General features: G+C 45.3%; 1 protein-coding gene across 2 annotated transcripts; it reads right to left on the bottom strand.

Moving 5' to 3' along the window:
* Window positions 1-15,851: 15,851 nt before the first annotated feature.
* On the bottom strand, window positions 15,852-931,181 carry CPNE4 (copine 4). Of its 2 annotated transcripts, XM_073678088.1 has the most exons (16): window positions 930,803-931,181; window positions 720,788-720,974; window positions 397,724-397,903; window positions 333,184-333,255; window positions 325,738-325,812; window positions 323,751-323,834; window positions 297,340-297,429; window positions 200,920-201,018; window positions 194,961-195,047; window positions 189,383-189,442; window positions 161,398-161,531; window positions 145,450-145,504; window positions 108,111-108,162; window positions 92,229-92,362; window positions 81,133-81,369; window positions 15,853-21,014 (listed from the first exon to the last, which is right to left on the bottom strand). In XM_073678088.1, exons 2-16 carry the CDS (start codon window positions 720,956-720,958, stop codon window positions 20,883-20,885), a joined length of 1,662 nt encoding a protein of 553 aa, XP_073534189.1. In that variant the 5' UTR covers window positions 720,959-720,974; window positions 930,803-931,181; the 3' UTR covers window positions 15,853-20,882. The 2 variants fall into 2 exon arrangements, with proteins under 2 accessions (XP_073534190.1, XP_073534189.1); XM_073678089.1 differs by lacking the exon at window positions 930,803-931,181 and having other exon boundaries at window positions 15,852-21,014; window positions 720,788-720,970.
* Window positions 931,182-1,153,433: the final 222,252 nt, after the last annotated feature.

The following is a 1,153,433-nucleotide window of genomic DNA, read 5'->3' on the forward strand; positions in this document are numbered from 1 at the left end:
CCGGGCAGCACCCTGGTGCATTTAGGCCCCCTACAGGACAGGTGTGGTGTAGTGTTGAGTGTGAAGTGGGGTCCCGAGTGATGCTCCATCCTTACCTGGAAGAGGAGATACCACACCTCAATCTGAGGTGCAGTACCCCTGTGGCGACTGAACCCTCAGGGGCGCCACAACTACATGTGCACATGCGGATATTAAGTGATTCAATGTGCGGATGGTACCTGGGTCTGGAGAAGAGGAGACTCTCATCCAGACCCGGGTACCATCATACCTGTTAAAAAAAGAATTTAAAATAAAAAATAAACACTATACCCACCTTCTGATGGCCCCCGAATCCTTAGCGATGCGTCCTGGCTCCCCGGCGGCTCGCGATGGTCTAAAAGGACCTTCCATGACGTCATTTAGTCATGTGACAGGTCACGCGACCGCTGACGTCGACGGTCTCGTGACCTGTCACATGACTAAGTGACGTCATGGAAGGTCGCTTTAGACCACTGCGAGCTGCCCAACACACCGGACGCACCGGACAAGGAGACCGAGGGCCATCAGAAGGTGAGTATAATGTTTATTTTTTATCTTTTACCATTCTTTTTAACTATTAACTTGGTCACATTATATAAATCCATGCCGGTTGCTTGGATTTATATAGTGTGACCAAGTTGTCAAGCACTTTTCCAAGTGATGATAAAATCGCTTGGAAAAGCGCTTGACAACCCGCATGAGAAATCGCATGTGAAAAAAAAACAACCAACGTTTGACCAACAGCCTTCTAAGGTGTATGAGGGCTGAAGATTACACCAACACGGGAGGAAATCCTGTAATATTTGTACATTAGTGCATGTTTCCAACACATTTGTTAAAATCAGATAAAGAGGCTGACGCGCCCCCTGGGCCATGAGGTACTCGACAGCCGGGCCTGTGTGGATACTGGTGGGGGGATAGCACGGTGGCTGGCCCGGTCCGTGACCCAGGGCGGTCAGTAAAAGGGGGGATGTTTATAGGGGATTTGGAAAGTATTCGTGACGCCACCTGTGGAATGCGGCTAAATGGTGCCGCCGCTGCGGAGCAGTCCTCTGGAGCTGGTGTTACGGCAGCAGGAATGGTGTGGCTCTCCACAGGGAGAGCTAGCTCCAGGGCAGTGTAGGGGTAGATGGTGGGTGCTGGGGAGAGACGGTCCCGGAGGAAAGACGGACACTCACAAGGGGGTAAGCTTCAGTACCTTTACTGGTGATGATGCAGGCACGGTCCAGGGTACTCCGGACGAAGGGCGCACTTTTGGACTCTCCCCAGTGAGCGGATATAGGGCCTCCTGATCCGTGGCTTTACTCGCTAAGCTTCTGGCCTGCCTGGAACTAGGCCTAGCTTGGTTACTGTCTCTCTCTCCCTTGCACCTGCTGACCTGGTGGTAGGGCTTTCTCCTGGAGATCACTCTCCCTGGATGCTGGGGTCTCCGTGACTCCTAGCCCTGGTACTGTAGTCAGCGTTTGGTAAACCTGGGACCTGTAGTCCTCCAGGGGTTCCGGTGGTCCCTACTGGGTATAAAGGGTCCCTGTAGGCGTGGACCCGGTGTCCGGTAAATATCTCGGGGTGAGCCTGGTATGCTCCTCTGCCCCCTCATTACTTCTTCCTTCTCCTCTCGCCTTCGGCCACACTCAGGGCCCTCACTCGTGCTGTAGGCCTTGGCTCGCCTAAGCACAGCAGCCAGCGTGCTGCCTCTTCGCTGCTCTCTGAGCGTCAGCACGCTCTCTTTCCTCAGACTAAACACTGCACTCTGACTCTGTCTGAACAATAACTAACTACTGACTCCAACTGAGCTGCCTGGCTCCACCCTCCCTTTATATATCCCTATCATGGCTTCCTCTGCTGGTCTGAGGTGGTAGGGTGGAGGTGTGTGAATGTGTGAGGGCCTCTTGTAGAGAAGTCCATCCATGCACCCTTCTGGTTTCTGTGGCACCAATGCGCAGCAGGGCGCCACACGTCCAAATACAGGGAACTGAAGCAAAGAGAAATTAAACATTTCAGATGTAGGGAACATTGAGAAAGAGGCTGAACCCTTAAGACTTAGGGTGCAGTGAGAGGGAGAAGGCCCTTGAGAAGCAGGGTCTAGGTTAAAGGAGCAGAGCCCTAAAGAATACGCTCTCTGTGAGAGATTGATGATTGACACATGGCAGAGACTGAGAAATTGGGGTGACGCTGTTTGGGGTTCCACAATTTTGGCGTGGTTTCAGAGAAAGGGAATACAGAACTAAGCAAAAAGTTAGTATACGTTGTTCTGTGCTCAATTTGTTAGGTTCATTCTTTTACACAACCTTCAGAAAATATACTGTACATTATGTACCTTTGAAATGTGATGGTAGCCAAAACACTTTGTTTACCAGTTTATCTTCAATTGTCTTCAGTTTTAATTTTAATTTGGTCTGCAATTGTCTTTTTTATTTAAAGAGAACAACTTGAGAGTCCTCCACCTTACACATACTCAGTGAAATGCTTTATCAATGTCTTTGACTGTTTGACTATTAATACATGCCCCATTTTCAGAATGTCTATTCTGCACATTATTGTGTGTTCTTTGTCTCTATATACTCTATACATGGCTAATGACATACACTTCTGCCCATAGTAATATATAGAGTACGCAAAATTTTAGAAAATAGCATTTCTAAAAGTGAATGTGGAAAACTCAACAGAAAGTTGAAGTGTATGTTCATGATTGATAGCCTATTCCCGGGGCTTGGTACTACACATCCTCCTCCTATTCAAATCAATAGGAGGAGGATGTGTAGTATCCTGTGGCGGCCACTACAAGTATAAGGAGCATCTCGGCAAGTGAGTACTTATGGCCGGCAGCCGCTGACTACGGTAACAGCTGATCGGCAGGGGTGCCGGGTGTCAGAGCCCGGCCGATCAGACATTGATGACCTATTCTGAGGATAGGTCCTCAATGTAAAAGTAGTGCACAACCTCTTTAAAGCTTTTGTACTGGAAGAACACATTGATGTGACTCGCCCCCAGGGCCGTGGGGTACTCGGCAGCCGGGCCTCTGGTTGCCGGGGGATATCATGGTGGCTGGCCCGGCCCGTGGCCCAGGGCGGTCAACAAAAGGGGAATTACTTTTAGAGAGTTCGTGACGCCACCTGTCGTGTCTGGTGAGGATGACCAGCGCTGCAACAGTCCTCTGAGGCAGATGTTAGGGCAGCTTGTGATGGGACGACTCCCCACAGGTGGAGCAGGCCTCAGGGCAGTGAAGTGAGAGAGCGTGGGTTGCGCTGGGCATTGTAGTGCAGGGGGAACAATGGCGCCGATGAAAGAATGGACGGAGGCAGTACAGTGCAGTCATCCGAGATTTTACTCACAATTCTTCAGACAGTCCACAGAGGTGCACTGTACAGGTGCAGGCCTCCCACTTCGCGCTGCGTTCACCGGGCAGGGGTTCAATCCTTCCTCAGGCAACTTGGGAATACCTGGCAGCACACCACTTTCTCGTGTTCCTATTTTGAGCGTATTCACACTGGTCTTCCTCCCTCCTGCTCTGCGCTGCCCACTCTCAGTCCTGTTCGGGTACTCTGAAGTCCTTCCTGTCCGACGGAGTTACACAGACTTGCTTGACCCTAAGGGGACTAGAATGCGGCTACGATCCCTCTGTCTTCTGGCAGATGCGGGGCGTACGGGTGCCTTCCTGTACTCGCCGTACCCCCTGGGATCCCTTCTCAAAATGGAGCCTACTCCCTGCTCCCCTCCAGGGCCTCCAGACTTGGCCCTACTTGCGGAGCAGATCTCCTAATGAGACTCTGCTCCCGGACTGTTCTTCTGTACTGTCCCGAGCTGTTCTTCTGAACTGCTCCCTAACTCTGAACTGCCACCCTAAGATGGCTTCCATATTTTATACTCCTACCAAAGTGCTCCCTCTAACTACTTCCTCCTCCCACACCCACGACTGGTTCCCCCTACCTTTGGGTCCCCCCCCACTCCAGCCAGGGTCAGGGCTCAGCAGCTGCGCTCTGCATGTTGCACCTACTGCCGGCCTGGAGCAGTGTAGTGTTGGATGCAGATGTAGGGGTTCTGGGCAGCACTCCCTCCTTACCTTAGAGAAGGGAGGCACCACACCTCTGGGTGAGGTGCAGTACCTCTGTGGCGACTGAACCCTCAGGGGCGCCACAGATGTATATGGTGTTGCTGAGACATGGTTGGACTTTCGACTTGATTGGGCTGTAAATCTTCCTGGTTTTAAGTTTCAGAAAAACATGGCAAATCTAAAAGGAGGAGGAGTATTTCTGTATGTTAGGCTAGGATCACATGACCATATATTTTCCATCAGAGAAAAAACGTCCGATTATGCTAATCAGACTCTGATCAGAGTTTGATTAGAGTATGATCAGAGTGGGATCTGTTTTCTCGGATGTGGAGAATAAAAAATAAAAAGTTTCTTTATTCTGCCAGTCTTTGAAAATTGGACCACACTCTGATGTCATCCGAGTGCAGTCCGAAATTTTTTTCATGGACCCATAGACTTGAATGGCTGAGCGTGATGGGATTATCGGAGGCAAATCATGCCTGCTGCACAGCCTCGTAGAATAACATTGGTCCAAGTGCGATCCGATGTTTTAACGGATCACACTCAAACCGAAACTACGATTGTCTGCACGAACCCTTGGTGTTATGAAAGCAGATATGACAGGGGCAATAGGGGGAAAGTTGTGTGGAAGTTGAAACCTTGAGGGAGGTAAAGGCTGCAAAAATACATTTTTGTTGTAATCTCTAGACACCAACATAACTGAGGAGTTGGAAGGTTGTATCAGATGGCGCAGACTGCACAGGTGTAGACGACAAAAATTAAGTTCCACATGGTTTAGACCTACAGTCGGGGATTCTATTAGAACACATCAATCTGATGGGTCAGCTCCTGAAATTAAAAACTAAAAAGAGCTGAATAGAATCTTTAAAATAGTAAACTAATCAGCTAAAGTAGAAAAAGTGTGATGGACTTGTAAGGAGCTATACACAAGGGCATATGGTTAAAAATAAAATGATATGATGGCCATCGTGGTTTTACAATGGACAGAAGTTTTCAAGCTAACCTGATTTGTTTTTATGAAGAGGTGAGTAGGAACCTAGACAGAAGGGTAGCTGTGGATATAATGTTTTCTGGACTTTGTAAAGGCGTTTGATACTGTCCCACACAGAGCCTAATGGGTAAAAATAAGGAATTTAGGCTTTAGAGTTAGAAAGAATGGTTTGAAATTGGATCAAAAACTGTATCAAAGACCACACCCAGAGCATTTTGGTGAATGACAGCTACTCTGCATGGTCTCCAGTTATGAATGATGTATTCCAATGTTCAGTGCTAGGTAATTTATTCAACTTAATTAATTAAATAGAAGATGAGATTAATAGTGTTTTATACTTGCCGGTGACACCAAGCTATGGAGTATAGTTCCGTTTTTGGAAGATGTTCATAAGTTACAAGCTTAAGAACAAACTGAGTGTTTGGGCATCTTCTTGGCAAATGAGATTCAATGTGGGTAAATGTAAAATTATTCATCTAGGCATTATTTAGCTGAGGGCATGCACTGCCTGCATCCACCAGTGAGGATCTGCCCGCAACAGAGCTGATCGGAGGAGGTAAGCACTGTCAGGCTGGCTATGGGGCCATCATACTGTATATAGAAGGCTGTGGGGGTCATCATAATGTATTTAGTGGAGCTGTGGGTCCATCATACCGTATACAGAGTAGTTATGTGACCACCATACTATATATAAGGGGTCCTATGTGCGGGCCTTCATACTGTGTATAGGGAGCTGTGGAGCCATCATACTGTATAAAGAGGAGCTGTGGTGACACTGTATTGTGTATATGGGACTGTGGGGCCATCATACTGTATATAGGGGAGCTGTGGGGGCCATCATACTGTGTATAGTTGAGCTGTGGGGGCATCATACTGCATATAGGGGGCTTGTTTCTACCTTGTTATATATCTTTCCATTTCTCTTGCTATTTTTGTATTTTATTATTGTTGACATACATATATTTGCATTTGTACTGTGGATATTTTTCTATACTCCACATAGCACTACTATTCATTTAGGTCTTGAGCTGATGGGATCTCTGTTGTTCTCTTCTCCCTCGTTGTCTTTTACTGCTTTTATCATGTATGTTTAATTGTGTATCTCATTAAAGCTTGATATTTTTCTATAAAAAAAAAACAAAAAAACATATTGCTTCCCTTCCCTTTTTTTTTTTTTATATAGGTGGCTGTGCAGCCATCATACTGTGTATAAGAAGCTGTGGGGGATATCATACTGTATGTGGCTAACATGTAACCTCAGAATAAAAAAACCTTTAATTAGAAAAATCTCTTTAACCAACATACATATTATTGTGAAAAAACACACTAGAGGTACTGGGCTCTATTGGTTTATCCCACAGAGCCCTATTGGCAAAAAGAAGGGGGTATCTCACACAGCTAGTATACCATTTATCATAATCAAGCAATCCCTTCCTTTATACATGTAGAAAGGATTAGATAGATTCATATAGCGAGTCTTTCAGTACCTCACAAGGATAAGTGCAACCCAGTGAACAAAGTGATTGTAGTGCATAATTAAAACAAACAAGTAGGATCACTCTTCCATAGACCTCTACACTGAATATACCACTGACCAGGCCCTAAATTATTACCTATGTGCTGATTCCTGCCTATCTGTGAAGGTTGGCACCCTAATTAAAGTTGGCGATTTTGGCGCCCCCGCTCCACGCCGGCTATCCCTAAATATTCTGGCTTGCCCTAGAATTAATTCCTAATTGCACCACAATCCTATGTAATCTAAGGCATATATTGTGAACATAGCGAAAAAACTATGAGAGTAATGTAAATAGATGACTTATCTTGCCCATAAGGAGATGGTCTAGGATGTATAACGGACGTTTCAGCCTTTTATCAGTGTCCCAGTGTCTCCAATGGAGGACTTATCCTGACCAGAGATAAAAAGTGGTCCCAGATAGACGATAGAAGCCTAAAGCCTCAAAATCATGTCCTCATGTCTCCGGTCTCTGGTTAGTGTCCCAGTGCCTCAACGCGTTTCCCCAAATGTAAGGTTCCTCAGGAGACTGATACAGAAGGAATGTCCAGGGTATAGATATATAATATATAGATGCATACTGATGATCAGTCCATTTTAATAGTCAGAACTAGGGTAGGTAACTCAAGCCTTCCACTAGTCCTGTTTAAATACATCCTCCCCTCTGATTCCATTGCTCCCAAAAAGTCCCAATAATAGATACCAGGTGTGCAACCTGTAAGCAAATAGGCCCCATACTCCCCGTGTTTGTGCTCCATAGTCTCCATTGCTAGTCTAATCCAGCACTCTTAGACCTGGCAGGTCGGTGTGCGCTCCACATCGTGGAACGCATAGCTTCCGGTTTCCACCGATATCACTTCCGGTGCTCGGCAATATGGTGTTTGTGTGTTCCAGCCCTTAGAGCTCCAGGCTAAAGGTTTAATGCGTCACATCCGGCGCTTCCCAGAAAAGCACTCTCATTCCACTTCTTGGAACCCATAGTGCTAACATCTACGCAGCAGCGCAAAGGATCAACCACGGTTGATGCGCCCCACAGCTAGAGACATCAGAAGGGGGTGTAACCCCGCCACAAGGCCGCAAAATATTTGCGCATAGATGCGCAATCAGCAGGCAGGCCAGCAGATATAGACACTTTACCTGTCACTTAAAAAGGATTTAAAAATGTCACTCTATAGACTACAATACTAAAGGGACAGGCCCACAAAGAGTACAGATTTGATGAAAATTTTTTTTTTTTTATAATTTATAAACCCCTAAACAATATGGCTTGATAGCCTTGCAGAAGGAGTTCAGCTTAGAGTGGGGAGTTATTTTATCCATATACAAATATGATGTACATAAAGGTAAACCTAATGGACCGGGAAGGAGTATATATATGATGTAAAGATAAATCAAGATGCGGGTGTGTGTCCCAAACATAGGACAACCCATAGATCATGGCAGGTCAACAATCAATTCATTTCAATTTAAGTCCAAAACTGGGCCTGAGTGATGTACCAGAAGATCCCTCAGAAAAAACAACAAACCATAGAAAAGAACCTATAAGAAAGGGGCATATGACAGCTGTTCATTAATGCCTTTCGGTGTGATACTATTTAGTCTAAATATCCATTCACACTCCTTCTGGAGTACTCGTTTATCATGATCTCCCTTTCTAGCATTACGTCTTACTTTTTCCAAGATGTTAAATGAAACTTCTTTTATATTGCCATGATGAACCCCATTAATGTGTCTCGCCAGTGGTGTATCTCTCTCATGGCGTATGTCCCCTAGGTGTTCAGCCACTCTACGTCTAAATTCTCTACATGTCTTCCCAACATAATCAAGCGGACAAGAGCAGGTGACTTTGTAGATGACGCTATCCGTTTTACAATTACAGAAGTCCCTTATAAAAAAACTCTTACCAGTTGAAGCACTAACAAACGACTTTCCTGGACTCATCTGTTCACACATCTTGCAATCATTGCATCAAAAAAAAAACACAGATCTTTCTGTTAAGCCAAGTCCCCATCCCAGGTGGTTTTTGGTAAAAACTATGGAGCAGTCGATCCTTCAAGGATCGTCCCTTTCTAAATGTCACACTCGGCGATGTAGAAATAGCACCCTTTAAGTCCGGGTCCGATATCAGAATATCCCAATGTCTTCTGAGAATCACAAAGACCTGTTCATTCTTATTATCAAAGGTTCCTATTAATCTAGATATATCACTCCCCGCTCTCGGATGACCCTCAAGAAGGGAATCTCTCTTACATTTCATTGTGTGATCACACGCTTGATTCAAGATGTGTGTTGGATAGCCCCTCTCCTTAAATCTATATTTCAAGTCAGAGGATTGCCTACGATCACCTACTTCAGAACAATTTCTCCTAACACAAAAGAATTGGCCCTTTGGTATCCCTCTTCTCAGTGCCAAAGGGTGGTGGCTGTCCCACCACCCTTAATCACACACGATTATCTTTTCTGGATCTGATGATTATTAAAGATGAATGGGGACATCTACAAACGATCACACACCATAAGCCAACAGCGAACAACAGTCTTCTACGGTAGGATCACCGCAATGAAATGTAAAAGAGATTCCCTTCTTGAATGTCATCCGACAGTGGGGAGTGATATATCTAGATTAATAGGAACCTTTGATAATAAGAATGAACAGGTCTTTGCGATTCTCAGGAGACATTGGGATATTCTGATATCGGACCCGGACTTAAAGGGTGCTATTTCTACATTGCCGAGTGTGACATTTAGAAAGGGACGATCCTTGAAGGATCGACTGCTCCATAGTTTTTACTAAAAACCTGGGATGGGGACTTGGCTTAACAGAAAGATCTGTGGGTTTTTTCGATGGAATGATTGCAAGATGTGTGAACAGATGAGTCCAGGAAAGTCGTTTGTTAGTGCTTCAACTGGTAAGAGGTTTTTTATAAGGGACTTCTGTAATTGTAAAACGGATAGTGTATTGATTATTTCTTAACACAGGAAGAAAGAAATTTAATCAAGTGTACATGTTTATGGTGGAGTTGGGAAAAATAGTCATTACCGTATTTTTCAAACCATAAGACGCACTTTTTTTCCTTCAAATTTGGGAGGAAAATGGGGGGTGCGTCTTATGGTCCGAATGTAGATTACCAGGGAGTTGTGGTGGTGGTGGAGCGGGATAACGCCCATGGCTTCAGAAAGATGGCCAATGAGATCCCAGTCTGTGCATGCGCCAGCTCGGGAGGCCATTTTCCTATAGATCATGGCTTCAGAAAGATGGCCGTGGCCACCGAAAAAGCAGCACACGCCACTCTGCCTCACCGCTGACAGCCAGACACCGGCCCCGCAGCATCTCACCTCTTCTGCTGCCGCTGGGTTCCAGAGGGAGGGAACAGAGGGCCCTGCTTACTGCGTTCCTGCTCCACCACCACCGCAACTCCGCGCTGCTGGAGCACACCCTTCTTGCATCCAGCATCCTCCACTTCCGCCAGCTTCCTGAGGGTCCCTGCCTCCTGTGACCGCCGCTCCACCGCCCCCCAGGTAAGATACCTATTCAGACTATAAGATGGACCTCCATCTTGTAAAAAATATTTTTTTTCCTATTTTCCACCCCAAAATTTGTGGTGCGTCTTATGGTCCAGTGTGTCTTATAGTCCGAAAAATACGGTATTTCATGCAATTATTTTTTTTTTTACACAACAGAAATAAATAAAAGTCACAACACTAGCAGGTTAACAGGCGCTTAATTTATTCATAAAATCCAACAATGTAAAATTATTGTAAATCTTTGTTTATCACAGTAGTATATCACCCCCCTGAATTGTACATTATCCTTAAATGTGCTTTTACAGCCACCCCAATAAAATGAAGATCCCTTACATAAATTTTCAAAAAGAAAATAAAAATAGAAAAAAGAAAGATTCAGCATCTGCTTGAGACAAGGACCCAAGCCTACGACACATCGTATGAGGAAATTCTTAAATATATTCATACATCTGCTCTCTTATCGTTTCATAGGCTTTATTTACAAGAAAAGCATAGGCAGTTCAATAACCTCACAAAATATTCCATGCCAAAGTTTATCAAGGTATTGTTTCATGCAAAATGTAACTGGATCAAAACCACAAAAAAGAGGATACAAATTTTTTTTTTGTTCACTGAACTTGACAACAGACTGCGGTACATTCAGAGGAATCCGACACAGGAATAAAGGAGTCGAGAACCTAAAAGGACCAACTTCATTCCAGAAGAAATTGTAAACTTGCTGGCCCTAGTTCTAGTCCAAATATTATCAAGGTGCAATTAAAAGTCACTTTTTACATTTACGTTCTTTGCCTTAAAATAACTTTCTCTCTTTTGGCAATCCAATGCACTAAATGTATGCAATAACCAACATGCTAAACCATTATGCAAGTTTATTTTTTTGCATGCAGGGCTTTTTAATATATTTGTGCTGGTTTTCTATGCGGCTTACAGCTGTAAGACTGGAAATGACAATGAATAAAGACATGAACTAGAACTGGCTGCACATTTAGAACAGTATATGAATTACATAACTCTTACTCTCCATCTTTCCTTGCAGAATTTTATAAATTCTTGGTCACTTTAATAATAAATCTTTAGAAAAAGCTTTTCTACTTTGCTGCATTACAGCCACTAAATGTACAATGGATTTATTATATTTCTTAATTCCTTTTTCCCCAATGTCTATATAAAATAAAAGCTGATTTCTTATTGGGTGACCTTTTTTGAATGGAGACAATTTTTTTATCGTTCTGGTCATTTGAGTATTTTTTTTATTGCCATATGAAAATAAATCTAAACATACTCTTAGGGTACATGGTATATTGCACCAATAATTCATTATTTTAGTCCTTTTTATAAATTTATTGGCAAGTTAATGTGCCAAGTTTCCCATGTGCTTTGTAGTTTACGTCATTTAATGTTTCACTGCTTATATTTTTATTTCCACATCATATAAAAAGTCACATATGCTTTCATAGGGTCTGCTCACCTATTGAGTATTTGCAGCACAGTTTTTCTGCATCAAAATCTAGTGTTGGTAGGAAAAAAGCTACGCACAATATGCTCTTTTTTATGTGTTTTTATGTGCATTTTAGCTGTGATTTGAATTGCATTTTTCCATCTATTTTAATGGGTAAAGAATAGTGATGAGCGAGTATGTTCTGTTAACCCTTTCGGCAACCTAGTATCTTCAGTGTGCTCGGTGTTATGTTTGAATCGCTCCAGTTTGATAGCTTTAATACATGTGAGGAATGTCTGTTTCTTTGGCATTCCTCACATGTATTAAAGCTGTCAAACAGTCGCAAATCATGCGCATGAGAGTGATTCAAACATTACACCGAGCACGCTGAAGATACTCGGCGAGCACCCGAGCATGCTCGTAAATCTCGAGTAAAGAGCTCGCTGATCACTAGTAAAGAACACTGCAAAAACACTGAAAGAACTGACATGCTGCAGATTAGAAAAAATCCGTTGATGGTTAAAATCTACAGGAAAAAAATAAGCAACATGTTCATGAGATTTCAGAAATCTCACTTATTTTGCTGGTACTGTAAACTGCAGTTCATTTTAGCCTTGAAAAACATACAATACTTGTATAATGTGGAAGCAATGCAAAGTGTGAAAAGCCCTTAGAGTGATATAACTGATCTATTACCTCTTCCCATATAAAACATCTTGTGTAAATTAGGGTATGTGCCCACGATGCAGAAATGAAGCAGAAAATTTCTGCAGCGTTTCTGCATGTTCTTGGCAGTCAAAAACGCTTGCAGATTTTACACGCGTTTTTGACATGTTTTTGCAGCGTTTTTGCATGCGGATTTGACTTGCGTTTTTCAAGTGCATTGGGAGCTCAAATCCGCATGCAGAAATGCACAATAATGGACATGCTGCGGATTTTTCCGCAAGGAAAATCCGCTGCGGAAAATTCCGCAGCATGGGCACAGAACATGCAGATTTTCATTGGGGATCATGAGGCACAGATTACCAAGCGTTTTGCAAGCATTTACGCTGCGGAAAATCCGCATCAAAAACGTATAGTGGGCACACAGCCTTAAAATCACTTGTCTATGTAATATATTTGCCACCAAGGCGTTGTATCCTGTTGCTTTTACTATGTAAGATTACTTATTAAATTGGTAAAATTGTAAAGTGTTTCTAAAAAAAATTAACTTTGCAATTTACTTGATATTTAAAAGTAGTTTTAGTGTACAGCTCATTGAGGTCAGCTTCAGAGGTGGCCTGTCTCATAGGCAGAGGGCATGCGCTTTTAAGTGGATTCCATACAGCTTGCAATGGTGTTGCTGGCTGGATCTCACCAGCCTCAGTATTAATGCATTTCAGCCTCTGCTTGTAACATGGTACAGCACACAGTTCAGGCCAGCAGCTCAGTTATGTCATCTGCTTTAACTGTCAATCTTCAGGATCGCACCGCCCCCGGCAAGCAGAAGACAAGGGAGCAGTGCACTCCTGAAGATGGGAACATGAGACAATCCCTTTAATTCTTTGCAGTATTCCTCAGTCAGTGGCTACAATTAGGGTAGTCAGTACCTTGGATTCAATGCTTGCCTAACAATTGCAGTTGTTCTAAACTCATTTATGTAGCCTACTTAAGTCATGCATGTAGGAAATCTGAGAATACAGAACCTGTATAGTAGCACATAAAGTCTTACCGTGAAGCAATGCTTCTAGGAGAGAATAACCTTTTAATATGACGAGCAGTGGAACAAGCTATAGATTTTTTCACAAATTCTGGATGAATCCTTGAAAAAACCCTTTATGTGTCTCCATATGAAATCAAGCCTTTTAAATCTGGATCAAGAAGTGCAAACCTGTGCAGTACAAATCTATAATATAGCCCTGTGCTTTAAGGACTACTTAAACAGTAGCATGTAGACTATATTGGCCGCACGTTTTTGACTTCTTTATTTGCTCTAATGCTATTTTAAATTTTGTTTGATGTATTAGCAATTATGTTTAGCTCTCAACATGTGATCTAATGGATAGTAAGCATAGGGAATCATCAAAAACTAACAGAACAAGACACCTAGCCTCATGTTGCACACTGCTTATTTACAACAGAAAACTATTGCTTGTTTTAGGTTTGGTATTTATTTTCAGAGTAGCCTAAAGGGATTACCCACAAAAATGTTCTAAAAATATTATTTCTTCAAAAAATAATGATCACATGAAATGGTTTTATAACACAGAGGGAAAGGCAAAAAATAAATCTTTACAAGTACTGGCTGGTCCTTAACGTATGTACATGTATGACTGGTAAATGCATGATAGCAGCTTTTAGCAGCTTTCTAAAAAGACTTTCACTTTTATGGACACCTTAACAAGGCAACAATAATTTTTAGATATGTTAAAGCAGTCTTTAATCCTTCACTCATTTTCAGACCCCCTGATGTAGTTTGCACCGGTTCATAATTTCTCTTGTGGATGTTTTTCCCTTCCATTAATACATGTTCAATGTGAGGTCTTTGTTCCAGGATACTGTTGTCATGTGTATGAGCACAGCTTCATTCCTGGAGTGATTTCCCCATCTACAGCGAACGGAGGATCATGTGCTTTCCTCTCTATTTAATATCTGAGTTACCTCCCTATTAAAATGAATGCCTTGTTCCCTCTCTCCAATCTGATGTGTAAGTCCTCCCTCCAGCTCCTCCACACTGGTATGTTTAATACAAAGAGAATGGAGAGAGAGAGATTCGCCAGAGTCGGGGTAGGAGCTTTTGTGTCAAACTTTGCAAACTACCTAAGTAAACTACTCTGCAGCAGCAACAGTTTTGGAAAATTTTAATTAGGACTATTTAAAAAATTGCTTCATTTTTCATTTAGGATGCAAATAAACAATCAAAAATTTCAGTGCAAAAGCATACATAGCCAAAGCCCAAACCAGCACTCATCCCATTTAACCCAGGTTTTTTTAAATTAGCAGGAGACTAGAAGAGAGGTTCTACCTCTTTTTGCTCTCAGATCACTGTCTGAAAACATATGAAAAGTGAGTTTTTTTTTTAGATCTATTCACCATGTTGGTGCTGCTTGGTGTGTCTGTGGGGCGGTGTGGCTTGGAGCCATGGGGGCTTTGCCCTGCAGCATGGGTGCTATGGGGCATCGGGTCACATCTGGTGCACTGTCGCTTTAGCTGTGGTCAATTTACGGGGCCGTACCTTTTAGATTAGGGACCCACTGAGAGGTTCACCATGACGTGGTAGTGTGCTTCATACAATCTGATCAGAATGGTAAACTAAGAGCGTCATGTTCAGTTTTGTAAATTTTTGCCTAGTGGCATTAGATCAATGTATGGTTTTTGGATGTGCAGTCTGTCTTTCTCTACAGCTGTAGCATACATAGGCATAGTCATGACCACTTCAGCAACACAAGCTTGTTGTTAACATTGCCGTGCCTTGCCACTTGTACCATAGTGGCTTCCTCTAAGAATGGCCTATTTCACATGGTTGATTTTGAAGGACTGCTTTTCTTCACAACAACTGCTGTTTCGGCAAACTGTGTGGTGATGGGGTCATGTATCCAAAGGTCAAACATTAGAGATAAGGAAAAAATGTTGCTGCTCCTCAGCCGGAATCGCAAGAGATACCCAGGATGCTGGCATTAAAGCGGCAGCTGAAGAAGTTTGCACTGCCCTGCTCAGGTTGACATGGAGTACCAAAGTGACAGCGGACAAGTGTAGTGTAAATCTTTTTGCTCATATCTATCCAACACTTAGGCTGCGTGCCCACCATGCATTTTTCAAGCATTTTTCCGCAGCAAAAATGCTTAAAAAACGCTTGGTAATACGTGCCTCATGGTCCCCAATGATAATCCGCATGTGCTATGCACATGCTGCGGAAATTTCCGCTGCGGATTATCATTGCGGAAAAATACGCAACATGTCCATTAATTTTGCGATGCCGCCATTGACTTGCATTGAATCACATAATATCTGCAAGAGCACATGTGCACATGCGGATATTATGCGATTTTATATGTGGATGGTACCCGGGTCTGGAGAAGAGGAGACTCTCCTCCAGACTCGGATACCATACAACCTGTTAAAAAAAGAATTTAAAATAAAAAATTATACTCACCTTCCGATGGCCCCCGGTGTTTTCTCCTCTATGTCTGGTCTCTTGTACTGATCGCGATGGTCTAAAAGGACCTGCGGTGACGTCATTTAGTCATGTGACAGGTCACGCGACCACCGACGTCAGCGGTCGCGTGACCTGTCACATGACTAAATGACATCACCGCAGGTACTTTTAGACCACCGCGAGACACGGGGAGACCGGACGCGGCGGAGAAAACACCGGGGGCCATCGGAAGGTAAGTATAATGTTTATTTTTTATTTTTTTACCATTTTTATTATTTTTTTTAAATTTTACATGGTCACACTATATAAATCCATGTCGGTTGTATGGATTTATATAGTGTGACCAAGTTGTCAAGCACTTTTCCAAGTGATGCTAAAATCGCTTGGAAAAGCGCTTGATAACCCGCATGCAAAAACGCTTGACAAACACTTCCACCTGGGAGGAAAAATACTTGTAAAATCCGCATGCGTTTTTCCTGCCAGGGAGAAGCGGAAAAAATATGCAGCATTTCTGCATCATGGGCACTTAGCCTTATACTCTCCTATAAAGGCCAGCAGGATATAATGAGCACTCTGACCCTGGAATTTGTGTTTTGGTGACTTAAGTGATACAAGTTTTTGCAAAAAAATGGATTTCCAGTCAAAGAAAATGAACTAGCTGCCTTCCATTACATTTTCTAGGTTACATTTTTTATGCCTAGATTCCAGGGACTGTAAACTTTTACATGTCTCTCTAAAAATGTTTAATTAAACTAAGAGAAAAAACATCCATTTGACCTACACAAATCTCTAGATATATAAAAGTGCTTACACAGTCGTACTGATTATTGTCAGTCACCAGCTGCCCTCTGCATAGTTCACCACAAGAATAACACTACATAGAGCTTAGAAAGCTGGAGCAACATAGTAGAAAAGCCTAAATAGTGCAATATTAATATCAAACATAAAAATTCAGCATGCCAAAGCACAGCAAGTACAAGGTACACATAGCTCCATACACCTTACATCACATGTCATTTATATTCCTACTGAGAAGAAACAATCAGAGGAACTTGCTGACAGCCAGTAAATCTTTAAGATCGGGAAGACAGCAAGTCCATTCCCGGGTATAACAAATAACATGACAGATTGATAAGAGGAATATTACCGTCCTGCAGTGAACAAAATTCTGATATGTAGAAGAGCAAACTCTGTATCATTGTAGAGCGGATGTAAAAACAAAATCAAAATGAAAAATGATCATTGTATAGAACTGCCGAAATTGTATCTCCAATAAACATATTAATGAGTTACAGGACTTTAAGTAAAGATCCTGTCTGGACTTATTTCAATGAATGATCCTTTATCAATGCAATATTTCTCATAGAAATGTGCTCGTAAAGTAACCACAGATGCCCCCTAATGAAGAACGGCTATCATAGAGTGATACATTACAAACTAGCAGAAGAAACAGATACTGATGGTAAATCACAAAAAAATTACAAATTGCATGGTACTCTTCAAAGGGAAGGAAATAACATACAAAAAGCGAAGGGTCAATTTTTGGACTAGATCCCGCTCCAAGGGCAGTGCTCAGAAACGGAGACTGGTAACATTGCATAACTGATTTAACATATTATAAATGAGTGTTTTTGTTGCAAATCCTATAAATACTCCAAGTAAATAAGTAAATATTTTTTTTTTTTACGTGTTAAGTGATCCTTCTTTTGACTTTACAATCAGGTTTGGAATGATAATGTATCTATAATCTGGGGATTCAGAATTGCAACTGCAACATTATGTTTATTATTTACACGTGTAAGTACTTTTATTCACATTTGTCTATATATCATACACATTTTAATTAATTTTTTAGGTTAGTATTCCAAGAGGTACCATTTGGTTTATTATCATCCTTTGCCTTTGCTAATGAAATAGGCATCTAAGGTGCAATCGGTTTTACCACAATATTTAAAGGAGCACTCAGGGATTATTTTAATTCTCTCCTTTGTTAGCAATCAGTAATGTCTGTGCAGAGAGTGTATTACCATGTTTACCAGTCACCATCTTCTGCCTTTTCCAATGCCACACTGGTCCACTCCAACATCACTTGACCTTATTTGTATGGAGATGGCCAAGGCACTACTGTATAATGGTGCACAAATAGGATCCAATCCCCTTCAATGATACGTAAGAAAATTTGGCACTCAGAGTAGATGAAATTAAATAAATGATTTAATATGCAATCCATCAATAAAGGTTCACAAACGTTTTGGTCTACATTAGACCTTCCTCAGTGTGCCTATTGGCTGTTAAATCATTTATTTAATTTCATCTACTCTGAGTGCCCAGTTGACCTTATTTTTGACCTGCTGGTTAACACATCATCTTTTATGTGGCCCCAAGCGGTGTTGAAAATAGCAGAAGACTCATAAGCATGGTAATAGATTCTCTACACAAACTTTCCTGGCTGCAAACAGAAGGGGCAATAAAATAATGCTGCAGTGGTCCTTTAAGTATCATTAGATATATAACTTTGTCCGTTTTTCCAGCTATTTTTATGCTAAAATAGCTGGCATATTTCTTTTAAACATAAGAAAATAAATGCTTTGTTAAAGGCATATTCTCAAGATCATAAATGGTTAAAATTGAAAAATGATTGTAAAAAACAAGCCATTTTGCAATTTACTTGTTATTAAAAATCCTCTCTGTTCTCAAGAACTAAGGGATTTTTAATTTTGTTTCTTATTGCCTAGGTCACCAGCCATCATTGCACTCAGTGTTTTCTTCCTGCAAGGAGCACAGTACTTACAAGCTATTTCCAGTAAAGCTTGCACGCGCTGCTCTATAGATTGTCAGATTGCTGGATCTGGCTAGCTTCAGTGCCTCTGCGCTCCTCCTATGCTGCACACGCAACACTCCTTTTGCTTGCGGCATTGTAGATACACAGTTCAGGCCAGGGCTCAACAATGTCACTGGTCCAAACAGGAGAGCACCAACCCCCGGCAAGTTGGAGGGAAGGGGAGTGATGTGCTCCTGAACTGCAATTTGTGAGGCAACCCTTTTAAATACATTTTTGTAAGATACTATAGGAAATATAAAAATTTATGATATATGGATTTAATATGCCACAATTTTATGATCGATAAGATTACAATCTTACAATAGAGCTGCAACCCCTTTAATCTCAGGGCTTAAAACTAGAAATATTCCAACAATAAGATGGGAACACTACTTTAACGGAGTAGTTATCAGTACACAAATATGGGTTTCAGCCTTGATATATGCCATAAAAATAACATGGTTGTATGCTAATTCCCATGTGCTTCTGCAGAAGTATTTTATAAGCAATGATAAGAAATTTTAAAGTATAATGTTACACATCATGGGCTCACTTGACTGTGTAAGAGCCACCAACCACAATGACTGAATCCTACAGTAGTCAGTATATACTGTAGCCCTATAATGTAAAGTTATCTAATATAGACTGTCAATGATCAAGGATAGAATGTTTCCATTTGGTTATTTTAGTCTATAGCAAGTTCTTTTTTTCTTAAAAAAACCCATCCTAATGATGGGGAAAATCATTTTACTACCATATTAGTGCAAGACTTACCAAACATTCCTTTGGGGGATCTCACAATCCAGTTACAGAACAGCCTAGGACTTTACCATGGGTAAATAGCACCCACCATAGTGCCATTTCCAGGGACTTTTACTAGCCTTTCTAAGGAGCTTAAAAGGTGAGCAATGGCTATTTGTAGTCAGCGTAGATGTTATTCTCCACTTTTTGTCCACCGAGGAATGGCATGTCTCAATGAATACAGCATGTGCCTCAATAGTAGGGTCCAGTATGAGAACAGCTATAATAGACAGCCTAAACTAAAATATTATACTTATGAACAATAAGATATATGCCAATATGATGCAATTTATATATATGACAGATGACCTGAAAACTAATCTAATACCAAATAAACAAGCTTTTGTACTTGCAAAACCCTTAACCCAAAAGTTCTAAAGAACTCTGGTTGGAAATTCTTGTGTTATGCATTGTCTACTATGAATTGTATACTGCAAACCAAGGGTGGACATGCCATTGGTGCAACTTGCTCGGCCACGCAGGGGCTCAAGCGGTAAGGGGGCACATTTCCACCACCAAAGCAGATGGAATTTTGCATTCTGATGAGCTATTGAACTGCAAGAGGCCCATTTATTTTTCTTGCACAGGGGCCCTTTTCTGTCTATGTCCACCAGTGCTGCAAACAGTATCCAAACTTACTGTGGATAAATATACAGTAAGATGTCAATATAAAAGTATCTGGGCATGAGTGCTCCATAAGGACCTTAAGACACTAGATTGTAAACTAGAATTTTAGTATATATATAGCTTCATCGTGTGCTTTTTGTCTTGTGCGGAGATTTTATTTCAGATGTTAGATAGATATCTATAAGCTACAATGTGCTTTTTTTAGAGTATTTACAAGGCAAACACTTAATACAAGAAGATCTATAAGGCAGAACTGAGAGGATATAATGTCTATCAACATCAAGGCTGTCAGAATGCATTTGCTTAACAGCTAAGTTATACCTTGAAATCTTTCAATCATTGTGACTATGTAAATACGATAACCTGTGTTACGATGTTGATCATTAGATTATACCGCTATAGAAATAATAATGGGTTTAGCATATTAAAAATCTGTCCGGACTTGCTGTTATAAACGTCAACTCCTTTTACAAAACACCACATTTCTGTATTTTTTAAATGGCTACAAAATTTAAAGTAGGTGACTTGTATCAAGAGGTAATTTAAAAGAATCTCTAAAATTGGAATTGTATTTTCTGACATGCAAAACACCATGGACTTATAGTCTAACAAAGAAAAAAAAGATTTGTTTCCCAGCAGATAAAACGGTGTAGAATCTATGAGCTTTCTAGATATACTTCAAAAGGTTTTAGAGTGTAAATATGATAAGAAATTTAGCAAAATTTCAACAAATCTGTATAAAAAAAACAGAAACATTAACCATTTTTGAGACAACATGCTGCACTTTTTTTTTGTTTCCATAAAAAGTCTTTAACAATACAATTGCTATGCTGATCCAAGCCTCCAGCAATACATGCAAGAAAAAAATATGTTGGTAAGTTAAAAATCACTAAAACGTGCTATATATTTTTATGATAAGTATTATTGTTTTTTTCAGACGTTGTAAAAGTGTGCAGAGAAGTTCAAGGTCCTAGTGTTCTGGAAGACTCGTATTCAGACGCGCATTTTGGTTTGATCCCTTTGCCATTGTAATAGTCCACAACTTGGTTTGGAACTTCAGCCAAAACACTTTTTGCAAGAGCAGCTGGAGAAGCCTACGATACAAAAACAAAGGAGAAAACTGTTTCAGTCGGTAATTTTATTTTAATAACCATCTATCCACTTAAATAGTATGTTTGGGGGTAAAGGGAACCAAAGCACAAGCGTAACATCCTATCCCAAGATAGATTTCAGAAAGCAGAGAAAAGTGCTCCTAATGAAAATCATAACCTATGACCACAAGGGCACTATGACACAAGACTATGTCATGCTTCATCTTCACGGTCACATCCAATTCTCACAGAAAAATGGCAAGAGTTTTCAGCGGACCACTGACTACAATATGCCAACAATGTGGAGCTCAGTGGGGTCAAGAGGCTGAGAAATGGCAAGGTCCTTTCCTGGCATCCATGTCGTCTCATTTTAATCAGAAGAAGGGGTCACAAAGGTCAGACTCTGACTAATTGGAAATCAATGAAGAAATACCAAAATAATTTGTCCTTCGATAATCCCCTTTGAAAAACAGTTTTAACAATTGTTTCTGATAAACATGTTGAGATAATATTTAACAGAGTAATAGAATATTGGATATATATTCACAAGTTTAAATGTTCTGAATTTATAAAATCTGCCACTTTATTGATTTTGTCTTGTTTCAATTATTAATGTCATATATATATATATATATATATATATATATATATATATATATATATATATATACAGTACAGACCAAAAGTTTGGACACACCTTCTCATTTAAAGATTTTTCTGTATTTTCATGACTATGAAAATTGTACATTCACACTGAAGGCATCAAAACTATGATGACCTCCACACCCGGGTACCATCCGCAGATTAGAGCGCGCCAATTTCGCAAGTCCAGATGCAGTCTTGCGGAATTGGCGCATTCTAATGCAAGTCAATGGCGGCGAAAACACAGCGCTTCCGCAAAATTAATGGACATGCTGCGGATTTTTGAGCGCAGCATAAACGCTGTGGAAAAATCCGCAGCATGGGCATTGAAAGTGCGAAATTGCATTGGAGACCATGGGGGAAGGTCTACCAAGTGTTTCCCAAGCATTTACACTGCGGAAATTCCGCAGTATAAACGCTTGAAAAACGCATCGTGGGCACACAGCTTTATGGCGCCAGTAAAATTGTTAATATGTTCAATTACATGAAGTTTGCCAGTGCAGTCTGCTGAAAAACAGTTCCACACCCTGATGTTCCCACTTCCAAAAGGTAACTGTTGGTATGGTGTTTTAACATGGTGTGTATTATGCAATCCAAAGAGTTCAATATTGGTCTCATTTGACCAGACTATATTCTCCCAGTATTTCACAGGCTTGTCTAAATGTTGTTGTGTAAACTTTAAATGTGATTGAACATGCTTTTTGCTCAGCAATGGAGTCTTGCGTGGTGAGTGTGAATACAGGCCATGGAGGTTGAGTGTATTACTTACGGTTTTGATTGCAACAATTGTAAATGTTGAATCTAGGTCTTTCTGTAGCTCTTCACACATGGTCCTTTGCTCTTGGACAACTTTTCTGATAATTCTTTTTACTCCTCTGTCTGAAATCTTGCGGGAAGAACCTGTTCATGGCCAGTTTATGGTGAAATTATGTTCTTTCCACTTCCCGATTATTGCCCCAAAAGTGATCACTGGATCCTTCAGTAGTTTAAAAATTCTTCTGTCACTGCCATTAGTAAGTTTTGCAACAATAAGGTTGCGAAGGTCTTGGGACCGTCCACTGGATTTACCCATCATGAGATATTTCTTGTTTGACACGTTGGTAATGAGACACCTTTTATAGGCCATCAGTAGAACCAGCTGATATTATTTTTCACAAAGTGGCAGTATTGCTTTCTAACTACTGATAGAATTCAGTGGTGTCATGACTTTCCATTGATTTTTATACCTCTCTTGCATCATGTGTTCAATACTTTTTCCGATTGTCATTTCTCATTATAACACATAACTTAATTTCTGGACATCTATGGTCTGATTTCTTTGCCTATGTGGATTGGATGGATTGTTACTGACATTGGGTGAAAAATATTTAGATTTGAGAGTCCTCAGTGGTTGATACCTTCTAATTGCTAACTGAAAAAATGGTAACAAATTTCAAGCTTTCGAGACTACTCAGGTCTCTACATCAGGCATAGTATACTACAAAATCTGAAGGATCTGATGCTTTTCATCACCTGTCTTACCTATTGCATTTTTTTTCTTGTGTGTCTTATTGTGTATAAATATGTGACTCTTCAGATTTTGTGCTATACTATGCCTGATGAAGAGACCTGAGTAGTCTCAAAAGCTTGCAATTTGTTACCATCTTTTCAGTTAGCCATTAAAAGGTATCAACCACTGAGGACTCTCCAATCTAAATATTTTTCTATCTACTGGCTAACACGGTACAAGAATATATATTTTCCCTATGACATTGGGTGAGAATTTCATGTCAAGAGCACCTTTAGAAATATATTTACTTAAGAATTGAACACCTCACCAATTTTCTATTTCACCTTCTGCTTATATCTATATCTATATATATACAGTACAGACCAAAAGTTTGGACACACCTTCTCATTTAAAGATTTTTCTGTATTTTCATGACTATGAAAATTGTACATTCACACTGAAGGCATCAAAACTATGAATTAACACATGTGGAATTATATACTTAACAAAAAAGTGTGAAACAACTGAAAATATGTCTTATATTCTAGGTTCTTCAAAGTAGCCACCTTTTGCTTTGATGACTGCTTTGCACACTCTTGGCATTCTCTTGATGAGCTGCAAGAGGTAGTCACCGGCAACGGTCTTCCAACAATCTTGAAGGAGTTCCCAGAGATGCTTAGCACTTGTTGGCCCTTTTGCCTTCACTCTGCGGTCCAGCTCACTCCAAACCATCTCGATTGGGTTCAGGTCTGGTGACTGTGGAGGCCAGGTCATCTAGCGTAGCGCCCGATCACTCTCCTTCTTGGTCAAATAGCCCTTACACAGCCTGGAGGTGTGTTTGGGGTCATTGTCCTGTTAAAAAATAAATGATGGTCCAACTAAACGCAAACCGGATGGAATAGCATGCCGCTGCAAGATGCTGTGGTAGCCATGCTGGTTCAGTATGCCTTCAATTTTGAATAAATCCCCAACAGTGTAACCAGCTAAGCCCCCCCGACCATCACACCTCCTCCTCCATGCTTCACGGTGGGAACCATTCATGTAGAGTCCATCCATTCACCTTTTCTGCGTCGCACAAAGACACGGTGGTTGGAACCAAGGATCTCAAATTTGGGCTAATCAGACCAAAGCACAGATTTCCACTGGTCTAATGTCCATTCCTTGTGTTCTTTAGCTCAAACAAGTCTCTTCTGCTTGTTGCCTGTCCTTAGCAGTGGTTTCCTAGCAGCTATTTTACCATGAAGGCCTGCTGCACAAAGTCTCCTCTTAACAGTTGTTGTAGAGATGTGTCTGCTGCTAGAACTCTGTGTGGCATTGACCTGGTCTCTAATCTGTTAACCTGTGATTTCTGAGGCTGGTGACTTGGATAAACTTATCCTCAGAAGCAGAGGTGACTCTTGGTCTTCCTTTCCTGGGGTGGTCCTCATGTGAGTCAGTTTCTTTGTATCGCTTGATGGTTTTTGCAACTGCACTTGGGGACACTTTCAAAGTTTGCCCAATTTTTCAGACTGACAGACCTTCATTTCTTAAAGTAATGATGGCCACTCGTTTTTCTTTACTTAGCTGATTTTTTCTTGCCATAATACAAATTCTAACAGTCTATTCAGTAGGACTATCAGCTGTGTATCCACCTGACGTCTGCACAACACAACTGATGGTCCCAACCCCATTTATAAGGCAAGAAATCCCACTTATTAAACCTGACAGGGCACACCTGTGAAGTGAAAACCATTTCCGGTGACTACCTCTTGAAGCTCATCAAGAGAATGCCAAGAGTGTGCAAAGCAGTCATCAAAGCAAAAGGGGGCTACTTTGAAAAACCTAGAATATAAGATATATTTTCAGTTTTTTCACACTTTTGTGTTAAGTATATAATTCCACATGTGTTAATTCATAGTTTTGATGCCTTCAGTGTGAATGTACCATTTTCATAGTCATGAAAATACAGAAAAATCTTTAAATGAGAAGGTGTGTCCAAACTTTTGGTCTGTACTGTATATCCATATCTATATATATATATCTATATCTATATATATATCTATATATCTATATATATAGATATATAGACACATAGACACACACACATAATATATTTGAAAAAGTAATCAAGCCCCATGAAGTTTTCCAAATTTTTTCATGTTACACCAAGATATTTAAATGTATTTTGTAGGGATTTTATGTGCTATGCCAACATTAAGTAGCAAGTATTTGTGAAGTGTAAAGGACATGATAAATGGTTTTCTAAATATAAATCTGAAAATTTGTACTCAGTCCCCCTGAGTCAATATTATGTAGGACGACCTTTTTCTGCAATTACTGCTGCAAGTCTTTTGGGGTATGTCTCTACCAGCTTTGCACATCTAGAGGCTGACATTTTTGCCAAATCTTCTTTGCAAACTAGCTCTAGCTCAGTGAGATTGGCTGGAGAGCGTCTGTGAACAGCAATTTTCAAGTTTGCCACAGATTCTCAATGGTATTTAGATCTGGACTGTGACTGGGCCATTTAAACTCATGAATATGCTTTGATCTAAACAATTCCAATGTTGCTTTGGCAGTATGTTTAGGGTAAGTGTCCTACTGGAGGGTGAATATGCGTCCCAGTCTCAAGACTTTCGCAGCCTCTAACAGGTTTTCCTCCAGGATTGCCCTGTATTTAGCTCCATCCATCTTCACATCAACTCTGACCAGCTTCCCTGTTCCCCTGAAGAAAAGCATTCCCACAGCATGATGCTGCCACCACCATGTTAGATGGTGGGGATGGTGTTTTCAGTGTGATGTGCAGTGTTAGTTTTCCTTCACATATAGCATTTTTCATTTACACCAAAAAGTTCTAATTTGATCTTATCTGACCAGAGCTCCTTATTCCATATTGCATGTAAGGAACACAGCTGGCATGTGGAAAAAAGGTGCTCTGGTCAGATGTGTGAAAATATTTAGAAAACCATGAATCATTTCCTTCACACTTCACAACACTTGCTACTTTGTGTTGGTATGTTACCAACACAATATAATTATATAATTATATTGTAATTATATTATATAATTAATAACACAGAATAGATACTAGAGTCTATATTCTCCACTTATATTCAACTGGTTACAATAAAGGCAAGCAATGTGTAGAACCAATAATGTCCTAAACAGTAAGAGACGTATTGCCAAATAAGACCTCAAATCCACAGTATTGATTTATTAGACAGACTTTTCTTTGCATCATATGTGAAAACAAAGGTCATCGCAGTCCACAAGTTGTTAAATTGCAGCACTAGTGTTTTTCTGTGTTTTTAAAGGGTAACGTCAGTCAATAGATCCACTTTAATCTATATCATATTGGAGGCAGGTTTTACTATGACCCTAAAGATCATCTTAGAATGGATTGCAGCTATTATTTCTTTAAGGGTTAGTGTGAGAGCTTGTTTTATATATATGTAAAATATGTTTTGTTTTTATCTTTTAAATCAGTGGATGAAACTTGCTGGATTTGTGTTTTTATTGTTACTCAATAAACAAGTCAATTTTCCTTTCCTAAGCATTCTTGAGATTATGGAATTAAATTTACCTTCCACTGGACACTTGAGAGTGAAGATACCAAAAAATTATAATCTACCTCCTTCCTTACTGAGTACATTAAAATAATGAAATATTACCTACCCCTATACCACTTGAGATCAGTCATCACTAGACATTAGGAAATATGGAGGAGTTTTTCACTGTGGGCACTTTATTTCTGTTGGAAATTTTTCAGTGATCTGAAAAAAACCTCTAAGACCCTAATTTTTGGTGAAGAATAGCTTGGCAGTGGTTGACGCACAACGCCACGCCTGGCAAGTTAGGGACCGAATGGGAGGTTCACTGTCACATGACAGTGGTCTTATACATTCTAATCAAAATGTTAGCGAAGAACCTTGTGTTCAGTTTTGTAAATTTTGCTTAGCCTCAATAATGAATATTTGGGACCAATCTGTATGTAACCTATCCTGCCTCACTACCAGACAAAACAATTAATTTTCTAGATGAGAAACGGCATGTACTACCCTTGTAAACACCCTCATAGACCACTACTGGAACATTTCTTGAAAGAAGAGTTAGTTGAAATAAATGACGCTACTGATAACACCAAGTGTTAGCAAAATGGGAAGAGTCACTACTTTAGATGTTTAAACCATGCCCAGTAGACCCTATAGCGAAACAGCCATTACCACCCACAGTTTGCTCAGTGAATAGCCTTGGTGAAAACAGCTTCAAGGTCTTGATAATATATCTTTACATCATGAGCTTTGAGTAACATATAAATTATACAATGTGGAAAATAATTAGAATTTTTTCTAAGCATTTTGATATGTAGCACTGACTAGAAACCTGATAGATAATAAATAATTACTATCTTGTCAATATTTATATTGTATGAGAAGAAATGAAAATTCTGTTCCAGCGCTTGAGGGATAATATCTAATATTTGAATAAATATATTTTCATCCATATTAATTGTTCTAAACGACACGGCTTTTCTATAGATAAAGCACAACTGCAGATTATATTGAATATTAAATGTAAACATCTAGTTTGTGAACAGAATGAGGTTATCCATGACTAAACAGCAATCATCATGGATGTGAAAAGATAAACAGAAAGTTAATTTCAAGATTTGTAGACCATTTTTAATTAAAATACTTGAAGGAGAAAGGGGATGCAGTGTCTTATCCATTCTCTTATTTAATGGGACCACTACAGCCGAGTCATTTTTATAATATTAATATAAGACTAATTGAATCCGATATGCTTTGTTTTATTGAAGAATGACCAATGTAATTATGGGATGGCCTTGGATTGGAACAAGCAAATTCTGCCAGGGAACTAATGTACTTAGTATTTTAATCAATCTAGATACTTAACAGAAGCTAGAACACTGTGACATTTGTGTGATTTACAGTAACATTGGGGCAATTTGAGATGAAGAACTGAAGTTGTAATGATCAAGTTCAGGTGCTTTTTACTGGAGTTTCCATGGCTTCATATTGTGTACCCGATTTTCTCAGATGAGGAGAAGATGAGGAAAATAAATTTCTCCATCTTCTCCATTCTGTCAATCCCTGAAAATTGGACTGCACTCAGATGTTACCCGAGTGCAGTCGGATGTTTTCCACATACTCATTGATTTGCATGGCAGACTGCAATCTGATTGGATTGGATCAAATGTGGGTATGCTGAAATTATTCCCTTGAACTAAATTTTGTGACTTTTGGTGTTTTCACAGCAGTTTCTCCCAGGTAAGCCAAAATGAGAAAAGCTGGGGATGCACAGGGGCGCGGCAGGATCGTGATGCCTCAGCTCCTCTAATTCACGACTAGTTGTGGCGTTCCTTACAGTTGTGGCATTCAGAGACTGGAGTAATATTACTGGCAAGAAGCTCTTAATGAATTGGGAGCATATGATTATATCATGCCCCCTCATCAAGACAGACAAGACCTCACCGGTCTAGGTAAATTGGGGACAATGTGTCTTAAAAAAAATCAATCAAAGAATTACTGGGATACAAAGAAGGATTCCAGAGTTATTGCCACATAAAGTGACACTGGTCAGATTTGAAATATTTTCCTGGTCAGGAAGGTGAAAACAAGCTGTGATGGGAAAAAAATCATAAATTACTACAACCATTCATTACTAGCCTATTTTGTATTTTGGCATCATGAACAAAGCACTTTCCATCTATATCAGGGGTGGGGAGGTAATTTTCCCGAGGGGCCACATTAGAGACCATGACTGTTGTGGAGGCCCAAACCAATAGGCTGAAATGAATTCTGCTCAATATTAATATTAACTCTAATTATTATATTATTAATAATTATATTAATATTAATTGGATCACTTAATATTGATCAGAATAAAGTATGCTGACATCTCCCTATATACCATTTGAGCCCACATACAGCCCCTTCTACAGGGTGGGCCGTTTATATGGATACACCTAAATTAAATGGGAATGGTTGATGATATCAACTTTCTGTTTGTGGCACATTAGTATATGGGAGGGGGAAAACTTTTCCAGATGGGTGGTGACCATGGCGGCCATTTTGATGTCGGTCATTTTGGATCCAACTTTATTTTTTTCAATGGGAAGAGGGTCATGTGACACATCAAACTTATTGAGAATTTCCTAAGAAAAACAATGGTGTGCTTGGTTTTAACATAACTTTATTCTTTCATGAGTTTTTTACAAATTTATGACCACTTATAAAATGTGTTCATAGTGCTGCCCATTGTGTTGGATTGTCAATGCAACCCTCTTCTCCCACTCTTGACACACTGATAGCAACACCGCAGAAGAAATGCTAGCACAGGCTTCCAGTATCCGTTGTTTCAGATGTTGCACATCTCGTATCTTGATAGTATGGTGTGGTATATGGGGTACAAAGATAGTGGGGCCATTCTTCATCAATGGAAACCTCAATGCCACTGGATATCTGAAATTGCTACATAATGATGTGTTGCCCTCTTTATGCACTGAAGATTGCACGTTCCCTGAGGTTTTCCAACAAGATGGTGCACCACCACATTATGGGTGTCAGGTCCAAGCATTCCTACATGAACAGTTTCCTGAAAAATGGATTGGTTGTCATGGGCCAGTTGAATGGCCACCAAGGTCTCCCGATCTGACCCCCTTAGACTTTTATCTTTGAAGGTAATTGTCTATGCTGTGAAGACACGAGATGTGCAGCATCTGAAACAATGGATACTGGAAGCCTGTGCTAGCATTTCTTCTGCGGTGTTGCTATCAGTGTGTCAAGAGTGGGAGAAGAGGGCTACATTGACAATCCAACATAATGGGCAGCACTTTGAACACATTTTATAAGTGGTTATAAACTTGTAAAAAACTCATGAAAGAATAAAGTTACATTTAAACCAAGCACACCATTGTTTTTCTTATGAAATTCTCAATAAGTTTGATATGTCACATGACCCTCTTCCCATTGAAAAAAATTAAGTTGGATCCAAAATGGCCAACTTCAAAATGGCCGCCATGGTCACCACCCATCTGGAAAAGTTTTCCCGCTCCCATATACTAATGTGCCACAAACAGGAAGTTGATATCACCAACCATTCCCATTTAATTTATGTGTATCCATATAAATGGCCCACCCTGTATATATCGTATGAACCCACACATAGCCCCTTATATACCATAAGAGACCCCACACAGCCTCTCTATAAATAGCATGAGCCACACACAGCCTCTCTATATACAGCATGATACCTACACAGCCTCCCTATATACAGGATGAGCCCCACATAGCCTCCTTATATACAACATGAGCCCCACACAGCCTGCCCATGTCCAGCATTAACCCTCCATAGCTTCCCCATGTCCAGCATGAGCCCCACATAGAATCACCATGTCCAGCATGAGAGCCCCATAGCCTCCCCATGTCCAGCATGAGAGCCCCATAGCCTCCCCATATACAGCATTAACCCCCCCATAGCTTCCCCATGTCCAGCATGAGCCCCACATACAATCGCCATGTCCAGCATGAGAGCCCCATAGCCTCCCCATGTCCAGCATAAGACCCCCAAAGCCTCCCCATGTCCATCATGAGACCCCCATAGCTTCCCTATATTCAGCCAAACATCCCATACACATAGAAAAAAGAACACATACTCACCTCGCTCCCATTCCCCCAGCGCTCTGCCTGTGCATCTGCTTCTGCTCCTGTCTGAAATGGTGTCATCCCGTCAGCTTTTTGTCGCTCTGATTAGCGGAAGAGGGGACCAGAAACCCCTCTTCCACCAATGCATTCACTGTAGATGGAGAATCACTGCAGATGGAGACAGTGGTGACAGTGGGCGGGGGAAGGGCATGGTGCAGTCCATGGGCCACTGTTATTAGCTCCTCGGCTGTCTCGATTGGTGGGCTAGACTGGAACAGCCAGAAGGATGTGGCCCATGGGCCGCACTTTGCCCAGGTCTGATCTATGTAGTAGTATGAGGGCTTATTTTGGGGGGTCAAGTTATATGTTTAAAGTATATGTGGCGCCCCTGAGGGTTCAGTCGCCACAGGGGTACTGCACCTCATATTGAGGTGTGGTATCTCCTCTTCCAGGTAAGGATGGAGCATCTCTCAGGACCCCACTTCACCACTCAACACTACACCACTCCTGTCCTGAAGGGGGCCTAAATGCACCAGGGTGCTGCCCCGGCCCGGGATAGAGGAGATGGGGGGGAACCAAAGATAGGGGGAACCATGTAGTGGGTGAGGGTGGAGGACACACATTTAGGAAACACTTATTGATTCATATTTAATCTACGGCCATCTTAGGTTCAAGGTCTTTGATTGAGGGTCTTCTGTCAGGGTCCAGCAAAAGGCTGTAGCTGGTGGAAGGTTCACGGTCCTCATACTCTGGCCTTGAGATGAGGAGCGGGTCAGAGTTAACCACTGTCTCTACCCGGTCAAGGTCCTGACCTAAGAAGGCCTTGGAGGGGAGCAGAGGAGATACGCTCCACAGGCAAATGGATCCCAGGGGGATACGGACGGAGCGGAGTCGCCACCTGTATTCTTTATTCTGGCCTAGTCAGAGGGATTCCTGCTGCAAGAGGGGTAACCGTCCCCCGATATCTGACTTTGTTACTTCACGTCTCAATCAGAAAAGCCTGGAGGCTTAGTGGATCCCAAAGGGATACGGACGGAGCGGAGTCGCCAACTGTATCTCTCACACTGCGTTTATCCAGTGGGACCCGGCCTTATACCACGTTTGTACCACACACAGTCAGGAGGAGACTTAGTGGGAGAACTTACAAAGTAGAGGAACACACACCAGAGGGGTCTCGACAGGTGCTCCTGATCAACCTGGGAAGTGCTGGACCCCCTTCCCGGTGGCCGCAGTACGCCGTGTGTAGCAGAGAGAAGCTTTGCGGCTGAAAGTTCATCTAAAGTGAGTAAAGCCCCGGATGACTTCACATACCGCCTCTGCCTGTCATTTCCTGCGCGGCACTGCACCCACCATTCCTTTTCACACTGCCCTGAGGCCTGCTCCGCCTGCGGGGAGCCGTCCCATCTTAGCTGCCCGTAACACCAGCCTCAGTGGACTGTAGCAGCGCTGGTGTCCATCACCGGAAACCGCAGGTGGCGTAGTCGAAATACCACTCTTAATTGAAAGCCCATTATTTTTAATGTGACAGCCCTGGGCACGGAACGGGTCGAGGCCACGACTGCATCCCCCGCTACCCCTACACAGACCCAGCTCCGAGTAACCCCACCGCTCAGGGAGGGCGACAGAGGTGTCACGCATATACCTGTTATTTTAGGTAACCTTCAAGACTTAGTTGTCATCTGTGGAGAAATAGGACTTTTTTTGGTCATTACATGAACTGTAGTATCCTATATTTTTCACAAGTGTTCTCCTCTGCAGGCTAATTTTTAGTTTTCTCTGAGCTATTGGGTGAAACATACCTGCTAGGATGTCTTCCATAAATAGTACACCAAGGGATACAGAGTCTTGCTTTTCCTTATCTCTAGCATACAGACCAAAGCAGAAAAAGCATGGAAGACATTATTCAGCAGTACTGAGCCGTGTGGCTGTGAATCCAGCAGCGAAATACATTTACTGAAAGTTTCAGCACTGTCTATTACTGTTCTGAGTACTTCTCAATCCTCCTCCCCACTCACCTTTCCAGTATTCAATACAACTCACTGTGCTGGCAGTCCATCTTGCTTTGACCAACACAGATTTGAGCCTTATATTTCTAGTTGATGGTACCGTATTTTTTGGATTATAAGATGCACTTTTTTCCTCCAAAATTGAGGAAAGTGGGAGGTGCATCTCATAGTCCGGATGTATGGTCTGGCTGTGGATGGTGGGGAGTGTGGGGGGAGCGGCAGAGGAGTAGGTCACAGGAGGCAGGTGTTAGAATCTATCTTGTTTTACTATCGGCCATCTTGTTGTGGTTTGCTGGCTTCTAGTCTTTTCCTCTGGTGCTGGGTTTCTTGGTCACGTGATCTCTGCACTCTTTATTACCCAGCACCTGGCCCTCATTCCCTGCTGGATATCAGTGTTGTAACGCTCGTGCTCTGGCTAAGTAGACTTGTTTAGCTCTTCTTGCTTTGTACTCTTGTTATCCTGGGACTTCTTGTTCCACCAGTTTTGTTTCCTTTCATTTTCATTTCTGCAACTAACTTTTCTGTTAGGAGGTCTCCTGCTTTTGCTCCCAGTCCTTAGATCTTTTAGGGACCCCTTTTCCCCTTCCTACAGGTCTTCGTTTGAGTTCAGTGCAGGAGTTTAGGTGGGGCTATTCATAAGGAATAGGGCACCCACCCCAGCGTAGGCTAAAGCTGAGTCTCAGCTTTTCCCTCCTATTCCTTAGTTCTAAGTTGCAGAACATAACAGCAGGAGCCACCTGCTGCAGCTAACACTGTACCCGCTGCTATAGAAAATGATTATTCACTGCTCCCCTTGCCCATGGACGTGTGGAGTAGTGAATATTCATTCTCCGTAATAGCGCGCACAGTGTCAGCCACAGCTGCCGGCTTCCTGCAGCGGCTCGGCGATCACTTGTGCCCGCTATTAAGGAACATGAATATTCATTGCTCCCCTCTCCCCTGGGGGAGCAATGGATACCAGGATGGGGATGGGGATGCCATGCATACCAAGATGGGGATGAGGGGTGGCATGTATACCAGGATGTGGATGGGGGGTGCCATGCCTATCATGATAGGGGTGCCATGTATACCAGGATGAGGATGGGGGTGCCATAATACCAGGATGGGGATAGGGTGCAATGCATACCAGGATGGAGATGGGGTGCCATGCATACCAGGATGAGGATGGGGGTGCCATACATACCAGGATAGGGATGAGGGTGCCATACATACCAGGATGGGGGACCATATATACCAGGATGGGGATGGGGGCCACGTATAACAGGAAGGGGGTTATACAGTGCCTTGTGAAAGTATTTGGCCCCCTCGAACTTTTCTACCTTTTGCCACATTTCTGGCTTCAAACCTAAAGATATAACAGTCAAAGTTTTTTGGGAAGAATCAACAACAAGTGGGACACAATCGTGAAGTGGAACGAAATTTATTGGATATTTTAAACTTTTTAAAAAGTTTAAAAACTGAAAAGTGGGGTGTGCAATATTATTCGCCCCCCTTGAGTTAATACTTTGTAGCCCCACCTTTTGCTGAGATTACAGCTGCAAGTCACTTGGGTATGTCTCTATCATTTTTGCACATCGAGAGGCTGAAATTCTTGCCCATTCTTCCTTGCAAAACAGCTCAAGCTCAGTGAGGTTGGATGGAGAGCGTTTGTGAACAGCAGTTTTCAGCTCTTTCCACAGATTCTTGATTGGATTCAGGTCTGGACTTTGACTTGGCCATTCTAACTCCTGGATACGTTTATTTTTGAACCATTCCATTGTAGATTTTGCTTTATGTTTGGGATCTTTGTCTTGTTGGAAGATAAATCTCCATCCCAGTCTCAGGTCTTTTGCAGACTCCAACAGGTTTTCTTCCAGAATGGTCCTGTATTTGGCTCCGTCCATCTTCCCATCAATTTTAACCATCTTCCCTGTCCCTGCTGAAGAAATCATGATGCTGCCACCACCATGTTTGACAGTGGGGATGGTGTTTTGAGGGTGATGAGCTGTGTTGCTTTTACGCCAAACATATCGTTTTGCATTGCAGCCAAAAAGTTCGATTTTGGTTTCATCTGACCAGAGCACCTTATTTCACATGTTTGCTGTGTCTCCCAGGTGGCTTGTGGCAAACTTCAAACGAGACTTTTTATGGATATCTTTGAGAAATGGCTTTCTTCTTGCCACTCTTCCATAAAGGCCAGATTTGTGCAGTGTTCGACTGATTGTTGTCCTATGGACAGACTCTCCCACCTCAGCTGTAGATCTCTGCAGTTCATCCAGAGTGATCATGGGCCTTTTGGCTGCATCTCTGATCAGTCTTCTCCTTGTTCGAGATGAAAGTTTAAAGGGACGGCCACGTCTTGGTAGATTTGCAGTGGTCTGCTACTCCTTCTATATCAATATGATCGCTTGCACAGTGCTCCTTGAGATGTTTAAAACTTGGGAAATCTTTTTGTATCCAAATCCGGCTTTAAACTTCGCCACAACAGTATCTCAAACCTGCCTGGTGTGTTCCTTGGTCTTCATGATGCTCTCTGCACTTGAAACAGAACCTTGAGACTATCACAGAGCAGGTGCATTTATACGGAGACTTGATTACACACAGGTGGATTCTATTTATCATTACCAGTCATTTAGGACAGCATTGGATCATTCAGAGATCCTCACTGAACTTCTGGAGTGAGTTTGCTGCACTGAAAGTAAAGGGGCCGAATAATATTGCACACCCCACTTTTCAGTTTTTAATTTTTTTAAAAAGTTTAAAATATCCAATAAATTTCGTTCCACTTCAAAATTGTGTCCCACTTGTTGTTGATTCTTCCCCCAAAAATTTTAATTTTATATCTTTATGTTTGAAGCCAGAAATGTGGCAAAAAGTAGAAAAGTTCAAGGGGGCCAAATACTTTCACAAGGCACTTTATATACTAGGATGAGGGCATACATATATCAGGATGGGGAATATTAGTACAGAATTGGGGGACATTACCCCTATAACAGTGTCAGCAATAGACCACCTCCCCATAACAGTGCATCATGACCACATTTTTTGCTTCCATTCTTTTTCTAATTTCCTCCTCTAAAACCAAGGTGCGTCTTATGGTCTGGTGCGTCTTATAGTTTGAAAAATATGGTATTTTTTTAGTTCATGGTGAATTTAAGAGGCAGAGGGGAGAGGAAGATGAGGCTCATAAATGGAGAAAGAAACAGATTTCTCTAATAAGATATCCAATGTACAGTGGCCATTTAAGTGGTACAATTTTTGGATAGACATAAGTCATGGAATAGCTTTTAATTATATTTTAGGTTGGTTAATTTGGATAAACCAATTTATGATTTGTGGAGTTTTTATTTTTATTATTCAATATTTGATTTCTGGATTGTTATTAATAACATTATCAAAATGGCCAAAAAACCCTAATATATGGAATTAGGTGAAATAAGTAAATATTTGAGACGGAGGAGTGAAATGAATTATCCAGTTGTCCAAGAGCTAAGGATCATCAATGGAGAGCTACAGAAAAATCTAGAATAAGCAGGTTCACTTGTTTCAAAGAAAACTATAAGTAATGCACTCAGCCTCCATGGCCTGTATGCACACTTATCACGCAAGATTCCATTTTCTGAACAAAAAAGTCCACGTTCACACGTTGAGTATTTGATGAGTTTTTTACCTCAGCATTTTTAATTCAAAATAAGGAGTGGAAGAGTAAGGCTATGTGCCCACGATGCAGAAATGCTGTAGATTTTTCCTGAGCGTTTCTGCATCTCCCTGGCACAAAAAATGCATGCGGATTGTACATGCGTTTTTCCTGCCAGGTAGAAGCGTTTTTGAAGCGTTTTTACATGTGATTTCACATGCGGATTGTCAAACACTTTTTTAGCCTACGTCAGCGGTCGCGTGACCTATCACATGACTAAATGACATCATGGAAGGTCCTTTTACCACTGCGAACAGTCGAAGAGCCAGCAGCACTGCCGGGAGCAGACAGGGGGCCATCAGAAGGCAAGTATATATTTATTTTTTATTTTAATTCTTTTTTAACTATAGGTACTATGGTACCCGGGTCTGGAGGAGAGTTTCCTCTTCTCCAGACCCGGGTACCAATCGCGCATTAATCGCATAAGATCCGCATGACTACATGTAGTCATGCGGATCTTATGTGATCCAATGCAAGTCAAAGGCATGCGGATTTGCATTGCAGTAATTGGTAGACCTATTACAAGCGATTTTAATGCATTTTTGCAGCGTTTTCACAGTGAAAATATTCCGCAAAACGCATTAAAATTGTTTAGTGTGCACATAGCCTAAGAGGAAACATATAAAAGAAACACTTGCACCACTTCTGCATTTTGTACCCACTCCTGGTTTTGGCTTACAAATACTGACCAAATACTCAACATGTGCACGTGGCCAAAGAATGTTCAAGTGTGTTTAAAGTTTGCTCAACAACATTTAGACAAGCCTGTGAAATACTGGGAGAATATAGTCTGGTCAGATAAGACCAAAATTGAACTCTTTGGATTCTATAATACACACAATTAGTGTTGAGCCACCCCCGTAGTGTTCGAGTTCGGTTCGGTGTTCGCCGAACTGTTCGTCGAACTGTTCGTCGAACACCTTCGAACACCGTTAAAACCAATGGCAGGCAAACAAAAACACATAGAAACACATAGAAAACACCTTCAAAGGTGTCCAAAAGCTGACAAACTGCTCAGAAGACACAACTAACACATGGAAAAGTGACAAGTACATGCGAAAAGAAAAGAGGTGGAGGAGTAAAAGGAGGGGGAGACACAGATATAGGCATGTCATGCCCTTCTAAAATCCAAAAAGTGAGAAGCCGACACGTTCAGTCCGCTCCTGCCCGTGCCACCTCCGTGTCGCCGGGTTTGTGCCAGAGCCGCAGTGAACCCTGACGGCCAGCCCCCCTCTCCCAATACTGGTGCCTGTCCGCTGGTGGGTCGAGCGAGCCCCCCTGTGGTGGAGGCAGCTCTAAGCTTTTTAATTTAAATTGTCTCTCTAATTTGAATAAATACACTTTAAATCCATTTACAAGGATCTATTGGAGGGCAAGTCTCATGCCAGCAGCCGCGTAATTCCAGCTCCAGTAGCGTCCACTAAAGCTGCTGCAGTTAAAAAGCTTTTATAAGGATCGAGCTCGGCTGTCCACCGCAAGGCATCCTACTGCCAGTCCGAGCCCCTATGCCTTGGGGTGCCTCCTGATGCTCTTCACTGAGTATCCCGTGGTCCCGAAGCATTTCCTTTGAAAAAATGAAGTGTCCAAACTACAGGTGGTGTAGCTTGCTTAACAGCCGGGATAATCCGCTGACTAGCAGACCCTGCTACTAGGCACAAAGAATTTCCTGGGCTAGATGCAGTTAAAAATTTGTAATTAGATACTCTCGTTGGATGCTGAGAAAGCATTCCATAGAGTCTCCTGGCACGCCATATATGATTCTCTTAAAAAGCTTGGGGTAGGGGTCTAGGGGACCCTTTTATAGCCAAAATCATGGCCCTGTATCGCAATACGTCACCTAGGCTGATGATAAATGGAACTGTAGCACCCTGAGGGCTCGGTTGCTACAGAGGTATTGCACCTCACCCAGAGGTGTGATATCTCACTCTCAGGTAAGGATGTAGTGTGGATCAGGACCCGACAAATGCATGCATTACACCACATTGCCGTGGGGCAGGGCGACCAATATGCCCCTGAGATGGGCACGACAGTCCCTGTCCCTGGCTGGAGTGGGGGGAGGGAACACTGAGGAAGGGGAACCCTGTAGTGCAGGAGCAGGGAGGAAGCAGTTCCTGGGTGCATTGAGAAGGGAGTATAAAAGGTGGGCACCATCTTAGTTCAGTGCAGAGAAGTCTGAGCAGAAGTGGCAGGGAGCAGGGGCTCTGCATGAGCTCTGCTCCGGAGGCGGGCCTAGTAACAGAGGCCCAGGCCTGGAAGAGGGAGAAGGAAGGAAGAAGAGCGGAGAAGGCTCCAGGAACGAGGAACGAAGGGATCTCAGGGGTGCGGACGGGCGAGTCGCCACCGCATGCCCGAATCCACCTGCGTGGAGGGGTCAGGCCAAAGGGGGAGACCGGTCCCCGAAACTAGTGGAGGCAGGAAACGACCCTCAGCTAGAAACAGGAGGCTGTGATATTTTATGTGGCGCAGCCCCTCGCTACACCCGCTAGGAAGGCACCACATAGGGTCAGGGAAACTGGCGCCAAGTTTACCAAGAGGAGGCCCGAGGCAGCCGGACAGAAGGGTTGGTAAGAAAGGCCAGACAAAGGACACACAAAGGGGGTCCTGTGAAGCACTCCAAAGTTATCTGGGAGTTGTCTGAGCCCCTCACCTGGTGAGCACAGTACGACGTGGGCAGCCGTTACCTGCAGACGTGGTCTGGATAATAAGAACTGTGAGTAAAGGCCCTGGACTGCATCACTGACTCCGTGTCATTACTGCTGCTGCCCTGCACCATCACCCCCATCCTCCGCATACACTGCCCTGAGGCTATACTCCTCCCGTGGGGAGTTATGCTACGCTCTGCTGCACACACAACACCAGCCTCAGCGGTCTGCCCTGGAGCGGCGGTTCACTCTGACCGCAATCCACGGGTGGCGTAGTCGGACATTTAAACATCAAAACCACATAAATAGTTCCGCCACTAGTTTGACCGCCCTGAGCCACGGAACCGGGTTGCCGTCATGGAGACTACAACCACCAGCATCCACCAAAAAGGGTCCGGCTCCGGGTGTCCCAAGGCCCAGGGGGCGCGTCAGAACATTTTCATCACCTTTCACAATCACCAATGGGACAAGGCAGGGATGTTCTCTGTCCCCTCTCTTATACATCCTAGTGACGGAGCACCTGCTCTCATCAATTCGCCATAACCCCAATATTAGGTGAATTGAGGTGGGAGGCACCGAGTACAAGTGCTCTCTATTTGCTGATGATGTCCTAGTATATATCACTCAATCACATATATCCATCCATGCTGTTATGGCTGAAATAGATCACTTTGTTACATGGTCAAATTTTAAAATCAATGCAGCGAAGTCTGAGGCCCTCGATGTCTCCCTCCCCAAATCCATATAGGATTCCATCCAGTCCAACTTTCCCTTTGCCTGGCCCTCACAGGGTATCAAATACTTAGGAATTCCTATTCATAGAGACCTCTCCCATCTATGTTATCTTAATTTTGGGCCCTTTATTGAACAACTCCATACAGACCACGGTTGGCAAGTTAGAACTGTAAGATTCACTACGTGAACCACTGGTGTTTTGTGGAAAAGCACATGTACACTGTGTTCCAAATTATTATGCAAAAAGTGTTTAGGAGTGATAAGGGAAGAATTTGTTTGTTTGTCAGTTAAACTCATTGATGGTGATGTGTGTCAGGGCTCTTTATATCACTGTAAGCAATTGCAGACACCTGTGCTAATTAGTTTGGCAGGTGTGTCCAATGAAAGGCAAGACTACTTAAGAAGGCTGTCTCACATTATTAAGCAGCCTACATTTTCTGCCAAAATGGGAAAGAAAAAGGATGTGTCGGCTGCTGAGAAGCAACAAATTGTGGAGTGTTTAGGTCAAGGCATGACTACAATCAACATTGTGCGATGATCAGGATGAAGTGTCTTGGCAATCAAGAAGTATGTAGCTGATTCACAGTACACACGTGTGCGTGCTGATAAGGGCAAATTGAGGACTCTTTCCTACAGGCAATTACGTCAGGTTGAAAGAGCAGCGGCAAAAAAGCCTTGTCATAGCAGCAGACAAGTTTTTGAAGCTGCTTGTGCCTCCAACGTCCCCCGAACAACAAGATGCAGGGTCCTTCAGAGGTTTGCAGCTGTGCATACGCCATCCTGTCGACCTCCTCTATCCACTTCACACAAGCAGAAATGGCTCCAGTGGGCCAAACATTACATGAAGACTGATTTCAAAACTGTTTTGTTCACGGATGAGTGCCGTGCAGCGCTCGATGGTCCAGATGGATGGAGTGGAGGATGGCTGGTTAATGGACACCCCACGCAAACACGGCTACAGCGCCAACAAGGAGGAGGTGGAGTAATGTTTTGGGCTGGAATCATGGGGAGAGAGATTGTCGGCCCCTTTAGGATCCCTGAAGGCGCTAAAGATGAACTCCAAAATGTATGTGGATTTTCTCAAACAGCACTTCCTGCCATGGTTCAAGAAGAAGAACCGTGTATTTCACAGCAAGATCATTTTTCTGCATGATAATGCACCATCTCATTCTGCACATAAAACATCTGCATCTCTGGCTGATATGGGCATAAAAGGGGACAAACTTATGGTGTGACCCCCATGCTCCCCTGACCTCTACCCCATTCAGAACCTTTGGAGCATCATTAAAAGGAGTGTCTATGATGGCGGGAGGCAGTTCACATCTAAACAACAGCTCTGGGAGGGTATTCTGTCCTCATGCAAAACAATTGAAGCAGAAACCATCCAAAACCTGACAAATTCAATGGACGAGAGAGTTCAGAAGCTCCTGTCGAACAAGGGGTCCTATGTGAAAATGTAACATCACCTAGAATAAAGTTTTGAGTTGAAAACTGTTTGATATCAGTTTCTAACAACCTGCTAATGCTTATAATTTCAAAAATGACCATTTTTTTGGTCTTTATTAAAATGAAAAGGTTGATCGAAAAGTTTGGGGGATCTAAGAGTGTGGCAACCCAGTAGTCATGATTACTTCGAATTCTGACAATATGAGGGTCATGCTGCAGGTAGTGCAGCAAGAAGGCACTTATGTGTCTTGCGCATCTCGGAGCCCCAAAATTATTTTCCGGGCTAGATGCAGCTAAAAATTATTATTAATTTTAACTCTGGTGAAGCTTTAGTATAGATGGCCTAATAGGATCAGTGCTGCACACTGCTACAAAGCCCAAATTATTTTCCAGTCAAGATACAGATAAACATGATTAGTAATTTTAAATCTGGTGGAGCTTATTATAGATCGCCTAATAGAATCAGTGCTGCACACTGCTACAAAGCCCAAATTATTTTCCAGCCAAGATACAGATAAACATGATTAGTAATTTGAAAGCTTAAAACGGTTGGTAGGGTGATTTTAACCAATCATCAAGCTTTTACTTTCCCCAGGATGACACAGGGGTAGAAAAGTCGTTTCGGATCCATGATTTGTTCATCTTTATGAATGTGAGTCTGTCTACATTATCAGTGGAGAGCCGCGTGCGCTTATCTGTCAGCACACCACCAGCAGCGCTGAACACACGTTCAGACAGAACGCTGGCTGCGGGGCATGACAAGATCTCCAAGGCGTAAGTGGCTAGCTCCGGCCATTTATCCAGATTGGAAGCCCAAAAAGAGCAAGGGTCCAGTGACACAGTCGTGGCTTCAATGTTTACTTGGAGATACTCCTGTACCATCGTCTCTAGGCGTTGACTATGTGTCAGACTTCTTGTCTCCTGTGGCCTTGCAAAGGATGGGCTAAAAAAGTGGTGAAATGATTCCGCAAAATTGATGTTACCAGCAGATACTGTGGTTCTGTTACGGTTTTAGTGCTGAACACTTGACGGTCCCACGGTTGGCAAGTTGGAACTGTGAGATTCACTACGTGCACCACTGGTATTTTGTGGAAAAGCACATGTAAGATTCTGCAACAGTCTCTGCTGATACTCCTGCATGCGTGCATCCCTTTCTATGGCAGGAATAATTTCTGCAAATTTACTTTTGTACCGGGGATCTAACAGTGTGGCAACCCAGTAGTCAGGATTATTTCTAATTCTCACAATTTGAGGGTCATGTTGCAGGTAGTGCAGCAAGAAGGCACTCATGTGTGTTGCGCATCCAGGAGCACCAAGTCCCTGTTGTGTTGGTGGCGAGGTAACAATCATGCTTCCTTCCTCTGTCCTCTCCCCCCAACCTCGCACAACAGAAATGTGATCAAGGTCTCCCTCATCTGATGAGTCTTCCATCAGTTCGTCCTCCACTTCTTCCTGGGCTCCTGCACCTTCCTCACTAGTTTGGCTGCTACCATGCGCCCTGGTAAAACCATCTCCCCCACCCTCACATGCCTGCTGCCTTGGTGCTGCCGACCGTCTGGACCTTGCAGATGTTAGCCCTTCCGCATACAACTCCTCCTCCTCTACTTCCTCCACCTCCTCTTGTGCCACCACCTGACTCCGAATTCTGTTTAACATGTGCTCCAGCATGTAAATCACCGGAATAGTCATGCTGATAATGGCATCGTCAGCACTAAACATCTTCGTCGCCATTTCAAAACTGTGCAGAAGGGTGCATAGGTCCCTGATCTGAGACCACTCCTCCAGCGTGATTTGCCCCACCTCTGGATCTCGTTGGCCCAGGCTATACGTCAGAACGTATTGCACCAGGGCTTGTCGGTGCTGCCACAGTCGCTGCAACATGTGCAGAGTTGAATTCCACCGGGTAGGCACATCGCATTTTAGCCGGTGAAGTGGCAGGCCCAACGACTTCTGTAGAGATGTAAGTCGCTGAGCTGCGGGATGCGAACGGCGAAAGTGAGCACACAGCGACCGTGCCCTCTGCAGAAGGCCATCTAGTCTGGGATAGTGGGCTAAAAATTGCTGGACAACCAGGTTCAACACGTGAGCCATACAAGGCACGTGTGTGACATTGCCCCGGCGAAGGGCCGCACCCAGGTTTGCAGCATTGTCGCACACGGCCTTCCCTGGTTTCAGGTCCAGTGGAGACAACCATTCATGAAATTGGTTCTCCAGAGCTTACCACAACTCCTCAGCTGTGTGACTCACATTTCCCAGACATTTCAATGTAAAAACCGCCTGATGACGTTGAGCCCTACTGCCAGCATAGTAAGGAGGTGTGCAGGATCCCTTCTGCGCAGTTAGAAAGCTTGTGGCATGACCAGACAGGCTTTGGGTGCAGGTGGAAGACCGAGAGGAGGTTGAGGAGGCAGAAGCAGTGGAGGAACTTTGACATAAAGAGGATTGACGCACAACTCGTGGGGATGGCAAGAATTGGACAGCAGCCCCTTGTCCTGCTGTCACCATAGTTACCCAGTGCCCAGTCAGCGACATGTAACGCCCCTGTCCATGCCTACTCGTCCAAGTGTCTGTGGTGAAATGCACCCTGTCACACACAGAGTTTCTCAAAGAAGCGGTGATGTTGTGTGCGACATGCTGGTGGAGCGCAGGCACACCTTTCTTTGAGAAGTAGTGCCGACTGGGCATCTGGTACTGGGGCACTGCGACGGACATAAGGTCTCGAAAATCCTCTGTGTCCACCAGGTGGAAAGGCAGCATCTCTGTAGCCAAGAACTTGCAGATGGTGAAATTCAACCTCTTAGCTTTCTCATGGCTAGGAGGAAATGGTCTTTTACTTGTCCACATCTGAGGGACCGAGGGCTGGCTATTGTGCTTAGACGGGGTTGATAAGGGTGTCCCCGGCAAACTGCCGGTCTGTGAGGAAGATGCAGGCGGACATGTTAGGTTGCCTTGATCCAAAGGTAGTGCTATCGATGTCGGACAGCGCTCAACACCAGCTGGTGTTACCACCTCCAAAGAAAATGATGACCTGCCAATCACGCTGGCTGTTGCGGGTAAAGAGGTGGCAGGTCTGCGCCCCAAAACAGGTGTGACTGCTGTCCCCCCAGTCACAGAGGATGAAGAGGCCGCGGATGCACAAGATATGGCAGACGGTGGTTGGCCCGGCCGGCTAGGCCGCATTGTAGCACACTGAGCTTCCCACTGCAACTTATGCTTCATGTCCATGTGCCGGTTCATGCATGAAGTACTCAAACTATGTATTTTTTGGCCTCTACTTAGCTTTTGCTGACAAATGTTACAGATAACACGAGTTGGGTCATCTTTATCGATCTGAAAAAATGCCCAGGCTATGCAAGGCTTAGCACCCATGCGACCTGAAGAGCCACCACGACTTGTGGTGAGAGGCAGAGTTGTGTTTGAGGATGCAGTTGTTGACGTGCTTCCAGTACTACGTCTCTGTCCAGGAAGGCGCAACCTGACCTCGTCGTCACTAGCATCTTCCTCCACCTCCTCTGCTGACCTCATCTCTTGGCTGACTGTGGGTTGACAGTAAGTGGGATCTCCAACCTCATCATCATCACCCTGTGCGTTATCACACCCGTCGTCCTCAGAGCCAACCTGTTCCTGCCCTGACAAAAAACTAAAGTTGTCGCTCAAATCAGGTATTTGAGTCTTATCATCGTCTTCCTCATTGTCTCCACCAACAGGAGTTACAGTTTGGGAATGAGGGTCTACATTATGGTCAGAACCTTCTGCGTCTGGTCCTGGATCCGACTGATAAAGATTCTGGGCATCAGTGCAGATCAATTCCTCGTCTGGATTCACAGAAGCGCTGGAGTCGACCTCTGATTCCCAGGCTATAGTATGAGTAAACAGCTCTGCAGACTCAACCATCTGTTCTACCTCATACTCAGACGGGCAGCTGGAGATTTGGGAGCTGTGAGGAAGCAAGTGCGATTGGGGTGACACCTTTGAGGACTGGAGTATTTGTGATGTTGAAGTTGATGTGGAGGAGAGCCCACTTAAAGGAGCACTTGATATCCATTGAAGCACCTGCTGTTTTTGTGCCTCATCTGGAATTTGTAGCAATTGGCGTGGCCGTAAGAAAGGGATCTTATCACATTGTCCGCTAAAAGAAGTAGACATTTTAGTTTGGCTGGAAGATGGTCTTTCTTCTGCAGATGTTACTGTTGCTTTAACACCTACCCCACGGACACAACCTTTTTTCCCCTTCCCAACACGCCTATTCCCCTTTCCACCAGCAGCAGGCCTTTTTCCACTCATTTTGGTGGTTAACTAATTAACAACTCTGGAGTTGTTTGCACAAAAAAACAATGGATGGGAACCGAGCAGAGCTGAGTGGCCAAACTGTGGTATTAGGCCAAAACTATTGGCTGGGTTAGATGCAGAAAAAAATTATATTCAATTTGCAACCTGATGGAGGTCAGTATAGATGGACTAATAGAGAAAGTCCCACACACTGCTAGAAGGCCAAATATTTTTTCAGAGCTAGATGCAGATAAAAATTATTTTTAATTTGCAACCTGATGGAGGTCAGTATAGATGGACTAATAGAGAACGTCCCACACACCGCTAGAAGGCCAAATATTTTTTCAGAGCTAGATGCAGATAAAAATTATTTTTAATTTGCAACCTGATGGAGGTCAGTATAGATGGACTAATAGAGAAAGTCCCACACACTGCTAGAAGGCCAAATATTTTTTCAGAGGTAGATGCAGAAAAAAATATATTCAGTTTGCAACCTGATGGAGGTCTGTATAGATGGATTAATAGAACAAGTCCCACACACAGCTAGAAGCCCAATATTTTTTCAGAGGTAGATGCAAAAAAAATATATTCAGTTTGCAACCTGATGGAGGTCAGTATAGATGGACTAATAGAGAAAGTCCCACACACAGCTAGAAGCCCAATATTTTTTCAGAGGTAGATGCAGAAAAAATATATTCAGTTTGCAACCTGATGGAGGTCTGTATAGATGGATTAATAGAACAAGTCCCACACACAGCTAGAAGCCCAATATTTTTTCAGAGGTAGATGCAGAAAAAAATATATTCAGTTTGCAACCTGATGGAGGTCAGTATAGATGGACTAATACAACAAGTCCCACACACAGCTAGAAGCTCAATATTTTTTCAGAGGTAGATGCAGAAAAAAATATATTCAGTTTGCAACCTGATGGAGGTCTGTATAGATGGATTAATAGAACAAGTCCCACACACAGCTAGAAGCCCATAATTTTTTCAGAGGTAGATGCAGAAAAAAATATATTCAGTTTGCAACCCGATGGAGGTCAGTATAGATGGACTAATACAACAAGTCCCACACACAGCTAGAAGCCCAATATTTTTTCAGAGGTAGATGCAGAAAAAAATATATTCAGTTTGCAACCTGATGGAGGTCTGTATAGATGGACTAATACAACAAGTCCCACACACAGCTAGAAGCCCAATATTTTTTCAGAGGTAGATGCAGAAAAAAATATATTCAGTTTGCAACCTGATGGAGGTCAGTATAGATGGACTAATACAACAAGTCCCACACACAGCTAGAAGCCCAATATTTTTTCAGAGGTAGATGCAGAAAAAAATATATTCAGTTTGCAACCTGATGGAGGTCTGTATAGATGGATTAATAGAACAAGTCCCACACACAGCTAGAAGCCCAATATTTTTTCAGAGGTAGATGAAGAAAAAAATATATGCAGTTTGCAACCTGATGGAGGTCAGTATAGATGGACTAATACAACAAGTCCCAGACACAGCTAGAAGCCCAATATTTTTTCAGAGCTAGATGCAGAAAAAAATTATATTCAATTTGCAACCTGATGGAGGTCAGTATAGATGGACTAATAGAATGATGCTATGCCCAAAAGATTTTACTTCACTAGGTGCAGTAAAAAAATTGGTATTCTATACACAGGTGGTATATCTTGCAACACAGATAGGCTACTCCACTGACTAACACACTCTGCAATAGGCCAAAAAGGATTAGCTTTGCTAGATTCAGCCAAATGCTGTGAAAAAAACTTGCACAGCACTGGCACAGACCTGCCTGGCAAAAACTGATAGGAACTGATGTAACCTAGTCCTGAAAAGGACTCCAATTACAATTAGTCTTTACTCCCACAATCTATCTATTTAAGAGCACAGACCTGCCTGATAAAAGTCGTAGGAAATGCTGTAACCTAGTCCTTAAAAGGACTGCAATCACAACTATTCCCTACTCCCAAGCTATCTGTAGATTTGTGCGAAAATTGGCTTGAAATTAACAAGGTATAGCGCACACAGCAACAGCGGTGCCGTCTAACACGCAGCTGCAGCAATGAGAAAATGGTGGCGACGGGGAAAATGGCTTGGTCTTATAGGGCAAGGACATGTGACATACACTGCCAATGACACATGCCCTTGCTTGTGTGAAAAAAAGCACTTCGCTCCGTGTGTGCGCTGCTGATAGGCTGACAGATTGCACCTCCCCACTGTAAATGCGGGAAAGAGAAAAAAAAAATGGAGATCTTCATTGTTCCTGCAGAGATCCATCCCCTGCCCCTCCCCCCACCCCGCTGTACACTCAAACTGCGTATTAACATTAATTTTCATCATTACTGAGAAAAAATCCAGTTATGATTTTGGTGCACGAACAGTTATCGAACATAACCTCGAACAGCCGAATTTTTCTCAAATTGTTCGTGTTCGCCGAACGGCTCGAACACCGCCCAAAACAGCTCGAATTTGAGATTGGCGAACAGTTCGAGTAGAACAACGCTCATCTCTACACACAATGTTTGGAGGCCAAAAGTCACTGCATATCACCCCAAAAACACCACACCAACAGTGAAGTTTGGAGGTGGGAACATCATGGTGTGGGGCAGTTTTGTAGGCATATGGCACTGGAAAACTTCATGTAAATGAAGGAAGGATGAATGGACAAATGTATCGAGACATTCTTGATAAAAATCTGCTGCCATCTACCAGGATGATGAAGATGAAACGAGAATGGACATTTCAGCAAGACAATGATCCCCAACACATAGCCAAGGAACTACTCAATTAGTATCAGAGAAAGAAAATAACACTGCTAGAATGGCGCACCCAATCGCCTGACGTGAATCCTATAGAAAATTAATGAACGAAAGTAGAATTCATAGAAGGAGCTCATGGAACCTAATTTTCAGAAAGTGGGTTAAATACTTTTTCCCTTTGTCATTTCTCATTATTATATAAAAGATAATTTAAGGACATCTATGGTTTGATCTCTATGCCTGTGTGGATTCGGTGGATTGTTACCAACATCTGGTGAGAATTTCATGTCAATAGCACCTTTAGATATATTTATTTACTTAGAAAATTGGTGACATATTCAATACTTATTTCACCCACTGTATAAACCTAGCTCTACAGGCTCTAATAATTTGCACTTGGCTGCTTCTGCATATAACCAAGCTAGGTGTTCACTAGTGTTGAGCCACCCCCGTAGTGTTCGGGTTCGGTTCGGTTCGTCGAACACCGGGATGTTCGAGGAACTGTTCGTCGAACTGTTCGTCGAACACCTTAGAACACCGTCGAACACCGTTAAAACCAATGGCAGGCAAACAAAAACACATAGAAACACATAGAAAACACCTGCAAAGGTGTCCAAAACCTGACAAACTGCTCAGAAGACACTCTCTTTAAAAAAGCCGGCCGGCAAATTCAGCAGCGGCATACACCGGTACCCGACAATTTAGACAAGAAGGAATAGAGCATCACACATAGATTAGATAGATAGAAACATGTCAGTCACACATATAAGAAGCACAGTGACAGTGTTGGTTACTGCACTTGTCATTTAGTGTAAAGGATTTATTAAAAAAAATATTAGTGTTTTCATGCACCGTCTCTTTAAAAAAGCCGGCCGGCAATTCAGCATCTGTACCCGACAATTTAGAACAGAAAGAATAGAGCTTCACACATAGATTAGATAGATAGAAACATGTCAGTCACATATATAATAAGTACAGTGATAGTGTTGCTTACTGTACTTGTCATTTAGTGTAAAGGATTTATTTAAAAAAATAATAGTGTTTTCATGCACTGTCTCTTTAAAAAAGCCGGCCGGCAATTCAGCAGCGGTACCCGACAATTTAGAACAGAAAGATAGAGCATCACACATAGATTAGATAGATAGAAACATGTCAGTCACATATATATGAAGTACAGTGATAGTGTTGGTTACTGTACTTGTCATTTAGTATTAAAATAAAGGATTTATTATTAAAAAAATTGGCGTGGGGTTCCCCTTAATTTTAGGCTCTAGCGGAGGTTAAGCAAACGGCTGGGGCAGATGTTTGAAGCCTGGGAAGGGGGTAATACCCACGGAGCTTCCCAGGCTACTAATATCAGCCCCCAGCTGAATACATAGCCTTTACTAGCTATTAAAATGGGGGACCCCCCCAAAAAAATGACGTGGGGTCCCCCCTAATTTAATAGCTAGCAAAGGCTAGGCAGACAGCTGGGGGCTGATATTAATAGCCCAGGAAGGGAGCCATGAATATTGGCCCCCTCCCAGGCTAGAAACACCAGCCGTCAGCCGCCCCAGAAATGGCGCATTCATAGGATGCGCCAATTCTGGCACTTAGCCTCGCTCTTCCACGCTGCCCTGGTGCGGTGGCAGGGGGTAATAGGGTTGGGGTTGATGTCAGCTTATAATGCCAGCTGACATCAAGCCCAGGTTAGTAATGGAGAGGCGTCTATAAGACACCCCCATTAATAACCCCATAGTCAAAGTTAAAAAAAACACAAACACCCAGAATAAAGTCCTTTAATTGAAATAAAGACACAATCCTTTATTGTTCTAAATTAAACCATACTTACCATCACGCCCATTCCAGCTGAAGCCAACGATCTCCTGCAATAAAAGAAAAATAATAAAGCAACCTCATCCTTACCTTTCCATGGTTCCCACGACAGCTTCAGCTCTGCTACATCGAGATGACAGGCTGGACCGCAGCAGAACGCTGCCATCCAGCCTGTCATCCCGCAGACACTGAAAAAGCGCAGCCTTGCTTGCGCTGCTCAGCGTCTCTCTGTGACGACATCCAGATGAGCCGAGTTCATGTCCAATGAACTCGGCTCACCTCATACACGTCACTGACAGCGTGGGAAAATTCTCACGCTGAAGCGCTGATTGCAGGAGAATTTTCCCACGCTGTCAGTGACGTGCAGGAGGTGAGCTGAGTTCATTGGACATGAGCTCACCTCATGCACATCACTGACAGCGTGGGAGAATTCTCCTGCACTCAGCACTTCAGCGTGAGATTTTTCCCACGCTGTCAGTGACGTGCATGAGGTGAGCCGAGTTCATTGGACATGACCTCGGCTCATCTGGATGCCGTCACAGCGAGACAGTGAGGAGCGCAAGCATGCCTGCGCTTCTCAGTGTCTGCGGGATGACAGACTGGATGGCAGCGTTCTGCTGCGGTCCAGCCAGTCATCTCGATGTAGCAGAGCTGAAGCTGTCGTGGGAACCATGGAAAGGTAAGGATGAGGTTGGTTTATTATTTTTCTTTTATTGCAGGAGATCGTTGGCTTCAGCTGGAATGGGTGTGATGGTAAGTATGGTTTAATTTAGAACAATAAAGAATTGTGTCTTTATTTCAATTAAAGGACTTTATTCTGGGTGTTGTGTTTTTTTTAAATACTTTACTAGAAATTCATGGCGGTCATGTCTAATACTGGCGTGACCCCATGAATTTTGGGCTTGGGGCCAGCTGATAATACCAAGCTGGCCCTAACCCCTTTATTACCCAGTGAGCCACCGCACCAGGGCCCTGGATGAGTTGGGTACAGCGCCAGAAGATGGCGCTTCTATGAACGCGCCATTTTCCGGGGTGGCTGCGGACTGCAATTTGTAGCGGGGGGGGGGCCCAGAAAGCTTGGGCCTCCCTGCGCTGCAGATTCCAGCCCCCAGCTGCCTAGTTGTACCTGGCTGGACACAAAAATAGGGCGAAGCCCCACGTACTTTTTTTTTAATTATTTCATGAAATTCATGAAATAATTAAGAAAAAAAGGCCTTCCCTATATTGTTGTGTCCGGCCAGGTACAAATAGGCAGCTGGTGGTTGGGGGCAGCCCGTTCCTGCCTGCTGTACCTGGCTGGACACAAATATAGTGCGAAGCCCCACTTCAATTTTTTTTAATTATTTCATGAAATTCATGAAATAATTAAGAAAAAAAGGGCTTCCCTATATTGTTGTGTCCGGCCAGGTACAAATAGGCAGCTGGTGGATGGGGGCAGCCCGTTCCTGCCTGCTGTACCTGGCTGGACACAAATATAGTGCGAAGCCCCACTTCAATTTTTTTAAATTATTTCAGGAAATTCATGAAATAATTTAAAAAAAATTGACGTGGGGCTTCGCACTATATTTGTGTCCAGCCAGGTACAGCAGGCAGGAACGGGCTGCCCCCAACCACCAGCTGCCTATTTGTACCTGGCCGGACACAACAATATAGGGAAGCCCTTTTTTTCTTAATTATTTCATGAAATAATTTAAAGAAAATTGACGTGGGGCTTCGCCCTGGTTTTGTGTCCAGCCAGGTACAACTAGGCAGCTGGGGGCTGGAATCCGCAGCGCAGGGAGGCCCAAGCTTTCTGGGCCACCCCCGCTGCAAATTGCAGTCCGCAGCCACCCCGGAAAATGGCGCGTTCATAGAAGCGCCATCTTCTGGCGCTGTACCCAACTCATCCAGGGCCCTGATGCGGTGGCTCACTGGGTAATAAAGGGGTTAGGGCCAGCTTGGCATTATCAGCTGGCCCTAAGCCCGAAATTCATGGGGTCACGCCAATATTAGACATGACCACCATGAATTTCTAGTAAAGTATTTAAAAAAAACACAACACCCAGAAAAAAGTCCTTTAATTGAAATAAACACACAATTCTTTATTTTTCTAAATTAAACCATACTTACCATCACGCCCATTCCAGCTGAAGCCAACGATCTCCTGAAATAAAAGAAAAATAATAAAGCAACATCATCCTTACCTTTCCATGGTTCCCATGACAGCTTCAGCTCTGCTACATCGAGATGACAGGCTGGACCGCAGCAGAACGCTGCCATCCAGCCTGTCATCCCGCAGACACTGAGAAGCGCAGGCTTGCTTGCGCTCCACAGTGTCTCTCTGTGAGGGCATCCAGATGAGCCGAGTTAATGTCCAATGAACTCGGCTCACCTCATGCACGTCACTGACAGCGTGGGAAAATTCTCCTGCACTCAGCGCTTCAGCGTGGGAGAATTCTCACACTGAAGCGCTGAGTGCAGGAGAATTCTCCCACGCTGTCAGTGACGTGCAGGAGGTGAGCTGAGTTCATTGGACATGAGCTCACCTTATGCACGTCACTGACAGCGTGGGAGAATTCTCCTGCACTCACCGCTTCAGCGTGAGAATTTTCCCACGCTGTCAGTGACGTGCATGAGGTGAGCCGAGTTCATTGGACATGAACTCGGCTCATCTGGATGTCGTCACAGAGAGACGCTGAGCAGCGCAAGCAAGCCTGCGCTTCTCAGTGTCTGCGGGATGAGAGGCTGGATGGCAGCGTTCTGCTGCGGTCCAGCCTGTCATCTCGATGTAGCAGAGCTGAAGCTGTCGTGGGAACCATGGAAAGGTAAGGATGAGGTTGCTTTATTATTTTTCTTTTATTGCAGGAGATCGTTGGCTTCAGCTGGAATGGGCGTGACGGTAAGTATGGTTTAATTTAGAACAATAAAGGATTGTGTCTTTATTTCAATTAAAGGACTTTATTCTGGGTGTTTGTGTTTTTTTTAACTTTGACTATGGGGTTAGTAATGGGGGTGTCTTATAGACGCCTCTCCATTACTAACCTGGGCTTGATGTCAGCTGGCATTATAAGCTGACATCAACCCCAACCCTATTACCCCCTGCCACCGCACCAGGGCAGCGTGGAAGAGCGAGGCTAAGTGCCAGAATTGGCGCATCCTATGAATGCGCCATTTCTGGGGCGGCTGACGGCTGGTGTTTCTAGCCTGGGAGGGGGCCAATATTCATGGCTCCCTTCCTGGGCTATTAATATCAGCCCCCAGCTGTCTGCCTAGCCTTTGCTAGCTATTAAATTAGGGGCGACCCCACGTCATTTTTTTTGGGGGGTCCCCCATTTTAATAGCTAGTAAAGGCTATGTATTCAGCTGGGGGCTGATATTAGTAGCCTGGGAAGCTCCGTGGGTATTACCCCCTTCCCAGGCTTCAAACATCTGCCCCAGCCGTCTGCTTAACCTCCGCTAGAGCCTAAAATTAAGGGGAACCCCACGCCAATTTTTTTAATAATAAATCCTTTATTTTAATACTAAATGACAAGTACAGTAACCAACACTATCACTGTACTTCATATATATGTGACTGACATGTTTCTATCTATCTAATCTATGTGTGAAGCTCTATTCTGTCTGTTATAAATTGTCGGGTACCGCTGCTGAATTGCCGGCCGGCTTTTTTAAAGAGACGGTTCATGAAAACACTATTATTTTTTTTGATAAATCCTTTACGCTAAATGACAAGTACAGTAAGCAGCACTGTCACTGTACTTCATATATATGTGACTGACATGTTTCTATCTATCTAATCTATGTGTGATTCTCTATTCTTTCTATTCTAAATTGTCGGGTACCGCTGCTGAATTGCCGGCCGGTTTTTTTAAAGAGACGGTGCATGAAAACACTATTATTTTTTTTGATAAATCCTTTACGCTAAATGACAAGTACAGTAAGCAACACTGTCACTGTACTTCGTATATATGTGGCTGACATGTTTATATCTATCTAATCTATGTGTGAAGCTCTATTCTTTCGGTTCTAAATTGTCGGGTACAGGTGTATGCCGCTGCTGAATTGCCGGCTTTTCATGTTTCCCTGTTGGCACTGTTCCCATCGATTTGGGCAATCACTGTAATGCCACAACCACCATGGCTGTGGCATTACAGTGAGTGGCAGACAATCCCTGCATGATTGGTGCTCTAAATAGCGCCAGACATGCAGGACACGCTTTTGGTGCACGAACAGTTATCGAACATAACCTCGAACAGCCGAATATTTTGCAAATCGTTCGGGTTCGTCGAACAACTCGAACACCGCCCAAAACAGCTCGAATTTGAGATTGGCGAACAGTTCTAGTCGAACACCGCTCATCTCTAGTGTTCACCTTAGTCAGTCAGCTGTGGGAAGCTGACCAGAGTGGATTTTTGTTGATGCGGAAGATAGAGACAAGCCAGAATCTCTCTCTGAGAATAGTCTGCATAGGTCGTGTGCACCAAACTGCAAGTATCAGTGGCTGCTATGGATGTTACCTGTTTTGTTCAACCGGATTAGGACTGGCTCAGCCGTGTATGAGTAGCCAGGGTCTGTGTTGTTGTCTGTGTTGTTTAGGTAGCACCTGGAGAAAGCTAGGGATTTATGTTTATGGCTTTGTTTGGATGTTTTTTTCTTTTAATAATCTTTATTATCTTTAATTATTTCTTATTGTTTATTAGTCTTTTTAACACTATTAATAAGCTGCAACATTCCTGTATGCTTGCTAGTGATTTACTGACAGGCAGTCTTTTAGGCCAATACAAATGGCAGACATAGCGAGCCTTTGTTGTATGAATGATTGTCCAGACAATATTTCTATGCCTATAGGCACTTTAGGATATATGGTCAAAGCTAAAGAGGTTTTCTATCAGTATCAGTTCATGGTATAAGTTTCGTAATAATAATAGTAAGTCAAACACTGAGAAACTGATCTAACCAACACATGACCACTGAAGTGATTTACTATGAATGTTGAGTAACCAGCAATCCAACAAGATTTGCCTATTTATTATTTTATTGATATTCAGCTGATAGTGATGATTTTAAAGCTCATGAAAAATCCGTTTTTGTACAAGCGTTTTGTTACCTATTGCAAAAATACCCCCAAAGGGCTAAGAACTCTTTGGGAGGGTCGCTGTGTTACGTACTGTATAGAAAACAGCAAGTGAAAAGAAATGAGTTGCAAAACCTGCACAGAGAACATTGACCTAAAGAAAATAGTTTAACCCCTTAGTGACCGGACCAATTTTTTTCAATCTGACCAGTGTCCCTTTATGTGGTAATAACTCTGGATTGCTTCCTCATGTCCCATTGATTTTGAGACTGTTTTTTTGTGATACATGATGCTTTATAACAATGGTAAATTTAGGTTGATATGTTTGCGTTTATTTATAAAAATATAATACATTTGACAAAAATGTTTGAAAAATTGCAATTTTCAAACTTTGAATGACTATCCCTTTAATCCAGATAGTTAGACCATACAAAAACATTAATAAAAAACATTTCCCTCATGTTTGCCTTACATTAGCACCATTTGTGAAATGTTTTATTTTGTTAGCATTTTAGAGGGTTTATAAATGTAGCAGTAATTTTTTCAAGGAAATTTACAAAAATTATTTTTATAGGGACCTGTTTAGTTTTGAAGGGAATTTGGGAGTTCTACATGTTGGAAACCACCCAAAAGTGATACCATTTCAAAAACTGCACCCCTCAACGTATTTAAAATTGCTTTCAGGTAGTTCATTAACCATTCTGGTTCTTTTCAGGAAGTAATGGAAAGTGCCATGACAAGAATGAAAAAGTTTATTTTTGCCACCTAAATTTTGATAACTTCTGAACAGGCCGCTATAGCTGGCAGACTCTAAGGCCATTATTTGGCCGTTGCCAGCCATGGCAAGCATCAGGACCACACAATCAAGATCTCAGGGTGCCGATGAGGTTAAAGAGGGAGCCCCCACACTCTGTTAACTACTTAGATTCTGTAGTCACTATTGACAGCAGAATCTAAGGGGTCCATGGTCGTTGCCAACACAGATCGTGGCTGATGCAGCAAGTTGTCAGCTATAGTGTACAGGTGACAGTTACAGGATTGTCACCTGTTGGGGAATGCTAGTCTCTTATATCGCAGGTCAGTAAAAAGACGTCTATTGGTCACTTAGGGATTAAAGAGTAGAGATGAGCGTTGTTCGACTCGAACTGTTCGCCAATCTCAAATTCGAGCTGTTTTGGGCGGTGTTCGAGCCGTTCGGCGAACACAAACGATTTGAGAAAAATGTGGCTGTTCGAGGTTATGTTCGATAACTGTTCGTGCACCAAAATCATAACTGGATTTTTTCTCAGTAATGATGAAAATTAATGTTAATACGCAGTTTGAGTGTACAGCGGGGTGGGGGAGGGGCAGGGGATGGATCTCTGCAGGAATAATGAAGATCTCCATTTTTTTTCTCTTTCTCGCATTTACAGTGGGGAGGTGCAATATGTCAGCCTATCAGCAGCGCACACACGGAGCGAAGTGCTTTTTTTCACAAAAGCAAGGGCACGTGTCATTGGCAGTGTATGTCACATGTCCTTGCCCTATAAGACCAAGCCATTTTCCCCGTCGCCACCATTTTATCACTGCTGCAGCTGCGTGTTAGACGGCACGGCTGTTGCTGTGTGCGCTATACCTTGTTAATTTCAAGCCAATTTTCGCACAAATCTACAGATAGCTTGGGAGTAGGGAATAGTTGTGATTGCAGTCCTTTTAAGGACTAGGTTACAGCATTTCCTACGACTTTTATCAGGCAGGTCTGTGCTCTTAAATAGATAGATTGTGGGAGTAAAGACTAATTGTAATTGCAGTCCTTTTCAGGACTAGGTTACATCAGTTCCTATCAGTTTTTGCCAGGCAGGTCTGTGCCACTGCTGTGCAAGTTTTTTTCACAGCATTTGGCTGAATCTAGCAAAGCTAATCCTTTTTGGCCTATTGCAGAGTGTGTTAGTCAGTGGTGTAGCCTATCTGTGTTGCAAGATATACCACCTGTGTATAGAATACCAATTTTTTTACTGCACCTAGTGAAGTAAAATCTTTGGGCATAGCATCATTCTATTAGTCCATCTATACTGACCTCCATCAGGTTGCAAATTGAATATAATTTTTTTCTGCATCTAGCTCTGAAAAAATATTTGGGCTTCTAGCAGTGTGTGGGACTTGTTCTATTAGTCCATCTATACTGACCTCCATCAGGTTGCAAACTGAATATAATGTTTTTCTGCATCTAGCTCTGAAAAAATATTTGGCCTTCTAGCAGTGTGTGGGACTTGTTCTATTAGTCCATCTATACTGACCTCCATCACGCTGCAAATTCAAAATAATTTTTTGCCTGCATCTAGCTCTGAAAAAATATTTGGCCTTCTAGTAGTGTGTGGGACTTTCTCTATTAGTCCAACTATACTGACCTCCATCAGGTTGCAAATTAAAAATAATTTTTATCTGCATCTACCTCTGAAAAAATATTTGGGCTTCTAGCTGTGTGTGGGACTTGTTCTATTAGTCCATCTATACTGACCTCCATCAGGTTGCAAACTGAATATAATTTTTTTCTGCATCTAGCTCTGAAAAAATATTTGGCCTTCTAGCAGTGTGTGGGACTTTCTCTATTAGTCCATCTATACTGACCTCCATCAGGTTGCAAATTAAAAATAATTTTTATCTGCATCTAGCTCTGAAAAAATATTTGGCCTTCTAGCAATGTGTGGGACTTTCTCTATTAGTCCATCTATACTGACCTCCATCAGGTTGCAAATTAAAAATAATTTTTTGTCTGCATCTAGCTCTGAAAAAATATTTGGCCTTCTAGCAGTGTGTGGGACTTTCTCTATTAGTCCATCTATATTGACCTCCATCAGGTTGCAAACTGAATATAATTTTTTTCTCCATCTAGCTCTGAAAAAATATTTGGCCTACTAGCAGTGTGTGGGACTTTCTCTATTAGTCCATCTATACTGACTTCCATCAGGTTGCAAATTAAAAATAATTTATATCTGCATCTAGCGCTGAAAAAATATTTGGCCTTCTAGCAGTGTGTGGGACTTTCTCTATTAGTCCATCTATACTGACCTCCATCAGGTTGCAAACTGAATATATTCTTTTTCTGCATCTACCTCTGAAAAAATATTGGGCTTCTAGCTGTGTGTGGGACTTGTTCTATTAATCCATCTATACAGACCTCCATCAGGTTGCAAACTGAATATAATTTTTTTCTGCATCTACCTCTGAAAAAATATTTGGGCTTCTAGCTGTGTGTGGGACTTGTTCTATTAATCCATCTATACAGACCTCCATCAGGTTGCAAACTGAATATAATTTTTTTCTGCATCTACCTCTGAAAAAATATTTGGGCTTCTAGCTGTGTGTGGGACTTGTTCTATTAGTCCATCTATACTGACCTCCATCAGGTTGCAAACTGAATATAATTTTTTTCTGCATCTAGCTCTGAAAAAATATTTGGCCTTCTAGCAGTGTGTGGGACTTTCTCTATTAGTCCATCTATACTGACCTCCATCAGGTTGCAAATTAAAAATAATTTTTATCTGCATCTAGCTCTGAAAAAATATTTGGCCTTCTAGCAGTGTGTGGGACTTTCTCTATTAGTCCATCTATACTGACCTCCATCAGGTTGCAAACTGAATATATTTTTTTCTGCATCTACCTCTGAAAAAATATTGGGCTTCTAGCAGTGTGTGGGACTTTCTCTATTAGTCCATCTATACTGACCTCCATCACGCTGCAAATTCAAAATAATTTTTTGTCTGCATCTAGCTCTGAAAAAATATTTGGCCTTCTAGCAGTGTGTGGGACTTTCTCTATTAGTCCATCTATACTGACCTCTCATCAGGTTGCAAATTAAAAATAATTTTTATCTGCATCTACCTCTGAAAAAATATTTGGGCTTCTAGCTGTGTGTGGGACTTGTTCTATTAGTCCATCTATACTGACCTCCATCAGGTTGCAAACTGAATATAATTTTTTTCTGCATCTAGCTCTGAAAAAATATTTGACCTTCTAGCAGTGTGTGGGACTTTCTCTATTAGTCCATCTATACTGACCTCCATCAGGTTGCAAATTAAAAATAATTTTTATCTGCATCTAGCTCTGAAAAAATATTTGGCCTTCTAGCAGTGTGTGGGACTTTCTCTATTAGTCCATCTATACTGACCTCCATCAGGTTGCAAATTCAAAATAATTTTTTGTCTGCATCTAGCTCTGAAAAAATATTTGGCCTTCTAGCAGTGTGTGGGACTTTCTCTATTAGTCCATCTATACTGACCTCCATCAGGCTGCAAATTAAAAATAATTTTTATCTGCATCTACCTCTGAAAAAATATTTGGCCTTCTAGCTGTGTGTGGGACTTGTTCTATTAGTCCATCTATACTGACCTCCATCAGGTTGCAAACTGAATATATTTTTTTCTGCATCTAGCTCTGAAAAAATATTTGGCCTTCTAGCAGTGTGTGGGACTTTCTCTATTAGTCCATCTATACTGACCTCCATCAGGTTGCAAATTAAAAATAATTTTTTGTCTGCATCTAGCTCTGAAAAAATATTTGGCCTTCTAGCAGTGTGTGGGACTTTCTCTATTAGTCCATCTATACTGACCTCCATCAGGTTGCAAACTGAATATATTTTTTTCTGCATCTACCTCTGAAAAAATATTTGGGCTTCTAGCTGTGTGTAGGACTTGTTCTATTAGTCCATCTATACTGACCTCCAACAGGTTGCAAACTGAATACAATTTTTTCCTGCATCTACCTCTGAAAAAATATTTGGGCTTCTAGCTGTGTGTGGGACTTGTTCTATTAGTCCATCTATACCAGGGGTCTCAAACTCGGCTGGGTATATGGGCCACAAATGGAAAAAATTTGAATTTGGGGGGCCGCATTTTTTGTTCAATGTGACATTTTTAGTGATACCATTATTTTTTTGTATACACCTTTTGAACATTTTTCCCGTGTTTATTTTTTTATAGCTTGGGTCGTTATGAATGTGGCGATAATAAACGTGTACTTTTTTGTGTTTACTTTAGTTTACATATTAAACAGCATTTTTAGTGCCCAATATTTTTTCATGCTTTATTTTTATTTTTTTGATTTTTACAATTTTCTTTCCTCCAATTGGCCACATACAGTAAAATTGTCATACCATTAGCATCATATAGTAATAATGGCAAACATCTTGTAGTAATGTCCCCATCTTGTACTAATGTGCCCCAACCAGGTCCCCATCCTGTGGCTATGTGCCCCATCCAGGTCCCCATCCTGTGGCTATGTGCCCCATCCAGGTCTCCATCCTGTGGCTATGTGCCCCATCCAGGTCCCCATCCTGTGGCTATGTGCCCCATCCAGGTGCCCATCCTGTGGCAATGTTCCCGATCCAGGTCCCCATCCTGTGGCAATGTTCCCGATCCAGGTCCCCATCTTGTGGCTATGTGACCATCCAGGTTTCCATCTTGTGGCAATGTTCCCATCCTGGCCCCCATTTTGTACTAATGTGCCTCATCCAGGTACCCATCCTGTGGCTATGTGCCCCATCCAGGTCCCCATCCTGTGGCTATGTGCCCCATCCAGGTCCCCATCCTGTGGCAATGTTCCCGATCCAGGTCCCCATCTTGTGGCTATGTACCCCATCCATGTCCCCATCTTGTGGCTATGTGCCCCATCCAGGTCCCCTCTTGTGGCTATGTGCCCCATCCAGGTCCCCTCTTGTGGCTATGTGCCCCATCCAGGTCCCCATCTTGTGGATATGTGCCCCATCCAGGTCCCCATCCTGTGGCTATGTGCCCCATCCAGGTCCCCTCTTGTGGCTATGTGCCCCATCCAGGTCCCCATCTTGAGGCTATGTGCCCCATCCAGGTTCCCATGTTGTGGCTATGTGCCCCATCCAGGTCCCCTCTTGTGGCTTTGTGCCCCCTGTGCAGTTCTTCACACACATAAAAAAGATGATTCTCACCTGTTCTCCGTTCCCTCAGCGGCCTTCCTGCAGATGTGGCCCGCAGGCACCACAGAGTCCGAACCCTTGACGATCCCGACCTGGTCCAGGAGGAGCCGCCGACAGCAGCGCTGCATTGCCGCACACAGACTGTCTCCCAGCACAGCATTTCCAATGTCAGCCGCTGACCAATCAGAGGCCAGCAGCTGACATCTGCATATGGCAATGACATCATACTCACTGCGCCGACACGCAGATATCAGCTGCTGGCCTCTGATTGGCCAGCGGCTGTCATTGGAAATGCTGTGCTGGGAGACAGTCTCTGTGTGCGGCAATGCAGCGCTGCTGTCGGCGGCTCCTCCTGGACCAGGTCGGGATCGTCAAGGGGTTTGTGCCTGCGGGCCGCATAAAGCAGCCTCAGGGGCCGCATGCGGCCCGCGGGCCGCGTGTTTGAGACCCCTGATCTATACTGACCTCCATCAGGTTGCAAATTGAATATAATTTTTTTCTGCATCTAACCCAGCCAATAGTTTTGGCCTAATACCACAGTTTGGCCACTCAGCTCTGCTCGGTTCCCATCCATTGTTTTTTTGTGCAAACAACTCCAGAGTTGTGAATTAGTTAACCACCAAAATGAGTGGAAAAAGGCCTGCTGCTGGTGGAAAGGGGAATAGGCGTGTTGGGAAGGGGAAAAAAGGTTGTGTCCGTGGGGTAGGTGTTAAAGCAACAGTAACATCTGCAGAAGAAAGACCATCTTCCAGCCAAACTAAAATGTCTACTTCTTTTAGAGGACAATGTGATAAGATCCCTTTCTTACAGCCACGCCAATCGCTACAAATTCCAGATGAGGCACAAAAACAGCAGGTGCTTCAACGGATATCAAGTGCTCCTTTAAGTGGGCTCTCCTCCATATCAACTTCAACATCACAAATACTCCAGTCCTCAAAGGTGTCACCCCAATCGCACTTGCTTCCTCACAGCTCCCAAATCTCCAGCTGCCCGTCTGAGTATGAGGTAGAACAGATGGTTGAGTCTGCAGAGCTGTTTACTCATACTATAGCCTGGGAATCAGAGGTCGACTCCAGCGCTTCTGTGAATCCAGACGAGGAAATGATCTGCACTGATGCCCAGAATCTTTATGAGTCGGATCCAGGACCAGACGCAGAAGGTTCTGACCATAATGTAGACCCTCATTCCCAAACTGTAACTCCTGTTGGTGGAGACAATGAGGAAGACGATGATGAGACTCAAATACCTGATTGGAGCGACAACTTTAGTTTTTTGTCAGGGCAGGAACAGGTTGGCTCTGAGGACGACGGGTGTGATAACGCACAGGGTGATGATGATGAGGTTGGAGATCCCACTTACTGTCAACCCACAGTCAGCCAAGAGATGAGGTCAGCAGAGGAGGTGGAGGAAGATGCTAGTGACGACGAGGTCAGGTTGCGCCTTCCTGGACAGAGACGTAGTACTGGAAACACGTCAACAACTGCATCCTCAAACACAACTCTGCCTCTCACCACAAGTCGTGGTGGCTCTTCAGGTCGCATGGGTGCTAAGCCTTGCATAGCCTGGGCATTTTTTCAGATCGATAAAGATGACCCAACTCGTGTTATCTGTAACATTTGTCAGCAAAAGCTAAGTAGAGGCCAAAAAATACATAGTTTGAGTACTTCATGCATGAACCGGCACATGGACATGAAGCATAAGTTGCAGTGGGAAGCTCAGTGTGCTACAATGCGGCCTAGCCGGCCGGGCCAACCACCGTCTGCCATATCTTGTGCATCCGCGGCCTCTTCATACTCTGTGACTGGAGGGACAGCAGTCACACCTGTTTTGGGGCGCAGACCTGCCACCTCTTTACCCGCAACAGCCAGCGTGATTGGCAGGTCATCATTTTCTTTGGAGGTGGTAACACCAGCTGGTGTTGAGCGCTGTCCGACATCGATAGCACCACCTTTGGATCAAGGCAACCTAACATGTCCGCCTGCATCTTCCTCACAGACCGGCAGTTTGGCGGGGACACCCTTATCAACCCTGTCTAAGCACAATAGCCAGCCCTCGGTCTCTCAGATGTAGACAAGTAAAAGACCATTTCCTCCTAGCCATGAGAAAGCTAAGAGGTTGAATTTCACCATCTGCAAGCTCTTGGCTACAGAAATGCTGCCTTTCCGCCTGGTGGACACAGAGGATTTTCGAGACCTTATGTCCGTCGCAGTGCCCCAGTACCAGATGCCCAGTCGGCACTACTTCTCAAAGAAAGGTGTGCCTGCGCTCCACCAGCATGTCGCACACAACATCACCGCTTCTTTGAGAAACTCTGTGTGTGACAGGGTGCATTTCACCACAGACACTTGGACGAGTAGGCATGGACAGGGGCGTTACATGTCGCTGACTGGGCACTGGGTAACTATGGTGACAGCAGGACAAGGGGCTGCTGTCCAAGTCTTGCCGTCCCCACGAGTTGTGCGTCAATCCTCTTTATGTCAAAGTTCCTCCACTGCTTCTGCCTCCTCAACCTCCTCTCGATCTTCCACCTGCACCCAAAGCCTGTCTGGTCATGCCACAAGCTTTCTAACTGCGCAGAAGGGATCCTGCACACCTCCTTACTATGCTGGCAGTAGGGCTCAACGTCATCAGGCGGTTTTTACTTTGAAATGTCTGGGAAATGTGAGTCACACAGCTGAGGAGTTGTGGTCAGCTCTGGAGAACCAATTTCATGAATGGTTGTCTCCACTGGACCTGAAACCAGGGAAGGCCGTGTGCGACAATGCTGTAAACCTGGGTGCGGCCCTTCGCCGGGGCAATGTCACACACGTGCCTTGTATGGCTCACGTGTTGAACCTGGTTGTCCAGCAATTTTTAGCCTACTATCCCAGACTAGATGGCCTTCTGCAGAGGGCACGGTCGCTGTGTGCTCACTTCCGCCGTTCGCATCCCGCAGCTCAGCGACTTACATCTCTACAGAAGTCGTTGGGCCTGCCACTTCACTGGCTAAAATGCGATGTGCCTACCCGGTGGAATTCAACTCTGCACATGTTGCAGCGACTGTGGCAGCACCGACAAGCCCTGGTGCAATACGTTGTGACGTATAGCCTGGGCCAACGAGATCCAGAGGTGGGGCAAATCACGCTGGAGGAGTGGTCTCAGATCAGGGACCTATGCACCCTTCTGCACAGTTTTGAAATGGCGACGAAGATGTTTAGTGCTGACGATGCCATTATCAGCATGACTATTCCGGTGATTTACATGCTGGAGCACATGTTAAACAGAATTCGGAGTCAGGTGGTGGCACAAGAGGAGGTGGAGGAAGTAGAGGAGGAGGAGTTGTATGCGGAAGGGCTAACATCTGCAAGGTCCAGACGGTCGGCAGCACCAAGTTGGCAGGCATGTGAGGGTGGGGGAGATGGTTTTACCAGGGCGCATGGTAGCAGCCAAACTAGTGAGAAAGGTGCAGGAGACCAGGAAGATATGGAGGACGAACTGATGGAAGACTCATCAGATGAGGGAGACCTTGATCACATTTCTGTTGTGCGAGGTTGGGGGGAGAGGACAGAGGAAGGAAGCATGATTGTTACCTCGCCACCAACACAACAGGGACTTGGTGCTCCTGGATGCGCAACACACATGAGTGCCTTCTTGCTGCACTACCTGCAACATGACCCTCAAATTGTGAGAATTAGAAATAATCCTGACTACTGGGTTGCCACACTGTTAGATCCCTGGTACAAAAGTAAATTTGCAGAAATTATTCCTGCCATAGAAAGGGATGCACGCATGCAGGAGTATCAGCAGAGACTGTTGCAGAATCTTACATGTGCTTTTCCACAAAACACCAGTGGTGCACGTAGTGAATCTCACAGTTCCAACTTGTCAACCGTGGGACCGTCAAGTGTTCAGCACTCAAACCGTAACAGAACCACAGTATCTGCTGGTAACATCAATTTTGCGGAATCATTTCACCACTTTTTTAGCCCATCCTTTGCAAGGCCACAGGAGACAAGAAGTCTGACACATAGTCAACGCCTAGAGACGATGGTACAGGAGTATCTCCAAGTAAACATTGAAGCCATGACTGTGTCACTGGACCCTTGCTCTTTTTGGGCTTCCAATCTGGATAAATAGCCGGAGCTAGCCACTTACGCCTTGGAGATCTTGTCATGCCCCGCAGCCAGCGTTCTGTCTGAACGTGTGTTCAGCGCTGCTGGTGGTGTGCTGACAGATAAGCGCACGTGGCTCTCCACTGATAATGTAGACAGACTCACGTTCATAAAGAACAAATCATGGATCTGAAACGACTTTTCTACCCCTGTGTCATCCTGGGGAGAGTAAAAGCTTGATGTTTGGTTAAAATCACCCTACCAACTGTTTTAAGCTTTCAAATTACTAATCATGTTTATCTGTGTCTTGGCTGGAAAATAATTTGGGCTTTGTAGCAGTGTGCAGCACTGATTCTATTAGGCCATCTATAATAAGCTCCACCAGATTTAAAATTACTAATCATGTTTATCTGTATCTTGACTGGAAAATAATTTGGGCTTTGTAGCAGTGTGCAGCACTGATCCTATTAGGCCATCTATACTAAGCTCCACCAGATTTAAAATTACTAATAATTTTTAGCTGCATCTAGCCCGGAAAATAATTTTGGGGCTCCGAGATGCGCAAGACACATAAGAGCCTTCTTGCTGCACTACCTGCAACATGACCCTCATATTGTCAGAATTCGAAGTAATCATGACTACTGGGTTGCCACACTCTTAGATCCCCCAAACTTTTCGATCAACCTTTTCATTTTAATAAAGACCAAAAAAATGGTCATTTTTGAAATTATAAGCATTAGCAGGTTATTAGAAACTGAAATCAAACAGTTTCCAACTCAAAACTTTATTCTAGGTGATGTTACATTTTCACATAGGACCCCTTGTTCGAAAGGAGCTTCTGAACTCTCTCGTCCATTGAATTTGTCAGGTTTTGGATGGTTTCTGCTTCAATTGTTTTGCATGAGGACAGAATACCCTCCCAGAGCTGTTGCTTAGATGTGAACTGCCTCCCGCCATCATAGACACTCCTTTTGATGATGCTCCAGAGGTTCTGAATGGGGTAGAGGTCAGGGGAGCATGGGGGTCACACCATAAGTTTGTCCCCTTTTATGCCCATATCAGCCAGAGATGCAGATGTTTTATGTGCAGCATGAGATGGTGCATTATCATGCAAAAAAATGATCTTGCTGTGAAATACACGGTTCTTCTTCTTGAACCATGGCAGGAAGTGCTGTTTGAGAAAATCCACATACATTATGGAGTTCATCTTTAGCGCCTTCAGGGATCCTAAAGGGGCCGACAATCTCTCTCCCCATGATTCCAGCCCAAAACATTACTCCACCTCCTCCTTGTTGGCGCTGTAGCCGTGTTTGCGTGGGGTGTCCATCAACGAGCCATCCTCCACTCCATCCATCTGGACCATCGAGCGCTGCACGGCACTCATCCGTGAACAAAACAGTTTTGAAATCAGTCTTCATGTAATGTTTGGCCCACTGGAGCCGTTTCTGCTTGTGTGAAGTGGATAGAGGAGGTCGACAGGATGGCGTATGCACAGCTGCAAACCTCGGAAGGACCCTGCATCTTGTTGTTCGGGGGACGTTGGAGGCACCAGCAGCTTCAAAAACTTGTCTGCTGCTATGACAAGGCTTTTTTGCCGCTGCTCTTTTAACCTGACGTAATTGCCTGTAGGAAAGAGTCCTCAATTTGCCCTTATCAGCACGCACACGTGTGTACTGTGAATCAGCTACATACTTCTTGATTGCCAAGACACTTCATCCTGATCATCGCACAATGTTGATTGTAGTCATGCCTTGACCTAAACGCTCCACAATTTGTTGCTTCTCAGCAGCCGACACATCCTTTTTCTTTCCGATTTTGGCAGAAAATGTAGGCTGCTTAATAATGTGAGACAGCCTTCTTAAGTAGTCTTGCCTTTCATTGGACACACCTGCCAAACTAATTAGCACAGGTGTCTGCAATTGCTTACAGTGATATAAAGAGCCCTGACACACATCACCATCAATGAGTTTAACTGACAAACAAACAAATTCTTCCCTTATCACTCCTAAACACTTTTTGCATAATAATTTGGAACACAGTGTACATGTGCTTTTCCACAAAACACCAGTGGTTCACGTAGTGAATCTTACAGTTCTAACTTGCCAACCGTGGTCTGTATGGAGTTGTTCAATAAAGGGCCCAAAATTAAGATAACATAGATGGGAGAGGTCTCTATGAATAGGAATTCCTAAGTATTTGATACCCTGTGAGGGCCAGGCAAAGGGAAAGTTGGACTGGATGGAATCCTATATGGATTTGGGGAGGGAGACATCGAGGGCCTCAGACTTCGCTGCATTGATTTTAAAATTTGACCATGTAACAAAGTGATCTATTTCAGCCATAACAGCATGGATGGATATATGTGATTGAGTGATATATACTAGGACATCATCAGCAAATAGAGAGCACTTGTACTCGGTGCCTCCCACCTCAATCCACCTAATATTGGGGTTATGGCGAATTGATGAGAGCAGGTGCTCCGTCACTAGGATGTATAAGAGAGGGGACAGAGGACATCCCTGCCTTGTCCCATTGGTGATTGTGAAAGGTGATGAAAATGTTCTGATGCACCCCCTGGGCCTTGGGACACCCGGAGCCGGACCCTTTTTGGTGGATGCTGGTGGTTGTAGTCTTCGTGGCGGCGACCCGGTTCTCTGGCTCAGGGTGGTCAAACCAGTGGCGGAACTATTTATGTGGTTTTGATGTTTAAATGTCCGACTACGCCACCCGTGGATTGCGGTCAGAGTGAACCGCCGCTGCAGGGCAGACCGCTGAGGCTGGTGTTGTGGGTGCAGCAGAGTGTAGCATAACTCCCCACGGGAGGAGTATAGCCTCAGGGCAGTGTATGCGGAGGATGGGGGTGATGGTGCAGGGCAGCAGCAGTAACGACACGGAGTCAGTGATGCAGTCCAGGGCCTTTACTCACAGTTCTTATTATCCAGACCACGTCTGCAGGTAACGGCTGCCCACGTCGTACTGTGCTCACCAGGTGAGGGGCTCAGACAACTCCCAGATAACTTTGGAGCGCTTCACAGGACCCCCTTTGTGTGTCCTTTGTCTGGCCTTTCTTACCAACCCTTCTGTCCGGCTGCCTCGGGCCTCCTCTTGGTAAACTTGGCGCCAGTTTCCCTGACCCTATGTGGTGACTTCCTAGCGGGTGTAGCAAGGGGCTGCGCCACATAAAATGTCACAGCCTCCGGTTTCTAGCTGAGGGTTGTTTCCTGCCTCCACTAGTTTCGGGGACCGGTCTCCCCCTTTGGCCTGACCCCTCCACGCAGGTGGATTCGGGCGTGCGGTGGCGACTCGCCCGTCCACACCCCTGGGATCCCTTCATTCCTCGTTCCTGGAGCCTTCTCCGCTCCTCTTCCTTCCTTCTCCCTCTTCCAGGCCTGGGCCTCTGTTACTAGGGCCGCCTCCGAAGCAGAGCTCATCCAGAGCCCCTGCTCCCTGCCACTTCTGCTCAGACTTCTCTGCACTGAACTAAGATGGTGCCCACCTTTTATACTCCCTTCTCAATGCACCCAGAAACTGCTTCCTCCCTGCTCCTGCACTACAGGGTTCCCCTTCCTCAGTGTTCCCTCCCCCAACTCCAGCCAGGGACAGGGACTGTCGTGCCCATCTCAGAGGCATATTGGTCGCCCTGCCCCACGGCAATGTGGTGTAATGCATGCAGGTGTCGGGTCCTGATCCACACTCCATCCTTACCTGAGAGTGAGATATCACACCTCTGGGTGAGGTGCAATACCTTTGTAGCAACCGAGCACTCAGGGTGCTACAGTTCCATCTATCTTCAGCCTAGGTGACGTATTGTGATACAGGGCCGTGATTTTGGCTATAAAAGGGTCCCCTAGACCCCTACCCCAAGCTTTTTAAGAGAATCATATATGGCGTGCCAGGAGACTCTATGGAATGCTTTCTCAGCATCCAACGAGAGTATCTAATTACAAATTTTTAACTGCATCTAGCCCAGGAAATACTTTGTGCCTAGTAGCTGTGTCTGCTAGTCAGCGGATTATCCCGGCTGTTAAGCAAGCTACACCACCTGTAGTTTGGACACTTAATTTTTGCAAAGGAAATGCTTCGGGACCACGGGATACTCAGTGAAGAGCATCAGGAGGCACCCCAAGGCATAGGGGCTGGGACTGGCAGTAGGATGCCTTGCGGTGGACAGCCGAGCTCGATCCTTATAAAAGCTTTTTAACTGCAGCAGCTTTAGTGGACGCTACTGGAGCTGGAATTACGCGGCTGCTGGCATGAGACTTGCCCTCCAATAGATCCTTGTAAATGGATTTAAAGTGTATTCATTCAAATTAGAGAGACAATTTAAATTAAAAAGCTTAGAGCTGCCTCCACCACAGGGGGGCTCGCTCGACCCACCAGCGGACAGGCACCAGTATTGGAAGAGGGGGGCTGGCCGTCAGGGTTCACCGCGGCTCTGGCACAAACCCGGCGACACGGAGGTGGCACGGGCAGGAGCGGACTGAACGTGTCGGCTTCTCACTTTTTGGATTTTAGAAGGGCATGACATGCCTATATCTGTGTCTCCCCCTCCTTTTACTCCTCCACCTCTTTTCTTTTCGCATGACTATATGTACTTGTCACTTTTCCATGTGTTAGCTGTGTCTTCTGAGCAGTTTGTCAGCTTTTGGACACCTTTGAAGGTGTTTTCTATGTGTTTCTATGTGTTTTTGTTTGCCTGCCATTGGTTTTAACGGTGTTCGAAGGTGTTCGACGAACAGTTCGACGAACAGTTCGGCGAACACAGGGGTGTTCGACGAACCGAACCGAACTCGAACACTACGGGGGTGGCTCAACACTATTAAAGAGACTAATGGCTCTACTTGTGAAGAGTGCTAGCTGACCTAGGGAAACTTATAAGTCAGGCAATGCTCCATGAAAAAAAGGTATGCAAATTAGCTCTGGTCCAGAAGAAGGAAAGCTGTTTTTTTACCTGCTGTAAGGGCTTTGGACTCTTTCCACTAGTGGTGGTCTCCCTGTCAAAGGCCTCCAACCCAACCAACAAGTATCCTGCTTTATGCTAATAAGAGACATGAGCCCCAAAACAGCTGTTTGCAGATGAATGTCTATTTCTATCGGAGTAGACTCAGATGTCATTTTGCAAGGCCCACTAAAGAATTATAGGGTAGAACTAGAGTTGAATGACTCTCCAAACATTTGATTCAAGCAAATTTGCTCAAATCAGGGGGTTAAATTTGGTAAAAACAATTTGTATTAAATAAATTTGGTGTAAATCTGATCTACTGGGAAGGAACTAAAAAAGATAAACATGTGCCACGGGCACATGTTGAGTATTTTATCAGTATTTTACATCAGTATTAGAGATGGGTGAACCCGTACTGTAAAGTTTGGGGTCCGTACCGAACACCTAGTGTTCGGGCACGGACCCTGAACACTGACTTCCTCAGGAAGTCTGTGTTACTGTTTGGGTTTGGCACCCCAAACATCGGGTGTTTCCCACGCTGTCATCTGTGTGGACTTCGGGGATTAGGCATTAAGGTGAGTATTAAGATGTTTTTTGATTTTTGATTTTTTCCAAGGGACAAGGGCTTCAGGGATTAGGCTTTTTATTTCAATGTTTATTCATTTTAACTTATTTTTTTACTTTGAGCACAGGCGCCGGCTGATGACTGCTCCCATCAGCAGCGCCTGGTCTCACTGTTATCAGTGACAGCTGGCGTAGGCTATTCGGAGTAGTACTCTCATCAGCCAATGCCTGTGATCTGCAGTAAGCTTTTTACCTCAGGTCACAGTCACAGCTGCGGGTTCACGCTGACATGTGACAGCGTGAACCCGCAGCGCTCTGACCGGAGATAACGATGTTAGAGCCCCTGTTTCCCGCGCTATCACGCTGAAGACAGTGTGGGAAACCACGGATGTTTGGGCCCCCCATTCATATGAATGGGTTTTGGGTACTGTTCTGGTACCCGAACCGAACTTTTAATAGATGTTCGGCTGAACCCGAACATCCACGGGTCCGCCCATCACTAATCAGTATTTGTAAGCCAAAACCAGGAGTGGGTAAAAAACGCAGAAGTGGTGCACTTGTTTCAATTCCTTTTTACTTTTCCTCTGTTTGTTCCACTCCTAGTTTGGGCTTACTAATACTGAGGTAAAAAACTCACCAAATACTCAACGTGTGCACGTGGCCTCATACTTACCTCTCCTCGGCCCCCCCGCATACCTATACTATCATTCCCTGTCCGCTCATCGACTCCTCTTCCTTCTTCTCCCTCTGGGTCTTCCGAGAGGTACCAGAGTTGCTGATTACACAATGTCATTTAGGGCATGACACAAGTCAATGACAGGAGCCTGTAGTCACATGACATTCAAAAAAATGTCAATGATGTGCATTGCACTCCACATGAAAACATGGGGCCTAGTCAGCGGCAGCTGCGCTGGTTGGGAAGAGCCAGTAAGAGAAAAAGAAGGAGCCAATCAGAGGAACTGGCAGGGAGCGGCGGTGGTGGGACAGGTAGGTATGGAGAGAACCAAGGAGAGGTGATTATAAGTGTTTACTTTTGTTTTCAACTCTTTCTTGGTCCTTAGAGTCCAGCAAAATAGTTGCCACCATTTTGCTGAATTTGCGCAAAGCGAAATGTCCAAAATTGTGATTTTCCTGAATCCACAAATTTTGGGAAATTCTCAACAAATTTGATTAGTTCAGAATCGATTCGCTGATCTCTAGTGGTTACCTCTAGTCAGTGGCAGCTTTCTTTCTTCTGGAAAAGCCCTTTTAAAAATAAACTTACCTATAAGTAGTTTATTTAAGATTGTTAAAGAAATTTATATTACATAAAAATCCAGCAAGTTTTACATAATTACATTGAAAAGCCCAGAAAGCAGAATGTACTCATACAATACAGTGTGACAGCTTCTACAGGCAAAGCCATAATTATGCTGCCTGAACTTACCCCAGGGAGATATTATCTGCACATAAGGAGGCAGACATTGGATTATGGATAACATACAACATCGATTTTCTGCTGTTTGCCTCTGAAACTCAGAAGATTTACTCTGGGCTTCCCAATGTAATGTGTTTAGGATAAAAGATTAGGAGGGGAAAGTCTGTAGGACTCATTATAAAACCATTTCATTTATGTCATTTATGAAAACCCTGTGACACTTTTACAATGCAGTTAATAGGACTTATCAGCTGGGAATATACTATATGACATAAGCTGGATCAACAATGCTGGCATTAAAAGGCTGTTTGTTTCTGGATATAAATTTAATCATGTATACACAGCTGTTCACATGGGGAAGGGTGATGTAAAAGATGTATCTCGCCAAACTGAGTATAAGGAAGATTTATTTCTTATGTCACATTATCTTCTAAAAACTAGATACATATGCATAGTGATAATTTGTGTAGTCATAGGATAGCAAATAGAAAATGTTATATTCATTACCTTTATATAGTCTCTGGTTTCATTGCAGGATTTACATGATTTTTAAGTTCCAGTGATTTTCATTGGATTCAATTTTAACCCCTTAACGACATGTGCTGTACATATACTGCACATAGCGTGTCTCTCCCTTTGGCAAGGGCTCCGGCGATGAGCCCGCACCTCTCCGGGGACATGGAAGCTGATCTGATTAGCTGTCATGTGCCCCTATCAATCTCTGACAGCGGCATTTATCATGGCCGAGTCGGAAGGACGTCACTAGTCTCGCCCATCAGTTTCTGTGTCACATGACTGCGGGTCACCGATGGGTTGGCATGACAACCCGGGGTCTGCAGGACACTCCTGTGGTTGTCATTGCCAGGAAGCTCTGAGTGCCGCCCAGAGGTCAGCGCTCATAGCAAGTGAGCATTTCTGCTACACACAGACAATCAGATGATCACAGCTTCTTGTCTCCTATGGAGACTATTGAAGCAAGTAAAAAAAAATGTTTTTAAAAATATAATTTTTAAAAAATATATATAATTTAAATCACCCCCTTTCGACCCATTCAAAATATCCATCAGGTTGCAAATTCAATATCATTTTTTTCTGCATCTAGCTCTGAAAAAATATTTCGGCTTGTAGCAGTATGTGGGCCTTGTTCTATTAGTCCATCTACATTACCTCCACCAGGTTGCAAATTCAATATAATTTTTTTCTGCATCTAGCTCTGAAAAAATATTTCGGCTTCTAGCAGTGTGTGGGACTTGTTCTATTAGTCCATCTATACTAACCTCCATCAGGTTGCAAATTCAATATAATTTTTTCTGCATCTAGCTCTGAAAAAATATTTTGGCTTGTAGCAGTGTGTGGGACTTGTTCTATTAGTCCATATATACTAACCTCCACCAGGTTGCAAATTCAATCTAATTTTTTTCTGCATCTAGCTCTGAAAAAATATTTCCGCTTCAAGCAGTGTGTGGGACTTGTTCTATTAGTCCATCTATACTAACCTCCATCAGGTGGCAAATTCAATCAAATTTTTTTCTGCATCTAACCCAGCTAATTCTTTTGGGCTAATACCACAGGTTGGCCACTCAGCTCTGCTCGGTTCCCATCCATTGTTTTTTGTGCAAACAACTCCAGAGTTGTCAATTAGTTAACCACCAAAATGAGTGGAAAAAGGCCTGCTGCTGGTGAAAAGGGGAATAGGCGTGTTGGAAAGGGAAAAAAAGGTTGTGTCCGTGGGGTAGGTGTTAAAGCAACAGTAACATCTGCAGAAGAAAGACCATCTTCCAGCCAAACTAAGATGTCTGCTTCTTTTAGCGGACAATGTGATAAGATGCCTTTCTTACGGCCACGCCAATCGCTACAAATTCCTGATGAGGCACAAAAACAGCAGGTACTTCAACGGATATCAAGTGCTCCTTTAAGTGGGCTCTCCTCCACCTCAACTTCAACATCACAAATACTCCAGTCCTCAGAGGTGTCACCCCAATCGCACTTGCTTCCTCACAGCTCCCAAGTCTCCAGCTGCCCGTCTGAGTATGGGGTAGAACAGATGGTTGAGTCTGCAGAGATGTTTACTCATACTATAGCCTGGGAATCAGAGGTCGGCTCCAGAGCTTCTGTGAATCCAGACGAGGAAATGATCTGCACTGATGCCCAGCATCTTTATGAGTCGGATCCAGGACCAGACGCAGAAGGTTCTGACCATAATGTAGACCCTTGTTCCCAAACTGTAACTCCTGTTGGTGGAGACAATGAGGAAGACGATGATGAGACTCAAATACCTGATTGGAGCGACAACTTTAGTTTTTTGTCAGGGCAGGAAGAGGTTGGCTCTGAGAACGACGGGTGTGATAACACACAGGGTGAGGATGACGATGTTGGAGAACCCACTTACTGTCAACCCACAGTCAGCCAAGAGATGAGGTCAGCAGAGGAGGTGGAGGAGGATGCTAGTGACGACGAGGTCAGACGTAGTACTGGAAGCACATCAACAACTGCATCCTCAAACACAACTCTGCCTCTCACCACAAGTCGTGGTGGCTCTTCAGGTCGCATGGGTGCTAAGCCTTGCATAGCCTGGGCATTTTTTCAGATCGATAAAGATGACCCAACTCGTGTTATCTGTAACATTTGTCAGCAAAAACTAAGCAGAGGCCAAAAAATACATAGTTTGAGTACTTCATGCATGAACCGGCACAGGGATATGAAGCATAAGTTGCAGTGGGAAGCTCACTGCGCTACAATGCGGCCTAGCCGGCGGGGCCAACCACCGCCTGCCACATCTTGTGCATCCGCGGCCTCTTCATCCTCTGTGACTGGAGGGACAGCAGTCACACCTGTTTTGGGACGCAGACCTGCCACCTCTTTACCCGCAACAGCCAGCGTGATTGGCAGGTCATCATTTTCTTTGGAGGTGGAAACACCAGCTGGTGTTGAGCGCTGTCCGACATCGATAGCATCACCTTTGGATCAAGGCAACCTAACAAGTCCGCCTGCATCTTCCTCACAGACCGGCAGTTTGCCGGGGACACCCTTCTCAACCCCGTCTAAGCACAATAGCCAGCCCTCGGTCCCTCAGATGTGGACAAGTAAAAGACCATTTCCTCCTAGCCATGAAAAAGCAAAGAGGTTGAATTTCACCATCTGCAAGCTCTTGGCTACAGAAATGCTCCCTTTCCGCCTGGTTGACACAGAGGATTTTCGAGACCTTATGTCCGTCGCAGTGCCCCAGTACCAGATTCTCAAAGAAAGGTGTGCCTGCGCTCCACCAGCAGGTCGCACACAACATCACCGCTTCTTTGAGAAACTCTGTGTGTGACAGGGTGCATTTCACCACAGACACTTGGACGAGTAGGCACGGACAGGGGCATTACATGTCACTGACTGGGCACTGGGTAACTATGGTGACAGCAGGATAAGGGGCTGCTGTCCAAGTCTTGCCGTCTCCACGAGTTGTGCGTCAATCCTCTTTATCTCAAAGTTCCTCCACTGCTTCTGCCTCCTCAACCTCCTCTCAGTCCTCCACCTGCACCCAAAGCCTGTCTGGTCATGCCACAAGCTTTCTAACTGCGCAGAAGGGATCCTGCACACCTCCTTACTATGCTGGCAGCAGGGCTCAACGTCATCAGGTGGTTTTTACTTTGAAATGTCTGGGAAATGTGAGTCACACATCTGAGGAGTTGTGGTCAGCTCTGGAGAACCAGTTTCATGAATGGTTGTCTCCACTGGACCTGAAACCAGGGAATGCCGTGTGCGACAATGCTGCAAACCTGGGTGCGGACCTTCACCAGGGCAATGTCACACACGAGCCTTGTATGGCTCACGTGTTGAACCTGGTTGTCCAGCAATTTTTAGCCCACTATCCCGGACTAGATGGCCTTCTGCAGAGGGCACGGTCGCTGTGTGCTCACTTCCGCCGTTCGCATCCCGCAGCTCAGCGACTTACATCTCTACAGAAGTCGTTGGGCCTGCCACTTCACCGGCTAAAATGCGTTGTGCCTACCCGGTGGAATTCAACTCTGCACATGTTGCAGCGACTGTGGCAGCACCGACAAGCCCTGGTGCAATACGTTGTGATGTATAGCCTAGGCCAACGAGATCAGGAGGTGGGGCAAATCACGCTGGAGGAGTGGTCTCAGATCAGGGACCTATGCACCCTTCTGCACAGTTTTGAAATGGCGACGAAGATGTTTAGTGCTGACGATGCCATTATCAGCTTGACTATTCCGGTGATTTACATGCTGGAGCACATGTTAAACAGAATTCGGAGTCAGGTGGTGGCACAAGAGGAGGTGGAGGAAGTAGAGGAGGAGGAGTTGTATGCGGAAGGGCTAACATCTGCAAGGTCCAGACGGTCGGCAGCACCAAGGCGGCAGGCATGTGAGGGTGGGGGAGATGGTTTTACCAGGGCGCATGGTAGCAGCCAAACTAGTGAGGAAGGTGCAGGAGCCCAGGAAGAAGTGGAGGACGAACTGATGGAAGACTCATCAGATGAGGGAGACCTTGATCACATTTCTGTTATGCGAGGTTGGGGGGAGAGGGCAGAGGAAGGAAGCATGATTGTTACCTCGCCACCAACACAACAGGGACTTGGTGCTCATGGATGCGCAAGACACATGAGTGCCTTCTTGCTGCACTACCTGCAACATGACCCTCGAATTGTGAGAATTAGAAATAATCCTGACTACTGGGTTGCCACACTGTTAGATCCCCGGTTCAAAAGTAAATTTGCAGAAATTATTCCTGCCATAGAAAGAGATGCACGCATGCAGGATTATCAGCAGAGACTGTTGCAAAATCTTACATGTGCTTTTCCCCAAAACACTAGTGGTGCACGTAGTGAATCTCACAGTTCCAACTTGCCAACCATGGGACCGTCGAGTGTTCAGCACTCAAAACGTAACAGAAACACAGTATCTGCTGGTAACATCAATTTTGCGGAATCATTTCACCACTTTTTTAGCTCATCCTTTGCAAGGCCACAGGAGACAAGAAGCTTGACACATAGTCAACGCCTAGAGACGATAGTACAGGAGTATCTCCAAGTAAACATTGAAGCCATGACTGTGTCACTGGACCCTTGCTCTTTTTGGGCTTCCAATCTGGATAAAAGGCTGGAGCTCGCCACTTACGCCTTGGAGATCTTGTCATGCCCCGCAGCCAGCGTTCTGTCTGAACGTGTGTTCAGCGCTGCTGGTGGTGTGCTGACAGATAAGCGCACGCGGCTCTCCACTGATAATGTAGACAGACTCACGTTCATAAAGATGAACAAATCATGGATCCGAAACTACTTTTCTACCCCTGTGTCATCCTGGGGAGAGTAAAAGCTTGATGATTTGTTAAAATCACCTCACCAACCGTTTTAAGCTTTCAAATTACTAATCATGTTTATGTGTATCTTGGCTGGAAAATAATTTGGGCTTTGTAGCAGTTTGCAGTACTGATTCTATTAGGCCATCTATACTAAGCTCCACCAGCTTTCAAATTAATAATAATTTTTAGCTGCATCTAGCCCGGGAAATAATTTTGGGGCTCCTAGATGCGCAAGACACATGAGTGCCTTCTTGCTGCACTACCTGCAACATGACCCTCAGATTGTCAGAATTCAAAATAATCCTGACTACTGGGTTGCCACACTCTTAGATCCCCCACACTCTTCGATCAACCTTTTCATTTTAATAAAGAACAAAAAAATGGTCATTTTTGAAATTATAAGCATTAGCAGGTTATTAGAAACTGAAATCAAACAGTTTTCAACTCAAAACTTTATTCTAGGTGATGTTACATTTGCACATAGGACCCCTTGTTCGAAAGGAGCTTCTGAACTCTCTCGTCCATTGAATTTGTCAGGTTTTGGATGGTTTCTGCTTCAATTGTTTTGCATGAGGACAGAATACCCTCCCATAGCTGTTGCTTAGATGTGAACTGCCTCCCGCCATCATAGACACTCCTTTTGATGATGCTCCAGAGGTTCTCAATGGGGTTGAGGTCAGGGGAGCATGGGGGTCACACCATAAGTTTGTCCCCTTTTATGCCCATATCAGCCAGAGATGCAGATGTGTTATGTGCAGCATGAGACGGTGCATTATCATGCATGAAAATGATCTTGCTGCGGAATACACGATTATTCTTCTTGAACCATGGCAGGAAGTGCTGTTTGAGAAACTCCACATACATTATGGAGTTCATCTTTACCCCTTCAGGGATCCTAAAGGGGCCGACAATCTCTCTCCCCATGATTCCAGCCCAAAACATTACTCCACCTCCTCCCTGTTGGCGCCGTAGCCGTGTTTGCATGGGGTGTCCATCAACCAGCCATCCTCCACTCCATCCATCTGGACCATTGAGCGTTGCACGGCACTCATCAGTGAACAAAACAGTTTTGAAGTCAGTCTTCATGTATTGTTTGGCCCACTGGAGCCGTTTCTGCTTGTGCTCAGTGGATAGAGGAGGTCGACAGGATGGCTTACGCACAGCTGCAAACCGCTGAAGGACTCTGCATCTTGTTGTTTGGGGGACGTTGGAGGCACCAGCAGCTTCAAAAACTTGTCTGCTGCTATGACAAGGCTTTTTTGCCGCTGCTATTTTAACCTGACGTAATTGCCTGTAGGAAAGAGTCCTCAATTTTCCCTTATCAGCACGCACACGTGTGTACTGTGAATCAACTACATACTTCTTGATTGTGCGATGATCAGGATGAAGTGTCTTGGCAATGTTGATTGTAGTCATGCCTTGACCTAAACACTCCACAATTTGTTGCTTCTCAGCAGCACCTTTTTCTTTCCCATTTTGGCAGAAAATGTAGGCTGCTTAATAATGTGGGACAGCCTTCTTAAGTAGTCTTGCCTTTCATTGGACACACCTGCCAAACTAATTAGCACAGGTGTCTGCAATTGCTTATAGTGATATAAAGAGCCCTGACACACATCACCATCAATGAGTTTAACTGACAAACAAAAAAATTCTTCCCTTATCACTCCTAAACACTTTATGCATAATAATTTGGAGCACAGTGTACATGTGCTTTTCCACAAAACACCAGTGGTTCACGTAGTGAATCTTACAGTTCTAACTTGCCAACCGTGGTCTGTATGGAGTTGTTCAATAAAGGGCCCAAAATTAAGATAACATAGATGGGAGAGGTCTCTATGAATAGGAATTCCTAAGTATTTGATACCCTGTGAGGGCCAGGCAAAGGGAAAGTTGGACTGGATGGAATCCTGTATGGATTTGGGGAGGGAGACATCGAGGGCCTCAGACTTCGCTGCATTGAATTTAAAATTTGACCATGTAACAAAGTGATCTATTTCAGCCATAACAGCAGGGATGGATATATGTGATTGAGTGATATATACTAGGACATCATCAGCAAATGCAGAGCACTTGTAATCGGTGCCTCCCACCTCAATCCACCTAATATTCGGGTTATGGCGAATTGATGAGAGCAGGTGCTCCGTCACTAGGAAGTATAAGAGAGGGGACATAGGACATCCCTGCCTTGTCCCATTGGTGATTATGAAAGGTGATGAAAATGTTCCATTTATCTTCAGCCTAGGTGACGTATTGCGATACAGGGCCGTGATTTTGGCTATAAAAGGGTCCCCTAGACCCCTACCCCAAGCTTTTTAAGTGAATAATATATGGCGTGCCAGGAGACTCTATGGAATGCTTTCTCAGCATCCAACGAGAGTATCTAATTACAAATTTTTAACTGCATCTAGCCCAGGAAATACTTTGTGCCTAGTAGCAGTGTCTGCTAGTCAGCGGATTATCCCAGCTGTTAAGCAAGCTACACCACCTGTAGTTTGGACACTTAATTTTTTCAAAGGAAATGGTTCGGGCCACCGGGACACTTAGTGAAGAGCATCGGGGAGGCACCCCAAGGCATAGGGGCTGGGACTGGCGGTAGGACACCTTGCGGTGGACCGCCAAGCTCGATCCTTATAAAAGCTTTTTAACTGCAGCAGCTTTAGTGGACGCTACTGGAGCTGGAATTACCGCGGCTGCTGGCATGAGACTTGCCCTTCAATAGATCCTTGTAAAAGGATTTAAAGTGTACTCATTCAAATTAGAGAGACAATTTAAATTAAAAAGATTACACCTGCCTCCACCGCAGGGGGGCTCGCTCGACCCACCAGCGGACAGGCACCAGTATTGGGAGAGGGGGTTGGCTGTCAGGGTCCACCGCGGCTCTGGCACAAACCCGGCGACTCGGAGGTCGCACGGGCAGGAACGGACTGGCTGTGTCGGCTTCGCACTTTTTTGGTTTTAGAAGGGCATGACATGCCTATATCTGTGTCTCCCCCTCCTTTTACTCCTCCACCTCTTTTCTTTTCGCATGACTATATGTACTTGTCACTTTTCCATGTGTTAGTTGTGTCTTCTGAGCAGTTTGTCAGCTTTTGGACACCTTTGAAGGTGTTTTCTATGTGTTTCTATGTGTTTTTGTTTGCCTGCCATTGGTTTTAACAGTGTTCGAAGGTGTTCGACGAACAGTTCGTCGAACAGTTCGGCGAACATACGGGTGTTCGACGAACCGAACCGAACTCGAACACTACGGGGGTGGCTCAACACTAGTCCTTACTGTTCCATATGCCTTTCAGCCTGTTGTACTAACACCCTAGGTCTGTGTGTCCATTCTGATATGCAGCTTTGTGAATCCACCTCACCAGGTGAACGCTACAGAGATGACCAGGTGGCTGTGATCTATCAGCCATACAGTTATCACCATGAGTGGTTATACGGCTTCATCAGTATCATTGTCAATCACTGGTGCCGGAATTAGGGTGATATTTTTGGATCAAGTTATGAGTAACCGTGAATTGAAGGAGTTTAGGTTAATATTTAAAATATTCATATGTGGAAGAAATCATTCTTATAAATCTCATAAACCATATAAATCATATAGTAAATAAATCATGTCAATAGTTTAAACTGACAATGATAAATGTCCTGCTTTATCTGTCACATGTTGGTGGTCAAGTTCTATAAAAATACATACGTGTTTAAAATTCCTGAATGGCACGAACTGAACAATGTCCCGGAGACAAGGCTCTCCCTTGGGTGACCTCAGTATGCCATCATCTCCATCCAACATCTGCATGTCACTAAAATCAGCATTTCCAACACCGACAATGATGACTGACATAGGAAGATGAGAGGCATGAACTATAGCTTCCCTGGTGTCAGCCATGTCTGTGATAACCCCATCAGTTAAGATGAGTAGAATGAAGTATTGCTGCAAAAAACAAATACAAAAATAATGCTATGCATTGGAGAATAAACTGGTAGGAGAATACATTTGTTATAAATAAAATATCATTACAATGAGCGGTAAATGGCAAACATATGTGTGTTTCTGCTATACTCTTTGGGATCTAAGCCAGTAATATGGCTAACAAGAGATACCTTCCAGAGTATGACAAGGACATTCACATAATTTATAAGTACCTTGTAGCAATATTCGCATTTATTGGCAAAATATTTTTGCTGTTATTGTAGATGTCTATTCCACCAACTTATAAGTATCAGATCATATGAAAGGCTGCTATTTTACTGTGTGATGACATTGAACTCCATCATACTAAAAACTGGCTACCTCATCCAGACGAGTATTACACCTGCTAAAATCACCTCCAATATATGTTGCTTTATGCCCTTTAGTCTCACCCCATATATAGTGCTCATTTTATTTTATTTGCATGTGGAACAGGGTGTGGCACCAGTTTATTTAACTGCCCCGGGTTTGAAGTGGTTTAAATATTTGTAATATTCATATGGTCTTTAGCTATTTCTATAAAGGATTTCCTTTTTATTAATTGATGTGTGTGATCACATGGTGCCCACAGATCTTTTCTGTGGTATGTTGGCTCTATGTTTTAAAGATAGACTAAATTCATTACACATGATACAATCGTAATGCCATTAATGGCCAGCAACTTACAATCATCATTGTCCCCAATTAAGTTAACGGTTCCATAACTTTTGTCCATTTTCATTAGTTTGTTTTTTTATAATTTTCCTGTTGTACCACGATTCGAAAGCAATGTCTGATTGTCATTAGTTGATATTCAGTAAATTTAACTTTAAAATTACTTCTGTCAGTTTTAAGTTATTTAAGTGACGATTGTGGGTTTTTCTTAGTTTAAAGGGAACCTGTCATCTGATACATGCTGCCCAAACCATGGGCATCATGTATCAGCTCCTGGCTGTGCCATTACAGGCATGTATGTTTGTCTCTGAAACGCTGAGCTGTTTTAGAGAAAAACTTACTTTTAATAACCACCTGGGACCAAGCCGTGCGGGAGGCTAGACATACAGGTGAGTCCCCGGCGGTTCTCCCCTTCCTCTGACAGTGACTGGCAAGCCTCAACCTATGATGGCTTGGTCCCAGCAGTTAATAAAAGTATGTTTTTCTCTGAAGCGTTTCAGAGACAAACATACAGTACAGACCAAAAGTTTGGACACGCCTTCTCATTTAAAGATTTTTCTGTATTTTCTTGACTATGAAAATTGTACATTCACACTGAAGGCATCAAAACTATGAATTAACACATGTGGAATTATATACTTAACAAAAAAGTGTGAAACAACTGAAAATATGTCTTATATTCTAGGTTCTTCAAAGTAGCCACCTTTTGCTTTGATGACGGCTTTGCACACTCTTGGCATTCTCTTGATGAGCTTCAAGAGGTAGTCACTGGAAATGGTTTTCCAACAATCTTGAAGGAGTTCCCAGAGATGCTTAGCACTTGTTGGCCCTTTTGCCTTCACTCTGCGGTCCAGCTCATCCCAAACCATCTCGATTGGGTTCAGGTCTGGTGACTGTGGAGGCCAGGTCATCTGGCGTAGCACCCCATCACTCTCCTTCTTGGTCAAATAGCCCTTACACAGCCTGGAGGTGTGTTTGGGGTCATTGTCCTGTTGAAAAATAAATGATGGTCCAACTAAACGCAAACCGGATGGAATAGCATACCGCTGCAAGATGCTGTGGTAGTCATGCTGGTTCAGTATGCCTTCAATTTTGAATAAATCCCCAACAGTGTCACCAGCAAAGCACCCCCACACTATCACACCTCCTCCTCCATGCTTCACGGTGGGAACCAGGCATGTAGAGTCCATCCGTTCACCTTTTCTGCGTCGCACAAAGACACGGTGGTTGGTACCAAAGATCTCAAATTTGGACTCATCAGACCAAAGCACAGATTTCCACTCGTCTAATGTCCATTCCTTGTGTTCTTTAGCCCAAACAAGTCTCTTCTGCTTGTTGCCTGTGACGCGCCCCCTGGGCCATGTTGTGTAGCGTTGCGCACGCGGGGAATACCCGGAGCCGGATCCGACAGGGGTAGTAGTCCTCGTGGCGACGATCCGGTCCGTGCCCAGGGTGTCAAACTAAGTGGCGATGTTTTTAGTGGCAGATGTTATATTGTTCGACTATGCCACCCGTGGATTGCGGTCAGTGGGGACCGCCGCTGCACTGCAGACCGCTGAGGCTGATGTTGTTTGTGCAGCTTAGTATGGGATGACTCCCCACGGGAGGAGTATTGCCTCAGGGCAGCTAGTGTGGATTCTGATGGGAGTGGTGGTGCGAGTGTCCCAGTACTGATGGTGCTGGTGCGGCAAGGAACCACAGAGACGGGTGGTGCAGTTTCCAAAGCTTTACTCACAGTTGTTGCTCCGGTCACTTCGGCCAGCAGTGACCACCCGAGCCGTGCTGCGTCCACCAGGTGCGGGACTCGGCCAACTCCAGGCAATTTCAGAGCGTGGTTCAGAGCTCCCTTCTCTTCCTCTCTACTGGCCGTCCCCACCAGGGACCCACCTTTGTCCAGCTTCCTCGGGCCTTTTGTTGGTCAAACCTCTCTCCGGTTTTCCTGACCCTATGTGGCGTGCCTTCCTGGCGGGTGTGGCGAGGGGTCGTGCCAAAGCTTGACCACGACCTCCGGTTCCTGGCTAAGGATGATTTGCCTCCACCAGCTTGGGATCCGGTACCCTTCTCTGCCAACCCTTCACCCGTTTTAGTTCACTCATGGGATCTCAGGGTTCCCTCTGCTTGCGTCTCTGGGCCTTTCCTTGTGTTCCTCTCTCTGCTTGTCTCAGGTCTCCACTTCAGACTTGCCTCTGGAGCTGGGCACGGACTGAGCCACAGCTCCCTGTCAGCCCTCTCTGGCTGAGCTCCTCTCTGAACTCACTAACCGGACTGCACACTGCACTAAGATGGTGCCCACCTTATATACCTCCCTTCTGACACCCGAGCCCAGGTGACCAGCAACCAATGGGCTCCTACCTATGCCCAGAGTCCCTCCCCTCTCTGCTCCTACACCACTGGGATATTCCTCCCCCCCCCCACTCCAGCCAGGGACAGACGCTGTCGTACCTGCACATCTATCTGGTGGGAGTACCGTTGATCTGTCCCCCGGAAATGGGGTGTGTGTGGTGTATGCAGCTAACTGAGCCCTGTTCCACACTCCATCCTTACCCAGGAGTGGAATACCACACCTCTGGTTCGAGGTGCAATACTCCTGTAGCAGCCGAGTCCTCAGGGTGCTACATTCCCCCCTGGTAAACCACAGCACGTCCTCGGGCTGGAAAAGAATAAAACGATTTAAACATACAAATTTTCAAAGTGCACTCACATATAAGACATCAACCTTTCACTCATCCCTTTATGGGAGGTACTCTTTCCTTCTTAACGTTACTGGTATAAAACATTTTTATAAAACACTCTACTAATGCCACTGGAACTCTTTTGTAAAACACTATATGAAACTTTTGGCATTACTATTTTAGCAGCACATTAAACTTTCCATTATCAGACATTTTCAAATAAACATTTTCAAAACATATTCTTGATCTTCTGGCCACGGTGCAACTTGTGACCAGGTAAAAGTGCAACAGTCAATAATTCCAAGATAGAAAAGCAGTTCTTATAAAACCAGTAGGGGGCGCTCTAAGGAGCGCAACTATGTACAAGGGTATGGCCGCTCTCAGTCCTCGGCCAGTGGGAATAGGGGAATGGCTGCTCACAGTCCTCAGCCTGGTTAGGGATTAGGGGCACACAGGTAACAGTTCTTTAACAGTTCCATACTAGTCCCAACGGGGACCACACTTCATTTAGCAACATGTCAAATACCCATACGGGTAACTTATCTACAGTACTTTGCTTACGCTACTCCCCTTTAGTAGCGATGTCCTCTCCTTGTCTCCTCCTGAGGGTAGTCTTCAGACCCGTCCGGGTCCTCTTGATCTTCCTCATACTGCAACTCCTCCTCCGTCAACCGGTGCACGTGAAGGGCGTATGGTCCTTTGGCACACTGATGCCGGGTGAAGGTGACCACATCACCCGGGTAGAGATCACGTCCTCGGTGTCCCTCTGGCAGGTGGCTCTCAACATCCCTGCGGGTGACAAAGACGTCGCCGAGGGTTCTGTGATCCCGGATAAAGCCCCAGCCGTGCTCCATTTGAAACTTTATTACAGTCCCGGTGGCGCGGGGACCGTGGGCCGCACGGCGGCTTCGTCGGGTCCGGCGTTTCTGCTCCGCGCTTTGGACCTGCAGCCGCTCCTCGTGGACCCGCCTCTCTCGCCGTTCCCTCTGAAAGACTTCCAGTTGTTGTCGGCAACACTCCTCACGTTGGGCTGCGGCCGCCCGGGTCTCTTGGGTGAACCCCATGAGGTCTTCGCCGGTGGGGTCCCATACAAATTGGGCCTCCTCCAGCGGGAGCGGAACAATTTTGGCGGGTGCCGGAGCCGGGATCAGAGGCTCACACAGAGGCCATTCCTTCCGGAGTCGGGGGTTGACGTACTCCGGTGGCCAAACGAAAGGCAGCCCGTCCGGGCTAGTATGCTGCGCAAACAGATCTTCGCCCAGGGGCAGCACTGTGGAGGTTGAGGGCGCGGTGGGAGCAGCGGCGCCCGGATTCACCAGGCCTTGCGACCAGGCCGGTGGCACTCTGAAGGTGAAGGGTACTGTGGAGACGGCGGCGCCCTGGGGTACTCGGCCCTGCGACCAGGCCGGGGGCACTTCTTCTTTTGCCGCGCTCAGGGTAAAGGGGCGTGGCGTAACAGAGGGCGCGACCGCGGCTCCTGCCGCTTGAGGCCTAGTTGGAAGCAGCGGCGGTGCGGCAACGGGCGTGGTGAGTAGGACTTCGGGCTCTGCGACGGGGAGCTGGGGCAGGCTTGCGGCTACTGGGCTCGGGGTAATGACGTCCCCATTACCTGCTTCCATCCTTGCGGCTCCCTCCGCGGCGTCGCCTCCGGCCTTCGTCCCTCCTGCACCATCCTCAGGGGCAGACATGCTCCACGTTGCGGGTGGCGCCTCCTGCTGACGGGTTCCAGCCCGCCGGGCCATCTCCCTTCTCCATTCGGCCAGCGCTTCTTGCTGCGCACGGGCCATCTTCCGGGCCAAGTCCTCCAGCGCAGCCTGTGCACGCTCCCGATCTCTGGGAAGCTGTGCCAGGATCTCCACCAGGCTGTCTGGGGTGGTGGCCTGCAGCAGGCTCCGGACCACGGTGTCTGCACTGCTTGATGCTTCCTCCATCTCCGGGTGCGGTCTCTCCAGATTGATCCAGGCCGCTCCCAGCCCCTCAGTTTTGTTCTCCATCCGCCCCCATTGGGAGTGGCCCCGGGGCAACTTGGTGACAGTCAGCTTCAGGGGCAGCCCCCCCACTCTGATGGACATCTCCATTGTTGTAGTCTCGGCTGGTGGGGGCGGTCTCCTCTTTTGGCGCCACTCTGGGACCATGCCCACGATGGGAGGTGGCCTCTCGCCACCCTCTGGCACGCCCACAATGGCGTCCGCTCTTCCAAGGCGGGGAACCATCCAAGATGGCGGGAATCGTCCCTTGATGGCGGGAAACTCCGCGGATGGCGGGCAAAGGCTGCAGATGGCGGGCAAACGGCGGGAAACGACCCGAGATGGCGTCCGATGGCGGGAGTCCTCTGGAAGCGGCGGGAGACTTCTTTTTAAGGTACCTGTGAACTTTCCTTCAGGCACGCAGTACCCGGTGGTTGCGGGCACGAGATCCTGCCGACTACGCCAAAGTTGACGCGCCCCCTGGGCCATGTTGTGTAGCGTTGCGCACGCGGGGAATACCCGGAGCCGGATCCGACAGGGGTAGTAGTCCTCGTGGCGACGATCCGGTCCGTGCCCAGGGTGTCAAACTAAGTGGCGATGTTTTTAGTGGCAGATGTTATATTGTTCGACTACGCCACCCATGGATTGCGGTCAGTGGGGACCGCCGCTGCACTGCAGACCGCTGAGGCTGATGTTGTTTGTGCAGCTTAGTATGGGATGACTCCCCACGGGAGGAGTATTGCCTCAGGGCAGCTAGTGTGGATTCTGATGGGAGTGATGGTGCGAGTGTCCCAGTACTGATGGTGCTGGTGCGGCAAGGAACCACAGAGACGGGTGGTGCAGTTTCCAAAGCTTTACTCACAGTTGTTGCTCCGGTCACTTCGGCCAGCAGTGACCACCCGAGCCGTGCTGCGTCCACCAGGTGCGGGACTCGGCCAACTCCAGGCAATTTCAGAGCGTGGTTCAGAGCTCCCTTCTCTTCCTCTCTACTGGCCGTCCCCACCAGGGACCCACCTTTGTCCAGCTTCCTCGGGCCTTTTGTTGGTCAAACCTCTCTCCGGTTTTCCTGACCCTATGTGGCGTGCCTTCCTGGCGGATGTGGCGAGGGGTCGTGCCAAAGCTTGACCACGACCTCCGGTTCCTGGCTAAGGATGATTTGCCTCCACCAGCTTGGGATCCGGTACCCTTCTCTGCCAACCCTTCACCCGTTTTAGTTCACTCATGGGATCTCAGGGTTCCCTCTGCTTGCGTCTCTGGGCCTTTCCTTGTGTTCCTCTCTCTGCTTGTCTCAGGTCTCCACTTCAGGCTTGCCTCTGGAGCTGGGCCCGGACTGAGCCACAGCTCCCTGTCAGCCCTCTCTGGCTGAGCTCCTCTCTGAACTCACTAACCGGACTGCACACTGCACTAAGATGATGCCCACCTTATATACCTCCCTTCTGACACCCGAGCCCAGGTGACCAGCAACCAATGGGCGCTACCTATGCCCAGAGTCCCTCCCCTCTCTGCTCCTACACCACTGGGATATTCCCCCCCCCCACTCCAGCCAGGGACAGACGCTGTCGTACCTGCACATCTATCTGGTGGGAGTACCGTTGATCTGTCCCCCGGAAATGGGGTGTGTGTGGTGTATGCAGCTAACTGAGCCCCGTTCCACACTCCATCCTTACCCGGGAGTGGAATACCACACCTCTGGTTCGAGGTGCAATACTCCTGTAGCAGCCGAGTCCTCGGGGTGCTACACCTGTCCTTAGCAGTGGTTTCCTAGCAGCTATTTTACCATGAAGGCCTGCTGCACAAAGTCTCTTCTTAACAGTTGTTGAAGAGATGTGTCTGCTGCTAGAACTCTGTGTGGCATTGACCTGGTCTCTAATCTGAGCTGCTGTTAACATGCGATTTCTAAGGCTGGTGACTCGGATAAACTTATCCTCACAAGCAGAGGTGACTCTTGTTCTTTCTTTCCTGGGGCGGTCCTCATGTGAGCCAGTTTCTTTGTAGCGCTTGATAGTTTTTGCAACTGCACTTGGGGACACTTTCAAAGTTTGCCCAATTTTTCGGACTGACTGACCTTCATTTCTTAAAGTAATGATGGCCACTCGTTTTTCTTTACTTAGCTGCTTTTTTCTTGTAATGATACAAATTCTAACAGTCTATTCAGTAGGACTATCAGCTGTGTATCCACCAGACTTCTGCACAACACAACTGATGGTCCCAACCCCATTTATAAGGCAAGAAATCCCACTTATTAAACCTGACAGGGCACACCTGTGAAGTGAAAACTATTTCCGGTGACTACCTCTTGAAGCTCATCAAGAGAATGCCAAGAGTGTGCAAAGCAGTCATCAAAGCAAAAGGTGGATACTTTGAAGAACCTAGAATATAAGACATATTTTCAGTTGTTTCACACTTTTTTGTTAAGTATATAATTCCACATGTGTTAATTCATAGTTTTGATGCCTTCAGTGTGAATGTACAATTTTCATAGTCATCAAAATACAGAAAAATCTTTAAATGAGAAGGTGTGTCCAAACTTTTGGTCTGTACTGTACATGGCTGTGATCCGACAGACAGTGGCTGATACATGCTGCCCATGGTTTGGGCAGCACATATCAGCTGACAGGTTCCCTTTGACAGAATGGTGCCAAAAATGATTTTGAGGAATGTACATATTCCTCAAAATCTCGCCCTTTATATAATCTTTAGCACTTTGTATCTGGACATATACAGATATTGGCTAGTGTTCAGTCAATGCAGCTTTACCTGAATACCCTGATTTATTATAAAGTTGGCTGGACTATACAATTTTTGCGACTATACTATTTTTGCTCTATTTACCTTTTTTGTCACTCCTACTTCTTTATAGAGTTTAAACTTGTGAGCAGCGCCCTCATTCTTCTTTTTTAACTTGTTGAATTAGTCTTGACCGAAAGTGTTGGCACTCTTGAAAGTGTTCCAGAAAATTATTTCTCCAAGAAAATTATTGCAGTTACACATGTTTTGTTATACACATGTTTATTTCCTTTGTGTGTATTGGAACAACACAAAAAAACTGAGGGAAAAAAGGCAAATGGGACATAATTTCAAACAAGACCCCAAAAATGACCCGGACAAAATTGTTGGCACCTTTCCAAAATTGTGGGTAAACAACTTTGTTTCAAGCATGTGATGTTCGTTCAAACTCACCTGTGGCAAGTAACTGGTGTGGGCACTATGAAAATTACACCTGAAACCAGATAAAAAGGGGAGAAGTTGACTCAATCTTTGCGTTATGTGTCTGTGTGTCCTACACTAATCATTGAAAACAGAAAGAGAAGAGAACTGTCTGAGGACTTGAGAAGCAAAATTGTTGAAAAATATCAACAATCTCATAGTTACAAGTCAATCTAAAGAGATCTAGATGTTCCTTTGTCCATGGTACGCAACATAATCAAGAAGTTTACAGCCCATGGCACTGTAGCTAATTTCCCTGGACGTGGACGGCAGATAAAAATTGATGAAAGGTTGCAACGCAGGATACTTCGGATGGTTGATAAGCAGCCCTAATCAAGTTCCAAAGAAATTCAAGCTGTCCTGCAGGCTCAGGGTTCATCAGTGTCAGCACGAACTATCCGTTGACATTTGAATTAAATTAAATGCTATGGCAGGAGACCGAGAAGGACCCCACTGCTGACACAAACACATAAAAAAAGCTAGACTACAGTTTGCCAAAATGTACGGGAGTAAGCCAAAATCCTTCTGGGAAACATCTTGTGGACAGATGAGACCTAGATAGAGCTTTTTGGTAAAGCACATAAATCTACTGTTTACCGAAAACGGAATGAGGCCTACAAAGAAAATAACACCGTACCTACAGTCAAATATGATGGAGGTTCAAAAATGTTTTGGGGTTGCTTTGCTGCCTCTGGCACAGGGTGCCTTGAGTGTGTGCAAGGCATCAAGAAATCTGAAGATTATCAAAGGATTTTGGGTCGCAATGTAGTGCCCAGTATCAGAAAGCTGGGTTTGTGTCCTAGGTCATGGGTCTTCCAGCAGGACTGTGACCCCAAACATACTTCAAGAATCACCCAGAAATGGATGGAAAAAAACTGCTGGAGAGTTCTGAAGTGGCCAGCAATGAGTCCAGATCTAAATCCCATTGAACATCTGTGGAGAGATCTAAACATTGCAGTTGAGAGAAGACACCTTTCAAATATGAGAGACCTGGAGGAGTTTGAAAGAGAAGAGTGGTCCAAAATTCCAGTTGAGGTGTAAGAAGCTTGTTGATGGTTATAGGAAGCAACTGATTGCAGTTATTTTCTCCAAAGGGTGTGCAACCAAATATTAAGTGGAGGGTGCCAACAATTTTGTCCAGCCCATTTTTATAGTTTTGTGTGAAATTATGTCCAAGTAGCATTTTTTCTTTTTTTTTGTTTTATTCCAGTACACACAAAGGAAATAAACATTTCTCTAACAAAACATGTGTAACTGCAATAATTTTCTGGGAGAAATTCTTAATTTTCTGGAACAACCTCAAGGGTGGCAACACTTTTGGCCATGACTGTACGTGTTATTCTGTAATATCTGATATTGTATGTGCATGTACCCTCTAAATTGTAATGCACCATTGGATATGGTGGCACTATATAAATAAAATTATTGTTAAAATTACTCTCACACCTGTGATATCAGTAAATAAAACAAAATAGTAAATTATAGTAACAACCGCTTGCTCTCCTGATTCTGTGATGCTAAAAAGTAATTGTACAAAGATAATATATGGTATATATAAGAGTTAAAAATATTGTACATTTTATATTCGTAGATCACGGTTGCCAGACTGCTGTTCCACAGAGTATTAGCTTCAGATGAGTTGACTACTTGACAGCTTGTAACGATCCCTGGAGTTTCAACAATGTCACAGCTAACTACTGTTACTTGCAATATTGTGTTACTGATGTCGGATTTTATAAAACCAAACTATAAAGAATCTTCAGGTGCATTTATGAAAGGTGCCCAAAATGTAAAGGATCCTTTTCAATTCTTCAGAAATAATTTTCAAGTTTCATTTAAAAGTGATGCTGAATTTTGAAAGGAGCCTATGACCTACTTCATGTTGTCCTTTCCCATGCAGCAGTGACAGACACAATCATTTACAATGTATCAGTTATGTATGACTATATTGTGGTTTGGCCAAACTTACAATGTATTAAATGCAATGTGCCACAAGTGGTCCTGATAATCATGAGCTGCACCTCCCTCCACTATCCCCAAAACTCAATGTTCTCCTTCTTTCGTGGCATAACAATCTGTCAATCAGCGGCAGGAAGCAATTTTCATTTTAAAAATGGGAGCTGACTCTTTGCTATTGGAAACCTGCTCAACGTTTCATTTGTTCCAATGTTAATATATATATACTGTACCTCAATAAATATATTGTAATTCTGAGTATTATTAGGCAGATTTATCAAAACTAAAGCAAAGGAAAAGTGGGGCTGCTGCCCTCTAGTTTTGATAAATCTCTTCTTTGTGCATTATTACTTCTGTCCCTTACCGTGGCTTCCATGGTGTGGGCCTCCTCTGAAGCCGACTTTGCCACTTTTTGAATAATGGGGGCAATGTTTGTTGGCCCATAGAGCTGTAACTTGGGCAGGCAGTTCTGATAGGCTTCTACCACTCCTTGTATACCTACAAAGGAAAATAAATGTATTGGTACTTAGAAGTATGTAACGCAAAAGCAATCTGGGGAACTACAAAGAAACAAAATCTGACCAGTCCCTCCAATAGAATGCAGCAACTATCAACAGGTACGAGCAGCTAGGACTGCACTAAATACAAAGCAAAGAATGCAGATATATACAAATATTGAGTGTATGAAATTGAAACGGTATTATTACTATATAGATTATACTTGTAGAGTTGAGGTAGTCCGCATACAAATTGGTTAATTTATGTGAGTCCACCAGTCACGACAAAATGTACCTTTCTTCAATGGGACTCTAACCTTTTTTGTCACATTCCAATCTTGGGCCAAAAGCTTACAAAATCAACACTAATTAAAAACAGCTTTAGAATGATGGGAGGAATGCTCAGCCAAAGATGAACAGGTGCAGGCTGCAATGACTGCATTACGCACAAGCCATAAGTGTGCTGCTGTACTCTTTGCTTTATGGATAATACAGCTTGCACCTGATCACATTTGCTTCATTCTGTTAGGAGTCTATTTTTCTTTGTAGCATACATTTATAATTAGTGATTGCCTCCATGTCTGGCTGAGCACTACTTCCTTCAGTCTATAGCTGTTTTTATTTGTTCTGGATCTTACCTGTCCTTGAAATTTGCAATCTTTTGGCCTGGGAGAGGTATGTCTGATTAAAAAAAAGGAAGTGTCCCATCAAGAAAGTTACGTGTTATTGTGCCCTTTGGATTCACACAAATTGGCCAACTTTTTGCTAAGTACCTAAATTTTATAACTGTAGTCTATGTAATGTCACTTAAAAATCATTTCTATCATGGTTGTTTATACCTTGACGGGTGCAATGTACTGCTTTAGTCTTTGGTTTGTATCTTTAGTACTCTGGTGAACACCGGCATGAGAAAGTGAAAACTGGCAGGCAAAGTATATTTTACTATTTTCGTCAATAGTATATTAGTATGGAAATAATAATATGTAAAACCCACTTTGAGCTTTAATAACTAATTCTGACAACATTTCAATCTAACACTGGGTCTTATATATTGACAAAGAGCGAGTAATGACAACAATCCAGTGAAGGCATCAAATGATGACAAAGACCTAGTCATGATAAAGAACCAGTGATAATATAGAGCCAATGATGACATATACACTACCTACTGATGATATAGACCTAGTGATGACAAAGAACCAGCGATGGCATAGACCCAGGGATGACATAGACCCAGGGGTTACAAAGACCAAGTGATTACACAGACCCAATGATGACAATGACCCAGTGATTACATAGAACCAAGAATGATAAAGACCCAGTGATAACAAAGACCCAATGATTATGTGGCACCCCAGGGGTCTGGTTTCCACAGTAATAGCAGTATTACGTCTGTGAGCAGGTGGGAGGTCTCCTGGGCAGGAATCCTAAGCATGCCACACCTCCTGCCCAGTCCTGGGAGGGGAAGAACTTCCCCTATATAAACTGGGGCTGAAGCAGGGTTAGAGAGAGGAGTTCCAGACAGAGACGGAGTCTGGTCTGGACACGCAGAAACAGGGACAGATAGACCTCAGGAGCTCTGTAGGAGCCAAGGAGAAGCGCCAGGGGCTGGAGCTGTGCAGAGCTCGCCCTGGGAGAAGGTACTAAAACCGGACACAGGAGTCCGAGGCTGTGGGGACTAAGATATACCCAGCAGCAGAATCCATCCGGCAGGGGATTCCAGGTCCTCTGGCCATAAAAGCCCGGAGGCTCAATCACAACGAAGGGACCAGCACCGCCATCCCAGAGCGGAGGCTAACAGGAGGCCCCAGGTCACCAGCCATACGGGTGAGCACCACACGGTATACCCAGGGACGTGGGCTACTTGTAACCGCCGAAAGCAGGGTAGCCAGGAAGGGTACAGACTAACGGGAAGGCCTACAACTCCACCTGGCCAGGGGAACTCCGGCTTACTCGCAGACTAACCAGGCCCCAACTACTAGCCAGTACTCCCGGGGGAATTTGCCTTGTACCATCAGTAAAGGCCCTGAACTGTACCCTCGCGTTTCCGTGCTTCCTTGTCGCACCGTTAGTGCTGGGACATCCACACCATCACTCCCAACATCATCCACATCCGCTGCCCTGAGGCCATACCTCTCCCGTTGGGGGTTATATCAACATTGCTGCACACCTATACCACCGGCCTCAGCGGTCTGCCCTGCAGCGGCGGTTTCATAACCGCATTCAACGGGTGGCGTAGTCGGACACTAATACCATCATACCAATAACCGCCACTAAGTTTGACCACCCTGGGCGCGGACCGGGTCACCGCCACACGAAGACTACTACCCCCATCGGATCCGGCTCCGGGTATCCCCCGCGCGCACGCGTGCCGCACTACAGCACTGGCCCAGGAGGTGAGTCAATTTTTGGCGTAGTCGGCAGGATTACGTGCCCGCAACCACCGGGTACTGCGTGCCTGAAAAAAAAAAGAGACTTTTATACTTACCTGTGGTGAAGTTTCCCGCCGTCCGGAGTCGTTTCCCGCCATCTGGAGCCGATTCCCGCCATCCGACGCCATCTTCTGCCTTCTTCCCGCCATCCGTGGAGTTTTCCCGCCATTGGACGCCATCTTGAGGGCGCCGCGCGGGAAGAAGAGGGGCGTGGACTCCGAAATCCCGCGAGAACTGAAGCCCCACCTCACATCCGGACGTTGCGTAAGGTCCTGGAAGGAGCCCAGCAGACGCCGACGTCACAGGAGCGCGACGGAAGGTCCTCAACCCTGACGATCCACTGCGGAGCCGCGGCCTACGGAAGAGGATCATCGCAAGGTAGGCCACGGTCCACTAGTGGGGAGGAGAATGTCGGATACGGAGGAGAGCTTCACCGCCACAGCCGCCGCCAGCGCCACCGCTGCTGCGGTCATGACTTTCACCATGCCCTATATCCCGGGGGCAGCCTGGCTACCCCAGTACTCAGGGGAGTCACATACCCTAAATGACTTCAGAGAAAGGCTGGATAGCCTCTTCCAGGTGTATCCCCTCACGGAGGCGCAAAAAGTGAGCATCCTGGTGGCCCAATTAATCGGGGCAGCCCAAAGGGAGGTAAAGTCCTGGCCACCTGGGAGGAAGAGGACTGTCAGAGACATACTAACCCGGCTGAAAGACACATTTGACACCCGCACCTCAGCCGAAATAAAACTAAGATTTTATGGGTGCAAACAACGTGCACATGAGAGTATAAGAGACTATGCTCTAAACCTACAAGAGGCCCTGAGAGCCATTAAGCAGGCAGACCCTGACAGCGTGGGAAATGAAGATAAGCTGTTGACTGAACAATTCATTGAGGGTCTACTGTGCAATGCCCACCGAACCCAGTTGCGGGCAATGGCCTTACAGGACCCTGACCTGGACTTTGCACAGTTCAAGGACAGAGCCATCCGGGTGCTCCGAGAGCCGGCACCAGGTGGCGCTGTGACCCACAGGCGCCCTGCTATCACTTATCACCAGGAGACGGCGCCCTTGTCTGCAGGGCCTGTGGGAGCTGGTGCGCAGGCTTTAAACAGTGACCCGGCTACAGACCTGCACCATCAGGTCCAAGAGCTAACTAAAAGCGTTGCCGCGCTAACCCGAACTGTGCAGTCTTTACAGGTTTCTACTGCAGGGAAGATCGAGCTGGCATCCGGACCGGAGGACATCCCATGGCGCCGACCAAGGAGGACCCCACCGGCCAGAGGAAGACCCAGCGATCGATACAACGAGGACGGACGACCTATTTGCCGCCGCTGCAATCAACCCGGACATGTGGCAAGGTACTGTCATTTAAACGGGCACAACCTGGGGTAGAGGGCCAACCCCCAGGCATAAGACCATCAGGCCCATCAAACTGGCATGATAAATACGTAGGGGGACGTCCAATCTTGCCTGTGGTACTGGATGGCATTCCTATGAGTGCCCTACTAGACACTGGGTCACAGGTCACCACCATCCCGTACGTGCTCTTCAAGCAGTACTGGAATGATTCGGACACAACCCGCTACCCAGACGACGACCTGAGTATCATCGCCAGCAATGGTCAGCCCGTGCCGCAGGTGGGATTCAAGGAGGTGACCATTAAAATCGGTAAAGTCGAACTGGCGGCACAAGGACTGATTATAGTGGACATAGACCGTCATGAGAGTCACCCTAGAATCACCCTGGGAACCAATGTAATTGAAAATTGTCTTGCAGAGGTGATTCTCATTTTACAGCAGGTTGCCAAGAACACCAGTTCCGGCCAGCAGCGTGTGCTCCAAAAAGAGATCCGGGCACTGATGAAGCGGCAACAGGTGGAACTATCTGGTGGTGAGATAGGTAGCGTGAGAATGTGTGACCCGTTCCCTATTGCCATGTCCCCAAAAAGTGAGATGATGATTTGGTGCCGGGCAGCTATTGGTCTAAGAGGTAGAGACTACCAAGCAATGGTAGAACCCGTCTACTCAGACAGTAGGCCCACCATTTTGACAGCACGGGGGGTGGTCGATGTACGCCATGGGAGGGTGCCCGTTCGCATCATAAATATCGGTGAGAGAGAAATACACCTGCCCCGGTATGCCACGCTAGCTAAATTGTTCACCATAAACCAGAATTCTGTACAGGCCATGGAACCCTTGCCTCCATCTCAACCAGAGGAAGGTAACGGCTCTAAGAAACCAGTGGGGGACTGGTGTCAGCAACTACATCTGGGTACCGACTCCACTCCCTCACACCAGAAACAAGGAGTCTATCGGGTGGTTCAAGAGTACGAGAGAGTGTTTAGTAAACACCCGTTAGACTTCGGGCGAGTAAAGGGGGTAGAACACCACATCCCCACGGGAGACCATCCTCCCATAAAGGAGAGATACCGACCCGTACCCCCTGCACACTACCAACACGCCAAGGGGATGCTTAGAGACATGAAGGAGGCTGGGGTAATCAGAGACAGCTGTAGCCCCTGGGCAGCTCCACTAGTCTTAGTGAAAAAGAAGGACAACACTATGAGAATGTGTGTAGACTACAGGAAGGTCAACCGTATCACACACAAAGATGCGTACCCGTTACCAAGGATAGAAGAGTCCTTAGCTGCATTAAAATCTGCTAACTTCTTCTCTACTTTGGATCTCACTAGCGGGTACTGGCAGGTTCCTGTAGCAGAGGCAGACCGGGAGAAGACCGCATTCACCACCCCGATGGGTCTCAGCGAATTTAACTGTATGCCGTTCGGGCTCTGCAACGCACCAGGAACCTTCCAACGGTTGATGGAATGCTGTCTGGGACACCGGAACTTCGAGACGGTCCTGTTATACCTGGACGATGTCATCGTCTATTCCAAGACCTACGAGGATCACCTGAAACACCTGGCAGAAGTGTTCGAAGCTCTGGCAAACTACGGCCTAAAGGTGAAACCCTCCAAGTGTCATCTCCTGAAACCAAAGGTGCAATACCTGGGACACGTGGTGAGTGCTGACGGAGTGGCTCCTGACCCTGATAAGATCACCGTGATTAAGGACTGGCCAAGACCCTCCAGCATAAAGGAAGTGCGGCAGTTCCTCGGGTGGGTAGGCTACTACCGAAGATTCATTCCCGGTTTCACCAAAATGGCAGCCCCTATGCAGGACCTCCTGATAGGTCAATCTCGAAAAGCCAAAAACCAGAAGCCGCCCTTCAGGTGGGAAAAGCTGGAAGAGGAGTCCTTTTGCCAGCTGAAGATGGCCCTCCAGGGGGATGAAATCCTGGCATATCCAGACTACAGCCAGCCCTTTATCCTCCACACGGACGCAAGTAACATCGGGCTAGGAGCCGTGCTGTCCCAGATCCAGCAAGGAAAAGAACGGGTAATCGCTTACGCTAGCCGAAAGCTACGACCCACCGAGAGGAACCCTGAGAATTATAGCTCATTCAAGCTGGAGTTCCTGGCAGTAGTGTGGGCAGTGACCGAACGTTTCAAGCATTACCTTGCCTCCTCCAAATTCATCGTGTACACGGATAACAACCCGTTGACACACCTGGACACTGCAAGGCTCGGTGCTCTGGAACAGAGATGGATGGCTCACCTGTCCAACTTTGAATTCACCATCAAATACCGGGCAGGACGCTCAAATGCCAACGCGGATGCCCTGTCTAGAATGCCGAACTTACCGGACGTAGGGGAAGATCCAGAAGATCTGGAAGAAGTTGAGCTCCCTGCGTTCCACCGTCATGGGATTACCCTGTATTCCAGCCGTGTGAAGGACAGGCGCTCCGCGACGTTCAATCCCTTGCCCCACTACAACTGGGCGGAGACGCAAGACAGTGATCCTGCAGTCCGCCTGGTGAAGGAAATGCTGACCCAAGCCGATGCCAGTCTGGACCCAGACGCCCCAGAGGAGACTAAGCAACTGTGGAAGGAGAAAAGTAGGCTGTTCCTCTACAGGGAGAAGTTGTGCCGGAGAATGGTTAACTCTCGAACGCATGAGTTGACCTGGCAGGTAGTGGTCCCCAGACGAGACGCGGCTATGATTCTGGAGGCGTACCACAACGGAGCAGGACATTTCGGGTGGAAGAAGCTGGAGTTCTTATTGCGTGAACGGTTCTACTGGGTAGGCATGAGAGGAGCCATCGAGAGGTGGTGCAGAGACTGTGGACCGTGCCACCTAAGAAGGAAGGACCGTGCCAGCCAGAAGACTCCCTTGCAGCCCATCATCACCCGACAGCCACTGGAACTGGTAGCCCTGGACCATGTGAAACTGGCTCCAAGCAGATCTGGGTATGTCTACGCCCTCACAATCGTAGATCATTACTCCCGGTTCCTGGTGGTGGTCCCGGTCAAGGACTTAACGGCTCAAACAGCAGCTAGAGCCTTCCAGCAGCACTTCTGCCGTCCACACGGGTACCCGGACCAAGTGCTGACAGACCAAGGGCCAGCCTTCGAAGCGGAAGTCTTCCAGGAGTTCTGCAACCTGTATGGCTGCACGAAGATAAGAACAACGCCCTATCACCCACAAACTAATGGACTCTGCGAGAAGATGAACCAGGTGGTGATAGACCTCCTGAAAACATTGCCCCTGGAAGAACGCAGTATGTGGCCTGAGAAGCTGCCTGATCTGGTGGACCTATACAACCATATCCCTGTAGGTTCTACCAACTGTACCCCGGCTTACCTAATGAGAGCGAGACCTGGTAAGCTGCCTATCGACCTGGATATGGGAGTCCTGACGCCCGAGGACACCTCGCCAGAGGCAGACTGGGATACAGGGTGGCGGCAGCAGTATCGGAAAGTGCAGGAGAGCGTGGAGCGAAGTCTGTCTCAAGCTAGAGAAAGGCAAGAGAGGGCTTATAATCAGTATGCTCCCGCTGTTCCCCTGGTACCTGGAGAGCAGGTCTTGAAGAGGAAAAGACGGCTCCACAAGTTGGACGACCAGTGGGAGGAGGACCCGTACACCGTACTGCCATCAAGCCATGAGAGCCCAAAGATTTGCGTGATCAGTAAGGATGGAGGAGAAACCACAGCCGTTGTCTCCAGAGACTACCTGAAGAAGTGTCCCGAGCAGCTGCAAAGCCCTGAAGAAGAAGATCAAGAAAACCCTCGACCCGCAGAGGAAAGGGAAGAAATGATCAGGACTGTACTCGGAGACTTCCCCCGGTCTTGGACACAAGTAAACGGTGCTGTCATGGCACCCGTCCTCACCTTTCTCCAGCCAGTCCTGCAAGTGCCTACAGAAGAACCAGTAGAGCTGGAAGAGCAGCCGGCCCAAGAGGCAGAAGAGTCCACACCAGCAGTACAGGAGGATCAACCCTCTGCTAGTAGTGAGCCTGCCGTGCCCCTAGTGAGCCAAAGAGTGCCCAGCCTGCCCATAACACCTCCTACACCCTGTAGTGCAGGACCAGTTAGTGAGCTCCGTAGGTCCACTAGGGTTACCAGAGGCCAGATGCCCGTACGTTGGAGAATCTAAGTTGGCTAGTTGCTTTAACTATTTTATGTTTACCTGTTTTGTTGTAGCCGTTGCTAATTATGTTTTTCAGTTACAGGTTTCTTTATATGGACTGACATGTTATGGACAGTGAGTAACCGGAACTCTGTTGTAAATATGTTTGGAGCGTAACCCAGGAATGGACTACAGACTGTTAAAGACTCGGGGCAGGACAGACCCCTACCTGGTTACAGCTCCCTGTTCTTTGGTGAAATGGACACCCTTATTGCTTCCCGGTTACGGACACGCTGTGACCATCTCATGTATTTAATTGTTATTGTTTATACCCTGTTATGTTTAGTCCGGGAGTACTAAATTTCACTAGGGGGGAATGTGGCACCCCAGGGGTCTGGTTTCCACAGTAATAGCAGTATTACGTCTGTGAGCAGGTGGGAGGTCTCCTGGGCAGGAATCCTAAGCATGCCACACCTCCTGCCCAGTCCTGGGAGGGGAAGAACTTCCCCTATATAAACTGGGGCTGAAGCAGGGTTAGAGAGAAGAGTTCCAGACAGAGACGGAGTCTGGTCTGGACACGCAGAAACAGGGACAGATAGACCTCAGGAGCTCTGTAGGAGCCAAGGAGAAGCGCCAGGGGCTGGAGCTGTGCAGAGCTCGCCCTGGGAGAAGGTACTAAAACCGGACACAGGAGTCCGAGGCTGTGGGGACTAAGATATACCCAGCAGCAGAATCCATCCGGCAGGGGATTCCAGGTCCTCTGGCCATAAAAGCCCGGAGGCTCAGTCACAACGAAGGGACCAGCACCGCCATCCCAGAGCGGAGGCTAACAGGAGGCCCCAGGTCACCAGCCATACGGGTGAGCACCACACGGTATACCCAGGGACATGGGCTACTTGTAACCGCCGAAAGCAGGGTAGCCAGGAAGGGTACAGACTAACGGGAAGGCCTACAACTCCACCTGGCCAGGGGAACTCCGGCTTACTCGCAGACTAACCAGGCCCCAACTACTAGCCAGTACTCCCGGGGGAATTTGCCTTGTACCATCAGTAAAGGCCCTGAACTGTACCCTCGCGTTTCCGTGCTTCCTTGTCGCACCGTTAGTGCTGGGACATCCACACCATCACTCCCAACATCATCCACATCCGCTGCCCTGAGGCCATACCTCTCCCGTTGGGGGTTATATCAACATTGCTGCACACCTATACCACCGGCCTCAGCGGTCTGCCCTGCAGCGGCGGTTTCATAACCGCATTCAACGGGTGGCGTAGTCGGACACTAATACCATCATACCAATAACCGCCACTAAGTTTGACCACCCTGGGCGCGGACCGGGTCACCGCCACACGAAGACTACTACCCCCATCAGATCCGGCTCCGGGTATCCCCCGCGCGCCGCACTACAGCACTGGCCCAGGGGGTGAGTCAATTTCATAGTACCAAGAATGACAAAAACCAAGTCATGACAAAGATCTAGTGATTACTTAGAACCAAGCATGACAAAGACCCAGCGATGGGTTGAAACGCTGTGAGATTTGGAGAATAAAGCTCAAAAGCTTATTTTCCACTTTGGAACATGTGCTGTGATATTTTTTCTGTTTTTGTTCGATATGAGGTTTGAAGGCTGAAACCTGACATCTCGGGTACTGGAGAAAAATGTATTTGGACTTCTATTTGAATGCTGTAAGATCAAATGTGCTAAAAGGTCACTTTTACGATCTATGTGCAGAATATGTTGGTGCTTTATAAGTACATGAATAAATAAAGCTGTGTAAAGGTAGTAGTGTAAAGTAATCCATATATGATATAGTCACTGTATGTATTTGCAATTCAGGAGGAGACCTAATTTCATGATGTACAATGTACCTTGGGAGTTTCATGTTATGACGCTGGTCACTAGTTATACTGGTAATTAAAGTACTATACTGGGAAGTGAAAAGATGAACTTAAGAGGAAAGGATTTTAGATTTCACACTTTTGTGGATGATTCCTTCCAGCTTAATGACCTATAGAGAACCTTTTTGTCATAGGGTGCAAAGGGCTGTATAAAGTGGGCTTAGGAGCTGAGCCTGCTTCATACCAGGCATCTGCCTGTAACTGCAGTGACCAAAGCTTGTGCTGATCACTGCAGTTTAACAAATTAGATTTTTCCACTGTCAATCATTGACAAAGGGCATTTTTGAATGACGCCTGTAGCATTGAGATATTGGGTTACCATGGCATACCAGAACCTGCTGATGGTCCCCTTAGCTGCCATCTTAGTTCTCCGGTGAAGCTCAGCCACAGGCTGGGCTTCATAGGAGAAACACAATTTCATTATGTACTGAAATACAGTGGTGCATATAGCATACATGATCAAATGATCACAGATTCAAGGCCTCTAGACTGACTAAAAATATAAAATAAGAATTAAAAAAATGATTTTAAAAATACATATATAATTGTTTAAATTACCCCCATTTATCCTTTTTAAAAATAAAAAAAAAACTATTTGGTATCATTGTGTCTGAAAAAGTCTGTCTAATCTATAAAAATATAAAATTATTTAAATCGTACGTTAAATACTGAAAAGAAAAAAAAAACTGGAAATGCCAGAATTCATATTTTTGGTTGCCGCACTTCCCTAAAATAATACATAGCAAAATGCAATCAAAATGGACCCCAAAATAATATCAATAAAACATCAGCTCAGTGCACAGAACCTAGGCCCTGACTAAGCTACATAGATGGGAAAATAAAAAAAATGAGGGTCTCAGAAGTGCAACACAAAACATTTTTCTTTTAAAAAGTTTTACATTTTTTAACCACTAATATATATATAATATATATATATATATAATATATATATATATATATAAACCTTATAAATTTGGTGTAACTACTATTATATTCACCAGGGGTGTAATGTTGCCAGGTTATTTTTACCACAGAATGAATTGGGAAAAAGCAAAACTCAAAAAATAATGGCGGAGTTGCATTTTTTTCTCCATTTCACCCCACTTGGAATTTTTTTCCTGATTTTTAGTACATTTTTATGGCAAAATGAAATCCAATGCAATGAATATAGCAGCTTTCCAGGTGTGTTAATAGGCATATCAATGTTATTAAACCTGACGCTTTGTAAGGTTCTAATACTAGAGATTAGGACCTTCCCGAAGTTGGATACACTTTGACGTTGGTGGGATGGCTTTAACGCTTTTTTTTTTTTTTTTTAAATCAAAAACAGTGTTTACTAAGTACCTTATTTAGTTACTGTATTTTTCAGATTATAAGACGCACTTTTTTCCCCCAAAATTTGGGAGGAAAATGGGGGTGCATTTTATCCGAAGGTAGCTTACCAGGGGGGTTGGGGGAGTCTCCCGAGATCTCAATCTGCACATGTGCCACCTCCCGTGGCCATTTTCCCTAAGCCCATCGCAGAGAAATCAATGGGAAGGGACTATAAGACGCACCACTATTTTATTTAAAAGTTATTTTCCCCCTTTTTGGGGTGCGTCTTATGGCTCGAAAAATACGGTATATGCACTATTGCTTTTACTTATTTACTAACAGCAGAATATATGTTCATTTTGTTTCTTTCTTATGTTGTATCAGTTTTATGTAGAGTTATATCTCCCCTACCTGCTGCTTTGCCTGTGTAAGTGGCTGCTCTTGCATTTTAATTCTGGACCAGGATGAACAGTGCTATATTTCCCAATCAAATAGGAGAGTCTTTGAAATGTCTTAGCATTAATTTCAGTAATCCAATATATACAGCGGAAAAGTGATTCTCTGATTATTAACATTTAAAAACTAAGAAGCAGCTGGATGAGCCTCATTTGGAGTACGGAAGTCTTTCCAGCATCTTAATGATTGCATCAGCTTGCTGTGGGGTATTTACAATAAATTGAATAACCTTGCATAGAGAAGGTAGCGGCAATATATGTTTCAAAATGCATCTATTTTTATTTTTTCTGTCTTGTATGTAACTATTGTAAGGCATATTATGTACAAGATTACTTGTGGCTGTTCAACAGATGGGACATGGTTCTGCGGCTGATGTTGGAAATATAAAATAAACCCATGCAACTTTTTTTTGATGTGTGCAGCTGCACATACTATCCATATATCACTAAGGTTGTGCATAATAATGTAGAGAAAGGGAAATAGTACTGGCTGTATTCATATAGATGAAGTGTTAATATGTGGGCTACAGAAAGGGCTGTGATACAAAGCAGATGTTACAAAGCAGATAACATCTGCGTGACAGCGTGGCAAATCAGTGATGTTCATGAGCGGAGCCGATTTTTTGGCGTGAACAAGCCGGAACCCCTAACACAAACCCGAATTTGAAATGCCAAAAAAAATCGCTCAACACTAGCCGCCCCACCGGCTCCGATCCATACTCTGCCCAGTATGACTCTACTCTGCCCACTCTCTCTCTACTCTGCCCACTTTGATTCTACTCTGCCCACTTTGACTCTACTCTGCCCACTCTGACTCTACTCTGCCCACTCTGACGGAGTTGGGCAGAACTGGCCAGAAGAAAGATATCTGGTGTAATCACTTTGATGAATCCGCCATACATACAAGTAAGCTTAACGAGGTATATAATGCTTTGTTCACATCTTGTTTTCGCACTAAATGCATCCATAGGGTCCCATTTAAGCCAACAGATTCATCAAGCATAGACTGCTGTAGCTTCCTATACAGAGGCATATATTATTTCTATTTTTTTTAAATCATACAACACTATAGAAGACATATAGTTGCATACTTGGGAACATGGCTTCTGACATTTACGTTGGGAAATTCTACTGAACTATACCTCAAACAGAAGGCAAAAACAAGGTGTGAGTAGAACCTTGTCTGACTGATTGTAGGTACACTGTGCATAGAAAAAGCAGAATTGAATTCCTTATGTGACATGCAGAAGTAGTGCTGTTGCTTTAAAAGCATTCAGCAACTATTAGAAGTAACACAACCACATGAGACAGGAAGTGTTGTGCTCCAGAAGCATCCAGCAGCTAGAGGGGTTAACACAGTCACAGGTGAAGGGGATAGTTTTAGCAGAGCCCTGGGGGATTGTGGTGAAGTTGTTTACTGTCTGGCTGGAGCTGAAGAGAAAGGTGGTGTGTGTGTTCTATATCTCACAGAAGCGCCCCTGCAAGTGAAACAGATTCAAGTCAGGAGTGATGCTAAGCACAGGTCAGCTAGAGTTCCTGAACTAACAGTGCAGAGTATTGTCAAGCAGAAAGATAAGGACTGTAGGAAATGGTGTCACAGGGATCACCTCCCTCAGCAAACCCCCCCCCCTCCATCTCACTGTGCTGTAAAGAATGCTGTGTTCATTAATGTGCCTTTGTATTAGAACTGTGCTGTCCTGTACTATTGGGAAGACTGTGAACGACTGTGCTGCTAAGGAAACTGTACTGTTTGTCACTGGAGCCTGTTGCTCATAAGACTTAACTTGCACTGGCTGTGCGGCTTCTTATTAAATGCTACTGTTCTACCATTGATGAGGACTTTTGTCAAGTGTGTCTGGTCCGCAAGTGAAACAACCTACATGTCTGTGCCTGAGGGTCAATATCCCTGTGTGCCTGAGAGAAGCTGCAGCACATGGTCTATGGTCGCCCTGCATAACGGTTCCCCCAGGATTCCAAAGAATTCATGTAACCTGTCTCGCCCCTATCTGAACCTAGCGGCGTGCGTGTAACACATACTGCTTCTTTGAGTACAGTAATTCATAATGACATTATATGAAAGAGCCTAATTTAATGTTAAGAAAATTAGGGCGCTTTGAACTTTTTCGATATCTGGACTCAGATATTGATAATCTGTCATTGGGATAGGTCATCAATGTCAGATCAGTGGGGGGGGTTCTGACAACCGTCACCCCTTACTAATTAGCTTTTCTGCAGCTTCCATGGCAACTAGGTGTAAACAATGTGCAGAGGAAGCATTTGTGGAAGTGTATTGTGCCATGAACAAAGGAGATTTCAGAGTACCTCAGTAGAAGAACTCCATCTCATCAGGCTGGAAAAGGTTACAAATCCATCTCTAAAGAGTTTGGACTGTACCTAATTCACAGTCAGACAGATTGTGTACAAATGGAGGAAATTCAAAACCATTATTACCCTCCACGGGAGTGGGAGACCAACAAAGATCACACCAAGAACAAGTACTATAATAGTCTTCAAGATCACAAAGAAAGCCAAGGTTCCTAAGCAACTAAAGGTTTCTCTCGAAACAGCTAATATCAGTGTTTGTGAGTCCACCATCGGGAAGACACTGAACAACAACACTTGTGTGCATGGTAGGATTGCAAGGAGAAAGACACTGCCCGCCAAAAAGAGCATTGCTGCCCATCTGCAATTTGCTAAAGATCTATAAAGAAAATACTACATTATAGCATAAAAATCTCATGCAAGTTGTGTGTATCATAGTTTGGGCCTGATAAGCAGTATCTAAGCCTGCACAGCATACCATTATTGATGGAACAATGACTTTTGAATTTTATCAACAAATTCTAAAGAAAATGTCAAGACATCTGTCCATGAGCTGAATTTCAATAGAACATGGGTCATACCGCAAAACAATGAAGCAAATCACATAAGTTGTTCTACAAAATAATGGTTAAAGAAGAAAGAAGTTAAAGTTTTGGAATGGGCAAGTCAAAGTCATGACCTTAATTTTACAGAAATGTTGTGGAAGGACCTAAAATAAAGCGAGCAATTCATGGAAAAAAACAAAACACTGGAATAACAGAATTAAAAGCTTTTTTGTTAGGAAGAATGGGCTAAAATTCCTCCATGCCGATGAGCAGGACTAATCAACACTGGAAACATTTATATGCAGTTATTGCTGAAAAAAGGAGTTCCACCAGATACTGAAAGTAAATGTTCAAATGCTTTTGCCACTTACAGACATTCAATATTGGATAATTTTCCTATTTTTGACTCATTTATTTGATGTTGTGTTCTTTATCTACTTTTAGGATTTGTTTGAAAATCTGATGTAGTTTTAGGTCACATTTATGCAGAAATATGGAAAATTCTGAAGGGTTTATAAACTTTCAATCACCACTGTAAGTAGTTGGTAGGTGTAACCTCTAGCATGTAGTTAGGTGTAACCTCTAGTATGTAGTTAGGTGTAACCTCTAGCATGACAGCTACTTTAACAAGTCTGGCACCTTAGGGAAAAACATATTCTTGCAGGTACAAGGTGTAAACTATTCATACATTTAACATGCTAGTGCCGAATGCACTAGATAATCTACATAAAGGCTCCAATGCATGGACTGGCTGCAGGTCTCCCGAGTGTGACAGCTTCTTATATTTCTGAGGCTGTCACACTCGGATCTTGAGACCCATGGCCAGTCCATGCACAAACAGTAGTGCACTGACATCTGGATGAGCCATAAGAATGAGCTCATTTCAGTTCCCCATTAAAGCATTTATGGTTATTTAAAAAAAATTGTGAAGGGCTATTCACATGGGAAAAATAAAAAAAAATTCTTAAGATGTAATAATAAAAGCAAAGGCAAACTTATTTTCTTCTCAAGTCAGTAAAAATGAACTCCTTTTATTCCCATTTTTGGCATGGCATACTACTCAATTATCAAACTCTGAAACAATTTCTTCTTTTGAGGACCTGCCTATGGTTTTGAATGCTAATAACAGGTACTAAACATAAAAGAAGCACCTGCACTCTGTGAGCAAATCAGTATTCCCGTGTCCATGCAAATCGGTCTGAGATCGGACTGCAAAACATGGACTGGCCATGGGTCTCCTTACCCCAAGCGTGATGTTCATAGACAATAAATTACATAACAACAATGACATTGTTCACCATAGAAACTAAACTTTACCTGCACATTCTGGGTTGTCTTCATTAAAATTTATTGCAAAATCATGGGAAACCTTTACAAAAATAAAAACATTTATGTTATCCTTTATAGCGCTATATATATGTCAGTGTAATATTCACAGTTGAGGACAGGTCTAGAAATCCAATATAATGTATAATTGTAGTAGAAACTGAAAAAAAAACACAATATCGAAAAAAAAGCACATGCAACAGATATACCTTAACCATGCAATAATAAAAAAAGCCAAAAACACACTCCTATATTTTAAAAGGGAAGGCTTCCTTCATGACCGATGTAGGCAACAGTGTTCCATGTAATATATCAGTTATCAGTGATCATTTTAGAACTTGTGAAAGCTATGAATAAAAGTTTGATAAATGATCACTTGGGTGCAAATTACAGAGTTGGAGCATAATTACAGATGTAACTGTGTTCTCTGATGTGTTTGTATTTTTGCACTCTATAAAGGTTTGTGTGATGGATGAAACACCGACAGTTCCTCTGTGACAACGTTCACCTAGAGAAGAGCCTTACATCCCGGATGCACTTTGGTCTCTTTTGCCAGCTTGCTTGGAACGCACAGCAGGCATGCTGTGATATTGGCCCTATGTGTCGACTAAGCTTTCTGAATTAATCAAAGTCATCAAAAAAACAAATTATGCTAAGAAAATATGATCATATATTGACAGCTTAGCCACATTGTATACTAATGACAATTTACACAGCCATGCACTGGGTCTGTCACTTGTTATTTCCACCACTGTTGGTTTGAATTTTATTCTTCTTGTTGATATGTAATTTAGAGGAGTTGTCCGGGACTAAGATATTGTTGAGCCAACTCCTGGCACCCCCACTGATCAGCTATTGGCTGGATGTAAGCATTGTACACAGCTCTATACATTCTTTAGTGGCCACTGCCAAGTTCCACAGTCTATCTCCTATTTAAGTGAATGGTCCAGGTCTCGATCCTCCATCAATCTTATATTGATGACCTATTTTACAAATAGGTCATGAATATGTTAGTTCGGGAACATCCAGTTATTATTGGTTAATTACTGTGAATAAAGAGGCTGGCTCATCTGGCACTGCTAATCACTAGGGAAAGGTGGAGATAGAGTCGGCCAGCCTACCCTATCCATCAGGCTTTCCTCTGAGTACAGTGTTTGCAATGCAGCAGGTGAAATTTGTGACAAATCCTCAACAAAATCTGCAGCAAATTTCCCATGTAGAATACGTGTAGTGAAGCTACAGATATGAAGGGGTAAAATCAGCAGCAAATTTGTTGTGTGAACACAACCTAAGATATTTAGTAAGACATAATGAGATTGTGTGAGCACATATTTTTAAAACAATTTTGGTAATGTTTTCTTTTTAATTTTTCATATCACAATCTGTATAAAAATAAGTTGTAATTTTCACACCGGCTACTGGCACTATTCTAGACTTACGCTTCCTGTTCTTTCAGGAAATCTACAGTGGGTACGGAAACTATTCAGACCCCTTTAAATGTTTCACTCTTTGTTTCATTGCAGCCATTTGGTAAATTCTAAAAAGTTCATTTTTTTCTCATTAAAGTACATTCTGCTCACCATCTTGACTGAAAAAAAACAGAAATGTAGAAATTTTTGCAAATTTAATAAAAAAGAAAAACTGAAATATCACATGGTCATAAGTATTCAGACCTTTGCTCAGACACTCATATTTAAGTCACATGCTGACCATTTCCTTGTGATCCTCCTTGAGATGGTTTTACTCCTTCATTGGAGTACAGCTGTGTTTAATTAAACTGATAGGACTTGATTTGGAAAGGCACACACCTGTCTATATTAAGGCTGTGTGCCCACGTAGCGTTTTTCAAGCGTATGTGCTGCGGAATTTCCGCAGCGTAAACGCTTGAAAAACGCATGTATATCCGCACCCCATGGTCCCCAATGGCATTCCGCAATGTCAATGCCCATGCTGCGGATTTTTCCGCAGCGTATATGCTGCGGTCAAAAATCCGCAGCATGCTCATTAATTTAGCGGAAGCGCAGCGGAATCAATGTGCGGATGGTACCCAAGTCTGGATGAGAGGAGACTCTCATCCAGACCTGGGTACCAAAGAACCTGTAAAAAAAAGAAAAAATAAAGTTTATACTTATCTTCTGATGTTTTCCCTCCGTCGCGCTGTTGTCTGAAGGACCTGCCACGTCATTGAGTCATGTGACCCACCACATGACTCAATGACGTCACCGCAGGTCCTGCACACAACAGCGTGAGCTGCTCAAGCCTCCGGACGGGGCAGAGAATGCATCAGAAGGTGAGTATAAAGTTTATTTTTTTATTTTTTACCATTCTGAACAAGTTGTCAAGCACTTTTCCAAGTGATGCTTGGAGAAGTGCTTGATAACCCGCATGCGGAAATGAATGCAAAGACGCCTCACAAACGCTTCTACCTGGCGGGAAAACCGCATGTAATATCCGCATGCGATTTTCCCGCCAGGGAGAAGCGTAAAAAATATGCTTCAGGTCCGCAACGTGGGCACATAGCCTAAGACCTCACAGCTCACAGTGCATGTCAGAGCAAATGAGAATCATGAGCTCAAAGGACCTGCCCAAGGAGCTCAGAAACAGAATTGTGGCAAGGGACAAATCTGGCCAAGGTTACAAAAGAATTTCTGCAGTACTAAAGGAAGGTTTCTAAGAGCACAGTGGCCTCCATAATCCTTAAATGGAAGAAGTTTGGGACCACCAGAAGTCTTCCTAGACCTGGCCGTCCAGCCAAACTGAGCAATCGTGGGAGAAGAGCCTTGGTGAGAGAGGTAAAGAAGAACCCCAAGATCACTGTGGCTGAGCTCCAGAGATGCAGTAGGGAGATGGGAGAAAGTTTCGCAAAGTCAGCTATCACTGCTGCCCTCCACCAGTCGGGGCATCATTGTGGCAGAGTGATCCGACGGAAGCCTCTCCTCGGTGCAAGACATATGAAAGCCTTCATAGAGTTTGCTCAAAAACACATGAAGGACTCCCAGACTATGAGAAATAAGATTCTCTGGTCTGATGAGACGAAGATAGAACTTTTTGGTGATAATTCTAAGCGGTATGTGTAAGAAAACCAGGCTCATCACCTGCCCAATACAATCCCAACAGTGAAACATGGTGGTGGCAGCATCATGCTATGGGGTGTTTTTCAGCTGCAAGGACAGGACGACTGGTTGCAATTGAAAGAAATGTGTCACCCTGGCCTGGATGCCACAAGTGTAATTAAAGCTGTGTCTGAGAGCAAGGGGGAGGTTCTCTAGTCAGGGGAACATTAGCATGCAATGCCTCCTGTCTCAGGCCAGTAGGGGGAGCTGGCTGCCCCTATAAAAGCTGGTGCTGGGGGCAGGGTTAGAGAGAACTTGATGGCCTATCTCAGCACTGAGACTTGTCCCAGAGCAGAGCAGGGACAGACAGTTGCACTGCACCTAAGAGGAAGTGTGGCAGGAGGAGAGCCACAAGCCAGAGACAAGAGGCGAAGAGAGCCTGTCTTGGCAGATCACGGACTTACTTTACCAGACTTTGATGTCTGAGGCTGGGAGGATTCTACATCCCCCAGCAGAGAACCAGTCCGCAAGGGACTGTATATTCCTTTGCCTAAGAAGCCTGGAGGCCCTGCCACAACCGAAGGGACCAGTAAAGCCATACAAGGCTGGGAGCAGAAAGGAACTCACGTCGCAGGCCATACAGGCGAGAATACACGGAAAGCTCGGAAACGTGGGCTGTTACCCTATAACGAGGAGATAGCCAGAAGGAGCGCAGAAAGCACGGTAGGCCTACACCCTCACCCTGACCAGGGCCAATTTCCCTGTTGCTCTCAGACATCCAGGTCCCCTCCTAGCTGGGACTGTTTGTGAGTCTGTTTACCTGTTCTAGTAAAGACCCTGGACTGCAACCTGTTGTCTGTGTGCTCCTTGCTCCTCCAGCACTATCAGCACTGGGACTCTCACTACCATCACTCCCACCATCCATTATACTGCCCTGGGGCCGCACTCTTCCCGTGGGGAGTCATACTACCCTAGCTGCACACCTCATCAGCCCCAGCGGTCTGCATGCAGCGGCGGTTCCTAATGACCGCAAATCCACGGGTGGCGTAGTCGGACATAATCAATAGCACATAATGGACTACCACTTGCCTGACCACCCTGAGCCACGGAACCGGGTTGCCACTACTACTCCCATCGTTCCCTATTGCCCGGATCCGAGTGCCCCACGGCCCAGGTGGCGAGTCAGCTTTGGCGTCGTCGGCAGGATTTCGTGCCTGCAACCACCGGGTACTGCGTGCCTGAAAAAGACTTTTGTAACTTACCTGTGGCGAAGTTTCCCGCCGTTCGGAGTCGTTTCCCGCCATCCGGAGCCGATTCCCGCCATCAGACGCCATCTTGGACCGTTTCCCGCCGTCTTCCCGCCATCCGCAGCTGCTTCCCGCCATCGGACGCCATCTTCAGGACGCCGCGCGGGAAGAAGAGGGGCGTGGACGTCAAAACCACGCGAGATCTGAAGCTCCGCCCCACGCACCGACGCTGCGCAAGGTCCTGGAAGGGAGAGAGAGCGACGCTGACGTCATCAGGACGCGACGCCAGGTCCTCGTCCAGAGCAGCAGCAGCGGAGCCGCGGCCTACAGAAGAGGATCGCCGGAAGGTAGGCCACGCTTAACTAGGGGGGAGGAAGATGTCGGACACAGAGGCGCCCACTACCACCAACGCAGCTGCAGCAGCGGTGATGCCCTTTTCCCTGCCCTACATCCCTGGAGCGGCCTGGCTGCCCAAATACTCAGGGGAGCCCCATGCCCTAACTGACTTCAAGGAAAGGCTATACAGTTTGTTCCACGTTTACCCCCTGACAGAGGAACAGAAGGTCAGCATATTAACAGGGCAGTTAACTGGCGCAGACCAGAGGGAGGTAAAATCATGGCCCACTGAGGAGAAAAGGACTGTGAAGGGTATTCTGGCCCGGCTGCGGGGTACCTTTGACACACGTACCTCCGCTGAGATTAAGATGAGGTTCTATGGATGTAAGCAGCGGGCACAGGACAGCATCAGAGACTATGCCCTAAATCTGCAGGAAGCCTTGAGGGCTATTCAACAAACTGACCCTGGCAGCGTGCAGGAAACGGATAAGCTGCTAACAGAACAATTCATAGAAGGTCTGCTGTCTAGCGCCCACAGGGCCCAACTGCGCCTCATGTTCTTTCAGAACCCCGACCTGACCTTTGCCCAATTTAAGGACAGGGCCATAAGGGTGCTCCGTGAATCTGCAACCAGTGGCGCTATAAACCCCCGGCGCCCTGCTCTCACCTACCACCAGGAGGCGGCGCCCTCCTCTATGGACCCCGTGGGGGCTGATGCACAGGCCCTGAACCAAGCCCCGTCGAAAGATCTGCATCACCAAGTCCAGGAGCTGACCAGGAGCATCGCGGCGTTGACCAGGACCGTCCAGGCGTTGCAAGTGGACCCGTCAAGACCCATCGAGCTGGCTTCAAGTCCGGAGGATGTCCCGTGGCGTCGACAGAGGAGGATCCCGTCGTTCCGAGGGAGGCCCACAGACCGCTACGCAGAGGATGGACAGCCCATTTGCCATCGATGCAACCAGCCCGGACACATTTCCAGGTACTGTAATTTAAACGGGTCCAACCTGGGGCAGAGGGCCAACCCCCAGGCATAAGATCACCAGGCCCTTACAATTGGCGTAATAAGTACGTTGGGGGGCGCCCGGTTTTACCCGTGGTGCTGGACGGTATCCCCATGAGCGCCTTGCTGGATACTGGGTCACAAGTAACCACTATCCCTTATGTACTTTTTAAGCAGTATTGGACTGATGCTGATATCACACGGTATCCAGACAGTAACTTGAGCATCATCGCCAGTAATGGCTTACCCGTGCCGCAGATGGGGTTCAAGGAGATGACCATTAAAATTGGTAAAGTTGAACTGCCTGCACAGGGAGTGATTATTGTGGACATTGACCGTCGTGAAAGTCACCCTAAAATAACTGTGGGTACTAACGTAATTGAAAATTGTCTTTCAGAGGTAATTGTAATCTTACAACAGGTGGCGGTGAATGCTAGTTCCAGCCAACAGAGAGTCCTCAACAAGGAAATAAAAGCCCTGATGAGACGGCAACAGGTAGAACTGTCTGGTGGTGAGATCGGTAGCGTAAGACTGAGTGACCCACTCCCCATTTCCATGCCTCCCAAAAGTGAAATGATGATCTGGTGTCGGACTGCAATCGGGTTGAGAGGTAGAGACTACCAAGCCATGGTAGAACCCGTGTACTCAGACAGCAGGCCCACCATTTTGACAGCCCGGGGGGTGGTTGATGTCCGTCATGGGAGGGTGCCCGTCCGCATCCTCAACATTGGGGAGAGGGAAGTACACTTACCCAGGTACGCTACACTCGCCAAACTGTTTGTTGTCGAACACAAAGCTATCAGGGCCGTGGAACCCTTGCCTCCATCTCCTCAGGCGGAGGGTAATGGCTCCCAGAAACAAAAGGAGGACTGGTGCCAGAAACTCCATGTGGGTGCTGACTCCACTCCCCTGCACCAAAAACAAGGAGTCTACCGGGTGGTTCAGGAGTACGAGAGAGTCTTTAGTAAGCACCCGCTAGACTTCGGCAGAGTAAAGGGGATAGAACACCACATCCCCACCGGGAGCCACCCACCAATAAAAGAGAGACACAGGCCTGTACCCCCTGCACATTATCAGAATGCAAAGGGCATGCTAAGAGAGATGAAAGAAGCTGGGGTCATTAGAGACAGCTGTAGCCCCTGGGCAGCCCCCTTGGTTCTGGTCAAAAAGAAAGACGGCACCATGAGAATGTGCGTCGACTATAGACAAATCAACCGTATCACTCACAAAGACGCATATCCGCTGCCTAGAATAGAGGAGTCTTTAGCCGCACTAAAATCAGCTAACTTCTTTCCTACTTTGGACCTTACTAGCGGGTACTGGCAGGTTCCTGTGGCAGAGGCTGACAAGGAGAAGACCGCCTTCACCACCCCGATGGGACTGAGTGAGTTCAACTGTATGCCTTTCGGGCTCTGCAACGCACCAGGGACCTTCCAGCGGCTGATAGAATGCTGTCTAGGGCACCGAAACTTCGAGACGGTCCTCCTTTACCTTGACGACGTGATCGTCTATTCGAAAACCTACGAGGACCATCTAAAGCACCTGGCCGAGGTGTTCGAAGCCCTGGCAGGCTACGGCCTGAAGGTGAAACCATCGAAGTGTCACCTACTGAAACCAAAGGTCCAGTACCTAGGGCACGTGGTAAGCGCGGAAGGAGTGGCCCCCGACCCTGACAAGGTCACGGCAATCAAGAGCTGGCTAAGCCCCTCGAACATCAAAGAGGTAAGACAGTTTCTCGGGTTGGTAGGCTACTACCGAAGGTTCATCCCCGGGTTCACTAAGATGGCAGCTCCTATGCAGGACCTCCTGATCGGACAGTCTAAGTCCAGGAGCCAAAAGCCGCCCTTCAAGTGGGATAAACCGGAAGAGGAGTCCTTCCGCCAGCTAAAGATGGCCCGCACAGGGGACGAGATCCTGGCCTACCCTGATTATGGCCAGCCTTTCATTCTCCACACAGATGCCAGTAATGTGGGACTGGGAGCCGTACTGTCCCAAAACCAACAGGGCAGAGAAAGGGTGATCGCGTATGCCAGCCGGAAGCTGAGACCCACCGAGAGGAACCCGGAGAATTACAGCTCCTTCAAGCTAGAATTCTTGGCAGTGGTGTGGGCCGTGACGGAACGCTTCAAGCATTACCTGGCCTCCGCAAAGTTCACCGTGTACACGGACAACAACCCGTTGACACACCTGGACAATGCAAGACTGGGTGCCCTAGAACAGCGGTGGATGGCCCGTCTCTCCAACTATGACTTCGTGATCAAGTACCGGGCTGGCAAAACCAATGCCAACGCTGACGCCCTATCGAGGATGCCTCACTTACCTGAAGGTGATGAAGACCCAGAAGAGCTGGAGGAGGTAGAACTCCCCGCGTTTCACCGGTATGGAGCCGCTCAATACTCTCACCGCGTGAAGTAGGAGGATCTAACAACTGTGATGATCAATCCCCTACCTCACCACAGCTGGGCCGAGTCCCAAGATAGTGACCCTACAGTCCGCCTGGTGAAAGATCTGCTGACCCAGGAAGATGCCCGCATAGATCCGGATGCTCTAGAGGAAGCCAAGCAGCTATGGAAAGAGAAGAGCAAGCAGTTCCTCTACGAAGGCAAGTTGTGCAGAAGGATTGTCAACCACCGGACGCACGAGCTGACCTGGCAAGTCGTGGTCCCAAGGCGAGATTCAGCTATGGTCCTGTGGGCTTACCATGACAGAGCGGGACACTTCGGTTGGAAGAAACTGGAGTTCCTGCTAAGAGGAAGGTTCTTTTGGGTCGGCATGAGAGGAGCTGTAGAAAAATGGTGCAGAGACTGTGGCCCTTGTCACCTAAGGAGGAAGGACCGTGCCAGCCAGAAGGCACCCTTGAGGCCCATCGTCACCACGCAGCCTCTTGAGCTGGTAGCTCTAGACCACGTCAAGTTGGCTCCAAGCCGGTCTGGATACATCTATGCCCTGACAATCGTGGACCACTATTCCCGTTTTCTAGTGGTGGTCCCGGTAAAGGACTTGACAGCCCAAACAGCGGCCAGAGACTTCCAGCAATATTTCTGCAGTCCGCACGGGTATCCGGAACAGGTCCTGACAGACCAGGGTCCAGCGTTCGAGGCTGAAATCTTCCAGGAGTTCTGCAACCTCTATGGCTGTAAGAAGATTCGTACAACGCCTTACCACCCCCAATCCAACGGGATGTGTGAGAAGATGAACAATATAGTCATTGATCTCCTGAAGACGTTGCCCCTGGAGGAACGCAGCCTGTGGCCAGAAAAACTGCCGGACCTGATAGACCTATACAACAATATCCCGGTGAATGCTACAAACTGCACCCCGGCTTACCTGATGTGAGCTAGACCAGGTAAGCTGCCCGTAGACCTGGAGATGGGAGTCCTAATACCTGAGGACACCTCCCCGGATGCGGACTGGGATACGGAAAGGCAACTGCAGTACAAGAAGGTACAGGAGAGTGTGGAGAAGAGCCTGGCCCAGAGAGGCAAGAAAAACTCTTCAATCAACACGCCCCTGCTGGTCTCCTAGAACCTGGTGAGCAAGTCCTAAAGCGAAAAAGAAGGCTACATAAGTTGGACGACCAGTGGGAAAGGGAACCCTACACCGTACTGCAGTCTGACCATGACAACCCAAAGGTGTGCGTAATCACCAAGGACGGAGGAGAAACCACTAGTGTCGTCTCCAGAGCCTCAAAAGATGCCCCGAGCAACTCCGTAGTGCAGAAGAGGATCAGAGTGACCTTGAACCTGCAGAGGACAAGGAAGAAATGATCAGCACCGTTCTCGGAGAGTTCCCTCAGTCCTGGACTCGCATAAATGATGCCATAGTGGTACCCGTCCTGCATTTCCTGCAACCGGCACAGCAACAACCAACACCAGAGCCGGAAGGTGAAGAGGAGCAAGCGGTTCCAGAGGCAGAAGAGCCTGTACCAGCAGCCCAGGAGAGTCAACCCTTTGCTGACAGTGAGCCTGCCATGCCTGCGGTAAGCCAAAGGACCCGCAGACAGCTGCCTGCCCTACCTGTACACCCAGCTGGTAGCTGTACCCCTAATGCTAGTGGGGAAAGCCAAGTCAGTCCACCACCAGACAGTGGGTTAAGGAGGTCAACCAGGAGCACAAAGGGGCAGATACCCGCTCGCTGGAGAATATAGGGTGCACTAAGATTGTAAATGACCCTGTTGCCAAATGTTGAATTGTTTGCCCAGTTACATGCTTGTTTGGTAATTCTGTGTTTCAGTTTCTTGCAGCTACCGTAAGGACTCAAAGGTTATGGACTTTTTATAACCAGGACCTTGTATGGACTGCGTTTGGAGCATAACCAAGGAATGAACTAAGACTGTGAAGGACTTGGGGTAGGACAGACCCCCACCTGGTTAAGGCTCCCCGTTGTATTGGTGACATGGACACCCGGTCACAGACCACACTGTGACCTTAAGAATAGTGTTGAGCCACCCCCGTAGTGTTCGAGATCGGTTCGTCGAACACCCGTGTGTTCGCCGAACTGTTCGTCGAACTGTTCGTCGAACACCTTCGAACACCGTTAAAACCAATGGCAGGCAAACAAAAACACATAGAAAACACCTTCAAAGGTGTCCAAAAGCTGACAAACTGCTCAGAAGACACAACTAACACATGGAAAAGTGACAAGTACATATAGTCATGCGAAAAGAAAAGAGGTGGAGGAGTAAAAGGAGGGGGAGACACAGATATAGGCATGTCATGCCCTTCTAAAATCCAAAAAGTGAGAAGCCGACATGTTCAGTCCGCTCCTGCCCGTGCCACCTCCGTGTCGCCGGGTTTGTGCCAGAGCCGCGGTGAACCCTGACGGCCAGCCCCCCTCTCCCAATTCTGGTGCCTGTCCGCTGGTGGGTCGAGCGAGCCCCCTGTGGTGGAGGCAGCTCTAAGCTTTTTAATTTAAATTGTCTCTCTAATTTGAATGAATACACATTAAATCCATTTACAAGGATCTATTGGAGGGCAAGTCTCATGCCAGCAGCCGCGTAATTCCAGCTCCAGTAGCGTCCACTAAAGCTGCTGCAGTTAAAAAGCTTTTATAAGGATCGAGCTCGGCTGTCCACCGCAAGGCATCCTACTGCCAGTCCCAGCCCCTATGCCTTGGGGTGCCTCCTGATGCTCTTCACTGAGTATCCCGTGGTCCCGAAGCATTTCCTTTGCAAAAATTAAGTGTCCAAACTACAGGTGGTGTAGCTTGCTTAACAGCCGGGATAATCCGCTGACTAGCAGACACTGCTACTAGGCACAAAGTATTTCCTGGGCTAGATGCAGTTAAAAATTTGTAATTAGATACTCTCGTTGGATGCTGAGAAAGCATTCCATAGAGTCTCCTGGCACGCCATATATGATTCTCTTAAAAAGCTTGGGGTAGGGGTCTAGGGGACCCTTTTATAGCCAAAATCACGGCCCTGTATCACAATACGTCACCTAGGCTGAAGATAAATGGAACTGTAGCACCCTGAGGGCTCGGTTGCTACAGAGGTATTGCACCTCACCCAGAGGTGTGATATCTCACTCTCAGGTAAGGATGGAGTGTGGATCAGGACCCGACACCTGCATGCATTACATCACATTGCCGTGGGGCAGGGCGACCAATATGCCTCTGAGATGGGCACGACAGTCCCTGTCCCTGGCTGGAGTGGGGGGAGGGAACACTGAGGAAGGGGAACCCTGTAGTGCAGGAGCAGGGAGGAAGCAGTTCCTGGGTGCATTGAGAAGGGAGTATAAAAGGTGGGCACCATCTTAGTTCAGTGCAGAGAAGTCTGAGCAGAAGTGGCAGGGAGCAGGGGCTCTGCATGAGCTCTGCTCCGGAGGCGGGCCTAGTAACAGAGGCCCAGGCCTGGAGGAGGGAGAAGGAAGGAAGAGGAGCGGAGAAGGCTCCAGGAACGAGGAATGAAGGGATCCCAGGGGTGCGGACCGGCGAGTCGCCACCGAACGCCCGAATCCACCTGCGTGGAGGGGTCAGGCCAAAGGGGGAGAACGGTCCCCGAAACTAGTGGAGGCAGGAAACGACCCTCAGCTAGAAACCGGAGGCTGTGACGTTTTATGTGGCGCAGCCCCTCGCTACACCCGTTAGGAAGGCACCACATAGGGTCAGGGAAACTGGCGCCAAGTTTACCAAGAGGAGGCCCGAGGCAGCCGGACAGAAAGGTTGGTAAGAAAGGCCAGACAAAGGACACACAAAGGGGGTCCTGTGAAGCGCTCCAAAGTTATCTGGGAGTTGTCTGAGCCCCTCACCTGGTGAGCACAGTACGACGTGGCAGCCGTTACCTGCAGACGTGGTCTGGATAATGAGAGCTGTGAGTAAAGGCCCTGGACTGCATCACTGACTCCGTGTCGTTACTGCTGCTGCCCTGCACCATCACCCCCATCCTCCGCATACACTGACCTGAGGCTATACTCCTCCCGTGGGGAGTTATGCTACGCTCTGCTGCACCCACAACACCAGCCTCAGCGGTCTGCCCTGCAGCGGTGGTTCACTCTGACCGCAATCCACAGGTGGCGTAGTCGTACATTTAAACATCAAAACCACATAAATAGTTCCGCCACTGGTTTGACCGCCCTGAGCCACGGAACCGGGTCGCCGCCACGAAGACTACAACCACCAGCATCCACCAAAAAGGGTCCGGCTCCGGGTGTCCCAAGGCCCAGGGGGTGCGTCAGAACATTTTCATCACCTTTCACAATCACCAATGGGACAAGGCAGGGATGTCCTCTGTCCCCTCTCTTATACATCCTAGTGACGGAGCACCTGCTCTCATCAATTCGCCATAACCCCAATATTAGGTGGATTGAGGTGGGAGGCACCGAGTACAAGTGCTCTCTATTTGCTGATGATGTCCTAGTATATATCACTCAATCACATATATCCATCCATGCTGTTATGGCTGAAATAGATCACTTTGTTACATGGTCAAATTTTAAAATCAATGCAGCGAAGTCTGAGGCCCTCGATGTCTCCCTCCCCAAATCCATATAGGATTCCATCCAGTCCAACTTTCCCTTTGCCTGGCCCTCACAGGGTATCAAATACTTAGGAATTCCTATTCATAGAGACCTCTCCCATCTATGTTATCTTAATTTTGGGCCCTTTATTGAACAACTCCATACAGACCACGGTTGGCAAGTTAGAACTGTAAGATTCACTACGTGAACCACTGGTGTTTTGTGGAAAAGCACATGTACACTGTGTTCCAAATTATTATGCAAAAAGTGTTTAGGAGTGATAAGGGAAGAATTTGTTTGTTTGTCAGTTAAACTCATTGATGGTGATGTGTGTCAGGGCTCTTTATATCACTGTAAGCAATTGCAGACACCTGTGCTAATTAGTTTGGCAGGTGTGTCCAATGAAAGGCAAGACTACTTAAGAAGGCTGTCTCACATTATTAAGCAGCCTACATTTTCTGCCAAAATGGGAAAGAAAAAGGATGTGTCGGCTGCTGAGAAGCAACAAATTGTGGAGTGTTTAGGTCAAGGCATGACTACAATCAACATTGTGCGATGATCAGGATGAAGTGTCTTGGCAATCAAGAAGTATGTAGCTGATTCACAGTACACACGTGTGCGTGCTGATAAGGGCAAATTGAGGACTCTTTCCTACAGGCAATTACGTCAGGTTAAAAGAGCAGCGGCAAAAAAGCCTTGTCATAGCAGCAGACAAGTTTTTGAAGCTGCTGGTGCCTCCAACGTCCCCCGAACAACAAGATGCAGGGTCCTTCCGAGGTTTGCAGCTGTGCATACGCCATCCTGTCGACCTCCTCTATCCACTTCACACAAGCAGAAACGGCTCCAGTGGGCCAAACATTACATGAAGACTGATTTCAAAACTGTTTTGTTCACGGATGAGTGCCGTGCAGCGCTCGATGGTCCAGATGGATGGAGTGGAGGATGGCTGGTTGATGGACACCCCACGCAAACACGGCTACAGCGCCAACAAGGAGGAGGTGGAGTAATGTTTTGGGCTGGAATCATGGGGAGAGAGATTGTCGGCCCCTTTAGGATCCCTGAAGGCGCTAAAGATGAACTCCATAATGTATGTGGATTTTCTCAAACAGCACTTCCTGTCATGGTTCAAGAAGAAGAACCGTGTATTTCACAGCAAGATCATTTTTTTGCATGATAATGCACCATCTCATGCTGCACATAAAACATCTGCATCTCTGGCTGATATGGGCATAAAAGGGGACAAACTTATGGTGTGACCCCCATGCTCCCCTGACCTCTACCCCATTCAGAACCTCTGGAGCATCATCAAAAGGAGTGTCTATGATGGCGGGAGGCAGTTCACATCTAAGCAACAGCTCTGGGAGGTTATTCTGTCCTCATGCAAAACAATTGAAGCAGAAACCATCCAAAACCTGACAAATTCAATGGACGAGAGAGTTCAGAAGTAGAGATGAGCGTTGTTCTACTCGAACTGTTCGCCAATCTCAAATTCGAGCTGTTTTGGGCGGTGTTCGAGCCGTTCGGCGAACACGAACAATTTGAGAAAAATTCGGCTGTTCGAGGTTATGTTCGATAACTGTTCGTGCACCAAAATCATAACTGGATTTTTTCTCAGTAATGATGAAAATTAATGTTAATACGCAGTTTGAGTGTACAGCGGGGTGGGGGGAGGGGCAGGGGATGGATCTCTGCAGGAACAATGAAGATCTCCATTTTTTTTTCTCTTTCCCGCATTTGCAGTGGGGAGGTGCAATCTGTCAGCCTATCAGCAGCGCACACACGGAGCGAAGTGCTTTTTTTCACACAAGCAAGGGCATGTGTAATTGGCAGTGTATGTCACATGTCCTTGCCCTATAAGACCAAGCCATTTTCCCCGTCGCCACCATTTTCTCACTGCTGCAGCTGCGTGTTAAACGGCACCGCTGTTGCTGTGTGCGCTATACCTTGTTAATTTCAAGCCAATTTTCGCACAAATCTACAGATAGCTTAGGAGTAGGGAATAGTTGTGATTGCAGTCCTTTTAAGGACTAGGTTACAGCATTTCCTACGACTTTTATCAGGCAAGTCTGTGCTCTTAAATAGATTGTGGGAGTAAAGACTAATTGTAATTGGAGTCCTTTTGAGGACTAGGTTACATCAGTTCCTATCAGTTTTTGCCAGGCAGGTCTGTGCCAGTGCTGTGCAAGTTTTTTTCACAGCATTTGGCTGAATCTAGCAAAGCTAATCCTTTTTGGCCTATTGCAGAGTGTGTTAGTCAGTGGAGTAGCCTATCTGTGTTGCAAGATATACCACCTGTGTATAGAATACCAATTTTTTTACTGCACCTAGTGAAGTAAAATCGTTTGGGCATAGCATCATTCTATTAGTCCATCTATACTGACCTCCATCAGGTTGCTAATTGAATATAATTTTTTTCTGCATCTAGCTCTGAAAAAATATTGGGCTTCTAGCTGTGTGTGGGACTTGTTCTATTAATCCATCTATACAGACCTCCATCAGGTTGCTAATTGAATATAATTTTTTTCTGCATCTAGCTCTGAAAAAATATTGGGCTTCTAGCTGTGTGTGGGACTTGTTCTATTAATCCATCTATACAGACCTCCATCAGGTTGCAAACTGAATATATTTTTTTCTGCATCTACCTCTGAAAAAATATTGGGCTTCTAGCTGTGTGTGGGACTTGTTCTATTAATCCATCTATACAGACCTCCATCAGGTTGGAAACTGAATATATTTTTTTCTTCATCTACCTCTGAAAAAATATTGGGCTGCTAGCTGTGTGTGGGACTTGTTCTATTAATCCATCTATACAGACCTCCATCAGGTTGCAAACTGAATATATTTTTTTCTGCATATACCTCTGAAAAAATATTGGGCTTCTAGCTGTGTGTGGGACTTGTTGTATTAGTCCATCTATACTGACCTCCATCAGGTTGCAAACTGAATATATTTTTTTCTGCATCTACCTCTGAAAAAATATTGGGCTTCTAGCTGTGTGTGGGACTTGTTCTATTAATCCATCTATACAGACCTCCATCAGGTTGCAAACTGAATATAATTTTTTTCTGCATCTACCTCTGAAAACATATTTGGCCTTCTAGCTGTATGTGGGACTTGTTCTATTAGTCCATCTATACTGACCTCCATCAGGTTGCAAATTGAATATAATATTTTTCTGCATCTAGCTTTGAAAAAATGTTTGGCCTTCTAGCAGTGTGTGGGACTTGTTCTATTAGTCCATCTATACTGACCTCCATCAGGTTGCAAACTGAATATAATTTTTTTCTGCATCTACCTCTGAAAAAATATTTGGGCTTCCAGCTGTGTGTGGGACTTGTTCTATTAGTCCATCTATACTGACCTCCATAAGGTTGCAAACTGAATATAATTTTTTTCTGCATCTACCTCTGAAAAAATATTTGGCCTTCTAGCTGTGTGTGGGACTTGTTCTATTAGTCCATCTATACTGACCTCCATCAGGTTGCAAATTGAATATAATATTTTTCTGCATCTAGCTCTGAAAAAATGTTTGGCCTTCTAGCAGTGTGTGGGACTTGCTCTATTAGTCCATCTATACTGACCTCCATCAGGTTGCAAACTGAATATATTTTTTTCTGCATCTACCTCTGAAAAAAAATTGGGCTTCTAGCTGTGTGTGGGACTTGTTCTATTAATCCATCTATACAGACCTCCATCAGGTTGCAAACTGAATATATTTTTTTCTGCATCTACCTCTGAAAAAATATTGGGCTTCTAGCTGTGTGTGGGACTTGTTCTATTAATCCAACTATACAGACCTCCATCAGGTTGCAAACTGAATATATTTTTTTTTCTGCATCTACCTCTGAAAAAATATTTGGGCTTCCAGCTGTGTGTGGACTTGTTCTATTAGTCCATCTATACTGACCTCCATAAGGTTGCAAACTGAATATAATTTTTTTCTGCATCTAGCACTGAAAAAATATTTGGCCTTCTAGCAGTGTGTGGGACTTGTTCTATTAGTCATCTATACTGACCTCCATCAGGTTGCAAATTCAAAATAATTTTTTGTCTGCATCTACCTCTGAAAAAATATTTGGCCTTCTAGCAGTGTGTGGGACTTGTTCTATTAGTCCATCTATAATGACCTCCATCAGGTTGCAAACTGAATATAATTTTTTTCTGCATCTAACTCTGAAAAAATATTTGGCCTTCTAGCAGTGTGTGGGTCTCATTGTATTAGGCCATCTATACCAAGCTCCACCAGCTTTTCAATTAATAATAATTTTTCGCTGCATCTAGCCCTGAAAATAATTTTTCTTCCCAATAGTGGTAGCAATAGAAATATGGGGCATGCTCCTGGCTTACAAAAATATACGCTTCATAACAAAAAACACCAGCTTAGCGCACTGCATTAATAAGATGGCATCATCGTCTCTCCCAGTGCTAGGCCTACTACCCAGGCTAGCATTCCTGTGCCTAAAACACAATGTATGGGTCCGCCCTAGCCACTATGCTGAGGGGTCTAAAGCTGCTGCTAACGCTTTATAACAATTCAATTGGCAGATTTTCACAGAGCTCTTCCACAATGCCCACCCATCGGGACAACAGTTGCCCACCTTCCCTATGGGATCTAGTGGCGAATAGTTGATGCCATTAATCAGAGCGTCAGCTGCCCCGTCGACGTGGCAAGCATACGGTAAGGCATGGGAAGAGTGGACACGACTAGTAGCAGGCAGACGGGTTGACCAATGTGAACAAGCCAGATCACAAGTCATCATAGAATTTCTCCACCAGCTAATGATGAGGGGCATATCAGGGGCGTCAGCGCAGCGGTGTCTGACCGGAGTAGCATTTCACTTCCAACTACTGAATTGGGGAGATGTGACAAAGATTCATCATCAGACAATCCATAAAAGGGTGGAAAAGGGGTCAGCCAAGTCAGGAGTGTAGACGTCCCGTCCCGTGTCACTAAAACTGATTTCTCACATCATATCCCTAACACCATTAACATGACACTCACAATTTGAAGCAACACTACTGTCTACTGCATTTGTGATCGCCTTCTTCGGGGCGCTATGCATAAGCGAATTAGTCCCTCAATCCAAAATTAGCACCAGTGGAGGCTTATTACACCAGGATGTAGTCATAGGCAATAATGCAATACGTCTACGCATACACAAATCGAAAATGGTTCCAGCGGGCAGGGGCACTTGGGTACTTCTACAACCCACAAACGGTACACTGAGTCGGGTAACAATAGTAAAACCATATCTAACCATCAGATCACAAAGTAATTTGTTCCTATCACACATTGATGGGACGCCATTATCAAGATACCAGTTCCAAGCTATATTTAATAAATGCATAACATCGGCAGGGAACCACCCCAAAGATTACGGGACACACTCATTCCGCATAGGCGCGGCCACAGAAGCAGCAAGAGCAGGACTGTCAGAAACGGAAGTTCAGAGGATAGAGAGATGGTGATCCACGTGTTTGGCAAGATACATAAGACCGGACTTGTTATCCTAACGTGGTTTGTTTCTTTTACAGGTGACACTAAGCCAACAGTGTGGGTGATAGGCCACTCGTATATATATTGCGCAGATTAAAGGGCGAAAGTCCGCCCAGGCGGGAGGAAATTAGAGTTTCATAACACATATTTCAACTGGAGAGGTATTAGAGGCCTGCTATGGCCACAGGTACTAATGGAGGTAATCAAGGTAGGGAGAGAGGCAAGATGTCTGGTCATCTTAGTTATACAGGCCGGGGGAAACAACCTAGGTCATCACAAGAGCGCATAACTAATGGCAATAATGAAACTAGACACTGAGCGCTTCAGAGAATTTTTCACAAAACTAGCTATAGTATGGTCAGAGATTGTGCCGATAGCGGTATGGCAAGGTGCGCGAGACATCACGGCCATCGAACGGACAAGGCGGGTAATAAATATTCGGATGGCAAAATTTAGAAGAGACAGAGGCGGTGTAGTGGTACGACACCGACAACTGGAAGGAGATAAAGCAGGCCTCATACGGCCCGACGGTGTTCACTTAATGGATATTGGACTGGACATATTCCTGTCAGGACTCCAGGACGGAGTGGAACAAGCGTTAAGAGTGATGGGTGGGGGTCAGAGTCCTGCATACGAGTACGCAGGATCCTCCGTGGCCTGGAAATAGAAAGGACATGTTGGAGAGTTACACTTGTTGGCCAAGTTGCCGGAGTGGAGACCCAGGGCATGCTGCAACAAGCTGAATTATTTTAGAAATAAAATGTCTTTCTAATGGAATGAGTATAAAGAGTTAATAAAGCTGTGACCGATCCTCACCCATCCAGTTGTAAGAGTTACATTATTGTATTGTCAAGGAAAGGGGGGCGGTAGGGGGGCTGAGCGTCTGGGTTTGGTTGGGGGTCCCCACAGTCTGCCTAGGCTAGATGCATTTAAAAATTCTTATTAGATACACAGGCGGTGCAGCTTGCTTCGCAGCTGGGCTACTACGCCCAAAGTATTGCCTAGGCTAGATGCAGTTAAAAATTCTACGCTGACTAGCAGACACTGAAGATTTGGAGCAGACCTCTGAGTAAACAGCTCTTCAGACTCAATCATCTGTGTTACCCCAAGCCATAGTGTATGTAGTTTCTTACAGTTAAAAGGGGGGGGGGAGCGACCCAACCCACCTGGAATTGACGATGCCAACGTCACGTAAGACACAGCAAGGAGACTCCAAAAAGAGTTTCCATTTTTTCCCAAAATTGTGGCACAGACACCACTTAACCCTAGAACGCATACCTGGGGCCTCGCAGTCCCGCCCTGTTAATTGTTTTCTATTTTCTGCAAGATTACTTTAGTTAGAATTTTGAAACTCTAGGTATTCTTCATGTATATAGTTGTTTGTCATTTGAGTTTGAGTTATTCAATGTTATTTGCACACGGGCCTAAAAGGCCCCAGGTATATGAAAGTGTAGATTTTTATGGTCATGCGTTCTAGGGTTAAGTGGCATCAATTGCCCCACAGTTGCTTAAAACGGTTGGTGAGGTGATATTACCAAATCCTCAAGCTTTTAGCCTCCCAAGGATAACACAGGATTAGAAAAGTCCTTGCGAATCCATGATTTGTTCATCTTTATGAACGTGAGTCTGTCTACATTCTCAGTGGACAGCCGCGTGCGCTTATCTGTCAGCACACCATCAGCAGCGCTGAACACACGTTCAGAGAGAACACTGGCTGCAGGGCATGACAAGATCTCCAAGGCGTGAGTGGCGAGCTCCGGCCATTTTTCCAGATTGGAATACCAAAATGAGCAAGGGTCCAGTGACACAGTCATGGCTTCGATGTTCACTTGGAGATACTCCTGCACCATCCTCTCTAGACATTGACTATGTGTCAGACTTCTTGTCTCCTGTGGCCTTGCAAAGGATGGTCTAAAAAAGTGGTGAAACGATTTCACAAAATTGCTGTTACCAGCAGATACTGTGTTACTGTTACGGTTTGAGTGATGAAGACTCGACAGTCCCGCGGTTGGCAAGTTAGAACTGTGAGATTCACTTCGTGCACCACTGGTGTTTTGTGGAAAAGCACATGTAAGATTCTGCAACAGCGTCTGCAGATACTCCTGCATGCGTCAATCCCTTTTTATGGCAGGAATTATTTCGGCAAACTTACTTTTGTACCGGGGATCTAAGAGTGTGGCAACCCAGTAGTCGAGATTACTTCGAATTCTGCAATCTGAGGGTCATGTTGCAGGTAGTGCAGCAAGAAGGCACTCATGTGTCTTGCGCATCCAGGAGGACCAAGTCCTTGTTGTGTTGGTAGCGAGGTAAGAATCATGCTTCTTTCCTCTGCCCTCTCCCCCCAACCTCGCACAACAGAAATGTGATCAAGGTCTCCCTCATCTGATGAGTCTTCCATGCCCATCGCCAGTTCATCCTCCACTTCTTCCTCGGCTCCTGCACCTTCCTCAACAGTTTGGCTGCTACCATGCGCCCTGTTTAATCCCTCTCCCCCACCCTCCCATGCCTGCCTCCTTGGTGCTGCCAACCGTCTGGACCTTGGAGATGTTATCCCTTCCGCATACGACTCCTCCTCTACTTCCTCCACTTCCTCTTGTCCGACCACCTGACTCTGAATTCTGTTTAATGTGTGCTCCAGCATGTAAATCACCGGAATAGTTATGCTGATAATGGCATCGTCGTCAGCACTAAACATCTTCGTCGCCATTTCAAAACTGTGCAGAAAGGTGTGTGGCGCCCCTGAGGGTGCAGTCACCACAGAGTTACTGCATCTCACCCAGAGGTGTGGTATCTCACCCTCAGGTAAGGAAGGCGTATGGCTCGGGACCCTAACACCTGCATCCAACACATACCCGCAGTGGGGTTAGGGCGAGATTGCTCCTAAGGGAGAGCACAGTCCCAGGTCCCTAGCTGGTGGGAGGATCCTATGTAGTGGGTGCTTAGGGGAGCAGCTTAGGGGAGCACATGACAGGGAGAGTATAAATAGGAAGCCATCTTAGAAAGAGCAAGCCAGTCAGAGGAGGAAAAGTGACAGGAGCAGAGGCTCGGCATGAGCTCTGCTCCGGAGGCGGGCCTAGCCTGGGAGGCCCAGGACTGAAGGAGAGAAGAGAGGAGTGGGAGCAGGAAGGCTCCAGGAACCGAAGGGACCCTAGGGCTACGGGCCGTGCAGAAGGCCACCTGTACTCCCGCTGCTACAAGGAGGTAGAGGGGTCAGGCCAGATAAGGGGAACCGGTCCCTCAACTAGAGGAGAAACAGCAAGGCTCAACTAGAAACCGGAGGCTGCAGCATTTCATGTACTGCAGGCAAAAGTCCACACCAGTCTCACTAAGAAGGTAGCCACATAGGACCCAGGGGACGGAACACAAGTCGCCCGCCAAGGCCCGAGGATACCGGATAGAAGTGTCATTGGGTGTGAGGTGCAGGGAGAAGGCCAGAGAAAGGACACACAGAAGGGGGTCCTGCTAAGTACTCCGGAGCTATCTGGGGGTGGACTGAGCCCCTCACTGAGTACGCACAGCACGACGGGTGAGATAGCTCTGGTACCTGTAATCTGGACTGCAACAACTGTGAGTAAAGATCTTGGGACTGCATCACACGGACTCTGTGTTCATTACTGACTCCCTGCACTACAACCACCATCATCCACCCACACTGCCCTGAAGCTACACTCTTCCTGTGGTGAGTAATAATACCATTGCAGCAAAACCACCAGCTTCAGAGGACTATTCCGCAGCGGCGGCCCCTTTGGCCGCACTCCACAGGTGGCGTAGTCGGACATTATAAAATCCATATATATAAATTACCGTTGGATTGACCGCCCTGGGTCACGGACCGGGTCACCGCCACAGTGACTACAACCCCCAGCGTCTACCGGCCCGGCTCCGGGTACCCAACGGCCCAGGGGGCGCGTCAACTTCATAGGTCCCTGATCTGAGACCACTCCTGCTGTGTGATTTGAACCACCTCTGGATCTCGTTGGCCCAGGCTATACGTCAGAAACTATTGCACCAGGGCTTGTCGGTGCTGCCACAGTCGCTGCAACATGTGCAGAGTGGAATTCCACCGTGTCGGCACATCGCATTTCAGCCGGTGAACTGGCAGGCCCAACGACTTCTGTAGAGATGTAAGTCGTTGAGCTGCGGGATGCGAACGGCGGAAGTGAGCACACAGCGACCGTGCCCTCTGCAGAAGGCCATCTAGTCCGGGATAGTGGGCTAAAAATTTATGGACAACCAGGTTCAACACGTGAGCCATACAAGGCACGTGTGTAACATTGCCCCGGCGAAGGGCCGCACCCAGGTTTGCAGCATTGTCGCACACGGCCTTCCCTGGTTGCAGGTCCAGTGGAGACAACCATTCATGAAACTGGGTCTCCAGAGCTGACCACAAGTCCTCAGCTGTGTGACTCACATTTCCCAGACATTTCAAAGTAAACACTGATGCCGTTGAGCCCTGCTGCCAGCATAGTAAGGAGGTGCGCAGTTAGAAAGCAGGTGGCATTACCAGACAGGCTTTGGTGCAGGTGGAGGACCGAGAGGAGGTTGAGGAGGCAGAAGCAGTGGAGGAACTTCTAGATAAAGAGGATTGACGTACAACTCGCGGGGACGGCAAGACTTGGACAGCAGCCCCTTGTCCTGCTGTCACCATAGTTACCCAGTGCCCTGTCAGCGACATGTAACGCCCCTGTCCATGCCTACTCGTCCAAGTGTCTGTGGTGAAATGCACCCTGTCACACACAGAGTTTCTCAAAGAAGCGGTGATGTTGTGTGCGACATGCTGGTGGAGCGCAGGCACACCTTTCTTTGAGAAGTAGTGCCGACTGGGCATCTGGTACTGGGGCATAAGGTCTCAAAAATCCACTGTGTCCTCCAGGCGGAAAGGCAGCATTTCTGTAGCCAACAGCTTGCAGATGGTGAAATTCAACCTCTTAGCTTTCTCATGGCTAGGAGGAAATGGTCTTTTACTTGTCCACATCTGAGGGACCGAGGGCTGGCTGTTGTGCTTTGACGGGGTTGAGTAGGGTGTCCCTGGCAAACTGCCGGTCTGTGAGGAAGATGCAGGCGGACATGTTAGGTTGCCTTGATCCAAAGGTGGTGCTCTCGATGTCAGAGAGCTCTCAACACCAGCAGGTGTTTCCACTTCCCAATGAACTGACGACCTGCCAATCACACTGGCTGTTGCAGGTAAAGAGGTGGCAGGTCTGCGTCCAAAAACATGTGTGACTGCTGTCCCCCCAGTCACAGAGGATGAAGAGGCCGCGGATGCACAAGATGGGGCAGACGGTGGTTGGCCCAGCCTGCTAGGCCGCATTGTAGCACAGTGAGCTTCCCACTGCAACTTATGCTTCATATCCATGTGACGGTACATGCATGAAGTACTCAAACTATGGATTTTTTGGCCTCTACTTAGCTTTTGGTGACAAATATTACAGATAACACGAGTTGGGTCATCCTTATCGATCTGAATAAATGCCCAGGCTATGCAAGGCTTAGAGCCCATGCGACCTGAAGAGCCACTACGACTTGTGGTCAGAGGCGGAGTTGTGGTTGAGGATGCAGTTGTTGACGTGCTTCCAGTACTCCGTCTCTGTCCAGGAAGGCGCAACCTAACCTCGTCGTCAATAGCATCTGTGACTTGGTATCACAGATCCTAGAAGAGTGTATTGATGGAATCCTCCACAAGAGGCCCCCATAAACATTCACACATCTCCACCTTCCACCTCAGACCAGCAGAGGGAGCCCATTAGGGATATAAATAGGGAAGGTGGAGCTAGGCAGTTCAGTTCCTCTGAAGAGTTCCTGCAGTAGAGAAGCCTAAGAGAGGTCAGTCTGCAGTGGAGCTCAGTCTAGTCTAGAGAACTCAGTTAATAGTTCAGCAGTGGAGCACGAGGCTCCTGCTAGCTAGATTCAGGGAGCCCAGATAGAGCTTAAGGTGTGCCGGCGTCATAAGATCGGTGAAGCGCGGCAAGCTGCCGTTAGTGTGTATAGCCTATTGAGGGCCCGAGTAGGCCGAAGGCGAGTGGCGAGTTAGTACATAAGGGGCAGAGGAGCTTAACCAGCTCACCCCGAAGCATTTACCGGACACCGGATCCGAGCTTACCGGGATCTCTATGACCCAGTAAGGCATAACTGGAATCCCTGGAGAACTACAAGTCCCAGGATCGCTAAGGTGCTGATACGTAACAGAGCCAGGAGACACTTAGGCCCCGCATACTGGGAGCGTGAACTTCAAGAGAAGGCCCTACCACACGGTCAGCCAGCGCAGGACAGAGACAAAGTTAGGCCTAGCTCCAGGCAGGTCAGAAACTTACTGCGCAGAGGCAAGAAACAGGAGGCCCTACACCCGCTCATTGGGGAGGATCCTGATATGCACCCTTCACCCTACAGTGCTCCAGGATGTGCCTGAATTTCCTCCAGTAAAAGGTACTGAAGTGACTACCGTGTCCGTTTCCGTTCTTGCTCTGACCCAGCTGGGTCTCGCCTGTCCTGCATTCCCCCTGCATACGCTGCCCTGAGACCTAGCTCCACCTGTGGGGAGCTATACCATCGAGCTGCCTTATCACGGGCCTCAGTGGACTGCTGCAGCACTGGTGCTTCTCACCAGATACCTACCACAGGTGGTGTCACAAACTCTTATAAAATTAACAATTATCCACCCTTTTAAAGAGTGACCCCAGGGTACGGGCCAGGGAGCCGACCACCGCGACATCCCAAAGGCCAGGCAAAGGCCCGGGTGACCTCATCGACTGGCTGACTGTGGGTTGACAGTAAGTGGGATCTCCAACCTTGTCATCATCACCCTGTGTGTTATCACACCCGTCGTCCTCAAAGTCAACCTCTTCCTGCCCTGACCGAAAAGTCAAGTTGTCGCTCCAATCAGGTATTTGAGTCTCATCATCATCTTCATCATTGTCTCCACCAACAGGAGTTACAGTTTGGGAACGAGGGTCTACATTATGCTCAGAACCTTCTTCATCTGGTCCTGGATCCGACTTATAAAGATTCTGGGCATCAGTGCAGATCATTTCCTCATCTGGATTAACAGAAGCTCTGGAGCAGACCTCCGTTTCCCAGGCTATAGTATGAGTAAACAGCTGTGCAGACTCAACCATCTGTGTTACCCCATACTCAGACGGGCAGCTGGAGACTTGGGAGCTGTGAGGAAGCAAGTGCGATTGGGGTGACACCTCTGAGGACTGGAGTATTTGTGATGTTGAAGTTGAGGTGGAGGAGAGCCCACTTGAAGGAGCACTTGATATCCGCTGAAGCACCTGCTGTTTTTGTGCCTCATCCGGAATTTGTAGCGATGGGCGTGTCCGTAACAAAGGGATCGTATCACATTGTCCACGAAAAGAAGTCATAGAATCATAGAATCATAGAATGGTAGAGTTGGAAGGGACCTCCTGGGTCATCTGGTCCAACCCCCTGCTCAAAGCAGGATTCACTAAATCATCTCAGACAGATGTCTGTCCAGCCTCTGTTTGAAGACGTCCATTGAAGGGGAACTCACCACCTCTCGTGGCAGCCTGTTCCACTCATTAATCACCCTAACTGTCAAAAAGTTTTTTCTAATATCTAATCTGTGTCTCCTCCCATTTAGTTTCATCCCATTGCTTCTAGTCTTTCCTTGTGCAAATGAGAATAAAGATGATCCTTCTACAATGTGACAGCCCTTGACATATTTGTAGACAGCTATTAAGTCTCCTCTCAGTCTTCTTTTTTGCAAGCTAAACATTCCCAAATCCTGCAACCGTTCCTCATAGGACATGGTTTGCAGACCAGTCACCATTCTGGTCGCTCTTCTCTGAACTTGCTCCAGTTTGTCTATGTCTTTTTTAAAATGTGGTGCCCAAAACTGTACACAGTATTCCAGATGAGGTCTGACCAAAGAGGAGTAAAGACCGATAATGACTTCACGTGATCTAGACTGTATGCTTCTGTTAATACATCCCAGAATTGTATTTGCCTTTTTTGCTGCTGCATCACACTGTTGACTCATGTTCAGTCTATGATCTATTAGTATACCTAAGTCTTTTTCACATGTACTGTTGCTTAGCTCTATTCCTCCCATTCTGTATATGCTTTTTTCATTTTTATTGCCCAGATGTAGTACTTTGCATTTTTCCCTGTTAAAAACCATTCTGTTGGTTGCTGCCCACTGCTCCAGTTTATTTAGGTCTTTTTGAATCCTCTCTCTCTCTTCTCTAGTATTAGCTATCCCTCCTAGCTTTGTGTCATTAGCAAATTTAATCAGTTTACCCTCAATTCCTTCATCTAAATCATTGATAAAGATGTTGAACAATACAGGTCCCAGGACGGAGCCCTGTGGTACCCCACTTGAGACATTCATCCAGCTGGATGTGAAGCCATTTACAACCACCCTTTGAGTCCGATCACTAAGCCAGTTATGAATCCACCTAACAGTTGCCTGGTCCATTGCATACTTGGTCATTTTTTCAATAAGGATGGTGTGAGATACTTTGTCAAATGCTTTGCTGAAGTCAAGATATACTATATCTACAGCATTTCCCTGATCCACCCAGTCAGTGATTCTGTCATAGAAGGAAATTAAGTTAGTCTGACATGACTTGTTAGTTACAAACCCATGCTGACTCTGGTTAATCACTTCATTCTTATCCATGTACTTACATACATGTTGTTTAATAATTTGTTCAAAGATCTTTCCTGGTATAGAAGTCAGACTCACCGGCCTATAGTTCCCTGGGTCCACCTTCTTCCCCTTTTTGAAGATAGGAACAACATTTGCTCTTCTCCAGTCTTCTGGGACTTCTCCTGTTCTCCAAGAATTTTCAAAGATTATGGATAGTGGTTCTAAAATTTCTTCTATGATCTCCTTCAGTACTCTGGGGTGTAATTCATCTGGACCTGGAGACTTGAACTCATTTATGTTAGCTAAATATTCCCTCACAATCTTTCTGTTTACAGATAACTTGGATTCCTCTATTCCTCTAAAAGGACAGTGAAGATCAGTTGGTGTTACATTTTCTTTCTGAGAGAAAACAGATGCAAAATAGGAATTAAAAAGTTCGGCCTTCTCAACATGTTAACAAGTCGACATGATAGTTTGGCTGGAAGATGGTCTTTCTTCTGCAGATGTTACTCCCCCCCCACCGCGGGGGGCTCGACCCACCAGCGGACAGGCACCAGTATTAGGAGAGGGGGGCTGGCCGTCAGGGTCCACCGCGGCTCTGGCACAAACCTGGCGACACGGAGGTGGCACGGGCAGGAACGGACTGGACGTGTCGGCTTCTCACTTTTTGGATTTTAGAAGGGCATGACATGCCTATATCTGTGTCTCCCCCTCCTTTTACTCCTCCACCTCTTTTATTTTCGCATGACTATATGTACTTGTCACTTTTCCATGTGTTAGTTATGTCTTCTGAGCAGTTTGTCAGCTTTTGGACACCTTTGAAGGTGTTTTCTATGTGTTTCTATGTGTTTTTGTTTGCCTGCCATTGGTTTTAACGGTGTTCGAAGGTGTTCGACGAACAGTTCGGCGAACACACGGGTGTTCGACGAACCGAACCGAACTCGAACACTACGGGGGTGGCTCAACACTATTCAGAAGCTCCTTTCGAACAAGGGGTCCTATGTGAAAATGTAACATCACCTAGAATAAAGTTTTGAGTTGAAAACTGTTTGATTTCAGTTTCTAATAACCTGCTAATGCTTATAATTTCAAAAATGACCATTTTTTTGGTCTTTATTAAAATGAAAAGGTTGATCGAAAAGTTTGGGGGATCTAAGAGTGTGGCAACCCAGTAGTCATGATTACTTCGAATTCTGACAATATGAGGGTCATGTTGCAGGTAGTGCAGCAAGAAGGCTCTTATGTGTCTTGCGCATCTCGGAGCCCCAAAATTATTTTCCGGGCTAGATGCAGCTAAAAATTATTATTAATTTTAAATCTGGTGGAGCTTAGTATAGATGGCCTAATAGGATCAGTGCTGCACACTGCTACAAAGCCCAAATTATTTTCCAGTCAAGATACAGATATACATGATTAGTAATTTTAAATCTGGTGGAGCTTATTATAGATGGCCTAATAGAATCAGTGCTGAACACTGCTACAAAGCCCAAATTATTTTCCAGTCAAGATACAGATAAACATGATTAGTAATTTGAAAGCTTAAAACGGTTGGTAGGGTGATTTTAACCAATCATCAAGCTTTTACTCTCCCCAGGATGACACAGGGGTAGAAAAGTCATTTCGGATCCATGATTTGTTCATCTTTATGAACGTGAGTCTGTCTACATTATCAGTGGAGAGCCACGTGCGCTTATCTGTCAGCACACCACCAGCAGCGCTGAACACACGTTCAGACAGAACGCTGGCTGCGGGGCATGACAAGATCTCCAAGGCGTAAGTGGCTAGCTCCGGCCATTTATCCAGATTGGAAGCCCAAAAAGAGCAAGGGTCCAGAGACACAGTCATGGCTTCAATGTTTACTTGGAGATACTCCTGTACCATCGTCTCTAGGCGTTGACTATGTGTCAGACTTCTTGTCTCCTGTGGCCTTGCAAAGGATGGGCTAAAAAAGTGGTGAAATGATTCCGCAAAATTGATGTTACCAGCAGATATTGTGGTTCTGTTACGGTTTGAGTGCTGAACACTTGACGGTCCCACGGTTGGCAAGTTGGAACTGTGAGATTCACTACGTGCACCACTGGTGTTTTGTGGAAAAGCACATGTAAGATTCTGCAACAGTCTCTGCTGATACTCCTGCATGCGTGCATCCCTTTCTATGGCAGGAATAATTTCTGCAAATTTACTTTTGTACCGGGGATCTAACAGTGTGGCAACCCAGTAGTCAGGATTATTTCTAATTCTCACAATTCGAGGGTCATGTTGCAGGTAGTGCAGCAAGAAGGCACTCATGTGTGTTGCGCATCCAGGAGCACCAAGTCCCTGTTGTGTTGGTGGCGAGGTAACAATCATGCTTCCTTCCTCTGTCCTCTCCCCCCAACCTCGCACAACAGAAATGTGATCAAGGTCTCCCTCATCTGATGAGTCTTCCATCAGTTCGTCCTCCACTTCTTCCTGGGCTCCTGCACCTTCCTCACTAGTTTGGCTGCTACCATGCGCCCTGGTAAAACCATCTCCCCCACCCTCACATGCCTGCCGCCTTGGTGCTGCCGACCGTCTGGACCTTGCAGATGTTAGCCCTTCCGCATACAACTCCTCCTCCTCTACTTCCTCCACCTCCTCTTGTGCCACCACCTGACTCCGAATTCTGTTTAACATGTGCTCCAGCATGTAAATCACCGGAATAGTCATGCTGATAATGGCATCGTCAGCACTAAACATCTTCGTCGCCATTTCAAAACTGTGCAGAAGGGTGCATAGGTCCCTGATCTGAGACCACTCCTCCAGCGTGATTTGCCCCACCTCTGGATCTCGTTGGCCCAGGCTATACGTCAGAACGTATTGCACCAGGGCTTGTCGGTGCTGCCACAGTCGCTGCAACATGTGCAGAGTTGAATTCCACCGGGTAGGCACATCGCATTTTAGCCGGTGAAGTGGCAGGCTCAACGACTTCTGTAGAGATGTAAGTCGCTGAGCTGCGGGATGCGAACGGCGGAAGTGAGCACACAGCGACTGTGCCCTCTGCAGAAGGCCATCTAGTCTGGGATAGTGGGCTAAAAATTGCTGGACAACCAGGTTCAAAACGTGAGCCATACAAGGCACGTGTGTGACATTGCCCCGGCGAAGGGCCGCACCCAGGTTTGCAGCATTGTCGCACACGGCCTTCCCTGGTTTCAGGTCCAGTGGAGACAACCATTCATGAAATTGGTTCTCCAGAGCTGACCACAACTCCTCAGCTGTGTGACTCACATTTCCCAGACATTTCAAAGTAAAAACCACCTGATGACGTTGAGCCCTACTGCCAGCATAGTAAGGAGGTGTGCAGGATCCCTTCTGCGCAGTTAGAAAGCTTGTGGCATGACCAGACAGGCTTTGGGTGCAGGTGGAAGACCGAGAGGAGGTTGAGGAGGCAGAAGCAGTGGAGGAACTTTGACATAAAGAGGATTGAAGCACAACTCGTGGGGACGGCAAGACTTGGACAGCAGCCCCTTGTCCTGCTGTCACCATAGTTACCCAGTGCCCAGTCAGCGACATGTAACGCCCCTGTCCATGCCTACTCATCCAAGTGTCTGTGGTGAAATGCACCCTGTCACACACAGAGTTTCTCAAAGAAGCGGTGATGTTGTGTGCGACATGCTGGTGGAGCGCAGGCACACCTTTCTTTGAGAAGTAGTGCCGACTGGGCATCTGGTACTGGGGCACTGCGACGGACATAAGGTCTCGAAAATCCTCTGTGTCCACCAGGCGGAAAGGCAGCATTTCTGTAGCCAAGAGCTTGCAGATGGTGAAATTCAACCTCTTAGCTTTCTCATGGCTAGGAGGAAATGGTCTTTTACTTGTCCACATCTGAGGGACCGAGGGCTGGCTATTGTGCTTAGATGGGGTTGATAAGGGTGTCCCCGGCAAACTGCCGGTCTGTGAGGAAGATGCAGGCGGACATGTTAGGTTGCCTTGATCCAAAGGTGGTGCTATCGATGTCGGACAGCGCTCAACACCAGCTGGTGTTACCACCTCCAAAGAAAATGATGACCTGCCAATCACGCTGGCTGTTGCGGGTAAAGAGGTGGCAGGTCTGCGCCCCAAAACAGGTGTGACTGCTGTCCCCCCAGTCACAGAGGATGAAGAGGCCGCGGATGCACAAGATATGGCAGACGGTGGTTGGCCCGGCCGGCTAGGCCGCATTGTAGCACACTGAGCTTCCCACTGCAACTTATGCTTCATGTCCATGTGCCGGTTCATACATGAAGTACTCAAACTATGTATTTTTTGGCCTCTACTTAGCTTTTGCTGACAAATGTTACAGATAACACGAGTTGGGTCATCTTTATCGATCTGAAAAAATGCCCAGGCTTTGCAAGGCTTAGCACCCATGCGACCTGAAGAGCCACCACGACTTGTGGTGAGAGGCAGAGTTGTGTTTGAGGATGCAGTTGTTGACGTGCTTCCAGTACTACGTCTCTGTCCAGGAAGGCGCAACCTGACCTCGTCGTCACTAGCATCTTCCTCCACCTCCTCTGCTGACCTCATCTCTTGGCTGACTGTGGGTTGACAGTAAGTGGGATCTACAACCTCATCATCATCACCCTGTGCGTTATCACACCCGTCGTCCTCAGAGCCAACCTGTTCCTGCCCTGACAAAAAACTAAAGTTGTCGCTCCAATCAGGTATTTGAGTCTCATCATCGTCTTCCTCATTGTCTCCACCAACAGGAGTTACAGTTTGGGAATGAGGGTCTACATTATGGTCAGAACCTTCTGCATCTGGTCCTGGATCCGACTCATAAAGATTCTGGGCATCAGTGCAGATCATTTCCTCGTCTGGATTCACAGAAGCGCTGGAGTCGACCTCTGATTCCCAGGCTATAGTATGAGTAAACAGCTCTGCAGACTCAACCATCTGTTCTACCTCATACTCAGACGGGCAGCTGGAGATTTGGGAGCTGTGAGGAAGCAAGTGCGATTGGGGTGACACCTTTGAGGACTGGAGTATTTGTGATGTTGAAGTTGATGTGGAGGAGAGCCCACTTAAAGGAGCACTTGATATCCGTTGAAGCACCTGCTGTTTTTGTGCCTCATCTGGAAATTGTAGCGATTGGCGTGGCCGTAAGAAAGGGATCTTATCACATTGTCCTCTAAAAGAAGTAGACATTTTAGTTTGGCTGGAAGATGGTCTTTCTTCTGCAGATGTTACTGTTGCTTTAACACCTACCCCACGGACACAACCTTTTTCCCCTTCCCAACACGCCTATTCCCCTTTCCACCAGCAGCAGGCCTTTTTACACTCATTTTGGTGGTTAACTAATTCACAACTCTGGAGTTGTTTGCACAAAAAAACAATGGATGGGAACCGAGCAGAGCTGAGTGGCCAAACTGTGGTATTAGGCCAAAACTATTGGCTGGGTTAGATGCAGAAAAAAATTATATTCAATTTGCAACCTGCTGGAGGTCAGTATAGATGGACTAATAGAACAAGTCCCACACACAGCTAGAACCCCAAATATTTTTTCAGAGGTAGATGCAGAAAAAAATTGTATTCAGTTTGCAACCTGATGGAGGTCAGTATAGATGGACTAATAGAACAAGTCCTACACACAGCTAGAAGCCCAAATATTTTTTCAGAGGTAGATGCAGAAAAAAAATATATTCAGTTTGCAACCTGATGGAGGTCAGTATAGATGGACTAATAGAGAAAGTCCCACACACTGCTAGAAGGCCAAATATTTTTTCAGAGCTAGATGCAGACAAAAAATTATTTTTAATTTGCAACCTGATGGAGGTCAGTATAGATGGACTAATAGAGAAAGTCCCACACACTGCTAGAAGGCCAAATATTTTTCCAGAGCTAGATGCAGATATCAATTATTTTTAATTTGCAACCTGATGGAGGTCAGTATAGATGGACTAATAGAGAAAGTCCCACACACTGCTAGAAGGCCAAATATTTTTTCAGAGCTAGATGCAGACAAAAAATTATTTTTAATTTGCAACCTGATGGAGGTCAGTATAGATGGACTAATAGAGAAAGTCCCACACACTGCTAGAAGGCCAAATATTTTTTCAGAGCTAGATGCAGATATAAATTATTTTTAATTTGCAACCTGATGGAGGTCAGTATAGATGGACTAATAGAGAAAGTCCCACACACTGCTAGAAGGCCAAATATTTTTTCAGAGCTAGATGCAGATATCAATTATTTTTAATTTGCAACCTGATGGAGGTCAGTATAGATGGACTAATAGAGAAAGTCCCACACACTGCTAGAAGGACAAATATTTTTTCAGAGCTAGATGCAGACAAAAAATTATTTTTAATTTGCAACCTGATGGAGGTCAGTATAGATGGACTAATAGAGAAAGTCCCACACACTGCTAGAAGGCCAAATATTTTTTCAGAGCTAGATGCAGATATAAATTATTTTTAATTTGCAACCTGATGGAGGTCAGTATAGATGGACTAATAGAGAAAGTCCCACACACTGCTAGAAGGCCAAATATTTTTTCAGAGCTAGATGCAGAAAAAAATTATATTCAGTTTGCAACCTGATGGAGGTCAGTATAGATGGACTAATAGAACAAGTCCCACACACAGTTAGAAGGCCAAATATTTTTTCAGAGGTTGATGCAGATAAAAATTATTTTTAATTTGCAGCCTGATGGAGGTCAGTATAGATGGACTAATAGAGAAAGTCCCACACACTGCTAGAAGGCCAAATATTTTTTCAGAGCTAGATGCAGACAAAAAATTATTTTGAATTTGCAACCTGATGGAGGTCAGTATAGATGGACTAATAGAGAAAGTCCCACACACTGCTAGAAGGCCAAATATTTTTTCAGAGCTAGATGCAGACAAAAAATTATTTTTAATTTGCAACCTGATGAAGGTCAGTATAGATGGACTAATAGAGAAAGTCCCACACACTGCTAGAAGGCCAAATATTTTTCAGAGCTATATGCAGAAAAAAATTATATTTAATTTGCAACCTGATGGAGGTCAGTATAGATGGACTAATAGAACAAGTCCCACACACAGCTAGAAGCCCAAATATTTTTTCAGAGGTAGATGCAGATAAAAATTATTTTTAATTTGCAACCTGATGGAGGTCAGTATAGATGGACTAATAGAGAAAGTCCCACACACTGCTAGAAGGCCAAATATTTTTTCAGAGCTAGATGCAGACAAAAAATTATTTTGAATTTGCAGCGTGATGGAGGTCAGTATAGATGAACTAATAGAACAAGTCCCACACACTGCTAGAAGGCCAAATATTTTTTCAGAGCTAGATGCAGAAAAAAATTATATTCAGTTTGCAACCTGATGGAGGTCAGTATAGATGGACTAATAGAACAAGTCCCACACACTGCTAGAAGCCCAAATATTTTTTCAGAGCTAGATGCAGAAAAAAATTATATTCAATTTGCAACCTGATGGAGGTCAGTATAGATGGACTAATAGAATGATGCTATGCCCAAAAGATTTTACTTCACTAGGTGCAGTAAAAAAATTGGTATTCTATACACAGGTGGTATATCTTGCAACACAGATAGGCTACTCCACTGACTAACACACTCTGCAATAGGCCAAAAAGGATTAGCTTTGCTAGATTCAGCCAAATGCTGTGAAAAAAACTTGCACAGCACTGGCACAGACCTGCCTGGCAAAAACTGATAGGAACTGATGTAACCTAGTCCTGAAAAGGACTGCAATTACAATTAGTCTTTACTCCCACAATCTATCTATTTAAGAGCACAGACCTGCCTGATAAAAGTCGTAGGAAATGCTGTAACCTAGTCCTTAAAAGGACTGCAATCACAACTATTCCCTACTCCCAAGCTATCTGTAGATTTGTGCGAAAATTGGCTTGAAATTAACAAGGTATAGCGCACACAGCAACAGCGGTGCCGTCTAACACGCAGCTGCAGCAGTGAGAAAATGGTGGCGACGGGGAAAATGGCTTGGTCTTATAGGGCAAGGACATGTGACATACACTGCCAATGACACATGCCCTTGCTTGTGTGAAAAAAAGCACTTCGCTCCGTGTGTGCGCTGCTGATAGGCTGACAGATTGCACCTCCCCAACTGTAAATGTGGGAAAGAGAAAAAAAAATGGAGATCTTCATTATTCCTGCAGAGATCCATCCCCTGCCCCTCCCCCCACCCCGCTGTACACTCAAACTGCGTATTAACATTAATTTTTATCATTACTGAGAAAAAATCCAGTTATGATTTTGGTGCACGAACAGTTATCGAACATAACCTCGAACAGCCGAATTTTTCTCAAATCGTTCGTGTTCGCCGAACGGCTCGAACACCGCCCAAAACAGCTTGAATTTGAGATTGGCGAACAGTTCGAGTCGAACAACGCTCATCTCTACTTAAGAACTCAATTTGTGTGTCGTCTGTCTATTAATGTTTTATGGTTATGCATATTGTCTTTGTTTATTGTTTAGTCCCGGAGTACTAAATTTCACTAGAGGGGAATGTTTCACCCTGGCCTGGATGCCACAAGTGTAATTAAAGCTGTGTCTGAGAGCAAGGGGGAGGTTCTCTAGTCAGGGGAACATTAGCATGCAATGCCTCCTGTCTCAGGCCAGTAGGGGGAGCTGGCTGCCCCTATAAAAGCTGGTGCTGGGGGCAGGGTTAGAGAGAACTTGATGGCCTGTCTCAGCACTGAGACTTGTCCCAGAGCAGAGCAGGGACAGACAGTTGCACTGCACCTAAGAGGAAGTGTGGCAGGAGGAGAGCCACAAGCCAGAGACAAGAGGCGAAGAGAGCCTGTCTTGGCAGATCACGGATTTACTTTACCAGACTTTGGTGTCTGAGGCTGGGAGGATTCTACATCCCCCAGCAGAGAACCAGTCCGCAAGGGACTGTATATTCCTTGGCCTAAGAAGTCTGGATGCCCTGCCACAACCGAAGGGACCAGTAAAGCCATACAAGGCTGGGAGCAGAAAGGAACCCACGTCGCAGGCCATACAGGCGAGAATACACGGAAAGCTCGGAAACGTGGGCTGTTACCCTATAACGAGGAGATAGCCAGAAGGAGCGCAGAAAGCACGGTAGGCCTACACCCTCACCCTGACCAGGGCCAATTTCCCCGTTGCTCTCAGACATCCAGGTCCCCTCCTAGCTGGGACTGTTTGTGGGTCAGTTTACCTGTTCTAGTAAAGACCCTGGACTGCAACCTGTTGTCTGTGTGCTCCTTGCTCCTCCAGCACTATCAGCACTGGGACTCTCACTACCATCACTCCCACCATCCATTATACTGCCCTGGGGCCGCACTCTTCCCGTGGAGAGTCATACTACCCTAGCTGCGCACCTCATCAGCCCCAGCGGTCTGCATGCAGCGGCGGTTCCTAATGACCGCAAATCCACGGGTGGCGTAGTCGGACATAATCAATAGCACATAACGGACTACCACTGGCCTGACCACCCTGAGCCACGGAACCGGGTTGCCACTACTACTCCCATCGTTCCCTATTGCCCAGATCCGAGTGCCCCACGGCCCAGGGGGCGAGTCAGAAACATGAATGCGGCCAAGTACAGCGATATCCTGGATGAAAACCTCTTCCTGAGTGCTCCGGACCCCAGACTTGTTAGGTTCACCTAACAACAAGACAATGACCCTAAGCTAAAATAACAAAGGAGTGGTTTCAGAACAACTCTGTGATCATTATTGACTGGCCCAGCCAGAGCCCTGACCTAAACCCAATTGAGCATCTCTGGAGAGACCTGAAAATGGCTGTCCACCAATGTTCACCATCCAACCTGACGGAACTGGAGAGAATCTGCAAGGAAGAATGGCAGAGGATACCCAAATCCAGGTGTGAAAAACTTGTTGCATCATTCCCAAGAAGACTCATGACTGTACCAGCTCAAAAGGCTGCTTCCACTCAATACTGAGCAAAGGGTCTGAATATTTATGACAATGTGATATTTCAGATTTTCTTTTTTAATAAATTTGCAAACATTTCTACATTTCTGTTTTTTTTCAGTCAAGATGGGGTGCAGAGTGTACTTTAATGAGAAAAAAATGAACTTTTTAGAATTTACCAAATGGCTGCAGTGAAACAAAGAGTGAAAAATCTAAAGGGGTCTGAATACTTTCCGTACCCACTGTATGTGTACATTAGCAGCAATAGACTGACTCTGGCTGTATCTTTGGTATTTAAGCATCTAATGTACGTGTGAAAATTTAATTGGAAATGGAGTGGGAGCAGGGTCAGCTGTGGCATCACCTATTGTGAATGGTGGGTCCTGTGTCTGTGTATAGAGGTGAGCAATCGTGGGAGAAGAGCCTTGGTGAGAGAGGTTAAGAAGAACTCCAAGATCACTGTGGCTGAGCTCCAGAGATGCAGTAGAGAGATGGGAGAAAGTTTCACAAAGTCAACTATCACTGCAGCCCCCCACCAGTCGGTATAGAGGTGACTTCCTAAAAGAACATGAAGTGTGAGTCTAGAATTGCCCCAGTTACTATTGTAAAAATTGCACGATTTTTTTTTCGGATTTTAATATGAAAAAAAAAACTTTCCCAAAATGTTTTAAAAATACATTCCATACAAAACCTGATTTAAACTATAGGTCATTTTCTGATTATACATTCCCTTTAAATAAGGGGTACTACTAGAATAAATTACCTTATAATCTGGAGGTATTCTGGCACCAAAACCAAAGGCAGGAAACATTTTGTCACTATGAAAAAAAAATTAAATACATGAAGTTAAATGATCATTTCACACAATGACATGTGCATTCCAGCCCGCAGGGAATATTCTGCTCCTAAACATTACAACTTGGTTCTAAGACCATGAAGAGAAGCCTAATTCTAAATACTGTAGATAATTCTGAGATAAACAACATAGCACACTATATTTTAAAGGGAACCTACCATAAAATGTAATGATCATAGGGCTTCTCAAATTGTGAAACACCTCTCAGTTGCCAGTGAGGCTCAGATTAGGGAGCAGTTTTGATAGATGTGAGTACATGCAAGGGCAGCGTGGTTGCTCAGTGGTTAGCACTATTGTTCAAATCCAACCAAGAACAACATTTACAAGGAGTTTATATGTTCTCTCTGTGTTTGTATGGGTTTCATCTGGCTTCATAGGTTTCTTTCCACACACCAAAGTTATACTGATAGGGAATTTAGATTGTAAGCCCCCAACTGGGACAGCAATGGCACTATATAAGTGAGAATAATAAATAAATATATGCCGCTCAGGTCTTTCTCTGGGTTCACTATCCTTTGGTTTAACAGCAAAAATGTATGCCATTAAAGGGGTTGTCCACTAATCGGATAACCACTTCTCAATCACTATGCCGAGCACGCCACAAATGCTCGGTGAGCATCCGAGCAAGCTCGTTCAAAGGGTTACACTAGCACGCTCGCTCAACACTAATTGTGGCCTAAGAGCGCTAACTTCACTCTCCTCTCTTTCAGACAAATTAATGGAGGAAGTGAGAGAGTAGCCACAGCTCTCACTTCCTCCAGATGTCAATTGCGTCCAGAAGAGAGGAGAGTTAGGCCAGCGCTGATTGGCTGCAGGGATCGTGTGACAATAATGGCACACAATCCCTGGGAGAGCCAGTGTCGACACTACTGCAACGAAACCAGCACCGCAAGTGAGTATAAGTTTTCTCATTCTACTGATGGGAAACATATAGATTTAGAAGGGGTTGTCCAAGTAGTGAACAACAGCTTTAAGAAATGTTAAAGGGAACCTGTTAACAAAAAAAATGCTATTAACCTGCAAATATAGGGGTTAATCTGCAGGTTAATAGCATTAAAAACCTGCCCGGTGCCTGCACTTAGCCAAATGCTGCGAGGAGAAAATGAATTTTATTCCCCCCAACAGAATTTGGGTTTTAGTCACGGGTGCAGCGTCGGCACTGGTTCAGTTACCGCTCTGAGTATGCAGAGTGGCGGCTGTAACCATGCCCCCAGCCCTGACTGACTCTCGCTCTGCATTACGACCCGCTGTCAGTCAGGGCTGGGGGCGCAGTTACAGCTGCCACTATGTATATTCAGAGCATTGACTGAACCTACGCCGGCGCCACCCACGTGCCTTAAACTGTAACGCTGCTGGGGAGAATAAAGTTAATTTTCTCCCGGCAGCGTTCGGCTGCATGCAGGTGCCGGGCAGGTTTTTAATGCTATTAGCCTGCAGATTAACCCCTATATTTGCAGGTTAATAGTATTTTTTTGTTGACAGGTTCCCTTTAACCTTAACTCCATATGGTGAGATCCAATCCAAGAACCACCATGTTTTACGTAGTGAAATTCCAGTAAAAAAAAGTTGAGCCTTGTTATAGAGAATGCTACTAGCTTTTTAACAATGTCGTTCTAAAAATTGCCATTCAAGTAGCACCCAGTGAAGCTGCCTTGTAATGTAAGAACTGCATGAATCCAGAAAACACTAAGATCTGCTTTATTTTTTCCTTTGTGCTTTAAGGCCCAAACCATAGAGGAATATGTTTAAAAAGCAACTGCTACAATGCATAACAGGAGTATTTTGATTATAGGTTCCCTCTAAAGTATATTGCAGCCAATCAATGTAAAAGTACTCTTCCCTTTTATCATATCAGACAGCCACAATTGAATATTTACCTAAAGAATATTCTCAGTGATAAAAAAAGATACAAATGATAAGTGAAAGAGAACCTGTCAGCACAAAATGACTGTTCAAACCAAGCACAGATGCTTAGTGGGATCTTGGTGTGGCCAAAAATCTTAGTGCACCTTCTCTCCTATTAGTTTTCCTTCCATCTCTACCCTCCTCTGGTTCTTGTAAAGTCAGAGCTGTCAATCAATGAAGAGAGGGGAGGAGATAGATCCAAAAAAGTAAGGGTGAAGGTGCATTAAACCGTTTTCTCACGCCAGTGTGTGTATATGCTTGGTTTGATCAGTCCTTTTGTGCTGACAGAGTCCCTTAAATAAATATTATATTGTTCTCCCTGGGGCACATATCCTAAGAAGTTTTCATTCAAATATTTTAGAAAACCAATTCCCTCAATGTCAAGTGATATCAGCCAATTATGTGGTCACATATACTGTATACTGTAAGTTAATTTAAAGCAAATGGTTAAAATGAACCACTTAACATAATGCTCAGCGCAACATTGATTTGGGGTTTTTAAAAAGCTGACAAGCTGGTCCATAGGGATTAAAACATGCTGACTATATTACTTTTATGCAATTAGCTTACTAAGTTAGAAAAACCTATATCCTCTTCAAAAAGGAATAGAAAAGAGCCAGAGAAGAGTAATTTGCTGGAATTGATAAAGCTGCCCATGTGTATTTTTTTCTAGGTGTGTGCTAGAATGCGTAAAAGCATGGTTACAGGAATGAAGCCTTCATTCCAAAGTACAGCAATTAGTAGCATAGCCCTCTTAAAGGGAATTACTATCCTTATGGAGATCATGTTAATGAGTGTTTAAAATCTGAATGCAACTGTCAGCAATGCTCAAGCATTAATGGTCTATCACCCACTGTGTTACTAATGATCACTGTATAGTAGATGGTCATAACAATTCCCACAATGCACGCCATCAAAATTCAGTGAAGGTTCTCTACCTAAATATTGTACATTTAAAGGGAACCTGTCATCAGAAAAAAATGCTATTAACCTGTAGAAATGGGGCTAATCTGAAAGTTATTAGCATTATTAACCTGCTCGGCGCCTGCACGTAGCCGAACGCTGCAGGACGAAAGTTAACTTTATTATCCCCCTGCCAGAGTTAAAGTTTCAGTCACCGAGGCAGCTCCAGCGCTGGTTCAGTCACTGCTCTGAGTATACAGAGCAGCAGATGTATCCGCACCCGGACCTGACTTCCACTGTTGTAACCAGTGATCCTGAGTTGGAACTCTTAAAGGGAATCTGTCAGCAGGCTTTTGCTGTGTAATCTGAGAGCAGCATGAGGTAGGGGCTGAGACACTGATTTCAGCAATGTGTCACTTATTAGGCTGTATTGTTGTTTTAATATCATGGGTGTTTTACTAGCAGAAGATTATCACTAGAGGACTAAAGCCCACATGTCAAGTGGTCCAGCTCTGCCCTCAGTACTGATAAGCACCTCACTGTCAATATACAATGTATATAGAAAGCTGTAGTATGGACAGGGCTAGATTCTGAGCTCTGCTATATGCTACATCTAAGAACTCTGATTGTGTCACAACGGCTGCACCCAGTAAACTAAGTGACACATCCCTGGAATCAGGGTCTCTTTCTCTACATTATGCTGCTCTCAGATGAGCTGGGTTGCCAACCGTCCAGAAAATCCTGGACAGTCTGTAAAAATAGGACATTTCTTTTGCCCTGTACGTAAAAAAAGATTTAACGCGCCCGTGATATTTTTGCAACTAAAGAAACTTGCAGATTATTTTGACTGTAATTATCATCATTTTACAGTGAATGCAGTTGATGTCTCATATCAGAATTATGGTCAGTAGACATGGGTCACTTATAATCATAGTGATTTACTATGGTTTTCCAATATGACTGTAAAAAATATTGTCTGTCCGTGATTTTTTCATAAGCTGTCCAGAAAAAATAAAAAGTCAAGTTGACAACCCTGCAGATGAGGTATGAAAACCTGGTGACAGATTCCCCTTAACACGGTTGTCTCAAGTTTGAAGAACCCCAGGCAAATGGAGTGGTGGTAGATCATGCACACTCCATTCATATTTATGGAGGTGCTGAAGATCAACCAACACAGTGCTCGACTATCTCCTTTGATTTTTGAGTGGAGCAGCAGTGCGCATGATTGACCATTGCTTCATTCACACTGGGTTCATCAGAGTTCCGGTTCCCAGGATTAGTGGGAATCCCAGTAGTCGGACCCCCAGCGACTGGGAAGTTATCACCTCTCCTATTGCTACGGGATGACTTCCAAACTTGAGAATTCCCCTTTAAATGTCCTGCTTAACTAAAACAGTGGTTACGCATCTGCTCCTCCGTACCATTCACTACAGGAGTAGCCGAGAGCTCTACTGGATGGGAAAACCCCTTTATTGTAACTGTTACAACTTGTATCAATAGATATAAAAACTAAATTCTCTTTGTTGTTGCCTTTGTTCAGTGTAAAGAAAGAATGACAGGTACACAAATTGCATCACGGCAGTGTTTGACAGGTATTACACTGGATTAGCTGAAATCTTTGGTGCAGATAGGGATCCATTTTCGGTTTAAATTACAAGCTTCCTTTTCTATGAAATGTCTTGTTTTCACAGAGATCAGCATTGATTTGCGTCCTAGGTAATCATTACCTTAGCTTCTTAGTCTCAATGTTAAGTCTCACATTGAAATATAAATGTTACAGCACTTTTTTTTTTACCTTTTTATTTTTAGCTAAAGGAATAAAATAAGAGATTCATCTGAAGAGATGTGAGCTGTCTTATAACAGCTTGACAGAGTATTCTGATTGACATCTCTACTTCCGAAAATTCTCCAGCAGCCGGTGCCTCTCCATACCACATGTCATCTCTGATTTACCGCAGTGTTCGGCTAAGCAGGTGTGATGTCTGCGGGTGGCTTGCTACCTAGGCAGATCACAATCACTGTTTTCTAAAGTGAAAAGGCTGTCAATCAGCCCTTATTATGTGGTCTTGTCAGCTCTGTATAGAAACCGATATTATTATTTCAGCGAATGAATTGAATAATTCTGCTTTTGTCCCGAGTGTTACTGCCAGGCACTTTCAAGCCGCTCAATGACAGAACCTTTGAAGTCCAAGATCAAGGTTTATAGGTTGACACAGAATATGAACCAAATATGACTGAAAGTGAGGAGCTTATGCGTTGACCTTGATACACTGCGAAACAAGAGGAAGTACGTCTGCTTAATCAATAGCTCCTGCACTGGTTTGGTAATATGATCCCATGGCATAAGACCAAAGTACGACAGATAAAGGGAAAATGAGAGAAATGAAAGAAGAATTATTGTCTGTAAGGATCTGTGCAATCAGGTTTGTGAAGAATTGGATTTGTTTGAGTATGTTCCATATTATTAGTACAAGCAAAAGTGGAACATATGTATAAAAGTCACAATCTGTCAAAATGAACTTTGTGTGTATTTGCTCTTTAGTGGTTACATATTAACTATTTTTACATATAAATATTGTCATATGTTAACATATAATCTTCCATTTTTGCTGTTTTCACAGTTTTTTTTCTCTTGTTTTAAATGGAAAAAGGCTATTAACCTGCAGATATGAGGTTCACCTGCAGTCTAATAGGGTTCTGAACATGCCCAGTGTCCGCACTTACTATAGAGCCCCGCTGCCAGGGGGAAATTAATTTTATCCCCCCACCGGCATCATTCGGCATTTAGTGAAAGGAGTGGCGCCGGCGTGGGTTCAGTCAGGCTTCAACAGCGCCCCCAGCACTGACTGACAGCAACTCAACATTAGGGCCGGCTGTCAGTCAGTGTAGGAGGCGCAGTTACAGCCGGTACTCTCTATACACAGAGCGGTGACTGAAACCAGGCACTTTCAAGCCGCTCAATGACAGAACCTTTGAAGTCCAAGATCAAGGTTTGTAGGTTGACACAGAATATGAACCAAATATGACTGCAAGTGAGGAGATTATGCGTTGACCTTGATACACCGCGAAACAAGAGGAAGTATGTCTGCTTAATCAATGGCTCCAGCACTAGTTTGGTAATATGATCCATGGTGTCCATTATATACACAAGTGGTCAAAATTGTTGGTAACCCTTGTTTACTGAAAGAAAAACCCACAATAGTCACAGAAATAACTTGAATCTGACAAAAGTAATAATGAATTAAAAATCTATGAAAATGAACAAATGAAAGTCAGTCATTGCTTTTCAGCCCTGCTTCCACAGAAATTTAAAAAAAAATTTAACTCAAGAAATAGGCCTGGACAGAAATGATGGTACTCTTAACTTAATATTTTGTTGAACAACCTTTTTAGGCAATCACTACAATCAAACGATTTCTGTAACTGTCAATGAGACTTCTGCACCTCTCGACAGGTATTTTGGCCCACTCCTCAAGAGCAAACTGCTCCAGTTGTCTCGTGTTTGAAGGTTGCCTTTTCCAGACGGCATGTTTCAGCTCTTTCCAAAGATGCTCAATAGGATTTAAGTCAGGGTTCATAGAAGGCCACTTCAGAATAGTCCAATGTTTTCCTCTTAGCCATTCTTGGGTGTTTTTAGCTGTGTGTTTTGGGTCATTATCCTGTTGCAAGACCCATGACCTGCGACTGAGACCAAGCTTTCTGACACTGGGCAGCATATTTCACTCTAGAATCCCTTGATAGTCTTGAGATTTCATTGTACCCTGCACAGATTCAAGACACCCTGTGCCAGATGCAGCAAAGCAGCCCCAGTCCCAGAGCCTCCTCCATGTTTCACAGTAGGGACAGTGTACTTTTCTTGATATGCTTCATTTTTACATCTGTGAACATAGAGCTGATGTGTCTTGCTAAAAACTTAAATTTTTGTCTCATCTGTCCATAGGACATTCTCCCAGAAGCTTAGTGGCTTGTCAACATGTAGTTTGGCAAATTCCAGTCTTTTTTATGATTTTTTTTCAATAGTGGTGTTCTCCTTGGTTGTCTCCCATGAAGTCCACTTTGGATCAAACAACGACGGATGGTGCGATTTGACACAGATGTTCTTTGAGCTGGAAGTTCACCTTTAATCTCTTTAGAACTTATCCTTGGCTCTTTTGTTACCATTCGTATTATCCGTCTCTTTGATTTGTCATCAATTTTCCTCCTGCGGCTATGTCCAGGGAGGTTGGCTACAGTCCCATGGATCTTAAATTTCTGAATAATATGTGCAACTGTAGTCACAGGAACATCAAGCTGCTTGGAGGTGGTCTTATAACATTTACCTTTAACATGCTTGTCTATAATTATCTTTCTAATCTCCTGAGACAACTCTTTCCTTTGCTTCCTCTGGTTCATGTTGAGTGTGGTACACACCATGTCACCAAACAGCACAGTGAGTATCTGTAGCCCTATATACAGGCCCCCTGACTGATTACAAGATTGTAGACACCTGTGATGCTAATTAGTGGACACAACTTGGTTTAACATGTCCCTTTTGTCACATTATTTTCAGGGGTACCATCATTTCTGTCCAGGCCTATTTCATGAGTTTAATTTTTTTTAATATTCTGTGGAAGCAGGGTTGAAAAGCAATGTCTGACTTTCATTTGTTCATTTTCATAGATTTTTAATTTATTATTAATTTTGTCAGATTCAAGTTATTTCTGTGACCATTGTGGGTTTTTCTTTCATAAAAATGAGGGGTACCAACAATTTTGACCATGTGTGTAGGCTTTGCCCAACTGTGTATTTTCATTCCATTGTGGCGCTAGACATATTTTCTGTTGTTTACCCTGTTACCTATCTGTCTGTCTTTATCTTCTATAGTTGTTTTAACCTTTATTATTAAATTAATGAATATAATTTTAGCCTAAAAAAACTCCAGTTTTTTTTCCTTGTCTTTTCATTTTTTTAATTATATGGGTAGGTAGGATCAAGCTGTGATTAAAACTGCCATAGGCTGATGGGTGGAGTGCTCGGTCAGAGAGCCTGTGTATACAAATGTCAAAGACCGACTGTCACTTCCAAACAGAGAACAGGTGTCAACAGGTGTAAGCTATAATTGTAGGCTATCAGCCCAGGAGAGGTACCATATTTGGTTAGGTTCCCAGCAAAGAAGATCAACTTGTCGATGACAATTGGGCACACATGAATTGGCCAATTTATGAGCTAAGTATCTACATTTTAACTTTTTTTTCTAGAGCAGTAATGCAATTCCAATTTCATATATTCCATGTTTGCATACTATAGTGTTACAGAGTGCAGCTTTAATTTGTTAGTTACATATGGAAGTGGCTCTCTTAGCTTGCACCTGTTCACACCTGTTTTTCTGTTTGGAAGTGACAGTCAGTCTTTGATATTTTTATACCTGGCTATTCTGCCCGCTGCTGACTCAGAGTGATCACTGACGGCTCTTTTTGACGATTCTGTTGCTTCCCGTCAACAGAGCAGCTCTTCCTCTTCCGCTCTGTTGACGTGGCGTGGCTGCCGACATCATGCTGACTGACAACCACTCCCCCTCAGTTTTGCAGCTGTCAATCAGCATGACATCGGCAGTCACGCTCCTTCAACAGAGCAGCGCAGAAGAGAAGCAGCTTTTGTCGATGTGACATCAGCGGAGTCCAGATAAAATGGCACAATACAATGCAGTTTACATGAGTAGTTTCCTTATATTGTCAAAAAGCTGTCAGTGCCTATCATTTTGCTGGCCCTCTACAGTAGCTAATAAAGTCCATAATAGATTTGGGAAAGAAGACTTGTATTATATTGTTTTATTCTATGAATCTGACTAGAAATATACAGTAAAACTTTATTCTGTGTTGTGCTCACTATGCGGCCACACATGGAGTAGCATTGGGTGGATTCCTAGGGTAGGATAAAAAGGTTTTACTACATCTACTTCAATTATTTATTTTTTTTACTACACTTTCAAGATGCGGTAGCAGGCAACGATACATACAGCAGGTACAAATAGTCAGTTTTCTGCATTTTGTATTCCTCCAGCAGAGAGCTCTGATCTTGCTGACATCCTGTGTGCTTTGTACATATATATTTTTATTGTTCACACTGTGCTTAGCTCTCTTAAAGTAGCTGCATTCCCCAATGTAAACTTAATGACAATCTAGTATGTGCCATTCTATTTATAAGTATGTTTACTAGTATCCTAACTCTGAATAATTGGGATGGGACTCCACTCTTCTGTCTTTTGTCTCATGTTATCCAGCTTTTCTGCTAATCTTCTCATTGTACTTGACCCTACTTGGAAGGCTTGTGGTGTCTCCGTGTGAGTCTCACCTATGGATACTCCATTACAGACTTGTGTTTTTTGTGTTGAATAAATTATTGGTTTATACAATCTATGGATATACTGTCAAAGCTGTGTAACTCTCAGTAGTCTTTACCAGGTCATGTTTCATGTTACCACTACATATTTGTGTTAGTTATCATGGAATTCTAATGTAAATTAATTGAATTGGTAGAAACATTACATTATGTGCTAACTTTCAAGTGACTATATACCCCTTGTGTAATTTCCAAAGAAAAGTCAAGCTCCAAGTAAACTTCTAATATAGATGGGTTGGAGTCTAAGGGGTAAAGAGTCGATATTGACTTTTAGGATCATTGCCTCCAATAGGTAGCACTAGAGTTATAGTCCTCTTCCTCTGTAAAGAGACAATTTGCAATTTAGCTGGGGGAAACTCGTGTATCTCTATATCATGACTATTGGTGCTATTGAAGTTTAAAGGGATTGTCCGGTCTAAAGATACTATTCTGCAGTCACTCTGTGAGACTGCAGATTTGTGAATCCTCATAACGCACGCACTGCGTGCTGTGAGTTTTTTCCAGTGCCTGTGTCATGTAACCTCAAGTATGCGATATGTATACTCTCGGCCACATTCCAACTAGACGATTTCCAGTTTTGCTCAATACACTTGCATTGAGCGAGGCTGCACCCATCTAGTCGGATTGTGGCCGGAGTATGCATATCGCTGGTATTAGAGAATCTTCACAGTATGAAGTGCATGCGATGTGAGGATTTACAAGTCTGCAGTCACATAGAGTGACTGCAGTTTTGTAGCTTTAGACCGGACAACCCCTAAATTAATAATGCATTTTGGACATTCCCTATTTGTTAGATGGAGTTTTGGGCAAAACATCCCTCTACTAGGACCACCAGTGACTGGTTGTGATATATAGTGAAGCCTGATATTAAGCAATTAAAACCACAGGGTGAATTAAGCATTACATAGTTATTGCTTTGAAAAGTAAAATTTGATCCAGCACCTCGATAAAACTTACATTTCTTTATTTCATATCATTTAAAAACATGGTTGTCACCAATCTGCTGCTCACTTCGTCCTAGGGACGCAGTGAGTGACAACTCAGCCGACCAATAGATGTCAGGGGCATACTGAGCTGTCAGTATTGTGAATGTGATAGCCCAGCCCCCCAATCAGGGACTAGAGCGTGCTGACTATCCTTCTGCTTTATGGATAGTCCAGCCTTCCAATCAGGGGCTGCAGCATGCTGGGCTGTTCCCTTGCAAATTTTTAAGATTGCACAGCAACCCAATCCCAGGCTGGGCCTGCTAGACTTCCTCTAGGTCTCACCCTTTCGGAGTGATCGCTTGGCTATTTAGCTGGCTGCAATGGTCAGATCATTGTCAGTGGTAGCTTTGATTCGTGAAGTGTGTGCCCTGTGCTTTAGTGTTCTGCTGTTCTGATCTTTTGCTGCCTGACCTCGGACCTTGCCTTTGCCCCCTTATCTGGATCCACACCGTTTTGGACGGCTGACTTCGGACTGTAGTGCTCACGTACTATGGCCATTTTGCGCCCTTCTGGCGCTTCTACGGGTCCAAGTGGAAGTAGAAGCGCCAGAAGGTCGCGAAACAGCCTAGTCCATGAGCACCCCACTTATCCCTCTGCCTACTGCATAGATGTCCACAATACTAATGGAATAAAGAACGTTTTTATTTTTCAAAAAGGAATGGTGAGTGCGGCTCTTTCTTCTTTGCGCTTAAGTTTTGTTCTTCATACTTGTTGAGCAATAGCACCAGTATCATTCCGATTGCCTAAAAAGAGCTCACAGTGGGGAAATATACAGCACGTGCTATCTTGACTGATTGGTGCTGCAGTCCTTGTATGAACTAAATGCAATGTGCTCATGCCATTCAGCTTACCAACATGACACATGGTTGTGGATCATGGGGAGGTGAGTAAACCAGCAGAGGCGCTTACAGTAAGATATTATAAGAAATCTGTAACATACCTGGCGGCATCCTTGCATAGTGGTCCATCTCCCACTGTGCAAGAGCACGCACTTGATTTCCAGTCCAGACAGCCACTCTGGCTTCTTTCCATACTGTCTGCTTTGCTCTGCTCTGGCTGCTTAGGGCGACGCACGCTGAACTTCCTGTTTCTTGTAGCTGCTGCAGACACACCCCTAATGCGTCCTCAGCCTATTGCTGTCTGTCACCTGGTATTTAAACCAGCTCCTCCTTGGAATCCATGCCTGAGCATCTTGTTCTGTCAGTTGGCTTCTTGTCTCTGATGTGCCAGGTCCTGTCTAAGTTTCCTGCCTTGCAGTATCAGTTCCCGTGTCTGAACTGTGTCCTGTCTGTGCACTCTAGCCAGCAGTCTTTCTGCCTTTCCTGGAGGCTGTATTTCCAGGCCAGTCTGAACACGCTCCTAGCCTGTTCGGTCCGCCTTCTAGGGGCCGCATACCTAGATCTGTTATCTGTGTTTTCTTGCCTGTCTGTCCGCCTTCCTGGAGGCTGTATTTCCAGGCCAGTCTGAACACGCTCCTAGCCTGTTCATCCCGCCTTCTAGGGGCCGCATACCTAGACCCGCTCCTGTATCTCGCTGCAGTGTCCGTTCTTATCTGAACACTCTCCTAGCCGGTTACCTGTTTTTCTCTATGTCCGTACCTTCCCTTTTCCTGCAGACTCTGAACCTGCACCTAACTCCTACTCGTTGTCACTGTACTTCCGTTTGTGAGTTTAGAGTCCACTCGCTACTTCATTGCAAGTATCTTGTGTGTATCTGGTTCTGCCTTTCCCTTTCAGTCTGTTCCGTGTGAACAGAGCCCTGTCCCCTCTGCTCTGCCTTGTTTGCCGCTCCGGCGGTTTCTGCCCGCTCTACCTTGCTCGCCGCTCCGGCGGTTCTTGCCTGCTCTGCCTTGCTCACCGCTTCTGCGGTTTCCGCCCTGCTCTGCCTTGCTCACCGCTCCTGCAGTTTCCGCCCTGCTCTGCCTTGCTCACCGCTCCTGCGGTTTCCGCCCTGCTCTGCTTTGCTCACTGCTCCGGCAGTCTCGCTCTGCTCTGACCCTTTGCTCACTGCTCCGGCAGTCTCGCTCTGCTCTGACCCTTTGCTCACTGCTCCGGCAGTCTCGCTCTGCTCTGATCCTTTGCTCACTGCTCCGGCAGTCTCGCTCTGCTCTGATCCTTTGCTCACTGCTCCGGCAGTCTCGCTCTGACCCTTTGCTCACTGCTCCGGCAGTCTCGCTCTGCTCTGAACCTTTGCTCACTGCTCCGGCAGTTTTGCTCTGCTCTGACCCTTTGCTCACTGCTCCGGCAGTCTCGCTCTGCTCTGACCCTTTGCTCACTGCACCGGAAGTCTCGCTCTGCGCTGATCCTTTGCTCACTGCTCCGGCAGTCTCGCTCTGCTCCTTTGCTCACTGCTCCGGCAGTCTAACTCTGCTCTGACCCTTTGCTCACTGCTCCGGCAGTCTAACTCTGCTCTGACCCTTTGCTCACTGCTCCGGCAGTCTCGCTCTGCTCTGACTCTTTGCTCACTGCACCGGAAGTCTCGCTCTGCGCTGATCCTTTGCTCACTGCTCCGGCAGTCTAACTCTGCTCTGACCCTTTGCTCACTGCTCCGGCAGTCTCGCTCTGCTCTGACTCTTTGCTCACTGCTCCGGAAGTCTCGCTCTGCGCTGATCCTTTGCTCACTGCTCCGGCAGTCTCGCTCTGCTCTGATCCTTTGCTCACTGCTCCGGCAGTCTCCCTCTGCTCTGACCCTTTGCTCACTGCTCCGGCAGTCTAACTCTGCTCTGACCCTTTGCTCACTGCTCCGGCAGTCTAAATCTGCTCTGACCCTTTGCTCACTGCTCCGGCAGTCTCGCTCTGCTCTAACCCTTTGCTCACTGCTCCGGCAGTCTCGCTCTGCTCTGACCCTTTGCTCACTGCTCCGGCAGTCTAACTCTGCTCTGACCCTTTGCTCACTGCTCCGGCTGTCTCGCTCTGCTCTGACCCTTTGCTCACTGCTCCGGCAGTCTCGCTCTGCTCTGACCTTTTGCTCACTGCTCCGGCAGTCTGACCCTTTGCTCACTGCTCCGGCAGTCTCTTCCTGCTCCACTCTCGCTCACCGCTCCAGGCGGCCTCGTCCTGCTCTACTCTCGCTCACCGCTCCAGGCGGCCTTGTCTTGCTCTGCTCTCGCTCGCCTCTCCGGGCGGCCTCACTCTGCTTTGTTTGTCCACCGCATCTGCGGTTCTGTTCCTGAGTCCCAGTCTGTACTGGGTCCTATCCACTCTGTGCTCCAACCTGTCGTACCTGCCAGTACCTCCCTGCCTGCATACCAGTCGTGCTTACCAGCATCCACCTGCCTGCATACCGGCCGTACCTGCCAGTACCTCCCTGTTTGCATACCAGTCGTGCTTGCCAGCATCCACCCGTCTGCATACCAGCCGTGTCTGCCTATACCCACCAGTCTGTGTGCCAGCCTAACCTGCCTGTTCCTGTATTCCCCAGTGTGGGTCAACAGCCGTGTCCGGGGTCTGACTTGGAGTGGCACCTGGTCCCTCTGCTCGATTCCTCCTTGGTGCACTGGCATCGTATGCCGTCGTGCAACCTTGGTCGGATCGGGTGGATACTTAGTTACGCCCCTCCAGGCATTCACTCTCCGATACGGTCCAGTGGAATCACTACATATACACGCACACGCCAGTCAGTCCGGGCGTCTGCATTATAAAATCATTGAAGCTACATTATGTTTCACAGGTTTAACGTGACAGAGAAGGGTCAGAAGTCTGTGGTGTCTGATTCCTCATACTCCTGCACTGATTAGAAGCACTTCATCATCATATTAAATGGTGCAGGTTTCTGCTAGCAGTGCAAGGGTTAAATCTGTCCAGTTGAGAGTCTCTGAAGATTTCCTGCTTTGATGATCTCAGCTGTTCAGTGTTGGCCATAACCCTCTGCTATTTATACTCGCCTCTGGCAATCGGGATTGCCGGTCTTTGTTTTATACTGCCTGGTGAGGAGTTGGAGGTGTTTGTTGAGGTGACGTTTGGAGTGTTGTTCAAAACACTGTTGCTTGGTGATTGGTCTGTGTGCATATCCTCATCCTATCCTATTTGGTTGTTCCTTCCTTTTACTTCTGGGTGTTCTACTCTGTTTGTGAGTGCATATTTGTATGATTGGTATTTTCATTTATCCCTGTACGTCTTTCTTTGTAAGTCTAGTTTGTGTATTCTTGTACACAACTATTCCCCACTTCCCTGGATGGGGGAGGGAACAGATTATTCAGGCTTATTCACGAGCTCAGCAAGGTACGTGGTCCAGGCATCTTCACCATTAGAAGTAATCCGGGGAGCAGGAATAGCTAGGGTGCCCCTAGTTTTAGGGATAGGGTAGGAGCCCCTAGCCCCAGGATATCAAACAACAGTCAGTGACAGTATGTGTGTGGCCTGGCATAAGTTATCATCCCAAATTATTTTTATTTATTTTATTTGCTTATATAGCACCATTAATTTCTGCAGCGCTTTACAGACATCATCATCACTGTCCTCATTGGGGCTCACAATCTAAGTTCCAAATCAATAAGTCTTTGGAGTGTGGGAGAAAACCGGAGCACCCAGAGGAAACCCACGCAAACACGGGGAGAACATACAAACTCCTTGCAGATGTTGTCCTTGGTGGGATTTAAACAAGGACCCCGGCGCTGCAAAACAACAATGCTAACCACGGAGCCAACATGCTTGTTACTTTTTCATTTCAATCTGTGCCCAGCTCGTAGCAAACTAATCACTAGAATAAAATGGTTTGTATGCATGTGCACTTCCACAGGTGGATCATGTCAAAGTCTAGCTCTGAATTTTAGTTACTCACATTAGTGGTGTACATTCTCCCTCTGTAATCCAGTGATTCCAGTTGCTTTTTAAAGCATTACTGGTTTTCTACATAAATGCCTGATTCACCCATTTAATATTCTGTTTACTAATTACCATTCCTACCTACATTTCACCCTCCTTTAATACACCCTAGACCACAAGAATGAACCCACACTTCTACAGTAGACTACAATAGAATATAGGATATTGTTTCTAATTTTTATTATTGCATTCTTAATGATAGTTAAATCTGAATTTTCAAGAAATACATGAGAATGCTATTCTGACCTGCATATTCGAACATTTCACAAAAGTCAATAATCAAACGAGAAGCCAGTAGTTAATGGAAGGAACGCTGCCGTACAGTATCCTATTTCTGATATATTTGTATTGTCATCTAGTGTAAGGTACTTAATGATTTCCTTTGCTAAGTCACTCTACAAACTGCAGGTCAATTGTATTTGGCACTCTAGAATTGCAAATATACAACTTTATCAAATAAATATTCATGTCTTATCTACATTGTGCTAGACATTATTAGGCTTCATTCTGTAACCATTGATTGAAAATAATCAAGAGCCAAACTGTTTCTGCCTGTATATTGTAGCAAGGTCGACTAGCAAGCGCTCAGCTTATTACAAAGTGGATTGTGTTACCTTCACAGTCTGATCTGAGATACTCGGCTATGGAGCAAGTTTATTATTTAGTATAAAAGGAACCTTAAGGCAGACTTAGGGGAATACCTGTAGAGGTGTCGCGGTGGATAAACATCTTCTTGCGTCAAGATTCTTCAAAATAATTATAACGCTACAGACAAGCCAGTTATTAGGACATTGCAAACAATTACAGAGAGATACATAATGGATCCCCTGAGTAGGCCAGCGCCACAAATCATATGTTACCTGTCATAGTCTTGGCAAATCTCCCCAACAGCCACCAGTGCTTTGAGATACTCATTGGGCTGGTAAGGATGGATGTAGTGCAGGGAGCAACTGTTCCTTGGGTCACCGTTCGATGCTGTGAAATCAATTGCTACCTAGAAATAAATAAAATGCATCAAAATCCATTACTGCATTATACCGAGCTAGCAAACATTGTACTGCATTTTATGTTAAGAGCTTCAAAATGTATTTAAACACCAGTAAATTGTAAATTCTGTACAAGTACAATGTAGGATAAGGTATTAGATGGGGTCTAGCACAATACTAATTGGTAAAATTATTTTTGTATAATTACGGTAGGTATCAACTACAACAACTTATAGTTTTAGTCACATAGCAAGAATATCAGGAGCGTCTTGATTAGAGATGAGCGGTGTTCGACTAGAACTGTTCGCCAATCTCAAATTCGAGCTGTTTTGGGCGGTGTTCGAGTTGTTCGACGAACCCGAACGATTTGCAAAAAATTCGGCTGTTCGAGGTTATGTTCGATAACTGTTCGTGCACCAAAAGCGTGTCCTGCATGTCTGGCGCTATTTAGAGCACCAATCATGCAGGGATTGTCTGTCACTCACTGTAATGCCACAGCCATGGTGGTTGTGGCATTACAGTGATTGCCCAAATCGATGGGAACAGTGCCAACAGTGAAACATGAAAAGCCGGCAATTCAGCAGCGGCATACACCTGTACCCGACAATTTAGAACCGAAAGAATAGGGCATCACACATAGATTAGATAGATATAAACATGTCAGTCACATATATATGAAGTACAGTGACAGTGCTGCTTACTGTACTTGTCATTTAGCGTAAAGGATTTATCAAAAAAAATAATAGTGTTTTCATGCACTGTCTCTTTAAAAAAGCCGGCCGGCAATTCAGCAGCGGTACCCGACAATTTATAACAGACAGAATAGAGCTTCACACATAGATTAGATAGATAGAAACATGTCAGTCACATATATATGAAGTACAGTGATAGTGTTGGTTACTGTACTTGTCATTTAGTATTAAAATAAAGGATTTATTATTAAAAAAATTGGCGTGGAGTTCCCCTTAATTTTAGGCTCTAGCGGAGGTTAAGCAGACGGCTGGGGCAGATGTTTGAAGCCTGGGAAGGGGGTAATACCCACGGAGCTTAACAGGCTACTAATATCAGCCCCCAGCTGAATACATAGCCTTTACTAGCTATTAAAATGGGGGACCCCCCAAAAAAAATGACGTGGGGTCCCCCCTAATTTAATAGCTAGCAAAGGCTAGGCAGACAGCTGGGGGCTGATATTAATAGCCCAGGAAGGGTGCCATGAATAATGGCCCCCTCCCAGGCTAGAAACACCAGCCGTCAGCCGCCCCAGAAATGGCGCATCCATAGGATGCGCCAATTCTGGCACTTAGCCTCGCTCTTCCACGCTGCCCTGGTGCGGTGGCAGGGGGTAATAGGGTTGGGGTTGATGTCAGCTTATAATGCCAGCTGACATCAAGCCCAGGTTAGTAATGGAGAGGCGTCTATAAGACACCCCCATTACTAACCCCATAGTCAAAGTTAAAAAAAACACAAACACCCAGAATAAAGTCCTTTAATTGAAATAAAGACACAATCCTTTATTGTTCTAAATTAAACCATACTTACCGTCACGCCCATTCCAGCTGAAGCCAACGATCTCCTGCAATAAAAGAAAAATAATAAAGCAACCTCATCCTTACCTTTCCATGGTTCCCACGACAGCTTCAGCTCTGCTACATCGAGATGACAGGCTGGACCGCAGCAGAACGCTGCCATCCAGCCTCTCATCCCGCAGACACTGAGAAGCGCAGGCTTGCTTGCGCTGCTCAGCGTCTCTCTGTGACGACATCCAGATGAGCCGAGTTCATGTCCAATGAACTCGGCTCACCTCATGCACGTCACTGACAGCGTGGGAAAATTCTCACGCTGAAGCGGTGAGTGCAGGAGAATTCTCCCACGCTGTCAGTGACGTGCATAAGGTGAGCTCATGTCCAATGAACTCAGCTCACCTCCTGCACGTCACTGACAGCGTGGGAGAATTCTCCGGCACTCAGCGCTTCAGTGTGAGAATTCTCCCACGCTGAAGCGCTGAGTGCAGGAGAATTTTCCCACGCTGTCAGTGACGTGCATGAGGTGAGCCGAGTTCATTGGACAATAACTCGGCTCATCTGGATGCCCTCACAGAGAGACACTGTGGAGCGCAAGCAAGCCTGCGCTTCTCAGTGTCTGCGGGATGACAGGCTGGATGGCAGCGTTCTGCTGCGGTCCAGCCTGTCATCTCGATGTAGCAGAGCTGAAGCTGTCGTGGGAACCATGGAAAGGTAAGGATGAGGTTGCTTTATTATTTTTCTTTTATTGCAGGAGATCGTTGGCTTCAGCTGGAATGGGCGTGATGGTAAGTATGGTTTAATTTAGAACAATAAAGAATTGTGTGTTTATTTCAATTAAAGGACTTTTTTCTGGGTGTTGTGTTTTTTTTAAATACTTTACTAGAAATTCATGGTGGTCATGTCTAATATTGGCGTGACCCCATGAATTTCGGGCTTAGGGCCAGCTGATAATGCCAAGCTGGCCCTAACCCCTTTATTACCCAGTGAGCCACCGCATCAGGGCCCTGGATGAGTTGGGTACAGCGCCAGAAGATGGCGCTTCTATGAACGCGCCATTTTCCGGGGTGGCTGCGGACTGCAATTTGCAGCGGGGGTGGCCCAGAAAGCTTGGGCCTCCCTGCGCTGCGGATTCCAGCCCCCAGCTGCCTAGTTGTACCTGGCTGGACACAAAAACAGGGCGAAGCCCCACGTCAATTTTCTTTAAATTATTTCATGAAATAATTAAGAAAAAAAGGGCTTCCCTATATTGTTGTGTCCGGCCAGGTACAAATAGGCAGCTGGTGGTTGGGGGCAGCCCGTTCCTGCCTGCTGTACCTGGCTGGACACAAATATAGTGCGAAGCCCCACGTCAATTTTCTTTAAATTATTTCATGAAATAATTAAGAAAAAAAGGGCTTCCCTATATTGTTGTGTCCGGCCAGGTACAAATAGGCAGCTGGTGGTTGGGGGCAGCCCGTTCCTGCCTGCTGTACCTGGCTGGACACAAATATAGTGCGAAGCCCCACGTCAATTTTTTTAAAATTATTTCATGAATTTCCTGAAATAATTTAAAAAAATTGAAGTGGGGCTTCGCACTATATTAGTGTCCAGCCAGGTACAGCAGGCAGGAACGGGCTGCCCCCATCCACCAGCTGCCTATTTGTACCTGGCCGGACACAACAATATAGGGAAGCCCTTTTTTTCTCAATTATTTCATGAATTTCATGAAATAATTAAAAAAAATTGAAGTGGGGCTTCGCACTATATTTGTGTCCAGCCAGGTACAGCAGGCAGGAACGGGCTGCCCCCAACCACCAGCTGCCTATTTGTACCTGGCCGGACACAACAATATAGGGAAGGCCTGTTTTTCTTAATTATTTCATGAATTTCATGAAATAATTAAAAAAAAAGTACGTGGGGCTTCGCCCTATTTTTGTGTCCAGCCAGGTACAACTAGGTAGCTGGGGGCTGGAATCTGCAGCGCAGGGAGGCCCAAGCTTTCTGGGCCCCCCCCCGCTACAAATTGCAGTCCGCAGCCACCCCGGAAAATGGCGCGTTCATAGAAGCGCCATCTTCTGGCGCTGTACCCAACTCATCCAGGGCCCTGGTGCGGTGGCTCACTGGGTAATAAAGGGGTTAGGGCCAGCTTGGTATTATCAGCTGGCCCCAAGCCCAAAATTCATGGGGTCACGCCAGTATTAGACATGACCACCATGAATTTCTAGTAAAGTATTTAAAAAAAACACAACACCCAGAATAAAGTCCTTTAATTGAAATAAAGACACAATTCTTTATTGTTCTAAATTAAACCATACTTACCATCACACCCATTCCAGCTGAAGCCAACGATCTCCTGCAATAAAAGAAAAATAATAAACCAACCTCATCCTTACCTTTCCATGGTTCCCACGACAGCTTCAGCTCTGCTACATCGAGATGACTGGCTGGACCGCAGCAGAACGCTGCCATCCAGTCTGTCATCCCGCAGACACTGAGAAGCGCAGGCATGCTTGCGCTCCTCACTGTCTCGCTGTGACGGCATCCAGATGAGCCGAGGTCATGTCCAATGAACTCGGCTCACCTCATGCACGTCACTGACAGCGTGGGAAAATTCTCACGCTGAAGCGCTGAGTGCAGGAGAATTCTCCCACGCTGTCAGTGACGTGCAGGAGGTGAGCTGAGTTCATTGGACATGAACTCGGCTCATCTGGATGTCGTCACAGAGAGACGCTGAGCAGCGCAAGCAAGCCTGCTCTTCTCAGTGTCTGCGGGATGAGAGGCTGGATGGCAGCGTTCTGCTGCTGTCCAGCCTGTCATCTCGATGTAGCAGAGCTGAAGCTGTCGTGGGAACCATGGAAAGGTAAGGATGAGGTTGCTTTATTATTTTTCTTTTATTGCAGGAGATCGTTGGCTTCAGCTGGAATGGGCGTGATGGTAAGTATGGTTTAATTTAGAACAATAAAGGATTGTGTCTTTATTTCAATTAAAGGACTTTATTCTGGGTGTTTGTGTTTTTTTTAACTTTGACTATGGGGTTAGTAATGGGGGTGTCTTATAGACGCCTCTCCATTACTAACCTGGGCTTGATGTCAGCTGGCATTATAAGCTGACATCAACCCCAACCCTATTACCCCCTGCCACCGCACCAGGGCAGCGTGGAAGAGCGAGGCTAAGTGCCAGAATTGGCGCATCCTATGAATGCGCCATTTCTGGGGCGGCTGACGGCTGGTGTTTCTAGCCTGGGAGGGGGCCAATATTCATGGCTCCCTTCCTGGGCTATTAATATCAGCCCCCAGCTGTCTGCCTAGCCTTTGCTAGCTATTAAATTAGGGGGGACCCCACGTCATTTTTTTGGGGGGGTCCCCCATTTTAATAGCTAGTAAAGGCTATGTATTCAGCTGGGGGCTGATATTAGTAGCCTGGGAAGCTCCGTGGGTATTACCCCCTTCCCAGGCTTCAAACATCTGCCCCAGCCGTCTGCTTAACCTCCGCTAGAGCCTAAAATTAAGGGGAACCCCACGCCAATTTTTTTAATAATAAATCCTTTATTTTAATACTAAATGACAAGTACAGTAACCAACACTATCACTGTACTTCATATATATGTGACTGACATGTTTCTATCTATCTAATCTATGTGTGATGCTCTATCTTTCTGTTCTAAATTGTCGGGTACCGCTGCTGAATTGCCGGCCGGCTTTTTTAAAGAGACAGTGCATGAAAACACTATTATTTTTTTAAATAAATCCTTTACACTAAATGACAAGTACAGTAAGCAACACTATCACTGTACTTCATATATATGTGACTGACATGTTTCTATCTATCTAATCTATGTGTGAAGCTCTATTCTTTCTGTTCTAAATTGTCGGGTACAGATGCTGAATTGCCGGCCGGCTTTTTTAAAGAGACGGTGCATGAAAACACTAATATTTTTTTTAATAAATCCTTTACACTAAATGACAAGTGCAGTAACCAACACTGTCACTGTGCTTCTTATATGTGTGACTGACATGTTTCTATCTATCTAATCTATGTGTGATGCTCTATTCCTTCTTGTCTAAATTGTCGGGTACCGGTGTATGCCGCTGCTGAATTTGCCGGCCGGCTTTTTTAAAGAGAGTGTCTTCTGAGCAGTTTGTCAGCTTTTGGACACCTTTGCAGGTGTTTTCTATGTGTTTCTATGTGTTTTTGTTTGCCTGCCATTGGTTTTAACGGTGTTCGACGGTGTTCTAAGGTGTTCGACGAACAGTTCGACGAACAGTTCCTCGAACATCCCGGTGTTCGACGAACCGAACCGAACCCGAACACTACGGGGGTGGCTCAACACTAGTCTTGATATCTAGAACATCTTATCTATTCAGTACAAAGCCTAATCTTAATGTAAATGTCTCCCATGTGCCCTAACCATACCCATATTTGAGAAACTATGAAATATGTTCTAGTTATAGGAATTATTTATTTGTGCATCAATCTTCTGTAAGCTGCTTAACACCAGGTCCTTGCTGCTTTGCTTCTTATCCTGTGCTCAACACAGGACAGGATCTTCCACTTAAAGGGAACGTGTCACATGAAAAAATGCTTTCAACTTGCAGATATGGGTTAATCTGCAGGTTAATAGCATTCTGAGCCTGCCAGCGCACTTTGAGCCCCACTGCCGGGAGGAAATTAACTTTATTCCTCCTGGCAGCATTCGAGTTTAAGCCAGAGGGGTGGCACCGATGAGGGCTCAGTCACCACTCTAGGCATAGAGAGCGGTGGCTGTAACGGCGTCCTCGACTGACAGCTCACTCAGAATTAGGGTCGGCTGTCAGTCAGTGTCGGGGGTGCAGTTACAGCTGCCTCCCTCTATACACAGAGTGGTGACTGAACTCATGCAGCTGCCACCCCATGACTGAAACCCGAATGCTGACGGGAGGAATAAAGTTCATATCTTCCCGATAGTAGGGCTCAAAGTGCAGGCACCGTGCAGGTTCAGAATGCTATTAACCTGCAGACTAACCTCATATCTGCAGGCTAATAGTGGTTTTCACATGACAGGTTCCCTTTAAGTCCATAACCTTGAGTAGTGTGTCAGCCAGACCCCTTCTCTGTTACAGTCAATGCATAAACAGAGAAGAGGGCTGGTTCAGCTACTGAAACAAATAGTCAGCCATTACACACTACTCTGTGTCATTTACTAAAACAGGAATTTCTGTCCTGTATCACACATGAAGCAAACAGAATCTTGCATGGATGATGATAGGTGCAGCTAACAATGGTTGGTACTGGTAAATATAATAACATTTATATTAATATATAGAATATATTACTTAAAGGGAATCTGTCAGCAGGATTTCACACCTCGAACTATTTATATGGGCATGTAGCTTTTTCAAAGACAAGTCCAGCAATGCCATTACATGGCCAGTCCCTCCCTCTGTTAATGAGAAATCAGCATTTGAATTGATATGCAAATGAAGTGCTATTGTAGATCTGAAGCCTTTGTCACTCCAGCTCTATTCCCCGCCCACCACTGCCATATCCTGCTTGACTGAGGACTCCTTTGCCTGAAGTCATACAACATTGAAGCTGTAAGTCAAGCAGGAGGAGGCGGCAATAGTGGGGAATAGAGCTGGAGTGAGAGAGGCTTCAGATCTTCAACAGCACTTTAGCCTCATTAGCATATGAATTAAATGCTGATTTCTCAGTAATAGAGGAATGTAAAGGTATTATTAGACTAGTCTTTGAAAAAGATACATGTGTATATTAATAGTTGGGGGTGAAATCCTGCTGACAGATTCCCTATGAACACTATGGCTAGTATTTTAAATGTTCTTTAGCTAGCGCTATTGTAATGGTTATTAGCTGACAGTGAGTTTGCACAGTGGCTGATATCATTGCATTTTATATGCATACTGCAGCTGGAATTCTAACAATGAGTCTGTAGTAATTATTTTACTGTTAATTATTATTACATTTTAATATATAATACTTATAGGTGCTATATCTGGAATTGCTGGATGGGATGCATGTCTAGTACTGTTAAAGGGATACTTATATGGATTTTCTGAGCACTATGTGATACGATTATTTGGGAACTATATACCAATATATTGCTATTCTATGTAATTGTTGTGATTTTAGAAGTGTGTGACGCGCCCCCTGGGCCAGTGCTGTAGTGCGGCGCACGTGTGCGCGGGGGAATACCCGGAGCCGGATCCGATGGGGGTAGTAGTCTCCGAGTGGCGGGGACCCGGTCCGTGCCCAGGGTGGTCAAACTAAGTGTGTGGCAGTCTTTGTAGATGTTGTTTAAGTGTCGACTACGCCACCCGTTGATTTGCGGTCGCAAGGCCGCCGCTGCAGAACAGTCCGCTGAGGCCGGTGGTATGTGTGCAGCAATGGTGGTATAACCCCCAACGGGAGAGGTATGGCCTCAGGGCAGCTGGGGCGGGTGAAGGGAGTGATAGAAAGGGCGTCCCGGTACCTTTAGTGCTGGTAGTGCGATGGAACACAGAGACTGATTGCAGTTTTCAATGCTTTACTCACAGATGTTATCAGTGTCAGTCCTGCAGGTGATGACGACCCGAGCCGTGCTGCGTCCACCAGGTACGGGGCTCGACCAACCCCCAGGCAGTTCCAGAGTGTGACCTTGAACTCCTTTCTCCGTTCCTTTCTCTGGCCGTCCCCACTAGGGACCCACCCATGTCCAGCTTCCTCGGGCCTTCTGGTGGCGAAACCTATCTCCGGTTTCCCTGACCCTATGTGGCGTGCCTTCGTGGTGAGTGTAGTGAGTGGTCGCGCCAAGACGTGGCCACGACCTCCGGTTCCTGGCTGAGGATAAGTGGCCTCCACCAGTTCGGGATCCGGTACCCTGATCTGCCAACCCTTCACCCGCTGACTCCTAGCGTGTTCGGGTTCCCTCTTCCTTCATGTCTCTGGGCCTTTCTCCAGGTTCCATTCCTTCCTTGTTCCTTGTTCCTTTCCTCTTGTCTTTCTCTCTCTTGCTCCCCTCAGGAGCAGCACCCAGACAGGGCTGCTGCTCCCTGTCACTACTCTTCTCCTCTTCTTCTGTCTGACTGAACTGAACTCCTAAGATGGTGCCCACCTTTTATACTCCCTCTGACACCCGAGCCCAGGTGACTAGCCACCAATGGGCTCCTTCCTATGCCCAGAGTCCCTCCCCTCTCTGCTCCTGCACCACTGGGATATTCCTCCCCCCCTCCCACTCCAGCCAGGGACAGACGCTGTCGTACCTGCACATCTATCTGGTGGGAGTACCGTTGATCTGTCCCCCGGAAATGGGATGTATGTGGTGCATGCAGCTAACTGAGTTCTAGTCCACACTCCATCCTTACCCGGGAGTGGAATACCACACCTCTGGTTCGAGGTGCAATACCCCTGTAGCAGCCGAGCCCTCGGGGTGATACATGTGCACTCTACATTTGATTCTGGGGAATATTCATGTACACCTTGTTAACAGGACTAGTTACATTTAGTACCCAGCAGGACACCCATCACTTGGCCTAAAAAAACATCCATTACAGGCTATGATGTGGAATGCTGATTGAATCACTAATATTGATTACATTCTTTTAACATAAAAGCTTTGGAAAGACTTATGAAACCAAATAGGTACAATACTTGTATATGTAATAGTCAGTTATTATGACTACAAACTGCATAGGAACAATAGAAGAACGGCGTGACAGCGAGGAAGTCCTCATTAACGCTTTAAATTAGTACAAATGTCTTTGTGGTCTCTTCTGCAACCTTTGCTTATCACCACAGTTATTTTTCTCATCAAACGCCCCATTCTTCGCAGCTGCGGCTTCTCTAGTCATCACACTGTGATTTTTCTCAGAAAACACATTTACTAATTGAAAGAGATATTTAACTGTCACACACACCACAGGATGAAAGGGTTAAGGAGTATCACTTATGGATCTTACATCTAAGCTCAGTAGTACTATGAGATGCATGCCAAGCATCTTGTTGAGGCCAATAAAGAGAAACTTATACAGCACATAGAGTGATTGAACTACTCGGATCAATGAACCAAAGGCTACTGCACACTGCTGGTGTCAAACTAATGAGCATGTGCAGTAGTCCGTAACCTGCCATGAATTACTACTTAGGTTCTGGCAAAATTTTTTTGCATAGAGCCCATCTCCATTTCACCATCCAATGCTCCCTCCAGGCTGAGATTCTAAGTCATTTCAATGCCGAGAGTCTATCATTACTCTGAGGCGACACCAGCTCCGCTTTGGGTTTAATAACATTTGCATTGATGCTTTGTAACTCGTTCCTGATATTCACCGTATGCGAATGCTGGATGTTCGCTGTGGATTTGTTGAGTAAGCTCTTGATCTGAGCCCATTCCACATATGACAAGCCTGGCCGTATTATAACATATGAAGGGTTTCATAGGAGATTCATAAAATCACAATACACCACAATGCACGACTATTATACTCCATCATTCTTAAAAGTCCAACATTTTACAATATTCCATTAGTTATCCTGCATGTTGAACATGATAAGAAAATAACAAAATAAAAACAACAGAATAGTTGTTTATGGCCACCTTGCACCTCCCCAATATGATATAAAAAACAATAAGACCATATGTATGCAAATGAACGGAAAAATAAAAAATGCCTCTTCCCTTTGGTCTACTTGAAATGGCACCGCCAGGAACAAGATCTCTCTGCCTGAGCCGGATCTCATCCAGCTAACTGAAATCAGGTATGCGCTGGGAGCATCTGAAAATGACTGAGAACAGATATTCTCAGCACATCACTAGGTCAGAAGCGTCTTATCATCCCACCCGTCCCAGTGTATATTGTAAGTAAAGTTAAAGAAGCCCCCCCATCAAAGTTGTTATCCTTTTTAAATATTGCAATCATTATTTTGCATACTATGTGTAATGCACACGCCCGGACTGACTGGCGTGTGCGTGTTTAGTGGTTCCACTGTGCCATGAACCGGAGAGTGCCTGGAGGGGCGTAACTAAGTATCTGCCCGATCCGACCAAGGTCGCACGACGGCATACGACGCCAGTGCACCAGGGAGGAACTGAGCAGAGGGACCAGGATCACTCCAGGTCAGACTCCGGACACGGCTGTTGACCCACACCGGGGAGTACAGGAACAGGCAGACTAGAGCGCAGGCTGGGTAGGGTCCAGTACAGACTGGGAGACGAGTTCAGAGCCGCAGAGGCAGTAAACAAACAGAGTAAAGCGAAACCGCAGGTGCGGTAGACAAGGCTGAGCAGAGCGAAACCACAGACACGGTAGACAAGGCTGAGCAGAGCGAAACTGCAGACGCGGTAGACAAGGCTGAGCAGAGCGAAACCGCAGACGCGGTAGACAAGGCTGAGCAGAGCGAAACCGCAGACGCGGTGGACAAGGCTGAGCAGAGCGAAACCGCAGACGCGGTGGACAAGGCTGAGCAGAGCGAAACCGCAGACGCGGTGGACAAGGCTGAGCAGAGCGAAACCGCAGACGCGGTGGACAAGGCTGAGCAGAGCGAAACCGCAGACGCGGTGGACAAGGCTGAGCAGAGCGAAACCGCAGATGCGGTGGACAAGGCTGAGCAGAGCGAAACCGCAGATGCGGTGGACAAGGCTGAGCAGAGCGAAACCGCAGACGCGGTGGACAAGGCAGAGCAGAGCGAAACCGCAGACGCGGTGGACAAGGCTGAGCAGAGCGAAACCGCAGACGCGGTGTACAAGGCTGAGCAGAGCGAATCCGCTGACGCGGTGAACAAGGCTGAGCAGAGCGAAACCGCAGACGCGGTGAACAAGGCTGAGCAGAGCGAAACCGCAGATGCGGTGGACAAGGCTGAGCAGAGAGAAACCGCAGACGCAGTGGACAAGGCTGAGTTAAATCGCCGAAGAGGTAAACAAAGACAAAGCAAAAGGGATAGGGCTCTGTTCACACGGAACAGACTGGAAAAGAAAAGCAGAACCAGATACATACAAGGTACTTGCAAAGAAGTAGCGAAAGGACTCCAACTCACAAACGGAAGTACAATGACAACGAGTAGAAGTTAGGTGCAGGTTCAGACTCTACAGAAAAAGGGAGCAAACGGACATAAAGACAAAACAGGTAAGAAGCTAGGAGACAGTTCAGACAAGAACAGTTACTGCAACAAAATGCAGGAACGAGCCTAGGTAAAGCCAAGCGCTGGTTCAGACACTGCAGAAAAAGGGAACAAACGGACATAAAGACAAAACAGGTAGGAAGCTAGGAGACAGTTCAGACAGGAACTGTCCTGCAACAAATACAGGAACGAGTCTGGGTATACGGCCCCCAGAGGGCGAGACAAACAGGCTAGGAGCGTGTTCAGACAGGCCTGGAAATACAGCCTCCAGGAAGGCAGAGAGACAGCTGGCTAGAGTGCACAGACAGGACACAGTTCAGACACAGGAACTGATACCGTAAGGCAGGAAACATAGACAGGACCTGGCATGTCAGCGACCAAAAGCCAACTGACAGAATAAGATGCTCAGGCATGGATTCCAGGGAGGAGCTGGGTTAAATACCAGGTGACAGACAGCAATAGGCTGAGGACTCATTAGGGGTGTGTCTGCAGCAGCTACAAGAATCAGGAAGTTCGGCGGGCGTCGCCCTAAACAGCAAGAGCAAAGCAAAGCAGACAACATGGAAAGAAGCCAAAATGGCAGTCTGGACTGGAGATCAAGTGCGCGCTCTTGCACAGTGGGAGATGGACCACTATGCAAGGACGCCGCCAGGTATGTTGCACTATGTACTTACAGTTGCTCATTTTCCCTTTCTAGCCAGCTAATTATTCTGTTTTTCATTAGGTCTATGACATCATGTGATTAAAAACTGAGTAGCTGAATCCTTCTAAGCTCTATGTAGAAACAGGAGGTAAATTTTCCCTGTATGAGTCATGAGTCATTGCAAAAGTGCTTGGCTGTAGGGAAGGAGTGGAGCAGCTGGGTGAGAAGTTGAAGCGGGGAAAGATTTTTGCAGAGACAAGAGACTTCCTGTTTCTACATAGAGCAGAGAAAAGAGAAGAATTAGCTGTGTAGAATGACAAAATGAGAAATTGTAAGTATTGTAGGGTTTTACCCACTCAGCTGCAGTTGAGGTAGGCACAGGAAAATGGTTTCATTAAAATGTCCAGGCAGGTTTATTAGAACTTCATAAACCGTTAAGCATAAGCAAACGAAACAACAGCCTTTTCTGGCTCAGAGTGAAAACAGAAAGTAAATAGTCCATACAATATTACAGGTTCACCAGCTCAGGTCAGTGTCCTTTAGCAAGCACACTGGAGGTCTCCACACCTCCAGTCACAGACACTGAATGAGACACTTGGTTTCCATTTTATCTGACAAACTATGCCCCCCAGGGAGGGGATATGTGAGCAGTCACTCCCACCCATCTCCTTGACTGCTCCTAAAACGCAGCCCTGACATGACTTACTAACTCTCTCAGCACTATGCGTGCTGGAGCATGCTTTCCTGGGCTTAAATCACCGAAGCTACCAACCTCGATGATACATATCTCCCCTCAAGGACCTGTCCAGCGACCATCTTACAGTACACAGTGCTATATAATAAGACTGTAATACATTAAGAGGATGAAAACTTTAATGGGAGTGCTTCTTTAATAGAAACATTTATATTTATGGCCATTTTAGTGCTATTGATAAATTCTCTTCCCCCTTCTTGGAGTGGTAAGATGAATCAGTGGTTCAGTATGTGTCTTCTGAATTGCTGTTGCCAATGCCTATTCAGAGAGCAGCACTGGTCATGAGTTTGATATCAGCTGCTGCTTCAGATATCAGAACTCAGCAGCCGATGACAAACTCATCTTCACTGTGGTGCTTTACATAGGCATTGACAAGTAGTTCAGAAGACATTTACTGATTCAGGTCCCATATCTTCTACAGCACCTTTTCTCCTCCCAACTTCTCCTATAGCACCTCCTTTCCCAGCATCTCCTACAGCACCTCCTCTTCCAGCATCTCCTCCCACAGCATCTCCTCTCCCAGCATCTCTTCCCACAGTACCTCCACACCTCACATCTCCTCCTCTAGCACCTCCATTCCCAGCATCTTCTTCCACAGCACCTCTGCACCCCACGCCTCCTTCTCTAGCACCTTCATTCCCAGGATCTCCTCCCACAGCACCTCCGCACCCCACACCTCTAATAACACCTCCATTCCCAGCATTTCCTTCCACAGCACATTCGCTACCCACATGTCCTCCTACAGCACCTCCACTCCCAGCATCTTTTTCTACAGCACCTCCCCTCCCAGTATTTTCTTTTGCAGTGTTAGTCTCTGTGTCCATTCTCACTTGTAATTTTATGAAAGGTAAAACAAAGAGGTAAAACAGAGACCTGCTTTCAAAAAAGTGTCCATTGTAACTAAAAAAGTGACATAAGCCTAAATAGGGTTAGGACTGTAACTACAGTTAGCACTAGGGTTAGGGCTATGGATGGGCTAGGACTAGGGTTTGGGCTATGACAATGGCTAGGATTATGGTTAGGACTAAGGTTTGGGCTATGACTATGGCTAGGATTATGGTTAGGACTAGGGTTTGGGGTATGACTATGGCTTGGACTAGGATTATGGTTAGGACTAGGACTAGTTTGACAAAGATTAAGGCTATGGTGATATACTACTTGCATAAAAAATGTAATAAAAATATAAAGTAAAAATAAAATATAATGTTAAAAATAAAACGTTTACATTGTTATATGTCAGATTTAACAAGAAACAGACAAAAAATAGGAGAAAAATATTATTACATTTGTATCTTAAAATACAATAAATTTGTTTGGGCGATAATGGGCCCAATACTGGTGTATTAAAGGGAACTTATGTATTGCTAATTTTCCACGGGTTAGAAGGCACAAAATCCATGACTCGCCCCAGGCACTGGCAACCCGCACTATGTCACTATGTGCTTGCATATTTTAATGCATAAAATGAACTCCTCATTGATGTCTATGAGAAAAAGCATCAAAAACACAGAAACAATTGACATGACACAGATTTTAAAATATATACTGTAGGTCAAGTTCACATGTGGAAAAACTCAATGTGTACATGAGATTTAAAAAATCTCACTTACTTTCTTGGCATTTTATTCTGCTGTTTTTTTCCATGCAAAAAAAACTCCATGCAAAGCACATTATGTGCATAATGTTGCAGATTTTGTTACAAAAATGTTTGCAATTGAAAATCAGTTCCATTCATCTACATGGGGTTAAAAGCTGGAAAGTAATAAGCAACTCTTTGAACATAGCGGTGTGGAAAGAGATTGTGAAGCAGCAGCTGAGCCAATGAAGGAAAGGCACCTGCTGTTACATGGATCTACTTTGAATCCCTTTCCACAATCTTTCCTGTTCAGTATGACATGAAGGGGGTATAAGCAAAAAACAAAAACATCTAAAAAGTCATCCACTTAAACATGTTCTGTGACCATTTATACCTGTTTAGAAGCTTTTGACAACAAAATGTACCATAGTAGCACAACCCCTTTAAATGATTATTCTGAGATTCTTTGCTGAGATCATTGGAGGTTGGGCTACTGGGCTATGCTGTTTCTTTAAATTCTAAATTTCCATAGCTTCTGGTCATTTCTGTGAAAGGATGAGATGGGAATATAATGCTTTAAAAGTTAATCTTTTATTCAGCTAGTTCTGACTGCAGGGTTTCGAAGACTCATCTCTTCCTTACAACTTTCTTCTAAGATGATTTATGAATATGACCACATGAAAGTTCACCTTTAAAAAAAAGTAGTAAGTTCAGACGTCAGAAGCAGTACATGACGTCAGTGATTCATCTTGAAGAGATGTTGGATGTAAAGTAGAGGGGAACTATACAGCCGGCACAACGTGATCCATGGTTAAAATGACAAATTAATAACATCTTGTCAACATTACTTTTAGCAGTATTGTTCATTGGTTAGATATTTTAGGTCTTGAAAAATCCCTTTCATTTTTCCAATTCTATATAAGGATGAGTAGTCTTCTAATCTTTTAACAGTTTTTCAAACTCACTTATTTTTCTAATAACTTAAAGATCTATTTCCTTTTTCTATCTGTACTAACACTTATTATTAAATTCTTCAGAGTTACTTAATATTTGGTAAATTTGTGATATTGAGAGTTTTTGATAGTCCTGAGGAAATATTTTGTAATAATATACTGAGGTCAATATACCCAGCGACATACTGCTATTAGCAACAATTACACACTATAGGACCCATGAATTGAGGGAGTGCCCAGTCCAAAACAGCATTGACTCTACTACTGGTGTCTTGTTTCAATTGTGTCTGTATCCTAAGAATACAATGGTGAAACAGGGAGCCATTGGTTCCCTGGTCCACCATTCATCCTGTGCATCTGAGCCTCAAAGCAGCAGGTGTGTTAATGACGCGCCCCCTGGGCCAGTGTTGTTTGGGGGATACCCGGAGCCGGATCAGATGGGGGTTGTAGTCTCCGAGTGGCGGTGACCCGGTCCGTGCCCAGGGTGTCAAGCTCAGTGTGTGGCAGTCCTACAGATGTTACTGGATGTTCTTTAGTGTCGACTACGCCACCCGTTGATTTGCGGTCACTACGGCCGCCGCTGCAGCAGGGTCCGCTGAGGCTGGTGGTGTGTGTGCAGCTCAGGTAGTATAACCCCCAACGGGAGGGGTATAGCCTCAGGGGGTCAGTTGCAGAGGATGGTGGTTGTGGAGGTGCAGTGAGGATGGTAATGAAACTCAGAGTCGGGCTGTGCAGTTCAGGGTTTTTACTTACTGCTTTTGTGTTGGTCACTCCGGCCTTGAGTGACCACCCGAGCCGTGCTGCGTCCACCAGGTCCTGGACTCGGCCAACCCCCAGGTGATTCTGGAGCGTGTTCCTGAGCTCCCTTTCTGACTTGTCCTTCTCTCTGGCCTTCCCCACCAGGGATCCACCTAAGTCCGGCTCCCTCGGGCCTCTTGTTGGTAAAACCCTTGTCTCTGGGTTCCCTGACCCTATTCTTGGTTTGCCTTCCGGGTGGATTTAGTGGGTGGTCGTGGCAGATCCTGCCCACGACCTCCGGTCTCTGGCTAAGGATTAGTGCCCTCCACCAGCTTGGGATCCGGTACCCTTGTGCCAACTCTTCACCCTCTGGTCTAATTTTGGGTTCTTGGAGTTCCCTCTTCTCCCCCTCTGGGTCCTTCTTTTCTCCTCTCTCTCACTCTCTTGGCCTTGGAGCTGGCTGAGCTGCTCTGCTTGTCTGACCAAACCTCTACAAAAGACCCTGTTCTAAGATGGTTCCCACCTTATATACTCCCTCTATGTGTGAGCTCAGGTGACCAGCACCCAATGAGCTCCTAGCATTACCCAGACTGCTCCCCCTATCTGCCCCTACACTACTGGGATGTTCCACCCCCCTCCCACTCCAGCCAGGGACAGACACTGTCGTACCTGCACATTTCTCTAGTGGGAGTACCATTGGTCTGTCCCCCGGAAATGGGATGTATGTAGTGCATGCAGCCTACTGAGCTCAGTTCCACACTCCATCCTTACCCGGGAGTGGAATACCACACCTCTGGCTTGAGGTGTAATACCCCTGTAGCAGCCGAATCCTCAGGGTGCTACATTCCCCCCTGGTAAATCACAGCACGTCCTCGGGCTGTAAGATATAAAAAACATCCAAAACATACAATTTTTTTTTTTTTCATAAACATAAACATATAAAACATCACATATATTATCAGCAATAAAACTTTTCATATAAAACTTTTCATAAATAACATCCTTGTAAACACTCTTGCTCCTCCGGCCACGGTGCAACTTGTGACCGGGAAAAGTGCGACAGTCTCCTTTAGAAACACGGTTTTCCTATAAAACCTGTAGAGGGCGCCTTAGAAAGCGCAACTATATACAGGGGGAATATGGCCGCTCTCAGTCCTCGGCCAGGTAATGGGAATAGGGACACACGGGTTAACAGTTCACTCTTGTCCCAACGGGGACATATTTAAAGCAGCAACAGTTCACTGTACCCCGATGGGTAACTATTTACAGTCTCTTTACCGTACTTTAATGACGGCGTCCTCCTGCTCCTTCTTTGGATTCAGACCCGTCCGGGTCCTCCTGCTCCTCCTCACACCGCAGCTCCTCCTCCGTCAGGCGATGTACATGGAGGGCGTAGGGTCCTTTGGCACACTTGTGCCGGGTGAAGGTGACCTCGTCCCCTACATACAGGTCACGACCTCTGTGTCCCTCCGGCAGATGGCTTTCTACGTCTCTGCGGGTGACAAAGACGTCGCCGGGGGTATGATGGTCTCTTATGAAGCCCCACCCATGCTGCAGGTTGAATTTAATCACAGTCCCGGTGGTACGGGGACCATGAGCTGCACGGGGATCTCTCCAGGTCCGGCTCTTCTGCTCCGCGCTCCTTATCTGTGCTTGCTGTTCCCGGACCCGCCTCTCTCTCCGCTCCTTCTCGAAGACCTCGAGCTGCTGGCGGCAGCACTCTGCACGCTCCGCTGCGGCCGCCCGAGTCTCCTGAGTGAACCCCATGAGGTCTCCTCCGGTGGGGTCCCACTCAAACTGTGCCTCCTCTAGCGGGGGCTGGGTCCTCCTGACGGGCTTCGGAGCCGGAATCAGGGGCTCACACAGGGGCCTCGCCCTTTGGAGTTCCAGTTGGTAGTACTCCTGGGGCCATATGAAGGGCTGCCCATCCGGGCACGTATGCTGGGCGAACAGGTCCTCACCCAGGTGCGGTACTTTGGGTGTTATGGGCGCTGTGGTGGTAGCGGCGCCCGGGTTGACCAGGCCTTGCGACCAGGCTTGGGGCACGCTAAAGGAAAAGGGCACCGTAAGAACGGCGGCGCCCGTGGTTACTCGGCCCTGCGACCAGGCTGGTGGCTCCGCGGAGGTAGGGGGCGCTGTTGGAATGGCGGCGCCCGGGTGTACTAGGCCTTGCGACCAGGCCGATGGTATTTCCTGCTTTGCCGCGCTCAGGGTCGAAGCGCGTGACGTCACAGGGGTCGCGGCCGCGGTTTCCGGTTGAGGCCTAGTCTGCGGCGGTGACGATGCAGCGACGGGCACGGCAGGGGGAATTTCGGGCTCTGCGACGGGGAGCTGGGGCAGGCACGCGGTTTCCCGGCTCGGGGTAGAGACGTCCCCTTTACCTGCCTCCATTCGTTCAGCTCCCTTCTCGGCGCCGTCTCCGGCCTTGAGTCCTCCTGCACCATCCTCAGAGGCGGTCTGTCTCCTCGTCTCGGGTGGCGTGCTCCGCTGACGGGTTTCGGTCCGCTGGGCCATCTCTCGGCTCCACTCCGCCAACGTCTCTCGCTGCACCCGGGCCATCCTCCGTGCGAGGCCCTCCAGCGCAGTCTGTGCACACTCCCGGTCTCGGGGGAGCTGTGCCAGGACCTCCACTAGGCCTAGTGGGGTTGTGGCTTGTAGCAGGCTCCTGACCACTGGGTCGGTGCTGCCTGACTCTCCCTCCATCTCCGGGTAGGCTCTCTCTGGACTCCTCTCCAGACTTCTTGTCTCCGGGTGCGCTCTCTCCAGACTGCTCCAGGCGACACCCATCTTCGTTCTCTTGTTCTGTCTCCGCCCACATTGAGGGTGGTCCCGGGGCAACTTAGTGATTGTCAGTTCCAGGGGCAGTTCTCTCACGCTGATGGACACTTCCAGCATCACAGTCTCTGTTGGTGGGCGCGGTTTCCGCTTTTGGCGCCATTCTTCGACCTGGCCCACGATGGGAGGTGACCTCTTGCCACCCTCTGGCACGCCCATAATGGCGTCCGCTCTTCCAAGGCGGGAAATCTTTGGAAATGGCGGGAATCATCTCCCAGTGGCGGGAAACTCCACGGATGGCGGGAAAAAGCTGCAAATGGGGGACAACCGGCGGGAAACGACCTGTGATGGGGTCCGTTGGCGGGGACCCTCCGGAACCGGCGGGAGACTTCTTTTTAAGGTAACGGTGAACTTTTCTTCAGGCACGCAGTACCCGGTTGTTGCGGGCACGTAATCCTGCCGACTACGCCAAAGTTGACGCGCCCCCTGGGCCAGTGTTGTTTGGGGGATACCCGGAGCTGGATCAGATGGGGGTTGTAGTCTCCGAGTGGCGGTGACCCGGTCCGTGCCCAGGGTGTCAAGCTCAGTGTGTGGCATTCCTACCGATGTTACTGGATGTTCTTTAGTGTCAACTACGCCACCCGTTGATTTGCGGTCACTACGGCCGCCGCTGCAGCACAGTCCGCTGAGGCTGGTGGTGTGTGTGCAGCTCAGGTAGTATAACCCCCAACGGGAGGGGTATAGCCTCAGGGGGTCAGTTGCAGAGGATGGTGGTTGTGGAGGTGCAGTGAGGATGGTAATGAAATTCAGAGTCGGGCTGTGCAGTTCAGGGTTTTTACTTACTGCTTTTGTGTTGGTCACTCCGGCCTTGAGTGACCACCCGAGCCGTGCTGCGTCCACCAGGTCCTGGACTCGGCCAACCCCCAGGTGATTCTGGAGCGTGTTCCTGAGCTCCCTTTCTGACTTGTCCTTCTCTCTGGCCTTCCCCACCAGGGATCCACCTAAGTCCGGCTCCCTCGGGCCTCTTGTTGGTAAAACCCTTGTCTCTGGGTTCCCTGACCCTATTCTTGGTTTGCCTTCCGGGTGGATTTAGTGGGTGGTCGTGGCAGATCCTGCCCACGACCTCCGGTCTCTGGCTAAGGATTAGTGCCCTCCACCAGCTTGGGATCCGGTACCCTTGTGCCAACTCTTCACCCTCTGGTCTAATTTTGGGTTCTTGGAGTTCCCTCTTCTCCCCCTCTGGGTCCTTCTTTTCTCCTCTCTCTCATTCTCTTGGCATTGGAGCTGGCTGAGCTGCTCTGCTTGTCTGACCAAACCTCTACAAAAGACCCTGTTCTAAGATGGTTCCCACCTTATATACTCCCTCTATGTGTGAGCTCAGGTGACCAGCACCCAATGAGCTCCTAGCATTACCCAGACTGCTCCCCCTATCTGCCCCTACACTACTGGGATGTTCCACCCCCCTCCCACTCCAGCCAGGGACAGACGCTGTCGTACCTGCACATTTCTCTAGTGGGAGTACCATTGGTCTGTCCCCCGGAAATGGGATGTATGTAGTGCATGCAGCCTACTGAGCTCAGTTCCACACTCCATCCTTACCCGGGAGTGGAATACCACACCTCTGGCTTGAGGTGTAATACCCCTGTAGCAGCCGAATCCTCAGGGTGCTACATTAACATCACTAGTTCACTACTGCTGCACAGAGCCTCAGTCCGTGCACTGCACAGATCAGAGAAGCGCATTTGAGAAAAGGGGTCATATGATTGTTTTTTTTTTTTAAGTTAGTACTTGTTGGGGCATCATACTGTGTTGAGAAGCTGTCGGAGCCATAAAGATGTTTTGGGAAGGCTATAGAGGCCATCAAACTGTGGGTGGAGCTATAGGGGTCCATCCTACTGTCAGGGGGCATTGTGGGGACCATCGTATTGTGAGGGAGAGCTGTGTGGCTATTCTACTTTGTGAGAGGTGTGAGGGCCATGCAACTGTGTGCCGGTTCTGTTAGTGCCGTCCTACTGTCTATAGGGGCAATCATCATTGTGTGAAGGGGCCTGTGGGGACCTCATAATGTGGGGAGGAAAGATGTGGTGGCATCATACCATATGTGGGGGACATAATAATGTGTGAGGGACATCATATGGAGAAGGGAGCTGTGGGGGGCATCCTACTATGTGTGGGGGTATGGTTGCCATCATACTTTCAGGTGTGCTGTGAGGGCATTATACTGTGTGATGAAGCTATGGTGGTTATCATATTTTGTGGGGTGGCTATGTGTGCTGCGCACACTGACCAAGGGGGCTATGTGGGCAACCATACTGTGTGGAGGACACTGTGGGGGAACCATACTGTGTGTGGTGGGTTACTGTTGGGGCATGATACTGTGTGTGGGGGAACAGTAGGGGCATCATACTTTGTGAGATATCTTTCTGGGGGCCTCATAATGTATGCAGTAACTGTGGGAACATCATACTGTGTTGGGGGCATTGTGGGGTCATCATAATGTATGGGTGTTATGAAACAGGTATTTGTAGTAGGTGAAAACACTTAAAGGGCTCAGTAGATACACAGTTACTGTGTGTGCTGCAATATATGTTCCTCTCCCTGTCGTTAATAGTTTAGAGGTATCCCCTTCTGTGACTGCTCACAAGCACAGTGACCCCACCTACTCCATTAATTTTTTTTTTTTGAGGGATGGGGGGAACCCTTTATTTCTATATATGCCCCTGAATATAGCATTACAATCTTTCTTCAAAGTAACCACCATATGTTTCTCTTTTGTTTAAATTCTTACTTTTTTTACATTCAAAATAATAAAGAAAATGAGTTCTGAAAGCTACATATAGATCCTTATTCATATTTTTTTGAATTTGGGATATATTTTAAGCCTTGTTCCTGTCATGTCTTATTAATTTGTTAAAATTAATTCTAATTAATACTAAATCTTCACCTACATTTAGAAATATAAGTTGGTAATTTAAATAGTTCCCAATATTTTTTCATGTTCTCCAAGTATCATGAAATTGAATCATATTTTTAATTTGAGCAGCTGAGTATTAAGTTCTTGCAAAGATTATACTTCTGAGTGTGTAAAGATGAATAATTTCCGCTCTACTTCTGGGTGACAAAAGTTAATAATCCCATTAACTTGACTCTCATCATAGTAGCCCAATTATGTTTCGGAGATTTAGAAAGAATATGCCACTTCACCTTTTAGAAATTAGTTAAAATCCTAAAATATATTAATCCCTTCAACAAAAATAAATGCCGAATCTAAATCTTAAATCTTCACATTTTTATAAACAGAAGTGTTATTTGCAATAAATAAATTTTAAGTCGGCAAACCAGCTTTTCCCTAGAAGAAACAAAACTGTCTCTCTAGTGCACTTGTAGGCAGCTACTAGAGATTGTCAAATCTTTTGAAATTCAAATTTGCTCTCTTCGCAAATTTTTTTTCCAAAGATTTTAATTTGTGGAGAATAAATTTGACATGTATGTCAATATTGGAAAACTTCTATTTGCCCTGAAATTGGTGTAGAACACTCCTAGAGGTCTCCTGACTCTATTGAACCCCTATTGAGTTCCTTAGGGCAAACACAGTATTATTAAAGTCCAAATAAACGCAATTTATCTGGCTAAGTGAAATCGGATGGTAAGCGGTATTTTTTTCCTTAAAGTTATCGCCCCCTTATCAAGAAATTCAATGTACATAATCCGAATATACTATATTACTAAGTAGGTAATTTGGGGCAACAGCCAGCAGTATTGTTTGTTCTGGCATGTACTTTTTCTAAATTTAACAGTTAATTATTTATTATTATCATCATTATTTTGCTTTTTATTTTATATAAATTTTTTAAGTTATCCCCTCTGTTATATTGGATTATTCAAAAAATTAAAATGTGTCCATTATATAAAAGATTATAGCAAAAATTGCACCCCAAGTACTTTCCAAAAAACAAGCGTGATAAGAGAAGCTTGTTAGTTTTGCTTCCCAAAAGTGAGCATCTGTAACAGCTTCCTGTATTCAGGTGGCTGGCATGTATGGGTCTAATATTGAACTACTACAACAAATAAGTGTGCAAAAAAAAAGAAGAATATCTTTAACAACACACACAGTTTGTGACATTTTAAAAGAAACCTCTTAGGTCTGATAATGTTATTTACTTGCATATACAGTCATGGCCAAAATGTTGGCACCCTTAACATTGTTCCTAAAAATGAAGTATTTTCACCAGAAAATTACATGTTTTATTATACACATGTTTATTTCCTTTGTGTGTATTGGAACACAAAAACAAACAAAGAAAGAAGGCAAATTGGACATAATTTCACACAAAACCCCCCAAAATGGCCCATGCCACACTTTCAGTACTGCGGCCGGGCACCTTTCTAATGCTTTTAGCCTATTTCTGCAGGATAATAGTGTTATCTGACTTGACAGGTTTTCTTTAAATTTTTGGTTTCTGGATATTGTATTAAAAGAAAAAAATAATTATGGCTTCCCTGCCTGTGACACACAAGCCTAGGTGTCAGTATTCTTATTTACTTGTAAAATTAGGGCACAGGGTAATTAACTGACTTACTAATTTGAAATTGCAGTATGTGAAGATTAAAAAAATGTTTTAGTAAAGTGCTCTGCTGTTACTACAGTATATCATAGATGAATAAAAATCACAGTCACATAACTATGCAGGTATAGCACTTTCCTATCTCACTTGAATCTTTGGATTATTTTTTGCAGACTGACTACCACTTCCTCGCTCCTCCTGTACCAGTCGCTGTCACATTGTGTTCAAGATTATTGTAATTGTTCTTGTATTATACCCCTTTTCACATGTAAAGCGCCATGGAATAAATGGCGCTATAATAATAAATAATAATAATAATAATAACCCATTAAAAGTCTAGAAGCATGAACAGAGATATCAGCCAAGCCAAGGAATAGTCATTATAATTTAAATATTACAGAAAAGTAAAATCCATAAGATGGACTCAACCCTTAAGTGGTTACCCTTTAAAGAAATAGTATCAGACCACATAGAACAATACATTTACAATTTCTTTCTTCACAGGTGAGTGGTACAGATCTTGATGGTTACAATTTTCATGGAATGCACAGAAGCTTGGTGGTTATAGTTTATTTTTATGTGGTGGGCTTTCATCATATTAGCCCAATTATTCCAGAACAAAGTTAAACAGATTTTAGAAAAGACTCTATCCTAAAGTGTAACTGTTGTTTCAATTAACATAGCGCAAAATGTCATTGTATGTCTCTAGCTCATCCATCCCCTTCTCTATAGATGTTTATGAGCAACAAATGTTATCTGATCCCTGAGTGAGCCGAAAATCTGAATTTACTGAGACACTTTTCCAAGTGATGCTAAAATCGCTTGGAAAAGCGCTTGATAACCCGCATGCGAAAATGCAAATGAAAAATGTGGGACATACACTTCTACCTGGCGGGAAAAATGCATGGAAAATCCGCAAGCGTTTTTCCTGCCAGGGAGATTCAGAAAAAATCCAGAGCATTTCTGTTTCATGGGCACATAGCCTAACAGTTAATTATTTATTTATAATTATTATCATCATTATTTGGCTTTTTATTTTATGTACATTTTTTAAGCTATCCCCTCTGTTATAATGGATTATTAAAAAAATTAAAATGTGTCTATTATATAAAAGATTATAACAAAAATTGCACCCCAAGTACTTTAGTATTTAGAGGCATTATATAAAAAAAACAATTAAGCAAATCTTGAAGATATAAGTATAGTTTTGTTTTATTTAACCCATTCCTTGCTATTGATTACATTTAAAAAAATCCTATGCTAAATAATTTTTTTTCAACAGTATTTACACAAGAAAATCGCATGACAGAAAACATGATTAATGATGACAAAAATTCTCCATTAAATGTCACTTGCTTAACCCAGCAGGAAGTACGGCGGCGTCTAAAAATCACTAAAGTTGACAAATCCCCGGGCCTGGATGGGATACACCCGCGAGTACTGCAGGAATTAAGTAACGTCATAGATAGACCATTATTTTTAATCTTTAAAGATTCCATAATAACAGGGCTGGCGTATAGGACCACAGGACTGGCGTATAGCAAATGTGGTGCCAATATTCAAAAAAGGGACAAAAACCGAACTTGGAAATTATAGGCCGGTAAGCTTAACCTCTACTGTGGGTAAAATCCTGGAGGGTTTCCTAAGAGATGCTATACTAGCGTATCTGAAGAAGAATAACCTCATGACCCAATATCAACATGGGTTTACGAGGGACAGTTCCTGTCAAACTAATCTGATCAGCTTTTATGAGGAGGCAAGTTCCGGACTGGACCAAGGAAATGCAGTGGATGTTGTGTATATGGACTTTTCAAAAGCTTTTGATACGGTTCTACACAAAAGGTTGATACATAAAATGAGAACAATGGGGATAGGGGAAAATATATGTATGTGGGTTAAGAACTGGCTCAGTGATAGGAAACAAAGGGTGGTTATTAATGGAAAACACTCAGACTGGGTCTCAGTTAATAATGGGGTTCCACAGAGGTCAGTATTGGGCCCCCTTCTTTTTAACATATTTAGTAATGACTTTGTAGGGGGCATACAGAGTAGTATTTCAATATTTGCAGATGACACTAAACTCTGCAGGGTAATCAATACAGAGGAGGACAATTTTATATTACAGGAGGATCTATGTAAACTAGAAGCTTGGGCTAATGAATGGCAAATGAGCTTTAACGGGGATAAATGTAAAGTAATGCACTTGGGTAGAGGAAATAAAATGTATAATTATATGCTTAATTGTAAAACACTGGGCAAAACTGTCACTGAAAAAGACATAGGTGTATTGGTGAGCGACAAGTTTACGTTTGGTGGCCAGTGTCAGGCAGCTGCTGCAAAGGCAAATAAAATAATGGGATGCATTAAAAGAGGCATAGATGCTCAAGAGGAAAACATAATTTTACCTCTATACAAGTCACTAGTGCGACCACACTTAGAATACTGTGTTCAGTTCTGGTCTCCGATGTATAAGAAAGACATAGCTGAACTAGAGCGGGTGCAGAGAAGAGCGACCAAGGTTATTAGAGGACTGGGGGGTCTGCAATACTAAGACAGGTTATTACGCTTGGGGTTATTTACTTTGGAAAAACGTAGGCTTAGGGGTGATCTTATTACTATGTACAAGTATATGAGGGGACAGTACAAAGACCTTTCTACTGATCTTTTTACTCTGAGGCCTGAGAAGGGGACAAGGGGGCATCTTCTACGTCTGGAGGAAAGAAGGTTTAATCATAATCACAGACGCGGATTCTTTACTGTAAGAGCAGTGAGACTATGGAACTCTCTGCCGCATGATGTTGTAATGAGTGATTCACTACTAAAATTTAAGAAGGGCATGGATGCCTTTTTTGAAAAGTACAATATTACAGGTTATATATACTAGATTCCTTGATAGGGTGTTGATCTGGGGAACTAGTCTGATTGTTGTATGGAGTCAGGAAGGAATTTTTTTTCCCCAATGTGGAGCTTAGTGTTTGCCACATGTTTTTTTTTGCCTTCCTCTGGATCAACATGTTAGGCTATGGGTTGAACTAGATGGACTTAGTCTTCCTTCAACCTTAAAAACTATGTTACACGTGTGCCAATGCACTAGTATTTTACTATAAAACCCCTGTAAACTATTAGTTGTAAGCAATGTTAAAATGTTGCAGATCTTTACGTTATTGGTTGTGTCACTTTAAAAGGCACCTATCACATCTGGAAACACTATTAACCTGCAGATATAGGATTAATATGCAGTTAAATAGGGTTTAAAGAGTAACTAAATCTTTATTTAATTTTTTTTAAGAGCAAATAAAAAGTGTCAGCTCAGCACCAGTGGCATTTTTTCTCAGGAGTGGGAGCCAAAACCAGGTGAGGAACAATCAGAAAAAAGGTATAATAGAAACAAGTCACCAATTCTGCATTTATCACCCACTCCTGGTTTTGCCTCCCACTCCTGAGAAAAAATATTAACCAAATACTAACCAAATACTGATAGTGGGGCCGCAGCCTAACTCTGGGGATCAGCTGCTACAGGAGATTGTTTGGATAAGCAGAACACTTGGTGGAGGAGACAGGTGCTGACCCATTCACTGCCATCATCTGTACTCCAAATGAGTAAGAACTGATATTCAGTGCAACTAAAGGCATGCAAATGGACTGGGAAAAAGCAGGGGTTTGGAAGCCACATGCACACAATTTTAAAAGGAATTAAGACAAATCCTTTAATTAAAGTGATTTGCAAAGTTTCATAACTTTCCATGCTGGACAAAATTATTGCAAAATATATGAAAGTTTAGTTACTATTAAATCTTGGCTACAGGGAGAAAATTAAGTTATATTATCACTGCAGCCTCTCACTTTCAGTCATCGCGCGGTGCAGGTAGCAGTCACAGTCACTGATTACTATACAGTAAGTGATGCTGTAATAACTCCCTGGCATTTTGATTGACAGCTTGCTCTTCAGTATATGTGTGCAGCGTGTATGTGAAACAGGCTGTCGATTAAAGTGCCATGGAGTGATTCCAGTGTGAACAGTGTATAGTGACTGTAACTGCTGCTTACACTGCCCTGATGACTGGAAGCAAGTGGTTGCATGGACAATGAGACTTTATTTTGTCCCTGTGGCCACCGCACCAGTAAGCCGGCTACACAGGATTTAAACATTACTTACTTGTAGATTGACCCTATATCTGCAGATAAAGAACATTTCTGGATTGAAAGGTTCCCTTAATACTAATATTCAAGTATTTTTAAAAATAATCTTGCAAAATAGGTTACTTACTGTAAACTGTATTTGACATCCACCCATGATATAGTCTAAGAATGAATGCATTTTATGGATCTGGAAGACAAAAAAATTTTTTTTTACAGAGTGAATTACTATGTAAATATGATATACACAAGAGTGCTACAAATTCGTAAGGTTAAAAAAGGGCTTGCCTAGTTTGAAGAACCTTCCAGGTGTGCGTTCCTCAGAGACTTTCAGTTTGGAGATAATGGTATGTTTGTGCTTTGGGGCAGCCGGTGGGGAGGGGGCGGCTCTATCTGGTGCTCTGCTTACATATTCATCTGTATGCTCTTATGACAGGTCACTGTGCCTTCACTGACCTGCCTCCTATTTTACCTAGCCCCGCACTACTAGATGCATTATGTAAAATAGGAGGAAGGTCAGTGAAGGCACAGTGAGCTGTCATAAGAGCATACAGATGAATATGTAAGCAGAGCACCAGATAGAGCGCCCCCCACAGGCCGCACCGGGGCACGAGCATATCATTATCTCGAAACTGAAAGTAAAGATTATACAAGAACCACAGGATGGATTTCATCAACCAAGGTATCATTTTAATCAGTGTAATGTCGCTGACCAGACATTGTATGTGGTTTACTGAGCACAATCCTGCTGACAAGTGCGCTTTAAAAATCATTTCACCAGATTAATAAAACTTTTGCTTGCGTATCAGGTGATTAACATCACGTTTAGATAGAGCAAAAATCGGTTTCCAATTATCGGCCGCAGTGTAACGGACCTTTAACCCCTTTAAAGCCCAAGACGTATTATTATGCGTCTGCGCCCTGGGCTTTAAGAGCCTGACCCGTATTAATACGTCTTTGTAATCGCGCGCACACAGGCTGTGCGGGAGAGATCGCCGCCGGGTGTCAGCTGATTGTCACAGCTGACACCCGGTGCTATGTACAGGGAATGGTCCCGGCACATTAAACCCCGCAATGCTGCGATTAAAGTCGATTGCAGCATTGCGGTGGTAAGGGAGGTGATCGTGATACTCACCTCCTCTTTCGGCCTCCAGCGCTGTCTGCCGCGGCTTCCCGGATGTTGCCATGACGACCCGATGTCGTCATGACAACCTGATGTCGTCATAACAACATCCGGGTCACCAGACAGCAGAAAGATGTTTTGGTTAAGCGCAGTGCATGACCAAAATATCTTCTCCCTGTGCAGGGCTGACAGCCTGTATAGCACAGGAATGGTGCGGCATTCCTGTGCTATACAGGCGATCAGAATAAAAAAAAGTGAAAGTCCCATAGTGGGACAAAGTATAAAAATAAAAAAAGTGTCAGAAAGTGAAAAAAAAAAATTGTACAAATATAAAAAAAAAAAAATAAAAATAATAATAATGTACCACCCATCAATAAATATTTTTCTGAAAAAAATTAAAAAATAAAAGTACACATATTTGGTATCACCACGTCCGGAACGACCTGACCTATAAAACTGTCCCACTAGTTAACCCCTTTAGTGAACACGGTAAAAAAAAAAATAAAAAACGAAGCAAAAAACAATGTTTTATCATCATACCGCCAAACAAAAAATGGAATAACACGCGATCAAAAAGACAAATATAAATAAAAATGGTACCGCTGAAAACGTCATCTTGTCCCGCAAAAAACAAGCTGCCATACAGCTCCATCAGCCAAAATATAAAAATGTTATAGCTCTCAGAATAAAGCGATACAAAAAATAATTTTTTCAATAAAATAGCTTTTATTGTGTAAAAGAGCCAAAACATAAAAAACTATATAAATGTTTTACCACTGTAAACGTACTGACCCAAAGAATAAAGCTACCTTATCAATTTTACCACATGCGGAAGAGCATAAAAAAACTTTAAAAAAAAACAATTCCTGAATTGTTGGTGTTTGCTTATTCTGACTCCCAAAAATCGGAATAGAAAGCGATCAAAAAATGTCACGTGCCTGAAAATGGCACCAATGAAAATGTCAACTCATCCCGCAAAAAACAAGCCATCACATGACTCTGTCGGCCAAAATATGGGAAAATTATAGCTCTCAAAATATGGCGATGCAAAAACTAGATTTTACAAAAAATGCGTCTTTTAGTGTGTGACAGCTGTCAATCATAAAAATCCAATATGAATCTGGTATCGCTGTAATCGCACCGACCCGAAGAATGAAGTCATCTAATCACTTATACCGCATGAGGAACGGTGTAAAAGATAAATTCTCAGGTTAGGTTTAAGGTTGTGCGAGGGTTAGGGTTGGGCTAGTGTTAGGGTTGGGGTTGGGTTAGGGTTAGAGTTAGGGTTGGGCTAGGGTTAGGGTTGGACTAGGGTTAGGGTTGGGCTAGGGTTAGGGTTGGGTTAGGGTTGGGGTTGGGCTAGGGTTAGGGTTGGGGTTAGGCTAGGGTTAGGGTTGGGGTTAGGCTAGGGTTAGGGTTGGGGTTAGGGTTGGGCTAGGGTTAGGGTTGGGGTTAGGGTTAGGCTAGGGTTGGGGTTAAGGTTGGGGTCAAGCAAATTTTACATTCAAAAAGTCAAATGGTGCTCCTTCCCTTCCGAGCCCTGCCGTGCACCCAAACAGTGTTTTTTCCCCACATATGGGGTATCTGTGTGCTCAGAGGAAATTGCACAATTTTTGTGGTCCATTTTTTCCTGTTACCCCTGCGAAAATAAAAAAATTGGGTCTAAAGTAACATTTTTGTGAAAAAAGTTAAATGTTAATTTTTTTCTTCCACATTCCAAAATTTCCTGTGAAGCACCTGAAGGGTTAATAAAGTTCATGAATGTGGTTTTGAGCACCTTGAGGGGTGCAGTTTTTAGAATGGGGTCACTTTTGGGTATTTTCTGTCATAAAGACCCCTCAAAGTGACTTCAAATGTGATGTGGTCCCTAAAAAATGGTTTTGTAAATTTTGTTGGAAAAATGAGAAATTGCTGGTCAACTTTTAACCCTTATAGCTCCATAATAAAAAAAAATTTGGTTCCAAAATTGTGCTGATGTAAAGTAGACATCTGGGAAATGTTATTTATTAACTATTTTGTGTGACATATCTCTCTGATTTAAGGGCATAAAATTTCAAATTTTCAAAATTTTTCGCCAAATTTCATTTTTTTTCACAAATAAACGCAAGTGATATTGAAGAAATTTTACCACAATCATGAAGTACAATATGTCATGAAAAACTAATCTCAAAATCAGTGGGATCCGTTGAAGCGTTCCAGAGTAATTACCTCATAAAGTGACAGTGGTCAGAATTGTAAAAATTGGCCTGGTCATTAACATGCCAACCACCTTGGGTTCTAAAGGGATTAAGGTGTTGTCTCAAGTTTCAATATTATACACTATTCCCAGAACAGATGATAACTTTCTGATCACTGTGGGTTCAAACACCCTGGCCCCTGCCGATCCCGAGAACCAAAGCAGAGGTTGATCATCTGCACTACCGCTCCATTCATTCTTAATGAGAGCACTGGAGATTGCTGAGCTCAGTGTTCAGCTGATCATTGGCGCTCCCAATAGAATCCTAAGCCATCTGCATGGGCATGTAGGTCATAGGAAGCTGAATAAAATGATACATTGATATCTGTGATCCGATGTCTTATTTCAGAGAAATCCATGTTTTTCTTATATGTAAATTAGCTTTTCCAGATTATGGCCTGACACTGATCAACATGAGACTCTGCCTCCAGAGATTATTTTAAATAAAAGGGGGCTTTACCAGTGTGATATATAAAGGCCATTCTCTGCTCTCCTGATCTCACTGCAGAGCTGTGTGTGATTATACCTGACACATCTGCAGGTTCCTCTCAACTTCATCTACCATTTCAAAGGCAGACAGGGCTGTAAAATTGTTGCAATACAGCAGAGCTGTGAGAGCTACAGAAAATGTGTTTGTAAGGAGACAAAGTTCAGTTCTGCTGTTTTGTGTTAGTTACATGTCTCACACTGGTAACTCCCCTGTTTAATAAAAATATGCTCTGTAGACAGATTCTCATGCAGATCAGTGTCCGGCCCATAGTACTAAACAGCTCATTTACATATATGAAAAATGTGGATATCTCTTCAATTAGATATTGGATCACAGGTATCAAGGTATCATTTTATTCAGCTTCGTATGACCTTTATGCCCATAGAAATAGTTTAGGAGAGTGGATCCTACTGACAGATTTCTTTTAACAAAACAAAAATAATCATATATTTTTGGGAAATTGCTGCTAAAAGTGGTCTGGGTGGTAGACTGGGCCGCTTTCCAAGTTGTGCAATGGGGCTCCATGGTTACATAGTTACTTGTTACACTTCTGCTCATAAAATAAGCATCAAAAATCCTTTGCCATTTATGTATACATAAACGGAAAATAAGACATAATTGTGGATGCAGATTATAAAAAAGAGTGAAAACAATATCTTTAACATATATCTATGTTAAGATTTCTGAAAGTGTTCCAACTGTAGAGAGTTTTTTATTGCCGTCCAGTTCGCAACCCTATCAAGTAATCTTAAAATCTTAATTTCTCTCGAATTTACTTTGCATGCAGTGCCCCTTTAAATAAAAATGTATAACATCTGTGCCAATAGATTTACAAGGATGGCTGCAGTGAACTGATAGCATATATGCCCTAAGAGACACGGCCTGCAAATCCTACCACATTACAGGCTTGGTGGGAATTAAAGTGAGTGTTTTCTGGGTCAGGTCAGTAAAGGGTTACATATTTATTTATAGATAATGTGAAAGATTAATGAGAGTACAATTCTGACCTATAAATCTACTGCTGTCAAGTCATTTGGCAAGAAAAGTTACCATATTTAAAAAAATATATTGATTTGGATTTAGTATAGATATTTGCTCCATGTCATACCACATAAATTAATTAAATTCATGCACATATGTATATAAATCAATACAGTTCTTGGACTCATTAATAGTTCTGTCCTATAGATGTGAGTAGAGATGATTGAATTAATTCAATGCAAATCTAATTCAAATCAAATTTTATGTAATTCGCAGGTCCCGGTGGATTTGAACAATTTATGACTCGATTCATGTGAATCGGCAAAAAAATGCTCGCCACCATTTTTCACATTGCTGAAGACTGCGTCAGCTACAGAGAGCTCACATAACTTCAGGCGCCAACAAGCGTACTTTGCCATGATGCATTGTACAGTGCATCTGAGCACACAAATCTCCAAGGGTGTCCAAACTTTTGCATCGGCCCATTTTCCTTTTTGTAATTTTTAAAATGTAAAAAATGAAAATATATATTTTTTTTGCCTAAAATTCAAAGCAAATATGTCATCTTTAACTTTAGGCCTTTTAGAGATAATTTTATCTTCAACTTGCTTAACTGCTCACAATAACAGTAATTCTGACCAAGAGTGCCCAAAATTTTACGTGCCACTATAGCCATCACATCACATGGTATAGCGCATGCAATCAAGAGTCAGAGTGTTATACACGTTGAAGTTTTGCAGTATTGTGATTTCTGCCAAATCGATTAACTGTGAATCAAAATGTTGGTAAAAATTTATCAACCCTGGTGAATTCAAATTTCAAATTATTTGATTATCTCTAGATGATCTTAATTACTTACTAACATTTTGATTTCTTACCTTACACAAGTTGAGAATTACAATGCCAGAGTTTTTGTAGTTTTTCTTTTTCATTTTGTACTTTGGATTTATGCATTCCCACTGTACCTATAGGAAAGACAAAAAAGTCCTTAGTACAAAAGCGTCAAAGTGCCGCGTAACCACTGTGGGTATAGTCTTGGTATGACAGTATAGTAGCTGTGTAAACTTTGGAGACAGGTCTTATCGATGTAGATTATTCTTCATTCAAAGACCCTATTTTTACACACTATGTCTACACATAGTGTGTAAAAATAGGGCCTTTGAATGAGGAATAATCCAAATAATAATCAAAAAATGGATATGAATTATTATCCAGATTGGTTGTCTTCGACACTCGACAAAGAAGAACAAACAAATTAATTTTGGAACAAATCAAGTCAGACATGTCTCTTGAAGCAAGGATCATCAAGCTATGGCTTGCCTAATTTGGACACATCATACAAAGAGAGGAATCACTGGAAAAGGATATCATAGTTGGAAGAATAGAAGGAACAATCCGAAGAGGAAAACAAGCAACCAGATCGCTTGATACTATCAAGATAATGGCGGAGAAGACCCTAGTGGATCTATCTAGACTTGTATAAGATCGATCTTCCTAGAGTTCGTTCATCCATCAAGTCGCCATGGTTCAAGATTGAGCCGAACGCCCTTAAAAAAGAAATAAATAAAGAGTGGTCTCTAAGATAAGCACTTGGGAACTCAAAGTGGTATTACCATCATAAAATAGTATGGCATATTGCTAGAATATGTCATAATATTACCATAGGTTGAGAACTGACCTCAGGAATACCACATCTCCAAAATGCGTGGTTCCTTTGGTCCAGTGTGCAGGGAACAGCAGTACATCTCTATTTAATGGAATGGAGTTCTATGCATAGGTGGTTATGGGGAATTACACAACTCGCAGAGGAATCCTTCATTCCGAGGGTCAGTAAGGGTTCCTGTAGTTGGATTCCCACCATTCAGCAAGTAAAGGCATATCTTAGCAAAATCCAATCCCTTTATATAGCGGGAAAGCCCTTTAATTATACAAAAATCTATAATGGAAATGTAGAGCATTGCACACTGATAGTTTCAAAGTTTTAGGAAAATCATTGACTGTACCCTACTGTTTTGTATTAAAAAATACTGTTGCTGTAGTAACTGTATAGTCAAACAGCTTGGAAACAGCAGGCAGTGGGGCATTGAGGTATAAAATCAGCATTCTGAGAATGGGTCAATAAACACATCAGATAACAGATCTGGTGGCATTCAGTAGAGTCAAGCCCAGCGGAGTCTGACACTATACAGATTCCGAACAGTAATAGGACTGGAAGCAATGAATATACAGCAACACATTGTACAATCATAGTACAGGGGCAATGTCACGGAAATAAAAAAAAGATCTGTAAACTGTTTTGCGGACCTAAAGAATAAAGAAAGATCATGAGCGTACCCAAAGACACTAGACACTGGTGTGCAACATAAAATGCAGCTCACAACCAATATGCATATAATGTAGTTTAAAAAATGAATTAAAAGGTTTGTGTATTAGTTAAAGACTGTCACTTGAAAGGGATTCAGCTGCAATACCACACACAGCCCTCTGATAAGTGTGGCAGAATTTTTGGGAAAAGCTGACTCTTTTCTCTACAGTTGCACAACCAATGTAAATAAGAACTTAAAGCTCTACAAACTTTGCACAAGCCAAAAGTACAAGCAAATAAATTTTAACAGGCAAATACATATTGGAGAATTCTCCTTTCTTTCTCCACTTATGAGCCACTTTTCCTTAAGAATATTTTACCTCACTCCACAACTGGATTAAAATCTACTGCTCTATAATTTCCTCCATACTGCTCCTGCTCGTGTCTCTGTGCTAACGAAGAAATAAAGAGCAGAAATCCCTCTCCGTGTGCTGTGCTGTGTATGGGAAAAACCATAGCAGCTAGTCTTCTCCCAGCAGCTCAGAGTCAATTGCAAATTTAGAGATAGAGTGTACAGAGAGAAAAACTGATGATAATGCAGAATAAAAGACATATAATGGAAAAAGACAGTGTTATCCCTCATGTGTCCACACAAGAAAACTAATTCTGAAAAGTTACATGAAAATATGGTTACCCTTTAACTTTAATGAAGCACTCCTCCCTTCAAAGTTTTTATCCTCTTAATATATTGCAATCATCATATTATACAGCACTGTGGACTTACAATTGCTCATTTTGTCTTTCTACCCAAATAATTCTTCTCTTTTCCATTAGGTCTATGATATCACGTGATTAAAAACTGACTAGCTGAATCCTTCTAAGCTCTATGTAGAAACAGGAGGTCAATTTTTCCTGTATGACTCATAGGTCATTGCAAAAGTCTCTGGCCATCTGGAGGAGAGAGAAGCTGGGTCAGGCGATGAATTGGGGAATGATAAATGCAGGGAAAATAGACTTCTGTGTTTCTACAGAGAGCAGAGAAAAAAGAAGAATTAGCTGGGTTTTCTGCTGACGTCTACAATATAGTTAAGGCTTTTAGGTTTGACTGTCTATGATTTATAATAGAGATCTGATATGTGCTACACTCCGGGATTCCCTTGCAACACCTGGCATCTCAAAGTCAATTAGTTTTGAAAAAGGACATTTTGTCCTACATTACTTCCTCCCAAACCACAGCTGCTGATTTCCCCTTTTGCCCCAAAGCTCAATTATCGGTCTTGTGTAATGGATTTTTCTAAGTGAGGTAGCAGACAGACATGACAAACATGTATCTGGGAAATTCTCTAGCAGCTGTTGCTCTTGCCTCCAGAGAGTATCCCAGTACCTTCAGAAAGCCATGTGAATATTGAGATGGAATTGGCACACATTACGGCACTATTTTGTTTATATTAGTTTCTATAAATGAATGCATGGTTACAATGTATCATTTATGCCTTGTAGTTTTGGCTTTTGTGAATTATTTGCATTTTCAGTTAAGAAGAATTAAAGTTATTAAAACAATGCTTTACCCATAGAGGTTGTTAAAACACAGACCCTTGTCACATGGAACTGTTGAAAAACGATATACAGTGGGTACGGAAAGTATTCCGACCTCTTTAAATTTTTCACTCTTTGTTTCATTGCAGCCATTTGGTAAATTCAAAAAAGTTCATTTTTTTTCTCATTAAAGTACACTCTGCTCCCCATCTTGACTGAAAAAAAACAGAAATGTAGAAATTTTTGCAAATTTATTAAAAAAGAAAAACTGAAGTATCACATGGTCACAAGTATTCAGACCCTCTGCTCAGGCACTCATATTTAAGTCACATGCTGACCATTTCCTTGTGATCCTCCTTGAGATGGTTCTATTCCTTCATTGGAGTCCAGCTGTGTTCAATTAAACTGATCGGACTTGATTTGCAAAGGCACACACCGGTCTATATAAGACCTCACAGCTCACAGTGCATGTCAGACCAAATGAGAATCATGAGCTCAAAGGAACTGCCCAAAGAGCTCAGAGACAGAATTGTGGCAAGGCACAGATCTGGCCAAGGTTACAAAAGAATTTCTGCATTACTCAAGGTTCTTAAGAGCACAGTGGCCTCCATAATCTTTAAATGGAAGAAGTTTGGGACCACCAGAAGTCTTCCTAGACCTGGCCGTCCAGCCAAACTATGCAATCGTGGAAGAAGAGCCTTGGTGAGAGAGGTAAAGAAGAACCCCAAGATCACTGTGGCTGAGCTCCAGAGATGCAGTAGGGAGATGGGATAAAGTTTCACAAAGTCAACTATCACTGCAGCCCTCCACCTGTCGGGCCTTTATGGCAGAGTGGCCCGACGGAAGCCTCTCCTCAGTGCAAGACATATGAAAGCCCGCATAGAGTTTGCTCAAAAACACATGAAGGACTCCCAGACTATGAGAAATAAGATTCTCTGGTCTGATGAGACAAAGATAGAACTTTTTGGTGATAATTCTAAGTGGTATGTGTGGAGAAAACCACGCACTGCTCATTACCTGCCCAATACAATCCCAACAGTGAAACATGGTGGTGGCAGCATCATGCTATTGGGGTGTTTTTCAGCTGCAGGGACAGGACGACTGGTTGCAATTGAAGGAAACATGAATGCGGCCAAGTACAGAGATATCCTGGATGAAAGCCTCTTCCAGAGTGCTCTGGACCTCAGACTTGGCGAAGGTTCACCTTCCAACAAGACAATGAAACTAATCACACAGCTAAAATAACAAAGGAGTGGCTTCAGAACAACTCTGTGACCATTCTTGACTGGCCCAGCCAGAGCACAGACCTAAACCCAATTAGGCATCTCTGGAGAGACCTGAAAATGGCTGTCCACCAACGTTCACCATCCAACCTGACGGAACTGGAGAGGATCTGCAAGAAAGAATGGCAGAGGATCCCCAAATCCAGGTGTGAAAAACTTGTTGCATCATTCCCAAGAAGACTCATGGCTGTACTAGCTCAAAAGGGTGCTTCTACTCAATACTGAGCAAAGGGTCTGAATACTTATGACCATGTGATATTTCAGTTTTTCTTTTTTAATAAATTTGCAAAAATTTCTACATTTTTGTTTTTTTTTAGTCAAGATGGGGTGCAGAGTGTACTTTAATGAGAAAAAACTGAACTTTTTAGAATTTACCAAATGGCTGCAATGAAACAAAGAGTGAAACATTTAAAGGGGTCTGAATACTTTCCGTACCCACTGTAAGTGAAGCAAGGAAAGGGAAAGACCTTGGATGAACAAAAGGAAAAAATAGTTTTCCTCTATTTTCACAAATGTACGCAAGAAACTACCATACCGTGCTTACTCATCCCACATGATGGACTGACAAATGTGTTGTCCACTGTTATTTATATAATTCTACTGTACTTGCTATGACAGCCTTACCTGCAGATTGCACAGCTCTTTGTTCTCACAATGGCTGTTGATGGAGGATCATATGAGCAGACCTGTCCATCAGTTTCCTCCATTTGAGAAATATATTTCCCATGTGAGGTGCTTTTCTATCAGAGGAGGCTGATGGAATGATCTGGTCAGATGATCCTCCATCAGCAGTCATTTTATGGAGCGGATCGCTGTGCCATTTGTGAGGAAGTCTCTACTAACAAGTGCAGGAGGAGAAAATGTAATACTTATATATTAGTAAAATAGGAACTGTCAGCAAGGTATTCAACCCTTAACTAAATCTATGAGTGTAAAGCCTCTGCTATCTAGAAGAATTTTGTTGAGGCATTAGTGAGAAATCTATTTTTGAAGTTTTATTCTCAAGTGCATCGGGGCGGGCACTTCTTCACTAGCTGTTCCCTACTTTGTCACCCACCACTGGCATCCAGTCATTATTTATCAGGTCACTCTTCTCTCAGTGACTTGTCTCCCTTGTCTTCTCTGATCAGGCACCATCATTGACCAAGTTCATTCCATCAGAAGGGGTGGTGCCTGGTCAGTGAGCTCCTGATGATGGCGCTGCAAGATCAATGTACCGACTTCCGTTACATTATTAGTCACCTGCGCAGGGGAAACTAGTCATTAGAGGAAGACTGACCCGTCACTTACCGAGCAGAGGCTTGCAGTGTTCGGCAACTGCAATATTAGTAAAAAAAGGTCTGATCAGGGCGCAAAAAATAAGTATTTGGTATTTTTTCTCGCTTTCCTGTGCATCATATGTTAAAATGAAAGGCGTTATTCAAAAGTAAAACTCGCCCTGCAAAAAACAAGCCTCATATGGCTCTATTGACGGAAAAATAAAAAAAGTTATGGTTCTTAGAAGGAAAACGGGAGGGAAAAACAAAATGAAAAAATGGAAAATGGTCATGTGTGTAGAGGTTAATGGATTCCATGAGTTTACATATGGGCTCATGTAATCCATTCTTACAAGTCCAAATGGATAATTTCCTGAGTTTACCTTTTCTATATCCAATTACTTACTAAACATTTAATTAAAGCAAGCCACTTGTATGCATGATATATTTCTACTACCTGTCTTCCTTCCATCGCTCCTCTCATTTCTTTGAATGTTGAGCTGAACTCTCCAATGAAGTCATGTTTTCCATTAGAGTCCCAGTCCCAGACTATACACTGAAAAACAAACATTGAATATTTCATTTAATAATGACAATAAAAGAAACATTTTACTTCACAAAAATCATCAATAGAAAACACATATTACCAGTACACAGAAATCATACCCTTGAAATGGAAGTGTACTTTCAACAAACTTTGCATCAATGAAATGTAAATGTGACTATAAGAAATGTTGTAATGTTGTATCTCATCAGAGAAATCTGCTCTCTTCCCACTTATCAGACACCACTTAATCTCCCCCTGCTTCCTGAACTTGTCATAAACTCACTGGAAAAAAACAGCTCCAATCTGCCTTGCTCAAAAACGACAGCCTGTCTGCTCACTGTGGTGTCATGCGACTCAGCCCATTATACTCTATGGAAAGGGAAGAGAGGAGCAGTGTGGAGTACGGAGAGGAAACAGGCAGAGGGAAACACAGAAAGATTGTGGTGAACTCTCTAATAGAGATGAGCGTTGTTCTACTCGAACTGTTCGCCAATCTCAAATTCGAGCTGTTTTGGGCGGTGTTCGAGCCGGTCGGCGAACACGAACAATTTGAGAAAAATTCGGCTGTTCGAGGTTATGTTCGATAACTGTTCGTGCACCAAAATCATAACTGGATTTTTTCTCAGTAATGATGAAAATTAATGTTAATACGCAGTTTGAGTGTACAGCGGGGCGGGGGGAGGGGCAGGGGATGGATCTCTGCAGGAACAATGAAGATCTCCATTTTTTTTTCTCTTTCCCGCATTTGCAGTGGGGAGGTGCAATCTGTCAGCCTATCAGCAGCGCACACACGGAGCGAAGTGCTTTTTTTCACACAAGCAAGGGCATGTGTGATTGGCAGTGTATGTCACATGTCCTTGCCCTATAAGACCAAGCCATTTTCCCCGTCACCACCATTTTCTCACTGCTGCAGCTGCGTGTTAGACGGCACCGCTGTTGCTGTGTGCGCTATACCTTGTTAATTTCAAGCCAATTTTCGCACAAATATACAGATAGCTTGGGAGTAGGGAATAGTTGTGATTGCAGTCCTTTTAAGGACTAGGTTACAGCATTTCCTACGACTTTTATCAGGCAGGTCTGTGCTCTTAAATAGATAGATTGTGGGAGTAAAGACTAATTGTAATTGGAGTCCTTTTCAGGACTAGGTTACATGAGTTCCTATCAGTTTTTGCCAGGCAGGTCTGTGCCAGTGCTGTGCAAGTTTTTTTCACAGCATTTGGCTGAATCTAGCAAAGCTAATCCTTTTTGGCCTATTGCAGAGTGTGTTAGTCAGTGGAGTAGCCTATCTGTGTTGCAAGATATACCACCTGTGTATAGAATACCAATTTTTTTACTGCACCTAGTGAAGTAAAATCTTTTGGGCATAGCATCATTCTATTAGTCCATCTATACTGACCTCCATCAGGTTGCAAACTGAATATAATTTTTTTCTGCATCTAGCTCTGAAAAAATATTTGGGCTTCTAGCAGCGTGTGGGACTTGTTCTATTAGTCCATCTATACTGACCTCCAACAGGTTGCAAATTAAAAATAATTTTTTTCTGCATCTAGCTCTGAAAAAATATTTGGGCTTCTAGCAGTGTGTGGGACTTGTTCTATTAGTCCTTCTATACTGACCTCCAGCAGGTTGCAAATTGAATATAATTTTTTTCTGCATCTAGCTCTGAAAAAATATTTGGGCTTCTAGCAGCGTGTGGGACTTGTTCTATTAGTCCATCTATACTGACCTCCAACAGGTTGCAAATTAAAAATAATTTTTTTCTGCATCTAGCTCTGAAAAAATATTTGGGCTTCTAGCAGTGTGTGGGACTTGTTCTATTAGTCCTTCTATACTGACCTCCAGCAGGTTGCAAATTGAATATAATTTTTTTCTGCATCTAGCTCTGAAAAAATATTTGGGCTTCTAGCGGTGTGTGGGACTTGGTCTATTAGTCCATCTATACTGACCTCCATCAGTTTGCAAATTAAAAATAATTTTTTTCTGCATCTAGCTCTGAAAAAATATTTGGGCTTCTAGCGGTGTGTTGCACTTGGTCTATTAGTCCATCTATACTGACCTCCATCAGGTTGCAAATTAAAAATAATTTTTTTCTGCATCTAGCTCTGAAAAAATATTTGGGCTTCTAGCAGTGTGTGGGACTTGGTCTATTAGTCCATCTATACTGACCTCCATCAGGTTGCAAATTAAAAATAATTTTTTTCTGCATCTAGCTCTGAAAAAATATTTGGGCTTCTAGCGGTGTGTGGGACTTGGTCTATTAGTCCATCTATACTGACCTCCATCAGGTTGCAAATTAAAAATAATTTTTTTCTGCATCTAGCTCTGAAAAAATATTTGGGCTTCTAGCAGTGTGTGGGACTTGGTCTATTAGTCCATCTATACTGACCTCCATCAGGTTGCAAATTGAATAAAAAAAATTTCTGCATCTAGCTCTGAAAAAATATTTGGGCTTCTAGCGGTGTGTGGGACTTGGTCTATTAGTCCATCTATACTGACCTCCATCAGGTTGCAAATTAAAAATAATTTTTTTCTGCATCTAACCCAGCCAATAGTTTTGGCCTAATACCACAGTTTGGCCACTCAGCTCTGCTCGGTTACCATCCATTGTTTTTTTGTGCAAACAACTCCAGAGTTGTGAATTAGTTAACCACCAAAATGAGTGGAAAAAGGCCTGCTGCTGGTGGAAAGGGGAATAGGCGTGTTGGGAAGGGGAAAAAAGGTTGTGTCCGTGGGGTAGGTGCAGAAGAAAGACCATCTTCCAGCCAAACTAAAATGTCTACTTCTTTTAGCGGACAATGTGATAAGATCCCTTTCTTACGGCCACGCCAATCGCTACAAATTCCAGATGAGGCACAAAAACAGCAGGTGCTTCAACGGATATCAAGTGCTCCTTTAAGTGGGCTCTCCTCCACATCAACTTCAACATCACAAATACTCCAGTCCTCAAAGGTGTCACCCAAATCGCACTTGCTTCCTCACAGCTCCCAAATCTCCAGCTGCCCGTCTGAGTATGAGGTAGAACAGATGGTTGAGTCTGCAGAGCTGTTTACTCATACTATAGCCTGGGAATCAGAGGTCGACTCCAGCGCTTCTGTGAATCCAGACGAGGAAATGATCTGCACTGATGCCCAGAATCTTTATGAGTCGGATCCAGGACCAGACGCAGAAGGTTCTGACCATAATGTAGACCCTCATTCCCAAACTGTAACTCCTGTTGGTGGAGACAATGAGGAAGACGATGATAAGACTCAAATACCTGATTGGAGCGACAACTTTAGTTTTTTGTCAGGGCAGGAACAGGTTGGCTCTGAGGACGACGGGTGTGATAACGCACAGGGTGATGATGATGAGGTCGGAGATCCCACTTACTGTCAACCCACAGTCAGCCAAGAGATGAGGTCAGCAGAGGAGGTGGAGGAAGATGCTAGTGACGACGAGGTCAGGTTGCGCCTTCCTGGACAGAGACGTAGTACTGGAAGCACGTCAACAACTGCATCCTCAAACACAACTCTGCCTCTCACCACAAGTCGTGGTGGCTCTTCAGGTCGCATGGGTGCTAAGCCTTGCATAGCCTGGGCATTTTTTCAGATCGATAAAGATGACCCAACTCGTGTTATCTGTAACATTTGTCAGCAAAAGCTAAGTAGAGGCCAAAAAATACATAGTTTGAGTACTTCATGCATGAACCGGCACATGGACATGAAGCATAAGTTGCAGTGGGAAGCTCAGTGTGCTACAATGCGGTCTAGCCGGCCGGGCCAACCACCGTCTGCCATATCTTGTGCATCCGCGGCCTCTTCATCCTCTGTGACTGGGGGGACAGCAGTCACACCTGTTTTGGGGCGCAGACCTGCCACCTCTTTACCCGCAACAGCCAGCGTGATTGGCAGGTCATCATTTTCTTTGGAGGTGGTAACACCAGCTGGTGTTGAGCGCTGTCCGACATCGATAGCACCACCTTTGGATCAAGGCAACCTAACATGTCCGCCTGCATCTTCCTCACAGACCGGCAGTTTGCCGGGGACACCCTTATCAACCCCGTCTAAGCACAATAGCCAGCCCTCGGTCCCTCAGATGTGGACAAGTAAAAGACCATTTCCTCCTAGCCATGAGAAAGCTAAGAGGTTGAATTTCACCATCTGCAAGCTCTTGGCTACAGAAATGCTGCCTTTCCGCCTGGTGGACACAGAGGATTTTCGAGACCTTATGTCCGTCGCAGTGCCCCAGTACCAGATGCCCAGTCGGCACTACTTCTCAAAGAAAGGTGTGCCTGCGCTCCACCAGCATGTCGCACACAACATCACCGCTTCTTTGAGAAACTCTGTGTGTGACAGGGTGCATTTCACCACAGACACTTGGACGAGTAGGCATGGACAGGGGCGTTACATGTCGCTGACTGGGCACTGGGTAACTATGGTGACAGCAGGACAAGGGGCTGCTGTCCAAGTCTTGCCGTCCCCACGAGTTGTGCGTCAATCCTCTTTATGTCAAAGTTCCTCCACTGCTTCTGCCTCCTCAACCTCCTCTCGGTCTTCCACCTGCACCCAAAGCCTGTCTGGTCATGCCACAAGCTTTCTAACTGCGCAGAAGGGATCCTGCACACCTCCTTACTATGCTGGCAGTAGGGCTCAACGTCATCAGGCGGTTTTTACATTGAAATGTCTGGGAAATGTGAGTCACACAGCTGAGGAGTTGTGGTCAGCTCTGGAGAACCAATTTCATGAATGGTTGTCTCCACTGGACCTGAAACCAGGGAAGGCCGTGTGCGACAATGCTGCAAACCTGGGTGCGGCCCTTCGCCGGGGCAATGTCACACACGTGCCTTGTATGGCTCACGTGTTGAACCTGGTTGTCCAGCAATTTTTAGCCCACTATCCCAGACTAGATGGCCTTCTGCAGAGGGCACGGTCGCTGTGTGCTCACTTTCGCCGTTCGCATCCCGCAGCTCAGCGACTTACATCTCTACAGAAGTCGTTGGGCCTGCCACTTCACCGGCTAAAATGCGATGTGCCTACCCGGTGGAATTCAACTCTGCACATGTTGCAGCGACTGTGGCAGCACCGACAAGCCCTGGTGCAATACGTTCTGACGTATAGCCTGGGCCAACGAGATCCAGAGGTGGGGCAAATCACGCTGGAGGAGTGGTCTCAGATCAGGGACCTATGCACCCTTCTGCACAGTTTTGAAATGGCGACGAAGATGTTTAGTGCTGACGATGCCATTATCAGCATGACTATTCCGGTGATTTACATGCTGGAGCACATGTTAAACAGAATTCGGAGTCAGGTGGTGGCACAAGAGGAGGTGGAGGAAGTAGAGGAGGAGGAGTTGTATGCGGAAGGGCTAACATCTGCAAGGTCCAGACGGTCGGCAGCACCAAGGCGGCAGGCATGTGAGGGTGGGGGAGATGGTTTTACCAGGGCGCATGGTAGCAGCTAAACTAGTGAGGAAGGTGCAGGAGCCCAGGAAGAAGTGGAGGAAGAATTGATGGAAGACTCATCAGATGAGGGAGACCTTGATCACATTTCTGTTGTGCGAGGTTGGGGGGAGAGGACAGAGGAAGGAAGCATGATTGTTACCTCGCCACCAACACAACAGGGACTTGGTGCTCCTGGATGCGCAACACACATGAGTGCCTTCTTGCTGCACTACCTGCAACATGACCCTCGAATTGTGAGAATTAGAAATAATCCTGACTACTGGGTTGCCACACTGTTAGATCCCCGGTACAAAAGTAAATTTGCAGAAATTATTCCTGCCATAGAAAGGGATGCACGCATGCAGGAGTATCAGCAGAGACTGTTGCAGAATCTTACATGTGCTTTTCCACAAAATACCAGTGGTGCACGTAGTGAATCTCACAGTTCCAACTTGCCAACCGTGGGACCGTCAAGTGTTCAGCACTCAAACCGTAACAGAACCACAGTATCTGCTGGTAACATCAATTTTGCGGAATCATTTCACCACTTTTTTAGCCCATCCTTTGCAAGGCCACAGGAGACAAGAAGTCTGACACATAGTCAACGCCTAGAGACGATGGTACAGGAGTATCTCCAAGTAAACATTGAAGCCACGACTGTGTCACTGGACCCTTGCTCTTTTTGGGCTTCCAATCTGGACAAATGGCCGGAGCTAGCCACTTACGCCTTGGAGATCTTGTCATGCCCCGCAGCCAGCGTTCTGTCTGAACGTGTGTTCAGCGCTGCTGGTGGTGTGCTGACAGATAAGCGCACGCGGCTCTCCACTGATAATGTAGACAGACTCACGTTCATAAAGATGAACAAATCATGGATCCGAAATGACTTTTCTACCCCTGTGTCATCCTGGGGAGAGTAAAAGCTTGATGATTGGTTAAAATCACCCTACCAACCGTTTTAAGCTTTCAAATTACTAATCATGTTTATCTGTATCTTGACTGGAAAATAATTTGGGCTTTGTAGCAGTGTGCAGCACAGATCCTACTAGGCCATCTATACTAAAGCTTCACCAGATTTAAAATTAAAAATAATTTTTAGCTGCATCTAGCCCGGAAAATAATTTTGGGGCTCCGAGATGCGCAAGGCACATAAGTGCCTTCTTGCTGCACTACCTGCAGCATGACCCTCATATTGTCAGAATTCGAAGTAATCATGACTACTGGGTTGCCACACTCTTAGATCCCTCAAACTTTTCGATCAACCTTTTCATTTTAATAAAGACCAAAAAAATGGTCATTTTTGAAATTATAAGCATTAGCAGGTTGTTAGAAACTGAAATCAAACAGTTTTCAACTCAAAACTTTATTCTAGGTGATGTTACATTTTCACATAGGACCCCTTGTTCGAAAGGAGCTTCTGAACTCTCTCGTCCATTGAATTTGTCAGGTTTTGGATGGTTTCTGCTTCAATTGTTTTGCATGAGGACAGAATACCCTCCCAGAGCTGTTGCTTAGATGTGAACTGCCTCCCGCCATCATAGACACTCCTTTTAATGATGCTCCAAAGGTTCTGAATGGGGTAGAGGTCAGGGGAGCATGGGGGTCACACCATAAGTTTGTCCCCTTTTATGCCCATATCAGCCAGAGATGCAGATGTTTTATGTGCAGCATGAGATGGTGCATTATCATGCAGAAAAATGATCTTGCTGTGAAATACACGGTTCTTCTTCTTGAACCATGGCAGGAAGTGCTGTTTGAGAAAATCCACATACATTATGGAGTTCATCTTTAGCGCCTTCAGGGATCCTAAAGGGGCCGACAATCTCTCTCCCCATGATTCCAGCCCAAAACATTACTCCACCTCCTCCTTGTTGGCGCTGTAGCCGTGTTTGCGTGGGGTGTCCATCAACCAGCCATCCTCCACTCCATCCATCTGGACCATCGAGCGCTGCACGGCACTCATCCGTGAACAAAACAGTTTTGAAATCAGTCTTCATGTAATGTTTGGCCCACTGGAGCCGTTTCTGCTTGTGTGAAGTGGATAGAGGAGGTCGACAGGATGGCGCATGCACAGCTGCAAACCTCTGAAGGACCCTGCATCTTGTTGTTCGGGGGACGTTGGAGGCACAAGCAGCTTCAAAAACTTGTCTGCTGCTATGACAAGGCTTTTTTGCCGCTGCTCTTTCAACCTGACGTAATTGCCTGTAGGAAAGAGTCCTCAATTTGCCCTTATCAGCACGCACACGTGTGTACTGTGAATCAGCTACATACTTCTTGATTGCCAAGACACTTCATCCTGATCATCGCACAATGTTGATTGTAGTCATGCCTTGACCTAAACACTCCACAATTTGTTGCTTCTCAGCAGCCGACACATCCTTTTTCTTTCCCATTTTGGCAGAAAATGTAGGCTGCTTAATAATGTGAGAGAGCCTTCTTAAGTAGTCTTGCCTTTCATTGGACACACCTGCCAAACTAATTAGCACAGGTGTCTGCAATTGCTTACAGTGATATAAAGAGCCCTGACACACATCACCATCAATGAGTTTAACTGACAAACAAACAAATTCTTCCCTTATCACTCCTAAACACTTTTTGTATAATAATTTGGAACGCAGTGTACATGTGCTTTTCCACAAAACACCAGTGGTTCACGTAGTGAATCTTACAGTTCTAACTTGCCAACCGTGGTCTGTATGGAGTTGTTCAATAAAGGGCCCAAAATTAAGATAACATAGATGGGAGAGGTCTCTATGAATAGGAATTCCTAAGTATTTGATACCCTGTGAGGGCCAGGCAAAGGGAAAGTTGGACTGGATGGAATCCTATATGGATTTGGGGAGGGAGACATCGAGGGCCTCAGACTTTGCTGCATTGATTTTAAAATTTTACCATGTAACAAAGTGATCTATTTCAGCCATAACAGCATGGATGGATATATGTGATTGAGTGATATATACTAGGACATCATCAGCAAATAGAGAGCACTTGTACTCGGTGCCTCCCACCTCAATCCACCTAATATTGGGGTTATGGCGAATTGATGAGAGCAGGTGCTCCGTCACTAGGATGTATAAGAGAGGGGACAGAGGACATCACTGCCTTGTCCCATTGGTGATTGTGAAAGGTTATGAAAATGTTCTGACGCACCCCCTGGGCCTTGGGACACCCGGAGCCGGACCCTTTTTGGTGGATGCTGGTGGTTGTAGTCTTCGTGGCGGTGACCCAGTTCCGTGGCTCAGGGCGGTCAAACCAGTGGCGGAACTATTTATGTGGTTTTCATGTTTAAATGTCCGACTACGCCACCCGTGGATTGCGGTCAGAGTGAACCGCCGCTACAGGGCAGACCACTGAGGCTGGTGTTGTGGGTGCAGCAGAGCGTAGCATAACTCCCCACGGGAGGAGTATAGCCTCAGGGCAGTGTATGCGGAGGATGGGGGTGATGGTGCAGGGCAGCAGCAGTAACGACACGGAGTCAGTGATGCAGTTCAGGGCCTTTACTCACAGTTCTTATTATCCAGACCACGTCTGCAGGTAACGGCTGCCCACGTCGTACTGTGCTCACCAGGTGAGGGGCTCAGACAACTCCCAGATAACTTTGGAGCACTTCACAGGACCCCCTTTGTGTGTCCTTTGTCTGGCCTTTCTTACCAACACTTCTGTCCGGCTGCCTCGGGCCTCCTCTTGGTAAACTTGGCGCCAGTTTCCCTGACCCTATGTGGTGCCTTCCTAGCGGGTGTAGCGAGGGGCTGCGCCACATAAAATGTCAGAGCCTCCGGTTTCTAGCTGAGGGTCGTTTCCTGCCTCCACTAGTTCGGGGACCGGTCTCCCCCTTTGGCCTGACCCCTCCACGCAGGTGGATTCGGGCGTGCGGTGGCGACTCGCCCGTCCGCACCCCTGGGATCCCTTCATTCCTCGTTCCTGGAGCCTTCTCCGCTCCTCTTCCTTCCTTCTCCCTCTTCCAGGCCTGGGCCTCTGTTACTAGGCCCGCCTCCGGAGCAGAGCTCATGCAGAGCCCCTGCTCCCTGCCACTTCTGCTCAGACTTCTCTGCACTGAACTAAGATGGTGCCCACCTTTTATACTCCCTTCTCAATGCACCCAGGAACTGCTTCCTCCCTGCTCCTGCACTACAGGGTTCCCCTTCCTCAGTGTTCCCTCCCCCCACTCCAGCCAGGGACAGGGACTGTCGTGCCCATCTCAGGGGCATATTGGTCGCCCTGCCCCATGGCAATGTGGTGTAATGCATGCAGGTGTCGGGTCCTGATCCACACTCCATCCTTACCTGAGAGTGAGATATCACACCTCTGGGTGAGGTGCAATACGTCTTTAGCAACCGAGCCCTCAGGGTGCTACAGTTCCATTTATCTTCAGCCTAGGTGACGTATTGCGATACAGGGCCGTGATTTTGGCTATAAAAGGGTCCCCTAGACCCCTACCCCAAGCTTTTTAAGAGAATCATATATGGCGTGCCAGGAGACTCTATGGAATGCTTTCTCAGCATCCAACGAGAGTATCTAATTACAAATTTTTAACTGCATCTAGCCCAGGAAATACTTTGTGCCTAGTAGCAGTGTCTGCTAGTAAGCGGATTATCCCGGCTGTTAAGCAAGCTGCACCACCTGTAGTTTAGACACTTAATTTTTTCAAAGGAAATGCTTCGGGACCATGGGATACTTAGTGAAGAGCATCAGGAGGCACCCCAAGGCATAGGGGCTGGGACTGGCAGTAGGATGCCTTGCGGTGGACAGCCGAGCTCGATCCTTATAAAAGCTTTTTAACTGCAGCAGCTTTAGTGGACGCTACTGGAGCTGGAATTACCGCGGCTGCTGGCATGAGACTTGCCCTCCAATAGATCCTTGTAAATGGATTTAAAGTGTATTCATTCAAATTAGAGAGACAATTTAAATTAAAAAGCTTAGAGCTGCCTCCACCACAGGGGGGCTCGCTCGACCCACCAGCGGACAGGCACCAGTATTGGGAGAGGGGGGCTGGCCGTCAGGGTTCACCGCGGCTCTGGCACAAACCCGGCGACACGGAGGTGGCACGGGCAGGAGCGGACTGGCCGTGTCGGCTTCTCACTTTTTGGATTTTAGAAGGGCATGACATGCCTATATCTGTGTCTCCCCCTCCTTTTACTCCTCCACCTCTTTTATTTTCGCATGACTATATGTACTTGTCACTTTTCCATGTGTTAGTTATGTCTTCTGAGCAGTTTGTCAGCTTTTGGACACCTTTGAAGGTGTTTTCTATGTGTTTCTATGTGTTTTTGTTTGCCTGCCATTGGTTTTAACGGTGTTCGAAGGTGTTCGACGAACAGTTCGACGAACAGTTCGGCGAACACACGGGTGTTCGACGAACCGAACCGAACTCGAACACTACGGGGGTGGCTCAACACTACTCTCTAACAAGTCTTTTATCTCACCCCAGAGCTTATTCACATTCAGACACCTCCGATGTATACTACCCTACATGTTGCTCTTGCTTGTCTCTATATGCAAAAAAATTAATGAAAACCAGGAATCCCCCTCTGTGTGCTGTGCTGTGTATGAGAGAGATCACAGCAACTAGGTTCCTTCCACCAGCTATCAGTTGATTGTAAATTTAGAGATAGATCATGCAGAAGGAAAAATGGTGAAAATCCAGGACACAAGTTATAAAATGGCCAGATATAGTGTTATTCTTCATTTAAATACAAACGACAGCTTATTCTGAAAAGATACTTGAAAGTGTGGATACCGTTTAAGAAAGGTCATTTTCAAATCAGAGCTGGATATATTGGCTTTGCTGCCTATTCAGAAGAAGGAAAGGGTTGACTTTGACTACTAGAAGTTTTAAAGTAAGTATCCCAATCTTATACAATCCTGGCTCAATCTCTCCTGTTTGTCAGGCAATCCCTACATGTGTCACAGCTGTGTAACAGCCGCGACACATGCAGCCGCAGCGGCTGAAACTGAAATGCCGAGCATGCCGAAACTACCCGAGCATACTTATCTAAAGAGTTAAATGAGCATGCTCGCTCATCACTAATTATAATCATTACTTATACCGCTTTTTACTCATTATCAAGATTTATACATCTTTTGGGCTTGTGAATAAAGAACATAAATCACTTACATGACAAGTCTCTCCTCCCTGGTGACAACAAAATGTAACAAATAATATTTTAATGTACCGCTTTATGGTCTTATAATTCTTGTAAGACAGCTATGCATTTTATCATTTACTCAGTACTGGCGAAATAAGGACCTATCATTGATATGCAATAAAGGTGCTTGAGGAACAGTAGCCTTCATTCTTATGTCCAGCAAGAATCCATCAACTTCAAGCAGACATTTCTCTAGAGCGTCAGAATGAAAACCGCTGTCATGAGAACAATAGCTATACAAATGGATGTATCCCACAAAGCTGTCCTGGGTAACTGTTCTTTTATATACCAGTTAACTAGGTCGGAAGGGCAGTTTTTCCTCTTTTTCTATAATATTAATATCATATTCGCTGCAGACAATCTGGAAATATAAGGAAAACACTAACAGCACTATTATCCGTTTTCTTTCATTTGATGGAATGCATCACTCATTTCTGCTTGAATGGCTCTTTCAACACATAGTGAAATGGGCTATTTTTATTCTGACCCATCTGCAATACCTTATACACCTGGACACTGGAAATCAGCAATCCCCGAGAGATGATTGTTTTAACTAGCAAAAACAGCAGGGTACATCTGTATTAAGAGACATCTCTCATTATGATAAATGCCCCCAAGGTACCAGCCTGCTGTCGTTTTCTGCAATGTATTAGGGAATAGATCCAGATCACTATTCCTGGTTAATTAGAAGACGGAAACTCTCCATAAAATCAAAAGTCAAAAACTGTACTCTTCACATTTGAGGCAGAGCGAACAATTTATGTCATGCTCCAATTCATGCTGTGCGATAATGGTATTCTTTCCTAGAAGGACAGCTTGTCGTTGCAATATTAATAGGATTTTTCCAGAGTATACCTGAAAAATCTTAAGCAACAAAAATGCTTATATGGGCCCTTCTCATCTCCTGCCCAGACTATTAGCTCCAATCTTAGGGTATGTGCACACGATGCAGAAATGCTCAGGATTTTTTCCTGAGCGTTTCTGCATCTCTCTGGCAGGAAAAAATGCATGCGGATTGTACATGCGGTTTCCTGCCAGGGACATGCGGAAATGAAGCGGTCTTCACTTTCATTTCCGCATGCGGGTTGACAAGCGCTTCCCAATCGATTTTAGCATCACTTGGAAAGTGCTTGTCAACTTCACACTATATAAATCCATGCAAACAGCATGGATTTATATAGTGTGTGAATGTCAAAAAATAAAAAATAAATCTATACTTTACCCTCTGATGGCCCCCGGTGTCCTGCTTCATCGGTCCCGGCTGCCGGCAGTGAAGACTGTAGGACCTTCCGACGTCAGCGTCACGTGACCCGTCACATGACTCTGACGTCAGCGAAGGTCCTTCATTCAACCGCGAAGTGCGCGGGAAGCCGGCAGGACGCAGCGCGGGCCGTCAGAAGGTGAGAATATATATATTTTTTATTTTATTCTTTTTTTTTTAATGGTACCTGGGTCTGGATGAGAGTCCTCTCATCCACACCCGGGTACCATCCGCACATTAGACCGCATGGAATGCGCATCAACATATACAGTGATGCGGATTCCATGCGGTCTAATGCAAGTCAATGGCGGCAAAAGAGCAGCGTTTCCGCAAAATTAATTGACATGCTGCGGATTTTTGACCGCAGCGTTTACGCTGCGGAAAAATCCGCATCATGGGCACAGCACATGCGGATTTCCATTGGGGAACATTGCTGCCCTTCTACCATGCGTTTTTCATGCGTTTCCGCGGCGTTTACGCAACTGCAAAAACGCCGCGGAAACGCATGAAAAACGCATCGTGTGAACTCAGCCTAACTCTCCTCCACCCTTATAATCTGCTGGTAACTCTGCTGCCTGGATGATCTACCTTTCCACTCATTTCATCCATGTGTTGCCCAGCAAATTCAGTTCAAAATACTAAAAATGACTTACACAGCTGTCAATAATCTGTCCCCTTCATACATCTCAGAACCTAATCCCCTTACAAGATCTCCTTCTATGTTTTGATATTGTCTTATTCTCATACAAACATATCCAAGATTTCTCCTGTGCTTCACCTGAACTCTAGAACTCACTACCTCAACTGATCAGACTCTTCCCCAAATTTGAAAACCTTCAAAAGCAATCTGCACACCCACATCTTTAGGAAGACCTATAATCTGCATTAACCATACTGCCACCTCACTGCCATATAAGCAGCTTCACCATTACTCACTGTCTCCTTGTCATGTACAGTACAGACCAAAAGTTTGGACACACCTTCTCATTTAAAGATTTTTCTGTATTTTCATGACTATGAAAATTGTACATTCACACTGAAGGCATCAAAACTATGAATTAACACATGTGGAATTATATACTTAACAAAAAAGTGTGAAACAACTGAAAATATGTCTTATATTCTAGGTTCTTCAAAGTAGCCACCTTTTGCTTTGATGACTGCTTTGCATACTCTTGGCATTCTCTTGATGAGCTTCAAGAGGTAGTCACCGGAAATGGTCTTCCAACAATCTTGAAGGAGTTCCCTGAGATGCTTAGCACTTGTTGGCCCTTTTGCCTTCACTCTGCGGTCCAGCTTACCCCAAACCATCTCGATTGGGTTCAGGTCTGGTGACTGTGGAGGCCAGGTCATCTGGCGTAGCACCCCATCACTCTCCTTCTTGGTCAAATAGCCTTTACACAGTCTGGAGGTGTGTTTGGGGTCATTGTCCTGTTGAAAAATAAATGATGGTCCAACTAAACGCAAACCGGATGGAATAGCATGCCGCTGCAAGATGCTGGGGTAGCCATGCTGGTTCAGTATGCCTTCAATTTTGAATAAATCCCCAACAGTGTCACCAGCAAAGCACCCCCACACCATCACACCTCCTCCTCCATGCTTCACGGTGGGAACCAGGCATGTAGAGTCCATCCGTTCACCTTTTCTGCGTTGCACAAAGACACGGTGGTTGGAACCAAAGATCTCAAATTTGGACTCATCAGACCAAAGCACAGATTTCCACTGGTCTAATGTCCATTCCTTGTGTTCTTTAGCCCAAACAAGTCTCTTCTGCTTGTTGCCTGTCCTTAGCAGTGGTTTCCTAGCAGCTATTTTACCATGAAAGCCTGCTGCACAAAGTCTCCTCTTAACAGTTGTTGTAGAGATGTGTCTGCTGCTAGAACTCTGTGTGGCATTGACCTGGTCTCTAATCTGTGCTGCTGTTAACCTGCGATTTCTGAGGCTGGTGACTCGGATAAACTTATCTTCAGATGCAGAGGTGACTCTTGGTCTTCCTTTCCTTGGGCGGTCCTCATGTGAGCCAGTTTCTTTGTAGCGCTTGATGGTTTTTGCAACTGCACTTGGGGACACTTTCAAAGTTTTCCCAATTTTTTGCACTGACTGACCTTCATTTCTTAAAGTAATGATGGCCACTCATTTTTCTTTACTTAGCTGCTTTTTTCTTGCCATAATACAAATTCTAACAGTCTATTCAGTAGGACTATCAGCTGTGTATCCACCAGACTTCTGCACAACACAACTGATGGTCCCAACCCCATTTATAAGGCAAGAAATCTCACTTATTAAACCTGACAGGGCACACCTGTGAAGTGAAACCATTTCCGGTGACTACCTCTTGAAGCTCATCAAGAGAATGCCAAGAGTGTGCAAAGCAGTCATCAAAGCAAAAGGTGGCTACTTTGAAGAACCTAGAATATAAGACATATTTTCAGTTGTTTCACACTTTTTTGTTAAGTATATAATTCCACATGTGTTAATTCATAGTTTTGATGCCTTCAGTGTGAATGTACAATTTTCATAGTCATGAAAATACAGAAAAATCTTTAAATGAGAAGGTGTGTCCAAACTTTTGGTCTGTCCTGTACATTGTAAGCACTTCCGGGCATGGGGCTATTTCTCTTTGCACCAGTGTGTCAACATTTTAGTTCACATTTTTTAGTACTTATGTTTTTTGTCTTATATTATATACTGTAATCCTTTTTATGTATACTGATCCCTGTAATTAATGCTGATTTAAATTACAACATAGTTATGTAGCCATTGTGAGTTAGCCATTTAGCACAAATCATTGTTAAATTGCTATATATGTTTTTTTTAATGGCCAAGAAAGAAGTTAAAGCAAATCTGGCACCATATTTCAGAATGCCAAGTGCATACTTTATTAAATAAATCTCTTAGATCTGATGAGGCTGATGTACATACTTTGAAAATACTTGTCAAAATGACTAGTGTAATCCTTTTTGAAAGTTTAAACTCAATCTCTTGCTCAGTACAAGCTGCAGCTGTTGTTGTCCGACAGGCTAGGTGTGGGTGGAGAATGAATACACTTGGACTCATGAGTTTTTTCCTTCTACGGCTGGACTCTTAAGATGGTCTTTTATGTCAGTATAATACAGAGCCATTTTGGCTTGAACTTTTAAATTAAGTACAACAGCCTCAGCAGGTCCAACAGATCTATTTAACAAGCTTTAACCCCTTATGGACAGAGCCAATTATGTCCTTAATGACCAAGTCAATTTTTACAATTCTGACCACTGTCACTTTATGAGGTAATTACTCTGGAACGCTTCAACGGATCCCCCTGATTCTGAGATTGTTTATCGTGACATATTGTACTTCGTTATTGTGTTAAAATTTATTTGATAAGACTTGCGTTTATTTGTGAAAAAAATGGAAATTTGGCGAAAATTTTGAAAATTTTGCAATTTTCAAACCTTGAATTTTCATTCCCTTAAATCAGAGAGATATGTCACACAAAATAGTTAATAAATAACATTTATCACATGTCTACTTTACATCAGCACAATTTTGGAAGCAAAATTTTTTTTGTTCGGAAGTTATAAGGGTTTAAAGTTGACCAGCGATTTCTCATTTTTCCAACAAACTTTACAAAACTATTTTTTTAGAGACTGTATCACATTTGAAGTGACTTTAAGGGATCTATGTGACAGAAAATACCCAAAAGTGACACCATTCTAAAAACTGCATCCCTCAAGGTGCTCAAAACCACACTCAAGAAGTTTATTAACCCTTTACGTGCTTCACAGGAACTGAAGCAATGTGGAAGGAAAAAATTAACATTTAACTTTTTTTCACAAAATGTTTACTTCAGACCCAATTTTTTTAGTTTCACAAGGGTAACGAGAGAAAATGGACCACAAAATTTGTTGTGCAATTTCTCCTGAACACGCCGATACCCCATATGTGGGGGAAAACCACTGTTTGGGTGCACGGCAGGGTTCGGAAGGGAAGAAGCACCATTTGACTTTTTGAATGTAAAATTTGCTTGAACAATAAGCGGACGCCATGTTGTTTTTGGGGAGTCCCTGATGTGCCTAAACAGTGGAAACCCCCCACAAGTGACCCCATTTTGGAAACTAGACCCCTCAGGGAACTTATCTAGATGTGTGGTGAGCACCTTGAACTGCCAGGTGCTTCACAGAAGTTTATAACGTAGAGCCGTGAAATTAAGAAATCAAATTTTTTTCCACAAAAATGTAGCCCCAATTTTTTTATTTTGACAAGGGTAACAGGAGAAATTGGACCCAATATATGTTGTGCAATTGATTCTGAGTACGGACATACCCCATATGTAGGGGAAAACTATTGTTTGTGTGCACAGCAGGGCTTGGAAAGGAAGGAGTGCCGTTTGGAACGCAGACTTTGATGGTAGGTCTGCGGGTGTCATGTCACGTTTTGAGAGCCCCTGATGTGCATAAACAGTGGAAAACCTCGACAAGTTACCCCATTTTGGAAACTAAACCCCTCAAGGATTTTATCCAGGGGAATAGTGAGAAATTTGCACCCACAGGTGCTACACAGAATTTGATAACATTAGGTTGGCATACTGAAAATTTTCATTTTTTTCATGAAAATGTAGTTTTAGCCCCAAATTTGTAATTTTTGCAACAGATAATAGAAGAAAACGGACCCCATAATTTGTTATGCTATTTCTCCTGAATGCGATGATGCCTCATATGTCATCAGAAATTACTGTTAGGCCACACGTCAGGGCTAAGAAGGAAGGAGCACTACTTGGCTTTTGGAGCATAGATTTTGTTAGAATAGTTTGTGGGCGACATTTGCGGCGCCCCCAACATGCCAGAACAGCAGAAAAACCCCAACAGTGACCCCATTTTAGAAATTACACATCTCAATGATTTCATCTACTGCTGCAGTGACTATTATGTATATTATGTAACATACACACTCAGGCTTTATTCTGGAGAATTCCAAATATGCCAGTTTAGTGCCCATACATTGTGCCCTCATAAAGTGTAGTGCCCCCATATATTGTAGCGCTCCCATAAATTTCTCCTGGTGACACACACCCCGTAAATTGTTAAGTGCTCTCCCCGCTACAATAATGCCAAACATGTGGCCGCTTACTGTGGTTTAGGCACAATGGGGCTCAGAAGGAGGGGCATTTGGATTTGGAAGTGCAGAATTCACTGGATTTTATTTGAGGGGGCGGAAGCCATGTCACTTTTCCAGAGTCTTTGTTCTACCAGTAACGTGGGACCCCCATAGTCGCAGGGACAGATGACGGATCTAAGAGGGGGCTGGTTTTGTGTGGGATAAATTAGGGGTTTCATTGGTAACATTTTGGGGTACATAATTTTTGATTGCTTCAAGAATAAAACTAGATCGCCAGTCTACGCTGAGCACTTAGGATGGGGTTTCCCTGTAAATCCCACCAAAATGTGATTCAGACGAAACCCCCAATGGAACCACCCACCACAGAGAGGCAGATGGAGGCACTTTGGAGTCCGTTTAGCGTCTGCTTCGTTTGTCTCCATCTTTTTAGGCATGCACAGATCTGTGGTTGTCCACACTTGTGCTCTAAAAAAAAACAGAAAATGATGGTATGCCGCCGGAACAGAGACTAGTCCAAAGGACTCCAATGGCCTCATAAGTGAGTGGCTCCATCTGGGTTTTTTGTCTTTATTGCGGTTTTGGTGAATTTACACGGAAACCCTGACATAAGCGCTCAGCGGAGAGCGCAGGTTAAATGTGAACTGAGGCTTATTCCGATTTTTTTGGAGGCAGAATGAAGAAATAAACAGCAGTACCAGAATAGTTCTTACTTTTATTTTTGCGCCGTTCACCGTGCGGTATAAGTGATAAGGTGGATTTAGTCTTCGGGTCGGTGTGATTACAGCGATACCAGAATTATATGTTTTTTTTAGGTTTTGCTGCCATCACGGAGTAAGAATGCTTTTTTTTTTTATAAAAAAGTAGTTATTTTCATCGCCATATTCTGAGAGCTGTAACTTTTTTATTTTTTGGTGAACAGCACTGTATGATGGCTTATTTTTTGCAGGACAAGTTGCAGATTTTTTTGGTACCATTTTGGGGCACATAGCAATTTTTGATCACTTTTTATTCAGATTTTTCAGACACAGAATGAACAAAAACAAGCAATTCAGTTATTGTTTTTATTTTTTATTTTTTGTGCCGTTCGCCATGCCGTAAAAGTGATAGACCGATTCGTCCGTCGGATCGGTACGATTTCAGCAACACCAGATTTATATATTTTTTTATGCTTTGATAATTTTACAGACTAAAAACCATATTTTACAAAAAGGAACTTTATTTTGCATCGTCACATTCTGAAAACTGTATTTTTTTTATTTTTTTGCCGAATGAGCCATGTTATGGCTTGGTTTTTAGAGGGACGGTTTGGAGTTTTTATTGATATAATTTTTTTTTACGTATGACTTTTTGATCGCTTTTTATTCACTTTTTTTGTGAGTCAGTATAATGAAAAAGATCAATTTTTGGCGTGTTTTTTTTTTTTTTTTTTTTTTTACGGCATTCTCCAAATGGACAAAATAGCGAGACAGTTTTATATAGCTGGTTGTTCTGGACACGACAATACCAATTATGTGTACGTTTTTTCATTTATTTTTGTTTTATCCGCGTTTTGAGCGGAGATACGGATTGTAGTGATTTCTGTGCAGTTTTTTGTGTATTTTTTTTACTTTTTTACATATTTTATTTAACTTTTTTTTTACTTTTTGACTAAGTCCCACTGTGGGACATGTGTAATTCTCACTTTTATTGCTGATCTCATACTCTCCAGTACCTCTGAGACCTGTCCTATGCAGTACCTATGAGACTTATCAGTGAGTCATATCTGACTCATTGACTCTGCCTGTGAGATCCAATGGCCACCGTACCGTGGAATCATCACATGATCTCAGAATACCATGGTAACCATCGTGACCTGCGATTCTCATCGCAGCGGTCCGATTGTTACTAAGGGTGTTCAAAGACTCCCTTGTAAGGGCTTAATTGGCCCCGATCGGCATCAAGACTGATACTGCACACGCAGCTGACACCCGTAGGAATCTCTGCCGCCGAGTGGCGCTATTTACTTATTCCGCAGAACCGCTTTTTAACGGTGCTGTGGAAAAAGTTCCCTTAATGACCACTGTAAAAATGCGTTACGGCGGTCGTTAAGGGCTTAAAAGACTGCCCCTCGCCAAGTATAGTTAATTACAATCTAGTTCACCTTCCCTCCAGTAGATCATTTTAAACTACCAGCCCCTGAATTCTAGTGTATTCTGATAATTTATTCTGTTATGTGATTTACTGTTGATTTTATGGTCAAATGTTATAAAGAAATTGTTATCATACAATACATGTTTTACAATTAATATTAGTTGTTAACTAAAAGAAATATACTGTTATTCTGCCTGTGTCTCCGCTGTTGCATTCTGTTTACCTGTTTTATATTTGGCGTAGTCGTCAGGATGCAACATTCCAGTGTGGAAATGGTGGAACAGGGTGATGACGGACTTGTCAGGGGAAGTATGGGGGCCATGCTAAGTAACCTCCCAAAATTCACGGGAAATAATTTACAGTTGTGGGATTTGGTGGAGAGACTGCAGAGCATGGTCAGGATGTACCCTATTACCCCAGTCATGCAAGCAGAGCTAGCCTTACTGACTCTGGATGGGGAGGCACGATCGACTGTTATGTACTAACAACCTAAGGACCATGACACAATAGAAAAAGTGATTCGGATTTTGGAAGATATGCACGGTGACACTACTGACCTTGATAATTTATGCATATGCTTATTTAAACAAATTCAAGGGGAAGGTGAGACTATTGCGCAGTATGTCAATGCTCTGCAGGAGGTGACGGCCCATATCGCCAGGAAGACTCAAGAGGAATGTCAAGGGCTGGGATCCTTAGACGAAGTACTGTGGGATCAATTTGTTGCTGGACTAAGGGACCCCTACCTGCGACAGGCTCTGAAGGAGTGGTTACGGACTAATCCGGAGATGACTTTCTTGGAAACCGGGGCTGAGACATGAGTTTGGGTAAAAGAAGCACCCGCCTCGATGGACATGGTTCGGAGTCATCAGGTAGCTATGGCCTTGGAAGCTGCCGGCGGGGAACCTGACTGGGCACAAGAATTACGTCCGGACATCAGAGATAATCAAGGACAGTTACACAATCTCAAAGGAGCCCCTAGTAACTTGCCAAGGGATGGCCCCTCAGCTAGATATAAGGAGAGGGACCAAGGAGAGGATGCTATACCCCTGAATTCATCGTCTCAGACTCGTCACCGGACGGAAGAGCAAAGAGTTGAATGTTGGAACTGTGGTGGCAAAGGACATATATCCTGAAAGTGCCCAAGCCGGAACCAAGGAAGAAGGGGGCGTCCTTTAAACTAAGGAGTAGTGTTGAGCCACCCCCGTAGTGTTCGAGTTCGGTTCGGTTCGTCGAACACCCGTGTGTTCGCCGAACTGTTCGTCGAACACCTTCGAACACCGTTAAAACCAATGGCAGGCAAACAAAAACACATAGAAAACACCTTCAAAGGTGTCCAAAAGCTGACAAACTGCTCAGAAGACATAACTAACACATGGAAAAGTGACAAGTACATATAGTCATGCGAAAATAAAAGAGGTGGAGGAGTAAAAGGAGGGGGAGACACAGATATAGGCATGTCATGCCCTTCTAAAATCCAAAAAGTGAGAAGCCGACACGGCCAGTCCGCTCCTGCCTGTGCCACCTCCGTGTCGCTGGGTTTGTGCCAGAGCCGCGGTGAACCCTGACGGCCAGCCCCCCTCTCCCAATACTGGTGCCTGTCCGCTGGTGGGTCGAGCGAGCCCCCCTGTGGTGGAGGCAGCTCTAAGCTTTTTAATTTAAATTGTCTCTCTAATTTGAATGAATACACTTTAAATCCATTTACAAGGATCTATTGGAGGGCAAGTCTCATGCCAGCAGCCGCGGTAATTCCAGCTCCAGTAGCGTCCACTAAAGCTGCTGCAGTTAAAAAGCTTTTATAAGGATCGAGCTCGGCTGTCCACCGCAAGGCATCCTACTGCCAGTCCCAGCCCCTATGCCTTGGGGTGCCTCCTGATGCTCTTCACTAAGTATCCCATGGTCCCGAAGCATTTCCTTTGAAAAAACTAAGTGTCTAAACTACAGGTGTTGTAGCTTGCTTAACAGCCGGGATAATCCGCTGACTAGCAGACACTGCTACTAGGCACAAAGTATTTCCTGGGCTAGATGCAGTTAAGAATTTGTAATTAGATACTCTCGTTGGATGCTGAGAAAGCATTCCATAGAGTCTCCTGGCACGCCATATATGATTCTCTTAAAAAGCTTGGGGTAGGGGTCTAAGGGACCCTTTTATAGCCAAAATCACGGCCCTGTATCGCAATACGTCACCTAGGCTGAAGATAAATGGAACTGTAGCACCCTGAGGGCTCGGTTGCTACAGACGTATTGCACCTCACCCAGAGGTGTGATATCTCACTCTCAGGTAAGGATGGAGTGTGGATCAGGACCCGACACCTGCATGCATTACACCACATTGCCGTGGGGCAGGGCGACCAATATGCCCCTGAGATGGGCACGACAGTCCCTGTCCCTGGCTGGAGTGGGGGGAGGGAACACTGAGAAAGGGGAACCCTGTAGTGCAGGAGCAGGGAGGAAGCAGTTCCTGGGTGCATTGAGAAGGGAGTATAAAAGGTGGGCACCATCTTAGTTCAGTGCAGAGAAGTCTGAGCAGAAGTGGCAGGGAGCAGGGGCTCTGCATGAGCTCTGCTCCGGAGGCGGGCCTAGTAACAGAGGCCCAGGCCTGGAAGAGGGAGAAGGAAGGAAGAGGAGCGGAGAAGGCTCCAGGAATGAGGAATGAAGGGATCCCAGGGGTGCGGATGGGCGAGTCGCCACCGCACGCCCGAATCCACCTGCGTGGAGGGGTCAGGCCAAAGGGGGAGACCGGTCCCCGAACTAGTGGAGGCAGGAAACGACCCTCAGCTAGAAACCGGAGGCTCTGACATTTTATGTGGCGCAGCCCCTCGCTACACCCGCTAGGAAGGCACCACATAGGGTCAGGGAAACTGGCTCCAAGTTTACCAAGAGGAGGCCCGAGGCAGCCGGACAGAAGTGTTGGTAAGAAAGGCCAGACAAAGGACACACAAAGGGGGTCCTGTGAAGTGCTCCAAAGTTATCTGGGAGTTGTCTGAGCCCCTCACCTGGTGAGCACAGTACGACGTGGGAAGCCGTTACCTGCAGACGTGGTCTGGATAATAAGAACTGTGAGTAAAGGCCCTGGACTGCATCACTGACTCCGTGTCGTTACTGCTGCTGCCCTGCACCATCACCCCCATCCTCCGCATACACTGCCCTGAGGCTATACTCCTCCCGTGGGGAGTTATGCTACGCTCTGCTGCACCCACAACACCAGCCTCAGCGGTCTGCCCTGTAGCGGCGGTTCACTCTGACCGCAATCCATGGGTGGCGTAGTCGGACATTTAAACATCAAAACCACATAAATAGTTCCGCCACTGGTTTGACCGCCCTGAGCCACGGAACCGGGTCGCCGCCACGAAGACTACAACCACCAGCATCCACCAAAAAGGGTCCGGCTCTGGGTGTCCCAAGGCCCAGGGGGTGCGTCAGAACATTTTCATCACCTTTCACAATCACCAATGGGACAAGGCAGGGATGTCCTCTGTCCCCTCTCTTATACATCCTAGTGACGGAGCACCTGCTCTCATCAATTCGCCATAACCCCAATATTAGGTGGATTGAGGTGGGAGGCACCGAGTACAAGTGCTTTCTATTTGCTGATGATGTCCTAGTATATATCACTCAATCACATATATCCATCCCTGCTGTTATGGCTGAAATAGATCACTTTGTTACATGGTAAAATTTTAAAATCAATGCAGCGAAGTCTGAGGCCCTCGATGTCTCCCTCCCCAAATCCATATAGGATTCCATCCAGTCCAACTTTCCCTTTGCCTGGCCCTCACAGGGTATCAAATACTTAGGAATTCCTATTCATAGAGACCTCTCCCATCTATGTTATCTTAATTTTGGGCCCTTTATTGAACAATTCCATACAGACCACGGTTGGCAAGTTAGAACTGTAAGATTCACTACGTGAACCACTGGTGTTTTGTGGAAAAGCACATGTACACTGCGTTCCAAATTATTATGCAAAAAGTGTTTAGGAGTGATAAGGGAAGAATTTGTTTGTTTGTCAGTTAAACTCATTGATGGTGATGTGTGTCAGGGCTCTTTATATCACTGTAAGCAATTGCAGACACCTGTGCTAATTAGTTTGGCAGGTGTGTCCAATGAAAGGCAAGACTACTTAAGAAGGCTCTCTCACATTATTAAGCAGCCTACATTTTCTGCCAAAATGGGAAAGAAAAAGGATGTGTCGGCTGCTGAGAAGCAACAAATTGTGGAGTGTTTAGGTCAAGGCATGACTACAATCAACATTGTGCGATGATCAGGATGAAGTGTCTTGGCAATCAAGAAGTATGTAGCTGATTCACAGTACACACGTGTGCGTGCTGATAAGGGCAAATTGAGGACTCTTTCCTACAGGCAATTACGTCAGGTTAAAAGAGCAGCGGCAAGAAAGCCTTGTCATAGCAGCAGACAAGTTTTTGAAGCTGCTGGTGCCTCCAACGTCCCCCGAACAACAAGATGCAGGGTCCTTCAGAGGTTTGCAGCTGTGCATACGCCATCCTGTCGACCTCCTCTATCCACTTCACACAAGCAGAAACGGCTCCAGTGGGCCAAACATTACATGAAGACTGATTTCAAAACTGTTTTGTTCACGGATGAGTGCCGTGCAGCGCTCGATGGTCCAGATGGATGGAGTGGAGGATGGCTGGTTGATGGACACCCCACGCAAACACGGCTACAGCGCCAACAAGGAGGAGGTGGAGTAATGTTTTGGGCTGGAATCATGGGGAGAGAGATTGTCGGCCTCTTTAGGATCCCTGAAGGCGCTAAAGATGAACTCCATAATGTATGTGGATTTTCTCAAACAGCACTTCCTGCCATGGTTCAAGAAGAAGAACCGTGTATTTCACAGCAAGATCATTTTTCTGCATGATAATGCACCATCTCATGCTGCACATAAAACATCTGCATCTCTGGCTGATATGGGCATAAAAGGGGACAAACTTATGGTGTGACCCCCATGCTCCCCTGACCTCTACCCCATTCAGAACCTTTGGAGCATCATTAAAAGGAGTGTCTATGATGGCGGGAGGCAGTTCACATCTAAGCAACAGCTCTGGGAGGGTATTCTGTCCTCATGCAAAACAATTGAAGCAGAAACCATCCAAAACCTGACAAATTCAATGGACGAGAGAGTTCAGAAGCTCCTTTCGAACAAGGGGTCCTATGTGAAAATGTAACATCACCTACAATAAAGTTTTGAGTTGAAAACTGTTTGATTTCAGTTTCTAACAACCTGCTAATGCTTATAATTTCAAAAATGACCATTTTTTTGGTCTTTATTAAAATGAAAAGGTTGATCGAAAAGTTTGGGGGATCTAAGAGTGCGGCAACCCAGTAGTCATGATTACTTCGAATTCTGACAATATGAGGGTCATGCTGCAGGTAGTGCAGCAAGAAGGCACTTATGTGTCTTGCGCATCTCGGAGCCCCAAAATTATTTTCCGGGCTAGATGCAGCTAAAAATTATTTTTAATTTTAAATCTGGTGGAGCTTATTATAGATGGCCTAATAGGATCAGTGCTGCACACTGCTACAAAGCCCAAATTATTTTCCAGTCAAGATACAGATAAACATGATTAGTAATTTGAAAGCTTAAAACGGTTGGTAGGGTGATTTTAACCAATCATCAAGCTTTTACTCTCCCCAGGATGACACAGGGGTAGAAAAGTCGTTTCGGATCAATGATTTGTTCATCTTTATGAACGTGAGTCTGTCTACATTATCAGTGGAGAGCCGCGTGCGCTTATCTGTCAGCACACCACCAGCAGCGCTGAACACACGTTCAGACAGAACGCTGGCTGCGGGGCATGACAAGATCTCCAAGGCGTAAGTGGCTAGCTCCGGCCATTTATCCAGATTGGAAGCCCAAAAAGAGCAAGGGTCCAGTGACACAGTCGTGGCTTCAATGTTTACTTGGAGATACTCCTGTACCATCGTCTCTAGGCGTTGACTATGTGTCAGACTTCTTGTTTCCTGTGGCCTTGCAAAGGATGGGCTAAAAAAGTGGTGAAATGATTCCGCAAAATTGATGTTACCAGCAGATACTGTGGTTCTGTTACGGTTTGAGTGCTGAACACTTGACGGTCCCACGGTTGGCAAGTTGGAACTGTGAGATTCACTACGTGCACCACTGGTATTTTGTGGAAAAGCACATGTAAGATTCTGCAACAGTCTCTGCTGATACTCCTGCATGCGTGCATCCCTTTCTATGACAGGAATAATTTCTGCAAATTTACTTTTGTACCGGGGATCTAACAGTGTGGCAACCCAGTAGTCAGGATTATTTCTAATTCTCAAAATTCGAGGGTCATGTTGCAGGTAGTGCAGCAAGAAGGCACTCATGTGTGTTGCGCATCCAGGAGCACCAAGTCCCTGTTGTGTTGGTGGCGAGGTAACAATCATGCTTCCTTCCTCTGTCCTCTCCCTCCAACCTCGCACAACAGAAATGTGATCAAGGTCTCCCTCATCTGATGAGTCTTCCATCAGTTCGTCCTCCACTTCTTCCTGGGCTCCTGCACCTTCCTCACTGGTTTGGCTGCTACCATGCGCCCTGGTAAAACCATCTCCCCCACCCTCACATGCCTGCCGCCTTGGTGCTGCCGACCGTCTGGACCTTGCAGATGTTAGCCCTTCCGCATACAACTCCTCCTCCTCTACTTCCTCCACCTCCTCTTGTGCCACCACCTGACTCCGAATTCTGTTTAACATGTGCTCCAGCATGTAAATCACCGGAATAGTCATGCTGATAATGGCATCGTCAGCACTAAACATCTTCGTCGCCATTTCAAAACTGTGCAGAAGGGTGCATAGGTCCCTGATCTGAGACCACTCCTCCAGCGTGATTTGCCCCACCTCTGAATCTCGTTGGCCCAGGCTATACGTCAGAACGTATTGCACCAGGGCTTGTCGGTGCTGCCACAGTCGCTGCAACATGTGCAGAGTTGAATTCCACCGGGTAGGCACATCGCATTTTAGCCGGTGAAGTGGCAGGACCAACGACTTCTGTAGAGATGTAAGTCGCTGAGCTGCGGGATGCGAACGGCGGAAGTGAGCACACAGCGACCGTGCCCTCTGCAGAAGGCCATCTAGTCTGGGATAGTGGGCTAAAAATTGCTGGACAACCAGGTTCAACACGTGAGCCATACAAAGCACGTGTGTGACATTGCCCCGGCGAAGGGCCGCACCCAGGTTTGCAGCATTGTCGCACACGGCCTTCCCTGGTTTCAGGTCCAGTGGAGACAACCATTCATGAAATTGGTTCTCCAGAGCTGACCACAACTCCTCAGCTGTGTGACTCACATTTCCCAGACATTTCAAAGTAAAAACCGCCTGATGACGTTGAGCCCTACTGCCAGCATAGTAAGGAGGTGTGCAGGATCCCTTCTGCGCAGTTAGAAAGCTTGTGGCATGACCAGACAGGCTTTGGGTGCAGGTGGAAGACCGAGAGGAGGTTGAGGAGGCAGAAGCAGTGGAGGAACTTTGACATAAAGAGGATTGACGCACAACTCGTGGGGACGGCAAGACTTGGACAGCAGCCCCTTGTCCTGCTGTCACCATAGTTACCCAGTGCCCAGTCAGCGACATGTAACGCCCCTGTCCATGCCTACTCGTCCAAGTGTCTGTGGTGAAATGCACCCTGTCACACACAGAGTTTCTCAAAGAAGCGGTGATGTTGTGTTCGACATGCTGGTGGAGCGCAGGCACACCTTTCTTTGAGAAGTAGTGCCGACTGGGCATCTGGTACTGGGGCACTGCGACGGACATAAGGTCTCGAAAATCCTCTGTGTCCACCAGGCGGAAAGGCAGCATTTCTGTAGCCAAGAGCTTGCAGATGGTGAAATTCAACCTCTTAGCTTTCTCATGGCTAGGAGGAAATGGTCTTTTACTTGTCCACATCTGAGGGACCGAGGGCTAGCTATTGTGCTTAGACGGGGTTGATAAGGGTGTCCCCGGCAAACTGCCGGTCTGTGAGGAAGATGCAGGCGGACATGTTAGGTTGCCTTGATCCAAAGGTGGTGCTATCGATGTCGGACAGCGCTCAACACCAGCTGGTGTTACCACCTCCAAAGAAAATGATGACCTGCCAATCACGCTGGCTGTTGCAGGTAAAGAGGTGGCAGGTCTGCGCCCCAAAACAGGTGTGACTGCTGTCCCCCCAGTCACAGAGGATGAAGAGGCCGCGGATGCACAAGATATGGCAGACGGTGGTTGGCCCGGCCGGCTAGGCCGCATTGTAGCACACTGAGCTTCCCACTGCAACTTATGCTTCATGTCCATGTGCCGGTTCATGCATGAAGTACTCAAACTATGTATTTTTTGGCCTCTACTTAGCTTTTGCTGACAAATGTTACAGATAACACGAGTTGGGTCATCTTTATCGATCTGAAAAAATGCCCAGGCTATGCAAGGCTTAGCACCCATGCGACCTGAAGAGCCACCACGACTTGTGGTGAGAGGCAGAGTTGTGTTTGAGGATGCAGTTGTTGACGTGCTTCCAGTACTACGTCTCTGTCCAGGAAGGCGCAACCTGACCTCGTCATCACTAGCATCTTCCTCCACCTCCTCTGCTGACCTCATCTCTTGGCTGACTGTGGGTTGACAGTAAGTGGGATCTCCAACCTCATCATCATCACCCTGTGTGTTATCACACCCGTCGTCCTCAGAGCCAACCTGTTCCTGCCCTGACAAAAAACTAAAGTTGTCGCTCCAATCAGGTATTTGAGTCTTATCATCGTCTTCCTCATTGTCTCCACCAACAGGAGTTACAGTTTGGGAATGAGGGTCTACATTATGGTCAGAACCTTCTGCGTCTGGTCCTGGATCCGACTCATAATGATTCTGGGCATCAGTGCAGATCATTTCCTCATCTGGATTCACAGAAGCGCTGGAGTCGACCTCTGATTCCCAGGCTATAGTATGAGTAAACAGCTCTGCAGACTCAACCATCTGTTCTACCTCATACTCAGACGGGCAGCAGGAGATTTGGGAGCTGTGAGGAAGCAAGTGCGATTTGGGTGACACCTTTGAGGACTGGAGTATTTGTGATGTTGAAGTTGATGTGGAGGAGAGCCCACTTAAAGGAGCACTTGATATCCGTTGAAGCACCTGCTGTTTTTGTGCCTCATCTGGAATTTGTAGCGATTGGCGTGGCCATAAGAAAGGGATCTTATCACATTGTCCGCTAAAAGAAGTAGACATTTTAGTTTGGCTGGAAGATGGTCTTTCTTCTGCAGATGTTACTGTTGCTTTAACACCTACCCCACGGACACAACCTTTTTTCCCCTTCCCAACACGCCTATTCCCCTTTCCACCAGCAGCAGGCCTTTTTCCACTCATTTTGGTGGTTAACTAATTCACAACTCTGGAGTTGTTTGCACAAAAAAACAATGGATGGTAACCGAGCAGAGCTGAGTGGCCAAACTGTGGTATTAGGCCAAAAATATTGGCTGGGTTAGATGCAGAAAAAAATTATATTCAATTTGCAACCTGATGGAGGTCAGTATAGATGGACTAATACAACAAGTCCCACACACAGCTAGAAGCCCAATATTTTTTCAGAGGTAGATGCAGAAAAAAATATATTCAGTTTGCAACCTGATGGAGGTCAGTATAGATGGACTAATACAACAAGTCCCACACACAGCTAGAAGCCCAATATTTTTTCAGAGGTAGATGCAGAAAAAAATATATTCAGTTTGCAACCTGATGGAGGTCAGTATAGATGGACTAATACAACAAGTCCCACACACAGCTAGAAGCCCAATATTTTTTCAGAGGTAGATGCAGAAAAAAATATATTCAGTTTGCAACCTGATGGAGGTCAGTATAGATGGACTAATACAACAAGTCCCACACACAGCTAGAATCCCAAATATTTTTTCAGAGGTACTGTAGATGCAGATAAAAATTATTTTGAATTTGCAACCTGATGGAGGTCAGTATAGATGTACTAATAGAGAAAGTCCGACACACTGCTAGAAGGCCAAATATTTTTTCAGAGGTACTGTAGATGCAGATAAAAATTATTTTTAATTTGCAACCTGATGGAGGTCAGTATAGATGGACTAATAGAGAAAGTCCGACACACTACTAGAAGGCCAAATATTTTTTCAGAGCTAGATGCAGAAAAAAATTATATTCAGTTTGCAACCTGATGGAGGTCAGTATAGATGGACTAATACAACAAGTCCCACACACAGCTAGAAGCCCAATATTTTTTCAGAGGCAGATGCAGAAAAAAATATATTCAGTTTGCAACCTGATGGAGGTCAGTATAGATGGACTAATACAACAAGTCCCACACACAGCTAGAAGCCCAATATTTTTTCAGAGGTAGATGCAGAAAAAAATATATTCAGTTTGCAACCTGATGGAGGTCAGTATAGATGGACTAATACAACAAGTCCCACACACAGCTAGAAGCCCAAATATTTTTTCAGAGGTACTGTAGATGCAGATAAAAATTATTTTGAATTTGCAACCTGATGGAGGTCAGTATAGATGGACTAATAGAGAAAGTCCGACACACTGCTAGAAGGCCAAATATTTTTTCAGAGCTAGATGCAGAAAAAAATTATATTCAGTTTGCAACCTGATGGAGGTCTGTATAGATGGATTAATAGAACAAGACCCACACACAGCTAGAAGCCCAATATTTTTTCAGAGGTAGATGCAGAAAAAAATATATTCAGTTTGCAACCTGATGGAGGTCAGTATAGATGGACTAATACAACAAGTCCCACACACAGCTAGAAGGCCAAATATTTTTTCAGAGGTACTGTAGATGCAGATAAAAATTATTTTGAATTTGCAACCTGATGGAGGTCAGTATAGATGGACTAATAGAGAAAGTCCGACACACTGCTAGAAGGCCAAATATTTTTTCAGAGGTACTGTAGATGCAGATAAAAATTATTTTGAATTTGCAACCTGATGGAGGTCAGTATAGATGGACTAATACAACAAGTCCCACACACTGCTAGAAGGCCAAATATTTTTTCAGAGCTAGATGCAGAAAAAAATTAGATTCAGTTTGCAACCTGATGGAGGTCAGTATAGATGGACTAATAGAATGATGCTATGCCCAAAAGATTTTACTTCACTAGGTGCAGTAAAAAAATTGGTATTCTATACACAGGTGGTATATCTTGCAACACAGATAGGCTACTCCACTGACTAACACACTCTGCAATAGGCCAAAAAGGATTAGCTTTGCTAGATTCAGCCAAATGCTGTGAAAAAAACTTGCACAGCACTGGCACAGACCTGCCTGGCAAAAACTGATAGGAACTGATGTAACCTAGTCCTGAAAAGGACTCCAATTACAATTAGTCTTTACTCCCACAACCTATCTATTTAAGAGCACAGACCTGCCTGATAAAAGTCGTAGGAAATGCTGTAACCTAGTCCTTAAAAGGACTGCAATCACAACTATTCCCTACTCCCAAGCTATCTGTATATTTGTGCGAAAATTGGCTTGAAATTAACAAGGTATAGCGCACACAGCAACAGCAGTGCCGTCTAACACGCAGCTGCAGCAGTGAGAAAATGGTGGCGACGGGGAAAATGGCTTGGTCTTATAGGGGAAGGACATGTGACATACACTGCCAATGACACATGCCCTTGCTTGTGTGAAAAAAAGCACTTCGCTCCGTGTGTGCGCTGCTGATAGGCTGACAGATTGCACCTCCACACTGTAAATGCGGGAAAGAGAAAAAAAAATGGAGATCTTCATTGTTCCTGCAGAGATCCATCCCCTGCCCCTCCCCCCACCCCGCTGTACACTCAAACTGCGTATTAACATTAATTTTCATCATTACTGAGAAAAAATCCAGTTATGATTTTGGTGCACGAACAGTTATCGAACATAACCTCGAACAGCCGAATTTTTCTCAAATTGTTCGCGTTCGCCGAACGGCTCGAACACCGCCCAAAACAGCTCGAATTTGAGATTGGCGAACAGTTCGGGTAGAACAACGCTCATCTCTACTAAGGAGCCCCACGGTGTGGGGTACTATGTCCCAGGAGAAGGGGAGGAAGGCTCTGAAAATATTGTCTCTGAAAAGTCCATGACTTGGGCAGAATTTGATGGGAAATGCATTCAATGTTTAATGGACACGGGATCTCAGTTGACTGCTATGCCTGAAGAAACCCAAAGGAACAAGCGGATTTTACTGTACACCGATGAAGGTCAGTAGTGACCTAAACGTCTGTTTTTGTACTTCACTTTTCCCTATTAAAATCTAAGAAAATAATTGATTGAGTCATATGAGTGCCAAGTTTTTTATATAAAGAATAGTTCCACGGTCACTTCCCTGCGGTCAGCTGGTCCAACAAGGGGCCGAATATCAAACTAGTAGCTGCCAACCAGCTCCCCATTCCAGTGGCCCGGGGTAGTGTGGATGACTGTCCGTATGTGCGGACGAGAATTAGGAAAGAAAGGGATTGTGCTGGTGAAAGACCCAAAACCTGAATCGCGTAACCAGGTGTCACGGCAGACGAAGGGTTTTTCAACAACCCATCTGAGTGAGTCAGGTCCAGAACTTACCAGACACCTCTCAGCCTTTTGGCAAAGTGATTATACCTCCGGAGGCTGCCGTGACTCTACCCATTGGACAAACCATACTCACCCTCCCTGTAAGGGCCTGTGCACCAATCAAGTGCAAATTGAGCTCATAGAAGGAGATGAAACAATACCTGGGCTACTGGTCACCTGAACTCTCAACACAGTGCGGCACAGGTGTGTGCCGGTATGCTGCGTCAACTTGAGCGACATAAATTTACAGTTGAATCCTCGGAAATAAATCGCCCAGGTGAACGCAATGCCAGAGGATCTTCCCAAACCCGACTCCATTGAGTTGACACCCCTGGAAGGAGATCCATGGACTCTATCAGTGTCTCTCGCTAAGAGAGTGAAAGAAGGGGGAGCACGGGTTGGTCGCTCTTTTCGGGAACAGATGAAGACTGACCGTACAGAATTTTCCCCAGAGCAAGTAGAACAAATCGAGGGCCTACTGCAGCATTATCACGGGGTGTTCACTCAGTGCACTGAAGCTATCCAGCATGAGATCCCTACGGGGGACACCGCTCCCATTAGAGAGAGATACTGTCAGATTCTGCCACAAATGTATCAAGAAGTGAAAGACCTCTTGTCCCATATGTTACGAAATGGAGTAATTCAAAAAAGTCAGACCCCTTGGGCTGCACCCATTGTACTAGTTCAGAAGAAGGATGGGACCTTCAGGTCCTGCATAAATTATCGACAGTTAAACGCTTGTACAGTGTGGGATTCCTATCCTCTGCCGCGGATTGAAGAGTCCCTGTCTGCTTTTAGGGAAAGCTAAATATTTCTCCTCCCTCGATCTGGCCTGCGTCTACTGGCAAGTTCCTATGGCCGATAAGGATCGGTCAAAGACTGACTTCATCCTTCCCATGGGTCTATTTGAGTGCAATGGGGTGCCATTCGGCCTAACTAATGCACCTGGAACTTTTCAACAGTTGATGGAGAGATGTCTTGGGGATCTCAATTTCGAAGCAACCTTAATCTATCTGGATGGCATTGTAGCATTCTCCTCCACCTTCAGGGAACATCTCAGTCGGTTAGAACAAGTGCTAGAGAGACTCCAAAAGCATGGGCTGAAGATTAAACGGTTCTGGAGGGAAATTGAGTATCTGTGGCACATCGTCTCCAGTGCTGGGGTCTACTCCACCCCCGAAAAAGTGTCGGCTGTACAGAGGTGGCCCATTCCGACTAATATAAGTGAGCTAAGAGTGTTCCTGGGCCTGGCAGGTTACTATCGAAGATTCAGCAAACATTTTGCCAAAATAGCGACCCCGGTCCATGAGCTTCTGACAGGATCAGCTGGGGAACATAAACAATGGGCCATTCAGTGGGGGCCCCAACAGGAATAAGCCTTTTTTTGCCCTGGCATTAACCACGCAAATTCAAGAAGGCAAAGATCGGGTGATTGCATATGCTAGTCGATCACTGAGAGAAACCAAAAGGAACCCTGATAACTACAGTTCATTCAAGTTAGAGCTGCTGGCGCTAGTCTGGGTCATGACTGAAAAGTTTGCTGAGTATCTGTCAGGGTCAGAGGTTCAGGTAAGAATGGATAACAATCCCCTTGCTCATCTCAAAAATGCAAAGTTATGAGCGTGGGAACAAAGGTGGGTTGCCAGAATGTCCAAGTACCGGTACAGAATTGCGTATCGGTCGAAAGCTCAGCAAACCCATGCCGATGCACTGTCTCGAGTCACTCCAATAAGTCCAAAGGGAGACACAGATGAAGATCTAGAAGGCGATGAGATCCCGGATTTCATTCATTTTGCAGCCACCACGGTGGCTGCTTAAGAAAAAGAGTGAGAGCATAAACCCGCCCTGGTTCTAAGATGCCCAAGGGATGAGTGGATTTATCTCCAGCAGTCCAATCCTGAACTTGCAGAGCTGAGGAAGTGGGTTACCTTGGGGCTGAAACCTGATCAGGAGTTAAGAGAGTGTCTTTCAGCTAGTACGGTACAGATCTTAGGCCAATGGGAACAACTTGTCATGAAGAATGGTCTGCTGTGCCGAAGGATTCAGCTGCCTCGGGAGATGGACGTCACCTGGCAAGTGGTGATCTCTGAAGAAACGGTGATGAGTGTGGCAAAGGAAGCTCATGATCGGGGGGCCCATTTCGGCACTGAAAAGACTTTCCGATGGCTGCAAAGATTAGTGTACTGGTGTCAACTGCGACAGACAGTGGAAGAAGCCTGTCGAAGGTGCTCTCAGTGTGAGTTAACCAAACCTCCAGAACAAAGGGCACCAGTCCAAACTATAAAGACATCTGCCCCGTTGGAAGTATTGATGGTGGATTACTTGATGATCGAATCATCCGAAAACGTTTATGAGCATTGCTTGGTAATGACCGACCACTTCACAAAGTTCGCTGTGGTCACTCCGACTCGAGATCAGATGGCAGAAACGGCGGCCAAAGCAATTTGCCGAGATTTCATCCGTGTGTATGGATGTCCGAAGAGAATTCATTCAGATTCCAAGGGAAGATAATGGAGGAAGTGCACCATCTATACCGTATAGACAAATCCCGGACCACGCCACAACACCCACAGGGAAATGGAGCTTGCAAACACTTAAATAGAACTCTTACAAATGCTACGAACACTGGAAGATCAGAAAATGAGGTGGCTTGAGTTTGTCTCCGAGCTAGTGTGGGTGTATAACAATCTGGTTCATGCGACCACTGGATAAACACCCTACACTGTTTGGGCGAGGTGGTCGAGAAATTACCAAATTAGGACTAGAGTTAGAGGATGAATATCCGGGAAGTCACCCAACTACTTGGGTTCGGGGACATCGTCATCAACTTGAAATAATGAGACGCTTGGTGGATCAGAGACTTAAGGAGATAGAATACCACGTCAAAAGTCCGACACAGGAAGAACCCCTTTGGGCAGGAGAGCAGGTGTTAATACAAGCCAAGAGACCCAAGAATAAATTGGATTACCAGTGGGAAGAAGAGCCCTAATGAATGGTGAGGCGAGTCCACCCAAATAGCCCGGTTTATGAAGTTCAACCGGAAGGTGAAGAGAGTGCCTCAACGCAAGTGTTGCACAGAAATATGCTTCGCCCATGCCTTTCTGAGGCAGAAAAATGGGAAAAGGTGCTACCCCTGAAGACCCCATCAGAAACAGTTACTGAATCGGCAGTCGATCATGATGAAGGGTGGATCAACGTACCGACAGACCTACCAGGGACGATGCCCAGTGAACTGACTAGAACCTTAGAGCTCTCAGATGAACCTTTATCGGGAGAACCACACAGGACAGAACGAGCCAATGCAGGGATTCCTCCTACGCAGATTGCATAAGATGAGTTCATCTGGACGCAAATCCAACAGAACACTCTGGAATGTGTGCGGCTCTTGGCAGAAGTTGGACTACTCTTAAAGAAGCATCACACATTTGTAAACTTCCCTCGTCCAGGGACTGGCGAGATAAAAGAAGGGAGGAATGTAAGGAGACAAGACACTGTGGAACCAGAGCAGCATGGAGGCGTGGCAGAGGCGAGTAGTTTAATCAGGACTCTGGGTACAGCGTTGTCAACGAAACAAGCTGAGGAGAAAAACAGCATGTGTGCAAGTTCTGAGTAGTGTTGAGCGATACCTTCCGATATCAGGAAATATCGGATCGGATTGGATCGGGCCAATACTCAAAAAGTATCGTATATCACTGATTCCGATACCGGAAACCAATGCAAGTCAATGGGACACAAATATCGGAATGAAAATAAACCCTTTCTTTCCTTGTAGGTTAATTCTACATGAAGGAAAACAACTAACAATAATGTAGAATGTATTGGGGGAGGTGGCTGCCCAAATCGATGGGAACAGTGCTCACAGTGAAACATGAAAGCCGGCAATTCATCAGCGGCATACACCGGTACCCGACAATTTAGAACAGAAAGAATAGAGCTTCACACATAGATTAGATAGATAGAAACATGTCAGTCACATATATAAGAAGTACAGGGACAGTGTTGCTTACTGTACTTGTCATTTAGTGTAAAGGATTTATTTAAAAAAATAAAAGTATTTTCGTGCACCGTCTCTTTAAAAAGCCGGCCGGCAATTCAGCAGCGGAACCTGACAATTTAGAACAGAAAGATAGAGCATCACATATAGATTAGATAGATAGAAACATGTCAGTCACATATAAAAGAAGTACAGTGACAGTGTTGCTTACTGTACTTGTCATTTAGTGTTAAAATAAAGGATTTATTAAAAAAAAATTGGCGTGGGGTTCCCCGTAATTTTAGTCTGTAGAGGAGGTTAAGCAGACGGCTGGGGCAGATGTTTGAAGCCTTGGAAGGGGGTAATACCCACGGAGCTTCCCAGGCTACTAATATCAGCCCCCAGCTGAATACCTAGCCTTTACTAGCTATTAAAATGGGGGACCCCCCAAAAAAATGACGTGGGGTCCCCCCTATTTTAATAGCTAGCAAAGGCTAGGCAGACAGCTGGGGGCTGATATTAATAGCCCAGGAAGGGTGCCATGAATATTGGCCCCCTCCCTGGCTAGAAACACCAGCCGTCAGCCGCCCCAGAAATGGCGCATCCATAGGATGTGCCAATTCTGGCACTTAGCCTCGCTCTTCCCACTGCCCTGTATGGTGGCAGTGGGGTAATAGGGCTGGGGTTGATGTCAGCTTATAATGCCAGTTGACATCAAGCCCAGGTTAGTAATGGAGAGGCGTCTATAAGACACCCCCATTACTAACCCCATAGTCAAAGTTAAAAAAAAAAAAAAACACCCAGAATAAAGTCCTTTAATTGAAATAAACACACAATTCTTTATTGTTCTAAATTAAACCATACTTACCATCACGCCCATTCCAGCTGAAGCCAACGATCTCCTGCAATAAAAAAAATAATAATAAAGCAACATCATACTTACCTTTCCATGGTTCCCAGGACAGCTCCAGCTCTGCTACATCGAGATGAGAATCTGGACCGCAGAAGAAAGCTGCCATCCAGCCTGTCATCCCACAGACACTGAGAAGTGAAGGCATGCTTGCGATCCTCAGTGTCAGGCTGTGACGGCATCCAGATGAGCCGAGGTCATGTCCAATGAACTCGGCTCACCTCATGCACGTCACTGACAGCGTGGGAAAATTCTCCTGCATTCAGCGCTTCAGCGTGAGAATTTTCCCTTGCTGTCAGTGACGTGCATGAGGTGAGCTCATGTCCAATGAACTCAGCTCACCTCATGCACGTCACTGACAGCGTGGGAGAATTCTCACGCTGAAGCGCTGAGTGCAGGAGAATTTTCCCACGCTGTCAGTGACGTGCATGAGGTGAGCCCGTTCCTGCCTGCTGTACCTGGCTGGACACAAATATAGTGCGAAGCCCCACTTCAATTTTTTTTTAATTATTTCATGAAATAATAATAAAAAAAAAGGGCTTCCCTATATTGTTGTGTCCGGTCAGGTACAAATTGGCAGCTGGTGGTTGGGGGCAGCCCGTTCCTGCCTGCTGCACCTGACTGGACACAAATATAGTGCGAAGCCCCACGTCAATTTTTTTTTAATTATTTCATGAAATAATTAAAAAAAAAGGGCTTCCCTATATTGTTGTGTCCGTTCAGGTACAAATTGGCAGCTGGTGGTTGGGGGCAGCCCGTTCCTGCCTGCTGTACCTGACTGGAAACAAATATAGTGCGAAGCCCCACGTCAATTTTTTTTTAATTATTTCATGAAATAATTAAAAAAAAAAGGGCTTCCCTATATTGTTGTGTCCGGCCAGGTACAAATTGGCAGCTGGTGGTTGGGGGCAGCCCGTTCCTGCCTGCTGTACCTGACTGGACACAAATATAGTGCGAAGCCCCACGTCAATTTTTTTTAAATTATTTCATGAATTTCCTGAAATAATTAAAAAAAAATTGACATGGGGCTTCACACTATATTTGTGTCCAGCCAGCTACAGCAGGCAGGAACGGGCTGCCCCCAACCACCAGCTGCCTATTTGTACCTGGCCGGACACAACAATATAGGGAAACCCTTTTTTTCTTAATTATTTCATGAATTTCATGAAATAATTAAAAAAAAAATACGTGGGGCTTCGCCCTATTTTTGTGTCCAGCCGGGTACAACTAGGCAGCGGGGGGCTGGAATCTGCAGCGCAGGGAGGCCCAAGCTTTCTGGCCCCCCCCCGCTGCAAATTGCAGTCCGCAGCCACCCCGGAAAATGGCGCGTTCATAGAAGCGCCATCTTCTGGCACTGTATCCAGCTCATCCAGGGCCCTGGTGCGGTGGCTCACTGGGTAATAAAGGGGTTAGGGCCAGCTTGGCATTATCAGCTGGCCCTAAGCCCGAAATTCATGGGGTCACGCCAATATTAGACATGACCGTCATGAATTTCTAGTAAAGTATTTAAAAAAACACAACACCCAGAATAAAGTCCTTTAATTGAAATAAACACACAATTCTTTATTGTTCTAAATTAAACCATACTTACCATCACGCCCATTCCAGCTGAAGCCAACGATCCCCTGCAATAAAAGAAAAATAATAAAGCAACCTCATCCTTACCTTTCCATGGTTCGCACGACAGCTTCAGCTCTGCTACATTCACATGACAGGCTGGATCGCTGCAGAAAGGTGCCATCCAGCTTGCCATGCCGCAGACACTGAGAAGCGCAGGCATGCTTGCGCTCCTCAGTGTCTGGCTGTGACGGCATCCAGATGAGCCGAGTTCATGTCCAATGAACTCGGCTCACCTCATGCACGTCACTGACAGCGTGGGAAAATTCTCACGCTGAAGCGCTGATTGCAGGAGAATTTTCCCACGCTGTCAGTGACGTGCAGGAGGTGAGCTGAGTTCATTGGACATGAGCTCACCTCATGCACATCACTGACAGCGTGGGAGAATTCTCCTGCACTCAGCACTTCAGCGTGAGAATTTTCCCACGCTGTCAGTGACGTGCATGAGGTGAGCTGAGTTCATTGGACATGAACTCTCCTCATGCATGTCACTGACAGCGTGGGAAAATTCTTACGCTGAAGCGCTGAGTGCAGGAGAATTTTCCCACGCTGTCAGTGACGTGCATGAGGTGAGCTCATGTCCAATGAACTCAGCTCACCTCATGGACGTCACTGACAGCGTGGGAAAATTCTCCTGCACTCAGCGCTTCAGCATGAGAATTCTCCCACGCTGTCAGTGACGTGCATGAGGTGAGCTGAGTTCATTGGACATGAACTCGGCTCATCTGGATGCCGTCACAGCGAGACACTGAGGAACGCAAGCATGCCTGCGCTTCTCAGTGTCTGCGGCATGGCAAGCTGGATGGCAGCTTTCTGCAGCGATCCAGCCTGTCATGTGAATGTAGCAGAGCTGAAGCTGTCGTGGGAACCATGGAAAGGTAAGGATGATGTTGCTTTATTATTTTACTTTTATTGCAGGAGATCGTTGGCTTCAGCTGGAATGGGCGTGATGGTAAGTATGGTTTAATTTAGAACAATAAAGAATTGTGTCTTTATTTCAATTAAAGGACTTTATTCTGGGTGTTTGTGTTTTTTTTTAACTTTGACTATGGGGTTAGTAATGGGGGTGTCTTATAGACACCTCTCTATTACTAACCTGGGCTTGATGTCAGCTGGTATTATAAGCTGACATCAACCCCAGCCCTATTACCCCACTGCCACCACTACAGGGCAGTGGGAAGAGCGAGGCTAAGTGCCAGAATTGGCGCATCCTATGGATGCGCCATTTCTGGGGCGGCTGACGGCTGGTGTTTCTAGCCAGGGAGGGGGCCAATATTCATGGCACCCTTCCTGAGCTATTAATATCAGCCCCCAGCTGTCTGCCTAGCCTTTGCTAGCTATGAAAATAGGGGGGACCCCAAGTCATTTTTTTGGGGGGTCCCCCATTTTAATAGCTAGTAAAGGCTAGGTATTCAGCTGGGGGCTGATATCAGTAGCCTGGGAAGCTCCGTGGGTATTACCCCCTTCCCAGGCTTCAAACATCTGCCCCAGCTATCTGCTTAACCTCCTCTAGAGACTAAAATTACGGGGAACCCCATGCCAATTTTTTTTTAAATAAATCCTTTACACTAAATGACAAGTACAGTAATCAACACTGTCACTGCACTTCATATATATGTGACTGACATGTTTCTATGTATCTAATCTATGTGTGATGCTCTATTCTTTCTGTTCTAAATTGTCGGGCACCGGTGTATGCCGCTGCTCAATTGCCGGCCGGCTTTTTTTAAGAGACGGTGCACGAAAACACTAATATTTTTTTTAATAAATCCTTTACACTAAATGACAAGTACAGTAAGCTGAGCGCTGCCATCCAGCTTGTCATCCTTCAGAGACACGGCAGAGCGCAGGCATTATGGGATCTTCCGATTCCGGTATTCGATATTGTAAAAGTATCGGAACTCAGTATCGGAACTCCGATACCGCGAATATCGGTCGATACCCGATATTTCAGTATCGGAATGCTCAACACTACACTGTGTTCCAAATTATTATGCAAATAATATTTTCTCAGATTTTCCCAAATTACCTATATGAATTGCAGTCATTGTAATTTTCCAGTCAAATAACTATTAGAGTACAATTGAAAGGTTTTTGTACAAACTGCCTATGATAACAGTATATTTTTTAAAAAATAAAAAACTCAAACTGCACTCAAAATGCATGTTCCAAATTATTATGCACAGCAGAGTTTTCAACCTTTTCATTTTAATAAAGAACAAAAAAATGGTCATTTTTGAAATTATAAGCATTAGCAGGTTATTACAAACTGAAATCAAACAGTTTTCAGCTCAAAACTTTATTCTAGGTGATGTTACATTTGCACATAGGACCCCTTGTTCGAAAGGAGCTTCTGAACTCTCTCGTCCATTGAATTTGTCAGGTTTTGGATGGTTTCTGCTTTAATTGTTTTGCATGAGGACAGAATACCCTCCCAGAGCTGTTGCTTAGATGTGAACTGCCTTCCGCCATCATAGACACTCCTTTTGATGATGCTCCAGAGGTTCTCAATGGGGTTGAGGTCAGGGGAGCATGGCTGCCACACTATAAGTTTGTCCACTTTTATGCCCATAGCAGCCAGAGATGCAGATGTGTTATGTGCAGCATGAGACGGGGCATTATCATGCATGAAATGATCTCGATGGTCCAGATGGATGGAGTGGAGGATGGCTGGTTGATGGACACCCCATGCAAACATGGCTACGGCGCTAACAAGGAGCAGGTGGAGTAATGTTTTGGGCTGGAATCATGGGGAGAGAGATTGTCAGCCCTTTTAGGATCCCTGAAGGGGTAAAGATGAACTCCATAATGTATGTTGAGTTTCTCAAACAGCACTTCCTTCCATGGTTCAAGAACAAGAACCGTGCATTCCACAGCAAGATCATTTTCATGCATGATAATGCACCGTCTCATGTTGCACATAACACATCTGCATCTCTGGCTGCTATGGGCATAAAAGGGGACAAACTTATGGTGTGGCAGCCATGCTCCCCTGATCTCAACCCCATTGAGAACCTCTGGAGCATCATCAAAAGGAGTGTCTATGATGGCGGGAGGCAGTTCACATCTAAGCAACAGCTCTGGGAGGGCATTCTGTCCTCACGCAAAACAATTAAAGCAGAAACCATCCAAAACCTGACAAATTCAATGGACGAGAGAGTTCAGAAGCTCCTTTCGAACAAGGGGTCCTATGTGCAAATGTAACATCACCTAGAATAAAGTTTTGAGTTGAAAACTGTTTGATTTCAGTTTGTAATAACCTGCTAATGCTTATAATTTCAAAAATGACCATTTTTTTGTTCTTTATTAAAATGAAAAGGTTGAAAACTCTGCTGTGCATAATAATTTGGAACATGCATTTTGAGTGCAGTTTGAGTGTTTTATTTTTTTAAAAATATACTGTTATCATAGGCAGTTTGTACAAAAACCTTTCAATTGTACTCTAATAGTTATTTGACTGGAAAATTACAATGACTGCAATTCATATAGGTAATTTGGGAAAATCTGAGAAAATATTATTTGCATAATAATTTGGAACACAGTGTAGTTCTGAGGTGATTCTGACACCGAAGAGAGAGACGGGAGGAGCAACAGCAGCATCTGGAGCTCCTGTCAAGAAGAAAGCCACGTATCTGACCCGCTCAGACATCGACGGTCAAGCCCCGAAGACCCGAGCGTTGCCAGACAAGGTTCCCAGCCCAAACGTCGACAGTCAAGCCCTTAAGATCCAAGCGACGCTAGTCAAGGTTCCTCACCCGGGTGACGTCGGTCGACAGAACGGTAACAGGTTGTGGCGGCACAGTTCCCAGACATGTGCGCCAGTGAAAGGATGTTGCAGAAACTCTGAAGGTGTCAGATCGGAGATTCACGGTTGCGTCTGCGACCAAGACGGACACGCGAGACGGGCCGTTACCTCTAATAGAAATATATGGTACCAGGCACAGGTAGAGGGAAAGACAATAGTCAGACAGGGACCAGCAGATGCCAAAGCAACATCGCAAAAGTGGATAGAGAGTTACGGGGGAAACAGGCAGCCAGTTGTAATAGGAACTGAGTATTGCCAAAGCTTTAAAAGACTGCCCCTCGCCAAGTATAGTTAATGACAATCTAGTTCCCCTTCCCTCCAGTAGATCATTTTAAACTACCAGCCCCTGAATTCTAGTGTATTCTGATAATTTATTCTGTTATGTGATTTACTGCTTATTTTGCTGTCAAACGTTATAAAGAAATTGTTACCATATAATACATGTTTTACAATTAATATTAGTTGTTAAATAAAAGAAATATACTGTTGTTCTGCCTGTGTCTCCGCTGTTGCGGAAGTGGCCCGCAGGTCGCAGTTTGCCCAAGTCTGGGTTAAGATATTTTGGGCAGAATAAGAAGGCTATTTTTAATGTCTGTGTCCATATATCCTTATTTTTGGTCCCAATAAATTGGTTTTCTTATTCAGCCATATGATCCTGTTTTTCATATTGGTTGTCTAGCTATTAGCTTATGAACACCATGCAACTATAAATGTTCCAAGAAAGAGACACTCTATAGGAAGTCATCCCAAGGAGTAATTGTTTTAACCCCTTACAGACGTGGCCATTTCCATTTTTGCATTTTCGTCTTTTCCTCCCCTTTTTCCAAGAGCCATAACTGTTTTATTTTTCCTTAAGGCCCCGTCACACTAAGCGATGCAGCAGCGATCCCGACAACGATATGACCTGTCAGGGATCGTTGCTGCGTCGCTAATACATCGCTGGTGAGCTGTCAAACAGGCAGGCTCACCAGCGATCAGGGGTGCAGCGATATCGTGGAAAGAATTGTTCCACGATGTCCTGCTCCCGGTTACCAGCCTGCTGCTGAAGCAGGAGCAGGCTCGTAACCATGATAAACATTGGGTTACTAAGTGCGCGTGTGTCCCTAGTAACCCGCTGTTTACCATGGATACCACTCTGCTACCGTGCGCGGGAGGTTACCGTTCACCTTAGCAGAGTCGTATCCATGATAAACATCGGGTTACTAGGGGCATACGTGCACTTAGTAACCCGATGTTTATCATGGATACGACTCTGCTAAGGGATGCGGTAACCTCCCGCGCACTGCAGCAGAGTGGTATCCATGGTAAACAGCGGGTTACTAAGTGCGCGCGTGCCCCTAGTAACCCGATGTTTACCATGGATACCAGCCTGATCGTTGGTCCCGCTGGTCACACACAGCGATGTGTGCCAGCCAGCAGGAGGCCAACGACCAAAAAATGGTCCAGGACACTTTGCAGCGATCAGTGACCTCACAGCAGGGGCCTGATCGTTGCAAAGTGTCACACATAGCGACATTGCTGGTGAGGTCGCTGTTGCGTCACCAAAACCTTGACTCAGCAGCGATCTCGCTAGCGATATCGCTATGTGAGACGGGGGCTTTAGTCATAGACATGAGGACTTGTTTTTTGATTGATGGGTTGTACTTTTGAATGACACTATTCATTTTACAACATAGTTTACAACATAGTGCACTGGTACATGAGAAAAATTTAAAGTGTGGTAAAATTGCGCAAAAAAAAACACAATTCTGATATTGTATTTTGGGAATTGTTTTTACAGCGTACATTGTGTGGTAAAAATAACATGACACTATCAGTCTCCTCATCAGTACAATTACAGTGATACCAAAGCTGTCCATTTTTTTAATTATTTCAGTGGGCTTGGGGATCTTATGACCAAAAGCAAAGTCATATAAAATATGGGTTGAACTCTAAGAAAAACTGTGATGTTTTAAAATTTAACATAGTAAATATGGTCAGGAGGGAAAAATCTGTTTCATCGTTCTAAATAGTCTTTTCACCAGCATTCTGTCATTTCACTAGTAAGTGAATGGTTATTTCTATAGGATTATAGTGCTAAAAGAGTTTAACCTACTTTGTTATTATTTTTTATTTATTTATTTTTACCTGATTATATAACACCATTAATTCCACAGCACTTCACAAACATTATCATCACTGTCCCCATTGGGGTTCACAATCTAATTTCCCTATCAGTATGTCTTTGGGAGGAAACCAGAGTACCCAGAGGAAACCCACTCAAACACAGGGAGAACATACAAACTCCTTGCAGATGTTGTCCTTGGTGGGATTTGAACTCAGGATCCCAGCGCTGCAAGGCTGCAGTGCTAACCACTGAGCCACCCTGCTGCTATTGGAAATATTCATCCACAGTAAAGTTTACCGACCTAATGAATATGGTCTTTCCACAATAATATGTGTTGAAACTTTAGACAAAATACCCACAAAAGTTAAATGTGCCAGTCTAAAGGCACTTCGACCAGGACTCAATAGATCTGACAACCCCTAGAGAAATTGCTAGAGGACACATAAGAGCTGAGATTAACAATTTCTCTCACTAATTGCCTTGAATTAAAATTCTAAACAGAACTGAGACTTCTGAGCTAAGGGCTGAATTTTAATTGCAATTGATCAAAGTCGTATTAATTCTAATGAGCCGAACAAAAGAGGGGTCACTCTGTGCATGTAATTTAAATGGTCTACTAGCTTAATCTTTTGGAAAGACATGTTTCCTGTGGATGCATTTATATTTGTGACCATAGTTAGCTTACAAGTCAATATTTGTTAGACATCAACAATTGCAAAAGTATCTCTGTGCTTAGTTTGCTGCAGTTGAGAGTAGTTATTTATTACAATGCTAATATTATTTGAGATAGAATTTTTCTTGTAGGTTATGAAAAAAAATTCAGTCATACATTTGTAAAATGTGTTAGCGAGAGCAGAGCATTCAGCTACTGATGGGACTGTGAGTAAAGATCCCTGAGGTTGAAACGCGTCAATGACTGTGAGTCTTTGCTGTGGTTTTACTTGGACATTAAAGAGGTTGTATACTATTGATAGCCTATCCTTAGGATAGGTCATCAATGTCTGATTGGCCGGGGTCCGACACCCAGTCAGCTGTTATCGGTGTCGGCAACGGCGGCCAAAAGTACTTACTTACGGAGCTGGCCATCTACTTGTAGTGGCTGCAGCAGGATACTGCACACCTCTTATTGAACTCAATAGGAAAACGGCTGATCAGCGAGGGTGCTGGGTGACGGACCCCGGCTGATCAGACATTGATGACCTATCCTAAGGATAGACCATCAATGTAAAAGTAGTGGACAACCTCTGTAAAGATACATTGTTATACCTGTCAATGGCCATTTAATCTGGATTTATATTAAAGCACTTGGAATTTTAATCTCTTCCGGTTTTCTTTTTTGGCTTTGCGCTTTTGTTTTTCCTTTCCTTGTTCCAAGACCCATAACTTTTCAATTTTGTCTTTGATATTGCCATATTAGAGTTTCTTTTTTGTAGGACAAGTTCTAGTTTTGAATGACACCATTCACTACCATAAAAAATAATGAAAAAAGGGAAATATTTATTTACTTTTATATTTTGCTCTTTTTAAAAAAAAATTTTTTCAATAATGTTGTTGTGTCAGCATTAGTGATGAGCGAGCATGCTCGCTATTGCTCGGTGCTCGCCCGAGAATCTCACTGCTCGTGATGCTCGGCGCTCGCCGAGCATTTCTGGGGTTGCTCGGCGGGAGCTCGGGTCCCCTCCCTGCATGTTTGGCGCTCTTTAGAGCGCCAATCAACATGCAGGGATTGCCTGCCACTCACTGTAATGCCGTAGCCATGTTGGTTGTGGCATTACAGTGATTGGCTGGCCGCACAGCGTCATCAGGTCTATATCAGACCTGGCCCCGCCATGTTCGTCACAGTCACTCCGGAATCAGACAGTGTAGGGAGAAGTGCTGCTGCGTCAGGGAGAGATTTGCTTGTGCATTAAGTAGTGTAGGGAGAAAAACTGTACATTACACATATCATCTTAACAAACAGTCCTTTTGAGGACTAACTAATCCATCTGCAGAGATATCAGGCAGGCAGTGTATATAGGCAGGCAGGGTATATAGCAGACTGCAGTACAAATAGCACAAGAGGCTCCATTCCAATTCTGCCTTCTGCTGCTGTTAGATATTTCTATACAAAGGCCCAGGTCTCAGGGGCCAGGAATACTTTTCTTTGGATCTTAATCCTCATTATTTGCTTAAAAAGCAATCCAGAGAACACAATTTTTCTGCGCCATTTGCTTGTTGGCACTGCAGAATACAGCCAGGTCCTTTCCATATTACAGAGCTAGAAATCCAGCTATTTAAAACTCTGTTTTCTCCGTCAAACGGATCACATATACGTTGTCAGAAAATACTGCCATTTCTGGCCTCCATTAAAAATTTCCTTTAGTGTGTCAGTGAAGCAATTCACAGCAGTTTGATGTTCAAACTACTTACCTACAGGCCAGGTATTTAAAACTCTGTTTTCTCCGTTACACGGATCGCATATATGTTGTCAGAAAATACTGCCATTTCTGGCCTCCATTAAAAATTTCCTTTAGTGTGTCAGTGAAGCAATTCACAGCAGTTTGCTGTTCAAACTACTTACCTACAGGCCAGGTATTTAAATCTCAGTTTTTTTCGTCACACGGATCACATATAAGTTCGTTCCAAACTCAGTCATTTGTAGTGAGCATGGAAGATACTGCTCTCCATTTAAAATGGGCAAGGCACGTGGAAAGGGACGGGGAACTGGACGTGATGGTAATGGTGCATGCAGAGGCCGAGGATAAGGCCATGGGCAAGCTGAAATTGTGCCACAACAGACACCCACATCTTCTCGCCTGACCTTCCTATCCCAATTTCTAGGGGACCGCAGCACATCACTATTGAACCCAGAGCAGTGTCAAAAGGTTGTTGGTTGGATAGCGGATAATGCTTCCAGTCACTTAGCCACCACCACCACCACCACCCTGTCTTCCACACGGTCAAGTCTCAGTAGCCATGAGTCTGGGAGTTCCTCCCACCATGCCGAGTGCCCAGAGACAACTGATCCCACACTTGGACACTCTGAAGAGCTGTTCATTTTTCCATTTATAGATTCGGGCCTCTCGTCCGGTCCACTTGAAGTGGGGCAAGAGGAGATCACGAGTAGCGATGCCCAAATATTTGAGCAGCCACGGTCACACAAAGGTGACGGTGGGAAAGTGTCACAAGAGGTGGACGATGATGAGACACAATTGCCAGAAAGTCAGGAGGAGGACCAGGGTCCGAAAGTGGAAGACGAGGTGATGGATGATATAGTAACTGACCCAACCTGGCAGGAGGACATGCAGAGCGAGGACAGCAGCACACAGGGGGAGGGAGGCAGAGCACCCCAACAGGCAGGAAGAAGCAGTGTGGTGGCCGCAGACAGAAGGCAGGCAACCGTTCCCCGTAACGCCAACACGAAGGAAGTTGCCAGTACAACTGTTTGGTCTTCCTGAGTCTGAATGTTTTTTAAAGACTCTACTAATAACCCCAAAAAGGCCATTTGCACCAACTGCCAGACCAGCGTCAGCAGGGGTGGCAAAACGACCAGCCTGACCACCACCAGCATGATCAGGCACATGGCAGCAAAGCACCAGACTTTGTGGGCCGAACCCCAGGGTCCAAGAACAGTGTCTGCAGGTGGCACCATTGCTTCTTCTGCTGTTGTGCATGGTGCATGCAAAGATGCCTCCTGCCCTGCACCTGCCGTTGCGCACTGTCAAGTAGCAACATCAGTAAGCACGTCCAGGTCCTTGTCCCAACGCAGCGCTCAGTTGTCCATACCCCAGTCCTTGGAACGCAAGCGCAAATATGCAGCCAACGCCCCACAGGCCACACTACTAAATTCTCACATTTCACGACTGCTTGCGCTCGAAATTTTGCCTTTTAGGCTCGTGGAGATGGAAGCATTCCGCAACCTGATGGCGGCGGCCGTCCCTCGGTACTCGGTCCCCAGCCACCACTATTTCTCCCAGTGTGTGGTCCTAGCATTACACAAGCACATGTCCCACAACATTAGCCGTGCCCTCAACAACGCAGTTACTGGGAAAGTCCACCTAACCACGGACACGTGGACAAGTTCTTGTGGGCAGGGACGGTACATCTCGCGGATGGCACACTGGGTTAACAGTGGAAGCAGGGACCCAGTCAGACCTTGGGACGGAACACGTCCTCCCGACGCCAAGGATTGTGGGCCCTAGGTCAATCAGGGTTGCCCCCACGGTCTACAGCTATTGCTCCTCATCCACCTCAGCCTTCGCCTCCTCTTCAGCTTCCATCTCTGAAATGACCACATCAGCCAGAAGCTGGAAGCACTGCAGCACTGTCTCGGCCAAGCGGCAACAGGCTGTGCTGAAGCTAATATGCTTAGATGACAAACAGCACAATGCTGAAGAGTTGTGGACAGCTGTGAAAGAGCAGGCAGATTTGTGGCTCACACCGCTGAAGCTACAGCCAGGCATGGTCGTGTGTGACAATGGCCGGAACCTGGTGGTGGCTCTGAGGCGAGGTGAGCTCACACACGTACCATGCCTGGCCCATGTGCTTAACCACGTGGTTCAGCGGTTTCTCAAATCCTACCCGGAGCTGCCCGATCTGCTTGTTAAAGTACGCCACCTGTGTGCCCATTTTAGAAAGTCAGCTACAGCTTCCGCCGCCCTTGCCGTGTTACAGCAGCGTTTGCAGCTTCCGGCTCACAGACTGGTGTGTGATGTCCCCACGCATTGGAACTCTACACTGCAGATGTTGGGAAGGATTTGTGAGCAGAAGAGGGCAGTTGTTGAGTACCAGCAGCAACAAGGCCATCGGTATTTAGTTCAGACTCCATACATAAGACCTCAGGAGTGGACATGGATGTCAGACATATGTACCATCCTCCAAAACTTTGAGGACTCCACCAAGATGGTGAGCGGCGATGTCGCCATAATTAGCATCACCATCCCGCTTCTCTGTCTTCTGAAACGCTCTTTGCTCACAATCAAAGAGGATGCATTGCAGGCGGAGCACGATGAGATGGAGCAAGGAACCATACAGGGTGATTACACACAGCCAAGCCTCATCTTATCCCAATGTGGATTGGGTGACAATGAGGAAGAGGAGGAGGAGAAAGGACAGGAGATAGTTTCATGCACTATAGACGGTACTACCTGCACAGCTGTCATACCGTCTGTTCAGTGTGGATGGCCAGAGGACAGAGAGGAGGAGGAGGAGAGCATGGTCAGTCATCCTCTTGGTGAGGACACGGAAGTCTTGCCTGTTAGTAGTCTGGCACGCATGGCTGAGTTTATGTTACGCTGCCTTTCCCATGACCCTTGCGTTCTCAAAATTTTGGGTGACAGTCATTACTGGTTGGTCACACTTCTAGACCCACGCTGCAAGGAGAACTTTATATCTCTTATTTCTGAGGCTGACAGGTCTACAAAAATGGGGCTGTACCAGAAGGCCCTTGTTGCGGAACTATTAAAAAAATTCCCATCTGAAAACGCTGGCGGCAGAGGGCACACTTCGTTGGACAACCAAGGAGTACAGGCGAGAGGGACACAACTTCAATCCAGCAGAGGCAGGGGAACACTGTCAAAGTTCTGGGAGAGTTTTCTCAGACCTCCCATCGCACAGGCGCTGAGGCGTGGGGTACTCTCACAAGGAGTGCAAAGTTTTGGAAGATGCTGAGGGAGAACCTTGCCAACTGTACCAACATCCTCCGTGATTCCTCTGTGCATTATAATTATTGGGTATCCAAGCTCGATACGTGGAATGAACTGTCTCTCTATGCTTTGGAGGTCCTGGCCTGCCCTGCCGCCAGCATTTTATCAGAGCGGGTTTTTAGTGCCGCTGGTGGAATTATAACTGATAAGTGCATCAACCTGTCAACTGAAAATGCTTAAAGGCTGACTCTTATTAAAATGAACAAGGGCTGGATTGGGCCAGACTTCTCAACACCACCGAATGATAGCAGCATAACATAAACTCAAATCCAGTGTCTTTTCTTGGGAGGTGTATTCCCATGCACCTTGTCACACCCACACATGGGTATACGTTTCCTGATTTTGCTATTTGCTCTTGTCCTCCTCCTCATCCTTCACCACCATATCACCAGGGTGACCATGGTCCGTGATGCAACACCCACATAATTTTTTTAAAGGGTGTTTATGATACCCGTAAAAAAAATTGTATACAGTATGTTCATGTATACCTCCCAGGGGTAAATGTTTGTCATCCCATACACTTAGTGCAAGGGCATTACAAGTATAGGAGGCCCGCTCCTTTCTAATGGGAACATTTTTATATGAGGCCCTCCTCCACGTCTCTTCCAAGGGGCATTGAATGCCCTTGCATTCACTGCATAGGCCAACACTATGGGAGACTCTCTCCTTTCTAATGGGAATTTGTCGTTACTGTGGCCCTGCTCTATGTGTCTTTAAATTCTTAGAGGGGTTTTTCCTAAAATTGGTCAGCCGTTGGACTCACTGCATACCCTATAACTGTATAGCAGACCCTCTCCTTTCTAATGGGAACATGTCGTAATTGTTACTGTGGCCCTGCTCTGCGTGTCTTTAAATTCTTAGTGGGGTTTTTCCTAAAATTGGTTAGCTGTTGGACTCACTGCATACCCAATAACTGTATAGCAGACTTTCTCCTTTCTAAATGGAATTTGTCGTTACTGTGGCCCTGCTCTATGTGCCTTCAAATTCTTAGTGGTGTTTTTCCTAAAATTGGTCAACCATTGGACTCACTGCATACCCAATAACTGTATAGCAGACTCTCTCCTTTCTAATGGGAACATGTCGTTCCTTGCTACTGTAGCCCTGCTCTGTGTGTCTTTAAATTCTTAGTGGGGTTTTTCCTAAAATTGGTCAGCAGTTGGACTCACTGCATACCCTATAACTGTATAGCAGACCCTCTCCTTTCTAATGGGAACATGTCGTAATTGTTACTGTGGCCCTGCTCTGCGTGTCTTTAAATTCTTAGTGGGGTTTTTCCTAAAATTGGTTAGCTGTTGGACTCACTGCATACCCAATAACTGTATAGCAGACTTTCTCCTTTCTAAATGGAATTTGTCGTTACTGTGGCCCTGCTCTATGTGCCTTCAAATTCTTAGTGGTGTTTTTCCTAAAATTGGTCAACCATTGGACTCACTGCATACCCAATAACTGTATAGCAGACTCTCTCCTTTCTAATGGGAACATGTCGTTCCTTGCTACTGTAGCCCTGCTCTGTGTGTCTTTAAATTCTTAGTGGGGTTTTTCCTAAAATTGGTCAGCAGTTGGACTCACTGCATACCCAATAACAGTATAGCAGACCCTCTCCTTTCTAATGGGAACATGTCGTACCTTGTTACTGTGGCCCTGCTCTATGTGTCTTTAAATTCTTAGTGGGGTTTTTCCTAAAATTGATCAGCCGTTGGACTCACTGCATACCCTATAACTGTATAGCAGACTCTCTCCTTTCTAATGGGAACATGTTGTACCTTATTACTGTGGCCCTGCTCTATGTGCCTTTAAATTCTTAGTGGGGTTTTTCTTAAAATTGGTCAGCCGTTGGACTCACTGCATACCCTATAACTGTATAGCGACCCTCTCCTTTCTAATGGGAACATGTCGTACCTTTTTACTGTGGCCCTGCTCTATGTGGCTTTAAATTCTTAGTGGAGTTTTTCTTAAAATTGGTCAGCTGTTGGACTCACTGCATACCCTATAACTGTATAGCAGACCCTCTCCTTTCTAATGGGAACATGTCGTACCTTTTTACTGTGGCCCTGCTCTATGTGTCTTTAAATTCTTAGTGGGGTTTTTCCTAAAATTGGTCAGCCGTTGGACTCACTGCATACCCTATAACTGTATAGCAGACTTTCTCCTTTCTAATGGGAACATGTCGTACTTGTTACTGTGGCCCTGCTCTGTGTGTCTTTAAATTCTTAGTGGGTTTTTTCCTAAAACTGGTCAGCTGTTGGACTCACTGCATACCCTATAACTGTATAGCAGACTCTTTCCTTTCTAAATGGAATTTGTCATTACTGTGGCCCTGCTCTATGTGTCTTTAAATTCTTAGTGGGGTTTTTCCCAAATTTTGGCAGCCCTTGCAGTCACAGCATGGGAATTACCACTATAGGAGACCTGCTCCTTTAGAATGGGAACATTTTTTTTACTGAGACCCTCCTCTATGTCTCTTCAAAGGGGTATTGGGTTGCGTCCAAATTTTTGGCAGCCCTTGCAGTCACTGGATACGCAATAACAGTATAGGAGACACACTTGTTAATAATGGGAACAACAAAGCATAGCCGGCTGATGGCTCTCTAACAATAGCGAGGGCTGACTGCTGGCCTTTTAAGAATAGTAAGGGCAGTCTGATGTCCCTATAAAAATAAGTTTTATGACTATCAGAGTCCCTCCATCATAAATAAAACAGGATGTGTCTGATGATGTGTCACACCCCACATTGCCAGATAAGGTTGTAAAATGTTAAAATGACATTTCCCAGTGAATGCATTTGTCTTAAAAAATAACGTAAAAAAAAAAACCAAAATAATAGGATCTTTCTTTAGTATAAAAACAGCGTCACCAATTTAACCTCAATGGAATCACATTGTTCAGCTCCTGCACCTGCTCCTCTATCTCCGAAATGACCACATCAGTCACAAGCTGACAGCACTGTAGCACTGCCTTGGCCAAGCGGCAACAGACTTTGAAGATAACATGCTTGCTTAATGCTTACTTGACAAACCGCCCAGCGCTGCAGAGTTGTTGAAAGCTGTAACACAGCAGCCTGATCTGTGGCTCTCACCGCTGAACATACAGCCAGGCATGGTCGTGTGTGACAATGGGCGGAACCTGGTGATGGAGAAATGACAGCCGGAGTAGATACAGTTTCCCTCTATGCCAGTCCTTTCACCAAGCTAAATACAACTCTCAGCAAAAAAAACTGTGGACTGGCTCCATACCGTCCCTGGCCACATTCACCTGTCCACGTGTTTGTGGGTAGGCGGTCCTTCCCAGTAAGTGCACTGGGGAGGGCACAGGTAATGTTGTGGGACCTGTGCTTGTGGAAGGCAGAGACAATACCAGGAGAAATAGTGGCGGCTGGGGACTAAGTATGGACACCCGGCCGCCGCCGGCATGAGGTTATGAAAAACTTCCGCCTCCACGAGCCTAAAAGGCCACATTTCAAGTGCAAGCAGCTGTCAAAAATTTGGCAGTATAGTATTGCAGCCTGTGGGTGGGTGGGTGGCTGGCTGCATACTTGCGCTTGCATAACAAGGAATGGGGTAGGGACAACTGAACGCTGCACTGGGTCAAGGACACGGACGAGGATTGTTGCAAGTCTGCAATTACAGGTGTATGTCAGGAGGCATCTTCGCATGCGCCAAGGATCACTAATGATGGGCACACTTTTAGGCAGTGACCTGGGAGTCAGAAATGTTTCCAGAGGTCTTCCCCATGCAGCTCCCATGTCTTTTCAGCACTGTATGCATGTGTCTGATGATGTGTCACACACCAAATGGCCATATAAGGTTGTAAAATGCTAAAATGACATTTCCCAGTGAATGCATTTGTCTTTGTTGAAAGGAATGCAAAAGTGCAAAAACGCATCAAAAACGCTACGTGTGTACATAGCCCATGGTGTGGAGGAGTGTTTTTGGTTATTTATTTTGCTTTATATACAAGTCATTACCCTGGAAAGGATGTTCCTTAATATATTTCCCAGGAAAATCCATTTTGTTTTTGTTTTTGTATGTTTTATTGTGAATCCGTAAAAATGGTGTAATACTCTGACAATGTTATTGACAGCACTGAGAGTCAGAAATGCTTCCAGGGTCTTCCCCATGCTGTTCCCATGTCATTTCAGCACTGTTCCCCAATGATTTGGGCAATTTTTAGGCCCTCTGCAGACCACCGGGGGGGGGGGGGCCGCCGGAAAAATGCTTGTGTTTCCCATAGACTTACATTGGGCTCGTTGCTCGGGTCGAGCACTCAAGCATTCCAATTTGCTCAACCAGAGCAACGAGTATCCGAGCATTTTAGTGCTCACCCATCACTATTTATTATTCATCATAAACTTTATAGCTCCAAAATAAAAACAGATTTTCTCCAGTACAAATTAATAACATAAACAGTAGTGATGAGCGAGCATGCTCGCCACTGCTCGGTACTCGCCCGAGCATCTCAGTACTTGAGATGCTTGGAGTTCGCCGAGTACTTGCTCGATGCTCGGGCGGGAGCTCGGGTCCCCGTCCTGCACGTTTGGCGCTATTTAGAGCGTCAATCATGCAAGGATTGTCTGCCACTCACTGTAATGTCACAGCCATGGTGGTTGTGGCATTACAGTGATTGCCCAAATCGATGGGAACAGTGCTCACAGTGAAACATGAAAAGCCGGCAATTCAGCAGCGGCATACATCGGTACCAGACAATTTAGAACAGAAAGAATAGAGCATCACACATAGATTAGATAGATAGAAACATGTCAGTCACATATATAATAAGTACAGTGACAGTGTTGGTTACTGTACTTGTTATTTAGTGTTAAAATAAAGGATTTATTACAAAAAAAATAATAGTGTTTTCATGCACCCGTCTCTTTAAAAAAGCCAGGCGGGAATTCATCAGCGGCATACATCGCTACCCGACAGCCGCCCCAGAAATGGCGCATCCATAGGATGGGGGTGTCTTATAGACGCCTCTCCATTACTAACCTGGGCTTGATGTCAGCTGGCATTAAAAGCTGACATCAACCCCAGCCCTATTACCCCACTGCCACCGCTACAGGGCAGTGGGAAGAGCGAGGCTAAGTGCCAGAATTGGTGCATCCTATGGATGCGCCATTTCTGGGGTGGCTGACGGCTGGTGTTTCTAGCCTGGGAGGGGGCCAATATTCATGGCACCCTTCCTGGGCTATTAATATCAGCCCCGAGCTGTCTGCCTAGCCTTTGCTAGCTATTAAAATAGGGGGGACCCCACGTCATTTTTTTTTTGGGTCCCCCATTTTAATAGCTAGTAAAGGCTAGGTATTCAGCTGGGGGCTGATATTAGTAGCCTGGGAAGCTCCGTGGGTGTTACCCCCTTCCCAGGCTTCAAACATCTGCCCCAGCCGTCTACTTAACCTCCGCTAGAGACTAAAATTATGGGGAACCCCACGCCAATTTCTTTTTAATAAATCCTTTATTTTAACACTAAATGACAAGTACAGTAATCAACACTATCCCTGTACTTATTATATATGTGACTGACATGTTTCTATCTAATCTATGTGTGATGCTCTATTCTTTCTGTTCTAAATTGTCGGGTACAGGTGTATGCCGCTGATGAATTGCCGGCCGGCTTTTTTAAAGAGACGGGTGCATGAAAATCGGAGAACACTAGTGTGTTCCAAGTGCCCTGCTATGTTTTTCATGCACCCTCCTATATACCCTGCCTGCCTGTCTGCCTATATATTCCGCCTGCCTAACGTTTAATTGAGCACCGTTCCCACCGATTTGGGCAATTTTTGACCTTCTTCAGACCGCCGGGGGGGACCACCAGAAAAATGCTCGAGTTTCCCATAGACTTACATTGGGCTCGTTGCTCGAGTCGAGCACCCGAGTATTCCAATGTGCTTGATCCGAGCTTCGAGCACCCGAGCATTTTAGTGCTCGCTTATCACTAATAAACAGTCCTTTCTTCAGGCGCAATTAAACAAAGTAAATGTAGCAGCCTCACCAATCTCGGTATTCCAGGCAATAGCAGCTCAAACAGTTTAAACGTGTTCACCAAACACCTGTGTTCAGCTCCAGCCTAAATTCCTCTCTGCTGAGCTAAACCAGCTGCCTGTTATTAGGCTTGTAAGTCCTGGGCTGGATAACGGAATCACTTTTTTCACCCAGACTCTTTAGGTTGCTTCTAAATCCCCTACCAAAAATGCAGTCAAATTAACCCTCTCAGTAACCCAGTGTTACTGGTACAGATTTTTCATTACTGAGGCCAACCACCTTAGTTGCACATATCTGCCATCCAGGACCTTACCTCCTGCTATCTTTCAAAAAATACATTTCTAAGAATAAACATATGTGGTATCATTGCAAAAGTCTGATCTATCTATCTATCTATTTATCTATCTAAAGTCTCGATTGGTAAATGCCATAAAGAAAAAAGAAATTGAAATTCCAGAATTGTGCTTTTTCCTCAACTCTGCAGTAAATGCAATATGTAGCAATCCAAATGTCGCATCTACTCCAAAATGGTATCAATAAAACTGTGAGCTCGCTACACAAAAAATAAGCCCTCACACAGGTCAATATACAGAAGCAAAATTTATTTTTTTAAGAATTTCCAAATTTTTTTTCACGGCTTAAAAAAATAAAAAGCAGCTATACAAGTTGGTTTTGCAATAAACATTCTGACCTGAAGAATTATATTGCCAAGTCCTTCTTACAGGACAATGAAAGCTATAAAAATACAACCTAAAAAACTATTGTGGAATTGCATTTTTTGAGCAATTTCACCTCCCTTGTTTTTCAGTACATTGCATGTTAAAATGAATGCAGTCATTGAAAACTTCAACTTGTTCCGCAGAAGCAGGCTCTCGTATGGCTATGTGGACAGAAAAATAAAAAAGTTATGGCTTTTGGAAAAAGGAGAAAAAAACAAGAGTGCAACAACGGAAAATCGCTCGGTCAGAAAGGGGTTATGACGAAGTAAAGTAAGGTTTCATCCACCTCCATGGACGACCTTTTAAAGTTTAGTCCAATTGATGCCAGTCCACATTATTATCTGAGGCGGAAAGCATTGATTAGGATACTGTTTTAATAAGTTTTGAGATCTGTTTGCTGATTTTTACATCATTACACCCTATGGTACATCTCATTATCCATGCACCTGGCCCTTGCAAATGGCAATTGTTAAATAGCTAGATAAATGATGGGAATCATTATTAACAGAAAGATGAAGAACTTTATCTATTACTCCTCTGGGAACGGTCAATGAATCAGTATCTTGCAGCATCACTCTGTTTTCTTCTCACAGCACAGCACTGTCATTTTGAAGCAGGAATTGTAATGAGCCATTTAAACACCAGCTCATTTACATGGCATTTTGTAAATTAGATTAATTACTTTGACCTCGGACAGCATGCCATATATCATGTAATTATGAAGTAGTAGTTTGGATGTGTTTTGCAGGTTGTGAAGTTGCTTATTACACTATAACACAGGGTGACAAGGTAAGGATAGTCAAGATAATAAACTTTTAAATTGTATCCCAGCCTTTTACCTCTGAACATAAACATTTACCGGTTCATATATTTTAACCAACTATCCACAGGGCAACACAAAATCCACAAAACTTTTCACCGATTCTTAACTAAAAGATATAGAGGCCAATTCATCAAGACAGGCATAGTGCACGCTTGCGCTATGCCAATCTTGAATAGGTGCATTCCACTTAATGAATTTGGCGCATCTTATAAGTGGCGTGTGCCTCCGTGCTCTGTGCCACAAATGTTACTCCAGTCAGGGACTAGAGTAGCATTTCTGGAGTTCAAAACACCATCACCTGTAATTAATTGAATGGCCCTGTTCTGCTTGTTCACCAGCTCCGTCCATTTCAGGGGAGCTGATTCAAACTCGGGTGAAAACAACAAAATTCGCAAACTTTTTGTGCAAATTTTTGTGAAATTTCAAAGCTTTTACGCCACTTTTCTGGTTCAAAAGCCTTGATGAATCAGCCTTATAAGCCTTTATTAATTACTCTTTAACATTTGGCTAATTCCTTTTTTAAAAAAGACAATACTAAAGGGTGTACCTAATGTACTCAAAGATCCCAATCTTCTTTCTACTGATATATAGATAAAGAAGGAGGATGGCTTAGATATTGAAATGAGCAGTTAGCCAGTTCGCTTCACACAGAACTCTGGTCTCATGCCAACACCGGACACAACCCCAAAGAGCAACCACAAGGATCTTAGATTAAAGCTTACAGCTGACGATCAGGGCACCTTTCAGGAATTAAGCAGATTAGTAACTTGAATAATGTACTAATGTAAACAAATATAAGTATTGGTTAGTCCCAACTTGGTTCCCCAATTAGCTTAATGATCCTGATGAAGATGGTAATTGGTAATAAACAGAAATTGACTGGTGTTTGTGTGATTTTCAAGTTCAGGACCAGTACAGTAAGAACGCCTTCCCGATGAAACCTGGGAAAAACACACTTGGTGTAAATGGTCTACCTTCTTCCGTTAGTGGTCACTATTGTTTTGAAAATCTCTGGCCATCCTCTGTGATTTATAGGATTTGTGCATACAGAGTTCTTTTTAGATTTTTTTTAAGCGGGTATGCTTCATAAATCGACTGAAAGACTCTTCCTATTCATTTCTACAGTAAAACCACTTTGCTGTTTATATTGTTAAGGATTTAAAAAGAAAGTGCATGTCATTTCCTTGAAGTGGCTCCTTTTGGAATCTGCTCCAAACTAAGCACTGTCCAATAAAAAGGCTGCAAACATGCTTAAGGAAAAAAAACTCTCCCAAAACACTTCAAAAACTCTCCAAACTGCCTAAAGGAAATGGTTCAGGCAATTAAAAATTACTCAAAGAAGGAGAATCTCCAGAAGCGGTTTCTATGTGAAAATGCTTAGTTTTTTACCGCCCAAATAAAATCTGTATGTATATAGAAATAGAAAAACAGACAACAGCCGACTTTTGGCAAGTTCTGTGCATGCATCATCATCACTGTTAAATTAGCATTATGAGTAGAGTCATTAGTCCAGCAGGACAGGACTTGGCTGCCAAGTCACTGCGTACTCATGAGATTTCACATACATGAGTGTTAGGGTAGATTCACATGACCGATGTCTCCACATCCGAGATAAATGGTGTGATTATTTTGATCAGAGTGGCAACAGTTTTTCTCGTCCATGGTGAGCAAAAAAAAAATCTCTTCACGTTCTCTATTCTGTCAGTCCTTGAAAATCGGACTGCACTTGAATGTCATCCGAGTGCAGTCCAATTTTTTTCACAGACCCATAGACTTGCATTGCCGATTTTAATCTGACACTCAGATCAAAATCGGACATGTCTCTGTGTTTTTACACGTACCACTTGATCAGAAGAAAAAGTCGGACATGTGCACTGTCCCATTGAATATCATAAGTACAAGTACTATTCATGAAAATCAAAGATAGCAGTCGTTGGAGAATATCGGTCTTGTGCACGAGCCTTTACTGTGGTGTGTGGGGGTAAAACATGCTGGCTGAGTCCCTTTAAGTTTATTAATCATATTTTCTGTATATACAGTTATTTAATAAAAGTAGAGGTATATCCATTACAGGGAAAAGGTTCCAGATGGTTTTTTTGTTCCTGTTAACAGTTTTAGAAAATACACATGAACAAAACTCTTTCTAAGTTCTTTTGAGCAGTGAAGAAATAATTTATAGAAACAATTTTTTTTAGCACCACCTGATTAGAAAATGATGAATTTGCAAATACTGAAAGGTAAATGTTGGCAATGGAGATTTATGGAAGCAGTTGTGAATTATTTGCAACAAACATACGCCTCATCTAACAAATCAGTTCAGTGATGCTGAGCATGCTCGACACTGCTCGGTACTCGCCCAAGCATCACGCTACACGGGATGTTCGGCGAGCACCGAGCATTTCCGGGTTACTCAGGCGGGAGCTCGGGTCTCCGCCCTGCATGTTTGGCGCTCTTTACAGAGCCAATGAACATGCAGCGATTGCCAGCCAGTCACTGTAATGCCGCAGCCATGTTGCTTGTGGGCATTACAGTGATTGGCTGGCCGCACAGCGTCACCTCGACTATTTAAAATAATTATAGTGTCTCCCTGATTTTTCAGACACAAATATATCTGTGGAAAATAGTCTGGTGTAGGCCAGAGAGACAGAAGTGTGGTTTTGCTGTTCCACAGTAAAAAATCTCTATTATCCTGCTTTTGGCATTTTTTGCCGTAAAAAAAAAAATAATAGTATCTCCCTGATTTTTCAGACACAAATATGTCTGTTGAAAATAGTCTGGTGTAGGCCTGAGAAATACAAGTGTGGTTTTGCAGTTCCACGGTTCAAACCTCTGCATTTTGCTGTTCCACTGTAAGAAATCTCTATTATTCAGCTTTTGGTATGTTTTCCGTAAAGAAAAACAGTAATGGTTTCTCCCTGATTGTTCAGATTGTTTAAAAGAGTCGGGTGTAGGCAAGAGAAATAGAACTGTGGTTTACCTCTTCCACGGTTCTAATCTACTTTTTATTACCCTTTTTCCATTGATAGTGCGAGTGTAAGCTATTTTACTTCCTTTACAATGGGCAAGGCGCGTGGCAAGGGACGTGGAAGTGGACGTTCTGGTGATGGTGCGTGCAGAGGACGGGGCCGTGGCTAAGGTGAAAATGTGGCACAACCAACAGCCACATCTTCTCGCTCCCATTTCTTGACCGAATTACTAGGGAAGCACAGAACAACACTAGTATTGCAAACTGATCAGTGTGAACAGGTTATTAATTGGATAGCAGATAATACTTCCAGTTACCTGGGCACCACCACCTCCGGCCTGTCTTCCACACGGTCGACTCTTAGTAGCCGTGAGTCTCGACCGCATACTTCTCCTCACGCTGATGCTCCTTCCTCCCACCATGCCGAGTGTCGTCAGACAGCAACTGATCCCACACTTGGACACTCTGAAGAGCTGTTCACTGGTCTATTTCCAGATTTGTGCCCCTCGCCTGCTCCGCTTGAAGTGGTGGAAGAGGAGATCCCATGTAGCGATGCCCAAATATTTGAACAGCCACGGCCACAGGAAGTCGACGCTGGCAATTTGTCACAAGAGGTGGACGATGACGAGACACAATTGCCAGGAAATGAGGAGGAGGATCGTGGTGTGGAAGTGGAAGAGGAGGAGGTGGTGGATGATCTAGTAACTGACCCAACGTGGTAGGAGGACATGCAGAGTGAGGCCAGCAGCACACAGGGGGAGGGAGGCAGAGTACCCCAACAGGCAGGAAGAAGCAGTGTGGTGGCCGCAGACAGAAGGCGGGCAACCGTTCCCCATAACACCAACACGAGGGACGTTGCCAGTACAAGCGGTAGGTCTTCCATAGTCTGGAATTTTTTTAAAGACTCTGCTGATAACCCCAAAAAGGCCATTTGTACCACCTGCCATGCCAGCATCAGCAGGGGTGACAAAACTACCAGCCTGACCACCACCAGCATGATCAGGCACATGGCAGCAAAGCGCCCGACTTTGTGGGGCGAAACCCAGGGTCCACGACCAGTGTCAGCGGGTGTCACCACTGCTTCTTCCGCTGTTGTGCGTGCAATAGAACCCCCTGTTGTATGTGCAAGGAAATCCCCTGTTCATACTGCATGCAAAGATGCCCCTTCCTCTCAGTCTTCACTTGTTATGGCAGTTTCTCAAGAAACAGCATCAACGTCCACGTCCATTTCCCGCCGCAGCGTTCAATTGTCCATATCCCAGACCTTTGAACGAAAGCGCAAATTCGCAGCTAACGCCCCACAGGCCACAGTCCTAAATTCGCACATTTCACGACTGCTTGCGTTGGAAATGCTGCCTTTTAGGCTGGTGGAGACGGAATCCTTCTGCAACCTTATGGCGGTGGCTGTCCCTCGGTACTCGGTCCCCAGCCGACACTATTTTGCCACGTGTCCCAAAACATCTGCCGTGCCCTCAACAACGCAGTTACTGGGAGAGTCCACCTGACAATGGACACGTGGACAAATGCTTGTGGCCAGGGATGGTACATCTCCCTGACGGCACACTGGGTAAACATAGTGGAAGCCGGGACCCAGTCGGACCTTGGGATGGAACATATCCTCCCCACACCGAGGATTGCGGGCCCTATATCAGTTAGAGTTGCCCCCACAGTGTACAGCTCCTGCGCATCATCCTCCTCCTCCTCCTCATGTTCAGCCTCCATCTCAGATATCAACACATCAGTTACAAGCTGGAAGCACTGCAGTACTGCCTCCGCCAAGCGGCAACAGGCTGTGCTGAAACTTATAAGCTTAGGTGAGAAACCTCACACTGCTTGTGAGTTGTGGACAGCTGTGAAAGAGCAGGCAGATCTGTGGCTGAGACCGCTGAACCTATATCCAGGCATGGTCTTGTGTGACAATGGCCGTAACCTGGTGGCGGCTCTGAGGTGAGGGAAGATTACACACGTACCATGCCTGGCTCATGTGCTTAACCTCGTGGTTCAGCGGTTTCTTAAATCGTACCCCAAGTTGCCAGATCTGCTCGTCAAAGTACGCCGCCTGTCAGCTCATTTTCGCAAGTCGGCTACAGCTTTCGCCGCCCTTGCTGTGTTGCAGCAGCGTTTGCAGCTTCCGTCACACTGACTGGTGTGTGATGTCCCCACACGTAACTCTACCCTCCACATGTTGCAAAGGATTTGTGAGCAGAAGAGAGCAGTTGTGGAGTACCAGCTGCAACAAGGCCGTCGATATTCAGGTCAAACTCCACACATAAGACCTCAGGAGTGGACCTGGATGTCTGAAATCCGTAACATCTTGACAAACTTTGAGGAGCCCACCCAGATGGTGAGTGGCGATGACGCTATCATTAGCGTCAGCATTCCACTTGTCTGTCTTTTGCAACGCTCTCTGCAGAGAATTAAAGAGGAGGCATTGCAGCCAGAGTATGATGAGATGGATCAAGAAGCCATAGAGGTCGATTACACACAGCCCAGTCTCATCTCATCCCAACGTGCATTGGGGGACAATGAGGGAGAGGAGGAGGAGGAGGAAGAACAGGAGCTTGTATCATGCGCTGTAGACTGTAGTACCTGTACAACTGTCATACAATCGGTTCAGCGTGGGTGGCCTGACGACAGGGGGGAGGAGGTGGAGGAGGAGAGCATGGTCAGTCGTCATCTTGGTGAGGACACGGAAGTCTTGCCCGTTACCAGTCTGGCACGCATGGCTGATTTTGTTACGCTGCCTTAACCGTGACCATCGCGTTGTCAAAATGTTGGGTGACAGTTATTACTGGTTGGTGACACTTTTAGACCCCCGCTACAAGGAGAACTTTCACTCTCTTATTCCTGAGGTGGAGAGGTCTACAAAAATGGGGCAGTACCAGAAGGTCCTTGCTGCAGAACTGTTAAAAAAGTTCCCATCTGAACACGCTAGCGGCAGAGGTCACAGTTCGTTGACCAACCAAGGCGTACAAGCGAGAGAGAGGCAACTCCAATCCAGCAGAGGAAGGGAACACTGTCAACGTTTTGGGACAGTTTTCTGAGACCCGCCCAGCTTAGAGGCCCTGAGGCACGGAGTACTCTCACAAGGAGTGGAAAGTTTCAAAAGATGGTGAGGGAGTACCTTGCCGACCGTACCAGCATCCTCCGTAATTCCTCTGTGCCTTTTGATTATTGGGTATCCAAGCTGGACACTTGGAATGAACTCGCTCTGTACGCCTTGGAGGTCCTGGCCTGCCCTGCTGCTAGCGTGTTATCGGAGCGTGTTTTTAGTGCCACTGGGGGAATTATAACTGATAAGCGCACTCGCCTGTCAACTGACAATGCTGACAAGCTGACCCTTATCAAAATGAACAAGGGCTGGATTGGGCCAGACTTCTCATCACCACCAAATGACAGCAGAGTAACATAAAGTCAAATCCACTGTGTTTTTTCGGGAGGTGTATTCACATGCACCGCTTCACACCCACACATGGGTATACGCTTCCTCATTTCGGCTGTTTTATGCTCTTCTCCTTATCCTCAGCCTCCACCACCACTATACCACCAGGGTGACCGTGGTCCGTGTTGCCATTATTGAAAGTTCCTCCGTCCTTATTTTTGTCAGCTTTTGCTTGGAAGGCATAAGCAAAGACTGTGGAAGACCCACTCTGCAATAATGGGAATAATATTTTTAAGATGCTGTACTGTATGGCTCTTGTAAGGGGCATTAAAAGCGTCTTGTTAAGCTACTGCGACCTCCACCACTTTTCCAAGGGGCATTAAAAGCATCTTGTTAAGCTACTGCGACCTCCACCACTTTTCCGAGGGGCATTAAAAGCGACTTGTTAAGCTACTGGGACCTCCACGTCTCTTCTGAGGGGCATTCAAAGCGTCTTGTTAAGCTACTGGGACCTCCATGTCTCTTCTGAGGGGCATTAAAAGCGTCTTGTTAAGCTACTGGGACCTCCACCACTTTTCCGAGGGGCATTAAAACCGTCTTGTTAAGCTACTGGGACCTCCACGTCTCTTCTGAGGGGCATTAAAAGCGTCTTGTTAAGCTACTGGGACCTCCACGTCTCTTCTGAGGGGCATTAAAACTGTCTTGTTAAGCTACTGCGACCTCCACGTCTCTTCTGAGGGGCATTAAAAACATCTTGTTAAGCTACTTGGACCTCCAAGTCACTTCTGAGGGGCATTAAAAGTGACTTGTTAAGCTACTGCGACCTCCACCACTTTTCCGAGGGGCATTAAAAGCGTCTTGTTAAGCTACTGGGACCTCCACGTCTCTTCTTAGGGGCATTAAAAGCTTCTTGTTAAACCACTCTGAACTCCACAGCTCTTCCAAGGGGCATTGAAATGTTGTTTTTAATTAACTCTAACCTCCACAACTCTTCGAATGGGTATTGCATTTCCTCCTAATTTTTGGCAGCTTTTGCTTGGAAGGCATAAGCAAAGACTATGGGAGAACCACTCCCCAATAATGGGAATAATGTTTGTAATATGCTGTACTGCATGGCTCTTGTAAGGGGCATTGCAAGTTCCTCCGTCCTAATTTTTGGCAGCTTTTGCTTGGAAGGCATGAGCAAAGACTATGGGAGACCCACTCCCCAATAATGGGAATAATGTTTGCAATATGCTGTACTGCATGGCTCTTGTAAGGGGCATTGCAAGTTCCTCCGTCCTAATTTTTGGCAGTTTTTGCTTGGAAGGCATAAGCAAATACTATGGGAGCCCCTCTCCCCAATCATGGGAATAATGTTTGTAATATGCTGTACTGCATGGCTCTTGTAAGGGGCATTGCAAGTAGTGTTGAGCCACCCCCGTAGTGTTCGGGTTCGGTTCGGTTCGTCGAACACCGGGATGTTCGAGGAACTGTTCGTCGAACTGTTCGTCGAACACCTTAGAACACCGTCGAACACCGTTAAAACCAATGGCAGGCAAACAAAAACACATAGAAACACAAAGAACACACCTGCAAAGGTGTCCAAAAGCTGACAAACTGCTCAGAAGACACTCTCTTTAAAAAAGCCGGCCGGCAAATTCAGCAGCGGCATACACCGGTACCCGACAATTTAGACAAGAAGGAATAGAGCATCACACATAGATTAGATAGATAGAAACATGTCAGTCACACATATAAGAAGCACAGTGACAGTGTTGGTTACTGCACTTGTCATTTAGTGTAAAGGATTTATTAAAAAAAATATTAGTGTTTTCATGCACCGTCTCTTAAAAAAAGCCGGCCGGCAATTGAGCATCTGTACCCGACAATTTAGAACAGAAAGAATAGAGCTTCACACATAGATTAGATAGATAGAAACATGTCAGTCACATATATAATAAGTACAGTGAGAGTGTTGCTTACTGTACTTGTCATTTAGTGTAAAGGATTTATTTAAAAAAATAATAGTGTTTTCATGCACTGTCTCTTTAAAAAAGCCGGCCGGCAATTCAGCAGCGGTACCCGACAATTTAGAACAGAAAGATAGAGCATCACACATAGATTAGATAGATAGAAACATGTCAGTCACATATATATGAAGTACAGTGATAGTGTTGGTTACTGTACTTGTCATTTAGTATTAAAATAAAGGATTTATTATTAAAAAAATTGGCGTGGGGTTCCCCTTAATTTTAGGCTCTAGCGGAGGTTAAGCAGACGGCTGGGGCAGATGTTTGAAGCCTGGGAAGGGGGTAATACCCACGGAGCTTCCCAGGCTACTAATATCAGCCCCCAGCTGAATACATAGCCTTTACTAGCTATTAAAATGGGGGACCCCCCCAAAAAAATGACGTGTGGTCCCCCCTAATTTAAAAGCTAGCAAAGGCTAGGCAGACAGCTGGGGGCTGATATTAATAGCCCAGGAAGGGAGCCATGAATATTGGCCCCCTCCCAGGCTAGAAACACCAGCCGTCAGCCGCCCCAGAAATGGCGCATTCATAGGATGCGCCAATTTTGGCACTTAGCCTCGCTCTTCCACGCTGCCCTGGTGCGGTGGCAGGGGGTAATAGGGTTGGGGTTGATGTCAGCTTATAATGCCAGCTGACAGCAAGCCCAGGTTAGTAATGGAGAGGCGTCTATAAGACACCCCCATTACTAACCCCATAGTCAAAGTTAAAAAAAACACAAACACCCAGAATAAAGTCCTTTAATTGAAATAAAGACACAATCCTTTATTGTTCTAAATTAAACCATACTTACCATCACGCCCATTCCAGCTGAAGCCAACGATCTCCTGCAATAAAAGAAAAATAATAAAGCAACCTCATCCTTACCTTTCCATGGTTCCCACGACAGCTTCAGCTCTGCTACATCGAGATGACAGGCTGGACTGCAGCAGAACGCTGCCATCCAGCCTGTCATCCCGCAGACACTGAGAAGCGCAGGCTTGCTTGCGCTGCTCAGCGTCTCTCTGTGACGACATCCAGATGAGCCGAGTTCATGTCCAATGAACTCGGCTCACCTCATGCACGTCACTGACAGCGTGGGAAAATTCTCACGCTGAAGCGCTGATTGCAGGAGAATTTTCCCACGCTGTCAGTGACGTGCAGGAGGTGAGCTGAGTTCATTGGACATGAGCTCACCTCATGCACATCACTGACAGCGTGGGAGAATTCTCCTGCACTCAGCACTTCAGCGTGAGAATTTTCCCACGCTGTCAGTGACGTGCATGAGGTGAGCCGAGTTCATTGGACATGACCTCGGCTCATCTGGATGCCGTCACAGCGAGACAGTGAGGAGCGCAAGCATGCCTGCGCTTCTCAGTGTCTGCGGGATGACAGACTGGATGGCAGCGTTCTGCTGCGGTCCAGCCAGTCATCTCGATGTAGCAGAGCTGAAGCTGTCGTGGGAACCATGGAAAGGTAAGGATGAGGTTGGTTTATTATTTTTCTTTTATTGCAGGAGATCGTTGGCTTCAGCTGGAATGGGTGTGATGGTAAGTATGGTTTAATTTAGAACAATAAAGAATTGTGTCTTTATTTCAATTAAAGGACTTTATTCTGGGTGTTGTGTTTTTTTTAAATACTTTACTAGAAATTCATGGCGGTCATGTCTAATACTGGCGTGACCCCATGAATTTTGGGCTTGGGGCCAGCTGATAATACCAAGCTGGCCCTAACCCCTTTATTACCCAGTGAGCCACCGCACCAGGGCCCTGGATGAGTTGGGTACAGCGCCAGAAGATGGCGCTTCTATGAACGCGCCATTTTCCGGGGTGGCTGCGGACTGCAATTTGTAGCGGGGGGGGGGGCCCAGAAAGCTTGGGCCTCCCTGCGCTGCAGATTCCAGCCCCCAGCTGCCTAGTTGTACCTGGCTGGACACAAAAATAGGGCGAAGCCCCACATACTTTTTTTTTAATTATTTCATGAAATTCATGAAATAATTAAGAAAAAAAGGCCTTCCCTATATTGTTGTGTCCGGCCAGGTACAAATAGGCAGCTGGTGGTTGGGGGCAGCCCGTTCCTGCCTGCTGTACCTGGCTGGACACAAATATAGTGCGAAGCCCCACTTCAATTTTTTTTAATTATTTCATGAAATTCATGAAATAATTAAGAAAAAAAGGGCTTCCCTATATTGTTGTGTCCGGCCAGGTACAAATAGGCAGCTGGTGGATGGGGGCAGCCCGTTCCTGCCTGCTGTACCTGGCTGGACACAAATATAGTGCGAAGCCCCACTTCAATTTTTTTTAATTATTTCATGAAATTCATGAAATAATTAAGAAAAAAAGGGCTTCCCTATATTGTTGTGTCCGGCCAGGTACAAATAGGCAGCTGGTGGATGGGGGCAGCCCGTTCCTGCCTGCTGTACCTGGCTGGACACAAATATAGTGCGAAGCCCCACTTCAATTTTTTTAAATTATTTCAGGAAATTCATGAAATAATTTAAAAAAAATTGACGTGGGGCTTCGCACTATATTTGTGTCCAGCCAGGTACAGCAGGCAGGAACGGGCTGCCCCCAACCACCAACTGCCTATTTGTACCTGGCCGGACACAACAATATAGGGAAGCCCTTTTTTTCTTAATTATTTCATGAAATAATTTAAAGAAAATTGACGTGGGGCTTCGCCCTGTTTTTTGTGTCCAGCCAGGTACAACTAGGCAGCTGGGGGCTGGAATCCGCAGCGCAGGGAGGCCCAAGCTTTCTGGGCCACCCCCGCTGCAAATTGCAGTCCGCAGCCACCCCGGAAAATGGCGCGTTCATAGAAGCGCCATCTTCTGGCGCTGTACCCAACTCATCCAGGGCCCTGATGCGGTGGCTCACTGGGTAATAAAGGGGTTAGGGCCAGCTTGGCATTATCAGTTGGCCCTAAGCCCGAAATTCATGGGGTCACGCCAATATTAGACATGACCACCATGAATTTCTAGTAAAGTATTTAAAAAAAACACAACACCCAGAAAAAAGTCCTTTAATTGAAATAAACACACAATTCTTTATTGTTCTAAATTAAACCATACTTACCATCACGCCCATTCCAGCTGAAGCCAACGATCTCCTGAAATAAAAGAAAAATAATAAAGCAACATCATCCTTACCTTTCCATGGTTCCCATGACAGCTTCAGCTCTGCTACATCGAGATGACAGGCTGGACCGCAGCAGAACGCTGCCATCCAGCCTGTCATCCCGCAGACACTGAGAAGCGCAGGCTTGCTTGCGCTCCACAGTGTCTCTCTGTGAGGGCATCCAGATGAGCCGAGTTAATGTCCAATGAACTCGGCTCACCTCATGCACGTCACTGACAGCGTGGGAAAATTCTCCTGCACTCAGCGCTTCAGCGTGGGAGAATTCTCACGCTGAAGCGCTGAGTGCAGGAGAATTCTCCCACGCTGTCAGTGACGTGCAGGAGGTGAGCTGAGTTCATTGGACATGAGCTCACCTTATGCACGTCACTGACAGCGTGGGAGAATTCTCCTGCACTCACCGCTTCAGCGTGAGAATTTTCCCACGCTGTCAGTGACGTGCATGAGGTGAGCCGAGTTCATTGGACATGAACTCGGCTCATCTGGATGTCGTCACAGAGAGACGCTGAGCAGCGCAAGCAAGCCTGCGCTTCTCAGTGTCTGCGGGATGACAGGCTGGATGGCAGCGTTCTGCTGCGGTCCAGCCTGTCATCTCGATGTAGCAGAGCTGAAGCTGTCGTGGGAACCATGGAAAGGTAAGGATGAGGTTGCTTTGTTATTTTTCTTTTATTGCAGGAGATCGTTGGCTTCAGCTGGAATGGGCGTGACGGTAAGTATGGTTTAATTTAGAACAATAAAGGATTGTGTCTTTATTTCAATTAAAGGACTTTATTCTGGGTGTTTGTGTTTTTTTTAACTTTGACTATGGGGTTAGTAATGGGGGTGTCTTATAGACGCCTCTCCATTACTAACCTGGGCTTGATGTCAGCTGGCATTATAAGCTGACATCAACCCCAACCCTATTACCCCCTGCCACCGCACCAGGGCAGCGTGGAAGAGCGAGGCTAAGTGCCAGAATTGGCGCATCCTATGAATGCGCCATTTCTGGGGCGGCTGACGGCTGGTGTTTCTAGCCTGGGAGGGGGCCAATATTCATGGCTCCCTTCCTGGGCTATTAATATCAGCCCCCAGCTGTCTGCCTAGCCTTTGCTAGCTTTTAAATTAGGGGGGACCACACGTCATTTTTTTGGGGGGGTCCCCCATTTTAATAGCTAGTAAAGGCTATGTATTCAGCTGGGGGCTGATATTAGTAGCCTGGGAAGCTCCGTGGGTATTACCCCCTTCCCAGGCTTCAAACATCTGCCCCAGCCGTCTGCTTAACCTCCGCTAGAGCCTAAAATTAAGGGGAACCCCACGCCAATTTTTTTAATAATAAATCCTTTATTTTAATACTAAATGACAAGTACAGTAACCAACACTATCACTGTACTTCATATATATGTGACTGACATGTTTCTATCTATCTAATCTATGTGTGAAGCTCTATTCTGTCTGTTATAAATTGTCGGGTACCGCTGCTGAATTGCCGGCCGGCTTTTTTAAAGAGACGGTGCATGAAAACACTATTATTTTTTTTGATAAATCCTTTACGCTAAATGACAAGTACAGTAAGCAACACTGTCACTGTACTTCGTATATATGTGGCTGACATGTTTCTATCTATCTAATCTATGTGTGAAGCTCTATTCTGTCTGTTATAAATTGTCGGGTACCGCTGCTGAATTGCCGGCCGGCTTTTTTAAAGAGACGGTGCATGAAAACACTATTATTTTTTTTGATAAATCCTTTACGCTAAATGACAAGTACAGTAAGCAGCACTTTCACTGTACTTCGTATATATGTGGCTGACATGTTTATATCTATCTAATCTATGTGTGAAGCTCTATTCTTTCGGTTCTAAATTGTCGGGTACCGGTGTATGCCGCTGCTGAATTGCCGGCTTTTCATGTTTCACTGTTGGCACTGTTCCCATCGATTTGGGCAATCACTGTAATGCCACAACCACCATGGCTGTGGCATTACAGTGAGTGGCAGACAATCCCTGCATGATTGGTGCTCTAAATAGCGCCAGACATGCAGGACACGCTTTTGGTGCACGAACAGTTATCGAACATAACCTCGAACAGCCGAATTTTTTGCAAATCGTTCGGGTTCGTCGAACAACTCGAACACCGCCCAAAACAGCTCGAATTTGAGATTGGCAAACAGTTCTAGTCGAACACCGCTCATCTCTAATTGCAAGTTCCTCTGTCCTAATTTTTGGCAGCTTTTGCTTGGAAGGCATAAGCAAATACTATGGGAGACCCACTCCCCAATCATGGGAATAATGTTTGTAATATGCTGTACTGCATGGCTCTTGTAAGGGGCATTGCAAGTTCCTCCATCCTAATTTTTGGCAGCTTTTGCTTGGAAGGCATAAGCAAATACTATGGGAGACCCAATCCCCAATCATGGGAATAATGTTTGTAATATGCTGTACTGCATGGCTCTTGTAAGGGGCATTGCAAGTTCCTCCGTCCTAATTTTTGGCAGCTTTTGCTTGGAAGGCATAAGCAAAGACTATGGGAGCCATACTCCCCAATAATGGGAATAATGTTTGTAATATGCTGTACTGCATGGCTCTTGTAAGGGGCATTGCAAGTTCCTCCGTCCTAATTTTTGGCAGCTTTTGCTTGGAAGGCATAAGCAAATACTATGGGAGACCCACTCCCCAATAATGGGACTTATGTTTGTAATATGCTGTACTGCATGGCTCTTGTAAGGGGCATTGCAAGTTCCTCCGTCCTAATTTTTGGCAGCTTTTGCTTGGAAGGCATAAGCAAAGACTATGGGAGACACACATTCCCAATAATGGGAATAATGTTTGTAATATGCTTTACTGCATGACTCTTGTAAGGGGCATTGCAAGTTCCTCCGTCCTAATTTTTGGCAGCTTTTGCTTGGAAGGCATATGCAAATACTATGGGAGACACACTCCCCAATAATGGGAATAATGTTTTTAAGATGCTGTACTGTATGGCTCTTGTAAGGGGTATTACTACCGTCTTGTTAAGCTACTGCGACCTCCACCACTTTTCCGAGGGGCATTAACACCGTCTTGTTAAGCTACTGTGACCTCCAAGTCTCTTCAAAGGGGCATTAAAAGCATTTTCTTAAGCCACTCTGAACTCCACAGCTCTTCCAAGGGGCATTGAAATGTTTTTTTTAATTACCTCTAACCTCCACGACTCTTCCAACGGGCATTGCATTTCCTCCTAATTTTAGTCAGTTTTTGCTTTTCAACGCAAAGGCGAAAACTAAGGGAGACCCGCTCCCCAATAATGGGTAGAAGGATTTTAGTACGCTGTAATCCACGTCTGTTTAAAGAGGCATTGCAGTTCCTCATAATTTTTGGAAAGCCTTACATTCACTGCTTAGGCCAACAGTGTACAGGAGACCCAGTTGCTATAAATGGAAAAACGGTTTAGTTAAGGCCCTCTGACCTCCATGTCATTTCCAAGGGGCATTGGAGTGCCTCAAAATTTTTGGTAGGCATTGCACTCACTGTATGCCCTATAACTGTGTAGCTGAACAGCTCCTTTTGTTACAGAAACATATCCTACAAGACATATGTGGTTGACTGGCCTGATATTGATGTGAATGGTCCCTGTTCCTCCTGCTCTTTCTCCTTTGTCACTACCTCATCCATCATTTATCACCTGAAGCTTTGTTTTAACGGGAGTCATAGAACTGGGATAGTAGCAGGAAAACATCCAGCAATCCTTGGAGGAGGTAGGATATGCGCCAAAACGCTGACCACCTCAGGCCTAGCTGCTACTACATAGATGCGCTTGCATTCCAAGAAAACAAAGCAGATGCTAACTTCTATCATCATCATCATGGTCCTCACCTTGGCACTCTCAACTCCCCTGATGGAGAAGCCAGGGCCCACCGGAGGAGTCTGGTTCTCTGGTGGGCTCGTCGTATGGACATCCGGCCGCTCCCTGGCGGCTGGGGACCGAGTGTGGACATCTGGCCGCCGGGAGGCTGGGGACTGAGTATGGATACCAGGCCGCCAACGCAGCCATGACGTGGTGGCCAGATTCCGCCTCCACATGCCTAAAAGGCCCAATTTCAAGCGCAAGCAAGCAGTATGGTATTGCAGCCTGGGGGTGGGTGGGTGGCAGGCTGCACACTTACGCTTGAATTCCAAGAAAACAAAGCAGATGCTAACTTCTATCATCATCATCATGCTTCTCACCTTGGCACTCTCAACTCCCCTGATGGAGAAGCCACGGCCTACCGGAGGAGTCTGGTTCTCTGATGGGCTTGTTCAATGCTGCCCTAAAGCAGGCCGCCAACGCAGCCATGACGTGGTGGCCAGATTCCGCCTCCACATGCCTAAAAGGCCCAATTTCATGTGCAAGCAAGCAGTATGGTATTGCAGCCTTGGGGTGGGTGGGTGGTTGGCTGCATATTTGTGCTTGCATTGCAAGGAATGGGGGAGGTACAATTGAACACTGCCATGGGACAAGAACTTGCACAGGGATAGTTGCAAGTCTGCATCTTCTGATGCGGCAAGGATGACTTCTGATGGGCACACTTTTAGGCAGTGACCTGGGTGTCAGAGATGCTTCAAGGGGTCTTCCCCATGCTGTTCCCATGTCTTTTCAGCACTGTATGCATGTGTCACACAGCACATGGCCAGATGAGGTTGTAAAATGTTAAAATGACATTTCCGGGTGATGCATTTGTCACGGTTGAAAGCAATACAAAAGTGCAAAAACGCATAAAAAATGCTACTTGTGAACATAGCCCAAAGTGGAGGAGAATTTTTTTTGGGGGTTATTTATTTTACCTTATACACAAGTCTTTACCCTGGAAAGGAACTTCCTTAACATATTTCACAGGAAAGCACTTTCAGTTTCGTTTTTGAATGTTTTTTTGTGAGCCCTTAACAGTGGCTTAATACCTCTGACCACGTTGTTGACAGCAGTGACCTGGGGGTCAGAAATGTTTCCTGGGGCGATCCCCATGCTGTCCCCTTGTCATTTGAGCACTGTCACTATCGTTTTGGGCACTTGTTAGGCTTTTAAAAGACTGCCGGGGGTGCCGCCGCAAAAATGCTCAGGTCTCCCATAGACTAACATTGGGCTCGTTGCTCGGGTCGAGCACCCAAGTATCATGGTGAGCTCGGCCCGAGCTTCGAGCACCCGAGCATTTTAGTGCTCGCTCAACACTAATAAATACATCATAATTCAAATTTATTATTATTTATGGCCCAAGTTAAAGCAATTCATTAATATTGAATGAGCGGGTTGTTTATAAGAGAAGAAGGAAATTTTATGGTCGGAAAAGTTAATTTTTTTTTCACATATCTGGATTTTTACAGAGGCCCACAGAACATTTCTGCAAACAAAACCTAAGATGCAATTAAAGCGAACCTAAGACGTATTTTATGTTCTAAAATGGTTGTTTATTGTCCTAACGCGTTTTGGCGCTGGACCAGCACCTTTCTAAAGGTAAAAACTAAAGGTACCAGTTCGGCACCAAATGTGTTGGGACAATAAAAAACCATTTTGGAACATAAAAGGCTTTTCATTTATCATAGCTCTGTCCGTACAATCTAATTACCTCCTCCTCTACTATTATGTATCTGGAAGAAGATTTTCTCCTCCAGCCATGTGGGCCGCAGCAGTGGTTATACATGTCTACACACAACACCACCAGGTGAGCACATATTTCCGCCTTTCACTATCTCTACCAGGTGATACTGCTCTATGTATGTGCAATTCTTTATTAAAGAAAACCTGACACCATGAAAATACAGTCCGATCTGCAGGCACCATGTTTTAGAGGAAGGTGAGGGCTAAGAAGATTGATATATATATAGTTTTGTGAGAAAATGTTCAGTATATCCTGGGATTTCATCATTTAATCCTCTGCTCTCTCTGGGATTTGCAGTCCAGTGGACAGTCCTATCAGTGATTGACAGCTTTCTTTACATCTTCCTTGCTCTATAATATGGTGCTTACAGAGCGGACTGCATTTTCATGGTGACAGGTTCCATTTAAAACTAAAGCCCTGAAACACAAGATCTCTTTTACATCTCTATCTATGTGTATAAAAAATAATTATATAATTCAACTGGTGTTTTCTATTGAGAGCTTTCTAAAGGTCCACTGGCAGTGGCAATATCCTCCTTACTGGGACCGACTGAACCACCACGTGTGGCCTAGAAATGCTCAACTAGGTGTTACAACAGGCTTTGCTCGAGGACTTGTGCTGCTGTTCATGTTCTCTGGGCGGTCTACTGTAAATGCCCTACAGGTATCCTGCGAAGGTTTGTACCCATAAGAATTTACAGTTCTATGTCGAGGGCTGTGCGTACTTCATGAGAGTAGCCATCAAGATAAGCGGCTCTTGGCTTACATAAAGAAAGCCGTTGTTTGCACCACCTCCAAGTCTGTGACATCTTGTTGGGGCATCCACAACTATCTGCATCCTGCATGGACGTATCTCTATGTTGATGTCATGTGAGCAACAAATAAATAATTAACATTTTCTTGAGTTCTATGACATTAAAGACTACATGAAGGGAATAACATATACTGTAGGTCTCAATTCATCAGTATTGACATTTTGTATGCTATGGCAGTCGTAATGAAGTGTGCGCTGGGGTAAGAATTCATTAAAAGGCATGCAGATCTTAAAGCTGCTGTGCACCACCACCAGAAATTTATGATAGGGACTACTGTACACTTCTGTCATAATTTATGCCACTTTTGTAGGATAAATTATGATGCATTTGCTTGGCCACGCCCCTCCCATGGCTGAGCTCCACCCACTTTTAAAAATGAGATCAGGACTGGCATAATGTTTCAATTTTTTTGTGCAACTAAGATTTGTTCAAAAATGTTTGCAACATTTCAAGTAGTTTTACCCAGAAAACAGGCAGAAACTGCTTGAATTGGCCTCATAGGCAAATCTTTTCACAAACCGTGATGATAACCTATGATAGCTAATACGTTTTCTTCAAGTATTAATGTTTTAATGGGATTCATCCAATAATCACAAATTAAGGATAAGGGATAACTTTCTCATTACTGGGGGCCTGATAATCAGTAATCCCGAGATCTGAGCAACGGAAATTTATATTAAATAGAATGGAGCTGAGTGTAATCGACATTCTCTTGTGAAGCTCAGCCAAAGGCTAGGCTCTATAGGAGGATTAAAATGGTAGTCATACGGGCCTTGAGCTGGTCCCCAGTTGCCATAGAAGCTCATCGGTTCCCTTTTAATCACATTGCAGGGTGGGGCAATAGGAGCGTGACATTTAAGTACCACTGTCAGAGGTTGACAGCTGCTGTTACAGGTACCTCAAGTACATCTTCAATGTACATCACAGGTCATTATTGGGTTAAAGTGAACGTTCAGCAGGCTCACTCATGTTACCTATTCACTGGAAGTCTGCAGCCATTCTATGTTACTGCAGACTTGTGAATACTCACACTGTGCGTACTGTGTGCTGTGAGAATTCTCTGGTGCCAGCGGCGTCAGCAGCGGGACCATAACCGAAAGTATGTGATTTGCATGTGTAAGGACATGGACATATTGCCCTGTACCCCTTGAAGACATCAGTGCTGTGTATAATGTAAAATGTGTTATGCGTTATGGTGATGGTGTGTAGTATGGATTGTGATGTGGAGTATTATAATTTTTTACACTGTACTGTTAGGAAACTGAGTTCTGCAAAGCAACAGACATAGAGTAGGGTAAGACATAGTTAAGTGTTGGGACTAGCCCAGAGAGGGAGGGGCTATGCAGCAGGATCAGAGAGGACTTCCTGGTAGTGACTCAGACAGGGTCTAGCTTGCAGCTAGAGCAGATGTTTGGTCTGAGTGCTCAGCAAGGCCACATGCAGTGGGTGTTTTGTGGCAAGAGAGAAAGGAGATCGGGACAGAGATAGTGTGATCCTAAGGAATAGACCAAGACAGAGAGAGAGTTACAGAAAAGCAGAGAGAAGGACAGAGCCAGCTCAGAGGATTGACCGGAGAGCAGAGTGACCAAGTGAGAAGGGTCCGGAGAAGGTATACCAAGCAGCACATCCCCGAGTAGCTTACAGCTCATAAAGATAATGGGCCAAAATGGAATAGAACGTGAGATAAAGTGAGCGCCCTGGGTGGGATTTCCCTAAGTGTAAGAGAGCTTAAAGCTGAGTCTGGCCATATTGGGAAAGCCTACCCTCTACAAGGAGAATCAGATGCAGAACGGCTGGAAGAGGAAATGATTTTCATGGACTGTACTGTGGTCCTAAGCTGGGTGGTGGTCAAGGAAATAAGACCAGTGGAGGCAGCAAGGTGTGAGGCCAAGGAAGTAACGAGAATGTGTATTGAGATGCTCTGCATTAATGAAGAAATGTGCGAGAAGTTGGGTACATAGCTATCCTGTGTACATAGTTGCCACGCAATAGCTGTTTAGCAAAGCTTCGTTTGTTAAGAACTGTTGGTCTGCTTTCATGAACTGATTAACATCTGGTCCTGCCAAACCAGTGTCATCGGATACATGCGTTCTGCACGGGCGTAGCGCCCTCACAGCCCAAGTCCAAACACCCATCTAGGACCCCCACTTTCATGTAATGTGTCGGGTCGCAAGAGATGAGTACCTCGCCCACGGCTACCGTCCCGAGCCACGTTACACATGCATGTGATCATGTGCAGACTAAATGGGTGCGGCCTCACTCAATGCAAGTATATTGAGTGAGGCCGGATACAGTCAAGTCAGAAGATGGCCTGAAGTATGCATATTGCATACATGACCGCCCACTCACATGTGAGGATTCCCAAGTCTGCAATCACATAGAGTGACTCCACACTTGTAGCTTAAGACCAGACAACCCCTTTAAATGGTGACAGACTCCATGGACAGCTTCAATGGCTAACTCCAGTCCATTTTAGCAAGATTGATAGTTTCTCCATATTTCTGTATACATTATGCACAATATGAATCCATGTTACAGACTTGTATGCACCCTGTGATGTCTTGGCTAAGCACAGCATTCCTCTTATGCTATGGAACACGTACAAATAGGATGTGTTCAGTCAAGTTTGAATTACATAACCCCGGCAATGTGTACAGCACTCCTTATCCATCAACTCCCTGACTCCCTTTCCATTGCTCAGCAATATCACTTTGGCAAATCTGAACTTCTGTGTCTCTCTATACTTCTGTAACCCATTGCGTTTCTTCCATTCAGGCTCATATTCCCTTGCTCCCTGACTTCTGTTTATAGCCCACTAGCACAATGCTTGGTGGACTAGCTCAAATATAGGGCTCCTACAGGCCAACGACATAATCCTCATCTGACACAAAACACTGCTGCTTTATAAACCCCATTCATGTGGCTTAGTGCTTTAGTGCCACAAAATGGATACCTTTGACAATGTCAGGCTCTTTGTGGGCCGGCACTCATGCTAGCACCCAGCTGCCCACCAGTCCACTACACAATCACAAAAAAGTGCAGAACCAACATGGCGCAAAATGTAATGCAGTATAACAGAGTATATACATAACATACATCAGGTGACAACAGCAGCTTGCCAGCGAATACAGTTTGTTAAAGTGGTAAAAACATCTTTTTAAGTAATAAAGAGAAATATGAGGCTTATTCCTGTTACATACAGAGTTTCAGAGTCAGTAAGCCAAATTTCCAGATCTGTTTTATCATGTTTTTCAAGTTTTTCTGAAAAAACAACAAAACACCACAATACCAAACTTTACGAAATTGCAGCGCCAAAACTGCTGAACTCAATGTGCCATGACAACTTAGTCTTACTGGTCATCAAAATGATATATAGACTTGCTGTATCTGTACAATCCATTTTGACAAAAGTTTTGAAAGTTTAAGGATTAATAAAAATGCATAAAGTGCTAAGATGACATATATAAGTAATATGCCCAGTGAATAATGAGCAGACAAATCTAAAAGTACTGAAAATAACCCTTTAATGGGTGTCAATTATAATCAGAGGGATAGCCGCTTATAAAAGTAAATCACAAACCTTGCTGCTTTGTATGTAATGACTCAAAACTATTACATTGTAAATTAATATGTCAATGCACTCTAATCAGCACAGCAGCAATCCCTCCATATAGCTCCTTTATATAACAGCCCAGAATGCCCTACCAGCGTCTGAAATGCTACACTGCAAATACCATGTCTCTATATTTGGATTTTTGACATTTGGAAAGTATGCTTCTATTGTATAAAGTTTGAAATGAAAATGTATAAAGAAATTCTAAATCACAATGTAATGTGAGTGTTAAACTTAAACGAAAATGTGGAAGGAATGCATTCCTAAATACCCATATGTTTAACTCTAGAACTTGTCGTGTGTGCTTGGACAGGACTAAGAATATTAGGTTGGCCACTACTTTTTTATTGATGACACCTCCTTAGGGTAGGCCATCAATATCTGATCGGTGACGGGTGGACATCCGACATCCCCACTGATCAGCGGCAGGAGTTCTCGAATCCTGCCGAAACACTGCAGCTCTGTCAAAACTATAGTGAACGCGGCCAGGTACTGCGGATCCACACACTATTCAATTGAATAGGAGGTAGATCTGTAGTTTCCGGCCTTGGCTATTATAGAAATGACAGCACTGCTGTGTTCTTGCATTACAGAACTTCCGGCTGGCGCTGGTAGCAGCTGATCGGTGGGAGTGCCGAATGTCGCATTTACATTGATTTCCTATCCTGAGGCAATCAATAAAAAAGTATTGGCCAACTCTTTTAAAATTTGTAGTGGCCATGGTTTCAATGATAATGTACATAAATGTTATGCATAGCATTATGAATTATTTGTGTCATGTATTTGTACTATGTTAATATGTACTTTATCCCCTTAAAGTCAGCTTTGGTCTTTATAAGACCTCCTTCACCCGTTTGGGTATAAACAAGTATGTGAAAGACCAGTACTGGCGCAATCAGTGTTTTCCATCAGTTTGTCATACGTGTGTCATCAGTGCGTCAGCTGTGCGTCATCCGTGTGTCAGCTGTGTGTGATCATCAGTGTGCCATCCGTGCATCATCCGTGTGTCATCTGTGTGTGATCATCAGTGTGCTATTCCTTGCGTCATCCGTGCATCATCAATGCATCATCTGTTTGTCATCAGTGTGTCATCAGTGTGTCATCAGTGTGTCCGTGTTTACCATCAGTGTCATATGATTGCCCTCTATGAGACTCTTCGACTCTGATGAGCGATATAGTTACTGATGTCACCGCTGTTCAGAGCAGCCGTGTCTCGCGGAGCCCAGCGGGATCCAGAGTGGCTGCTGCTACAACTTATGGAGCTTCATTTTCTGAATGAGGCTACATAGCCTTTAAACGTCGGATTCGGGGATCTTCGTGGGAACACCAAGGATTTAGTCGGACCTGAGTGAGAACTTCTTGTTTTCTAATAAATTGGTGAGTGACACGGACAGTGTACTGCCTTTATTTCTCTTTTTATGTTTTTCAGGTTTCCATTTGTGGACTACGACAGATTTAGTGGACTACAGTGGATTCCCTGTAATAATGCGGACATGCATAGTTTTTTTTTGTTTAATATATGTTGGAGAACCAGGGAAAGTGTGTGTGTTTTTATTTTTGATTACTGGGTTAGTAATGAGGGTGTCTGATAGACACCTCTCCATTACTACACTAGGGCTTGATGCTAGCTGTGATTTTTTGACTAATCACAGCTAGCATCAACCCCAACTACCATTCCCCTGATAGCCACAACACCAGGGCAATCGGGAAGAGCCAGGCAAAGCGTCATCTAATGTGATGAGCCACTTCTGGGGTGGCTGCAGGCTTGTATTTTTAGGCTGGGAAGGGCCCAAAAAACATGGACCTTCCCAGCCTAATAATATAAGCCCGCATCTGTCTGCTTTACCTTACCTGGTTATCCAAAATAAGGGACTGCACATAGTTTTTTAAATTATTTATTTATCTGGTTAAACAAAGATAAACACTAGTGTTGAGCATTCCGATACTGAAATATCGGGTATCGGCCGATATTCGCGGTATCGGAATTCCGATACTTAATTCCGATACTATTGCAATATCGTATACCGGAATCGGAAGTTCCCATAATGCAATGAGACATTTTCATTTTATTCAGCCAATGAGGATCCTAAGAAGTGTGGGCACATCCTGTTAGGCATGTAGGCATCTTAACTAATGGCATGGCTGTGATTGGCTGCTGAAATGATGTCATGATGCACTATAAAAGCCACCGCCGCCATTTTGAGCTCACTCTGCTGTGAATTCAGTTAGGGATAGGACGCTGTTGTTCTGAGGGACAGTTTTAGCTACCTATTTGCTCTATACTGCTTTACCCAAGCTACTTTCTAAATCACTGTGCCTTGCAGTGCTAGTGCACAGTTCCCTGTGCTGTTCACCGCTATCTGCAAGGTCTGTGTGTGTGAGTGCAGCTCACCCTGTAGTGTGTGCTTCAGCCAAGTCTGGTTGTAGTGCACTCAGTGTGTGTCACTGCCTCATACATTGTCCTTTTTTGCCAATTCATAATTTTTCCTGATATCTCCTATTAGTGTGGTGGTTCCATCTGTATTCAGCTAAATTGGTTCCAAACACACTATATAGGAGTAGATAGAGAAATTTTTTTCCGTCTTGCAGCACTAGTGCACAGTGCTCTGCATCTGTACTGTTCACCGCTGTCTGCAAGGTCTGGTGTGTGAGTGCAGCTCACCCTGTAGTGTGTGCTTCAACCCCGTCTGGTTGTAGTGCACTCAGTGTGTGTCACTGCCTCATACATTGTCCTTTATTGCCAATTCATAATTTTTCCTGATATCTCCTATTAGTGTGGTGGTTCCATCTGTATTCAGCTAAATTGGTTCCAAACACACTATATAGGAGTAGATAGAGAAATTTTTTTCCGTCTTGCAGCACTAGTGCACAGTGCTCTGCATCTGTACTGTTCACCGCTGTCTGCAAGGTCTGGTGTGTGAGTGCAGCTCACCCTGTAGTGTGTGCTTCAACCCCGTCTGGTTGTAGTGCACTCAGTGTGTGTCACTGCCTCATACATTGTCCTTTATTGCCAATTCATAATTTTTCCTGATATCTCCTATTAGTGTGGTGGTTCCATCTGTATTCAGCTAAATTGGTTCCAAACACACTATATAGGAGTAGATAGAGAATTTTTTTTCCGTCTTGCAGCACTAGTGCACAGTGCTCTGCATCTGTACTGTTCACCGCTGTCTGCAAGGTCTGGTGTGTGAGTGCAGCTCACCCTGTAGTGTGTGCTTCAACCCCGTCTGGTTGTAGTGCACTCAGTGTGTGTCACTGCCTCATACATTGTCCTTTATTGCCAATTCATAATTTTTCCTGATATCTCCTATTAGTGTGGTGGTTCCATCCATATTCAGCTAAACTGATTCCAAACACACTATATAGGAGTAGATAGAGGAGCCTTTCTGCAGCATTGGGCCCTGCAGCCCCAGCCAGATTAGTATTAGCCTATTTTTTGCAGCCTCATCTATTGCATTGTAGGTTACCTTCCTACATTGTAATAGCTACAAAAAGTTTGTGATACTATCGTTATTACATCTTTAGGCACATCCAGTGTCTTTTTGTGACAAAAAAAAACCTAAATAAAGTTCACCAAACACTCCACTTTACAGTTGTGTAGGCCACATTAGCTCATATTAAAGTCTAGTCCACACTTTATAAAATTAGTGTTTCTTATACCTGTTAGCAGCTGTTCAGGAATAAGCACACTAAGCCCTTAGTACTTTTCTGCCTATCTTTATCAGTCTACCAAGATGAAGAAGGCAGGGAGTAAGGCATGTGGTCGTGGTCGTGGGCGTGGGCGTGGAGTTTCTGCAGGGAGAGGATGTGAGGATTCTGTGCCTGCAGGGAGAGGACGTGGGGATTCTGTGCCTGCTGCGGGCACCAGTGACTCAGCATCCCCCAGTTTTACCAGGGAACAGTCCTTTATGCGCAGCTTTGTAGGAGCTAGCCGTACCCCACTGCTGCGCGAGGACCAAATTGAAGCCGTTGTCGGATGGATGGCAGCTAACGCATCGACTTCAATTAGTTCCAGATCCTCTCAGGTCCTGAGCACTGAAGAGCACCCATCTGTCTCTTCACCACCTGCCAAATTGCCCAGGCAGTCAGAGAGCCCTGGACAGGAGCCATCTCTACTTCTGTTCTCTGAATCTCTTGGCTTGGAAAGAGGGGGCCAGCCAAGCAGAATTCGAGAATTTGAAGAAGAGGTAGTATGCAGTGATGCGCAACCGTTTTGTCTCTCTGAATCTGAAGAGGCGGGTGGGCCAGTGCCTATGGTCAGCAGCACACCTCAGTACGCATCTGATGATGAGACTCAGGTGCCACTTTCTGGTGCGTACTGTGCTGTCGAGACTACCCAGGAGAAGCAGTTGTTTGAAGAGGGTGGTGTAGATGATGAGGTCCTTGACCCATCATGGCGTGAGGGACAGGAAGGTGGTGGGAGCAGCTCTGAGGAAGAGATTCCCCGAACGGCCCAAAAAGGAGGGAGAGGGAGGGGGCAGACTTGGTTGCCTGTAGCCTCCACTTCGGCACCCATTAGGAGCATGGCTCTTCCAAAATCCAAAGCGGGCGCTCCCAAGACTTGCAGTGCCTGGTCCTTTTTTGACACAGTTGCAGATGACATTTGCTTTGTCAAATGCAAGCTGTGTAATCAGAAGGTGAAAAGAGGGAAAAGTGTCAGCAACCTCAATACCACAAATATGTGGAAACATGTGCGGACCAAGCACGTGGTGGAGTTACACAAACACACTGAAGACCTAGGCCAACCTACAGCGCCACCTACCACCTCTTCAGCTCGTGTTGTAGCCTCTTCCTCCAGCTCACACACAGCTGGTTCGGCTTCCTCACAGGATCGCCATGGAAGAATCTCTGGCACTGTTGTACAGAGACACAGTGTAATTCCACCCACAGCACCACTTTCCCAGTCATCCTCACACTCCCAGGCCAGTCTACAGCCATCGTTAGCACAGGCATGGGAGAAAAGGCGCCCATACTCGGCAAACCACCCCCGAGCACAGGCTCTGAATGCTGGCATTGCTAAACTACTGGCCCTTGAAATGCTATCATTCAGGCTGGTGGAGACTGACACATTCCGTAACTTTATGGCATTGGCAGTCCCACAATACAACGTGCCCAGCCGCTTTTATTTCAGCAGGCAAGCCGTCCCTGCCCTGCAACATCATGTGGAGGGAAAAATTAAACATGCGCTACAAAACGCCGTCAGTAGCAAGGTCCACCTGACCACTGATGCGTGGACCAGTAAGCATGGACAGGGACGATACCTTTCCCTCACTGCCCATTGGGTAAATGTTGTGGAGCCGGGTACAGATCTTGAGAGTGGCGCTGTACGTGTTCTGCCAACTCCAAGGATTGCAGGAATCCAGTCTGTACACATTGACTCCTCCTCATACTCCAGTTCCTCTGAATCAGCGCTGCAGGAGCCGTCACGGTCTACCTCCACATCGACCCGTGAACGGTTACCTGTTATGATGACCGATATGAGCACAGCCGTGGCCAAACGTCAACAGGCCGTATTAAAATTAATTTCTTTGGGGAATCGAAGCCACACAGCGCAGGAGCTCTGGAATGCCATCAAGCAGCAGAGTGACGTGTGGTTTGTGCCAGCGAATCTCCAGCCAGGCATGGTAGTGTGTGACAATGGCCGAAATCTGGTGGCAGCTCTGGGCCTAGGCAACCTCACTCACATCCCATGTCTGGCACATGTGCTCAACTTGGTCGTGCAGAGTTTTTTTATCCGGATCTTGATGCACTGCTTCACAAGGTCCGCATAGAGTGCGCTCACTTGCGGCGTTCCAGCAATGCAAGATCACGCATTGCAGCTCTGCAGCGCCGATTATGTCTTCCGGAACATCGCATCATATGTGACCTACCCACCAGGTGGAATTCAACGTTACATATGTTGGAGAGGTTGTGTGAGCAGCAGGCAGCAGTAATGGAGTACCAGCTGCAGCAGGCGCAAACAAGTCGCAGTGCGCGCCGTTCACACTTCACCACCACTGAGTGGGCCTCTATGAAGGACATTTGCCACGTTTTGCGTGCCTTCGATTATTCCACGCGGATGGCGAGTGCAGATGATGCACTAGTCAGCATGACTATCCCCCTTATCTGCCTGCTTGAAAAAACACTGCAAGCACTAAGGGACGAGGTTTTGGAAGAGGTGGAGGATGAGGAGTCACAAATGCCATCTGCTTCTCTACAGTCTGCGCAATGTGGTTCCTCACAAAGGCCTAGGCAGGGGACACTTTGTGAGGAGGATGAGGAGGAGTCAATGGATGAGGAAGACATCTGTCCAGAGGAGGGAGGTACACAATGCTCTAGTAGTCAGTATCTAGAGCGAGGGTGGGGTGATGCAGAGCAGGCAGAGATCACGCCTCAAGCAGGGGACAGCGTTTCTTGGCCAGTTGGCAGTCTGCAGCACATGGTTGATTTCATGCTGCAGTGCCTCAGAAATGACCGCCGCATCGCCCACATTCTCAACACGGCTGATTATTGGGTGTCCACCCTCCTAGATCCTCGCTACCGGGACAACTTACAAAGCCTCATAACACCATTGAACCGGGAGCGTAAAATGCGGGAGTACCAAGACGCACTGGTGCATTCCATCATGTTCTCCATTCCAACCGAGAGCAGTGCTGCTAGTGCTTTACAAAGCAGCTCAGTGCGTCGAGGCAGTGGAGGAAGCTCTGCACAAAGAGGGAGCAGAAGCAGCGCCTCAGCACAAGGCAAGACCAGTATGGCCGAAATGTGGCAAAGTTTTGTGTCCCCGCCGCCACAAATGTCTACACCATCACAGACAGCTCCAGTCAGCAGGAGGCAACGTTTCCGTCAGATGGTGACAGACTACATGTCTTGCCCTCTTAGTGTACTCCCAGACGGCTCTTCTCCCTTCAAGTTTTGGGTCTGTAAGCTGGATACATGGCCAGAGCTTAGTCAGTATGCACTGGAGGTGCTAGCTTGCCCTGCTGCTAGTGTATTATCGGAACGCGTCTTTAGTGCCGCAGGTGGTGTACTAACAGACCGTCGCATGCGACTATCCTCCGATAACGTTGACCGGCTTACTTTTCTCAAAATGAACAAGGCCTGGATCTCTCATGAATTTGCCAGTCCTCTTCCAGAATAAATAATTGGTTGGCAACAGTATCCAGGTCTCCTGTTCTGTTCATGTTTCTACCACCTGAACTGTAATCCCTGAGCTCCAACACCGCCAGTTGGCGCTCGGAAGTGCCGTCTGCACAGTCAACACTTGCTGCCGTGTTATTGGGGTTCAGTAACGTCAGCTGTTCTCCTGCTGTGCGGACGGCAATTTCTCCTGATTTGTCCACATCCACTGTACTACACATTTTAAAGTTGCTCCAATTACTCCTCTGGCTCCTCTGTTTTCATTCTTATCCCTGGGCTCCAGCACCGCCAGTTGGCGCTCGGAAGTGCTGTCTGCACAGTCAACACTTGCTACCATGTTATTGGGGTTCAGTAACGTCAGCTGTTCCCCTGCTGTGCGGACGGCAATTTCTCCTGCTCTGTCCACATTCTCACTACTACAGATTTTAAAGTTGCTCCAATTACACCTCTGGCTCCTCTGTTTTCAGTATTATCCCTGAGCTCCAACACCGCCAGTTGGCGCACGGAAGTGCCGTCTGCACAGTCAACACTTGCTGCCGTGTTATTGGGGTTCAGTAACGTCAGCTGTTCTCCTGCTGTGCGGACGGCAATTTCTCCTGCTTTGTCCAAATCCACTGTACTACACATTTTAAAGTTGCTCGAATTACACCTCTGGCTCCTCTGTTTTCATTCTTATCCCTGGGCTCCAGCACCGCCAGTTGGCGCTCGGAAGTGCCGTCTGCACAGTCAACACTTGCTGCCGTGTTATTGGGGTTCAGTAACGTCAGCTGTTCCCCTGCTGTGCGGACGGCAATTTCTCCTGCTCTGTCCACATTCTCACTACTACAGATTTTAAAGTTGCTCCAATTACACCTCTGGCTCCTCTGTTTTCATTCTTATCCCTGGGCTCCAGCACCGCCAGTTGGCGCTCGGAAGTGCCGTCTGCACAGTCAACACTTGCTGCCGTGTTATTGGGGTTCAGTAACGTCAGCTGTTCTCCTGCTGTGCGGACGGCAATTTCTCCTGATTTGTCCACATCCACTGTACTACACATTTTAAAGTTGCTCCAATTACTCCTCTGGCTCCTCTGTTTTCATTCTTATCCCTGGGCTCCAGCACCGCCAGTTGGCGCTCGGAAGTGCTGTCTGCACAGTCAACACTTGCTACCATGTTATTGGGGTTCAGTAACGTCAGCTGTTCCCCTGCTGTGCGGACGGCAATTTCTCCTGCTCTGTCCACATTCTCACTACTACAGATTTTAAAGTTGCTCCAATTACACCTCTGGCTCCTCTGTTTTCAGTATTATCCCTGAGCTCCAACACCGCCAGTTGGCGCACGGAAGTGCCGTCTGCACAGTCAACACTTGCTGCCGTGTTATTGGGGTTCAGTAACGTCAGCTGTTCTCCTGCTGTGCGGACGGCAATTTCTCCTGCTTTGTCCAAATCCACTGTACTACACATTTTAAAGTTGCTCGAATTACACCTCTGGCTCCTCTGTTTTCATTCTTATCCCTGGGCTCCAGCACCGCCAGTTGGCGCTCGGAAGTGCCGTCTGCACAGTCAACACTTGCTGCCGTGTTATTGGGGTTCAGTAACGTCAGCTGTTCTCCTGCTGTGCGGACGGCAATTTCTCCTGCTTTGTCCACATCCACTGTACTACACATTTTAAAGTTGCTCGAATTACACCTCTGGCTCCTCTGTTTTCATTCTTATCCCTGGGCTCCAGCACCGCCAGTTGGCGCTCGGAAGTGCCGTCTGCACAGTCAACACTTGCTACCATGTTATTGGGGTTCAGTAACGTCAGCTGTTCCCCTGCTGTGTTCACGGCAATTTCTCCTGCTCTGTCCATATTCACTGTGCTACTTATTTAAAACTTGCTCCAATTACACCTCTGGCTCCTCCGTTTTTAGTATTTACCCTGGGCTCCAACACCGCCAGTTGGCGCTCGGAAGTGCTGTCTGCACAGTCAACACTTGCTGCCGTGTTATTGGGGTTCAGTAACGTCAGCTGTTCCCCTGCTGTGCGGACGGCAATTTCTCCTGCTCTGTCCACATTCTCACTACTACAGATTTTAAAGTTGCTCGAATTACACCTCTGGCTCCTCTGTTTTCATTCTTATCCCTGGGCTCCAGCACCGCCAGTTGGCGCTCGGAAGTGCTGTCTGCACAGTCAACACTTGCTACCATGTTATTGGGGTTCAGTAACGTCAGCTGTTCCCCTGCTGTGCGGACGGCAATTTCTCCTGCTCTGTCCACATTCTCACTACTACAGATTTTAAAGTTGCTCCAATTACACCTCTGGCTCCTCTGTTTTCATTCTTATCCCTGGGCTCCAGCACCGCCAGTTGGCGCTCGGAAGTGCCGTCTGCACAGTCAACACTTGCTGCGGTGTTATTGGGGTTCGGTAACGTCAGCTGTTCCCCTGCTGTGTTCACGGCAATTTCTCCTGCTCTGTCCATATTCACTGTGCTACTTATTTAAAACTTGCTCCAATTACACCTCTGGCTCCTCCGTTTTTAGTATTTACCCTGGGCTCCAATACCGCTAGTTGCTGCTCAGAAGTGCCGTCTGCACAGTCAACGCTTGCTCCAGTGTTATTGGGATTCAGTAACGTCAGCTGATCCCCAGCTGTGTGTCCGGCAAATTCTCCTGCTTTGTCCACATCCACTGTAGTACGGATTTAAAACCTCCTCCAAATACACCTCTGGCTCTTCTGTTTTTAGTATTTACCCTGGGCTCCAGCACCGCCAGCTGGTTCTCGGCAGTTCCATTGGCTCTTGTACCTTCTGCTACCCATCCGGGTTCCAGTACCGTCAGCTGGTTCTCGGCAGTGTCTTTGGCACGGGTACTCCCTCCTGCCCAGCCTGGTTCCAGCACGCCAGCTGTTTCCGGGTAGTGTCAACGTCACTTTGCCTCCAATGCGTTGTCCTGTCGTGTTGCGGTCGGGTTAGCCGACTCTATGGTGCCTGCAGTTTAGGTGACTCCTATGTGGGCTGCGGGATCTGGCAATGAAGGCTGGTTCCATAGTGCCAATAGGACAAGCACCCTCTGTAGGACTGTGGGTTTTGGTAACTGCGGCCGGCTCGCGGCCTTGAACTTTTTTTTTACATGGGTACCTTCTGCTACCCATCCGGGTTCCAGTACCGTCAGCTGGTTCTCGGCAGTGCCTTTGGATTAGGTGCCTCCTTCTCGGTATCCAAGTTCCACCAACGTCTGCTGGTCCTTGGTAGTGCTTTCTGGCACAGGTACCTCCTGCTTAGTAACCGAGTTCCAGTAACATCAACTGGTCCTCGGTAGTTCCATTGGCTCTTGTACCTTCTGCTACCCATCCGGGTTCCAGTACCGTCAGCTGGTCCTCGGTAGTTCCATTTGCTCTTGTATCTTCTGCTACCCATCCGGGTTCCAGTACCGTCAGCTGGTTCTCGGCAGTGTCTTTGGCACGGGTACTCCCTCCTGCCCAGCCTGGTTCCAGCACGCCAGCTGTTTCCGGGTAGTGTCAACGTCACTTTGCCTCCAATGCGTTGTCCTGTCGTGTTGCGGTCGGGTTAGCCGACTCTATGGTGCCTGCAGTTTAGGTGACTCCTATGTGGGCTGCGGGATCTGGCAATGAAGGCTGGTTCCATAGTGCCAATAGGACAAGCACCCTCTGTAGGACTGTGGGTTTTGGTAACTGCGGCCGGCTCGCGGCCTTGAACTTTTTTTTTACATGGGTACCTTCTGCTACCCATCCGGGTTCCAGTACCGTCAGCTGGTTCTCGGCAGTGCCTTTGGATTAGGTGCCTCCTTCTCGGTATCCAAGTTCCACCAACGTCTGCTGGTCCTTGGTAGTGCTTTCTGGCACAGGTACCTCCTGCTTAGTAACCGAGTTCCAGTAACATCAGCTGGTCCTCGGTAGTTCCATTGGCTCTTGTACCTTCTGCTACCCATCCGGGTTCCAGTACCGTCAGCTGGTCCTCGGTAGTTCCATTTGCTCTTGTATCTTCTGCTACCCATCCGGGTTCCAGTACCGTCAGCTGGTTCTCGGCAGTGTCTTTGGCACGGGTACTCCCTCCTGCCCAGCCTGGTTCCAGCACGCCAGCTGTTTCCGGGTAGTGTCAACGTCACTTTGCCTCCAATGCGTTGTCCTGTCGTGTTGCGGTCGGGTTAGCCGACTCTATGGTGCCTGCAGTTTAGGTGACTCCTATGTGGGCTGCGGGATCTGGCAATGAAGGCTGGTTCCATAGTGCCAATAGGACAAGCACCCTCTGTAGGACTGTGGGTTTTGGTAACTGCGGCCGGCTCGCGGCCTTGAACTTTTTTTTTACATGGGTACCTTCTGCTACCCATCCGGGTTCCAGTACCGTCAGCTGGTTCTCGGCAGTGCCTTTGGATTAGGTGCCTCCTTCTCGGTATCCAAGTTCCACCAACGTCTGCTGGTCCTTGGTAGTGCTTTCTGGCACAGGTACCTCCTGCTTAGTAACCGAGTTCCAGTAACATCAGCTGGTCCTCGGTAGTTCCATTGGCTCTTGTACCTTCTGCTACCCATCCGGGTTCCAGTAACATCAGCTGGTCCTCGGTAGTTCCATTGGCTCTTGTACCTTCTGCTACCCATCCGGGTTCCAGTACCGTCAGCTGGTTCTCGGCAGTGCCTTTGGATTAGGTGCCTCCTTCTCGGTATCCAAGTTCCACCAACGTCTGCTGGTCCTTGGTAGTGCTTTCTGGCACAGGTACCTCCTGCTTAGTAACCGAGTTCCAGTAACATCAGCTGGTCCTCGGTAGTTCCATTGGCTCTTGTACCTTCTGCTATCCATCCGGGTTCCAGTACCGTCAGCTGGTCCTCGGTAGTTCCTCAGCTTTCTTGTACCTTCTGCTACATTTCCAAGTTCAAGCTTTTTGAAATGGTTCTTGGTAATCACTCTGGATCTCCCTGACGAGGACCCTGAAGACGAGGACCCTGAAGACCAACCCTAAGAAGACGAGGACCCCGAAGACAATGACCCTGAAGACGAGGACCCTGAAGACCACCCCGAAGAAGACGAGGACCCTGAAGACCACCCCGAAGAAGACGAGGACCCTGAAGACCACCCCGAAGAAGACGAGGACCCCGAAGACGAGGACCCAGAAGACCAACCCGAAGAAGACGAGGACCCCGAAGACGAGGACCCCCGAAGACGACGACCCTGAAGACCACCCCGAAGAAGACCAAGAAGATGACCCTGAAGAAGTTGACCAAGAAGACAAAGAAGAGAAGACAAGCACCAAGATACAGAAAAATAAGAGACAGAAAACCAAGAAGCAGAAATACAAGAAGCTGCAGAACAAAAAGCGGAAGAACATTAAGCATAAGACTAAAAATCAGAGCAAAAGATAATATCTAAATTATAAGCAGAAGATGACTAAGCAGTGTATGGGGGTGAGTCCGTTCCTCCTCGTGGTGCCCCTGGAAAAGACCTGCTGCTGCAGGCCAAACTGAACGCGGACAAATCCTGTTGTAAATCTTTTGTGACGGGCAGAACGAAAGGTGTAATGTCCAACCTTTTATAGATAACAACTACAGGAATGCCTGTCACAAATAAGAATATGATGAAGAAGAAGAATATGAAGAAGATGAAGAAGTAGAATATGAAGAATGTAAAAAAAAGAATAATACGAAGAAGGTGAAGAAGAAGAAGGTGAAGAAGAAGTGGATGAAAAAGATGCTGAGGATGATGAAGGAGAAAGTGTGGGAGAAGTAAAAAAGAAGGTGAAGAGCATGGAAGTAGTGAAACATAAATATCTGACAAAATATAAAAATACTTAACATAGTTAATATTTCCGTAACTCAGAACATAATAAAAAAATATTAATTCCTGCTATTCCATTTGACTGGGCTAAACCTCTATGCCTTTATTGTCTCCCCCACCTCCCCCAATACATTCTACATTATTCTTAGTTGTTTTCCTTCATGTAGAAATAACCTACAAGGAAAGAAAGGGTTTATTTTAATTCCGATATTTATGTCCCATTGACTTGCATTGGTTTCCGGTATCGGAATCGGCGATATCCGATACTTTTTCGGTATCGGTCCGATCCAATCCGATCCGATATTTCCCGATATCGGAAGGTATCGCTCAACACTAATAAACACCCTTTAGTGCCACATGAAGGGTACAAGTTTATTATATGTAGGGGGCTTGTGAAATTATATATCTACAGGATATCTATCTAGCTCTGTCTATCTATCTATCTAGAAAAAATCAAGGCAGCACCAGCAAAAAAGGGGAGGCAGGGGTGCAGAGCCACCCAGGCATAAAACAATCCTCCAATGCTTGAGAAAGGTCCTCAATTGGACCAAAACGTGGCCTTCATTATGGGCTATTAAATTTTTTTAATTTTCTATTTTGGGAGTGCGGCCTTCGTTTTTGTACGTCTTTCTATCTATCTCTTTATATAAGATTGCTTTATTAGTTTTGTAAACTAGCTGGACAGGGCAGCACGGTGACTCAGTGGTTAGCACTGCAGCCTTGCAGCACTGGGGTCCTGGGTTCAAATCCCACCAAGGACAACATCTGTAAGGAGTTTGTATGTTCTCCCCGTGTTTGTGTGGGTTTCCTCTGGGTTCTCCAGTTTCTTCCCACACTCCAAAGATATACTGATAGGGAATCTAGATTGTGAGCCCTAATGGGGACAGTGCCCATAATGTCTGTAAATTGTCTGAATTGTAAAGCGCTGCAGAATACGTTGGCGTCAAATAAATAAAAAAATAATTATTATTAGCTTCAATTTACATAGAGTATTTACAGTATGTAAAAGATGATGTTAAAAGCACATTGCGCACGGATGGCATACACCATGCATGTGATGAAAAAAAATTGCATACTCAGATTGCACTCGCATTAGGGTTCTCTCACACTTGTGTATAAATCGGACAAGTGCAATGCAATAAATATTTGGCATTAGATAAAAATCATGCTGCGATTTCACTCCAAAATCAGATAGTGCGAGAAAAAAGTTGCATGCCATATCGACCATCAGAATGGCAACCAATTTTTACGGATACATTGTAATTGTGTAGCATAGGAAACTGTAACTGGTCCTTTAACAGATTAATAGTTGCTGAGTAAAAAATGGATTGAACACGGATGACAAGTGAGAAAAATTGTCGCACTTTCTTGGATGAGAATGGGACTGATTATTTATACACAAGTGTGACTGAGACCTTACACATGCAATTGCATACGAATTTCACTAGGACAACTCTTGGGGATGAAAATCGGAGCGATTTTTTTATACGATCGTGTGACTCCAGCCTAAATTACAGCCTGACACCTGCAGTGATCATGTGAGCACAGCTACTGATCCCCTTCAAACTCTATGGTGCACATGGATGGCATGGAGGAGCTACCTCCCTATCATGATTCACATGTACATCATGTGTTAGGCCCCCCTTCACATGTCTGTTTAAAACCAGTACTGGAAAAAAACAGTACTGGTGTCATCTGCATGTTGGATAAGTGTGCTACCAGTGTTTTGGATCAGTGTGCCATCAGTGTTTTTCCGGTATGGCAAAAGAAAAAGAAATTGCAATGGTTCTCCTATACTTTGCAATGTTAAACATGTACAGCACATGGATGGTACACTTATGCCATCCTTGTGCTGTACATGTTTTACATGGACCCATAGACTTGTATTGGCTCTTGTCATCTGTGCTGCTGATAAAAAATGGACATGTGTACAACCCCACAATTTATACTGGGTAAGTGTGGTATCAGTGAAAAAATGGATGTCACAGGTACTGCAAACCTTGACATGTGAAGAAGGCACTGGAAAGGGTTCAGGAAGTGTATATATATATATATATATATATATATATATATATGCAGTACAGACAAAAAGTTTGGACACACCTTCTCATTTAAAGATTTTTCTGTTTTTCCATGACTATGAAAATTATACATTCACACTGAAGGCATCAAAACTATGAATTAACACATGTGGAATTATATACTTTACAAAAAAGTTTCTTAAAGTAATGATGGCCACTTGTTTTTCTTTACTTAGCTGTTTTTTTCTTGCCATAATATAAATTCTAACAGTCTATTCAGTAGGACTATCAGCTGTGTATCCACCAGACTTCTGCACAACATAACTGATGGTCCCAACCCCATTTATAAGGCAAGAAATCCCACTTATTAAACCTGACAGGGCACACCTGTGAAGTGAAAACCATTTCCGGTGACTACCTCTTGAAGCTCATCAAGAGAATGCCAAGATTGTGCAAAGCAGTCATCAAAGCAAAAGGTGGCTACTTTGAAGAACCTAGAATATAAGACATATTTTCAGTTGTTTCACACTTTTTTAAGTATATAATTCCACATGTGTTAATTCATAGTTTTGATGCCTTCAGTTTGAATGCACAATTTTCATAGTCATGAAAATACAGAAAAATCTTTAAATGAGAAGGTGTGTCCACCAAACTTTTGGTCTGTACTGTATATATATATATATATATATACATATATATATACACACACAGTAGGGAAAATAAGTATATGATACACTGCCGATTTTGCAAGTTTTCCCACCTACAAAGAATGGAGAGGTCTGTAATTTTTATCGTAGGTACACTTCAACTGTGAGAGACAGAATCTAAAAAAAAATCCAGAAAAATCACATTGTATGATTATACTTTTCACTGTCCCCTCCTTTTGACAACTCAATCATCCAGAGGAAATGGGAGTTGCGGCTGCTCTCTTACTTCCTCCAGAGGTCTGATTTGTCAGAAGGAGGCACAGTGAAACGGCCCTGATTGGCCGCAGGGATTGTGTAACATAGAAATGTCACGCCAGACCCGAGAGCACCAGTGCCAACACTGCTCGGACAGCGCCGGCACCCAAGGTGAATATAGGTATTATTATTTTACTTGGTTAAAACATAGGGATTGAGAAGGGGTTGTCAAAGTAGTGGACAACCCCTTTAAAATGATTGGGATACTTGACATCCTATATCTGCATTTCGACTTCATAGAGATGTCCGGAGATCTTAGTCCAAACATGGACTGCAATGCATGGACTGTCCGCGGGTCCCATGACCTGAACGCGACATCATAAGTGCCTATGAGGTTGTCGAGTTTGAGTTAGAAGACCCGCAGACATACTGTGCATTGTGGTACATGCTTGGACTGAGATCCACGGACATTTTGCATGAACCCTAAAGCCGAAGAAATAATCTATATGTGAAAAGGTCTAATGGAAGTTTTCCTATTGATTTGAATGAGTGGCATGTAATTCTACTACTACTACTACGACTACTACTACATCTATAGCAGGTAGAAGTGGATTGCTGGGATCTATAGAAGCTGGAGTTGACAGCTGGTCACCTTCATTCTAAGAAAAAGTCGCTAGAATGGGTCAACCCCTTTCCAGCTTTATCTTAGCTTTATTAAATGGTAAAAAAGGTAAAAAATATATCTTCTAATGGATCTCATTCATGTAAATTATCAGTATGCATCCAATAAAGAAATCAGGGGATTAAGTTCACTTTAGATATCTAAATAGGAATAGAAGAACACATTATTCCTATACCTTTAGCCTGCGATCATGATCACCGCTGCAAAGAGAGTTCACAGAGACCTTAAATGTTTTCCAGACCGGATTTAAATTGTTCATGACAACCTATAAAGAAATCAGAAAATAATTCTGTCAGTGAAGGCATTTAATTGTGATGTATGATTTTCGGGACATTATTTTACAGTGCTAAAAGAATAAAAAATAATGGAGCAATATAAATTACAAGTAAAAGATTGTTTCTGGTCTTCATAAAAGACAAGGGGTGCCTACTAAGAGCTAGAGGATGCTTTGGGTGCTCGTTATAGCTGGCATTGTGATTATCAGGAAAATAGTAAAACTGTCAGTGGTGTCAAATCAAGTCCCCAGGGACGACAAGCTTTCTCTAAAATTACTGCTTGGCCACATTCACATTGATTTGAAGTTTTAAGTTTTGAAGGTTTTGATTTGAAGTTTGTGGTGCATTTAAATGGACATTGCCATCTGATGACTGAGATGGGAATATCTCTCTCTATGAAGTGGCCATAGTTGGTCAGGACTATGGAAGGAGTTGTGCGCTCTTATAGAAGTCAATGGAGTCATTTAAATAGAAAAGGACAGTGGGCTTTTAATGTACATTTCAGCAACAAAAAATTCTAAAAAAAGATCTGTCAAATCATCTTTTACAGGTATCTAAATGCATTCATTATAGGAATACTTGGATGTTGTATAAACCCTAAACATAACTTTTATGGCTCTTTAACACGTCAGTGTGCCTGTTGCATGTGGTGACAGTTTCCACACTTACTAGAGACACTGACACACGTAGACCCATTCAAATCTATGGGTCTGCGCACATGTCAGTGTGTTCCCACGCACCGTGTGTCCGTGTGCTCCACACGCTGACATGTCTTTTTTTTTCCGGATGCAATGTCTCATGCTGAACACACACGGATGACATTCGTGTGTGTTAATCAGTGTGACACATACCGGCGCCTGGGAATAAGCGGTACAGTTAGCGCTGTTTCCAAACGCTGGGTGCCGAACGCTGCCCTCATCATGGTTCCCTGCCGGCGCTGCGATCAGCACCAGCAGGGACAATGATGAGGGTAGTAGTGTCTGTTCTCGTAGTGTCCAACCGTAAACATAACAATAAAATAATAAAATCCTTATACTCACCTGTCCGGAGATGTGTGAAACAGCCCTTAAACAGTGACTGGAGCAGAACAGCAAAGCTTCGTATATTGTTTAGTGTCCATTGATCAGAACTACAGCTCAGTTGAATTGGAGCCGAGCTGCAATTTTCAGGAAAAGGCCTTTAAGTTACCCAAAACCAGTGGCATCCCTATGGGGACCATGAGTCAGGTGGCGGTGCCAGCGCCGACACTGGGCCCCTCCTCCCCATGGCATCATATTTTCAAGTGTATCTGCATTTCAGAACAGAGGGCCGGGCATTTACATTGTTCACATAGCATTTGACCCTATGTTCAGTGGCTCTCAAGGGGCTTATGTCCGTAACCTAGCAAAACAGGATACAGGCGTATGCGTTGACGAAGCCATTGGCTATAATGATGCAGATGGAGACACAGTGTGCTCAATAAGTTTTACTACTGTAAACGGAAAAGGAGGAGATATAGGAAAAAAATAGAACCGAGAGACTGCAAAAGGTATATGGTATACTTTCTAGCTGGATAGGTGCCCATCATAATCTTATGCGTATCTCTGTCGTAACTGACAAGGTAAGTTATGTATCGTAGTTGATTAATCTCAGTTAAATCAGACATAGCCAGCCATCCCATGGGCCGGAGGGGATTTGGATATAGAAACATGAGAAATGGAAATCTCGCATTCATTAAGTGTAAGCAATTTGGATGATCCTTTCAGAGAGAGATTATTGGCTAGAAGTAGGAAGCATTTCCAAAACCCGAAAACTGTTAACCATAGCCACTGGATATGCTGATGTGCTAATAATCTATATTGCTGACTGCATTTAATACAATTTAAGCTGCATTGCGGACTCATGTCCTGGCTGACAACGCCTTACATAATAGTTGATTCCCTTTAGCTTTATATTTTAAAACGCTATTAGAATCTGCATAGTCAGCTGGGCATTAAGGATAAGGGTATTTTTAGTTTATATTTGATCCTAATAACAGAAATATATACAAATGAAGGATTTTTTGCACTGAATGGTATACGTCATGTAGGAGTGCAAAGTGGGAGTTACAGAAAGACAGAATTACAGGAAGAACATTTGGGAATCTTGATGTCTGTAGCATCTGTCTCTCACCACTGCGGCCCAAGTCCGGCGTCTTCCTGCTCGCCTGCTGCTGTGGCGCGAACCGCACTGTGCTTAGGGCGTGCGCTCCCTCCCTCTTAAAGGGGCCGCGCGCGCCGTCCCATAGAGTCCCCGGCCATTGGCCGGAGGACTTCCCCTATATAAGGCACCTCCTCCAAATGGAGGTGCCTGTGCAAGGTTGTTGTTCCATGTGCTAAACACTTGCTCCAGCCCTCAGGTCCCACTGCCTGTCAGTCCTGTCTGCCAGTCTGTCTGTCAGTGCAGCCCGCCAGCCTGTCTAACAGTTCTGTCTTCCAGTCTGTCTACAGTTGTGCCCACCAGCCTACTTACCTGGAGCACCTGTCTGTTACCTGTCGTGCCCACCAGCCAGCGTACCTGGAGAACCTGCCTGTAACCTGCCGTGCCCACCAGTCTGCCTACCTGGAGCACCTGCCTGTTACATGTCGTGCCTGCCAGCCAGCCTACCTGGAGCACCTGCCTGTTACCTGTCGTGCCCGCCAGCCAGCCTACCTGGAGCAACTGCCAGTTACCGGCCATGCCCGCCTGCTTGCCTACCCGGAGCACCCGTCTGGCTTTCTGCCAAACCAGCTTGCTTATCTACCCGGACCACCCGCCAGCCTTCCTGCCATGCTCATCCACTGTACCAGTCAGTTCCTGCCATCTGACCCATGGGAGTCACCTGCTCTCACACAAGGTCGGTCCCAGAGTGGCACCTGGTCCACCTGCCCGGTCCCTCCCTGGTTGACGGAGTCGACTAAGCCGCCGTGTGACCTTGGTCAGGCCAAGTAGGCACTTAGTCAAGCCCCTCTGGTCCCTCCTTGCAACAAAGCACAGAGGTTCCACCATCCGGACCCGTAACAATGTCATCCCCCAGACCACTCTCTATCAGAAGTCCAATGAAGTAGACAGGAGGTAGCTACTTGTGCTTGTGATTGTTTCTTTTGTAATTTAAGGGTGTAGCTGTATTTATTTGCTCAATACCTCCCATATATTGTAGTCATAAGCGCCATATGTATGCCCAGACACCTACAGGTTCTTCTCACAAAATTAGAATATCATCAAAAAGTTAATTTATTTCAGTTCTTCAATACAAAAAGTGAAACTCATATATTATATAGAGTCATTACAAGCAGAGTGATCTATTTCAAGTGTTTATTTCTGTTAATGTTGATGATTATGGCTTACAGCCAATGAAAATACAAAAGTCATTATCTCAGTAAATTTGAATACATAACAAAAAACACCTGCAAAGGCTTCCTATGTGTTTAAAAAGGTCCCTTAGTTTGTTTCAATAGGCTCCACAATCATGGGGAAGACTGCTGACTTGACAGATGTCCAGACGCGCAGTCATTGACACACTCCACAAGGAGGGTAAGCCACAAAAGGTCATTGCTAAAGAAGCTGGCTGCTCACAGAGTGCTGTATCCAAGCATATTAATGGAAAGTTGAGTGGAAGGAAAAAGTGTGGTAGAAAAAGGTGCACAAGCAACTGGGATAACCGCAACCTTGAAAGGATTGTTAAGAAAAGGCCATTCAAAAATTTGGGGGAGATTCACAAGGAGTGGACTGCTGCTGGAGTCATTGCTTCAAGAGCCACCACACATAGACATATCCAGGACATGGGCTACAAGTGTCGCATTCCTTGTGTCAAGCCACGCATAACCAATAGACAACACCAGAAGTGTCTTACCTGGGCCAAGGAGAAAAAGACCTGGACTGTTGCTCAGTGGTCCAAGGTGTTGTTTTCAGAGGAAAGTAAATTTTGCATTTCATTTGGAAATCAACGTCCCAGAGTCTGGAGGAAGAGTGGAGAGGCCACAATCCAAGCTGCTTGAGGTCTAGTGTGAAGTTTCCACAATCAGTTATAGTTTGGGGAGCCATGTCATCTGCTGGTGTAGGTCCACTGTGTTTTATCAAGAGACCAAAGTCAGCGCAGCCGTTTACCAGGAAATTTTAGAGCACTTCATGCTTCCCTCTGCCGACAAGCTTTATGGAGATGGAAATTTCATTTGCCAGCAGGACTTGGCACCTGTCCACACTGCCAAAAGTACCAATACATGGTTTATAAACAACAGTATCACTGTGCTTGATTGGCCAGCAAACTCGCCAAACTTAACCCCATAGAGAATCTATGGGGTATTGTCAAAAGGAAGATGAGAGACTCCAGACCCAACAATGCAGACAAGCTGAAGGCTGCTATCAAAGCAACCTGGGCTTCCATAACATCTCAGCAGTGCCACAGGCTGATCGCCTCCATGCCACGCCACATTGATGCAGTAATTGATGCAAAAGGAGCCCCGACCAAGTATTGAGTGCATTTACTGAACATACATTTCAGTAGGCCAATATTTCAGATTTTAAAACATTTTTCAAGCTGGTGCTATAAAGTATTGTAATTTACTGAGATAATGACTTTTGTGTTTTCATTGGCTGTAAGCCATAATCATCAACATTAACAGAAATAAACACTTGAAATAGATCACTATGTTTGTAAGGACTCTATATAATATATGAGTTTCACTTTTTGTATTGAAGAACTGAAATACATTTTTGATGATATTCTAATTTTGTGAGAAGCACCGGTATATTTATCATCTATGTAGCTGTTTTAAGGGGTTAGACTTTGGGTTATACGAGTAGGGTAATAGCTGCCACTAAAGGTTTTGGACAAGGGTTTCCACCATCCGTACCCCTTCCTGTACCAGACCATTCTGTTGTATTACAGCACGGGGTGGTGCGAGCACATCCTAGTGAGACACAAATAAGGAGAGACTTATCAATCATGTAAAGCTTTGCAGTGAGAAGTTGGTAAGGAGTTACCCCCATAACTCTTTTCCCTGTTTCAAGCATGTTTTTAATTCACTTTTTCTGGAAAACGCCATAGCTGTTTGTAAAGAGGGTGTCTGTCCCTCTTTTTTGCTACTAGTGGGTTGAACAGCATATGGTTCCTGACAGTTTTCATTTACAGGAAGGAATTTTTTAAAGAAACTATTTTGAATAAAATACATTTTTCAATGTTGAACAGTTTAGCTTCTACAGCCTCTGTGTATCACAGTACATAGCTGAATGCAGAATGAGTTAACAGTGAATCTATAAGTGAGCTTATTTTAACTGCTCAGAAAATTAACCCTTATATCTCTTCTCCTGCACATTTAAGAGGATTTGTAACAAGTAGAAACTCAACTTTGATTTTGCCATAAATCAGCAAAAGAGGGATCAGGAGGAGAGAGATAAAAGTAACAAATATGTCTATAGAATTTAAGCAAATGGTTAACTATATTTCCAATGATTAACTATATTTTCAAGAAAGTTTCATAATAAGCTGTTGGAATAACACTATTTTTGGTCACTAGATTTGCATCCTTCATTTCAGTTTTCCTCTATGTAGGCTCTATCTCTATTTTGCAATTGACTCTGAGCTGGTGAGAGAAGACTAACTGCTGTGATATCTCCCATACACTAAAAACACAGGCATAGGGATTCCTGCACTTCATTCCTTAGTTAGTACAGAGACCAAAGCATCAGCAACATGGAGGATATTATATAGTAGTACTGAGCAGTGTTAACATAAATCCAATTCTGGAGTGAGGTAAAAAAAATCTTGTTAGAAAGGTCAAAATGACCTTTTTCGTCGCTCCCTCTGCTTGTTTTCTAACTCTGATCCTCCCTCCCCTTCCTCTATAGATTATAATGGGAGGCGCAACCTGACTTCTCACTAGGTTGGGAGTCTTTCTTATTTTGAGCAGGACTGATTTGAGCTGTTTATTCAGAGTGGATACTGATTTCAGGAGGCAGGGGGAGGGGAAGATGTGGTGTAGCACCCTGAGGATTCGGCTGCTACAGGGGTATTGCACTTCAACCCAGAGGTGTGATATTCCACTCCCGGGTAAGGAAGGAGTGTGGAACTGAGCTCAGATAGACTGCATGCACTACATACATCCCATTCCAGAGGAGCAGGCCGACGGTACTCCCACTTAGAAATGTGCAGGTACAACCGAGCCTGTTCCTGGCTGGAGTGGGAGGGGGGTGGTACATCCCATGTAGTGTAGGGGCAGATAGGGGGAGCAGTCTGGGTAGTGATAGGAGCTCATTGGGTGCTGGTCACCTGAGCTCACACATAGAGGGATATATAAGGAGGGCACCAACTTAGATCAGGGTCAGACGCTGAGAACAAGTCAGCTGCAGAGAAGGAAACAGCAGCCCTGGAGAGAGAGAGAGGAGAAAGAAAGAGAAAGACCCAGAGGGGGAAGACTGAAGGGACCCAAGAACCCAAATTAGAGCACCGGGTGAGGAGTCAGCACAAGGGTACCGGAACCCAAGCTGGTGGGGGCAAAAACATCCCTAGCCAGAGACCGGAGGCTGTGGGCAGCATCTGCCACGGCCACCCACTACATCCACCCTGAAGGCATACCACATGGAGGGTCAGGGAACCTAAGGCCAAGGGTTGCCCAACAGAAGGCCCGAGGGAGCTGGACCTAGGTGGATCACTGGTGGGGACGGCTGAAGAAAGGACAGAGGGAGAGCTCAGGGCCACGCTCCGGACTTGTTTGGGGGTTGGCCGGATCCAGGACCTGGTGGACGCAGCACGGCTCGGGTGGTCACTAACAGCTGGAGTGACCGAAACATCCGCAGTAAGTAAACTCCCTTAACTGCACAACCCGAGTCTGTCTTCATTGCCGGCTGCACCGCACCACCACAACCCCCATCCTCTGCGCCTGTCCCCTCTGAGGCTATACCCCTCCCGTTGGGGGTTATCCCACCAAGCTGCACATCCACCATCAGCCTCAGCGGACCCTGCTGCAGCGGCGGCCACAGTGACCGCATCACAACGGGTGGCGTAGTCGACACAAAAGAACTTTAGTAACATCTGTAAAGCTGCCACATAACACTTAGCTTGACGCCCTGGGCACGGGACCGGGTCACAGCCGCTCGGAGACTACAACCCCCCATCTGATCCGGTGCCGGGTATTCCCCTCAAAAAGGAATATGTCCCAGGGGGCGCGTCAACTTTGGCGTAGTCGGCAGGATTACGTGCCCGCAACACCCGGGTACTGCGTGCCTGAAGAAAAGTGCAAGTTTACCTCAGAAAGAAGACTCCTGCCGGTTCCGGAGGGTCCACGCCATCGGACTCCATCACCAGTCGTTTCCCGCCGATTGTCCGCCATTTCCAGCTTGTTCCCGCCATCTGCCGAGTTTCCCGCCACTGGGAAGCGATTCCCGCCAAAACCGCAGATTTCCCGCCTTGGAAGAGCAGCGGACGCCATTATGGGCGTGCCAAAGGAGGGCAGGAGGCCACCTCCCATCGTGGGCCAGGACAGAAAATGGCGCCAAAAGTGGAAACCGCCCCCACCAACAGAGACTGTGATGCTGGAGGTGTCTGTCAGCGTGAAAGAACTCCCCCTGGAGCTGACAGTCACCGAGTTGCCCCGGGACCGCCCTCGAAGTGGGAGGAGACGAAAGAAAAGAGAAAAGATGGGTGTCGCTTGGAGCAGTCTGGAGCGAGCGCACCCGGAGGCAGGAAGCCTGGAAAGGAGCAGCAGAAAAGCTCACCCGGAGATGGAAAGAGAGCAGAACAGCACCGGCCCGCTGGCCAGGAGTCTGCTAGAGACCGAGGAAGGAGGGCAGAGCAGCACCGGCCCGCTGGCCAGGAGCCTGCCGGAAGCCGAGCAGAGCAGCACCGACCCGATGGTCAGGAGCCTGCTAGAGTCCACAACCCCGCTAGGTCTAGCGGAGATCCTAGCGCAGCTCCCCCGAGACCGGGAGTGTGCACAAACAGCCCTGGAGGGCCTCGCACGGAGGATGGCCCGGGTACAGCGGGAGATACTGGCGGAGTGGAGCCGGGAGATGGCTCAGCACGCAGAGACCAGTCAGCGGAGCACGCTACCCTGGAAGAGGAAGCAGACCGCCTCTGAGGATGGCGCAGGAGGACCCAAGGCCGGAGACGGCGCCGAGGAGGGAGCCGAACGCATGGAGGCAGGTAAAGGGGACGCCTATACCCCAAGCCGTGACACCGCTCACCTGCCCCAGCTCCCCGTCGCAGAGCCCGAAAGTCCCCCTGCTGTGCCCGTAGCCGCCAGGTCACCGCCATGGACTAGGCCCCGACCGGAAGCCGCCGCAGCGACCCCTGTGACGTCACGCGCCCCGACCCGGAGCGTGACAAAGCAGGAAGTACCACCAGCCTGGTCGCAAGGCCTAGTACCTCCGGGCGCCGCACCACCAACAGCGCCCCCTACCTCCGCGGAGCCTCCGGCCTGGCCGCAAGGCCAGGTAGCCCAGGGCGCCGCCGTATTAACGGTGCCCTTCACCTTCCAGGTGCCCCAGGCCTGGCCGCAAGGCCTGGGCAACCCGGGCGCCACCACCACCGCGCCCGCACCCGTAAAACCAAGGGTGCCGCGTCTGGGAGAGGACTTGTTCAGCCAGCTCACATGGCCGGACGGGTCTGAAGTTACCACCAGCAAAAAGCAAAGAGCAGGAGGAAGACGCCGTTGAGTGCGGCAGAGAAGTGCTGTAAATAAGTTACCCAATCGGGTACCAAAGAAACTGTTGCTGCTGCTAAAATAGTCCCCGTTGGGACCAGTGAACTGTTACCCGTTAACCCCTTCATCCTACAGGCTGAGGACTGTGAGCAGCCATTCCCTACCCTCTACCTGGCCGAGGACTGAGAGCGGCCAACTTTCAACTTCCCCTGTATATAGTTGCGCTTCCTAAAGCGCCCCCTACCGGTTTTATAGGAGAAACCATTTTTCTAGAAAGACTGTCGCACTTTTCCCGGACACACGTTGCACAGTGTCCGGAGGAGGAACCTGAAACCAGAGACGACGAGAATGTTTATATGAAAAAGTTTTATATATATATAATGTTTTACATGTTTTATATGTTGATATAAAAATTTTGTATGTTTTGGTGTTTTATGTCTTACAGCCCGAGGACGTGCTGTGATTTACCAGGGGGGAATGTAGCACCCTGAGGATTCGGCTGCTACAGGGGTATTGCACCTCAACCCAGAGGTGTGATATTCCACTCCCGGGTAAGGAAGGAGTGTGGAACTGAGCTCAGATAGACTGCATGCACTACATACATCCCATTCCAGAGGAGCAGGCCGACGGTACTCCCACTTAGAAATGTGCAGGTACAACCGAGCCTGTTCCTGGCTGGAGTGGGAGGGGGGTGGTACATCCCATGTAGTGTAGGGGCAGATAGGGGGAGCAGTCTGGGTAGTGATAGGAGCTCATTGGGTGCTGGTCACCTGAGCTCACACATAGAGGGATATATAAGGAGGGCACCAACTTAGATCAGGGTCAGACGCTGAGAACAAGTCAGCTGCAGAGAAGGAAACAGCAGCCCTGGAGAGAGAGAGAGGAGAAAGAAAGAGAAAGACCCAGAGGGGGAAGACTGAAGGGACCCAAGAACCCAAATTAGAGCACCGGGTGAGGAGTCAGCACAAGGGTACCGGAACCCAAGCTGGTGGGGGCAAAAACATCCCTAGCCAGAGACCGGAGGCTGTGGGCAGCATCTGCCACGGCCACCCACTACATCCACCCTGAAGGCATACCACATGGAGGGTCAGGGAACCTAAGGCCAAGGGTTGCCCAACAGAAGGCCCGAGGGAGCTGGACCTAGGTGGATCACTGGTGGGGACGGCTGAAGAAAGGACAGAGGGAGAGCTCAGGGCCACGCTCCGGACTTGTTTGGGGGTTGGCCGGATCCAGGACCTGGTGGACGCAGCACGGCTCGGGTGGTCACTAACAGCTGGAGTGACCGAAACATCCGCAGTAAGTAAACTCCCTTAACTGCACAACCCGAGTCTGTCTTCATTGCCGGCTGCACCGCACCACCACAACCCCCATCCTCTGCGCCTGTCCCCTCTGAGGCTATACCCCTCCCGTTGGGGGTTATCCCACCAAGCTGCACATCCACCATCAGCCTCAGCGGACCCTGCTGCAGCGGCGGCCACAGTGACCGCATCACAACGGGTGGCGTAGTCGACACAAAAGAACTTTAGTAACATCTGTAAAGCTGCCACATAACACTTAGCTTGACGCCCTGGGCACGGGACCGGGTCACAGCCGCTCGGAGACTACAACCCCCCATCTGATCCGGTGCCGGGTATTCCCCTCAAAAAGGAATATGTCCCAGGGGGCGCGTCAGTGGCTTTTAAGTGTAGAAAGAAGCAGATTTCTCTGATAACATATATTACAAAGAGCAGCCCGTGTTTTTGATTTATGCAATGTTTGTTGAAAGCACAGATCCCATTTAAGTAAGATTTCCAAATCATTATAATTTAAAGTGTATCTTTCTTTTTTTTCCACTATATTGTGCCCAGGCCCGTATTAGTCATCTGCCCAAATTCTGGTGGGTTGCTGCGCTAAGGTACATAGTAGGCCACCAGTCCTTTAACTTTTCTTCAAATTTAGTGTGCGTGCATACGGAGCAGTGGCATGCACACTGACAGCATCAGAAGGACATTTTTTTTGTGAGCGGAGTAAGCACCCTCTACTCTCCCTGCTCTCAGTTACTTCAAACAGCAGCTGAATTATTTTGATGCAGCCAGGCAGGGTGCATCCTGCAGTGCTCCATCTCCAGGTTCAGTGAGTTACCAAGATTACCAGCCCTAGTGTGTCCTATGTGATGGATATACATCAGCCTCAATGTATCCTATGTGGTGTATGACGCGCCCCCTGGGCCATATTCTTTAGGGGGAATATCCGGAGCCGGGTCAGATGGGAGTTGTAGTCTTCCGAGTGGCTGTGACCCGGTCCGTGCCCAGGGTGTCAAACTCAGTTGTATGTGGCAGTCCTACAGATGTTATAAGTTCTTTATTGTCGACTACGCCACCCGTTGTATTGCGGTCACTATGGCCGCCGCTGCAGCAGGGTCCGCTGAGGCTGATGGTGTAGGTGCAGCTTTTGGTGGTATAACCCCCAACGGGTGGGGTATAGCCTCAGGGGGTCAGGTGCAGAGGATGGGGGTTGTGGTGGTGCAGCATAGGTGTTAAAGGAAGACAGAGTCGGGTTGTGCAGTTTAGGGTATTTACTCACTGCTGATGTTCCGGTCACTCCAGCTTCAAGTGACCTCCCGAGCCGTGCTGCGTCCACCAGGTCCTGGATCCAGCCAACCCCCAAGCGAGTCCGGAGCGTGACCCTGAGCTCTCCTTCTGTCCTTTCTCTGGCCGTCCCCACTATTGATCCACCCAGGTCCAGCTCCCTCGGGCCTTCTGTTGGGTGACCCTTGGCCTTGGGTTCCCTGACCCTCCACGTGGTATGCCTTCGTGGTGGATGTGGTGGGTGGCCGTGGCAGACGCTGCCCACGGCCTCCGGTCTCTGGCTGGGGTGTGTTTTTGCCCCCACCAGCTTGGGTTCCGGTACCCTAATGCCGACTCTTCACCCGTAGCTTGAATTTGGGCTCTCAGAGTCCTCTCTTTGTCCCCTCTCTGGGTCTTTCCTTCTTTCTCCTCTCTCTCTCTCTCTAGGGCTTCTCTGCTCCTCTTCCTCCTCTGACTTCTCTGCAAAGACTCACAGACTGACTGACCCTGATCTCTGATGGTGCCCACCTTATATACACCCTCTATGTGTGAGCTCAGGTGACCAGCACCCAATGAGCTCCTATCTTTACCCAGGCTGCTCCCCCTATCTGCCCCTACACTACTTGGGATGTACCACCCCCCTCCCACTCCAGCCAGGAACAGACTCGGTCGTACCTGCACATTTCTAAGTGGGAGTACCGTCGGCCTGTTCCTCGGAAATGGGATGTATGTAGTGCATGCAGCCTACCGAGCTCAGATCCACACTCCATCCTTACCCGGGAGTGGAATATCACACCTCTGGGTTGAGGTGCAATACCCCTGTAGCAGCCGAATCCTCAGGGTGCTACATGTACATACATCAATCTCAATGTATCCTATGTGATGTACATACATCAGTCTCAATGTATCCTATGTGATGTTTATACATCAGTCTCCTACAGTTTGTGATGTATATACTTGTGTGCGCGAGCTCTTATAAGAATGCTGTGCTATTACATAACACAGGAACATAATGTAGGAACCTAGACATACATTATACAATGTGTTGAAAAAGCTTCATTTGGTCATAAAACATCCCACACTTGACAAGATACAAACAGATGTTCCATTATTTTGATGTTTTTTAACAGTAGAACACAAGAGTAATTTTGAGTTACCATATGCTTCTGACAATACCAAGATTACGAATTTTAAGTATCAATCATCTGTAAAAGGCGGCCATGTAATAACAAGACAACAGAGACCATCCTTATTCATATTGTGTTTCCATTTTAAGACTATATATATAGAGAAAGAAAAGCAGCACTTTTCATGCAAATAATGTCATAGTTTTGTATATGTATATATATACATATATATATATTTATATATTCAATACGGCATTGAAGTACTGCAGGTTTAACAAAATAAACACGGCCTTGCTGGCATAATGGTAAACAAAACGATAAAGTATAGCACAGTCCTTATGCATGTGGGATTTGCCTGCTCAGGTTATCACAAACTTCAGCTCTCCCTGAAGTTCCACACAGGAGACTTCCTGGTCTCCAAACAGACCACAGAAAAAAAACTCAGTAACTGGAGATTTAACTTCTCCAGCTACACCCTTGAGGTGGAGATCTTGTGAGTGGCCGCCCCACCCATCTCTTACAACCACTTACAAAAAACCCAACTCAAACATGGCTGATTAACCTCTTCAGCACCTAACATGCTGGAGACAAGCTTCTGGGTTTCACATCATGGAAGATAGCAACCTCCGTGACACATATCTCCCCTCACATATATCGCCAGTTACCCTGTCACATACCCCCCCCCCTTCCCAAATCCGGTGGTTTTGGCATCTTCAGACACCAAACAGGGAATTCTAGAGAGGACATCCGTGTTACGTGTAACTTTCCGTGTCTATGTTCTACATGAAAATTAAAGTCCTGGAAACCTAAGAACCACTTAGTCACCCGGGTATTCTTAACCTTTTTTACCTTAACCATCTCAGAGGGGCATGGTCTCACACTAGTTTAAACTTCTGGCCCATTTTACGGCTAAGCATTCTTTCTCAACAATAGCGTAGTTTTTCTCGCAGGATTCCTTCTCAGATACAGAATGGGATGTTCTTCCCCATTTATTTATTGAGATAGCACGGATCCTAAGCCAACTTCTGAAGCATCTGTTTGGACCACGAATTCTTTCTTAAAGTCTGGTGCCACGAGGACAGGCTGCTTTCACAGTGCCAGCTTCAGCTCTTGGAATGCCATCTCCATTTCAGCCGTCCATTTGGCCATTATTGACTTGGTGCCTTTAAGAAGATCCGTCAGTGGTGCGGCCAACATGGCAAAATTTGGGATAAACAATCGGTAATATCCCACAATTCCAAGAAACTCCCTCACCTGCTTCTTTGAGAGCGGTTGCAGCCACTTCTGGATTGCCTCGACCATGTTAACTTGGGGCTTCGTCTTTGCCGTCGAAATAGCCTAAGTACTTGGCTTCTTCCTTTCCAATGGCACTTTTTTTGGATTTATAGTAAACCCCGCCTTTCTCAGAGCATCCAGAATCTCCTGTACCTTTGGTAGATGACTATCCCAGTGGGGGCTAAAGACCACAATGTCATCGAGATAGGCTGCGGCATATTTCTTATGTAGAGCTAGGATCCGATCCATGGCCCTCTGGAAGGTGGCCTGGGACCCCTGCATTCGGAAAGGCATTCTAGTGTACTGAAAACAACCATCAGGTGTCGAGAAAGCTGTCTTCTCCTTTGCCCTCTGGGACATGGGGATCTGCCAGTAGCCCTTCGTCAGGTCGATGTTGGTAATGTAGCTTGCAGGTACAAGCTTCTCAATTAGTTCATCGACGCGGGGCATCAGGTATGCGTCACACTTTAATACTTCATTCAGCCTATGGTAGTCGTTGGAAAATCTCCACTCCCTGGCACGAGAATGATGGGACTCGACCATCTGCTCTTTGACTCTTGGGTCACATCGATGATGAATATCCTCTTCACCTCGATTGAAATTACTTCACGGCGTGCTTCTGGAATTTTTAGGGCTTCAGGTTCACTCTTACATGCGGCTCTGTCAGCACGTCATGTTCTACCACCTGCGTACGCCGCGGTATCTCCGAGAACTCAAGTAACTCATGTCACAGGTGTGTCAGATGTAACAGACAGTCGCTCTGGATCTGGCTGCAGAAGGTCACTGCGTTTGGCATTGCAGATGCCATCTTAATCCTTATGAATTTTGGACCCAGCGGCAACCTCCCTCCTGCTTTGATTGATACACCCTGGTCTGGATGTTTATAAACTCTCAGTCTGCTTCAGGGAGTCGCCGATGATATTTTCATTTTCCCTTGTGAAGGCTCGGAGCAATAGCAGTTGACTAGCTTCCTCTCTGGTGCCTTGGAGTCCATTTGGTGTTATCTCTCAGGTGTCTGCTCGAGTTAAGTTTTCCCCCTTTTGTTTGTCTCCCTTGTTGTCTTTAGTTTATAATGAGGACTGACCAGTGCTCACCCCCCCTCCCTATCTAGGGTCTAGCTCTAGGGATATACAGGGATTAGGTTTCTGTTCAGCAATAGGTGCGGAACCTATATAGAGACGGTAAGACAGGTAGGGTGATATTAGATCTGCCTAGGGGTCTCCACTCCCCCTTTCCCTAGCATTTGGGCTACCCTCCTCTCATCCCTTCATGTTGCACTTAGTCTTTCCCACACTGTGCGTGACAACTCAGGTAACCCCAGTAACTCAGGTCACGGTTCCGCTGCCGCAGTTCTCTACGCTGTTGCTTCTGGGCCAGCGATAGAGTCTCTGGCAAAAATATGAACAAGTTCCCAAGCTATACTCCTGCTCGACGAGTTCCTTAGTGGTACCGCCTCTAGGTACCGGTCATGTAGTCCATGACCACCAGGATGTATTAGTGTCCCGGTCCCAATTTACCTAAGGGACCCACTAGGTCCTTGGCAATCCTCTCAAAGGGGGCCTCTATCACAGGTAACGGGACTAGGTGACTACGGAAGTAAGAAGAGGGAGCGGTTATCTGGCAGGTGGGGCCGGACCTACAATAATCTAGGATCTTCTGGTAACATCCGGGCAAATAGAATCTCCGCATTATCCTCTCCTGAGTTTTCTCGACCCACAGATGTTCCCCCAGAATATGCAAATGGGCCATGTCTAAAACCCTCCTCCGGTAGAGTCCTGGAGCCAACAGCTGCTCCACTAAATCACCACCCTTCAGTTTGGTCACCTGATACAATAAGGCCCCTTGAACTGCAAAGTGTGGGAATCTGGTGTCTGCCCCCGGCTGTTGAGCAACTCCATTGCAGACAGTAACATTGTCAAATGCCCGCTTTAAGGTCAGGTTCTGAACTTGCGCAGTCCCGAAGTTCTCTCCGGACACCTCTAACTCAGGAAGGTTGACCTCTTCGGTCACCGTATCGTCTTCTTCACTGGCAAGGACACACAGGGGGAACTCATCCTGATGGGTTTGGCTTTTGTTCGGGACATTTCGATACAGCCCCCTTTTCCCACAAATCCCAAAATAAGGAAAAATCTCCCCTCAATATGACAGGATGCATCAAGTTCTTTACTACTCCGACCTCATGGGACTGTGCACATTTTGTTCCCATGGTTACTCTAGCCACAGAATAGTCCTTGGCAAACTCCCACTGTTTTGGCAGGGATCAAATATTGGGGGAGGGTAGCACTGATTACGGTCACCAGACTCCCCAAGTCCAACAGGCGTAATAGGAAGAACACCGGCCTAGGCTACAGTCCATTGGTTCAGGGGACATATGACACCGGGCAGCTATGTGTCCAGGATTGTGACATGGCCAACAGGCCACATCCTTGATAACAGCTTTTGTGGGACCCTCAGGGGGATTGGGACACCCCCCATATGTTTCTTTAGACCCCCTATGTGGTGAGACCACCCCTGTTTAGGTATTCCAGTATGGGGAACTGCCTATGTCTGTTTTCTCAATGGATTTCTCAACCACCTGGTACCTCTCTACTAGGCCAAAGAGGTTGTCTGCATTCTGAGGGTCGCCCTGGGCAACCCAAGGCCATACTGGCCTGAGAAGGGAGTGAATTAATCTGTCAATCACCACCCGCAGGAGTGGAAGACTCTGGCTGCAACTACTTCTGGACTAGATGCAGTAAGTCAAACATCTGCAAGCGAAGGGGTTTGTCTTCGGCATAAACCCAGTGGTAGACTCGTTGGGCTCTAACTGCCATAGTCACTCCCAGGCGTGCCAAGATTTCTGTCTTTAGTTTAGCATATTCCTTGGCATCCTGCAGTGCAAAGTCATAATATGCCTTCTGGGGTTCTCCTGTCAAATATGGCGCCAGAACCTTGGCCCACTGTTCTGGCGGAAGTCTCTCCCGATCAGCCACCCTCTCAAAAAGTGTCAGAAAGGCTTCCACATCATCACCCGGGGCCATTTTCTGCATCACCTGTCCTACCGCCTTCCGGATACGTGAGTCATTAGCCAGATCTGGGGGTGGGGTGGTCGGTCTGCCTAAGCTGACGTCCGTCAGAAGCTGCACCTGCTATGTCTGCTCCTGCTGTCGCACTTGTTACTGCAATTGAAACTGTTGTAGTAACAGCTTGGTTTTTCCTCTCAGGCTTGCTGCTGCAGAAGCTGCTGCTGCTCTCGGTGCTGCTGCTGCTCTCGGTGCTGCTGCTGCTCTCGGTGCTGCAAGTGCTGCTGGCGCTGTTGCTGTTCACTTTGGACCAGGTGCTTGATGAGCTACTCCATGCTATCGGAGATCTCTTGCTGTCTGGCGGCCTTTACTCAGTACATAGAACGTTTTCTGTGACAGCTACACGTGTTCCTGGAATCTTGCATGCATTTGACACACTAATTGTGGTACACTGACTCACTTGGGTGCTTCCAGAGGTAGACACAGGAACACTTTCATCTGCAGGTTTATTCAATACGGCATAAAGTACTGCAGGTTTAACAAAATAAACACGGCCTTGCTGGCATAGCGGCAAACAAAATGATAAAGGATAGCACAGTCCTTATACATGTGGGATTCGCCTGCTCAGGTTATCACAAACTTCAGCTCTCCCTTAAGTGCCACATGGGAGACTTCGTGGTCTCCAAACAGGCCACAAAAAAAAATCTGTAGCTGGAGATTTAATTTCTCCAGTCACCCCCTTGAGGTGGAAATATGGTGAGTGTCCGTCCTACCCACCTCTTACAACCACTCACAAAATATCCAACCCAAACATGGCTGATTAATCTCTTCAGCACCTAACATGCTGGAGACAAGCTTCTGGGCTTCACATCATGGAAGATAGCAACCTCCGTGACACATATCCCCCCTTGTATATATTGCCAGTGACCCTATCTCAATATATAAATATATATATATACAGTGGTGTGGAAAAGTGTGTGGCAGTAATCATGTCAGTGTGCTGCTAGGGAAATTGAACTCAGCTTCCCAAAGATGTGATAAACCACAGTTAATTTATGTTTTAACAGGGCCCTGAAGATTAGGATTAATTTTTCGCTTAATAATAAAGAACTTTAAACATTTAAAAACTGCATTTAGTGTTTATTTGTGTTATGTTTGTCTAGTATTTAAATTTGTTTTGTGATCTGAAGCATTTAAGTGTGACAAACATGCAAAAGAATAAAAAATCAGGAATGGGGCAAACACTTTTCCACACAACTGCATGTATATATATATATATATATATATATATATATATATATATATATATATATATTGTGGTAGAGTTGCCGCACTCAGAGGTAGATACAGGACACTGTCTCCTTAAATGACTTGGTGGTTTATTATAAGAAGCAGCATAAACCATGGCCAAGTGCATAACATAAACATGGCCTTTCTGGCATAAACGGAAACGAAAAGGAAAAAGGTACAGTACAGTCCTTACTTCGACCGAGGTCCAGCCAGTAAGAGTTAGAAATAGCACCTGGTCCAGTTTAGCACACAAACACAAGCTCCTACCTCTCAGGAGCTAGCTTCCACACACTGAAACAACACCTGAGTGAAAAAGCTGGCTATTTAAAGCCCATAAAGCCCAGACCACACTCTGGGGTGGAGATATGGTGAATGACCTCCCTTCCCCACTACGATCGTTCACCTATAAAACATGCCCTTTTAAATGGCCAATTAATCATCTCTGTACCTACTATGTGAGAGAAAACGTCCAGGTTTACATCACTAAAGCTAAGAGCCTCAGTGAAACATATCTCCCCTTCAGTATTCTGCCAGTGACTTTGTCACAATATATATACATACAGTATCTATATATATAATATATATTTTTAGTATGCATCGGGCATCCTCCAGGGCTGAGCACCCTTATCCAATAATTTAGAGCTATGCCGGGTTTCCTTTCACTTCCTCGGTTAACATGAGGCTTGGCACATGGAAAGGTAGAACATTAGCGATAGAGACCATCCAAGAGGAGATCACTTGTCGAGGTTGGTTTTTGATCAAATAATGTTACTATAAGTATGAACCTTATGTTTTTACGTGTATGGCAGTAGTGGAATTTATGTATTCATTAATCAGAGTCTGCTGCCACACAGTGTACATATGTGTTGAGATAAATATATACAGTGGGTACGGAAAGTATTCAGACCCCTTTAAATTTTTCACTCTTTGTTTCATTGCAGCCTTTTGGTAAATTCTAAAAAGTTTTTTTTTTTTTCATTAAAGTACACTCTGCACCCCATCTTGACTGAAAAAAAAACAGAAATGTAGAAATTTTTGCAAATTTATTAAGAAAGAAAAACTGAAATATCACATGATCATAAGTATTTAGACCCTTTTGAGCTAGTACAGCCATGAGGCTTCTTGGGAATGATGCAACAAGTTTTTCACACCTGGATTTGGGGATCCTCTGCCATTCTTCCTTGCAGAGTTGCTATGAAGCCACATCTTTGTTATTTTAGCTGTGTGCTTAGGGTCATTGTCTTGTTGGAAGGTGAACAGTGTTGAGCGAGCATGCTCGACACTGCTCGGTACTTGCCCGAGCATCTCACTACTCTGGTTGTTCGGCGAGCACCAAGCATTTCCGGTTAATCGGGCGGGAGCTCGGGTCACCGCCCTGCACGTTTGGCGCTCTTTACAGAGCCAATGAACATGCAGGGATTGCCAGCCAGTCACTGGAATGCCACAGACATGTTGTTTGTGGGCATTACAGTGATTGGATGGCCGCACAGTGTCACCTCGAGTATTTAAAACCGGGCGCTGCCATCTTGGACACAGTCGCTCCGGATCAGACAGTGTAGGGAGAGTGCTGCTGAGTTAGGGAGAGATATATAGTGTGAAATAGGTAGTGTAGGGTCTCTCAGGACTAATATCCATCACAGATATCAGGCAGGCAGGCTGTATAGGAGACGCAGTGGCTATACCAGCAAACGCTGCATTACAGTCCTGTGTGCTCCTGTTGGTCAAATTGCTAGACTTATCCCCCGGTCTCAGGGGCTAGGAAAACTCCTTTTTTTTTCATCTAAATCCTGTATTTTTTTTTTCCTCAGTCAGACTGTACAAATACGCGTCTTATTAACTTTTTGGTATCCCCCCCAAAAAAAAAAAAATTAAGTGTGTCTGTGACTGTTCAGACACCAATATATTTGTTTAAAAGAGTCTGGTGTAGGCCAGATAAATAGAACTGTGGTTTTGCAGTTCCACAGGTCAAATCTCTGTATTATCCTGCTTTTGCCATTTTTTGCCGTAAAAAAAAAACTGTAATAGTGTCTCACTGACTGGTCAGACACCAATATATCTGTTTAAAGGAGTCTGGTGTAGGCCAGAGAAATAGAACTGTGGTTTTACAGTTCCACGGGTCAAATCTCTGTATAATCCTGCTTTTGGAAATTTTTGCCGTAAAAAAAAAACTGTAATAGTGTCTCCCTGACAAGCCAGACACCAATATATCTGTTTAAAAGAGTCTGGTGTAGGCCAGAGAAATAGAACTGTTTTTTTGCAGTTCCACTGGTCAAATCTCTGTATTATCCTGCTTTTGGCATTTTTTGCCGTTAAAAAAAAAACTGTAATAGTGTCTCCCTGACTGGTCAGACACCAATATATCTGTTTGAAAGAGTCTGTGTAGGCCAGAGAAATAGAACTGTGGTTTTGCAGTTCCACGGGTCAAATCTCTGTATTATCCTGCTTTTGGCATTTTTTGCCATAAAAAAAAACTGTAGTAGTGTCTCCCTGACTGGTCAGACACCAATATATCTGTTTAAAAGAGTCTGGTGTAGGCCAGAGAAATAGAGCTGTGGTTTTCCTCTTCCACGGTTCTAATCTCCTTTTTATTACCCTTTCTCCATTGATATTGCGAGTGTAAGCTATTTTACTTCATTTACAATGGACAAGGCGCGTGGCAAGGGACGTGGAACTGGACGCTCTGGTGATGGTGCGTGTAGAGTACGGGGCCGTGGCCAAGGTGAAAATGTGCCACAACCAACAGCCACATCTTCTCGCTCCCACTTCTTGACCGAATTACTAGGGAAGCACACTAAAACACCAGTACTGCGAACTGATCAGTGTGAACAGGTTATTAATTGGATAGCAGATAATACTTCCAGTGACCTGGGCGCCACCACCTCCGGTCTGTCTTCCACACGGTCAAGTTTTATTAGCCATGAGTCTCGACCGCATACTCCTCCTCACCCTGATGCTCCTTCCTCCCACCATGCCGAGTGTCGTCAGACAGCAACTGATCCCACACTTGGACACTCTGAAGAGCTGTTCACTGGTCCATTTCCATATTTGTGCCCCTCGCCTACTCCGCTTGAAGTGGTGGAAGAGGAGATCCCATGTAGCGATGCCCAAATAGTTGAACAGCCACGGCCACAGGAAGTCCACGCTGGCAATTTGTCACAAGAGGTGGACGATGATGAGACACAATTGCCAGGAAGTGAGGAGGATGATCGTGGTGCGCAAGTGGAAGAGGAGGAGGTGGTGGATGATCTAGTAACTGACCCAACGTGGCAGGAGGACACGCAGAGAGAGGCCAGCAGCACACAGGGGGAGTGAGGCAGAGTACCCCAACAGGCAGGAAGAAGCAGTGTGGTGGCCGCACACAGAAGGCTGGCAACAGTTCCCCGTAACACCAACACGAGGGACCTTGCCAGTACAACTGGTAGGTCTTCCAGAGTCTGGAAGTTTTTTAAAGACTCTGCTGATAACCCCAAAAAGGCCATTTGTACCACCTGCCAAGCCAGCATCAGCAGGGGTGACAAAACTACCAGCCTGACCACCACCAGCATGATCAGGCACATGCCAGCAAAGCACCCGACTTTGTGGGGCGAACCCCAGGGACCACGACTAGTGTCAGTGGGTGTCAACACTGCTTCTTCTGCTGTTGTGCGTGTAATAGAACCCCCTGTGGTGCGTGCAAGGCAATCCCCTGTCCATACTGCATGCAAAGATGCCCCCTCCTCTCAGTCTTCACTTGTTATGGCAATTTCTCAAGAAACAGCATCAACGTCCACGTCCACGTCCCACCGCAGCGTTCAATTGTCCATAACCCAGAGCTTTGAACGAAAGCGCAAATTCGCAGCCAACGCCCCACAGGCCACAGTCCTAAATTCGCACATTTCACGACTGTTTGCGTTGGAAATGCTGCCTTTTAGGCAGCCAGAGTATGATGAGATGGATCAAGAAGCCGTAATGGGCGATTAAACACAGCCCAGCCTCATCTCATCTCAACGTGCATTGGGGGACAATGAGGGAGAGGAGGAGGAGGAGGAAGAACAGGAGCTGGTATCATGCGCTGTAGACGGTAGTACCTGTACAACTGTCATACAGTCGGTTCAGCGTGAGTGGCCTGAGGACAGGGGGGAGGAGGAGGAGGAGGAGAGCATGGTCAGTCGTCATCTTGGTGAGGACACGGAAGTCTTGCCCGTTACCAGTCTGGCACGCATGGCTGACTTTATGTTACGCTGCCTTAACCGTGACCCTCGCGTTGTCAAAATGTTGGGTGACAGCCATTACTGGTTGGTGACACTTTTAGACCCCCGCTACAAGGAGAACTTTCACTCTCTTATTCCTGATGTGAAGAAGTCTACAAAAATGTGGCAGTACCAGAAGGCCCTTGCGGCAGAACTATTAAAAAAATTCCCATCTGAACACGCTAGCGGCAAAGGTCACAGTTCGTTGACCAACCAAGGCGTACAGGTGAGAGAGACGCAGCTCTAATCCAGCAGAGGCAGGAGAACACTGTCAACATTCTGGGACAGTTTTCTGAGACCCGCCCAGCTTGTAGGCCCTGAGGCGCGGGGTACTCTCACAAGGAGTGGAAAGTTTCAAAAGATGGTGAGGGAGTACCTTGCCGACCGTACCAGCGTCCTCTGTGATTCCTCTGTGCCTTTTAATTATTGGGTATTCAAGCTGGACACTTGGAATGAACTCGCTCTGTATGCCTTGGAGGTCCTGGCCTGCCCTGCCGCTAGCGTGTTATCGGAGCGTGTTTTTAGTGCTGCTGGGGGAATTATAACTGATAAGCGCACTCGCCTGTCAACTGACAATGCTGACAAGCTGACCCTTATCAAAATGAACAAGGGCTGGACTTCTCATCACCACCAAATGACAGCAGAGTAACATAAAGTCAAATCCACTGTGTTTTTCGGGAGGTGTATTCCCATGCACCGCTTAACACCCACACATGGGTATATGCTTCCTCATTTCGGCTGTATTTTGCTCTTCTCCTTATCCTCAGCCTCCACCACCACTATACCACCAGTTGGCCGTGGTCCGTGTTGCCAGCATTGCAAGTTCCTCCGTCCTAATTTTTGGCAGCTTTTGCATGGAAGGCATAGGCAAAGACTATGGGAGACACACTCCCCAATAATGGGAATAATGTTTTTAATATGCTGTACTGCATGTCTCTTGTAAGGGGCATGAAAACCATCTTGTTAAGCTACTGCGACCTCCACCACTTTTCCAAGGGGCATTGATATTGTCTTTTTATTCCACTGCGACCTCCACCATTCCTCCAAGGGGTATTAAAACCGTCTTGTTAATATACTGCAACCTCCACGTCTCTTCCAAGGGGCATTAGAACCCTCTTGTTAAGCTACTGCAACCTCCACGTCTCTTCCAAGGGGCATTAAAACCGTCTTGTTAAGCTACTGCGACCTCCACCACTTTTCTAAGGGGTATTGATATTGTCTTTTTATTACACTGCGACCTCCACCATTCTTCCAAGGGGCATTAAAACCGTCTTGTTAAGATACTGCGACCTCTACCACTTTTCCAAGGGGCATTAAAACCATCTTGTTAAGCTACTGCGACCTCCACCACTTTTCCAAGGGGCATTAAAACCGTCTTGTTAAGCTACTGCGACCTCCACGATTCTTCCAAGGGGCATTAAAACCATCTTGTTAAGCTAATGCGACCTCTACCACTTTTCCAAGGGGCATTGATATTGTCTTTTTATTCCACTGCGACCTCCACCATTCTTCCAACGGGCATTGCATTTCCTCCTAATTTTAGTCAGCTTTTGCTTTTCAATGCATAGGCGAACACTAAGGGAGACCTACTCCCCAATAATGGGTAGAAGGTTTTTAGTATGCTGTAATCCACGTCTGTTTCAAGGGGCATTGCAGTTCCTCATAATTTTTGGAAAGCCTTCCATTCACTGCTTAGGCCAACAGTGCACAGGAGACCCAGTTGCTATAAATGGAAAAAATGGTTTAGTTAAGGCCCTCTGACCTCCATGTCACTTCCAAGGGGCATTGGAGTGCCTCAAAATTTTTGGTAGGCATTGCACTCACTGCATGCCCTATAACTGTGTAGCCGAACCGCTCCTTTTGGTATAGAAACATATCCTACAAGACATATGTGGTTGACTGGCCTGATATTGATGTGAATGGTCCCTGTTCCTCCTGCTCTTTCTCCTTTGCCACCACCTCATCCATCATTCATCACCTGAAGCTTTGTTTTAATGGGAGTCGTAGAACTGGGATAGTAGCAGGGAAACATCCAGCAATCCTCAGAGGAGGTAGGATATGCGCCAAAACGCTGACCACCTCAGGCCTAGCCGCTACTACATACATGTGCTTGCATTCCAAGAAAACAAAGCAGACGCTAACTTCTATCATCATCATCATGCTCCTGACCTTGGCACTCTCAACTCCCCTGATGGAGAAGCTAGGGCCCACTGGAGGAGTCTGGTTCTCTGGTGGGCTCGTCCAATGCTGCCCTAAAGCAGGCTAGGCTAAGAAAAGTGTGGGGGAAGTTCCCAGGAGAAATAGGGGCGGCTGGGGACTGTTTATGGACACCCGGCCGCCCCCAGGCGGCTGGGGACCGTGTGTGGACACCCGGCCGCGGGGCGTCTGAGGACCGAGTATGGACACCCGGTTGCCCCCTGGCGGCTGGGGACCAAGCGTGGACACCCGGCCACCGGGAGGCTGGGGACTGAGTATGGATATCTCGCTGCCAAATCAGCCATGAGGTAGTGGCCAGCTTCGGCCTCCTCCAAACTAAAAGGCCCCATTTCAAGTGCAAGCTAGCAGTATGGTATTGGGGGTGGGTGGGTGGCAGGCTGCATACTTGCGCTTGCATTGCAAGGAATGGGGGAGGTACAATTGAACACTAACCTGGGACAAGGACTTGCACGAGGATAGTTGCAAGTCTGCATCTTCTGATGCGGCAAGGATCACTTCTGATGGGCACACTTTTAGGCAGTGACCTGGGTGTCAGAGATGCTTCCAGGGGTCTTCCTCATGCTGTTCCCATGTCTTTTCAGCACTGTATGCATGTGTCACACAGCACATGGCCAGATAAGATTGTAAAATGTTAAAATGACATTTCCCGGTGAATGCATTTGTCACAGTTGAAAGCAATACAAAAGTGCAAAAATGCATAAAAAATGCTACTTGTGAACATAGCCCAAGGTGTGGAGGAGTATTTTTGTTTTTGGTTATTTATTTTACCTTATACACAAGTCTTTACCCTGGAAAGGAAGTTCCTTAACATTTTTCACTGGAAAACCATTTCAGTTTCGTTTTTGAACGTTTTATTGTGAGCCCGTAAAAGTGGCTTAATACCTCTGTCCACGTTGTTGACAGCAGTGACCAGGGGGGCAGAAATGCTTCTTGGGGCAATGCCCATGCTGTCCTCATGTCTTTTGAGCACTGTCACTATCGTTTTGGGCACTTTTTAGGCTTTCTACAGACTGCCGGGGGTGCCACCGCAAAGATGCTCAGGTCTTTCATAGACTAACATTGGGCTCGTTGCTCGGGTCGAACACCCGAGTATCACGGTTAGCTCGGCCCGAGCTTCGAGCACCCGAGCATTTTAGTGCTCGCTCAACACTAAAGGTGAACCTTCGGCCAAGTCTGAGGTCCAGAGCACTCTGGAAGAGGTTTTCATCCAGGATATCTCTGTACTTGCCCACATTCATGTTTCCTTCAATTGCAACCAGTTGTCCTGTCCCTGCAGCTGAAAAACACTCCCATAGTATGATGCTGCCACCACCATGTTTCACTGTTGGGATTGTATTGGGCAGGTGATGAGCAGTGCCTGCTTTTCTCCACAAATACCACTTAGAATTATCACCAAAAAGTTCTATCTTCATCTCATCAGACCAGAGAATCTTATTTCTCATAGTCTGGGAGTCCTTCACAGCCTCTCCTTAGTGCAAGACATATGAAAGCCCGCGTAGAGTTTGCTCAAAAACACATGAAGGACCCCCAGACAATGAGACTCCTTGGGCAGTTCCTTTGAGCTTGTGATTCTCATTTGGTCTGACATGCACTGTGAGCTGTGAGATCTTATATAGACAGGTGTGTGCCTTTCCAAATCAAGTCCTATCAGTTTAATTAAACACAGCTGGACTCCAATGAAGGAGTAGAACCATCTCAAGGAGGATCACAAGGAAATGGACAGCATGTGACTTAAATATGAGTGTCTGAGAAAAATGTCTGAATACTTATGACCATGTGATATTTCAGTTTTTCTTTTTTAATAAATTTGCAAAAATTTCTACATTTCTGTTTTTTTCAGACAAGATGGGGAGCAGAGTGTACTTTAATGAGAAAAAAAATGAACTTTTTAGAATTTACCAAATGGCTGCAATGAAACAAAGAGTGAAAAATGTAAAGGGGTCTGAATACTTTCCGTACCCACTGTATATACGTATACTAGGCTTTTACCTCAGTCCTGTGGACCAGCTGTTGAGTGCCATCATCATTCATTCTGAAAGTTTCCAAGAATGGATCCGACTTGCTGAAGAAATCCTGAAATGAAATGGTATTCAATGAAATGGATTGGCAGCTCCATTCTGTTTGTTTGCATCTCTTCTTTCACAGTTGATTGAAATAGGAGATTCAATAACTAGAAGATTTGTCCCTCTGCTTTTACTGTTTTACAACATCTAATTCTACTTCTTTTATCTCAGCACTACAGCTGGTATCCGCAAATATCTTTTATCTTTTTATGCAGTCTTATCTATCTAAAGTGTTTATATTACAATCTATCTGATTGTCACATTATTATAGAGCCCTGATCCTGTGCTGTCAGGCTCTGTCACTCTGACTTGGTGAGCTGCGCTAAGAGCGCAGGGTTATGAGGAGGTGTGCACACTCATGTCATCACTGGCTGGCTACTCATGTCAATGACACACTGCTCAGCACTGCTGTTTGTGTCTTTTTAAAGTAGTGGCAATTCAAAAATCTGTCTTAACCTCATTAACTAACCACACCCACTGCCAAAAACTGATAGCAACATGAAAGTTTATATCTCAACCGACTATACACTACCCCTTGTGTCTGACCCTTGGATTGCTGACCCTGGACTGATCTAACCTTCTACTTGCCTGAAGATTCTATCTCTGATTCTATCTTCCTGGTTCTCACACCAGCTATCCTTTTGAAAATGTCCCTGCAGTCTGACTTTATCCCTGTCTTAGTCCCTCTAATTGTGCTCTGGCTATACAACTACTTTACTGCCAATTTGTACCACCGGCCAGCAGCTACTCCTAGATACAGCCCAGGGGGTTTCACAGCAAAGGCTAGATCCCTGCATAGGGGTTTTAAGGTACAAACTGTTGCGTTCCCTGTGATCTGTTGACTGCTTTGCAGGCACTTTAACACCGCGATCGACCCGTGCCTGTTAACATGTTAAATGCCGCTGTCAATCACTGATTTCAAAGCTACCAATAGACCGTGAAACACAAAAGGCTTAGAAAAATGCAACATTTTTAATGAAACCCGAGTGCTAAAATGATTTTATTCCAAATTTTAAAAAAAAATGACCCCAAAAATGGACAATCTCTTTAAGCTTTCTAATTGGATGCACTGGTGGCCAAAACTAGCTGCGTACTCAAACTGCTGTCACAGGAGTGCCTTATAAAAGGTAAGTAAAATAATATGTTCTTCTCTCTAAGCCATATCTTTCCCAATATAAGATAATACTAATGTGTTACCTTTTAATGGCAGACTGGTGCTGCATTTTATATTTTAGTTTATTATCACCAGTTGCTAATGTAGGACAGAGTAGCTGAATAGAGACTTTCTAGCATAATTACTTAGCATCCCCTTTTTGCATTCTTTAAAAGGAACCTGTCATGAAGAATTAGGCCCTTGAACTGCCACCAATCTGCTATCTAGCATAGTAAACATAGTCCCAATTATCTTCTTTTTTCATTTTCCCGAGTACAGTAACATACAGAAAGGAACTTTGAGGGCTGAATTCCCAAACCTGAATACAATCACGGGGATGGACTCAAGCTTGCCAGTCCCCCTTCTGGCTTAAGTGACATACTGTTTGCTGAACACCTCATCACAATCTAGAGAACTGCTCCACCATGTAATGGTATAATGATTTGGAAGCACAGCCTGGCTGGTGCTGGGTTTTCAAATGACCCAATGTATTAATTATCCAAACATACAAAAAAAAAAAAATGTCTTTTTATGGTGATTGTGAAACTTTCCATACGCTACACAAAACGGATACCCTCCTGTTATGGTAGCAGATCAGGGTTTAAAAATGTATTAGACATCTCTGTACTGAGCTTTCACACATTTGGCCCAAGGGATTACAAACCTACTGCTGTTCAGATATGGATATTTTATTCTAAGTGATTTTTGTTTTAGAAAAAATGTATTCGTAGATGTTAAAAAAAAAAAATCAGCATTTTACCTTGTCATCTAATTTTCGAGCACTGAATGAGAGTTCAACATAGTCATCATTCCCAGATAATTCTTCTGCAATCACCTAAAAAGGAAACAATGGTAAGGGTTAATTCAATGTCCAATTTCAAAGAAGTCAGATATTTTGAATATACTAGTTGATGTGGGCAACACAGAACTTTGTAGATAAGTTTTAATGCAAAAGTGTAAAGCAGACCTTAAAGGGGATCTCTGGGAATAGAAAAAAAATGTTATGACAGCTCAGGTGCCTGTGAGCATGTGCAGTAGGAAGCTCCGCCGATGGGACCTGGAGATTTCCTAGACTAAACAAATTTGCTAATTAAAGGTATTAAGCAGATTATTTATAATGATATCTTCTCTATTTCTCTATTTTTTCCCTGCAGAACCTCTTTAAAGAAAGTTTATTATTGTACATGTTGCAGTCAATTTATATTTTTCTATATACCAAATGTATAACTTACACCAAATGCAATATGACCCGAATGTGTGACTATACCCCTAGTGGAAGTTTGACCCTAATTGTTGTTGGCTCCTCTTACTGGAGGACAGAGCCTATGGGACTTCTCGTGCCTTATTTAGCGATAAACAGTGGCTGTGGCAGTCGCATATGTTACAAAATGTGTTGGGTTTCTTCTTGCTGGTTGCAAGTCGCACACAACTCACTTGCCATAGACGTAATATCAAGTCGCACGTGACATACAACTGGAGTACGACTTGTCTACAACTTGGCTATTTAATTTTCAGCAAAAACATCAGACAGCACTTGGATGCCATCCGTATCCTATCCATTTTTCACAGACTGTTTAATAGTAGAAGCTTGAAAAACCTCCATCAGTTTATTTTTTCACTCGAAAAAAAACTGATGAAACTCTGACCAAACTCTGATGGGAAAAGCTGACAACACACTGACCAAACTCTGATGGGAAAAACTGACAACACACTGACCAAACTCTGATGGGAAAAACTGACAACACACTGACCAAACTCTGATGGGAAAAACTGACAACATACTGACTAAACTCTGATGGTAAAAACTGACAACATACTGACCAAACTCTGATGGGAAAAACTGACAACATACTGACCAAACTCTGATGGGAAAAACTGACAACACGTTGACCAAACTCTGATGGGAAAAACTGACAACATACTGACCAAACTCTGATGGGAAAAACTGACAACATACTGACCAAACTCTGATGGGAAAAACTGACAACATACTGACCAAACTCTGATGGGAAAAACTGACAACATACTGACCAAACTCTGATGGTAAAAACTGACAACATACTGACCAAACTCTGATGGTAAAAACTGACAACACACTGACCAAACTCTGATGGTAAAAACTGACAACACTCTGACCAAACTCTGATGGTAAAAACTGACAACACACTGACCAAACTCTGATGGGAAAAACTGACAACACACTGATAAAAGACTGTTGTTTTTTGTGTACGAGAAAAATTAGTGATATCTGAATGAGCCGTTAGGTCAGCAGGAGAATTCAGATCACCCTCCTTGATGGAAACTTATATAAGTTTCTGGTGTGGTGAAGCCCCGAGTCTCGTCTCTGCCAGACGTTGGTTATGCTTGTTAAGAAAGCGAATCCAGGTTCAATCCATAAAATTTAAATCCTTTATTTTGTGATTAAAAATGAATATGGCAACACTAAAATATTTCTAAGCATAGGCATGATTGGGGATGAGGGGTGCAAGGAGGTGAAACCAGATGTGTTTCGAACGACTGCTGCGTTCTTAACCTTGATCTTATGTTTAAGAACACAGCAGTCTGAATTTAAGAATGCAGCAGTTCAAGCAGTCTGAATTTAAGAATGCAGCAGTTGTTTGAAACGTGCCCGGTTTCACCTCCTTGCACCCTCATCCCCAGTCATGCCTACACTTAGGCATATTTTAGTGTTGCTATGTTAATTTTTAATAAAGGATTTAAATTTTATAGATTGAAGCTGGATTCACTTTCTTCACAAGCACATTTTTAGAACATAGGGGGCGATTCATTAAGACTTGTATAGCGCACACCAATCTTAATGAAGAGCTCGCTGGAGAACACTGACTTGATTTATTAAGCGGCGTGTATCGCTTAATAAATCAGGCACGTCTGATACCAAAGCACATCTTAATGAATCGGCCCCTTAGTTTTATTTCTTATGTGGCGCAAAACTTAATGAGCATTAATATAAAAACTATCTTTGTTGTTCACAGCAGCCAAGCACAATGCAACTTTTACTTAATTACATGATGCAAACTGAAATTGTAATCTAACAATTAAAAACTGCACATATTTAGAAAATTAAGCGAGTCAGTTTACCTAAGGTTATGTTCTCCTGATGAGTTTTGGGTGAGTTTTTGACGCTGCATATTTTTGTTTCAACGTCTTACAGTTCCAGCAAAGTGGATGGAATTCATAGAAATCTCATGCACACTGTGCTTTTATTTTACACAATGTAAACTGACCTGCCATACCTTTTTGAAACCTGCAACATATCAATTTTTCTTACGCTGAGTTTTCTATGCAGATTTTTCCCATAGACTTGTATTAGGTGAGGATAATCTGCAGGTAAAAAACGCTCATGCATTTTTAGTGTGTTTCCATGCATGACTGTATCAACGTTTTATCAAAGTCAAATATCAGAAAGCATCAAAAACAAAGCAGCTTTGTGTAAAACATGGCATACCAAAAAAGAGACAAAAACTGCAGCATGAAAACTGCGATAAAAGTGCAAGTAAGAAGCGCAGGTAACCGAATTTACCTAATAAGTGCAGAAAATCTGTAACATCAAAAACTCAACAAATACTCATTCTGGGAATGTAGCCTAAACGCTCTTTTGCACAATAATATCTCAAACATTTTAGATGGTATTTTCTGCAAGGATTTTGGTGGCAGTTTTTATTTTTCAAAAATTTTAAACATTCTGTGGTTGAAAAAAATCATTTTCTATGGCAGCAAAACCTTATAATAATAGCATACATATATTTTTCTGTATTTAAATTAAGTATAACATCAGAACTCAAAGTGTGTCCTGTAGTATATTCATTTTAGCAGGCCTGTGTCATGCAAATGTTATATATCAATAAAATTGAGTATAGGAATCACAATAGAAAGCCATCGTGTGTCATAAGTTCAGTAGACAGATTCCCATCGAGCTGTCAGGGTCAAGTGCTAAATATCAATTCGGGTACTGGTTATGTTCACTGGATGAAAAAAGAAAATAAAAACGCTAAAGGAAAAAGAACAGTAAGGCAAAATGCTACAGACTTTAATAGGAGTCTAAGTCTAAGATATCATAGCCATGAAAAATATTATTTTCACATGTATTGTACGCAGTTGAAGAATTAAAAAAATGCTGTAATTTCAGGCAGCACTCTTCATTATGTATTTTTTTCAGCCTCATATTCCACAGCACTTGAGGCTACGTTCCCATGATGATCTTTTGGTGAGTTTTTCATATTGCACAATTTCAGCACTTATTAAGTAAATGAGGTTACTTACGTTTTTAATTGTATTTTTTTTACATGAGTTTTTATTGCTGCATTTTTTGTCTCTTTTTGGTATGTCATGATTAAAACAAGCTTTATTAATACAGTCATGTGTGGATTAAATGTGTTTTTCATGCTGCGGAAATGCACTAAAAACACGTGTGTTTTTTTATCTGCAGATTTTCTGCATCTATTGCAAGTCTATGGAAAAATCTGAACATAAAACTGAGCGTTCCCGCAAGAAAAATTGACGTGTTTTTGGATTTCAAACACGCACCGCAGGTCAGTTAAAAAAAAGCACAGTGGTCATGAGATTTCTATAAATCGCATCCACTTTGCTGGAACTGTAAGGCTATGTGCCCACGATGTAGAAATGCTCCGGATTTTTCCTGAGCGTTTCTGCATCTCCCTGGCAGCAAAAACGCATGCGGATTTTACATGTGGATTGTACATGTGGATTGTACATGTGGATTGTACATGCGGATTGTACATGCGTTTTGTCATCCAGGGACAAGCGTTTTTCATGTGTTTTGCATATGCGATTTCGCATGCGGGTTGACAAGCGCTTTCCAAGCGATTTTAGCATCACTTGGAAAGTGCTTGACAACCTGGTCACACTATATAAATCCATGCAACTGGCATGGATTTTATATAGTGTGACCAAGTTAGTTAAAAAAAAAGAATAAAAATGGTAAAAAATGAAAAAAAAAAATACTCATCTTCCGATGGCCCCCGGTCTTCTACTCTGATGCGTCTGGTCTTCCCGGTGTCTCGCGGTGGTGTAAAAGGACCTTCCATGACGTTATTTAGTCATGTGACAGGTCACGCGAGCGCCGACGTCAGCGGTCTTTATAATGTGTTTTTTTATTTTAAATTCTTTTTTTCTTTACAGGTACTATGGTATCTGGGTCTGGGGGAGAGTCTCCTCTTCTGCAGACCCGAGTACCATCCGCACATTGAATTGCTTAATATCCGCATGTGTACATGTAGTCATGCGGATATTAAGCGATTCAATGCAAGTCAATGGCGGCGAAAACGCCGCGATTACGCAAAATAATTGGTAGTGCTGCGGATTTTTCCGCAATGATAATCCGCAGCGGAAATTTCCGCAGAATGTGCACAGCACATGCGCATTATTATTGGGGAATATAGCAGACCGACTAACAAGCGTTTTTTTAAGCATTTCTGCAGTGGAATTGCCGCTACGGAAACGCTTAAAAAATGCATAGTGGGCACACAGCCTAAGACACAGTTTTGAAACAGAGAAGATATGCAGAGTCAAAAATGCAGCAGTGGATCTGCGCATCCAGGGAGCTGCTGCCATCACCAGCTTCCTATACAAGCACAACATTGTTCCTGTCCTGCTCTGCCCTTCTACAGGCCATGAAACATCTCCTCTCCCTTTTTCTGACTGATGCTGAATAATTTTTGCAGCTGGCATTTTTTATTATACTTCCAGGAGGAATAACAGAGGAATTATGATCCATACAAATCCAAGTCAAGATGCTCAATAATTACCATAATTGTTATTTAACCCCTTAATGACCTGGGAATTTTTAGTTTTTGTGTTTTCCCTTTTTGTTTCTCTCCTTGTTCCAAGAACCATAACTTTTCTATGTTACAGGAAAATGTGAAAAAAAATTCAAGTACAGTTAAATTGTAAACAAAACAAATCAAAACGCAATTCCGCCATTGTTTTTTGTGTATTGAGTTTACGAGGTTCATCCTGCAGTCAAAATGACCTGGCAACTTCAGTCTCCAGCTTAGTACGATTATGGCAAAACCAAATTTGTTATTTTATTATTTAAATGGTGAAAAAAAATCAGAAACTTTGAAAATAATAATAATTAGTTTATTTCTACCCTTTCAGAGACTTATAACTTTTTAATTTTTTTTTCGTTGATGGTGCTGTGAGAGAACTTGATTTTAGTGCCCTGAGCTGATGTTTTTTGGGACACATGCTGTATGAAGTTTTTATTGTTTTATATTGCCTTTTTAGAGGAAGTGCAGCGACTAAAAGATGGCAATTGCGGCATTTTGATTTTTTTTTCTTATTGGCACTAAACATATGGTTTTCAACAATTCTATATTTTAATAGATCAGAGTTTTTCAGACTCGATGATACCAATCACCAGATTTCATAATATGAATAGCATAGATTAGATATCTTGGACCCGATGAGGCGGGTGATCTTACTTTGAAGATCTATGTTAGAATGGCCTTATAAAGCTTAAAAGGGTGGTCCAGGTTTGGCAGGAAAGTCTGTGGTCACTCTGTGTGACTGCAGACCTGTGAATCTTCACAGTGCGCGCTGTCAGGATTCTCCGGTGCCAGCGGCGAGACTGGTGGTCATGTGACAACAAGTATGCGATTTGCATACTTTAGGCCACATTCCGTCAAGACGTCTGCGGCCTTGCTCAATTAATTTGTATTAAGCGAGATTGCACATGTCTACTTTGAATGTGGCCAGGAGTATGAATATCGCATACTTGTGGTTATATGATTGCCCATTCCCTGCATCGGCACAGGAGAATCCTTACAGCATGCGGTGTGCGCTGTGAGGATTCAAAAGTAGGCAGTCACGTTGAATTGACTGCAGACTTTCATGCCAAACCTTGACAATCCCTTTAAATTAAAATTAGGATTTTATGAGTGCAGCTAGAGCCAGTTTCATAAAATGCTTATTTTTAGGCAGGGAAAATTCACAAAGGATTATACAACCAATCTGACATGGATTTTATTGAAAGTACATCATGGTTGTTCAAATGATCTATTTAAAAATTTATATTGTGAAGTCTGGTGACAGATCTATTTTATACTCAATCTCCACCCGCCTTTCCTGATTTGACAGCTCCTTAGTGTCCTTCTCTCTCCTGCTGCTGAGCTCTCACACTGCTTAGTATAAGCTGTAGCTGTCAGTCAGGCTGTAGCACTTTTTCTAATGGTAGCAGTCAGAACTATCTGTTTAAAGGGAATCTGTCACAAGCTTTTGCCACCTAATCGGAAAGCTGCATAATGTATTCAAGTGTCACTTACTGGGCTGCTTGCTATAGGTTTGATAAAATCACTGATTTATCAGCAGGAGATTATCCGTAGAGGACTAATAAAGCTGCTACCAGGCAGTTCTCCATATTCATGAGCTCTATATAACCACACCCACACCAGATTTCTGCCTATGCATAGTGTGGGTGGGGTTGTGCAGAGCTAAACATTAAGAGAACTGCTAGATTTTCAGAAGATAAATCTTGGATATTGTAAAAAATACACTAAGCAGCATCCAACTTAGAATTTTTTTCCCATTTTGTTCCACAAAAAAATAAGCTCTCATAAGACTATGTCGAAAGAAAAATAATTAAGGTGTGGCTGTTGGAAGAAGAAGAAGAAGAAAAAAAAATTAAACCACAAAAATTGACTGTAACAGGAAGGGGTTAAAGCTCACAATATAGCTACACTTGTAAGAAAAATATAAATACCTGTCAGACTATGGCTACTGTTTTATAGTTTTGGCTTTGCACTGAGGAGGGGCAACGCCCCAAAACACATGTCTGCAAATTGAGATTCTGGTTTGGTTTTTATCCTAAGTCATGTGGCAAAGAACGTTAAAGGGTTGATATGGACTCTTAGGCTTGTTACTTCCAATAGGTGGCACTAGAGTTCAAGTCCTCTTTCTCTTTTATGAGGCACTTTGAATATTTAATTTCCCAGCGGAGCATTGCATGGCCTACAAGTCTCCTTACACTTGCATGTCAGACATTCACTCTCCACAAACACATTCTATCTAATAGCAAAAAAAAACAAATCTGCCCAATTAAAATCATTAGCCACCTCTCTACCATATTTGGATCCTAAGGAATGCCACAGTTAATTATAGTTTTAATTACACATCGCTATTATCTTTACAATTTTTGTGTCGGTATGAACTTCTGTAGCAGTCATACCGTTATGGATGATTTCCCTGCTGTGTTTCCATGCTTCAGCAATGACTTTGACAGTTTCCTTTGTGACACGATCTACAGAGAGAAAGAAGAAAAGGAGAGCACATTACTCCTGTAAAATAGATATAGCTATTCATCTTATTAGCTCTTCAATGAGCTTGTCACAACAGAAAAAAAAGAACTTTTTTTCTACATCACCCTTTTATCTTTCAAGAATATTATCTGAAATGTAAAGAAGTGATTGAAGCAAAATATACAATATTTTTATTCTGTGGGACTTGCTTGTTGAATGGGAATAAATGATAAAATTCTGTATTTTCCAGCTAGAAAACATTAAATATGATGTAAAAGTAGCTACATTCTCAGAGACAGAATATGGAAAAGAGCTACTGTAGTACAGATTGCTAACAACATTATTGCTAGCTATGATAGAAACACATTGCTTCAGAGCTTAAAGGGAAACTGTCAGTAGCATCAACTCTCCTAAGACGTCTACATGCACAGTCACGTCATAGGAAGATGAATAAAATGACACCTTGATATCTGCAATCCGATGTCTTATTCCTGAGCAATCCACATTTTTCTTAATATGTAAATGATCTATGGGCCGGACTTTGATCTGCATGAGAATCTGTCTCCAGAGATAATTTTAAATGAAAATGGGTGTTACCAGTGTGAGATTTGTAGATCAGAAGAGCAGACTGTCAGTCATTACATGTCTCACACTGCTAATGTCCCCTTTCATTTATAATAAGTGATGAAGATCTGTGTCTGATCCAGACATCATAACAGTTAATTTACAGATATGAAAAACATGGATTTCTCTGGAATAAAACATCGGATCACAGAAATCAAGGTATCATTTTATTCAACTTTTTTATGACCCATGTAGATGGCTTAGGAGGGTTGAGCCTACTGACAGATTCCCTTTAATGTAAATTGGGCTATATAGTCACAGACTGGTCAAAGAGCCCATGCTGACTTCTGTCCACTACAAAGTGCCTATAATGGGCATGTGCGCATTAGAAATGAGCAATGGAAGAAGGTGGCTTCACGTTATGTACACACTGAGATTTTTTAAAGAGTTTTTTGCTTAAAAAATACTTAAAAATTGTTTTTAAAAAGCTTCCAATTCATTCCTATTGTAAAACCACTTTTCTGGTCATATATTGAGCATCTGTTTCCATTCAGGTTGTGAAAAACACCTAAAGGGAAAAATAAAGGGCATGTCACTTGTTGAAGCAACACAATGCAAAAAAGGGAGCATGACCAGTTGAAGCAGCTCCTGATGGAATTTGCTCAAAACTAGACACTGTCCGATCAAAAGGCTGCAAATAGCATTTCATGAAACAAAATATGTATCCAAAAAATGACAATAGAAGGAACGTTTCCTAAAGCGGCTTCCACTTAAAAACTTGTTGTTTTTTTTATCACAAAAATCTCTGTGTGCGCATAATCTAAGAAGGCAAACCAGGGAGGCATTGTGATGCTCTGAAGAATGTTCTGCTGGGAAAACTTAGGTCATTTTCTTCATGTGGATGCTACTTTGATGCCCACCGCCACTAGCTACCCAAAAATATTATAGATAGACCAATTGCATCCCTTTATGGCAATTGAATTTCCTAATGGCAGGTGCTCATAGGTAATCAGTGTATTTCTATTACTTATTTAAAACCAAAATAATCCAGAGCACTGTACAGGGAATGTAACTGCTCTCTGCCCCCGTCCCCATTGGGGTTCACAATCTAATTTCCAATCATACACTAACAATAAAAAAAGGCTACAGATAAAATACACTGCTCAAAAAAATAAAGGGAACAATTAAACAACAGTATATAACTCCAAGTAAATCAAACTTCTGTAAAATCAAACTGTCCACTTAGGAAGCAACACTGATTGACAATCAATTTCACATGCTGTTGTGCAAATGGAATAGACAATAGATGGAAATTATTGGCAATTATCAAGACACACTCAATAAAGGAGTGGTTCTGCAGGTGGGGACAACAGACCACATCTCAGTTCCAATGCTTTCTGGCTGATGTTTTGATCACTTTTTAATGTTGGTTGTGCTTTCACACTCATGGTAGCATGAGACGGACTCTATAACCCACAGAAGTTGCTCAGGTAGTGCAGCTCATCCAGGATGGCACATCAATGCGAGCTGTGGCAAGAAGGTTTGCTGTGTCTGTCAGCGTAGAGTCCAGAGGCTGGAGGCGCTACCAGGAGATAGGCCAGTACACCAGAAGACGTGGAGGGGGCCGTAGGAGGGCAAGAACCCAGCAGCAGGACCGCTACCTCCGCCTTTGTGCAAGGAGGAACAGGAGGAGAACTGCCAGAGCCCTGCAAAATGACCTCCAGCAGGCCACAAATGTGCATGTGTCTGCACAAACAGTTAGAAACCGACTCCATGAGGGTGGTATGAGGGCCTGACGTCCACAGATGGGGGTTGTGCTCACAGCCCAACACCATGCAGGACACTTGCCATTTGCTACAGAACACCAGGATTGGCAAAGTCGCCACTGGCGCCCTATGCTCTTCACAGATGAAAGCAGGTTCACACTGAGCCCATGTGACAGACGTGACAGAGTATGGAGACGCCGTGGAGAGCAATCTTCTGCCTGCAACATCCTTCAGTATGACCAGTTTGGCAGTGGGTCAGTAATGGTGTGGGGTGGCATTTCTTTGGAGGGCCGCACAGCCCTCCATGTGCTCGCCAGAGGTAGCCTGACTGCCATTAGGTAGTGAGATGAGATCCTCAGACCCCTTGTGAGACCATATGCTGGTGCAGTTGGCCATGGGTTCCTCCTAATGCAGGACAATGCCAGACCTCATGTGGATGGAGTGTGTCAGCAGTTCCTGCAAGATGAAGGCATTGAAGCTATGGACTGGCCTGCCCGTTCTCCAGACCTGAATCCGATTGAGCACATCTGGGACATCATGTCTCGCTCTATCCACCAACGTCACGTTGCACCACAGACTGTCCAGGAGTTGGCGGATGCTTTAGTCCAGGTCTGGGAGGAGATCCCACAGGAGACCATCCACAACCTCATCAGGAGCATGCCCAGGCGTTGTAGGGAGGTCATACAGGCATGTGGAGGCTACACACAATACTGAGCCTTATTTTGACTTGTTTTAAGGACATTACAGCAAAGTTGGATCAGCCTGTAGTGTGTTTTTCCACTTTAATTTTTGGGGTGACTCCAAATCCAGGCCTCCATTGGTTAATAAATTTGATTTCCATTGATGATGTTTGTGTGATTTTGTTGTCAGCACATTCAACTTTGTACAGAACAAAGTATTCAATGAGAATATTTGACTCATTCAGATCTAGGATGTGCTATTTGAGTGTTCCTTTTATTTTTTGGAGCAGTCTATATACATCTCATAGAAAACACAGCAATAAGATTATTTTCCAAGTAAAAGATAAAAATAATACAGTTATACAGTTACCAAATAACAAATATCACCATATGTTATTGTGGCGCCCCTGCGGGTTCAGTCGCCACAGAGGTACTGCATCTCACCCAGAGGTGTGGTATCTCACTCTCAGGTAAGGATAGAGTGCTGCCCGGGACCCTAACACCTGCATCCAACACGTCCACTTCAGTAGGGCAGGGCAAGATTGCTCCTAAGGGAGAGCACAGTCCCTGGTCCCTGGCTGGAGTGGAGGGGAACCAAGTGAGGGGGAACCATGTAGTGGGTGTGGGTGGAGAACGTAGATCAGGGGAGCACTTCAGAAGCTGTATAAAAAGGGGAGCCATCTTAGACAGACAAGCCAGTCAGAGGAGGAGAAGTGAGGGGAGCAGAGGCTCTGCAGGAGCTCTGCTCCGGAGGCTGGCCTAGTGAGAGGCCGAGGAGAAGGAAAGAAGAGAGGAGAGGGTGCAGGAGAAAGGCTCCAGGAACAGAAGGGATCCCAGGGGTACGGGAAGTGTTTGAGGCCACCCGTAAGCCCGAATCTGCCAGGTGGTGGAGGGATAGAGCCGCAGAGGGGACCGGTCCCTAAACTAGTGGAGAACTACAAGGCTCAGCTAGGAACCGGAGGCTGCTGTACTTGCAAGGTGCAGTGGCCGCAACTGCAATTATATCGCCGAGAAGGTGGCCACAGAGGGTCCAGGGGACTGCAGGTCGCCCAACAAGACCCGAGGCTACCGGATTGGGACACTGATTGTGAGGCGCAGGGCAGGAGGGCGAGAGCCAGCGCAGGAAGACGACTGAGGAAGGCACATAGAAAGGGGTCCTGTCAGGCACTCTTGAACTACCTGAGGGATTGCTGAACCCCTGCCTGATGAACGCAGCACGACGTGGGAGGTTGTAGTCCGGAACCTGTAACCTGAGGAACTTAATAACTGTAAGTAAACTCGGAAGACTGCACCCCACCGTCTCTGTGATTATTATCTGCGCCATCACCCCTGCACTACAACGCCCAGCACAACCGATAACATCTACACTGCCCTGGAGGTAAGCTCTACCTGTGGAGAGCCACAACAGCTTTGCTGCACTAACATCAGCTCCAGAGGACCTGCTCCGCAGCGGCAGCTCCCTTTAGCCGCATACCACAGGTGGCGTCACAAACTTTGTATATAAACTATAATCCCCTGTAAATATATCCCCCTTGGATTGACTGCCCTGGGTTACAGACCGGGTCACCGGCACTGTGACATCTCCCCTAGCAACGAACGGCCCGGTACAGAGTATCCCATGGCCCAGGGGGCGCGTCATTATTGTTATATACTGAACAAGTCCGCTTTACCAAAACTAAAATAGTAATAATGAGTCATATACAAGGAATTAATACCACCACACTATGACCAGATCACATATTACCACCACATAGTAACTGAATAATAGCACAATACAGATCATTATCAAAACCCCTATTACTAACACTAATATTACAACCAGTGACATTATACATAGGACTCAGGAGCTCTGTAGATTGTATACTGTGTATGGGAAATCCAGTGATTTATCGGTAACACCTGCCATTGAAATAATTTATTTTCACTTTTCTTCTTCATCCGGCACAGATACCTATGACGTCTTCCAGCTAGGACTCATCTATGCAGAAAGTAACACACATAAATCTATGATTGATCACTTCTACAGAGCCCTCCATACTTCTCCCCCACTTCTATATTGTGTCAGATGAAGAAGAAAATTGCAAGTCTAGCTTCCTGATGCCATGCACAATAACAGTACCTCTCTTTTGTTCCTCCTACAGTAACTGATCAGCAAAAATAAAATCGTTTAAAGTAGTGATGCCTCCCTTTGTGACCCCCTTACAGTAGAAATATCCCCCTCTATGGCCCCCATAAAATATTAACGCACATATTGTGCAATAGTAAAATACCCCTTTATGCTCCCTTATAGTAGTAATGTCTGTCTGCTCAAATACAAAAGTAATGCCCCCTCCCCAGTGGCAACAATACAGTAGTAATTACACCATATGTGGCGTAATAGTATCCACCATTTTTGCCTTGAAACAGTTAGAACATCTTATATTCTGTACCCATAAATTTATAATGTATGGGCTACAAAGGGCAATATTATGAATGTTCCCCATTATGGAGTAATAGTGTTCCCTCATTCTGGCCCCAATAAAGCAATACTGTCCGTTAATTGGCCTTCTACAATAATTATATCCACCACTTGCTTCCATAAACTAATAATGTATGTTCCTCATTCTGGCCCCCATACAGTAATTATGTCACCCATCCTTTAATAACATCCCACGTCCTGGCCCCCATGCTTTAGTAATGTCCCCTATTCTTGCCCACATCTCTTAATAAAGTCCCCATCCTAGCCCCTTTTTATAATAATGCCCCCCATCCTAGCCCTCATTCTTTAATAATGTCCCCCATCCTAGCCTTCATCCTTTAGTAATGTCCCTCATCTTGGCCCTTTTCTTTAATAATGTACCCTATCCTGGCCCCCATTTTTTAATAATGTCCTCCATTAAGATGAGTTCAGAGAGCAAATTTGTAAAACATGCAGATTTTGGTCTATATTTTTAGGCTAGTTCTACAGTTTTTTTTATGTGTATACATTTATCTTATACATAGGCTCTATTCGTATTTGGAAACAAGCTAACAAAAATCGTGATTTGTTAAGGGATTCAGTGAGGCAAACTAACACAAGAAAAAATCCCCTATGTAAGAATAATAAAATATTAATTTAAAGGGTATGCATTAAAAAAAACAAACAGAAATAGAAAAAATAATGATAAAGATAATGGTGCAGGAAAAAGTTGTGTAAGTAATCAACAGGAAAAGCAACGGGAAAAAAAGGTTGCAATTCCACTGAACACATTTCATGTTGGCTTATGACGGTTATGATAGAGTCACATACTGCTGTATTTCATACCGTAAAAAAATATAAATGTGATAGACCCATTATAAGTTATGGAATCTTAATATGATCATGACTAGCCATAATAAATGCTATATTATTCCTGTCCTGGATCCTCTAAAAATGAAGTTAAAGAGATATTCCCACATTGTACAAATTATGGCATGTCGATAGGATATACAGTACTATGAATGTAAAGTGGGTGCTCACCAAAGGAGCTGTTATTGGTGATTCGGTCATAAATCCCTTTCATATGTATGAGATCTCTGACCATGTCTGTGGTGTGCGAAAGGGTCCCCATTCTCGGACTAAATGCATGTTCAATTGGTGGGGCCTGCATCTGCTATACGATTATGGCATATCCTGAGGATATGCAATAGACGATTTAAATGGGAATATCCTTTACGCAGAGAAAACAGAGCTTTACTTATGAAGAAAATTACAGTTGCATGTAAAAGTTTGGGCACCCTTGGTCAAAATTACTGTTATTGTGAACAGTTAAGCAAGTTGAAGATGAAATGATCTCTAAAAAGCTTAAAGTTAAAGATGACATATTTCCTTTATATTTTAGGCAACAAAAAAAAAAATTTTTTACATTTTAAAAATTACAAAATGGAAAATGGGCCGATGCAAACGTTTGGGCACCCTTGGAGATTTGTGTGCTCAGATAACTTTTATCAAGATTTCATACCTTAATTCGTTTGTTAGGGTGATGGCTTGTTAACGATTATCATTAGGAAAGGTCAGGTAATGCAAATTTACCAGCTTAATAAAAACTCAGCCTCCTCTAACCTTATGCCAAAAAACAACAACCATGGGTTCTTCTAATCAGCTGCCTAGCACTCTGAAAATGAAAATGGTGGAGGCCCACAAAGCAGGAGAAGGCTATAAGAAGATAGAAAAGTGTTTTCAAGTTGTCCATTCCTCAGTTCGAAATGTAATTAAGAAATGGAAGTTAACAGGAACAGTGGAGGTCAAGATAAGGTCTGGAAGACCAAGCAACTTTTCAGTGAGAGCTGCTCGTAAGATTGCTAGAGAGGCAAATCAGAACCACTGCTTGACTGCAAAAGACCTTCAGAAAGATTTAGCAGACTCTGGAGTTGTGCTACATTGTTCTGCTGTTCAGAGACACCTGCAGAAATATGGCCTTCATGCAAGAGTCATCAGAAGAAAGTATGCAAAAGAACATCTAAACAAGCCTGATGCATTTTGGAAACAAGTCCTGTGGACCGATGAGGTTAAAATACAACTCTTTGGCCACAATGATCAAAGCTATGCGTGGAGAAAAAAGGGCACAGAATTTCAGGAAAAGAACATCTCGCCAACCATTAAGCATGGGGGTGGATCACTCATGCTTTGGGGTTGTGTTGCAGCCAATGGCACGGGAACATTTCACATGTAGAGGGAAGAATGAATTCAATTTAATTTCAACAAATTCTTGATGCAAACATAACATCTGTAAAAAAGCTGAAGTTGAAAAGAGGATGGCTTCTACAAATGGATAATGATCCTAAACACAGGTCAAAATCCACAATAGACTACCTCAAAAGGTGCAAGCTGTACATTTTACAATGGCCCTCACAGTCCGCAGATCTGAACATCATTGAAAATTTGTGGCTAGACCTCAAAATAGCAGTGAATGCAAGACGACCCAGGAATATCAGACAGCTGGAAGAATTTTCCAAGGAAGAATGTATGAAAATCCCTCAAATAAGAATTGAAAGACTGTTGTCTGGCTACAAAAGTGTTTACAAGCTGTGATACTTTCAAAAGGGGGTACTAGATGCTAATCATGCAGGGTGCCCAAACTTTTGCATCGGCCCATCTTCCTTTTAGTAATTTTTAAAATGTAAATGATGAAAATATTTATATTTTTTTGCCTAAAATACAAAGGAAATGTGTCATCTTTAACTTTAGGCCTTTTAGAGATCATTTCATCTTCAACTTTCTTAACTGTTCACAATAATAGTAATTTTGACCAGGGGTGCCCAAACTTTTACATGCCACTGTATACAGTAGGTACAGAAAGTATTCAGACCCCTTTAAATTTTTAACTCTTTGTTTCATTGCAGCCATTTGGTAAATTCTAAAAAGTTCATTTTTGTATCATTAAAGTACACTTTGCACTCCATCTTGACTGAAAAAAAAAACAGAAATGTAGAAATTTTTGCAAATTTATTAAAAACTAAAAACTAAAATATCACATGGTCATAAGTATTCAGACCCTTTGCTCAGACACTAATATTTAAGTCATATGCTGTCCATTTCCTTGTGATCCTCCTTGAGATGGTTCTACTCCTTCACTGGAGTCCAGCTGTGTTTAATTAAACTGATAGGACTTGATTTGGAAAGGCACACACCTGTCTATATAAGACCTCACAGCTCACAGTGCATGTCAAACCAAATGAGAATCAAAGGAACTGCCCAAGGAGCTCAGAGACAGAATTGTGGCAAGGCACAGATCTGGCCAAGGTTATAAAATAATTTCTGCATTACTCAAGTTTCCTAAGAACACAGTGGCCTCCATAATCCTTAACCCTAGAACGCATGACCATAAAAATCTACACTTTCACATACCTGGGGCCTTTTAGGCCCGTGTGCAAATAATAAATAAATGACCAGCTGGAAATGACAAACAACTATATACCTGAGGAATACCTAGAGTTTCAAAATTCTAACTAAAGAAATCTTGCAGAAAATAGAAAACAATTAACAGGGCGGGCCTGCGAGGCCCCAGGTATGCGTTTTAGGGTTAAATGGAAAAAGTTTGGGACCACCAGAAGTCTTCCTAGACCAGGCCGTCCAGCCAAACTGAGCAATCGTGGGAGAAGAGCCTTGATGAGAGAGGTAAAGAAGAACCCCAAGATCACTGTGGCTGAGCTCTAGAGATGCAGTAGGGAGATGGGAGAAAGTGCCACAAAGACAACTATCACTGCAGTCTGGCCTTTATGGCAGAGTGGCCCAACAGAAGCTTCTCCTCAGTGCAAGACATATAAAAGCCTGCATAGAATTTGCTCAAAAACACATGAAGGACTACCAGACTATGAGAAATAAGATTCTCTGGTCTGATGAGATGAAGATAGAACTTTTTGTTGATAATTCTAAGCGGTATGTATGGAGAAAACCAGGCACTGCTCATCACTTGCCCAACAGTCAAACATGGTGGTGGCAGCATCATGCTATGGTAGTGTTTTTCAGCTGCAGGGACAGGAAGATTGGTTGCAATTGAAGGAAACATGAATGCAGCCAAGTACAGAGATATCTTGGATGAAAACCTCTTTCAGAGTGCTCTGGACCTCAGACTTGGCCGAAGGTTCACCTTCCAACAAGATAATGACTAGTGTTGAGCCACCCCCGTAGTGTTCGAGTTCGGTTCGGTTCGTCGAACACCCGTGTGTTCGCCGAACTGTTCGTCGAACTGTTCGTCGAACACCTTCGAACACCGTTAAAACCAATGGCAGGCAAACAAAAACACATAGAAACACATAGAAAACACCTTCAAAGGTGTCCAAAAGCTGACAAACTGCTCAGAAGACACAACTAACACATGGAAAAGTGACAAGTACATATAGTCATGCGAAAAGAAAAGAGGTGGAGGAGTAAAAGGAGGGGGAGACACAGATATAGGCATGTCATGCCCTTCTAAAATCCAAAAAGTGAGAAGCCGAGACGGCCAGTCCGCTCCTGCCCGTGCCACCTCCGTGTCGCCGGGTTTGTGCCAGAGCCGCGGTGAACCCTGACGGCCAGCCCCCCTCTCCCAATACTGGTGCCTGTCCGCTGGTGGGTCGAGAGAGCCCCCCTGTGGTGGAGGCAGCTCTAAGCTTTTTAATTTAAATTGTCCCTCTAATTTGAATGAATACACTTTAAATCCATTTACAAGGATCTATTGGAGGGCAAGTCTCATGCCAGCAGCCGCGTAATTCCAGCTCCAGTAGCGTCCACTAAAGCTGCTGCAGTTAAAAAGCTTTTATAAGGATCGAGCTCGGCTGTCCACCGCAAGGCATCCTAGTGCCAGTCCCAGCCCCTATGCCTTGGGGTGCCTCCTGATGCTCTTCACTAAGTATCCCGTGGTCCCGAAGCATTTCCTTTGAAAAAATTAAGTGTCCAAACTACAGGTGGTGTAGCTTGCTTAACAGCCAGGATAATCCGCTGACTAGCAGACACTGCTACTAGGCACAAAGTATTTCCTGGGCTAGATGCAGTTAAAAATTTGTAAGTAGATACTCTCGTTGGATGCTGAGAAAGCATTCCATAGAGTCTCCTGGCACGCCATATATGATTCTCTTAAAAAGCTTGGGGTAGGGGTCTAGGGGACCCTTTTATAGCCAAAATCACGGCCCTGTATCACAATACGTCACCTAGGCTGAAGATAAATGGAACTGTAGCACCGAGGGCTCGGTTGCTACAGACGTATTGCACCTCACCCAGAGGTGTGATATCTCACTCTCAGATAAGGATGGAGTGTGGATCAGGACCCGACACCTGCATGCATTACACCACATTGCCGTGGGGCAGGGCGACCAATATGCCCCTGAGATGGGCACGACAGTCCCTGTCCCTGGCTGGAGTGGGGGGAGGGAACACTGAGGAAGGGGAACCCTGCAGTGCAGGAGCAGGGAGGAAGCAGTTCCTGGGTGCATTGAGAAGGGAGTATAAAAGGTGAGCACCATCTTAGTTCAGTGCAGAGAAGTCTGAGCAGAAGTGGCAGGGAGCAGGGGCTCTGCATGAGCTCTGCTCCGGAGGCGGGCCTAGTAACAGAGGCCCAGGCCTGCAAGAGGGAGAAGGAAGGAAGAGGAGCGGAGAAGGCTCCAGGAACGAGGAATGAAGGGATCCCAGGGGTGCGGACGGGCGAGTCGCCACCGCACGCCCGAATCCACCTGCGTGGAGGGGTCAGGCCAAAGGGGGAGACCGGTCCCCGAACTAGTGGAGGCAGGAAACGACCCTCAGCTAGAAACCGGAGGCTCTGACATTTTATGTGGCGCAGCCCCTTGCTCCACCCGCTAGGAAGGCACCACATAGGGTCAGGGAAACTGGCGCCAAGTTTACCAAGAGGAGGCCCGAGGCAGCCGGACAGAAGTGTTGGTAAGAAAGGCCAGACAAAGGACACACAAAGGGGGTCCTGTGAAGCGCTCCAAAGTTATCTGGGAGTTGTCTGAGCCCCTCACCTGGTGAGCAAAGTACGACGTGGGCAGCCGTTACCTGCAGACGTGGTCTGGATAATAAGAACTGTGAGTAAAGGCCCTGAACTGCATCACTGACTCCGTGTCGTTACTGCTGCTGCCCTGCACCATCACCCCCATCCTCTGCATACACTGCCCTGAGGCTATACTCCTCCCGTGGGGAGTTATGCTACGCTCTGCTGCACCCACAACACCAGCCTTAGCGGTCTGCCTGTAGCGGCGGCTCACTCTGACCGCAATCCACGGGTGGCGTAGTCGGACATTTAAACATCAAAACCACATAAATAGTTCCGCCACTGGTTTGACCGCCCTGAGCCACGGAACCGGATCGCCGCCACGAAGACTACAACCACCAGCATCCACCGGGTGTCCCAAGGCCCAGGGGGTGCGTCAGAACATTTTCATCACCTTTCACAATCACCAATTGGACAAGGCAGGGATGTCCTCTGTCCCCTCTCTTATACATCCTAGTGACGGAGCACCTGCTCTCATCAATTCGCCATAACCCCAATATTAGGTGGATTGAGGTGGGAGGCACCGAGTACAAGTGCTCTCTATTTGCTGATGATGTCCTAGTATATATCACTCAATCACATATATCCATCCCTGCTGTTGTGGCTGAAATAGATCACTTTGTTACATGGTAAAATTTTAAAATCAATGCAGCGAAGTCTGAGGCCCTCGATGTCTCCCTCCCTAAATCCATATAGGATTCCATCCAGTCCAACTTTCCCTTTGCCTGGCCCTCACAGGGTATCAAATACTTAGGAATTCCTATTCATAGAGACCTCTCCCATCTATGTTATCTTAATTTTGGGCCCTTTATTGAACAATTCCATACAGACCACGGTTGGCAAGTTGGAACTGTGAGATTCACTACGTGCACCACTGGTATTTTGTGGAAAAGCACATGTAAGATTCTGCAACAGTCTCTGCTGATACTCCTGCATGCGTGCATCCCTTTCTATGGCAGGAATAATTTCTGCAAATTTACTTTTGTACCGGGGATCTAACAGTGTGGCAACCCAGTAGTCAGGATTATTTCTAATTCTCACAATTCGAGGGTCATGTTGCAGGTAGTGCAGCAAGAAGGCACTCATGTGTGTTGCGCATCCAGGAGCACCAAGTCCCTGTTGTGTTGGTGGCGAGGTAACAATCATGCTTCCTTCCTCTGTCCTCTCCCCCCAACCTCGCACAACAGAAATGTGATCAAGGTCTCCCTCATCTGATGAGTCTTCCATCAGTTCGTCCTCCACTTCTTCCTGGGCTCCTGCACCTTCCTCACTAGTTTGGCTGCTACCATGCGCCCTGGTAAAATCATCTCCCCCACCCTCACATGCCTGCCGCCCTGGTGCTGCCGACCGTCTGGACCTTGCAGATGTTAGCCCTTCCGCATACAACTCCTCCTCCTCTACTTCCTCCACCTCCTCTTGTGCCACCACCTGACTCCGAATTCTGTTTAACATGTGCTCCAGCATGTAAATCACCGGAATAGTCATGCTGATAATGGCATCGTCAGCACTAAACATCTTCGTCGCCATTTCAAAACTGTGCAGAAGGGTGCATAGGTCCCTGATCTGAGACCACTCCTCCAGCGTGATTTGCCCCACCTCTGAATCTCGTTGGCCCAGGCTATACGTCAGAACGTATTGCACCAGGGCTTGTCGGTGCTGCCACAGTCGCTGCAACATGTGCAGAGTTGAATTCCACCGGGTAGGCACATCGCATTTTAGCCGGTGAAGTGGCAGGCCCAACGACTTCTGTAGAGATGTAAGTCGCTGAGCTGCGGGATGCGAACGGCGGAAGTGAGCACACAGCGACCGTGCCCTCTGCAGAAGGCCATCTAGTCTGGGATAGTGGGCTAAAAATTGCTGGACAACCAGGTTCAACACGTGAGCCATACAAGGCACGTGTGTGACATTGCCCCGGCGAAGGGCCGCACCCAGGTTTGCAGCATTGTCGCACACGGCCTTCCCTGGTTTCAGGTCCAGTGGAGACAACCATTCATGAAATTGGTTCTCCAGAGCTGACCACAACTCCTCAGCTGTGTGACTCACATTTCCCAGACATTTCAATGTAAAAACCGCCTGATGACGTTGAGCCCTACTGCCAGCATAGTAAGGAGGTGTGCAGGATCCCTTCTGCGCAGTTAGAAAGCTTGTGGCATGACCAGACAGGCTTTGGGTGCAGGTGGAAGACCGAGAGGAGGTTGAGGAGGCAGAAGCAGTGGAGGAAAAATGACATAAAGAGGATTGACGCACAACTCGTGGGGACGGCAAGACTTGGACAGCAGCCCCTTGTCCTGCTGTCACCATAGTTACCCAGTGCCCAGTCAGCGACATGTAACGCCCCTGTCCATGCCTACTCGTCCAAGTGTCTGTGGTGAAATGCACCCTGTCACACACAGAGTTTCTCAAAGAATCGGTGATGTTGTGTGCGACATGCTGGTGGAGCGCAGGCACACCTTTCTTTGAGAAGTAGTGCCGACTGGGCATCTGGTACTGGGGCACTGCGACGGACATAAGGTCTCGAAAATCCTCTGTGTCCACCAGGCGGAAAGGCAGCATTTCTGTAGCCAAGAGCTTGCAGATGGTGAAATTCAACCTCTTAGCTTTCTCATGGCTAGGAGGAAATGGTCTTTTACTTGTCCACATCTGAGGGACCGAGGGCTGGCTATTGTGCTTAGACGGGGTTGATAAGGGTGTCCCCGGCAAACTGCCGGTCTGTGAGGAAGATGCAGGCGGACATGTTAGGTTGCCTTGATCCAAAGGTGGTGCTATCGATGTCGGACAGCGCTCAAGACCAGCTGGTGTTACCACCTCCAAAGAAAATGATGACCTGCCAATCACGCTGGCTGTTGCGGGTAAAGAGGTGGCAGGTCTGCGCCCCAAAACAGGTGTGACTGCTGTCCCCCCAGTCACAGAGGATGAAGAGGCCGCGGATGCACAAGATATGGCAGACGGTGGTTGGCCCGGCCGGCTAGACCGCATTGTAGCACACTGAACTTCCCACTGCAACTTATGCTTCATGTCCATGTGCCGGTTCATGCATGAAGTACTCAAACTATGTATTTTTTGGCCTCTACTTAGCTTTTGCTGACAAATGTTACAGATAACACGAGTTGGGTCATCTTTATCGATCTGAAAAAATGCCCAGGCTATGCAAGGCTTAGCACCCATGCGACCTGAAGAGCCACCACGACTTGTGGTGAGAGGCAGAGTTGTGTTTGAGGATGCAGTTGTTGACGTGCTTCCAGTACTACGTCTCTGTCCAGGAAGGCGCAACCTGACCTCGTCGTCACTAGCATCTTCCTCCACCTCCTCTGCTGACCTCATCTCTTGGCTGACTGTGGGTTGACAGTAAGTGGGATCTCCGACCTCATCATCATCACCCTGTGCGTTATCACACCCGTCGTCCTCAGAGCCAACCTGTTCCTGCCCTGACAAAAAACTAAAGTTGTCGCTCCAATCAGGTATTTGAGTCTTATCATCGTCTTCCTCATTGTCTCCACCAACAGGAGTTACAGTTTGGGAATGAGGGTCTACATTATGGTCAGAACCTTCTGCGTCTGGTCCTGGATCCGACTCATAAAGATTCTGGGCATCAGTGCAGATCATTTCCTCGTCTGGATTCACAGAAGCGCTGGAGTCGACCTCTGATTCCCAGGCTATAGTATGAGTAAACAGCTCTGCAGACTCAACCATCTGTTCTACCTCATACTCAGACGGGCAGCTGGAGATTTGGGAGCTGTGAGGAAGCAAGTGCGATTTGGGTGACACCTTTGAGGACTGGAGTATTTGTGATGTTGAAGTTGATGTGGAGGAGAGCCCACTTAAAGGAGCACTTGATATCCGTTGAAGCACCTGCTGTTTTTGTGCCTCATCTGGAATTTGTAGCGATTGGCGTGGCCGTAAGAAAGGGATCTTATCACATTGTCCGCTAAAAGAAGTAGACATTTTAGTTTGGCTGGAAGATGGTCTTTCTTCTGCACCTACCCCACGGACACAACCTTTTTTCCCCTTCCCAACACGCCTATTCCCCTTTCCACCAGCAGCAGGCCTTTTTCCACTCATTTTGGTGGTTAACTAATTCACAACTCTGGAGTTGTTTGCACAAAAAAACAATGGATGGTAACCGAGCAGAGCTGAGTGGCCAAACTGTGGTATTAGGCCAAAACTATTGGCTGGGTTAGATGCAGAAAAAAATTATTTTTAATTTGCAACCTGATGGAGGTCAGTATAGATGGACTAATAGACCAAGTCCCACACACCGCTAGAAGCCCAAATATTTTTTCAGAGCTAGATGCAGAAATTTTTTTATTCAATTTGCAACCTGATGGAGGTCAGTATAGATGGACTAATAGACCAAGTCCCACACACTGCTAGAAGCCCAAATATTTTTTCAGAGCTAGATGCAGAAAAAAATTATTTTTAATTTGCAACCTGATGGAGGTCAGTATAGATGGACTAATAGACCAAGTCCCACACACCGCTAGAAGCCCAAATATTTTTTCAGAGCTAGATGCAGAAAAAAATTATATTCAATTTGCAACCTGCTGGAGGTCAGTATAGAAGGACTAATAGAACAAGTCCCACACACTGCTAGAAGCCCAAATATTTTTTCAGAGCTAAATGAAGAAAAAAATTATTTTTAATTTGCAACCTGATGGAGGTCAGTATAGATGGACTAATAGACCAAGTCCCACACACTGCTAGAAGCCCAAATATTTTTTCAGAGCTAGATGCAGAAAAAAATTATTTTTAATTTGCAACCTGATGGAGGTCAGTATAGATGGACTAATAGACCAAGTCCCACACACCGCTAGAAGCCCAAATATTTTTTCAGAGCTAGATGCAGAAATTTTTTTTATTCAATTTGCAACCTGATGGAGGTCAGTATAGATGGACTAATAGACCAAGTCCCACACACTGCTAGAAGCCCAAATATTTTTTCAGAGCTAGATGCAGAAAAAAATTATTTTTAATTTGCAACCTGATGGAGGTCAGTATAGATGGACTAATAGACCAAGTCCCACACACTGCTAGAAGCCCAAATATTTTTTCAGAGCTAGATGCAGAAAAAAATTATTTTTAATTTGCAACCTGATGGAGGTCAGTATAGATGGACTAATAGACCAAGTCCCAAACACCGCTAGAAGCCCAAATATTTTTTCAGAGCTAGATGCAGAAAAAAATTATATTCAATTTGCAACCTGCTGGAGGTCAGTATAGAAGGACTAATAGAACAAGTCCCACACACTGCTAGAAGCCCAAATATTTTTTCAGAGCTAAATGAAGAAAAAAATTATTTTTAATTTGCAACCTGATGGAGGTCAGTATAGATGGACTAATAGACCAAGTCCCACACACTGCTAGAAGCCCAAATATTTTTTCAGAGCTAGATGCAGAAAAAAATTATTTTTAATTTGCAACCTGATGGAGGTCAGTATAGATGGACTAATAGACCAAGTCCCACACACCGCTAGAAGCCCAAATATTTTTTCAGAGCTAGATGCAGAAATTTTTTTTATTCAATTTGCAACCTGATGGAGGTCAGTATAGATGGACTAATAGACCAAGTCCCACACACTGCTAGAAGCCCAAATATTTTTTCAGAGCTAGATGCAGAAAAAAATTATTTTTAATTTGCAACCTGATGGAGGTCAGTATAGATGGACTAATAGACCAAGTCCCACACACTGCTAGAAGCACAAATATTTTTTCAGAGCTAGATGCAGAAAAAAATTATTTTTAATTTGCAACCTGTTGGAGGTCAGTATAGATGGACTAATAGAACAAGTCCCACACGCTGCTAGAAGCCCAAATATTTTTTCAGAGCTAAATGAAGAAAAAAATTATTTTTAATTTGCAACCTGATGGAGGTCAGTATAGATGGACTAATAGACCAAGTCCCACACACTGCTAGAAGCCCAAATATTTTTTCAGAGCTAGATGCAGAAAAAAATTATATTCAGTTTGCAACCTGATGGAGGTCAGTATAGATGGACTAATAGAATGATGCTATGCCCAAAAGATTTTACTTCACTAGGTGCAGTAAAAAAATTGGTATTCTATGCACAGGTGGTATATCTTGCAACACAGATAGGCTACTCCACTGACTAACACACTCTGCAATAGGCCAAAAAGGATTAGCTTTGCTAGATTCAGCCAAATGCTGTGAAAAAAACTTGCACAGCACTGGCACAGACCTGCCTGGCAAAAACTGATAGGAACTGATGTAACCTAGTCCTGAAAAGGACTCCAATTACAATTAGTCTTTACTCCCACAATCTATCTATTTAAGAGCACAGACCTGCCTGATAAAAGTCGTAGGAAATGCTGTAACCTAGTCCTTAAAAGGACTGCAATCACAACTATTCCCTACTCCCAAGCTATCTGTATATTTGTGCGAAAATTGGCTTGAAATTAACAAGGTATAGCGCACACAGCAACAGCGGTGCCGTCTAACACGCAGCTGCAGCAGTGAGAAAATGGTGGCGACGGGGAAAATGGCTTGGTCTTATAGGGCAAGGACATGTGACATACACTGCCAATCACACATGCCCTTGCTTGTGTGAAAAAAAGCACTTCGCTCCGTGTGTGCGCTGCTGATAGGCTGACAGATTGCACCTCCCCACTGCAAATGCGGGAAAGATAAAAAAAAATGGAGATCTTCATTGTTCCTGCAGAGATCCATCCCCTGCCCCTCCCCCCGCCCCGCTGTACACTCAAACTGCGTATTAACATTAATTTTCATCATTACTGAGAAAAAATCCAGTTATGATTTTGGTGCACGAACAGTTATCGAACATAACCTCGAACAGCCGAATTTTTCTCAAATTGTTCGTGTTCGCCGACCGGCTCGAACACCGCCCAAAACAGCTCGAATTTGAGATTGGCGAACAGTTCGAGTAGAACAACGCTCATCTCTAATAATGACCCTAAGCAGACAGCTAAAATAACAAAGGAGTGGCTTCAGAACAACTCTGTGACTATTCTTGACTGGCCCAGCCAGAGCCCTGACCTAAACCCAATTGAGCATCTCTGGACAGACCTGAAAATGGCAGTCCACCAACGTTCACCAACCAACCTGATGGAACTGGAGAGGATCTGCAAGGAATAATGGCAGAGGATCCTCAAATCCAGGTGTGAAAAACTTGTTGCATCATTCCCAAGAAGACTCATGGCTGTACTAGCTCAAATGGGTGCTTCTACTCAATATTGAGCAAAGGGTCTGATTACTTTTGACCATGTGATATTTCAGTTCTTCTTTTTTAATAAATTTGCAAAAATGTCTACATTTCTGGTTTTCTTCTGTCGAGATGGGATGCAGAGTATACTTTAATGAGAAAAAAAATGAACTTTTTAGAATTTACCAAATGGCTGCAATGAAACAAAGAGTGAAACATTTAAAGGGGTCTGAATACTTTCCGTACCCACTGTAACAATTAATGTCAATCACTACAGCAAAAATGTTACAAATACTGTCAATTGATTTACCCTAACTGTTCTGGCAGTACTTGTGGATCTATATATTAACCCTCAATTAAATGGACAACCAGATAAATCATATTTCTTGGGTTGTCTGCTTATTTCAGCCAGCAGGAAGCAGCAGTGCATGGCAAAAGTAACACAATCAATGTATTACATGTACAGAGTATAGGTGCCAGATGAGAAGTTCACACCAGTTTAATCAGGTTGTAGAACACAATTTAAAGGCAAACATATACAATTCAAAATATTAATAACCTGAAGATGAAAAATCCCTGTGAGAAGCCAATAAACTCAATTTATATATTCCATAGTAAAGCACTTCACATAACAAGAATGGAGTAATCAATTTGAAAGCATCCTATTAATGAATTACATTAATATTCTTTTCTGACAGACCAGTAAAGTCCTGATGTCATTGAGAGAGCCGAATTAGCCATTTGTGCATGATGAAGCCTGTGTGACATGTCAGTCTCTGAGGCCTGCTCCCCTGCCAGAGATCTCATGCAAGCACCATCACTCTTGCCTCTTGCCATGTCATCAAGACAATATTGCGCATGCACCACCACAGAGAATGACAGTGCTTGCGAGGTGCTATGTTGGCCAGGGAAACAGGTCACATAGAAGAATGACCTGTCAATCACTGGCAGGAGGCTGGTACTGGGACGAAAAAGAGGGAGTGAGGCTGAGGAGTTGGCAACTATTAGAGTGGAAGTGTATACATTTTATCTGCAAATCAGTGAGCTGATGTTCCTCTTTCCTGGTACAATGTATGTCTCTGTGGCAACAAGCTACACTAGGGGAAACCCATTCATTTTAGGACTGTAAAACTGATAATGATAGAAGTAAATGCATACACAAGAGTTCAATTACCGAATATTCACTAATGAAATCTTAGAATGCATTATTGCCATTAGTTAAGCTTCTAGTCATAAAATGAGTGTTCATAGTGTTCATTGCTGTAAGAATCACTATATAAATGACTGTAATTGTCTCAAATGCAGATTAAGTGTGGTGAAAGTTAGACATCAAGACAAATGATTGCTGGTATAAAACTTGTGGTGCATGAAGAAACTAATGAGCATGTCTAAATAAAAGAAACCCTCCTGAATCAATGAGCTGACAGCTGCCTTATTATGTCTGATAACAAGATAAGCTCCATCTCACATCTTCATTGTAGTCATGGCTAATAAAACAGTAACAAATGTTCAGCAACCATCCCGTGGAATACTATGGTGTTCAATGATTGAGAACATTTCTAATTGACATTATTTTTTATAGTATCTTTTAGTTTTTTCATTGACAGATGCTATATTACTAGAAGGCATTTCATGACCCCACAGTACCTAAAATTAATAAAAGGTTAAAGACAAAAAGAAAGACAATTTTTTTGAAATTGTGCAAAATCCATGAGCACCACTTTGCAGAATCTGGTGCAAAAAATGGAAATGAGTACAACAAGACAAACAAGAAAAGTGACTTAAGAAAATGCAAATAAGCAATTGATGAATCAGGGCCATAGAGTTAATCTCATCTGACCAAAGAACCTTCTTCCATGTGTTTGGGGAGTCTGACACATGCTGACTGTTTAGTGAACTCCAAATGGTGTTGTTAATGTCTTTGCTGACTCTCTAATTAATGCCTTCCTTGCCTGGTCTGTGAATGTTGGAGGGCAATCTTCTTTTGCCAGGTGTGTAGTTGTGCCATATTGTTTCCATTTTGTCCAAATCAGCTAGATATCAATACTGTAGCAAGGCCAGGTAGGTAAGAGCTAAATCCTAGTATCACAGATTTTCATTGGGTGTACCTGACTTGCTTTAACTAAGAACTATGGCATATGTTCGCTAGGTGTGTCAGTGTCAGGATTTGAACCCAGCAGCTCTTGTACTCCAGGCGGCGTCTCTTCCCTCTGAGCTATTCAGCTCGCTGGACAGTTCCTTGCTAGCCCAGATACTAGTACTTGTGTTGCTCCTGATTGGCTTCATCTTGTGATTCCTGATTGAACACCCAATATAAAGCTGGCCTGGTACCTACTTCCTACCTTTAGTCAAGCTCTCCCTTCACCTGCTGCCTCATTCAAGCCTATACTGCTGTTTCTGTGTACTGACCTCTGGCTATTCCTGACTATGCAACCTGCTAAATCCTTCAAGACTATACTGCTGTCCCTGTGTACCAACCTCTGGCTATTCCAGACTACGCTACCTGCTGGTGCTGCTCCTGGTGTTTGCAATCCCCCTACTCCAAACCAGGTTAGTTCCTAACAAAATAATCTCACACACAGTATGGAGACTGTTGCAGCCACCCTGAGACAATAAGAATTTTGGTGCCACATACCAAGAAACATTTTCTAAGTTTTAAATAAAGGTGTTGGAGCAGCGAAAATAAATTATTGAGTTGCAGAGGCAACTTCTGGATATGCACAACTCAGACCCGGAATGCACGCATGCTATGGCACATCATTACCATGGATTCCTTAATCAATGTTGTATCTATTTCCAGATGCAACCTTCTCCATTTACCAGTGACAAGAAAAAGGTTCTGTTCATTAATCTCCTGACTGATGAGGTTCTTGCATGGGCCTCACCTCATGTGGAAAAGAACTATGACTTCCTAAATGACTTAGTTTCCTTCATCACAGCTATGGATCAAGTGTTTTATGACCAGAATTGTTGTACTACAGCTGAAACTAAGTTGCATAATCTACGCCAAGAGTGGCGCTCTGTAGATAAATATACCTCAGAATTGGGTGGCAGACACCACATGGAATTTAGCTGCCAAGAGGAGTCAATTTTGATGATGATTATCAGAGCTAATAAAGGATGATCTTGCAAGGGTTGATACTCTTGATAATTTAGAGAACTTTATTAATTTGTGCATCCGAATTGATCAGAGACTCACCGAATGAAGAAAGGAAAGGCTGCGAGTATTTGGAAACAACCCTAACTATTCCTATACTCAATCAGCATTAAAAAAACAACAGGAAATGGAAAGTGTGCCTGAACCTATGCAAATTGATGTCATCCGAAAACCTCTCTCTGCAGTAGAGAAGGAGAGGCGACATGCAGAAAATGTATGCCTCTATTGTGGGGGCTCTGGACATTTTGCCATTAACTGTCCTAATAAAAGGACTATAGCTTTCACAAATGCCAAAACTGCAAGCAATTTAGACCTTATGCAGACCATCTCATATGTAAAGCAGGATAAAGGCAAAGAGAAATCACCATCTTCTCATTTTGTTGTTCCCATACAGGTCATAATCGTGAACCAAAAAATACAATGTTCTGCCATGTTAGATTCTGGAGCAGGAGGGAATTTCATGGACTTACAATTTACACTTGATCATAACATTGCAAGCAGGATTAAATCCATGCCAATCTATATGAAAACTGTGGATTCTATCACCTTTATCTTCTGGACCTGTTACTCACGAAACAATTGAACTTGAAATCTGTTATGACAAAGTCACTGGCAAAGTACTGGAGGGGAAATATGTAGCATTTAGATTATTAACTCCAGTAATACAAACATAGAAAAAATGTTCCAGCGTACGAAGTGTAGAGAGAGGTTAATCAGCCATGTTTAGTGTTAGGATGATTAAACACCTGTAGAGAGGGAGGAGGTCAGAGGATAAATTCCCAGCCTTTTACAGCATTTGGTGTGGGGTGGGTCTGGAGGCACAAGCTCTGGAGCTGTATGGTCATATAAAGCTAAACCTTGGGTTGTTTGTTCCGGAAGCGGGTGGTTATCTGTAGCAACAAGGACTGTACCATACGCTATGTTTTGTTTTTCCTGTTAGGCCGGGAAGGCCGTGTTTGTTTTACTAACATTGCCATGGTTTATGCAGTGCTGTTGTGGCACCCCAGGGGTCTGGTTACCACAGTAATAGAGATATTATGTCTGAGAGCAAGTGGGAGGTTTCTCTGGTCAGGAGCCCTAAGCATGCAACACGGCCCACCCAGACCTGGGAGAGGAGGAATCTGCCCTTATAAACTGGGTCTGGGGCGGGATTAGTGAGTGAAGTTCCAGACACAGGGAAAGTGACAACAGGAGCTCTGTAGGAGCAGGAGCGAGTGCCAGAGGCTGGAAGCTAGAAAGCTCGCCTTGGCTGAAGACACTAAACCTGGACACGGAGTCCGAGGCTGTGGGGACATCCAGGTCCAGCAGCAGATTCCAACCGGCAGGGGATTCCATGTCCTCTGGCCTTAGAAGCCCGGAGGCACGGTCACAAGCAAGGGACCAGCACCGCCATCGTGAAGCGGAGGCTAACGGAAGGCCCCAAGTCACCGGCCATACGGGTGAGCACCACACGGTATACTCAGGGACGTGGGCTACTTCTACCCGCATAGAGCAAGGTAGCCAGGAAAGAGTGCAGATAGTCGGGGAGGCCTACAACTCCACCTGGCCAGGGGAGATCCTGCTTGCTCACAGACTGACCAGGCCCCTACTGCTAACCAGTACTCCCGGGAGGGTCTGTGTTATATCATCAGTAAAGACCCTGAACTGCACCACACGTCTCTGTGTTTCATCGCCGCACCAGCACCATTACTTCTGGGACGCTCACACCATCACTCCCATCATTCACTCTAGCTGCCCTGAGGCAATACTTCTCCCGTGGGGAGTCATCCCATTCTTGGCTGCGCATGTAACATCAGCCTCAGCGGTCTGCAGCGCAGCGGCGGTCCCCACTGACCGCAATTCCCGGGTGGCGTAGTCGGACAATTACAATACCAATAGACTGCCACTGGTTTGACCACCCTGAGCCACGGACCGGGTCGCCGCCACACTGAGACTAACCCTCAGCATCCTACAACAGGCCCGGTTCCGGGTTCCCAGCACAGGCCCAAGGGGCGAGTCAACTTTGGTGTAGTCGGCAGGATTTCGTGCCCGCAACCATCGGGTACTGCGTGCCTGAAAAAGACTTTTGAACTTACCTGTGGTGAAGTTTCCCGCTGTCCGGAGTCGTTTCCCGCCATCCGGAGCCGATTCCCGCCATCAGACGCCATCTTGGACCGTTTCCCGCCGTCTTCTGCCTTCTTCCCGCCATCCGCAGCTGCTTCCCGCCTTCGGACGCCATCTTCGGGACGACGCGCAGGAAGAAGAGGGGCGTGGACGCCGAAAGCGCGCGAGATCCGAAGCTCCGCCCCACGCTCCAACGCTGCGTAAGGTCCTGGAAGGAAGGAAGAGCGATGCTGATGTCATCGGAGCGCGACGCCAGGTCCTCTACCCCGACGATTGACTGCGGAGCCGCGGCCTACGGAAGAAGAGCATCGCAAGGTAGGCCACAGTCCACTAGGGGGGAAGGAGGATGTCAGACACCGAGGGGAGCTCCACTGCCACAGCCACCGCCAGCGCAACCGCTGCAGCAGTCATGCCATTCACCATGCCCTATATCCCGGGGGCAACCTGGCTACCCCAGTACTCAGGGGAGTCACATACCCTGAGTGACTTTAGGGAAAGACTTGATAGCCTCTTCCAGGTATACCCCCTCACAGAAGAACAAAAAGTGAGCATCCTGGTGGCCCAGTTAATCGGGGCAGCCCAAAGGGAGGTAAAGTCCTGGTCACCTGGGAAGAAGAGGACTGTCAGAGAGATACTAGCCCTGCTGAAAGACACGTTTGACACCCGCACCTCAGCCGAGAAAAAACTAAGATTTTACGGGTGCAAACAACGGGCACATGAAAGTATAAGAGACTATGCTCTAAACCTACAAGAGGCCCTGAGAGCCATTAAGCAGGCAGACCCTGACAGAGTGGGAAATGAAGACAATCTGTTGACCGAACAATTTATTGAGGGTCTACTGTGCAATGCCCACCGAACCCAGTTGCGGGCAATGGCCTTACAGGACCCTGACCTGGACTTTGCACAGTTCAAGGACAGAGCCATCCGGGTGCTCCGAGAACCGGCACCAGGTGGCGCTGTGACCCACAGGCGCCCTGCTATCACTTATCACCAGGACGCGGCGCCCTTGTCTGCAGGGCCTGTGGGAGCTGATGCGCAGGCTTTGAACAATAACCCGGCAACAGACCTGCACCATCAGGTCCAAGAGCTGACTAAGAGCGTGGCCGCGCTAACCAGAACTGTGCAGTCTTAACAGGTCTCTTCTCCAGGAATGATCCAGCTGGCATCCGAACCAGAGGACGTCCCGTGGCGCCGACTGAGGAGGACCCCACCGGCCAGAGGAAGACCCAGCGACAGATACAACGAGGACGGATGACCCATCTGCCGCCGCTGCAATCAACCCGGACATATGGCAAGGTACTGTCATTTAAACGGGCACAACCTGGGGTAGAGGGCCAACCCCCAGGCATAAGATCATCAGGCCCATCAAACTGGCGTGATAAATACGTAGGGGGACGTCCGGTCTTGCCTGTGGTACTGGATGGCATTCCTATGAGTGCCCTACTAGACACCGGGTCACAGGTTACCACCATCCCGTACGTGCTCTTCAAGCGGTACTGGAATGACTCGGACATAACCCGCTACCCAGATGACGACCTGAGCATTAACGCCAGCAATGGTCAGCCCGTGCTACAGATAGGATTTAAGGAAGTGACCATCAAGGTCGGTAAAGTTGAACTGCCGGCACAAGGACTTATCATTGTGGACATTGACCGTCGCGAGAGTCACCCAAAAAGAACCCTAGGTACTAATGTAATCGAAAACTGTCTTGCAGAGGTGATTCTTATTTTGCAACAGGTTGCCAAGAACGCCAGTTCCAGCCAGCAGCGTGTGCTCCAAAAAGAGATCCGGGCACTGATGAAGCGGCAACAAGTGGAATTATCTGGTGGTGAGATAGGTAGCGTGAGAATGTGTGACCCGTTCCCTATTGCCATGCCCCCAAAAAGTGAGATGATGATTTGGTGCCGGGCAGCTATTGGTCTGAGAGGTAGAGACTACCAAGCAAAGGTAGAACCCGTCTACTCAGACAGTAGGCCCACCATTTTGACAGCACGGGGGGTGGTCGATGTACGCCATGGGAGGGTGCCCGTCTGCATCATAAATATCGGGGAGAGAGAAGTATACCTGCCCCGGTATGCCACGCTAGCCAAATTGTTCACCATCAACCAGAACTCTGTACAGGCCGTGGAACCCTTGCCTCCATCTCAACCAGAGGAAGGTAACGGCTCTAAGAAACCAATGGAGGACTGGTGTCAGCAACTGCATTTGGGTACTGACTCCACTCCCTCACACCAAAAGCAGGGAGTCTATCGGGTGGTTCAAGAGTACGAGAGAGTGTTTAGTAAACACCCACTAGACTTCGGGCGAGTAAAGGGGGTAGAACACCACATCCCAACGGGAGACCATCCTCCCATAAAGGAGAGATACCGACCCGTACCCCCTTCACACTATCAACACGCCAAGGGGATGTTAAAAGACATGAAGGAGGCTGGGGTAATTAGGGACAGCTGTAGCCCCTGGGCAGCTCCACTAGTCTAGAGATGAGCGTTGTTCTACTCGAACTGTTCGCCAATCTCAAATTCGAGCTGTTTTGGGCGGTGTTCGAGCCGGTCGGCGAACACGAACAATTTGAGAAAAATTCGGCTGTTCGAGGTTATGTTCGATAACTGTTCGTGCACCAAAATCATAACTGGATTTTTTCTCAGTAATGATGAAAATTAATGTTAATACGCAGTTTGAGTGTACAGCGGGGCGGGGGGAGGGGCAGGGGATGGATCTCTGCAGGAACAATGAAGATCTCCATTTTTTTTTCTCTTTCCCGCATTTGCAGTGGGGAGGTGCAATCTGTCAGCCTATCAGCAGCGCACACACGAAGCGAAGTGCTTTTTTTCACACAAGCAAGGGCATGTGTGATTGGCAGTGTATGTCACATGTCCTTGCCCTATAAGACCAAGCCATTTTCCCCGTCGCCACCATTTTCTCACTGCTGCAGCTGCGTGTTAGACGGCACCGCTGTTGCTGTGTGTGCTATACCTTGTTAATTTCAAGCCAATTTTCGCACAAATATACAGATAGCTTGGGAGTAGGGAATAGTTGTGATTGCAGTCCTTTTAAGGACTAGGTTACAGCATTTCCTACGACTTTTATCAGGGAGGTCTGTGCTCTTAAATAGATAGGTTGTGGGAGTAAAGACTAATTGTAATTGGAGTCCTTTTCAGGACTAGGTTACATGAGTTCCTATCAGTTTTTGCCAGGCAGGTCTGTGCCAGTGCTGTGCAAGTTTTTTTCACAGCATTTGGCTGAATCTAGCAAAGCTAATCCTTTGTGGCCTATTGCAGAGTGTGTTAGTCAGTGGAGTAGCCTATCTGTGTTGCAAGATATAACACCTGTGTATAGAATACCAATTTTTTTACTGCACCTAGTGAAGTAAAATCTTTTGGGCATAGCATCATTCTATTAGTCCATCTATACTGACCTCCATCAGGTTGCAAACTGAATATAATTTTTTTCTGCATCTAGCTCTGAAAAAATATTTGGGCTTCTAGCGGTGTGTGGGACTTGGTCTATTAGTCCATCTATACTGACCTCCATCAGGTTGCAAATTAAAAATAATTTTTTTCTGCATCTACCTCTGAAAAAATATTTGGGCTTCTAGCAGTGTGTGGGACTTGGTCTATTAGTCCATCTATACTGACCTACATCAGGTTGCAAATTAAAAATAATTTTTTTCTGCATCTAGCTCTGAAAAAATATTTGGGCTTCTAGCGGTGTGTGGAATTTGGTCTATTAGTCCATCTATACTGACCTCCATCAGGTTGCAAATTAAAAATAATTTTTTTCTGCATCTAGCTCTGAAAAAATATTTGGGCTTCTAGCGGTGTGTGGGACTTGGTCTATTAGTCCATCTATACTGACCTCCATCAGGTTGCAAATTAAAAATAATTTTTTTCTGCATCTAGCTCTGAAAAAATATTTGGGCTTCTAGCAGTGTGTGGGACTTGGTCTATTAGTCCATCTATACTGACCTCCATCAGGTTGCAAATTAAAAATAATTTTTTTCTGCATCTAGCTCTGAAAAAATATTTGGGCTTCTAGCAGTGTGTGGGACTTGGTCTATTAGTCCATCTATACTGACCTCCATCAGGTTGCAAATTAAAAATAATTTTTTTCTGCATCTAGCTCTGAAAAAATATTTGGGCTTCTAGCGGTGTGTGGGACTTGGTCTATTAGTCCATCTATACTGACCTCCATCAGGTTGCAAATTAAAAATAATTTTTTTCTGCATCTAGCTCTGAAAAAATATTTGGGCTTCTAGCAGTGTGTGGGACTTGGTCTATTAGTCCATCTATACTGACCTACATCAGGTTGCAAATTAAAAATAATTTTTTTCTGCATCTAGCTCTGAAAAAATATTTGGGCTTCTAGCGGTGTGTGGGACTTGGTCTATTAGTCCATCTATACTGGCCTCCATCAGGTTGCAAATTAAAAATAATTTTTTTCTGCATCTAGCTCTGAAAAAATATTTGGGCTTCTAGCAGTGTGTGGGACTTGGTCTATTAGTCCATCTATACTGACCTACATCAGGTTGCAAATTAAAAATAATTTTTTTCTGCATCTAGCTCTGAAAAAATATTTGGGCTTCTAGCGGTGTGTGGGACTTGGTCTATTAGTCCATCTATACTGACCTCCATCAGGTTGCAAATTAAAAATAATTTTTTTCTGCATCTAGCTCTGAAAAAATATTTGGGCTTCTAGCAGCGTGTGGGACTTGTTCTATTAGTCCATCTATACTGACCTCCATCAGGTTGCAAATTAAAAATAATTTTTTTCTGCATCTAGCTCTGAAAAAATATTTGGGCTTCTAGCAGTGTGTGGGACTTGGTCTATTAGTCCATCTATACTGACCTCCATCAGGTTGCAAATTAAAAATAATTTTTTTCTGCATCTAGCTCTGAAAAAATATTTGGGCTTCTAGCAGTGTGTGGGACTTGGTCTATTAGTCCATCTATACTGACCTCCATCAGGTTGCAAATTAAAAATAATTTTTTTCTGCATCTAGCTCTGAAAAAATATTTGGGCTTCTAGCAGTGTGTGGGACTTGGTCTATTAGTCCATCTATACTGACCTACATCAGGTTGCAAATTAAAAATAATTTTTTCTGCATCTAGCTCTGAAAAAATATTTGGGCTTCTAGCGGTGTGTGGGACTTGGTCTATTAGTCCATCTATACTGACCTCCATCAGGTTGCAAATTAAAAATAATTTTTTTCTGCATCTAGCTCTGAAAAAATATTTGGGCTTCTAGCAGTGTGTGGGACTTGGTCTATTAGTCCATCTATACTGACCTCCATCAGGTTGCAAATTAAAAATAATTTTTTTCTGCATCTAGCTCTGAAAAAATATTTGGGCTTCTAGCAGTGTGTGGGACTTAGTCTATTAGTCCATCTATACTGACCTCCATCAGGTTGCAAATTGAATAAAAAAATTTTCTGCATCTAGCTCTGAAAAAATATTTGGGCTTCTAGCGGTGTGTGGGACTTGGTCTATTAGTCCATCTATACTGACCTCCATCAGGTTGCAAATTAAAAATAATTTTTTTCTGCATCTAACCCAGCCAATAGTTTTGGCCTAATACCACAGTTTGGCCACTCAGCTCTGCTCGGTTACCATCCATTGTTTTTTTGTGCAAACAACTCCAGAGTTGTGAATTAGTTAACCACCAAAATGAGTGGAAAAAGGCCTGCTGCTGGTGGAAAGGGGAATAGGCGTGTTGGGAAGGGGAAAAAAGGTTGTGTCCGTGGGGTAGGTGCAGAAGAAAGACCATCTTCCAGCCAAACTAAAATGTCTACTTCTTTTAGCGGACAATGTGATAAGATCCCTTTCTTACGGCCACGCCAATCGCTACAAATTCCAGATGAGGCACAAAAACAGCAGGTGCTTCAACGGATATCAAGTGCTCCTTTAAGTGGGCTCTCCTCCACATCAACTTCAACATCACAAATACTCCAGTCCTCAAAGGTGTCACCCAAATCGCACTTGCTTCCTCACAGCTCCCAAATCTCCAGCTGCCCGTCTGAGTGTGAGGTAGAACAGATGGTTGAGTCTGCAGAGCTGTTTACTCATACTATAGCCTGGGAATCAGAGGTCGACTCCAGCGCTTCTGTGAATCCAGACGAGGAAATGATCTGCACTGATGCCCAGAATCTTTATGAGTCAGATCCAGGACCAGACGCAGAAGGTTCTGACCATAATGTAGACCCTCATTCCCAAACTGTAACTCCTGTTGGTGGAGACAATGAGGAAGACGATGATAAGACTCAAATACCTGATTGGAGCGACAACTTTAGTTTTTTGTCAGGGCAGGAACAGGTTGGCTCTGAGGACGATGGGTGTGATAACGCACAGGGTGATGATGATGAGGTCGGAGATCCCACTTACTGTCAACCCACAGTCAGCCAAGAGATGAGGTCAGCAGAGGAGGTGGAGGAAGATGCTAGTGACGACGAGGTCAGGTTGCGCCTTCCTGGACAGAGACGTAGTACTGGAAGCACGTCAACAACTGCATCCTCAAACACAACTCTGCCTCTCACCACAAGTCGTGGTGGCTCTTCAGGTCGCATGGGTGCTAAGCCTTGCATAGCCTGGGCATTTTTTCAGATCGATAAAGATGACCCAACTCGTGTTATCTGTAACATTTGTCAGCAAAAGCTAAGTAGAGGCCAAAAAATACATAGTTTGAGTACTTCATGCATGAACCGGCACATGGACATGAAGCATAAGTTGCAGTGGGAAGCTCAGTGTGCTACAATGCAGCCTAGCCGGCCGGGCCAATCACCGTCTGCCATATCTTGTGCATCCGCGGCCTCTTCATCCTCTGTGACTGGGGGGACAGCAGTCACACCTGTTTTGGGGCGCAGACCTGCCACCTCTTTACCCGCAACAGCCAGCATGATTGGCAGGTCATCATTTTCTTTGGAGGTGGTAACACCAGCTGGTGTTGAGCGCTGTCCGACATCGATAGCACCACCTTTGGATCAAGGCAACCTAACATGTCCGCCTGCATCTTCCTCACAGACCGGCAGTTTGCCGGGGACACCCTTATCAACCCCGTCTAAGCACAATAGCCAGCCCTCGGTCCCTCAGATGTGGACAAGTAAAAGACCATTTCCTCCTAGCCATGAGAAAGCTAAGAGGTTGAATTTCACCATCTGCAAGCTCTTGGCTACAGAAATGCTGCCTTTCCGCCTGGTGGACACAGAGGATTTTCGAGACCTTATGTCCGTCGCAGTGCCCCAGTACCAGATGCCCAGTCGGCACTACTTCTCAAAGAAAGGTGTGCCTGCGCTCCACCTGCATGTCGCACACAACATCACCGCTTCTTTGAGAAACTCTGTGTGTGACAGGGTGCATTTCACCACAGACACTTGGACGAGTAGGCATGGACAGGGGCGTTACATGTCGCTGACTGGGCACTGGGTAACTATGGTGACAGCAGGACAAGGGGCTGCTGTCCAAGTCTTGCCGTCCCCACGAGTTGTGCGTCAATCCTCTTTATGTCAAAGTTCCTCCACTGCTTCTGCCTCCTCAACCTCCTCTCGGTCTTCCACCTGCACCCAAAGCCTGTCTGGTCATGCCACAAGCTTTCTAACTGCGCAGAAGGGATCCTGCACACCTCCTTACTATGCTGGCAGTAGGGCTCAACGTCATCAGGCGGTTTTTACATTGAAATGTCTGGGAAATGTGAGTCACACAGCTGAGGAGTTGTGGTCAGCTCTGGAGAACCAATTTCATGAATGTTTGTCTCCACTGGACCTGAAACCAGGGAAGGCCGTGTGCGACAATGCTGCAAACCTGGGTGCGGCCCTTCGCCGGGGCAATGTCACACACGTGCCTTGTATGGCTCACGTGTTGAACCTGGTTGTCCAGCAATTTTTAGCCCACTATCCCAGACTAGATGGCCTTCTGCAGAGGGCACGGTCGCTGTGTGCTCACTTCCGCCGTTCGCATCCCGCAGCTCAGCGACTTACATCTCTACAGAAGTCGTTGGGCCTGCCACTTCACCGGCTAAAATGCGATGTGCCTACCCGGTGGAATTCAACTCTGCACATGTTGCAGCGACTGTGGCAGCACCGACAAGCCCTGGTGCAATACGTTCTGACGTATAGCCTGGGCCAACGAGATTCAGAGGTGGGGCAAATCACGCTGGAGGAGTGGTCTCAGATCAGGGACCTATGCACCCTTCTGCACAGTTTTGAAATGGCGACGAAGATGTTTAGTGCTGACGATGCCATTATCAGCATGACTATTCCGGTGATTTACATGCTGGAGCACATGTTAAACAGAATTCGGAGTCAGGTGGTGGCACAAGAGGAGGTGGAGGAAGTAGAGGAGGAGGAGTTGTATGCGGAAGGGCTAACATCTGCAAGGTCCAGACGGTCGGCAGCACCAAGGCGGCAGGCATGTGAGGGTGGGGGAGATGGTTTTACCAGGGCGCATGGTAGCAGCCAAACTAGTGAGGAAGGTGCAGGAGCCCAGGAAGAAGTGGAGGACGAACTGATGGAAGACTCATCAGATGAGGGAGACCTTGATCACATTTCTGTTGTGCGAGGTTGGGGGGAGAGGACAGAGGAAGGAAGCATGATTGTTACCTCGCCACCAACACAACAGGGACTTGGTGCTCCTGGATGCGCAACACACATGAGTGCCTTCTTGCTGCACTACCTGCAACATGACCCTCGAATTGTGAGAATTAGAAATAATCCTGACTACTGGGTTGCCACACTGTTAGATCCCCGGTACAAAAGTAAATTTGCAGAAATTATTCCTGCCATAGAAAGGGATGCACGCATGCAGGAGTATCAGCAGAGACTGTTGCAGAATCTTACATGTGCTTTTCCACAAAATACCAGTGGTGCACGTAGTGAATCTCACAGTTCCAACTTGCCAACCATGGGACCGTCAAGTGTTCAGCACTCAAACCGTAACAGAACCACAGTATCTGCTGGTAACATCAATTTTGCGGAATCATTTCACCACTTTTTTAGCCCATCCTTTGCAAGGCCACAGGAGACAAGAAGTCTGACACATAGTCAACGCCTAGAGACGATGGTACAGGAGTATCTCCAAGTAAACATTGAAGCCACGACTGTGTCACTTGACCCTTGCTCTTTTTGGGCTTCCAATCTGGATAAATGGCCGGAGCTAGCCACTTACACCTTGGAGATCTTGTCATGCCCCGCAGCCAGCGTTCTGTCTGAACGTGTGTTCAGCGCTGCTGGTGGTGTGCTGACAGATAAGCGCACGCGGCTCTCCACTGATAATGTAGACAGACTCACGTTCATAAAGATGAACAAATCATGGATCCGAAACGACTTTTCTACCCCTGTGTCATCCTGGGGAGAGTAAAAGCTTGATGATTGGTTAAAATCACCCTACCAACCGTTTTAAGCTTTCAAATTACTAATCATGTTTATCTGTATCTTGACTGGAAAATAATTTGGGCTTTGTAGCAGTGTGCAGCACTGATCCTATTAGGCCATCTATACTAAAGCTTCACCAGATTTAAAATTAAAAATAATTTTTAGCTGCATCTAGCCCGGAAAATAATTTTGGGGCTCCGAGATGCGCAAGGCACATAAGTGCCTTCTTGCTGCACTACCTGCAGCATGACCCTCATATTGTCAGAATTCGAAGTAATCATGACTACTGGGTTGCCACACTCTTAGATCCCCCAAACTTTTCGATCAACCTTTTCATTTTAATAAAGACCAAAAAAATGGTCATTTTTGAAATTATAAGCATTAGCAGGTTGTTAGAAACTGAAATCAAACAGTTTTCAACTCAAAACTTTATTCTAGGTGATGTTACATTTTCACATAGGACCCCTTGTTCGAAAAGAGCTTCTGAACTCTCTCGTCCATTGAATTTGTCAGGTTTTGGATGGTTTCTGCTTCAATTGTTTTGCATGAGGACAGAATACCCTCCCAGAGCTGTTGCTTAGATGTGAACTGCCTCCCGCCATCATAGACACTCCTTTTAATGATGCTCCAAAGGTTCTGAATGGGGTAGAGGTCAGGGGAGCATGGGGGTCACACCATAAGTTTGTCCCCTTTTATGCCCATATCAGCCAGAGATGCAGATGTTTTATGTGCAGCATGAGATGGTGCATTATCATGCAGAAAAATGATCTTGCTGTGAAATACACGGTTCTTCTTCTTGAACCATGGCAGGAAGTGCTGTCTGAGAAAATCCACATACATTATGGAGTTAATCTTTAGCGCCTTCAGGGATCCTAAAGGGGCCGACAATCTCTCTCCCCATGATTCCAGCCCAAAACATTACTCCACCTCCTCCTTGTTGGCTCTGTAGCCGTGTTTGCGTGGGGTGTCCATCAACCAGCCATCCTCCACTCCATCCATCTGGACCATCGAGCGCTGCACGGCACTCATCCGTGAACAAAACAGTTTTGAAATCAGTCTTCATGTAATGTTTGGCCCACTGGAGCCGTTTCTGCTTGTGTGAAGTGGATAGAGGAGGTCGACAGGATGGCGCATGCACAGCTGCAAACCTCTGAAGGACCCTGCATCTTGTTGTTCGGGGGACGTTGGAGGCACAAGCAGCTTCAAAAACTTGTCTGCTGCTATGACAAGGCTTTTTTGCCGCTGCTCTTTCAACCTGACGTAATTGCCTGTAGGAAAGAGTCCTCAATTTGCCCTTATCAGCACGCACACGTGTGTACTGTGAATCAGCTACATACTTCTTGATTGCCAGGACACTTCATCCTGATCATCGCACAATGTTGATTGTAGTCATGCCTTGACCTAAACACTCCACAATTTGTTGCTTCTCAGCATCCTTTTTCTTTCCCATTTTGGCAGAAAATGTAGGCTGCTTAATAATGTGAGAGAGCCTTCTTAAGTAGTCTTGCCTTTCATTGGACACACCTGCCAAACTAATTAGCACAGGTGTCTGCAATTGCTTACAGTGATATAAAGAGCCCTGACACACATCACCATCAATGAGTTTAACTGACAAACAAACAAATTCTTCCCTTATCACTCCTAAACACTTTTTGTATAATAATTTGGAACGCAGTGTACATGTGCTTTTCCACAAAACACCAGTGGTTCACGTAGTGAATCTTACAGTTCTAACTTGCCAACCGTGGTCTGTATGGAGTTGTTCAATAAAGGGCCCAAAATTAAGATAACATAGATGGGAGAGGTCTCTATGAATAGGAATTCCTAAGTATTTGATACCCTGTGAGGGCCAGGCAAAGGGAAAGTTGGACTGGATGGAATCCTATATGGATTTGGGGAGGGAGACATCGAGGGCCTCAGACTTCGCTGCATTGATTTTAAAATTTTACCATGTAACAAAGTGATCTATTTCAGCCATAACAGCATGGATGGATATATGTGATTGAGTGATATATACTAGGACATCATCAGCAAATAGAGAGCACTTGTACTCGGTGCCTCCCACCTCAATCCACCTAATATTGGGGTTATGGCGAATTGATGAGAGCAGGTGCTCCGTCACTAGGATGTATAAGAGAGGGGACAGAGGACATCACTGCCTTGTCCCATTGGTGATTGTGAAAGGTGATGAAAATGTTCTGACGCACCCCCTGGGCCTTGGGACACCCGGAGCCGGACCCTTTTTGGTGGATGCTGGTGGTTGTAGTCTTCGTGGCGGCGACCCAGTTCCGTGGCTCAGGGCGGTCAAACCAGTGGCGGAACTATTTATGTGGTTTTCATGTTTAAATGTCCGACTACGCCACCCGTGGATTGCGGTCAGAGTGAACCGCCGCTACAGGGCAGACCACTGAGGCTGGTGTTGTGGGTGCAGCAGAGCGTAGCATAACTCCCCACGGGAGGAGTATAGCCTCAGGGCAGTTTATGCGGAGGATGGGGGTGATGGTGCAGGGCAGCAGCAGTAACGACACGGAGTCAGTGATGCAGTTCAGGGCCTTTACTCACAGTTCTTATTATCCAGACCACGTCTGCAGGTAACGGCTGCCCACGTCGTACTGTGCTCACCAGGTGAGGGGCTCAGACAACTCCCAGATAACTTTGGAGCACTTCACAGGACCCCCTTTGTGTGTCCTTTGTCTGGCCTTTCTTACCAACACTTCTGTCCGGCTGCCTCGGGCCTCCTCTTGGTAAACTTGGCGCCAGTTTCCCTGACCCTATGTGGTGCCTTCCTAGCGGGTGTAGCGAGGGGCTGCGCCACATAAAATGTCAGAGCCTCCGGTTTCTAGCTGAGGGTCGTTTCCTGCCTCCACTAGTTCGGGGACCGGTCTCCCCCTTTGGCCTGACCCCTCCACGCAGGTGGATTCGGGCGTGCGGTGGCGACTCGCCCGTCCGCACCCCTGGGATCCCTTCATTCCTCGTTCCTGGAGCCTTCTCCGCTCCTCTTCCTTCCTTCTCCCTCTTCCAGGCCTGGGCCTCTGTTACTAGGCCCGCCTCCGGAGCAGAGCTCATGCAGAGCCCCTGCTCCCTGCCACTTCTGCTCAGACTTCTCTGCACTGAACTAAGATGGTGCCCACCTTTTATACTCCCTTCTCAATGCACCCAGGAACTGCTTCCTCCCTGCTCCTGCACTACAGGGTTCCCCTTCCTCAGTGTTCCCTCCCCCCACTCCAGCCAGGGACAGGGACTGTCGTGCCCATCTCAGGGGCATATTGGTCGCCCTGCCCCACGGCAATGTGGTGTAATGCATGCAGGTGTCGGGTCCTGATCCACACTCCATCCTTACCTGAGAGTGAGATATCACACCTCTGGGTGAGGTGCAATACGTCTTTAGCAACCGAGCCCTCAGGGTGCTACAGTTCCATTTATCTTCAGCCTAGGTGACGTATTGCGATACAGGGCCGTGATTTTGGCTATAAAAGGGTCCCCTAGACCCCTACCCCAAGCTTTTTAAGAGAATCATATATGGCGTGCCAGGAGACTCTATGGAATGCTTTCTCAGCATCCAACGAGAGTATCTAATTACAAATTTTTAACTGCATCTAGCCCAGGAAATACTTTGTGCCTAGTAGCAGTGTCTGCTAGTAAGCGGTTTATCCCGGCTGTTAAGCAAGCTGCACCACCTGTAGTTTAGACACTTAATTTTTTCAAAGGAAATGCTTCGGGACCATGGGATACTTAGTGAAGAGCATCAGGAGGCACCCCAAGGCATAGGGGCTGGGACTGGCAGTAGGATGCCTTGCGGTGGACAGCCGAGCTCGATCCTTATAAAAGCTTTTTAACTGCAGCAGCTTTAGTGGACGCTACTGGAGCTGGAATTACCGCGGCTGCTGGCATGAGACTTGCCCTCCAATAGATTCTTGTAAATGGATTTAAAGTGTATTCATTCAAATTAGAGAGACAATTTAAATTAAAAAGCTTAGAGCTGCCTCCACCACAGGGGGGCTCGCTCGACCCACCAGCGGACAGGCACCAGTATTGGGAGAGGGGGGCTGGACGTCAGGGTTCACCGCGGCTCTGGCACAAACCCGGCGACACGGAGGTGGCACGGGCAGGAGCGGACTGGCCGTGTCGGCTTCTCACTTTTTGGATTTTAGAAGGGCATGACATGCCTATATCTGTGTCTCCCCCTCCTTTTACTCCTCCACCTCTTTTATTTTCGCATGACTATATGTACTTGTCACTTTTCCATGTGTTAGTTATGTCTTCTGAGCAGTTTGTCAGCTTTTGGACACCTTTGAAGGTGTTTTCTATGTGTTTCTATGTGTTTTTGTTTGCCTGCCATTGGTTTTAACGGTGTTCGAAGGTGTTCGACTAACAGTTCGACGAACAGTTCGGCGAACACACGGGTGTTCGACGAACCGAACCGAACTCGAACACTACGGGGGTGGCTCAACACTACACTAGTCTTAGTGAAAAAGAAAGACAACACCATGAGAATGTGTGTAGACTACAGGAAGGTCAACCGTATCACACACAAAGATGCGTACCCGTTACCAAGGATAGAAGAGTCCTTAGCTGCATTAAAATCTGCTAACTTCTTCTCTACTTTGGATCTCACTAGCGGGTACTGGCAGGTTCCTGTAGCAGAGGCGGACCGGGGGAAAACCGCATTCACCACCCCGATGGGACTCAGCGAATTTAACTGTATGCCGTTCGGGCTCTGCAACGCACCAGGAACCTTCCAACGGTTGATGGAATGCTGTCTGGGACACCGGAACTCCGAGAAGGTCCTATTATACCTGGACGACGTCATCGTCTATTCCAAGACCTATGAGGACCATCTGGAACACCTGGCAGAAGTGTTTGAAGCCCTGGCGAACTATGGCCTAAAGGTAAAACCCTCAAAGTGTCATCTACTGAAGCCAAAGGTACAATACCTGGGACACGTGGTGAGTGCTGACAGAGTGGCTCCCGACCCTGACAAGATCACCGTGATTAAGGACTGGCCAAGACCATCCAGCATAAAGGAAGTGCAGCAGTTCCTCGGGTTGGTAGGCTACTACCGAAGATTCATTCCCGGTTTTACCAAGAAGGCAGCTTCTATGCAGGACCTCCTGATAGGCCAGTCCAGGAAGGCCAAAAACCAGAAGCCACCCTTCAAATGGGAAAAGCTGGAAGAGGAGTCCTTCCGCCAGCTGAAGATGGCACTCACGGGGGATGAAATCCTGGCGTACCCTGATTACAGCCAGCCCTTTATCCTCTACACGGATGCAAGCAACATCGGGCTAGGAGCCGTACTGTCCCAGATCCAGCAGGGAAGAGAACGGGTAATTGCTTACGCCAGCCGAAAACGGCGACCCACGGAAAGAAACCCTGAGAATTACAGCTCGTTCAAGCTAGAGTTCCTGGCAGTGGTGTGGGCAGTAACCGAACATTTCAAGCATTACCTTGCCTCTTCCAGGTTCACCGTGTACACGGACAACAACCCGTTGACACACCTGGACACTGCAAGACTGGGTGCCCTGGAGCAGAGATGGATGGCCCGCCTGTCCAATTTTGAGTTCACGATCAAATACCGGGCAGGACGCTCCAATACCAACGCGGACGCCCTGTCCAGGATGCCAAACCTACCGGACGAAGGGGAGGATCCAGAAGAATTGTAAGAGATCGAACTCCCTGCGTTTCACCGTCATGGGATTACCCAGTATTCCCACCGTGTGAGGGGCCAGCGATCCACTACATTCAACCCCTTACCCCACTACAACTGGGCGGAGACGCAAGACAGTGACCCCGCAGTCCGTCTGGTGAAGGAAATGCTGACCCAGGCTGACGCCCGCCTAGACCCAGACGCTCCGGAAGAGACCAAGCAACTGTGGACGGAGAAGAGCAGACTGTTTCTCTACAAGGAGAAGTTGTGCCGCAGAATGGTCAATTCCCGGACACATGAGCTGATCTGGCAGGTGGTGGTGCCGAGATGGGACGCAGCTATGGTGCTGGAGGCCTACCACAATGGGGCAGGGCACTTCGGATGGAAGAAGCTGGAGTTCCTGCTGCGTGAACGGTTCTACTGGATAGGCATGAGAGGAGCCATTGAGAGGTGGTGTAGAGACTGTGGCCCGTGCAATCTAAGAAGAAGGGACCGTGCCAGCCAGAGGACTCTCCTGCAGCCCATCATCACCAGGCAGCCGCTGGAACTGGTCGCCCTGGACCATGTTAAACTGGCTCCAAGCAGAAGCGGGTATGTCTACGCCCTAACCATCGTGGATCACTACTCCCGATTCCTAGTGGTGGTCCCCTTCAAAGGCTTAACAGCACAAACAGCAGCTAGAGCCTTCCAGCTGCACTTCTGCCGCCCACACGGGTACCCGGACCAAGTGCTGACGGACCAAGGACCAGCCTTCGAAGCGGAGGTCTTCCAGGAGTTCTGCAACCTGTATGGCTGCAAGAAGATAAGAACAACGCCCTATCACCTCCAAATAAATGGACTCTGCGAGAAGATGAACCAGGTGGTGATAGATCTGCTAAAAACATTGCCCCTGGAAGAACGCAGTCTGTGGCCTGAGAAACTGCCCGATCTGGTGGACCTGTATAACCACATCCCGGTAGGTTTCACCAACTGTACCCCGGCTTACCTAATGCGAGCAAGACCTGGTAAGCTGCCCGTTGACCTGGATATGGGAGTCCTGATACCCGAGGACACCTCACCAGAAGCAGACTGGGATACAGAACGGCAGCAACAGTACCGGAAAGTACAGGAGAGCGTCGAGCGAAGTCTCTGTCAATCAAGAGAAAGGCAGAAGAGGACTTATAACCAACATGCTCCCGCTGTTCCCCTGGTACCTGGAGAGCAGGTCTTAAAAAGAAAAAGGCGGCTCCATAAGTTGGACGACCAGTGGGAAAAGGACCCGTACACCGTACTGCCCTCAAGCCACAATAATCCAAAGGTGTACGTCATCAGCAAGGATGGAGGAAAGACCACAGCCACTGTCTCCAGAGACCACCTGAAAAAGTGCCCCGAGAAGTTGCAAAGCACGGATGAAGATCAGGAAGACCCTCAACCCGTAGAGGAAAAGGAGGAAATGATCAGCACCGTACTCGGAGACTTTCCCCGGTCCTGGACACAAGTAAACAACGCTATCGTGGTGCCCGTCCTCACCTTTCTCCAGCCAGCCCCTCAAGTGCCTACAGAAGACCAGGTAGATCTGGAAGAGCAGCCGGCCCAGGAGGCAGAAGAGTCCACACCAGCAGCACAGGAGAATCAACCCTCTGCTCGTAGTTAGCCTGCCGTGCCCCTAGTGAGCCAAAGAGTGCGCAGACAGCTGCCCAGCTTACCCATAACACCTCCTACACCCTGTAGTGCAGGACCAGTTAGTGAGCTCCGTAGGTCCACTAGAGTCACTAGAGGTCAGATGCCCGCTCGCTGGAGAATCTAAACTAATGCACTGTAAATTTACCTGCTTCTGTTTACCTGTTTATGGTTTATGTTTGTTGCCTGTTATTAATTAGTTTTCTCAGTTACCCTGCAGATTTCTATGGACTAACAGGTTATGGACACTGGATAACTGGAACAATGCTTGTAGATAGTTGCACCTTGGTGCCTCTTGCGAAGACGGCCGCGGAAGAGAAAACCTATCTGGCGTGGCCTACTTGCGGCCCAAAGTAGCTAGCTCCAGCCTTGCAGCCACGCCCAAGGCCAACGCAAAGGGTTTGCTTTGGACAGGTCCCCTACTTCACTTAAAGCTTCACCTTGGGTGACATGGACGCCCTCTTGTTTCACAAACTTCACCTTGGGTGATATGGACACCCGGTTGCGGACTCGCCGAGACCTTTAAAGAACTAAAGCTTCTTGTAAATATGTTATTGTATTATTGTTATACCTTGTATTTATGTTTCTTTAAAAAAATGTGTTTAGTCCTGGAGTACTAAAATTTACTAGGGGGGAATGTGGCACCCCAGGGGTCTGGTTACCACAGTAATAGAGATATTATGTCTGAGAGCAAGTGGGAGGTTTCTCTGGTCAGGAGCCCTAAGCATGCAACACGGCCCACCCAGACCTGGGAGAGGAGGAATCTGCCCTTATAAACTGGGTCTGGGGCGGGATTAGTGAGTGAAGTTCCAGACACAGGGAAAGTGACAACAGGAGCTCTGTAGGAGCAGGAGCGAGTGCCAGAGGCTGGAAGCTAGAAAGCTCACCTTGGCTGAAGACACTAAACCCGGACACGGACTCCGAGGCTGTGGGGACATCCAGGTCCAGCAGCAGATTCCAACCGGCAGGGGATTCCATGTCCTCTGGCCTTAGAAGCCCGGAGGCACGGTCACAAGCAAGGGACCAGCACCGCCATCGTGAAGCGGAGGCTAACGGAAGGCCCCAAGTCACCGGCCATACGGGTGAGCAGCACACGGTATACTCAGGGACGTGGGCTACTTCTACCCGCATAGAGCAAGGTAGCCAGGAAAGAGTGCAGATAGTCGGGGAGGCCTACAACTCCACCTGGTCAGGGGAGATCCTGCTTGCTCACAGACTGACCAGGCCCCTACTGCTAACCAGTACTCCCGGGAGGGTCTGTGTTATGTCATCAGTAAAGACCCTGAACTGCACCACACGTCTCTGTGTTTCATCGCCGCACCAGCACCATTACTTCTGGGATGCTCACAACATCACTCCCATCATTCACTCTAGCTGCCCTGAGGCAATATTTCTCCCGTGGGGAGTCATCCCATTCTTGGCTGCGCATGTAACATCAGCCTCAGCGTTCTGCAGTGCAACGGCGGTCCCCACTGACCGCAATCCACGGGTGGCGTAGTCGGACAATTACAATACCAATAGACTGCCACTGGTTTGACCACCCTGAGCCACGAACCGGGTCGCCGCCACACTGAGACTACAACCCCCAGCATCCTACAATAGGCCCGGTTCCGGGTTCCCAGCACAGGCCCAGGGGGCGAGTCACTCTTAATAAACCACAGAAGATTTAAAGAGACAGTATTCCTGTGTCTACCTCTATGTGCAATTGAGTGAGCCAATCTACCACACTGTATTGAACCAAATCAACATGAAGCTGTTAGTTTTCACCTTATTTCCTCTCCAAAATTTCCATATATTCTAGGAATTTCCTGTTTTTCAACCCATAATCCTTCTATCAGTTGGGCCTCGAGGACCATTACCTTTTTTTCTGAGTACTGTAAGAACAATTGCCATGCTAATATACATGTTCTCAGTTCAAATTCAGAGATTTCTCATCAGAATTATGATAAGCTACCACCTCACTACTAGTGTTGAGCCACCCCCGTAGTGTTCGAGTTCGGTTCGGTTCGTCGAACACCCGTGTGTTCGCCGAACTGTTCGTCGAACTGTTCGTCGAACACCTTCGAACACCGTTAAAACCAATGGCAGGCAAACAAAAACACATAGAAACACATAGAAAACACCTTCAAAGGTGTCCAAAAGCTGACAAACTGCTCAGAAGACATAACTAACACATGGAAAAGTGACAAGTACATATAGTCATGCGAAAATAAAAGAGGTGGAGGAGTAAAAGGAGGGGGAGACACAGATATAGGCATGTCATGCCCTTCTAAAATCCAAAAAGTGAGAAGCCGACACGGCCAGTCCGCTCCTGCCCGTGCCACCTCCGTGTCGCCGGGTTTGTGCCAGAGCCGCGGTGAACCCTGACGGCCAGCCCCCCTCTCCCAATACTGGTGCCTGTCCGCTGGTGGGTCGAGCGAGCCCCCCTGTGGTGGAGGCAGCTCTAAGCTTTTTAATTTAAATTGTCTCTCTAATTTGAATGAATACACTTTAAATCCATTTACAAGGATCTATTGGAGGGCAAGTCTCATGCCAGCAGCCGCGGTAATTCCAGCTCCAGTAGCGTCCACTAAAGCTGCTGCAGTTAAAAAGCTTTTATAAGGATCGAGCTCGGCTGTCCACCGCAAGGCATCCTACTGCCAGTCCCAGCCCCTATGCCTTGGGGTGCCTCCTGATGCCCTTCACTAAGTATCCCATGGTCCCGAAGCATTTCCTTTGAAAAAATTAAGTGTCTAAACTACAGGTGGTGCAGCTTGCTTAACAGCCGGGATAATCCGCTTACTAGCAGACACTGCTACTAGGCACAAAGTATTTCCTGGGCTAGATGCAGTTAAAAATTTGTAATTAGATACTCTCGTTGGATGCTGAGAAAGCATTCCATAGAGTCTCCTGGCACGCCATATATGATTCTCTTAAAAAGCTTGGGGTAGGGGTCTAGGGGACCCTTTTATAGCCAAAATCACGGCCCTGTATCGCAATACGTCACCTAGGCTGAAGATAAATGGAACTGTAGCACCCTGAGGGCTCGGTTGCTAAAGACGTATTGCACCTCACCCAGAGGTGTGATATCTCACTCTCAGGTAAGGATGGAGTGTGGATCAGGACCCGACACCTGCATGCATTACACCACATTGCCGTGGGGCAGGGCGACCAATATGCCCCTGAGATGGGCACGACAGTCCCTGTCCCTGGCTGGAGTGGGGGGAGGGAACACTGAGGAAGGGGAACCCTGTAGTGCAGGAGCAGGGAGGAAGCAGTTCCTGGGTGCATTGAGAAGGGAGTATAAAAGGTGGGCACCATCTTAGTTCAGTGCAGAGAAGTCTGAGCAGAAGTGGCAGGGAGCAGGGGCTCTGCATGAGCTCTGCTCCGGAGGCGGGCCTAGTAACAGAGGCCCAGGCCTGGAAGAGGGAGAAGGAAGGAAGAGGAGCGGAGAAGGCTCCAGGAACGAGGAATGAAGGGATCCCAGGGGTGCGGACGGGCGAGTCGCCACCGCACGCCCGAATCCACCTGCGTGGAGGGGTCAGGCCAAAGGGGGAGACCGGTCCCCGAACTAGTGGAGGCAGGAAACGACCCTCAGCTAGAAACCGGAGGCTCTGACATTTTATGTGGCGCAGCCCCTCGCTACACCCGCTAGGAAGGCACCACATAGGGTCAGGGAAACTGGCGCCAAGTTTACCAAGAGGAGGCCCGAGGCAGCCGGACAGAAGTGTTGGTAAGAAAGGCCAGACAAAGGACACACAAAAGGGGTCCTGTGAAGTGCTCCAAAGTTATCTGGGAGTTGTCTGAGCCCCTCACCTGGTGAGCACAGTACGACGTGGGCAGCCGTTACCTGCAGACGTGGTCTGGATAATAAGAACTGTGAGTAAAGGCCCTGAACTGCATCACTGACTCCGTGTCGTTACTGCTGCTGCCCTGCACCATCACCCCCATCCTCCGCATAAACTGCCCTGAGGCTATACTCCTCCCGTGGGGAGTTATGCTACGCTCTGCTGCACCCACAACACCAGCCTCAGTGGTCTGCCCTGTAGCGGCGGTTCACTCTGACCGCAATCCACGGGTGGCGTAGTCGGACATTTAAACATGAAAACCACATAAATAGTTCCGCCACTGGTTTGACCGCCCTGAGCCACGGAACTGGGTCGCCGCCACGAAGACTACAACCACCAGCATCCACCAAAAAGGGTCCGGCTCCGGGTGTCCCAAGGCCCAGGGGGTGCGTCAGAACATTTTCATCACCTTTCACAATCACCAATGGGACAAGGCAGTGATGTCCTCTGTCCCCTCTCTTATACATCCTAGTGACGGAGCACCTGCTCTCATCAATTCGCCATAACCCCAATATTAGGTGGATTGAGGTGGGAGGCACCGAGTACAAGTGCTCTCTATTTGCTGATGATGTCCTAGTATATATCACTCAATCACATATATCCATCCATGCTGTTATGGCTGAAATAGATCACTTTGTTACATGGTAAAATTTTAAAATCAATGCAGCGAAGTCTGAGGCCCTCGATGTCTCCCTCCCCAAATCCATATAGGATTCCATCCAGTCCAACTTTCCCTTTGCCTGGCCCTCACAGGGTATCAAATACTTAGGAATTCCTATTCATAGAGACCTCTCCCATCTATGTTATCTTAATTTTGGGCCCTTTATTGAACAACTCCATACAGACCACGGTTGGCAAGTTAGAACTGTAAGATTCACTACGTGAACCACTGGTGTTTTGTGGAAAAGCACATGTACACTGCGTTCCAAATTATTATACAAAAAGTGTTTAGGAGTGATAAGGGAAGAATTTGTTTGTTTGTCAGTTAAACTCATTGATGGTGATGTGTGTCAGGGCTCTTTATATCACTGTAAGCAATTGCAGACACCTGTGCTAATTAGTTTGGCAGGTGTGTCCAATGAAAGGCAAGACTACTTAAGAAGGCTCTCTCACATTATTAAGCAGCCTACATTTTCTGCCAAAATGGGAAAGAAAAAGGATGTGTCGGCTGCTGAGAAGCAACAAATTGTGGAGTGTTTAGGTCAAGGCATGACTACAATCAACATTGTGCGATGATCAGGATGAAGTGTCCTGGCAATCAAGAAGTATGTAGCTGATTCACAGTACACACGTGTGCGTGCTGATAAGGGCAAATTGAGGACTCTTTCCTACAGGCAATTACGTCAGGTTGAAAGAGCAGCGGCAAAAAAGCCTTGTCATAGCAGCAGACAAGTTTTTGAAGCTGCTTGTGCCTCCAACGTCCCCCGAACAACAAGATGCAGGGTCCTTCAGAGGTTTGCAGCTGTGCATGCGCCATCCTGTCGACCTCCTCTATCCACTTCACACAAGCAGAAACGGCTCCAGTGGGCCAAACATTACATGAAGACTGATTTCAAAACTGTTTTGTTCACGGATGAGTGCCGTGCAGCGCTCTATGGTCCAGATGGATGGAGTGGAGGATGGCTGGTTGATGGACACCCCACGCAAACACGGCTACAGCGCCAACAAGGAGGAGGTGGAGTAATGTTTTGGGCTGGAATCATGGGGAGAGAGATTGTCGGCCCCTTTAGGATCCCTGAAGGCGCTAAAGATGAACTCCATAATGTATGTGGATTTTCTCAAACAGCACTTCCTGCCATGGTTCAAGAAGAAGAACCGTGTATTTCACAGCAAGATCATTTTTCTGCATGATAATGCACCATCTCATGCTGCACATAAAACATCTGCATCTCTGGCTGATATGGGCATAAAGGGGGACAAACTTATGGTGTGACCCCCATGCTCCCCTGACCTCTACCCCATTCAGAACCTTTGGAGCATCATTAAAAGGAGTGTCTATGATGGCGGGAGGCAGTTCACATCTAAGCAACAGCTCTGGGAGGGTATTCTGTCCTCATGCAAAACAATTGAAGCAGAAACCATCCAAAACCTGACAAATTCAATGGACGAGAGAGTTCAGAAGCTCCTTTCGAACAAGGGGTCCTATGTGAAAATGTAACATCACCTAGAATAAAGTTTTGAGTTGAAAACTGTTTGATTTCAGTTTCTAACAACCTGCTAATGCTTATAATTTCAAAAATGACCATTTTTTTGGTCTTTATTAAAATGAAAAGGTTGATCGAAAAGTTTGGGGGATCTAAGAGTGTGGCAACCCAGTAGTCATGATTACTTCGAATTCTGACAATATGAGGGTCATGCTGCAGGTAGTGCAGCAAGAAGGCACTTATGTGCCTTGCGCATCTCGGAGCCCCAAAATTATTTTCCGGGCTAGATGCAGCTAAAAATTATTTTTAATTTTAAATCTGGTGAAGCTTTAGTATAGATGGCCTAATAGGATCAGTGCTGCACACTGCTACAAAGCCCAAATTATTTTCCAGTCAAGATACAGATAAACATGATTAGTAATTTGAAAGCTTAAAACGGTTGGTAGGGTGATTTTAACCAATCATCAAGCTTTTACTCTCCCCAGGATGACACAGGGGTAGAAAAGTCGTTTCGGATCGATGATTTGTTCATCTTTATGAACGTGAGTCTGTCTACATTATCAGTGGAGAGCCGCGTGCGCTTATCTGTCAGCACACCACCAGCAGCGCTGAACACACGTTCAGACAGAACGCTGGCTGCGGGGCATGACAAGATCTCCAAGGCGTAAGTGGCTAGCTCCGGCCATTTATCCAGATTGGAAGCCCAAAAAGAGCAAGGGTCCAGTGACACAGTCGTGGCTTCAATGTTTACTTGGAGATACTCCTGTACCATCGTCTCTAGGCGTTGACTATGTGTCAGACTTCTTGTCTCCTGTGGCCTTGCAAAGGATGGGCTAAAAAAGTGGTGAAATGATTCCGCAAAATTGATGTTACCAGCAGATACTGTGGTTCTGTTACGGTTTGAGTGCTGAACACTTGACGGTCCCACGGTTGGCAAGTTGGAACTGTGAGATTCACTACGTGCACCACTGGTATTTTGTGGAAAAGCACATGTAAGATTCTGCAACAGTCTCTGCTGATACTCCTGCATGCGTGCATCCCTTTCTATGGCAGGAACAATTTCTGCAAATTTACTTTTGTACCGGGGATCTAACAGTGTGGCAACCCAGTAGTCAGGATTATTTCTAATTCTCACAATTCGAGGGTCATGTTGCAGGTAGTGCAGCAAGAAGGCACTCATGTGTGTTGCGCATCCAGGAGCACCAAGTCCCTGTTGTGTTGGTGGCGAGGTAACAATCATGCTTCCTTCCTCTGTCCTCTCCCCCCAACCTCGCACAACAGAAATGTGATCAAGGTCTCCCTCATCTGATGAGTCTTCCATCAGTTCGTCCTCCACTTCTTCCTGGGCTCCTGCACCTTCCTCACTAGTTTGGCTGCTACCATGCGCCCTGGTAAAACCATCTCCCCCACCCTCACATGCCTGCCGCCTTGGTGCTGCCGACCGTCTGGACCTTGCAGATGTTAGCCCTTCCGCATACAACTCCTCCTCCTCTACTTCCTCCACCTCCTCTTGTGCCACCACCTGACTCCGAATTCTGTTTAACATGTGCTCCAGCATGTAAATCACCGGAATAGTCATGCTGATAATGGCATCGTCAGCACTAAACATCTTCGTCGCCATTTCAAAACTGTGCAGAAGGGTGCATAGGTCCCTGATCTGAGACCACTCCTCCAGCGTGATTTGCCCCACCTCTGAATCTCGTTGGCCCAGGCTATACGTCAGAACGTATTGCACCAGGGCTTGTCGGTGCTGCCACAGTCGCTGCAACATGTGCAGAGTTGAATTCCACCGGGTAGGCACATCGCATTTTAGCCGGTGAAGTGGCAGGCCCAACGACTTCTGTAGAGATGTAAGTCGCTGAGCTGCGGGATGCGAACGGCGGAAGTGAGCACACAGCGACCGTGCCCTCTGCAGAAGGCCATCTAGTCTGGGATAGTGGGCTAAAAATTGCTGGACAACCAGGTTCAACACGTGAGCCATACAAGGCACGTGTGTGACATTGCCCCGGCGAAGGGCCGCACCCAGGTTTGCAGCATTGTCGCACATGGCCTTCCCTGGTTTCAGGTCCAGTGGAGACAACCATTCATGAAATTGGTTCTCCAGAGCTGACCACAACTCCTCAGCTGTGTGACTCACATTTCCCAGACATTTCAATGTAAAAACCGCCTGATGACGTTGAGCCCTACTGCCAGCATAGTAAGGAGGTGTGCAGGATCCCTTCTGCGCAGTTAGAAAGCTTGTGGCATGACCAGACAGGCTTTGGGTGCAGGTGGAAGACCGAGAGGAGGTTGAGGAGGCAGAAGCAGTGGAGGAACTTTGACATAAAGAGGATTGACGCACAACTCGTGGGGACGGCAAGACTTGGACAGCAGCCCCTTGTCCTGCTGTCACCATAGTTACCCAGTGCCCAGTCAGCGACATGTAACGCCCCTGTCCATGCCTACTCGTCCAAGTGTCTGTGGTGAAATGCACCCTGTCACACACAGAGTTTCTCAAAGAAGCGGTGATGTTGTGTGCGACATGCTGGTGGAGCGCAGGCACACCTTTCTTTGAGAAGTAGTGCCGACTGGGCATCTGGTACTGGGGCACTGCGACGGACATAAGGTCTCGAAAATCCTCTGTGTCCACCAGGTGGAAAGGCAGCATTTCTGTAGCCAAGAGCTTGCAGATGGTGAAATTCAACCTCTTAGCCTTCTCATGGCTAGGAGGAAATGGTCTTTTACTTGTCCACATCTGAGGGACCGAGGGCTGGCTATTGTGCTTAGACGGGGTTGATAAGGGTGTCCCCGGCAAACTGCCGGTCTGTGAGGAAGATGCAGGCGGACATGTTAGGTTGCCTTGATCCAAAGGTGGTGCTATCGATGTCGGACAGCGCTCAACACCAGCTGGTGTTACCACCTCCAAAGAAAATGATGACCTGCCAATCACGCTGGCTGTTGCGGGTAAAGAGGTGGCAGGTCTGCGCCCCAAAACAGGTGTGACTGCTGTCCCCCCAGTCACAGAGGATGAAGAGGCCGCGGATGCACAAGATATGGCAGACGGTGATTGGCCCGGCCGGCTAGGCCGCATTGTAGCACACTGAGCTTCCCACTGCAACTTATGCTTCATGTTCATGTGCCGGTTCATGCATGAAGTACTCAAACTATGTATTTTTTGGCCTCTACTTAGCTTTTGCTGACAAATGTTACAGATAACACGAGTTGGGTCATCTTTATCGATCTGAAAAAATGCCCAGGCTATGCAAGGCTTAGCACCCATGCGACCTGAAGAGCCACCACGACTTGTGGTGAGAGGCAGAGTTGTGTTTGAGGATGCAGTTGTTGACGTGCTTCCAGTACTACGTCTCTGTCCAGGAAGGCGCAACCTGACCTCGTCGTCACTAGCATCTTCCTCCACCTCCTCTGCTGACCTCATCTCTTGGCTGACTGTGGGTTGACAGTAAGTGGGATCTCCGACCTCATCATCATCACCCTGTGCGTTATCACACCCGTCGTCCTCAGAGCCAACCTGTTCCTGCCCTGACAAAAAACTAAAGTTGTCGCTCCAATCAGGTATTTGAGTCTTATCATCGTCTTCCTCATTGTCTCCACCAACAGGAGTTACAGTTTGGGAATGAGGGTCTACATTATGGTCAGAACCTTCTGCGTCTGGTCCTGGATCCGACTCATAAAGATTCTGGGCATCAGTGCAGATCATTTCCTCGTCTGGATTCACAGAAGCACTGGAGTCGACCTCTGATTCCCAGGCTATAGTATGAGTAAACAGCTCTGCAGACTCAACCATCTGTTCTACCTCACACTCAGACGGGCAGCTGGAGATTTGGGAGCTGTGAGGAAGCAAGTGCGATTTGGGTGACACCTTTGAGGACTGGAGTATTTGTGATGTTGAAGTTGATGTGGAGGAGAGCCCACTTAAAGGAGCACTTGATATCCGTTGAAGCACCTGCTGTTTTTGTGCCTCATCTGGAATTTGTAGCGATTGGCGTGGCCGTAAGAAAGGGATCTTATCACATTGTCCGCTAAAAGAAGTAGACATTTTAGTTTGGCTGGAAGATGGTCTTTCTTCTGCACCTACCCCACGGACACAACCTTTTTTCCCCTTCCCAACACGCCTATTCCCCTTTCCACCAGCAGCAGGCCTTTTTCCACTCATTTTGGTGGTTAACTAATTCACAACTCTGGAGTTGTTTGCACAAAAAAACAATGGATGGTAACCGAGCAGAGCTGAGTGGCCAAACTGTGGTATTAGGCCAAAACTATTGGCTGGGTTAGATGCAGAAAAAAATTATTTTTAATTTGCAACCTGATGGAGGTCAGTATAGATGGACTAATAGACCAAGTCCCACACACCGCTAGAAGCCCAAATATTTTTTCAGAGCTAGATGCAGAAAATTTTTTTATTCAATTTGCAACCTGATGGAGGTCAGTATAGATGGACTAATAGACCAAGTCCCACACACTGCTAGAAGCCCAAATATTTTTTCAGAGCTAGATGCAGAAAAAAATTATTTTTAATTTGCAACCTGATGGAGGTCAGTATAGATGGACTAATAGACCAAGTCCCACACACTGCTAGAAGCCCAAATATTTTTTCAGAGCTAGATGCAGAAAAAAATTATTTTTAATTTGCAACCTGATGGAGGTCAATATAGATGGACTAATAGAACAAGTCCCACACGCTGCTAGAAGCCCAAATATTTTTTCAGAGATAAATGAAGAAAAAAATTATTTTTAATTTGCAACCTGATGGAGGTCAGTATAGATGGACTAATAGACCAAGTCCCACACACTGCTAGAAGCCCAAATATTTTTTCAGAGCTAGATGCAGAAAAAAATTATTTTTAATTTGCAACCTGATGGAGGTCAGTATAGATGGACTAATAGACCAAGTCCCACAGACCGCTAGAAGCCCAAATATTTTTTCAGAGCTAGATGCAGAAAAAAATTATTTTTAATTTGCAACCTGATGGAGGTCAGTATAGATGGACTAATAGACCAAGTCCCACACACTGCTAGAAGCCCAAATATTTTTTCAGAGCTAGATGCAGAAAAAAATTATTTTTAATTTGCAACCTGATGGAGGTCAGTATAGATGGACTAATAGACCAAGTCCCACACACTGCTAGAAGCCCAAATATTTTTTCAGAGCTAGATGCAGAAAAAAATTATTTTTAATTTGCATCCTGATGGAGGTCAGTATAGATGGACTAATAGACCAAGTCCCACACACCGCTAGAAGCCCAAATATTTTTTCAGAGCTAGATGCAGAAAAAAAATATTTTTAATTTGCAACCTGATGGAGGTCAGTATAGATGGACTAATAGACCAAGTCCCACACACTGCTAGAAGCCCAAATATTTTTTCAGAGCTAGATGCAGAAAAAAATTATTTTTAATTTGCAACCTGATGGAGGTCAGTATAGATGGACTAATAGACCAAGTCCCACACACCGCTAGAAGCCCAAATATTTTTTCAGAGGTAGATGCAGAAAAAAATTATTTTTAATTTGCAACCTGATGTAGGTCAGTATAGATGGACTAATAGACCAAGTCCCACACACTGCTAGAAGCCCAAATATTTTTTCAGAGCTAGATGCAGAAAAAAATTATTTTTAATTTGCAACCTGATGGAGGTCAGTATAGATGGACTAATAGACCAAGTCCCACACACCGCTAGAAGCCCAAATATTTTTTCAGAGCTAGATGCAGAAAAAAATTATTTTTAATTTGCAACCTGATGGAGGTCAGTATAGATGGACTAATAGACCAAGTCCCACACACTGCTAGAAGCCCAAATATTTTTTCAGAGCTAGATGCAGAAAAAAATTATTTTTAATTTGCAACCTGATGGAGGTCAGTATAGATGGACTAATAGACCAAGTCCCACACACTGCTAGAAGCCCAAATATTTTTTCAGAGCTAGATGCAGAAAAAAATTATTTTTAATTTGCAACCTGATGGAGGTCAGTATAGATGGACTAATAGACCAAGTCCCACACACCGCTAGAAGCCCAAATATTTTTTCAGAGCTAGATGCAGAAAAAAATTATTTTTAATTTGCAACCTGATGGAGGTCAGTATAGATGGACTAATAGACCAAGTCCCACACACCGCTAGAAGCCCAAATATTTTTTCAGAGCTAGATGCAGAAAAAAATTATTTTTAATTTGCAACCTGATGTAGGTCAGTATAGATGGACTAATAGACCAAGTCCCACACACTGCTAGAAGCCCAAATATTTTTTCAGAGGTAGATGCAGAAAAAAATTATTTTTAATTTGCAACCTGATGGAGGTCAGTATAGATGGACTAATAGACCAAGTCCCACACACCGCTAGAAGCCCAAATATTTTTTCAGAGCTAGATGCAGAAAAAAATTATATTCAGTTTGCAACCTGATGGAGGTCAGTATAGATGGACTAATAGAATGATGCTATGCTCAAAAGATTTTACTTCACTAGGTGCAGTAAAAAAATTGGTATTCTATACACAGGTGTTATATCTTGCAACACAGATAGGCTACTCCACTGACTAACACACTCTGCAATAGGCCAAAAAGGATTAGCTTTGCTAGATTCAGCCAAATGCTGTGAAAAAAACTTGCACAGCACTGGCACAGACCTGCCTGGCAAAAACTGATAGGAACTCATGTAACCTAGTCCTGAAAAGGACTCCAATTACAATTAGTCTTTACTCCCACAACCTATCTATTTAAGAGCACAGACCTCCCTGATAAAAGTCGTAGGAAATGCTGTAACCTAGTCCTTAAAAGGACTGCAATCACAACTATTCCCTACTCCCAAGCTATCTGTATATTTGTGCGAAAATTGGCTTGAAATTAACAAGGTATAGCACACACAGCAACAGCGGTGCCGTCTAACACGCAGCTGCAGCAGTGAGAAAATGGTGGCGACGGGGAAAATGGCTTGGTCTTATAGGGCAAGGACATGTGACATACACTGCCAATCACACATGCCCTTGCTTGTGTGAAAAAAAGCACTTCGCTCCGTGTGTGCGCTGCTGATAGGCTGACAGATTGCACCTCCCCACTGCAAATGCGGGAAAGAGAAAAAAAAATGGAGATCTTCATTGTTCCTGCAGAGATCCATCCCCTGCCCCTCCCCCCGCCCCGCTGTACACTCAAACTGCGTATTAACATTAATTTTCATCATTACTGAGAAAAAATCCAGTTATGATTTTGGTGCACGAACAGTTATCGAACATAACCTCGAACAGCCGAATTTTTCTCAAATTGTTCGTGTTCGCCGACCGGCTCGAACACCGCCCAAAACAGCTCGAATTTGAGATTGGCGAACAGTTCGAGTAGAACAACGCTCATCTCTACTCACTACCAGCAGTTCAGTGAGGTCTGCAGTAAGAAGAAAGCGGATCATGTGCCTCCTCATCATTCTTATGATTGTCCCATCGAATTGCTTCCTGGAGCATCCATTCAGTTTGGGCGAATTTACAATCTTGCTGAACCAGAATTGAAAGTACTAAAAGAGTACCTAGATGAGAATTTAGAGAAAGGCTTCATTCAACCTTCTTCTTTGCCAGCTAGAGCACCCTTGTTTTTTGTAGAAAAGAAGGACTCAACTCTGCGGCCATGTATTGATTACAGGGAAATAAATAAGATTACCATAAAAAATTGCTACCCACTCCCCTTAATTCCTGAGTTGCTGGAGAGATTACGTTAAGCCAAGATCTTCACAAAACTCGATCTAAGAGGGGCTTATAATCTCATACGAATTTGCCTGGGAGATGAGTGAAAAACCGCCTTTAGATTTACATATGGACATTTTGCATACCTGGTTATGCCTTTCGGCCTTACCAACACCCCTGCCACCTTTCAGCACTTCATTAATGATGTTTTTCGAGATTTCTTGGATCAATGTTGTTGTTTATCTCAATAACATTCTTATATTTTCAGATATCTTGGAGGGACATCGCAGGCATGTCCAGTTAGTTCTGGAACTTCAACAGTAGAATCATCTCTATACTCGAAAAGTGTGAATTTGAACAAACCAGAACTCAATTTCTGGGTTATATCAGCTCCCCAGAAAGCTTGAGCATGGATCCCAGTAAAATCAGAGTGGTAGTTTACTGGCCTACCCCAAGAAATTTAAAAGACGTCCAGCGCTTTATAGGGTTTGCAAATTTCTATAGAAGATTCATTAAAAACTTTTCAAAAATCATTTTACCAATTTTTTCACTCACAAAGAAAACCAAAGTGTTTTTCTGGTCTACGGAGGCATAAGTGGCTTTTGACAAAGTAAAGACTCTTTTTACTTCTGCACCACTACTAGTCTATTCAAATTCAGAACTGCCGTTTGTTGTCGAAGAAGACTCCTCAGACTCTGCAGTGGGAGCAGTTTTGTCACAGTGTGTTGGAGACAAAATGCAGCTTCATCCTTGTGCATTCCTTTCTCATACAATGTCTTCTGCAGAAAAGAACTATGACATTGGAAATATAGAACTTTAGCTATGAAAGGCCCCTTCTCTGAATGGAGACATCTTTTGGAAGGGGCCAATCATCTGGTGACTGTCCTTACTGACCACAAAAATTTAGAATTCATCCGTACAGCTAAAGGATTGTCTACAAAACAAGCACGTTAGGCCTTATTTTTCTCCAGGTTTAATTCTCTAATTTCTTATAGGCCTGGTTTGAGAAACGGCAAGGCTGATGCTCTGTCCAGGATATCTACTGAACCCCAGGAGAGGTCTAACACTGACTATACTATTCTTCATCCCAAAAAATTCTTGGGAATACTGGACACCAAAGAATTTTTAATGAAAATTAAAGATGGATACCAAACTGACTTTTTTCTTAACTATCCATCTAAAGACATTGATCTTTTTTTTTTTCCGGAGCGGTTTTGGATGCAGAACTACCAAATATATGTCACCGAATCTGCCCAATTTGAAATTCTCAAACTTGTCCATGATTCTAAACTTTTAGGACACCCAGTAGTCATAAAAACTCAAGAACTACTGCTTCGTTCTTTTATATATGCTTTCTTTTTAAATATGTTTCTTTCTGTTTAACATATGCACAGAACAAGATGCCACAATCTTCTCTGTTAGGACTCCTTCAACCTCTTCCAGTTCCATCCAGGCCTTGGGGATCAATCTCAATGGATTTTATCGTGGACATACCTCCATCTAAAGAAATGACTGTTATCCTTGTTGTGGTGGATTAGCTCACAAAGATGACCCATTTTATTCCAACTAAAGGGATTCCTACCGCTGAACAAACCACAGAATTAATTGTCAGCGAGATATTTAGTCTGCATGGAATTTCTGATAGAGGTGTTCAGTTTACATCAAGATATTGGAAAAGCTTCTGTACAGTTTTGGGAGTTACTGTCAATTTGTCTACTGCCTTCCATGCACAATGCAATGGCCAGACTGAAAGAACTAACTAAACTCTTGAACAATACCTGAGATGTTTTATTTCTCACCTGTAGGATGACTGGGTGGACTATTTACCAACAGGAGAATTTGCCTATAACAACTCCAAATACAGTTCTACATCTCAAAGTCCATTTTTGCTAATTATGGCTTGCATCCAGTATTTATTCCTAATCTTCCATTTAATACTTTGATTCCTGGTGTTACTGACAGACTTACAAAGTTGCAGGAAGCTCAGAAAGAACTACTTGAGATGTTACAAAAGGCCCAAGAAAATTATAAAAAAAAAACCAGCAAAGCCACTCATACCCTTCAGGTCGGTGACAAGGTTTGGCTATCTACAAAAAATCTGAAAACGAGCATACCGTCTCCGAAATTGGGTCAAAAATTGATAGGACCTTTTCAAATTCATGAACAAATTAACAAAGTTGCTTTCCATTTAAAACTTCCTAACAGCTTGAAAATTAACCCTGTGTTCCATGTATCCTCAATCAAACCATTCAGTGAAAACCCATTTCCAGGAAGAACTCAGCCACCTCCTCCACCAAAAATAGTCCATGGTGAAGAAGAGTACATTGTGGATAAAATTCTGGACTCTAGAAGATATAGAGGAAGATTATAATACTTGGTACAATGGAAGGGTTATGGACCAGAAGATAATTTGGAGCCAGAGTGCAACGTTCATGCACCCAGGCTTACAAGAGCATTTCATCAGAGACATCCAAAGAAGCCAGCCCCTGATATGTCCAGAGGCCATCTTGGAAGGAGGGAACTACTGTCAGGATTCAAACCCAGCAGCTCTTGTGCACCAGGTGGCAGCTCTTCCCTCTGAGCTATTCAGCTCGCTGGACAGTTCCTTGCTAGCCCAGATAATAGTACTTGTGCTGTCCCTGAGTGGCTTTACCCTGTGTTATTCCTGATTGGCTTCATCCTGTGATTCTTGATTGAACACCCTATATATCCTGTCCTGGCACCTCCTTCTGTGGCACCCAGGGGATGGGGACTACTCGGTGCCCAGGCCTTAATGCCTGGCCTTGGGGGATGTCGCGGTGGTCGGCTCCCGGGCCCGTACCCTGGGGTCTCTCTTAAAAAAAAAGGGGTTAAATGGAAAATGAAAGTTCGTGACGCCACCTGTGGTGTCTGGTGAGGACCACCAGCGCGGCGGCAGTCCACTGAGGCCGGTGTTACGGCAGCTATGATGGGGTAGCTCCCCACAGGTGGAGCTAGGCCTCAGGGCAGCGGTGTTCGGTAAGGTGCACTATATGGCGGTGACCCAGCCGGGTCCAAGGAAAAATGGGAGACACACTCACGTTTGGCTTCAGTACCTTTTTACTGGTGGAGTTGCGGTACCGCCCGGAGCACTGTAGGGTGAGGGGTGCACTGCAGGTCTCTCCCCAGTGAGCAGGTATAGGGCCTCCTGTATCCTTGCCGCTTGTGTAGTTTATGGCCTGTCTGAAACTTGGCCTAACTTAGTCCTTGTGTTGCGCCGGCTGACCTGGTGTTAGGGCCTTTTGCTGAAGAGCACGCTCATGGTATGGCGGAGCCTCCGTGCCTCCTGGTCCTGTTACGTGTCAGCTCCTGGGCTATCCTGAGACCTGAAGTCTTCCAGGAAAGATCCGGTTGTTTTCCACAGAGGGTATACTGCTCTGCAGGCTCGGAGCCGGTGTCCGGTATATTTCTTGGGTGAGCTTATGAAGCTCCTCGGTCCCCGATGCTACTGTTCCACTAGCCTTCGGCCTACTCTGGGCCCTCACTAGGCTATACACACTGGCAGTAAGCTGGCTGCCTCTTCTGCCGCTCTTTAGAGCGTCGGCAACGCTCCTAGCTGTCTCTCTCTGAGCTGCTTGCAGCAGACTCCAAACAACTCCTCTCAGCAGAAACCTGCTGAGTCACTAACCTTCTGTGTCTCAGCAGAGACTCCTGACTGGACTCACTCCTTAGACAACTGACTGAACTCCCTCCCTTCCTGCCTCCACCCTCCTTTATATATTCACTAAAGGGCTCCCTCTGGTGGTTCTGAGGTAGGGTGGAGGTGTGTGTATGCTCTGAGGGTCTCTTGTGGAGAAAACCTGAAATGCACCCCCCTTTGGTCTGTGACTCCATGCACAGCAGGGCGTCACACTTCCTTGTGAGATTATTGAGCTCCCAGCCTTTAATCAAGCTCTCCCTTCACCTGCTGCCTCATTCAAGCTTATACTGCTTTTCTTGTGTACCGACCTCTGGCTATTCCTGTCTCCGCAACCTGCTAAATCTTTCAAGCCTATACTGCTGTTCCTGTGTACCGACCTCTGGCTATTCCGGGCTACACTGCCTGCTAAAGTTGCCCCTAGTGTTTGCAATCCCACTATTCCAACCCAGGTCAGTTCCTAACAGCCAGTTTGCTGGATTGAGTAGAGTTGAGTGTGCTGCTTGGGAGTGCCCAGCAAAAATATGAGCTGCAGTTGGGAAAGAGACAAATGAGGGTCTATCTCTGACTGTAGTGACTGAGGAGTCAGTTGAGGAGCTGAGCAGTCTTTGGTCCTAGAGGGAAAAAGGATCATTTAATAGTGGACAGTCTACCGGAGTGTGAGAGCTGGGGAGATCGTATACTGACCCGTGTGTGGGTGGATGTATACCTGCCGGAGTTTTGGTTGTATACCTGCCGGAGTATTGGATGTATACCTGAAGGAGTATTGACCTGCCATATGTACTGTACTTTCCTGCTGTGTTTACCTTTGTGTCAGAGCACTGCTGTTTTGTGCTAAAGTCCCTCCGAGGTTTACGGAGCTAATATACCTTGACTTGCTGGACTAAAATGATGCCTGTGTGAATGCTGCCTAATGCCTACCTGAGTGAATCTCTACAATACTTACATTTTGAATTTACACAATGATTATTACTACAATTGACTATTCTCATTTTGTCAATAATAATAATAATTTAATAATAATAATTTTTATTTCTATAGCGCCAGCATATTCCATGGCACTTTACATATCAGAAGGTACTTGTACAGACAATAAAGACATAACAGAATAAACACATACAATAGTTCAACAGATACCAAGAGGAGTGAGGTTCATGCTCGCAAGCTTATAATCTATGAGGAAATAGGAGAGATACAGAAGGTAAATAATAAAAAGGGCTTGTATTGTATGATCCAGCCATCAATATAATGAACAGGGTGTTTAAATAATGCTGCATGAACTGGCCACAAGCCAGTATCTGTACAAGTACAGATGCAGAGTGCTATTAAGTGCAAGGAGGCTATGTAAACAGATGCTATAAGGAACGAGATTTGGAAGAAAATTTTGGAAGGGTAAAATTTAAATAGCTCCATAAGCTCCATAAGTGAGGTGAGGAGATAGGCCACGATAAAAAACTGTGGGTATTGGGAATTCATCATATTGTCCTAGGTAATGCATCCCAGAAAATTGGCACAGCTCGCTAGAAGTCTTGGAGACGTGAATTCAGATTATTGAGGATGTTAGTCTTAGGTCATTACTGGAATGGAGGGCACGTGTAGGGTGTTAGACAGAGATGGGGAAGGAGATGTACGGTGGTGCAGGACTGTGGCGAGTTTTGTGGGTGAGAGTGATAAGTTTATATATTGGACTCTGTAGTGGATGGGCAACCAGTGCAATGACTGGCACAGGGTAGAGGCATCGGTGTAGCAGTTGGAGAGGAAAATGATCCTGGCTGCTGCATTCAGGGTGGATTGGAGAGGGGAGAGTTTAGTAAGAGGGAGACCGATTAGTAGATAGTTGCAATAGTCCAGACAAGAATGAATAAGATCAACAGTAAGAGTTTTTGAAGCGTCAAAGGTAAGAAAAGGTTGAATTCTAGAGATGTTTTGAAGTGTAGGTGACATGAGTGGGCGAGTGATCGGATATGGGGAGTGAAGGAAAGATCTCAGTCAAATATAACCCCAAGAGAGTGGGTGTGCCGCACACGGAAATGGAAATATTGGGTTTGGGAAGGTTAGTAGATGGAATAAACACAAGGAGTTCAGTTTTTGACAGATTCAGCTTTAACTAGAGGGAGGACATGATGTTAGAGACATAATGATATATTCAAGTTATTTTTTAGCTCACAAATGCCCCAGTTCTGTGCTGCAACACATTGCTATGCTTTGCCTTGTACAGTGAAATACAGGATTAGACATTGCCACAATTTTTCAACTGTGTGGCCATCACACAAGTCTTTTACTTCCATATACTTTGTTCATGATGGCTGCAACCTCATTCTAACCAAATAAAGGAGAAGCAACCATGGATTAACCCTCTAATACAGTGGTGCCTGACATTGCACTACTCTACAAGGTGAGCACAATTTCTTCGGTCTGTATGAAAAAAATTTAAAGTCCTTCTGAAGACTACCCCTGTATGGAAACTTCTGTGTCTCCTTTTTAATCTGCTCAATTATATGTTAAACTAAAACAGAACTAAACTAATATGATTCAACCAAATGTGTAATTTCTCCCTCCTAAATACTTTATCTCCACCTGTGAATATTATTATTCAAAAGTGGAAGGGTTTAGGAACCACAGCTACTCAGTCATGACATGAGAGACTACGTAAAGTATCAGGGTGGAGTCATCGAGTTCCGAGGTGCATAGTTTATGAAAGACGCCAATGCTCTGTTGGTTCACATCAAAATGCCAAGTATCGGATGGATCTCTGGAGCAGTAGAAATGTGCTCTGTAGATTATTGAATCAAGCTTTTCTATCTGGCAGTCTAATGGCCAATTTATGTGAATGTTAGGAGAATGTTAGCTGGCCTACTGAATTGTGCGAACTGTAAAGTTTGGCGGCCGAGGATAATGCTATGGTGTTGTTTTACAGAAGTTTGCATAATTAAAGCAAAATCTTAAAGGGGTTGGCCACTTTATCTTAGTTTTAACAAATGTGTTGTGGACTTGATTTTGTGGCACTTATTAATTTATAAATATTACAGGTTAATCTTCTGCACTTGTTAGTTCAGTTTTCCTCACAGACTGCATAAGTCTTAAGTTCTCAAAATGGCTGCTGATGGAGGAAGATATGACCAGACCTGTCCATCCACTTCCTCCAATTAAAAAACACATCACATGGGAAAGCTGTTTTCAATTGGACAAGGCTGATGGACAGGTTGGGTCACATGTTCCTACACCAGCAGGTATTTTATGGACAAGAGAACTATGCAGTCTGTAAGGGAGACTTATATACTTAAATATTAGCAAGTGCCACAAAATCATTTCCCCAACACATGTATTAAAATAAAGATAAAGTGGGTAACCCCTTTACTGCTTCAGCATAATAAGGTAAAGAATATTCATACAGTGTTAGCCAGTAGATAGAACAATGTTGGAATCTGAGAGTCCTCAGTGGTTGATACCTTTTAATGGCTAACTGAAAAGATGGTAAACATAGCAAGCTTTCGAGACAACTCAGGTCTCTTCTTCAGGCTAATAATGACACCAAATCTGAAAACACATACATATGTACATAGGCCAAAGAAAGAAAAAAAAAAAAAAAGGAAAAAAAATCAGTGCTATGTGCTGTCGTAAATACGACAGGTGACGTAAAGCAGAGTCAGGCTAGGGAGGAGGAGAGGAGCTGGGAAAGTTAAAGCAAGATTCTAAGATAGGCGGAACAAATTGTATTATTGGTATATGGTTAGTAACCTGTGGACATCTGAAAATACTTAAGTGAGTTGTGGAAAGCGATAAATCAAAGCAAGAGAGTTCACATACATGTCAAAAGTTCATTGTCCTCAAAATCGAGTCTCTTGGAGATGTGATATCCCCAGTTGTCCTTTAAATTTATATAACAAGACATGAATATATGATATACCCAAATGCCCATTTATTTTGTATAAAAGCTCATGAATCCATGTGATACATTTAATCCTGTTTTGAATGTGTCAAAGGTGGTTATCAGTTTGTATTCCCAAATTCTTCTCTCTCTCCGAGATTTGAAGTTGCTGTTTAAGATGAGCAGATTCATATCTGTTAAACTGTGGTCAGGGCTGGAAAAGTGCTTTGCTACAGGTAGGTGCATACGCTTTTCTTTTATTGTGTGGCGATGAGAATTCATTCTTGTTCTGAATTTCTGCCCAGTCTCCCCTATGTACATGTTGGACATTTGGTACATATAATTAAATACACCACATTGCTTGTGATGCAACTGAAGTTACCTGGGATCTTGTAGTTCTGATCTGTCCCAGGAATCTTTATCTTGTCAGTTGTCATTATAGATGGACAGGTTTTGCACCTGTTCTGGTTGCAGGGAAAGGTTCTTGTAACTGCTGACAATGATGCTTTTTAGATTCGGAGGTTGTCTAAAACACAAGAGTGGGGGATCCGGAAATATTGATTTTAGTCGGGCATCTTTTTGTAGGAGTGGTTGCAGTTTCCGTGCAGCTCCTCTTAGCACCTCCAGACTAGGGTTGTAGGTGACTACGAGAGGAACCCGGTTGTTGTCTTCTCTAGTTTTGTAAAGTAGGAGATGATTCCTTGATATTCTGGTGGCTCTTGTAATCTGGTTCTCAATTGCTCTTGGATGGTAGCCCTGGTTCAAAAAAATCTTTCTGAGGTCCTCAAGGTGATTGTCTCTATCTGTAGGGTTGGAACATATCCGATTGTATCTGATAGCCTGGCTATACACAATTGAGTTTTTTATGTGCTTTGGATGGAAACTGTCCCATCGGAGGTATGTTGGACGGTCAATTGGTTTCCGGTACAGAGATGTCTCTATGTCATTGTTTCGTAGCTTGATGATGGTATCCAGAAAGCTGATTTCAGTGCATGAGTAGTTGAGTGTTAAGTTGATGGTGGGATCAAACTGATTAAAGTGTTCATGGAATGTCTTCAGCTGTTGCTCAGACTCCGTCCAGATAATTAAAATGTCATCGATATAGCGGTAGTAGGCATGAGGTCAGATAGGACAAGAGGATAAAAAGTCACCTTCACGCTTGGCCATGAAAAGATTTGCATATTGTGGTGCCATTTTGCTTCCCATTGCTGTGCCGGTCTCCTGTAGATATATGTTGTCATCAAACGTGAAGTAGTTGTGGGTAAGGATGAATTTAGTAAGTTTCACCACAGAGTCAGCATCAATTCCTGTGTTTTCCAGGAAGGTTTTGCAGGCATTCAATCCATCCTCGTGTGGGATGTTACTGTACAGAGATTCCACATCCATGGTGGCGAGGATGGTTCCTTCTGGTAGAGGACCTATTGCTGACAGTTTATTCAATAGGTCAGTTGTGTCCTGAATGTAGCTGGGTGTCTCTTTTACCAGGGGTTTGAGAACACCCTCTACCCATCCAGAAATTTGTTCGGTGAGGGTGCCCACACATGAAATGATTGGTCTTCCTGGATTTCCTGATTTGTGGATTTTGGGAAGCATGTAAAACGTGCCTGTTCTTGGACTCTCTGGTATCAGGTCACCAGCTTTTAAGGATATGTCAGGTAGACAAGAAACTAGCTTGTTTAGTTCCTTGTGATAGTCCTGTGTGGGGTCAGGCTCCAATCTCTTGTAGTAGTGTGTGTCCATCAGTTGTCTGTTTGCTTCCTACAGGTAGTCTGATTTGTTCATCATGACTATTGCACCACCCTTGTCTGCAGGTTTAATGATGATTTCTTTGTTGGTTTTCAAAGATTGTATGGCCCTTCTCTCCTGGACATTGATGTTGGATGGTTGACTCTTGTGTTTATCTAAAATGGTGGATTTTACCAAATGTCTGAAAGTGTCTATATAGTTATCCAAATGGGAGTTACGATTAGGATCAGGTGTAAAGTCTGACCTTTTCTTGGTTGCCAGGATCTTTCTTCCTTCGGCCCAGTTGGTTTCGGAATTCTCTCTGTCGCTGAAAAATTCCCTTAGGCGTAGTCTCCTGAAGTAATCCTCCATGTCACTGCACAGTTTGATTTTATCCAGAGCTTTAGTAGGACAAAATGAGAGTCCCCTAGATTTCAGCATAATAAGACATTTTGGATAATTGTAGCTTCCAACTTTGTGGAAAGAATTTGATTACCAGCATGAATGCACCCCAGTGCACCAAGCAAGTTCCATAAAGGCATGGTTGGGTGCATTTAGTGTAGAAGAACATGACTGGTCCATACAGAGCCATGACTATAACCCCATCGGCATTGTGAGCCAGGCCTTATCATCCAACATCAGTGTCTGACCTCACAAATGCTCTTCTGGATGAATAGTAAAAATTCCAAAATCTTACCAGAAAAGATTGAAAAATTATAGCTGCAAAGATGGACGGAACAGCTCCATATTAATGCCCATGGATGTCATAAAAGAACCTACAGGTGTAATGTGTAGCTATTCCAATAATTTTACTCAAATATACTAGTGTATGTAGCAAAATATTGGCATGTAAACTATTTATAAAAATTCAATTTTCACGAACAAATGGTAGAAGAGCCATCTTCAAGCCCTCAGAAGTTGGAAGTCCTCCTTTGCTGTGTCTGTATTCCACCCTGTTTTATAAAATATTCAGTATAACTAACACTAAAGATAGGTTGAGTGTATTGGATTTTGTCCACTTACTTGTCCCAAAGTGCACTCCATACCACCAAGGAAATCTGCATCTTTCAAGCCGTTGTGATTGCTGCTGATGTCGTGAACTTCAAAACGAAGGCGCTGAACTTCTTCAAAATAAAAGTCGACTGTGAAAATTTTGGAGAAAATAGGGTTTATGCATGTTCTGATAACTTCGGTTCTGTCCACCTGTGAGAAGAAGAAAAAGAAAGTCAATAACTAATTCACTTATTTAATCTTTAATTGTCTATCTATCTATGAGAAACATTCTGCAATAGAACCAAAACTTTGCCACATGTGCCAATATAGCATCCAATTTTTGCATGATAATCTTTTGGGAAGTGTTATTTCCTCCTGATTTTTTTTTTTCATTTACATTACAAAACTTTTTTGGGTATAGGTCTTGGATGCCTGGCACCCGAAATAAAATAATTGAGCCTGCTGCTACTTCATTGTATTTTCTGTGAGTGTATCTATCTAAAATATACAGAGAAGAGTTATTATATTAAGAAGACTTGTTAGTTATGAGTGCAGCAAATAACGTGGTTGCCCCCTTGTGTTTTGGTTTAGTCATTTGAAGCATGGAATGCAGCCATTTAATTTATATTCATGAGAATATTCTTTCATAGCAAAATGCATCTTTATGCACTGAAAATAACGTAACTACAGCAACACCATTAGAAAACCAATAATAAATTGTGCATAAACCTTATAATGATTATGCTTTACGATTGAATTGGGGAGATAGTCATTAAAAAGTCCATTTCCAGGACCAGGTTTGTGCAAGTACTCTACATGTTAATTTGAAGAGGACACTACTACATGTAAAGAGTACTTCAACAATCACAAGCAGCACGTATAACTGATGTAATTTTGAAAATGCAGCCAAAATCCATTTTGATGTAGTTATGTTCAGATGTATATTTTTAGTGCATGTGTATAATTTACATTTTTATCAGGATTTCTGCATAAAAACATGTTTACATTAGCAAAAATATAACTGTAGGAAGGTTTGAAAATAAATGTTACTTGCCAGTTTTTCAATAGCTGTAGAATTTACTATGAGAGAAGTATAAGGGAATGTCAAGGATTACACAGTTACAATTATTTTTGTCAGTGTTTCACAACACCAAGGTATAAAAATTATTAATATTTACTATATTTTGTATGCTGTACTTTTTGTATACCACTGCCTACATATGGGCAGCAGGGTAGTCTTGTAGCACTGGGATACTGGGTTAAAATCCCACCAAGTACAACATCTGCCTGGAGTTTGTATGTTCTCCCCATGTTTGCGTGGGTTTCCTCCAGGTTCTCTGGTTTCCTCCCACACCCCAAAGACATACTGATAGGGAATCTAGATTGTGAGCCCCAATGTGGACCATGATGATGAAGTCTGTAAAGCGCTATGGAATTAATGGTGCTATACAAGTGAGTAAAATAAATACATATTTATGAATTCTCGGAGCTACCATTATCCCTCTTTCATTATGAGTCCTGTATAGGATCGGAGAATTTTAAATGTTCTTACGATCTGAATCATCATATCCCAAACCCACAATGCCATTCATTATAGCCCACATATGAAATGTATTGAGACTCTAGATGTGCACTGTAAACTTCATGCCATAGATAAAGTTTGACAGGAATAACCACCTTTGACTTTTATATTCTTTATTTTTCAAATCTAAAGAAGTCCAAATTTTTGTGCGGATTTCTTACTCTCCTTAGAGCAATCAGTGCTCATGTCTGCTGCTGAGTTTTAGATCCCCCAAGGTAAATGAGCAGTCTGGGATCAAAAAAAGGGACAAAGGAAATGTCATAAAATACAGAAAGATTTACTTGCAATCCTCTCTCCCCCCACTGTCCTATCGCTGGTTCTCCCTTTGGGTGTGCTGCAACAATGAGGTCATGTGATTGCCGACCCCTGACATCACGTCAACCAAGATCACAGTGCTGAGGCCAGTGATTGGCTGCAGCAGTCATGTCTGTCAATGTGACATCATCATCATCAAAGACCAGCAGGAAACATCAGAGCAATGAGTGCTGGATAGGTGGAGAATTTGTAGGTAAATAATACTTCTTTTATTTTTTGACAGCTCTTGATGCTCTAAAATGTCATAGGAAATAATTCTTTGGAGAATACTCCCTGGTCCCTTTTGATCCAGAGGAAATGATTGTTCAGCCAGTCATTACAAGGTTTTCAGTTCAAAGTGTTGAGTGAATATGAGGAGTCAAACAATTGATATATAAAAATATTTGGGGGGACATGCTCTGCTATTACAAATGTGTTTTGTTGCCAAAGGGCGTAAGATCCTGGTCACTCCTATATCTACACCCTTGCCTATTTCATGCAGACACGTAAATATTTCAGTTAGAGATTCATGAAAATATAATTTTTTTTCCATGCAAATTTACCAAATTCATATTCTAAACCCTAGCTATACTAAAACTTGTCAACAGTAGGACTTGAAAACCGTTGGATAGTATACACTTAGGGTTTTTGGCTTTGATCAGTCTCTCTGTGCTAGCATCCCCAGCAATAAGCTAGAGACCACCAAGATCAGCTATAATCTTCTAGGAAGGAAGGAAGGAAGCAGCATGTGTATAACGCAGAGTAGGATAGGCATTGCACAATTCTTATTGACGTGAATGAGCTGTCCATCTTTCCAAAGAGCTGATTGAGAAAACCACAGAGCAAGTGAGGCACAGATTACCAGGTGCAATTTTTCATTATTTCTTATCAATAGTAAAATCGCCATGATCTGAAATGAAGGTACATATGTGGGTATGGCAATAATCCTTTTTCACTTACACTTCGGCAGATCAAGTGATCGGTCTACTCTGACACAAATCTGACATTGTGTCTGGCCTGTTGCAGAATAGATACTGACCTCAATCAATAAAAGAGCATTCAGTCTATTAATGTAAGGAGGGAATGTAATGACTGATACAAGAGATAGTAGATTGAGATACAAAAGCAATTGCTCAAGAAGTCTTAAAGATGAATTCTGTCAAAATTTTGGCTGAAGTAAGAAAAGAATAGGATGCACTTACTACATAGTGTTTCAGGATATATGCAGGGGTAAAGGGAACAATAAGCAATGCATCTCATCCCATAGCAAGATAGACATGTACAATTCTATATCTAAATTTCAATGTAGTAAGTGATAATATACTGCCTTCAAATGATGGTTGTTAGTTTTATGGGCTAACTAATCACATTGGGAAATGTCTTTGATAGAGTATGTTGCTTTTTGTCACTCAATTATGTGCTAATCTACCAATCTATCTCATGCGTCTTAATAGTGTTTTGTATCACAAGACATGTGACTGTAATAAAGATTATAGATTCAACATAGGTTACATTTAATATATAACAACACCTCTATATGTCACATTCTAATAAACAAAAAAGCTTTGTTTTCAACATTGTGAAAAAGGTGATATTAGAGTCCAAAATACTAAATATTAGCTTAGAATTTAAGGAAAAATGGTACTATTATGATAGAATCTAAAAAAATGGAAAAGTAATAATTGCACATCTACAATTCTACATCAGAGGCATGCAAGAAATGATTCCCACTGACACTTGCAACCATTTTCTGACATTTGCTAAGGTATGCTGGCACTTCTCTTCAGCAGCTCCTCCTTCACTCAGCAATAGTCTCTGTATCACTTTCTCAATAGCTCAGCACATACTCCCTGTGCTTGTCACCGCTTTTGGCAGTCATGCCTTGCAGTAGCTTGTTTGGCAATTTGCATACTCTTGTGGCCTAACCTTCAAAGTTACTGCATCCTATTTCCTCCCATGCAACCCCCACAGGCATCTGTCCCCTAGTCATTTTTGGCCTGGCACTTTTTTTCACAATCAAGAATTATTAATTAGCAAAAAGGTAGGAGTAATGACCCACCACTCAAACCAATGTTCTCACAGTGTACTAGACAATTAGACAGCAAGGATGTGAAAACCTTAAAACATAACTTTTAATACCAATGTGATAAAATAAGCCACTCAAAAAAATAGAAACGAGTCACTAAGTCAGCCTGATAGCTGCCAGTAATATAGCTCAGAGACCGCCCCTATATATTAAAAAAAATTTTTGAAATAGCCTTGCAGTATGGAGATCAAAAATTCCGGATAGATTCTATAACTGAGGGAGAGTAGATGGACAGGGATCAGTACAACAACCCTGTGTCAAACAAAAACCCTCTGATATATAGATTTTTCTCATAGGTATATATAACCAAGATAATCACTAAACATGTACTCATAAACCACCAATTTGTCCAGCATCTAAGAGTTCATGAAGATAAAAATGACATGAGAAATTAATTGCACAATGTGTAGTCTGAGTGCAGACCCGGCAGTTATCACAATTCAATTAAAAAAGAAGAAAATGGAATTTTCTCACCCATTCTTTCTTTGTTTCTGAGGGAGGAGATTAATGTCCAGAGATTCCTTTTGAACAAGAATGTGGGGACATGAGCTGGCCCTATTTATTTTTTTAATATACAGGGGCGGTCGCTGAGCTATATTACTGGCAGCTATCAGTCTGGCTTAGTGACTCGTTTCTATATTTTTGAGTGGCATATTTTATCATATTGGTATTAAAAGTTATGTTTTAAGGTTTTCACACACTCAGGAATTAGCTGACAGACACCTCTAGTGAGGCTATTCTTCACCCATCTTGAGTGACTAGTTCCACACGTTTAGGAGAGGACTCAGTGCTCCACTCTGCTGTGGCACTCCTAGTCCTGCTCATTTACTAGTATTTTTACATGGAGCTGGTCTTATCTCCTCTACCTTGAACAACCAACTAACTACAGCTCAGTCTGGGACTCTTTTAATGCTCCACTGTGGCCTTTACTAGAGTGGAGCACCTCAATAGTGAGTTTCATATTACTCATCCCTACTTGCTAGCTAGTTATGGCACAGGCATTACCACTGTGCTGCACATCTTTGTCTCTTGCCTGTTTGCATAGCTTGTGTGTCTGACTTGTATTGGGGGCAAAATCATGCCTTTGGAAGCTAAAGGGAGATAGAAGTACATGCTAAGGCCCATCCAACCATGCCACAATAACATATTATTATAAAGACATAGCACAAATCCCTAGCTAATGCCAACAGGTTGTTTTTTTTAAAACCTCTACCCAGTAACAACTTGTATGAAGAATTTCTTGACATGTCGCGCATCTCCAATATAATTACTATTATTAATATCACAATAAACTCACTTTTCCACCATGCATGTCACACATTTGTCGCATCACATTCATAGCTGAAGTTACAAAATACATTATGGTCTGCTGACCATGCCTTACAAAAGAAAGTATAATACTACTAATAACACTTGCAGCTCATTTAGCACATACAGTGGTATGAAAATGTTTGGGCAACCCTGGTCAAAATTAATGTTATTGTGAATGGTTAAGCAAGTTGAAGATGAAATGATCTCTAAAAAGGCTAAAGTTAAAGATGACACATTTCCTTTGAATTTTAGGCAATATATATATACATACACAAGTGCTTCTCACAAAATATCATCAAAAAGTTAATTTATTTCAGTTCTTCAATTCAAAAAGTGAAACGCATATATTATAGAGTCATTACAAACAGAGTGATCTATTTCAACTGTTTATTTCTGTTAATGTTGATGATTACAGCTTAAAGCCAATGAAAACACAAGTCATTATCTCAGTAAATTAGAATAATTAACAAAAATACCTGCAAAGGTTTCCAAAGCATTTAGAAAGGTCCCTTAGTCTGTTTCAGTAGGCTCCACAATCATGGGGAAGACTGCTGATTTGACAGATGTCCAGAAGGCAGTCATTGACACATTCCACAAGGAGGGTAAGCCACAAAAGGTCATTGCTAAATAAGCTGGCTGTTCACAGAGTGCTGTATCCAAGCATATTAATGGAAAGTTGAGTGGAAGGAAAAAGTGGAAGGAAAAAGTGTGGTAGAAAAAGGTGCACAAGCAACCAGGATAACTGCAGCCTTGAAAGGATTGTTAAGAAAAGGCCATTCCAAAATTTGGGGGAGATTCACAAGGAGTGGACTGCTGCTGGAGTCATTGCTTCAAGAGCCACCACACACAGATGTATCCAGGACATGGGCTACAAGTGTCACATTCCTTGTGTCAAACCACTCATGACCAATAAACAACGCCAGAAGCGTCTTACCTGGGCCAAAGAGAAAAAGACCTGGACTGTCGCTCAGTATTCCAAGGTGTTGTTTTCAGATGAAAGTAAATTTTGCATTTCATTTGGAAATCAAGTTCCCAGAGTCTGGAGAAAGAGTGGAGAGCACACAATCCAAGCTGCTTGAGGTCTAGTGTGAAGTTTCCACAATCGGTGATGGTTTGGGAAGCCATGTCATCTGCTGGTTTGGTCCACTATGTTTTATCAAGACCAAAGTCAGCGCAGCAGTCTACCAGGAAATTTTAGAGCACTTCATGCTTCCCTCTGCCGACAAGCTTTTTGGAGATGGAAATCGAGTCGAGCAAATTGGAATACTCGGGTGCTCGACCCGAGCAACGAGCCCAATGTAAGTCTATAGGAAACTCGAGCATTTTTCAGGCGGCTCCCTCTGGTGGTCTGCAGAGGGCCTAAAAATTGCCCAAATCGATGGGAACAGTGCTCAAATGACATGGGAACAGCATGGGAAAGACCCCTGGAAGCATTTCTGACTCCCAGGTCACTGTTGTAAACAACGTTGTCAGAGTATTACGCCACTTTTACGGACTCACAAGAAAACATACAAAAACGAAACCAAAATGGATTTTCCTGGGAAATATGTTAAGGAACATCCTTTCCAGGGTTATGACTTGTATATAAGGCAAAATAAATAACCAAAACCAAAAATACTCCTCCACACCTTGGGCTATGTTCACACGTAGCGTTTTTGATGCGTTTTTACACTTTTGCATTGCTTTCAACCAAGACAAATGCATTCACTGGGAAATGTCATTTTAACATTTTACAACCTTATCTGGCCATGTGGTGTGTGACACATCATCAGATACATGCATACAGTGCTGAAAAGACATGGGAACAGCATGAGGAAGACCTCTGGAAGCATTTCTGACTCCCAGGTCACTGCCTAAAAGTGTGCCCATCATAAGTGATACTTGGCATATGCGAAGATGCCTCCCGCCATGCACCTGTCATTGCAGACTTGCAACAATCACTGTCCACGTCCTTGTCCCAGTGCAGCGTTCAGTTGTCCCTACCCCATTACTTGGAATGCAAGCGCAAGTATGCAGCCAGCCACCCACCCTCCCACAGGCTGCACTACTATACTGCCAAATTTTTGACAGCTGCTTGCACTTGAAATGTGGACTTTTAGGCTTGTGGAGACGGAAGCTGTCCACAATCTTATGGCGGCAGCGACCAGGTATCCATACTCGGTCCCCAGATGCCACTATTTTTCCCGGTATCGTCTCCGCCTTCCACAAGCACGGGTCCCACAACATTACCCGTGGCCCTCCCAGTGCACTTACTGGGAAGGACCACCTAACCACAAACACGTGGACAGGTGAATGTGGCCAGGGACGGTATGGAGCCAGTCCACAGCTTTTTTTGCTGAGAGTTGTATTTAGCTCGGTGAAAGGACTGGCATAGAGGGAAACCGTATCTACTCTGGGTGTCATTTCTCCCAGGTAGTCCTGTAATTGAGCTTATTGCAGAAGCAATGGCAGCCCATCCAACATCAACTCGCACTTGTCGGTGGTGCTTTGATACACACACATCTTTCTTTGCACATTTAATTTCATGAATGGACAATGGCCTGATCTGCAATGCGGTTTGAGAAATAACATGCATGAGCATGTCCGATTCACATTAAAAAAGCAGCCATAGAGTGTCCGGGAACCTTCCCCCACACTTTTCTTAGCCAGGACTGCTTCTCAGCAGGGTTGGACGGTCCCACCAGAGAATCCTCTGGTGTGCCTTGGCTTCTACCTCAGGAGAGTTCATGATAGCGCTAACTTTGCAGCTGCTATGGGGCTCTTGAGCGGGGGAGAAAGGTGAGCCCTCAGAATCAAATCCTCTGGTGGGCATGATGATGATAGAGGCCACCATCTGCTTAGTTTTCTGTTACTTGGAATGCAAGAGCAAGCATGCAGCCAGCCACCCATCCACAGGCCGCAATACTAAACTGCCAGATTTCTGGGCAGCTGCTTGCACTTGAAATATGGCCTTTTAGGCTCGTGGAGGCGGAAGCTTTTCACAACCTCATGCCAGCAGCGGCCAGTTGTCCATATTCGGTCCGCAGCCGCCACTATTTCACCCGATTTCGTCTCCGCCTTCCACAAGCACGGGTCCCACAAAATTACCCATGCCCTCCCCAGTGCACTTACTCACTTACTGAAAAGGACCGCCTACCCACAAACACGTGGACAGGTGAATGTGGCCATCGATGCTACGCAGCCAGTCCACAGCTTTTTTTGCTGAGAGTTGTATTTAGCTCGGTGAAAGGACTGGCATAGAGGGAAACCGTATCTACTCTGAGTGTCATTTCTCCCAGGAAGTCCTCTAATGCAGCTTGTTGCAGAAGCAATGGCAGCCCGTCCAACATCAACTCGCACTTGTCGGTGGTGCTTTGACACACACACATCTTTCTTTGCGCATTTAATTTCATGACTACAGTGTTGGTCAATGGCCTGATCTGCAATGCGGTTTGAGAAATAACATGCATAAGCACGTCTGATCCACATTAAAAAAGCAGCCATAGAGTGTCCGGGAACCTTCCCCCACACTTTTCTTAGCCAGGACTGCTTCTCGGCAGGGTTGGACAGTCCCACCAGAGAATCCTCTGGTGTGCCTTGGCTTCTACCTCAGGAGAGTTCATGATAGCGCTAACTTTGCAGCTGCTATGGGGCTCTTGAGCCGGGGAGAAAGGTGAGCCCTCAGAATCAAATCCTCTGGTGGGCATAATGTTTTTCAATCTGAAACAGCTTCTCAGTGGAAGTTGTATTTCACCACAGCCATATTCTTTAGCTCGGTGAAAGGACTGGCATAGAGGGAAACCGTATCTACTCCGGCTGTCATTTCTCCGTCACCAGGTTCCGCCCATTGTCACACACGACCATGCCTGGCTGTATGTTCAGCGGTGAGAGCCACAGATCAGGCTGCTGTGTTACTGCTTTCAACAACTCTGCAGTGCTGGGCAGTTTGTCACCTAAGCATTAAGCATGCTATCTTCAGCACAGCCTGTTGCTGCTTGGCCAAGGCAGTGCTGCAATGCTGTCAGTTTGTGACTGATGTGGTCATTTCGGAGATGGAAGAGGAGGTGCAGAAGCTGAACAATGTGATTACATTGAGGTTAAATTAGTGACGCAGTTTTTTATACTAAAGAAAGATCCTATGGTTTTGGGTTTTTTAACATTATTTTTTAAAATAGTCCGTGACCGAGGTGGTCAATCCAAGGGTAGTAGATGTATATAGGTTATATAATGTCCGACTACGCAACCTGTGGAGTGCGGTTAATAGAGACCGCCGCTGCGGAACAGTCCTCTGAAGCCGGTGGTATAGCAGCAAAGGTGGAATAACTCCCCACAGGAAAAGATAGCTTCAGGGCAGTGTGTTTGGATGATGGTGGTTGTGCAGGGTATCACGGTGCAGAAATAACCACAAAGTCCGTATAGTGCAGTCCCAGGGTCTTTACTGGTAGCAATTGGACAGGCCTGGACTGGAGTACTGGCTAGTGATAAGAGCCTGGTCAGTCTGGCAGCAAGCATAGAGTCTTCCTGGCCAGGTGGAGTTGTAGGCCTGCCGTCCTTATTTTACTCTTTTGGCTTCTCTGTTTATAGCTGTGTTGTAGCCCACGTCCCTGAGTGTAACGTGCTGTGCTCACCCGTAAGGCTGGCAGCTCGGGCCTTGTGGATGCCTCGCTCCTCCTTGGCGTTACTGGTCCTTCAGTGCTGCTGAGCCTCAGGGCGTCTGATGGGGGCCAGGAGACCTGCAATCTCCTGCCCTATGGTATCTGCTGCTGGGTCTAGAATTCCCCACAGCCTCGGACTCCGGTGTCCTGTTCTCTGTGTAGTCCAGCTAGGACGAGCTATCTCCAGCTCCAGTCCCTAGCTCATCACTCCTTGATGTCCTAAACTCAACTCCTCACACTGAGACTAACTAACCCTGCCCCCAGATACCAGTTGCCAAGGGGAAGTGCCTCCCCTTGTTGGCCTGGAGACAGGAAGTGTTGCATGTATTGTGTTCCTGACCAGGAAACCCCTGCTTGCCTCCAGACATGGCATTACTTCTTTTAAGGGAAGCAATGCCACTGTGGCAACCAGACCCTCTGGGGTGCCACACATTCACCGGGAAATGTCATTTTAACATTTTACAACCTTATCTGGCAATGTGGTGTGTGACACATCATCATACACATCCAGTTTTATTTATGATGGAGGGACTCTGAACGTCATAAAGCCTATTTTTATAGGGCCATCAGACGGCCCTTACTATTCTTAAAAGACCAGCAGTCGGCCCTCGCTATTGTTAGAGAGCCATCAGTCGGCTATGCTTTGTTGTTCCCATTATTAACAAGTGGGTCTCCTATACTGTTATTGCGTATGCAGTGACTGCAAGGGCTGCCAAAAATTTGAACGCAACCCAATACCCCTTTGAAGAGACATAGAGGAGGGTCTCAGTAAAAAGAATGTTTCCATTATAAAGGAGCGGGTCTCCTATAGTGGTAATGCCCATGCTGTGACTGCAAGGGCTACCAAAATTTGTGAAAAACCCCACTAAGAATTTAAAGACACATAGAGCAGGGCCACAGTAGCGACAAATTCCCATTAGAAAGGAGAGAGTCTGCTATACAGTTATAGGGTATCCAGTGAGTCCAACGGCTGACCAATTTTAGGAAAAACCCCACTAAGAATTTAAAGACACATAGAGCAGGGCCACAGTAATGACAAATTCCCATTAGAAAGGAGAGAGTCTGCTATACAGTTATAGGGTATGCAGTGAGTCCAACGGCTGACCAATTTTAGGAAAAACCCCACTAAGAATTTAAAGACACATAGAGCAGGGCCACAGTAACGACAAATTCTCATTAGAAAGGAGAGGGTCTCCCATAGTGTTGGCCTATGCAGTGAATGCAAGGGCTGCCAAAAATTTGGGGGCACTCCAATGCACCTTGGAAGAGACTTAAAGGGTCTCATAAAAAAATGTTCCCATTAGAAAGGAGCGGGTCTCCTATACTTGGAATGCCCATGCACTAAGTGTATGGGCTGACAAACATTTACAACTGGGGGGTATACATGAACATACTGTATAATTTATTTATTTTTTTATGGGCATCATAAACACCCTTTAAAAAAATTATGTGGGTGTTGCATTATGGACCACGGTCACCCTGGTGATATGGTGGTGGAGGATGAGGATGAGGAGAAGGAGGAGGACAAGAGCAAAAAGCCCAAATCAGGAAGCGTATACCCATGTGTGGGTGTGAAGAGGTGCATGGGAATACATCTCCCAAAAAAATTTGATTTGGATTTGAATTTGTTACGCTGCTATCATTCGGTGGTGTTGAGAAGTCTGGCCCAATCCAGCCCTTGTTCATTTTTATAATAGTCAGCCTGTCAGAATTTTCAGTTGACAGGTGGATGCGCTTATCAGTTATAATTCCACCAGCGGCACTAAAAACCCGCTCTGATAAAACCCTAGCGGCAGGGCAGCCCAGGACCTCCAAGGCGTAGAGAGCCAGTTCATTCCACGTATCCAGCTTGGATACCCAATAATTTAAAGGCACAGAGGAATCACGGAGGACGTTGGTACGGTCGGCAAGGTACTCTCTCAGAATCTTCCCAAACTTTGCAATCCTTGTGAGAGTACCCCGCACTTCAGGGCCTGTGCAATGTGAGGGTCTGAGAAATATGCCCCAGAACTTTGACAGTGTTCCCCTTCCTCTGCTGGATTGCATTTGTATCTCTCTCGCCTGTACTCCTTGGTTGTCCAACGAACTGTGACCTCTGCCATCGTTTTCAGATGGGAATTTTTTTAATAGTTCCGCAACAAGGGCCTTCTGGTACAGCCCCATTTTTGTAGACCCTCCGCCTCAGCAATAAGAGATATAAAGTTCTCCTTGTAGCGTGGGTCTAGAAGTGTCACCAACCAGTAATGACTGTCACCCAAAATTTTGAGAACGTGAGGGTCATGGGAAAGACAGCGTAACATAAACTCAGCCATGCGTGCCAGACTGCTAACAGGCAAGACTTCCATGTCCTCACCAAGAGGATGACTGACCATGCTCTCCTCCTCCTCCTCCTCTCTGTCCTCTGGCCTCTGGCCATCCACGTTGAACAGACAGTATGACAGTTGTGCAGGTAGTACTGTCTATAGCGCATGAAACTAGCTCCTGTTCTTCCTCCTCCTCTTCCTCATTGTCACCCAATCCATGTTGGGATGAGATGAGGCTGAGCTGTGTGTAATCACCCTGTATGGTTCCTTGCTCCATCTCATCGTGCTCCGCCTGCAATGCATCCTCTTTGATTGTGAGCAGAGAGCATTTCAGAAGACAGAGAAGCGGGATGGTGCCGCTAATTATGGCGTCATCACCGCTCACCATCTTGGTGGAGTCCTCAAAGTTTTTGAGGGTGGTACATATGTCTGACATCCATGTCCACTCCTGAGGTCTTATGTGTGGAGTCTGAACTGAATATCGACGGCCTTGTTGATGCTGGTACTCAACAACTGCCCTCTTCTGGTCACAAATCCTTCCCAACATCTGCAGTGTAGAGTTCCAATGCGTGGGGACATCACATACCAGTCTGTGAGCCGGAAGCTGAAAACGCTGCTGAAACATGGCAAGGGCGGCGGAAGAAGTAGGTGAATTTCTAAAATGGGCACACGGGCGGCGTACTTTAAAAAGCAGATCTGGCAGCACCGGGTAGGATTTGAGAAACTGCTGAACCACGAGGTTAAGCACATGGGCCAAGCATGGTACGTGTGTGAGCTCGCCTCGCCTCAGAGCTGCCACCAGGTTCCGGCCATTGTCACACGTGACCATGCCTGGCTGTAAGTTCAGCAGTGTGAGACACAGATCTGCCTGCTCTTTCAGAGCGGTCCACAACTCTTCAGCATTGTGCGGTTTGTCACCTAAGCATATTAGCTTCAGCACAGCCTGTTGCCGCTTGGCCGAGGCAGTGCTGCAGTGCTTCCAGCTTGTGACTGATGTGGTCATTTTGGAGATGGAGGCTGAAGAGGAGGAGGAGGCTGAGGAGGATGAGGTGCAGGAGCTGTAGACTGTGGGGGAAACCCTGATTGACCTAGGGCCCGCAATCCTCGGTGTCGGTAGGAAGTGTTCCGTCCCAAGGTCTGACTGGGTCCCGGCTTCCACTATGTTAACCCAGTGTGCCGTCAGCGAGATGTATCATCCCTGACCACAAGCACTTGTCCACATGTCCGTGGTTAGGTGGACTTTCCCGGTAACTGCGTTGTTGAAGGCACGGCTAATGTTTTGGGACACGTGCTTGTGTAATGCGGGGATGGCACACTGGGAGAAATAGTGGCGGCTGGGGACTGAGTACCGAGGGACGGCCGCCTCCATCAGGTTGCAGAATGCTTCCGTTACCACGAGCCTAAAAGGCAACATTTCGAGCGCAGGCAGTTGTGAAATGTGGGAATTTAGTACTGTGGCCTGCGGGGCGTTGGCTGCGTATTTGCGCTTGCGTTCCAAGGACTGGGGTATGGACAACTGAACGCTGCGCTGGGACAAGGATGTGGAGATGCTTCTGACGCGCCCCTGGGCCTTCTGTGTCGTGCGGCATCGCGCGCACGGGGGCTTACCCGGAGCCGGATCAGATGGGGGTAGTAGTCTCGTGGCGGTGACCCGGTCCGTGCCCAGGGAGTCAAACTAAGTGGCGAGTCTATTAGCAGTAGATGTTGGATGACTACGCCACCCGTTGAATGCAGCTTTGGAGCTGCCGCTGCAGGGCAGACCGCTGAGGCCGGTGGAAGGATGGTGCAGCGGGGATGGTATAACCCCCAACGGGAGGGGTATGGCCTCAGGGCAGCAGGTGTAGATGATGGGGGTTGTGATGGTGCAGCAAGGAGAGTCAGAAACGTATGTTGCAGTTTCAGGGTTTTTACTCACAGATGGTACTTCAGTCACTTCGGCCGGGAGTGACCACCCGAGCCGTACTGCGTTCACCAGGTGCGGGACTCGGCTAACCCCCAGGCAGTTCTGGAGCGTGGTCCTGAGCTCCCCTCTCTCTCTCTTTCTGCTGGCCGTCCCCACCAGGGATCCACCTTTGTCCGGCTCCCTCGGGCCTCTTGGTGGTTAAACCTTCTCTGGCTTTCCTGACCCTACTCGTGGTGTGCCTTCCTGGTGGATATGGTGAGGGTCGTGGCAAAACTTGACCACGACCTCCGGTTCCTGGCTGAGGATCATTAGCCTCCACCAGTTTGGGTTCCGGTACCCGTTTCCGCCAACCCTTCACCCGGTAACTTGTGGGATCTCAGGGTTCCCTCTGGCTCTGCGTCTCTGGGCCTTTCTTCCTCCTCTCTCTCCACTGCAGGCTTGGCCCTGGAGCTGGGCCCAGCCGGAGCCACAGCTCCCCGTCAGCCCTCCTCAGACTGACTGACTGACTGACTGACTCACCCTGTCCTAAGATGGTGCCCACCATATATACTCCCTCTATGTGTGAGCCCAGGTGACTAGCACCCAATGGGCTCCTATCTCTATGCCCAGAGCCCCTCCCCTATCTGCCCCTACACTACTGGGATGTTCCACCCCCCCTCCCACTCCAGCCAGGGACAGACACTGTCGTACCTGCACATTCACCTAGTGGGAGTACCATTGATCTGTCCCCCGGAAATGGGATGAGTCTAGTGCATGTGTAGCACCCTGAGGATTCGGCTGCTACAGGGGTATTGCACCTCAACCCAGAGGTGTGGTATTCCACTCCCGGGTAAGGATGGAGTGTGGAGCTGAGCTCAGAAGGCTGCATGCACTACACACATCCCATTTCCGGAGGGCAGACCAACGGTACTCCCACTTAGAAATGTGCAGGTACGACCGAGTCTGTCCTTGGCTGGAGTGGGAGGGGGGTGGTACATCCCAGTAGTGTAGGGGCAGATAGGGGGAGCAGCCTGGGTAAAGTTAGGAGCTCATTGGGTGCTGGTCACCTGAGCTCACACATAGAGGGAGTATTTAAGGTGGGCACCATCTAAGATCAGGGTCAGTCAGTCAGTCTGTCAGTCTTTGCAGAGGAAGAGAGCAGAGGAGCAGAGCAGCCCCAGAGCAAGAGAGAGAGAGGAGAAAGAAAGACCCAGAGGGGGAGAAAGAGGGAACTCTGAGAACCCAAATACAATCACAGGGTGAAGAGTTGGCAACAGGGTACCGGATCCCAAACTGGTGGGGGCTACAGCATACCTCAGCCAGAGACCGGAGGCCGTGGGCAGCATCTGCCACGGCCACCCACCATATCCACCCGGAAGGCAGACCACGCGTAGGGTCAGGGAACCCAGAGTCAAGGGTTACCAACAGAAGGCCCGAGGGAGCCGGACATAGGTGGATCCCTGGTGGGGAAGGCCAGAGACGAGGACAGGTCAGAACGGGAGCTCAGAACCACGCTCCAGAACTACTTGGGGGTTGGCCGAGTCCAGGACCTGGTGGACGCAGCACGGCTCGGGTGGTCACTCAAGGCCGGAGTGACCGGAACATCTGCAGTAAGTAAAGAACCCTGAACTGCACAACCCGACTCTGACTCTCATTACCATCATCCCTGCACTTCCACAACCACCATCCTCTGCACCTGACCCCCTGAGGCTATACCCCTCCCGTTGGGGGTTATACTACCTAAGCTGCACAAACACCATCAGCCTCAGTGGACCCTGCTGCAGCGGTGGCCGAAGTGACCGCAATTCAACGGGTGGCGTAGTCAACACAAAAGAACATCTAGAAACATCATAAGGACTGCCACACACTGAGTTTGACACCCTGGGCACGGACCGGGTCACAGCCACTCGGAGACTACAACCCCCATCTGATCCGGCTCCGGGTATCCCTAACAACACTGGCCCAGGGGGCGCGTCAACTTTGGCGTAGTCGGCAGGATTACGTGCCCGCAACAACCGGGTACTGCGTGCCTGAAGAAAAGTACATCGTTACCTTAAAAAGAAGTCTCCTGCCGGTTCCGGAGGGTCCCCGCCATCGGGCCCCATCACAGGTCGTTTCCCGCCGGTTGTCCACCATTTGCAGCTTTTTCCCGCCATCCATGGAGTTTCCCGCCACTGGGAGACGATTCCCGCCATTTCCGAAGATTTCCCGCCTTGGAAGAGCGGACGCCATTATGGGCGTGCCAGAGGGTGGCAAGAGGCCACCTCCCATCGTGGGCCAGGTCGAAGAATGGCGCCAAAAGCGGAAACCGCCCCCACCAACAGAGACTGTGATGCTGGAAGTGTCCATCAGCGTGAGAGAACTGCCCCTGGAACTGACAATCACAAAGTTGCCCCGGGACCACCCTCGATGTGGGCGGAGACAGAAGAAGAGAACAAAGATGGGTGTCGCCTGGAGCAGTCTGGAGAGAGCGCACCCGGAGACAAGACGTCTGGAAGAGAGTCCAGAGAGAGCCTACCCGGAGATGGAGGGAGAGTCAGGCAGCACCGACCCAGTGGTCAGGAGCCTGTTGCAGGTCGCCACTCCAGAAGGCCTGCTGGAGATCCTAACACAGCTCCCCCGAGACCGGGAGTGTGCACAGACCGCGCTGGAGGGCCTCGCACGAAGGATGGCCCGGGTACAGCGAGAGACGTTGGCGGAGTGGAGCCGAGAGATGGCCCAGCAGACAAGAACCCGTCAGCGGAGCACGCCACCCGAGACGAGGAGACAGACCGCCTCTGAGGATGGCGCAGGAGGACTGAAGGCCGGAGACGGCGCCGAGAAGGGAGCCGAACGAAAGGAGGCAGGTAAAGGGGACGTCTTTACCCCAAACCGGGAAACCGCGTGCCTGCCCCAGCTCCCCGTCGCAGAGCCCGAAGTACCCCCTGCCGTGCCCGTCGCTGCAACGTCACCGCCGCAGACTAGGCCTCAAACGGGAGCCGCGACCCCTGTGACGTCATACGCCTCGACCCCGAGCGTGACCAAGCAGGAAGTACCACCAGCCTGGTCGCAGGGCCTAGTACCCCCGGGCGCCGCAATACCAACAGCGCCCCCTTCCTCCGCGGAGCCACCGGCCTGGTCGCAGGGCCAAGTAGCCCAGGGCGCCGCCGTCCTTACGGTGCCCTTCACTTTCCAGGTGCCCCAGGCCTGGCCAACCCGGGCGCCACCACCACCGCGCCCATAAAACCAAGAGTGCCGCATCTGGGAGAAGATCTGTTCGCCCAACATACGTGCCCGGATGGGCAGCCCTTCATATGGCCACCGGAGTTTCACCATCCCCGACTCCGGAAAGAGAGACCCCTAGACGAACCCCTGATCCCGGCTCCAAAGCCCATAAAGAGGATCTCGCCCCCGCTAGAGGAGGCACAGTTTGAGTGGGACCCCACCGGAGAAGATCTCATGGGGTTCACTCAGGAGACCCGGGCAGCCGCAGCAGAGCGTGCAGAGTGCTGCCGGCAGCAGCTCGAGGTCTTCGAGAGGGAGCGGAGAGAGCGGCGGGTCCGGGAACAGCAAGCGCAGATAAGGAGCGCGGAGCAGAAGAGCCGGACCAGGAGGAATCCCCGTGCAGCACATGGTCCCCCTTCCACCGGGACTGTGATCAAGTTTAATATGCAGCACGGGTGGGGCTTCATCCGAGATCACCGCACCCCAGGTGACGTCTTCGTGACCAGAAGAGACGTTGAGTCCCACCTACCGGAGGGACACAGAGGTCGTGACCTTTATATAGGGGACGAGGTCACCTTCACCCGGCACAAGTGTGCCAAAGGACCCTACGCCCTCCATGTGCATCGCCTGACGGAGGAGGAGCTGCGGTGTGAGGAGGAGCAAGAGGACCCAGACGGGTCTGAAACTGAAACTGTCCACAAAGAAAGAGCAGGAGGACGTCGTCGTTGAGTACGGTAGAGAGAGACTGTATAAAGTTACCCGTCAGGGTATAAGAACTGTTACTTAGTTAAAATATAGTCCCCGTTGGGACCAGCCAAGAGTTAACTGTTAACCCCGTGTGTCCCTATTCCCACTGACCGAGGACTGAGAGCGGTCATCCCTTTCCTAATACCTGGCCGAGGACTGAGAGCGGCCATATCCCCTTGTATATAGTTGCGCTTCCTAAAGCGCCCCCTACCGGTTTTATAGGAAACCGTGTTTCTTCAAGAGACTGTCGCACTTTACCCGGTCACAAGTTGCACCGTGACCGGAGGTACCAGAGACAAGAGTGTTATTTATGAAAAGTTTTATATGAAAAGTTTTATATGATGTTTTATTATGTTGTTTATGCAAAAATTGTATGTTTTGGTGTTGTTTATATCTTACAGCCCGAGGACGTGCTGTGATTTACCAGGGGGGAATGTAGCACCCTGAGGATTCGGCTGCTACAGGGGTATTGCACCTCAACCCAGAGGTGTGGTATTCCACTCCCGGGTAAGGATGGAGTGTGGAGCTGAGCTCAGAAGGCTGCATGCACTACACACATCCCATTTCCGTAGGGCAGACCAAAGGTACTCCCACTTAGAAATGTGCAGGTACGACCGAGTCTGTCCTTGGCTGGAGTGGGAGGGGGGTGGTACATCCCAGTAGTGTAGGGGCAGATAGGGGGAGCAGCCTGGGTAAAGTTAGGAGCTCATTGGGTGCTGGTCACCTGAGCTCACACATAGAGGGAGTATTTAAGGTGGGCACCATCTAAGATCAGGGTCAGTCAGTCAGTCTGTCAGTCTTTGCAGAGGAAGAGAGCAGAGGAGCAGAGCAGCCCCAGAGCAAGAGAGAGAGAGGAGAAAGAAAGACCCAGAGGGGGAGAAAGAGGGAACTCTGAGAACCCAAATACAATCACAGGGTGAAGAGTTGGCAACAGGGTACCGGATCCCAAACTGGTGGGGGCTACAGCATACCTCAGCCAGAGACCGGAGGCCGTGGGCAGCATCTGCCACGGCCACCCACCATATCCACCCGGAAGGCAGACCACGCGTAGGGTCAGGGAACCCAGAGTCAAGGGTTACCAACAGAAGGCCCGAGGGAGCCGGACATAGGTGGATCCCTGGTGGGGAAGGCCAGAGACGAGGACAGGTCAGAACGGGAGCTCAGAACCACGCTCCAGAACTACTTGGGGGTTGGCCGAGTCCAGGACCTGGTGGACGCAGCACGGCTCGGGTGGTCACTCAAGGCCGGAGTGACCGGAACATCTGCAGTAAGTAAAGAACCCTGAACTGCACAACCCGACTCTGACTCTCATTACCATCATCCCTGCACTTCCACAACCACCATCCTCTGCACCTGACCCCCTGAGGCTATACCCCTCCCGTTGGGGGTTATACTACCTAAGCTGCACAAACACCATCAGCCTCAGTGGACCCTGCTGCAGCGGCGGCCGAAGTGACCGCAATTCAACGGGTGGCGTAGTCGACACAAAAGAACATCTAGAAACATCATAAGGACTGCCACACACTGAGTTTGACACCCTGGGCACGGACCGGGTCACAGCCACTCGGAGACTACAACCCCCATCTGATCCGGCTCCGGGTATCCCTAACAACACTGGCCCAGGGGGCGCGTCACATGCAGCTAGCTGAGCTCAGTCCCACACTCCATCCTTACCCGGGAGTGGAATACCACACCTCTGGCTCGAGGTGCACTACCCCTGTAGCAGCCGAGTCCTCGGGGTGCTACACTTCATGACACTGCTACTTGAGAGTGTGCAACTACAGGGGCAGGGCAGGAGGCATCTTCACATGCGTCATGGACAGGGGATTGGCGTCATGCACAACAGCGGAAGAAGCAATGGTGCCACCCGCAGACACTGTTCCTGGACCCTGGGGTTCGGCCCACAAAGTTGGGTGCTTTGCTGTCATGTGCCTGATCATGCTGGTGGTGGTCATGCTGCTAGTTTTGCCACCCCTGCTGATGCTGGCCTGGAAGGTGGTGCAAATGGCCTTTTTGGGGTTATTGGCAGTGTCTTTAAAAAACAACCAGACTCGGGAAGACCTAACAGTTGTACTGGCAACTTCCTTCGTGTTGGGAACGGTTGCCTGCCTTCTTTCTGCGGCCACCACACTGCTTCTTCCTGCCTGTTGGGGTGCTCTGCCTCCCTCCCCCTGTGTGCTGTTCTCCTCGCTCTGCATGTCCTCCTGCCAGGTTGGGTCAGTTACTATATCATCCATCACCTCGTCTTTCACTTTCGCACTCTGGTCCTCCTCCTGACTTTCTGGCAATTGTGTCTCATCATCGTCCACCTCTTGGGACACTTTCCCACCGTCGCCTTCATGTGACCGTGGCTGCTCAGATATTTGGGCATCGCTACATGCGATCTCCTCTTGCCCCGCTTCAAGTCGACCGGGCGAGAGGCCCGAACCTATAAATGGGAAAGTGAACAGCTCTTCGGAGTGTCCAAGTGTGGGATCAGTTGTCTCTGGGCACTCAGCATGGTGGGAGGAAGGAGGTTCAGGGTGAGGAATATGTGGTCCAGACTCACAGCTACTGAGACTTGACCATGTGGAAGACAAGGTGGTGGTGGTGGTGGCTAAGTGACTGGAAGCATTATCTCTATACAACCAATAACCTTTTCACACTGCTCTGTGTTCAGTATTGGTGTTCTGCGGTTCCCTATTAATTGGGACAGGAAGGTTGAGCAAGAAGATGTGGGTGTTTGTTGTGGCACAATTTCAGCTTGCCCACGGCCTCGGCCTCTGCATGCACCATCATCACCATCACATCCAGAAACAAATTTTTAATGGAGGCCAGAAATTTTCTGAAAACGTATATGGGATCCGTGTAACGGAGAAAACAGTTTTAAATACCTGGTCTGTAGGTAACTATTTTGAACAGCAAACCGGTGTCAAAAACTTTGCTGACACACTGAAAATTTATTTTAATGGAGGCCAGAAATGGCAGTATTTTCTGAAAATGTATATGTGATCTGTGTGACGGAGAAAACACAGTTTTAAATAGCTGGATTTTTAGCGCTGTAATATGGAAAGGATCTGGCTATATTCTGCAGTGCCAACAAGCAAATGGCGCAGAAAAACGGTGTTCTCTGGATTGCTTTTTAAGCAAATAATGAGGATTAAGATCCAAAAAAAATTATTCCTGGCTCCTGAGACCTGGGCCTTTGTCTAGAAATATCTAACAGCAGCAGAAGGCAGAACTGGAATGGAGCTTCTTGTGCTATATGCACTGCAGTTTGCTATATACACTGCCTGCCTGCCTATATACACTGCCTGCCTGATATCTGCAGATGGATTAGTCCTCAGAAGGACTGTTTGTTGAGGTGGATATGTGTCTCTAATATAGTCTGTACACCTACACTAACTAGAAACAAGCAAATCTCTCCCTAGCTCAGCAGCAGCTCTCCCTACACTGTCTGATTCCGGAGTGACTGTAACGAGCATGGCGGCACCAGGTCTGATATAAACCTGATGACGCTGTGCGGCCAGCCAATCATTGTAATGCCACAACCAACATGGTTACGGCATTCCAGTGAGTGGCAGGCAATCCCTGCATGTTCATTGGCTCTCTAAAGAGTGCCAAACATGCAGGGAGGAGACCCGAGCTCCCGCCGAGCAATCCTGGAAATACTCGGCGAGCGCCGAGCATGTTGAGCAGTGAGATGCTCAGGCGAGCACCGAGCAGTAGCGAACATGCTCGCTCATCACTAATAATCATCAACGTTAACAGAAATAAATACTTGAAATAGATCACTCTGTTTGTAATGACTCTATATAACATATTAGTTTCACTTTTTGTAATGAAGAACTGAAATAAATTAACTTTTTGATGATATTCTAATTTTGCGAGAAGCACCTGTATATATACAGTATACAGGGTGGGCCATTTATATGGATACACCTAAATAAAATGGGAATGGTTGGTGATATCAACTTCCTGTTTGTGGCACATTAGTATATGGGAGGGGGAAAACTTTTCCAGATGGGTGGTGACCATGGCGGCCATTTTGAGGTCGGCCATTTTGGATCTAACTTTATTTTTTTCAATGGGAAGAGGGTCATGTGACACATCAAACTTATTGAGAATTTCATAAGGAAAACGATGGTGTGCTTGGTTTTAACGTAACTTTATTCTTTCATGAGTTATTTACAAGTTTCTCTTTGTTTACAGCCATTGACATGTCGCAGAGGTTAACACGTGAGGAGCAGATAGAAATTGTGTTGATGTTTGGTGAACGCAGTACCTGGGTCATTGCAGCAGATTTCAATGCAAGACACCCTATGAGACCACCCATGTCCCATGCTACAGTTAGCAAACTGCTTGCCAAATTTTGTGAAAAAGGTTCAGTGTTGAATTTGCCAAAATGTGGATGCAAGAAAACTGTCACTAATGAAGAAACATCAGTGACTGTCCTTGCTTCATTCAGCAAGAACCCATAGCGTAGGACTCGCCGCATGTCACTGGAGAGTGGCATCAGTTGAACATCCCTTTGGCGGATATTAGCTACTCACAAATGGCACCCTTACAAAATCCAGCTGCTGCAGCATCTCAACGAGGATGACCCAGATCGGCGCACTGAATTTGCAGAATGGGCAAAGCAAAAATTGGAACAGGACCCTCAGTTTACACAGAACATTATGTTCAGTGATGAGGCAAACTTTTTTGTGAATGGTGAAGTTAACAAACAAAACCACCGCTATTGGTCTGACACTAACCCTCGGTGGATAGATCCCTCCAAGACCGTTGGAACACAAAAATTGATGGATAGGTGTGGTATATGGGATACAAAGATAGTGGGGCCATTCTTCATCAATGGAAACCTCAATGCCACTGGATATCTGAAATTGCTACATGATGATGTGTTGCCCTTTTTATGCACTGAAGATAGCACTTTCTATGCACTGAAGATAGCACGTTCCCTGAGTTTTTCCAACAAGATGGTGCACCACCACATTATGGGTGTCAGGTCCGAGCATTCCTACATGAACAGTTTCCTGGAAAGTGGATTGGTCGTCGTGGGCCAGTTGAATGGCCACCAAGGTCTCCCGATCTGACCCCCTTAGACTTTTATCTTTGGGGTCATCTGAAGGCAAATGTCTATGCTGTGAAGATACGAGATGTGCAGCATCTGAAACAATGGATACTGGAAGCCTGTGCTAGCATTTCTTCTGCGGTGTTGCTATCAGTGTGTCAAGAGTGGGAGAAGAGGGTTGCATTGACAATCCAACACAATGGGCAACACTTTGAACACATTTTATAAGTGGTCATATACTTGTAAATAACTCATGAAAGAATAAAGTTACGTTAAAGCCAAGCACACCATTGTTTTTCATATGAAATTCTCAATAAGTTTGTTGTGTCACATGACCTTCTTCCCACTGAAAAAAATAAAGTTGGATCCAAAATGGCCAACTTCAAAATGGCCGCCATGGTCACCACACATCTGGAAAAGTTTTCCCCCTCCCATATACTAATGTGCCACAATCAGGAAGTTGATATCACCAACCATTCCCATTTTATTTAGGTGTATCCATATAAATGGCCCACCCTGTATATATATATATATAGTCATTTTTAGATTTTAAAAGTTATAAAGAGGAAAATGGGCTGATGCAAACATTTAGGTACCCCACATGGTTATTACCTAGTAGCACCCCCTTCTGCAAGTATCACAGCTTGTAAATGCTTTTTGTAGCCAGCCAGAGTCTTTCAATTCTTGTTTCAGGGATCTTCATCCATTCTTCCTTGGAAAATTCTTCCTGTTCTGTAAGATTCCTGGGTCTCCTTACATGTGTGACACCCCAGGGGTCTGGTTGCCACAGTGATAGAGATATTACGTCTGAGAGCAGGTGGGAGGTCCTTTGGTCAGGGATCCTGTGCATGCCACACCTCCTGCCCAGTCTTGGGAGGGGAAGGACTTCCCCTATATAAACCCGGGGCTGAGGCAGAGTTAGAGAGAAAGAAGACAGAACAAGAGTAGAGAAGAGAAGCAGCATAGCAAGAAACATCAGGAGCTCTGTGGGGAGCAGTGTTACAACGAGTCAGGGGCTGGCAGCTACAGAGCTCGCCCTGACTGAGAAGATTTCTTACCGGACCCGGAGTCCGAGGCTGTGGGGACTAACTCCTACCCAGCAGCAGAAACCGTCCGGCAGAGGATTTCAGGTCCTCTGGCCCAGAAGCCCGAAGGCACGGTCACACGCGTGGGACCAGCACCGCCATCGTGGAGCGGAAGCCATTAGAAGGCCCCGAGTCACCGGCCATACGGGTGAGCACCACACGGTACACTCAGGGACGTGGGCTACTTATTCCCGCCTCTAGCAAGGTAGCCAGAAGAGTACAGTTAGTTGGGAAGGCCTACAACTCCGCCTGGCCAGGGGAGATCCCATCTGCTCAAGGACTGACCAGGCCCCTATCACTAGCAAGTACTCCGGGAGGGTCTATCTTTGTCACCAGTAAAGACCCTGAACTACACCGCACCGTCTCTGAGTGGTTCCTGCTACCCCCATCATCCACGTCGGCTGCCCTGAGGCCATACCCCTCCCGTTGGGGGTTATACCATCCACGCTGCACCATCCTTCCACCGGCCTCAGCGGTCTGCCCTGCAGCGGCAGCTCCATAGCTGCATTCAACGGGTGGCGTAGTCACCAACCATCTACTGCTAGTACATCGCCGCTCAGTTTGACTCCCTGGGCGCGGACCGGGTCGCCGCCACGAGACTACAACCCTCAAGAGATCCGGCTCCGGGTAAGCTCCCGCGTGCGCAACGCAGCGCGACACAGGCCCAGGGGCGCGTCAACTTTGGCGTAGTCGGCAGGATTTCGTGCCCGCAACCACCGGGTACTGCGTGCCTGAAAAGCAAAGACTGTTCAAACTTACCAGTGGTGAAGATTCCCGCTATCCGTGGAGGTTTCCCGCCATCCGGCGCCATCTTCTACCTTCTTCCCGCCATCCGCGAAGTTTTCCCGCCATCCGGCGCCATCTTCGACCTTCTTCCCGCCATCCGTGGAGTTTTCCCGCCATTGGACGCCATCTTGAGGACGCCGCGCGGGAAGAAGAGGGGCGTGGACTCCGAAAGCGCGCGAGAACTGAAGCCCCGCCTCACGTCCGGACGTTGCGTAAGGTCCTGGAAGGAGCCCAGCAGACGCCGACGTCACCGGAGCGCGACGGAAGGTCCTCAACCCTGACGATCCACTGCGGAGCCGCGGCCTACGGAACAGGATCATCGCAAGGTAGGCCACGGTCCACTAGGGGGGAGGAAGATGTCGGATACGGAGGAGAGCTTCACTGCCTCAACCCCCGCCAGCGCCACCGCTGCTGCAGTTATGCCCTTCACCATGCCCTATATCCCGGGAGCAGCTTGGCTACCCCAGTACTCAGGGGAGTCACATACCCTGCATGACTTTAGAGAAAAGCTGGATAGCCTCTTCCAGGTGTACCCCCTCACAGAAGAGCAAAAAGTGAGCATCCTGGTGGCCCAACTAACCGGGGCAGCCAAAAGGGAAGTAAAATCCTGGCCACCTGGGAGGAAGACTGTCGCAGGGATACTAACCCGGCTGAGGGACACCTTTGATACCCGCACCTCAGCCGAGATTAAGCTTAGATTCTACGGGTGCAAGCAGCGAGCGCATGAGAGTATAAGGGACTATGCACTAAACCTACAAGAGGCCCTGAGGGCCATAAAGCAGACCGACCCTGATGGGGTGGGAAACGAGGACAGGCTGTTGACTGAACAATTTATAGAGGGTTTATATTGCAATGCCCACCGAACCCAGTTGCGGGCAATGGCCTTACAGGATCCCCATCTGGACTTTGCACAGTTCAAGGACAGAGCCATCCGGGTGCTCCGAGAACCGGCACCGGGTGGCGTTGTGACCCACAGGCGCCCAGCTATCACTTACCACCAGGAGGCGGCGCCCTTGTCGGCAGGGCCTGTGGGAGCTGATGCGCAGGCTTTGGACAATGACCCGGCTCCAGACCTACGCCATCAGGTCCAAGAGCTAGCTAAGAGCGTTGCTGCGCTAACCCGAACTGTGCAGTCTTTACAGGTTTCCACCCCAGGGAAGATCCAGCTGGCATCCGGACCGGAGGACATCCCGTGGCGTCGACCAAGGAGGACCCCACCGGCCAGAGGAAGACCCAGTGACCGATACAGCGAGGACGGACGACCCATCTGCCGCCGCTGCAATCAACCCGGACATATGGAAAGGTACTGTTCTTTAAACGGGCACAACCTGGGGTAGAGGGCCAACCCCCAGGAAAAAGATCACCAGGCCCATCGAACTGGCGCGACAGATATGTGGGAGGACGTCCAGTCTTGCCTGTGGTACTGGATGGCATTCCCATGAGTGCCCTACTGGACACCGGGTCACAGGTCACCACTATCCCGTACGTGCTCTTTAAGCAGTACTGGAATGACTCGGATATTACCCGCTACCCTGACGACGACTTGAGTATCATCGCCAGCAATGGCCAGCCCGTGCCACAGATCAGATTTAAAGAGGTGACCATCAAAATCGGTAGAGTCGAACTGGCAGCACAGGGACTGATCATTGTAGACATTGACAAACATGAGAGCCACCCAAAAATAACTCTAGGAACTAATGTAATTGAGAAATGTCTTTCAGAGGTGATTTTCCTTCTACAGCAGGTTGCCAAGAACGCCAGCTCCGGCGAGCAGCGAGTGCTCCAGAAAGAGATCCGGGCACTGATGCGACGGCAACAGGTGGAACTCTCCGGCGGTGAGATTGGTAGCGTAAGAATGTGTGACCCTTTCCCTATTGCCATGCCCCCAAAAAGCGAAATGATGATTTGGTGCCGGGCAGCTATTGGTCTGAGAGGCAGAGATTACCAGGCAATGGTAGAACCAGTTTACTCAGACAGTAGGCCCACCATTTTGACAGCACGGGGGGTGGTCAATGTACGCCATGGGAGGGTGCCCGTTCGCATAATCAATATCGGGGAGAGGGAAGTGTACCTGCCCCGGTATGCCACGCTAGCAAAATTATATACCATCAACCAAAACTCTATACAGTCTGTGGAACCCTTGCCTCCATCTCACCCGGAGGAAGGTAACGGCTCTAAGAAAGTAATGGAGGATTGGTGTCAGCAACTACACTTGGGAACTGACTCCACTCCCTCCCACCAGAAACAGGGAGTCTACCGGGTGGTTCAAGAGTATGAGAGAGTGTTTAGTAAACACCCGTTAGACTTCGGGCGAGTCAAGGGGGTAGAACACCGCATCCCCACGGGAGATCATCCTCCCATAAAAGAGAGGTATCGACCCGTACCCCCTGCACATTACCAACACGCCAAGGGGATGCTTAGAGACATGAAGGAGGCTGGGGTAATCCGGGATAGCTGTAGCCCCTGGGCAGCCCCGCTAGTTTTAGTCAAAAAGAAAGACAACACCATGAGGTTGTGTGTAGATTACCGGAAAATCAACCGTATCACACACAAGGATGCGTACCCCTTACCAAGGATAGAGGAGTCATTGGCTGCTTTAAGATCTGCTAACTTCTTCTCTACCTTGGATCTCACTAGCGGGTACTGGCAGGTTCCTGTAGCAGAGGCGGACCGGGAGAAGACCGCATTCACCACCCCGATGGGACTTAGTGAGTTCACCTGCATGCCGTTCGGACTCTGCAACGCCCCAGGAACCTTCCAACGATTAATGGAGTGCTGTCTGGGCCACAGAAACTTCGAGACGGTCCTGTTGTACCTGGACGATGTCATCGTATACTCCAAAACTTATGAGGACCACCTGAAACACCTGGCGGAGGTGTTCGAAGCTCTGGCGAGTTACGGCCTAAAGGTGAAACCCTCCAAGTGTCACCTCCTGAAACCAAAGGTGCAGTACCTGGGACACGTGGTGAGCGCTGACGGAGTGGCTCCCGACCCCGATAAGATCACCGCAATTAAGGGATGGCCAAGCCCCTCCAGCGTAAAAGAAGTGCAGCAGTTCCTCGGGTTGGTAGGCTACTACCGAAGGTTTATTCCCGGTTTCACCAAAAAGGCAGCGCCTATGCAGGACCTCCTGATAGGCCAGTCCCGGAAGGCCAAGAACCAGAAGCCGCCCTTCAAATGGGAAGAGCTAGAAGAAGAGTCCTTCCGCCAGCTGAAGATGGCCCTCACGGGGGATGAAATCTTGGCGTACCCGGATTATAGCCAGCCCTTCATCCTCTACACCGACGCCAGTAACATCGGGCTAGGAGCCGTACTGTCCCAGATCCAGCAGGGGAAAGAACGAGTAATCGCCTACGCCAGCTGAAAACTGCGACCCACCGAAAGGAACCCCGAGAATTATAGCTCATTTAAGCTAGAGTTCCTGGCCGTGGTATGGGCAGTCACTGAGCGCTTTAAGCATTACCTTGCTTCTTCCCGGTTCACCGTGTACACGGATAACAACCCGTTGACACACCTGGACACGGCAAGACTCGGTGCCCTGGAGCAGAGGTGGATGGCCCGTCTGTCCAACTACGAGTTCATAATCAAATACCGGGCAGGGCGCTCCAATACTAACGCGGACGCCCTGTCCAGGATGCCCAACCTGCCGGACGAAGGAGAAGATCCGGAGGGACTGGAAGAAATTGAACTCCCTGCGTTCCACCGTCATGGGACTATCCAGTATTCCCACCGGGTAAGGAGTAAGCAGGCTGCTACGTTGAACCCCTTACCTCACTACAACTGGGCGGAAACGCAAGACAGCGACCCTGCCGTCCGACTGGTGAAGGAGATGCTGACTCGGCCGGAGGCTCGCCTTGAACCAGACGCTCCGGAGGAAGCCAAACAACTATGGGCAGAGAAGAGTCGACTGTTCCTTTACAAAGGGAAGTTGTGCCGCAGAATGGTTAACTCCCGGACGCATGAATTACTCTGGCAAGTAGTGGTGCCACGAAGAGACGCAGCCATGGTGATGGAGGCATACCACGACGGAGCTGGACACTTCGGGTGGAAGAAGCTGGAGTTCCTGCTGCGCGAGCGATTCCACTGGGTAGGCATGAGGGGAACCATTGAGAAGTGGTGCAGAGACTGTGGCCCGTGCAACCTGAGAAGGAAGGACCGCTCCAGCCAGAAGACTCCCCTGCAGTCCATCGTCACCCGGCAACCGTTGGAACTGGTAGCCTTGGATCATGTAAAACTGACCCCAAGCAGAAGTGGCTACGTCTACGCGTTAACCATCGTGGATCATTACTCCCGGTTTCTGGTTGTCGTCCCCGTCAAGGACTTAACGGCTCAAACAGCAGCTAGAGCCTTCCAGCAGCACTTTTGCCGTCCACACGGGTACCCGGACCAAGTGCTGACGGACCAGGGACCTGCCTTTGAAGCGGAGGTCTTCCAGGAATTCTGCAATCTGTATGGCTGCCGGAAGATAAGGACGACACCCTACCATCCGCAGACTAATGGACTTTGTGAAAAAATGAACCAGGTGGTAATGGATCTTCTAAAAACATTGCCCCTGGAAGAACGCAGTCTGTGGCCTGAAAAGTTGCCCGATCTGGTGGACCTATACAACCACATCCCGGTAGGTTCCACCAACTGTACCCCGGCTTACCTAATGAGGGCAAGACCTGGTAAGTTACCTGTTGACCTGGAAATGGGAGTCCTGACACCCGAGGACACTTCACCAGAAACAGACTGGGACACAGAGAGGCAGCAGCAGTACCGGAGAGTACAGGAGAGCGTGGAGCGAAGTCTCTGTCAGGCTAGGGAAAGACAAGAGAAAACTTACAACCAGTATGCTCCCGCTGTTCCCCTGGTACCCGGAGAGCAGGTCTTGAAGAGGAAGAGACGGCTCCACAAGTTGGACGACCAGTGGGAGAAGGACCCGTACACCGTACTGCCCTCAAGCCACGAAAACCCGAAGGTCTGTACCATCAGTAAAGACGGAGGGGAAACCACAGCCATTGTATCCCGGGACCACCTGAAGAAGTGTCCCGAACAACTGAGGAACCCTGAAGAGGAACAAGAAGACCATCGACCCGTAGAGGAAAGGGAAGATATGGTTAGTACCGTGCTCGGGGACTTCCCTCGGTCTTGGACTCAAGTCAATGGTGCAGTTGTGGTACCCGTACTCACCTTCCTCCAACCATCATCCCAAGAACCTACGGAGCAACCGGTAGAGCTGGAAGAACAGCCGGTCCAGGAGGCAGAAGACTCTACACAAGCAGACCCGGAAAATCAACCCTCTGCTTATAGTGAGCATGCCATACCCCTAGTGAGCCAGAGGGCCCATGGACAGCTGCCCAGTTTACCCTTGGCAGCTCCTACACCCTGTAGTTCAGGGCCAGACAGTCAGCTCCGTAGGTCCACTAGGGCCACTAGAGGCCAGCTACCCGCACGTTGGAGGATCTAAATGTTTAAGCTATCTTATAATGTTTACTTGTTTATAGTTGCTTGTGTATAATTTTGTGTTTCTAGTTCTTTTTAGGAGTCCTTGGTGGATTTACCGGGAATCCTTGTACATAGTTGGAGCGTAACCCAGGATGGACTAAAGACTGTTAAGGACTCGGGGCAGGACAGGCCCCTACCTGGTTACGTCTCCCTGTTTTGGTGAAATGGACACCTTGCTTTTCAAAACTGCACCCGGTTGCGGACACGCCGTAACCATCTTATGTGTTTTTCTTATTGTATTGTTATTGTTATACCTTGTTATGTTTTTCTAAAAAAAATATGTTTAGTCCCGGAGTACTAAATTTCACTAGGGGGGAATGTGACACCCCAGGGGTCTGGTTGCCACAGTGATAGAGATATTACGTCTGAGAGCAGGTGGGAGGTCCTTTGGTCAGGGATCCTGTGCATGCCACACCTCCTGCCCAGTCTTGGGAGGGGAAGGACTTCCCCTATATAAACCCGGGGCTGAGGCAGAGTTAGAGAGAAAGAAGACAGAACAAGAGTAGAGAAGAGAAGCAGCATAGCAAGAAACATCAGGAGCTCTGTGGGGAGCAGTGTTACAACGAGTCAGGGGCTGGCAGCTACAGAGCTCGCCCTGACTGAGAAGATTTCTTACCGGACCCGGAGTCCGAGGCTGTGGGGACTAACTCCTACCCAGCAGCAGAAACCGTCCGGCAGAGGATTTCAGGTCCTCTGGCCCAGAAGCCCGAAGGCACGGTCACACGCGTGGGACCAGCACCGCCATCGTGGAGCGGAAGCCATTAGAAGGCCCCGAGTCACCGGCCATACGGGTAAGCACCACACGGTACACTCAGGGACGTGGGCTACTTATTCCCGCCTCTAGCAAGGTAGCCAGAAGAGTACAGTTAGTTGGGAAGGCCTACAACTCCGCCTGGCCAGGGGAGATCCCATCTGCTCAAGGACTGACCAGGCCCCTATCACTAGCAAGTACTCCGGGAGGGTCTATCTTTGTCACCAGTAAAGACCCTGAACTACACCGCACCGTCTCTGAGTGGTTCCTGCTACCCCCATCATCCACGTCGGCTGCCCTGAGGCCATACCCCTCCCGTTGGGGGTTATACCATCCACGCTGCACCATCCTTCCACCGGCCTCAGCGGTCTGCCCTGCAGCGGCAGCTCCATAGCTGCATTCAACGGGTGGCGTAGTCACCAACCATCTACTGCTAGTACATCGCCGCTCAGTTTGACTCCCTGGGCGCGGACCGGGTCGCCGCCACGAGACTACAACCCTCAAGAGATCCGGCTCCGGGTAAGCTCCCACGTGCGCAACGCAGCGCGACACAGGCCCAGGGGCGCGTCACATGCACTGCTATTTTAAGGTCTAGCCACAGATTTTCAATGATGTTCAGATCAGGAGACTTTGAGGGCCATCGTAAAACCTTCAGCTTGCGCATTTTGTGGTAGTCTATTGTGCATTTTGACATGTGTTTAGTATCATTATCCATTTGTAGAAGCCATTATGATTTCAACTTCAGCTTTTTTACAAATGGTGTTATATTTGCATCAAGAATTTGTTGAAATTTCATTGAATCCATTCTTCCCTCTACCCGTGCCATTGACTGCAACACAACCCCAAAGCATGATTGATCCACCCCCATGCTTAATGGTTGACGAGATGTTATTTTCCTGAAATTCTGTGCCCTTTTATCTCCATGCGTACCTTTGATCATTGTGTCCAAAGCGTTGTATTTTAACCTCATCGGTCCACAGGAATTGTTTTCAAAATGCATCAGGCATATTTAGAGGTTCTTTTGCATACTTCTGATGCTGAATTTTATGGTGAGGACACAGGAGAGGTTTTCTTCTGCTGACTCTTTCTTGAAGGTCATATTTGTGCAGGTGTCTCTGAACGATAGAACAATGTTCTTCAATTCCAAAGTCTGCTAAATCTTTCTGAAGGTCGTTTGCAGTCAAGCAGGGGTTCTGATTTGCCTCTATAGCAATCCTGTGAGCAGCTCTAACTGAAATTTTGCTTTGTCTTCCAGACCTTATCTTGACCTCCATTGTTCCTGTTAATTACCATTTCTTATTTAGTACATTACATTTTGAACTGATGAAAGGGCAACTTTGTGGGCCTCCACCATTTTCCTTTTTCAGAGTGCTAGGCAGTTGATTAGAAGAGCACATGGCTGCTGTTTTTTGGCACAATGTTAGAGGAGACTGGGTTTTTATAAAGCTGGGAAATCTGCATCACCTGGCCTTTCCTAACGATGATAGTGAACAAGCCATAACCGGAACAGGCTAATTAAGGTCAGAAATCTTGATAAAAGTTATCTGAGCACACAAATCTCCAAGGGTGCTCAAACTTTTGAGTCAGCCCATTTTTCTTTTTGTAAATTTTAAAATGTAAAAAATGACTATATATATATATACTATATATACTATATATATATATATATATATATATATATATATATATATATATATATATATATACAGTACAGGCCAAAAGTTTGGACACACCTTCACATTTAAAGATTTTTCTGTATTTTCAGGACTATGAAAATTGTACATTCACACTGAAGGCATCAAAACTATGAATTAACACATGTGGAATTATATACTTAACAAAAAAGTGTGAAACAACTGAAAATATGTCTTATATTCTAGGTTCTTCAAAGTAGCCACCTTTTGCTTTGATGACTGCTTTGCACACTCTTGGCATTCTCTTGATGAGCTTCAAGATGTAGTCACCGGAAATGGTTTTCACTTCACAGGTCAGGTTTAAGAAGTGGGATTTCTTGCCTTATAAATGGGGTTGGGACCATCAGTTGTGTTGTGTAGAAGTCTGGTGGATACACAGCTGATAGTCCTACTGAATAGACTGTTAGAATTTGTATTATGGCAAGAAAAAAGCAGCTAAGTAAAGAAAAACGAGTGGCCATCATTACTTTAAGAAATGAAGGTCAGTCAGAAAAATTGGGCAAACTTTGAAAGTGTCCCCAAATGCAGTTGCAAAAACCATCAAGTGCTACAAAGAAACTGGCTCACATGAGGACAGCCCCAGGAAGGGAAGACCAAGAGTCACCTCTGCTTCTGAGGATAAGTTTATCCGAGTCACCAGCCTCAGAAATCGCAGGTTAACAGCAGCTCAGATTAGAGACCAGGTCAATACCACACAGAGTTCTAGCAGCAGACACATCTCTACAACAACTGTTAAGAGGAGACTTTGTGCAGCAGGCCTTCATGGTAAAATAGCTGCTAGGAAACCACTGCTAAGGACAGGCAACAAGCAGAAGAGACTTGTTTGGGCTAAAGAACACAAGGAATGGACATTAGACCAGTGGAAATCTGTGCTTTGGTCTGATGAGTCCAAATTTGAGATCTTTGGTTCCAACCACCGTGTCTTTGTGCGACGCAGAAAAGGTGAACAGATGGACTCTACATGCCTGGTTCCCAATATGAAGCATGGAGGAGGAGGTGTGATGGTGCTTTTCTGGTGACACTGTTGGGGATTTATTCAAAATTGAAGGAATACTGAACCAGCATGGCTACCACAGCATCTTGCAGCGGCATGCTATTCCAACCGGTTTGCGTTTAGTTGGACCATCATTTATTTTTCAACAGGACAATGACCCCAAACACACCTCCAGGCTGTGTAAGGGCTATTTGACCAAGTAGGAGAGTGATGGGGTGCTACGCCAGATGACCTGGCCTCCACAGTCACCAGACTTGAACCCAATCGAGATGTTTTGGGGTGAGCTGGACTGCAGAGTGAAGGCAAAAGGGCCAACAAGTGCTAAGCATCTCTGGGAACTCCTTCAAGATTGTTGGAAGACCATTTCTGGTGACTACCTCTTGAAGCTCATCAAGAGAATGCCAAGAGTGTGCAAAGCAGTCATCAAAGCAAAAGGTGGCTACTTTGAAGAGCCTAGAATATAAGACATATTTTCAGTTGTTTCACACTTTTTTGTTAAGTATATAATTCCACATGTGTTAATTCATAGTTTTGATGCCTTCAGTGTGAATGTACAATTTTCATAGTCATGAAAATTCAGAAAAATCTTTAAATGAGAAGGTGTGTCCAAACTTTTGGTCTGTACTGTATATATATTTTTTGCCTAAAATACAAAGGAAATGTCTCATCTTTAACTTTAGCCCTTTTAGAGATCATTTCATCTTCAACTTGTTTAACTGTTCACAATAACACTAATTTTGTTCAGGGATGCCCAAACTTTTACATGCCACTGTATAACATAAGCATTTGGAATTGTATACAATAGGTCAAATATGACAAAATAAAGATATTTGTATTGCAATAAAATAACATGGATAACCAGATGGTAACTCCACCTTCACAGGGTAACAGTAATCAAAAACAACCAAAAAAGTATACGGTAGTGATGAGCGAGCATTAAAATGCTCGGGTACTCGTTGCTCAGGTCGAGCAAACTGGAATGCTTGAGTGCTCGATCCGAGCAATGAGCCCAATGTAAGTCTATGGTAAACTCGAATATTTTTCCGGTGCCCCCCACCCCACCCAACTGTCTGCAGAAGGCCTAAAAATTGCCCAAATCGATGGGAACATTGCTCAAATGACATGGGAACAGCATGGGGAAGACCCCTGGAAGCATCTCTGACTCCCAGGTCACTGCTGTCAACAATGTAGTCAGAGTATTATGCCACTTTTACGGAACATCCTATCTAGGGTAATGACTTGCATATAAGGCAAAATAAATATACAAAAACAAAAATGCTCCTCCACGCCTTGAGCTATGTTCACACATAGCGTTTTTGATGCGTTTTTGCACTTTTGCATTGCTTTCAACGGTGAAAAATACATTCACTGGTAAATGTCATTTTAACATTTTACTACCTTATCTTGCCATTTGGTGTGTGAGACATCATCAGACACATCCTGTTTTGGGACCAGGTCCATTGTCTGCCCTTATTCACACACTGAGCTCAACTTTGACACATGGTAAGTTTTTAATATTAGACAGAGTAGGACCATCCCGAATATGGGGTCACCGGGCAGTGGTGGGATGGCTTTTATACTATTTTTGATCAAAAACAGTGTTAGTAAGAACCCTATGTTATTTAAATGCACTTTTGCTTTTTTTTTGTACAGCAGGGTTTTTTTCATTTTTGCTTCGTGTAGTTTTTTTTCTGAATTATGGCCAGTTTAAACATGCATTAATGTGCTGCATGTATACCAACTTAAACAAAGCTCAGTTTTTGTGTTTTTTTCTTTGTATTTTTGCATTTTGTGCAAGCCAGGGTGTGGCCTCCCTTCCTTGAGCTGGAAATCACATTTATATAGCTTCCCTGGGCTGGTGTCCACTGTTCGGGACCAGGTTCATTGTCTGCCCTTATTCACACACTGAGGTCAACTTTGATACATGGTAAGGTTTTAATATTAGACAGAGTAGGACCATCCCGAATATGGGGTCACCATGCTGTGGTGGGATGGCATTTATACTATTTTTGATCAAAAACAGTGTTACTAAAAACTAGTGTTGAGAGAATTTGTTCTGCGAATGTTCGAAAGCTTCAAATTCGGTACAAATATGGCACATTCGGATTCGTGATCGCAAAGGCGAGCAAATTTTCTCAAAATCGGAAAAGCTCAACGAATTTGTGTGGGAATCCGAATACAGGGCAACCACGGCATTTTGATCAGTTTTGTTAGCATAGTGCAAGTGTATGATGAGCAGTGACATGTGCCAGGTGAGTGTGGGGGCTGTGGAGAGCTTAGAACAGGTCAGATCAGCGCCGCACTGTTTTTTTTTTTTTTCCTATGGGAGGTACCTTTAACTGAGGAAAGAGCGGCCAGCCAATCATAGCGCAGGAAGCATCTACACTGTCCAGACATAAGGGCTTCTGCAATTGGCTGCAGAAATCACATGTCCTCCCAATATAAAAAGTGACCATGTTCCCTCAGCGCCATTATATCCATGTCACTGCTGGAGACCGACGCAGCTCAGTGTTCTCCTGTGTAATGAGAGATATTAGCTAGATAGAAGGGCGCTTGTGTGGTAGTCAGATAGTGTAGATAATTCCTGGCCTGTGTAACTCTGCAACCGCTGGTGCAGCACATTTTTGGTATTCTTGTGCAAGTACTGAGATTCTGACAGAAACAGAGGGCCCATGCCATACAATAGTTCTGTGCACCGCTGGTATAGAGCTCCATGTCTCAGTATACCTTGAATGTTTTTTTGCACTTGCTAATGTGATCAAGCAAGCGCAGTGCACCTTTTCATTTAGTGGGGTTGAAATTGTGCTCTGCACAGTCTGCAGAGCTTCTTACTGCAGAGCACAAATCTGTTTTTTTTCTGTTGTTATTGTGATATTGAAAGCTATGTGCACTAGTTTTTTTAGTGTCAGATACTATTTTAGTGCAGTTGAACTTCAGGTGGTTTCAGAGTAAAAAATACATTTTTTTCTCTTGTTACGCCCAGTCCAAAAAAGATTTTTTCTCCTGTGCCAAAGGTTACACAGTGCTATAAGCCAGCTACTACTGTACATCAGTGGCGGTTAAATTCAGCTTGTACGCACAGTCAAACCTATATATATTTTTGGTTGGCAGGCAGAGTCCACCAAAGGTTTTTTACTGTGGCAAAGCTGATCCAGTCTGCTAAAAGGCAGATCCTATTTTAGTGGCGTTGAACTTGTCCTGGTTTCACAGTAAAAAAAAAAACTTCTCTTACTAGGCCCAGTCCAAAAAATATTTTTTCCTGTGCCAAAAGTCATACAGTGCTATAAGCCAGCTACTACATCAGTGGCGGTCAAATTCAACTTATACACACAGTCAAACCTATATATATTATATATAGATATAGATATACGTCTTGTTGATATGGCCCAGAAAGAGCAGGTGCTCCAGTGGATGGCAAGCTATGCTTCCAGTGCCCTCTCCTCTTCTTCCTCCACCTCAACATCACAAGCAGTACAGTTCACAGAGGTGGCACCCCAATTACCCATGCTTCCCCCTGCGTCACAACTGGCCAACTGCCCAACTGACTGTAGCGAACCACAGATGGGCGAGTCTGTAGAACTCTTCACCCATTCTACACCATGGGCATCAGAAGTGTACTCCAAACAGTCACAGAGTCAAGGGGATGAAAGCATCTGCACCGATGCCCAAATTTTTTTTAGCTTGGATTCGTGGCAGGACGAAGTAGGGTCCGAGTAGGTTCCTGACCCTCGTCATCAGACGTTAACTGCAGGGGAGGGAGGTGATCCCGATGAGACTCAGATACCTGAGGCTCATGCGGACTGTACTGTGCTGTCAGGGCAACAAGAGGAGAGTGGTCACTCTGAGGGCGAGGAATCGGATAATACATTGGATGATGACGAGGTTGAAGATCCTACTAGGTGTGAACCCAGAATCACGCAGCCAAGTAGCTCATGTGAGGAGGTGGAGGAGGAAGACGAGGAGGTTACAATTTGCCCTACGACGCAGACACAGAGTGATGCAAGCATGAGGAGCACTGCATCCTTAGCCACAACCGTGGCTGTGGCCAGCATCGGTCATGGGTCTGCAGATCGCAGGGGCTTCAAGGGTTGCCTAGCATGGGCCTTTTTTGTCAGTGCAAAGAATGAGCCAACTCACGTTATCTGCAAATTTTGTGATAAAAAACTCAGTTGAGGGAAACACTGCAATAATTTGACTACTACGTGCATGAACGTTCACATTCTCAAACAACATTCTTTATGTTAGGAATCTTACCGTGCTGAAATGCGGACCAGCGCACCTCAACAACCATCAGCTGCCCCATCAAACGCATCCGCTGCTTCTTCCTCCTCCTCTGTTACCATGCCAAGTATTGTCACGCAGGTCTCCCATTGCAGAAACTCTGGTTCTTTACCCGCTCCAGTCAGGCTAAGTGACAACCCGTCAGCTGTAACGGAAGACGACACGCCTGCTGTGTTTGTTCACCGAGCACACCGCATGTTTCTCAATCCACCGTAACATCTGCACCTCACGCTCCACCAGTTTTCCGGTTCACCACACTCCGCCCTCTCTCAGCACCTTAGCCAGCCCTCGGTCCCGCAGTTGTGGTCACGTAAAAGATTGTTTCATTCTACGCATGACAAAGTTAAGAGGTTGAACGCCACCATCTCCAATCTGTTAGCAACGGAAATGCTGCCTTTCCACCTGGTAGATACAGATGGTTTCTGAAAACTGATGGCCTTCGCAGTCCCCCAGTACTAGTTGCCCAGTCACCATTACTTCTCTAAGAAAGCTGTGCCTGCGCTACACCAGCATGTCGCAGACAACATCACCCATTCCTTGTCTAAATCTATGTGTGCCAGGTGTATTTCACCACATACACCTGGACGAGTAAGCTTGGCCAAGGGTGTTACATCTTGCTGTCTGGGCACTAGGTGACTCTCGTGGCTGTAAGAGCAGGCAGGGAAGGGACAGCTCCACAAATCTTGGAATCCCCAAGGTTTGCAGAAGAAACCTCTGTATTTCCCACTTCCTCTGCTGCTTCTGCGTCCTCCACCTCCTCTAGGGCCTCCACCTGCACACTCAACCTCTGCCTTAACAAGACACGCGTTCCAAGGGTGCGGAGCAAATACACACCACCAACGTACTGCGCAGTCAGGGCTCACCATAATCAGGCAGTCTTCAAATTAATATGCATTGGAGATCGCAGTCATACAGGTGAAGAGTTGTGGGCAGCTCTCCAGGCTCAGTTTGAGCAATGGCTGTCTCCGCTGAACCTAGAGCCAGGGAAAGCCATGTGCGACAACGGTGCGAACCTGTTAGCGGCCTTAGGCTGAGGCATGCTTGCACACGTGCCTTGCATGGCTCACGTCCTCAACCTGGTGGTACTGAGATTTCTCCGCCACTATCCTGGCCTGGATGAGATGCTTCACAAAGTACGGAAGCTGTGTGCACACTTCCGCCGTTCGCACCCCTCGTGTCATCGACTTGCATCGATACAGAGGTCTTTGTCCGTGCCAGTTATCAGGTTGATCTGCGATGTGCCGACGCGGTAGAATTCCACTCATTTTGGGCAATGTGAACACCCCTGGTTAGGTCTCCGTCTCCTGGGTTGGCTGTACTGGAAGAGGTGTGGGTCTTATTTTCACTATTTCTACAGTACTGAAATTGATGCCACTTTGCTGGCGTCTGCCACTAATTTTTTTAAATGTGGGGAATCCTGATTGGGTCTCCATCTATTGGGTTGGCTGTAATGAAACCTTCCTGTTCTGCAGTCTAAGTTGTGTAAGGTTGTGTAACAGTCCTTGCTGCACTTCTGATACAGACTCTGCCTGCTATACTTCTGATACAGACTCTGCCTGCTGCACTCCTGATACAGAGTCTGCCTGCTGCACTCTGATACAGACTCTGCCTGCTGCACTCTGATACAGACTCTGCCTGCAGCACTCCTGATACAGACTCTGCCTGCTGCACTCTGATACAGACTCTGCCTGCTGCACTCCTGATACAGACTCTGCCTGCTGCACTCTGCTACAGACTCTGCCTGCTGCACTCCTGATACAGACTCTGCCTGCTGCACTCTTGATACAGACTCTGCCTGCTGTACTCTGATACGGACTCTGCCTGCTGCACTCCTGATACAGACTCTGCCTGCTGCACTGATACAGACTCTGCCTGCTGCACTCTTGATACAGACTCTGCCTGCTGCACTCTTGATACAGACTCTGCCTGCTGCACTCGGATACAGACTCTGCCTGCTGCACTCTGATACAGACTCTGCCTGCTGCACTCTGATACAGACTCTGCCTGCTGCACTCCTGATACAGACTCTGCCTGCTGCACTCTGCTACAGACTCTGCCTGCTGCACTCCTGATACAGACTCTGCCTGCTGCACTCTGATACAGACTCTGCCTGCTGCACTCCTGATACAGACTCTGCCTGCTGCACTCTGCTACAGACTCTGCCTGCTGCACTCCTGATACAGACTCTGCCTGCTGCACTCTTGATACAGACTCTGCCTGCTGTACTCTGATACGGACTCTGCCTGCTGCACTCCTGATACAGACTCTGCCTGCTGCACTGATACAGACTCTGCCTGCTGCACTCTTGATACAGACTCTGCCTGCTGCACTCTTGATACAGACTCTGCCTGCTGCACTCTTGATACAGACTCTGCCTGCTGCACTCTTGATACAGACTCTGCCTGCTGCACTCTGATACAGACTCTGCCTGCTGCACTCTGATACAGACTCTGCCTGCTGCACTCCTGATACAGACTCTGCCTGCTGCACTCCTGATACAGACTCTGCCTGCTGCACTCCTGATACACACTCTGCCTGCTGCACTCCTGAAACACACTCTGCCTGCTGCACTCTGATACAGACTCTGCCTGCTGCACTCTGATACAGACTCTGCATGCTGCACTCCTGTTACAGACTCTGCCTGCTGCACTCTGATACAGACTCTGCATGCTGCACTCCTGTTACAGACTCTGCCTGCTGCACTCTGATACAGTCTCTGCCTGCTGCACTCATAATACAGACTCTGCCTGCTGCACTCCTGATACAGACTCTGCCTGCTGCACTCTTGATACAGACTCTGCCTGCTGCAATCTGATACAGACTCTGCCTGCTGCACTCCTGTTACAGACTCTGCCTGCTGCACTCCTGATACAGACTCTGCCTGCTGCACTCCTGTTACAGACTCTGCCTGCTGCACTCTGATACAGACTCTGCCTGCTGCACTCTGATACAGACTCTGCATGCTGCACTCCTGTTACAGACTCTGCCTGCTGCACTCTGATACAGACTCTGCATGCTGCACTCCTGATACAGACTCTGCCTGCTGCACTCTGATACAGACTCTGCCTGCTGCACTCCTGATACAGACTCTGCCTGCTGCACTCTGATACAGACTCCGCATGCTGCACTCCTGTTACAGACTCTGCCTGCTGCACTCTGATACAGACTCCGCATGCTGCACTCCTGTTACAGACTCTGCCTGCTGCACTCTGATACAGACTCTGCCTGCTGCACTCCTGATACAGACTCTGCCTGCTGCACTCTGATACAGACTCTGCCTGCTGCACTCCTAATACAGACTCTGCCTGCTGCACTCCTGATACAGAGTCTGCCTGCTGAACTCCTGATACAGACTCTGCCTGCTGCACTCTGATACAGACTCTGCCTGCTGCACTCCTGATACAGACTCTGCCTGCTGCACTCTGATACAGACTCCGCATGCTGCACTCCTGTTACAGACTCTGCCTGCTGCACTCTGATACAGACTCTGCCTGCTGCACTCCTGATACAGACTCTGCCTGCTGCACTGATACAGACTCTGCCTGCTGCACTCTTGATACAGACTCTGCCTGCTGCACTCTTGATACAGACTCTGCCTGCTGCACTCTGATACAGACTCTGCCTGCTGCACTCTGATACAGACTCTGCCTGCTGCACTCCTGATACAGACTCTGCCTGCTGCACTCCTGATACAGACTCTGCCTGCTGCACTCCTGATACACACTCTGCCTGCTGCACTCCTGATACAGACTCTGCCTGCTGCACTCTGATACAGACTCTGCATGCTGCACTCCTGTTACAGACTCTGCCTGCTGCACTCTGATACAGACTCTGCCTGCTGCACTCATAATACAGACTCTGCCTGCTGCACTCCTGATACAGACTCTGCCTGCTGCACTCTTGATACAGACTCTGCCTGCTGCACTCTGATACAGACTCTGCCTGCTGCACTCCTGTTACAGACTCTGCCTGCTGCACTCCTGATACAGACTCTGCCTGCTGCACTCCTGTTACAGACTCTGCCTGCTGCACTCTGATACAGACTCTGCCTGCTGCACTCCTAATACAGACTCTGCCTGTAGCACTCCTGATACAGAGTCTGCCTGCTGAACTCCTGATACAGACTCTGCCTGCTGCACTCTGATACAGACTCTGCCTGCTGCACTCCTGATACAGACTCTGCCTGCTGCACTCTGATACAGACTCCGCATGCTGCACTCCTGTTACAGACTCTGCCTGCTGCACTCTGATACAGACTCTGCCTGCTGCACTCCTGATACAGACTCTGCCTGCTGCACTGATACAGACTCTGCCTGCTGCACTCTTGATACAGACTCTGCCTGCTGCACTCTTGATACAGACTCTGCCTGCTGCACTCTGATACAGACTCTGCCTGCTGCACTCTGATACAGACTCTGCCTGCTGCACTCCTGATACAGACTCTGCCTGCTGCACTCCTGATACACACTCTGCCTGCTGCACTCCTGATACACACTCTGCCTGCTGCACTCCTGATACAGACTCTGCCTGCTGCACTCTGATACAGACTCTGCATGCTGCACTCCTGTTACAGACTCTGCCTGCTGCACTCTGATACAGACTCTGCCTGCTGCACTCATAATACAGACTCTGCCTGCTGCACTCCTGATACAGACTCTGCCTGCTGCACTCTTGATACAGACTCTGCCTGCTGCACTCTGATACAGACTCTGCCTGCTGCACTCCTGTTACAGACTCTGCCTGCTGCACTCCTGATACAGACTCTGCCTGCTGCACTCCTGTTACAGACTCTGCCTGCTGCACTCTGATACAGACTCTGCCTGCTGCACTCCTAATACAGACTCTGCCTGCTGCACTCCTGATACAGAGTCTGCCTGCTGAACTCCTGATACAGACTCTGCCTGCTGCACTCTGATACAGACTCTGCCTGCTGCACTCCTGATACAGACTCTGCCTGCTGCACTCTGATACAGACTCTGCCTGCTGCACTCCTGTTACAGACTCTGCCTGCTGCACACATAATACAGACTTTGCCTGCTGCACTCCTGATACAGACTCTGTCTGCTGCACTCCTGAAACAGACTCTGCCTGCTGCACTCTGATACAGACTCTGCTTGCTGCACTCCTGATACAGACTCTGCCTGCTGCACTCCTTACACAGACTCTGCCTGCTGCACTCCTGACACAGACTCTGCCTGCTGCACTCCTGACACAGACTCTGCCTGCAGCACTCCTGATACAGACTCTGCCTGCAGCACTCCTGATACAGACTCTGCCTGCTGCACTCCTGATACAGACACTGCCTGCTGCACTCTGATACAGACTCTGCCTGCTGCACCATCTAGTCTGTCCTACTGAGTCCAGCTGCTACATGTCCGTTGGTCTGTCCTGGAGTGGCATCTGGTGTTCATCGGGAGCCAAGTCTAACTTCACCATCAGAGGCTCTAGTGAACAGACCGGTGCTCGCTTAGTCACTCCCCTCCAGGCTCTCTGGGGTCCGTGGCACAGTGGTTCCACAAACCATGTCCGTGACAGTGTGCCATCGCAGGCAGGGTCCTCTCTCCTGTTGTACCAGTTGGTGACCCCTTTTGACATGTAAAGCGCAACTGAATAAATGTCGCTGTCACAGTAATAATAATTATAGTACTTGTACTCTGGGTCAATTGATGGCACTTTCCTGGTGTCTACACCTAATTTGATGTGTTTTGGCAGCTTTTAGTCCAGTTTCTAGGTGTTGTATATGCATTTTTTTTGCTCCCCCCATTGACTCCTATGGGATTCAGAAATGTTTGTTGAACATTCGGCGAATAAATTTGGCGAATATCAATTTGTTCGTCGAACTTTTCCGAACCGAACATTGAAATGTTTGCTCATGCCTACTAAAAACCCTGTTATTTAAATGCAAGTTTACTTTTTATTTTTTTTACAGCAGGGTTTTTGTTCATTTTTTCTTCTTGTAGTTTTTTTTTAAATTATGGCCAGTCTACACAAGCATTAATGTGCTGCATGTATTGTATACCAACTTAAACCAAGCACAGTTTTTGTGTTTTTTTCTTTGTATTTTTGCATTTTGTGCAAGCCAGGGTGTGGCCTCCCTTCCTTGAGCTGGAAATCACATTTATATAGTTTCCCTGGGCTGAAGTGCTTCCAGCTTGTGACTGAAGTGGTCATTTCGGAGATGGAGGCTGAAGAGGAGGAAGAGGTGCAAGAGCTGTAGAATGTGGGGGCAACCCTGATTGACCCAGGGACCGCAATCCTCGGCGTCGGGAGGACGTTTTCCTTTCCAAGGTCTGACTGGGTCCCGGCTTCCACTATATTAACCGGTGTGCCGTCAGTGAGATGTACCGTCCCTGCCCACAAGCACTTGTCCACATGTCTGTGGTTAGGTGGACTTTCCCAGTAACTGCGTTGTTTGAGGGCACGGCTAATGTTGTGGGACTCGTGCTCGTGTAATGCAGGGACGGCATACTGGGTGAAATAGTGGCGGCTGGGGACCGAGTACCGAGGGACGGCCACCGCCATAAGGCTGCAGAAAGCTTCCGTCTCCATGAGCCTAAAAGGCAACATTTCGAGCGAAAGCAGTCACGAAATTTGTGAATTTAGTAGTGTGGCCTGTGGGACATTGGCTGCGTATTTGCGCTTGTGTTCCAAGGACTGGGGTAGAGACAACTGAACGCTGTGCTGGGACAAGGATATGGACGTGCTTGCTGATGGTGTTAGTTGAGAGTGAAAAACTACAGGTGCACGGCGGGAGGCATCTTCGGATGTGCCATGGACAGGGGATTGATGTGCACACACAACAGTGGAAGAAGCAGTGGTGTCACCAGTAGGCACTGTTTCTGGATCCTGGGGTTCGGCCCACTTAGTCGGGTGCTTTGCTGCTGTGACGCTCGCAGCCCTCGCCCTGGGAAGTTGGGGGTACTTGGAGCCGGGTCAGATGTTGAGGGGATGCAGTCGTGGCCTGGACCCATTCCGTGCCCAGGGCCGTCACATTAAAAAGGATGTAAGGGCTTTCAGGGTTGAGTGGTAATTCGACTACGCCACCTGTGGTACCTGGTGATGGCCACCAGCGCTGCTGCAGTCCTCTGAGGCAGGATATAGTGACAGCTTCGGATGGTGCTACTCCCAGGTGGAGCAGGGCCTCAGGGCAGAGACAAGGATGGAGGGGGTAGTAGTCCAGGTGGTCTGGTGCTGCGTAGTGCGGTGTAATGCAGAATAAAGAGTCCAGAGGCCATAGGGGAGAACTTACAAGGCTTTACTCATGGTAGAGATGGCAGTAGGAAGGCGACTCCCTGCTCCTCGCGGAGTTCTGCGGTCACCAGGGACGGGGGTCCGACAACCTCCGAGGAAGTCCATTGTTAAATCAAGACCCCACACCAGAGTGTTTCTAAACTACAGACCGAGTCCTTTCCTGTCTGTGTGTATGTAGATAGGCCGGGTCTCCCTCTGAACTCCTCTCAGAAAAAGGGCATGGGTGGCAGCGCCATTCCTTCCGATACCCGATGGGATCCTCAGGGCCTATCGGGCTTTCCTGACCAGGACGTGGAGTAGCAAGGTCAGGTGTCGGGGGACGGTACCCCTCTTGCAGCCGGAATCCCTCTGAATAGATCAGAACAGCGAGGACAGGTGGCGTACGCCGCTCCGTCTGCATCCTACCGGGATCCATTTGCTATGGAGCTACACTCTTAAGCTCCGGGCCTTCTTGATCATGGTCCTTGACCGGGCTGAGACCTTCATTAACTGCAACCTGCCCCTCGACCCCAAGGCTAAGGGATGAGGGCCGTGTCTCCCTCCGCTGCAGGTCCACACAGGATCCACGCTCAGGGAGAGAGATCACATCAAAGAACGAAGAGCAAAGACCAGGACAGACTGACTGACCACTAGCCAAAATACTCAAAAAGGGACCTTGAGCCAAAATGGCAATCTATTAAATATGAATTTTGAAGTGTCACTAAAATGTGAGTCCTCCACCCCCACCCACTACATGGTTCCCCTAACTCTTGGTTCCCCAGTCTCCCTGCAACCAGGAGGACAGCACCTAGTGCATTCTAGCCCCCTCTGGTGGGAGAAGTGTGGTGTTGGATGTGAAGGAAGGGTATTGACCATCGCACTGTTCTTACCTCAGAGGAGGAACACTACACTCCATTAGAGAAGTGCAGCATCCCTGTGGCGGTCGAACCCTCAGGGGCGCCACACTGCCATGTGCCTGATCATGCTGGTGGTGGTCAGGCTGCTAGCTTTGCTACCCCTGTTGATACTGGCTTGGCAGGTGGTGCAAATGGCCTTTTTGGGGTTATCTGCAAAGTCTTTTAAAAACAACCAGACTCTGGAAGACCTAACAGTTGTACTGGCAACTTCCGTCGTGTTGATGTTACGGGGAACGCTTTCCCACCTTGTGTCTGCGGCCACCACACTGCTTCTTCCTCCCTGTTGTGGTGCTACACCTCCCTCCCCTTATGTGCTGCTCTCCTCGCTCTGCATGTCCCCCTGCTAGGTTGGGTCAGTTACTATATCATCCACCACCTCGTCTTCCACTTCTGCACCCTGGTGCTCCTTCTGACTTTCTGGCAATTGTGTCTCATCGTCATCCACCTCTTATGACAGTAATTTCACTCTCCCACCGTTGCCTTCGCATGACCGTGGCTGCTCAAATATTTGGGCATAGCTATAAGCGTTCTTCTCATCAACTGCTTGAAGTTGGCCTGGTGAGAGGCCCGAATCTATAAATGGAAAAGTGAACAGCTCTTCTGAGTGTCCAAGTGTGGGATCAGTTGTCTCTGGGCACTTGGCATGGTGGGAGGAAGAAGGATCAGTCTGAGGAATATGCGGTCCAGACTCACGGCTACTGAGACTTGACCATGTGGAAGACAGGATGGTGATGGTGGTGGCAAAGTGACTGGAAGCATTATCTGCTATCCAACCAACAACTTTTTGACACTGCTCTGTGTTCAATAGTGGATTTCTATGGTCCCCTAGTAATTGGGACAGGAAGATCGAGCGACAGGATGTGGGTGTTTGTTGTAGCACACTTGCAGCTTGCCCACGGCCTCGGCCTCTGCACGCACCATCACCATCACTTCCACTTCCCCGTTCCTTGCCATGCACCTTGCCCATTTTAAATGGAGGACAATATTTTCCACGTTCACTACAAATGGCTGGATTTGTACCGCAGTTATATGTAGGCCTGTAGGTTACTATTCTTCATAGCGACCTTGTATGAATAGCTTCACTGACACACTGCAACAAAATGAAAATGGATCTCAGGAATGGCTGACTTTGGAACTCAGGTATATGTGATATGTCTGAAGGAGAACCATGGTTTTAAATTGCGGGCCTGTGGTTTACTAATACTATTCTTCACAGTGACCTCGTGTGAATAGCTTCACTGACACACTGCAACAAAATGTAAATGGAAGCCAGAAATGGCTGATTTTGAAACACAGTTATATGTGATTCGTCTGACAGAGAACCACGGTTTTACATAGGGGGCCTATAGTTAACTAATACCATTCTTCACAGCGACCTCGTGTGAATAGCTTCACTGACACACTGCAGCAAAATGTAAATCGATGCCAGAAATGGCTGAATTTGGAACGCAGGTATATGTGATACGTCTGACGGACAACCAGGATTTTAAATAGTGGGCCTGTAGTTTACTAATACTATTCTTCACAGCGACCTCATGTGAATAGCTTCACTGACACATGGCAACAAAATATAAATGGAAGCCAGAAATGACTGATTTTGGAATGCAGTTATATGTGATACGTCTGACGGGGAACCACGGTTTTACATAGCGGGCATGTAGTTTACTAATACTATTCTTCACAGCGACCTCATGTGAATAGCTTCACCGACACACTGCAACAAAATGGAAATGGAGGCCAATATTTTCCATGTTCACTTCAAATTTCTGGATTTTTATCGCTGTAATATGGAAAAGATCAGGCTGTATTCTGCAGTGCTAACAAGCAAATGGAGCAGAAAAATGGTGTGCTCTGGATTGCTTTTTAAGAAAATAATCAGGATTAAGATAAAAAAAAAACCTGGGGCTATGTCTACAAATTGTTACGGATCCGGGTGGTGGAACCTCTGTGCTGCGGTGCAAGGAGGGACCAGAGGGGCGTAACTAGGTATCAACTCGGACCGACCAAGGTCGTACAGCGGCTCAATCGACTCCATGACCAGGGAGGGACCAAGCAGAGGGACCAGGTGCTACTCTGGGACTGACCTTGTATGAGAGCATGTGACTCCCACGGGTCAGAAGGCAGGGACTGACCGGTACAGCAGATGAGCACGGCAGGCAGGCTGATGGGTGATCCGGGCAGACGGACTGGCAGACACGGCAGGTAACAAGCAGGAGCCTCCAGGTAGGCTGGCTGGTAGGCACGGCAGGTAACAGGCAGGTGCTTCTAGGTAAGCGGGCTGGCAGGCACGGCAGGTAACAGGCAGGTGCTTCCAGGTAAGCGGGCAGGCAGGCACGGCAGGTAACAGGCAGGTGCTTCCAGGTAAGCAGGCGGGCAGGGCCCATAGACTGACTGGAGGACTGGACTGTAGACAGACTGTCGGGCTGGAGAGTAGACAAGCTGGCGGACAGGGTTGGTAGTCAGGCTGGTGGACTGGACTTGTAGTCAGGCTGGCGGACTGGACTTGTAGTCAGGCTGGCGGGCTGGACTTGTAGTCAGACTGGCGGGCTGGACTGGTAATCAGGCTGGCGGGCTGGACTGGTAGTCAGGCTGGCGGGCTGGACTGGTAGTCAGGCTAGCAGCAGGACCTGAGGGCTGAAGCAGAGTTTAACACACAAAGCTACAACCCTGCACGGGCACCTCCATTTTGGAGGAGGTGCCTTATATATGAGAGGTCCTCTGGCCATTGGCCGGGGACGCCTTACGACGGCGCGCGTGGCCGCTTTAAGAGGGAGGGAGCGTGCGCGCGCCCTGAGCACAGTGCCGGGAAAGCTGCGCGTGCCGGCAGCAGCAGAAGCAGGAGCGCCGGAGGACGCCGGGCGGGGAGCGTGGCGGCATCTCTGCCTGTCAGGGGCCAGAGACGCTGATACTACACAAATATTTGTAACTGCAACAGTCAGAACAAGCAATGTACCCTCTTGTGATGTATGCACTGCAGTCTGCCACATACCCTGCCTGCCTTGCTTTTTAAGCAAATAACCAGGATTAAGATAAAAAAAATAGCCCTGGCCCCTGATATCTGGGGCTATGTCTACAAATATCTGTTACAAAAGCATGAGGAATGTTCAATGGATCCCCTTGTGCTATATGCACTGCAGTATGCCACAAACCCTGCCTTCCTGCCTAACTCCTGCTATCACCACTGCATATATGCAGCTGGATTAGTCCTCAAAAGGACTGTTAGTTCAGATGGATATATAGATATGCTGTGGAATACCAATACTAACTATAAACAAGCAAATCTCTCCCTGACTCAGCAGCAGCTCTCCCTACTCTGCCTGTTTCTGGGGTAGACTGTGACGAGCATAGCGGCACCAGGCCTTTTATAGACCCGATGATGCTATGCAGCCAGACAATCACTGTAATGCCCACAACCAACATGGCTACGGCATTATAGTGCGTAGCAAGCAATCCCTGCATGTTCACTGGCTCTCTAAAGAGCGCCAAACATGCAGGGCGGGGACCTGAGCTCCTGCCCAAGCAACCTGGAAATACTCACTGAGTGCTGAGCTTGTCAAGCACCTTGATGCTTGGGCAAGTACCGAGTAGTGGTGAGCATGTTCGCTCATCACTAGTATACAGCAATCTTGTAGATAAAAGTGGAGTGCATGCAAAATTTAGGTCTTCTTTTGGAAGAGGGGGACAGACTTTTTTCTTCCTTATTTAAGGCTTCCATTTCAATAGACCCAATTGAACCTTTGAACGTCACAGCCCAGCATCCACAGCGTGCTTTCCCTCTCCTGCATTCATTGGGAAAGTGTGCGGTGGATGCTGGGCTGTGACGTGCGATGAAACACCGTCCACAGCCCATCAATCAGGGGAGAGCGCATTACTAGGTCACGCCTGGCTGCAGTCGGAACTTGACGTGACATCAGCAGATGTTGGAGCCGGCTGCAGCCGGGTCACGTGATGACTAGTGAGCGGTCAGCAATAGCGCCGCTCACAGGCAATAAAGATCACACAAGGTCTTTACAAAAATAGTTGTTTCCACAATTTATATCAATGGGGGCATTGTTAATAGTAGTGGACAACCTCTTTAACACTAAAGAACGGTAATTTTTTGTCATTACTTTCCATTTCAATTGACGAGAACATCTAAAGGTACATTGCTAACCACAAAAAGAAATGACTGGAGAATTTTGTTTTCTACTTAGATCTTGGAACTGAAAATACACTATTAATAATATATTTGCAATGTGTTTTAAGGGCTCTTAAAATGCCATTTGACAAAAACATAGGAAACATAGGTTAATTTTTGTTTCTGCTTCTTTTTTATTTAATTACTTTTTTAAATCTTTTAAATAGACTATTTGTCTAAGTATAAAGAACCTGGAAATACGTAGGCAACTTGAGCTTGTCCAAGGTCATACTTGCACACACTGCTTCTGTGTCAGTACTGTATTTCTGTAGCACAATACCATCATACACATATTGTACTATAAACAAATGGTATAGAAATGTTTCTTCTTGAACAAGCTAATACAATATTGTGATTGTTTCTAGTGCATTGCTAGTACAATGGTGACTTCTTAAAGGGAATGTCAACTTTTGGCTAACCTTTATCTTCCCCTGTCTCTATCAATGATGCCCTCTTCTCTAGCTCAGCCTCCAACTTGTTACAGTTACGATAAGCAGTGATGTGCAACAATATGGAGTTAGCCACCATTTGTACAAAAAAACCTGCCACTCCTCTTGGAAGGCTTTCCCCAACATTTTGAGTGTGGCTATGGGAATGTTTGCCCATTCATTTAGAATAACATTTTTGAGGTGAGACACTATTGTTGTAGGATAGGGAATGGCTCTCAAACACAGGTCTAGGACATCCCAAAAGTATCGTATGAGATTGAGAACAGGTCTCTATGCAAGCCAGTCAAGTTATTCCACAACAAACTCCCCCAACCATACCTTATTGGATCTTGTTTTAAACACTGGGGCACAGTGATGCTGTAACAGAAAAGGGTCTTCCCTAAAGTTGGATGTATACAATTGTTTTCATATACTGAAGCATTAAAATTTCCCTTTACTAGAACTTAGAATCCTGGGCAAACCCGTGAAAAGCAACCCTATTGGCACAATAGTCAGGCAGTCCAAACTAAATGTAATATAGGTCTTGGAGTTGCCTAAAGATCGCAAAATCAATGATCAACACTTGCTGTCACCACCTGGATACAGCCAGCACCAATTGTGATGAGATAACCTTTCACCTGCCACAGGACCACTGCAGCCTGTGATTCGGTGCAGAAGACAGGTGACTTGGACAGCGCATCATCACAAAAACATCTGATATAATTCACCTGTCAGATGTAATGTTTTTTTTTACATTTAAATGTTAGATGGGTGGTGCCATTATACTTTTTGTGCCAAGCAGCAGAAAATCTAGAATTAGCCCTGACCTGACTTCCAGTAATCTAGTAGCCATAACTTGCAATGTTATTACACTCAAGAAAGGCATCCAGTTTTCTTTTAACCAGAATTAAACATGACAGCAGCCTTTGACAGAGAGTCCAATAGTCTAACTGCTCTTACAGTAAAGAACACCTTTCCATGTCAGTGTATAAGACTTCTTTACTCTAGACATGGAGGGTGCCCCTTTACTACACTTAGATCCCAAAAGACCTGCCATCTTGGAGATTCTCAGTCCAGAGCACAGATCCTTACACTTGCCAATTCTCCTTGCTTGAAACACATCAATGAAACAATTGACTGTTAACTAATGGCATAATATATCCTACCCTTGACAGGTTCCATTGTAATGACATAATTAAAGCACCACCCCAGAGTGTTATTTCAGTGCTGGAGTGGTGCTACTAATCTAAGTTCCCTGACCCTAGTAATATACCCACCAGCCGCTGTCTTCAGCTGTTCGTGGTGCCGCTCCAGTCCCGATCTGCCATATTGTGACTGCAACTTCTGACTGACCGGAAGTCAGAGATAGTGATCACATGCTGTCGATGCAAGTCTAAGAGAGCCTTGTTCTGGTTTTAATAGACTTACTTATAGACTTACATTGGGTAGCGACTTCAGGATTGCTTAGCAAACACTAGAGCGATCCGGCAGTTCACAACCTGCAGAAGACGGCCGGAGAGGCGTGGATTATTTGAGAACACTATGTTCCATTTATGTATTCAATTTTTATGTTTTACTTTTCTTAAAACTTTGGCTCTCTAAAGAGTCATTGTTATCACAGACATTTACGGTATATTCAAAGGATATGTCATAAATGTTTAATAGACATGGACCCATATTGGCTTATTCTGGTAAGAGAGCCCCTACTATTTCTACTGAACACAAAGAGAGAAGGCCAAACACCTGCACCTCTCTTGATTTACTTGTTCTTGTGTGGCAGTTTGTGGCACGCTCATACACCATTCCCAGTGGTGCAACATTGGCCCCTTTCTTGAGATGCAGTGGTGGTACCTGCATTTATTAGACATTTATGGTATAACTTGTAGATATGGGACAACTCTTTAGATATTAAAAATGTCTGGTTACATAACAATCAGCCAAATCCAAGTTCATTAATTTCTGTTGCAGCCCCTGTTTCCCAGACATATTTAGACAAATTTATAAATAAGTAATGCAGCAATGGATATAAGCAGAATGGTTTTGCAGAACGTTTTGAAGCCAGAAACCAAAGCCACTGAACCAACTGAGAGAGGTCAAATAATCAAGAAAGTCCGATATATTGAATTCATGGGACTTGAGAAATCTCAGTTTTAAATGATCTGCTAATAACATAGTCAATATAATGACAACTATAGAGAACAACAATTACAACCATCAATCCCCAGGCATTGCTATAATCTAGAACAATGACAGTCTGAGCAGCCTGTCTATGCACCAAAGTGTAGTTAGTCTAATCTGGATATGTGTGCATTTTACTCATGTCTGGGACACTGCCTTTTTACTCTTTCTATCAGTTGTTTGCAATATAAAACGAATTGGGACATAAATGGACTCTGTTAGTACAAAAATGAAAGACGTAAAAATCTTTTTGTCTTTTTTGTAGAAGTCTTCTTTCTTGATTTCGGGATTACAAAAATTGCATTCCAGGGAAGCACCTCAATATCTGTTATCCTAGGTTGACCAACGAATAAAAATGTGATGATACAACTTTCTCATCTTAATCAGCCAGACGTCTCAATTTGTTAAGCCAAGAGAAATGCACTATTGTGTTTGTGTTGACTTGTAAATATATGTGTATTTCTGTGGCTGGTCAAGAAGGACAGAATAGTATTTGTATAACCCTGATTGTTGTCTTCTCTTGGTTCTGTGAACAATGATGTCTGTTACTATGCTAATTGCATATTATATTAAGCTAGCTAGTTTATTTACAAGAGTCCCCTGCTATACCAACTATGTAAATTGATTAAATGCCAAACACTGAGACCTGAGCCCTGTGAAATAATATCATCCCTAATCCTTGACCTGTGGATGTGTACTTAAAAAGACATGTGAGTCTGTAGCAGTGAGATTTGAAACAGAGAATTGAAAGAGACTTTACAAGGAGAATCACAGATCATACTCTCCTCAGACCATCAGCTTGGTAGCATGTATTTATCCAAAGAGACACAGATTTGGATTCACATTATTTCAGCCTAAGGGTATATGGCCCGGGCTGGAAAGATACAGATCTGCTCCATTGGCCATCAGAGAGCCCATGGATACATTTGGGCAGACCAGGTTGGGACGATGAAGTCACCTGGCCCCATGGATATGTTGTTTGGGGCTGCAAGGTGGGTCCCTCCGGTCGCCTGGAACCCATGGAGACTTTTGGAGAAGCCAGATTGGGACCAGCCGGTCATCTGGCTCCATGGAAACTCTCGGAGAGGCCATGGTGGGACCCTAGGGTTTCCTGGCCTTGTACCTCAATGGACTGTTAGCTCCCTAAGATTGCGGCTATCTTCTCTCTGTGGGGGCCTGCCAAAAGCGGGGGGCTACTGATTGAGGTAGTTTGCCCAGGCAAGGGTGAGACTGTGTAATGTTGTACCATCTTGGGTATTTGCTGGGACTGTTCTATCTGTTTATTACCTGTTTTGCGGTTCAATAAAGTGTTGCCACACTGTTTTACCTTCACCCTGTGTTGTCTGAGTGGTATTAAGCCCACAGAAGATCCAGTGTCTTCACAAAAAGCCATGAAGGAATCTGTTCCTGCTTTACAATTTTAATAATTATTGGCTGAATTTTACTCCTTTTTGAGTGCAAGTGTGCCAATTGCAGTAAATGCAGAGTGTAGAGACCTTTTTCTGTTGTAGCTATGGTTGTTCAGGACTGCCCTTTATATAGTAATGTTGTCTATGTTCTTCAGGGAGGATATTCTATACATGGTGTTATGTTCTGCAACTTAGAACTAAGGAATAGGAGGGAAAAGCTGTCCCTGCACTGAGACTCAGCTTAACCCTACGCTGGGGTGGGTGCCCTATTCCTTATGAATAGCCCCACCGAAACTCCTGCACTGAAGTCAAACGAAGACCTGTAGGAAGGGAAAAAAAGCACTGGGAGCAAAAGCAGGAGACCTCCTAACAGAAAAGCAAGTTGCAGAAACAAAAATTAAAGGAAACAAAACTGGTGGAACAAGAAGTGCCAGGATAACTATACACAAAAGCAAGAAGAACTAAACAAGGCTACTTAGCCAGAGCACGAGCTTTACAACACTGATATCCAGCAGGGAATGGGGACCAGGTGCTGGGTAATAAAGAGTGCAGAGATCAGGTGACCAAGAAACCCAGCACCAGAGGAAAAGACTAGAAGCCAGCAAACCACAACAAGATGGCCGATAGTAAAACAACACAGATTCTAACACATGGTCCTCTCTCACTTATTTGCAGCTTTTTGTAACTAAAAGGTAATTTTTCCCTCTCATTTTTTGTTTACTGCTCAAAGCCTTTTCAGACCTTGTTGTTCTACACCCAGAAAGCAGCAAAGTTTGTTGTTTCTACTTCCAAAAGCTAGATTTCTGGGGGACAACTATTTTAGAAGAATCTGGGCACTGTTGGCAATATTCATATTTTCCAGTGTCTGGTCTTTGAGGCTGTTTTGGATAAATGTACTTGTGTCACCCCAGGCCTGGATGCCACAAATATTAAAGGCTGTGTCTGAGAGCAGGAGGGAGGTTCCCTGGTTAGGGACAATTAGCATACAGCACCTCCTGTCCCAGGCCAGTAGGGGGAGCTGGCTGCCCCTATAAAAGCTGGAACTGGGGGCAGGGTTAGGGAGAACTGTACGACCTAGCTCAGGAGTGAGACTAGTCCCAGAGAAGGAGGGACAGTTCAGCTGTAGCTGAGGAGGTCGTGAGGCAGTGGAGGAACTGCTAGCCAGGGACGTATGGCGCCGAGAGCCTGTCCTGGCAGAAAGGGAGAATAATCTACCGGACATTGGGGTCTGAGGCTGTAAAGACTCCAAGTCCAGCAGCAGAGAACCAATCCGCGAGGGATTTCATGTCCTTTGGCCTAAAAAGCCCGGAGGCTCCGCCACAACAGAAGGGACCAGCAAAGCCAAGAGAGGCCAAAAGTAAAAGGAGCCCAAGTTGCAAGCCATACGGGTGAGAGTACATGGCACGCTCAGGGACGTGGGCTATTTTACCACTAAAGGGGGGAAATAGTCTGATAGAGCTTAGAGAGCACGGTAGGCCTACACCCTCACCCTGACCAGAGAGGCTTCCCGAGTGTTCTCAGACATCCAGGCCCCCTTCTAGCCGGTACTGTTGTTGGGTCATTACCATCTGTTATAATAAAGACCCTGAACTGTTTAAGCAGACTCTGCATTCTGACCGTCGCGGACGGAACTATCACCACCAACAGCCACCTACACTACCCTGGGGCTACACTCCTCCCATGGGGAGTTATCCTACCTCTGTTCTGCACACCAACACCAGCCCCAGTGGCCTGCCCTGCAGCGGCGGTTATCCCTGACCGCAATCCACGGGTGGCGTAGTCGGACATTTAAAGCACTGATTGATAGACCGCCATTTGGTCTGACCACCCTGAACCACGGGACCGGGTTGCCACCACTACTACCCCCAGCATCGTACAGAGGCCCGGTCTCGTGTGCCCCCCGGCCCAGGGGGCGAGTCATACTTACGAAAGATGAAATTAAAAGCGATCTAGAACAGTGTCATCTAAAAAAAGTTTGGTTCATGGAATTGACTAACAGCTTAATTTGTTAAAAAAAAATTTCCAGGAAAGAGATATATTTTTTCAAATGAGATCCTACTTCTGACATGAACTGCACATGTAAGGCCCCATAAATATTAGGTAAAAGATGGCTAAATTTTTGCAGGACTGGCTGACCATCTGATGTGAATGGGGGCCTCCCGAATCTCCACCAACAGATGTTTTGAGGGGAGATCAGCTGCTTTCAGAGTTGTCTGACATCTGCTGTCTCCTTTCTTCCCATTGAAAACACATGAAAACCTAGCCAAACTGAGTACTTATGTGTATGGGGGAGTCAGGAAAGATAACTGTCTGCCAAATGAGCATTCGCCAGAGAGTGCTGACATCTATCTTATGAGTATGGCCAATTTAATCGTCCTCCAAAAATGGACAAATCAACAGCTCAAGCCAACATAGCAATAACATAAATTAAAGATTTCTTCCAGTATAAAGTTTAAAAGTCTACAAAGTAGGGTAAAGGTTTAAAAGGTAAAGTATAAAGGCAATAGTGCAAAAACAATTTACTTATCTGCTTTAATCCCAGAGGACAGGAAGATAAGTCATCAAAAGCTAACGTTAGTCAGCAGTTTACTGGAATTCTTGCTAAAGGTGACCCTTCAGACATCATGCAAGATAATCAACTTTCAGCCATAAAGGTCTCCCAATGAAACCCCCTTCTAATACCTACATAGTTTTTTTTTCTAAGGAATGTTTTCATATTAACCATGGCTAACTAGATCTAGACCGTGCAGTTGCAAAATATGTCCATTAGCTGATACAATAGCAGATTCAAACAAAAGGTGTCTGGTATTGGGACAAAAAATCCACCATACTACCAGCCAAAATGTAATAACTGTTCTTTGAACTACAAATTATAAGAATAGATTTTTTGTAAATGGGTTTTCTGAATCAGATAACCCTGTGAAATAAAATACTTTAAAGCACTTTACTTTAATCTTAGCTATTCTAAATTCAATTGCAACTTAAACTAATAAAATTGCATACTCTGAAACAATCCTAGAAAAAAAACATTAAAATTATTGTAAAACTACCAAAAATGTTTCTAGGGATGAGTCACCAGACACCTTTAACAGATGGTTGACTAAAATAGAACAAAGCAATTCTTTCCCATAGAGATACAAACTGTTTATTAATAATGTGAGAAATAGTACTCTACACAGTGTGAATATAAATGTCACATGAACGCCAAAGCTTATATGAGGAAAAATCAAAAAATGAAAGGATGTTTTTAAGCCCTTTGATTTTTTTTACATTCATATTAAAAACTTACAGAAGGATGACTGTGTTCTATTAATTTTAGAGAAGATATAAATACTACAAAGCAGAGGCGTATTCTGGTGCTCGCTGCTCATGATGACACCATGTAACAGTTGATGACGCCAAGCTGTATAGAAGTCACCATTAATACTATACAATTTACAGAATAAATTTTATAATTAGATGTTTCTGTCTAACGATTATATACATAGATCCTGTAGGTGGAAAATGAAGTGGGCATGGATCTGATTTACTATTTGTGTATTAACATGGTGTATTCATTTATCTCTGTATTTTCCTGTTAAAGCAATAAGAGATGAGTGAAAATCAAATTTACCAGCTTCACCAAAAATTTCCAAAATTGCAAATACCGTTAATCCTCCAATTGCCCTGGAAAGACGTGTATAATACTCTGAGACATCCTAGGGTTATATCTAACCCCTTTTCTAAGTTATTAAAGTGTATCTGTCAGCAGATTTTTCTATGTAATCTGTAGGTATAGAGACCCTGAATCCAGCAATGTATGACTTATGGTACCGTCACACTTAGCGACGCTGCAGAAATCCCGACAATGATACAACCTGGCAGGGATCGCTGCTGCGTCGCTGTGTAATCTCTGGTGAGATGTCAAACAGTTAGATCTTTCCAACGACGCGGCAACGATACGGCTACCCGTAGCGACCGGTATAACGATGCATGCCTATGTGTCTCAGTTCTGAGTCGCCAACGAGGTCGTTGGTAAGGTGTCAAACACACTGATGCATGCTACCCAGCGGGACCTCAATGATCAAAAAATGGTCCAGGCCATTTCGACACGACCAGCGATCTCACAGCAGGGGCCTGGTCGCTGCTACGTGTCAAACGTAGCGAGATCGCTGCTGAGGTCACTGTTGCGTCACAAAACTTGTGACTCAGCAGCGATCTCGCATAGTGTGAGGGGGGCTTTAGTTTACTGGGTGCAGCAGTTAAGATACAAGTTTTATATGTTGCAGATCTAGCAGAGCTGAGATGCTGAGCTGTTGGCACACTGTGACTGTAGGAAAGCTGGGGAATAGGGACCCTATACTGTCCCTTAATCTAGGGGAGACCTAGTCTATCCCTAATCCCTGGGTTACCCCTGAAGGTGGAGATGCCCAGGTCTCGTACCTCTCTTTGCTCCTGCAAAATCCCACGCTACTCCCACCCTCCCCCAGGGAAGAAAGGGGCAGGCATAAAAATGTAACACCTGCTGGACAGGCAGGTGGGAACCAAAGCACAATCAAACGACAGACACACTGAGTAAAATACAAAGGGAAAATGGGTACACAGTAAAGAAGCAGAAAAGCAATACGAAAGAATGCCAAAAGGGGAAGGTAGTGTAATTCACAACAAACCACATGCAACAATCACAAGAAAACAAGATCTACTATCCATGACACTTTCTCCAATGAAGCCAGGAACCGAATGAAGATTCTATTGCTTGCATGGAGGGAAGCCAGACACAGGTTTATATAGTGGAAGGGTGTGGTTCCAATATGCAGCACAACCATTAGACCATGAGGAACTCTAAACCCTTACCACGCCACAAGAAACCTGTTAACTCTTGAATGGCCATGTAGATTAAAAGAGGGCTTGTGCTCAGGTAATCACTGTGATTTTATAATCTCAGATGTACCACAGGTCCCAGCAGAGGGCGTAACTTTCATGACAGCTGTGTATAAACCCACCCACACCACAGCTTTCTGAGTACATTATATAGTGACAGAAAGCTACTAATCATTGCTGGGGGAGTGGTTGGAGGCCAATTGTTCCGTAGTGATAATCTCCTGCTGATAAAACACTGACTGTACTGAAACAGAAAAACACAACACAGTATGTGACATATTGCTGGGATAAGGTTCTTTGCCCCAACATCATAGTGTTCTCAGATTATATAGCAAAAAATTGGTGACAGATTCCTTTAACACAAGCACAGCCTCATATGAAAGTGACTTTACCATATAAACGAGTACTACCAGTTATGGCTACCATCCAACAGACCACTTAATAACACACTACATTGACAGTCTTTTTATGCATGTTAAAAAAAAACAGCACCAAAATTAGTGTTTTGTGATCTCAAAGACCTTTCTAGCACTGTGTGTAAACCCCGGAGAATGACAGAAGTTTTCTGCACAGGAGCATACTAAGAATTCACCTGCATAGGCCCGTGGTCCACTTCAAACATGGTTTGACTCTGCATTTTAGAAACAATGAATGCAGCAGCCAGAACTTGAGGATGTCCCATTAATTCTTGTGTCACTTTTTATGTTGCTTTCTGTGTCTCCCATGGTGTCCAGTCCATGGGAAAACATAGAGTAAGGGTTTGATCCCTGATTTTATTAATCTTTCAAACTATGTGAGTTAGTGATGAAAAATAATACTAGAACAGAAATGTATATTCCTAGTTCTGGGCAGAAGTCCAATCAAATACAGGGACCTGCTGGGGCAATTCATACCAGTCAAGGCATTAAAAAAACTCATTTTAGCAAAAAAATGAGAATGATGCTAATTGGAAATCCATGAATTTTAGTTTGAAAACAAATTTTGTGCAGGGTCTTAACCCTTTCACGCCAGAGCCTGTTTTCGCCTTCGTGACAAGACCAATTTTTTCAATTCTGACCACTTTCAATTATGAGTTAATGGCTCTGGAACGCTTCAACGGATCCCCCTGATTCTGAGATTGTTTTTTCGTGACATCTTGTACTTCATGACAGTGGTAAAATTTCTTCGATATCACTTGCGTTTGTGAAAAAAAATGGAAATTTGGCAAAAATTTTGAAAATTTTGGAATTTTCAAACTTTGAATTTTCATGCCCTTAAAGCAGAGAGATGTGTCACACAAAATAGTTAATAAACAGAACTTCCCACATGTCTAATTTACATCAGCACAATTTTGGAACCCAAATTTTTTTTTGTTAGGAAGTTATAGGGGTTAAAAATTGACCAGCGATTTCTCATTTTTCCAACAAAATTTACAAAACCATTTTTTTAGGGACCACATCTTATTTGAAGTGACTTTGAGGGGCCTTTATGACAGAAAATACCCAAAAGTGACACCATTCTAAAACCTTCACCCCTGAAGGTCCTCAAAACCACATTCAAGAAGTTTATTAACCCTTTAGGTGCTTCACAGGAATTTTTAGAATGTGGAAGAAAACAATGAACATTTAACTTTTTCTCTCAAAAATATTAATTTAGACCTCGTTTTTTTTATTTTCACAAGGGTAACAAGAAAAATGGACAATACAATTTGTAGTTCAATTTCTCTTGAGCATGCTGATACCCCATATGTGAGGGAAAACCACTGTTTGGGCGCACGGCAGGGTTCGGAAGGGAAGGAGCCATTTGACTTTTTGTATGTAAAATTAGTTTGAATAATTAGCGGACACCAGGTCGCATTTGGGGAGACCCTGAAGGGCCTAAACAGTGGAAACCCCCCCATGTGACATTATTTTGGAAACTAGACCCCTCATGGAACTTATCTAGATGTGTGGTGAGCACCTTGAACCCAAAGGTGCTTCACAAGAAGTTTACAATATTGAGCCATAAAAATACAATTTTCACATTTTTCCCACAAAAATGTTTTTCATTCCCTAACTTTGCATTATCATAAGGGTAACAGGAGAAATTGCACCATGAAATTTGTTGTGCAATTTCTCCTGAGCACGCCAATACCCCATATGTGGGAGAAAACCACTGTTTGGGCGCACTGCTGGATTCAGAAGGGAAGGAGCGCCATTTGACTTTTTAAATGTAAAATTTGTTTGAATAATTAGCAGACGCCATGTCGCATTTGGGGAGACCCTGATGTGCCTAAACAGTGGAAACCCCCCACAAGTGACATCATTTTGGAAACTAAACCCCTTAGGGAACTTATCTAGATGTGTGGTGAGCACCTTGAACCCCATAATATTGAGCCGTAAAAATACAATTTTCACATTTTTCCCACAAAAATGTTTTTTTATCCCCTAATTTTGCATTATCATAAGGGTAACAGGAGAAATTGCACCATGAAATTTGTTTTGCAATTTCTCCTGAGTATGCCGATTCCCCATATGTGGTGGAAAACTACTGCTTTGGCACACGGCAGTAGAGAAAGGAGCGCTATGTTGGCTGGGATAGGTTGCAGACACCATGTCACATTTGAAGAGTCACTGACATGCCGAAACAGCAGAAACTCTAACAAGTGACCCTATTTTGTAAACCACACCTCTCAAGGATTTCATCTAGGGAAGTAGTGAGTATTTTTTAATTTTTACATTTATACCATGGGGCAGTGAAGAAAAAATAATATTTTTACCACAAAAAAATTGTTTTAGCCTCAGATTCTACATTTTCACACAGGGCAATGGGTAAAAATGGTGCCGAAATGTGTCACACAATTTCTTATAAACGTGGCAATACCCCATATGTGGCTGTACAGTACCGCTTAGCCATACAGCGAGACCCGGGAGGGACGGAGCCATGACCATGCCAGGTCCTCTCAGGCATCACGGGGGCCATCGGAAAGGTAAGTGGACGACCCCCTCTCCTCTCACTATCTTCTAAATGCCGCGATCGCTATGGATCTAGAAGATCTAGATCTAGAACATCTAGAAGATAGCAAAGGGTTAGCATCATTGGGACCTGATCCAATCAGGTCTCGATGATGTCCCCTGTCAGAGCTACTGCTCTGCACCGCATCCGCAATGTTTGCAGGACCCTGGGTGTCCTGAGCATTGCGGGACCACCGACCGTTTATAAAGGTCGGCGCTGCGCAGAGACAAGACAGCGCCGACATTTATATACAGTGGGCGGTCGGGAAGCAGTTAAAAGGGGAATAATCAATACATTAATAATTTTTACAAAAATGATGTTAATGGTAAAGAAAATTGTACCCATAAAAGCCCATGATTTTTTGTTTGAAACAAATTTTCACCTTTTGTGCCCATCCCTGCCAGATGAATTCACAGGAGTCAAAATACAGAAAATCCTAATTCTGGAAAAAAATGATGTTAATAGTAAAAGAAAATTGTAGTTATGGAAGCTCATGAATTTTTGTTTGAAAAAAATGTTTGACTTTTTTTCATGATGAAATTCAGGACGTGCGTCATGTAACATGAATATGTTACTTTGCTCAAATGAAAGAAGCCATGCTATTTCTAGCATTGTCACTTACTAAGTTGCTCAGTTAGGATACACTTACACTTGCGTATAACATGGCCGAGTGCTATCTGATGTTTTATTGGATAGCACACGGCCCAATGTTATATTATGGGGCAGTGCAGATCTGTGATTATTTTCTCATGCCGATTTGGGAGGAAAAAACAATCACAGCATGCTACATGTGGCTCCGATATTCGCATATTCGAATCACGCGCACCCATACAAGTCTGTACAAGATTAAATCTGGGTTCAGTCCGATGTATTCACAGAATGGAGTCAATGGAGAAGATGGAGAAATTAAGTTATATTTAAGTAATTAAGTTTATATACCTAAGTTTTAAATGCGCAAGGCATGTGGCCCTCACTCATAATTTTTAGAGGGTAACAGTCAGCCTTTGCTTATAATTTTTAGAGGGTCAGCATGCGACCCTCAGTCTTAATTTTTCCAGGGTGTGTATGATGCCCTTCTTCATAATTTTTACAGGATGTGTATGAGGCCTACCTCTACAAAATTATTGCATATACAAAGATATACTTATATGTACAGTACAAACCAAAAGTTTGGACACACCTTCTCATTTAAAATTTTTTCTGTATTTTCATGACTATGAAAATTGTACATTCACACTGAAGGCATCAAAACTATGAATTAACACATGTGGAATTATATACTTAGCAAAAAAGTGTGAAACAACTGAAAATATGTCTTATATTCTAGGTTCTTCAAAGTAGCCACCTTTTGCTTTGATGACTGCTTTGCATACTCTTGGCATTCTCTTGATAAGCTTCAAGAGGTAGTCACCAGAAATGGTTTTCACTTCACAGGTGAGCCCTGTCAAGTTTAATAAGTGGGATTTCTTGCCTTATAAATGGGGTTGGGACCATCAGTTGTGTTGTGCAGAAGTCTGGTGGATACATAGCTGATAGTCCTACTGAATAGACTGTTAGAATTTGTATTATGGCAAGAAAAAAGCAGCTAAGTAAAGAAAAACGAGTGGCCATCATTACTTCAAGAAATGAAGGTCAGTCAGTGCGAAAAATTGGGAAAACTTTGAAAGTGTCCCCAAGTGCAGTTGCAAAAACCATCAAGCGCTACAAAGAAACTGGCTCACATGAGGACTGCCCCAGGAAAGTAAGACCAAGAGTCACCTCTGCTTCTGAGGATAAGTTTATCCAAGTCACCAGCCTCAGAAATCGCAGGTTAACAGCAGCTCAGATTAGAGACCAGGTCAATGCCACACAGAGTTCTAGCAGCAGACACATTTCCTCAACAACTGTTAAGAGGAGACTTTGTGCAGCAGGCCTTCTTGGTAAAATAGCTGCTAGGAAACCACTGCTAAGGACAGGCAACAAGCAGAAGAGACTTGTTTGGGCTAAAGAGCACAAGGAATGGACATTAGACCAGTGGAAATCTGTGCTTTGGTCTGATGAGTCCAAATTTGAGATCTTTGGTTCCAACCACCGTGTCTTTGTGCGACCCAGAAAAGGTGAACGGATGGACTCTACATGCCTGGTTCCCAATATGAAGCATGGAGGAGGAGGTGTGATGGTGTGGGGGTGTTTTGCTGGTTACACTGTTGGGGATTTATTCAAAATTGAAGGCATACTGAACCAGCATGGCTACCACAGCATCTTGCAGCGCCATGCTTTTCCATCCGGTTTGCATTTATTTGGACCATCATTTATTTTTCAACAGGACAATGACCCCAAACACTCCTCCAGGCTGTGTAAGGGCTATTTGACCAAGAAGGAGAGTGATGGGGTGCTACGCCAGATGACCTGGCCTCCACAGTCACCAGACCTGAACCCAATCAAGATGGTTTGGGGTGAGCTGGACCGCAAAAGTTAAGGCAAAAGGGCCAGCAAGTGCTAAGCATCTCTGGGAACTCATTCAAGATTGTTGGAAGACCATTTCGGGTGACTACCTCTTGAAGCTCATCAAGTAAATGCCAAGAGTGTGCAAAGCAGTCATCAAAGCAAAAGGTGGATACTTTGAAGAACCTAGAATATAAGACATATTTTCAGTAGTTTCACACTTTTTTGTTAAGTATATAATTCCACATGTGTTAATTCATAGTTTTGATGCCTTCAGTGTGAATGTACAATTTTCATAGTCATGAAAATACAGAAAAATCTGTAAATGAGAAGGTGTGTCCAAACTTTTGGCCTGTACTGTATATATGTATACCCCCCAGGGGTAAATTTCAGCCTTTGCACTTAGTGAAAAGGCTTTACCAGTCTTGGAGTCCCACTCCTTAAAAATGAGAAAAAATGTTTTCAGATGCACTCCTCTACGTGTCTTCCAGGGTGTATTGCAGTTGCTCCTTCTAATTTTTGGCAGCCCTTGCACTTAGTGCATAGGCTTTATGAGTCTAGGAGTCCCACTACCTAACTATTCTAACAGAAAGTGTATTAGGTCCTACTTTATGTCTAACACAGGGTGTATCTGAGTCCCTCTTCCTTTTAATTTTTAGCAGTTCTTGCACTATCCACATAGGCTTTGTGAGTTTCAGAGTCCCTCCTTCATAAATTAAACAGGATGTGCCTGACCGTGTCACATACACCAAATCCCCAGGTAAGGTAGTAAAATGTTAAAATTTGATTTTCCGGTGACTACTGGTGGGTAGTTTTATTTCCCCCTCTACTATGTCATCTACTGTAGTCAAAGGCCACAGGGAAATACAGTGAGAGCCCTATGTTAGTCTATGGGAGACCCGAGCATTTTTGCGGCGGCACCCCCGGCAGTCTTTTAAAAGCCTAACAAGTGCCCAAAACGATAGTGACAGTGCTCAAATGACATGGGGACAGCATGGGGATCGCCCCAGGAAGCATTTCTGACCCCCAGGTCACTGCTGTCAACAACGTGGTCAGAGGTATTAAGCCACTTTTAAGGGCTCACAATAAAACGTTCAAAAACGAAACTGAAACTGCTTTCCTGTGAAATATGTTAAGGAAGTTCCTTTCCAGGGTAAAGACTTGTGTATAAGGTAAAATAAATAACCCAAAAAAAAACTTCTCCACACCTTGGGCTATGTTCACAAGTAGCATTTTTTATGCGTTTTTGCACTTTTGTATTGCTTTCAACCGTGACAAATGCATTCACCGGGAAATGTCATTTTAACATTTTACAACCTTATCTAGCCATGTGCTGTGTGACACATACATACAGTGCTGAAAAGACACGGGAATAGCATGGGGAAGACCCCTTGAAGCATCTCTGACACCCAGATCACAGCTTAAAAGTGTCCCATCAGAAGTCTTCCTTGCCACATCAGAAGATGCAGACTTGCAACTATCCCCGTGCAAGTCCTTGTCCCAGGGCAGTGTTCAATTGTACCTCCCCCATTCTTTGCAATGCAAGCGCAAGTATGCAGCCTGCCACCCACCCATCCCCAGGCTGCAATACCATACTGCTTGCTTGCACTTGAAATTGGGCCTTTTAGGCATGTGGAGGTGGAATCTGGCCACCACGTCATGGCTGCGTTGGCGGCCTGGTTTCCATACTCAGTCCCCAGCCGCCCGGCGGCCGGATGTCCACACTCAGGCCCCAACCGCCAGGGGGTGGCTGGGTGTCGATATTCGGTCCCCAGCGGGCCCGCGACCGGGTGTCCACACACGGTCCCCAGCCGCCTGGGGGCAGCCGGGTGTCCATAAACGGTCCCCAGCCGCCCCTATTTCTCCTTGGAACATCCCCCCACACTTTTCTTAGCCCGGCCTACTTTAGGGCAGCATTGGACGAGCCCATCAGAGAACCAGACTCCTCTGGTGGGCCCTGGCTTCTCCATCAGGGGAGCTGAGAGTGCCAAGGTGAGGACCATGATGATGATGATAGAAGTTAGCATCTGCTTTGTTTTCTTGGAATGCAAGCATAAGTGTGCAGCCTGCCACCCACCCACCCCTAGGCTGCAATGCCATACTGCTAGCTTGCACTTGAAATGGGGCCTTTTAGTTTGGAGGAGGCTGTAGCTGGCCACTACCTCATGGCTGCTTCGGCAGCGAGGTATCCATACTCAGTCCCCAGCCGCCCCTATTTGTCCCGGTGTGCCTTATACATAAGATTAAGCGCTCATACCAAAACATTACCTGTGCCCTCCCCAGTGCATTTAGTGGGAAGGACAGCCTATTCCGCTGTAGTGTGAGCATGCCAAACCCCTGTTCATGGTACATGCGAAGATGCCTCCCACCCTGCACCTGTCGTTGCAGACTTGCAACTATCCCTGTTCAAGTCCTTGTCCCAGGGCAGTGTTCAATTGTACCTCTCCCATTCCTTGCAATGCAAGCGCAAGTATGCAGCCTGCCACCCACCCATCACCAGGCTGCAATACCATACTGCTTGCTTGCTTGCACTTGAAATTGGGCCTTTTAGGCATGTGGAGGGGGAATCTGGCCACCACGTCATGGCTGCGTTTGCAGCCTGGTATCCATACTCAGTCCCCAGCCACCCGGCGGCCGGGTGTCCACACTTGGTCCCCAGCCGCCTGGGGGCAGCCGGGTGTCCATAAACGGTCCCCAGCTGCCCCTATTTCTCCTTGGAACATCCCCCCACACACTTTTCTTAGCCCGGCCTGCTTTAGGGCAGCATTGGACGAGCCCACCAGAGAACCAGACTCCTCTGGTGGGCCCTGGCTTCTCCATCAGGGGAGTTGAGAGTGCCAAGGTGAGGACCATGATGATGATGATAGAAGTTAGCATCTGCTTTGTTTTCTTGGAATGCAAGCGCATGTATGTAGTAGCGGCTAGGCCTGAGGTGGTCAGCGTTTTGGCGCATATCCTACCTCCTCCGAGGATTGCTGGATGATTTCCTGCTACTATCCCAGTTCTATGACTCCCGTTAAAACAAAGCTTCAGGTGATAAATGAGGTAGTGGCAAAGGTGAAAGAGCAGGAGGAACAGGGACCATTCACATCAATATAAGGCCAGTCAACCACATATGTCTTGTAGGATATGTTTCTGTAACAAAATGAGCAGTTCGGCTACACAGTTATAGGGCATACAGTGAGTGCAATGCCTACCAAAAATTTTGAGGCACTCCAATGCCCCTTGGAAATGACATGGAGGTCAGAGGGCCTTAACTAAACCGTTTTTTTCCATTTATAGCAACTGGGTCTCCAGCACACTCTTGGTCTAAGCAGTGAATGGAAGTCTTTCCAAAAATTATGAGGAACTGCAATGCCCCTTGAAACAGACGTGGATTACAGCGTACTAAAAACCTTCTACCCATTATTGGGGAGTGTGTCTCCCTTAGTTTTCGCCTTTTCATTGAAGAGCAAAAGCTGACTAAAATTAGGAGGAAATGCAATGCCCGTTGAAAGAGTCGTGGAGGTTAGAGGTAATTAAAAACAACATTTCAATGCCCCCTGGAAGAGCTGTGGAGTTCAGAGTCGCTTAAGAAGACACTTTTAATGCTCCTTTGAAGAGACGTGGAGGTCACAGTAGCTTAACAAGACGGTTTTAATGACCCTCGGAAAAGACGTGGAGGTCCCAGTAGCTTAACAAGACGGTTTTAATGACCCTCGGAAAAGTGGTGGAGGTCGCAGTAGCTTAACAAGACGGTTTTAATGCCCCTTACAAGAGCCATACTGTACAGCATTTTAAAAACATTATTCCCATTATTGGGAGTGTGTCTCCCATAGTCTTTGCTTATGCCTTCCAAGCAAAAGCTGCCAAAAATTAGGACGGAGGAATTTGCAATGCCCCTTACAAGATCCATGCAGTACAGCATATTACAAACATTATTCCCATGATTGGGGAGTGGGTCTCCCATAGTATTTGCTTATACCTTCCAAGCAAAAGCTGCCAAAAATTAGGAGGAAATGCAATGCCCATTCGAAGAGTCGTGGAGGTTAGAGTTAATTAAAAACAACATTTCAATGCCCCTTTGAAGAGCTGTGGAGTTCAGAGCGGTTTAACAAGACGCTTTTAATGCCCCTCAGAAGAGACGTGGAGGTCCCAGTAGCTTAACAAGACGCTTTTAATGCCCCTAAGAAGAGACGTGGAGGTCCCAGTAGCTTAACAAGACACTTTTAATGCCCCTTGGAAAAGTGGTAGAGGTCCCAGTAGCTTAATAAGACGCGTTTAATGCCCCTCAGAAGAGACGTGGAGGTCCCAGTAGCTTAACAAGATGCTTTTAATGCCCCTCGGAAAAGTGGTGGAGGTCCCAGTAGCTTAACAAGACGCTTTTAATGCCCCTCAGAAGAGACGTGGAGGTCCCAGTAGCTTAACAAGACGCTTTTAATGCCCCTCAGGAGAGACGTGGAGGTCCCAGTAGCTTAACAAGACGCTTTTAATGCCCCTCAGAAGAGACGTGGAGGTCCCAGTAGCTTAACAAGACGCTTTTAATGCCCCTCAGTAGAGACGTAGAAGTCCCAGTAGCTTAACAAGATGCTTTTAATGCCCCTCGGAAAAGTGGAGGAGGTCCCAGTAGCTTAACAAGACGCTATTAATGCCCCTCAGAAGAGACATGGAGGTCCCAGTAGCTTAACAAGATGCTTTTATTGCCCCTCAGAAGAGACGTAGAGGTCCCAGTAGCTTAACAAGACACTTTTAATGCCCCTCGGAAAAGTGGTGGCGGTCCCAGTAGCTTAACATGACTCTTTTAATGCCCCTCAGAAGAGACGTGGAGGTCCCAGTAGCTTAACAAGATGCTTCTAATGCCCCTCAGAAGAGACGTGGAGGTCCCAGTAGCTTAACAAGATGCTTTTAATGCCTCTCAGAATTGACGTGGAAATTCCAGTAGCTTAACAAGACGCTTTTAATACCCCTCAGAAGAGACGTGGAGGTCCCAGTAGCTTAACAAGATGCTTTTAATGCCCCTCAGAAGAGACGTAGAGGTCCCAGTAGCTTAATAAGACGCTTTTAATGCCCCTCGGAAAAGTGGTGGAGGTCCCAGTAGCTTAACAAGATGCTTTTAATGCCCCTCAGAAGAGAGATGTGGAGGTCCCAGTAGCTTAACAAGACGCTTTCAATGCCTCTCAGAAGAGACGTAGAGGTCCCAGTAGCTTAACAAGACGCTTTTAATGCCCCTCGGAAAAGTGGTGGAGATCCCAGTAGCTTAACAAGATACTTTTAATGCCACTCAGAAGAGACGTGGAGGTCCCAGTAGCTTAACAAGATGCTTTTAATGCCCCTCGGAAAAGTGGAGGAGGTCCCAGTAGCTTAACAAGACGCTATTAATGCCCCTCAGAAGAGACATGGAGGTCCCAGTAGCTTAACAAGACGCTTTTAATGCCCCTCAGAAGAGACGTAGAGGTCCCAGTAGCTTAACAAGACACTTTTAATGCCCCTCGGAAAAGTGGTGGCGGTCCCAGTAGCTTAACAAGACTCTTTTAATGCCCCTCAGAAGAGACGTGGAGGTCCCAGTAGCTTAACAAGATGCTTCTAATGCCCCTCAGAAGAGACGTGGAGGTCCCAGTAGCTTAACAAGATGCTTTTAATGCCTCTCAGAAGAGACGTGGAGGTTCCAGTAACTTAACAAGACGCTTTTAATGCCCCTCAGAAGAGACGTGGAGGTCCCAGTAGCTTAACAAGATGCTTTTAATGCCCCTCAGAAGAGACGTAGAGGTCCCAGTAGCTTTAACAAGACGCTTTTAATGCCCCTCGGAAAAGTGGTGGAGGTCCCAGTAGCTTAACAAGATGCTTTTAATGCCCCTCAGAAGAGAGATGTGGAGGTCCCAGTAGCTTAACAAGATGCTTTCAATGCCCCTCAGAAGAGACGTAGAGGTCCCAGTAGCTTAACAAGACGCTTTTAATGCCCCTCGGAAAAGTGGTGGAGATCCCAGTAGCTTAACAAGATACTTTTAATGCTGCTCAGAAGAGACGTGGAGGTCCCAGTAGCTTAACAAGATGCTTTTAATGCCCCTCAGAAGAGACGTGGAGGTCCCAGTAGCTTAACAAGATGCTTTTAATGCCCCTTACAAGAGCCATACAGTACAGCATCTTAAAAACATTATTCCCATTATTCGGGAGTGTGTCTCCCATAGTCTTTGCTTATGCCTTCCAAGCAAAAGCTGCCAAAAATTAGGATGGAGGAATTTGCAATGCCCCTTACAAGATCCATGCAGTACAGCATATTACAAACATTATTCCCATGATTGGGGAGTGGGTCTCCCATAGTATTTGCTTATACCTTCCAAGCAAAAGCTGCCAAAAATTAGGACGGAGGAACTTGCAATGCCCCTTACAAGAGCCATGCAGTACAACATATTACAAACATCATTCACATTATTGGGGAGTGGGTCTCCCATAGTCTTTGCTTATGCCTTCCAAGCAAAAGCTGACAAATATAAGGATGGAGGAACTTTCAATAATGGCAACACGGACCACGGTCACCTTGGTGGTATAGTGGTGGTGGAGGCTGAGGATAAGGAGAAGAATATAAAACAGCCGAAATGATGCAGCATATACTCATGTGTGGGTGTGAAGCGGTGCATGTGAATAAACCTCCCGAAAAAACACAGTGGATTTGACTTTATGTTGCTCTGCTGTCATTTGGTGGTGATGAGAAGTCTGGCCAAATCCAGCCCTTGTTCATTTTGACAAGGGTCAGCTTGTCAGCATTGTCCGTTGACAGGCGAGTGCGCTTATCAGTTATAATTCCCCCAGCATTACTAAAAACACGCTCCAATAACACGCTAGCGGCAGGGAAGGCCTGGACCTCCAAGGCGTACAGAGCGAGTTCATTCCAAGTGTCCAGGTTGGATACCCAATAATTAAAAGGCACAGAGGAATCACGGAGGATGATGGTACGGTTGGCAAGGTACTCCCTCACCATCTTTTGAAACTTTCCACTCCTTGTGAGAGTACCCAGCGCCTCAGGGCCTGTAAGCTGGGCGGGTCTCAGAAAACTGTCCCAGAACGTTGACAGTGTTCCCCTGCCTCTGCTGGATTGGAGTTGCCTCTCTCTTGCTTGTACGCCTTGGTTGGTCAACGAACTGTGACCTCTGCCGCTAGCGTGTTCAGATGGGAACTTTTTTAACAATTCTGCAGCAAGGGCCTTCTGGTACTGCCCCATTTTTGTAGACCTCTCCACCTCAGGAATAAGAGAATGAAATTTCTCCTTGTAGCGGGGGTCTAAAAGTGTCACCAACCAGTAATGACTGTCAGCCAACATTTTGACAACGCGAGGGTCACGGTTAAGGCAGCATAACATAAAGTCAGCCATGCGTGCCAGACTGGTAATGGGCAAGACTTCCGTGTCCTCACCAAGATGACGACTGACCATGCTCTCCTCCTCCTCCTCCTCCTCCCCGTCCTCAGGCCACGCACGCTGAACCAACGGTATGACAGTTGTACAGGTACTACCGTCTACAGCGCATGATACAAGCTCCTGTTCTTCCTCCTCCTCTCCCTCATTGTCCCCCAATGCACGTTGGGATGAGATGAGGCTGGGCTGTGTGTAATCGATCGCTACGGCTTCTTGATCCATCTCATCATACTCTGGCTGCAATGCCTCCTCTTTAATTCTCTGCAGAGAGCATTGCAAAAGACAGACAAGTGGAATGCTGATGCTAATGATGGCGTCATCGCCACTCACCATCTGCGTGGACTCCTCAAAGTTTGTCAAGATGGTACAGATGTCAGACATCCAGGTCCACTCCTAAGGTCTTATGTGTGGAGTCTGAACTGAATATCGACGGCCTTGTTGCAGCTGGTACTCCACAACTGCTCTCTTCTGCTCACAAATCCTTTGCAACATGTGGAGGGTAGAGTTCCAACATGTGGGGACATCACACACCAGTCGGTGTCCCGGAAGCTGCAAACACTGCTGCAACACAGCAAGGGCGGCGGAAGCTGTAGCCGACTTGCGAAAATGAGATGACAGGCGGCGTACTTTGACGAGCAGATCTGGCAACTCAGTGTACGATTTAAGAAACTGCTGAACCACGAGGTTAAGCACATGAGCCAGGCATGGTACGTGTGTGATCTCGCCTCGCCTTAGAGCAGCCACCAGGTTACGGCCATTGTCACACACGACCATGCCTGGATGTAGGTTCAGCGGTCTCAGCCACAGATCTGCCTGCTCTTTCACAGCTGTATACAACTTAAAAGCAGTGTGAAGTTTCTCACCTAACCTTAGGAGTTTCAGCACAGCCTGTTGCCACTTGGCGGAGACAGTACTGCAGTGCTTTCAGCTTGTAACTGATGTGTTGATATTTGAGATGGAGGCTGAACATGAGGAGAAGGAGGAGGATGATGCGCAGGAGCTGTACACTGTGGGGGCAACTCTGACTGACATACGGCCCGCAATCCTCGGTGTGGGGAGGATGTGTTCCGTCCCAAGGTCCGACTGAGTCCCGGCTTCCACTATGTTTACCCAGTGTGCCATCAGGGAGATGTACCGTCCCTGGTCACAAGTACTTGTCCACTTGTCCGTTGTCAGGTGGACTCTCCCAGTAACTGCGTTGTTGAGGGCATGGCAGATGTTTTGGGACACGTGCTTGTGTAGTGCGGGGATGGCACACAGGGCAAAATAGTGTCGGCTGGAGACCGAGTACCGAGGGACGGCCACCGCTATAAGGTTGCGAAAGGATTCCATCTCCACCAGCCTAAAAGGCAGCATTTCCAACGCAAGCAGTCGTGAAATGTGCGAATCTAGGACTGTGGCCTGTGGGGCGTTAGCTGCGAATTTCCGCTTTCATTCAAAGTTCTGGGATATGGACAATTGAACGCTGCGGTGGGACGTGGACGTTGATGCTGTTTCTTGAGAAACTGCCATAACAAGTGAAGACTGAGAGGAGGGGGCTTCTTTGCATGCAGTATGGACAGGGGATTGCCTTGCACACACAACAGGGGGTTCTATTGCACGCACAACAGCGGAAGAAGCAGTGGTGACACCCGCTGACACTGGTCGTGGACCCTGGGGTTCACCCTACAAAGTCGGGTGCTTTGCTGCCATGTGCCTGATCATGCTGGTGGTGGTCAGGCTGGTAGTTTTGTCACCCCTGCTGATGCTGGCATGGCAGGTTGTACAAATGGTCTTTTTGGGGTTATAAGCAGAGTCTTTAAAAAAATTCCAGATTCTGGAAGACCTACGGGTTGTACTGGCAACGTCCCTCGTGTTGGTGGTAAGGGGAACGGTTGTCCGCCTTTTGTCTGCGGCCACCACACTGCTTCTTCCTGCCTGTTGGGGTACTCTGCTTCCCTCCCCCTGTGTGCTGCTGGCCTCACTCTGCATGTCCTCCTGCCACGTTGGGTCAGTTACTAGATCATCCACCACCTCCTCCTGTTCCACTTGCGCACCACGATCCTCCTCCTCACTTCCTGGCAATTGTGTTTCGTCATCGTCCACCTCTTGTGACAAATTGCCAGCGTCGACTTCCTGTGGCCGTGGCTGTTCAAATATTTGGGCATGGCTACATGGGATCTCCTCTTCCACCACTTCAAGCGGAGCAGGTGAGGGGCACAAATCTGGAAATGGACCAGTGAACAGCTTTTCAGAGTGTCCAAGTGTGGGATCAGTTGCTGTCTGACGACCCTTGGCATGGTGGGAGGAAGAAGCATCAGGGTGAGGAGGAGTATGCGGTCGAGACTCACGGCTACTAAGAGTCGATCGTGTCGAAGACAGGCCGGAGGTGGTGGTGCCCAAGTAACTGGAAGTATTATCTGCTATCCAATTAATAACCTGTTCACACTGATCAGTTCGCAATACTGGTGTTGTTCTGTGCTTCCCTAGTAATTCGGTCAAGAAGTGGGAGTGAGAAGATGTGGCTGTTGGTAGTGGCACATTTTCACCTTGGCCACGGCCCCGTCCTCTGCACGCACCGTCACCAGAACGTCCACTTCCACGTCCCTTGCCACGCACCTTGCCCATTGTAAAGGAAGTAAAATAGCTTACACTCGCCATATCAATGGAAAAAGGGTAATAAAAAGTAGATTAGAACCGGGGAAGAGGAAAACCACAGATCTGTTTCTCTGGCCTACACCCGACTCTTTTAAACAATCTGAACAATCAGGGACAAACTATTACTGTTTTTCTTTACGGAAAAAATACCAAAAGCAGAATAATAGAGATTTTTTACCGTGGAACAGCAAAACCACAGTTATAATTGACTGGTGTATACCAGACTTTTTTAAATATATATATTTGCGGCTGAACAGTGAGCGACACACTCAAACTGTTTTTTTTAGATACAAATGGCCCAAAAGTGGATAATACAGAGGTTTGAACCGTGGAACTGCAAAACCACACTTGTATTTCTCGGGCCTACACCAGACTATTTTCAACAGATATATTTGTGTCTCAACAATCAGGAGACACTATTATTTATTTTTTACGTCAAAAATTGCGAAAAGCAGGATAATACAGAGATTTGACCCGTGGAACTGCAAAACCACACTTTTATTTCTCGGGCCTACACCAGACTATTTTCAACAGATATATTTGTGTCTGAACAATCAGGAGACACTATTATTTATTTTTAATGGAAAAAAATGACAAAAGCAGGATAATAGAGATTTTTTACCGTGGAACAGCAAAACCACAGTTATAATTGACTGGTGTATACCAGACTTTTTTAAATATATATATTTGCGGCTGAACAGTGAGCGACACACTCAATCTGCTTTTTTTAGATACAAATGGCCCAAAAGTGGATAATACAGAGGTTTGAACCGTGGAACTGCAAAACCACTCTTGTATCTCTCGGGCCTACACCAGACTATTTTCAACAGATATATTTGTGTCTGAAAAATCAGGGAGACTCTATTATTATTTTTTTTACGGCAAAAAATGCCAAAAGCAGGATAATAGAGATTTTTTACCGTGGAACAGCAAAAGCACACTTCTGTCTCTCTGGCCTACACCAGACTATTTTCAACAGATATATTTGTCTGAAAAATCAGGGAGACACTATTATTTTTTTTTTTACGGCAAAAAATGCCAAAAGCAGGATAATAGAGATTTTTTACCGTGAAACAGCAAAAGCACACTTCTGTCTCTCTGGCCTACACCAGACTATTTTCAACAGATATATTTGTGTCTGAAAAATCAGGGAGACACTATTATTTTTTTTTTACGGCAAAAAATGCCAAAAACAGGATAATAGAGATTTTTTACTGTGGAAAAGCAAAACCACAGTTATAATTGACTGGTGTATACCAGACTTTTTTAAATATATATATTTGCGGCTGAACAGTGAGCGACACACTCAAACTGTTTTTTTTAGATACAAATGGCCCATGGAACTGCAAAACCACACTTCTATTTCTCTGACCTACACCACACTATTTTCAACAGATATATTTGTGTCTGAAAAGTCAGAGACACACTTTTTTTTTTTTATGGGGGGGACACCAAAAGGTTAATAAGACGGGTATTTGTACAGTGTGAAGGAGGAAAAAAAAAGAGTATTTAGATGAAAAAAAAAAGGATTTTTCCTGGCCCTCGAGACCTGGAGCTAAGTCCAGCAATTTCAGCAACAGGAGCACACAGGACTGTAATGCAGCTTTTGCTGGTATATCCACTGCGTCTCCTATACAGCCTGCCTGCCGGATATCTGGGATGGATATTAGTCCTGAGAAGGACTGTTTGTTTGATCTGGCAGCCTTTACAGACCCTACGCTAACTATTTCGCAGGATATATCTCTCCCTAAATCAGCAGCACTGTCCCTACAGTGTCTGATCCGGAGCGACTGTGTTCAAGATGGCGGCGCCCGGTTTTAAATACTTGAGGTGACGCTGTGCGGCCAGCCAATCACTGTAATGCCCACAAACAACATGGCTGCGGCATTACAGTGACTGGCTGGCAATCCCTGCATGTTCATTGGCTCTGTAAAGAGCGCCAAACATGCAGGGCGGAGACCCAAGCTCCCGCCCGAGTAACCCGGAAATGCTCGGTGCTCGCCGAACATCCTGAGTAGCGTGATGCTCGGGCGAGTACCGAGCAGTGTCGAGCATGCTCGCTCAACATTAGTCATTATACAAGAAAGGATATTTTATAACATTTTTTTCCTGTAAAATCCATTTTATCTTCGGTTTGTATGTTATTTTGTCATTATGTAAAAATGGAGTAATACTCTGATAACATTACATAGTAACATAGTAACATAGTTTTTAAGGTGAAAGGAAGACTAAGTCCATCTAGTTCAACCCATCGCATAACATGTTGATCCCAAGGAAGGCAAAAAAAAACATGTGGCAAACACTAAGCTCCACATTGGGGAAAAAAAATCCTTCCTGACTCCATACGACAATCAGTCTAGTTCCCTGGATCAACATCCTATCAAGGAATTGTGGCGCCCTGCTGCGCATTGGTGCCACAGATCCCAGAGGGGTGCATGGACGGACTTCTCCTCAAGAGGCCCTCATAGCATTCACACACCTCCACCTTCCACCTCAGACCACCAGAGGGAGCCCATTAGGGATATATAAAGGGAAGGTGGAGCTAGGCACCTCAGTCTGGAGTCTACAAATAGTGAGTCTTAGTTTCAGTCTAGAGTCTGTTGAGAGGAGCTCCTGCAGAAGCTAGCCTGTAGTGGAGCTCAGTCAGTTCAGTCCAGACTCAGAGAGCTCAAGTTAGTGAGCCTAGGGCGTGCCGACGCCAAAAGAGCGGAGAAGAGTAGAGAGGCCTACTGCCCGTGTGAAGCCTAGTGAGGGCCGCGAGCATGGACGAAGGCGAGTGGAGTAAGCAAGCAACATAGGGGGCAGAGGAGCTTAACCAGCTCACCCCAAAACCATTTACCGGACACTGGGTCCACGCCTACAGGGAGCCTATATCCCCAGCAGGAATAACCGGAACCCCTGGAGAACTTTACATCCCAGGTTCACCAGAAGCTGACTGTTATACCAGGGCCAGGAGTCACGGAGGCCCAAGAGACCTGGGAGTGTGATCTCCAACAGAAGGCCCTACCACCAGGTCAGCAGGTGCAAGACAGAGACCAAGTTAGGCCTAGCTCCAGGCAGGTCAGAAACTTATCAAGGAAAGGCAAGGAACAGGAGGCCCCACACCCGCTCACTGGGAAGAGTCCTGATATGCACCCTTCACCCTGAAGTGCCCTGGACTGTGCCAGAAACACCACCAATAAAGGTACTGAAGTGAACTGTTGTGTGCATGCCTATTCTTCCTCTGACCCGGCTGGGTCCACTTTGTCCTGCATCCCTTCACCTACACTGCCCTGAGGCCCCGCTCCACCTGTGGGGAGTTGTACCTACTAAGCTGCCTAAACACCGGCCTCAGAGGACTGTCGCAGCGCTGGTGATCCTCACCAGACACCGCAGGTGGCGTTACGAACATCCCTATCCCATACAAATTCCCCCCTTCTTTTAAGAGTGACCACAGGGTACGGGCCCGGGAGCAGGCCACCGCGACATCCCCCGAGATCAGGCAACAACAAGGCCCGGGTGCCGAGTCGTCCCCATCCCCTGGGCGCATCAGAATCTAGTATATATAACCTGTAATATTATACTTTTCAAGAAAGGCATCCATGTCCTTCTTAAATTTTAGTAGTGAATCACTCATTACAACATCATGCAGCAGAGAGTTCCATAGTCTCACTGCTCTTACAGTAAAGAATCCGCGTCTGTGATTATGATTAAACCTTCTTTCCTCCAGACGTAGAAGATGCCCCCTTGTCTCCATCTCAGGCCTCAGAGTAAAAAGATCAGTGGAAAGGTCTTTGTACTGTCCTCTCATATAATTGTACCTAATAATAAGATCACCCCTAAGCCTTCGTTTTTCTAAAGTAAATAACCCCAAGTGTAATAACCTGTCTTGGTATTGCAGACCCCCCAGTCCTCTAATAACCTTGGTCGCTCTTCTCTGCACCCACTCTAGTTCAGCTATGTCTTTCTTATACACCGGAGAGAACTGTACACAGTATCTAAGTGTGGTCGCACTAATGACTTGTATAGAGGTAAAATTATGTTCTCTTCATGAGCATCTATGCCTCTTTTAATGCATCCCATTATTTTATTTGCCTTTGTAGCAGCAGCCTGACACTGGCCACTAAACGTGAGCTTGTCATCCACCAATACACCCAGGTCTTTTTCAGTGACAGTTTTGCCCAGTGTTTTACAATTAAGCATATAATTATACATTTTATTTCCTCTGCCCAAGTGCATTACCTTACATTTATCCCCATTAAAGCTCATTTGCCATTTATTAGCCCAAGCTTCTAGTTTACATAGATCCTCCGGTAATATAAAATTGTCCTCCTCTGTATTAATTACCCTGCAGAGTTTAGTGTCATCTGAAAATATTGAAATACTACTCTGTATGCCCCCTACAAGGTCATTAATAAATATGTTAAAAAGAAGCGGGCCCAATGCTGACCCCTGTGGTACCCCACCGTTAACTGAGACTCAGTCTGAGTGTGTTACATTAATAACCACCCTTTGTTTCCTATCACTGAACCAGTTCTTAACCCACATACATACATTTCCCCTATCCCCATTGTTCTCATTTTATGTATCAACCTTTTGTGTGGAACCGTATCAAAAGCTTTTGAAAAGTCCATATACACGACATCCACTGTAATTCCTTGGTCCAGTCCGGAACATGCATTATCATAAAAGCTGATCAGATTAGTTTGACAGGAACGGTCCCTCATAAACCCATGTTGATATTGGGTCATGAGTAGTGTTGAGCCACCCCCGTAGTGTTCGAGTTCGGTTCGGTTCGTCGAACACCCGTGTGTTCGCCGAACTGTTCGTCGAACTGTTCGTCGAACACCTTCGAACACCGTTAAAACCAATGGCAGGCAAACAAAAACACATAGAAACACATAGAAAACACCTTCAAAGGTGTCCAAAAGCTGACAAACTGCTCAGAAGACACAACTAACACATGGAAAAGTGACAAGTACATATAGTCATGCGAAAAGAAAAGAGGTGGAGGAGTAAAAGGAGGGGGAGACACAAATATAGGCATGTCATGCCCTTCTAAAATCCAAAAAGTGAGAAGCCGACACGTTCAGTCCGCTCCTGCCCGTGCCACCTCCGTGTCGCCGGGTTTGTGCCAGAGCCGCGGTGAACCCTGACGGCCAGCCCCCCTCTCCCAATACTGGTGCCTGTCCGCTGGTGGGTCGAGCGAGCCCCCCTGTGATGGAGGCAGCTCTAAGCTTTTTAATTTAAATTGTCTCTCTAATTTGAATGAATACACTTTAAATCCATTTACAAGGATCTATTGGAGGGCAAGTCTCATGCCAGCAGCCGCGTAATTCCAGCTCCAGTAGCGTCCACTAAAGCTGCTGCAGTTAAAAAGCTTTTATAAGGATCGAGCTCGGCTGTCCACCGCAAGGCATCCTACTGCCAGTCCCAGCCCCTATGCCTTGGGGTGCCTCCTGATGCTCTTCACTGAGTATCCCGTGGTCCCGAAGCATTTCCTTTGAAAAAATTAAGTGTCCAAACTACAGGTGGTGTAGCTTGCTTAACAGCCGGGATAATCCGCTGACTAGCAGACACTGCTACTAAGCACAAAGTATTTCCTGGGCTAGATGCAGTTAAAAATTTGTAATTAGATACTCTCGTTGGATGCTGAGAAAGCATTCCATCGAGTCTCCTGGCACGCCATATATGATTCTCTTAAAAAGCTTGGGGTAGGGGTCTAGGGGACCCTTTTATAGCCAAAATCACGGCCCTGTATCACAATACGTCACCTAGGCTGAAGATAAATGGAACTGTAGCACCCTGAGGGCTCGGTTGCTACAGAGGTATTGCACCTCACCCAGAGGTGTGATATCTCACTCTCAGGTAAGGATGGAGTGTGGATCAGGACCCGACACCTGCATGCATTACACCACATTGCCGTGGGGAAGGGCGACCAATATGCCTTTGAGATGGGCACGACAGTCCCTGTCCCTGGCTGGAGTGGGGGGAGGGAACTCTGAGGAAGGGGAACCCTGTAGTGCAGGAGCAGGGAGGAAGCAGTTCCTGGGTGCATTGAGAAGGGAGTATAAAAGGTGGGCACCATCTTAGTTCAGTGCAGAGAAGTCTGAGCAGAAGTGGCAGGGAGCAGGGGCTCTGCATGAGCTCTGCTCCGGAGGCGGGCCTAGTAACAGAGGCCCAGGCCTGGAAGAGGGAGAAGGAAGGAAGAGGAGCGGAGAAGGCTCCAGGAACGAGGAATGAAGGGATCCCAGGGGTGCGGACGGGCGAGTCACCACCGCACGCCCGAATCCACCTGCGTGGAGGGGTCAGGCCAAAGGGGAAGACCGGTCCCCGAAACTAGTGGAGGCAGGAAACGACCCTCAGCTAGAAACCGGAGGCTCTGACATTTTATGTGGCGCAGCCCCTCGCTACACCCGCTAGGAAGGCACCACATAGGGTCAGGGAAACTGGCGCCAAGTTTACCAAGAGGAGGCCCGAGGCAGCCGGACAGAAGGGTTGGTAAGAAAGGCCAGACAAAGGACACACAAAGGGGGTCCTGTGAAGCGCTCCAAAGTTATCTGGGAGTTGTCTGAGCCCCTCACCTGGTGAGCACAGTACGACGTGGGCAGCCGTTACCTGCAGACGTGGTCTGGATAATAAGAACTGTGAGTAAAGGCCCTGGACTGCATCACTGACTCCGTGTCGTTACTGCTGCTGCCCTGCACCATCACCCCCATCCTCCGCATACACTGCCCTGAGGCTATACTCCTCCCGTGGGGAGTTATGCTACGCTCTGCTGCACCCACAACACCAGCCTCAGCGGTCTGCCCTGGAGCGGCGGTTCACTCTGACCGCAATCCACGGGTGGCGTAGTCGGACATTTAAACATCAAAACCACATAAATAGTTCCGCCACTGGTTTGACCACCCTGAGCCACGGAACCGGGTCGCCGCCACGAAGACTACAACCACCAGCATCCACCAAAAAGGGTCCGGCTCCGGGTGTCCCAAAGCCCAGGGGGTGCATCAGAACATTTTCATCACCTTTCACAATCACCAATGGGACAAGGCAGGGATGTCCTCTGTCCCCTCTCTTATACATCCTAGTGACGGAGCACCTGCTCTCATCAATTCGCCATAACCCCAATATTAGGTGGATTGAGGTGGGAGGCACCGAGTACAAGTGCTCTCTATTTGCTGATGATGTCCTAGTATAGATCACTCAATCACATATATCCATCCATGCTGTTATGGCTGAAATAGATCACTTTGTTACATGGTCAAATTTTAAAATCAATGCAGCGAAGTCTGAGGCCCTCGATGTCTCCCTCCCCAAATCCATATAGGATTCCATCCAGTCCAACTTTCCCTTTGCCTGGCCCTCACAGGGTATCAAATACTTAGGAATTCCTATTCATAGAGACCTCTCCCATCTATGTTATCTTAATTTTGGGCCCTTTATTGAACAACTCCATACAGACCACGGTTGGCAAATTAGAACTGTAAGATTCACTACGTGAACCACTGGTGTTTTGTGGAAAAGCACATGTACACTGTGTTCCAAATTATTATGCAAAAAGTGTTTAGGAGTGATAAGGGAAGAATTTGTTTGTTTGTCAGTTAAACTCATTGATGGTGATGTGTGTCAGGGCTCTTTATATCACTGTAAGCAATTGCAAACACCTGTGCTAATTAGTTTGGCAGGTGTGTCCAATGAAAGGCAAGACTACTTAAGAAGGCTGTCTCACATTATTAAGCAGCCTACATTTTCTGCCAAAATGGGAAAGAAAAAGGATGTGTCGGCTGCTGAGAAGCAACAAATTGTGGAGTGTTTAGGTCAAGGCATGACTACAATCAACATTGTGCGATGATCAGGATGAAGTGTCTTGGCAATCAAGAAGTATGTAGCTGATTCACAGTACACACGTGTGCGTGCTGATAAGGGCAAATTGAGGACTCTTTCCTACAGGCAATTACGTCAGGTTAAAAGAGCAGCGGCAAAAAAGCCTTGTCATAGCAGCATACAAGTTTTTGAAGCTGCTGGTGCCTCCAACGTCCCCCGAACAACAAGATGCAGGGTCCTTCAGAGGTTTGCAGCTGTGCATACGCCATCCTGTGGACCTCCTCTATCCACTTCACACAAGCAGAAACGGCTCCAGTGGGCTAAACATTACATGAAGACTGATTTCAAAACTGTTTTGTTCACGGATGAGTGCCGTGCAGCGCTCGATGGTCCAGATGGATGTAGTGGAGGATGGCTGGTTGATGGACACCGCACGCAAACACGGCTACAGCGCCAACAAGGAGGAGGTGGAGTAATGTTTTGGGCTGGAATCATGGGGAGAGAGATTGTCGGCCCCTTTAGGATCCCTGAAGGCGCTAAAGATGAACTCCATAATGTATGTGGATTTTCTCAAACTGCACTTCCTGCCATGGTTCAAGAAGAAGAACCGTGTATTTCACAGCAAGATCATTTTTTTGCATGATAATGCACCATCTCATGCTGCACATAAAACATCTGCATCTCTGGCTGATATGGGCAGAAAAGGGGACAAACTTATGGTGTGACCCCCATGCTCCCCTGACCTCTACCCCATTCAGAACCTCTGGAGCATCATCAAAAGGAGTGTCTATGATGGCGGGAGGCAGTTCACATCTAAGCAACACCTCTGGGAGGGTATTCTGTCCTCATGCAAAACAATTGAAGCAGAAACCATCCAAAACCTGACAAATTCAATGGACGAGAGAGTTCAGAAGCTCCTTTCGAACAAGGGGTCCTATGTGAAAATGTAACATCACCTAGAATAAAGTTTTGAGTTGAAAACTGTTTGATTTCAGTTTCTAATAACCTGCTAATGCTTATAATTTCAAAAATGACCATTTTTTTGGTCTTTATTAAAATGAAAAGGTTGATCGAAAAGTTTGAGGGATCTAAGAGTGTGGCAACCCAGTAGTCATGATTACTTCGAATTCTGACAATATGAGGGTCATGTTGCAGGTAGTGCAGCAAGAAGGCACTTATGTGTCTTGCGCATCTCGGAGCAACAAAATTATTTTCCGGGCTAGATGCAGCTAAAAATTATTATTAATTTTAAATCTGGTGGAGCTTAGTATAGATGGCCTAATAGGATCAGTGCTGCACACTGCTACAAAGCCCAAATTATTTTCCAGCCAAGATACAGATAAACATGATTAGTAATTTTAAATCTGGTGGAGCTTATTATAGATGGCCTAATAGAATCAGTGCTGCACACTGCTACAAAGCCCAAATTATTTTCCAGCCAAGATACAGATAAACATGATTAGTAATTTGAAAGCTTAAAACGGTTGGTAGGGTGATTTTAACCAATCATCAAGCTTTTACTCTCCCCAGGATGACACAGGGATAGAAAAGTCGTTTCGGATCCATGATTTGTTCATCTTTATGAACGTGAGTCTCTCTACATTATCAGTGGAGAGCCGCGTGCGCTTATCTGTCAGCACACCACCAGCAGCGCTGAACACACGTTCAGACAGAACGCTGGCTGCGGGGCATGACAAGATCTCCAAGGCGTAAGTGGCGAGCTCCGGCCATTTATCCAGATTGGAAGCCCAAAAAGAGCAAGGGTCCAGTGACACAGTCATGGCTTCAATGTTTCCTTGGAGATACTCCTGTACCATCGTCTCTAGGCGTTGACTATGTGTCAGACTTCTTGTCTCCTGTGGCCTTGCAAAGGATGGGCTAAAAAAGTGGTGAAATGATTCCGCAAAATTGATGTTACCAGCAGATACTGTGGTTCTGTTACGGTTTGAGTGCTGAACACTTGACGGTCCCACGGTTGGCAAGTTGGAACTATGAGATTCACTACGTGCACCACTGGTGTTTTGTGGAAAAGCACATGTAAGATTCTGCAACAGTCTCTGCTGATACTCCTGCATGCGTGCATCCCTTTCTATGGCAGGAATAATTTCGGCAAATTTACTTTTGTACCGGGGATCTAACAGTGTGGCAACCCAGTAGTCAGGATTATTTCTAATTCTCACAAATCGAGGGTCATGTTGCAGGTAGTGCAGCAAGAAGGCACTCATGTGTGTTGCGCATCCAGGAGCACCAAGTCCCTGTTGTGTTGGTGGCGAGGTAACAATCATGCTTCCTTCCTCTGTCCTCTCCCCCCAACCTCGCACAACAGAAATGTGATCAAGGTCTCCCTCATCTGATGAGTCTTCCATCAGTTCGTCCTCCACTTCTTCCTGGGCTCCTGCACCTTCCTCACTAGTTTGGCTGCTACCATGCGCCCTGGTAAAACCATCTCCCCCACCCTCACATACCTGCCGCCTTGGTGCTGCCGACCGTCTGGACCTTGCAGATGTTAGCCCTTCCGCATACAACTCCTCCTCCTCTACTTCCTCCACCTCCTCTTGTGCCACCACCTGACTCCGAATTCTGTTTAACATGTGCTCCAGGATGTAAATCACCGGAATAGTCATGCTGATAATGGCATCGTCAGCACTAAACATCTTCGTCGCCATTTCAAAACTGTGCAGAAGGGTGCATAGGTCCCTGATCTGAGACCACTCCTCCAGCGTGATTTGCCCCACCTCTGGATCTCGTTGGCCCAGGCTATACGTCAGAACGTATTGCACCAGGGCTTGTCGGTGCTGCCACAGTCGCTGCAACATGTGCAGAGTTGAATTCCACCGGGTAGGCACATCGCATTTTAGCCGGTGAAGTGGCAGGCCCAACGACTTCTGTAGAGATGTAAGTCGCTGAGCTGCGGGATGCGAACGGCGGAAGTGAGCACACAGCGACCGTGCCCTCTGCAGAAGGCCATCTAGTCTTGGATAGTGGGCTAAAAATTGCTGGACAACCAGGTTCAACACGTGAGCCATACAAGGCACGTGTGTGACATTGCCCCGGCAAAGGGCCGCACCCAGGTTTGCAGCATTGTCGCACACGGCCTTCCCTGGTTTCAGGTCCAGTGGAGACAACCATTCATGAAATTGGTTCTCCAGAGCTGACCACAACTCCTCAGCTGTGTGACTCACATTTCCCAGACATTTCAAAGTAAAAACTGCCTGATGACGTTGAGCCCTACTGCCAGCATAGTAAGGAGGTGTGCAGGATCCCTTCTGCGCAGTTAGAAAGCTTGTGGCATGACCAGACAGGCTTTGGGTGCAGGTGGAAGACCGAGAGGAGGTTGAGGAGGCAGAAGCAGTGGAGGAACTTTGACATAAAGAGGATTGACGCACAACTCGTGGGGATGGCAAGACTTGGACAGCAGCCCCTTGTCCTGCTGTCACCATAGTTACCCAGTGCCCAGTCAGCGACATGTAACGCCCCTGTCCATGCCTACTCGTCCAAGTGTCTGTGGTGAAATGCACCCTGTCACACTCAGAGTTTCTCAAAGAAGCGGTGATGTTGTGTGCGACATGCTGGTGGAGCGCAGGCACACCTTTCTTTGAGAAGTAGTGCCGACTGGGCATCTGGTACTGGGGCACTGCGACGGACATAAGGTCTCGAAAATCCTCTGTGTCCACCAGGCGGAAAGGCAGCATTTCTGTAGCCAAGAGCTTGCAGATGGTGAAATTCAACCTCTTAGCTTTCTCATGGCTAGGAGGAAATGGTCTTTTACTTGTCCACATCTGAGGGACCGAGGGCTGGCTATTGTGCTTAGACGGGGTTGATAAGGGTGTCCCCGGCAAACTGCCAGTCTGTGAGGAAGATGCAGGCGGACATGTTAGGTTGCCTTGATCCAAAGGTGGTGCTATCGATGTCGGACAGCGCTCAACACCAGCTGGTGTTACCACCTCCAAAGAAAATGATGACCTGCCAATCACGCAGGCTGTTGCGGGTAAAGAGGTGGCAGGTCTGCGCCCCAAAACAGGTGTGACTGCTGTCCCCCCAGTCACAGAGGATGAAGAGGCCGCGGATGCACAAGATATGGCAGACGGTGGTTGGCCCGGCCGGCTAGGCCGCATTGTAGCACACTGAGCTTCCCACTGCAACTTATGCTTCATGTCCATGTACCGGTTCATGCATGAAGTACTCAAACTATGTATTTTTTGGCCTCTACTTAGCTTTTGCTGACAAATGTTACAGATAACACGAGTTGGGTCATCTTTATCGATCTGAAAAAATGCCCAGGCTATGCAAGGCTTAGCACCCATGCGACCTGAAGAGCCACCACGACTTGTGGTGAGAGGCAGAGTTGTGTTTGAGGATGCAGTTGTTGACGTGCTTCCACTACTACGTCTCTGTCCAGGAAGGCGCAACCTGACCTCGTCGTCACTAGCATCTTCCTCCACCTCCTCTGCTGACCTCATCTCTTGGCTGACTGTGGGTTGACAGTAAGTGGGATCTCCAACCTCATCATCATCACCCTGTGCGTTATCACACCCGTCGTCCTCAGAGCCAACCTTTTCCTGCCCTGACAAAAAACTAAAGTTGTCGCTCCAATCAGGTATTTGAGTCTCATCATCGTCTTCCTCATTGTCTCCACCAACAGGAGTTACAGTTTGGGAATGAGGGTCTACATTATGGTCAGAACCTTCTGCGTCTGGTCCTGGATCCGACTCATAAAGATTCTGGGCATCAGTGCAGATCATTTCCTCGTCTGGATTCAGAGAAGCGCTGGAGTCGACCTCTGATTCCCAGGCTATAGTATGAGTAAACAGCTCTGCAGACTCAACCATCTGTTCTACCTCATACTCAGATGGGCAGCTGGAGATTTGGGAGCTGTGAGGAAGCAAGTGCGATTGGGGTGACACACCTTTGAGGACTGGAGTATTTGTGATGTTGAAGTTGATGTGGAGGAGAACCCACTTAAAGGAGCACTTGATATCCGTTGAAGCACCTGCTGTTTTTGTGCCTCATCTGGAATTTGTAGCGATTGGCGTGGCCGTATGAAAGGGATCTTATCACATTGTCCGCTAAAAGAAGTAGACATTTTAGTTTGGCTGGAAGATGGTCTTTCTTCTGCAGATGTTACTGTTGCTTTAACACCTACCCCACGGACACAACCTTTTTTCCCCTTCCCAACACGCCTATTCCCCTTTCCACCAGCAGCAGGCCTTTTTCCACTCATTTTGGTGGTTAACTAATTCACAACTCTGGAGTTGTTTGCACAAAAAAACAATGGATGGGAACAGAGCAGAGCTGAGTGGCCAAACTGTGGTATTAGGCCAAAACTATTGGCTAGGTTAGATGGAGATAAAAATTATATTCGATTTGCAACCTGATGGAGGTCAGTATAGATGGACTAATAGAACAAGTCCCACACACAGCTAGAAGCCCAAATATTTTTTCAGAGGTAGATGCAGAAAAAAAATATATTCAGTTTGCAACCTGATGGAGGTCAGTATAGATGGACTAAGAGAACAAGTCCCACACACTGCTAGAAGGCCAAATATTTTTTCAGAGCTAGATGCAGACAAAAAATTATTTTGAATTTGCAACCTGATGGAGGTCAGTATAGGTGGACTAATAGAACAAGTCCCACACACTGCTAGAAGACCAAATATTTTTTCAGAGCTAGATGCAGAAAAAAATTATATTCAGTTTGCAACCTGATGGAGGTCAGTATAGATGGATGGGAACAGAGCAGAGCTGAGTGGCCAAACTGTGGTATTAGGCCAAAACTATTGGCTGGGTTAGATGGAGATAAAAATTATATTCGATTTGCAACCTGATGGAGGTCAGTATAGATGGACTAATAGAACAAGTCCCACACACAGCTAGAAGCCCAAATATTTTTTCAGAGGTAGATGCAGAAAAAAAATATATTCAGTTTGCAACCTGATGGAGGTCAGTATAGATGGACTAAGAGAACAAGTCCCACACACTGCTAGAAGGCCAAATATTTTTTCAGAGCTAGATGCAGACAAAAAATTATTTTGAATTTGCAACCTGATGGAGGTCAGTATAGGTGGACTAATAGAACAAGTCCCACACACTGCTAGAAGGCCAAATATTTTTTCAGAGCTAGATGCAGAAAAAAATTATATTCAGTTTGCAACCTGATGGAGGTCAGTATAGATGGACTAATAGAACAAGTCCCACACACAGCTAGAAGCCCAAATATTTTTTCAGAGGTAGATGCAGAAAAAAATTATATTCAGTTTGCAACCTGATGGAGGTCTGTATAGATGGATTAATAGAACAAGTCCCACACACAGCTAGAAGCCCAATATTTTTTCAGAGGTAGATGCAGAAAAAAAAATATTTTTAATTTGCAACCTGATGGAGGTCAGTATAGATGGACTAATAGAGAAAGTCCCACACACTGCTAGAAGGCCAAATATTTTTTCAGAGCTAGATGCAGAAAAAAATTATATTCAGTTTGCAACCTGATGGAGGTCAGTATAGATGGACTAATAGAACAAGTCCCACACACAGCTAGAAGCCCAAATATTTTTTCAGAGGTAGATGCAGATAAAAATTATTTTTAATTTGCAACCTAATGGAGGTCAGTATAGATGGACTAATAGAGAAAGTCCCACACACTGCTAGAAGGCCAAATATTTTTTCAGAGCTAGATGCAGATAAAAATTATTTTTAATTTGCAACCTGATGGAGGTCAGTATAGATGGACTAATAGAGAAAGTCCCACACACTGCTAGAAGGCCAAATATTTTTTCAGAGCTAGATGCAGATAAAAATTATTTTTAATTTGCAACCTGATGGAGGTCAGTATAGATGGACTAATAGAGAAAGTCCCACACACTGCTAGAAGGCCAAATATTTTTTCAGAGCTAGATGCAGAAAAAAATTATATTCAGTTTGCAACCTGATGGAGGTCAGTATAGATGGACTAATAGAACAAGTCCCATACACAGCTAGAAGCCCAAATATTTTTTCAGAGGTAGATGCAGATAAAAATTATTTTTAATTTGCAACCTGATGGAGGTCAGTATAGATGGACTAATAGAGAAAGTCCCACACACTGCTAGAAGGCCAAATATTTTTTCAGAGCTAGATGCAGATAAAAATTATTTTTAATTTGCAACCTGATGGAGGTCAGTATAGATGGACTAATAGAGAAAGTCCCACACACTGCTAGAAGGCCAAATATTTTTTCAGAGCTAGATGCAGAAAAAAATTATATTCAGTTTGCAACCTGATGGAGGTCAGTATAGATGGACTAATAGAACAAGTCCCACACACAGCTAGAAGCCCAAATATTTTTTCAGAGGTAGATGCAGATAAAAATTATTTTTAATTTGCAACCTAATGGAGGTCAGTATAGATGGACTAATAGAGAAAGTCCCACACACTGCTAGAAGGCCAAATATTTTTTCAGAGCTAGATGCAGATAAAAATTATTTTTAATTTGCAACCTGATGGAGGTCAGTATAGATGGACTAATAGAGAAAGTCCCACACACTGCTAGAAGGCCAAATATTTTTTCAGAGGTAGATGCAGATAAAAATTATTTTTAATTTGCAACCTGATGGAGGTCAGTATAGATGGACTAATAGAGAAAGTCCCACACACTGCTAGAAGGCCAAATATTTTTTCAGAGCTAGATGCAGATAAAAATTATTTTTAATTTGCAACCTGATGGAGGTCAGTATAGATGGACTAATAGAGAAAGTCCCACACACTACTAGAAGGCCAAATATTTTTTCAGAGCTAGATGCAGAAAAAAATTATATTCAGTTTGCAACCTGATGGAGGTCAGTATAGATGGACTAATAGAACAAGTCCCACACACAGCTAGAAGCCCAAATATTTTTTCAGAGGTAGATGCAGATAAAAATTATTTGTAATTTGCAACCTGATGGAGGTCAGTATAGATGGACTAATAGAGAAAGTTCCACACAATGCTAGAAGGCCAAATATTTTTTCAGAGCTAGATGCAGATAAAAATTATTTTTAATTTGCAACCTGATGGAGGTCAGTATAGATGGACTAATAGAGAAAGTCCCACACACTGCTAGAAGGCCAACTATTTTTTCAGAGCTAGATGCAGAAAAAAATTATATTCAGTTTGCAACCTGATGGAGGTCTGTATAGTTGGATTAATAGAACAAGTCCCACACACAGCTAGAAGCCCAATATTTTTTCAGAGGTAGATGCAGAAAAAAAATATATTCAGTTTGCAACCTGATGGAGGTCTGTATAGATGGATTAATAGAACAAGTCCCACACACTGCTAGAAGGCCAAATATTTTTTCAGAGCTAGATGCAGAAAAAAATTATATTCAGTTTGCAACCTGATGGAGGTCAGTATAGATGGACTAATAGAACAAGTCCCACACACAGCTAGAAGCCCAAATATTTTTTCAGAGGTAGATGCAGATAAAAATTATTTTTAATTTGCAACCTGATGGAGGTCAGTATAGATGGACTAATAGAGAAAGTCCCACACACTGCTAGAAGGCCAAATATTTTTTCAGATCTAGATGCAGATAAAAAATATTTTTAATTTGCAACCTGATGGAGGTCAGTATAGATGGACTAATAGAGAAAGTCCCACACACTGCTAGAAGGCCAAATATTTTTTCAGAGCTAGATGCAGAAAAAAATTATATTCAGTTTGCAACCTGATGGAGGTCAGTATAGATGGACTAATAGAATGATGCTATGCCCAAAAGATTTTACTTCACTAGGTGCAGTAAAAAAATTGGTATTCTATACACAGGTGGTTTATCTTGCAACACAGATAGGCTACTCCACTGACTAACACACTCTCCAATAGGCCAAAAAGGATTAGCTTTGCTAGATTCAGCCAAATGCTGTGAAAAAAACTTGCACAGCACTGGCACAGACCTGCCTGGCAAAAACTGATAGGAACTGATGTAACCTAGTCCTGAAAAGGACTGCAATTACAATTAGTCTTTACTCCCACAATCTATCTATTTAAGAGCACAGACCTGCCTGATAAAAGTCGTAGGAAATGCTGTAACCTAGTCCTTAAAAGGACTGCAATCACAACTATTCCCTACTCCCAAGCTATCTGTAGATTTGTGCGAAAATTGGCTTGAAATTAACAAGGTATAGCGCACACAGCAACAGCGGTGCCGTCTAACACGCAGCTGCAGCAGTGAGAAAATGGTGGCGACGGGGAAAATGGCTTGGTCTTATAGGGCAAGGACATGTGACATACACTGCCAATGACACATGCCCTTGCTTGTGTGAAAAACAGCAGTTCGCTCCGTGTGTGCGCTGCTGATAGGCTGACAGACTGCACCTCCCCACTGCAAATGCGGGAAAGAGAAAAAAAAATGGAGATCTTCATTATTCCTGCAGAGATCCATCCCCTGCCCCTCCCCCCACCCCGCTGTACACTCAAACTGCGTATTAACATTAATTTTCATCATTACTGAGAAAAAATCCAGTTATGATTTTGGTGCACGAACAGTTATCGAACATAACCTCGAACAGCCGAATTTTTCTCAAATCGTTCGTGTTCGCCGAACGGCTCGAACACCACCCAAAACAGCTCGAATTTGAGATTGGCGAACAGTTCGAGTAGAACAACGCTCATCTCTAGTCATGAGGTTATTCTTCTTCAGATACTCTAGTATAGCATCTTTTAGAAAACCCTCCAGGATTTTAGCCACAGTAGAGGTTAAGCTTACTGGCCTATAATTTCCAAGGTCGGCTTTTGTCCCCTTTTTGAATATTGGCACCAAATTTGCTATACGCCAGTCCTGTGGTACAGACCCTGTTATTATGGAATCTTTAAAGAATAAAAATAATGGTCTATCTATGACGTTACTTAATTCCTGCAGTACTCGCGGGTGTATCCCATCTGGGCCCGGGGATTAGTCAACTTTAGGGATTTTTAGACGCCGCCGTACGTCCTGCTGGGTTAAGCAAGTGACATTTAGGCTATGTGCCCACGATGCAGAAATGAAGCGGAAAATTTCCGCTTCATTTCTGCATGTCCTTGCCTGGAAAAGCGCATGCGGAATTTGACATGTGTTTTTCGCGCGTTTTACACATGCGGAATTGCTTTGCGTTTTCTACTGCATTGTAGATGGCAATTCCGCATGTGTAAACGCACAAATAATGGACATGCTGTGGAATTTTCCGCACATGAAAAACGCTGCGGAAAATTCCGCAGCATGGGCATTGCAATTGCGGAATTACATAGGGGACCATGGGAGAAGGCTTACTAAGCATTTCCCAAGCATTTCCGCTGCAAAAAATATGCAGCAAAAATGCTTGAAAAACGCATCGTGGGCATGGACCCTTAATGGAGAATTTTTGTCATCACTAATCATGTTTTCTGTCATGCGATTTTCTTGTGTAAATACTGTTGAAGAAAAATCATTTAGAATATTGGCTTTTTCCTCATCCTCATCCACCATTTCACCCAGACTATTTTTAAGAGGCCAACACTATCATTTTTTAGTTTTTTACTATTTATGTAGATAAAGAATATTTGGGGATTATTTTTACTTTCTCTGGCAATGATTCTCTCTGTCTCAATCTTTGCTGCCTTGATTTGGTTTTTACAGAATTTATTTAATTTTCTGTATTTTTTTTAATGCCTCATCACTATCTACTTGCTTTAGTCTCTAAATGCTTTTTTTTGTCACTTATTGCGCCCCTTACAGCTCTATTTAGCCATAGTGGTTTCCTCCTATTTCTGTCATGATTATTCCCATATATATTGTGCACAGGTCCTATTCAGGATACTAATAAATGTCTCCCATTTGCTTTGTGTAGTTTTATGTCTCAGGATATCGTCCCAGTTTATTGCACTAAGATCATCTCTCAACCGTTGGAAATTTGCCTTCCTGAAGTTTAGTGTCCTTGTAACCCCCCTACTACATATCTTATTAAAGGATACATGAAAACTTATTATTTTGTGATCACTATTACCCAAGTGACCCCCTACTCGTATATTTGATATGCGGTCTGGCCTGTTGATTAATATTAGGCCTAGCAGTGCCTCCCTTCTTGTTGGGTCTTGAACCAGTTGTGAAAGGTAATTGTCTCTCATAGTTGTCAAAAACCTATTACCTTTGCTTGAAGTACAGGTTTCTGTTCCCCAATTTATTTCAGGATAGTTGAAGTCCCCCATAATAATGACTTCTCCTTGAGTTACTGCTTCATCTATTTGCTTTATGAGGATATTCTCCGCTGCTTCCATTATTTTTGGAGACTTATAAAAAAACCCTATCAGTAATTTATTATTTTTTCCCCCTCCCCTTATCTCCACCCACAGGGACTCTACATTTTCATTAGATTCACATATATTCTCACGCAAGATGGGTTTTAAGGATGATTTTACCTATAAACACCCCCCCCCTCGCTTGTTTGTACGGTCATTTCTGAACAGACTATAGCCCTGTAAATTAAGTGCCCAGTCATGGCTCTCGTCCAGCCATGTCTCAGATATCCCTACCATGTCATAATTATTTTCCAACAAAATTAATTCTAATTCCTCCATTTTGTTGGTGAGGCTTCTGGCATTAGTGTACATGCATTTTATGTATCTCTCTGTATCTCTATTCCTTCTTACTATATTGACTGTTCTAACCCCCCCCCCCGCCCGAATCTCTTCATTTGTGCCCAGGTCACTATCTGCACTATCTTCCCTACCTATAAAATGAATACCCTCCCCCCCAATCCCTAGTTTAAACACTCCTCCAACCTTCTAGCCACTTTCTCCCCCAGCACAGCTGCACCCTCCCCATTGAGGTGCAGCCCGTCCCTAGCAAAGAATCTGTAGCCAACTGAAAAGTCGGCCCAGTTCTCCAGGAACCCAAACCCAAACATTGTGTCTAGCAGTGACCTGGGAGTCAGATATTCATCCAGGCGTCTTCCCCATGCTGTTCCCATTCCATTTGAGCGCTGTTCACATCCATTTCAGTGATTTTCCTGCCTCCCCAACCATCCTGTTAGGGTCGTCGGAAAAATGCTCGAGCTTTCCATTGACTTTAATTATACTCGGTACTTGAGTCGAGCCTGACTTGCTCAATTTGAGTACTGAGCACTCGAGCATTTTAATGCTTGATCATCACTAGCTATAACTATTCAAATTACACTAGGCAGTTTTGTGAAGGAAAGATCTGAGCTCTTTAAATCTTTGATGAAGACTGAAGTTAAAAATGCAGAGTGCTCAAACTGCTATTTGGAGCAAATACCGATAGTCGGACTTACACCAATCTAATATTGATAGCTTAACCTAAGGATGACATAGCTGGGCTACCCATTACCATTAACATTGTAATAACGCAGCCAAGCTACACAAATAGCATAGCATTCCATAGCACAGAACTAATTAATTTGCTTAATGAACGGTCATTTGGCCCTTGCAGCTCTATTGAAATAGTTGGCTCTAAACATCTTATAGGTGTTAATCTCCTTCTCATTTTTTTCTTTTGCAACCTTTCAACCCCCATCCATAATTCCCCCACCAGTCTTTTTTTATGTCTATTTTTTCTCTTCTTCTCATTCCTCTGTCCACTGGGGAAAGAATAGAGGGTATCATGAATGAGTTGTGTTAACCATTGGTATTTACTAGTGTTGAGTGAACATGCTCGACACTGCTCGGTACTCGCCCGAGCATCACGCTACTCGGAATGTTCGGCGAGCACCGAGCATTTCCGGGTTACTCGGGCGGGAGCTCGGGTCTCCGCCCTGCATGTTTGGCGCTCTTTACAGAGCCAATGAACATGCAGGGATTGCCAGCCAGTCACTGTAATGCCGCAGCCATGTTGTTTGTGGGCATTACAGTGATTGGCTGGCCGCACAGCATCACCTCGAGTATTTAAAACCGGGCGCCGCCATCTTGGACACAGTCGCTCCGGATCAGACAGTGTAGGGACAGCGCTGCTGATTTAGGGAGAGATATATCCTGCAAAATAGTTAGTGTAGGGTCTGTAAAGGCTGCCAGATCAAACAAACAGTCCTTCTCAGGACTAATATCCATCCCAGGTATATCAGGCAGGCATGCAGGCTGTATAGGAGACGCAGTGGTTATAACAGCAAACGCTGCATTACAGTCCTGTGTGCTGCTCCTGTTGCTGAAATTGCTGGACTTAGCTCCAGGTCCCGGGGGCCAGGAAAAATCCTTTTTTTTATCTAAATCCTCTTTTTTTTTCCTCCTTCACAATGTACAAATACCCATCTTATTAACCTTTTGGTGCCCCCCCCCAAAAAAAAAAGTGTGCCTCTGATTTTTCAGACACAAATATATCTGTTGAAAATAGTCTGGTGTAGGCCAGAGAAATAGAAGTGTGGTTTTGCAGTTCTATGGGCCATTTGTATCTAAAAAAAACAGTTTGAGTGTGTCGCTATATATATATTTTAAAAAGCCTGGTATACACCAGTAAATTATTACTGTGGTTTGGATGTTCCATGGTAAAACATCTCTATTATCCTGTTTTTGGCATTTTTTGCTGTATAAAAATAATAATAGTGTCTCCCTGATTTTTCAGACACAAATATATCTGTTGAAAATAGTCTGGTGTAGGCCAGAGAGACAAAAGTGTGCTTTTGCTGTTCCACGGTAAAAAATCTCTATTATCCTGCTTTCTGCATTTTTTGCTGTAAAAAAAAAAAATAGTGTCTCCCTGATTTTTCAGACACAAATATATCTGTTGAAAATAGTCTGGTGTAGGCCCGAGAAATACAAGTGTGGTTTTGCAGTTCCACGGTACAAACCTCTGTATTATCCACTTTTGGGCCATTTGTATCTAAAAAAAACAGGTTGAGTGTGTCGCTCACTGTTCAGCTGCAAATATATATATATTTTAAAAAGCCTGGTATACACCAGTAAATTATTACTGTGGTTTTGATGTTCCACGGTAAAACATCTCTATTATCCTGTTTTTGGCATTTTTTGCTGTATAAAAATAATAATAGTGTCTCCCTGATTTTTCAGACACAAATATATCTGTTGAAAATAGTCTGGTGTAGGCCAGAGAGACAGAAGTGTGTTTTTGCTGTTCCACGGTAAAAAATCTCTATTATCCTGCTTTTGCATTTTTTGCTGTAAAAAAAAAAAATAGTGTCTCCCTGATTTTTCAGACACAAATATATCTGTTGAAAATAGCCTGGTGTAGGCCCAAGAAATACAAGTGTGGTTTTGCAGTTCCACGGTACAAACCTCTGTATTATCCACTTTTGGGCCATTTGTATCTAAAAAAAACAGTTTGAGTGTGTCGCTCACTGTTCAGCCGCAAATATATATATATTTTAAAAAGCCTGGAATACACCAGTAAATTATTGCTGTGGTTTTGATGTTCCACGGTAAAACATCTCTATTATCCTGTTTTTGGCATTTTTTGCTGTATAAAAATAACAATAGTGTCTCCCTGATTTTTCAGACACAAATATATCTGTTGAAAATAGTCTGGTGTAGGCCAGAGAGACAGAAGTGTGCTTTTCCTGTTCCACGGTAAAAAATCTCTATTATCCTGCTTTCTGCATTTTTTGCTGTAAAAAAAAAAAAATAGTGTCTCCCTGATTTTTCAGACACAAATATATCTGTTGAAAATAGTCTGGTGTAGGCCGAGAAATACAAGTGTGGTTTTGCAGTTCCACGGTACAAACCTCTGTAATATCCATTTTTGGGCCATTTGTATCTAAAAAAAACAGTTTGAGTGTGTCGCTCACTGTTCAGCCGCAAATATATATATATTTTAAAATGCCTGGTATACACCAGTAAATTATAACTGTGGTTTTGCTGTTCCACGGTAAAAAATCTCTATTATTCAGGTTTTGGTAGTTTTTTCCGGAAAGAAAAACAGTAGTGTCTCCTGACTGTTGTGACACAAAAATATATCTGTTGAAAATAGTCTTGTGTAGGCCCGACATCCCAGTGTGGTTTCGCAGTTCCACGGGTCAAATCGCTGTACTATCCAGTTTTGGGCCTTTGGTATCTAAAAAAAAAGCAGTTTGAGTGTGTCGCTCACTGTTCAGCCGCAAATATCTCTATTTAAAAAAATGAGGTATACCCCAGTAAACAATAACTGTGGTTTTCCTCTTCCACGGTTCTAATCTACTCGTTATTACCCTTTTTCCATTGATAGTGCAAGTGTAAGCTATTTTACTTCATTTACAATGGGCAAGGCGCGTGGCAAGGGACGTGGAACTGGACGTTCTGGTGATGGTTCGTACAGAGGACGGGGCAGTGGCCAAGGTGAAAATGTGCCACAACCAACAGCCACATCTTCTCGCTCCCACTTCTTGACCGAATTACTAGGGAAGCACAGAACAATACCAGTATTGAGAACTGATCAGTGTGAACAGGTTATTAATTGGATAGCAGACAATACTTCCAGTTACCTGGGCACCACCACCTCCGGTCTGTCTTCCACACGGTCAACTCTTAGTAGCCGTGAGTCTCGACCGCATACTCCTCCTCACCCTGATGCTCGTTCCTTCCACCATGCCGAGTGTCGTCAGACAGCAAGTGATCCCACACTTGGACACTCTGAAGAGCTGTTCACTGGTCCATTTCCATATTTGGGCCCCTCGCCTGATACGCTTGAAGTGGTGGAAGAGGAGATCCCATGTTGCGATGCCCAAATATTTGAACAGCCACGGCCACAGGAAGTCGACGTTGGCAATCTGTCACAAGAGGTGGACGATGACGAGACACAATTGCCAGGAAGTGAGGAGGAGGATCGTGGTGCGCAAGTGGAAGAGGAGGAGGTGGAGGATGATCTAGTAACTGACCCAACGTGGAAGGAGGACATGCAGAGTGAGGCCAGCAGCACACAGGGGGAGGGAGGCAGAGTACCCCAACAGGCAGGAAGAAGCAGTGTGGTGGCCGCAGACAGAAGGCAGGCAACCGTTCCCCGTAACACCAACACGAGGGACGTTGCCAGTACAAGCGGTAGGTCTTCCAGAGTCTGGAATTTTTTTAAAGACTCTGCTGATAACCCCAAAAAGGCCATATGTTCCACCTGCCAGGCCAGCATCAGCAGGGGTGTCAAAACTACCAGCCTGACCACCACCAGCATGATCAGGCACATGGCAGCAAAGCACCCGACTTTGTGGGGCGAAACCCTGGGTCCGCGACCAGTGTCAGCGGGTGTCACCACTGCTTCTTCCACTGTTGTGCGTACAATAGAACCCCCTGTTGTGTGTGCAAGGCAATCCCCTGTCCATACTGCATGTAAAGCTGCCCCCTCCTCTCAGTCTTCACTTGTTATGGCAGTTTCTCAAGAAACAGCATCAACGTCCATGTCCACGTCCCACCACAGCGTTCAATTGTCCATATCCCAGACCTTTGAACGAAAGCGGAGATTCGCAGCTAACGCCCCACAGGCCACAGTCCTAAATTCGCACATTTCACGACTGCTTGCATTGGAAATGCTGCCTTTTAGGCTGGTGGAGACGGAATCCTTCCGCAATCTTATGGCGGTGGCCGTCCCTCGGTACTCGGACCCCAGCCGACACTATTTTGCCCGGTGTGCCATCCCCGCACTACACAAGCACGTGTCCCAAAGCATCTGCCGTGCCCTCAACAACGCAGTTACTGGGAGAGTCCACCTGACAACGGACACGTGGACAAGTGCTTGTGGCCAGGGACGGTACATCTCTCTGACGGCACACTGGGTAAACATAGTGAAGCCGGGACCCAGTCGGACCTTGGGACGGAACACATCCTCCCCACACCGAGGATTGCGGGCCCTATGTCAGTCAGAGTTGCCCCCACAGTGTACAGCTCCTGCGCATCCTCCTCCTCCTCCTCCTCCTCCTCATGTTCAGCCTCCATCTCAGATATCACCACATCAGTTACAAGCTGGAAGCATTGCAGTACTGCCTCCGCCAAGCGGCAACAGGCAGTGCTGAAACGCATAAGCTTAGGTGATAAACCTCACACGGCTTGTGAGTTGTGGACAGCTGTGAAAGAGCAGACAGATCTGTGGCTGAGACCGCTGAACCTACATCCCGGCATGGTCGTGTGTGACAATGGCCGTAACCTGGTGGCGGCTCTGAAGCGAGGTGAGATCACACACGTACCATGCCTGGCTCATGTGCTTAACCTCGTGGTTCAGCGGTTTCTTAAATCGTACCCGGAGTTGCCAGATCTGCTCGTGAAAGTACGCCGCCTGTCAGCTCATTTTCGCAAATCGGCTACAGCTTCCCTTGCTGTGTTGCAGCAGCGTTTGCAGCTTCCGGCACACCGACTGGTGTGTGATGTCCCAACACGTTGGAACTCTACCCTCCACATGTTGCAAAGGATTTGTGAGCAGAAGAGAGCAGTTGTGGAGTACCAGCTGCAACAAGGCCGTTGATATTCAGGTCAGACTCCACACATAAGACCTCAGGAGTGGACCTGGATGTCTGACATATGTACCATCCTGACAAACTTTGAGGAGGCCACCAAGATGGTGAGTGGCGATGACGCCATCATTACTGTCAGCATCCCACTTGTCTGTCTTTTGCAACGCTCTCTGCAGAGAATTAAAGAGGAGGCATTGCAGCCAGAGTATGATGAGATGGATCAAGAAGCCGTAGCGGGCGATTACACACAGCCCAGCCTCATCTCATCCCAACGTGCATTGGGGGACAATGAGGGAGAGGAGGAGGAGGGGAGGAGGAAGAACAGGAGCTGCTATCATGCGTTGTAGACGGTAGTACCTGTACAAGTGTCATACCGTCGGTTCAGCGTGGGTGGCCTGAGGACAGGGGGGAGGAGGAAGAGGAGGAGGAGGAGAGCATGGTCAGTCGTCATCTTGGTGAGGACTCGGAAATCTTGCCCGATACCAATCTGGTATGCATGGCTGACTTTATGTTACGCTGCCTTAACCGTGACCCTCGCGTTGTCAAAATGTTGGGTGACAGTCATTACTGGTTGGTGACACTTGTAGACCCCCGCTACAAGGAGAACTTTCACTCTCTTATTCCTGAGGTGGAGAGGTCTACAAAAGTGGGGCAATACCAGAAGGCCCTTGCTGCAGAACTCTTAAAAAAATTCCCATCTGAACGCGCTAGCGGCAGAGTTCACAGTTCGTTGACCAACCAAGGCGTACAGGCGAGAGAGATGCAACTCCAATCCAGCAGAGGCAGGGGAACACTGTCAACGTTCTGGGACAGTTTTCTGAAATCCGCCCAGATTACAGGCCCTGAGGCGTGGGGTACTCTCACAAGGAGTGGAAAGTTTCAAAAGATGGTGAGAGAGTACCTTGCCGATCATACCAGCGTCCTCCGTGATTCCTCTGTGCCTATTAATTATTGGGCATCCAAGCTGGACACTTGGAATGAACTCGCTCTGTACGCCTTGGAGGTCCTGGCCTGCCCTGCCGCTAGCGTGTTATCGGAGCGTGTTTTTAGTGCCGCTGGGGGAATTATAACTGATAAGTGCACTCGCCTGTCAACTGACAATGCTGAGAAGCTGACCCTTATCAAAATGAACAAGGGCTGGATTGGGCCAGACTTCTCATCACCACCAAATGACAGCAGAGTAACAAAGTCAAATCCACTGTGTTATTTTGGGAGGTGTATTCACATGCACCGCTTCACACCCACACATGGGTATACGCTTCCTCGTTTTGGCTGTTTAATCTTCTTCTCCTTATCCTCAGCCTCCACCACCACTATACCACCAGGGTGCCAGCATTGCAAATTCCTCCGTCCTTATTTTTGGCAGCTTTTTCTGGGAAAGGATAAGCAAATACCATGGGACACCCACTCCCCAATAATGGGACTTATGTTTGTAATATGCTGTACTGCATGGCTCTTGTAAGGGGCATTGCAAGTTCCTCCGTCCTAATTTTTGGCAGCTTTTGCTTGGAAGGCATAGGCCAAGACTATGGGAGAACCACTCCCCAATAATGGGAATAATGTTTTTAATATTGCTGAACTGCATGGCTGTGTTCGACGAAACGAACCGAACTCGAACACTACGGGGGTGGCTCAACACTAAACGTGAGTCTGTCTACATTATCAGTGGAGAGCCGCGTGCGCTTATCTGTCAGCACACCACCAGCAGAGCTGAACACACGTTCAGACAGAACGCTGGCTGCAGGGCATGACAAGATCTCCAAGGCATAAGTGGCTAGCTCCGGCCATTTATCCAGATTGGAAGCCCAAAAAGAGCAAGGGTCCAGTGACACAGTCATGGCTTCAATGTTTACTTGGAGATACTCCTGTACCATCGTCTCTAGGCGTTGACTATGTGTCAGACTTCTTGTCTCCTGTGGCCTTGCAAAGGATGGGCTAAAAAAGTGGTGAAATGATTGCGCAAAATTGATGTTACCAGCAGATACTGTGGTTCTGTTACGGTTTGAGTGCTGAACACTTGACGGTCCCACGGTTGGCAAGTTGGAACTGTGAGATTCACTACGTGCACCACTACTGTTTTGTGGAAAAGCACATGTAAGATTCTGCAACAGTCTCTGCTGATACTCCTGCATGCGTGCATCCCTTTCTATGGCAGGAATAATTTCTGCAAATTTACTTTTGTACCGGGGATCTAACAGTGTGGCAACCCAGTAGTCAGGATTATTTCTAATTCTCACAATTCGAGGGTCATGTTGCAGGTAGTGCAGCAAGAAGGCACTCATGTGTGTTGCGCATCCAGGAGCACCAAGTCCCTGTTGTGTTGGTGGCGAGGTAACAATCATGCTTCCTTCCTCTGTCCTCTCCCCCCAACCTCGCACAACAGAAATGTGATCAAGGTCTCCCTCATCTGAGGAGTCTTCCATCAGTTCGTCCTCCACTCCTTCCTGGGCTCCTGCACCTTCCTCACTAGTTTGGCAGCTACCATGCGCCCTGGTAAAACCATCTCCCCCACCCTCACATGCCTGCCGCCTTGGTGCTGCCGACCGTCTGGACCTTGCAGATGTTAGCCCTTCCGCATACAACTCCTCCTCCTCTACTTCCTCCACCTCCTCTTGTGCCACCACCTGACTCCAAATTCTGTTTAACATGTGCTCCAGCATGTAAATCACCGGAATAGTCATGCTGATAATGGCATCGTCAGCACTAAACATCTTCGTCGCCATTTCAAAACTGTGCAGAAGGGTGCATAGGTCCCTGATCTGAGACCACTCCTCCAGCGTGATTTGCCCCACCTCCGGATCTCGTTGGCCCAGGCTATACGTCAGAACGTATTGCACCAGGGCTTGTCGGTGCTGCCACAGTCGCTGCAACATGTGCAGAGTTGAATTCCACCGGGTAGGCACATCGCATGTTAGCCGGTGAAGTGGCAGGCCCAACGACTTCTGTAGAGATGTAAGTCGCTGAGCTGCGGGATGCGAATGGCGGAAGTGAGCACACAGCGACCGTGCCCTCTGCAGAAGGCCATCTAGTCTGGGATAGTGGGCTAAAAATTGCTGGACAACCAGGTTCAACACGTGAGCCATTCAAGGCACGTGTGTGACATTGCCCCGGCGAAGGGCCGCACCCAGGTTTGCAGCATTGTCGCACACGGCCTTCCCTGGTTTCAGGTCCAGTGGAGACAACCATTCATGAAATTGGTTCTCCAGAGCTGACCACAACTCCTCAGCTGTGTGACTCACATTTCCCAGACATTTCAAAGTAAAAACCGCCTGATGACGTTGAGCCCTACTGCCAGCATAGTAAGGAGGTGTACAGGATCACTTCTGCGCAGTTAGAAAGCTTGTGGCATGACCAGACAGGCTTTGGGTGCAGGTGGAAGACCGAGAGGAGGTTGAGGAGGCAGAAGCAGTGGAGGAACTTTGACATAAAGAGGATTGACGCACAACTCGTGGGGACGGCAAGACTTGGACAGTAGCCCCTTGTCCTGCTGTCACCATAGTTACCCAGTGCCCAGTCAGCGACATGTAACGCCCCTGTCCATGCCTACTCGTCCAAGTGTCTGTGGTGAAATGCACCCTGTCACACACAGAGTTTCTCAAAGAAGCGGTGATGTTGTGTGCGACATGCTGGTGGAGCGCAGGCACACCTTTCTTTGAGAAGTAGTGCCGACTGGGCATCTGGTACTGGGGCACTGCGACGGACATAAGGTCTCGAAAATCCTCTGTGTCCACCAGGCGGAAAGGCAGCATTTCTGTAGCCAAGAGCTTGCAGATGGTGAAATTCAACCTCTTAGCTTTCTCATGGCTAGGAGGAAATGGTCTTTTACTTGTCCACATCTGAGGGACCGAGGGCTGGCTATTGTGCTTAGACGGGGTTGATAAGGGTGTCCCCGGCAAACTGCTGGTCTGTGAGGAAGATGCAGGCGGACATGTTAGGTTGCCTTGATCCAAAGGTGGTGCTATCGATGTCGGACAGCGCTCAACACCAGCTGGTGTTACCACCTCCAAAGAAAATGATGACCTGCCAATCACGCTGGCGGTTGCGGGTAAAGAGGTGGCAGGTCTGCACCCCAAAACAGGTGTGACTGCTGTCCCCCCAGTCACAGAGGATGAAGAGGCCGCGGATGCACAAGATATGGCAGACGGTGGTTGGCCCGGCCGGCTAGGCCGCATTGTAGCACACTGAGCTTCCCACTGCAACTTATGCTTCATGTCCATGTGCCGGTTCATGCATGAAGTACTCAAACTATGTATTTTTTGGCCTCTACTTAGCTTTTGCTGACAAATGTTACAGATAACATGAGTTGGGTCATCTTTATCGATCTGAAAAAATGCCCAGGCTATGCAAGGCTTAGCACCCATGCGACCTGAAGAGCCACCACGACTTGTGGTGAGAGGCAGAGTTGTGTTTGAGGATGCAGTTGTTGACGTGCTTCCAGTACTACGTCTCTGTCCAGGAAGGCGCAACCTGACCTCGTCGTCACTAGCATCTTCCTCCACCTCCTCTGCTGACCTCATCTCTTGGCTGACTGTGGGTTGACAGTAAGTGGGATCTCCAACCTCATCATCATCACCCTGTGTGTTATCACACCCGTCGTCCTCAGAGCCAACCTGTTCCTGCCCTGACAAAAAACTAAAGTTGTCGCTCCAATCAGGTATTTGAGTCTCATCATCGTCTTCCTCATTGTCTCCACCAACAGGAGTTACAGTTTGGGAATGAGGGTCTACATTATGGTCAGAACCTTCTGCGTCTGGTCCTGGATCCGATTCATAAAGATTCTTGGCATCAGTGCAGATCATTTCCTCGTCTGGATTCACAGAAGCGCTGGAGTCGACCTCTGATTCCCAGGCTATAGTATGAGTAAACAGCTCTGCAGACTCAACCATCTGTTCTACCTCATACTCAGACGGGCAGCTGGAGATTTGGGAGCTGTGAGGAAGCAAGTGCGATTGGGGTGACACCTTTGAGGACTGGAGTATTTGTGATGTTGAAGTTGATGTGGAGGAGAGCCCACTTAAAGGAGCACTTGATATCCGTTGAAGCACCTGCTGTTTTTGTGCCTCATCTGGAATTTGTAGCGATTGGCATGGCCGTAAGAAAGGGATCTTATCACATTGTCCGCTAAAAGAAGTAGACATTTTAGTTTGGCTGGAAGATGGTCTTTCTTCTGCCGATGTTACTGTTGCTTTAACACCTACCCCACAGACACAACCTTTTTTCCCCTTCCCAACACGCCTATTCCCCTTTCCACCAGCAGCAGGCCTTTTTCCACTCATTTTGGTGGTTAACTAATTCACAACTCTGGAGTTGTTTGCACAAAAAAACAATGGATGGGAACCGAGCAGAGCTGAGTGGCCAAACTGTGGTATTTGGCCAAAACTATTGGCTGGGTTAGATGCAGAAAAAAAATATATTCAGTTTGCAACCTGATGGAGGTCAGTATAGATGGACTAATAGAGAAAGTCCCACACACTACTAGAAGGCCAAATATTTTTTCAGAGCTAGATGCAGAAAAAAATTATATTCAGTTTGCAACCTGATGGAGGTCAGTATAGATGGACTAATAGAACAAGTCCCACACACAGCTAGAAGCCCAAATATTTTTTCAGAGGTAGATGCAGATAAAAATTATTTTTAATTTGCAACCTGATGGAGGTCCGTATAGATGGACTAATAGAGAAAGTCCCACACACTGCTAGAAGGCCAAATATTTTTTCAGAGCTAGATGCAGACAAAAAAATATTTTTAATTTGCAACCTGATGGAGGTCAGTATAGATGGACTAATAGAGAAAGTCCCACACACTGCTAGAAGGCCAAATATTTTTTCAGAGCTGGATGCAGATAAAAATTATTTTTAATTTGCAACCTGATGGAGGTCAGTATAGATGGACTAATAGAGAAAGTCCCACACACTGCTAGAAGGCCAAATATTTTTTCAGAGCTAGATGCAGACAAAAAATTATTTTCAGTTTGCAACCTGATGGAGGTCAGTATAGATGGACTAATAGAACAAGTCCCACACACAGCTAGAAGCCCAAATATTTTTTCAGAGGTAGATGCAGAAAAAAATTATATTCAGTTTGCAACCTGATGGAGGTCTGTATAGATGGATTAATAGAACAAGTCCCACACACAGCTAGAAGCCCAATATTTTTTCAGAGGTAGATGCAGAAAAAAAATATATTCAGTTTGCAACCTGATGGAGGTCAGTATAGATGGACTAATAGAGAAAGTCCCACACACTGCTAGAAGGCCAAATATTTTTTCAGAGCTAGATGCAGACAAGAAATTATTTTTAATTTGCAACCTGATGGAGGTCAGTATAGATGGACTAATAGAGAAAGTCCCACACACTGCTAGAAGGCCAAATATTTTTTCAGAGCTGGATGCAGATAAAAATTATTTTTAATTTGCAACCTGATGGAGGTCAGTATAGATGGACTAATAGAGAAAGTCCCACACACTGCTAGAAGGCCAAATATTTTTTCAGAGCTGGATGCAGATAAAAATTATTTTTAATTTGCAACCTGATGGAGGTCAGTATAGATGGACTAATAGAGAAAGACCCACACACTGCTAGAAGGCCAAATATTTTTTCAGAGCTAGATGCAGACAAAAAATTATTTTCAGTTTGCAACCTGATGGAGGTCAGTATAGATGGACTAATAGAACAAGTCCCACACACAGCTAGAAGCCCAAATATTTTTTCAGAGGTAGATGCAGAAAAAAATTATATTCAGTTTGCAACCTGATGGAGGTCTGTATAGATGGATTAATAGAACAAGTCCCACATACAGCTAGAAGCCCAATATTTTTTCAGAGGTAGATGCAGACAAAAAATTATTTGTAATTTGCAACCTGATGGAGGTCAGTATAGATGGACTAATAGAGAAAGTCCCACACACTGCTAGAAGGCCAAATATTTTTTCAGAGCTGGATGCAGATAAAAATTATTTTTAATTTGAAACCTGATGGAGGTCAGTATAGATGGACTAATAGAACAAGTCCCACACACAGCTAGAAGCCCAATATTTTTTCAGAGGTAGATGCAGAAAAAAAATATATTCAGTTTGCAACCTGATGGAGGTCAGTATAGATGGACTAATAGAACAAGTCCCACACACTGCTAGAAGCCCAAATATTTTTTCAGAGCTAGATGCAGAAAAAAATTATATTCAAATTGCAACCTGATGGAGGTCAGTATAGATGGACTAATAGAATGATGCTATGCCCAAAAGATTTTACTTCACTAGGTGCGGTAAAAAAATTGGTATTCTATACACAGGTGGTATATCTTGCAACACAGATAGGCTACTCCACTGACTAACACACTCTCCAATAGGCCAAAAAGTATTAGCTTTGCTAGATTCAGCCAAATGCTGTGAAAAAAACTTGCACAGCACTGGCACAGACCTGCCTGGCAAAAACTGATAGGAACTGATGTAACCTAGTCCTGAAAAGGACTGCAATTACAATTAGTCTTTACTCCCACAATCTATCTATTTAAGAGCACAGACCTGCCTGATAAAAGTCGTAGGAGATGCTGTAACCTAGTCCTTAAAAGGACTGCAATCACAACTATTCCCTACTCCCAAGCTATCTGTAGATTTGTGCGAAAATTGGCTTGAAATTAACAAGGTATAGCGCACACAGCAACAGCGGTGCCGTCTAACACGCAGCTGCAGCAGTGAGAAAATGGTGGTGACGGGGAAAATGGCTTGGTCTTATAGGGCAAGGACATGTGACATACACTGCCAATGACACATGCCCTTGCTTGTGTGAAAAAAGCACTTCGCTCCGTGTGTGCGCTGCTGATAGGCTGACAGATTGCACCTCCCCACTGTAAATGCGGGAAAGAGAAAAAAAATGGAGATCTTCATTATTCCTGCAGAGATCCATTCCCTGCCCCTCCCCCACCCCGCTGTACACTCAAACTGCGTATTAACATTAATTTTCATCATTACTGAGAAAAAATCCAGTTATGATTTTGGTGCACGAACAGTTATCGAACATAACCTCGAACAGCCGAATTTTTCTCAAATCGTTCGTGTTCGCCGAATGGCTCGAACACCGCCCAAAACAGCTCGAATTTGAGATTGGCGAACAGTTCGAGTAGAACAACGCTCATCTCTAATTGCAAGTTGCTCCATCCTAATTTTTGGCAGCTTTTGCTGGGAAAGCATAAGCAAATACTATGGGAGACCCACTCCCCAATAATAGGACTTATGTTTGTAATATGCTGTACTGCACGGCTCTTGTAAGGGGCATTGCAAGTTGCTCCGTCCTAATTTTTGGCAGCTTTTGCTGGCAAAGCATAAGCAAATACTATGGGAGACCCACTCCCCAATAATGGGACTTATGTTTGTAATATGCTGTACTGCATGGCTCTTGTAAGGGGCATTGCAAGTTGCTTCTTCCTAATTTTTGGCAGCTTTTGCTTGCAAGGCATAAGCAAATACTATGGGACACCCACTCCCCAGTAATGGGACTTATGTTTGTAATATGCTGTACTGCACGTGACGTGCCCCCTGGGCCGTGTGTAGACGTGTGTGGGATACCCGGTGCCGGGTCTCTGGGGTCTGTAGTCTCCGTGGCGGTGACCCGGTCCCGTGGCTCAGGCTGGTCAAACCAGTGGCAACCTTTCTTAGGTTTTGAGGTTAATTGTCCGACTGATGGTGCACGAGCGCAGCAGGAATGACTCAGAGTCTTTGCAGTGCAGTTCAGGGTCTTTACTGATGATTATAAGGTAGACCCTCCCAGGAATACTGGCTAGCATAAGAGGCCTGGTCAGTCTGTGAGCAAGCAGGAGTTCCCCTAGCCAGGTGGAGTTGTAGGCCTCCCCGTCTGTCTGGACTCTTCCTGGCTACCTTGCTGTAAGCGGGTAGAAGTAGCCCACGTCCCTGAGTGTACCGTGTAGTGCTCACCCGTATGGCTGGTGACTTGGGGCCTTCTGTTAGCCTCCGCTCCACGACGGCGGTGCTGGTCCCTTGCTTGTGACTGAGCCTTCGGGCTTCTATGGCCAGAGGACCTGAAATCCCCTGCGGGCTGGTTTCTGCTGCTGGATATATAAGTCCTCACAGCTTCGGACTACTGTGTCCGGTTCCTATTGTCTTCTGCCAGAGCGAGCTCTGCTCAGCTTCCAGCCCCTCGTCTTTAGCTCCTAGCTCCTACAGAGCTCCTTGCTGTTACTTTCCCTTGCTCTCGCTCTGACTCTGACTGTTCTCTGTTCTCTGACTCACTCAACCCCACCCCAGATCCAGTTTATAAGGGCAGATTTCTCCCCTCCCAGGACTGGGGCAGGAGGATGTTGCATGTTTAAGGGATCCTGACCAGGAAACCTCCCACTTGCTCTCCGACGTAATCTCTATTACTGTGGTGACCAGACCCCTGGGGTGCCACACATGGCTCTTGTAAGGGGCATTGCAGTACCTCATAATTTTTGGAAAGCATTCCATTCACTGCTTAGGCCAACAGTGCACAGGAGACCCAGTTGCTATAAATGGAAAAAAAGGTTTAGTTAATGCCCTCTGACCTCCATGTCATTTCCAAGGGGCATTGGAGTGCCTCGAAATTTTTGGTAAGCATTGGACTCACTGTATGCCCTATAACTGTGTAGCCGAACTGCTCCTTTTGTTACAGAAACATATCCTACAAGACATATCTGGTTGACTGGCCTGATATTGATGTGAATGGTCCCTGTTCCTCCTGCTCTTTCTCCTTTGCCACTACCTCATCCATCATTTATCACCTGAAGCTTTGTTTTAACGGGAGTCATAGAACTTGGATAGTAGCAGGAAAACATCCAGCAATCCTCGGAGGAGGTAGGATATCCGCCAAAACGCTGACCTCCTCAGGCCTAGCCGCTGCTACATACATGTGCTTGCATTACAACAAAGCAGATGCTAACTTCTATCATCCTCATCATGCTCCTCACCTTGGCACTCTTAACTCCCCTGATGGAGAAGCCAGGGCCCACCGGAGGAGTCTGATAGTCCGGTGGGCTCGGCCAATGCTGCCCTAAAGCAGGCCAGGCTAAGAAAAGTGTGGGAAAGGTTACCGGTACAAATAGGGGTGGCTGGGGACCGAGTATGGACACCCGGCCACCCCCTGAAGGCTGGGGAGCAAGCGGGGACACCCGGCCACCAGGCGGCTGGGGACTGAGTATGGATACCAGGCCGCCGACACAGCCATGGCCTGGTGGCCAGATTCCGCCTCCACATGCCTAAAAGGCCCAATTTAAAGTGCAAGCAAGCAGTATGGTATTGCAGCCTGGGGGTGGGTGGGTGGCAGGCTGCATGCTTGCGCTTGCATTGCAAGGAATGGGAGAGGTACAATTGAACACTGCCCTGGGACAAGGACTTGAATGGGGATAGTTGCAAGTCTGCAACGACAGGTGCAAGGTGGGAGGCATCTTCGCATGTACCATGAACAGGGGTTTGGCATGCACACACTACAGCGGAATAGGCTCTCCTTCCCACTAAATGCACTGGGGAGGGCACAGGTAATGTTTTGGTATACGCGCTTAATCTTATGTATAAGGCACACCAGGACAAATAGGGGCGGCTGGGGACTGAGCATGGATACCTCGCTGCCGAAGCAGCCATGAGGTAGTGGCCAGCTACGGCCTCCTCTAAACTAAAAGGCCCCATTTCAAGTGCAAGCTAGCAGTATGAATTGCAGTCTGGGGGTGGGTGGGTGGCAGGCTGCACACTTACACTTGCATTAAAAGAAAACATAGCAGATGCTAACTTCTGTCATCATCATCATGCTCCTCACCTTGGCACTCTCAACTCCACCGATGGAGAAGTCAGGGCCCACCGGAGGAGTCTGGTTCTCTGGTGGGCTCGTCCAATGCTGCCTAAAGCAGGCCGGGCTAAGAAAAGTGTGTGGGGGGATGTTCCAAGGAGAAATGGGGGCGGCTGGGGACCGTTTATGGACACCCGACTGCCCCCAGGCGGCTGGGGACCGTGTGGACACTCGGCCGCTGGGCGGCTGGGGACTGAGTATGGACACCCGGCCGCCGGGCGGCTGGGGACTGAGTATCGATTCCAGGCCGCCAGCACAGCCATGACGTGGTGGCCAGATTCCGCCTCCACATGCCTAAAAGGCCCAATTTCAAGTTCAAGCAAGCAAGCAGTATGGTATTGCAGCCTGGGGGTGGGTGGGTGGCAGGCTGCATACTTGCTCTTGTATTGGAAGGAATGGGGGAGGTACAATTGAACACTGCCCTGGGACTAGAACTTGCATGGGGATAGTTGCAAGTCTGCATCTTCTGATGCGGCAAGGATCACTTATGATGGGCACACTTTTAGACAGTGACCTGGGAGTCAGAGATGCTTCCAGGGGTCTTCCCCATGCTGTTCCCATGTCTTTTCAGCACTATATGCATGTGTCACACAGCACATGGCCAGATAAGGTTGTAAAATGTTAAAATGACATTTCACGGTGAATGCATTTGTCATAGTTGAAAGCAATACAAAAGTGCATAAACGCATAAAAAATGCTACTTGTGAACATAGCCGAAGGTGTGGAGGAGTATTTTTGTTTTTGGTCATTTATTTTAACTTATACACAAGTCTTTTCCCTGGAAAGGATGTTCCTTAACATATTTCACAGGAAAAAAGTTTCACTTTCGTTTTATTGTTAGCCTGTAAAAGTGGCTTAATACCTCTGACCACGTTGTTGACAGCAGTGACCTGGGGGTCAGAAATGCTTCCTGGGGCAATCCCCATGCTGTCCCCATGTCAGTTGAGCACTGTCACTATCGTTTTGGGCACTTGTTAGGCTTTTAAAAGACTGCCGGGGGTGCCACCGCAAAAATTCTCGAGTCTCCCATAGACTAACATTGGGCTCGTTGCTCGGGTCGAGCACCCGAGTATCACAGCGAGCTCGGCCCAAGCTTCGAGCACCCGAGCATTTTAGTGCTCGCTCAACACTAGTATTTACACATTGTTGGATGCCATTGAGATCTGATCTTTATATATTATTGAATGTCATTGGGATCCTATTTTTCATCCATATTTGTACCTGTGTTTATAATAGCAAACATTTTTTTTGACAAATTAAAAAAACGTACATAACTTTATGCAAAATTAGACGTTTCCAAATACCTTCTGCTCATTTCTAATTCAATACAAATGCGATGTGCTTTTGTTTCTTATATATTCTGCACGGTCCCTTTAGATGGCCATAATACAAGAGCATTTTAGCTTCTGTATTACGGCTGCAATACTCCAACCTCTCGCTGTTCCACTGAACCATGCTGGTTCACAATAAGGCATTTAGTCAGATAGGCATTAGTATTGCACCCATAATGCAAATATAATGCGCCAGTTTGCCTCTACTCTTACAATATACGGTAGATATTACTACACCAAAGCATAGATTCTTATGTTTAAAGTGATTACCCCATGCTGTATGTTACTTCCATGGCTATTAATGTAGATGAATTATTTTTACTAAAAATAAATCAGAAGACAGTAGAAACAATTAAAACTTCAGCATATAATGATCCTGTCATTATGTAACATGACATATTTTTGCATAATTATAGTATAAATGAGGAAGCAGAAAGGCAACCCTTTAATGCAAGTCCCTTTGATTTCTGATGGTGTTATAACCAAGCACACTAATTCATAGTGATGTTTAATAGGATCTATTCATAGTACCCACCAGCGCCTGTATGGTAGAGCTATTATGCGATTATTTCTTTTTTCTTTTGTATGCCTCATGATTATTCGCTTCAATCGATGCAGCACCACCCGCAGTGGATTAACCAAGGACTCAGGATTTCCTGCAATATAGGACTGTGTGCTAGAAAAGGCTGAAGGCAGAGCTGGTGCTGGCGAGCTTCTCTTTTGTTCAGTATCGATCATGTAGTCACCTGGAATGGCTCCGAACAGTCTTGAAGGAGTTCCCAGAGGTGCTGAGCACTTGTGTTGGCTGCTTTGCCTTCACTCTGCAGTCCAACTCAACCCAATTGATTGAGCTATTGGGTTGAGGTCAGGTATTGTGGAGGCCATGTCATCTGATGCAATACTTCATCCCTCTCCTTCTTCGTCACATAGGCCTTTCGCAGCCTGATGGTGTTGACTCGCCCCCAGGGCCGTGGGGTACTCGGCAGCTGGGCCTTATGGCTGCTTTTGGGGGAGATCACGGTGGCTGGCCCGGTCCGAGACCCAGGGCGGTCAGTGCAAAAAGGGGATATTTATAGGGGATTTGTCGTGACGCCACCTGAGGTGTCTGGTGAGGATCACCAGCGCTGCGACAGTCCTCTGAGGCAGATGATAGGGCAGCTTGAGATGGAACGGCTCCCCACAGGTGGAGCAGGCCTCAGGGCAGTGTAGATAGATGAAGGTGCGCTGGGCGTTGTAGTGCAGGGAGGGAAATGGCACCGGCAAAATAAAGGAGCGGAGGCAGCTCAGTGCAGTCATCCAAGATTTATTCACATTTCTTAGACAGTCCACAGGTGCACTGTACTGGTGCAAGCCTCCTGCGTCGCACTGCATTCACCGGGCAAGGGTTCAGTTCTTCCTCAGGCAGCTCAGGTGTACCTGGCAGAACCCCACTTTCTTATGTCCCTCTCTAGATCGACTTCACACTGGGTCTTTACTCCCTCCTGCCCTGCGCTTCCCACTGTGAATCCTGTTCGGGTGCTGCACAGACCTGCTTGACCTTACTTGGATTGGAGTGCGGGTTTGGCTTCTGACTATAGAAGTCAGAAGCCTCCGGTTTTTCCAGCCGAGGCTTGAAGCTGCACGACTGGGCCAGGGGCCAGTCCCCTTCTTGCGAACTAGATCCTCCTGACACTTGGCAGGTTCGGGGTGTACGGGTGCCACCTGCACACGCCGTACTCCCCTAGGATCCCATCTGTAGAAAGGAGCCTACTCCCTGCTCCCCTCCTGGGCCACAGTCCTGGGCCCTTGTAGTGGAGCAGAGTCTGAACCACACTCCTCAACTCCCTTACTGTTAAGATGTCTACCTTTTATATATCTACTGTATGAGTGCTCCCATAAACTATTTCCTCCACCCACACTCACTACTGGTTCCCCCTAACTTTGGGTTCCCCCCACCCCAGCCAGGGTCAGAGCTCAGCAGAAAACTACATTGTGTCTTGCCCCTCTTGCTGGCCTGGGGTAGTGTAGTGTTGGATGTAGGTGTTGGGGTTCCGTGCAGCACTCCCTCCTTACCTGAGAGAAGGGAGACACCACACCTCTGGGTGAGGTGCAGTACCTCTGTGGCGACCGAACCCTCAGGGGTGCCACAGTGTGTTTTAGGTCATTGTCCTGTTGTAACACAAATGATGGTCCCACTAAGCACCAACCAAATAGGATGGCAAGTCATTGCAGAATGCTATGGCAGCCATGCTGGGTAAGTGTGCATTGAATGTGGCAAAAATCACCAACAGTGTCATCAGCAAAGCCTCAACACCATCATAACTCCACTTGCATGCTTTAGTTGGCACACATGTAGAAACCATCAACTCAAAATTTCTGAATCTCACAAAGACTTGATGATTAGTATCAAAACCTCATGTTTTGACTCATAAGACAACAGTACAGATTTCCACTTGTCTAATGTCCAGTCCTTACATCGTGTGGCCCAAACATGCATCCTCTTGTGATCCTCGGTGGTGTCTTTTTTGCAGTAATTCAACCATAAAGCCCTGTTTTTTGCAGTCTCTTCTGAACAGTTGATGTTGAGATATGTCTGCTACTTGATGCTTGTGCATCATCTATGAGGGCTGTTATCTAAGGTGCTGTCAGTTTGTATTTACTAAGGTTGGTGACTCTGATGAACGTATCCTCTGCAGCACAGGTAATTCTTGGTCTTCTTTTCCTTGGACAGTCCTCACGAGAGCCATTTTTATCATAGCAATTGATTGTTTTCATGACTGTAATTGAGGATACCTTCAAGAAACTGAGCAATTTTCCAAATTGACTTTCATGTCGTAAAATAATGATGGACTGTCATTTATTTTTACTTAGTTGAGTGCTTCTTACCATATTCTGGCTTAGAACAGTTGTGGAATAGGGCTTAGAATTCTATAGATTTATATAAAAATATTGTTTCTGCAAAATATACCTGGTCGCAAATACTTTCTGAAGGCAAGTTATCCCACAAATGATTTCTTGGTGAGGCTTACGTGTTCATACAAAGCCATTCCAGGTGACTACTTGATGAAGCTGCTTGACAGAATATCAAGGGTGCGTAAAGCTGTCATTAGAGCAGAAGGGGGGTACTTTGAGGAATAAACAGGTGCCCAGTCCTTTGACTGGCACTGTATATTTATTTTTTATGTAAAATAATTCTTTGCTAATTAATTTCAAACTATACAGTTTTGACACGTATGATATTATACAGCATATATTATACGTCACATAGGTCCAAATTCCCTGCTTCCTTTATCATGCAGTTCTAGATTAAGGAGTTCTCCACGTTTGACAATCTCTGTAAGAAAATAACAGATTCAAAAGTGTCCCATAGCTGAGACCTTCAATAATAATCTGTAATCTGAGGAGAAATCATGTGATTACCGGATTATTATTACTGGAGGATCTATGTAAACTAGAAGCTTGGGCTGATAAATGGCAAATGAGTTTTAATGGGGATAAATGTAAGGTAATGCACTTGGGCAGAGGAAATAAAATGTATAATTATATGCTTAATTGTAAAACACTGGGCAAAACTGTAACTGAAAAAGACCTGGGTGTATTGGTGGACTACAAGCTCACGTTTAGTGGCCAGTGTCAGGCAGCTGCTGCAAAGGCAAATAAAATAATGGGATGCATTAAAAGAGGCATAGATGCTCATGAGGAGAACATAATTTTACCTCTATGCAAGTCACTAGTGCGACCACACTTAGAATACTGTGTACAGTTCTGGTCTCCGGTGTATAAGAAAGACATAGCTGAACTAGAGTGGGTGCAGAGAAGAGCGACCGAGGTTATTAGAGGACTGGGGGGTCTGCAATTCCAAGAAAGGTTATTACTAGTGTTGAGCGAACATGCTCGACACTGCTCGGTACTCGCCCGAGCATCACGCTACTCGGGATGTTCGGCGAGCACCGAGCATTTCCGGGTTACTTGGGCGGGAGCTCGGGTCTCCGCCCTGCATGTTTGGCGCTCTTTACAGAGCCAATGAACATGCAGGGATTGCCAGCCAGTCACTGTAATGCTGCAGCCATGTTGGTTGTGGGCATTACAGTGATTGGCTGGCCGCACAGCGTCACCTAGAGTATTTAAAACGGGGCGCCGCCATCTTGGACACAGTCGCTCCGGATTAGACAGTGTAGGGACAGCGCTGCTGATTTAGGGAGAGATATAAACTGCGAAATAGCTAGTGTAGGGTCTGTAAAGGCTGCCAGAACAAACAAACAGTCCTTTTCAGGACTAATATCCATCCCAGATACCAGGCAGGCAGGCTGTATAGGAGACACAGTAGTTATACCAGCAAACGCTGCATTACAGTCCTGTGTGCTTCTGCTGCTGAAATTGCTGGACTTAGCACCAGGTGTCGGGGGCCAGGAAAAATCCTTTTTTTTTTCATCTAAATCCTCCTTTTTTTTTCCTCGTTCACACTGTACAAATACCCATCTTATTAACCTTTTGGTGTGTCCCCCCCAGCCCCCCCCAAAAAAAGTGTGTCTCTGATTTTTCAGACACAAATATAACTGTTGAAAATAGTCTGGTGTAGGCTAGAGAAACAGAAGTGTTGTTTTGCACTTCCACGGTTCAAACCTCTGTATTATCCATTTTGGGCCATTTGTATCTAAAAAAAAAACAGTTTGAGTGTGTCGCTCACTGTTCAGCCGCAAATATCTCTATTTAAAAAAGTGTGGTATACCCCAGTAAACAATAACTGTGGTTTTGCCATCCCACGGTAAAAAATCTCTATTATTCAGGTTTTGGTCGTTTTTTCCGTAAAGAAAAACAGTAGTGTCTCCAGACTGTTGTGACACAAAAATATATCTGTTGAAAATAGTCTGGTGTAGGCCCGACATCCCAGTGTGGTTTCAAGGTTCCACGGGTCAAATCGCTGTACTATCCAGTTTTGGACCTTTGGTATCTAAAAAAAAAGCAGTTTGAGTGTGTCGCTCACTGTTCAGCTGCAAATATCTCTATTTAAAAAAGTGTGGTATACCCCAGTAAACAATAACTGTGGTTTTGCCATCCCACGGTAAAAAATCTCTATTATTCAGCTTTTGGTAGTTTTTTCCATAAAGAAAAACAGTAGTGTCTCCTGACTGTTGTGACACAAAAATATATCTGTTGAAAATAGTCTTGTGTAGGCCCGACATCCCAGTGTAGTTTCGCAGTTCCACGGGTCAAATCGCTGTACTATCCAGTTTTGGGCCTTTGGTATCTAAAAAAAAAGCAGTTTGAGTGTGTCGCTCACTGTTCAGCCGCAAATATCTCTATTTAAAAAAGTGTGGTATAACCCAGTAAACAATAACTGTGGTTTTGCCATCCCACGGTAAAAAATCTCTATTATTCAGCTTTTGGTAGTTTTTTCTGTAAAGAAAAACAGTAGTGTCTCCTGACTGTTGTGACACAAAAATATATCTGTTGAAAATAGTCTTGTGTAGGCCCGACATCCCAGTGTGGTTTCGCAGTTCCACGGGTCAAATCGCTGTACTATCCAGTTTTGGGCCTTTGGTATCTAAAAAAAAAGCAGTTTGAGTGTGTCGCTCACTGTTCAGCCGCAAATATCTCTATTTAAAAAAGTGTGGTATACCCCAGTAAACAATAACTGTTATTTTGCCATCCCACGGTAAAAAATCTCTATTATTCAGGTTTTGGTAGTTTTTTCCGTAAAGAAAAACAGTAGTGTCTCCAGACTGTTGTGACACAAAAATATATCTGTTGAAAATAGTCTTGTGTAGGCCCGACATCCCAGTGTGGTTTCGCAGTTCCACGGGTCAAATCGCTGTACTATCCAGTTTTGGGCCTTTGGTATCTAAAAAAAAAGCAGTTTGAGTGTGTCGCTCACTGTTCAGCCGCAAATATCTCTATTTAAAAAAGTGTGGTATACCCCAGTAAGCAATAACTGTGGTTTTGCCATCCCACGGTAAAAAATCTCTATTATTCAGCTTTTGGTATTTTTTTCCATAAAGAAAAACAGTAGTGTCTCCTGACTGTTGTGACACAAAAATATATCTGTTGAAAATAGTCTTGTGTAGGCCCGACATCCCAGTGTGGTTTCGAAGTTCCACGGGTCAAATCGCTGTACTATCCAGTTTTGGGCCTTTGGTATCTAAAAAAAAAGCAGTTTGAGTGTGTCGCTCACTGTTCAGCCGCAAATATCTCTATTTAAAAAAGTGTGGTATACCCCAGTAAACAATAACTGTGGTTTTGCCATCCCACGGTAAAAATTTATTATTCAGCTTTTGGTAGTTTTTTCTGTAAAGAAAAACAGTAGTGTCTCCTGACTGTTGTGACAGAAAAATATATCTGTTGAAAATAGTCTTGTGTAGGCCCGACATCCCAGTGTGGTTTCGCAGTTCCACGGGTCAAATCGTTGTACTATCCAGTTTTGGGCCTTTGGTATCTAAAAAAAAAGCAGTTTGAGTGTGTCGCTCACTGTTCAGCCGCAAATATCTCTATTTAAAAAAGTGTGGTATACACCAGTAAACAATAACTGTCATTTTGCCATCCCACGGTAAAAAATCTCTATTATTCAGGTTTTGGTAGTTTTTTCCGTAAAGAAAAACAGTAGCGTCTCCAGACTGTTGTGACACAAAAATATATCTGTTGAAAATAGTCTTGTGTAGGCCCGACATCCCAGTGAGGTTTCGCAGTTCCACGGGTCAAATCGCTGTACTATCCAGTTTTGGGCCTTTGGTATCTAAAAAAAAAGCAGTTTGAGTGTGTCGCTCACTGTTCAGCCGCAAATATCTCTATTTAAAAAAGTGTGGTATACCCCAGTAAACAATAACTGTGGTTTTGCCATCCCACGGTAAAAAATCTCTATTATTCAGCTTTTGGTATTTTTTTCCATAAAGAAAAACAGTAGTGTCTCCTGACTGTTGTGACACAAAAATATATCTGTTGAAAATAGTCTTGTGTAGGCCCGACATCCCAGTGTGGTTTCGCAGTTCCACGGGTCAAATCGCTGTACTATCCAGTTTTGGGCCTTTGGTATCTAAAAAAAAAGCAGTTTGAGTGTGTCGCTCACTGTTCAGCCGCAAATATCTCTATTTAAAAAAGTGTGGTATACCCCAGTAAACAATAACTGTGGTTTTGCCATCCCACGGTAAAAAATCTCTATTATTCAGCTTTTGGTAGTTTTTTCTGTAAAGAAAAACAGTAGTGTCTCCTGACTGTTGTGACAGAAAAATATATCTGTTGAAAATAGTCTTGTGTAGGCCCGACATCCCAGTGTGGTTTCGCAGTTCCACGGGTCAAATCGTTGTACTATCCAGTTTTGGGCCTTTGGTATCTAAAAAAAAAGCAGTTTGAGTGTGTCGCTCACTGTTCAGCCGCAAATATCTCTATTTAAAAAAGTGTGGTATACACCAGTAAACAATAACTGTCATTTTGCTATCCCACGGTAAAAAATCTCTATTATTCAGGTTTTGGTAGTTTTTTCCGTAAAGAAAAACAGTAGTGTCTCCAGACTGTTGTGACACAAAAATATATCTGTTGAAAATAGTCTTGTGTAGGCCCGACATCCCAGTGAGGTTTCGCAGTTCCACGGGTCAAATCGCTGTACTATCCAGTTTTGGGCCTTTGGTATCTAAAAAAAAAGCAGTTTGAGGCTGTGTTCACACGATGCGTATTTCATGCGTTTCCGCGGCGTTTCTGCAGTTGCGTAAACGCCGCGGAAACGCATGAAAAACGCATGGTAGAAGGGAAGCAATGTTCCCCAATGGAAATCCGCATGTGCTGTGCCCATGATGCGGATTTTTCCGCAGCGTTAACGCTGCGGTCAAAAATCCGCAGCATGTCAATTAATTTTGCGGAAACGCGGCGATTTCGCCGCCATTGACTTGCATTAGAACGCGCCAATTCCGCAAGACAGCATTTGTACTTGCGTTATTGGCGCGTTCTAATATGCGGATGGTACCCGGGTGTGGAGGAGAGGAGAGTCTCATCCACACCCAGGTACCATTAAAAAAGCTGTAAAAAAAGAATAAAATAAAAAATAAATGTATTCTTACCATCTGTCGGCCCGCACAGCGCTCCCGCTTGGTTCCCGTCACTTGCAATGAGTTGCAGGACCTGCGGTGACGTCAGAGTCATGTGACGGGTCACGTGACGCTGATGTCGGCAGGTCTTTCAATTCAAAGTTGCCGGCGAGGGAGAACAGATTGAGCAGGACAGCGCGGGCCATCGGAGGTAAGTATATACACTCTCTCGGTTCACACTGTATAAATCCATGCTGTTTGCATGGATTTATATAGTGTGACCTAGTTATCAAGCACTTTCCAGGTGATGCTAACATCGCCTGGAAAGAGCTTGTCAATCTGCATGCGGAAACGCATGTGAATCTGCATGTGGATCCGCATGTATTCTGCAGGAAAAACGCATGCACAATCTGCATGCGTTTTTTCTGCCAGGGAGATGCAGAAATGATGCAGAAATTTTCTGCTTCATTTCTGCATCGTGTGCACATACCCTGAGTGTGTCGCTCACTGTTCAGCCGCAAATATCTCTATTTAAAAAAGTGTGGTATACCCCAGTAAACAATAACTGGTTTTGCCATCCCACGGTAAAAAATCTCTATTATTCAGCTTTTGGTATTTTTTTCCATAAAGAAAAACAGTAGTGTCTCCTGACTGTTGTGACACAAAAATATATCTGTTGAAAATAGTCTTGTGTAGGCCCGACATCCCAGTGTGGTTTCGCAGTTCCACGGGTCAAATCGCTGTACTATCCAGTTTTGGGCCTTTGGTATCTAAAAAAAAAGCAGTTTGAGTGTGTCGCTCACTGTTCAGCCACAAATATCTCTATTTAAAAAAGTGTGGTATACCCCAGTAAACAATAACTGTGGTTTTGCCATCCCACGGTAAAAAATCTCTATTATTCAGCTTTTGGTAGTTTTTTCTGTAAAGAAAAACAGTAGTGTCTCCTGACTGTTGTGACACAAAAATATATCTGTTGAAAATAGTCTTGTGTAGGCCCGACATCCCAGTGTGGTTTCGCAGTTCCACGGGTCAAATCGTTGTACTATCCAGTTTTGGGCCTTTGGTATCTAAAAAAAAAGCAGTTTGAGTGTGTCGCTCACTGTTCAGCCGCAAATATCTCTATTTAAAAAAGTGTGGTATACACCAGTAAACAATAACTGTCATTTTGCCATCCCACTGTAAAAAATCTCTATTATTCAGGTTTTGGTAGTTTTTTCCGTAAAGAAAAACAGTAGTGTCTCCAGACTGTTGTGACACAAAAATATATCTGTTGAAAATAGTCTTGTGTAGGCCCGACATCCCAGTGTGGTTTCGCAGTTCCACGGGTCAAATCGCTGTACTATCCAGTTTTGGGCCTTTGGTATCTAAAAAAAAAGCAGTTTGAGTGTGTCGCTCACTGTTCAGCCGCAAATATCTCTATTTAAAAAAGTGTGGTATGCCCCAGTATACAATAACTGTGGTTTTCCTCTTCCACGGTTCTAATCTACTCGTTATTACCCTTTTTCCATTGATAATGCAAGTGTAAGCTATTTTACTTCATTTACAATGGGCAAGGCGCGTGGCAAGGGACGTGGAAGTGGACGTTCTGGTGATGGTTCGTGCAGAGGACAGGGCCGTGGCCAAGGTGAAAATGTGCCACAACCAACAGCAACATCTTCTCGCTCCCACTTCCTGACCGAATTACTAGGGAAACACAGAACAACACCAGTATTGAGAACTGATCAGTGTGAACAGGTTATTAATTGGATAGCAGATAATACTTCCAGTTACCTGGGCACCACCACCTCCGGTCTGTCTTCCACACGGTCAACTCTTAGTAGCCGTGAGTCTCGACTGCATACTCCTCCTCACCCTGATGCTCCTTCCTCCCACCATGCCGAGTGTCGTCAGACAGCAAGTGATCCCACACTTGGACACTCTGAAGAGCTGTTCACTGGTCCATTTCCATATTTGGGCCCCTCGCCTGATACGCTTGAAGTGGTGGAAGAGGAGATCCCATGTTGCGATGTCCAAATATTTGAACAGCCACGGCCACAGGAAGTCGACGTTGGCAATCTGTCACAAGAGGTGGACGATGACGAGACACAATTGCCAGGAAGTGAGGAGGAGGATCGTGGTGCGCAAGTGGAAGAGGAGGAGGTGGTGGATGATCTAGTAACTGACCCAACGTGGAAGGAGGACATGCAGAGTGAGGCCAGCAGCACACAGGGGGAGGGAGGCAGAGTACCCCAACAGGCAGGAAGAAGCAGTGTGGGGGCCGCAGACAGAAGGCAGGCAACCGTTCCCCGTAACACCAACACGAGGGACGTTGCCAGTACAAGCGGTAGGTCTTCCAGAGTCTGGAATTTTTTTAAAGACTCTGCTGATAACCCCAAAAAGGCCATATGTTCCACCTGCCATGCCAGCATCAGCCGGGGTGACAAAACTACCAGCCTGACCACCACCAGCATGATCAGGCACATGGCAGCAAAGCGCCCGACTTTGTGGGGCGAAACCCAGGGTCCACGACCAGTGTCAGCGGGTGTCACCACTGCTTCTTCCACTGTTGTGCGTGCTATAGAACCCCCTGTTGTGTGTGCAAGGCAATCCCCTGTCCATACTGTATGTAAAGATGCCCCCTCCTCTCAGTTTTCACTTGTTATGGCAGTTTCTCAAGAAACAGCATCAACGTCCACGTCCACGTCCCACCGCAGCGTTCAATTGTCCATATCCCAGACCTTTGAACGAAAGCGGAAATTCGCAGCTAATGCCCCACAGGCCAGAGTCCTAAATTCGCACATTTCACGACTGCTTGCATTGGAAATGCTGCCTTTTAGGCTGGTGGAGACGGAATCCTTCCGCAATCTTATGGCAGTGGCCGTCCCTCGGTACTCGGTCCCCAGCCAACACTATTTTGCCCGGTGTGCCATCCCCGCACTACACAAGCACGTGTCCCAAAGCATCTGCCGTGCCCTCAACAACGCAGTTACTGGGAGAGTCCACCTGACAACGGACAAGTGGACAAGTGCTTGTGGCCAGGGACGGTACATCTCTCTGACGGCACACTGGGTAAACATAGTGGAAGCCGGGACCCAGTCGGACCTTTGGACGGAACACATCCTCCCCACACCGAGGATTGCGGGCCCTATGTCAGTCAGAGTTGCCCCCACAGTGTACAGCTCCTGCGCATCCTCCTCCTCCTCCTCATGTTCAGCCTCCATCTCAGATATCACCACATCAGTTACAAGCTGGAAGCATTGCAGTACTGCCTCCGCCAAGCGGCAACAGGCTGTGCTGAAACTCATAAGCTTAGGTGATAAACCTCACACGGCTTGTGAGCTGTGGACAGCTGTGAAAGAGCAGGCAGATCTGTGGCTCAGACCGCTGAACCTACATCCCGGCATGGTCGTGTGTGACAATGGGCATAACCTGGTGGCGGCTCTGAGGCGAGGTGAGATCACACACGTACCATGCCTGGCTCATGTGCTTAACCTCGTGGTTCAGCGGTTTCTTAAATAGTACCCCGAGTTGCCAGATCTGCTCGTGAAAGTACGCCGCCTGTCAGCTCATTTTCGCAAGTCGGCTATAGCTTCCGCCGCCCTTGCTGTGTTGCAGCAGCGTTTGCAGCTTCCGGCACACCGACTGGTGTGTGATGTCCCCACACGTTGGAACTCTACCCTCCACATGTTGCAAAGGCTTTGTGAGCAGAAGAGAGCAGTTGTGAAGTAGCAGCTGCAACAAGGCCGTCGATATTCAGGTCAGACTCCACACATAAGACCTCAGGAGTGGACCTAGATGTCTGACAAATGTACCATCCTGACAAACTTTGAGGAGGCCACCAAGATAGTGAGTGGCGATGACGCCATCATTAGTGTCAGCATCCCACTTGTCTGTCTTTTGCAGAGAATTAAAGATTAGGCATTGCAGCTAGAGTATGATGAGATGGATCAAGAAGCCGTAGCGGGCGATTACACACAGCCCAGCCTCATCTCATCCCAACGTGCATTGGGGGACAATGAGGGAGAGGAGGAGGAGGAAGAACAGGAGCTGCTATCATGCGTTGTAGACGGTAGTACCTGTACAAGTGTCATACCGTCGGTTCAGCGTGGGTGGCCTGAGGACAGGGGGGAGGAGGAAGAGGAGGAGGAGGAGGAGAGCATGGTCAGTCGTCATCTTGGTGAGGACACGGAAATCTTGCCCGTTACCAGTCTGGCACGCATGGCTGACTTTACGTTACGCTGCCTTAACCGTGACCCTCGCGTTGTCAAAATGTTGGGTGACAGTCATTACTGGTTGGTGACACTTGTACACCCCCGCTACAAGGAGAACTTTCACTCTCTTATTCCTGAGGTGGAGAGGTCTACAAAAATGGGGCAATACCAGAAGGCCCTTGCTGCAGAACTCTTAAAAAAATTCCCATCTGAACACGCTAGCAGCAGAGGTCACAGTTCGTTGCCCAACCAAGGCGCACAGGCGAGAGAGATGCAACTCCAATCCAGCAGAGGCAGGGGAACACTGTCAATGTTCTGGGACAGTTTTCTGACACCCGCCCAGCTTACAGGCCCTGAGGCGCGGGGTACTCTCACAAGGAGTGGAAAGTTTCAAAAGATGGTGAGGGAGTACCTTGCCGATCGTACCAACGTCCTCCGTGATTCCTCTGTGCCTTTTAATTATTGGGCATCCAAGCTGGACACTTGGAATGAACTCGCTCTGTACGCCTTGGAGGTCCTGGCCTGCCCTGCCGCTAGCGTGTTATCGGAGCGTGTTTTAAGTGCCGCTGGGGGAATTATAACTGATAAGCGCACTCGCCTGTCAACTGACAATGCTGACAGGCTGACCCTTATCAAAATGAACAAGGGCTGGATTGGGCCAGACTTCTCATCACCACCAAATGACAGCAGAGTAACATAAAGTCAAATCCACTGTGTTATTTTGGGAGGTGTATTCACATGCACCGCTTCACACCCACACATGGGTATACGCTTCCTCGTTTCGGCTGTTTAATCTTCTTCACCTTATCCTCAGCCTCCACCACCACTATACCACCAGGGTGCCAGCATTGCAAGTTGCTCCGTCCTAATTTTTGGCAGCTTTTGCTGGGAAAGCATAAGCAAATACTATGGGACACCCACTCCCCAATAATGGGACTTATGTTTGTAATATGCTGTACTGCACGGCTCTTGTAAGGGGCATTTTAAGTTGCTCCATCCTAATTTTTGGCAGCTTTTGCTGGGAAAGCATAAGTAAATATTATGGGACACCCACTCCCCAATAATGGGACTTATGTTTGTAATATGCTGTACTGCATGGCTCTTGTAAGGGGCATTGCAAGTTGCTCCGTCCTAATTTTGGGCAGCTATTGCTGGGAAAGCATAAGCAAATACTATGGGACACCCACTCCCCAATAATGGGACTTATGTTTGTAATATGCTGTACTGCATGGCTCTTGTAAGGGGCATTGCAAGTTGCTCCGTCCTAATTTTGGGCAGCTATTGCTGGGAAAGCATAAGCAAATACTATGGGACACCCACTCCTCAATAATGGGACTTATGTTTGTAATATGCTGTACTGCATGGCTCTTGTAAGGGGCATTGCAAGTTGCTCTGTCCTAATTTTTGGCAGCTTTTGCTGGGAAAGCATAAGCAAATACTATGGGACACCCACTCCCCAATAATGGGACTTATGTTTGTAATATGCTGTACTGCATGGCTCTTGTAAGGGGTATTGCAAGTTGCTCCGTCCTAATTTTGGGCAGCTATTGCTGGGAAAGCATAAGCAAATACTATGGGACACCCACTCCTCAATAATGGGACTTATGTTTGTAATATGCTGTACTGCATGGCTCTTGTAAGGGGCATTGCAAGTTGCTCCGTCCTAATTTTTGGCAGCTTTTGCTTGGAAAGCATAAGCAAATACTATGGGACACCCACTCCCCAATAATGGGACTTATGTTTGTAATATGCTGTACTGCATGGCTCTTGTAAGGGGCATTGCAAGTTGCTCCGTCCTAATTTTTGGCAGCTTTTGCTGGGAAAGCATAAGTAAATATTATGGGACACCCACTCCCCAATAATGGGACTTATGTTTGTAATATGCTGTACTGCATGGCTCTTGTAAGGGGCATTGCAAGTTGCTCCGTCCTAATTTTTGGCAGCTTTTGCTGGGAAAGCATAAGCAAATACTATGGGACACCCACTCCCCAATAATGGGACTTATGTTTGTAATATGCTGTACTGCATGGCTCTTGTAAGGGGCATTGCAAGTTGCTCCGTCCTAATTTTGGGCAGCTATTGCTGGGAAAGCATAAGCAAATACTATGGGACACCCACTCCTCAATAATGGGACTTATGTTTGTAATATGCTGTACTGCATGGCTCTTGTAAGGGGCATTGCAAGTTGCTCTGTCCTAATTTTTGGCAGCTTTTGCTGGGAAAGCATAAGCAAATACTATGGGACACCCACTCCCCAATAATGGGACTTATGTTTGTAATATGCTGTACTGCATGGCTCTTGTAAGGGGCATTGCAAGTTGCTCCGTCCTAATTTTGGGCAGCTATTGCTGGGAAAGCATAAGCAAATACTATGGGACACCCACTCCTCAATAATGGGACTTATGTTTGTAATATGCTGTACTGCATGGCTCTTGTAAGGGGCATTGCAAGTTGCTCCGTCCTAATTTTTGGCAGCTTTTGCTTGGAAAGCATAAGCAAATACTATGGGACACCCACTCCCCAATAATGGGACTTATGTTTGTAATATGCTGTACTGCATGGCTCTTGTAAGGGGCATTGCAAGTTGCTCCGTCCTAATTTTTGGCAGCTTTTGCTGGGAAAGCATAAGCAAATACTATGGGACACCCACTCCCCAATAATGGGACTTATGTTTGTAATATGCTGTACTGCATGGCTCTTGTAAGGGGCATTGCAAGTTGCTCCGTCCTAATTTTTGGCAACTTTTGCTGGGAAAGCATAAGCAAATACTATGGGACACCCACTCCCCAATAATGGGACACCCACTCCCCAATAATGGGACTTATGTTTGTAATATGCTGTACTGCATGGCTCTTGTAAGGGGCATTGCAAGTTGCTCCGTCCTAATTTTTGGCAGCTTTTGCTGGGAAAGCATAAGCAAATAGTATGGGACACCCACTCCTCAATAATGGGACTTATGTTTGTAATATGCTGTACTGCATGGCTCTTGTAAGGGGCATTGGAAGTTGCTCCGTACTAATTTTTGGCAGCTTTTGCTTGGAAAGCATAAGCAAATACTATGGGACACCCACTCCCCAATAATGGGACTTATGTTTGTAATATGCTGTACTGCATGGCTCTTGTAAGGGGCATTGCAAGTTGCTCCATCCTAATTTTTGGCAGCTTTTGCTGGGAAAGCATAAGCAAATACTATGGGATACCCACTCCCCAATAATGGGACTTATGTTTGTAATATGCTGTACTGCATGGCTCTTGTAAGGGGCATTGTAAGTTGCTCCGTACTAATTTTTGGCAACTTTTGCTGGGAAAGCATAAACAAATACTATGGGACACCCACTCCCCAATAATGGGACTTATGTTTGTAATATGCTGTACTGCATGGCTCTTGTAAGGGGCATTGCAAGTTGCTCTGTCCTAATTTTTGGCAGCTTTTGCTGGGAAAGCATAAGCAAATAGTATAGGACACCCACTCCTCAATAATGGGACTTATGTTTGTAATATGCTGTACTGCATGGCTCTTGTAAGGGGCATTGCAAGTTGCTCCGTACTAATTTTTGGCAGCTTTTGCTTGGAAAGCATAAGCAAATACTATGGGACACCCACTCCCCAATAATGGGACTTATGTTTGTAATATGCTGTACTGCATGGCTCTTGTAAGGGGCATTGCAAGTTGCTCCATCCTAATTTTTGGCAGCTTTTGCTGGGAAAGCATAAGCAAATACTATGGGATACCCACTCCCCAATAATGGGACTTATGTTTGTAATATGCTGTACTGCATGGCTCTTGTAAGGGGCATTGCAAGTTGCTCCGTCCTAATTTTTGGCAACTTTTGCTGGGAAAGCATAAACAAATACTATGGGACACCCACTCCCCAATAATGGGACTTATGTTTGTAATATGCTGTACTGCATGGCTCTTGTAAGGGGCATTGCAAGTTGCTCCGTCCTAATTTTTGGCAGGGTTTGCTGGGAAAGCATAAGCAAATACTATGGGACACCCACTCCCCAATAATGGGACTTATGTTTGTAATATGCTGTACTGCATGGCTCTTGTAAGGGGCATTGCAAGTTGCTCCGTCCTAATTTTTGGCAGCTTTTGCTTGGAAAGCATAAGCAAATACTATGGGACACCCACTCCCCAATAATGGGACTTATGTTTGTAATATGCTGTACTGCATGGCTCTTGTAAGGGGCATTGCAAGTTGCTCCGTCCTAATTTTTGGCAGCTTTTGCTGGGAAAGCATAAGCAAATACTATGGGACACCCACTCCCCAATAATGGGACTTATGTTTGTAATATGCTGTACTGCATGGCTCTTGTAAGGGGCATTGCAAGTTGCTCAGTCCTAATTTTTGGCAGCTTTTGCTGGGAAAGCATAAGCAAATACTATGGGACACCCACTCCCCAATAATGGGACTTATGTTTGTAATATGCTGAATTGCATGGCTCTTGTAAGGGGCATTGCAAGTTGCTCCGTCCTAATTTTTGGCAGCTTTTGCTGGGAAAGCATAAGCAATTACTATGGGACACCCACTCCCCAATAATGGGACTTATGTTTGTAATATGCTGTACTGCATGGCTCTTGTAAGGGGCATTGCAAGTTGCTCCGTCCTAAATTTTGGCAGCTTTTGCTGGGAAAGCATAAGCAAATACTATGGGACACCCACTCCCCAATAATGGGACTTATGTTTGTAATATGCTGTACTGCATGGCTCTTGTAAGGGGCATTGCAAGTTGCTCCGTCCTAATTTTTGGCATCTTTTGCTTGGAAAGCATAAGCAAATACTATGGGACACCCACTCCCCAATAATGGGACATATGTTTGTAATATGCTGTACTGCATGGCTCTTGTAAGGGGCATTTCAAGTTGCTCCGTCCTAATTTTTGGCAGCTTTTGCTTGGAAAGCATAAGCAAGTACCATGGGACACCCACTCCCCAATAATGGGACTTATGTTTGTAATATGCTTTACTGCATGTGACGCGCCCCCTGGGCCATGTGTACACGTGTGTGGGATACCCGGTGCCGGGTCTCTGTGGTCTGTAGTCTCCGTGGCGGTGACCCGGTCCCGTGGCTCAGGCTGGTCAAACCAGTGGCAGTCTTTCTTAGGTTTTGAGGTTAATTGTCCGACTGCGCCACCCGTGGATTGCGGTCAGGGAGTACCACCGCTGCGAGGCAGACCGCTGAGGCTGGTGTTGTGTGCGCAGCATAGAATGGGATAACTCCCCTCGGGAGGAGTATAGCCTCAGGGCAGTGAGTGTGGATGATGGGGGTGATGGTGCACGAGCGCAGCAGGAATGACTCAGAGTCTTTGCAGTGCAGTTCAGGGTCTTTACTGATGATTATAAGGTAGACCCTCCCGGGAGTACTGGCTAGCATAAGAGGCCTGGTCAGTTTGTGAGCAAGCAGGAGTTCCCCTGGCCAGGTGGAGTTGTAGGCCTCCCCGTCTGTCTGCACTCTTCCTGGCTACCTTGCTGTAAGCGGGTAGAAGTAGCCCACGTCCCTGAGTGTACCGTGTAGTGCTCACCCGTATGGCTGGTGACTTGGGGCCTTCTGTTAGCCTCCGCTCCACGACGGCGCTGCTGGTCCCTTGCTTGTGACTGAGCCTCCGGGCTTCTATGGCCAGAGGACCTGAAATCTCCTGCCGGCTGGTTTCTGCTGTTGGATATATAAGTCCTCACAGCTTCGGACTCCTGTGTCCGGTTCCTATTGTCTTCTGCCAGGGCGAGCTCTGCTCAGCTTCCAGCCCCTGGTCTTTAGCTCCTAGCTCCTACAGAGCTCCTTGCTGTTACTTTCCCTTGCTCTCACTCTGACTCTGACTGTTCTCTGACTCACTCAACCCCACCCCAGATCCAGTTTATAAGGGCAGAATTCTCCCCTCCCAGGATTGGGGCAGGAGGATGTTGCATGTTTAAGGGATCCTGACCAGGAAACTTCCCACTTGCTCTCCGACGTAATATCTCTATTACTGTGGTGACCAGACCCCTGGGGTGCCACACATGGCTCTTGTAAGGGGCATTGCAGTTCCTCATAATTTTTGGAAAGCCTTCCATTCACTGCTTAGGCCAACAGTGCACGGGAGACCCAGTTGCTATAAATGGAAAAAAAGGTTTAGTTAACGCCCTCTGACCTCCATGTCATTTCCAAGGGGCATTGTAGTGGCTCGAAATTTTTGGTAGGCATTGCACTCACTGTATGCCCTATAACTGTGCAGCCGAACTGCTCCTTTTGTTACAGAAACATATCCTACAAGACATATCTGGTTGACTGGCCTGATATTGATGTGAATGGTCCCTGTTCCTCCTGCTCTTTCTCCTTTGCCACTACCTCATCCATCATTTATCACCTGAAGCTTTGTTTTAAGGGAAGTCATAGAACTTGGATAGTAGCAGGAAAACATCCAGCAATCCTCGGAGGAGGTTGGATATGCGCCAAAACGCTGACCACCTCAGGCCTAGCCGCTACTACATACATGCGCTTGCATTACAACAAAACAAAGCAGATGCTAACTTCTATCATCCTCATCATGCTCCTCACCTTGGCACTCTCAACTCCCCTGATGGAGAAGCCAGGGCCCACCGGAGGAGTCTGATAGTCCGGTGGGCTCGGCCAATGCTGCCCTAAAGCAGGCCAGGCTAAGAAAAGTGTGGGAAAGGTTACCGGGACAAATAGGGGTGGCTGGGGACCGAGTATGGACACCCGGCCACTCCCTGGAGGCTGGGGAGCAAGCGGGGACACCCGGCCACCAGGCGGCTGGGGACTGAGTATGGATACCAGGCCGCCGACACAGCCATGGCGTGGTGGCCAGATTCCGCCTCCACATGCCTAAAAGGCCCAATTTAAAGTGCAAGCAAGCAGTATGGTATTGCAGCCTGGGGGTGGGTGGGTGGCAGGCTGCATACTTGCGCTTGCATTGCAAGGAATGGGAGAGGTACAATTGAACACTGCCCTGGGACAAGGACTTGAATGGGGATAGTTGCAAGTCTGCAACGACAGGTGCAAGGTGGGAGGCATCTTCGCATGTACCATGAACAGGGGTTTGGCATGCACACACTACAGCGGAATAAGCTCTCCTTCCCACTAAATGCACTGGGGAGGGCACAGGTAATGTTTTGGTATACGCGCTTAATCTTATGTATAAGGCACACCAGGACAAATATGGGCGGCTGGGGACTGAGTATGGATACCTCGCTGCCGAAGCAGCCATGAGGTAGTGGCCAGCTTCGGCCTCCTCCAAACTAAAAGGCCCCATTTCAAGTGCAAGCTAGCAGTATGGAATTGCAGTCTGGGGATCGGTGGGTGGCAGGCTGCACACTTACACTTGCATTAAAAGAAAACATAGGAGATGCTAACTTCTGTCATCATCATCATGCTCCTCACCTTGGCACTCTCAACTCCACCGATGGAGAAGTCAGGGCCCACCGGAGGAGTCTGGTTCTCTGGTGGGCTCGTCCAATGCTGCCTAAAAGCCAGGCTAAGAAAAGTGTGTGGGGGGATGTTCCAAGGAGAAATAGGGGCGGCTGGGGACCGTGTGTGGACACCCGGCCGCGGGGCGGCTGGGGACCGAGTATGGACACCCGGCCGCCGGGCGGCTGGGGACTGAGTATGGATTCCAGGCCGCCAACACAGCCATGACGTGGTGGCCAGATTCCGCCTCCACATGCCTAAAAGGCCCAATTTCAAGTTCAAGCAAGCAAGCAGTATGGTATTGCAGCCTGGGGGTGGGTGGGTGGCAGGCTGCATACTTGAGCTTGTATTGCAAGGAATGGGGGAGGTACAATTGAACACTGCCCTGTGACTAGAACTTGCATGGGGATAGTTGCAAGTCTGCGTCTTCTGATGTGGTAACGATCACTTTTGATGGGCACACTTTTAGACAGTGACCTGGGAGTCAGAGATGCTTCCAGGGGTCTTCCCCATGCTGTTCCCTTGTCTTTTCAGCACTTTATGCATGTGTCACACAGCACATGGCCAGATAAAGTTGTAAAATGTTAAAATGACATTTCACGGTGAATGCATTTGTCATAGTTGAAAGCAATACAAAAGTGCAAAAACGCATAAAAAATGCTACTTGTGAACATAGCCGAAGGTGTGGAGGAGTATTTTTGTTTTTGGTCATTTATTTTAACTTATACACAAGTCTTTACCCTGGAAAGGATGTTCCTTAACATATTTCACAGGAAAAAAGTTTCACTTTCGTTTTTGAACGTTTTATTGTGAGCCTGTAAAAGTGGCTTAATACCTCTGACCACATTGTTGACAGCAGTGACCTGGGGGTCAGAAATGCTTCCTGGGGCGATCCCCATGCTGTCCCCATGTCATTTGAGCACTTTCACTATCGTTTTGGGCACTTGTTAGGCTTTTAAAAGATTGCCGGGGGTGCCACCGCAAAAAAGCTCGAGTCTCCCATAGACTAACATTGGGCTCGTTGCTCGGGTCGAGCACCCGAGTATCACGGCGAGCTCGGCCCGAGCTTCGAGCACCCGAGCATTTTAGTGCTCGCTCAACACTAGTTATTACACTTGCGTTATTTACTGTGGAAAAACGAAGGCTTAGGGGTGATCTTATTACTATGTACAAGTATATGAGGGGACAATACTAAGACCTGTCTACTGATCTTTTTACTCTGAGGCCAGAGACTGGGACAAGGGGGCATCTTCTGCGTCTGGAGAAAAGAAGGTTTAATCATAATCACAGACGTGGATTCTTTACTATAAGAGCAGTGAGACTATGGAACTCTCTGCCGCATGATATTGTAATGAGTGATTCACTACTAAAATTTAAGAAGGGCCTGGATGCCTTTCTTGAAAAGTATAATATTACAGGTTATATATACTAGATTCCTTGATAGGGCGTTGATCCAGGGAACTTATCTGATTGTCGTATGGAGTCAGGAAGGAATTTTTTTTCCCCAATGTGGAGCTTAGTGTTTGCCACATGGTTTTTTTTTGCCTTCCTCTGGATCAACATGTTAGGCTATGGGTTGAACTAGATGGACTTAGTCTTCCTTCAACCTTAAAAACTATGTTACTATGTTACCTTGCAAAGGGAAAATTTAGCATTGCCCAATGTCCTTTCAAATCTTTGAGCTGCGTATGAAACACAGGTGAGATATTCTCTGTGAAACTGCACTCCACTCTGGCTATTAATTCAGATAAAAAGATCAGGAGACATTCTTCCATTAATTGATTAAATCGTCTCAATAATATAATGTTGTCTGCTTACAGCAACCCTTCATGGGTCTCCTTGTATAACGTTATAACCAACTGTTAAAATATTCATTGGAAGCTGTAAAATTCTGCATCCAGTGAGCTACCCAAAGAAGCAGGTGCAGGTAAATGGGATCATTTGAAAGGAAGGGAAACAGTAAAAGTAGTGGTGGTTCCCTCTTCTAGACCAACGTTAGAGCAGTGAGGTGGTCTTATTTTATGTTAGTATAACTACTGTGAAAAATCTCTTTAAAGGGAATTGGTAAGATCACCCTCCCCAATCCTGATATATGGGCATGCAGGTCTTTGAGATGCAAATCCGTCTACACCTTTATATGTCCAATCTGTGGCTGCATTCCCCACAAATTTGTGTTTTCAATAAAATGCAAATGAAGCATTAAGTATTTGGGCATGGCAGAGCATATTTCAAGCCACTGCTTCCCAAGGTTGTTTCTCCATCAGCACCAGCCTTTTCAGTTTGATCAATAGCTCACTGTCTGATTTTCTTGCCTGGCGCCTGATGACAACATACAGTGAGCTATCAGTCAAGTTAAATATACTGGTGCTGGTAGGAGAAACAGCCCGAAGGAGGCACAGGCACCTTACAGAGTATCTTTCACCAAATTATTTATGTTGCACTGGACATACGATGTAATAGTGGCTGCAGAGCAGAATAAAATGTTTTTGTTTAAGTGGGTCATATCTGTTATGATCTGCAACAAATACTAAGGAAAGATAGGGGAAAGCTGTCCCTACAGTAAGACTAAGCTGAATCCCTACGATGTAGCGGGCTGCCTGTTCCTTGTGAACAGACCCGCCTTAGTCCTCGGCTAGGCTGAACGAAGACCTATAGAATTAAGGGAGGGGTCCCTAAAAGAACTAAGGACTGGGACAAAAAAGGGACACCTCCTAAACAGAAGTTGTTGCAGAACACAAAAAGACAAACTGACAAAAATGTACTAAAGGTCCCAGAGGATCAAGCAAGCTTGACAGAGAAAGGCACCGAAGCACCAGGCTAGAGAAACAGTCAAACACTGAAGTCCAGCACTGCCAGAAGGGCGGAGCTGGAATATAAAGGCAGATGGTCATGTGACTGCAAAACACAAGATAGAAAAAACAAACAGGAGGGTTCTAACAATATCAAAGAGTTTTCATTGCAGGCATGTACTTCCCCTGTATGATGTTAGTGAATCATAGGCTGGCAGAAACACACAGGAGAAAAAGAACATGCCCCACAATATCTCAGAGCAGGTTTTTCAGTGTGTAAGATATAGTGACCGACAGCCCTGATCTCCTGGTGTAGCCTCCTGCATAATTAGAAAATGTTGGAAGCAAAGCACAGACGACTAACACCATTCAGATTAGGTCACAACAATCAGTGTAGGGGAAAGATCAGCACAGCTGAGTTTAGTTGCATCACATTACAAACTCTTCAATAAGCTCTCCTCTCACAGCACTTTCATCTCTGCTGTATTGCCCTTCCCCAAACACTGTCTGGCTAGGACGTGAATTTAAAGGTGTCAGCAATCATACTTATGTCTGTTGTGCTCACAGCAACTTGGCAACTTGTAATCCCTCTTCAGTGAGAGCAGAGCAAGCTGTCATTACATCTGACAAATTGAGAAACATGCTTTACGCTATTTTGGGGTGTGTTCTTTTTCTCCTATGTGTTCCTGCATGCATATGATAGGGCGACATCATAAAGGGGAAGAAGTACACACCCCCAGTGAAACCTCTCTGATAATACCCACTTGGACTATTTTGATTGCTAATATCTCAGAGAGGTGGAATAAAAAAAAACAAATAAAAACCAATAAACTATTTATTCTGTTCTGTAGTCACTATTCCATTGTGTGTCCAGTTTATCATGAAAAATTTGGTGAAAGACCATCTTTAAGTGCTCTGTCATGTCCAGAGCACTTAATTGCATATGAATAAAAATGCTAAGTGCAGGTGGTCTTCTCATCCATCCTCCCAGTGGATGGCCATGGAACAATGAGGTGGAATAAGATTTTACAGGTGAACAACTGGCTACGTCGATGGTGCCGTCAACAAGGATTTGGATTTCTGGATTACGGAATGAATTACCTATACGATGGACTACTTGCTAGAGATGGGGTGCACCTTACGAAGACTGGAAAACATGTATTTGGAAGTCGCCTTGCTACACTCATCAGAAGAGCTTTAAACTAGAACAATGTGGGAAGGGAAGCAAAAGGCCAGAAAAAGCCATACAGCTGACAAATACTATTGAGATCTCTGCTACTGGAAGTGGAAAGGAAGAACAAAGACAAAACAATTTAAATAATAAAAATATGGGAGGAAGAGAAACCAATCACAAACTAAAATGTTTTTATACAAATGCACAAAGCATGGGCAACAAACAAGGAGAATTGGAACTACTAATGCAGGAAAAGGAATATGATGTCATTGGAATCACTGAAACTTGGTGGGACGATACACATGATTGGAATAAAAGGCTAAAAGGATACAACTTATTTGCAAGAAACAGACTTGATAAACGAGGAGGAGGTGTTGCATTGTATGTTAGAAAAGCGTATATCTGCACAGAGATTGAAGCTTCAGAGACTGGGAGTTCTGTGGAAACTGTTTGGGTAAGAATACAAGGAGAGAACAATGGAAAGGACACCATTGTAGGCATTTACTACAGGTCACCTGGGCAAGCTGAAGATATGGATGAACTCTTTATGTATCAAATGACCAAGTTCTCCAAAAAATATGACGTAGTGGTCATGGGAGATTTCAACTATCCAGACATTTGTTGGGAATCTCTCTCAAGTAAAACTAACAGGTCAAGCAAATTCTTATCCTCTCTTGCTGACAACTTTATCTTCCAAAAGGTAGGGGAGAAAACAAGGGGATCTGCTACTTTGGATCTAATCCTTATAAACAGGGAGGAAATGGTTGAGGAGGTAAAGGTGGCTGGGACTCTAGGAGGCAGCGATCATGCTATTATAGAATTTTGGATAACTAGAGGAGGAAGACATGTGAAGACTCAAACTTCAAGGTTAGATTTTAGAAAGGCAGATTTTAAGAGACTCAGAAAGAGAATAGGAGGGATCCAATGGCTGGATGTCCTTAAGGACAAAAATGTCCAGGAAGGATGGGAAATTTTTAAAAATGAGATTCTCAAAGCACAATCGTTAACAATCCCGAAAAGTAGGAAGAATGGGAAGCATTTAAGGAAACCAGGATGGATGAACACAGAACTTAAACACATGCTAAAAAGAAAGAAAGAAATGTTTATTAAATGGAAAGAGGGAGGCATATCTAAAGAAGATTATAATGCAGTCTGCAGATCCTGTAGGGCACGTTATCAGGTTAGCTAAAGCTGACAATGAATTAAGGCTTGCAAGAGATGTCAAAAGCAATAAAAAAGGATTTTGGGGGTATGACAAAAGTAAAAGAAAAGTCAAAGATGCTATAGGATTTTTACAGGATGAAAATGGAGAAATGGTAAGAGAGGATGTTGAGAAGGCCGAACTTTTTAATTCCTATTTTGCATCTGTTTTCTCTCAGAAAGAAAATGTAACATCAACTGATCTTCACGGTCCTTTTAAAGGAATAGAGGAATCCAAGTTATCTGTAAACAGAAAGATTGTGAGGGAATATTTAGCTAACATAAATGAGTTCAAGTCTCCAGGTCCAGATGAATTACACCCCAGAGTACTGAAGGAGATCGTAGAAGAAATTTTAGAACCACTCTCCATAATCTTTGAAAATTCTTGGAGTACAGGAGAAGTCCCAGAAGACTGGAGAAGAGCAAATGTTGTTCCTATCTTCAAAAAGGGGAAGAAGGTGGACCCAGGGAACTATAGGCCGGTGAGTCTGACTTCTATACCAGGTAAGATCTTTGAACAAATTATTAAACAACATGTATGTAAGTACATGGATAAGAATGAAGTGATTAACCAGAGTCAGCATGGGTTTGTAACTAACAAGTCATGTCAGACTAACTTAATTTCCTTCTATGACAGAATCACTGACTGGGTGGATCAGGGAAATGCTGTAGATATAGTATATCTTGACTTCAGCAAAGCATTTGACAAAGTATCTCACACCATCCTTATTGAAAAAATGACCAAGTATGCAATGGACCAGGCAACTGTTAGGTGGATTCATAACTGGCTTAGTGATCGGACTCAAAGGGTGGTTGTAAATGGCTTCACATCCAGCTGGATGAATGTCTCAAGTGGGGTACCACAGGGCTCCGTCCTGGGACCTGTATTGTTCAACATCTTTATCAATGATTTAGATGAAGGAATTGAGGGTAAACTGATTAAATTTGCTAATGACACAAAGCTAGGAGGGATAGCTAATACTAGAGAAGAGAGAGAGAGAGGATTCAAAAAGACCTAAATAAACTGGAGCAGTGGGCAGCAACCAACAGAATGGTTTTTAACAGGGAAAAATGCAAAGTACTACATCTGGGCAATAAAAATGAAAAAAGCATATACAGAATGGGAGGAATAGAGCTAAGCAACAGTACATGTGAAAAAGACTTAGGTATACTAATAGATCATAGACTGAACATGAGTCAACAGTGTGATGCAGCAGCAAAAAAGGCAAATACAATTTTGGGATGTATTAACAGAAGCATACAGTCTAGATCACGTGAAGTCATTATCGGTCTTTACTCCTCTTTGGTCAGACCTCATCTGGAATACTGTGTACAGTTTTGGGCACCACATTTTAAAAAAGACATAGACAAACTGGAGCAAGTTCAGAGAAGAGCGACCAGAATGGTGACTGGTCTGCAAACCATGTCCTATGAGGAACGGTTGCAGGATTTGGGAATGTTTAGCTTGCAAAAAAGAAGACTGAGAGGAGACTTAATAGCTGTCTACAAATATGTCAAGGGCTGTCACATTGTAGAAGGATCATCTTTATTCTCATTTGCACAAGGAAAGACTAGAAGCAATGGGATGAAACTAAATGGGAGGAGACACAGATTAGATATTAGAAAAAACTTTTTGACAGTTAGGGTGATTAATGAGTGGAACAGGCTGCCACGAGAGGTGGTGAGTTCCCCTTCAATGGACGTCTTCAAACAGAAGCTGGACAGACATCTGTCTGAGATGATCTAGTGAATCCTGCTTTGAGCAGGGGGTTGGACCAGATGACCCAGGAGGTCCCTTCCAACTCTACCATTCTATGATTCTATGATTCTATGAAGTTCTCAGGATAGAACTTATAAAGGTGTCAATTGATTTACATTTCAAAGACCGACATGTACATACAGTATATGGATTTTGGTTTTACTTACTGACAGATCCCCTTTTAAAGTAGAACAGTTCAATTACAAACTCCTGCACTGCTATATCTGTGCCAGTAAATGTATTATCCTAAAAACCATTGAGATTATAAATAGACTCTTTTTGTATGCAACAATTAATGCATTTTGTTATATCTTTTATATTTAGAAAAAACAACCGCTGCTAAGTTTTTGTGTTTCTTGTTTGCTATAGAATGATTCATTAATATATTTACTCTCGTAGTGATCGCCTAATTGTTTATGCTTCAGGATCTACACAAAACAGCTCTAATAAGCATTTTCAAAGATAATGGGCCAGCTCTCTACTCTCCTAATGGCAGCTCTGATAAATCCCTCTAATGTTTTTATTAACTAAGTGCTAATTCTGGGAAATGTCAAAATAACAGCAATAGGTTACCTTCTTTGCCAATGGAGAATTGGGGATTTAATGACCCAGTAAACAGCTTCTCTATATTGGCTAAAAGTTCACTAGCTAGTTTATTTTAATATGTTTAGCATCTGACAATAGCTTTGGATAATTGCCAGTCATATCGCCTGGTAGGCCAATTAAACACTAATGAGGCTTCTCAAACTATGAGGGATTCAGTCATTTACACAAGGGCATTGTAGATACCTTACTGTGCTCCATTTAGAGATTAAGTACGCACTTTACTTCAATGTCTATATTGGTCTGTCGTTTGTTTTACTTCTCAGCTAGAAAAAGTAATATAGAGGTCCTGTCCATGCAGAGATGATATAATGAGTTGTACTTTCTTTTGTACCCAAAAACCCAGACCACATCCAAAGAAAAGGAAAAATATTTTTACTCTGATCTATATAATAAGTAAATGTAAACTTACTAAGCAGTCTTTGAAATTTGTGTTTGGAGTCCAAAGTAAACTATCTGAAGTCACACGTTCTATTAGAATATATAAAAATAGAAACATAGTAAAAAGAGGTTAGGTGGGACTTTAAGGTTGAATGAAGGGGTTTTGGTGCTCCTGCATGTAAGATTGCCATTATTGTGTACCTAGGAACAATGGCTTGTCTGCCCATGGATATGTAATTGGTACTACAGGTTACTCCTATTAGATTCTCATTTTTGTTTAGGTCCCACAGGTCAGAAACCAACAAGTGTCACGGGTGTGTCAGATGTGACAGACAGTCGCCCTGCAGTTGGTTGCGGGAGATCCCTTCGTTTGGCATCACTTACAACTTCTTAGCTGTCTCACTCTAGGACCCAACGGCTACCTCCCTCCTGCTCTTATTGACAATCAGGCCTGGGTTTTAAAATACTTCCTGGTTGCTACATAGAGGTGCCAGTGATATCCACATGACCCCTTGTAAAGTCTTGGAGCAAGTGCAGTTCTTACTTCCTCTGTGGTGCTAAGAGGACATGTGTGCCATCTCTCTGAAGTCAACTCAAGCTAAACTACTTCCCCCATGTCTGTCTTCCCTTGCTGTCTTTAGTTGTCAGTGGGGATCGACTAGCACTCACCCCCCTTCCCTATCCAGGGCCAAGCGCTAGGGAAATACAGTTATAGGTTCCTGTGTGGCAATTGGTGAGGAACCAATATAGGGACGATAGGGGGAGACAGGGTGATTGCAGATCAGCCTAGGAGGTCTCCACTTCCCCCTTTCCCTAATGTTTAGGCTCCCTTCACCTCATCCCTTCATGTCAAACTTTGTCTTTCCTACACTGTGCGTGACAACAAGTCAAACCTTGATGGTCCATTCTAAAGATAGACCAGCAAAGTTATGTTGCCGGAGGAAAGTCCAATCTTGTCCATTCTCTGTCCTACCTGTCACTTAATACTTAATGTATTCCTCATGAAAGGCAACAGTACTGAATCAGAGATATTAAATGCATTTTATATTCATAAAATAAATGTTATAACTGCTGCAGTCAGAATAGTTGAGAAGCATATATTCTCTGTAAGAAGTTCACACCATCTATATTAGTATTTATTCTTTAATCACTGGCTAAACACTGATTCTCCAACAGAAAGGATGTTTGACACTTGTAGAATTGATGGCATATTGCTAAGACTATAAGTTCTTAAATGGTGCCTAATAACAGAATCACGCCTCACAATTACAGTTCTCGGCACAACAGGTGGATAGAGGGCAGCTGTGAAGAGAACTGCAGTTCCTTCTATGTGGCAGTTCACTGCACAGCAGTTGGACAGGAAGACCACCGTAGAAGAAAAAAAGCTGAGGGGATCGTGACCACTTTGTTCCCATGATCATCATGGTCTTAGAGGATGAATAGAAACAACCAAGGTTAAAGACAGATTTAAAGACAGATTTTTCTTTAACTGGAAATACAATTTTTTGCCAACTTTAAAGGGCTATCCCAATCTTTATAGCTGGATATTGTCAGATAGTACTTGTAAAAAGAACAAGCACTTTCGCAACGACAGATTATTAAAATTATAGCCGTTCTTGAGTTGTTACCAGTTTTCTTTTCAGCTCATTGCTTCAGAGACAGACCACCGCTCCTGTCTAGCTTGTAAGCACGGCAATGAAACTGACCAGGGTTAAGAGGTAACAGGGTGCTCTAATGAAACAGGCCAGTTTTAAAACAGTACTTACAAGCTCAATGGAAAATAGCTTATAGGCACTCGGCATGTTATACTTCCTAGAAGTCTAGCAGTGGTGGTCGGTCTCCAGGGCAACTCAAGAAAAGTGTTAATATTTCAAGAATAACTGAAAATTTTAATAAGCAGTAAATTTTGAAAATGACTTGCATTTATAAGCACTGTCCAACGATACACAGATGGGAATAACCATTTAATTGTTAGTTCTCAATCACAATAAGCTACACACCAGTTCCCTACTCATGGGATTGCCCATCTAAGCTTAGAAACAAAGGCTAGATGCAAACAGTAGATACATTTACTTAAACCATTCTTAAAAGGGTTGTCCACATGTTAGTTTACCTAGCAAATTAATATAAATGTCCCAGACAAATCCTTTATGCTCTAAATGATTTTCTTCGTATTCCTAAATCAAACGGTCCAGTACAAGTCCGGCAAAGGTAAAAACGCTGCTTGATATGGACATTGATATTGTTACCTTGCTGAAGGCTGTATCTGGAGCCAAGTGGGCATATCTGCCATTGAAAGGGCTCTAGGATATTACATGTGTAACATGCCTGCGAGCCACTGAGATGGACTATGTTATAGGCAGTTTATGATGTTTAATAAACTGCTGGACTGTAGATGACCGGAAAACGTTGCATGTGTGCTTTAATTGACCTGGTGAAGTGAGTGCCCCTCAACATGATGAATAGCGCTACCTTACAGTTGGTTAGAGAATGCGGGCAACTGCAGCCTGGTTGCAAGGGGTAATGGCACAGGACGACGAACGTGGATGCAAGCATATGGCTGTGGCTTTGTGGGGCCACGAAGATTAAAGTATCTGTCTGTAACTCGGTGGGGTTACGAAAATTGTCGTCGCATTCAAACCTGGTTTGCTGTGCCTCGGCGGGGCCACAAAGATTAAAGCATCTGGCTGTAACTCGGCGGGGTTACGAAAATTGTCATCGCACTCTAACCTGGTTTGCAGTGGCTTGGTGGGGCCACAAAAAATTTTCCGGGGAGAGTGGTGTGAGCAGCATACCGTGATTGACTGTGAAGGGAACAGCAAATGAGACTGAAGCTATTGAGCGATTAAAGCGCCTGTTAAAATTGCAGCAGCAGATATTTAAGAAATGACAATACGACATGGTACAGGAATGGCAGGAGTTGTTGGCGCCTTATAGAATGGCGGCAGGGGACCATTCCTTGAGTTCTCGTGTGGCACCAGTACTATCCCAGAGTGCCCAGGGAGGTAGTAAGAGATGTTGTGAACTGGGTATTAGGACTATTGCGGGTTTTTTTTTTAGAGTACCCCCTACAGGTATAGTTGTCCAAAAGGAGGCCGAATTTCAAAAGGGGGTGGAGCATACAAAACCAGAAGGGGTTACTGGTCATGTGTTGGTACCGCCTAAAAATGAGAATTCGACGGTTGATAACTGGGTAGCTCCAGTAGAAGGGGTTGACGTTAAAGTGGGAGATGACTTGTTGGTCCACAACACCAGGGGGAGTGACACAGGCCCCACAGCTGATGGTGACTAGAGATGAGCGGTGTTCGACTTGAACTGTTCGCCAATCTCAAATTCGAGCTGTTTTGGACGGTGTTTGAGCCGTTCGGCGAACACGAACGATTTGAAAAAAATTCGGCTGTTCGAGGTTATGTTCGATAACTGTTCGTGCACCAAAATCATAACTGGATTTTTTCTCAGTAATGATGAAAATTAATGTTAATACGCAGTTTGAGTGTACAGCGGGGCAGGGGGAGGGGCAGTGGATGGATCTCTGCAGGAATAATGAAGATCTCCATTTTTTTTTTCTCTTTCCTGCATTTACAGTGGGGAGGTGCAATCTGTCAGCCTATCAGCAGCGCACACACGGAGCGAAGTGCTTTTTTTCACACAAGCAAGGGCATGTGTCATTGGCAGTGTATGTCACATGTCCTTGCCCTATAAGACCCAGCCATTTTCCCCGTCGCCACCATTTTATCACTGCTGTAGCTGCGTGTTAGATGGCACCGCTTGTTAATTTCAAGCCAATTTTCGCACAAATCTACAGATAGCTTGGGAGTAGGGAATAGTTGTGATTGCAGTCCTTTTAAGGACTAGGTTACAGCATTTCCTATGACTTTTATCAGGCAGGTCTGTGCTCTTAAATAGATAGGTTGGGAGTAAAGACTAATTGTAATTGCAATCCTTTTCAGGACTAAGTTAGATCAGTTCCTATCAGTTTTTGCCAGGCAGGTCTGTGCCAGTGCTGTGCAAGTTTTTTTCATAGCATTTGGCTAAATCTAGCAAAGCTAATACTTTTTGGCCTATTGCAGAGTGTGTTAGTCAGTGGAGTAGCCTATCTGTGTTGCAAGCTACACCACCTGTGTATAGAATACCAATTTTTTTACTGCACCTAGTGAAGTAAAACCTTTTGAGCATAGCATCATTCTATTAGTCCATCTATACTGAACTCCATAAGGTTGCAAATTGAATATAATTTTTTTCTGCATCTACCTCCGAAAAAATATTTGGGCTTCTAGCTGGGTGTGGGACTTGTTCTATTAGTCCATCTATACTCACCTCCATCAGGTTGCAAATTGAATATAATTTTTTTCTGCATCTAGCTCTGAAAAAATATTTGGCCTTCTAGCAGTATGTGGGACTTGTTCTATTAGTCCATCTATACTGACGTCCATCAGGTTGCAAATTGAATATAATATTTTTCTGCATCTAGCTCTGAAAAAATATTTGGCCTTCTAGCAGTGTGTGGGACTTGTTCTATTAGTCCATCTATACTGACCTCCATCACGTTGCAAATTGAATATAATTTTTTTCTGCATCTAGCTCTGAAAAAATATTTTTGCTTCTAGCTGTGTGTGGGACTTGTTAAATTAGTCCATCTATACTGACCTCCATCAGGTTGCAAACTGAATATCATTTTTTTCTGCATCCACCTCTGAAAAAATATTTGGGCTTCTAGCTGTGTGTGGGACTTGTTCTATTAGTCCATCTATACTGACCTCCATCAGGTTGCAAATTGAATATAATATTTTTCTGCATCTAGCTCTGAAAAAATATTTGGCCTTCTAGCAGTGTGTGGGACTTGTTCTATTAGTCCATCTATACTGACCTCCATCAGGTTGCAAATTGAATATAATATTTTTCTGCATCTAGCTCTGAAAAAATATTTGGCCTTCTAGCAGTGTGTGGGACTTGTTCTATTAGTCCATCTATACTGACCTCCATCAGGTTGCAAATTGAATATAATATTTTTCTGCATCTAGCTCTGAAAAAATATTTGGCTTTCTAGCAGTGTGTGGGACTTGTTCTATTAGTCCATCTATACTGACCTCCATCACGTTGCAAATTGAATATAAATTTTTTCTGCATCTAGCTCTGAAAAAATATTTGGGCTTCTAGCTGTGTGTGGGACTGGTTCTATTAGTCCATCTATACTGACCTCCATCAGGTTGCAAATTGAATATAATATTTTTCTGCATCTAGCTCTGAAAAAATATTTGGCCTTCTAGCAGTGTGTGGGACTTGTTCTATTAGTACATCTATACTGACCTCCATCAGGTTGCAAATTGAATATAATATTTTTCTGCATCTAGCTCTGAAAAAATATTTGGCCTTCTAGCAGTGTGTGGGACTTGTTCTATTAGTCCATCTATACTGACCTCCATCAGGTTGCAAATTGAATATAATATTTTTCTGCATCTAGCTCTGAAAAAATATTTGGCCTTCTAGCAGTGTGTGGGACTTGTTCTATTAGTCCATCTATACTGACCTCCATCAGGTTGCAAATTGAATATAATATTTTTCTGCATCTAGCTCTGAAAAAATATTTGGCCTTCTAGCAGTGTGTGGGACTTGTTCTATTAGTCCATCTATACTGACCTCCATCACGTTGCAAATTGAATATAATTTTTTTCTGCATCTAGCTCTGAAAAAATATTTGGGCTTCTAGCTGTGTGTGGGACTTGTTCTATTAGTCCATCTATACTGACCTCCATCAGGTTGCAAACTGAATATAATTTTTTTCTGCATCTACCTCTGAAAAAATATTTGGGCTTCTAGCTGTGTGTGGGACTTGTTCTATTAGTCCATTTATACTGACCTCCATCAGGTTGCAAGTTGAATATAATAATTTTCTGCATCTAGCTCTGAAAAAATATTTGGCATTCTAGCTGTGTGTGGGACTTGTTCTATTAGTCCATCTATACTGAACTCCATCATGTTGCAAATTGAATATAATTTTTTTCTGCATCTAGCTATGAAAAAATATTTGGGCTTCTAGCAGTGTGTGGGACTTGTCCTATTAGTCCATCTCTACTGACCTCCATCAGGTTTCAAATTGAATATAATTTTTTTCTGCATCTAGCTCTGAAAAAATATTTGGGCTTCTAGCTGTGTGTGGGACTGGTTCTATTAGTCCATCTATACTGACCTATATCAGGTTGCAAATTGAATATAATATTTTTCTGCATCTAGCTCTGAAAAAATATTTGGCCTTCTAGCAGTGTGTGGGACTTGTTCTATTAGTCCATCTATACTGACCTCCATCAGGTTGCAAATTGAATATAATATTTTTCTGCATCTAGCTCTGAAAAAATATTTGGCCTTCTAGCAGTGTGTGGGACTTGTTCTATTAGTCCATCTATACTGACCTCCATCAGGTTGCAAATTGAATATAATATTTTTCTGCATCTAGCTCTGAAAAAATATTTGGCCTTCTAGCAGTGTGTGGGACTTGTTCTATTAGTCCATCTATACTGACCTCCATCAGGTTGCAAATTGAATATAATATTTTTCTGCATCTAGCTCTGAAAAAATATTTGGCCTTCTAGCAGTGTGTGGGACTTGTTCTATTAGTCCATCTATACTGACCTCCATCACGTTGCAAATTGAATATAATTTTTTTCTGCATCTAGCTCTGAAAAAATATTTGGGCTTCTAGCTGTGTGTGGGACTTGTTCTATTAGTCCATCTATACTGACCTCCATCAGGTTGCAAACTGAATATAATTTTTTTCTGCATCTACCTCTGAAAAAATATTTGGGCTTCTAGCTGTGTGTGGGACTTGTTCTATTAGTCCATTTATACTGACCTCCATCAGGTTGCAAGTTGAATATAATATTTTTCTGCATCTAGCTCTGAAAAAATATTTGGCATTCTAGCTGTGTGTGGGACTTGTTCTATTAGTCCATCTATACTGAACTCCATCACGTTGCAAATTGAATATAATTTTTTTCTGCATCTAGCTATGAAAAAATATTTGGGCTTCTAGCAGTGTGTGGGACTTGTCCTATTAGTCCATCTCTACTGACCTCCATCAGGTTTCAAATTGAATATAATATTTTTCTGCATCTAGCTCTGAAAAAATATTTGGCCTTCTAGCAGTGTGTGGGACTTGTTCTTTTAGTCCATCTATACTGACCTCCATCAGGTTGCAAATTGAATATAATATTTTTCTGCATCTAGCTCGGAAAAAATATTTGGCCTTCTAGCAGTGTGTGGGATTTGTTCTATTAGTCCATCTATACTGACCTCCATCAGGTTGCAAATTGAATATAATATTTTTCTGCATCTAGCTCTGAAAAAATATTTGGCCTTCTAGCAGTGTGTGGGACTTGTTCTATTAGTCCATCTGTACTGACCTCCATCACGTTGCAAATTGAATATAATTTTTTTCTGCATCTAGCTCTGAAAAAATATTTGGGCTTCTAGCTGTGTGTGGGACTTGTTCTATTAGTCCATCTATACTGACCTCCATCAGGTTGCAAACTGAATATAATTTTTTTCTGCATCTAGCTCTGAAAAAATATTTGGGCTTCTAGCTGTGTGTGGGACTTGTTCTATTAGTCCATCTATACTGACCTCCATCAGGTTGCAAACTGAATATAGTTTTTTTCTGCATCTACCTCTGAAAAAATATTTGGGCTTCTAGCTGTGTGTGGGACTTGTTCTATTAGTCCATCTATACTGACCTCCATCAGGTTGCAAATTGAATATAATATTTTTCTGCATCTAGCTCTGAAAAAATATTTGGCCTTCTAGCAGTGTGTGGGACTTGTTCTATTAGTCCATCTATACTGACCTCCATCACGTTGCAAATTGAATATAATTTTTTTCTGCATCTAGCTCTGAAAAAATATTTGGGCTTCTAGCTGTGTGTGGGACTTGTTCTATTAGTCCATCTATACTGACCTCCATCAGGTTGCAAACTGAATATAATTTTTTTCTGCATCTACCTCTGAAAAAATATTTGGGCTTCTAGCTGTGTGTGGGACTTGTTCTATTAGTCCATTTATACTGACCTCCATCAGGTTGCAAGTTGAATATAATAATTTTCTGCATCTAGCTCTGAAAAAATATTTGGCATTCTAGCTGTGTGTGGGACTTGTTCTATTAGTCCATCTATACTGAACTCCATCATGTTGCAAATTGAATATAATTTTTTTCTGCATCTAGCTATGAAAAAATATTTGGGCTTCTAGCAGTGTGTGGGACTTGTCCTATTAGTCCATCTCTACTGACCTCCATCAGGTTTCAAATTGAATATAATTTTTTTCTGCATCTAGCTCTGAAAAAATATTTGGGCTTCTAGCTGTGTGTGGGACTGGTTCTATTAGTCCATCTATACTGACCTATATCAGGTTGCAAATTGAATATAATATTTTTCTGCATCTAGCTCTGAAAAAATATTTGGCCTTCTAGCAGTGTGTGGGACTTGTTCTATTAGTCCATCTATACTGACCTCCATCAGGTTGCAAATTGAATATAATATTTTTCTGCATCTAGCTCTGAAAAAATATTTGGCCTTCTAGCAGTGTGTGGGACTTGTTCTATTAGTCCATCTATACTGACCTCCATCAGGTTGCAAATTGAATATAATATTTTTCTGCATCTAGCTCTGAAAAAATATTTGGCATTCTAGCAGTGTGTGGGACTTGTTCTATTAGTCCATCTATACTGACCTCCATCAGGTTGCAAATTGAATATAATATTTTTCTGCATCTAGCTCTGAAAAAATATTTGGCCTTCTAGCAGTGTGTGGGACTTGTTCTATTAGTCCATCTATAATGACCTCCATCACGTTGCAAATTGAATATAATTTTTTTCTGCATCTAGCTCTGAAAAAATATTTGGGCTTCTAGCTGTGTGTGGGACTTCTTCTATTAGTCCATCTATACTGACCTCCATCAGGTTGCAAACTGAATATAATTTTTTTCTGCATCTACCTCTGAAAAAATATTTGGGCTTCTAGCTGTGTGTGGGACTTGTTCTATTAGTCCATTTATACTGACCTCCATCAGGTTGCAAGTTGAATATAATATTTTTCTGCATCTAGCTCTGAAAAAATATTTGGCATTCTAGCTGTGTGTGGGACTTGTTCTATTAGTCCATCTATACTGAACTCCATCACGTTGCAAATTGAATATAATTTTTTTCTGCATCTAGCTATGAAAAAATATTTGGGCTTCTAGCAGTGTGTGGGACTTGTCCTATTAGTCCATCTCTACTGACCTCCATCAGGTTTCAAATTGAATATAATATTTTTCTGCATCTAGCTCTGAAAAAATATTTGGCCTTCTAGCAGTGTGTGGGACTTGTTCTTTTAGTCCATCTATACTGACCTCCATCAGGTTGCAAATTGAATATAATATTTTTCTGCATCTAGCTCGGAAAAAATATTTGGCCTTCTAGCAGTGTGTGGGATTTGTTCTATTAGTCCATCTATACTGACCTCCATCAGGTTGCAAATTGAATATAATATTTTTCTGCATCTAGCTCTGAAAAAATATTTGGCCTTCTAGCAGTGTGTGGGACTTGTTCTATTAGTCCGTCTGTACTGACCTCCATCACGTTGCAAATTGAATATAATTTTTTTCTGCATCTAGCTCTGAAAAAATATTTGGGCTTCTAGCTGTGTGTGGGACTTGTTCTATTAGTCCATCTATACTGACCTCCATCAGGTTGCAAACTGAATATAATTTTTTTCTGCATCTAGCTCTGAAAAAATATTTGGGCTTCTAGCTGTGTGTGGGACTTGTTCTATTAGTCCATCTATACTGACCTCCATCAGGTTGCAAACTGAATATAGTTTTTTTCTGCATCTACCTCTGAAAAAATATTTGGGCTTCTAGCTGTGTGTGGGACTTGTTCTATTAGTCCATCTATACTGACCTCCATCAGGTTGCAAATTGAATATAATATTTTTCTGCATCTAGCTCTGAAAAAATATTTGGGCTTCTAGCTGTGTGTGGGACTTGTTCTATTAGTCCATTTATACTGACCTCCATCAGGTTGCAAGTTGAATATAATAATTTTCTGCATCTAGCTCTGAAAAAATATTTGGCATTCTAGCTGTGTGTGGGACTTGTTCTATTAGTCCATCTATACTGAACTCCATCATGTTGCAAATTGAATATAATTTTTTTCTGCATCTAGCTATGAAAAAATATTTGGGCTTCTAGCAGTGTGTGGGACTTGTCCTATTAGTCCATCTCTACTGACCTCCATCAGGTTTCAAATTGAATATAATTTTTTTCTGCATCTAGCTCTGAAAAAATATTTGGGCTTCTAGCTGTGTGTGGGACTGGTTCTATTAGTCCATCTATACTGACCTATATCAGGTTGCAAATTGAATATAATATTTTTCTGCATCTAGCTCTGAAAAAATATTTGGCCTTCTAGCAGTGTGTGGGACTTGTTCTATTAGTCCATCTATACTGACCTCCATCAGGTTGCAAATTGAATATAATATTTTTCTGCATCTAGCTCTGAAAAAATATTTGGCCTTCTAGCAGTGTGTGGGACTTGTTCTATTAGTCCATCTATACTGACCTCCATCAGGTTGCAAATTGAATATAATATTTTTCTGCATCTAGCTCTGATAAAATATTTGGCCTTCTAGCAGTGTGTGGGACTTGTTCTATTAGTCCATCTATACTGACCTCCATCAGGTTGCAAATTGAATATAATATTTTTCTGCATCTAGCTCTGAAAAAATATTTGGCCTTCTAGCAGTGTGTGGGACTTGTTCTATTAGTCCATCTATACTGACCTCCATCACGTTGCAAATTGAATATAATTTTTTTCTGCATCTAGCTCTGAAAAAATATTTGGGCTTCTAGCTGTGTGTGGGACTTGTTCTATTAGTCCATCTATACTGACCTCCATCAGGTTGCAAACTGAATATAATTTTTTTCTGCATCTACCTCTGAAAAAATATTTGGGCTTCTAGCTGTGTGTGGGACTTGTTCTATTAGTCCATTTATACTGACCTCCATCAGGTTGCAAGTTGAATATAATATTTTTCTGCATCTAGCTCTGAAAAAATATTTGGCATTCTAGCTGTGTGTGGGACTTGTTCTATTAGTCCATCTATACTGAACTCCATCACGTTGCAAATTGAATATAATTTTTTTCTGCATCTAGCTATGAAAAAATATTTGGGCTTCTAGCAGTGTGTGGGACTTGTCCTATTAGTCCATCTCTACTGACCTCCATCAGGTTTCAAATTGAATATAATATTTTTCTGCATCTAGCTCTGAAAAAATATTTGGCCTTCTAGCAGTGTGTGGGACTTGTTCTTTTAGTCCATCTATACTGACCTCCATCAGGTTGCAAATTGAATATAATATTTTTCTGCATCTAGCTCGGAAAAAATATTTGGCCTTCTAGCAGTGTGTGGGATTTGTTCTATTAGTCCATCTATACTGACCTCCATCAGGTTGCAAATTGAATATAATATTTTTCTGCATCTAGCTCTGAAAAAATATTTGGCCTTCTAGCAGTGTGTGGGACTTGTTCTATTAGTCCATCTGTACTGACCTCCATCACGTTGCAAATTGAATATAATTTTTTTCTGCATCTAGCTCTGAAAAAATATTTGGGCTTCTAGCTGTGTGTGGGACTTGTTCTATTAGTCCATCTATACTGACCTCCATCAGGTTGCAAACTGAATATAATTTTTTTCTGCATCTAGCTCTGAAAAAATATTTGGGCTTCTAGCTGTGTGTGGGACTTGTTCTATTAGTCCATCTATACTGACCTCCATCAGGTTGCAAACTGAATATAGTTTTTTTCTGCATCTACCTCTGAAAAAATATTTGGGCTTCTAGCTGTGTGTGGGACTTGTTCTATTAGTCCATCTATACTGACCTCCATCAGGTTGCAAATTGAATATAATATTTTTCTGCATCTAGCTCTGAAAAAATATTTGGGCTTCTAGCTGTGTGTGGGACTTGTTCTATTAGTCCATTTATACTGACCTCCATCAGGTTGCAAGTTGAATATAATAATTTTCTGCATCTAGCTCTGAAAAAATATTTGGCATTCTAGCTGTGTGTGGGACTTGTTCTATTAGTCCATCTATACTGAACTCCATCATGTTGCAAATTGAATATAATTTTTTTCTGCATCTAGCTATGAAAAAATATTTGGGCTTCTAGCAGTGTGTGGGACTTGTCCTATTAGTCCATCTCTACTGACCTCCATCAGGTTTCAAATTGAATATAATTTTTTTCTGCATCTAGCTCTGAAAAAATATTTGGGCTTCTAGCTGTGTGTGGGACTGGTTCTATTAGTCCATCTATACTGACCTATATCAGGTTGCAAATTGAATATAATATTTTTCTGCATCTAGCTCTGAAAAAATATTTGGCCTTCTAGCAGTGTGTGGGACTTGTTCTATTAGTCCATCTATACTGACCTCCATCAGGTTGCAAATTGAATATAATATTTTTCTGCATCTAGCTCTGAAAAAATATTTGGCCTTCTAGCAGTGTGTGGGACTTGTTCTATTAGTCCATCTATACTGACCTCCATCAGGTTGCAAATTGAATATAATATTTTTCTGCATCTAGCTCTGATAAAATATTTGGCCTTCTAGCAGTGTGTGGGACTTGTTCTATTAGTCCATCTATACTGACCTCCATCAGGTTGCAAATTGAATATAATATTTTTCTGCATCTAGCTCTGAAAAAATATTTGGCCTTCTAGCAGTGTGTGGGACTTGTTCTATTAGTCCATCTATACTGACCTCCATCACGTTGCAAATTGAATATAATTTTTTTCTGCATCTAGCTCTGAAAAAATATTTGGGCTTCTAGCTGTGTGTGGGACTTGTTCTATTAGTCCATCTATACTGACCTCCATCAGGTTGCAAACTGAATATAATTTTTTTCTGCATCTACCTCTGAAAAAATATTTGGGCTTCTAGCTGTGTGTGGGACTTGTTCTATTAGTCCATTTATACTGACCTCCATCAGGTTGCAAGTTGAATATAATATTTTTCTGCATCTAGCTCTGAAAAAATATTTGGCATTCTAGCTGTGTGTGGGACTTGTTCTATTAGTCCATCTATACTGAACTCCATCACGTTGCAAATTGAATATAATTTTTTTCTGCATCTAGCTATGAAAAAATATTTGGGCTTCTAGCAGTGTGTGGGACTTGTCCTATTAGTCCATCTCTACTGACCTCCATCAGGTTTCAAATTGAATATAATATTTTTCTGCATCTAGCTCTGAAAAAATATTTGGCCTTCTAGCAGTGTGTGGGACTTGTTCTTTTAGTCCATCTATACTGACCTCCATCAGGTTGCAAATTGAATATAATATTTTTCTGCATCTAGCTCTGAAAAAATATTTGGGCTTCGGCTTCAAGCTGCGTGTGGGACTTGTTCTATTAGTCCATCTATACTGACCTCCATCAGGTTGCAAATTGAATATAATATTTTTCTGCATCTAGCTCTGAAAAAATATTTGGGCTTCGGCTTCAAGCTGCGTGTGGGACTTGTTCTATTAGTCCATCTATACTGACCTCCATCAGGTTGCAAACTGAATATAATTTTTTCCTGCATCTACCTCTGAAAAAATATTTGGGCTTCTAGCTGTGTGTGGGACTTGTTCTATTAGTCCATCTATACTGACCTCCATCAGGTTGCAAATTGAATATAATATTTTTCTGCATCTAGCTCTGAAAAAATATTTGGCCTTCTAGCAGTGTGTGGGACTTGTTCTATTAGTCCATCTATACTGACCTCCATCAGGTTGCAAATTAAATATAATATTTTTCTGCATCTAGCTCTGAAAAAATATTTGGCCTTCTAGCAGTGTGTGGGACTTGTTCTATTAGTCCATCTGTACTGACCTCCATCACGTTGCAAATTGAATATAATTTTTTTCTGCATCTAGCTCTGAAAAATTATTTGGGCTTCTAGCTGTGTGTGGGACTTGTTCTATTAGTCCATCTATACTGACCTCCATCAGGTTGCAAACTGAATATAATTTTTTTCTGCATCTAGCTCTGAAAAAATATTTGGGCTTCTAGCTGTGTGTGGGACTTGTTCTATTAGTCCATCTATACTGACCTCCATCAGGTTGCAAACTGAATATAATTTTTTTCTGCATCTACCTCTGAAAAAATATTTGGGCTTCTAGCTGTGTGTGGGACTTGTTCTATTAGTCCATCTATACTGACCTCCATCAGGTTGCAAATTGAATATAATATTTTTCTGCATGTAGCTCTGAAAAAATATTTGGGCTTCGGCTTCAAGCTGCGTGTGGGACTTGTTCTATTAGTCCATCTATACTGACCTCCATCAGGTTGCAAACTGAATATAATTTTTTCCTGCATCTACCTCTGAAAAAATATTTGGGCTTCTAGCTGTGTGTGGGACTTGTTCTATTATTCCATCTATACTGACCTCCATCAGGTTGCAAATTGAATATAATATTTTTCTGCATCTAGCTCTGAAAAAATATTTGGCCTTCTAGCAGTGTGTGGGACTTGTTCTATTAGTCCATCTATACTGACCTCCATCAGGTTGCAAATTGAATATAATATTTTTCTGCATCTAGCTCTGAAAAAATATATGGCCTTCTAGCAGTGTGTGGGACTTGTTCTATTAGTCCATCTATACTGACCTCCATCAGGTTGCAAATTGAATATAATATTTTTCTGCATCTAGCTCGGAAAAAATATTTGGCCTTCTAGCAGTGTGTGGGACTTGTTCTATTAGTCCATCTATACTGACCTCCATCAGGTTGCAAATTGAATATAATATTTTTCTGCATCTAGCTTTGAAAAAATATTTGGCCTTCTAGCAGTGTGTGGGACTTGTTCTATTAGTCCATTTATACTGACCTCCATCAGGTTGCAAGTTGAATATAATATTTTTCTGCATCTAGCTCTGAAAAAATATTTGGCATTCTAGCTGTGTGTGGGACTTGTTCTATTAGTCCATCTATACTGAACTCCATCACGTTGCAAATTGAATATAATTTTTTTCTGCATCTAGCTATGAAAAAATATTTGGGCTTCTAGCAGTGTGTGGGACTTGTCCTATTAGTCCATCTCTACTGACCTCCATCAGGTTCAAATTGAATATAATATTTTTCTGCATCTAGCTCTGAAAAAATATTTGGCCTTCTAGCAGTGTGTGGGACTTGTTCTATTAGTCCATCTATACTGACCTCCATCAGGTTGCAAATTGAATATAATATTTTTCTGCATCTAGCTCGGAAAAAATATTTGGCCTTCTAGCAGTGTGTGGGATTTGTTCTATTAGTCCATCTATACTGACCTCCATCAGGTTGCAAATTGAATATAATATTTTTCTGCATCTAGCTCTGAAAAAATATTTGGCCTTCTAGCAGTGTGTGGGACTTGTTCTATTAGTCCATCTGTACTGACCTCCATCACGTTGCAAATTGAATATAATTTTTTTCTGCATCTAGCTCTGAAAAAATATTTGGGCTTCTAGCTGTGTGTGCGACTTGTTCTATTAGTCCATCTATACTGACCTCCATCAGGTTGCAAACTGAATATAATTTTTTTCTGCATCTAGCTCTGAAAAAATATTTGGGCTTCTAGCTGTGTGTGGGACTTGTTCTATTAGTCCATCTATACTGACCTCCATCAGGTTGCAAACTGAATATAATTTTTTTCTGCATCTACCTCTGAAAAAATATTTGGGCTTCTAGCTGTGTGTGGGACTTGTTCTATTAGTCCATCTATACTGACCTCCATCAGGTTGCAAATTGAATATAATATTTTTCTGCATCTAGGTCTGAAAAAATATTTGGGCTTCGGCTTCAAGCTGCGTGTGGGACTTGTTCTATTAGTCCATCTATACTGACCTCCATCAGGTTGCAAACTGAATATAATTTTTTCCTGCATCTACCTCTGAAAAAATATTTGGGCTTCTAGCTGTGTGTGGGACTTGTTCTATTAGTCCATCTATACTGACCTCCATCAGGTTGCAAATTGAATATAATATTTTTTTGCATCTAGCTCTGAAAAAATATTTGGCCTTCTAGCAGTGTGTGGGACTTGTTCTATTAGTCCATCTATACTGACCTCCATCAGGTTGCAAATTGAATATAATATTTTTCTGCATCTAGCTCTGAAAAAATATTTGGCCTTCTAGCAGTGTGTGGGACTTGTTCTATTAGTCCATCTGTACTGACCTCCATCACGTTGCAAATTGAATATAATTTTTTTCTGCATCTAGCTCTGAAAAAATATTTGGGCTTCTAGCTGTGTGTGGGACTTGTTCTATTAGTCCATCTATACTGACCTCCATCAGGTTGCAAACTGAATACAATTTTTTTCTGCATCTAGCTCTGAAAAAATATTTGGGCTTCTAGCTGTGTGTGGGACTTGTTCTATTAGTCCATCTATACTGACCTCCATCAGGTTGCAAACTGAATATAATTTTTTTCTGCATCTACCTCTGAAAAAATATTTGGGCTTCTAGCTGTGTGTGGGACTTGTTCTATTAGTCCATCTATACTGACCTCCATCAGGTTGCAAATTGAATATAATATTTTTCTGCATGTAGCTCTGAAAAAATATTTGGGCTTCGGCTTCAAGCTGCGTGTGGGACTTGTTCTATTAGTCCATCTATACTGACCTCCATCAGGTTGCAAACTGAATATAATTTTTTCCTGCATCTACCTCTGAAAAAATATTTGGGCTTCTAGCTGTGTGTGGGACTTGTTCTATTATTCCATCTATACTGACCTCCATCAGGTTGCAAATTGAATATAATATTTTTCTGCATCTAGCTCTGAAAAAATATTTGGCCTTCTAGCAGTGTGTGGGACTTGTTCTATTAGTCCATCTATACTGACCTCCATCAGGTTGCAAATTGAATATAATATTTTTCTGCATCTAGCTCTGAAAAAATATTTGGCCTTCTAGCAGTGTGTGGGACTTGTTCTATTAGTCCATCTATACTGACCTCCATCAGGTTGCAAATTGAATATAATATTTTTCTGCATCTAGCTCTGAAAAAATATCTGGCCTTCTAGCAGTGTGTGGGACTTGTTCTATTAGTCCATCTATACTGACCTCCATCACGTTGCAAATTGAATATAATTTTTTTCTGCATCTAGCTCGGAAAAAATATTTGGCCTTCTAGCAGTGTGTGGGACTTGTTCTATTAGTCCATCTATACTGACCTCCATCAGGTTGCAAATTGAATATAATATTTTTCTGCATCTAGCTTTGAAAAAATATTTGGCCTTCTAGCAGTGTGTGGGACTTGTTCTATTAGTCCATCTATACTGACCTCCATCACGTTGCAAATTGAATATAATTTTTTTCTGCATCTAGCTCTGAAAAAATATTTGGGCTTCTAGCTGTGTGTGGGACTTGTTCTATTAGTCCATCTATACTGACCTCCATCAGGTTGCAAACTGAATATAATTTTTTTCTGCATCTAACCCAGACAATAGTTTTGGCCTAATTCCACAGTTTGGCCGCTCTCCTCTGCTCGGTTCCCATCCATTGTTTTTTTGTACAAACAACTCCAGAGTTGTGAATTAGTTAACAACTAAAATGAGTGGAAAAAGGCCTGCTGCTGGTGGAAAGGGGAATAGGCGTGTTGGGAAGGGGTAAAAAGGTTGTGTCCGTGGAGTAGGTGTTAAAGCAGCAGTAACATCTGCAGAAGAAAGACCGTCTTCCAGCATAACTAAAATGTCTACTTCTTTTCGCGGACAATGTGATAAGATCCCTTTCTTACTGCCACGCCAATCGCTACAAATTCCAGATGAGGCACAAAAACAGCAGGTGCTTCAACGGATATCAAGTGCTCCTTTAAGTGGGCTCACCTCCACATCAACTTCAACATCACAAATACTCCAGTCCTCAGAGGTGTCACCCCAATCGCACTTGCTTCCTCACAGCTCCCAAATCTCCAGCTGCCCGTCTGAGTATGAGGTAGATCAGATGGTTGAGTCTGCAGAGCTGTTTACTCATACTATAGCCTGGGAATCAGAGGTCGGCTCCAGCGCTTCTGTGAATCCAGACGAGGAAATGATCTGCACTGATGCCCAGAATCTTTATGAGTCGGATCCAGGACCAGACGCAGAAGGTTCTGACCATATTGTAGACCCTCATTCCCAAACTGTACCTCCTGTTGGTGGAGACAATGAGGAAGACGATGATGAGACTCAAATACCTGATTGGAGCGACAACTTTAGTTTTTTGTCAGGGCAGGAACAGGTTGGCTCTGAGGACGACTGGTGTGATAACACACAGGTGATGATGATGAGGTTGGAGATCCCACTTGCTGTCAACCCACAGTCAGCCAAGAGATGAGGTCAGCAGAGGAGGTGGAGAAGGATGCTAGTGACGACGAGGTCAGGTTGCGCCTTCCTGGACAGAGACGTAGTACTGGAAGCACGTCAACAACTGCATCCTCAAACACAACTCTGCCTCTGACCACAAGTCGTGGTGGCTCTTCAGGTCGCATGGGTGCTAAGCCTTGCATATCCTGGGCATTTTTTCAGATCGATAAAGATGACCCAACTCGTGTTATCTGTAACATTTGTCAGCAAAAGCTAAGTAGTGGCCAAAAAATACATAGTTTGAGTACTTTATGCATGAACCGGCACATGGACATGAAGCATAAGTTGCAGTGGGAAGCTCACTGTGCTACAATGCGGCCTAGCCGGCCGGGCCAACCACCGTCTGCCCCATCTTGTGCATCTGCGGCCTCTTCATCCTCTGTGACTGGGGGGACAGCAGTCACACCTGTTTTGGGACGCAGACCTGCCACCTCTTTACCCGCAAAAGCCAGCGTGATTGGCAGGTCATCATTTTCTTTGGATGTGGTAACACCAGCTGGTGTTGAGCGCTGTCCGACATCGATAGCACCACCTTTGGATCAAGGCAACCTAACATGTCCGCCTGCATCTTCCTCACAGACATGTAGTTTGCCGGGTACACCCTTATCAACCCCGTCTAAGCACAACAGCCAGCCCTCAGTCCCTCAGATGTGGACAAGTAAAATACAATTTCCTACTAGCCATGAGAAAGCTAAGAGGTTGAATTTCACCATCTGCAAGCTCTTGGCTACAGAAATTCTGCCTTTCCGCCTGGTGGACACAGAGGATTTTCGAGACCTTATGTCCGTCGCAGTGCCCCAGTACCAGATGCCCAGTCGGCACTACTTCTCAAAGAAAGGTGTGCCTGCGCTCCACCAGCATGTCGCACACAACATCACCGCTTCTTTGAGAAACTCTGTGTGTGACAGGGTGCATTTCACCACAGACACTTGGACGAGTAGGCATGGACAGGGGCGTTACATGTCGCTGACTGGGCACTGGGTAACTATGGTGACAGAAGGACAAGGGGCTGCTGTCCAAGTCTTGCCGTCCCCACGAGTTGTGCGTCAATCCTCTTTATGTCAAAGTTCCTCCACTGCTTCTGACTCCTCAACCTCCTCTCGGTCCTCCACCTGCACCCAAAGCCTGTCTCGTCATGCCACAAGCTTTCTAACTGTGCAGAAGGGATCCTGCACACCTCCTTACTATGCTGGCAGCAGGGCTCAACGTCATCAGACGGTTTTTACTTTGCAATGTCTGGGAAATGTGAGTCACACAGCTGAGGAGTTGTGGTCAGCTCTGGAGAACCAATTTCATGAATGGTTGTCTCCACTGGACCTGAAACCAGGGAAGGCCATGTGCGACAATGCTGCAAACCTGGGTGCGGCCCTTCGCCGGGGCAATGTCACACACGTGCCTTGTATGGCCCACGTGTTGAACCTGGTTGTCCAGAAATTTTTAGCCCACTATCCTGGACTAGATGGCCTTCTGCAGAGGGCACGGTCGCTGTGTGCTCACTTCTGCCGTTTGCATCCCGCAGCTCAGCGACTTATATCTCTACAGAAGTCGTTGGGCCTGCCACTTCACCGGATAAAATACGATGTGCCTACCCACTGGAATTCAACTCTGCACATGTTGCAGCGACTGTGGCAGCACCGACAAGCCCTGGTGCAATACGTTCTGACGTATAGCCTGGGCCAACAGGATCCAGAGGTGGGACAAATCACGCTGGAGGAGTGGTCTCAGATTAGGGACCTATGCACCCTTCTGCACAGTTTTGAAATGGCGACGAAGATGTTTAGTGGTGACGATGCCATTATCAGCATGACTATTCCGGTGATTTACATGCTGGAGCACATGTTAAACAGAATTCGGAGTCAGGTGGTGGCACAAGAGGTGGTGGAGGAAGTAGAGGAGGAGGAGTTGTATGCGGAAGGGCTAACATCTGCAAGGTCCAGACGGTCGGCAGCACAAAGGTGGCAGGCATGTGAGGGTGGGGGAGATGGATTTACCAGGGTGCATGGTAGCAGCCAAACTAGTGAGGAAGGTGCAGGAGCCCAGGAAGAGGTGGAGGACGAACTGATGGAAGACTCATCAGATGAGGGAGACCTTGATCACATTTCTGTTGTGCGAGGTTGGGGGGAGAGGACAGAGGAAGGAAGCATGATTGTTACCTCGCCACCAACACAACAGGGACTTGGTGCTCCTGGATGCATAAGTGCCTTCTTGCTGCACTACCTGCAACATGACCCTCGAATTGGGAGAATTAGAAATAATCCTGACTACTGGGTTGCCACACTGTTAGATCCCCGGTACAAAAGTAAATTTGCAGAAATCATTCCTGCCATAGAAAGGGATGCACGCATGCAGGAGTATCAGCAGAGACTGTTGTAGAATCTTACATGTGCTTTTCCACAAAACACCAGTGGTGCACGTAGTGAATCTCACAGTTCCAACTTGCCAACCGTGGGACCGTCGAGTGTTCAGCACTCAATCCGTAACAGAAACAGAGTATCTGCTGATAACATCAATTTTGCGGAATCATTTCACCACTTTTTTAGCTTATCCTTTGCAAGGCCACAGGAGACAAGAAGTCTGACACATAGTCAACGCCTAGTGACGATGGTACAGGAGTATCTCCAAGTAAACATTGAAGCCATGACTGTGTCACTGGACCCTTGCTCTTTTTGAGCTTCCAATCTGGATAAATGGCCGGAGCTCGCCACTTACGCCTTGGAGATCTTGTCATGCTCCGCAGCCAGCATTCTGTCTGAATGTGTGTTCAGCGCTGCTGGTGGTGTGCTGACAGATAAGCGCACGCGGCTCTCCACTGATAATGTAGACAGACTCACGTTCATAAAGATGAACAAATCATGGATCCGAAATGACTTTTCTACCCCTGTGTCATCCTGGGGAGAGTAAAAGCTTGATGATTGGTTAAAATCACCTCACCAACCATTTTAAGCTTTCAAATTGCTAATCATGTTTATCTGTATCTTGGCTGGAAAATAATTTGGGCTTTGTAGCAGTGTGCAGTACTGATTCTATTAGGCCATCTATGCTAAGCTCCACCAGATTTAAAATGAATAATAATTTTTAGCTGCATCTAGCCCGGAAAATAATTTTGGGGCTCCGAGATGCGCAAGACACATAAGTGCCTTCTTGCTGCACTACCTGCAACATGACCCTCAGATTGTCAGAATTCGAAGTAATCCTTACTACTGGGTTGCCACACTCTTAGATCCCCCACACTTTTCGATCAACCTTTTCATTTTAATAAAGACCAAAAAAATGGTCATTTTTGAAATTATAAGCATTAGCAGGTTATTAGAAACTGAAATCAAACAGTTTTCAACTCAAAACTTTATTCTAGGTGATGTTACATTTGCACATAGGACCCCTTGTTCGAAAGGAGCTTCTGAACTCTCTCGTCCATTGAATTTGTCAGGTTTTGGATGGTTTCTGCTTCAATTGTTTTGCATGAGGACAGAATACCCTCCCAGAGCTGTTGCTTAGATGTGAACTGCCTCCCGCCATCATAGACACTCCTTTTGATGATGCTCCAGAGGTTCTGAATGGGGTAGAGGTCAGGGGAGCATGGGGGTCACACCATAAGTTTGTCCCCTTTTATGCCCATATCAGCCAGAGATGCAGATGTGTTATGTGCAGCATGAGACGGTGCATTATCATGCATGAAAATGATCTTGGTGTGGAATACACGGTTCTTCTACTTGAACCATGCCAGGAAGTGCTGTTTGAGAAACTCCACCTACATTATGGAGTTCATCTTTACCCCTTTAGGGATACTAAAGGGGCCGACAATCTCTCTCCCATGATTCCAGCCCAAAACATTACTCCACCTCCTCCTTGTTGGCGCTGTAGCCGTGTTTGCGTGGGGTGTCCAGCAACCAGCCATCCTCCACTCCATCCATCTGGACCATCGAGCGTTGCACGGCACTCATCCGTGAACAAAACAGTTTTGAAATCAGTCTTCATGTAATGTTTGGCCCACTGGAGCCGTTTCTGCTTGTGTGCAGTGGATAGAGGAGGTCGACAGGATGGCGTACGCACAGCTGCAAACCTCTGAAGGACCCTGCATCTTGTTGTTCGGGGGATGTTGGAGGCACCAGCAGCTTCAAAAACTTGTCTGCTGCTATGACAAGGCTTTTTTGCCGCTGCTCTTTTAACCTGACGTAATTGCCTGTAGGAAAGAGTCCTCAATTTGCCCTTATCAGCACGCACACGTGTGTACTGTGAATCAGCTACATACTTCTTGATTGCCAAGACACTTCATCCTGATCATCGCACAATGTTGATTGTATTCATGCCTTGACCTAAACACTCCACAATTTGTTGCTTCTCAGCAGCCGACACATCCTTTTTCTTTCCCATTTTGGCAGAAAAGGTAGGCTGCTTAATAATGTGGGACAGCCTTCTTAAGTAGTCTTGCCATTCATTGGACACACCTGCCAAACTAATTAGCACAGGTGTCTGCAATTGCTTACAGTGATATAAAGAGCCCTGACACACATCACCATCAATGAGTTTAACTGACAAACAAAAAAATTCTTCCCTTATCACTCCTAAACACTTTTTGCATAATAATTTGGAACACAGTGTACATGTGCTTTTCCACAAAACACCAGTGATTCAAGTAGTGAATCTTACAGTTCTAACTTGCCAACCGTGGTCTGTATGGAGTTGTTCAATAAAGGGCCCAAAATTAAGATAACATAGACTGGAGAGGTCTCTATGAATAGGAATTCCTAAGAATTTGATACCCTGTGAGGGCCAGGCAAAGGGAAAATTGGACTGGATGGAATCCTGTATGGATTTGGGGAGGGAGACATCGAGGGCCTCAGACTTCGCTGTATTGATTTTAAAATTTGACCATGTAACAAAGTGATCTATTTCAGCCATAACAGCAGGGATGGATATATGTGATTGAGTGATATATACTAGGACATCATCAGCAAATAGAGAGCACTTGTACTCGGTGCCTCCCACCTCAATCCACCTAATATTGGGGTTATGGCAAATTGATGAGAACAGGTGCTCCGTCACTAGGATGTATAAGAGAGGGGACAGAGGACATCCCTGCCTTGTCCCATTGGTGATTATGAAAGGTGATGAAAATGTTCTGACACGCCCCCTGGGCCTTGGGACATCCAGAGCCGGACCCTTTTTGGTGGATGCTGTTGGTTGTAGTCTCCGTGGCGGTGACCGGGTTCCGTGGCTCAGGGCGGTCAAACCAGTGGTGGAACTATTTATGTGGTTTTGATGTTTAAATGTCCGACTACGCCACCCGTGGATTGCGGTCAGAGTGAACCGCCGCTGCAGGGCAGACCGCTGAGGCTGGTGTTGTGGGTGCAGCAGAGCGTAGCATAACTCCCCACGGGAGGAGTATAGCCTCAGGGCAGTGTATGCGGAGGATGGGGGTGATGGTGCAGGGCAGCAGCAGTAACGACACGGAGTCAGTGATGCAGTCCAGGGCCTTTACTCACAGTTCTTATTATCCAGACCACTTCTGCAGGTAACGGCTGCCCACGTCGTACTGTGCTCACCAGGTGAGGGGCTCAGACAACTCCCAGATAACTTTGGAGCGCTTCACAGGACCCACTTTGTGTGTCCTTTGTCTGGCCTTTCTTACCAACCCTTCTGTCCAGCTGCCTCGGGCCTCCTCTTGGTAAACTTGGCGCCAGTTTCCCTGACCCTATGTGCTGCCCTCCTAGCGGGTGTAGCGAGGGGCTGCGCCACATAAAATGTCACAGCCTCCAGTTTCTAGCTGAGGGTCGTTTCCCGCCTCCACTAGTTTCAGGGACCGGTCTCCCCCTTTGGCCTGACCCCTCCACGCAGGTGGATTCGGGCGTGCGGTGGCGCATCGCCCGTCCACACCCCTGGGATCACTTCGTTCCTCGTTCCTGGAGCCTTCTCCGCTCCTCTTCCTTCCTTCTCCCTCTTCCAGGCCTGGGCCTCTGTTACTAGGCCCGCCTCTGGAGCAGAGCTCATGCAGAGCCCCTGCTCCCTGTCACTTCTCCTCAGACTTCTCTGCACTGAACTAAGATGGTGACCACCTTTTATACTCCCTTCTCAATGCACCCAGGAACTGCTTCCTCCCTGCTCCTGCTCTACAGGGTTCCCCTTCCTCAGTGTTCCCTCCCCCCACTCCAGCCAGGGACAGGGACTGTCGTGCCCATCTCTGGGGCATATTGGTCGCCCTGCCCCACGGCAATGTGGTGTAATGCATGCAGGTGTCGGGGTCCTGATCCACACTCCATCCTTACCTGAGAGTGAGATATCACACCTCTGGGTGAGGTGCAATACCTCTGCAGCAACCGAGCCCTCAGGGTGCTACAGATCCATTTATCTTCAGCCTAGGTGACGCATTGCGATACAGGGCCGTGATTTTGGCTATAAAAGGGTCCCCTAGACCCCTACCCCAAGCTTTTTAAGAGAATAATATATGGCGTGCCAGGAGACTCTATGGAATGCTTTCTCAGCATCCAACGAGAGTATCTAATTACAAATTTTTAACTGCATCTAGCCCAGGAAATACTTTGTGCCTAGTAGCAGTGTCTGCTAGTCAGCGGATTATCCCGGCTGTTAAGCAAGCTACACCACCTGTAGTTTGAACACTTAATTTTTTCAAAGGAAATGCTTCGGGACCACGGGATACTCAGTGAAGAGCATCAGGAGGCACCCCAAGGCATAGGGGCTGGAACTGGCGGTAGGACGCCTTGCAGTGGACAGCCAAGCTCGATCCTTATAAAAGCTTTTTAACTGCAGCAGCTTTAGTGGACGCTACTGGAGCTGGAATTACACGGCTGCTGGCATGAGACTTGCCCTTCAATAGATCCTTGTAAAAGGTTTTAAAGTGTATTCATTCAAATTAGAGAGACAATTTAAATTAAAAAGCTTAGAGCTGACTTCACCACAGGGGGGCTCGCTCGACCCACCAGCGGACAGGCACCAGTATTGGGAGAGGGGGGCTGGCCGTCAGGGTCCACCGCGGCTCTGGCACAAACGGAGGTGGCACGGGCAGGAACGGACTGGCCGTGTCGGCTTCTCACTTTTTGGATTTTAGAAGGGCATGACATGCCTATATCTGTGTCTCCCCCTCCTTTTACTCCTCCACCTCTTTTCTTTTCGCATGACTATATGTACTTGTCACTTTTCCATGTGTTAGTTATGTCTTCTGAGCAGTTTGTCAGCTTTTGGACACCTTTGAAGGTGTTTTCTATGTGTTTCTATGTGTTTTTGTTTGCCTGTCATTGGTTTTAACGGTGTTCGACGAACAGTTCGACGAACAGTTCGGCGAACACAAGGGTGTTCGACGAACCGAACCGAACTCGAACACTACGGGGGTGGCTCAACACTAATGGTGACAATACGAAAGTAGAAAGAGAGTTCAGTCCGGAGGAGTTAAACGATGTGAGAAAGTCCCACTCTCGTCGTCGAAGGCGCAAGGGCCACAAAAAGGTTGCTCCTGTAGCCTTTGCTGAAAGGGTAAATTAAGAAAATGCAATGCTGTGTGCCTTTATTCCAAGTGTGTATCCTCCTTTAGAAATAGGGGAGACCAGGATGGAAGAGGAGGTTGCCCATCTTGACGAAGGGCGGGAGCCTGTCAGGCAGCAGTATCAGAGTGATGTGCAGCAACTAAGGAAAAATATGTAGAACGTGTCCCCCGACCAGCTGAGCCTGGAGTCTGAACGGCAGAAAATAAACCAGGTTGTGAGGAACTTGCAGCGAGAACTGGAGGAAAGCAGCGAGGAAATCAACAAATGGAAGGAAATGTTCCAGAAAAATAAAGAAGACCTCCGCAAAACCAAAGAGGAGGTTTTTCAGTTGAAGTTTGACAAGGTGGTGTTTGAAGATGAGCTGTACGAGATGAAAGATCGTTTCTCCCTGGTACAGTTAGAGCTGTACCAAGTGAAGAAAGGCTTTGTGGATGCGGAAGAAGCAGAGGTCTCAAGAAAGGAAGTGCAAAGATTTCAGGAGCAGGTGAAGCAGCTGATGCTGGAGAAGCAAAGGCTGGATGAGGGTCTACACCAGAGGGATAGGGAGCTATCTGCCTTAAAAGGGGCGCTGCAGGATGAAGTTTCTGGACGTGATCAAGACCTAGAACGACTGTGCGAATAGTTCAACTGGGAGCTGTGTGAATCCAAGAAGGAGTATGGTGAACTCATGAGGGAGCTGCAGCAATTCCAGGACCAAGTAAAGCCTCTAATGCAGGAGAAGGAGCGGCTGTAGGATTCTCTGTACCAGCGAGACCGGGAGCTATCCGCCCTGAAAGGGGCATTAAAAGATGAAGTGTCTGGTCACGACCGGGATGCAGAAAAGATGCATGAAAAATTCAATAGGGAACTGCAACAAACCAAGAGAGACAATGAGGATCTCCTCAAGGTTAAGAAAAAAATAGAGAATGTTAAGGCTGATGCAGAGCACATGCGCCAAGTGATTGAGACCACTCTACTGGACACCCGTGATGAGAATGATGATCTCTTCAGAAAGATCCCAGCACTGGAAGCTCAGGTGAAGGAGCTGCAGTCGTTCTGTGATGATCTCCAGAGGGCAGAGACGTGCCTTAAGGATGGAATCTGCAGGATGGAAGCTGAACGGAAAAAGGTGGAGGAGTCTATCAGAGAAGCCACAGACCAGGGTCAGGAGTTTGCCACTGGAGAAGGGAGGTATGAAGTAAATACCACCTTGAATAATGCGAGTTTGGATGATTCAGTGGGTGTAAGAGCCGAGATCAAGGAGCTCAAGGAGACACTACAAGCCCATTTGAAGAAAGAGAAGCTTGAGAGACGGACTATCGAGAGCCGAGTGGGCGCATTGGAGACAGAGAGGTCTGAGAGAACTCTACTGATAAAGGAGCAGTTGAAGCAGGAAGAGCTTCAGAGATGGGCTGCTGAGAGGCGATTAGCTGAGCTAGAGGAAAAAGTTTTCAAGCTCAAAGGTCGCCTGGTAAAGTACCAATCAGTGAACGAGTCCGCCTTGGAGAAGGAAAAGGGCAAACAAGGTGCGCTTAATCCTTTATACCATGAGAAGGTGGACCTGAGGAGAATTCAGGAGAAGTCAGCTCAGGGGAAACATACAGGGTGAAGAAGCTGAAAGTCAGTTGTCCCTGAATCCTGAGCCAGATGATCGTTTGGAGACCACTGGTGAGACAGAAACTTCTCGGTACAAGTGCCTCATAGATGTACCCGAAGATTTGAGAGAAGAATGCACCAGCGAGTCCGTGCATGAAGAGTTTAAGAAGGCCGTGGGAGCCTGTAAGGTGTACTCGACCTCAGAAGCTAAACAGCTGGTGGTCCTGTCCACAAACTGCGTTTTTGCCGCCATTGACTTGCATTGGAACGCATGGAATCTGCATCACTTCATCTATACATGCGGATTCCATGCGTTTCAATGTGCGGATGGTACCCGGGTTTGAAGAAGAGGAGACTCTCCTCCGGACCCGGGTACCATAGAACCTGTAAAAAAAGAATAAAATAAAAAATAAATATTTTACTTACCTTCTGATGGCCCCCAGTGTCTTTATCCGATGCGTCCTGGCTTGCCGGCAGCTCGCGATGGTCTGAAAAGGACCTGCCGTGACATCATTTAGTCATGTGACGGGTAATGCGACCGCTGACGTCGGCGGGCCATCAGAAGGTAAGTATATATATATTTTTTTTTTTTTTACCATTCTTTTACTGTCACACTACTGTATATAAATCCATGCCAGTTGCATGGATTTATATAGTGTGACCAAGTTGTCAAGCACTTTCCAAGTGATGCTAAAATCGATTGGAAAGCGCTTGTCAATCCGCATGCAGAAATACATATGAAGAACGCTTCATTTCCACTTGTCCCTGGCAGGAAAAATGCATGTACAATCCGCATGCGTATTTACTGCCAGGGAGATGCAGAAACGCTCAAAAAAAATCCGGAGCATTTCTGCATCGTGGGCACATAGCCTTACATTAATTGTATGGCTTAATATTGAGCACGCGTAGCCATCTAACCACAGCAGGAGGCCGCACGTAGCCATCTATACACAGCGGGAGGCCGCACGGCGCCATCTATACACAGCGGGAGGCCGCACATAGCCATCTATACACAGCAGGAGGCTGCACGTAGCCATCTATATACAGCGGGAGGCTGCAAATAGCCATCTTTATACAGCGGGAGGCCGCACGTAGCCATCTATACACAGCGGGAGGCCGCACGTAGCCATCTATAAACAGTAGGAGGAAGCACGTACCCATCTATACACAGTAGGAGGCCGCACGTAGCCATCTATACATAGCAGGAGGCTGCACATAGCCATCTATACACAGCAGGAGGCCGCACATAGCCATCTATACACAGCGGGAGGCCACACGTAGCCATCTATACACAGCAGGAGGCCGCATATAGCCATCTATACACAGTAGGAGACCGCACGTAACAATCTATATACAGCGGGAGGCCACACGTAGCCATCTGTACACAGCGGGAGGCCGCACGTAGCCATCTATACACAGCGGGAGGTCGCACGTAGCCATCTATACACAGCGGGAGGCTGCACGTAGCCATCTATATACAGCGGGAGGCCGCACGCAGCCATCTATACACAGCGGGAGGCCGCACATAGCCATCTATACACAGCGGGAGGCTGCATGTAGCCATCTATACACAGCAGGGGCCTCATGGTGCCCTCTATACACAGCAGGAGGCCGCACGGTGCCATCTATACACAGCAGGAGGCCGCACGTAGCCATCTATACACAGCAGGAGGCTGCACGGCGCCATCTATACACAGCAGGAGGCCACACGGCGCCATCTATACACAGCAGGAGGCCGCACGGCGCCATCTATATACAGGGGGAGGCCACACGTAGCCATCTATACACAGCGGGAGGCCGCACGTAGCCATCTATACACAGCAGGAGGCTGCACGGCGCCATCTATACACAGCAGGAGGCCGCACGGCGCCATCTATACACAGTGGGAGACCGCACGGTGCCATCTGTACACAGCGGGAGGCCGCATGTAGCCATCTATACACAGCAGGGGCCTCATGGTGCCCTCTATACACAGCAGGAGGCCGCACGGTGCCATCTATACACAGCAGGAGGCCGCACGTAGCCATCTATACGCAGCAGGGGGCCGCACGGTGCCATCTATACACAGCAGGGGGCCGCACGGCACCATAATTACACAGCAGGAGGCGGCACGGCACCATCTATACACAGCAGGGGGGCGCACGGTGCCATCTATGCACAGCAGGGGGCCGCATGGCACCATCTATACACAGCGGGAGGCCGCACGGCACCCCCCAGATACAGCGGGAGGCCATACGGCGCCCCCCCAGAGACAGTGGGAGGCTGCACAGTGCCCCCCCAGAGACAACGGGAGGCTGCATGGTGTGCCCCCCAGAGACAGCAAGAGGCCGCACACAGTCACGCCCACACACACAAACATATACATACATACACGCATAAACACATTTGAAACACAAAAATACATATAAACAGACATCACACAATGATATCTGCCTGCACACACACACACACACACTCTCACACACACTCACACACAGTCTCACACAGACACTCTCACACACTCACCATCTCCCTCGGCTCCCGTCGTCCAGCTCCTCTCCAGTGCAGCAGTGCAGGCTGGGTGCGCACTGCGTGACGTCACAGCTAGGAGACACGGTCGCGCACAGGGCCGTGTCTCCTAGCAGTGACGCGGCCGGGCCAGCACAGGGAAGTTAGCAGGTGCAGTGCTGGCCCGGCCGAAGAAGAAGTAGCGGCCGTGCGCCGCTGCTGGGAGAGCGGTCCGGGGGCCCCCTCCACTGTCTGCCGGTATGTGCCGCGGCGCCGCACATATAATGAGGGCAATCTGGCCATAGACACCCCGGGGCCCCGGGCGGTAGCCCAGATTGCCCTCATTATAATCCGCCTATGTATGCAATAGTAACATATGAGAATTAGTATCTGAATATGTCAGCCCATGTGGTATAGAAATTGGATTGAATATTTGTAGGGGTTTCATTTTCAGGATAAAAGTTAGATATGTCTGTCTGCTTGTGAGTCAATGTCCAAGCATCCGTCAATTCTACCTCTTTTATTGAACACATTGCATTTCAAACTTGGCACACTTTGCAAAGTATTGTACCTTACATCAATTTAAGTTTTCTTTTTAATATATTGTGTTCTAAAAAGGAAAAAAAAACATTACCTTGGCAGCAATAGCTACAATAGCTACCAGCTACAATATACCCTGCCTTAAAAAAATATTATTTCATTTTAAAGAAGCATCTGCTCATCTGAAAAGCAGATAATTAGAAATCAAGACCTTGATAATGGCTTTGTTGAGCACTGCACCACATTTTGTAGACTGATTTAGCTTCTGTATTGTTCCATATTCAGCTTGTTTTCAATTCTCAGATTTTCTTAAGGAACTGAAAAATATCCATATATTAGTAAAGTTAGAACAGCAGCCAAACTTTGATATTTCTAATGCTTTCAGTTGCAGAGATGGATTTTGCTTTTCTGTTTTGCAATAGTGAACATTCTTGGGAACGTAACAATAGAAATAATTGTTAATTTCGATTTAGTCACTTTGTTAGTCTGATAATTAATAAAGTGACAGTTTTATAAATTTTTAGTTTTCATCAAGCATTTTATTGCCAATTCAGTGACAACTTAAATGGGTAACATAACTTATTAGATACATTGCATCTCTGTCAGTTCAATTAATTTAATTCCTAAACTTTGTTTTTACTGGATGGAAAAGTAAACTTACTAACTCTAACTAAAAAATCTACATGACATTACTACTTTTGAGAAATGTTTACCTGCCATATATTTTTATCTGTACGGTACTACCGCAGAACTACAATTCCAGTGAATGGAATTCTTAAGAGGAATCTGTCAGTAGGATCAACCTTACTAAGCTGTCTATATGGGCATTTAGGTCATAGGAAGCTGAATAAAGTGATATCTTCATATCTGTGTTTTGATGTCTTATTAAAGTGAAATCCTCATTTTTCTTATATGTAAATGAGCTGTTCCAGGCTATGAGTTGGACACTGATCTGCATGAGACTCTTCTCCCAAGACTTATAGTAAATATAAGGGGAGTTTCCAGTGTGATGTGTAATGGCCGCTCTTCTGATCTCATGCAGAGCTGTGTGTGATTATACCTGACACATCTGCAGGTTTCTCCAAGTGCTTCAGCTTCCATCTTTCACTTTTCCTCACCTTGGCCATGTCTCTGAGAACGGAGCATTCTGTACTTCTGGGCCCCCAGGGAGGTGGCAGTTCTGGAATATGACAGCACTGGAGGATAATAAGTTCCTGATCGCTTCACATTTGATTCTTCTCAAACCTTTGGCAGTTAATGTACGTCTTCTTTTGTCAACAAGTTTTTTGCAGCCTTGATGACTATTTGCAACAAAACTTTTGATGGTTCTGTGATCTTTCCCCAATATCTTAGCAATTTCAAGAGTGTTGCATCCCTCTGTAAGACTTGTAACAATTTTTTACTTTTCAAAGTCAGTCAAGGGTAAAGGGTGTTGATATCCTGAGTAATGATGAGCGAGTATTTTCTGTTAACCCTTTCGGTGAGCATGCTCTGGTGCTCGCCGAGTATCTTCAGCGCGCTCGGGTGTTATGTTTTAGTCGCGCTGTGTGCCTGATTTACGACTGTTTGACAGGTTTAATACATGTGAGGAATGCCTAAGAAACAATCATTCCTCACATGTATACAAGCTGTCAAACAGTCACAAATCATGCACACAGAGCAACTAAAACATAACACCCGAGCGTGCTGAAGATACTTGGCAAACACCCGAGCAGGCTCATAAATCTCGAGTAACGAGCATGCTCACTCATCACTAATCCTGAGGCCTCACCCTCCCTCATTATCCAAATACACAACACTTGATCATCCAATAAGCATTCAATGTTATTCAGCTTAGAACTGTAAAATATGCATGCAAATGAAGATGTGGTCAAAATACTCATGTGCCTAATAATTGTGCTCACAGTGTATAGTATAATTCAGAAGGAAACCTAAGTGGATGACATCAGTCCCTATCTGTAAACCATTGGCCCTCATATTTAAATAACAACCCATACACTTTCAATGTATACATTTTTGTTACTGGATGAAGCGACATTGTAACTAATTGGTATTATAATTTTTATAAGGATATGGGTGGACACATTTGTATACCAGCTGTATAATCTCCAAAAAAGATACAAACATGGTTTTTCCCCATAATATTTCAGAACACATTAGCATGACTGAAACACGACTGCTGCACATATATTTATTCTTAAGTAGCTCTCGCTCTTCTTGGCAGCAGTGCAAGGCTAGAAGCCTGTTGAAAGCAGCCTTTTGTGGTGACTAGGCTTTTCACTGTTCAGATAAATGTACACCTCAGGGTTTTACAATCTTTAGCCGAGCAGTGGACCAGGAAAGAAAGCAATTTTCCAAAGAAAAAAGATAGAAGGCGGCATAAAATCAGTAATTTAGGTGCCCATAGCAAGTACATCTAAGCTCTAACCATTACAATGACACTTTAGGTGGCTGAAACAGATTGTGGCTGATTTTATAACTTATGATTGTAACAGAATTGTCATATTGAATCTAATGCTTGCCATGGATCTACAACAGTAAGGTCTATTAGGTTTTCTATACAAATGTAGATAGACAGATCGATGAATAGATGGATAGACACCTCTAAGAAAAACTCTTGAAAAAGACCAGCCCTGCACTATTTAGATTCAGCAAAACTTCCCCCAAAGGCTATTTTTTTGAGAATTCTACCCCTGTAGCTATACCATAAATGTCTAAAGGGGAATACCACTTTAAAGGGGTTTTCCAGTGAACAACCTCTATAGCATGTCAATAAGGGCTCATACTCATCTGCGAGAAAAACGGAAGAGTGCAATCCAATAAAAAATCGGATTGCACTCTGACCAATGTTATTCAATGGGTTACAGCTCATCTGCGATTTTTTTCTCAGCTGAAATCGGACTGAGCAAAAAATCGCAGCATGCTGCCTTTTGCCGTGTATCTCGGACGAGACTCGCCAATGCAAGTCAATGGGTGCGAGAAAAAAATCTCACGACACTCGGACCATGCGAGTGCGGTCCAATTTTTAAGCACCCGTCTCCTTGAAAACCTGAAAATTCTTTAGCTGCATACAGTAAAATCACAGCGGGGCCCGACATTATAGAATAGAGAGAAGATATATATATATAGACTAGATAGTTATTAGAAAGATGTCAGTGACATATATAATTAGTACAGTGAATGTGTACTTTACTGTATATGTATTTTAGCATTAAATTAATACATTTCTGAAAAAAATAGCGTGACATCCCCCCGTAATTTTATTAACCGGCAGAGGGAAAGCAGACAGCTGGGGGGCAGATATTTATAGCCTGGGAAGGGGGTAATATCCATGGAGGTTCCAATGCTATTACTATCAGCTTTCAGCTGTATACTTAGCGTTTACTGGTTATTAAAATGGGGGACCCCCAAAAAAATTGATGTGGGGGCCCCCTATTTTAACAAACAGCAAAGGCTAGGCAGATAGCTGGGGTCTGATATTAATAGCGTAGGAAGGGGCCATGAATATTGGCCCCCTCCCAGACTACAAACATCAGCTCTCAGCTGCTCCAGAAAAGGAGCATCCATAAGATGCACCAATTCTGGCGCTTAGCCTCTGCTTTTCTCTCTTGCCCTGGAGCGGTGGCAAATGGGGTAATAGGGCTGGGATTGATAACAGCTTTGTATTGCCAGCTGACATCAAGCCCAGGGGTTAGCAATGAGAGGGGTCTATAATAAATCTCCATTACTAACTCCATATTCAAATAGTTAAATAAAACATCAACATCCAGAATAAAATAATTTATTTGAAATAAACACACAGTCTTTTAATAAATCTAAATTTAACCAAATGCCTTATACTTACCGTTACGTCCATTCCATTGACGCCCATGTCACCTGCAATAAAATAAAATAAACCAACCTCATCCTCACCTCTCTGGAGTGAAGAACATAATCCATTTGACTCGCGATGGGTCTAGCTCTGCTCCATCTAGATGGCAGGCTGCATTGTTGCATGATGCGACTGTATAGCCTGCCATCCTGCAGACACTGAGCTGCGCATGCTTATTATTTTATTTTTTTGGGGAGGAGCAGCAAGGGTATAATAAAATATAACTTTTAATCTATTATTTAAAATATGTAACACTTGATAATAACAATTGACCTAAATGGCCAATGAAACGGTGCAAAAAACATCCAGAGATGTGTATGATGTCACACAAGGATGTGTTATTGCACTGCTACATACAAAAAAAGACAGGTGTCTGACTCTGCCTGACTAGAATAGAAACTTGGAGTCATGACAATCGGATGTAAATCGGATGCTAGGTGTAAAAAATCGCATTGTTCTCGCATGAAAATCGCATGACACTCGTCCGTTTTTTCGGTCCAGATAGCAGAATTTTTTTCACACATATGCGTATGAGCCCTTAGGCATCTTAAAGTGTGTGTTCAATAAGGGCTAAGACATTCTTGAAGCAGGCGCGACCACACCCTAAAGGAGTATTCTCAAGTTTAGAAATAGGGGATAACTACCCGATTACTAGGGGTCTGACCACAGGATCCCCAGCGATCCCATTGACTCACCCAGGGGGATATGGGGGACTCGGTACCCGGGCCTTTACCTTCTTGGGATGTCACGGCGGTCGGCTCCCGGGCCCGTACCCTGGGGTCACTCTGTAAAAGGGGGTTTGTTAACAGTTTTGTCTCGTGACGCCACCTGTGGTTTCTGGTAATGGGTACCAGCACTGCTGCAGACCTCCGGGGGTGATGGGATGGCAGCTGGGATGTTTCTGCTCCCCACAGGCGGAGTGGGCCCCCGGGGCAGGGTTGATGAAAGGGATGCAGGTGAGTGGTGGCCCAGCCGGCCAGGGGAAAATAGCACACAGGGTGTTCGCTTCAGTACCTTTATTGGAGTAGACGTCAGGTACGGTCCAGGGTACTTGATAGGAAGGGTGCACTTCTGGACTCTCCCCAGTGAGCGGGTATAAGGCCTCCTGATCTGTTTCTTCCTCTCTCTCTGAAGCTTCTGACCAGCCTGAAACTAGGCCTAGCTTCTGTACTCTTTCACTCTCCTCACCTGCATGCTTGGTGGTAAGAACTTTCTTCTGGCTACCACTATCCCTGGATGCTGGGGCCTTCGTGGTTCCTAGTTCTTTAGATGATTGTAGCTTCAGGTTGACCAGGGGTCTAGAATCCTCCTAGTATACCGGTTATTCCTCCTGGGTGTAGAGGACCCTGTAGGCATGGACCCGGTGTCCGGCTTGTGTTCTGGGGTGAGCCTAAGATGCTCCTCTGCCCCCATAACTCCTCTCACTCTTCTCCTTGCCTCCGGCCCCACTCTAGGCCCCAAGGCTTCAGCATGTGCTTTAGGCCCTGGCTGGCCCTCAGCACAGCAGCTCACATGCTGCTTCTTCGCTGATCTGAAGTGCCAGCACACTCTGACTCTAACTCCACCTTCCAGTCTATATATATCCCTAACAGGGCTCCCTCTGGTGGTATGAGGTGGAAGGGCAGAGGTGTCTGTGTGTAGTAAGGGCCTCTTGTGGAGAAGTCCGTCCATGCACCCTTTTTGGGTCCTGTGGTACCTGTAGTAGCAGGGTGCCACCACATAAATTGACGCGCTGAAGAGTCCCTTGTGAATGGAGAGGTAATTGATGATGTGCACTGCTGCTCCATTCATTCTTATGGTCCTATTAAGAATAGCAGGAGCAGCAGTGCGCATGGTTGATCCCCACCCCACTGAAGAGCCCCATTTCTTCGGATTAGTGTGGGTCTCAGCGGTCAGACCTCCAGCAATTTGGCAGATATCCCCTATCTAATGAATAGAGGATAACGTCCAAACTTGAGAATACCCCTTTAAGTTTTTGATATTAGATCTGGATAAGATGTCTGAATTGGCATGCACTTGGCAAATGAGATTTAATGTTGATAAATGTAGAGTAATGCACCTAGGACGGAGTAATCCTATTGCTGCATACACATTAAATGGGAGTATATTTGGGACTGCAGAACAGGAGAAGGCTTGGGTATTCAGGTTACAGGTAAGCTGAGCAGCAGCACTCAATGTCAAGCAGCAGCTGCAAAAGCAAACAGATTTTAGGATGTATAAAAAGAGAGATAAAATCCTGCGATCCCAACGTATTACCCCTCTATAAATCACTGGTGAGGCCACATCTAGAATATGGGATCCAGTTTTGGGCTCCACATTTTAAAAAGGATGCAAGGGATAGAAGGCCTTTCATATGATGAGAGGTTGGAAAAGTTAAGCTTGTTTATGTGTCACCCTGGCCTGGATGCCACAAATGTGTAATAAAGCTGTGTCTGAGAGCAAGGGGGAGGTTCTCTGGTCAAGGACCATTAGCATGCAATACCTCCTGTCCCAGGCCAGTAGGGGGAGCAGGCTGCCCCTATAAAAGCTGGAACTGGGGCAGGGTTAGAGGAGAACTGGACAACCTGTCTCTGGATTGAGAGGTGTCCCAGAGCAGGGACAGACAGTTGTGTTGCAGCCTAAGAGGCTGTGTGGCAGTAGGAGAGCCACGAGCCAGGGACAAGAGGCGAAGCGAGCCTGTCCTGGGAGATAGAGAAACTAATCTACCAGACTTTGGTGTCTGAGGCTGTGAGGATTCCAAGTCCTACAGCAAATAGCCAATCCGCAGGGGATTGTATGTTCCCTGGCCTAAGAAGCCCGGAGGTTCCGCCACAGCAGAAGGGACCAGCAGAGTCGTACCAGGCCGGGAGTAGAAAGGGACCCAAGTTGCAAGCCATACGGGCGAGAAGACATGGTGAGCTCAGGAACATGGGCTATTACACCACGAGTAGGGAAATAGCCAGAGAGAGCGCAGTGAGCACGGTAGGCCTACACCCTCACCCTGATCAGGGCCAGCTTCCCACTTGTTCTCAGACATCCAGGCCCCCTCCTAGCCGGGACTGTTTTTGGGTCGTCTCACCTGTTCTAATAAAGACCCTGAACTGTTTAAGAGGCCTCCGTTTCCTGGCTATCGCGGTCAGAATCATCCCCTCCATCATCCATTATATACTGCCCTGGGGCCATACTCCTCCCGTGGGGAGTTGTACTATTCAGTGCTGCACCTTTACATCTGCCCCAGCGGTCTGCACTGCAACGGCGGTTAGCCCTGACCGCAATCCATGGGTGGCGTAGTCGGACATTGCAAAACATATAGAAGACTGCCACTGGTCTGATCATCCTGAGCCATGGACCGGGTTGCCACTACTACCCCCATTATTGCCCTGTTGCCCGGATCCGAGTGTCCCACGGCCCAGGGGGCGAGTCATTTAGAAAAAAGATGTCTCAGAGGAGATCTCATTTACATGTATAAATATATGTGTGGGCAGTACAAAGGACTGGCACATGACTTATTCCTTCCAAAGACCATACTAAGGACCAGGGGGCACTCATTACTGGTGGAAGAAAGGAGATTCTGGCATCTGAATAAGAAAGGGTTCTTTAAGAGCAATCAGACTGTGGAATTCCCTACCACAAGAGGTAGTAATGGCCAAAACGATAACAGCTATTAAAAAAGGGCTGGATGATTTCCTCATTACACATAGCATTGTGGGTTATAGTTAAATTAGTGACAAAATGTACAATTGGTGGAGGAAGGTTAAACTTGATGGACCTAGGTCTTTATTCAACCTTTGTAACTATGTAATGTTTGGATGAGACTTTGGGTTTTATTACAGCAAATGGATGTCAGAGAAGGAAACAATACTTTTTTCGCCTGGGAGGAGAAACCATGGTTTTCTCTTTCGTGGACATGAATCGTCTATGTTTTCAATGTCTGACTGACTATAGCTTCTCCAGCAAAATTAGCTTTTCGCGTGAGGGTCTCAACTGATAGTTGTAGCGTTGGCTTCCATATTAAATTGATTGCCTTTTGCCCATTTAAGCATTTTTTTAAATTCAATATCAGGATGACATATGGAATGTAGTTTTACAATTTATAATTAGTGTTGAGCCATCACCGTAGTGTTCGAGTTCGGTTCTTCGAACTGTTCGTCGAACACCTTCGAACACCGTTAAAACCAATGGCAGGCAAACAAAAACACATAGAAAACACCTTCAAAGGTGTCCAAAAGCTGACAAACTGCTCAGAAGACACAACTAACACATGGAAAAGTGACAAGTACATATAGTCATGCGAAAAGAAAAGAGGAGGAGGAGTAAAAGGAGGGGGAGACACAGATATAGGCATGTCATGCCCTTCTAAAACCAAAGAAGTGCGAAGCCGACACGGCCAGTCCGTTCCTGCCCGTGCGACCTCCGTGTCGCCGGCTTTGTGCCAGAGCTGCGGTGGACCCTGACGGCCAGCCCCCCTCTCCCAATACTGGTGCCTGTCCGCTGGTGGGTCGAGCGAGCCCCCCTGTGGTGGAGGCAGGTCTAAGCTTTTTAATTTAAATTGTCTCTAATTTGAATGAATACACTTTAAATCCTTTTACAAGGATCTATTGGAGGGCAAGTCTCATGCCAGCAGCCGCGTAATTCCAGCTCCAGTAGCGTCCACTAAAGCTGTTGCAGTTAAAAAGCTTTTATAAGCTCGGCGGTCCACCGCAAGGCGTCCTACCACCAGTCCCAGCCCCTATGCCTTGGGGTGCCTCCTGATGCTCTTCACTGAGTATCCCGGGGTCCCGAAGCATTTCCTTTGAAAAAATTAAGTGTCCAAACTACAGGTGGTGTAGCTTGTTTAACAGCTGGGATAATCCGCTGACTAGCAGACACTGCTACTAGGCACAAAGTATTTCCTGGGCTAGATGCAGTTAAAAATTTGTAATTAGATACTCTCGTTGGATGCTGAGAAAGCATTTCATAGAGTCTCCTGGCACGCCATATATTATTCTCTTAAAAAGCTTGGGGTAGGGGTCTAGGGGACCCTTTTATAGCCAAAATCACGGCCCTGTATCGCAATACGTCACCTAGGCTGAAGATGAATGGAACTGTAGCACCCCGAGGGCTCGGTTGCTACAGAGGTATTGCACCTCACCCAGAGGTGTGATATCTCACTCTCAGGTAAGGATGGAGTGTGGATCAGGACCCCAACACCTGCATGCATTACACCACATTGCCGTGGGGCAGGGCGACCAATATGCCCATGAGATGGGCAAGACAGTCCCTTTCCCGGGCTGGAGTGGGGGGAGGGAACACTGAGGAAGGGGAACCCTGTAGTGCAGGAGCAGGGAGGAAGCAATTCCTGTGTGCATTGAGAAGGGAGTATAAAAGGTGGGCACCATCTTAGTTCAGTGCAGAGAAGTCTGAGCAGAAGTGACAGGGAGCAGGGGCTCTGCATGAGCTCTGCTCCAGAGGCGGGCCTAGTAACAGAGGCCCAGGCCTGGAAGAGGGAGAAGGAAGGATGAGGAGCGGAGAAGGCTCCAGGAACAAGGAACGAAGGGATCCCAGGGGTGCGGACGGGCGAGTCGCCACCGCACGCCCGAATCCACCTGCGTGGAGGGGTCAGGCCAAAGGGGGAGACCGGTCCCCGAAACTAGTAGAGGCGGGAAACGACCCTCAGCTAGAGACCGGAGGCTGTGACATTTTATGTGGCGCAGCCCCTCGCTACACCCGCTAGGAAGGCACCACATAGGGTCAGGAAAACTAGCGCTAAGTTTACCAAGAGGAGGCCCGAGGCAGCCGGACAGAAGCGTTGGTAAGAAAGGCCAGACAAAGGACACACAAAGGGGGTCCTGTGAAGTGCTCCAAAGTTATCTGGGAGTTGTCTGAGCCCCTCACCTGGTGAGTACAGTACGACATGGGCAGCCGTTACCTGCAGAAGTGGTCTGGATAATAAGAACTGTGAGTAAAGGCCCTGGACTGCATCACTGACTCCATGTCGTTACTGCTGCTGCCCTGCACCATCACCCCCATCCTCCGCATACACTGCCCTGAGGCTATACTCCTCCCGTGGGGAGTTATACTATGCTCTGCTGCACCCACAACACCAGCCTCAGCGGTCTGCCCTGCAGCGGCGGTTCACTCTGACCGCAATCTACAGGTGGCGTAGTCGGACATTTAAACATCAAAACCACATAAATAGTTCCGCCACTGGTTTGACCGCCCTGAGCCACGGAACCGGGTCGCCGCCACGGAGACTACAACCACCAGCATACACCAAAAAGGGTACGGCTCCGGGTGTCCCAAGGCCCAGGGGGTGCGTCAGAACATTTTCATCACCTTTCATAATCACCAATGGGACAAGGCAGGGATGTCTTCTGTCCCCTCTCTTATACATCCTAGTGACGGAGCACCTGCTCTCATCAATTCGCCATAACCCCAATATTAGGTGGATTGAGGTGGGAGGCACCGAGTACAAGTGCTCTGCATTTGCTGATGATGTCCTAGTATATATCACTCAATCACATATATCCATCCCTGCTGTAATGGCTGAAATAGATCACTTTGTTATATGGTCAAATTTTAAAATCAATGCAGCGAAGTCTGAGGCCCTCGATGTCTCCCTCCCCAAATCCATACAGGATTCCATCCAGTCCAACTTTCCCTTTGCCTGGCCCTCACAGGGTATCAAATACTTAGGAATTCCTACTCATAGAGACCTCTCCCGTCTATGTTATCTTAATTTTGGGCCCTTTATTGAACAACTCAATACAGACCACGGTTGGCAAGTTAGAACTGTAGGATTCACTACGTGAACCACTGGTGTTTTGTGGAAAAGCACATGTACACTGTGTTCCAAATTATTATGCAAAAAGTGTTTAGGAGTGATAAGGGAAGAATTTTTTTGTTTGTCAGTTAAACTCATTGATGGTGATGTGTGTCAGGGCTCTTTATATCACTGTAAGCAATTGCAGACACCTGTGCTAATTAGTTTGGCAGGTGTGTCCAATGAAAGACAAGACTACTTAAGAAGGCTGTCCCACATTATTAAGCAGCCTACATTTTCTGCCAAAATGGGAAAGAAAAAGGATGTGTCGGCTGCTGAGAAGCAACAAATTGTGAAGTGTTTAGGTCAAGGCATGACTACAATCAACATTGTGCGATGATCAGGATGAAGTGTCTTGGCAATCAAGAAGTATGTAGCTGATTCACAGTACACACGTGTGCGTGCTGATAAGGGCAAATTGAGGACTCTTTCCTACAGGCAATTACGTCAGGTTAAAAGAGCAGCGGCAAAAAAGCCTTGTCATAGCAGCAGACAAGTTTTTGAAGCTGCTGGTGCCTCTAACGTCCCCCGAACAACAAGATGCAGGGTCCTTCAGAGGTTTACAGCTGTGCATAAGCCATCCTGTCGACCTCCTCTATCTACTGAACACAAGCAGCAACGGCTCCATTGGGCCTACCAATATGTGAAGACTGACTTCAAAACTGTTTTGTTCAGGGATGAGTGCCGTGCAACACTCGATGGTCCAGATGGATGGAGTGGAGGATGGCTGGTTGATGGACACCCCGCGCAGTAATGTTTTGGGCTAGAATCATGGGGAGAGAGATTGTCGGCCCCTTTAGGATCCCTGAAGGGGTAAAGATGTACTCCATAATGTATGTGGAGTTTCTCAAACAGCACTTCCTGCCATGGTTCAAGAAGAAGAACCGTGTATTCCACAGCAAGATCATTTTCATGCATGATAATGCACCGTCTCATGCTGCACATAACACATCTGCATCTCTGGCTGATATGGGCATAAAAGGGGACAAACTTATGGTGTGACCCCCATGCTCCCCTGACCTCAACCCCATTGAGAACCTCTGGAGCATCATCAAAAGGAGTGTCTATGATGGCGGGAGGCAGTTCACATCTAAGCAACAGCTCTGGGAGGGTATTCTGTCCTCATGCAAAACAATTGAAGCAGAAACCATCCAAAACCTGACAAATTCAATGGACGAGACAGTTCAGAAGCTCCTTTCGAACAAGGGGTCCTATGTACAAATGTAACATCACCTAGAATAAAGTTTTGAGTTGAAAACTGTTTGATTTCAGTTTCTAATAACCTGCTAATGCTTATAATTTCAAAAATGACCATTTTTTTGTTCTTTATTAAAATGAAAAGGTTGATCGAAGAGTGTGGGGGATCTAAGAGTGTGGCAACCCAGTAGTCAGGATTACTTCGAATTCTGACAATCTGAGGGTCATGTTGCAGATATTGCAGCAATAAGGCACTCATGTGTCTTGCGCATCTAGGAGACCCAAAATTATTTTCCGGGCTAGATGCAGCTAAAAAGTATTATTAATTTGAAAGCTGGTGGAGCTTAGTATAGATGGCCTAATAGAATCAGTACTGCACACTGCTACAAAGCCCAAATTATTTTCCAGCCAAGAACAGATAAACATGATTAGCAATTTGAAAGCTTAAAACGGTTGGTGAGGTGATTTTAACCAATCATCAAGCTTTTACTCTCCCCAGGATGACACAGGGGTAGAAAAGTCATTTCGGATCCATGATTTGTTCATCTTTATGAACGTGAGTCTGTCTACATTATCAGTGGAGAGCCACGTGCGCTTATCTGTCAGCACACCACCAGCAGCACTGAACACACGTTCAGACAGAACGCTGACTGCGGGGCATGACAAGATCTCCAAGGCGTAAGTGGCGAGCTCCGGCCATTTATCCAGATTGGAAGCCCAAAAAGAGCAAGGGTCTAGTGACACAGTCATGGCTTCAATGTTTACTTGGAGATACTCCTGTATCATCGTCTCTAGGCGTTGACTATGTGTCAGACTTCTTGTCTCCTGAGGCCTTGCAAAGGATGGGCTAAAAAAGTGGTGAAATGATACTGTGTTTCTGTTACGGTTTGAGTGCTGAACACTCGACGGTCCCACGGTTGGCAAGTTGGAACTGTGAGATTCACTACGTGCACCACTGGTGTTTTGTGGAAAAGCACATGTAAGATTCTGCAACAGTCTCTGCTGATACTCCTGCATGCGTGCATCCCTTTCTATGGCAGGAATAATTTCTGCAAATTTACTTTTGTACCGGGGATCTAACAGTGTGGCAACCCAGTAGTCAGGATTATTTTTAATTCTCACAATTCGAGGGTCATGTTGCAGGTAGTGCATCAAGAAGGCACTCATGTGTCTTGTGCATCCAGGAGCACCAAGTCCCTGTTGTGTTGGTGGCGAGGTAACAATCATGCTTCCTTCCTCTGTCCTCTCCCCCCAACCTCGCACAACAGAAATGTGATCATGGTCTCCCTCATCTGATGAGTCTTCCATCAGTTCGTCCTCCACTTCTTCCTGGGCTCCTGCACCTTCCTCACTAGTTTGGCTGCTACCATGTGCCCTGGTAAAACCATCTCCCCCACCCTCACATGCCTGCCGCCTTGGTGCTGCTGACCGTCTGGACCTTGCAGATGTTAGCCCTTCCGCATACAACTCCTCCTCCTCTACTTCCTCCACCTCCTCTTGTGCCACCACCTGACTCCGAATTCTGTTTAACATGTGCTCCAGCATGTAAATCACCGGAATAGTCATGCTGATAATGGCATCGTCAGCACTAAACATCTTTGTCGCCATTTCGAAACTGTGCAGAAGGGTGCATAGGTCCCTGATCTGAGACCACTCCTCCAGCGTGATTTGCCCCACCTCTGGATCTCGTTGGCCCAGGCTATACGTCAGAACGTATTGCACCAGGGCTTGTCGGTGCTGCCAAAGTCGCTGCAACATGTCCAGAGTTGAATTCCACTGGGTAGGCACATCGCATTTTAGCCGGTGAAGTGGCAGGCCCAACGACTTCTGTAGAGATGTAAGTCGCTGAGCTGCGGGATGCGAACAGCGGAAGTGAGCACACAGCGACCGTGCCCTCTGCAGAAGGCCATCTAGTCCGGGATAGTGGGCTAAAAATTGCTGGACAACCAGGTTCAACATGTGAGCCATACAAGGCATGTGACTTTGCCCCGGCGAAGGGCCGCACCCAGGTTTGCAACATTGTCGCACACGGCCTTCCCAGGTTTCAGGTCCAGTGGAGACAACGATTCATGAAACTGGTTCTCCAGAGCTGACCACAACTCCTCAGCTGTGTGACTCACATTTCCCAGACATTGCAAAGTAAAAACCGTCTGATGACGTTGAGCCCTGCTGCCAGCATAGTAAGGAGGTGTGCAGGATCCCTTCTGCGCAGTTAGAAAGCTTGTGGCATGACCAGACAGGCTTTGGGTGCAGGTGGAAGACCGAGAGGAGGTTGAGGAGGCAGAAGCAGTGGAGGAACCTTGTGATTAAGAGGATTGACGCACAACTCGTGGGGACGGCAAGACTTGGACAGCAGCCCCTTGTCCTGCGTCACCATAGTTACCCAGTACCCAGTCAGCGACATGTAACGCCCCTGTACATGCCTACTCGTCCAAGTGTCTGTGGTGAAATGCAACCTGTCACACACAGAGTTTCTCAAAGAAGCGGTGATGTTGTGTGCGACATGCTGGTGGGGCGCAGGCACACCTTTCTTTGAGAAGTAGTGCCGACTGGGCATCTGGTACTGGGGCACTGCGACGGACATAAGGTCTCGAAAATCCTCTGTGTCCACCAGGCGGAAAGGCAGCATTTCTGTAGCCAAGAGCTTGCAGATGGTGAAATTCAACCTCCTAGCTTTCTCATGGCTAGGAGGAAATGGTCTTTTACTTGTCCACATCTGAGGGACCGAGGGCTGGCTGTTGTGCTTAGACGGGGTTGACAAGGTTATCCCCGGCAAACTGCCGGTCTGTGAGGAAGATGCAGGCGGACATGTTGGGTTGCCTTGATCCAAAGGTGGTGATATCGATGTCGGACAGCGCTCAACACCAGCTGGTGTTACCACATCCAAAGAAAATGAGGACCTGCTAATCACGCTGGCTGTTGCGGGTAAAGAGGTGGCAGGTCTGCGCCCCAAAACAGGTGTGACTGCTGTCCCCCCAGTCACAGAGGATGAAGAGGCCGCGGATGCACAAGATGTGGCAGACGGTGGTTGGCCCGGCCGGCTAGGCCGCATTGTAGCACAGTGAGCTTCCCACTGCAACTTATGCTTCATGTCCATGTGCCGGTTCATGCATGAAGTACTCAAACTATGTATTTTTTGGCCTCTACTTAGCTTTTGCTGACAAATGTTACAGATAACACGAGTTGGGTCATCTTTATCGATCTGAAAAAATGCCCAGGATATGCAAGGCTTAGCACCCATGTGACCTGAAGAGCCACCACGACTTGTGGTCAGAGGCAGAGTTGTGTTTGATGATGCAGTTGTTGACAAGCTTCCAGTACTACGTCTCTGTCCAGGAAGGCGCAACCTGACCTCGTCGTCACTAGCATCCTCCTCCACCTCCTCTGCTGACCTCATCTCTTGGCTGACTGTGGGTTTACAGTAAGTGGGATCTCCAACCTCATCATCAACACCCTGTGTGTTATCACACCCGTCGTCCTCAGAGCCAACCTGTTCCTGCCCTGACAAAAAACTAAAGTTGTCGCTCCAATCAGGTATTTGAGTCTCATCATCGTCTTCCTTCCAACAGGAGTTACAGTTTGGGAATGAGGGTCTACATTATGGTCAGAACCTTCTGTGTCTGGTCCTGGATCCGACTCATAAAGATTCTGGGCATCAGTGCAGATCATTTCCTCGTCTGGATTCACAGAAGCTCTGGAGCCGACCTCTGATTCCCAGGCTATAGTATGAGTAAACAGCTATGCAGACTCAACCATCTGTTCTACCCCATACTCAGACCGGCAGCTGGAGACTTGGGAGCTGTGAGGAAGCAAGTGCGATTGGGGTGACACCTCTGAGGACTGGAGTATTTGTGATGTTGAAGTTGAGGTGGAGGAGAGCCCACTTAAAGGAGCACTTGATATCCGTTGAAGCACCTGCTGTTTTTGTGCCTCATCTGGAGTTTGTAGCGATTGGCGTGGCCATAAGAAAGGGATCTTATCACATTGTCCGCTAAAAGAAGTAGACATTTTAGTTTGACTGGAAGATGGTCTTTCTTCTGCAGATGTTACTGTTGCTTTAACACCTACCCCACGGACAGAACCTTTTTTCCCCTTCCCAACACGCCTATTCCCCTTTTCACCAGCAGCAGGCCTTTTCCCACTCATTTTGGTGGTTAACTAATTCACAACTCTGGAGTTGTTTGCACAAAAAAACAATGGATGGGAACCGAGCAGAGCTGAGTGGCCAAACTGTGGTATTAGGCCAAAAGTATTGGCTGGGTTAGATGCAGATAAAAATTATATTGAATTTGCAACCTGATGGAGGTCAGTATAGATGGACTAATAGAACAAGTCCCACACACTGCTACAAGCTGAAATATTTTTTCAAAGCTTCATGCAGAAAAAAATATATTGAATTTGCAACCTGATGGAGGTTAGTATAGATGGACTAATAGAACAAGTCCCACACACTGCTAGAAGCCTAAATATTTTTTCAGAGCTAGATACAGAAAAAAATTATATTGAATTTGCAACCTGATGGAGGTTAGTATAGATGGACTAATAGAACAAGTCCCACACACTGCTACAAGCTGAAATATTTTTTCAGAGCTAGATGCAGAAAAAAATTATATTGAATTTGCAACCTGATGGAGGTTAGTATAGATGGACTAATAGAACAAGTCCCACACAATGCTAGAAGCCGAAATATTTTTTCAGAGCTAGATGCAGAAAAAAATTATATTGAATTTGCAACCTGATGGAGGTCAGTATATATGGACTAATAGAGCAAGTTCCACACACTGCTAGAAGCTGAAATATTTTTTTCAGAGCTAGATGCAGAAAAAATTATATTGAATTTGCAACCTGATGGAGGTCAGTATAGATGGACTAATAGAACAAGTCCCACACACTGCTACAAGCTGAAATATTTTTTCAGAGCTAGATGCAGAAAAAAATTATATTGAATTTGCAACCTGATGGAGGTTAGTATAGATGGACTAATAGAACAAGTCCCACACAATGCTAGAAGCCGAAATATTTTTTCAGAGCTAGATGCAGAAAAAAATTATATTGAATTTGCAACCTGATGGAGGTCAGTATATATGGACTAATAGAGCAAGTTCCACACACTGCTAGAAGCTGAAATATTTTTTTCAGAGCTAGATGCAGAAAAAAATTATATTGAATTTGCAACCTGATGGAGGTCAGTATAGATGGACTAATAGAACAAGTCCCACACACTGCTACAAGCTGAAATATTTTTTCAGAGCTAGATGCAGAAAAAAATTATATTGAATTTGCAGCCTGATGGAGGTTAGTATAGATGGACTAATAGAACAAGTCCCACACAATGCTAGAAGCCGAAATATTTTTTCAGAGCTAGATGCAGAAAAAAATTATATTGAATTTGCAACCTGATGGAGGTCAGTATATATGGACTAATAGAGCAAGTTCCACACACTGCTAGAAGCTGAAATATTTTTTTCAGAGCTAGATGCAGAAAAAAATTATATTGAATTTGCAACCTGATGGAGGTCAGTATAGATGGACTAATAGAACAAGTCCCACACACTGCTACAAGCTGTAATATTTTTTCAGAGCTAGATGCAGAAATTTTTTTTATTGAATTTGCAACCTGATGGAGGTTAGTATAGATGGACTAATAGAACAAGTCCCACACACTGCTACATGCTGAAATATTTTTTCAGTACTAGATGCAGAAAAAGATGATATTGAATTTGCAACCTGATGGAGATTAGTATAGATGGACTAATAGAACAAGTCCCACACAATGCTAGAAGCCGAAATATTTTTTCAGAGCTAGATGCAGAAAAAAATTATATTGAATTTGCAATCTGATGGAGGTCAGTATAGATGGACTAATAGAACGAATCCCACACACTGCTACAAGCTGAAATATTTTTTCAGAGCTAGATGCAGAAAAAAATTGTATTGAATTTACAACCTGATGGAGGTCAGTATAGATGGACTAATAGAACAAGTCCCACACACTGCTACAAGCTGTAATATTTTTTCAGAGCTAGATGCAGAAAAAAATTATATTGAATTTACAACCTGATGGAGGTAAGTATAGATGGACTAATAGAACAAGTCCCACACACTGCTACAAGCTGAAATATTTTTTCAGAGCTAGATGCAGAAAAAAAGTATATTTAATTTGCAACCTGATGGAGGTTAGTATAGATGGACTAATAGAACAAGTCCCACACACTGCTACAAGCTTAAATATTTTTTCAGAGCTAGATGCAGAAAAAAATTATATTGAATTTGCAATCTGATGGAGGTCAGTATAGATGGACTAATAGAACAAGTCCCACACACTGCTAGAAGCCTAAATATTTTTTTCAGAGCTAGATGCAGAAAAAAATTACATTGAATTTGCAGCTTGATGGAGGTCAGTATAGATGGACTAATAGAACAAGTCCCACACACTGCTACAAGCTGAAATATTTTTTCAGAGCTAGATGCAGAAATTTTTTTTATTGAATTTGCAACCTGATGGAGGTTAGTATAGATGGACTAATAGAACAAGTCCCACACACTGCTAGAAGGCTAAATATTTTTTCAGAGCTAGATGCAGAAAAAAATTATATTGAATTTGCAACCTGATGGAGGTTAGTATAGATGGACTAATAGAACAAGTCCCACACACTGCTAGAAGCCTAAATATTTTTTCAGAGCTCGATGCAGAAAAAAAATATATTGAATTTGCAATCTGGTGGAGGTTAGTATAGATGGACTAATAGAATGATGCTATGCCCAAAAGGTTTTACTTCACTAGGTGCAGTAAATAAAATTGTATTCTATACACAGGTGGTGTAGCTTGCAACACAGATAGGCTACTCCACTGACTAACACACTCTGCAATAGGCCAAAAAGGATTTGCTTTGCTAGATTTAGCCAAATGCTGTGAAAAAAACTTGCACAGCACTGGCACAGACCTGCCTGGCAAAAAGTGATAGGAACTGATGTAACCTAGCCCTGAAAAGGACTGCAATTACAATTAGTCTTTACTCCCAACCTATCTATTTAAGAGCACAGACCTGCCTGATAAAAGTCGTATGAAATGATGTAACCTAGTCCTTAAAAGGACTGCAATCACAACTCTTCCCTACTCCCAAGCTATCTGTAGATATGTGCGAAAATTGGCTTGAAATTAACAAAGTATAGCGCACACAGCAACAGCAGTCCCGTCTAACACGCAGCTGCAGCAGTGAGAAAATGGTGGCGATGGGGAAAATGGCTGGGTCTTATAGGGCAAGGACATGTGACATACACTGCCAATGACACATGCCCTTGCTTGTGTGAAAAAAAGCACTTCGCTCCGTATGTGCGCTGCTGATAGGCTGACAGACTGCACCTCCCCACTGTAAATGCGGGAAAGAGAAAAAAAAATGGAGATCTTCATTATTCCTGCAGAGATCCATCCCCTGCCCCTCCCCCCGCCCCGCTGTACACTCAAACTGCATATTAACATTAATTTTCAGCATTACTGAGAAAAAATCCAGTTATGATTTTGGTGCACGAACAGTTATCGAACATAACCTCGAACAGCCGAATTTTTCTCAAATCGTTCGTGTTCGCCGAACGGCTCGAACACCGCCCAAAACAGCTCGAATTTGAGATTGGCGAACAGTTCGAGTCGAACACCGCTCATCTCTATTTATAATATATACTTTTACCTATTTTACAGAAAAGTATTGCTCAAACATTATTAGAAACTGCAGTGGATTCCTTCTACATAATGATCATGCATGAATAATTTTTAATAGATTTTAGGAAAAGGACAAGGATTGAATTAAATTCCACCCAGACAAATGACCGGTCCCTGGAGATAATTACAAGCATAATTCATCTCTCATATGAAATGGAAGATTAATATTAATCTACATTACTGACTTAATCAGATCATCAAGACATTATAAGTATATGGATTTATAAGTATAATGATATTTAGATGTAATGTTCTTAGCTGCATAGGGGTCTTTCTAATAATACTGCTGGAAAAACAGGCGTAAGTTGAAGCTCCCTCTACTGCTACACTCCTTGTAATTATGCTGGAAACAATTAAAGTAGAGTTTGATTTTTGTGATATTATCAATAATTGTCGGAAAGGTAACAGAGAAGATAGAAATAGTGCATTACTTGGTAATCTGTTAGCAGGATTTCACACCCCAGAACATTTAAGACCACGACCCCACTATCGGTATTTGGTCAGTATTCGTTCAGTATTTTTTCTCAGGAGTGGGAGCCAAAACCAGAATAAATGCAGAATTGCATGTGATACATGCAGGATAGGTACACTTGTTTCTATTATACCTTTTCTCTGATTGTTCATCACCTGGTTTTGGCTCCCACTCCTGAGAAAAAATACTGACCGAATACTGACCAAATACTGATAGTGGGGCTGTGGCCTAATAACCAGTATCAGTTTTAATGGGCTATTGAGGGAAAATTTAAAGGGTTTGTCCAGGCTTGGGGTTCAAGTTTGCAGTCACTCTTTGTGACTGCAGACTTGTGAATCCTCACAGTGTACACAGTGCGAACTGTCAAGATTTTTTGATGCCGGTGCTAGGAGCAGGCGGTCATGTGACCGCAAGTAAGCGATTTGCATACTTCCAGCCACATTCTGACTAGATGTGTCTGGCCTTGCTCAATTCACATGTATTGAGTGATACCGCGCATGTTTAGTCAGTACATGACTGCATGTATGAAAATTGCATAGTTGTGGTTGCGCGCCCGCCCTCTTCCTGTGCCATGCACCAGAGAAGCCTTACAGTGCGCAGTGTACACACTGTGAGGATTCACAAGTTTGCTGACATGTTGAGTGACTGCATGCTTCAACCCCAAGCCTGAATAACCTCTTTAAGATTTGTCCCAAGATTTCACTATTGGTTTTAGCTAATTGCTGGGGATCGAAGTTATGGGATCAACCTATGAACAGGTTATTTTTAAGGGGTTCCTCTTAGAAAAAAATTATGAAAGTATGTAAACTGTTTGGCCACTATAAAGCCAAGTCTATTTATAATATTTCTTCAGTGCAATACTATTATTCAGTGGGCAGCACGGTGGCTCAGTGGTTAGCACTGCAGCCTTGCAGCGCTGGGGTCCTGGGTTCTAATCCCACCAAGGACAACATCTGCAGAGAGTTTGTATGTTCTCCCTGGGTTTGCGTGGGTTTCCTCCAGGTTCTCCGGTTTCCTCCCACACTCCAAAGACATACTGATAGGGAATGTAGATTGTGAGCCCCAATGGGGACAGTGCCCATAATGTCTGTAAATTGTCTGAATTGTAAAGCGCTGCAGAATACGTTGGCGCTATATAAATAAAAAGATTATTATTATTTATTATTCAATCCCCTCGCATTATGCTACGACTTCTGGTCCTCGTACAAATGACATATTTTAATGATCTTTCCAAGTGAAATTAATATAATTTTAATGCCTTGGAAGCTGCATATCATTAATCCAGTGGTGCAGTCGATAATGTTTGATAAATTGCCCAATTCTTATTCTGATATCTCTTACAACAAAAGCACACAAATGTTTTCCTGCAAAGAGTATATTATAAAATAACAACTGGGTCAGACTGGGTTTCCTTTCATCAGAGGAAGTGATTGTGAGGTTCTATCCTATATTGAATCAATACATGTGCTGTTCTCATTACACATTCAAATGGTCTGATCGATTATTTGGGAGTCAACCCATAGAAAAAAAACTCAAGTAATTGGCTCTAAAGTCAGCTATAAATAGGGTAGTCCTGTGTTGAAATTGGAGTCCCCAAATCCACTTTTTGAACTAAAAAGCTAGATGTGCATTCACCATTTATTCCTATACAGAGATCTAAGGGGTAAGGTTTCTCCTTGTGCAGAATGACAAGCCAGGTCTGGCATACCAGTATGAGGGGACTTTAAGGAGTCTTCCCACAAACGAAAGTTCCTTTTAATCAATAGATCTTGGAATAATAATAACTTCCACAATTAAATGTGTTTAAATAAAATGTTCCTGTGCTGAGATAGTCTTTTAAATGTTCCCCTGTGTAATGACCGTGTCTGACCCTGTACGAAATATGGTCTGATCATACCACATCTCCTGGGCAAGGGGGGGAAGCAAAAGAGTATACAGACATTACGGCAGGGGATCACCGCTGATTCTTTTTGTGAGGTAAAACATTTCCCTGCCTGTTTTTAAACAATGTTTTACTTCAAAGAAAGAATCAGCTGTGATCCCCTGCTGTAATGTCCGTATACTCTTTTGCTTCCTCCCCTGTCCAGGAGCTGTGATATGATCAGACACAGCCATTACACAGCACATAGCAGGGGCACATTTATAAGATTATTATACATTAAATTGTGGAAGTTATTATTATTCCAATAACTATTGATTAAAATGAAATTGTGTTCATGGGAAAACCCCTTTAAATGCCTTGCATGATTCTCTGGGAAATTAAATATGCAAATTCTCTCTTCAGAGAGGAAGAGGACTTGAACTCTAGTGCCACCTATTGGAAGCAGCAATCCTGCAAGTCAATATCGACCCTCTAACAAGCCTTGCAACATGACTTAGGATAAAAGCCAAACCAGAATCCCAGTTTCCAGACATGGTGTTTCGGGATATTTCCCCAAGTCAGTGTATTTGCCCCCAGTCAGTCATTGTAGTTGCTTTTTAAAAACTTTTTGATTGACAGGTAATATATATATATATATATATATATATATATATATATATATATATATATATATATATATATATATGTATATATAAAATTATTTTTTTAATTTCTTCAAATGGAGTTTCCTTTTTGTACAAATAGATTCTTATTACAGTAAGAGTTATAATGTTACAAACTTCAAACCAAACCAACTTTACTGGCAATAAATACTGTATCTGCTTATCGGAGGGTTCCAGAGAAATTTGCCAATTTAGAACAACACTTCTTGCTCAGTGAGGGCTTTTTCTCTTCATGTCAATGTATGCCTTAGATTTACAAGAATGCTGTTATTGTGCCTGTTCTGGTAAACTGGCAATAGTACACTGGCAGACCTTGGGCTTAATCAATGAATAAAACAAAGGTTTTAGAGCAGCACAGATTGCTGCTAACAAGCAAACATCCTCGGAAAAAAGAACAAATCAATTACAATGAATAAAAATAGATTTTGTCCTCTCTGAATACCTGCTTGGCAGGGAATCTGAAAATCTACACTCTCTAAATATAGTACAGAGACTAGAGGAAACTTGTGAGGTTTTGTGGGAAGAGAAGGATATCAAAACCGTAAAAATGGGACAATTCATCAAATGTTATCGACTGCAACACTAGAAATGTTATGCGTCTTCTGAGGCATTACAATAATATTCATTTCACTTGGAAAGATCATTTAAAGTATGGCGTTTTTACAAGAACTATGAGTGGTAGAGTATTATACAGAAATATAAATTCAATATTCTGAATATTAGCAATGTAATCAAATAACTTTAAAGGGGTATTCTCAAGTTCGGAACCTATCCATTATCCATGTGATAGGAGATAACTGCTCATTTGCTGGGTATTTTACTAAAAGGACTCTCGCCAATCACAAAAACCAGGGTTTTGAAGAGCCCCATTTATTCTTAATAGGACCACCGGAGACAGCATAGCATTGAGCTTGGCTTACACTCCTGTAAGAATGAATGGAGAGAATACTTGAGAATACTTCTTTAAATATATGCCTGAACTTAAAAAGGCAAGCAAATTAAAATTTGCTTTAGCTTGAAGGACCTGTTCGCTTCTTTCATACTCATTTGTAAGAAATGCCCCTGAAAAATAAGTTGATCTTAAGCTGTTCCAAAGCCGTAACCTCATCGATCCATCCGAGAATTGTGAAAAAATATGTTCAGATGAAGGTGGTGGAAAATAATTGTATTTGTAGATCATACAATCCTATTAAAGTCCACATTTGAGATTAGCGCAGAAGAGACTTGTATGACACTTAGAAGTCTCCTAAAACTACATCCAACCCCTTTTAAGCTCCTTAATGCAAAGATAATGACTTTTGCGTTTTCATTGGCTGTGAACCATAATCATCAACATTAACAGAAATAAACACTTGAAATAGATCACTCTGTTTGTAATGACTCTATATAATATAGGAGTTTCACTTTTTGTGTTGAAGAACTGAAATAAATTAACTTTTTGATGATATTCTAATTTAGTGAGATGCACCTGTATATGGCTATGGGTAAATGGATGGTAACCAGTGGTAACAAATAGCCTATTTAACAACACACTGCACTCTTACTTTTTATGCTTTTTTTTATTGAATATTGCCACTCTTTCTTTAAAGAAGTACTCCTCCCATCAAAGTTTTTATCCTCTTAATATATTGCAATCATCATATTATATAGCACTTTGATGGGAAGAGGGCTTCTTTAACCATGCATTTTTAAATGAGGCACCACTGAGCTTGCCCTGGCTATTGAGTGTTGTACCTTATTTAATTGTTATAGACTGAACTAAAATAAATGGGGGTGTGGTGTTTAAATGCTATTAGTTTGATGCAGAAAATTCTGCAATATTGGGTGCAGCAAAATTAAAAAAAGAACAGGGACAAATATTCTGTGACACTCACTCTAACTTGTCACAGACTAAACTAGAATTAATGGTGGTGTTTGTGGATGAAATGCTGGTAATTTGACCCAGAAAATATGGCAATAATGGGTGCAACAGAAGAAAAAAATGCACAGATACAAATAATGAGTGCTGTGCAAGAGGAGACTGATTAAGTGAATTGCAGAACTGATAGTAGCAGCTCACTAATGACTTTTCCTCTATATCAATTTCTTGAAATTAAATCTATATATTCTCTTCTCCTCACACACTGTACTATATATATTGTCTTATGCTGAGGTCCTCATCTCTCACCTGCATGTCACATAACATAGCAATAGCATTTCTTGCTTGGGCTTTTATAGTGGCTATGAGTCATCAGTGACCTCCAACCTACAGTCTCTCAAGGTTAGCCCGTTATGTTATTGAGTAGGGTAACTACAAGGCATTATGGGGAAGCCCGCAGGGCTCAGATTAGGACGTGTAAAATGAATCCTACACACAAAAATGGGCATGGTCCGCAAGCATCCCATGAGCTTCCCAGCAGTTCAGCTTTTTAATGATGTCTAAATAAAAACATTTTTTTATGGATGGTGGATGCCATTTTGGATAAACACATTATACTAACTTTGTTGAAGACCACGATGTCCGCAGTAGCCATTTGGTGAGTCCTGTTGGCAGTACCACTGGCAGTCTGACTGTGACCAAGCAATTTTTTTTTCTTTTTGTTTAGCCTACAGGGCAGAGCCTGAGGTCATGTGATCTTTCCTTTATGTCTTACCCTATGTGTAACATGGCACTGGCTATTTTTGTCCAAATTGAATGGAGAATTATTCAGATTCGCAAACTTTGACAAATTTCAAAAATATTTTGATGAAATATTTGAGTCATGCAAAATTGATTTACTAATCTCTAGTCCACATATCTATCTATTTAGTGCATCACAAGCAAAAATGAACGAAGGGGGTTCAAAGACTCTCAGGTAAAAATTATACATTCAATAATATCCCAAAACATTGAGGCAGCACCCCATTACAGCTATCTTGAAAAATCAGAAAACTGAATGGCCCATAGTGACAGTAATGTTTTGGTCCATGTGAGGGTCTTTCTCAAGTGGAACCCAATGCACCCCAGCACCTATAAACTTTGTCAGAAAATAAAATGCCTGGTGGCATTCGCTAGGCCACTAAACAGAATAGATGACGGGATAGCGTGTATAATCATGGCCGAAAATGTTGCCACCCTTCAGATTGTTCCAGAAAATTAAGTATTTCTCCTAGAATATTATTGCAATTACACATGTTTTATTATACACATGTTTTTTTCCTTTGTGTGTATTGGAACAACTCAAAAAACTGAGAAAAAAAGGCAAATTGAACATAATGTCACACAAATCCCCAAAAATGGGCAGGACAAAATTGTTGGCACCTTGCCAAAATTGTGGGAAAACAACTTTGTTTCAAACGTGATGCTCGTTCAAACTCACGCAGCTGTGTTCCTGATACGATACATTTATTTGTTGTCAATGACCCCCACACTTTTTTGGTGTGGGTTTTCCCTGTATTATTTCATTTTTGTTAAATAAATTAATAAAGAGTTCATATTTTATAGGAGATATTTACTTCAAGTTTTTTGTTTTGGAGTGCATTTTATAGATGATGTATAATAAAATGGGAAGAGAATTTTAAGTCTTTTGCCTGTGAAATAAATTTTAGACTGTATTCACATGTCCATTTTCTACGGTCTTTATATGGATTTCAAACTCCAGAATGACTGTGGATCTCCAGACCCAAATTCAATAGCCTTATATATGCCTATGAGACCTGGAGACCGGCAGCTGGTCTAGACATTCTGATCCATACATGGATGTCTGAGTTTGGCTTAAAGATGTAGTAGCAGTCTGCCTATTTAATTTAATAATTTACTTGACTGCCTCTAAACCACTGTAGGTCTCCTGTGTCTGTTAGTACACCAGTGCCCAAAACCATACCAAATATTTCAGGTGTGATCTAACTAGCAATTGGAATAGAGGTACAACTTTTCATCATGTCCAACTTTGCCTATTTTTATGCATCCTATGATCTTTTTGTGCCTTCACGCAGCTGCTTGACACTAGTTGCTACAGTTTAGCTTATTGTCCATTAACTTTCCAACAAACTTACACAACTTTTAATTTCTACAAAAGCAGTATACTATCTGATAAAATAGCTTGACATTCAGACTTTTCCCCCATATGTCTTTACTATAACTTTTATGAGTCACTATAAAATGAAAGTGATCAACCAAAAATTCTTGTTAAAATGTTCTAAATTAATAATCATAAAAAGATCAAAAACAGAAAATATTGCATATTACTAACAACACAGGAAGCAGTGAAATATTTTTTCTACCTTTTACAGTATATTTTGTATTAACTCAAATAATCAAATTTCCTCAGCAATATTCATGAGCCGGGCAGAAAGCAAAGCCCGAGTTAGATCTTAACCCGAATGACTTTACATCAAAGACTCTCTCTTGACAGGACGCTTTACTAAATTCAGATTTTTACTTCTCAAAGATGAACATTTTAAACCCTGAAACTGAAGCCGTCAGTCATAGCCGATTGTTTGTAAGTCAGATAGTCATGTAAAGAAGCAAGGACAAGGGCACAAATCATGAGAAGTGACAGTTGTGAAGGGAATGCTGCCTCACTGTCTCTCCAGAAGAACATGTAGAAATGCCTGAGTGACATGTCTATGTTATTTCAAGGAAAATACTTTCAGATGTTTATTACCACTGCTCATTGGCAAAATGAGTAGAAAGTAGAGGCAGCATTTTCTGTACTTGATATTTGGTGTAATGATGCACTTTTTTCTGACTGTAATAAACTAGGAGCTGGTTTTAGACAAAGTATTGCCTTGGGCAAAAATGAAAAGTAGGGCCCCAAATTTTAACTTATTGCACTATGACACAAAAACATTGAGGGTGCATTTAACTGAGACTGTTTACTGCCATGTTTACACAGGCTGAAAAGGAATAATACACACACACTGTATGTTACACATACTCCATGTTACACAAACACACAAACTGTATATTACATACACACTATGCTACACATAGTACGTTATGCACTCACACATACACACGGCGTGCATGTTACACACATAGACACACTGCATGGTACACACATACAATGCATGCTACATATAAATACTGCATATTACACACCCACACACACTGCATGTTACACACACACTGTATGTTACACATACTACATGTTATAAATACATACACAAACACACACACTGTATATTACATATACACACTCTATGCTACATACACTACATGTTACACACACACGTACACACAGACTGCATGTTACACACATACACAGACTGCATGTTACATACACTGCATGCTACACACACACATACACCGCATGCTACACACACACACACCACATGCTACACACAAATACTGAACATTACACAACCACACAGATTGCATGTTACACACGCTGCATGTTATACAAATACACTGCATGCTTCACACAAATACTGCACATTACACATCCACACACTGCATGTTACACACACATACACTCCATGTTACTCATACACATACAGTGCCTACAAGTAGTATTCAACCCCCTGCAGATTTAGCTGGTTTGATAAGATGCAAATAAGTTAGAGCCTTCAAACTGCAAACGAGAGTAGGTTTTATGAACAGAAGCATAAATCTTACAAACCAAAAAGTTATGTTGCTCAGTTGAATTTTATTAAATTTTAAACATAAAAGTGTGGGTCAATTATTATACAACCCCTATGTTTAATATTTTGTGGAATAACCCTTGTTTGCAATTACAGCTAATAATCGTCTTTTATAAGACCTGATCAGGCCGGCACAGGTCTGTGGAGTTATCTTGGCCCACTCCTCCATGCAGATCTTCTCCAAGTTATCTAGGTTCTTTGGGTGTCTCATGTGGACTTTATTCTTGAGCTCCTTCCACAAGTTTTCAATTGGGTTAAGGTCAGGAGACTGATTAGGCCACTCCAACACCTTGACTTTTTCCCTCTTGAACCAGGCCTTGGTTTTCTTGGCTGTGTGCTTTGGGTCGTTGTCTTGTTGGAAGATGAAATTACGACCCATCTTAAGATCCTTGATGGAGGAGCGGAGGTTCTTGGCCAAAATCTCCAGGTAGGCCGTGCTATCCATCTTCCCATGGATGCGGACCAGATGGCCAGGCCCCTTGGCAGAGAAACAGCCCCACAGCATGATGCTGCCACCACCATGCTTGACTGTAGGGATGGTATTCTTGGGGTCGTATGCAGTGCCATCCAGTCTCCAAACGTCACGTGTGTGGTTGGCACCAAAGATCTCGATCTTGGTCTCATCAGACCATAGAACCTTGAACCAGTCTGTCTCAGAGTCCTCCAAGTGATCATGAGCAAACTGTAGACGAGCCTTGACATGATGCTTTGAAAGTAAAGGTACCTTACAGGCTCGTCTGGAACGGAGACCATTGTGGTGGAGTACGTTACTTATGGTATTGACTGAAACCAATGTCCCCACTGCCATGAGATCTTCCCGGAGCTCCTTCCTTGTTGTCCTTGGGTTAGCCTTGACTCTTCGGACAAGCCTGGCCTCGGCACGGGAGGACACTTTCAAAGGCTGTCCTGGCCGTGGAAGGCTAACAGTAGTTCCATAAGCCTTCCACTTACGGATGATGCTCCCAACAGTGGAGACAGGTAGGCCCAACTCCTTGGAAAGGGTTTTGTACCTCTTGCCAGCCTTGTGACCCTCCACGATCTTGTCTCTGATGGCCTTGGAATGCTCCTTTGTCTTTCCCATGTTGACCAGGTCTGAGTGCTGTTGACAAGTTTGGGGAGGGTCTTAAATAGTCAGAAAAGGCTGGCAAAAGAGATCTTTAATTCACACATGTGAAGCTCATTATTCTTGGTGCCTGAACTACTTCTTAATACTTTTGGGGGACCAAACAGAATTCTTGTGGTTTGAGGGGTTGAATAATAAATGACACTCTGAATTAACTTTTAACGTTTTTAAAAAAACAAAACAAAACAAAAATAAAATTTGCTGCAGTGCATTTCCCACTTCCAGGCTGATCTACAGTACAAATGTCACAATGCCAAGTTAATTCCGCATGTATCAACCAGCTAAATCTGCAGGGGGTTGAATACTACTTGTAGGCACTGTATACACACAAACATGTCCACCATTTTGCTGAAAAAATGATGACACTCACCACATGGCTCATATGCCCCACCATCTCTGCCAGCCGCGGTCTAGTCCTCCGTGCCTCTTATTTTCTCCTTACCCCATCGCGCATATCCTTCAACCTTTTAGCTCCAGACCAGGACTTACAGCACGACTAAGTCTCTGTGCACCATGTCATCGTGAAGCATGTTGTGATGGCAAGTGTCCAGGTGTCGGCATGGCCCACTTTGACATCTAATGCCTAGATGGATTTTGAGTCAGGGCCTTAAGTGAAGCAGCAGAAGAGAATGTGTGAGACAGGGAAAGGGGAACAGAAGAGGCGTGAAGGAATGGCAATTTTACAATTTACTGCAATATGACAGTACTTCAGTGTACTGTACAATCGCATACCTCCCAACTGTTGAAGAATAGAAAAAGGGATAGATAATGTGGCGCATGTAGCACGTCGTGGCAAATTTTGGCCACACCCCAATCCACGCTTATTTACCATTTCTTTCTGCCATGGAAGGAGGAGATATCAGAGGGGCTTTGGTATTAAGGGAAATTAAGCAGACGCCGAAGACTGCAGGCCGTAAATCCAGGACTGTCCGCTGTATCTGGGACAGTTGGGACTAGAGATGAGCAGATAGATTCACGGGACTCTGATCCAGTGTGAAAGTCAGTGCTACCTGGCAGTTGGATGAGAGGCTGCGAATCTCTTACCTTACGGCGTCCCTGGCTTTTGATCACCCCGGGCAGTGCGACGTCATCTGTGCGTCCTGCTCATCTCTAGTTGTGGATTATTTTTTGTTTCCTCATTCACAGTCAGAACCACCAGAACTTTCTCATCTTTATGTAGCTTCACTATACAACATCCGGCTTCTGGTGGCTGTCAGGCCATGTTCACACTTTGCAGAAATACTGTGTTTTTTGTGTTCTACAGATGTCCACACTAAACTACACAATAACAATCTTCTCCCCCTTATTTGATGTGTTTCTGGTGCAGATTTGAAGCCGCGTTTTTAATGTGTTTTTTACAGTACAGAAAAACTTTGATTCTGCACTTAATAAAGTATCTGCAGTTTCTTACATGTGTTTTTTTAGGCTCAACATAGAAGACAAGAGAGAAAAAATAGCACTAAAGTCCCACAGTTCAGCAGCGTCCTTGGGTGCACAGTGGGCGCAGTTTTCATGAAATCACATCCACTTTGCTTGGACAGTTAAATACAGCAGAATTTTTGTGCAATAAAGAAGCAGAAAAAACACAGCATTCACACTACATGTGAACAAAGTCTAAGTTTCCAAGCAAAGTGGATGTGATTCCATGAAATCCCATCCCTCAGTGCGTCTAAAGACGCTGCTGAACTCTGCGGTTTTGTTGCATTTTTTCTCTATCGGCTTCAGAAAAAAACACATGACAAAAAAACACTGTTGCATTTTTAAGCTCAGAAAAAAAGCTTTTCTGTACTATTAAAAAAGCGTTAAAAACTCAGCTTCATAACTGCCCAAAAATCGCATGAAATAAGGGGAAAAGCAAATAAAAGAAAATCAGCAAACCCACAATAACCAGAGAAGATTGTTATTGTGTCGTGTGGTGCAGAAAAAAAAGCAGCCGAAAGAAAGCAGCATTTACGCTACGTGTGAACACGAGCCTCAGCATTAGAGTTTTATTACATTTTTTATGGGTTTAATAGAGTAAAAATATCAATCACGCAATTTTTTTATGTCATTTACCGATTCCCATAAATTATCTGATGGCTATGGTTTGCGGGTCGTTACAGTTACAGGGACACAAATATGTCCATGTTATTTGCTGATTTGTGATTTTTAATGCCATTTTCTTTTTAAATAATAAACATGACATTATTTTTTTCATTATCAAGTGTTTTTCATTATTATTTTTTAGTAATTTTATAGGATGAAAAAAATCTTATTCTCTCTCTAGAATTCAAATACATAGAAATACATAGCTAAGGACAATATATCAGTCCAATCTGCCTGTGGAGTTAAAGCTTGTAATACACAAAATTCTCCTCTTACAGTGGGTACAGAAAGTATTTTTCACTCTTTGTTTCATTGCAGCCATTTGGTAAATTCTAAAAAGTTCATTTTTTTCTCATTAAAGTACACTCTGCTCCCCATCTTGACTGAAAAAAACAAATATAGAAATTTTTGCAAATTTATTAAAAAAGAATAACTGAAATATCACATGGTCATAAGTCTTCAGACCCTTTGCTCAGACACTCATATTTAAGTCACATGCTGTCCATTTCCTTGTGATCCTCCATGAGATGGTTCTACTCCTTCATTGGAGTCCATCTGTGTTTAATTAAACTGATAGTACTTGATTTGGAAAGGCACACACCTGTCTATATAAGACCTCACAGTGCATGTCAGACCAAATGAGAATCATGAGCTCAAAGGAACTGCCCAAAGAGCTCAGAGACAGAATTGTGGCAAGGCACAGACCTGGCCAAGGTTACAAAAGAATTTCTGCATTACTCAAAGTTCCTAAGAGCACAGTGGCCTCCATAATCCTTAAATGGAAGAAGTTTGGGACCACCAGAAGTCTTCCTAGACCTGGCCGTCCAGCCAAACTGAGCAATCATTATAGAAGAGCCTTGGTGAGAGAGGTAAAGAAGAATCCCAAGATCACTGTGGCTGAGCTCCAGAGATGCAGTAGAGAGATGGGAGAAAGTTCCACAAAGTCAACTATCACTGCAGCCCTCCACCAGTCGGGCCTTTATGGCAGAGTGGCCCAACGGAAGCCTCTCCTCAGTGTAAGACATATGAAAGCCCGCATAGAGTTTGCTCAAAAACACATGAAGGACTCCCAGACTATGAGAAATAAGATTTTCTGGTCTGATGAGACGAAGAGAAGATAGAACTTTTTGGTGATAATTCTAAGCGGTATGTGTGGAGAAAACCAGGCACTGTTCATCACCTTCCCAATACAATCCCAACAGTGAAACATGGTGGTGGCAGCATCATGCTATTGGGGTGTTTTTCAGCTGCAGGGATGGGACGACTTTTTGCAATTGAAGGAAACATGAATGTGGCAAAGTACACAGATATTCTGGATGAAAACCCCTTCCAAAGTGCTCTGGACCTCAGACTTGGCCAAAGGTTCACCTTCCAACAAGACAATGACCCTAAGCACACAGCTAATATAACAAAGGAGTGGCTTCAGAACAACTCTGTGACCATTCTTGACTGGCCCAGCCAGAGCCCTGACCTAAACCCAATTGAGCATCTCTGGAGAGACCTGAAAATGGCTGTCCACCAATGTTCACCATCCAACCTGACGGAACTGGAGAGGATCTGCAAGGAAGAATGGAAGAGGACCCCCAAATCCAGGTGTGAAAAACTTGTTGCATCATTCCCAAGAAGACTCATGGCTGTACTAGCTCAAAAGGGTGCTTCTCAATACTGAGCAAAGGGTCTGAATACTTATGACCATGTTATATTTCAGTCTTTCTTTTTTAATAAATTGGCAAAAATTTCTACATTTCTGTTTTTTTTCAGTCAAGATGGGGAGCAGAGTGTACTTTAATGAGGAAAAAAATTGAACTTTTTAGAATTTACCAAATGGCTGCAATGAAACAAAGAGTGAAAAATTTAAAGGGATCTGAATACTTTCCATACTGTACATCACCAGAGCTTGTGGCTCAGTAGCTTAAGCTCCTGCCTTTAATGTTAAGATTGTGGGTTCAAATTCCAGGGAGACTCACAGGAAAAAAATGACATTTTTGTAATTGCTTACTATTATTTTTACTACTTTTATAGGAACAAAAAAAATATTTTTCTTCACCTCAATATACAGGGAACATGGAAATACATTGTTATACACAATGTATCTCTATGTACATGTATTACCTACATCTGGGTTCACTGCCTGCAATACAGGTCAAGATTATCAAATTATCTACAGCATTGTCGGCTATGGCTCCTAGATAGAGCAACAGCTTGTGAACATGGAGACGCAAGTTTGCATCCCCAGAAGACAGGAGGGAGAAGCAGTGAGTATATAATTTAATTTACGCACTGAGCAGAGATATGCGGCCCTGCGCCCTGAGGAGGAGGAGCTACAGAGCGATGAAGACGTCAGAGAGAAGAAAGGTGCGTATACAAGCCGAGACAAAAGCTCTGACGTGCCGGGACAGTCCTACTGAATCCGGGACGGTTGGGAGCTATGCAAGTGATCAAATGTTATTAAAAAAAAAAAATAGCATACTTGGTATTGTGCCATGCATAACTGTCCAAACTAATAAAATATTATAACATTTAAACCATATGGTGAAAGCCAAAATGAAAAAAATCTATGTGGCAGAATCATTATTTTTGGATCCCTTTGTTTTCTTAAATAAAAATGTAATAAAAAGAGATCAGATAGTTATATAGAGCCCGAAATATTACCAACATAAAGTGCAGCTCAAAAGTGCAGCAAAAAAAAAAAGGCCTTATATAATTCTATGAACGAAAAAATAAAATATAGCCCTGTTCGTATATCAGTGTGAATTCAGGGTCTGAATAAGAGTGAAATTGAAATCTGCATCCTGTGTATGTCAAAGCAATTTCTGCAACCCAAAAACAGAAAATTTCTCTATGACTTTCTATCTGTCCAGTGGAAAATAAATGAATGAAGGACAGTATTGTGTGACTGAATTTAGTTGGAAATGTTGAGAACTAGGCCATGCTCACACTGCCAGTATTTGGTCTGTATTTTATATCAGTATTTGTAAGCCAAAATCAGGAGTGGAACAAGCAAAGGAATAGTATAATAGAAACAAGTCATCCACTTCTGGTTTTGGCTTACAAATACTGATGTAAAATACTGATCAAATACTGAACATGTGAATGTGGTCTTAGAATGGCAACCATCTCTTGAAGATCTCTTGCACCTCTCTTAAATATGCAGAAAATCCATAGAAGAACATGCATGGAGGCTGCAAATTCAGATTTCTGTACTAGAAAATCCCTATGGACATTATAAGTCTATGGGCTCGGTTGGGTATTTTTGGTGTATTTCAAATGGTACATCCGGTACGCCATCATTTTCAGCTTTCTACTTCTGTGGCAAAACAAAACCTCTTAGGCAAAACAAAATGAGAATTCAGTCTAAAGGTTCATTCAAACTTCTGTGTAAGTCGGTCCAAGATTGGAACGAAATGAGTGAGGCTGTCACGCTCTGGTCGGGAGACCTATGGTCAGTCCATGTAATAGCGGTCCATGCTGGGACCAGTTTGCATGGACGTCTAAATGAGCTCTAACTTGAATTTTACATCATCCTCCATCACAAAGTCTCTACACTATATATAATGTACTTTTCAGTGAGTGCAGAGATTCTGAGCAATTGCAGAAACTCCAATGAGGAAGAGGTGTCTGATAAGTGGAGGAGGCTTATTCTGTAGATATTACAAGTTAATTATCTTTGCAAGCAAAAATTAAATGCTAAGTGGTGTTTAAATCGTTAGACAATGTACAAGTAAATATTGTAGAATTTATACAAAATTATGCATTATTGCCTCTTTATTATATTCCTTGTAAATAAATTCATAGGTTACTTGTTTAGCAATTTAATTTAACTGTTTTGAGATTTTAATATGCAGCATTAAAACTATAAAATGTTTTACTTTATTGTCCAAAAGTGTTCTGAACACAAATGAGAATAAATTATCTTATTTAAAATTGTGGTAATTAAAGTAACTTGAAAAAAAATAACTGGCATCAGGGATATTTCACCATTTGCTTGTTTACTTATTTACATCCTTATTTTTCTTTTGTATTTGTCAGCATATGCTGCTTTTTGAAAACAAAATGTGCAACTCAAACACTTTCTATGGTTATTTGCCAGAAAATGTTAAACATGAAAAATAAGCAAACGAGAATTCCTTTTTCTGAAATAATTAAAACAGTCATTCAACTTTTATATACTTATTTTGCAGTAATTAAGGTATATTTTAGTAGCAAACAAAAAGTAATATGAATGAGAAAAAACAGGATATTGCACTTAAACTTTTTTTTTATCCCTTTGTATCAGTAATAATTTTGGCCCAAAGTAATGAGTTATTTTCCAGTTTTGTCCTCTAATTACCTTTTTCTTGCATCTTTCAATATTATCAGCTCCTTTAGGAATATTTTGGATGAGTGTAGCACATGTGTGCTTAAAGGGATGTTCCACTACTTTTATATCGATGAGCTACCCTTAAGATAGATCAATATTAGATCGTTGGAAGTCTGGCACCCGACACCTCAAACACATCAGCTGTTCCCAGTGCAGTAGTGGCCGGATGTGTCCTATTGCATAGCTAAAGAGCACAGCACTATCAATTGTGTAGTGCCCGCTGCTGAGTACAGGAGATATGGTCATGAGTATAAAAGTAGTGGAAAACAGCTTTATCGGTTTGTATTAGAAATGTAACAAGTGAAATTTCAACTTCAGAAATATGAAACACAGAAGATTCACATTTTTCATTCAAAATACAGTATGAATTCAGCATAAAGTGAGACTTTTAAAAAGTAACTTTTATTACATATAGGAAAAAAATAACATGTCCTAAAAGAACATTATTTAACCAAGAGGGCAAGTTGATAACATCACTCTCAGGAACATATCATAGCAATCACAGCCAGTCACCAGCGATTACTCTAGATCCAGCAGGTATTACTTGGAGTCAGAAGACCAGGGTAAAGACATGCCATAACCCTATGCTGAATGACACGTCTTCTGTCTCTATTACACCTTATCTACACTGGCACTTGCCCTGATAATCCCAGAAATTTTATTTTCCGCCTTCTAAAGGACAAGATTGCTGCACTAGACTACCCTATTACATTATTTACTTGCTCTCAATCTGTCTGCAGAATTTTAGTGATACAATGAGTGATAGGGACGTATAGGTCTCAGTCCATCAATTAAAATAATATCACTTTTGTAGCAATCTGTTGCACCTTTATGGAGAAATCACACTTTGAATCAATGTGCAACTTAGATTGCAAGTCCACAGGGGAAATATCTATCTACTTGCAGTCCAATGTCCCTCTTCAGTACTCCCTGCCAGATACCGGCCTTTTCTGCCTGACAGCTACCTTCCTTGTGAAGTTATCTAGGTGGGCACACAAGTGCTGCTATTTTTTGGACCAGAGAAAATGCTTAGTACCGCACTATGAATGCACAAGCACAAAGAGTAGCAACGCATTGGAAGATTTTGGCTGGCCACATAGATGACATCATGGGGAACACTGGTGTCAATCATGCAGAGGAGGGCAGCGCTGGGCTGGGTTAACTGAAGAGGAGCAATGGATCCTCTTTGCACTGATATGGCCCCTAGTGCATTTTTAGTCTAATTTGCACATTGATTAAAAGCATGATTTCTCCACAAAGGCTCAATGGATTGCCGTAAAAGAGATATAATTTCAATTGTTGGACAAAGAACTCTACAGCCCTACCACTGGATAGTATCATAAAAATGCTGCTGAAAGATTCTCTTTATTTGTGCAGGACTCATAAGGGGTCCATCATACAAGTATGGAGGTAAAGCCAACCAAAATTACGCTAGTGAGGTAACTCAAATTGGCAATACTGGACCTTGCTATTAAACAGAATTATAAACTACCATTTTTGTAAAAAGAAGTTGCAAAACAAAAGGGAAGTCTAGCTTCAAAGTAGAAACCTCAAATTTAAAAATTGACACATTTAGTAGCCGCGATGTAAAATGAGATACATTTGAAGCAAAAAAATGATTAAAATATGTTATCTGATAGATGTGGATCATTTTTAAATTTTTGGCTTCTTTTTTAACTTTGACAAATGTAAGCTTTTGCAAATGTCTTAGATTGCAGGAGGAATTTAATGTGGTAAATTCCAATGTACCAGTAAGGAAACCTTAAGTTATCAATATCTCACCTCCACCCCACCTAACACCTTTCTCTTACACCCCCAAAAATGGAATATTACTGAGATTTCTACAATAGATGATAGAAGATGTGCCAAGTGGATATGTAATTATAAATAGATACTACAAAAGTCCTTCCAATTTACCAAGGAAAAGCTGCTTGTTTTTTGCATATATATATATATATATATATATATATATATATATATATATATACACAGTAGTTAAAGGGGTTTTCCACATTATTTAAAAACTTTCCCACATTCACCAATATTGCTAAAATAAGTGAAAAATACATACTCATCAATTTGATCCTCACTATCACAGCTATGTCCAGTCTTAAACTACAATCTCTCACATCGCACGACTGCAAGTATGCGATATGTGACGCGCCCCCTGGGCCAGTGCTGTTAGGGATACCCGGAACCGGATCAGATGGGGGTTGTAGTCTCCGAGTGGCTGTGACCCGGTCCGTGCCCAGGGTGTCAAGCTCAGTGTGTGGCAGTCCTTATGATGTTTCTAGATGTTCTTTTGTGTCGACTACGCCACCCGTTGAATTGCGGTCAATACGGCCGCCGCTGCAGCAGGGTCCGCTGAGGCTGGTGATGTATGTGCAGCTCAGGTAGTATAACCCCCAACGGGAGGGGTATAGCCTCAGGGGGTCAGTTGCAGAGGATGGGGGTTGTGGTGGTGCAGCGGGGATGGAAATGAGACTCAGAGTCGGGCTGTGCAGTTCAGGGTTGTTTACTTACTGCAGTTGTTCTGGTCACTCCGGCCTTAAGTGACCACCCGAGCCGTGCTGCGTCCACCAGGTCCTGGACTCGGCCAACCCCCAGGTGATTCTGGAGCGTGGTCCTGAGCTCCCTTTCTGTCCTGTCCTCTTCTCTGGCCTTCCCCACCAGGGATCCACCTATGTCCGGCTCCCTCGGGCCTCTTAGTGGTAAACCCTTGTCTCTGGGTTCCCTGACCCTATTCCTGGTCTGCCTTCCGGGTGGATTTAGTGGGTGATCGTGGCAGATCCTGCCCACGACCTCCGGTTCCTGGCTAAGGTGTGCTGTAGCCTCTGCCAGCTTGGGATCCGGTACCCTGTTGCCAACTCTTCACCCTCTGGTCTAATTTGGGCTCTTGGAGTTCCTTCTTTCTCCCCCTCTGGGTCTTTCTTTCTCCTCTCTCTCTCTCTTGGCCTTGGAGCTGCTCTTCTCCTCTGCTCTCTTCCTCTACAAAGACTGACAGACTGACCTCACTCTGCAAAAGACTGACGTCTCACAGACTGACGACTGACTGACTGACCCTGATCTAAGATGGTTCCCACCTTATATACTCCCTCTATGTGTGAGCTCAGGTGATCAGCACCCAATGAGCTCCTAGCACTACCCAGACTGCTCCCCCTATCTGCCCCTACACTACTGGGATGTTCCACCCCCCTCCCACTCCAGCCAGGAACAGACACTGTCGTACCTGCACATTTCTCTAGTGGGAGTACCATCGGTCTGTTCCTCGGAAATGGGATGTGTGTAGTGCATGCAGCTAACTGAGCTCAGTTCCACACTCCATCCTTACCCGGGAGTGGAATATCACACCTCTGGGTTGAGGTGCAATACCCCTGTAGCAGCCGAATCCTCAGGGTGCTACATTCCCCCCTGGTAAATCACAGCACGTCCTCGGGCTGTAAGATATAAACATCCACAAACATACATTTTTTTTTTTTTATAAACATAAACATATAAAACATATAAAACATCATCAGCAGCAATAAACTTTTCATATAAACATTCTTGTTTCTGGTTCCTCCGGTCACGGTGCAACTTGTGACCGGGTAAAGTGCGACAGTCTCTCTTGGAATAAAACAGTTTCCTATAAAACCGGTAGGGGGCGCTTTAGGAAGCGCAACTATATACAAGGGGATATGGCCGCTCTCAGTCCTCGGCCAGGTATTAGGGAGGATTGACCGCTCTCAGTCCTCGGTCAGTGGGAATAGGGACACACGGGGTTAACAGTTCACTCTTGGCTGGTCCCAACGGGGACTATATTTTAACTAGAACAGTTCTTGGTACCCCGACGGGCAACTTTATACAGTCTCTCTCTACCGTACTTCAACGACGGCGTCCTCCTGCTCTTTCTTGTTGGTCAGTTTCAGTTTCAGACCCGTCCGGGTCCTCTTGCTCCTCCTCACACCGCAGCTCCTCCTCCGTCAGGCGATGCACATGGAGGGCGTAGGGTCCTTTGGCACACTTGTGCCGGGTGAAGGTGACCTCGTCCCCTAAATACAGGTCACGACCTCTGTGTCCCTCCGGTAGGTGGGACTCAACGTCTCTCCTGGTCACGAAGACGTCGCCTGGGGTGCGGTGATCCCTGATGAAACCCCACCCATGCTGCAGATTGAACTTTATCACAGTCCCGATGGTACGGGGACCATGCGCTGCACGGGGGTTTCTCCTGGTCCGGCTCTTCTGCTCCGCGCTCCTTATTTGGGCTTGTTGTTCCCGGACCCGCCTCTCTCTCCGCTCCCTCTCAAAGACCTCGAGCTGCTGGCGGCAGCACTCTGCACGCTCCGCTGCGGCTGCCCGAGTCTCCTGAGTGAACCCCATGAGGTCTTCTCCGGTGGGATCCCACTCAAACTGGGTCTCTTCTAGCGGGGGCGAGATCCTCTTCATGGGCTTTGGAGCCGGGATCAGGGGTTCGCACATGGCCCTTGCTTTTTGCAGCTCCAGCTGGATGTATTCCTGGGGCCATACGAAGGGCTGCCCATCCGGGCACGTATGCTGGGCGAACAAGTCCTCACCCAGGTGCGGTACTTTAGGTGTTATGGGCGCCGTGGTGGTAGCGGCGCCCGGGTTAACCAGGCCTTGCGACCAGGCCTGGGGCACCTTGAAAGTAAAGGGCACCGTAAGAACGGCGGCGCCCTGTGTTACTTGGACCTGCGACCAGGCCGGGGGCTCTGCGGAGGTAGGGGGCGCTGTTGGTATTGCGTCGCCCGGGGGTACTAGGCCTTGCGACCAGGCCGATGGTACTTCCTGCTTGGCCACGCTCGGGGTCGAGGCGTGTGACGTCACAGGGGTCGCGGCTTCCGTTTGAGGCCTAGTCTGCGGCGGTGACGTTGCAGCGACGGGCACGGCAGGGGGTACTTCGGGCTCTGCGACGGGGAGCTGGGGCAGGCACGCGGTTTCCCGGCTCGGGGTAGTGACGTCCCCTTTACCTGCCTCCATTCGTTCGGCTCCCTTCTCGGCGCCGTCTCCGGCCTTCAGTCCTCCTGCGCCATCCTCAGAGGCGGTCTGTCTCCTCGTCTCGGGTGGCGTGCTCCGCTGACGGGTTTCGGTCTGCTGGGCCATCTCTCGGCTCCACTCCGCCAACGTCTCCCGCTGCACCTGGGCCATCCTCCGTGCGAGGCCCTCCAGCGCGGTCTGTGCACACTCCCGGTCTCTGGGGAGCTGTGTTAGGATCTCCAGCAGGCCTTCTGGAGTGGCGACCTGCAACAGGCTCCTGACCACTGGGTCGGTGCTGCCTGGAGTGGTGGCCCGCATCAGGCTCCTGACCACTGGGTCGGTGCTGCCTGGCTCTCCCTCCATCTCCGGGTGTGCTTTCTCTGGACTCTCTTCCAGACGTCTTGTCTCCGGGTGCGCTCTCTCCAGACTGCTCCAGGCGACACCCATCTTTGTTCTCTTCTTCTGTCTCCGCCCACATCGAGGGTGGTCCCGGGGCAACTTCAGTTCCAGGGGCAGTTCTCTCACGCTGATGGACACTTCCAGCATCACAGTCTCTGTTGGTGGGCGCGGTTTCCGCTTTTGGCGCCATTCTTCGACCTGGCCCACGATGGGAGGTGGCCTCTTGCCACCCTCTGGCACGCCCATAATGGCGTCCGCTCTTCCAAGGCGGGAAATCTTTGGAAATGGCGGGAATCGTCTCCCAGTGGCGGGAAACTCCATGGATGGCGGGAAAAAGCTGCAAATGGCGGACAACCGGCGGGAAACGACCTGTGATGGGGTCCGTTGGCGGGGACCCTCCGGAACCGGCAGGAGACTTCTTTTTGAGGTAACGGTGTACTTTTCTTCAGGCACGCAGTACCCGGTTGTTGCGGGCACGTTATCCTGCCGACTACGCCAAAGTTGACGCGCCCCCTGGGCCAGTGCTGTTAGGGATACCCGGAGCCGGATCAGATGGGGTTTGTAGTCTCCGAGTGGCTGTGACCCGGTCCGTGCCCAGGGTGTCAAGCTCAGTGTGTGGCAGTCCTTATGATGTTTCTAGATGTTCTTTTGTGTCGACTACGCCACCCGTTGAATTGCGGTCAATACGGCCGCCGCTGCAGCAGGGTCCGCTGAGGCTGGTGATGTATGTGCAGCTCAGGTAGTATAACCCCCAATGGGAGGGGTATAGCCTCAGGGGGTCAGTTGCAGAGGATGGGGGTTGTGGTGGTGCAGCGGGGATGGAAATGAGACTCAGAGTCGGGCTGTGCAGTTCAGGGTTGTTTACTTACTGCAGTTGTTCTGGTCACTCCGGCCTTAAGTGACCACCCGAGCCGTGCTGCGTCCACCAGGTCCTGGACTCGGCCAACCCCCAGGTGATTCTGGAGCGTGGTCCTGAGCTCCCTTTCTGTCCTGTCCTCTTCTCTGGCCTTCCCCACCAGGGATCCACCTATGTCCGGCTCCCTCGGGCCTCTTAGTGGTAAACCCTTGTCTCTGGGTTCCCTGACCCTATTCCTGGTCTGCCTTCCGGGTGGATTTAGTGGGTGATCGTGGCAGATCCTGCCCACGACCTCCGGTTCCTGGCTAAGGTGTGCTGTAGCCTCTGCCAGCTTGGGATCCGGTACCCTGTTGCCAACTCTTCACCCTCTGGTCTAATTTGGGCTCTTGGAGTTCCTTCTTTCTCCCCCTCTGGGTCTTTCTTTCTCCTCTCTCTCTCTCTTGGCCTTGGAGCTGCTCTTCTCCTCTGCTCTCTTCCTCTACAAAGACTGACAGACTGACCTCACTCTGCAAAAGACTGACGTCTCACAGACTGACGACTGACTGACTGACCCTGATCTAAGATGGTTCCCACCTTATATACTCCCTCTATGTGTGAGCTCAGGTGATCAGCACCCAATGAGCTCCTAGCACTACCCAGACTGCTCCCCCTATCTGCCCCTACACTACTGGGATGTTCCACCCCCCTCCCACTCCAGCCAGGAACAGACACTGTCGTACCTGCACATTTCTCTAGTGGGAGTACCATCGGTCTGTTCCTCGGAAATGGGATGTGTGTAGTGCATGCAGCTAACTGAGCTCAGTTCCACACTCCATCCTTACCCGGGAGTGGAATATCACACCTCTGGGTTGAGGTGCAATACCCCTGTAGCAGCCGAATCCTCAGGGTGCTACATATGCATAATCCCAGCCTCATTCCAACTAGATGGGCGTGGTCTCAGTCTAGTTGGAATGTGGCTGGGAGTATGCATACCGCATACATGCAGTCACATGATGGCTGTTCCTGGTGTCGACACCACAGAATCCTCACAGCACTCAGTACGTGCGATGTAACGTAGAATGACTTCAAACTTTTAAGCAGTTTAAGACCAAACAACACCTTTAAGTGCTACAGAGGTAAATCATTTAAAAAAGAGAGGATTTTACATTCAATTAGTAAAAAAATAACTTCAAAGTCGAAGGAAATGATTTATGAAACAGAGATTTAAAAAATTGTCCCGACTCATTTGCGATTTTCTGAAATCATGTTTCTTTCTTTGTTTACTGTAATTGCTGATGTTTTTTGAGCGAAATCATCAAAATGGCACACATAGTTCATAAATTTAGCAAAACTGAAAAAATTGTCTTAACCCCTTCAAGACCTATGACGTATTTGTACATCATAGGTCGTGTCCCTGCATTCCATGCGGGCTACGGTGATGAGCCCACATGTTTTCACGCACATGACAGCTGAATTGATCAGCTGTCATATGCCCCTAACAGCCACGGGTGGAATCACGATCCACCCGCTGCTGTTAACATGTTAAATGCCACTGTCAATCTCTGAAGCGCTTCATCAGCTCCGTCCATCGGTAGCCCTGTTACATGATGTCTGGGAGCTGATGGGTTGACATGACAACCTGGGGTCTGCAGGAGACCCCTGTGGTTTTCATAGCCGATCTGCTATGAGTACCACCCAGTGGCCGGCATTCATAGCAGATAAGTATTTCAGCTACACATAGCAGGGCTAAAACCCTGCTATGTGTAGCACAAGCGATCAGAAGATCACAGCTTTAAGTCTCCTATGGAGACTATTGAAGCCAGTGAAAAGTAAAAAAAAAGTTTTTAAAAATATTTAAACAATTGAAAAAATATGAAAGTTCAAATCACCCCCATTTGCCCCATTCAAAATAAAACAATGAAAAAAATAAAATACACATATTTGGTATCGCTGGGTTCAGAATCACCCGATCTATCAAAATATAAAAAGAGTTAATCCGATCGGTAAACAACATAATGATAAAAAAAATCAAAACACCAGAGTTATGTTTTATTAGTCTTCGCAACATTGAAATAAAATGCAATAACAGGTGATAAAAACATCGTATCTACCCAAAAATTGTATCAATAAAAATGTCAGCTCGGTGCGCAAAAAATAAGCCCTAACCCAGCCTCAGGTCCTGAAAAATGGAGATACTACGGGTATCGGAAAATGGAGCCTTTTTTCTTTTTTTTTTCACAAACTTTGTGGAATTGCACTTTTTTTGCAACTTCACCACACTTTAATTTTTTTTCCCCATTTTCCAGGTAACTATAGGGTAAAATCAATGGTGTCGTGTCGTTCAAAAGTACAACTCGTCCCGCAAAAAACAAGCCCTCAAACGGCCATATTGACGGAAAAAAAAAAAAAATGATGGCTCTGGGAAGAAGGGAAACAAAAGACAGAAACGGAAAATCCCAAGGTCGTTAAGGAGTTAAAACTATTTTGCGACTCTTTAGCACAATAAGCCGGATGTTTCACAAAATTATGAAAAATTTTTGCCAAAATAACACACGTGCATAAAATCACTCTGTGGAAGACTGGAGCATATCTGAGAAACATTTTGAAAAAGTGACAAATGATGAATCAGACGAGAAAACATCTAAAAACCTAAACTCCACTCCCAATAGTGAACATAAAAAAAAAGCAAAATACAAATGAACACATAACATAGACTTTAAAAAGGCTGGAATTAAAAGAAGAATTAGAAACAAATGAAAAAACAAGATAAAAATATGAAAAAGTAGACAAAAACAGGCGCAAATGCAATAATGAATGCCTTTAAATTCTTCAAAAATGGGACAGCTCCTGGAATTTCCTATAAAATAGCATGATATGATAGGTTTCTTTACTTTCTTTGGTGCTGAAATGTAATAAAAAGATGAATGATTGTTGAGTTGAATAATAGCTCCTAATGCATTCAACTCTTTAATTCTTTTTCAAAAACTTTTCCTTTTTAAATCAATCTGTACGGATCATGTTGTGTGAAGAATTGATATCTTTTATCTTGTGAAGTGGAACTGCTTCTTTAAGTAATATTTAGAGAATATGTAAAAATCTGATAGGCCTTAAAAAAAATAATAGGATTCCTCCTTGTGATCTGAATTACTCAGCAAGCTTGAATGTTTTATTAAAATGACTGATATGGTATGAAAATATTATTAAAACCTATTCCGGTCTGATCATGAAGAAACTTGAGCTAACATCTGCTATAGCTGATATGATTTACTTATTCTTCATTTATATTTAAATCATTTTCCGTCAAACTGATTTTAGCGGAAATAAAAAAATGACTGGTTTTTATCATTAAATCATTCATACTTCAATGCAAAATTAATATGCTTTTTCCCATGTTAACCCACTGTAAAATAATAGCTTTAGTTAAATATGCAGTAATACTATAAAATTATTATTACAACCATTTAACTATCATTGATTATTTGAAAATAATTACATTTTTTTATGTAAAGGGGATATCAATTTAAAATGATTTCCTGATTCCAATGATAAAGGCAACACTAGGAAGGCCACTGATTTCCAGATTGAAAGGTCTCTTTATTGCTCAAGTCCTCAATTTCCACTACAGAAACTACAGAACACCTGACGTTCTGTTTATATCTGAGCTAGGTATCCAGCATAAGAATTAAAAGATGAATTCTAAGGAGAGACCGATCTGTCACACTATAGAAACAAAAAGCTCCCATCCCATTGACCATAATGTATCCATCATGCAGACTGTCTTTTTACTGGATAAAATGATGCAGATTTTATGTGCACTAAAAAGTGCTTTTCATTGTTTCTACAACTTTATAGCATACTAATTACAGACTCGAAACCCTTGTAAATCATTAAAAGGGTTGTCTACTTCTCATTCCTCATGTTTGTCCACATTAAAACAAAAACACCAATACTCCCCTCCTGTACCAGTGCCGTTCCAATGGTGTTGGCACTCATGTTCCTGGGGCTCACGTGAGGTTGTTATGTCACGTAAGCCCTGCGCCCAATCAGTGCTGGCTAGTGATGAGTGAGTATGCCTCATTAACCCTTTCGGTGAGCACGCTTGAGTGCTCGCCAAGTATTTTGGCGTGCTTGGCGTTTCATTCACTGTCGCCACACCTGCAAGTGTCACGGCTGTTAGACAGCTGTGACACATGCAGAGATAGCCTGGCTGAGTATTTTGGCGTGCTCGGTGTTTCATTAATTTTCGCTGCACCTGCAAGTGTCACGGCTGTTAGATAACAGCGAACAGGCTATCTCTGCATATGTCACAGCTGTCTAACAGCCGTGACACTTGCAGGTGCTGTGACAATGAATGAAACGCCGAGCACGGCAAAATACTCGGCGAGCACCCAAGGATGCTCACTGAAAGGGTTAATGAGGCATACTTGCTCATCACTAGTGCTGGTGAATAAGAAGGGGTTATCCAAGTAGTGGACAACCCCTTTAATATCTTTACAAAGCTAGTCCTAATCTCATCTGAGAAGTTGATACAATTGTATACAGTCTAGGTCAGGGGTGAACAACCTGTGAGCAAGAGACACCATGCCGCAATACTATTCTGTGTGGCCCTTAACCATCTGCATAGCTTCATGCTATGTTTTTTCTTCCTCCCCTGGCCAGGAGATGTGGTATGAACAGACCATGTCCCTGTACGGTCAGACACAGCCATTACACAGTACACAGCAGGGGCACATTTATAAGATTATCTCAGCACAGGAACATTTTTCCAATTGTGGAAATTATTATTATTCTTGTTTGTTGGAAAACCCCTCTAAGTGACTGACAACTTTTTTCTGTATGAATATTTATATAGAAATAGCTTTCAATCACTAATTAGGTAGCAGGTTACATTTTATTAAATGATCTATAAAAAACAAGAGCTGTAATCTGATTCTTTGCATTGGGCAACTGCTCCACTTTTTCTTTTCAGTAGTTTTGATATATCCCTACTTACGTCTGTGCAGGGAATTGGGAGCTCTGTGTTAGAAAAACAGCTAAAAAATGTAATTAAACAGTACCGAATCATAGACTAAAAAAAATACATATTAGTAAAAAAGTAGAGATCGGAATTAAGGGTCAAAAATACATCTGATTAAGGAATTTATGTATTATATCACACATTTATGGTTGAGTTACATTGGGAAGTTACAATCTATTAAGCTTTTCCTTGCCTTCTGTCAAATTGATGCAATACATCTAAGGTTTTTAAGGCTTCTATCCTTATCTAGTTGACATCTTCCTTCACCAGCCATCAATATACTGGCGCTCAATGCTTTCTTGGATACATGTCTCTAGACAAGACATAGCAATAATTTTTTTCTATTACTTCTAATGTGCTTTTTCTGACTTTGATGTTCCATTAAAAGTAATAATGTCCAAATAATGTGTTATCCTAACAATAGCTCTGGGGCAGCTATGAAGTTAGAAAATCTAAGAATGCACACTGATACAGCAACTGAAAAGTAAAAAAAATCAAGTTAGGTAAAATTTTATGTTAAATGTCATTTGCTAATTCTTTTTTAATTAAGATATATTTCTATAGGGACCTATATGTAAATAGCCTTAACACCCACAGAACCGATAAACTCATCTGTGTGATTCATTCTTAATTTATTATAGTTAAAACGGACAGATAATAAATATTTAGTCTGAGGCCTTAAAATTAAACATTTTATCATAGCACAAAATAAATGCACATTCAGTCTATGGAGGATAGCACAAAACATAAAAGAGCATATGTAAAGTTTTCCTTTTTATTTTTTTATTAATGTTTATGTGACCTCAACCTATCTGGCTATTGGTAAAGAAATGGTAATTGGTGGTAATAAGCAGCATATTTAACAACACACTGCACTGACAGACTAATTTAGGCTCCTTACATTGTAAAAATGGTCCAAAAAATATCTCTTCTTGGGGGCAGATGCCCGTATTGCTGGTATTTATGCACAGATGCATAGTCAGTGCAAACAGAAGAAGCAGTGGCTTTTTCACAAAAAGTGGTGCAAAATTTTTCTCCGTTTGGGGAATGTCAAGATCTTTGTGAAATGAAGAAGCAATAGTTTTTGGACGACTTTTAAAAAACTTTCTGATTTCTTAGGGAGCAGAAAAAATTGTGCTGGTTAGAATTAATGGTTTCTCAACCAAGTGAAAAAAATAATCCCTTCTTTGGCATCTGAAACAGGTTTGCTATTCTCAAAATGAGAAGCAATTGCAATGTCTTCTTATTAGGCTGACTAAAAATTATCATTTCATTTAGAGAACATGGAAACAAGGAAAGGTTAGCCGTTTTCAAAATGAAGATGCAATGGCTTGTCATAATGCAGTAAAAGAAAGAATGTTTAGGTAATTGTCGTTTACAATATTCGTAATATGGATAATATTTTTATCTAACATAATACCATGTGGAATGTACATAATTGAAGTGTGCTGCATCATTTGTAGGATTTACAATCTAGTAAAAGATTATTCCTGTTTATGGAGCAGTTTCATGTTCGTGTCACTGAAGAGGGTATGCTTCCCAGCAGCAGTACAATATAACTATACAACACACGAGTCAAGCACAGGAGATGTGTGTGGCCATCCAGTGGCAGCGCAAAAGCCATATGGTAAAATAAATAAGACAATACAGATGAGTATATTCCTGACCGGGCGTAGGCCATTGGCGGTGGTGGCAACAGAATGGTGTAGAAAGCAACAGACAGGCAGGCGCGCAGCTGGTATGACCAATCTAATCGCTGCCATTAGGTGTAGATGAATGAAAGTGATCCATGCCTTATTCATTTTGACAAATCTAAGGTTTTCAACACTTGCAAACTATAACCTGGCCTGCTTGGGTGTGACAAAACCACCTGCTCGGTTGCCAATCGTCCAGGAATTCCTAGACAGTCTGTTAAAAATAGGGCACTTTTTTGCCCTGCCCTTAAAAAAACGTTAAGGTGTTCATGATTTTTTTTAATCTGAAGAAACATATACAGATTATTTTGACTGTATTATCATTTTAGAGTTTACAATGAATGCAGCTGATGTCTTCTTATCAGAATTATGGTCTGTAGACATGGATCACTAATCATAATGATTTATTATAGTTTTGCAATATGACCGTAAAAAATATTGTCTGTCATGTTGGCAACCCTGGCCATAATAAGTCAAATTGGCAACCCTGGCCACCAGTCATGCTGAATCTGACAGTACACTAGAATCTGCACATGAAAGTACGCTGATAGCAAACTGGGCTACTTCTTGATATTGGTCCAATCTGCTTACTTACTTAAGTCAGGGTTTACTGTATCTAACTGAGAAAGAACATAGTCTAGATATGAATTAACCTGACTGTTCAGCTGCTGTGTGTTTGCTAAAATGTGTCAGGTTGGTGAAGCAGTAGAAAAACAGTTACGCCTAGCTTTGCTACTTGTAGCCCTATTGCTAAAACAGACAGGGGAGCAATGGCTCTGTATGGAGCAAAGTCATTAATGCAGGTGGCATGCATCTGCTCTGCGAAGCAGGTAACACAGCTTATCCTGGTAACACACCAATTTGGATTCCTCTATTTTGCTTTTATAGTAGGATTATACAAGCATGGCTATCGAATAGCCATCCCTCAACTTGATGAAAACAATATGCCTGTTATCCCACAAGCTTTCCAGCATACAGCTTGCCATGCCCTGTTGGTTCACTTTCATCAACCTGCTACAACAGTTGGCAGTCATGGCCAGCATCATTAGCTTCATTTTCCCTCCGTCTGTTAGCCTAGCTTCCTGCCTATGTAAACTCAATATTTAATTTGATCATCTTTATTATTACTCCTAAAATGTTTTTATTTTCTGCAGAACTATATAGCAACAAACTTCCAGATGACATTGCAATAAAAATCTCTAGACCAAGCATGCAACCTTATATTGCATTCTAAATGATTTTACTAATTGGTAGAAAGGCTTTTAATTCCGAAGTAAAATGCAAAATGGTGTTTTTTCACTTTACCTACTGCAATTAATTATCCTGATCTGCTAGAAAGCCAGGGAAAAGAGTGGAATATGTTTTATTTCCTGGAAAAGGGGAGTACAATCTTGTGTTCTTTACTACTTCTTTTTTTTCTCTTGATTTATATAAAAAATTTTACTGTCTTGATAATTAATTTGATATTTTTGTGTAAAGTAGTATCATAGAGTACAGCATTCTCCTATTAGTTTTATCCTCATCAGTATACTAATGAATAATATCAGTTAAGAAAACAAAAGATTAAGAGCTATGTCCACCTTCTTAATCATCATCTTTAGGTCAATGCCTTTAAAATGAAAAATGAACAACATTGTAATACATCTTAAAAGTTCTTAAAAAGTCTATTAAAAATGTTGGTTTTGTTTGTACAGCTCCAGCACAGATAATGGCTCTACATGCTAACAGTCAAACAAATGATGTATAGTCTGAGCCTGCAGTCAGATTGCCATCCATTTTCCCCTACTTTAACCCCTTAAGGACCCTGGGATTTTCTGTTTTTGCATTTTCGTTTTTTGCTCCCCTTGTTCCAGGAGCCATAGCGTTTTTATTTTTTGGTCAATATGGCCGTGTGAGGGCTTATTTTTTGCAGGATGAGTTGTACTTTTGAACAACATTACTGGTTTTACCATATCGTCCATGGGAAAACAGGAAAAAAATGCCAAGTGCGGTGAAATTGCAAAAAAAGTGCAATACCACAGATGTTTTTTTTTTTATTTTTTTACCACGTTCACTGAATACTAAAACTGACCTGCCATTCCATTCTTATTCTGCAAGTCATTACGAGTTCGTAGATACCAAACATGTATAGGTTCTTTTTTATTTAAGTGGTGAAAAAAAATTCCAAAGTTTGCTAAAAAAAAAAAATGGCGCCATTTTCCAAGACCCGTAGCGTCTCCATTTTTCAAGATCTGGGGCCGGGTGAGGGCTTATTTTTTGCGTAGCGAGCTGAAATTTTTATTGATACCGTTTTGATCGCCCGTTGTTGCATTTTATTGCAATGTTGCGGCGACCAATAAACATAATTCTGGCGTTTAGATATTTTTTTTTTCTCATTACACCGTTTACCGATCGGATTAATTATTTTTCTATATTGATAGATCGGGCAATACTGAACGCGGCAATATGAAATGTGTGTATGTGGGTTTTTTTTTTATTATTTTATTTTGAATGGGGCGAACAGGGGTGATTTATACTTTTAGATTTTTTACATTTTTAAAATATTTTTAAATACATTTTTTTTTTACTTTTTGCATGCTTCTATAGTCTCCATAGGAGACTAGATGCAGCACTTGTCTGATCACCTCTGCTACATAGAGGTGATGAGCAGATCACCTCTATGTAGCAGAAATGCTCCTGTGCTATGGGCGCCGACCACTAGGTGGCGCTCATAGTGATCAGCACATGACAACCACTGGGGTCTGCTGCAGACCCAAAGTTGTCATGCCCACCCATCAGTGACCCGCAATCACGTGACGGGGTCACCGATGGGTGGGGTAAGTGACGCGCTTCTGGCGCGGCGATGTTAAATGTCGCTGTCATAGATTGACAGCAGCATTTAACATGTTAACAGCCGCGGGTGGATCGCAATTCCACCTGCGGCTGTTGCGGGCACATGTCAGCTGTAAGAATCAGCCAGAGATCAGTTGCAGCCCGGACTTCTTCATGTTCAAGTCTACAGAAGGCGGAGACAGTGATACTAGCACTGATTGGGCGCCAGGCTCACGTGTCACAACAGCCACACAGGAAACCGCGGGTCCGCGATTACCGACACAAGTGGTGAGTGTATTTCATCGGGGGCCAAGCATTTAGATCAAGAAGGGGTTGTCCTAGTAGTGGACAACCCCTTAAAAGAAGAGATCACCAAATCCTTCTGCAATAAAGTGATTATTCCATTTTATTATTCACCTAGTCTGGAGAGTCCCATGCAGTTCTGTCCCACTCTTTACTTGTGCTGGAATGAGCTGCTCCTTTCAATAGAAGGAAAGAGTGGTTCCATTTTATTTTTATTGTTTATACTGTCCTGGAGCTGGAAGAAGTCCCTGTGCTTTACATAAAATTGATTTACAATATGCAGCAGCTCTTTCTCTTTTTGTATGGCCTGCCTTTTTTCTTCCTTGGTTATTCGCCTTTTTTCTTTAATCCTCGTCTTTTCTTTTGTTGGGCTGACAAATTTGAGGCTTTAGAGCCTTTACTAGTTTTCCCCAGAGTTATAGTCTAAAGTTACAATAATCTAAACTTACACAATGGTCATTCCGGTAAACATTAATATTGTAACTAAGAGACCATTGTAATTATAAGCTAAACTGTCTATTCTATGATACATTACAATATCATTGATGCAATTATGATGTTTCATGTTTCCTTTGGAAACCAATAAACTAATTTAAGAATCTTAGATGTGAAAATATAACAAACTCTTTTTCTTTCACAAAATCAATCTGGAAAAAGATCCTCTAAATAACTGTAAGTTCTAAGATATACTAACCTAGTGGTTCAACAGGACGGAAATCTCAACATATATTAATATTAGTCTGTCAGGATAACATTATAATTTTAGATTTAGTTTAAAGGAGTATTGTTTTTTAAAAAATAAAGGTCATTGATTTATAAATAATTTAAAATAGTACTGTTTTCATATTCCATCTGTCGAGTTCTCATGGTCTGTCATAGGCTTGTCTTGCAGTCATTTAAGGGGAATGCGTCAACAGGATTTTGCCACCTAATATGACAGCAGCATAATGAAGATACAGAGACCCTGATTACAGTGATGTGTCACTTATTGGATTGCTTGCTCTAGTTTTCTTAAAATCAGTTTTATCAGCAGGAGATTATCACTAGAGGGCTAGTTGTCTCATGTCATGAAGTCCTGCTCTGTGTAACCAACCCCCACTACTAATTAGCAGCTTTCTGTATATGTACAGTGTACAAGAGAGCTGTCATTTAGTGGTTTGGGTTTGGTTATACAGAGTTAAGCATTCAGAGAACTGGTAGATCTGCATCGGATAAAACTGTAATTTTATCAATACTATAGTGAGCAGCCCAGTAAGTGATACGTCACTGGGGTCAGGTGCTCTGATGCTACATCCTGCGGGTCTCAGATAGAGAAGCAAAAACCTGGTGACAGATTCCCTTTACTGGGAACTTTTATTGTTTACATTAACAGAAAGAAAATCAGTCCCGACTATAGTATGATCATATACAGATCATATACCTGTTAAAATGGCAGGTTTTCTTATGTAAAAATATCATATCAAGAAAGAAAATTTCAAAACGTTTTCCACCTTTAAATGGAATCTGTCATGTTCGCAAATGCTGTTAACCTCCAGATATAGGATCAATCTGCAGGTTAATAGTGTTCTAAAGCTGTGTGGTTATCACACTGAAAGCATGGCTACTTGGAGGAAATTAACTTTATTCCTCCCGGCAGCCTCTGGCTTCAGTCATAGAGGTGTTTCAGCGTGTCTTCAGTCAATGCTCAGTACATGGTGACTGTCAACTGTAAACATGCCCTGGCACTGACTGACAGCCTGCTCTGCACTGGAACGCAGCAGAGACAGCTGTCAGCCAAAGTGCCTGGGTGAGCTTACAGCTGTCATTCATCATATACTAAATGGTGAATGAAGTTTAACCGCACACCTCCATGACTGAAAGTCAGAGGCTGCCGGGTGGAATAAAGTTCATTTTCTCCTGGCAGCCATTCTTTCAGTGTGGTGGCCACACAGCTTTAGAACAGATTAACCCTATATCTGCAGGTTAATAGCTGCCACGCAACTTTAACCTGCAGAATAACCCTATATCTGCAGGCTAATAGTATTTGGGGACACGACAGGTTCCATTTAATGTCATTCATAATCTGTATAAATCTATTGAGAAATAAACTAAAATAATGTGGATGCAATAGTGTGAACACTCTCATATAATCTGTGATAATGTGGTTTTGATCATAATTAGTCAATCACATTTAAATCATGTTAAATAATAGTCAGTACACAGCTGCCATCATTTTAAGGCTGTGTGCCCACGATGCATTTTTTAAGCGCTTCCGCAGCGGCAAAAACGCTGCAGAAACGCTTAAAAAATGCATGGTAGAAGGCCTGCCATGTTCCCCAATGATAATCCACATGTGCTGTGCACATGCTGCGGAAATTTCCGCTGCGGGTTATCATTGTGGAAAAAAAAGCAGCACTACCAATTATTTTGCGGAAGCGCTGCGTTTTTGCCGCCATTGACTTGCATTGGAACGCATGGATTCCGCATCACTGTATATGTAGATGTGCATTCCATGCGTTCCAATGTGCGGATGGTACCCGGGTGTGGAGGACAGGAGACTCTCCTCCGGACCCGGGTACCATAGAAACTGTAAAAAAAAGAATAAAATAAAAAATAAATGTTATATTTACCTTCTGATGGCTCCCGCTGTGCTCGTCCTCCCATGCCGGCAGATCGCAGTGGACTGAAGGACCTGCACTGACGTCATAGTCATGTGACGGGTCACGCAATGCTGACGTCGGTAGGTCCTTCAGTGTACCGCGATCTGCCGGCAGCCAGGACACAGCAAAGCAAGACTCCAGGGGCCATCGGAAGGTAAGTATAGATTTATTTTTTTTATTTTTAACCATTCTTTACGGTCACAGTATATAAATCCATGCCGTTTGCATGGATTTATATAGTGTGACCAAGTTGACAAGCACATTCCAAGTGATGCTAAACTCGCTTGGAAAGCGCTTGTCAACCCGCATGCGGAAATGCATGTGAAGAACGCTTCACATCCGCATGTCCCTGGCATGAAAAACGCATGTACAATATGCATGTACAATCCGCATGCGTTTTTTCTGACAGGGAGATGCAGAAACGCTCAGGAAAAATCTGGAGCATTTCTGCATCGTGGGCACATAGCCTAAGTGTGATTAACTCCATGTACAATTTCACTGTTCTAGTAGGATTTCCGTGACATGGTGGCAAAACAGAATATTTTTCTTACAAAGAACACCATCCAAACCAGCTATGTTTTACCACAACTTACATCAAGTCTACCTGGAGCATGTGGGAAACTGTGTTAAGGTCTAATGAGACCAAGATTGAACTTTTTGGCCATAATTTCAAATGCATGTTTGGTGTAAAGCCAACACTGTCTATCACCAAAATAACACCATACTCACAGTGAAGCATGGTGGAGGTAGCATTATACTTTGAGGTTGTTTTTCGGCAACTGAAACTGAGCCTTATTCAAGGAAGAAAGAATTATGAACAGTTTCAAATATCGGTCAATTTTGCATCAAAACCTTCTGGTCAAAAAACCTGAAGATGAAGAGAAATTTCACCTTTAGCTGACATTAAAGGTGGAAAAAGTTCTGAAATTATTCTTGGTATTTTAGCAAGGGTGTGTAGACCTTTTATATCAACTGTAGGTGACCAGCTTGTTGCAGTAATGTTGACTTTGAATGAATTTACAGTAAATACATAATGCATGTAGATTTTTCTTATGATTTATTGAAGATTCCTATTGATTAACAGCAAGCATATATTTTGTAAACTGTGAAAAATTGACTTAGACAGTATAATGAAAAAATTGCTAGGTTGACAGAGGTGAGAAAAAAATGATACCTCCCAGACTAGACTCACTCTTTTCTAGTTAGCTCTGCTTCCCTGGGTAGGTCAAACTGTGAACATCGTAGAAAATCAGCAGCCACTGATTAATTCTTATGTGATAATGCCACCAGATGTTTACACCACCATGGAATAGTTGCGTGAGTCTTGGAAGTATCTTTTTAAATTATTTTTCTCCCCTTCCAGGGCCCACTAAAGGGTATGTAACAGCAGGTTTTTACTATTTAATCTGAGAGCAGCATAATATAGGGCAAGTGAGTCTGATTCCAAGGATGTGTCATTTATTAGGCTGAATCCTGTACTTTCAATACAATCACTGTTTTATCAGCAGGAGACTATCACTAGTGGACTAGATCTCACATGCACATCAGTCAGACTGTGAGACTGATTAGCAGCTTGCTGACATTGTACTGTGTACACAGGAAGCTGCCAATCGGTGGTGTGAGTGGGGTTTTACAGAGCTCAGTATTCTGACCACTGCTTCATCTACAACAGATAAACAGGGATTCTATCAAAACAGTACCAAGTAGTCCAGTAAGTGATACATTGCTGGAATCAGGCTCTCTTTCCCTATATTTTGCTGCTCTTAGATTACATAGCAAAAACGTGCTAACAGATTCCCTTTAATGAAGGGTTGTTCAGTATTGGATGACCATTTTAAGCTTTCATTTTCTGAAACTGTAAAACCCCTTTAAACACTTTTTGTTTAAAATTTTTTCTATTGAGAATTGTCAAAAATAAAACAGGATCGATAACATATTAGAAAGCTTCTTGCAGTAAGAAAATACAAATAAACATGAATTTTGTTTAAATTTGCTTATAGCAGATAAAACAAAGAATGTGATATGTAGTACTGTGAAGGAAGAGTATAAAAGGAAAGGATAAAAATTATCTTTTCTTACCAAATGAATGTAAGTCTACTAGAAATACAGGCAAGAAGATAGGATGGTGTAGTGACGTTGTAGTGAATATTCATGGTCTTTAATAGCAGGCACACATGACCACTGGCTGCAGCAGGAGCCGCCGCGCTGTGGGTATAGTGTGTGTGCTATTAAGGAGAGTGAATGGTCACTGCTCCCCACGCACACAGTCCCGGCATGGGGAGCAATGACTATTTCGGCACAGCACCTCACAGTGTGAGGGCGCATGGCAGTTGCACCATGCGCGACTCACACAGTGAGATCCCTGTCGGCAGCAGAGCATGACGCAGCGCTTGAGCAGAGAGGTGGTGAGTATAATTGTTTATTTTTTTGTGTGCAGCTTGATGGGGATCAGGGGGTGCCAAGCATATCAGGATGATGGATGCCAAGCATACCAGGAAGAGGAGGGGGGACATATACATTCCAGGATGAGGGATGAAGGGTGCCATACATACCAGGAAGAGCGATGAGGGGGGCTATACATACCAGGATGAAGGGTGACAAGCATACCAGGATGAGGGATGACGGGTGCCATACATACTAGAGAGAGGGATGAGGGGGGCCATACATACCAGGATGAACGGTGCCATACATACCAGGATGAGGGATAAAGGGTGCCATACATACCAGGATGAGGGGTACCATACATACCAGGAAGAGGGATGATAGGTGCCATACATGCCAGCAAGAGGGATGAGGGGGGCCATACTTACCAGGATGTGGGATGAAGGGTGCCATACATACCAGGATGGGGATGAGGGGGGCCATACATACCAGGATGAAGGGTGCAATACATACCAGTAAGAGGTATGAGGGGTGCCATATATACCAGGAAGAGGGATGAGGGGGGCCATACATACCAGGATGAGGGATGAAGGGGGCCATACATACCAGGAAGAGGGATGAAGGGGCCATACATACCAGGAAGAGGGATGAAAGGGGCCATACATACCAGGATGAAGGGTGCAATACACACCAGGATAAGGATAAGGGCCACTTATAACAGGAAGGAGGGGGCCATATATACCAGGATGGAGGACATTAACAGAATTGGGGGACATTACCCCTATAATAGTGTCAGCAGCAGACCTCCTCCCCCTTAACAGGGCATCATGACCACATTTTTTGCTTACATTTTTTTTTTCTATTTTCCTACTCTAAAACCTAGATGCGTCTTATGGTCTGGTGCGTCTTATAGTCTGTAAAATACGGTATATACCTTTCTAGATTTTCAGCAGAGGAGGAAAATCCAGCAAGATGATCTCCAATAAAAGCCATATTTATTAATTCATTTAAAATATTTCATAGCATGACTAAGGATTAATTTCCGAAACGCGTCTGCTGTTCTCCCATGCTTGTGACGGTTGTGACCTAAAACCGCATCTATTTGGCGATATGAAATATTTTAAATGAATTAATAAATATGGCTTTTATTGGAGATCGTCTTGCTGGATTTTCCTCCTCTGCTGATCATTCCTCTACGTGACTCCGTGGATCCGTGCATGCGGTCTCAAAAAGGGTGAACTGACTTCTTTTTTCTATTTTTAGATTTTCTTCTAGCATAGCCGTATGAGGGCTTGTTTTTTGCAGGATGAGATGTACTTTTGAATAACATCATTAACTTTGATTTATTTTTATATTCTATTTTTTGAGAAGGCAAGAAGACCAAAAACTGCAAATCCTGTATTAACTATTTTCCTTGCTTCCTTAGGGACTTGAACCTGCAATTGCTTAGTCATTTCAGTACAGTCAACTTAACAATCTCCTATGAAGGCAAGTCAAAGGGTGGACATTATAAGGATGGAACCAAGTGGCAAAGAGAGACTTGAATATTGCTAGTGCCATGACAACATCATCAGTGATTTCATGAGCGTTGGATAACTAAAGAGGACCCCCTTCCCCATCTAACTACTTAAGTGTAGCTGTCAGCAGTAGCAAAGCTACTTGGGGGGGTGCAGAGGGGGCAGATGCCCCGCACTCAGAGGGGCCAACTCGGAGCTACCACTACCGTTAACTATATTGGTGTGCACAGCACGCTGATATAGTTAAGCCCTGCACTACTGCTTTCCTCTCTGAAGACCACAGGTTGCTTTAAGCCTGTGGTCTATAGAATGGCAGGGTGATGCAGGGACACAAGCGCCGGTGCATGCACAGGACATCATTGTGCTGCATCGGGACTCTTAAGTTCTATACGTGTGCCCGTGCTTTGCAGAAGAACTCGTCAGGATCCTTTATTGGGTGAGTGAGTATATTGTTTTTTATTTTCATTAAAACTTGTGGTGTGACTGGGGACATCATACAGTGAGGGAGGAACCCCTCATGCATTGTAGGGGTTATTGTGAGGGCCTTCAAAGTGTGAGGTGTCATTATACAGCGTGGCAGCTAATGGGGAGTTATAGCTCAATTCGCCAATGCACTAGAGGGACTTTCTCTGCCTGACGATACATACTCTTAAACGTTATCTGTATATCCTGCATTTTCCATTTTTCATTGTGTATATTATTACGTGTATGATTATACATGATGTGTACATATGTATGTTTATTTTTACCGTATGCCATTTTCTGTTAATTTATACAAGGCATGTTTGAAAAAGGTTGTATTGACCAAAACGTCACATTTTTGCACAATACTGGACTGTAGATAATAAATCCACATTTTCATTAACATTGGAGTGCTGGATTCTTTTCTACAAGTACTATGGGGTGAGACCCTATCCGAGCACCAGATAACCTTTGGAGTTCCGTACTTACCAATGGTATACTGGAGCCATTATACAATTCATGTATTACTGTGGGAGCCCTTATAAAGTGTGGCAACTAATATGGGGGCCATCATACAGTGCTGGAGCATCAAAGTGTGGGGATTACTGAGGGATCCATTATACAGTGTGGGGGCCATTACATAGTGTGGGAGCTAATGGGAGGGTCATTATACAGTTTGGGGGCTACTGTGGGGGCCATAATACAGTGTGGGGGCCATTACACAGTGTGGAAGCTTAAGTGCGGCCAATTATACAGTGTGGGAGCTAATGTGGGGGCATTATACAGTATGGAGCTACTTTGGGGCCATCATAAAGTGTGGGGGCCATTATACTGCATGGGAGCTCATATGGGGGCATAATACAGGGTGGGGTCCATTATACAGTATGAGACCTAATGTGGGGGCCATTATACAGTGTGAGCACTAATGCGGGGACCATTATACAGGGTAAAAGATAATGTGGGGGGCATTATACAGATTCTGGCTATTCTGGGGCCATCATACAGTGTAAGGGCCATTATACAGTGTGGTAGCTAATGTGGGTGTCATTATACATTGTGGGGGCTAATGCAGGGGCCATTATACAGTGTGGGAGCTAATATGGGGGACATTCTACTGTATGGGGGCTAATGTGGGGCCATTGTACAGTGTGGGGGCCATTATACAGTGTGGGAGCTAATTTGGGGGCCATTATACAGTTTGGAAGCTACAATGGGGGTCATCATACAGTGTGGGGACTACTGAGGGGTTTATCATAGAGTGTGGGGGCAATTATACAGTGTGGAAGCTAATATGGGGGGCTGGATACAGTTTGCGGGCTAATGTGGGGCCCATCATACAGTGTGCGTACTACTGTGGGGGTCGTTATACAGTGTGGGGGCTACTGTGAGGGCTGTCACAAAGCATGGGTCCTATTGAGGGGTGCATCATACATTGTTGGAGCTACTGTGGGAGCCATGATATAGTGTGGGAGCTAAACTGAGGGCCGTTATACAGTTTGGGATTACTGTGGGGCCATTATACAGTGTGAGGACTACTGTAGGGGTCATTATACTGGGGAGCAGTGAGGACATCATACTATGTATTAGGGGGATGTGGGCCCCTCCTACTGTGTATATGGGAGCTGTGGGCCCATTATACTGTGTGTAGGAGAGCAGTAAATTGAGAGACTCAGAAGACATTATTACTGTAGATGGAGGGACTCAGGGGACTTTATTAATTATTAAGTGGGCACTTAAGAAGCTTAATTGTTATAGGGGCACTCAGGGTATTGTGACCGTCAAAGGAGCACACAGATAGCATTATAACTTTCTAGGGGCAAAATGTGGTCACTATTTTGTAGGGAAATTACACAGGGTATTAATATTTTCTAGCGGCAATTTTACCATCTGGAGGGCACTAAGGAGGCATTTTACTTTGTAAGGGGCACATTGGTGGGTATTATTATGTGGGGCAGTAAGAGGAGCTCTGTTTTTGTGCCACACAGCAGTTGCAGTAAAGTAATAGGGACATAGACGGCGACAATAGCAGCTCAGCATTGGGGTATCAGCAGGATGGGGAGTTTGTGTAGGCTGGGAATTGATAGGGATGGTGCTGGAAATGTGAGGAGTCAAAGGTGTCTTTGCTGCAATTTCTGCGGATGAGTCCTGGCTGGAAGAAGTTGTTATGTCGGTCTAGGCCAGAGGGGAAAAAAAAGGCAGGAAAAATTAGCGACTTCAGCAGAAAGAAAGTCAGTTGTAAGTCATGTAATGTATAACTGTACTGTAATCATTTGTATGATCTGCAGGGCTGGTATCTGCCACAATATGGTCACCATATGGCAGTAATATCAGTGCTGGTCTTTGTATAGAGATTTATTTTCAGTAACAGCATGGTCATCTGCTGAGGTTCCTCTATACCCACAATTAGGGTGCTCCACTGTAGTTATAACCAGGGTTACCTGGTTAGGTGCTAACTCAGATGTTTCGTCCTCGCCCTGAGCTGAACCCCTTGCTACGCCTCTGGCTGTCAATGATTGATATTGGCATCCGAGAGGTTAAACAGCAGCAATCTGAGCTAGCTTTGCTGCCATTAGAGGATGTGCATAACACAGCTGGTACCAGCAATGAGTCCACATAGGCACACTGGGCATCCAGAGTACATATACAGCACTTAGCGGTTGCAAGGGATTCATCCAAATTGCTGGTAATGAATATGTTTTAGGAATTCCATTCTTTGAAAATACATAATCAAATGGTTTCCTTTATTAACTGACATTTGATCTGCCAGTCATAAGACATTCCACTCACTTGTGAGCCACAGTCAATTAGTCACAGAAGTTCCAAATTGTAGACCCCCTTTGTCTCTAAGAGAAAAAAACAGAATTACAGTCCCCATGTATTCTTTCTGATCCACGGCACTACTGACCAGGCACTGTGTAACAAATTGCAGAGCAATCTTTTATTAGCTATGGTGGTCAGGAATGACTGTATATGACCGGGGCAACTGACTAAACAGGTTTTGTTTGTAGTCCGTGACTATGGAGACTACATTGGAGTGGAAGATATCAAGAAAAAGCAGAATAAAGGCTTGTTCACACTACAGCCCTTTGTTCGAAGATATACATTTAAAGCTAACATCTAGGCTTCCCCTTAGTAAGGGTTATATATTGCATCAGAGGCGTAGTACCGAAATGAGAAAACTCAAAATGCTGCCATACTGGCTCAGTGCACAAGGCTCTACTGTGTTTATGAACTGATACACTACTACTATACCACTCCAACACCACTTTTACAATTCATATATTTAGATAACCTTGCAATTTCTGAGCAAGCAAACATAGAATATAAATTAATTGATACATGTATTAACAATGTTCCTCTACATATGCATTACAACAAATCTTCCCTTTAACCAATTGGGCGTATACCACAGAACTCTCTGGGCGCAGCCATGTTTTGATTGGCCAGAGTCATAGGAGAAAAGCAAATGCCCACAGAGAAGTTTTGTGGTATACTCCCAGTTGGTTGAAGAGGAAATTTGAATCTTTATTTCCGGGTGGCATAACTTTGGAACAGAGGGACAAAGAAGAAAAACTTTCAGTGGATAAGCACTAATTAGAGGAGGTACTAAGTTTATTTTAAAAAATACAGTGAAAAGTCCTGTTTATGGTAAATGTACATGATTCCACAATAAGAAAGGCACTGGGTAAATATTCCATCCATAAGAGAATTGCAAGATACAAGCACAACATTGCTGAGCAAAAAGCAATAAGGCTGGTCTTGCCAAAAACATCTAAAAGACCCTTGAGACATTTGGAGTATTATTCTGTGGTCTGAGCAGTTAAAGATGACACTTTTTATAAGACATAAATCCCATTACATCTGGAGTAAAGCTGGAGCTAACATATCAGTCCATCATAAGAACATCACATCAATAGTCAAACATGGTGGTAGTACTGTGATGGTGTAGGACCATTTAGCTTTCAATTTCTGGAACCATGAATATTTCCCTTTACCAGGAAATCCTACAGGAGAATGTTTATTTGTTAATTTGTGACCTACATCTAAAGCGCAGGTGGATTATGCAGCAAGACAATACATAGAAGCAGTCAAACAAGTCCACCTATGACCGCCTTAACAAAATTAAGGTTTTACCACGGTGACGTAAAAAAGACTCATCTCATTAAAAATTACAGTTCTTGAAGACCGTTAATCAATGATAGCACAGCTCCATACATTGTATAATGGCTGCTCTTGCGTGCTGTAGTGAACGGAAACATGCTACTTCAGCTCTGTATAATGTGTATACCTGGCAACAGTGAGAGCTTCAAACAGCTTATCAGTTTGGGTGCCGGGCGTCAGACCCACAGATCTGATATTTTTTACCTATTTCCAGGATAGGACTTGGATTTAAAATTAGTTAGATGATCTGAAACATTAAAAGGGGGAGCACACTATATTATTAATAAACTGCTCTATACACTGTGTACATCTTGCTGCCGTCGAAGCTGATAACAGCTGATCTGATATTGTTCACTTTTCCACTCGATAGTTCATCAATATCAATGGAGAATACAACCTCTTTAAATGTGAACAATTAGTGAAAATACAAGAACTGAGGTGAGCAGTGAATACCTTTTCAGAATTAAACTCACTATGAAAACTTATCATTCAGGGAAGTTAACTAACTTTGACAGTTTCCCTCAGATGTCCTACTGTGCAATTCTTTATACTGTCTTTTTGTAAATAAATTATGGCTTTTACATCTTCTTGGTGCCAATGACAATTTAACACTCAGAAGAAGTAGGTTTGTAAAAAAAGCAGCTTGTAAGGAATTGTACACAATATTTTTGAGTTAAACACAAGTCTTCATGAATATGCATAATTAAATGCTCAGTGTAAGTGAGAAGTAGTAATTTAGTGTTAGATATTTCAATGTATTAGTTTATCTCCATGGTAACCAAATGTACAAATAGATTCACGGACTTTCCAGTCTATATTTAAATGGATTCATTGGAACCCTAAGGAAATGATGATAAAACACAATTTCCATAAGTTATTTCAGAACAAGGGGAAATGCAATATTTAAAGAAACTGATTTAACGGCAATTGGGGATGAGCTGTCCTGTTTCTGCTGGGCAATTTCCCGGTAGTATAATAGCAATGAAAAATCTCCCATGAAAGAGTATGACTTTGAAACTGTGGTTTCTTAAAATTTTAGTTTGGTTCGCCAACCTTCCATAAAGACCCTAAACAGTCTATAAAAACTGTCCAGTGCACAGCTTAAAACAGATGCGATTGATAGATGTTTTGTTCCTCATCTATTCTCTTGGTGCAAGATTACAGGGTTTTGAAAAATAAACATGATTTGAAGATACTGTGTCACGATATGGCAATATGTATATGCTATATTTTTTATGTGAGTCACCCAGTGATTGTAATGAATATTGAAGCCGGCCAAGGGTTTTTTTGTTAGTACAGTCATGGCATACTTAAAATTGTTCCAGAAAATAAAGTATTTCTCTCAGAAAATTATTGCAAATATACATGTTTTGTTATACACTTGTTTATTTCCTTTAAGTGTATTGGAAGAACACAAAAAAAGCAGAAAAAAGGCAAATTGAACATCATGTCACACAAAACCCCAAAAATGGTCCAGACAAAATTGTTGGCACCCTCAACTTAATATTTGGCTGCACACCCTTTGGAATAAATAGCTGCAATCAATCGCTTCCTACAACCATCAACAAGCTTCTTACAACTCAACTGGAACCCAGTTCCAGAGGCAGCAAAACAACCCCAAAACATCTTTGAACCTCCACCATATTAGACTGTAGGTACTGTGTTCTTTTCTTTGTAGGCCTCATTCCATTTTCGGTAAACAGAAGAATTATGTGCTTTACCAAAAAACTTGGTCTCATTTTGCGACAAGACGCTTTCCCAGAAGGATTTTGGCGGTTAGTTTGCACTGAAACTGATGCACCCTGAGCCTTCAGAAGAGCTTGAATTACTTTGGAACTTGATTAGGGTGGATTATCTACAATCGGGACTTGTAACCTCGAGATTGTTGATATTGTTCAACAATTTTGGTTCTCAAGTGCCCAGACAGTTTTCTTCTCCTCTTTCTGTTCTCCATGCTTAATGTCGCACACACAGACAAACAATGCAAAGATCAAGTAAACTCTTTTTATCTGGTTTCAGGTATGATTTTCATGTTGCCCTGACCAGACCTGTTACTTGCCACAGGTCTGAGAATCACATGCTTGAAATAAATTTGTCAATCTACAATTTTGTAAAGTTGCCAACAATTTTGTCAGGACCATTTTTGGAGTTTTGTGTGAAATTACGTCTACTTTGCCTTTTTTTGCTCTGTGGTTTTTTTTTGTGTTGCTCTAATATACACAAACAAAATAAACATGTGTATAACCAAACATGTATAATTGCAACAATTTTCTGGGAGAAATACTTCATTTTCTGGAACAATTTCAAGGGTGGCGACACTTTCGGTGATGACTGTATATATGCAAAATATCACTATATAAAAATATTGGCAAAAAGACAAGTAAAAATGACAATAAAGCTTCTTCAAACAGAAGGGGATTTTGAAAAACATAGAAAAAGGTGTGCATGAAAGAGAGCTTAAAGGGATTGCCCTATGAAGTTGTCTAACTTAAAACTCCTAAAAGGTCACCAATACAAATTCTGTTGTAAAAAGTTAGCAGATATTAATCCTATAAATTTCATATCAACACACTTAACGATAACGACAACGATAATTTATTGTAATTTAGGATGCACAACTGAGCTCCTGGACAATCACAAATCATATCTTAATGTATTGGTTCATACAGTTCTATTACAACTTTTTAAAATAGCTTCTTCCACACTTTGATAATTTTTGCCTACTTGCAAAGCTTTAATAATTCTACAGGGTGGGCCATTTATATGGATATGTGGCGCCCCTGAGGGTTCGGCCGCCACAGGAATGCTGCACTTCTTTAATGGAGTGTGGTGTTCCTCCTCTGAGGTAAGCCTGGTGTGATGGTAGTGTTCCAGCCTTTTGCATCCAACACCACATTCCACCAGAGGGAGCTAGTATGCACTAGGTGCGGCTCCCCTGGTTACAGGGAGACTGGGGAACACAAAGTGGTAGGAACCAGTTAGTGGGTGTGGGTGGAGGAACAGTTAGTTAGTGACTAGTGTTGAGCAAGCACTAAAATGCTCGGGTGCTCGAAGCTCGGGCCGAGCTCACTGTGATACTCGGGTGCTTGACCCAAGCAACGAGCCCAATGTTAGTCTATGGGAGACCCGAACATTTTTGCGGCGGCTCCCCCGGCAGTCTGTAGAAAGCCTAAAAATTGCCCAAAACGATAGTGACAGTGCTCAAATGACATGGGGACAGCATGGGGATCGCCCCTGGAAGCATTTCTGACCCCCAGGTCACTGCTGTCAACAACGTGGTCAGAGGTATTAAGCCACTTTTACAGGCTCACAATAAAACGTTCAAAAACAAAAGTGAAAGTGCTTTCCTGTGAAATATGTTAACCCCTTAACGACCATGGGTCTTTCTGTTTTTGTGTTTTCCTTTTTTGCCCCCCTTCTTCCCAGAGCCAGAACTTTTTTAATTTTCGTTCAATATGGCCATGTGAGGGCTTATTTTTTGCGGGACGAGTTGTACTTTTAAACACCATCACTGGTTTTACCATATCGTGTGCTGGAAAATGGGAAAAAATTCCAAGTGCAGTAAAACTGCAAAAAAAATGCAATTCCACAGTTGTTTTTTGGGTACTTTTTTTACCACGTTCACAGATTGCTAAAACTGACCTGCCATCATTATTTTCCAGGTCGTTACAAGTTCATAGACACCAAACATGTATAGGTGCTTTTTTATTTAAGTGGTGAAAAAAAACCCCAAAGCTTGCTAAAAAAACAAAAAAAAATGACGCCATTTTCCGAGACCCTTAGCTTCTCCATTTTTCGGGATCTGGGGCCAGGTGAGGGCTCATTTTTTGCGTGCCGGGCTGACGTTTTTATTGATACCATTTTGGGGTAGATCTGATGTTTTGATCGCCCGTTATTGCATTTTATTGCAAAGTTGTAGCGACAAAAAAAACTTAATTCTGGCGTTTAAAATTTTTTTCTCGTTACGCCGTTTACTAATTGTATTAATTCTTCTTTTATATTGATAGATCTGGCGATTCTGAACGCGGCGATACCAAATATGTGTATGTGGTTTTTTTTTTATATATATATATTTTATTTTGAATGGGGCGAAAGGGGGGTGACTTAAACTTTTATATATTTTTTATTTTTTTTATTTTTTTAAAAACTTTTTTTTTAAACTTTCTGCTTGTTTCTATAGTCTCCAGAGGAGACTAGAAGCAGCAGTTGTCTGATTGCTTCTACTGCATACAAGCGATGAGCAGATCGCTTGTATGCAGGAGAAATGCTCACTTGCTATGAGCGCTGACCACTAGGTGGCGCTCATAGCAATTGAGACATGACAACCACAGGCGTCTGCTGCAGACCCTGAGTTGTCATGCCTACCCATTGGTGACCCGCGATCACGTGACGGGGTCACTGATGGGCGGGGCTTAGGACTCCCGGAAGCGCGAGTTAAATGCCACTGTCAGAGATTTAACATGTTAACAGCCGCGGGTGGATTGCGATTCCAATAATCAGCTGACATGTGCTCGCTTCAGTGCGGGCTCACCTCCGGAGCCCCCGCTGAACCGTCCTTCCCGACCTGGTGCGTACTATTATTGACCAGGTCGGAAAGGGGTTAAGGAACATCCTTTCCAGGGTAAAGACTTGTGTATAAGGTAAAATAAATAACCAAAAACAAAAATACTCCTCCACACCTTGGGCTATGTTCACAAGTAGCATTTTTTATGCGTTTTTGCACGTTTGTATTGCTTTCAACCGTGACAAATGCATTCACCGGGAAATGTCATTTTAACATTTTACAACCTTATCTGGCCATGTGCTGTGTGACACATGCATACAGTGCTAAAAAGACATGGGAACAGCATGGGGAAGACCCCTGGAAGCATCTCTGACACCCAGGTCACTGCCTAAAAGTGTGCCCATCAGAAGTGATCCTTGCCGCATCAGAAGATGCAGACTTGCAACTATCCCCGTGCAAGTCCTTGTCCCAGGGCAGTGTTCAATTGTACCTCCCCCATAACTTGCAATACAAGCGCAAGTATGCAGCCTGCCACTCACCCACCCCCAGGCTGCAATACCATACTGCTAGCTTGCTTGCACTTGAAATTGGGCCTTTTAGGCATGTGGAGGTGGAATCTGGCCACCACGTCATGGCTGCGTCGGTAGCCTGGTATTCATACTCAGTCCCCAGCCGCCCGGCGGCCGGGTGTCCACGCTTGGTCCCCAGCCGCCAGGGGGCGGCCGGGTGTCCATACTCAGTCCCCAGCCACCCCGCGGCCGGGTGCCCACACACAGTCCCCAGCCGCGTGGGGATGGCCGGGTGTCCATAAACGGTCCCCAGCCGCCCCTATTTGTCCCGGTGCGCCTTATACACAAGCGCGCATACCAAAACATTACCTGTGCCCTCCCCAGTGCATTTAGTTGGAAGGACAGCCTAACCACAAACACGTGGACAAGTGAATGTGGCCAGGAATGGTCCATCTCACTGACGCCTTCACACTGGGTTAATATTGTGGAAGCCGGGACACAGTTGGACACTGGGATGCAACACGTCCTCCAGACATAGAGGATTGCGGGTCCTGGGTCAATCAGGCTTCAACACAAAGTTCAGAAGGAAGACAGCAGCAGTGGTCGGCCTCCTACACAATGAGTAAATTATTCATGATCATGAGGCCATCCACCTCCTTAGCTTTCTGTTCCTTGGAATGCAAGCGCATGTATGTAGTAGCAGCTAGGCCTTAGGTGGTCAGCGTTTTGGCGCATATTCTACCTCCTTCGAGGATTGCTGGATGTTTTCCTGCTACTATCCCAGTTCTATGACTCCCGTTAAAACAAAGCTTCAGGTGATGAATGATGGATGAGGTGGTGGCAAAGGAGAAAGAGCAGGAGGAACAGGGACCATTCACATCAATATCAGGCCAGCCAACCACACATGTCTTGTAGGATATGTTTCTGTACCAAAAGGAGCGGCTCAGCTACACAGTTTTAAGGCATAAAGTGAATGCAATGCCTACCAAAAATTTCGAGGCACTCCAATGCCCCTTGGAAGTGACATGGAGGTCAGAGGGCCTTAACTAAACCGTTTTTTCCATTTATAGCAACTGGGTCTCCTGTACACTGTTGGCCTAAGCAGGGAATGGAAGGCTTTCCAAAAATTATTAGGCTCTGCAATGCCCCTTGAAACAGACGTGGATTACAGCGTATTAAAAACCTTCTACCCATTATTGGGGAGTGGGTCTCCCTTAGTGTTCGCCTATGCATTGAAAAGCAAAAGCTGACAAAAATTAGGAGGAAATGCAATGCCCGTTGCAAGAGTTGTGGAGGTTAGAGGTAATTAAAAACAACATGTCAATGCCCCTTGGAAGAGCTGTGGAGTTCAGAGTGGTTTAACAAGACGGTTTTAATGCCCCTTAGAAGAGACGTGGAATTCAGAGTGGTTTAACAAGGCAGTTTTAATGCCCCTTGGAAGAGATGTGGAGGTCACAGTAGCTTAACAAGATGGTTTTAATGCCCCTTGGAAGAGACGTGGAGTTCAGAGTGGTTTAACAAGGCAGTTTTAATGCCCCTTGGAAGAGATGTGGAGGTCACAGTAGCTTAACAAGATGGTTTTAATGCCCCTTGGAAGAGACGTGGAGTTCAGAGTGGTTTAACAAGACAGTTTTAATGCCCCTTGGAAGAGTGGTGGAGGTTACAGTGGAATAAAAAGACAATATCAATGCCCCGTGGAAGAGACGTGAAGGTCACAGTAGCTTAACAAGACGGTTTTAATGCCCCTTGGAAGAGTGGTGGAGGTTGCAGTGGAATAAAAAGACAATATCAATGCCCCTTGGAAGAGTGGTGGAGGTTACAGTGGAATAAAAAGACAATATAAACGCCCTGTGGAAGAGACGTGGAGGTCACAGTAGCTTAACAAGACGCTTTTAATGCCCCTTGGAAGAGTGGTGGAGGTCGCAGTGGAATAAAAAGACAATATTAACGACCCTTGGAAGAGACGTGGAGGTCACAGTAGCTTAACAAGACGATTTTAATGCCCCTTACAAGAGCCATGCAGTACAGCATATTAAAAACATTATTCCCATTATTGGGGAGTGGGTCTCCCATAGTCTTTGCCTATGCCTTCCAAGCAAAAGCTGCCAAAAATTAGGACAGAGGAACTTGCAATGCTGGCAACATGGACCACGGTCACCCTGGTGGTATAGTGGTCGTGGAGGCTGAGGATAAGGAGAAGAGCAAAAAACAGCCGAAATGAGGAAGCGTATACCCATGTGTGGGTGTGAAGCGATGCATGGGAATACACCTCCCGAAATAACACAGTGGATTTGACTTTATGTTACTCTGCTGTCATTTGGTGGTGATGAGAAGTCTGGCCCAATCCAGCCCTTGTTCATTTTGATAAGGGTCAGTTTGTCAGCATTGTCAATTGACAGGCAAGGGCGCTTATCAGTTATAATTCCCCCAGCGGCACTAAAAACACGCTCCGATAAAACGCTAGGGGCAGGGCAGGCCAGGACCTCCAAGGCATACAGAGTGAGTTCATTCCAAGTGTCCAGCTTGGATACCCAATAATTAAAAGGCACAGGGGAATCACGGAGGACGCTGGTACTCCCTCACCATCTTTTGAAACTTTCCACTCCTTGTGAGAGTACCCTGCGCCTCAGGGCCTGTAAGCTGGGCAGGTCTCAGAAAACTGTCCTAGAACATTGACAGTGTTCCCCTGCCTCTGCTGGATTGGAGTTGCGTCTCTCTCGCCTGTATGCCTTAGTTGGGCAGCGAACTGTGACCTCTGCCGCTACCGTGTTCAGATGGGAATTTTTTTAATAGTTCTGCAGCAAGGGCCTTCTGGTACTGCCCCATTTTTGTAGACCTCTCCAACTCAGGAATAAGAGAGTGAAAGTTCTCCTTGTAGAGGGGGTCTAAAAGTGTCATCAACCAGTAATGACTGTCACCCAACATTTTGACAATGCGAGGGTCACGGTTAAGGCAGCGTAACATAAAGTCAGCCATGGGTGCCAGACTGGTAACATGCAAGACTTCCGTGTCCTCACCAAGATGACGACTGATAGTGTTGAGCGATCACTAAAATGCTCGGGTGCTCGAAGCTCGGGCCGAGCTTACCGTGATACTCGGGTGCTCGACCCGAGCAACGAGCCCAATGTTAGTCTATGAGAGACCCGAGCATTTTTGCGGCAGCACCCCCGGCAGTCTGTAGAAAGCCTAAAAAGTGCCCAAAACGATAGTGACAGTGCTCAAAAGACATGGGGGCAGCATGGGAATCGCCCCTGGAAGCATTTCTGACCCTCAGGTCACTGCTGTCAACAACGTGGTCAGAGGTATTAAGCCACTTTTGCGGGCTCACAATAAAACGTTCAAAAACGAAACTGAAACGGTTTTCCTGTGAAATATGTTAAGGAATTTCCTTTCCAGGGTAAAAACTTGTGTATAAGGTAAAATAAATAATCAAAAACAAAAATACTCCTCCACACCTTGGGCTATGTTCACAAGTAGCATTTTTCATGCGTTTTTGCACTTTTGTATTGCTTTCAACCGTGACAAATGCGTTCACCGGGAAATGTCATTTTAACATTTTACAACCTTATCTGGCCATGTGCTGTGTGACACATGCATACAGTGCTGAAAAGACAAGGGATCAGCATAGGGAAGACCCCTGGAAGCATCTCTGACCCCCAGGTCACTGTCTAAAAGTGTGACCAATAGGAAGTGATCCTTGCCGCATCAGAAGATGCAGACTTGCAACTATCCCCGTGCAAGTCCTTGTCCCAGGGCAGTGTTCAATTGTACCTCCCCCATTCCTTGCAATGCAAGCGAAAATATGCAGCCAACCACCCACCCACCCGCAGGCTGCAATACCATACTGCTAGCTTTCACTTGAAATGAGGCCTTTTAGTTTGTAGGAGGCCGAAGCTGGCCACTACCTCATGGCCGCTTCGGCAGCGAGGTATCCATACTCTGTCCCCAGCCGCCCGGCGGCCGGGTGTCCACGCTCGGTCCCCAGCCGCCAGGTGGCGGCCAGGTGTCCATACTCGGTCCCCAGCCGCCCTGATTTCTCCTGTCACCTTCCCCCACACTTTTCTTAGCCTGGCCTGCTTTAGGGCAGCATTGGACGAGCCCACCAGAGAACCAGACTCCTCCGGTGGGCCCTGGCTTTTCCATCAGGGGAGTTGAGAGTGCCTAGGTGAGGAGCATGATGATGATGTGAGAAGTTAGCAGCTGCTTTGTTTTCTTGGAATGCAAGCGCATGTATGTAGTAGCGGCTAGGCCTGAGGTGGTCCGCGTTTTGGCGCATATCCTACCTCCTCCGAGGACTGCTGGATGTTTTCCTGCTACTATCCCAGTTCTATGACTCCCGTTAAAACAAAGCTTCAGGTGATAAATGATGGATGAGGTGGTGGCAAAGGAGAAAGACCAGGAGGAACAGGGACCATTCACATAAATATCAGGCCAGTCAACCAGATATGTCTCGTAGGATATGTTTCTGTAACAAAAGGAGTGGTTCGGCTACACAGTTATAGGGCATACAGTGAGTGCAATGCCTACCAAAAATTTCGAGCCACTCAAATGCCCCTTGGAAATGACATGGAGGTCAGAGGGCGTTAACTAAACCTTTTTTTCGATTTAAAGCAACTGGGTCTCCCGTGCACTGTTGGCCTAAGCAGTGAATGGAAGGCTTTCCAAAAATTATGAGGAACTGCAATGCCCCTTACAAGAGCCATGTGTGGCACCCCAGGGGTCTGGTCACCACAGTAATAGAGATATTACGTCGGAGAGCAAGTGGGAGGTTTCCTGGTCAGGATCCCTTAAACATGCAACATCCTCCTGCCCCAGTCCTGGGAGGGGAGAATTCTGCCCTTATAAACTGGATCTGGGGTGGGGTTGAGTGAGTCAGAGAACTGTCAGAGTCAGAGTGAGAGCAAGGGAAAGTAACAGCAAGGAGCTCTGTAGGAGCTAGGAGCTAAAGACCAGGGGCTGGAAGCTGAGCAGAGCTCGCCCTGGCAGAAGACAATAGGAACCGGACACAGGAGTCCGAAGCTGTGAGGACTTATATGTCCAGCAGCAGAAACCAGCCAGCAGGGGATTTCAGGTCCTCTGGCCATAGAAGCCCGGAGGCTCAGTCACAAGCAAGGGACCAGCACCGCCGTCGTGGAGCGGAGGCTAACAGAAGGCCCCAAGTCACCAGCCGTACGGGTGAGCACTACACGGTACACTCAGGGACGTGGGCTACTTCTACCCGCTTACAGCAAGGTAGCCAGGAAGAGTGCAGACAGACGGGGAGGCCTACAACTCCACCTGGCCAGGGGAACTCCTGTTTGCTCACAGACTGACCAGGCCTCTTATGCTAGCCAGTACTCCCGGGAGGGTCTACCTTATAATCATCAGTAAAGACCCTGAACTGCACTGCAAAGACTCTGAGTCATTCCTGCTGCGCTCGTGCACCATCACCCCCATCATCCACACTCACTGCCCTGAGGCTATACTCCTCCCGAGGGGAGTTATCCCATTCTATGCTGCGCACACAACACCAGCCTTAGCGGTCTGCCTCGCAGCGGTGGTACTCCCTGACCGCAATCCACGGGTGGTGCAGTCGGACAATTAACCTCAAAACCTAAGAAAGACTGCCACTGGTTTGACCAGCCTGAGCCACGGGACCGGGTCACCGCCACGGAGACTACAGACCCCAGAGACCCGGCACCGGGTATCCCACACACGTGTACACACGGCCCAGGGGGCGCGTCACATGCAGTACAGCATATTACAAACATAAGTCCCATTATTGGGGAGTGGGTGTCCTATAGTATTTGCTTATGCCTTGCAACCAAAAGCTGCCAAAAATTAGGACGGAGCAACTTGCAATGCCCCTTACAAGAGCCATGCAGTACAGCATATTACAAACATAAGTCCCATTATTGGGGAGTGGGTCTCCCATAGTATTTGCTTATGCTTTCCCAGCAAAAGCTGCCAAAAATTAGGACGGAGCAACTTGCAATGCCCCTTACAAGAGCCATGCAGTACAGCATATTACAAACATAAGTCCCATTATTGGGGAGTGGGTCTCCCATAGTATTTGCTTATGCTTTCCCAGCAAAAGCTGCCAAAAATTAGGACGGAGCACCTTGCAATGCCCCTTTCAAGAGCCATGCAGTACAGCATATTACAAACATAAGTCCCATTATTGGGGAGTGGGTGTCCCATAGTATTTGCTTATGCCTTGCAAGCAAAAGCTGCCAAAAATTAGGACGGAGCAACTTGCAATGCCCTTTACAAGAGCCATGCAGTACATCATATTACAAAAATAAGTCCCATTATTGGGGAGTGGGTCTCCCATAGTATTTGCTTATGCCTTGCAAGCAAAATCTGCCAAAAATTAGGACGGAGCAACTTGCAATGCCCCTTACAAGAGCCATGCAGTACAGCTTATTACAAACATAAGTCCCATTATTGGGGAGTGGGTCTCCCATAGTATTTGCTTATGCTTTCCCAGAAAAAGCTGCCAAAAATTAGGACGGAGCAACTTGCAATGCCCCTTACAAGAGCCATGCAGTACAGCATATTACAAACATAAGTCCCATTATTGGGGAGTGGGTGTCCCATGGTATTTGCTTATCCTTTCCCAGCAAAAGCTGCCAAAAATTAGGACGGAGGAACTTGCAATGCTGGCACCCTTGTGGTATAGTGGTGGTGGAGGCTGAGGATAAGGAGAAGAAGATTAAACAGCCAAAACGAGGAAGCGTATACCCATGTGTGGGTGTGAAGCGGTGCATGTGAATACACCTCCCGAAATAACACAGTGGATTTGACTTTATGTTACTCTGCTGTCATTTGGTGGTGATGAGAAGTCTGGCCGAATCCAGCCCTTGTTCATTTTGATAAGGGTCAGCTTGTCAGCATTGTCAGTTGACAGGCGAGTGCGCTTATCAGTTATAATTCCCCCAGCGGCACTAAAAACACGCTCCGATAATACGCTAGCGGCAGGGCAGGCCAGGACCTCCAAGGCGTACAGAGCGAGTTCATTCCAAGTGTCCAGCTTGGATACCCAATAATTAAAAGGCATAGAGGAATCACGGAGGACGCTGGTACGATAGGCAAGGTACTCCCTCACCATCTTTTGAAACTTTCCACTCCTTGTGAGAGTACCCCGCGCCTCAGGGCCTGTAAGCTAGGCGGGTGTCAGAAAACTGTCCCAGAACGTTGACAGTGTTCCCCTGCCTCTGCTGGATTGAAGTTGCATCTCTCTCGCCTGTACGCCTTGGTTGGGCAACGAACCTCTGTGACCTCTGCCGCTAGCGTGTTCAGATGGGAATTTTTTTAAGAGTTCTGCAGCAAGGGCCTTCTGGTATTGCCCCATTTTTGTAGACCTCTCCACCTCAGGAATAAGAGAGTGAAAGTTCTCCTTGTAGCGGGGGTCTACAAGTGTCACCAACCAGTAATGACTGTCACCCAACATTTTGACAACGCGAGGGTCACGGTTAAGGCAGCGTAACATAAAGTCAGCCATGCGTGCCAGACTGGTAATGGGCAAGATTTCCGTGTCCTCACCAAGATGATGACTGACCATGCTCTCCTCCTCCTCCCTGTCCTCAGGCCACCCACGCTGAACCGACGGTATGACACTTGTACAGGTACTACCATCTACAACGCATGATAGCAGCTCCTGTTCTTCCTCCTCCTCCTCCTCCTCCTCTCCCTCATTGTCCCCCAATGCACGTTGGGATGAGATGAGGCTGGGCTGTGTGTAATCACCCGCTACGGCTTCTTGATCCATCTCATCATACTCTGGCTGCAATGCCTCCTCTTTAATTCTCTGCAGACAGCGTTGCAAAAGACAGACAAGTGGGATGCTGACACTAATGATGGCGTCATCGCCATGTCAGGATGGTACATATGTCAGACATCCAGGTCCACTCCTGAGGTCTTATTTGTGGAGTCTGACCTGAATATCGACGGCCTTGTTGCAGCTGGTACTCCACAACTGCTCTCTTCTGCTCACAAATCCTTTGCAACATGTGGAGGGTAGAGTTCCAACGTGTGGGGACATCACACACCAGTCGGTGTGCCGGAAACTTCAAACGCTGCTGCAACACTGCAAGGGCGGCGGAAGCTGTAGCCGACTTGCGAAAATGAGCTGACAGGCGGCGTACTTTCACGAGCAGATCTGGCAACTCGGGGTACGATTTAAGAAACCGCTGAACCACGAGGTTAAGCACATGAGCCAGGCATGGTACGTGTGTGATCTCACCTCGCCTCAGAGCCGCCACCAGGTTACGGCCATTGTCACACACGACCATGCCGGGATGTAGGTTCAGCGGTCTCAGCCACAGATCTGCCTGCTCTTTCACAGCTGTCCACAACTCACAAGCAGTGTGAGGTTTATCACCTAAGCTTATGAGTTTCAGCACAGCCTGTTGCCGCTTGGCGGAGGCAGTACTGCAATGCTTCCAGCTTGTAACTGATGTGGTGATATCTGAGATGGAGGCTGAACATGAGGAGGAGGAGGAGGAGGAGGATGCGCAGGAGCTGTACACTGTGGGGGCAACTCTGACTGACATAGGGCCCGCAATCCTCGGTGTGGGGAGGATGTGTTCCGTCCCAAGGTCCGACTGGGTCCCGGCTTCCACTATGTTTACCCAGTGTGCCATCAGAGAGATGTACCGTCCCTGGCCACAAGCACTTGTCCACGTGTCCGTTGTCAGGTGGACTCTCCCAGTAACTGCGTTGTTGAGGGCACGGCAGATGCTTTGGGACACGTGCTTGTGTAGTGCGGGGATGGCACACCGGGCAAAATAGTGTCGGCTGGGGACCGAGTACCGAGGGACGGCCACCGCCATAAGATTGCGGAAGGATTCCGTCTCCAACTGCCTAAAAGGCAGCATTTCCAATGCAAGCAGTCGTGAAATGTGCGAATTTAGGACTGTGGCCTGTGGGGCGTTAGCTGCGAATTTCCGCTTTCGTTCAAAGGTCTGGGATATGGACAATTGAACGCTGCGATGGGACGTGGACGTGGACGTTGATGCTGTTTCTTGAGAAACTGCCATAACAAGTGAAGACTGAGAGGAGGGGGCATCTTTACATGCAGTATGGACAGGGGATTGCCTTGCACACACAACAGGGGGTTCTATTGCACGCACAACAGTGGAAGAAGCAGTGGTGACACCCGCTGACACTGGTCGTGGACCCTGGGTTTCGCCCCACAAAGTCGGGTGCTTTGCTGCCATGTGCCTGATCTTGCTGGTGGTGGTCAGGCTGGTAGTTTTGTCACCCCTGCTGATGCTGGCATGGCAGGTGGAACATATGGCCTTTTTGGGGTTATCAGCAGAGTCTTTAAAAAAATTCCAGACTCTGGAAGACCTACCGCTTGTACTGGCAACGTCCCTCGTGTTGGTGTTACAGGGAACGGTTGCCTGCCTTCTGTCTGCGGCCACCACACTGCTTCTTCCTGCCTGTTGGGGTACTCTGCCTCCCTCCCCCTGTGTGCTGCTGGCCTCACTCTGCATGTCCTCCTTCCACGTTGGGTCAGTTACTAGATCATCCACCACCTCCTCCTCTTCCACTTGCGCACCACGATCCTCCTCCTCACTTCCTGGCAATTGTGTCTCGTCATCGTCCACCTCTTGTGACAGATTGCCAACGTCGACTTCCTGTGGCCGTGGCTGTTCAAATATTTGGGCATCGCAACATGGGATCTCCTCTTCCACCACTTCAAGCGTATCAGGCGAGGGGCCCAAATATGGAAATGGACCAGTGAACAGCTCTTCAGAGTGTCCAAGTGTGGGATCACTTGCTGTCTGACGACACTCGGCATGGTGGGAGGAAGGAGCATCAGGGTGAGGAGGAGTATGCGGTCGAGACTCACGGCTACTAAGAGTTGACCGTGTGGAAGACAGACCGGAGGTGGTGGTGCCCAGGTAACTGGAAGTATTGTCTGCTATCCAATTAATAACCTGTTCACACTGATCAGTTCTCAATACTGGTGTTGTTCTGTGCTTCCCTAGTAATTCGGTCAAGAAGTGGGAGCGAGAAGATGTGGCTGTTGGTTGTGGCACATTTTCACCATGGCCACGGCCCCGTCCTCTGCACGAACCATCACCAGAACGTCCACTTCCACATCCCTTGCCACGCGCCTTGCCCATTGTAAATGAAGTAAAATAGCTTACATTTGCACTATCAATGGAAAAAGGGTAATAAAGAGTAGATTAGAACCGTGGAAGAGGAAAACCACAGTTATTGTTTACTGGGGTATACCACACTTTTTTAAATAGAGATATTTGCGGCTGAACAGTGAGCGACACACTCAAACTGCTTTTTTTTTAGATACCAAAGGCCCAAAACTGGATAGTACAGCGATTTGACCCGTGGAACTGCGAAACCACACTGGGATGTCGGGCTTACACAAGACTATTTTCAACAGATATATTTTTGTGTCACAACAGTCAGGAGACACTACTGTTTTTCTTTACGGAAAAAACTACCAAAACCTGAATAATAGAGATTTTTTACCGTGGGATGGCAAAACCACAGTTATTGTTTACTGGGGTATACCACACTTTTTTAAATAGAGATATTTGCGGCTGAACAGTGAGCGACACACTCAAACTGTTTTTTTTTTTTATATACAAATGGCCCAAAATGGATAATACAGAGGTAAGAACCGTGCAAAGCAACACTTCTGTTTCTCTAGCCTACACCAGACTATTTTCAACAGTTATATTTGTGTCTGAAAAATCAGAGACACGCTTTTTTTTTGTGGGGGGGGGGGGGGGGGGGGACACACACCAAAAGGTTAGTAAGACGGGTATTTGTACAGTGTGAAGGAGGAAAAAAAAAGGAGGATTTAGATGGAAAAAAAAGGATTTTTCCTGGCCCCCGACACCTGGTGCTAAGTCCAGCAATTTGAGCAACAGGAGCACACAGGACTGTAATGCAGCGTTTGCTGGTATAACTACTGTGTCTCCTATACAGCCTGCCTGCCTGGTATCTGGGATGGATATTAGTCCTGAAAAGGACTGTTTGTTTGTTCTGGCAGCCTTTACAGACCCTACACTAACTATTTTGCAGTTTATATCTCTCCCTAAATCAGCAGCGCTGTCCCTACACTGTCTAATCCGGAGCGACTGTGTCCAAGATGGTGGCGCCCGGTTTTAAATACTCGAGGTGACGCTGTGCGGCCAGCCAATCACTGTAACGCCCACAACCAACATGGCTGCAGCATTACAGTGACTGGCTGGCAATCCCTGCATGTTCATTGGCTCTGTAAAGAGCGCCAAACATGCAGGGCGGAGACCCGAGCTCCCGCCCGAGTAACCCGGAAATGCTCGGTGCTCGCCGAACATCCCGAGTAGCGTGATGCTCGGGCGAGTACCGAGCAGTGTCGAGCATGTTCGCTCAACACTATTAGTGACACTTCTAATTTCATATTTAATAGTATGCCATCTTTGATCTTGGTCTTTTGGGTCTTGGTTGCTGTCAAACTACTGTGTGTAATGTGACTTCCCTCCGGGAGCGCAGATCCTGTGTGGGCCTGCACCGGCAAGGGACACAGCCCTCGTACCCCGATCTATGGGATGAGAGGAAGGTTGCAGACAAGGAATGTCTCAACCCGGCCAAGGACCAGGATCAAGAAGGCCCGGGAGCTTTAGAGTGTGGCTCCCTAGCAAATGGGTCCTGGGGAGGATGCAGACGGAGCGGAGTATGCCACCTGTCCTCGCCTACCTGATCTATTCAGAGGGATTCCGGCTGCAAGAGGGGTACCGGCCCCCGAGACCCGACCTCGCACTCTATGTCCAGGACGGGAAAGTCCGGTTAGGCCCTGAGGATCCCGCCGGGCTTCGGAAGGAGAGGAATTGCCACCCGAGCCCTTCACCTGAGAGGAGCTCAGAGGGAGACCCGGCCTATCTACACACGCACAGACGGTAAAGGGTAAAGTCTGTAGTGCAGGAACACTCTGGTGTAGGGATGCTACCTCACACTGGACTTCCTCGGAGGTAGTCGGACCCCCGTCCCTGGTGGCCGCAGGACTCCGCAAGGAGCAGGGAGAAGCCTTGCGCTGCTTATGAGAACTGTGAGTAAAGCCTTGGAAATTCATCCCTATGGCCTCCGGACTGTTCATTACGCGCCATACCATACGACGCCGCGTCCCTACTCCCACACTACTACCCCCCTTCATCCTGCCTTGCCTGCCTGAGGCCACGCTCTGCCTGTGGGGAGCAGCGAGAACTTTAGCCGCCATGACATCGGGCCTCAGTGGACTGTAGCGGCGCTGGTGGCGCATCACCAGACACCACAGGTGGCGTAGTCGACAATTACCACTCAACCCGGAAAGCCCTAACATCATTTTTAATGTGACGGCCCTGGGCACGGAACGGGTCCAGGCCACGACTGCATCCCCGTTCTCAACGTCGGACCCGACACCGAGTACCCCATCTTCCCAGGGCAGGGCTTGCAAGCGTCACATCACTGGCGTAGTCGGCAGGATTGCGTGCCCGCAGCAACGGAGAAAAGTGCCCATTGCTATCGGGTACTGTGTGCCTTACACCTTGGACTGTTGTTTTACACTTAAAATGGCACCCGCCCAAGAAGAACAGGCGCCATAATGCTGTGAAAAGACTGTCTTTGTACACCTCCCATCGTGGGCTGGGCTCCCGCTTGGCGCCAAAAATGTGGACTGCCCCTTCCATCAGAGACTGTCCGCGGGGTAATGCCCGTCAAACAGGATGGGCTGAACGAAGGCGGGCCTGTCACCATGCCGCCCAGGAACCGCCCAGAAAGAGGAGGAAGAAGAAGGAAAGCAACAAGGTGCGGCCATGTCAGTCGGAGCTTGGCAATCAACGGAGGCAGTCATGGATGCCTCTGGGGAGCGAGACCACATGACCACTAAACCCGGTCCAGGCCCTTCACCCGGCAGAGAGCGAAGAGGCGGCGTATTAACACCGGGAGATATAGAGTTTCTCCACTCGGAAGCTCCGGGGCTTGCAAGGAGGCAGAAGGAGACCCAGGAGGCGGCGACGGCTGCGTGGAAAGCAGAGATGCTGCAGCGGATCCGAGACCGCCGTCGAGGAGAGGAGGTTCCAGGGTCAGTCGACCCGGAGGTCGAAGTCGAGGGTGACCTAGTGGCAGGTGAGAGTGCAACCCCTGCCCCGGCTGCGGAGCCATCAGAGACAATCCTGGACCTCATGGCGGAGTACATAGTCCCCTACACGGTCACCTGGGAGCAAGCACTAGCTCCAGAGTTGCAACCGGCAGCTATTGGTGGGGACCTACGCTGTCACGAGAGCTCAGTAAAGGAGGTGCCTGGAGCTGCGGAGGAGGCTACCGGCTCCAACCCGGACTGGTCCGCATCGGTAGAGGACTTGCAGCAACCCGTCCTAACCCCGCTTCCTGCACCAGCGGTAACCTGGCCCGAGGCCGAGGAGTGGGCCTGAGAAAACCAGGGGGGCGACCTTATGGGCTTCCCGCGGGAGACCAGATCTGAAGCGCGCAAGAGGAGCCAATGGTGCAGCGACCAGATCTTCTAACTGGCACGGGAGCAGCGTCGGCGGGAGCAACGCTGCGAGCGCCTCGAGGTGAGGACCAAGGCTACAAAGACTCGGGCGCGACTGGAGGAGGCCACCCGTCCTAGTCCCCGGTATGAAGGCCAGGTTGTGCGATTTCACCATGAGGTGGGGTGGGGGTTTATCCGGTGTCCCATGTTCCAGGACGATGTGTTTGTCAGCAGGCGGGACGTCGAGCCGCGCCTTAAGAAGGGACATCCCGGCCGGAACCTCTTCCCGGGCGATACTGTGACTTTCACTCGCCACCAGGGGGAGCGTGGGTGGAACGCCCTGGACGTCCGCAAAGTGTCTGGGAGTGACGCCACCCCACCCTCAGCCTCAGGTGACCAGCTAGCCTCTGTCGGGAGGAATGAGCCCTTCCCTCCACGTGAGCCCCAAGTCTAAAGCAGCCCCGGCTGCTGTAGTTATTGTTTGAAGTTTAATTATTGCTGCTATTTCTTGTGTTTTCCTTTTCCTATAGAGACTTTGGTCCCTGCGGAGTATGACAGGCGGCGGACTGCATTGTAAATAGTTATGCATCTATTTAGGTGCTCCCTATTGGTTTTATACAAAACCGTGCCTACTTTCTGCCTCAGACCTCAGAAGCAAAACCTGTCTGGAGTGGCTTGTGTGGGGGTCCAACTCCGGATCTTCATGCCCTGCAGCCACCCCAGGGCCCACGTAGAGGGTTTAGGGCAGGTCCCTCTTGCTACTGAACTGATCGTCGTCACCTTTAAGCAGTCCGCTGTCTTGATCAAAAAGTCTCTTGTCTTAATTTATAATTTTGCACTTTTATACCTTTGTACTTTTATAATTTTATACTTTGCACTTCTGTACTTTTATAACTGTTATGCAACGTTACAAGAAATGTGCCTCCCATAAAGGGATGATAGTTTACTTGTTATATAAAAAGAAATTTTCCTGGGTGCTATTCCTTTGCAGCCCGCGGACGTGCTGTGTTTTACCAGGGGGGGAAGGGGCGCCCCTGAGGGTTCGGCCGCCACAGGAATGCTGCACTTCTTTAATAGAGTGTGGTATTCCTCCTCTGAGGTAAGCCTGGTGTGATGGTAGTGTTCCAGCCTTTTGCATCCAACACTACATTCCACCAGAGGGAGCTAGTATGCACTAGGTGCGGCTCCCCTGGTTACAGGGAGACTGGGGAACACAAAGTGGTAGGAACCAGTTAGTGGGTTTGGGTGGAGGAACAGTTAGTTAGTGACACTTCTAATTTCATATTTAATAGTATGCCATCTTTGATCTTGGTCTTTTGGGTCTTGGTTGCTGTCAAACTACTGTGTGTAATGTGACTTCCCTCCGGGAGCACAGATCCTGTGTGGGCCTGCACCGGCATGGGACACAGCCCTCGTACCCCGATCTACGGGATGAGAGGAAGGTTGCAGACAAGGAATGTCTCAAACCGGCCAAGGACCAGGATCAAGAAGGCTCGGGAGCTTTAGAGTGTGGCTCCCTAGCAAATGGGTCCCGGGGAGGATGCAGACGGAGCGGAGTACGCCACCTGTCCTCGCCTACCTGATCTATTCAGAGGGATTCCGGCTGCAAGAGGGGTACCGGCCCCCAACACCCGACCTCGCACTCTATGTCCAGGACGGGAAAGCCCGGTTAGGCCCTGAGGATCCCGCCGGGCTTCGGATGGAGAGGAATTGCCACCCGAGCCCTTCACCTGAGAGGAGCTCAGAGGGAGACCCGGCCTATCTACACACGCACAGACGGGAAAGGGTAAAGTCTGTAGTGTAGGAACACTCTGGTGTAGGGATGCTACCTCACACTGGACTTCCTCGGAGGTAGTCGGACCCCCGTCCCTGGTGGCCGCAGGACTCCGTGAGGAGCAGGGAGAAGCCTTGCGCTGCTTATGAGAACAGTGAGTAAAGCCTTGGAAATTCATCCCTATGGCCTCCGGACTGTTCATTACGCGCCATACCGTGCGACGCCATGTCTCTACTCCCGCACTACTACCCCCCTTCATCCTGCCTTGCCTGCCCTGAGGCCGCGCTCCGCCTGTGGGGAGCAGCGAGAACTTTAGCCGCCATGACATCGGGCCTCAGCGGACTGTAGCGGCGCATCACCAGACACCACAGGTGCGCGTAGTCGACAATTACCACTCAACCCGGAAAGCCCTAACATCATTTTTAATGTGACAACCCTGGGCACGGAACAGGTCAAGGCCACGACTGCATCCCCCTTCTCAACGTCGGACCCGACACCGAGTACCCCATCTTCCCAGGGCAGGGCTTGCGAGCGTCACAGATACACCTAAATTAAATGGGAATGGTTGGTGATCTCAAGTTCCTGTTTGTGGCACATTAGTATATGGGAGGTGGAAAACTTTTCCACATGGGTGGTGACCATGGTGGCCATTTTGAAGTCGGCCATTTTGGGTCCAACTTTATTTTTTTCAATGGTAAGAGGGTAATGTGACACATCAAACTTATTGAGCTTATTCAGCTACTCACTGAGGAAGCGGACAGTACGTCCGTGAAGTGCGTATGAATGTAGTTTATTAATAAAAAAATATTTCCATTAACCCTTTGATCACCAGATCATCTTTTCATACGGAGGAGCGCGGGTATCTATACACCTTTCTTCTGCCATAGCCACCTGTTGATGTATCAAACTTATTGAGAATTTCATAAGAAAAACAATGGTGTGCTTGGTTTTAACATAAGTTTATTCTTTCATGAGTTTTTTACAAGTTTATGACCACTTATAAAATGTGTTCAAATTGCTGCCCATTGTGTTGGATGGTCAATGCAACCCTTTTCTTTTCTCCCACTCTTGACACACTGATAGCAACACCGCAGAAGAAATGCTAGCACAGGCTTCCAGTATCCATTGTTTCAGATGCTGCACATCTCGTATCTTCACACCATAGACAATTGCCTTCAGATGACCCCAAAGATAAAAGTCTAAGGGGGTCAGATTGGGAGACCTTGGTGGCCATTCAACTGGCCCACGATGACCAATCCACTTTCCAGGAAACTGTTCATGTAGGAATGCTCGGACCTGACAACCATAATGTGGTGGTGCACCATCTTGTTGGAAAAACTCAGGGAACGTGCCATCTTCAGTGCATAAAGAGGGCAACACATCATCATGTAGCAATTTGAGATATCCAGTGGCATTGAGGCTTCCATTGATGAAGAATGGCCCCACTATCTTTGTACCCCATATACTACACCATACCATCAAGATACGAGAAGAGGGTTGCATTGATAATCCAACACAATGGGCAGCACTTTGAACACATTTTATAAGTGGTCATAAACTTGTAAAAAACTCATGAAAGAATAAAGTTACGTTAAAAACAAGCATACCATTGTTTTTCTTATGAAATTCTCAATAAGTTTGATGTGTGACATGACCCTCTTCCCATTGAAAAAAATAAAGTTGGATCCAAAATGGCCAACTTCAAAATGGCCACCCTGGTCACCACCCATCTGGAAAAGTTTTCCCCCTCCCATATACTAATGTGCCACAAACAGGAAGCTGATATCACCAACCATTCCCATTTAATTTAGGTGTATCCATATAAATGGCCCACCCTGTATATATAGTGAATATAAAAAGTCTACACAGCTCTGTTAAAATGCCATGTTTTTGTCATGTAAAAAGTACCAAGAATAATAATTTCAAAAATGTTTTCCACCTTTAATGTCACCTATAATATGTACAAATAAATTTAAATATTATCAGGTGTAAAAAGACAATTAAAAAAATAAAATAATTTGGTTGCATAAATATGCACACCCTTGAACTAATACTTTGTTGAAGTACCCTTTGAATCTATGACAGCATTCAGTCTTTTGGAGTAGGAGTACAGTACAGACCAAAAGTTTGGACACACCTTCTCATTTAAAGATTTTTCTGTATTTTCATGAATTGTACATTCACACTGAAGGCATCAAAACTATGAATTAACACATGTGGAATTATATACTTAACAAAAAAGTGTGAAACAACTGAAAATATGTCTTATATTCTAGGTTCTTCAAAGTAGCCACCTTTTGCTTTGATGACCGCTTTGCACACCCTTGACATATTTTCAGTGTGAATGTACAATTTTCATAGTCATGAAAATACAGAAAAATCTTTAAATGAGAAGGTGTGTCCAAACTTTTGCTCTGTACTGTATATCAGCATCGCACATCTAGAATTGGCAATCTTTGTCCACTCTTCGTTGCAAATACGCTCCAAATCTGTAAGATTGCAAGGGCATCTCCTGGGTACAGCCCTCTTTTCAAATCAACCTACAGATTCTCAATTGGATTCAGGTCTGGGCTCTACCTTTTCTATTCCAGAGATTTCATTTTCAGGAGAATACATTATTTTCCTGATTTGGAGGTATTCTTAATGTTGTCATGCTGAAAGGTGAAATTTCTCTTCATCTTTAGCATTTTAGGAGAGGCCTGAAAGTTTTGATGCAAAATTGATAATTCCTTTCACCATGACTAAAGCCCCAGTTCCATCTGCTGAAAAATAGCCCAAAATATAATGCTGCCTCCATGCTTTACTGTGGGTATGGTGTTCTTATGATGACATGCAGTGTTGGCTTTGCACCAAACATACCATTTGGAATTAAGGCCAGAAATTTCAAACTTAGTATCATCAGACCATAACACGTTTCCCATATGCTTAGATTTGAGGTAGGTTTTGGTAAAAGATAGCTGGGCTTGGAAGTTTTTCTTTGTATGAAAAGGCTTCCATCTTACCACCCTTCCACACAGGCCAGAAATAAGAAGAATATGGGAGATTGTTGTCACAATCAGATCTTACCGAAAATTCCTGCTACTCTATTTATGTTTCTATAGGTCTTTTGGCAGCCTTATGGACCAATTTTCTTCTTTTCATCAATTTTTGGGGGATATCCAGTTCTAAGTAATGTTCTGCCAAATGTAAGCTACTTCTTAACCCCTTAACCCCCGAGGGTGGTTTGCACGTTAATGACCAGACCAATTTTTACAATTCTGACCACTGTCACTTTATGAGGTAATTACTCTGAAACGCTTTAACGGATCCCCCTGATTCTGAGAATGTTTTTTTGTGACATATTGTACTTCATGATTGTGGTAAAATTTCTTCGATATCACTTGCGTTTATTTGTGCAAAAAATGGAAATTTGGTGAAAATTTTGAAAATTTTGCAATTTTCAAAATTTGAATTTTTATGCCCTTAAATCAGAGAGATATGTCACACAAAAGAGTTAATTAATAACATTTCCCACATGTCTACTTTACATCAGCACAATTTTGGAACCAAAATTTTTTTTTGTTAGGGAGCTATAAGGGTTAAAAGTTGACCAGCGATTTCTCATTTTTCCAACAAAATTTACAAAACCATTTTTTTAGGGACCACATCACATTTGAAGTCACTTTGAGAGGTCTTTGTGACAGAAAATACCCAAAAGTGACACCATTCTAAAAACTGCACCCCTCAAGGTGCTCAAAACCACATTCAATAAGTTTATTAACCCTTCAGGTGCTTCAGAGGAATTTTTGGAATGTGGAAGAAAAAAATGAACATTTAACTTTTTTCACAAAAATGTTACTTTAGACCCAATTTTTTTTATTTTCACAGGGGTAACAAGAAAAATTGGACCCCAAAATTTGTTGTGCAATTTCCACAGGGCACGCAGATGCCCCATATGTGGGGAAAAAACACTGATTGGGCGCACGGCAGGGCTCGGAAGAGAAGGAGCGCCATTTGACTTTTTGATTGTAAAATTTGCTTGAATAATTAGCGGACGCCATGTTGCGTTTGGAGAGCCCCTGTGTGCCCAAACATTGGAGCTCGCCCACAAGTGACCCCATTTTGGAAACTAGACCCCCCAAGGCACCTATCTAGATGCATAGTGAGCACTTGGAACCCCCAGGTGCTTCCCAAATTGATTTGTATAAATGAAAAAGTGTTTTTTTTTTCACTTTTTCATTTTTACGAATCAATTTGTGAAGCACCTAGGGGTTCCAAGTGCTCACTATGCATCTAGATAGGTGCCTTGGGGGGGTCTAGTTTCCAAAATGGGGTCACTTGTGGGGGAGCTCCAATGTTTGGGCACACAGGGACTCTCCAAATGCAACATGGTGTCCGTTAACAAATTGAATGGAAAATCGGCTCAAATTGTTAGCGGACACCATGTTGCGTTTGGAGAGCCCCTGTGTGCCCAAACATTGGAGCTCCCCCACAAGTGACCCCATTTTGGAAACTAGACCCCCCCAAGGCACCTATCTAGATGCATAGTGAGCACTTGGAACCCCTAGGTGCTTCACAAATTGATTCGTAAAAATGAAAAAGTGAAAAAAAAAACACTTTTTCATTTTTACGAATCAATTTGTGAAGCACCTGGGGGTTCCAAGTGCTCACTATGCATCTAGATAGGTGCCTTGGAGGGTCTAGTTTCCAAAATGGGGTCACTTGTGGGGGAGCTCCAATGTTTGGGCACACAGGGGCTCTCCAAACGCAACATGGTGTCCGCTAACAATTTGAGCCGACAATTTGTTAGCGGACACCATGTTGCATTTGGAGAGTCCCTGTGTGCCCAAACATTGGAGGTCCCCCACAAGTGACCCCATTTTGGAAACTAGACCACCCAAGACACCGATCTAGATGCATAGTGAGCAGTTGGAACCACCAGGTGCTTCACAAATTGATTCGTAAAAATGAAAAAGTGGAAAAAAAATACTTTTCCATTTTTACGAATCAATTTGTGAAGCACCTAAGGGTTCCAAGTGCTCACTATGCATCTAGATAGGTGCCTTGGGTGGTCTAGTTTCCAAAATGGGGTGACTTGTGGGCGAGCTCCAAAGTTTAGGCACGCAGGGGATCTCCAAACGCAACATGGCGTCCGCTAACAATTTGAGCCGATTTTCCATTCAATTTGTTAGCGGACACCATGTCGCGTTTGGAGAGCCCCTAATGTGCCTAAACAGTGGAGCTCCCCCAGAAGTGACCCCATTTTGGAAACTATACCCCTCAAGGATTTTATTAAGGTGTATAGTGAACATTTTGAACCCAGAGGTATGACACAGAATTTGATAACATTAGGTCATCATATTGAATAAGTTGTCATTAGTCTTGAGCACAAGTGCTCGCTACTTGAGTTTGCATCAGGTACCCAGGTATGCACCATGTACTGCGTGTGCTCGAGTGACATGCTCGAGTCCCCGCCCGGATGTTTCACGGTTATTAGACACCCAAAAAAAAACATGCGGGGATCGCTCGTGCATGGCAGGCAATCCCCGCAAAGTTTTTTGGGCCGTGAAGCATATGGGGCGGAGACTCGAGCATGTTACTCAAATACCCACGATACTCAATGCATACCAGAACACTCGATGCAAACTCAAGTAGCGAGCACTTGCGCTCAACACTAGTCGCCATATCGTCATCTTTTTTTCTTACTTTTGAAAAAAATCCCAACCCCATCACAACCCTAACCCCAACCCTAACCCCAACCCCAACCCCAGCCCTAACCCTAACACAACCCTAACCGTAGCACAACCCTAACCCTAGCACAACCCTAACCTGAGAGTTTATTTTTTACGCCGTTCCTCATGCGGTATAAATGATTAGACGACCTTATTCTTCGGGTCAGTGAGACTACAGCGATACCAGAATCATATGGGGTTTTTATGACTGACAGCTGTCACACACTAAAAGACGCATTTTTTGTAAAATCTAGTTTTTGCATCGCCATATTTTGAGAGCTATAATTTTTCCAGATTTTGGCAGACAGTCATTTGACGGCTTTTTTTTTGCGGGATGAGTTGACGTTGTTATTGGTGCCATTTTTTGATCGCTTTCTATTCCGATTTTTGGGAGGCAGAATAAACAGAAACCAACAATTCAGGAATTGTTTTTTTTTTTTTTTTATTCTGTTCTGCGTGTGGTAAAATTGATAAGGCAGCTTTATTCTTCGGGTCAGTACGTTTACTGCGGTACCACATTTATATCGTATTTCTAGGTTTTGCACTTTTACACAATAAAAGCAATTTTATAGAAAAAATTATTTTTTAGCATAGCTTTATTCTGAGAGCTATAACTTTTTTATTTTTTGGCTGATGGAGCTGTATGGTGGTTTGCTTTTTGCGGGACGAGATGACGTTTTCAGCGGTACCATTTTTATTTATATTTGTCTTTTTGATCGCGTGTTATTCCATTTTATGTTTGGCGGTATGTTGATAAAGCATTGTTTTTTAGCTTCGTTTTTTATTTATTTTTTTACCGTGTTCACTGAAGGGGTTAACTAGTGGGACAGTTTTATAGGTCAGATTGTTCCGGACGCGGCGATACCAAATATGTGTACTTTTATTTATTTATTTATTTATTTTTTATAATAATATTTATTGATGGGTACATTATATTTTTATTTTTGGTGGATTATTTTTTTTATTTTTTTTTTTTTATATTTTTACAATTTTTTTTTTAATTTTTTTTTTCACTTTCTGATTCACCATCCCTGTGTCATGCAGGCTGTCAGTGCTGGACAGGGAGAAGATTGTTTGGAGATGCACTGCGCATGTCCAAAAAATCTTCCTGCTGTCTGGTGACCCGGATGTTGTCATGACGACATCGGGTCCTCATGGCAACATCCTGGAAGCCACGGCAGACAGCGCTGGAAGCCATAAGAGGAGGTGAGTATCTGCGATCACCTCCCCTTGCCTCCGCAATGCTGCGATCGACTTCGATTGCAGCATCGCGGGGGTTAATGTGCTGGGAGCGGTGCGTGACCGCTTTCTGCACATAGTACCGGGTGTCAGCTGTGACAATCAGCTGACACCCGGCGGCGATCGCGCCCGCACAGCCTGTGTGCGCGCGCGATCGCCATGACGTACTAATACGGGTCTGGCTCTTAAGTCCCAGGGCACAGACGCGTATTAGTACGTCAAATGTTGTTAAGGGGTTAATGACCATGTTCACAGTGTTCCAGAGAATATCTAATACTTAAAAAAAAATTGTACTCTTCTCCTGACTGATAAATTTCAATAATAAGATCCCTTTGCTGTGTTGTAAGCTGTTTACAGACCATGGCTTTTGCTGTAAAATGTAACTAAGAAAATGTCAGAAAAATCCTACAAGAACAGCTTAACTTTATATGGAGTAAATTAGAATGACTTAAATGATGACAGCTGTGTACTGATTACCAGTTACCATGAGTTTAATGTGATTGTATAATTCTGAGCACAACCACATCCGCAATTATAAGACGGTGCTCACACTTATGCAACCACATTATTTTAGTTTTATTAGTTTTATTTTCCCTCTCAAAATATTTTCATTTTTTTTCTAAAAGGATTTGTACAGATTATAGGTGACATTAATGGTGGAAATAAAATCTGAAATTAGTTTTCATTGTATGTTTTTTTACATGACAAAAACCTGGCATCATAACAAGGGTGTGTAGACTTTTTATAGCCACTGTATATCCTACTGAAAATCAATTCTATGATACCCTTCTCTGCATAAGTACAACCATTCCCACCCTACTTTGCTCCACTTCTGTACAGCTCTTAACAAACACGTCATGTTTACTTTGAGTTTAGTGCACCAAAGATTAAACCAAAGCAAATATAATCAATTTCTCAATAGCTACTTCTAAACCATTTTATGCAGCCACCAAGAAAGTACAATAATTGTTTTTCTTTATAGGCAAAACAAGAAGTCTTATTTTATAGAATGCTCCAATTGAAATGAGAAAACATATTATTACTTTGTAAAGGAACCTTAACTTTAGAATGAAATTCATGGAATATCGTAAAAATCTTTACCTCATACTAAAGAATACAGTATTAAAGTAGACCTAAAATTAAAATAGACCTACATGAAAGTGCACACACGAGAGGATGTTATTATTTCCATCACATTTTCTTCTCAGATCATTGTGTTGCTATGGAAATGCATATAATCTGCAAACGGTGACTCATAACTGCCAAGGACCTAGAAATTTGAAGTGTCACCACAGGCGGCTGAAATTAAACATTTGTCAAAAGAGTACAAATCGAAGACTTTCTCTGACGAGATCTGGAATTAGACTTCTGTGTTGCTTTTTTATGGAAATGGAGAAGGTTTTTTTTAAGTTGCACATTCATTAATACTATTATGTAGTTATGCAATATCATAACTTTTCAGTCACAAGTCCCAGTAAATTGTATTACCTAGCTACCTGAACCCCACTGCAATAGAACTTGATATCTTTGCAGGCACTAATTGTACTTGTTCAGTAACTAGAACAAGCATATTGGGAACTGGAGGTTGACCAGCAATGCAATATCAGGGAGAAGCAGGCACCAGACAAAGAGAAATGTCACAGGTCAGGGACCTTTGATTAGTAAAGATAAGCCAATAGAGGAGTGCAGAGTCTAAGAACCTAGTTTTTACCCTTGGAAAATATGTGAAGACTTTGCTCCAGGGAGATCTCAAGCTTACAGTTCGAGGAATAGTTACCAGCTGGATGCAGTAGCAAGACACAGGACTAGGAGCATGGTCAAGTGCTGTAGTACTGTCACATGCTGGCAGCTGGAACTTGGAGATACCAGGTACCAGGGGTAGCATCCTGGAACAGGGCTTTCTTACCAGGATAGTGTACAATTGCAGGCCAGGGTAAGAACCAAGAGATACCAGGGGCAGCACCTAGAACAACACCTAGTACAACACTAGGTAATTCCAAAAACAGCAACTACAAACAAGCCTTAGATAAAGTCAGGAAGTTCCAGAAACACTGACAAGGAAATGGCCTCAAAAAGAAAAGAGGAATACAGACATCAGAATCAGGCAACAGGCTAGAACAGGCTAGCACAAAAAAAACTATGCACTAGAACCAGAATTGGTTGCATGGCCAGACGTCAAAACTGGTAACGAAGACACTGAGTGCATAGCCAGGAGCTAGAACCAGGAACAATGGACAGGGTTGAAGCAGAAACATGGTGAGGAGCAGTTGTCACCAGATCAGTCCAGGTACCACACATGGTATAAGAGACTTGGCAGAAAAATGGTCAGAATTAGCCAGGAGTTACTGCCAGGTATCATACTATAGGTTTCAGCCTTTGTATTTAAAGCACGGGAGTATAGTCAGGAGTAGCTAGTAGTCAACAACAGTAGTAGTCAGGTGGAGTATTTGACAGAAAAGGCAGGCACAAAGGACCAGGAACAAAGCAAGGAAGAATACTTGAGAAAAAGAATGAGGAACAATGAGGCTTGAGGCAAGGCTCTCAGGAAGAGAGACTGGTCAAAAGTACATATGAACTGTGCACTGTAAACTGTAAACTTCCAATCAGGGAATAAATGAGAGAACTTGTCATGATTAAATTACAGCCCATAATGACTTCATCTTCAGGAGCTGCCAGCAGAAGCTTCATATTGCAAAACAACAGAACACAAAGTCACACATAGAAGTAAATCAGGAAAAATGCAGGTCTGAATCAAATAAAACCCAGTCAGCAATATAAGGGACGCCATTGTTTGCCTAGCACAATGGTGGAACTTTTATGAGAATGTAGTAGGATGGAGCTGGAGCGAGGAGTGGTATGTAACAGGTATTATGACAATGGGATACCCGGTTGGTCAGTACCTTCGAATGAGACGGATATGCTCCACAGATGAGCGGTTTGAGAAGCAGGCCGGTGATCCTAGGGACAGGTTCCTCCAAAGGGGTATAGCTATAGGAATGTGAGAGACGGATATAATAGGGCCAAAAACACCACTCGTGGCCAATTACTCCGACCCAGAGTGGGTGGACTTGCATCTGATCAGAAGATCAGGTTCATCTCCACATTTAACCATGAATGGGACACCATTAGGGCGGCCATGAAAAAACATTAGCCGATCCTCATTACGGAACCTTGCTTGGCGGAAAGCCTTGGAACCACCCCATTGATGACTCCAAGGCATTCGAAAAATCTCAAGGATATTCTAACTCGGAGCCATTATGCTCCCCACACCCCCACCAATCCATTCGGTGCTAGACGCCCTCTACAAGGCTGCTTTCCATGTGGCCATATTAGGCATGTGCTAATATATCCCGTGCCACCACCTTCAGCTCTCTCGATGGAATGCGCCAATTTAACATCAACCAATATATTTCCTGTGGCACGACCCACGTGGTATATTATGCCACGTGTAGCCGCCCAAAGGTATATGAGGGCTTGACGTCCAGAGAGCTGAGGGTGAGGACCAGGGAACATGTTCGTGATATTGCTTCTGCCAGCACAGTGGCTGATGCCTCTTTATAAAAAACCCTGCCACAACATTTTAGACAGTTTCACAACTGTAATGCGAAGTCCTTGGCCATTAAAGGAGTTGATGTTGTGCATGGTGGCATTAGAGGGGGTAACCTGAAAAAGATATTGGACCAAAAGGAGACTCGATGGATCACAGTCCTAGGCTTAATGGTACCGCACGGTCTCAATGAGACTGTTAGTTTTGCACCTTTCCTGTAAGCATCCCTACCTCTCCTGGTTGTTTTTTTCTGTTCCTTGTTTTTTTAATATACATAATGATATTTTATTATTCTTTATGTGTTATCTTTCATTTATTGTTTATTTCTTTATTCTTACCTGACAGTGATCTTCCTTTTGAAAGACAATACAGAGTTACTTTGGGGCCATCACCTTAGGGAAAACTGCTGCTCCTTGTGTCAAGACAATGTATCTACATTAATAGGATGAACCACCAGGAGAATCCTTTATGTGAATCTCTAAATTTTTTGTAATATATATATACACTGTGTTCCAAATTATTATGCAAATAATATTTTCTCAGATGTTCCCAAATTACCTATATGAATTGCAGTCATTGTAATTTTCCAGTCAAATAACTATTAGAGTACAATTGAAAGGTTTTTGTACAAACTGCCTATGATAACAGTATATTTTTAAAAAAATAAAAAACTCAAACTGCACTCAAAATGCATGTTCCAAATTATTATGCACAGCAGAGTTTTCAACCTTTTCATTTTAATAATGAACAAAAAAATGGTTATTTTTGAAATTCTAAGCATTAGCAGGTTATTACAAACTGAAATCAAACAGTTTTCAACTCAAAACTTTATTCTAGGTGTTACATTTGCACATAGGACCCCTTGTTCGAAAGGAGCTTCTGAACTCTCTCTTCCATTGAATTTGTCAGGTTTTGGATGGTTTCTGCTTTAATTGTTTTGCATGAGGACAGAATACCCTCCCAGAGCTGTTGCTTAGATGTGAACTGCTTCCCGCCATCATAGACACTCATTTTGATGATGCTCCAGAGGTTCTCAATGGGGTTGAGGTCAGGGGAGCATGGGTGCCACACCATAAGTTTGTCCCCTTTTATGCCCATAGCAGCCAGAGATACAGATGTGTTATGTGCAGCCTGAGAAAATATTATTTGCATAATAATTTGGAACACAGTGTATATATGTATTTGTGCATCTATTTGTTGTAACTGTTCTTAGGTGTGGGATTTATGTGGTTGCCCTTGTCCACCTGTGGCATCTGTGATGCGGTGCGCATGCGCTCGCCTCTTGCTCGGCGCTGTGTCCCTTGCGGTGTCGCACAGGACTGTGCGCATGACCGGGAGCCCTGTGACGCGTCCTGCCTCCCGCGCTTGACGCCTGTGGGGGGGCGGTAGCTCGGATGAGTGGGCGCGAATGCGCCATTAGAACCATCACCTATTGACTGAGGCTATACCATGTGACTCATCACATGGTATAAGAAGGTCCGGGAAGGTATAGGTGCATATTCCCCCATGATTAAGTGGTCACTTATACAATCAAAACATGCTTAGGGGACGTGGGGAATCCTCTCACAAGGCTGACAGTCCCATTGGCGTCCATCTTTAATTGCTGGGTATGTTTATGAGTCCAATTATTTAATACATTTTCCCTTTAGCCTATTGATAGTTACCAAGATGTACTAGGTATTATTACCTTTTTCCTTTGGTTCAGGGCACAATTTATGGACTCACTAGACACTATCAGCATGTATTGTGTATACGAATGTCCTTGTGGCATATTCACTATTTATTAAAACATATTGTAATCGGCGCCACTGGCCACTCACAGCCTGAGGTATGTGTTGATCACATTTTTGTGCGTAAATGTTATATGGGTGTCTTCTGTAACTGATTTTAATTTTTGATATGCAATAAAATTTGAATAATTGTTCTAAGCAATTTAAGGCTCCATTTTTCTCTTCGTTATAAATTATTGTATGCATATGGAGTTGCTTTGGGGGACAAAAGGGGCATTGTTCCCATTTTTGAACCTCTATTTATGATATTAGTGATCCTAATGGGTTGTTGTATAATAATGGGAGTGAAATGTAGCCAATAAACTCTATTACAGACATCACTGTGGTGTTGGGATAACATTTTCTATCTTTTGAGTTGCTAATCTGGAATGTGATACTATGTAAATACTGTATGTCACCATGTTCCAGTCAAACATAAAGAAATGGATCGTATCATGAGGGTACCCACGTCCAGAGAAGAAGAGGCGCGGAGGGAGCAGGTAGCCGCCATACGGTTAGAGGAAGGGGGAGAAACTCAATCGTTCATTCAGGCCCGCTGGTGACATAGTTTCCAGTCTATAGATCCAACGGCATTCTAGTTTGGCCAATGCCTTCTTTGCATCGCTTCCTCTTAGGCCCAAATGGACCTGATCAATGCCGCGGACCTGCAGACTCTTGGGATCGCAATGATGATATTGCTTAAAATGTCTTGGCAGGGTCCGAAGTGATGATAGATCCTCCACCTCCCCAGCCCCCAAGATATCCAACACATGCTCTCTCACGCGTCTCCTCTATTCCCTAGATGTGAGCCCCACATAGACGAGCCCACATCCACAGGTAGCATGATAAATGACCCCGACACTGCTGCAGGAGATGTATCGCCTGACATCAAAAACTCTCGTGCCATCCGCATTATGAAATGTTTTAGTCCTAACTATATTTCTGCAGGGGAGGCAGGATCCGCAGGGATAACAGCCCCATTTGGGGTTACCGATATTGAAGGGCAAGACACTCTGGCGCACATAATGACTGTGCACCAGAGTACCTCTGAGGCTTCTGCCTCTCCTCGCAGTCATAAGAGGACGATCAGGTAAAAACTCTCGGAGGCTTGGATCGGATTTAGGACCTGCCAGTGTCTATCAAGGATGTCCCTGATGGCGTGCCACTGATTGCTAAATGTTGATATAAATCTCACCACGGGTCGACTTGTGGATTTTGAAGGTGGCTTGGGTACGAGCAGCTCTTGTCTGGAGGCTCCCTTCGCTCTCTGGTAACCCCTCTTAATGCTACGATTACTGTAGCCTCTCAAAACAAATCTCTCCCGCATGTCCGCAGCACACACATTGAAATCTACCTCATCATAGCAAATGCGTCTAAGACGTAAAAATTGTCCTGTGGGTACTGCACTAATTGTAGATCTCGTGTGTGCAGATGAGGCATGCAGGAGAGAATTGACCGAGGTCTCCTTCCTGAATAAGGTCGTGTCTACCCCACCATCCTCATGAATTGAAATCTTGATATCCAAGAAGTCAATGCTTTGCAAATGATGTTTATAAGTGAGGTTGATGTTGTAGTCATTCACATTCAGGGAGGAGATAAATTCCTCCAGCTCGGGGACCGATCCATCCCAAATAATAAGAATATCATCAATATAACGAAGCCAGCACTGCGCATGGGCTGTGGCCGGAGCCCCACCACCGAAAACCTCCCTCTCCCAGAAACTGAGAAAAAAGTTTGCGTATGACGGGGAGCAGGATGCGCCCATCACAGTGCCCCTCCTCTGTAGGTAGAACTGGTCCCCGAACAGGAAGAAGTTATGCTTTAGTACAAACTCTAATTGGGTAAGGACCAGAGAGCAAAGCGATGCCTCCAAACTGCTCATCTCCAAGAAATTCTTCACCGCTCTCAATCCGTGATGGTGTTCAATACTGGTGAAGAGGGCCTCCACGTCAACAGCAACCAGCGCTACCCCACCCTCCAATGTAAGCCCATCTAACAGCCGCAGGACGTCCAGAGTGTTTCTGACATAGGAGGGCAGCGTCTCAACAAGTGGATGTAGATAGTATTCAATAAACTTACATGTCATATCGCACAGCCTTTCAATGCCAGAGACAATCGGATGACCCAGCGGAGTCAGTGGGTTTTTATGGATCTTTGGTAATAAATAGAAGGTGAGGACTAAAGATGAGCGTTGTTCGACTCGAACTGTTCGCCAATCTCAAATTCGAGCTGTTTTGGGCGGTGTTCGAGCCGTTCGGCGAACACGAACGATTTGAAAAAAATTTGGCTGTTCGAGGTTATGTTCGATAACTGTTCGTGCACCAAAATCATAACTGGATTTTTTCTCAGTAATGATGAAAATTAATGTTAATACGCAGTTTGAGTGTACAGCGGGGCGGGGGGAGGGGCAGGGGATGGATCTCTGCCGGAATAATGAAGATCACCATTTTTTTTCTTTTTCCCGCATTTACAGTGGGGAGGTGCAGTCTGTCAGCCTATCAGCAGCGCACACACGGAGCGAAGTGCTTTTTTTCACACAAGCAAGGGAATGTGTCATTGGCAGTGTATGTCACATGTCCTTGCCCTATAAGACCCAGCCATTTTCCCCGTCGCCACCATTTTCTCACTGCTGCAGCTGCGTGTTAGACGGCACCGCTGTTGCTGTGTGAGCTATACCTTGTTAATTTCAAGCCAATTTTCACACAAATCTACAGATAGCTTGGGAGTAGGGAATAGTTGTGATTGCAGTCCTTTTAAGGACTAGGTTACAGCATTTCCTACGACTTTTATCAGGCAGGTCTGTGCTCTTAAATAGATAGGTTGTGGGAGTAAAGACTAATTGTAATTGCAGTCCTTTTCAGGACTAAGTTATATCAGTTACTATCAGTTTTTGCCAGGCAGGTCTGTGCAAGTTTTTTTCACAGCATTTGGCTAAATCTAGCAAAGCTAATCCTTTTTGGCCTATTGCAGAGTGTGTTAGTCAGTGGAGTAGCCTATCTGTGTTGCCAGCTACACCACCTGTGTATAGAATACCAATTTTTTTACTGCACCTAGTGAAGTAAAACCTTTTGGGCATAGCATCATTCTATTAGTCCATCTATACTGACCACCATCAGGTTGCAAATTGAATATAATTTTTTTCTGCATCTAGCTCTGAAAAAATATTTGGGCTTCTAGCAGTGTGTGGGACTTGTTCTATTAGTCCATCTATACTGACCTCCATCAGGTTGCAAATTAAAAATAATTTTTATCTGCATCTAGCTCTGAAAAAATATTTGGGCTTCTAGCAGTGTGTGGGACTTGTTCTATTAGTCCATCTATACTGACCTCCACCAGGTTGCAAATTGAATATAATTTTTTTCTGCATCTAGCTCTGAAAAAATATTTGGGCTTCTAGCAGTGTGTGGGACTTGGTCTATTAGTCCATCTATACTGACCTCCATCTGGTTGCAAATTGAATATAATTTTTTTCTGCATCTAACCCAGCCAATAGTTTTGGCCTAATACCACAGTTTGGCCACTCAGCTCTGCTCGGTTCCCATCCATTGTTTTTTTGTGCAAACAACTTCAGAGTTGTGAATTAGTTAACCACCAAAATGAGTGGAAAAAGGCCTGCTGCTGGTGGAAAGGGGAATAGGCGTGTTGGGAAGGGGAAAAAAGGTTGTGTCCGTGGGGTAGGTGTTAAAGCAACAGTAACATCTGCAGAAGAAAGACCATCTTCCAGCCAAACTAAAATGTCTACTTCTTTTAGCGGACAATGTGATAAGATCCCTTTCTTACGGCCATGCCAATCGCTACAAATTCCAGATGAGGCACAAAAACAGCAGGTGCTTCAACGGATATCAAGTGCTCCTTTAAGTGGGCTCTCCTCCACATCAACTTCAACATCACAAATACTCCAGTCCTCAGAGGTGTCACCCCAATCGCACTTGCTTCCTCACAGCTCCCAAATCTCCAGCTGCCCGTCTGAGTATGAGGTAGAACAGATGGTTGAGTCTGCAGAGCTGTTTACTCATACTATAGCCTGGGAATCAGAGGTCGGCTCCAGAGCTTCTGTGAATCCAGACGAGGAAATGATCTGCACTGATGCCCAGAATCTTTATGAGTCGGATCCAGGACAAGACGCAGAAGGTTCTGACCATAATGTAGACCCTCATTCCCAAACTGTAACTCCTGTTGGTGGAGACAATGAGGAAGACGATGATGAGACTCAAATACCTGATTGGAGCGACAACTTTAGTTTTTTGTCAGGGCAGGAACAGGTTGGCTCTGAGGACGACGGGTGTGATAACACACAGGGTGATGATGATGAGGTTGGAGATCCCACTTACTGTCAACCCACAGTCAGCCAAGAGATGAGGTCAGCAGAGGAGGTGGAGGAGAATGCTAGTGACGACTAGAGATGAGCGTTGTTCTACTCGAACTGTTTGCCAATCTCAAATTCGAGCTGTTTTGGGCGGTGTTCGAGCCGTTCGGCGAACACGAACAATTTGAGAAAAATTCGGCTGTTCGAGGTTATGTTCGATAACTGTTCGTGCACCAAAATCATAACTGGATTTTTTCTCAGTAATGATGAAAATTAATGTTAATACGCAGTTTGAGTGTACAGCGGGGTGGGGGGAGGGGCAGGGGATGGATCTCTGCAGGAACAATGAAGATCTCCATTTTTTTTTTCTCTTTCCCGCATTTACAGTGGGGAGGTGCAATCTGTCAGCCTATCAGCAGCGCACACACGGAGCGAAGTGCTTTTTTTCACACAAGCAAGGGCATGTGTCATTGGCAGTGTATGTCACATGTCCTTGCCCTATAAGACCAAGCCATTTTCCCCGTCACCACCATTTTCTCACTGCTGCAGCTGCGTGTTAGACGGCACCGCTGTTGCTGTGTGCGCTATACCTTGTTAATTTCAAGCCAATTTTCGCACAAATCTACAGATAGCTTGGGAGTAGGGAATAGTTGTGATTGCAGTACTTTTAAGGACTAGGTTACAGCATTTCCTACGACTTTTATCAGGCAGGTCTGTGCTCTTAAATAGATAGATTGTGGGAGTAAAGACTAATTGTAATTGGAGTCCTTTTCAGGACTAGGTTACATCAGTTCCTATCAGTTTTTGCCAGGCAGGTCTGTGCCAGTGCTGTGCAAGTTTTTTTCACAGCATTTGGCTGAATCTAGCAAAGCTAATCCTTTTTGGCCTACTGCAGAGTGTGTTAGTCAGTGGAGTAGCCTATCTGTGTTGCAAGATATACCACCTGTGTATAGAATACCAATTTTTTTACTGCACCTAGTGAAGTAAAATCTTTTGGGCATAGCATCATTCTATTAGTCCATCTATACTGACCTCCATCAGGTTGCAAATTGACTATAATTTTTTTCTGCATCTAGCTCTGAAAAAATATTGGGCTTCTAGCTGTGTGTGGGACTTGTTGTATTAGTCCATCTATACTGACCTCCATCAGGTTGCAAACTGCATATATTTTTTTCTTCATCTACCTCTGAAAAAATATTGGGCTTCTAGCTGTGTGTGGGACTTGTTCTATTAAGCCATCTATACAGACCTCCATCAGGTTGCAAACTGAATATATTTTTTTCTGCATATACCTCTGAAAAAATATTGGGCTTCTAGCTGTGTGTGGGACTTGTTGTATTAGTCCATCTATACTGACCTCCATCAGGTTGCAAACTGAATATATTTTTTTCTGCATCTACCTCTGAAAAAATATTGGGCTTCTAACTGTGTGTGGGACTTGTTGTATTAGTCCATCTATACAGACCTCCATCAGGTTGCAAACTGAATATATTTTTTTCTGCATCTACCTCTGAAAAAATATTGGGCTTCTAGCTGTGTGTGGGACTTGTTCTATTAATCCATCTATACAGACCTCCATCAGGTTGCAAACTGAATATATTTTTTTCTGCATCTACCTCTGAAAAAATATTGGGCTTCTAACTGTGTGTGGGACTTGTTGTATTAGTCCATCTATACTGACCTCCATCAGGTTGCAAACTGAATATATTTTTTCCTGCATCTACCTCTGAAAAAATATTGGGCTTCTAGCTGTGTGTGGGACTTGTTCTATTAATCCATCTATACAGACCTCCATCAGGTTGCAAACTGAATATATTTTTTTCTGCATATACCTCTGAAAAAATATTGGGCTTCTAGCTGTGTGTGGGACTTGTTGTATTAGTCCATCTATACTGACCTCCATCAGGTTGCAAACTGAATATATTTTTTTCTGCATCTACCTCTGAAAAAATATTGGGCTTCTAACTGTGTGTGGGACTTGTTGTATTAGTCCATCTATACTGACCTCCATCAGGTTGCAAACTGAATATATTTTTTTCTGCATCTACCTCTGAAAAAATATTGGGCTTCTAGCTGTGTGTGGGACTTGTTCTATTAATCCATCTATACAGACCTCCATCAGGTTGCAAACTGAATATATTTTTTTCTGCATCTACCTCTGAAAAAATATTGGGCTTCTAGCTGTGTGTGGGACTTGTTGTATTAGTCCATCTATACTGACCTCCATCAGGTTGCAAACTGAATATATTTTTTTCTGCATCTACCTCTGAAAAAATATTGGGCTTCTAGCTGTGTGTGGGACTTGTTCTATTAATCCATCTATACAGACCTCCGTCAGGTTGCAAACTGAATATATTTTTTTCTGCATCTACCTCTGAAAAAATATTGGGCTTCTAGCTGTGTGTGGGACTTGTTGTATTAGTCCATCTATACTGACCTCCATCAGGTTGCAAACTGAATATATTTTTTTCTGCATCTACCTCTGAAAAAATATTGGGCTTCTAGCTGTGTGTGGGACTTGTTCTATTAATCCATCTATACAGACCTCCATCAGGTTGCAAACTGAATATATTTTTTTCTGCATCTACCTCTGAAAAAATATTGGGCTTCTAGCTGTGTGTGGGACTTGTTGTATTAGTCCATCTATACTGACCTCCATCAGGTTGCAAACTGAATATATTTTTTTCTGCATCTACCTCTGAAAAAATATTGGGCTTCTAGCTGTGTGTGGGACTTGTTCTATTAATCCATCTATACAGACCTCCATCAGGTTGCAAACTGAATATATTTTTTTCTGCATCTACCTCTGAAAAAATATTTGGCCTTCTAGCAGTGTGTGGGACTTTCTCTATTAGTCCATCTATACTGACCTCCATCAGGTTGCAAATTAAAAATAATTTTTATCTGCATCTAGCTCTGAAAAAATATTTGGCCTTCTAGCAATGTGTGGGACTTTCTCTATTAATCCATCTATACTGACCTCCATCAGGTTGCAAATTAAAAATAATTTTTATCTGCATCTAGCTCTGAAAAAATATTTGGCCTTCTAGCAGTGTGTGGGACTTTATCTATTAGTCCATCTATACTGACCTCCATCAGGTTGCAAATTGAATATAATTTTTTTCTGCATCTAACCCAGCCAATAGTTTTGGCCTAATACCACAGTTTGGCCACTCAGCTCTGCTCGGTTCCCATCCATTGTTTTTTTGTGCAAACAACTCCAGAGTTGTTAATTAGTTAACCACCAAAATGAGTGGAAAAAGGCCTGCTGCTGGTGGAAAGGGGAATAGGCGTGTTGGGAAGGGGAAAAAAGGTTGTGTCCGTGGGGTAGGTGTTAAAGCAACAGTAACATCTGCAGAAGAAAGACCATCTTCCAGCCAAACTAAAATGTCTACTTCTTTTAGCGGACAATGTGTTAAGATCCCTTTCTTACGGCCACGCCAATCGCTACAAATTCCAGATGAGGCACAAAAACAGCAGGTGCTTCAACGGATATCAAGTGCTCCTTTAAGTGGGCTCTCCTCCACATCAACTTCAACATCACAAATACTCCAGTCCTCAAAGGTGTCACCCCAATCGCACTTGCTTCCTCACAGCTCCCAAATCTCCAGCTGCCTGTCTGAGTATGAGGTAGAACAGATGATTGAGTCTGCAGAGCTGTTTACTCATACTATAGCCTGGGAATCAGAGGTCGACTCCAGCGCTTCTGTGAATCCAGACGAGGAAATGATCTGCACTGATGCCCAGAATCTTTATGAGTCGGATCCAGGACAAGACGCAGAAGGTTCTGACCAAAATGTAGACCCTCATTCCCAAACTGTAACTCCTGTTGGTGGAGACAATGAGGAAGACGATGATAAGACTCAAATACCTGATTGGAGCGACAACTTTAGTTTTTTGTCAGGGCAGGAACAGGTTGGCTCTGAGGACGACGGGTGTGATAACGCACAGGGTGATGATGATGAGGTTGGAGATCCCACTTACTGTCAACCCACAGTCAGCCAAGAGATGAGGTCAGCAGAGGAGGTGGAGGAAGATGCTAGTGATGACGAGGTCAGGTTGCGCCTTCCTGGACAGAGACGTAGTACTGGAAGCACGTCAACAACTGCATCCTCAAACACAACTCTGCCTCTCACCACAAGTCGTGGTGGCTCTTCAGGTCGCATGGGTGCTAAGCCTTGCATAGCCTGGGCATTTTTTCAGATCGATAAAGATGACCCAACTCGTGTTATCTGTAACATTTGTCAGCAAAAGCTAAGTAGAGGCCAAAAAATACATAGTTTGAGTACTTCATGCATGAACCGGCACATGGACATGAAGCATAAGTTGCAGTGGGAAGCTCAGTGTGCTACAATGCGGCCTAGCCGGCCAGGCCAACCACCGTCTGCCATATCTTGTGCATCCGCGGCCTCTTCATCCTCTGTGACTGGGGGGACAGCAGTCACACCTGTTTTGGGGCGCAGACCTGCCACCACTTTACCCGCAACAGCCAGCGTGATTGGCAGGTCATCATTTTCTTTGGAGGTGGTAACACCAGCTGGTGTTGAGCGCTGTCCGACATCGATAGCACCACCTTTGGATCAAGGCAACCTAACATGTCCGCCTGCATCTTCCTCACAGACCGGCAGTTTGCCGGGGACACCCTTATCAACCCCGTCTAAGCACAACAGCCAGCCCTCGGTCCCTCAGATGTGGACAAGTAAAAGACCATTTCCTCCTAGCCATGAGAAAGCTAAGAGGTTGAATTTCACCATCTGCAAGTTCTTGGCTACAGAAATGCTGCCTTTCCGCCTGGTGGACACAGAGGATTTTCGAGACCTTATGTCCGTCGCAGTGCCCCAGTACCAGATGCCCAGTCGGCACTACTTCTCAAAGAAAGGTGTGCCTGCGCTCCACCAGCATGTCGCACACAACATCACCGCTTCTTTGAGAAACTCTGTGTGTGACAGGGTGCATTTCACCACAGACACTTGGACGAGTAGGCATGGACAGGGGCGTTACATGTCGCTGACTGGGCACTGGGTAACTGGTGACAGCAGGACAAGGGGCTGCTGTCCAAGTCTTGCCGTCCCCACGAGTTTTGCGTCAATCCTCTTTATGTCAAAGTTCCTCCACTGCTTCTGCCTCCTCAACCTCCTCTCGGTCTTCCACCTGCACCCAAAGCCTGTCTGGTCATACCACAAGCTTTCTAACTGCGCAGAAGGGATCCTGCACACCTCCTTACTATGCTGGCAGTAGGGCTCAACGTCATCAGGCGGTTTTTACATTGAAATGTCTGGGAAATGTGAGTCACACAGCTGAGGAGTTGTGGTCAGCTCTGGAGAACCAATTTCATGAATGGTTGTCTCCACTGGACCTGAAACCAGGGAAGGCCGTGTGCGACAATGCTGCAAACCTGGGTGCGGCCCTTCGCCGGGGCAATGTCACACACGTGCCTTGTATGGCTCACGTGTTGAACCTGGTTGTCCAGCAATTTTTAGCCCACTATCCCAGACTAGATGGCCTTCTGCAGAGGGCACGGTCGCTGTGTGCTCACTTTCGCCGTTCGCATCCCGCAGCTCAGCGACTTACATCTCTACAGAAGTCGTTGGGCCTGCCACTTCACCGGCTAAAATGCGATGTGCCTACCCGGTGGAATTCAACTCTGCACATGTTGCAGCGACTGTGGCAGCACCGACAAGCCCTGGTGCAATACGTTCTGACGTATAGCCTGGGCCAACGAGATCCAGAGGTGGGGCAAATCACGCTGGAGGAGTGGTCTCAGATCAGGGACCTATGCACCCTTCTGCACAGTTTTGAAATGGCGACGAAGATGTTTAGTGCTGACGATGCCATTATCAGCATGACTATTCCGGTGATTTACATGCTGGAGCACATGTTAAACAGAATTCGGAGTCAGGTGGTGGCACAAGAGGAGGTGGAGGAAGTAGAGGAGGAGGAGTTGTATGTGGAAGGGCTAACATCTGCAAGGTCCAGACGGTCGGCAGCACCAAGGCGGCAGGCATGTGAGGGTGGGGGAGATGGTTTTACCAGGGCGCATGGTAGCAGCCAAACTAGTGAGGAAGGTGCAGGAGCCCAGGAAGAAGTGGAGGACGAACTGATGGAAGACTCATCAGATGAGGGAGACCTTGATCACATTTCTGTTGTGCGAGGTTGGGGGGAGAGGACAGAGGAAGGAAGCATGATTGTTACCTCGCCACCAACACAACAGGGACTTGGTGCTCCTGGATGCGCAACACACATGAGTGCCTTCTTGCTGCACTACCTGCAACATGACCCTCGAATTGTGAGAATTAGAAATAATCCTGACTACTGGGTTGCCACACTGTTAGATCCCCGGTACAAAAGTAAATTTGCAGAAATTATTCCTGCCATAGGATGCACGCATGCAGGAGTATCAGCAGAGACTGTTGCAGAATCTTACATGTGCTTTTCCACAAAATACCAGTGGTGCACGTAGTGAATCTCACAGTTCCAACTTGCCAACCGTGGGACCGTCAAGTGTTCAGCACTCAAACCGTAACAGAACCACAGTATCTGCTGGTAACATCAATTTTGCGGAATCATTTCACCACTTTTTTAGCCCATCCTTTGCAAGGCCACAGGAGACAAGAAGTCTGACACATAGTCAACGCCTAGAGACGATGGTACAGGAGTATCTCCAAGTAAACATTGAAGCCACGACTGTGTCACTGGACCCTTGCTCTTTTTGGGCTTTCAATCTGGATAAATGGCCGGAGCTAGCCACTTACGCCTTGGAGATCTTGTCATGCCCCGCAGCCAGCGTTCTGTCTGAACGTGTGTTCAGCGCTGCTGGTGGTGTGCTGACAGATAAGCGCACGCGGCTCTCCACTGATAATGTAGACAGACTCACGTTCATAAAGATGAACAAATCATGGATCCGAAACGACTTTTCTACCCCTGTGTCATCCTGGGGAGAGTAAAAGCTTGATGATTGGTTAAAATCACCCTACCAACCGTTTTAAGCTTTCAAATTACTAATCATGTTTATCTGTATCTTGGCTGGAAAATAATTTGGGCTTTGTAGCAGTGTGCAGCACTGATTCTATTAGGCCATCTATAATAAGCTCCACCAGATTTAAAATTACTAATCATGTTTATCTGTATCTTGACTGGAAAATAATTTGGGCTTTGTAGCAGTGTGCAGCACTGATCCTATTAGGCCATCTATACTAAAGCTTCACCAGATTTAAAATTAATAATAATTTTTAGCTGCATCTAGCCCGGAAAATAATTTTGGGGCTCCGAGATGCGCAAGACACATAAGTGCCTTCTTGCTGCACTACCTGCAGCATGACCCTCATATTGTCAGAATTCGAAGAGATCATGACTACTGGGTTGCCACACTCTTAGATCCCCCAAACTTTTCGATCAACCTTTTCATTTTAATAAAGAACAAAAAAATGGTCATTTTTGAAATTATAAGCATTAGCAGGTTGTTAGAAACTGAAATCAAACAGTTTTCAACTCAAAACTTTATTCTAGGTGATGTTACATTTTCACATAGGACCCCTTGTTCGAAAGGAGCTTCTGAACTCTCTCGTCCATTGAATTTGTCAGGTTTTGGATGGTTTCTGCTTCAATTGTTTTGCATGAGGACAGAATACCCTCCCAGAGCTGTTGCTTAGATGTGAACTGCCTCCCGCCATCATAGACACTCCTTTTAATGATGCTCCAAAGGTTCTGAATGGGGTAGAGGTCAGGGGAGCATGGGGGTCACACCATAAGTTTGTCCCCTTTTATGCCCATATCAGCCAGAGATGCAGATGTTTTATGTGCAGCATGAGATGGTGCATTATCATGCAGAAAAATGATCTTGCTGTGAAATACACGGTTCTTCTTCTTGAACCATGGCAGGAAGTGCTGTTTGAGAAAATCCACATACATTATGGAGTTCATCTTTAGCGCCTTCAGGGATCCTAAAGGGGCCGACAATCTCTCTCCCCATGATTCCAGCCCAAAACATTACTCCACCTCCTCCTTGTTGGCGCTGTAGCCGTGTTTGCGTGGGGTGTCCATCAACCAGCCATCCTCCACTCCATCCATCTGGACCATCGAGCGCTGCACGGCACTCATCCGTGAACAAAACAGTTTTGAAATCAGTCTTCATGTAATGTTTGGCCCACTGGAGCCGTTTCTGCTTGTGTGAAGTGGATAGAGGAGGTCGACAGGATGGCGTATGCACAGCTGCAAACCTCTGAAGGACCCTGCATCTTGTTGTTCGGGGGACGTTGGAGGCACAAGCAGCTTCAAAAACTTGTCTGCTGCTATGACAAGGCTTTTTTGCCGCTGCTCTTTCAACCTGACGTAATTGCCTGTAGGAAAGAGTCCTCAATTTGCCCTTATCAGCACGCACACGTGTGTACTGTGAATCAGCTACATACTTCTTGATTGCCAAGACACTTCATCCTGATCATCGCACAATGTTGATTGTAGTCATGCCTTGACCTAAACACTCCACAATTTGTTGCTTCTCAGCAGCCGACACATCCTTTTTCTTTCCCATTTTGGCAGAAAATGTAGGCTGCTTAATAATGTGAGACAGCCTTCTTAAGTAGTCTTGCCTTTCATTGGACACACCTGCCAAACTAATTAGCACAGGTGTCTGCAATTGCTTACAGTGATATAAAGAGCCCTGACACACATCACCATCAATGAGTTTAACTAACAAACAAACAAATTCTTCCCTTATCACTCCTAAACACTTTTTGCATAATAATTTGGAACACAGTGTACATGTGCTTTTCCACAAAACACCAGTGGTTCACGTAGTGAATCTTACAGTTCTAACTTGCCAACCGTGGTCTGTATGGAGTTGTTCAATAAAGGGCCCAAAATTAAGATAACATAGATGGGAGAGGTCTCTATGAATAGGAATTCCTAAGTATTTGATACCCTGTGAGGGCCAGGCAAAGGGAAAGTTGGACTGGATGGAATCCTATATGGATTTGGGGAGGGAGACATCGAGGGTCTCAGAATTTGCTGCATTGATTTTAAAATTTGACCATGTAACAAAGTGATCTATTTCAGCCATAACAGCATGGATGGATATATGTGATTGAGTGATATATACTAGGACATCATCAGCAAATAGAGAGCACTTGTACTCGGTGCCTCCCTCCTCAATCCACCTAATATTGGGGTTATGGCGAATTGATGAGAGCAGGTGCTCCGTCACTAGGATGTATAAGAGAGGGGACAGAGAACATCCCTGCCTCGTCCCATTGGTGATTGTGAAAGGTGATGAAAATGTTCTGACGCGCCCCCTGGGCCTTGGGACACCCGGAGCCGGACCCTTTTTGGTGGATGCTGGTGGTTGTAGTCTCCGTGGCGGCGACCCGGTTCCGTGGCTCAGGGCGGTCAAACCAGTGGCGGAACTATTTATGTGGTTTTGATGTTTAAATGTCCGACTACGCCACCTGTGGATTGCGGTCAGAGTGAACCGCCGCTCCAGGGCAGACCGCTGAGGCTGGTGTTGTGGGTGCAGCAGAGCGTAGCATAACTCCCCACGGGAGGAGTATAGCCTCAGGGCAGTGTATGCGGAGGATGGGGCTGATGGTGCAGGGCAGCAGCAGTAATGACACGGAGTCAGTGATGCAGTCCAGGGCCTTTACTCACAGTTCTTATTATCCAGACCACGTCTGCAGGTAACGGCTGCCCACGTCGTACTGTGCTCACCAGGTGAGGGGCTCAGACAACTCCCAGATAACTTTGGAGTGCTTCACAGGACCCCCTTTGTGTGTCCTTTGTCTGGCCTTTCTTACCAACCCTTCTGTCCGGCTGCCTCGGGCCTCCTCTTGGTAAACTTGGCGCCAGTTTCCCTGACCCTATGTGGTGCCTTCCTAGCGGGTGTAGCGAGGGGCTGCGCCACATAAAATGTCACAGCCTCCTGTTTCTAGCTGAGGGTCGTTTCCTGCCTCCACTAGTTTCGGGGACCGGTCTCCCCCTTTGGCCTGACCCCTCCACGCAGGTGGATTCGGGCGTGCGGTGGCGACTCGCCCGTCCGCACCCCTGAGATCCCTTCGTTCCTCGTTCCTGGAGCCTTCTCCGCTCCTCTTCCTTCCTTCTCCCTCTTCCAGGCCTGGGCCTCTGTTACTAGGCCCGCCTCCGGAGCAGAGCTCATGCAGAGTCCCTGCTCCCTGTCACTTCTGCTCAAACTTCTCTGCACTGAACTAAGATGGTGCCCACCTTTTATACTCCCTTCTCAATGCACCCAGGAACTGCTTCCTCCCTGCTCCTGCACTACAGGGTTCCCCTTCCTCAGTGTTCCCTCCCCCCACTCCAGCCAGGGACAGGGACAGTCGTGCCCATCTCAGGGGCATATTGGTCGCCCTGCCCCACGGCAATGTGGTGTAATGCATGCAGGTGTCGGGTCCTGATCCACACTCCATCCTTACCTGAGAGTGAGATATCACACCTCTGGGTGAGGTGCAATACCTCTGTAGCAACCGAGCCCTCAGGGTGCTACAGTTCCATTTATCTTCAGCCTAGGTGACGTATTGCGATACAGGGCCGTGATTTTGGTTATAAAAGGGTCCCCTAGACCCCTACCCCAAGCTTTTTAAGAGAATAATATATGGCGTGCCAGGAGACTATGGAATGCTTTCTCAGCATCCAACGAGAGTATCTAATTACAAATTTTTAACTGCATCTAGCCCAGGAAATACTTTGTGCCTAGTAGCAGTGTCTGCTAGTCAGCGGATTATCCCGGCTGTTAAGCAAGCTACACCACCTGTAGTTTGGACACTTAATTTTCTCAAAGGAAATGCTTTGGGACCACGGGATACTCAGTGAAGAGCATCAGGAGGCACCCCAAGGCATAGGGGCTGGGACTGGCGGTAGGATGACTTGCGGTGGACAGCCGAGCTCGATCCTTATAAAAGCTTTTTAACTGCAGCAGCTTTAGTGGACGCTACTGGAGCTGGAATTATGCGGCTGCTGGCATGAGACTTGCCCTCCAATAGAGCCTTGTAAAAGGATTTAAAGTGTATTCATTCAAATTAGAGAGACAATTTAAATTAAAAAGCTTAGAGCTGCCTCCACCACAAGGGGGCTCGCTCGACCCACCAGCGGACAGGCACCAGTATTGGGAGAGGGGGGCTGGCCGTCAGGGTCCACCGCGGCTCTGGCACAAACCCGGCGACATGGAGGTGGCACGGGCAGGAACGGACTGGCCGTGTCGGCTTCTCACTTTTTGGATTTTAGAAGGGCATGACATGCCTATATCTGTGTCTCCCCCTCCTTTTACTCCTCCACCTCTTTTCTTTTCGCATGACTATATGTACTTGTTACTTTTCCATGTGTTAGTTATGTCTTCTGAGCAGTTTGTCAGCTTTTGGACACCTTTGAAGGTGTTTTCTATGTGTTTCTAAGTGTTTTTGTTTGCCTGCCATTGGTTTTAACGGTGTTCGAAGGTGTTCGGCGAACGGTTCGACGAACAGTTCGGCGAACACACGGGTGTTCGACGAACCGAACCGAACTCGAACACTACTGGGGTGGCTCAACACTAGTGAGGACCACCGGGGCCTTGACGAGGAGGCCCTCCAACACCTTTTTGGTAATGACACCCCTAGCAAGGGCATTCTTGAGAACACCGGCAAGTTCCATAGAAAACGAAATCATGAGGTTGGAATGGAGTCGCTCATAATATGATTTATTGCGTAATTGGCGCATCACCTCTTTTTCCTACATATCCGAAGGCCAGATAACAACGTTTCCCCCCTTATCAGCCGGCTTAATAACGACCCCCCTTAGATCCCGCAATTCCCGAAAAGCCTCCCTTTGTTTAAAGGAGAGGTTAGATCTGGAATTGCAGGTGTTCAATTTCTCAAGGTCTCTAAGGACCAGTGTATTAAAGATTTCTACTTGGGGACATAGCGACAAGGGGGGAAACGTCGCTGATCTCGGGTATATATGCTGCAGAAATTTACCTTTATTAATAGAGTTCGACTCTTCTTCCAATTCCTCCAAAGTCAACAATGCCTCTGCCTCAATCTGGGAAGAAGACATAGCAGTAGAGGCTGAGATAGTCGGACGTCTAGTATGCAACTTGTGTAGTATAAGTTTCCGGAGGAACAGGCTCAGATCCTTGGCTACAGTTAAAGCTGGGGACAAAAGTTAGGCCAAGTTTCAATACCTCAATCTGAGGTCTAGTTAGAGTCAGATTTGACAAATTAATTACCGCCAATTGATTTGCTTTTTGTTTAGGACGAGTTGACAATTGGCCTTTTTTAGATGTATCTCTGGACCCCTTGCTCTTAATTGACCCAGCTCTAGTCAAAGGTCTGTTTCCACCCGCTTCACCCCCTGATGGTTCTTCATCAAGGGAGGATAGTGATGCTGCTGGAGGGCCTAATGGTACCAGTTCAGCAGGTAAAGTTTTTCTCTTTTTTCCAACATTACCTCTCCATCTATATACTCGTCCATTCCTAAAATCAGCAATGTCCCTCTGATATTTTTTGGTTTTAGTTTTGACTATCTCCTTCTCCCATTTGGCAAATTCTCGATCCGTCATCTTAGTCTGTTCCTCTTGCGAAAGCTGCGAGGAAAGCGTTTCTTGTATCTTTCCAATCTCTGATTCAATATCAATAATCGACTTCTCATTATGATCAATTAAAAGACCCATAAAGCTATGGGAGCATGTGAGCGCCACTGTTTCCCAAGCTAATTTGAAATCCTCCTCCACAACATTAAATGAAGGGAATATCTGGATACTTAACCCCCGGGGTACCAACCGCCTTTCGATATATCTCTGCATGAAGGCCTTATTCCACCATAACCATGTCTTTCGGTGTAGCAGGGCCTTCATGTTGTCAATCTGTTCTGCCGCCATCCTCTTATCAGCTGTCGATACCACATCTCCCTCATTGCTAAACACCTGCTCCAATTTAGAGAGCCAGAGTTTTTCTCTGGCTCGGTGGTCCATGATCCACTATATAAAGCTGTGAATAAACACGGAATAATTATAGCACAAGAAAACGGCAATGGAAAGCAAGACCTCATAAATAATGAGGGGCATACCACTAAATATTAGATAAGCGAAAGAAAGACCATAAGTGTTTCAAAAACCCCAGAGTAGGACATAGTTAGAACACAATGTGATGACTAAAAAGATACAATACTTTATTGAATATTTAAAAAGACACACATTGTATAAACTCCATATATTATCAGACATAACATGGGTAGGTGAGGCAACAGAGGGTAGATAGAGACACAGTTGGTATCAGATTTAAACTGAACCTATAATAAATAAGTCACATAGTCCAACCCATACAATTCATTGATGACAGCAAGAAGTGTGCAGGAAAAGTCACAGTAACATTAATCATGGGACCCGTATAAGGTCACAGTAAACAATCATCAAATCCTGCAACACACAAAAAATGCAAGTATCACAAGGATAAGGCTAGATAAGACATACTTAGTAAAAGATAACCAAAAGTGCCAGGGGAAGCCCCGACATGTGTTTCCGTACTTCCTCAGGGGGCAGTGGTGGGGTGTGTGTGGATACAGGGCCTCTTATATATGTGAGCCATATAGAGAGCAGGTGGGTACTGACCAATAGAGGCGGATAGAGCCGCCTGCCAGTGGACATTGGTGACAACAGCGCGGTCTCAGGCGGCGTCCTGGAAAAGGGGAACTCGCCCATTGACGTCACATGTTCCAGGACGCCGCCCATCCGAGACCGCATCACTGTCACATGACCGCGGCATCCGGCGCATGCGCACAAGGTCAGCCCACAGATACCAGTCATGGACATGCAGGGGACAAATATGGAGCAAAACAAAAGTTACTCCACATAGAGAGATAAATAGATATCATATCCATTCGCAATGTGACCATGTCACACCGCTCATAATGTATATTTTAAGCAACACATATGATGCACAGCAGATAACATTACAATGAATGTCCATAATATGGATAAATGTCCATGTCCATTATATCACTTGGTTCCCTTAGAGGGGAGGAGTTCCATTCAAATCCAAATATGTTGTTTATCATCAAGTAGTCGGATTCTCCTCCAACTGCTAGAAGAGCTCCAAATATAAAAAGAGGCCAGGGGAAATAGGTGGGCTAAAAAAGGATAAAAAGAATAACAAACACACACACACAAATAGAGGAGGATCCTGAATTCCCTATAAAGATATTTGAAATGACTTTTCTAAACCTCGCAACCCTTTAAAGAGATAATTAATCAATTTAGCATATTTTGTATAGTATAGAATAAAGATTCCAAAGTTACAAGTAAGCTCTAGCCATTAACTAATTAATTAAATGCACATATTTGTTCTAGATGAATTCTGCGTACTATGTTATCCAACTTAGAAATTCTGATCCATGCCTCATATGTAAATGATTGGTCTCCACTGGGTACCGTAGACTTTCAAAGTCAGCCACAAGGCTTTGCATTTGTTAATTATTATTTAATATTGTGAAATCCCATGGCTGCCTGTGGAGCTTTCTACAATTTGGCAAAAGTGCTTTTTGCAATATGCTACTTTCGCAGTCAGCAAAAAGAAATTATTTCAGCTATTTTAGGAAAAATCCTTAAGGGATAGATAGAAAAAAAGTGAGATTAAGCTTTGCTCTCTCTTGTTAATCACTTGTAGGATGAGTGTATTTAATGGGATGGGGATTACACATTTAAAAAGCTGCAAATAATAGATCATACTGAGATTTTTTTTTCTTGCTTAGATAGCACTTCATTTACTAACACAAGCAATATTTCAAGGGAATCACCTACATGCTCTGCAACAGCTGTACTTTAATAAAACTACAGTAGCTGTATAAACTTTCAAGAAATAATTGCAGCTTCCTTAAAATTCATATAAGAGAAATGTTGTGGAAATGTCAATAGATATTGGTATTATGGGAGTGTTTGTTGAAAGTGAGACCTGGAGTAATATGTGTCAAGCTTTAGGGTATGTGCACACGATGCAGAAATGCTCAGGATTTTTTCCTGAGCGTTTCTCCATCTCTCTGGCAGGAAAAAACGCATGCGGATTGTACATGCGGTTTCCTGCCAGGGACATGCGGAAATGAAGCGGTCTTCACTTTCATTTCTGCATGCGGGTTGACAAGCGCTTCCCAAGCGATTTTAGCATCACTTGGAAAGTGCTTGTCAACTTCACACTATATAAATCCATGCAACCGGCATGGATTTATATAGTGTGTGAATGTCAAAAAATAAAAAATAAATATATACTTTACCCTCTGATGGCCTCCGGTGTCCTGCTTCGCTCGGTCCCGGCTACCGGCAGTGAAGACTTTAGGACCTTCCGACGTCAGCGTCACGTGACCCGTCACATGACTCTGACGTCAGCGAAGGTCCTTCTTCATTCAACCGCGAAGTGCGGGGAATCAAGCAGGAGCGCTGCGCTGGCCGTCAGAAGGTGAGAATATATGTATTTTTTATTTTATTCTTTTTTTTTTAATGGTACCTGGGTCTGGATGAGAGTCCTCTCATCCACACCCGGGTACCATCCGCACATTAGACCGCATGAAAAGCGCATCAACATATACAGTGATGCGGATTCCATGCGGTCTAATGCAAGTCAATGACGGCGAAAGAGCAGCGTTTCCGCAAAATTAATTGACATGCTGCGGATTTTTGAGTGCAGCGTTTATGCTGCAGAAAAATCCGCATCATGGGCACAGCACATGCGGATTTCAATTGGGGAACATTGCTGCCCTTCTACCATGCGTTTTTCATGCGTTTCCGCGGCGTTTACGCAACTGCAAAAACGTCGCAGAAACGCATGAAAAACGCATCGTGTGAACTCAGCCTTATATGCCCAAGATAGGAAACAAGAGACATATAGTCCAATAAATCAGGATTAGTGATGAGAGAGCGTGTTCTGTTAACCCTTTCGGCGAGCAAACTCAGGTATGCTTTGTTTGACAGCTTTCATACATGTTTGACAGCTTTAATACATGTGAAGAATACCTAACAAATAGGCATTCCTTACATGTATTAAAGCTGTCAAACAGTTGCAAATCATGCGCACACAGTGACTCAAACATAACATTCGAGCACGCCGAAGATACTCAGAAACCACCAGAGCATGCTCGTAAATCTCGAGTAACGAGCATGCTCACTCAAAACTAGTCAGAATATGATATCACAGGGGTCTGGAGCAATATATTGAATTAGAGGGATGCACACAAGCTATTACAATAAAGTATAGTTACAATTATTGGGAATCTATCACCAGGTTTTTTCTATATTATCTGAGAGCAGCTTGCTATAGGGTACAGAGACTGTGATTCCAGTGATGTGTCACTTACTGGGCTGCTTGCTGCGGCTTTTGAGAAAAGCACTCTTTTCTCTGCTGCAGATCTATCTGTTCTCTGAATGCTGAGCTCTGTATAACCCCGCCCACACCACTGATTGACAGCTTTCTGTTTACAGCTGCTAAATAAGGGTGCAGAGGGGTTACACAAAGCAGCAGGACTACATGACATGAGATAACTAGTCCTCTAGTGATAATGTCCTGCTGATAAAACAACAATTTTATTGAAACAACAAAAAGAAGCCCAGTAAGTGACACTGCACTGGAATCAGGGTCACTGACTCTACATCATGCCTGTGACAGAGTCCCTTTAAGTTCTACAATTCTTTCCTAGAAAACTGAGTTGATTAAAAGGATGTCAAATACCAATATCTGATTGTATTGTGCCAATTGTATATGCTATTTCTTATTAGTTAAGAAAGAGTATAAATTGTTTATACTACAGTACTACTATATAATAGTTCATAGAGATGACTATGGAGGGTACAGTGGAAAATTCTTACTTTTACTATGAAAAATGTTCCTATTGAGCATCATGGACATGGTTACTTCTACTCTGTGCATTATCTCTTCTCCCCGACATCACTTTTGGTACCTCCTGTGCTATAACATCACTACATAATTAATGTATTGTACCATCGTGTGTGCATTCTACTTGCACGTGACATCATTTTACGTTTTCTTTCTGGAGGTTGCATGTATAACGCAACCTTTTTGTGTTATTCCTGTGCCATAATATCATGGTGTGTAATATCTTGTACAGTAACAGTTTGCAGAATCCCTGTGTCGTAACTGAGTAGATTGAAATTGTATGTTGACATTAAGGTTTATTATCTCTGTAGAGTAACAGCTCTGTGCACAGTATTCCTGTACTTTGACGGTTTGTATTAAGCCAATATTATGACATCATTTTGTGCACTGTACTATGATATCTCTATGAACAGAGATGAGCAAATCTTTTGAAATTCAAATTCGCCAGCACCGAATTATCCCCCAAAATTTGATTTGCAGCAAATCTCAATACTTACAGCATACTTACAGACCCCTGACAAAGCATTCATGAAACGCGCATCGGGTGTGTTTGGTGGCTGAGCCCCTTTCATCTTGGCTGCCAGGAAGCATACTACTATATTCTTACTTTATATTAATTGACTCTCTACTTGAATACAATTTTCCCCTGGTATGCTATTCTTATTTCCATTGTGCATGAGTCATTATGAATTGATTAAGTTTTTCTTTTATACTTGGATTATCTCTTTAAGGGTTTTTTTCCCCTTTGGTTCACCTAACACATGTCAATTGTGTCCTCTACACTGTGTGCCGAATTATTAGGCAAATGAGTATTTTGATCACATGATACTTTCTATACATGTTGTCCTACTCCAAACTGCATAGGCTTGAGAGCCAACTACCAATTAAGTAAATCTGGTGATGTGCATCTCTGTAATGAGGAGGGGTGTTGACTAATGACATCAACACCCTACTTATGGTGTGCTTAATTATTACGCAACTTCCTTTCCTTTGGCAAAATGGGTCAGAAGAGAGATTTGACGGGCTCTGAAAAGTCCAAAATTGTGAGATGTCTTGCAGAGGGATGCAGCAGTCTTGAAATTTCCAAACTTTTGAAGCTTGATCACCGAACAATCAAGCGTTTCATGGCAAATAGCCAACAGGGTCGCAAGAAGCGTGTTGGCCAAAAAATGCGCAAAATAACTGCCCATGAATTGAGGAAAATCAAGCGTGAAGCTGCCAAGATGCCATTCGCCACCAGTTTTGCCATATTTCAGAGCTGCAACGTTACTGGAGTATCAAAAAGCACGAGGTGTGCGATACTCAGGGACATGGCCAGGGTAAGGAAGGCTGAAAAACGACCACCTTTGAACAAGAAACATAAGATAAAACGTCAAGAATGGGCCAAGAAATATCTTAAGACTGATTTTTCAAAGGTTTTATGGACTGATGAAATGAGAGTGTCCCTTGATGGGCCAGATGGATGGGCCAGAGGCTGGATCAGTAAAGGGCAGAGAGCTCCACTCCGACTCAGATGCCAGCAAGGTGGAGGTGGGGTCTGGTATGGGCTGGTATCATTAAAGATGAACTTGTGGGACCTTTTCGGGTTGAGGATGGAGTGAAGCTCAACTCCCAGACCTACTGCCAGTTTCTGGAAGACAACTTCTTCAAGCAGTGGTACAGGAAGAAGTCGGTATCATTCAAGAAAAACATGATTTTCATGCAGGACAATGCTCCATCACATGCATCCAACTACTCCACAGCGTGGCTGGCCAGTAAAGGTCTTAAAGAAGAAAAAATAATGACATGGCCCCCTTGTTCACCTGATCTGAACCCCATAGAGAACCTGTGGTCCATCATAAAATGTGAGATCTACAGGGAGGGAAAACAGTACACCTCTCGGAACAGTGTCTGGGAGGCTGTGGTGGCTGCTGCATGCAATGTTGATCGAAAACAGATCAAGCAACTGACAGAATCTATGGATGGAAGGCTGTTGAGTGTCATCATAAGGAAAGGTGGCTATATTGATCACTAATTTTTTTGGTTTTTGTTTTTGCATGTTAGAAATGTTTATTTCTAAATTGTGTGCACTGATATTGGTTTACCTGGTGAAAATAAACAAGTGAGATGGGATTATATTTGGTTTTTATTAAGTTGCCTAATAATTCGGCACATTAATATTTACCTGCACAAACCGATACCCTCCTAAGATAGCCAAATCTAAAAAAAAAAACTACTCCAACTTCCAAAAATATTAAGCTTGGATATTTATGTGTCTTTTGGGTTGATTGAGAACATAGTTGTTGATCAATAATAAAAATAATCCTCTAAAATACAACTTGCATAATAATTCTGCACACAGTGTATATTGGGGAAATTACCATTATTAATCTTTTTGTGTTATAATAGTTTTTTGTAATAAAAGTTATTTATTATTTTGATTAATTTTCCCTGTCCTGAACTTTATCATTATTGGTCTCCCCCAAATCTCAATACTGCAAAGATTGTAATTGACGGGAAACAATGTGTATAACATTCTGCGGTCTCCTTGGAGTGTGTTGAACCCGTTTTGAGCTCTTTATTCCAAACACAGTTTTATTAATGAACCCACTTTCTGGCTGATGGAATCTTCAGCAATGTGAAATGGCGCCAGGTATTTTTATTTTTTTGACGAATTTGCTTCACCTGCAAATTTCAGGATTTTCATCTCTAAGTTGATTTACAGGAAACTGATCAGCTCATCTATGACATCACAGTGTTCCTGTATTGTGACATCACTTGGTGCACACTATCTCTGTAATGTGTTTCCACACTGTGTATTATTTTTGAGCATCAGGGAGCAAAACATTTATAAGTTATTCAATTGGTTAGGGTATTTTTGTATGTCCCTAATTCACAATTAATAAAATAGACAATAAAGTCCAGCATGTACAGTGGGTACGGAAAGTATTTTTTACTCTTTGTTTCATTGCAGCCATTTGGTAAATTCTAAAAAGTTCATTTTTTTCCTCATTAAAGTACACTTTACACCCCATCTTGACTGAAAAAAAACAGAAATGTACAAATTTTTGCAAATTTAATAAAAAAGAAAAACTGAAATATCACATGGTGAAAAGTATTCAGACCCTTTGCTCAGTATTGAGTAGAAGCACCCTTTTGAGCTAGTACAGCCATGAGTCTTCTTGGGAATGATGCAACAAGTTTTTCACACCTGGATTTGAGGATCCTCTGCCATTCTTCCTTACAGATCCTCTCCAGTTCCATCAGGTTAGATGGTGATTGTTGGTGGACAGCCATTTTCAGGTCTCTCCAGAGATGCTCAATTGGGTTTAGGTCAGGGCTCTGGCTGGGCCAGTCAAGAATGGTCACAGAGTTGTTCTGAAGCCACTCCTTTGCTATTTTAGCTGTGTGCTTAGGGTCATTGTCTTGTTAGAAGGTAAACCTTCGGCCAAGTCAGAGGTCCAGAGCACTCTGGAAGAGATTTTCATCCAGGATATCTCTGGACTTGGCCGCATTCATGTTTCCTTCAATTACAACCAGTCGTCCTGTCCTTGTAGCTGAAAAACACCCCAATAGCATGATGCTGCCACTGTTGGGATTGTATTGGGCAGGTGATGAGCAGTGCCTGGTTTTCTCCACACATACCGCTTAGAATTATCACCAAAAAGTTCTATCTTTGTCTCATCTGACCAGATAATCTTATTTCTCATAGTCTAGGAGTCCTTTATGTGTTTTTGAGCAACCTCTATGCAGGCTTTCATATGTCTTGCACTGAGGATAGGCTTCCATCGGGCCACTCTGCCATAGAGACCCGACTGGTGAAGAGCTGCAGTGATAGTTGACTTTGTGGAACTTTCTCCCATCTGTTATGTTCTGCAACTTAGAACTCAGGAATAGGAGGGAAAATCTGTCCCTGCACTGACACTCAGCTTTACCCTATACTGGGGTGGGCGCCCTACTCCTTATGAATAGCCCCACCAAAACTCCTGCACTGAACTCAAATAAAGACCTTTAGGAAGGGGAAAATGGGTCCCTAAAAGATCTAAGGACTGGGAGCAAAAGCAGGAGACCTCCTAACAGAAAAGTTAGTTGCAGAAACGAAAATTAAAGGAAACAAAACTGGTGGAACAAGAAGTCCCAGGATAACAATAGTCCAAAGCAAGAAGAATTAAACAAGGCTACTTAGCCAGAGCACGAGCGTTACAACACTGATGTCCAGCAGGGAATGGGGGCCAGGTGCTGGGTAATAAAGAGTGCAGAGATCACGTGACCAAGAAACCCAGCACCAGAGGAAAAGGCTAGAAACAAGCAAACCACAACAAGATGGCCGATAGTAAAACAACATAGATTCTAACACCATCTCCCTACTGCATCTCTGGAGCTCAGCCACAGTGATCTTGGGGTTCTTCTTTACCTATCTCACCAAGGCTCTTCTCCCACAATTGCTCAGTTTGGCTGGACGGCCAGGTCTAGGAAGACTTCTGATGGTCCCAAACTTCTTCCATTTAAGAATTATGGAGGCCACTGTGCTCGTGGGAACCTTGAGTAATGCAGAAATTCCTTTGTAACCTTGGCCAGATCTGTGCCTTGCCACAATTCTGTCTCTGAGCTCCTTGGGCAGTTTCTTTGAGCTCATGATTCTCATTTGGTCTGACATGCACTGTGAGCTGTGAGGTCTTATATAGACAGGTGGGTGCCTTTCCAAATCAAGTCCTATCAGTTTAATTAAACACAGCTGGACTCCAATGAAGGAGTAGAACCATCTCAAGGAGGATCACAAGGAAATGGACAGCATGTGACTTAAATATGAGTGTCTGAGCAAAGGGTCTGAATACTTATGACCATGTGATATTTTAGTTTTTCTTTTTTAATAAATTTGCAAAAATTTCTACATTTCTGTTTTTTTTCAGTCAAGATGGGGTGCAGAGTGTGCTTTAATAAGAAAAAAAAAACGGAACTTTTTAAAATTTACCAAATGGCTGCAATGAAACGAAGAGTGAAAAATTTAAAGGGGTCTGAATACATTCCGGACCCAATGTATTATAAAACCATTTGCATAAATGTTTAAATTAACACATAGTCATCATCAAGTAAAAATGTAGAACAGTGTTATACCTTATGCCGACCACATAAGTAATGAGAAAATTATTCGGAAACCAAATAGACGACAATAACACACCCTATTTTTTGATGTCTGGTTTCTTAATGACCAATGTACCATATTTTCTGTACATTACAAACTGTGATTGCATTTAATAAATGTTAATTGGCCTTTTATAATTAGCACTTAATTGTCTATTGACATTTAAATCTGCCAGTGACTTGTTTGATCAACTTGAATATTGACAACCACTATCAGCCTGGAAATTCATTTTAAGCAATATCTGCTGTTTTGGTCCTATAGAGCTTTTGCTTTATTTAGATTTTGGTGAAGACTTTGTCTATTTTTAAGACATTTTTATATGATTGGGCTATTTTATAATTGTACATATAGCCTTTTATATTTGTCTAATCTTTATCAGTTTTTGATCATGACATATGAAGTGAAATCCGATTCAGGGACCACCATGAGCAGATGCACATTAGTCCAGACCAATATTCAGTAACAGATGCACTGTCTTAGAGCTTCATTGATTTTTGTATGGATAGACTTATCTCTTTTAGCATGGACAGTACATAGGGTTAAGAAAAAAATAAACATAGATTTCCATAAAAGGTAAAATCCTATTTAAGTTCCATGAGGATTCACAATTAAAGAAGTTTTTTTCTTGTGATTTGTCTTAAATTCTTAGTACACAACCACAGTTCTGAAAATATACTATATAAGACTTATGAATTACCTCAGCGCAGGCACTGTGCGCTGTGGGGATTCGCCGGTATGAGACCCGGGACTGGAGGGTATGTATGTGATATACATACCCCCGGCCATTCAGCATAGCCTCTCTCCATTCACTTGTATGGAGCGAGGCCACGCCCCGACTAGTGACGTGGATGGCCAGTGGGCGCGTTTGACTAGAAGGCGCGGCCTCGCTCAATACAAGTGTATTGAGAGCGAGGCCGTGCCCACTGGCCAGGGGTATGTGTAACACATACATACCCTTCGTTACCGGGTCTGATACCGGCGAATTCCCGCACCACACAGTGCCTGCGCTGGGGGGATTCATAAGTCTGCATTCACACGGAGTAACTGCAGACTTATCACTTTTGACTGGAAAATCCCTTTAAGGTTCAGCAGATGACAACCTCAAGGAATCCAAGCAAAATAATACAATTTTGAGGATACCTTATAATCTCATTATTACTTAATCACTGGGACAACTTTTAATGCAAAACATATTTAACCCCTTTGTATGTTTTACTGGAATACCTGTCGACTTTGTAACTTTGTATTTATTGGCGTCTGAATCATGGTACTTTTTGGACAGTTTTGAAATCCACACTTAAGTGTCATCAATAAAATCTGCACATCATATTATACTTTTAGTTTTAGGATGTATTTAGACTTGTCAAAAGTGTGAGAATTGTCCTGACTACAAAATAGTTATTTAATGGTGCCATATTAGTACTCTCTATCAGGTGTGCCATCACAGTGCCCATTTCCAATCTTACCATCGTGCTCCTATTTACAAGCCCAGCAGTATTCCCCAATTACTGTATAATTCCACCAGTATGTTTGTTTATTAGTCTTACCTTTTCAATTACAGTGAGAGCAGAATGAGCCCATATACATTGTAACCACTGTGTCCCATTTATAGTGCCATCATAGTGCCTTTTGCAACATCAATAAAAAGCTTGCATTTTCAGTTTCACCAAAATGTCCCCTTATTTAGTGTGAAAGTCCTCATTAACAATACCACCATAGTGCCCACCTTAAAGGGAATCTGTCAACAGCAGTTTACAACCAAAACTATTTATATGCGCATACAGCTTTTTAGACAAGTCCAGCAATAACTATCCATGGCCAGTCCATTCTTCTCTTACTGAGAAATCAGCATTTGAATTGATATTCAAATTGATATAGTAGATCTGGAGCCTCTGTCACTCCAGCTCTATTCCCCATCCACCACTGCCTCCTCCTACTGGACTGACAGCCTCTATGCTGTGTGACTTCAGGCTAAGAAACAGTCAGGTAAGCAGGAGAAAGTGCTGGCAGGGGAATAGAGCTGGAGTGACAGAGGCTTCAGACTTGCCACAGCCATTTGCATATCAATTCATATCAACTTGTCTTTGAAAGATCTACATGTGGATATAAATAGTTTATGGAATGAAAAACTGTTGACAGATTCCCTTTAACACTGGCACCATAGTGCTCCCACTGAGCCCTTGCAAGGAGAAGCTTAAATATTTAGGAAATGGATCTCAGATTAATGCTCTTACAAGTGTATAAAGCATCCTTTTCCTTGCTGGACTATGGAGCAGCAGTAGTAGGAGGTGGAGGAGGGAGATTTGCTGCTTTGTGCTCTGTGACATATTCGTACAGCACTACAAATTGAACTGTCTGTGGTTCTGAAATAAAGACAACCATCTACTCATTATTATTATTTATTTGTATAGCACCATTGATTCCATGGTGCTGTACTTAATAAGGGGTTACATACAAAATACAGATATCACTTACAGTAAATGAACTAACAATGATAGACTGGTACAGAGGGAAGAGGACCCTGCCCTTGCGGGCTTACATGCTACAGGATGGGGAAGTAGACAGTAGGTGGGGGGTTGCAGCAGCTCTGGCGATGGTGGTGATGTGGCAGCGTGGTCATTGCAAGTTGTAAGCCTTCTTGAAGAGATGGGTTTTCAGGTTCTATCTGAAGGATCTGAATGTGGCGGATAGTCGGACATGTTGAGGCACAGAATTCCATAGGATGGGGGATATTCGGGAGAAGTCTTGGAGGCTGTTGGATGAGGAACGAATAAGTGTGGAGGAGAGAAGGAGGTCTTGGGAGGACTGGAGATTACGTGAGGGAATATATCGGGAGATTAGTTCAGATATGTACGGAGGAGAAAGGTTATGGATGGCTTTGTAGGTCAGTGTTAGTAGTTTGAACTGGATATGCTGGGCAATTGGGAGCCAGTGAAGAGATTTGCAAAGGGGGTAGCAGAGGAGTAGGGAGGAGAGAGATGGACCAGTCGCGCAGCAGAGTTAAGGATCGACTGGATGGGTGCAAGAGTGTTAGCAGGTAGGCCACAGAGGAGGATGTTACAGTAGTCGAGGCAGGATATGATGAAGGCATGCACAAGCAGTTAAGTAGATTGAGGGTTGAGGAAAGGACAGATTCTGGAAATATTTTTGAGCTGGTCTACTGGTCTACATCACTGATCTACAATACACTCTTGGACTGCTATATACTTTTGCCGATCTTGGCGTCTTACGTGTGTTATTTACTTGAGAGAAAATGCCGATATCTTTTTGCACCTTAGACCGAAGCACAGTCTTATGATATTTTCTTCATGGAAGTTCTGATTCATTTTAAGGTTTTTGAAACATCTTGTAATGAGATGATTTTAAAGTAATTTTAAAAGGATTAGCGTTCCAAAAACCTCCAGAGATCCCTATAACCTTTATAAATTTACAATGCTGAAGTTTTCCACAGGCTGTAATTTACAGTGAATATATTACCGCCTCTTGTTTTAAGGTCATTGCTGTTTCTCATATTTTAATAAATCAAGGTGATGACATGGCAAAGTAAATCAGAGTGGTTTGTGAAAATGTCATTAGTAAAGCCGCAGTTTAATATCACTCAACACTGCATCAATAGAAATGTACGCTTTAAAAAAAATAGTAGGAGAATTGTGGCCTGAATTTGAGAGTTGTCCAGGCATGATGGAAGCTGTAATGTGGTTTTAGACCTTGTACAGTACAGATCACCAAATATTCCCCTGGATATAACTCCATATAAGTGTATGGAGCGAGACCACGCCCACTGGCCAGACTCTGCATACGTACCCTCTGGTCCCAGCTTAGATACCATTGAATCCCCGCAGTGCACAGTGCATGTGTGGCGCCCCGTGAGGGTTCAGTCGCCACAGAGGTACTGCACCTCACCCGAGGTGTGGTGTCTCCCTTCACTCAGGTAAGGAGGGAGTGCTGCACGGAACCCCAAACACCTGCATCCAACACTACACTGCTCCAGGCCGGCTGGAGGGGCAAGACGCAATGTATGCTTCTGCTGAGCCCTGACCCTGGCTGGAGTGGGGGGAACCCAAAGGTAGGGGGAACCAGTAGTGGGTGTGGGTGGAGGAGGTAGTTAGAGGGAGCACTTTGGTAGGAGCATAAATAGGGAAGCCATCTTAGGGTGGCAGTTCAAGTTGAGTAGTAGGGTCAGTTCTGGGTAGCTGTTCAGAAGAACAGCTCGGGACAGTTCAGAAGAACAGTCCAGGAGCAGAGTCTCATTAGGAGATCTGCTCCACAGTTAGGGCCAGGTCAGAAGGCCCCGGAGGGGAGCAGGGAGTAGGCTCCGTTCTACAGAAAGGGTCCCAGGGTGTACGGGGCGTGCAGGACGGCACCCGTACGCCCCGCATCTGTCAGAAGACAGAGGGATCGCTGCGGCATTCTAATCCCTCAGGAGGGTCAAGTAGGTCCCGGATCCAACGTACAGGAAGGACTTCAGAGCACCCGAACGGGATTGAGAGTGGGCAGCACAGAGCAGGAGGGAGAAGGACCAGAGTAAAGACGGTTAAAATAGGAACACGAGAAAGTGGGGTTCTGCCAGGTATTCCAAGGTTGCCTGAGGAAGGATTGAACCCCTGCCCGGTGAACGCAGCGTGACGCGGGAGGCCTTTACCTGTATAGTGCACCTGTGAAGTGTCTAAAGAACTGTGAGTAAACTCTTGGATGACTGCACTGCACTGCCTCTGTCCATTCTTCATCGGCACTATCGTTCCCCCTGCACTACAACGCCTAGCGCGACCCACTCTCTTCTACGACACTGCCCTGAGGCCTGCTCCACCTGTGGGGAGCCATCCCATCACAAGCTGCCCTAATATCTGCCTCAGAGGACTGTTGCAGCATTGGTGATCCTCACCAGGTACCACAGGTGGCGTCACGAACTTTTCCAAATCCCCTATATCCCCTTTTGCACTGACCGCCCTGGGTCACGGACCAGGCCAGCCACCGTGTTATTCCCCGGCTATCGGAGGCCTGGCTGCCAAGCACCCCACAGCCCTGGGGGCGTGTCAGATCTGGCGTCACAAACAGGATGCGTGACCGGCCCGTATCGGTGGGTGAAGTGTGCCTAGAGAATTATATGATGTCACTGAATGTGGCGCCCGCCCCAGAAGAACGGGTGCCATTATGTGCGTGATCAAAGACAACAGTATGGAACCTCCCATCGTGGGCCAGGTCCCAGAATGGCGCCAAAAGCATACTCTGCCCCTTGCAACAGTGACTGTCCGCATAGATGTGTCCGTCAAGGCAGGAAGGCCGTCACAGGGAGTGACCGACAGCAAATCGCCGTGGGACCGCCCCCGAAATAAGAGAGGAGGAGAAAAGGAATGGAGACAGGGTGTGGTCTCAACCCGTCTAGCCAGACCACACCCGGCAGCGAGGATGGAAGGAAGCAAGAGTCCAGCCTCCGCCTCTGGCCTGCCGCAGCACCAAGTGACCCCCCTCACCATAGAGGGAGAAGTGGAGAAGTTGTCCCCGGAGGACGTGGAGTTCCTCCAGAGCAAGGTCCTTTAGCTGGGCCAACAGGTGGAGCAAGCCCAGCAGGCAGCGGTCGCGAAGTGGAAAAGCAAGCTGCTGGAAAAGTTAGCGGCACGGCGGAAAGTGACACCGGGTGCCAGAAGCCGCACACCAGCCCCGGTGGAGCCCGCGGAGAACCAGGAGGCCGTGTGGAGTACAGGAGCAGGTAGGAGAGAATCCCCAGTCCCGGGCGCTGCCAGCGCCGACCTGCTCCTGGGCCTCTTCCCACAGCCCTTGCCGTATGCTGCCGTACCCTGGCTGGAACAGCCGTACAGCCCGGAACCTCTACTCCCCGGGCGCCGAACCAGAGGATCCCCCACCTAGTGTCCATCCGGAACCTCTAACCCCGGGCGCTGAAGCTGCGGGTCTACTGCTGGGAACCCTCCCGCCACCTCCGCCTCCGGCACCGGAGTGGATATACGGCGCGCCGGTCTTTGACTGGTGCGCCCACTTTGAGGACCAGCAGCGGTGCCCACTCCTCCCGATACCAGCGCCCCCGGTTGCCTGCCCCGGTGGAGAAGAGTTATGCTGGGACAACCGGGGGGGGGGGGGCCTGATGGGGTTCTCACAAGAAACAAAAGCTGCCGCCCTACAAAGGAAAGAGTTCTGCAGGCAGGAGAACCAGCAGCTGGAAAAGGAGCGACGTGCGCGGGAGGCGCGCAGTGAACGCCTGGAGGCCCGAGATAAGGCCGCCAAGGCGCAGGTCCGCCAGGCGGAGACAGCCCACCCCAGCCCCCACGAGGAAGGCCTCATAGTAAAGTTCAATTTGAAGGCTGGGTGGGGCTTTATTCGCAGTCCCGATTTCAACAGGGACATATTTGTCAACCGGCGGGATGTGGAGCCCTAGCTGGAGGAAGGCCATCCCGACCGGAACCTGTGGGAGATCATGTCAACGTTCACCCGGCACCCTGGTGAACGTGGCTGGTGCGCCCTGCACGTGTAACATGTCAACAAGGACACACCCCTGCAGGAAGTCCCTCGTGACCCGGCTGGGTCAGGGAAAAATGAAGAGTACCCCAGGCGGGGTCCCCACTATTGATATGGCAAGTGGGACTGAACATTGGTTATCCAGTTAAAGTTGGATAATGTTATAGTGTGTGTTTACTTAAGTACCTGCCAGGGTATGTAGAGATACAGGCTGGGGACTGTGAACAGCCGGACGTTGACAATTGTAAATAATTCTGCACTTCTTAAAGTGCACCCTATTGGTTTTATAATAATGCCCATGACCACAGAACAAAAACCCGTTTGGCGTGGCGGAAGCCGTGGTCCATCCCCAGGATCGCCTATGCCCTGCAGCCACGCCCAGGGCCTGCATTGGGGGTTTGCGGACGGGTCCCTCATGCTGCTACCTGTTGCACTTATGAAGAAGAAAATGTTATTTAAAGAAGTTTTATAATGTTTCCAAAAATGTAACCTGCAACTTTAAAGTGATATGCCTCCCACAAATGGAAGAATGTTTTTTATAATCTTATATGCGGATGCATCTTAAAATTTTGCATGTCCTATATTCCTGTTTTTGTTTTGTTCCAGCCTGCGGACGTGCTGTGTTTTACCGAGGGGGAATGTGGCGCCCCTGAGGGTTCAGTCGCCACAGAGGTACTGCACCTCACCCGAGGTGTGGTGTCTCCCTTCACTCAGGTAAGGAGGGAGTGCTGCACGGAACCCCAAACACCTGCATCCAACACTACACTGCTCCAGGCAGGCTGGAGGGGCAAGACGCAATGTATGTTTCTGCTGAGCCCTGACCCTGGCTGGAGTGGGGGGATCCCAAAGGTAGGGGGAACCAGTAGTGGGTGTGGATGGAGGAAGTAGTTAGAGGGAGCACTTTGGTAGGAGCATAAATAGGGAAGCCATCTTAGGGTGGCAGTTCAGTTGAGTAGTAGGGTCAGTTCTGGGTTGCTGTTCAGAAGAACAGCTAAGGACAGTTCAGAAGAACAGTCCAGGAGCAGAGTCTCATTAGGAGATCTGCTCCACAGTTAGGGCCAGGTCAGAAGGCCCTGGAGGGGAGCAGGGAGTAGGCTCTGTTCTACAGAAAGGATCCCAGGGGGTACGGAGCGTGCAGGAGGGCACCCGTACGCCCCGCATCTGTCAGAAGACCGAGGGATCGCTGCGGCATTTTAATCCCCCAGGAGGGTCAAGTAGGTCCCGGATCCGACGTACAGGAAGGACTTCAGAGCACCCGAGCGGGATTGAGAGTGGGCAGCACAGAGCAGGAGGGAGAAGGACCAGAGTAAAGACAGTTAAATAGGAACACGAGAAAGTGGGGTTCTGCCATTTATTCCAAGGTTGCCTGAGGATAGATTGAACCCCTGCCCGGTGAACGCAGCGCGACGTGGGAGGCCTTTACCTGTATAGTGCACCTGTGAAGTGTCTAAAGAACTGTATGTAAAATCTTGGATGATTGCACTGCACTGCCTCTGTCCATTCTTCATCGGCACTATCGTTCCACCTGCACTACAACGCCCAGCGCGACCCACTCTCTTCTACGACACTGCCCTTAGACCAGCTGCACCTGTGGGGAGCCGTCCCATCACAAGCTGCCCTAACATCTGCCTCAGAGGACTGTTGCAGCACTGGTGATCCTCACCAGGTACCACAGGTGGCGTCATGAACTTTTCCAAATCCCCTATATCCCCTTTTGCACTGACTGCCCTGGGTCACGGACCAGGCCAGCCACCGTGATATCCCCCGGCTATCGGAGACCCGGCTGCTGAGTACCCCACGGCCCTGGAGGGAATTCATAAGTCTGCAGTCACACACAGTGACTGCAGACTTATCGATTTGGACCGGACAACTTCTTTAAGTGTATAGTGTTAAACACAGCTGATGTAGTATTTTGATGGCCCACTAGAGGATTCACCTGTTCCCCCATGGATCTGTTCAAGTCTGCCCTCTTCACTTTGTATAAAAAATATATATTTTTAGTCAATTGAGTGTGGTTCTCAAGAATATGCCCACAAAGAAGAGTTGAGGACCTCAACAACTTGACCTAAAAGACTACAAGTACATACAAGGAAGAGGGGTCCATATCTCAGAAATGGAGAAGAGCAGGAACAAAAATAGAACATGGCCAGGTTTAGGATAACAGTGGCATTTACACCAGGTAAAAAATGCATGCTTATGGCAAGAGACAGGTGCTCTTTAACACCATTAAAGAACATACAATATTTTACATAGTAATAGTGACCAGATTGTATCCATGTGCCTCTTAACCACTTTACAGCCTGTGGAGTATTAGTACGCACCAGGCTGTCACCCTCTGTTCAGCGCGGGCTCCGGCGGTGAGTCAACACTGAACCGGGCACATGTCAGCTGATTCTTACAGCTGACATGTGCCCGCAACAGCCGCTGGTGGAATCGTGATCCAACCGCGGCTGTTAACATGTTAAATGCCGCTGTCAATCTCTGACAGCGGCATTTAACATCGCCGCGACGGAAGCTTGTCACTTATCCCGCCCATCAGTGACCCCGTCACGTGATCGCGGGTCACTGATGGGTGGGCATGACAACCCTGGGTCTGCAGCAGACCCCAGTGGTTGTCATGTGCTGATCGCTATGAGCACCATCTAGTGGTCGGCGCTCATAGCACAGGAGCATTTCTGCTACATAGAGGTGATCTGTTCATCACCTCTATGTAGCAGAGGCGATCAGACAAGTGCTTCTTCTAGTCTCCTATGGAGACTATAGAAGCATGCAAAAAGTGAAAAAAAATGTTTTTAAAAATTCGCCCCATTCAAAATAAAATAATTACAAAAAAACCCACACACATATTTGGCATCACCGCGTTCAGAATCGCCCAATCTATCAATATAAAAAGATTTAATTTGATCGGTAAACGGAGTAATGAGAAAAAAAATTCGAAACGCCAGAATTACGTTTTTTGGTCGCCGCAACAATGCAATAAAATGCAATAAAGGGCGATCAAAACATCGGATCTACCCCAAAATATTATCAATAAAAACTTAAGCTCAACATGCAAAAAATAAGCCCTCACCCGGCCCCAGATCCCAAAAAATGGAGACGCTACGAGTCTTGGAAAATGGCGCCTTTTTTTTTTTTTTTTTAGCAAACTTTGGAATTTTTTTTCACCACTTAAATAAAAAAGAACCTGTACATGTTTAGTATCTACGAACTTGTAATGACCTGGAGAATAAGAGTGACAGGTCAGTTTTAGCATTCAGTGAACGTATTAAAAAAAATAAAAAAAAAACATTTGTGGTATTGCACTTTTTTGCAATTTTTGCAATTTCACCGCACTTGGAATTTTTTTCCTGTTTTCCCATACACGATATGGTAAAACCAGGAATGTCATTCAAAAGTACAACTTGTCCCACAAAAAATAAGCCCTGAAACATATATGACCCAAAAATAAAAACGCTATGGCTTTGGGAACAAGGGGATCAAAAAAGGAAAATGCAAAAACGGAAAATCCCAGGGTCCTTAAGGGGTTAATAAATTGGTGCATCTTTGCGCTCTTTGTATACCACAAACTGAAATCCAATGCGATTATTTGCTTTTATTAATCTTTTATATCATTAAAGCCAATTTCTGCAGGTGGTTACACTGCACTAAGCCATGACAGCTTTTTGAAAAATGGAATAAAATTGAAAAAAGCATAACATTTTGCACAAAACAGATGTGCACCAATATTTGGCTGGTTTATGACAAAAAACTGGCATATGGACCTTAATAAATATCCTAAATGTTGTCTTTCCACATCTAGAAATGCAAATTGTCTCTTCGGACAGGAAGAGGACTGGAACTCTAATGCCACCTATAGAGTTCTAGTCCTCTTCCTCTCTGTTAGACAATTTACATATTTCCCAGAGGAGCATTATGGCATAAAAAGTCTCCTCACCTTAACATTTTTGTTTGCATTTGGTGGGTTCAGTTATTGTTATTTACCTGCTCCTGCACAAGAGCGCTCAACGCTAAATGCGCGAAATGAACATTCTTGAAAAATACCACTAAGAGCATGGAGATAAGACAAAAAGGATATCATGGCTGTGTTCTTATAACAATTTTTTTTGCATATTAACTTTAGATTATGCAAGAGATGTTGTAAGAATTACATCAGGAGATTATGAATGCTCAGAAACATTTTAAGGCAACCAAATGTAGAATTTCTTAATATTCGGAATACTATAGGTATCTCTATATTTACTTGTTTAAAAGATGTCCAAAAATCATTTTATATGGTACATTGCTGAAATGTTTCACTGGGTTTATGCTATGAAGCAGTGGCGTACCGCCAATGGCGGCAGATCACGCGACTGCTATGGGGCTTGTGAGCTGGGGGGGTCCATAGCAGTCCAGGGGCGGACATACCGCTGCTGGTGCAGCTGCGCCTGGGGGCCCGCCGGTGCAGCGTCTCCATGCTCGTGGCGGGCTGGGAATGATCCCTGCAGCTCCGCTGCTGACAGGACAGAATGGCAGTGGAGCTGCCGAGACCCGTCCTCAGCTTCCTGCCCGCCGCTTCCTCCCTCACACAGGCACGCGCTGCTTGATGACGTCATCATGCAGCGTTGGCCTGTGTGAGGGAGGAAATTGCAGACAACAAGGATGCTGCAGCCTGCCGGGGAACGGGGAGAGAGGTAAGTAGTTTTTTTTTTTTTTTTTTTTACTGAAACGCTGGGGAGAGCAATAATGGGGCTGATGGGGCTGGAGAGAGTAATAATGGGGCTGAGGAGAGCTATGGTGGGGCTGGTGGGGCTGGGGAGAGCAATCGTGGGGCTGACGGAGCTGGGGAGTGCAATGGTAGGGCTGATGGGGCTGGGGAGAGAGCTGATGGGTCTAGGGAGAGCAATGGTGGGGTTGGGAAGAGCAGTTATGCTGCAGCCTGCAGGGGAACGGGCAGAGAGGTAAGTGGTTTTGTTTTATTTTTACTGGAACGCTGGGAAGAGAGCATTAATGGGGCTGATTGGCTTGGGGAGAGCAATGGTAGGGCTGATGGGGCTGGGGAGAGCAATCGTGGGGCTGATGGGGCTGGGGAGAGCGCTGATGCGTCTGGGAAGAGCAATGGTGGGGCTGGGAAGAGCAGTGATGGGGCTGATGGGGCGGGGAGAGCAATGATGGGGATTAGTAGACCAATGACGGGGATTGGGAAAGCAATGACGGGTTTCTGGGAGAGAGCAATGATGGAGGTGCTGGGAGAGTAATGATGGGGGTTGCTGGGAGAGAACAATGATGGGGGTGCTCGGAGAGAGCAATGATGGGGATGCAGGGAGAGAGCAATGACGGGGGTGCAGGGAGAGAGCAATGACGGGGTGCTGGGAGAGAGCAATGATGGGGGTGCTGGAAGAGAGCAATGATGGGGGTGCTGGGAGAGAGTAATGATAGTGGTGCTGGGACAGAGCAATGATGGGGGTGCTCGGAGAGTGCAATGATGGGGGTGCTGGGAGAGAGGAATGACAGGGGTGCAGGGAGAGAGCAATGATGAGGGTGCTGGGAGAGCAATGACAGGGGTGCTGGAACAGAGCAATGTTGGGGGTGCTGGTAGAGAGCAATGACGGGAGGTGCTGGGACATAGCAATGATGGGGGTGTTGGGAGAGAGCAATGATGGAGGTGCGGGGACAGAGCAATGATGGGGGTGCTTGTATATTTTCCTTGTGCACATAGCCTTACAGTTAATTGGGGAGAGTCACAGAGACTGAATAATTTATATTATTGGCAGGTGGAGATTATAGTTAATGGGGGGCCAGTGCTGCTTATCACTTTATATTACTAAGTGGCTAATAGTATATTAATGGGGGGTTACAGATCTGTATTCAGGGGCGCAATGCGGGGGAGACTCATGTATATATACAATATATGTGACCTTGTTATTATTTAGGCTGGAGATCATCATGACAAGACGAATCGTGACTGGGAGATGCCGACATGAAGGTCTGACCAGATGGAGAAGAAGCAGCAGAAACCGACTCTGATCAGACGAGACGTCAGCGGTAAGTGCCTGGATGTAAATATTATTCTGTATCTGCGCTGTATGACTTGAAGTGATAATGTTACATGTAAAATCCCTTAGGCTGCATTCTCACATTTGTGTGAAATGTCATATTTTTTACGGACTTGTAGAGTTTTATAGATCCATTCACACATCCATGAAAATCACGGATCTGAGAATGAGATCAGTGAGGGTCAGAGAATGTCCTGTTCTGATCCGATTTTGAGGATTAGAATAGGACATGCTCAATGCGTCGGTAAAACAGGGCAGCACACCGATACTGCACACAGATGCAGGAATGTAGCCGTATTATGTATAGCACAGTCCCTTAGTACAGTGTACTCACTTATTATGTATAGGATACGCCCTTAGTATATAGTATACTCGCTTATTATGTATAGCGCCGTCCTTAGTTATATAGTTTCATCTTTTATTATGTATTACACCCTCCCTTATTACCTACCATCCTCTCTAGCTCTAGGGCTCACAATTGGGGGATCATACTGTGTTGGGGTCAGCAAACTTTGCCCTGGGAGTTGAGGTGAGGTACAGTAGGGTCATTATACTGCGCATGTGGAGGAATTCACCATGGGGGTATCATACTGTGTTTTGTTGGTATCACACTTTATGGGACAATGAAAGAGGGGCCTAGGATGTCAGCAGGAGGAAAATTACTATGCAAAGGCTGGAAGGTTGTGTGATCCGCTCTTCTGTGACCCTGACATTTATTTCCATTTTTTTTTGGGGGGGGGGGGCCCAATTTGAACTTCTGCTATGGGGCCCCATGAATCCTATGTACGCCCCTGCCATGAAGTAAAAGGAAATAAATATTTCTCTTGTTTGTGCATTTTATAACGGATGGAAAAGTGATAAGATATTTAACATGGTAATATATGCACAGACAATTATCAACAGGAGATATTCATGTCTTTAAGTTCCTGCTGATATTTTATGATTAAAATATTAGCCGGAACACAAAAAAAACTATTATTCCAGCATGCATAATGCTTCTTGTAAGCGTTCAAAAATAGAGACGGCAAATGAGTTACGTGTTCAGGGAAAGAAAACATCTGTTTCCAGAAAATGTTCTATGCCAAAAAGTCAGATTCTGTTATGTAATCTAAATAATCTAAATGAGAATTATATTCCTTATATAAAAATAGCCAAAACACCAATCAAAAAATCTATTGATATTATTCTGTAGATAGATGCATTTATCTTCAACATTATTTTTTTTAATCCAAATAGATCTGTTATTCTGAGCTGATTAATTTCTTAAAGTGAACCTGTCATGGCCCCAAAGGCTATTAACCTGCAGATACAGGGTTAATCTGCAGGTTAATAGCGTTCCAAAGCTAGAGAAAATGCAGCTACTTGGAGGAAATAAATTGTATCCCCCCATGGGAACTGCTGGCTTTCAATCATAATTGCTTGCGCAGAGTGGCTTCAGTCACAGGTCAGTACACAGTGAGCGGTGGCTGTAAGCACTTTCCGGCACTTTGATTGACAGCTGCTGTGCAGCACGTCTGTGCAGAGTGAGCTGTCAGTCCAAATGCAGGGGCCACTGCGTAACACCAGCCTGCCGCCATCACTGAAAGCCAGCGGTTCCCAGGAGGAATACAGTTAATTTCCTCCCTGTAACCGCACTTTCAGTAAAACAACCAGACAGCTTTGGAACGCTATTAACCTGCAGATTAACCCTATAACTACAGGTTAATAGTCTCTGGGGACATGACAGATTCCCTTTAATTTATCTTTATAGTGATTGAAACACAGAGCTCTACATACTTAGTCTATGTATGCTCAATTGCAGTAGGGTACACTTGCAAACAAACACATATCAGGACTCGGCATAGTAATTAAATTTTTACAGGTGACTACTTCCTGTAGATGGCACTAGAGAGCCAGGTTTCTCCAACTTGGAAGAAAGCTAAGACAATAGAAACAATTAGCAACTTTGGTGCTCTTCCAAACATTTCAAATTGAAGCTAATTTAAATTTATTTCATTTTTTCCAATTTATACTTCAAAAAGGACTTTTGGATTAAATGTAATAACATTATATAGTTTTGTATAGCAATTAGTGATGAGCGAGCATGCTCGTTACTCGAGATTTACCAGCATGCTTGGGTGTTTTCCGAGTATCTTCGGAGTGCTCGAATGTTACAGTATGTTAGAGTCACGCCGTGCGCATGATTTGCGAATGTTTGACAGCTTTAATACATGTGAGGAATGCCTGTTTGTTAGGAATTCCTCACATGTATTAAAGCTGTCAAGCAGTCGCAAATCATGCACACACAATGACTCACTTGAGCACACCGCAAATACTCAGTGAGCATGCTCACCGAAAGGGTTAACAGAACACGCTTGATCATCACTAATAGCTGTACCTGCGTGACCCCTGAACAGGTCTGCTGATTGCTGAGTGACTTACAACAAGCCCTCTAGCAAAGTAGCTTGGACAGAATGTCTCTCAGTTTCCTCTTTTTGTGATGTGTCTTCATGTTTACTCTTTTTGTTAAATGATGGTATATCATTAATGTCTCAGTTTTACCCTCTTTGTCATACTATGCCCCCAATTAATCAAGACGGTCATTGTTCATACCAGTTTTGATGAGGATGTATGGAGGAGTCAGAGGTGCCTGATTGATTAAGAGGGACATCACAAAGCGTAAACCAGAAGACACTGGTGTTAACCTGGAAGTTAACGACAGTGTCTTCTGGTTTACTCTTTGTGATGTTTGCACTTTAGCCCCCAATCTGTGCTCTTTATGATATGTCTTCTGATTTACTCTTTGTCTGTTTAACACTAGTATATTCTGGTTCACTATTTTTGTGAACATTTTGCCACAACACAAAGGCAGTAAGCTGGAAAACAGTTGTTTTCAAGAGACAAATCATGAAGAGAGTAAACCAGAAGACATATGCTATAGCGACATAACCAAGAAAAAGAAAACCTGAAAACACTAATGTTATAGTGACACATCCCAAAGAGAGTAAACTGAAGATACCAGTGTTAGGCAAATATATAGAATACACTAGAACTCTGGTATAAAACACTTTGAAAAGTTGTAATTTTTTTGCACAGTGCGAAGTTGCGTGGAAAGATTATGACTTTTGGCATTTTCACGCCAGTTGCTGCCAGTGGTGTTGAGCATTTCAAATTCAGGTTCGTGTTCGGGGTTCTGGCTTGTTCGCACAAAAAAATCGACTCCGTCCATGAACATCCCTGATTTGCCACGCTGCTACACAGATAACATCTGTGTGACATTGTGGCAAATCAGGGATGTTCGTGGGTGGAGCTGATTTTTTGACACTAACAAGTCGGAACCCCGAACACGAAATCGAACTTGAAATGCCGAACAAATTAGCTCAACACTAGCTTCCAGCTCCACCAACATGCTAACACCTTTGTCTTCTGGTCTACTCTGTGTGATGTTTGCCTTCTAGACCCCAATCTGCGCTCTTTATGATGTCTCTACTATATCAGTGTCGTCTGATTTACTGTTTGTGATTTGTCTGTTCAACACTACTGTATTCTGGTTCATAATTTTTGTGATGTTGCGTTAACAACAGTGTTTTCCAGTTTACACTTTTTGTGATGTCACTATAACATATGTCTAGTTATTCTCCTTGTGAAGTTTCTCTAACACTAGTGTCTTCCAGTTTACCCTTTTTGTGAAGCGTCAATGAAACTTATGTCCTTCAATTTATTTTCTTTGTGATGTGTTTGTATAATGCTAATGTCTTCCAGTTTATTCTCTTTATTTTGTGCACCTATAACACTAGTGTCTTCCAATTTACATTCTTTACAATGTTACTATAACAACAGTGTCTTATGGTTTACTTTCTTTGAATTGTTTTCCTATAAAACTAGTGTCTATTGATATACTTTCCTTGTGATTTGTAAAAGCAAAGGCAGGGAATGAAGCAGCCATTTTACGGCAAACCTGGATAGTGAGCAGTAGAGATAGGTAGAAAAAGCCATAAAACAGTAAATAAAAATGATATGCTGAGATCACCTTGTAAATACTAAAGTTGTGTTTGAGTTAAAGAGCTTGAAAAAGATGTACATAATCCTAGGAGACTTCAGAGTGTCATACCTGTCTTTTCCATGAATTTCAAGTTCTTGTGATTCGCCGTGAATCAAATTTTTGGAAAAAAAATTACAAAAGCTTGTGAATTCAAATTTCAAAAGATTCAATTAACTCTGGTCATTACCCCCCAAAATATTTTTTGCATTAAGGGCCACTCATGGTGCATTTGCCTACACATTATGAATCATATAATGTAAATGTATTGACTTTAAAAAATGTATTGACTTTATGAAAAATGTATTGACTTTAAGAAAAATGACTATCTCTCAAAAGAAATCAATACATGATGTAACCATAAAAAAATAGATTAGAAAAGTGTGTGCTGTAGCCTTACCTACATATTTTACAACATATTTTAGATTGTTTCCATAAATGGAGGTTGTATGAAAACCATAGCAAAAAACATAACATACCGTATATTCCGGCGTATAAGACGACCTGGTGTATAAGACGACCCCCCTACTTTCCTGTTAAAATATAGAGTTTAGGATATATTCACCGTATAAGACTACCCCTTTTCCAATGCATACCAATCACCGGTAAAAATTTAAAAAAAACAGATTTGAATTTAACATGGTCCTTTTTTTAATTTAAATTCTTATGACATGCAGGTATATAGCAGGAAAACTGTCACTCATAAACATATTAAAATAGGGGGGACCCCACGTCATTTTTTGGGGGGGTCCCCCATTCTAATAGCTAGTAAAGGCTAGGTATTCAGCTGGGGGCTGATATTAGTAGCCTGGGAAGCTCCGTGGGTATTACCCCCTTCCCAGACTTCAAACATCTGCCCCAGCCGTCTGCTTAACCTCCGCTAGAGACTATAATGATGGTGGATCCCACGCCAATTTTCTTTTTAAAAAATCCTTTATTTTAACACTAAATGACAATTGAGGGGTTAATAAAGATGCAGTCCCTAAATTATTATTAATTTTGTAATTAATTTTTCCCAAAAATGTTGACGTGGGCTTCGCCATATTTTTGTGTCCAGCCAGGTACAGCAGGCAGGAACGGGCTGCACCCAACCACCAGCTGCCTATTTGTACCTGGCCGGACACAACAATGTAGGGAAGCCCTTTTTTTCTTAATTATTTCATGAAATAATTAAAAAAAAAAAGACGTGGGGCTTCGCCCTATTTTTGTGTCCAGCCAGGTACAACTAGGCAGCTGGGGGCTGGAATCCGCAGCGCAGGGAGGCCCAAGCTTTCTGGGCCACCCCCGCTGCAAATTGCAGTCCGCAGCCACCCCGGAAAATGGCGCGTTCATAGAAGCGCCATCTTCTGGCGCTGTACCCAACTCATCCAGGGCCCTGGTGCGGTGGCTCACTGGGTAATAAAGGGGTTAAGGCCAGCTTGGCATTATCAGCTGGCCCTAAGCCCGAAATTCATGGGGTCACGCCAATATTAGACATGACCGCCATGAATTTCTAGTAAAGTAATTAAAAAAAACACAACACCCAGAATAAAGTCCTTTAATTGAAATAAAGACACAATTTTTTAATGTTCTAAATTAAACCATACTTACCATCACACCCATTCCAGCTGAAGCCAACGATCTCCTGCAATAAAAGTAAAATAATAAAGCAACCTCATCCTTACCTTTCCATGGTTCCCAGGACAGCTTCAGCTCTGCTACATTCACATGACAGGCTGGACCGCAGCAGAACGCTGCCGTTCAGCTTGCCATGCGGCAGACACTGAGAAGCGCAGGCATGCTTGTGCTCCTCAGTGTCTGACTGTGACGGCATCCAGATGAGCCGAGATCATGTCCAATGAACTCGGCTCACCTCATGCACGTCACTGACAGCGTGGGAAAATTCTCCTGCTCCCCGCATGCGCAGTAGAAGTTTCCCACGCTGTCAGTGACGGACGTCCAGGAGGTGAGCTGAGTTCATTGTCGGCTCATCTGGATGCCGTCACAGCCAGACACTGAGGAGTGCAAGCATGCCTGCGCTTCTCAGTGTCTGCGGGATGAGAGGCTGGATGGCAGCGTTCTGCTGCGGTCCAGCCTGTCATGTGAATGTAGCAGAGCTGAAGCTGTCGTGGGAGCCATGGAAAGGTAAGGATGAGGTTGCTTTATTATTTTACTTTTATTGCAGGAGATCGTTGGCTTCAGCTGGAATGGGCGTGATGGTAAGTATGGTTTAATTTAGAACAATAAAGAATTGTGTGTTTATTTCAATTAAAGGACTTTATTCTGGGTGTTTGTGTTTTTTTTAACTTTGACTATGGGGTTAGTAATAGGGGTGTCTTATAGACGCCTCTCCATTACTAACCTGGGCTTGATGTCAGCTGGCATTATAAGCTGACATCAACCCCAGCCCTATTACCCCCTGCCACCGCACCAGGGCAGCGTGGAAGAGCGAGGCTAAGTGCCAGAATTGGCGCATCCTATGAATGCGCCATTTCTGGGGCAGCTGACGGCTGGTGTTTCTAGCCTGGGAGGGGGCCAATATTCATGGCTCCCTTCCTGGGCTATTAATATCAGCCCCCAGCTGTCTGCCTAGCCTTTGCTAGCTATTAAATTAGGGGGGACCCCACGTCATTTTTTTTGGGGGGTCCCCCATTTTAATAGCTAGTAAAGGCTAAGTATTCAGCTGGGGGCTGATATTAGTAGCCTGGGAAGCTCCGTGGGTATTACCCCCTTCCCAGGCTTCAAACATCTGCCCCAGCTGTCTGCTTAACCTCCGCTAGAGACTAAAATTAAGGGGAACCCCACGCCAATTTTTTTTTAAATAAATCCGTTATTTTAACACTAGATGACAAGTACAGTAACCAGCACTGTCACTGTACTTATTATATATGTGACTGACATGTTTCTATCTATCTAATCTATGTGTGATGCTCTATCTTTCTGTTATAAATTGTCGGGTACAGATGCTGAATTGCCGGCCGGCTTTTTTAAAGAGACGGTGCATGAAAACACTAATATTTGTTTTAATAAATCCTTTACACTAAATGACAAGTACAGTAAGCAACACTGTCACTGTACTTCATATATATGTGACTGACATGTTTCTATCTATCTAATCTATGTGTGAAGCTCTATTCTTTCTGTTATAAATTGTCGGGTGCCGGCTTATGCCGCTGCTGAATTGCCGGCTTTTCATATATTGTCACAGAAGCGATGCGAACTTCCCTGCTCCGGACACAGCGCAGCGCTTCTGTGACAAGTGAAAGCTGTCGGCACAGAAGCCCTGCGCTGTGTCCGGAGCTGGGAATGCGCAGCGATGTGTCAGTTTCAGCACAGAAGCGCTGACTGTCTGGACCTACCGCCGCCGTATTTTAACTCCCTCCACCTTATATTAACTCCGACATGGCAGGGATACCGCCACGGCAGCTTATTAACACCCCCAGAGTATCCCCGCATGTCAATTTCTGAAAGTTCAAAAGCATTACCGGCGTATAAGACGACCCCAGACTAGACAGAAGATTTTTCAGTCTTCAAAAGTCGTCTTATACGCCGGAATATACGGTAGTTCATAGCAACTAGTATTTTTCCAGGAGTGACATTATAAGTACAGGTCAGAAAGTAAAGACTAAAAAATCAAAAATAAGAAAACACTTTCCCCGTCTATATACAGTATTTTCGGACTGTTTACTAATGTGTTAGGACATTAATAAGTTCATTCTTTCTTACAGATATAGTTACGTATGTACTGTAAACATTATCATTGGAAAAGAGACCAGTTTATTAATTATCATGGGGCATAATTGAATTATTCGGTGATGTTTCAACCAATATACAACCAGTAATCAGGCATTCCTGGCTTGATGTTTCCAAACTCTGCTCAGTTAAGGCAGCAATGGTTTCTGTAACAGTATATACTGTATAATAAAAAACATAGCATAAGTTGGAAGCGAACGTTAGCTGAAGGTCATTTCTCACCTGGAGCTTACAACAATGGATGTTCCTGAAATAGAAACAACTTTGAGTCTTAAAAATCATGAACATTTTAAAACAGTGCTTATTAGGGCCTGCATGTAGGAGTATGGGGGAAGGGGCAGTTTTAACCTATTATTGTTAAATTCTTACTAAGTATGTATTCTCTTCTGGTTTTGTTATGCCAAGTTTAGCATAAAAGTGTATATAAGTAGAACAACAAAATACTACTGATCTTGAAAGAAAACCCTGTGTAGGATTATGATTATTAATAGCATGTTTTTCCATATCATATTTATTTTGTCCTTATTAATAAGAATTAACAAGAATCTTTATTCAGGGCTGCCATTGAAGGGGAGGAAGGTTGGGCTAAATAAGCAATCAAGTTGGGGTAGGAGCATCCATAAAAATCATGGGGCCCCAAGCCAAAGTCAGAATCCCCCTAAATAAATTCAGACCCTACTCTATTTACTTATCATTCCTCACAAATAGGCATGTTTTAACATGTCAGGTATTCTTCAACTGTGACATGGCATCCGCAATCTATTCCAGACAAAAGTGCACTCTAAAATTTAATTGCCACTTATTCCCTTTTGAGACAGTAGTTTTCCACCACATATAGGGTATCGTACTTAGGAGAAATAGCAAAACATATTTTGGGGTCCATTTTCTCCTGTTACCATTGTGAAAATAAAAAATCTGGGGCTGAAGCAACATTTTTGTGGGAAAAATATATTTTTTAATTTTCACAGCTCAACGTTATAAAATTCTCCAAAGCACCTGTGAGTTCAAGCTGCTCACCACACATCTAGATAATTTTTTTGAGGGGTGTACTTTCCAAAATGGGGTTACTTATTGGAGGATTCCAAAGTTTAGGCACATCAGGGGCACTGCAAACGCAACATGGCATGCGCTATCTATTCCAACCAATTTTGCTCTCCAAAAGTCAAATGGCGCTCCTTCCCTTCCAAACCATGCCGTGTTCCCAAACAGTAGTTTTTCACTACATATAGGGTATCGGCGTACTCAGGAGAAACTGCACAACAAATTTTATGGTCCATTATCTTCTGTCACACTTTGAAAAATGCTAAATTTGAGGCTAAATCAATATTTTGGTGGGAAAAATTAAAATTTTCATTTTTTTCCTTCCACATAGCTTTAATTCTCATGAAGTCACTAAAGGGTTAATAATCTTCTTAAATGTGGTTTTGAGCACTTTGAGGGGTGTAATTTTTTAAATGGTGTCACTTTTGGGTATTTTCTGTCACATAGGGCCCTCAGAGTCATTTCAAAATGATGTGCTCTCTAAAAATATTGGTTTTGTAAATTTTGTTGGAAAAATGAGAATTTGCTGAAAAACTTTTAACTCTTTTAACTTTAACTAACAAAAAAATGTTTAAAAATTATGCTGATGAGAAGTAGACATGTGGTAAATGTTATTTATTATCTATTTTGTGTGGTACAACTATCTGATTTCAAAACATAAAAATTCAAAGATTGAAAATTGCTAAATTTTCACTTTTTTTTTTTATTTTTCGCAAGTAAAAGCAAATTATATCGGCTTAAATTTACTACTAATATGAAGTACAAAATGTAATGAAAAAACAGTCTCATAAATATTGTGATACCTTGAAGCGTTCCAGAGTTGTGACTTCATAAAGTGACAATGGTCTGAATTGAAAAAATTGGCCTGGTTAGAAGGTGAAAACAGGCTGGGGTGAAGGGGTTAAAATGGAAATTTGCTGTTCATTGTTTATACAAGCATATTATTCATATAGCAAGTTGTTCTTGGTATTGCAGCTTGTCCCATTCAGTTCCATTCAAGTACCATATTTTTCAGATTATAAGATGTACTTTTTCCTCCAAATTTGGGAGGAAAATGGGGGTGCATCTTATAATCCGAAGTGCACTTACTGGGGGGGGGGGGGCAGTGGCGGTCCAACGGGGTCCCAGGAGGCAGGGTCACTGCTTCAGGAGGCTGGTGGCGGCAGGAGCAGGGCAATGCTGCGGTGCCTGGGCGCTCATTAGATGTCGGCGCCAGTGAGTGGAGTCAACTTTGCCATTCAGTACCCTGTGGTGGGCCTCAGGAAAATAACCGCTGGAGGTGGTGCATAGACAGATTGAGATCGCCGGCAGCGAAATTTAATGAGCACCCAAGTACGACAGCATTGCCCCACTCCTGCCGCCGCTGGCCTCCTGAAGTAGCAACCCCATCTTCTGTGACCCTGCTCTACCACCGTCAACCTTCCTGGTAAGCTATCATTAAAACGGATTATAACGTTTTATAATCTACAAAATGCGGTAAATGTGACAAGCTGTACTATTAGTACAGAAAACATACTTTACCTGTCTAAACAATACAGGATGCGCAATGCTTGCAGAACTACAGCCTCATCATAGTATTGACTGAAGGGTGGTCTTAACAGTGTAAATGTCCTGGAAACTATCTTTAGGAAAAAGCATGTACCGTACTTTTTAGGCACCAGTCCCAATATATTTCTGAATGTATCTGTCACAGAAGTTTGGCTTTTCTTTGACTACATGCTTATCTGGAGACTAGTGTAGCTCCTAACTAACTGCAGAATTGTTAGTGCCATACAATAATGACATGCCACCAGCAGTCCCAACGCTTTTTTATGGTGAAGAGGCATTGCATTGCACAATAATGGAGAAGAGGGCTTAGTTGGCATCAATAGAAAGCATTAAATGAAAATATTAGGCCTTGTGTAAAGTCATTAAAATTATGTACAATTAATTTATTCTATTCCTCACTTCTGTATTAGGTTATCTGCTTGATCTAAATATAAATCTAAAGAATTTGCAAAAATGTGAAAGGTGTTAAGTTATGAGTCTGTCACAGCTCAGGCAACTTCTCACATTCCCACATTAACGAACACAGAGCAAATCTTCACATTTAGGTCTGTTAGTGGAGCTGCATGTAATATACATTAACATACAACATGACAATACAGGAATAGAATATAATTATGCAAACAATTTTTATTTAAAAGTTTACAACATAAGGACATTGTGCTTTGCAGATAGTTAAAATGATGGGCTTATGAAACTACATGAGATAAAAGGACTAAAATATAACACTTTCTGAAATGTTTAAAATTAGTCAAAATAAAAAAATCCTCTCTAATTAAGTAATGAAAGCTCTGGCCCTTTAAGATAGGGAGATTGAAGTCAGGCTGAAACTCTGGTTCTTCACCGTCTCTGTTACACACACGCTACTAGGTTGAGATAGAGGCAAGACAGGTTACATCAATTCTTTGGAATCCTGGGGGAACCATTACTCAGGGCGACCATAGACCATGGACTGCAGCTTCTCTCAGGCACACAGGGGTATTGACCCTCAGGCACAGACACATAGGTTGTTTCACTTGCTGACCAGACACACTTGACAAGAGTTCTGATAAATGGTAGAACAGTAGCATTTAATAAGAAACCGCACAGCCAGAGCAAGTTAAATCTTATGATCTTATGAGCAACAGGCTCCAGTGACAAACAGTACAGTTTCCTTAGCAGCACAGCAATTCACAGTCTTCCATTAGTAAAGGACAGCACAGTTCTAATGCAAAGGCACATTAATGAACACAGCATTCTTTACAGCACAGTGAGATGGAGGAGGGGGGGGGGGGGTTTGCTTAGGGAGATGATCCCTGTGACACCATTTCTTACAGTCCTTATCTTTCTCCTTGACAATACTCTGCACTTGAATCCTATTCACTAGCAGAACACACACACCACCTTTCTCTTCAGTTCCAGCCAGACAGTAAACAACTTCCCCACAATCCCACTGGGGCTCTGCTAAAACCCTTCCTGTCTTCTGTGACTGTTAACCCATCTAGTTGCTGGATGCTTCTGGAGCACAACACTTCCTGTCTCATGTGCTTGTGTTATTTCTAATAGTTGCTGAATGCTTTTAAAGCAACAGGACTACTTGTGACTGTCACACTGTGCAACAGCACTACTTCTGCATGTCACATCTCACTATCTTAACAGCTGTGTAAGGCTTCCTGCCTCTGAGATGGGATATACCACTGTGAGTAGCAAATAAACACAGAGAGATCCGTGCTGCTGTTTTACTTCATACTAGATGTAGTGGTATATTAAGTAATGCATGATAGAAACATAGTAGGATAGTAACGTATGTTGAATAGAGTCCTACATCCATCAAGTTCAACCTTTCTCTCCCCATTGTACTCCCTACACTATTGATTGATTCTTGTATATTATGGAACAGCAGGAGAAGGAGGCTAGTAGAAATGCCAGAAGTAGTACCTGTCACAACTGATAAGTCCAGTAGAAGCAGCCAATATCCTCTTTTTGCAGAATAAAGGGGACTAGTCCTGTTCTGCATTGAAAGGTGAGTGTGGCAGATGATGTAAAGTCTATTGATACCTGATGGAACACATGCATAATGAGCAGGCTTCATGTGCGTGTCCCATTCTTATGTGGAAATGAGGGGAGAAGGACTAACTCTTTAAAATTTTTCAACCAGCCATATCTTCTCTTTGCAGATTAACCCTTTAGAAGCAAATTTGTCCTATTTATACAAATTTACCCTTTACAATCAGCTGTGTCCTCCTTTTATAGAGTAACCATTTAGAAGCAGCAGCACACTCTTTTACTTGGTCTGCATAGTACATAGAGACATCTTATTACATGACTGATGTATAACAATATTGCGTGTGAAGCAAAGTTCAGGCTCCTGGCGGTGAAAGTGAGGGAAAAATGTTGCCTGATTTGCATTGCGCTGATTCGTTGCAAATTGGGATGCACTGGTGAAGTAATTTACCATGTTTGCTAGCTTTTGATGAAAATATGAGAGAAAGGCAAATAAATTATCCTATTACATACTATGCAACCACAAAATAATAGCAAAGCAGGTGAAATAGTCTGTTCACTCTGAATCCTGACCAAATCAGAGTATAGGAACCATTTATCATTGAGATGATGTATAGAATTGCAGTTGTTATTTCTCAAAGAAGTGAATCTCACCAGATCACTCATGTGGAGGAAAACCTGTATCCTGCGTGAGGAAAATCATGTGATTCTCTAATGACACATATTTAAGAAAAATCTTAGAATTTCAGATTCTTATAATGCTTTTTACTGTGCTTTTCTCAGAAGAAATATATCCTCTAAATTCCTTTGGACTGCTCAGTATCTGGCAATATCAGAGAGTTCAATGCATTGTGCTTGGGGCAAGTTATAGTGAAATTAGATTTGGGCAGGGACTGATAAGGGATGACAATCTCTGCAGTCCAAGGGTATATATTGGAGTTGTATGGACAACAGAAAGAAAAAAAATAGTTAATTTGCCAATTACAAGAACCAGAGCAGCATCGAGAAGCAGTGCTTAAATGAAATCTGTCAGTAGGATTAACCCTCTTAAGCCATCTACATGGGGATACATGTCATAGGAAGCTGAATAATATGATACATTGATTTCTACGATCTGCTATCTTATTCCATAGAAATCCACGTTTTTCATATATATGTAAATGAGATGTTCAGGGCTATGGGACGGACACCAATCTGCATGAGAATCTGCCTCCAGAGATTATTTTACATGACAGGGAGTGACCATAGTGATATGTGATGGCCGCTCTCTGCTCCCCTGATCTCACTGCAGAGCTGGGTGTGATTATACCTGACACATCTGCAGGTTCCTCTCAGCTTCAGCTGCCATCTCATAGGCAGCTATTACTGCAATACAGTAGAGCTGTGAAAGCTGCTGCAAATGTGTTTGTTATGAGACAAAGTTCAGTTCTGCTGCTCTGTGTCTGTTACTTGTCTCACACTGGTAACGCCACCTTTTATTTAAAATAATCTCTGGAGGCAGATTATCATGCAAATCAGTGTCCGGCCCATAGTCCTGAACAGCTCATTTACATATAAGAAAAATGTGGATTTCTTTGGAATAAGACATCGAATCACAAATATCAAGGCACCACCTAATTCAGCTTCCTATGTTCTACATGCCCATATTGACAGCTTACAAGGATTTATTCTACTAACAGAATCCCCTTAACCATGACAGGGTGAGAAACAGTTCCGTTTTTTTGCCTCTTTGAACTTTTGGAGCGATAGTATTAGAAAGAGGACAACCCCTTTAAAGGGAACCTGTCACCAATTTTGTCGCTTATAAACCAGGCCCATCACCTTTAAGATGATAAGAATGAGGATCCTGAAACCCCTTTATATCCTTAGATGTGCCCCTGACACTTTTTCTGAGGTATGCAGGGGCACGTCTAAGGTTGCAGGATTCTCATTCTTATGATCTTAAATCTGATGGCATGGTTTATAAGAGTTGCCTTTCCACAGGTTCCCTTTAAAGGGGAAGTATAGTTACTTTTTGTATATTGTAGGTCTTCATATAGAATAGGGTGTCAAGCAAACCAGAATGGATAAATAAAGGACTTGTCTGCTCTCTAAATATGTCTGTTTTAGTAAATGCATGAAAGAACTGCTCTTGAGAATCTTTTCTTATAACTCTACATTGTGCCATTCAACTTTTATTTCTCTTAGCACTGTTAGCACTGAATAGACAGTCTCAGAATGTGTAAAGACACACCCTCAGCTGGTAACACCCAGTTGTCAATGAATTCCTAAATTTCTTGGACTCTTAAAGGAAAAGTACAAGCAGAGCTCTAAGAAACGATGTTCCAGGATCGTTGTATTATGGTGAATACAATTATTTATTAAACTAGACCTGTCAGGAGAGTTGACAAGTTCTTTTTTAAGCAAATTCAATCTATTTTAAACATTTCCCAGCATTGACAGTAACATCAATCAGCTAATTTCCTCCAATCACTTCCATATGTCATTCTATCTTATAAAAATAAAACGACTGAAAGCTGCTGGTTATTGAATGATGTATATAATTAACTGCAGTAATTGATGCTAATACATCGAAAACAGCTTGAAAAGGAAGATAAACCCTGTACGGATTGACTCTACAATTCGCAAAATGATCTTGAGGAAATGGTCTAGTTAAGATGAGCCATGCCTCGTTTCTATCCAATTTCCTTTTGCCCAGTTCTGTAAGGTGTAAGTAATTTTATTTAACAATGGCAGGTTCCTATATTTCACATGGCTGCTTTAGTTCTGAAGCCGACACACATAAAAAAAAATCTTTACTCCAGATTCCCAGCTGCGTTGGCTTTTCATTTTGGATGAAATCTACTACAAGGCTCTGGGAATCCCACTTTTTCCACACAATAATAAGGTTTCCTTTTATTCTTGCAGAGTATGCAGAAACCATGACAGATAACAGAATATTTCCTCAAAGACCCATCACTCCTGGACATGTACTGCGTGTTTGATACTTGACAAAAGAGAGGGCTGAGAAGCAAGTGATGAGAATTTTCATTAAATTCTAGCGAGTTACAATAATGCTTCAGGATGAGAAATGTGTGTGTGTGTTTTTAATGATATTCTGTCAATTAAACAGATTGTGGAAGCTCTTGGTGACAAAATGATGAGCAATCTAGATTTCCAGTGCGGACCATTTTTGTTTCGAAGAATGAGGAAGATACAATAAAGCACAAGACAAAAGACATGAAAATATTTCTGTAAGGAGGTTGATTAAATGTGACAGGTATCTTCACTGCAAAAAGAATGATAATGTAGGGACATAGGGAAGATACAAATCATTCCAAGTGAAATCTTTACTGAGAGAAATGGGAATCATTTGTAACATTCTTCAAAGTAAACGCCGCTTTCACTGCTTAACCATGGATTAGCTATTTTATAAAATATTGATTGGCCCATAGGCAGCGGATTATTTGAATAATTTACAACTTGTCTGAATAGTATAGCATTCTAAAGCATTGTATTCCAGAAGCGACGATTAAAAAATGAATACAGTTTTACTGAATTCATTTTCCGGTTTGTTTAGATTTATCACTTTGCTGGACTTTAATTGAATGCAATCACTGAATAGCATTTTTTTACCTAAATAAACCCAAACTGCTGTTAAAGAGCTCTAAATTCCCTGCATAGCCATATACAGTGGTTTGCGAAAGTATTCACCCCCTTGGCATTTTTCGTGTTTTGCTACCTCACAAGCTGAAATTTCAGGTTTTTTGAGGGTTTGCATCAGTTCATGTAAAGAACATGCCTACAACTGTGAACATTTGGTTTTCTTTTTATTGTGAAGCAAACAATAAATAGGACAAAATAACTCAAAACGTCAGTGCGCATAACTATTCACCCCCCTAAAGTCAGTGCTTTGTAGATCATCCTTTTGCAGCAATTAGATGCTCTATGAGCTTTTAACATCTTGTCACTGGAATTTTTGCCCATTCTTCAATGCAAAACTGCTCCAGCTCCTTCAAGTTAGATGGTTTCTTCTGGTGAACAACAATCTTCAAGTCTGGCTACAGATTCTCAATTGTATTATTGTCTGGGCTTTGATGGCTGCCACCATCATGTTTCACTGTGGGGATGGTGTTCTTAGGGTAATAAGTTGTGTTAGTTTGCTGATAGACCTAGTGTTTACCTTAGTGGCCAAAAAGTTACATTTTGGTCTAATCTGACCACAGCACCTTCCTTTATACATTTGGGGAGTCTCCCACGTGTCTTTTGGCAAACTCAAAACGATCCTTACAATTTTTGTGTGAAAGTACGGCTTATTGTGGTTGTATGGAGAGATACTCCAGACTCTGCTTGGGAACTCTGCAGCTCCTTCAGGGTTAATTGTGGTCTCTGTTCTGCCTCTCTGATTAATGCTCTCCTTGCCCAGGCTGAGAGTTTTGGTTGGGCGCCCTCTCTTGGCAGGTTTGTTGTGATACCATGTTCTTTCCATTTGATGATAATGGATTTGATGGCGCTCTGGGGGATCATCAGAGATTGGGATATTTTTTCTATAACATAACCCTGACTTGTACTGCTCAAAAACTTTGTCCCTGACTTGTTTGGAGATCTCCTTGGTCTTCATGGTGTTGTTTGGTTAGTGGTGCCTCTTGCTTAATGGTGTTGCAGTCTCTGTGGCCTTTCAGAAAAGGTATGTATATACTGACAGACCATGTGACACTTAGATTGCACATAGGTGGACTTCCTTTCTCTAAGCATGTCACTTATGAAGATAATTGCTTGCATCAGAAATTTTTAGGGGCTTCATAGGAAAAGGGGTGAATACATATGCAATTTTTAATTATTTGATCCCATAAATTTAATTCACTTCACCAGCTTAGACTATTTAATGCTGATGCATAACACGCAAATCGGATTACAAAACTATTTTAACACAGGTTGTAATGTAACAAAATAGGTAAAACGCCAAAGGGGTGAACACTTTTACAAGCCACTGTAGATTAATAATAATTTCTGGCCATCTCCAGCCACTATTTGGGTAATCTTATCGCAAATGATTAAAACATTTATATGTCAGTTCTAAAAGTGTTCAATGAGCCTCATAGCTTCCCCCTGTGGAGGCCGCAAGTATCAAAAATGTTATGTAATTGGGTTGTCCACTACTTGGACAATCCTTTCTCAATCACTATGTTTTCCCGCCAGTAAAATAATAATACCTATAATCACCTCTGGTGCGATGTCGGCACTGGCTCTCCATAACAATGTCACACGGTCCCTGCGGCCAGTCAGCGCTGGCTTCACTCTCCTCTCTTATGGACATAATTGACATCTGGAGAAAGTGAGAGCTACAGCAGCTTTCTCACATTCTCCAGATGTCTTGACTTTTCAGAAGGAGGGGAAAGTGAAGCGGCTGCTGATTGACCGCAGAGATATGCCACGAAAGCCCCAGGAGAACCACTGCTGACACCGCCAGAATAGTGCCCACACCAGAAGTGAGTAAAAGTGTTATTACTTTACTGGAGGGAAATATAATAATTTAAAAGTTTTCTGGTGCAAAACTTTTGGCAAATCACGGTGAAAAACTTTACTTTAAACCCTTCACGCAAATTGACATACATGTGTGTCATTCTTGTACTTGTGTATGGAGGAGGCTAAGGAGCTAAGCTCTCTCCACACACAGCAGATGCCAGCTATATTACACAGCCAACATTTATGTCTAACAGCAGCAGCTAAAGCTGAGCTCTGACATATGTTGTTTACCATTTAGATGCTGCTGGGTCACCATGGGAGTTGGGGGCATGCTGAAAGCCCCATCACTGCCATCTTGGTACTCCTGTGAAGCTCAGTCACACCCTGAACATCATTGGAGACAGATGGTGATACTAAGGTATTACATTAATTAGTATAAGTGAGCAGACTATCACAGGTTCAAAAAATATTTAAAAACTTTAAACATTTATAAAAACTCAAATTATACTTTTTTTTCCCAATAAAAATAAAGTCAGTAGAAAAAGAAAAAAACATATTTGGTATCACTGCATCCATAAAAGTCTAGTCTATCAAAATATAGAATTAAATAACCTGGTAGATGCCATAAGAGAGAGAAAAAAATGAAAACAAAAGAATTACGTTTTTTCCAGGCACTACATTTCCCTAAAAAAATACCAGAAAAAGCAATCAAAACGTTGTATGTGCCTCAAATTGATATCAATAAAACCGGCAGCTCTCCTCATACTGCTCCACAGATGGAAAAACAGAAATGTTACGGGTTTGCCGCATTTCACACAGTCACAATTTCCCTATACTCTCTGTGCGGGGATGTGACTGTATGTATGTAATTTACATATTTGTGGTCAATGTGCCAGTTTAAGATATTCCAACCTGATTTTTTAGAGGCCAGCTTTCACTTTTAACTCTCGTTCAACTCTATTAATTCTTAAGTTTCACCTAGTTTTGATTAAATTATAATGGAAAGCAAACATTTTCAAGGATGTGTTCTGTACGCTTACCTCAAACCACTGCCCATGTGACTGCATTTTCAGGATAACACAAGGATCTGGCTTGGAGAGGGCATCTCTGTCTAATATGCCTTTGCAAGAAACTCTCAATTCCACCTTGGTGAGACATGGACTGTTGAAGATCCCAAGGGTATTGGCTGCGGATTCGTATATGTTGCTCATTTTTTTAATAGTATACCTAAATAAAGAAAATGTAGGTTATTCTTAGAATCACTGCTTTATGTTACATGGTTACATAGTAAATGCTGTTGAAAAATGACAATTGTCCAAGTTCAACCTAAGGATGGGAAAGGGAAAGTGCACAACCACAATGCATGACCAGTCCACCTCAAAAGAGCTAATCTTTCCCTCATGATCCCAATTGTCGATCTCCTGGAGTAACCGTTCAGAAAAGAACTTTACACATTTACAAAAGCATTGATATTACATTTGTAATATGCATAAGTCTACCGATATTCTATTACAGTCAAATGCAGAAAAACAGCTGTCTGGTCCCGTAATCTGTGTTTACGCCCAGTGACCAATAAAACAGCATTGTATTAAAAGGATTGGGTACTTCAAATCAATCAAATCTATAGTCATTTTCACGGAAATTGTCATGTTTACATGTACGGCGTCCCTTCTCGAGGGAATTTGCGAACAACATCAGAGAAAACAAGATCTGAACAAGCAGTCAATCAAAAAGCAATCATCTGTTTATGGGAAATAGATGATCTTCGACAACATTTCTAAATAGCACCTGAAGAAAGTAACTGGATGAAGGAAATGCAGAAAAAGAAGAGTTATGAATAAAGGCTTTTAGGATAAACTGTGGTTTATAAATGTTAGAACTGTGCATTGTATTAAAAAATGATTTCCCTTTGGTGGCAGCTTCATTTTTTTTTACTTCCCATATAACTTAAAGGGGCATCTCAGTCAATCAATATCTGTCCCTATGCAGTGGCCACAGGAGATCGCAAACATGGATGCTCCATGCTATTTGCGTAAGTGTCATCCACATCTGTAGAAGCTAAGGAAACAAGGTTGCTCAGCCGCGCTCAGCTATTTCCATAGTCCCAACCATCTATGACTGCGGGATAGACATATTTCCATTTCAGTAATAAATGCCTAAGATGGAACCTCCCCCCCTTTAAAGATTTATACCCATGGCACAACCAACCCTTTGTACAAAATCAGTATGGCAATACATGAAGCCTATACAGTTCCTTTAGTACAGAGTCATATAACTTAACAGGGGTGGACACAGACAGAAGAGGCCCCTCTGCAACACCAATATATGGCTCTCTGCAGTCCAATATTTCATCATAATGCAAAATTCCAAAAGCTTTGGAGGTGGAAATGAGCCCCCTTACCTCTTGGGCTCTAGGTTGCATCAATGCTATGTCCGCCCCTGCAATCTAAGTACTCTGTCGTAAAGGCTCCTACAAACTCTTTGTGTCTCTCCTAGACGCAACCACTCTATCCATGCGGAGTATGAAGTAGCATACCCCACTTTTTTCATATCTGTAATATGGCTGTGTGCATGTGTCTTAGTCTACAATCAGAAAATATACGTATTACGATACAGCAGTTTGGCAAAATTAATGTTTGTATTTACCCAGATAAAAGTCTATTCGGTATTGCTTCCCATAAAGATATAGCCAAGCTGGCACAAACATACAGTCATGGCCAAAAGTTTTGAGAATGACACCAAAATTATATTTTCACATGATCTTCTGGCCTCTGGTTTTTATTAGTGTTTGTCTGATGTTTATATCACATACAGAAATATAATTGCAATCATATTATGAGTACCAATAGGTTATATTGACAGTTAGAATGAGTTAATGCAGCAAGTCAATATTTGCAGTGTTGCCCCTTCTTCTTCAAGACCTCTGTAATTCTCCCTGGCATGCTCTCAATCAACTTTTGGACCAAATCCTGACTAATAGCAGTCCATTCTTGCATAATCAATGCTTGCATTTTGCCAGAATTTGTTGGTTTTTGTTTGTCCACCCGTCTCTTGATGATTGACCACAAGTTCTCAATGGGATTAAGATCTGGGGAGTTTCCAGGCCATGGACCCAAAATCTCTATGTTTTGTTCCATGAGCCATTTAGTTATCACCTTTGCTTTATGGCAAGGTGCTCCATCATGCTGGAAAAGGCATTGTTGGGCGCCAAACTGCTCTTGGACGGTTGGGAGAAGTTGCTCTTGGAGGACATTCTGGTACCATTCTTTATTCATGGCTGTGTTTCTAGGCAAGACTGTGAGTGAGCCGATTCCCTTGGCTGAGAAGCAACCCCACACATGAATGGTTTCAGGATGCTTTACAGTTGGCATGAGACAAGACTGGTGGTAGCGCTCACCTCTTCTTCTCCGAATAAGCTGTTTTCCAGATGTCCCAAACAATCGAAAAGGGGATTCATCACAGAAAATGACTTTGCCCCAGTCCTCAGCAGTCCACTCCCTGTACCTTTTGCAGAATATCAGTCGGTCCCTGATGTTTTTTCTGGAGAGAAGTGGCTTCTTTGCTGCCCTCCTTGAAACCAGCCCTTGCTCAAAGAGTCTCCGCCTCACAGTGCGTGCAGAAGCACTCACACCAGCCTGCTGCCATTCCTGAGCAAGCTCGGCACTGCTGGTAGTCCGATCCCGCAGCTGAAACAGTTTTAAGATACGGTCCTGGCGCTTTCTGGTCTTTCTTGGGCGCCCTGGAGCCTTTTTGACAACAATGGAAGCTCTCTCCTTGAAGTTCTTGATGATGTGATAGATTGTTGACTGAGGTGCAATCTTTGTAGCAGCGATACCCTTCCCTGTTAGGCCATTTTTGTGCAGTGCAATGATGGCTGCACGTGTTTCTTTAGAGATAACCATGGTTAACTGAAGAGAAACAATGATACCAAGAACCAGCCTCCTTTTAAAGTGTCCAGTGATGTAATTCTTACTTAATCATGACTAATTGATCGCCAGCCCTGTCCTCATCAACACCCACACCTGTGTTAATGGATCAATCACTAAAACGATGTTAGCTGCTCCTTTTAAGCCAGGACTGCAATGATGTTGAAATGTGTTTTGGGGGTTAAAGTTCATTTTCTGGGCAAATATTGACTTTGCAAGTACAATAATTGCTGTTAAGCTGATCACTCTTTGACATTCAGGAGTATATGCAAATTGCCATTACAAAAAATGAAGCAGTAAACTTTGGAAAAATTACTATTTGTCTCATTCTCAATACTTTTGGCCATGACTGTAGACATTGGTAATGGTCCCTGGTAAAAAGGTATGCAAATTAGCTCTCCTCAAACTGTCTGTCAAGAGTCTGTCACATAGGTATTATTAATTGCCTAAAAAAGTCTGAAAAATTACTCACTTGCCACCAGTGACAGTTTTCTGGACCTTGATATGCCAATTGGAAATCTGTCCGAGTGTGTTGGTCTAAAGGGAAATAGCTCTGTGTCTACGGAGCAGCAATTTCTGCTGCCACTAAGTTAATTATCTCCCTGATCGGTACTGTTCTCATCATTACAGACACAAGTCAGGCTGGTGTAACTCCAGAGACTGATTGGATCCATTGAAAACATGGGCATAAGAAGCAGGGACTTTTTTCCAAATTAGAATATTTAAGACATAAGTTAACTAACAGTGAGACAGAAAGACACATTTAAAAAGAGGCATGGAATTAATTTCATGGAATAGGTGTGTAGTACAATTTTTTTTTAATAAACTGGCTAAGGTATCAGGATTAGTGTTGAGCGATACCTTCCAATATCAGGAAATATCGGATCGGATTGGATCGGGCCGATACCCAAAAAGTATCGGATATCGCCGATTCCGATACCGGAAACCAATGCAAGTCAATGGGACACAAATATCGGAATGAAAATAAACCCTTTCTTTCCCTGTAGGTTAATTCTACATGAAGGAAAACAGCTAACAATAATGTAGAATGTATTGGGGGAGGTGGTTGCCCAAATCGATGGGAACAGTGCTCACAGTGAAATATGAAAAGCCGGCAATTCAGCAGCGGCATACACCGGTACCCGACAATTTATAACAGAAAGAATAGAGCTTCACACATAGATTGGATAGATAGAAACATGTCAGTCACATAAATATGAAGTACAGTGACAGTGTTGCTTACTTTACTTGTCATTTAGTGTAAAGGATTTATTTAAAAAAATATTAGTGTTTTCATGCACCATCTCTTTAAAAAAGCCGGCCGGCAATTCAGCATCTGTACCCGACAATTTAGAATAGAAAGAATAGAGAATCACACATAGATTAGATAGATAGAAACATGTCAGTCACATATATAAGAAGTACAGTGATAGTGTTGATTACTGTACTTGTCATTTAGTGTTAAAATAAAGGATTTATTAAAAAAAAAATTGGCGTGGGATCCCCCATAATTTTAGTCTCTAGTGGAGGTTAAGCCGACGGCTGGGGCAGATGTTTGAAGCCTGGGAAGGGGGTAATACCCACGGAGCTTCCCAGACTACTAATATCAGCCCCCAGCTGAATATCTAGCCTTTACTAGCTATTAAAATGGGGGACCCCCCAAAAAATGACATGGGGTCCCCCCTATTTTAATAGCTAGCAAAGGCTAGGCAGACAGCCGGGGGCTGATATTAATAGCCCAGGAAGGGTGCCATGAATATTGGCCCCCTCCCAGGCTAGAAACACCAGCCGTCAGCCGCCCCAGAAATGGCGCATCCATAGGATGTGCCAATTCTGGCACTTAGCCTCGCTCTTCCACGCTGCCCTGGTGCGGTGGCAGGGGGTAATAGTGGTGGGGTTCATGTCAGCGCCAGCTGCCATGAAGCCCAGGTTAGTAATGATGGGCGTCTATAAGACACCCCCATTACTAACCTACAAAGTGTTAAAAAGAAAAACACACACTAGACCCAGAAAAAAATAATTTATTTGAAATAAAACACACCATTTTATTTAATTCTTAGTTTACTAAAAAAAATAGTTACCTGTCCACGTTCCTCCGCTGATCTCCCATGCACAGCTGTCACATCTGGAGATGGTGACAGCTGTGCATGGCTGCTGTAAGCTCACGCTGCCGGGAACACGTCCGCTCCAGGCAGCGGGAGCCACTAACTGAGGTCACCGGAGTGCATTCAGGCAGCGCAGCTCCGGAGACCTCCTTTACGGCACTGCTGTACCGTGGGAATTTCTCACGATACAGCAGGGCCGTAAAGGAGCTAACCGGAGCAGCGCTGCCTGAACTCCGGCGAACCCGCTTATGCAGTGATGGGGCTGCTTTACGGCCCCATCATTCTAGCGGCGGCAGCGGTTCAGAGCGGTCACATTCTATGTGGCTGCTCTAAACTGGAGATCTTCGTGGGACACTCGTGGACTACTACGGAGGGGTAAGGATAAGGTTGTGGTTTATTATTTTATATTTTATTACAGGAGATCGATGGCTTTGGGGAATTAGGTGTCTAGGTGAGTATAGGTGTAGTTTTTTATTTTTTACTTTATTTTAGGTGGCGATCGGCGGGGACAGGTAATGTATGAACTAATTTATTGTAGGTAACCACTGGCCACCAATGACATGTATTTAAAATTTATTGGGGACACAGTAGGGCAATTTAAATAGCAGGATCAGGCTGATGGGAACTACTGCTCCCATCGAGCTGATCCTGCTGGCACGAGGGGACGGGGGACAGACATAGGCCGATAGAAGTAGTAGTGTCACATCGGCCTATGTCTGCCTGCACGCACACATCGCGCACACATTGCACAGACACCCGCACACACCAATCATGACGGGGCTGATGGTCAGGGAGGTGAGGCTGACCTGTGCGGCCGTGGGAAAGTTCATGTGAGTTCATGCAATGCAGTCAAGCATGAACTCACATGAACCCTCTGAGGGCACCGCGGAGACTTCAAATGAACAGCTGATCAGCATCACCTGATACCTCAGCTGTTCATTTGAAATAACTGGCGGGAAAGCGCAGCACAGAACAGGAAAGCCGGCGGTGAAGTCTTTTCACTGCCGGCTTCCCCGCCCGGGTCCTTCGCTCCCCGCTCCTTGGTGCTGTGCTCCCCGCCCGGTCCTAACTTACGATCGGGATGGGAGGTGGCGAGGGGAGTGGAGGATCGGGGTGGAAGGCTGCGGGGAAGCAGTATGGGGCTGTGTGATTGTTTAAAAGCCGGCGGCTTTTTACCGCCCGCCGGCTTTTAAACAATCAGGAGAATTCTCCCACGCTGGGTTGGCATTCTGATGACAGGCTGGATCGCAGCTGAGCGCTGCCATCCAGCTTCTCATCCTTCAGAGACACTGCAGAGCGCAGGCATTATGGGAACTTCCGATTCCGGTGTTCGATATTGTAAAAGTATCGGAATTAAGTATCGGAATTCCGATACCGAGAATATCGGCCGATACCCGATATTTCAGTATCGGAATGCTCAACACTAATCAGGATTATCCATTCTTATAGGGCAGTCCCTAGTTTTACCCCACACCTTTTCAAATAAATGGGTAACCTCGTATTATGTAGTGGAGGTGAATATAAACCATTATTTCCGCGGTTATTTGACTCAAATAGAAAATTCCACTTTCGAAAGTCCTCTTCTAAAATAAATTATTTATTGATAAATATAGAAATTCACAGGTTCTATCATCAATACAATGGGCAAACAAGTTTCAAGTTTTGAATCATTGCACAGTATATAGTATTGCAGTATATAATACAATCAATTAAATTATCACAACTTCAAGTCCACTAGAAGAATTTTTTAAAAAGTAAAAAGTGATAAAAAATGGGAAAAATGTAATCACCCACCTTTCTACAATGCAAAAATAATTAAATTAAATAAGAGAAATAAACAATCATATTTGGTATCACTATACCAGCAAAAGTCTGATCTATCAAAAGATATTTAACCCATACTGTAAATGCCAAGAAACAAAAAAAGAAAAACTCCAGAATTACTAATTTTCAGTTGTTGCACCTCTCCAAAAATGCAATATAAGGTGATCAAAACATCATATTTTCCCTCAAAATAATGCGAATGATAATGAAAGCTCGCCATACAAAAAAGAACAAGTCCTCACATAGCTTCATCGATGGAAAATGAAAAAAAGCTACAGGTGCCAGAAAACTGGAGACAGAAACCAAATTTATTTTTACAAAGTTCATATTTTTTTTAACTACTAAAACATAAAAGAAAATCTAGTTTGGTACGGTAACACAAACATACTGATTTGAAGAATCACGTTGCCAGGTCATTTTTACACCCCAAAAAACAATGGAGGAATAGTGATTTTTTTTTCACAATTTCACACAACTTGGAATTTCTCTCCTGTTTTTCAGTAAATTATATGGTTAAGTGAATGGTGTTATTCAAAACGACAACTCTTACTGCAAAAAACATGTTAACTGAAGAAGAACACAAAAGTTATGGCTCTTGGAAGAAGTAAAAAAAAATTTAAAGTGCAAAAATATAAATTGGGGCCTTGGTTAGGGTATTTCTCTCTATCCCTATACCTTTTTCTGAATAAGTAAATACTAACTCAGATCATTTTAAGTCTTTACTAGTGTTGAGCCACCCCGGTAGTGTTCGAGTTCGGTTCGGTTCGTCGAACACCCGTATGTTCGCCAAACTGTTCGTCAAACTGTTCGTCGAACACCTTCGAACACCGTTAAAACCAATGGCAGGCAAACAAAAACACATAGGAACACATAGAAAACACATAGAAAACACTTCAAAGGTGTCCAAAAGCTGACAAACTGCTCAGAAGACACAACTACCACATGGAAAAGTGACAAGTACATATAGTCATGCGAAAAGAAAAGAGGTGGAGGAGTAAAAGGAGGGGGAGACACAGATATAGGCATGTCATGCCCTTCTAAAACCAAAAAAGTGCGAAGCTGACACGGTCAGTCCGTTCCTGCCCATGCGACCTCCGTGTCGCCGGGTTTGTGCCAGAGCTGCGGTGGACCCTGACGGCCAGCCCCCCTCTCCCAATACTGGTGCCTGTCCGCTGGTGGGTTGAGCGAGCCCCCCTGCGGTGGAGGCAGGTCTAAGCTTTTAATTTAAATTGTCTCTCTAATTTGAATGAGTACACTTTAAATCCTTTTACAAGGATCTATTGGAGGGCAAGTCTGATGTCAGCAGCCGCGGGAATTCCAGCTCCAGTAGCGTCCACTAAAGCTGCTGCAGTAAAAAAGCTTTTATAAGGATCGAGCTTGGCGGTCCACCGCAAGGCGTCCTACCGCCAGTCCCAGCCCCTGTGCCTTGGGGTGCCTCCCGATGCTCTTCACTGAGTGTCCCGGGGGCCCGAACCATTTGCTTTGAAAAAATTAAGTGTCCAAACTACAGGTGGTGTAGCTTGCTTAACAGCAGGGATAATCCGCTGACTAGCAGACACTGCTACTAGGCACAAAGTATTTCCTGGGCTAGATGCAGTTAAAAATTTGTAATTAGATACTCTCGTTGGATGCTGAGAAAGCATTCTGTAGAGTCTCCTGGCACGCCATATATTATTCTCTTAAAAAGCTTGGGGTAGGGGTCTAGGGGACCCTTTTATAGCCAAAATCACGGCCCTGTATCGCAATACGTCACCTAGGCTGAAGATAAATAGAACATTTTCATCACCTTTCATAATCACCAATGGGACAAGGCAGGGATGTCCTCTGTCCCCTCTCTTATACATCCTAGTGACGGAGCACCTGCTCTCATCAATTCGCCATAACCCCAATATTAGGTGGATTGAGGTAGGAGGCACCGAGTACAAGTGCTCTGCATTTGCTGATAATGTCCTAGTATATATCACTCAATCACATATATCCATCTCTGCTGTTATGGCTGAAATAGATCACTTTGTTACATGATCAAATTTTAAAATCAATGCAGCAAAGTCTGAGGTCCTCGATGTCTCCCTCCCCAAATCCATACAGGATTCCATCCAGTCCAACTTTCCCTTTGCCTGGCCCTCACAGGGTATCAAATACTTAGGAATTCATATTCATAGAGACCTCTCCCGTCTATGTTATCTTAATTTTTGGCCCTTTATTGAACAACTCCATACAGACCACGGTTGGCAAGTTAGAACTGTAAGATTCACTACGTGAACCACTGGTGTTTTGTGGAAAAGCACATGTACACTGTGTTCCAAATTATTTTGCAAAAAGTGTTTAGGAGTGATAAGGGAAGAATTTGTTTGTTTGTCAGTTAAACTCATTGATGGTGATGTGTGTCAGGGCTCTTTATATCACTGTAAGCAATTGCAGACACCTGTGCTAATTAGTTTGGCAGGTGTGTCCAATGAAAGGAAAGACTACTTAAGAAGGCTGTCCCACATTATTAAGCAGTCTACATTTTCTGCCAAAATGGGAAAGAAAAAGGATGTGTCGGCTGCTGAGAAGCAACAAATTGTGGAGTGTTTAGGTCAAGGCATGACTACAATCAACATTGCCAAGACACTTCATCCTGATCATCGCACAATCAAGAAGTATGTAGCTGATTCACAGTACACACGTGTGCGTGCTGATAAGGGAAAATTGAGGACTCTTTCCTACAGGCAATTACGTCAGGTTAAAAGAGCAGCAGCAAAAAAGCCTTGTCATAGCAGCAGACAAGTTTTTGAAGCTGCTGGTGCCTCCAACGTCCCCTGAACAACAAGATGCAGGGTCCTTCAGAGGTTTGCAGCTGTGCGTAAGCCATCCTGTCGACCTCCTCTATCCACTGTACACAAGCATAAACGGCTCCAGTGGGCCAAACAATACATGAAGACTGACTTCAAAACTGTTTTGTTCACCGATGAGTGCCGTGCAACGCTTGATGGTCCAGATGGATGGAGAGGAGGATGGCAGGTTGATGGACACCCCATGCAAACACAGTTACGGCGCCAACAAGGAGGAGGTGGAGTAATGTTTTGTGCTGGAATCATGGGGAAAGAGATTGTCGGCCCCTTTAGGATCCCTGAAGGGGTAAAGATGAACTCCATAATGTATGTGGAGTTTCTCAAACAGCACTTCCTGCCATAGTTCAAGAAGAAGAACCGTGTATTCTGCAGCAAGATCATTTTCATGCATGATAATGCACCGTCTCATGCTGCACATAACACATCTGCATCTCTGGCTGATATGGGCATAAAAGAGGACAAACTTATGGTGTGACCCCCATGCTCCCCTGACCTCAACCCCATTGAGAACCTCTGGAGCATCATCAAAAGGAGTGTCTATGATGGTGGGAAGCAGTTCACATCTAAGCAACAGCTCTGGGAGGGTATTCTGTCCTCATGCAAAACAATTGAAGCAGAAACCATCCAAAACCTGACAAATTCAATGGACGAGAGAGTTCAGAAGCTCCTTTCGAACAAGGGGTCCTATGTGCAAATGTAACATCACCTAGAATAAAGTTTTGAGTTGAAAACTGTTTGATTTCAGTTTCTAATAACCTGCTAATGCTTATAATTTCAAAAATGACAATTTTTTTGTTCTTTATTAAAATGAAAAGGTTGATCGAAGAGTGTGGGGTATCTAAGAGTGTGGCAACCCAGTAGTCAGGATTATTTCGAATTCTGACAATCTGAGGGTCATGTTGCAGGTAGTGCAGCAAGAAGGCACTCATGAGTCTTGCGCATCTAGGAGCCCCAAAATTATTTTACGGGCTAGATGCAGCTAAAAATTATTATTAATTTGAAAGCTGGTGGAGCTTAGTATAGATGGCCTAATAGAATCAGTACTGCAAACTGCTACAAGGCCAAAATTATTTTACAGGCAAGATACAGATAAACAGGATTTAAAATTAATAACACTGGTGTACAAAAAAAAAAAATTTCTGGCATGGACTTTAAGAACAGTTTTAGACTAATTTGAGGGTGCTGAATTCAAATCTGATCTTATAAGTTCTCTATCACATCACGATTTTGCGCTCTAGGCGTATAGCCCATTTTCAATAATTCCAAGAAAAATATAAGTAGTGTATGAAAAGTGCCGGTTTATATGTTTCACTAAGGTAAATTTAGTTTTCATTTAGTCTCCCAATAAATGTGAGAATATCTTTGTTTTCTTTGAACGTGCATAATTCCCATTTGTTATGATAAGAAAGTAAAAAAACAGTTTTCAAACACCCTTGTTTTCTGTGCTACTGGGACAGTAGAGCTACAGCAGAGCATTGGGTGAAAACTGAATGGCCTCAGCGACAGAGTTTGGCATCTGGCGATAAGAATGTCATCCATGATCCTCTAGTGGATAGGAAGAACAATGTCTTTCCTCCCTTGCACATAAAACCTGGATTGATGAAGGAGTTCCTCAAAGCTCTCAATCACAGTGGAGAATGCTTTAACTATATATGTTCAACTTTTCCTGGTCTTAGTGAGGAGAAGAAAAATGGTGGAATATTTGATGTACCTCAAATAAGAACACTTATGAGAGACCCAAACTTTATCACATCAATGAATGAGACAGAAGAAAGAGCTTGGAATGCATTTTGCAATGTGGTGCAGAATTTTCTAGGGAATAAGAAAGCAGATAACTATGAAGAGATTGTGGAAGAGCTACTAATGAGTCTGCAAAATCTTGGATGTAGAATGAGTATCAAGATTCACTATTTACACAGCCATTTGGACTTTTTTCCAGAGAACCTTGGGGATGTGAGCGAGGAACAAGGGGAGCGTTTTCATCAGGACATTAAAACAATGGAAGAACAGTATCAAGGCCAGTGGGACTCACATATGATGGCTGACTATTGCTGGAGCTTGATGAGAGACAACCCAGAAGCTGTACATAACAGATCAGCCAAGAAAAGAAAGTTCAAATAACTGCCATTTGCCATTCATCTGTGTGCCATATATATGTGTTTTTATATTTTGTAGTTTAATTTTGTAAGTATATTTGATTTGCTGTACACAGACTTTGTAATTTTTGTTATTCCTTGATTAAAAATATACAAAATGTAGTAACGAAAATCATGAGGTTTTTATCAAAAAACATTCGATAGGAGTAATTTCCATCAAAAATATCTCGAAATCCTGATGTGATAGCCAAAAACAGAGTTCGTATTAGTAATCAGCAGCCAAAATTGACTGAAAATATGTTTTAAAACCTTTTGACAGAAAAATTGCGTTGACCAGTGTAATTTTAAATCTGGTGAAGCTTAGTATAGATGGCCTAAAAGAATCAGTACTGCAAACTGCTACAAGGCCCAAATTATTTTCCAGCCAAGAAACAGATAAACATGATTAGTAATTTTAAATCTGGTGGAGTTTAGTATAGATAGCCTAATAGAATCAGTACTGCAAACTGCTACAAGGCCCAAATTATATTCCAGCCAAGATACAGATAAACATGATTAGTAATTTTAAATCTGGTGGAGTTTAGTATAGATGGCCTAATAGAATCAGCACTGCAAACTGCTACAAGGCCCAAATTATTTTCCAGCCAAGATACAGATAAATATGATTAGTAATTTTAAATCTGGTGGAGTTTTGTATAGATGGCCTAATAGAATCAGTACTGCACACTGCAACAAGGCCCAAATTATTTTCCAGCCAAGATACAGGTAAACATGATTAGTAATTTGAAAGCTTAAAACGGTTGGTGAGGTGATTTTAGCAAATCATCAAGCTTTTACTCTCCCCAGGATGACACAGGGGTAGAAAAGTCCTTTCGGATCCATGATTTATTCATCTTTATGAACGTGAGTCTGTCTACATTATCAGTGGAGAGCCGCGTGCGCTTATCTGTCAGCACACCACCAGCAGCGCTGAACACACGTTCAGACAGAACGCTGGCTGCGGGGCATGACAAGACTCCAAGGTGTAAGTGGCGAGCTCCGGCCATTTATCCAGATTGGAAGCCCAAAAAGAGCAAGGGTCCAGTGACACAGTCATGGCTTCAATGTTTACTTGGAGATACTCCTGTACCATCGTCTCTAGGCGTTGACTATGTGTCAGACTTCATGTCTCCTGTGGCCTTGCAAAGGATGGGCTAAAAAAGTGGTGAAATGATTCCGCAAAATTGATGTTACCAGCAGATGCTGTGTTTCTGTTACGTTTTGAGTGCTGAACACTCGACGGTCCCACGGTTGGCAAGATGGAACTGTGAGATTCACTACGTGCACCACTGGTGTTTTGTGGAAAAGCACATGTAAGATTCTGCAACAGTCTCTGCTGATACTCCTGCATGCGTGCATCCCTTTCTATGGCAGGAATAATTTCTGCAAATTTACTTTTGTACCGGGGATCTAACAATGTGGCAACCCAGTAGTCAGGATTATTTCTAATTCTCACAATTCGAGGGTCATGTTGCAGGTAGTGCAGCAAGAAGGCACTCATGTGTCTTGCGCATCCAGGAGCACCAAGTCCCTGTTGTGTTGGTGGCGAGGTAACAATCATGCTTCCTTCCTCTGCCCTCTCCCCCCAACCTCGCACAACAGAAATGTGATCAAGGTCTCCCTCATCTGATAAGTCTTCCATCAGTTCGTCCTCCACTTCCTCCTGGGCTCCTGCACCTTCCTCACTAGTTTGGCTGCTACCATGCGCCCTGGTAACACCATCTCCCCACTCTCACATGCCTGCCGCCTTGGTGCTGCCGACCGTCTGGACCTTGCAGATGTTAGCCCTTCCGCATACAACTCCTCCTCCTCTACTTCCTCCACCTCCTCTTGTGCCACCACCTGACTCCGAATTCTGTTTAACATGTGCTCCAGCATGTAAATCACCGGAATAGTCAAGCTGATAATGGCATCGTGAGCACTAAACATCTTCATCGCCATTTCAAAACTGTGCAGAAGGGTGCATAGGTCCCTGATCTGAGACCACTCCTCCAGCGTGATTTGCCCCACCTCTGGATCTCGTTGGCCCAGGCTATACGTCAGAACATATTGCACCAGGGCTTGTCGGTGCTGCCACAGTCGCTGCAACATGTACAGAGTTGAATTCCACCGGGTAGGCACATCGTATTTTAGCCGGTGAAGTGGCAGGCCCAACAACTTCTGTAGAGATATAAGTCGCTGAGCTGCGGGATGCAAATGGCGGAAGTGAGCACACAGCGACCGTGCCCTCTGCAGAAGGCCATCTAGTCCGGGATAGTGGGCTAAAAATTGCTGGACATCCAGGTTCAACACGTGAGCCATACAAGGCACGTGTGTGACATTGCCCCGGCGAAGGGCCGCACCGAGGTTTGCAGCATTGTCGCACACGGCCTTCCCTGGTTTCAGGTTCATGAAACTGGTTCTCCAGAGCTGACAACTCCTCAGCTGTGTGACTCATATTTCCCAGACATTTCAAAGTAAAAACCGCCTGATGACGTTGAGCCCTGCTGCCAGCATAGTAAGGAGGTGTGCAGGATCCCTTCTGCGCAGTTAGAAAGCTTGTGGCATGACCAGACAGGCTTTGGGTGCAGGTGGAGGACCGAGAGGAGGTTGAGGAGGCAGAAGCAGTGGAGGAACTTTGAGATAAAGAGGATTGACCCACAACTCATGGGGACGGCAAGACTTGGACAGCAGCCCCTTGTTCTGCTGTCACCACAGTTACCCAGTGCCCAGTCAGCGACATGTAATGCCCCTGTCCATGCCTACTCGTCCAAGTGTCTGTGGTGAAATGCACCCTGTCACACACAGAGTTTTTCAAAGAAGCGGTGATGTTGTGTGCGACATGCTGGTGGAGCGCAGGCACACCTTTCTTTGAGAAGTAGTGCCGACTGGGCATCTGGTACTGGGGCACTGCGACAGACATAAGGTCTCGAAAATCCTCTGTGTCCACCACGCAGAAAGGCAGCATTTCTGTAGCCAAGAGCTTGCAGATGGTGAAATTCAACCTCTTAGCTTTCTCATGGCTAGGAGGAAATGGTCTTTTACTTGTTCACATCTGAGGGACCGAGGGCTGGCTGTTGTGCTTAGACGGGGTTGAGAAGGGTGTCCCCAGCAAACTGCCGGTCTGTGAGGAAGATGCAGGCGGACATATTAGGTTGCCATGATCCAAAGATGGTGCTATCGATGTCGGACAGCGCTCAACACCAGCTGGTGTTTCCACCTCCAAAGAAAATTATGACCTGCCAATCACGCTGGCTGTTGCGGGTAAAGAGGTGGCAGGTCTGCGTCCCAAAACAGGTGTGACTGCTGTCCCCCCAGTCACAGAGGATGAAGAGGCCGCGGATGCACAAGATGTGGCAGACGGTGGTTGGCCCGGCCGGCTAGTCCGCATTGTAGCACAGTGAGCTTCCCACTGCAACTTATGCTTCATATCCATGTGCCGGTTCATGCATGAAGTACTCAAACTATGTATTTTTTGTCCTCTACTTAGCTTTTGCTGACAAATGTTACAGATAACACGAGTTGGGTCATCCTTATCGATCTGAAAAAATGCCCAGGCTATGCAAGGCTTAGCACCCATGCGACCTGAAGAGGCACCACGACTTGTGGTCAGAGGCAGAGTTGTGTTTGAGGATGCAGTTGTTGACGTGCTTCCAGTACTACGTCTCTGTCCAGGAAGGCGCAACCTGACCTCGTAGTCACTAGCATCCTCCTCCACCTCCTCTGCTGACCTCATCGACTGGCTGACTGTGGGTTGACAGTAAGTGGGATCTCCAACCTCGTCATCATCACCCTGTGGGTTATCACACCCGTCGTCCTCAGAGCCAACCTCTTCCTGCCCTGACAAAAAACTAAAGTTGTCGCTCCAATCAGATATTTGAGTCTCATCATCATCTTCCTCATTGTCTCCACCAACAGGAGTTACAGTTTGGGAACGAGGGTCTACATTATGGTCAGAACCTTCTGCATCTGTTCCTGGATCCGACTCATAAAGATTCTGGGCATCAGTGCAGATCATTTCCTCATCTGGATTCACAGAAGCTCTGGAGCCGACCTCTGATTCCAAGGCTATAGTATGAGTAAACAGCTCTGCAGACTCAACCATCTGTTCTACCCCATACTCAGACGGGCAGCTGGAGACTTGGGAGCTGTGAGGAAGCAAGTGCGATTGGGGTGACACCTCTGAGGACTGGAGTATTTGTGATGTTGAAGTTGAGGTGGAGGAGAGCCCACTTAAAGGAGCACTTGATATCCGTTGAAGCACCTGCTGTTTTTGTGCCTCATCTGGAATTTGTAGCAATTGGCGTGGCCGTAAGAAAGGGGTCTTATCACATTGTCCACTAAAAGAAGTAGACATCTTAGTTTGGCTGGAAGATGGTCTTTCTTCTGCAGATGTTACTGTTGCTTTAACACCTACCCCACGGACACAACCTTTTTTTCCCTTCCCAACACGCCTATTCCCCTTTCCACCATCAGCAGGCCTTTTTCCACTCATTTTGGTGGTTAACTAATTGACAAATCTGGAGTTGTTTGCACAAAAAACAATGGATGGGAACCGAGCAGAGCTGAGTGGCCAAACTGTGGTATTAGCCCAAAAGTATTGGCTGGGTTAGATGCAGTAAACCAATTTTATTACATACACAGGTGGTGGAGGTTAGTATAGATGGACTAATAGAACAAGTCCCACACACTGCTACAAGCCCAAATATTTTTTCAGAGCTAGATGCAGATAAAAATTATTTTTAATTTGCAACCTGGTGGAGGTTAGTATAGATGGACTAATAGAACAAGTCCCACACACTGCTACAAGCCCAAATATTTTTTCGGAGCTAGATGCAGATAAAAATTATTTTTAATTTGCAACCTGGTGGAGGTTAGTATAGATGGACTAATAGAACAAGTCCCACACACTGCTACAAGACCAAATTTTTTTTCAGAGCTAGATGCAGATAAAAATTATTTTTAATTTGCAACCTGGTGGAGGTTAGTATAGATGGACTAATAGAACAAGTCCCACACACTGCTACAAGCCCAAATATTTTTTCAGAGCTAGATGCAGATAAAAATTATTTTTAATTTGCAACCTGGTGGACGTTAGTATAGATGGACTAATAGAACCAGTCCCACACACTGCTACAAGCCCAAATATTTTTTCAGAGCTAGATGCAGATAAAAATTATTTTTAATTTGCAACCTGGTGGAGGTTAGTATAGATGGACTAATAGAACAAGTCCCACACACTGCTACAAGCCCAAATATTTTTTCAGAGCTAGATGCAGATAAAAAATATTTTTAATTTGCAACCTGGTGGACGTTAGTATAGATGGACTAATAGAACAAGTCCCACACACTGCTACAGCCCAAATATTTAGCCAAATGCTGTGAAAAAAACTTGCACAGCACTGGCACAGACCTGCCTGGCAAAAAGTGATAGGAACTGATGTAACCTAGCCCTCAAAAGGACTGCAATTACAATTAGTCCCTACTCCCAACCTATCTTTTTAAGAGCACAGACCTGCCTGATAAAAGTCGTAGGAAATTATGTAACCTAGTCCTCAAAAGGACTGCAAGCACAACTATTCCCTACTCCCAAGCTATCTGTATATTTCAGAGAAAATTGGCTTGAAATGAACACTCAAAGTATAGCGCACACAGCAACAGCGGTGCTGTCTAACACGCAGCTGCAGTAGTGAGAAAATGGTGACTACATGGAAAATGGCTGGGTCTTATAGGGCAAGGACATGTGACATACACTGCCAATGACACATGCCCTTGCTTGTGTGAAAAAAAGCAGTTCACTCCGTGTGTGCGCTGCTGATAGGCTGACAGATTGCACCTCCCCACTGTAAATGCGGGAAAGAAAAAAAAAATAGAGATCTTCATTATTTCTGCAGAGTTCCATCCCCTGCCCCTCCCCCCGCCCCGATGTAAACTCAAATTGCGTATTAACATTAATTTTCAGCATTATTGAGAAAAAATCCAGTTATGATTTTGGTGCACGAACAGTTATCCAACATAACCTCGAACAGCCGGATTTTTTTCAAATCGTTCGTGTTTGCCGAATGGCTCGAACACCGCCCAAAACAGCTCGAATTTGAGATTGGCGAACAGTTCGAGTCGAACACCGCTCATCTCTAGTCTTTACCTGTATGAAGATATTCAAACTTATAAGACATATCTGCTCACTCTATCTGCAAATCATGTCTTTCTTGTGTCGTGCACAGGTCCAGCTAAACGAGCAAGATAGCACTCCATAAACTTGGGAAATTCAGTCCAGTGCACAATCCAGTGATTGTATTTTCTAACTTTATTACATGGTCATGTTCATACACAGCATCCCGTTAAAACTCCAACTCGTTTTGAACAGCAAGTTATTATGTATGGCTTATACAAGCAGAAAAAGTGAAGTTGCATCAGTGTTCTAGAATGTGAGTGTGGAGCTCCAAATCCACTGACAAATGGATAATAATGTTTAGGAGAAAAAGAGAAAAAAATGTGAAAAAAATGCATTTCATGCCAAAGGTACATGACGTTTCGGCTTGAGATGTGAGCCTTTCTCAAGGGACTTGACTTGAGAAAGGCTCACACCTTGAGCCGAAATGCTATGTACCTTTGGCATGGAATACATCTTTTTCACATTTTTTGCTATGTTTGGAGTGCGACCTCCTTTTCCTTTATATATGGCTGATATAAACAGCTAAAAACTTGATTTATTTATTAACCCCTTAGTCCCTCCTCCCTAAAATCTATTCAGCCACAAAGTACAAAATACTGCTGTGACAGTGAGTGAAGTATGAAATTCAGTATTCTGTAGTTTGTAGTCAAACTGTCTGTAGACTTTTCATTGGAAACCCACTTTAAGGTATTCAAATCAGATTTTTTAAAGCACATTTTTGAGTCTAGCTTTAACTGTTAAACTTCAGTTCAACTCTATTAATTCTTAAGTTTCACCTAGTTTTCATTGAATTATATGGGTGCACATGCAACCATAAAAAGTATATTTAAAAACAATAAATATCATATTAAACTAATGTACAAAAATAAAAAATGTTAAGGAAAAAGATCTAAAAAAAAAATTTCCATTAAAAAAATGACTTATTGAATAAATATTAATACTGGTTCACTGGACCGTGTGCTGTACTAAACTTCACAAGTTTCAGGACTGAATGACGATATGATAGGGAAAAACTAGAAAACAACATGAAATCCATCCTTGTTATTGGAAAATAGTGCTTATAGGTACATATCAATATTGTGGAGACAAAATAAATTAGTAGCCGACAATGTCACTGTGATTCCAGCAAGAACTTTAATCTCTTGGTTGGTAGCAGGGTATAAATGCATTTCGCAGGAACTTGAGGGCTCTGTTATATATGGCCGATTACAAGCTTGGATTAAATTTGAGGTTTTCTGTGAATTGCCCGTATTCAGCTTGTTCCCAGATAAGAGATGGCAACAAGTCATTTCACACTCCGCTACAGAGCAGGATTCATATTAAATCTCGATAGCTGTGTATTCTCACTTGGTTAATGTTCCCTTCCAGTTTTCTTCTCTAAGTTCTGTTCTGATTTCTATCTTGGTGACATGTTATTATACTCTATGTTATACTTCTAACCCAATAATTTTTTCGTTTAGCTGGAATATGGGAAAATATTGATGGTCTTATTTTATGTGGACACATCTTAGAGACTCCCTTGAAGTAATAGACACATCCATCAGTTTATCGCAAAAGCTGTCGCTGAATTATCGTGTACACTGTAAAGTAATTCATAACTTTGACTGGATAAGGAAAAGTTTGGTGATTTACTGGAAAGTGATACATTTGAAAAAAGAAAGATTTTGTGTATCCATATTACATCTTCAAGTCCCAGCCCAACCAGATGTGTAATAATGACCCCAGACAACTGCATTGGTTAAGGTCTTTATACCCATGGTCAGGCAGATTCTTGCAGCTGTAATCTGGCAAAGTCATGCACCCATATTGCACCACATATAAAACTGGTCATAAACAGCAGTTTAGATGCGTAATCTGGACCCACCACCTATAATAGTAGTTTGACTGCCTAACCCAATGTCCCGCATAATAGCAGTCTGATTTTCTAACTTAGTGACCCCCTATATCAGCAGTCCGAATATCTAGCCTAGTGTCCACCCATATCAGCAGTCTGACTGTCTAAAGTAGTGAACCCTACATCAGCAGTCTGAATGTACCTCCATATCAGCAGCCTGACTCTCTAGCTTAGTGTCCCTTATAGCAGCAGTCTGACTGTCTAGTTCAGTGACCCACTAGACCAGGGGTCTCAAACTCGGCTGGGTATATGGGCCGCACATGGAAAAAAAAATAATTTGGGGGGCCGCATTCTTAGCAGATCAAAGTGACAATTTTAGTGATACCATTTTTTTTGTATACACCGTCTGAACATTTTTGCTGTTTTTATTTTATTTATAGCTTGGGTCGTAATAGATGTGACGATAATAAACGTGCACTTTTTGTGTTTAGTTTATATATAAAACAGCTTTTTTAGTGGCAAAATATTTTTTCATGCTTTATTTTTAAAAAAATTTTTTTACAATTTTGTTTCCTCCAATTGGCCACATGCAGTAATATTGTTTTACAATTAGCACCATATAGTAATTCTGGCAAACATCTAGTAATATGCCCCATCCTGGTAGTCCCAATCTTGTAGTACTGTGCCCCATCTTGGTGGTCCAAATCTTGTAGTAATATGCCCCATCCTGATGGTCCAAATCTTGTAGTAATGTGCCCCATCCTGGTGGTCCCAATCTTGTAATAATGTGCCCCATCCTGGTGGTCCCAATCTTGTAGTAATGTGCCCCCATCCTGGTCCCCATTTTGTAGTAATGTGCCCCATCCTGGTGGTCCCCATCTTGTAGTAATGTGCCCCATCCTGGTCTCCACCGTGTAGTAATGTGCCCCATCCTGGTGGTCCCAATCTTGTAGTAATATGCCCCATCCTGGTGGTCCCCATCTTGCAGTAATGTGCCCCATCCTGGTCCTCGTCTTGGAGTAATGTGCCCCATCCTGGTGGTCCCCATCTTGCAATAATGTGGCCCATCCTGGTGGTCCCCATCTTGCAGTAATGTGCTCCATCCTGATCCCCACCTTGTAGTAATATGCCCCATCCTGGTGGTCGTCATCTTGCAGTAATATGCCCCATCCTGGTGGTCCCCATCTTGCAGTAATGTGCCCCATACTGGTGGTCCCCATCTTGCAGTAATGTGCCCCATCCTGGTGGTCCCCATCTTGCAGTAATGTGCCCCATCCTGGTGGTCCCCATCTTGCAGTAATGTGCCCCATACTGGTGGTCCCCATCTTGCAGTAATGTGCCCCATCCTGGTGGTCCCCATCTTGCAGTAATGTGCCCCATCCTGGTGGTCCCCATCTTGCAGTAATGTGCCCCATCCTGATCCCCACCTTGTAGTAATGTGCCCCATCCTAGTGGTCAGCAGCTGACATCTGCGCATGACAGTGATGTCATACGCCGCTGCGCTGGGACGCAGATATCAGATGCTGGCTTCTGTTTGGTCGGCGGCTGGCATTGGAAATGCTGTGCTGAGAGACGGTCTCTGCACGGCAATGCAGCGCTGCTGTCGGCGGCTCCTCCTGGACCAGGTCGGGATCGTCAAGGGGTCTGTGCCTGCGGGCCGCATAAAGCAGCCTCAGGGGCCGCATGCGGCCTAGTGTTTAAGACCTCTGCACTAGACCATACATGAATAAAGAGAAAATTTCAGCTCACCCCTGAGATGTAATCCCAGTCTGGCATGGAGCACGGAGTCCTCGCTGCTGCACAGCGCCTGGGTCAATGAGGAAGTGAAGATAGCTCCAGCTCAACACACCGGGCAATTAATTAAAATTCAACAATCTTTATTTGCAAATCCTTTTAAAAACTTGTAGAAAAGACAAAAAAGGGACATCTCAGACGACAAAGCATATATTATGGGGTGGTGTGTATAAAATATATCATACGCATTTCGAGTGAAAAACTCTTGAACACATAGCCAGTGTTCAAGAGTTTTTCACTCGAAACGTGTATGGTATATTTTATACACACAACCCCATAATATATGCTTTGTCGTCTGAGATGTCCATTTTTTGTCTTTTCTACAAGTTTTTAAAAGGATTTGCCAATAAAGATTGTTGAATTTTAATTAATTGCCCGGTGTGTTGAGTTGGATCCATCTTCACTTCCTCACTAGACCATACATGTCAAAGTCTGGCCCGTGGGCCAAATCTGGCCCGCAGGGTAGTTTTATTTGGCCCGCGACACCCGAACCGCCACCCCTATGTGGGGCCATTGTTCTGTATGGAGGACTATGTGGGGCTATTATTCTGTATTGAGGACTATGTGGGGCCCATTATTCTAAATGGAAGACTATGTGGGGCTCATTATTCTGTATAGAGGACTATGTGGGGCCATTATACTGTATGGAATACTATGTGGAGCCCATTATTCTAAATGGAGGACTATGTGGGGCCCATTATTCTGTATGGAGGGCTATGTGGGGCTCATTACTCTGTATGGAGGGCTATGTTAGGCCCATTATTCTGTATGGAGCACTATGTGGGACACATTATTCTGTATGGAGGACTATGTGGGGCCATTATCCTGTATGGAGGACTATGTGGAGCCATTATACTGTATTGAGGACTGTGTGGGGCCCATTATTCCGTATGGAGGACTGTGTGGTGCCCATTATGCTGTATACTGGTTGGCCAGTGACTTTTTCCAAGTTTTTAATTTTGGCCCTCTGTGTGTTGAAGTATGACATCCCTGCACTAGAGCAACAGTCAGAATATCTAGCCTTGTGTCCTCCTGTATCAGCAGTCTGACTGATTAGCTTTATGTCTGTATATCAGCAGTCTGACAGCCTAGCCTAGAGTTCCTTATATCAGCATTCAGACTGGCTAGGTTAGTAACCCCCTATATCAGCAGTCTGACTGTTTAGCTTAGTGTCCTCCTATATCAGTAATTAGACTGTCTAGCCTAGTTTCCCCCCTTTATCAGCAATCTGATCTATCAGTGTCTCACTACAACATCAGTCTAACTGTCAAGCCTTGTGAACTTCTATATCAGTAGTCTGATTATCTAGCCTCATGTTCCCCTATATCAGCAATATATATTATTATAGGAGGTTATATCAGGCTATCTTAGTGGCCGCCTATAATAATAATAATTTTTATTTCTATAGCGCCAGCATATTCCGCAGCACTTTACATTACAGAGGAGACAAGTACAGACAATAAAGACATTATAGAGTAAACGCCTAATTCAACAGATACCAGGCGGAGAGCCTGCTCACAAGCTTACAATCTATGAGGAAATAAGGGGGACATGAAAAGTGAATGGTTAAAAGTGCGTTTATTGTATGGTCCAGCCATCAATACAATACATAGGGTATTCACATGAAGCTGCATAAACCGGTCACCAGCCAGTATCTGTACAGTACAGATACAGAGTGCTAATAAGTGTATGGAGGGTGTGTGGACTGATGCTATGAGGGACCAGATTTGGAAGAAAATTTTGTAAAGTCAAAACGAGAATAGTTACATAAGTGAGGTGAGGCGATAAACCAGTATAAAGAAATGTGTTTTTAGGCCACTCTTAAAACTGTGAGTATAGGGAATTATTCCAATCCAACCTCCTATAACAGCAGTCTGATTGTCTAGTCTTGTGTCCCCCTATATCTGCAGTCTGACTGTTTAACCTAGTTTCCCCCTATATCAGCAGTCTGACTATCTAGCTTAGTGACCCTTTATATCAGCAGTCTTATTGTCTAGCCTTGTATCCCCTATATCCGCAGTTTGACTCTCTAGCTTAATTACTCTCTATATCAGCAGTCTGACTATCTAGCCTTGTATCCCTCTAAATCAGCAGTCTGACGGTCTAGCCTAATGTTCCTCTATATTAGTGTTTCGCCCTGCTGTGCATTGGTGCCACAGATCCCAGAGGGGTGCATGGACGGACTTCTCCACAAGAGGCCCTCATAGCATTCACACACCTCCACCCTACCACCTCAGACCACCAGACGGAGCCCGGATAGGGATATATATAAAGGGAGGGTGGAGCTAGTCTGTCTAGAGTCTACAGAGAGTAGAGTCTTAGTTTCAGTCAGGAGTCTAGAGAACAGGTTCCTCAGGGGACAGAGCTAGTTCCAGTTCCTGCAGAAGATGAGCCTGAGAGAGGTCAGTCTGCAGTGGAGCCCAGCCAGTTCCTCAAGAGAGAGTTCAGACTCAGTGAGCTCAGATTAGTGAGCCGGGAGCGTGCTGACGCTCAGAGAGCGGCAAAGAGTAGTGAGGCCTACTGCCCATATGAAGCCTAGTGAGGGCCCCGAGCGTGGCCGAAGAAGAGTGGAGTTAGCTGTTAAGCTCAGACAGAAGTGAGTCCATGAGCTGACAGTGTGCCGATGCTCAAAGAGCAGTGAAGACGCAGCACGCCAGCTGCCGAGTAGTGAGGGCACCGAGTGTGGTCGACGGCGAGGAGAAAAGGAGAGTGGAGCTAAGGGGGCAGAGGAGCATAGTAAGCTCTACCCGTTATACAAACCGGACACCGGGTGTCACGGGTGTGTCGCCACGAAGATCGTCACGATTACACAGCCTGACTTCTCGCAGCTGACTTTTTGGTGCTTGGTGTTTTCGGCAGTGAGGGAGTTAATTCTCTCTCTCTCTGTGCTAGACGAGGTCCAGCCTCGCCCAGCTGCAATCAATGTTGCTGTAATGAGACTCCTTCATATGCCTGCTGGTCTGTTTGGGAAGTGTCGGTGAAAGCATTTCACATAGACTTACAGAGCGGATCGTTGTATTTGGAGTTTCTGAGATAAGTGTATTTGGAGTGTTTTTTCCCTTCCTCGCTTTATCATTTATCTCCTTTCCCGTTGGAGTTCCCTCTGTTGTAGTTGTGTAGTTTTTGTATGCAAGGTGGTTTTGGTTTTTCCCTTGTACTGTCTCGTTCGTCTAAGTACTGTGTGTGGGCATATTATTACTTGTCCTCTTTTGTTGTGATCGGGGTCCTTCTCAGGACTAGATTACTTAGGTGCAGGGATCCTCAGGAGGTAGGGGTTACGCTGGCGGCCTGGACCTCTGTACCTTTAACAGTACCTCCAGGTTGAGGGATTAGTCAGGGCCCCAGCTTAGGGTTAGCTTAGGCTCCCTACCTCCAGTATACAGAGACAGCGTGACATTTTCACCGACCCACTTAGTTTTTCTCCAGCTACCATGGATCCAGTAGCCGGTCTAGCTCGGCAGTTGCAGAGTTTGTCCATGGAGCTGGCGGATGTTAGGTCCAAGGTTTTGCATCCTCTGGAGCAAGCCGGACCAGAACCTAAAGTAGCTCTCCCTGACAGGTTCACTGGGGGGCGGGACAAGTTTTTTGTTTTCCAGGAGGCATGCAAATTGTACTTTCGGCTGCGGCCTCGGTCATCGGGGAGTGAAGAACAAAGGGTGGGAATTGTCATCTCGCTCCTACAAGGGGACCCACAATCTTGGGCGTTCTCTCTTCCCCCGGGCTCCCCGGCTCTCCAGTCAGTGGATAGGTTTTTCGCTGCTCTGGGACTCGTATATGATGACCCAGATCGGATCTCCCTTGCTGAGTCTAAGTTACGTAGGATCCAGCAGGGAGATCGTCCGGCGGAGGAATTCTGTTCGGAGTTCCGTAGGTGGGCCACGGACACCCAGTGGAATGACCCGGCTCTTAGGAGCCAGTTTTGTCAAGGTTTATCCGACAAATTACAGGATGTGTTGGCACAGTATGACTCTCCCGCGTCACTGGAAGCCGCTATGGCCCTGGCTATTCGCGTTGACAGACGGCTTCGGGAGAGGTGCGGGATAACTCGACCCCCTGTGATGACTCCACCTCCTACAAGGTCCCCTCATATGGTGGTTCCCCTGGTCAGTCCAGAGGAGCCTATGCAATTAGGAGGGACATCTTTTCGGGGGAGGGGACCGGTGGTGCGCCATAAGACAGGAAGGTGTTTCTTCTGCGGGAGAAAGGGACATTTTATTGGGGGTGTCCATCCCGTCCCTTGCAGAGTGAAGAGTCGTCGGAAAACTGTTGATCCCAGGTTGTGTGGTGGACGGCAATCTGGGAGTAGGTATTTCGTCCCTAGGTTCGTCTCAGTTTCTCGTACCGGCGGAGGTGGTGGTGGGTACGAGAACTGAGAGGATATCTGTTCTTCTGGATAGTGGGGCCGGGGCTAATCTGGTTGATGCTCGGTTTGCCCGGGTTCAAGGTATGCGATTGAGTGAGTTGGCTAAACCCATCCCCATATTCTCGATCGATGCCAGGCCACTCGGTCAGGGAAGTTTTTTGCAAGCTGTGCATGACGTAAAACTTCAAGTGGGGGCAATACATAAAGAACTGTTGTCTTGCTACGTGTTGGAGGGTCTTCCCGCTCCTATAGTGTTGGGCCTTCCTTGGTTAACTAAGCATAACCCGGTTATTAATTGGCAAACCAGAGAGATAAGCCAATGGAGTAAATTCTGTAATATAAACTGCATGAACACGGTCATCGGTGCGGTTACTCCTTGGGTCTTACCTCCATTTCTGGCGGACTTTGAGGATGTATTCTCGGAGAAAGGGTGTCAGGAACTACCTCCTCATCGCGAGTATGACTGTTCTGTAAAACTGCTCCCTGAGGCCAAGTTACCTAAAGCTAGGTTGTATAACCTTTCTGGTCCTGAGAGGCAGGCCATGAAGGATTATATTTCAGAAAGTCTGGCTAAGGGGCATATTAGACCTTCATCTTCACCGGTGGCTGCGGGGTTCTTCTTTGTTAAGAAGAAAGATGGAGGCCTACGCCCTTGCCTGGATTTCCGTGAACTTAATCGGATTACGGTCCGAGATCCGTATCCACTCCCACTTATTCCCGATCTCTTTAATCAGATCGTGGGCGCCAAATGGTTCTCTAAGTTGGATCTCAGGGGGGCGTACAATCTGATTAGGATGAAGGAGGGGGATGAGTGGAAGACGGCGTTTAACACTCCGGAGGGGCATTATGAGAACCTTGTCATGCCATTCGGTCTGACTAATGCCCCGGCGGTGTTCCAACACTTTGTTAATGACATTTTTCGCCGCCTGGTGGGACAGTTTGTTGTCATATATCTGGATGATATCTTAATTTACTCGCCGGATCTGGTGTCTCATCAGGAGCACGTTAGGCAGGTGTTACAGATCTTGCGGGATAATAAACTGTATGCCAAATGGGAAAAGTGTGTGTTCGCCGTACAGGAACTCCAGTTTTTAGGCTTCCTGGTTTCAGCGTCCGGTTTTCGTATGGACCCTGGGAAAGTGCGGGCAGTTCTTGAGTGGGATCGGCCAGAGAATCTTAAGGCACTACAACGTTTCCTGGGGTTTGCTAATTATTACCGGAAGTTCATTCGTAATTTCTCGTCCATGGTTAAGCCTCTCACAGACATGACTAAAAAGGGGACGGATTTTTCTAGGTGGTCTGACAAGGCTTGTCAAGCATTCTCCTCCTTGAAAAAATGTTTTGCCTCGGCACCCATACTCATTCAACCTGATGCGTCACAGCCATTCATTGTAGAGGTAGACGCTTCCGAGGTAGGGGTGGGAGCAGTATTGTCACAAGGTTTGTCCCCTGGTAAGTGGCATCCGTGCGCCTTTTTCTCTAAAAAATTGTCGTCCGCTGAGAGGAATTACGATGTCGGCAATAGGGAACTCTTGGCCATTAAGTTAGCTTTTGAGGAGTGGCGCCATTTTTTGGAGGGGGCAGTCCATCCGGTCACCGTCATCACCGATCACAAGAACCTGCTATATCTGGAGTCCGCGAAACGTCTGAATCCCAGACAAGCTAGGTGGTCATTGTTTTTTACCAGGTTTAATTTTGTCGTTACATATCGTCCTGGGTCAAAAAATGTAAAGGCGGATGCCTTATCTCGTAGTTTCCCTGGGGCCGGGAATACGGACGACCCGATTCCTATCCTTCAGGAGGGGGTGGTGGTTTCGGCAGTATGCTCTGAGCTGGAGGAGGAGGTATTGGAGGCTCAGGGGGACGCCCCTGTTGGACCTCCGGGGAGACTGTTTGTTCCAGATCAGTTGCGACAAAAGGTGATCGAGGCACACCATAACTCAGTTTTGGCAGGACACCCGGGGAGTAAAGCAACTGTGGATCTCCTCTCGCGTCGGTTTTGGTGGCCTAACTTACATAAGGAGGTGGTAACTTTTGTCGCGTCCTGTGGGGTTTGTGCGCGCTCTAAGACCTCACATACCCGTCCGTCTGGGGCCCTCTTACCTTTGAAGATCCCGGAGCGTCCTTGGACTCATCTGTCTATGGACTTTATTACGGACCTCCCTCCGTCTTCGGGTAAAACGGTCATACTCGTTGTAGTGGACAGGTTCAGCAAGATGGCACATTTTATCGCTCTTCCGGCTCTCCCTAATGCTAAAACTCTTGCCAGGTGTTCATTGGGGAGATTGTGAGGCTTCACGGGGTACCCTCCGATGTGGTGTCTGATCGGGGGTCTCAGTTTGTGTCCAAGTTCTGGAAGGCGTTTTGTGCACGGCGGGGGATGCATTTGTCATTTTCATCGGCTTTTCACCCTCAGACCAATGGTCAGACGGAACGTATGAACCAGAGCTTGGAGACATATCTCCGGTGTTTTGTGTCAGAGAACCAGGAGGACTGGGCTTCTTTCTTACCTCTGGCAGAGTTTGCTCTTAATAATAGGCAGAGCGAGTCCACTGGTAAGTCCCCGTTTTTTGGGGCATATGGTTTTCACCCCCAGTTTTGTACTTTCAGTAGGGGGGGCTCTTCGGGGGTTCCTGAGGAGGAACGATTTTCCTCATCACTCGCTTCAGTATGGAGAGGGGTGCTGAAGAATCTGAATACTATGGGGAACTGATACAAACGTATGGCTGATAGGAGGAGAGTGTCTGGTCCGGACCTAAGTGTGAACGATCGGGTATGGTTGTCTACCAGGAATATTAAACTTAAGGTTCCCTCCTGGAAACTGGGTCCCAGGTTCATCGGGCCGTACAGAATCAGTTCTATTATTAATCCGGTGGCATTCCGTCTTGACCTCCCCCCTACGTTTAAAATTCACAACGTGTTCCACAGATCGTTGCTTAAGAGGTATGTGGCACCGGTGGTACCGTCACCTTTACCTCCCCCTCCAGTGGTGGTCAATGGTAACTTGGAGTTCCAGGTATCAAGGGTCATCGATTCACGTTTTAATCGCCGGTCCCTTCAGTACCTGGTTCATTGGAAAGGGTATGGTCCTGAGGAGAGGATGTGGGTTCCTGCGTCGGATATTAACGCAGACCGATTAGTTCGGGCCTTCCACATGACTCACCCGGATAAACCTGGCCCTGAGGGTCCGGAGGCCCCTCGTAGAAGGGGGGGTACTGTCACGGGTGTGTCGCCACGAAGATCGTCACGATTACACAGCCTGACTTCTCGCAGCTGACTTTTTGGTGCTTGGTGTTTTCGGCAGTGAGGGAGTTAATTCTCTCTCTCTCTGTGCTAGACAAGGTCCAGCCTCGCCCAGCTGCAATCAATGTTGCTGTAATGAGACTCCTTCATATGCCTGCTGGTCTGTTTGGGAAGTGTCGGTGAAAGCATTTCACATAGACTTACAGAGCGGATCGTTGTATTTGGAGTTTCTGAGATAAGTGTATTTGGAGTGTTTTTTCCCTTCCTCGCTTTATCATTTATCTCCTTTCCCGTTGGAGTTCCCTCTGTTGTAGTTGTGTAGTTTTTGTATGCAAGGTGGTTTTGGTTTTTCCCTTGTACTGTCTCGTTCGTCTAAGTACTGTGTGTGGGCATATTATTACTTGTCCTCTTTTGTTGTGATCGGGGTCCTTCTCAGGACTAGATTACTTAGGTGCAGGGATCCTCAGGAGGTAGGGGTTACGCTGGCGGCCTGGACCTCTGTACCTTTAACAGTACCTCCAGGTTGAGGGATTAGTCAGGGCCCCAGGTTAGGGTCAGCTTAGGCTCCCTACCTCCAGTATACAGAGACAGCGTGACACCGGGTCCGAGCCTACAGGGACCCTTTACACCCAGTAGGGATAACCGGAATCCCAGGAGGACTACAAGTCCCTGGCAAACCTGAAGCTAGACACCTACTGGACCAGGAACCACGAAGGCCCCGACGTCCAGGGAAAGTGGTTACCAACCAGAGGTACTACTTCTGAGCAACAGGTGACATAAAAGCAGGACACTAGTGTTGATCGAGCACTAAAATGCTCGGGTGCTCGAAGCTCGGGCCGAGCTCACCGTGATACTCGGGTGCTCGACCCGAGCAACGAGCCCAATGTTAGTCTATGGGAGACCCGAGCATTTTTGCAGCGGCACCCCCGGCAGTCTTTTAAAATCCTAACAAGTGCTCAAAACGATAGTGACAGTGCTCAAATGACATGGGGACAGCATGGGAATCACCCCAGGAAGCATTTCTGACCCCCAGGTCACTGCTGTCAACAACGTGGTCAGAGGTATTAAGCCACTTTTAAGGGCTCACAATAAAACGTTCAAAAACGAAACTGAAACTGCTTTCCTGTGAAATTTGTTAAGGAAGTTCCTTTCCAGGGTAAAGACTTGTGCTTAAGGTAAAATAAATAACCCCCCAAAAAAATACTCCTCCACACGTTGGGCTATGTTCACAAGTAGCATTGTTTATGCGTTTTTGCACTTTTGTATTGCTTTCAACCGTGACAAATGCATTCACTGGGAAATGTCATTTTAACATTTTACAACCTTATCTCGCCATGTGCTGTGTGACACATGCATACAGTGCTGAAAAGACATGGGAACAGCATGGGGAAGACCCCTGGAAGCATCTCTGACACCCAGGTCACTGCCTAAAAGTGTGCCCATCAGAAGTGATCCTTGTCGCATCAGAAGATGCAGACTTGCAACTATTCCGGTGCAAGTCCTTGTCCCAGGGCAGTGTTCAATTGTACCTCCCCCATTCCTTGCAATGCAAGCGCAAATATGCAGCCAACCACCCACCCACCCGCAGGCTGCAATACTATACTGCTAGCTTGCACTTGAAATGGGGCCTTTTAGTTTGGAGGAGTCCGAAGCTGGCCACTACCTCATGGCTGCTTCGGCAGCGAGGTATCCACACTCAGTCCCCAGCTGCCTGGCGGCCGGGTGTCGACGCTTGGTCCCCGGCCGCCCCCCGGCCGGGTGTCCACACACCAGGGGGCGGCCGGGTGTCCACGCTCGGTCCCCAGCCGCCAGGGGGCGGCCGGGTGTCCATACTCGGTCCCCAGCAGCCCCGCGGCCGGGTGTCCACACACGGTCCCCAGCCGCCTGGGGGCAGCCGGGTGTCCATAAACGGTCCCCAGGCGCCTCTATTTCTCCTGTCACCTTCCTACACACTTTTCTTAGCCTGGCCTGCTTTAGGGCAGCATTGGACGAGCCCACCAGAGAACCAGACTCCTCCGGTGGGCCCTGGCTTCTCCATCAGGGGAGTTGAGAGTGCCAAGATTAGTAGCATGATGATGATGATAGAAGTTAGCATCTGCTTTGTTTTCTTGGAATGCAAGCGTAAGTGTGCAGCCTGCCACCCACCCACTCCCTGGCTGCAATACCATACTGCTAGCTTGCACTTGAAATGGGGCCTTTTTGCTTGGAGGAAGCCGAAGCTGGCCACGACCTCATGGCTGCTTCGGCAGCGAGGTATCCATACTCAGTTCCCAGCCGCTCCTATTTGTCCCAGTGTGCCTTATACATAAGATTAAGCACGCATACCAAAACATTACCTGTGCCCTCCCCAGTGCATTAAGTGGGAAGGACAGCCTATTCCGCTGTAATGTGTGGATGCCAAACCCCTGTTCATGGTAATACGAAGATGCCTCCCACCCAGCACCTGTCGTTGCAGACTTGCAACTATCCCCGTTTAAGTTCTTGTCCCAGGGCAGTGTTCAATTGTACCTCTCCCATTCCTTGCAATGTAAGCGCAAGTATGCAGCCTGCCACCCACCCACCCCCAGGCTGCAATACCATACTGCTTGCTTGCTTGCACTTTAAATTGGGCCTTTTAGGCATGTGGAGGCGGAATCTGGCCACCACGTCATGGCTGCGTTGGCGGCCAGGTATCCATACTCATTCCCCAGCCGCCCGGCGGCCGGGTGTCCACACTCGGTCTCCAGCCGCCACGGGGCGGCCGGGTGTCCATAAACGGTCCCCAGCCGCCCCTATTTCTCCTGTCACCTTCACACACACTTTTCTTAGCCTGGCCTGCTTTAGGGCAGCATTGGACGAGCCCATCAGAGAACCAGACTCCTCCGGTGGGCCTTGGCTTCTCCATCAGGGAAGTTGAGAGTGCCAAGGTGAGGAGCATGATGATGATGATAGAAGTTAGCATCTGCTTTGTTTTCTTGGAATGCAAGCGCATGTATGTAGTAGCGGCTAGGCCTGAGGTGGTCAGCGTTTTGGCGCATATCCTACCTCCTCCGAGGATTGCTGGATGTTTTCCTGCTACTATCTCAGTTCTATGACTCCCATTAAAACAAAGCTTCAGGTGATAAATGATGGATGAGGTGGTGGCAAAGGAGAAAGAGCAGGAGGAACAGGGACCATTCACATCAATATCAGGCCAGTCAACCACATATGTCTTGTAGGATATGTTTCTGTAACAAAAGGAGCGGTTCGGCTACACAGTTATAGGGCATACAGTGAGTGGAATGCCTATCAAAAATTTGGAGGCACTTCAATGCCCCTTGGAAATGACATGGAGGTCAAAGGGCCTTAACTAAACCTTTTATTCCATTTATAGCAACTGGGTCTCCTGTACACTGTTGGCCTAAGCAGTGAATGGAAGGCTTTCCAAAAATGATGAGGAACTGCAATGTCCCTTGAAACAGAAGTGGATTACAGCGTACTAAAAACCTTCTACCCATTATTGGCGAGTGGGTCTCCCTTAGTTTTCGCCTTTTCATTGAAAAGCAAAAGCTGACTAAAATTAGGAGGAAATGCAATGCCCGGTGGAAGAGTCGTGGAGGTTAGAGGTAATTAAAAAGAACATTTCAATGCCCCTTGGAAGAGCTGTGGAGTTCAGAGTGGTTTAAGAAGACGCTTTTAATGCCCCTTTGAAGAGACGTGGAGGTCACAGTAGCTTAACAAGACGGTTTGAATGCCCCTTGGAAGAGATGTGGAGGTCGAAGTAGCTTAACAAGATGGCTTTAATGCCCCTTGGAAAAGTGGTGGAGGTCACAGTAGCTTAACAAGACGGTTTTAATGCCCCTCGGAAGAGACGTGGAGGTCACAGTAGCTTAACAAGACGGTTTTAATGCCCCTCGGAAGAGACGTGGAGGTCACAGTAGCTTAACAAGACGGTTTTAATGCCCCTCGAAAGAGATGTAGAGGTCACAGTAGCTTAGCAAGACTGTTTTAATGCCCCTCGGAAGAGACGTGGAGGTCACAGTAACTTAACAAAACGGTTTTAATGCCCCTCGGAAGAGACGTGGAGGTCATATTAGCTTAAAAAAACGGTTTTAATGCCCCTTGGAAGAGACGTGGAGGTCACAGTAGCTTAACAAGACGTTTTTAATGCCCCTCGTAAGACACGTGGAGGTCACAGTAGCTTAACAAGACGGTTTTAATGCCCCTCGGAAGAGACGTGGAGGTAATAGTAGCTTAACAAGACAGTTTTAATGCCCCTCGAAGAGAGGTGGAGATCCCAGTAGCTTAACAAGACGGTTTTAATGCCCCTTGGAAAAGTGGTGGAGGTCACAGTAGCTTAACAAGACGGTTTTTATGCCCCTCGGAAGAGACGTGGAGGTCACAGTAGCTTAACAAGACGGTTTTTATGCCCCTCGGAAGAGACGTGGAGGTTGCAGTAGCTTAACAAGACGGCTTTAATGCCCCTCGGAAGAGACGTGGAGGTCCCAGTAGATTAACAAGACGTTTTAATGCCCCTTGGAAAAGTGGTGGAGGTCACAGTAGCTTAACAAGACGGTTTTAATGCCCCTTGGAAAAGTGGTGGAGGTCGCAGTAGCTTAACAAGACGGTTTTAATGCCCCTTAGAAAAGCCATACAGTACAGCATCTTAAAAATCTTATTCCCATTATTGGGGAGTGGGTCTCCCACAGTCTTTGCTTATGCCTTCCAAGCAAAAGCTGACAAAAATAAGGACGGAGGAACTTTCAATAATGGCAACACGGACCACGGTCACCCTGGTGGTATAGTGGTGGTGGAGGCTGAGGATAAGGAGAAGAAAACAGCCGAAATGAGGAAGCGTATACCCATGTGTGGGTGTGAAGCGGTGCATGTGAATACACCTCCCGAAATAACACAGTGGATTTGACTTTATGTTACTCTGCTGTCATTTGGTGGTGATGAGAAGTCTGGCCCAGTCCAGCCCTTGTTCATTTTGATAAGGGTCAGCTTGTCAGCATTGTCAGTTGACAGGCGAGTGCGCTTATCAGTTATAATTCCCCCAGCGGCACTAAAAACACGCTCCGATAACATGCTAGTGGCAGGGCAAGCCAGGACCTCTAAGGCGTACAGAGCGAGTTCATTCCAAGTATCCAGCTTGGATACCCAATAATTAAAAGGCACAGAGGAATCACGGAGGATGCTGGTACAGTCGGCAAGGTACTCCCTCACCATCTTTTGAAACTTTCCACTCCTTGTAAGAGTACCCTGCGCCTCAGGGTCTGTCCGAAGGGAGGGTCTGAGAAAACTGTCCCAGAATGTTGACAGTGTTCCCCTTCCTCTGCTGGATTGGAGTTGCGTCTCTCTCGCATGTACGCCTTGGTTGGGCAACGAGCTGTGACCTCTGCCGCTAGCGTGTTCAGATGGGAATTTTTTTAACAGTTCTGCAGCAAGGGCCTTCTGGTACTGCCCCATTTTTGTAGACCTTTCCACCTCAGGAATAAGAGAGTGAAAGTTCTCCTTGTAGCGGGGGTCTAAAAGTGTCACCAACCAGTAATGACTGTCACCGCAGCGTAACATAAAGTCAGCCATGCGTGCCAGACTGGTAACAGGCAAGACTTCCGTGTCCTCACCAAGATGTCGACTGACCATGCTCTCCTCCTCCTCCTCCTCCCCCCTATCCTCAGGCCACCCACGCTGAACCGACGGTATGACAGTTGTACAGGTACTACCGTCTACAGCGCATGTTACAAGCTCCTGTTCTTCCTCCTCCTCTCCCTCATTGTCCCCCAATGCACGTTGGGATGAGATGAGGCTGGGATGTGTGTAATCGACCGCTAAGGCTTCTTGATCCATCTCATCATACTCTGGCTGCAATGCCTCCTCTGTAATTCTCTGCAGAGAGCGTTGCAAAAGACAGACAAGTGGAATGCTAATGCTAATGATGGAGTCATCGCCACTCACCATCTTGGTGGACTCCTCAAAGTTTGTCAAGATGGTACATATGTCAGACATCCAGGTCCACTCCAGAGGTCTTATGTGTGGAGTCTGACCTGAATATCGACGGCCTTGTTGCAGCTGGTACTCCACAACTGCTCTCTTCTGCTCACAAATCCTTTGCAACATGTGGAGGGTAGAGTTCCAACGTGTGGGGACATCACACACCAGTCGGTGTGCCGGAAGCTGCAAACGCTGCTGCAACACAGCAAGGGCGGCGGAAACTGTAACCGACTTGCGAAAATGAGCTGACAGGCGGTGTACTTTCACGAGCAGATCTGGCAACTCGGGGTACGATTTAAGAAACCGCTGAACCACGAGGTTAAGCACATGAGCCAGGCATGGTACGTGTGTGATCTCGCCTCGCCTCAGAGCCTCCACCAGGTTACGGCCATTGTCACACACGACCATACCTGGATGTAGGTTCAGCGGTCTCAGCCACAGATCTGCCTGCTCTTTCACAGCTGTCCACAACTCACAAGCAGTGTGAGGTTTCTCACCTAAGCTTATGAGTTTCAGCACAGCCAGTTGCCGCTTGGCGGAGGCAGTACTGCAGTGCTTCCAGCTTGTAACTGATGTGGTGATATCTGAGATGGAGGCTGAACATGAGGAGGAGGATGATGCGCAGGAGCTGTACACTGTGGGGGCAACTCTAACTGACATAGGGCCCGCAATCCTTGGTGTGGGGAGGATGTGTTCCGTCCCAAGGTCCGACTGGGTCCCGGCTTCCACTATGTTTACAGAGTGTGCCGTCAGGGAGATGTACCGTCCCTGGCCACAAGCACTTGTCCACGGGTCCGTTGTCAGGTGGACTCTCCCAGTAACTGCATTGTTGAGGGCACGGCAGATGTTTTGGGACACGTGCTTGTGTAGTGCGGGGATGGCACACCGGGCAAAATAGTGTCGGCTGGGGACCGAGTACCGAGGGTCGGCCACCGCAATAAGGTTGCGGAAGGATTCCATCTCCACCAGCCTAAAAGGCAGCATCTCCAAAGCAAGCAGTCGTGAAATGTGCAAATTTAGGACTGTGGCCTGTGGAGCATTAGCTGCAATTTTCCACTTTCATTCAAAGGTCTGGGATATGGACAATTGAACGCTGCGGTGGGACGTGGACGTTGATGCTGTTTCTTGAGAAACTGCCATAACAAGTGAAGACTGAGAGGAGGGGGCATCTTTGCATGCAGTATGGACAGGGGATTGCCTTGCACACACAACAGGGGGTGCTATTGCACGCACAACAGCGGAAGAAGCAGTGGTGACAACCACTGACATTGGTCGTGGACCCTGGGGTTCGCTCCACAAAGTCGCGTGCTTTGCTGCCATGTGCCTGATCATGCTGGTGGTGGTCAGGCTGGTAGTTTTGTCACCACTGCTGATGCTAGCATGGCAGGTGGTACAAATGGCCTTTTTGGGGTTATCAGCGGAGTCTTTAAAAAAATTCCAGACTCTAGGTAGGTTACAGGTTGTACTGGCAACGTCCCTCGTGTTGGTGTTACGGGGAACTGTTGCCTGCCTTCTGTGTGCGGCCACCACACTGCTTCTTCCTGCCTGTTGGGGTACTCTTCCTCCCTCACCCTGTGTGCTGCAGGCCTCGCTCTGCATGTCCTCCTGCCACGTTGGGTCAGTTACTAGATCATCCACCACCTCCTCCTCTTCCACTTGCGCACCATGATCCTCCTCATCACTTCCTGGCAATTGTGTCTCGTCATCGTCCACCTCTTGTGACAAATTGCCAGCGTCGACTTCCTGTGGCCGTGGCTGTTCAAATATTTTGGCATCGCTACATGGGATCTCCTCTTCCATCACTTCAAGCGGAGCAGGCGAGGGGCACAAATCTGGAAATGGACCAGTGAACAGCTCTTCAGAGTGTCCAAGTGTGGGATCAGTTGCTGTCTGACGACACTCGGCATGGTGGGAGGAAGGAGCATCACGGTGAGGAGGAGTATGCGTTCGAGACTCACGGCTACTAAGATTTTACCGTGTGGAAGACAGACCGGAGGTGGTGGTGCCCAGGTAACTGGAAGTATTATCTGCTATCCAATTAATAACCTGTTCACACTGATCAGTTCGCAATTCTGGTGTTGTTCTGTGCTTCCCTAGTAATTCGGTCAAGAAGTGGGAGCGAGAAGATGTGGCTGTTGGTTGTGGCACATTTTCACCTTGGCCACGGCCCCGTCCTCTGCACGCACCATCACCAAAACGTCCAGTTCCACGTCCCTTGCCATGCGCCTTGCCCATTGTAAAGGAAGTAAAATAGCTTACACTCGCACTATCAATGGAAAAAGGGTTATAAAAATTAGATTAGAACCATGGAAGAGGAAAACCATAGTTCTATTTCTCTGGCCTACACCCGACTCTTTTAAACAATCTGAACAATCAGGGAGAAACTATTATGGAAAAAGTACCAAAAGCTGGACAATAGAGATTTTTTACCGTGGAACGGCGAAACCACAGTTATAATTTACTGGTGTATACCAGACTTTTTTAAATATATATATTTGCGACTGAACAGTGAGCGACACACTCAAACTGTTTTTTTTTATACAAATGGCCCAAAAGTGGATAATACAGAATTTTGAACCGTGGAACTGCAAAACCACACTTCTGTTTCTCTGACCTACACCAGACTATTTTCAACAGATGTATTTGTGTCTGAACTGTCACAGACACACTATTTTTTTGGTGGGGGGGATACCAAAAGGTTAATAAGACGGGTATTTGTACAGTGTGAAGGAGGAAAAAAAAAAGAGGATTTAGATGAAAAAAAAAGGATTTTTCCTGGCCCCCGAGACCTGGAGCTAAGTCCAGCAATTTCAGCAGCAGGAGAGCACAGGACTGTAATGCAGCATTTGCTGGTATAACCACTGCGTCTCCTATACAGCCTGCCTGACTGATATCTGGGATGGATATTAGTCCTGAGAAGGACTGTTTGTTTGATCTGGCAGCCTTTACAGACCCTACACTAACGAATTCGCAGTATATATCTCTCCCTAAATCAGCAGCGCTGTCTCTACACTGTCTGATCCCAGCCGTCTGTGTCCAAGATGGCGGCGCCCGGTTTTAAATACTCAAGGTGACGCTGTGCGGCCAGACAATCACTGTAATGCCCACTACCAACATGGCTGCGGCATTACAGTGACTGGCTGGCAATCCCTGCATGTTCATTGGCTCTGTAAAGAGCGCCAAACATGCAGGGCGGAGACCCGAGCTCCCGTCCGAGTAACCCGGAAATGCTCGGTGCTCGCCGAGCATCCCAAGTAGCGTGATGCTCGGGCGAGTACCGAGCAGTGTCGAGCATGTTTGCTCAACACTACAGGACACATAGTCCAGGCTCAGTTGCAGGCTGGCCAGGAACATACACAGAGACAGCAATGGATCAGGAGGCCCTATACCCGCTCACAGGGGTGAAGTCCAAAAGTGTGCCCTTCACCTGGAGTACCCTGGACCATACCTAACAACAGCACCAGTAAAGGTAATGAAGCAAAGCCCCTGTCTCTGTCCATTACTTCTGCTGCCCAATCGCTCCCCCTGCACCACAACGCCCAGCGCAACCTGCATCGTTTTCACTGCCCTGAGGCCTGCTCCACCTGTGGGGAGCCGTTCCATCTCAAGCTGCCCTAACACCTGCCTCTGAGGACTGTCGAAGCGCTGGTGATCCTCACCAGACACCACAGGTGGCGTCACGACAAATCCCCTATAAATATCCCCCTTTTTGCACTGACCGCCCCGGGTCATGGACCGGGCCAGCCACCGTGATCTCCCCCAAAAGCAGCCATAAGGCCCGGCTGCCGAGTACCCCATGGCCCTGGGGGCGAATCAGATCTTGGCGTCACGAACAGAATGGCGTGCCCCTTGCCACCGGGTACTGTGCGCCTTAAGAGACTGTAACCCTTACTGTGGTGAAGTTTTCCCGCCATTCCTGAGGTTTTCCCGCCATATCCGCCATTTTTCCTGTTGCCGTGCGTGAAGAAGAGGGGCGTAACCGCTGGAAGCGCGCGAAGCCCAGGAATGCCCCGCCCCTGACGTCGAATCAGGAAGCGTCAGGTCCTGGAAGGAGCCAGAGGATGTTCTGAAGTCAGACGCGAGCGACGCAAGGTCATGGAAGAAGACCGTCGCCCGCGGAGCGGCGGCCTACGTGGTAAAAGAAGGTAGGCTCCGGTTCACTAGGGGGGGCGCAACCATGGCCAACGATCAGCAAGCCGCTGGAGCGCCGGTTAGCGCTCGTGAGGCCCAACCTGCGCCCGGCGCCGCACAGGCCGGAGCGGCCTTTCCAGCAGGGGTCATAACTCCGTTGATACCTATGGCCCTGCCGTATATCCCTGGAGCGAAGTGGTTCCCCCAGTAGAATGGTAAACCGGACACACTGTCCGGATTCAAGAGGAAAATCTGCAGCATACTGGATATGTATTCTATGACTGGCAAGCAGAGAGCCGCTGTAGTGTTAGGACAATTGACTGGTGCCACTGAGCGAGAAGTGGAAACCTGGCCAGCCGCAGACCAAGAATCAGTGTCCATCATCTTTAAAAGATTGCAAACAGCGTTTGAAAACTGCACTGAGACAGATCTCCAGATGAGGTTCTATCAGTGTGTCCAGAAACCCGAGGACAGTATCCAGGACTATGCCTGGCACTTACAGGAAGCCCTGCGGGCTCTGAAACAGGTTAGTCCAGCCAGCATCCATGAGGAAAATAAAATGCTGACGGAACAGTTCATCCTGGGGTTGAAGTCCCAGGAGGAGAGCAGAACTGTACGGTGGTGGGCCTTAGACCATCCAGATGCCACCTTTGACAACCTTAAGGACATGACTATAAAGGGCCTGCAGCCCCTGGAAACCACAGACACTGCTATCCAGCGTTACCACGGTGGGGCCATCCCAGTGCCTGCAGCACGCACCGCTCCTTCACTAACGGCCGAAACAAGGATGCAAACAGTGCCCCCTAGCGAGCTGGACAGCCTACGCTAAGTAAAACCCTGGCCACTGTCATGAGCACCCTGCAGCTACAGACGGAGCCTGAGCCAGAAGGAAGGATCCTGCTAGCCGATACCCTGAGGATGTCCCCTGGATGAGAAGAAGAAGGAGGACAATGCCACCCCGGAGGAGGACAACGCCACCCCGTGGGAGGACCAACGACCAACGGCGCCCTCCAGAAGACTTCATCTGCTACCGCTGCCATAAAGCAGGCCACACCACACGGACCTGCCCTTTAAACGAGGAAACCCTGGGGCTGAGGGCCGACACCCAGGAGTAGACCAACCAGGCCCATCAAACTGGTACCGCCGGTTCGTGGGAGGAAGACCTTTCCTATCCATTGTGCTGGACGGCATCGCGACACCTGCCCTGCTGGACACAGGATCTCAGGTAACCATTATGCCTGATGTCCTCTACAAAAGGTTCTGGTCCATAGACGACCTTCACCAGCCAGATCCAAACCTTTCCGTGTGTGCCTCTAATGGCCTCCCCCTTAACCTAGTCGGGGTTAAGAATGTGGCAGTAAAGGTGGGAAGAGTGGAACTGAAGGACCAGGGACTAATTATAGTAGAGACTAATCCTGATGATACAGACTTGTATATGGTACTTGGCACAAATATTGTTAGTAACTGTTTGGGAGAAGTGTTGTTCTTGCTCCAACAGATTGCTGACACCGCCAGACCAGGGCAGAAGAGGGTGCTCCAGAAAGAGATCCGAGCCCTTATGTACCAGCAACAGGTAAAGCTAACAGGTGGTAAAATCGGTAATGTACGGGTGACAGACCCGATACCCATTGTGATCCCCCCGATGAGTGAGTTGCTGATTTGGTGTAGAGCAGCAATAGGTCTCAAAGGATGGAGCTACCAGGCGGTAGTAGAGTCCCTTAGCTCGGAGCACAGACCTACACTCTTGACTGCCAGAGGGGTGGTGGATGTACGCAATGGGAGGGTGCCCGCATGCCTCCTAAATTATGGGGAGGACGAGGTTAGATTACCACGCTACGCCACTGTTGCCAAACTGTACACAGTAGATAACAACTCCATACTCACGGCGGAGTCCTTAACCTCACCAGACGAAGTGGAGGATAATGACCCAGGAACCAAGGTGGAGGATTGGGACAGACACCACTCCTGCCCATCAGAAGCAAGGTGTACACCGGGTGGTTCAGGAATACGAGCAGATATTCAGTAAACACCCACTTGACTTTGGGAGGATTAAAGGGGTACAACACCATATACCCACAGGTGACCATCCACCCATCAAAGAACTTTACAGGCCCATACCACCAGCACACTACCAGAAGGCGAAGGAGATGTTGCACGACATGAAGAAGGCAGGGGTAGTAAGGGATAGCTGTAGTCCCTGGGCAGCTCCCCTGGTCCTAGTCAGGAAAAAGGACGGAAGCATGAGAATGTGTGTAGATTACAGACAGGTAAATCGCATAACACACAAGGATGAATACCCTTTGCCCCGTATAGAGGAATCCCTGGCTGCATTAAAGTCTGCAAATTACTTCTCCACCCTTGACCTGACTAGTGGGTACTGGCAAGTAGCTGTTGCTGAGGAGGATCGGGTGAAGACGGCCTTTACTACCCCGATGGGACTCTGCGAGTTCAACAGTATGCCGTTTGGACTCTGCAACACCCCCGGAACGTTCCAGAGATTGATGGAGTGCTGCCTGGGACACCGCAACTTTGAGATTGTACTGCTATACCTGGATGACGTGATAATGTACTCCAAAACGTACGAGGACCATTTGAAGCACCTGGCGGAGGTATTTGAGTCGCTGTCCCGGTATGGGATGAAGCTGAAGCCCTCCAAGCGCCACCTGCTCAAGCAAAAGGTACAGTACCTGGGGCACATCGTCAGTCCAAAAGGAGTAGCACCGGACCCGGAGAAGGTCACTGCCATCCAGAAATGGCCGGAGCCGAAGAGCCTCAAAGAGGAACGTCAGTTCCTGGGACTAGTCGGGTATTACCGGAGGTTTGTGAAGGATTATACCAAGAAAGCGGCGCCTTTGCAAGATCTCCTGGTAGGACAGTCCGGGAGAGGCAGAAACCCCCCGTTCCAGTGGGGTAAGGAGCAAGCTGAATCCTTTGAGGTGATGAAGGAGATCCTGACCGGCGAAGAGATCCTAGCCTACCCTGACTACAGCCAACCGTTCCTGCTGTACACTGATGCCAGCAATGAAGGATTAGGAGCTGTGTTAAGTTAGAAGCAGAATGGCCGAGAGAAGGTGATCGCCTATGCAAGCAGGAAGCTCCGCCCGACCGAGAGGAACCCAGAGAACTATAGCAGCTTCAAGTTAGAGTTCCGGGCCCTGGTCTGGGCCATCACTGAGCGGTTCAAGCACTACCTAGCCTCCAGTAAGTTCACTGCCTACACTAATAATAACCCCTTGACTCATCTAGAAACAGTCAAGTTAGGAGCCAAGGAACAATGATGGATGGCTCGGCTGTCAAACTACCAGTTCACCATTAAGTACCGGGCAGGCCGCAAGAATGCCAATGCCGATGCCCTTTCCAGGATGCCTCACCAGTCGGACACTGAAGAAGAAGTGGATGACCTGGAGGAGATTGAGCTACCTGCCTTCCACCGTAATGGAATGGTCCATGAGCAACGAGCCTCCAGGAGGCATCGCGGTAGGACGTTAAACCCTTTGCCTCACCACAGCTGGAAGGAGATCCAGAACAGCGACCCGGTTGTCAGCCGTATCAAAGAACTGATAACCCAGGAAGGTTCCTCCATGGAGAAGGACACGTCTCCACAAGCCAAGCCACTGTGGAATGAGAGAAGCCGGCTGTTCATCTATAGAGAGAAGCTGTGCCGATGGTACGTCAACCCCAGAACCCATGAGATGGTATGGCAGATAGTGGTGCCCAAAACAGACATCCAGATGGTGTTGGAAGCCTACCACGATCAGGCGGGGCACTTTGGCTGGAAGAAGCTAGAAACCCTGCTGAAGTGTCAGTTTTATTGGGTAGGAATGCGCAGTTCCATTGAGAGGTGGTGCCGGAATTGTGAACCCTGTAGCCTCAGAAGAAAAGACTACAGCAGCCAGAAGGCACCCCTGCAACCCATCAAGACAACTCGACCTTTGGAGATCGTGGCCCCTGATCATGTCAAGCTGTCACCCAGCAGGTCAGGATATTCCTATGCCCTGACTGGTGGATCACTACTCCCGGTTCCTGGCAGTCGCCCCCGTCAAGGATTTGACGGCAGAAACTGCGGCAAAGACGTTTCAGGCGTACTTCTGAAGGCCCCATGGATACCCAGAGCAGGTGCTGACAGATCAAGGCTCAGCCTTTGAAGCCGAATTGTTCAAGGAGTTCTGCCATCTGTACGGGTGTAAAAAGATCCGGACTACACCGTACCACCCCCAAACCAACGGTCTCTGTGAAAAGATGAATAACATCGTCATTGACCTGCTGAAGACCTTACCACTAGAGGAGAGAAATCAGTGGCCAAACCTACTGCCTGACCTGGTAGATCTGTACAACCACATACCTGTGAGTTCCACCAATTGTACTCCAGCATATCTCATGCGAGCAAGACCCGGGAAGTTGCCCATGGACCTGGAGCTTGGTGTAGTAGAACCAGAAGCAGATATGTCCACTGAGGACTGGGACACGACCAGACAGGAGCATTTCAGAAGAGTACAGCCCTGTGTCGAAGACAGTCTCACTCGGGTAAGGGACAAGCAGGAAGCTCACTACAATAAAACTGCGCCCGCAGAACCCTTCACACCAGGAGAAGTGGTGTTAAAGAGGAAAAGGAGAAACCACAAACTTGATGTCCAGTGGGAGAGAAAACCCTACATTGTGTTAAATTCAAGATTTGATAACAAGAAGACCTGTTTGATTAGCAAAGACGGAGGAATAACGACTGCAACGGTATCTAGAGACCATCTGAAGTTGTGTCCAGACCTGCTAAAGCCCCAAGAAGAAGTGCCTCTCACCGTACCGGAGGAGCCTAAAGAAGCAGTACTCATAGAATCATAGAATCATAGAATGGTAGAGTTGGAAGGGACCTCCTGGGTCATCTGGTCCAACCCCCTGCTCAAAGCAGGATTCACTAGATCATCTCAGACAGATGTCTGTCCAGCTTCTGTTTGAAGACGTCCATTGAAGGGGAACTCACCACCTCTCGTGGCAGCCTGTTCCACTCATTAATCACCCTAACTGTCAAAAAGTTTTTTCTAATATCTAATCTGTGTCTCCTCCCATTTAGTTTCATCCCATTGCTTCTAGTCTTTCCTTGTGCAAATGAGAATAAAGATGATCCTTCTACAATGTGACAGCCCTTGACATATTTGTAGACAGCTATTAAGTCTCCTCTCAGTCTTCTTTTTTGCAAGCTAAACATTCCCAAATCCTGCAACCGTTCCTCATAGGACATGGTTTGCAGACCAGTCACCATTCTGGTCGCTCTTCTCTGAACTTGCTCCAGTTTGTCTATGTCTTTTTTAAAATGTGGTGCCCAAAACTGTACACAGTATTCCAGATGAGGTCTGACCAAAGAGGAGTAAAGACCGATAATGACTTCACGTGATCTAGACTGTATGCTTCTGTTAATACATCCCAGAATTGTATTTGCCTTTTTTGCTGCTGCATCACACTGTTGACTCATGTTCAGTCTATGATCTATTAGTATACCTAAGTCTTTTTCACATGTACTGTTGCTTAGCTCTATTCCTCCCATTCTGTATATGCTTTTTTCATTTTTATTGCCCAGATGTAGTACTTTGCATTTTACCCTGTTAAAAACCATTCTGTTGGTTGCTGCCCACTGCTCCAGTTTATTTAGGTCTTTTTGAATCCTCTCTCTCTCTTCTCTAGTATTAGCTATCCCTCCTAGCTTTGTGTCATTAGCAAATTTAATCAGTTTACCCTCAATTCCTTCATCTAAATCATTGATAAAGATGTTGAACAATACAGGTCCCAGGACGGAGCCCTGTGGTACCCCACTTGAGACATTCATCCAGCTGGATGTGAAGCCATTTACAACCACCCTTTGAGTCCGATCACTAAGCCAGTTATGAATCCACCTAACAGTTGCCTGGTCCATTGCATACTTGGTCATTTTTTCAATAAGGATGGTGTGAGATACTTTGTCAAATGCTTTGCTGAAGTCAAGATATACTATATCTACAGCATTTCCCTGATCCACCCAGTCAGTGATTCTGTCATAGAAGGAAATTAAGTTAGTCCATACTGACTTAGGAGATTTCCCGGCAGATTGGCCTCAACTAGGAGGAGCAGTAATAATACCTGTGATCCACTTCTTTCAACAGCAAGAAGACCCTCCACAGCAAGTAGAACCTGTAAGTGCTTCAGAAGAGCCTGCTCAAGAAGAATCCCCGGTTGGAGCAGAGCAAGAAGGCCCAGCCAATGGTATACTTGCCAGTCCCCTAGAGCGGTTAAGGCAACCCTGCAGTCCCCCAACATTTAGAACGGACAGAATGGGAGGTAGTGCAAACACTAGTGCATCACACATCCCAGTACCATGTAGGTCGACACGTAGCACACGAGGTCAGACCCCTGTCAGATACAGAGAATAGAGAAGGAAACTCTGACAGTGTAGATAGTTGCCCCTGGGGTATTGTCTTGTGTATTTGCATGTATGTGTATCTTGATATGTGCTTTGCCTTACTAATGGACAATTTAAGTGATATGGACACTTCCCTTGTTATCTCTAGTTACCCGAAAGGGTACATAAAGAACTTTGTGGCTGAGGACTGTGTGCAGCCCAAAAACTGTTTGCTGTAAATAATTGCACTCCCTGGAGTGCCCCTTTAGGTGACCTCAGAACAAAAACCTGTCTGGCGTGGCAGAAGTGGAGGTCCAACTCAGGATTGCCATGCCCTGCAGCCACCCCAGGGCCTACGTTGAGGGTTTGCTTTGGACAGGTCCCTCACGCTACCTTGTACTTTACCCGTGAGATGGACAACCTGTCACGGGACCTCACCGGAACAGACTTAAATTCTGAGGTTGCTTGTTGTATGTATGTATATATTTATTATTTATAATGTTTTATTATGCAACGTTCAAGCAAAGTGCCTCCCATAAAGGAAAGAGTTATTGTTGTTACCTGTTATAAAAATTACTTCAGTCCGGGAGTACTGAGCTTTGCTAGGGGGGAATGTGGCGCACTGCTGCACATTGGTGCCACAGATCCCAGAGGGGTGCATGGACGGACTTCTCCACAAGAGGCCCTCATAGCATTCACACACCTCCACCCTACCACCTCAGACCACCAGGGGGAGCCCGGATAGGGATATATATAAAGGGAGGGTGGAGCTAGTCTGTCTAGAGTCTACAGAGAGTAGAGTCTTAGTTTCAGTCAGGAGTCTAGAGAACAGGTTCCTCAGGGGACAGAGCTAGTTCCAGTTCCTGCAGAAGATGAGCCTGAGAGAGGTCAATCTGCAGTGGAGCCCAGCCAGTTCCTCAAGAGAGAGTTCAGACTCAGTGAGCTCAGATTAGTGAGCCGGGAGCGTGCTGACGCTCAGAGAGCGGCAAAGGGTAGCGAGGCCTACTGCCCATGTGAAGCCTAGTGAGGGCCCCGAGCGTGGCCGAAGGAGAGTGGAGTTAGCTGTTAAGCTCAGACAGAAGTGAGTCCATGAGCTGACAGTGTGCCGATGCTCAAAGAGCAGTGAAGACGCAGCACGCCAGCTGCCGAGTAGTGAGGGCACCGAGTGTGGTCGACGGCGAGGAGAAAAGGAGAGTGGAGCTAAGGGGGCAGAGGAGCATAGTAAGCTCACCCCGTTATACAAACCGGACACCGGGTCCGAGCCTACAGGGACCCTTTACACCCAGTAGGGATAACCGGAATCCCAGGAGGACTACAAGTCCCTGGCAAACCTGAAGCTAGACACCTACTGGACCAGGAACCACGAAGGCCCCGACGTCCAGGGAAAGTGGTTACCAACCAGAGGTACTACTTCTGAGCAACAGGTGACATAAAAGCAGGACACTAGTGTTGATCGAGCACTAAAATGCTCGGGTGCTCGAAGCTCGGGCCGAGCTCACCGTGATACTCGGGTGCTCGACCCGAGCAACGAGCCCGATGTTAGTCTATGGGAGACCCGAGCATTTTTGCAGCGGCACCCCCGGCAGTCTTTTAAAAGCCTAACAAGTGCTCAAAACGATAGTGACAGTGCTCAAATGACATGGGGACAGCATGGGGATCACCCCAGGAAGCATTTCTGACCCCCAGGTCACTGCTGTCAACAACGTGGTCAGAGGTATTAAGCCACTTTTAAGGGCTCACAATAAAACGTTCAAACACGAAACTGAAACTGCTTTCCTGTGAAATTTGTTAAGGAAGTTCCTTTCCAGGGTAAAGACTTGTGCTTAAGGTAAAATAAATAACCCCCCAAAAAAATACTCCTCCACACGTTGGGCTATGTTCACAAGTAGCATTTTTTATGCGTTTTTGCACTTTTGTATTGCTTTCAACCGTGACAAATGCATTCACTGGGAAATGTCATTTTAACATTTTACAACCTTATCTCGCCATGTGCTGTGTGACACATGCATACAGTGCTGAAAAGACATGGGAACAGCATGGGGAAGACCCCTGGAAGCATCTCTGACACCCAGGTCACTGCCTAAAAGTGTGCCCATCAGAAGTGATCCTTGCCGCATCAGAAGATGCAGACTTGCAACTATTCCGGTGCAAGTCCTTGTCCCAGGGCAGTGTTCAATTGTACCTCCCCCATTCCTTGCAATGCAAGCGCAAATATGCAGCCAACCACCCACCCACCCGCAGGCTGCAATACTATACTGCTAGCTTGCACTTGAAATGGGGCCTTTTAGTTTGGAGGAGTCCGAAGCTGACCACTACCTCATGGCTGCTTCGGCAGCGAGGTATCCACACTCAGTCCCCAGCTGCCTGGCGGCCGGGTGTCCACGCTTGGTCCCCGGTCGCCCCCCGGCCGGGTGTCCACACACCAGGGGGCGGCCGGGTGTCCACGCTCGGTCCCCAGCCGCCAGGGGGCGGCCGGGTGTCCATACTCGGTCCCCAGCAGCCCCGCGGCCGGGTGTCCACACACGGTCCCCAGCCGCCTGGGGGCAGCCGGGTGTCCATAAATGGTCCCCAGCCGCCTCTATTTCTCCTGTCACCTTCCTACACACTTTTCTTAGCCTGGCCTGCTTTAGGGCAGCATTGGACGAGCCCACCAGAGAACCAGACTCCTCCGGTGGGCCCTGGCTTCTCCATCAGGGGAGTTGAGAGTGCCAAGATTAGTAGCATGATGATGATGATAGAAGTTAGCATCTGCTTTGTTTTCTTGGAATGCAAGCGTAAGTGTGCAGCCTGCCACCCACCCACTCCCTGGCTGCAATACCATACTGCTAGCTTGCACTTGAAATGGGGCCTTTTTGCTTGGAGGAAGCTGAAGCTGGCCACGACCTCATGGCTGTTTAGGCAGCGAGGTATCCATACTCAGTTCCCAGCCGCTCCTATTTGTCCCAGTGTGCCTTATACATAAGATTAAGCACGCATACCAAAACATTACCTGTGCCCTCCCCAGTGCATTAAGTGGGAAGGACAGCCTATTCCGCTGTAATGTGTGGATGCCAAACCCCTGTTCATGGTAATACGAAGATGCCTCCCACCCAGCACCTGTCGTTGCAGATTTGCACATCGAGAGGCTGAAGTTCTTGCCCATTCTTTCATGCAAAACAGCTCGAGCTCATTGAGGTTGGATGGAGAGCGCTTGTGAACAGCAGTTTTCAGCTCTTTCCACAGATTCTCGATTGGATTCAGGTCTGGACTTTGACTTGGCCATTCTAACACCAGGATACGTTTATTTTTTAACCATTCCATTGTAGATTTTGCTTTATGTTTGGGATCATTGTCATGTTGGAAGATAAATCTCCGTCCCAGTCTCAGGTCTTTTGCAGACTTCAACAGGTTTTCTTCCAGAATGGTCCAGTATTTGGCTCCGTCCATCTTCCCATCAATTTTAACCATCTTCCCTGTCCCTGCTGAAGAAAAGCAGGCCCAAACCATAATTCTGCCACCACCATGTTTGACAGTGGGGATGGTGTTTTGAGGGTGATGAGCTGTGTTGCTTTTACGCCAAACATATCGTTTTGCATTGCGGCCAAAAAGTTTGATTTTGGTTTCATCTGACCACAGCACCTTATTCCACATGTTTGGTGTGTCTCCCAGGTGGCTTGTGGCAAACTTCAAATGAGACTTTTTATGGATATCTTTGAGAAATGGCTTTCTTCTTGCCACTCTTCCATAAAGGCCAGATTTGTGCAGTGTACGACTGATTGTTGTCCTATGGACAGACTCTCCCACTTCAGCTGTAGATCTCTGCAGTTCATCCAGAGTGATCATGGGCCTTTTGGCTGCATCTCTGATCAGTCTTCTCCTTGTTCGAGATGAACGTTTAGAGGGACTTGGTAGATTTGCAGTGGTCTGATACTCCTTCCATTTCAATATGATCGCTTGCACAGTGCTCCTTGAGATGTTTAAAACTTGGGAATTCTTTTTGTATCCAAATCCAGCTTTAAACTTCGCCACAACAGTATCTCAGACCTGCCTGGTGTGTTCCTTGGTCTTCATGATGCTCTCTGCACTTGAAACAGAACCCTGAGACTATCACAGAGCAGGTGCATTTATACGGAGACTTGATTACACACAGGTGGATTCTATTAATCATTACCAGTCATTTAGGACAACATTGGATCATTCAGAGATCCTCACTGAACTTCTGGAGCGAGTTTGCTGCACTGAAAGTAAAGGGGCCGAATAATATTGCACGCCCCACTTTTCAGTTTTTATTTTTTTTTTTTTTAAAAAAAGTTTAAAATATCCAATAAATTTCGTTCCACTTCACGATTGCGTCCCACTTGTTGTTGATTCTTCCCCAAAAATTTAGAATTTTATATCTTTATATTTGAAGCTAGAAATGTGGCAAAAGGTAGAAAAGTTCAAGGGGGCCAAATACTTTCACAATGCACTGTATATGCATAGAGTGATGTACTTAATGTGTTCTGCTATCAGATTACTAAAGAGTTAACAATCCTGCCCTGCTTTTCATATATGGCAATGAGGTCACATGGTGAGACCACTTGACCAAGTCCTGAGCTTAGTACTAAGGGAGAAGGAGAGATACAGAGCCATTAGAGTGAAGTGGTTGTCTTTGCCTGGAAGCTGAAGGAACAGGTAGGAAGTTCAAAGCTCCTATGTATGATGAGAAGACCACAGCCTCAGCTGCAATCAGCTTTGTAATAGACTGTGCATATAAGCAGAAGATAGTACCTATGAATCACTGCACCATTTATTAATCTGCATTATCATACTGGAAAGTAACTGTACTTGCTGCATTGGAATGGAAACTCTGCTGAATCATCAATTGTCTGGATTTACCTGTGTTTGTATGCAACAAGTAGTATCAATAGCCTATTGGCCGCTCTGTTTTTCTGGACTATCGGGTGCACAACATACCATCACACCAGGAAAGAAATGTTAATGCAGTGCACCCTGGCATCAGAAAGTACATTTATTTTACTTTTATTCCTGCCTTACTGAAGTGTTGATACCCGCACACCACATGTGTGTGATCTATGGCAATGTAGTGCATCACTGGCATTACACATGCTCAAAACCTTCCCAGGCCTCAAGAAAGCCAGAAACACTGGCTTAGAGTGAGAGGCCCGAGATTCCAACACGAGCATCAGAGGATCAGAAAATGTAGTGAGGACCTTGATGGGTGGTGGTGAGTATTAGTTGGACCAAAGAGATAAGCAACGAGTAAAAGGATTTTTTATTTATTTTAGCTTTTGTATGGCCCTTTATGGTTCAAAAACTGTAGATCACCATTTTGCTGAATCCATACAGATGTGAATTAAAAAAAAATCCACAATTGTGGATTTTTGTAAAATTCAAGTAGAATTCAATTCAACTAAAGTTTATTCACTCATCTCTACTTCTGACATCTTTCTGCAGGAGCAATTCCAGGCCAGAAGAGGACCTCTCTTGGTGGGGGACAGCCTGGGACCATGGATTGATGAGTATTGAGTATGGGAGAGAGGGTGGTGTCACAATGTAGATTCTAATTAATTGCAAAAGGATGGGGGCACAATGTATATTGTAATGAATTGCTGGGGAAATACAGGGTGTTATAATTGCTTGGAGGTGGGGGGTAAAATGTACTGTAATAATTGCTGGGGGGGGCACAATGTGTATTATAAAAAATTGCTGTGGACTGAGTGTGAATGGTGTGAATTTTAATTAATTGCTGGGGCACAGTGTATGTTATGATTAATTGCATCGGACAATGTTTAGATTATAATTAATTATTGAGGGCACAGTGTGCATTAGATATAATTGGTAGGGCACAATGTGAACTATAATTCATGTCAGGGGAAAACGTGTGTAATGATTCATTTCTGGGTGCACAGTGTATATTATAATTCATTTCTGGGGTACAGTGTATAATATAATTCATTCCTATGGTACACTGTATATCATTTATTTTATAGAGAACTGTAAATACTGTAATTAATTTTATAGATATGGTGCACATTTTAATTTATTATAGGGGTCACAGTGTGCAGTATAATTCTTTTTAAAGGGCAGTTTATATATTTTTTCTGGGGGTACAACAGATTAATATTAATTTCAGGTGATACGATGTGGCACAGAAGGCACAGCTTGTGACTTTATTTAGAGGGAACAGTGTGTGGATCTATTTACAGGGGGCACAGTTTGTGACAGTATAAGAATAATGTCTTTGTACAGTAGGTTAAATAAGTATTGAACATGTCACCAATTCTTAAAGTAAATAGATTTCTAAAGGTGCTATTAACATGAAATTCTCACCAGATGTCGGTAACAACCCATCCAGTCCACACAGGCAAATAAATCAAACCATAGATGTCCATAAATTATGTGTAATAATGAGAATTGACATAGGGAAAAACTATTGAACATGCTTACTGAAAATGAATTAATACTTCGCACAAAAGCCTTTGTTGGTGATGACAGCTTCAAGATGCTTCCTGTATGGAGAAACTAGTTGCATGCATTGCTCAGGTGTGATTTTGGCCTATTCTTCCACACAAACACTCTTCAAATCCTGAAGAGTGGGCTCCTTCCATGAGCTTCCATAAATTTTCTATTAGATTCAGGTCAGGTGATTGGCTGGGCCATTCTAGCAACTTTATTTTCTTTCTCTGAAACCAATTGAGAGTTTCCTTGGTTGTGCGTTTGGGATCATTGTTTTGCTGAAATGTCCATCTTCATTATCCTGGTAGATGGCAGCAGATTTTTATTAAGAATGTCTGGGTACATTTGACCATTCATCCTTCTTTCAATAACATCAAGTTTTCCAGTGCCGTATGCTGAAAAAAAGCCCAAACCATGATGTTCCCACCTCCAAACTTCACTGTTGGTATGGTGTTTTTCGGGTGATATGATGTGCCTTTTGGCCTCCAAACATAGTGTGTATCATAGCATCCAAAGAGTTACATTCTGGTCTTCATCAGACCGTATTATATTCTCCCAGTATTTCATAGGCTTGTCTAAATGTTGTTGAGCAAACTTTAAATGTGCTTGAATATGATTTTTGATCAGCAATTCAGTCTTGCAGGAAAACTGTTTGGGCGCACAGCAGGGCTCGGAAGGAAAGGAGCGCTATTTGACTTTTTTAATGCAAAATTTGCTGGAATAATTAGTAGATGCCATATTGCGTTTGGAGAGCCCCTGATGTGCCTAAACAGTGGAAACCTCCCACAAGTGACACCATTTTGGAAACTAGACCTATTGGGAACTTATCTAGATGTGTGATGAGCACCTTGAACCCCCAGGTGCTTCATAGAAGTTTATAAAATTGAGCCGTGAAAATAACAATTTAACATATTTCCCACAAAAATGTTTTTTAGCCCCAAATTTAGAATTTTTATAAGAGTAACAGGAGAAATTGCATTATACAATTTGTTGTGCAATTTCACCTGAGTACGATGATACTCAATATGTGGAGGAAAACTACTGTTTGGGCACACAGAAGGGCTTGGAAGTGAAGGAGCGCCATTTGACTTTTTGACTGCAAAATTTGCTGGAATAATTAGTGAACACCTAGTTGCGTTTGAAGAGCCCCTGATGTGCCTAAACAGTGGAAACCCATTCATAATTGACACCATTTTGGAAACAAGACCCCTCAGGGAACTTATCTAAATGTGTGGTGAACAACTTGAACCCCCAGGTGCTTCACAAAAGTTTATAACATTGAGTCGTGAAAATAAAAATTTCACATATTTCCCACAAAAATGTTTTTTTAGCCCCAAATTTTGCATTTTCATGAAGGTAACAGGAGAAATTGCACCATACAATTTGTTGTGCAATTTCTCTTGAGTATGCAGATACCCCATATGTAGGGGGAAAACTACTGATGGCATGCACGGCAGATGTCAGAAAAGAAGGAGTGGCGGTTTGGAACGCAGACTTTGACAGAATGGTCTACGGGAGTATTGTTGCGTTTGGAGAGCCCCTGATGTGCCTAAACAGTGGAAAAACCCCACAAGTAACCCCATTTTGGAAACTAGACCCCTCAAGGAATTTATCTAGATGTGTGGTGAGCACCTTGAACCCACAGGTGCTTCATAGAATTTTACAACGTTGATCTGTAAAAATGAAAAAAATATATTTTTCCCACAAAAGTATTGTTTCAGCCACCATTTTTTGCATTTTCACAAGGATAGCAGGAAAAAATGGACTTTAAAATTTGTTTTGCAGTTTCTCCTGAGTACGCCAATACCCCATATGTGGTCAAAAACTACTTTTGAGGAACAGGGGAAAGTTCAGAAGGGAAGGAGCACCATATTGAAGTTCATATTTTGCAGGACTGGTTTGACAGTGCCATGTGATATTGGCAGAGCCCCTGAGATGCAAGAACAGCAAAACCCTCATAAGAGTCCCCATTTTACAAACTACACCTCTCAATGAATTCCTATAGGTGTGCAGTGAGCATGTTGACACCACATGTGCCTCACAGATTTTTAAACCATTGGGCGGTGAAGAAAGAATAATTACATTTTTACCACCAAAGTTTTGTTTTAGCCCCAGATTTTACATTTTCACACTGGGAAATGGGTAAAATGGCACCAAAATTTGTCACACAATTTCTGCTGAATGTAGAAATACCCTATATGTGGCTGTACAGCACTGCTTAGCCACACGGAGAGACTCAGAAGGGAAAGAGCGCTATTTGCCTCCTGAAGTGCAGATTTTCCTAGAATATTTTGTGGACTCCATATACAGAACCCCTAAGTGCTAGAGGAGCAGAATCTCCCCTCAAGTGACCCCACTTTGGAAATTATATCCCTTTGGGAATTTATCTACAGGTGTGGTGAGTATTTTAACTACATAGGTGTTTTCCAGAAACAAGCAGCAATGTATGTTGATGAGTGAAAATTGCAAACTACCGTTGTAGTGACCAGTACGTTGTAGTGACCAGTATGTTGTAGTGACCAGTACTTTGTAGTGACCAGTACATTATGCCCAGTTAATTCTTGTGGAAACATGCACCCGTAAATTAGGCGAGCTTTCATCGCTACAGAAATGCCAAACATGTGGTCGCTAACTGCAGTTTAGGCACACTGTGTGGCTCAGAAGGGAGGGGAGCATTTGGATTTTAGAGTACAGAATTTCCTGAATTTATTTTTGGGGGCAAGGGCCATTTCGCTTTTCCAAAGCCTTTTTGATACCCCTATATTTCCATTAACAGATGCTGGACCTGAGTGGGGATTTGCTTTTCTTGTGGATTGAGTGGAAGTTTTTATTGTGATCCAAAATGTTATGTAAAATGTTCCCATTTATCCGGTGTTCTATGCTGAGCACTGATACTGGGGCTTTAAATTAAATCTTCGAGTGATGTAATTCAGATGAAACATCCGACGGATCCATTTACTATAATAAGGCAGCAAAGTTACTCTGGACTCCATCTGGTCTCTGTTCAGAAATGTCCTTTTTTCAGAGGTGTACAAAACTGTGGCCGACGACACTTTTATGCACGCCTAATAAAAAGACGGACACCGTCAGATCACAGGCCAGACAGCATCCACAGTGCCTCCATCTGCCTCATTATAGGGAATCTTCCACTGGGGGTTCTGTCTGAATCATGTATTTCAGAGATTTTCACAGAAACCCCGGTGTAAGTGCTCAGTGCAGAGCGCAGGATAAATGTGAGCTGAGCCTTACTGCAATCTTTGGGAGGCAGAATGAACAAATCAAAAGTTGGTGAAGAATTGGTTTTATTTATTTTTCTCATGCGGTATAAGTGATTAGACGACTTTATTCTTCGGGTCCGTGTGATTACAGCGATACCAGATTTATATTGGGTTTTTATGTTTGGCTGTTGTCACACACTAAAAAACAATTTGTTTTTGCAAAAAATAGTTTTTGCATCACCATATTTTGAGAGCTATAATTTTTCCATATTTCTGCTGACAGAGTAATGTGAGGGCTTGTTTTTTGCGAGGTACTTTGACGTTTTTATTGGTACCATTTTCAGGCACATGACATTTTTTGATCGCTTTCTATTACGATTTTTGGGAGGCAGAATAAATAAAATTCAGGAATTGTTTTTTTGGGTGTTTTATTATGCCGTTCTGCTTATGGTAAAATTGATAAGGCAGATTTATTCTTCGGGTCAGTACGATTACAGCGATACCCCATATATATATATTTTTTTATGTTTTAGGGCTTTTACACAGTAAAAACTAATTTGTAGAAAAAATAATTTATTTTTGCATCGCTTTATTCTGAAAGCTATTACATTTTTATCTCTCGCCTGATGGGGCTGTATGGTGGCTTGTTTTTTGAGGGACAAGATGCCGTTTTCAGAGATACCATTTTTATCTACATTCATTTTTTCATCGCGTTTTATTCCACTTTTTGTTTAGCGGTATGATGATAAAGCTTTTTTTTCCCTTTTTTTGTTTTTCTGCCGTTCACTAAAGGGGTTAACTAGTGGGACATTTTTATAGGTCAGGTCGCTCCAGATATGGCGATACCAAATATGTGTACTTTTATTGTGTTTTTTTTTCATAATAATATTTATTTATGGGTACAATATACTGCATATACAGTACAGACCAAAAGTTTGGACACACCTTCTCATTTAAAGTTTTTTCTGTATTTTCATGACTATGAAAATTGTACATTCCCACTGAAGGCTTCAAAACTGTGAATTAACACATGTGGAATTATATACTTAACAAAAAAGTGTGAAACAACTGAAAATATGTCTTATTGTCTAGGTTCTTCAAAGTAGCCACCTTTTGCTTTGATGACTGCTTTGCACACTCTTGGCATTCTCTTGACGAGCTTCAAGAGGTAGTCACCAGAAATGGTCTTCCAACAATCTTGAAGGAGTTCCCAGAGATGCTTAGCACTTGTTGGCCCTTTTGCCTTCACTCTGCGTTCCAGCTCACCCAAAACCATTTTGATTGGGTTCAGGTCTGGTGACTGTGGAGGCAAGGTCATCTGGCGTAGCACCCCATCACTCTCCCTCTTGGTCAAATAGCACTTACACAGCCTGGAGGTGTGTTTGGGGTCATTGTACTGTTGAAAAATAATTGATGGTCCAACTAAACGCAAACCGGATGAAATAGCATGCCGCTGTTAGATGCTGTGGTAGCCATGCTGGTTCAGTATGCCTTCAATTTTGAATAAATTGCAAACATTGTCACCAGCAAAGCACCCCCACACCATCACACCTCCTCCTCCATGCTTCACGGTGGGAACCAGGCATGTAGAGTCAATCCGTTCACCTTTTCTGCGTCGCACAAAGACACGGTGGTTGGAACCAAAGATCTCAAATTTGGACTAATCAGACCAAAGCACAGATTTCCACTGGTCTAATGTCCATTCCTTGTGTTCTTTAGCCCAAACAAGTCTCTTCTGCTTGTTGCCTGTCCTTAGCAGTGGTTTCCTAGCAGCTATTTTACCATGAAGGCCTGCTGCACAAAGTCTCCTCTTAACAGTTGTTGTAGAGATGTGTCTACTGCTAGAACTCTGTGTGGCATTGACCTGGTCTCTAATTTGAGCTGCTGTTAACCTGCGATTTCTGAGGCTGGTGACTCAGATAAACTTATCCTCAGAAGCAGAGGTGACTATTGGTCTTTCTTTCCTGGGGCGGTCCTCATGTGAGCCAGTTTCTTTGTAGCACTTGATGGTTTTTGCAAATGCACTTGGCGACACTTTCAAAGTTTTCCCAATTTTTCGCACTGACTGACCTTCATTTCTTAAAGTAATGATGGCCACTTGTTTTTCTTTACTTAGCTGCTTTTTTCTTGCCATAATACAAATTCTAAGTCTATACAGTAGGACTATCAGCTGTGTATCCACCTGACTTCTGCACAACACAACTTATGGTCCCAACCCCATTTATAAGGCAAGAAATCCCACTTATTAAACCTGACAGGGCACACCTGTGAAGTGGAAACCATTTCCGGTGACTACCTCTTGAAGCTCATCAAGAGAATGCCAAGAGTGTGCAAAGCAGTCATCAAAGCAAAAGGTGGCTACTTTGAAGAACCTAGAATATAAGACATATTTTCAGTTGTTTCACACTTTTTTGTTAAGTATATAATTCCACATGTGTTAATTCATAGTTTTGATGCCTACAGTGTGAATGTACAATTTTCAAAGCCGTGAAAATACAGAAAAATCTTTAAATGAGAAGGTGTGTCCAAACTTTTGGTCTGTACTGTATATATATATATATATATTTATTTTGTGATTTTTTTTAAACATATTTTTACAACTTTTTTTTATTTTTTTACTTTGTCCCACTATGGGACTTTCACTTTCTTCAGGCTGATTGTTGTAATAAGGCATAGCAATGCAGGAGCACTGCTTTGCCTTATAAGGCTATGTTCATACATTGCGTTTTTTCAACATTTTTTTCTGCAGCAAAACCTGATCTCTGTGCAGGAAAGAAGCTGCATCAAAAACTCAGGTTTTGATGTGTTTTTTGGTGCATTTTTTAGGATCCCAAAATTCAGCTTTGCTTCTACCACCGAAGCATGAACACAGGTCACCAATGCAAGACCTACGTGAAACCATATTAACCAGAATTTGAAATGTAACAGTAGGGGAGGTGATTTGTTCAGGAATAGTTTACCTAAGACACGGGCAGTGCATTGAGTTTGTATGACACTATTTCATACTATGGTCTGCCATTCAGTTGCACAGGCAATGTTCAATTTCACACCTCCCTGGGTATTGTTTAATCTCACACGTAGCTCAGCTAATGTTTACACTTTATACATCACTAATTTTATTAAACTCCATGTCAGTGACCAAGACAAGATGGTAAAATCACAAAAATAATTGTGTTTCACATACTGTTGTACTTACTTATTTTCACTAAAAACGCAGAAAAATCTGATAGCTATGTTCACACTAGGCATTTTTTGAATAAACGCTGAAAGAAGTGACATGCTCTATTCGTCAAAAAAACATGCAAAACACAAAATACTGATCGAACAAAAGCCAAGGAGTGTGCATGAGATTTCTGGAATCTCATAGACTTTGCTGGTACTGTGAAACGCAGCTTAAAATTTGCATTAAAAAAAGCATAAAAAAACCGCTGAAAAAACACAATGTGTGAACATAGCCTAACTGTCAGCCCTGCAGACACAAGTTAGTTAGATCATGCTCTGCGCATGATCTAACCACCTTGCTTGTGCCTAGTGACCCGGATGTAATCATGATGACATCGGGTCACCAGAGTAACGATTGGGCCCTCGCAATGAAGTTGTGGGTGTGCAGATCCGAGAGCAGAGGGGCTTCTCTCCCTCTGACTGCTCGCGAAATGTTGCCATAGCAGCATTTAATGAGGTTAAAGTGCCGGGAGTTGTGCGGGCAGAATTAGCTGACACACAGCCTCTGTGCGCGCAAAATCGCCATGACATATCCATACGTCCACGTTCGTTATGTACCAGGCAACCTAGATGCATGGATACGTTTCAGGCCATAAAGGGGTTAATTGATGGAAAAGTAAATAATTGTTAAAAGTCTTACAGAGAGATGCAGCACTCTTGAAACAACTTACATACTGGGACGTGATCACAGAATCATCAAAAGCTTTGTTGAAAATAGTCAACAGGGTTGCAAAAACATGCTGAGAAAAAGACACACATTAACTAACAAAGATTTGAGGAGAATCAAGCATTAAGTGACCTGGAACCCAATATCCGTCAGTGCTGTCATATTTCAGAAGTACAAGGTGTTCAATGCTCACAGACATGGCCAAGGTGGACAAAGACTCAACCACCAATGGAACAAGACACTAAAGTTGGAACATCAAGACTGGTGTTAGGCGCAGGAAAAGCTACTCAGTAGCGACTCACATTGGACCAGCAAAAGCTCAGTCATAGATGCACTTTGCGCAAGCCACCACAGGTGGGAAAGTCCTTAAGGCAGGAATATTCTTAACCCACTCCCGAAGCATGGGGAGCAGACCCCCTCCCCCTTAACAGTGCATCGTGACCACATTTTTTGCTTACATTTATTTTTCTATTTTCTTCCTCTAAAACCTAGGTGTGTCTAATAGTCCGGTGCATCTTATAGTCTGAAAAATATGGTATCTAAAAATACAAATTGCCTCATAATGGTGCATACAGTGTACAGTTCCTCCAGGCTTCCTACTTGCCAGTGGGTGGTGACTGAAGCGGCGCCGGCACCACCCCTGTGACTGAAAGAGTGAACCTGCCAAGGGGAATAAAGATCAGAGGAATATAGTTAATTTCCTCCCGACAACAGGGCTCTCCGTGCGGCGGCCACATAGTGTCAGAATGCTATTAACCTGCATATTAACCCCATATCTACAGGTTAATAGGTTATTTGACATGACAGGTTCCCTTTAAATGTCTCTGTCACGCAATGTGTGTGAAAGACTAAGTGCAACACAAAAGGAAGAGGGGAAAGGGAGCCCAGACTCTAGGGAAAGGGAGGAGTGGAGACCTTCTAGGCTGATCTGATATCACCATGTCTCCACTAGTGTCCCTATATTGGTTCCTCGCCAATCGCCGCACGCGAACCTAAACCCTGTATTTCCCTAGTAGAGATGAGTGGTGTTCGACTCGAACTGTTCGCCAATCTCAAATTCGAGATGTTTTGGGCGGTGTTCGAGCCGTTCGACGAACACGAACGATTTGAAAAAAATCCGGCTGTTCGAGGTTATGTTCGATAACTGTTCGTGCACCAAAATCGTAACTGGATTTTTTCACAGTAATGCTGTTAATCAATGTTAATACACAGTTTGAGTGTACAGTGGGCGGGGGGAGGGGCAGGGGATGGATCTCTGCAGAAATAATGAAGATCTCCATTTTTTTTTTCTTTCCCGCATTTACAGTGGGGAGGTGCAGTCTGTCAGCCTATCAGCAGCGCACACATGCAGCGAAGTGCTTTTTTTCACACAAGCAAGGGCATGTGTCATTGGCTGTGTATGTCACATGTCCTTGCCCTATAAGACCCAGCCATTTTCCACGTCGCCACCATTTCCTCACTGCTGCAGCTGAGTGTTAGACGGCACCGCTGCTGCTGTGGGCGCTATACTTTCTAACTGTGTGAATTGCAAGCGAAATTGCTCTTAAATAGACAGATAGGTTGGGAGTAGGGACTAGTTGTAATTGCAGCCCTTTTGAGGGCTAGGTTACAGCATTTCCTAGGACTTTTTGCCAAGCAGGTCTGTTTTAGTGCTGTGCAAGTGTTTTTCACAGCATTTGGCTAAATCTAGCTAAGCAAATCCTTTTGGGCCTCTTGCAGTGTGTGTTAGTCAGTGGAGTAGCCTATCTGTGTTGCAAGCTACAACACCTGTGTATGTAATACAAATTTTTTACTGCACCTAGCCAAGTAAAACCTTTTGGGCATAGTAGCAGTGTGTGGTACTCAATCTATTAGGCCATCTATACTAAGCTCCACCAGCTTTGAAATTAATAATAATTTTTAGCTGCATCTAGCCCGGAAAATAATTTTGGGCATAGTAGCAGTGTGTGGTACTCATTGTATTAAGCCATCTATACCAAGCTCCACCAGCTTTGAAATTAATAAAAAAATTTAGCTGCATCTAGCCCGGAAAATAATTTTGGGCATAGTAGCAGTGTGTGGTACTCATTGTATTAGGCCATCTATACCAAGCTACACCAGCTTTGAAATTAATAATAATTTTCAGCTGCATCTAGCCCGGAAAATAATTTTGGGCATAGTAGCAGTGTGTGGTACTCAATGTATTAGGCCATCTATACCAACTCCACCAGCTTTGAAATTAATAATAATTTTTAGCTGCATCTAGCCCGGAAAATAATTTTGGGCATAGTAGCAGTGTGTGGTACTCATAGTATTAGGCCATCTATACCAAGCTCCACCAGCTTTGAAATTAATAATAATTTTTAGCTGCATCTAGCCCGGAAAATAATTTTTCTTCCCAATAGTGGTAGCAATAGAAATATGGTGCGCGCGCCTGGCTAAAAAAAATATACGCTTCATAACAATTAACACCAGCCTAGCGCACTGCATTAATAAGATGGCATCATCGTCTCTCCCAGTGCTAGGCCTACTACGCCGGCTAGCATTCCTGTGCCTAAAACACAATATATGGGTCCACGCTAGCCATGATGCTGAGGGGTCTAACGCTGCTGCTAACACTTTATCACAATTCAATTGGCAGATTTTCACAGAGCTCCTCCCCAATGCTCACCCATCGGGCAACACTTGCCCACCCTCCCTATGGGATCTAGTGGCGAATAGTTGATGCCATTAATCAGAGCGTCAGTTGCCCCGTCGACGTGGCAAGCATACGGTAAGGTATGGGAAGAGTGGACACGACTAGTATCAGGCAGACGGGTTGACCAATGTGAACAAGCCAGATTACAAGTCACCATAGAATTTCTCCACCAGCTAATGATGAGGGGCATATCAGGGGCGTCAGCGCAGCGGTGTCTGACCGGAGAAGCATTTCACTTCCAACTACTGAATTGGGGAGATGTGACAAAGAGATTCATCATCAGACAATCCATAAAAGGGTGGAAAAGGGGTCAGCCAAGTCAGGAGTGTAGACGTCCCGTCCCGTGTCACTAAAACTGATTTCTCACATCATATCCCTAACACCATTAACATGACACTAGAGATGAGCGTTGTTCTACTCGAACTGTTCGCCAATCTCAAATTCGAGCTGTTTTGGGCGGTGTTCGAGCCGGTCGGCGAACACGAACAATTTGAGAAAAATTCGGCTGTTCGAGGTTATGTTCGATAACTGTTCGTGCACCAAAATCATAACTGGATTTTTTCTCAGTAATGATGAAAATTAATGTTAATACGCAGTTTGAGTGTACAGCGGGGCGGGGGGAGGGGCAGGGGATGGATCTCTGCAGGAACAATGAAGATCTCCATTTTTTTTTCTCTTTCCCGCATTTGCAGTGGGGAGGTGCAATCTGTCAGCCTATCAGCAGCGCACACACGGAGCGAAGTGCTTTTTTTCACACAAGCAAGGGCATGTGTGATTGGCAGTGTATGTCACATGTCCTTGCCCTATAAGACCAAGCCATTTTTCCCGTCGCCACCATTTTCTCACTGCTGCAGCTGCGTGTTAGACGGCACCGCTGTTGCTGTGTGCGCTATACCTTGTTAATTTCAAGCCAATTTTCGCACAAATATACAGATAGCTTGGGAGTAGGGAATAGTTGTGATTGCAGTCCTTTTAAGGACTAGGTTACAGCATTTCCTACGACTTTTATCAGGCAGGTCTGTGCTCTTAAATAGATAGATTGTGGGAGTAAAGACTAATTGTAATTGGAGTCCTTTTCAGGACTAGGTTACATCAGTTCCTATCAGTTTTTGCCAGGCAGGTCTGTGCCAGTGCTGTGCAAGTTTTTTTCACAGCATTTGGCTGAATCTAGCAAAGCTAATCCTTTTTGGCCTATTGCAGAGTGTGTTAGTCAGTGGAGTAGCCTATCTGTGTTGCAAGATATACCACCTGTGTATAGAATACCAATTTTTTTACTGCACCTAGTGAAGTAAAATCTTTTGGGCATAGCATCATTCTATTAGTCCATCTATACTGACCTCCATCAGGTTGCAAACTGAATATAATTTTTTTCTGCATCTAGCTCTGAAAAAATATTTGGGCTTCTAGCGGTGTGTGGGACTTGGTCTATTAGTCCATCTATACTGACCTCCATCAGGTTGCAAATTAAAAATAATTTTTTTCTGCATCTAGCTCTGAAAAAATATTTGGGCTTCTAGCAGTGTGTGGGACTTGGTCTATTAGTCCATCTATACTGACCTCCATCAGGTTGCAAATTAAAAATAATTTTTTTCTTCATTTATCTCTGAAAAAATATTTGGGCTTCTAGCAGCGTGTGGGACTTGTTCTATTAGTCCATCTATACTGACCTCCATCAGGTTGCAAATTAAAAATAATTTTTTTCTGCATCTAGCTCTGAAAAAATATTTGGGCTTCTAGCAGTGTGTGGGACTTGGTCTATTAGTCCATCTATACTGACCTCCATCAGGTTGCAAATTAAAAATAATTTTTTTCTGCATCTAGCTCTGAAAAAATATTTGGGCTTCTAGCAGTGTGTGGGACTTGGTCTATTAGTCCATCTATACTGACCTCCATCAGGTTGCAAATTAAAAATAATTTTTTTCTGCATCTAGCTCTGAAAAAATATTTGGGCTTCTAGCAGTGTGTGGGACTTGATCTATTAGTCCATCTATACTGACCTCCATCAGGTTGCAAATTAAAAATAATTTTTTTCTTCATTTAGCTCTGAAAAAATATTTGGGCTTCTAGCAGTGTGTGGGACTTGTTCTATTAGTCCTTCTATACTGACGTCCAGCAGGTTGCAAATTGAATATAATTTTTTTCTGCATCTAGCTCTGAAAAAATATTTGGGCTTCTAGCGGTGTGTGGGACTTGGTCTATTAGTCCATCTATACTGACCTCCATCAGGTTGCAAATTAAAAATAATTTTTTTCTGCATCTAGCTCTGAAAAAATATTTGGGCTTCTAGCAGTGTGTGGGACTTGGTCTATTAGTCCATCTATACTGACCTCCATCAGGTTGCAAATTGAATAAAAAAATTTTCTGCATCTAGCTCTGAAAAAATATTTGGGCTTCTAGCGGTGTGTGGGACTTGGTCTATTAGTCCATCTATACTGACCTCCATCAGGTTGCAAATTAAAAATAATTTTTTTCTGCATCTAGCTCTGAAAAAATATTTGGGCTTCTAGCAGTGTGTGGGACTTGGTCTATTAGTCCATCTATACTGACCTCCATCAGGTTGCAAATTGAATAAAAAAAATTTCTGCATCTAGCTCTGAAAAAATATTTGGGCTTCTAGCGGTGTGTGGGACTTGGTCTATTAGTCCATCTATACTGACCTCCATCAGGTTGCAAATTAAAAATATTTTTTTTCTGCATCTAGCTCTGAAAAAATATTTGGGCTTCTAGCAGTGTGTGGGACTTGGTCTATTAGTCCATCTATACTGACCTCCATCAGGTTGCAAATTAAAAATAATTTTTTTCTGCATCTAGCTCTGAAAAAATATTTGGGCTTCTAGCAGTGTGTGGGACTTGGTCTATTAGTCCATCTATACTGACCTCCATCAGGTTGCAAATTGAATAAAAACATTTTCTGCATCTAGCTCTGAAAAAATATTTGGGCTTCTAGCGGTGTGTGGGACTTGGTCTATTAGTCCATCTATACTGACCTCCATCAGGTTGCAAATTAAAAATATTTTTTTTCTGCATCTAGCTCTGAAAAAATATTTGGGCTTCTAGCAGTGTGTGGGACTTGGTCTATTAGTCCATCTATACTGACCTCCATCAGGTTGCAAATTGAATAAAAAAATTTTCTGCATCTAGCTCTGAAAAAATATTTGGGCTTCTAGCGGTGTGTGGGACTTGGTCTATTAGTCCATCTATACTGACCTCCATCAGGTTGCAAATTAAAAATAATTTTTTTCTGCATCTAGCTCTGAAAAAATATTTGGGCTTCTAGCAGTGTGTGGGACTTGGTCTATTAGTCCATCTATACTGACCTCCATCAGGTTGCAAATTAAAAATAATTTTTTTCTGCATCTAACCCAGCCAATAGTTTTGGCCTAATACCACAGTTTGGCCACTCAGCTCTGCTCGGTTACCATCCATTGTTTTTTTGTGCAAACAACTCCAGAGTTGTGAATTAGTTAACCACCAAAATGAGTGGAAAAAGGCCTGCTGCTGGTGGAAAGGGGAATAGGCGTGTTGGGAAGGGGAAAAAAGGTTGTGTCCGTGGGGTAGGTGCAGAAGAAAGACCATCTTCCAGCCAAACTAAAATGTCTACTTCTTTTAGCGGACAATGTGATAAGATCCCTTTCTTACGGCCACGCCAATCGCTACAAATTCCAGATGAGGCACAAAAACAGCAGGTGCTTCAACGGATATCAAGTGCTCCTTTAAGTGGGCTCTCCTCCACATCAACTTCAACATCACAAATACTCCAGTCCTCAAAGGTGTCACCCAAATCGCACTTGCTTCCTCACAGCTCCCAAATCTCCAGCTGCCCGTCTGAGTATGAGGTAGAACAGATGGTTGAGTCTGCAGAGCTGTTTACTCATACTATAGCCGGGGAATCAGAGGTCGACTCCAGTGCTTCTGTGAATCCAGACGAGGAAATGATCTGCACTGATGCCCAGAATCTTTATGAGTCGGATCCAGGACCAGACGCAGAAGGTTCTGACCATAATGTAGACCCTCATTCCCAAACTGTAACTCCTGTTGGTGGAGACAATGAGGAAGACGATGATAAGACTCAAATACCTGATTGGAGCGACAACTTTAGTTTTTTGTCAGGGCAGGAACAGGTTGGCTCTGAGGACGACGGGTGTGATAACGCACAGGGTGATGATGATGAGGTCGGAGATCCCACTTACTGTCAACCCACAGTCAGCCAAGAGATGAGGTCAGCAGAGGAGGTGGAGGAAGATGCTAGTGACGACGAGGTCAGGTTGCGCCTTCCTGGACAGAGACGTAGTACTGGAAGCACGTCAACAACTGCATCCTCAAACACAACTCTGCCTCTCACCACAAGTCGTGGTGGCTCTTCAGGTCGCATGGGTGCTAAGCCTTGCATAGCCTGGGCATTTTTTCAGATCGATAAAGATGACCCAACTCGTGTTATCTGTAACATTTGTCAGCAAAAGCTAAGTAGAGGCCAAAAAATACATAGTTTGAGTACTTCATGCATGAACCGGCACATGGACATGAAGCATAAGTTGCAGTGGGAAGCTCAGTGTGCTACAATGCGGTCTAGCCGGCCGGGCCAACCACCGTCTGCCATATCTTGTGCATCCGCGGCCTCTTCATCCTCTGTGACTGGGGGGACAGCAGTCACACCTGTTTTGGGGCGCAGACCTGCCACCTCTTTACCCGCAACAGCCAGCGTGATTGGCAGGTCATCATTTTCTTTGGAGGTGGTAACACCAGCTGGTCTTGAGCGCTGTCCGACATCGATAGCACCACCTTTGGATCAAGGCAACCTAACATGTCCGCCTGCATCTTCCTCACAGACCGGCAGTTTGCCGGGGACACCCTTATCAACCCCGTCTAAGCACAATAGCCAGCCCTCGGTCCCTCAGATGTGGACAAGTAAAAGACCATTTCCTCCTAGCCATGAGAAAGCTAAGAGGTTGAATTTCACCATCTGCAAGCTCTTGGCTACAGAAATGCTGCCTTTCCGCCTGGTGGACACAGAGGATTTTCGAGACCTTATGTCCGTCGCAGTGCCCCAGTACCAGATGCCCAGTCGGCACTACTTCTCAAAGAAAGGTGTGCCTGCGCTCCACCAGCATGTCGCACACAACATCACCGCTTCTTTGAGAAACTCTGTGTGTGACAGGGTGCATTTCACCACAGACACTTGGACGAGTAGGCATGGACAGGGGCGTTACATGTCGCTGACTGGGCACTGGGTAACTATGGTGACAGCAGGACAAGGGGCTGCTGTCCAAGTCTTGCCGTCCCCACGAGTTGTGCGTCAATCCTCTTTATGTCATTTTTCCTCCACTGCTTCTGCCTCCTCAACCTCCTCTCGGTCTTCCACCTGCACCCAAAGCCTGTCTGGTCATGCCACAAGCTTTCTAACTGCGCAGAAGGGATCCTGCACACCTCCTTACTATGCTGGCAGTAGGGCTCAACGTCATCAGGCGGGTTTTACATTGAAATGTCTGGGAAATGTGAGTCACACAGCTGAGGAGTTGTGGTCAGCTCTGGAGAACCAATTTCATGAATGGTTGTCTCCACTGGACCTGAAACCAGGGAAGGCCGTGTGCGACAATGCTGCAAACCTGGGTGCGGCCCTTCGCCGGGGCAATGTCACACACGTGCATTGTATGGCTCACGTGTTGAACCTGGTTGTCCAGCAATTTTTAGCCCACTATCCCAGACTAGATGGCCTTCTGCAGAGGGCACGGTCGCTGTGTGCTCACTTCCGCCGTTCGCATCCCGCAGCTCAGCGACTTACATCTCTACAGAAGTCGTTGGGCCTGCCACTTCACCGGCTAAAATGCGATGTGCCTACCCGGTGGAATTCAACTCTGCACATGTTGCAGCGACTGTGGCAGCACCGACAAGCCCTGGTGCAATACGTTCTGACGTATAGCCTGGGCCAACGAGATTCAGAGGTGGGGCAAATCACGCTGGAGGAGTGGTCTCAGATCAGGGACCTATGCACCCTTCTGCACAGTTTTGAAATGGCGACGAAGATGTTTAGTGCTGATGATGCCATTATCAGCATGACTATTCCGGTGATTTACATGCTGGAGCACATGTTAAACAGAATTCGGAGTCAGGTGGTGGCACAAGAGGAGGTGGAGGAAGTAGAGGAGGAGGAGTTGTATGCAGAAGGGCTAACATCTGCAAGGTCCAGACGGTCGGCAGCACCAGGGCGGCAGGCATGTGAGGGTGGGGGAGATGATTTTACCAGGGTGCATGGTAGCAGCCAAACTAGTGAGGAAGGTGCAGGAGCCCAGGAAGAAGTGGAGGACGAACTGATGGAAGACTCATCAGATGAGGGAGACCTTGATCACATTTCTGTTGTGCGAGGTTGGGGGGAGAGGACAGAGGAAGGAAGCATGATTGTTACCTCGCCACCAACACAACAGGGACTTGGTGCTCCTGGATGCGCAACACACATGAGTGCCTTCTTGCTGCACTACCTGCAACATGACCCTCGAATTGTGAGAATTAGAAATAATCCTGACTACTGGGTTGCCACACTGTTAGATCCCCGGTACAAAAGTAAATTTGCAGAAATTATTCCTGCCATAGAAAGGGATGCACGCATGCAGGAGTATCAGCAGAGACTGTTGCAGAATCTTACATGTGCTTTTCCACAAAATACCAGTGGTGCACGTAGTGAATCTCACAGTTCCAACTTGCCAACCGTGGGACCGTCAAGTGTTCAGCACTCAAACCGTAACAGAACCACAGTATCTGCTGGTAACATCAATTTTGCGGAATCATTTCACCACTTTTTTAGCCCATCCTTTGCAAGGCCACAGGAGACAAGAAGTCTGACACATAGTCAACGCCTAGAGACGATGGTACAGGAGTATCTCCAAGTAAACATTGAAGCCATGACTGTGTCACTGGACCCTTGCTCTTTTTGGGCTTCCAATCTGGATAAATGGCCGGAGCTAGCCACTTACTCCTTGGAGATCTTGTCATGCCCCGCAGCCAGCGTTCTGTCTGAACGTGTGTTCAGCGCTGCTGGTGGTGTGCTGACAGATAAGCGCACGCGGCTCTCCACTGATAATGTAGACAGACTCACGTTCATAAAGATGAACAAATCATGGATCCGAAACGACTTTTCTACCCCTGTGTCATCCTGGGGAGAGTAAAAGCTTGATGATTGGTTAAAATCACCCTACCAACCGTTTTAAGCTTTCAAATTACTAATCATGTTTATCTGTATCTTGACTGGAAAATAATTTGGGCTTTGTAGCAGTGTGCAGCACTGATCCTATTAGGCCATCTATAATAAGCTTCACCAGATTTAAAATTAAAAATAATTTTTAGCTGCATCTAGCCCGGAAAATAATTTTGGGGCTCCGAGATGCGCAAGACACATAAGTGCCTTCTTGCTGCACTACCTGCAGCATGACCCTCATATTGTCAGAATTCGAAGTAATCATGACTACTGGGTTGCCACACTCTTAGATCCCCCAAACTTTTCGATCAACCTTTTCATTTTAATAAAGACCAAAAAAATGGTCATTTTTGAAATTATAAGCATTAGCAGGTTGTTAGAAACTGAAATCAAACAGTTTTCAACTCAAAACTTTATTCTAGGTGATGTTACATTTTCACATAGGACCCCTTGTTCGAAAGGAGCTTCTGAACTCTCTCGTCCATTGAATTTGTCAGGTTTTGGATGGTTTCTGCTTCAATTGTTTTGCATGAGGACAGAATACCCTCCCAGAGCTGTTGCTTAGATGTGAACTGCCTCCCGCCATCATAGACACTCCTTTTAATGATGCTCCAAAGGTTCTGAATGGGGTAGAGGTCAGGGGAGCATGGGGGTCACACCATAAGTTTGTCCCCTTTTATGCCCATATCAGCCAGAGATGCAGATGTTTTATGTGCAGCATGAGATGGTGCATTATCATGCAGAAAAATGATCTTGCTGTGAAATACACAGTTCTTCTTCTTGAACCATGGCAGGAAGTGCTGTTTGAGAAAATCCACATACATTATGGAGTTCATCTTTAGCGCCTTCAGGGATCCTAAAGAGGCCGACAATCTCTCTCCCCATGATTCCAGCCCAAAACATTACTCCACCTCCTCCTTGTTGGCGCTGTAGCCGTGTTTGCGTGGGGTGTCCATCAACCAGCCATCCTCCACTCCATTCATCTGGACCATCGAGCGCTGCACGGCACTCATCCGTGAACAAAACAGTTTTGAAATCAGTCTTCATGTAATGTTTGGCCCACTGGAGCCGTTTCTGCTTGTGTGAAGTGGATAGAGGAGGTCGACAGGATGGCGTATGCACAGCTGCAAACCTCTGAAGGACCCTGCATCTTGTTGTTCGGGGGACGTTGGAGGCACAAGCAGCTTCAAAAACTTGTCTGCTGCTATGACAAGGCTTTTTTGCCGCTGCTCTTTCAATCTGACGTAATTGCCTGTAGGAAAGAGTCCTCAATTTGCCCTTATCAGCACGCACACGTGTGTACTGTGAATCAGCTACATACTTCTTGATTGCCAAGACACTTCATCCTGATCATCGCACAATGTTGATTGTAGTCATGCCTTGACCTAAACACTCCACAATTTGTTGCTTCTCAGCAGCCGACACATCCTTTTTCTTTCCCATTTTGGCAGAAAATGTAGGCTGCTTAATAATGTGAGAGAGCCTTCTTAAGTAGTCTTGCCTTTATTGGACACACCTGCCAAACTAATTAGCACAGGTGTCTGCAATTGCTTACAGTGATATAAAGAGCCCTGACACACATCACCATCAATGAGTTTAACTGACAAACAAACAAATTCTTCCCTTATCACTCCTAAACACTTTTTGCATAATAATTTGGAACGCGGTGTACATGTGCTTTTCCACAAAACACCAGTGGTTCACGTAGTGAATCTTACAGTTCTAACTTGCCAACCGTGGTCTGTATGGAATTGTTCAATAAAGGGCCCAAAATTAAGATAACATAGATGGGAGAGGTCTCTATGAATAGGAATTCCTAAGTATTTGATACCCTGTGAGGGCCAGGCAAAGGGAAAGTTGGACTGGATGGAATCCTATATGGATTTAGGGAGGGAGACATCGAGGGCCTCAGACTTCGCTGCATTGATTTTAAAATTTTACCATGTAACAAAGTGATCTATTTCAGCCATAACAGCAGGGATGGATATATGTGATTGAGTGATATATACTAGGACATCATCAGCAAATAGAGAGCACTTGTACTCGGTGCCTCCCACCTCAATCCACCTAATATTGGGGTTATGGCGAATTGATGAGAGCAGGTGCTCCGTCACTAGGATGTATAAGAGAGGGGACAGAGGACATCCCTGCCTTGTCCCATTGGTGATTGTGAAAGGTGATGAAAATGTTCTGACGCACCCCCTGGGCCTTGGGACACCCGGAGCCGGACCCTTTTTGGTGGATGCTGGTGGTTGTAGTCTTCGTGGCGGCGATCCGGTTCCGTGGCTCAGGGCGGTCAAACCAGTGGCGGAACTATTTATGTGGTTTTGATGTTTAAATGTCCGACTACGCCACCCGTGGATTGCGGTCAGAGTGAACCGCCGCTACAGGGCAGACCGCTAAGGCTGGTGTTGTGGGTGCAGCAGAGCGTAGCATAACTCCCCACGGGAGGAGTATAGCCTCAGGGCAGTGTATGCGGAGGATGGGGGTGATGGTGCAGGGCAGCAGCAGTAACGACACGGAGTCAGTGATGCAGTTCAGGGCCTTTACTCACAGTTCTTATTATCCAGACCACGTCTGCAGGTAACGGCTGCCCACGTCGTACTGTGCTCACCAGGTGAGGGGCTCAGACAACTCCCAGATAACTTTGGAGCGCTTCACAGGACCCCCTTTGTGTGTCCTTTGTCTGGCCTTTCTTACCAACACTTCTGTCCGGCTGCCTCGGGCCTCCTCTTGGTAAACTTGGCGCCAGTTTCCCTGACCCTATGTGGTGCCTTCCTAGCGGGTGGAGCAAGGGGCTGCGCCACATAAAATGTCAGAGCCTCCGGTTTCTAGCTGAGGGTCGTTTCCTGCCTCCACTAGTTCGGGGACCGGTCTCCCCCTTTGGCCTGACCCCTCCACGCAGGTGGATTCGGGCGTGCGGTGGCGACTCGCCCGTCCGCACCCCTGGGATCCCTTCATTCCTCGTTCCTGGAGCCTTCTCCGCTCCTCTTCCTTCCTTCTCCCTCTTGCAGGCCTGGGCCTCTGTTACTAGGCCCGCCTCCGGAGCAGAGCTCATGCAGAGCCCCTGCTCCCTGCCACTTCTGCTCAGACTTCTCTGCACTGAACTAAGATGGTGCCCACCTTTTATACTCCCTTCTCAATGCACCCAGGAACTGCTTCCTCCCTGCTCCTGCACTGCAGGGTTCCCCTTCCTCAGTGTTCCCTCCCCCCACTCCAGCCAGGGACAGGGACTGTCGTGCCCATCTCAGGGGCATATTGGTCGCCCTGCCCCACGGCAATGTGGTGTAATGCATGCAAGTGTCGGGTCCTGATCCACACTCCATCCTTATCTGAGAGTGAGATATCACACCTCTGGGTGAGGTGCAATACGTCTGTAGCAACCGAGCCCTCGGTGCTACAGTTCCATTTATCTTCAGCCTAGGTGACGTATTGTGATACAGGGCCGTGATTTTGGCTATAAAAGGGTCCCCTAGACCCCTACCCCAAGCTTTTTAAGAGAATCATATATGGCGTGCCAGGAGACTCTATGGAATGCTTTCTCAGCATCCAACGAGAGTATCTACTTACAAATTTTTAACTGCATCTAGCCCAGGAAATACTTTGTGCCTAGTAGCAGTGTCTGCTAGTCAGCGGATTATCCCGGCTGTTAAGCAAGCTACACCACCTGTAGTTTGGACACTTAATTTTTTCAAAGGAAATGCTTCGGGACCACGGGATACTTAGTGAAGAGCATCAGGAGGCACCCCAAGGCATAGGGGCTGGGACTGGCACTAGGATGCCTTGCGGTGGACAGCCGAGCTCGATCCTTATAAAAGCTTTTTAACTGCAGCAGCTTTAGTGGACGCTACTGGAGCTGGAATTACGCGGCTGCTGGCATGAGACTTGCCCTCCAATAGATCCTTGTAAATGGATTTAAAGTGTATTCATTCAAATTAGAGGGACAATTTAAATTAAAAGCTTAGAGCTGCCTCCACCACAGGGGGGCTCTCTCGACCCACCAGCGGACAGGCACCAGTATTGGGAGAGGGGGGCTGGCCGTCAGGGTTCACCGCGGCTCTGGCACAAACCCGGCGACACGGAGGTGGCACGGGCAGGAGCGGACTGGCCGTCTCGGCTTCTCACTTTTTGGATTTTAGAAGGGCATGACATGCCTATATCTGTGTCTCCCCCTCCTTTTACTCCTCCACCTCTTTTCTTTTCGCATGACTATATGTACTTGTCACTTTTCCATGTGTTAGTTGTGTCTTCTGAGCAGTTTGTCAGCTTTTGGACACCTTTGAAGGTGTTTTCTATGTGTTTCTATGTGTTTTTGTTTGCCTGCCATTGGTTTTAACGGTGTTCGAAGGTGTTCGACGAACAGTTCGACGAACAGTTCGGCGAACACACGGGTGTTCGACGAACCGAACCGAACTCGAACACTACGGGGGTGGCTCAACACTACATGACACTCACAATTTGAAGCAACACTACTGTCTACTGCATTTGCGATCGCCTACTTCGGGGCGCTATGCTTAAGCGAATTAGTCCCTCAATCCAAAATTACCACCAGTGGAGGCTTATTACACCAGGATGTAGTCATAGCCAATAATGCAATACGTCTACGCATACGCAAATCGAAAACGGTTCCAGCGGGCAGGGGCACTTGGGTACTTGTACAATACACAAAAAGTACACTGAGTCGGGTAACAATAGTAAAAACATATATAACCATCAGATCACAAAGTAATTTCTTCCTATCACACATTGATGGAACACCATTATCAAGATACCAGTTCCAAGCTATATTTAATAAATGCCTAACATCGGCAGGGAACCACCCCAAAGATTACGGGACACACTCATTTTGCATAAGCGCGGCCACGGAAGCAGCAAGAGCAGGACTGTCAGAAACGGAAGTTCAGAGGATAGGGAGATGGCGATCCACGTGTTTGGCGAGATACATAAGACCGGACTTGTTATCCTAATGTGGTTTGTTTCTTTTACAGGTGACGCTAAGCCAACAGTGTGGGTGATAGGCCACTCGTATATATATTGGGCAGAAAAAAGGGCGAAAGTCCGCCCAGGCGGGAGGAAATTAGAGTTTCATAACACATATTTCAACTGGAGAGGTATTAGAGGCCTGCAATGGCCACAGGTACTAATGGAGGTAATCAAGGTAGGGAGAGAGGCAAGAGGTCCGGTCATCTTAGTTATACAGGCCGGGGGAAACGACCTAGGTCATCAAAAGAGCGCATAACTAATGGCAATAATGAAACTAGACACTGAGCGCTTCAGAGAATTTTTCACAAAGCTAACTATAGTATGGTCAGAGATTGTGCCGATAGCGGTATGGCAAGGTGCGCGAGACATCACGGCCATCGAACGGACAAGGCGGGTAATAAATATTCGGATGGCAAAATTTAGAAGAGACAGAGGCAGTGTAGTGATACGACACTGACAACTGGAAGGAGATAAAGCAGGCCTCATACGGCCCGACGGTGTTCACTTAATGGATATTGGACTGGACATATTCCTGTCCGGACTCCAGGAAGGAGTGGAACAAGCGTTAAGAGTGATGGATGGGGGTCAGAGTCCTGCATACAAGTACGCAGGATCCTCCGTGGCCTGGAAATAGAAAGGACATGTTGGAGAGTTACACTTGTTGGCCAAATTGCCGGTGTGGAGACACAGGGCATGCTGCAACAAGCTGAATTATTTTAGAAATAAAATGTCTTTCTAATGGAATGAGTATAAAGAGTTAATAAAGCTGTGACCGATCCTCACCCATCAAGTTGTAAGAGTTACATTATTGTATTGTCAAGAAAAGGGGGGCGGTAGACGGGCTGAGCATCTGGGTTTGGTTGGGGGTCCCCACAGTCTGCCTAGGCTAGATGCAGTTAAAAATTCTTATTAGATACACAGGCGGTGTAGCTTGCTTCAGAGCTGGGCTACTACGCTGACTAGCAGACACTGAAGCTTTGGAGCAGACCTCTGAGTAAACAGCTCTTCAGACTCAACCATCTGTGTTACCCAAAGCCATAGTGTATGTAGCTTCTAACGGTTAAAAGGGGGGGGGGGGGAAGACCTAACCCACCTGGAATTGATGATGCCAACGTCACGTAAAACACAGCAAGGGGACTCCAAAAAGAGTCTCCATTTTTTTCAAAAATTGTGGCACAGACACCACTTAAGTGGCTTCAATTGCCCCAGAGTTGCTTAAAACAGTTGCTGAGGTGATTTTACCAAATCCTCAAGGTTTTAGTCTCCCGAGGATGACACAGGGGTAGAAAAGTCCATGCGGATCCATGATTTGTTCATCTTTATGAATGTGAGTCAGTCTACATACTCAGTGGACAGCCGCGTGCGCTTATCTGTCAGCACACCACCAGCAGCGCTGAACACACATTCAGAGAGAACGCTGGCTGCAGGGCATGACAAGATCTCCAAGGCGTGAGTGGCGAGCTCCGGACATTTTTCCAGATTAGAAGCCCAAAATGAGCAAGGGTCCAGTGACACAGTCATGGCTTCGATGTTCACTTGGAGATACTCCTGTACCATCCTCTCTAGGCGTTGACTATGTGTCAGACTTCTTGTCTCCTGTGGCCTTGCAAAGGATGGTCAAAAAAAGTGGTGAAACAATTCCACAAAATTGCTGTTACCAGCAGATACTGTGTTACTGTTACGGTTTGAGTGATGAAGACTCAACAGTCCCACGGTTGGCAAGTTAGAACTGTGAGATTCACTACGTGCACCACTGGTGTTTTGTGGAAAAGCACATGTAAGATTCTGCAACAGCCTCTGCTGATACTCCTGCATGCGTGAATCCCTTTCTATGGCAGGAATTATTTTGGCAAATTTACTTTTGTACCGGGGATCTAAGTGTGTGGCAGCCCAGTAGTCGGGATTACTTTGAATTCTGACAATCCGAGGGTCATGTTGCAGGTAGTGCAGCAAGAAGGAACTCATGTGTCTTGCGCATCCAGGAGGACCAAGTCCTTGTTGTGTTGGTAGGGAGGTAAGAATCATGCTTCCTTCCTCTGCCCTCTCCCCCCAACCTCACACAACAGAAATGTGATCAAGGTCTCCCTCATCTGATGAGTCTTCCATGCCCATAGCCAGTTCGTCCTCCACTTCTTCCTCGGCTCCTGCACCTTCCTCAACAGTTTGGCTGCTACCATGCGCCCTGGTTAATCCCTATCCCCCACCCTCCCATGCCTGCTGCCTTGGTGCTGCCGACCATCTGGACCTTGGAGATGTAATCCCTTCCGCATACGACTCCTCCTCTACTTCCTCCACCTCCTCTTGTCCTACCACCTGACTCCGAATTCTGTTTAACGTGTGCTCCAGCATGTAAATCACCAGAATAGTCATGCTGATAATGGCATCATCAGCTCTAAACATCTTCGTCGCCATTTTAAAACTGTGCAGAAGGGTGCATAGGTCCCTGATCTGAGACCACTCCTCCAGCGTGATTTGCCCCACCTCTGGATCTCGTTGGCCCAGGCTATACGTCAGAACGTATTGCACCAGGGCTTGTCGGTGCTGCCACAGTCGCTGAAACATGTGCAGAGTTGAATTCCACCGTGTCGGCACATCGCATTTCAGCCGGTGAACTGGCAGGCCTAACGACTTCTGCAGAGGTGTAAGTCGTTGAGCTGCGGGGTGCGAACGGCGGAAGTGAGCACACAACAACCGTGCCCTCTGCAGAAAGCCATCTAGTCCGGGATAGTGGGCTAAAAATTGCTGGACAACCAGGTTCAACACGTGAGCCATACAAGGCACGTGTGTGACATTGCCCCGGCGAAGGGCCGCACCCAGGTTTGCAGCATTGTCGCACACGGCATTCCCTGGTTGCAGGTCCAGTGGAGACAACCATTCATGAAACTGGGTCTCCAGAGCTGACCACAACTCCTCAGCTGTGTGACTCACATTTCCCAGACATTTCAAAGTAAACACCGCCTGATGCCGTTGAGCCCTGCTGCCAGCATAGTAAGGAGGTGTGCAGGATTCCTTCTGAGCAGTTATAAAAAAGGGTGGCATTACCAGACAGGCTTTGGGTGCAGGTGGAGGACCGAGAGGAGGTTGAGGAAGCAGAAGCAGTGGAGGAACTTTGAGATAAAGAGGATTGACGCACAACTCGTGGGGACGGCAAGACTTGGACAGCAGCCCCTTGTCCTGCTGTCACCATAGTTACCCAGTGCCCAGTCAGCGACATGTAACGCCCCTGTCCATGCCTACTCGTCCAAGTGTCTGTGGTGAAATGCACCCTGTCACACACAGAGTTTCTCAAAGAAGCGGTGATGTTGTGTGCGACATGCTGGTGTAGCGCAGGCACACCTTTCTTTGAGAAGTAGTGCCGACTGGGCATCTGGTACTGGGGCACTGCGACGGACATAAGGTCTCGAAAATCCTCTGTGTCCACCAGGCGGAAAGGCAGCATTTCTGTAGCCAACAGCTTGCAGATGGTGAAATTCAACCTCTTAGCTTTGTCATGGCTAGAAGGAAATGGTCTTTTACTTGTCCACATCTGAGGGACCGAGGGCTGGCTGTTGTGCTTAGACGGGGTTGAGTAGGGTGTCCCCGGCAAACTGCCGCTCTGTGAGGAAGATGCAGGCAGAAAAGTTAGGTTGCCTTGATCCAAAGGTGGTGCTCTCGACGTCGGAGAGCGCTCAACACCAGCTGGTGTTTCCACTTCCAAATGAAATGATGACCTGCCAATCACACTGGCTGTTGCGGGTAAAGAGGTGGCAGGTCTGTGTCCAAAAACATGTGTGACTGCTGTCCCCTCAGTCACAGAGGATGAAGAGGCCGCGGATGCACAAGATGGGGCAGACGGTGGGTGACCCGGCCCGCTAAGCCGCATTGTAGCACAGTGAGCTTCCCACTGCAACTTATGCTTCATATCTATGTGACGGTTCATGCATGAAGTACTCAAACTATGGATTTTCTGGCCTCTACTTAGCTTTTGGTGACAAATATTACAGATAACACGAGTTGGGTCATCCTTATCGATCTGAAAAAATGCCCAGGCTATGCAAGGCTTAGAGCCCATGCGACCTGAAGAGCCACCACGACTTGTGGTCAGAGGCAGAGTTGTGGTTGAGGATGCAGTTGTTGACGTGCTTCCCGTACTCCGTCTCTGTCCAGTAAGGCGCAACCTAACCTCGTCGTCAATAGCATCCTCCTCCACCTCCTCTGCTGACATAATCGACTGGCTGACTGTGGGTTGACAGTAAGTGGGATCTCCAACCTCGTCATCATCACCCTGTGTGTTCTGACACCCGTCGTCCTCAGAGCCAACCTCTTCCTGCCCTGACCGCAAAGTCAAGTTGTCGCTCCAATCAGGTATTTGAGTCTCATCTTCATCTTCATCATGGTCTCCACCAACAGGAGTTACAGTTTGGGAACGAGGGTCTACATTATTCTCAGAACCTTCTTCATCTGGTCCTGGATCCGACTCATAAAGATTCTGGGCATCAGTGCAGATCATTTCCTCGTCTGGATTAACAGAAGCTCTGGAGCAGACCTCCGTTTCCCAGGCTATAGTATGAGTAAACAGCTGTGCAGACTCAACCATCTGTGTTACCCCATACTCAGATGGGCAGCTGGAGACTTGGGAGCTGTGAGGAAGCAAGTGCGATTGGGGTGACACCTCTGAGGACTGGAGTATTTGTGATGTTGAAGTTGAGGTGGAGGAGAGCCCACTTGAAGGAGCACTTGATATCCGTTGAAGCACCTGCTGTTTTTGTGCCTCATCTGGAATTTGTAGCGATGGGCGTGTCCGTAAGAAAGGGATCATATTACATTGTCCACGTAAAGAAGTAGACATCTTAGTTTGGCTGGAATATGGTCTTTCTTCTGCAGATGTTACCCCCCCGCACCGCGGGGGATCTTGACCCACCAGCGGACAGGCACCAGTATTGGGAGAGGGGGGCTGGCCGTCAGGGTCCACCGCGGCTCTGGCACAAACCCAGCGACACTGAGGTCGCACGGGCATGAACGGACTGTCCGTGTCGGCTTCGCACTCCAGCGTAGTCCCTCTGCCCGCTCGAGCCCGTAACCTCAAAGGGATGCACAAGTGGCTTTTCTTCCCAGGGCTGTTCCCCACCCACCAGGAACGTGGGGGAGCTCAGGTCGGCCTTCCACTGTACTCCCTTACCTCCCTCGCCCTCTTTCCTTCTTCCGTACTCCATCTAACCCCTCGGCTCTGTGGTGTCCGCTCTCCCTCCAGCTCTCTCCTTCTCACAAGTGGACTACTACGTGTATTCACACTGTGGCGAATCTTTTGGGCCCAGGCATAAGAAGTTGTCGAGGTAATGGATAATATGTGCCCCCTTAGAAACGCCCATTACAACCCATTCGAGGAAGCAACTAAATGCCTCAAATAGTGAGCAGGATCTGGACCACCCCATGGGCAAACAGCGATCTATATAGTATGCTCCTTCCCAGAAGCAGCCCAATAGGTGGATACTATTCGGAGGCACAGGTAGTAAGTAACTGGAACGCCGCATCAATGTCTGTTTTGGCCATTAGGGTGACCCTTCCCAACTTCTTGATCTGCCTGATTGCCTTGTCAAAGGATGTACAGTATATACTACTGTACTTGGTTCCGCGTCAATGTTGTCGTTTACTGACCTGCCCCTCGGATATGACAAATGGTGGATTAGTCAGGATGTATTGGGTTCCATTTTTGGCACAACTCACAACGGGGATACCACTACGTCTTGTAAGGAAAGTGTTCTGAATGGAACCGCCATTCTACCTAAAGATATTTCTTTTTTTAATTTTCTTGTCACGACGTCTGGGTGTTGGTAGGCTGATTTTAGATTTTTACTCCAGCCTTTCTTGATTTTAGAAGGGCATGACATGACTATATCTGTGTCTCCCCCTCCTTTTACTCCTCCACCTCTTTTCTTTTCGCATGACTATATGTACTTGTCACTTTTGCATGTGTTAGTTGTGTCTTCTGAGCAGTTTGTCAGCTTTTGGAGGTGTTTTCTATGTGTTTCTATGTGTTTTTGTTTGCCTGACATTGGTTTTAACGGTGTTCGACGGTGTTCGACGAACAGTTCGACGAACATACCGGTGTTCGACGAACCGAACCGAACCCGAACACTACGGGGGTGGCTCAACATTATTCCCTAGCACTTGGCCCTGGATAGGGAAGGGGGGATGAGCACTAGTTGATCCCCACTAACAACCAAAGATAAGGAAGACAAACACGGGGGAAAGTAGCTTAGCTGTAGCTGACTTCAGAGAGATACAGTACAGACCAAAAGTTTGGCGACACCTTCTCATTTAAAGATTTTTCTGTATTTTCATGACTTTGAAAATTGTACATTCACACTGAAGGCATCAAAACTATGAATTAACACATGTGGAATTATATACTTAACAAAAAAGTGTGAAACAATTGAAAATATGTCTTATATTCTAGGTTCTTCAAAGTAGCCACCTTTTGCTTTGATGACTGCTTTGCATGTGAGTATCACCGGCACCTTACTGCAGCAAAGTGTATTTGGAAGTGCAGGTTATGCGACGAAGTGAACAATTTTACTGAGCCTATCTACAACCACCAAAACCACCTTTTTGCCTGCAGAAACCGGTAGATCAGTAATAAAATCCATGGACAAGTGTGTCCATGGCCAGCTATGAATAGGTAGTGTGAATACTACAAGCAGATTCAATCACATTCCGATGCAACGCCAGCCACCAAAAACTACGAGACAGGAGGTCCGCAGTTCCCTTACCACTTGGATGACCAGCAAGCACAGAGTTATAATGTTCCTTAATTACTTTGCGGCGCAGATTAGATGGTATAAATAACATTCCCGAAGGGCAGGAGGCAGGGGTGTCCCCCTGAGCCTACAACACCTCACCCTCCAATTCAGGATATAATGCCAAAATGACTACCCCCTTCTATAATATCGAGGCAGGGTTCTCATGGTCACCGTCACCAGGGAAGCTCTGGGACAAAGCATCAGCCTTGACATTTTTGACCCCTAGGCAAAAAGTCACAAAATTGAACCTAGTAAAAAACAGGGACCATCTGGCTTACCTAGGGTAGCTGACTGGAGATAAGACAGTTTCTTATGGTCAATAATAATAGTAATAGGATGGACAGTCCCCTCCAACCAATGTCACCATTCTTCGAACGCCAATTTGATCGCCAAAAGTTCCCTATTACTCACGTCATTATTTCTCTCAGCCGAAGGCAATTTTTTAGAAAAGGAAGGAACGTAAGGAAAGTATATAGGCAGTATATGTGTGCACCGTGCACTTTGCACAGAAACAAGTAAGTACCTGCAATGAATAGATGCGATGAATAAAAGCCACCGGACAGTCACCACCACCCGCGCATCAACCCTGACACGCGTTTCGACAACGAGCCTTTGTCAAGGCTGTGTGTGCATAATGGAAGGTGCACACATATACTACCTATATACTTTCCTTATGACATCAGTTACACTGAAGGAAATAATTATTTGATCCCTTGCTGTTTTTGTAAGTTTGCACATGTCCGGAGGAATTTTAGTCCACTTCTCTTTGCAGATCATCTCTAAATCATTCCGATTTTGAGGCTGTCGTTTGGCAACTCGGAGCTTCAACTCCCTCCATAAGTTTTCTATGGGATTAAGGTCTGGAGACTGGCTAGGGCTCTCCATGACCTTAATGTGCTTTTTTTTTTAGCCACTCCTTTGTTGCCTAGGCTGTAAGTTTTGGTCATTGTCTTACTGGAAGACCCAGCCATGACCCATTTTTAATGTCCTGGCGGACTGAAGGAGGTTGTCACTCAGGATTTTACGGTACATGGCTCCATCCATTCTCCCATTGATGCGGTGAAGTAGTCCTGTGCCCTTAGCAGAGAAACACCCCCAAGACATAATGTTTCCACCTCCATGCTTGACAGTGGGGACGGTGTTCTTTGGGTCATAGGCAGCATTTCTCTTCCTCCAAACACGGCGGGTTGAGTTAATGCCAAAGAGCTCAATTTTTGTCTCATCTGACCACAGCACCTTCTCCCAATAACTCACAGAATCATCCAGGTGTTCATTGGCAAACTTCAGACACGCCTGCACATGTACCTTCTTGAGCAGGGGGACCTTTCGGGCACTGCAGGATGTTAAACCTTTAAGGCGTAATGTTTTAGCAATGGTTTTCTTGGTGACTGTGGTCACAGCTGTCTTTAATGCAGGTAACGAGTTGATTAGGAGCGTCTAACTGGTGTGTAGGCATCAGAACCCATAGTGGTTTGTAGGGGATCAAATACTTATTTCTCACTGCAAAATGCAAATACATTTATCTAATTTATACAATGTGATTTTCTTGATTTTTTGGGGGGGATATTCTATCTCTCAATGTTAAAATTAACCTACCCTTAAAATTATAGACTGTTCTTGTCTCTGTCAGTTGGCAAACTTATAAAAACAGCAAGGGATCAAATAATTATTTCCTTCACTGTACAACTAGTTCCTGCTGCCACCTATTTTCTATTACTGTATAGTCACTTTATCCATAGAGTCCTTGTGATTGTATATGCCTTTATGATATACGTAGGCTAAAATAGGACCATAGAGAGATATATATCCACCTTGCAAGTCATTTTAGTATACATTGAAGTTTTTTTGTATGTGTCTATTCATTCACCTTACCTATATGTAACTTTTTGATAATAAAGGTTTTTCATAGTTAATACTGGAATGTTGAATCATCATTATCGGCCCATGGACCCTCCTCACTCTATCTTTAGTGTCATATGATGATTCAGTTAATGTTTTAGTCCTAGGTGGGCATCTATGAAATATGGATAATATTGATAGACATGCATTAATACTGCCTTTATCTGTTAGCTATCTTTAGCTAAAGTACAGCAAACAAGACCATGAGTTTTCACAAACTCAGTATCAATCATGCTGACTCCGGCTCCACTGTCAACAAACACAGAAATTTTCTCGATTTTTCTCTCTAGCACCACCTCTGCTGTCAGGACAAACTGGGAACTGCAGGCTGGCGACAAATGCACCCCTTGCCTATCGAACTCCAGACTACTAAGAGTTAATCGAGTCTCCTTTTGTTTAGGAATTGAAGGACAGGTCCCAATAAAATGTCCCTTTTTCCCACAAAAAAAAATGCCTTTTTTCTTGCGAATCTCCGGAGAAATGCATGATGTAAAGGCACCCCCTAACTGCATGGGTTCCTCCACCTTCCCCAGTACTGGTTCACCGCCTGATCGCTCCTCCGGCAGAGGTACATAACCCCGACAAGAAGAAGGTGGTCTCACTTGTTTATCCCGAAGGCGTCTATCAAGACGTATGGCCAACGACATGGCAGTCTCCAAGGACTGAGAGGTTTCATATACTGCCAAGACATCTTTCAACCTTTCAGAATGACCCTCACATAATCGGCTTCTAAGAGCTGAGTCATTCCATTTAGAATCCGTTGCCCATCTACGGAATTCTGAACTGTACGTCTCCACTGACCGATTCCCCTGATGAAGGCGAAGTAGCCTAGACTCAGCCAAGGCAACTCGGTCAGGGTCATCATAGCCCGAAAAACCCCTCTACAGACTGGAGACAAACCAAATCCTGTGGTCAAGAAAACACCCAGGATTGAGGATCTCCCTACAGTAGAGAGATCACAATTCCTACTCGTTGCACCTCACTTCTGGAGGAGTAAGGACGAAGTTTAAAATACAGTTTGCAGGCCTCCTTGAATACAAAAAATTTGTCCCTACCTTCTGAAAACCTGTCCGGGAGGGCAACCTTGGGTTCAGGCTGGACAGGCCTACCTGAAGAGACCTGTAGCCGCTGATGCTGTTGTTGAACCTCACAGCAGAGGTCATTCATCTCCAGAGACAGACTGCTCAGCCGCTCTACGAGCACTGCAACTGGACCCATACCAACGAGAAAGGAAAACAAAAACACGCCCAAAGAAAAACAAACACACAACTAAACACAAGTGTCAGTTTGTTTGTTTTTTTTTCTCTAAATGTGCACGGCCAGTGATAATGACACGAAATGTGTGTGAAAAACTAACTGAAACACAAAGGGAAGGGGGAGGGGGGAGCCCAGACTCTAGGGAAAGGGGGGAGTGGAGACCTCCTAGGTGATCTGATATCACGCTGTCTCCATTAGCATCCCTATATTGGTTCCTCACCAATCGCAGCACGCGAACCTAAACCCTGTATTTTCCTAGTGCTTGGCCCTGGATAGGGAAGGGGGGATTAACACTAGTCGATCCCCACTAACAACTAAAGGCATCAAGGAAGATAAACACGGGAGAAAGTAGCTTAGCTTTAGCCAACTTCAGAGAGATAACGCCAAGTGTCCTCCTAGCACCACAGAGGAAGATAGCAATCTGAGAGCTCCAAGCATTCACAATGAAACATGTGAGTATCATCGGCACCTTCCTGCTCCAAAGTGAAACTAATTAAACACCCAGACCAGGGTGTCAATAAGCAGGAAGGAGGTAGCCGCTGGGTTCTAGAGTGAAACAGCTAAGAAGGTGTCTGCAATGCCAAAGAAAGACATCTTCTGCAACCAACTGCAGGGCGACTGTCTGTCACATCTGACACACCCGTGACAGTCTCATATCAAGATTAAATTAATGTAATTCTTCTAATTTTTTTAAATCTGTCCTCATAACTAAGATCGTCCATTTCCAAAATCAGCTTCATGGGTCTTCTTTCTACCCTTTCTAACTCCAAGTCAACTTTTCTGTTAACTGGTTCCCAGAACTGAACTGAATATTACAGATGAGGTCGCACTGATGCTTTGTAAGGTGGTAGTGTTACGTCCCTTTCCCATGACTTCATACCTCTTTTAATACATAAAAGTATTCTGCTGGCCTTAGAAGTAGCTGATTGACATTGTTTGTTGTTATTTAGTCCATGATCTACAATTACACACAGATCCTTCTTTACAAGTGACTCTCCTAGTTTTTTTTCCATCTAGAACATATGATTCCCACATATTATCATTTCCCATGTGCATCACTTTACATTTCTCCACATTAAATCTCATATGCCAAAAAACTCAGTATAGTGTCTTCTTCTAAAATAGAATCAACACTATTAACCCCATCTTCTATATCATTAATAAATAAATTGAATAGTAGAGGACCCAACACTGAACCTTGGGGCACACCACTTATAACTGGAAACCATTCAGAGTAGCAGTCATTCACCACAACTCTCTGGATGCAGTCTTTGAGCCAATTTTCAATTCAATTAAAAACCTTATTATAGAGCTTAAAGGGGTTGTCCAGTACTTTGACATTGATGCCCTATCCGTAGAATAGGGCATCAATGTATGATCGGCCAGGGTCCCGCACGTGGCATCCGCGCCGATCAGCTGTTAACGGTGCCAACGGCAGCGGCCGCCAGCCAGAAGTCCTTACCTGCGATGCTTGGCCGTCAAGTTGTAGTGGCCGCCGTTTCTAACTGCACATCCTCCTCCCATTCAATTGAATAGGAGGCGGATGTGCAGTTACAAGCGAAGGATGTGCAGTTACAAACGGCGGCCACTACAACTTGACGGCCAAGCACCGCAGGTAAGGATTCCGACTGGCGGCCGCTGCAGTCGGCACCGATAACAGCTGATCAGTGGGGGTGCTGCGTGCGGGACCCCAGCCGATCATACACTGATGACTTATCCTGCGGATAGGGCATCAATGTCAACGTAGTGGACAGCTTCTTTAATTTACCCATTAGATGATTGTATGGGACAGTGTGAGATACCTTTACAAAGTCCAAAAACATTTTATCCATAGCTTCCCCTCTGTCTAGATTTCTGCTCACCTTTTCATAAAAACTAATCAGGTTAGTGTGATATATAGCATGCCTTTTTCTTTTTGACTTTAGCAAACACTTGGAGGCAATATTAGAAATGACAGCTGTGGAGAAATACTGAAGAAGTCTATTAGTAATGGAGCGATAAAGCATGTAAGAAAAATTGCAAAATGAGATTCTTGATTGTGCTAAAAACAAAAAAATTCTGAGAGATATCACAGACCAGGCAATGCATTTAGACAGATGGCCAGAAGGTCACAGAACAAAGTGGCAACGGTGTAATTGGAAATATACAGATGATGACAATCCGAAAGGCCTCATTACCATGCAACCAGCTGGTTCAATTACACGGCTATGAGGAAGAACTGTACTGTGGCAAAATTAAGAGATCTGACACATGACAGAATGAAGCTTAAGGGTATATGTGAATTTATGCAATTCAAGTGTAAAAGTTATTTACTATGGATACAAAGAACAAATCAGGCTGTTGACAAGGCCAAAATAATGTCATATTATACAAACAGAAGTCCTCATCGCGCTCCTGTGACAGAATGTAGATGTGGATGTCTTCATTTTTTAATTTCATACAATCTTGAATTCATTACATTTTAAAAGCAACATAAAGATATATTAATTACAGTACTTCATTGCCCAGTAATCTAAAGATCCACAGTATGATGCTGTTAGTTTGAGTAATAAGGTCTGCATCCATGCCTAAATTTGAAGCTGTATTGCAGCAGCAAACATGAATTTAAATGAATATATTGATAAAGGGATTATCCGAGACTATTTAATTTTTTTACTATTGACCTAAGAACTAACTGGCAGGTAGTTGCTAACTACCTGCCTGTTGTGCCTGGCACCGATTTCCACCAGCATAGAGAGGTCACAGATCGCTCCTGCCAGCAATTCAGCGGCTTACGCTGACATCATGTTCACAGAGCAGCAGCTTCTCTTCTGCTCTGCTCTGTTGATAGGGAATTTATTTATATTTCCTAGAGCAGTAATGCTATTCAAATTTCATATATTTCACGTTTGCATACTTAGTGTTGCAGAGTGCTACTTTGTTTATTAGTTGTATATGGAGGTAGCTGCTCCTGGTGAGCACCTGTACAAACCTATTTCATGTTTTGGAAGTGCCGGTCAATTTTACTGTTGAGGGGGCATGACTGCTGACATCATGCTGATTGACAGCCAGCACACTGCTGTCTAACTGCAGGGAGCCGCTGTCTATTAGCATGACATCTGCAGTCACGCCCCTGTCGACAGAGCAGCCCGGAAAAAGAAGATCTGCTGTATTGACCAGGAGCAGCTGAATCTCCATCAGGAGTGGATGTTGACTGCTGTGAGATAGTGCTGAGTAGAAAAGACAGGTAGTTGATGCTGTTAGAAACTACCTGCCTGATAGTTTTTTGGCCCATAGTAAAAAAAAAATAGTCCTGGACAACTGTCATGGATGTATCAAGTGTGACAGACAGTCGCTCTGGATCCAGCTGTAGAAGGTCACTGCACTTGGCATTGCAGACGCCTTCTTGACTCTCTCATCTCTGTAGTGTAGTGATATCTTTCTCCCTTTAGGACCGAGCAGCGACTCCACCTTCTGCTTCTAATTGACACACCCTTGCTTGGTAGTTAAAAATGCTCAGTGTCTACAGAGAGTCGCCAGTGATAGTTCTATGTTCCTCTGTCCATGCCTGGAGTAATATTAGTCGGCTAGTTTCTTCTTGGACTTCACTTGGAGGACAGTTAGTGTTATCTCTCTGGTGTCTTCTCAAGCTAAGTGTATCCCCTTTGTTTGTTTACCTTGTTGTCTTTAGTTACAGTGGGGCCTAACTAGTGTTCACCCCATCCCCTCCCTACCTAGGGGCTAGTTCTATGGACATTCAGGTATCAGGTTTCCTGCACGGCGATAATTGTGGAACCTACAGTACAGACCAAAAGTTTGGACACACCTTTTCATTTAAAGATTTTTCTGTATTTTCATGACTATGAAAATTGTACATTCACACTGAAGGCATCAAAACTATGAATTAACACATGTGGAATTATATAGTTAACAAAAAAGTGTGAAACAACTGAAAATATATCTTATATTCTAGGTTCTTCAAAGTAGCCACCTATTGTTTGATGACTGCTTTTCACACTCTTGGCATTCTCTTGATGAGCTTCAAGACATAGTCACCCGAAATTGTCTTTCAACAATCTTGAAGGAGTTCCCAGAGATGCTTAGCACTTGTTGGCCCTTTTGCCTTCACTCTGCGGTCCAGCTCACCCCAAACCATCTTGATTGGGTTCAGGTCTGGTGACTGTGGAGGCCAGGTCATCTGGCGTAGCACCCCATCACTCTCCTTCTTGGTCAAATAGCCCTTACACAGCCTGGAGGTGTGTTTGGGGTCATTGTCCTGTTGAAAAATAAATGATGGTCCAACTAAACGCAAACCGGATGGAATAGCATGCCGATGCAAGATGCTGTGGTAGCCATGCCGGTTCAGTATGCCTTCAAGTTTGAATAAATCCCCAACAGTGTCACCAGCAAAGCACCCCCACACCATCACACCTCTCCTCCATGCTTCATGGTGGGAACCAGGCATGTAGAGTCCATCCGTTCACCTTTTCTGCGTTGCACAAAGACACGGTGGTTGGAACCAAAGATCTCAAATTTGGACTCATCAGACCAAAGCACAGATTTCCATTGATCTAATGTCCATTCCTTGTGTTCTTTAGCCCAAACAAGTCTCTGCTGCTTGTTGCCTGTCCTTAGCAGTGGTTTCCTAGCAGCTATTTTACCCATAAGGCCTGCTGCACAAAGTCTCCTCTTAACAGTTGTTGAAGAGATGTGTCTGCTGCTAGATCTCTGTGTGGCATAGACCTGGTCTCTAATCTGAGCTGCTGTTAACCTGCGATTTATGAGGCTGGTGACTCGGATAAACTTATCCTCAGAAGCAGAGGTGACTCTTGGTCTTCCTTTCCTGGGGCGGTCCTCATGTGAGCCAGTTTCTTTGTAGCGCTTGATGGTTTTTGCAATTGCACTTGGGGACACTTTCAAAGTTTGCCCAATTTTTCGGACTGACTGACCTTCATTTCTTAAAGTAATGATCGCCACTCGTTTTTCTGTACTTAGCTGCTTTTTTCTTGCCATAATACAAATTCTAACAGTTTATTCAGTAGGACTATCAGCTGTGTATCCACCTGACTTCTGCACAACACAATTGATGGTCCCAACCCCATTTATAAGGCAAGAAATCCCACTTATTAAACCTGACAGGGCACACCTGTGAAGTGAAAACCATTTCCGGTGACTACCTCTTGAAGCTCATCAAGAGAATGTCAAGAGTGTGCAAAGCAGTCATCAAAGCAAAAGGTGGCTACTTTGAAGAACCTAGAATATAAGACATATTTTCAGTTGTTTCACACTTTTTTGTTAAGTATATAATTCCACGTGTTAATTCATAGTTTAGATGCCTTCAGTGTGAATGTACAATTTGCAAAGTCATGAAAATATAGTAAAATCTTTAAATGAAAAGGTGTGTCCAAACTTTTGGTCTGTACTGTATATAGGATCCGCCTAGGGGTCTCCACTCCCCTTTTCCCTAGTTGTTGGGCTCCGTTCCCCCTCTTCCCATTGTTGTACACTAGTTCCTTCCCTCACCTTGCGTGACAACAACCCCTTAAATTACATCAAAGAAAGTCAGTTGAAGTAAAGATACATATATATATAAACCTGGAAAACGAAAATGGCTGATATGACTTATTTTTATATCAGGATCTAATAGCCTTTGTCTAGGTTTCCATGCATCTGGGCCATCTGAATCAGTTCTTTTGTGTCTCAACTAATGACAACTGATGTCAAATGGCATCAGCCGTCCTCCGACTTTCTCTCAATTTTTGAATGCAAACTAGTGAGCCGGATCAAGGAACACAACGTGTATTGTTTCAAGATGTGTTTTTTGAAGCGTCCAAAGCAACAACAGCTGCACCTAATGAATATGAACAATCTTATAACAAACTATGAGATTTATTCTCGCATCAGTTTCTGTCCAGTTTTTCAGAATAAAAGCTGTAGTGCCGATGTCTCTGCCTCCTGCCCCTCTCCCCCGGCAGAGATGCTGAGCCTCTTACTGCCGCAGCCCCAGGTCGGGGTGTCCCGCCCCTCCAATTTCTTTCCACGCCGACTCTGCCCTGGGTACGCGCACTGCGCACAGATCCCTGGGCCCTGTGCTTAGGGCCTGCGTGCACTTTCTGCCTCTTAAAGGGGCCATCCTAAAGTGTCCCCGGGCACTGGCCAGAAGACACTAACTACTTAGACAGGCTACTGTCTGTCCACCAGCCATGCCCGCCTGTCTGTCTACCAGTCGTACCCACCTGCCTATCAGCCGTGCCGGCCTGCCTGTCTATCATCTGTGCCCGCCTGCTTGTCTACCAGCCGTACCAGTCTGCCTGTCCATCAGCCATTCCGCCTTCACCTGCCTAATGTCCCTTGGGAGTCAGCTGCCATCAACCAGAGGTCAGTCCCGGAGTAGCAGAAGGGCTACCTCCCTCGTACCTCCTCAAATCACGCAGTCATCAAGCCGCTATACATCTGAGGTCGGATTAGGTGAGGCCTCTAGTCACACCCCCCCTGGCTCTCCTTGCACAATGGCACAGTGGTTCCACCACCCGCCTTGTTACAGAAGCCAAATTGCCAGATATTAAGAAACACAGTCTTATTGATCCAGAGGATAAAGCATAAATATCTGATAGATAGACTTGCAACTATCTTAAAGGAGTTCTCAACTATCAGGAAAGTAGACCCCTAACTGTGTAAAATACCTAAAATAAACTCAGCAGGACCTCACCCTCCCTGAGTCCAGTGATGGGTCCCCACCACTGCTCCAGTCCTGGTCTTTTGGCTGCAATGGTAACAACATGTCAACAGTGCACGTCACTGCTTTAATCAGTCACTGAGCTCAGTGGTCGTGCCGAGATTGACAGCACATGCTGTTGACCTCAGTGCAATGTACAGTGGAATGTGAAAGTTCGGGCACCCTTAGTCAAAATTAATGTTATTGTGAACAGTTAAAGGGGATATCCGGGACCTTAAAAAAAAAAGTGACTAAGCACTAACAAGCAGGTAATTGCTACCTACCTGATTGTTGTGCCTGGCGTCATTCTTTGCCAGCACAGAGTGCTCGCACACTTCTTCTAATGTCACATCAACAGAGCATCAGTTTCTCTTCCTGTTGACAGGGCGGGACTACTAGTGTCACGCTTATTGACAGCTGGCTCCCGCTTCCTAATTGGGGGAAGGCACCTCTGTTGACAGGGCTTAGCTGAATCTCTGGCAGAAGCGATCAATGACCGGTGCCGGGTACAACAGGCAGGTAGTTGCCTCTGTTAGCAACTACCTGTCTGTTAGTGCTTAGTAGTGTTGAGCCACCCCTGTAGTGTTCGAGTTCGGTTCGGTTCGTCGAACACCCGTGTGTTCGCCTAACTGTTTGTCGAACTGTTCGTCGAACACCTTCGAACACCGTTAAAACCAATGGCAGGCAAACAAAAACACATAGGAACACATAGAAAACACCTTCAAAAGGTGTCCAAAAGCTGACAAACTGCTCAGAAGACATAACTAACACATGGAAAAGTGACAAGTACATATAGTCATGCGAAAATAAAAGAGGTGGAGGAGTAAAAGGAGGGGGAGACACAGATATAGGCATGTCATGCCCTTCTAAAATCCAAAAAGTGAGAAGCCGACACGGCCAGTCCGCTCCTGCCCGTGCCACCTCCGTGTCGCCGGGTTTGTGCCTGATCCGCGGTGAACCCTGATGGCCAGCCCCCCTCTCCCAATACTGGTGCCTGTCCGCTGGTGGGTCGAGCGAGCCCCCCTGTGGTGGAGGCAGCTCTAAGCTTTTTAATTTAAATTGTCTCTCTAATTTGAATGAATACACTTTAAATCCATTTACAAGGATCTATTGGAGGGCAAGTCTCATGCCAGCAGCCGCGTAATTCCAGCTCCAGTAGCGTCCACTAAAGCTGCTGCAGTTAAAAAGCTTTTATAAGGATCGAGCTCGGCTGTCCACCGCAAGGCATCCTACTGCCAGTCCCAGCCCCTATGCCTTGGGGTGCCTCCTGATGCTCTTCACTGAGTATCCCGTGGTCCCGAAGCATTTCCTTTGAAAAAATGAAGTGTCCAAACTACAGGTGGTGTAGCTTGCTTAACAGCCGGGATAATCCGCTGACTAGCAGACCCTGCTACTAGGCACAAAGTATTTCCTGGGCTAGATGCAGTTAAAAATTTGTAATTAGATACTCTCGGATGCTGAGAAAGCATTCCATAGAGTCTCCTGGCACGCCATATATGATTCTCTTAAAAAGCTTGGGGTAGGGGTCTAGGGGACCCTTTTATAGCCAAAATCACGGCCCTGTATCGCAATACGTCACCTAGGCTGAAGATAAATGGAACTGTAGCACCCTGAGGGCTCGGTTGCTACAGAGGTATTGCACCTCACCCAGAGGTGTGATATCTCACTCTCAGGTAAGGATGTAGTGTGGATCAGGACCCGACACCTGCATGCATTACACCACATTGAAGTGGGGCAGGGCGACCAATATGCCCCTGAGATGGGCACGACAGTCCCTGTCCCTGGCTGGAGTGGGGGAGGGAACACTGAGGAAGGGGAACCCTGTAGTGCAGGAGCAGGGAGGAAGCAGTTCCTGGGTGCATTGAGAAAGGAGTATAAAAGGTGGGCACCATCTTAGTTCAGTGCAGAGAAGTCTGAGCAGAAGTGGCAGGGAGCAGGGGCTCTGCATGAGCTCTGCTCCGGAGGCGGGCCTAGTAACAGAGGCCCAGGCCTGGAAGAGGGAGAAGGAAGGAAGAGGAGCGGAGAAGGCTCCAGGAACGAGGAACGAAGGGATCTCAGGGGTGCGGACGGGCGAGTCGCCACCGCACGCCAGAATCCACCTGCGTGGAGGGGTCAGGCCAAAGGGGGAGACCGGTCCCCGAAACTAGTGGAGGCAGGAAACGACCCTCAGCTAGAAACAGGAGGCTGTGACATTTTATGTGGCGCAGCCCCTCGCTACACCCGCTAGGAAGGCACCACATAGGGTCAGGGAAACTGGCACCAAGTTTACCAAGAGGAGGCCCGAGGCAGCCGGACAGAAGGGTTGGTAAGAAAGGTCAGACAAAGGACACACAAAGGGGGTCCTGTGAAGCACTACAAAGTTATCTGGGAGTTGTCTGAGCCCCTCACCTGGTGAGCACAGTACGACGTGGGCAGCCGTTACCTGCAGACGTGGTCTGGATAATAAGAACTGTGAGTAAAGGCCCTGGACTGCATCACTGACTCGGTGTCATTACTGCTGCTGCCCTGCACCATCACCCCCATCCTCCGCATACACTGCCCTGAGGCTATACTCCTCCCGTGGGGAGTTATGCTACGCTCTGCTGCACCCACAACACCAGCCTCAGCGGTCTGCCCTGGAGCGGCGGTTCACTCTGACCGCAATCCACGGGTGGCGTAGTCGGACATTTAAACATCAAAACCACATAAATAGTTCCGCCACTGGTTTGACCGCCCTGAGCCACGGAACCGGGTTGCCGCCACGGAGACTACAACCACCAGCATCCACCAAAAAGGGTCCGGCTCCGGGTGTCCCAAGGCCCAGGGGGCGCGTCAGAACATTTTCATCACCTTTCACAATGACCAATGGGACAAGGCAGGGATGTTCTCTGTCCCCTCTCTTATACATCCTAGTGACGGAGCACCTGCTCTCATCAATTCGCCATAACCCCAATATTAGGTGGATTGAGGTGGGAGGCACCGAGTACAAGTGCTCTCTATTTGCTGATGATGTCCTAGTATATATCACTCAATCACATATACCCATCCATGCTGTTATGGCTGAAATAGATCACTTTGTTACATGGTCAAATTTTAAAATCAATGCAGCGAAGTCTGAGGCCCTCGATGTCTCCCTCCCCAAATCCATATAGGATTCCATCCAGTCCAACTTTCCCTTTGCCTGGCCCTCACAGGGTATCAAATACTTAGGAATTCCTATTCATAGAGACCTCTCCCATCTATGTTATCTTAATTTTGTGCCCTTTATTGAACAACTCCATACAGACCACGGTTGGCAAGTTAGAACTGTAAGATTCACTACGTGAACCACTGGTGTTTTGTGGAAAAGCACATGTACACTGTGTTCCAAATTATTATGCAAAAAGTGTTTAGGAGTGATAAGGGAAGAATTTGTTTGTTTGTCAGTTAAACTCATTGATGGTGATGTGTGTCAGGGCTCTTTATATCACTGTAAGCAATTGCAGACACCAGTGCTAATTAGTTTGGCAGGTGTGTCCAATGAAAGGCAAGACTACTTAAGAAGGCTCTCTCACATTATTCAGCAGCCTACATTTTCTGCCAAAATGGGAAAGAAAAAGGATGTGTCGGCTGCTGAGAAGCAACAAATTGTGGAGTGTTTAGGTCAAGGCATGACTACAATCAACATTGTGCGATGATCAGGATGAAGTGTCTTGGCAATCAAGAAGTATGTAGCTGATTCACAGTACACACGTGTGCGTGCTGATAAGGGCAAATTGAGGACTCTTTCCTACAGGCAATTACGTCAGGTTGAAAGAGCAGCGGCAAAAAAGCCTTGTCATAGCAGCAGACAAGTTTTTGAAGCTGCTTGTGCCTCCAACGTCCCCCGAACAACAAGATGCAGGGTCCTTCAGAGGTTTGCAGCTGTGCATACGCCATCCTGTCGACCTCCTCTATCCACTTCACACAAGCAGAAACGGCTCCAGTGGGCCAAACATTACATGAAGACTGATTTCAAAACTGTTTTGTTCACGGATGAGTGCCGTGCAGCGCTCGATGGTCCAGATGGATGGAGTGGAGGATGGCTGGTTGATGGACACCCCACGCAAACACGGCTACAGCGCCAACAAGGAGGAGGTGGAGTAATGTTTTGGGCTGGAATCATGGGGAGAGAGATTGTCGGCCCCTTTAGGATCCCTGAAGGCGCTAAAGATGAACTCCATAATGTATGTGGATTTTCTCAAACAGCACTTCCTGCCATGGTTCAAGAAGAAGAACCGTGTATTTTACAGCAAGATCATTTTTCTGCATGATAATGCACCATCTCATGCTGCACATAAAACATCTGCATCTCTGGCTGATATGGGCATAAAAGGGGACAAACTTATGGTGTGACCCCCATGCTCCCCTGACCTCTACCCCATTCAGAACCTTTGGAGCATCATTAAAAGGAGTGTCTATGATGGCGGGAGGCAGTTCACATCTAAGCAACAGCTCTGGGAGGGTATTCTGTCCTCATGCAAAACAATTGAAGCAGAAACCATCCAAAACCTGACAAATTCAATGGACGAGAGAGTTCAGAAGCTCCTTTCGAACAAGGGGTCCTATGTGAAAATGTAACATCACCTAGAATAAAGTTTTGAGTTGAAAACTGTTTGATTTCAGTTTCTAACAACCTGCTAATGCTTATAATTTCAAAAATGACCATTTTTTTGGTCTTTATTAAAATGAAAAGGTTGATCGAAAAGTTTGGGGGATCTAAGAGTGTGGCAACCCAGTAGTCATGATTACTTCGAATTCTGACAATATGAGGGTCATGCTGCAGGTAGTGCAGCAAGAAGGCACTTATGTGTCTTGCGCATCTCGGAGCCCCAAAATTATTTTCCGGGCTAGATGCAGCTAAAAATTATTTTTAATTTTAAATCTGGTGGAGCTTATTATAGATGGCCTAATGGGATCAGTGCTGCACACTGCTACAAAGCCCAAATTATTTTCCAGTCAAGATACAGATAAACATGATTAGTAATTTGAAAGCTTAAAACGGTTGGTAGGGTGATTTTAAACAATCATCAAGCTTTTACTCTCCCCAGGATGACACAGGGGTAGAAAAGTCGTTTCGGATCCATGATTTGTTCATCTTTATGAACGTGAGTCTGTCTACATTATCAGTGGAGAGCCGCGTGCGCTTATCTGTCAGCACACCACCAGCAGCGCTGAACACACGTTCAGACAGAACGCTGGCTGCGGGGCATGACAAGATCTCCAAGGCGTAAGTGGCTAGCTCCGGCCATTTATCCAGATTGGAAGCCCAAAAAGAGCAAGGGTCCAGTGACACAGTCGTGGCTTCAATGTTTACTTGGAGATACTCCTGTACCATCGTCTCTAGGCGTTGACTATGTGTCAGACTTCTTGTCTCCTGTGGCCTTGCAAAGGATGGGCTAAAAAAGTGGTGAAATGATTCCGCAAAATTGATGTTACCACCAGATACTGTGGTTCTGTTACGGTTTGAGTGCTGAACACTTGACGGTCCCACGGTTGGCAAGTTGGAACTGTGAGATTCACTACGTGCACCACTGGTATTTTGTGGAAAAGCACATGTAAGATTCTGCAACAGTCTCTGCTGATACTCCTGCATGCGTGCATCCCTTTCTATGGCAGGAATAATTTCTGCAAATTTACTTTTGTACCGGGGATCTAACAGTGTGGCAACCCAGTAGTCAGGATTATTTCTAATTCTCACAATTCGAGGGTCATGTTGCAGGTAGTGCAGCAAGAAGGCACTCATGTGTGTTGCGCATCCAGGAACACCAAGTCCCTGTTGTGTTGGTGGCGAGGTAACAATCATGCTTCCTTCCTCTGTCCTCTCCCCCCAACCTCGCACAACAGAAATGTGATCAAGGTCTCCCTCATCTGATGAGTCTTCCATCAGTTCGTCCTCCACTTCTTCCTGGGCTCCTGCACCTTCCTCACTAGTTTGGCTGCTAACATGCGCCCTGGTAAAACCATCTCCCCCACCCTCACATGCCTGCCGCCTTGGTGCTGCCGACCGTCTGGACCTTGCAGATGTTAGCCCTTCCGCATACAACTCCTCCTCCTCTACTTCCTCCACCTCCTCTTGTGCCACCACCTGACTCCGAATTCTGTTTAACATGTGCTCCAGCATGTAAATCACCGGAATAGTCATGCTGATAATGGCATCGTCAGCACTAAACATCTTCGTCGCCATTTCAAAACTGTGCAGAAGGGTGCATAGGTCCCTGATCTGAGACCACTCCTCCAGCGTGATTTGCCCCACCTCTGAATCTCGTTGGCCCAGGCTATACGTCAGAACGTATTGCACCAGGGCTTGTCGGTGCTGCCACAGTCGCTGCAACATGTGCAGAGTTGAATTCCACCGGGTAGGCACATCGCATTTTAGCCGGTGAAGTGGCAGGCCCAACGACTTCTGTAGAGATATAAGTCGCTGAGCTGCGGGATGCGAACGGCGGAAGTGAGCACACAGCGACCATGCCCTCTGCAGAAGGCCATCTAGTCTGGGATAGTGGGCTAAAAATTGCTGGACAACCAGGTTCAACACGTGAGCCATACAAGGCACGTGTGTGACATTGCCCCGGCGAAGGGCCGCACCCAGGTTTGCAGCATTGTCGCACACGGCCTTCCCTGGTTTCAGGTCCAGTGGAGACAACCATTCATGAAATTGGTTCTCCAGAGCTGACCACAACTCCTCAGCTGTGTGACTCACATTTCCCAGACATTTCAATGTAAAAACCGCCTGATGACGTTGAGCCCTACTGCCAGCATAGTAAGGAGGTGTGCAGGATCCCTTCTGCGCAGTTAGAAAGCTTGTGGCATGACCAGACAGGCTTTGGGTGCAGGTGGAAGACCGAGAGGAGGTTGAGGAGGCAGAAGCAGTGGAGGAACTTTGACATAAAGAGGATTGACGCACAACTCGTGGGGACGGCAAGACTTGGACAGCAGCCCCTTGTCCTGCTGTCACCATAGTTACCCAGTGCCCAGTCAGCGACATGTAATGCCCCTTTCCATGCCTACTCATCCAAGTGTCTGTGGTGAAATGCACCCTGTCACACACAGAGTTTCTCAAAGAAGCGGTGATGTTGTGTGCGACATGCTGGTGGAGCGCAGGCACACCTTTCTTTGAGTAGTGCCGACTGGGCATCTGGTACTGGGGCACTGCGACTGACATAAGGTCTCGAAAATCCTCTGTATCCACCAGGCGGAAAGGCAGCATTTCTGTAGCCAAGAGCTTGCAGATGGTGAAATTCAACCTCTTAGCTTTCTCATGGCTAGGAGGAAATGGTCTTTTACTTGTCCACATCTGAGGGACCGAGGGCTGGCTATTGTGCTTAGACGGGGTTGATAAGGGTGTCCCCGGCAAACTGCCGGTCTGTGAGGAAGATGCAGGCGGACATGTTAGGTTGCCTTGATCCAAAGGTGGTGCTATCGATGTCGGACAGCGCTCAACACCAGCTGCTGTTACCACCTCCAAAGAAAATGATGACCTGCCAATCACGCTGGCTGTTGCGGGTAAAGAGGTGGCAGGTCTGCGCCCCAAAACAGGTGTGACTGCTGTCCCCCCAGTCACAAAGGATGAAGAGGCCGCGGATGCACAAGATATGGCAGACGGTGGTTGGCCCGGCCGGCTAGGCCGCATTGTAGCACACTGAGCTTCCCACTGCAACTTATGCTTCATGTCCATGTGCCGGTTCATGCATGAAGTACTCAAACTATGTATTTTTTGGCCTCTACTTAGCTTTTGCTAACAAATGTTACAGATAACACGAGTTGGGTCATCTTTATCGATCTGAAAAAATGCCCAGGCTATGCAAGGCTTAGCACCCATGCGACCTGAAGAGCCACCACGACTTGTGGTGAGAGGCAGAGTTGTGTTTGAGGATGCAGTTGTTGACGTGCTTCCAGTACTACGTCTCTGTCCAGGAAGGCGCAACCTGACCTCGTCGTCACTAGCATCTTCCTCCACCTCCTCTGCTGACCTCATCTCTTGGCTGACTGTGGGTTGACAGTAAGTGGGATCTCCGACCTCATCATCATCACCCTGTGTGTTATCACACCCGTCGTCCTCAGAGCCAACCTGTTCCTGCCCTGACAAAAAAATAAAGTTGTCGCTCCAATCAGGTATTTGAGTCTTATCATCGTCTTCCTCATTGTCTCCACCAACAGGAGTTACAGTTTGGGAATGAGGGTCTACATTATGGTCAGAACCTTCTGCGTCTGGTCCTGGATCCGACTCATAAAGATTCTGGGCATCAGTGCAGATCATTTCCTCGTCTGGATTCACAGAAGCGCTGGAGTCGACCTCTGATTCCCAGGCTATAGTATGAGTAAACAGCTCTGCAGACTCAACCATCTGTTCTACCTCATACTCAGACGGGCAGCTGGAGATTTGGGAGCTTTGAGGAAGCAAGTGCGATTTGGGTGACACCTTTGAGGACTGGAGTATTTGTGATGTTGAAGTTGATGTGGAGGAGAGCCCACTTAAAGGAGCACTTGATATCCGTTGAAGCACCTGCTGTTTTTGTGCCTCATCTGGAATTTGTAGCGATTGGCGTGGCCGTAAGAAAGGGATCTTATCACATTGTCCGCTAAAAGAAGTAGACATTTTAGTTTGGCTGGAAGATGGTCTTTCTTCTGCAGATGTTACTGTTGCTTTAACACCTACCCCACGGACACAACCTTTTTTCCCCTTCCCAACACGCCTATTCCCCTTTCCACCAGCAGCAGGCCTTTTTCCACTCATTTTGGTGGTTAACTAATTCACAACTCTGGAGTTGTTTGCACAAAGAAACAATGGATGGTAACCGAGCAGAGCTGAGTGGCCAAACTGTGGTATTAGGCCAAAACTATTGGCTGGGTTAGATGCAGAAAAAAATATATTCAGTTTGCAACCTGATGGAGGTCAGTATAGATGGACTAATACAACAAGTCCCACACACAGCTAGAAGCCCAATATTTTTTCAGAGGTAGATGCAGAAAAAAATATATTCAGTTTGCAACCTGATGGAGGTCAGTATAGATGGACTAATGCAACAAGTCCCACACACAGCTAGAAGCCCAAATATTTTTTCAGAGGTAGATGCAGAAAAAAATATATTCAGTTTGCAACCTGATGGAGGTCAGTATAGATGGACTAATACAACAAGTCCCACACACAGCTAGAAGCCCAATATTTTTTCAGAGGTAGATGCAGAAAAAAATATATTCAGTTTGCAACCTGATGGAGGTCAGTATAGATGGACTAATACAACAAGTCCCACACACAGCTAGAAGCCCAAATATTTTTTCAGAGGTACTGTAGATGCAGATAAAAATTAGTTTTAATTTGCAACCTGATGGAGGTCAGTATAGATGGACTAATAGAGAAAGTCCGACACACTGCTAGAAGGCCAAATATTTTTTCAGAGCTAGATGCAGAAAAAAATTATATTCAGTTTGCAACCTGATGGAGGTCAGTATAGATGGATTAATAGAACAAGACCCACACACAGCTAGAAGCCCAATATTTTTTCAGAGGTAGATGCAGAAAAAAATATATTCAGTTTGCAACCTGATGGAGGTCAGTATAGATGGACTAATACAACAAGTCCCACACACAGCTAGAAGCCCAAATAGTTTTTCAGAGGTACTGTAGATGCAGATAAAAATTATTTTTAATTTGCAACCTGATGGAGGTCAGTATAGATGGACTAATACAACAAGTCCCACACACAGCTAGAAGCCCAAATATTTTTTCAGAGGTACTGTAGATGCAGATAAAAATTAGTTTTAATTTGCAACCTGATGGAGGTCAGTATAGATGGACTAATAGAGAAAGTCCGACACACTGCTAGAAGGCCAAATATTTTTTCAGAGCTAGATGCAGAAAAAAATTATATTCAGTTTGCAACCTGATGGAGGTCAGTATAGATGGATTAATAGAACAAGACCCACACACAGCTAGAAGCCCAATATTTTTTCAGAGGTAGATGCAGAAAAAAATATATTCAGTTTGCAACCTGATGGAGGTCAGTATAGATGGACTAATACAACAAGTCCCACACACAGCTAGAAGCCCAAATATTTTTTCAGAGGTAGATGCAGAAAAAAATATATTCAGTTTGCAACCTGATGGAGGTCAGTATAGATGGACTAATACAACAAGTCCCACACACAGCTAGAAGCCCAAATATTTTTTCAGAGGTACTGTAGATGCAGATAAAAATTAGTTTTAATTTGCAACCTGATGGAGGTCAGTATAGATGGACTAATAGAATGATGCTATGCCCAAAAGATTTTACTTCACTAGGTGCAGTAAAAAAATTGGTATTCTATACACAGGTGGTATATCTTGCAACACAGATAGGCTACTCCACTGACTAACACACTCTGCAATAGGCCAAAAAGGATTAGCTTTGCTAGATTCAGCCAAATGCTGTGAAAAAAACTTGCACAGCACTGGCACAGACCTGCCTGGCAAAATCTGATAGGAACTGATGTAACCTAGTCCTGAAAAGGACTCCAATTACAATTAGTCTTTACTCCCACAACCTATCTATTTAAGAGCACAGACCTCCCTGATAAAAGTCGTAGGAAATGCTGTAACCTAGTCCTTAAAAGGACTGCAATCACAACTATTCCCTACTCCCAAGCTATCTGTATATTTGTGCGAAAATTGGCTTGAAATTAACAAGGTATAGCGCACACAGCAACAGCGGTGCCGTCTAACACGCAGCTGCAGCAGTGAGAAAATGGTGGCGACGGGGAAAATGGCTTGGTCTTATAGGGCAAGGACATGTGACATACACTGCCAATGACACATGCCCTTGCTTGTGTGAAAAAAAGCACTTCGCTCCGTGTGTGCGCTGCTGATAGGCTGACAGATTGCACCTCCCCACTGCAAATGCGGGAAAGAGAAAAAAAAATGGAGATCTTCATTGTTGCTGCAGAGATCCATCCCCTGCCCCTCCCCCCACCCCGCTGTACACTCAAACTGCGTATTAACATTAATTTTCATCATTACTGAGAAAAAATCCAGTTATGATTTTGGTGCACGAACAGTTATCGAACATAACCTCGAACAGCCGAATTTTTATCAAATTGTTCGTGTTCGCCGAACGGCTCGAACACCGCCCAAAACAGCTCGAATTTGAGATTGGCGAACAGTTCAAGTAGAACAACGCTCATCTCTAGTGCTTAGGCACATTTTTTTTTAATCCCGGATATCCTCTTTAAGCAAGTTGAAGATGAAATGATCTCTAAAAGGCCTAAAGTTAAAGATTTGCATCACCTGGCATTGAATAATGATTAGAGTGAACATGCCATAACCCTAACAGGCTAATCAAGGTCTGAAACCTTGGTCAAAGTTATCTGAGCACACAGTTCTCCAAATGTGCCCAAACCTTTGCATCAACTCATTTTACTTTTTGCAATTTTCAAAATGATAAAAATGCCAATATTTTCTTGCCTAAACTACAAAGGAAATCTGTCATCTTTAACTACAGGCCTTTTAGGGATCATTTCATCTTCAACTTGCTTAACTATTCAAAATAACAGTAATTTTGACCAGTGGTGCCCAAACTTTTCCATGCCACTGTATTTAGCACTGTGACTGGCTAGAGCAATGACAATTGCTATTGACATGACGTCACTGCTAGAGCCAAAACACCAGGACTGGAGCAGTGGTAGGGAGTCATCAATGGACACAGGGAGGGTGAGAACCCCCTGAGTTTATTTTAGCTATTTTACATAGTTTGAAGCATACTTTCCTGAAAGTGGACAGCCCTTTGACTACAGAGGTGGCCGCACATGTGATGCTCTTGCAACTTACTTCTATAGAAGTTCTAAAAATAGCTGAGCAAACATTCTCAAAATAGTTACAAGTTATAGAGGTGGATCCCGCAACTATCAATCATTTATAACATATACTGTGCATAAGATATACATATCTGACATGGAAATATGTAAACATATAATCCCCCTTTGGCTTCCCAAAGAAAGAAAACATCTGCGGTGTATGATTATTGAGATATTAACTATAACAATTATTTTACAATGTAAATCACTGAAATCTGCTTTACCATACAGTAACCTATTGATTGACAATTTTTTTTTTACTTTTCTTTATGGTAAAGTTTTTCTTTTATTTAAAAATCCTGAAATCTTGAAGATTTTACACTAAGTACTAAGTCTTCAATACACTGACACTTCGTGTTCTCTATTACAATAAAAGTTAAAGTGTAACTGTTTCATGTAAACTTTCAACAAAATGTCCGTGTCTGCACCAGCTCCTCCTCCCTCTCCCATCTCCATAGAATCTTATGAGCAGCAACTGCCATCATTTATCTCAGTAATATGAAAATCTATATGCATTAAAGTCATATTTTAGCTATGAATTAAAAGTGAAAAATCAGTCCAGGAAATGGAAACATATTTCTCTGATAAGATTTATTACAAAGTTGCTTTTATATGTTTACTATTGATTTATGAAATAAAAAGTAAAATGATGGCTGGCCCTTAACACTTACACACGTGGTCAAAATTGTTGGTACCCCTCATTTAATTAAAGAAAAAACGCACAATGGTCACAGAAATAACCTGAATCTGACAAAAGTAATAATAAATTGAAAATCTATGAAAATGAACAAAGTCAGACATTGCTTTTCAACCCTGCTTCCACAGAATTAAAAAAAAATTAAACTCATGAAATAGGCCTGGACAGAACTGATGGTACTCTTAACTTAATATTTTGTTGAACAACCTTTTGAGGCAATCACTGCAATCAAACGATTCATGTAACTGTCAATGAGACTACTGCACCTCTCGACAGGTATGTTGGCCCACTCCTCATGAGCAAACTGCTCCAGTTGTCTCATGTTTGAAGGTTGCCTTTTCTAAATGGTATGTTTCAGCTCTTTCCAAAGATGCTCAATAGGATTTAGGTCAGGGCTCATAGAAGGCCACTTCAGAATAGTCCAATGTTTTCCTCTTAGTCATTTTTGGGTGTTTTTAGCTGTGTGTTTTGGGTCATTATCCTGTTGCAAGACCCATGACCTGCGACTGAGACCAAGCTTTCTGACACGGGGCAGCATATTTCTCTCTTGAATCCCTTGATAGTCTTGAGATTTCATTGTACCCTGCACAGATTCAAGACACCCTGTGCCAGATGCAGCAAAGCAGTCCCAGAACATAACAGAGCCTCCTCCATGTTTCACAGTAGGAACTGTGTTCTTTTCTTGATATGCTTCATTTTTCCGTCTGTGAACATAGAGCTGATGTGCCTTGCCAAAAACTTCCATTTTTGTCTCATCTGTCCATAGGACATTCTCCCAGAAGCTTTATGGCTTATCAACATGTAGGTTGGCAAATTCCAGTCTGGCTTTTTTATGATTTTTTTTCAACAATGGTGTTCTCCTTGGTCCACTTTGGATCAAACAACAACGGATGGTGCGATCTGACATTGATGTTTCTTGAGCTTGAAGTTCACCTTTAATCTCTTTAGAAGTTATCCTGGGCTCTTTTGTTACCATTCGTATTATCCGTCTCTTTGATTTGTCATCAATTTTCCTCCTGCGGCCACGTCCAGGGAGGTTGGCTACAGTCCCAAGGATTTTTAATTTCTGAATAAATTCACTTATATAATCTATGTGCCTTGGCTGGGGACTGATTAATGTGAATAGGGACTTTATTCAATCAACAACTATAGGTCCTATGAATTTGATGACGGACAATTTATTATTGCCATTTATGTCCGTCATATTTTTGGGGATAATTATTGCATGGTTTATTGTCCTATAAGATTCACATATATTAACTTCTGATATGAAATAATTTTGATAGAGATAGTCTTCACTATTTACCAACTGGGCATTGTTGTGTATAATATACAGCCATAACCCATTTAACTAAGGGATTTGGTTAAGCATTCCCAAAATTCTATTAATCTCAGCACACTACGCAACCGGGAATACTTGTGGGTACTGTCTGAATGCCATCTAGACGGCTACATTATATGCATCTGTATAAGCATGAGAATTATTAATTTTACTACATTCATTTTAATAGTTTTTTTCTAATAAAGATTAGTGTTGATCGAGCACAGTTCGGGCCGAGCACATCGTGAAACTCGGGTGCTCGACCCAAGCAATGAGACCAATGTAAGTCTATGGGAAACTCGAGCATTTTTCTGGCGGTCCCCCCCGGCGGTCTGCAGAAGGACAAAAATTGCCCAAATCAATGGGAACAGTGCTCAATGAAACATGTCAGGCAGGCGGAATATATAGGCAGACAGGCAGACACGGTATATAGGAGGGTGCATGATAAACATAGCAGGGCACTCAGAACACACTAGTGCCCTCCGATTTTCACGCACCCGTCTCTTTAAGAAAGCCGGCGATTCACCAGCCACATACAGTTATAACATCGGTACCCGACAATTTAGAACAGAAAGAATAGAGCATCACACATAGATTAGATACATAGAAATATGTCAGTCACATATGTAATGAGTACAGTGACAGTATTGGTTACTGTACTTGTCATTTAGTGTTAAAATAAAGGATTTATGAAAAAAAAAATTGGCGTGGGGTTCCCCGTAATTTTAGTCTCTAGCGGAGGTTAAGCAGACGGCTGGGGCAGATGTTTGAAGCCTGGGAAGGGGGTAATACCCACGAAGCTGAATACCTAGCCTTTACTGGCTGTTAAAAAGGGGGACCCAAAAAAAAAATGATGTGGGCTAGCAAAGGCTAGGCAGACAGCTGGGGGCTGATATTAATAGCCCAGGAAGGGTGCCATGAATATTGGCCCCCTCTCAGGCTAGAAACACCAGCCCTCAGCCGCCCCAGAAATGGCGCATCCATAGGATGTGCCAATTCTGGCACTTAGCCTCGCTCTTCCCACTGCCCTCTAGCGGTGGCAGTTGGGTAATAGGGCTGGGGTTGATGTCAGCTTATAATTCTAGCTGACATCAAGCCCAGGTTAGTAATGGGGAGGCGTGTATAAGATATAGTGTGTTTATTTCAATTAAAAGATTTTATTCTGGGTGTTTGTGTTTTTTTTCACTTTTACTATGGGGTTAGTAATGGGGGCATCTCATAGACACCTCATAGGAACAGTAGGCTTCGCCTGCTTATCAGGCGTGTCCGCCTTAAGTAACGACACACGAAACACAGATTTAATCTTCCAGGACGAGGGAATGCCCAACCTCACCGCTGCCGAGTTGACAATCTGAACCATTTTGAAAGGACCCACAAATTTAGGCCCCAGTTTTTTAGAAGGAATTTTCAAATGAAGATTCCTTGAGGACAACCAAAGCATTTTCTCAACAGCAAACAGGGACTCCTTTCTTTTTTTGTCAAAATACCTTTTTGATCTCCTGTTATCCTCTTTAAGGTTCAGGCGTACACTGGTCCAAACCCTCTCCAAATCACCAGAAAAATTGTCCTCCTCCGGTACAGCAGCCCCAACTTTGGAAAATGGACCAAATGATGGATACCTGCCAGTACAACAAAAAAAAGGAGAACAACCAGCTGAGGAAGAAGTATGGATATTAAGGGCAAACTCCGCAAGTGGTAGAAATTCTGACCATATTTCCTGATTGTCTGCCACAAAACATCTCAAAAACTGCTCTGCATCCTGGTTCTTCCTTTCAGTCTGTCCATTGGACTCTGGATGATACCCGGACGAGAATGACAAATGAATTTTCAATCTGTCACAAAAAGCACGCCAAAAGCGAGCCACAAACTGTGGTCCTCTATCGAAAACAATGTCCGTGGGAACACCATGGAGCCTGACAATCTCCTTCACAAAAGCCTTAGCAAGAGTCTTGGTGCAAGGTAACTTGTTGAACGGAACCAGATGACACATTTTACTAAACCAGTCCACAACAACCCAGATGACAGAAAAACCCTCCGATAAAAGCAGATCAGTGATAAAATCCATGGCAAGGTGCGCCCAAGGCGAACTAGGAACTTCCAAGGGGCACAGCAACCCCACAGCCGGAGCATGAGAGGCCTTCAACCTAGCGCACACAGAATACTGATGCACCCACTTGATGATTTCCCTTTGCCACCCTCGCCAATAGAAACTCCGACCGATAGACTTCCTAGTTTCCAAAATCCCTGGGTGACCCGCCAACCGAGACTCATGACATTCAACAAACAACGCTCTCCTCAAGGCTCTAGGAAAAAACAATTTACAACACAGAGTGTTAGTTGGTGCTGCACTCTGAGCTCCTAGGATGCTATTTTCCAACTCAGAATCCAATCCGGCCACCACCACCCCTCTCTGCAAAATACACTCCTCCCTCTCAGCATTCACCACTGGAGAGAACTATGAAACAAAGCGTCAGCCTTAACATTCTTTGTCCCCGGGCAAAAAACAGTGCCCATCTAGCCTGACGGGCATTCAAGCATTTAGCTGCGTCCAGATAAATCAAATTGTTATGATCAGTGAAAATCTGTATAGGATGTCGAGCCCCCTCCAAAAAATGTTGTCAATGCTCAAGCGCGAGTTTAATAGCCAACAACTCACGATTCCCAACATCATAGTTGAGCTCTGTCTCAGAAAAAATTTTTGAAAAGAAAGCACAGGGATGCACCCCATCCTCACCCTTCTGGGACGGAACTGCCCCTACGCCAATAGATGAGGCATCCACCTCAACCAAAAATGGCTTGGTCTCATCCATCTGGATAAGAACAGGAGCAGAGCTGAACCTCTCCGTGAGATACTCAAAAGCTTCAATAGCCTCAGTGGACCATTGGACTGTATTAGCACCCTTCTTGGAGAGATCAGTAATGGGTTTAGCGATGGCAGAGAAATTCTTTATGAATTTCCTGTAATAATTGGCAAACCCCAAAAACCTCTGTATGGACTTCAAACCCTCAGGCCTCGGCCACTCCAACACAGCCTGAACTTTCACCGGGTCCATCTCAAAACCATCACAAGAGACAAAGTAACCCAAAAAACTAATTTTCTGGACAGGAAACTGACACTTCTCCAATTTAGCAAAGAGTGTGTTATCTCTCAGTATCTGAAGAAGTTCGGGGACTCTTTGCCAATGAGACTCAAGATCCGATGAATAAATCAAAATATCATCCAGATAAACAATAACACTCCTACCGATCAAGGGTCTCAGAATGTCATTGATGAAATTTTGAAAAAATGCAGGAGCATTAGTAAGCCCAAAAGGCTTCACCAAACACTCAAAATGACCTTCCGGGGTGTTAAAAGTTGTCTTCCATTCATCTCCGTCCTTCACCCGCAGCAAATTATATGCCCCACGAAGGTCAATCTTAGAAAACCATTTAGCTCTGGTCAATTGGTTAAACAAATCAGGAATAAGTGGTAACGGGTAAGGATTGCGCACAGTGTTCTCCCAAAATCCAGACATGGCCTAAGACCCCATTCTTCTTTTTGACAAAAAAGAACCCAACCACCACAGGAGACTTAGAGGGTCTTATGTGACCCGCAGCTAAACTAGTCTGAAGATACTCCTTCAAAGCCTGCCTCTCAGGAACTGTCAGATTAAACAACCGACTCTTAGGGAGCTTAGCATCAGGGACGAAGTTAATAGCGCAATCGTAATCTCTATGAGGTGGTAAAGCTTTCGACTCCACCTCCGAAAAAACCCTCCAAAAATCCTGAATGGGTTCAGGTAACTCCCCCTTCACAACAGCCGCAATGTGAACGTTACAACACTTACCATAACACCCCTTACCCCAGGATCTTATGGAACCAGATGACCAATCCAGCAAAGGATTATGCACTTTTAACCAGGGCAACCCCAGGACGACCGGGGAAGGCAACTTAGCAAGTACCAATAAGTCAATCTGCTCCTGATGTTTAATATTCATAGTAAGCGGAAACCCTGTGACCTTTCGAAGAATGCTCCCATGCTCCAGGGGAGTATTATCAATCGCCACCACAGGAAAATTTTCAAGAAATTATTGATCAATCAAATTAAGTGCAGAACCACAATCCACCATAACCTGAAACTCAATCGAAAGATCCTGACAGGTGGTATTACCAGGAAAAAACACCCCAGCAGAACGTAAAAACGCAATGCGAACGGGAGTGTTATTTCTACTGACCATTTTTTTTTCTTTCCTTAAACGAATTCGCATAGCATTAAAAAATTATCAGCCTTACCGCAATACAAGCAAAGTCCCTCAGAGAACCTCCTGTCCCTCTCCTTGGAATGGGATGACATTGCCCCCACCTGCATGGGTTCCCCAGTGTCGGCAGGAATATCGTGAGAAACAGAATCCAGCAATACAGGAAACTTCTCCTCATTCAGTCTGGCCCTCAACCGTCTATCCATACGGATAGCTAACTGCATGGCAACTTGCAGAGTATCAGGTGCAGGGAATGCATTGAGCAAATTTTTAACCATTTCACTCAAGCCTGCCAGAAACTGAAACTTGAGTGCAGGGTCGTTCCATCTGACCTCTGCAGTCCATCATCTGAACAGGGTGCAATAACGCTCAGCATCAAGAGAACCCTGTTTGAGATGTCTGAGCTCTGCCTCAGCTGATGTAACCCTATCAGTATCATCATAAAGCAAACTCATGGCATCAAAAAATGCCTCCACAGACATCAAACAATGATCATCAGGAGACAAGGAAAACACCCAGATTTGAGGTTCTTTATGCAATAGAGATATAATAATCCCTACACGCTGTAGTTCACTTCCAGAAGATCTAGGTCTGAGCCGAAAATACAACAAACAAGCATTTTTAAATGAAAAAAAATCCTGTTGTTTCCCCGATAAGCAATCAGGTAATCCTACCTTAGGTTCTTCATAGCATTCTGCAGGGTATTTACTCATGTACTCCAGAAGACTGGCAACCTCCAGAGTTAACCCTTGCAAGCGTTGAGCAAGCTCCTGGATGGTACTCATACTGAAGAAAACCCAGGAAGAGGAGAGGAGAAGAAAAAAAACAACTTTTTTTTTTCTTTTTTTAAACGGGGCTGGACATACTGTTATGTACTGCAACTTAGAACTAAGGAATAGGAGGGAAAAGCTGTCCCTGCACTGAGACTCAGCTTAACCCTACGCTGGGATAGGTGCCCTATTTCTTGTGAATAGCTCCACCGAAACTCCTGCACTGAACTCAAACAATGACCTGAAGGAAGGGGAAAGGGGTCCCTAGAAGATCTAAGGACTGGGAGCAAATACAGGAGACCTCCTAACAGAAATGTTAGTTGCAGAAACGTAGATTAAAGGGAACAAAACTGGTGGAACAAGAAGTCCCAGGATATCAATTGTCCAAAGCACAAAGAACTTAACAAGGTAACTTAGCCAGAGCTCAAGCATAGCAACACTGATGTCCAGCGGGGGATGGGAGACAGGTGCTGAGTAATAAAGAGTGAAGAGATCACGTGACCAAGACACCCAGCACCAGAGGAAAAGACTAGAAGCCAGCAAACCACAACAAGATGGCCGATAGTAAAACAACATAGATTCTAACAGTCGGGTCCTCATACCACCCTCATAGGGTCGGTTTCTAACCATTTGTGCAGACACATGCACATTTGTGGCCAGCTGGAGATCATTTTGCAGAGCTCTGGCATAACTCCTCCTGTTCCTCCTTGCAAAATGGGGGCTGTACTCACAGCCCAACACCAGACACCAGGATTGGCAAAGTCGCCACTGGCGCCCTGTGCTCTTCACAGATGAAAGCAGGTTCACACTGAGCTCATGTGACAGATGTGACAGAGTCCGGAGACACCGTGGAGAGTGATCTGCTGCCTGCAACATCCTTCAGCATGACCGGTTTGGCAGTGGGTCAGTAATGGTGTAGGGTGGCATTTCTTTGGAGGGCCGCACAGCCCTCCATGTGCTTGCTACAGGTAGCTTGACTGCCATTAGGTACCGAGGTGAGATCCTCAGACCCCTTGTGAGACCATATGCTGGTGCGGTTGGCCCTGGGTTCCTCCTAATGCAGAACAATGCCAGACCTCATGTGGCTGGAGTGTGTCAGCAGTTCCTGCAAGATGAAGGCATTGAAGCTATGGACTGGCCTGCCCGTTCGCCAGACCTGAATCCAATTGCGCACATCTGGGACATCATGTCTCGCTCCATCCACCAACGTCACGTTGCACCACAGACTGTCCAGGAGTTGGTGGATGCTTTAGTCCAGGTCCGGGAGGAGATCCCACAGGAGACCATCCGCAACCTCATCAGGAGCATGCCCAGGAGTTGTAGGGAGGTCATACAGGCACGTGGAGGCCACACACAATACTGAGCCTCATTTTCACTTATTATTTATTTTTTTGAGCAGTGTATATATATATATATATATATATATATATATATATATATATATATATATATATATGCAGAACTTCTTCACTTTATTAGATGCCACTAGAAATCTTATCTAATAGAACATCATGACATGGGGGGGAGTTTATTGCCTTGTGATAATAGGCTTGAAGGTTTTTGGAATGGAATCTGTCAGCAGTTTTTTTTCTATGTATTCTGAGAGCAGCATGATGTAAGGCCAGAAACCCTGATTCCGGCAAAGTATCACTTACTATTCTGTGTTTTGCTGTGACAGTAAAATAAGTGTTTTATCAGCAGGACTAGTTGTCTAGGGCATCCTAGTCCATACACCCCACCCCCCAAATGATTAGCAACTTACTGTTAATACACAATTTACACAGAAAGCTGCCAATCAGTGGCATGGGTGGAGTTACACACAGCCCAGCATTGAGCATGGCTATATCTGAGCATAGAATACAGTTTCTTTCTCTGCTACAGATTTTATAAAGCATATTTTATCACAACTGCTGTACTCAGTAAACTAAGTGATGTATCACTGCAATCAGCTTCTCTGTCCCTACGTCATGCTGCTATCAGATTACATAGCAAAACCTGCTGATAGATTCCCTTGAAGCACTTTTTCTTATATTCACTCAGATCCCTATCATGACGTTGGCTTTTGATGTTCTTACAATATTTGAAGAGATTCGTTTAATTGAATTGTGGGGAAAAAAACAGCTTGAAGAAATAAGAACATATTTGTCATGTCATTTTAAGTTTTGTTTTATTTTTAAGAAAATGGTTTGGCTAAATAAAACAGATACTTGTATTATTGTGGAAAATAAATATTTTGAATGAAATACAAGAAATAAATAAAAAAGAAAAATAAATAGTTGCTTCCAAATTCTGTCGCTCTTTAACTTCTAATGCATTATGACTAGTGATGATTGAGCACTAACATGTCCGGTACTCGTATCGAGCAAGTGAGACGTACGGACAGGGTCAACTCGAGTATAAAGGAAGTCTATGGGAAACTCGAGCATTTTTCCGGGAGACCATAACAGGAGGGCTGGTGGGGGTCAGGAAAATCACTGTAATGGATGGAATCAACGCTCAAATGGAATGGGAACATTATGGTGAAGAGGCCTGGATGCATCTCTGACTCCCAATTCATTGCTGGGAAGTAAATAAATAAATAATGTTAAAAAATGATGTCGGGTTCCCCCTATTCTTTCTTACCAGCCAAGGTAAAGCAGAAAGCTGGGGGCTGATATTATCAGGTCCATTGTTATTTGGCCCTTCTCAGCTTAAAAATACCAGCCCACAGCCGCCTCAGAATTGATGCACCACTGTAGATGCACCAATGCTAGCACTTTGCCCGGCTCGTCCCGATTTCCCTGGTGCGGTGGCAATCGAAGTAATATTTTGGGGGGGTTGATGTCAGCTCTATAATGTCAGCTGGCATTGAGCCCATGGGTTGGTAAAGGAGTGACAGGAATGCACAGGGTTTCCTGGATCCAGGGGTTAAATAAGCTCTGAGAATCCACCTTCATGCAGCATCCTCCAATCATCAGGGCCAGAAAATGCGGGAAAAGCTGTATCCAAGCTGCACAATTCTGCCCAGTAACCTTATAAGTCCTCAGATACCATTAATAGTGATGAGCAACCACTAAAATGCTTGGGTACTCGTTGCTCAGGTCGAGCAAATTGAAATGATCGAGTGCTCGGTCCGAGCAACGAGCCCAATGTAAGTCTATGGGAAACTCGAGCATTTTTCCGGGGGCCCTCCCACCCCCGGCGGTCTGCAGAGGGCCTAAAAATTGCCCAAATCGATGGGAACAGTGCTCAAATGACTATCCCTTTAATAAAAAATAAAAACACGCACAGAAAAAATAATTTATTTGTATAAAGACTCCCCCACACTATCCCTCGTTCACCAATTTATTAAAAAAATGTTCCCACAAAGCTCCTCTGATGAAGTCCACATCAATCCAATCTGTTTGGTTCTTGATAGATTGGAGAGGGGAGGGTTTAGTAAGAGGAAAACTGATTAGTAGAGAGTAGCAATAGTCCAGGCGAGAAAGAATCATAGCAGCAGTAAAAGTTTTTGTAAAGTCAAATTTCTAGGGGTATTCCCATCTCCAAGATCCTATCCCAATATGTAGTAGGTGTAATGATAATATTAACGACCACTAGCAACTAGCTAACTGTCACTATATCAGTGGTCGTAACCATGAATGCCTAAGGACATGCAATGCCTGCACATGAGGAAAGAAACATAGTGAATCACAAAAGCTATACTACATTTCTAATTGGAGGTATTTGCTAACATTATTATTATTACACCTACTACATATTGGGATAGGATCTTGGAGATGGGAATACCCCTTTAAGGAAAAGTCGAATTCTAGAGATGTTTTTGAGGTGCAGGTGAAATGAGCAAGCAAGTGAATGGATAAAGGGAGTTAAGGAAAGATATGAGTAAAATATAACCCCAAGTCAGCGAGCATGCTTAATGGGAATTATGGTAGAACCATACACGGAGATGACAATTTAGGATTTAGGTCAGTTAGTATAGGGGACCAAAACAATCACTACAATGTAGAACACATTTCTGAGATTAACTAATAAGCTCACTCTCATTAGAGATTCCCTTTTCTGCCTGGCCAAGGGGTATTAAGTGGCTTGCCTAATCTAAAAAAAATTGGGCAAAGGGAAGTCTTCTTTTGGGCCACCACTGCCGCCCTGTCAGCAAAGAACTCCAGGCAGTGGTGGAAAGGTGGTGTTGCAGTGTCAGTAGCTTCAATAGGCAAATAACACTTAGCTTAGTATTTTGAAGCATTATATACCTTTGCCACTTTTTTTTTATGACCGACAGCCACCCTAATAAGTGCATAAAGACTGACTTTATTGCACATTGTTTGTGATGCTCACCAGTGATCTTTGGACAACATTAACTGCTCAGTTGCTATAGACAACAACAGACAGACATGTTGGAGTTAATAGTTTACAGCTAAAATGAAAATAAACATTTTATGTACTGTATATTAAGGAGCTTGGTGTATTTATTGTCTGCGCTGTTCAGTTCTCACGTCACAATAGTGTATAGATGCAGCCTTTCTTAAAATGACAAAAATATCATGATGCAAAAAGATATCCTGAAACAGTAAAGTGTAACTTAACATTAAACTACACAAATTCAATAGCTGTTGTTTGTGTTAAGTGTTAAGAAGAGTTAAAGGAGTTGTCCACTACTGGACAACTCCCTCAATTGCGTAAATACCCCACATAAAAGAAAAAACATAAACTTACTTCACGGCGCTTTAATTCCAGACAGTCACATGACAGTTTTATGCCTTGTGACTGCTGCAGCCAATCAGTGGCCACTCATTGGCTGCAGCCTTTCAGTATCACAGTGGAAGTCATCGATTAAGAAAAGGCCACTGATTAAGAAGGGGTTGTCTATAGGTGAACAACTCTTTTAAGTTTCTGCATTGTGATATCTTTCTGGTGTGTTAATGATCAGTTGCATCTGAATGTGTACCTTTTGAGATCTATTGTGATTTCATAATAGTGTTTGTATGATGATTCACAAACAAATGTGTATTTTTGTGCTTGTAGGCTGTATTCATTTATAATTATAAAATTAAACCCGCCAAACACATTCGATGGCTGCTGGCCGATTGACAGATCACTTAGCCAGCAGCTATTGTTACTGATCCGGGTGGTGGAACCTCTGTGCTGAGATGCAAGGAGGGACCAGAGGGGCGTAACTAAGTGCCAACTTGGACCGACCCTGGCCACATGGCGGCTTTTTCGACACCGTGAACCAAGGAGGGACCGGGCAGGTGAACCAGGTGCCACTCTGGGATCGACCTTGTGTGAGAGCAGGCGACTCCCATGGGTCAGGTGGCTGAGGCTGACAGGTACAGCGGATGAGCACGGCAGATAGCCTGATGGGTGATCCGGGTAGGCAAGCAGGCGGGCATGGCAGGTAGCCAGACAGGTGATACGGGTAGACAAGCAGGCGGGCACAGCAGGTAACCTGACAGGTGATCCGGGTAGGCAAGCCGGCGGGCACAGCAGGTAGACATGCTGGCGGGCACGGCTGATAGACAGGCAGGCAGGCATGGCTGATAGACAGGCTGGCGGGCACAGCTGATAGACATGCAGGCGGGCACAGCTGATAGACAGGCAGGCGGGCACGGCTGATAGGCAGGAGGGCACAGCTGATAGACTGGCGGGCACTGGAACCTGAGGGCTGAGGAGAGTGTTAGCATACAAACAACAACCATGCACAGGCACCTCCATTTTGGAGGAGGTGCTTTAAATAGGAGTGGTCCTCCGGAAATTGGCTGGGGACTCTTTAGGACGGCGTGCGCAGCCCCTTTAATAGGGAGGGAGCGCGCCCTAAGCACAGTGCCCGGGAAGCTGCGCGTGGTGCGCGCAACAGCAGCAGGGCAGCTGGAGGATGCCGAACCGGGACCGCAGCGGTGAGGGGAACGGCGTCTCTGCCCCGGAAGGCAGAGAAGCCGACGCTACAGTTATCTTGGTCTGTGCTGTATTAGACTTATCTCTGGGAGAACAAATTGATCGGAAGTCCCAATTGGGACATGTCAGATCCTTAACTTCCCTGACAATGAACAGTCCCTCATGTATATTAGACTGTCGGCCGAACATGTCAATATTCAGCTGACATTAATCTAATGTGTACGAGGGGCTTTAGAGTATTATGTGTTTGTATTTATAGGCTGTGTTCTATTGTGATGATGTGTGTTCTCAAGACAACAATATTTAGAAAATATGTTTAAAACCAAACAAAGAAGAAAAGATTTTTGTTCACATATGTTATTAAAATATTTTTATGAAATCAATTTTGAACAAGTATTTAAAGGCAAAGTTCAAGTTTATCCTTTAGAATAATGTTCTGAAACATCTTCGTTTACCAGAAAAAAATACATATTTGCATACAGTTCACTTAATTTAATCCAAATTTCTATTTTTTACTGTAGTTAATTATCCATTGCTGCTTGGTAGCTTTTGTCTGCCAGACCCAACGTATTTTTAGATAATTACATAGTAGTATGATGTTGAAGACTTTTTTTTTCACTTTTTTTCTAGTAGAAAATGTGTGTGAAAGCTGGAGAAAAGGGAGAAAAGAAAAAGTGACAACAGTGAATGCGAAACTGCATGGCATTAGACCTTCTACAGCTTCGAGTACACAATAACATTCTGTTTTAATGAAGTCTGGCAGATTAATCAACACCTTTTAGTCGAGCTCTAAGCAAGAAGGTTGAGGGAAATTAACTACAAACAGTAAGCATGTTATGTAGAAACCAAACTATGCAGAACAGAGAAAGATACGTAAAGTAGGACAAGATAACAATTAGATTCATCTGGAACTTTAATAAGTGAGCTGTACAGTTCAGTTTTTCTGTTCTTTCTCCCTTTCTTGAAAGGGTAAAATTATTTTTTTCTTTTTGTTCTGAAGTTTTCAGAGCCATGGAAGGCTGTATCTGTATTCCATTATATCACGCTCACCCGCTGTTGTCATCTTCACAGCTGCCACTGCTCTTCACCCACCTTCTGCAATGTTGCTCTCCCCAGTCTTCCTGCATGGCATTCTGATCATTGCCTCCTGGCTATGACATCTAGCAAGGCCTCTAGGTACTGGATGTCTCTTAAAGAGACTTATTTCTTCCTTCTCAGCCTCTAAACCTTTGCCATAGGCATCTTTAGGACTCTTCCCCTTTACTTTATGCGTAAGCAAAAAGCTTCTTTACATTTCATAGATATGCTTATGTATAACCCAGATTCTATCCTGCCCATGGTCTTATCTGCTGTTTGCTGTGATTATCTGTTTGTCTATTGGTGTGCGAGAACTCCATCTGCCTGACCTCACCTTGTCTTACTATACTTCAAGGTTCTTCTGCCGCTATGAATTGATTTCCTCAATCTCTCCGCTGTTGCTAATGGAGACCACTCTAAGTTTTTGACTTGGGGATTCCAGATCCCTATGTAAAGTTTAATTTGAAAAAATGATGGAATCCATTAATTTCCACTTCTCAATTTAGTATTAAGTCAAATCCATTGCAGCCCCAAGGGATCACATCTTCCCAGATTGTACTTGTGCCACCAACATTGGGATTTCCAGGAAAAATCTTTATAATGTTTTGTTCAGTAAAAGAAAACTGAGTGTCCAAATGTAAACATTCATTGGAGTACAAGACATTGTCATCTGCAATACCTAATGCGTAGAGCAAAGATCCCTAAAGTTTAAAAGCCACATTCAAATACTAAAAAAAAATGTTCTAAATAAACTTGCAAAAAGCAAACAGTAGGGGTTGTGGTGGAGGCTGGTAATTTGGGCGGGGCCACTCATTTCCAAACCCTTGCTGTCATATCAGTATACTGGGATCCTTTTTTTTATATTTTTAATCACTAACATAACAATTTACAAAATATTTTCACTTTTACCCAAGACATTATAGACTGTTAGGAGGGCGGTTGCAGACAACTTTATTAAAATGGAACGCAACCGACCCTGGGGTCCGCGATGCAGCCTGGAGGACTGCTGCCGAACACTTTCCGGGTGGAAAGTAAAGTAACCAACTTAAATGTTAAACCCTTCCGTGTTACTGCACACAGGAACGGGTATAGCGGTTCGCTCTATCTCCGTTAACTGCACGGGAGAAGAGTGACAGGGATAGCACCTACTTAACTGAAGAACCACTCCGTGTTAATGCACACGGAGCGGGTTTCAGCGGTTCACACAATCTCCAAGAACCGCAGGGAGACGTGCGACTGGGGGAAAAGCAGTAGCCCTGTCTTCGATACAGGCGCTACGCTGTAGGGATTGGCGCTAAGATGCGTGTGACTCACGCTGATGGGTAAGTGCCCTCTGCTGGCGTGCTTCGGGACAGAGGAGTGTTTCTCCACGTGGTCCTGCAGGCTGCTCGGGGTGCAAGGCGACCCCCACTGACAGAGCCAGTCTGCAAGGCGAAGCTACCTGCCTACTTTCACTAGCCTGCCTCTATGGAGCTAACCTGCCTAGCAGAAACTACACGTGGAGCACAGACGTCCACACACCAGCATCATGCTCTATGATCTGAGCGCGCCGCCATGTTTGTGGGCAGGCCTTTTAAAGACTAAGCCCTGCCCCACTGTCGCACCATTGGTGACGTCACCTGTGACCAATCAGGCGCTGCCAGGTCACCGGATCAGCTGGTTCCCGAACCACCAATCACGGTCCGCCATGTCACGGGCATGCTCAATGTGATGCATCTTGGACTTAGGCTGCCGGAGCCCTGACTCCCTCCGCAACCTATACTTCATAGTGCTAGGCACAAACACCTGAGATACAACTTGCACATCTCGTGCATTGGCTAGGCGTTGGGACCGACGGCGATGCTGTGCAGCATCAGCCCTGGCTGAACCAGCATGGGAGACCACAGAATCCGCTGATGACTCAGAACCCATTTCTGATCCAGCAAGTGCCCAGTGCCTAACAATAGACTGTAATAAAAGTATCTTAGTATTTTTGGTATTAGCATTAGATTACTTGAGGTCTTAGGCATGCAACTCTGGCCACCATTTTTGGTACAGTACAAGATTCTAGCAGAAAAATAACTACAAGAAAATGAAGATTAAGGTACTTCATATGGTAAAACTTCTCAGTTTATATTATTATATGATGTTTACATTATTATTGAAGATATAGCCCCTTTCTGCTTTATCCCTCTGATCATTTAAATTAAATTGGACAGAAATAATTTTCCTTTTCGTTAGGGTGCATTTAAACTGCACGATTATAGGGAGCGAGCTTAAAAATCATTTCACCCAAAAATCCTTGTTCGTTGGGTGAAATGATATTTAAACTTGCATAAAAATCATCATTCTTGGCATCATATCACCCTGAGTAAACCATATGTTGCTGAGAACAATGGAAGCCTAATAGATCATTCTATGTGCATCAGAAGTGGTTAGACTGTCTAAAGAGACTATTAAATTATCACTGTCGGCTTCTATGAATCCAATCGGCTGTCCATCACAGCCGTGGGTCGGAATGTGTAAATGAGCCTTACATTTCATTCAATTGAAATGACTATGGGAGTTGTATCAACAATTTAGAGTTAGAGCAGATAATTTTATTTAAAGACAATAAATGCACTGCTGTATGATTAACCCAAATAATTAAGATAATGTCAATATCAATCTCTATAACACATTAGGAATGCTTCTTCAATAACCAGTGATTACATTTTTATATTAGGAAATTATATTTGGCTTCCAGACCCTTTCCATATATGAAGCAAATTCATTAATCAACTGAAAAAACAAAACTTACAATAACAGCATGAAATAATTACAGGGCAATCAGAAGTAAATCTCTGATGAAAAATTTGAAAACTTTGAAAACATCCAACAACTAACACTCTTGTTAACTACAGACAAAGCTAATTGAACAAAAAAAAAACAAATTTAGGCTGTGTTCACACGATGCGTATTTCATGCGTTTCCGCGGCGTTTTTGCAGTTGCGTAAACGCCGCGGAAACGCATGAAAAACGCATGGTAGAAGGGCAGCAATGTTCCCCAATGGAAATCCGCATGTGCTGTGCCCATGATGCGGATTTTTCCGCAGCGTTAACGCTGCGGTCAAAAATCCGCAGCATGTCAATTAATTTTGCGGAAACGTGGCGATTTCGCCGCCATTGACTTGCATTAGAACGCGCCAATTCCGCAAGACAGCATTTGTACTTGCGTTATTGGTGCGTTCTAATATGCGGATGGTACCCGGGTGTGGAGGAGAGGAGAGTCTCATCCACACCCAGGTACCATTAAAAAGCTGTAAAACAAGAATAAAATAAAAAATAAATGTATTCTTACCATCTGTCGGCCCGCACAGCGCTCCCGCTTGGTTCCCGGCACTTGCAGTGAGTTGTAGGACCTGCGGTGACGTCAGAGTCATGTGACGGGTCACGTGACGCTGACGTCGGCAGGTCTTTCAATTCAAAGTTGCCGGCAGCCGGGAGAACGGAGTGTAAAGCAGGACAGCGCGGGCCATCGGAGGTAAGTATATACACTCTCTCGGTTCACACTGTATAAATCCATGCTGTTTGCATGGATTTATATAGTGTGACCTAGTTATCAAGCACTTTCCAGGTGATGCTAACATCGCCTGGAAAGCGCTTGTCAATCTGCATGCGGAAACGCATGTGAATCTGCATGTGGATCCGCATGTATTCTGCAGGAAAAACGCATGCACAATCTGCATGCGTTTTTTCTGCCAGGGAGATGCAGAAATGATGCAGAAATTTTCTGCTTCATTTCTGCATCGTGTGCACATACCCTAAAACAATAAAGAACTACAGATAATTAGTACCTAAACATCTTTAAGACCTGCACTATAGAATTGTTTGTGTTAGTTATTCCAGGAAGTAAACCTTGTGAGAAAAAAATCAAAAGCAAATAACTGTCTAAATAACAGTTTACTTTTCACCTCACTCAAGTAAAAAAAAAGTAATAAAAGCAATAAAAATGTCATATAGTTTGTACCCCAAAATGGTGCCAATTAGAAAAGATTTGCGAAGAATAAATTTGTGCGAATCTCAATCCTGGAAAACTTGAAAATACATTTGGGGAAAAGGGGAATGAACTCTACTGACCATAAAAGCTTATATTCTACATAAGAGAGAGACTTACCCAGTGACTCTGAAGATGGAAAAGTACGGACTGTGCTCCACTGGGAACCGTTGATCTGTGATGGCCCAGTTCTGACCACCACTGTACTAGTTATGATAATCTGTAAGATGTCAGCTGCAGAGCATTATGGGGAAGCCAAAATTACATTAGCTCACTCGCTGATGCTTCAGAATTATGGGAAAGGGGGCCCAGCAAGTTTTTTTTGCAAACTGCGAGTCAAATCTCAAAATGTTTAAATTTGCGTGACATCATGAATTTTTGAGAAATTTGACACAGCCTTGATTCTCCGCAGATTGGTCAGATCATTTCTAGCGCCAATAAAAATTACCAGTGGGAGTTTTTTACTACATTATAATATTTCCTATAAAAATTGCAACTGATCCGACAAAATGAATAGTCTCTGTTACACGCACGCCGCTAGGTTCATATAGGGGCGAGACAATACTCTGCACTGCTAGTTAAGGAAGTCTACCTGACCTGTGCTTAGCTTCTCTCCCGACTTGAATCCTTTTCACTTGCAGGGGCGCTTCTGTGAGATACAGAACACACACACCACCTTTCTCTTCAGCTCCAGCCAGACAGTAAACAACTTCCCCACAATCCTCCTGGGGCTCTGCTAAAACACTCCTCTTCTCCTTTGACTGTGTTAACCCCTCTAGTTGCTGGATGGTTCTGGAGCACAACACTTCCTGTCTCCTGTGCTTGTGTTACTTCTAATCGTTGCTGAATGCTTTTAAAGCAACAGCACTACTTCTGCATGTCACACTCTGCAACAGCACTACTTTTGCATGTCACATTGTCACATCTCATACATCTAAACTGAAGAAAAAGTAGAAAAGTAGACACACTGCCCTGCGGTGTCTCCCTTATGCAGTGTCACCCCCATGCGCAGTCTCCCTCTGTGCCCTGTGCGATGAGCGTGGTGTCCGGTCTGCTGTCTGTTTAGCTGAACAGTAATAAGCCAGGAGCAGAACAGTGTCACTATACACAGAGTGCAAAAAGACTAGCACCACCCGTGCAGGTGACCTCACTAGTCTTTGCAGGGTATAGTGACACCGCTCTGCTGCCAGCTTATTACTATTCAGCTAAGCAGACAGCAGACCGGATGCCGCACTCATTGCACAGGGCGCTGGGGGAGACACTGTACAAAGAAGGAGACACTCAGGGACAGAGCATGGACCAGCCCCTAACACGAGCGTCACTGGTCAATGCTTCATTTCAGGGAGGGGGTAGGGGCTCTGGCAATGACTGCAGCCTCTTCCCCCTGCTCTGATGACACTTTGAGTATCCCAGCATGCACTGGGGATACTTAAACAAATCGTCATCAGACAGGAAGTAGAGTTAAAAATACAAAACTAGTTAGATAGTGTAGATAGGGAACAGTATGAAATTTTTAAAGCAAGTATATTAGAAAATGCTGTACCACAAGACCGCCGCGGTGACTGATGGGTGGGTGGGCAGCGGCGGTCCCGATGTACAAGTGCGCATGCGCCGAATACATCCATACCATTGGACCAAAACCGACGTGATCAGAAGGTCCGGGTATTTATAATAGGACTTGTGAAGACTTATGGCAACGCCCCCTAAGGAAGCACAACGGCAAAAGTGCACATTTGGGGTCCAGACTGGAGATCAGCCTCTGCACTAGATCATGGGTAATGACTTAATTGTTTCATTGACTACTGTTCAAATTTGTTGTGGAGTTATGTGTATTTTATGGGAACTTAAATGATATCTGAATCCATGATTTACCCTCCCTGTGTTGCTATGCACATTCTCTAACATATTGGGAGGAGTCTGTGCTGGGGAGAGATTGGGCAATATTATTAGACCAAGTTTGATCAAACTAGAGTTCACAAATTGCCAACTCCCCAACCCACACACCTACCCAGTTATGTAGGTGGGATCTGTCTGGATAATCTTTTCCTCCACATATACAGGTATATATTCCTCTATTGATCTGCTGTAATTGAGGTTTTTTTCTTAGCCCTTGCACTGGGTTTCTACACTGTTATGTTTCACTTAAATATCTGGTATATGTAATTAAGTGTTGAATTATGCAATATAATTTTTAATGAAACAAATAAAGTATTTATTTTATCTACAGCAATAACTCTATTTTCTCTGTTTCTTTAATGATTAAAAGAGTTTGCTATAATATGGGGCACTAGCCCATAAACTACAAAGGATAAAATTCTGGAACTTCTATTATATATTAGAAAATAGCTTAGGTTATGGGACTAAATACATAGTTACATAGTAACATAGTTTTTAAGGTTGAAGGAAGACTAAGTCCATCTAGTTCAACCCATAGCCTAACATGTTGATCCAGAGGAAGGCAAAAAAAACATGTGGCAAACACTAAGCTCCACATTGAGGAAAAAAATTTCTTCCTGACTCCACATACGGCAATCAGACTAGTTCTCTGGATCAACGCCCTATCAAGGAATCTAGTATATATAACCTGTAATATTATACTTTTAAAGAAAGGCTTCCATGCCCTTCTTAAATTTTAGTAGTGAATCACTCATTACAACATCATGCGGCAGAGAGTTCCATAGTCTCACTGCTCTTACAGTAAAGAATCCGCGTCTGTGATTATGATTAAACCTTCTTTCCTCCAGACGTAGAAGATGCCCCCTTGTCCCCGTCTCAGGCCTCAGAGTAAAAAGATCAGTAGAAAGGTCTTTGTACTGTCCCATCATATACTTGTACATAGTAATAAGATCACCCCTAAGCCTTCGTTTTTCCAAACTAAATAACCCCAAGTGTAATAACCTGTCTTGGTATTGCAGACCCCCTAGTCCTCTAATAACCTTGGTCGCTCTTCTCTGCACCCGCTCTAGTTCAGCTATGTCTTTCTTATACACCGGAGACCAGAACTGTACACAGTATTCTAAGTGTGGTCGCACTAGTGACTTGTATAGAGGTAAAATTATGTTCTCCTCATGAGCATCTATGCCTCTTTTAATGCATCCCATTATTTTATTTGCCTTTGCAGCTGCTGCCTGACACTGGCCACCAAACGTGAGCTTGTCATCCACCAATACACCCAGGTGTTTTTCAGTTACAGTTTTGCCCAGTGTTTTACAATTAAGCATATAATTATACATTTTATTTCCTCTGCCCAAGTGCATTACCTTACATTTATCCCCCCCCATTAAAGCTCATTTGCCATTTATCAGCCCAAGCTTCTAGTTTACATAGATCCTCCTGTAATATAAAATTGTCCTCTTCTGTATTGATTACCCTGCAGAGTTTAGTGTCATCTGCAAATATTGAAATAATACTCTGCAAATAGATAGGGAAAAAATGCTTTGCCTTCGGACCACCCCTTTAAGACTGCTGAATCACACAGTGGAAAAACGTTGTTGGTCATTAAGGCTAAAATTAGTTATGTAACTAATGCGTAAAATACTTATAAGAATGTAGCAGTGTTACAATCTAATTATATTTGAGACACAAATTAAAATTTACAATAAATTCAAAAACTACTATAACAACTAAACTTAACTCATGGAGAATACTGTTTTACTAAAACATATTTTCATTTAAGAAAGAAAAATGAACTAGTTTTAGTGCTGCTCTGATAATTATTTATTATGCATGACTTATACAGTGCTATTTTATTACTCAGTGCTTTACATACATTACCATTGCTCTTCCCAATGGGGCTCTCAATCTAAATCAGTATGTCTTTGGAACATGGGATGAAACCAGAGAACCCGGAGGAAACCCACGCAGAGAACATACATACACTATGCAGATATTGCCCTTGGTGGGATTTGAACCCAGGACAAAGCAACAGTGCTAACCACTGAGCCACCATGCTGCCCATGAGCTATAAACTTACAGGATTACAGGAACTTAGAAAACTAAAACACACAGCTGCACCATTAATAGTTAATAATATGTAAAAACAGGAAATAATATTTGTTTGTCGGCTCTATCAAGTTTTGTCAGTGAGTAATGTGCGTAAAATAATTGCCTACAAATTAGTGCATGAGTAATTGATATTTAAATTGATAATTAAAAATAGGTACAGCTCTTTAATGAGTTTGGGCAATTTAAGAAGATAGTTAACGTAGGGCATGGAAGATCAACTTCCTAAGCTTTCTAAAATTAACTTACAGGAAGAGGTGCAGTAATAGGGCAGAATATAATTAAAATGAGAGTTTAATCACAAAGTTAATGGTGGAGAATTAGTGACTTCTGCTTTAACACAGGGAAGAAGATATTAAGCTTTTGTAGCTGCCTAATGTGCCCCTGTTAATCTTTGATCAGATATCATGAAATTTTAAAATTATAAAGTTTAACGAAAGGTAAAGCTTCATATTCTCACACACATTTGTCTTTTCACTCTTTCAATATTTTTGTTTTTTTTATTTTAAGGAAATTTGCTTAGAACACTGGACACAGTTATTACCGGTACTTTTGCTTTAACTCTTTCATGACATGATTTTTTTTTTTGTTTTCAATTTTTCCTCCTCTTATTCCAATAACCATAAGTTTTTTTTATAGCATATGAGGGCTTGTTTTTTTGCAGGACGAGTTATACTTTTGAATGACACCATTCATTTTACCATATAGTGTACTGGAAAACAGGAAAAAAATTCCAAGTGTTTCGAAATTGCAAAAAATTAGTACAATTCCACAATTGTTTTTTTTTTTTGTTTTTTTTACTATGTTCACTATATGGTAAAACAGGTAATAAGATCCTCTAGGTCAGTTTGAGTACACAAATATCAAACGTATAGCTTTTTTTTATATAAGTGGTGACTTTTTTTTTGAAATTTATAAAAAAAAAAAGTTAGCTTTTGTCACCATGTTGCGAGACCCGGTAATGGTTTATTTTTTGTGTCCTGAGCTGACATTTTTTAATAATACCATTTTGGGGTAGATATGATAATTTGATCATCTCTTATTGTAATATTGCAGCGGCCAAAAGAATGTAAGTTTGACATTTTGATTTTTTTTTCTTGTTACGCCGTTTACCGATCAGATTAATTCACTTATATATTTTTTACTGGACTTTTATGAATGCAGCAATATCAAATATTTGTAAAAATTTTTATTGTTTTATTTTTAATGGAGCAAAATGGGGAGTGATTTGAAGTTTTGTGTTTTTTTATTTTTTTGATATTTTTAAAAACTATTTTTTAAATTTTTTTATTTTATTTAATAGTTTCCTTAGGTGAATTAAAGCTGCGACCGTCTGATCGCTTTTGCTATACATAGAGAAAATCATGATTTCCTATGTACTTCGGCCACGGGATGGCTTTCACAGAAGGATTATAATGACAGCACAGGGGTCATGAAACCTCCTGCTGTCAAGACAACCCATAGGTGCCCCATGATCATGTCATGGGCGCGACAATGGGAACGTGGAGTGATGTGCTTCCTGCCGGCACTTGTTAAATGACGCTGGTTAACAGGTTTACTGCCATTGGCTGTTAGATCAGCTATGATCTGCAGGGAAAGTTACAGGCTCTGCTTGTGAGCCCGCATCAAAGGCAGGGAAACAACATATGAAGTATATGTACGTCATATGTCATGAAGGGGTTAAAATACTTAATTTTACATTCCACTTTAATTAATTATATACCAAAATGTATATTCATGGAAAGTCAGAATATATTATCTTGAATATCTTGAATTTATTGTTTGGATTTATATTAAATATTCCAGTGTCTAAATAGCATTTTGTTAAAGGGAATCTGTCATCCCCTGGGTGATATCAGACCTCTACTATGGCCATACAGGTTATAGAAAAGTAAATCTATACATACCTGTATGGCCCATAGTAGAGGTCTGCTTGCAGTGAAATGGAGTTTTATAAAATCTGTTTTCACATGCTTAGCGTCCCCCAGAAGCCAAGAAATCCCCGCCTATCTCGTTAGTTAGCCCAGAAATCCCCGCCTATCTCTTTAGTTAGCCCAGAAATCCTAGCCTATCTCTTTAGTTAGGCCAGAAAACTCTGCCAGGGAGCCTGCGCACCAGAACACTGCGGAACAGTGCAGAGACAAACGGTCTGGGTGGAAACAAAGCGCTCCTGATGTGAGTGTCGCATTGCGCATACGCAGGAAATGAGTTAGACCAGTGCACGTCACAGTACCTTGTGACGTGCAGGGGAGGGGGGAACATGCTAAATAAGCAGATAGGCGGGGATTTCTGGGCTAACTAAAGAGTTCCTCAATACAAATAGTGAATCTCATATGCTATATAGAGTCATTACAAACAGAGTGATCTATTTCAAGTGTTTATTTTTGTTAATGTTGATGATTATGGCTTACAGCCAATGAAAACACAAAAGTCATTATCTCAGTAAATTAGAATAATTAACAAAAAACACCTGCAAAGGCTTCCTAAACGTTTTAAAAGGTCCCTTAGTCTGTTCCACTCAAGCGGTAAAATATAGCAAAAAATGCTGGAGTGGTGCTTTAAGTACTCTGCACTCTGTACATTCAGAATACTGACAAAATGTGAAAATTAATATACAGATAGTCAAAGTAATGTACTCTTAATAAAGCCATAGTAACAATAGTCTAAACAAATGTACAGTATAAAAGTTTTATTTAATAAAATAATATATTTGCACTATAGATTTGTTTGGTATTTAGTGCTCATAAGCTGCTTTTCTTCCAACGTTGTAAATTAATTAGCCAACTATCCTGCTCTATAAATCATTATTTAGATTAGCAGGAGGTAGAATCAATGAAAAGATTAGCTTATAAAAGAGGTTTATATTTCTAAAGGCAGGTTTTAATTTGCAGTGCGATAAGATGTTGTTCATATTTTTTTACATAGTATTAAAGGGGTTGTCCAGTGAAATCAAGCTTTTACGTATTGCACCAGTTGGCAGAACGAGGACATTTTATATGCGACAAAGAACCTTTATCCTCTTTACACAATGAAGCAGCAGGTCGGATCACTGTCCACCATTCCATTCATTCTCCATGCAGCGCCCGGCAACCCCATAGAGAATGAATGGAGCAACGTTCAACTATGAGCACTGTCCTATTAGGGATTCAAGTTCTCCATTCTGATGATTGGTGTGGATCCCGGTATCTTTAGGATAGTTGATAAATTATTTTCACCGAATAACCCCTTGAAGATGCCACCGCAGAAGGAAATTCACAACATAGTACTGCTGTCACGTCAGAAGCTTCCACTGTAAAATGTATTTGCAGTCTTGACCTAAAGCTTATGCCATATTCAACTCCCTTTGAATTCCACATTTATGAAGAGCGACACAGCAAATAATTCCCATAGTAAATATCTAGAATGTGTGATACGACATGTCCACCCTTCACAAAAACATATTTTTCAGAAACTATTACATAACGACATCATAAACTACAGCTGTTAGAGTTAAGTTATAAAATTAAGGAATGAAATGAAGGTATAGAGCCAAAGCAAAGAGTGATTCCTGCTCTGGTAGACTTGTCATAACCATGTTTTCCATTGTCATTTGAGTGGGTGCCATGAGTTTTCCGTGTAGCAGCTGCTGATCACAGAGTTCAGGACAAGTTGCAATCAGCTGATCCTCTGTGGGTCGGTGTTATACGGTAAATGTTGTTTCAGGTGACTTTTTAAAAAAGAATTGTAGTGTGTGTACATGAGAAATAACACTATGTCTTGTCATTAAATGCCTTGTATCCTCCATTTATCACCAGTTTTCTCTCTCCGCAGGCTCCATAGCAAATTGTCAGGTTTCCCTGACCTTAGCTCCAAAGTGGATGGGAACTAGCTGCTGTAATGTCTCCTAGCACACCGAGAGATGAGAGGATCTTGCTCTTCTACCTCTCTACAACAAACTGTAAGAAGCAGCATCTTTCTCTCTCAAAGGCCACGGTCTCACTATCAGTATTCAGTCAGTATTTTTTCTCAGGAGTGGGAGCCAAAACCAGGTGAGGAACAATCAGAGAAAAGGTATAATAGAAACAAGTCACCAATTCTGCATTTATCACCCACTCCTGGTTTTGGCTCCCACTCCTGAGAAAAAATACTGACCGAATACTGACCAAATACTGGTAATGGGGCTGTGGCCTAAAGGTTCATTCAAAATAGCCGATCGCGGCCTGTTAACGAGAGCTAGTCGACTATATACAAGTTGATTGGCACTTATTTACTGGCCTGTTCACACACGCTGACAAATACTCCTGGGAACAGAATGATCGTTAATACAATTGTTCCGTCGACATACAACATCATATATCGGTAGCCAGGGTTGCCAACTCTACTTTTTATTTTTTATGGACAGCTTATCAAAAAATCACAGACAATATTTTTTACAGACACATTGGAAAACTAGAATAAATCATTTGGATTATAAGAGATCCGTGTCTACAGCCCATAATTCTGATATGAAGACATCAGCTGCATTCACTGAAAACTGTACAAGGATGATAATTACAATCAAAATAATCTGTATAAGTTTCTCCAGTTTCAAAAAAATCATGGACGCAATAATTTTTTAGGGACAGGGCAAAAAAGGGACCAATTTTGATGGACTATCCTGAAGTTTCTGGACAGCTGGCAATCCTGTTGGCAGCTCATCTTCTATTTACATGAGGTGATGCGTTGCCAATGATGATGAATTTTATGTGGGTGTAAATGATCCAATCACCCGACAAACAACCATTTTATTTGTTCATCAGGTGACGACTGGCATGTTTACAAAGCCCAATAATCGTGAATAAGCCTTCATAAGATTCTTGGCCCAACAAAATGCATCTTAAACATAACCTGTCACCAGGTTTTTACTACTCAGATAGAGAGCAGCAAGATCTAGGGGCAGAGGCCTTTATTCTAGCAACATATCACTTACTGGGCTGCTTGCTGCAGTTTTGATCAAATCATTTTTTTCTCTGCTGCAAATCTACCAGTTATCGGGATAAAGAGCTTTGTATAACCCCACCCACACCACTGATTGACAGTTTTCTTTATATACTGTGCATAGGCAGAAAACTGCCAATCAGTGGGGTTATAAAGAAGCTCGTGAATATTGAGGATTAGATGGCAGCAGGTTTGCTAGTCCTCTAGTAATGATCTCGTGCTCCTGGTGATAAAACTGTGATTTTATCAAAACTACAGTAAGCAGCCTAGTAAGTGATGCATCGATGGAATCAGGGTATCAACTCCTACATTATGTTACTTTCATATTACATGGCGAAAACCTTAAATTGTTTGATTGCTAGATATTTTTTGAGATACATAAAGTTTACATTTTTTGCTCCATGGGTCTGTGTGAGTTTATTTTTTGAGAGTGACACAGCATTTTTATTGATATTATTTTGGAATAGATATATTTTCATCACTAATTTGTGCATTTTTATGCATCATTGAGATGACAAAAAAATCTAAATTTGGCATTTTTAGTTTTTTTCTATTTAAGTTGTTTTCTGATTGAGTTAATTAATTTTATGTTTCAGTAGATAAGACATTTATGGATTTGGTGATGCCACATATGTGTATATTTTTTACTCTTTAAATATGTTTATTTTTAGTGGGGGGAAAATGGTTTATTTGAATTCTTTTGTGTTTTACATTTTTTTAATATCTTTTAAAACTTTTTTTCTACATTTTAGTATATTTGTATTTGTCTCCTCCTTGGACTTTACCTTGCGATCGTCTGATCACTTGTACTAAATACAGCAATATAAAAAGATTGCTGTATATAGTAAAAGTCACAGTCTCTTTAAAACTCAGCCACAGGCTAGGTTTTAACAGAGCTCTGTGATGGCAGGTATCGGAATATTTAACGGACCCCCAACTGACATAGCAACCCATCCATGAATGCATTGTTAAAGCCACTTTTAAAGAATGACAGCAGCAGCACTTAAGAGGTTGATAGGTGCAGGCGGAGTTCGAGGCAGATTTTAAAAAGCTATCTCAGCTATCTATTGCTACCTATCTCAGGGATACAACCCTTGCATATACAGTGGGGAAAAAAAGTATTTAGTCAGCTACCAATTGTGCAAGTTCTCCACTTAAAAAGATGAGAGAGGCCTGTAATTGACATCATAGATAGACCTCAACTATGAGACAAAATGAGAAAACAAATCCTGAAAATCACATTGTCTGATTTGGAAAGAAATATTTTTAAAATTTTGGTGGAAAATAAGTATTTGGCCATTTACAAACAAGCAAGATTTCTGGCTCTCACAGACCTGTAACTTCTTCTTTAAGAGGCTCCTCTGTCCTCCACTCATTACCTGTAGTACTGGCACCTGTTTGAACTTGTTATCAGTATAAAAGACACCTGTCTGCAACCTCAAACAGTCACACTCCAAACTCCAGTATGGTGAAGACCAAAGAGCTGTCGAAGGACACCAGAAACAAAATTGCAGCCCTGCACCAGGCTGGGAAGACTGAATCTGCAATAGGCAAGCAGCTTGGTGTGAAGAAATCAACTGTGGGAGCAATAATTCGAAAATGGAAGACATACAAGACACTGATAATCTCGCTCGATCTGGGGCTCCACACAAGATCTCACCTCGTGGGGTCAAAATGATCTCAAGAACGGTGAGCAAAAATCCAAGGACCACACGGGGGGACCAAGTGAATGACCTGCAGAGAGCTGGGACCAACGTTACACAGGCTACCATCAGTAACACATTACGCCGCCAGGGACTCAAATCCTGCAGTGCCAGATGTGTCCCCCTGCTTAAGCCATTACATGTCCGGGCCTGTCTGAAGTTTGCTAGAGAGCATTTGGATGATCCAGAAAAGTATTGGGAGAATGTTATATGGTCAGATGAAACCAAAGTAGAACTGTTTGGTAGAAAAACAACTTGTCATGTTTGGAGGAGAAATAATGCTGAGTTGCATCCAAAGAACACCATACCTACTGTGAAGCATGGGGATAGCAACATCATGCTTTGGGGTTGGTTCTCTGCCAAGGGACCAGGATGACTGATCCGTGTACATGAAAGAATGAATGGGGCCATGTGTTGTAAGATTTTGAGTGCAAACCTCCTTCCATCAGCAAGGGCATTGAAGATGAAACGTGGCTGGGTCTTTCAGCATGACAATGATCCCAAGCATATCGCCAGGGCAACAAAGGAGTGGCTTTGTAAGAAGCATTTCAAGGTCCTGGAGTGGCCTAGCCAGTAGTGTTGAGCCACCCCCATAGTGTTCGAGTTCGGTTCGGTTCGTCGAACACCCGTGTGTTCGCCGAACTGTTCGTCGAACACCTTCGAACACCGTTAAAACCAATGGCAGGCAAACAAAACCACATAGAAACACATAGAAAACACCTTCAAAGGTGTCCAGAAGCTGACAAACTGCTCAGAAGACATAACTAACACATGGAAAAGTGACAAGTACATATAGTCATGCAAAAAGAAAAGAGGTGGAGGAGTAAAAGGAGGGGGAGACACAGATATAGGCATGTCATGCCCTTCTAAAATCCAAAAAGTGAGAAGCCGACACGGCCAGTCCGCTCCTGCCCGTGCCACCTCCGTGTCGCCGGGTTTGTGCCAGAGCCGCGGTGAACCCTGACGGCCAGCCCCCCTCTCCCAATACTGGTGCCTGTCCGCTGGTGGGTCGAGCGAGCCCCCCTGTGGTGGAGGCAGCTCTAAGCTTTTTAATTTAAATTGTCTCTCTAATTTGAATGAATACACTTTAAATCCATTTACAAGGATCTATTGGAGGGCAAGTCTCATGCCAGCAGCCGCGGTAATTCCAGCTCCAGTAGCGTCCACTAAAGCTGCTGCAGTTAAAAAGCTTTTATAAGGATCGAGCTCGGCTGTCCACCGCAAGGCATCCTACTGCCAGTCCCAGCCCCTATGCCTTGGGGTGCCTCCTGATGCTCTTCACTAAGTATCCCATGGTCCCGAAGCATTTCCTTTGAAAAAATTAAGTGTCTAAACTACAGGTGGTGCAGCTTGCTTAACAGCCGGGATAATCCGCTCACTAGCAGACACTGCTACTAGGCACAAAGTATTTCCTGGGCTAGATGCAGTTAAAAATTTGTAATTAGATACTCTCGTTGGATGCTGAGAAAGCATTCCATAGAGTCTCCTGGCACGCCATATACGATTCTCTTAAAAAGCTTGGGGTAGGGGTCTAGGGGACCCTTTTATAGCCAAAATCACGGCCCTGTATCGCAATACGTCACCTAGGCTGAAGATAAATGGAACTGTAGCACCCTGAGGGCTCGGTTGCTACAGACGTATTGCACCTCACCCAGAGGTGTGATATCTCACTCTCAGGTAAGGATGGAGTGTGGATCAGGACCCGACACCTGCATGCATTACACCACATTGCCGTGGGGCAGGGCGACCAATATGCCCCTGAGATGGGCACGACAGTCCCTGTCCCTGGCTGGAGTGGGGGGAGGGAACACTGAGAAAGGGGAACCCTGTAGTGCAGGAGCAGGGAGGAAGCAGTTCCTGGGTGCATTGAGAAGGGAGTATAAAAGGTGGGCACCATCTTAGTTCAGTGCAGAGAAGTCTGAGCAGAAGTGGCAGGGAGCAGGGGCTCTGCATGAGCTCTGCTCCGGAGGCGGGCCTAGTAACAGAGGCCCAGGCCTGGAAGAGGGAGAAGGAAGGAAGAGGAGCGGAGAAGGCTCCAGGAACGAGGAATGAAGGGATCCCAGGGGTGCGGACGGGCGAGTCGCCACCGCACGCCCGAATCCACCTGCGTGGAGGGGTCAGGCCAAAGGGGGAGACCGGTCCCCGAACTAGTGGAGGCAGGAAACGACCCTCAGCTAGAAACCGGAGGCTCTGACATTTTATGTGGCGCAGCCCCTCGCTACACCCGCTAGGAAGGCACCACATAGGGTCAGGGAAACTGGCGCCAAGTTTACCAAGAGGAGGCCCGAGGCAGCCGGACAGAAGTGTTGGTAAGAAAGGCCAGACAAAGGACACACAAAGGGGGTCCTGTGAAGTGCTCCAAAGTTATCTGGGAGTTGTCTGAGCCCCTCACCTGGTGAGCACAGTACGACGTGGGCAGCCGTTACCTGCAGACGTGGTCTGGATAATAAGAACTGTGAGTAAAGGCCCTGAACTGCATCACTGACTCCGTGTCGTTACTGCTGCTGCCCTGCACCATCACCCCCATCCTCCGCATACACTGCCCTGAGGCTATACTCCTCCCGTGGGGAGTTATGCTACGCTCTGCTGCACCCACAACACCAGCCTCAGTGGTCTGCCCTGTAGCGGCGGTTCACTCTGACCGCAATCCACGGGTGGCGTAGTCGGACATTTAAACATGAAAACCACATAAATAGTTCCGCCACTGGTTTGACCGCCCTGAGCCACGGAACCGGGTCGCCGCCACGAAGACTACAACCACCAGCATCCACCAAAAAGGGTCCGGCTCCGGGTGTCCCAAGGCCCAGGGGGTGCGTCAGAACATTTTCATCACCTTTCACAATCACCAATGGGACAAGGCAGTGATGTCCTCTGTCCCCTCTCTTATACATCCTAGTGACGGAGCACCTGCTCTCATCAATTCGCCATAACCCCAATATTAGGTGGATTGAGGTGGGAGGCACCGAGTACAAGTGCTCTCTATTTGCTGATGATGTCCTAGTATATATCACTCAATCACATATATCCATCCATGCTGTTATGGCTGAAATAGATCACTTTGTTACATGGTAAAATTTTAAAATCAATGCAGCGAAGTCTGAGGCCCTCGATGTCTCCCTCCCCAAATCCATATAGGATTCCATCCAGTCCAACTTTCCCTTTGCCTGGCCCTCACAGGGTATCAAATACTTAGGAATTCCTATTCATAGAGACCTCTCCCATCTATGTTATCTTAATTTTGGGCCCTTTATTGAACAACTCCATACAGACCACGGTTGGCAAGTTAGAACTGTAAGATTCACTACGTGAACCACTGGTGTTTTGTGGAAAAGCACATGTACACTGCGTTCCAAATTATTATACAAAAAGTGTTTAGGAGTGATAAGGGAAGAATTTGTTTGTTTGTCAGTTAAACTCATTGATGGTGATGTGTGTCAGGGCTCTTTATATCACTGTAAGCAATTGCAGACACCTGTGCTAATTAGTTTGGCAGGTGTGTCCAATGAAAGGCAAGACTACTTAAGAAGGCTCTCTCACATTATTAAGCAGCCTACATTTTCTGCCAAAATGGGAAAGAAAAAGGATGTGTCGGCTGCTGAGAAGCAACAAATTGTGGAGTGTTTAGGTCAAGGCATGACTACAATCAACATTGTGCGATGATCAGGATGAAGTGTCTTGGCAATCAAGAAGTATGTAGCTGATTCACAGTACACACGTGTGCGTGCTGATAAGGGCAAATTGAGGACTCTTTCCTACAGGCAATTACGTCAGGTTGAAAGAGCAGCGGCAAAAAAGCCTGGTCATAGCAGCAGACAAGTTTTTGAAGCTGCTTGTGCCTCCAACGTCCCCCGAACAACAAGATGCAGGGTCCTTCAGAGGTTTGCAGCTGTGCGTGCGCCATCCTGTCGACCTCCTCTATCCACTTCACACAAGCAGAAACGGCTCCAGTGGGCCAAACATTACATGAAGACTGATTTCAAAACTGTTTTGTTCACGGATGAGTGCCGTGCAGCGCTCGATGGTCCAGATGGATGGAGTGGAGGATGGCTGGTTGATGGACAAACCACGCAAACACGGCTACAGCGCCAACAAGGAGGAGGTGGAGTAATGTTTTGGGCTGGAATCATGGGGAGAGAGATTGTCGGCCCCTTTAGGATCCCTGAAGGCGCTAAAGATGAACTCCATAATGTATGTGGATTTTCTCAAACAGCACTTCCTGCCATGGTTCAAGAAGAAGAACCGTGTATTTCACAGCAAGATCATTTTTCTGCATGATAATGCACCATCTCATGCTGCACATAAAACATCTGCATCTCTGGCTAATATGGGCATAAAAGGGGACAAACTTATGGTGTGACCCCCATGCTCCCCTGACCTCTACCCCATTCAGAACCTTTGGAGCATCATTAAAAGGAGTGTCTATGATGGCGGGAGGCAGTTCACATCTAAGCAACAGCTCTGGGAGGGTATTCTGTCCTCATGCAAAACAATTGAAGCAGAAACCATCCAAAACCTGACAAATTCAATGGACGAGAGAGTTCAGAAGCTCCTTTCGAACAAGGGGTCCTATGTGAAAATGTAACATCACCTAGAATAAAGTTTTGAGTTGAAAACTGTTTGATTTCAGTTTCTAACAACCTGCTAATGCTTATAATTTCAAAAATGACCATTTTTTTGGTCTTTATTAAAATGAAAAGGTTGATCGAAAAGTTTGGGGGATCTAAGAGTGTGGCAACCCAGTAGTCATGATTACTTCGAATTCTGACAATATGAGGGTCATGCTGCAGGTAGTGCAGCAAGAAGGCACTTATGTGCCTTGCGCATCTCGGAGCCCCAAAATTATTTTCCGGGCTAGATGCAGCTAAAAATTATTTTTAATTTTAAATCTGGTGAAGCTTTAGTATAGATGGCCTAATAGGATCAGTGCTGCACACTGCTACAAAGCCCAAATTATTTTCCAGTCAAGATACAGATAAACATGATTAGTAATTTGAAAGCTTAAAACGGTTGGTAGGGTGATTTTAACCAATCATCAAGCTTTTACTCTCCCCAGGATGACACAGGGGTAGAAAAGTCGTTTCGGATCCATGATTTGTTCATCTTTATGAACGTGAGTCTGTCTACATTATCAGTGGAGAGCCGCGTGCGCTTATCTGTCAGCACACCACCAGCAGCGCTGAACACACGTTCAGACAGAACGCTGGCTGCGGGGCATGACAAGATCTCCAAGGCGTAAGTGGCTAGCTCCGGCCATTTATCCAGATTGGAAGCCCAAAAAGAGCAAGGGTCCAGTGACACAGTCGTGGCTTCAATGTTTACTTGGAGATACTCCTGTACCATCGTCTCTAGGCGTTGACTATGTGTCAGACTTCTTGTCTCCTGTGGCCTTGCAAAGGATGGGCTAAAAAAGTGGTGAAATGATTCCGCAAAATTGATGTTACCAGCAGATACTGTGGTTCTGTTACGGTTTGAGTGCTGAACACTTGACGGTCCCACGGTTGGCAAGTTGGAACTGTGAGATTCACTACGTGCACCACTGGTATTTTGTGGAAAAGCACATGTAAGATTCTGCAACAGTCTCTGCTGATACTCCTGCATGCGTGCATCCCTTTCTATGGCAGGAATAATTTCTGCAAATTTACTTTTGTACCGGGGATCTAACAGTGTGGCAACCCAGTAGTCAGGATTATTTCTAATTCTCACAATTCGAGGGTCATGTTGCAGGTAGTGCAGCAAGAAGGCACTCATGTGTGTTGCGCATCCAGGAGCACCAAGTCCCTGTTGTGTTGGTGGCGAGGTAACAATCATGCTTCCTTCCTCTGTCCTCTCCCCCCAACCTCGCACAACAGAAATGTGATCAAGGTCTCCCTCATCTGATGAGTCTTCCATCAGTTCGTCCTCCACTTCTTCCTGGGCTCCTGCACCTTCCTCACTAGTTTGGCTGCTACCATGCGCCCTGGTAAAACCATCTCCCCCACCCTCACATGCCTGCCGCCTTGGTGCTGCCGACCGTCTGGACCTTGCAGATGTTAGCCCTTCCGCATACAACTCCTCCTCCTCTACTTCCTCCACCTCCTCTTGTGCCACCACCTGACTCCGAATTCTGTTTAACATGTGCTCCAGCATGTAAATCACCGGAATAGTCATGCTGATAATGGCATCGTCAGCACTAAACATCTTCGTCGCCATTTCAAAACTGTGCAGAAGGGTGCATAGGTCCCTGATCTGAGACCACTCCTCCAGCGTGATTTGCCCCACCTCTGAATCTCGTTGGCCCAGGCTATACGTCAGAACGTATTGCACCAGGGCTTGTCGGTGCTGCCACAGTCGCTGCAACATGTGCAGAGTTGAATTCCACCGGGTAGGCACATCGCATTTTAGCCGGTGAAGTGGCAGGCCCAACGACTTCTGTAGAGATGTAAGTCGCTGAGCTGCGGGATGCGAACGGCGGAAGTGAGCACACAGCGACCGTGCCCTCTGCAGAAGGCCATCTAGTCTGGGATAGTGGGCTAAAAATTGCTGGACAACCAGGTTCAACACGTGAGCCATACAAGGCACGTGTGTGACATTGCCCCGGCGAAGGGCCGCACCCAGGTTTGCAGCATTGTCGCACACGGCCTTCCCTGGTTTCAGGTCCAGTGGAGACAACCATTCATGAAATTGGTTCTCCAGAGCTGACCACAACTCCTCAGCTGTGTGACTCACATTTCCCAGACATTTCAATGTAAAAACCGCCTGATGACATTGAGCCCTACTGCCAGCATAGTAAGGAGGTGTGCAGGATCCCTTCTGCGCAGTTAGAAAGCTTGTGGCATGACCAGACAGGCTTTGGGTGCAGGTGGAAGACCGAGAGGAGGTTGAGGAGGCAGAAGCAGTGGAGGAACTTTGACATAAAGAGGATTGACGCACAACTCGTGGGGACGGCAAGACTTGGACAGCAGCCCCTTGTCCTGCTGTCACCATAGTTACCCAGTGCCCAGTCAGCGACATGTAACGCCCCTGTCCATGCCTACTCGTCCAAGTGTCTGTGGTGAAATGCACCCTGTCACACACAGAGATTCTCAAAGAAGCGGTGATGTTGTGTGCGACATGCTGGTGGAGCGCAGGCACACCTTTCTTTGAGAAGTAGTGCCGACTGGGCATCTGGTACTGGGGCACTGCGACGGACATAAGGTCTCGAAAATCCTCTGTGTCCACCAGGCGGAAAGGCAGCATTTCTGTAGCCAAGAGCTTGCAGATGGTGAAATTCAACCTCTTAGCTTTCTCATGGCTAGGAGGAAATGGTCTTTTACTTGTCCACATCTGAGGGACCGAGGGCTGGCTATTGTGCTTAGACGGGGTTGATAAGGGTGTCCCCGGCAAACTGCCGGTCTGTGAGGAAGATGCAGGCGGACATGTTAGGTTGCCTTGATCCAAAGGTGGTGCTATCGATGTCGGACAGCGCTCAACACCAGCTGGTGTTACCACCTCCAAAGAAAATGATGACCTGCCAATCACGCTGGCTGTTGCGGGTAAAGAGGTGGCAGGTCTGCGCCCCAAAACAGGTGTGACTGCTGTCCCCCCAGTCACAGAGGATGAAGAGGCCGCGGATGCACAAGATATGGCAGACGGTGATTGGCCCGGCCGGCTAGGCCGCATTGTAGCACACTGAGCTTCCCACTGCAACTTATGCTTCATGTCCATGTGCCGGTTCATGCATGAAGTACTCAAACTATGTATTTTTTGGCCTCTACTTAGCTTTTGCTGACAAATGTTACAGATAACACGAGTTGGGTCATCTTTATCGATCTGAAAAAATGCCCAGGCTATGCAAGGCTTAGCACCCATGCGACCTGAAGAGCCACCACGACTTGTGGTGAGAGGCAGAGTTGTGTTTGAGGATGCAGTTGTTGACGTGCTTCCAGTACTACGTCTCTGTCCAGGAAGGCGCAACCTGACCTCGTCGTCACTAGCATCTTCCTCCACCTCCTCTGCTGACCTCATCTCTTGGCTGACTGTGGGTTGACAGTAAGTGGGATCTCCGACCTCATCATCATCACCCTGTGCGTTATCACACCTGTCGTCCTCAGAGCCAACCTGTTCCTGCCCTGACAAAAAACTAAAGTTGTCGCTCCAATCAGGTATTTGAGTCTTATCATCGTCTTCCTCATTGTCTCCACCAACAGGAGTTACAGTTTGGGAATGAGGGTCTACATTATGGTCAGAACCTTCTGCGTCTGGTCCTGGATCCGACTCATAAAGATTCTGGGCATCAGTGCAGATCATTTCCTCGTCTGGATTCACAGAAGCGCTGGAGTCGACCTCTGATTCCCAGGCTATAGTATGAGTAAACAGCTCTGCAGACTCAACCATCTGTTCTACCTCATACTCAGACGGGCAGCTGGAGATTTGAGAGCTGTGAGGAAGCAAGTGCGATTTGGGTGACACCTTTGAGGACTGGAGTATTTGTGATGTTGAAGTTGATGTGGAGGAGAGCCCACTTAAAGGAGCACTTGATATCCGTTGAAGCACCTGCTGTTTTTGTGCCTCATCTGGAATTTGTAGCGATTGGCGTGGCCGTAAGAAAGGGATCTTATCACATTGTCCACTAAAAGAAGTAGACATTTTAGTTTGGCTGGAAGATGGTCTTTCTTCTGCAGATGTTACTGTTGCTTTAACACCTACCCCACGGACACAACCTTTTTTCCCCTTCCCAACACGCCTATTCCCCTTTCCACCAGCAGCAGGCCTTTTTCCACTCATTTTGGTGGTTAACTAATTCACAACTCTGGAGTTGTTTGCACAAAAAAACAATGGATGGTAACCGAGCAGAGCTGAGTGGCCAAACTGTGGTATTAGGCCAAAACTATTGGCTGGGTTAGATGCAGAAAAAAATTATTTTGAATTTGCAACCTGATGGAGGTCAGTATAGATGGACTAATACAAATAGTCCCACACACAGCTAGAAGCCCAAATATTTTTTCAGAGGTACTGTAGATGCAGATAAAAATTAGTTTTAATTTGCAACCTGATGGAGGTCAGTATAGATGGACTAATAGAGAAAGTCCGACACACTACTAGAAGGCCAAATATTTTTTCAGAGGTAGATGCAGAAAAAAATATATTCAGTTTGCAACCTGATGGAGGTCAGTATAGATGGACTAATACAAATAGTCCCACACACAGCTAGAAGCCCAAATATTTTTTCAGAGGTACTGTAGATGCAGATAAAAATTATTTTTAATTTGCAACCTGATGGAGGTCAGTATAGATGGACTAATAGACCAAGTCCCACACACTGCTAGAAGCCCAAATATTTTTTCAGAGCTAGATGCAGAAAAAAATTATTTTTAATTTGCAACCTGATGGAGGTCAGTATAGATGGACTAATAGACCAAGTCCCACACACCGCTAGAAGCCCAACTATTTTTTCAGAGCTAGATGCAGAGAAAAATTATATTCAATTTGCAACCTGCTGGAGGTCAGTATAGAAGGACTAATAGAACAAGTCCCACACACTGCTAGAAGCCCAAATATTTTTTCAGAGCTAAATGAAGAAAAAAATTATTTTTAATTTGCAACCTGATGGAGGTCAGTATAGATGGACTAATAGACCAAGTCCCACACACTGCTAGAAGCCCAAATATTTTTTCAGAGCTAGATGCAGAAAAAAATTATATTCAGTTTGCAACCTGATGGAGGTCAGTATAGATGGACTAATAGAATGATGCTATGCCCAAAAGATTTTACTTCACTAGGTGCAGTAAAAAAATTGGTATTCTATACACAGGTGGTATATCTTGCAACACAGATAGGCTACTCCACTGACTAACACACTCTGCAATAGGCCAAAAAGGATTAGCTTTGCTAGATTCAGCCAAATGCTGTGAAAAAAACTTGCACAGCACTGGCACAGACCTGCCTGGCAAAAACTGATAGGAACTCATGTAACCTAGTCCTGAAAAGGACTCCAATTACAATTAGTCTTTACTCCCACAACCTATCTATTTAAGAGCACAGACCTCCCTGATAAAAGTCGTAGGAAATGCTGTAACCTAGTCCTTAAAAGGACTGCAATCACAACTATTCCCTACTCCCAAGCTATCTGTATATTTGTGCGAAAATTGGCTTGAAATTAACAAGGTATAGCGCACACAGCAACAGCGGTGCCGTCTAACACGCAGCTGCAGCAGTGAGAAAATGGTGGCGACGGGGAAAATGGCTTGGTCTTATAGGGCAAGGACATGTGACATACACTGCCAATGACACATGCCCTTGCTTGTGTGAAAAAAAGCACTTCGCTCCGTGTGTGCGCTGCTGATAGGCTGACAGATTGCACCTCCCCACTGCAAATGCGGGAAAGAGAAAAAAAAATGGAGATCTTCATTATTCCTGCAGAGATCCATCCCCTGCCCCTCCCCCCACCCCGCTGTACACTCAAACTGCGTATTAACATTAATTTTCATCATTACTGAGAAAAAATCCAGTTATGATTTTGGTGCACGAACAGTTATCGAACATAACCTCGAACAGCCGAATTTTTCTCAAATTGTTCGTGTTCGCCGAACGGCTCGAACACCGCCCAAAACAGCTCGAATTTGAGATTGGCGAACAGTTCGAGTAGAACAACGCTCATCTCTACTAGCCAGTCTCCAGATCTAAACCTTATAGAAAACCTTTGGAGGGAGTTGAAAGTACGTGTTGCCCAGCGACAGCCCCAAAACATCATTGCTCTAGAGGAGATCTGCATGGAAGAATGGGCCAACATACCAGCAACAGTGTGTGCCAAGCTTATGAAGAATTACAGAAAACGTTTGACCTGTCATTGCCAACAAAGGATATATATCAAAGTATTGAGATGAACTTTTGTAATTGACCAAATACTTATTTTCCACGAAAATTTGAAAAAAAATTCTTTCCAAATCAGAGAATGTGATTTTTAGGATTTTTTTTCTCATTTTGTCTGTCATAGTTGAGGTCTACCTATGATGTCAATTACAGGAGGCTTTTCTCATCTTTTTGAGTGGGAGAACTTGCACAATTGGTGGCTGACTAAATACTTTTTTTCCCCACTGTAATTCTCTTGTGTAGCCATTTTTCCTATATAAGTGAGTTTACTTTTAATACAAGCCTGTAAAGTTTTGTCCATGTCTCTATCCTAGAGTTGGTGTAAAACAATTTGCACATCCCAGTCCATTGGCCATGACAGTGGTCTGTGGACACTAGGTAGGAGCGGGAGAGCTGCTTCTTACTTGACGGCATCCTCTATTCTTCTTTTAACAGCCTAACGCGACTTTGCACCAGGCAGGTTAATTAGAAGAGCAAAAAACAATTCCCAGAAAACAATGTCAGAGCTGTGTGTTTTTCACAATTTTACCAAACTTGGAATTTTGTCATCGTACTCTAGAACACCATGTGGTAAAATAAATGATGTCATTCAAAAGTACCACTTGTCCCACAAAAAAACAAGCCCTCAAATGTCTATGTGGACATTAAAAAAAGTTATTGCCCTTCGAGAGAAGGGAGCAAAAAATGAAAATGAAAAAACAGAAAATGGCCATTTCAGGAAGGGTTTAAATGTGCAGAGCTCAAACCCTATAAAAATAGCCACATACCATTGCGTGGTGGACAATATGTGTTCTGGCCATTAAACTAAGAATCATCTTTTAAATACTAAAGTGAATATGCCAGATTGTGATTCATCACTGGAGTGAACACGTTTCTACTGCTTCAAAGTCAAGTGGCAACAGCCTTTAAACAGCTCCAACGTGTGTTCAACTGCCTAACTTGGAAGTTTCTATGTGACTGCAGACTTTTGAACGCTCACAGTGTGTGCACCACACACTGTCAGGATTATCCGATGCTGGTGGCGAGAACGGTAGGTCACATTGTGTGATTAGCATACAAGTGGACACATGCTGACTAAACGTGTGCAGCCTGACTCATTTCACTTGTGTTGAGTGAGGCTGTGCATGTTTAGTTGGAATGTGGACGGAAGTATGCAAATTGCACACTTGTGGTCACGTGGCTGCTTGCTCCACTGACACCAGAGAATCCTGACAAAATGCGACTGCAGACTTTTAATCACAAGCTTGGACAAGCCTTTTAAGCCCATATGGATAAGACCAATGTCAGCCAAATCTGCCAATATTGACGGGATCAGCCCACACTCTAATGCACATGCGGACCCTGGACAATTAATTGTTGTGGGAGTTAAGGATCCGTCATGTCCGATTTTGTCTGACGATCCCTTTGTTCTAAAGCCACTGCTGCTCTTTTATAGAGAACACAGGTGTGCTTAGCCAAACAAGCACTCACATATATGGAGGGGTCAACCGAGATGGCTTCCGGGCAAATGATTGGCCAAACCATCGTTCAAATGCTAACCATATAATGTGTATGACTATATGTCTAACTTTAAAAAACTAATTTGCGGCACAGGAGACATTATATGACAAGGTAATTTTTGAAGTCCGTGAGCAATTCAATATGTCCAGTACTAATTTTTGTCTGTACAGATTGCATGACTGTGTGCTTGATATTATGTACCTTTTTGCAATGGGCGTGGCTGAAAAAAAATGAACTAATTTGTATGTTCACATATTTTTGGTCATGTAGTGCAACGCCTGAACAATAATTGAAACTAAATAGTTAATGAAGCTATTTTGATGCTAGAGGTTGGGCACCCCTGCTATCCTCTATTTTGGTATCAATATCTGTAGGACACACATCCCATGTCACACAGCACATTTCAATGACCGCTATGTTTAATACACAAATAACTCTAATATGGGCCATCCTTTAAACTTATACAAACTATCCGCCACTCTTTACTATATGTGCACCTGCAAAAATCATTTAACTTTGAAAAACACTAATAAAAATAATTATAGTTTAAAATTACAGGAATAAAAGAAAAATCGGAATTGGAAAGTGTACTTGTCAAATCAGAGTGCCTGGTTATTACAGTCACAAGAAAACATTATTATTTTCTTGAATGGACTAGATTATTATAGTTCTCAGAAGGAAAAATCATAGCTTGCAGGAGAATGCAAATGAAATGTACTGTGCTACAGGAAAAGCATACAGTCTCTCCATAATTATTATAGAGGATGAATAGGGGGTCTTCATCACAGAAGACCTATAATTTATGAATGTATCACACCAGGCTTTGAAGATTTAAACAGAGCTCAGTATTGGAAAAGGGCAAGTATTCTGTGTAGATTATCAGTGCTTACATTACCACATTGCATAATGTTTATGATAACTTTAACAATTAGGACTCATGCACACATTCATATTATACATATTACGGTTCTATAGAACCTTCTAGTTGTCCGAAGCCATATTATGGTGACCATAGTAGTCTTTAGGCCAAACTCTCCACATTTTATTAGGTAACATTTGGAGTATGTATAAATTAAATAGCAAAAAAATATGTTGAATGCTCTGTTGGAAAATAACCTCATACTGTTATATGGTGTCATATAGAGGACAATATGGCAGTATATGTACTTTACAACTCCGTACTACAGAGCTGTAGGGCTTCATGTGCTGCCATACAGGTTATGTACTAAAAGGTGATGTTGGTTTTGGGGGTGGGGCTGGTCTCTGCTTTTTTTCTTGCCGGGTTATCTCCTTACAGTGTGCACTGACAGCTCGCTCTCTTTTTCCGGCTTGTCACTTCTCATCAGAGCCGGTGAGGGAGTGCACTGTCTCTTTACAGTAAAAAGAATATTACACATTAACAAGATCCTACTGAGCATACATTGGAATTCACAACTGACGCACGCTCAGTAGAACAGGGACTAGCCCAGCTAATAATGCTTCATTTCTGAGAGGGGGCAGAGGCCATGACAATGATCACAGCCTCTGCCCCCTGATGATGTCTTGTTTGAGTATTCCAGCATGCACTGGGGATTCTCAAATTAATTGTCATCAAACAGGAACTTGGTAAAAAAAAAAGCAGTTAGATAGAGCAGAGAGGGGATGGTGGGAAATTTTTTAATGAAAGTATATTAGAAAAGAGATTACATTAAATAGATTTTGACAGAGTTAAATTAAGTTGTGGCCACAACTAGGTACTGCACATCCATCCCCTATTCAAATCAATAGGGGACAGGTGAACAGTATCTGCCCACGGCCACTATCAGTAGACAAAGCAACTTCGTAACTGAATACTTCGAGCCGCTGCCAGCACCGAGAATAGCTGATCGACAAGGGTGCCATGTGTTCCACCCCCACAATCCGACATTGTTGACCTACCCTAAGGATAGGTCATCAATGTTAAAGTAGTGGACAACCTCTTTAAGGGTATATGTATGTGTTTGTTTCATTACATCCTGGCATCCTTAGCACAGAACTACACAGTCTGCATACAATGCCGTACATGTTTCACTGCAGAGTCATTTTTACCTAGAAGCAATGCTCATGTTGAAGCCAGTAAAGCATGCCAAAATGATTTTTTTCGGTTGATTCTCCACAGGTACAGTATAGGTCTAAAGGATCTTTATGGACATCATAGAGTGTGCTGCTTGAAACCCTCCTTCTATGAGTTAAAACAGAGAACTTCTCTAAAAAAAACTACTCCTGTTGTTGAGGACCTGAGCCATCCTTGTATTGCATCTGAATGTAATATGTAATACAATATTTCCTACACTGCCTGGCTGCGGCTACCCCCAGAAAACTCAGTTGTGTAAGACAGTCCATTTGAAGAGGGGCTATCACTCGATCAAAAATTGTCAATTTTTTGCTCTTATTTTATTACCACTGCTTTCCTGAGTATTCTTTTTTTTATCCTTTGTAAATCTGCCATACAGTTCCAGAGATATAAACCTTTGTATTTAGTGCTGATTTTCTGGTCTTTACCAAGGGGGCGGTGCTCGCAGGTTGGTTTTTCAGATTATCTTAAAGACATACCCCCAGGGAATCCTGTGAACCACGCCCCCTCAGTGAAAACTCTAAAAATTAGCACTATAAAAAAAGGCCATATGTCTTTTTGGATAAAACAGAAGAGGGCAATCTTTTTTAGGAACACTGCAACTGAAAGCCCTATTTTTACAGACTTTGTTTACAGACATTGTCTCTATTTTTACAGACTTGGATGTATGCCATTATACAATTGAAGGTATACAGATGTTACAAGCATGCCGCTAGGTTCAGATAGGGTGAGACGGGTTTCATGAATTTTTTGGAATCCTGGGGGGACCGTTACTCAGGGCGACCATAGGCAGTTTCTCTCAGGCACACGATAGATTCAATTGCTGACCAGACACGTCTGACAAGAGTCTTTTTCAACAGTTTAACAGTGGAATTTAATCTGAAGCTCGGCCAGTGCCATTCAGGGATATTACAGCAACAATCTTCATTACAGTACAGTTTGAGTTTCTTGAGCAACTGGCTCCAGTAACAATACAGTAGTTTCTTCACAAGGCACAGTATTACAGTCTCTTCAGTAGCAAAATTCAGCATAGATTAGATCTCTTACTAGCACACTTCTATGCATACACAACCACAGGCGTTTCCTTCACAAGGACACAATAGTACACAGCATTCTTTATCCTGCATGGAGATGTAGGGGGGGGGGGTTTGATGAGGGAGATGATCCCTGTGACAAAATTACTTCCAGTCTTTATCTTCCAGCCCGATTATACTTTGCACTGTTAGTTCAGGGAGTTTATCTGACCTGTGATTAGTTTCTCTCCTGATCTGAATCCTGTTTAGTTGCCTTCTGTCAGATCCAAATAACACACCAACTTTCTCTTTGGCTTCAGCCTGACTACAATAACAAGTTCCCCACAATCCCCCTGGGGCTCTGCTGAAACACTCCCTGTCTCCTGTGACTGTGTTAACCCCTCTAGTTGCTGGATGCTTCTGAAGCACAACACTTCCTGTCTCCTGTGACTGTGTTAACCCCTCTAGTTGCTGGATGCTTTTGAAGCAACAACACTACTTCTGAAGGTCACACAGAAGTATAGTAGTGGCCCCAGTGCACTTGTTCACTGGCCAAAACACAGGGCAACACAGTGGCTCAGTGGCTATCAATGCAGTCTAGGAATCCCACCAAAACAAAATCTGCAAGATGTTTGTATGTTCTCCCTGTGTTTGTGTGGATTTCCTCTTACATTGCATAGACATTGTGGTAGGGAATTTAGATTGTGAGCCCCATTGATCACGTTGATGTCTGTAAATGGCTATAAAAGCAAGTAAAAGAAATAAATTCAAAAGAACATACAACATAAATGTAACTAATTGTTCTAAACAATACAGCAAATGTTTTACATGACATACAAATAATAAAGGGTTATTCAAAAGAAAACTAAAATAATCTTTATGGAGTTAATCATTTATAATTCAGACATCTTATCTAAATTCTGGTTCAGGAATTCCCTGGATTTTAACTAATTAGAAAGCATAGTATAATTAATCACTCTGCTTGATGTAATACAGGATGGGAGAGCCACATGGGGAGCACCCGGCCTGCTTAGTAAGCAGGAGGTTCCTGCTAGGTGCTTCAAAGCGCTTTCCTTTAGGATATTATACTTATTGTTTTATAGGGGTTTTAAATCTGGAAAATTATTTAAGTATATAGTTAATTATAATTATTTCTAATAAGTTTATTGTTTCTCACACTGCCAAGAATAATGATATCCAGGCAGAATGTTATTGAGCTGGGTATGTCATGTGTTATGTTGGTTTACCTATAATCCTATGGAAAACACATCCTAATAATACACACAAAACTAGAGGAATATGTAATAATATAAGAATTGTAGGAGCGGCTGTTAAATAAGCAGCACTTTTAACAATACCATTCTGTTAGAAGGAGCAGCAGATGACAAGCCAATCACCGTGCCCTGCTGTAGCACCACCACAGGAGAAATTAGGCATTACAATATTCAGTTTAAGGAATGTCTATGAATTTAGAGCTCCCAACCTGTTTTTTATTTCTTTTGAACGAAACTAAAAAATGAAACAAAATTGCTCTCAGACGTAAGTACCATCGCTAATTAGCAGAGCATTTACACTAAATAAAAGAGTAAAAATGAACAATGAAGAAACATATGTAGTATGGTAGGCATTCAGTCTTGCTTAGTGTTGCAATGTACAATATATGGTCTATGCACTACAGAGAAAAGGAATGTTTTAAGAGTAAATTACAGTTGTGCTCAAAAGTTTACATACCCCCGCAGAATTTTTCGTTTCTTTGCCTTGTTTCAGCGAATATGAAAGGTAACAAAAAAACCTTTTTATCCACTCATGGTTATTGGTTTGGTGAAGCCATTTATTGTCAAACTACTGTGTTTTCTCTTTTTTGTATCCCTTTCCTGTGTTATACAGTTCAACTACCTTTTCACGTAGATCCGTTGACAATTTTTTTGTTTTCGACATGACTCACAATCCAGAAACGTCAGTGGCTGGATGAAAGATGCAAAAGTCTGTCTGGATCCCAGAAACTCACTCAGCTTTTATGCACACACTGATTACAAGCAAACAGGTCACAGGTGAGGATGTTACCTTTAGTAGCCATTCAAACCCATTTGTGTCAAATTCTGTGCATGCTATCAGGCCAAAATCACCAGGGTATGTAAGCTTTTTATCAGGGTCATTTGGATGTTTTTGGTTGACATTAAGATTTATAAAGAGAAAACACAGTAGTTTGACAATAAATGGCTTCACCTAACCAATAATCATGAGTGGAGAAAAAGTTTTTTTGTTATCATTCATATTCTCTGAAACAAGACCAAAAAACGAAAAATTCTGCCGGGGTATGTAAACTTTTCAGCACAACTGAGTCCTGACATCATGACGAATTGTGTCATAAACCTATATTACAACATTCTTCTGGACCACTGATGCTCTAAAATCAGAGGTTAATGGAGATACACCTTCCTTAGCAGAATGGAAAATTATCCCTACAACATTAAAACCCTCAATGCCTTTTTTTGTGGGGCTGACTTAACCCCTTCCCGACCCGTGTCACACCGTTTGTGACATGGAAAACAGTTCGTTCCCGACCCATGTCACAGCGTGTGTGACATGGAGGGAAAGAGCCCCTGCAGCGCCCGCGAGCGGGGTCGCTCAGGTGTCACAGTTGCTACTGCAACTAGACAACCTGTAGTTGACCCCACAGGGGGTGGATTAACCCCCCCGTGCCTAAAACCCCTCCGATTGGCAGTTTCACTTTCACTTTTAGTGAAACTGCCAATCGGAATGAATGAAATATTTCACCAATGGAAATTGGTGAAATATTTACTTTCTGGGCATGGCCTGATGCTTATAGCATCAGCCATTGGCTGGGGGGAGTGTCACCTCTGTGTCACCCCCCCAGATCTGATTGGGGGCTAGCGTCACATGGACACTAGCTCCAATCAGATGTCGAGCGGTGTATTTACTATGGCTGACCAAACTTTCCAGATCCATCCCTTCCGTGGAGCCAGAGGAGTTTGGTCACGCCGATCCGCTGCTGCCACAGATCATCTGCCCCGCCGCCGATCGTCTGCCACCTCCATCGCCGCCACCGATCCTCTGCACCCGCCGCTGCCACCGCTGCTGATCTGCCGCCGACCCCCTGCACCCGCTGCTGCCTCCGCTGCTGATCCGCTGCTGGTAGTATCCCCCCCCTTATCAGATTTCCAGCCCCCACTTCCCCCCCCACCCCCCCCCTTCCACCCCCCTTCCACCCCAGTCCCAATTTCTCACCTGTACCCCGACCTCCGCTCCCTCCCTCTCCCACGTCTTCATCCACCGGCTGCTGCTCTCCTTCTGACAGCCGGTGGACTGTGATCACAGGCAGCAGCAGACTCAGTGTAAATCTCCTGTGCCTGTGATCACACCACCATCCCCCAGTCCCAGGGATCACACCATCATCCCCCAGTCCTAGTGATCTCACCCACCATCCCCCAGTCCTAGTGATCTCACCCCCCCAGTGATCACCCGCCCCCTCCCCCGTCCGAGTGATCACCCCCCCTGCTGCTGCCAGCTACTGCCTGCCGGCCCCTACCCCCCTTGCTGCTGCCTGCTCCTGCCCCCCTTTCTGCCCCTTCTGCCCCAGTGATACCCCCCCTGCTGCTGTTGGCTCTTCTATCTCCTCAGCCCCCCCCTGCGCCCCGTGCGCCTGAGCGCGCCCCCTCCTGCGCCCCGTGCGCCTGAGCGCGCCCCCTCCTGCGCCCCGTGCGCCTGAGCGCGCCCCCTCCTGCGCCCCGTGTGCCTGAGCGCGCCCCCTCCTGCGCCCCGTGCGCCTGAGCGCGCCCCCTCCTGCGCCCCGTGCGCCTGAGCGCGCCCCCTCCTGCGCCCCATACGCCTGAGCGCGCCCCCTCCTGCGCCCCGTGCGTCTGAGCGCGCCCCCTCCTGCGCCCCGTACGCCTGAGCGCGCCCCCTCCTGCGCCCCGTACGCCTGAGCGCGCCCCCTCCTGCGCCCCGTACGCCTGAGCACGCCCCCTCCTGCGCCCCGTACGCCTGAGCGCGCCCCCTCCTGCGCCCCGTACGCCTCCACACGTGCTTTACACCAAGCACTCACACATACACACGTACACTCATACTAATAATAAAGTTTAGATTTTTTTTTTCCCCACAGCACACAAAATGTCCCGCCCGTCCCGCCCTAGGGCGTACTCAGCTGAGGAGGCATATTCATTTATTGCCTCCGAAGCTGATAGTGAGGGAGAGGACCCCACGTTCCTCTATTCCTCTCATTCTTCCTCCTCCAGTGACACCGAGCCGGCACCAAGACGACGTCAGAGGTCAAGGCATCGTCCGGAGGCCGTGGAAGAAGACCCACAGCCATCTGTAAGTAACCCTCAACCTGGTGCTAGTCAAGCCCAACCTAGCACCAGTGCCCCGGTGTGGACCCCCGTCCCTGAAAATTACGCTCCGCGGATTCCTGATTTCCTTCCCCAATCAGGAATCCAGTTTGAGACCGCAAACCTCAGGGAAATAGACTTTTTCAAAGTCTATTTCTCTGAGGCCATTGTCAGTCTCATGGTGGAGCAGACTAACATTTACGCCCAACAATTTTTGTCTGCAAACCCAAATTCAATGTTTTCTACTTGGAGTCCCGTTGACTCAGTAGAAATGTTAAAATATTGGGGACTGGTACTTCACATGGGGATTGTGAAGAAACCAGAAATCCGTCAATACTGGAGTACCGATATTTTATATCAAACTCCAGTGTTCGGAATGGTGATGACCCGCAAAAGATTTGAGGTCATTCACAAATTTTTGCATTTCAGGGATAACACGGACAGCCTTCCCCGCGATGACCCGAATTTTGACAGACTGTTCAAAATTCGTCCGGTCATAGAACACTTCAGCAACAAGTTTGCTGAAGTGTACGTTCCCCAAAGGGAAATTTCTGTGGATGAATCCCTCATCCACTTCAAAGGGAGGCTTCAATTCCAACAATACCTGCCCAGTAAGAGGGCCAGGTACGGAATAAAGCTCTACAAGCTGTGCGAGAGTGCCTCAGGGTACACTCACAGCTTTAGAGTTTACGAAGGAAAGGATTCGAGGATTCAGCCCCCAGAATGTCCACCTGCTCTGAAGGTAAGTGGGAAAATAGTGTGGGATTTGATCCGCCCACTGCTTGATAAAGGTTACCATCTATACGTTGATAACTTTTATACAAGCATTCCCCTATTTCAGTCCCTCTCTGCCAGAGCTACCGCCGCTTGCGGTACTGTGCGCAGAACCAAGAGGGGTCTCCCTTTGACGCTAATTGAGCAGGTTTTCCCAAAGGGTGAGAGCCGAGCTCAATGTAGCGGCAACATGGTTGTGGTGAAGTACAAAGACAAAAGGGACGTCTTTTTCTTGACCACAATCCATGGTCCCGGCACCACGGCCACCAACGTTAGAGGTACCCCAGCACCGGTCCGCAAACCGGACTGTGCCCTGGGGTACAACAAGCACATGGGGGGAGTTTATCTTTCTGATCAAGTCCTCCAGCCCTACAGTGCGATGAGGAAGGCGAAAGTCTGGTATAAAAAACTGGCCGTGCACATCGTTCAAATGGCACTGTATAATGCATACGTGCTGTCACGATGTGCAGGCCAGACCACCAACACCTTCCTCAACTTCCAGGAGGCAGTGATAAAGGCCCTGATTTTTAGAAGCGAAGAAGAAGCGGGCCCCAGCACCCCTGGAACTCGAGTCTCCCGTGTGGTACCAGGGCAACATTTTCCTGGTGAGGTCACGGTAAGAAAAAGGTGCCGGGTCTGCCATAAAAGGGGGATAAGAAAGGTCACCCATTTCCAATGTGAAACGTGTCCTGATAAACCGGGACTGTGTTTGAATGAATGTTTCAAAATTCATCACATGTCCCCGGACTAAACACATCCTGACCTTCCCTACAGAACTCACCCACACTAGCATGACATACAAAACATCACGCACACACACAACAACCTCACGTACACTACAACACACACCAACCTATGTCAGGTTGGTGTGTGTGTTGTAGTGTATGTGAGGTTGTTTGTGTGTGTGTGGTGTATACACCACACCACACACCAAACTCACATACACTACATCTAGATAAGTTCCCTGGGGGGTCTAGTTTCCAAAATAGGGTCACTTGTGGGGGAGCTTCAATGTTTACACACAGGGGCTCTCCAAACGCAACATGGTTCCAATTTGTTAGCGGACACCATGTCGTGTTTGGACAGCCCCTGTGTGCCGAAACATTGGAGCTCCCCCACAAGTCACCCCATTTTGGAAACTAGAACCCCCAAGGCACCTATCTAGATGCATAGTGAGCACTTGGAACCCCCAAGTGCTTCACAAATTGATTCGTAAAAATGAAAAAGTATTTTTTTTCCACTTTTTCATTTTTACGAATCAATTTGTGAAGCACCTGGGGGTTCCAACTGCTCACTATGCATCTAGATAGGTGCCTTGGGGGATCTAGTTTCCAAAATGGGGTCACTTATGGGGGAGCTCCAATGTTTACACACACAGGTGCTCTCCAAACGCAACATGGTTCCAATTTGTTAGCGGACACCATGTCGTGTTTGGACAGCCCCTGTGTGCCGAAACATTGGAGCTCCCCCACAAGTCACCCCATTTTGGAAACTAGAACCCCCAAGGCACCTATCTAGATGCATAGTGAGCACTTGGAACCCCCAAGTGCTTCACAAATTGATTCGTAAAAATGAAAAAGTATTTTTTTTCCACTTTTTCATTTTTACGAATCAATTTGTGAAGCACCTGGGGGTTCTAACTGCTCACTATGCATCTAGATAGGTGACTTGGGGGATCTAGTTTCCAAAATGGGGTCACTTATGGGGGAGCTCCAATGTTTACACACACAGGTGCTCTCCAAACGCAACATGGTTCCAATTTGTTAGCGGACACCATGTCGTGTTTGGACAGCCCCTGTGTGCCGAAACATTGGAGCTCCCCCACAAGTCACCCCATTTTGGAAACTAGAACCCCCAAGGCACCTATCTAGATGCATAGTGAGCACTTGGAACCCCCAAGTGCTTCACAAATTGATTCGTAAAAATGAAAAAGTATTTTTTTTCCACTTTTTCATTTTTACGAATCAATTTGTGAAGCACCTGGGGGTTCCAACTGCTCACTATGCATCTAGATAGGTGCCTTGGGGGGTCTAGTTTCCAAAATGGGGTCACTTATGGGGGAGCTCCAATGTTTAGGCACACAGGAGCTCTTTAAACGCAACATGGTGTCCGCTAACAATTTGAGCCGAAATTGTTAGCGGACACCATGTTGCGTTTGGAGAGGCCCTGTGTGCCAAAACATTGGAGCTCCCCCACAAGTGACCCCATTTTGGAAACTAGACCCCCCAAGGCACCTATCTAGATGCATAGTGAGCACTTGGAACCCCCAGGTGCTTCACAAATTAATCCGTAAAAATGAAAAAGTATTTTTTTTTCCACTTTTTCATTTTTACGAATCAATTTGTGAAGCACCTGGGGGTTCCAAGTGCTCACTATGCATCTAGATAGGTGCCTTGGGGGGTCTAGTTTCCAAAATGGGGTCACTTATGGGGGAGCTCCAATGTTTAGGCACACAGGAGCTCTTTAAACGCAACATGGTGTCCGCTAACAATTTGAGCCGAAATTGTTAGCGGACACCATGTTGCGTTTGGAGAGGCCCTGTGTGCCAAAACATTGGAGCTCCCCCACAAGTGACCCCATTTTGGAAACTAGACCCCCCAAGGCACCTATCTAGATGCATAGTGAGCACTTGGAACCCCCAGGTGCTTCACAAATTAATCCGTAAAAATTAAAAATACTTTTTTTTTTTACAAAAAAATTCTTTTAGCCTATTTTTTTTAATTTTCACATAGGTAACAGGATAAAATGCATCCTAAAATTTGTTGGGCAATTTCTCCTGAGTACACCGATACCTCATATGTGGTCATAAACCACTGTTTGGGCGCATGGCAGGGCTCAGAAGGGAAGGAGCGCAATTTGACTTTTGGAGCTAATTTTCCAATCAAAAAGTGAAATGGCGCTCCTTCCCTTCTGAGCCCTGTCGTGTGCCCAAACAGTGGTTTATGACCACATATGAGGTATTGGTTTACTCAGGAGAAAATGGCCAACAAATTTTAGGATGCATTTTACCCTGTTACCCATGTGAAAATTAAAAAATTTAGGCTAGAAAAAAAATTTTGTTAGAAAAATTAAAATGTTCATTTTTTTCTTCCATTTTGCTTTAGTTCCTGTGATGCACCTGAAGGGTTAATAATCTTCATGAATGTAGTTTTGAGTAGCTTGAGGGGTGCAGTTTTTGGAATGGTGTCACTTTTGGGTGTTTTCTGTCATGTACACCCCTCAAAGGGACTTCAAATGTGATGTGGTCACTAAAAAAAAATGGCTTTGCAAATTTTGCTGGAAAAAAGAAAATTTGCTGATGAACTTTGAACCCTTCTAACTTCCTACAAAATTTTTTTTTTTTTTTCAAAATTGTGCTGATGTAAAGTAGACATGTGGGAAATGTTATTTATTAACTATTTTGTGTCACATCACTCTCTAGTTTAGCAGAATAAAAATTCAAAATTTGAAAATGGCAAAATTTTCAAAATTTTTCCCATATTTTTGATTTTTTCACAAATAAACGCAAATATTATCGACCTAAATTTAATACTAACATGAAGCCCAATATGTCACGAAAAAACAATCTCAGAATCGCTAGGATCCGTTGAAGTGTTCCAGAGTTTTTAATTCATAAAGGGACACTGGTCAGAATTGACAAAAATGCCAAGGTCTTTAGGGTCAAAATAGGCTGGGTCCTGAAGGGGTTAAAAGACAACTATATTTTCAAGTAACTTTTCACTGTTGTTTGTGTGTGAGGAATAACACTATTTATGACCATTATATGACTTCTATCCTGTATTTTTCACAGTTTTCCCTTCTCCATGATATATCTTGATTTGCAATGAACTCTGAACTGGTGGGTAGAGACTAAATAAATTGATGTCTCTCATAAAGGGCATAATATACAGAAATGGACTCTTCTACATAGCCTAGTTAGCGCCCAGACAGCTGCAGCAGCATGGAGGACTTTATACAGCAGTGTGGATATGAATCCAGCTTTGGGGCGAGGTTAAAAACTTGTTTTAAATCTCAGCACCATCTTTCTGTGTCTCTCTCTCTTCACCCGTTTCCTCACTTGGCTTAAGTACCTAGCTTGTTTGACACCTAGTTTTTTATGTGTTATTTTTGACTTGTAAAATACAACATCAGTTGTATGCATTTTTTTCAGCATTTTTCTTCTTCTTATACATTTTTCATTTAAATAATCTTTATTGAAGGTTTTTTACAATATAAGGGAGGGGGGAAAACAAAACTTCCAATCTTTATAGAGTGATAAAATGTAATAGATACATACAGATTGAGTAAATACACTTTAAAGAACTGAACAAATCATTACATATGTAAGATTGACAAAGAAATTAAATAAATTTGAATCACACGAAATATATAAATGTGGACGAGGAAGCGGAAAAAAAAGAGAGGAAGGAAAAGGAGGGGCCTTAAAACCAAAGGAGTGGGTACAATATTAAAGGAAAAAGGGGGAGGGAAGATGCTGGGAAAACGGGAAAGGAAAACTAAAGGGGTAAAAAAGAAAATCTTCTGAGAAAATTTTTCTACGGATGTTATACATTATGAACAACAGATAATTAGATCAACATGTGTAAACATTTAAACGTGCTGGTAATATCAAGGTTTATCTTGAATGACTACCTCCACTTTGGAGGGGAAATGCAAGTTCCTTAATGACCATTTAGAATGGTATTTTGAAATAGAATTGTTTTTGAGGGCAAATGCAAGCTCAAATGTGTTATGTTGAGAGACCTTTTCCAAAATGTTATTTATAGAGGGTATATCCTCTGCTTTCCATTTAGCAGCAATAAGTAGTCTGAGGACTGCAAAAATATGTAGAGTAATATGCTTAATTTCTCTGGGGATAGTGTCTGACTCTAGTGAAAAAAAGAGAGTTGAGGAGTCATTTGTATGCTATATTTCCCCAGATTGTAGATGAAATCATATATCTTTTTCCATAATAAACAAATTTTTAGACAGGTCCAGAAGATGTGAAAAACATTACATTTGAGCCCACATTTCCTCCAACACAAATCAGAATGAGTTGGGAAGGCTGTTTTAAGCCTCACAGGGGTGAAATGCCACCGAGAAATGATCTTGAAAATTTTTTCTTGTATATTTGCATTTACAAAGAGTTTTTTAGTGGATTTCAAAGCTTTCTGCCATTCTTTATCAGAGAATTTTTTATTTAGGTCAGCTTCCCATTTCAGAATAGGTTTTGATTTGGTAAATTCCAGATCTTCATTAAATAAGGTGTAGATATTTTTCATATTCCAAATGGTTTCAGAGAAAGGATGGTCTAGTTATGTAATAATGAAGCGTGGTAAAGCCAAAGGTAAGGATATCTTATTCCTTATAAATTTTCTTAACTCTAGTAAATTGAAGAGTTCCTCTTCTGGAAGGCCATATAAGACTTTTAGAGAATGGAAGTTTAGAAGAGCATCTTTATTTTGGCCTGTAAGGATAGAAGAACAGTTTTTGATTCCTAGATTAAACCATTTTCCGAAAGGAAATTTTGGGAGTATTGTGCTAAAAATGGATAGAGGAATTTTATCGGGAGAAAAAGGACAGGTCTTGTCCGACATGAACTTGAAAAGTTTTTCCCACTGGATTATTGTGGCTTTTAATAGGGGGTGTGAAGGTAGAGGGAGATTTGTAGTTAATAAGTGGATTAAAATTAAGGATGGTAAAGGGTAGCCTCCTCTTGAGTTTTCTTCTAATGAAACCCAATTATATGGGTTGTTCTTTAGAAACCATTTTTTGCTTTGAAGGACAATATTGGCTTCATAATACACCTGTACATTGGGTAGGGCCATTCCTCCTTTATCCCTGCTTTTGAGTAAGAGATTTCTGTTAATTCTTGGGGGTTTCTTATTCCAAATATACTCTGATATCCGTTTTTGAAATTTTAGGATGCATGGGGGTGTTATAATGAGAAGGACAGATCTAAAGATATATAAAAGTCTAGGCAGAACCATCATCTTATACGTCATTATCCTACCTAACCAGGAAGTTTCGATTTTTCCTTAATTGTCCAGAGATTTATTTATTTCCTTAAATATTTCCGAGAGATTTGTTTCTATCATACGATTCAATGGATTCGTGACTTTAATACCTAAAAATTCTATTTTGAACTGCTCCCATGAATAGGGAAATTCACCTTTAATACTATTTTCAAGATTTAGGTCTATATTAAAACTAATAATTTTAGATTTTTTTACCGTTTATTTTGTAGTATGAAATAAATGAGAAAATTTCAATTAATTTTAATATTTCTCGAAGGGAATTAAGTGGATCTGTGATAGTTAGTAAGATGTCATCTGCATATAGGCTCAGCTTGTATTGCCTCATTCCCAAAGGAATACCTTTGATGTTATTATTTAACCAAATTAGTTCAGCAAATGGTTCTATTGATAGAATAAATAATAAAGGGGAAAGGGGACAGCCTTGACCGGTACCACTTGTAAGGGGGAAAATTTAAGAGTTGTGGTTACTAACAATGGTTTTGGCAGACGGAGTGAAGTAAAGAGCTAAGATTAAGTTTAAAATATTGTCTGTAAATCCAAATTTTTTGAGAGTTGTTATCATATAGTCCCAATTTAATCGATCAAATGCTTTTTTGGCGTCTATTGATAAAAGGATTGAAGGGATTTTTTTATTTTCAATTAAGGATATTAAATTGATGATTTTTCTGGTACCGTCAAGGGCTTGCCTATTTTTAACAAATCCAAAGTTATCAGAATGAATTAAATCTGGTATAATATTTTTTAATCTTTCAGCTATGATTTTGGAGTATAATTTCACATCTACATTGAGTAGAGAGATGGGCCGATAGTTTTGTAATAATTCTGGGTCGCTGTTGGGTTTGGGGATAACTGAAATGTTTGCAAGAAGAAATTCTTTTGGGAAGGAGCCAGAACTAGATACGGATTTGAAAAAGGAAAGGAGGGGTTGGCTTAAATGATGCTGAAATGTTTTATAGTATTCATTGGGATAACCATCAGGGCCTGGGGCTTTATTGTCTTTCAGTTTAGAGATCGCTGAGATAATTTCTTCTTTAGTAAAGGGGTCGTTTAGATAGTTGAGATGGTTTAAATTTAATTTGGGCAGGGGGACTTCAGATAAAAATTTATGGATGTCTTCTAATTTGGGTTGTGGATTGTTAGGATCATCTTTAAGGTTGTATAGATTAGAGTAATATTTCCCAAATTGCTCTGCAATAGATTGCAGAGTAGAAAAACAAGAGTCTTTATCGATTTTACTCTAGTTTTAAAACGCTGGGTTTTTTTTACTCTATTTGCAGTGAGTTTGGACATCTTATTATAAGAAAAATAGAAGGTTTATCTGGAAAATTTGACCATCTTATCGTAATCCTTTAAAAGTAATGCTTTGAATTCTGCTCTAAGTTTTAGTAAATTTGTGTGTGTTAACGTAGATGGGTTTTTCTGTTGAATTTTTTCTTCATTAATAATTTTTTGGTGATTTGATTTGTTCTTTGGTCTTTTTCTGGTGAATAGTATTTAATTGTATGAGTATTCCCCGAATGACAGCCTTATGGGCGTTCCAAAGGCTCATCGGAGAAGTGTCAATTGTATTATTTTCTTTAAAATAGAGAGACAGAGCATCATCTATTTTTTTTGTATAGAGGGTAATTAAAAAAGGAAGAGCTCCCCTTCCATTCACTAGTTGGGTGTTTAGGTGATATCATTTTTAGTTTGGCTGAGATAGGGGCATGATCAGACCAAGTAATTTGTCCTATAGAGGCCTCTGTGAACTTCTGAATAGAAGAGATGTCAGTAAGGATTAAATCAATCCTTGAGTAGGATTTGTGTAGATTTGAATAAAAAGTAAATTCCCTTAAGGAGGAGTTCAAATATCAGAAAACATCGAAGAGTTGTTCCTTTATTAGCCAGTTTTCTAACGAAGGCATATTCATCCTGGCTGAATCCATAGAGTCGAGATTTTTGTTTGGGATGATATTGAAATCTCCCAAGATGATAAGGGTTCCCTTTTGTACTTTATTTACTTTCTTTCTTCGTTTGTTAAGGAAGGCTATTTGGTCTACTTTGGGAGCATGAATATTGACTATTGTATGCATTACTCATTCTAGTTCACATATTAATATGTGAAACTTGCCCTTTGGATCTATTGTTTCTTCAACAAATTTAAATGTAATAGTGTCTCTTATGCAGGGCCGGCATCAGCACCCGGCGCACCCGGGCAAGTGCCGGGGCCCTGAGCAGACAGGGGACCCATTCGCGGTCGGGCACCCCGCCGGGCTATGGGCGGAGGAGAGCGGTGTCAGCGCCTGTCCTTCTCTCCAGCTGGCTCAGGGCCCCTGCAGACAGATACTTACCTCTCCTCATGCCTCCGCAGATCCGATGTCTTCCTGCTGTGCGCTCTCTGTGTCGTCTCAGGTCAGAGGGTGTGGTGACATCTTTCCACTGCGCCCTCTCCTGAGCCATCACAGGAAGCACAGAGCGGGACGACGCCGACGACGCTGGAGCCCAGACCTGAGCAGCGGCAGCAGGTGAGGAGGAGTGAGGTGAGTATTTGATTTTTTTTTTAAATGTATGGAGGCATGGGGCATTATATGGGGGGTGACATCCTGCATGGGGCATTATATGGGGGGTGACATCCTTCATGGAGCATTATAAAGAAAGGGGGGTGATATCCTGCATGGGGCATTATAAAGAGAGGGGGGTGATATCCTGCATGGGGCATTATAAAGAGGGGGGGGTGACATCCTGCATGGGGCATTATAAAGAGGGGGGGTGACATCCTGCATGGGGCATTATATGGTGGGGGAAAGGGACATCCTGCATGGGGCATAATATGGGGGGAAAGGGACATCCTGCATAGGGCATTTTATGGGGGGGGGGGGGAGAGGTGACATTCTGCATGTGGCACTATTTGGGGGGAAGGGACATCCTATATGGGGCATTATATGGGGGGAAGGGACATCCTGCATGGGCCATTATATGGGGGGAAGGGACGTCCTACATGGGGCATTATATGGGGGAAAGGGACATCCTGCATGGGGCATTATATGGGGGGAAACAAGTGACATCCTGCATGGGGCATTATATGGGGGGGACAAGTGACATCCTGCATGGGGCATTATATTGGGGGGACAAGTGACATCCTGCATGGGGCATTATATGGGGGGGGGAGTGACATCCTGCATGGGGCATTATATGGGGGGTGACATCCTACATGGGGCATTATAAGGGGGGAACAGCCTGCATGTGGCATTATAAGGGGGGAGCAGCCTGCATAGGGCATTATGTGGGGGGGAACAGCCTGCATGGAGCATTATATGGGGGCCAGTATCCTGTATGGAGCGTTATATGGGGCCAGTATCCAGTACGGAGCATTTTATGGGGGCCAGTATTCTGTAAAGAGCATTATATGGGGGCCAGTATTCTATATGGAGAGTTATATGGGGGCCAGTATTCTGTATGGAGTGTTATATGGGGACCAGTATTCCGTAAGGAGCATTTTATGGGGGCCAGTATTCCGTATGGAGCATTTTATGGGGCCAGTATACTGTGTGGAGCGATTCGCCAGTTTCTGAGCTATTGTGGAATTTACAATAGATATCACTCCTGTAATGTAAGAAGTGAAATCTTTGCTTGTACTATATATACATATATTTCTCTGTGGTATCTGTGCATCATGAATCGTGGTATGTGTTAAAGGGGCCCACTGAGACTCTTTCGCCCGGGGCCCAGAAAAACCTGAAGCTGGCCCTGCTCTTATAGCCATGAGTACTCCGGCTTTCTTTACTGGAGATGAAGTGAAGATCTGAAGGAAAATGGAAATAGTTTGTGGCTAAATTTGGGAGGGGTGGGTTGTTTTTGAATTTGGTTTCCTGAAAAGAGACTGTCTGCTCTTGACTGTACGGCTTCTCTCCAAGCGGAGTGTCTTTTTATGGGACTGTTAAGTCCCTTGACATTCAAAGAAAAAAATTTTAAAGCCATAATACATAAAATAAAATAGGAGGCTTATTACCAGCAAAACCTTACTAAAACATAATGTTATGGGAACTTTAACAACATCCGTGTAACATCTTAACCTATAATGTGAAACAAAGAACCAAGAAAAAACAGCAAAAAAAATTACAAAAAACAAGTACTCAGACATTTGATGAATTCTCAGAATGACTGAGAGGTTAGAGTGGGAAGAAAAATATAATATCCCAACTACCAAACCTAACAAAAGGAAGAAATAAAGTTCAGCATTGCTCTGTAATAGAGACCTGGATTACAGATAAATGAAAGAAGTCCTAGAGAAAAAATATGATAGCCAAAGTTGAGTACATAACACAAATGTTATTTAGAAATATGTACGGACTGAACAAGTTACATTAGAATCCTCTTTATGAAAAAGAAAGATCCAATAGAGATTTTCTGAAGAGTCAGGTTAGGTCATCCTCTTCTCTCGTGAGGTTTTTGTCTTTTATAAAAGTCCATCCTTCTTCTGTGTTCGTGATGATGTAAGTTTTTCCACTGAAGAAAACCAGCAATTTCACGGGGAAACCCCATTTATAGGGAATACTATTTTGTCTCAAAATTAGAGTTATTTCTCCAAGAGCCTTGATAAAGTTCAGGGTTTCCCTAGAAAAGTCAGCAAAGATGCTAATTGTTTTGTATGTAGAGGGGAGGGTTTTATGGTCTCTCAGGTATTTCAGAAGATTTTCTTTAGTTTTGTAAAAGTGGAATCTAGTTATAGTGTCTCTGGGTAGATTTTGGGAATGGACTTCGGTTTTTGCAATCTATGGGTTCGATCTAGAACAAGTTCGAGACTGAACATAGATGGCAACACTTTTTGGAGAATGCCCTTTATGTAAGGAGCAAGATCAGATGATGGAACCTGCTCTGGAATCCCCCTACATTTCAGATTATTACGCCAGTTTCTGTCTTCCTGTTCTATAATTTTTGTTTGAAGGATTTTAATCTTAGTTTTTAGGGCTATATTGGACTCTTCTTGATTGTCCTGTCTAGATGAGATGACATCCACTTTTTTATCTGTTGCTTCAGCATTCAATTTGATTTAGGTTATTGAGCTTTGGAGCATGTCAAACCTCTTATTAAGATTGGGACCATCAAGGATATAGTTGACTTGAAACAGTTACATATGTAAAGTTTAGATGGGGATAGGTTAATAAGTGGATTATCTGGCTGAGAGGATTGATCGTCCATAGGATTGTAATCGGGGGTGACTGATGATGCCAATTGAGGTGGAGTGTAAGAATCTATTCTGGGTTTTTGTTTAAATGGTGTGGGATTAGGAGAGGAATCCTCGGACTTGTTATCACAATCAGACATAGACCGGGGGGGCGCTTACTAATTATTTTTATTACTTTCAGACCAGACTTTCCTTTTTGTCCCTGAGCTTCTTTCTTCAGCAAAGAATGATTTATGTAAATCTTTAGCGACAGTTTTATCTTTAATAAGATTTATCTTTAATCTTGTTAACCCTTTTTTTGTTTGTAGAATAGGGGTATAGGGAACAGTTTTAATTTGAGATGAAGATTCCTGTTTTTTATTAGAATCTGACCCTTTATTGGTTTTATTATTTTGAGGGAATTCTTTCTGTTTTGGGGATAAAAACCCCTTAAGAGAAAATTAAATGCCAGTTCCATTAGTCTTATGTGGCAGAGTGTGAGCCACGGTTGGCTTAGCAGACCCAGAATTGTTCAGGGGCGGTGACAGCTCTTTTGTGCTATTTGCGGGGTTCATGCGCATTATAGGGGTGCCTCTATGCCCCTTGGGAATATCCCCGTGAAGTTTGGGGTTAATAGGAGTAGTTTTCGGAGTGGCACAGGCACCTGGAAGCCGGCGGGGGTGCGAAGCTGAGCGCTGCGGCTGGAGAATTGTACTCACCGCCGGAGCTCCGGCTCCAGTGATTGACACCTCAGCTCCTGCCTCTCCGTGGAGGTTCTTCTTCTTCTTGAACTGTTCGGGTCTACCTTTGGTAAGAGGGGTCTTCTCTTTATGTCCTAGCTAGAGAGGGCGGAGGAGGAAGACATCCTTGAATCCAGAAGAGGCAGGCGACTTGCGGTGAGGTCCCTTGGAAATGGCGGTTGCAGCTGTTGCCGGGCTTCTTCTGTCTTCTTAGTGACAGCTCCGGGGGGGTCACTTCCTTGTGAAGTGGGGTATTCTTCCAGGTCCTCTGGGTCCACTGGTGATGTGCAGGTGTTTTCTGGGGCAGTATATGGCTTCCCTGGCTCCGGAGATGAGATAGTACAGACACTATAAGTCCCCATAGGCTGTGCAGGCTTGCGCTGCGGCCTACGCTGCTGTGAGTCAGCAGTTTTTTTCTCTCCTCAGGATAAGGCATTTTAGGGCCGAAATACCTTCAAAATGTCCTAAAGTATTCCAAATGGTATCAGGAAAGATTCTTGCAGCTTTCCCAACTAGTTGAAGTCCATTAAATAGGCATAAAAGAGGATACCAGGTCACTAATCTGCTGAGCCGAGATAAACATGTCCTACTTTTCTATGCTGATCTCCCTTCTTATACATTTTTAACATTTTTCAAGCATTTTTCAAGTTTTTTTTATGATAAGTCTATAGGAAAATTGCTGACAAAAAGACAAACCTATAGCATGCTGTGTTTTAAAGAAAACATCATTGACCCCAACAATGCAAACAGAACAAGCAGAAAGGCATAAAAATCCCTGCACTGTTTGTATTTACTTTATTATTTTCCCTGCTGACTTACAACAAACTGTTTGTATTGACTTTATTATTTTCCCTGCTGATTTACAACAATAGGCAGAATCCTTTTTTTGCTGCATAAAGTAGAGTAAAGAAATAGACTGAAACTTTATCAACACAAGATATGGAGCAAATTGGTTAAAAACTTTTCATTGCCTTAAGCAAAATAATTCTAAGTCGTTAATAACTTAGTGTTGTTCAGGAACTAAACTGCAGAGAAATTCACAGATTTCCCCACTTCTATTTTTGTTTGAAGAAAATCAATAAAGTTCATTATAAGCTTCCAATGTTAATAATAATAGCAATAAAAATATTTCCCCATGGATTTAAAAAAGTGATACTGAATTACAGAATGAAAAGAAAATTACAATATTGGAGAAGAAAAGTGTGGAACAGTACAAATGTACAGACCATGAGAGTGATCAAACATTAACCTCTTAAAGCCCTTGAAAACAAAGATTATTTTTTCCCTGCAATAGCCATTTATTTTTTTTACTTTTTAACTGACTAAGCTATACGAGGCTTGATGAGATGTGTTTAGAGGATTTTTATGCTACATTCTAAGGCTAAATATACATTTTTGCTAACATTTATATTCAAATTTATTTTTGAGAAATATTTAAAAAGGCAATTCCTCCATGTTTTTGAAGTTTAATTTTTACATGGTTCAATGTTCACCTTAACAAACAGCTTTTTATAGTGTTTTTCTGGCTTTGATAAGATAGAGAATGTATGCATGATATTTGCTGTCGTGTAAAATTAATGCACTGGGACATGATCATTATCAAGGTTGTGAAGGTCCTCCATTTATCATAGTATGAATGCATGATAGATATATTCCGTCACTTTACTCAATGATAATTAGCAGTGATGAGTGAGCACTAAAATGCTCGGGTACTCGTTGCTTGGGTTGAGCAAATAAGAATGCTCGAGTGCTCGGTCCGAGCAACGAGCCCAATGAATGTCTAAGGGAAACTCAAGCATTTTTCTGGCGGTCTCTCCCCAGCGGTCTGCAGAGGACCTAAAAATTGCCCAAATTGAATGGAACAGTTCTGAAATGACATGGGAACAGCATGGGGAAGACCCTTGGAAGCATTTCTGACTCCCAGGTCACTGCTGTCAACAATGTTGTAAGAGTATTACGCCACTTTTACAGACTCACAATAAAACATACAAAAACTAAACCAAAACTGATTTTCCTTGGTAAAATGTTAAGGAACATCCTTTCTAGGGTAATGACTTGTATATAAGGAAAAATAAATAACCAAAAGCAAAAATGCTCCTACACACCTTTGGCTATGTTCACACATAGCGTTTTTGATGCATTTTTGCACTTTTGCATTGCTTTCAACCGTAACAAATGCATTCACTGGTAAATGTCATGTTAACATTTTACTACCTTACCTTGCCATGTGGTGTGTGAGACATCATCAAACACACCCTGTTTCATTTATGAAGGAGGGACTTTGAAAGTCACAACCTAATTTTATAGAGCCATCAGGTGGACCTTACTATTCTTAAAGGGCAAGCAGTCGGCTATGCTTTGTTGTTCCCATTATTAAAGAGTGGGTCTCCTATCCTGTTATTGTGTATGCAGTGACTGCAAGAGCTGCCAAAAATTTGGACGTACCCCAATACCCCTTTGAAGAGACATAGAAGAGGGTCTCAGTAAAAAAAATGTTCCCATTATAAAGGAGTGGGTCTCCTATAGTGATAATGCCCATGCAGTGACTGCAAGAGCTGCCAAAATTTGAGAAAAATCCCAATAACAATTTAAAGACCATAGACCTGGGCCACAGTAACGACATGTTCCCATTAGAAAGGAGCGGGTGTGCTACACAGTTATAGGATATGCAGTGAGTCCAACGGCTGCCAAAATTTAGGAAACACCCCAATAGCAATTTAAAGACACAATGAGATGAGCCTCAGTAACAACATGTTCCCATTAGAAAGGAGCAGGTTTGCTATACAGTTATAGGGTATGCAGTGAGTTCAACGGCGGCCAAAATTTAGGAAAAACCCCAATAACAATTCAAAAACACATTGAGGTGGGCCTCAGTAATGACATGTTCCCATTAGAAAGGAACACATCTGCTATTCAGTTATAGGGTATGCAGTGAGTTCAATGGCTGCCAAAATTTAGGGAAAACCCCAATAACAATTTAAAGACACATAGAGCTGGGCCACAGTAACGACATGTTCCCATTAGAAAGGAGTGGGTCTCCTATACTGTTCTTGCATATGCAGTGGCTGCAATGGCTGCCAAAAATTTGGAGGCACCTAATGCCCTTTGCAAGAGACGTAGAGGTTGGAGACCTCCTGAAAACAATGTTCTCATTATTAGGAAGTGGGTCTCCCATACTGTTTGCCTATGCAGTGAATGCAACGGCTGCCAGAAATTTTGAGGAACTCCAATGCCCTTTCCAAGAGACGTAGAGGTCGGAGGGCCTCCTGAAAACAATGTTCCCATGATTATGAAGTGGGTCTCCCATACAGTTTGCCTATGCAGTGAATGTAATGGCTGCCAAAAATTTGGAGGAACTCCAATGCCTCTTGCAAGAGACGTAGAGGTCGGAGGGTCTCCTGAAAACAATGTTCCCATTATTAGGATGTGGGTCTCCCATACTATTAGCCTATGCAGTGAATGCAACGACTGCCAAAAATTTGGAGGAACTTCAATGCCCCGTGCAAGAGATGTAGAGGTCGTAGGGCCTCCTGAAAACAATGTTCCATTAGGAAGTGGGTCTCCCATCCTGTTTGCCTATGCAGCGAATAGAACGGCTGCCCAAAATTTGGGGGAATTTCAATGCCCCTTGCAAGAGACATAGATATGGTGATATGATAGATATGGTGGTAATATGGTGGTGCAGGATGAGGAGGACAAGAGCAAATAGACATAATTAGGAAGCGTGTACCCATGTCTGGGTGTGAAGACAGAGGTGCATGGGAATAGAGTTAGACCTCTCAAAAAAAAGACACTGTATTTGAGTTTATGTCACGCTGCTATCATTCGGTAGTGTTGAGAAGTCTGGCCCAATCCAGCCCTTGTTTATTTTTATAAGAGTCAACCTGTCAGCATTTTCAGTTGACAGGCGGATGCACCTATCGGTTATAATTCCACCAGCGGCACTAAAAACCTGCTCTGATAAAACGCTAGCGACAGGGCAGGCCAGGACCTCCAAGGTGTAGAGAGCCAGTTCACACCACATGTCCAGCTTGGATACCCAATAATTATAAGGCACAGAGGAATCATGGAGGACGTTAGTACGGTCAGCAAGTTACTCCCTCAGCATCTTTCGCAACTTTTCCCTACTTGTGAGAGTACCCCGCGCCTCAGGGCCTGTAAGATGGGAGGGTCTGAAAAAACTGTCCCGGAACTTTGACAGTGTTCACCTGCCTCTGCTGGATTGGATTTCTGTCTCTCTTTCCTGTACTCCTTGATTGTCCAACAAACTGTGACCTCTGCCGCCAGCGTTTTCAGATGGCAATTTTTTTAATAATTCCGCAACAAGGACATTCTGGTATTGCCCCAATTTATTAGGCCTATCCTGCACGGCAATAAGAGTCAGAAAGTTCTCCTTGTAGCGTGGGTCTAGAAGAATTGCCAACCAGTAATGACTGTCACTCAAAATTTGGACAACGCAAGGGTCACAGGAAAGGCAGCGTAACATAAACTCAACCATGTGTGCCAGACTGGTAACAGGCAAGACTTCAGTGTCCTCACCAAGAGGATGATTGACCATGCCCTCCTCCTCATCCTCCTCCTCCCTGTCCTCAGCCCATCCACGCTGAACAGACGGTATGACAGTTGTGCAGGTAGTATCGTCTATAGCGCAGGAAACTAGCTCCTGTTCTTCCTCCTCCTCCTCCTCTTCCTCATTGTCACCCAATCCATGTTGGGATGAGATGAGGCTGGGCTGCGTGGAATCACCCTGTATGGTTCCTTACTCCATCTCATTGTGCTCCGCCTGCAATGCATCCTCTTTAATTGTGAGCAGAGAGCGTTTCAGAAGACAGGGAAGCAGTATGGTGATGCTAATTATGGCGTCATCACTGCTCACCATCTTGGTGGAGTCCTCAAAGTTTTGGAGAATGGTCCAGATATCTGACATCCATGTCCACTCCTGAGGTCTTATTTGTGGAGTCTGACCTGAATATCGATGGCCTTGTTGATGCTGGTAGTCAACAACTGCCCTCTTCTGCTCACAAATCCTTCCCAGCATCTGCAATGTAGAGTTCCAATGCGTGGGGACATCGCACACCAGTCAGTGAGCTGGAAGCTGCAAAAGCTGCTGAAACATGGCAAGGGTGGCAGAAGCTGTAGCTGACTTTCTAAAATGGGCACACACGTGGCGTACTTGGACAAGCAGAACTGGCAGATCCGAGTAGATTTTGAGAAACTTCTGAATCACGAGGTTAAGCACATGAGCCTGGCATGGTATGTGTGTGAGCTCACCTCACCTCAGAGCTGCCACAAGGTTCCGGCCATTGTCACAAACGACCATACCTGGCTGTAGGGTCAGCAGTGTCAGCCACAGATCTGCCTGCTCTTTCAGAGCTGTTCCCAACTCTTCAGCGCTGTGCGGTTTGTTAACTAAGCATATTAGCTTAAGCACAGCCTTTTGCCGCTTGGCCGAGACAGGACTGCAGTGGTTCTAGCTTCTGACTGATGTGGTTATTTCGGAGATGGAGGCTGAAGAGGAGGAGGAGGAGGCGCAGGAGCTGTAGAATGTGGGGGCAACCCTGATTGACCCAGTGCCTGCAATCCTTGGCGTCGGGAGGACATGCTCCGTCCCAAGGTCCGACTGGGTCCCAGCCTCCACAATATTAACCCAGTGTGCCATCAGCAAGATGTAACGTCCCTGTTCACAAGCACTTGCCCATGTGTTCGTGGTTAGGTGGACTTTCCCAGTAACTGCGTTGTTGAGGGCACGGCTAATGTTGTGGGACACGTACTCGAGTAATGGGGGGAGGGCACACCGGGAGAAATAGTGGCGGCTGGGGACCGAGTACCAAAGGATGGCCGCCGCCATCAGGTTGTGGAAAGCTTCCGTCTCCACAAGCCTAAAAGGCAACATTTTGAGTGCAAGCATTCGCGAAATGTGTGAATTTAGTAGTGTGGCCTGTGGGGTGTTGGCTGCATATTTACGCTTGCGTTCCAAGGACTGGGGTAGGGACAACTGAATGCTGAGCTCAGTCAAGGACGTGGACGTTGAGTTGAGAGTGTGCAACGACAGATGCAGGGCGGGACGCATCTTCGCCAACGCCATGGCCAGGGGATTGGCATGCATGCACAACAGTGGAAGAAGTAGTGGTGTCACCTGCAGACACCGTTTCTGGACCCTGGGGTTCGGACCACTTAGTCGGGTGCTTTGCTGCCATGTGCCTGATCATGCTGGTGGTGGTGAGGCTGCTAGTTTTGCCATCCCTGCTGATGCTTGCCTGGCAGGTGGTGCAAATGGCCTTTTTTGGACTATCTGCAGAGTCTTTAAAAGAACAACCAGATTCGGGAAGACCTAACAGTTGTACTGGCAACTTCCATCATGTTGGCGTTACGGGGAACGCTTTCCCGCCTTGTGTCAGCGGCCACCACACTACTTCTTCCTGCCTGTTGTGGTGCTACTCCTCCCTCCCCCTGTGTGCTGCTGCCCTCGCTCTGCATATCCCCCTGCCAGGTTGGGTCAGTTACTATATTATCCTCCACCTTGTCTTCCACTTTTGCACCCAGGTCCTCCTCCTGACTTTCTGGCAATTGTGTCTCATCATCATCATTCACCTCTTGCAACAGCAATTGCACTTTCCCACTGTTGCCTTCGTGTGACCGTGGCTGCTCAAATATTTGGGAATCGCTACACGCATACTCCTCTTGACTCGCTTGAAGCTGGCCGGGCGAGAGGCCCAAATCTACAAATGGAAAAGTGAACAGCTCTTCGGAGTGTCCAAGTGTGGGATCAGTTGTCTCTGGGCACTCGGCATGGTTGGAGGAATGGGGATAAGGGTGAGGAATATGCGGTCCACACTCATGGCTACTGAGACTTGACCGTGTGGAAGACAGGGTGGTGGTGGTAGTGGCAAAGTGACTGGAAGCATTATCTGCTATCCAACCAACAACCTTTTGACACTGCTCTGTGTTCAATAGTGGTGTTCTGCGGTCCCCTAGTAACTGGGACAGGAAGGTCGAGTGACAAGATTTGAGTGTTTGTTGTGGCACAATTTCAGCTTGCCCACAGCCACGGCCTCGGCCTCTGCATGCACCATCACGTCCACTTCCCCGTCCCTTGCCATGCACCTTGCCCATTTTAAATGGAGGACAATATTTTCCACGTTCACTAGAAATGGCTGATTTTGGAATGCAGTTATATGTGATACGTCTGACAGAGAACCACGGCTTTAAATAGCAAGCCTGTAGTTTACTAATACCAATCTTCATTGTGACCTCAAAATGTCCAAGGTGAAGAAGAATATATCGTTGATTAAATTCAGGACTCAAGAAGATTTAAAGGAAGATTGCAGTATTTGGTGCAACAAAAGGGTTATGGACAAGAAGAGAATTCATGGGAGCTGGTGTGCAATGTTCATGCCCCTAGGTTTACAATAGCCTTTCATTGGAGGCATCCAGAGAAACCAGCTCCTGAGATGTCCAGAGACCACCCTGGAAGGAGGTAACTCCTGTCTGGACTTGAACCCAGCGACTGCTGTGCACCAGACAGCAGCTCTTCCCTTTGAGCTAGTCAGCTCTCTGGATAGAACCTTGGTATTTCAGCTACCAGTACCTGTTGTTCGTGATTAGCTTGACCCTGTGATTTCCTGATTGGACACTCTATTTAAACCTGGCCTTGTATTTTCTTCTTTGCGAGATTATTGAGCTCCCAGCCTTTAGTCTAGGTCACCTGCTGCTCCTCCATATTATACTGCTGTTCCTGTTTACCAACCTCTGGACATCCATTGAATATGCTACAAGCTGCTCCTCCATATTATACTGCTGTTCCAGTGTACCGACCTCTGGCTATCCACTGACAATGCTACCCGCCTTTGCTACTCCTAGTGCTTGCAATAATAAGACTCCAATCCAGACCTGGATCATCACAATCTCTTTAATCATACAGTTTTTAGTTTAAGGACAATATTGCAAACCTGCCCTGAAGACTTTTCAATAACCTATGGGCTGACCATAACTTGCTCTGTGGAATGCTATTCTTTGCTATCAACATTGGTCAAGAGTTGAAGCGTTATAGCTGGAGTGCAGTTGTCAATCACCCAACTTGTTCACTAACAGTCACTAAGCTGACAATATTACAACATGCCATGTCTGTTTTCTCAAAATTGATTTATTGACTTTAGCGTTTTGAAGCAAATGTTTAAAATGACAGGTTAGCCTTCCAAGACTAATCCATTCAAACATTCAATTCAGCCTAGATCCAAACATAATAGGATATTCTTAGCCTAATGAATTGCTTCAATGGAACTTTGAGGAAATGGGATTAGGCCAAGGGCATAAAGAATTATTTGGTCTCAGTTTAGGTTTCTGATAATCTTAAAACATCTCTACTAATGACTTTCTCACATTTCAGTTTCTGCTGTACATATACTGTCCCTGTCCCATTTTTCCAAGGACATGGGAACTTATATTGCATTCACATGTCCTAGTCTGGTCTGTTATGCATGGACAAAATTCACCCATTCAAGTGAATGGGCGCATGAAAAATCTGAGTCTTCTCAATTTTTTATGGACTGGTTGCTAGGAGATGCTTGGAAAACCTCCATCTTTTTTTTTGCTTACGAGAAAAACAGATGAGACACTGATGGTAAAAACAGAAACAAGGAACACAAGTAGTCACGAAACAAATCCAGAACACTGATGAAAAACCGTCCTTTTTTGCAGGTGCAAAATGGACATGGACATAACTCTTTAAAAATACTGTTCTGGATATCTGTGTCAATTTACTGAATTACTAGTATAGTTAATAGCATTTTGTAATTATGCACATTTTCATGAAATAGTTTCCTGTGACATATTACATAGAATTAGTTTTATTTCATAAGAAAATAAATAAATGAAAGCAAACTCGGTATGAGCAAAGGAAGCTTGTGCAAAGAATGTATTGGTTTTGTTAGACTAGAGGTCAGTTACTTTAATTGGAAATGTGCTATCCTATTTGTGAGAGATCGAGGGTCAGGAGTTGTACTTGTAGCAGCTCACTTGGAAAATGCTAACTGCAGACAGACTCTGTAATCTAACCATCTGTTAGAATGAAGCAATCTACAATATAATATAAGAAACAGGCGAGTGTGATAACTCCAATCTTAAAACTCCATTAAAGGAGTTGTTTCATGAAAAAATCCTGTCTGTAAGCCCTTTAATTTAATATGGACACCGTACAGGTAGGTCCCCTGGTAGGAGCTCCTTTCTAGAATCCAGAAGAAGGTCTTGACAGGCTCCCCAGTAATATCCTTACATGGACTACCATTCATGTGAATAGCTGCCATAAATGTCTCACAAATTAAGTTTCTCCCTTCCATAAAAACAGATTGCTTGGGGTAAATGAGGTCAAACCTCCAACTTCCAGCTAATACACAGGATTGTCTTGATGATACAACAGTTTTGTGGCAGAGCTCCATTATATTTCATTTAATAAAGCCATTATTGAATTACAAAGAATACCGCCTAAGTCTACTCAGCAAATATGGGATTCTAAATTTCCCAAAGGTTCCTTTCAGGTTCTTATTAGAAATCCAGCTAAAGATATTGGCTGTCGTTGTATTAGGTTTATAAGAAGATGTTTTGTTTCTTTTCTTCGTATTGTACAATGACTCTATGGACTATATGCAAACATACGATATGCTGTTTTTTTAATCAAGATGGAATAAAATGTGGATGTTTTTATTCAAGGAATTGGGACATGCAGTTTTCTCTACCTTTTTCATTAATCCAGTTGATGGTCTGCAACTTTAAACGGCACTCCCATATCCTGAGACCAGTTTCTATAAATATGAGCATGCAACAGGATTACAAAAGTGGTAAGCCCTGATCTTTTGATGCTACTGTATGATGACTATCGGAGTCAATGAAAGTTTGATGACAATAGATAAGTGGAAATATTCATGGCTACAATGGAAAAGTAGTAGACAGGTTATACTAGGGTAATTATACCTATGCATACTGATGAACATCATGGAGGTAAACAGGCTGAGCACTAGCTGGTAATAAGGATGAGTCCAGAATTCCTACGTTCAGTGAGAATTTCCTCACAGTATTTGTCACTGGTTATAAAGCATATTTTCAATGTCATATACACTGCTCAAACAAATAAAGGGAACACTTAAACAACAGAATATAACTCCAAGTAAATCACACTTCTGTGAAATCAAACTGTCCACTTAGGAAGCAACACTGATTGACAATCAATTTCACATGCTGTTGTGCAAATGGAAAAGACAATAGATGGAAATTATTGGCAATTATCAAGACACCCTCAATAAAGGAGCGGTTCTGCAGGTGGGAACCACAGACTACATCTCAGTACCAATGCTTTCTGGCTGATGTTTTGGTCACTTTTGAATGTTGGTTGTGCTTTCACACTCATGGTAGCATGAGATGGACTCTGCAACCCACAGAAGTTACTCAGGTAGTGCAGCTCATCCAGGATGGCACATCAGTGCGAGCTGTGGCAAGAAGGTTTGCTGAGTCTGTCAGCGTAGTGTCCAGAGGCTGGAGGCGCTACCATGAGACAGGCCAGTACGCCAGGAGACGTGGAGGGGGTCGAAGAAGGGCAACAACCCAGCAGCAGGACCGCTACCTCCGCCTTTGTATAAGGAGGAACAGGAGGAGCACTGCCAGAGCCCTGCAAAATGACCTTCAGCAGGCCACAAATGTGCATGTGTCTACACAAACGGTTAGAAACCAACTCCATGAGGGTGGTATGAGGGCCCGACATCCACAGATGGGGGTTGTGCTCACAGCCCAACATCTTGCAGGACTATTGGCATTTGCCACAGAACACCAGGATTGGCAAAGTCGCCACTGGCGCCCTGTGCTTTTTACAGATGAAAGCAGGTCCACACTGAGCACATGTGACAGACGTGACAGAGTCTGGAGACGCCGTGGAGAGCAATCTGCTGCCTGCAACATCCTTCAGCATGACTGGTTTGGCAGTGGGTCAGTAATGGTGTGGGGTGGCATTTCTTTGGAGGTCCGCACAGCCCTGCATGTGCTCGCCAGAGGTAGCTTGACTGCCATTAGGTACCGAGATGAGATCCTCAGACCCCTTGTGAGACCATATTCTGGTGCGGTTGGGCCTGGGTTCCTCCTAATGCAAGACAATGCCAGACCTTATGTGGCTGGAGTGCGTCAGCAGTTCCTGCAAGATGAAGGCATTGAAGCTATGGACTGGCCCGCCCGTTCCCCAAACCTGAATCCGATTGAGCACATCTGGGACATCATGTCTCGCTCCATCCACCACAGACTGTCCAGGAGTTGGAGGATGCTTTAATCCAGGTCTGGGAGGAGATCCCACAGGAGACCATCCGCAACCTCATCAGGAACTTGCCCAGGCGTTGTAGGGAGGTCATACAGGCACGTGGAGGCCACACACAATACTGAGCCTCATTTTGACTTGTTTTAAGGATATTACATCAAAGTTGGATCAGCCTGTAGTGTGTTTGTCCACTTTAATTTTGGGGGTGACTCCAAATCCAGGCCTCCATTGGTTAATAAATTTGATTTCCATTGATGATTTTTGTGTGATTTTGTTGTCAGCACATTCAACTTTGTACAGAACAAAGTATTCAATGAGAATATTTCATTCATTCAGATCTAGGATGTGTTATTTGAGTGTTCCCTTTATTTTTATGAGCAGCGTATCATCTATCCAATCTTTATGCTGGACATGTCTCTTTAGACATACAGTAGTTATGGTTCACACCTACTCCTTTATATTTTTCATTGTACCTTTTGAACAGATGAATGTTAAGAATATAAATGCAGTATTTATAACTTTTTATATCCTGTTGTTTCTTTTAGACAATCGCTCTGAACGATGCACAGAGGAGTCAATTTTAATGTCGTGTTGTAACTTAAAAACTTGCAAAATTAGTTATTCCTATCTTCAAATGATGACATATAGCTAGGAAGTGCCATCACTTTAAGATTGGTTGGGGTACAAATATACCCAGCTTAAAGATCACAAGCAAGCATAGTTGAAAAAGGTTTAACCGCTAGAGTTTTTGGCTATGCCAAATAGTACATTTAAAAAAAAGCATGCCAATGAAAATATTTATCCTCTTAATATATTGCAATCATATTATATAGCACTGTGTACTTACAATTGCTCAAGTTTCCCGTCTACCCAGTTAATTCTTCTGTTTTCCATAAGATCTATGACATCACATGAATAAACACTGACTAGCTAAATCCTTCTAAGCTCTATGTAGCAACAGGAGGTCACTTTTGCCTGAATGAGTCATAATCATTGCAAAAGTTAATGGATGCGACAGGAGCGGAGCAGCTGGGACAGGAGTTGAAGAGAGGAATGATTTCTACAAGGACAAGACACTTCCTGTTTCTACATAGAGCAGAGAAAAGAGAAGAATTAGGTGGGTAGAAAGGCAAAATGAGCAATAGTAAGTACACAGTGCTATAGGATATGATGACTGCAATATATTAAGAGGATAAAAACTTTGATGGGAAGAGTGCTTCTTTAAATATCATTCTTGATAAGTTAAAACTTTGTAGATGCTGAAATGATGTGAACATTTCTTTATCTCTGTGTCTAATGGTGAATGGGGCCGGTAAAAGCACCCTGCACAGTGGTAGCCAACTGGCTATAAAAGGATATGTATATCATCCTATTTACCGGCCCCAAACAATGAAAAGAACCCATCGCTAGTAATATTGTTTGCGGTAATAAATAGAATCAAAGACATAGGTTAGTGATTTACTGCAGCATGGCTTTTTCCAGTTCTATGTAAATAAAGCTTAAAGCATATCAACAGTAAAAAAGAAAAATATTACAATCCACATAGATCCTTATGTGCAGAATAACATAACGTTTGTAAAGCTGTCAAAGCTAAGACATTTGGCGGCAGGCCTTTCTCTTTTCCGCTTGCCATGTTATAGCTATAATGGAGCTCCAAAAGTACTCTGTCACTGGTCACTGTCTCTATCAATGACCTGGTTTACTCTACACACGCTAGATCAATCTTCTCCTCTTTCATTTGATACACTGCCACATAGTAGACTGTAACCTATCCATTCCTGCAGCTAACATCAGCAGGGAGGAAGTAAAGGACTCCAGTAATTCAAAAAATTCCTAAAGCATGCAATTGAATGAAGTAACTGAACACCATAGAGTGCTCATTTTTATATTTTAAATCAGATACTTCAATTTACACAATGTAGTGCATTTTCCTAAAGGATGTTAGGCTGAGAATATGGATTGTTATCTAATAAAAAGTTCTGCTACTTTTTAACATAATTTGTGGTTTAATATTTTCTTTACTTTGCATTCACAGACTGAAAACCTGACCTTATCATCTCCACTTGACATAGATGTAAGGCTCTAAACAGGAGTTCATAACGAACCCTGCAACTGCGACACTTAGACACGATGAAACACCCCGAGTAAACAATGCATATTTCCATTTACTGACCTTATGAATGGTGACCTTATAAATGGTGAGGAATTGCACTTGTCATTATACAATTATGAAACTTTATGGTTACATACTATAAAACTCATGTAATTATAAATCACAAAGCATTTTAAAATATATGCTTGATTATTGTCATTTTTTTCATTGAACCAAACCAATCGACAATATTGATAAATTGGCCCCAAGGTGGCGTAGTGGTGAAAATTGTTGTATAGCATCTCCTCTGTAGACTGGTAATCTACTCCACGACTGACGTTGAGATCCCTTGCATCACATTGAGATCCTGCAATGCTGGAAACTGCCTGTAATTGCCAGCATCACAAGATCCCTATGCAAGACAAGGAAGCATAGCGGGCATCTACGCCAAAATGGAACCACAAGTCAAAGATCAGTCAGTTGTATCAGATATTTATTTGCATGAAATATATTTCTTGTTGTTGCTGCAATACCAGACATAGCCTGTGGACAGGTGTGGTGCTGTTTAATGTAGAAGGGAACCATCTTTTCTAAACACAGACAACCAATTTAAGCCACATATTTCATATGGCATCTCAACCACACCACAGATGTATGAAAAAATATTTTCTAATTGTAATTTAAGCATTTGGATTGGACACTTTGACAGATAACTTAGTTACTAATACTTAGCAGGCTTGCATGTAATTCTAAAAAAAATGTGCACAACATGCACTAAATGTATGTCTTTACACACTTTTTATAACTGTTTTTACAGTGTAATGAAAAAGAGACTTGGATTACAGGACACATAATAGGTATGATAGATAAACTAGAATTTTAGCTCATTTTCTGCAAAAAAAACAACAACTGGCGGTTATACCTTGTCCTACATTAATAGTGTGCTTTAGACAGTTTTTCAGCTCACGAGTGGACAATGATTAGTTGCTTCACTCAATGGTAAAGGTTGTGAGTTCAAAAGCACCGACGAGCTTCAAAAATGTCCAAACATTATGGAACAAAAGTTGCACAGAGCTGGACATCAACAAGCATGAGCCACTGTCTATCTAGTCTAAATTAGACAGAATAAGAAAATCTTCCCATTTTAAGGAAGCAGGGGGAGAATTTCCAATAGGTAAAAAAAAAAACACATGCCTAAGTGTGATCCGAAGACAAAGGACACTGTTGCTTTGCAAATTGAAAGCCATGTTATTGGTGAAGCAATAGGAGCGCAGTAATCTACAATGTTTTTTTTTTTTACTTTTTGTAATACAAATTTATTACCGATTAATAGGAAGACTAATGAAGACTGATTTTGTCATGAAGAGGCCTTTTCTATGCATGTAGCATTGCAAACAGACTTTTCCAGTGAGTGACCCTTTATGTAATACATGGACATGAATGGGGACTACCAATGCAAGAAGCACACAGTGTGTCTTCTCCTGGTACATAGAATTGGATCCAAAGCAGGTGACCCCCTATATGTCCCCTATACAGCATTAGGATATACAGTGGGGGAAAAAAGTATTTAGTCAGCCACCAACTGTGCAAGTTCCACCACTTAAAAAGATGAGAGAGGCCTGTAATTGACATCAAAGGTAGACCTCAACTATCAGAGACAAAATGAGAAAACTAACCCTGAAAATCACATTGTCTGACTTGGAAATAATTTTTTTTTAAATTTTGGTGGAAAATAAGTATATGGTCAATTAGAAAAGTTCATCTCAATACTTTGCTATATATCGTTTGTTGGCAATGACAGAGGTCAAACGTTTTCTGTAAGTCTTCACAACGTTGGCACACACTGTTGCTGGTATGTTGGCCCATTCTTCCATGCAGATCTCCTCTAGAGCAGTGATGTTTTGGGGCTGTCGCTGGGCAACACGGACTTTCAACTCCCTCCAAAGGTTTTCTATAGGGTTTAGATCTGGAGACTTGATAGGCCACTCCAGGCCACTCTTTCTTGCTCTGGTAGTGTGCTTGGGATCATTGTCATGCTGAAAGACCCAGCCACGTTTCATCTTCAATGCCCTTGCTGATGGAAGGAGGTTTGCACTCAAAATCTCACGATACATGACCCCATTCATTCTTTCATGTACACGGATCAGTCGTCCTGGTCCCTTGGCAGAGAACCAGCCCCAAAGCATGATGTTGCCACCCCCATGCTTCACAGTAGGTATGGTTTTCCTTGGATGCAACTCAGCATTCTTTCTCCTCCAAACACGACAAGTTGTGTTTCTACCAAACAGTTCTACTTTGGTTTCATCTGACCATATAACATTCTCCCAATACTCTTCTGGATCATCCAAATGCTCTCTAGCAAACTTCAGATGGGCCCTGACGTGTAATGGCTTAAGCAGGGGGACACGTCTGGCACAGCAGGATCTGAGTCCCTGGCGGCGTAGTGTGTTACTGATGGTAGCCTGTGTAATGTTGGTCCCAGCTCGAGGAAGATTATCAGTTGTCTTGTAGGTCTTCAATTTACTAATTATTGCTCCCACAGTTGATTTCTTCTCACCAAGCCTATTGCAGATTCAGTCTTCTCAGCCTGGTGCAGGGCTACAATTTTGTTTCTGGTGTCCTTTGACAGCTCTTTGGTCTTCACCATAGTGGAGTTTGGAGTGTGACTGTTTGAGGCTGTGGACAGGTGTCTTTTATACTGATAACAAGTTCAAACAGGTGCCAGTACTACAGGTAATGAGTGGAGGACAGAGGAGCCTCTTAAAGAAGAAGTTACGGGTGTGTGAGAGCCAGAAATCTTGCTTGTTTGTAACTGACCAAATTATTTTCTGACAAAATTTGAAAAAAAATTCTTTCCAAATCAGACAATGTGATTTTCAGGATTTGTTTTCTCATTTTGTCTCTCATAGTTGAGGTCTACCTATGATGTCAATTACAGGCCTCTCTCATCTTTTTAAGTGGGAGAACTTGCACAATTGGTAGCTGACTAAATACTTTTTTCCCCACTGTATATGCAAGGGTTGTTTTCCTGAGATAGGTAGCAATAGATAGCTGAGATAGCTTTTTAAAATGATTTTTTTTTAGCTAAAGTGTCATGGTTTTCAAGAGAGCCAATTGAAAGTTGGATTCTAAGGCACTAAACATATTGTTGCGGAGAGGTCCTTAAACGGGTTCTCCAAATTTGGCACAAAAGTCTGCAGTCAATCTGTGACTCTGTGACTGCAGACTTGTGAATCCTCACATCATGTACAGCGTGCACTGTGAGGATTCTCCAGTGCCAGCAACGAGACCGGACAGCCATATGACTGCAAGTATGTACTATCCATACTTCTGGCAACATTCCGACTAGACATACGTGGCCTTGTTCAGTTCACTTGCATTGAGCGAAGCCACACACATCTAGTCAGAATGTGGCCAGAAGTATGGGTATCACATACAGTATTTGTGGTCACAGGACCGCCTGCTCCCGGTGTCAGCACCAGAGAATCCTAACAGTGCATGCTATGCGCACTGTGAGGAGTTGTAAGTCTGTAGTAACAAAGAGTGGCTACATAGTTTTGTGCTAAGCCTGGAAACCTCTTAAACAGTTATTCCAGCAAATCATACGTGACTGAAAAACATTATATCTATACCATTTACTACATCAAGAAATAGGGTTAATATTCTCAGCTCCTTGTGTTGCTTGAAACCCTTTGCTTAACAATTTAGCTGCTTTGAAAGCTGAAAGGCTGTCTTGCTCCCTCAGCAGCTATGGCATATGCCCACAGTGGATACATAAATGAAAGCATAAATGTAATTAATAAACCCGGAGGTAGCAGCATGAATTATTAAAAGCATTAACATTTTGAAATTGTACGCCTGCATCCCTCTTCCCACGCCTTCTGACCCAAGGTGTTAATTGCATTATAATTCAGGATGGAGCACAGGGGAAGAAATGCCGGATGCAATATTTTAGATTTGGCTCTTCACAGTGCTAACATAATTAGGACTCCAAATTGCATTTCATATTTTAGATCACACCCAACTAATAAAGACGCGTAGTATTCCATGCAATAAAGCAATAAGCAATTTAAGCTCATTAATAGGCACATTTACTTTTGGAATACTTTCCAAGATATTGACTATGCAAATAAATTGTTAACCTAGATGTACGTAAACTTGTCAAAAATGTAAAAGGGGTAAAGATAATAAATACAAGTTCAGAAACTTGAATGTTCATTAATATACTGAGCTCCACTTGCAAAACAAAGCTTTCAAGATGAGTAATAGAAATACTAAAAGAAATAGTGCCATGACCCTCTTCTGCTAAATCATAGTAGCCACGTTCCTCACTGAATTCAATGGAGAGGTGGACAAGCAAGTTGTGGCTTAGGTCTTTCTCTAACTTCAACAGACCACAAATGCGGGTACTTCTCTATTGAACTCAACAGGGTAGCATCAACATGAATTTCCATGCAGAGGTCATGGGAGCCCCATTCTCTCCACAAGTCATGGTCCCACAGGTGATCTCTAACTAGGCATTCACAGATGAAAGTTTATCGCTGAAACCCACATCGGACCTGACGTCACTGCAGTGGCAGGGGACTTTTTTGATGGGTTTGTGCCTAATATACTTACCACTTATTGTCATACTCATATGCTTACACATTGTATTTTTATTGAACTGCCCTCATGTTACTCTTTAAAATACTGATTGTACATACATAATGTTCTCTCCTGCTGGGGATGTCGTCATTCTTCTACTGTTGTGTCTATTTCCCTGTATTTTACTATTTTCATGAATAAAGTTTTTGATACATATTCTATACTTCATGGACATAAGACCATTTTTCTTTCTCTGTTTGACATTTTCCCATGGTTTGGCCCGTATCCAATTCCCTTACTTAGACCCTTATAATCTGAAAAAATATGGTATACAGTATATAAGACGCACTTTTTTTCCCACAAATTTGGGGGAAAATGGGGGTTTGTCTTATAATCCGAATGTAGCTTGCCGGGGGGTGCGGCTGTGGTAGATCGGGGTCCCAGTAGGCAGAGTGGCTGCTACAGGAAGCAGGCAGCGGCAAGAGTAGGGCAATGCAGAGGGCCCCGGGCTGGGAGGAGGGGGTGCGAGGTAGTGTAAGGCGGGTACCAGCTTTCACAAAATGTCTGCAGTCCCTTTTCCCATCCTTTTCACTGCGGTGTACTTCGGGACAATGGCCACCGGAGGCGGCGCATGCGCAGATTGAGATCTCGGCACCTCCTATCAGCACAGGGTCCGCAGCATCGCCCCACTCCTGCTGCCGCCAGCTTCCTGCAGCAGCAACCCTACCTCCTGGGACCCCGCTCCACTGCTGTTGCACCCCTTCCCCGGTAAGCTACTGTAGAAGCGGACTATATGATGCACCATTTTATTAAAACATTTTTTTTCCTATTTTCCTCCCCAAAATTTGTGGTGCGTCTTATGGTCCAGTCCGTCTTATAGTCCACAAAAAATGTTATATCTGTTGTCACTTGGCTATATCTATATGTTTATAGGGTCATGTTTTTGAGTACCCTGTATTCACAGATGTAGCAAGAGTTTCCTTGTCGTTCCACAGCAGCAGCACCAATGGGGATTTTATCTTCCTGGTACAAAGGACAGGTGATAGCAATTACTTTAAATTGCCTTCCGTCTATATGCCTACTAGTTCCCTTCTTTCCCTTGTGTTTGTTTTTTCCATCCTCCTGAGCGGACTGGTAGTAATGTTGGGAAGTATCTCTCTTTTTTAATTTTATTTCATATAAATACTTTCTTTGGGGCACTCCTGTCTGAATAGGTACACATGGATGGAAGTGCTTATCATTGTCTTTTGTTTATATACGTTGGCTTGTGAAAGTATTCACCCCCTTGGCATTTTTCGTGTTTTGCTGCCTCACAACCTGGAATTTCAGTTTTTGTTTGATGGTTTGCATCAGTTAATGTAAAGAACATGTCTACAACTTTTATCGTAAAGCAAACAACAAATCAAAAAGGACAAAATAACTGAAAACTTCAGTGTGCATAATTATTCACCCCTCTAAAGTCAGTACTTTGTAGAGCCTCCTTTTGTGGCAATTACAGCTGCAAGCCTCTTTGGATAAGTCTCTATGAGATTTCCACATCTTGCCACTGGGATATTTCCTCATTCCTCAAGGCAAAACTGCTCCAGCTCCTTCAAGTTAGATGGTTTCCTCTGGTGAACAGCAATCTTCAAGTCTAATAACAGATTCTCAATTGGATTAAGGTCTGGGCTTTGACTAGGCCACTCCAAAATATTTACACCTTAAATCACTCGAGTGTTGCTTAAGCAGTATGCTTTGTGTCATTGTCTTGTTGGAAGGTGGACTACCGTCCCAGTCTCAAATCACTGACAGACTGAAACAGTCCCTGTATTTCGCCATCTATCTTCCCCTCGACTCAGACCATTTTCAATGTCCCAGCTTCAGAAAAACATCCCCACAACATGATGCTGCCACCACCATGTTTAACTGTGTGGATGGTGTTCTCTGGGTGATGAGCTGAGTTGGTTTTGCGCCAGACATAACATTTACCTGGGTGGTCAAAAAGTTACATTTTGGTCTCATCTGACCACAGCACCTTCCTCCATACATTTGGGGAATCTTCCACATGTCTTTTGCAAACTCAAAATGAGCCTTACTATTTTTGTGTGTAAGTGAAGGCTTTTTTTCTGCCCCCTCTTTCATAAAGGCCACCTCTATGGAGTGTATGACTTATTGTGGTCGTATGGACAGATACTCTTCTTGGGAACTCTTTAGCTCCTTTAGAGTTACCTTTAGTCTCTGTGCTGCCTCTTTGATTAATGCCCTCCTTGCCTGGGCTGAGAGTTTTGGTGGGCGCTCTCTCTTGGCAGGTTTGTTGTGATACCATGTCTTTCCATTTGATGATAATGGATTTGATGGTGCTCCGGGGATCATCAGAGATTAGGATATTATTTTATAACCCAACCCTGACTTGTACTTACCAACAACTTTGTCTCCGACTTGTTTGGAGATTTCCTTGGTCTTCATGGTGTTTGGTTAGTGGTACCTCTTTCTTGATGGTGTTGAAGCCTCTGTGGCCTTTCATAAAAGGTGTGTATATACTGACAGACCATGTAACACTTAGAATGCACACAGGTGGACTTTCTTTCTTTAAGCATGTTATTTATGAAGGATATTGCTTGCACTAGAAATTTTTAGAGGCTTCATAGCAAAAGGGGAGCATAAATATGCACATGCCAAACTTTAGTTATTTAATCCAATAAATGTAATTTATGCCTAAATTTTTCTCACTTCACTTCACCAACTTAGACTATTTAGTGCTCATGCATCACACACAAATCAGATTACAAACATATTTAAATACAGGTTGTAATGTAACAAAACAGGTAACTAGGCAAGGGGGTGAATACTTTCGCAATCCACTGCATACATATGTATATATATATGTTTGGGATCCTCCCTGAGATAGTGGTTTCACTTCAAGAATGTCAGACCCTTTGCTCCCCGTGTATGAACAGAGATGGATGCATCCCTAACAGGATGGGGTGCCCACATGAAGGGCAAGAGAGTGAGTGGTGAATGGTCTCCAAGAGAGAAACTCCTGTTGTCCAACCTCAGAGAACTCTCTTTCACTTTTATCTAACCATCCAAGGGAAAGTCGTAAGGATCAGGTCCGACAATCAGATGACAGTATCCTATATAAACCACCAGGGATGCACAAAATCCATACCACTCTCATTGGAGGTGGCATCAATCTTTATCTGGGCAGAGACCAGATTGAACCAGTTGACAGTCCTACATATCAAGGGGAGCCAAAATGCCTTAGCAGACAGGCTAAGTCGCGATCTACCCCTTCCAGAGGAGTAGTCTTTGGATCAGAGCATTTTCCATCACATTACAGAATTATTGGGGAGCTCTCAGATTGACTTGATGGTTACCTGAGAGAATACGAAGGTATGTAGATAATTATTGCTCCCTCTGCAAGAGCAACATACCTTGGGCACTGGAGCTCTATCAATACCATGGAGGTTCCAGTTAGCGTATGTGTTTCAGCCTTTACCAATGATTCCCAGAGTCCTGCAGAAGATCAAGAGAGAGCAGTCCTTGGTGATAATAATATACCCTTATTGGCCCAAGAGGGCATGTTTCACATCTCTGAAGGTTATGAGTAGGGGAATGTATTGGAGATTTCTTAGCATTACTCACCTGGTGACTAAGGATGGTCAATGTTGTCCTCACCTTACCATCTTCATTTGGCTGCTTGGAGGTTGATTGGCCCCTTTTAGTTAAGATGGAGCTATCAGAGGCAGTAGTCAATACCCTCCTCCATTCCAGAGGTGCAAGCACCAACAAAACCTGTTCTAGAATCAGAAAGTTTTTTTTGGCTTGGTGTATCGAGAACCAGGCGTTCTCTCATTCTCCTACCTTGCAGAACATCCTGGACTTCCTGCAAGAATGTTTTGACAAAGGTCTCAAGCCTAATACTATCAGAGTCCAGATATCTGACCTGTCAGCAGTACTGGAGAAAATATTATCCCAGGAATTACTTATCCAGAGGTTTATAAAAGTGGTCCAAAGAATCTTACCTACTATCACAGATCCAGTTCCCATGGGACCTAAGACTTGTCTTGGAGCAACTCGGTAATGCTCCTTATGAACCTCTGGAGTCAGCAGATATAAAATATCTATCCCTTAAGACATGTTTTCTTGTGACTATTAAGTCTGTAAGAAGAGTGAGTGAGATTCAGGCTCTGGCTTCCAGAGAGCCTTAACTTATATTTTAACAGGATCGAGTCCTGTTAATAACACCTCTTTCTTTTACCCTTTAAAGTACCTTCCTTCTCTAATATAAACCAACAGATAGAGCTGCCAGTTTTTTATCCAGATCCCATTTCCGATGAAGAGAGAATCCTTCATTCCCTGGACGTTGGCAGTGCTTCAAAGGCATATGTATGCTGCACAAAACAGTACAGGAAGTCAGAACATCCCTTCCATTCCTTCTCAGAGAAGAACAGGGGTCAGAAGGTATCAAAAGTCTCATTATCCAGATGGTTGAGGCAGATAATTACTATTTGCTAGGAGCAAGCAGGCCGTCAAGCTTCATATGCTATAAAAGCCCACTCAACTAGGGCTATGTCCACATCATTGGGGAAAACAAGCTGCACACCTATTGAGCAGATCTGCAAGACAGCCTCTTGGAGTTTGGACTTTACCTTTGTGAAACATTATAGGCTTGACATCCAAGGTTCTGGAGAGACAGCCTCTGGCACAGCGGTTCTACTGTCTATGGTTGAGTACCCACCCAAAGAATGGTTAATTGCTATATCCCCATTGGTGTTGCTGCTGTAGGATGGCAAGGAAAGCGTACTTCCTTACCGTAATTCTCTTTCCTTTAGTCCGAAGCAGCAGCACCAACTTTCCCTGCCAATAAAGGTGTGTTTTTTCTGCACTTTTTTCTGATTTATATGTGATAACTGCTCTCACCTGTCCTTTGTTGGAGGAGGATAAAATTCCTATTGGTATTCCTGCTTAGGACTAAAAGAGTTAACGGTAAGAAATTCTGCTTGACTTAACACTTCATGCGTTATGATATCATGATGTAGCAAACATATTCAAAGGGTTTTTCCGGTCCAAATTGATAAGTCTGCAGTCACTCTGTGCAACTGTGGAATTATGGATCCCCCCAGTGCAGGCACTGTGCGCTGAGGGGATTCACCGGTTTCCGAGCCGAGATTGGAGGGAATGTATGAGTTGTACATACTCACGGCCAGTGGACACGGCCTCTCTTCCAAACACTTGTATGGAGCGAGGCCACGCCCTCTAATCTGCCACAACCACTGGACGGCCGCATCACTAGTCGGGGCGAGGCCACACCCACTAGACGGTCCCTGGCCGGGAGTATGTATAACTCATACATACCCTCCGGTCCCGGCTCAGAAACTGGCGTATCCTCATAGTGCACAGTGCGTGTGCTGGGGGGGTTCATAAGTCTTCATAAGTCACACAGAGTGACTACAGACTTATCGATTTGGACCGGACAATCCCTTTAATGGCTTATGCTGTGTTAAATTGCAAGTTACAGTTCAGTGTAGCAAATCCTGTAAATACGCCCAAAATATAAGCGATTGGAATATAGAAAACTGAACCACTATTGTGTAGATAAGAAATTTCATAACAAGAAACAGATGGAAGGAAGGAAAAACAGACATATTTAATGAGATTGTGCAAAATATACTGTATGTTTATGGCAAACCCTTTGTAACTAGTGCACCGCCCATATGATTTCTAGTGGCTTTACAATTAATCTTTACAACATAGTAATATTTTTTTGCTTTTGATACATATTTTCCTTCTACTGTCATCATAATAAAAATGGAATGACAAAAAAATCTGATATGCAGGATGAAGACATGTGTCAATGGTTGCACAGTTGCTTTTTCAACTTGCTGTAACACTATTAGGCTTGTTTGGCAGATCACCAGTCACATCAAAGCATCTGCTGGGTAATTGTTGTGGAAGAGAGTGCATTCAAGCAAGAAGTGCACTAGAAGCTAGGGGCTGGTGTGAACACATATTACATGGCCAGAAAACCCACACTCCATCCAGCTGCCTGCGTTGTTACAAGCTTGTAAAAATCATGTCAGTGTTTGTGTGCAATCAAATAGTAATTGTGAATTGTATCTAATACGCCAAGATTTCTGCTTGCTCTAATGTTTTGGCGTTGGCTTTGTTTAAGGGGAGTTAATGTAGAATGTGTCTGTTACATTTCTTTAAACCCAAATTCCCTCAATCATTGTAAAGTGTTTGGACAGAAGCAAATTGTTTGTCAGCAGGAGAAGTGCATTGCTTTATTTAGCTGACGGAACGTGTGATTATTCGCTTACAGCAGCGATAAACAAAACTTTTTCTCACAAGATCTCACCGATATGTCTAGTTTTAAAGGGTTTAGCAAGGGTGTAGCTAAAGTCCTATAGGCCCCAGAGCAAATTTTGGACCAGAATGAGCCTCCAATACCTTGGTACCATAAAGAAATATGTTTTACCAATCTTTTCTCCCACCCACTCTCCAAAAAATACAAAAATAAAAAAAATATTATTAATACCACAAAATGTAACAAAATTCAAGAAGCAAGTATAAACACCATACTTTTACTAGATAAAGTATGCCAAAATCAATATTACATATAATACTACCATGCAAGAGACGAATAATACCACCACACATGACAGAATAATGACAATGTGCTATTAATGAATAATAGAGATGAGTGGATCTTTTGAAATTCAAATTCACTAACTTTGCCAAATTTTCCTAAAAAAATTTGATTTGCGGTGAATAAATTTGCTTGAATCTCAATACTAGAAAGCTTGTAATTGCTCGGAAAATACACATGGGGGAGAGGAAAGAAAGAGAAAAGAGAAAAAAAAACCACTGATCATAAGCACTTATACTCTACAGCAAAGAAAGAGAGAGGACCCCGCTGACCATAAGAGCTTACACTCTACAGCAGAGAGAGAATACCCCGCTTATCATAAGAGCTTAGACTCTACAGGAAAAAGAGAGGACCCCGCTGACCATAAACGCTTACACTCTACAGGAGAAAGATAGGACCCTGCTAGCCATAAGAGCTTTCACTCTACAGCAGAGAAATAGAGAAGACCCCACTGACCATAAGAGCTTACACTCTATAGAAGAAAGAGAGGACCCCGCTGACCATAAAGGCTTACACACTACAGGAGAGAGAGAAAGAGGACCCTGAAAACCATAACAGAGTAAACTCTACAGAACAGAAAGGGAGATAGAGAGAGGACCTCGTTGATCATAAGAGCTTAAACTCTACAGAAGAGAGAGGACTCATTGATTAGAAGAGCTTACACTTTACAGAAGACAGAGAAAGTACTCTGCTGACCATAAAAGCTTACACTCTACAGGAGAGAGGAACCCACTGATCATAAGAGCTTACACTCTACAGGCGAGAGAGACAGGACCCAGCTGACCATAAGAGCTCACACTCTACAAAAGAGAGACTTACCAATGACTCTAGAGATGGAAAATGACTCTGCCGCACGAACTGTGCTCCTCTGGGAACTACTGATCTCAGATGGCCCAGGTACTGACCACCACTGTACAAGGTATGATAATCCAGTAGATATCATAGCTGCAGAGCTTTATCAGGAAACTCAGGTTAAATGATATCAGCCCGCTTTCTGATGCTTGAGCTGTGTGGGAAATGGTGCCGGGCAAGGTTGCTTTTGTTTGCGAACAGCGAACTGAATCAGAAAATGTCCGAATTCACGCGAAACCACGGATTTCAGGAAATTACATTCTAATTCGATCCTCCGGATCAATCCACTCATCTCTACTGAATAAAGACTTTATACTAATACCAATATTACTACCATACAGTTAGGCCCGGCATCAGCACCCGTCGCACCCGGGCAAGTGCGACGGGTGTCTTTACACCACGCTCTCTCCTGAGCTGTCACAGCGCAGAGCAGGAAGATGCCGGAGACGCTGAGGAGACCGGAGCAGCGGCAGCAGGTGAGAAGTGAGGTGGGTATTTGATTTTTTTTTTTATATATGTATGGAGGCATGGGGAATTATATGGGGGGGGGGGAACAAGTGACATCCTGCATGGGGCATTATATGGAGAGGAGAGGTGATATCCTGCATGGGGCTTTATATGGGGGGGTGACATCCTGCAAGGGGAATTATATGAGGGGGGGAGGTGACATCCTGCATGGGGCATTACATGGGGGGGAGAGGTGACATCCTGCATGGGGCATTATATAGGGGGGTGATATCCTGAATGGGGCATTATATTGGGGGGAAGTGACATCCTGCATGGGGCATTATATGGGGGGAAGTGACATCCTGCATAGGGCATTATGTGGGGGCACAGCCTGCAAGGTGCATTATATGGGGGCCAGTATTCTGTATGGAGCGTTATATGAGGACCAGTATCCAGTATGGAGCGTTATATGGGGACCAGTATTCTGCATGGAGCGTTATATGGGGTCCATTATTCTGTATGGAGCAAGATATGGAGTGCATAATACTGTATGGAGGACTATGTGGTGCCCATTATACACTGTGTGCCGAATTATTAGGCAAGTTGTATTTTAGAGGATTATTTTTTATTATTGATCAACAACTATGTTTTCAATCAACCCAAAAGACTCATAAATATCCAAGCTTAATATTTTTGGAAGTTGGAGTGTTTTTTTTTCAGATTTGGCTATCTTAGGAGGATATCTGTTAATGCAGGTAACTATTACTGTGCAGAATTATTAGGCAACTTAATAAAAACCAAATATAATCCCATCTCACTTGATTATTTTCACCAGGTAAACGAATATCAGTGCACAAAATTTAGAAATAAACATTTCTTACATGCAAAAACAAAAAACAAAAAAAATAGTGATCTATATAGCCACCTTTCTTTATGATGACACTCAACAGCCTTCCATCCATAGATTCTGTCAGTTGCTTGATCTGTTTTCGATCAACATTGCGTGCAGCAGCCACCACAGCCTCCCAGACACTGTTCTGAGAGGTGTACTGTTTTCCCTCCCTGTAGATCTACAAGGGGGCCATGTTATTATTTTTTCTTCTTTTAAACCTTTACTGGCCAGCCATGCCGTGGAGTAGTTGGATGCATGTGATGGAGCATTGTCCTGCATGAAAATCATGTTTTTCTTAAACAATACCGACTTCTTCCTGTACCACTGCTTGAAGAAGTTGTCTTCCAGAAACTGGCAGTAGGTCTGGGAGTTGAGCTTCACTCCATCCTCAACCCGAAAAGGTCCCACAAGTTCATCTTTGATGATACCAGCCCATACCAGTAACCCACCTCCACCTTGCTGGCATCTGAGTCGGAGTGGAGCTCTCTGCCCTTCACTGATCCAGCCTCTGGCCCATCCATCTGGCCCATCAAGAGTCACTCTCATTTCATCAGTCCATAAAACCTTTGAAAAATCAGTCTTAAGATATTTCTTGGCCCATTCTTGACGTTTTATCTTATGTTTCTAGTTCAAAGGTGGTCGTTTTTCAGCCTTCCTTACCTTGGCCATGTCCCTGAGTATTGCACACCTTGTGCTTTTTGATACTCCAGTAACGTTGCAGCTCTGAAATATGGCAAAACTGGTGGCGAATGGCATCTTGGCAGCTTCAGGCTTGATTTTCCTCAATTCATGGGCAATTATTTTGCGCCTGTTGGCTATTTGCCATGAAACGCTTGATTGTTCGGTGATCACGCTTCAAAAGTTTGGAAATTTCAAGACTGCTGCATCCCTCTGCAAGACATCTCACAATATTGGACTTTTCAGAGCCCGTCAAATCTCTCTTCTGACCCATTTTGCCAAAGGAAAGGAAGTTGCCTAATAATTAAGCACACCTTATATAGGGTGTTGATGTCATTAGTCAACACCCCTCCTCATTACAGAGATGCACATCACCAGATTTACTTAATTGGTAGTTGGCTTTCAAGCCTATGCAGCTTGGAGTAGGACAACATGTATAAAAAGTATCATGTGATCAAAATACTCATTTGCCTAATAATTCGGCACACAGTGTACTATACAGAGGACCAGGGGTCACGTGGTAAGTGGGTCCTAACAGCCTTCCTGACTGGTAATAGCATGTAATACATGATTCAACACCGCAAAAATGAGATATTCTTGCTTGATTCAGTGAGGTGACACTAACTGGGGTTTGAGATTTCAGCACAGGGTAACTGTGTACTGGGTACATGAGCACTGATAGTCTGCAGCCTGCATTCATGATTGCACTTGAGGCATAGACTGAGATATGTATATAATGGCGTGCTGTTAAACTGTGACTTGTTGTTTTTTCTCTGCCTGCTGTTTGCTACCTCCCGTGGAGAGGGGAAGATAAAGCCCTTCTGATTACTAAAAAAGACTGGTGTTAAACTGTTTACTGCAATGTGATTTGATTGATGTTAATGCCACTCAGGATATACACTTGTAAACCTGCAAACCACCCCAATTGATCGGTTCATCATTTACTACGGCTCACTGTCTGTTAAATAACTGTTGTTTTTAATTGTTTGTCAGCATATATGTAAAATAAATGGATTTATACTTTTTTTCAAAAATTGCTGCATGTGTAATTACTCTGTTTCTCTAAGTAAAATGCTTAATAAGGGAGTTAGCATGATTTATATCAAAGTCTGGTTCTTTTTGTGGTATATTGTACAGAGGACTATGTGCGGTAATTCTGTATGGAGCAAAATATGGTGCCCATAATACTGTATGGACGACTATACTGTCCGGTCTGCACTGTGCGTTGCGAGGATTCGCCGGTTTCTGAGCTTTTGTAGAATTTACAATAGATATCACTCATGTAATGTAAGAAAGCCAGTGGAACTACTTAACCCAGATTGGGAATTTGAGGACTGAGAGAACTGTTTTTTGGCCATTTACCTGGAATTGCTTATTACCATGGCTGTGATCAATAAAATATTGTTGCATCGTTAATCTGCCTAGGTGATTACTTACAACCCACAACCGCACATCTTTACACCCAACTACCCATGTGAGTCCATCAGCCAATCAATGGCCTCAGCAGTGGCATTAGCAAGAAGGTTATGGCTATTGTACAGTAAACAAAGTACGTAGAGGAGTACAAGAGAGGTCATGCTGGAGCAACGGAGACACACACAGAAACCAATGCTGAAGTTAAGTTGACTGCACCACAGGACTGGCGTAAAAAATCTAAACTTTTGGGTTGCTCTCTTCGATATAAGGAGGTATTATGTGGTTATTAAAAGTCTCTGTGGAACCTACAAAATGATGGTCCATAGGTAGCACAGACAGAACTGGGATTTCAGAGTTACATTTGGGGCTTCATTTAAAACTAATTAGTTACATTCAAATTGTCATAAGTAAATCTATATGTATTATTACAGAATGTTCAATGAGAGATATGAAACCAAAGCAGGGTATTTCGGGAATGTATTTTCTCTGTTGTTTCTTACCTATATGACTATGTTATTCTGTTAGTAGCAGGAATCTAAGGCTCCGATTCATCAAGCAGTTTATGTCAGAGTGGCAGTAAACTACTTGAAATTGTGTTTTTATACCAGTCCCGGCCAGCTTCGCCAGCTTATTGAAGAGTATCCAGTAGAGTTTGGCTAATTTATCAGAGTGGAATTAAATTCCAATTGAATTTTCCAAAAATGCAAATTGTGCAAAAAACTGATATTTTGTAATTTCAGTTGGCCTCAATTTTGCTGCACCATAGAGAGTCGGCAAAAAGTTAAAAAAAACAACAACTAATACTCACCTCACTCCTCACCTCTCCAGTCACCTTTGCTGCTCGCTGTTTACTGTAGGTCTTAATCACCTTTTCTCAGCACCACCATGCGCTGAAACCCTGGGCATCTTCGCAGTTGGCTGAGACTTTTGGGTATCTTCACGCTAGGCAACATGAACGTCACTTGCGCAGGGATGTTCTGGGCCTAGTCGTGACAAAAACTCCAGCCTAGAGTATTGTTGTGGCGCACGTCGTGTCACGAAGTACGCAGCGACCTTAGGGTGTGCATTATAGGCTGGGACTTTTGACCGTGACTAGGCCTCGGATATCTCTTTCTATGTGCTTTGTAAGGTTGCAGCAACATCGTGATCTCACAATGTGTATCATGACTAGAGATGGGCGAACCTGAACAGAAATGTTTGGCGTTCATAACGGACAGTCACTGTTTTGGTTCTGAACCCCGAACACAGACTTTCTCCTGAAGTCTGATGCAGTGTTCAGGGTAAGGAGAGAGAGTTTTTTTATTTTTCTTACAAGTTCGGGTCTCCATTATTTTCAATGGGATTCGGGTGGAAGTTCGGGTACTGTTCTGCTGCCAGAAAAGTTCGAGTCAGGTACCAGAACCCGAACTTCCACCGGTTCACCCATCCCTAATCATGACCTTACGACATGAACTTTAACTAGTGTTGAGTGATACCTTCCGATATCAGGAAATATCGGATCGGATTGGATCGGGCCGATACTCAAAAAGTATCGGATATCGCGGATTCCGATACCGGAAACCAATGCAAGTCAATGGGACACAAATATCGGAATGAAAATAAACCCTTTCTTTCCTTGTAGGTTATTTCTACATGAAGGAAAACAACTATGTAACATACCTGGCGGCGACCTTGCATAGTGGTCCATCTCCCACTGTGCAAGAGCGCGCACTTGGTCTCCAGTCCAGAATGTCTCTCTGGCTTCCCTTCATGCTGTCTGTTTGTGTCTGTTTCTGCTGCTTAAGGGCGGTGCCCGATCACTTCCTGCTTTTTGTACCTGCTGTGGGTCACACCCCTTGTGCGTCCTCAGCCTATTGCTGTCTGTCACCTGGTATATAACTCAGCTGCTCCAATCAATCCCTGCCTGAGCATTGTGTTTCATTCAGTGTGTGCTTGCACTCTGAAGGTGCCAGGTCCCGTTCTGTGTTCTCTTGTCTGCCTTTCCTGGAGGCTGTATTTCCAGGCCTGTCTGAACACGCTCCTAGCCTGTTCCTCCCGCCTTCTCGGGGCCGATTACCTAGACCCGCTCCTGTATCTTGTCTGTCCTGTCTGAACACGCTCCTAGCCTGTTCCTCCCGCCTTCTCGGGGCCGATTACCTAGACCCGCTCCTGTATCTTGTCTGTCCTGTCTGAACACGCTCCTTGCCTGTTCGTCCCGCCTCTCTGGGGGCCGTATTCCCAGACCCGCTCCTGTATCCCGCTGCAGTGTCGGTCTCTTCCGTACACTCAGTTCCAGTCTGAACTCTCTCCTATCCTTTACCTGTTTTGCCTCTATGTCCGTTCCTTTCCTTTTTCTGCAGAGTCTGTACTCGTACCTAGCTCCTGCTTGTTGTCTCTGTACTCCCGTTTGTGAGTTTGTGGTCCACTCGCTACTTCACTGCAAGTACCCTGTGGGTATCTGGCTCTGCCTTTCCCTTCCTGTCTGTTCCGTGTGAACAGAGCCCTGTCCTAGCCTGCTCTGACTCCTTTGCTCACCGCTCCGGCGGTTCTAGCCTGCTCTGACTCCTTTGCTCACCGCTCCGGCGGTTCTAGCCTGCTCTCCTCCCTCTTTCTCAATGCTCCGGCAGTCTCGTTGCTCTCTTCCTTTACCTCACTGCTCCGGCAGTCTCACTCAGCTCCCTCTTTCTCACTGCTCCGGCAGTCTCGTTCTGCTCTCTTCCTTTACCTCACTGCTCCGGCAGTCTCGCTCCGCTCTGACTCCTTTGCTCACTGCTCCGGCAGTCTTGCTCCGCTCTGACTCCTTTGCTCACTGCTCCAGGCGGTCTCGTCCTGCTCTGACTCCTTGCTCACTGCTCCGGCAGTCTCGCTCAGCTCAGACCCTTTGCTCACCGCTCCAGGCGGCCTTGTCCTGCTTTACTCTTGCTCACCGCTCCAGGCGGTCTTGTCCTGCCCTGCTCTCGCTCACCTCTCTGGGCGACCTCACTCTGCTGTGTTTGTCCGCCACATCTGTGGTTCTGTTCCTGAGTCCCAGTGTGTACTGGGTTCTATCCCGCCTGTGTTCCTACCTGCTAGTGCCTCCCTGTCTGCACTCTAGCCGTGCTTGCCTGTACCCCCCTGCCTGCATACCCGCCTGCCTGCATACCAGTCATGTCTGCCTTTTCCCGCCAGTCTGTGTGCCAGCCTACCAGTCTGTTCCTGTATTCCCCTGTGTGGGTCAACAGCCGTGTCCGGGGTCTGTCCTGGAGTAGCACCTGGTCCCTCTGCTCGGTTCCTCCTTGGTGCACTGGCGTCGTATGCCGTCGTGCGACCCTGGTCGGATCGGGTGAATACCTAGTTACGCCCCTCCAGGCATTCACTCTCCGGCACGGTCCAGTGGAATCACACGCACACGCCGCTCAGCCCGGGCGTGTGCATTACAGCATTACAAACTAACAATAATGTAGAATGTATTGGGGGAGGTGGTTGCCCAAATCGATGGGAAAAGTGCTCACAGTGAAACACGAAAAGCCGGCAATTCTGCAGCGGCATACACCGGTACCCGACAATTTCAAACAGAAAGAATAGAGCTTCACACATAGATTAGATAGATAGAAACATGCCAGCCACATATATAAGAAGTACATGGACAGTGTTACTTACTGTACTTGTCATTTAGTGTAAAGGATTTATTTAAAAAAATAAGTGTTTTCGTGCACCGTCTCTTTAAAAAAATCAGCCGGCAATTCAGCAGCGGTACCTGACAACTTAGAATAGAAAGAATAGAAGCTTCACACATAGATTAGATAGATAGAAACATGCCAGTCACGTATATAATAAGTACAGTGACAGTGTTGATTACTGTACTTATCATTTAGTGTTAAAATAAAGGATTTATAAAAAAAAAAAATTGGCGTGGGGTTCCCCGTAATTTTAGTCTCTAGCGGAGGTTAAGCAGACGGCTGGGGCAGATGTTTGAAGCCTGGGAAGGGGGTAATACCCACGGAGCTTCCCAGGCTACTAATCTAATATCAGCCCCCAGCTGAATACGTAGCCTTTACTAGCTATTAAAATGGGGGACCCCCCCAAAAAAATGACATGGGGTCCCCCCTATTTTAATAGCTAGCAAAGGCTAGGCAGACAGCTGGGGGCTGATATTAATAGCCCAGGAAGGGTGCCATGAATATTGGCCCCCTCCCTGGCTAGAAACACCAGCCGTCAGCCGCCCCACAAATGGCGCATCCATAGGATGCGCCAATTCTGGCACTTAGCCTCGCTCTTCCCACTGCCCTGTAGCGGTGGCAGTGGGGTAATAGGGCTGGGGTTGATGTCAGCTTATATTGCCAGCTGACATCAAGCCCAGGTTAGTAATTGAGAGGCGTCTATAAGACACCCCCATTACTAACCCCATAGTCAAAGTTACAAAAAAACACAAACACCCAGAATAAAGTCCTTTAATTGAAATAAACACACAATTCTTTATTGTTCTAAATTAAACTATACTTACCATCACGCCCATTCCAGCTAAAGCCAACGATCTCCTGCAATAAAAGAAAAATAATAAACCAACATCATCCTTCCCAGGACAGCTTCAGCTCTGCTACATTCAAATGACAGGCTGGACCGCAGCAGAACGCTGCCATCCAGCTTGCCATGCCGCAGACACTGAGAAGCACAGTCTTGCTTGCGCTCCTCAGTGTCTGGCTGTGACGGCATCCCGATGAGCCGACAATGAACTCAGCTCACCTCATGCACGTCACTGACAGCGTGGGAGAATTCTCCTGCGCATGCGGTGAGCGTGAGAGAATTCTCCTGCTGAAGCGCTGAGCGCAGGAGAATTCTCCCACGCTGTCAGTGACGTGCATGAGGTGAGCTGAGTTCATTGGACATGACCTCGGCTCATCTGGATGCCGTCACAGCCAGACACTGCAGAGCGCAAGCATGCCTGCGCTTCTCAGTGTCTGCGGCACGGCAAGCTGGATGGCAGCTTGGGTAAGCTGGATGGCAAGCTGGGTCCAGCCTGTTTAATTTAGAACAATAAAGAATTGTGTGTTTATTTCAATTAAAGGACTTTTTCTGGGTGTTGTGTTTTTTTTAAATACTTTACTAGAAATTCATGGCGGTCATGTCTAATATTGGCGTGACCCCATGTATTTCGGGCTTAGGGCCAGCTGATAATGCCAAGCTGGCCCTAACCCCTTCATTACCCAGTGAGCCACCGCACCAGGGCCCTGGATGAGTTGGGTACAGCGCCAGAAGATGGCGCTTCTATGAACGCGCCATTTTCCGGGGTGAATTTCATGAAATAATTTAAAAAAAAAAATACGTGGGGCTTCCCTCTATTTTTGTGTCCAGCCAGGTACAACTAGGCAGCTGGGGGCTGGAATCCGCAGCGCAGGGAGGCCCAAGCTTTCTGGGCCCCCCCCGCTGCAAATTGCAGTCCGCAGCCACCCCGGAAAATGGCGCGTTCATAGAAGCGCCATCTTCTGGCGCTGTACCCAACTCATCCAGGGCCCTGGTGCGGTGGCTCACTGGGTAATAAAGGGGTTAGGGCCAGCTTGGTATGATCAGCTGGCCCTAAGCCCGAAATTCATGGGGTCACGCCAATATTAGACATGACCGCCATGAATTTCTAGTAGAGTATTTAAAAAAAACACAACACCCAGAATAAAGCCCCCAGCTGTCTGCCTAGCCTTTGCTAGCTATTAAAATAGGGGGGCCCCACGTAATTTTTTTGGGGGGGTCCCCCATTTTAATAGCTAGTAAAGGCTACGTATTCAGCTGGGGGCTGATATTAGTAGCCTGGGAAGCTCCGTGGGTGTTACCCCCTTCCCAGGCTTCAAACATCTGCCCCAGCTGTCTGCTTAACCTCCGCTAGAGACTAAAATTACGGGGAACCCCACGCCAATTTGTTTTTAAATAAATAATTTATACTATATGACAAGTACAGTAATCAACACTGTCACTGTACTTCATATATATGTGACTGACATGTTTTTATCTATCTAATCTATGTGTGATGCTCTATCTTTCTATTCTAAATTGTCGGGTACCGCTGCTGAATTGCCGGCCGGCTTTTTTAAAGAGACGGTGCATGAAAACTCTATTATTTTTTTTAATAAATCCTTTACACTAAATGACAAGTACAGTAAGCTGAGCGCTGCCATCCAGCTTGTCATCCTTCAGAGACACTGCAGAGCGCAGGCATTATGGGAACTTCCGATTCCGGTATTCGATATTGTAAAAGTATCGGAACTCAGTATCAGAACTCCGATACAGCGAATATCGGTCGATACCCGATATTTCAGTATCGGAATGCTCAACACTAACTTTAACCTAATTGCAACCAGAAGTTCTTGGCTAGCCTGAAGATGCATGAGGTTTCAGCATGCTGTGGAGGTAAAAGGAGGCCCCAATGACTTTACAGTGGACAGTGAGCAGCAGAGGTGACTATTGAGGTATTAGTTGACTTATTTTTCTACATCTTACGTTTATTATGCCCTGGGGTCTCTCCAGACCCCAGAGCATAATCAAGGACATTCAATACTAGGAGAATAAATTCGCTGCAAATTAAATTTCCTTGTAAATTCAGCGCGGTTTGGTGAATGAATCTCATCAGGTTCACTCATGGTTGGGCAGAACTTGGCTGGGAGAAGGTGTCTGACAAATTCATCATAAATTACACCACAAAAGTGATGTAAATTATGACAGACTTGCACTCCAGTCTGTGACTTACCTACATTTCTTCTGGTAGCGCATGACAGCTGAAAGATGCACCAAATTCATTAAGAGGCTCGTCCACCAGTCTTGATGAATTGGTCCTATATCTTACTTTTAAAAATTCAGGGCAACCCCAGGGGATATATTTTCATTTAATGCCTTGCAACCAGTTTCATTAATAAAAATATTTAAGGGAATTTCCATATAAGCATATTACATTAATCATTAATTTTATGAATTTATTTAATTTCAATAAATCTATAAATGGTATTAGTTTCATGCAAACTAAGATCCATTAAAAAAATCACAACAAATTATCCATTAGTGTTAACATAAAATGAGCGAAAATCCATAATAAAAATTCAAATTGAAGGCATAGCTGAAAATCACATACCGTATGAATATTTTTCTAGTGTCAATGCTGAACAAGAAAGAAATCAAGAAAAACTCAGCAGTGAATGGCATATAGCGTATATTGTAGCTATAGAGCGGTGGAGCGGTTCCCTCTAGTGGTGAGCTATATGTAATAGGCTCAGAGATGTCAGCGCTCCCGTCTCCTGTCCATAGTAGGTACAGTTGATAATATATTATATAACTCTTTATTATCAAGCTAATTTTCTTATAATGGTAAAAGCTCCCAGTACAAGCCGAGTTTATCCAGACAGAATAGATCAGTTTTATATGCTACAAGCTACAAATTATCACTATTCGCTGTCTGTAGGTGTTTCTTCGCCCAGCTCTAAACCTAATGAAGCAGAGCTGCAGTGTAAAGCATTACCTGGGACCAAGCAGCAAACTGAACTTATAGAAATACCTCTTCAAGCCACAACAAATCCTATGAGACTGAATGATGCTTGTATATATGTCATTGATCTGTTCACACTGGAGTTATGGTTTCTGTTATTACTCAAGCCATAGCAGTTATGATGGATCCATTCTATAATGGAGCCTAACAGGTGACTGAACACGTGGTTGTCCATTTTTTGGGGCACCAGCCACGTTTTCAGTATTGCACTACAGATGCAAAAAAAAAACATATATACTGCCTTTTGTTGATTATAAAAGGTGTAGAAATTGAACAGAACAGTTCTTGTGTTTGAGTGAATATGTCTCTGTGTACATAGGTCTCCAAAATCAAAGTTCCTTGTTCATTCGAATACGGCATATTGGACACACTCATATACAACACTATTGCCCTCCACATAGAGCACCACTCGGCTGGCACAGAAGGGCAACGGGGCTCATTCATTTCTTCAATAAGCATTACCCTGTACAGATCACACAAGGGGAACAGATTTCTGTTTTTGTCACCCACCCTCCATTGACATAAAATGGGTTAGACATTCTTCCATTTTCTGTACAGGACAGCATGGGCAGCAGATTATATACTATTCTGGCTGCCAAAAAGCAACACAAAGCTACCATATTCCCTAATGATAGTGTGTACAGAGCTTAAATAGTCAGTACATTTGCTCTTATCGGAATATTTGATTTTGAGCAGTGTTAGTAGTAATCAATGAAAGTATTGCTTTACACATCCAGTTGTAATAGATTATCACAACAGCAAGTCCATTTGCTTTAAAGGGGACCTGACAGCTGATACTTTCTGCCCGTGGATCAGGAAGCATATACAGTTATATGAAAAAGTTTGGGCACCCCAATTAAATCTTACGCTTAATGTTTTATAAAAATTGGTGTTTTTGCAACAGCTATTTCAGTTTGATATATGTAATAACTGTTGGACACAGTAATGTTTCTGCCTTGAAATGAGGTTTATTGTACTAACAGAAAATGTGCAATCTGCATTCAAACAAAATTTGACAGGTGCATAAGTATGGGCACCTCACCAGAAAAGTGACATTAATATTTAGTAGATCCTCCTTTTGCAAAAATAACAGCCTCTAGTCGCTTCCTGTAGCTTTTAATGAGTTCCTGGATCCTGGATGAAGGTATTTTTGACCATTCCTCTTTACAAATCAATTCCAGTTCAGTTAAGTTTGATGGTCGCCGAGCATGGACAGCCCTCTTCAAATGATCCCACAGATGTTCAATGATATTCAGGTCTGGGGACTGGGATGGCCATTCCAGAACATTGTAATTGTTCCTCTGCATGAATGCCTGAGTAGATTTGGAGCGGTGTTTTGGATCATTGTCTTGCTGAAAGCTCCATCCCCTGCGTAACTTCAACTTTGTCACTGATTCTTGAACATTATTGTCAAGAATCTGCTGATACTGAGTGGAATCCATGCGTCCCTCAACTTTAACAAGATTCCCGGTGCCGGCATTGGCCACACAGCCCCAAAGCATGATGGAACCTCCACCAAATTTTACTGTGGGTAGCAAGTGTTTTTCTTGGAATGCTGTGTTTTTTTGCTGCCATGCATAACGCCTTTTTGTATGACTAAACAACTGAATCTTGGTTTCATCAGTCCACAGGACCTTCTTCCAAAAAGAAATTGGCTTCTCCAAATGTGCTTTTGCATACCTCAGCCGACTCTGTTTGTGGCGTGCTTGCAGAAATGGCTTCTTTAGCATCACTCTCCCATACAGCTTCTCCTTGTGCAAAGTGCGTTGTATAGTTGACCGATGCACAGTGACACCATCTGCAGCAAGTTGATGCTGCAGCTCTCTGGAGGTGGTCTGAGGATTGTCCTTGACTGATCTCACCATTCTAAATCATGCAAAGATCGGAATACAATGCTCGGACTGGCCGGTGGATCTTCTGACCCGAACGTGACAACTGTATAGAAATACATGAAGCTGTAACGCTCGGGTCTGGAGAGCCATCGGCTAGTCCATGCACTGTGTTCTGATCTCGGCCCAATTTATATGGCTGTCTGACTGCACCCCACCCGATCCGAGCGGAACAGCACATGTATTTCTATGCAGCTGTCACGCTCGGTTCGGGAGACTCGCCGGCCAGTCTGTGCATTGCGTTCTGATTTTGGTCCAATTCACACGACCGTCTGACTGCGTCCTAATAACATATAACACAACACATTTTTTTCAACCAGACAATCCCTGAACACAAATATTTACTAAAAAAAAATGTCATTTTGTTTTAAATTTTGTAACATCAGATGCAAAATTTAAATAGTTATATAACTATAACACAGAAATGCAGAAGCCTTATCAGTCAAATTCAAGTAAATGCCGAGATATATTTTTCCTGCAAGAGCATGGATAAAATATTTATGTTATTCCTCAAGCTTGTTCCCCTCCACATATATTAGGGATGCATCACTTTCCTGCATACCGCATCAGTTTACATTTACATGTGACCTGGAAAAAAAGCGTGAAATACCGAGGAATTCCCATGGGAAGGTCCAGGTTACACGTGCATCTATAGTGAACAATTTATGATCCCCATTTCTATACAGAATGTTATTTTTATTTTCTTTTTGGCATGCAGCCTATTACCTGAAGTAAGCTTGTTCATTACCAGCAAGCTGACATTTCCATGGCTACTACGTCCAAAGAAAATAGTTAAAATGGATTTTTGATTGTCCTGGGAAGCGGAAATACCTTTTTTTGTATTAACAGCAGTTTAGTGTCCCTGAACTGAAAAATTACATTATTGGCTGAGACAAGAGAATTTACCTTTGTCCTAGCCTCAGCCAAAAGTTAGTCAGTAAGACACAGTATATACCATACAGTATATTAATAATATCACGTACAGAGTTACATCTTCATGGCTCCAATGACACGGGTTTATTAATGGAGGAATGGCTGACTGTGGGGAGCCGATAGTCTATACAGCCAGGTACGTAGATTATATTACATATGGTGTAACCTATACTTTGGTAGGCTATACATTATGAGGATATTAGAATTCCCCAAGGACAATTAGTGGGATTAAAGAGGTCAAGAATCAGCTCTTCCCTACAATTTCTTCTGCACATATTTTAGACATATAATACTGATATGTCTACATGCTGCTCATAATATAGAATATATGATGCATGAATCATCCTACAATACACAGAATAGCCATAAAATGAAAACCACAGACAGGACATTGATTATCTGGTGGCAATAGCACCTGTCATTGGGTGTTATATATTAGGCAGCAAGTTAGCAGTCAGTTTGCAAATTTAATGTGCAGTCGTGACAAGTGATAAATTATGATTGCTATGCAACTGGGTCAGAACACTTTCAAAAAGATTTTTTATGGGGTTTCTGGTATGTAGTGGTTATTACTATAAAAAGAGATCCCAATAAGAATAACCAACCAGTGACCAGCTTCAAACCTCATTGATGCACCCAGGGAGCAAAGGCTGATCCAACAAAAGAGTTAAAGAGGTCGTCCACTACTTTAACATTGATAACTAATTCTTAGGTTTGATCATCAATGTCTGATCAGTGGGGGTGCGGCATCCGGCACCCCGGCCGATCAGCTGTTCTCAGTGGTGGCCAAAAGTGCTCCGTTATGGAGCTGCTCCATCTACTGATAGTTGCCTCAGTCAGGTACTATTCAAATCAATAGGGGGGAGGATGTGCAGTACCCAGCCCCAGCCACTATCAGTAGATGGAGCAGCTCTGTAACTGAGCACATTTGCCCGCCGCTGGCACCGAGAACAGCTGATCGGCGGGGTGCTGAGTGCTGGACCCCCACCGATCGGACATTGATGACCTATCCTCCAGATATATCCTCCAGATAAGTAATCAATGTAAAAATTATTGGACAACATTACTGCCTGCTCTGAATAAAAAGCATCAGAATTGACAGTGCTGTGTATGGGGCTGTATATCAGGTTAAGTGGTCACAGACGGGTCAAAGTGCCCATGCTGACGCTTGTCCAGGGCCAACCCTATTATGAACATGTGAGCACCAGAAATGGTCAAGGGAGCAAATGAAGAAGATAAATCACATTTCTTTATATCATGTGGATAGCCGGATGCTTTTCTTGGGAAGCTAATGCATCAGGATGCACTATGTGAAGATAGCAAGTCCGAGAAGGCAAAGTGATGCACTGGGTAACGTTTTGCTGGAACCATGATACTTTGACGCATACTAGCTACCTAAACATTACTGCAGACCAAGTACACTGAAACATGACAAAAAGTATTCTATAACTGCAGTATCCAATTAATAAGGACAGTGTGCCCAAATACATGGCAACAATTGGTCAGGAATAGTTTGCAAAACTTGACAAAGAGAACAAGGGGTTGACTGCAATCTGATCCTTTCAATCTGATCAAGCATGCTTGGCAAAAACTAGTTTGATTGGTGGAGGCCCCACCGAACAATTGACCAATCTTAAAGGATCTGTCAGCAGGTTTTGCTATGGAATCTGAGAGCAGCACAATGTAAAGAACCTGGTTTAAGGGATGTGTCACTTACTGGGCTGCTTAAAGCGGTTTTGATAAAATTCTTGTCTTCTCTGCTGTAGATGTAGCAGTGCTATGAATGCGGAGCTCTGTATAATCAAGCCCACACCCCTGATTGGCAGCTGTGTACACTGTGCATTGTCAGTAAGTTGCCAATCAGTGGTGGAGGCGGGGTTCACAGATTAGCTGGACTACTGGGCACATGACACCTAGTCCAGCAGTATTAATCTTCTTCTGATAAAACATTGTATTGAAACTACAGCAAGCTGCTAAGTGCTGGGATCAGGCTCTCACCCCTACATTATGCTGTACTCAGATTAAATAGCAAAATCCTGCTGACAGATTCCCTTAAAGGAACTGCTGCTTACATCACCTGCAAAGGTCTTGTGAAGTCCATGTTTTGTCTGGTCAGAGCTGTTCTGGCAGCACAAAGGGAAACAACTAAATATTAAGCAATTGGTTTTATAAACCATCTGTCACTAGATTTCACAATACAAACTGTAAACCTTATTAAATAAATCCCTTATACCTGATGAGGCTAGTGTGTTTACTTTGAAAATCCATGTCTGAGTAGCTGGTTAATCCTTTTTAAAAGTTGTTCCACCTGATATTTAAATTCGCATTTAATCATAAAGAGTTCAAATTAATACTGGACTGTAAATTTTTCATAAACGATTACATTGCCTTTCTAACATGGATTTTAACAGTATGTACTCCAGCCTCATTGGATAAAACAGATCTATTTAATAATGATTTTTTTTCCTATCTTTTACATTTATTGCAGTGTTTCAAACATTATAAAATTCTTTTATTACTAATCATACTAATTATTGGAGAGGAAAAGGAAGGTTATCTTGGCTACTTTGTATGTAACTTACCTCTACAATGCTGGTGTAAATTGGTCCTTAAAGAGACAAAATTCCCAATAAAAGTGTTGATCTACAGTACATAGTGTCAAGAAAGGAGTCTGAGGGGAAAAAAACCTACTCTGCAAGCAAAAAAAGGCAAATTGCTCTCACTTCTCACCTTCCATATGATAAAGGACAACTGAGGCTAGAAGAGCCTTGAATGCAACAGTGCTTGGAACTAAGGGATCATCATTATCCAAAAAGGAATTACGGTTTCTACAAAATCTACGTATGTGTCCTTCTTTAATTATGCTCTTGGCTTAACAAATCTCTAGAAAATGGTGCATGATAACCATCTTTTAAAAAAAAAACAACATTATTTATGTGTCTGTAAGTAGCCACTCGGTGAATATGATGTGATTGGCAGCTAGTCAAAGCTTTTACTAGCTGGTCGTAAAGTTGTATTAAATTTGTTTTGTGATCATTTGGAGATCTTAACCAAATTCAAGAAAAGGTAATGCTGCACACTTGCAACTATAGAAATCAACGGTCACAAGTTTAGGAACAATTGCCATATAGTATTATCTTTAAAAGGTAACCAGTCGGGACTAATCTGCGTGTGACTCGAAAGCTTGATTTTTAAGTGCTGGCACATCAGTTGTCTACAAAACAGATAACCCAAAGAAAAAAAGAAAATGTTGCTACAGAATATCTCCCAAATAAAGTTATTCCCTCTGGCAAAGCTGGGTGAAACGCGCGTTGGGGTGCAGAGCCACACACCTAAACAAGGCTCCATATTATTGATTTGTAACTTTGTATTTAGGGATGAGTGGACCTGGTCCAAAGTTCAAAGTTAGTTTCGGGTACCAGAACTATACCCAAACTTGAACCAGAACCCGAACCCCATTGAAAACAATGGAGACCCAAAATTTGGATCTGGAAAAAAATTCTCTCTGTCTCTCTGCAACGGAATTCTGGGAGAAGTTCATGTTCAGCGATTAGCACTGGACACTAACTGTCCAGTACGAACATCTAACTTTTAAGTTTGATTTTGTCATCACTATTTCTATTTAATAATCTTTTAAATGATGTATATGCAACCCACTAGGGAATGTACTGCATTGATATATGGTCATACTATTTATATACTGTACTGTCTTGGGTGGTATGTTGTTAACCTTCCATTCAGCTACTCAGCTTTTATCTTCATAAAAAATAGTGAAATTTGATATTTAATAAAGTTTGAAATATTTGTGTGATATTCTGTGGCACCATTTTCTTTTTTCTTTGGTGTATCTATTGGTATTCAGGTGCATCTTTCTTATTCAGCCAGACATTTTCGACATAGCAATATTGGTTGCTGTTTTCTACAAACTAGGTATCATTTTATTGATATACTAGGACCTATACAGCCATACCACTAGTTTTAGCCCTTTCAAGTTACCTTTAGACATTTTTTACTGATGTAACAAAACAAGAAGGTGTTGACTGAGCCTTTTTTTTTTGTTGAATAACTTTTACGGTTACAAGACTTGGGCCCTGACTCACCTAAGAGCATAAATGCAGCGCCGCTAATGTCTCCTTTTGCTGTGTAAAGACTGATAAGTTTTGCTGTTCCTACATTGCTGAATGACACCTTAAGATACTCTGTGTCACCATTCTTTGAACAGTGAGGCCACCATGACTGGTTGTGTAAAGGGGAGAATCCTTTTTTATAGAAGAGGTCATTGTAAAATGGAAACTCTCTTTATTGATTCCGTCTAAACTTTGAGTATGACATTGGGTATGATCATTAAGAAAAGCAGATAAAGTTATACATAGATAAATCTTGAACACAACCCATTAGTTAAGTTGGAAGAGGCACATAAGAATCTGGGTTTTATAAGTCATCTTCCATGCAATTTGCCTTCAATTTTAGAATGATGATTATAAAACAATCGCATTTTAATTCAACAAGGGCTTATAGTTTTGGCCAGTTGCCCAACATGGGGTGTCTGTGATCACTTTTAGCATACAGCCAACTGTTGATTGAACTCATATTTGCTGCTTTTGGGTGAAAGTTTTGCCATACGGCGGTATGAATTATGAGTCTCGTTAAACGACTTGATATGATATTCAATATAAAAACTTTAATTGGGGTAAATTATATATAAACAGCCACAGGAAGCAAATGAGAAGCGGTATTTTTCTCTCAAGTATTCTTAATGCATAAAGCGCATTTTCCAGATCTAAGCTCTGTAAATATATGTTAATGAAGGAGAACAAGCTTATAATTGCCGGGCAAGTGAATATAGTCTTATTAGATGCTGAGAAAATGTACCATAATGAAGATGCCAATCTGACGAGTAGATTATTCTTGCATATACTCTGATATTGTAGATTTCCCTATAGTAACATACAAGCGTTCCAGGGTGCGCGGATGTAAACTCCAACACCAGGTAGGTTATATAGATCCAGCCTTCTCTGAGTCTTTACACAATAAAGTTTTATTAACATATTCTCCACTTTTCTAGAATAGTAACTTACTAAGTTCATGCAGCTTTATCTGTGGTCTTATGGAAAACAATAGATTTCAATGTCATAATCAAAGGTGTCTAATTATATTCCAGCGACAAAGGATTCAGGGATTACTACATTTCTGTATGGAAAGATCTATGGAGGGGATACCCTCTTACCTTCCCACTACTCTTTATGGATGAATCGTGGACAACCCTAAACTGTACCTGCTCAATTGTTCTTTCCAAGATTGGACAAACATTATCCACAGTGTTACACTAAATTTGTTCTGATATTTGAATTCATGTCAAAGCTTTTATTGTAAAAACAACCAGTTTTCCATCTGTCCTTGACTTTAGGTGAGTGTCGTAAGGAAGACAATACAGTACAGTGCAATAACAAACACTGATAAAGCTGTGAATCAGCGAAGAATACAATATACAGTATATCAAGTCACTAAGCGCTAATTGTTGGTGACCGATACAGAGCACAGGAGCAGAGAAGGCAATGATGGGTGAGCGCTGTGCATGATGCCAGCAAGAGCTGAGACAAGCAACAATCTTTGATTTACCTGTATCACTCTCTCTCGCACATCACAAAGTGTGATTCACTCTTGACATGAACATTTTCTATATGTAGTGTTTGATCACACCACTCTTTTTTTCTAATGGGTGATTGGAAGGTGTTAGGTATGACTCTATTTTATGTGTTTCAGTTATCACATATCCAGTACAGCTATAACGTCTACACAGCAGCGTACACATATCGCCAGATGTTTATGTTGTGATTAGTGGAATTACTCCATAATCCTCAAAATAAATGAATAATTAAATAATATAATAATAATAACAACAATAATTATTATTATATCATTATTTAATTATTGATTTATTTTGAGAATTATGGAGTAGTTGGATTAATCACAACATAAAGATATTAGATTTGTGATTCACTTTCTGCTGCACAATTAATAAGTAAATGTATTATAGGACCACTAAATCAATAAATCTGTTTAATCCAGGAGATTGTTTCATGGACCACTAATTGTTCTTGCCTCTCTAGTTTTTGATTGTACATCCTTCTACGATATGATTAGATAGGATATAATAAAACTCTTGCACTTTGAAACTTTGAAAGGAGTAAGGTGTAAAGCAAGCGCCCCTCTAATTTTCTGTAATATAAATGTGTACTTTCCTAAATCTACAGAACAGGTGCACGTATCATGTCACGTAGCCTTACAGCTGGTGGCCGTACAGCATAAAGGATGAATGAGATGACCAGGAGTCAGTTATACCAATGACAGTACAATGCACCCTGACCTGGCACCTATGCCACCTGGTAGTGATGCTGCTTGCTGACATAAAGCACTAAGGGTTCATGCACATTATATATTAAGGGCAAGGCTAGTTTATAATGAAACCCATCACATTACAACAATGAGTTTGTCACCTAGCTATGTGCACTGCACGCTGAGTTACCATAGTGCAGTAGGGTCACTTGCACCTCTATAATAAAGCAGAGATGGCAGCATTGTGGATGTTTACAGCAGTATGGCAAACTCCTCTCTGCTATATTGGCACATTTAGCACTTCTATATAGGCTTTGGTGTGGAAAGCCATAATATATGGGAAGCCCTGCTCTGTAAATGCGATGAAGATAAGATTGGGAAATGTATTAACAAAAAAAGTGTCACAAGTCCTGTAAGTCCATATGTTGTAGTCTGCTCACCAATAGCTGTTTATGGCTTATATGTTAGCAAATGGCATACAAAGCAGAAGAATAAATGGGCAACATGGGCTGTAGCTGTCACTCCACATTACCTCTAACACCAGTGTTTGGAAGGGTTCTTTAATAATTTAAAGGAATCCCCCGCCAAGCTCCAGTACATGCAGTAAAGTGTAATGCAATAATGAAAAGCACTGGTGGTGCAAAATGCACAGTGTATACAGTGCTGTATACTCATTTACTATCCAATGCTGTCATTTCACACGTGCTATGCAGAATAGAAACTACTGTTAGTAAAGTGATGGTAAGGGGTAACAGTCAGAGATCACCTTCCATAATGTTAGCTGGATGCAATCTGTAACCAGGTAATGCAGGTATTGAATAGGAAGAGTGCAAAGTGATAACAAGAAATGTAGGAAAGTTGTCATCCACTAGTAATAATTACAGTAGAATAATAAAAGGACAAGTTATCCACATAACCTACCTGTGTGTAGCTAGAGAGTGAAGATGCAGCTAAGTCCTTGTAAAGTTCCTTGCCTGTAGCTGTCTTCCAGCCCCTGTAGTTACATAAGGGAAATGATCTTACAAGCAGAGGAGTTTGAAAATACCTCTGGAAACCCCATCTCCAGTCTCAGTGCCTAAAGAAGATGAGGGCTGCCTGGAGCAATGAAGCTGTTCCAAGATCTTATTAGTGCTGATGGAGTACTAGAGCCACTCAGGAAGGAGAAGGAGATGTGGAGTGGAGAAAGTGGGATGGAAGGAGTGAGAGGTCTGTGGTAAGAAGACAGCACATACAATGAGAACAATCCACCTTCACTAGCTCATCACAAGCTCAGGCTACAACCAGCTGCTCTCCACAACACCGAGCCTAAGCGCCCTCTAGTGGATGCTTTTCATTATCACAACTAGGATGTACTGCTGAATTCCCATGGGTGCATCCTGAGCATTCTCATGCTGTAGACACACATTAGCCAGACTTTCCTAAAGCCCTAAAGCTGGGGAAAAACCCTTTTGAATACGCTGTGATAAATGACATATCATTGTCTTTAGAAAAAAATTGCAATGTGTTAAATAACAGAACGGGATATGAAATATGTTACCAATCTCAGTAAGCAATTATTCTGTGTATGTTTCTTTATTTTAAATGAGTATAAATTGATGTACCAGTAAATATCCAAAATAAAATACTTATGAGACAAGGTGATATATATATATATATATATATATATATATATATATATATATATATATATATATATATATATATATACATATATATATATATATATATATATATATATATATATATATATATATATATATATACACACACACACACACACACACATATATATATACACACATACAGTGGCAGACACAGATAGAAAATGGTCCCTGTGCAAGAACACTATATGCCCCTTTGTGTCACAAAAAGCTACTTACTGTTTTGGGTGTCAAAATGAGTCCCCTCCCTTACCTCTTGGGCGACTGTTGCAGCAGCACAGGTTTCACCAATGAGATAGATATATATATATATATATCATTGGTATATACACTGCTCAAAAAATAAAGGGAACACTTAAACAACAGAATATAACTCCAAGTAAATCAAACTTCTGTGAAATCAAACTGTCCACTTAGGAAGGAAGCAGGAAGCAACACTGATTGATAATCAATTTCACATGCTGTTGTGCAAATGGAATAGACAATAGATGGAAATTATTGGCAATTATCAAGACACCTTCAATAAAGGAGTGGTTCTGCAGGTGGGGACCACAGACCACATCTCAGTACCATCTCAGTACCAATGCTTTCTGGCTGCTGTTTTGGTCACTTTTGAATGTTGGTTGTGCTTTCACACTCGTGGTAGCATGAGACAGACTCTACAACCCACAGAAGTTTCTCAGGTAGTGCAGCTCATCCAGGATGGCACATCAATGCAAGTTGTGGCAAGAAGGTTTGCTGTGTCTGTCAGCGTAGTGTCCAGAGGCTGGAGGCACTACCAGGAGACAGGCCAGTGCACCAGGAGACGTGAAGGGGGTCGAAGGAGGGCAACAACCCAGCAGCAGGACCACTACCTCTGCCTTTGTGCAAGGAGGAACAGGAGGAGCACTGCCAGAGCCATGCAAAATTACCTCCAGCAGGCCACAAATGTGCATGTGTCTGCACAAATGGTTAGAAACCGACTCAATAAGCATGGTATGAGGGCACAACGTCCACAGATAGGGGTTGTGCTCACAGCCCAACACCGTGCAGGACGCTTGGCATTTGCCACAGAATACCAGGATTGGTAAAGTCGCTAGCACTGGTGCCCTATGCTCTTCACAGATGAAAGCAGGTTCACACTGAGCATGTGACAGACGTGACAGAGTATGGAGATGCCGTGGAGAGCGATCTGCTGCCTGCAACATCCTTCAGCATGACCGGTTTGGCAGTGGGTCAGTAATGGTGTGGGGTGGCATTTCTTTGGAGGGCCGCACAGCCCTCCATATGCTTGCCAGAGGTAGCCTGACTGCTATTAGGTACCGAGATGAGATCTTCAGACCCCTTGTGGGACCATATGCTGGTGCGGTTGGCCCTCGGTTCCTCCTAATGCAGGACAATGCCAGACCTCATGTAGCTGGAGTGTGTCAACAGTTCCTTCAAGATGAAGGCATTGAAGCTATGGACTGGTCCGCCCGTTCCCCAGACCTGAATCCGATTGAGCACATCTGGGACATCATGTCTCACTCCATCCGCCAACGTCACGTTGCACCACAGACTGTCCAGGAGTTGGCGGATGCTTTAGTCCAGGTCTGGGAGGAGATCCCACAGGAGACCATCCACAACCTCAGCAGGAGCATGCCCAGGCATTGTAGGGAGGTCATACAGGCACGTGGAGGCCACACACAATACTGAGCCTCATTTTGACTTGTTTTAAGAACATCACATCAAAGTTGGATCAGCCTGTAGTGTGTTTTTCCACTTTAATTTTGTGGGTGACTCCAAATCCAGGCCTCCATTGGTTAATAAATTTGATTTCCATTGATGATTTTGTGTGATTTTGTTGTCAGCACATTCAACTTTGTACAGAACAAAGTATTCAATGAGAATATTTCATTCATTCAGATCTAGGATGTGTTATTAGAGTGTTCCCTTTATTTTTTTGAGCAGTATATATATATATATATATATATACACACACACACACACACACACATATACACAGGGTGGTCCAAAAGTAGGTGGACAGAAAGTGTAATAAGGTTATGAAGGGGGAGATTTATCAAACATGGTGTAAAGTGAAACTGGCTCAGTTGCCCTTAGCAACCAATCAGATTCCACTTTTCATTCCTCACAGACTCTTTGGAAAATGAAAGGTGGAATCTGATTGCTTGCTAACGGCAACTGAGCCAGTTTCACAGATCTAGTTTTCACAGATAGATCTCCCCCAAATCTGTTTTCTTTTCAGATAATTCAGATAACACATAATGGCAAATAATTTAAATACAGATCAAAGAAAATGGATTTTAACAGAGTATTGGAAATCTCAAAATGCTGAAACCGTTAGAGCAAATTGGGCTGAAACATTTGGTACTCAAGCCCCAAATAGACAAACCATTTACCGCATTCGTGACAAATTCAATGCCACTGGCTCAATCCTTAATGCTCCAAAAACTGGTCGACCCAAAACAGTCTGTACAGAAGATAATAAACAACTTGCCGCTGAAACATTTGTTCATTCAAAGTCCAAAAAAGTCCACCAGAAGAGCCTGAAATCCATTGGGTGGAAAGCTCATCGTCCACGTCTAATTCATGGTCTATTGGAGGATGATCCAGACAGGCGGCTGCAATTTAGTGTTTGATAAATCTCCCCCTTCATAACCTTATTACACTTTCAGTCCACCTACTTTTGGACCACCGTGTGTGTGTGTGTGTGTGTGTGTGTGTGTGTGTGTGTGTGTGTGTGTGTGTGTGTGTGTGTGTGTGTGTGTGTGTGTGTGTGTGTGTGTGTGTGTGTGTGTGTGTGTGTGTGTGTGTGTGTGTGTGTGTGTGTGTGTATATATATATATATATATATATATATATATATATATATATATATATATATATATATATATATATATATATATATATATATATATATATATATATATATATATATATATTCAAATGGAAATAAGGAAAAATGGAAATTATATTCAAATGCACACTATAATTTTGAATAGCAGAGTTGAATTGCACTGAAAAACTATTGGAATTAATACTGTTTTAACTCATGTCATACCCCGGTATATCAGGAGATATAATGCTTGGGCTGCTTGGTAACTGATTGGTATTATAAACAAAATCACATTTTTAGAAATTGTAAGAAAAATGTAACAATATTTAGAGATGGGAAAAGGGTTTACAAACAACCCAGACAAAAAAAAAATGAATGGTTACAGTGAGGTCAATCATAAAAAATAAGAATAAATGAATACCTTTTCATCTGATTCAAACTGGCCAAAATATGTTACATAAAATAACCCAAAAGTAAGAAGTATAGTGGAAAATAGTATTCATGTTTACTGAGAATACTAACGAAGACAGGCAGAAAGTTATCCATCATGCAATACCATCAGGGAGTCATCTGATTGGGTCTATAAGTTCTTATGCAACAGGACAACGACTCCAAACATAAAGACAACTATCTTCAGCGTAAAGAAGAACAAGGAGTCCTGGAAGTGATGATATGGCCCCCACAGATCTCTGATCTCAACATCGAGTCTTTCGGGGAATATATGAAGAGACAGAAGGATTTGCACAAGCCAACATCAACAGGAGATCTGTGGTTAGTTCTCCAAGATGTTTGGAACAACCTTCCTGCTCAGTTCCTTCAAAGATTGTGCGCAAGTGTACCTAGAAGAATTGATTCTGTTTTGAAGGCCAAGCAAGGTCACACTAAATATTAATTTGACTTAAGATTTCTCTTTTGTTCATTCACTTTGCATTTTGTTAACTGATAAAAAGTATTAACACTTCTAACTTCTATTTTTGAAAGCATTCTTGCTATCTAGCATTTTACAAACCTGTCAAAAACTTTAGCACAGAGAGATAGATAAATAGATAGATAGGTAGAAAGATGTTTTCTTTTTTTCAACCTAATGATGGTCTGTTTCTCTTCCACTGACAGCTCTTTGACTACATGTTGTGGGTTCACAGCAACAGCTTCCAAATGCAGATGCCACACCTGGAATCAGCTCAGACCTTTTACCTGCTTAATTGATGATGGACTAATGAAGGAATTGTTCATGCAGCCCACTAAGGAGCCTTTGAGATAATTGTCCAATTAGTTTTGGTTCCTTTAAAAAGAGACAGCTACATACTAAAGAGCTGTAATTACTAAACCCTTACTCCAATAAGGATGTGAATACCTTCAAATTAAAGCTGAGAGTCTGCACTTTAAGCCCATAATGACTTTATAACTGTAACTTGAATATGTTTTAGTATACTGCTAAAATACCAAAACTTGCATCACTGTCCAAATATTTATGGACCTAATTGTAGTTAGATAGACAAAAAAACGTCCCTGAAAATGTAGACAGTATTGTCACTGCAGAGAGATATGTTTTATATTTATGTAACATTATACATAATATTTCACTTATATTCCACTACAAGGATAATGGAAACAATGATTTTAAAGTTCAGGTATAATAACAGAGTGATGCCACAATACAGACATAATGTCAATATCACTGCTCAGGAATAATAAACACAGCGATGTAATAGGACAGTAATAATGTGATGTCAAAAAGCAAAGATGAAGTTCAGTATCCTGTTCCCTGATGTCCCAGTACTACTGTAGTCATGGTAACAATGTGCAATACAAAAATAAGTCAACATAGCCTTAATTCATCATTATCTTGGCGTAAAATTGGTTCTAAGAGTGACTTTTATGTTTGTGGCTTATTCATTATTTAACTTGTGCATTTGATTAAGTTAACTTTAGTTGGTTTCATTTGTTTTTGTTTTGTTTGGCATAATAAGCGTGGTTTTTCTTATCCAGATATTTTAGCCTAATTCATCATTTAGGTTTTTTCAAAATGTTACAACAATTTTGTGCAATAGTATTCCAGTACCCAAATGGAGTACAAAACCTGTCTTGTTATTATCGTGCAGATGAAGATTACCGTGTGGCATTTTAAAGGATCATTCGTCATCTTGCTCTAATCTGGTGAAAAAGAAGTCAAAGAAGGAAAATAGATTTTGAACAAAAGCAAAAATGCTATCAACTGAGTGTGGCATTTTAAAGAATTTGGTTTAAAAAAACAGCAGTGAAAACCACAAGACAAAGTATAAAAGTAATTAAAAAAATGAATATGATGAATTGAATTCTATATATTGTCAAACATACAGTGGTGGCCAAAAGTATTGGCACACCTGCAATTCTGTCAGATAATACTCAGTTTCTTCCTGAAAATGATTGCAATCACAAATTCTTTGGCCTTATTATCTTCATTTAATTTGCTTGCAAGGAAAAAACACAAAAGAGAATGAAGCAAAAATCAAATCATTGATCATGTCACACAAAACTCCAAAAATGGGCCAGACAAAAGTATTGGCACCCTCAGCCTAATACTTGGTTGCACAACCTTTAGCCAAAATAACTGCGAACAACCGCTTCCGGTAACCATCAATGAGTTTCTTACAATGCTCTGCTGGAATTGTAGACCATTCTTCTTTGGCAAACTGCTCCAGGTCCCTAATATTTGAAGGGTGCCTTCTCCAAACTGCCATTTTGAGATCTCTCCACAGGTGTTCTATGGGATTCAGGTCTGGACTCATTGCTGGCCACCTTAGAAGTCTCCTTTCTCTCAAACCATTTTATAGTGCCTTTCGAAGTGTGTTTTGGGTCATTGTCCTGCTGCAAGACCCATGACCTCTGAGGGAAACTCCGCTTTCTCACACTGGGCCCTACATTTTGCTGCAAAATTTGTTGGTAGTCTTTAGACTTCATAATGCCATGCACACGGTCAAGCAGTCCAGTGCCAGAGGCAGCAAAGCAACCCCAAAACATCAGGGAACCTCCGCCATGTTTGACTGTAGGGACCGTGTTCTTTTCTTTGAATGCCTCTTTTTTTATCCTGTACACTCTATGTTGATGCTTTTTCCCAAAAAGCTCTACTTTTGTCTCATCTGACCAGAGAAAATTCTTCCAAAACGTTTTAGGCTTTCTCAGGTAAGTTTTGGCAAACTCCAGCCTGGCTTTTTTATGTCTCGGGGTAAGTGGGCTCTTCCTGGGTATCCTACCATACAGTCCCTTTTCATTCAGACGCCGACGGATAGTACGGGTTGACACTGTTGTACCCTCAGACTGCAGGGCAGCTTGAACTTGTTTGGATGTTAGTCGAGGTTCTTTATCCACCATCCACACAAACTTGCGTTGAAATCTCTCATCAATTTTTCTTTTCCGTCCACATCTAGGGAGGTTAGCCACAGTGCCATGGGCTTTAAACTTCTTGATGACTGCGCACGGAAGACACAGGAACATTCAGGTCTTTGGAGATGGACCTGTAGCCTTGAGATTGCTCATGCTTCCTCACAATTTGGTTTCTCAAGTCCTCAGACAGTTCTTTGGTCTTCTTTCTTTTCTCCATGCTCAATGTGGTACACACAAGGACACAGGACAGAGGTTGAGTCAACTTTAATCCATGTTAACTGGCTGCAAGTGTGATTTAGTTATTGCCAACACCTGTTAGGTGCCACAGGTAAGTTACAGGTGCTGTTAATTACACGAATTAGAGAAGCATCACATGATTTTTCAAACAGTGCCAATACTTTTGTCCACCCCCTTTTTTAGGTTTGGTGTGGAATTATATCCAATTTGGCTTTAGGAGAATTCTTTGTGTTTTTTCATTGAAGACAAATTAAATGAAGATAATAATACCAAAGAATTTGTGATTGCAATCATTTTCAGGAAGAAACTGAGTATTATCTGACAGAATTGCAGGGGTGGCAATACTTTTGGCCACCACTGTAGTAATGTCATGCTACAAAGACAATAAACTGTGTTTAGTCAGAGGAAAGGGTCATTGCATTTAGTGTGTTACAGGACGATTACAGTGTGTTACAGGACAATCTCACAAAACAGAAATAACAAAAATAATGATGTCACAGCTAATGGTTAAGAACCACAGTGATGTCACAGAAAAACTATGCTAAGCAGAACATCATAATTCAAGAAGAATGCACATATCATTTCCAATGCCACCAAAAAGGGAACCGCTTTGACTCTTCTGACCACCGGCACTGAAGGAACGTTTGGCAGAATAAGTTGGCACTTTATGGAATGCACTCTAGAATGGATCGGATTTCCTCTTCTTTTCAATGCTGCTATGCTAACCTTATGCTAAAAACCCTCAGAGATGGTCAAGGTTTATAGATCTCTTTCCTAAAGCTTTACTATCCAAAATAGGAGGGTTGTCCCCTTTCTCCCACTTTGTTCACTCTTAAAAAAGATATTTTAATTCAACGGATAAGGCAAGACCCTGATATCTTAGGATTCATACTGTTGAAAACCTCAGTGGCTTTTGCCAACCATATTTTTTTCTGTCCATTCAAACTCTATTCGGAGATCATTTGTTTTTGGACTTTATACCTCTCTCCAGGAGAGAAAAGTATTGACACAATATGTTTGTGATGATCCAGTGGCTTACTGGGTTAACGCGCCTGTCTTGTAAACAGCAGGTCATGAGTTCGAATCCACCAACACAAAATGTTGGGGTCACTTTCGATACCTACATATATAGATAAATATAGATACTTAATAAGTCCAGATCTAAATCTCATTGAACACTTGTATAGATCTTGAAATTGCTATTGGGAGAAGATGCCTTAAAATAAGAGAGACCTGGAGCAGTTTGCAAAAGAAGAGTGCTCCAAAATTCCAATTGAGAGGTGTAAGAAGCTTGTTGATGGTTATAGGAAGCGATTGATTGCAGTTATTTATTCCAAAAGGTGTGCAACCAAATATTAAGCTGAGGGTGTCAACAATTTTGTCGGGCCCATTTTTGGGGTTTAATGTGAAATTATGTCCAATTTGCTTCTTTTTTCATTTTTTTTTGTGTTGTTCCAAAACACATAAAGGAAATAAACATGTGTATAACAAAACATATGTAATTGCAATAATTTTCTAGGAAAAATACTTCATTTTCTGGAACAGTTTCCAGGGTGCCAACACTTTCGACCATGACTGTACATACAGAGACATGCTGGATACACAGATCAGATGCATACACAGATCACATACATACAGAGATATGCTGCATACACAAATCACATACTGTACATACCCAGATCACATACATACACAGATAACATATACACAAAGACATGCTACATATACAGATCACATACATACAGAGATCACATACATACACGGCCTTGCACCACTGAGGTCTTGGGTTCAAATCCCATAAAGGAGGAAAACTTCTACAAGGAGTTTGTATGTTCTACCCATGTTTGTGTGGGTTTCCCTTGGGTTCTCCATAGTGATGAACGAGCACTAAAATACTTGAGTACTCATTACTCAAGTTGAGCAAATTGGAATGTGTTCGACCCAAGCAACGAGCCCAATGTAAGTCTATGGGAAACTTGAGCATTTTTCCAGCGGCTCCCCCTCGGCGGTCTGCAGAGGACCTAAAAACTGCCCAAATCGATGGGAACAGTGCTCAAATGACATGGGAACAGCATGGGGAAGACCCCTGGAAGCATTTCTGACTCCCAGGTCACTGCTGTGAACAACGTTGTCAGAGGTATTACTCACTTTTACGGACTCACAATAAAACATACAAAAACAAAACCAAAATGGATTTTCCTGGGAAAAATGTTAAGGAACATCCTTTCGAGGGTAATGACTTGTATATCAGGCAAAATAAATAATCAAAAAGAAAAAAGCTCCTCCACACCTTGGGCTATGTTCATATGATGCGCTTTTGCACTTTTGCATTGCTTTCAATGGTGAAAAATACATTTACCAGTAAATGTCATTTTAACATTTTACTACCTTATCTTCCCATGTGGTGTGCAAGATTTGATCAGACACATCCTGTTTCATTTATGAAGGAGGGACTCTGAAAGTCACAAAGCCTATTTTTATAGGGCCATCAGGCGGTCCTTACTATTCTTAAAGGGCCAGCAGTCGGCCCTCAGCTGGCTATGCTTTGTTGTTCCTATTATTAAAGAGTGGGTCTCCTATACTGTCATTGCGTATGCAGTGACTGCAAGAGCTGCCAAAAGTTTGGGCGCACCCCAATACCCCTTTGAAGAGACAGAGGAGGGTCTCAGTAAAAAAATGTTCCCATTATAAAGGAGTGGGTCTCCTATAGAGGTAATGCCCATGCAGTGACTGCAACGGCTGCCTAACTTTGGGAAATACCCTAATACCAATTTGAAGATGCATAGAGCTGGGCCTAAGTAACAACATGTTCCCAATTTAAAGGGGTTGTTCACTACATTTTATTAGCCCCCCAATGTATTCTCCTGGGGCCTCTAAGTGGTTTTGTAATTACCATGTGGTGCAGTTACTGCCTGTGAGCGGCACTATCACTGGCTGCTCACAAGCATCACGTGATCCCCGGCTGCAGCCGGCTCTGACATCCGCTGATGTCACATCAGGATTCCGAATGCAGCCGGGGTTCTCTTTTCTGCGTTCCACCGGTGGATGCTGGGTTGTGGGCGGGGTTACCCTGCACGTCACACCCGGCATCCATCGTGCGCTCTCCCTCTCCCCATTCATTGGGAAAGCGCACGGTGGATGCTGGGTGTGACGCGGGGTAACCAGGCCCACAACCCAGCATCCACCACGGGGACCGTGTCACTGATGTCATGCCTCACTTGACGCAACATCAGTGGCTGGTCACGTGATGCCTGTGAGCGGCCCGCGGTAGCCCCGCTCACAGGCAGTATCTGCAACACAAGGTAATTACAAAATCCCTCAGGGCCCCGGGGGAATACATTGGGGGGGTAATAAAAAGTTGTGAACAACTTTTTTAAAGACACAGAGGAGGGCCTCCATAACACCATGTTCCCATTACAAAGGAGTGGTTCAGTAATGACCCAAAAGGGGCCATTACAAAAATTTCTGCATTCATAGGAGTCTGTGGAATCATTTATGCTTTGATGTAGTACCTGGTGTCATTCTGTTAAATTAAATGTAAATTGTTGCTTTGTAATACCACTGGAGACCAGCAGGTGGTGGTATAAGGGTCTGCAATGGACTGTATTGGAGGATATCTGATCTACATCCTCTAAAGTCTGGTCACTATGGTGACCAGGGGGAGTTGGCAGTTGGCGGTTAGAGAGTGTCAAGCCTGTCTAGAGGTGAGGCATAGGGTACAAAGGCTTCTAGGATTAAGTATCTTGCCAGAAAATCTTTTTAGAGCCCATCTCAGCAAAGCCAAACCTTTTCCCATATCAGAGTACGAGTCCCATTGCCATCCTGCTGGCACCTGTATGGAAAACCAGTATTGCAGCTAATTGCTGAAGAACCTGCAGTGGAGAATTGCATTGTTGAAGCAGAAGAACCTGCAGTGGTGAATTGCATTGTTGAAGCAGAGGAACCTGCAGTGGTGAATTGCATTGTTGAAGCAGAGGAACCTGCAGTGGATAATTGCATTGTTGAAGCAGAAGAACTTGCAGTAGAGAACTACAATGTTGAGGTTGAGGAATCTACAATGGACAATTGGAATGTTGAGCCTGAAGAATTTACAATGGAGAATTGTGCTGTAGTAGCAGAAGAAACTATAACGAAGAATTGCGATGTAATATCAGAAGAGAAGAACCTAAAATAGATAGTTCATCAGAAGAATCGATAAATGAAAACATTGTTGAACCAGAGATCCTTGAAGAAGTGATGCCTCCTCAAGATAACCGCTTAATTTTGCCGTTTTTTGAAGATGTATCTGACAGCATTGAGCAGAATGCATCTCCAAAACTTCCTAATATTTACCTTTATCGTAAGTACAGAAAGTATAAGTAAAAAAAGAACAGTATGATCGCTGGTCTGAAACTTCTGATGACGATATTGAATATATACCATCAAAAAGATTTCCAGGAAGATATTCCTGAGCCTCCCAGATTATTACCAGAGGAAGTGAAACATCTTCAGGAACCAACTCCCGCAAATAGGGAAAAAAATGTCTTTTAGAAAGCACTCTGGTTCAAATAGTGGTCTATATGAAGCTGATGAAAATATGTTACGGCATCTAAAGGATCGTGAATACAACTGTAGTAGAGGGCAATGAACCATCAGGAGAATTCTTGCAGGATGAGCCAGAGATGAGGAAAGATTGCCATCTGCTGGCCTGGCGAAATCAAGCAGAACTAGAGTTGAAGGGAGAGCAAATTCAGATGCCAGACTTTATCAGGTGACCCCCAGGAAGGATTTCCTGGATATAAAAGTCCAGCACTCCAAGACACAGGCAGATTTGACACCAGGCTGCAGAGTGGAGCAGACGTGCTCCAGAGGGACTGCAGAGCCCAGCGCGACAGGCCTCAGCCGGAGGCCTGCACTGCACCAAAGTCGGTGGCTCCAGACTAATCACAGAAGCGCCCTGAGCCCTGCGCATGTTCGTCAGAGTCAGGACCTGCAGCCCACAGTGAGTAAGTTCCTGGGACACGACACCGCCTATCAAGTGCCGAGGTCTGGATTCCCTTACCCCAAGCGTGAGAGACTACCGTCGACGGTCAAGCCGAGAAGAGCTGAGAGAGGATTGCGACAGACGCGCCAGCAACAGCGGAGAAATCACGCAATTGAACAGGGCTGTTACTTCCAACTCTCACCTACGGTACTGGGGACAGTTGGGATTAGAACTTCAGGTTGGGTGGGGGCTGATTGGTGCGTGGGAGGCTAAACAGAATCTGATAGACTTTATCCGGAAGAGACTAGCAGGAAGAACCGGTGACCCCCGCCGGGGCTATACAAAGAGAACTCACGTAGTGACTCCCACGACTGGGTGCATCACACTTTTGCAAAGAACTTTACCGTTATTCACTGAAACTACTTCTTATTGTTATTCCAAGTTGCTGTTTATTATCCCTGTTACTAACCCCCTTGTATAATAGTTGTTAATTATACATATAAAGTGGATTTATCAATCCCTGGCTGTTCCCGCCTTGTGTCTCTGTGCGTTGCATTCAGGCACCTGTGTTACATAACAGCAAGACAAATCATGCTAATGTTACTGTAACTAGAAATATCAAAGACCCTGAATGTGCTACAAGAACAATCCGCAAAGAGATTTCTAGTCTGACTTGAACCAAGTTTTCTCTGGTAACAGAACAGTGTCAGATGATATTACTCAGAACACTCTTCACATGGAAAATGTAAGGTTTACTTGTAATTTAAAGGAGATTTTACAAAAATCGTTGCAAGAAAAGTACATATATGGACCTTGTTTTCAGACTATGTTCGACTCCAGGAGGATTCCTTGCTGTTCACATTCTACAATGAAGTGTAGAAGTCCTCTGCTTTACATTGGTCATACCGCAGGACAGACTTTAGGAAACTTGACAGCAGACACTCAAGAACATACAATACTTCACCCTACTATGAGGATGAATTATGGGATGAACCAGTTACATATTCAAGGACTATAAGAAAAGTTAGAACTCAAAGATATTCTCCGTTTTTACTTCAGTCGATTAAGGTATGAAACGCCATCGGACAAATCAAATTCTGACATCTCTGTCATCCTTAATGAGTATGTACAATCCAATCACTTAAAGTTGAGTAGTGTTGGCTTGGGTAACGCTGCAGTAGATAGAACTTCAGCCAGCTAGCAGAGGAGGGTGGCCAGCAGGTAAGAACATCTGTACCAGTTTCCTCCAAGTCCCAATCTTTTAAGACCATTATATCAGATCTGTGTACGAGTCTGCACTCAAGGTTACAGAATGTTGCAAGAGAGACTGAGCAAAAAATGTATTTTTACATATACAGTTCTTGCGTATGCAGTGACTACAATGGCTGCCTAAATGTAGGAAAAACCCCAATACCAATTTAAAGACGCATAGATGAGGGCCTCCGTAACAACATGTTCCCATTAGAAAGGAGCGGTTCTGCTATACAGCTATTAAGTATGCAGTCACTACAACGGCTGCCTAAATTTTTGAAATACCCCAATACAAATTTAAAGACACATAGAGGTGGGCCTCAGTAACAAAATGTTCCCATTATAAAGGAATGGGTCTCCTATACTGTTCTTGCAACTGCAAAGGCTGCCAAAAAATTGGAGGCACTCCAATGCCCCTTGCAAGAGACAGAGGATGGCCTCATGAAAAAATTTTCCCATTATTAGGAAGTGGATTTCCCATACTGTTATTGCCTATGCAGTGAATGCAAGGGCTGCCAAAAAATTGGAGGTACTCCAATGCCCCTTTCAAGAGACATTTAGGCAGGCCTCATGAAAAAAATGTTCCCATTATTAGGAAGTAGGTCTCCCATACTGTTGTTTGCTATGCAGTGAATGCAAGGGCTGACAAAAATTTGGAGGCACTCCAATGCCCCTTGCAAGAAAGGTAGAAGAGGGCCTCATGTAAAAAATATTCCCATTATTAGGAAGTGAGTCTCCCATACTGTTATTGCCTTATCAGTGAATGCAAGGGCTGCCAAAAATTTGGAGGCACACCAATGCCCCTTGAACGAGACGTAGATATGGTGAAATGGTAGATATGGTGGTGATATGGTGGTGGAGGATGAGGATTAGGAGAAGGCGTAGGACAACAGCAAACAGACAAAATCAGGAAGCGTATACCCATGTCTGGGTGTGAAGAGGTGCATGGGAATAAACCTCCCCAAAAAAAGACACTGTATTTGAGTTTATGTTATGCTGCTATTATTCGGTGGTGTTGAGAAGTCTGGCAAAATCCTGCCCTTGTTCATTTTTATAAGAGTCAGCCTGTCAGCATTATCAGTTGATAGGTGGATGCTAGTGATGAGCAAGAACCGTAATATTCGTAATCGCTATACTCGTTAAGAGTACTTTGTAATAATCGCGTATTCGTTCCGAATAGCGAGTACAATGTTAGTCAATAGGAAATGCGAGTAATTTTCTGCTGGACCCTACAAAGGGGTCTGGGGGCCTGAGGAAAAGGCTGAAATGGATGAGAAAGTGATGAAACAGAATGGAAGAGCTTGGAGAATGTGCCTGGATGCATTTCTGACTCACATATGGTTTCTGGGAATAAGTTTGTCGCAGTATTACGCCACTTTTACAGACACACAAGAACAACTACCAAACCTTACCTAAATTGCATTTAACAAGCCAAAAAGGTTAAGAAACAGTTTTTCCTGCATAATCACTTGTATATAAGGCTAAATAAGCTAGAAAATCCCCAAAAATATCCCTTTTAGCCTTTATTCACACATACTGTTGTGGCTTTTTTACAATCGCGTTTTACAATTGGGAGGGCCCTGAAATATACATTTTGTAGGTCCCTCTGTCATACATCATTTTTAGTTCGCTATTCCCCAGCACTTTACAAGCACAGCTAGAACGCACCATTAGGTATGTTGATCTTTGACCTGAGAGGCCTCAGGTGGCTCTGTAACATGCATTTTGGAGGGACAGCTGTTACTTAGACATTTGGGTGGTCCCTCCATCATTGACACTCAGATAGTGGAATACATATTCTATAGCAGTTTACAATGTGCCTATTGTAGAGTTGGGCTTGACTCTCCTCCTCCTCCACCAACATGTGATACTGCGGCCCTAAATTCAAATGTTCAGAGGTCCTGCAGTAGGGAGGAAAGCTGAGTTTTGTGAGAGCCCTTGTGTGGCCCTGTAACATACATTTTGTAGTGCCTTCTTCGAGAAATTTTGGAGGTGCCTCTTGTGTACATTTGAGAGTGCCCTCACTTATTCATATTGTAGGGCCCTCACTATTATTTAACTCATTTAAGGGCAAAGACTACAGAGAAAATGGCCAAGAGACATGGAGTACTAGAAGGTAGCAGTGAGTGTGGCCTACGATCCTCAGGTATGGCTGAACTCTGAACCGGAAAAGCCGGATTTTGGTAAGAACTTACCTGTAAAATCCTTTTCAGCGAAGGAAGGAAGGGAGACAGATTCTCTACTTCGTGGGTAGGCGGAGCCCCATAGGATAGTCACCTCAGATTGGAAAAAGACGACCGGCCCCTCCAGTATATAGGCTCCTCCTACTCCCATGTTCATCAGTCCGTACACAACACAAGCTAAGGAAGAGCAGACCAACCAGCAGAACAACATATCTCCTTCTGAAATTTCAGAAATGAGAGAAAACAGGTTATGTAATAGAAACACACAGTCTTAGGCATACCCCATTGGACCTGACAACTGTGTAGAGCTGGCGAAACTGGAAGGAGAGCCGTAGAGCGCTAAACCCAGTCCAGAAGATTGACATCAGGAAGGAGACGCGCTGCATCTAGAAACACAAAAAAACACTTCTGCCCTGGGAGGGTGCTGTGTCTCCCTTCCTTCCTTCGCTGAAAAGGATTTTACAGGTAAGTTCTTACCAAAATCCGGCTTTCAGCAGCAGAAGGGAAGGAAGGGAGACACAGATTCTCTACTTCGTGGGACGTCCTAAAGCAGTACCTACTTAAGGGTGGGAAATAGAGGCAGAAGCTTCCATACCCCAAAACTTAGGCAAGAGCGCAAACCGCGCTAAAATAACGGAAAACTAAGTAAAGGGATAACTTAAATTACCGCCGCCTGCCGGACCCTGCGTCCCAGGGCCGCATCGGCTGAAGCACTTACGTCCACCTTATAAAACTTAGTAAAGGTGTGAACGGAGCGCCAGGTGGCCGCCCGGCAGAGCTGCGCTGCCGAGGCCCCCTGACGAAAAGCCCACGATGATCCAATGGCTCTCGTGGAATGAGCTTTAACTTTAACTGGACAAGGCTCGCCCTTGAGCCGGTACGCTTCCAGGATAGCTGAATGGATCCACCGAGCTATCGTGTCTTTGGAAGCACGTTGACCACGCCGACGACCTGCCGGAATTATAAAAAGAGAGTCCGACTTCCGAAAACCTTGGGTGATCGTAAGATAAAACTTCAATGCCCGCACTAAGTCCAACGAGTGCAAGGCCCGCTCCCTTGGATTCTTAGGTCCTGGACAAAGAGAAGGCAACACAATGTCCTGATTAATGTGGAATTGTGACACTACCTTAGGCAAAAAATCTTCACGAGTACGAAGCACCACGCGATCCGGAAAAAATTCCAGAAAAGGAAGTGAGCAAGAAAGTGCTGCCAATTCCGATACCCTTCTCAAAGAGGTGACTGCCACCAAGAAGGCCACCTTCCAAGAAAGTAGTGAAAGTTTAGCAGAATCCATAGGCTCAAAAGGCCTATGCTGAAGGGCTTCCAGGACTAGATTAAGCCGCCATGGAGCCACAACTGCCCTCCGTGGCGGAAACTGACGTGCGACTCCGCGAAAAAAAGAGCACATCCCTACGAGAGGCAATAGCCTTCCTAAAAAGTGCGGAAAGAGCAGATACCTGTCCCCGCACCGTACTAACTGCCAAACCCCTGGCCAGACTAGATTGCAGAAAGGCCAAGAAGTTGGGGATGGAAAAAACCCTCGGGTTTCTTGAGGATCCAGAACACCATGAATAGAAAGACTCCCAAGTTCTGTGATAAATCCTGGACGTAGCTGGACTCCGGGCCGCCCGCAAGGTAGCAATGACCTCGGGCGAAAAACCGCGACAGGTCAAGATCTCGGTCTCAAGAGCCACGCCGTCAAACGAAGGGACCTCAGGTCCGAATGACGAATGGGCCCCTGAGTGAGCAAGTCCGGGCGAAGGGGCAGCGGAAACGGAGGTGCCGCCTGAAGAGACACCCGCGTCGAATACCATGTCCTCCGCGGCCAGTCTGGTGCTATCAGAATTATTGATACCCTTTCGAGTTTTATCCGTCGGATCACCAGAGGTAGTAAGGATATCGGCGGAAATGCATAGATCAGCTTGAACTGACCCCACGGGGCCACTAGAGCATCCACCGCCACGGCCTCCGGGTCCCTGTACCTGGACATGAACGTCGGAACCCTGGCGTTCAGCCTGGATGCCATCAAGTCCACCTGAGGAGTCCCCCAACGGGAACACAGCAGAGAAAACACTTCTGGATGGAGACTCCATTCCCCAGGGTCCACTTGCTCGCGACTGAGGAAGTCCGCCCAGATATTCAACACCCCTGGAATGTGAATTGCAGAGATTGCTGGAACTTTGGACTCGGCCCCGACCAGGATCCGAGAGACCTCCGACATGAGACTGGAACTCCTCGTCCCGCCTTGGTGGTTGATGTACTCGACAGCCGTAGCGTTGTCCGACTGGATCCGGACCGATAGACCGCTCAATAAGACCGCCCAATGTTGGAGGCAGAGAAATATTGCTCTCAACTCCAAAATGTCGATCGGGAGAGACGACTCCTTTGGCGACCAGACTCCCTGAATCCAGAGGTTGTTCCAAACTCCCCCCCAGCCTGTCCGGCTGGCATCGGTTGTCACCACCGACCATCTCGGAGGAAGGAAGGATTTCCCCACGGAAAGAGTCTCCGGACGTAACCATCATCCAAGAGATTCTCGCACCCTGCGGGAGATAATGACCGAGCGATCCAGAGAAGTTAGCGATCGATCCCAATGGGTCAGAATAAGGCTCTGGAGATCCCGGGAATGAAATTGTGCAAATGGTACTGCTTCCATAGTTGCCACCATTTGACCCAGAAGGCGCATGCATTCCCGAAGGGACATTGACAGCGCCGACCTCATAGCCTGGACTAGAAGACGAAGGTTCGTCTGTTTGACAGGAGGCAGGGACACAACTGCCCGAACAGTATCGAACTGCATCCCCAGGAAAAGAATGGACTGTGCTGGCTCCAATGACAATTTCTTCCAATTGATCAGCCACCCGAAGTCCATCAGGTACTGAAGGGAGAGATCGCGAGCCGCTATTGCCTCCTCCGCTGTGGGTGACACTATGAACAGGTCGTCCAGGTAGGGGAGGATCGTAACCCCCTGTCTTCGAAGAAGCGCCATGAGAGGAGTCAGAATTTTTGTAAAAACCCTGGGAGCTGAGGCCAACCCGAAAGGCAGGGCCACAAACTGGTAATGGGTTTGACCTATAGCGAAACGCAAGAAACGCTGGTGAGCCCTGCCGATAGGGATATGCAAATAGGCGTCGCGGATGTCTATGGACACCAAGAAATCATACTGCGACAGGGTCGCTATCACCGATCGGAGAGACTCCATGTGGAACTTCCGTGTCCGGACGTAAATATTCAAATCCCTGAGATCCAGCACCGGACGAAACTTGTCCTCCTTTTTGGGGACCACAAAAAGGTTGGAATAAAAACCCCTTTCCCTGGTCTTCCGGAGGAACCTGAACCACCACACCCTGCTGTAGGAGAGAGTCGACCTCCTGAAACAGTGCGGCAGCCAGTCTTGGCACGGACGGAATGCCCGTCAGACGAAACCTGTCTGGAGGCAGCGAATGAAACTCTATGAAATTGCCTGCCGACATAACCCGTGTCACCCAGGCGTCTGCTATGTGGGATGCCCAGATCGACCTGAATTGTAGCAGACGACCTCCCACCCGAGAGCCCTCGGGGGGATCCCTGGCGTCAGTCAGCCTTAGCGGACTTTTTATCAACCTCCTGTCTGTCCTGACGGGACCGTTGCTTCCAAGGAGTACAAGATTTCTGGGCGGATCTGCCGGAGGATGAGGGACGACCCAATCTCCAAGAAGGCTGACTGAATCGTCCCCTGGCCCGAAAGGACCGAAGACCTCTGCCGGGCCCTGTCCTGCTGGCTGTGGATGCCACTGCCTTTTTCCCAGGCAGAGTAACATCCTTAGCTTTAGCTTTGGCAATTAGTTCCGAAAGATCTGAACCAAAGAGCTGACCGCCCTTATATGCCAGACTAAGCAATCCCTGTTTGGATACTGCATCCCCGTCCACTGTTTAAGCCACAGAGCTCTTCTAATCGTGACTGCCGAAGCCTGAGCCCTGGACAGAATTGAAGCAGTGTCCAGTACTGCATCTCTGCCATAACACATAGCTTCTTCCATTCACTGAAAAAGCCTTTCCACTTCTGAACGCGAAGTCCCATCCTGCCACGCCGCACGCAGCTGATCCAACCACCGCAGAGAAGCCTCACCGGCCCACATGGCCCCCAAGGCCGCTCGGAAACCATGACCCGCGGCTTCATAGATGGATTTCGCCGCTGACTCCGATCTTCTGTCCAAAGGATCCTGAAGATTGGCTCTCCCTTTAACAGGAAGCAGGGAAGACTTGGTCAGCTGAGACAGAGATATATCCACCTCAGGAGAGGGAACCCAATAAGTAACCATCTCCTTGGCACAGGGATATAGGGCATCAAAAATACGCGTTCCTTGGAAGCGTTTATCCGGACACTGACGCTCCTTCTCCACCACTTCGTTAAGTTCCTCATGCGCAAGTAATGTAGAACGAACACGGCGCGTCTTCTGATACAGACGGCCCGACCTAGACGGTCTTGTCGGCTCTTCAGACAGCTCTAATACTTCCCGCATGTCCTTAATAAGCTCATCTACGCGACCAGAAAGAGAAACAGAGCGATCCTGTTGATCCTCCTCTTCGGACTCAGAAATTTCATCAACCGAATCTGTTGGTGAATCCGAAGCCTCTGATGCGCTCTGCGAGGGAGACAACGCCACCATAGTCTTGCGGCGCTTTTTACCTCGTGGCATTGGGTGTGATCTAGCTGACACTCACTGTCCCAGGAGACTAGAGAGACTATCAATGGAGCGAGTGAGCGCCTCCACCTTAACATCACTGAGCGTTGAACTTGATGTAGTAGAAGGCCTGAGTGTATGAGAGGCGTGCGACTGAACCTGAAACGGATCAGGAGACCGATCCGCACTCCCAGGCCCCTGATCCGACATGCCACCCACACCAGATGCCAGGAAGTACAACAAGGATGGCAAAAAAGTGTGAAAGCTGCACAGCCTGTTTTCAAAACTCACTTTTTTTTTTTTTTTTTTTATATATATGCGACAGGCTCTGAAGGGTTAAAGCTCACCCTTAGAAAAGAGCTACCCCAGAAATGCCGAGCAAAAAATCAATAGGGGGAAACTCCCTTAAACACCATGTGTTTCCCCTAAAGTTCCACTTTTTCAGAAGGGGTTAACATCACAGCAACTATAATACTTCACAGCCTAAAAGGTCAGTGAAGTAAATAGCTTTAGGAGAGAAAGCGGCAGTGCTCCTGAGGACTCCTAATAGGTAGCCTGGAGAGACAGCACTGACAAAGAACCCCTGCCAGAGGCAGAGGGGACTCACCGGTACTGCGGCGACCGCTCCTCCTAAGTGTGTGGACGGACGGGGAGCAGAGAGCAGGAGGCGCCGCTGGACGCCGGAGGGAGAAGCAGGGACCGCCAGAGCACGCTCAACCAAGCGCTTCCTGCCTAAGTAATGACGGCAGGAAGCCAGGAGACGCTAAGCCACGCCCCGCTAGGCCACGCCCCCCGCCTTATTCAAACAACAAAAATGAGGGCAGAAAACTTCCTACCTCTATGAAGTATGAGAGAAAGAATTAGAACCGAGTACTAAGTTGCTAAATATGATTAAATATCCAATATATACATCATACATTTTGCAACCTACTCATGGACATATGTCTCTGACCACTCGTTTAAATCAGTTTTATAGGAAGGATGCCGAAGCAAAAACAACGAGTCTAAGGCCCATTATATGAAAAAAGTAGAAAATATTTTATTAGACATTATTGTTTAAACAGTATCCGGAGTGACGCAAATATGCAACCGATACGTGAGTGAGTTAAAACATACTAAAAACATATATGAGTATTACAGCAGATCACCACAGGTAACCGGTGTATATCTCACTGATATCCCCATTTCACCACTCATTGTCACATAGAAAAAAATACACATAAGGGGAAAAAGGAGAAACCATCCAAATATCACAGATTGTCATATGCAATGACTCCCAAATATACTGTGTTCTCCCTCTCCTCCCTAAAAGCAAATGAAGAGTAGAATCTAGTTACCTTTGTAGCGTGGCACCGGTACTCTGTGTGATTCCCCGACGCGCGTTTCGGCGCTAATGCCTTTCTCATCCCCTTGAGAAAGGCATTAGCGCCGAAACGCGCATCGGGGAATCACACAGAGTACCGGTGCCACGCTACAAAGGTAACTAGATTCTACTCTTCATTTGCTTTTAGGGAGGAGAGGGAGAACACCGTATATTTGGGAGTCATTGCATATGACAATCTGTGATATTTGGATGGTTTCTCCTTTTTCCCCTTATGTGTATTTTTTTCTATGTGACAATGAGTGGTGAAATGGGGATATCAGTGAGATATACACCGGTTACCTGTGGTGATCTGCTGTAATACTCATATATGTTTTTAGTATGTTTTAACTCACTCACGTATCGGTTGCATATTTGCGTCACTCCGGATACTGTTTAAACAATAATGTCTAATAAAATATTTTCTACTTTTTTCATATAATGGGCCTTAGACTCGTTGTTTTTGCTTCGGCATCCTTCCTATACTACCTCTATGAAGGCAGGAAGCAAATCAATAAAAGCAAGAAAACGCGCCAATACAGCGAGCTTCCTGCCTCAATGAAGGCAGGAAGCAAAAATGAAAAAGCATGCGCAAATAAAAAATAAAAATAAAAATTACTGGCCTCTGTCTCTGCTCCCCAGTCAAGGCAGCATCTGAAATAGACAAGAAACACACAGGCAGTACACTTGCCGTAGCCGTCAAAGATACTCTTTAGACCAAAGAGCACTTACCCGGCTGAACGCCACAGGGATCCTCAGGGATGTGTGGCGCCATGGCCCTTTGCTCCCCCCTATGGCGGAGCACGCAGGGACCCTCTCAGATGTGTGGTGTGCGCCTCCGCCAGGGAGCGCCCTGTATCCCCCGGGGCTGGCAGGCATAAGTGGGAACCTCCTCAAGGGGTACACAGAGCTGCCAGGGGAGGGTCAGGGGTCTCAGCAGCGCCGAGACCCCTAGAGACCTCTAGACCACGGGGGGTCCAGGACTCGCTGGATATAAAATAACTCTTCTGAGGAGCTGCCGAAGCAGCGACTATCCTCTGAGACCTCAGATAAAAAGACTGATGAACATGGGAGTAGGAGGAGCCTATATACTGGAGGGGCCGGTCGTCTTTTTCCAATCTGAGGTGACTATCCTATGGGGCTCCGCCTACCCACAAAGTAGAGAATCTGTGTCTCCCTTCCTTCCCTTCTGCTGCTGAAAATAAAGCTGCACTAGTCAACTGGATGACGAGCTCAAATATATCACTTGTGCAAGTCAATGGACAAAGGATATATGGTACCCCCCTCCAGGAGGGTTAGAGAAGCTTCTCCAAATGGCTTAGAGATTTTGATTGTCAATATTCCCCAGATTATATAGCAAGAGAATACTTCTTGATACTGTTCTACTTGGTCCAGTGCAGAATGTGCATCGTATTTCCAAAAATTACTCCTGGGGCTGGGGGCTGTGTCATAGGTGCAGGAAGATTCCATGACAAGGTCCTCTCTTGACAAACATTATCTACGATGGAGTACTGTAGTAGTTGTGGCCCTCAATTCAAGTTTTCAGAGGGCCATCAGTCGGTCATTAACAGTCAGTGTAAATTTCTATTGAATATGTATCCCCTATTTCAGTCACAACCTGTGACAAGGGCCTCCAATGACAAATATTAGTTTGGTAGGACTACTGTACATTCCAGATTTGTCCACTGCATAATGTGCACAGGGTTTGTGAAAATTAGCCCTATGGACTGAGTCATGGTTGACGCAGGAAGCCACCATCCCAAGGGCCTCCAATCACAAATAGTAGTTAGGCTGGAGTAGGAATACTGTCGTGGTTTGTCCACTGCACAATGTGCATAGGATTTGTAAAAATTAGCCCTATGGGCTGTGTCATGGTTGACTCACTATTTTGGCTGTGCCTGTGACAGCTAGCTTGGCTTGTGCCATCAGCATCTGAAAATCTGTCAACAAAACCCAAAATGCCAAAAAAGCCTGTTAAGGAATGTGGACGTGGTGTTGTCAGTGGTGCGCGAGAAGGCACTCAGTCTGTGTCAGGTCAGAAGAAGCTTGATGAATCCACTATGTTCCTGGAAAAAGTTTCCGGTCTGGAACGTAAACGTGTGTGGAAGCCAGAAAAGTGAGAGCAGATTCTGTCTTGGAAGGCAGACGAGGTCTCTACGTATTTGTAAAGCAGCAACAAATCTTCCACGACCACACAGTCTACTATGGATACACAGAAGGCTGGCCCTTCCATTCCTGAAGCTGGTTCTCCTTCCTCCCGCCATTATCAGTCACAGGAGACATATGACCCCAAGCTTGGCCACTCCGAGGATCTGTTTGGTACGTATCCTTTGGTTGGCTCTGGCCTATCACCGTGCTGCATTGAAGAGGGACAAGAGGAGGTGGCATGCGTTGATGCTCAAGTATTTGAGGATCTACGGCCAGCAGAAAGCCATTTGGAGGAACGTCATTTACTGTATCCAGAGGTGGAGTCAGATGATGATGAGACACAGTTGCCATCAGGTCAGCCTACAATGTCAACTGGGAAGGAGGATGAGATAGTAGATGAGGTGGTCGATGATGAGTCCACTGATCTGACCTGGACCGTTGGCACGCATAGCCATGACAGCAACACAGAGGAAGATGGATATGTAGCACCAACACAGGCACCAAGGGGTCGTGGTTTGCCCACAGTGAGAACTGGATCAACTGTTCCCAAGAGCAACCCCGCTGTGCGCCAAGTCAAGGCTAGGGGGCATTTAGCTGCTGTATGCAATTTTTTTTTCTGAAAGTCCTTCAGAGAAAAACATTGTTGTCTGTAGCATCTGCCATACCAAGTTGAGCAGAGGCCAGGGTAAAGGCAACCTGAGCACCACCAGTATGAGAAACCACATGGCAGCCAAGCACCCCAGTAGGTGGGCGGAACATCAGGGTACCAAATCTGCGTCTGCGGGTCAAACCAATAATAATAATACTCTTTATTTATATAGCGCCAACCTATTCCGCAGCGCTTAACAATTCAGAGGTTCATATTCAACAGTCATAAGTAACATAGCTAAATATAATACAATAATTAAAGCAAAAATAATGACGACCCTGCTCGTAAGAGCTTACGATCTGAGGTGGGGGTGACACAAAGGACAGGGGCTTATTTACAATGATGGTCCAGCCATCTTGAGGGGATGAGGGATAGATAAAGGCTGCATGAGCTCATCACCAGTCAGTATCTGTAGTGCTTTTGGGTTCAGTGGTGACTTATGCCATGTCGCCTGGGCTATGTCCTTCAGAATCTGCTGTTCAAGAAGCAGGCGCTCAAACCTCCTGCCAATAAGCTGCGGTTGCTCACACACAACAAATATCAACCACATCCACTTCCTTGTGCCAGCAAAGCGTCCAATTGTTCGTGCCTGAGAGCTTGGAAAGAAAGCGTAAATACTCAGCCACGCACACACAGGCATAAATACTAAACTCGCACATTGCCAAATTGCTAGCTGTGGAGATGTTGCCGTTTAGGCTTGTCGGAGCACAGTCTTCCGTGATCTCTTGGCTGTGGCTGCCCCACGATACAGTGTTCCCAGCCGCCACTATTTTGCCCGGTGTTCCGTCCCTGCGTTACACAAGCACGTGTTAAACAATCTGATCCGTGCTCTCACCAATGCCGTAACCCAGAAGGTCCACCTAACAACAGACACCTGGACAAATTATTGTGTACAGGGACGATACATTTCTGTCATGGCACACTGGGGGAACCTGGTGGAGGGTGGGACAAAGGCGCAAACTGGAACATTACACATCCTACCCACGCTAAGAGTAGCGGGCCCAACTTCTGTCAGGGTTTCCACCTCTTCATATTCCACTTCCTCTCTCCCCTTCTCCTGCTCCTCATCCTCTGCTGAATTACCCTCCCCATCACTGCCAAGCTGGGACCTGTACAGCAGCGCATCGGCAAAGTGGCAAGACGCTCTGCTGAAGATGATCTGTTAAGGTCAGAAAGCATACACAGCAACAGAGCTGTGGCAAGCTTTAAAACAGACCAATCAGTGGCTCTCCCCGCTGCACCTCCAACCCGGTCTGGTCGTCTGCGATAATTGGCGTAACCTGGTGGTGGCTTTAAAGATCGGCAAGCTGGTACACGTGCCATGCATGGCTCATGTGCTGAACCTAGTTGTTTAGAAATTTCTGAATACTTTCCGTGACTTGCCGTACCTACTTGAGAAGGTGAGCTGTATTACCGCCCATTTCCACCATTCCTCTACTGATTTTGCTGCTTTTACAGTGCTGCAAAAGTGCTTGAATTTGCCAAGTCACCGACTCATTTGTGACCTGCCCACGCGGTGGAACTTCACCTATCATATATTGGCGAGGATTAGTGAACAGCAGAGGGCAGTAGCTGAATACCAGCTTCAGCATGCCGGTCAGACTGAGAGTCAGCCACCACACATAACTGTCGAGTGAGTGTGGATCGCTGACATTTGTGAGGTTCTTGAGAACTTTGAGTACTGCACCAACCTTGTGAGCAGTGATCAGGCTATTATCAGCGTAACCATCCCGCTGCGGTGTCTCTTGAAACAATCACTGCATAATCTCAAAGAGGAAGCTTTGAGTGCCCAGCATGTTGTTATGGAGCCAGATTTCCCAATGGGTGATACTACCCAGCCTAGCCAATACTCTGAGGCAACATTGGGTGATGAGGAGAAAGATGAGGAGGGAGAGGACTTGTTTTTCTGTGCTACCGAGGGGACACCCAACCCAAGCTTCATGTCTGTCCAGCCTGGATGGCCTGGAGAGGAGGAGGTGGAGGTGGAGGAGGAGGAGGAGGTGAGTCAGCGTGAGGAGAGGATGGGTACTGTTTCTACTGTTGGGGACACAGAAAATTTGCCTTTTTGCAGCTTGGCCCACATGGCACCTTTCATGTGTAAGTGTCTGTGGCAAGACCCTCGCGTGATACACATTTTATCCAACAGTAATAATAGTTTATATTTATATAGTGCCAACATATTCCGCAGCACTTTACATTAAGTGGAGACATGTACATACAATAAATTCAGTTTAAACAGTTACATTAGGAGTGATGTCCCTGCTCGCAAGCTTACATTCAACAAGGAAATGGGTGGACAGTGGCACAATAGGTGAAAAGTGCTTGCTATTTCAGGTCAGGCAATTATAATAAGTAGGGATTTTCATATAAGACTGCATGATCCTGTCATCAGCCAGTATGTTTAAGTGCAATAATCAAGTATCGAGTGTAGTTATCGTGTGCATGTAGGGTGTGGAGACAGATGAGTAGTAGGGTGCAGATTCAGAATAATATTTAGAAGGAAGGAACAGGGGAAAGTTAGTTTACTGAGTAGTTGAGGTGGTATGCTTGTTTAAAGAGATGGGTTTTTAAAGCGCGCTTGAAGACGTGGTGGCTAGGCATCAGTCTGATTGTCTGGTGTAGAGCATTCCAGAGAACTGGTGCAGCACGAGAGAAGTCTTGGAGACAGAGGTGCAAGGTTCGGATTATGGGGGATGTTAGTCTTAGGTCATTTGTAGAATGGGGGGCACGTGAGAGGAAGTGGTGATGTCCAACTCACTTAATGAGTTCAAGAGAGGCCTGGACGCCTTTCTTGAGAACAATAAAATTACATCTTATGCTTAGTGATAGTTAATTAATCCAGGGATTTAATCTGACTGCCAGATTGGTGTCGGGAAGTGAATTTTTCCTCAATGATGTAAATTGGCCTATACCGCATGGTTTTTTTTTGCCTTCCCCTGGATCAACGCTGCGGAATAGCTGCAGTGCACAAGAAATAGGCTGAACTGGATAGACGCTTGTCTTTTTCGGCCTTATAAACTATGCAACTATGTGTAGGGTGATAGACAGATGAGAGAGGAGATATAAGGCGGTGCAGAACTGTGGAGAGCTTTGTGGGTGAGAGTGATGAGTTTATATTGGACCCTGTAGCAAATGGGCAACCAGTGTAATGACTGGCACAAGATGGAGGTATCGGTGAAGCGACTGGACAGAATTACGACCCTGGCTGCCGCATTCAGGACAGATTGAAGTGAAGAAAGTTTGGTAAGAGGGAGACAGATAAGAAGAGAGTTGCAGTAGTCCAGACGAGAGTGAATAAGACCGACAGTAAGAGTTTTAGCAGTTTCAAAGGTGAGAAAAGGTCAGATTCTGGAGATGTTTTTAAGGTGCAGGTGACAAGAGCGACCTATATTGGTCCATGGTACAATGACAAATTTCCTTCTCTCCTTTTGGAGTCAACAAAGAGTTTTACAATTGAATTGTTCAAGAGGGCCGATGTAGATCAGTTGCTGAAAACATCACCCTCAGACAATGCTGGTGGCAGAGGTACCGGCTCTTTTCAACATCAAGGGATAATGGGGAGAGACAAGAACACCAGCTCCAACAGAGGTGGGGGAAAATGTGCACAAATTGGGCAATTTTCAATAGCCAGCACAACAGTAAAGGCGATCTGTGCCTGTAACAATGCCAAGAAGGGATAAGTAGCAGAACATGGTCAAGGGGTACTTAAGTGACCATACGTGCGTCCTTTCTGACTCTTTAGTTCCCTGTAATTATTGGGTGTCTAAGCTGAACACTTGGCCTGACCTCTCCTTATATGCCTTTGGATGTGCTGCTAGTGTGGTGTCTGAGCGTGTTTTCAGTTCCGCTGGGGCAATCATCACTGATAGGCGCACACGCCTCTCCACGGAAAATGCAGACAGACTTACTCTGATTAAATTTAACAAGGACTGGATATCTTCACAGTTTGTAATTAGTGTTGAGCCACCCCCGTAGTGTTCGAGTTCGGTTCGGTTCGTCGAACACCCATATGTTCGCCGAACACCTTCGAACACCGTTAAAACCAATGGCAGGCAAACTAAAACACATAGAAACACATAGAAAACACTTCAAAGGTGTCCAAAAGCTGACAAACTGCTCAGAAGACACAACTAACACATGGAAAAGTGACAAGTACATATAGTCATGTGAAAAGAAAAGAGGTGGAGGAGTAAAAGGAGGGGGAGACACAGATATAGGCATGTCATGCCCTTCTAAAACCAAAAAAGTGCGAAGCCGACACGGCCAGTCCGTTCCTGCCCGTGCGACCTCCGTGTCGCCGGGTTTGTGCCAGAGCCGCGGTGGACCCTGACGGCAAGCCCCCCTCTCCCATTACTGGTGCCTGTCCGCTGGTGGGTCGAGCGAGCCCCCCTGTGGTGGAGGCAGGTCTAATCTTTTTAATTTAAATTTTCTCTCTAATTTGAATGAGTACAATTTAAATCCTTTTACAAGGATTTATTGAAGGGCAAGTCTCATGCCAGCAGCCACGGTTGCAGGAGGAGGAAGAGGCGGAGCCTGCCGTGTGCTGCTGTGTTTGGTGTGTGGAGAGAGCTCCTGGGAAGGGAGGTTTTGCCTTTTCCATCTGGGACTTTTTGTCTGCCCCCTTCCCAGGAAAGGAGACTTGCTGTGGGATTGGCCTCCAGCCAGCTCCTGCCCCCCGGTCCTGCGGGGGGCAGGAGGAATACCATCGTGGCTGGGATGACCAGGTCCGGAAAAGGCAAGGGGTCCGTCATGAAGACCAGAGGGACCCCCGAGGCCATGGCCGCGGCAGCTCCTCCCCCCGGAGGTAGGCCGAGTACGTGCAGGGGTGCTGCAGCGGTGCCCCCTGATTGGGGCACCAAGGTAGCGAAGGAGTCCACTGTCATCTATGGCTCCCGCATCCATGCGCACCTCTGCGAGTATGAGGACGCCTCTAGGAAGCTAAAATCCCTCTGGGGGGGGAGTTGAGGGTAGCTCAGGAGAGGTCCGACAGGGCCTCTAGCAGCAAGAAGCCTGAGCTATCTGCCGCGGTCAGGAGGATTAAGAAGGCCATCCAGGAGGTGGAGAACCGGCGGTGTACCATCCTGGCCAGCAGCGGGCCATTCAGAGAAAAATTGGAGAACGACGACCGGTTCAGAGCCATGGCCGGTGGATCTCTGGAGGGGTCACGGAGCTCCAGCCAGGTGGTGGCGGTGGAGGGTGAGGAGGAAGAGGACTGTGAGGAGGAGATTGCGCCCTACCCGCCATCTGGTGGCCTGGTAAGTGATCTCCAGGCATCGCATAGCGGGATAGCCCCTCAGCAGATGGCTCTCCCGTCTGACTCTAGCCCTTCAGAGGGCAGCGGGAGCGAAGGGGAGGATGAGGATGGTGGTAGTACTAGTGAGGGGGGCTGCCTCGTCATGAAGCAGATCAGGCAGATTGAGTCCCCGGTACGTTTTAACCAGCTGACGTTCGGGGACGAGATCTGCGAGGACGAGGCAACCGGGAGGGGGATGAAGAGGAAAGCGAAGAGAGCTATGAAAAAGAAAACATCGGTAACACATAAATTTGTGTATGTCTCCCTCTCTGGGGCCCCCCGGTCCCGTTGTGCGGCACCCGCCACTCACCCCGGCTCGGGCCCTGATGTGGGTCTGCAGCGAGGAGGCGGGGAGACTATAGGCCATGGCACGCAGAGCGCCGCCTCTGTTTGCAGTAATGAAGGTGGTGTGTCGGATGTGTCTGACATGGAGCATGGCACGGAGGGCGGCCCGGCAGCGGGCAAAAACCATGGTGGTGAGAGGGGACTGGCCTGGCACCTGGTGTACCTGCTGGCATGCGGGGGGCGGCGAGCGTAACTGCCGCTGCCACCTGCACTGCTGGCGGCACACCGGCAGCCGGGGCCGCATCTCTGGCGGCGTGTGCTGGGAAAGTGTCTGGGTCCCTCACTCACGGATCCGTTAAATCTGGATCACTTTTGGGGACCCAGGCACCTGGTAAGGCATCTGGGGGGCAAAAAGTGCGGGGCCTGCAGCTCCGGCAGAGCCGGTTCGTAAAAGGAAGGTGGTGGGGCCTGCTCCCCCGGCGGGGTCCGTGGCGAAGTCGGGGCCCCCGGCGCAGGGGCCCAGTAAGGGGTCAGCGCTGAGGGCTCTGCCGCCAGTGGACGCCGAGGGGGAGTGGTCTAGCCTGGGGCCGGCCGCCGGAGTTGCTGTGGCCAAGCTCTTTGTGGCTAAGGGAGTGACGGTGGGGGGTGCTGTGCCTCTGGGAATTGGTGCCGCTGGACCAGGGACCCCCGAGAGTAGACCCGGCTCTGGGCCGGTTTTGGGAGTCCCGTCGTGGCCATTTTCGGGGGGCGTGGCCTCCCTGGCGTCCCCCACCCATGTGGGAGTGGCCACAGAGGGCCGCACTGTGCTGACGGGTGCAGGGGGTGTGGCTTCCCAGGCGGGGGCCGCCCATGTAGGAGTGGCCACAGTGAGCAGTACTGTGCTGCCGGGCGCTGGGGGCGTGGCCACGCCCGGGGGCGGAGCTTAGCGCCGACGCCGGTGGCTGCTCCTGGAGCAACAGAGACCACAGCTGCGGCCAGTGCCAGTGTGGGGGCTGCTGCTGTGGCTGATGCGGGTGCCTGTGTGCCGGGGTCCGCTGTGTCTGGGGACTTACCTGGAGCAGGGGCTCCGGCACTGCGGGTATCCAAGAAAGCTGCAGCAGGGCTGGATGGTGCAGTGGGAGGAGCTACAACTGGCTCTCTTCCTGCCAGTAAAGCAGGAAGCTCCAGGTATGCTGGGAGCAGTGGTGCTGCACTGCATAAGTCCTGCAGTGTGGTGCTTGATAGGCCAGCAGCATTAAAAGTGAACCCCCCGGCAGGGAAGACGCCACCAGCAGGCGGCAGTACCGGCAACACAAGTAATATGGACGGTGGTAGTGAAACTGTGCCCAGAAAGTGTACACAAAAAAAAGAAAAACATTGACCCCGGTGCACATGGGAGTGGGAGCGGGGCGAGTGGGGTGATTGTGGACACAAATGGGGATGGTGTGGGTACGAATGTGTCTGTGGCTGGGGATGCAAATGGTGGGGTGTCTGCGGTAGGGTGCGTGAATGGAGTGTCTGTTGGTAGCGGGGAGCACGGGAGGGGGACTGGTCCATCTGCTCCCCCGGCCACGAGCCCCCGTAGTTTTGGGGGGGGTAGTGGCCGGGGCCTCGGGGTCCTTTCGGGGGGGGGTTTCCTCGCCTCTGGACCTCAGGGACGGTGACTTGCGACTCCGTTTTCTGGAGGCCCTCAAGAAGGGAGAACGGACGATCACGGTAGAGGGAAGAGGTGGATCTGGCCTTTTGGCTGGACAGGCATGGCCAGGCTGCCTTCCAAGATAAAAGGGAGGGGGAAACAGTGTGGTCCCTCCCGACAGTCGGGCAGGGGGTGGCCAGGAGGTATGTGGTCCGTCTTCGGTGGAGGGGCAGTGAAGCGTGCCCACCTAGAGCGAGGGTCGTGAAGCTCCTCCTGAAGATGGACTTCAGGGCAATTGACATCTTTGCCCTGATCCATCCTTTTGGTACCTCCATCTTTGACATCAGTTTTGTTCGGCCGGAGGGCTTAGAGCTTTTCTGGTCGAATTTTGAACTGATGAAAGGGGAGCCCAGCTGGCGAGACTTTGCCGTACAGGCGGTGTCTCGCCAAAATGGCGTAAAGAGGGTGACCGTTCTAACAAATAACGAGTCACTCTCAGGGATCGATATTATGACGTGGCTTTCTCGTTATGGGGAAGTCACAGAGGTCCCAAAGAAGAACAGGGACGAGTTTGGCATTTGGTCAGGGGGCTGGACCTTCATGATGAAATTGAAGGTTTCAGGTGGTACTGTCACTCACATCTCCTCCTCGGCATTCCTGGGGAGGGACAGGATCCTGATCTTCTACCAGGGGCAGCCGAAGGTCTGCCACAGGTGCGGTGACCCCCGCCACTTCAGCGCGGGCTGCAAGCTGCAGAAATGTGCCTTGTGTGGCGGGGTAGGTCATCTGGCCGCGGCCTGTGGTGACATTAGGTGTCACCTGTGTGGTGATCTAGGTCACCCGTATAGCCGCTGCCCACATTCCTTTTCCAACACCATCTCTGGTCAGGTGGAGGAGGGCCGCGGGGGGGTCCCCAGTGGTTCATCTTCTGCTGGAACTGGAGGTGGGGGCGGGAGGGGAGTTGAGGGGTCAGGGAGGAAAGGCGAGGCGAATACACCTGCCCACCAGTGGCAACAGGTGAGGCGCCGAAGGGACAGGGGGCAGGATAAGCCCCAGGCAACTGGGGTGATGACTGTCCCCTCCCCGGAGGTTGCAGCCAGAGCCTCTGAGGCCCTGGGGGAAAAGGCGGTGAGCGAGGAGATCAGGCGGACGGAGAGGGAGGAGGCGGCTGCTTCCGATAACTCCTCCCAGTATGAAAGTCTGGATGAGGAGGTTGTGGAGCAGCCAAAAAAATCAGGTGACAAAAGTACCAGTAGTCAGAGGAAAAAGAACAGGAAAAGGGTAAAAAAACCTAAAGCCCCCCCCCCTGACCACTACGGTGCCTACGGAAGGGCTCACCGGCTCCCCTCTGATCCCCCTCTCCAATCGGTTCCAAGCCCTCGATGACTCTGCTGTGTCAGAGGTCGGGGGTAAGGAGCCGGAGACAACATCTGGGGTGCCTTCAGGGGGCGGCGGGGTCTGTCCCCCGGGGGGGACTCTGCTACCCCTGGGGGGAGGACTGCCCCGGGGTCCAGAGGCGAGGAAACCTGTGCTAGGAAGGAGGTGTCCGATGCTGGAGGGGCGGGCATGGACACCTCGGCATCCCTAAAGAGGAGGGGTGACTTGGGCTCCTCCTCAGAAGGCGAGAGGGAAAAGGGGGGTACGGGGAAAAAGAAGGCCATCTAACTCAATCACCCATGATGGCGGAACCTACCCCGTTGACTCTGGCGTCGATTAGTGTCGCCAGTATAAAGTCAGATGCGGCCAGATTTACGGCCTTTGATTTTTTCACCCGAGTTGAGGCTGACATTTTATTTTTGCAGGAGACCAGACTAACGGACATGGGGGCCATTTATAAAGCAAAGAGGGAGTGGAGGTGTGGGCCCTCATACTGGTCTCTTGCGGCCGAGCCGTATAGCGGGGTAGCGGTCCTTTTTAAGGCCGCTTCGGTGGAATGCAGACGGGTGATTGAGGTAGAAATGGGGAGGTGCTTGGTTCTTGGCGTCTTCATGAGGGGACAGGAGCTCCGGCTCATTAATATCTACGGCCCGCAATCTAAGTGGGACCGTAAAGGTCTCTTCCTGAAGGTCAAGCCCTATCTTTTTACAAGCCGGCAGGTGGTCTTCGGTGGGGATTTTAACACTGTAACAAGATCCCGTGATAGGGGAGGCCCTGGAGACCGGCTGGCTTATGATAGCATAGCTCCGAATAGCATAGCAACTGAAGCTCGCCTGGTGGATGTCCACATCCGGCACACCCCAGGTCACGGGGGTTTCACCTTTCATATGGGTAGCAGTAGGTCTAGGATAGATAGGTTTTATTTAAAGGAGGAGGCCGTCTCTTCTGCAGTGTCCGCTGTTGAGGTGGAATTCTCCGATCACTGTTTCATTTTCTTTTCCTTGAATGTTACAGAGACCCCCGGATGGGGAGAGGCCTGTGGAAGCTGAATTCGTCCCTGTTGGAAGAAGCTGATGTAAGACAATCCTTTGAGGAATTTCTTCAGAGCCAGGTACCTCTCTTGGGTCTCTGTAGTACTAAGTCTGAGTGGTGGGAGATCTTCAAAAGAAGGGTTGCAAGGTTCTTCCGTCAGCTCTCGAGCCTCCGGGGCCTGAACAGGCACCGCCTGTATCGGGATCTGGGGAGGAAACTCGAGCAGCTCGTCTCGACTGGAGGGGACCGTGAGGAAATCTCTAGGGTGAAGGCCTTGCTCAAGGGGTGCCAGTATGATAGGCACACATCCTTGGTTTTTGAGAGGGATTTCGGGAGGTACCGCTCGCCCGACCCTTACAGGAACTGCAGGATGTCAGTGAGTTGTAAGGTGGTAACAGGACTGATCGACAGTACGGGGTCCCTGAACAGATCTAAATCAGGGATCCTGGAGGTGGTCAGATCCTTCTACTCGCACCTCTTGGGGGGGAGGGAACCTGATCGGGATGAGATGTCAGCTTTCCTGGCTGAAACCATCCCTGAGCCAGGGGATGACCCCTCTCTTCATGTTTTGGCGGAAGCAATCAGGGAAGAGGAAGTGAGACGGGCGATTGATGGGCTCCGACCCAAAAAGTCGCCTGGTCCGGATGGCTTAACATCCGAGTTTTACAAGACTTTTAGGGACTCCTTGGTCCCCCTCTTGACTGAGGTGTTTAATGAGTGTCTCTCCTCGGACGCTCTGCCCAGTTCAATGAGGAAGTCAGCCCTGATTGTTCTGTCAAAGGGTAAAGACTCGTCCCGTATTGAGAATTGGCGTCCCATAGCACTTCTCAATACGGACCGAAAGGTTCTGGCAAAGGTGCTTTTTAATCGGTTGGTGAAGTTTGCACCCCGGCTCCTTTCGGGGGCCCAGCACTGCTCTGTTCCAGGCCGCAGTACTTTTAGTGCTGTGCTCGGTGTCCGAGAGGCAGTGGAGCAGAGCAGGGCAGGTCACTGGAAGGGGTACTTGCTGTCCTTAGACCAGGCGAAAGCCTTTGACCGGGTTAACCACGAGTACCTCTGGTCCGTCCTTCTGAGGTACGGTCTGCCCGGGAGGTTTGTTGATTGGTTGAGAGTTTTATACAATGGGGCAGAGACTTTTCCACTTGTGAACGGTTGGGTCGGACCCCCTTTTGAGGTGAAGTCTGGTGTCCGCCAGGGCTGTCCTCTGAGCCCACTGTTATACGTGTTTGCGATTGACCCTCTTCTAAGGAGGGTGGAGCGCGGACCGTTGGTGGGAGTCGGGATGGACCAGGTGGAGCCAGATGCCATCTTGAGGGTAGTGGCGTACGCCGACGACGTTTCCCTTTTTGTAACCTCGAGAGGGGAGGCAGATTGGGTCATGTCTGAGGTTGAGCGCTACTCGGTGGCATCCGGGTCCATGATCAACCGGGATAAGTGTGAAAGTCTCTGGCTGGGAGGGGGAGATCCTAGTTTTGATCTCCCGGACACTCTTCCAGGGCCTCAGGCCACAGCAAAAATACTAGGCATCAGTTTCGGCCCGGGGGACTACCCCCAGCAAAACTGGGAGGGCAGACTTAAGATTGCCGCCCAGAAGGTGGATCAGTGGAAGGGCTGGTCCCTGACCCTGAGGGAAAGGGTTAGCCTGGCCAAAGGGTATTTGCTTCCTTTACTAATATACCTGGGCAGTGTCTGCATCTTGCCAGAGCCTCTTTGGACACGGGTCTACAGCCTGTTCTTTCAACTATTATGGGGGAATAGGCTGAACCTAATCAAGAGGGAGGTCACGTACCGCACGAGGAGACTAGGAGGGTTGGGTATGGTCAACCCAGTGGTGTTCCTAGTAAACACCTTTATTAAGGCAAACATCGCCAACCTCTGGTTAGAGAGGGCTCCTCCGTGGGTATTCTCCTGTAGGGGGTGGTTTCAGCCTTTCTTCCAGGAATGGGAGACAGGAGGGCAGGTGAAGGACCTTCGAACGCCTCATGGGCATCTTCCGGCTTATGCTACCCCGGTTCTGAAGGTGATCCGTCGGTGGGGTCTGGGAGTGTGGGAGATCAGGACCTTGTCAAGGAGGTTACTTGACAATAGGGTCCTGTTGACCCACTTTCAGAAGCCCCTGGCGCTCAAGGATTGCCCAAGCCGGGATCTGGAGGTAGGGCTTGGGTTATTGAACTCTAAACGGATCCCCTTGAAGTTTTGGGACTTGGCTTGGCGCTGCTTCCATGGGAGACTGTATGTGAGGGACAACCTGAAGTACAGGAACTCTGATGACCGGGATTGTCCCTGCGAGGAGTGTGGCGGCATGCTTGAGAGCATGGAGCACTTCCTGCTTCGGTGTCCCTTTAATACAGAGGTCTACAGTAGGGTGGGTGCTTCCATTGGCTGACCCAGGCTGGCAGGCCTTTCCTATGCGGAGTGGGCCTATGGGGCATTCAGGTCCCTGGGACGCCGAGATCGGGGCACTGTTTTCTTAGCTAGCTTAGTGACTAGGTTTTACACGTGGAACGCACAGTGCTTAGTGTCCACCCAGCAGAAAGCCCTCCCCCGGGAAGAGGTGATTAGGAACATCCTGGGTGACCTGGCAAAAGTGCGCTCGCTGGAGTATGAGAGGCTGGGTGCAGGGAGGGCTTCCCTTCTATGGAGGGGGTTCTCATTCAATGTGCCCTAGGGAGAGTTAGGTTATGCGTGTCTGTGATAGGGTGAGTTAGTCTCCTTCTATACTTTAGATTTATTTGTAGGGTCAGGTCGTTGTGTAGGGTCAGGGAGGGACAGACAGGGACAGTCATCAGGGATAGGTAGTTTAGTATTAGGTTGGTAGTGAGGGTCAGTGAGGGACAGGTAGGGACAGGTAGGGAAAGATTGGTAGGGCGTTAGGGACAGGTGTTGTTTTTTTTTTTTTTTTTTGTTTTTTATAGGGGGGGACAGGGTGTTGTGTGTTAGATTAGGGTGAGAGCCTCTGTAGTCTCCAGTTTCCTGGTGGTGGGCTGCTCCCCTCACATTGTAGTTTTTTGTTTTGCGGTATCGTAATCGGAATATAGGGCTTGCAAGCACTGAACTTGGGTCTGATTTTTGATTTATGGTTGGTTCTTTGTGGTTTGAAATTATCATGTTACTGCTAAGTGTTAAAACAGACTTTTTATGTTGTGTATTGTATGTATATGTGTATTGCATGTATATATATGTGTATTGCGTGTGGGGGGGGTGTAGTTTTAGGTTGGGTGGGGGGTTTCAGGGGGGGAGGGGAAAGGGGTGTTTTTGTAAAAAAAAAGAAAAATGGACATCCTGCGGGATGCGGGAAAAAGGACCCTTTTTGCGCGTAAATGGCCACAGACTTTCGTGGGACCTTGGGTGTTTAAAAATGGTGGTGGGGGAAAAAAAATAAATAAAATAAAAAATTTTTTGTGTTGTAGAGTGTTAGTTTTGGCCAGGTGGCCCATCTCTTATTTTTGGCGGTGGGCCAGTTATTTAGTTTTCCTTTTTGGGGTTAGGTGTGAATGTGCAGGTATGAATGTTGCGGATGTTAGGGGTCTTGTGCGCTTTAGGGCGTGGCCTGGCTGGTAGGTACGGAAGGTCTTCCCTTGCTGGGAGGTCTTTTGGAAAGAACGAAGACGTTTTGTGTCTTATGTTTCGTGTCAAGTGTCATGGTGTCAAGCTGACAATGAATTAAGGCTTGCAAGAGATGTCAAAAGCAATAAAAAAGGATTTTGGGGGTATGACAAAAGTAAAAGAAAAGTCAAAGATGCTATAGGATTTTTACAGGATGAAAATGGAGAAATGGTAAGAGAGGATGTTGAGAAGGCCGAACTTTTTAATTCCTATTTTGCATCTGTTTTCTCTCAGAAAGAAAATGTAACATCAACTGATCTTCACTGTCCTTTTAAAGGAATAGAAGAATCCAAGTTATCTGTAAACAGAAAGATTGTGAGGGAATATTTAGCTAACATAAATGAGTTCAAGTCTCCAGGTCCAGATGAATTACACCCCAGAGTACTGAAGGAGATCGTAGAAGAAATTTTAGAACCACTCTCCATAATCTTTGAAAATTCTTGGAGTACAGGAGAAGTCCCAGAAGACTGGAGAAGAGCAAATGTTGTTCCTATCTTCAAAAAGGGGAAGAAGGTGGACCCAGGGAACTATAGGCCGGTGAGTCTGACTTCTATACCAGGAAAGATCTTTGAACAAATAATTAAACAACATGTATGTACGTACATGGATAAGAATGAAGTGATTAACCAGAGTCAGCATGGGTTTGTAACTAACAAGTCATGTCAGACTAACTTAATTTCCTTCTATGACAGAATCACTGACTGGGTGGATCATGGAAATGCTGTAGATATAGTATATCTTGACTTCAGCAAAGCATTTGACAAAGTATCTCACACCATCTTTATTGAAAAAATGACCAAGTATGCAATGGACCAGGCAACTGTTAGGTGGATTCATAACTGGCTTAGTGATCGGACTCAAAGGGTGGTTGCAAATGGCTTCACATCCAGCTGGATAAATGTCTCAAGTGGGGTACCACAGGGCTCTGTCCTGGGACCTGTATTGTTCAACATCTTCATCAATGATTTAGATGAAGGAATTGAGGGTAAACTGATTAAATTTGCTGATGACACAAAGCTAGGAGGGATAGCTAATACTAGAGAAGAGAGAGAGAGGATTCAAAAAGACCTAAATAAACTGGAGCAGTGGGCAGCAACCAACAGAATGGTTTTTTCACAGGGAAAAATGCAAAGTACTACATCTGGGCAATAAAAATGAAAAAAGCATATACAGAATGGGAGGAATAGAGCTAAGCAACAGTACATGTGAAAAAGACTTAGGTATACTAATAGATCATAGACTGAACATGAGTCAACAGTGTGATGCAGCAGCAAAAAAGGCAAATACAATTCTGGGATGTATTAACAGAAGCATACAGTCTAGATCACGTGAAGTCATTATCGGTCTTTACTCCTCTTTGGTCAGACCTCATCTGGAATACTGTGTACAGTTTTGGGCACCACATTTTAAAAAAGACATAGACAAACTGGAACAAGTTCAGAGAAGAGCGACCAGAATGGTGACTGGTCTGCAAACCATGTCCTATGAGGAACGGTTGCAGGATTTGGGAATGTTTAGCTTGCGAAAAAGAAGACAGAGGAGACTTAATAGCTGTCTACAAATATGTCAAGGGCTGTCACATTGTAGAAGGATCATCTTTCTTCTCATTTGCACAAGGAAAGACTAGAAGCAATGGGATGAAACTAAATGGGAGGAGACATAGATTAGATATTAGAAAAAAACTTTTTGACAGTTAGGGTGATTAATGAGTGGAACAGGCTGCCACGAGAGGTGGTGAGTTCCCCTTCAATGGACGTCTTCAAACAGAGGCTGGACAGACATCTGTCTGAGATCATTTAGTGAATCCTGCTTTGAGCAGGGGGTTGGACCAGATGACCCAGGAGGTCCCTTCCAACTCTACCATTCTATGATTCTATGATTCTATGTGTTAGTTTGTTGGACTCTATATAATTTTGGATTTGGGCTATGTCTTGCTGGGGTTTTTTGTTTTTCTTGTATAATATTTGTATTTGTGGTTTATATTTGTGTTTTGTTTTTGTGTTTTTGTACTTTTATATAAAATAAAAAAAAAGTTCCAGCTCCAGTAGCGTCCACTAAAGCTGCTGCAGTTAAAAAGCTTTTATAAGGATCGAGCTTGGCGGTCCACCGCAAGACGTCCTACCGCCAGTCCCAGCCCCTGTGCCTTGGGGTGCCTCCCCGATGCTCTTCACTGAGTGTCCCGGGGGCCCGAAGCATTTCCTTTGAAAAAATTCAGTGTCCAAACTACAGGTGGTGTAGCTTGCTTAACAGCTGGGATAATCCGCTGACTAGCAGACACTGCTACTAGGCACAAAGTATTTCCTGGGCTAGATGCAGTTAAAAATTTGTAATTAGATACTCTCGTTGGATGCTGAGAAAGCATTCCATAGAGTCTCCTGGCACGCCATATATTATTCTCTTAAAAAGCTTGGGGTAGGGGTCTAGAGGACCCTTTCATAGCCAAAATCACGGCCCTGTATCGCAATGCGATAAATGGAACCTTTTCATCACCTTTCATAATCACCAATGGGACAAGGCAGGGATGTCCTCTGTCCCCTCTCTTATACATCCTAGTGACGGAGCACCTGATCTCATCAATTCGCCATAACCCCAATATTAGGTGGATTGAGGTGGGAGGCACCGAGTACAAGTGCTTTGCATTTGCTGATGATGTCCTAGTATGTATCACTCAATCACATATATCCATCCCTGCTGTTATGGCTGAAATAGATCACTTTGTTACATGGTCAAATTTTAAAATCAATGCAGCGAAGTCTGAGGCCCTCGATGTCTCCCTCCCCAAATCCATACAGGATTCCATCCAGTCCAACTTTCCCTTTGCCTGGCCCTCACAGGGTATCAAATACTTAGGAATTCCTATTCATAGAGACCTCTCCCATCTATGTTATCTTAATTTTGGGCCCTTTATTGAACAACTTCATACAGACCACGGTTGGCAAGTTAGAACTGTAAGATTCACTACGTGAACCACTGGTGTTTTGTGGAAAAGCACATGTACACTGTGTTCCAAATTATTATGCAAAAAGTGTTTAGGAGTGATAAGGTAAGAATTTTTGTTTGTCAGTTAAACTCATTGATGGTGATGTGTGTCAGGGCTCTTTATATCACTGTAAGCAATTGCAGACACCTGTGCTAATTAGTTTGGCAGGTGTGTCCAATGAAAGGCAAGACTACTTAAGAAGGCTGTCCCACATTATTAAGCAGCCTACATTTTCTGCCAAAATGGGAAAGAAAAAGGATGTGTCGGCTGCTGAGAAGCAACAAATTGTGGAGTGTTTAGGTCAAGGCATGACTACAATCAACATTGCCAAAACACTTCATCCTGATCATCGCACAATCAAGAGTTATGTAGCTGATTCACAGTACACACGTGTGCGTGCTAAGGGAAAAGTGAGGACTCTTTCCTACAGGCAATTACGTCAGGTTAAAAGAGCAGCGGCAAAAAAGCCTTGTCATAGCAGCAGACAAGTTTTTGAAGCTGCTGGTGCCTCCAACAAGATGCAGAGTCCTTCAGAGGTTTGCAGCTGTGCGCAAGCCATCCTGTTGACCTCCTCTATCCACTGTACACAAGCAGAAACGGATACAGTGGGCCAAACAATACATGAAAACTGATTTCAAAACGGTTTTGTTCACCGATGAGTGCCGTGCAACGCTCGATGGTCCAGATGGATGGAGTGGAGGATGGCTGGTTGATGGACACCCCACGCAAACACGGCTACGGCGCCAACAAGGAGGAGGTGGAGTAATGTTTTGGGCTGGAATCATGGGGAGAGAGATTGTCGGCCCCTTTTGGATCCCTGAAGGGGTAAAGATGAACTCCATAATGTATGTGGAGTTTCTCAAACAGCACTTTCTGCCATGGTTCAAGAAGAAAAACAGTGTATTCCGCAGCAAGATCATTTTCATGCATGATAATGCACCGTCTCATGCTGCACATAACACATCTGCATCTCTGGCTGATATGGGCATAAAAGGGGACAAACTTATGGTGTGACCCCCATGCTCCCCTGACCTCAACCCCATTGAGAACCTCTGGAGCATCATCAAAAGGAGTGTCTATGATGGCGGGAGGCAGTTCACATTTAAGCAACAGCTCTGGGAGGGTATTATGTCCTCATGCAAAACAATTGAAGCAGAAACCATCCAAAACCTGACAAATTCAATGGAAGAGACAGTTCAGAAGCTCCTTTCGAAAAAGGGGTCCTATGTGCAAAAGTAACATCACCTAGAATAAAGTTTTGAGTTGAAAACTGTTTGATTTCAGTTTCTAATAACCTGCTAATGCTTATAATTTCAAAAAGGACCATTTTTTTGTTCTTTATTAAAATGAAAAGGTTGATCGAAGAGTGTGGGGGATCTAAGAGTGTGGCAACCCAGTAGTCAGGATTATTTTGAATTCTGACAATCTGAGGGTCATGTTGCAGGTAGTGCAGCAAGAAGGCACTCATGTGTCTTGCGCATCTAGGAGACCCAAAATTATTTTCCGGGCTAGATGCAGCTAAAAATTATTATTAATTTGAAAGCTGGTGGAGCTTAGTATAGATGGCCTAATAGAATCAGTACCACACACTGCTACAAGGCCCAAATTATTTTCCAGCCAAGATACAGATAAACAAGATTAGTAATTTGAAAGCTTAAAACGGTTGGTAGGGTGATTTTAACCAATCATCAAGCTTTTACTCTCCCCAGGATGACACAGGGGTAGAAAAGTCGTTTCGGATCCATGATTTGTTCATCTTTATGAACGTGAGTCTGTCTACATTATCAGTGGAGAGCCGCGTGCGCTTATCTGTCAGCACACCACCAGCAGCGCTGAACACACGTTCAGACAGAACGCTGGCTGCGGGGCATGACAAGATCTCCAAGGCGTAAGTGGCTAGCTCCGGCCATTTATCCAGATTGGAAGCCCAAAAAGAGCAAGGGTCCAGTGACACAGTCATGGCTTCAATGTTTACTTGGAGATACTCCTGTACCATCGTCTCTAGGCGTTGACTATGTGTCAGACTTCTTGTCTCCTGTGGCCTTGCAAAGGATGGGCTAAAAAAGTGGTGAAATGATTCCGCAAAATTGATGTTACCAGCAGATTTCTGTTACGTTTTGAGTGCTAAACACTCGACGGTCCCACAGTTGGCAAGTTGGAACTGTGAGATTCACTACGTGCGCCACTAGTGTTTTGTGGAAAAGCACATGTAAGATTCTGCAACAGTCTCTGCTGATACTCCTGCATGCGTGCATCCCTTTCTATGGCAGGAATAATTTCTGCAAATTTAATTTTGTACCGGGGATCTAACAGTGTGGCAACCCAGTAGTCAGGATTATTTCTAATTCTCACAATTCGAGGGTCATGTTGCAGGTAGTGCAGCAAGAAGGCACTCATGTGTCTTGTGCATCCATGAGCACCAAGTCCCTGTTGTGTTGGTGGCGAGGTAACAATCATGCTTCCTTCCTCTGCCCTCTCCTCCCAACCTCGCACAACAGAAATGTGATCAAGGTCTCCCTCATCTGATGAGTCTTCCATCAGTTCGTCCTCCACTTCTTCCTGGGCTCCTGCACCTTCCTCACTAGTTTGGCTGCTACCATGCGTCCTGGTAAAACCATATCCCCCACCCTCACCTGCCTGCCGCCTTGGTGATGCCGACCGTCTGGACCTTACAGATGTTAGCCCTTCCGCATACAACTTCTCCTCCTCTACTTCCTCCACCTCCTCTTGTGCCACCACCTGACTCCGAATTCTGTTTAACATGTGCTCCAGCATGTAAATCACCGGAATAGTCATGCTGATAATGGCATCGTCAGCACTAAACATCGTCGCCATTTCAAAACTGTGCAGAAGGGTGCATAGGTCCCTGATCTGAAACCACTCCTCCAGCGTGATTTGCCCCACCTCTGGATCTCGTTGGCCCAGGCTATACGTCAGAACGTATTGCACCAGGGCTCGTCGGTGCTGCCACAGTCGCTGCAACATGTGCAGAGTTGAATTCCACCGGGTAGGCACATCGCATTTTAGCCAGTGAACTGGCAGGCCCAACGACTTCTGTAGAGATGTAAGTCGCTGAGCTGCGGGATGCGAACGGCAGAAGTGAGCACACAGCGACCGTGCCCTCTGCAGAAGGCCATCTAGTCCGGAATAGTGGGCTAAAAATTGCTGGACAACCAGGTTCAACACGTGAGCCATACAAGGCACGTGTGTGACATTGCCCCGGCTAAGGGCCGCACCCAGGTTTGCAGCATTGTCGCACACGGCATTCCCTGGTTTCAGGTCCAGTGGAGACAACCATTCATGAAACTGGTTCAAAGAGCTGACCACAACTCCTCAGATGTGTGACTCACATTTCCCAGACATTTCAAAGTAAAAACTGCCTGATTACGTTGATCCCTGCTGCCAGCATAGTAAGGAGGTGTGCAGGATCCCTTCTGCGCAGTTAGAAAGCTTGTGGCATGATCAGACAGGCTTTGAGTGCAGGTGGAGGACCAAGAGGAGGTTGAGGAGGCAGAAGCAGTGGAGGAACTTTGACATAAAGAGGATTGACGCACAACTCGTGGGGACGGCAAGACTTGGAAAGCAGCCCCTTGTCCTGCTGTCACCATAGTTACCCAGTGCCCAGTCAGCGACATGTAACGCCCCTGTCCATGCCTATTTGTCCAAGTGTCTGTGGTGAAATGCACCCTGTCACACACAGAGTTTCTCAAAGAAGCAGTGATGTTGTGTGCGACATGCTGGTGGAGCGCAGGCACACCTTTCTTTGAGAAGTAGTGCCGACTGGGCATCTGGTACTGGGGCACTGCGACGGACATAAGGTCTCGAAAATCCTTTGTGTCCACCAGGCAGAAAGGCAGCAATTCTGTAGCCAAGAGCTTGCAGATGGTGAAATTCAACCTCTTAGCTTTGTCATGGCTAGGAGGAAATGGTCTTTTACTTGTCCACATCTGAGGGACCGAGGGCTGGCTGTTGTGCTTAGACGGGGTTGAGAAGGGTGTCCCCGGCAAACTGCCGGTCTGTGAGGAAGATGCAGGCGGACATGTTAGGTTGCCTTGATCCAAAGGTGGTGCTATCGATGTCGGACAGCGCTGAACACCAGCTGGTGGTTCCACCTCCAAAGGAAATGATGACCTGCCAATCACGCTGGCTGTTGCGGGTAATGAGGTGGCAGGTCTGCGTCCCAAAACAGGTGTGACTGCTGTCCCCCCAGTCACAGATGATGAAGAGGCCGCGGATGCACAAGATGTGGGAGACGGTGGTTGGCCCGGCCGGCTAGGCTGCATTGTAGCACAGTGAGTTTCCCACTGCAACTTATGCTTCATATCTATGTGCCGCTTCATGCATGAAGTACTCAAACTTTGTATTTTTTGGCCTCTACGTAGCTTTTGCTGACAAATGTTACAGATAACACGAGTTGGGTCATCTTTATCGATCTGAAAAAATGCCCAGGCTATGCAAGGCTTAGCACCCATGCGACCTGAAGAGCCACCACGACTTGTGGCCAGAGGCAGAGTTGTGTTTGAGGATGCAGTTGTTGACGTGCTTCCAGTACTACGTCTCTGTCCAGGAAGGCGCAACCTGACCTCGTCGTCACTAGCATCCTCCTCCACCTCCTCTGCTGACCTCGTCGACTGGCTGACTGTGGGTTGACAGTAAGTGGGATCTCCAACCTCGTCATCATCACCCTGTGTGCGATCACACCCGTCGTCCTCAGAGCCAACGTCTTCCTGCCCTGACAAAAAACTAAAGATGTCGCTCCAATCAGGTATTTGAGTCTCATCATAATCTTCCTCATTGTCTCCACCAACAGGAGTTACAGTTTGGGAACTTGGGTCTACATTATGGTCAGAACCTTCGGCGTCTGGTCCTGGATCCGACTCAAAGATTCTGGGCATCAGTGCAGATCATTTCCTCGTCTGGATTAACAGAAGCTCTGGAGCCGACCTCTGATTCCCAGGCTATAGTATGAGTAAACAGCTCTGCAGATTCAACCATCTGTTCTACCCCATACTCAGACGGGCAGCAGGAGACTTGGGAGCTGTGAGGAAGCAAGTGCGATTGGGGTAACACCTCTGAAGACTGGAGTATTTGTGATGTTGAAGTTGAGGTGGAGGAGAGCCCACTTAAAGGAGCACTTGATATCCGTTGAAGCACCTGCTGTTTTTGTGCCTTATCTGGAATTTGTAGCGATTGGCGTGGCCGTAAGAAAGGGATCTTATCACATTGTCCGCTAAAAGTAGACATTTTAGTTTGGCTGGAAGATGGTCTTTCTTCTGCAGATGTTACTGTTGCTTTAACACCTACCCCACGGACACAACCTTTTTTCCCCTTCCCAACACGCCTATTCCCCTTTCCACCAGCAGCAGGCCTTTTTCCACTCATTTTGGTGGTTAACTAATTCACAACTCTGGAGTTGTTTGCACAAAAAAACAATGGATGGGAACCGAGCAGAGCTGAGTGGCCAAACTGTGGTATTAGGCCAAAACTATTGTCTGGGTTAGATGCAGAAAAAAATTATATTGAATTTGCAACCTGGTGGAGGTTAGTATAGATGGACTAATAGAACAAGTCCCACACACTGCTACAAGCCGAAATATTTTTTCAGAGCTAGATGCAGATAAAAATTATTTTGAATTTGCAAACTGGTGGAGGTCAGTATAGATGGACTAATAGAATGACGCTATGCCCAAAAGGTTTTACTTCACTAGGTGCAGTAAAAAAAATTTGTATTCTATACACAGGTGGTGTAGCTGGCAACACAGATAGGCTACTCCACTGACTAACACACACTGCAAGAGGCCAAAAAGGATTTGCTTTGCTAGATTTAGCCAAATGCTGTGAAAAAAACTTGCACAGCACTGGCACAGACCAGCCTGGCAAAAAGTGATAGGAACTAATGTAACCTAGCCCTCCGAAGGACTGCAATTACAATTAGTCTTTACTCCCAACCTATCTATTTAAGAGCACAGACCTGCCTGATAAAAGTCGTAGGAAATGCTGTAACCTAGTCCTTAAAAGGACTGCAATCACAACTATTCCCTACTCCCAAGCTATCTGTAGATTTGTGCGAAAATTGGCTTGAAATTAACAAGGTTATAGCGCACACAGCAACAGCGGTGCCGTCTAACACGTAGCTGCAGCAGTGAGAAAATGGTGGCGACGGGGAAAATGGCTTGGTCTTATAGGGCAAGGACATGTGACATACACTGCCAATGACACATGCCCTTGCTTGTGTGAAAAAAAGCAGTTCGCTCCGTGTGTGCGCTGCTGATAGGCTGACAGATTGCACCTCCCCACTGTAAATGCGGGAAAGAGAAAAAAAAATGGAGATCTTCATTATTTCTGCAGAGATACATCCCCTGCCGCTCCCCCCGCCCCGCTGTACACTCAAACTGCATATTAACATTAATTTTCAGCATTACTGAGAAAAAAATCCAGTTATGATTTTGGTGCACGAACAGTTATCGAACATAACCTCGAACAGCCAAATTTTTTTCAAATTTTTCGTGTTTGCCGAACGGCTCGAACACCGCCCAAAACAGCTCGAATTTGAGATTGGCGAACAGTTCGAGTCGAACACCGCTCATCTCTATTTGTAATCCCTCCAGATGAGAGCAAGCCAACCTAAATTCACCAAAAATGCAGATTCATGCTACTGCTGTTAATGTCACCCCCTTCCCATAAGAACCTGTTTCTTTCCTGTGTCAACCATGACTCAACCTATAGGGCTAATTTTTACAAACCCTGCACAGATTGTGCAGTGGACAAACAAGGACAGTATTGCTACTCCAGCCTAACTATTTGTGATTGGAAGCCCTTGGGATTGTGGCTCCCTGCGTCAACCATGACTCCCCAAAATAGTGTTTAAAATGGCCTGGTGCTTGTTTGTAGCAGGCAGTAGGAAATGTTTGGACTACTGCTTTGTGCAGGGCAATCAAAGATTTTTTACGTACACTAATATGGACCGAAGGCAGGCTCTGACCCCTAACACAGCAGGGAAAATAGACCAGTGCTAAAAAAAAAAAAAAAAAAAGGCAGCACACAATGCTAATTCGGTGTGTGCAGGAAAAATATTGCTTTGCCTCTGACAAGAGCTGTTTTAAGATAGACACTGGAAGAATACTTTATCCTCTCCCTAGCTAATACACAAGCTCTCCCCTGTACTCTGACTTTGTTGTGAGTCTTCAGTAGTGTTGAGCCACCCCGGTATTGTTCGAGTTCGGTTCGGTTCGATTCGTCTAACACCCTTGTGTTCGCCGAACTGTTCGTCAAACACCATCGAACATCGTTAAAACCAATGGCAGGCAAACAAAAACACATAGAAAACACATAGAAAACACATAGAAAACACCTTCAAAGGTGTCCAAAAGCTGACAAACTGCTCAGAAGACACAACTAACACATGGAAAAGTGACAAGTACATATAGTCATGCGAAAAGAAAAGAGGTGGAGGAGTAAAAGGAGGGGGAGACACAGATATAGGCATGTCATGCCCTTCTAAAATCCAAAAAGTGAGAAGCCGACACGGCCAGTCCGTTCCTGCCCGTGCCACAGCCGCGGTGGACCCTGAGAGCCAGCCCCCCTCTCCCAATACTGGTGCCTGTCCGCTGGTGGGTCGAGCGAGCCCCCCTGTGGTGGAGGCAGCTCTAAGCTTTTTAATTTAAATGGTCTCTCTAATTTGAATAAATACACTTTAAATCCTTTTACAAGGATCTATTGAAGGGCAAGTCTCATGCCAGCAGCCGCGTAATTCCAGCTCCAGTAGCGTCCACTAAAGTTGCTGCAGTTAAAAAGCTTTTATAAGGATCGAGCTCGGCTGTCCACCGCAAGGCGTCCTACCGCCAGTCCCAGCCCCTATGCCTTGGGGTGCCTCCTGATGCTCTTCACTGAGTATCCCGTGGTCCCGAAGCATTTCCTTTGAAAAAATTAAGTGTCCAAACTACAGGTGTTGTAGCTTGCTTAACAGCCGGGATAATCCGCTGACTAGCAGACACTGCTACTAGGCACAAAGTATTTCCTGGGCTAGATGCAGTTAAAAATTTGTAATTAGATACTCTCGTTGGATGCTGAGAAAGCATTCCATAGAGTCTCCTGGCACGCCATATATGATTCTCTTAAAAAGCTTGGGGTAGGGGTCTAGGGGACCCTTTTATAGCCAAAATCACGGCCCTGTATCGCAATGCGTCACCTAGGCTGAAGATAAATGGAACTGTAGCACCCCGAGGGCTCGGTTGCTGCAGAGGTATTGCACCTCACCCAGAGGTGTGATATCTCACTCTCCGGTATGGATGGAGTGTGGATCAGGACCTCGACACCTGCATGCATTACACCACATTGCCGTGGGGCAGGGCGACCAATATGCCCCTGAGATGGGCACGACAGTCCCTGTCCATGGCTGGAATGGGCGGAGGGAACACTGAGGAAGGGGAACCCTGTAGTGCAGGAGCAGGCAGGAAGCAGTTCCTGGATGCATTGAGAAGGGAGTATAAAAGGTGGGCACCATCTTAGTTCTGCTCAGACTTCTCTGCACTGAAGTGACAGGGAGCAGGGGCTCTGCATGAGCTCTGCTCCAGAGGCGGACCTAGTAACAGAGGCCCAGGCCTGGAAGAGGGAGAAGGAAGGAAGGAAGGAAGGAAGGAAGGAAGAGGAGCGGAGAAGGCTCCAGGAACGAGGAACGAAGGGATCCCAGGGGTGTGGACGGGCGAGTCGCCACCGCACGCCCGAATCCACCTGCGTGGAGGGGTCAGGCCAAAGGGGCAGACCGGTCCCCGAAACTAGTGGAGGCGGGAAACTACCCTCAGCTAGAAACCGGAGGCAGTGACATTTTATGTGGCGCAGCCCCTCGCTACACCCACTAGGAGGGCAGCACATCGGGTCAGGTAAACTGGCGCCAAGTTTACCAAGAGGAGGCCCGAGGCAGCCGGACAGAAGGGTTGGTAAGAAAGGCGAGACAAAGGACACACAAAGGGGATCCTGTGAAGCGCTCCAAAGTTATCTGGGAGTTGTCTGAGCCCCTCACCTGGTGAGCACAGTACGACGTGGGCAGCCGTTACCTGCAGACGTGGTCTGGATAATAAGAACTGTGAGTAAAGACCCTGGACTGCATCACTGACTCCGTGTCATTACTGCTGCTGCCCTGCACCATCACCCCCATCCTCCGCATACACTGCCCTGAGGCTATACTCCTCCCGTGGGGAGTAATGCTACGCTCTGCTGCACCCACAACACCAGCCTCAGCGGTCTGCCCTGCAGCGGCGGTTCACTCTGACCGCAATCCACGGGTGGCGTAGTCGGACATTTAAACATCAAAACCACATAAATAGTTCCGCCACTGGTTTGACCGCCCTGAGCCACGGAACCGGGTCGCCGCCAAGGAGACTACAACCACCAGCATCCACCAAAAAGGGTCCGGCTCCGGATGTCCCAAGGCCCAGGGGGCGCGTCAGAACATTTTCATCACCTTTCATAATCACCAATGGGACAAGGCAGGGATGTTCTCTGTCCCCTCTCTTCTACATCCTAGTGACGGAGCACCTGCTCTCATCAATTCGCCATAACCCCAATATTAGGTGGATTGAGGTGGGAGGCACCGAGTACAAGTGCTCTGGATTTGCTGATGATGTCAATCACATATATCCATCAGCAGGCTGTTATGGCTGAAATAGATCACTTTGTTACATGGTCAAATTTTAAAATCAATACAGTGAAGTCTGAGGCCCTCGATGTCTCCCTCCCCAAATCCATACAGGATTCCATCCAGTCCAACTTTCCCTTTGCCTGGCCCTCACAGGGTATCAAATTCTTAGGAATTCCTATTCATAGAGACCTCTCCCGTCTATGTTATCTTAATTTTGGGCCCTTTATTGAACAACTCCATACAGACCATGGTTGGCAAGGTAGAACTATAAGATTCACTACGTGAACCACTGGTGTTTTGTGGAAAAGCACATGTACACTGTGTTCCAAATTATTATACAAAAAGTGTTTAGGAGTGATAAGGGAAGAATTTGTTTGTTTGTCAGTTAAACTCATTGATGGTGATGTGTGTCAGGTCTCTTTATATCACTGTAAGCAATTGCAGACACCTGTGCTAATTAGTTTGGCAGGTGTGTCCAATGAAAGGCAAGACTACTTAAGAAGGCGGTCTCACATTATTAAGCAGCCTACATTTCCTGCCAAAATGGGAAAGAAAAAGGATGTGTCGGCTGCTGAGAAGCAACAAATTGTGGAGTGTTTAGGTCAAGGCATGACTACAATCAACATTGTGCGATGATCAGGATGAAGTGTCTTGGCAATCAAGAAGTATGTAGCTGATTCACAGTACACACGTGTGCGTGCTGATAAGGGCAAATTGAGGACTCTTTCCTACAGGCAATTACGTCAGGTTAAAAGAGCAGTGGCAAAAAAGCCTTGTCAAAGCAGCAGACAAGTTTTTGAAGCTGCTGGTGCCTCCAACGTCCCCCGAACAACAAGATGCAGGGTCTTTCAGAGGTTTGCAGCTGTGCGTACGCCATCCTGTTTACCTCCTCTCTACACTGCACACAAGCAGAAACGGCTCCAGCGGGCCAAACATTACATGAAGACTGATTTCAAAACTGTTTTGTTCAAGGATGAGTGCCGTGCAACGCTCGATGGTCCAGATGGATGGAGTGGAGGATGGCTGGTTGATGGACACCCCACGCAAACACGGCTACAGCGCCAACAAAGAGGAGGTGGAGTAATGTTTTGGGCTGGAATCATGGGGAGGGAGATTGTCAGCCCCTTTTGGATCCCTGAAGGGGTAAAGATGAACTCCATAATGTATGTGGAGTTTCTCAAACAGCACTTCCTGCCATAGTTCAAGAAGAAGAACCGTGTATTCCACAGCAAGATCATTTTCATGCATGATAACGCACCGTCTCATGCTGCACATAACACATCTGGATCTCTGGCTGATATGGGCATAAAAGGGGACAAACTTATGGTGTGACCCCCATGCTCCCCTGACCTCTAACCCCATTCAGAACCTTTGGAGCATCATTAAAAGGAGTGTCTATGATGGCGGGAGGCAGTTCACATCTAAGCAACAGCTCTGGGAGGGTATTCTGTCCTCATGCATAACAATTGAAACAGAAACCATCCAAAACCTGACAAATTCAATGCATGAGAGAGTTCAGAAGCTCCTTTCGAAAAAGGGGTCCTATGTGCAAATGTAACATCACCTAGAATAAAGTTTTGAGTTGAAAACTGTTTGATTTCAGTTTCTAATAACCTGCTAATGCTTATAATTTCAAAAATGACCATTTTTTTGTTCTTTATTAAAATGAAAAGGTTGATCGAAGAGTGTGGGGGATCTAAGAGTGTGGCAACCCAGTAGTCAGGATTATTTTGAATTCTGACAATCTGAGGGTCATGTTGCAGGTAGTGCAGCAAGAAGGCACTTATGTGTCTTGCGCATCTCGGAGCCCCAAAATTATTTTCCGGGCTAGATGCAGCTAAAAATTATTATTAATTTTAAATCTGGTGGAGCTTAGTATAGATGGCCTAATAGAATCAGTACTGCACACTGCTATAAAGCCCAAATTATTTTCCAGCCAAGATACAGATAAACATGATTAGTAATTTGAAATCTTAAAACGGTTGGTGAGGTGATTTTAACCAATCATCAAGCTTTTACTCTCCCCAGGATGACACAGGGGTAAAAAAGTCATTTCGGGTCCATGATTTGTTCATCTTTATGAACGTGAGTCTGTCTACATTATCAGTGGAGAGCCGCGTGCGCTTATCTGTCAGCACACCACCAGCAGTGCTTAACACACGTTCAGACAGAACGCTGGCTGCGGGGCATGACAAGATCTCCAAGGCGTAAGTGGCGAGCTCCGGCCATTTATCCAGATTGGAAGCCCAAAAAGAGCAAGGGTCCAGTGACACAGTCATGGCTTCAATGTTTACTTGGAGATACTCCTGTACCATCGTCTCTAGGCGTTGACTATGTGTCAGACTTCTTGTCTCCTGTGGCCTTGCAAAGGATGAGCTAAAGAAAATGGTGAAATGATTCCGCAAAATTGATGTTACCAGCAGATACTGTGTTTCTGTTACGGTTTGAGTGTTGAACACTCGACGGTCCCACGTTTGGTAAGTTGGAACTGTGAGATTCACTACGTGCACCACTGTTGTTTTGTGGAAAAGCACATGTAAGATTCTGCAACAGTCTCTGCTGATACTCCTGCATGCGTGCATGTCTTTCTATGGCAGGAATTATTTCTGCAAATAGTGTGGCAACCCAGTAGTCAGGATTATTTCTAATTCTCACAATTCGAGGGTCATGTTGCAGGTAGTGCAGCAAGAAGGCACTCATGTGTCTTGCGCATCCAGCAGCACCAAGTCCCTGTTGTGTTGGTGGCGAGGTAACAATCATGCTTCCTTCCTCTGTCCTCTCCCCCCAACCTCGCACAACAGAAATGTGATCAAGGTCTCCCTCATCTGATGAGTCTTCCATCAGTTCGTCCTCCACTTCTTCCTGGGCTCCTGCACCTTCCTCACTAGTTTGGCAGCTACCATGCACCCTGGTAAAACCATCTCCCCCACCCTCACATGCCTGCCGCCTTGGTGCTGCCGACCGTCTGGACCTTGCAGATGTTAGCCCTTCTGCATACAACTCCTCCTCCTCTACTTCCTCCACCTCCTCTTGTGCCACCACCTGACTCGGAATTCTGTTTAACATGTGCTCCAGCATGTAAATCACCGGAATAGTCATGCTGATAATGGCATCGTCAGCACTAAACATCTTCGTCGCCATTTCAAAACTGTGCAGAAGGGTGCATAGGTTCCTGATCTGAGACCACTCCTCCAGCGTGATTTGCCCCACCTCTGGATCCCGTTGGCCCAGGCTATACATCAGAACGTTTTGCACCAGGGCATGTCGGTGCTGCCACAGTCGCTGCAACATGTGCAGAGTTGAATTCCACCGGGTAGGCACATAGCATTTTAGCCGGTGAAGTGGCAGGCCCAACGACTTCTGTAGAGATGTAAGTCGCTGAGCTGCCGGATGCGAACGGTGGAAATGAGCACACAGCAACCGTGCCCTCTGCAGAAGGCCATCTAGTCCGGGATAGTGGGCTAAAAATTGCTGGACAACCAGGTTCAACACGTGAGCCATACAAGGCACGTGTGTGACATTGCCCCGGTGAAGGACCGCACCCAGGTTTGCAGCATTGTCGCACACGGCCTTCCCTGGTTTCAGGTCCAGTGGAGACAACCATTCATGAAACTGGTTCTTCAGAGCTGACCACAACTCCTCAGCTGTGTGACTCACATTTCCCAGACATTTCAAAGAAAAACCGCCTGATGACGTTGAGCCCTACTGCCAGCATAGTAAGGAGGTGTGCAGGATCCCTTCTACGCAGTTAGAAAGCTTGTGGCATGACCAGACAGGCTCTGGGTGCAGGTGGAGGACCGAGAGGAGGTTGAGGAGGCAGAAGCAGTGGAGGAACTTCGAGATAAAGAGGATTGACGCACAACTCGTGGGGATGGCAAGACTTGGAAAGCAGCCCCTTGTCCTGCTGTCACCATAGTTACCCAGTGCCCAGTCAGCGACATTTAACGCCCCTGTCCATGCCTACTTGTCCAAGTGTCTGTGGTGAAATGCACCCTGTCACACACAGAGTTTCTCAAAGAAGCGGTGATATTGTGTGCGACATGCTGGTGTAGCGCAGGCACACCTTTCTTTGAGAAGTAGTGCCGACTGGGCATCTGGCACTGGGGCACTGCGACGGACATTAGGTCTCGAAAATCCTCTGTGTCCACCAGGCGGAAAGGCAGCATTTCTGTAGCCAAGAGCTTGCAGATGGTGAAATTCAACCTCTTAGCTTTCTCATGTCTAGGAAGAAATGGTCTTTTACTTGTCCACAACTGAGGGACCGAGGGCTGGCTGTTGTGCTTAGACGGGGTTGAGAAGGGTGTCCCCGGCAAACTGCCGGTCTGTGAGGAAGATGCAGGCAGACATGTTAGGTTGCCTTGATCCAAAGGTGGTGCTATCGATGTCGGACAGCGCTCAACACCAGCTGGTGTTACCACCTCCAAAGAAAATGATGACCTGCCAATCACGCTGGCTGTTGCGGGTAAAGAGGTGGCAGGTCTGCGTCCCAAAACAGGTGTGACTGCTGTCCCCCCAGTCACAGATGATGAAGAGGCTGCGGATGCACAAGATGTGGCAGACGGCGGTTGGCCCGGCCGGCTAGGCCGCATAGTAGCACAGTGAGCTTCCCACTGCAACTTATGCTTCATGTCCATGTGCCGGTTCATGCATGAAGTACTCAAACTATGTATTTTTTGGCCTCTACTTGGCTTTTGCTGACAAAATGTTACAGATAACACGAGTTGGGTCATCTTTATCCATCTGATAAAATGCCCAGGATATGCAAGGCTTAGCACCCATGCGACCTGAAGAGCCACCACGACTTGTGGTCAGAGGCAGAGTTGTGTTTGAGGATGCAGTTGTTGACGTGCTTCCAGTACTACGTCTCTGTCCAGGAAGGCGCAACCTGACCTCGTCGTCACTAGCATCCTCCTCCACCTCCTCTGCTGACCTCATCTCTTGGCTGACTGTGGGTTGACAGTAAGTGGGATCTCCAACCTCATCATCATCACCCTGTGTGTTATCACACCCGTCGTCCTCAGAGCCAACCTGTTGCTGCCCTGACAAAAAACTAAAGTTGTCGCTCCAATCAGGTATTTGAGTCTCATCATAATCTTCCTCATTGTCTCCACCAACAGGAGTTACAGTTTGGGAATGAGGGTCTACATTATGGTCAGAACCTTCTGCGCCTGGTCCTGGATCCGACTCATAAAGATTCTGGGCATCAGTGCAGATCGTTTCCTCGTCTGGATTCACAGAAGCGCTGGAGCCAACCTCTGATTCCCAGGCTATAGTATGAGTAAACAGCTCTGCAGACTCAACCATCTGTTCTACCTCATACTCAGACGGGCAGCTGGAGATTTGGGAGCTATGAGGAAGCAAGTGCGATTGGGGGTGACACCTTTGAGGACTGGAGTATTTGTGATGTTGAAGTTGATGTGGAGGAGAGCCCACTTAAAGGAGCACTTGATATCCGTTGAAGCACCTGCTGTTTTTGTGCCTCATCTGGAATTTGTAGCGATTGGCGTGGCCGTAAGAAAGGGATCTTATCACATTGTCCGCTAAAAGAAGTAGACATTTTAGTTTTGCTGGAAGATGGTCTTTCTTCTGCAGATGTTACTGTTGCTTTAACACCTACTCCACGGACAACCTTTTTTCCCCTTCCCAACACGCCTATTCCCCTTTCCACCAGCAGCAGGCCTTTTTCCACTCATTTTGGTGGTTAACTAATTCACAACTCTGGAGTTGTTTGCACAAAGAAACAATGGATGGGAACCGAGCAGAGCTGAGTGGCCAAACTGTGGTATTAGGCCAAAACTATTGTCTGGGTTAGATGCAGAAAAAAATTATATTCAGTTTGCAACCTGATAGAGGTCAGTATAGATGGACTAATAGAACAAGTCCCACACACTGCTAGAAGGCCAAATATTTTTTCAGAGCTAGATGCATAAAAAAATTATATTCAATTTGCAACGTGATGGAGGTCAGTATAGATGGACTAATAGAATGATGCTATGCCCAAAAGGTTTTACTTCACTAGGTGCAGTAAAAAAATTGGTATTCTATACACAGGTGGTGTAGCTTGCAACACAGATAGGCTACTCCACTGACTAACACACTCTGCAGTAGGCCAAAAAGGATTAGCTTTGCTAGATTTAGCCAAATGCTGTGAAAAAACTTGCACAGCACTGGAACAGACCTTCCTGGAAAAAACTGATAGGAACTGATGTAACTTAGTCCTGAAAAGGACTGCAATTACAATTAGTCTTTACTCCCACAACCTATCTATTTAAGAGCACAGACCTGCCTGATAAAAGTCGTAGGAAATTCTGTAACCTAGTCCTTAAAAGGACTGCAATCACAACTATTCCCTACTCCCAAGCTATCTGTAGATTTGTGCGAAAATTGGCTTGAAATTAACAAGGTATAGCGCACACAGCAACAGCGGTGCAGTCTAACACGCAGCTGCAGCAGTGAGAAAATGGTGGCGACGGGGAAAATGGCAGGGTCTCATAGGGCAAGGACATGTGACATACACTGCCAGTGACACATGCCCTTGCTTGTGTGAAAAAAAGCACTTCGCTCCGTGTGTGCGCTGCTGATAGGCTGACAGATTGCACCTCCCCACTGTAAATGCTGGAAAGAGAAAAAAAAAAAATGGAGATCTTCATTATTCCTGCAGAGATCCATCCCCTGCCCCTCCCCCCGCCCCGCTGTACACTCAAACTGCGTATTAACATTAATTTTCATCATTACTGAGAAAAAATCCAGTTATGATTTTGGTGCACGAACAGTTATCGAACATAACCTCGAACAGCCAAATTTTTTTCAAATCGTTCGTCTTCGCCGAACGGCTCGAACACCGCCCAAAACAGCTCGAATTTGAGATTGGCGAACAGTTCGAGTCGAACAACGCTCATCTCTAGTCTTCAGCTCTGAAAAGAGCTATATTTTGGGGGTATTATGGAGATAGTGCCTCTGCTGGATCGTATTCATGGATCTCTTGCATGTACTCCTTGGTTGTCCAACGAACTGTGACCTCTGCCGTCAGCGTTTTCAGATGCTAATTTTTTTAATAATTCCGAAACAAGGGCCTTCTGGTACTGCCCCATTCTAGTAGACCTGTCCACAGTGGTAATAAGAGATAGAAAATTCTCCTTGTAGGGTGAGTCTAGAATTATCACCAACCAGTAATAACTGTCACCCAAAATTTGGAGAACGCAAGGGTCACGGGAAAGGCAGTGTAACAAACTCAGCCATGTGTGCCAGACTGCTAACAAGCAAGACTTCCTCACTAAGAGGACGACTGACCAGGCTCTCCTCATCCTCCTACTCCTCCCTCTCCTCAGGCCATCCACGCTGAACAGACGGTATGACAGTTGTGGGGGTAGTACCGTCTATAGTGCAGGAAACTAGCTCCGGTTCTTCCTCCTCCACCTGTTCCTCACCGTCACCCAATCCACGTTGGGATGAGATGAGGCTGGGCTGTGTGGAATCACCCTGTATGGTTCCTTGCTCCATCTCATAATGCTCCGCCTGCAATGCCTCCTCTTTAATTGTGAGCAGCGATCGTCAGGAAGACAGAGAAGCAGGATGGTGACGCTAATTATGGCGTCATCGCCGCTCATCATCTTGGTGGAGTCCTCAACGTTTTGGAGGACGGAACAGATGTCTGACATCCATGCCCACTCCTGAGCTCTTATGTGCAGAGGCTGGCCTGAATACCAACGGGCGTTTTGAAGCTGGCACTCACCAACTGCCCTGTGCTGCTCACAAATCCGTTCCAACATCTGCAAGGTTGAATTCCAATGCATGGGGACATCGCACACCAGTCAGTGAGCTGGAAGCTGCAAACACTGCTGAAGCACGGCAAGGGCGGCGGAAGCTGGAGCTGACTTTCTAAAATGGGCACACGCGGCATACTTTGACAAGCAGATCTGGGTAGTTTGAGAAAATGCTGAACCACGAGGTTAAGCACATGGGCCAGGCATGGTACATGTGTGAGGTTGCCTCGCTTCAGAGCTGCCACCAAGTTCCGGCCATTGTCACACACGACCATTCCTGGCTGTAGGTTCAGCAGTGACAGCCACGGATCGGCCTGCTCTTTCAGAGCTGTCCACAACTCTTTAGCGGTGTGCGGTTTGTCCCCTTAGTATATTAGCTTCAGCACATGTTGCCGCTTGACTGAGGCAGTGCTGCAGTGCTTCCAGCTTCTGACTGATGTGGGCATTTCGGAGATAAAGGCTGAAGAGGAGGAGGAAGAAGTGCAGTAGCTGTAGAATATGGGGACAACCCTGATTGACCCAGGGTCCACAATCCTCGGTGTCAGGAGGACGTGTTCCATCCCAAGGTCTGACTGGGTCCCGCCTTCCACTATATTAACCCAATGTGCCGTCAGCGATATGTACCGTCCCTACCGACAAGCACTTGTCCACGTGTCCGTGGTTAGGTGGACCTTCCCAGTAACTGTGTTGAGGGCATGGCTAATGTTCTGCAACACGTCCTTGTGTAATGCAGAGACGGCACACCGGGAGAAATAGTGGCGCATTGGGACCGAGTACCGAGGGATGGTCGCCGCCATCAGGTTGCAGAAAGCTTCAACCTCCATGAGCCTAAAAGGCAACATTTCAAGCGCAAGTATTCTCGAAATGTGTGAATTTAGTAGTGTGGCCTGTGGGGCGTTAGCTGCGTATTTGCGCTTGCATTCCAAGGACTGGGGTAAGGACAACTGAATGCTGCGCTGGGACAAAGACGTGGACGTGGTTGCTGATGGTGCTAGTTGAGAGTGTGCAACGACAGGTGCAGGGCAGGAGGCATCTTCGCATGCGCCATGGACAGGGAATTGGCATGCACGCACAACATCGGAACAAGCGGTGGTGTCACCTGCAACACTATTTCTGGACCCTGGCGTTCAGTCAACTTAGTCAGGTGCTTTGCTGTCAAGTGCCAGATCATGCTGGTGGTTGTCAGACTGCTAGTTTTGCTACCCCTGCTAAAAGGGAGAGGGAGCTAAAAGGGGGAAATGGAGACCTCCTAGTCTGGTCTACCGTTACCCTGTCTCAACTAACGTCCCTATATAGCCTCCTCAGCTATCACCAATCACGTGCCTCGCCCTATTTTCCCTGGTTTAAGGCTACGGCTAGGGATGGAAAGAGATGAGCACTAATCAACCTCCACTTAAACTGTAAAGACAACAAGGATTGACAAAACAGGGTAAAATGGCTTAGCTTTAGATGAACTCCAAATGTGCACACGGCCTCAAGCTCCAGAGAGGACGAGGTACTGCTCCTGCTAAGCTTCACAAATAGAAATGAATATAACCGGTGACACCCTCTCAGACACACCAGGTATATATACACCCAGGCAGAGAGCAAATTAGCAAGAGAGAGGTAGTCGCTCAGTCCTAAAGACAGCCTCCTATCTAAGCAGCTGTCTGCAATGCCAAACGTGGAGATCTCCTGCAACCCATTGCAGGGCGACAGTCTGTCACCTCTGACACACCTGTAACAGTACGGACACTCAGGACCGGGTTTCTCAGGAAAAGAGGTGTGGAATGAGTGAACCAATCTGGGAGCGTTCACCTCTGACGCTGAAACACACATTCTCTGCTCTGAACCATAGCCTTTCCAGTGCACCAAGTATTGTAGAGAATGACGTTGGAGACGAGAATCTACAATCCTCTAAATCTGGAACTCCAGATTACCATCAACCATTACTGGGGGCGGTGGTAGAGGTGAGGGCTCAAGAGGTTCCACATACCTTTTGAGTAAGGACCTGTGGAACATATTGTGGACCTAAAGGGCTTGTTGGAAGTTCAAGACGAAATGCTGCTGGGTTAATGACGGTGGTTATTTTATAGGGACCAATAAACCTAGGTCCCAGCTTCCAAGAAGGAACTTTTAATCTTATATTCCTGGTAGACAACCACAAAAAGTCATTCACATTCAGGTCTGGACCTGGCAAGCGTTTACTGACAGCCATACCTTTTTACCTGTCTCCCATGGTCTTTAAATTACACAGAACACCCTGCCATACCGAGGAGAGCGAAGAAGCAAACCGTTCCTCCTCAGGAACTCCTGAAGCTCCTCTCCCACTGAAGGTACCAAGCTGAACTGTGGATGATAACCGTATGCACCGAAGAAAGGTGACCTGCCAGTGGATTCTTGATGATGATTATTGATAGCAAATTCTGCCAAAGGTAAGTAGGATGCCCAATCCTCCTGATTTTCGGAGACAAAACAATTGAGGTATGTCTCCAAGTTCTGCTTGACAAGCTTGGTCTGAGCATTCGACTGAGGGTGGAAGGAAGAGGGAAAGGACAGCTGCACCCTGAGTTGAGAACAGAATGCCTTCCAGAACTTGGAAACAAACTGGGTCCCCCGATCAGACACCACACCGGAGGGAACCCCTTGAAGCTTCACAATCTCATTTACGAATACCTGAGCAAGTGTCTTGGCATTGGGAAGTGCAGGTAATGCGACGACGTGAACCATTTTATTAAACCTATCTACTATCAACAAAACCACCGTTTTGCCTGCAGAAACCGGTAGGTCAGTAATAAAATCCATGGACAAGTGTGTCCATGGCCTACTAGGGATAGGTAGCGGAAGAAGAGTACCAGACGAACGGGTATGCAAAACCTTAGAACGCGTGCAAATACTACAAGCAGCTACATGTTCAATTACATCCCGATGCAATCCTGGCCACCTTAAAGGATGAGAGAGGAGGTCCGCGGTTGCCTTACCACCTGGATGCCCAGGAAGCACAGAGTTATGATGTTTCTTGATTACTTTGTGGCGCAGATCAGATGGTACAAATAACTTTCCTGAAGGGCAGGAGGCAGGGGCGTCCCCCTGAGCCTCCAACACCTCACCCTCCAGTTCAGGATAAAGAGCCGAAATGACTACCCCTTTCTGTAATATCGGGGCAGGGTTTTCATGGTCACCACCACCAGGGAAGCTCCGGGACAAAGGATCAGCCTTGACATTTTGGACCCCGAGACGAAAAGTGACAACAAAATTGAACCTAGTAAAAAACAGAGACCATCTGGCTTGCCTAGGGTTGAGATGTTTAGCTGACTGGAGATATGACCGGTTCTTATGGTCAGTAATAACAGTAATAGGATGGACCGCCCCCTCCAACCAGTGTCGCCATTCCTCGAACGCCAATTTGACTGCCAAAAGTTCCCTATTACTAGAGATGAGCAGCGTTCGACTCGAACTGTTCGCCAATCTCAAATTCGAGCTGTTTTGGGCGGTGTTCGAGCCGTTCGACGAACCCGAACGATTTGCAAAAAATCCGTCTGTTCGAGGTTATGTTCGATAACTGTTTGTGCACCAAAATCGTAACTGGATTTTTTCACAGTAATACTGTTAATCAATGTTAATAGACAGTTTCAGTGTAGAGTTGGCAGGTGGAGGGGCAGGGGATGGATTTCTGCAGAAATAATGCCGATCTCCATTTTTTTTTTCTTTCCCGCATTTACAGTGGGGAGGTGCAGTCTGTCAGCCTATCAGCAGCGCACACACGCAGCGACGTGCTTTTTTTTTTTCACACAAGCAAGGGCATGTGTCATTGGCAGTGTATGTCACATGTCCTTGCCCTATAAGACCCAGCAATTTTCCCCGTCGCCGCCATTTTCTCACTGCTGCAGCTGAGTGTTAGACGGCACCGCTGCTGCTGTGGGCGCTATACTTTGTAACTGTGTGAATTGCAAGCGAATTTGCTCTTAAATAGACAGATAGGTTGTAATTGCAGCCCTTTTGAGGGCTAGGTTACAGCAGTTCCTAGCACTTTTTGCCAGGCAGGTCTGTGCCAGTGCTGTGCAAGTGTTTTTCACAGCATTCGGCTAAATCTAGCTAGGCCAATACTTTTGGGCCTCTAGCAGTGTGCGTTAGTCAGTGGAGTAGCCTATCTGTGTTGCAAGCTACACCACCTGTGTATCTAATACCAATTTTTTACTGCACCTAGCCAAGTAAAACCTTTTGGGCATAGTAGCAGTATCTGGTAGTCAGTGGAGTAGCCCATCTGTACCAAGCTACACCACCTTTGAATTTAATAACAATTTTTCACTGCATCTAGCCAAGTAAAACCTTTTGGGCATAGTAGCAGTGTCTGGTAGTCAGTGGAGTAGCCCATCTGTACCAAGCTACACCACCTTTGCATTTAATAACAATTTTTTACTGCATCTAGCCCAGCCAATCCTTTTGGGCTAGTACCACAGTTTGGCCACTCAGCTCTGCTCGGTTTCCATCCATTGTTTTTTGTGCAAACAACTACAGAGTTGTGAATTAGTTAACCACCAAAATGAGTGGCAAAAGGCCTGCTGCTGGTGGAAAGGGGAATAAGCGTGTTGGAAAGGGAATAAAAGGTTGTGTCCGTGGGGTAGGTGTTAAAGCAACAGTAACATCTGCAGAAGAAAGACCATCTTCCAGCCAAACTAAGATGTCTACTTCTTTCCGTGGACAATGTGATACGATCCCTTTCTTATGGACACGTCCATCGCTACAAATTCTAGATGAGGCACAAAAACAGCAGGTGCTTCAACGGATATCAAGTGCTCCTTCAAGTGGGCTCTCCTCCACCTCAACTTCAACATCACAAATACTCCAGTCCTCAGAGGTGTCACCCCAATCGCACTTGCTTCCTCACAGCTCCCAAGTCTCCAGCTGCCCATCTGAGTATGGGGTAACACAGATGTTTGAGTCTGCAGATCTGTTTACTCATACTATAGCCTGGGAAACAGAGGTCTGCCCCTGTTAATCCAGACGAGGAAATGATCTGCACTGATGCCCAGAATCTTTATGAGTCGGATCCAGGACCAGAAGAAGAAGGTTCTGAGCATAATGTAGACCCTCGTTCCCAAACTGTAACTCCTGTTGGTGGAGACAATGATGAAGACGATGATGAGACTCAAATACCTGATTGGAGCGACAACTTTAGTTTTTTGTCAGGGCAGGAAGAGGTTAGCTCTGAGGACGACGAGTGTGAGAACACACAGGGTGATGATGACGAGGTTGGAGATCCCACTTACTGTCAACCCACAGTTAGCCAGTCAGTCAATGAGGTCAGCAGAGGAGGTGGAGGAGGATGCTATTGACGACGAGGTTAGGTTGCGCCTTCCTGGACAGAGATGGAGTACTGGAAGCACGTCAACAACATAATCCTCAAACACAACTCTGCCTCTGACCACAAGTCGTGGTGGCTCTTCAGGTCGCATGGGCTCTAAGCCTTGCATAGCCTGGGCATTTTTTCAGATCGATAAGGATGACCCAACTCGTGTTATCTGTAATATTTGTCACCAAAAGCTAAGTAGAGGCCAGAAAATCCATAGTTTGAGTACTTCATGCATGAACCGTCACATGGATATGAAGCATAAGTTGCAGTGGGAAGCTCACTGTGCTACAATGTGACCTAACGGGCCGGGCCAACCACCGTCTGCCCCATCTTGTGCATCCGTGGGCCCTTCATCCTCTGTGACTGGGGGGACAGCAGTCACATGTTTTTGGACGCAGACCTGCCACCTCTTTACCCGCAACAGCCAGTGTGATTGGCAAGTTATCATTTCATTTGGAAGTGGAAACACCAGCTGGTGTTGAACACTCTCCGACATCGAGAGCACCACCTTTGGACCTTTGGATCAAGGAAACCTAACTTTTCCGCCTGCATCTTCCTCATAGACCGGCAGTTTGCCGGGGACATTCTACTCAACCCCATCTAAGCACAACAGCCAGCCCTCGGTCCCTCAGATGTGGACAAGTAAAAGACCATTTCCTCCTAGCCATGACAAAGCTAAGAGGTTGAATTTCACCATCTGCAAGCTCTTGGCTACAGAATTGCTGCCTTTCCACCTGGTGGACACAGAGGATTTTCGAGACCTTATGTCCGTCGCAGTGCCCCAGTACCAGATGCCCAGTCGGCACTACTTCTCAAAGAAAGGTGTGCCTGCGCTACACCAGCATGTCGCACACAACATCACTGCTTCTTTGAGAAACTGTGTGTGACAGGGTGCATTTCACCACAGACACTTGGACGAGTAGGCATGGACAGGGGCGTTACATGTCGCTGACTGGGCACTGGGTAACTATGGTGACAGCAGGACAAGGGGCTGCTTTCCAAGTCTTGCCGTACACACGAGTTGTGCGTCAATCCTCTTTATCTAGAAGTTCCTCCACTGCTTCTGCCTCCTCAACCTCCTCTCGGTCCTCCACCTGCACTCAAAGCCTGTCTGGTAATGCCACCCGCTTTCTAACTGCACAGAAGGAATCCTGCACACCTCCTTACTATGCTGGCAGCAGGGCTCAACGGCATCAGGCGGTGTTTACTTTGAAATGTCTGGGAAATGTGAGTCACACAGCTGAAGAGTTGTGGTCAGCTCTGGAGACGCAGTTTCATGAATGGTTGTCTCCACTGGACCTGCAACCAGGGAAGGCCGTGTGCGACAATGCTGCAAACCTGGGTGCGGCCCTTCGCCGGGGCAATGTCACACACGTGCCTTGTATGGCTCACGTGTTGAACCTGGTTGTCCAGCAATTTTTAGCCCACTATCCCGGACTAGATGGCCTTCTGCAGAGGGCACGGTCGCTGTGTGCTCACTTCCTCCTTTCGCATCCCGCAGCTCAACGACTTACATCTCTACAGAAGTCGCTAGGCCTGCCAGGTCACCGGCTGAAATGCGATGTGCCGGCACGGTGGAATTCAACTCTGCACATGTTGCAGCGACTGTGGCAGCACCGACAAGCCCTGGTGCAATACGTTCTGATGTATAGCCTGGGCCAATGAGATCCAGAGGTGGGGCAAATCATGCTGCAGGAATGGTCTCAGATCAGGGACCTATGCACCCTTCTGCACAGTTTTGAAATGGCGACGAAGATGTTTAGTGCTGACGATGCCATTATCAGCATGACTATTCCGGTGATTTACTTGCTTGAGCACATTAAACAGAATTCGGTGGTCAGGTGGTGGGACAAGAGGAGGTGGAGGAAGTAGAGGAAGAGTCGTATGCGGAAGGGATAACATCTCCAAGGTCCAGACGGTCAGCAGCACCAAGGCGGCAGGCATGGGAGGGTGGGGGAGAGGGATTAACCAGGGCGCATGGCAGCAGCCAAACTGTTGAGAAAGGTGCAGGAGCTGAGGAAGAAGTGGAGGATGAACTGGCGATGGGCATGGAAGACTCATCAGATGAGGGAGACCTTGATCACATTTCTGTTGTGCGAGGTTGGGGGTAGAGGGCAGAGGAAGGAAGCATGATTCTTACCTCGCTACCAACACAACAAGGACTTGGTCCTCCTGGATGCGCAAGACACATGAGTGCCTTCTTGCTGCACTACCTGCAACATGACCCTCGGATTGTCAGAATTCGAAGTAATCCCGACTACTGGGTTGCCACACTGTTAAATCCCCGGTACAAAAGTAAATTTGCCTAAATAATTCCTGCCATAGAAAGGGATTCACGCATGCAGGAGTATCAGCAGAGGCTGTTGCAGAATCTTACATGTGCTTTTCCACAAAACACCAGTGGTGCACGTAGTGAATCTCACAGTTCTAACTTGCCAACCGTGGGACTGTCGAGTCTTCATCTCTCAAACCGTAACAGTAGCACAGTATCTGCTGGTAACAGCAATTTTGTGGAATCGTTTCACCACTTTTTTAGCCCATCCTTTGCAAGGCCACAGGAGACAAGAAGTCTGACACATAGTAAACGCCTAGAGAGGATGGTACAGGAGTATCTCCAAATGAACATCGAAGCCATGACTGTGTTACTGGACCCTTGCTCATTTTGGGCTTCCAATCTGGAAAAATGGCTGGAGCTCGCCACTCACGCCTTGGAAATCTTGTCATGCCCTGCAGCCAGCGTTCTCTCTGAACGTGTGTTCAGCGCTGCTGGTGGTGTGCTGACAGATAAGCGCACGCGTCTGTCCACTGAGAATGTAGACAGACTCACGTTCATAAAGATGAACAAATCATGGATCCGCAAGGACTTTTCTACCCCTATGTCATCCTGGTGAGACTAAAAGCTTGAGGATTTGGTAAAATCACCTCACCAACCGTTTTATGCAACTCTGGGGCAATTGATGCCACTTAAGTGGTGTCTGTGCCACAATTTTTGGAAAAAATGGAGACTCTTTTTTGGAGTCCCCTTGCTGTATTTTACGTGACATTGGCATCGTCAATTTCAGGTGGGTTGGGTTGCCCCTCCCCCCTTTTAACCGTAAGAAACTACATACACTATGGCTTGGGGTAACACTGATGGTTGAGTCTGAAGAGCTGTTTACTCAGAGGTCTGCTCCAAAGCTTCAGTGTCTGCTAGTCAGCGTAGTAGCCCAGCTCTGAAGCAAGCTACACCGCCTGTGTATCTAATAAGAATTTTTAACTGCATCTAGCCTAGGAAGACTGTGGGGACCCCCAACCAAACCCAGATGTTCAGCCCCCCTTTCCTTGACAATACAATAATGTAACTCTTACAACTGGATGGGTGAGGATCGGTCACAGCTTTATTAACTCTTTATACTCATTCCATTAGAAAGGCATTTTATTTCTAAAATAATTCAGCTTGTTGCAGCATGCCCTGTGTCTCCACACCGGCAAGTTGGCCAACAAGTGTAACTCTCCAACATGTCCTTTCTATTTCCAGGCCACGGAGGATCCTGCGTACTCGTATGCAGGACTCTGACCCCCATCCATCACTCTTAACGCTTGTTCCACTCAGTCATGGAGTCCTGACAGGAATATGTCCAGTCCAATATCCATTAAGTGAACACCGTCGGGCCGTATGAGGCCTGCTTTATCTCCTTCCAGTTGTCGGTGTCGTATCACTACACCGCCTCTGTCTCTTCTAAATTTTGCCATCCGAATATTTATTACCCGCCTTGTCCGTTCGATGGCCGTGATGTCTCGCGCACCTTGCCATACCGCTATCGGCACAATCTCTGACCATACTATAGTTAGTTTTGTGAAAAATTCTCTGAAGCGCTCAGTGTCTAGTTTCATTATTGCCATTAGTTATGCGCTCTTGTGATGACCTAGGTAGTTTCCCCCGGCCTGTATAACTAAGATGACCGGACCTCTTGCCTCTCTCCCTACCTTGATTACCTCCATTAGTACCTGTGGCCATTGCAGGCCACTTATACCTCTCCAGTTGAAATATGTGTTATGAAACTCTAATTTCCTCTCGCCTGGGCGGACTTTCGCCCTTTTTTCTGCCCAATATATATACGAGTGGCCTATCACCCACACTGTTGGCTTAGCGTCACCTGTAAAAGAAACAACCACGTTAGGATAACAAGTCCGGTCTTATGCATCTCGCCAAACACGTGGATCGCCATCTCCCTATCCTCTGAACTTCCGTTTCTGACAGTCCTGCTCTTGCTGCTTCCGTGGCCGCGCCTATGCGGAATGAGTGTGTCCCGTAATCTTTGGGGTGGTTCCCTGCCGATGTTAGGCATTTATTAAATATAGCTTGGAACTGGTATCTTGATAATGGTGTTCCATCAATGTGTGATAGGAAGAAATTACTTTGTGATCTGATGGTTATATATGTTTTTACTATTGTTACCCGACTCAGTGTACCGTTTGTGGGTTGTAGAAGTACCCAAGTGCCCCTGCCTGCCGGAACCGTTTTCGATTTGCGCATGTGTAGACATATTGCATTATTGGCTATGACTACGTCCTGGTGTAATATGCCTCCACTGGTGGTAATTTTGGATTGAGGGACTAATTCGCTTATGCATAGCGCCCCGAAGAAGGCAATCGCAAATGCAGTAGACAGTAGTGTTGCTTCAAATTGTGAGTGTCATGTTAATGGTGTTAGGGATATGATGTGAGATATCAGTTTTAGTGACACGGGACGGGACGTCTACACTCCTGACTTGGCTGACCCCTTTTCCACCCTTTTATGGATTGTCTGATGATGAATCTCTTTGTGTCACATCTCCCCAATTCAGAAGTTGGAAGTGAAATGCTACTCCGGTCAGACCCCGCTGCGCTGACGCCCCTGATATGCCCCTCATCATTAGCTGGTGGAGAAATTCTATGGTGACTTGTAATCTGGCTTGTTCACATTGGTCAACCCGTCTGCCTGCTACTAGTCATGTCCACTCTTCCCATGCCTTACCGTATGCTTGCCACGTCGACAGGGCAACTGACGCTCTGATTAATGGCATCAGCTATTCGCCACTAGATCCCCTAGGGAGGGTGGGCAACTGTTTCCCGATGGGTGGGCGTTGGGGAGGAGCTCTGTGAAAATCTGCCAATTGAATTGTGATAAAGCGTTAGCAGCAGCGTTAGATCCCTCAGCATCGTGGCTAGCACGGACCCATACATTGTGTTTTAGGCACAGGAATGCTAGCCGGCGTAGTAGGCCTAGCACTGGGAGAGACAATGATGCCATCTTATTAATGCAGTGCGCTAGGCTGGTGTTTTTTGTTATGAAGCGTATATTTTTGTTAGCAATAGAAATATGGGGCGCGCGCCTGGCTACCACTATTGGGAAGGAGTGTTTGTTTTTTTGTCAGCACTTGTTCTGCCCAATACGGAGGCCATAAGCTTGTGCACCATTGGTTATTTAATATCGCTGCATATCCACCCGATTCTGCCGCCCCGGTGAATAATCGTAGTTCAATGTTGGACTGTTCTGCTGACATAAATAACGTGTGAGTGTTGAATGATTATAAGAAGGTTTTCCACACCTCTAAGTCCGCCCGTAGCTGCCTGCTGATTCTGATTCTATGACTCGGTTTTGATGTCTCTTTAAATGACGAGAAAAAACCCTTCCGACTGGCATCACCCGGCTCGCAAACACGAGGAGACCTAGTAATACTTGCATCTGCTTTAGTGTTACTTTCCATACTGCGCAAAAACCCTCGATCAGGTGTAATGTTTTGGTATTTTTTCCCATGGGAGGCAGAACAACCTTGCTGTGGTGTCGATTTCGATGCCTAAGAACGATAGCTTTGTTGTGGGGCCTATGGTTTTTATTGGGCATAATGAGACTCCAAACCAACGGGAGATGTTTGTGAATTCGTTGAGTAAGGGGCAGCGAAAGGGGATGACCAATCGCCACGGCCCGTGGAGGGGCCACCACAGTCAGTGACTCCTTCCTTATTTATATAGAGTCTACCAATACTTTGGGCGTAGTAGCCCAGCTGTTATGCAAGCTACACCGCCTGTGTATCTAATAAGAATTTTTAACTGCATCTAACCCAGCCAATCATTTGCTAGTATTGCTAGTAGCAGTGTCGCATGGGCTCTAAACCTTGCATAGCCTGGGCATTTTTTGAGATTGCTAAGGATGACCCAACTCATGTTATCTGTAACATTTGTCACCAAAAGCTAAGTAGAGGCCAAAAAAACAATAGTTTGAGTACTTTATGCTTGAACTGTCACATGGATATGAAGCATAAGTTGCAGTGCGAAGCTCACTGTGCTACAATGCAGCCTAGCGGGCCAGGCCAACCACCATCTGCCCAACCTGTGTCATCCTAGGGGAGACTAAAAGCTTGAGGATTTTGGAAAATCACCTCACCAACCATTTTAAGCAACTCTGGGACAATTGATGCCACTTAAGTGAAGTCTGTGCCACAATTTTTGGAAAAAATGGAGACTCTTTCTGGAGTCCCCTTGCTGTGTTTTACATGACGTTGACATCGTTAATTTCAGGTGGGTCGGGTCTCCCCCCCCCCCCCCCCCTTCCTTTTAACCGTAATAAACTACATACACTATGGCTTGGGGTAACACAGATGGTTGAGTCTGAAGAGCTGTTTACTCATACTATAGCCTGGGAATCAGAGGTCTGCTCCAAAGCTTCAGTGTCTGCTAGTCAGCGGAGTAGCCACCGACTATAGATCTAATTACAAATTTTTAACTGCATCTAGCCCAGGCAATACTTTGGGCCTAGTAGCAGTGTCTGCTAGTCAGCGGAGTATCCCAGCTGTTAAGCAAGCTACACCACCTGTGGTTTGGACACTTCATTTTTTCAAAGGAAATGCTTCGGGCCCCCGGGACACTCAGTGAAGAGCATCGGGGAGGCGACCCAAGGCAAAGGGGTTGGGACTGGGGGTAGCAAAGGATGTACAGTATATACTACTGTACTTGGTTCCGCGTCAATGTTGTCGTTTACTGACCTGCCCCTTGGGTATGACAAATGGTGGATTAGTCCAAATGTATTGGGTTCCATTTTAGGCACAACTCACAACGGGGATACCACTACGTCTTGTAAGGAAAGTGTTCTAAATGGAACCGCCATTCTACCTAAAGATATTTCTTTTTTTAATTTTCTTGTCACGACGTCTGGGTGTTGGTAGGCTGATTTTAGATTTTTACTCCTGCCTTTCTTGATTTTAGAAGGGCAGGACATGCCTATATCTGTGTCTCCCCCTCCTTTTACTCCTCCACCTCTTTTCTTTTCGCATGACTATATGTACTTGTCACTTTTCCATGTGGTCACTTTTCCATGTGTTATTTGTGTCTTCAGAGCAGTTTGGCAGCTTTTGGACACCTTTGAAGGTGGTTTCTATGTGTTTTTATTTGCCTGCCATTGGTTTTAACGGTGTTCGACAGTGTTCGACGAACAGTTCGACGAACACACTACGGGGGTGGCTCAACTCTACCTATTACCCACGTCATAATTTCTCTCAGTCGAAGACAATTTTTTAGAAAAGAAGGCGCATGGACGCCATTTACCAGGGGACGAACCCTGAGACAACACAGTCCCAACCTCAACATCCGAAGCATCGACCTCCACAATAAAGGGTTGATAAACATCAGGTTGACTGAGTATGGATGTAGTGGCAAAATGATTCTTTAAGGAAGAAAAATCCTGGAGGGAAGCATCCGACCATTTGGAAAATTCAAACCCATTCTTAGTCATGTCAGTAAGGGGTTTCACAATAACAGTAATTTTGGATGAATTTCCTGTAAGAATTAGTAAAGCCCAGAAAACGTTGTAGGGCCTTCAGGTTCCCAGGAAGTTCCCAGTCAAGGACTGCATGGATCGACTCCGGATCCATCTGAAAACCCGAAGATGACAACAAGTACCCCAAAAACTGCACCTCATGCACATCGAAAACACATTTTTCTAGTTTGGCATAAAGTTGGTTATCCCTTAAAATCCAGAGCAGCTGCTTAACATGCCGCCGATGAGTCTCAAAATCAGGTGAATAAACAAAAATATTGTCCAGATAGACCACCACAAACCTCCCCACCAAATGATGGAAAATATCTTTTGTGAAATGCTGGAATACCACAGGTGCATTGGTCAAGCCAAAAGGCATAACCAGACTCTCGAAATGTCCTTCCGGGGTATTGAATGCAGTCTTCCATTCGTCCCCTTCTCAGATTCTAACCAGATTGTAGGCTCCTCTTAAATCCAACTTGGAAAATACCTTAGCTCCCACAACCTGGCTGAACAAATCAGGAATCAGAGTAAGATGGCATGGATCACGGATGGTAATTTGATTTAATTCCCGGAAATCTAGACAGGGACGTAGACCGCCATCTTTTTTCTTCACCCTGCCACCACGGGCAAAGATAAGGTTCTAATATGTCCCTTCTCCAGACTTTCCGCAATGAAATCCTTCATGGCTTGTCTCTCAGGGCCAGAAAGATTATACAGTCTGGACTTCGGTAGTTTAGCTCTGGGGGTCAGGATAATAGATAAGTCATAAACACGTTGAGAAGGCAAATCCTGACACCCCTTCTCAGAAAAAAACATCCTCAAAACCAGACAGAAAAGAAGGTAATATTTCCGTAGAGAGAGCAGCAATGGAAACATCCAGATAATTCTCATGGCAGTAATTTTAATCTCCCTGGCTTGCCAATCCACCAACGGATTATGCTTAACAAGCCAAGGGATACCCAAAACAATCGGAGTAGGAAGAGTGTCCAGAACATAGCAAGGGATGATTTCACAATGAACTGACCCCACTCTCAGTTTTACATTATGTACAGTCTGAGTAAATGCTTTCTGTGCAAGTGGCGCCAAGTCAATGGCAAAGATGGGAATAGGCTCAGCTAAAGCACAGCAAACAAAACCATGAGTTTTCACAAACTCAGCATCAACCATGCCGACTGTAACATACCTGGCGGCGTCCTTGCATGGTGGTCCATCTCCCACTGTGCAAGAGCGCGCACTTGATCTCCAGTCCAGAATGTCTGTCTGGCTTCCCTCCATGCTGTCTGTTTGTGTCTGTTTCTGCTGCTTAAGGGCGGCGCCCGATCACTTCCTGCTTTTTGTACCTGCTGTGGGTCACACCCCTTGTGCGTCCTCAGCCTATTGCTGTCTGTCACCTGGTATATAGCTCAGCTGCTCCCATCTATTCCTGCCTGAGCATAGTGTTTCATTCAGTGTGTGCTTGCACTCTGAAGGTGCCAGGTCCCGTTCTGTGTTCTCTTGTCTGCCTATCCTGGAGGCTGTATTTCCAGGCCTGTCTGAACACGCTACTAGCCTGTTCCTCCTGCCTTCTAGGGGCTGATTACCTAGACCCGCTCCTGTATCTTGTCTGTCCTGTCTGAACACGCTCCTAGCCTGTTCCTCCCGCCTTCTAGGGGCCGATTACCTAGACCCGCTCCTGTATCTTGTCTGTCCTGCCTCTCTGGGGGCCGTATTCCCAGACCCGCTCCTGTATCCCGCTGCAGTGTCGGTCTCCTCCGTACGCTCAGTTCCAGTCTGAACTCTCTCCTATCCTTTACCTGTTTTGCCTCTATGTCCGTTCCTTTCCTTTTTCTGCAGAGTCTGAACTTGTACCTAACTCCTGTTTGTTGTCTCTGTACTCCCGTTTGTGAGTTTGTGGTCCACTCGTTACTTCACTGCAAGTACCCTGTGGGTATCTGGCTCTGCCTTTCTCTTCCTGTCTGTTCCGTGTGAACAGAGCCCTGTCCCCCCTACTCAGCCTTGCCTGCTCTGACTCCTTTGCTCACTGCTCCGGCGGTTTTAGCCTGCTCTGACTCCTCTGCTCACCGCTCCGGCGGTTCTAGTCTGCTCTGACTCCTCTGCTCACCGCTCCGGCGGTTCTAGTCTGCTCTGACTCCTCTGCTCACCGCTCCGGCGGTTCTAGTCTGCTCTGACTCCTTTGCTCACCGCTCCGGCGGTTCTAGTCTGCTCTGACTCCTTTGCTTACCGCTCCGGCGGTTCTAGCCTGCTCTGACTCCTTTGCTCGCTGCTCCGGCAGCCTTGCTCCGCTCTGACCCTTTTGCTCGCTGCTCCGGCAGTCTCGCTCCACTCTTGCTCACCGCTCCCGGCAGTCCTGTCCTGCCCTGCTTCTGCCCACCGCTCCCGGCAGTCCTGTCCTGCCCTGCTTCTGCCCGCTGCTCCGGCAGTCCTGTCCTGCCCTGCTTCTGCCCGCTGCTCCGGCAGTCCTGTCCTGCCCTGCTTCTGCCCGCTGCTCCGGCAGTCCTGTCCTGCCCTGCTTCTGCCCGCTGCTCCGGCAGTCCTGTCCTGCCCTGCTTCTGCCCGCTGCTCCGGCAGTCCTGTCCTGCCCTGCTTCTGCCCGCTGCTCCGGCAGTCCTGTCCTGCCCTGCTTCTGCCCGCTGCTCCTGCAGCCCCGTCCTGCTCTGTTCTTGCCCACCGCTTCGGGCGTTCCCTCTCTGCTGTGGTTGTCTACCACATCTGCGGTTCTGTGACCCAGTCTGTACTGGGTCTTAACCTTTCTGTGCTCCAGCCCGTCCTTTCGGCCAGTACCTCCCTGCCTGCATACTCGCCGGTATCCACCCATCTGCATACCTGCCGTGTTTGCTTATATCCACCAGTCTGTGCCAGCCTAACCTGCCTGTTCCTGAGTCCCAGTGTGTACTGGGTCCTATCCCGCCTGTGTTCCTACCTGCTAGTGCCTCCCTGTCTGCACTCTAGCTGTGCTTGCCTGTACCCCTCTGCCTGTATTGTTCCTGAGTCCCAGTGTGTACTGGGTCCTATCCCGCCTGTGTTCCTACCTGCTAGTGCCTCCCTGTCTGCACTCTAGCTGTGCTTGCCTGTACCCCCCTGCCTGCATACCCGCCTGCCTGCGTACCAGTCGTGCCTGCCTATACCCACCAGTCTGTGTGCCAGCCTACCAGTCTGTTCCTGTATTCGCCTGTGTGGGTCAACAGCCGTGTCCGGGGTCTGTCCTGGAGTAGCACCTGGTCCCTCTGCTCGGTTCCTCCTTGGTGCACTGGCGTCGTATGCCGTCGTGCGACCCTGGTCGGATCGGGTGAATACCTAGTTACGCCCCTCCAGGCATTCACTCTCCGGCACGGTCCAGTGGAATCACTACAATCACACGCACACGCCGCTCAGCCCGGGCGTGTGCATAACACCGACCCCGGCTCCACTGTCAACAAACACAGAAATTTTTTCGGTTTTGTTAATAGAGTCTACTTTTGTTTAGGAATTGAAGGACAGGTCCCAACAAAGTGTCCCTTTTTCCCACAAAAAAAAAAATACGCCTTTTTTCTTGCGAATCTCCAGGAAGATGTATGATGTAGAGACATCCCCTAACTGCATGGGTTCCTCCCCCTCCCCCAGTACTGGTTCACCCCCAGATCGCTCCCCTGGCAGACGTACATAACCCCGACCAGGAGGCCCCGGAGAAGGTGGTCTCACCAGTCTATCCCGAAGGTGCCTATCCAGACGTAAGGCCAAAGACATGGCAGCCTCAAAGGACTGAGGGGTTTCATATACAGCCAAGGTATCTTTCAACCTTTCAGTAAGCCCCTCACAAAATTGATTTCTAAGGGCTGAGTCATTCCATTTGGAATCCGTTGCCCATCTACGGAAATCCGAACTGTACATTTCCACTGACCGAATCCCCTGCTGAAGGCGACGTAGCCTAGACTAATCAAATCCAAGAGAAACATTCTGGCACCACGCTGTTTTTTCAGAGGATCAATCACCAGGGCATAATTCAGACTGTGTGCTTCAAGACTTAAACGGTGGTACACATCCAAGAAATATTTCAATCACAAGCAAGAATAGAAGGAAAGGCAGCACTCACCCAGTCTTCTTTAAAACGTTCCTTTATTTTTGTGTGCGGAGCATTTCAGCGTGCGGCATTGGACTGAGACCCCAAAGTACTTTGGACCCGTTGAAGCGCCGTAAGGCAGCGAAACGGCCGTTGTCCCTTTTTTACTCTACCCCCGCATACCCTTCGGGGTCTCAGTCCAATGCTGCACGCTGAAATGCTCCGCACACAAAAATAAAGGAACGTTTTAAAGAAGACTGGGTGAGTGCTGCCTTTCCTTCTATTCTTGCTTGTGATTGGTAGCCTAGACTAAGCCAAGCCGACTCGGTCAGGGTCATCATAGATGAGAGTCAGAGCCCCGAAAAACCCCTCCACAGATTGGAGACAAACATAGTTTTGCGGTAACGAAAACCCCCATGACCGAGGATCGCCCTGCAATAGAGAGATCACAATACCAACCCGTTGCTCCTCATTACCGAAGAAGTAGGGACGAAGTTTGAAATATATTTTGCATGCCTCCTTAAATACAAAAAACTGTCCCTACCTCCTGAAAACCTGTCTGGGATGGCAACCTTGGGTTCAGGCTGGACAGGCCTCCCTGCAGAGACCACTACATTGGCGGTCTGTAACCACGGGTACTGCTGCTGAACCTCAAAGCGGAGGTCATTCACCTCCAGAGACAGACAGTGGAACTGCTCTGCGAGCTCTGCAACTGATCCCATACCAGGTGAGAAAGGAAAAAAAGGTGCACGCCCAAAAACACAAAAAGAAAAAAAATCAAATAAAATGTCAGTATTTTTTTTTTTCCCCTAAACGTACTCGGCCGGTTATAATATCACGCCAGGTGTAAGTGCAACGCAGAAGGAAATGGGGGAGGGAGCACAGACACTAGGGAAAGGGGGAAGTGGAGACCTCATAGTCTGTTCTAGCATCACCCTGTCTCAACTAACATCCCTATATAGCCTCCTGAGCTATCGCCGATCGCATGCCTCGCCCTACTTTCTCTGGCATAAGGCTAAGGCTAGGGATGGAAGGAGATGAGCACTAGTCAACCTCTACTAAAACTCTAAAGACAACAAGGGTTGACAAAACAGGAGAAAATGGCTTAGCTTTAGATGAACTCCAAATATGCACACGGCCTCAAGTTCCAGAGAGGACGAGGTACTGTTCCTGCTACGCTTCACAAGTAGAAATGAATATAACCAGCGACGCCCTCTCAGACACACCAGGTATATATACACCCAGGCCAGAGAGCAAATTAGCAAGAGAGAGGTAGTCACTCAGTCCTAAAGACAGCCTCCTATCTAAGCAGCTGTCTGCAATGCAAAACATGGAGATCTCCTGCAACCCACTACAGGATGACTGTATGTTACCTCTGACACACCCGTGACAGTGTGCTGCTGTCCTCGCTCTGCATGTCGAATTCACCTTGCCAGGTTGGTTCAGTGACTTCATCATCCACCACCTCGTCTTCCACTTCTGCACCCTGGTCCTCCTCCTGACTTTCTGGCAATTGTGTCTCATCATCATCATCCACCTCTTGTGACAGTAATTGCACTTTCCCACCATCGCCTTCGTGTGACCGTGTCTGCTCAAATATTTGGGCATCGCTGCACTCGAGAGGCCCGAATCTATAAATGGAAAAGTGAACAGCTGTTAGAAGTGTCCAAGTGTGGGATCAGTTGTCTCCGGGTGCTCGGCATGGTGGACAGAAGGAGGATCAGGGTAAGGAATATGCGGTCCAGACTCATGGCTACTGAGACTTGACCATGTGGAAGACAGGGTGGTGGTGTTGGTTTGAAAGTGACTGAAAGCATTATCTGCTATCCATCAAACAACCTTTTGACACTTCTCTGGGTTCAATGGTGGTGTGCTGCGGTCCCCTAGCAATTGGGACAGGAAGGTCGGGCGACAAGATGTGGGTGTTTGTTGTGGCTCAATTTCAGGTTGCCCATGGCCTCAGCCTCTGCATTCACCATCAGCATCACGTTCACTTCCCCATCCCTTGCCACGCGCTTTGCCCATTTTAAATGGAGGACAATATTTTCCACGGTCGCTGCAAATGGCTGGATTTGTACCGCAGTAATGTGATACATCTGACGGACGCCCACTGTTTTAAATAGAAGGCTTGTAGCTTCCTATTATTCACAGCGACCACATGTGAATAGCTTCACTGACACGCTGCTACAAACTGTAAATGTAAGACAATATTTTCTACGGTCGCTACAAATGGCTGGATTTGTACAGCAGTTATATGTGATATGTCTGACGGACGCCCACAGTTTTAAATAGCGGGCTTGTAGTTTCCTATTATTCACAGCAACCATGCGTGAATAGCTTCACTGACATGCTGCTACAAACTGTAAATGGAAGACAATATTTTCCACGGGCGCTGCAAATGGCTGGATTTGTACCGCAGTAATATGTGATACATCTGACAGACGCCCACTGTTTTAAATAGAAGGCTTGTAGCTTCCTATTATTCACAGCGACCACATGTGAATAGCTTCACTGACACGCTGCTACAAACTGTAAATGTAAGACAATATTTTCCACGGTCGCTACAAATGGCTGGATTTGAACCGCAGTTATATGTGATCACGTCTGATGATGGAAAAGATCTGGCTGTATTCTGCAGTGCTAACAAGCAAATGGAGCATTAAAATGGTGTACTCTGGATTGCTTTTTAAAGGGAATCTGTCACCACTTTGGAGTTATCAGACCTCTACTATGGCAATACAGGGTACAGAAAAGTAAATCTATACATACCTGTATGGCCCATAGTAGAAATTTGATTGCAGTGAAAAACGCTTTAATCAATTCTATTTTGTACAGGCTTGGTGTCTGAGGGATGCCAAGCAATCCCCGCCTATGTGCTTATTATTCCCCCAAATCCCTGCCTATATGCTTAATTATCAAGTTGCCCCCCTCCCCTGCATGTCACAGGGCCCTGTGATGTGCAGTGCTCCCTGACTTCCCGGGCATGCGCAAAGCGCCGCTCACATAGAGCGCGCTTTGCTTCATCCCGGCCCCGTGTGCCTGTGCACTGTGCTGCAGGGTTCTATTGCGCAGGCGCCGGGAAGTGACAGTGACTCCCTGGCGCCTGCACAATAGAACCCTGCCGTGCAGTGCATGGGGAGACGGGGCCGGGATGAAGCAAAGCGTGTTCTATGTGAGCAGCACTTTGCGCATACCCGGGAAGTCAGGGAGAACAGTGCACGTCACAGGGCCCTGTGACGTGCAGGGGAGGGAGACAACATGATAATTAAGCATATTGGCGGTGATTTGGGGGAATAATAAGCACATAGGCAGGGATTGCCTGTACAAAATAGAATTGATTAAAGCTCTTTTCTCTGCAATCAAACCTGCACTATGGGCCATACAGGTATGTATAGATTTAGTTTTCTATACCCTGTATGGCCATAGTAGAGGTCTGATAACTCCAAAGTGGTGACAGATTCCATTTAAGAAAATAATCAGGATTAAGATAAAAAAAAAAAATTAGCCCTGGCCCCTGATGTCTGGGTCTATGTCTACGGATATCTGTAACAGCAGGAGCAGATAGAACGTGCAATGGACCCTCTTGTACTGTATACACTGCCACAAACCCTGCCAGCCTAGCTCCTGCTATCACCACCGAATATATGCAGCTGGATTAGTCCTCAGAAGGACTGTTAGTTCAGATGGATATATATACTCCTGGAGTACCACTACCTACATCTAACTATTACACCACCAATTCTGTCCCTCAAACATTAACACCTCTCCCTACTCTGCCTGTTTCCGGGATAGACTGTGACGAGCATAGCGGCACCAGGTCTTATATAGACCCGATGACGCTATGCGGCCAGCCAATCACTGTAATGTCACAACCAACATGGCTACGGCATTACAGTGCATGGCAAGCAATCCCTGCATGTTCATTGGCTCTCTAAAGAGCGCTAAACATGCAGGGTGGGGACCCGAGCTCCCACCCGAGCAACCCGGTGTAACAGGCCAGATTAACCCTCCACCAAGAATATTCCCGGGGTTAAAGTAGCCTAGGCCAGATTATACCCCGGGTATATTCTGGCCTAGGTCAAACTATACCCCGGGGTATAAATTGGCCAAGGCCAGATTATACCCCTCCGTGTCAGAATATACCCCGGCTGCTGTAGATCAGATTTTTCAGGCTTTTGAGAAGCATTGAGTGATATACTCAATAACGGGGCCCCAGGCAGCACACGGAGGGGCAGATACAGCGCACGGGGCCCTAGACAGCACACAGGGGGCCAGAGACAGCGCGAAGGGCCCCTGTGCGCTTTCTCTGCCTCCCTGTGCGCTGTCTCTGCCCCCCTGTGCAATGTCTGGGGTCCCGTTCTTGAGTATATCACTCAATCCTGTACGATGTCTGGGGCCCCTGTGAGATGTGTGATGTCTGGGGCCCCTGTGTGATTTCTGGGGCCCGTGTGTGCTGTTTGGGACCCCCTGTGTGATGTCTGGGGCCCCTGTGCACTGCTTGGGACCCCTTGTGTGATGTCTGGGGCCCCGTTCTTGAGTATATCACTCAATCCTGTGCGATGTCTGGGGCCCCTGTGTGATTTCTAGGGCCCGTGTGCGCTGTTTGGGACCCCCTGTGCGATGTCTGGGGCCCCGTTCTTGAGTATATCACTCAATCCTGTGCGATGTCTGGGGCCCCCGTGCGATGTGTGATGTCTGGGGCCCCCGTGTGATGTCTGGGGTCCCTGTGCAATGTCTGGGGCCCCTGTGTGCTGCTTGAGACCCCTTGTGCGATGTCTGGGGAGCCATTCTTGAGTATATCACTCAATCCTGTGCGATGTCTGGGGCCCCTGTTCGATGTCTGGGCCCCTGTGAGATGTGTGATGTCTGGGGCCCATGTGCGCTGTTTGGGACCCCCTGTGCGATGTGTGATGTCTGGGGCCCCGTTCTTGAGTATATCACTCAATCCTGTGCAATGTCTGTGGCCCCTGTGTGATTTCTGGGGCTCTGTGCGCTGCTTGGGACCCCCTGTGCAATGTCTGGGGCCCCGTTCTTGAGTATATCACTCAATCCTGTGCGATGTCTGGGGCCCCTGTGTGATGTGCGATGTCTGGGGCCCCTGTGTGATGTGCGATGTCTGGGGCCCCTGTGTGATGTGCGATGTCTGGGGCCCCTGTGTGATGTGCGATGTCTGGGGCCCCGTTCTTGAGTATATCACTCAATCCTGTGCAATGTCTGGGGCCCCTGTGCGATGTGCGATGTCTGGGGCCCCTGTGTGGTGTCTGGGGCCCTGTTCTTGAGTATATTAAAGATCAAATTTTTCACGTTTATGAGCACCATTGAGTGATATACTCAAGAATTACATAATTGTTCAACATTTTATTGTTTAAAACTCTAAACACTGTAAGGCGGTGGTGTTCACACCGTGCAATAACTGAGGCAGTGAGCCAAGCAAGTCCAACATAAACAGTTTTTATTTCAGCAACTCACGGGTTAATAGAAAGTCCTCCAGTTCGCAGCCAGGTTAACAGAAGTCCATACACAATGGTTGCCGGGGACAACGGCCACGCCGGGCCGCTCAGAGCCTTACCAGGTGTGGGTTCAGCTATACACAGTCCTGCCAAGTTTTCCTGCTGTCCTCCTAGCAGGTCCCAACACTGAACAACACTAATCCTTAGTGCAGGGTTTTTAAAGGACCTGTGGCAAGAGCCACTAGAAAACCCGGGTGGGTGGGAGGAGGCCGCCCCACTGCCTTCCTGTAGCCTCCCCCAAGAAATGAAGGCCCTGCCAGGTTTTACTTTATCTGCCTTAGCCAGATAGCCTGACAAGGTCAATGCTCACCTTCATTCCTGCATTGCAGCAGCAGGTGAGTTTGTGACTGCAATGCACTCCAATGGATTTAATAGGTCTCTGTACACATTCTGGGGGATATATAACGTCCCTCGTATACGATCCCAGTCACTGCCTCACAACACACAGACTTTTGTTACTTCAACCAGAAAACAATTTTTCAACATTTTATTGTTTCAAACTCTAAACACATAGACTTTTTTTTACTTCAACCAGAAAACCTTGATGGTTCATAAAAAATTTAACTGTTCAGGATATAATAAAAGTCATATCATTCTGAAACTTCAACTTATAAAGGTACCTTCACATGGGGCAATTATTGGTTCCAGAGAGGCTTTCGGCCGATAATCGTACACATGGCTGGTGACAGGACACTACAATATAAATGTTCAAAGGTAAACACTGATAACAATATTAAAATGATTAGTAGACACTGATAACAACATTAAAATGATCATGCTTGTTTTCAAGATAAAGTGCATGTTCTGTTGTTGACTGCAGATTGAAACTTGCGGTATAGGTCAACCAATCCATGGAGTCACCGACTTTTGTGTGGATGACGATGTCACAACTCAACAGATTTGCTGTGGCCATGATGTCTGCATCAGTTGCCCAGACTCGATCACGAGAGATTCCAGAGGTGTTCATATATTTATTCACATCTTGATTAAAGTAGCCCTGTAGTTTTTTGGACAAGTCAGTTTTCATGTGGTGGATGACTTTAGCTCTGAGAAGGGAGTAGTTGTCCTCTGTTCCTGTCAAGATATAGCTGATGGCCCAAAAGTAGCAGTTCCCATCACCTTTGGCTTTATATGTACACCGTGGTTGTCCAAGATCAAAGTACACAACCCTACTAAACGTAAGGTCAAGAGTGGTGGTAAGATACTTCCTTCCTGAACATGGTAGTGGGTTGAAAGTCTTGCTTTACTTGTGTTTCTGTGTGGCAGAGTCACTGGGACAGTCATCATGGGACTGGGGTGGTAGAGAAGTCTCTTCATCCTGGTAAATCTTAAGTAAGGGTGGCACGGTAGCACAGTGGTTAGCATTGCAGCCTTGCAGCGCTGGGGTCCTGGGTTCAAATCCCACCGAGGACAACATCTGCAAGGGTTCTCCAGTTTCCTCCCACACTCCAAAGACATACTGATAGGGAATCTAGATTGTGAGCCTCGATGGGGACAGTGACGATAATGTATGTAAAGCACTGCGGAATATGTTAGCGCTATATAAAGATTATTATTATTATTTTTAAGGTTGCTGGCATGGTAGGTGTTGCTTAGTATCTTGCCAGTCTTATTGTTCTTAAGCTTTACTCGTCCCTTGGTTAAGGATTCCACAACTAAGTAGGGTCCAACCCAGCATGGTTCCATCTTTGAACCCATGCGATGAATAAGACATTGATTCTTGATATAAACAATGGTGCCAGCAGTGATTTCTTTGTTGCTGTTGTGCCGGCGATCAAAAGCACACTTTTGGTGTTCCTGAGCTGAATGGATGTTGGTACTTACAGTTGAGTGGATCCTGTTATGAATGATTGTGAGTGTATTTAGCACATCAGGGTTGGCATCATCTGAAAGAGACATGACATCCACAGTGTCATTTGCTGATGGATTGAGGTCAATAGGAAGCTTAGCCTTTCGTCCATACATGACCTCAAATGGAGTGCACTTGGTTGAGGCATGCACAGATGTGTGATAGGCAAACAAAACACCAGGGATGTGACGTGCCCCCTGGGCCGCGTGAGGAACCCGGAACCGGGCCTTTTTGTAGATGCTGGGGGTTGTAGTCACCGTGGCGGTGACCCGGTCCCGTGACTCAGGGTGGTAAAACTAAACGGCAGTCTATATACTAATGTCCGACTACGCCACCCGTGGATTGCGGTCAGGGTGAACCGCCGCTGCAGGGCAGACCACTGATGCTGGTGTTGTGGGTGCAGCAGAGTGTAGTACAACTCCCCACGGGAGGAGTATAGCCTCAGGGCAGTAAATGCGGATGTTGGTGGTGATGGTGCGCGGGAGCAGCAGTAATCACACGGAGTCTGTCATGCAATTCAGGGTCTTTACTGTTGGTGGTATTAAGGGACCCGTCCGGAATACAGGTTAACAATGGAGGCCTGGTCAGTCTGAGAGCAACTGGGAAATCCTGCTGGTCAGGGGGAGTTTGTAGGCCTACCGTGCTGACTTCACTCTTTCTTGGCTATCCTGCTGTAGTGTAATGGTAGCCCACGTCTCTGAGTGTACCGTGTTGTTCTCACCCATATGACTGGCGACTCGGGCCTTCCGTGCTTCTCACCCCTCCAGGGCAGTAGTGGTCCCTCTCGTGTGGCTGAGCCTCCAGACTTCCTTGGGCGAGAGGACTTGAAGCCCCCTGCATGGTGGTTTTCTGCTGCTGGGCTTATAACCCTCACAGTCTCGGACTCCAGTGTCCGGCTTTTCAAGTCTCTAGTCAGGATGAGCTCTTCTAGCTCCCCTCCTGGCCTCGTGTTCCTCCTCTGCCTACAGGGACTCCTCAGCCTGCAGCTGACCTGTCCCTGTCTCTGGAACTAGACTGGAACTTGTCTCTGGCTTCACTAGACTGGACTGAACTGGACTCCCTAACCCCGCCCCAGATCCAGTTTATAAAGGGCAGGTTTCTCCCCTCCCTGGACTGAGGCAGGAGGTGCTGCATGCTAATTGTCCCCAACCAGGGAACCTCCCACCTGCTCTCAGACATGCCATTGCTGCCACTGTGGCAACCAGACCTCGGGGTGCCACAGATGAACTGGTCCCAGTTGGTTCCTTGGTCATTGACAAGCTTGCTAAGAGATTCTTTGAGTGTTCAATTGTCACGTTCCCGCTGGCCATTTGTTTGTGGGTTGTAGGCAGATGAAATGCGGTGATCTGTTTGAAAATGATTTGTGATGAGCGAGCATTCTCCCTACTGCTCGGTGCTCGCCCTAGCATCTCACTGCTCGAGATGCTGGGTGCTTGCTCAGTATTTCCGGGGTTGCTCAGCGAGAGCTCGGGTCTCCTCCCTGCATGTTTGGCGCTCTTTACAGAGCCAATGAACATGCAGGGATTGCCTGCCACTCACTGTAATGCCATAGCCATGTTGGTTGTGGCATTACAGTGATTGGCTGGCCGCACAGTGTCATCAGGTCTATATCAGACCTGGCGCCGCCATGCTCGTCACAGTCACTCCGGAATCAGACAGTGTAGGGAGAGGTGCTGCTGAGCTAGGTAGAGATTTGCTTGTTTCTAGTTAGTGTAGGTATACCAGATTATATTAGAGACACATATCCATCTCAACAAACAGTTCTTCTGAGGACTAATCCATCTGCAGAGATATTAGGCAGGCAGTGTATATAGGCAGGCAGGGTATATAGCAGACTGCAGTGCACATAGCACAAGAGGCTCCATTCCAGTTTTGTCTGCTGCTGCTGTTAGATATTTCTAGAAATAGGCCCAGGTCTCAGGGGACAGGAATAATTTTTTTTTGGATCTTAATCCTCATTATTTGCTTAAAAAGCAATCCAGAGAACACCGTTATTCTGCACCATTTGCTAGTTGGCACTGCAGAATACAGCCAGGTCCTTTCCATATTACAGCGCTAAAAATTCAGCTATTTAAAACTGTGGTTTGGTTGTCACATGGGTCACATATAATTGCGTTGAAAATACTGACATTTCTGGCTTCCATTAAAAATTTGTTTCAGTGTGTCAGTGAAGCAATTGACACCAGTTTGCTGTTCAAAATAGTTACCTACAGGCCAGGTATTTAAAACTGTGGTTTCTCCGTCACAGGGATTACATATAAGTTCGCTCCAAATTCAGTTATTTGTAGTGAGCTTAGAAGATATTGTCAAGGGACGGGGAACTGGACCTGATGGTGCATGCAGAGGCTGAGGCCGTGGGCAAGCTGAAATTGTGCCACAGCAAACACCCACATCTTCTCGCCCGACCTTCCTGTCCCAATTCCTAGGGGACCGCAGCACACCACTATTGAACCCAGAGCAGTGTCAAAAGGTTGTTGGTTGGATAGCGGATAATGCTTCCAGTCACTTTGCCACCACCACCACCACCACCCTGTCTTCCACATGGTCAAGTCTCAGTAGCCGTGAGTCTGGACTGCATATTCCTCACCCTGATCCTCCTTCCTCCCACCATGCCGAGTGCTCAGAGACAACTGATCCCACACTTGGACACTCCTAAAAGCTGTTCACTTTTCCATTTATAGATTCGGGCCATTCGCCCGGTCCACTTGAAGCGGGGCAAAAAGAGATAGCATGTAGCGATGCCCAAATATTTGAGCAGCCACGGTCACACGAAGGCGATGGTGGGAAAGTGTCACAAGAGGTGGACGATGATGAGACACAATTGCCAGAAAGTCAGGAGGAGGACCAGGGTGCGGAAGTGGAAGACGAGGTGGTGGATGATATAGTAACTGACCCAACCTGGCAGGAGGATATGCAGAGCGAGGACAGCAGCACACAGGGGGAAGGAGGCAGAGCACCCCAACAGGCAGGAAGAAGCAGTGTGGTGGCCGCAGACAGGAGGCAGGCAACCGTTCCCCGTAACACCAACACGAAGGAAGTTGCCAGTACAACTGTTAGGTCTTCCTGAATCTGGTTGTTTTTTAAAGACTCTGCTCATAACTCCAAAAAGGCCATTTGCACCACATGCCAGGCAGTATCAGCAGGGGTGGCAAAACTAGCAGCCTGACTACCACCAGCATGATCAGGCACATGGCAGCAAAGCACCCGACTTTGTGGGCCGAACCCCAGGGTCCAGGAACAGTGTTTGCGGTTGGCACCACAGCTTCTTCCGCTGTTGTGTATGCAAGCCAATCCCCTGTCCATGGTGCATGCGAAGATGCCTCCTGCACCTGTAGTTGCACACTCTCAAGTAGCAGCATCAGGAAGCATCTCCACATCCTGTCCCAGCGCAGCGTTCAGTTGTCCATACCCCAGTCCTTGGAACGCAAGCGCAAATACGCAGCCAACGCCCCACAGGCCACAGTACTAAATTCCCACATTTCACGACTGCTTGCGCTCGAAATGTTGCCTTTTAGGCTCATGGAGACGGAAGCATTCCGCAACCTGATGGTGGGAGCCATACCTCAGTACTCAGTCCCCAGCCGCCACTATTTCTCCCGGTCTGCCGTCCCCGCATTACACAAGCATGTGTCCCAAAACATTAGTTGTGCCTTCAACAACGCAGTTACTGGGAAAGTCCACGTAACCACGGACACGTGGACAAGTGCTTGAGGGCAGGGACGGTACATCTCGCTGACGGCACACTGGGTTAACATAGTGGAAGCCTGGACCCAGTCGGACCTTGGGACGGAACACGTCCTCCCGCCGCCAAGGACTGTGGGCCCTAGGTCAATCAGGGTTGCCCCCACAGTCTACAGCTCCTGCACCTCATCCTCCTCAGCCTACTCCTCCTCTTCAGCCTCCTTCTCCGAAATGACCACATCAGTCACAAGCTGGAAGCACTGCAGCACTGCCTCGGCCAAGCAGCAACAGGCTGTGCTGAAGCTACTATGCTTAAGTGACAAACCGCACAATGCTGAAGAGTTGTGGACAGCTATGAAAGGGCAGGCAGATCTGTGGCTCACAACGCTGAACCACATGCCTGGCCCATGTGCTTAACCTCGTGGTTCAGCGGTTTCTCAAATCCTACCCGGAGCTGCCGGATCTGCTTGTTAAAGTACGCCGCCTGTGTGCCCATTTTAGAAAGCCACCTTCAGCTTCTGCCACCCTTGCCGTGTTTCAGCAGCGTTTGCAGTTTCCGCTTCACAGACTGGTGTGTGATGTCCCCACACGTTGGAACTCTACACTGCAGATGTTGGGAAGGATTTGTGAGCAGAAGAGGGCAGTTGTTGAGTACCAGCATCAACAAGGCCGTCGCTATTCAGTTCAGACTCCACACATAAGACCTCAGGAGTGGACATGGATGTCAGACATATGTACCATCCTTCAAAACTTTGAGGACTCCACCAAGATGGTAAGTGGCGATGATGCCATAATTAGCATCACCATCCCACTTCTCTGTCTTCTGAAAAGCTCCCTGCTGACAATCAAAGAGGATGCATTGCAGGCAGAGCACGATGAGATGGAGCAAGGAACCATACAGGGTGATTACACACAGCCCAGCCTCATCTCATCCCAACGTGGATTGGGTGACAATGAGGAAGAGGAGTAGGAGGAGGAAGAACAAGAGCTAGTTTCATGCGCTATAGACGGTACTACCTGCACAACTGTCATACCGTCTATTTAGCGTGGATGGCCAGAGGATAGAGAGGAGGAGGAGGAGAGCATGGTCAGTCATCCTCTTGGTGAGGAAACGGAAGTCTCGCCTGATAGCAGTCTGGCACGCATGGCTGAGTTTATGTTACGCTGCCTTTCCCATGACCCTCGCGTTCTCAAAATTTTGGGTGACAGTCATTACTGGTTGGTGACACTTCTAGACCCACGCTACAAGGAGAACTTTATATCTCTTATTCCTGAGGCGGACAGGTCTACAAAAATGGGGCAGTTCCAGAAGGCCCTTGATGCGGAACTATTAAAAAAATTCCCATCTGAAAACGCTGACAGCAGATGTCACAGTTCGTTGGACAACCAAGGAGTACAGGTGAGACAGACACAACTTCAATCCAGCAGAGGCAGGGGAACACTGTCAAAGTTCTGGGAGAATTTTCTCAGCCCCTCCTATTGCACAGGCCCTGAGGCGCGGGGTACTCTCACAATGAGTGCAAAGTTTGGGAAGATGCTGAGGGAGTACCTTGCCGACTGTACCAACATCCTCCGTGATTCCTCTGTGCCTTATAATTATTGGGTATCCAAGCTGGATACGTGGAATGAACTGGCTCTCTACGCCTTGGAGGTCCTGGCCTGCCCTGCCGCCAGCGTTTTATCAGAGCGAGATTTTAGTGCCACTGGTGGAATTATAACTGATAAGCGCATCCGCCTGTCAACTGAAAATGCTGACAGGCTGACTCTTATAAAAATGAACAAGGGCTGGATTGGGCCAGACTTCTCAACACCACCGAATGATAGCAGCGTAACATAGACTCAAATCCAGTGTCTTTTTTGGGAGGTGTATTCCCATGCACCTCTTCACACCCACACATGGGTATACGCTTCCTGATTTTGGCTATTTGCTCTTGTCCTCCTCCTTCTCCTCATCCTCATCCTCCATATTACCAGGGTGACCGTGGTCCGTGATGCAACACCCACATAATTTTTTTAAAGGCTGTTTATGATGCCCGTAAAAAAAAATGTTTATACAGTGCGTTCACAAGTATAGGAGATCCGCTCCTTTCTAATGGGAACATTTTTTTCAGGAGGCCCTTCTCTACGTCTCTTCCAAGGGGCATTGGGGTGCCTCCAAATTTTGGGCAACCCTTGCATTCACTGCATAGGCAAACACAATAGGAGACCTACAGTACTTCCTAATAATGGGAACATTGTTTTCAGGAGGCCCTTCTCTAAGTCTCTTCAAAGGGGTATTGCGGTGCGTCCAAATTTTCAAAGTGGTATTGGGGTGCATCCAAATTTTGGGCAGCCCTGCCACTCACTGCATACGCAATAACAGTATAGGAGACCCACTCTTTAATAATGGGAACAATAAAACATAGCCGGCTGATGGCTCTCTAAGAATATTGAGGGCCGACTGTTGGCCTTTTAAGAATAGTAAAGGCCGCCTCATGGCCCTATAAAAATAGGCTTTGTGACTTTCAGAGTCCCTCCTTCATAAATCAAATATGATGTGTCTGATGATATCTTACACACTACATGGCCAGATAAGGTTGTAAAATGTTAAAATGACATTTCATGGTGAATGCATTTGTCATGGCTGAAAGCAATGCAAAAGTGCAAAAACACATCAAAAACGCTACGTGTGAACATAGCCCAAGGTGTGGAGGAGTATTTTTGTTTTTATTTATTTATTTTGCTTTATATACAAGTCATTACCCTGGAAAGGATGTACCTTAACATATTTCCCAGGAAAATCCATTTTGGTTTCCTTTATGTATGTTTTATTGTGAGTCCGTAAAAGTGGCATAATACCTCTGACAACGTTGTTGACAGAAGTGACCTGGGAGTCAGAAATGCTTCCAGGGGTCTTCCCCATGCTGTTCCACTGTCATTTGAGCACTGTTCCTATCGATTTGGGCAATTTTTAGGCCCTCTGCAGACCGCCGGGGGAAGCTGCCTGAAAAATGCTCAAGTTTCCTATAGACTTACATTGGGCTCGTTGCTCGGGTCGAGCACCTGAGTATTCCAATGTGCTCAACCCGAGCATCGAGCACCCGAGCATTTTAGTGCTCGCCCATCACTAAAAATGATCCATCAGGTTGTCGATGATCGAGTTCACAAACTCTGTTCCCTGGTCACTAATCAAAATGTCAATACAGCCTAAATGGTAAATAATGGTGTTCAAAAATTTTGCTACTGACATGGCACTCTTGTCTGGAACAGCTGTTGCTTCAGTCTACTTGGAGAAATGATCAGTGACAGGAACAATATATTTGTTGCCGTTTGATGTTTCCTGAAGAGGACCGATCATATCAATCCCAACTAATCTCCATAATTTTCCAGGCACTGGTATACTGTTGAGTGGTGGAGCTTCTTTGCTGATTTTGGGACTTGTGACAAAACATTTTTGACAGGCTTTGACATGTTGGTGAACATCGTTCTTCATTCCCTTCTAGAAATAACGGTCAGAAATTTTGGAAAATGTTTTATCTCTGCCAAAATGGCCACCAGAAGTTGGGCTGTCGTGACAGGACTTCAGGATATTTGGCAGTCGGCTTTTAGTGAGAACCTCCTTTTATCCATAGTAAATAATCCCTTTCTCTGCTCGATATGGCTTAGATGTTTGTCTAAACTGGGACTTGGCATTAGAACGTTTCTCTGGAGGTAGTTCGTTGATCCACTGGGGGTACTTTTGTTCTGTTGCAGTGTAGAATCTCAAAAGCTAATCATACAGTTGGTCTTCCATTGTTGTCAAAATTGGAAAACTTTTTTTATTGTTGGAGGTGTTCCAAGTTCACTTTATATACCTTATCAGGATAGAATAGGAGCTCACACCGGAGAACTTAAAGTACATATCATAGAGAGCAGGGAGAAACATACATAACAAGTTACAACACACAACATTAACTATGCACTGATGGAACTGCACCATCTACTGTCAGTTCAATGTAATGCCTCCAACAGATGCTATAAGTCTAGTCCACCCGTTCCCGTGCACTAGACTTGCTGCTGATTTTCCACAGGGAAAAAATCAGCAGCCAATCTGCATCAAAATCCGCATCCCAATGATGTGGATTTTTTGTGCAGAATCACAGCATGTGGAAGAGGGAAATCTGCTGCAGACGGCATCAAAATCTGACAAAAGCTGCATGAAATGGTATATGGTTTGTGTATGTGCATCTATATATACTGTAGCACTACAGCAGCAAAAACACACTAATATTCTGCCCTAGAGGAGTATAGACCATGGATATATTATAGCCTAGGCCAAACTATACCCTGGGGTATAAATTGGCCTAGGCCAGATTATACTCCTCCGGGCCAGAATATACCCCTGCTGCTGTAGATCAGATTTTTCACGATTATGAGAACCATTGAGTGATATACTCAAGAATGGGGCCCCAGACGTTGCACAGGGGTCCCAGACATCGCACAGGATTGAGTGATATACTCAAGAACGGGGCCCCAGACATCGCACAGGGGGTCCCAGACAGTGCACATGGGGTCCCAGATAGCGCACAGGGGGCAGAGACAGCGCACAGGGGGGCAGAGAAAGTTCACAGGGGCCCTGCTCGCTGTCTCTTCCCCCCCTTGCGCGCTGTCTCTGCCCCCCTGTGCACTGCCTGGGGCCCCTATGCTCTACCGGTGGCCCATGTGTGCTGCCTGGGGCCCCGTTATTAAGTATATCACTCAATGGTTCTCAAAAGCGTGAAAATCTGATCTACAGCAGCTGGGGTATATTCTGACCTGGAGGGGTACAATCTGGTCAAGGCCAAGTTATACCCAGGGGTATAGTTTGGCCTAGGCCATAATATACCCAGGGTATATTCTGGCCCAGAGGGGTATAATCTGACCTAGGCCAATTTATACCCCGGGAGGGGTTAATCTGGCCTGTTACACCGGAAATACTTGCCGAGCGCCAAGCATGTCGAACAGGGTGATGCTCGGGCGAGTACCGAGCAGTGGCAAGCACGCTTGTTCATCACTAGTTCTCCAGTTTCCTCTCACACTCCAAAGACATTTTGATAGGAAATCTATATTGTGAGCCCCAATGTAAAGCGATGTGGAGTTAATGGTGCTATATAAGTGAGTAAGATAAATACACAGATCACATACATACAGAGACATGCTGCATACACATATACACATACACACTCACACACACTATAGAAGACTTACCAGTCTCCTCTTTTTCAGTTCTTCTAAACTCCCACACAGTACAGGACCTGTGGTGACATCATGGTCACATGACTGTGATATCACCAAAGGTCCTTAAGCAGTCTCAACATCGGAATTACATTGATATTATCAATGTAAATTCTGCTGTAGATGCTGGGAGCCTTGGGGGAGTGGGGACCCTGGCCAATTGCCTAGTATCTTTTCCCTAATGATGGCACTGGCCACCCTTTAGTAGTGGATCAATAAAGTCCAACAGATCTTCTGTTTGTAGGAGCTCTTTAACTCTGAAAATCATGTCTACACACACTTTAAAAAATTGTATACATGGTCGCGTGGGTCCAAACACACCTGGCGACTGATTCTTTTTGCCCCAAGTGTTTGAGGATCAGCACCACTTTCCTTTCCACTGCTTGACGGTGGCTTGTCTCCAGGAGAACAATGCTATCAGCAGTTTCGAAATTGGACATGCTTGAATGCCATCTTCCCTGACCATCAGTCCGCTGGTGCCCCCATACACATTAAACAGTTGGCCGAACCCATCTATATCAGTGGGTTTGGCCAAAATTAGTCTAATGTGTATGAGGTTCTTTACTCTCTCACTCACCTCTTAACATTATATTTATTTTCTCCTTTTTGATCAGTGGTTTATGTGTCTTTTTCTGTGATATTTAACTCTATGTATCTCACAGGGTTTTGTGCCACATAGCACACAGGTGTGACTGCAAACACAATGTCAAACAGATATTATGATTGATTTTCGCATCTAATTCAGTGATTGAAAAGAGGTTTAGAAATCCCTTTTATTTGTAATAAATATATATGTAAATGTCTAAAGGTTGCATTTAGAATAAATGTACTGTATTGAATAGAGTGGCTACTTTTATGGAAAACGCTAGTATGACCACACATGAAATATTGTCTATGGTTTTGCACAGATATCATGGTAAATAGAACCAACTATGTAATCTGATCTGGAAGTCCTCTTGCTATTACTTCTACTACTCTCAGTATTCTAAGTTCAGTTCTATTTTTTTTGGGTTGGTGGAGAGTGCAATATCTGTCAATATATTACAATTTTTATGACTGATAGAGATGAGCGAATGCTTTGACATCTGAATTCGCCTGCTTGACAATTTTTTCAAAGATATTCAATTCATAGCGAGTCGCAAATCTTGCAAAGCCTCCAGTTGTCATGAAAAGACCTGTAACACTCCGAAGTCCCCTAGAACTGTTTACAATCTCTTTTTGAAGCTTTCTAATGCAAAAAGGTTATGTAAACATGACCTCATTATATAAAGGGATGGTAACTTGTAGAGACTATAGGTGGTGTGAATTGATTCACACCTCCCACTCCATCAGAACACCTGTTGTGATGTCAATGTTGCGGTGTGACATGTGATGTCACGCCAAGTCTGCAAATTAAAAGAGCAGCCACAAATGCCTACAGGTAAGAGGTGGTACTCCTGCTCCGGTGTAGTGACCACAGACCACTATTATGGCCGATGGAATGGGATGAAGGAAAAAAAATTCACCAACTGTAATATTAACCAACAGCCTATTTAATAAGACACTGCACCAACAGGCTTTTCATGCTTTTTTATAATTAAAGACGTTCCAAGAATGATTTATCTTTGATGATCAGACAGACTGTTCTATCGCTGTCCATAAATCAAAGAAAACAACTAAAATTTCCTGCACAGGGGACTACAAAAATTAACCTGATTAGGCTTGTGGTTCAGGCCAAACCTGGTTTTACCAAGCACTTTATAAACAATGCACACAGGGGCTAGTACTGGAGGATAACCATCCATTTTTGTGTCACATCTGTCTTATCATCTTTGTATGTCCTTCCATGGTGTTCAGACATAGGGAAACATAGACTCAGGTTTAGATTCTCCTGGTAGCTCTAGCCTGTGCAGTGGCCCAACCAGGGAAAATCACAGCGGTCAATGCTTCAAAATTCTTTATTGTTGTAAAAAGATGAGGATGATGGTAGTCACATAAGTTATGACTTTTTGTTTGAAAAAAAAGTTCACCTTTTGCATCCAACCCTTCGTAGGACTCAAACCCTCTGCAGGCTCCTTACGGGAAAATTCACTACAGTCAATGCAAACAAAATATTAATTTCTACAAAAACATGATGGTACATAAAAACATGGTAAATAAAATTGTAGTCATGGAAGCCTATGAATTTTTGTTTGAAAATTGTTTTTTCCTTCTGTGCCCAGCCCAGTTCAGCAAAGCGTCATATCAGAGGAATTCATCCTGGTTTATGCCCAAAACCTCATTGTGAATTGAAGAAATTCGCTGCACACTCCTTTTTGAAAGCTACATGGTGACAAAACACTCACTTATAGTTTTGAATAACACAGTAATTCCTGTAGTTAACAAGTGTTTTCTTGACTTGAGAGGGTAACTATGCAGATCATAAATAATGAATGAATATTAAATATAAGGGACTGGTAAGCATGGGCTACCTGCCAATTTTTGGCCTGGGGGGCAAGCTCAAAGCACTGGCCCATTAGTGGCACAGCCCATCTTTAGGCTTGGGTCACATGAAGCACTCAGAAACTAATAATAAATTATTTACTTATTATTAATGGTTGCACAATTTAAGCAAAATTATAAAGCCACTAACAATAATCAAGCAATTTGCATTTCATTTCTAATTCTACAGTGGAAAGATGTTGTGATTTGAGGAACCCCCAATCATAATCACATAGACTCTTGCAGTAATCCTCCCCCTAGTATAATTATTAATCACCCCCCCCCCATTATAATTTCTTTCCCCCTTGCTGTGATAACACGTACATTACTATTACTTTATTTATTTACTGCAGGATATTTGCTCATTTTGTTTTTATTCTAGGTTTTGTCTGTTAAATGGCCACAGTGTGAATGTGCACCTACACATTGCACATATACAAACATGTGCTCCAGCTCATTTCTTCGGTTTTACTTCAGTGATTTGTAGTTTGTACAACAGGGGCGTGACTCCCCTTTATTGGGCTGTGCATCCTGTCTATATAGCTTTCCACGGGCAGTTGTAAAACAGTCAGGTCTGCGTCCTGTTCTGCCCCAGGCTATTTAGAGGTCTGATGACACATAGCGAGGTGAACTACAAGTCATAAGGATCATCCTGATTGGGTACACCTTGTCGCGGTGGGATGGCTTTTGCGCTCTTTAGATGTGTCAACTAAGTACCCTATCTTATTTACATGTACTATTACTATTTATTGACGTACTTACTACAGGGTATTTGCTCATTTTGTTTTTATTGCAGGTTTTGAGTGATAACATATAGTATAATATAATACCGAAATACATCCAGTAATCAGCCACCCTTTCCCTCAGATTATAATCACACTATTGAACAGAGATAACATGCTGATTGCTGGAGGTCCAATCGTTGGGGGTAGTCTGGAACCCCAAGATCAGGGCTTTGAAAAACCCATAATCAATAGAGTAGAGGTTCATATACACATTGTCTATGCGATTACCTAGTACGGTGTGGGGCCATTTCTAGCAGTCCTATAGACAATGAAGCAGATTCCTGTCATGCACATCTCCACTCTATTCTGGATAGGGCTGCAGAGCACCACTTTTTAGGATTGCTGGGGGTACACTGCTCAAACCCCAGAAATTAGCAAGTTATCCCCTATTCAATGAATACTGGATAGTTTTATTTTTAGGGACTAACTATATATTTAAAGGGAATCTGTCAGCAGCTATGTAATTTGAAAACAGCATGAGGTAGGGGTTAAAACACAGATTTCAGCAAATCAAGCTCCAGGTTTTGTTTGCTTACAATGATTGTTTTAGCACCAGTAAATTATCATTGTTGTGACTAGCTGGTGGGGTAAGCCCTGGTCCAACACTCCCCCTCCTGTGATAGGCACCTCACGGTCTATGGACTTTGTATATACAGAGCCTGGTGTGGGTGGGGTTATCTTTCTCAGCTCTGCTTCATTGATAAATCTAAAAGCTCTGATTATGTCAGAACGGCTGCACCCACTAATCTAACATGTTTCTACATCGTTGGATTCTGCTTCTCTTTGCCTACATCAGGCTGCTCTCAGATGAGGTAGCAAAAATCTGCTGACAGATTCCCTTTAATACAATAAAGTAGCACGAAAGCACTCTGAATCTATTGTGATGGGGAAAGGGCAGTAGCGTAGCTACCGTGGGTTGCCCCAGGCCCCGTGCACAGAAGGGCCCTCCTGGAGCTACTACTTCTGTTAACTCTATCAGCGTGCACAGCGCTGATATAGTTAAACCCTGCGGTAGTGCAAGGAGACTCAATCTTCCTGCACTACAGCTCTCTGTTCAGAAACCGCAGGTTACTATAAGCCTGTGGTCCACAGAACAGTTTACAGGGGCTTCGCTAGGCGCTCCTATCACAAGCGTTGTGGCCAGAATGTAGTAGCTACTGCCAGCTGCACAGAAGCACAAACTCAGGGCTTCCCTGGCAGGTGGTATTTGCATACCTCTGTAGCTCCCTGCAGCTCCGCCTCCCTGCCGCCATGCTTCCACTACCATGCCAATCAGCAGAGGGAGAGGAGATCAAGAGTGCAGCACATCTGACTAATCGGCTGCTCCTGCAGTTACTCCCTCCTCCTGTCTCCTGAGACACAGCAGCCAGCTCCTCCCCCTGCTGCTCATTAGACCTGGCTGTATGGCAGCATGGGAGCTGGCAATACAAGCAAGCAAAGATCATCTTGTCTTCTGGTGAGGCAGGGCCCTGGATTTGGATCTTGTCTCCACCTCAAGAGCAGGTAGAAACTCTTAATTGTTATGGAATTTGCCATCCTCTGTAACCTGTCTGTCCCGAATACTGGACTCCCCTCTCCATCCAGTGTCCTCCTGCACTATCTACTATCTAGAAAAAGTAGAGCAGCACTAAGGCCACAAGGTTCAGTAGCAAATCTCTGGATCTGCTACTGGCTTATAGATCAGAGATACAAAAAAAGGAGGCAGGGAGTGCTGCTTTTATCATCTATCTATCTATCATGTCTCTATCATCTATGTATCTAGAGAAAAAAATGAAAGAGCTCAATAAGATTAAAAAGTGGGTGCAAAACCTTCCAAACAATTGTCCCATTGTAAGATCAATACAAAATGAACAGCAGGCAGCACTCCAAATTATGCGAAGAAAAAGTGGCCTTTTATTAGCCCATGTGGAGCGGCTTGAGAAAGGTTATTTGTAATAAAAAAAAAACATCGCCGCTCCACATGGGCTAATAAAAGGCCACTTTTTCTTCGCATAATTTGGAGTGCTGCCTGCTGTTCATTTTGTATCTCATTTATCTATTGAGGAATATATCTGACGCACCCCCTGGGCCATATTCTTTAGGGGAATACCCGGAGCCGGATCAGATGGGGGTTGTAGTCTCCGAGTGGCTGTGACCCGGTCCGTGCCCAGGGTGTCAAGCTCAGAGTATGTGGCAGTCCTACAGATGTTACAAAGTTCTTTATGTCGACTACGCCACCCGTTGAATTGCGGTCACTACGGCCGCCGCTGCAGCAGGGTCCGCTGAGGCTGATGGTGTTGGTGCAGCTTTAGATAGTATAACCCCCAACGGGAGGGGTATGGCCTCAGGGGGTCAGGTGCAGAGGATGGGGGTTGTGGTGGTGCAGCGTAGATGATAAGTAAAGACAGAGTCGGGTTGTGCAGTTCAGGGTGTTTACTTACTGCAGATATTCCGGTCACTCCGGCCTTGAGTGACCACCCGAGCCGTGCTGCGTCCACCAGGTCCTGGATTCAGCCAACCCCCAAGCAAGTCCGGAGCGTGTCCCTGAGCCCTCCTTCTTGTCCTTTCTTCTGGCCGTCCCCACCAGGGATCCACCTAGGTCCAGCTCCCTCGGGCCTTCTGTTGGGAGACCCTTGGCCTTGGGTTCCCTGACCCTACACGTGGTTTGCCTTCAGGGTGGATGTGGTGGGTGGCCGTGACAGATCCTGCCCACGGCCTCCGGTCTCTGGCTGAGGTATGCTTTAGCCCCCACCAGTTTGGGATCCGGTACCCTATTGCCAACTCTTCACCCTGGGGTTGTACTTGGGTTCTCAGAGTTCCATTCTGTCTCCCCCTCTGGGTCTTTCTGGCTCTCTTCTCTCACTCTCGCTCTGGGGCTGCTCTCCTCCTCTGCTCTCTTCCTCTCCTCTCTGCAAAGACTGGCTGACTGACCCTGATCTTAGATGGTGCCCACCTTAAATACTCCCTCTATGTGTGAGCTCAGGTGACCAGCACCCAATGAGCTCCTATCTTTACCCAGGCTGCTCCCCCTATCTGCCCCTACACTACTGGGATGTACCACCCCCCTCCCACTCCAGCCAGGAACAGACTCGGTCGTACCTGCACATTTCTAAGTGGGAGTACCGCTGGTCTGTTCCTCGGAAATGGGATGTGTGTAGTGCATGCAGCTGACTGAGCTCAGTTCCACACTCCATCCTTACCCGGGAGTGGAATATCACACCTCTGGGTTGAGGTGCAATACCCCTGTAGCAGCCGAATCCTCAGGGTGCTTCATTCCCCCCTGGTAAATCACAGCACGTCCTCGGGCTGTAAGATATAAAACAACACCAAAACATACAATTTTGCATAAACAACATAATAAAACATATAAAACAACATATATTAGCAGCATCATAAAACTTTTCATATAAAACATTCTCGTAGTCGTTTCTTGCTTCTAACTCCTCCTCCGGACACTGTGCAACGTGTGCCCGGGAAAAGTGCAACAGTTTCTCTAGAAAAATGGTTTTCCTATAAAACCGGTAGGGGGCGCTTTAGGAAGCGCAACTATATACAAGGGCTATGGCCGCTCTCAGTCCTCGGCCAGGTATTCAGGAAAGGGATGAACGCTCTCAGTCCTCGGTCAGTTGGAATAAGGGAAATACGGGTAACAGTTCACACTTGTCCCAACGGGGACCATATTAGCAACAGTTCACTGTGCCCCGACGGGCAACTATATACAGCTTCTACTCTGCTGTACTCAACGACGACGTCCTCCTGCTCTTTCTTTGTGGACAGTTTCAGTTTCAGACCCGTCCGGGCACGTATGCTGGGCGAACAGGTCCTCACCCAGGTGCGGCACTCTTGGTTTTATGGGCGCGGTGGTAGTGGCGCCCGGGTTGCCCAGGCCTTGCGGCCAGGCCTGGGGCACCTGGAAAGTGAAGGGCACCGTAAGGACGGCGGCGCCCTGGGCTACTTGGCCCTGCGACCAGGCCGGTGGCTCCGCGGAGGTAGGGGGCGCTGTTGGTATTGCGGCGCCCGGGGGTACTGGGCCTTGCGACCAGGCTGGTGGTACTTCCTGCTTGGTCACGCTCGGGGTCGAGGCGTGTGACGTCACAGGGGTCGCGGCTACGGCTTCCGTTTGAGGCCTAGTCTGTGGCGGTGACGTTGCGGTTACGGGCACGGCAGGGGGTACTTCGGGCTCTGCGACGGGGAGCTGGGGCAGGTACGCGGTTTCCCGGTTTGGGGTAGAGACGTCCCCTTTACCTGCCTCCTTTCGTTCGGCTCCCTTCTCGGCGCCGTCTCCGGCCTTGAGTCCTCCTGCGCCATCCTCAGAGGCGGTCTGTCTCCTCGTCTCGGGTGGCGTGCTCCGCTGACGAGTCTCGGTCCGCTGGGCCATCTCTCGGCTCCACTCCGCCAACGTCTCTCGTTGCACCCGGGCCATCCTCCGTGCGAGGCCCTCCAGCGCAGTCTGCGCACACTCCCGATCTCGGGGGAGCTGTGCCAAGACCTCCACTAAGCCTAGTGGGGTCGTTGCTTCTAGCAGGCTCCTGACCAACGGGTCGGTGCTGCTCTGCTCTCCTTCCGTTGTCTCCAGCAGGCTCCTGGCCAGCGGGCCGGTGCTGCTCTGCTCTTCTCCCATCTCCGGGTAAGCTTCTTCTGGACTCAGCTCTAGGCTTCTTGTCTCCGGGTGCGCTCTCTCCAGACTGCTCCAGGCGACACCCATCTTTGCTCTCTTGTTCTCAGTCCTCCCACTTCGAGGGCGGTCCCGGGGCCACTTGGTGATTGTCAGCTCCAGGGGCAGTTCTTTCACGCTGACAGACACCTCTAGCATCACAGTCTCTGTTGGTGGGGGCGGTTTCCACTTTTGGCGCCATTTTCGGTCCTGGCCCACGATGGGAGGTGGCCTCTTGCCACCCTCTGGCACGCCCATAATGGCGTCCGCTCTTCCAAGGCGGGAAACCTTTGGAAATGGCGGGAATCGTCTCCCAGTGGCGGGAAACTCTGCAGATGGCAGGAAAAAGCTGTTAATGGCGGACAACCGGCGGGAATCGATCTGTGATGGGGTCCGATGGCGGGGACCCTCCGGAACCGGCAGGAGACTTCTTTTTGAGGTAAACTTGTTCTTTTCTTCAGGCACGCAGTACCCGGTTGTTGCGGGCACGGAATCCTGCCGACTACGCCAAAGTTGACGCACCCCCTGGGCCATATTCTTTAGGGGAATACCCGGAGCCGGATCAGATGGGGGTTGTAGTCTCCGAGTGGCTGTGACCCGGTCCGTGCCCAGGGTGTCAAGCTCAGAGTATGTGGCAGTCCTACAGATGTTACAAAGTTCTTTATGTCGACTACGCCACCCGTTGAATTGCGGTCACTACGGCCGCCGCTGCAGCAGGGTCCGCTGAGGCTGATGGTGTTGGTGCAGCTTTAGATAGTATAACCCCCAACGGGAGGGGTATGGCCTCAGGGGGTCAGGTGCAGAGGATGGGGGTTGTGGTGGTGCAGCGTAGATGATAAGTAAAGACAGAGTCGGGTTGTGCAGTTCAGGGTGTTTACTTACTGCAGATATTCCGGTCACTCCGGCCTTGAGTGACCACCCGAGCCGTGCTGCGTCCACCAGGTCCTGGATTCAGCCAACCCCCAAGCAAGTCCGGAGCGTGTCCCTGAGCCCTCCTTCTTGTCCTTTCTTCTGGCCGTCCCCACCAGGGATCCACCTAGGTCCAGCTCCCTCGGGCCTTCTGTTGGGAGACCCTTGGCCTTGGGTTCCCTGACCCTACACGTGGTTTGCCTTCAGGGTGGATGTGGTGGGTGGCCGTGACAGATCCTGCCCACGGCCTCCGGTCTCTGGCTGAGGTATGCTTTAGCCCCCACCAGTTTGGGATCCGGTACCCTATTGCCAACTCTTCACCCTGGGGTTGTACTTGGGTTCTCAGAGTTCCTTTCTGTCTCCCCCTCTGGGTCTTTCTGGCTCTCTTCTCTCACTCTCGCTCTGGGGCTGCTCTGCTCCTCTGCTCTCTTCCTCTCCTCTCTGCAAAGACTGGCTGACTGACCCTGATCTTAGATGGTGCCCACCTTAAATACTCCCTCTATGTGTGAGCTCAGGTGACCAGCACCCAATGAGCGCCTATCTTTACCCAGGCTGCTCCCCCTATCTGCCCCTACACTACTGGGATGTACCACCCCTCTCCCACTCCAGCCAGGAACAGACTCGGTCGTACCTGCACATTTCTAAGTGGGAGTACCGCTGGTCTGTTCCTCGGAAATGGGATGTGTGTAGTGCATGCAGCTGACTGAGCTCAGTTCCACACTCCATCCTTACCCGGGAGTGGAATATCACACCTCTGGGTTGAGGTGCAATACCCCTGTAGCAGCCGAATCCTCAGGGTGCTACATATCAACTTTAGTTATTTTAGTATTTATTTTTTTAAACCATTTTCTTTCATGAGGCTTTTTTTGATCACTGGACAACATTTTTAAGAAGTTCCTAAACTTTATTTCTAATATATGACAAGGACTGAAACACCATCCAAAATTTGTGTGATTAAAAGGAACCTGTCACCAGAAAAAACGCAATTAACCTGCAGATATGGGGTTAATCTTCACATTAATAGCGTTATTAACCTGCATGTAGCCAACCGCTGCTGGGAGAAAATGAACTTTATTCTCCCCAGCAGCATTCAGTCACGGGGGGGAGGGGGGGCAGCGCTGGCTCAGTCACCGCTCTGAGTATACAGAGAGGTGGCTGTAAATGCACTCCTGGCACTGACTGACACTGGTGCTGCATAAGGGCTGGCTGTCAGTCAGGGTCGGGGACTCGGGACCTGCATCAGCACTGCCCCCATGACTAAATGCCTAACATAGCTGAGGGGAATAAAGTTAATTTTCTACCGGCAGTATTCAGCTACGTGCGGTCGCCGGGTCGCATAATAACTCTATTAACCTGCACATTAACCACATATCTGCAGGTTAATAGTGTTTTTCTGGTTACAGATTCCCTTTAATGGGAGTTTCAGGACCAAGAAACCCAATGATTGCTCAAAACACCAGAGATATGCTCAGCAAGATGGAGCACTCTGCCCCTGCATAAGGGGCCTTACATAATTGTGTACTGGCTATTGGACTTTCTATTGAGCCCATAAACTGCATATTATTATCTGTCCTCAAAGTTCTCACAGTGCTATCTGTGGTGTTACATAGGACTGCAGGTATCATCTAATATATTCTCAGAGAGTTATGGTGGCAGTTAGAGGAAGTGTTGTCGGCAAATAAATTGTCTTGAGGCTTGAGCTCCTGATCTTTATAGATCTTAACAACACCCCTCTCAGCAGGTGATGCGCTGGCTTAAGCACAGGACCTGTGCGTGGCGATGACAGCGTGTTTGTCTGCCCTCGTTTTATGGGGTGGACTCGTAAGGATCCTGGATTAGGTGAGTATGTAATAGTGGGGGAGGACGTAGCCTTCCTTTGGCACTGAAGTAGTTAAAGAAAATGTTCCGTAGTTAAACCTCTCTGGACTGTCGAAAGGCCGAGCTAATGGGCTAGCTTCAGTGGTCCAGTCAGTAGAGTAGAGGGGGAACTTAGTGCCCTGATCAAACCTTGAGTGTTTATAGAGCTTGTTCCTGGCATAATACCTAGTGGGCTGCAGTACTTCTAACCAGCCACAAGATGCCACTGTCCTGGGTGCAGATGTCAGGTTGAGTCTGCCAGCAGTGTTACAGACAGTGATGGGGTAAATGCTGTGTGATGACAGCCCACAGAGGGTGGGCACATTAGGAAAATCTCTGCTTAGTTTCCAGAAGCAGGAAGTAATGAGGAGTAAGAGTTAGGACAGTGAACCATACGGGCAGCCTGACTATATGGTGGCTGCTAGGGTAGATGGGAGTTCCATACCCTCAGACAGTGGGATCACTAGTGCAAAAGTCTCCCTACGCAAGGGTCCTGTTGGCCGGCCGGAGAAACTCAACGGAGGTATTGTAGACCCGGGGCACTTCTAGTCTGCAGGTAGCAGAGTAAGATAAATAGGACTCCAGCTAAGACGTGGGGGAGATATCGCATCTGGAACACTGTTGTTATTGCAGAAGAGTCTCTTGGGCTAGAGATTAGAGTCACAGAGATGCTTCACTTAAAGAGAGAACCAGGGCTGAAGATGTTGCCAGCGCCTGTGAGGGAGATAATAACCTGTCGGGCCTTATCCATTATATCTGCCTGTAAATATTGTACATATTCCTCTTCCCCAAGTAAAGTCCAAGTTCTGGTTAAGAACTTCATGTCCTCTGAATTTATTGCTGCCCTGGTCCCAGAAGAGAAATGCCTGGAGACAGCCGCAATCGGATGGTTGGAAGTAAGTGGAGCGCACCACATACACAGCCACACATCAGAGGGAGGACACCTATTGTCTGTATGGTGCCAGAGCGAGCAGGGGCTGCAGCTCGCCCATGACTACCTCGCTGAGGCACCTTACATTTGGCGTAGTCGGCAGGATGCGAGCTCCTCACATCAAGAAAACGGGAAAGAGCCGACATAGAGCACTGAGGAGAAAGTGTTGGAAGACATGTGGCCCAAGATGGCAGCCCGAAGCATGGATTCCAAGATGATGACAGTGGCGGTAAAGTCTAGGAGAAGAACCGCCTATCTTGGGAGTGGACAGTGCCGGAGAGCGCGAAAAAATGTCCAGCCCCTAAGAGTTCCGGCCCAAAGAAGGATGGGCCCAGCAGTGAAGATGCGTCCCAGGATGGGACGTCCAGTGAAGAAGAGGGCGCGGAGCAAAGCGAAGTCCGGCCCAGTGAGTACCAGCGCGCCCAGAGAAGGGGCGTGGCTGAAGGCGGAGCTGCCGAGATTGACGTGTGACGCGACGGTCACTTCAGAAGACCAGCCCAGAAAGAGAAGGAGTTGGATGGTCAGGACGTGCGTCATCGGTAAGCGACCAGCGCCATTTTCTGTCCGTTGCACGAGGAGAAGGGGGTGTCGCAGTGGATGCTCCAGAAGGATGGCAGCCGGAGGATCCGACGACGCAATGGAAATGAGCAATAAGGAGGAAATCCTGAAGATTACCACCCCAGGGCCGCAGCCGGAAGCCACTCACTTGCGGGTGCTGCCCGTGAGTCTTTGCCATTACCACCAGTGTCCATCCAGTGGTCTACTAGGCCTGAACCGGAGGTGGGTCTGCTAGTTCACGAGCTACGTGTGTGGTGCTGGAGCCGTATGCCGGAAGATGCTTCCTCCTCGGCGGAGGGCGAAGAACATCCCGGTGGGGCCAAAGCAGCTGCTACAGCATGGCCTGATGAAGGTGAGCGGCCTATACCCTGGTGGCTGGTCCCGCTCGCGGAGACGATAGTGATAACTTCCGGGGCGGCGGCGGAGGCTGCTAGGCCTGAAGAGGTTGTCACAGAGGCGAGGCCTCCCAGGAGAAAGGCCACACAAATAAATTGGTGGCAGATGGCGCTGGAGGCCCTAAACACCCCCTCGGCGAAGCGCTACTCTGAGCTTGGTAGCCTGAGGCTGACTACCCGCAACCCCCCAATGAAGTCACGGGAGCAGCGGCGGTGGACCGATACCTTCCTAAGAGGCTGGCTGGAAGGGTCCAGGGCGGAGGGAGTCAGTGGAGGCTTCCCAGACCCGGGGGAGGGTCATAGAATTCCACATCCGAGAGGGGTACGGATTCCTGGAAGAAGAGTGGACTGGTCACAAGGTGTTCGTTACTCGTGAGGTGATTAAGCGAGACTATCTGCCCGATCGTCTCCATAATTTACGTGTGGGAGACATAGTGCACTTCGTGAAGTGCGAGTGTTCCAGAGGGTGGTACGCGGCTGCGCTCACCCGACCCTATGAGTGGAAGGATGTCCTTGAGAAGGACGAAGAGGTCTTCCGGCGGAAGGCCAGAAGAGAGGCTCTGCAGTGCTGGGCTAGGGAAGCCCCCAAAGGATTCCTACCCCCTCCTAAAGCCGGTGTCCTGCAAGAAGAGGAGCCCAGGAAACGGCAGTGGGGAGAGGTTGAGAGTGAAGAGGAGGAAGGCTTCGCTAGCTGGGGGGAAGCGGATTCTCCTAGTGAGGCGCATGATGTCGACTCACCGGCAAAACACCCAGGAGGGGCTGAAGCAGCTGGTCAAGGAACTGCTGGAGAACCACAAGCTGGTGCCAGCAATATAGTCCACAACTTTACAGTTACCAGCTACGGCCCTACCCAGGTTGGCTGTGGCAGTGCTACATCCTCGGATGAGGACCCTGGGCCCAGCAGGTACCCTGATCAGCATTGGAGGTGGAAGAAGCCACCTTCATCTGCAGCATGGGTCACCTTCATGAAGGAGCGGAGGCCCGGAAGAAGTGAGCTGGTCCGTTAAAAGGTCCATTGACCTTATCATTTCTTCTCGCATAAGGATCCACCAGCTGTGGTTCTGTTTCTGGGACTGTTTCCTAATGGGGGCAGAGTGCCCCATGTTGAGTTCGGTTAGGAAGAGTTGAAAGAAGAGAGAATCGGAGGACTGTTTCCCCTACCTCCCAGACCAAGGAGGCCTCAAGCAGCACTAAGTTGTGTGCCCAAGTGAGCTGCTCTCTTTGTTTCTATTTTTATTTTTATTTTTGTTGCGCTTGTTGCGCCTTTTTCTGCTGGAATTTGTAACACTGAGGCACACTGTGAGGATGACTGTCTTCTAAACCTAAGAGACTTGCGGCCTAGCGGGAAGAACCGGTGACCCCCGCTAGGGCCAAGAAGAAAGAGACTCACGGGGTGTTCCCTGTGACCGTGTGCCTCAGAATGCAGCCTTCAAAGGAGATTGAGGGCTATTGGTGTGTGACCTGTCTTAAAAATATGGACATGGACATGGACATTGTGTTTCCAGGGTCCTTACCAAGAAGGACCGGTATTGTTGAGCAGAGTCAAATGTTATGACGATGGACTGTCCTGAATTGCAGTTCCGGGGCCCTTAACCGAGAAGGGCCGGTCTCCTACCCAAGAAGAAGACTTCAGGACCAGTCTTGTACTAAAATGTTTTAGTGATGTAGTAATGTGATATGATGTCATAAATGCTGATCTGTATTGATTGTTTAGTGTGGTCGGGGATGACCAACATTAAAGTGTGGGGGAATGTAATAGTGGGGAAGGACGTAGCTTTCCTTTGGCACTGTAGTAGTTAAAGAAAATGTTCCATAGTTAAACCTCTCTGGACTGTCGGAAGGCCAAGCTAAGGGGTTAGCTTCAGTGGTCCAGTCAGTAGAGTAGAGGGGGAACTTATTGCCCTGATCAAGCCTTGAGTGTTTATAGAGCTTGTTCCTTGCATAATACCTTGTGGGCTGCAGTACTTGTAACCAGCCACAAGATGCCACTGTCCCGTGTGCAGATGTCAGGTTGAGTCTGCCAGCAGTGTTACAGACAGTGATGGGGTTAAAGCTGTGTGATGACAGCCCACAGAGGGTGGGCACATTAGGAAAATCTCTGCTTAGTTTCCAGAAGCAGGAAGTGATGAGGAATAAGAGTTAGGACAGTGAACCATACGGGCAGCCTGACTATATGGTGGCTGCTAGGGTAGACGGGAGCTCCATACCCTCAGACAGTGGGATCACTAGTGCAAAAGTCTCCCTACGCAAGGGTCCTGTTGGCCGGCCGGTGAAACTCAACGGAGGTATTGTAGACCCGGGGCACTTCTAGTCTGCAGGTAGCAGAGTAAGATAAATAGGACTCCAGCTAAGACGTGGGGGAGATATCGGATCCGGAACACTGTTGTTATTGCAAAAGAGTCTCTTGGGCTAGAGATCACAGAGATGCTTCACTTAAAGAGGGAACCAGGGCTGAAGATGTTGCCAGCGCCTTTGAGGGAGATAATAACCTGTCGGGCCTTATCCATTATATCTGCCTGTAAATATTGTACATATTCCTCTTCCCCAAGTAAAGTTCAAGTTCTGGTTAAGAACCTCGTGTCCTCTGAATTTATTGCTGCCCTGGTCCCAGAAGAGAAATGCCTGGAGACAGCCACGATCGGATGGTTGGAAGTAAGTGGAGCGCACCACATACACAGCCACACATCAGAGGGAGGACACGTATTGTCTGTATGGTGCCAGACCGAGCAGGGGCTGCAGCTTGCCCACGACTACCTCGCAGAGGCACCTTACAAGTACAGGATGTTTTTTATTTAACACATGTGGTATGACTGTTGGGGCATTGTAAAGTATGGGGGACCCTCATACAGTGGAATAGAACAGACATTTAAAGGCCATTTCATAACTTTCCCAAATTCTTATGAAAACATTTACAGCACATCCTGCATTTTACTACTGCATCCAATTTATACATATTTTAGGATTCGGTCCATTTTATACTGCCACCACGTCCAAAAATGGACACCGACTCCATGACTCCGACTCCACAGCCCTGGGAGGCACTCAGAGTATTGTGACCATCAAAGGTGCACAGAGGGCATTATTACTTTTAGGGTCAAAATGTGGACACTGTTTTCTAGGACACTTGCACAGGGAATTAATATTTTCTAGGGGACAATTTTATCATCTAGAGGACACAAAGGAGACATTTTAATATATAAGGGGCAAAGTTGTGGGCATTATTATGTGGGGCAGAAGGAGGAGCATTGTTTTTGTACCACACAGGAGGTGCAGTAATAGGGACAGATATTACAGCAGTGGCTCAGCATTGGGGTATCAGTAGAATGAAGAGTTTGTACAGGTTGGGAATAGATGGGGATGGTGCAGGAAATGTGAGAAAAATGTGTCTTTGGTGTGATCTCTGCAGACGAGTCCTGGCTAGAGAAGTTGTCATGTCTGTCTGGGCCAGATGGTAGAGACAGGAAAAGTGAACAACTCCATCAGGAAAAACATCATCTGTAAGTCATTATCTATAACTGTATTGTAATCTTTTATATGTTCTGCAGGACTGGTATCTACCACTAAATGTCACCATATGGCGGTAATATCAGTTGGGCTTTCTGTAGGGATTTTTTCCAGCAACGGCACGGCCATCTGCTGAGGTTCCTCTATACTCACTGTGAAGACCCCGGGTCTTCCGTGGGCGTAACGCTACTCAGACAACACATGGTGAGGGTAAAACAGCATGGCAATGCTTTATTGAACCACAAAGCGGACAATAAACACACAGAACAGTCCCAGAAAATATTCAAGATGGTACAGCATTACATAGTCTCACCCTTCCTTCTCCGCCGCCTGGGATAGAACAGCTGCGACTTTGGAGACTTCCAGGGCTGACTACCTCAACCAGTGGCCCCCTGCTTCTGACGGGCCCCCACAGAGAGGAGGTAGCTGCAAGCTTAGGAAGCTAGCAGTCCATCGAGGTACAAGGGCTGGAGACCCGAGGGTCCCAACCTGGCTTCTCCGAGAGTTTCCATGGAGCTAGATGACCGGCGGATCCCAATCTGGCTTCTCCGAATGTCTCTGTGGGTTGCAGGCGACCGGTGGTCCCTTCTGGAAATCCCAAACAACATATATCCATGGGGCCAGGTGACTTCTTTGTTCCACCCTGGTCTCCCCAAAATGTATCCATGTCTCTCTGATGGTCAGTAGAGCAGATCAGAATCTTTCCAGTCAGGGCTAGTACCCTTGGGCTAGAATCATGTAGAATACAAATCTGTGTCTCTCTGGATAATACCATGCAATCCATCTGCTGTCCTGAAAGATGTCTCTCATTCTCCTTGTAAAGTCTTTCTGCAATCTCTTTTTCAAGTCTGACTGCTACAGAAGCACATGTCCTTTTTAAGTTCACATCCACAGGTCAAGGGTCATTAGTCACATGTAAGAGGTAAAGGTGCAGGGCTCATCTATCATTGTTTGAGCTAATCTATTTACATGGTTGGTATCACAGGGGCTGTTGTAAATAAACCTCTAGCTGGCTTTTAATACAATTGGTCTTTAGCATAGTAAACATGATTATTTCCAAAGGAATAGAATTCAACATTCAGGGTTATACAATTAGTCTGTTCTTATTGACCAGACACAAATACACAAAGATAATAGGGTATTTTTCTTGGATTAACAAAATGTCTAGATTATTAAGATTTTAGGTTGTATCGTCACACCCACGATTAGGCTGCGCCATCGTAGTTGTAATCAGGGTTACCAGTTAGGGGCCCACTCAGATGTTTTGCCCCCCTGAGCAGAGCCCTTAGCTACGCATCTGGGAAAGGGTGATTGATTTTGGTTAAATGTATACATGTATACAACACAGGTGCACTTTATGATGCAAGCCAGCCATGGGCAATGGCGTCTCCCAGCCCACAAGTCCAGTGCTCTGGCAGGAAACATGCAAAGGAATCCTGTGTGGAAGCATCTTACAGATTGTGATTGTGACTGTATAGTTACTCTTCTCAGCCCCCTCTATGTACAAACCCACCCTCCAGTACATTGCATACCAGCCCCTGTATACTTAGCCTCCATTTGAAGTACATTACTCCTCAGCCCCTGTATGTACAGCTGCAGTATATCACTTCCCAGCCTCTGTATATGTAGCCTCCAGCTTCAGTACATTACTTCTCAGCCCATGTAAACACAGAGTACATCTTCAGTATATCATTCTTTAGCCCCTGAATACACAGCCTCCATTTTCAGTACATCATTCTTCAACTGTATATACAGTCTCCATCTGCAGTACATCAGTCCTTAGCCTTTATATTCACAGCCTTCATCTGCTGTATATCACTGTTCAGCCTCTGTATATACAGTCCCAACAGCAGTGTGTCACTCCTCAGCACCTATAAACACAGCCCCATCTTCAGTAGATTACTCCTCAACCCCTGTATACACAGTCCCATGTGCAGTACATAATTACTGATCTTCTGCACACAGCCTCCATCTGCAGTACATCACTCCTCAACCTCTGTATATACAGTCCCATCTGCAGGATGGGATAGGTCGTCAGCACCTATACACACAGCCCCATCTGCAGTATGTCCCTCCATTGCAACTGCATATGCAGCCTCCATCTGCAGTAAATCATTCTTCAACCCTATTATACACAGTCTGCATCTACAGTACATCACTCCTTAACCCTTGTATACACAGTCATATCTGCAGTATATCATTACTCAGTCCCTGTATATACACCCTGATCTGCAGGACATCACTTCTCTGTTTCTGTATATACAGTTACCATCTGTAGTACATCACTCCTTAATCCTTGTTTACACAGCCCCATCAGTAGCACATTATCCTCAGCCCCTGCATACACAGCCACCATCTACAATACATTATTCCTCAGTCCTTGTATACAAAGCCCCCATCTGCAGTGTATCACATCTCAGCCTCTGTATACAGTCCCATCCTGCAGTACATTTCTCCTCAACCCCTATATATGCGACGCCCTCCCTGGGCTGCTGGGGGTTACTCGGAGCCGGGTCAGTGTAGATGTGGTGGGGGGATGCAGTCGTGGCCTCGACCCATTCCGTGCCCAGGGCTGTCACATAAAAATATTGGGCTTTCAAGGATGAGTGGTTATTCGACTACGCCACCTGCGGTTCCTGGTGATGGCCACCAGCGCTGTGGCAGTCCTCTGAGGCTGGTGTTCTGGCAGCACAGTTGGTACTACTCCCCACAGGCGGAGTAGGCCTCAGGGCAGTGGGTAGGAGGACTATGTGGAAGTATGGTGGGTGCAGTGCCGCGCAGGAATAAACAAACGGAGGCGGTGTATGAAGTCATCCAGGTCTTTACTCACTTTTAGATGAACTTTCAGCCGCAAAGCTTCTTTCTGCTACTCATGGCGTACTGCAGCCACCTGGTAGGGGGTTCAGCACTTTCCAGGTAGATCAGGAGCACCGGTCGAGACCCCGCTGGTGTGTTCCTCTCCTTAGTTTGTTCTCCCACTGAGTGGTGTAAGGCCGGGTCCCACTGGATAAACGCAGTGTGAGAGATACAGGTGGCGACTCCGCTCCGTCCGTATCCCCCTGGGATCTACTAAGCCTCCGGGCTTTTCTGACTGAGACTTGAAGTGACAAAGTCAGATATCGGGGGCCGGTCACCCCTCTTGCAGCAGGAATCCCTCTGGCTAAGCCAAAATGAAGAATACAGGTGGCGACTCCCCTCCGTCCGTATCCCCCTGGGATCCTTTTGCCTGTGGAGCCTATCTCCTCTGCTCCCCTCCAAGGCCTTCTCAGAACAGAACCCTGACTGGGCAGAGACATGGGTTAACTCTGACCCGCTCCTGGTCTCAAGGCCAGAGAACGAGGACCGTGAATCTTCAGCCAGCTACAGACTCTTGCTGGACCCTGACAGAAGACCACAATCAAAGACCTTGAACTTAAGATGGCCGTAGGTTATATAGATTCATAAGTGCTTCCTGTAAGTGTGTCCTCCACCCTCACCCACTACTTGGTTCCCCCTATCTTTGGTTCCCCTCGCATCTCCTCTATCCAGGGCCGGGGCAGCACCCTGGTGCATTTAGGCCCCCTACAGGACAGGAGTGGTGTAGTGTTGAGTGTGAAGTGGGGTCCTGAGTGATGCTCCATCCTTATCTGAAAGAGGAGATACCACACCTCTATCTGAGGTGCAGTACCCCTGTGGAGACTGAACCCTCAGGGGCGCCACATATACACAGGTCCATCTGCAGTGCACAAGATGTTTAGGCCGAACTTCAGCTCCCATTTTAATCGCCCAAATTACCATCCTCCTCTGATAATGACATCACCTCCTCATCATCTCGATCTTGTTCCCAGCTTCTGTCCACCACACAATTATCATTCTAATTATTATCATAATTTATGATTTGCTTGACAGGTGTCTCAGTGTTGCAAATGTCCTGACTTCTTTGCCCCTCGCCTATTTCCCACCTCTAGATTTGCACTTACTCCAAGTGCCACTACCACCTAGGTTGACAATGCCAGTGACCCTATCACAATGGCTGACAGAGCCATAAACTCAATTAGGATTTGAATCATATCCCCTATCTCTTCTGCCCCCTCCTACCCCGAATGCACATTTTGATTATTCATCTCACCCAATAGATCAACTGGAAAAAGCTGTTGTTGTAAAATACTGTATGTAATTTCTAGGGATGAGTGAACATGTTATGTGATACTTGTGTAGCGCCCCTGCTGCGCATGAGTGCCACAGATCCTAGAGGGGTGCATGGACGGATTCCTCCACAAGAGGCCCTCACAGCATACACACACCTCCACCTTCCACCTCATACCACTAGAGGGAGCCCGGATAGGGATATAAAAAGAGAAGGTGGAGCTAGGCAGTCAGTTCCTGCAGAAGATGAGCCTGAGAGAGATCAGCCTGCAGTGGAGCTCAGTCTAGAGAACAGTTTTCTCAGGGGACAGAGGTAGTTCCAGTCCCTCTAGAGAGAGTTCAGACTCAAAAAGCTCAGTCAGTGAGCCTAAGGCATGCCGATGCCATAAGAGCGGTGAAGAGTAGCGAGGCCTACTGCCAGTGTGAAGCCTAGTGAGGGCCCTGAGCGTGGCCGAAGGCAAGTGGAGTAAGCGAGCTACATAGGGGGCAGAGGAGCTTAACCAGCTCACCCCACAAGCATTTACCGGACACCGGGTCTGCGTCTGCAAGGATCTCTAGGACCAGTAGAAACAACCGGAATCCCTGGTGAACTACATGTCCCAGGAACACCAAAAACTGACTGTAATACCAGGGTCAGGAGTCACTGAGGCCCAAGAGAGCAGGGAGTGTGATCTCCAACAGAAGGCCCTACCACCAGGTCAGCCGGTGCAAGACAGAGAACAAGTTAGGCCTAGCTCCAGGCAGGTCATAAACTTAACAGGAAAAGGCAAGAAAGAGGAGGCCCCACACCCGCTCACTGGGGAGAGTCCTGAAATGCACCCTTCACCCTACAGTGCCCTGGATCGTTCCTGAAACACCACCAGTAAAGGTACTGAAGTGAACTGTCGTGTGTGTGTGCCTATTCTTCCTCCAACCCAGCTTGGTCCCCTCTGTCCTGCATCCCTTCTCCTTCGCTGCTCTGAGGCCCCGCTCCACCTGTGAGGAGCCGCACCATCTAAGCTGCCTGATCACCGGCCTCAGAGGACTGTAGCAGCGCTGGTGAGTCTCACCAGACACCACGGGTGGCGTCACAAACTCTTTCCTACCCCATTCCTCCTTTACCCCCTTTTCATCAGTGACCCCAGGGTACGGCCTTGGGAGCCGGCCACCGCGGCATCCCCCAAAACTAACAGCAAGGCCCGGGCGCCGAGTCCCCATCCCTTGGGCGCGTCATCTCTTCCTGGCGTCACGAACAGGATACCGTGCCCGCTGCAACGATGGAGTGTTGTGCCCGTTGCCACCGAGTACTGTGCACCTTTATTCTGAACTGTGTATTGGACTGTGGCAAAGATTGCCGCCATTGTTGGGCCGCCGAGCAGGAAGAAGGGCGTAACCGCAGGAAACTGAGAGGCGTACCCGCTAAAGCGCGCGAAGCCCCGGACACGCCTCACGCCTCGACGTCAAACCAGGAAGCGCCAGGTCCTGGAAGGAGCGCCGTTGAACGCTCTGACGTAGGACGCAAGAGACTCAAGGTCCTGAAGAAGACCGTCAACTGCGGAGCTGCAGCCTTCCGGAAGAAAATAAAAGAAGGTAGGCCACGGTTCTCTAGGGGGGGCGCCAGAATGTCCGTAGAACAACACAATGCCGGAATACCGGTTAACCGCCCTGATTCTCAACCCGCGCCCGACGCCGAGCAGGCCGGAGCAGCCGCTCCACCAGCAGGGCCTGTAACCCCTGTCATACCCATGGGCCTACCGTACATCCCTGGAGCGAAGTGGCTCCCCCAGTACAGCGGCAAACCAGATACCCTGTCTGGATTTAAACGGAAAATATGCGGTATACTGGACATGTACTCTATGACAGGCAAGCAAAGAGCCGCTGTTGTATTGGGACAATTGACTGGTGCTGCGGAGCGAGAAGTAGAAACCTGGTCTGCTGCAGACCAGGAGTCAGTGTCCGCAATCTTTAAAAAGTTACAGACTGTCTTTGAGAATCGTACAGCCCTCCGGATGAGGTTCTACAACTGCTCTCAGCAACCGGAGGACAGTGTTCGGGACTATGCCTGGCGTTTGCAAGGGGCCCTGCGGGCTCTGAACCAGGTTAGTCCAACCAGCATCAATGAAGAAAATAAAATGCTGAAAGAACAGTTTATCCGGGGACTGAGGTCCCAAGAGGAGAGCAGGACTGTGCGTTGGTGGTCCCTGGATCATCCAGATGCCACCTTTGACACCCTTAAGGACATGGCTATAAAAGGACTGCAGCCCTGGAAACAACTGCTATCCAATGTTACCAGGGTGGGGCCACCCCAGTGCCTGCAGCGTCCGCCTTTTCCCCAGTGGCTGCTGAAGTCAAGGTGCAAGCAACGTCCCCTAGTGAGTTGGACAGCCTGCGCTCTGAAGTGCGTCAGCTAAGCAAAACCCTGACCACTGTACTGAGTGCCCTGCAGCTGCGGAGGGAGCCCAAGGAAGAGGGAAGGATCTTGCTAGCCGACAGCCCTGAGGATGTCCCCTGGATGAGAAGGAGGAAGAGGACAATGCCACCCCCTGGGAGGATCCGTGACCAACGCCATCCACCGAGGGACCCTGTCTCCCACCGCTGCCACAAGTCAGGTCACACCATCCAGAGCTGTCCTTTAAACGAGAAAACCCTGGGGTCGAGGGCCAACACCCAGGAGTAGACTCCCCAGGCCCAACATACTGGTGCAGCAGGTTCGTGGGAGGAAGACCTTTCCTGTCCATTGTGCTGGACGGCATCGCGACATCTGCTCTGCTGGACACAGTATCTCAGGTAACCATCATGCCTGACGTCCTCTACAAAAGGTTCTGGTCCATGGATGACCTAAGCCCACCAGCTCCAAACCTTTCCGTTTATGCCTCAAACGGCCTCCCCCTTAACCTAGTCGGGGTTAAGGATGTGGCAGTAAAGGTGGGAAGAGTGGAACTGAAGGACCAGGGACTAATTGTAGTAGAGACTAATCCTGATGATACAAACTTGTATATGGTACTTGGCACTAACACTGTTAGTAACTTTTTGGGAGAAGTTGTGTTCTTGCTCCAACAGATAGCTGACACTGCCACACCAGGGCAGAGAAGGGCGCTGCAGAAAGAGATCCGATCCCTTATGTACCAGCAACAGGTAAAGCTAACAGGTGGTGAATTTGGTAATGTACGGTTGACAGACCCGGTACCCATTGTGATTCCCCCGATGAGTGAATTGCAGATATGGTGTAGAGCAGCAATAGGTCTTAAAGGATGGAGCTACCAGGCGGTAGTAGAGCCCCTTAGCTCGGAACATAGGCCTACACTCTTGACTGCTAGAAGGGTAGTGGATGTACGCAATGGGAGGGTGCCCGTACGCCTCCTAAACTATGGGGAGGACGAGGTTAGATTACCACGCTATGCCACTGTTGCCAAACTGTACACAGTAAATAACAACTCCATACACACGGCGGAGTCCTTAACCTCACCAGACGAAGTGGAGGATAATGACCTGGCAACCCAGGTGGAGGATTGGTGTCAACAGCTCCATGTTGGGACAGACACCACTCCTGCCCATCAGAAGCAGGGTGTATACCAGGTGGTTCAGGAATACGCGCAGGTATTCAGTAAGCACCCACTTGACTTTGGGAGGATTAAGGGGGTTCAACACCATATCCCCACAGCTGACCATCCACCCATCAAAGAACGTTACAGGCCTATACCACCAGCACACTACCAGAAGGCGAAGGAGATGTTGCACGACATTAAGAAGGCAGGGGTAGTAAGGTATAGTTGTAGTCCCTGGGCAGCTCCCCTAGTTCTAGTCAAGAAAAAGGACGGAAGCATGAGAATGTGTGAAGATTACAGACAAGTAAATCGCATTACACATAAAGATGCATACCCTTTACCACGTATAGAGGAATCCCTGGCTGCCTTAAAGTCTGCAAATTACTTCTCCACCCTTGACCTCACTAGTGGGTACTGGCAAGTAGCTGTTGCTGAGGAGGATCGGGAGAAGACGGCCTTCACCACCCCGATGGGACTCTGTGAGTTCAATAGTATGCCGCTTGGAATCTGCAACGCCCCCGGAACGTTCCAGAGATTGATGGAGTGCTGCCTGGGACACCGCAACTTCGAGACTGTACTACTGTACCTGGACGACGTGATAGTGTATTCCAAAATGTATGAGGACCACTTGAAGCACCTGGCAGAGGTATTTGAGTCGCTGTCCCGGTATGGGATTAAGCTGAAGCCCTCAAAGTGCCACCTGCTCAAGAGAAAGGTACAGTACCTGGGGCACATTGTTAGTCCAGAGGGAGTAGCACCAGACCCGGAGAAGGTCACTGCAATCCAGAAATGGCCGGAGCAAAAGAGCCTCAAGGAGGTACGTCAGTTCCTGGGACTAGTAGGATATTACCGGAGGTTTGTGAAGGACTATACTAAGAAAGCAGCGCCTCTGCAAGACCTCCTGGTAGGACAGTCCCCCAGAGGCAGAATTCCCCCATTCCAGTGGGGTAAGGAGCAGGCTGAATCCTTTAAAGTGATGAAGGAGATCCTGACCGGCGAAGAGATCCTTGCCTACCCTGACTACAGCCAACCATTCCTGCTGTACACTGACGCCAGCAATGAAGGATTAGGAGCTGTACTGAGTCAGAAGCAGAATGGCAAAGAGAAGGTGATCGCCTATGCAAGCAGGAAGCTCCGCCCGACCGAGAGGAACCCAGAGAACTATAGCAGCTTCAAGTTGGAGTTCCTGGCCCTTGTCTGGGCCATCACCGAGCAGTTCAAGCACTATCTAGCCTCCAGTAAATTCACTGCCTTCACTGATAACAACCCCTTGACTCATCTAGAAACAGCCAAGCTAGGAGCCATGGAACAACGATGGATGGCTCGGCTGTCAAACTACCAATTCACTATTAAGTACCGGGCGGGCCGCAAGAACGCCAACGCCGATGCCCTGTCCAGGATGCCCCACCAGTCGGACACTGAAGAAGAAGTGGATGACCTGGAGGAGATTGAACTACCTGCCTTTCATCGGAATGAGATGGTCCACGAGCAATGAGCCTCCAGGAGGCCTCGCGGTAAGACGTTAAACCCCCTGCCTCACCACAGCTGGAAGGAGACCCAGGACAGCGACCCGGTTGTCAGCCATATCAAAGAGCTGATAACCCAGGAAGGTTCCTCTCTGGAGAAGGAAGCGTCTCTACAAGCCAAGCAGCTGTGGAATGAGAAGAGCCGGTTGTTCATCTATAGAGAAAAATTGTGCCGGAGGTACGCCAACCCCAAAACCCATGAGATGATATGGCAGATAGTGGTGCCCAAGACAGACATCCAGATGGTGTTGGAAGCCTACCACGATCAGGCGGGGCACTTTGGCTGGAAGAAGCTAGAGACCCTGCTGAAGTGTCTATTCTACTGGGTGGGAATGCGCAGCTCCATTGAGAGGTGGTGCCGAAACTGTGGACCCTGTAGCCTCAGAAGAAAAGACTACAGCAGCCAGAAGGCACCCCTGCAACCCATCAAGACAACTCGAACTTTGGAGATCGTGGCCCTGGATCATGTCAAGTTGTCACCCAGCAGGTCAGGATATTCCTATGCCCTGACCATGGTGGATCACTACTCTCGGTTCCTGGTGGTCGCCCCCGTCAAGGACCTGACGGCAGAAACTGCGGCGAAGACATTTCAGGCATACTTCTGCAGGCCCCATGGATACCCGGAGCAGGGGCTGACGGATCAAGGCCCAGCCTTTGAAGCCGAACTGTTCAAGGAGTTCTGCCATCTGTACGGGTGTAAAAAGATCCGGAAAAGACCATACCGCCACCAAACCAACGGTCTCTGTGAAAAGATGAATAACATCTTCATTGACCTGCTGAAGACGTTACCACTAGAGGAGAGAAATCAGTGGCCAGACCTACTACCAGACCTGGTAGATCTGTACAACCACATACCTGTGAGTTCCACTAATTGTACTCCAGCATATCTCATGCGTGCCAGACCCGGGAAGTTGCCCATGGATCTGGAGCTTGGTGTGGTAGAACCAGAAGCAGATATGTCCACTGAGAACTGGGACACGACCAGACAGGAGCAGTACAGAAGAGTACAGGCCTGTGTCGAAGACAGTCTCACTCGGGTAAGGCAGAAGCAGGAAGCCCACTACAATAAAAGTGCGCCCACAGAACCCTTCACACCAGGAGAAGTGGTGTTAAAAAGAAAAAGGAGAAACCATAAACTTTATGACCAGTGGGAGAGAGAAACCTACACTGTGTTAAATTCAAGATTTGGTAACGGGAAGACCTGTCTAATTACTAAGGATGGAGGAATAACGACTGCAACGGTATCTAGAGACCATCTGAAGTTGTGTCCAGACCTGCTAAAGCCCCCAGAAGAAGTGCGTCTCACTGTACTGGAGGAGCCTGAAGAAGCAGTACTCCATACTGACTTAGTAGATTTCCCGGCAGATTGGTCTCAACTAGGTGGAGCAGTAATAATACCTGTGATCCACTTCTTTCAACAGCCAGAAGACCCTCCACAGCAAGTAGAGCCTGTAAGTGCTTCAGAAGAGCCTGCTCAAGAAGAATCCCCGGAAGAAGGATCCCCGGTTGGAGCAGAGCAAGAAGGCCCAGCCAATGGTATACTTGCCAGTCCTGTAGAGAGGTTAAGGCAACCCTGCAGTTCCCCAACACTTAGAACTGACAGAATGGGAGGTAGTGCAAATACTAGTGCCTCACGCATCCCAGCACCAGGAAGGTCGACACGTAGCACACGAGGTCAGACCCCTGTCAGATACAGAGAGTAAAGAAGGAAACTCTGACAGTGTAAATAGTTGCCCCTGGGGTATTATATTGTATATTCTCATGTATCTATTTATTAACTTTGTGTTTTACTTTATAATGGACAATTTAAGTGATATGGACACTTCCCTTGTTACATAAAGAACTTTGTGGCTGAGGACTATGTGCAGCCCAAAAACTGCTTCTTGTAAATAATTGCACTCCCTGGAGTGCCCCTTTAGGTGACCTCAGAAGAAAAACCTGTCTGGAGTGGTACTAACGGAGGTCCAACTCAGTATCGCCATGCCCTGCAGCCACCCCAGGGCCTACGTGGAGGGTTTGGGACAGGTCCCTCAAGCTACCAAGTACTCTGCCCTGTGAGATGGACATCCTATCGGGGAACCTCACCAAAAGAGAAGTGAATTCTGAGGTTGCTTATTGTATATATGTATATATTTGTTATTTATAATGATTTATTATGTAACGTTCAAGCAAGTGCCTCCCATAAACGGAAGATTGTTATTATTGTTGTTATAAAAAGTACTTCAGTCCGGGAGTACTGAGCTTTGCTAGGGGGGAATGTGGCACCCCTGCTGCACATGAGTGCCACAGATCCTAGAGGGGTGCATGGACGGATTCCTCCACAAGAGGCCCTCACAGCATACACACACCTCCACCTTCCACCTCAGACCACCAGAGGGAGCCCGGATAGGGATATAAAAAGGGAAGGTGGAGCTAGGCAGTCAGTTCCTGCAGAAGATGAGCCTGAGAGAGGTCAGCCTGCAGTGGAGCTCAGTCTAGAGAACAGTTTTCTCAGGGGACAGAGGTAGTTCCAGTCCCTCTAGAGAGAGTTCAGACTCAAAAAGCTCAGTCAGTGAGCCTAAGGCGTGCCGACGCCATAAGTGTGGTGAAGAGTAGCGAGGCCTACTGCCCGTGTGAAGCCTAGTGAGGGCCCCGAGCGCGGCCGAAGGCAAGTGGAGTAAGCGAGCTACATAGGGGGCAGAGGAGCTTAACCAGCTCACCCCACAAGCATTTACCGGACACCGCGTCCGCGTCTGCAAGGATCTCTAGGACCAGTAGAAACAACCGGAATCCCTGGCGAACTACATGTCCCAAGAACACCAAAAGCTGACTGTAATACCAGGGTCAGGAGTCACTGAGGCCCAAGAGAGCAGGGAGTGTGATCTCCAACAGAAGGCCCTACCACCTGGTCAGCCAGTACAAAACAGAGACCAAGTTAGGCCTAGCTCCAGGCAGGTCATAAACTTAACAGGAAAAGGCAAGAAAGAGGAGGCCCCACACCCGCTCACTGGGGAGAGTCCTGAAATGCACCCTTCACCCTATAGTGCCCTGGATCGTGCCTGAAACACCACCAGTAAAGGTACTGAAGTGAACTGTCGTGTGTGTGCCTATTCTTCCTCAGACCCGGCTGGGTCCCCTCTCTCCTGCATTCCTTCTCCTACGCTGCCCTGAGGCCCCGCTCCACCTGTGGGGAGCTGCACCATCTAAGCTGCCTGACCACCGGCCTCAGAGGACTGTAGCAGCGCTGGTGAGTCTCACCAGACACCACGGGTGGCGTCACGAACTCTTTCCTACCCCATTCCTCCTTTACCCCCTTTTTAAGAGTGACCCCAGGGTACGGCCTCGGGAGCTGGCCACCACGGCATCCCCCAAAACTAACAGCAAGGCCCAGGCGCCAAGTCCCCATCCCTTGGGCGCGTCACTTGCATATCAGTCGAGTATCTAGGTGCTCGACACTCGACAAGCATTAGCCGGTACTCGAATCTGAGACTCGAATCCCTGCCTCCCATGTTTAGCACTTGTTACACAGCCAATGAAAATGCAAGGATTGCTTGCCAGTCACTGTAATGCCATAACCATCTAGGTAGGGGCATTACTGTGGTTGGCTGTCCGTATTACACCATCAGGGGTTATAAAAAAAACAGGCGCCACCACGCTCGGCACAATGCACAGCTCAGGGACGGTTCTTATTGGAGGAATGAGTGCTTGTTCAGGCCTGTGTGTGCACAGTTTAATGAATTAGAGTCCTGTAGTGTTGATACTGGTGCTGAAGCTGAACCATTGTAAGGGTCCTTGTAAGGGTTAATCTTGTGCTTTGCTATTTGTATCAGATACATTCTGCATTTAGCCTAGAGAGGGACAGTTGCAGGAGTAGGGAAAGTCACAGAATATAGTGACGCGCCCCCTGGGACATATTCCTTTTTGAGGGGAATACCCGGCACCGGATCAGATGGGGGGGGTTGTAGTCTCCGAGCGGCTGTGACCCGGTCCCGTGCCCAGGGCGTCAAGCTCAGTGTGATGTGGCAGTTCTACAGATGTTACTAAAGTTCTTTTGTGTCGACTACGCCACCCGTTGTGATGCGGTCACTGTGGCCGCCGCTGCAGCAGGATCCGCTGAGGCTGATGGTGGGTGCGCAGCTTGGTGGGATAACCCCCAACGGGAGGGGTATAGCCTCAGAGGGGACAGGCGCAGAGGATGGGGGTTGTGGTGGTGTAGTGCAGACGGCAGTGAAGACAGAGTCGGGTTGTGCAGTTAAGGGTGTTTACTTACTGCAGATGTTGTACTGGTCACTCCAGCTGCTAGTGACCACCCGAGCCGTGCTGCGTCCACCAGGTCCTGGATCCAGCCAACCCCCAAACAAGTCCGGAGCGTGGCCCTGAGCTCTCCCTCTGTCCTTTCTTCAGCCGTCCCCACCAGTGATCCACCTAGGTCCAGCTCCCTCGGGCCTGCTGTTGGGACACCCTTGGCCTTGGGTTCCCTGACCCTTCATGTGGTGTGCCTTCGGGGTGAATGTGGTGGGTGGCCGTGGCAGATGCTGCCCACGGCCTCCGGTCTCTGGCTGGGGATTGTTTTTACCCCCACCAGTTTGGGTTCCGGTACCCTTTTGCTGACTCCTCACCCGGTGCTCTAATTTGGGTTCTTGGGTCCCTTCAGTCTTCCCCCTCTGGGTCTTTCTCTGCTCCACTCTCTCTCTCTCCAGGGCTGCTGTTTCCTTCTCTCTGCTGATTTGTTCTCTGCATCAGACAGGCTCCTCTCCAACTGACTTGTTCTCTACAACTGACTTGTTCTCTGCATCTGACCCTGATTCTAGTTGGTGCCCACCTTATATATCCCTCTATGTGTGAGCTCAGGTGACCAGCACCCAATGAGCTCCTATCACTACCCAGACTGCTCCCCCTATCTGCCCCTACACTACATGGGATGTTCCACCCCCCTCCCACTCCAGCCAGGAACAGACTCGGTCGTACCTGCACATTTCTAAGTGGGAGTACCGTTGGTCTGTTCCTCGGAAATGGGATGTATGTAGTGCATGCAGCCTACCGAGCTCAGATCCACACTCCATCCTTACCCGGGAGTGGAATATCACACCTCTGGGTTGAGGTGCAATACCCCTGTAGCAGCCGAATCCTCAGGGTGCTACATTCCCCCCTGGTAAATCACAGCACGTCCTCGGGCTGTAAGACATAAACACCATAAAACATACAATTTTTTTTTTTTCATAAACAACATAAAACATATAAAACAACATTATATATATATATAAAACATTCTCGTCGCCTCAGGCTCCTCCTCCGGTCACTGTGCAACGTGTGACCGGGTAAAGTGCGACAGTCTCTCTGGAAAACTGGTTTTCCTATAAAACCGGTAGGGGGCGCTTTAGGACGCGCAACTATATACAGGGATTATGGCCGCTCTCAGTCCTCGGCCAGGTAAAGGGAAGGGAATGGCTGCTCACAGTCCTCAGCCTGTAGGATGAAGGGGTTAACGGGTAAACAGTTCACTGGTCCCAACGGGGACTATTTTAGCAGCAACGGTTCACTGTGCCCCGACGGGCAACTATATACAGTCTCTACTCCCGTCCTCAACGACGGCTCCCTCCTGCTTTTTCTTGGTGATATGGTGTTGCTTCAGACCCGTCCGGGTCCTCTGGCTCCTCCTCCCCGTACCGCAACTCCTCCTCCGTCAAGCGGTGTACGTGGAGGGCGTAAGGTCCTTTGGCACACTTGTGCCAGGTGAAAGTGACCTCGTCTCCGACGTAGAGGTCACGGCCTTTGTGACCTTCCGGCAGGTGGGACTCGACGTCTCTGCGGGTCACAAAAACGTCACCGCGGTTGTTACGGTCCCGAATAAAGCCCCACCCATGCTGCGGGTTGAACTTTATCACCGTCCCGATGGTGCGGGGACAGTGCGCTGCACGGGGGTTCCTCCTAGTCCGGCTCTTCTGCTCCGCGCTCCGGATTTGGGCCTGTTGTTCTCTGACCCGCCTCTCCTCCCGTTCTCTCGCAAACTCTGCTAGCTGCTGACGACAACACTCAGTACGCTCAGTGGCGACTGCCCGAGTTTCTCCGGTGAACCCCATTAAATCTTCTCCCGTGGGGTCCCACACGAATTGGGCTTCTTCTAAAGGAGGCGAGACCCGAGTCACGGGCTTCGGAGCCGGGATCAGGGGCTCACACAAGGGCCCTAGTCTTTGTTGCCGCTCCAGCTCACAAAACTCCTCGGGCCAGATAAAGGGCCGCCCGTCCGGCCATGTGAGCTGGCTGAAGAGGTCCTTTCCCAAACTCGGCACCCTTGGTTTTGCGGGTGCGGGCGCAGTGGTGGTGGCGCCCAGGTCGCCCAGGCCTTGCGGCCAGGCCTGGGGCACTTGGAACGTAAAGGGCACCGTTAATACGGCGGCACCCTGGGCTACCTGGCCTTGCGGCCAGGCCGGAGGTTCCGCGGAGGTAGGGGGCGCTGTTGGTGATGCGGGGCCCGGGAGTACCGGGCCTTGCGACCAGGCTGGTGGTATTTCCTGCTTTGTCACGCTCCGGGTCGAGGCGCGTGACGTCACAGGGGTCGCTGCGGCGGCTTCCGGTCGGGGCCTAGTCCATAGCGGTGACATGGCGGCTACGGGCACAGCAGGGGGACTTTCGGGCTCTGCGACGGGGAGCCGGGGCAGGTGGGCGGTTTCTCGGCTTGGGGTATAGGCGTCCCCTTTACCTGCCTCCATGCGTTCGGCTCCCTTCTCGGCGCCGTCTCCGGCCTTTGGTCCTCCCGCGCCATCCTCAGAGGCGGTCTGCTTCCTCTTCCAGGGTAGCGTGCTCCGTTGACTGGTCTCAGCTTGCTGGGTCATCTCCCGGCTCCACTCCGCCAATATCTCGCGCTGTACCCGGGCCATCCTCCTTGCGAGGCCCTCCAAGGCAGTTTGTGCACACTCCCGGTCTCGGGGGAGCTGCGCTAAGATCTCCGCTAGACCTAGCGGGGTTGTGGACTCTAGCAGGCTCCTGACCATCGGGTCGGTGCTGCTCTGCTCTTCTTCCGGCAGGCTCCTGGCCAGCGGGCCGGTGCTGCTCTGCCCTCCTTCCTCGGTCTCTAGCAGACTCCTGGCCAGCGGGCCGGTGCTGTTCTGCTTTCTCTCCATCTCCGGGTGAGCTCCTCCGCTACTCCTCGTTAGACCTCTTGCCTCCGGGTCCGCTCGCTCCAGACTGCTCCAAGCGGCACCCATCTTTTCTCTTCTCTTTCGTCTCCTCCCACCTCGAGGGCGGTCCCGGGGCAACTCGGTGACTGTCAGCTCCAGGGGTAGTTCTTTCACGCTGACAGACACCTCCAACATCACAGTCTCTGTTGGTGGGGGCGGTTTCCACTTTTGGCGCCATTTTCTGTCCCGGCCCACGATGGGAGGTGGCCTCTTGCCCTCCTTTGGCACGCCCATAATGGCGTCCGCTGCTCTTCCAAGGCGGGAAATCTGCGGTTTTGGCGGGAAGCGTCGCCCAGTGGCGGGAAACTCTGCAGATGGCGGGAACAAGTTGGAAATGGCGGACAATCGGCGGGAAACGACTGGTGATGGAGTCCGATGGCGTGGACCCTCCGGAACCGGCGGGAGACTTCTTTCTGAGGTAAACTTGCACTTTTCTTCAGGCACGCAGTACCCGGGTGTTGCGGGCACGTAATCCTGCCGACTACGCCAAAGTTGACGCGCCCCCTGGGACATATTCCTTTTTGAGGGGAATACCCGGCACCGGATCAGATGGGGGGGGTTGTAGTCTCCGAGCGGCTGTGACCCGGTCCCGTGCCCAGGGCGTCAAGCTCAGTGTGATGTGGCAGTTCTACAGATGTTACTAAAGTTCTTTTGTGTCGACTACGCCACCCGTTGTGATGCGGTCACTGTGGCCGCCGCTGCAGCAGGATCCGCTGAGGCTGATGGTGGGTGCGCAGCTTGGTGGGATAACCCCCAACGGGAGGGGTATAGCCTCAGAGGGGACAGGCGCAGAGGATGGGGGTTGTGGTGGTGTAGTGCAGACGGCAGTGAAGACAGAGTCGGGTTGTGCAGTTAAGGGTGTTTACTTACTGCAGATGTTGTACTGGTCACTCCAGCTGCTAGTGACCACCCGAGCCGTGCTGCGTCCACCAGGTCCTGGATCCAGCCAACCCCCAAACAAGTCCGGAGCGTGGCCCTGAGCTCTCCCTCTGTCCTTTCTTCAGCCGTCCCCACCAGTGATCCACCTAGGTCCAGCTCCCTCGGGCCTGCTGTTGGGACACCCTTGGCCTTGGGTTCCCTGACCCTTCATGTGGTGTGCCTTCGGGGTGAATGTGGTGGGTGGCCGTGGCAGATGCTGCCCACGGCCTCCGGTCTCTGGCTGGGGATTGTTTTTACCCCCACCAGTTTGGGTTCCGGTACCCTTTTGCTGACTCCTCACCCGGTGCTCTAATTTGGGTTCTTGGGTCCCTTCAGTCTTCCCCCTCTGGGTCTTTCTCTGCTCCACTCTCTCTCTCTCCAGGGCTGCTGTTTCCTTCTCTCTGCTGATTTGTTCTCTGCATCAGACAGGCTCCTCTCCAACTGACTTGTTCTCTACAACTGACTTGTTCTCTGCATCTGACCCTGATTCTAGTTGGTGCCCACCTTATATATCCCTCTATGTGTGAGCTCAGGTGACCAGCACCCAATGAGCTCCTATCACTACCCAGACTGCTCCCCCTATCTGCCCCTACACTACATGGGATGTTCCACCCCCCTCCCACTCCAGCCAGGAACAGACTCGGTCGTACCTGCACATTTCTAAGTGGGAGTACCGTTGGTCTGTTCCTCGGAAATGGGATGTATGTAGTGCATGCAGCCTACCGAGCTCAGATCCACACTCCATCCTTACCCGGGAGTGGAATATCACACCTCTGGGTTGAGGTGCAATACCCCTGTAGCAGCCGAATCCTCAGGGTGCTACAATAGCCTCTAGACAGGGCTTTGCAGTCTGTTGCTAAATATATATCTGCTGCACGTGGCCACATTCTTTTTATTGGGGGGTTAAAAAATTTACTATATTGTCATCCATAGAATATTTCTTGTTTTCTGTTAAATTTCGGTGGTATATAACACTCCAAAAAAGAGTTAAATTTTTTTTCTGGATTCAATTAGTCATCCATAGAGTATTACATGCTTTGTGGTACATTTCGGTGGTATATAAAACTCCAAAAAAGCGCTGAAAAAAATTTCTGGATTCAGTAAGTTATCCATAGAGTTTTATGTGCTTTGTGGTATATTTCTGTGGAATATAACACTCCAAAAAAGCATTGAAATTTTTTTTCTGCATTCAATTAGTCATCCATAGAGTATTACGTGCTTTCTGTTAAATTTTGGTGGTATATAACACTCCAAAAAAGCAATGGCATCCTGGCGAGGACGTTCATTTAGTTGACGTCAGCTGTTCCTGGATAAGATTGTCTCAGGGGCCTAAGGGCTGCACAACGGAGCCCCAGAGGCCGCATGTTGCCCTCAGGCTGCGTGTTCGAGACCCCTGCTATACACTATATACAGAGCTCCTGTGTATAATGTCACTGGTGATCCCTGTATTACCTGTACACTGACACTATATACAGAGCTCCTGTGTATAATGTCAATGGTGATCACTGTATTACCTGTACACTGACACTATATACAGGGCTCCTGTATATACTGTTACTGGTGATCACTGTATTACCTGTACACTTACACTATACACTGTATACTATATACAGAGCTCTTGTGTATAATGTCACTAGTGGTAATAACTGTTGCTAGTATTGTGATTTGTATTCATGATCAGTATTGTAGTATTTGGTCATATGTGGTGGTAATATGTAATCTGGTCATGGTATGGCGGTATTTGTTCCTTGTATGTGGTGATATTTGGTCACAATGTGGGGGAAATATGAGGTCTGGTCATGGAATAGCGGTATTTTTCCCTATGTGGTAGTATTTGGTCATATGTGGTGGTAATATGTAATCTGGTCATGGTGTGGCAATATTTGTTCCTTGTATGTGGTATTATTCGGTCACTATGTGGTGGTAATATGTGATCTGGTCATGGTGTGGCGGTATTTATTCCTTGTATGTGGTATTATTCAGTCAATATGTGGTGGTAATATGTGGCCTGGTTATGGTGTGGCAGTATTTGTCCCTTCTATGTGGTATTATTTGGTTGCTATATGCTGGTAATATGTGGTCTGGTCATGGTGTGGCAGTATTTGTCTCTTTTGTATATGGTATTATTGGAGTTGGTATAGTGGAATGTGGCCATTTGTTCTCTCTGATATTAATTAGGAGAAGATTCTATATTTCCATTAGAGATTAAATACTTGAAACACAGCGTCAGAGATGTACTTACAGGGGTTCTCCTGTGAAAAAAAGTAATCACCTCTCCAGGGGAAAAATGATAAGTTATTGATTGGTGAGGGTCTGACTGCTGGGACCCAATTGGCAGAATGTGGAGCTTTTATCCCCATTAGACTGTAGCGACTGTGCGACTCGACCACTAATCCATTCATTCCCTAAGTGGCTTTGAACGCTGCTCTTGTTTTTTTCTGGAAGCCACCAAGAGAATGAATGAGGCTGTGGTCAGACATCTCACCTGCTGCTGCATTTTAAAATAAGGATACATTTCCTGTCAAGGATAAAACTCCCCCGTTCTTCTGATCCATGTGGTTTTGGACCTAAACGATCAATAAGTTATCATTTATCCTGTGGAGCCCATGGATCGGTGATAACTTGATTTAACCAAAGAACCCCTTTAATGCAAACTACCGTAATTGTACATCCCAGATTTCGTGTGCGCACAGTAGTGCAGGAGTCGTCTGTGTTTTACAGTCGACGCTCCAGTATAGCAGGGATAACTGCTTACAGATATTTGCATATAGCTGTAAGGAGGGACCCTAGGGTCAATTCCTTCTGTGGGCCCCAGACACCCCAGTCTGACCCTGTAGTCATACATAGAGTATTACGTGTTTTCAGTTAAATTATAGTGGTATACAACACTCAAAAAAAGCGTTTACATTTTATTCTGGATTCAATTAGTCATTCATAGAGTATTATATGCTTTGTGGTACATTTCTGTACCGACAACGCCATAGTCAGTGCAATGATCTCAATTCTGTGCCTACTTAAACAGTCATTGCTCACAATTAGACATGAAGCTATGCATGCAGACCAGGTGGAGATGGAGGAAGACATGAGACACTGAGATACTACACAGCCCTACCTTATCTCATCTGCTAGCGCAAATTGAATAACAGACTGAGGAGGAGGAACAGGAGCTGATTGCTAGTGCAACAGAGGCTAGTACCCACACAACCTTTGTCCCTGTCTCTCCTGTGTGGATCGGCTGAGGAGGGGAATGAGGAGGAAGAGAGGGAGGAGTAGGAGATGGAGAGTTGTCATCATGGTTGAGACAGGGAAGTGTTGACTGTAGTGAACTTGGCACGTATGGCCGACTTTATGTACCGCTGCATTTCCTGTGACCCTCGCGTTATATTTATCTTGCCCAAAAATTACTACTGGTTGTTAACCCTGCTAGACCCACGCTACAAAAAGAACTTTGCATCTCTCCTTCTTGAAGCGGAGAGGGCTTCTAAAATTGTGCTATACCCGAAGGCCATTGTGGAAAATATGTTGAGAAAATTCCCATCGGACAATGCTAGCAGCAGGCGGCAAGCTTCCTTGCCGAACAAAGGAGGAGAGGTGAGGCAGACACACAGCAGAGGCAGGGGTACACTGTCAAAGGTATGGGCCAATTTCATGACACCATCCCAGCGTCTAGTGCCCGATGATCGGGTATTTTTTACAAGGAGGGAATTGTTTTTAAAGCTAGTCAAGCAATACCTGGCTGACCAAACCAGAGCACTCCCTAACTCCTCTGTGACCTTCAACTATTGGGTCTTAAAGCTGGACACTTGGCATGAGCTGTCCCTCTATGCCTTGCTGCCCTGCCGCTTGAGTCTTGTCTGAGCAGGTTTTTAATACCACACGGGCGGGCACTTTCACCTGTCAACAGAGAATGCTGACAAGCCCCACTTTTCCACACCACCAGATGACAGCAGCACATAAAGTGTTTTTAATGTTCAATATTTGAATGAGGACCTCCAGTTGTTGCCTTCAAGGGTGCATGGATTATAATTACTATAATTTCACTATGTGAAAAGCCATTATGAGTATAGGAGTACCACAACTACACTTTGTTAATTTTATTATGAGGCACTCCAGTTTGTGCCTTCAAGGGTGTATGGATGACCCTGCTAATTTTTGACAGGCTGTGCAGAGCTTTTTTGAGTGTAGGAGTACCACAACTACACTTTGTTTGGAAAAATTTGAATGAAGTACTCCAGTTGGTGCCTTCAAGGATGTCAATTGTGATCTATGCTTTGTGGTACTACTTCCTGGACAGCTGGGGTCAGTGGTGGTGCTGTTGCTTGTAGCTCCCACATTCTTATTGCCATATGTTGTGGCATGTTTTTTTCCTTTTGTATTACCCCATCTATTGTCATTGCCACTGTTTTCATCCACAATTCCCACCTTTTCGAAAAGAACTGAACAAGAAATGCTGGGTACTCATCCAAAAAGTCAACAGCGGCAACAGGTCGTTGTATTGGTGTGGCATGTATGGATGTCAAATGTAACTACTAAAATGGGTGTGCAAAATACAGTAGTATGTGCACATCTCCCAACCATCCTGGATTCAGCGGAATTGCACTGTATTTGAGGGCTCAGTGCCACAGCCACATCAGGGCGTTGTCCGAACTTCTAATACCTCTCTGATCTCTTCGTCACCTTGTAGCTCCTCCTTCTCAGGGGCGTCTCTCTGCACCCACATAAATTAAATAAACTGCTCCGATCTTCTCCTGTGATCAAGTCTCCCCAAGACTTGAACTTACAACTTCATGTTCACAGGCCGCAGCTTAACCTATGAGCAGGCCCGGAGTCAGCACTCGGCGCACCCGGGCAAGTGCTGGGGCCCTGAGCAAGCGGCGGGGCCCACTCACCGTCAGGCACCCCACTGCGCTATGGGACCCGTGAGCGGTGTGGTGCCGGTGCCAGCGCCCGGTCACACACCCCACCCCCGCTTGCTCAGGGCCCCGGCACCCAGCGCAATACTTACCTCTCCCCGTGCCTCCGCAGCAGCTCCGGTCTCTTCCGCGGCTGCTGCACTGTGACATCTCAGGTCAGAGGGCACGGTGATGTCTTTACACCGCGCTCTCTCCTGAGCCTTCACAGCGCAGAGCGGAAGATGCCGGCGATGCTGAGGAGTCTGGAGCAGCGGCAGCAGATGAGAAGTGAGGTGAGTATTTGATTTTTTTTTATATATATGTATGGAGGCATGGGGCATTATATAGGGGGGACGACAAGTGACATCCTGCATGGGGAATTATATGGTTGGGGGTGACATCCTGCATGGAGCATTATATGGAGGGGAGAGGTGACATCCTGCATGGGGCATTATATGGGGGGAGGTGAAATCCTGCATGGGGCATTATATGGGGGGGGGGACAAGTGACATCCTGCATGGGGCATTATATGGGGGGAGGCGACATCCTGCATGGGGCATTATATGGGGGGAGGTGACATCCTGCATGTGGCATTATATGGAGGGGAGAGATGACATCCTGCATGGGGCATTATATGGGGGGAGGTGACATCCTGCATGGGGTATTATATGGGGGGTGACATCCTGCATGGGGCATTATATGGGGGGAGGGAGGTGACATCCTGCATGGGGCATTATATGGGGGGAAGGTGACATCCTGCATGGGGCATTATATGGAGGGGGAAGTTACATCCTGCATGGGGCATTATATTGGGGGGAAGTGAAATCCTGCATGGGGCATTATATGGGGGGAAGTGACATCCTGCATGAAGCATTATGTGGGGGCACAGCCTGCATGGGGCATTATGTGGGGGCCAGTATCCTGTATGGAGCGTTATAAGGGGGCCAGTATCCTGTTAGAGCGTTATATGGGGGCCAGTATTCTGTATGGAGCATTATAAGGGGACCAGTATCCTGTTTGGAGCATTATATGGGGACCAGTATCCTGTATGAAGCGTTATATGGGGACCAGTATCCTGCATGGAGCGTTATATGGGGTCCATTCTGTATGGAGCAATATATGGGGCCCATTATACTGTACAGAGGACTATGTGGGGTCATTATTTTGTATGGAGCAATATATGGGGCCCATAATACTGTATCGAGGACTATGTGGTGCCCATAATACTGTATGGAGGACTCTAATGTGTGCTGCGAGGATTCGCCGGTTTCTGAGCTTTTGTGGAACTTACAATAGATATCGCTCATGTAATGTAAGAAGTGAAATCTTTGCATTGTACTATACCTATATTTCTCTGCGACATCTGTGCATCATGAATCGTGGTATGTGTTAAAGGGACCCACTGAGACTCTTTCGCCCAGGGCCCACAAAAACCTGGAGCCGGCCCTGCCTATGAGCCACAGCCCGTACCAACAAACACAGGAGTATTTGGTAATCTTGAGCTGTATTGCAGGCAGTGAACGCAGAAGCAGATGATACAGGTAAATAGAGATACATAGAAATTCAGTGCTAAATACAATGTATCTGTATCCTACAGGTGAAAAAAGTCTGATTTTTTTGTTCCTATAAAACTACTAAAAATATTGAAAAACAATTACAAAAATGACATTTTCTTTTTTTTCTGTGAGATTCTCCGTGACTTGAATCCACAGCTTCTATCATTGCAGGCAAGAGTTAAAGCCATGAGCAACAGGCTCCAGCACTAGCACCAGGCAAATTGTGTATATTTGATCTGTACTACAGCCACTTCCACCACAGGCAAATCATACTGATACATAGAGATACATTCTAGAGGGAGAAAATAAGAGATTTTTTCTTCCTATTGAACTACTAAAAAATAATGAAAAATTACAATAATGTCATTTTTAATGCACTTTTTTAGAAAAATAATAAACATCACAAATCAGCATATAACATGGATGTATTTTGATGTCCCTGTAATCGTAATGAGCTGTACAACACAGTGATCAGATTATTAACAGGGATCGGTAAATGGTGTAAAAAAATGGTGTGATTGTTTTTTTTCTCTAATAAACCCATAAAAAATTTAATAAAAATGCAACACTGAGGCCATGTTCAAACATAGTGTAACTGCTTTGTTTTTTCTACTGCGTTTTTTTTCTGCATGTTTTTCTGCATGTTATTGCACAATGCAATAACAATCTGCTCTGATTATTGCATGTTTGCTGTATTTCGTTTATGCGTTTTACCCCATATTTGATGCGTTTTTGGTGCAGATGTGAAGCAGGATTTTTAATGCTTTATTAATAGCACAGAAAAACTTTGATTCTGCGCTTAAAAATGCAGCGGTGGTTTTTTATCCTTGTGTTTTTTTCAGGTTCCACATTGAAGCCTATTGAGCAAAAAGCACCAAAACCGCACAGTTCAGCAGCATCGTTAGACGCAACGGGGGCAGAGATTTCATGAAATCACATCCACTTTGCTTGGACATTTAGGCCGTGTTCACATGTAGCGTAAATGCTGTGTATTTTCTGCTGTTTTTTTGCACAGAAATTCCACTGTGTTTAACTACCTAAGCAAATCAGATGTGATTTCAGGAAAACTGCACCCGCTGTGTATCTGGAGACACTGCTGAATTATGCGGTTTTGGTGCTTTTTTTCTCTAGCAGCTTCTATATGGCTCCTAAAGATACCTTTGTAAAAACTTGCAGTTACTTTTTTAAGTGCAGAAAAGCTTTGATTTTGCACTTACATAAAGCACATTAAAAATACAGCTTCACATCTGCACCAAAAACGCATCAAATAAGGGGAAAATACAAAAAAATGTTGCAGAAATGCAAAATATTAGAGCAAATTATTGTTGCTGTGTTTGGTGCGGACAGCTGCAGAAAACAAAATACACAGTATTTATGGCCTTACAGATACAAAAAAGCCAGATGTCATTTAGTGAAGCTACATGAGAAAGTTCTGGCTGCTATGACTGTGAACAAAAAATAAATTCACAATCCACTAGAGAGGAGCATGAGGCACAGACGACGTCGCACCAGCCCTGGCTAATCAAAATCTGCGACGGGGACACCAGAAGGTTAGAGATTTGTGGATCTGCCATCCAGCTGCCAGGTACCACTGATCTGGACGCTGGACCAGAGTCCTATGAATCCTTTCGCTCAGCTCTAGTCCCAAACCATCCTGAATAAAGCTGACATTCCCGGATTTCGGTCTACACCCAGCAGTCTCAGGCATCTTCTGAATTTTCCTCATTGCTACCGCCCCTCTGACAACTTCTCCTGTCAAGGTAGAAAGAAAGGGTAAATGGGTCTGGATAGGGGTGTGGCCAGGGGCATGGCCAAAACGTGCTGTTGTGCACGCTGCATAGTTTGTCCCTCTTTTTGTTCTTCAAAATTTGGGAGGTATGATTTGTGAAATGCACACTTTGAAAGGTGCACAGTTGCAGTTAAATGTCTGGACTTATTTTATATGTATATTTTTTTAACATAATAATTTTCCCCTTTCCAAAAAGGAAAGGACAAGAAATGCAAGATACATGTAAAAAAAAGATAGCAGCTGCAATAAACCTCAACCTTTGGGAGGTAAACAGTCTCAGTTATGTCTGGATTCTTGTTAATTTCCTTTTACTCCTAACCTGATTATTCACTCTAAAAAGACAAATTCTAAGCACAAAGAAGGATTGAGCCAGGCCCGGACTGCTAATCTGCCTTATCGGGCAGATGCCCGCTGGGCTGGTCTGTTAGGTCATAAAATGGGCTGCCTGGCTACTGTTGTCAGTGTACCATTGTGTATCTGTGAGTCATGCATTATGTGTGGAGTCCGAAGTTATTTGCTTATCTACTTATCTTTATGGTAGGTAAATCAACAAATGACTGGACAACTCCGAGTTCTAAGACTTTAGGATGGGCAATCCAGACACAGATTTGACTTTGAAAAGCTTGTCTTGTATATTGTGCACTAATTAATAGCTTCTAATACCTAATAGCTGCAGAGTTTGCCCTGAAGAGTGTCATTGTCTGTATATACACACAGTACACAGTAGCACTTCTCCTGCCCTGTACATATACATTGCACAGTACCACTTCTCCTGTCCTGTATATATACACTGCACAGTACCACTCCTCCTGTCCTGTATATATACACTGCACAGTACCACTTCTCCTGTCCTGTACATATACACTGCACAGTACCACTTCTCTTGTCCTGTATATATACACTGCACAGTACCAATCCTCCTGTCCTGTATATATACACTGCACAGTACCACTTCTCTTGTCCTGTATATATACACTGCACAGTACCACTTCTCCTGTCCTGTATATATACACTGCACAGTACCACTCCTCCTGTCCTGTATATATACACTGCACAGTACCACTTCTCCTGTCCTGTACATATACACTGCACAGTACCACTTCTCTTGTCCTGTATATATACACTGCACAGTACCAATCCTCCTGTCCTGTATATATACACTGCACAGTACCACTTCTCTTGTCCTGTATATATACACTGCACAGTACCACTTCTCTTGTCCTGTATATATACGCTGCACAGTACCACTCTTCCTGTCCTGTATATGACTCGCCCCCTGGGCCGTGGGGCACGCGAGACCGGTCAATAGGGGGACGCTGGGAGTAGTAGTGGCGGCCCGGTCCCGTGGCTCAGGGTGGTCAGGCCAATGGTAGTCTGCTACGTGATGTTGATAATGTCCGACTACGCCACCCGTGGATTGCGGTTATTAGGAACCGCCGCTGCAAGGCAGTCCGCTGGGGCTGATGATGAATGCAGCTGGGATGGTGTGACTCCCCATGGGAAGAGTGCGGCCCCAGGGCAGTGTAGTGGATGGTGGGAGTGATGGTGGTGAGAGTCCCAGTACCGGTAGTGCTGGAGGCGCGAAGGAGCACACAGACAACAAGTTACAGTCCAGGGTCTTTACTCACAGTTCATTTGTTCCGGGTCACTTCTGTACAGGTAGTGACCGCCCGAGCCGTGCTGCGTCCACCAGGTGTGGGGCTCGGTCAACTCCCAGGCAGTTCAGGAGCATTGCACAGGACCCCCTTTAATCCTTTCTCTTGCCTGCCTCACCAGTGACCCACTTTTGTCCAGCTGCCGCGGACTTGTGCGGTTAAACGTGGGCCCCGTCCTCCGCTGTCCTATATGGTGCCTTCCTAGCAGGTTTGATGAGGTGTCGCACCAATAGATGATCACGACGACCGGTCTTTGGCTGAGGGTTGTTTCTCCTCCACCAACTTGGGATCCGGTACCCTTAATCTGCCTGACCCTGCACCCTGGATTCTCGTGGGTTCTTAGGGTCCCTTCCACCTTCTTGTTCCTGAGCCCTTCGGTTTCTCTGTCTCTCCTTCTCGTTCTCTGTTCCTTTCTGTTCCGTTCTCTTGGAGCTGAGATGAGCCAAAATCCCAGCTCCCCTTCTCCTCCTCCTCGGCCTCTCACTAGGCCCTCCTGGAGTAGAGCTCCTACAGAGCCTCTACTCCCTGTCTTCTCCTCTGGCTGAACTGACCTAGAACTAAGATGGTGCCCACCTTTTATACCTCCCTCTGACCATGAGCCCAGGTGACCAGCAACCAATGGGCTCCTTCCTACGCTCAGGAACCAACCCCTATCTGCCCCTACAGCACTGGGTGTTCCACCCCCCTCCCCACTCCAGCCAGGGACATAGTCGGTCGTGCCTGCACTTCTGTCTAGTGGGAGCACCGTTGAGCTGTCCCTCGGAAATGGGGTGTGTGTGCTGTATGCAGCTAACTGAGCCCTGGTCCATACTCCATCCTTACCTGGGAGTGGAATATCACACCTCTGGTCTGAGGTGCAATACCCCTGTAGCGGCCGAACCCTCGGGGCGCTACATATATACACTGCACAGTACCACTTCTCCAGTCCTGTTGTCGGAGAGGCGTCAATATTGGTTTAGTATTTTCAATATTACTATGGCCAAATAAAAATAAATATTGGAAAACCTGTTTAAATTGATTATCCCAAGTAATCCCCTCTCCTCTGGATAGGGGATATCTGTCCAATCACTGGAGATCTGACTGTTGGAACCCCCATGATCCCGAGAATCAGAGCTCTGTAGAGCACCATGTAAATGGAGCTGTGGCCGATCATACGCACTGTGGCGCCTTTCACATGCGGCTCTTCAAATAACTTCTTTTAGGAGAATGAGGGGCACGACAAAGTAAAGCAAAATTCACTGATCGGGGATAATGAGTGTTAAGGTATGTGCACATGATCAGTAATTGCTGCAGATTGCACGCAGCGCATAGCGGCCAGATGTTTTAGCATAGTGGATGGTATTTGTAGAAATCCCATGTCCACTATGCATCTCCGTGCACCTGCGGATACGGATATGTGGTGCGTGTTTCCAAACCGCAGCATGTCAATTTCTCTTGCAGAGACGCTTATGTAAGTGCAATTTATAGGATGCAGTGAATCCGCATGGTTCAATGAACACATGTGGATTCACCTGTATGCAGCGCTTTGGATGCAGCATAAAGTATACTGCATTCAAAGCGCTGCCAATACCGACCGTGAGCACATACCCTTATAGTATGTGGACTGGTGGGGTTTGTGTGGCAGGGCTGCTTTTTTGACCCAGTCCGGGCCTGGATTAAGCCAATGGATGACTGTGGAGAGAGAAGTGGAAGATCTGCTGAAAGAAGACTGAGGAACAGAGATACACACAAATGCTTATGATGATGATGTTTCTGGTAAGTGTTTTATCTCACCCCAGTACTTGTTTGATAGCTACATTACTCAATACTGCTGTGTAATATCCTCCATGCTGCTGTTTCTTCTGGGGTGTGATACAGCAGAGATAGTGGAGCACATTCTTCTCTTCTTTGAGCGCAGTGTAAAAGCCCCGTCACACATAACGAGATCGCTAGCGAGATCGTTGATACGTCACGGTTTTCGTGATGCAATAGCGATCTTGCTAGCGATCTCGTTATGTCTGACAGGTAGCAACGATCAGGCCCCTGCTGTGAGATCGCTGATCGTTACAAAGCTTCCTGGACCATTCCTGGGTCGCTGCGCTCCCCTGGGCAGTGTGCATCGCTGTATTTGACACCTTATCAACGACCTCGTTAGCGATTCAGAACTGAGACATGTAAGCGTGCATAAATTGGACTTTTCTGCGCTCCTCGTCCCCGATTGGTGGTCACTACTGCGTCCTTGTTTTTTTCAGATCCCACCAGCGTTCTCCGGCTGTGACTCCACTTTGAAGAAATCAGGCATCTTTAGCGAGGTAGGTATTGTTTGGGGTCTCAAATGAGTTTTCATTTTTAATGGAGACGCAGTAGAGATCCCATCTGACCGGAGACGCAGTGTTAAACCAATTCCACCCAATCTGAATGCAGTAGCGTCCACCAACTGGAGATGAGGGGGGCGCGGAAAAGCAATTTTATGCACGCCTTTCTGACACAGTACAGTCCCTATCAAGGTGTGGATCGTTGAAATAGCTGCTGTGTGAAAGCGTCCCAACGACCACCGAGATCGTTGGTTAGATCGCTGGGGCGGCCGAGATCGTTGGAAAGTTCTGCATGTTTGACATCTCCCCAGCGATCCCAAAACCGTGACGCAATAACGATCTCGCTAGCGATCTCGTTATGTGTGACAGGGCCTTAAGGGATGTTAGAGAAACATAATACAGGTACTCCCCACTCACTAGCTCAGAGAAAACAAACTGATAAGTAGATAAGAAACTACATCATCTAATGGCAAGAAACAGTGCTGCTCCTCATGCACACACACATGACAGCTTATTCTGAAAAGTTACCTAAACAAATACTCTTGATGTAAACACTTGTATAGAGCGTTACATTACAGCATTTGTTTTTCAGGTGTATAGCTATATTTAAGATGGTAGATCAATGGCATATACAGTATGTATTGCATAGCACACAGTTTTGTAATTGGGTCATACTTCAGACAACTATAAATGTGCACTGAGTTTAGATTAATTTATGCATTCCACTCTTTACACCACTTCTTCGCTCTTCTTCATCCATCTAGTGTGCTCTTTCCTTGATCATATCAAATCTATCCCATTTTCTGAAGTGATATTAATAACATGCACTGTAGGTTATAATAAATGATTTTTTGCTAGTGGCACTTGTATCATATGAAAATGTATATCCTATGTTCAAATTGGATGGTCTTAATAGTGTAGCTCTTCACATCCCTAGTTGGTCCCACAGATGGCAATTATCTGAATCCTGATATGTTGGGACCTTGGTGACAATTCTGAATTGTTATATTTTGGTGCTGCAGTCTAGTGAAACCTAAGAGGCCTCAGGCTTAAATGATGAACACCTACCTCAGTCTCCTTTGCCGATAACATTTCTAGACATTAACCCTTTTTGCAAACTTGCAGTCCTAATAGATGATATTGACTTGTTGGAATATTAAGTTTCTTGAATGAATCTCTATTCAAATGAGTAATATAGATTAGTCTGAGTTCAAGATGACCAGACTGGTAAAAATCCTGCACATTTGTATGTTATATTATAAGCTGAATGTTCTCATTGCGCACCTAAGAACAAAAATAAGCCAAAGAATACTGCAGCACTGTGTGCGCTAAGAAATAGGAAAATATTGACAATATAAAATATTTTAAATGGAATTAATGTCTAATAGATTAAACTTATACTAAATGTAGATACTTAGAGTTACAATTGGCAAATTTGTGTGTGCCCACCAATCACACCAAGGTGTACTTCTCTTTAAAGGACACTGTGAAAGAAGTATATAATTGTAAGGTACAACAACTGGCTAAGGCTACATCCATATACAGTTAGGTCCATATATATTTGAATGACATAACGAAGGGATTGCCCACGCCTGTCCCTGAAATAGCCTTGGAGTCAATTGTCCAATTACTTTTGGTCCCTTTAAAAACAGGGTGGCACATGTTTAAGAGCTGAAATTCCTAAACCCTTCATCCAATTTTAATATGGATACCCTCAAATGAAAGCTAAAAGTCTGAACTTCAACTGCATCTGAATTGTTTTGTTTAAAATTCATTGTGGTAATGTCTAGAACCAAAATTAGAAAAATGTTGTCTCTGTCCAAATATATATGGGCCTAACTGTATTGTCTCTATACAAAGGACATAACATTTGCCTGCTCTTATTGCAGGATTTAGGACCACAGGGGGGGTAATCTCCTGGGAGCATGCTAGAGGTGTCAAACATGGCCACTTCACAGATCTAGCAGATGGTTGTAACTAGGAAAAATGTTTCCTATTGATTGTATAGAAAAAAAAGAAGGGGGGAGAGACACAGGGTATTTGAAATGCCACAACTTAGCCCATCATCCATTCACAGACAGCAACGTTTAACCCCTTTACCCCCGAATGGAGTTTGCACATTAATGACCAGGCCAATTTTTACAATTTTGACCACTGTCACTTTATGAGGTAATAACTCTGGAATGCTTCAACGGATTGCACTGATTCTGAGACTGTTTTTTCGTGACATATTGTACTTCATGATAGTGGTAAAATTTCTTTGATATGACTTGCGTTTATTTGTGAAAAAATCGGAAATTTGGTGAAAATTAAGAAAATTTTGCAATTTTCAAAATATGAATTTTCATGCCATTAAATTAGAGAGCTATGGCACATAAAATAATTAATAAAAACATTTCCCATATGTCTACTTTACATCAGCACAATTTTGGAACCAAAATTTTTTTTTGGTTAGGAAGTTATAAGGGTTAAAATTTGACCAGCAATTTTTCCAACAAAATTTACAAAACCCTTTTTTTAGGGACCACATCGCATTTGAAGTGACTTTGAGGGACCTTTATGACAGAAAATACCCCAAAGTGACACCATTCTAAAAACTGCACCCCTCAAGATGCAAAAAACTACATTCAATAAGTTTATTAACCCTTCAGATGCTTCACAGGAATTTTTGGAATGTGGAAGAAAAAAAATTAACATTTTAACCTTTTTAACAAAAATGTTACTTTAGACTCAAATTTTTTTATTTTCGCAGCGGTAACAGGAAAAAATGGACCCCAAAATTTATTGTGCAATTTCTCCTGAGTAAGCCGATACCCCATATGTGGGGGAAACCACTGTTTGGACGCACGGCAGGATTCGGAAGGGAAGGAGCGCCATTTGACTTTTTGAATGTAAAATTTGCTTGAATAATTAGCGGACGCCATGTTGTGTTTGGAGAGCCCCTGATGTTCCTAAACAGTGGAAAAAACCCACAAGTGACACCATTTTGAAACTAGACCCCTCAGGGAACTTATCTAGATGTGTAGTGAGCACCTTGAACCCCAAGGTGCTTCACAGAAGTTTATAATATTCAGTCATAAAAATAAAATGTTCACATTTTTCCCACAAAAATGTTTTTCAGCCCCCAATTTTGCATTTTCATAAGGGTAACAGGAGAAATTGCACCATGAAATTTGTTGTTCAATTTCTCCTGAGTACGCTGATACCCCATATGTGGGGAAAAACCACTGTTTGAGTGCACGGCAGGGTTCAGAAGGGAAGGAGCATTGTGTGACTTTTTGAATGCAAAATTGTCTGGAATCAAGAGCGGTCGCCATGTTGCATTTGGAGAGCCCCTGATGTGCCTAAACAGTGGAAACCCCCCACAAGTGACACCATTTTGGAAACTAGACCCCTCAAGGATTTTATCAAGGGGTATAGTGAACATTTGAATCCAGTATGACTCAGAATTTGATAACATTAGGTCATCATATTGAATAAGTTGTCATTAGTCTTGAGCGCAAGTGCTTGCTACCTGAGTTTGCATCGGGTACTCGGGTGTGCATCAGGTATCGCGGGTGCTCGAGTGACATGCTCGAGTCCCCATCCCACATGTTTCACAGTTGTTAGACACCCAAAAAAAACTATGCAGGCATTGTCTGTGCATGGCAGGCAATCCCCGTGTGTTTTTTTAACTGTTTAACAGCCACGAAACATATGGGGCGAAGACTCGAGCATGTCACTCGAGCACCCGCGATACTCGTTGCATACCAGAGCACCCGATGCAAACTTTTTTTTGCAAAGACTAGTTTTTGCATGGCTACATTTTGAGGGCTATAATTTTTCCATATTTCTGCCGCCAGAGTCAAGTAAGGGCTTGTTTTTTGCGGTAAAAGTTGACGTTTTTCTTGGTACCATTTTCGGGCACGTGACATTTTTTGATCGCTTTCTACTCCAATTTTTGGGAGGCAGAATAAACAAAAACCAACAATTCAGGAATCTTCGGGTCGGTATGTTTATAGCGGTACCACATTTATATAGTTTTTTTATGTATTGGCGCTTTTACACAATAAAAATTATTTTATAGAAAAAATAATTTTTTTGCATCGCTTAATTCTGAAAGCTATAACTTTTTTTATTTTTCGATTGATGGAGCTGTATGGCAGCTTGTTTTTTTGCGGGACAAGATGATTTTTTCAGCGGTAGCATTTTTATTTACATTTGTCTTTTTGATCGCGTTTTTTTTCCATTTTTTGTTTGGCGGTATGATGATAAAGAATCGTTTTTTGCTTCTTTTTTTTACGGTGTTCACGAAAAGAGTTAAGTAGTTTGACAGTTTTATAGGTCAGGTCGTTACGGATGCGGCAATACCACATATGTGTACTTTTATTGTTTTTTGTTCTTTTTTCATTATAATATTTATTTATGGGTACAGTATATGTTTTTTTTTTGGATTATTTTTTCTTTTTTCTTATATTTTTACAATTTCTTTTTCACTTTCTGAGACTTTTTTTTAACTTTTACATTTTGTCCCACTTTGGGACTTTCATTTTGTACAGGCTGATCGCTTGCACAGCATAAGGATGAAGCAGCATCCCCTATACTGTGCAGGCTGCAGCCCCTGCACACACAAGTTATGTAGATTGTGCACTAAGCACAATCTATCTAACATGCTGATGCCTGGTGACCCGGATGTCATCATGACGACATCAAGTCACCATAGCAACTATCCGGACCCAGCATACATAGCGCGGGATGCTAGATAGAAGGTAAGAGATGCTCCTGCACTGGAAACGCTGCGATCGACTGGCTTATAGTACCGAGTGTCAGCTGTGACAATCAGCTGACACCCAGCGGCGATTGCGCCAGTACAGCCTATGTGCGGGCGCGATCACCAGGGCGTAATAATACGTATCTGGTCCAATAGGCCCCGGGCGCAGATACGTATTACGCCCCACGTCAGAAAGGTGTTAAATGAGCCAATCCAGGTCATCCTGGAAATATGAGCCTATGGTCAGGACTATAAAAATCTGAGTGATACTAAGAGAAAGGCTGATGTGATATATACCTAAAAACATGATCACATGCTGCTGTGCATAGGTGAGGTTCCAGGGTAAAATGACACAATGGTCTACAAAGTATACATCACATAATTATAGTAAGGTTTAGGGAACCAGACACCTTACCCATTGCTGAAGTCAACCAAGGTCTGCTACCAGAGAAAGAATGCAATCCCCAATGCATGTTTCGCTATTTTAAGTCATTAGTTTTCTCAAGGGGAGCTAAACTCTGGTACCTCACATATGCTCAGCAGCATGTGATCTAATACTTGGATATATTGAAGTCACCAGTGTTTGTTATTTGTCTGTCTGCAAAAAAGACATACTTGTTTCTATTTCTTAATAAATTTTTGTATTGAATAAAATTTACTCCAAGTAATTGTCCTTTCTATATAAGATGTTGTTTTGGAGTGGTTTATACCATTCATGTAGATTTATCTTTTGACCGCAACTTGTGGCAGTATCCACATTCATTATGCATTTTGGTATATGTTTATATCTAGTTAGCGTAACTAGAGTCTGATGGGTTCTGGAAATGAGACTACAGCTGTCTGTGGGAAGAGAATGGAGAAGCAAAATGATGCTTAAAAATATCAGTTACACAATGATGGCCCTGCTTAAGTTTTTTTTATGGCACCCCAGAACTAGATACTCAGCAACACTGCTCTATTTCTGCTCTATAATGTTCTTCGAGCTACTCCTTCTGTTTCAGAACTTGCTTCATGGAGACAGAAGAGCAGGAATTCCTCATGCAGTGTTGTACCTCAAATGGCGGCAGGTCACGCGACTGCTATGGGGCCCGTGAGCCGGGGGAGCCTCACAGCAGTCGCCTGCACCGTGTACCCCCCGCTCCGCCGGCACTGCAGCTTGACTGCCGGCACTTTAGCTGTGCGTCTGTTTCTGACAGTGCACCTCTAATTGTGCTTATGTGTTGCCCCTGCCACGTCATTACTAGCAGACACAGCCACACAGCGCGTGGCCATGTCTGAAGTGCCGGCAGTAAAACAGCTCTGGAGTCTGAGAGAGGTCCTGTGCAGATGCGGGGGGAGCTGCCCAGTCCCAGACTGCGAGGGGGCCCCCCTGATGGTCCAGGGCCACAACAGCGAGGGGGCCCCTCTGATGGTCAAGGACCATGTCTGTGATGTCCATCAGACACACCGGAGGCCCTGCACAGCTGGACGGGACACAGGCTGGGGGAAGGTGAGTGAGGCTTGTCGCCAATTTCCCCAATACCCATATTAAATATATTTCTAATGTGTATGGCAGTGTATATAGATTTATGTCTTTTATGTGTTTTAAGAATGTGTTCAAATATGTATGTATGCCTGTATGTGCACATATCTGTGCATCTGTTTGTGTATGTGCGTGTCTGCGTAATGTATGTGTGCATATCTGTGTATCATGTGCATGTGCGTGTATTTCTGCTTACCATGTGCGCGTATGTCTGCGTACTGTGTCTGCGCGTACATGTCTGCGTACTGTGTGTGCATATAAGTCTGCTTACCATGTGCGCATGTCTGCGTACTGTGTGCGCGCGAATGTCTGCGTACTGGGTGTACGTGTGCATGTTTGCGTACTGTGTGTGCTCACGCATGTCTGCGTATTGTGTGCGCGCGCATATCTGTATACCATGTGCGTGTATGTCTGCTTACCATGTGTGTGCATGTCTGCGTACTGTGTGTGTGTGCATGTCTGTGTACTGTGTGTGTGTGCATGTCTGCGTACTGTGTGTGTGCATGCCTGCATACTGTGTGTGTGTGCATGTCTGCGTACTGTGTGTGTGCATGACTGCATACTGTGTGTGTGCATGTCTGCATACTGTGTGTATGTGTGCATGTATGCATACTGTGTGTGTGTGCATGTCTGCGTACTGTGTGTGTGTGCATGTCTGCGTGCTGTGTATGTGTGCATGTCTGCGTACTGTGTGTGTGCGTGCATATGTCTGTGTAGTGTGCATGTCTGCATATGTGAAGGATGAGGGGGCAGGCTGGGCCCTGTGTACTATACCTATATTTCTCCACCGTATCTATGCATCATGAATGGTGGTCTGTGTTAGAGGGGCCCACTGAGACTCTTTCGCCCGGGGCCTACGAAAACCTGGAGCCGGGCCTGGTTGAAAGCAATGATGGAGGAGGGAGCGTCATGTGACACTGCCTCTCCCATCATTCATCCTCTGCGTCTGACACAGCGGCATGAAGACGTGCCTCTCTATGTTAGACAGTGGATCTGTCAGCTGCTGAGGTGATGAGAGAGACGCGCTGCAGAGACTGAAGCAGCAGGGAATGAGAAGCGGTAAGTATGTATTTATTTATTTTTTTAAATCAGTGAGTGCTGATAATACTGGAGGACTGGGGCTGCATTTTACCCTATGGGGGGGAGCGAAATTTTACCCTATGGTGGAGGCTGCATTTTATCCAATGGGGGGCTGCACTATACTGTTTGGAGGACCACAGGGAGTGCATTATACTGCATACAGGACCATGGGGTGCATTATACTGTGTTGAGGACCATGGGGAGTGCATTATACTATGTGGAGGACCATGGGGGGCTGCATTATACTGTGTGGAGGACCATGGGGAGTGTCTTATTGTGATATGCAGAAGTAGTGCTGTTGCTTCAAAAGCATCCAGGAGCTATAAGAGTTAACACAGTCACAAGAGACAGGAAGTGTTGTGCTTCAGAAACATCCAGCAGCTAGAGGGGTTAACACAGTCACAGGAGACAGGGAGTGTTCAGCAAAGCCCCAGGGGAATTGTGGGGAACTTGTATATTAGTCTGGCTGGAGCCAAAGAGAAAGGTTGTGTGTGATCTGCATCTCACAGAAGGCAAGTGAACAGAATTCAGGTCAGGAGGGAAGCTAAACACGGGTCAGATGGACTCCCTGAACTAACAGTGCAGAGTATTATCGGGCAGAAAGATAAGAACTGGAAGGAATCGTATCACAGGGATCATCTCCCTCATCAAACCCCCCCCCCTCCATCCCATCTCCATGCAGGATAAAGAATGCTGTTTACTATTGTGTCCTTGTGAAGAAAAAAACTGTGGTGGTTTATGCATAGAAGTGTGCTGCAAAGAGATCTAATCTGTGCTGAATTATGCTACTGAAGAGTCTGACGTTACTGTGCCTGCTTTAATAGACTGTACTGTGCTGAAGCCTGTTGCTTCAAAGAGTTAAATGGTACTGGTCGTACTTGATTAAACTCCACTGTTCAACTGTTTATGAAGATTCTTGTCAGATGTTTCTAGTCAGCAATTGAATCTATTGTGTGCCTGAGAGAAGCTGCAGCCTATGGTCTCCCTGGGTAATGGTTCCCCCAGTATTCCAGCGAATTCATGAAACATGTCTCGCCTTATCTGAACCTAGCGGCATGCGTGTAATATTATACTGTGTGCAGGACCATGGTGAGTGCATCATACTGTGTGGAGGACAATGGGGAGTGTCTTATACTGTGTGGAGGACCATGGGGAGTGCATTATACTGTGTAAAAGACCATGGGGAGTGTCTTATACTATGTGGAGGCCCTTGGGAGTGCATTATACAGTGTGGAGGACCATAGGGAGTTCATTATACTGCATGGAGAACCATAGGGAGTGCATTATACTGCATGGAGGACCATGGGAGTGCATTATACTGCATGGAAGACCATGGGGAGTGCATTATACTGCGTGGAGGATCATGGAGAGTGCATTATACTTTGTGAAGGACCATGGGGAGTGCATTATACTGTGTGAAGGACCATAGGGAGTGCATTATACTATGTGGAGGACCATGGTGAGTGCATTATACTGTGTGGAGGACCATGGCGAGTGCATTATACTGTGTGGAGGACCATGGCGAGTGCATTATACTGTGTGGAGGACCATGGCGAGTGCATTATACTGTGTGGAGGACCATGCCGAGTGTCTTATACTGTGTGGAGGACCATGGCGAGTGCATTATACTCAGTGGAGTGTGGAGAGTTGTGGGGCCATTATACTGTATGTAGGCCCATTATATTGCATGAAGGGCTGTGTGGGGGTCATATTTGGGGGATTATACTTTGTTGGGGTCACCATACTTTGCCTTGGGAGTTGAGGTGGGGTACAGTAGGGTCATCATACTGCGCATGTGGAGGAATTCACAATAGGGGTAACATACTGTGACTAGGGGACAATTTTGTTGGCATCATACTTTATGGGGCAATTAAAGAGGAATCTAGGACTTCAGCAGGAGGGAAATTACTATATAAAGGCTGGAAAGTTGCGAGATCTGCTCTTCTGTGACCCCGACAATTATTTATATTTTTTTGGGGGGACCCAATTAGAACTTCTGCTATGGGGCCCCTTGATTCCTAAGTACGCCATGCCTTCATGCCTTTGTGTGTGTGCTGTGTATGTGAGACATAAAAAAAAACTTTATTCTTAGCTCAGACATGAAAATGTCCTTAATAATTTGTAAGTTACAATGGCCTCACTGTGATATGAGGTAAAAAAAAATTTAATAAAAATGCTGGAGCCGAGGATTATACAAGCTATTTTAGATTCCTTCAGTATTTTAGGTCAAACCACATGCTGACAGTTGAAACTCATCCGTTAATTTCACGTAGCTCTGCGTGGTAGGAAGTCATTTGCCATTTATTACACTTATGTCCACTTTGTGTCAATACTTTTTGTCAATAGGGTCTCCTAATGGTAAGCCAATCACAGGGGGTCTCAGTGCTCAGACCACTAATCAACAAATGTAATCCAAACAAATGGCTTCACAGGAAAAATAAAGCATGAAACAGTGGCTATTGAAATCTATAGACTAGCTTTGAATGCATGGTGGCTTAGTGGTTTGTACTGTTACTTTGTAGCTCTGGGATCCTGCAAATCCCACTAAGGCTATGGCTCCACTATTAGTATTTGGTCAGCATATTTTCTCAGTATTTGTAAGTCAAAACTAGAGATGAGCGAACATTTCAATGTTCGGTTCGAAAAAGTTCGCCGAAGAAATAGAAATTCGCCGAATTTGTTCGTCGAACATTCAACGAACATTCCCGAACACCATAGGAGTCAATGGGGGGGACCAAAAAAATGCATATACAACTCCTACGAACAGGCCCAAAAGCTGCCAAAACACATCAATTTAGGTGTAGACAGCAGGGAAGTGCCATCAATTGACCCAGAGTACAAGTACTATAATTATTATTACTATGACAGCGACATTTATTCCATGACGCTTTACATGTCAAAAGGGATCACCGACTGGTACAAGAGGAGAGAGGACCCTACCTGCGAGGGCGCACAAACAGTCTGCAAGGGATTGGGGAGGATGCAGTAGGTCAGGGTACAGCTAGTCGTGCAGCGGTATGCTGGAGCAAGGGTTACCACAGATTGTACGCTTGTCACAATAAGTGGGTCTTCAGCTTCCTTTTCAAGGTTTCCACGGTAGGCAACAGTTTGATGTGTTGGGGTACAGATTTACACAGTAGCGGAGATGCACTGGTCACAATCGAATACAAAATTTGTCAAGAAGAGATAAGAGGGAAGTAGAGAAGGAGATCTTAGAAAGTTGGCAGGTTGCGTGCAGTTAACTAATACAGGGAGACTAGGTCACACATGTATGGGGGAAACAGGTTTTCGATGGCTAGGTATGCCAAAGGTACGTTTTTCAACTGGAGTGTCTGGGCAACAGGGAGCCCGCACAGGGATTGACAGAGGGGAGAAACTTGGGAATAGCTGGGTGACAGGTGGATTAATCGGCCACCACACTTTAGGACAGATTGGAGGGGTGCGAGAGTGGTAGAAGGGAGGCCACAGAGCAGGAGCTTGTAGTAAAAGAGGCAGGAGATGATGAGGGCATGCATTGGTGTTTTTCTAGATGCATGGTTGAGGAATGTGCGGATCCCCGAGATACTTTGGAGTTGGAGTCAGCATCAAGTGGAAAGGGCTAGCATCTGACATTTGAAGGACAGATCAGAGTCAAGCTTGCGGGACTGGGGAGAGTGGGCAGCCATTCACTTTGATGGATAGGTCATTCGGGGGGAGGATGAATGAGATGGTGGAAAGACGATGCATTCGGTTTTAGCCATGTTAACTTTTACAAATCTAGCAGAGAAGAAAGATGAAATACAGGACACACATTGTGAGATTCTGGTTAGTAAGGAGTTGATATCAGGTCCAGAGAGGTAGATCTGTGTGTCATCAGCATAGAGCTGATACTGAAAGCCGTGAGACCATGAGCTGTCCCAGGCCGAAGGTGTAGATGGAGAAGAGCCTGGGTCCCAGAACATTACCCATGCCCTTACCAGTGCACTTACAGGGAAGGACCGCCTAACCACAAACACGTGGACAAGTGAATGTGGCCAGGGACGGTACGGAGACAGTCCACAGCTTCTCAGTGAGAGTTGTATTTCACCACAGCCATATTCTTTAGCTCGGTGAAAGGACTTGGGAAACCATATCTACTCCAACTGTCATTTCTCCCAGGTAGTCCTCTAATGCAGCTTCTTGCATAAGCAATGGCAGCCCTTCCAACATCAGCTCACACTTCTCGTTGGTGCTTAGCCACAGACAAAGATCTTTATTTATGCCTTGAATTTAATCACTACAGAGTTGGACAATGACCTGATCCGCAATGCGTTTTGATAAACAACGTGCATAAGCAAAGCTATGGTTTAGGCCATTGAAGGTCATTAGGCGAAACTCATACAGCTTTCCCACAGACTGAAAGAGGGGTATCAAGACAGGCAAGACTTCCCTGTCCTCCCCAAGAGGATGACTGTCCATGTTGTCCTCCTCAACCTTCTCCTCCTCATTATCACCCAATCCGCATTGAGATGAGATGAGGCTGGGATGCTCAGTTTCTTGCTCTGCCTGCAATGCCTCCTCTTTAGCTGTGAGCAGCGAGCCTTTCAGTAGACAGAGAAGCGGGATAGTGATGCTAGTTATGGTGTCATCGCCACTCACCATCTTGGTGGAGTCCTCAAAGTTTTGGAGGATGGCACAGATGTCAGACATCCATGCCCACTCATCAGCTCTTATGTGCGGAGGCTGACTTGAATGCCGACTGAATGCCGATGGATGTGTTGAAGCTGGTACTCAATAACTGCCCTCTGCTGCTCACAAATCCTTCCCAACATCTGCAACGTTGATTTACAACATGTGGTGACATCGCACAACAGTCTGTGAGCTGGAAGCTGCAAACGCTGCTGAAGCACTGGCAAGGTGGTGGAAGCTATAACTGACTTTCTCAAATGGGCACACACGCATTGTACTTTCACAAGCAGCTGTGGCAGTTCTGGGTAGGTTTTGAGAAATCACCGAACCACTAAGTTGAGCACATTTAGTGCTCTATCATTACTAATGTGTAACCCTGTATGGGGAACAATATCAGCACTGAAAAATTGAAAGATGAAATATAGCCTGCTTTATATACCACGGTACTAAGAAAACCAATTTCAATTCTACCTTGCCTACCCCTGTGACAAAAATGTCTGCACCAAAGAATTTATTTCACTAGAGTAGAACTAGTATAATCGTGACCGACAACTCTTTCACTACAGCCAAACCCAATGGAGACCCAATCAGGATACTCCACATTTACAAAAATTAGTGTCAGACACCATCAAAGTTGCATAAATTTCACCAGAGTAGAAGTAGTTTAATTGAGACAGAAACCTCTTTCACTACAGCCAAACCCAATAGATGGAGACCCAATCAGGATTCTCCATATTGCCAAAAATTAGTTGCAGACACTAGCAATGTGTAATCAATTTCACTACAGTAGAAATAGTGTAAATAAGACCCGCACCTCTTCCAGTACAGCCAACCCAGGAGATGGAAACTCAACCGGAAGTGTTTACATTTAAACAAAATAGGGCCTAAGATTGGAGATGGTGGAGTTCAACCTCTTAGCTTTGTCATGTGTAGGAGTAAACAATCTTTTACGTGACCACAACTGCGGGACTGAGGGCTGGCTGCAGTGCTGACAGAGGGCAGAGTATGGTGAAACGGACAAACTGATAGACCGTGAGTGAGGTGCAGGCGGAGATGTTACGGTGGATTGAGAAACGTGTGGTGTGCTCAGTAAGGCAAACACAGCAGGCATGTCCGCTTCTGTTACAGCTGACAGGCTCTCACTCAGCCTAAGTGCAGCGGGTATACAGCTGGTTCTGTCAGACACCTGTGTGATAATACTTGGCACGGTAACAGAGGAGGAGGAAGAAGCAGCAGATGCGTTTGATGGGGCGGCTGATGTTTTTTTTTTTGAAAATCAATTTAGAGTTTATCATGTTTGTGTACCCGTTTGGGGAGAACAATATCTGCACCAAATATTCACTTTCACTAGAGTATAACTATACAAATGCATGGAGACCCAAACCTCTTCCACTACAGCCAACCCAATAGATGGAGACTAGTGATGAGCGAGCACTAAAATGCTCGGGTACTCGTTGCTCGGGTCGAGCAAATTGGAATACTTGGGTGCTCGACCTGAGCAACGAGCCCAATGTAAGTCTATGGGAAACTCGAGCATTTTTCAGGGGGCTCCCCCCGGCGGTCTGCAGAGGGCCTAAAAATCACCCAAATCGATGGGAACAGTGCTCAAATGACATGGAAACAGCATGGGGAAGACCCCAGGAAGCATTTCTGACTCCCAGTTCACGGCTGTCAACAACGTTGTCAGAGGTATTATGCCACTTTTATAGACTCACAATAAAACATACAAAAACGAATCCAAAATGGATTTTCCTGGGAAATATGTTAAGGAACATCCTTTCCAGGGTAATGACTTGTATATAAGGCAAAATAAATAACCAAAACCAAAAATACTCCTCCACACTTTGGGCTATGTTCACACGTAGCGTTTTTGATGCGTTTTTGCACTTTTGCATTGCTTTCAACCAAGACAAATGCATTCACTGGGAAATGTAAATTTAACATTTTACAACCTTATCTGGCCATGTGGTGTGTGACACATCATCAGACACATGCATACAGTGCTGAAAAGACATGGGAACAGCATGGGGAAGACCCCTGGAAGCATCTCTGACTCCCAGGTCACTGCCTAAAAGTGTGCCCATCATAAGTGATCATTGGCGCATGCGAAGATGCTTCCCGCCATGCACCTGTCATTGCAGACTTGCAACAATCACCGTCCACGTCCTTGTCCCAGTGCAGCATCCAGTTGTCCCTACCCCATTCCTTGGAATGCAAGCGCAAGTATGCAGCCAGCCACCCACCTACCCACAGGCTGCAATACTATACTGCCAAATTTTTGACAGCTGCTTGCACTTTAAATGTGGCCTTTTAGGGTCGTGGAGGCGGAAGCTGTCCACAATCTTATGGCGGCGGCGACCGGTATCCATACTCGGTCCCCAGCCGCCACTATTTGTCCCGGTGTCGTCTCCACCTTCTACAACCATGGGTCCCACAACATTACCCGTGCCCTCCCCAGTGAACTTACTGGGAAGGACCGCCTACCCACAAACACGTGGTCAAGTGAATGTGGCCAGGGACGGTACGGAGCCAGTCCACAGCTTTTTTTGCTGAGTTGTATTTCACCACAGCCATATTCTTTAGCTTGGTGAAAGGACTTGGGAAACCATATCTACTCCAGCTGTCATTTCTCCCAGGAAGTCCTCTAAAGCTGCTTTCACTTGAAATATGGCCTTATAGGCTCGTGGAGGTGGAAGCTTTTTATAACAAGTGAATGCGGCCAGTTATGGTACGGAGCCAGTCCACAGCTTTTTTTGCTGAGCGTTGTATTTCGCCATAGCCATATTCTTTAGGTCGGTGAAAGGACTGGCTTAGAGGGAAACCTTATCTACTCTGGGTGTCATTTCTCCCAGGAAGTCCTCTAATGCAGCTTGTTGCAGAAGCAATGGCAGCCAATCCAACATCAGCTCGCACTTGTCGGTGCTTTGACACACAAACATCTTTCTTTGCGCATTTAATTTCATGACTACAGAGTTGGGCAATGACATGATCTGCATTGTGGTTTGAGAAATAACATGCATAAGCATGTCCGATCCACATTAAAAAAGCAGTCATAGAGTGTCCGACTCAGCAGTATTGGACGGGCCCACCAGAGAACCGGAGTCTCCTCCGGTGGGCCCTGGCTTCTCCTTCAGGAGGGTTCATAGTGCCAAGGTGAGGCCATGATGATGATAGAGGCCACCATCTACTTAGTTTTTTGTTACTTGGAATACAAGCGCAAGTTTGCAGCCAGCCACCCACAGGCCGCAATAGTAAACTGACAGATTTCTGGACAGCTGCTTGCACTTGAAATGTGGCCTTTTAGGCTCGTGGAGGCGGAAGCTTTTCACAACCTCATGCCGGCGGCGGCCGAGTGTCCATACTTGGTCCCCAGCCGCCACTATTTCTCCCGGTGTTGTCTCCACCTTCCACAAGCATGGGTCCCTCAACATTACCCATGCCCTCCCCAGTGAACTTACTGGGAAGGACCGCCTACTGACAAACACGTGGTCAAGTGAATGTGGCCAGGGACGGTACGGAGCCAGTCCACAGCTTTTTTTTGCTGAGTTGTATTTCACCACAGCCATATTCTTTAGCTTGGTGAAAGGACTTGGGAAACCATATCTACTCCAGCTGTCATTTCTCCCAGGAAGTCCTCTAAAGCTGCTTTCACTTGAAATGTGGCCTTTTAGGCTCGTGGAGGCGGAAGATTTTCACAACCTCATGCCTCGTATCCATACTCGGTCTCCAACCGCCACTATTTTTCCCGGGGTTGTCTCCGCCTTCTACAAGAGCGGGTCCCTGAACATTACTCCTGGTACTTTTCTGTGGGAATCTGCTTGCCTCCTACCAGCCTGGAATATTTCCAGTAAACTATGGTACGACGCCATGGTATTAGCACTGCCCCCAGTACCAGTAGAGAAGCCACCCCCAATTTCTTTCTCAGGAATTTTATTTGGTAGACTGAATGGCTGCCCAAATACATTAGTTTCTCACAAAGGAGCTGAAGATAGAGTGGCAGTAGGTGCAAGTTTCTCCAGCCTGTTAGATGTCAGAGGGTGAACGGCAGCACATTGGATCAGTGGTTAGCACTGAAGCCTTGCAGCGCTGGGATCCTGGGTTCAAATCCCAGCAAGGACAACATCTGCAAGGATTTTGTATGTTCTCCCCATGTTTGCGTGGGTTTGCACCTCAGTAAAAAAGCAGCCATAGAGTGTCCGGGAACCTTCCCACACACTTTTCTTAGCCAGGACTGCTTCTCGGCAGGGTTGGATGGTCCCACCAGAGAATCCTCTGGTGTGCCCTGGTTTCTACATCAGGAGAATTCATGATAGCGCTAACTTTGCAGCTGCTATGGGGCTCTTGAGCGGGGGAGGAAGGTGAGCCCTCAGAATCAAATACTCTGGTGGGCCCAATGTTTTTCAATCTGAAACAGCTGCTCAGTGGGAGTTGTATTTCACCACAGCCATATTCTTTAGCTCGGTGAAAGGACTGGCATAGAGGGAAACCATATCTACTCTTTGCCGCATGATAACTCTTTGTCGCATGATGTTGTAATGAGTGATTCACTACTGAAATTTAAGAAGGGCATGGATGCCTTTCTTGAAAAGTATAATATTACAGGTTATATATAGTGTTGAGCGAACATGCTCGACACTGCTTGGTACTCGCCCGAGCATCACGCTACTCGGGATGTTCGGCGAGCACTGAGCATTTACGGGTTACTCGGGCGGGAGCTCGGGTCTCCGCCCTGCATGTTTGGTGCTCTTTACAGAGCCAATGAACATGCAGGGATTGCCAGCCAGTCACTGTAATGCCGCAGCCATGTTGTTTGTGGGCATTACAGTGATTGGCTGGCCGCACAGCGTCACCTCCCAGACGATCAGCCCGTCATGACTGGTGTGTGTGGGTGTCTGTGCGTGTGTCTGCGAGTGTGTGCGGGTGTGTGCGGTGTCTGTGCGATGTGTGCGGTGTCTGTGGGTGTGTGCGGTGTCTGTGCGATGTCTGCGGTGTCTGTGCGATGTCTGCGAGTGTGTGCGGTGTCTGTGCGATGTCTGCGGGTGTGTGCGTGCAGGCAGACATAGGCCGATGTGACACTACTACTCCCATCGGCCTATGTCTGTCCCCGGTCCACTCGTGCCAGCAGGATCAGCTCGATGGGAGCAGTAGTTCCCATCAGCCTGATCCTGCTATTTAAATTGCCCTACTGTGTCCCCAATAAATTTTAAATGCATGTCATTGGTGGCCAGTGGTTGCCTACAATAAATTAGTTCATACATTACCTGTCCCCGCCGATCGCCACCTAAAATAAAGTAAAAAATAAAAAACTACACCTATACTCACCTAGACACCTAATTCCCCGAAGCCACCGATCACCTGTAATAAAATATAAAATAATAAACCACAAACTTATCCTTACCCCTCCGTAGTAGTCCACGAGTGTCCCACGATGATCTCCAGTTTAGAGCAGCCACATAGAATGTGACCGCTCTGAACCGCCACCGCTAGAATGATGGGGCCGTAAAGCAGCCCCGTCACTGCATAAGCGGGTTCGCCGGAGTTCAGGCAGCGCTGCTCCGGTTAGCTCCTTTACGGCCCTGCTGTATCGTGAGAAATTCCCACGGTACAGCAGTGCCATAAAGGGGGTCTCCGGAGCTGCGCTGCCTGAATGCACTCCGGTGACGTTAGTCAGTGGCTCCTGCTGCCGGGAGCGGACGTGTTCCCGGCAGTGTGAGCTTACAGCAGCCATGCACAGCTGTCACCATCTCCAGATGTGACAGCTGTGCATGGGAGATCAGCACAGGAACGTGGACAGGTAACTATTTTTTTTTAGTAAACTAAGAATTAAATAAAATGGTGTGTTTTATTTCAAATAAATTATTTTTTTCTGGGTGTAGTGTGTGTTTTTCTTTTTAACACTTTGTAGGTTAGTAATGGGGGTGTCTTATAGACGCCCATCATTACTAACCTGGGCTTCATGGCAGCTGGCGCTGACATGAACCCCAACCCTATTACCCCCTGCCACCGCACCAGGGCAGCGTGGAAGAGCGAGGCTAAGTACCTGAAGTGGCGCATCCTATGGATGTGCCATTTCTGGGGCGGCTGACGGCTGGTGTTTCTAGCCTGGGAGGGGGCCAATATTCATGGCACCCTTCCTGGGCTATTAATATCAGCCCCCAGCTGTCTGCCTAGCCTTTGCTAGCTATTAAATAGGGGGTACCCCACGTCATTTTTTTGGGGGGGGTCCCCCATTTTAATAGCTAGTAAAGGCTAGGTATTCAGCTGGGGGCTGATATTAGTAGTCTGGGAAGCTCCGTGGGTATTACCCACTTCCCAGGCTTCAAACATCTGCCCCAGCCGTCTGCTTAACCTCCGCTAGAGCCTAAAATTATGGAGGATCCCACGCCAATTTTTTTTTTTATATAAATCCTTTATTTTAACACTAAATGACATTTGAGGAGTTAATAAAGATGTAGTCCCTAAATTATTATTTATTTTTTAATTAATTTTTCTCAAAAATTTTGACGTGGGCTTTGCCATATTTTTGTATGCCTGCCAGGTACAGCATCCAGGTTCTATGAACGCGCCATTTTCCGGGGTGGCTGCGGACTGCAATTTGCACCGGGGGGGGCAGAAAGCTTGGGCCTCCCTGCGGTGCAGATTCCATCCCCCAGCTGTCTAGTTGTACCTGGCTGGACACACAAATAGGGAGAAGCCCCACGTATTTTTTTTTTAAATTATTTCATGAAATTCATGAAATAATAAAGTAAAAAAGGGCTTCCCTATATTGTTGTGTCCGGCCAGGTACAAATAGGCAGCTGGTGGTTGGGCGCAGCCCGTTCCTGCCTGCTGTACCTGGCTGGACACAAATATAGTGCGAAGCCCCACGTCAATTTTTTTTTAGTTATTTCAGGAAATTCATGAAATAATTAAAAAAAAATTGATGTGGGGCTTCGCCCTATATTTGTGTCCAGCCAGGTACAGCAGGCAGGAACGGGCTGCGCCCAACCACCAGCTGCCTATTTGTACCTGGCCGGACACAACAATATAGGGAAGCCCTTTTTTTTTAAAATTTATTTCATGAAATAATTTTAAAAAAATTGACGTGGGGCTTCGCACTATATTTGTGTCCAGCCAGGTACAGCAGGCAGGAACGGGCTGCCCCCAACCACCAGCTGCCTATTTGTACCTGGCCGGACACAACAATATAGGGAAGCCCTTTTTTTCTTAATTATTTCATGAATTTCATGAAATAATTAAAAAAAAAATACGTGGGGCTTCGCCCTATTTTTGTGTCCAGCCAGGTACAACTAGGCAGCTGGGGGCTGGAATCCGCAGCGCAGGGAGGCCCAAGCTTTCTGCCCCCCCCCCCCCCGCTGCAAATTGCAGTCCGCAGCCACCCCGGAAAATGGCGCGTTCATAGAAGCGCCATCTTCTGGCGCTGTACCCAACTCATCTAGGGCCCTGGTGCGGTGGCTCACTGGGTAATAAAGGGGTTAAGGCCAGCTTAGCATTATCAGCTGGTCCTAAGCCCGAAATTCATGGGGTCACGCCAATATTAGACATGACCACCATGAATTTCTAGTAAAGTATTTAAAAAAAACACAACACCCAGAAAAAAGTCCTTTAATTGAAATAAACACACAATTCTTTATTGTTCTAAATTAAACTATACTTACCATCACGCCCATTCCAGCTGAAGCCAACAATCTCCTGCAATAAAAGAAAAATAATAAAGCAACCTCATCCTTACCTTTCAATGGTTCCCAGGACAGCTTCAGCTCTGCTACATCGAGATGACAGGCTGGACCGCAGCAGAACGCTGCCATCCAGCCTGTCATCCCGCAGACACTGAGAAGCGCAGGCATGCTTGCGCTCCTCAGTGTCTCTCTGTGACGGCATAAAGATGAGCCGAGGTCATGTCCAATGAACTCGGCTCACCTCATGCACGTCACTGACAGCGTGGGAAAATTCTCACGCTGAAGCGCTGAGTGCAGGAGAATTTTCCCACGCTGTCAGTGACGTGCATGAGGTGAGCCCAGTTCATTGGACATGACCTCGGCTCATCTTTATGCCGTCACAGAGAGACACTGAGGAGCGCAAGCAAGCCTGCTCTTCTCAGTGTCTGCGGGATGACAGGCTGGATGGCAGCGTTCTGCTGCGGTCCAGCCTGTCATCTCGATGTAGCAGAGCTGAAGCTAAACCTCTTACTAAACTCTCCCCTCTCCAATCCGTCCTGAACGCAGCAGCCAGGATCATATTCCTCGCCAACCGCTACTCAGATGCCTCTTCCCTGTGCCAGTCATTGCATTGGTTGCCCATCCAATATAGAGTTCGTTTTAAACTTATCACGCTTACCCACAAAGCGCTCCATGCTTCAGTACCCCCCTACATCTCCTCCCTTGTCTCAGTCTACCACCCTACACGTGCCCTCTGTTCTGCAAATGACTTGAAACTAAAATCCTCCATAATCCGAACTTCCCACTCCCGTCTCCAAGATTTCTCGCGTGCTGCGCCAATTCTCTGGAATGCACTACCCAGGACAGTTCGATTAATTCCCAATACCCACAGTTTCAAGCGAACCCTAAAAACACATTTCTTTAGACTGGCGTATCACCTAAACACACTCTGTCCATCCCAGCTTTCCCCCATATTAAAATCTTCTTCAACTTCGGGTTCAAACCAACCATGCACATAAAAGCCTCTGTCAGGACTGCACACATACTGGCTGGCGACCAGTCCATGTATTATTATTTATCTTATTCAGTATATCAAGGCTGCATTATACAATATATGTACTTTTTACCTTTTGTGTCTCCCCCACTTCCTCATAGACTGTAAGCTCGCGAGCAGGGCCCTCACTCCGTTCGATATGAGATATGCTTATTCTGTATTGTCTGTATAAGTCCCCCCTAACATTTGTAAAGTGCTGCGGAATATGTTGGCGCTATAAAAATAAACTATTATTATTATTATTATAAGCTGTCGTGGGAACCATGGAAAGGTAAGGATGAGGTTGCTTTATTATTTTTCTTTTATTGCAGGAGATCGTTGGCTTCAGCTGGAATGGGCGTGATGGTAAGTAGAGTTTAATTTAGAACAATAAAGAATTGTGTGTTTATTTCAATTAAAGGACTTTATTCTGGGTGTTTGTGTTTTTTTTTTTTTTAACTTTGACTATGGGGTTAGTAATGGGGGTGTCTTATAGACGCCTCTCCATTACTAACCTGGGCTTGATGTCAGCTGGCATTATAAGCTGACATCAACCCCAGCCCTATTACCCCACTGCCACCGCTACAGGGCAGTGGGAAGAGCGAGGCTAAGTGCCAGAATTGGCGCATCCTATGGATGCGCCATTTCTGGGGCGGCTGACGGCTGGTGTTTCTAGCCAATATTCATGGCACCCTTCCTGGGCTATTAATATCAGCCCCCAGCCGGTGTATGCCGCTGATGAATTGCCGGCTTTTCGCGTAATACATTCTACATTATTCTTAGTTGTTTTACTTCATGTAGAATTAACCTACAAGGAAAGAAAGGGTTTATTTTCATTCCGATATTTGTGTCCCATTGACTTGCATTGGTTTCCGGTATCGGAATCGGCGATATCCGATACTTTTTGGGTATCGGTCCGATCCAATCCGATACGATATTTCCTGATATCGGAAGGTATCGCTCAACACTATCCTTAACATATTTCACAGGAAAGCACTTTCACTTTCGTTTTTGAACGTTTTATTTTGAGCCTGTAAAAGTGGCTTAATACCTCTGACCACGTTGTTGACAGCAGTGACCTGGGGGTCAGAAATGCTTCCTGGGGCGATCCCCATGCTGTCCCCATGCCATTTGAGCACTGTCACTATCGTTTTGGGCACTTGTTAGGCTTTTAAAAGACTGCCAGGGGAGCCGCCGCAAAAATGCTCGAGTCTCCCATAGACTAACATTGGGCTCGTTGCTCGAGTCGAGCACCCGAGTGTCACGGCGAGCTCGGCCCGAGCTTCGAGCACCTGAGCATTTTAGTGCTCGTTCAACACTAGTTATATATACTAGATTCCTTGATAGGGTGTTGATCCAGGGAACTAGTCTGATTGTCGTATGGAGTCAAGAAAGGAATTTTTTCCCCCAATGTGGAGCTTAGTGTTTGCCACATGGTTTTTTTTTTGCCTTCCTCTGGATCAACATGTTAATCTATGGGTTGAACTAGATGGATTTAGTCTTGCTTCAACCTTATAAACTATGTTACTATGTTACTATGTTACTCTCGCTGTGATTTATCCGTCACCAGGTTCCGCCCATTGTCACACACGACCATGCCTGGCTGTATGTTCAGCGGTGAGAGCTATAGATCAGGCTGCTGTGATACAGCTTTCAACAACTCGGCAGCGCTGGGCGGTTTGTCACCTAAACATTAAGCATGTTATCTTCAGAACAGCCTGTTGCCTCTTGGCCAAGGCAGTGCTGCAGTGCTTTCAGCTTGTGACTGATGTGGTCATTTCGGAGATGGAGGAGGAGGTGCAGGTGCTGGACAATGTGATTACATTGAGGTTACATTGGTGACTCTGTTTTTAATACTAAAGAAAGATCCTACTGTTTTTTTTTACATTATTTTTTTAAGACAAATGCATTCACCGGGAAATGTCATTTTAACATTTTACAACCTTATCTGGCAATGTGGTGTGTGACACATCATCAGACACATCCTGTTTCATTTATGATGGAGGGACTCTGAAAGTCACAAAGCCTATTTTTAAAGGGCCATCAGGCGGCCCTCACTATTATTAGATAGCCATCAGCTGGCTATGCTTTGTTGTTCCCATTATTAACAAGTAACATAGTAACATAGTTTGTAAAGCCGAATAAAGACTTGCGTCCATCAAGTTCGACCTGTTAGTTCTGTAATTGCTAAAGTTGATCCAGAGGAGGGCAAAAACCCCAAATGATTTGGCCAATCTTCACCTGAGGAAAAATTCCCTCCTGACTCTGAAACCAGCAGTCAGAATAAATCCCTGTATCAACTTACTATTTTATTTTATTTTTAAGTATATGCTGAAATCTGCCTGGTATCTAGAAATGCATCCAGTCCCCGCTTGAACTGGTGTAGTGAATCCGACATTACCGTCTCCTCACTCAGTGAATTCCATATTCTCACTGCTCTTACCGTAAAGAACCCCTTCCTATGCTGGTGCTGAAACCTTTTCTCTTCCAGTCTTAGTGAGTGCCCTCTTGTTACCGTAATATCCCTCCTTTTGAACAAATCCCTGGCAAGGTCTCTATACTGTCCCCTAACATATTTGTACACATTTATTATGTCCCCCCTCAACCTTCTCTTTTCCAGGCTGAATAGTTCTAGTTTTGCCAACCTCTCTGGGTATTGCAGTCCCTCCATTCCCTTTATTAATTTTGTTGCCCTCCTTTGTACCTTTTCAAGCTCATTTACATCCTTTCTATATATTGGGGCCCATAACTGAGCACAGTATTCCAAGTGTGGTCTGACCAGTGCTTTGTACAGTGAAAGAACAATGTTCTCATCCTTTGCAGCTATACCTCTTCTGATACATCCCATTACCCTGTTTGCCCTTACAGCAGCGGCCTGACTTTGGGCACTCCAATTTAGTTTGCTATCAATCAAGATGCCCAAGTCCTTCTCCATCTCTGAATTCCCCAATGATTTCCCATTCAGTGAATACTGGTGACTTCCATTTTTCCTTCCCATATGTATGACCTTACATTTCTCCTCATTAAACCTCATTTGCCATTTAATGCTCCACCTACCCAGCTTATCCAAATCCCTCTGTAGGTCTGCACTGTCCTCTTTTGTATTAATTGTTTTACATAACTTTGTGTCATCTGCAAATATTGATATTTTACTATTTATCCCGTTGACTATGTCGTTAATAAAGATATTAAATAACATTGGGCCTAGTACAGACCCCTGTGGTACCCCACTAGTGACGCTTACCCAATCTGAGTATATTCCATTTATAACCACCCTCTGCCTTCTATCCTTTAGCCAGTTAGCTACCCACTTGCAGACATTTTCCCCCAGCCCCATCATTCTCATTTTGTATACCAACCTAATATGTGGCACGCTATCGAACGCTTTTGAGAAGTCGAGATACACGACATCCACTGGTTCCCCCTGATCTACTCAAGAGCTAACCTCCTCGTAGAAGTCAATCAGGTTTGTTTGGCAGGAGCGATTCCTCATGAATCCATGTTGGTTCGGGATTAAAAGATTATTAGCATCAAGATACTCCGTAATTGCCTCTTTAATGAAGCTTTCAAAAATTTTGCCCACAACGGACATCAGACTCACCGGCCGATAGTTTCCGGCGTCACTTTTCGCTCCCTTTTTGAATATTGGCACTACATTCGCCTGTCACCAATCAAGTGGCACAGACCCAGTCTCAACAGAGTCCTTAAATATAAGATATAACGGTCTGTCTATCACATTACTTAGTTCCCTTAGTACCCGTGGGTGTATGCCATCAGGTCCTGGTGATTTGTTTATTTTAATGTTACTGAGGCGTTTCTGTACCCCAGCTTGGGTTAGATTAGTCATACTTAGTGGAGGATTAAGCTTGTCACTTCTCATTTCTCCTGTTAGTTCTATTTCCTTTGTGAAAGTTGTCTAAAAAAAATTATTTAATAGATTAGCTTTATCCTCATCTTTCTCTATGATTTTGCCTTCCTCACTTTTTATCGGTCCAATATTATCCGATTTAATCCTTTTACTATTTATATACGTAAAGAACAGTTTGGGATTTGATCTACTTTCCCTAGCAATATGTCTCTCTGTTTCCTCCTTCGCTATTTTTATTTGTTTTTTACAGGTTCTCGTTTTTTCCTTGTAACACATTAGTGCCTCCTTACTGTTTTCCTGTTTTAATCTCTTGAATGCCTTTTTTTTGCTATTTAACGCCCCTTTACCGTTCTTGTTCAACCATATTGGTTTCCTCTTATTTCTGGCCCTTTTATTCCCATACGGTATATATCTCTCGCACTGAGTATTCAGAATTCTTTTGAAGGTTTCCCATTTACTATTCGTATTTCCTTGATTAAGAACTTTGTCCCAGTCAATAAGTTGAAGGCTTTCTTTCAGCTGATCAAACTTCGCCCTCCTAAAGTTTAATGTTTTTGTTGTTCCCTTATTGATAACCCTACTGAAGGGCATTTTGAAGTCGATAATATTATGGTCGCTATTACCTAGGTGCCCCCCTATCTGTACCTCAGTTATTCTATCAGGCCTATTGTAACATATCTGGCGGCGTCCTTGCATGGTGGTCCATCTCCCACTGTGCAAGAGCGCGCACTTGATCTCCAGTCCAGAATGTCTCTCTGGCTTCCCTCCTTGCTGTCTGTTTGTCTGTTTCTGCTGCTTAAGGGCGGCGCCCGATCACTTCCTGCTTTTTGTACCTGCTGTGGGTCACACCCCTTGTGCGTCCTCAGCCTATTGCTGTCTGTCACCTGGTATATAGCTCAGCTGCTCCCATCTATCCCTGCCTGAGCATAGTGTTTCATTCAGTGTGTGCTTGCACTCTGAAGGTGCCAGGTCCCGTTCTTTGTCTCCTGCCTTGCGGTATCAGTTCCCGTGTCTGAACTGAGTCCTGTCTATGTCTCCTGCCTTGCGGTATCAGTTCCCGTGTCTGAACTGAGTCCTGTCTTTGTCTCCTGCCTTGCGGTATCAGTTCCCGTGTCTGAACTGAGTCCTGTCTATCTCTCCTGCCTTGCGGTATCAGTTCCCGTGTCTGTACTGTGTCCTATCTGTGTACCTTAACCTGCAGTCTGTACTCGTTCCTTGCCTGTTCGTTCCGCCTTCCTGGAGGCTGTATTTCCAGGCCAGTCTGAACACGCTCCTTGCCTGTTCGTCCTGCCTCTCTGGGGGCCGTATTCCCAGACCCGCTCCTGTATCCCGCTGCAGTGTCGGTCTCCTCCGTACACTCAGTTCCTGTCTGAACTCTCTCCTATCCTTTACCTGTTTTGCCTCTATGTCCGTTCCATTCCTTTTTCTGCAGAGTCTGAACTCGTACCTAACTCCTGCTCGTTGTCACTGTACTTCCGTTTGTGAGTTTGTGGTCCACTCGCTACTTCTCTGCAAGTACCCTGTGGGTATCTGGTTCTGCCTTTCCCTTCTAGTCTGTTCCGTGTGAACAGAGCCCTGTTCCCACCGCGTCTGCGGTTTTCGTTTTGCTCAGCTCTGTCCGCCGCGTCTGCGGTTTTCGCTTTGCTCAGCTCTGTCCGCCGCGTCTGCGGTTTTCGCTTTGCTCAGCTCTGTTCGCCGCGTCTGCGGTTTTCGCTTTGCTCAGCTCTGTCCGCCGCGTCTGCGGTTTTCGCTTTGCTCAGCTCTGTCCGCCGCGTCTGCGGTTTTCGCTTTGCTCTGCTCTGTCCGCCGCATCTGCGGTTTTCGCTTTGCTCAGCTCTGTCCGCCCCGTCTGCGGTTTTCGCTTTGCTCTGCTCTGTCCGCCCCGTCTGCGGTTTTCGCTTTGCTCAGCTCTGTCCGCCGCGTCTGCGGTTTTCGCTTTGCTCAGCTCTGTCCGCCGCGTCTGCGGTTTTCGCTTTGCTCAGCTCTGTCCGCCGCGTCTGCGGTTTTCGCTTTGCTCAGCTCTGTCCGCCGCGTCTGCGGTTTTCGCTTTGCTCAGCTCTGTCCGCCGCGTCTGCGGTTTTCGCTTTGCTCAGCTCTGTCCGCCGCGTCTGCGGTTTTCGCTTTGCTCAGCTCTGTCCGCCGCGTCTGCGGTTTTCGCTTTGCTCAGCTCTGTCCGCCGCGTCTGCGGTTTTCGCTTTGCTCAGCTCTGTCTGCCGCGTCTGCGGTTTCGAATTTGTCTCCCAGTCTGTACTGGACCCTACCCAGCCTGTGCTCTAGTCTGCCTGTTCCTGTATTCCCCGGTGTGGGTCAACAGCCGTGTCCGGAGTCTGACCTGGAGTAGACCCTGGTTCCTCTGCTCGGTTCCTCCCTGGTGCACTGGCGTCGTATGCCGTCGTGCGACCTTGGTCGGATCGGGCAGATACTTAGTTACGCCCCTCCAGGCACTCTCCGGTTCATGGCACAGTGGAATCACTACATAAACACGCACACGCCAGTCAGTCCGGGCGTGTGCATAACACCTATTAGTCAATATTAAGTCCAACACGGCCTTCCCTCTCGTTGGTTCCTGCACTAGTTGGGAGAGATAGTTATCCTTAATATTTGTCAAGAACCTTTTTCCTTTCTGAGATCTACAGGTTTCTGTTTCCCAGTCAATATCCGGGTAGTTGAAATCCCCCATTACAATCACTTCATTATGTTTTGCTACTTTGTCTATTTGTCCTAATAGCAGATTCTCATTCTCTTCTGTTATATTGGGTGGCTTATAGCAGACCCCCAGTAATATTTTATTATTATTTTTAGTTCCCTCTATCTCTACCCACATGGACTCGACCCCCTCTTCTCCCTCTCCTATATCTTCCCTTAGTCTGGGTTTTAGACATGACTTTACATATAAGCAGACTCCTCCGCCTTTCCCCTGTTTCCGGTCCCTTCTAAATAAACTATAATCTAATAAATTTACCGCCCAGTCGTAGCTATCGTCTAGCCAAGTCTCTGTTATACCTATGATGTCATACCTCTCCTCCGATATAAGCGCCTGCAGCTCATCCGCCTTATTGGTCAGGCTTCTTGCGTTGGTCAGCATGCAAGATAAAACTTTGAGGTTATTTAGCATCCTATTCTTCTCTAACGATCTAACTGTACTATCCCCACCCCCCTCTCCACCCTCATTATATTCACTTCTCCCCTTCCCCCTTGCTTGCCTCACATCCCACCTATTTCCTTGGTTTCCCCCCCCGTCTCTAGTTTAAAAACTCCTCCAACCTATTAGCCATCTTCTTCCCCAGCACCGCTGCACCCTCCCCATTGAGGTGCAGCCCGTCCCTACGATAGAGCCTGTAGCCGACCGCGAAGTCGGCCCAGGTCTCCTATACTGTTATTGCGTATGCAGTGACTGCAAGGGCTGCCAAAAATTCGGATGCAACCCAATACTCCTTTGAAGAGACAAAGAGGAGGGTCTCAGTATAAAAATGTTCCCATTATAAAGGAGCGGTCTCCTATAGTGGTAATTCCCATGCTGTGACTGCAAGGGCTGCCAAAATTTTGGAAAAACCCCACTAAGAATTTAAAGACACATAGAGCAGGGCCACAGTAACGAGTATGACATGTTCCCATTAGAAAGAAGAGAGTCTGCTATACAGTTATAAGGTATGCAGTGAGTCCAATGGCTGACCAAATTTAGGAAAAACCCCACTAAGAATTTAAAGACACATAGAGCAAGGCCACAGTAACGAGTACGACATGTTCCCATTAGAAAGGAGAGAGTCTATTATACAGTTATAGGGTATGCAGTGAGCCCAACGGCTGACCAAATTTAGGAAAAACCTCACTAAGAATTTAAAGACACATAGAGCAGGGTCACAGTAACGCCTACGACATGTTCCCATTAGAAAGGAGAGAGTCTGCTATACAGTTATAGGGTATGCATTCAGTCCAACAGCTGACCAAACTTAGGAAAAATCCCACAAAGAATTTAAAGAAACATAGAGCAGGGCCACAGTAACGACAAATTCACATTAGAAAGGAGAGGGTCTCAAATAGTGTTGGCCTATGCAGTGAATGCAAGGGCTGACAAAAATTGGGAGGCACTCCAATGCCCAATGAAAGAGACGTACAGGGCCTCATGAAAAAATGTTCCCATTATTAGGAAGTGGGTCTCCCATAGTGTTGGCCTATGCAGTGAATGCAAGGGCTGTCAAAAATAGAGAGGCACTCCAATGCCCCTTGGAAGAGACTTAGACGGCCTCATAAAAAAATGTTACCATTAGAAAGGAGCGGGACTCCTTTACTTGTAATGCCCATGCACTAAGTGTATGGGCTGACAAACATTAACCCCTGGGGGGTATACATGAACATACTGTATAAAACACTTTTTTTACGGGCATCATAAACACCCTTTAAAAAAATTATGTGGGTGTTGCATCACAGACCACAGTCACCCTGGTGATATGGTGGTGGAGGATGAAGATGAGGAGAAGGAGGAGGACAAGAGCAAATAGCCAAAATCAGGAAGCGTATACCCATGCGTGGGTGTGAAAAGGTGCATGGGAATACAACTCCCAAAAAAAGACACTGGATTTGAGTTTATGTTACGCTGCTATCATTCGGTGGTGTTGAGAAGTCTGGCCCAATCCTGCCCTTGTTCATTTTTATAAGAGTCAGCCTGTCAGCATTTTCAGTTGACAGGCGGATGCTCTTATCAGTTATAATTCCACCAGCGGCACTAAAAACCCGCTCTGATAAAACACTGGCAGCAGGGCGGGCCAGGACCTCCAAGGCGAAGAGAGCCAGTTCATTCCACGTATCCACCTTGGATACCCTATAATTATAAGGCACAGAGGAATCACGCAGGATGTTCGTACGGTCGGCAAGGTACTCCCTGAGCATCTTCCCAAACTTGGCACTCCTTGTGAGAGTACCCCGCGCCTCAGGGCTTGTGCGATGGGAGGGGCTGAGAAAATTCTCCCAGAGCTTTGACAGTGTTCCCCTGCCTCTGCTGGATTGGAGTTGTGTCTCTCTCGCCTGTAGTCCTTGGTTGTCCAACAAACTATAACCTCTGCCGCCAGCGTTTTCAGATGGGAATTTTTTTAATAGTTCCGCAACAAGGGCCTTCTGGTACGGCCCCATTTTTGTAGACCTGTCCGCATCAGGAATAAGAGATATAAAGTTCTCCTTGCAGCGTGTGTCTAGAAGTGTCACCAACCAGTAATGACGGTCACCCAAAGTTTTGAGAACGCTAGGGTCATGGGAAAGGCAGCGTAACATAAACTTAGCCATGCTTGCCAGACTGCTAACAGGCAAGACTTCCGTGTCCTCACCAAGAGGACAAGTGATCATGCTTTCCTCCTCCTCTCTGTACTCAGGCCAGCCACGCTGAACAGACGGTATGACAGTTGTGCTGGTATACCGTCTATAGCGCATGAAACTAGCTACTGTTCTTCCTCCTCCTCCTCTTCCTCATTGTCACCCAATCCACGTTGGGATGAGATGAGGCTGGGCTGTGTGTAATCATCCTGTATGGTTCCTTGCTCCATCTCTTCGTGCTCCGCCTGCAATGCATCCTCTTTGATCGTGAGCAGAGAGTGTTTCAGAAGACAGAGAAGCGGGATGGTGATGTTAATTATGGCGTCATCGCTGCTCACCATCTTGGTGGAGTCCTCAAAGTTTTGGAGGACGGTACATATGTCTGACATCCATGTCCACTCCTAAGGTCTTATGTATGGACTCTGAACTGAATACCGACGGCCTTGTTGATGCTGGTAATCAACAACTGCCCTCTTCTGCTCACACATCCTTCCCAACATCTGCAGTGTAGTGTTCAAACTCGTGGGGACATCACACACCAGTCTGTGAGCCGGAAGCTGCAAATGCTGCTGAAGCACGGTAAGAGCGGCGGAAGCTGTAGCTAATTTTTTAAAATGGACACACAGGTGGCATACTTTGATAAGCAGATCTGGCAGCTCTGGGTAGGATTTGAGAAAGCGCTGAACCACGAGGTTAAGCACATGGGCTAGGCATGGTACATGTGTGAGCTCACCTTGCCTCAGAGCCGCCACCAGGTTCCGGCCATTGTCACACACGACCATGCCTGGCTGTAGTTTCAGCAGTGTGAGCCACAGATCTGCCTGCTCTTTCAGAGCTGTCCACAACTCTTCAGCATTGTGCGGTTTGTCACCTAAGCATATTAGCTTCAGCACAGCCTGTTGCCACTTGGCAGCTTGTGACTGATGTGGTCATTTCAGAGATGGAGGCTGAAGAGGAGGAGGAGGCTGAGGAGGATGAGGTGCAGGAGCTGTAGACTGTCGGGGCAACCCTGATTGACCTAGGGTCCGCAATCCTTGGCGTCGGGAGGACTTGTTCCGTCCCAAGGTCCGACTGGGTCCCGGCTTCCATTATGTTTACCCAGTGCGCCATCAGCGAGATGTACCATACCTGCCCACAAGCACATGTCCATGTGTCCGTAGTTTGGTGGACTTTCCCTGTAACTGCGTTGTTGAGGGCACGGCTAATGTTTTGGGACACATGCTTGGGTAATGCGGGGACGGCACACCGGGAGAAATAGTGGCAGCTGGGGACCGAGTACCGAGGGACAGCCGCCGCCATCAGGTTGCGGAATGCTTCCGTCTCCACGAGCCTAAAAGGCAACATTTCGAGCGCAAGCAGTCGTGAAATGTGGGAATTTAGTAGTGTGGCCTGTGGGATGTAGGCTGCATATTTGCGCTTGTGTTCCAAGGACTGGGGTATGGACAACTGAATGCTGTGCTGGGACAAGGACGTGGACGTGCTTCCTGATGCTGCTACTTGAGAGTGTGCAACGACAGATGCAGGTCAGGAGGCATCTTCGCATGCACCATGGACAGGGGATTGGCTTGCATGCACAACAGCGGAAGAAGCAGTGGTGCCACCCGCAGACACTGTTCATGGACCCTGGGGTTCGGCCCACAAAGTCGGGTGCTTTGTTGCCATGTGCCTGATCATGCTGGTGGTGGTCAGGCTGCTAGTTTTGCCACCCCTGCTGATGCTGGCCTGGCAAGTGGTGCAAATGGCCTTTTTGGGGTTATCGGCAGTATTTAAAAAACAACCAGACTCGGGAAGACCTAACAGTTGTACTGGAAACTTCCTTCGTGTTGGTGTTACGGGAAACGGTAGCCTGCCTTCTTTCTGTGGCCAACACACTGCTTCTTCCTGCCTTTTGGGGTGCTCTGCCTCCCTCCCCCTGTGTGCTGCTGTCCTCACTCTGCATGTCCTCCTGCCAGGTTGGGTCAGTTACTATATCATCCACCACCTCGTCTTCCACTTCCGCACTCTGGTCCTCCTCCTGACTTTCTGACAATTGTGTCTCATCATCGTCCACCTCTTGTGACACTTTCCCACCGTTGCCTTCGTTTCACCGTGGCTGCTCAAATATTTGCGATCTCCTCTTGCCCCGCTTCAAGTGGACCAGGCGAGAGGCCCGATTCTAAAAATGGAAAAGTGAACAGCTCTTCGGAGTGTCCAAGTGTGGGATTAGTTGTCTCTGGGCACTCGGCTTGGTGGGAGGAAGGAGGTTCAGGGTGAGTAACTGTGAGGGTCCAGACTCACAGTTGCTGAGACTTGACCGTGTGGAAGACAAGGTGGTGGTGGTGGATAGGTGACTGGAAGTGTTATCTGCTATCCCACCAATAACCTTTTGACACTGCTCTGTGTTTAATAGTAGTGTTCTACAGTCCCCTATTAATTAGGACAGGAAGGTCGAGCGAGAAGATGTGGATTTTTGTTGTGGCACAGTTTCAGCTTGCCCACAGACTCGGCCTCTGCATGCACCATCACCATCACGTCCAGTTCCCTGTCCCTTGCCACGTGCCTTGCCCATTTTAAATGGAGGACAATATCTTCCACGCTCACTACATGTTAAGGGGAGCGGTTGCAGACAACTTTATTTAATGGAACGCAACCGACCCCGGGGTCCGCGATGCAGCCTAGAGGACTGCTGCCGAACACTTCCCGGGTGGAAAGGCAAACGACAACTAAATGATATACCCTTCCGTGTTAACTTCACACCGGACAGGGTATAGCTGTACGCTCTATCTCCATTTACTGCACGGAGGAGAGAGCGACCGGCGACGCACCTAACAATAATCTTATCCCTTCGTGTTAACGCACATGGAAGGGTAAGACGGTACGCACAATCTCCAAGAACCGCAGGGAGACGTGCGTCCGTGGGAACAGCAGTAGCCCTGTCTTTGATACAGGCGCTACGCTATGGGGATTGGCGCTAAAGCGGTTCACACAATCTCCAAGAACCGCAGGGAGACGTGTGACCGGACTATGAGCAGTAGCCCTGTCTTCAGTACAAGCGCTACGCTATAGGAGGCGGCGCTAGCTTGCGGGTGATTCCCGCCGGGTATTCGAGCACTCAGCCGGCGTGCTACCGGACTGAGCAAACCCGCTCTAATAAACTCACAGGCGGCTCGGGGTGTAAGGCGAACCCCCTGGTCAGAGCCAGTCAGCGAAGCAAAGCTAACTGCCTCTATGAAGCTAACCTACCTCTATGGAGCTAAACCTGCCTAGCGGAAACTATGGCTCTTTGAGCCCGGAGTCAGCGTGCACACCACAAACAGCTAGCTCAAAAGATCTGAGCGCACCGCCATGTTTGTGGGCGGGCCTTTTAAAGATTAAGCCCTGCCCCACTGTCACACCATTGGTGACGACACTCGTGACCAATCAGGCGGTGCCAGGTCACCGGGTCAGGTGGGTGCCAAACCACCAATCATGATCCGCCAGGTCACGGACATGCTCAGTGCGGCGAATCCTGGACTTAGACTCCACGAGCCCTGTCTCCCTCTGCAGCCTATGCTTAACACTGCTAGGCACAGATGCCTGGGAGACAATCTGCAGGGCTCGTGGAACAGCTAGGCATTGAGGCTGATAACAATGCTGAGCAGTATCAGCCCCAGCTGGCCTGGAATGGGAAACCACAGAAGGTACTGGACCCATTTCGAATCCTGCCTAACATTACAAATGACTGAATTTGGAGCGAACTTATACAGTGGTGGCCAAAAGTATTGGCACCCCTGCAATTCTGTCAGATAATACTCAGTTTCTTCCTGAAAATGATTGCAATCACAAATTCTTTGGTATTATTATCTTCATTTGATTTGCTTGCAAGGAAAAAACACAAAAGAGAATGAAGCAAAAATCAAATCATTGATCATTTCACACAAAACTCCAAAAATGGGCCAGACAAAAGTATTGGCACCCTCAGTCTAATACTTGGTTGCACAACCTTTAGCCAAAATAACTGCGAACAACCGCTTCTGGTAACCATCAATGAGTTTCTTACAATGCTCTGCTGGAATTGTAGACCATTCTTCTTTGGCAAACAGCTCCAGGTCCCTGATATTTGAAGGGTGCCTTCTCCAAACTGCCATTTTGAGAGCTCTCCACGGGTGTTCTATGGGATTCAGGTCTGGACTCATTGCTGGCCACCTTAGAAGTCTCCAGTGCTTTCTCTCAAACCATTTTATAGTGCTTTTGGAAGTGTGTTTTGGGTCATTGTCCTGCTGGAAGACCCATGACCTCTGAGGGAGACCCAGCTTTCTCACACTGGGCCCTACATTATGCTGCAAAATTTGTTGGTCGTCTTCAGACTTCATAATGCCATGCACACGGTCAAGCAGTCCAGTGCCAGAGGCAGCAAAGCAACCCCAAAACATCAGGAAACCTCTGCCATGTTTGACTGTAGGGACCGTGTTCTTTTCTTTGAATGCCTCTTTTTTTTTTCCTGTACACTCTATGTTGATGCTTTTTCCCAAAAAGCTATACTTTTGTCTCATCTGACCAGAGAACATTCCTCCAAAACGTTTTAGGCTTTCTCAGGTAAGTTTTGGCAAACTCCAGCCTGGCTTTTTTATGTCTCGGGGTAAGAAGTGGGGTCTTCCTGGGTATCCTACCATACAGTCCCTTTTCATTCAGACGCCGACGGATAGTACGGGTTGACACTGTTGTACCCTCAGACTGCAGGGCAGCTTGAACTTGTTTGGATGTTAGTCGAGGTTCTTTATCCACCATCCACACAATCTTGCGTTGAAATCTCTCGTCAATTTTTCTTTTCCGTCCACATCTAGGGAGGTTAGCCACAGTGCCATGGGCTTTAAACTTCTTGATGACACTGCGCACGGAAGACACAGGAACATTCAGGTCTTTGGAGATGGACCTGTAGCCTTGAGATTGCTCATGCTTCCTCACAATTTGGTTTCTCAAGTCCTCAGACAGTTCTTTGGTCTTCTTTCTTTTCTCCATGCTCAATGTGGTACACAAAAGGACACAGGACAGAGGTTGAGTCAACTTTAATCTATGTTAACTGGCTGCAAGTGTGATTTAGTTATTGCCAACACCTGTTAGGTGCCACAGGTAAGTTACAGGTGCTGTTAATTACACGAATTAGAGAAGCATCACATGATTTTTCAAACAGTGCCAATACTTTTGTCCACCCCCTTTTTTTAGGTTTGGTGTGGAATTATATCCAATTTGGCTTTAGGACAATTCTTTTTGTGTTTTTTCATTGAAGACAAATTAAATGAAGATAATAATACCAAAGAATTTGTGATTGCAATCATTTTCAGGAAGAAACTGAGTATTATCTGACAGAATTGCAGGGGTGCCAATACTTTTGGCCACCACTGTATGTATATATATATATATGTATATATATATATATATATATATTTTTTTTTTTACTTGTAGGAGTTTTTCTATTCAGTGCAAATCTTTGTGACAGATGGACAGATATAACAGATGTAACCATGCTTAAAATGACAAGGGTATCACGATGCATAAAGAGATCTCAGCAGAGAAACAGAGAAAGGTACTAACAATACAAATTCAATAGCAATTGTTATGTTAAGTGTAAAGGGTTAATTTTCTGCGCCATGATATATTTCTTGTGTATTAGTTTAACAATGGCTACATCTCTATCTGCTAGGAGAATGGCAGAATGAGCTGCTTTATTTAGTGTCTGGACACAGAGCAATTCATTACGCTACTGTGAAAGAAATGAAAGTATAGTCAAGGAAAATGATCATTTTTGCATAGGACTGTGTCAAGTTTCCATAAATTTCTCATACATCGCATTTTTTAAGTTGTTTTTGTGTTTTTGATGTTGAATAGCCATATTCTAACTACAATAAATTAAAAATAAAATATTTTAGTCATTATTGCTCAATTTCTTAAATTATAATTTGCAAAGTTTAGCCAATTTCATTATAGAGCTATTAAATAATCTAAAATAAAAGTCGACTTTCACGACTTTCATTAAAATATTGCCTATTTTTCATTACAAGAAATAAATTACATACGGCAGAAGATAATTTGACAGTTGTGACTGCAGTTTTAATGCACAAGTTATCATGGTGTTGTCATATGAAATAATCTTTCATAGCCCTGAAAAGCTGTATATTGTAGATGTACTCCATGATCCTCAGGCCTTATTAAAACATATTTCAATAGGATTTCAAAGGAATAAAACCAGCAACAGCAGATTTATTTCTCCCGAATGTGGTGATGTCTACATCATCTGCAATCAAATGTTTATGAAGGAGATAGCAGCGTGACCAGATGTGAATATTTAATCCATGCAGATGAGTGACGATTTCAAAGGGATTTAAATAGTCATTTAATATTTAAAGCCTCTAGAAATTGCTAAAATGTATCCAGTTCATTGCAGGAAAATCTGAAATCCCCAAGGATTGCTGTATTCAGTGCATGCTGTATCACGATCTTTGGAATCTCAAGTAAATCTGCATGATTGTAAGAAAGAATGAAACATCCTTTTCACAATACAGAACAAGAAGGAAGCCCATGCTAACCTCATGACTGCTCAGTGAGCTTAGGGATTTGGGTAACTTCATATGAATACTGGTTAAATAAAGAAGTATTGATTAAGCCATGTTACAGTTCTAAAATTGGATTAAACTGTGTCAGCAAAGTGAGATCAGAAGATATATATTGATTGGTGTCCTTAAATTGTAAGGTTATTATTAGAGATGAGCGGGTCAGGCAAAACTCAAATTCACATATTTGCATGGATTTTCCCTTGAAATTGGATTCGAGGAGAAGTTATTCTTTGCAAATTGAATGTCCCTTATTATTGTTCTGTGGTTTCTTCAGAGCTCAGAGCATAATAAATGTAAGATGTAAAAGATAAAAAATTCTTATACTCTCCAGCCCCTCCGCTCCGCACCATCTCTCATCTTGGACTTCTAGCTCTGATGAGATCAGTGACAGTTTTGCGCAAGTGAATGTAATGTCTCAATGTCTTGAAATCACAATGTTCATCGTGAACTCACAACCTTATCCCGAGTCTCATCAGTGGCAGAAGTCCCTGCCAAGCATGACGAGGCTTTCAGTGCTCACTGCTGTGATAAGAAGATGCTGCAGGGACCGGACAGATGACGGTGAAGAGCGGAGTGGCCGCAGAGGATAACAGTAAGTTGAGTATAAGTATTATTTTTCTATTTTTTTACTTTTTGATCACCCTTTACGGTTCATCAAAATGTCCCATGTTCACCATTTTGCTCTGCACCGAAGCGAATGATAAAAAAAACAGATTTTTATAATATTCTAGTAGAATTCAATTCCACTTGAATATATTTGCTCACCTCTAATTATTATGGTTATATTATATTATTTATTATGAATATAATGCTCCTTCTTTATTTATTAACCAGTCAACATATTATTAACTTATATATCTTTACATTTTCATATCTAAGAAGTTGTTTTGAACAACACAACTCATACTGAGTGTTTCCTATGAAACTGATATTTCCTGCCCCTCTGTTCTTATTTCTGTCTATATTCTTACATTAATCCATTGCTCTCGAGGTCTGGTCTTCTGTGGCTGACATCTTGTTTACCAATGCTTCTCAGGTTTAGGCCTCTCTGCCTCTGATACTGTTTCATGAGTGTTGACTCACAACAACTTAAAGGGAATATGTCATTAGAACAAGATCTACTGTTTATTTATTTTTTTAAAAAATTTATTTTTTAAAAAGTTTTGGAAATGATTTTCTTTTCATATCATGATCTGTTAAAAACAAAATAAAAAATCTTGCACTTTTTATACTGGCTACACAGCTGCACACCTCCACTGATCTGCTTATAACTAAAAGGGAACTCAAATATAATATGCTATATAGATGTCAGAATTCCAATTGTCCTTCTATAGTTTGACTTCTAGTGGCTGCTATTGTTCACCTTAATAATTGTGCTGCAGTCCTACTTCTTACCACTGGAGGCTGCTATTGTGTTCTGTTGTGTATTGTGTTGAATATTGTGTCTACCTGTTAGATTAGTTTCCAGTCTCCAAGCTCCTGAACTTTCTTACCTAGATTGTTCTCCCCTATCTATGGATTGTTTCCTACAACTCCTTTTGCTAACTACAAGAACTTCTACTACGCTTGTTGTTCAGCCTTTGCTCTTTTGGCCACTGGTTTCCAGCAGTACTATGGCAGTATCATAACAATAGGCTTAGATACTCTTTAAAGTACTAAAATGGCTAATGTCTTCACTAGTGACCCAGTCTTTGCTTAGGTGATTAAAAGTTGTATATTTCTACCAACATGATTTTTACTACTGAAGAATGATGTAAAGATCAGTAGTCCAGATCAAGTTGCCCAATATCACTAAGCAAAACTACAGGACTGCTGTAATAAAAGATTAAAGGAAAACTGTCAGGCAATCCAGGCTTTCCAAACACCGGGCGGCATGAATCGCAGCCTGACTGCATGATTGTACCTAGGATATATTATTTTCTTAAATACTCCGGTACATAGCTTGAGACATATCAGTCACCTCTAGCAGTCCTAAGAACACCTGGCTGAGGCAGAGAGGGACTAATTTCGTTTCTCGCTATGGGCAGATCTTCAAAGTATACTTTGTCATGACTCTGTTTATGGATATCCCGAGGACAGGGGCTCCTTCTTTGTACCTAATGCTAGGTGCGCCCTAGCAATCTTGGCTCCTTGGATTACTTCTAATGGTGAAGACGCTCGGGCCACATACCTTGCTGAGCTCCTGAATCAGCCCTTAATCTGTTCCCTCCCCCACTTAGGGAAGTGGGGAGTAGTAGTGTATAAAAATACACAAACCAGACTAACAATAGAAGACATACAGGGATAAATTAAAATATAATTCACACAAATATGCACTTGCAAACAACAGAGTGGAACACCGATGAGTGAAACAAGGAAAAAAACAAATGAGAGGATGAGGATTTGCACACAGCAGAATCACCAAACAATAGTCTTTAGGCAAACACTCCAAATGCCTCCTCAAACAACCTACTCCTCCAGCTCCAGAACCAGGCAGCATGAAACTAACACTGGCAATCCCAGATTGCCAGAGGCGAGAATATAAAGCAGCGGGAAGTGGCCAAAACTGAACAGCTGAGACCATCCAAACAGGAAAGCTCCAGAAGGTCTCAACTGAACAGATTTACCCCAGTACTGCTAGAAGAAACCTGCACTGTTTAATATGATGGTTAAGTGCTTCTAATTAGTGCAGGAGTATGTGAAATCAGACGCTGTAGTCTTCCTACTCCTCTCTGTCGCAGTAAACCCATGATATACTTACTCTGAAATGCTGGAGTATTTCAGAGAATAATACACCTGGCAGTAATCATGCAGCCAGGCTGTGATAAATCCTGACTGAGGTTTGGGCAGTATGAATCGCCTGACAGATCTAACATGTTTTGCTACAGAGCCATGTTCTCAGAAGAGATGGACAAAATATGGATGATGTCTAGGTGCCAGACACGAAACCTCTTTATAGACCGAGACACATCATAATGCGGCGATATCTACTCACCTTTGATTTAGTGATGCCAAACAAAAAAATCTCCTTCCTGTGGAAAGGTCTTATTTTTACTAGACTAGCACAATATCATTGTTGCAGCATGACACACGCATGATGTCACGTCAAGCCAGGTATGGTCGGCTAATCAAAAGAAGAGCCAAGACAAGGAGGAAGCTTCCATCCACAGAATATTGATGTGGCCTCTGGACCAGGGTCCTGCAAATTGATTCGCTCCTCTCTATTTACAACTATATTACTGACTAGAAAAGGTCAGATTAATTAGAACTTTTTAATTCTGTGAAACTACTTGTTTATATTAACTGAATCAATTGCTATATTTTAAGCTACAATTATAGAAGTGATGATTGACTCTTCTTATCACAATAAACCAGTATGAATATGTAAATATAATTATTGTCTAAATATATGATACCTTAATTTATGGTTACGAAATTTGTTAAATTAAAAATCCTTTTGGCTTATCCATAATGGACCCAAAGAAATAGAGGATTTATTTATTTAGGTTGTGGTAGATCCGCTTACTCGGCTGCACATGGAGGTAAACTCTTTAAATTTTCACTTGGTTTATTATGTGGCATAAACCAATGCAAAGTTCATGAAAATAAACATAGCCAATCTGGCATAACGGCAACACAAATTAAGAAAATGTCCAGCAAATGTCCTTGCACCAGCCGGCGTCCTGCCACTCAGGATTAGCAAAAACACACGGTTCAGGTAAGCACAACTAAACATGAGCTCCTCACTCTGGAGCTGATCTCCAGGTACTGAGCACCTCTTGAGTCAAAAGGCTGTTTTTGTATAGCCCCTAAACCACACCCTGGAGAGTTGATAGGGTGGATAGCTTCCCTCCCAGCACTTAGCTATACACCTGTAAAGCATGCCCTTGTAACTCTGGCTATTAACCTTCTCTGCACCTAACGTGCAGGAGAAACCTCCATGTTTTACATGACTGAAGCAAAAAGTCTCAGAGATATGTATATCCCCTTCAGTATTCTGCCAGTGACCTTGTCACATATTCCCCCTTCTGCCCAAAGCCAGGCGTTTGGGCACCTTCATACACCAGACAGGGAATTCTAGAGAGGGCATCAGCATTCCCCGTGTAATTTCCCAGGCTTATGCTCCACGTGGAAATTAAAGTCCTGGAGACCTAAAAACCACCTGATCACCCGGGCATTCTTACCCTTCTTTTCCCTCAACCACCTCAAAGGGGCATGGTCTGACACAAGCTTAAACTTCCGGCCTAATAGGTAATATCTCATTGTATCTACGGCCCATTTTATGGCTAAACACTCTATTTCCATTATCACGTAGCTCTTCTCGCAGGAAGAGAGCTTCCGTCTCAGATAGAGAAAGGGATGTTCTTCCCCATTTATCTCCTGAGAGAGCATGGCTCCTAAGGCCAACTTCTGAAGCGTCTGTGTGGACCATGAACTCTTTCTCAAAGTCTGGTGCGACCAGGACTGGTTGCCTGCACAGTGCCAGCTTCCGTTGTTGGAACGCCGTCTCCGTTTCATCTGTCCATTTCACCATTATTGAACTGGTCTTTGAGGAGGTCCGTAAGTGGATCGGCCATCATGGCAAAATTTGGAATAAACTGTCGGTAATATCCCACCATTCCCAGGAACGCTCACACTTGCTTTTTGGAGAGCGGTTGCTCTGGATTGCTTCCACTTTATTGACTTGTGGCTTTATCTTGCCTCTCCTGACGAGCCAAGTACTTAGCTTCTTCCTTTCCAACTGCGCTTTTTTTGGATTTACTGTTAATCCCGCCTTCCTTAGAGCATCCAGAATCACCTGTACCTTAGGTAGATGACTAGCCCAGTCTGGGCTAAAGATTACAATGTTGTCAAGGTAGGCTGCGGCATACTTCTTATGTGGGGCTAGGATCCGATCCATAGCCCCCTGGAAGGTGGCTGGGGCCCCCTGCAGTCCGAACGGCATCCGAGTGTATTGGAAACACCCATCAGGTGTCGAGAAAGCAGTCTTCTCCTTGGCCATCTGAGACTTGGGGATCTGCCAGTAGCCCTTCGTCAGGTTGAGGGTGGTGATATACTTCGCCGGTCCAAGCCTCTCGATGAGTTTGTCGACGCGGGGCATCGGGTATGCGTCACACTTGGACACCTCATTCAGCCGGCGGTAGTCATTACAAAACCTCCACTCCCCGTTTGGTTTTGGCACGAGGACGACGGGACTCGACCATCAACTCTTTGACTCCTCTATCACCCCGAGGTCTAGCATCCTTTTCACCTCGGTTGAGATCACCTCTCGGCGTGCTTCAGGAATCCTGTAGAGCTTCGAGTTCACTCATATATGCGGCTCTGTTAACATGTCGTGATCTACTACCTGAGTACGCCCCGGCAACTCTGAGAACAAGTCACGATTCCACTGTAACAGTTCTCGACATTGTTGCTTCTGGGCCAGCAACAGAGTCTCTGCTATCGTGACCTCTTCCATCTTGCCTTCGGGAGCGGCTCCCAGGCAAGGAGCTTCCATCAGTTCCCAGTCTCGCCACGGCTTGAGCAAGTTCACATAGTACACTTGATGCGGCTTTCTTCAACCAGGTTGGTGGACTTTACATTAACTTTGCTGATTTCACATATTTTGACAAATATGGAGCCAGAACCTCTCCCCACTGTTCTGGTGGAAGTCTCTTTCGTTTTGCTACCCGTTCAAAAACGGTCAGAAATGCCTTCACATCATCCCCTGGGGTCATCTTTTGCATGGCTCGTCTTACCGTTTTCCGGACGTATGAACCATCACCTGGACTTGGGGGAGGGGCTGCTGGCCTCCCACGAATCGCCTCTGCAAGTAGCTCAATCTGCTGCTGCTGTCGGTATTGGTCTTGCTGATGCTGCTGCTGTTGACAGAGCTGGTCTTGTTGCTGCTGCTGCTGTTGTTGGATCTGTTGCATTAGTAGTTTATTTGTCTCCTGCTGCTGCTCCCATTGCTGTGGCTGTATGTTCTGCTGGCTCTGCAGGTGCTGCTGCATGCTCTGCTGATACTGCTGCATGCTCTACTGGTGCTGCTGCATGCTCTGTTGGTGCTGCGCCTGCTGTGCCTGCAATAAATGCTTAAGCAGGTCCTCCATTTTGTCCGGCGTCACTTGCTGACTTACGGCAGCCTTCACCCAGGACATGCTGTGCCTCTTCCAACAGTCACACGTGTTCTCTGGGAATGTTGCCCGCACTTTTAACGCCAACTGTGGTAGATCCGCTCACTCGGCCGCACATGGAGGTAAATGCGGATTACTGTCTCTTTAAATTTTCACTTGGTTTATTATGTGGCATGAACCAATGCAAAGTTCATGAAAATAAACATAGCCAATCTGACTTAACGGCAAAACAAAGTAAGAAAATGTCCAGCAAAAGTCCTTGCACCGGCCGGCGTCAAGCCATTCAGGATTAGCAAAAACACACGGTTCAGGTAAGCACAACCAAACATGAGCTCCTCACTCTGAAGCTGATCTCCAGGTACTGAGCACCTCTTAAGTCAAAAGGCTGTTTTTTTTATAGCCCCTAAACCACGCCCTGGAGAGGAGATAGGGTGGATAGCTTTCCTCCCAGCACTTAGCTATCCACCTGTAAAGCATGCCCTTGTAACTCTGGCTATTAACCCTCTCTGCACCTAACGTGCAGGAGAAACCTCCATGTTGTACATGACTGAAGCAAAAAGTCTCAGAGACATGTATCTCCCCTCCAGTATTCTAGTATTCTACCAGTGACCTTTTCACAAGGTAGTATTCCTCTCGTCAACTTTTCTTATATCTACTTAGAGGATCTTTATATATATATATGAATATATTAACAGAACAGTAGGAATACAACTAGGTTTTCCATGTTTATATTTTAAAGAATAAATAAATTAATTGCCCATCTTAAGAAATGAATGAAGATGCTGCTCTATACATAACATGATAAAAGTATACTTCGGCACGCAAAAAAAATGAAGAAAAATTAGTTTCTCATGCAAAGAAATGTTTTTTATTCCTTAAAAGATATATCAGCCAACATTTCGACCTCTTTATCAAGGAATTCTGAAAGTATATACAATTATCGACACATAACACGTAAGCAATGTTTAGAAAGACATCCTAGCATGCACAGTCATGGACGAAATTGTTGTCACTCTTTAAATTGTTCCAGAAAATGATGTATTTCTACCAGAATATAATTGCAATTACACGTTTTGTTACACACAAAGGAAATAGGCATTTGTACTGTATATTGGAACAACACAAAAAGAACAGGAAAAAAATGTATTTTGTAAATAGAAGAAGGGAAAACCTTGTTGCATATTTATGTTCTTCTTATACTATATATAGTGTTGAGCGATACCTTCCGATATCGGGAAATATCGGATCGGATTGGATCGGACCGATACCGAAAAAGTATCGGATATCGCCGATTCCGATACCGGAAACCAATGCAAGTCAATGGGACATAAATATCGGAATTAAAATAAACCCTTTCTTTCCTTGTAGGTTATTTCTACATGAAGGAAAACAACTAAGAATAATGTAGAATGTATTGGGGGAGGTGGGGGAGACAATAAAGGCATAGAGGTTTAGCCCAGTCAAATGGAATAGCAGGAATTAATATTTTTTTATTATGTTCTGAGTTACGGAAATATTAACTATGTTAAGTATTTTTATATTTTGTCAGATATTTATGTTTCACTACTTCCATGCTCTTCACCTTCTTTTTTACTTCTCCCACACTTTCTCCTTCATCATCCTCAGCATCTTTTTCATCCACTTCTTCTTCACCTTCTTCTTCTTCACCTTCTTCGTATTATTCTTTTTTTTACATTCTTCATATTCTACTTCTTCATCTTCTTCATATTCTTCTTCTTCATCATATTCTTATTTGTGACAGGCATTCCTGTAGTTGTTATCTATAAAAGGTTGGACATTACACCTTTCGTTCTGCCCGTCACAAAAGATTTACAACAGGATTTGTCCGCGTTCAGTTTGGCCTGCAGCAGCAGGTCTTTTCCAGGGGCACCACGAGGAGGAACGGACTCACCCCCATACACTGCTTAGTCATCTTCTGCTTATAATTTAGATATTATCTTTTGCTCTGATTTTTAGTCTTATGCTTAATGTTCTTCCGCTTTTTGTTCTGCAGCTTCTTGTATTTCTGCTTCTTGGTTTTCTGTCTCTTGTTTTTCTGTATCTTGGTGCTTGTCTTCTCTTCTTTGTCTTCTTGGTCAACTTCTTCAGGGTCATCTTCTTGGTCTTCTTCGGGGTGGTCTTCAGGGTCGTCGTCTTCGGGGGTCCTCGTCTTCGGGGTCCTCGTCTTCTTCGGGTTGGTCTTCTGGGTCCTCGTCTTCGGGGTCCTCGTCTTCTTCGGGGTGGTCTTCAGGGTCCTCGTCTTCTTCGGGGTGGTCTTCAGGGTCCTCGTCTTCAGGGTCATTGTCTTCGGGGTCCTCGTCTTCTTAGGGTTGGTCTTCAGGGTCCTCGTCTTCAGGGTCCTCGTCAGGGAGATCCAGAGTGATTACCAAGAACCATTTCAAAAAGCTTGAACTTGGAAATGTAGCAGAAGGTACAAGAAAGCTGAGGAACTACCGAGGACCAGCTGACGGTACTGGAACCCGGATGGATAGCAGAAGGTACAAGAGCCAATGGAACTACCGAGGACCAGCTGATGTTACTGGAACTCGGTTACTAAGCAGGAGGTACCTGTGCCAGAAAGCACTACCAAGGACCAGCAGACGTTGGTGGAACTTGGATACCGAGAAGGAGGCACCTAATCCAAAGGCACTGCCGAGAACCAGCTGACGGTACTGGAACCCGGATGGGTAGCAGAAGATACAAGAGCAAATGGAACTACCGAGGACCAGCTGACGGTACTGGAACCCGGATGGGTAGCAGAAGGTACAAGAGCCAATGGAACTACCGAGGACCAGCTGATGTTACTGGAACTCGGTTACTAAGCAGGAGGTACCTGTGCCAGAAAGCACTACCAAGGACCAGCAGACGTTGGTGGAACTTGGATACCGAGAAGGAGGCACCTAATCCAAAGGCACTGCCGAGAACCAGCTGACGGTACTGGAACCCGGATGGGTAGCAGAAGATACAAGAGCAAATGGAACTACCGAGGACCAGCTGACGGTACTGGAACCCGGATGGGTAGCAGAAGATACAAGAGCAAATGGAACTACCGAGGACCAGCTGACGGTACTGGAACCCGGATGGGTAGCAGAAGGTACAAGAGCCAATGGAACTACCGAGGACCAGCTGATGTTACTGGAACTCGGTTACTAAGCAGGAGGTACCTGTGCCAGAAAGCACTACCAAGGACCAGCAGACGTTGGTGGAACTTGGATACCGAGAAGGAGGCACCTAATCCAAAGGCACTGCCGAGAACCAGCTGACGGTACTGGAACCTGGATGGGTAGCAGAAGGTACCCATGTAAAAAAAAAGTTCAAGGCCGCGAGCCGGCCGCAGTTACCAAAACCCACAGTCCTACAGAGGGTGCTTGTCCTATTGGCACTATGGAACCAGCCTTCATTGCCAGATCCCGCAGCCCACATAGGAGTCACCTAAACTGCAGGCACCATAGAGTCGGCTAACCCGACCGCAACACGACAGGACAACGCATTGGAGGCAAAGTGACGTTGACACTACCCGGAAACAGCTGGCGTGCTGGAACCAGGCTGGGCAGGAGGGAGTACCCGTGCCAAAGACACTGCCGAGAACCAGCTGACGGTACTGGAACCCGGATGGGTAGCAGAAGATACAAGAGCAAATGGAACTACCGAGGACCAGCTGACGGTACTGGAACCCGGATGGGTAGCAGAAGGTACAAGAGCCAATGGAACTACCGAGGACCAGCTGATGTTACTGGAACTCGGTTACTAAGCAGGAGGTACCTGTGCCAGAAAGCACTACCAAGGACCAGCAGACGTTGGTGGAACTTGGATACCGAGAAGGAGGCACCTAATCCAAAGGCACTGCCGAGAACCAGCTGACGGTACTGGAACCCGGATGGGTAGCAGAAGGTACCCATGTAAAAAAAAAGTTCAAGGCCGCGAGCCGGCCGCAGTTACCAAAACCCACAGTCCTACAGAGGGTGCTTGTCCTATTGGCACTATGGAACCAGCCTTCATTGCCAGATCCCGCAGCCCACATAGGAGTCACCTAAACTGCAGGCACCATAGAGTCGGCTAACCCGACCGCAACACGACAGGACAACGCATTGGAGGCAAAGTGACGTTGACACTACCCGGAAACAGCTGGCGTGCTGGAACCAGGCTGGGCAGGAGGGAGTACCCGTGCCAAAGACACTGCCGAGAACCAGCTGACGGTACTGGAACCCGGATGGGTAGCAGAAGGTACAAGAGCCAATGGAACTGCCGAGAACCAGCTGGCGGTGCTGGAGCCCAGGGTAAATACTAAAAACAGAAGAGCCAGAGGTGTATTTGGAGGAGGTTTTAAATCCGTACTACAGTGGATGTGGACAAAGCAGGAGAATTTGCCGGACACACAGCTGGGGATCATCTGACGTTACTGAATCCCAATAACACTGGAGCAAGCGTTGACTGTGCAGACGGCACTTCTGAGCAGCAACTAGCGGTATTGGAGCCCAGGGTAAATACTAAAAACGGAGGAGCCAGAGGTGTAATTGGAGCAAGTTTTAAATAAGTAGCACAGTGAATATGGACAGAGCAGGAGAAATTGCCGTGAACACAGCAGGGGAACAGCTGACGTTACCGAACCCCAATAACACCGCAGCAAGTGTTGACTGTGCAGACGGCACTTCCGAGCGCCAACTGGCGGTGCTGGAGCCCAGGGATAAGAATGAAAACAGAGGAGCCAGAGGTGTAATTCGAGCAACTTTAAAATGTGTAGTACAGTGGATGTGGACAAAGCAGGAGAAATTGCCGTCCGCACAGCAGGAGAACAGCTGACGTTACTGAACCCCAATAACACGGCAGCAAGTGTTGACTGTGCAGACGGCACTTCCGAGCGCCAACTGGCGGTGCTGGAGCCCAGGGATAAGAATGAAAACAGAGGAGCCAGAGGTGTAATTCGAGCAACTTTAAAATGTGTAGTACAGTGGATTTGGACAAAGCAGGAGAAATTGCCGTCCGCACAGCAGGAGAACAGCTGACGTTACTGAACCCCAATAACACGGCAGCAAGTGTTGACTGTGCAGACGGCACTTCCGTGCGCCAACTGGCGGTGTTGGAGCTCAGGGATAATACTGAAAACAGAGGAGCCAGAGGTGTAATTGGAGCAACTTTAAAATCTGTAGTAGTGAGAATGTGGACAGAGCAGGAGAAATTGCCGTCCGCACAGCAGGGGAACAGCTGACGTTACTGAACCCCAATAACATGGTAGCAAGTGTTGACTGTGCAGACAGCACTTCCGAGCGCCAACTGGCGGTGCTGGAGCCCAGGGATAAGAATGAAAACAGAGGAGCCAGAGGAGTAATTGGAGCAACTTTAAAATGTGTAGTACAGTGGATGTGGACAAATCAGGAGAAATTGCCGTCCGCACAGCAGGAGAACAGCTGACGTTACTGAACCCCAATAACACGGCAGCAAGTGTTGACTGTGCAGACGGCACTTCCGAGCGCCAACTGGCGGTGTTGGAGCTCAGGGATTACAGTTCAGGTGGTAGAAACATGAACAGAACAGGAGACCTGGATACTGTTGCCAACCAATTATTTATTCTGGAAGAGGACTGGCAAATTCATGAGAGATCCAGGCCTTGTTCATTTTGAGAAAAGTAAGCCGGTCAACGTTATCGGAGGATAGTCGCATGCGACGGTCTGTTAGTACACCACCTGCGGCACTAAAGACGCGTTCCGATAATACACTAGCAGCAGGGCAAGCTAGCACCTCCAGTGCATACTGACTAAGCTCTGGCCATGTATCCAGCTTACAGACCCAAAACTTGAAGGGAGAAGAGCCGTCTGGGAGTACACTAAGAGGGCAAGACATGTAGTCTGTCACCATCTGACGGAAACGTTGCCTCCTGCTGACTGGAGCTGTCTGTGATGGTGTAGACATTTGTGGCGGCGGGGACACAAAACTTTGCCACATTTCGGCCATACTGGTCTTGCCTTGTGCTGAGGCGCTGCTTCTGCTCCCTCTTTGTGCAGAGCTTCCTCCACTGCCTCGACGCACTGAGCTGCTTTGTAAAGCACTAGCAGCACTGCTCTCGGTTGGAATGGAGAACATGATGGAATGCACCAGTGCGTCTTGGTACTCCCGCATTTTACGCTCCCGGTTCAATGGTGTTATGAGGCTTTGTAAGTTGTCCCGGTAGCGAGGATCTAGGAGGGTGGACACCCAATAATCAGCCGTGTTGAGAATGTGGGCGATGCGGCGGTCGTTTCTGAGGCACTGCAGCATGAAATCAACCATGTGCTGCAGACTGCCAACTGGCCAAGAAACGCTGTCCCCTGCTTGAGGCGTGATCTCTGCCTGCTCTGCATCACCCCACCCTCGCTCTAGATACTGACTACTAGAGCATTGTGTACCTCCCTCCTCTGGACAGATGTCTTCCTCATCCATTGACTCCTCCTCATCCTCCTCACAAAGTGTCCCCTGCCTAGGCCTTTGTGAGGAACCACGTTGCGCAGACTGTAGAGAAGCAGATGGCATTTGTGACTCCTCATCCTCCACCTCTTCCAAAACCTCGTCCCTTAGTGCTTGCAGTGTTTTTTCAAGCAGGCAGATAAGGGGGATAGTCATGCTGACTAGTGCATCATCTGCACTCGCCATCCGCGTGGAATAATCGAAGGCACGCAAAACGTGGCAAATGTCCTTCATAGAGGCCCACTCAGTGGTGGTGAAGTGTGAACGGCGCGCACTGCGACTTGTTTGCGCCTGCTGCAGCTGGTACTCCATTACTGCTGCCTGCTGCTCACACAACCTCTCCAACATATGTAACGTTGAATTCCACCTGGTGGGTAGGTCACATATGATGCGATGTTCCGGAAGACATAATTGGCGCTGCAGAGCTGCAATGCGTGATCTTGCATTGCTGGAACGCCGCAAGTGAGCGCACTCTATGCGGACCTTGTGAAGCAGTGCATCAAGATCCGGATAGTCCCTCAAAAAACTCTGCACGACCAAGTTGAGCACATGTGCCAGACATGGGATGTGAGTGAGGTTGCCTAGGCCCAGAGCTGCCACCAGATTTCGGCCATTGTCACACACTACCATGCCTGGCTGGAGATTCGCTGGCACAAACCACACGTCACTCTGCTGCTTGATGGCATTCCAGAGCTCCTGCGCTGTGTGGCTTCGATTCCCCAAAGAAATTAATTTTAATACGGCCTGTTGACGTTTGGCCACGGCTGTGCTCATATCGGTCATCATAACAGGTAACCGTTCACGGGTCGATGTGGAGGTAGACCGTGACGGCTCCTGCAGCGCTGATTCAGAGGAACTGGAGTATGAGGAGGAGTCAATGTGTACAGACTGGATTCCTGCAATCCTTGGAGTTGGCAGAACACGTACAGCGCCACTCTCAAGATCTGTACCCGGCTCCACAACATTTACCCAATGGGCAGTGAGGGAAAGGTATCGTCCCTGTCCATGCTTACTGGTCCACGCATCAGTGGTCAGGTGGACCTTGCTACTGACGGCGTTTTGTAGCGCATGTTTAATTTTTCCCTCCACATGATGTTGCAGGGCAGGGACGGCTTGCCTGCTGAAATAAAAGCGGCTGGGCACGTTGTATTGTGGGACTGCCAATGCCATAAAGTTACGGAATGTGTCAGTCTCCACCAGCCTGAATGATAGCATTTCAAGGGCCAGTAGTTTAGCAATGCCAGCATTCAGAGCCTGTGCTCGGGGGTGGTTTGCCGAGTATGGGCGCCTTTTCTCCCATGCCTGTGCTAACGATGGCTGTAGACTGGCCTGGGAGTGTGAGGATGACTGGGAAAGTGGTGCTGTGGGTGGAATTACACTGTGTCTCTGTACAACAGTGCCAGAGATTCTTCCATGGCGATCCTGTGAGGAAGCCGAACCAGCTGTGTGTGAGCTGGAGGAAGAGGCTACAACACGAGCTGAAGAGGTGGTAGGTGGCGCTGTAGGTTGGCCTAGGTCTTCAGTGTGTTTGTGTAACTCCACCACGTGCTTGGTCCGCACATGTTTCCACATATTTGTGGTATTGAGGTTGCTGACACTTTTCCCTCTTTTCACCTTCTGATTACACAGCTTGCATTTGACAAAGCAAATGTCATCTGCAACTGTGTCAAAAAAGGACCAGGCACTGCAAGTCTTGGGAGCGCCCGCTTTGGATTTTGGAAGAGCCATGCTCCTAATGGGTGCCGAAGTGGAGGCTACAGGCAACCAAGTCTGCCCCCTCCCTCTCCCTCCTTTTTGGGCCGTTCGGGGAATCTCTTCCTCAGAGCTGCTCCCACCACCTTCCTGTCCCTCACGCCATGATGGGTCAAGGACCTCATCATCTACACCACCCTCTTCAAACAACTGCTTCTCCTGGGTAGTCTCGACAGCACAGTACGCACCAGAAAGTGGCACCTGAGTCTCATCATCAGATGCGTACTGAGGTGTGCTGCTGACCATAGGCACTGGCCCACCCGCCTCTTCAGATTCAGAGAGACAAAACGGTTGCGCATCACTGCATACTACCTCTTCTTCAAATTCTCGAATTCTGCTTGGCTGGCCCCCTCTTTCCAAGCCAAGAGATTCAGAGAACAGAAGTAGAGATGGCTCCTGTCCAGGGCTCTCTGACTGCCTGGGAAATTTGGCAGGTGGTGAAGAGACAGATGGGTGCTCTTCAGTGCTCAGGACCTGAGAGGATCTGGAACTAATTGAAGTCGATGCGTTAGCTGCCATCCATCCGACAACGGCTTCAATTTGGTCCTCGCGCAGCAGTGGGGTACGGCTAGCTCCTACAAAGCTGCGCATAAAGGACTGTTCCCTGGTAAAACTGGGGGATGCTGAGTCACTGGTGCCCGCAGCAGGCACAGAATCCCCACGTCCTCTCCCTGCAGGCACAGAATCCTCACGTCCTCTCCCTGCAGAAACTCCACGCCCACGCCCACGACCACGACCACATGCCTTACTCCCTGCCTTCTTCATCTTGGTAGACTGATAAAGATAGGCAGAAAAGTACTAAGGGCTTAGTGTGCTTATTCCTGAACAGCTGCTAACAGGTATAAGAAACACTAATTTTATAAAGTGTGGACTAGACTTTAATATGAGCTAATGTGGCCTACACAACTGTAAAGTGGAGTGTTTGGTGAACTTTATTTAGGTTTTTTTTGTCACAAAAAGACACTGGATGTGCCTAAAGATGTAATAACGATAGTATCACAAACTTTTTGTAGCTATTACAATGTAGGAAGGTAACCTACAATGCAATAGATGAGGCTGCAAAAAATAGGCTAATACTAATCTGGCTGGGGCTGCAGGGCCCAATGCTGCAGAAAGGCTCCTCTATCTACTCCTATATAGTGTGTTTGGAATCAATTTAGCTGAATATGGATGGAACCACCACACTAATAGGAGATATCAGGAAAAATTATGAATTGGCAATAAAGGACAATGTATGAGGCAGTGACACACACTGAGTGCACTACAACCAGACGGGGTTGAAGCACACACTACAGGGTGAGCTGCACTCACACACCAGACCTTGCAGACAGCGGTGAACAGTACAGATGCAGAGCACTGTGCACTAGTGCTGCAAGACGGAAAAAAAATTCTCTATCTACTCCTATATAGTGTGTTTGGAACCAATTTAGCTGAATACAGATGGAACCACCACACTAATAGGAGATATCAGGAAAAATTATGAATTGGCAATAAAGGACAATGTATGAGGCAGTGACACACACTGAGTGCACTACAACCAGACGGGGTTGAAGCACACACTACAGGGTGAGCTGCACTCACACACCAGACCTTGCAGACAGCGGTGAACAGTACAGATGCAGAGCACTGTGCACTAGTGCTGCAAGACGGAAAAAAATTTCTCTATCTACTCCTATATAGTGTGTTTGGAACCAATTTAGCTGAATACAGATGGAACCACCACACTAATAGGAGATATCAGGAAAAATTATGAATTGGCAATAAAGGACAATGTATGAGGCAGTGACACACACTGAGTGCACTACAACCAGACGGGGTTGAAGCACACACTACAGGGTGAGCTGCACTCACACACCAGACCTTGCAGACAGCGGTGAACAGTACAGATGCAGAGCACTGTGCACTAGTGCTGCAAGACGGAAAAAAATTTCTCTATCTACTCCTATATAGTGTGTTTGGAACCAATTTAGCTGAATACAGATGGAACCACCACACTAATAGGAGATATCAGGAAAAATTATGAATTGGCAAAAAAGGACAATGTATGAGGCAGTGACACACACTGAGTGCACTACAACCAGACTTGGCTGAAGCACACACTACAGGGTGAGCTGCACTCACACACACAGACCTTGCAGATAGCGGTGAACAGCACAGGGAACTGTGCACTAGCACTGCAAGGCACAGTGATTTAGAAAGTAGCTTGGGTAAAGCAGTATAGAGCAAATAGGTAGCTAAAACTGTCCCTCAGAACAACAGCGTCCTATCCCTAACTGAATTCACAGCAGAGTGAGCTCAAAATGGCGGCGGTGGCTTTTATAGTGCATCATGACATCATTTCAGCAGCCAATCACAGCCATGCCATTAGTTAAGATGCCTACATGCCTAACAGGATGTGCCCACACTTCTTAGGATCCTCATTGGCTGAATAAAATGAAAATGTCTCATTGCATTATGGGAACTTCCGATTCCGGTATACGATATTGCAATAGTATCGGAATTAAGTATCGGAATTCCGATACCGCGAATATCGGCCGATACCCGATATTTCAGTATCGGAATGCTCAACACTAACTATATATAAAAATCTGCTAAATAGATATAAGTATAGTTGATGATAACTATACAAATAAATCCTCTATTTCTTAGCATTCAATATGGATAAATAAGAAATATTTTTGTTTAAACACATTTCATAGCCATAAATGTAAGTATTATCTACAGTGCCTGGAAAAAGTATTCATACCCAGTGAACCTTTGCACATTTTTTCATGTTACACCCACAAACTTAAATATATTTTATTGGGATTTCATGTAATATAATAACACGAAGTAGCAAATATTTATGAAGGAAATTATACATGGTTTTCTAAATATTTTAAAAATATAAATCTGAAAATTGTGACATGCCTTTGTATTCAGCCCCGAGTCAATACTTTTTAGGACCACCTTTCGCTGCAGTTACTGCTGCAAGTCTTTTGGGGTATGTGTCTATCAGCTTTGCACATCTAGAGGCTGACATTTTTGCCCATTCTTTTTTGCAAACTAACTCTAGCTCAGTGAGTTTGGATGGAGAGCATCTGTGAGCAGCAATTTTCAAGTCTTGCCACAGATTCTCAATGGGATTTAGGTCTGGACCATGACTGGGCCATTCACACACATGAATATGCTTTGATCTAAACCATTCCAATGTAGCTTTGGCAGAATGTTTAAGGTCGTTGTTCTGCTAGAAGGTGAACCTACGCCAGGGTCTCAAGTTTTTACAGCCTTTAACACTAGAACTACTGATGGAGTCATTTTGACTCCTTTCATTTTTTATTTCTCTTCTGTGACTACATTTTTCAGAATTCCGGCTTGAAACTCGGTGACTTTTCCTCAAATATGATGTGAAAAAAGATTTTGTGAGAATAAATAATTTTGGTGAAAAATTTGCGCGTTTTTTTCAAAATTTACCAAGAACTACTGAAGGGAGTCATTTTGACTCCCTACTATATTTTGAGGTCCTTTTGTCACTAAATGTTGCTATAAAGTTTTGTGCATAATTTTTTCACTCTGTCTTATTTACCCTGATGTTCATATAGATGTAGTTCAATTTACATGTCAACTTTTCACATTTTCCTTGTGTTTTACCTGCTTGTATTACTGTGTAATGCTGAACAAACGCTATCTGATGAGGAGCTAGATGCATTCATTGCGATATTCTATGCTCATGGAATATCTGGCACGAACCGTCACTCGATTAGCAGTATTTGATGTAATGACAGGGGAATACCGTTTTGCAAAGCGACAATGTCTAGGGACCGCGTTGTTGAAATTATGAGGTTTCTCAGATTTGATGAGAAATCTACTCGATCGGAGAGACTGCAAACGGACAAGTTTGCTCTATTTTCTACTGTGTGGGACAGGTTTATTGAAAATTGTATTGCGTGTTACAAACCTGGCCCATACATAATGGTGGATGAGCAACTTTTCCCAAGCAAAACTAGGTGTCCATTCACGCAGTACATGCCTTCCAAACCAGATAAATATAGCCACAAATATTGGCTAGCTGTTGATAAGAGGAGCAAATATCTGGCAAATGGCTTCCCTTATCTAGGCAAAGATGACACACGCCGTGCTGAGGACCGTTTAGCTGACCATGTGGTAATGAAGTTATTGGACCCGTTTTTGAAAAAAGGTCGCAATGTTACAACCGATAATTATTTTACTTCAGTAAAATTAGCTAAACAGTTAAAAAGCAAAGGAACAACCATCGTGGGAACACTGAACAAGATAAGGCGAGAAGTGCCTAAAGAAATAAAATCCATGAAAGAGGAATTGTACAACACTAAAGTGTTTAGAAATGAAGACAATTTTACACTTACAGTATATCAAGGAAAGCCCAACAAAAATGTTGTCATTTTGAGTTCCGTCCATCCAGATGTTGTTGTTGTGTCTGATTCCGCTAAAAAAACTCCAGAAACGGTAAAGTTTTACAATGAAACAAAATATGGAGTAGATGTAGTAGATCAGATGGCACGAAAATATACCACACGAACATGCACAAGGAGATGGCCTGTTCATGCATTTGAAAATGCCTTAGACTTTGCGGGTATAAATGCATGGATAATATTCAAGGAGATTACCCACCAAAAAATGTCACGCAAGGCATTTTTGCAAACGCTTGTGAGAGAGTTGAGTGGTCCTTATGTCACAGATAGGGAAAAGGGTTCCACGTCCCAAGTTTCTACATGCTCAGAAGTGATGGTTCAAACAAAATTTTGCCAGATCAAAGAAAAGTGCAAGAAAAATAGATCTGTCGGAAATTGTAAGACTTGTGGTAAGTCTTTGTGTGGGCAATGTACTGCCATAAATCAAAGGCAATGCCTAAAATGCGAAACACCAAATGTTTAGAAGGTGAATTCTGCGCCATATTTTCATTTTTATGCTCCTCCACCTACATTTTCTCTGCTTTTTGTTCTTCAGTTGTTTATATGTGTGCACTTGAATAAAAAAAAATGTTTGAAAAACGTCTATTATAATTATTGTTATTTTCTGTAGAAAAATAAGAAAAGCAGAAAAAAAACAATCAAAAGCATTACTGTTGGATCTCACAATAATAATACATTACAAAAAATATAATTATTAATAAATAACCACAAATGAAACTCTAAAAATAAACGAAAACAAGCAAGGAGTCAAAATGACTCCTTTCAGTAGTTCTAGGCGGGGTCACGAGTCCAGTAGTCCTAGTGTTAACAAGCTTTCCTCCAGGATTTCTCTGTATTTAGCTATATCCATCTTCCCATCAACTCTAACCAGCTTACCTGTCCCTACTAAAGAAAAGCATCCCCACGCCATGATGGTGCCACCACCATATTTGATGGTGGGGAAGATATTTTTAGGATGATGTTCAGTATTAGATTTCCACCACACATAGCGTTTTGCATTTAGCCCAAAAAGTTCTCATTTGGTCTCATCTAAACAGAGCACTTTTGTCCACATGCTAGCTTTGTCCCCTACATGGCTTTTTGCAAACTGCAAATGGGAATTCTTATGGTTTGATTTAAAAAATTGCTTTCTTCTTGTCACTCTTCCATTAAGGCCAAATTTGTGGAGTATATGACTAATATTTGCCTGTGGATAGATTCTCCTAGCTGAGCTGACGATCTCTGCAGCTCCTCCAGAGTGACCATGGACCTCTTGGTGGCTTCTTTGATTAATGCTCTCCTTGCATAGGATGTCTGTTTACAGGGATGGCTACGTCTTGGTAGGTTTGCTGTTGTGCCATGCCCCTTCCATTTTTGGATGATGGATTGAACAGTGCTCCATGAGATGTTCACAGTTTGTGCTATGTTTGCTGTTTTTTATAATGCTGTTTGATCCCTAATGTTTGCAAACAAACCTCTGAGTCCTTCACAGAACAGCTGGAGTTATACTGAAAATAAATTACACACAGGTGAACTCAATTTACAAATTTTATTAATTTTGGAGGTAATTCGTCACTCATAATTTTATTTAGAAGTATCAGACTACAGAGATTGAATACAAATGCACGTCACAATTTTCAGATTTTTTTTTTTAATATTTTGAAAATATGTATCTTTTCCTTTACACTTCACAAATACTTGCTATTTTTTGTTGATATATCACATGAAAACCCTATAAAATAGATTTAAATTTGTGAGTGTAACATGGAAAAATGTAGAAAAGTTTACGGGGTATGAATACTTTTTTTAAGGCACTGTTTATAGAACATAATTATATCTTCATTGTCATACTAGTTTATTGTGATAAGAAATGTTAATTATCGCTTCCATAATTCTAGTTTAACATATAGTGTTTGATTCATTTAATAAAATTGAGGTGTTACACAGTATATATACTGTATATATAATATATATAATAATATGATGATAGTTTTGTGTATCTGGTCAAGATCATGGACAGCTCCAATTATGAGTCGGAGTCAGAGTCGGTGTCATGGAAATTGAGGAGTCGGAGGTTTGGTTTACCGACTCCACAGCCCTGGTCATATCACACAAAATAGTTAAAGGGAATCTGTCAGCAGGTTTTTGCTATGTAAACTGACTACAGCATGCAGTAGGGGTTAAAACACAGAATTCAAGGATGTGTCACTTATTCAGCTGTGTGGTGTTGTTTACTTATACTGAAGCTTTAATCATCTTGTGATTAACATTGCTATGATTAGCTGGCTGCATGCTTGCAAGTATGACTCCGCCCCCTTCTGTAATAAGCTTCTCAAGGTCTATAGCTATGTACACAGAGAACCTAGTGTGGTAGCTGTGTTGTATTGCTAAATCTAAAAACTCTGATTGTGTGAGATCGACTGCACCCAGTAAACTAAGTGATACATTGTTGGATTCAGGGTCTCTTTGCCTACATCATGCTGATCTCAGATGTCTACTTTATATTGGCATATTTTTTTATATATACATTTTTTTTGGGGAAGGGCCTTTAAACATTTTAACTGTTCAAGTTTAACTGTAATTTAAATTTAAAACTTTCCGGAACCAATTTTTTTAGAGAATAATTCAGTTTTCAAGTGACTTTGAAAGGGCTATATATTACAGATTTTCACAAATCACCCCATTTTATAGCGCAGACTTTATAGTGTTTACAGGATTCAGGAAGTTTCTTCACCCTTTGTGTTTCACTGGAATTAAAGTAATATGGATGTAAAGTTTAAACATTTCCTTTTTTTCTCACACTTGATTTTTCTTTTTTTTAATTGTGCCTAATCAATTTTTGTTCAGTGTTTATAATCTATCAGGTGGTTTTCATGTATAAAAGAAAAATGATCGAGGTTTTTTAACCACTTTACAGCCTGTGCCATATTTGTACGCAACAGGCTGTAACCCCCGGTTCAGTGAGGGCACCGGCGCAGAACCCGCACTGAACCGGACACACGTCAGCTGATTCTTACAGCTGACATGTGCCTGCAACAGCCATGGGTGGAATCGCGATCCACCCGCGGCTGATAACATGTTAAATGCCACTGTCAATCTCTGACAGCAGCATTTAACATTGCCGCGCCGGAAGCGCGTCACTTACCCCGCCCATCTGTGAACCCATCGCTTGATCGCGGGTCACCGATACATGGGCATGACAACCCTAGGTCTGCAGCAGACTCCAATAGTTGTCATAAGCTGATCACTATGAGCGCCACCTAGTGGTCGGCGCTCATAGCACAGGACCATTTCTGCTACATAGAGGTGATCTGCTGATCACCTCTATGTAGCAGAGGCGAGAAGCTAGAAGTGAAAAAAAAATGTTTTTAAAAATATTAAAAAAATTTCAAAAATATAAAAATTTAAATCACCCCCCTTTCGCCCCATTCAAAATAAAATAATAATAAAAAAACCCCACATACATATATTTGGTATCGCCACGTTCAGAATCTCCCAATCTATGAATATAAAAAAAGAATTAATCCGATCAGTAAACGGCGTAGCTAGAAAAAAATTCTAAACGCCAGAATTATGTTTTTTGGTCGCCGCAACATTGCAATAAAATGCAATAACGGGCAATCAAAACATCGTATCTACCCCAAAATGGTATCAATAAAAACTTCAGCTCGGCGTGCAAAAAATAAGCCCTCACTCGGCCCCAGATCCTGAAAAATGGAGACGCTACGGGTCTTGAAAAATGGCACCATTTTTTTTTTTTTAGCAAACTTTGGAATTTTTTTTCACCACTTAAATACAAAAGAACCTATACATGTTTAGTGTCTACGAACTCGTAATGACCTGGAGAATAATAATGGCAGGTCAGTTTTAGCATTCAGTAAACGTGGTAAAAAAAAATAAAAAAAAACATCTGTGGTATTGCACTTTTTTTTGCAATTTCACCACACTTGGAATTTTTTTCCCATTTTCCCGTACATGATATGGTAAAACTAGTAATGGTGTTGAAAAGTAGAACTCGTCCCGCAAAAAATAAGCCCTCACACGGCCATATTGACCAAAAATAAAAATGCTATGGCTCTGGGAACAAGGGGAGCAAAAAACGAAAATGCAAAAACGGAAAATCCCAGGGTTGCGAAGGGGTTAAAGCTTTTCTTAAAAAAGGAAAGCTTTTATTATCTATTGCTCAATAAAGCACGGACAGCGCTCTGATGACAGACAGATGACATCCAAATGAAATGTTTTTTTACATAGATCTATTCATATAAATTAATGAGTTTCAACTGAAAATAAAATCAAAACTGACATATCTAATGATAGAACTCGTACGAGATTTTAAAAAAAGTCTGATTGAGGCCTAAGGCCTAAAAAACACGTTTGTGGATTTGGGGACGTTTTTATTAGGATTATTTTCATTCACCTTTTCCGTTTGGAGATACATTGAGGTGTCAAAATACCAGAAATATGCCTTAAGTTACCAATTGAAATTCTTTAGAAATTAACACATTTTAGAAACTTTACCCCTCCAGTAATTTTTCTAGGGGCGTATTGAGCATTTTTAAGGCTCATTGAAATTTCATAATTTCTTTTATTTTTACCACTGAGCTGACAATGTGAAAAATTACATTTGTTCCAGTAATATGTAGCTGCAGTTAAAAACTTTTAATTTTCACAACAATGTAACAATAATTTTTTTTTCCATAGCTATGCCAACTCTCCTCATGTTTTGCCTGGTTTGTGCGACTGTGAAAGAGCAATCAACTAATTATTATATTCTATTTCGCTACATGTGATGCAAATATTTTGCCTCAAAACTTAACAGAGCTCATGAGCAACAGAGCCCACTCGTGGACTAATTTGATGATTTAAACAATATTGGTTGACAATTTCAGAGGTTCAAGTTGAAAAAAATTAAAAGAAACCCCTATTTTGAAACCACACCCCGTAAAGCATGCAGGAAGCATTTTGACCCCACAGGTGTCTTCTAGAAATTAGTCTAGAATGTATTTTGAAGAGTGAAAATTCCTATTTTTACATTGTTACACCAAATTTATATATTTTAACACAAAAAAAATCATTATGTCACCATAACTGGAAGCCATAACTTTTTTTTCTTTTCTTGACATCTGTTAGAGTATTCATTTTTTGCAGGATGAGTTGTAGTTTTTATTCGTACAATTTTGAGATATATATGATGTTTTAATCACTTGTTATTGCTATTATTTTTTGTGAGGCAACTTGAACAAGAAGCAGATATGACATCTGCTCTTCCTAGTGTGGGTTTAGTTCTTAATACCAAACCATACACCTGCCGTGGTACAAAGACAGTTCTTTTTTTTGTCTGCACTAATATGGCTGTACATCTTGGGAAGTTAAGTATTATAATCTGTGGAATTTATCACATGACTTGGTCCTTTAAGTACAGTTTATTTTACAGCCATCTATGTGAAGGTGATCATATGTGGGATGTTCATTAAACCTCTGATAATAAAAATACTTTACCCAATTAGAAAATCAATTTTTAAATAATTGTTAGCTATTGCATCAACTCATTAACCCCTTAACAACATCTGACGTACTAATACGCGTCTGTGCCCTGGGACTTAAGAGCCAGACCCGTATTAGTACGTCATGGCGATCGCGCGCGCACACAGGCTGTGCGGGCGCAATCGCCGCCGGGTGTCAGCTGATTGTCACAGCTGACACCCGATACTATGTGCAGGGAGCAGCCCTGCACCGCTCCCAGCACATTAACCCCCGCGATGCTGCGATCGAAGTCGATCGCAGCATTGCGGGGGCAAGGGGAGGTGATCGCAGATACTCACCTCCTCTTCCGGCTTCCAGCGCTGTCTGCAAAGGCTTCCCGGGTGTTGCCATGACGACCCGATGTCGTCATGACAACATCCGGGTCACCAGGCAGCAGGAAGATTGTTTGGACATGCGCAGTGCGTCTCCAAACAATCTTCTCCCCGTCCAGCGCTTACAGCCTGCATGGCACAGGGATGATGCTGCATTCCTGTGCCATGCAGGCGATCAGAGAAAAAAAAATCAAAGTCCCAGAGTGGGACAGAGTGAAAAAGTGTAAAAACACCCAGAAAGTGAAAAAAAAAAAAAAAAATTGCAAAAAAATCAAAACAAATAATCCACCAAAAATAAAAATATAATGTACCCATCAATAAATATTATTATAAAAAAAACAATAAAAGTACACATATTTGGTATTGCCGCGTCCGGAACAACCTGACCTATAAAACTGTCCCACTAGTTAACCCCTTCAGTGAACACAGTAAAAAAAAAAAAAAAAAACGAAGCAAAAAACAATGCTTTATCACCATACTGCCAAACAAAAAATGGAATAACACGCTATCAAAAAGACAAATATAAATAAAAATGGTACCGCTGAAAACGTCATCTCATCCCACAAAAAACAAGCCAACATACAGCTCCATCAGCCGAAAAATAAAAAAGTTATAGCTCTCAGAATAAAGCTATGCTAAAAAATATTTTTTTCTATAAAATTGCTTTTATTATGTAAAAGTGCAAAACATAGAAAACAGATATAAATGTGGTACCGCTGTAAATGTACTGACCCGAAGAATAAAGCTACTTTATCAATTTTACCACACGTGGAACAGAATAAAAAAAAAAAAAAAAAACACAATTCCCGAATTGTTGGTTTTTGTTTATTCTGCCTCCCAAAAATCGGAATAGAAAGCGATCAAAAAATGTCACGTGCCTGAAAATGGCACCAATAACAACGTCAACTCATCCCGCAAAAAACAAGCCGTCACATGACTGTCTGCCAAAATCTGGAAAAATTATAGCTCTCAAAATATGGCGATTCAAAAACTAGATTTTACAAAAAATGCATCTTTTAGTGTGTGACAGCTGTCAGTCATAAAAACCCCATATGATTCTGGTACTGCTGTAATCACATCGACCCGAAGAATAAAGTCGTCTAATCACTTATACCGCACGAGGAACGTTGTCAAAAGTAAACTCTTGGGTGAGGATTGGGCTAGGGTTAGGGCTGGGTTTGGGGTTACGGTTGTGCTAGGGTTAAGGTTGTGCTAGGGTTAGGGTTGTGCTAGGGTTAGGGTTGTGCTAGGGTTAGGGCTGGGGTTGGGGTTAGGGTTGGGGTTAGGGTTGTGATGGGGTTGGGATATTTTTCAAAAGAAAAAAAGATGACGATATGGCGACTAGTGTTGAGCGCAAGTGCTCGCTACTTGAGTTTGCATCGGGTGCTCTGGTATGCATTGAGTATCGTGGGTATTTGAGTGACATGCTCGAGTCTCTGCCCCATAGGCTTCGCGGCCAAAAAAACTTTACAGGGATTGCCTGCCATGCACGAGCGATCCCCGCATGTTTTTTTTTGGGTGTCTAATAACCGTGAAACATGCGGAGCAGGGACTCGAGCATGTCACTTGAGCACACGCTGTACATGGTGCATACCTGAGTACCCGATGCAAACTCAAGTAGTGAGCACTTGCGCTCAAGACTAATGACAACTTATTCAATATGATGACCTAATGTAAACAAATTCTGTGTCGTACCTCTGGGTTCAAAATGTTCACTATACACCTTAATAAAATCCTTGAGGGGTATAGTTTCCAAAATGGGGTTACTTGTGGAGGAGCTCCACTGTTTAGGCACATCACGGGCTCTCCAAACGCAACATGGTGTCCGCTAACAAATTGAATGGAAAATCGGCTCAAATTGTTAGCGGACGCCATGTTGCATTTGAAGAGTCCCTGTGTGCCAAACATTGGAGCTCCCCCACAAGTGACCCCATTTTGGAAACTAGACCCCCCAAGGCACCTATCTAGATGCATAGTGAGCACTTGGAACCCCCAGGTGCTTCACAAATTGATTCATAAAAATGAAAAAGTGTTGTTTTTTTTCACTTTTTCATTTTTACGAATCAATTTGTGAAGCACCTGGGGGTTCCAAGTGCTCACTATGCATCTATATAGGTGCCTTGGGGGGTCTAGTTTCCAAAATGGGGCCACTTTTGGGGGAGCTCCAATGTTTGGGCACACAGGGGCTCTCCAAACACAACATGGCGTCCGCTAATTATTCAAGCAAATTTTACAATCAAAAAGTCAAATGGCGCTCCTTCCCTTCCGAGCCCTGCCGTGCGCCCAAACAGTGTTTTTTCCACACATATTGGGTATCTGCATGCCCAGGGGAAATTGCACAACAAATTTTGGGGTCCATTTTTTCTCGTTACCCCTGTGAAAATAAAAAAAATTGGGTCTAAAGTAACATTTTTGTGAAAAAAGTTAAATGTTAATTTTTTTCTTCCACATTCAAAAAATTCCTGTGAAGCACCTGAAGGGTTAATAAAGTTCTTGAATGTGGTTTTGAGCACCTTGAGGGGTGCAGTTTTTAGAATGGTGTCACTTTTGGGTATTTTCTGTCATAAAGACCTCTCAAAGTGACTTCAAATGTGATGTGGTCCCTAAAAAAATGGTTTTGTAAATTTTGTTGGAAAAATGAGAAATCGCTGGTCAACTTTTAACCCTTATAGCTCCCTAACAAAAAAAAATTTTGGTTCCAAAATTGTGCTGATGTAAAGTAGACATGTGGGAAATGTTATTTATTAACTCTTTTGTGTGACATATCTCTCGGATTTAAAGGCATAAAAATTCAAATTGCAAAATTTTCGCCAAATTTCCGTTTTTTTTCACAAATAAACGCAAGTGATATCAAAGAAATTTTATCACAATCATGAAGTACAATATGTCTCGAAAAAACAATGTCAGAAACATGGGGATCCGTTGAAGCGTTCCAGAGTAATTACCTCATAAAGTGACAGTGGTCAGAGTTGTAAAAATTGGCCTGGTCATTAACGTGCAAACCACCCTCGGGGCTTAAGGGGTTAATTGGTGAACACTCAGCTATTTCCTGCAGTCCCATAGAAAACCAAATTAATGGAGATCAAGCATGTGTACCTCATCTGCTGATTCTTGTTCATAGGTTCCAGAGTCCCATTATTGGTCCCTGTGGATATGGAATAATTGAGCGAATTTAGAATAAACCTTTAAACCAAAACTAAGCAAAATTACTGCAAAACTGTACAACCAGACAGTAAATTCATGTATATCCTGTTATATATTGACATTGATGTATTATAGTAACAGACTATTCAGTCAATAATTATTGACTTTTGACTTACATTGTTCACAATGTGTTCAACATACATTCCTAGGAGAAAAAAAAAGAGTATAATGAATAATATTCAAGGATTAATGCAGAACTGAAGAAACAGCTTAAGGGGTTCTCCATCAATGTGATACAATGTCTCCTATCACATAATTCAAATTGAAGCTCATCCTAATCACATTTCAGGATGGGCTGCAGTCTGAAGAAACACTGCTCTAGACTTGCGGCTCAACTGACAAAAGAGCAGCATTGTATATACACATATCAGGGAGCTACCGCAGCAGGGCTGTCCCATGTGACAGCCCTACTGACTGATTGCACATGGAATACAGAGGCTGGAGATAAAATAATTTGCGCACAGTCATTTTCTCCAGCTTCAGTCCTTCGTGCGCAGTCAATCAGCAAAGAACATATATCTTCTCATGTCACAGCCATTGTATGGCCGCTCACTGGTATGTCTGTTTTCTATTCTGTCATTTTGACAGTTGAGACACAGGTCTAGAGCAATGTTTCTTCAGTCTGCAACCCATCATGACACATTACTAGGGCGGACTGCATTTTGAATTATATAAGTGCCATTTTATCACATTTTTTGAGAACCCCTTAAATTGTTTCTTTAATTCTATACTAATCTTTGGATGGATTATACATGACCAGGATGGGTTGCAGTTTGAATCATGTGATGGGGGCCATTTTTTCACATTCCTTAAAGCAACACATATACTCATTTAGTGTTTTTTAGTACAGCTCAGAGACATTTCTTTCAATAGATTGATACTCCAATACCAGAAACAGAGTATAGACAGGTGTGCTGCTGAAGAGAGCATGCACCACCTATAAGACAGTTAATGACCCCACTTGTTCCAAACGGTTCAAAAACACAGTGTGAGTATGCAATGGAGGTGCTACCTTCAGAAAAAACTAAGAAATTCCATCAATGCAATAGGTAATAAAGCTGCACTCACCTTCTTCATACAATAAAATGTCCTTTATTTCATCATAATGGTAAAAAACAGTGTAAAGCAGGGAGTACGGAGAGGAGGAAATGACGACAGGTGTTTCACGCTTCTATTAGCGTTTCGGCGGGTCCATGTCATGTCAAAAAGATGAAAAATAATGTATAACATAAATACATTATATGAGATATTTGGTTGATATTTTTTTAATTTTTGTCCTTTCTGTGAGTTGTTTTTAATTTTAGTGTAGGGACTCGCAAGCATGGGGAACCTTAGCGTGGATTGCGAGCTTCCGTATTTTGGCCAAAATATCAACCAATACCTCATATAATGTATTTAGTGTTAGAATCTATGTTTTTTTACTATCGGCCATCTTGTTGTGGTTTGCTGGCTTCTAGTCTTTTCCTCTGGTGCTGGGTTTCTTGGTCACGTGATCTCTGCACTCTTTATTACCCAGCACCTGACCCCCATTCCCTGCTGGACATCAGTGTTGTAACGCTCGTGCTCTGGCTAAGTAGCCTGGTTTAGTTCTTCTTGCTTTGGACTATTGTTATCTTGGGACTTCTTGTTGCACCAGTTTTGCTTCCTTTAATTTTCGTTTCTGCAACTAACTTTTCTGTTAGGAGGTCTCCTGCTTTTGCTTTTAGGATCCCCTTACCCCGTCCTACAGGTCTTTGTTTGAGTTCAGTGCAGGAGTTTTGGTGGGGCTATTCATAAGGAATAGGGCACCCACCCCAGTGTAGGGTAAAGCTGAGTCTCAGTGCAGGGACAGCTTTTCCCTCCTATTCCTTAGTTCTAAGTTGCAGAACCTAACATTTAGGCCCTTTAATGTTGGTTGGGGAATTGGGGCATCTGTCATGTGGGGTGCACGTACAGTAAAGACCAAAAGTTTGGACACACCTTCTCATTTAAAGATTTTTCTGTATTTTCATGACTATGAAAATTGTACATTCACACTGAAGGCATCAAAACTATGAATTAACACATGTGGAATTATATACTTAACAAAAAAGTGTGAAACAACTGAAAATATGTCTTATATTCTAGGTTCTTCAAAGTAGCCACCTTTTGCTTTGATGACTGCTTTGCACACTCTTGGCATTCTCTTGATGAGCTTCAAGAGGTAGTCACCAGAAATGGTCTTCACGTCACAGGTGTGCCCTGTCAGGTTTAATAAGTGGGATTTCTTGCCTTATAAATGGGGTTGGGACCATCAGTTGTGTTGTGCAGAAGTCTGGTGGATACACAGCTGATAGTGCTACTGAATAGACTGTTAGAATTTGTATTATGGCAAGAAAAAAGCAGCTAAGTAAAGAAAAACGAGTGGCCATCATTACTTTAAGAAATGAAGGTCAGTCAGTGCGAAAAAATGGGAAAACTTTGAAAGTGTCCCCAAGTGCAGTTGCAAAAACCATCAAGTGCTACAAAGAATGAGAACCGCCCCAGGAAAAGAAGACCAAGAGTCACCTCTGCTTCTGAGGATAAGTTTATCCGAGTCACCAGCTTCAGAAATCGCAGGTTACCAGCAGCTCAGATTAGAGACCAGGTCAATGCCACACAGAGTTCTAGCAGCAGACACATCTCTACAACAACTGTTAAGAGGAGACTTTGTGCAGCAGGCCTTCATGGTAAAATAGCTGCTAGGAAACCACTGCTAAGGACCAGCAACAAGCAGAAGAGACTTGTTTGGGCTAAAGAACACAAGGAATGGACATTAGACCAGTGGAAATCTGTGCTTTGGTCTGATGAGTCCAAATTTGAGATCTTTGGTTCCAACCACCGTGTCTTTGTGCGACGCAGAAAAGGTGAACGGATGGACTCTACATGCCTGGTTCCCACCGTGAAGCATGGAGGAGGAGGTGTGATGGTGTGAGGGTGCTTTGCTGGTAACACTGTTGGGGATTTATTCAAAATTGACGGCATACTGAACCAGCATAGCTACCACAGAATCTTGCAGCGGCATGCTATTCCATCCAGTTTGCGTTTAGTTGGACCATCATTTATTTTTCAACAGGACAATTGTAGCGCCAGCGTCCCTGCCCTCTGCTAGGCAGGGACGCTGTTCCCCTCACCTCCCTACTCCGTGCCCGGCGTCCTCCTCCCGCTCTGCTGGCAGCGCGCGCTCCTTCCCGGCCACTGTGCTTAGGGCGCACGCGCGCGCGCTCCCTCCCTCTTAAAGGGGCCGCGCGCGCCGTCCTAAGGAGTCCCCGGCCAATGGCCGGAGGACTTCACCATATATAAGGCACCTCCTCCAAAATGGAGGTGCCCGAGCAATGTTGTTGCACTGTTCACTACTCTGCTTCAGCCCTCAGGTCCCGTTGCCAGTTACCTGCCAGTTACCTGCCAGTTACCTGCCAGATTCCTGCCTGATTATCTGCTACCTGCCTGCTAGTCTGAGGTCCGACGGTCTGCCTTACTACTCCTGTCAGTCTGTCTAAGGACCAGCCTGCCCGCTCACCTGGGAGCGCACACCAGCCACCTGCCTGCTTGCCTGAGGTCCGACGGTCTGCCTTACAACTCCGGTCAGTCTGTCTATGGACCAGCTTGCCCGCTCACCTGGGAGCACACACCTGCTACCTGCCTGCTAGTCTACCTGGAGGCTCCGCCGTCACATGCTGTGACCACCTGCCTGTCCAGTGACTCCTGCTCGCTCACCTGGGAGCGCTCATCTGCTGCCTGTCTGCTAGCCTACCTGGAGGCTCTGCCGTCACGTGCTGTGACCACCCGCCTGTCCAGAGACTTCTGCCCGCTCACCTGGGAGCGCTCATCTGCCGCCTGTCTGTTGGTCTTCCTGGAGGCTCCGCCGTCACATGCTGTGACCACCCGTTTATCCAGAGACTCTCGCCTGCTCACCTGGGAGCTCAAGTCTACCATCAGCCGCCACAGGTCGTACCAACCCTTAACCCAGAGACTGCCCCGGTCACTTGCCGTGATCATCTGCCCGTTCACCCAGAGACTGCCCCAGTCACTTGCCGTGATCTCCTGCCCGTTCTTCCAGAGACTGTCCCGGTCACTTGCCGTGACCATCTGCCCGTTCACCCAGAGACTGCCCCAGTCACTTGTCGTGATCTCCTGCCCGTTCTTCCAGAGACTGTCCCGGTCACCTGCTGTGACTGCCTGCCTGGTCGCCACCCGCTCCCTTACAAGGACTGCCCCCTTGTATAGTAGCTCAGAGGTTCCGCCTCCCAGACCCGTTACAACAATGACCCCAAACACACCTCCAGGCTGTGTAAGGGCTATTTGACCAAGAAGGAGAGTGATGGGGGGCTACGCCAGATGACCTGGCCTCCAGTCACCAGACCTGAACCCAATCGAGATGGTTTGGGGTGAGCTGGACCGCAGAGCGAAGGCAAAAGGGCCAACAAGTGCTAAGCATCTCTGGGAACTCCTTCAAGATTGTTGGAAGACCATTTCCGGTGACTACCTCTTGAAGCTCATCAAGAGAATGCCAAGAGTGTGCAAAGCAGTCATCAAAGCAAAAGGTGGCTACTTTGAAGAACCTAGAATATAAGACATATTTTCAGGTGTTTCACACTTTTTTGTTAAGTATATAATTCCACATGTGTTAATTCATAGTTTTGATGCCTTCGGTGTGAATGTACAATTTTAATAATGATGACAATACAGAAAAATCTTTAAATGAGAAGGTGTGTCCAAACTTTTGGTCTGTACTGTATATAGTGCCGGGCAGCAAGCTCGATTTAAAATTATGGGCGTCATTAATAGGCTGTAAGCCAGACACTGTGCACCACACTTATCTGTGTGACTGGCGCCCTATACAAACCGCATTTGTGTGCATTTATAACACTACACAGCCACTCCCATATCTGCCAGTTCATGGAGGGTGGGGCTGTCGCATCAGTATTCTGCACCTGTGCTGCCCTATCTTTATCATGGAGGTCTGCTGCATCCTGCTTGTGCTTTGGTAATCTGACCTAGTGTTGGTAAGGCTGGTTTTTATCTGTGATCTTGTTTTTTTAATTTTTGTCCTTTCCGCGAGTTGTTTTTAGGTATAGACTTTTAAAATTATGCTCCCTGATGAAGAAAACTATGTGATTTCTATATTGCAAGAACTTACATATTAGGGGGTTTCATTGTGTTGTGATTTTATAGGATTAAAGCTAATGAAGGACAAGGTACATTCCAGGTCATCATCTAAGTGTTCCTTGCACTGCCTGAATATTGTTTTGAATAAAACTAACTCATTATTATTATCAGACTAATGTGGAAAGAATTGGGCAAGCAGTGTTTTCTTGAATTTTAATGAGAACATATTAGTTAACTATAGCTCAAAAGGTACAATAATTTCCCTTTAGCCTTATTAAAATACTAAATGGACACTGCTCAGAAGCATTCTATTAAATCTTTTCATAGCTAAAACCTTTGTACTCTTTACAAAGCAATTCACAGACTTTGTTGGACACATTAATGATAGATGTTTTATTAGCCATTTAGTCATTGATGTTACTTTATAGTGGACCATATGAAAAGAAGTTCTTTTAAAATGTAAGATGTTCTTGTACTCCATAAGCTTAGTAAAAAAAACTAGAGCACATAGACAGGTTACATTACCAAGGATATGTATTTACTAGTGTTGAGCGAGCACTAAAATGCTCGGGTGCTCGAAGCTCGGGCCGAGCTCGCCGTGATACTCGGGTGCTCGACCCGAGCAATGAGCCCAATGTTAGTCTATGGGAGACCCGAGCATCTTTGCGGCGGCACCCCCGGCAGTCTGTAGAAAGCCTAAAAAGTGCCCAAAACGATAGTGACAGTGCTCAAAAGACATGGGGACAGCATGGACATCGCCCCAGGAAGCATTTCTGACCCCCAGGTCACTGCTGTCAACAACGTCGTCAGAGGTATTAAGCCACTTTTACAGGGTCACAAGAAAACGTTCAAAAATGAAACTGAAAGTGCTTTCCTGTGAAATATGTTAAGGAATTTCCTTTCCAGGGAAAAGACTTGTGTATAAGGTAAAATAAATAACTAAAAACAAAAATACTCCTCCACACCTTGGGCTATGTTCACAAGTAGCATTTTTTTTTTCGTTTTTGCACTTCTGTATTGCTTTCAACCGTGAAAATGCATTCACCGGGAAATGTCATTTTAACATTTTACAACCTTATCTGGCCATGTGCTGTGTGACACATGCATACAGTGCTGAAAAGACATGGGAATAGCGTGGGGAAGACCCCTGGAAGCATCTCTGACACCCAGGTCACTGCCTAAAAGTGTGCCCATCAGAAGTGATCCTTGCCGCATCAGAAGATGCAGACTTGCAACTATCCCCGTGCAAGTCCTTCTCCCAGAGCAGTGTTCAATTGTACCTCCCCCATTCCTTGCAATGCAAGCGCAAGTATGCAGCCTGCCACCCACCCACCCCCAGGCGGCAATAGCATACTGCTAGCTTGCTTAGGCTCTTTCACAGCTGTCCACAACTCACAAGCAGTGTGAGGTTTCTCACCTAAGCTTATGAGTTTCAGCACAGCCAGTTGCCGCTTGGCGGAGGCAGTACTGCAGTGCTTCCAGCTTGTAACTGATGTGGTGATATCAGAGATGGAGGCTGAACATGAGGAGGAGGAGGATGATGCGCAGGAGCTGTACACTGTGGGGGCAAATCTGACTGACATAGGGCCTGCAATCCTCGGTGTGGGGAGGATGTGTTCCATCCCAAGGTCCGACTGGGTACCGGCTTCCACTATGTTTACACAGGGTGCCGTCAGGGAGATGAACTGTCCCTGGCCACAAGCACTTGTCCACGTGTCCGCTGTCAGGTAACTCTCCCAGTAACTGCGTTGTTGAGGGCACGGCAGATGTTTTGGGACACGCGCTTGTGTAGTGCGGGGATGGCACACCGGGCAAAACAGTGTCGGCTGGGGACCGAGTACCGAGGGACGGCCACCGCCATAAGGTTGCGGAAGGATTCCGTCTCTGCCAGACTAAAAGGCAGCATTTCCAACGCAAGCAGTCGTGAAATGTACGAATTTAGGACTGTGGCCTGTGGGGCGTTAGCTGCGAATTTCCGCTTTTGTTCAAAGGTCTGGGATATGGACAATTGAACGCTGCGGTGGGACGTGGACGTGGACGTTGATGCTGTTTCTTGAGAAACTGCCATAACAAGTGAAGACTGAGAGGAGGGGGCATCTTTGCATGCAGTATGGACAGGGGATTGCCTTGCTCACACAACAGGGGGATCTATTGCATGCACAACAGCGGAAGAAGCAGTGGTGACACCCGCTGACACTGGTCATGGACCCTGGGGTTCGCCCCACAAAGTCGGGTGCTTTGCTGCCATGTGCCTGATCATGCTGGTGGTGGTCAGGCTGGTGGTTTTGTCACCCCTGCTGATGCTGGCATGGCAGGTGGTACAAATGGCCTTTATGGTGTTATCAGCAGAGTCTTTAAAAAAATTCCAGACTCTGGAAGACCTACAGGTTTTACTGGCAACGTCCCTTGTGTTGGTGTTACGGGGAACTGTTGCCTGCCTTCTGTGTGTGGCCACCACACTGCTTCTTCCTGCCTCTTGGGGTACTCTGCCTCCCTCACCCTGTGTGCTGCTGGCCTCGCTCTGCATGTCCTCCTGCCACGTTGGGTCAGTTACTAGATCATCCACCACATCCTCCTCTTCCACTTGCGCACCACGATCCTCCTCCTCACTTCCTGGCAATTGTGTCTCATCATCGTCCACCTCTTGTGACAAATTGGCAGCGTCGACTTCCTGTGGCCGTGGCTGTTCAAATATTTGGGCATCGCTACATGGGATCTCCTCTTCCACCACTTCAAGCGGAGCAGGCGAGGGGCACAAATCTGGAAATGGACCAGTGAACAGCTCTTCAGAGTGTCCAAGTGAGGGATCAATTGCTGTCTGACGACACTCGGCATGGTGGGAGGAAGGAGCATCAGGGTGAGGAGGAGTATGCGGTCGAGACTCACGGCTACTAAGATTTGACCGTGTGGAAGACAGACCGGAGGTGGTGGTGCCCAGGTAACTGGAAGTATTATCTGCTATCCAATTAATAACCTGTTCACACTGATCAGTTCGCAATACTGGTGTTGTTCTGTGCTTCCCCAGTAATTCGGTCAAGAAGTGGGAGCGAGAAGATGTGGCTGTTGGTTGTGGCACATTTTCACCTTGGTCACGGCCCCGTCCTCTGCACGCACCATCACCAGAACATCCAGTTCCACGTCCCCTGCCACGCGCCTTGCCCATTGTAAAGGAAGTAAAATAGCTTACACTCGCACTATCAATGGAAAAAGGGTAATAAAAAGCAGATTAGAACCGTGGAAGAGGAAAACCACAGTTCTATATCTCTGGTCTACACCCGACTCTTTTAAACAATCTGAACAATCAGGGAGAAGCTATTTCTGTTTTTCTTTACGGAAAAAATAACAAAAGCTGGAAAATAGAGATTTTTTACTTTGGAACAGCAAAACCACAGTTATAATTTACAGGTGTATACCAGACTTTTTTAAATATATATATTTGCGGCTGAACAGTGAGCGACACACACAAACTGTTTTTTTTTTGGATACAAATGGCCCAAAAGTGGATAATACAGAGGTTTGAACCGTCGAACTGCAAAACCACACTTCTGTTTCTCTGGCCTACACCAGACTATTTTCAACAGATATATTTGTGTCTGAAAAATCAGGGAGACATTATTAGTTTTTTTTTACGGCAAAAAATGCCAAAAGCAGGATAATAGAGATTTTTTACCGTGGAACAGCAAAACCGCAGTAATAATTTACTGGTGTACCAGACTTTTTTAAATATATATATTTGCGGCTGAACAGTGAGCGACACACTCAAACTGTTTTTTTTTTAGATACAAATGGCCCAAAAGTGGATAATACAGAGGTTTGAACCGTGGAACTGCAAAACCACACTTCTGTTTCTCTGGCCTACACCAGACTATTTTCAACAGATATATTTGTGTCTGAAAAATCAGGGAGACACTATTAGCTTTTTTTTTTTACAGCAAAAAATGGGGTTTTAGGCCCCTGTGCAAATAACATGAAATAACTCAAACAAAAATGACAAACAACTATATACCTGAGGAATACCTAGAGTTTCAAAATTCTAACTAAAGTAATCTTGCAGAAAATAGAAAACAATTAACAGGGCGGGCCTGCGAGGCCCCAGGTATGCGTTCTAGGGTTAAATATATATATTTGTGGCTGAACAGTGAGCGACACACTCAAACTGTTTTTTTTAGATACAAATTGCCCAAAAGTGGATAATACAGAGGTTTGAAGCGTGGAACAGAAAACCACACTTCTGTTTCTCTGGCCTACACCAGACTATTTTAAACAGATATATTTGTGTCTGAACTGTCACAGACACACTTTTTTTTTTTTTTTTTTTTGGGGGGGTGGACACCAAAAGGTTAATAAGACAGGTATTTGTACAGTGTGAAGGAGGAAAGAAAAAAAAAGCATTTTTCCTGGCCCCCAAGACCTGGAGCTAAGTCCAGCAATTTCAGCAACAGGAGCACACAGGACTGTAATGCAGCTTTTGCTGGTATAACCACTGCGTCTCCTATACAGCCGGCCTGCCTGATATCTGGGATGGATATTAGTCCTGAGAAGGACTGTTTGTTTGATCTGGCAGCCATTACAGACCCTACACTATCTATTTCGCAGTATATATCTCTCCCTAAATCAACAGCGCTGTCCCTACACTGTCTGATCCCAGCCGTCTGTGTCCAAGATGGTGGCGCCCGGTTTTAAATACTCGAGGTGACGCTGTGCTGCCAGGCAATCAATGTAATGCCCACAAGCAACATGGCTGCGGCATTACAGTGACTGGCTGGCAATCCCTGCATGTTCATTGGCTCTGTAAAGAGAGCCAAACATGCAGGGCGGAGACCCGAGCTCCCGCCCGAGTAACCCGGAAATGCTCGGTGCACGCCGAACATCTCGAGTAGCGTGATGCTCGGGCGAGTACCGAGCAGTGTCGTGCATGTTCGCTCAACACTAGTATTTACTTCTGTGAGAAATGGTTGGAATCCTGATTAAATACAGAAAATCTGTTTTTAACAATCAAAGATTATACCAAGGGTCCTCAACCTTTAATGACTTAAAGGGGTTGTCCAGTTTAAATAGATAAGTCTGCAGTCACTGTGAGTAACTGCAGACTTACGAATCCGCCAAAGCGCATGCACTGTGTGCTGCGGGGATTCGCCAGTTTCTGAGCTGATACCGAAGGGTATGTATTCGTTATACAGTACATACTCCCGGCCAAAGGCCTTCCAGTCATCTACTGAATGTGCTATTTCTGGGGCAACTGAGGGCTGGTCTTATTAGGCTGGGAAGGGGCCAACATCCATCCCTTAATATCAGTCCCCAGCTGTCTGCTTTGCTTTAGCTGGTTATTAAAAAAGGAGAGACCCCATTTTTTTGGGTCCCCTCTTTTTTAATAACCAGCAAAGGTAAAGTAGACAACTGGGGGCTGATATTAATAGGCTGGGAAGGTCTATGGATATTTTCCCTTTCCCAGCATAATAAGACCAGCTCACCGCTGTCTGCTTTCCCTTGGCTGTTTATTAAAAATGGGGGACCCCATGTCATTTTTTCATTTATTTATTTACTAACAAGTACTGCTCCACTCCTCCACTTGGATCTCCGCCTCCTTGTTCAAGATTATTATTTTTTTACATTTTTATTGTATGTTATTTTAAATAATTTTGCTATCCACATTTGTTTGTAGACCAATTGTCCTGCTTTTACCCCCATTTTGCTTCCTTTTGAAGCCTCCTAGCCCTTACTATGACCATTTTACAGCCATTTGACAGCACCAAAGTTCACGTCCCCATTGATTTACATGCAGTTTTTCCTGTACCTGAACTTTGGATTAAAGTTCGGCCGAACCTGAACATCCAAGGGTCCGCTCATCCTTAATAACAAATTCTCCTCTGTTGTGTAGTGCTAACCAATGTGTTAGAACAGTCTTCATTCCTGCATAGTTCTTCTGTTCCATTGCCCAATTCAACACTAAGAGACAGGTTTATTAAAACATTTTAAAACAAAAACCCTGTGTTTGTTGCTTATATCAACCCACCATAGAAATCATTTTACCAGAACAGCTTAAGAAATGAATGTTGAGGTTCGAACTGTTTATGTGGGCAACAAAAACATTTTCTCTTGTAAGAAGTTTTAATAAAGGTGGTTCAATAGTCATCAATAAGACGTTTTCTCTGGTGCATAGATTTAATCTTTGATTCTGTTGCTACTCAAGTCAGCAGCCAAAATTCAGGAATTTTTTTGATAGTTTAATAATGTTATAGTTTTAGTTGTTAAAAAAAGGAAGGTACCAATTATACTTTTACAAATTTTTAAACCATTTTTTGAAACAATTTTTTTACCTTTTTATTTTAGTCCCTCTTAGAAACATTTAAACTCTATGAGCTCGATTTTTCTCATTCATCATTGCAGTATTTCTGTATTGCAGTGTATCATTTCTGTCACGGTAAGACTGATTGGCATTCTGGCATGGCTTATTAATTGTAGTAAGAGAGCGAACCTGGAAGCCATTGTTAGATATGCAACTATACTCTACTATTTCACAAAGGAGAGTTGCTACAGGGTGACAGAGTGAATGTTAGCAAATGACTATGGCGTGAAAGGGAATAATAATTAGAATTTTAGTGATTTACTAATTTAACAAAGATGCTAGAAATGATATGTCAGTGTCTCTCAATTTTAGGAATAATTGTAAGAATTTTGAAAGTTTTGCTCATCTAAAGTGTAGATATTATAAGCGTAAAAGCATGGAACATGTAGCGTCGGCATCTCTGTCTCCTGCCGATCCCCTCACCGCCGCGGTCCCGGTCCGGCATCTTCCGACTCCCCTGCTGTATCCGCCCAGGGTGCGCGCATCACGCACAGTTCCCCGGGAACGGTACTTAGGGCGTTCCCTCCCTCTTAAAGGGGCTGTGTGCGCCGTCCTAAAGAGTCCCCGGCCAATGGCCAGAGGACTGCCCTTATATAAGGCACCTCCTCCAAAATGGAGGTGCCTGTGCAAGGTTGTTGTTTGTGTGCTAACACTCTCTCCAGCCCTCAGGTTCCAGTGCATGCCTGTCTGTCTATCTTCCGTGCCCGCCTGCCTGTCTATCAGCCGTGCCCGCCTGCCTGTCTATCTGCTGTGCCCGCCTGCTTGTCTACCCGCATCACCTGCCTGTCTACCAGCCTTGCTCATCTGCTGTGGCTGTTGGCTTCAACCATCAGTCCCGTGGGAGTCGCCTGCTCCCACACAAGGTCGGTCCCAGAGTGGCACCTGGTTCACCTTCCCGGTCCCTCCTTGGTTCACGGAGTCGACTAAGCCGCCTTGTGGCCAGGGTTGGTCCGGGTAGGCACTTAGTTATGCCCCTCTGGTCCCCCCTCACAGCACAGAGGTTCCACCACCCAGATCTGTAACAGTTTGCACAGGCCATGGAATCCGGTGGCTGCCAGGCTACTTCGCTCTCAGACCTATACCAAGAGGTCTCTCACCAGAGATCCCAACAGGATACTATCCTGTCCTATCTGCGGACAGTCAACTCCCGCTTGGACGTGCTGTCCACCCCGACTGTATCCGCCTCTAACCAAGCGGCACCCACTCTGGCGGCACCTCAACCCAGTGGTGCTGTGGCATCCGGCTTAGGACCCCGGCTATTTGCTCGTCCATGTTTTGGTGGTGACCCTGCCCTATGTCGGGGCTTCATTAATCAGTGCACACTACACTTTGAGCTCCTGGCACACCAGTTCGCCTCCGACTGGGCCAAGGTGGCATTCATCATGTCTTATCTCATCAGAGAGGCGTTGGCGTGGATTAACCCTCTGTGGGAGAGAGGGGATCCTCTGGTGTCCGACCTCCAGTCTTTCCTCGGCAGGTGTTCGATGAGCCAGGGCAAAACTCTTTGACTGCCTCCTCTCTTCTCCAACTCCGCCAAGGGAGTCTCTCTGTGGGACAGTATGCCGTGCGTTTCCACACCCTCATATCTGAACTTGCCTGGAACATTGAGGCTCTTTTGGGAGGGCCTTTCCGGACGGATCAAGGATGAGCTAGCCGGTCGTGACATACCTCCCTCTCTGGACGACCTGGTGTCATTAGCTACACGGATCAACATCCGTTTTCAGGAACGTTCTAAGGAGGCGACCCGTGAGAGAAGATCCCTGCACCTCGCACCAACCTTCCAAAGGCCAGGCTCGCAACCAGCATCCCCTCCGGTGTCTTCTGCAGAGTCTATGCAAATAGACCAAGTTAAGATAGTCAAGTCTCGCCAGGAGGCCCGCCGAGGGGAGTTGCTTCTACTGTGGTAGTATAGAGCATCTAATCTGCTCCTGTCTGGTGAGACCGGGAAACTCCAGTGTCTAGGACCGCTCGGAGAGGTCGTCCTAGGCAAAAGTTCTTCCTCTCCGCCCTTGACTCTGTCTGTTTCGGTTACCAGTGATAAGACCCCCTTCTTCGAGACTGCCTATCTGGATTCCGGAGCCGCTGGGAACCTCATCAACAGGCCGTTGTGGAGCGATATCAGATTCCTACCATACATCTGACTGATCCTTTAGCGATTTCCTCTGTGAATGGAAAGCTTCTCTCTGAGACCATCTTGTTTGTCACTGAGCCTGTAACTCTTCAGGTGAGAATGCTACATTGGGAGAAGATCTCCTTCTAAGTGCTGTCTGGTCTCTTTCATCCCCTCTTGCTTGGCCTGCCTTGGTTACAGAGACATGAGCCCCTCCTGAATTGGAGCTCGGGTGAGGTGCTCCATTGGGGTCAGGAATGTCATAAGTCCTGTTTGGTTCTGGTTCGTCCTGCTCGACTTCCGTCTACTCCAGCTAAGCTACCTGGCCTGCTGGCACCCTACTGGTCATATGTGGACGTCTTTGATAAAAAGGAGGCAGAGACACTACCACCTCATAGGCCGTATGATTGCCCCATCGACCTAATACCTGGTGCTTCACCTTCTCGCGGGCGAATCTACCCCTTGTTACTGGCCGAGACCCGTGCTATGTCTGAGTACATAGAAGAGAATCTTGCTAGGGGTTTTATCCAGAAATCCACCTCTCCGGCTGGAGCAGGATTTTTCTTCGTCAAAAAGAAAGACGGCTCTCTTCATCCATGTATCGACTATAGGAGCCTAAACCAGATTACCATCAAAAATAAGTGCCCCCTGCCTCTCATCTCGGAGATGTTTGACAGCCTAAAAGGCGCGAAGATCTTCACTAAGCTCGATCTTCGTGGGGCGTACAATCTGGTCCGGATTCGCCAGGTAGACGAGTCGAAGACGGCATTCAACACTTGGGATGGTCACTACGAGTACCGCGTGATGCCCTTCGGTCTCTGTAATGCTCCAGCCGTCTCCCAGTAGTTAGTGAACAACATCTTCCAAGATCTCCTGTATTCCTGCATGGTGGTGTACCTGGACGATATCTTGGTGTTCTCCCCTGATCTGCCCTCTCATCAGAGGGATGTTCGTCAGGTACTGCTGAGGCTCCGGAAGAATCGCCTGTATGCAAAGAACGAGAAATGCCTCTTTGAGCAGACCTCCCTACCATTTTTGGGGTATATCATCTCTGAGACTGGACTGCGGATGGATCCCGAGAAGGTGTCTGCCGTCTTAAAGTTGCCCCGACCAGACGGGTTTAAGGCTATTCAGCGGTTTCTGAGATTCGCTAACTATTACCGCCTCTTCATTCCTCATTTCTCCTCCCGGACTGCTCCCACCTCTGCTCTCACCCGTAAAGGGGCAAATCCCAGGGAATGAACTTCTGTGGCGGAAAGTGCCTTTGTCTCTCTTAAGCATGCCTTCTATTCCACTCCAGTGCTACATCGTCCAGATTGCAATAAACAGTTCTTCCAGCAGGTTGATACCTCTTCCTCCGGGGCCGGAGCAGTGCTCACCCACAAATCCTCGTCTGGGCGAATGGTGACTTGCGGCTTCTTCTCCAAACTCTTTTCTCCGTCCGAGCGCAATTACTCCATAGGGGATCGAGAACTGCTGGCCATCAAATTAGCACTAGAGGAGTGGCGCTACTTGCTTGAGGGGGCTCTGCACTCGGTGGTCATCTACACTTACTTGCTGATCGCCCAAAGACTAAATCCGCGTAAGGTCAGATGGTCTTTCTTCTTTGCTCGTTTCAGCTTTACTCTCCATTACCGCCCGGCAGACAAGAATATTAAAGCTGACGCTCTATCCCGCTCTTTCCTGTCTACCGACCAAGAGGACGAGCCCCTACACATCATTGACCCCTCCAGAATAATGTCTATTGCTCCGTTTGACCTGTCTCATCTACCTCCTGGTAAGACCTTTGTAGCGGCTCAGGATCGGAAGAGGGTCTTACTCTGGGGTCATTCGTCCAAACTGGCTGGTCATGCCGGCCAGAGGAAGACGCTTCTGCTCATAGCCCGACATTATTGGTGTCCCACCCTGCGCAAGGATGTTGCGGATTTTGTTGCGGCTTGTTCCTCCTGTGCCCAAAACAAGATACCTAGGCACCTCCCAGCTGTATCCCTTGTATCCCTTCCTCTCCCCGTGCCTTCTGCTCCTTGGCAACACATTGCTATGGACTTCATCACTGATCTTCCGGTATCTGCCGCTTCTACTGTCATATGGGTGGTTGCTGACCGCTTTTCCAAGATGGCTCACTTCATTCCTCTGCCTGGTCTTCCATCCGCACCTGTGCTGGCTAAGGACTTTATCCGTCACATCTTTTGTCTCCATGGCTTACCCCTCCACATTGTCTCGGACAGAGGAGTTCAGTTCACTTCTCGCTTCTGGAGAGCCACGTGCAAGCTGCTGGATGTCACTTTGGACTTTTCTTCGGCCTATCGTCCTCAGTCCAATGGTCAGGAGGAACGTATTAATCAGATCCTTACAAGTTTTCTTCGGCACTTTGTCAACGCTCACCATAGCGTTTGGATAGAACTTCTGCTTTGGGCCGAGTTTTCTTATAACAACCATGTGAGTGAGTCCTCTGCTAAGTCTCCGTTTTTTGTGGTTTAAGGTCAACACCCACGAATTCTGTTTCCCATCTCTTCTTCAGTGGACAATCCTGCCGCGGAGTCTCTCATCAGTGACTTTTCGGTGATTTGCGAAGACACTAGATCTGCACTTCTTCAAGTCTCCAAGCAGATGAAGAAGCATGCTGATAAGAGAAGTCTAGATCCGCCTCTATTTCATCGGGGAGACAAGGTCTGGCTTTCCTCCAGATATGTCCATCTCAAGATACCATCATACAATTTAGGCCCGCCGTTCATCGGTCCTTTCGAGATTCTGAACCAAATAAATCCAGTGGCGCACAAGCTGAAACTCCCTGCCTTCTTACGGATTCCCAATTCCTTTCATGTGTCTCTCCTCAAGCCTCTTGTCCTTAATCCTTTCTCTGACGGTCCAGGTACCACTCCAGCTCCAGTCTCCGCTGAGGACGATTTGAGGTAGAGAACATTTTGGCCATCAAGAGAGTAAGAGGAAAGACTTTCTTGTGGATTGGAAGGGGTTTGGTTCTGAGGAGAGGTCTTGGCAGCCCAGGGACAACATTCATGCTCCTCGTCTTCTAGAAAAATTTCTCATGGGCCTAAAGAAGAGGGGCGTAAAGGGGGGGTACTTTAGCGTCAGCATTTCTGCCTCCTCCCGTGCAGAGACCCCGATCCCCTCGCCGCCGAGGTCCCGGTCCGGTATCCTCTGGCTCCCCTGCTGCATCTGCTCGGGATGCGCGCACCATGCGCAGTTCCCCAGGCATGGTACTTCTTAAAGGGGCCGCGCGCGCTGTCCTAAAGAGTCCCCGGCCAATGGCCGGAGGACTGCCCTTATATAAGGCACCTCCTCCAAAATGGAGGTGCCTGTGCAAGGTTGTTGTTTGTGTGCTAACACTCTCTCCAGCCCTCAGGTTCCGGTGCCCACCTGCCTGTCTATCAGCCGTGTCCGCCTGCTTGTTTATCAGCCGTGCCCGCCTGCCTGTCTATTAGCCATGTCCACCTGTCTGTTTAGCAGCCGTGCCCGCCTGCCTGTCTATCAGCCATGCCCACCTGCCTGTCTATCTGTCGTGCCTGCCTGCTTGTCTACCCGCATCACCTGCCTGCCTACCAGCCGTGCTCATCTGCTGTGCCTGTCGGCTTCAGCCATCAGTCCCGTGGGAGTCGTCTGCTCTCACACAATGTCGGTCCCAGAGTGGCACCTGGTTCACCTTCCCAGTCCCTCCTTGCTTCACGGAGTCGACTAAGCCACCATGTGGCCAGGGTCGGTCCGGGTAGGCACTTAGTTACGCCCCTCTGGTCCCTCCTTGTATCACAGCACAGAGGTTCTACCACCCGGATCCGTAGCCGAACACATCAGAAATTTAGCATTTAATAAAATTATCATACAATTTTGTAATGGGGCACTGTTCATGGTCACTTGGCAGCTCTAGAGATGACTAACACTAACAGGCTTGGCGCTAGCTGCTCTGTTTTCTAGATACCAGGGGTTGCCCTTGCCCTGGCCTTCACACTTTAACCTCTATATACATATCTGGACTTAACAGTGACCCTTAGGTGAGAGCCATGGAGTTAGCAGCTGTTTGGTGGTGCTAACTGGTAACAAGAATGGTCTGGTATTTGGTTCAATACCAGGAATTCAGTGCAGGAACAAAATAGTATTGCAGAAGTGTAGTCAAAAAACAAGCTGAGGTAAAATATCAGGAATGTCAACTGGAAAGCAAAGCAGGATACAAAGATGTTCACAAGAGCTAGTCAAATTATAACTGTCAGTGAACAGCAGGGTTGAAGGAGATTAAATATCTTGCAGTCCCATTCAGGCTAAACAGGAGAAAGCAAACACAAAAGTTATTTTCTGATCTCCCAACATTGGGAACTACAAGTCCAGAGGACATAGAACAAGAGTTGTCGCCTCATGTCGCCTGCAACAAAAGTGCGGCACCACCTGATGACAGAATTAGAGACAGAAAGGGTAGCCACCAATACAGATGTCACAAAATTATGCTTATTTGTTCTGAATACTTAGGACTAGAGATGAGCAGATCTTTTGAAATTCAAATTTACTAGCAACACCAAATTTTCCTGAAAAACATAATTTGTGGCAAATAAATTTAAAAATGCATAATTGAAAAGCCTCTATTTGCCAATTGAACACATTTTGAGCTCTGAAATGCAAACACAGCCTTTTTACTATCCAAGTGAATTCAACCTATCTGGTTAAGGGAAAACAGGTGGCAAATGATGGCAACCAGTAGCCTATTTAACCACACACTGCAGTTTCAGGCTTTGTAGGCTACTCAAAATGAACATATTTCTTGATTTTAAGTGCAGTCAATATAACAAGTACAAAATAGACATTTCGGTCTCAAAAACGACCTTCCTCCGTATACTATAAAATAAAAAACAGTTGATACTTCTCAATCATTATGTGAATTTCACCAATACCGTGTCAAAAATAATGTGTATTTTAAATAATGCAGATGCTCCAGTAATAAATCAGTAGTATGGAGATACAAAACAGGAGTGCTGCTTTCATGTGAAGATGCTATGGATTGTTGTCACCAAGCCTTTTAAAACTGTAGCACTATGTTAGGTGCTGTTTCATGCTTGTGTACCCTTAAGAGAGTATATTTCCCAACATCAGTAATACTGGCTAGCACTGTGAAACACAGCATGTAACCAGGAGATGTGTAGCTTGCATGACTATATAGTGGCAGCATGGTAGACAGATAGGACTGGGCAAGCGAATGAGACGTATATCTGTACTGAAGCAGTAAACCACAATTTCATTACATAGTAACATAGTAACATAGTTTTTAAGGTTGAAGGAAGACTAAGTCCATCTAGTTCAACCCATAGCCTAACATGTTGATCCAGAGGAAGGCAAAAAAAAACATGTGGCAAACACCCAGCTCCACATTGGGGAAAAAAATTCCTTCCTGAGTCCATGCGACAATCAGACTAGTTCCCTGGATCAACGCCCTATTAAGGAATCTAGTATATATAACCTGTAATATTATACTTTTCAAGAAAGGCATCCATGCCCTTCTTAAATTTTAGTAGTGAATCACTCATTACAACATCATTACAAAGAGTTCCATAGTCTCACTGCTCTTACAGTAAAGAATCCGCGTCTGTGATTATGATTAAACCTTCTTTCCTCCAGACGTAGAAGATGCCCCCTTGTCCCCGTCTCAGGCCTCAGAGTAAAAAGATCAGTAGAAAGGTCTTTGTACTGTTCCCTCATATACTTGTACATAGTAATAAGATCACCCCTAAGCCTTCGTTTTTCAAAAGTAAATAACCCCAAGTGAAGTTGACGCGCCCCTGGGCCTGAGTCGCGCAGCGTTGCGCACGCGGGAGCCTACCCGGAGCCGGATCAGGTGGGGGTAGTAGTCTCGTGGCGGTGACCCGGTCCGTGCCCAGGGAGTCAGACTAAGTGGCAGTCTATTAGCAGTAGATGGTGGATGACTACGCCACCCGTTGATTTGCAGCTATGGAGCTGCCGCTGCAGGGCAGACCGCTGAGGCCGGTGTAGAATTGTGCAGCGTGATAGTATAACCCCCAACGGGAGGGGTATGGCCTCAGGGCAGCCGACGTGGAAAATGAGGGTAGCAGGAACCACTCAGAGACGGTGCGGTGTAATTCAGGGTCTTTACTGGTAACAACGATAGACCCTCCCGGAGTACTTGCTAGCGAACGGGGCCTGGTCAGTCCTTGAGCAGATGGGATCTCCCCTGGCCAGGCGGAGTTGTAGGCCTCCCAAACTGGCTGTACTCTTCTGGCTACCTTGCTAGAAGCGGATATAAGTAGCCCACGTCCCTGAGTGTACCGTGTGGTGCTCACCCGTATGGCCGGTGACTCGGGGCCTTCTAATGGCTTCCGCTCCACGATGGCGGTGCTGGTCCCACGCGTGTGACCGTGCCTTCGGGTTTCTGGGCCTGAGGACCTGAAATCCCCTGCCGGTCGGCTTCTGCTGCTGGGTAAGAGTTAGTCCCCACAGCCTCGGATGCCGGGTCCGGTAAGAAAGCTTCTCAGTCAGGGCGCGCTCTGCAGCTGCCAGCCCCTGACTTGTAGTAGTATTGCTCCCACTGAGCTTCTGCTGTTTCTTCCTATGACTGTTTCTTGTCTCTACTCTCCTAGACTCCTAACCCTGCTTCAGCCCCGGGTTTATATAGGGGAAGTTCTTCCCCTCCCAAGACTGGGCAGGAGGTGTGGCATGCACAGGATCCCTGACCAAAGGACCTCCCACCTGCTCTCAGACATAACATTACATTACTGTGGAAACCAGACCCCTGGGGTGCCACATTCCCCCCTAGTGAAATTTAGTACTCCGGGACTAAACACATTTTTGTAAACATAACAGAGTACAACCAAAACATTATAATAAAGAGACACATAACAATGGTCACGGCGTGTCCGCAACCGGGTGCAGTCTTTGAGGGGAAGCAAGGTGTCCATTTCACCAAAACAGGGAGACGTAACCAGGTAGGGGTCTGTCCTACCCCGAGTCCTTAACAGTCTCTAGTCCATCCTGGGTTACGCTCCAACTAATTGTACAAGGATTCCCGGTAGATCCACCAAGGATTCCTAAAAATAACTAGAAACACAAAATTATACACAAGCAACAATACACAGGTAAACATAAATAAAACAATTTATACACTTTAAATCCTCCAGCGTGCGGGTAACTGGCCTCTAGTGGCCCTAGTGGACCTACGGAGCTGACTGCCTAGCCCTGAACTACAGGGTGTAGGAGCTGTCAAGGGTAAACTGGGCAGCTGTCTACCGGATCTTTGACTCACTAGGGATATGGCAGGCCCACTGCAAGCAGAGGGTTGATCCTCCTGGTCTGCGGGTGTGGGGTCTTCGGCCTCCTGGACCGGCTGTTCTTCCAGCTCTACCTGTTGCTCCGTAGGTGCTTGGGATGCTGGTTGGAGGAAGGTGAGTACGGGTACCACAACTGCACCATTGACTTGAGTCCAAGACCGAGGGAAGTCCCCGAGCACAGTACTAACCATATCTTCCCTTTCCTCTACGGGTCGATGGTCTTCTTGTTCCTCTTCAGGGTTCCTCAGTTGTTTGGGACACTTCTTCAGGTGGTCCCGGGATACAATGGCTGTGGTTTCCCCTCCGTCTTTACTGATGGTACAAACCTTCGGGTTTTCGTGGCTTGAGGGCAGTACGGTGTACGGGTCCTTCTCCCACTGGTCGTCCAACTTGTGGAGCCGTCTCTTCCTCTTCAAGACCTGCTCTCCGGGTACCAGGGGAACAGCGGGAGCATACTGGTTGTAAATTTTCTCTTGTCTTTCCCTAGCCTGACAGAAACTTCGCTCCACGCTCTCCTGTACTCTCCGGTACTGCTGCTGCCTCTCTGTGTCCCAGTCTGTTTCTGGTGAAGTGTCCTCGGGTGTCAGGACTCCCATTTCCAGGTCAACAGGTAACTTACCAGGTCTTGCCCTCATTAGGTAAGCCGGGGTACAGTTGGTGGAACCTACCGGGATGTGGTTGTATAGGTCCACCAGATCGGGCAACTTCTCAGGCCACAGACTGCGTTCTTCCAGGGGCAACGTTTTTAGAAGATCC

The sequence above is a fragment of the Phyllobates terribilis genome, unplaced genomic scaffold, assembly GCF_046119375.1.
Source record: "Phyllobates terribilis strain yellow unplaced genomic scaffold, ASM4611937v1 Scaffold_4__5_contigs__length_816908805, whole genome shotgun sequence".
Lineage (NCBI taxonomy): Eukaryota > Metazoa > Chordata > Amphibia > Anura > Dendrobatidae > Phyllobates > Phyllobates terribilis.

Coding starts and splice junctions, on each gene's coding strand:
- CPNE4 (XM_073678089.1), bottom strand. CDS start 720,958: ATGAGCAACATATACGAATCCGCAGCCAATACCCTTGGGATCTTCAAC. Junction 333,256..397,723: donor TGGAGTGCACTTTGGGACAA/GTAAGTGGACAA, acceptor TTCTCTCTGTAG/ATCGTGTCACAAAGGAAACT. Junction 21,015..81,132: donor CATTCAGGAATTTTAAACAC/GTATGTATTTTT, acceptor TTTGTATCGTAG/GCTTCTCCAGCTGCTCTTGC.